Raw genomic sequence first — 1,070,324 nt, forward strand, 5'->3', positions numbered from 1 at the left:
AAATATATTGGGGGACCTGAGTGACTCAGTAGGTTAAGCATCCGACTTCGGCTCGGGTCATGGTCTCGTGGTTAGTGAATTTGAGCCCCGCATCAGGCTCTGTGCTGACAGGTCAGAGCCTGGAGCCTGCTTTGGTTCTGTGTCTCCCTCTCTGTCTCTGCCCCTCCCCTGCTTGTGCTCTGTCTCAGTCTCTCAAAAATAAATAAGCTTTAAAAAAAATTAAAAATAAATAATTAAATATATTAGAGGCATCTGGCTGGCTCAGTCAGTGGAGAATGTGACTCTTGATCTCTGGGTTGTGAGTTTGAGCCCCATGTTGGGTATAGAGATTACCTAAAAATAAAAAATTTTAGAAATGATAATCATTAAAGGTGGCAGGAACCTATGCGGAAAAACAAAGTAGGGAAGGGGGACAGGAAGTGCTATGGTGGATTGTAGTATTAAATAGGGTGATCAGGAAGTCTTCTCTGAGAAAATGATATTTGAGCAAAGATTTCAAGGAGCTATGGAAAAAGCCCTGTGGCTATATGGGAGAGGAGCATTTCAGGCAGAGGGCACAGCAAGTGCAAAGGTCCTGAGGTGAGAATATGTCTAGCTATCTGGAATATTCACGAAGCAGCAGGATGGCCAGTGAAGCTGGAGCCAGGTGTGTGAGGGGAGACGGCCAGATTGTGTAGGGCTTTATAGGCCATTGGGAAGACTCTGGTCTGTATTTAGGGTGTGACTGCCTTCTAGACTGTTCTTTCCATCAAGGATGGTTTGGCAGACTACCACAGTGGGATAGAGCTTAGATGCTCAGAGAAATGTCTGGGGATAAAGTGTCCCTGCTCTGACGTGGGACAAAAGTGAAGAGAAAGACTCTTTTGAAGGGCAAAAGGGTAGAGAACAAATCCCAGCCAGAACACAGCTGTGGGGAAAGCCTGTGAAGAACAGACATGCAAGAAGACATCTCTCACCCCAACTCAGAGCCCTACCCTCTCAACTGCAGAGAAGACTAGCTCATAGTAGGTAGGGGTAAAGGGAAGGTGGGGCTTCTGGGCACAGGTGGGAAATAGCTGTAGGGGTGCATTTAGGGGCCTGCTGCAAGGAATCCACGAGAACTTGGACATAGGGGAAGTAGATAGCTCTCTGACAGGCTGCAAGATCTAGAACTGAACTGAGATGTGCAGAATCCCCTTAAGATAGTGGCTCTCAGTGAGTGGCCCTTCCATCAACATTAACATAGAAGCAAGTTAGAAATGCCCCTTGTTGGGCCTCAGCGCAGACCTACTGAATCAGAAACAGTGGGGAGTGGTCCTAACACACTAGTTTTGTTTTGTTTTTTTTTAAATATTTTTTTAACGTTTATTTATTTTTGAGACAGAGAGAGACAGAGCATGAATGGGGGAGGGGCAGAGAGAGGGAGACACAGAATCCGAAACAGGCTCCAGGCTCTGAGCCATCAGCCCAGAGCCCGACGCGGGGCTCGAACTCACGGACCGCGAGATCGCAACCTGAGCCGAAGTCGGACGCTCAACCGACTGAGCCACCCAGGCGCCCCCACACTAGTTTTTTAACAAGTGCCTCAGGTGATGCGGATACACCCTCAAGAGAGCCACTGCCCCAAAGCAACAGAGGTGCCCAGGCCTGCAAGGCTTGCTGAACCCAGGCTGGAGGTGTCAACTTAGCTTAAGCTTGGTTTAGAGGTCAGCCTTGGAGGAAGAAAAAAAGGAGGAGTCACTGAGGCCAGAGTGTCCAGCCAAGGAGTCAGGGAGATGATGCTGAGCTGGCTCAGGAAATGACCCATTAGATGGGGCATCTGGGTGGCTCAGTTAAGCCCCGACTTAGGCTCAGGTCATGATCTCACAGTTCGTGGGTTCGAGTCCTGTGTTGGGCTCTGTGCTGACAGCTCAGAGCCTGGAGCCTGCTTTGGATTCTGTGTCTCCCTCTCTCTCTGTCCCTTTCCCGCTCGCGCTCTCTCTCTCTCTCTCTCTCTCTCTCTCTCAAAAATAAATAAACATAAAAAAATAAAAAAAAAAAAAAAAGAAACGACCCACTAGAACCCCATGAGAACCCCATGAGATTAGAATCCCATATGAAACTAGCACTGTGTTGCTAAGGGCCCTTGTTATGATTCCGTGCTCTCCTGGGTAACAGCTGCTTAGAATTAGGCTCCATGGAGTGTGCTTACAGGAAAAAAAATATACTGGCCAGAAAACTTGTCTGTGTGTGTGTGTGTGCTGGAAGTCTTCTGTTTGCCCCTCCGCTCTCCCTCTCCCACACTGCTCTCTGCCCCAGGAAACTGACCTGTACAGACCACACCAAGGGCACCTGTGGCTTCTAGCCAGTTTTGGCTGATGGAGAGCCTGGCACATTACATGTATTGCCTTGTCAATAACCACATCACAGTTTAAAGTTCTTTGTAAGTTTATTTATTTAATTTAATTTATTTTTTAATGTTAATTTATTTTTGAGACAGTGCGAGAGATGGAGTGCAAGCAGTGGAGGGGTAGAGAGAGGGAGACACAGAATCCGAAGCAGGCTCCAAGCTCCTAGCTGTCAGCACAGAGCCCAATGCAGAGCTCCAACTCACAAACCGCAAGATCATGACCTGAGACAAAGTCGGACACTTAACTGACTGAGCCACTTAGGCGCCCCTATTTATTTACTTTTTAAAAGTTTATTTAAGTAATCTCTACACCCATTTGCGGCTCAAACTCATGACCCCAACTTCAGAACTCCCATATTCTACCGACTGAAACCGGTTAGGCACCTCCACAGTTTAAAGTTCTTATTTAAGGGGTGCCTGGGTGGCTCAGCTGGTTAAGCGTCCCAACTCTTGATTTTGGCTCAGGTCATGATCTCACGGTTTGTGAGTTCAAGCCCCACGATGTGCTCTGTGCTGACAGCTCAGAGCCTGGAGAGCCTGCTTCGGATTCTGTGTCTCCTTTCTCTGCCTCTCCCCCGCTCATGCTCTCTCTCTCTCTCTCAAAAATAAACATTAAAAACATATTTTTAAATAAATAAAAAACAAATGTCTTGTCTTTTAGGGGTGCATGGCTGGCTCAGTCACTTGAGCTTCCAACTCTTGATTTTGGCCCAGGTCCTGACCCCAGAGTTGTGAGATCTAACCCTGCATGGGGCTCTGCACTGAGTGTGGACTTTGCTTAAGATTCTCTCTCCCCCTGTCCGTCACTTCCATTCACTCGCTCTCTCTCTAAAAATAATAAGGGGCGCCTGGGTGGCTCGGTTGGTTAAGCATCCAACTTTGGCTCAGGTCATGATCTCACAGCTCATGAGTTCAAGCCCTGCGTCTGGCTCTATGCTGACAGCCCAGAGCCCAGAGCCTGAAGCCTGCTTGGAATTCTGTGTCTCCCTTTCTCTCTGCCCCTCCCCTGCTCACACTCTGTCTCTCTCTCTCAAAAAATAAATAAACATTTGGGGCGCCTGGGTGGCTCAGTCGGTTAAGCGGCCGACTTCGGCTCAGGTCATGATCTCGTGGTCCGTGAGTTCGAGCCCCGCGTTGGTCTCTGTGCTGACAGCTCAGAGCCTGGAGCCTGTTTCAGATTCTGTGTCTCCCTCTCTCTGACCCTCCCCTGTTCATGCTCTGTCTCTTCCTGTCTCAAAAATAAATAAAACGTTAAAAAAAATTTTTAAAAATAAATAAACATTTAAAAAAATTAAAAAAGACAAGCACTTTTGTTAAAAATAAACAAACATAAAAATTAAAAAATTACAAATGTCTTTTATTTAATGTGGCAGTAAAGAACTACATGATTTATCCTATTGCAACTTTTTATTTTTTTATTAAAACTTAAAAAAAAATCTTTATTTATTTTGAGAAAGAGAGAGACAGAGCGTGAGCAAGGGAGGGGCAGAGAGAGAGGGAGACACAAAATCTGAAGTAGGATCCAGGCTCTGAGCTGTCAACACAGAGCCAGACATGGGACTCCAACTCACGGACTGCGAGATCAATGGCCTGAGCCAAAGTCGGACGCTTAAGTGACAGAGCCACCCAGGCACCCCAATTGCAACTTTTAAAAAAGTGTTTATTTTGAGAGAGAAAGAGAGTGGGGAGGAGCAGAGAGAGAGGGAGAGAGAGAATTGCCTGCAGGCTCCGCACTGTCAGCGCAGAGCCCAACTCGGTGCTTGAACTCAGGAACTTTGAGATTATGACCTTACCCGGAATCAAGAGTCAGACACTTAACCCACTGAGCCACCCAGATGTCTCACAACTTTTATTTTTGAAGATTTTATTTATTTATTTATTTATTTATTTATTTTTAGTAATCTCTAACCCAAGGTGGAGCTTGAATTCACAATCCGGAGATCAAGAGTCACATGCTCATCCACCTGATCCAGCCAGGCGCCCCTCTATTGCAACTTTTAATTAATATTTTTGTAACTATAATGGGTTTACTTTGTTATACATTTTTTATTTTATGCTTTACCAGAATGCCAAAGACATCTGCGGTACAAAATGAGTTAGAATCTCTGCCGTAATCTTTTTCTTCCCTCATTCCTTTGAACCTGGGGTGGTAATATCCCTTGTGATTCCCCTCTACCCCACTCACAGCTTTGTAAATAAATGAGCTCCTCGGGGTGCCTGGGTGGCTCAGTCGGTTAAGCGTCCGACTTCAGCTCAGGTCACGATCTCACTGTCCGTGAGTTTGAGCCCCGCGTCGGGCTCTGTGCTGACAACTCAGAGCCTGGAGCCTGTTTCAGATTCTGTGTCTCCCTCTCTCTCTGACCCTCCCCCGTTCATGCTCTGTCTCTCCCTGTCTCAAAAATAAATAAAACGTTAAAAAAATTAAAAAAAAAAAAATGAGCTCCTCAACCTAATTTGAGGGTGCTGTTTCCTGTTTTCCCCCAGACTCTGACTGATGCCATGTGCATACGTCTGCATGGAGGGAGTGTGAGGGCCTGGGGAGAAATGGATTTCTGCAGCTCTGTTTCTCACTGTCAATGGGTAAAAGGGTTTCCTGGCGTGTGCACCAGACCCAGGGGCTTAACAAGATGCTCTCCTTGAAGCCAGGTGAAAACCTCAGCCTTACTGAAAGCCTTTTCTTTTCTAAAAAGCCTTCTTGTAGGGCTTTGAGGGGAGCACAGCAGCAGTTTACTCCTAAATTTCACCTCTTGTCTCCTGGAAACCATACAGAACGATAAGGAGATTGGTGTCTCACACACTCACACACACACACACACACACACACACACTACATTTTCACTGAAACTAGGACACCTGACACACCTACAGACTCCAAATTATGAGTACGTGTGTCCAAATTCCACACTGAAAAGGCAGAGGCAGTCCCCAACAACGTGTCAGGGAAGATTAGGGAGAGAAGGAGGGTCCAAGTGACAGCTCTGAAAAAAACAAATACTCCTTCCTGGGAGGAAGGGCATCACCCGGAGAAGGAAAACCTGAGCGCAGGGCTGACTAAATGGACTCAAGTATTGGTAAAAGGTGGAGAGAGAATGTTTTAAAGGAGGGAGAATGTCAGCTCCTGCGCTGACAGTGCGGAGCCCACGTGGGATTTTCTCTCTGCCTCTCTGCCCCTCCCCTGCTCTCTCGCTCGCAAGTGTGTTCTTTCTCTGTCTCTCAGTATAAATAAATAAACATTTTAAAAATACATAAAAATAACTAAGTGCCTGAAGGGACCCAGAGGTGGCAGATATCAGAAAGTGCCAGCAAAATGCTTTTATTTTTTAAAATTTATTTAAAGTTTATTTATTTATTTATTTAGGGAGAGAGAGAGAGAGAGAGAGAGAGAGGGAGAACAAGAGAGAGAAAGTGGGGAAGGGACAGAGAGATGGGGAGAGGGAGAATCCCAAGCAGGCTCGGAACCATCAGAGCAGAGCCTGACAAGGGGCTTGAACTCCCAAACCACGAGTTCATGACCTAAGCCGAAGTCGGACACCCAACCAACTGTGCCCCCAAATTCTCCTTAATGTTAAGTGCATCACCCAAACATTATGCACACTTGGGAGATGACGGCCTGTGAGGCCTCCTGGGAAATAAAGAAGCGTCAGGTTGGGGGTAAACACTTGCTTAACTAGGAGACGCTCTCAGATGCAGAGAAGGTAGTGGCCGTATAGGAGTGCCAAATTAAAAAAAATTTTTTTTCAGTTTATTTATTTATTTTGAGAGAGACAGAGACAGCGTGAGTAGGGGAGGGGAAGAGAGAGAGAGAGAGAGAGAGAGAGAGAGAGAGAATCCCAAGCAGGCTCCACACTGGCAGCGCAGAGCCTGAGGCAGGGTTCAACCTCAGGAAACCCTGAGATCACAACCTGAGCCGAAACTGAAACCGAGACTCAGTAGCTTGACTGACCGAGCCACTGAGGCACCCTAGGGGTGCCAAATTTTAAGGAAATAATCTACTGTTATGGCAATAGTGGAGGAGCCCTTGAACTTGTAAATCTGGAAATCCATCTTGGACCCTCTCCTCACCCCCCTCACAAGGCCCTCCTGCCAACAGTTTAGAAAACTCGATCTCATTTAAATATGAGTGATGAAAAGAAAGGAACATTTGAAGAAAAAAAAAAAAAGCACCTGGCTGGCTCAGTTGGTAGAGCATGACTCTTGAACTCAGGGTCCTGAGTTCAAGTCCCACATTGGACATACAGTTTCTTTAGAAAAAGAAAAAGGAAAAAAAAAAAAAAAGAAAAAGAAATGAACAAAGACTGTATTCCATTAGCTATGAGAAAAAAGGTAAAAAAAGAGCAACACAATTTACTGACAGATGACAACACACCAGAAATACATGGCCAAAACCTTGTGGAAATTGTAACCCAAAATTCCATCATGAATTGAAACACAACAAAACTTGGTGTAGCCTTTTAGCAGTGAAGGAAGGACACACATCAGAAATACAAGTACTCAGAGAACAGATGATAGATAACAAGAGGGTATGAATGCGAACAGGAAGAAAGACACAGAAGAAAAATACAAAACTATTTCAAAAGTGAACACTAGGGTGCCTTAGTGGCTCAGTGGGTTGAGCATCGGACTTCAGCTCAGGTCAAGATCTCACAGTCAGTGAGTTCGAGCCTGTTGTTGGGCTCTGTGCTGACAGCTCAGAGCCTGGAGCCTGCTTCAGATTCTGTGTCTCCCCCCCTCTCTACCCCTCCCCCACTGGTGCTCTCTCTCACTCTGTCTCTCAAAAATAAATGTTAAAAAAAATAAAAACAAAAGTGAACACTAAATTTCATGGGAGAATAAAGACATACATTCATAACTGTTTTTTTTTTAATTTTTTTAATGTTTACTTATTTTTGAGACAGAGAGACAGAGCATGAACAGGGGAGGGTCAGAGAGAGAGGGAGACACAGAATCCAAAGCAGGCTCCAGACTCTGAGCTGTCAGCACAGAGCCCGACACAGGACTCGAACCCACGGGCTGTGAGATCATGACCTGAGTCAAAGTCAGATGCTTAACCAACTGAGCACCCAGGTGCCCATAATTTTAAAAATCATAAATGACTTGTGAAATGGGTTTTTTCCTGCTTATAGAATTTGAGTAGTTATCATGAACAAAAGCTGTCAACCGCTTTTATTGTATTGACTGCGATGGTCAGATGGATTTTCCTCCTTAATCTCTTAATGCAATGAATTGCATGAACAGAATAAGAAATTGCATGAATAGTGAATTACTTTCCTAGGATAAACACTGGTTAGGTTGTTTTGTATTATTTATTCAATTTTGGTTTAGGTTTTTAAATATTTTTATTAAGTTCTTTTTTTTCTTGCATCTATGTTCATGAGTGAAATTGTTTTATAATTTTACTTTCTCAGTTTGCCCTTGCCTGGCTTTTGTATGAAGATTAGATTAATCTCGTGAATTAAGTTGAGAAACTTTTCCTGTTTCCTGACAGCTAGAATAATTTTTAAATTTTTTTTTTAATGTTTATTTATTTTTGAGACAGAGAGAGACAGAGCATGAATGGGGGAGGGTCAGAGAGAGAGGGAGACACAGAATCTGAAACAGGCTCCAGGCTCTGAGCTGTCAGCACAGAGCCCGACGCGGGGCTCGAACTCACAGACCGTGAGATCATGACCTGAGCTGAAGTCGGTCGCTTAACCGACTGAGCCACCCAGGCGCCCCTAGAATAATTTTTTTTTCAACGTTTTTTTTTTTTTTTATTATTTATTTTTGGGACAGAGAGAGACAGAGCATGAACGGGGGAGGGGCAGAGAGAGAGGGAGACACAGAATCGGAAACAGGCTCCAGGCTCCGAGCCATCAGCCCAGAGCCTGACGCGGGGCTCGAACTCACAGACCGCGAGATCGTGACCTGGCTGAAGTCGGACGCTTAACCAACTGCGCCACCCAGGCGCCCCTAGAATAATTTTTATATGACTGGAATGATCTCTGGTTTGGAAGTTTCATAACTATCTGGGTTTGGTGGTTTTTTTTGATGGCTAAATTTTTTTTCTAAGTTTATTTAAGTAATCTCTACATTCAACGTGGGGCTCGAACTCATGACCCCAAGATTAAGAATCACATGCTCTTCTGACTGAGCCAGCCAGGCACCCCATTGGTGGCTAAATTTTTTTTTTATAAAGTTTTTAATTATTATTTATTTATTTTGAAAGAGAGAGAGAGAGAGTGCAAATGTGGAAAGGGCAGAGAGAGAGGGAAAGAGAATCCCAAGCAGGCTTGGTCTTGTCATCTTGGGGCCTGATGCAGGGCTTGGGCTCAAACCCACAAACTGTGATATCATGACCTGACCCGAAATCAAGAGTCACCTTAAGTGACTGAGCCACGCAGGCACCGCTGGTCAGAGATTTTTTAATATTAGTAGCCTTTGTAAATATATATATTTTTCTGCTCTATTTTTTCTTTTCTTTTCTTTTTTTTAAATGTTCGTTTTATGTTTGAGAGGGGTGGCAGAGGGGCAGAGAGAGAGGGAAACCAAGAATTCGGAGCAGGCTCTGTGCTGTTAGGACAGAGCCCGACCAGGGCTCGAACCCATGAACCATGAGATCATGACCCGAGCAGGAGTTGGACGCTCAATCCACTGAGCAACCCAGGCACCCCTCTATTTTCTTCTATATTTCATTAATTTTTTTTTAATTTTTTTAACGTTTATTTATTTTTGAGACAGAGAGAGACAGAGCATGAACGGGGGAGGGGCAGAGAGAGAGGGAGACACAGAATCGGAAGCAGGCTCCAGGCTCTGAGCCATCAGCCCAGAGCCCGACGCGGGGTTCGAACTCACGGACCGCGGGATCATGACCTGAGCCGAAGTCAGACGCTTAACCGACTGAGCCACCCAGGCTCCCCTATATTTCATTAATTTTTAAAAATTTTTATTTGAAGGCAAACCATAAGAGACTCTTAAATACTGAGAATAAACTGAGGGTTGATGGGGGGTAGTGGAGGAGGGGAAAGTGGGTGATAGGCATTGAGGAAGGCACCTGTAGGGATGAACACTGGGTGTTGTATGGAGACCAATTTGACAATAAATTTCATATTAAAATTTTTTTTATTTGAGAGAGACTGTGAGTGGGGGCCGGGGTAGAGGGAGAGAGAGAATCCTAAGCAACTGTGGGCTCAATTTCTATCTCACGAGTGTGAGATCACTACCTGAGTCAAAATCAGTTGCTTAAGCAACTGAGCCACCCAGGCTCCCCTATTTCATTAATTTCTAAAAGTATCTTTATTATTTTCTTCCTTAGTTTTTTAGGATTGTTCTGTGCTCTTTTTCTAATTTCTTGAAATACCTGTCCAATTCAATGACTTTCGAATTTTCCTTCCTAATATACACATTTATTTTTTTCACGAATTGTTCTAGCTACATTCCATAGTTTAGATAGGCAGTGTTTTCACTGTCATTCAGTTCAAAATATTTTATTTTAATTTTTTAAAAGTTTATTTATTTTGAGAGAGAGAGAGACAGAGAGAGGGAGAAAACAAGTGGGGGAGGGGCAGAGAAAGGGAGAGACAGAATCCCAAGGAAGCTCCATGCTATCAACATAAAGCAGGATGTGGGGCTCAAAACCAGGAACCTTGAGATCATGTCAAGATCAAGAATCAGACACTTAACTGACTCAGCCACCCAGGTGCCCCCAGTTCAAATATTTTAAATTCTATTATAATATCTTGTTTAACATTTTCATTACAGGTAGATTTCTAAAGTTTAAAAGTACATTAAAAAACATTAAAAAAAATTTCCAAGCATATAATAAATATTCTTTGTTATTGTTCTTAAATTGTCATGACTTTTGGGCAGCAATTGTGGTTTATATGATTTTGATTCTTTTTTTTCTAAGTGTCTATGTTGTACCTGAAAAAAAAATACATATTTTCTAGTTTTTCTAGGATCCTACATATTTCTTCTAGATCAAGCTTGTTAACTATCCAGTTTCACTCTTCTGTGTTGTTAGTAATTATGTGCCTGTTTGATTTGTCAGTTTCTGATGGATGTGAGTTAAAGTTTTCCTTTAATATTGTAGGTTAATTTTTTTTTTTTTTAAAGAACCTTGTACTGAGAATCTGAGGGCATCTGGGAGTGGTCCCAGCCAGTCTGGTGGAGTCAGGGAAGGCTTTTTGGTAGAGGTAGCAATGGGTCCCCAGAGGAAAAAAGGTGAGTGCGTTGCCAGCCTTGGCTCATTCCCCCACCCAGAGAGAAATGGGGGGGAAGAGAGTGAGATGGGTGGGGGAAAGAGATGTGCTGGAAGATGGGGAAACAGAAAGAACATAGAGAGAAATGGGGGAAGAGAGAGACAGGACTGGAGAGATAGGTACCTGGCACATGGTAGGCACTCACCAAATATTTGCTGAATGAATGAATTAGTGAATAAGCAAATGTATGTGTGTAGGGGCGAGGGGGGCTGGGTAAAGATGTGTAGAGAGATATAGGGTGTGGATAGAGAGATAGGGAAGAAACAAGTTATACGAATAAAGATAGTGAGAAGAAGGAGTTGTGGACACAGATGTGGGAGATACAAGAGAAGGGGAGAGGTGAAGAAAGACATAGGGAAGATGAAGACAGAATGGCTGGCATGTGGACGGAACTCAGTAAAAGCGCTGTTGAATGGATGGTTGAGCCTCCACGCTTGGAGAGGGAGGTATGGAATGGATATTGAGAAGAAACCACACTGTCCATTAGAGAAGCAATTGTACTAGTTTCGTACTGAGGTAACGAGGGCCTTGACTAGCAGTGAGAATTAAGAGGTGGGAAAATACCCAAGATATTTCAGAGGCAGAATGGACAGGATTTGGAGATGGATAGGATCGGGGAACTGAGGGAGAAAGTAGAAAAATACAAATCCCAGGGTTTTTTTTTTTTTATGTTTAATTACTAATTTTTGAGAGACAGCACAAGCCAGGGAGGGGCAGAGAGAGAGAGAGAGAGAGAGACAGAATCCCAAGCAGGCTCCAGACTCTGAGCTGTCAGCATGCAGCCCGACGTGGGGCTTGAACCCACAAACTGTGAGATCATGACCTGGGCTGAAGTCGGACGTTCAACTGACTGAGCCACCCAGGCGCCCATATAAATCCCACGTTTTTACCTTAAGTGATGGGGTGGACTGTTTCCATTTACCGAGATGGGGAATATAGGAAGCTGACCCAGTTTGGGTGGACACGGATGATTTTGAAATGCCTGTGAAACACTCTGGAGGAGATATCTAGAGGGCAGGTAGATATTCTGGACTCAGGTGTCAAGAAAGAGGCCTAAGGGGCACCTGGGTGGCTCAGTCGGTTAGGCGTCCAATTTTGGCTCAGGTCATAATCTCACGGTTTGTGAGTTCGAGCCCCGCATCGGGCTCTGTGCTGACAGCTGAGAGCCTGGAACCTGCCTTGGATTCTGTGTCTCCATCTCTCTCTGCCCCTCCCCACTTGTGCTCTGTCTCTCTCTATCAAAAATAAATTTTAAAAAATGTAAAAAAAAAAAAAAAAAAAAAGAGGCCTGAGGTGAAGATGTAGACAGAGATGGAGATACAGACTGGAGACTTGACAGGGAATAAGAAGTAGTAAAAACTGGCTACGTACAATAAGATTGCCTAGGTGAGCCCCATGGTAGATGCTCAAAATTTGTTGAATGAAAGTGAAAGAGAAAAAACTCAGAAGTCTCCAACAGCTGAATTGTGTGTGAAAGCACATGCATAGGTTACAGGAGTCTGGAGGGACTCAGGCCTGATCGATTTATGTCCCTGGGAAAGGGGAGGTAAGATTCCAACCATGGTAACATGATTTACGGTGTAGGCCATGTAGAATCAAGGTGGTGGTTGGAGTAGACAAGGTAGAGCAACTGTGAAATTAGTGTATTGAAAGATCATTTGCAAGACATATGAGAATGTTCATACAACCCAGTTGTACATCATTAGATGAGTGGATAAATAAACTGTGGTACATCTGTATTATGGAATACCACTTGGCAATAAAAAGGAACAGGCTACTGGGGCACCGGGGTGACTCAGTCAGCTAAGCATCAGACTCTCTCTGTCTCTCTCTTTTTAACGTTTATTTATTTTCGAGAGACAGAGAGTCAGTGGGTGAGGGGCAGAGAGAGAGGGAGACACATAACCCGAAGCAGGCTCCAGGCTCTGAGCTGTCAGCACAGACCCTGATGTGGGACTCTAACCCAAGGACCGCGAAATCATGACCTGAGCTGAAGTCAGATGCTTAACTGACAGAGCCACCCACATGCCCCAACATCAGACTCTTCATTTCAGCTCAGGTTTTGATCTCATGGTTTATGAGTTTGAGCCCCACATGGGGCTATTCACTGACAGCATGGAGCCTGCTTGGGATTCTCTGTCTCCTTTTCTCTCTGCCCCTCTCCTGCTCTCTTTCAAAAATGCATAAATAAGCATTAAAAAAAAACAACAACCAAGCTACTGATACATGCAACAATAAATGAATCTCACAGACATTATACAGAATGAAAGAAGCCATATGCAGGAGTGTGTACTATATGATTACACTTACATGAAGTTCAAGAACAGAGGCATAATATAGGGATATAAATCTACAGGGGTATAAATCAGTGGTTGGTTCTGGGAGGGGAGAGGGATTGACGGAAAAGAGACATGGGGGAATTTTCTGGGGTGATGGAAATGATCTGTATCTCATTTGCAATGTTGTTTACGTGGATGTGTAGATTTGCCAGAGGATATCAAACTGTACATCTAAGATCTGTGCATTTTACTGCAAAGAATTACACCTCAATGTTTAGAAATACCATTTACATGGACATTGAGTCTCCCAGAGAGATAGCAGAGGCTGGAACAGAGAGGAAGCTAGAGAGTTAGGTGCCTGCTCTTGGTGAATGTGAAGGAGATTAGACAATGAGGGCAAGGAGACTGAAGGTGGTGAGGTCCGATGCAGGAACCTCAAGAGTAGCTGTGGTTAGAGGTTGAAAGTAGAACCTGGGGGCCACGAATTAGTTGAAAATGTTTAAAAAGACTTGGCCAGAGGAGAAGTCCACCACATCTCACCACTACCAACACAGGAAGGAACCCCAGGTGAGGTGGGGTGGCTGTGCTAGGATTCCAGAGTTCCTTCTGTGTCTTCACTTCTTTTCCTGCTCTGAGCTCTGAGTTATTTGTTAATTGGTCCTGGCCACCCTCAAGGCAGCCTAGAGTGAGGTGTTAAAGAAGCTGGATCAGAGGGGTGCCTGGCTGGCTCAGTCAGTAAAGCATGGACTCTTGATCTTGGGGTTGTGAATTCAAGCCCCATGTTGTGTAGAGACTACTTAAAATTAAAATCTTTAAAAAAAAAAGTTGGTTTCAAATAAATAAATAAATAAATAAATTAGATCACAGATGTATATACATCCACTTCACAACTTCTTTATTCATTGGCTTTCCTCTTGAGTCCCTGGTAAAAAGTATCTTTGAAAAATTCCATCCTTGTGCTGATTAGTGCATCAGTTCCTGTCCTGCAGGTTAAAGTTCCTTAGAGAGTCTCAGAGTTATTGAAAAGGGTCCTTGAATCTACACTTCTACCAGGATTTATTGTAGATGGACTTAAAAAAAAATCCAAGTACAATCTTTGGAATCCACAACATTTTTGGATATTGGAAATCTTAGGTACAGAAAAGGGGTAGAGAGAGCAAGATACCCTTGAGTTCAGGCAGAGCTTAACCATGGTCATCCTAGCCCCAGACTGGGGAGGGGCTAGGGACTAACATACACTGAGCATCCAGGACAGTGAAGTCTGGAAATTGACAGATGCTATTCACATTCACAGATGTGTAAGCAGGGGAACCAGGGCTCCAACTTAGGCTGACTTGACTTCAAAGCCGCATTGTCCTGAGACATGGAGCAGTGCCATGTGATTGAGCGTGTACTGTAGCAAGTATGGAATTTTATCTTCAGGCCAGTGGCGCTTCCCAGCCCTACAGCCCCAGTCCACTGGTGGTGATCTCTGCTCCCTCCTTAAGTTGCTTATCATAGTTGAGTAGAAGAAACCATTTCTTCCACATTGACTCTTTGGGGTGGAGATGGTCTGTTGATAGGATGAGGCAAGGTAAGGGACTGGACGGAAGCTGGAATTCAGGCCCTTTTGAGAAAAACCACTTCTAGGTGTCTCAGGACTCCCCAGGCTCCATGACCACCAGGGGGCAGCCCTTGCCTAGCCATGACACCTCAATTCCACACCCTCAGGTTAGAGGCCCTGAAGAGGAAGCCAGTCTCCTGATGGAGAAAGATGGAGTCAGTCCTTCCCAGATGATGTGGCCTATGTTCTTGTGCAGGTGGTTCAGAGAGGTTAAATAATTTGTTCAAGATCATATAACTAGTTTGTTGGGGATTTTGCATTTGAACCCAGCCTGACTCCAAGCCAGCATTCTTAACCATGCGATTACTGTTTCCCCAAGACAAAACTCCAGATCACTGCAGGGAAGACTGGGAATTGCAATCCACGAATGTATTGTGAAACAGAGCTAGAAACAGGGACACAAAAGGAAGAAGATGTATTAATATAAAAGGAGCCAGAACTGTGGGGTGAGGGTTGTTAACCCTAACCCTAACCCTAACCCTTTGTGCCCATGTCTCATGTGGAGCATTGTATACGTAACCCTCCTTTTCTAGCTGCTGTGCTATCTCATTTGGTGTGCATTTACAAGAATGTGTGGTATATTCTTGTACCAATCCCTATATAACCCTAGAGTTATGAACTCAATGTCTTTCCTTCGTGTCTGTGAGAATATTTTTCATGTAATGAGTACTTGGTAGTTTCTCAAGAAATGCTAGCTAAGTAGTGAATAAAATAATAAATGAGTCGGTTTACTGGTGGGTGATAAGTGCTTGCAGAACACAATAGGGTAAAGCAGCCCTCAGTGAGAGGTATATTCCTTTAATGGAGACCTGAATATGAAAGAGTACAAATCTCTCCATCCCTTGCACTTGGCCAAACCACCCAAGTCCACACAATCTAATTAAAACAGGTTGATTGCTATGCAAATGAACCTTCCAAACAAAGACCCTAGCAACCACCTGCTGCCACCACCAATCAGCTTGCTTCTCTTAATCCCCTCCATTATAGAATTTCTAGAGCAGCCTTGGAGGAGGGCCAGCCTAAAGGGAACAGATGGGATGGGCCTGGGCACTGCTGAGCCAAGATGAGGGAAGTAGGTTAGCTCTGAGCCCAGGAGGGTTTCTGGAGCCTTATTCTGAGTAAAGCGTTGGTCTTCTTGAACCTCAGAAGATAGGGGAACCACATCCTGGTCTCACCCACCCACCCTCGTGTTAGCAGCCATCTAAGCCCCACCCTAGCCCTCAAACACTTGGGTCACTTGACCATGTTTTGCCCCTACCTCCTAGTGACCCAGATACTGCCATTAGCAGCATCCTCTCTCCTCAGGGAGGCAAGAATTTGATGCCTGAGGTCCTACGCAGTTGAGGTCCTTGAAAAGTGATGTGAGAGTCCTGTGTGTCATAGGAAGCTCCCCACCTCCATCTGGCAACCCTGGCCACGAGTAGCAGGTTGTTCTTTCTCCACCCAGAGCTTACCGCTCAGGTCCCCCTCGCCAATTGAAACAAACACCCTCTGACATGCCCCGGATGCTGTTGCTCATCGTTATCATGGTCCATCCAGGTGAGAGGGCTTTCTCCCAGAACCCTGAGGGGGTGTGTGGCTGGGAGGAGGGTGGATGGGGGGAGGCTGACCTGGAGGCCTGAGGGGAGTGGCCAGGAAGGGAAACTGGGAGCAGGTGGGGCCCTCCGTAAAGCTGATGCAACGTGGACACCCCCCAGTTCACAATTCCCTCCATGTCTCCGTGTTGTCCGCTGGGAGCGTCACTCCCCACCTTCCATCCCAGAGGCCCTTTCTTCTCAGCTGCCACCCTAGTAAGATAAAGTTGAAAGAACCAGTATAAAGGGCTTAAAGAAGGAAGAGGTGAATTTTTTTTCTGAAGGGGCCAATTTTAATTTGATGAGTTTAATAAGCCTATTAAACAAGTCTTATTATCTAGGGTCTAGATGTAATTAGGAGTTTGGGAGACCTAATTAACTCTAAGGGAAGTTTCTTAATGAAACTGATTTTAATTAACTGAGAGACTTTAACTATGAGCCATATCCATTAACTACATGCAGTGTGGACTCCAGACCCAAAGTTTTAGCATCAGCTGGGAACCTGGGGCAAATTCTCAGGCCCTACTCTAAAACCACTGAGTAAATGTCTCTGGGGGTAGGGCCCAGGAATCTATTTGAACAAACACTCTGGGTGATTCCCATGTGCTTTCAAATTTGAGAACTTCTGAAATAGAAGAATGGCAGGTGAATTTCATCAACTAGAGAATCCAATCGGAGATTTTACTAATTGGTTTAATTCATCAATTTGGATGAGTTAGATAGGGATTTTCATCAATTATAGTCACGTCGTCACCAGAAGACTTAATTAGTTAATGCTCTTTAACAAAAAACAAAGTAGCAAGGGTGGTGTACTATATATAGTATGTCACTGGTGTGAAAATAATACCTGGAATAATATAGTTAATTATTAGTTAACTAGGGAGCCACGTTCATCAATGAACTTCAATTTAATGTGACAGGTTAAATTTCAGCAAGAACCTACTAGTGAATGTAGCAGGGGAGTGATGGGAGGGGTCAAGGATGACAGTTGGTATCAGAAAGAATTTGAAAAACTAATTTTTATTATTTATTTATTTTAAATATTTTGTTAAAGGTTTATTTATTTTGAGAGAGAGAGAGAGAGAGAGCATGAGCAGGGGAGGGGCAGAGAGAGAGATAGAGTGAGAATCCCAAGCAGGCTCTGCACTGTCAGTGCAGAGCCCCACATGGGGCTTGAACTCACGAACTGTGAGATCATGACCTGAGCTGAAACCAAGAGTCAGGTGCTTAACTGACTGAGCCACCCAGGTGCGCCAATATTTATTTATTTTAGAGAGAGAACATGATTGATCGGGGAAGAGGGACAGAGGGAGAGAGAGAGGTGGGGGGAGAGAGAATCTTAAGCAGGCTCCACACTCAGCACAGAGCACGACATGGGGGCTCCATCCCATGACCCTGGGTCTGTGTCAAAATCAAAAGTTAGATGTTCAAGTGACTGAGCCCCCCAGGTGCCCCCGAAAAACTATTTAAATAAGCAATGTTACGAAATTAGCCTGGTGGAGAGAAAAGGGTTTCATGAGGTACCAAAGTGCTTGGCCCTCTGGGTCCTCCGTGAGTTGGGGACACAGCTGGGATATTCTACGGCAAGCTCTTGGTCCTTTCTCTTTACTGTAAGTGGGGAAGCATTTCTCTGGGTCTTCTCTCTGCCTGCCAGGATCCTGTGTTCTCTGGGTGTTCCAGCCCCTTGAGATTCGTACCCAGGAGGGCTCTGCTGCCCTCTTGCCCTGCTCCTTCAATGCCAGCAGAGGGAGACTGGCCATTGGCTCTGTCACGTGGTACCGGGACAAGGTGGCCCCAGGGAAGGAAGTGAGGAATGAGACACCAGAGTTCAGGGGCCGCCTGGCCCCTCTTGCCTCTTCCCGTTTCCTCTGTGACCACCAGGCTGAGCTGCACATCTGGGATACCCAAGACTGTGACACTGGAGTCTACGTGTGCAGGGTGGAGGTGCTGGGTCTTGGTGCTGGAACAGGGAATGGGACTCTGCTGGTGATAGAAAAAGGTGAGGTGGGAGGCCCCTCTCCCCGGAAGTTGGGAATCTTTCCCTGAGGGCTCCTGCTCTCTGTCCCTCCCTGAGCCTGTGCATGCTTCTTCCTGAGGCCCCCCCTTACCAAGCCCTTCCTTCTACCGCCTACATTCAGGACCTCCTTGGCTGGGGGCCAGCACAGTCCTCCTCCTTCGGGCGGCATTCTATGCCTTCAGCTTTATCTCTGTGGCCATGGGCAGCACCATCTATTACCAAGGAAAATGTAAGGAATGGGGCCAGGGCAATAGTGGAAGAGAGCTGGAGGAGGGGGAGACAGAGACCAGGAAGAGGAGGGCTGTGGCGATGGGCAACCCCTGTTGTCTCTCCTGCAGGCCACTGTCACCTGGGAACATGCTGCCACTCCTCAGATGGCCTCTGATGAGTGATTCGAGACCTCAGCCATCCCAACCCTCTTCAAGAGACCCCAATAAATCCTTCTCTGCCCCACCACTAACTCCTTATGGGTCTCATGTTTTTCCTTTTCCATTCTCCAGGTACCCAAAAATGTCCCTCTCTGGGGTCCCCTGACTCTTCCTAACTCTCCCTTCTGCCAAGCCTGGCCTGGAAAGGTCCAAGGAGCGACCTTCCCAGTAATTGTGTCTGGAGCCTCTCCCATCACCATCCAGGACTCAACACCTCCACCTCTCTGGGGTGCAGGGGGCTAGGTCTGATTCTCCTGAGAAATGGGGCATATGGAATCGGATTAGCCCCACCTGTTAACTCCCCATTCCAGCCAGGCTCACACATGTACTCTTTCTGGCCTTCAGGGAAGCTTGGGTTCCTAAACACCTGAGAAATCACTACTCGACCCCAGAGTGGGTGGGAAGATAACCTTGCTTAAGTTTTGATGGCGGTCATGCTGAAATGGGACTGAGTTGAGTTGAACTGAGAACCCCAAGGCACAGAAGGTGGTGAGACCACGGTCTTTACTGGGTGGGCCACAGTCCTGGGTTGGGGGAAGGCGTTTGGGGGAGCTCAGGTGGATTAGTTCTTGGCAATGCAGGCATAGTCACTGCTGGGGTCCTCCTTGGAGCCTTCCCTTTGGCTGAGGCCAGGCCCCTCACGGCAAGGCACGGACAGCAGAGATGCGTAGTGGAGCTCTTGCTCTGAGAGCTGGGCCTGGGGCGGGGGTAGAAGGTGCTGCTGGGAGGTCACCGGAGGAGCCCCCTCCCCTGGGTCCTTCCTTGTGCTGCTGCCCACCCTGCTGTACCTCATTGCCTCCTCAGTGCCCCCTGCCCTCTGTCTCTGCCAGCCTAAACTCCTGCTCATTTCTCTCATTGCCTTCCTCCCTGCGTCTCTGTTGTCATTATTCTCTCTCTTTTTCCCTCCCCCTGCATCTCTCTCTTTCTCCATCTGATTTTCTCTCTCACTCTGTCTCTCTCACTGCTTCCACACTCTTTCTCCTTTCTTATTACCTTTTCCTTTCTCTATACCCTTTCTCTCTGCTTTTCTTCTCATCCTTATTTCTCTTTTTCTCCCCCTTTTTTTCTCTGCGTCTCTGGCTCTCTTGTGCCCCTGTGTTCCCTCTCTTCTCTTGCTCTCCCTTCTCAGCCCTCAGCCTGCTCGTCCCCATCACCCACTCCCCCGGCCCCGCCCCGGACTCACCCAGCTCCTCTCCAGCCTCCTCACTGGAAGAAAAGAAGAAACTCAGCAGGGCCCCCCCCTCCCCCATCACTCTCCCAACCCCAGCGGTGTTGCCTCACTTGCTGACATCTCTGTGGTTCCCATGGCCCAAACCAAACGCCCGCCTGCCTCTCTCTTTGGACACCGCCCTCCCCTCTCTCCCACCCTCCTCTCCCAGGGTGTGTGGGAATTGACGGGGCCTTCTGGGAAAGCAGCGGGAGAGGGGGTGCGTGGGGGCAACACGGGGCATTGTGGTGGGCGAATGAGGGAGGTGAGGCTGGGGCTCACCTTTCCGATGGAGCCGACACAGACAGGCAGACAGAACGACCACAGCCAGGAGCAGGAGCCCCCCCAGCCCCAGGCTGCTGCCAAATAGGTAAAGGCATATACCTGCGGCGAGAAGGGGTAGGTATCAGGGACCCATTTCTCCCTTCAGCTTCCCCCATCCTCCTGGTTGGCAGAGGGTATCTCAGCTTCCCTATCCAACAGCGTTAGAGGCAGAAAAGCAGACTCAGATTCTTCATCCCGGATCTGGTTTATCTCACCTCCTACCAGAGGTGCCCACCTCTCACCTGTTACCTCACCCACACCCATGACCACCGGCCCCTCAGAGGCTTCCCACTGCCATCTGTGCCGTCTCTGGGCCTCCCCATGAGGTCCCCTGCCCACCTGGACCGAGTGTCCTCTGACCACCTACTCATGAACGCACACACTGCTGTTTACCCACAACCCTCCCCTGTGCAGAGGGCTACCTTACCCTCTTTCCATTCCTTATAAGCTGCCATTAGGTAGAGCACTGAAGACTGGCCTGGAAGTCAGGAAACCTGGTCCCTGCTGTGCTAGGCTAAATGGCCCAGGGAGAGTCACGTGCCTCAAGTTCCTCATCTGTGAAGTGCGGGGCCCTCTGTTACAATTGTTCCAGGGCTGAGGAGCCCCACTTATGTGCCAACCCTGAACCGGGCACTTTCCATTTGTCACTGCGAATCCCCACAACGTAGGGTACTACGGTGCCTGTTTCCCTGGTGGGGAACCTCAGGCTTGAGTTCAGACTCTTACTTACAAGGAGGTCCAGCCCAGAAGTGGCAGAGCTGGGGTTCAAAGCCAGCTGTGTCAGCCCCAGCATATACCCCTATTCCTCTGCCCTCGGCTGACCGGGTAGTTCATAGGGGCCTCTCCAGCACGGGATGGTTTTAGGTTCTGGTGAGTGGCTGTTGGAGGAGGAGGAAACACGGTTTTGAGTGTGCGTTGTGGACCCGTGAAAAACAGGGAGGGTGGTGTCCAGGACTACCTGGCAGTTGGGGCCGCTCCCCCAGCCCCAGAGCCACTCAGGAGAGCAGGGCCCAATTCGGGTGGAGAGCCACTTCCCATGGGCAGATACTGCTAGGGCTGAAGTAGGGCATGGAGGAGTGTCTGGGCCCCATAACTTCCCCTCAGGCACTTCCTGCCCCGTAACCACTGGTTCCTGTTTGAGGACAAAGAGGGGGTAGCTGACTTCACACCAGAGCCAGCTGCACTGACCAGGGTCTAGAAACTGGGACCCTCCTGGGTTCAAGAAGAATGCTGGGGGTGTGCATGTGGTTGGATTGGGGAGCAGAAACACAGGTGGAGAGGAGAGAGCCTGAGGTAGCCACGAAGAGAAGTGGGGGCAGAAGTGGATTGTATTAAATTCTTTAGGGAGCAGAGGCAGAGGCTGGACAGCAGATGACTCCAGGGCCCCGGGAACCTCAAAGCCATACTCTCTTCCCTCAGCTTCACCTCACTGTGGGGTGTGACTGCCTCCCCTCCCCCTCCCCCCTCCCCCCCCCCTGCTCCCCAGGGTTCCTGCTCTCTCCCGGCTTGTCCAGAGTCTGCGGCCTGCTGGTAGACAGACCAGTAGACAGACGAGAGACTAGATGTACATGAGTACTGCTGATAGTCTAGGACAGAAAACTGATGGTGAGTCGGTGTTGGGAAAGGAAGTGTGGACAATCTAGGTGGACTTCTTGTAGGAGGCAACATTCTGCAGTTGAGCACAAAAATAAGGGCAGTGATCCAAAAACTTCTGGACAGAGACCTGGATGAAGGCCTCTTAGTGGTACTGAGATGGAGAGGGAGATGGGTGCTGGAGGACTGCACACCCAGTTCTTGAGGAGGGTGAAGACTGGGGACCTCATGTGGAGGCAAGAGGAAAAGGAGGATATCTGATGCTTGGGTCCACATGCATTTGCATTTCCTTCTTCAAATTCAGAAACTTCCTGGCATTTCTTCCCCTTCCCCCTCCCCCCCACAAGGTTCCCCATGCTGGATGGTGGGCAGTATTTAGGGTTGTTTTTGAAAAAATTTTAACACATTTTATTATTATTAAAATGCTCAAACAGAACAAAATTGAGACAATTTTATAGTGAACATATCCCTACCACGTAGACTCTAAAACTGACATTTTCTATAGTGCTTTATTACATACCTATCTATCTCATTTTTTGATACCTTTCAAAGTTGCAAACATCAGTACATTTTACCTCTAAACCTTTTTAAAAGTTAACTAATTTTTAAACGTTTATTTATTTTTGAAAGAGAGTGAGCGCGCGTTGTGCAAGCAGGGGAGGGGCAGAGAGAAGGTGACAGAGGATCTGAAGCAGGCTCCCTGCGTTGACAGCAGAGAGCCTGATGCAGGGCTGAACTCATGAACCGTGAGACCATGACCTGAGCCAAAGTCAGACGCTCAATCAACTGAGCCACCCAGGCACCCCTGCCTCTAAACCTTTTTACCATGCTTATCGTTGACTTGAGTCAAGCTTTTGTTTCCCCGTTTCTTTTTTGGGGGGCTGAGGAAGGCAAGATTTACATACACTAAAATGCACAAATCTGAAGTCAGCACTCAGCTTTTAAACTGTCTTGTGGTCAGGGCTCTGGAGGCAGACAGCCTGGGTTCAAATCCTGACTCTGCCACTACCGTGTGGCCTTCTAGAAGTTCCTTAACCTCTCTGTGCCTCAGTTTCTTAAGGTTTGTGTCAGGATTAAAAGAATTTCTATGTATAAAGTGTGTAGGTCAGTGGCAACCATATGCTAACTGCTACTTGTATAATAGCATTATTATTATTATTATTATTATTATTACTTAATGACAGAGATGGGGCGATGATCTAGGACCACTTCCAACTTCCTTGGACCTGGTCCTTCCTCCCTGTAACTCCCACTGTACTGTCTACCATACCATTTGTTGGATCCTTGCTGCTTTGTTTTGCTCACTCATTCATTCATTTGTCCTTTCTTCATTTATTCATAAACATTTAGTCTCACCTACTGAATGGATGGGGCTCATGCTAGACAGCAAGGCTCTTTGAGGTGGGGCTATGCCTCACCGCTCTCCTGTCTACACTCTGTGTAGCAAGGGAGGTGATGCTCATTTCCATCCCTCCTCAGCGAGATGATAGTCAGTGGTGAGGCTGAGGCCCCTTTCAGCTGCTATTTCTGTGGACGGGCTGAACTCTGCTGCTCACCAGGCTCTTGGGGTTAGGGGTGAGCAAGGGAATGGAAGGAGGAGGTTGGTCCAGTGTGGGCATAAGTTCTTCTCAGGAACACAGCCATCCATCCCTCAAGTTCTCAAGGACATGGACACAGTCCTTCCTCCAGCACCCACCGCCGGGGTGTAGAAGAATGCAGACTGTCCTGGAAATCTGGACTTCTGTGTTCTCATTGCAGCTTTGTTGCCTGACTTTCTGTAAGCTGCCTTCCCTCCCTGGGCCTCAGTTTCCCTCCCTACTGAACCAGATGATCTCTAAGGCCCCCCTCCAGCTCTAACCTGCAAGCCTGTCTCTTCACCCCAACTCCTTCCCCAGTTCAGAGAACCCGGGCATCCAGCTGCCCCACCCCAGCTCTGGGTAAACAGGAAGCTGGGTGAGGGGAGCAGGGGTGTGCGGAAAGTCCCAGCCAGGTGTGTGGGTCTATGGGGAGGGGGTGGCCCCACCCCTGAGGTATGAAAGCCCCCCTGCCCTGGCCCTGGCTCAGTCTCCATGGGGGCACTGGGGCTAGAGGGCCGGGGTAGGAGGCCCCAGGGGAAGGGCTGCCTCCTGCTGGCTGTGGCAGGAGCCACCTCCCTGGTGACCCTGCTGCTGGCTGTGCCTATCACTGTCCTGGCTGTGCTGGCCTTGGTGCCCCAAGAGCAGGGAGGACAGGTGAGTAGCTGCAACCAGCCCTAGGAGGGCTGTATGTGGCTGAGGCTCACTTACCTCTGGCTATGCCTGGGGGGCCTCTTGCCCCATCCTGCTCAGTTGGCCTGGCTGTCCTCGGTGGGGATGCCTTGTCTGTCTCTTTGCTGGCCCTTTTTCCAAGATCCTGTGATGCTGTTGTGTTCTGATATCTCCAAGCTCCTTCCTTGCTGTCTGGCTGGCTGTTCTCCTCTTCCCAAGACATACTCAGGCCTCTGTCTCTGCCCAAGTACATATGTTCTGCTTGTTGTCCCTTCCAGGGAGATAGATGTATGTTGGGGATGGGACTGGTAGGAAAAACCCTAAGGCCTGGAGCTTGGGTTTATGTTGGGAGGGGTGGGGTTGGCATCAGCTAAAACTGAACTCTGGGCACTGTGACCCCACCCACCCAGGTAACAGGGACGGCTGACCCGGAGGCACAGGCCCAGGCCCAGCAGCGATTGGGTAAGAGCAGACCATCACCCCCTCCCCTGCTCCAGCCCTTCAGGGATGCCCAGCTCCCATTCATCTGCATCCCCAGAAGAGCTTTTCCTCCCGGAATCCAGGTGCCCCATCCTTGGGCCCTGGTGCTCGGTCCTCTCAGGGGGACCATGCATGGATGGCCACCCTGGCCCCCAATCGTGGACTCTTCGCCCCTTCCAGGGACACAGGTGCTGCCAGAGGAAGAGGCAGGAACAGATTTCAGCTCCAGGCTCCCAGCTGCCCACCTCATAGGTAAGGATCTCATAGATAGTCATAGGTAAGGTTCTCATAGATAGTCAAAGGTGCAGTTCTGCCCGCCCGAATCCCTTTGCTCCGTTATTGCGGGGCTGTGTTTCCGACCTGCTTCACCACCGCTTGTCCCTAAAGGGCCCACCTTCTCCCTATTCGCTTCTTGCTTCCCTCCTGGAGCAGGCAAAACCCGGCCTGGATCTCCCCACCACAGCGCCCCGTACCCCACAATCTGGTGCTATTAATCCCCTTAGTCATAATCATTGCAGGGGTGGCGCCACGGTCTTCGCCCCCCACCATCCCCCACTCCCGGCTCGGGCGGGGGGTGGGGAGGTTGAAAGTCCCTGCAGGGGGTTAAAAGTCCCCATTCTCCTTCATGCTCACCCTCCCAGAAGTCCCGGGCCTAGATCATTCCTCCGGGATGGGGTTCCCGAGAGCCGACAGGCCCGTTTCTCCGCAGGTGCTTGGACGAAGGGGCAGGGGCTAGGCTGGGAGGCCAAGAAAGAAGAGGCGTTTTTGAGGAGCGGGACGCAGTTCTCCGGCGCCGAGGGACTGGCGCTCCCACAGGACGGCCTCTATTACCTCTACTGTCACGTCGGCTACCGGGGTCGGGCGCCCCCTGCCGGCGGGGGCCCCCTCGACCACTCGGTCACGCTGCGCAGCCGGCTGTACCGGACCGGGGGCGCGTATGGACCGGGGACTCCCGAGCTGCTGCTGGAGGGCGCAGAGACCGTGACCCCGGTCTTGGACCCGTCCCGGACGCACGAGTACGGGCCTCTCTGGTACACGAGTGTGGGCTTCGGGGGCCTGGTACAGCTCCGGAGGGGCGAGAGAGTGTACGTCAATATCAGTCACCCCGATATGGTGGACTACAGGAGAGGGAAGACCTTCTTTGGGGCTGTGATGGTGGGGTGAGGGCCGCCTGCGGCCCCGGGGAAAGCGACTGCATGGCTGGAATGTGTGACCCAGCCCAGATATTGGGGACCCGGCCTCCAGGGACCCCGTGGCAGTGGGAAAAATGTAGGAGACTGTTTGAAAACTGATTTCGAGCCTGAAGAAAATAAAGAATGTAAACCTTTAGTGTTGCCAAATACAGATGCTGAGATGCTAGTATGTCTTAATTCAGGGTTGGTAAGAAGTGTTGGTAAAATATTCTTTTTCTGGTTGCTTGAAACAATCAAATCAATTCCTGTGGCCTCTACTCTCTGAGAAGGCCATCTGTGGCGTTCCCACCCACCTCCTTCCTCCGAATGCACTTGTCCCAACCTTAGCCCATTTGGAAGGTGGAAGAAGGGGATCTCAAACTGCAAAGCATCTCCAACCATCCTTATTCTCAGAGCCACATAGTCCTCAGCAGACTCCACACTGCATTTTCTCTTGGGTCCCTTCTATCAGTGACAGGGGTCATTACAGGGGAAGGCAAGCATTGCTCTGGAAGACGGAGCACAGAGTGAGGAATGATCCCTGAGGGCCTAGCACTTCTCCCCTGCTGCCTGCCTGGTTGCCTGAAGGCCCCTTTAGCCACTACCTTCAAGGAAAAACACAGCTCTGGGGGGTGAAGGGAGGAGACTGAAAGAGAGAGCTGGGGCGGGGAGGGTACCTGAGGACACCAGGGAGAACTCGAGGAGGAAACTCTGTTGGCCACCTGGCCCTGTCCAGGGTGAGATGGAAAGTCCTCACCCCTTGTTCGTACTTCAGCTGTGCTTTCCATGCACGGGCAAGTATTGGGGCCCCGGGGTGAGTAACAACAGCCCCATCACCCCATGACACACTTTCAGCTCCAGGCTGGAGGAGGCAGAGAGGGACGCAAGGCCCTAACTAGGTCACCCCAGTGGGTTATCCCACTGCGGCAGACCACACGGTTTCCCCCTGCCTGGCAGCCCTGGCAGGAAGGAAGGGCCAACTTCTGAACCCAGTGGGGACTCCCACTCCCTGGGTCTTCATTTCTGACTCCATATTTGTCTTTGACTCTGTGTCCAGAAGAGTCTTCCTGGGGACAGAGAGTGCTTTTTTTCTCTTTTCAGCTCACTCACCTCATGTCCCTCCCCTCATCATTCACCAAGAAAATCTGTGAGAGTTTGCACGTGAGTCCTTCACCTGCACCTTATTCCTCTTTTTAAATTTTCCTTCGTCTCTTCTTTTTTTTTTTAATTTTTTTAAATGTTTTTATTTATTTTTGAGACAGAGAGAGACCGAGCATGAGCAGGGGAGGGGCAGAGAGAGGGGGAGACACAGAATCTGAAGCGGGCTCCAGGCTCTGAGCTGTCAGCACAGAGCCCAACAACAGGCTCGAACTCACGAAGTGTGAGATCATGACCTGAGCTGAAGTCGGATTCTCAACCGACTGAGCCACCCAGGCGCCCCTCCTTCGTCTCTTCAAGTCCACCCACTGAGAGACAGAAGCAGAGAGAACAGCTGGGGGCTGGATGAAGGAAGAAAGTCAGAATTCACTGAGCACTTACTATGCCACGTGCTACGCTAGGTGCTCTCACGTATCTTAGGTCCTCTATTCTCTCGTGGCCCCACATGCAGAATCTTCATTGGGTAGATGAGGCTTAGCAACTGGGTCAGGTTGCACAGTTAGGGCTGCTGGGGGAGCCCAGGATCAGGCAGATTTGGAGCCCTGATGCCTGAAGGTCTGAAAGTCCTTTGGCTGTGATTCAGGCACCTGAGAATGTAGCCCTTCCCAGGCTCTCTTGCTGGCTGCAACAGCCGGAAATCTCACCTGAACACTTAAGGAGTAGGACTTCCCCGGTGGAATTGCCAGAGTTGGAAATTCCCATGCCCTGAGGGAGAGGTAATTAGGTTCAGGCTCCAGTTTCCTGGAGGAGGGGCATTTGTGGCTTGGCTTTGTTCTATGTAGGGTCTCCTGAGTCCCAGTAGTCTAAGGAGTGGGGACTGGGTTCAGGGATCTTTTTTTTTTTTTTTAACTTTTATTCGCATTTATTTTATGGGTTCAGGGATCTTAAGCCATGTAGAGAGAGAGAGAGAGGGGACTTCAGGGAGTGGCTCCCCACCCCCAAGGAGAAGCAGCCGCAGAATTAATGCCAACAAAGAGACCATGTGTCTTTTCTAGGTACATTTTATTTCTCGCCACTGAACAGTAGGGCGGTTACAGACATAACTCCCCTGGGGAGCAGAGGTTCAGCGATGTAGCGACAGTCAGTCACCAAATCAGCATTAATTAGACAACTCGATCAGATAAATATTTTTAAAAATATATAAGCAAAAGGAGGCACAGAGGCCAGGAGGCCAGGAGGGAAGAGCCTAGAGTTCAGCTCCGTTTTCACAGAAAACATGTCCGAGTCAAGGCGGCCCCTTCATTTGGTCTCCTAGGACACCCCAACCTCCCAAATAAATATATTCATCAGTAAATAAATAAATAATAAATAAATAATAAATAATCACTAGTGCAAACATAAATAGAGGGAGCTGGCCCCGTGAGGGAGGGGCTGGGCTTTCCATCTCAGGGAAGAGTCTGGAAACATCTGAAGAAAGGGGGGCCTGAGGTCCACTCATGTCAAGTTATAGGTGAGATCTTCTTAAGGGATGTGCTGAAGTGTCTGGCCAGAAAGGTTCCCTGACCCCCGAATTCCAGGTGTCCCAGGTTGCGTTGAGGGATCCAAACCTGAGATCTCCAGTGAATGCTGGAAGCCCCAGTTTGAATTCTTGCTGGTGGCCAATGCTCCAAAGTCCAGGTCCCTGGATCTTAGGTTTCTAAGTGTTGTTATTTAAAGTTCTAAGCTTGGGGCCCAGCCCTGAGCCCCTAATTCTCTTTCTAAGCCAGAAGGGGATGAGGGGGTCAGAAGGAGCAGATAACAAAGGAGTTGAGGTGGGCAAGGATGGATGTCCGGCCCCCTCACAGGGCAATGATTCCAAAGTAGACTTGCCCAGACTCGGCAAAGTCAAGATAGTCAGGCAGATTGATCTCAGCGCTGAGTCGATCACCCTTCTCCAGTTGGAAGACCCCTCCCAGGTAGATGGGCTCATACCAGGGCTTGGCCTCAGCCCCCTCTGGGGTCTCCCTCTGGCAAGGGCTCTTGATGGCAGAGAGGAGGTTGACCTTGGTCTGGTAGGAAACGGCAAAGCGGCTGATGGTGTGGGTGAGGAGCACATGTGTGGAAGGACATCCTTGGCCCGTGAAGAGGACCTGGGAGTAGATGAGGTACAGCCCGTCTGAGGGCACCTTCAGCTGGTTGTCTGTCAGCTCCACGCCATTGGCCAGGAGGGCATTGGCACGCCGGCTCAGCCACTGGAGTTGCCCTTCAGCTTCGGGGTTTGCTGGAGGGAAGGAGAGAAGGAGGGAGGGGTAAGTCAGTGTGACCCTGTCAGTTCCACTCTCCACATCCTGGCCCTCAGGTTCTGCCCACCCCCCCCCCACATCCGGTTCCTGTCCCCTCTGTCTGTCCTCCCACGTCTCATGTGGCCATGAGGTTCTGAGTGTCCCCCTCAAGGCCTGTGCTCTTCCTTCACTCTCTCCTTGAGCTCAGTGAATCCTTCTCATATCATCTCCAAGGCCTGTCTACCTTCAGCCTGGGCTCAGCCCCCAAATCCTAGCCCTCTATATCCCACCCGCTTTGCCATCCTCCAGCTACAGCCTCAGAAGTCTTACCTACTACATGGGCTACTGGCTTGTCACTCGGAGTTCGAGAAGATGATCCTGAGGAGGAAAGAGGAAAGAAAAAGGTGAGACCCTTACGCTTCCTGGAAAATATCCCACTTTGACTTCCATTCCTCCTCCCCTCAAACCAAAACTCTGAATTTCCCCCACTGCTGCTATCCCAGGACTAACCCCCTCCCTCACCCAAGCCCAGAACCAGGAGAGAAGCTTTGGAGACACTTACTGAGTGTCTGGGGCAGAGGGTTGATTAGTTGCAGGCCATGTGGGAGCTGTTGGGGAGAAGGAGGAGGTTTAGCATTAGAACAAGTTACCCCTAAACGAGAAACAGCTAGGTTGTTTATGCAGCTCATACTCTGGTTCTCTCTCTCCGTTCATCAATTGATTCATCCATTCATTCATTCAACAGCACTTTCACTGTCTTCCACGTGACAGACACCCTACCTTCATCTTTCCTTATCTCTTTCTTCACCTCTTTCCTTGTCTCTCTCATATCGCCCACATCATTGTGTCTCGCATCTTTATTCCCATCTCTCAACCTACACCCCACATCTCTCCACACATCTCTCTCTCTCTCTCTCTGTCTCTCTGTCTCTCTCTGTCTGTCTATGTGTGTGCTCATTCATTCATTCAAGAAGTGCTTAGAGAGCACCTTTGGTGTGCTCCGTCCCTTCTCTCTTCATCGCTCTCCACATCTCTTTCTGCCTCCCCGTCTTTCTCCACGTTTTTTCTCTCACCCATCCCCATCAGCACACCTCCTTCCCCCACCCCATTTCTTGCCCTCCTGCTCTCCCATTTCTCTCTGGGTAGGAGAATGAGCCAAGTCTGGTGTGGCACTCACCTCTTCCCTCTGGGGGCCGATCACTCCAAAGTGCAGCAGGCAGAAGAGTGTGGTGGCTCCTGCGACGAGGAGGAAGGAGAAGAGGCTGAGGCACAAGCACCTTCTGGAGCCCTGGGGGCCCCCTGCCTTCTTGGGGAGTGCCTCCTCGGCCAGCTCCACGTCCCGGATCATGCTTTCAGTGCTCATGGCGTTCTTCCCAGGGGGCTCAAGTCCAGCTGGGTGATGGTAGAGCCCTAAGGCAGCGTGTGTGAGAGGGAGAGAATCGCCTGGCTGCTTGTCTGGGGGTGTGTCGTCTGAGATGTTATTTCCGGGGGGGTCTGGAGTTGCTTCTGTCTCTCTCCTGGCTGGTCCCCTGGTGTCTTCGCTGAGGAAGCTTCTGCTGACTGGGTGTGCAGACAGCTGCATTTATATACCCACAGGGCAAGAGGAGGGCGGGGAAAGCTCTCATTCAACCAGCGGAAAACTTCCTTGGTGGAGAAACCCATGAGCTCATCTGGAGGAAGCGGTAGTGGGCCCTACACCTTCTGTCTCGGTTTCTTCTCCATCGCGGGGGTGGGGGTTTGGAAAGTTGGGGACACCCAGGCATCAAGGATACTTCCTATCCGCCCCACTCGGATTCTGAGGGAGGCTTGGTGCGTACGTAGGACCCTGGAGGCTGGACCCCAGTTTCCCACTGCCCCCAATTACCTCCATTTTTTTTTTTTCTTGAGGATCATGTCCATGGCCTGTTTCCCTCTGATTTCCAGACAGGACTTAGGTTGGTGTAGAGCTAGAAAGGGGAAGGACTTCAGAAAGCAGAGTCCTTGGTGGGGAGAAACCTGGCGGGGGGGGGTGTTTTAGGGGGGAAAGTTGTGTTGGGTCCTGAGACATGTGTTTGGGTCCCTGGGGGAAAAAGAAGCTTGAGAGAAGGGAGCTTGAGAGAAGGCTGGGGATGTGAATAGGGGTCTCTGAAAGGGCTGGGGAGGGGGCGGTAAATAGCAGGGACATGCCTGGGACAGCCCCAGTGGGAGTGAAAGCAACCCTGGGAATTCACGAACCCCAGGAGGGCAGGCCTTCTCCTTTCATTCTGACCAGGAACTCAGCAGTGATAGTTTCATTCTTGGCTTCCAAGGGAATCTGGAGCCCTGACTTTTTCAAAAAAAATTTTAATGTTTATTTTTGAGACAGAGACAGAGAGACAGAGTATGAGTGGGGAGAGAGCAGAGAGAGAGAGACAGACAGAATCTGAAGCAGGCTCCAAGCTCTGAGCTGTTAGCACAGAACCTTATGAGGGGCTCGAACTCACGAACTGTGAGATCACGACGAGAGCTGAAGTTGGACGCTTAACTGACTGAGCCACCCAGGCGTCCCTGAAGCCCTGACTTTTGCATGAAGTCCCCATCCCTCAGAGCCCCTGTGTGGGGCCATGTATCCCAAAGAACTCCAACTCCCTCCAGATTTCTGGAGGTAGCCCTAGCCCTCAGAACCCCTCTGTATCACCTTGTCTCCTAAAGTGTCCCCTGGGTGCCCCCCCCCAGCCTTGGGGGCTCTCCCACTCCTCAGGGCCCTTGTAAAGCCATGTCTTCCAGAGGCTCCCCATGTCCACCCCCATGGTCCTGAACACCTTTGGTGTGATCACTTCTCCCTAGAGGCCTCCTGTAACCCCCTTTCCTCAGAGCCTCGACATGTGGCCGCATGTGCCAGTGGCCCTCCTGACCTCCACTCCTCCAGACCTTGGACCCCCATGTTTCCCTTTTCTTCCCAGCTTATCCTTTGGTTTCCCTGCAGTATCTCTGGTTGCCTCACCTCTATGACTCTACCACATTCCCCCAGAGCTCTTTAGGCCCCTTTATCTCCTTGTATGCCCACAGTTCCTGTCTCTTCGGGGGCCTCTGTCCTCCTTCCGTCCCTTAGAGACCTGGGAAATTCTCCCCTCCCAGACAGACAGACATAGACAGCATTTCAGAGAAAAGAGGTTTATTGGGCTTCATTGAAGGTGCAGATGTCTTCTCATGGGGTGTCTAGTCAAGCAGTGGCTGGATCTTAAGAGTCTCTTGCTTCCTTCTAGAGCTCCCCGGTGTCTCAGATTCACTTGTTTTCTCTCTCACTGGGTTATCCTTATGCTGATGTTCTCTGGCTCTTCATCTCTTGGGTGTATCTCTCTCCCTCTCTCTTCTGATGGCCCTCTATTATTCCCTTCCCTCCATTCTCCATAAATAAATAATTTAATTTTTTCCCTTTATAAATAATCCCCCCTCCCCTGCCTCCTGTCATCCACTCAAGCTCCTCCATGTGTCTGCCCCCTCCACGTGCAGGGCCAGGCTTTCCTTAGATGGGCAGGACAGATGAAGAGCTCTGGGTGGGAACTTCTAGGCAGACTTGAAATCCTCAGCCTCGCATTGGTGTAGTTCAGGCAGGTGTGGTCCCCCGGGCTGCCTAGAATTCCTTCTTTGGAAGCTCCAGGTAACGTGAGCAGGGAGACTTGAGACACGTGGAATGGTCAAAAGAGGTGTGGTGACACCCTTGAAGTGGTCAGCACGGAGGCAAAATGGGAGAAGGTCTTGAAACCAATTAGTTTTCTTTCTGGAGATTTCTACAGAGCAAACGCTCCAAAGAAGACACTACTGGGGCTGAGGAGTAGGTGGGAGATGCCATCTGTGTGAGTGGATAGCTGATCTCCCTGGGTGAGCAGGAACACAGCTCCCTGGTACACAGAGCGCACCCAAGGTCCCTGTGGCCCTGGGCACACGGACTTCTGAGCACTGAGGAGAGGCACGTGGAAGGGGTACTGGGAGGAGAAGAGCTGGACCTCATGGGCCAGGTAGAGAGGGGTTGGGGTGGCCTTGGGGAAGCAGCCTTCCCCAGAGAAGACCACCTGAGAGTAGACAAAGTAGAGGCCACTGGTGGGGACCAGGAGGGAATTGTTGCTCAAGGAGAAGCCATGGCGGAGGAAGGCACGATCTGTGTTTGCTCTCCAGCGCAGTGAGTTCTGGGTGCTGGGGTCTCCTAGGAAGAGCCATAGGGGATGGGAGAGGTCAAGAAGCTGGGGGTCAGCAGTCTTAATCCCTGAGGAAGTAGGTGCTGGACTGGGTTCCTGGGGGGATGGTTGGGAGGACAGATGGGAGAGGGATGCCCCTGTTTTGGGAGGTGGAGAAAGTTGGGGGAGGGGTGCGGTAGGTGCTTGGTTCCTTGAGGGGGTGTAGGAGGAGAGCTGGGGACTATGTGTCTGGAGGGCCAGATGGTGTTTACCAATAAGATGAGCAGCAGGTTTGAGGGTGCCTTGTGCGAAGTGCTTCTGAGGGTGCTGATAGGTAGTCCGGGCAGCTGAGGGTGAGATGCCAACACCAGGAAGCCCCTAGGGGAGAAGACGGACGAGGATGGCTCTAGGGCCCAAAGATTGGCTGGGCCACCCCTGCTGCCCCCCGTTCTCCTGCTGCCTCACCTGGGCCTCAGGCGGCAGGGCCAGCAGCAGCCCCAGAAGGAGGAGGAGGAGGGGGGCGCTGCACACCCGCAGGAGGTAGAGCCTTCCAGGTGGTGTCATGGGGAGAACCTGCGGGGGGAGAGAGACAGTGAGTGGGGCGGGGCAAGGTGCAGATGACGGCCTCCTGCCTGCCCGCGGAGAGACAGCCATCCGAGAGACAGGGCAAAACGGATAAGAGAAGGGGACAAGATGCAGTCAGGGAAACCCCAAGGTGAGCAGGGGGAGACAGAAAGAGAAACAGAGACACGGGAAGGGAACAGAGAGGACTCGTGGCAGAAACAGAGAAGGTGTGATAGAGACAGGGAGAAAATGACTGATGAAGAGTCGGAGGGAGGAGAAACCAAAACCAAACCCACCAAGGCCCAGCCTCAGGCAGGAGGTACAGGAGGGGGGCCGGGGCGCAGGCGGAGGGGCAGAGTGCCCAGGGGAGTCCACCCCCCGGCAGCCCAAGGAGACGGGGCGGGAGAGTCTCACCTGCTCTGTGGGGCCCCTGGGCCCGGACGCCTGGGTCCCTTTATAGAGGAAGCTGCAGTGGCAGCGTGGCAGGCGGCGGGCGGGTTCTAGGCCCCGGCTGGGCCCGGGGAAGCCCCCAGGGCTTAGAAGATGCTGCTGTTTCAGTCGAAGGCAGGAAAGGCTGAGGCCTAGGAGTGAACCGCAGGCTGGGGGCTCAGACGACTGAGTTCTGGGAAAGGGAGTGGGGTCAGGGGAACCGTGGGCTGGGAGGGGCAGGGAGCAGGGTCAGGCTTAGGAGTTCCAGGGAAGGGACGGACAGTCAATTCGGAGAGGAGGGGGGAGCAGCTGGGGCGTGGGCTGGAGGCCCGGTTCCCTGAAGAGCGATTATATATAACACCTCTGCACCCTTGGTTGATTACAGGCTACTCTCTGTGCCCATTTCCTCCTCTGATGCCCCCATCCTTGTCCCAAACAGCTCAACTCACACTTGTCCCAGTATGTGGACTTTCCTGGTCATCTGGCAGGTTTTATATCAAGAAGTTCCATGATCTACCCCCTTGCCTGGGACATTCTGGTTTATGCCTGCTGTCCTGGTGAAAATGTTCATGGATCTCCCTTTCGCTCTCAGAAGTGTCCTCGTTTGGAAGATAAATGTTATGGTTCCCCTTCTCAGAGATGTCGTCACGTACTCACATACGATGAGGTCTCCTCTCACTGTGGAGGGATGTCTTCTACCTTATCTCCACCTTAGGCAGCCCCCCCCACCCCAGATCAGATTTGTATAACCCCAAACAAACACACACTCTGGGATCAGGGAATGTAGCAACTTCTGAAGTTCTCTACAGGGAAGACTTTGGAGGGTGGTGAGGGGCTGGAGGGTGGTGAGCTAGGGTAAGGTGGGGACAACCACAGGACTTGTCTCGAAGCTGCATTTGCAGAACCAGTATTCTGTTTTAAAATGGTTAAAGATTTCCCCTTTTTAACTTGGGTGCAGTAAGGTGCACACCTCTTAAATTTACAGCCTGTTGAACATTTCCATCTGCTGATAGCCATGTAGCCACCGTATTTTTCAGATCCCCAGAAGGTTCTCTCATGCCCCCTCCCAGGTGATACCCTCCAAAGATAACCAACCACTTTCTGGTCACCAGTGATTAGTTGTTCCTGCTTTTGTATCGTATAAATGAAGTCACACAGAATGTACTGGTTTGGGTTTAGCTTCTTTCACTCAACATGATGTTTGTGAGATTCATCCATGTGGTTGCATGTATCAGTAGTGGCTGGTTTGTTTGTTTCTCATTATGATGTCATGGTCTATTGTGTGAATATACTCTAATTTATTTACTCATTCTTCTGTGGACGGACATTTGGTTTGTTTCTAGTTGTTGGCTACTATGAAAGATATTGATATGAACATTCTTTTGTTTTTATTATTTTTTTTATTTTTGTGAGAAAGAGAAAGTTCGAGCAGTGGAGGGGCAGAGAAAGAGAGGGGGAGAGAGGGAATCCCAAGCAGAGTCCTCACTGTTAGCGCAGAGCCTGACGCGAGGCTTGAACCCACGAACCGTGAGATCATGACCTGAGCTGAAGTCAGACGCTGAACCGACGGAGTCACCCAGGCACCCCTATATGAGCACTTTTATACATGAGCCAGTTTTCACTTAATCTGTAAGTATGAAAAGCAAGATTTCTAAAGATGATTTTATCCATGTTTCATAAGATTGAGAAAATAACAATCTATGTCAAATATCATTATTATTTTTATTATTTAAAAAAGTTAAAAAATTTTAATGTTTGTTTATTTTTGAGAGAGAGACAGAGCATGAGCAGGGGAGGGGCAGAGAGAGAGGGAGACATGGAACCTGAAGCATGTTCCAGGCTCTGAGCTGTCAGCAGAGAGCCTGATGTGGGCTCGAACCCACAAACTGCAAGATCATGACCTGAACTGAAGTTGGACCCTTAACTGACTAAGCCACCCAGGTGCCCCCCTTATTATATTTTTTTAAGTTCATTTATTCTGAGAGAGAGACGAGGGAGGGGAAGAGAGAGAGGGAGAGAGAGAATCCCAAGCAGGCTCTGCACCATCCGCGCAGAGCCTGATGCAGGGCTTGAACCCACAAACTGAGATCATGATCTGAGCTGAAACTGAGAGTCGGATGCTTAACTGACTGAGTGACCCAGGCACCCCAACTATCATTATTATTTTTGTTCATGTTGTTATGCTTTCATTTTGAGGGTTTTGAATGGCTAAAGCCCTCCCTCTGTGGCATTGGGCATATTGCTGTTCTCCTCTGGCACAAAGTTTCTGAGTGGTCTGGGGTCCTGTGACAGGCACGTAAGTAACATTCAGGGTGTGTATGATTCATTTCTCCTGTTTTCCTCCCCTTTGCTTTTCATGCCTTCCAAACTCATCTATTATTTCTTTTCACTCTCCTTTCGCCTCTTTGCCTTTCTCTGGATTTCACAAACATTTCCTGAGTACCTTGCACAAGGCAATGAGGATGCAGACGCAAAAGACAGTCCCCTGGCCTCCGGGAAATCAAAGACCCGTGCAGAAGACAGGAAGGTTACCAGATCATTACAATAAAGTGTGTCGGTGGGCAGCCCACAGAAAAGCCATCAAACTTGGCCTGGGGGAGGGGTGTCAGGCATTAAGTGTTGAGGGAAAGAAGATGACAAGGAGTATTCCAGATGGAGGGAATGGTATGTGCAAGGACTGGAGGTAAAAAAGTATGAAGTATGCCAAGAGGTACAATTGGGTACAAATAGAAGGAGCAGAGATGAGGCTTGGGAGGTAAGCCGAGAATACATTCTGAAGGGTTTAAAACCAAGAAAAGAAGTTTTGTTTCTTTCTAATTATAGTGGGGAGCCACCAACAATTTTTATTTTTTATTTTTTAAGTGTTTTATTTTGTATTTATTTTTTTGCATTTATTTTGTATTTTTGTATTTGTTTTTGTATTTATTTTGTATTTATTTTTTTAATGCTTTATTTTTTGGGCACCTGGGTGGCTCAGTCAGTTAAGCGTCTGACTTCGGCTCAGGTCATGATCTCATGGCTTGTGGGCTCGAACCCCGTGTTGGACCCTGTGCTAACAGCTGGGAGCCTGGAGCCTGCTTCCCATTCTGTGTCTCCCCCTTTCTGCCCCTCCCCTGCTCGCACTCTGTCTCTTTCTCTCTCAAAAATAAACAAAAAATAGGGGCGCCTCGGTGGCTCAGTCGGTTGAGCATCCAACTTCAGCTCAGGTCATGATCTCGTGGTCTGTGGGTTCGAGCCCCGCGTCTGGCTCTGTGCTGACAGCTTGGAGCCTGTTTTGGATTCTGTGTCTCCTTCTCTCTCTGACCTTTCCCCATTCATGCTCTGTCTCTCTCTGTCTCAAGAATAAATAAATGTTAAAAAATTTTTTACAAAAAATAATAAATATTTATTTTATTTTTGAGAGAGAGAGAGAATGAGAGCAAGAGGGGAAGGGGCAGAGAGAGAGGGAGACAGAGGATCCAAAATGGAGCCACTGACATTTTTAAGTGAGACAGGGACTCACACAGATTGGTACCTCAGAAAAATGAGTCTGGAAGCTGCATGAAGAATGGACTAGGGTATGGGAGTTAGGGGGCTGCAGGCAAAACCAGAAGTGGAGGCTTGTTAGGAGAGTTGTGCAATAACCTAGGAAGGAGATACAAGAGGCAGCAGCAAGAGGATGGAAAGGAGAGTTTTTTTTTTTTAATGTTTATTTTAGAGAGAGAGAGAGAGACAGACAGACAGAGAGGGTGTGAGAGGGGAAGGGGAAGAGAGAGAGGGAGACATAGAATCTGAAGCAGGCTCCAGGCCCTGAGCTGTCAGCACAGAGCCCGACGTGGGGCTCGAACTCATGAATGGTGAGATCATGACCTGAGTCGAAGTTGGGTGCTCAACTGACTGAGCCACGCAGGCGCCCCAGGAGGAGAGTTTTTGAGGCAAAATCTGCAGGTCTTGGTGGCTGACCAGATGTGATGGAGGAAGAGAAGCCACAGATGCTCCTTTTAAATATCTTGTCAATATGTTGGCTGCTTCTTATTCTTTTAACCTATTCTCTCTTATGTCCCTGTTGGTTTCCCTCTTGGTCCCTGCTCTTTTCCTTTTCTCTGTGTCCCTTTTCCTCTGGGTTCCTTTTTCTTCTTGTTGTTTCCTTCTGCCTCTCCGATGGTAGGAGACAATGGACTAAGAGACCTCATTTATATTAAAATATAAAACAGTGTTGCAATTAATGATGAGAAACTGAGAAAGGGAGAACAGGTCAGAGAGGAAGACTGGGGCATTGAGGGATAAAAAGGGGAAGGTGAGAAGGAGTGATGGGGAGACATGAGAGACAGAGAGGAAGGAAGGGCAAGAACTGGGCTGAGGCTCAGTGTCACGGGCATTTGTGATGTGCTGAAGGGCGCTCCTTGAGATGGGCCAATCTTGGTTTCAATCTCAGTTTCGGAGGTTGTGTGAAATTCGGTTTCTTTCTTGGGGAGGCCAGCAGTTGGTTTGGGGCTTTCCCTGGGTGGGAGGGGTGATGACTAGAGTCTTGTGCCCCAAACTCAGGGAAATACAGTCTCTACAGTGGGCTCTGTGGAGAAACTAGTGAAATCTCTGAGGCCTCCAAATGAAGCTGAAATGACGTTAGCTTCAAACTTAGACTTACCTAACCACCTAAGTTGAGATTTAATAAGTTTGACCATAACTCAAATTTAACCTCAACCCAAATTGCAACCCAAACTCAACCCTAACCTCAAATCTAAACACATCCCAATAAATGAACCTGAAAGTAAACTTAGCCTCTAAACTAACGTAACCTTGTTTCCTATAGCTAAATCTTGAAATCTACTCATCTCCATACCTGACCCTATAGTTAAACCTGACTCTAAAGGTAAGTCCAGTCGAAGCCACAGACCTGAAGTTGAGCTTTCTCCTGTTTCACTCCATTATTTATCCATCCCTCCATTTAAGAAATTTTCATTGGGGCCCCTGGGTGGCTCAGTTGGTTAAGCATCTGACTCTTGATTTTGGCTCAGGTCATGATCTCATGGTTTGTGAGTTCAAGCCCTGAGTTGGGCTCTGTGCTGACAGCATGGAGGCTGCTTGGGATTCTCTCTCTTCCTCTCTCTCTCTGCCCCTCCCCCACTTGGTCTCCCTTTATCAAAATAAATAAACTTTTAAAAAGTTTTCATTACGTGCTGGGCACTGTTCTAGGTAGTAGGAATATGACACCTTAGCAAGGTCAGACACCTTAGCAAGGCAGACACCTTAGCAAGGCAGACACCTTAGCAAGGCAGAAAGGAAATAATACTGAAGAAGTCAGTAAGTAGTGCTATGAGGAAATAATACAGGGCATGTGATGAATGGCAGAGGACTACTTGAGACACAGTGGTCAGGAAAGTCCTAAGTAAGTGGCATTTAAGCTGAGACCCAAATTACAAGTAAAAGTGACCAGGTGAAGGTTTAGGGGAGAAGCATTCCAGGCAAAGGGAATAGCCTATTGCAAAGGCTGGAAGGTAGAAATGAGCTGGGGGTGTTGAGGAACAGAAAGGAAGCCGGTGTGGCTGGAGCAGAGAGAGAGTGGGAAGCAGTGGGGGATGAGGTCAGAGAGAGGAGGCAGGAGCCAGATCACACAGGGCCATGCAAAGGGAAATAAAGCATCTGGCTTTTATTCAACCATGGGAAGCCTTTGGACGGTGTCAGTGTGTATGTGTGTGTGTGTATAAGCAGGGGAAGGGGGGAATAGGGGATGTGGAGGAGGAGGAGGAGGGAGGCAGAGGTGATTGGATTTATATTTTTATTTTTAATTTTTTAAGTTTTATTACAAAAATTTTTTTGAGAGAGAGCCAGCTTGCACATGCAGTCACCTGAGCAGGGGAGGGGCAGAGAGAGAGAGAGTGAAGAGGGAGAGAGAATCTCAAGCAGTTTCCTCACGAGGCATGGTGCCCCTACGTGGGGCTTGTTGAGGGGCTTGATCTCATCACTGTGAGATCATGATCTGAGCTGAAATCAAGAGTCTAACACTTAGCTGACTGAGCCACCCAGGCAGCCCTGGATTTATGTTTTTAAAAGATCCTGTGTCTAGACTGGATTGTAGGAGTAAAGAGTGAAAGCGTGGACACCAGTTAGGAGGCAATCACAGCAATAGCAGGAGAGAAGATGGTGGCAGCCATGAAAATGGAGAGAAGTAGATACATTTGGGATATGTTTCAGGGGTAGAATTGCCAGGACTGGATGATAAATTGGATGGCAGGGGAGTGGGGGTGGAAGATGGAGAGACAGAAGTGGATTCTGATGGGATGGGAGAACCAAAAGTTCAATTCTGAATAGGTTAAGTCTAAATCTTTGGGGCAGACATCCACGTGGAGATGTCACTTGGCAGTGACATAGGAGTCTGGATTTCAGAGGCAAGGTCAGAACTAGAGAGACAATGCTGGGAGTCATCAGCATGAAGATGGCATTTAATGCCATGGAACTGGAAGGGATACCTTGTCTTGTGCATCCTCTTAACACCCCCTTCAAGGTATTTATGTTTTTCCCCTCATAATAAATGTTATGTACCTTCCATTTTAAATTCCAGAAGCAGGGACCTACCTCCTGTTTCCAGAAGCAAACCCCTCCAGACTTTGTCGTCTTCTCCTGAACTCTCACTGGGATCTAACCTCCCTGGATTAGATTCCTTACACCACAAGGACACTTCTACCAATCAATTTCACAGTATTCTGTGGAATTCCTTAAATATTCGAATTCTCTGTTTCATTTTTGAAAGAGTCTTCCTCTGGCAGTATTTACCCTAATGATGCTCCTTCTCTTTTGTGGTGAAGTCTGCTCTTTCTTCTACCCAATCACTAGGAGGCAGGGAGCAGAGGAGAGACCATGATTCTGCACCACTGATAACCTCCTTTTCTTCTCTTGAAGCCCATGCCTTTCACATTTGCCATGCTCTTTCTATCTGCACAGCACAGTCTTCTCCACCAACATCTTTATCACACTCTTAACATCTTTATATCTAGCTTAGTTTTTCTTCGTATCTCATCCCCACCAACATCTTTAGAGAGTTCAAAACCACACAGATGAGTCTCATGCTCTGTCCTCTCAGTGCTTCAACTCTCAATTACAACAGCTCTCCAGCCTCTTTCCCTACTTTAGGCATCCATGAGCAAGGTTGTCTCTCAAACCTCAGCCTCACTTGGAAGGGCTACATCTTTGAGATCTTGAACTCTGAATTCTCCCTCTCATCACGACCACTCCGCTTTCACAACCCCAACTCTTCCCTCCCATCAAATTAGTTCTCCATTCTCACTAAGACTTCCAACCCCTCTTCTTTCCTTGTTTTCCTTGTCCATTTGGTTTAACTTGCACTGCATGGTCAAAAATTTCAACTACTTTCACCAGCACTTAAAAATCACTTGGTGTTCTACCAAGATGACCTTGAAAAACTTGACTTGGGCAAACTCAATTGTTTCATTCTTGGGGGCTTCTCCTGGGCTGCCAAACACCGCAGGAGGGAGTCATGTCACCAAAAGGGGCAATCCTGGCCATCTAATCTCAGAAAGCCCTCAGTGTTTCTTAATCCTTTCTTGATTCCCTGTTATACCCCTGCAGGTGTTGTTCTAAAAATCCGTGCCTCTTGACCTCTTTACTTTCAGTTGGTGATACTATCATCTATTTTATTGTGCTCAAGGCCCACCAAGCTGGATCTCTTCACGTCCTTCTTTTCCTTCACTTTATTTACATTTCATCTTTCTTTTCTTCTGACTCAGAGAAGGACTCCCCTGTCCAAGGCTGATCCTTTGCACTGTGTATTCCACTTCCTCTGTCTTTACTATATTCTTTCCCCGCTTACATCTTTAGTATCTTTCTCTCTTCATGCACCTTGCTTGCATTTTACAAACATGTTTTTGTAATATTGTAATTTCTTGTAAATAAAAAAATCCTTCCCTGGACTCTGTTTTTCCCTCAAATGTCCATCCCATCTCTCACTTTCTTTTTCTGTGTGATGTCTCCAGAGACTAGGCCCTTTGCCCACTTTTCTTGGGAACTGGTAAAATTTTCCTTATCTGTAAAATTCGTGGGTTGAAGCAGAGATGATTCTTAGTTATCTTCCACATTCACCATTCTATGACTTTGTACCTACCACCTCCCTTTCCTCACCTCCCACTCATTCCTCAACCTATGTAAAGTGATTTCTGCCTCTTTGGTAAGTGGAAACTGTTTTCTCAAAATTTGTAATTGTCTAGTTCCTGAACCCAAAGTATCTTTTCAACCTTCCCCTACTAGACCTCTTTGAAGGATTAGATGTGGGTGCCCTGTCTCTGCTTGGCACGCCCCTCCCTTGCCCTACTCCTCTTTCCCCACCTCCCCCCTTTATTGATTCTTCTGGCGTCTACCATCTTCAGGGGCTCTTCTGGTTACCCTCTCTTGGGGATCCTGTCCACTCAGGGGCTCAATCTCCGCTAGGAAGGGAATGATGCTCAAATCTACCCCTCCAGCTCAAACTTTTCTCTTGAGCTCCGGACCTGCTTGCTGGAAGTCTCCAACCTGAGTGTTACGTTAGCATCTCAAATTCAGCAGGCCACCTTTGAGCACTTTATTACTCTAAGCATTACTTAGGGTAATTACCTGTAGTTGTTACTTACATATTGTTTATTTCATTAGAGTGTAAGTTCAGTGAAGGCAGTGAGTTTATTTCATTTAAACCCTTTGGGGGCGCCTGGGTGGCTCAGTCGGTTGAGTGTCCGATTTTGGCTCAGGTCATGATCTCACGGCTCATGAGTTCAAGCCCCACATCGGGCTCTGTGCTGACAGCTCACAGCCTGGAGCCTGCTTCAGATTCTGTGCCTCCCTGTCTCTCTGCCCCTCCCCCACTCACATTTTGTCTGTCTCTCTCAAAAATAAATAAACATAAAAAAAATTTTTTTTTAAATAAAAAACACCCTTTGTTTTGCAGAGTACCCTGATCCTATCCGGCACTTAATAAAATTTTATTGATTAGGGGCATCGGGCTACTCAGTTAAGTGTACAACTCTTGATTTCAGCTCAGGTCATGATCTCACAGTCGTAAGCTCGAACCCCGCGTTGGGCTCTGTGCTAGGTGTGGAGTCGGCTTGGGATTCTCTCTCAAAAAAGAAGTTATTGATTCAATGTCTGAAACTGAATTCCTTATCTTTTCCCTCAGCCAGGTGTCTCCTTCTAGGCGGAAGGCATCATCTTTCTAATCCCCTAGGCTCAAAACTCAGAGTCACCTAAGATTCCTCTTCCCTCAGTCCCACCATCCCAGGAGTTGTCTTGTGCTAATGACTTACCCTTTCAAGTTTCTAAGATCTGTTCCCTCCTTTAATGCCATTGTTACTGGAGCCTAAGTGAAAGTACACAAGTTTCAGAGTAAGATGAGCTTCGTGCTAATTGCACTACTTTTTGGAAGTTCAGTACGTTTATGAGCACTTGGTTTCTTCTTTATAATAGAGATCCACCACCCACCTTCTGAACCGTTTTGGCAGAATTACTCATGTTAGGAACATGGCAGGTGTTCACCGAATGATAGTTGTTTTCTTCTTTACTCTTTGTCTGTAACCCCTGCAGCACTCTCGTGCTCTCTCTCTTCTGCGCAGCTGTCACTATGGCACACAGGATGAAGGCCCAAATCCTTCACCTTGGCCTTCTGCGGTCTTTTCTTCAACATGTGCACACTCACACCTGTGCTTCGTCTACCTCACGACATTCATCTTTTTCCTCAATACGCCGTTTTTTTTGACTCCTTGCCTAAGCTGAAGCCATTTCACTTATCTACAGAGACTTCTCCACCCAGAGAAATTGTACCTATTCACCAGCACCAGCTCAAATGCCCTCTTCCTGCTCAGAGTCCGCCGCCGCCGTGCTTTAGGATGGAATGCACCTTCCCCTTTCTGTATCCACCATGTCTTACGCTAGAAGATTTACTCAGCACCCTGCCCTGAGTCACAGTTAGGTGTGGGCCTGCCTCCCCTGTGGGACTTATATTGAAGTAGGTTGGATTTCTTTCGGCTACTTGATGCTCAGTTGAACTACACTGAATAGAGTCCCTCCCAAACCCTTTTCCTAACTTAACCCAAACCTGCCGCAACCCCAATTCCCCAACCGACACTTTTTTATCTTGCTAGTCTTGTTCTCTAATCCCGTTTTTCTAACTGAACCTCAATGCATCATCCTTCACTGAGAACTGATTCCTCCTTCCAGCTCTCGAGAGCAGATACACTCACACCTCCCCAGTGTTTCACGGGAGGCACTGAGTCATCCCTTGGGGACCCCTGGGCCTCCCTCCCTGCCCCCATCACAGTGGACAGGATGCCTGCTGCCTGGCCCCAGGGGGTCAGAGGAAGCCAAGGCCTCTAGGGCTCAGTATTTTTATCAACCTAGGAAGCAAGAGACACAGAAGCGGAAACCCTGTGGTCAGAGAAAGTGAACAGCCCTCATCTCAGGGGAACCCCCAACAGGGCCGGGGGCCAGACACCAGGGAGGGACGTTGAAAAGAAGGAGGTTTGGGGGGCCAGGTATCAGGGCTTATCTTGCTTTGGTTTTATGTAACTCTGGCAGAGGGGAAATGACTTGAAAACCAGAGAAAAATCTCCTGGAAGAGGAAATTTGGACACCAGAAGTTTCTATTGCTTACCTGTCAAGCCCCAGCTTCGGGATCCTAACCCCAACACCCCCCGACAACAAACATGGGCTCTTTGCATGCCACTTCCGAAACCTCCAGCCTGTGAGAGGAACCGGACGCCTGGGTTGCTCACAGCTCGCCGGCTCTTCTCTGAATCACAGCAGCTTCCTCTCACAGGATCTTTCTCACCAGCCCTTCCTCCTCCTGCCCCATGAACAGTTGCCTGGTCCCTGCGAGGCCTTGGGTCTCCTAGCTGTCTTCTCCCAGGGTCTTGCGCCCACCCCTTGTGCCCCTGCTTCCATGGGCTTCCCCTCCACCTCCACGCCTGGGACTCCCCCGAGTACATGGGGCCTCCAGATCTGAAAAATAGGTTTCTGACCCGTAAGATTCTCTGCGGTAGACCTGTGCAGACTGTACACGCCAGCGCATGCCTGTACCGTCTCTTCCTTTCACGGAGTTCCCTGTTGTGTCTTGGGGAATGGAACTGGCGTTTGGTACTGTCAACAGCTTCCTCTCCCTCCAACCCCCAGGACCTTTTTCTCAACTTCAGGAAAAGATACCTATCCGGAAAGCCAAGCCTGGACCGCCCAGAGATGAAGCCCAGGTCTGGGGTGGGGGCAGAAGCTGGGTAGAGAGGAGGATTGGGGCCCTGGAGGTAGAGAGATGGACTGAGGAGCTAGAGGGGAGATAGCCTTGGGTGTGGATCCCTGGTTGCCCAAGAGCAGACAACCCAGGTTACATAATTTGGCTCTTTCCACCTCCCTCCCCGGCTCCTAATTTTAGCAACCGAAATTCCACTCCCCCACAGGGCTCTTCCTCTGTCCGTTCTGCTTCTATCCCGTCCTCCCGCAATCTCCTCATGGCCCCCAGCTCCAGCTGCCCCCAACTCAGAACGTTCAGTGACTCAGCAAAGGGAAAGCCCTGTGCCGGGGGAAGGGGGTGTTAAGTGGGGAGGAGGATGTGGTTCTGCCCCGGGGAACTGGGGAGAGGAGGGAAACTGGTTTTGTTCCCTTTTTTGCCTCTGTTCACATCTATTTCTCCAGTCACTGCCTGCAGAGTAGAGGAGCCCAGCGCAGGGAGGGGAGTGAGACTGGGGGGCAACATGGGTCTTCTCCGGGCTGCCTAGGTATGGGGGTGGGCAAGCAGGGCCTTCCTGCCTCCAGCTGAGAGCGCGGCTCAGTGTGTGCGTGCGTGTTGCAGGTGTGTAGGAGCTGCGGGTTTTGGCAGGCGGGGTGGGAAAGGAGATGTCACGTATGATGAAAACCACAGCAATGGAAAAAGGCAGAGGAGACACTGGGAGTGAGATGTGGAACCAGGTCTTATTAGGAAATGGAGGAGTCAAGGAGCAGTGGCGGTGGCCCATATCCTCCCCACCCCCACTCGTTACAAGTTTCACTCCCACCCCATATCCTTCGCGGCGCGGGGCAGCATCAGCCTCTTCCTCGTCACCCCCGCCCTGACCTGCCCCTTACTACTGCCCTGCCTCTAAGGCTGCACTCCCTGCAGTTTCTCACTCTTTCCCTGGGGTCACTTGAGGGCCTCCGCGTGGCGATTCAGGGCTTGAGAAAGGGCCGTCACAGCTCCCATCACGCGGCCCAGCTCCCAGGTCTCAATCTGGCTTCGGAATCGCTGCAGGAAGCGGTCAGGGTGCCAGCGGACCTGCTGGACCCTCAAGTACCTCCTCAGAGCCCCCTGCTCCTCCAAGGGGGGGCCCCTGGCCACCAGGGCTGCAGCCATGGCCTCTGGGTCCCCTCCCCCAGGGCAGGGCCAGGGCACATCGCCAAAGCGCCAAAGGCTGCCCCTCCCTGCTCCTCTTGGGTGCTCTGCCCTGGGCCCAGCCCTGGCTGGCTCTGGCCCTCGGTCCCCACGAGCCTCCTGTGCCCTCTTGGCTCGGCGGCTCTCACGCAGTTCTTCCTCCTTGGCCCGGGCTCGCTCTCGGAAGAGCCGCTGCTCCTCCTCCTGCTGTCGCCAGTTGTGACTGGAGCCCTCAGCCCGTGGGGGTCGGCGGGCTCCCTCTGCCTCGTGCTGCTGCTGCTTCTGGGCATGTTCCCGGGCCAGGCGATCTGACCAGGCTGAGAAGGACTCGGGTTCCTGGGTCTCATGGGAAGCATCATCTGTTTGGGAGGGCAGGATGGGGGTGGTCGGGGAGATGCTGTGAAAAGGTGACAGGCAAGAGCGGCAGGGAGGTTCAGAGAAAGGGGGCACAGGAAGCCAGTGGGAGCACCCATGTGGTGGGTACAGGAAAAGCAGTCAAGGGGAAGAAGGGCAGCTATGGATGGGAATGGATTCCTTACCTTCAAACCTCCCGATGACCTCCTGCCACTCATCCTCCAGTTCTCCCTGCAGCTTCTGCCTCCATTCCCGCTCCTTAGAGGCCTCGTCTTCTTCCTCTTCTTCAGCAGAATCCCAGGGAGGCCCCCAGCCCAGAATTTGCCCAGGGGTCTCCCCATCCTTATTCTTTATTCCCATAGCAGAGGGGCAGCGACTCAGCAGTGGCAGGAAGAAGTCCGTGTAGGCTGTTGGTGGGAGAGCAGTGAGCAGAAATTAGCTGGGACTCCCACTCCTTGGCAGGCTGCCATCTTGAATCTTGCTGGTCACTCCCTCCCTTGGTCTTAGAGCAATGGAAAGGGTTGCCCACATGGAAGTCTCCTGGGCATTAGGAAATCACGGTCACCGACAAATATTTACTGATAGTTTACCACATGCGTGATAAGTGTGGTAGTTTACAATATTATGACCTATGTTCCCACAAACTGTTTCAGTGTCCTGGGAGTTCTGCTATGTTAAATGACATTTTCTAGTCTGCGTCCAGCCACCTTGGGCAATGTCAAAAACCTCTAACTATGTACTTCGTTTTTAGTTTGAAAATACTGTCACTTTATAACCCTTACTGTGTTTCTCATCCAAAACTAATTCAGACTGGTAAAATACCTGAATGTTTTACTCTGTACCATTATAGATATACAAATAAATAATAGGTGCCTTTGTACATGGCTTTTTTTTTTTTTTAAAGTATTTACCCATTTTGACAAAGACAGAGACAGCGTGATTGGGGGAGGGGTAGAGAGAGAGGGAGAGAGAGAGAATTCCAAGCAGGCGCCACACTGTTAGTGCAGAGCCTGATGTGGGACTCCATCTCATGAAACCATGAGATCATGCCCTGAGCCCAAACCGAGAGAAGGATGTCTAACTGACCTGAGCCATTCAGGAGGCCCTTACAATGCTTTTCAATGAACTGAGTAAAATAAGTGTTTTCAGGGGAATTTCTCTCAGCCAACCTCATATGGGGCATACTGGAAGGGGGGTTGGGAAGTAAAGGGAAATGTTCCCAGGAACAGAGCAAAGTTGTTCCAAATGACTGCTGACCTAGGGCAGGGGAAAAGGGCTGAGATAGAGGGTCCCACCCAAGGGCTGGCTGACAGGAGGCTGGGGGTAAACAGCAGAGGGACTGACATTCCTGAACCCCCCTCTTCCTGAGCCCTCACTGCATCCACTCTAGCATCAGCAGAAGGCCATGCTGCTCACTTCACTACCAACCCAGCCCTCTACCCCTGGTCAAGCCCACCTACCATGGCCACCAAGCACCTCTTCACTCCGGGGACAGAGGAAGGTGAGTGAAGTACCCTCCCTTCCTATGGACCTACTTTCTCTCCCTAGGGCAGGAGGAAATGGGTCGGCAGTCCTTAAATCCTTATTTTGTGGTGCTGGGAAGTACTGGCCACCTGACAAAAGGATGGGACAAGGGAAGGATTGTCCTGTCACTGCCAGGAAGGCAGGAAAACAGAATGGGCCAACCTGGGCTGGCCAAGGCCCATCACCCCCCACCCATCACCTCTTGGTGCAACTCTGAGCGCCGCCCAGCCCAAACCATATCAGGATGAGGGAAGGGGGTACTTATTACTGATGTGACTGGTCACAAGCCCTCCCAACTTGTCCCATCCAGCAAATACCTGGTCCTGTCTTTCAACTGTTTATTCCCCATTAGGGTTCACAGCAGCGGGAGGGTGGGTGGGTGCTCAGACTCCCATAGGAGGTTTTAAAATTCATAGATTTTAAGGAGTAAGGCCTCCAACTAAAAAACAGGGCAAGTAAAATATAGTACAGCATATTAAATAGCCACTAAAAATGATGCCTGTGTGAGGAAAAAACTGGCTATAAAACCATACATGGGATCCAGTCACAACCATATGAAAAAAAGAGGCCAAATCTTATGGTTAAAAAAAATAACTAGAAGGAAATGTGTAAAAATTCTGGTTTCTGTGTGGTAGGACTATGGGTGGCTGTCTTCCAATCTTATTTGGTAAATATTTTTATGTAAACAGGATACAACTTATGTGAAAAAATTTTTCTCTTTTTAAAGAATGAAGAATAAATTTAATCACTGTTAACAGTTTGCTGTGGTCCCTTCCAGTCCTGTCTTGGTGTGTATAAATGCATATATGGGTGTCTTTTTTTCAGAGGTATGTGACCATGCTATTTCTATTGTTTGGCAACTTGCTTTTTTCACTTAACGTCTCATTTGTATTTTTCCACAAGAGTATACACAGCCCACCTCATTCTTTTTTATGACTGTGTAGTGTTCCGCTATGCATATGAAACAAACATCTCCCACCCCCAGTCAACAGACTTTGTTTCCAAAAATGTTCAGCCTCCTACATATATCTCTGTGGACAAGGAGTGGGGTAGATTCTCGGAAGTGGAATTTCTGAGTCAAAGAACATGTGCGATTTTACTGAATTGCTCTCAAATTTGTGCCAACATACGCCCTGATACAGAATATGAGTGCCTGTGTTGTCCTTTACTAAAGTTGAGTATCACAAACCCACCCTTTTAATTTTGCTCATCTGATAGAGGAAAAGATTTCATTGTTTTTTTTCCTTTTTTAATGTGTTTTGGCCCAATCTTTCTTCCTTTCTCTTTCTTTCTTTCCTTGTGTCCTTCTTTTTTAAAATATTTTGTTTTTCAGTAATCTCTACACCCAACATTGGCTTGAACTCATGACCCTGAGATCAGGAGTCACAATCTCTACCAAGTGAGCCCGTCAGATGCCCCTGGCTCTTTATCTCTTTTGTGAATGACTTGTTCATGTTCTTCATCTACTTTTCCCTGGAAATTATACATGTAGACATGAGAGCTCTTTATACTTTGTAGTATACTTTGTATACTTTTATACCTTGTGCCAAGTATTTGTAAATATTTTCTCCCATCCTTAGAAAGGTTTTATGTAGTTAAATATGTATCAATATTTTCTTTCATTGCTTTTGGCTTTACGTCATCCTTAGATAGGCTTCCCCCACTCTAAGATTATAAAAATATTCTCTAGTGTTTTTTTTCTACTAATTTTTATTTTTAGAAATCTAAACAAATTAAAAAAGTATAGTACAATAAGCGCCCCCACTCCTCCCACAAGGTATGTTACTGTTCTGTCATTTTTGCAACATTATTTTGTATTAAAGAAATAAAGTATCATAGGTAAAGTTAAAGCTTTCTCTAATATTGCCTTCTGAATATTATTCCCCATCTGCCCCTCACCGCCAAAGGAAATGTCTCCTGTGAATTTGCTACACACCCTTCCTGTCATGTTAAGATATTTAAGCTGCTGTAATTTATTTATTTTAATTTTAGAGAGAGAAAGAGAGCGTGTGGACATGCGGGGAAAGGGGCAGGGAGAGGACAGAATTTTAAGCAGGCTTCATGCTGGTCGTGGAGCCTGACATGGGTTTCAATCCCACAACCCTGGGATCATGACCTGAGCCGAAATCAAGAGGTGGATGCTCAACTGCTTGAGCCACTCGGTGCCCCCGTTATTGATTGATTGATTGATTGATTATTTTTGAGAGAGCAAGCACGAGAGAGTGTGAGCGTGTGCACGCACAAGTCGGGGAGGGGCAGAGAGAGAAGGGGCAGAATCTGAAGCATGTTCTGTGCTGCCAGTGCAAACCCTGATGTGCTTGAACCCACCAACCATGAGATCATGACATGACTTGAAGTCGGATGCTCAACTGACTGAGCCACTGAGGCGGCCCTCCGGTAATATACTTTTGAGTCAGGGGTGAGGTAGGAGTCCTTTCCTTAGATGAACCAAATACTCCAAAATTGTTTCTTAAATAGCTCACCACCCACCAGTGATTTGAAATGCCACTTTCATCATCAATTTAGCAGTACAAATCAACTTCCCAGGGTTCTTTAATATGTTGTCCTTTAATATTGAGAAAAATCTAGATGAAAAAAAATTTTGAAGTAAAAACACGCTCTGTGTCTTAGTGGTGGAAGCACTGTTCTTCCCCTCCCCATAACGAGGCATGATTTCTATTTTATTTATTTATTTTTTTTCAACATTTTTTTAAAATTTATTTTTGGGACAGAGAGAGACAGAGCATGAACGGGGGAGGGGCAGAGAGAGAGGGAGACACAGAATCGGAAACAGGCTCCAGGCTCCGAGCCATCAGCCCAGAGCCTGACGCGGGGCTCGAACTCACGGACCGCGAGATCGTGACCTGGCTGAAGTCGGACGCTTAACCGACTGCGCCACCCAGGCGCCCCATGATTTCTATTTTAACATCACGTTCACACTCACTGGTCCAACACACTTTTTAAAAAAAACAGTATTTGGGGAGCCTAGGTGGCTCAGTCGGTTAAGCATCCAACTTCGGCTCAGGTCATGATTTCACTGTTTGTGAGTTCGAGCCCTGCATCGGGCTCTGTGCTGACAGCTCAGAGCCGGCAGCCTGCTTCAGATTCTGTGTCTCCCTCTCTCTCTGACCCTCCCCAGCTCATGCTCTGTCTCTCTCTCTCTAAGATAAATAAAAACATTAAAAAAAAAACACCAATATTGTAAGTTTATACTGAGTGATGGTTGATAGAGGCACAGAGGAAAAAAAGGTAAAAGTGGGTAGGGTGGGGACACCCGGGTAGCTCAGTTAGTTAAGTGGCCAACTCTTGATTTTGGCTGAGGTCATGACCTCACCATCTGTGAGCTTGACCCCACATAGGGCTCTGTGCTGACAGTGTGGAGCCTGCTTGCTGTTCTCTCTTCCCCTCTAGTTCTCTTTGTCTCCCCCACTTATTCTCTCTTTGTCCCAAAATAAACCAACAATTACAAAAACAAAAAGTGGGCAGGGTGTTTAGAGAGGGCTCCAAAAAGGAGGTGGGGCTTATGTTGGGCTGGAAAGGGAGGATAACTTAGCAAAGTGGAAATCAGGTGGATGGGAAGGCAGTCTTGTGAAAACATGCCTGGGGTCACTGAAGACAGAGCTGGGTAGCTGGAGTTGCAGGTTTGCGGTTGTGCCATGGTAGGTAAGGCTGAAAGGCAAATGGAACATAAACCAGATGGCTCAGCTATCTGCAAAACGGGCCACCGCTTACACCTACTGTGTAGGTCAAAGTGAGTAATGGGTGGGCGATGTCAGGTACTATGCTGGCACAGAACAGAAGTACAGTAAATGTTACATAAAAAAACACACACACACAAAGAAACCAGGCTGGCTTTGGACTTGATTGTTTTCGCAAAGGCCGTTTCTTAGTGTCCACTAATTCTTGTTGTACGCAGAGAATGGTTATTGTCTGACTAAGGTGTGTTTATATGGGGGTCTTAGGCAGCTAAGACCACTTCCCCATGAGGTGATGGGTCCCAAAAAGAAGTTACCAAAAGCCATTCACTGGCTTCTCATCGGTTGTGACCGCGCAGCCAGACAATCCAGCATGAACTGCCTCATCTCTCGCCTAATGTGGCAATGGGAGAAAACCTCCCCTCCTCAGGGGATCCTGGGTCATTTCATCTGGTCAAAGGAAATATTTGCATTTTAAGACAGAATGGTCTCTAGAGCAGCTCAAAGCTGAATGAGACGGGCCATTTTACCAAAGAGCCAGAAGGCCACCTGGTGGCTGGACCGTCAGGGGAACAGGAGGAAGTAAGGCCAGAGAGGACACCTGGGCTTGGGAATGACCTGAGAGCAGGTCCCCCTTAGGAAAGACAACAACCTGTCAGTTATGAGACTTCGATAAGTTCCTGAACTTTCTGGGCCCTGCTTTCCTCATCTGTAATGAGATAATAGCGTCAATCTCATATGCTTCTTAGATGTCAATACGACGAAGGAAAATCCTGCCACGCTATGAGGTAGTTTTATTACTCAAAAAGCCATAATTGGAAAATATGAGAATAAAAATAACAATACTTCTCATCTAGTGAGCGCCAAATCTGCCAAGTACTTGCCTCATTTACTTGTCACACCTTTCATTTTAGAGAAGCAAGTTAAAATATAAATAATAATAATAATAATGATAAAAAAGGCAAATTAGGGTCACGGAAGTTAAGTTGCATGTTCCTGTTACACAGCCGGTAAGGGGTAGAGGCTGAACTTGGAGGAGGTCTGGGATCTGCCACACGGTCCTCTGCTCTCTTGCCATGTATAACGTGAGCTGTCAAATTAGATGCCTGCATTTTGCACACCTGCTCTTTTTGTGTTTCACAAAAAATCTGAATATGCCAGCCTATCTCATTATGTTAAGGGGAATTAAAGGGTTTTTTTTAAATTTACCATATGGGGAGAAGTTTTTGGGGTGAGAGGTTTCTGTTGGGGAGCTGGAGGATGGTAACAGCAATCAAACTGAGTTAAGGTTGTTCATTCCAACCCAGATTTTCCTCCAACGTTCTCACTAGAAGGAAAATGTCTAGAGGGTTTTATTTTCCTAAGGGCTATTATCTCTACTGAGCTGCCTCCGCTGTCAATAGGTCCCCACCTGAAACCCTCAGTGTCAAAGGTTTCTCAGAACTCAGATGTTTTTGGGACTTGGTAGGGCTGACCTGAAAGTACATACATCGTATCTTAGGTAGCCGAGGAGGGCCTGGGTAGCTCCGGTAACCAAACACGTGAAATGTTTCTGCAGTGAAACGCCATCAGTAGGATAAAAATGAATGATAGATAGTCTCCCTTTAGTTCAGGTTAGGTTTTCTCTCCAAACGATTCTGGTGGCTGACTGATGAAAAATGTTTGGCTCTTAGTGTTTTGAGTTGCAGAACTGAGGCTAAGGGAGTATGGATCTGCTGATAATGGAAACGACGTCCAGCACCTACTGCATGTTAATCACAGGCCGGGTGCTCTAATTGCATATGGTGTCAGTTCATTCTCAAAACATACGTGACAGCATGGGTGCTTTGAACATGGGCACTATCATTGTATAATTCTGTAATGTATCACCCAGGATAACACAGTCGTTACAGAGTACAGACGGTCTAGCTAGGCTGCCTGGGTTATAATCCCTGCTCTACCACTTTGTCACTGGGGGACTTTGGCAAGTTATTTTACTTCTCTGTGCTGTTTTCTCATCTGAGAAATAGGGGATAATATTAATTCTTATAGTTTCATAGGGTTGTTGGGAGGGCTAGATGAGTGGTTTTGTGAGAAGTACTGGAATATAGCAAGAGTTATTTAACTCTTTGCACGCGGGCAAACTAAGCCTCAGGGAAGTTTAGGAAGTTGCCCAAGAACACTCAGCTGTTAAATGTGGAGCTGGGATTTGAACCTAGGCAATCTAACTGCAGAACCTACCCTCTATCCTACTTTTTGTACCCTCTATCCTACTTTTTGTACTGTGTCTTGACAACCAGTCAAGACACACAGTAGCTACTAATGTAGAAAGATGTGAAAATTGAAGTTGTTGTTTCGAGAATGCTGGGATCTTCAGAGAATGAATGGTAGCTCAGCAACCTAAAGGCACAAATGACTGCCACATGCCAACGTGGACAGCTACTTTCCTCTGCATCGCTAGCTTATTTTTCATTTGTTGGCCTTCATCTCCTTCCCGTTTAGTTAGCCGCTCATGACCTTGTTCCCCACCAGGCAAACTCACCATCAGGGCCCTGGCGGGCAGCAGCGTGCAGCGCCGTGTCCCCGTGGCGGTCCTGGTGGGCAGGGTCAGCCCCAAGCCGAAGAAGCAGGCACAGGGCAGGGGCATCGTGCCGGGCACAGGCCCGGTGCAGTGGTGGGGGTTGCCCAGCATCTACATCAAGGCCCGGGTGTCTCTGGAGGAGGGCTTGGGCCCGGACCAGCCGTCCTGCAGACAAGTAACGACGGAAGCGACGCTCTCGGCGTTGGCGGCGGGAAGTGGAGGCCATGGAAGTCTTGGGCTGAGGAAGAAGGAGAAAAAGGCAGCAGTCAGGGCCCCAGCCTTGCCTGGTCCCTCCCCCACCATCCCTGACATTCCATCTTGTTCCTCCCTTCGGTTCCCCTTCTTTTTACATCTTAAGGAATAGATGAGGCCTATCCTAACGCTCATCCCTTAACCAGATGATAGGTTTGAAAACAATTTTGAAGTGGGCTTGGGTCACAGACATTTTTAATGTAAAATTTGAGAAAAGGATAAATAATTGCTTTTGAGGCTCACTAGCCCAGGTAAGTTTTAATACGGGGCTTTGAAAAAGACAAATAAATAATGATGGGGGACATTTTAATCAACAGAAATCTGAATTTAAAAGTCACAGATAATTTCAAATAATGATCTAGAAATTGAATATAATCTACCCGGCAGACAGATGTGGAGGCTTCTCCCTCTGGGACCTGGGGGGAGGGGTTACTCATCAGACCTGCCCCCCGCCCCCCTAAGTACCCCCAGAGCTGTAGGCCCGAGGCCTGTGTTTAAGACGCTCGGAAGAAGGGAGGCGGGAAGGGCGGAGACACTGTAGGCTGGCGGAAATGGCGAACGCCGAGACGCAGGTAAAGGGCGGAAACGCACTTGGAAGGCACGTTACCGGATGTCGTCTCTCTCCGAGGGGAAGGGGGGGGTGTTCCCTTAGTCTGGCCTCGGGGGGAAACTAGGGGAACTTAAGGTAAAGGGTCCGTCTGAAACCGTAAGACTGGACGGTAGACGCGAAAAAGGAGCCGAGCAAGGGAGGGTAAAAACGGTGATTTAGAGATTTAGCTTCCCCTCCCCCAACAGGGAAGAGAGATGAGATGGTTCAGAGATAGATAAGAGAGAAAAAACAGGGGAGATGAAGAGGATTAAAAATCATGGTGAAAATGGAAAACCAAAACTAAAACCACGGTGAGGCCAAGAACTGGGACAAATCAAAAAAGACATGTGTGAAAGACATTGAAAAAAAAAAAAAGTGGGGCGCCTGGGTGGCTTGGTTGCTTGAGCGTCCGACTTCGGCTCAGGTCATGATCCCACAGATCGTGAGTTTGAGCCCCACGTCGGGCTCTGTGCCAACAGCTCAGAGCCTGGAGCCTGCTTCGGATTCTGGGTCTCTGGCTCTCTCTACCCCTCCTCCACTCATGCTCTGTCTCTGTCTCAAAAATAAATAAACATTAAAACAAAATTAAAAAGAGTAGGACAAGGCAAATGAAAATTTAGACTTGGGAAAGATACAGAAAAAGAGATAGGGGAGGTAGAAAAAAAAAAGAGAGGCAGAGAAGTAGGAAGAATTCAGAAACCCAGCATACTCTTTTCCCAATTAACGGCACATGTTGACTTCCTTTCCCTCTCACCCCATTTTCAAGCCCTCTATGCCTCCTTTTCATTCCTCTCTGCCCCTGTCCCGGTTGCTAGACATCGACCCGGAAAACCCTACACCTGCGGTGATGATAGCGAGCAGCTCTGGGCCTGGTCTCTGCTGCTCCCAGGTGGTCCTTCTGGGTACTGCCCGTGGGAGAGGTGGGAGAAGAGACCAGCCATCAGTTGGAGGATCAGTTTGGGGGAGACACCTGGTGCAGCAGGCTTAGCGGAAAAGGGGAGCACTAAGACCCAGGGACAGCGGAGAATTGCAGCGAGAAGCTGGTGGAAGAGGAGTAGGTGGTGTGTATGTGTGTTGGGGGTTGGGGGAGCCTTCTGGTACCTTGGTAGCATCCGAAACAGCATCAGCCATAACGACAGAAATGGCCAGTCAGTCTCAGGGTATCCAGCAGCTCCTGCAAGCTGAGAAGCGGGCGGCTGAGAAGGTGGCAGATGCCAGAAAGAGTGAGTTCCCTTTTCTCTCCCTTAGGAGTCTGGAAAGAAAATTGGGGTGCAGGGGGACAGCAAACATTTGAGTCCCTGGGAAAATCCAAGGCCGGGGTGGGGCGGGGGAGAAAGCTGGGGCTGGGCTGGCTGATTAGGAGGCTGATTAGGAGGGTGATTAGGGGGGTGGGTGTTAGAATCTAGCACCTGGTCGGCTGAGAGATGGCAGCAAAACTTTCTGGAAAGGAATGACCCCTACTATCACATTTTGTGAGGGGGTCTACTCCCACCCCCTATCCCTTCTTCTGCTTCCAGGGAAGGCCCGGCGTCTGAAGCAGGCAAAGGAGGAGGCCCAGATGGAGGTGGAGCATTACCGTCGAGAGCGAGAGCAGGAATTCCAGAGCAAGCAGCAGGCGGTGCGTTGTGGGAGAGTTGAAATGGGATCCTGGGGTGCAAGTTGGTGGGTGCATCTGATGAGGTGTGCATGGGGTGACCCTAGAAGAAAACAAGATGGTAAAGGGCTGAAAGGGACCCTTGGCAGGGACCACGTTATTGTTCAAGATATGTGAGATGTATGAGAATCTGAGAGTTTTTAAAGACTTGGATGGCTTGTGGGGCGGGGGGGGGGGGGACTTGCCACCATCTGTGTGGAGTATGATGTCATTTGGGGTGGAAGGCAAAGTTTTATGGTCATGTATGGTGAGGTAGTGGGGGTTTTCCAGTTGTTTTAGGATGAAGTTGCATGTCAAATCTCAAAGGAAAGGGAATTGTGTTGCTTTCTTTGGTGTCTGGATATTTCCATGGGATGGGGGTGGTTTTGGCAAGGGCTTTTCTTCCTAGCCTTGCTCCAGGACTTTTTCCTCCACATACCTGTACCCTTCTTTCTGTGTTTCTGCTTTTGCCTTTCTGTCTTCTGCCCCTCTCCCGATCCCCCAGGCCATGGGCTCCCAGGGGAACCTCTCAGCTGAGGTGGAGCAGGCTACGAGACGCCAGGTACAGGGCATGCAGAGCTCCCAGCAGAGAAACCGTGAACGCGTCCTGGCCCAACTTCTTGGCATGGTCTGTGACGTCAGGCCCCAGGTCCACCCCAACTACCGGATTGCTGTCTAGAATTCACCATAGGACCTGACTGTTCCCTTCCAGTTCCCTTCCTCAAAGAAACCCCCCAAACAAAATTACCACCTGCCATCTTCACTGCTTCTTTCCCATTTTCTCTCCTTTCCATTCCCTAGAAATTCTAGGGGCAAGATCCAATAACTCTGTGAAAAGTACCCTGTTCAGATCTGAGTCTCCTTACTGTTCTTTAACCTTCACTGGGACCTTGTAAACTCCCAAGTCACTCTCACCGAAACCCTCTGTGAAATTTGTAGCATGGATAAGTAGGGATGTGGAAAAAAACACTTTGACTTCAGAGCCTGGAAGCCTTGGGTTCCTTTCCCAACCCTGCCACTTTCTGGCTGTGCACCCAGGACAGCTACTTAATCTGTAGTCCAGTGTCCTCCTTTGCAAGACTGGCATGATGCTGATGGTGATAATAACAATAATACATACCTTACGGGACTGCTGCAATGATTGGGAATCACTCTGTAAAGAGCCTAGCATGGTTTTTGGCATGTAGTTGCTGTGATTCCATAAATGTCCGCCCTATGATATTATTACCACCCGTTGCCCACCGTCAAAACCAAAACACAACTGTTTCCTCACATTTGTCAATGGCTGTCTAATTCACTCACTCATTCTGTGAACCTAGTAATTTTTCTGAAGAATTGGCTCTTCCCACCTCTCTTTTCCCAGAGACTTTATGGTCCCTGAAAAGGAAATGAAGACCTCGTTCAGCCTCTCTACTGTGGTTCCAGGAAGATGTTGCATTTCGTAGTCTCTCTTTTTGTCTCTAAATTGGTCTTTTTATTGGATTTTTCCCTTTCCTTTTCCGATTTCCCCAAAGACCCATCAGATGTTCACTGCTTCCTGAGATGTAAAGTGATGCTGTGTTCCTTTGTATGCATGGCCTCCCTTTCTACATCCTTAACATCCTTTCCTTTGTAACAATAAAAAAGTGTCAATAATAATAATAAAAATAAAACCTATGGGCAAATCAATTGGTGTGTGGAAGCAGCTTCCTTTTTTTTATTTTTTTTTTATTTTTTAATATATGAAATTTACTGTCAAAAATATGGACCGCTTCACGAATTTGCGTGTCATCCTTGCGCAGGGGCCATGCTAATCTTCTCTGTATCGTTCCAATTTTAGTATATGTGCTGCCGAAGCGAGCACAAGCAGCTTCCTTTTTGCTTCATCATTTCTCACTTTCATTCACTCTCTTGTTCCTTATTTACATATTCCCCAAATACCCCAAAGCGCTGTCCTTTGAAGCTTGTTGGAAAAAATAAAAGCAACTAGTATGTTATTGTTTCTCTTAAATGAGGAACATATGTGGTTCCTCATTGGGAACCCGAGAACTACAATGGCAACTATAGAGAAAAGCTGGGGTGTATTAACAAGCACTCTTTGCTCCTTATTTTGCTTTATTTTTCTTCATGGCACTTATTACTACTTGACATTTGTTTATATGTTGTCTTCCCTGGAATGTGAACTCTGATGACAGGGCTGTTCACCGAGTCCCCGGATCCTAGGTTAGCGGTTGGCACAGGGTAGGCTGCTGATAAATACTGTTGAATCAATTGATACTTAAAGTCGGAAACATCATCCTTGGATCACTGTTCCTTCTCTTGGCCGCAGAACAATGCCTACTTCACCAAAGACTTGAACCAATGAAGTAATCCATAGGGTAATTATTAACCGGACTCTTCAAGCAGGGAGGCAGGATACAATAGAGACTAAACGATGTTTAAACAGCTAGCTTTATTTTCGATCTGTTGCTTTGCTTGTTGTAGAATGGCAGTAATGGTACCTATTCCTTACTGTTAAGTGGCTAACTGGTAACAGGTAAAGAGCCGAATGTTTGCTGTCATTTTTGTTGACATCACATCTGACTTTGGTAGCATATCAAAGACTGGGTTATCAAATGCTTCATTAAGGAAAAAATTCAAGCTCAACAATGGGGCTGCTGGAGGCGGGGCTAAAGACATTCTGGTCGAATTAACAATATTTATATAATGTTGCGTAACCCTCAAGCCCCACCACTTCTTTAAAACCTGAGGCAGAATCCACTCAGTGGATTTAGAACACCTTCCAGACTCGAATTTCCTGTCCCATAGCCTCAGGGCCCTTGGGGCACCAACTACATCGGCCAACATTTTGGGCAAGGGGAAAGGGTAGGACCCCTACGCGCGGCTCAGACTCATTCCTCCCCTCAACTGAGGTCCCACGTTCTCTAGCTCCAACGCTGACGCACCCGGGTCACCTTGACTACCAGGCCAAGGACCCCGTGGGAACTCTCAGTCCCCGCCACCCTTTTTCCACCGAGCGGTGAGCCTACGGAGGGGTGCCCGGAGAGAAGACCTGCCCGACAAGAACCTAAAGGAAGAGGTAAAGTATATGGAGTAGAATAGGGCACGAGAAAATATATAACAGTAGGAGAGGATGCCAGTTTCCTTTATGCCCTTTGTTACTTGCAGTAGCGGAGGAGTTAGAAGTGGCTTTAAAAATTTTTTTCACACAGGCATTTCCTAAAGGCAACCCCGGAGCGCGCAGAACTATGGGATCGTGAAAGGGTCGTCTTCCGGTCCCTTGCGCCTGCGCGCTGGCAGCCGAGAAGGCGGGAGGCCCTGGTAAGAGGGAAGCCGAGAACCGGAAGTGAAGGCAGATTCCCTCCTTCGTCGCTGTTGCCGCCGCCATATGCGCTCGCCTTGCTCAGGTAAGCTTTGGCCTTCTTTATCATCCGCTTCCATCTGCGTTTCTCTGCGGCCATTCTGCCTCGTGGACTCCTGATACCCCTTCCACAGACTATGGTCTGGTCCCTGGGGCCTAGATGGGTCGTTATTTCCATTGCTTGCATCCCTTTTGAGAGCTCTTAAGAGTTCCGGGGGGGGGGGGGCAGGGAAGGTAGGGGGCCCAATCCAAGATGGTGGCCCTAGCGCCATTGTGTCCCTTTTGCTCCCTGCTCCTTCGTTGGGCTCCTCGTTTATCGGATGCCCCAGCGATGGTGAGAGGCGGCGGTAGGTGCTCTTTGTTTCTGGGCATTTGCGGAGGGTGGGGCTCTTTTCACCTTCTTCTCATCTCTGGGTCCTCTTAATGGCCCAAGGTGGGAATAGGAGGAGGAGCCGCCTTACGGGCCTGGTTGGACTTTTCTTACCTCGATTTACCAGCCTTTACTTGGAACATTTTCCAAATGTTTATGCGTGATGTCATTGTGTGTTTATAGGAAAGGAGTCTCAGCTGAAGAGTAACGAAGGGTGATGAGATCCCTTACTAGAGTTTGTAGTACAGCTGGAGTGAGAGTTTATCTCGAGTACCTTTTTTCCTATTAATTGTAGCGGAGGGAAGATAGTATTCATCTCCGACCTAGTCATTTCTCTTACTGTACTCTTCTATCCCCCCCCCCCCCATTAATTACACAGGTTTTTCTTAAGTACCAGAAGGAGGTTACTGAGGAGTGGGACGCGCGGATGGCAGCCAAATGATGTTTATATTTTGGGAAGTGAGCACTTTGCGCAATGATGACCTTAATCTATCACCCTTAACTGATGGCTGCCTTGTTAGGGGTCAACACTTTGAGATGTAGGGAAAGCAAAAAGTCTTCCTTTGATGGTTTTTCAGGACTTGTCTTTATCTTGTTGTCTCCATTCTCCGCTCTCTTGATTCATTTTGTTTTTCATTATCTATTTCCTTCACTGTTGTTACTTAACAGATTAGGAGTTCATATGCTGGTTCTCCCCATCCTTTCTGGTTTATGCTACTCTGATCCTAATCTCTTTGGGAACTTGTGTCTTAACCGCCTCACCTGGGACCACTATATTATGTTTGCTTTTATGTTTTGTGTTCTTGTTATTTTTCTTTCCAGATAAAGGTGTCAGTACAGGGAAAGTGGGAAAAGTGTGGGGATGGAAAAGAGGTGGTGAAGGCTCTGCTCACGACTAATAAGTCTTTTGTTTTTCTTGTTTGTTTTTTTCCTAGCTCTTCTATCAGAAACTAGGTTTTTTGTTTGTTTGTTTTTTTAAACTGTTGCTCAAGCCCCCACTCTCCTCCCTTGTTTTCACTTACTCTGCGTGAACCCTTCCGGAGACTCCTCCCCTTCTCCCCCTGCCGGCCCAGGAATGGCAGAGAACGATGTGGACAATGAGCTCTTGGACTATGAAGAAGATGAGGTGGAGACAGCAGCAGGGGGAGACGGGGCTGAGGCCCCTGCCAAGAAGGATGTCAAGGGCTCCTATGTCTCCATCCACAGCTCTGGCTTTCGTGACTTCCTACTGAAGCCAGAGTTGCTCCGGGCCATTGTTGACTGTGGCTTTGAGCATCCGTCAGAAGGTAAATTTTCTACTGGGCCTAGAGTATTCATTAGGTTCTTTAAGGGAACAAGAAACAGGTGTGTAAAACAGCTCCTCAGATAATACATATTTATTTAGGGTATATCAGGAGATAAAGTATCGAGAACTATTTTAGCGGGAGAGATTTGTATAGATCGGTTTTTCATTCATGGTAACATGAAAAAGCTAGTGACCTAAAAGCAACTGCTGTTAGTTGTTGTGACTGGCTTTTCTCTTTGCCTACTTTTTTCTTTTAAGTTTATTTATTTTGAGAGAGAATGAGCGGGGGAGGGACAAAGAGCGAGGGGGAGAGAATTTCTCCAAGTTGTCAGTGCAGAGCCCAATGTGGGGCTTGATCCCATGAGATCCCATGAACCGTGAGATCACAACCTGAGCCAAAACCGAGTCAGATGCTTAACGACCCACACAGGTGTCTGTTTGTCTACTTGTTTTTAATTTTGTTACCTAGTCTTCTAATTTTGAATTTCCAGAGAGGAGCTGGTTGGACCTTTAGTCTCTATTGGGCCAGGCCAACTATGGTCTCTGGAAACCTTTGTGGCTGATCTAAAATGAGTTGCTTTTGGGTCAGCTACCACACCCTTCATTTGTGTCCAGGGTTACATGGCCTAAAGATGGCAAGCTAAGTAGGAGAAACGGCCTGGGGCAGGCACTCAGATGTCATGGATTGTTACAGATTAAAGGAAATAGGGACAGAGCCAGGAGCACCAAAGGTGAAGTCTTGGTGGGTGGAAGAGGCCAGGCACTGGAGTTGGAGGAGGGCAAAGCCAAGAGGAACTAGGAATGTCTGCTTTTGGGATGAATTTGATGGAGGGAACAGAGGTAGAAAGGGCCTGGAAGTTGATGAGAACCATTTAAGAATTGAGTGGTGAGAAATGGGTTTGGAATGGTGAAAAAGGTTGTGGAGTTACTGAAGACTGAAGTGTAATTTATCTCTCCCCCCATCCCTCCTTCTAGTCCAGCATGAGTGCATCCCTCAGGCCATTTTGGGAATGGATGTTCTATGCCAGGCCAAGTCAGGCATGGGAAAGACAGCAGTGTTTGTGCTGGCCACACTGCAACAGCTGGAGCCGGTTACTGGACAGGTACGTTTGGGGAAAGTGCTGTGGAAGACATTTTGGTTAGGAATTTTTGAGAAGGGTGTTTTGCCTCAGCTACAAGCTGCATTCAGAGCCACGGGTGTTTGTTGCAAAGATGATCTCGGTTACCTTTTTCTGATGGCCACGTGGGATATTGCATAGAAATTATGTGGTTAATGACTTAGATCTCAGAATTGAGGTCATTTATAATCTGTCAGATGTATTTTTGTGACCATCACTGCCCCGAGGAGATAGTAAAGGGATATACTGTTTGTCTCTGTCTGCTCTCCCCACCCCAAGGTGTCTGTGCTGGTGATGTGTCATACTCGGGAGTTGGCTTTTCAGATCAGCAAGGAGTATGAGCGCTTCTCTAAATACATGCCCAATGTCAAGGTAAGCCAGGGTAAAGACACTTGGGAGGATGAGGATGTGGGGAGTTGTAGGCATTGAAGAGTTGTAGGCATTGAAGACTTGTAGGTCAGCCGTCTTCACGTCCATAGATGTTAAATTATCTTTATATGAATGTCATTTGCACGTTCTAGGTGGTAAGTTTCTGTAAACTTTGGTATGCAAGGGATTTACAGTTTATGGTTCATTTGAGTACACGTTATAATTTCTGAGATGTTTGCTTTACTCTAATTTTGGAGAATCTTTAGTTTGCTTTAGTTTTTAACAGATTGTGTGAATATAGCTGTGCAGCAGGAGACTGCATGGTTAGGCTATGAAGGGTGCTCACCATGAGACCACGCTTTTGTTTACTATTTCTTTACACTGACTTTGAATGATTTCACTGTGCTTTGGTTGAGTTTGAGAATTTTGGGGTGTGTGGCAAGAGAAGCTGGAAGCTCCAAAACATTTCTAGTGTGGTGTGTGAATTTTGAGGATTCCTGAAAGTGGCAGAAAATTGAAAGATGTTTGGTGGCCACAACAGAGTAGGCTTGGGTTGTTTTCTGTATATAACCTTGGTTTTTATAGTGTGGTTTCCAAACCCAAAGTTTCAGCATCATTTGGAAGCTTGATGGAAATGCAGATTATATGGGTACCGCCCCAGACCTCCTGAGTATGAATATGTATTCAAATAAGATCTCCAGGTAATTGGAGTTTGAGAAGCACTGATGTGTATAACTTTCTACTCCTCTGGCTAGGATGTGGTAAAGAATAGTACTTCTGTTTGGATTGTTGTGATTTTCTCCTGTTACTCATTATTTTATGTTTTAAAGTAACTAGGAATGTTGAGTCCTAGTGCTAAACTAAAAATAATTTCTTAAAAACCAAAGTAATAATGATCAGTATCTCGTGGTAACATGTTTTGAGTAAACTAAAAGGTTTCATAACAAAAAGATTTGTATTCTTCTGTCTCTAATTGCACTTTACGGAAGGTAATCACTAGTTAACCTTTATTTTTTTTAAATTTTTTAATTTTTTTGCTTTTTTCTCTAATGGTTCTGCGACACCAGGTATTGGCACTGTTCTCTCAGTTTATCAAACTTCAGGTGTTTATGATTTCTTTTCATGAGAGATGTTTGTTCGTGTTGTTTTGTTATTTGAAAATTTTAATCCTTTAAAAATAATCTAAATGTTATATATGCGTGTCAAGTAATATCTCTCTTCTTAAATTGTCAGCGTCATTGACATTCACTTTCTGTCCTTTAACTGGAGTGGTCTTGCTGCTGGTTGATTCTAAAAAGTTGAAAACCAGAAAACGGTTTCCATTGTTATGACTGGAAACATTCATTGTTGGGCTTATTAGTGAGCTAGAATTGTACTTCCTCCTCTATAGGTCCAGCTCATCAGCTCATGTGGCTCAAAAGAGAACCTTTTTTTTTTTTTTTTTTAAAGTTTATTTCAGTAATCTCTAACCCAACGTGGGGCCGAAACTCATGACTCCAAAATTGAGTTACGTGTTCTTCTGACTCAGCCAACCAGGCGCCCCAAAAGAGAATATTCTTGGTGTTAAGATCAACTGCAAATTGGCATGACATAATTCTTACTTTTGTTTAAAATTGTGCTAAAGTGATTCGTTCAAAAGGTTGGGTTAGTTCTATAGAATATCCTGTCTCTGGATTTGTCTGGTTACTCCCTTACGTGGTTCTTTAACTTGTTTTTTCCCCTTAGTATTTCCTTTAACTGAAATACGAATTTGAAAGCTCAACTGACTGAAGTTAAACATTTTTGGCAAGAATTCTTCATAGCTGATATTTTGTGTACCTCCTGTTTTGTTGCAAACTTGGTTGTTCCGTAATGAGTGATTTTAGTTTCATTGTGACAGTCTGATCCTGTACTTGATCTTCTCTCCTTGAAACTAGAAAGCAGTTTCTGGTGTCATGTGATCCTATAGTAAAGACTAGATCCTCAGCAGATCTTTTCTTAATGTTTATAACATGGAGTAATGTGGTCAGCTTGAAACCGTAATTTCATAGGGTTTGTGCAGGGGCATTTAAAAATCTGAGTTCGGTTAGGAAAACTTGATGTTCATGAGCTTTTTGTGGTGCTTTGCACTCTGGTGATTTCTTGCTGTCCTTTCTTAAAATGAAGTGTGGCCATAGCATCATGGGAAGGAAGATTATTAGATTAAGTCAGAAGAAAGTGTTAGTCCTGACTTCCTTGATTAGCCACATAACTCTGGGCAAGTTACTTATGTTTCTTAGCTTCAGCGTTTGGGGAATGTAATAAGAATTTTAGGTCAGGTGGTCTTTGATGTTCGTTTCACCTTTGAAATACTCAAAGTTCACTTAGATTAAACTGAAAGGATGGGAAGTGCGGGGAGATTGGACTGTTTCCTTCCTTGTGAGACACTGTTTTTTTCTGGGTTAATACAGGTCGCGGTGTTTTTTGGTGGTCTGTCTATCAAGAAGGATGAAGAGGTGCTGAAGAAGAACTGCCCGCATATCGTCGTGGGGACCCCTGGCCGCATCCTAGCCCTGGCTCGAAATAAGAGCCTCAATCTCAAACACATTAAACACTTTATCTTGGATGAATGTGATAAGATGCTTGAACAGCTCGGTGAGTGGCAGTGCTGGCAAGGGGGCTGGTGATCAGGGAGTTGCCCTTTAGAGCCAAATGATGTTTTTTTGATTCAGGAGCACTTTAGTGCTGGGATGACTCTTCATCTATCACCCATGACTGATGGCTCTGGCTCCCCTGTCGGTTTTTGTGAGGCCTTTTAAGGAACTTGGGTGAGCAAGGAGAAGTGTATTTTGTCCTGTGATAGAGGTTTTGTTTCTTTGAGAGGAGTGACTTTGCTGATCTTAGACATTGCTCACACCACTATTCTCTCCTTTACAGATTCTTATACTGGGTGTCAGGGGTTGGGTAATAAACTGAAGGAGGAAAGCCATTTACTCTCTGGCATCCTCTGCACAGCATCTGTCAGTTTATAGCTGAGTAAATCTTTAGACCTAAGTTCTAGGATTAATGTGGAGAGTTTATGGGGTTTTTCTGTATTTCAGTGTGTCACGTGCGGTTAAGAAAGGAAAATTGTGAGAACTCACATTTAATAAATGAGAGCGTTGGGATGGACGTGGCCCCAGGGACAAGTCATTCCAAATGATTGACTCCTAAAAAAATTTTTTTTTTAATGTTTAATTTTGAGAGAGAGACAGAGCAGGAGTTGTGGAGGGGCAAAGAGAGAGAGACAGTAGCTGAAGCAGGCTCCAGGCTCTGAGCTGTCAGCACAGAGCCCGATGTGGGGCTCGAACCCGCAAACTGAGATCATGACCTGAGCCACCCAGGTGCCCCTGATCTTTGACTATTTTAACGTGAGCTCTAAGATGGGCTCCAGGTAGAGATGTCTTGTTTGCCTGGCTGGATAGGAAAGCGTGATCCAGAGGAGCCACAAAATGGACTCTGACAACTGGAATGTAATTTGGTGCACAATATTTGTAGACAGCAGGGGTGTGGGAAGAAAGTATGGACAAGGGCCTTGTAAAGAATTTCTCAAGGGTCTTATGCTTGTAAGTTTATGCTTATGCTTATACTCGAGAGCCTCTGCAGTGGGCCTTATCTCTATATCATAATTGTGAGCTTTGGGGTTTTTTCGTCTCATTTCTTGTCTGGTTAAAACAGCTGGAATCCGATCCCAAGTCTTTATTTCAGATTCCACTGTGTGCTGTTTCTATTGTGTTATTACAATGGATGTGATTTTACGGTGGTTGGAATAAATGAAGACCTGAGATAAATCTTACTGTGAAATGACTGTTCCTTACCCATTTCCAGCAGCCATCACCTCATTGGGCTGTCTCTGGTCTTTGTCTATGATGTATGCTTCTTGTCTTACAGTCGTCTTCCTTTTTCTTGTAGACATGCGTCGGGATGTCCAGGAAATTTTTCGCATGACCCCCCATGAGAAGCAGGTCATGATGTTCAGTGCTACCTTGAGCAAAGAGATCCGTCCAGTCTGCCGCAAGTTCATGCAAGACGTAAATACCCTTCTACCTTCTCTCCCTCCACTCCCCGCCCACTGCCTCCTCCCCTTCCGCGCCCTCTTCCTCCAGACTCCCTTGTCCTTCAAGTGCCAAGAAGGGGGCACGTGCCCATCTGGGAGTGATGACTCCTTGAAGAGACACATAGAGGCAGAGACAGCTAGTGTTAGGGTCTGCGCGGGCGCCAGGGAAACTCCGGAAGACTTGGTCGGGTTAACTTGAGAGCGGGTAGTGTTCGACCTTTTTTTTTCATCACAGCATTTTTGAACCTCTTCTTCCTTTTTGGGGGAGGGCAGGATTTTCTGCCCTACCACCCACCCATCGTCTCCTATACACCCCTTTACAGCCACGCACCCTCAAGGTGGCATCGAGCACACAGTTGGAGCCTTCTGCTCCTCAAAACTCACAACCTCCCGGTGGCAGGAGAGCAAGAGAGGGACAGACAGATGGCAGGGCATGTCCAAAAGAAGAGCAAACAGCACAAATGAATCCGCTCCCTCCCCGCCTCCAGGGGTGGGGGCCTCTGGCACCTCAGTCCCCGATCCCTTACTCCTTACCATCCATACCTCCTCGCACCCATCCGGAAGCTCGGTTGATGTGAGCCGGCAGCGGAGAAGCACCGTGGAGCGGCGGGGGAAATGCAGACGGCACCAGCGGTGGATGGCGGCAGCGGAGGCCGCGGGGAAACCTGACCAGGAAGCCGAGGACCAAACCAGCCTCTTTTTCCGTTCCCGGTTTTTTTCCTGAATCCAAGGCGTGCCGTGCTCCCCGTTTCCCCCCATATGTGTTGGGGGGAGGGGTGTCCTGAAAGGGGGGGTAGATTTTTTTTTTTCTTTTTTAAGACATTTTTTTTTTAATACTCAAAGGCAAAGGAGAGGGATGTGGGAAAGGTAAAGTGAGGAGCTCCACTTGGAAGTAACCAGGTGGGTGTTAGGGTTTGGGGCTAGACGGGGCCTGTCGTATAAGTAGTGCAGTGTGTTCTTTTCCCATCCTGTACTGCTCCGCCCCATGGGATGTTTGCTATTTTTAGCTATACGTGGGGCTAGAATTAGATTTGAAGGAGGTCATGGAACTTCTTTTTGGAAAGCCTGCCTTTGCTATCCTGCTAGCTTTCTGGGATTGGGCTTTTGGTTTTCTCCCATGGCACACATCCTTTCCTAAAATCTTGGACCCTGGGTGTTCATGTTAATTATGTCCCCAGGTTAGTGAAGAGTGCTAGGAAAGTTGGGCTCTAGAGTGGAGTCTTGTGTCAATTTGTGTTTTTATTTTTTTATGCTACCTTCCTCCCCTTCAAGGGTTTTGTGCGTGCGTGTGTGTGTGTGTGTGTGTGTGTGTGTATTTTTTTTTAAGATGAGTGAGTATCTACTGCTCTGAATTTGTTTCTTAGCACCATCTGTTGGTACCTTCCATGTAACACTATAGTTGGTTTGGCTCTTAGTTCAGAGACCAATGTTCTGTTCCCTTTGTTCCTTTGTGGTCTGAGGGCAAGTTGTTACTCGCCTTGAGTAACTTTTGCTTCTCTTTTTATGGCATTTTGACTGTGTCCATTGTAGTATTCTGATCTTAACAGATATCCACCCTCCTAATGTGGATATGATTCTCTTAGTTGGGAGGATACTCGGAGCAATTTCTGTCCTCTCCCTTGTATTATAACCAGCTTTGGTGGAGTTATTCTGACCTTGAGTCACTGTGTCCCACCAATTCCCGGGTGTTTGGATCATATTGGCCCTTGGGGGATCATCTATTGTTTTCTTTCCTGTACCACCTGCCTTTGAGGTAATGGCATCTTGCCATTGGGTGGTCTCACTGCTCCTTTACCTCCCTGCAAATTTCCCTTCCCATGACAGTTTGTAGCTGGGCAGTCTTAAGACTTGATAGGAAGGAAATTAGATCTAATGTGGAAGAGACCACATTAAAATGGGGGTATTTTTGGGGATGTGGTGGGGTTTTCAATCTTCTCTCTTCTCCCCATCCCCCCCATGGGGTGTATTGGAGATCAAGTTCCTCCACCCCCCCAGGTTTAACCCCCCCACTCTGCCCTCCTCCCGTTCCCCACCCCTTCCTCCCCCCTCCCCCCCAGCCAATGGAGATCTTCGTGGATGATGAGACGAAGCTGACGCTGCATGGGTTGCAGCAGTACTACGTGAAACTGAAGGACAACGAGAAGAACCGGAAGCTCTTTGACCTTCTCGATGTCCTTGAGTTCAATCAGGTCAGTTGTTTAAGGTCCAGTAGAGGGATGAGCACGTCTCCAACTGTAGCAGAAACCTGGTTAAGTACCCTTTAATTGAGGATATGATCCATGCGATGTGAGAGAGAATGGTGGAGAAATTGTCTTTAAATGAAATTCTCTTAAGTGAGAATTCAGATGTCTTTTGGGGCTGAGCATGAACAGGGTGTGAGCAGCTGCTTTCCTGTTCCATGGCTGTCACAGCCGGGTATTCAGTAAATAAAAATCTCAATGAAGAAAATCCTTGAGGGGATTTAATCTTGTAAAAGTTCCAAAATATCTTAGGTTTGTTGGGTTCTTAAATTTGTTTCTTGTGTTATTTACCGAGAAGAAGCGTTTCATCACTTTACCTGTTGTGTAGTTTATCTGCACCAAAAACTTTCTAAAATTAAGGTAGAATTCTTATGTTGGATGTTCTTGATGAGCAGGAAATATTGGTCCTGGTCTTTCCAGACTTTAGTTTTAATTTTTACCACTTTCTCATGAGGTTGCCTCATTCTTGTCTCTCAACACACCTGGTAGTTTTGGTTATTTTCTGTACCTTCTCTGCAGCATGTCTGCTTAGGAGAAGTCAAGAGCTGAGTGAGAAAGGCTAAGTTGTATTTAGATCAGAAGAGGAATATGTGGGAGGGACTAGGAGGAATTCCTTTAGAAAAGCATAGTTACTGAAAACATTCCTTGCACGTACGTAATCTCTCTAACATTCCACATGGGCCCACATCCCCCTACTCTCCACACATAGGTGGTGATCTTTGTGAAGTCTGTGCAGCGTTGCATTGCCCTGGCCCAGCTTCTAGTGGAGCAGAACTTCCCAGCCATTGCCATCCACCGAGGGATGCCCCAGGAGGAGAGGTGAGTCAGAGATGGAAAGATGATTTGTGTCCTTGGGAAGGAAAAGAGACCATTGAGAGAAAGGACTCAACATTTTTCTAATTTCCTTTCTCACAAAGGCTTTCTCGGTATCAGCAGTTTAAAGATTTTCAACGACGAATTCTTGTGGCCACCAACCTATTTGGCCGAGGCATGGACATTGAACGGGTGAACATTGCCTTCAACTATGACATGCCTGAGGATTCTGACACCTACCTGCATCGGGTAAGCTGCACGCCCACACGGACAGCCCAGTGTCCCCTCCCACCTCCCGATTTCCTATGTCTTTATACCATATGTCCTCATCCCTCCTTTTGGGTGTCTTCCTACTTTTGGGTCTTCCCAGTGCCACCCTCTGTCTCCTTCCAGGTGGCCCGAGCAGGCCGGTTTGGCACCAAGGGCTTGGCCATCACGTTTGTGTCAGATGAAAACGATGCCAAGATCCTCAATGACGTGCAGGATCGCTTTGAAGTCAATATTAGTGAGCTGCCTGATGAGATAGACATTTCCTCCTACAGTGAGTATTGATCTCATGAGACTGGCTCTTCAGTCTCCTTGCTCTTAGTGTGTTTGTCTTAAATCCCATGTACGCACATAAGGTCTCTGGTGCATAACAGGCACTCGACAAGTTCATGTCCCCTGATCTTGATGCCCTTGTTGGGATGTGTAGTTGTCCTCTGTGTGGGGTCTTTTTCTCATGACAGATTATTTCTGTCCCCACTCCCAGTGTGTCCTCTGTACCCACAAACTACACAGGCATCTGCATGTAATGGGGGGTGTTTCTGCCAGCCTCGCCATTTCCATGTCTTATTCTAATTGTGCCATGTTTTCTCTTCAGTTGAACAGACGCGGTAGAGGACTCACCCATAGTTTTGGAATGTGACCGTCTGTCCCTCTTCAGGAGATGACAGCAGGCATATGGGGGTGAAGGAGACACTACTGCCACCTGCCCTGGCAACCCCCACCCCCCACCCCATGACTTCCCCCTTTTGCATCACCACCACTCCTAAACTCCTATTTCCTGAATTGTCTGAATTTTTTTTAACAAAACTAAAAAACACATGTGTCTGTGGTGTCTATAAATGCTCCATCCCTTTATTGGATTTAGGGTGAAGTGAGGCCATGATTCAGTGTATATTCCTATAAGGACTGGGTGCCCTACTGTGGGGCCCAGGTCAGTGGGGAGGGATCAAAGGTAGGGGGATGTGACTAAGAAGACTGCAGAGGCCATGGCTCCCTGCTGCTTTCCAACTTCTGCCCTTTTTGGAGGTGTTTTCCATTTTTCTTAGTGGCCTGGGAGGGGCTGGGATGTTTCTGACCCGAAGGCCCAGTGTGGGTGGTATGTAGTGTTTCCAGTGTTGGAAGGTAAAGTGGGAACTGGTGGAAAGCTTAGGCGTCTCCTAGGCTCTCTCGATGTCTCCTCATCTGTTCCTTCAGCTTCTGGATCTTGAGCACCAGGGCCTGTGCTTCCCAAGCCCCTTCTTGCCCTTCCAGAAGGGCCTGGTACAGCTCCAGCTGCTGCTCCAGCAACTCTTCAGCTTGGGCCAGCTCAGCTGTGGGGCTGGGCCGGGGACCCTGAGTGAGGGGGGCAGAGGGTAGGGAGCATCAGCCAGGGTAGGGGGCTGAGGCTTGCTGGAAGTCAGGCCTTCTGCCTCTAACGTTACTTTCGATCCCATTATATTAAGGTGATCTGTACTGTGAAGCCAGGGTAGATTTTGGTCTTGGGGATAAGCCTCTGGGGGGCAGTTTGCTCAGGGGCCATAACTGAACTTGTGTAAGGAAGCATACCGGGTCATGAGAGGTGAGGACTGGCAGTCCCTTCTCCACCTCCTCCCCTCCCGCCCCCAACTAAGAAATGATTAACTGTTAGGTGAGGGGAAATTCCTGTTCAAGGACTTCATGGACTCTGCAAGGAGAGAGCTCTATGGGGAGAGGGAGCCCTGAGGTCTAGAGTGGGGTGGGGGTGGGGAAGGTGCTGGGGATCTGGGGATGGGAAGTAGGACACAAACTTGGGGGGGGTGGCATCTACTTGCAGGACTGTGACAAAAAGGGATTCCTTCATGCCAGCCTCCCCCCTGGTCTCCCCACTCTTGGTGCTACTTACCCTTGGCGGTGACCTCATCTTCTCACTGCATGTGGAGCTGGTCTGCTCTTTTGTGCTTGCCTTAGGGCTCTGGGAGCAGCACCTCCAGGAACCCTGGGGCCCCAGGGGCCAGGAAGGCAGGAGGAGACGACGGCAGCAACATGAGAGCCAGGGCAGAGGGAGGACCATAGCTGATGTAGCAGGGAGCTGTGTGAGCCGCCCAACAGCCACCAGGAACTGGCTCTTTCCCTCCAGGCCTTGGCCTCGCTTCAGTGACTGGCCCTGCCCAGGGCCCTGCCCCTATCTTCACCTCCCTCCCAATCTGGCCCTAGACAGTCTTCCTGAGGTGAAAACATTCCTGCTAGTTTAGGCAGAACTTGCTTTAAAACACCGGTGCCCAGCCTACTAGGACTTAAGTCTGTTTTTCCTAGCACTATATCTTTTCTCATTTCAATTCTGCAAGGTGCAAGGTACATTGCTAGTGTCAGGAAACTGGCTCAGAGGGTTCCCTTCAGGATTCATTCAGTGAGTACCTACTGGGGCCGTCTCTGCCACATGTGCTCAAGGTCCACAGCTGGTTGGTAGAGAAACCTGGAGAATTCATGCCCAGTTCTCTCTGACTTGAAAGGTTATAGCCTGGCTTAAGTATTGGTTACTAAGGTCTTTCCTTTTTCTCTTCTTGCTGCCCAGAATGGCATTTTTTCTTGTCTGTTGTGCACTACATGTTGTAGGGGTTTGCATTCTCTGGTAGTTCTGGGCACTGTTGTGTCACTGTAACCTCGGCTCCTGACAAGAGCCTGACACTGGTAGCGGGTCTCAAGCTTTGTTGAACTCATGAACCCTTCCTTCAAATCTGCATGAGAACAAAAGCTCTGTTCACACACCACGTGTGATGTGAGCATTTATACATGTTGACTTTCTTGCAGTATGTTCTGAAATGTCTTGTGGCTGGATACCTCATAAGGGAGTGGATGGTCCCAATTTTGATCATCTGGGAAAAAGGTAGACTCTCAGGCAGAAAAGAATAGAAGACAAGATGGCTGGAGGATGGACAGCTGCTAACCAGCTCACTATCTTTGTGACATCATGCTGAATTTGGAGGGAAGATGACCTTTGCCATAGCATGGGGATCCAGGAACAGGGAGGTTGACTTTCCTGGAGGTCAGTGGCTCTCAAACTTGGGGGAGGGGGGTGGCTGAAGCAACTTTAGATGAGGCCAAAGACCCCACATTCCCCATTAGCTGACATGTTCCCACTTTTAAGTGGAAGAACCAAGAACTTTGGTAGGATTTGAGGGGGGAAAGAAGCTTCCTCATATTTCTTAGTGATAAGGTTATGCATGATTCATATTTGACTTGCAGTGTATGCGTGGTTTAAAATCTTATTTTTTTAGGGGCGCCTGGGTGGCGCAGTCGGTTAAGCGTCCGACTTCAGCCAGGTCACGATCTTGCGGTCCGTGAGTCCGTGAGTTCGAGCCCCGCGTCAGGCTCTGGGCTGATGGCTCGGAGCCTGGAGCCTGTTTCCGATTCTGTGTCTCCCTCTCTCTCTGCCCCTCCCCCGCTCATGCTGTGTCTCTCTCTGTCCCAAAAAAAAAAAAAAAAAAAAAAAAAAAAAAAATCTTATTTTTGTGAGAGAGAGAGACAGGGGCAGAGGGAGACCGAGACAGAATGTGAATCAGGCTCCAGGCTCTGAGCTGTCAGCACAGAGCCTGATGTGGGGCTCAAACTCACAAACCATGTGATCGTGACTGGAGCCGAAGTCGGACACTTAACCAACTGGGCCACCCAGGAGCCCCTTAAAGTCTTAATTATTAGAACACAAGAGGCCCTACCTACTGTTATGGTTGTGGGAAACTATCCAGTATAAGGTTAAACAAACTATAAGCAAATAACATTGAAGCTAAACTAACCACATTTATAAATTAAAAGCAAGATTAGTAGCCATTAAGAAAATACAACAAATAAATTCTGTAAGACAATCTAAATGATGCACTAATAGCAAAATATCCTTTCTGAAAACTAGGCATCTGAGGTTCTATTTTAGGTTATGAACTCTAAAATGGACTAACCTCCAATACTTTGCAGTGGGTGGTCCTAAACCCTGAGTTAAAATAGAGTCTATGCAGGGCGCCTGGGTGGCTCAGTCGGTTGGGTGACCAGCTTCGGCTCAGGTCATGATCTTGCAGACTGTGCGTTCGAGCCCCGCGTCGGGCTCTCTGCTGACAGCTCAGAGCCTGGAGCCTGTTTCACATTCTGTGTCTCCCTCTTTCTGACCCTCCCTCGTTCATGCTCTGTCTCTCTCTGTCTAAAAATAAACGTTAAAAAAAAATTAAAAAAAAAATAGAGTCTATGGATTTGGGTTTTGTTCATCGGTGAGAATTGGTATAAAAGAAAGTCTGCTACTTGAGTCAGCTCAAATCTATTGAATGAGTTTTGGATCTCATAATCATGGAAATAAAGGAATGAAGAGAAATATATGTAAGCTAGATTACCTAAATTTATGTTATGGTGTAGATTTATTTTTGTTATTCTTGGGTGTCTCATAGTGTCTTAATAGAGTCTTCCCCCTCCCTCCACCCCCCCCACCCCTTTATGGGAAAAGGCTTTATGGCTAATAGACACTTAATCAAATGAGAGTTGGGCCTGGCTTTTGTAGGAGGAGCCTGTCTTCAGCCAGGCACAAGCAGAGGATTATGGGAAGCATCATCCACAAGGTCAAAGGGCTGCAGAGCTCCCGGAGGCCAGTGTGCTGATATTGCATGCTTACCCAGCGGATTGGCAGGACTGAGGTGACTGACATGAATTACTGTGTCCTTCGGATGAAACTCTTGTGGAGGTGGGTACTTAGAAATATTGAAGTCCGCTGAACGTGCTCGGCAATTTTGTTCCTGTCATAGGTGATCTTCAAGGTTATTAGAAACACTTGGTTAAAGTTATTTTTGCCACACTTCTCTACTATAAAGTAGTAACTTTGCATTTAGTAGTAATTTTTTTTTCTTTCCATATTCTATTCTTTGGAAGTGAGTCACGAAGTCCAGCCCACATTCAAGGGGAGGGCAATCAAGCTCCACCTCCTGGGAAGGGAATTCTCATATGTTACTTGGAATTATTCTGTAAGGAAGATTTGTCTTTTCTCTCCCCATTTTTATTTTTTTTTAATTAAAAAAATTTTTTTAATGTTTATTTTTGAGAGTGAGAGAGCATGAGTGGGGGAGGGACAGAGAGAGAGGAAGACACAGAATCCGAAGCAGGCTCCAGGCTCCAAGCTGTCAGCACAGAGCCTGACATGGGGCTCGACCTCACGAGTGGTGAGATCATGACCTGAGCCGAAGTCGGATGCTTAACTGACTGAAACACCCAGGCACCACTTTCTCCCCGTATTTAAATGTATCAATCATTTATATATATCTCTATGGGCTCAATATTTTAAAAAATATTTTGGGTTCCAATCCAATACTATGGCTATTTTGCTGCTCCTATTGTTCCAGCCCTGTTCACAGGGAGTTCTTTCACGTTGCCCCCTGTGTCCCTTTGACATGTCCTTTTTTGGGGGAGGTGCACTTCCTCCCTGGCATCACAAGACATCCTAGGCTCATCCTGTAGTGTTTCTGTCTTGGCCATAGAGTCAGCTTTTTTTTTTTCTCGGGAACCCTGGTTCCTTTTATCGGAGAATGATATTTAGAGACCAAGATCTGGGTACTGGGTGCTCATGTCAGTTTTCTCAAGAGGACAAAGAAGTTCCAAGAACTCCTGAAGCTCACACAAGCAAGGAAGTAGCTCCCATTTCAGTACCACATTGGAGTTTGTTCAGTGCAGCCTGTAGTCCCTAGTGTATGATGGCCAGTTCTCCATACATGTCTTTTTTTTTTTTTAATAAATTAAAAATTTTTTTTTCATGTTTATTTATTTTTGAGAGAGAGAGAGAGAGAGAGAGAGAGAGAGCAGAGGAAGGGCAGAGGGTGAGGGAGACACAAAATCTGAAGCAGGCTCCAGGCTCTGAACTGTCAGCACCGAGCCCGATGTGGGGCTTGAACTCACGAACCACAAGATCATGACCTGAGCTGAAGTCAGACGCCTAACTGACCGAGCCACCCAGGCGCCCATCACCTTGTATTGATTGCCAACTTTGTGTTATTTTTTCCTCTAAGTCTCTAATCACTAACATACTTTGAAGGTTTCTTTTTCAAAGATGGCCATCTATAATATTTTACCATCTGTCTAGAAGTGGGGCCTGATTTCCCTCTTCTTGAATCAATGACTTTTGTTTCTGAGAGAGAGAGAGAGAGAGAGAGAGAACATGAGCAGGGAAGGGGCAGGGAGACAGGGAGAGAGAGATTCTTAAGCAGGGTCCATGCTTAGCACAGAGCCCAATGCAGGGCTCAATCTTGTGACCCTGGGATCATGACCTGAGCCGAAATTAAGAGTCGGGTGCTTGCACTCTCAACAATAGCCAAATTATGGAAAGAGCCTAAATGTCCATCAACTGATGAATGGATAAAGAAATTGTGGTTTATATACACAATGGAGTACTACATGGCAATGAGAAAGAACGAAATATGGCCCTTTGTAGCAACGTGGATGGAACTGGAGAGTGTGATGCTAAGTGAAATAAGCCATACAGAGAAAGACAGATACCATATGTTTTCACTCGTATGTGGATCCTGAGAAACTTAACAGAAACCCATGGGGGAAGGGGAGAAAAAAAAAAAAAAAAGAGGTTAGAGTGGGAGAGAGCCAAAGCATAAGAGACTCTTAAAAACTGAGAACAAACTGAGGGTTGATGGGTATTGAGGAGGGCACCTTTTGGGATGAGCACTGGGTGTTGTATGGAAACCAATTTGACAACAAATTTTATATATTGAAAAAAATAAAAAAGAGTTGGCTGCTTAACTGACTGAACCACCCAGGTGCCCCATCAATGACTTTTTTTTATTATTATTTTTATTTTTTTAACGTTTACTTATTTTTGAGACAGAGGGAGACAGAGCATGAATGGGGGAGGGTCAGAGAGAGGGAGACACAGAATCTGAAACAGGCTCCAGGCTCTGAGCTGTCAGCACAGAGCCCGACGCGGGGCTCGAACTCACGGACCGTAAGATCATGACCTGAGCCGAAGTCGGCTGCTTAACTGACGGAGCCACCCAGGCGCCCCAATGACTGGTTTTGATGACTAGAACATGAGACGGTAATACGGCTTGACTTCTGAGTTTCTGACATAAAATGGCTTGTGATTTCTGACGTGGCTGCTTGAAACACTCCCTCCTGGAACCCAGGTGCTGAGCTGGGAGCAGCCAAGCCATGTGGAGAAGCAGGTGGAGGAGAGCCTAGATCACCCTGCCAGTAGCCCCAGAAAGCTGCCAGCTGATGACAGTACTGCCTGCAGCCTCATAAGAGAATGCTCTTGAATGTTCTGGATCGGCTGGGCCTCCAGATGACTACAGCCCCAGACCATGTCACAGGGAGCCGAAGAGCTGCCTGCTGAGCCCAGTCAATGCAGAGAATGAGAGCTACTGAAAAGGGATTATTTGGGACTGCTACCTAGCAATACGTAACAGGAACACATAGTATATATAATACCATAGTAATACTCTTATTATGTTTTTATTCATCGTCTGTTTTTCCTGTCAGACCGTGTCAGGAGAGCAGGTGTTTTGTCTGTTTTGATTAAATGACTACCAGGCCTAGAATCATGCCTGGCACAGAGGCACTCACGAATATTTGCGAAGAAATGAATAAATCCTGTGACCAGATTCCTTAAAGTGTGTCTGGGACTGAAAGAGAGAGCTGAGTGGGGGCTGGTTTTGGAGCTTGTCTTGGTCTGCTTGAGCGTTTGTTACAAAATACCACACATTGGGTGCCTTAAACAACACTCTGAAGTCTCTTTTATAAGGACCCTAATCCCATTCGTGGGGGCTCTACTCTCATGATTTAATCACCTCCCAAAGGCCCCACCTTCCAATATTATCACACTGGGGAGTAGATTTCAACATATGAGTTGGGGGGTGGGGCACATTCAGTCTATAGCACCGCCAAGGTTTTGGGTCATTGGTCAGGGTAGAAATGAGATTTAGGACTGGGGAAGCAGCATGAGCTTCTCAGTTCAGGGTCTGCGGGGTAGCAGAGAGCAGGGCCTGAGGGGTCCAGTCTGAGGGTCTGGGGACTTGGGTCACCAGGGAGGAAAAGTGCAGGACCCCAGACTCCTCGGCGGTGAGTTATGGAAGGTGTAGGGACCGTTACTGGGAAATGGGTGGTCAGTACCCTGGGTCCTATTGCTCATGTACTTGTAGCCCATATTGGTGTCCAGCCCACACTGCATGTTCAACACATGGTCCTCAGGGGCCTCTCAGCTTGGTGTGCAGGCCCCTGCTCGTCATAGAGGAGGAAGGGACAACTGAAGGCCATGACAACTGGCTGCTCTGGTCTGGGCTCAGCCACGGTCATGAAATATTAACACAGGGAGTGGGAGTTTGGGATCAGGGTTGGTCCCTACAGGGCTGGCACATCTGCCCTTCACTCTCTATGGTCCAGTACCCAGAGAGCCCTCTGTAAACACAAACAGGTGTTCCTTAGGCCAGCCCTTCCCGTGCCACTTGTTCCCTTGACTCCTTCTTCCCTCCTTGTAACATCTTCCCCTCTGATGTCCTTATTTACACCCTAGCCTCATTTCCCCAGGAGCATCCTCCCTTTTCTAGACCCAGTGCACTGCAGACTTCTGCCTCATCTTTCATGATGCGTTCTGAGACTTACTGAACTGAGTCCAGCCCCAGAGGCAGCGGCAGAAGTGACAGGGCCTTAGGAATCTTAAGTCCTATCTTTGGAGCAGGGCACCCAGTTTCTTTGTGGGGTCCATCCCAGACCTGGGAACCAGCTGCTATCGCCTGGAGACCTTCTGCCGTGCCGTGCAGAACCAATGGGCACTCAGTGGAAACATCTAGGTTATTTTGGGTTTTGGGAAACATTTTGCACCCAAGCCTGACACGGACAGGGGCAACTCTTGTGTTCAAAGCCCTATCTTGGTTTGGAGAGCAGAGGGCGACCCTGGGAGGTCCTGGCTGAGCAAGAGAAAGGGAGCTGGGTCCTCATCCCTGTGACCACACGGGGGCGCTGCTGCTGCACTGAGCAGCCTGGGAGGGTCTGGGCTGTAAGTTGGTCAGAAAAGGCTGACCTGAAGGCTGGGCATCTTCAACAGGGGCGTGAATCAGCTTCTGAGCAGCACGGGACGCCCCAGGTGTCAAGGTCAGGAATGGAGCAGGGATTGAAGGAGAGGAGAGCTCAAGGAGCCTTGTGCCATCTCTGAGGTTTGCGCCGTCTCTGAGGTTTCCACCTCTCCGCTACGACTCACCTCTGCAGCTCCTTGATGACAACACCCAGGAAAACCGAAAAGAAACATTTCCTTTTCCTACTTCTTTTCAGTACTCTTTCTTGATGCCCACAATAACATCTGTGTAACTTTTTCTCAGGAAGGATACACGAGAAGTTGGTCGACATGTGCATCCTTGGCGGGGGACCGGGGCCCCTGGGTTCTTGGAAGGGAGGAAAGTTTCCTACTGCAAGCCCTTTGGAATGAATTTGAATGATCTCTTCAAAACATTTTACATTAAAAATCCCTTTCATCTGCATGATCCTTGCCAGTGAATGTAGTTTGCTCGGCTGTGTCTGTGTGATGGGCCCAGATCCAGGCCCTCCACTGCCTGGTTCCTCCGCACGCCCAGGGTGTTCACACCTCAGAGCCTTCACTGCTCTTCCTGGCCTGAAAACATATCTCTCAGACAGCACTTCCTTCCCTGACATTCTTTTCCAATGTCCTCTTTGAGAGGCCCTCCCTGTACTAGCCTCCCCATGTTGTCCCTCCCGCCTCCCTCTGACCCCTGCCCTCTTTGCCTTTGTTCACACCCTGTTCACTGATACACATTTTAAAGTATATTTCATTGTTTATTGTCTGCTCCTCCTTGAGAATATAAGCTTTACCAGAGGACAAGAGTAGAGATTTTGATTGTTCACAGCTGTATCTCCATTGTGTTGCAAGTGCCTGATTGTTGAATTTAAAACGTTTATTGAGTGAATGAATTAGTGAATGCACGTTCAGACTGACTCACAGACATGCACACTGCTACATACCAATACACAGACACCGTCACTCACACTGACACCTGCACACAGAACACGTATCGTCACTGTAGCCGGTCTTAAGGGCTTACTTCAAGTTTAACACACACCTTACTTGCTGACCTATGGCCCTTGATCTGTAACAGAACTAATTTAACTGATTTTCTTGGAGCTTTGCAGACAGTTGGCCTTGAGGAATGAAGGACCAGAGCTTTCCCAGGCTGCAGAGGCCAGCAAGTCTGTTAGAAGCTGCCTCAGCTTTCTGATTAGTCTAGCAATTCTTTTAGCAAAATGTTTGTTCTTTTTTTTTTTTTTTTTTTTAGGTTACACAAATGATTTCATGACCTCCCTTTGTTATCTGTAGACCTGGCCCTCTCTTGCAGAAAGAACAGAGTCCTCCTGCATATCATGCAACAAGAACCAGACTCTCACACAACCCCCTTGCACGGAGACTATTTGGAACTGGCCCCATCCAGTCTGCACGTGGTTAAGAAATGTTGCAGGCCACTGCATTCCCTTTGCTGATTAAGTACCCTGAACCCCTTTCAAAACCCCCGGGCCAGGCAGAAACCTTAGAGTTGGCTTTTGGTCAAGAGTCTTCCTTCTCCCTGGGTTACTGGCCTCCTGGATAAAGCTCAAATTCCTTTCCAATCAGAACTCATCTCTTAAGTAAGGATCTTTCAGGCTACCAGCAGCTGAACTTGGATTTGGTAACACACACACACACACACACACACACACACACACACACCTCGATGCCTAATTTTCATTCCACATTATGTTGTGAACATGTCCCAGGTCTTTATGAATGATTTGAACAACTTTCTCCAGATTATTGTGAAAGTTTCCAAATGTACCTAAAGTTTGAAAGAATAGTCCCTAGCACCCTAGACTTAGTCAATTTAATATTTGCCTCATATGTGTAATAAATTGTATTTATTTTTTTAGGTTTTAAAATTTATTTTCTTTTTTGGCAATAAATTCTATTTCTGTAATTCTGCATAAATATTTGAAAATTACCTACCAATCTCAAGACTCTTATCCCTAAGTACTTCAGCATTCATCTCTTAAAAAATTAATTTTTTCACTCAATATTGTTATACAATTCTCTTAGTTATTGTCCAAAAGTCTTCTATTTGGAGGACAGGGGAGCTCAGGGGTGCTTGGGCCATCTCTGAGGTTTCCGTTTCCTCCAGGCAACCCCTCTTTCCAGTTCTTTAATGGTAACAGCAGGAAAATGAAAAGTAGAAACATTTTCTTCTATTCCCTAATTCTCAGTTTTTGGAAACTTAGTTTTTAATTTTTTTAAAAATAGGCTTTTTTAAATGTTTATTTGTTTTTGAGACAGAGCATGAACGGGGGAGGGTCAGAGAGAGAGGGAGACACAGACTCTGAAGCAGGCTCCAGGCTCTGAGCTGTCAGCACAGAGCCTGACGCGGGGCTCGAACTTACAGACCGTGAGATCATGACCTGAGCTGAAGTCAGACGCTTAATCGACTGAGCCACCCAGGCATCCCTAAAAATAGTTTTAATGTTTATTTACTTTTGAAAGAGAGAGAGTGAGCAGGGAAGGGGTAGAGAGAGGGAGACAGAGGGTCAGAAGCAGGCTCTGCACTGTCAGTGCAGTCTGATGTGGGGCTTGAACTCAGGAACTGTGAGACCATGATCTGAGCTGAAATCAAGAGTCGGACAGTTAACCCACTGAGCCACCCAGGCGCCCCACGAAGGCTTGTGGAAGGTGAGATTTGAAAGGGGATTTGAGGTCTGTTTGTAGGGAGATGGGAATATGAAGCTAAAGAATTTGGGCTTTAATTGGGAGCCATGAGAGTTGTGTTGTTTTTGTTTTTTTGCAAGTGCTTCTTAAAATTAATGTTTTTTGTTTTTTTGGTTTTTTTTTTACTTTGAGATAACTGAAGATTCATGTGCAATTATGAGACATAATATAGGTCCTGAGCAATTTTTACTCAGTTTTCCTCAATGGTAATACCTCGCAAAACTCTAGTCAATATTAAAACCAGGATATTAACATTGATACAATCCACTGTTCTTATTCAGATTTCCCCAGTTTTACTTGCATTCATCTGTGTATGTACAGCAAAACCTTGGTTTGTGAGCATAATTCGTTCCAGAAACATGCTTATAATCCAAAGCACTTGTATATCAAAGCAAATTTCCCCGCAAGAGATAATGGAAACTCAGATGATTCATTCCACATCCCAAAAATATTCATATAAAAATGATTAAAATACTGTAATATAATATAAAATAATAAAGAAAATACAAAATATAAAGAAAAATAAACATATTAACCTGCACTTACCTTTGAAAACCTTCGTGGCTGGTGTGAGGGAGACAAGAGAGAGGAAGGTGATTGTATCAGATGACTTTCACTCTCACTAAAGGAATTACTGCTATCTATTGGCTCAAAGGAATCTTTTTCTGCATGGGGGTCATTGTATACACTCGCATGGATGTTGACTACAGTACAATATTAATAAACCCTTGTCATATACCGTATATAATGTAACTGGCAGTGAGGCAGCAGGGGAAAGGGTCTATATCTGCAGGCAGCCTGACCTAGAATGAAGCAAAGCATTCCAAAGTTTACTCTTGTCTGGAAAAGCAAAGGACTGTCTATAGGTGCTTTGAAGTGACAAAAAATACACTAGTGCCAGTTGTGGGCACCGTCCAACGTTCTGAAAAATCACTGATTTCTGCCAAACACCGTGGCCTGAGACCGAGCATCTGCCATGGGAGATGATCACCCACAATCCAATGAAGAGAGAGACAGAGAACCATTGGCTCAGTTGTGACCATGTGATGTTCAGTGTCACATACTGCTCGTATTGCAAGACATTGCTCATTAATCGAGTTAAAATTTATTAGAAAGTTTGCTTGTCTTGCGGAACACTCACAGAATGAGTTACTCGCAATCCAAGGTTTTAACTATATTTCTTTTTCTTTTCTTTTCCTTTTTTTTTTTTTTTGTCTGAGAAGGAGCTCGCTTTTTGGGGAGTAGAGCACTGCATGTGGCCAACACACCACACATCACGTTCCTACACATCGCGCTTAAAAAGGTATATGGGAGGTTTTGCTAAGAAAGATCAACTAGAACATGGGTTCCTCTGGGCAACTTCCCCATCCCTCCGAGGAGTCGGCACATTCCCAACCATTTCCTGGAAGGCAAATGTGGTCGCTACACGTAGAGCCCCCGCAGGGGGGTGCCTTCTTGTTTTTTATAAAGAACATTTTCTTTAGATTTTTTGAAGTCTTCATTTGTTACTTTCATCCTACAGACCAGCTTCTGTATGGATTGCCTTGATGTTGGCCCCAGAGAGGTCATCTTTAGCCATGATCAAGTTGTCCAGGGTTACATCATTGGTCAGGGTCATCCTGCTTGTATGGATCTGAAAGATGGGCTTCTTAGTCTTTTCACCTGGCAGGGGAATTCAATTTTCCTGTCAATGTAGCCTGGTCTGATAAGTGCTGGGTCCAAAGTTTCTATTCAGTTTGTGGCCATGATAACTTTCACATCACCCCTTGAAACAAATCCATCCAACTGGTTCAACAGTTCCAACATTATTCATTGAATTTCTCTCTCACCACCGGAATTTGAGTCTACTTTTTGTTCCAATGGCATCAATTTCATTAATAAATACGACAGATGGTGCATGTTCTTCTGCAACTTGAAACGATTCCTGAAGGAGTTTGGGCCCATCACCTAGGTACTTCTGAATAAGTTCAGAGCCAACCACTCTTTAAAAAAATTTTTTTTAAGGTTTATTTATTTTTGAGACAGAGAGAGACAGAGCATGAACAGGGGAGGGGCAGAGAGAGAGGGAGACACAGAATCGGAAGCAGGCTCCAGGTTCTGAGCCATCAGCTCAGAGCCCGACGCGGGGTTCGAACTCATGGACCGCGAGATTGTGACCTGAACTGAAGTCGGACGCCCAACAGACTGAGCCACCCAGGCGCCCCCAAACCACTCTTTTAAAAAAAAAATTATTACAAACAAATTTTTTTAATGTTTATTTATTTTTGAGAGAGAAACAGAGTGCGAGTGGGGGAGGGGCAGAAAGAGGGGGAGACACAGAATCCAAAGCAGGCTCCAGGCTGTGAGCACAGAGCCCAGTGTGGGGCTCTAACTCATGAACCGTGAGATCATGACCTGAGCCAAAGTCAGATCATGACCTGAGCCAAAGTCAGACACTTAAACTGACTGAAACACCCAGGCACCCCTAGAGCCAACCACTTAAGAATGTGGCTGAGGTTAGGTTTGCTAATGCTTTGGCTAATAAGGTTTTACCTGTGTCAGGTGGAACGTACAGAATGACACCCTTGGGGGCTTTATATCCATCTCTTCATAATATTCAGGATGAGTGAGAGGAAGCTTCACAGATTCTTTAATTTCCTGGATTTGGTTGTCCAACCCCCCAACATCAGCATAGGTTTCCTGGGGGTGACTTTCCTACCTTCATCACTGTGACCAAGGGATCTGTGTCATCTGTGAGCACCCATATGACGGCATCACCTTGTGGTTGAGCAGGACCAAGCAGCCTGCTCCCAGCAGATCCTTGTCTACAAAGGAGAGAGTGCTGACGTAGTGTTCTGAGCCCACAGATGTAGACACGATGGCATGATTGTCATCAGTGATCTCTTCCAAGCTTCCTACTGACACTGGGGTCCCCCTCAGATCATCCACCTTTGATCTTTCCTCCTCTTGCTTTTCTTCTTAAAGGCTTTATTTGTTCCTGATTTCTAATGAATTCTTCCTCCATGAGAAGATAGTCTTTAATTCTAACTTCAGTAATTTTAGCCAGCACTGAGTGTGACATGTCACCAGTGGCAGCTTGCTGGCAGCATCTGGTCCCTTTGTATACTTCTTCTTTTTCCCCACTCTAGTTGGTACAGAAGGTTCGTATTTCTTTTTCTTCTCCTTGTCATCCTTCTTGCCACCTCCAGGACCATGACCACCACTCTGACTTAGACAATGTTGCTTTGGCCACACGGACTGCCGCTGCCAGGATTGCTTAATCCTATGGAATTTTATCATATATGTGTGTTTGTTTATCTATAACCACAGTCAAAATATATTCCAAAGATTCTTTTTATTTTTTATTGATTAAAAAATTTTTTTAACATTTTATTATTGAGAGACAGAGAGACACAGAGTGTGAGCAGGGGAGGGGCAGAGAGAGGGGAAGACACAGAATCTGAAGCAGGCTCCAGGCTCTGAGCTGTCAGCACAGATCCCGACATGGGGCTCACTCACAAACTGTGAGATCACAACCTGAGCTGAAGACGGTTGTCTAACTAACTGAGCCACCCAGGTGCCCCTCTATTTTTCTAATAATTTTATAATTTTACATGTTATATATAAGTTCTATTATACATTTTAAATTCATATTATAAGGTGAGAGATTTAGGTTTAAGTTTTTTGTTTGCTTATGTGTTTTTGTCTATGGACGTCCAATTGCTCTGGCATCATTTATTGAAAAGGATAGTTCCTTTTGCATTGAATTGCTTTTGTGCCTTTTTCAAAAGTCAGCTGAGCATATTTGTGTGTGGGGGGGCGCTATTCCTGGGTTTTCTCTTCTGTTCCATTGATCTGTATGTCTATTTATCTGCCAGTTAATTAAAATCTGTTTTAATTACTACAGCTATATTTTAAGACTTAACATCAAATAGAGTGACTTTTCTCACTTTATCCCTCTTTTTCAAGAGTGCGTTAGCTATTTAGGTACTATGCCTTTCTGTATAAATTTTAGAATAAGCTGGTCTAACTTTGCTGGGGCAAAAATTACATTAAACCTATGGATCAATTTGGAGGGAATCGACATCTCTACTAAGTTGACTCTTCTAATACATGAACATATTATGTCTCTATTTAATTTGATTTCTTTTAATTGCATTTTGTAATTTTCAGCATTCAGATCCTTTATGTGTTTTGTTAAATGTATATACAGTATTTCATTTTCTTTATAATAACTATAAATAATGTTGTGCTTTTAATTTTGGTTTCCATATAACCTGTATTACTATATAAAAACATCCTTTTACTTTCAATCTACCTGTGTCATTAAATGTAAACTGAATTTCTTCTCACTTCAACCACCAAAAAAAAAAAAAAAATGCTGGGACACACAGATGCGCTGAGAAAGTACAACTTAGAAGCTTTTTGAGTCTTGATTGCAATGCTGTTTAGATACTTCTGTAGGAAGGGGCAAGATCACTTTATAGATTAGATTCGTGGGCACCTGGGGGGCTCCGACGGTTAAGTGTTGGATTCTTGGGTTCAACTCAGGTCATAATCTCAGGGTTTGTGGGTTCGAGCCCTGAATGGGGCTCTGCCCTGGCAGCACAGAGCCTTCTTGGGATTCTCTCTCTTCTCTCTGTCCCTTCCCTGCTTTCTCTCTTTCTCTCAAAATAAATAAACATTAAAAAGAAAAGAAAAGAAACTGATCTCTATGAGAATCTCTAGCTGGAGCTTTGAACCACAACTTCAGGTCTAAAGAGAAAATCCATATGCCTCCACCTCCATTCCCAGGCAAGCTCACTCTCTGGCATCCAGTTTACTGGGGGCGAGTTTTCTTTTAGGAGTCCGGAGGAGAGGTAAGGACTAGGAGCTCAGCACAAGTCGAGGGATTTCAGAAGGGAAAGGGACAAAACGGGGCCAATCCCAACCTGGTGTCTTTCCCTGGTTTCCTCAGAAAGACCCTGGGCCAGGCCTCAGGGTGACAAAGAGCGCTCTGTGTAGGTGAGAGGAATCCGGGCAAAGTCGCGGGTCCCTGGGAAAGACTGGCTTTGAAAGTCCCGGGCTTGAGATAGGTCTGGGGCGGGAAAGCCCAGTTCCCCGCTACTCCGCGCTCATTTCACTTCTCTCAACCTGTGTCAGGTCTTCTTGCCTGGATACTCATGACGCGGCCCCAGTTCGCACTCCCATTGCTTGTCCGGTGTCTAGAGAAGCCAATCAGCGTCACCGCGGTCCCTGGCCTGTCCTGGCCACGGACCCGCTGTGACTTCTATTCTCCAGACCCTGAGGATGCGGGTCGTGATGCCCCGAACCCTCCTCTTGCTGCTGTCGGGGGCCCTGGCCGTGACCCAGACCTGCGCGGGTGAGTGCGGGGTCGGGAAGAAAGGGCATCTGTGGGGCAGGAGCGAGGGGACCGTCCGGCGGGAACGCGGGGCCCTAGGGAAAGTGCCTGTCGCCCCCGCCCCAGAATCCTACCCACCCTGGCAGTCCTCCCCGTCCCTCCCCGACTCCTCCCTGCTCTCCCCCACTCGGACCCCCCACCCCCTGCCCTCCTGGCCGCTTCCACCTGGGATCCGGGCCTCGCGCCGGGAGCAGGGTCGGGCGGGGTCTCAAACCCTCCGCGCCCGTAGGCTCCCATTCCTTGATGTATTTCGGCACCGCGGTGTCCCGGCCCAGCCTCGGGGAGCCCCGGTACTTGGAAGTCGGCTACGTGGACGACACACAGTTCGCGCGGTTCGACAGCGACGCCTCGAGTCCGAGGATGGAGCCACGCGTGCAGTGGTTGAAGCAGGAGGCGCCGGAGTATTGGGAGCAGGAGACGCGGGGCGCCAAGGACACCGCACAGACTTTCCGACAGAGCCTGAACACGCTGCGCGGCTACTACAACCAGAGCGAAGCGGGTGAGCGACGCGGACCCGGGTCAGGGTCACGACCCCATCCCCGGGGTTGCCCGAGTCTTTCGGTCCGAGCACCACCCTGAGGCTGCGGGACCCGCCCGTCTCCAAACCCGGGAAAAGCGCGCGGGCACTTTTACCCGCCATTCAGTTTTGGCTTTAAGCCCTGGGGTTCGGGGTGTGGGAGGGGGCGGGGCTCCAGGGCGGAGCTGACCTCGGGGGCGGGGCCAGGGTCTCACACCATCCAGTGGCTGTCTTCCTGCGAAGTGGGGCCCGATTGGCGCCTCCTCCGAGGATACTGGCAGTTCGCCTATGACGGCGAGGATTACATCGTCCTGAACGAGGACCTGCGCTCTTGGACCGCGGCGGACACGGCGGCGCAGATCACCCGCCGCAAGTGGGAGGCTGCCGGAGCAGCCGAGCATCAAAGGAACGACCTGCAGGTCACGTGCGTAGAGTGGCTCCGGAAGTACTTGGAGAGGGGGAACAAGACACTGCTGCGCACAGGTACCAGGGGCCGCGGGGCTTCCCACGATTTCCCCTCCAGCTGAGGCCTCCTAAGAGGATAGGAAGAACTGGGATCCACAGCAGTATATGGCCCTCCCCTGTGTCGGGAGACTGACTGCTCGGGTTTTCAGATCCGGTCCCAGAGAGACCCCCAAAGGGTCTGTCTTTCTCCTAGAGACTGTTGAAGGATAGAGTCTCTCCAGGGATGGAGGAGGAGACCATTTCTGAAATAATTGATCAGCGTTTCCCTTTGGCTCACTGTGGCTTTGGGAACCTTGGGGGATTTTCTCAGGCTTTGTTCTCTGCCCCACACTCATGTGTTTGGGGTATCTGACTTCACCTATTCTGAGTCATTTGGCCTCCAGCCAGGTCCGGACCAGAAATCCCTTTCTTTTCTGCTCTCAGAAACCTGCCTTCTACAGTGGGCCGTCTCACCCTAATTCTAGAACTTTCCAAACAAGAAGAGATTATGTGTCTAGGCTGGTGTCTGGGTTTTTGCTCCCTTCCCCAATTCCAGCTCTCTTGTCCATTCTCAAGATGGCCACATGAGAATTGCCTCAGTGGCCCGAGACAGTTGTAAAATTCCTTAATTTTCTGACCCTTCTCTTCAGACCCCCCGAAGACACACATCACCCACTACCCCACTTCTGACCATGATGTCACCCTGAAGTGCTGGGCCCTGGGTTTCTATCCTGCGGAGATCACCCTGACCTGGCAGCGTGATGGGGAGGACCTGATCCAGGACACGGAGTTTGTGGACACTAGGCCTGGGGGAGATGGGACCTTCCAGAAGTGGGTGGCTGTGGTGGTGCCTTCTGGAGAGGAGCAGAGATACACGTGCCATGTGCAGCATGGGGGGTTGCCCAAGCCCCTCATGCTGAAATGGGGTAAGGACAGGGGGAGACCTGGGTATGGAGCCAAACTTGGAGAACTCAGGAGCCCTTCTGGACAAATTCAGCAGGGTTGAGGCTGAGACCTCGGAGTCAAGGCCCTCACTTTATCCTCTCTTCCCAGAGTCCCCTCCTCAGCGCAGCATTCCCATGGTGGGCATTGTTGCTGGTCTGGTTTCCTTTGTGGTCATCAGTGCTGTGGTGGTTGGAGCTGTCATATGGAGGAGGTAGAGCCAAGGTACGGAAGGGGAGTGCTCTGAGTTTTCTTGTCTTTCTGTAGTGTTTCAAGTCCAGGTAGAAGTTTGTCCTGCCTTGTTTATGGGAAGTGCCATCCATGCACATGTGCTTGTCCACTGTGCAGCTCATTGCTACATTCACTCTGGAGTAAAGCTCTGTGAGAATGAAGGGCAAACTTATCACCTTGATGAATGTGGTGATAGGATCTGATTTCCAGCAGTCACAGATCAGAGAATAAGGTCCTTGCTGAGGACAGACTCCAGGAGAATTGTTGGTCTAGCCCTGACATCTCTTTTCTTCATGTCCCCCTGATCCTGCCATAGGTTTGTAGTTACAGTTCTGGAAACTTCCCTGTGGTCCAGGTTAGCAGTTTCATCTAGGATCTCGGGCTCTGCCTCCTCCGTGGCATCTCATGTGATATTTTCTTTCCATAGGTGGAAGAGAAAGGAGTTATGCTCAGTCTGCATGTAAGTATGGAGGGGGTGATCCCTGAGACCCTGGGATAGTGTAGACAGGACCCCGTGGGGAGCTCACCCACCCCAAAGCTACTCCTTTAGTCTCATCTCCTGGGGGCTCTGACCAGTTCTGTTTGTTCTAACGCAGGTAGTGACAGTGCCCAGGGCGCTCTCCACTGCTAAAGGTGAGACCCTGAAAGGCCTGAAGTAGGGAGGGGAGAGGGGAAAGGGGCTATGTATGGGAAATGGGGATTCTTTGAGTAGGATATCTTGAGCATGTGGTAGGCTATTGAGAACGTCAACACTTATATGACTAACCTGAATTTGTTCATGATTATTTTCTTCCCCAGTGTGAGCCAGCTGCCTCGTGGGGGACTGAGTGATGCAAGATTTGTTCACTTTCCCACTTTGTGACCAATGCCCCTGATATCTCTTTCTACAAAGGGCTTCGGCATGTGTCCTCGTTCCTATTACCATAATGTGAGGAGGTGGGGAGACTGCTCCCCGCCTCCATGACCCCACCCCACACTGACCTGGGTTCTCTTTCCTCGTCTGCTTTCATGATCCAGTAGAGGGAGAGTGGGCCACCTCCATCCCTGTCTTTATGTTTCACTGAGCTACAACTTCTTACTTCCTTGTTGAACGTAGGGCTCTGGATGTGAATTTGTTTTTCCAGTTCTGGTCATGAGGAGTTGATCAGTTAGTTAAAGAAGAAGATTCCTAAAGTTTGAGAGGAGAAAGAAATGGAAACCCTGAGAACCTCCCAGAAGCTGCAGGTTTGGTGTGCCGAGTCTGCTCTGGGTGGGGACAGGAATAAGCTGTGAGGGGCCTAGCGTCGTGGAGCCTCATGCCCAGTTGGTACAACATGGATGTGACATGGTCACTGCTCAGCTGGGGAACCTCTTTGCGCTTTTGTCTTTGTCCCTCCAGTAGCACCTGCCTTTATAGGACTGTGATCACTCAGGATATCACCTGGATATCTGGATATTGCCCAGACCTTGTCCTGCCTCCAGGACTATGGGCAACAAGACATTGTATTGCTGGGTCAGCTGAGGCTCAGGCCTGGGTCAGGCCTCAGTCCCGTCTCTGGGTGTTTATTCGTTGTTTCTTTGTTTCTGTAGAGGATTAGGCCCGTTCTCTTTTTTGTGTGGGAGTTCTGGTCTAATTCACCTGTGGGTGTCTCCTCGGTGACAGCAGAAGGAGATATTTGGCCTGTCAGCATCTGCACAAGGCCCTGGGTGGCCCTGTTCATAGGAATCTGTAGTATCCAGAGGTTATTTTCAGGCTCATTCAGGTCTTGGCCTCCTTCTCGGGCTTGATTGTTCTTCCCATCTTTTCTGAAGTCTTCTGAGAGGAGCAGATTCTAGCAGACAGGAAGCATGCCATAATTTCTTATTTTAAATTAGTTCTTGTTCTGTTTCCATCCTCTGCTTGCCCACCCTCTGCCCTGGTGATCCTGGTGCTGGCTCCAGCTCCAAGTCATGGAGTTATGAAGCAGAGTCTCCTTAGATTTATATTTGATTGGGAAATAGCACCTGTGAATCGAGGATGGTTTTTGAAAATGGGCATCTCCTTGGTGTGCAGGGGAGTTGGTGTGAGAGTGGGGACGGGAGGGGGAGGGCAGTGCTGTGAGAGGAGCACAGGGGCACTAATGGCAGTGTGAAGGGTGATTGTGCTGTCGCTGCCACAGAGCTGCTGTGGTCTGAGGCTACATTAGTAAAGATACTGCCTCCAGATTAGGGAGGTGCTCTGCACCGATCGCTCCTTCACTGTGTGTGTTGTGTGCAAGATATAGGACACACTGTTTTCTGCATCTGGGAAACACGATAGAAGTTTCTGTGTTTAGGACAAGGCGCTGCTGCTGGTCTTTACATCACACTTTCAGTCGCAAGAATGGAGATGAGGATTCCCACACGGCTGTGCGTCAGCCTCACTTGCAGGGCTCGTTAAATAAGCGATTCCTTGATCTTGCGCCGAGGACTCTGAGTCTGTGGGTCCGGGGAGAGGCCTGTGCATTTTGTGAGAGGCCTGGCGCTCAGCCAGATCTGGAGCCAGTGAGGTCAGCGATCAGAGCAGCCAGCCTGGGGAGGGGCATTAAAGCCACATTTAAATGTGTGTGTGTGTGTGTTTTTTTTTTTTTTTAAATCTTTGGAGAGGAAAGGGAAGACATAACGTTGTCAATATGAGATGTGGTGTTGTGAGATGTGTGTTATCGTATCCTGAGGTATGGTCGGGTGGGAGGACTAGGGAGTGGTTCGCGGTTCAGCGTGACGAACACCTCGGAATGCTTGCTCTCGGCAACTACTTCCCTGATTGACTTTTCAGAGCAAACAATGGGATCTAAGCTTGTTCGAACTTAGCCAAAAGGTACTGTGCGCACACACACACACACACACACACACACACACACACACACACACACACACACATTTTATATGCATATAAAGTATTCTTTTGGGGAAGATCATAGAACAGGCTACACAGCCAGGAACAGAATCCACAAGTGCACGTTAGGGTGGGTCTCACACAGGAACTGTGGCCTCTGCTGCTGGGCACAGATGTCACTGCTCACACTGCTGCCTCCATTGAAGCAGGACACTGGCCCCTGTGGCTAGGACTGACATCGCTGCTGCTTGTGGGACCGGGTGACACACTGCCACTCGCGCTGCCTGTGCAAGTACATTGTGCACAGCTGCACCTTCTCTTTGTCACCAGGTCCAGCACGTGGTCACCTGCCTGGCAGAGCCTCACGCCGTGTCTAACTGGAAGGATGTTGGGACAGCAGGTCCTTTCTCTTCCATGGAGAGAGGCGGCGTCTTCCAAAGACTCTAAATGTGGAATTCTCATGTAGGGGGGCAGTGCCGGTGCTGGGGGTGAGGGCTGGAGAAAGGTCGGCTGATTGCCATTCTCAGAGCACAGACCTGAGGCTGCAGCTTGATCTGGTGCCCTGCAGGCACTCAGGTTCAGTTGGAGGAGCAAGTTTCTAGTAAATGACATCGCTCTTCTCGTTCCCTGGATGCTATGTGATTAGATGCAGCTTTGTCCACTCCGGTTTACGTTCATAAATAAGTGCAGTGGCGTTGTGGGCTGGTGAAGTGATTGCTCAAAACGTGTTTGCCCAGCCTCTGTCTCTTGCAAGGAGGAGAACACCTGGGTCTGTAAGACGTCAGGGGGTCTCTGCGTGCACTGACTGTCATGTTAATGTTTGTATTTCCCCGTGCATGGAAATACTCTGGGGAGAGAATCTCTAACATTTGTCAGCTTTATGTGATCCTCACAAAGGACTAAAAACCAACCAGCCAGAAAACCCAAACCACCAGCCTGGTTTTCTAGTGTAGCCATAGTGTCCCTCAGAGACTTAAGTGTTAGTTAATAGCAATTCAACTGAGAAAATTTATTTTATTTTATTTTTGAGAGAGAGAGAGAGGGTGCAAGTGAGAGAGGGGCAGAGAGAAACAGAAGGAAAGAGAGAGAAGTGGAGCTTGAGCTCTGCTCACCCGGAGTGGGACCTCACCTCACCCGATGTGGGGCTCGAACTCATGAACCATGAGATCATGACCTGAGCTGAAGTCAGATGCTAAATGTCTGAGCCACCCAGGCGCCCTCAACCGAGAACATTAAAAGGTCGAATTGACTTTATTCAACTGTTCATGAATTGAGCAGTCTCCCAGCTAGAAAATAGAAAGGAGACATGGGGCTCCTGGGTGGCTCAGTCAGTTAAGTGTCTGGCTTCAGCTCAGGTCATAACTTCGTGGTTCAGTTTGTGAGTTTGAGCCCCACGTTGGGCTCTGTGCTGACAGCTCAGAACCTGGAGCCTGCTTTGGATTTTGTGTCTCCCTCTCTCTCTGCCCCTCCCCTGCTCGTGCTCTGTCTTTCAAAAATAAATATTAAAAAAAAAAAAAAAAAAGAGACTCTTCCAGCTGCAGAAAGGATTTTAAAGGCAGAGTGGAAGGGGAAAAAGGAAATTATTCATTAAAAAATGCATTGCTTTAAGCAAGGTGGCCCTTCTAAGGGGAAAGGAAGTGGTCTTTCAGTGGCTTACCTACTTGTGCTGAGCAGGAAATTCCAGGTTGGCTGATTACAGGTCACATTTCTGGGAGAAGCTGAAGATGCATTTAGGTTAAGGATTAAGATCTTGGTGGTATTTGGCTTAGGTGACTTCATTTTGGGTCTGCTGTCTTCCTTTTTTAACAGGACCATGAACAGCTGGTAGCAGACGGAAGGACATGATATAAATGCTTACACTTATCTTATCCTTTGCTCCTGGATGAGAGGAAGCACAGACTTGCTCTCCCTCTAAATTTCTCTTTGTGGAGCCGTAAGGGTTTTTTCCTCCATTCAACCAATGCTCTGATTCCCTGTCACCAATTCAATTCATTTCATCAGTCTTTTTTTTTTTTTTTTAATATTTATTTTTGAGACAGAAACAGAGCAGGAGAGGGGGAGGGGCAGAGAAAGAGAAAGACAGAATCCCAGGGAGACACAGAATCCGAAGCAGGGTCCAGGCTTTGAGCGGTCAGCATAGAGCCCCATGTGGGGCTCGAACTCATGGATGTGAGATCATGACCTGAGCCAAAGTTGGGCGCTTAACCAACTGAGCCACCCAGGTACTCCCAATGCAATTCATTTTAATTCTGACACTGTTGACCTGGAGTTAGCATGAGACCCACAGGTGTGAGGATGCTTCCTACAAGATTGCCCTCACTTCACAGGCACGTCTCAACTGTTACGTTCCCACGTCGCCTGCACTTTTGTTCCACTTGGCTACAAAGTTGAGGGTACTCTCAAAGTTCAATAATTTGCTAGAACAACTCCTAGAACTCAGGAAAATTCCATTATTATTGTGGTTTACTATAAGGACACACATGAGCAACCAGATGAAGAGGCACATGAGTGTGGGAGCGTGAAGGTCGGAGTTGCAGGAGCCTCTGTCACCGTGGGGTTGGAATGTGCCACCCTCTGAGCATGTCAGTGTGTTCATTTCAGAAGCTGTGAACTCTGTCGTTTAGAAGCTTTTTTTTTTTTTTTTTTAACGTTTATTTATTTTTGAGACAGAGACAGAGCGTGAACGGGGGAGGGGCAGAGAGAGAGGGAGACACAGAATCGGAAGCAGGCTCCAGGCTCTGAGCCATCAGCCCAGAGCCCGACGTGGGGCTCTAACTCGCGGACCGCGAGATCGTGACCTGAGCTGAAGTCAGACGCTTAACCGACTGAGCCACCCAGGCGCCCCTGTCGTTTAGAAGCTTTTATGGAAGCTTCATGATACAGGTGTGCTTGATTCCATCACTGGCGACTCAGTGATTCGCCACTGATTAAAGTCAGTGATTAAAGTCAGCCTCCAGAGGGGCGCCTGGGTGGCTCAGTCGGTTAAGCGTCCGACTTCGGCTCAGGTCATGATCTCACGGTCTGTGGGTTCGAGCCCCGCATCGGGCTCTGTGCTGACCGCTCAGAGCCTGGAGCCCATTTCAGATTCTGTGTCTCCCTCTCTCTCTGCCCCTCCCCTGTTCATGCTCTGTCTCTCTCTGTCTCAAAAATAAATAAACGTTAAAAAAAAAAAAAATTAAAAAAAAAAAAAAAAAAGTCAGCCTCCAGAGCCTCTCCCCAGAGGTCAGGGAAGGAGGCTGAGGTTGCCAACTCTCTAATCATCGCTTGGTCTTTCTGGTCACCAGCCCCCAACCTGAAGCTATCTAGGCCCCTCGGCCAAGTCCTCTCATTAGCATACCAGAAACACTCATATCACTCAGGAGATCCCAAGGGTTTGGGGAAGTCTGTGCCAGGAACCAGAGACAAAGACCAAATAAGTCTACCACAGGCCACTCCTTGGTCTTTGACCACAGGTCCCTTGTAGCGACAGGACCATAGCTGAAAAGATACTGGCACACTACCAAAGTCCCATTCAGTCAGTGACAATTAGCCCATCATCCTGCTGTATGACAGTGTCTCCCAGGATCGCTCAGGTCTCCTGGTTCCATTTAGTCTCGTCAGGTTCCAGAAGCAGGAATGGTGTCACAGCGTGTGGCTCCCTCTCTCAGGCATCTGGTATAATCGAGCTAAGAGGCAGTGTCCTCTCTTGCTCACACCTCTTGGGAGGTGTTAATGTAATGCTGGGTTTCCCTCATTACGTAACTCATTTATCCATTCCTTTACCCTCAGCTGTTGTTTCTATTTCTCTCCATTTATACCCAACTTTCTGCGTTTGGAAGGGACGTTATGTGTAGCTGCTGTGCTGGTCTAGACTGCGGGCAGCAATACAGTCTGGCAAGTCCCTCCTCCCCTGTCTTCTCTCGTCCATAGAGGGGAGGGTCACACCCGGACAGAACTTGTGGGCTAACTGACCAGTAGGCAATCTAGCGGCACTCACCGTCAGCCCCAGCTTTGCCAGATGGGGTGAAGGCACAGCCCTCCCATTCAGTCCCTTAGGAAATCTCACATCAAGGTCGAACAACGGAGGTACGGTCGCCTGCTTAGGAGTCCTTCCTGTTTCTGGCACTCGTACTTGCATTCCTGTCCTGAGACACTGTAGCGGGTAGGAAGAGGGAATGTTGAGGTGAACTATAGTCATACCAATGTCCTCTCACTTGGGAAGGATTATAGAGTCACGCTTACATGCCCCGCCCTCCTGCCCAGATCCATCAAGGAAACAAAACAGACACCTTTTCCCCCTAACGGGGACACTCCTGATTCCCACGCATGCTGGGTTGGAGCACACTCTGTGAAGGTGTGTGAGGCAGCACTTCATGTCTCTGTGGCCCTATTTTCACAGTATTTCCATTGTCCATTCCAACTCTCTGTTAAGCTGTTTCTCTGTCGGTATATCTGTATGCCCATTGTTGGACATCATGGCTTATAATGTATTTTTTTAGCGTGAGGAAATGTGACCGAGCATTCCAAACTAGTACAGTATCTTTTGTTTGTTTTGTCACATGTGCACCGAAAGGCAGGTATAAAAATGTTCTCAGCGGCACTGTTTATGATTGCCCCAAATGGGAAACAACGTCAATGTGCCTAAAAAGAACATATGTACATGAACTGTAGCACAGCCTTACAATGGACTGCCACACAGCCCTGAAAAAGAATGGGCTCTCGCTACACCCTACGGCATGGGTGAACCTCACAGACGTGACACTGAGTGTAGGAAGCCAGACACGTGAGAGACACAGACTTTTTGTATGTGAAGTTGAAGATGAGGACTCATTTGTAGTGCCAGAAGTCAGAAGAGTTGTTACCTCTTGTGGTGGCGTATTGACTGGGAATCTCTCCGAAACCCAAAATGCTCTGCATCTTGCTCTGGGTGGTAGTACATGGGAAGTGCATACGTGTAAAATTTCATCGAGCTGTCCACACAGGATCGATGTTCTCTGCATTTTATTAAAAATTTTTTTTTTACATTTATTTATTTATTTTTGAGGGCGACTGAGACAGCACGAGTTGGTGGGGGGCAGAGAGAGACGGGGAGAGAGAGAGAAAAGTCCCAAGCAGGCTCCACGCCATCAGTGCAGAGCCCGACGTGGGGCTCGAAGTCAAGAAACTGTGACACCGTGACCTGAGCCGAAACCAAGAGTCGGATGCTTAACTAACTCAGCTACCCAGGTGCCCCTATTTTTTTAAAATTTTAATTGAATTACAGCTATGTTCTTTTTCTTTTCTTTTCTTTTCTTTTTTTAATAGCACTCTAGACATTTGCAACTACCACTGAGTAAGCAAAACCCAACCCAGAATCTCTGTTCCTGTCAAGACCCACTTGCAGCCCTCCCTTGGGGTTACTAGTATTGCTCTGACTTGCTAGCTATGTTCAAGGACTTCCTACCAGGGAATCTGCCTCCTAGCTGTCTGTAGTGTGTGGCTGGCAGTTGAGAACAGTTCCTTTTGGTATTTTGGGCCACAGAGGATGCAAGTAGACTATATGTAGTTTCAGCCTTCTCTGGATTACTGCAGCCCCCAATGTCCCTTTAGTTCACGTACCCAAGGGGCCACCTCAAGAGAGGACATCAAGATACCCACTCATCACTTCCAAACAGCTTCCAAACTTGAAGGTGGTTCTTGTGATGAGCACCAAATGTCCTACTTTATAATGCACCCCTCAAATTCCCATAGTGGTTTGCAGGGGGCTGTGCCCCGTGTGGTTATTCCTTTAACAGACTAAGTTTCCCTTCTGCCTGACCATATGGCCTGGCTGTTGGCCACTGCCCACGAGTTGCTAAATCCAAAACACAGGGGCTTTTATTGTTCAATTTTTATATCACTGCTAGCAAAGCCACATGCAAGTTAGCTCACGGAGCTGACCTGTTTTTAGCTCCCTTGGTCAGAGTGGCGGCCTCCAAACAAGATGTTGTCCATTCGCCTTGGAGCTGCTACCCATAAACCAAGGAGTTTTTCATAGGCTACTTGAGAGCTGTCTCTGGGACCCTGTCCAAGTGATGATAGAATCCAGCACCTCCTCACCAGGTCCCAAGTCAGTCCTACAGGAATAGAGGCTCCCTGCTTGTGCACATATCCTCCTTGCATTTTCCTGGCAGCAGGATCCTGTAGAAACTCTTTCCACTATTTGCTAAACTGTTACCACTATGTATATATGTATTTTTAAATTTACATCCAAGTTAGTTAGCATATAGTGCAATAATGATTTCAGGAGTAGATTCCAGTGATTCATCCCCTATTTATAACACCCAGTGCTCATCCCAACAAGTGTCTTCCTTATTGCCCCTTACTTATTTAGCCCATCCCCCACCCACAACTCCTGCAGCAACCTTCAGTTTGTTCTCTGCGTTTGAGTCTCTTATGTTTTGTCCCCCTCCCTGTTTTTATATTATTTTTGCCTCCCTTCCCTTAATGTTCATCTGTTTTGTATCTTAAAATTCTCATATCAGTGAAGTCATATGATATTTGTCTTTCTCTGACTAATTTCGCTTAGCATAATACCCTCCAGTTCCATCCATGTAGCTGCAAATGACAAGATTTCATTCTTTTTGATTGCCGAGTAATACTCCATTGTACATATATACCACATCCTCTTTATCCATTCATCCGTCAATGGACATATGGGCTCTTTCCATACTTTGGCTACTGTTGATACTGCTGCTATAAACATGAGGGTGCATGTGCCCTTTAGAAACAGCACACCTGTGTCCCTTGGATAAATGCCTAGTAGTACAATTGCTGGGTTGTAGGGTAGTTCTATTTTTAACTTTTTGAGGAATCTCCATACTGTTTTCCAGAGTGTCTGTACCAATTTGCATTCCCACCAGCAGTGCAAAAGAGTTCCTCTTTCTCCGCATCCTTGCCAACATCTGTTGTTGCCTGAGTTGTTAACTTTAGCCATTCTGACTGTTGTGAGGTGGTATCTCATTGTTGTCACTGCTTTTTTAATGGAATTCTTCTGGGCATTGTCCTCTCCATTAGAGTGTTTTTCCAACATTAACCAAGACTACATGGATATATCAGGCTCAAGATTATTATATGTCCTTCGGACATAGGGTAGTTTTAATTAATGTTCAGTAAGGGGGACCTGGGTGGCTCAGTCGGTTAAGTGTCCGACTTTGGCTCAGGTCATGATCTCACAGTTGGTGAGTTCCACCCCTGCATCGGGCTCTGTGCCGACGGCTCAGAGCCTGGAGCCTGCTTTAGATTCTGTGTCTCCCTCTCAGTCTCTCTGCCCTTCCCCTGCTCATGCCATGTCTCACTTTCTCTCTCTCAAAAATAAATAAACTTTAAAAAATTAAAAAAATTAATGTCCAGTAGCAAGCTAGTAACTTTGAATGGAAATACTCTAGTTCACTTTAGTAATCACTGAGAAGCACTCAGAGGCTTCTGCTGTAAGCTCCAGGACCTGCTGCGCATAGTGCTATTGGACAGAGTACGCCTTTGCACTGCACTCCAGCTTGTATTGTATGCTGTTTGAGCTTGGGCAGTCTTATTTTCACGTACCCTATCCGATTAGTATTGCTCATAGGGTGGATTGACATGCCTTCTGCTTTATAGTACTAGACAGAGAAGCGCTCCCCAGTCAGACATAATACCCATTCTCATGAAACATTCAGGCAAAGGAGACAGACTCTTCACTTAAAGATCATTTAAACATTCCAGTTCCCACCCAAAATTTCTACCTTCATCCTGTAATCTCTTATTTTTCTGTATTTTTCAATCTAATCATAGGCCACATTAGTGCATCTGGAACAGGTTATCGTGCCGCCTTTGCATGTGGCTCCTGTGTAATGGAGTCCTGGAGTCTTCTGCTCTCTATCCCCTGATCATTTTACCCACTCTTATGTACAAGGCTTTGGATCTCCAGCAAGGGGTCAGGTCAAACTACCTTACCTATCTTGTCAATCTTATCTCAGGTAATTTGCCTGACTGTTCCTGATCAGAGTTTTCATTGTGATCTATGCTTTCTTACTTTTTAAATTCTTCCAAACTGGGGTAAGTAGAGCCATCTTATTTGGGGCTTAAAAAAATATATATATTTTAATGTTTACTTACTTATTTTGAGAGAAAGAGAGAGAGTGCACAAGTAGGGGAGGAGCAGAGAGTGAGGAAGAGAGAATCCTAAGCAGGCTCCACGCTGTCAGTGCAGAGCCCGATATGGGGCTTGAACTCACGAACTGTGAGATCATGACCTGAATTGAAATCAAGAGCCAGATGCTCAACCAACTGAGCCACCCAGGCGCCCCTTGTTTGGGGGCTTTTTAACGTTGGGGGACAAGCATGGGGTCTCTTTGGTTTACCCAACCTTCCATAGTGCTGTTTTAAGACCTGTATTTTAACCTCATCAATGTTTTATTTATCCCATTGCTTAATAGACATCTGTATTAGGATTCTCCCAGTCAATGGATAAAGAAATTGTGGTTTATATACACAATGGAGTACTACGTGGCAATGAGAAAGAACGAAATATGGCCCTTTGTAGAAACGCGGATGGAACTGGAGAGTGTGATGCTAAGTGAAATAAGCCATACAGAGAAAGACAGATACCATATGTTTTCACTCTTATGTGGATCCTGAGAAACTTAACAGAAACCCATGGGGGAGGGGAAGAAAAAAAAAAGAGGTTAGAGTGGGAGAGAGCCAAAGCATAAGAGACTCTTAAAAACAAACTGAGGGTTGATGGGGGGTGGGAGGGAGGGAAGGGTGGGTGATGGGTATTGAAGAGGGCACATTTTGGGATGAGCACTGGGTGTTGTATGGAAACCAATTTGACAGTAAATCTCATATATTGGAAAAAAAATGAAAAAAAAAAAAAAGGATCCTCCCAGTCAAGTATCTTGGAACCATGTCACCCAATCAAGTTGACACATAAAATATACAAGTCCATACCTTGTCAACTTGCCACTGATAATGCATCTCCTTAAACCATACTTAATTTCCAAATAAAAGCAATACCAGGGTCATACGTTTATTTAAAATTATTCAACTATCTTGAATACAGCTGAAAACACACTAGTGTTACTGCCTTTCAGACCCAAAGACACACACTGACAGAACGTGAAGGGATGGAAAAACATTTACTATGCAAATGGAAATGAAAATTTAAAAAAGCAAGTGTAGCAATACATAGACAAAATACACTTTATTATTTTTTAATTTAATTTAATTTAAATTTGACTTTTTACTTAAATTTTAGTTAGTTAACATACAGTGCATACAGTCCTAAAACTATTGGTTTTAGGAATAGAATTCAGTGATTCCTCACTTACATATAACACCCAGTGCTCATCACTAGTGCCCTCTTTGATACCCATCCCTCATCTAGCCCATCTTCTCCCCACCTCCTTCCATCAGCCCTCAGTTTGTTCTCTATCATTAAGAGTCTCTTGTGTGGGAATGCAAGCTGGTGCAGCCACTCTGGAAAACAGTATGGAGGTTCCTTAAAAAACTAAAAATAGAGCTACCCTACACCCAGCAATTGCACTACTAGGCATTTAGCCACAGGATACAGGTGTGCTATTTCGAAGGGACACATGTCCCCCATGTTTATAGCAGCACTATCAACAACAGCCAAAGTATGGAAAGAGCCCAAATGTCCATCGATGGATGAATGGATAAAGAAGATGTGGTATATATATACAATGGAGTATTACTTGGCAATGAAGAATGAAATCTTGCCATTTGCAGCTATGTGGATGGAACTGGAGGGTATTATTAGTGAAATTAGTCAGAGGAAGACAAAAATCATATGACTTCACTCATATGAGGACTTTAAGAGGCAAAACAGATGAACATAAGGGAAGGGAAACAAAAATAATATAAAAACAAGGAGGGGGACAAAACAGAAGAGACTCATAAATATGGAGAACAAACTGAGGGTTGCTGGAGGGGTTGTGGGGGGGATGGGCTAAATGAGTAAGGGGTGTTAAGGAATCTACTCCTGAAATCATTGTTTCACTATATGCTAATTTGGATGTAAATTTTAAAAAATAAAAAAAAAAAAAAGAGTCTCTTGTGGAAAAATAAGATAAAAACATAGAGGGAGGCAAACCATAGGAGACTCTTGAATACAGAGAACAAACTGAAGGGCGATCAGAGTGGGGGAGGTTAAATGGGTGACAGGCATTAAGGGAGGGCACTCTTCAGGATGAGTACTGGCTGTCATATGTAAGAGATGAATCACTGGGTTCTACTCCTGAGGCCAAGACTACACTGTATGTTAACTAATTTGAGAATAAAATAAAAAGTAAAACAAAAAATAAATGGATAAAGAACAAGGAGTGAGTGAAGTGAAAAAAAAGAGTCTCTCATCTTTTGTTTTCCTCTTTCCTCTTTTTTCCCCTTCTCATATGTTCATCTATTTTCTTTTTTTTTAAGTTTATTTATTTTGAGAGAGGGAGGGGCAGAGGGAAAGGGAGAGAGATTATCCCAAACAGACTCTGTGCTGCCAGTGCATAGCCTGATGCAGGGCTCGACTTCACGAACTGTGAGATCATGACCTTAGCCAAAATCAAGAGTTAGACACTCAACTGACAGCCAGTCATCTGGTTTGTTTCTTAAATTCCACATATAAGTTAAATCATATAGTATTTGTCTTTCTCGACCTGACTTATTTCACTTAACATAATACACTCTAGGTCCATTCACGTCATTGTAAATGAAAAAGAAAAAGATTTCATTTTTTGATGGCTGAGTAATATTCCATTGTATATATATGCCACCTCTTCTTTATCCATTTACAGTTGGGCATTTAGGCTCTCTCCATAGTTTGGCTATTGTAGATAATGCTGCTATAAACATCGGGGTGCACGTACCCCTTCGAATCTGTATTTTTGCATCCTTTATGTAAATACCTAATAGTGCCGTTGCAAAATTATAGGGTAGTTCTATTTTTAACTTTTTGAGGAAACTCCATACTGTTTTCCAGAGTAGGTACACCGGTTTGCATTTCCACAAGCAGAGTAAGAGGGCTCCTCTTTCTCCTATCCATGCCAACACCTGTTGTTTCTTTGTTATTAGTTCTAGCCATTCTGACAGGTGTGATGTGGTATCTCATGGTGGTTTTGATTTGTATTTCCCTGATGATGAGTGATATTGAGCATCTTTTCATGTGTCTGATGGCCATCTGTATGTCTTCTTTGGACAAGTGTCTATTCATGTCCTCTGCCCATTTCGTAACTGGATTGTCTTTTGGGTGTTGAGTCTGGTAAGTTCCTTATAGATTTTTGATGCTAACCCTTTATCCAATAGATCATTTGCAAATATCTTATCCCATTATGTAGGCTGCCTTTAATTTTTGTTGATTGTTTCCTTCACTATGCAGAAGCTTTTGATCTTGATGAAGTCCTAATAGTTCATGTTTGCTTTTGTTTCCCTTGCCTCTGTGTCTAGTTAGAAGTTGCTCTGTCTGAGGCCAAAGAGGTTGCTGCCTGTGTTCTCCTCTAGGATTTTGATGGTTTCCTGTCTCACATTCAGGTCTTTCATCCATTTTTAGTTTATTTTTGTGTATAGCATAAGAAAGTGGTCCAGTTATGTTCTGCATGTTGCTGTCCAGTTTTCTCAACACCGTCTGTTGAAAAGACTGTCTTTTTTCCATTGAATATTCTTTCCTGTTTTGCTGAAGATTAGTTGACCATATATTTGTGGGTCCATTTCTGGGTTCTCTATTCTGTTCCATTGATCTATAAGTTTGTTTTTGTGAGAGTACCATACTATCTTGATGATTACAGCTTTGTAATATAACTTGAAGTCTGGAATCATGATACCTCCAGCTTTGCTTTTCTTTTTCAGAATTTCTTTGGCTATTCAGGGTCTTTTTTTGTTCTATACAATTTTAGGATTGTTTTTTCTATTTCTGTGAATAATGCTGGTGATGTTTTGATAGGGATCACATTTAATGTGTAGATTGCTTTGGGTAGTATAGACATTTTAACAATGTTTGTACTTCTAATCCATGAGCATGGACTGTTTTTCCATTTCTTTATGTCCTCTTCAATTTCTTTCATAAGTGTTCTATAATTTAAGAGTTCAGATATTTTCCCTTTTGGGTTAGGTATCTTATGGTTTTTGGTGCAATTATAAATGGGATCAATTTCTTGATTTATCTTTCTGATGCTTCATTACTTGTGTATAGAAATACAACAGTGGGGTGCTGGGTGGCTCAGCCAGTTAAGCGTCCAACTCTTGATTTAGGCTCAGGTCATGATCTCATGGTTGTGAGATCAAACCCTGCGTTGGGTTCTGTGCTGAGCATGTAGCCTTCTTGGGATTCTCTCTCCTCTCTCTCTCTCTCTCCCTCTGCTCCTCTCCCCTGCTAGCACTTTCTCTCCCTAAAAGAAAAAAAAACCCCCAAAAAACAAAAAAAGAAATGCATCATATTTCTATACATTGATTTTACATCTTTTGACTGCTGAATTCTAGCAATTTTTGGTGGAGTCTTTCAGGTTTTCTACATGGAGTATCATGTCATCTGTAAATAGTGAAAATTTGACTTCTTCCTTGCTGATTTGGATGCCTCTTTCTTTCTTTCTTTCTTTCTTTCTTTCTTTCTTTCTTTCTTTCTCTCTCTCTCTCCATCCTTCCTTCCTTCCTTCCTTCCTTCCTTCCTTCCTTCCTTCCTTCCTTCCTTCCTTCTTTCTTTTTTGTCTTATTGCTGAGGCTAAGACTTCCAGTACTATGTTAAATAGTAATGGTGAAAGTGGGCATCCCTGTCTTATTCCTGACTGTAGAGGAAAAGCCCTGTTTATCCCCATTGAGGATGATATTATCTGTGGGTCTTTTGTATATGAACTTTATGATGTTGAGGTATGTTCCATCTATACTTTCTTTGTTGAGGGTTTTTTTTTCTCAAGAATGGATGCTGTACAAGCGCCTGGGTGGCTCAGTCAGTTAAGCATCAACTTTGGCTCAGCTCACGATCTTGCAGTTTATGAGTTCAATCCCCGCATCAGGCTCTGTACTGACAGCGTGGAGCCTGGAGCCTGCTTCGGATTCTGTGTCTCCCTCTCTCTCTGCCCCTTCCCTGCTCACACTCTTTCTCTCTCTCTCTCTCAAAAATGAATAAACAGTAAAAAATATTTTAAAAAAGGGAATGGATACTGTATTTTGTCAAATGCTTTTTCTGAATCTATTGACAGCATCATATGGTTCTTATCCTTTCTTTTATTAATGTGGTGCATCACATTGATTGATTTGTGAATATTGAACCACCTCTGCACCCCAGGAGTAAATCCTACTTCATCATGGTGAGTAATTCTTTTAATGTTGGATTCAATTTGCTAGTATCTTGCTGAGAACTTTTGCATCCATGTTTATCATGGATATTGGTTTGAAATTCTCCTTTGTAGTGGGGTTTTTGTCGGTTTTGGAATCAATATAATGCTGTCCTTATAAAAGGTGTTTGGAAGTTTTCCTTCCATTTCTATTTTTTGGAACCATTTGAGAAGAATAGGTATTAACTCTTCTTTAAATGTCTGGTAGAATTCCCCCGGGAAGCCATGTGGTCTTGGACTTTTGTTTGTTGGGTAATTTGTGATTAATGATTCAATATCTTTGCTGGTTATGGGTTTGATAAAATTTTCTCTCTTCTTGTTTCAATTGTGGTAGTTTGTATGTTTCTAGGAATTTATCCATTTCTTCCAGATTGCCCAATTTGTTGGCACATAAATTTTCCTAGTATTCTCTTGTGATTGTATTTCTGTGGTGTTGGTTGTGACTCTCCTCTTTCATTCATGGTTTTGTTTATTTGGGTCCTTTCTCTCTCTCTCCCTCTCTCTCATAAGTCTGACTAGGGGTTTATCAATTTTATTAATTCTTTTAGCCCCTAGAGTGAAAGTTTCAGGACATGTGTTTATCTTACACCCAGTCACTCCTCAGGACACTCTTTAGAAGCTGGTCTGTGTTGCAATCTATTCACCTCCTGAACACTGCTGGTTCAGAGTTTCCTGGGTACCTGAAGGGTGTTACACTAGTATGGAACTCAGTATGGAAAACTTTAATCCTTAAATTTCTGTATGCTTTAACTTTCTTCTTTATAAGTCTTGGCTTTATAGTAATAAAATTGTTTTAATCAAAAAATAATTCTTCCAAAGAACCAGCTCTTAGTTTCATTGATCTGTTCTACTCTTTGTTTGCTTCTATATCACTTATTTTTCTCCTAATCTTTATTATTTCCTCTTTTTCTGCTGGCTCTACACTTTATTTGCTCTTCTTTTTCTAGCTCCTTTAGGTGTAAAGTTAGGTTGTGTTTTGCTTCTTGAGGTAGGCCTTATTGCAATATACTTCCCTCTTAAGACCACCTATGCTGCATCCCAAAGGTTTTGGACCGTAGTGTTTTCATTTTCACTTGCTTCCATGTATTTTTAAAATTTCTTCTTTAATTTCTTGGTTAACCCATTCATTCTTTAGTAGGATGTTCTTTAACCTCTATGTATTTGTGGTCTTTCTAAATTTTTTCTTGTGGTTGACTTCAAGTTTCATAGTGTTGTGGTCTGAAAATGTGCATGGTATGATCTTAATCTTTTGTACTTGTTGAGGGCTGATTTGTGACCCAGTATGTGATCTATTCTGGAGAATGTTCTTTGTGCACTCGAAAAGAATGTATATTCTGCTGCTTTAGGATGGAATGTTCTGAATATATCTGTTAGGTCCATCCAGTCCAGGGTGTCATTCAACGCCATTGTTTCCTTGTTGATCTTCTACTTGGGTGATCTGTCCATTGTTGTAAGTGGGATGTTAAAGTCCCTTACTATTATTGTGTTATTATCAATGAGATTTTCAATGGTTAGTATTAATTGATTTATATATTTGGGTGTTCCAAGTTAGGGGGCATAATATTTATAATTATTAGATCTTCTTGATGGATAGACCCTTTAATTATGATATAGTGCCCTTCTTCATCTCTTGTTACAATTTTTGTTTTAAAATCTAGTTTGATATAAGTACAGCTACTCTGGCTTTCTTTTGTCTGTTAACATGTCTGTTCTCCATCTCCTCACTTTCAATTTGTAGGTGTCTTTAGGTATAAAATGAGTCTCTTGTAGGTAGCATATAGATGGATCTTATATTTTTTATTTTTATTTTATTTTATTTTATTTTTTATCCATTATGATACCCTATGTCTTTTGATTGGTACATTTAGTCCATTTATTTAAAAAAAAATTTTTTTAACGTTTATTTTTGAGACAGAGAGAGACAGAGCACGAATGGAGGAGGGTCAGAGAGAGGGAGACACAGAATCTGAAACAGGCTCCAGGCTCTGAGCTGTCAGCACAGAGCCCAACGCAGGACTCGAACTCACGGACCATGAGACCATGACCCGAGCCGAAGTTGGCCGCCTAACCGACTGAGCCACCCAGGCGCCACACATTTAGTCCACTTATATTCAGAGTAATTATTGATAGATATGAACTTAGCCACTGCCATACGGTGTTTCTGGTGATGTTCTCTGTTCCTTTCTAGTCTTTGTTGCTTTTGGTCTTTCTTTCCCACTCAAAGCATCCCCTTTCCCCTTTAACATGTCTTGCAGAGCTGGTTTAGTGATCACGAACTCCTTTAGGTTTTGTTTGCCTGAGAATCTGTTTATCTCTCCTATTCTAAATGACAGCCTTGCTGGATAAAGTATTCTTGGCTGCATGTTTTCCCCATTCAGCACCTTGAATATATCATGGCACTCCCTTCTGGCCTGCCAAGTTTCTGTGAACAGACTTACTGCAAATCTGATTTGTCTTTTCTTGTAGGTTAAGGACTTTTTTTTTCCATTGCTGCTTTCAGGATTCTTTTCTTGTCTGTGTATTTTGTGAATTTGACTATGATATGTCTTGGTGTGGGCCAGCTTTTATTGATTTTGATGGGAGTTCTCTGTGCTTCTTGAATTTTGATGTCTGTTTTCTTCCCCAGATTAGGGAACTTTCAGCTATCATTGCTCAAATAAACCTTCTCCCCCCTTTCATTCTGTTCTTCTTCAGGGACTCCTATGATACCAATATTATTACATCTTAAGGAATCACTGAGTTCCCTAAGTCTACATTCATGATCTAATACTTGTCTTTACCTCTTCTTTTCAGCTTCATTATTTTCCATAATTTTTTCTTCTATATCACTGATTTTTTCCTCTGCTTTGTCCATCCTCGTTGTAATTGCGTCCAGTTTTGCATATCAGATATAGTACTTTTTATTTTGGCCTGAGTAGTTTTTAGTTATTTTATCTCTTTGGTAAGGGACTGTCTAGTGTTTTCTATGCTTTTTTCAAGGCCAGCTAGTATCTTTATGATTGTTGTTTTCAATTCTAGTTCAGGCATCTTATATCAGTTTTCATTAAACCCCTGGCCATTACTTCTCCCTGTTCTTTCTTTTGGGATGAATCCCTCCATCTTGTCATTTTTTCTAGGTCACTTCTTTTTTGTGTGAATGTTAAGAAAGTCTGTTATATTCCTGCTCCTGAGAATAGTGGCTATATTAAGAAGAGGTCTTATACCGTCTTGGGCCTGGTGCTTCAGGAAGTGTTTCAGATTGTGCACTCTGCTGTTGTGTTTTGGCTGTTCCTTCCCTCAAGTCAGTCCTTTGCAGAGTTTCTTCTTGCCTGTGTGTGGGGTGTTTGGACCTTGTCCACTGTGTGGCAAATTTTAACCAGGTATGTTTTAGTCTGCTTGTTAGAAGAAGCTAGATCCTGTTTCCCCTAGAGCTGAAGCTTTGAAGCACTCTATGATCATAGACTTGGTGCATGCCAGGGGTTTGTGCTGGCATTCTGGGGGAGGGGCCTGCTGCACTGATTCTCTGGTGGACATGCCCTTTGTGGAAATGCACCTGCACGACACAGGGGGATGGGGCTTTGTGTAAGCCTTCACTGGGGGGTACTGTGTTGCTCACTGAAGTCAGTCAGTGCTGATGGGTGGGGGGGATGGCATCGTTCTGTTCTCTCCTCCAGGGAGCAGGGAGTTCATGTCTGCCACCCTTCAGGAAGCCCCCCCAGAAAAGCACACAATGACCCCTCTTGTGTCCCTGGTTTCCATCAGATCTCTGACTTCACCCTGTCTGTGTCTAAGCTGTCTGTGTACCAGGCTGCACAGTACTCCCATGTTTCATCTCAGGCATGCAGCTGGGTTTCAAAACTCCATATTTTAAGGATCTGTACAGCTCAGACTCATACTGAACCTCTGAGGGAGGATCTTGCCACACTGTGATCTGTGCTGGTTTGTCCCAGAAAACAGTTGCATGAATGCACACAGGTTTGCCATTTATGGTAAAGTGCAGCAAAAAGCTGGTACCAAGGTTTGCTGCCTTCAACCGGTGTCTTTGTTCCTATGCTAGTGAACAGGGCAGCACTTTGGTGGTGCTAGTTCTTTTGTTCTTGGAGATGCCATGCCACTACTCCCAAATACACTCCTAGAAAGGCAACTGTTTCAACCTGAGTGATCCAAGGGATCCTCAGACTACACTGTCTGCTCCTGGGTCTCCACCCTCCTTCCCTTCCAGAGCACTACTGAGCCTGCCAGGCAAGATCCCAGTGATGGTGCAGATTTCTAAAACTTCAGAATTTGAGCTCCACTGCTTATAAAAACTTGCAATAGTGAGCCCCTCTCCTTTGGTTTTGGGGAAGTGTTTTTCTTGTGCAATCCCCTGCGTGTGCTTTCTCTCTCTCTCTCTGTCTGGCTCCTCTCTCCATGACCAGGGCTCTCTCCCCTCTACAGCACCTGAAATTCTCCCCCCACCCCATCAACTTTCCATAGCTCCTATCTTCCATGATGTGCTGTTTTTCTGCCTCTAGTTGTGTAGTCTTTAGATTGATTTCTTGGGTATTCAGAATGATTTGATCCTTATCTAGCTGTGTTCAAGGGATTAGGTAAGCTTAGGGTTGCCCCTGCTCCTCTCCCATCTTAACTCCTTCTCTTGCAAATTATATATCTGATAAGGGGTTAATACCCCAAAGATACAATTAATGCATACTGTTTAACATCAAACCTCTCAAACAATATGATTAAAAAATGGGCAGAAGATGGGGCACCTGAGTGGCTCAGTCAGTTAAGCATCCAACTTCAGTTCAGGTCATGATCTCATGGTTCAGGAGTTAGAGCCCCGCATTGAGTTCTGTGCTGACAGCTCAGAGCTTGGAGCCTGCTTCAGATTCTGTGTCTTCTTCTCTCTCTGCCCCTCCCCAACCTGCACTCTCTCTCTCTCTTTCTCTCTCTCTCTCTCAAAAGTAACTAAACATTAAGAAAATTTAAAAAAATGGGCAGAGGATTTGAATAGACATTTTCCCATTGAAGCAGGCAAATAGCCAACACACAAATGAAAAGATGTTCAAAATCACTACTCATCAGGGAAATGCAAATCAAAATCACAATGAGATACCACCTCACACCTGTCAGAATGGCCAACATTAACAACTCAGGCAACAACAGATGTTGGCAAAGATGCAGAGAAAGAGGATCTCTTTTGCACTGCTGGTGGGAATGCAAACTGGTGCAGCCACTCTGGAAAAGAGTATGGAGGTTCCTCAAAAAATCAAAAATAGTACTATCCTATGACTCAGAAATTGCACTACTAGGTATTTATCCAAGGGATACAGGTATGCTGTTTTGAAGGGGCACATGCTATAAACCAAAGTAGTCCTAAGAGGAAAGTATATTGCAACACAGGTCTTCCTCAAGAAGAAAGAAAAGCCTCAAATACACAACCTAACCTTATACCTAAAGGAGTTAGAAAAGGAACAGAAAGCAAGGCCTAAAGCCAGGAGAAGGGAAATAATAAAGACTAGAGCAGAAATAAACAATATAGAAACAAACAAAACAAAATAAAACAACAAAATAACAGAAACAGATCAATGAAACTAAGCTGGTTATTAAAAAAAATTAATAAAATTGATAACCCCCAGCTAGACTTATCAAAAAGAAGAGAAATGACCCAAATAAATAAAATTGTGAATGAAAGAGGAGAGATAACAACCAACACCACGGAAATGCAAACAATTATAAGAGAATATTATGAACAATTATATGCCAACAAACTGGGAAATATGAAAGAAATGGATAAATTCCTGGAAACATACAACCTGCAAAAACTGAAACAAGAAGTAGAAAATTTGAACAGATGCATAATTAGCAAATAAATTGAATCAGTAATCAAAAATTTCCCAACAAACAACAGTCCAGAGCCAGATAGCTTCCCAGAGGAATTTTACCAAACATTTAAAGAAGAGTTAATACCTATTCTTCTCAAACTGTTCCAAAAAATAGAAATGAAAGGAAAACTTCCAAACTCATTCTACAAGCTTAGCATTACCTTAATTCCAAAACCAGACAAAGACCCCACTAAAAAGGAGAATTATAGACCAATATCCCTGATGAAACTGGATGCAAAAATTTTCAACAAAATACTAGCAAATTGAATTCAACAGTACATTAAAAGAATTATTCACAATGACCCAGTGGAACTTATTCCTGGGCTGCAGGGCTGGTTCAATATTTGCAAATCCATCAAGGTGATATACTCATTAGTAAAAGCAAAGAACAATATGATCTCAATAGATGCAGAAAAAGCATTTGACAAAATACACCATCCTTTCTTGATAAAAACCCTCAAGAAAACAGGGATAGGAGGAACATACTTCAACATCATAAAGTCCATATATGAAAGACCCATTTGGAATTCTCTCTCTCTCTCTCTCTGCCTCTCCCCCACTCACTTTCTCTCTCAAAATAAATAAACTTAAACAACAACAACAAAAATATTCTCTCTCTCCCTCTGCCCCCTCCCCAACTCGTGCAAGCACTGTCTCTAAAATTAAAATAAATCTGGGGCGCCTGGGTGGCGCAGTCGGTTAAGCGTCCGACTTCAGCCAGGTCGCGATCTCGCGGTCTGTGAGTTCGAGCCCCGCGTCGGGCTCTGGGCTGATGGCTCAGAGCCTGGAGCCTGCTTCTGATTCTGTGTCTCCCTCTCTCTCTGACCCTCCCCCGTTCATGTTCTGTCTCTCTCTGTCCCAAAAATAAATAAAAAACGTTGAAAAAAAATAAAATTAAAATAAATCTTAAAAGTAAAATACAACTAAGGGGCACCTGGGTGGCTCAGTTGGTGAAGCATCTGACTTCAGCTCAGGTCATGATCTTGAGGTTCATGAGTTCTAGCCCTGAGTCAGGCTCTGTGCTGACACCTCAGAACCTGGAGCCTGCTTTGGATTCTGTGTTTCCCTCTCTCTCTGCCCCTCCGCTGCTTGCACCTCTGTCTCTGTCTCTGTCTCTGTCTCTCTGTCTCAAAAATAAATAAAACATTTTTTAAAATTTAATAAAAAATAAAAACACAATTGTGAATCCTCTCTTTTATTCCCCCTTTGCTTCTTTGTTTTGTTTTTTAAATTTCACATATGAGTGAAATCAATAAACAATGAGAAAAAGGGAGAGAGAGAGAAACAAAGAAATAGACTGTTAACAATACAGAACAGACTGATGGTTACCAGAGGGGAAGCCGGTGGGGGGATGGGTGAAATAGTTCGTGGGGATTAAGAATTACACTTGTGATGAGCACAGAGTGATGTATGGAACTGTTGAATCACTGTATTGTACACTTGAAACTAATATTACACAGTATATTAACTAAGTAGAATTTAAAACTTAAAAATTTGTTTTTAATGTTTATTTATTTTTGAGAGAGAGAGAGAGAGAGAGACAGAGTGTGAGATGGGGAGAGAAAGAGAAAGACACGGAATCCAAAGCAGGCTCCAGGCGCTGAGCTGTCAGCACTTAGCCAACGTGGGGCTTGAACTCACAAGCTACAAAATAATGACCTGAGCTGAAGTTGGATGCTTAACCGAGTGAGCTACACAGGCGCCCCTAAATTAAAACTTAAAAAAAAAAACCATAAAAGAGACACAAATTATATATATATATATATATATATATATATATATATATATATATATATATAAAGTGCAACAACTTAGGAGCTTTATGAGTCTGATTGCAATATTCTTAGACACATTTCTACACCAAGGGGCTAACTAAAATCACTACAACCAGAGCGAGGCCAGTGAATGAAGCTGAGTGGATCGCAGGTCACGAGTCTCCCTATCTCCCATGGGCAGGACAGCGTCTTCTCTAGACTCTGGTTTGGAGCTTCATCTAGAGGCCTCAGAATCCAACCCTGACCCTCCACCCAGGGAGACCCCGCAGGGATTCCTCCACTGTTGAATTGGAAACTGGTTGTGACCAATCACCCCCGCCCCCCCATCATTGAGGCAGGCAGGCACGGGGTGCTTCAAGGGAGTGGGACTAGTGCAGGGCTGACTTTGGGGGCATGGCCTGGGTCTCACCTTCCAGGTGACCTATGGTTGCCCGGTGGGTTCGTGGGTTCTTATGGACCCCTGCTCAGTAGACATTGACAGTTCGCCTACAACTGTGCCTGAATGAGGACCTGTGTTCCTGAACCGTGGCGGACACACACAGGTCACCTGCCACAAGTGGCAGGCGGCCAGTGTGGCGGAGCATCAGAGGAACTACCTGGAGGTCACGTGCATGCGTGGTATAGGTTCCGCAGGTACCTGGAGAAAGGGAAGGAGAGGTTGCAGCGCGCAGTTGGGAGGGTCACCTCAGCACTTCTGCGATCTCTCCAGAGACTAGGGCTGTGCTCCCTGGAAGAGGGGAGGAAAATGGAATAGATGCCCGAATACCATAGGTCAGGGGTCGAGGGATTAAGCCTTGGCTGTTCAGATCCTCTGCCAGAAGAGTGACTAACTAGCCTAGAGGTCCAGCTCTTCTCTCAGAAACAATGAAGGGATCCAGTCCCCCAGGGATGGAGGAAGAAACCATCCATCCCTGCAATAACCAACTAGCAATACCCTCTGATTCTCTGTTAGCAGCTTTAAGAATTGTGGGGGACTTTCTCTCTCAGGCCTTGTTCTCTTCCCCATGTACTATGTGTTTGAACTTTTCTGAGTCACTCTGCTTCCACCCAGATCAGAACCAGAAATCCCTTTCTTCCCTCAGAGAGCTGTAGCCTCCTCATCTGTCCTGTCTTGTCTTCATCCTAGAACTTTTCAAGGAATAAGAAATGATCTCAGGTCCCTGTGTCCAGGCTGGCATCTGGGTTTTGTGCTCCCTTCCCCCACTTCAGTTGCCACATCCATTCTCAGGATAGTCACATGAATGCTGCTGGTGTGACCTATGACCAAAGCAAAATTTTTTTAATTTTCTGAGCCTTTTTCTCAGATTCCCCAAAGACACACATGACCTACCACCCCACCTCTGACATGAGGTGACCCTGAGGTTCTGGGCCTTGGGCTACCCTGCAGAGATCACTCTGACCTGGCAGCATGACAGGGAGGACCACATCCGGACACAGCGCTTGTGGACACCAGACTTTTGGGGGATGGGACCTTCCAGAAGGGGGCAGCTATGGTGGTGCCTTCTGGAGAGGAGCAGAGATACATGTGCCACAGGCAGCATGGTGGAACTGCCTAAGCCCCTCATGCTGAGACAGGATAAGGGGGGAGACCTGGACATAGACCCTCTTCTCAGAGGAATCAGGAGCTCTTGTGGAGAACTCCAGCAGGGTGGGGGCTGATGCCTGGGGTCAGGGCCCTCACCTTCCTTCCCCTTCCCAAAGTCACTTCTCAGCTCTCCATCCCCATCATGGGCATCATTGCTGGTCTGGTTCTCCTTGGAGCTGTGGTCTGGCATTGAGATCTGGAGGAAGAAGAGCCCAGGTAGGGAAGAGGTGGGAGGATCTGAGTTTTTTGACTCCACTGAAGGGTTTCAAGTCCCGGTGGCAGATTGTCCTGCTTTGTTAATAGGAAGTACCATCCACATGCATGTGCTTGCTCACTCTGGAGCTGACTGCTAACACTCACACTTTTAGTAAATCACATGTGAATGTGAAGGGCAAATTTTCACCCTAATGAATCTGATGATGGGGACCTGATTCCCAACAGTCATAGGACAGAAGGGAATTCCCCTGCTGAGGACAGACTCCAGAAGTGCAGTTGGTCTGGTCCACACACATGGACTTTTCTTATGTTTTCTGATCCTGCCTTGGGTATGGTTAAGAGTTCTGGAAACTTTCCTGGGATCCAGGACTAGGGAGATTCCTTTAGGACATCATGGCTTTCTCCCTGGCCTCTGTCATGATGTCTTCTTCCCACAGGAGGAAAAGGACTGAGCTACTCTCATGCTGCATGTAAGTATGGAGGGGGTGATCCCTGAAACCCTGGGATAGTGTAGACAGGACCCCATGGGGAGCTCACCCCCCACCATAGCTCCTCCTTTAGTCTCATCTCCCGTGGCTCTGATCAAGTCCTGTTTGTTCTACCCCAGGTGGTGTCAGTGCCCAGGGCTCTGATGTGTCTCTCACAACTCCTAAAGGTAAGGCCCTGAGAGGCCTGAAGTGTGGGGTTAAACAGAGGGGACACGACTGGGTTATGGGGATTCTTTGAGTGGGACATTTTGAGCATATGGTGGGCTGCTCATAATGTCACCACTTAAAAGCGACTGACTTGAATTTGTTCATGATTATTTTCTTTCACAGTGTGAGCCAGCCACCTTGTGGGGGACTAAGTAATGCAAGGTTAGTTCTCAATCCCACTCCCCATTGTGACTTCAGGAATCTCTGACTACACTTTCTTTCTGCAAAGTGTGTCTGAATGTGACTTAGCATAATGAGAGGAGGTGGAGAGACTGGCCCAACACACTGCCCACCATTACACCTCCCCACATTGACCTTTGCCCTTTTCTAATCTACTTTCTTGTTCTAGCAGAGGCAGGACTAGATGTCTATCTCTGTCTTAACTTCATATTGCACTGAGTTGGAACATTTTTTATATTGAAAATAGGAATCTGAATATAAATTTGTTTTTTTTTTTCCACATTCTTATCATGGGGGGTTGCTTGATGGGTTATTTAAAAGAGATGATTCCTTAAATTTGAGAACAGAAATAAATGGAAGCACTGAGAACCTTCCAGAATACACATGTTTGCTGTGCTTCGTCTATTGCATGTGGTTACAGGAGAGGCTGTGAGGCACCAGCATGGATGGGACTGTGACCAGTTGGTGCTCAGTGCATTTTGGGCTTTGACATGGTCACTCCTAAGCAAAGTCATTTTCTCTGCTCCTTTGTCCTTGTCTCTTCAGTGGAACTTTGTCCCACCAGGATCTGTGATGACAGGGACTGGGACATCACCCAGGCCTGTACTGTGTCCAGGACAGAGATAGTTTATGTGGCCAGGTCAGCCTAAGGTCAGGCTTGGGTTAGGCCCTCAGCCCCCATCTTTGAATTTTTGATTTTTTTTCTTTGTTTCCTTGAAGGATTGTGCCCATTCTTGCTCTTATTTTGAGCAATGGGGAACACTTATAAACTGTGTGGTTATGAGAGATCCAAACACCAAGAGCTCCTGAGGCTTTGGGTTTGTCACATATGCCACTGTGGAGAAGGTGGATGCAGCCATGAATGCAAGACCACACAAGTTGGATGTAAGAGTTGTAGAACCAAAGAGGGCTGTCTCCAGAGAAGATTCTCAAAGACCTGGTGCTCACTTAACTGTGAAAAAGATTTTTGTCAGTGGCATTAAAGAAGATACTGAAGGACATCATGTAAGAGATTATTTTGAACAGTATGGGAAAATTGAAGTGATTGAAATCATGACTGACCGAGGCCGTGGCAAAAAGAGAGACTTTGCTTTTGTAACGTTTGATGACCATGACTCAGTAGACAAGATTGTCTACAACACCATACTGCGAATGGTCACAACTGTGAAGTAAGGAAAGCTCTATCTAAGCAAGAGATGGCTGGTGCTTCATCCAGCAAGGAGATCGAAGTGGTTCTGGAAACTTTGGTGGTGGTCATGGAGGTGGTTTTGGTGGGAATGACAACCTGATAGTCTGTTATAGGATCCAGCTCTTGTCTACACCAGTTTATACTTACAAATAAGTGGAGTGGTATTGTAGGCCGGTGAAGTGACTACTCAAAATGTCTTTTCCCTGTGTTTGTTCTTACTAGATTTTAAAGATCCAGTCTGTGCACTGACATTTTATATTAATTTTTTATACTTCCTCATACTTGGATATATTTCTAAGGAAAGGATCCCTAACATTTATCCAGTTTTTTGTTGTTGTTGTTTATTTATTTTTGAAAGAGAGAGAGAGAGAGAGAGCGTGCACAAGTGGGGGAGGGGCAGAGATAGAAGTGGGACAAGGTATCTGAAGTGGGCTCTGCACTGACAGCAGTGAGCCCGAGGAGGGGCTCAAACCCATAAGCCATGATACCATGACTTGAGCCAAAGTGGTACACTCAACCAACTGAGCCACCCAGGTGCCCCTAACATTTATCAGTTTTTACATAACACCTCCAAAAAGCTTTTTTTTTTTTTTTTAATCTAGTTTCTTAGTTTAAAGATAGTTCTACTCAAATGTGGTCTACAAATAGCTGATCAGCAAATTGTTTAGTAGACTCAAGGGAATAATATAAATCCTTATATTTTGCTTATAAGGAAACCTTTGTAGAGCTTTCCAGTTTACTCTCACTCTCCAGTTCTCATGGTGGGCTAGTAACAAAACATTGTAGACTGGTATAGACTAGCATTGGCTCACAGACTACAAGTAGCTTTAGTTTAGATGGACTTGCATCCTAGCACTTGTCCTGGTCAGGTAAATACTAGTTATTACCATTATTTAAAAACATTTTTTTAACGTTTATTTATTATTGAGAGACAGAGAGGCACAGAGCATGAGCAGGGAAGGGGCCGAGGGATGGAGAGATACAGAATCTGAAGCAGGCTCCACGCTCTGAGTCGTCAGCACAGAGCCCGACGTGGGGCTCAAATTCACAAACCGCGAGATCATGACCTGAGCCAAAGTCGGACGCTTAACTGACTGAGCCACCCAGGCGCCCCAAATACTAGTTATTATTAAGAAGTTAATGGGGTTCCATTTTCAGTAATGTGGTCTTTTTTAATTGCAGTATAGTTGACACACAGTGTAACATTAGTTTCATGTGTACAACATAGTGATTTGACAACTCTATACGTGATGCTATGCTCACCACAATGTATAGCTACCATCTGTTATCATACAATGCTATAACAATACCACTGACTATATTCTTTATGCTGTAGCTTTTACCCCTGTGACTTAAATAAAAGCCTGTACCTCACAGTTCCCCTTCACCCATTTTGCCCTTCCCCCACTTACCTCCCCCTGACAACCATCAATTTGTTCTCTATGAGTCTGTTTCTACTTTTGTTTGTTTTTTCATTTGTTCTGTTTTTTAGATTTCACAGGTAAGTGAAATCATATGGTATTTTTCTTTTTCTGCCTGACTTATTTCACTTAACATAAGTCCATCCATGTTGCCAAAATGGCAAGATTTCACATTTTTATGGCTAAGTAATATTCCACTGCATATATACTCCACATCTTCCTTATTCATTCATCCATTGATGGACACTTAGGCTGTTTCCATATCTTAGCTATTGTAAATAATGCTACAATAAATATAGGAGTGCATGTATCCCTTTGAATTAGCATTTTTGCTTTTTTGGGTAAATACCCAGTAGTGGAATTATTGGATCATATGATATTCCTATTTTTAATTTTTCCACAATGGTTGTACCAGCTTACATTCCTACCAACAGTGTACAAGGGTTCCTTTTTCCCCACATCCTCACCAACACTTGTTATTTCCTGTCTTTTTTATTTGAGCCATTCTGACAGGTATGATATCTCATTGTGTTTTTGTTTCTTTTCTTTTTTAATTTATTTTTTTAATTTACATGCAAGTGAGTTAGCATATAGTGCAACAATGTTTTCAGGAGTATATTCCTTAATGCCCCTTACCCATTTAGCCGCCCCCCCCCCCCACAATCCCTCCAGTAACCCTCTATTTGTTCTCCATATTTAAGAGTCTTTTATGTTTTGTCTCCCTCCTTGTTTTTATATTATTTTTGCTTCCCTTCCCTTATGTTCATCTATTCTGTGTCTTAAAATTCTCATATGAGTGAAGTCATATGATATTTGTCTTTCCCTGACTGACTAATTTTGCTTAGCATAATACCCTCTAGTTCCATCCACCCAGTTGCAAATGGCAATATTTCATTCTTTTTGATTGCCAAGTAATACTCCATTGTATATATATACACCACTCCATTGTGTGTATATATATGTGTGTGTGTGTGTGTGTGTGTGTGTGTATACATATATATATATGTATATATATATGTATATATATATATACATATATATATATACATATATATATATATATATATATATATATATATATATATATATATATATATCATGTCTTCTTTATCCCTTCATCCATTGATGGACATTTAGGCTCTTTCCATACTTTGGCTATTGTTGATAGTGCTGTTATAAACCCATTTTTTCCTTGTTGATCTTCTGTTTAGGTTATCTGTCCATTGCTACAAGTGGGGTGTGAAAGTCCCCTACTATTATTATATTACTATTAGTGGGCTTCTTTAAGATTTTTATTAATTGAGGGTGCCTGGGTGGCTCAGTCAGTTGAGTGTCTGACTCTTGATTTCGGCTCAGGTTGTGATCTCATGGTTTGTGAGATCAAACCCTGCATTGGGTTCCATGCTGATGGTGTGGAGCCTGCTTGGGATTCTATCTCTCTCCTCTCTCTCTGCTTCTTCCCCCTCGCTTGTGCTTTCTCTCTCTCTTTATCTTAAAATAAAATAAACATTTAAATTTGTTATTAATTGATTTATATATTTGGCTGTTTTCACATTAGGGGCATAAATATTTGCAATCGTTAGATCTCAAAAAAATTTTTTTAATGTTTATTTTCGAGAGAGAGAGAGAGAGACAGACAGAATGTGAGCAGGGAGGGGCAGAGAGAGAGGGAGACACAGAATTTGAAGCAGGCTCCAGGCTCTGGGCTCCGGGCTATAAGCACAGAGCTTGATGTGGAGCTTGCACCCACGAACTGTGATATCATGACCTCAGCCGAAGTCAGACACTCAACCGACTGAGCCTCCCAGGTACCTGGAAATTGTTAGATCTTCTTGTTGGATAGACCCTTAATTATGATATAATGCCCTTCTTCATCTCTTGTTACAGTCTTTGGTTTAAAATCTAGTTTGTCTGATATCAGTGTGGCTACTCTGGCTTTCTTTTGGAATCCATTAGTATGATAGATGGTTCATCATCTCCTCACGTTCAATCTGTAGGTATCTTTAGGTCTAAAATGACTCTCATGTAGGCAACATATAGATGGATCTTTTTAAAAATCCATTCTGATATCCTATGTCTTTTGATTGGAGCATTTAGTCCAGTTACATTCAGAGTAATCAGTGATAGATATGGATTTGGTGCCATTGTATTACCTGTAAAGTTGTTGTTCCTGTAGATTGTCTCTGTTCCTTTATAGTCTTTGTTGCTTTTGGTCTCTCTTTTCTTCTCAAAGAGTCCTCTTTAATATTTCTTGCAGAGCTGGTTTAGTGTTCATGAACTCCTTTAATTTTTGCTTGTCTTGTAAACTATTTATCTCTCCTTCTATTCTGAATGATAGCCTTGCTGGATAAAGTATTCTTGGCTGCATATTTTTCCCATTTAGCACGTTGAATATATCATTTCCCTTCTATCTGCCAAGTTAGTGGCCTGCTGCTAACCTTATGTGTCTACCCTTTTAGGTTAAGGACCTTTTGTCCCTACCTGCTTTCAGAATTCTCGTTTTCTTTGTATTGTGCAAGTTTTACTTCTATATGTCTCGGTGTTGACCTGTTTTTGTTGATTTTGAAGGGGTTCTCTGTGCCTCTTGTCCTTGAATGCCTGTTTCATTCCCCAGATTAGGGAAATTCTCAGCTATAATTTGTTCAAATAAACCTTCTGTCCTTTCCCCCCACTTTTCTTCTGGAACTCCTATGATATCGATATTATTGTGCTTTAAGGAGTCGGTGAGTTCCCTAAATATACATTTGAGATCTAACAGTTTCCTTCCCCTCTTCTTTTCAGTTTCATTATTTTCCATTTTTTTAAGAGAGGGAGAGAGAGCATGAGTGGGGGTGGGGCAGAGAGAGAGAGAGGGAGAGAGAGAATCATAAACAGGCTGCATGCACCAGTGCAGAGGCCCACACGGGACTCCATCTCACGACGCTGAGATCATGACCTGAGCTAAAATCAAGAGTCAGATGCTGAGATACCCAGGGGCCACCATAATTTTATCTTCTATGTCACCTATTCATTTTCTGTTTCTTCCATCCTTGTTGTGATTATATACAGTCAGTTTTGCATTTCAGTTATAGCATTTTTTCTTATTTTGGCTTGGCTAGTTGTTAGGTCTTTTGTCTCTGCAGCAAGGGCTTCTCTGGTGCCTTCTATGCTTCTTTCAAGCCCAGCTAGTATTCTTATGATTGTTGTTCTAAATTCTTGTTCAGATATATTGCTTGTATCTGTTTTGAGTAAATCCATAGTTGTGATTTCTTTTTGATGTTTCTTTTGGGGACAATTCCTCCATCTCATCATTTTGTATAGGTTTCTGTCTTTTGTGTGTTATGAAAGCTTGTTATGTTTCCTGCTCCTGAGAGTAATGCTATATTAAGAAGGGGTATTACACTGTCTAGGGGCTGGTGCTTCAGGAAGTGTTTCTGGTGTATGCTGGGTGCTCTTGTGTTTTGGCTGCTTTTTCCTCCAGGTTAGTTCTCTGTAGTGTTCTTCCTTGCTTGCAGTGGGGAGTTTTTGGACCTTTAACTAGGTGTGCTTTGATTTGTTAAAATAAACCTGATTAAAAAAAAAAAGAAAGAAACCTGAGCCACTGATGTTCTATTGTATTCCTCTGCCTATAATCTCTTGTCCCAGGCATCCATGGGTCTGCATTTCACTTATAGCTTTCACAGGTTTTAGCACTTATCATTACCTTCTGCAGATGTTCCCAGCATGAGATCTATATTATACTAGGTTTTCCTATGTGAGTTCTGAGTCAGATGAGACAAAGAACAATCCCTTCCCTGGGTAGCCAAGAGGTTAGAATGTTGAAAGTAGGTTCTACTTTGTTCCTTCCAGCCTGCAGAAAGAAAGTGGGAATTAAGCTCTTTGTCCCAAATGCCCCACGCCATCCTGGAGTGGGAGTCGGACAAAGATGAGTAAAATGTCACATTTCCTACCATTTTGAATGTTACTTTTCTTGACTGGATGTTTGCTTGGTGGCTATACCTCTTTGAGCAATTTCCAGAATTCCTATATAGTTATTTTTGTCAGTCTCTACTTATTGTTTCAAACATTTTTGTGGAGGAATAGGGCCTAGTCTACAATCTTACTGATGTCCTGAGCAAGATTCTTCCCTTTGTATTACAATATAATAATTCAGAGCTTGATATGTAGATGAACCTGAATACCAGAAATATCAATGTATCAGTCAAGTTACCTCGAAAAACTGAATAGTATCAGGGAAATACAAATCAAAACCATACTGAGATATCACCTCATGGCAGTCAGAGTGGCTAAAATGAACAAATCAGGAGACTATAGATGCTGGAGAGGATGTGGAGAAACGGGAACCCTCTTGTACTGTTGGTGGGAACGCAAACTGGTGCAGCCACTCTGAAAACAGTGTGGAGGTTCCTCAAAAAATTAAAAATAGATCTACCCTATGACCCAGCAATAGCACTGCTAGGAATTTACCCAAGGGATACAGGAGTGCTGATGCATAAGGGGCACTTGTACCCCAATGTTTATAGCAGCACTTTCAACAATAGCCAAATTATGGAAAGAGCCTAAATATCCATCAACTGATCAATGGATAAAGAAATTGTGGTTTATATACACAATGGAATACTACTTGGCAATGAGAAAGAATGAAATATGGCCTTTTGTAGCAATGTGGATGGAACTGGAGAGTATTATGCTGAGTGAAATAAGTCATACAGAGAAAGACAGATAACATATGTTTTCACTCTTATGTGGATCCTGAGAAACTTAACAGAAGACCATGGGAGAGGGGAAGGAAAAAAAAAGTTAGAAAGGGAAGGAAGCAAACCACAAGAGACTCTTAAAAACTGAGAATAAATTGAGGGTTGATGGGGGATGGGAGGGAGGGGAAAGTGGGTGATGGGCATTGAGAAGGGCACCTTTTGGGATGAGCACTGGGTGTTGTATGGAAACCAATTTGACAATAAATTTCATATTAAAAAAAGAAAAACTGAATAGTATATATATTTATCTTATAGAAATATATTTATATTATATATTTTATATATAGATATTGATAAACATAGATATAGATGATATAGATATAGATATAGATGATATAGATATAGATGTATCTCCCAAATCTTTATCCCTGAAAGGTCTGGGTCATTAATAGTCCTGCCTGAATAGTTTTCCATTGACTTTAATTAGAGGTCATGATAGTACTAAGTGATGCCCTAAGTTATCTTCTCTATTTTAGACATACTCTTTCTTAGCATCACTGTGTAGTAGCAGCTAAATTGCCCTTGATAATCATGATCAATCACTCCATTCAGTACAAAAATTACTGTCTTTGAGTGTTTAGAGGCATGATGAGCCAAAGTGGGTGGGTGGTAGTCTTAAATTCCATTTCAATGGAATCATTGCTGTGTCTTCTAGTGAAAGCATTCCTTTCTTTGGAACTGATACCTCTAAGCCACATAACATAAGGTCATGTGGATAGGGAGCAAAAATGTTGCTAGTGGATCCCTAAATAGTGAGTGGTGTCACTTCCATTTCCACATCCTTGATTTCTGAACCTGTAAATCCTGGCTATGAGAGAAATGGCAGCATATATTGGACTCTGTTTAGAGCCCCCTGGAAAACATTGCCCCAAATCTGCAAGGGATTGGCACCTAGATGGCACTTTGAGTCTTCAAAAGGTCATTCTCCATTCTATCAAGCCAGCTCCTTCAGAATAATGAAGAACATGGTAAAACCAATGAATTGAATGCCCATGAACACCTTGCCATACTTTATTTGCTGGAAATGAGTTGCTTGATCAGGAGCAATGCTGTGTGGAATACCATAATAGTAGGTATTGCATTCCGTAGTCCATAGATGTTGTTTGGCAGAATCATTGGCAAAGGCAAGTACATATCCAGAGAAAATGTCTATTCTAGTTAGAGCAAAACATTGCATGTTCCATAATGGAAGCAAGTCCAATGTAATTAACGTGCCACAGGTATCTGGATGATTACCCCAGAGAATATTGTCATATCAAGGACTCAATGGTGGTCTCTGCTGTTGGCAAATTGGGAACTCATCAGTGGCTGTAGCTAGGTTGAGATTAGTGGGGAGAAATCTATGTTGCCGAGCCTATATATAATCTCCACCCCTGTCATCATGGCCACTTTGTTCATGAGCCCATTAAGCAAAGAGGCTGACAGGTTTCCATAGGATGAGTCATCTTATCCACTTTGTTAAAATCATCCCTTTCTGAGGTCACCTTTTGATGGGCATTTGCATGGGACATAAATATCTTTACATTTTTGTCCCCAGAGAATTCTGTCCACACACCTATTCCCCAGTTCTTCTTGCCACCAACTTTTCAGTCATGTTCCTTTCAGTCATGTTCCTTTCAAGTCCATCCATCCAGTCCATCCAGTCAAAGCACTGGCCATAGCCTGTGAATTGGTATACAATCATACCTCTGGTAATCTCTCCTTCCAAACAAAATGTACAACCAGCTGCATTACTGGGAAGATTTTCCCTCACAACTGTCCTTAGGAGATGACCTTGAAGGGGGCTTTCATGCTGCTATTCACTTTTGTAGTGCCTGTGTACTATGCAGAGCTATCTATAAACCAAGCCTGACTTTTCTCTTCCTTAGGCAACCATGTGCAGGGAATTCATAAATCCAGGCTGGGAGAGATTAGGTAAAAATGTAGAAGGAATTGGGGCAGTGAACATTTGATCCATTTCCTCACATAATTTACACATGTCTTCAGAGCCTGGTTGAACCCAATACCATTATATTTGGTGATGGAGTGCTGCTATATACAACCAACTTTATGGTTTGGTGAGTTGTACAAACCCAGTTCATGATGGGCAATTCAGATGGGGGACAAGTTATTCTCAATTGATGGCAGAACTTTGCCCCTAAATCCTGTGTGCACACTGTGATTCACACATAGGGGTCTCTGCCAAAGGCTCCAAAGAGTAGTTATATCTGTCACAATTCAAGCATGCGTGGACCTGCAAGATCATATAGTCCAAGTGGCAAAGCAGCTTGTAACCAGCCTGTACCTGTAGTTCTCTTGTTCTTGGCCCTGCTCAAAACTAACGGTTTTTCAGATCACTCAGTAAATGAGCTAGAGTACCACACATAAGTGAAGAATATGCTGACCCCCAAATCCAAAGTGGACAACTAGGCATTATGCCTCTTTTGTGGCTGTAGGAGGGGTCAGATATAATTACTTACCTTTCACATTAGAAAAAATATGTTAACATGCCCCAGAACACTGGACCCACTACAAATTTCATTTAGGTGGAAGGCTCCTGAACTTATCAGATTTATTTCCCACCCTCTAACACACAAATGTCCTACCAACAAGTCTGTAACAGTTGCTACTTCTTGATCATTAGATCCAATAAGCAAAATGTCATGAATGCAATGTACCATTGAATGTCTTGTCATAGGGAAAAGTGATCAAGATTTCTGCAAACTAAATTATGACATAAGGCTGAAGATTTAATATACCCCTGAAGTATGACAGAGCAGGTATATTGCTGGTCTTGCTAGTTGAAATCAAACTGCTTCTTGTATTCTTTATCAACAAGTATGGAAGAAAAAAGCTTTTGCCAGATTGATAGCTGCACTCCAGGTAACAGGAAATATGTTAATTTTCTCAAGGAAACCACATCTGGCACAGCACCTCATTGGGGTCACCCTCCTGATTAAACTTATGATACTCCACTGCCGTTCATCAAGACTTATCTGTTTTTTGCATATACCAAATAGGCAAGTTGAAAGGGGCTGTTGTGAGAAACACTACCTCTGCATCCTTATGTCTTTGATGGTGACACTAATCTCTTTATTCCCTCCAGGAATGCACTATTGCTTTTGGTTAACTCTTTTCCTAGGTAAAGGCCTTTCTAGTGGCTTCCACTTAGCCTTTCCTACCACAATATCCCCCACTCCACAGGTCAAGGAACCAATGTGAGGGTTCTTCCACTTGCTGAGTAGGTCTATTCAGATTATGTATTTCGGAGTTGGAGGAAGTGACTAAGTTCAAGACTCGCAAGGCCTGCTGTGAGATTGACCTGAGCTAAAACTTCATTCAACACCTAACCTCCAGACTGTGACTGGTAGCCCACAGTGCAGTTTTGGGTCTCCTGGAATCAGTATCAGCTCAGAGCCAGTGTCTAGTCTTCCTTCAAATATCTGATTATTTCCTTTTCCCCACTGCATAGGCACCCTAGTAATATGCCATAGGTTCCTTTAGGGAAAGCTGGGACAAAGATTAACAGTATAATTTTTTTGCAATATACCAGCGTCATTCATAAAGTGGATCCAGTCCCCATTTTGTTCATAGGGTCTTGGGTCTATAAACTGGCTCAAGTCTGGGAATTGACTGAGGAGGCTGTTTGGGTGATTCCATTTAGAACTCTGCTCACTAGATCTAGAACACTTCTGCTTATACAGATCAAATAAGGATTGAGTAGATTGCCCATTTGTTTAAATTTTAGGGACATCATCCATGGTCAACTAGCCAGTGCCAGTCAGACTATTGTGATTAATGCTTTAAGTATGCTGTCCATTATGGCAACCCTGCATTTGGTGATTAAGTGCCTCCTCTTGGACCCTGCCACCCCAGGTTACAATGATCTACATTGCCTTTAGGAGTCCCAGTTCAGGGGCCCCTGGGTGGCTCAGTTGGTTAAGCATCTGACTTTGGCTCAGGTCATGATCTTGAGGTTTGTGAGTTCCAGCCCTACATTGGGCTCTGTGCTGACAGCTCGGAGCCTGGAGCCTGCTTCAGATTCTGGGTCTCTCTCTCTCTCTGCTCTTCCTCCACTTGAGTTCTGTCTTTGTCTCTTTTTCTGAAAAATAAATAAACATTAAAAAAAAAAAGAGTCACAGTTCAGGGTAGTACTTCTCATGGTAATTCCTGAGCTACAGAGAAGAGTGATCACAGAGTTCTTCAAGGAAGCTGGGGTTCCCCTCACAAATTGATTTCTCACATTCATGGTGAAAGATGTATCCTCTGGACCCTCTTAACATGAATAAGCATGTATTATAAGACAAATCTATTCTAACATTCTAATTTCCCTAAGCCTTTGGGTATCTTCCTCTACATTATATGAAGGCAATTCTGGCATTTCAAATTTCTTTAATGTAGGCCACATTTTGGTCCATGTTTCAGTCAACCAAAATACAACCTGTTAGATAGAACCCTGTCTATCTCCTTAAGCTACAATATTGAGTCCAGAATCTCTTCTAGTGGGCTCATGTCAATAAATATAGACTCACCCAACTTTACATTTCTTCTACCATAACTCCAGACCCCTAATGTTCATTCCCACACATATTGCCTGGATTTCTTTCTTCTTTCTTTCTTTCTTTTTTAAAATTTTAAAGGTTTATTTATTTTAGAGAGAGAGAGAGAGAAGCGGAGAGAGATAGAGACACAGAATCTGAAGCAGGCTTCAGGCTCTGAGCTGTTAGCACAGAGCTGGTCATGGGGCTTGAACTCACAGGTCATGAGATCATGACCTGAGCTGAAGTCAGATACTCAACTGACTGACTGAGCCACCCAGGCGCCCCACATGTTGCCTGAATTTCTGTCTGTATAAATTAGAAAAATCATGCAGTGCTTTTGGGGTGAAGCACACTCCTAATGGTTTACATTATCAATCTTACTTTTCAGGGCCTGCTGGGACTAGAGTGTAGTTATAGGTCTATAAGCAAATGAGGGAGGGGTGGGAATCAGTCCTGAGATGGGAATCAGCAGTGTCTTACAAGGTGACTACCTCAGGGGAGGCCATTACAGTGTCCACAGGCAAAGCAGGGTTAACTTCCTCAGATGGGGGTCAAAGGACTGATTCTACTGTTAAAGAAGACTGTGCAGAATTTGGGAGTTCAATGTCTTTAGTTATCAGGATCTGCCCATATGTTCCTATTCCAATTTTCAGGATCCCACTCCTTTCCAATAAATGCCCTCACTTTAACAGCAGACATAATATCAGGTTGGGAATTCAATTTGTAATTTATCCACTTGCGAGATGAGACTGCAGGTTTGGTGTTTGGAAAGTTAAGCTCTGGCAACAGAAGATGAATTTTTGTTTCAGAGCAGACAGAAATTTTCAGGCAATTTACGTGGCCCTTGAGCTGGGAAGTTGAATCCCTGAGCCCATCCTTTCCTTCCCTTAATTTGTCTAACACAATTAGCAGCAGTCAATCTTATTATGTTTGTTAGTTTGATGAAACTGTTCTAATATATCAAATACATGGTCACCTACGTACTTTGCCTTTTATAAGTATTTGATTAGAGTATCCAGTTGTGACATTCTGAGTATCTCTATTGCCATGGATTGTCAAGTGCCCTTTTTACTACTTAAAATAAAGTCATTAGTGCCTTTAAATCTGATCAGATTGAAGAACCAATTCCAGAAACCCCATAATCATTTCAGGCCTTAATAAATATTAAGGAATTAGCTTATACAATTGTAGAGAGTGGCAAGCACGAACCCTGTATATGTTATCAGAATGGAAATTCAGACAGGAGTTGGTGTGGTAGTCCTGAGGCAGAATTTCTTCTTCTCTGGAAACTTCAGTTTTTGCTCTTAGGGCCTTCAACTGAGTAGAATAGGCCCACTCACATTATCAAGGGTAACCTCAATTTACTTAAAGTCAAATGATTTCAGATGTTAACCATATGTGCAAACCCAATCCTAACATGTACAAAATGTCTTCACATTACCACTTAGATTAATGTTATTAAAAAACTGGGTGCTATAGCCTAGTCAAGATGACATAAGACTAATCAGCATACATAAGGTATCAAAAGGAAATAATTGTTCAGTGTGTGAGAAAATAATAAAAATTTAATTACTCCCTAAGCTCTAAGTAAGTTGTTTCATTGATTTGTGTTTAGCAAATGTGGGGATAAAAGAAATAGTAAACACAAATTTATGTCCCTTAAAATTTCAATAAATTACAAAAATCCCTTCATGGGTGGCACTGTGTATACCCATCACATCCATCTGGTTTCACATGTAGAGACATTAACATTGGTTAGTGGGTTCAGGTGGTGACCACCTTATATCCAACCACTATAAAGTCCCCTAATCACTCTTTCAACTAATAGTCAAATATCCACTGATGATCTTTACCTATACTCATTACTTCATTAGGGGCTATAAAAGGATGATTTTTCTCTCATTCATTCTGAATTTGTTAATTGGAATCCTGTTGGAAAGATGATGCTTCTCCATCATTAATTTGGGTCCACTGAAATAAATTTCTGACCAAAGGAAAAAAAAAAAAAAGGATAATGTCTTGAATTTCCTATTTATTTATTAAAGTGAGTTTGTAAACAAAAACAAAAAAGAAAAAATATATAAAACAAAACAAAAGAAGAAAAAGGAGTTTGTGCCAAAAGTGATAAAAGATTCATTTATATTTACTAATTCAAGTGTAAAACACACGGATCATCAGTAACAGCTTAATTTTCACAAAATTAACACACCTCTTTTACAACACATAGGTCAAGAAAGAGAACATGACCAGCACCACAGAAAGCCTTCTCACACACCCCTCAATCACTGAGCTCTTCTTCCTGCCCCCAAATAACCATTAATCTGAATTTTAGCAACAGATTACTTTTTTCTGTTTAAAACTTTATATAGATGGAATCATACATTGTGTGTTGTGTGCATGACAATATTATTTGTGAGATTCATCTGTGTAATTGTGGGTAGCTGTATTTTGTCCATTTTTGTTACTTGTGTAGCATCCTATTATGTGAACATGAGTCAGTTTATCCACTGTACTGCTAGTAAATTTTGGGATTGTTTCCATCTTTTGACTATCACAACCAAAACTGCTTTGAATAAATCAATGTTTCACATATTTTGTTGTTGTTGTTGTTGTTGTTGTTGTTGTTGTTGTTATATACCTAAAAGTGGAACCACAAGTATAGGGAAGGTGAATCTTTATCTTTGGAAGATAAGGACAAGCCAATTTTCAAATTGGTTGAACCTATTTATTCTTTTCAACAGCAGTGCTCAGCTGTTTCACATCTTTGTCAACAGTTGACATTGACAGATTTTCTCATTTAGAACATTATGGTTGGTGCATAGTGGCTTTTAATTTTGGGGAAATTTTTTTTGACTCAAAGGACACCGAGTCTATATGCTCAATGTGGAAATAAAAGAATGTCACTGGATCATTTCACAAGGTCATGTACTGCTTATAGATTTGCTCTTAAGGTCAGTCACTAGACTGGAACTTACAGGCAAACCACAGACTGAAGATTCTAACTAAAGAAGGGAGTAAAAATATTAAAAAAAAAAAAAAAAGAAGGGAGTAAAGACTATGCCTTACTTTGTCATGCACTATATTGCAGAGAGAGAGAGTTCTTTTGCTTCAGGTTAAGGAAAGTCAAGGTGAACTATCATGGCCCAGGGTAGTGATAAAGAGCTGATGGAAATGATTAAGGATGCTGCAATACGTAGAGTTACACACTGTCTAAATGCACCAGATAGTGTCAGTTCCCATGGTGAATTTCCTTCACTGAAAAAGCCTGGGGGAAGAGGCAGGCCTCAGAAAAAGGCTTAAGATGGTAATAATAAAACAACAGCCAAAATAATACTATCTAACAATTATATAGTGCTTTGCACATGTTAAGACATTTCACCCTTTTAATAAATGACTGGTGTCTTTTCCAGTTTTCAAGATGAGCACACAGGTACAGAGAGTTTAATTCACTTATCTAAGGCCACACAAAAAGTAAATGGTGGAGCCTGAATTAGAACCCAGGCAATCTGGCCTCAGGGCTCTGCTCCTGACTCTGTACTATCCATTGAATCAGGTTTGGGGGTTGGGGGATTCATGCAGAGAGATTCTGGGAAAGGAAGAAAAGGAAAAGGGGACAGGTAATCTTATTATCATCCAACAGACTTAAAAAAAAAAAAAGCATGTCTGGACTAATGGGATACATCCTACCCTGTTGCTGAAAATAAAATAATGAAAGCCTGAACATGTCTAGGTTTGGATCTCAAAATCTTCAGTGCACATTGAGCATAATGGCTCGGTAGGGAAGCCCAACTTAGCAGAGATCCAAATGGTGGGGACTACAAATCATTCTGGGAATTACCCTTAGTTTTTACACACCTGTGTCAGGTATTTATGATTGCTTTAGCAAAGCACAGATGACACAGAATTATGTCTAGTTTCCCCTTGGTTTTGAGGTTGTAGAGAAGCCAGTCAGGTTAGTTAATAATCTACATTTATATTATCCACACCAGTGGGTAGGGACCTTGTATTTGGCCCCAAGTCCAAGGCATTCAGAGGCCAGACCATGAGGTTCCAAACCCTCCTTCTGCTCCACTCTGGAGCCCATTTACTGATTATGGTAAATCTGGAGTCATTTTACTGATTAAGCTCACTATGGGCTGGTGAGCATGGAGTCTGGAGAAACTGATAACGAGGCAGGAGGAGCAAAGGAAGGCTATCTGAGTGGGTGGTTGGGCAAAGAGAATAGCCCATCTCTACTTCCTCCCAAAGCCCTGGACATCTCCTCTTCCCTACACCTTTCTATCCTTTCTGTCCTCGTCCCCTAACTCTCTTTCTTCCCTACTTGCCTTGTCCATCAACAAAAATAAATTGCCTTTCCTTGGAGAAGCATTCACTCTATGAAGTAGGGAGAGCAAGAAGGATTGCCTGGGGCTGGAGCAGCCGGATGACCTTGATGGTTCACCTAGAGTGTCCCAGGATCAAGTGTCCAAGGTAGAATGGGCCAATGACTGCTCCATGGGTAAAGAGAAGCCTCAGGGAAGACACTTACAGAGCCATGTTTGCATTTGAGCATCTCCAGTTTAAGGAGGCAGATGTGAAGCAGAACCCTGCCCTCAGGGTTGCCCTCTCCCTAGGACTTTTTCCAGGCTTTTACTTTCCACCCCCCACCCCACCTCCTTCAGTTTCTTCTGATTGTTCTCATGACTCATATGCACTTTTGTTGGGATTAGATCTTAGGATTCTGGAAAAGCCCATCAAAGTTAGTGGAGGTTTGTGTTTATAGAAGTGGGTGGGAATTTCAGAGTTAGTTCTCCACAGATATTGAGATGTCTGGAGAAGCTGGTGCAAGCAGTTCTTAACCATCCTTCTACTCATTTGGGGATCCCTGACCCTGACTGAAACCCAAGCCGTCTCCCTAACTCTGGTCCCTTCTGTCCACCCTGTCCCTCTCCTGGCCTCTCTGTCTTTCTGTCCCTCTCATCTGTCCCAGCTGCACAAAGCAATAACAGGCCCCCAGGGATGCCTCTCTGGACAAAGGTGGGGTGCAGAAGGGAGCCCAGGGAGCAGCAGAGCCAGAAGGGGGGAGGGTGGGTTCCCAGCCCACTCCCTGTTGGGCCCCAAGGTAACTGTTTCCACCCCTGGCACTCACTGCCTGGTGTATTTCCACACCATGTCTGTCCACCTGGCATAAGCAAGCCTGGCTTCCTGCCACTGCCTTCATGGACCACAAACAGTTCCAGCACTTGGACAGGCCACTGTGCTCACCACAGCATGAGCTGTGGGCAATGTGGCTGGAGGACAGGAGACCTAACTATTGAGATCAGAAGGATAAGGATACAGAAATACTTCTGTAGTGTTAGCGGTGCCAGCAGAGTTTGGACTGCCCAGCAAGGCTTGTGAATGATGTCAAGATTCTTGTAAGGACAAGGTGGGCTTTCCCAACTTTAGACCAAAGGGTTTTCACCATGTTGTGTCCCGGGAATGCACTGACCACCCTTCCCCCTCCCAGCCTGGGAAATGTGTGTAGCATTTTGCTTCAGGTGTCATATTCAATCTGGTTTGTCACTGATTCTTGGTCCCTGGTCTCAGTCATATAGATGTTGGTGACCCCAATGGGAGCTTCTCCAGGGGACACTTTTAGTCCCTTAGAATGGTGAGGATTTCATCTCTCTGAAGGAGGACTAACAGTATGGACGATGGCAGGCAGGTTGGCTACTGAGGCCAAGGACGATGGAGGAAAGATAATGGAAAGATCTTTTGCAAAGATCCTGAGGTGCTACTTGACTCGTGTGTGGGCTCACAACTCCACTTGGAGGTCACAAATGAGCTGCTGCTGCCCTAAGATTCTGAGGGGAACCCACCACCTCCATGGTCACCCATTGGGGAAGGAAAGAGTCCTCTGTTGGCCTCACTCAAGGGAGGGTGGGGACAGGACTGACCCCTGCATCCACCTCTTGTCCCGACAGATAACTGGGCTATGTGAGATTTCAGACATATTTTCTGTGGGTAGCTTGCCTAGAATGACCCCAATTCCATTCATGTCCTTTTTAATGAAAGATCCTGAGGTTTGAATAAGGTCAGAGAAAGGGCCAGTGAGAGAGAAGAAGGGAAAGTCAGTGACCGCAGAGGAACAGAAGGTCCCTTTGGGCCTCATAATTGAATATGGGACCAAGTATACATGGGAGACTCTTTGTCCTCCCCCTCTGTCCCCAGCGTTCCCCTCTTAGACCTGTGATCCTTACCCTGACCTTGTGAGCTGGTGCCCACTCTGATGTTGCCCCATCTGGATTAGCTTTCAACACTGTACTCTGACATTCAGCCTAGAGAGTAGTTTGTCTTCTGACTACTGGTTAGGGAGGTAATTTAGGAACTCATGATCCCACTGAGAACAACTGAGAAAGCCTGATGAAACATAGTTTATCTTATTAAAATTTTCAACATGTAGACACAGTGAAGAGGCCCAGCCAACATCTAGGAGAGGACTGGAGCCTGGAGAGGTGAGGTCAGGGAGCCCAGAGCTCCAGATTCACTTTTGTTCTGAGGACATCAGCCAAGACTGAGGAGATAAGCAAGAAATCCATCCGAGCTTTTGGCTGCTTTGAGGTGCTGAGCAGAGAAAGACGTGAAAGCCTGGTGCCCAACAGGAGTGAGACCCTAATAGACTAACCCCCACAGTAAGTGGTGATTCTAAAATGCTGCTTCCTGGGGCGCCTGGGCGGCTCAGTCAGTTGGGCGGCCGACTTCACCTCAGGTCATGATCTCACGGTTCACAAGTTCAAGCTCTGCATCGGGCTCCATGCTGACAGCTCAGAGCCTGGAACCTTCGTCAGATTCTATGTTTCTGTCTCTCTCTGCCCCTCACCTGCTCATGCTCTGTCTCTCTCTCTCTCAAAAATAAATTAAAAAAAAATTTAAATGATGCTTCCTCTAACCAGAAGAGACTCTTTAAAAAAAAATTTTTTTTTAATATGAAATTTATTGTCAGATTGGTTTCTGTACAACACCTAGTGCTCATCCCAACAGGTGCCCTCTTCAATGCCCATCACCCACTTTCCCCTCCCTCCCAGTCCCCATCAACCCTCAGTTTGTTCTCAGTTTTTAAGAGTCCAGAAGAGACTCTTTAAAAAAAATTTTTTTTAAGTTTATTTATTAATTTTGAGAGAGACAGAGACAGCGTGAGTGGGGCAGGGGGAGAGAGAGAGAGCACGAATCCCAGGCAGGCTTCGTGCTGCCAGTGCAGAGCTGACGAGGGGCTTGGACTCACGAAACTGTGAGAACATACCTGAGCCGAAACCAAGAGTTGGCCGCTTAATCAACTGAGCCACCCAAGTGCCCCAAGAGACTCTTAATGATGCAGAGAGCAAACTGAGGGTTGCTGGAGGAGAGGTTGGTGGGGGATGGGTTACATAGGTGATGGGTATTAAGGAGAGTACTTGGGATGAGCACTGGGTGTTATATACAAGTGATAAATCACTAAAATCCACAATAATATATGTTAACTAACTAGAATGCAAATAAAATTTTCAAACAAGCCATTTTTTTTTTCTCAGTTGAGTTGTTGTTAACTAACAGTTCAGACTTTGAGGAACACTACGGCCACACTAGAAGACCAAGGTGGTGTTTTGGTTTTTTGGTTGGCTTGTTGGTTATTTAGTCCTCTGCGAGGGTCACATAAAAACTGATAAATGTTACAGACTCTCTCCCCAGAGTACTTCCATGCAGAGGGAAATAAAAACGTTAACATGACACGTCAGTGCACGCAGAGGCCCCCTGAAGTCTTACAGACCTAGGTGTTCTGTTGTCAGAGACAACGGGTGACGACATCTTGAATAATCATTTTAACACCCCCAATACCTTTCCGTATATTTGTCAGCATAAACTGGAGTAGACAAAAGCTGGATCTAATAGTATCAGGGGAATGAGAGGAGAGATGCCATCTATTAGCTTGTTCTTTCGGCCGAACCTGAGTGCCTGCAGGGCACCGGATCAAGCTGCAACCTCAGGTCTGTGCTCTGAGAATGGCAATCAGCCATCCTTTCTCCAGCCCTCGCCCCCAGCACCCGAACTGCCCTCCTGTTATTCGACTCTCACATTGAGAGTCTTCTTAGGAGGTAGAAGCCACCTCTCTGCATAGACAAGGAAAATCTATTTTCCTACCATTTTTCCAGTTAGACAGCACGAGGCTCCACCAGGCAGCTGACCATGTGCTGGCCCTGACTCAGGAGGTGGTGTCAGCGAGGCTAACACTGTGCAGAAAGCATTTGCACAGGAGCCGTGTGGGCAGTTACTACCTCCTGTTGCCAGGAGCAGCAGCAACGTCAGTCCTAAACTCAGGGCCCAGTGTCCTGCATCGGGGGAGTCGGTGGTGTGACAGGTGATGTCTGTGCAGAGCAGTAGGGGCAGTGGGTTCCTGTGTGGGCTTCAACCTAGCGTGGGATTGTGTATTCCATTCCTGGCTCTGTAGCCCCAAGCCTGCACTGTGGCCTTCCCCAACATAATCTCATATTTAGAAAAAAGTTGGATTCCATTGTTTGCTCCAAAAAATTGATCAGGGGAGTAGTTGCAGAGAGCAAGCATTCAGAGGTGTTTGTCACACCGAACCGTGAACCACTCCCTAGTCCTCCCACTCAGTCTAGACCCCAGGATATAACAATGACATGTGTCTCACAACATCACGTCTCCTATTGACAAGGTATGTGCTCCCCTCTCTTTACAAGGGAAAAGAAAACGTATTTAAATGTGGTTTTAATGCCCCTCCCCAGGCTGGCTGCTCTGATCGCTGACCTCACTGGCTCCAGATCTGGCTGAGCGCCAGGCTTCTCACAAAATGCACAGGCCTCTCCCCAGACCCACAGACTCAGAGTCCTCGGCGCAAGATCAAGGAATCGCTTATTTAACGAGCCCTGCAAGTGAGGCTGACGCACAGCCGTGTGGGAATCCTCATCTCCATTCTTGCTACTGAAAGTGTGATGTAAAGACCAGCAGCAGCGCCTTGTCCTACACGCAGAATCTCATACTCTACTCCACATTTTGTGAACCTTAAGACAGTGTTTGGGGGAGTCCTGTGAACAGGGAAGTTTGGGACTCCCTGGTCTAGGTGCCTTTAAGGTGAAGCCAGGACTGTGCAGACTGCTCTGAGTGTGGGGTCTGATCAGATCTTTTAGAACTGGGGGTCCAGGGTTTGGTCCTTTTTCCTTTTTCTTCTATGGCCATCACCCCCTTGGTGACCTCATCTATCCTGAAGTTTCTAAACATCATCTACGTGGTGTCATCTCCAAAATCGGTTTCTCTAGCCCAGACATTTCTCCTAAATTCCATACTCATCCATGCTCATCTGACTGCCAAGTTGATTCTCTCACATTTCTAATAGACATCTCATCTTATCGTCTCTTCACTGACTGTCTGTGATGCCTCTCCCCAAATATGCTCCTTCCAGAATTTTCCCCATCTCTGCTGACAGCAACTCCATCTTTCCACTTGCATAGTCCAGAATTTTGGGGTCCTCCCTGGCTCCTCTTTCTCATACTCAAGATCTAATTCATTAGATTGTGCTGTAAGGTCCATTTACAGATTGCTTCCAGAATCCCATCACTTCACACTCTTTCCACTGCTTACACCCCAGTGGAAGGAGCAGACATCCCCAACCTGGAACACTGAGCTGGTTTCCTAGATTCAGGAACACTGAGCTGGATTCAGATCACTCACTGTAAGTGGTGACAATCTCACCCCACTGCATCCTCAAAACGTCCCACTCAAAGAATTCTCATAACCCAGTCGTGTTCCCTCTGCCCAACCCCTCCCCACTTGAGGTCCTCCAGGATCTTACTTTAGGAGCCATGAGAGACACATCAGAGCCCTGGGTACGGTCACTGCCCGGGTTAATACAAACAGGATGTGGTCAGGAGATGAGACTAAAGGAGGAGCTATGTAGTGGGTGAGCTCCCCATGGGATCCTGTCTACACTATCCCAGGATCTCAGGGATCACCCCCTCCATACTTACTTGCAGGCTGAATGTAGCTGCCTCCTTTTCCACCTGTGGGAAGAAAACACCGTGTTTGAGGCCATTTAGGAGGCAGGGCCATGAGGTCCTAGACCTAGTTCTGAACCCCAGGGAAGCTTCCAGAACTGTGGCTACAGATTGAGGGCAGGATCAGGAAACATGAAGAAAGTACCTGTGTGGGGAATGGACAAACCGCCCTCCTATAGTCTGTCCTCAGCAGGGGCCTTCTTCTCTGTCCTATGACTGCTGTGAATCAGGTCCCCATCACCAGATTCATCAAGGTGAAACATTTGTCCTTCATTTTCACGTGTTTTACTAAAAAGAAATTGTTAGCATTCCACTCCACACTGGACTAGCACATGTGTGTGGGTGGTACTTCCCATTAAGGGGGATAGGAAAACTCAGAGTATAGCCTCTCCCTACCTGAGTGCTTCTTTCTCCAGATCACAGCTCTAACCAGCACAGTAACCACAGGAGAACCAGACCAGCAACGATGTCCATGATGAGAGGAGGAGGCTCTGGGAAGGGAAGGGAGGCACCCTGTACCCCAGGCATAAGCCCCTACCTTGCTGAAGTTCTTCAGAAGGGATATCTCCCCGAGAAGAGGCTCTGTGCCCAGGTTTCCCTCCTTACCCCATCTCAGGTCGACGGGCTCCTGTAGCCCCTCGTGCCGCACATGGCATGTGTATCTCTGCTCCTCTCCAGGGGGCACCACCACAGCCACCAACTTCTGGAAGGTCCAGTCCCCTGCAGGCCTGTGTCCAGAAGCTCTGAGTCCTGGGTCAGGTCCTCCCCATCATGCTGCCAGGGTAGAAGCCCAGGGCCCAGCACCTCAGGATGACATCACTGTCAGAGATGGGGTAGTGGGTTACATGTGTCTTTGGAGGGTCTGAGGAGAAGGGTCAGAAAATTAAAAAAAATTCATGTCTGTCTTGGGCCACTGCAGCAGCACTCATGTGACCATCCCGAGAAAGGACAGTTCAACTGGGGTGGGAGAAGGGAGCAATAACCCAGACACCAGCCTAGGCATAGACATCTGGGATGATCTCTTCTTGTCTGGAAAGTTCTTTAATTAGGACAAGATAGCCTAAGGTAGGAAGCAGATCTCCGGGGGTGGGGTGCGGGTGGAGAAAAGGTATTTCTGGTCCTGACCTGAGGCCCAGTGACTCAGAAAAGCTGGAGTCAGAACTCAAACACATTGGTTTTGGGGTAGAGAAAAAAACTAAGAAAGTCCCCATGGTTCCTAAAGCCGCTGCCAGAGTCGCTGATCAGTGACTTCAGAGATGGTTTCCCCCTCCATCCCCGAGGGACTGCATTCCTTAATTGTCCAGGGAGAAGCGTGGGTACTCTGGACAGGTTGCTCTTTGGTACCCAGTCTGAACACCAGAGCTGTTTCCTTCCTCTCTCCACCCCTGGAGTGGGGGGCGGGGGGCATTCTGGCATCAGTCCCATTTATCTCTCCTAATAGAGAGACACTGGCCCCAGGCTGAGGGAAGACTGGGGAAGTTCCTTGCCCCCTCGTCCCTGCGAGCTGCGGCATCTGCTCTCTGTTCTGCAGGTGCCTACGGAGCCCCTCCACCCACTCTCCGTCCAGGTGGTTCCTCCAGCCCTTGGCCACGCCGGCCACTTCCCACTTGAGGCGGGTGATCTGCCGGGTGAGGAGCGCAGGTCCTCGTTCAGGGCCCCGTAATCCGCGCCGTTCTTGGAGAATTGACTGTACCCGCGGGGGACCCGCCTGTCCCGCCCCACTTCTCATCCAGAAAGCCCCAGTCCCGGTGAGACCCTGGCCCCGCCCCCGCGAGAAATCCCTGGGTTGTCCTTGATCTGAGCCTGTTCAGCTTAAATCCGAAACAAAACCCGAGCACGCCACCTGGGCTCTTTCCCGGTCTAGGGGCTTGTCGGTGGACCTCGGGGTGACCTTCGGACCTGGAAATAAGGGCGGACATTGGGATGGGGGTCGTGACCTGGACTCGGGCCCGCTCACCGGACTCGCTCCGGTTGTAGTAGCCGCGCGTGTTCTGCAGGCTTACTCGGAAAATCTGTGCGTTGTCCTTGTAAATCCGCGTCTGCTCGTCCCAATGCTCCGGCTCCTCCTGCTCCATCCACGGCGCCCGCGGCTCCATCCTCGGATTCGGGGCGTCGCTGTCGAACCGCACGAACTGCGTGTCGTCCACGTAGCCCACGGAGATGAAGCGGGGCTCCCCGCGGCCGGGCGGGGACATCGCGGTGTGGAAATACCTCAGGGAGTGGGAGCCTGCGGGCGCGGAGGGGCTGAGACCCTCCCCCCCCCCTCCGCCCCGCCCCGCCCCTCCTCCCCGCTCGGGGCCCGGGTCCCAGGGGGAGACTGCCGGGAGGGCAGGGGGAAGGGGATCTGAGTGGGGGAGAGCGGAGCCTAATCTGGGAGGGACGGGGGAGGACAGGTGGAGGGTGGGCAAGGGGCAGGTGCTGGTCTGGGGTCGGGGCGTCGGACAGTCGCCTTTCCCGGGGTCCTGCATCCCCGCGGGCGGTCCCCGCGCTCCTGCCCCGCAGAGGCCCTTTCCTCCTGACCCCGCAGTCACCCGCACAGGTCGCGGTAAGGAGTAGGCCTCCCGACAACAGGAGGAGGACGGGTTGTGGGGTCCATGCAGCAGACCCTCGGGGTCTTGGGAAAAGCTGAACGGAGCCTGTTCCCGAGAATTTTGTATGCGGTAACAGTGGTGACGCTAATTGTTTCTCTAAAACGGGAAACTCAATGGGAGTGCGAACTGGGCTTCCGTCATCAGTATCCAGGCCGGAGGACGTGACCCAGGCTGTGAGAAGGAGAAGTAAAACCAGGGGAGTTAAGGACTCCCTAACCTTGGCCTTCCCTGCGCCAGACACCGCCCTCGTGAGGGGCCCTCCCGGGAGTTCTGAGACTTTGCCCTGACCTCTCTCCGCATGCACGGTGGTCGGGTGACGTTGTCATCCTGTCTTCCTGAGTCCTGGCCCAGGGGCTGTCTGAGGAAAACAGGGAAAGACACACAGGCTGGGCTCAACTCCTTTTCCTGCACAGTCCTTTCCGGAATATTCGCTGAACTGGATTCTCTTACCTCCTATCCCTTACCTTTCTTCCTCTGGGTTATTCTAGAAAACTCACTCCCAGGGAATTCGATACAAGAGAATGAGCTCACCCTGGGGACAGAAAAGGAGGGACAGGGGTTTTCTCTTTAGACATGGAGAAGCTGTGCCTGATTCCAGTTTCCTTCTTGTTGATTAACGCTAGTGGTAGCACAATGTTGGTAACCCCTGAACATCAGGAATCTAAACTGTAAATGTGATTTTGGCCCCACCCTACAGAAAAGTGACCATCCAGCACAGCAGTCAGACTCACAAAGCTCTTAAGTTTTCCCAAACAATGTATCAGTGACTCCTGTGTTTTAACATTACCTTCATTCCATAGCCCCAAGATTATCTGTGTGAATGCTGGACATTTCCTCAGTCCATGGATGCACAACTGTTATGTATATTTCCGCTGGAAGAGTGGGCAAGCTGTAATCACCTCCCAGTTGCAAGTGTTCAGTGCAGCCAGATGCCCTTCACCAGTGTTCTCCCATTTCCTGTGTTTGAATTAATACTTAAATTATGTGCATATTGTTGGGGCACTTGGTATTGTTTTCTTTACCCTGAATATCATAAGGAGGCAATGGGTTTTCAGGGGCCCCCAAAGTATAGTAAATAGTAGATGCAAAGAATGTCTTGCTACATCCTGTAGATAGAGATTTATTAAAAATCTGTATAACAATGTATTTAAATCTGAGAATTCCACTGCTTAGAATTCCTTCCCTCTGCTTCTTTTCCTCACCCTGTGCCTGCAGCCCTTCTCTCTGTCTCTCTCATCCCTCAGGCCCTCTCCTCCCCTTAGTCTCCACCATCCTGTCCCTCCTGGATTGTCACCAGGTGACATTGTCACCTGTCCCTCCTGGTGCCACCTCATCACCTGCCACCGGGGCTCTTCTCCTTGCAGGAGTCAGCGACCCTGCTAATGTGAGTCAGGTTGTGTCATGTGTTCACTGAAAATGCTCCAGTGACCGCGTCCCACTCTTGGGAAGCCTCTAGAATGTAGGGACCATGAGCACAGGGGCTTTGGGCTATTTTGGTGAAAGCTGTCTCCGTGGCATAGAAAGCCATTCCTGGTGTATCGTAGGCTCTAAATTAATTGTTGTTGAATGAATGAATGAAATATGACTATTAGTATTTAATTGCATCACATAAAAATCATAAAATGAAAAATACATAAGCAAAAATAAGGAAAGTTAAAAATTTTTTTTAAGTTTTTATTTTTGAAGGAGAGAGAGAGACAGAGCATGAGTGGAGGGGAGGAGCAGGGAGAGAGGGAGACACAGAATTTGAAGCAGGCTCCAGGCTCTAAGCTGTCAGCACAGAGAGCCTGATGCGGGGCTCGAACCCACGAACCGTGAGATCATGACCTGAGCTGAAGTTGGACGCCTAACTGACTGAGCCACCCAGGCACCCCAAGGAAAGATTTTATTTCATCCATCTAGTGTGCATGAAGTTTCATAGCTTCATTCCGGGGGCAAGACCTCTATGTACACTTGAGGCTGTGCAGTGGTTTCCTATTGCCGCAGAACAAATTCCCACAACCATAGTGACTTACGAGAGCAGCCATCCATGTGTCCCAGTTCTGCAGGTCAGCAGTCCAGTGTGATGCTGAGGGTTCTCTCCGGTGTGTCACAGGCAGTGTTTGCACCTAGCGCTCAACATCCCCTCCAAGCTTGAACAGAGCTTTTGGCAGAATTTCATTTCCTGGAGCTGGAGGACTGTGGTCCTCCCCCTGCAAGGGTCCACTTCCTTGCACAATGTCAGTGGGATGCTGCTGTCAGCTCCTGTGGCCACCAGCACTGCTTGCTTGGTGGTCCCTTCCATGGTCAAGGCCTCCCTTAGGGGCCTGGGTGGCTCAGTCAGTTAAGCGACCGACTTCAGCTCAGGTTGTGTGATCTTGCTCAGGTTCATGAGTTCAAGCTCTGCATCAGACTCTGTGCTGACAGCTCAGAGCCTGGAGCCTGCTTTGGATGCTGTGTCTCTCTCTGTCTCTGCCCCTCCCTGCTCATGCTCTGTATTCTTTCTCCCAAAAATTAAAAAAAAAAAAAAAAAAAACCTTTTTAAAATAAAATAAAAATTAAAAAAGGCCTCCCTCACCCTGAGTCCTGCTCATTCAGCCAGGCCTTCACTCAGGAAGAACTCCATCCTATTAAGGGCTCACCTGATGAGGTCAGGATTACCCACAATAACCCTCCAGTTTTAATTCAGCTGATATGACCCTTAACTGCGCATGCAAAGTCCATTCACACTAGCACCTGGATTAATGTTTGATCCAACAACTGGGAGAATATGAACAACCTGAGGTTGGTTAGGGCAGCCATCTTGGAATCTGCCTGAGACAGCCTGGTTCTTCCTTTTTCTCTAATTGGATCACAGTCAGAGACCAAAGTCCAAATAAATAGATTGTTTGAATGTTAATAGTATGTATTGTGTCCCCTTAGATATAGATATTCTTCTTAAATCTTAAAACTAATGGATGATGTTTAACATCTCATAGTTAATTTAGAGCCAACAGAGAAAGAGAGAGAGAGAGAAACCCAGCTGGAAGCTGCCATGTGTTTTATGTCCTGGGACCCAGAGTCACACACCATTACATCAGCCTTTTCTGTCTGAAGTGAATCCTTCAAGGCAGCCCACACCCAAGAGAAGGACATTCAGATCCACCTCTGGAAGGGAGGCTCTCAAAGGATTTAGGTACACATTAAAACCAAGATTAAAATTAAATATTGTTTTTTGGATTTGGTAAGTCAAATGCTACTTTCACCCATTATTTTTATTGAATGCTTCAGAATTCTCTTTGGAAGGTAATAATGGAAGTTTATATAAATTGAACATCCATAATAAATTTAACATGTCTCAGTATGTTTTTCAGTGAGATTTGGTAGAAGAGATTTAGACATCTACAAATTCTAAAAAGCACTGTTACTATGTACCATTTTTTTTTAAAGCAGCTCTGTTGTCTTTCCATTCATTTCTTCTATTTCATCGGTGGTTATTCCTTTGTATGATTTCCAGCTTAATTTACATTGAGCAACAATGTACTTTTCGTTCTGTGAATGTACTGAATCTAGGTGAATGTGAGGTTAATGTGCCCCCTCAAATCCTTTACAAGACAGAATTGCCTTGCACACTGTATACAACATTGTATACCAGAAATCAATCGAGATGCCAGTGAGCAAAAGATCAAATGCCCTATGTGTAGCCAAATCTATTGTTATAATAACATTCTGTATCCTCTCTCTAACATGGTGCAGAATAATTGACCGTGGTTTTGTTCCAAATGCAAATAGTTCTTTGGAAGTATCTTTGAAATGAACTTTGGTATTTAATTTTTAATTTCCTTAGAAACATTAACCTGGAATGGTTAACAAACTCCAATTTGAAAAATGCCAGTTTAAGGAGTTCTGATACAGTAAACCCCTGGGCACCTGCACTGGGACAAGAAACAGAAGGAATGAAGCCCCGTGGACCACTGTCCAGTCCCATCCCCCCGTGTGTAACCTCTGTCCTGAGACTCCTGGTTACAATTCCTTTGAGTTGCCCTAAAGATATTACAATAAGTGTATATATTTCCAAACAAAATATTATTAGTTTTTGCCTGTTTCTAACCTTTCTGTAAGTGAACACATGCTGCACATATTTTTCTGTGACTCAGTGTCTTGTCTCGTTGACTTCTCTCTGATGTGTGAGGCGTAGTTCACTCATTTTTACTGCTGTAAAGTTTTACATTTTGTGACTCATTTCCTATTTATGTTTAGGTTGTCATTCCAGTTTTTTCCATAAACATTACTGAACGTGTCTTCTGGGACACACAGGCCAGGGATTCCCCAGAGTGTACGATCAGGGCTAGGATTGCTGGACTGTATGCAGGATGTGCTGTAACCAGACCAGCGCACGCGAACTTGATTTCCAAAGTGCTTGTGTCAGTGTAACCTTTCACCAGGCATGTGCATGTGTCTCTGTTGCTGTTCCTATTGCTCTGAAAATGAAAACTGAGAGGCAGCTCTTTCACCTGAAGGGCAGGCAATAAGTGTGAACATTACTGCTTGGTTGCAGGACCGCCCAGGTCTGACCCTATTAATAACTTGATTTCCTTTACTTGTATTCCATATACCTAGTTATTATACTTGCAGCCTCTAAGTCCAGATATGCTTCCTCTCTGCATCACCATATAGTATTATTTTATTCGTTTGGAATCTTTTATCTTATATGTTTAGAATCATCCATAATAGAGACAGAGGAAGGGAAAAGTGGGGGCAGATGGACACAAGGAAAGACAAAAGACAATAGAGACTAAAAGCAAGAACAAGAAGAGAGGAATTGTAAACAGTGAGTAAAGACAACATTTTCAAAGTGCAAGGAAATAAAAGAGATGTAGAATAAAATAAGTTTTAGAGAGCTTTACTAGAAATCTATTGCTGTGTACCAGATGACCCCCCAAATTACTGACTTAAAACAACAAACACCTCTAAGCTCATGAGATACTACAAAGACAAATGCAATGGAGCAGAGGCTGATGGGAGGAACTGGACAAAGAGGACGAATTTATAGATGGAATAAGCAGTAGGTGGTTGGTTTACAGATGGAAATGATTTTGTTAGTGCTCCCGTAAGCAGATGCTAAAACAAGACAGGGTTAAATTCACCGTAATATTATCAGAGGAAACACCTATCAGAGGATAGGAGAGGGAGACAGAAAATGCTGGAAGAGCCAGCAGACCGAGATGCCAGTCTGACCCCACATTATGGTCTGCAGGAGAAAGTTGTGTTGCACTATCACAGATCGCCAGGCAACCTAAGTGAAGGTGAGCAAGGCTGGAGAGGAGTCCTCAGCTACAGTCAGCCCTCAGAGAGCCCCATGCCGCCTGGAAACCAGCCTGCCTTCATGTCCCCGCTGTGATCTGTTACTGTGTAACCCAGCCCATGGGAAGCAGGGCCTCTGCAGAAATACTGCCATGGATTGCAGAACACAGGTGTGGGGGCCCTTGTGGGCTACCTGGGAGTGTGACCCAAATCTTCCTATCTGAGGGGTCTGGGCCCTTGGAAATCAAGCCATTTTCAGGCTGGGTTCCTGCACTTGTCCCTTCATAGTTACAATGGGGCGAGGGAGAACCAGGAGGCACCCACGTCTGTCACCCAGATTCCCCCTACATTGCTCTTATCCCAGTTGTGTAAGAGGAGTCCCACCCCCTCCTGAGGATCAGGGTGGATTACTTCTGCCTGGAGAAGAGCAGACTCCTGCCCTGGGCACAGGGAGTCCAAACATCCCTGGTGACAGCCGTAATGTGTATGAGGTTCAATCGATCCTTATTCCAGGACCTCCAACCTGCCGTTCCCAGAACTGCAGAGAAGAGGAGCATAACCTCCCCCAGTGGGTGATTGGAAGCAATGGTACATGGATCGATACCTGCTTCCACCCCTTGGTTCCTGGACTCACATACTCTTCCTATTGAGACCACAGCACCATATAGAGATGTCTGATTCCATAAATATGTTGCATCATGGAAAATGGCAGGGTTTTCCCCCTAAAACTGACATCTTGTGCCTTAGAAGGCCATCCAGCATTTTGTGTGGCCAACTAGATCTGGACCATCTGAAATGTGACATGACAGGTAGATCCCATAGTCATGGCATATCCTGTACCTGCTTCACTGTGAGGGATCTCCCAGCCACATACCGTGTTAAGAGCAATTCTGAGCCCATGGATCAGGCCTTTTGATAGCCCCTAGACAGCGTCACTGGCTCTGTGGGGAGGAAAGGAAAGCGCTCACATGGCATAGGTGTCTGTCCCTGTGAGGATGAATGTCTAGCCCTTCCAGGATGGAAGGGGCTTGATGCAGTCAACTTGTCACTTCATGGACAGTTGACCACCTGAAGAGATGGTGTTATAGCAGGGCCCAGTGTTGGTCTCTGTTTCTGACAGGGTGGACATTCAGAGGTAGTAGTAGACTAAATGGGAATCATTGCTGCTGGATTCCTATGTGGCTTTATCTCTGCCATGTGGTCACTCCATTCATACGCCCATTCCACCGGTCCTGGGCTGACCACTGATAAAGGCTTGCTAAGGTCAACTTGTCTGCTTAGTGTTTCAGTGTCTCTTCAGGGGTGGATGTTTTCTGATGAGTGCTAACATGTGATTCAGGCTTCAGTGCAGAGAAACCATTTCCATTTAGGATGGACTGCTGTGGACCTGGCTAATTTATGACTTAGTGTGTTATACAGAACCCAGCATATATGGTCATTTTTTAAAAGTTTATTTTGAGAGAGAGAGAGAGAGAGAGAGAGAGAGAGAGAGAGAGAGAGAATCCCAAGCAGGCTCCACACTCAGCATCACGAACTGTGAGATCATACCCTGAGCTGAAATCCAGAATTGGATGCTTAGCCGACTGAGCCACCAGGTGCCCTGCATATGATCATTTTCAATCATGTGCCTGCTTGGTGTCCCATGGACAAGCATTCTCTCTTCTCAGGTCCTGAAACACACCACTTGTTACCTCTAAAAGGGAATCTACTACTCTTTGTGGATGGCATGGGCTTTACTACAATACCTGAGGTGCCAGCATGTGATTCTCCTACTAGTGCTTTCCTTTAGCTCCACACTGCATCCTTTCCCAGCATTGACCCTTCTACCATCAAGAGGTCCAATAGATGGTATCTGAATGTAGGATGGCCTGGATATTTCTGTTCTGGTCCCACTCAAAGCTAGCATCCCTGTAGGTCATCCAGACGTGGGCCAAACGTAACCCCTAGGGGTGAAATGTGTGTTGCTGGAACCCCACGTGTCCCCTGGGCTATGTCCTTCCTTCTTTGCAGTGAGAGATGCAACTCGCAATAATCAGTGCCTTACCTTGGAGGGAATATCCCTGCATGCCCCTGACGTCTAGATCCATAAACCTTAATCAGGTGGCTATTCCCTGCACCTTTAAAAAAATTCATTTACTTCATTTTTAATGTTTAGAAAATGATGGTAGTTAGCATCAATGACCAAATTTACCATAATTTTAAAGCATAAAATGTAAAATTTACCATCTTAACCATTTTTAGGTGTACTGTTCAGCGTATTAAGTACATTTTTACTCCAAGGCAACTGTTAACACCATCTATCTTCAACTCTTTTCATATAGTCAAGACTGAAACTCTTTATCCATTTAACAAAACTCTGTCATTATCCCCTTCTCACATCCCCTGCAAACTATCATTCTATTTCCTGTCTGTATGGATTGGCCTATTCTAGGCCCCATATGTAAGTGGAATCATACAGTACCTGTGTTTTGGTGGCTGGTGTATTTCAGTTAGCACAATCCTCTCAAGGTTCATTTGTGTTGTAGCGTGTGTCAGGTTGTTCCTTCTTTTTAGGGTCGTATTGCATTCCATTGTATGTATATACCATATTTTGCTTATCCCTTCATCCCTTACTTAATTCTTTTGGCTAATGTAAATAATACTGCTTCTAAGTATGGGCTTATAAATATCTGTTGATATCTCGTCTTTCAATTTTTTGGGCTATATACCCACAAATGGAATGGCTGGATCATATGATAATTCTATGTTTAATTTTTTGAGGAAGCTTCATACCGTTTTCCATAGTGGCTGCTCATTTTACATTCCCAACAGTGTACAAGGGTTCTAATCACTTTTCCTGTTCACTGGCACTTGTTATTTTGTTATTTTTAAAATAGTAGCGATTCTAGTGCGCGTGAAGTGGTATCCATGGACCCTCATTTGTCCCCTTGTACGAGGGCTGGAAGAAACCACTTCTTCCCTTAAGAATTGGTATCTCACTGTGGTGTTGATTTGCATTTCCCTAATGATTATTGATGTTGCATATGTTCTCAGATGCATTGGCCATTGTATATCTTCTTTGGAGAAATATCTGTTCAAGTCCTTGGACCACTTTTTAATCCGGTTGTCTTTTTTCATCTCAGGAGTTGTCTAATGTGTTCTGAATATTAATCCCTTATCAGATTTGTGATTTGGAAATTTTTCTCCCATTTTTGGATTGCATTCTTACTCTGTTGATACTGTCCTTTGATGCACAAAAGTTTTAAATTTTGATGAGGACCAATTTGTCTATTTTTTCTTTTGTTGCCTGTGCATTTCATGTCACATTCAAGAAATCTTTGTCAAATCTAATGTTGTGAAGCTTTGACCCATGCTTTTCTTCTAAGATTTTTAGTTTTGGCCTTTATGATGAGGTCTTCAATCCATTTTGAGATTATTTTGAATGTGGTATTAGGTATGGGTCACCTTTTTTCTTTTGGATATGGATATCCAGTTTTCCCAATCATTTGTTGAAATGATTGTCCTTTTCCAACAAATGGTTTTGGCATCCTAGTCAATAACCACTTGACCATATATACAAGTTATTTTCTGGACTCTGTTATTCCATAAGTATGTATATCTATTTTTATGCCAGTACCACACTCTTTTGATTACTGTCACTTTATAGTAAGTTTCAAAATTATGAAATTCAAAACTAGGCCTTCAAATTTGTCCTTTTTCATGATTGTTTTGGCTTTTGGTGTCCCTTGACCCCAAATAAAATTCCATATGATTTTTCTATTTCTGCAAAATATATCATGAGATTCTGATAGGGATTGCATTGAATCTTTTGATTGTTGTGGGTAGTATTAGCAGCTTAATAATATTAAGTCTTTCAATCCAGAAAAGTCTTTCCATTTGTTAATGTCTTCACTGATTTCTTTCAGCAGGTTTCTTAGTTTTCCCTGTACAAGTTTTTGCCTCCTTGGTGAGGTCAGTTTTCCACATATTTTATTTTTATTCATGCTATTGTAAATAGAATTGTTTTCTTAATGTCCTTTTGAACTGTTCATTGTGAATGTATAAAAATACAAATGATTTTTTCATGTGATTTTGTATCCTGCAACTTTCCTGAATCCATTTATGAATTAAAAAATTTTTTTTGCAGGGGCGCCTGGGTGGCGCAGTCGGTTAAGCGTCCGACTTCAGCCAGGTCACGATCTCGCGGTCCGTGAGTTCGAGCCCCGCGTCGGGCTCTGGGCTGATGGCTCGGAGCCTGGAGCCTGTTTCGGATTCTGTGTCTCCCTCTCTCTCTGCCCCTCCCCCGTTCATGCTCTGTCTCTCTCTGTCCCAAAAATAAATAAAAAACGTTGAAAAAAAATTAAAAAAAAAATTTTTTTTTGCAGAATTAAAAAAAATTTCTACATAGAAGGTTGTATAATGAAACAGGGATAGATTTACCCCTTCCTTTCCAATCTGGATGCCTTTTATATCTTTTTCTTGCCTAATTGTTCTGGCTGTAACTTCCAATACCATATTGACTAGAAATGGTGAAAGCAGGCATCCTTGCCTTGTTCCTGATCTTAAGGGAAAATCTCTTAGGCTTTCAACACTGATATTAACTGGGGCATTTATAATTGGATTTTATTATGTTGGGGTAATTTCCTTTTATTCCTTGTTGTATAAGTCCTTTTATAATGAAAGTGTGTTGAATTTTTTCTTTTTCTGCATTAATTGAGATTATCATGTGTTTTTTTTTAACCTTAATTTTGTTAATGTGATGTATTACTTGATTTCCTATGTTGACACTTCCTTGAATTCCAGGAATAAAACTCACTTGGTCATGATGTATAATCCTTTTAATATGTTCTTAAATTCAATTTGCTAGTATTTTGTTGAGTTTTGCACCAATATTCATGGCGGATATTGATCTGTAGCTTTCTTCTCTTGTAGTATGTTTGTCCGGCTTTGGTATCAGGACCATACTAGCTTTATAGAATGACTTCAGAAGAGTTTCCCTTTTCTTCACATTTTTGGGAAGAGTTTGAAAAGGATTGGTGTTAGTTCTGTAAGTGTTTGGTAAAACTCACCAGTAAAGCCATGAGGTCCAAGGCTTTTCTTTGTCAGGTGTTTGATTACTAATTTAATATCCTTTCTGGTTATAGGTCTATTCAGATATTCTATTTTCTTATAATTGTGTCTTGGTAGGTTTTAGTTTCAGGGAATCTATCCATTTCATCTAGGTTTTCCAGTTTGTTGGCAAGCAATTGTTTACAGTGCTCTCTTATAATCCTTTTTATTTCTGTAGAATAGGTAATAATATCTACACTTTCCTTTCTGATTTTATTATTATTATTTTATTATTTTATTTTTTATTTATTTTTGAGAGACAGAGAGAGAGAGAGAGAGAGAGAGAGAGAGAGAGAGAGAGAAAGGCAGAGTGTGAGCGGGGAAGGGGCAGAGAGAGAGAGAGGGAGGCACAGAATCCAAAGCAGGCTCCAGGCTCTGAGCACAGAGTCTGATTAGGGCCTGAACTCAGGAACTGTGAGATCATGACCTGAGCCGAAGTTGGATGCTTAACCGATTGAGCCACCCAGGCCCCCCTCCTTTCTGATTTTAGTAGTGTGTTTTCTCTCTTTATGTCTTTAGTCAGTCTAGGTAAAGCTTTGTCAATGTTATTGATCTTTGCAAAGAATCAGTTTTTGGCTTCATTGATTTTCTTCATTGCTTTTCTATTCCCTGTTTTATTTATCTCTGATATAATATTGATTCTTAACTTTCTTCTGCTTGCCGTGAGTTTATTTGTTGTTTGTTTACTAGTTCTTAAGTTGTAGAGTTTGGTTGTTGATTTGAGATCTTTTTTGATATAAGCATTTGCAGCTATAAATTTCCCCATTAGCATTGTGTTCCCTGTATTCTATAAGTCTGGATATATTGAGTTTTGTTTTCAAGTGTCTCTAAATATTTTCTGATGATTTTTTTTGGTGGTATACTTGTTTTACTGTTAAATTGACACATCTGAACCAAAATATTCACAATACTTGATACACTTTAAAGAGAATCATGTACTATAGTCTTAGATGTAACCACAGAACAAGCAGAACAAAAGGCTTTAAAATATATCCATAGTGTGTATTATTTCAATATTCATTCATTTACAAGTTAGACTTTTTCTTTTTGTAATTCTTTAAAGTTATTTATTTATTTATTTATTTATTTATTTATAGCGTGTGTGGGTGAGTGGGGAGATGGGCAGAGGGAGAGAGAGAATCTTAAGCAAGCTCCATGCTCAGCATGGAGCCCAAAGCAGGGCTCGATCTCATGACCAGGAGTTCATGACCTGAGCTGAAATCAGAAGTCAGATGCTTAACCAACGGAGCCGCCCAGGTGCCCCCTCTTTTCCTTTTTCTTTCATTGTTTTATTTGTTTATTTATTTATTTACAAAAATTTAAAAATGTTTATTTATTTTTGAGAGACAGAGAGAGACATGGCATGAGTGGGGGAGGGGCAGAGAGAGAGGGAGACAGAATCAAAGCAGGCTCCAGGCTCGGAGTTGTCAGCACAGAGCCCGACATGGGGCTCGGACCCACAAGCTGGGAGATCATGAGCTGAGCCAAAGTCAGATGCTTAACCAACTGAGCCACCCAGGCGCCCCACTGTGAATTATTTTTAAACATCAAAATGAGTACTGTATGAAATTTTAATTCTATAAAATCAAATGCGGTAAAATTATTGCCGACTGCTTTTGCATATCAGAAACAAATTTATAGATATTTTTAAACATCTCAGGGCACATGGGTGGCTCAGTCGGTTAAGCATCTGACGCTTGGTTTCAGCTCGGGTCACGATCTCACGGTTCGTGAATTCGAGCCCCACATCAGGCTCTGTGCTGACAGTACAGAGCGTGCCTGGGATTCTGTATCTCCCTCTCTCTCTGCACCCCCCTGCCCTCTCTCTCTCTCTCTCAAATAAACTTAAAAAAATATTTTGAAAACAGCTCAATGTACTAAGTCTTATCCAGGTATACAACGTAATATTTGTTCAATAAAAAGCTGTATATCTAAAACAATTCAAGAACTCACAATAGAATAAACTGTTAAAAATGTGCAAGTTCACTAGAGATGACCTACACTCTGTTGTATACGGATAGAGGTTTAAATGGTTATCTTATTGTAAAATACATTGAGTTTTTTGTATTCCCTGGTTATTATACATTGTCTCCTTTAAGAGGAGGTATGGTACTGTTATCTCCAGTTTCTAGTTCTGGTAATGAAAACCTCCATGAAGTCTGTTAACAATTCATTACCGGTACATTTATGAAGGCAGCTCACATGATTTGCAAACAAAACCTTCAGGCCTCGTGTTATTTACCAAAGAATTCAGTGCAGCAAGAAGAGAAAGCCCAGTATGCAAATTTACAGACTAATCTACAAATTAACCAGTTTCTGTGATCCAAACTGTGTCAAACTTTCAAGGTATTGTCCATAAAGTTCCATATCATTGTGACCTGCCCCTTCTACCCACAGAGGCTGCATTGGTCTTTGACAAGACTCAAACAATGTGAGGCCATGTGAAAAGTCAAGATGACTTCATCTTCAGTCCCGTGAATTGTTAATACTGGAGAGGTTATCTTAGAGACTTTGTCAATGTTTGGGAATGCATCCAAACAGTAGGTCTTCATGGTATCAGGAAAAGTGACTGGCATTGCCGAGGTCAAAGGGGAATGAAGAATTATGCAAGCACTCTTACACCAAGCAGCAAGATCCACAGATGGTACTGTCCCTCTCTAATTTGGCCATTATAGAATCACATTTTCAGGGCGTTATCCATATCTTGTCCTAAGAGCAAGCCAAGCAGCTCCTATATCTGCATAGAGGTTCTTGTCTGATGGTTTCCCAGAACTTGGGCCATACCCAGAATAATCCTATGAGGGCATATGACAATTACTCTGTGATCCTAGTCCTATGTAGAGTTGCTCATCTGACCAAGATCAACAGCACTTCCATGTGAGAAGAATAAAGTGTACTTGACATTGGGTGAACAACGTGCAAACATGCAGACAATCCTGTTGCCTTTACTGGTTCTAGTCATGAAACACTAATAACATCTCTTTGTTTAGAAGAGTGCTGCCGGTCTGCTGGTTGTGATCGGTGTAAAGTCCAGAGGCTTCCACGTTCATCATACATCAGCATATAAGTTGAATCAGGTGGCAAAAATGCTAGTTTTGAAGCCATTTTCCCAGGAAAGGCGGACAGCAGAAGAGGCCGCATAGTTCACTAAAGGAGAGGTTATTCTTCTATACCTGAGGTGTGGGGAGAAAAGGGCCAGGAGGGAGTCCCTGCCCATGCACTGTTCTCCACAAGATGAGACCCATGCTGCAGCCACTGTCGCCACCTCCCCTTCTGGCACAGCAGACACCTCTCCAGATGCAGCCAGGTCTTCTTCACCCTTACTTTCCTTTCTATGCTCCTCTTTAGCCTCCTCTGCGGGGCCGGCTCTCCTGATGGGAGGAAGGTGGACATGGAACTGAGGGGTGGGGGGGTGAGCAGAACTCTCGCTAAGGAAGGAGTTGGTCACTGACTTAAATGTTTTTTAAATAGTTCACTTGGGATTCCTTTGGGCCCATTGGTTAAGAGAGTGTTTAACTTTCTCCAATTTGTATATTTTCCGGTATTCCTTTTGTTTTTGATTTCTAACTGCATCCCATTGTGGTTGGAAAAGATATTTTGTGTCATATCTCCTTTCAATACTGTTGAGTCTTAATTTGTAGTCTAACATATAGTGTATCCTGGACAATGTCCCATGTGCGCTGGAGAAGAACGTGTATTCTGTTATTCGTGGGTAGAGTGCTGTGTATGTGTGTGTCAGATCTAGCTGTTTTCTTATGTTGCTCCAGACCTGTGTTTCCTCACTTTTCTTCTGTGGGTGCTCTATCCAGCTTTGAGAATGGGACAGTGAATTCTCCAGCTACTATTGTGGGTCCCTACTTCTCCTTTTCCTTCTATTAAACTTTGATTCATAGATTTTGTTGATCGGGCATTAATGCTAAAAGTTTATCATTGTCAGATATTCTTGCTCTATTGAAACTTTGCTGTTTTGTCTCTTCTAAATTTCTTTTATTTAAAACCTATTTGGTCTGATATCAGTAGAAAATACTCCAGTTCTCTCTTGATTACTGTGTGCAGGGGATACCTTTTTCTTCTTTTCACTGTCAAACTATTTGTGTTTTTCGACAAAGTGAGTCTCTTTTAGACAACATAGAGTCAGATCATCTTTCTGTCACCATTCTGCCAGCCTCTAGTTTTGACTGGAGTATTTAATTCATTTACATTCAAAGTAATTGCTGATAAGGAGGGACATGTCTCTGTTATTTGGCTATTTTCTACATGCCTTATAAATACATTGTTTCTCATTTCTGGATTTGTTGTTTTAGTTTTAGTTTAGTTTTTTTAGTGAAATGGTTTAATTCTCTCTCATTTCCTTTTGCATATATTACTCTATAGACATTTTCTTTATGTTTGCCATGGGGATCACATCACACATCCTAAAAGTATAGCCCTCTAATGTGTATTTCTACAAGCTTATCTTCAATAACAGACCAAAAGTCTCATTTTATGCAGCTCCATCTGATCCCCTTGCAGTAATTGATGTCAGAAAATTACATCTTTATACATCATCCCAAAACATAGACTAATAACTGTTTTCGTGTTATTTGTTAAATCAAGTCAAAAACAAAAAGTGGAGTTACAATTCAAAGTTACAATAATAGCGGCCTTTAAAAAAAATCAGTCTTTTAAATCATGTAGAAAACAAAAAACTGGACTTATAAAAAGTCACACTAAAACTATGTTTATAATTGCCCATTTATTTACCTTCACTGAGATCTGTATTTCTTCACATAGCTTCAGTGACTGTCCAGTGTCCTTTCATCCCGAAGGATTCCCTTTAGCAGACCTTGCAGGGCAACTATGGGGAAATGAACTCTCTACCTTTGTTTACCAGAGAATGTCTTCATTTCTCCCTCACTTTGAAGACCCATTTTGCAGATATAGGATTCTTGATTGAATATTTTTCTTTCAGCACACAGCATATCAGCCCATTGCCTTCTGGTCTCTAGGGTTTCTGATGACAAATCTGTCAACTTTTTAAGGAACCATTGTACTTGATGAGTCACTTTTCTCTTAGTGCTTTCAAGACTCTTTGCCTTTGGTTTTCGTTTCATTATAATGTGTCTTGGTGTGGATGTCTTTGCGTTCATCCTAAATGGAATTTACTATTCTTCTTGGATGTTTATATTCATGTCTTTCATCAATTTGGATCAAGTTTTCAACCATTATTTCTTCAAATAATCTCTCTTACTTTATTCTCTATCTTCTCTCTGGGACTCCCAAAATGCATATGTTGGTCCCTTTTCTGGTGTCTCCGTGCTCCCTTAGACTGTTCACTTCTCTTCAATGTTTTTCATTTGGCTCCTCAGACTAGATCATTTCAACTGTTCTCTCATCAAGCTCAGTGATTCTTTGTTCTGCTTACTGTAGTCTGCTCTTGAATACCTCTAGCAAATTTTTCATTACAGTTGTTGTACATATCAGCACCAAACTTTCCTTTCAGTTTCTCTTCATGTTGTGTATCTCTTTGTTGATATTTTACTTTATTCATAGCTCAATGTTTTGACTTTTTGGGTCTTCCTTTAATTCTTTGAACATCTTACAGACTGTTGATTTAAAGTACTTGTCTAGGAGTGGCTGGGTGGCTCATTTGGTTAAGCATCTGACTTCAGCTCGGATCAGGATCTCATGGTTCATGGGTTCAAGCCTTGCATCGAGCTCCATGCTGTCAGCTCAGAGCCTGGAGTTTGCTTCAGATTCTGTATCTCTCTCTCTCTCTCTCTCTCTCTCTCTCTCTGCCTCTCCCGTGCTCACACTCTGTTTCTCTCCCCCCCTCTCAAAAATAAATAAACATTAAAGAAATTTTAAAAATTAAATAAAATACTTGTCTAGTAAGTCCACATTCTGATCTTTCATGGGGATATTTTCTGGGTTTTTTGTTTGTGGGTTTGTTTGAATGAATCTTATTTTCCTGTTTCTTTGTATAATTTTTGTTTTGTTGTTGAAAACTGGTCACCTCAATCTTATAACGTGGTAACTCTGAAAATCAGATTCTTCCCATTTTGATTTGTTTTGATTTTTGATTGTTGTAGTCTGTGTGCCAGAAATCAGCCTGAGGTGTAAATTTCAGCTCTTCTCATGTCATTTTTCAGCCTACACTTTTCCCTGAGCATGTGTGTGGTAATTTTCTACATCCCTGCCCACCTCCTCCACCAGTGATGTTCAGAGAGGATCTGAGAGCACAGTGGCAATGCCCCTGGGTGGCCAAGGGCTGACAACAAAAGCCCTTATACCTGCTTAGCCAGGACATCACCCAGGGACTCCCTGGGCTACTGGACCAGGACAGGGCTCTACATAGGGTTTGGCTTGTAAATTGTTTCCCCAAATATACTCTGACTTTGATGCTTCCTCCTCACTGAGTAACCAGGGACTTTGGCCTTACAGAAGAAAAGGTCTCTAGGCCATAAAAGTTGGTTCCCAGATCTGTAGCCAGACCCACAAACATGCTGGATGTTCCAATGCATAATCTGGCACTTTCCATGGAGAGGACATTGGACTAGGAGTCCCTGTCACTTGTTCTTGCTGCAGCATTTGATGCTGGAGGCTGGTATACTGGTTCTTTCTTTCAGTCATGTAAATGCCATAATCTTCACTCCTGACCACTTCAGGTCCCTCTGTCTGCTATCCATAACACTTGAGTCAGGAGCTCTGGTACCCAAGTTCAAATCTCATTTATACCCCGATGGCTAACCAAGGGATTTGAGAGTGGCTATCCAGGAGCTCCCAAGGGCCTCAATCTCTGTAGCTGAGCCAATGACCTACAACAGGAAAAGCCCCTTCCTGAGTCCCAGACATCTCAAAGGCATCTGGTGGTTAAGCACTGCTTGTCTACAGTGCCCAATGTGATTGAAATGTGTGTGCAGGAGGCACTGTGCATAGTCCTGGTTGCTTGCTCAGGCAACCAAGGCCAGCAGGCAGGCACTAAACTCACGTAGGAACATGTGCAGATGCATCCACATGTGTACAGGACCCACCACACCAAACACCCATAAACTTTCCTCTTTCCAGCCTTCAAGTAAACATTAAGGAATTCTGGTCACAACGTTCATTCCCTCTTTCCTTCCCTTCCTTCCTTCCTTCCTTTCTTCCTTCTTTCCTTCCTTCCTATTTCCAAGTATATTAAGTGAATATCTCTGTGCCAATCTGTGTGTTAGGCTTGGTAATCATTTAATGAAACAGACACAACATATATTCTCTTAATTCTTACAATCTGATAGAAAAGAGACAATAAATAAAACATAATAATAGTAGTACCTTATATGGTACAGCTTGATTCGGGGCTGGACTCACGAACCATGAGATCATGACCTGAACTGAGGTTGGATGCTTAACCCACTGAGCCACCCAGTACCCTCACTTGTTTTCCTCTCTCATCCCTTTTCCCAGCCCTTGCTGGTCTCTACCCATGATCCTTCAGCATCCCTCTGCTTCCACCACTCACCAGACAGGAGCAGGAAAGGGCCCCATGATCAAGGACAACACCCTGGAGCAGAAACTCAATGTCTTCCTTCCTCTCAAGCCTCGACCCATCCCCCAGCAGAGTACAGGCCCTCCCTGAAAGACATGTCCCTGTTGCGTGTTGGTCCCGGCTGAGTAGTGGCACAAACACAGCTCCTTCTATCCCTAGCTGTCTGGCTCCCCACCTGCATAAACACCCACGCACAGGTGTTTGCTTGCTGGCCCCTCTGCCACAGGCACTGACTCCACCTGCAGCTCAGCTTCCCCCCTCCTGTAGCACTGAGCCAGCAGCTCCTAACTGGAAGGCACATCAGAAAGCCCAGGTGACCAGCAGGTCCCATCTAGAAGAAGTGGGCTGCGGCGGGGTCTGCACTTGACCTGACTCAGGAGCACTCCACCTTCATAGAGGCCTGACCTTGCCCTCCAACCTCACCCCTGGCCCAGGCTTGCAGACTGCACTTGGCCTTCCCTCCTCCTTCCTGGCCCACATGCACCTGGAATCACAGCTTCTTCCCAGTGCTGCTTGATCCAGGCTGCCAGGGCCTTCCTGCCCCGATCCTAGCAGGGACTGGACAAGGCAATGCAGGCAATGCTGTAGCAACGTTCTTCTAAATGAGGTCTAGGTGGTAATTGAGACTTCCTAGGTGAGGCTGTCTGTCTACCCTCTGCATCCTGAGACTGCCACCACACCATCTCCCCCACTGCCCACATGGAACCCTCCCAGACAGGGGCCCCCTTGGAATTTCTGTTCCACTTTACATGCCTGGGAATCACTGTTCAAGGAAATTCTTCCTGTCAAAGTTAATTAGTGGAAATCACTTGTTTTGACACCAACATTTAAAGCAGGCATTTGAGAAATTAGCGCGTGACTTTCATGCTCTTTCTCCAGCAAGTGCACCAATGACGTATGAGGCAACCATTTTGATCCCAAGGAACTAGAACTGATGTTCCCTTGGGGAGGACCACCCCAAGAGACTGCAGGAACAACCACAGACCTGCATGGCCCTTACTCTGGTTGTGACATGGTCACAGTCCCTCAATGTGGGGCAGGATGACTAACCATCCCAGGCTGCCCCAGACTGGGCAATGTATAAACACATTAGGACCAATGTATAAACACATTAGGTTCACAAGTGAGAAGGCAGTCACCCTCCATGATGGTCACAAATAAATGGTGAAATCAACAGAAAGTCCCCAGGCCCTGCACTCTCCACCCTTTCTTGTTTCATGTGTCACCTTGTTCTTTGACCAAACACAAAACCTGTTTTCCTATTTCCCTCCCCTCAAGCAGCTTGATTATGGGGAAATCACGTTGACCACCCCTTCCTTCAAATCTACAGGGCAGAGACCACCACAAGGAAACGCTGGCTCAGAGGTCAAGGTGCGGCCACAGGGCACAGTCCACATGCTCTGCTCTAAATGGCCTTTTGGGCTGTGCCCTGAGAGGCTGGACGGGGAAAATCCTGGAGGCAGGATCAAAACAGAGGGCACAGCTGCCCCGAGAATGACTTGCACCCCTCTCCCCAAATGGTCAAGGGAGCCTGTATCTCCTTTTGCATATGTTCCACAGAGAAACTCCAACAAGAATGGGGGCAGGTGGAGGGAACCAGAAAAGAGTACAGGTGGGAGTGACCCAGAGGAACAATTCAGGACCCAGGTCCTGGAGGAACAGTTTCAGGGGCTGCAGAGTGGACAGAGGTGACCATCTGTGCTTAGGACTCATCTATCTGCTATAAGTGGATCCTCCCAGTGGGACATCATAGGCAGGGCTCTGGCACCACATACTGACCCCTAGGTGTGGTCTTGTGGGTCCTTTTCTTGGATTCCTCATGATGGCTGGAGAGATTGGGGAAAGAGTGCACATAGGAAGGAAATAGGGTCATCACCTCTTGTCTGGATTCCTTCCCAGTGTTGAATCCCTCCCTGCTAGCTCTCTGACCCTTTCTTGCTTGTGCCCCTCTGATCCCATGATCTCCTGGGCCCTCTGCAGTCAGGACATAATTGCCACGCATCACCCCAGGGTGAGCCCTGCTGAGTCTGAGAGTAGAGAGAGGTAGGGTCAAGTGCTGAGTAGGGAGTGAAGCCCTCTCTGCCCAATCCTCAGCCAGAGCCAGGAGTGGCCATGCTCCACACTCAAGGCCCCGGTGACCCTGGCTGTTAGCAGCGCTAAGGGTGTGGATGCAGATGTGGCTCACAGGCCACCTCAGCACTCACACTTCCCACTCCTGTTACAGGAGCTTGTCATCCCCTCCAATCTGTGCAGATACAGATGAGGGATCCCATATCCCAGGAAAGCCCCTCCCATCCCACCATCTGCCCAGATTCTCACCTGGGCTTCTCTCAGCTGCTGGTGATTTCTTCTTATATGAAAGGACACACACAATAATGGCAATAACAAAAACAACAGAAGCAACCATAGCACCCCAATGGTTGGTCATCCATTCTGGTGTACCAGGGCATTTCTTGGAAAAAGGCTTCATATTAACCTGGGATCCCTAGTTTCCTCTCCCTACCCTGGCTCCTGACCTAATCAGGGCCAGAGCCTCCTCCATGATCACTGCAGTCTCACCTGAGGGTACACAGTGTGCAGTGTGGTTCCAGGGGCTTCCATGTAGCAAGAGAACCTCTGCTCCTTTCCCTGGGAAATCCTTATGACCACACACATCCAGTAGGTCCCCTTCCCATCAGGAAGGACTCCCTAAACTGCTGGGCATCCTGGCTCACAGGATCCTCATCCTGAAGCCAATGAGGAAGATATTCCTGGGAGGGAAACTGAAAGCCCAGCACGTCACGGTGACCATGCCCTCCAAGGCCTGGCTGCAGGTGACCTTTACTGTTGGGGACACTGGAGAAGAAAGCACAGAGCCAGCCATGCACATGGCAGAGCACTGCTGCTCTCTAAGTGAGACAGAGAGGACAGGTTTGCTTCTCTCATCTTTCCAGCTCTGGCTGAAGCCGTCATTGACCCCAGACCTTCTCCAAGTCTTTTCTGCACCCTACAACCCAATTCCTTTCAGCTGGCAGGAGGATGCACCTGGGATCCAGGCCTTGCTCTCACGGATTCTCATTTTGGGGCTGAGGAGGGGATATGGGGGGGTGGGCTCCTGGGCTGAGGGGACTATAAGGGAACTCTCTGTGACAGGATGGATGGGGCTTCCTCTCTTGCTTGACACCCACCTTCCTGGTTCAGTTTTCTGTCAGAGGGTCCATGGCTTTCCTGGACTACTGACACTGGGAGGGTGCGTTTCCATCCCCACCTGCTTGGTGTCTCTATCCAGAGGCTGTAACAGCACAGGTGGGTCATGGTACCAGGGGCCAACAGAACATACGTGCATCCCATAGGTCAAGGAGGGTTTCCTTGGACAGTGTTGTTGGGGGGAGGTCAATGGGTCTGGGGGAGGGGAAGGCCCTGCACCAGGGTTGAACCTGTTCTGCCCCAGAAGTCCATCCAGGATTCCAGATATTTCTGCAGGCTTCCACTAAGCTCTCCCTGCACATAGTCGTACCCCTGCCCCACACTGTCCTGTCTTCTCCCTCATGTGCTCTCCTGTTCCCGTGCAGAGGGGGCACGGGCCTCTCTGTCCCTGTCTGTGCCTCGTGTCCCATGGAGCTGTGGCTCTTACTCCCTCGTTGAAGGTAAAACATTAGATACAGGTATGTTTTCTTCTGTGCTTGCCTTGTGGGGTTGATGGATTAATTAAAAAAGAAGACTCCTTAAGTTTGAGAGAGTAAATCAATAGAAGCCCTGAGAACCATCCAGAGTCAGCATGTTTGCCTTACTTCCTCTGGGGCTTGGGGACAGGAGAGGCTGTGAGGAGCCAGCATGGTTGGGATTGTGCCCAGTAGGTGCTCAGTGCATCCTGAGCTTTAATATGGTCACTCCTCAGCTGCATCATCAGTGCTGCTCCCTTGTCCTTGTCTCTTCAGTGGAACCCTGTCCCATCAGGCTCTGAATCATAGGGACTCTGATCTCTCCTGTGTCCAGGACCTTGTGCAGCAAGGCCTTCCTGTGACCAGGAGAGCCTAGGTTCAAGCCTGGGTCAGGACTCAGCCCCCAAGTTTTGCTTGTTTCAGTTTGTTTATATGTTTCTATGGAGACTTAGTCTTGTCCTTATTCTTGTAGGATGATGGTCCCATTTTTCTCCTGTGTCCCTCAGTCTGGGGCAGCCTCAGGGGTCCCTGGGCCTTTCATTGTCGCCACAGGCTCAGTGAGCCCCAGCACACAGGAGTCTCTGTGGATCTGCAGGATGAATTTTCAGACTCATCCATCCCTTCTCCTCTTTCTAGCGCTGTTCTGGATCATTCTTTCCATCTTTTCCCCATCTTTTTAAAAAAGCAGATTCTGTATCTTGACACATCCCCAAAGGCAAGGGAATTAAAAGCAAAAATGAACTATTGGGACCTCATGAAGATAAAAAGCTTCTGCACTGCAAAGGAAACAATCAACCAAACTAAAAGGCAACCAATGGAATGGGAAAAGATATTTGCAAATGACATATCAGACAAAGGGCAAGTATCCAAAATCTATAAAGAGCTCATTAAACTCCACACCCAAAAAACAAATAATCTGTTGAAGAAATGGGCAGAAAACATGAATAGACACTTCTCTAAAGAAGACATCCAGATGGCCAACAGGCACATGAAAAGATGCTCAACGTCGCTCCTCATCAGGGAAATACAAATCAAAACCACACTCAGATACCACCTCATGCCAGTCAGAGTGGCGAAAATGAACAAATCAGACTACAGATGCTGGCGAGGATGTGGAGAAACGGGAACCCTCTTGCACTGTTGGTGGGAATGCAAATTGGTGCAGCCACTCTGGAAAACAGTGTGGAGGTTCCTCAAAAATTAAAAATAGACCTACCCTATGACCCAGCAATAGCACTGCTAGGAATTTACCCAAGGGATACAGGAGTGCTGATGCATAGGGGCACTTGTACCCCAATGTTTATAGCAGCACTTTCAACAATAGCCAAATTATGGAAAGAGCCTAAATGTCCATCAACAGATGAATGGATAAAGAAATTGTGGTTTATATACACAATGGAATACTACATGGCAATGAGAAAGAATGAAATATGGCCTTTTGTAGCAACGTGGATGGAACTGGAGGGTGTTATGCTAAGTGAAATAAGTCATACAGAGAAAGATACCATATGTTTTCACTCTTATGTGGATCCCGAGAAACTTAACAGAAGACCATGGGGGAGGGGAAGGAAAAAAAAAAGGTTAGAGAGGGAGGGAGCCAAAACATAAGAGACTCTTAAAAACTGAGAACAAACTGAGGGTTGATGGGGGGTGGGAGGGAGGGGAGGGTGGGTGAGGAGTTTCGAGGAGGGCACCTGTTGGGATGAGCACTGGGTGTTATATGGAAACCAATTTGATAATAAATTTCATATTTAAAAAAAGCAGATTCTGAAAAAAAGCAGATTCTGGAGTGAGAGACAGGATCTGATAGTTTCTCATACTTATTAAATTTCAGTTAGTTTGTGTCTTCTTTGCTCACCTGCTGACCCCCTGCCCTTAGCTCTAGAGCTCCTAGTCCTGGTTCCAACCCTTATTCCTAGAGGGAAAGCAGTGTCTAATCTGCATTCACATTTGTCTTCAATATATGACCCTTGGGTGTAGGTACACCTTTTGTGAAGGAGAACTGTCATTGTGTCCTGTGCTGTGCAGGAGGGACGGTGTGGGATGGAGGAGGTGAGGTGTAGGGGGGAGACCAGCACTGGTGAAAAAAGTGGTGGCTGCCATGAACAGGTGTGGCCTGCGACTGATCTGGAAGGGACAGGTGCACTATGCTGATCGTTTATCCAACTGATAATTGAGTGTCAGATACAGGAACACTATTGTAGCATCTAAGACACTTCAGTGATGTAAAAACAGGCAGAATTTTCCGGCCCCATGGGGATATGTTCTGGTAGTAAGGGACAGAATATGTGCTAGTAAATAAGGGAAGTGTGTGTGTGTTAGAAGTTGGGAAGGGCTTTGAAGGAAGCTGACCCAGAGTTACCTGTGTTGGGCCAGGGAAGGTGGCTACTTTACTATCAGAGGGAGCCTCACTGGGAAGCTGACCTCTGAGAGATGTGCAGGACACACGGAATTGTTGAAGAACATGTCTCAGGGAGTTCTTTCCAGGCAGGGGAACCTCCAGGCACACGCACTAGGGCAGGAGCGTGTCCTTGTTCAAGGAAGGGTGAGAGGCCACTGTGACTGGAGCAGAGAGCATGTGAAATGCAGTCAGATGTCTAGACCTTAGGATTAGAAGGGTTTTGAGTTTTCTCTGAGATGTGGAGCCACCAGATGGTTTAGATCAGATGTTCCACCTGGTACTACTTCTCTTTTGAAGCATCTGTTTGCTGCTGTGCAGAATCAAGAGGTGCAGGGCGAGAAACCAGTAGGGAAACTGAGGGAAACTAGTGCAGTGTCCAGGAGGGGGATGTCGGCTGGAGCTCTGGGGTGTGAGGAGGGAGAGTAATAGGAAGTGACTGTGTTCTGGATGTATTTAAAGATGGACTTTGCAGCATTTCCTAATGCATTAATTCTGAGGTGTGAGGAGGACGGCATCCAATATTTCAGACTGCAAGTAGAAATGTGGAGTGCCTTCTGTGAGAACCAGGAAGACTCTGGAAGTAGGACATTTGGGGAAGCAGCATCACAGGCACCCAATTTAGGAATGTGGAATCTGAGGTGCTTATTAGAAATGAAAGTGAAATTGGCAGCTGGATATAGAGTGCAGGGCGGGAGAAATATCTATGTTGAAGAAATAGATGTAGGAGGTGACACCATATAAATGATGTTTAGAGCCTTCAGCATAGATGAAGTCACCAAAGGGTTGATGGCCACAGAAGAGAAAGGAACAGGACCAAACCCTGGACTCCTCAGTGCTAAGCAAGCTGATCAGAGCACACGCACATACTGAACAGTTCTGCTTCTGCACCTAGAAGGCACACACTCCAGGAAGACCCAGACTTCAGTGTGCACTGGAATTTCCTGGACTTAGGAAGAGCTAGACGGTCTGGAGTAAAGCATGAGATTCTGGGTTTATAACAAGGTTGGTGCTGCTTCTGGTCTTCAGATCACACACTGAGCACCAAGCACGTAAAGCAGGATTCCCACGTGGCTGTGCCTCAGCCTCTCCTGTGGGGCTTATTAAGTAGTGTTTCCTGCCCTCCCCTCTCCCTGACACACACACACACACAACCCGCTCTTTTTTTTTTTAATGTTTATTTACTTGTGTGTGAGAGAGAGAGACAGACAGACAGGCAGACAGAAAGAGTGTGAGCAGGGGAGGGGCAGAGAGAGAGAGGGAGAAACAGAATCTGAAGCTGGCTCCAGGCTCTGAGCTGTCAGCATAGAGCCTGATGTGGGGCTTGAACTCATGAACGGTGAGATCATGACCTGAGCCGAAGTCAGACGCTTAACCAACTGAGCCACCCAGGTGCCCCAACACACATACATACACTCTTAAGATTATGGGCCAGGGGAGATGCCTGGGTATTTTGTAACAAAGCCACAAGCAATCCTGGGGTTCCACTAGGACCACTGAAGTCATTGATGAGAACCCTCATTGTGGGAAGGAGTCTTACATTCACATTTAAATGGTTTGTTTTTTTTTTAGGAAGAAAAATGCAAGATATCTTGGGATATCTGGGAGAAACACAGTTTCTCTCCCATGGGACACATCAGGTGGCAGATAGAGGAAGTGGTTATAGGCTCAACATAAAACTCTGAGATACTAAGAGATAGATCTTAAATGTTTGCAACACACACACACACACACACAGGTTACTGAGACATATGCAGGTGTAGCTGACTCTATGGTGGTAATCATTTGCAGTATACAAATGTATCCAATCAAAAGGTTGTGCCCTTAAACTTATAAGATGTTGTATATCAATTTTATCTCCATGAAAGTGGAAAAAAGTACTGAATCCTTGCTCTCTACAAGTATTCCTTCACAGATCCTCACTCTTTGTTTTAAACAACAGCGTCCAAGTTGTTTTAACTGAAACAATGTATATTTATAAGGAAATATATATATGTATATACATATAGTCAGGGAGAAATATAAATATAAAATTTAAATATGTAATATAAAATATAAATTATACGTAATACATACTAAAATGTCTTTTAAGATAAATATATGAAGTATAAAACAAATTATATTTGTATATTATGAGTATACATATTTATAGGGAAATATGTATTATGTATATATTTAGTTAGAGTATTATGCATCATTTATTTCAGGGAAGGCCACAGAACACCCTGAGGCCAAGGGCCAGGAGGAGAATCCATAGTCCCACCCTAGGTCAAGGCCCAAATAGGAACCACTGTCCGTGGTGCTGGTAACAGATGCCATTGTCCACACCACTAGACCATGAGGTGAGGACTGCTGTCGCTGCTGCTCCTGGCAGGAGCACATCGCCTGTCCCAAATGCAACAGCACTGTCCCAGCTTCCCTGTCTCCACATCCTGAGTCAGAGTCTGCTATGTGGTTACTTAAGTGGTGGAACCTTAGGCCGTATCCAGCTGCAACAACGTTGGCATCATGATTTTGATCTGGATTCCTGGGGAGTGAACACTAGCACCCTTGTACATGTTCATTTATACCAGTCTGCATTCCTGGCCATAGCCCTGTGAGAGGCCATGCATTCAGGTGTTTCTGAAAGTCACCCCTGTTGTAGGCAGACTCTAAGATGACTCCAAAGTGCCCATTCTCTTGTAGTCATGCCCTTGAGTGACAGCCACTGTGGGAACAGAAGCTGGTTATAGTGACTTGCTGGTAACAAATAGAATAAGGTGAAGTCATACAAAGTATATCTGGGATCACCAGGCACAAGACATGAGGGACCTGGAGTCAAGTGTGTCCAGGTGGGCCGTCAAGCCAGGCTGGGGAAGTAGGGGTTTCTGATGGAACCCAATGACAAATGACCCTGCATTCCTTTCCCTCCTGAAGGGTTCTTCTATAGACCTCAACCTCTACAGCCACTGCCATCAGATGGCATGAGGAGGAGGAAAAAGGTCACCAGCAGTGATGGTCATTGTGGCTGGAAGGACAGGTGAACTCTGTAAACAGGACAGGAAGACCAGGGAAGAAACAAAGCCTCCCAAAGGTGTTACCTGGGGAGCCAAACACGCCCCCAGGGCAGCCCCATGGCCACAAAATAAGGAGGAGAATAGTCTCTAGTTTCCCTGTGATGCCCCAGTCATCTGTGTGGCCCAGATCTCCCTTCCTCCAACCCAGGACACTGTCCCAAGGAGTCCACACTGGTGCACCCTGTTTATATATCTCTGCTCATCTCCAGAACAGACCACCATGGCCACCCACTCTTGGAAGTCCTCCTCCCTCTGTATGTATTAGTTCAGTCGTGTGCAGCAGAAATCCAGCTCCCAGTAGGATGAACGGGACGCAGCTTCTATGTGTCTCCCATGAGTGAGTCAAGCCATCCAGGGCTGTGAGGGTATCTCTGCCCCACAAGGCTATCCAGGCATGCAGCTTCCTGTGACTTGGCAAGTTGCCCTTATTAGCATGAGCCAGAGTACCTAAGACCATGTCCATGGTCCATGTGCAGTGTAGAGAAAGCAGGAAAAGAGGAAGTTTCCTTCCTTTAAGGGCAACACCTACTACTTCATTCTGCTTCACCACGATGGCCGGAATGTAGTCACACAGACAAACACAGCCTCAAGGGAAGCTGGTGAATCGATCTGTTTTTAATATGAGTGACCCTGTACTCCCATGAAACTCTATCACTATGGAATAAGGATGATTTTTGCTCTACTTAAATTTTTAAAAATGGATAGGATGGAGGAGGAAATTTACTGTTCACTCTGTACTCCTTTATGTTATATAAAGTTTTTAAATCTTGTGCATGTCTCAGTCAGGTGACATGAATTTTGAATTACCAAGAAAGCCTACCTCATTTAGCAGACAGATATTAGGCAGTAATAGATGGTCAGCTCTCCGCTAGGCTAAGTTACAGAAATAAAAAGGAATTCACAGTGGGGTGAATAACCTGGTAAATGCAACTATTATAATGAGTTCTGGGACATAACCTCCAGACAGAAGCTTTTTGGTGCCTAATGTGGGCCTTGTGTTGTGCCACATGCTAGGGACAAAAAGAAGATGCAGGTACATACCTTGTGACATAAATGTCTCCTTCTGATGAGCTTCTGTGCCAATCCCTGACTTTCCAGGAACCCTACCTCTGTGTCTTGTCCCAGTGTGGGAATGAGCTGAGACTTGGAAAGAGAATCTGCCCATTTTGTCCAAAAATTAGTGAAAAGGTTTAGGTAGAGAATACTAACTTTCTTGTGTAACTGACTCATCAATACAAAAAAAAAAAATTACTAAGAAAGAAAATGGATGAAGGGAAAGAAACCAATAAAGTGGAATCACAAGAAGTGACTTTGTGGGATCCTGTATGTGGCAAACTGGAAGAAATAGTGGGAGACCAGGATTTGCCTGGGAGCATGACACAGGAAAGCAAAAAGAAAAAGTTCAGTTTAGTGATGGTGCTTTCCTAGAGGTTTGGAAGGTCTGACAAGTCAAGGGGGATATGTTCAGAGAGGATGACCTCTTAGGCTCGACAAAGGTGAGACAGACCTTTCCAAATGATAATGTGAATCTTGTATCTAGCACTCTGCTTTGATAACACAGCTCAGCTGTACAGTTCTCTTCTCCAATGAGGCACTCAGAGTTATAATCATCTTGTTCAGTGATTGTGCACCTGTGTATGAATCCACCCAGTATAGAGAATGTGCTACCCTCCATTCCTGCCATCTGTCAACTGGAACACCCTCATACACACAGATTCTATAATAAAGCCCAATGGCTCCACCTTTTGGTCCACTGGCCTTGAGGAGTCTCCTCCCACTGAGTGTGGGTGGGACCTGGAAAATCCTCTAACCAATGAAATGTGGCAGTGGTGATGTTGGATCATATACCACCTTGCCAGTTTTCTACTATCTGCTCAAATTACAAGCTTTGCTGAGGCCAGCAGCTGCATTAGAAAGACCAGACACTGAGTTCAGCCTTCTGCCTACATCCAGCACCCCCAGCCCAACCAACAAGGGAACTCTCAGTCCTCCCCCAAAGGCAGGCTTTCCATTTCTTGAAGACAGACATCCTGTTTTCTCTTTACAACGTGAATGTCAAGTTCTTTGCTCTCCCTGCATCTGGGAGGCCCCATGAGTGAGGAAAGGCAGGATAGGAGGAAGTACCTTGAGGAGAGTGAGGCTAAACTTGGCCTCACCTCTCACCCTGGAGAGCAGGTATCACCAGGAGGTCACTTAGAAACAGAGAAGACAGGGACAGCAGGGATTAGAAGGACATGAATGGCCACCCCCGTGTCTCTCAGGCCTGCACAGGGCTGTGCTTTTGGGCTGTGAATAGAACAGTGATGAAGAAACTCTGCCCCACCCCCTATAGCTGGTCTTTCCCCCTCAGCATTGTGGACAGCCCACCTCACAGCCCAGATGCACACACCGTGGACTCTGTACAGCCCAGGTGTGACCCTCTCTCCCACCATCTGCAGCAAACGAACTCCATCAGCCAATGTAGAACCAACTCTTCTGTCACTTCAAACCCCATGGACTTACTTATAGGGACTGTGAGAAATGCATACCCTTCACAAGACTCAGTGCTGGAGGAGGAGAAGCTGTCAGAGCCACAAAATGAGGTGACTCTTAATGCAGCAGGTGAACAGTTCCAGGAATGAAAAACAAAACAAAACAAACAAAAAACGGTGGGCTCTTGGGCTCAGGAGTCTGTTTTGTTAGAATCATCGTTCAGTGAATTGAGTCACTTAACTTCTAAGTGATCTTGATTTCTTTGCCTGTAAATTGGAATTGATAGCTTTCCCTATCTCATGGGACTATTATGAGGTTGAAATGATTCAATTCATGCAAATCCCTTAAACCAGAACTCTGGGGAGGAAGAGAGTCCCACCAATGTAGCTCCTGTTTTCTTTCTCCTACATGACAAGTACCAGTTCTTCCTGTCACTCATCAGCCTGAGCCCCTCTCACTTCCTGCAGATGAAGAGCTGTTCTGTCATGTTATCCCATGGGGTGGTGGTGAGGCAACCATGAAATGGCCAGTGTGGAGGTACAGTTGAGGAATCCTCAGAGCAATGGGTGCTGTCTCTCTCTCTCTCTCCCATATATATGTTCAATTATACACATCTATACAAACTTCCATACACAAATACCCATACACATTTCCATGGGATTGTGAACCCACCCAGAGAGACAGACACACAATCACATAACGCACTCCCTTCACATTTGCCATTTCAACTGGGGTCTGGCTGACTCCCACTTCATCTTTTTAAAAGTTTTAGTGTCTTGAGGGAGAAAAACCAGAGAATATTTGTCTCACTAGAAAGAATCCCACTCCCTAGGGACTCTGGTACTTTCTGGATCTCAGCATGCCTGCTCCTGGAGCTCTCCTAAGTGAGTGGGAGATGTGACCTTAGATTGAGATCCTGGAATCCAGCGGCAGCCATGTGCACTGCCCACCTGGTACTGGGACTCTGGGGGTCCAGCAGGTCTTCAGCCTCTCACCTTCTTCTGACTGCTCTCCCACCCTGGTTGTCCCCCACCCCCCACCCCAGGCTTTGCTACACAGAAGGATGTTGCCACATTACCTTCAGAATGAACAGAACACTGAGGTTAGGAAGTTCTAGATCAGAAGGAAGAAACCTGGACCTCTTCCCCACCCGAGTTTTTGTTGTTCTAGAGCACACCTCCAGCAACTCTACTTCCGACCATCTAAACTGCTGCTCAAACAACCCCAGTGATGAGAGCTCCAAGGAGAACCTGGTCAGCAGATGCCCTCTCGATGAGCATAGTGGCTGGGAAAATGGATCTGAGGAGTAAAGGAAACGTGAGGGGTGTCTCTGTGCCTGGACTCTGCTGCAAGTCTCTAGAAGGGCTCCTGTTTCCCTGATATGTGGTTCCACTTCTCATCCCTCCCTAATCCTGTCTCATGGTGATGGGCTTACGCAGTCCTTCAAGTTACACATGGCATGTGAATCTGTGCTCCTCTCAAGAAGACAGCACAGTGGCCAAGCACTTCTGGATGGTTCCATCCTCTTCTGCCTGGTCTCCACAAGCTTCTTGTCCTGGGTCTGGTGCTCCTTGGCACACTGGTGATATGTACGGGGTAGAAGCCCAGGGCACACCATACATCAGGGTGACCTGACAGTCAGAGAGGGGGTGGTGGGTCATATGTGTTCTGGTAGGGTCTGTGGTAGACAAAACAGGGAGGGCTAAGGCAAGGTCTTCTAAAGCATCTACTACAAACCATGATGCCTACTGGCCTCCCATCTGTGCCAGGATAGTGGGCAATGATGAGACGACCACAGATGGCAGAGGTCCATGTCCAAACTCAGGTGGTTGTCATTGTCCTATCCATCCTGCCACCGCCCACCGTCCTGTGTCCTCCTGGAGCCCCCAGTCACAGTGAACTGCAGGGTTGGGGGCCTGCCCAACTCCTCTCCAGGACTAGGCAGTGTCAGTCAGGGCAGAGCATGCCAGCCGAGGCCCTCCAGCTTTTGTCCCTGCACCGCCCCACCGGGCTGCTCTGCAGGGAACATTCACCCTGTAGACTATGATCTTGTGATATAAAAGAAAGATATACGTTGGTCCTCGGACAGTTCCTGCACACAGCTCGTAAAATGTTTGTCATTTCCTACATGATGAGAATCATAGGAGCATCTCTTTTTAGATTCGTTCTCACTTTCTGAGAAAGCTTTACAAAAGATCCTGGTCCATTACTTACACACAGTACCAAACTTCACTGCACAATGTCTCTCTCCTCCTATGCTGTGAGCCCTTAGAAGGTAGGACTCTCGGTGCCTGTAACAAAACCATCTGGCAAACTGTTGAATTCATGATCCTGTACGGATCTATGGTAAAATCTGAGCAGCCTCCCTCTTCAGCTTTAGTTGTGCTTCTCACTGGTTTATGCCTTGACTCAACATGCAAGGCCCTTCACTAACTGTTTCATATGTTAAGTTCTCATGACACTAACTGGAAATTATTAAACTATAACCTATGCCCTGAAATCACTCTGTCCACTTTCACCCCACACCTTGCCCACCCTAACCTCTCCTTGTTGGAACCCCACCCCTCTCCCATCAACTCAAATCATACACACACATCAGACTCTACACAAAGTTCCACATCATTCATGGCACTTTCCCTTCTCAATAAGGTGTCTGGCCTATCGACTCTGTGACCATTTCTCTACTTTTCATTTGACATCTAAGGAGGTACCTGTCTTCAGGATCTCTCAGTGTGCCTCACAAGCTCAATAACGCGATCACAGAAGTATGGCTGCTTCCCCATCTTAATTGTAAGCTCTATGAGGTCAAACAGTAGGTCATCCTTTCTGGTGCCCAACCTACAGTGACCTAAAGAAGTGTTCCTGACCAACTGAGTTGGCTTAGTCAGTTAGCTAATCAATCAATGATACAAAGACCCTGCCCCTCTGACCAGACTGTAGCCGCCTTCACTCTCCAGTGACAGCTTGTGCACACCTGCCTGCCCCAGCTGCCACTAGGGGAATTCCTGAGGAGAGGGTCTCAGATCCCTGGGGGTTGGGCTGATGTCGTCTGCACGGCGCCTTCTGCTTTCTTCCTGGCACCAACCTGCCTGTTTTCTTGGGACTTTTTGTTCAGACTGTGCTCCGTGGTTTGGTTGTAGTATCGCTGCACATTTCTCAGATTTACGTGGTTACTCTTCCTCTGGCTTGTGAAGAACTTGGTCTTGTCGTCTAAATGCCTTGGCTCCTCCATCAACCCCTGGACTCAAGACTTTGTCTTCATCTTCTCACTGTCATGGCAGATGAAGGGTTGGTCACCCATGGAGCCCAAGGCACTAAATGCAGGGACTCCTGGAGGTGACTGAGACACAGCTGAGGAGAAGTACTGAACACAGTGCATTCCTGAAGCAGGAACCAGTGCGTTCAGAGGAAGCTCCAGTACTTACTGAGGACCTAGTTATCCATGTGTGGGGAAGGGTTGTGAGCGTGTGTGCGTGTGTGTTGTGTAATAGGAGAGTAGGGCACACAACATAAAAGAATAGGAAGACAATTACACAACACTCTTCCAGACCCCCTCTCCTCACACAAGTGATTGTGATATTCAAATCCCACACCCATCGTGCACTGGTATAATTTAGAGAACTAAAAAGAAACCTTCCTCCATATCTGAAAAGTGCCCTGAAGAGGCTAATCTTGAGCAGGGCTTGAAGACGTGGAGGCATCAGGAGGAGTGGGGGACATTTAGAAATGTTCTTATGGCTCAGAGTGAGTGTGAGGAGCCTGGAATGGGACCCTTGCCAGGTCCCCTGTGTGATCTTGTAGCATCTCAACCCCTGCTGGTCCCACCGCTCTCCTGACCAAGGTCCGCTTCCTTCACATCACCCTCCCTGTCACTGTGGAAAAGGCACTGGCCCCAGAGTCAGGGGCTTCCGGACCCACCACACCCTCTGTTTCCTGGGGAAGCCACTCCCCTCTGTGGCCTCAGCTCCTTTATCTCTAGAACAAAGCCATGAGGCTACAAGGCCCGGGGCCTTCCAGCTCTGCTATGTGACAGTTGTAAGGCCCTGGAAGTCACCCAGGATCCAGGTGATGAGTGTGTAGGAGGAGGTGCAGGTGGAGGAGGGACGCCCCGAGAGAAGGCACAGCCTTCAGCTCTTCTTGTCCCAGAGTCCCTGCTCCTGTTCTGTCCCCAGTCTAGTCTATCCCACCCCAGGACTTTTGATCCCTCCTTCTTCCTTCATGCAGCACATTCTCCCCACCTCCCTGCCACAACCTTTGGTCTGGCCTCCCTCTGGTGTCTGTGGACACGTTACTTCCTCAGGGACAGTTTGCCCCCCTACCCCCGCTGCACCCCAGGGAAGGTGAGTAGCTCCTGCTCACGTGCAGCCATGACCAGTGAGCATCACATGATTGCATATTTACCACCTGCCACTGTACTTTCCATTGCAACTGTGAGTTTTCTTTTTTGTAGGTCCCTATCCTTCGTGCCCCTCACAGTACTGTGTTAGTCAGGGTGCTCAGAGAAACAGACACAATAACATACGTGCATCGAGAGAGAGGTGGGTGTATTTTAAGGAACAAGCTCATGGGACTGGGGTGGGGCTGGAGGTCCAAAATGTGCAGGGCAGGCGGGGGGGCTGGGTGTGCTAGAAGAGGTGACACGACAGACGTGATCCGAAGGCAGTTTGGACAAGGACCTGGGTTGTATTTTTTCCCTGTGAGATTAGGAGAGTCTTCAACTTATCATTACCCTCATGTTGCACAACTTTTCCTTTGTTTTCCGTGTCAGTCTGCCACAATTGTTGTGGAAACAATAGATACAGATTCAAGAATGTAAATACAATACTAAGAATAAACAGAATGAAGTGACAAAGCTTCAGTGCCTTTTAACATTGCTTGAAATATACTAATCATGAATCTTCTGGGTCTGAGAGGGAACAGGGAGCCATAGCACTAGAAATGCATCACAACCTGTCGTGTCACAGAGCATCTAATACTGTACAAACCTTATAACACTTGGGAATGGCTTCCAGACTGTGTACGATTTAGTTCAAAGAAAACACTGTTTGACATTTCTAAAATTAAAAAAAGATTTCCGCTATTTTTGTCAAAACTCACTGATGTCTTACTCTTGCTAACCATGTAAATATTATGTGCAAATCATGCTCCAAACCTGTGTGAATGTGACTGTGCTAAGCGCTTGCTGTCAGTGCTCAGAATGCAATGAACAATTAGCAATAATCAGGAAGAAAAGTGTGAAGAACCTTATAAATGAACTTCACACAGTAAAGTCTTTGAAATAGAAAAACTTTGCATAATAGTCTTTACAGGTTGATATGAGCAACCAACATGGAAAAACTGCCATCAGAAGTCTCACTATCTACTGTGCAGTGAAGCAGAGCATTTTACATGGTGAACGAAGGCTGTGACCAGATTGTGAACAGACATGTGACTGCGGTCTTTTGGCATGTGACTGCGGTCCCTGTCACTGTGCTGCTGGCTGCAAACTGTGTGTCTGCCAGAATAAGAAAGTATTTGGACAACTTATAAATCAAGCAAAAAATCATTATCAATGTCGTTTCAACTATGTCACGAGAATGTGTTTTCATCACTTCAATACTAAATTGAGGACGTGTAAGAAGGAGGGTTTTGTTGATCTGAGAATCCAGTGCATCAAAGGTAGTCATCAGTGCTCAAACAAGATGTGACACGGTTACACGTGTACCCATGGTGCCAGTGTGGCCACAAAGTTCAGGGTCTCACACAAAGTTTTAGAGAAATTTCTGGATATTCTAACTTGGTACTGCGTAAGTCATGTATTCAGTGATTTCAGGATGATACAGTGAAATGTGAATTCAAATAAATCACTTTAAATATTTACTTCAGGACACTTTTTATTCACACGTATTATACAGTAAATGAACATCTGAGTTAGTTCCCAGAGAGGAGTGTGTGGGGGTTGGGACAGTGGGTGAGGGGGGGGGGGCGGGAACACAGGCTCCAGTTAGGGAATGAAGAAGTGACTGAATAGAAGGCACAGCATGAGGAACAGTCACTGATACCGTAACAGGATGTGTCGGGGCAGCTACACCTGTGGTGGAGAGAGCACAATGTGTGAACTTGTCATACGTTACCTTGTACACCTGGAACCAATGTGACATTCTGTGTCAACTCTACTCAAATTTTAAAACTATTTAAAATTATTCTATTTCAATTTTGGTAGCTTTTTGACTTTTTAAAAAAGTGTTTATTTATTTTGAGAGAGAATCTTAAGCAGGCTCCATGCTCAGCACAGAGCCAGAATTGGGGCTCGATCCCACGACCCTGAGATCATGACTCGACCGAAATCAAGAGTCCGATGCTTAAATGACTGAGTCACCCAGGTGACCCTCTTTTGGCATTATTTTAACGTTTACTTATTTTTAAGACAGAGAGAGAGACAGAGTGCTAGCAGCGGAGGGGCAGTGAGAGAGAGAGAGACATTGAGTCCAAAGCAAGCTCTAGATTTTGAGCTGTCAGCACAGAGCCCACAGGGGGCTCGAACTCAGGAACCGCGAGATCATGACTTGAGCTAAAGTCGGACACTTAACCAACTGAGCCACCCATGCATCCCAACATTTTAAATGAAGTGAATGTGCATATCAAATTGTACTCTTGGGTATGAGAATTGATAAATAAAATGTATAATGATGGTATCTATCTTCCACAAAGTCAGCTATAAAAACAACAGGTAAATAAATAAACACTAAGAAGATTAAATAATATCTGAATATTTGGGTGGAAACCAGGACACTGGGCAGGTCTGGGCTCCTGCAGTGCTAAGATGACAACAGCAGCTGGAAATAGTATCAAACCTGTTAGGGTCACTTTATAAGCATCCATGCAATTGGAGTAGGTAAAGTTTTGGAAGATAAACTTTTTTTCAGAGAGTTGGCGTTAATAACTTGTCTATGAACAGTGAGGTCACTACGTCTTTAGCCTTACCAGAGAGATTTGTTACTTATTACAGAAGCTGGATTAATCTGAGAAAGGAAGAAGTAATTAACTTACAAAATTAATAAAAGAATCAAAGGGGAAAAACTACATAATATTATGTTTCAAAAAAAGTAATAGGACATACCATTTTAAAGAAAAACCTGGGTGGCTCAGTCGGTTAAGCGTCCGACTTCGGCTCAGGTCATGATCTTGCAGTTCGTGGGTTCGAGCCCCGCATCGGGGTCTGTGCTGACAGTCAGAGCCTGGAGCTTGCTTCAGATTCTGTGTCTACCTCTCTCTCTGACCTTCCCCCGTTCATGCTCTCTCTCTGTCTCAAAAATAAGTAAATATTAAAAAAAAAATTAAAAAAAGGAAAAATCCCATATCAAGAGAAAGACAATTATTTGATAATATATGTGATTTCACATTTCATTTGAAAGAAATAAACACATACAGAAGTTTTAAGTTTAATTTAATTAACCCTGATTATTTACCAAACTATATAGATTTTATTTATTAAATGAATAAAATTAATCTCAATAAAAAATGTCATTATAACAAATGATATTTGTGCCTCAGTTAACTACAGCGATATTAAATATGTAACAACTTCAGCCAATATTACAACAGAAAAAAATATTTAATGTAATAGTTAAAGTGAAAGAGAATCTAGTACTGTGAGCAATATAATGTTTATGTGCTGTTACATTAAAGACAATTGAATGGGAACACATTGAAAACTTTTTATGGGCTCGCTTGTCCAACCAGGGCTCACAATGGCATATCACTTTGCTAATGACAACTGTATAAAAAAATCAGTCCAAAATACTTTTATTTTTTTTAGTTATTTACCTATTTTGAGGGGGGGGGAGGGGAGGTAGGAGAGAGGGAGAGACAGAATCCCAAGCAGGCTCCCTGCTGATAGCAGAGAGCCCTATGCAGGGCTCGAACCCTTTAACCATGATGAGACCATGACCTGAGCTGAAGTCAGACACTTAACCGACTGAGCCACCCAGGTGCCACCCCAAAATACTTTTAAATCTCAACAACTAACTTTTTATAATAGTTTAAGAAATAAAATAGACTATAACTTACATCATTTGTGAGCAGTTTTCTAATACATGGTTTATTTAGAACATAGACACAGTATAACTTACATCTTTTTATTTATACATTGTATTATTGTACTGGTGCTCAAATGTTTTTCAATAATATCCTTGCCTAACATATAGTTTGCTGGCAGTATTGTTGACTCATTGAATATCTGACATAAGAAATAAATGGAGATGACAAGATGGACACGCGAGACAACTCAGAGTGAAGAGATCAGGGAGTTCAGAGTTTGTAATCCGGACTGTTAGCGGGGACGTTTAGAACCAGAAAGAATACACACACGCAGGAACATAATAGCAGCAGTCCCCTGACTTTCTCGTGCTCACCTGCCCTGTGTTTGAACCCCGTTGACCCATCCACATGGGCATCTCCATGCGATCACAAGACTCGGAACACAGCACAACGGTGCTTCTCTCTGAATTCACGAAGCCAGGTCCTTGTTGGTTTGCTTTGGTGGTCCCCGCTCACTGTGCTGTAGGGCTGCACACGCGTGGGCAGGATTCATGAAAATCTAAGTTCCCCCAGCAGCTCCCAATGGAGGGAAGGGTGGCTGGGGATTCCCGAGTAACTGACTAACAAGGGCTGACTCAGGGTTACCAGGACTAGCCAGAACCAGTTAGGAAAGGAATCACTTCCTGACTGTCTGTGGGGGGAAAAGAAACTTTCACCTTCGGGTGGCATAGTCTGGACGGGCTCCCACATAGGAAGGGAGAGTGAGGTCAGAGCACTCCCCCAAAGAGGGGCAGACAGGGGTGCCATCCAATCCCACAGTCCAGCTGTCCTGCAGTCCTTGCAGGAGCCCCCTGACCCCCAGAATGTGCTCCTCTCCCTGCTGGCCCCACCCTGCTTGAAAGAGGTGAGGAGGATGGTGGGGACAGGAGGAGAGGGCGCCCTGGCTGACCTGCCCCCAGGGCTCAGCATGCACACAGGCAACACCAATCACTCCTTGAACCTCTAACCCTCTAGGGAGCGAGGGGTGGGGCATGTCTGCTGCAGTTCCCTGAGGACAGTTTAAAGTCTGAGCTGGAAGAGGACTGTTTGCTTGTGCTTTCGGGTCCCCATCCCTCCCGGGCTGAGCACGGGACTTACACACGAATTTACACATGTTACGGAGTTTAAACCATTTGTGACTCTGCGAAGTCAGTGCCATATTACTGTCACAGCGTCACTATCCAATGTGAGGATAGGGGGTAGAAGTGCCAGATGACAGAGCTGCTGGAGCCCAAGCCTGTGACAACAGCCTCAGGGCTCTGTCTCCTGTGGCAACTTCATGAGGGAGGGGCTCAGAGGGCCTGCGCTTGTCACGTCATGATGCCACAGTTCCCTGTATAACGTCAACACCACAGAGTGGGACCCTTTCAATGTTGGAGGATTATAACCTAATCCTACTACAGAAGCGCATTCCTGTGTTATGTCTGATTTGAAAACAAAAGTAAAACAAATCTTATGATGATGCCCAATTCTGTCTCCCTGAAGATTCTACAGAAATGAATGATTTCTGGGGCACCTGAGTGGCTCTGTTGATTAAGGAGCTGACTCTTGATCTGAGCTCAGGTCTTGATTTCAGGGTTTGGAGATTAAGGTCCACTCTGGGCATCGAGCCTACTTAACAAAAAAATGAATGATTTCTGGGGTGCCTGGATGGCTCAGTTTTTAGAGCATATGACTCTTGGTCATGAGTTCAAGCTCCACGTTGGGGGTAGAGTTTACTTAATAAAATAAAATAATTTAGAAATGATCGATTTCTGAGGCACCTGGGTGGCTCAGTCAGTTAAGCCTCTGCCTCTGGACTTCAGCTCAGGTCATGATGTCAGGGTTCCTGATCACGAGTCCCACGTTGGACTCTGTTCTGAAGGCAAGTAGCCTGTTTGGGATTCTTTCTCTTTCTGTCTCTCTCACCCCGCCCCCATCCTCTCTCTCTCTCAATAAATAAACATTTTTAAAACTACTAAAAAAAAAGAGAAATGACAGATTTTTGAACCCTGTAAGTCAAAGAGAATAAATGTAAGTCTTCACATGACACCCTTCAAATACTTTAACTCATGTCACAGACAAGGTATATCGCATCAATATAAACAAAAATAAACAAAAGTGGGCTGTTTTCAGTAGGAGGGTGGATGCAATTATTCCAGCCCAACATTACTGGAAGCGTGAGGTTCTCCCTAAGTCTTTTTGATGAGGCTGATTAATTGATTAACTCTGATGATACATATTTGGGGCCTGATCTCTGCTGGGCACTGAGGATAGAGCAGTGAGCAGGTAAAACAGGCTTGTGTGTTTATATATTAAATATTCGGCCTGAAGAGACAGTCATTTGGATTATGGAGCAGGGGCACCATCCTGGGAGCAGCTCAGGACATCCTCCCTGAGCAGGTGACATTAACCTGAGCCCCCAGGACGAACAGGAGCTGACACGGGAGGAATGGGTCACTAGGAGAGCAGCTGGGGAGAAGTCCTGGCTGGTGGCCGGTGTGGCAGGCTCTCGGGTCTGACCAAGTGCAGGGAAGCCGCCGGCGGCTGCAGCCTGGAGCTGAGGAGTACGAGCCTGGACCCGGCCCACCTGGATCCCTGGATGTCCTCCACCGGCTACTTAGCTTGGGACCCAAAAAAGTTCCTCACCCAGGGACGCATCAGCCTCCTCCCTGTACCACAGCTAATGCTCTAGAGATGAGGTGACACCTGTGAAGGGCTCGGAACAGTGCCTGGCACACAGCTGATGCTCGAGCACTGTTTGCTCTCATGGCTGGAGGGAAACAAGGTGGAGAGAGGGGAGGCTGAGGAGAGAGGCCGGGCCCTGGAGCCCTCCCTGCCTGGTGTGGGAAACACAGTGAGGGTGACAGTCCATGTGGAGGAAGGCTACTCAGGTGCAGTGTAGGGAAGTGATGGAGAGGAGGAGAGGATATGTGGGGACCTGTCAGAAGGCCACTGTGGGGGCCACACTAGTGGCACATGTCAGCCCTGTGTCTCCTGAACCACCCCTGTGCCATCTCTACTCCTTTTCACACTCCTCACCTCATCATCCTCCCATCACAGGTCGGCCTCGGGTGAGAAGAATTATTGATCACACCTTGGGCAGCAGTCATGGTGACCGGGCCAACTATATGGAACCTTTTGGAAGAGGTGACCTGTAGTATCTACCTGGTGAACTGGAAGGACCCTGGGAGCATCTTTTGTGGACATAGCTTCTCCAGGCCCACATCACCACATGCTGTGTCACTCTCGGAGCCACCAAGGAGCCATGGGCTGTCCATCCTGAACAAAGCCATTTCAGGAGGGAACATCAGGCCCGACTGGACACTTGCCAGTGTGGTGTCAGCTTCCTAACCCTGGAGCCCAGGAGTGGGAATCCAGCACAGGAAGTTTTCTCACCAAACCCACCCACACCCCTCTGCCCAATGCACAGCAAAGCCAATGACTGAGACCCCAGGGTGCAGCAAGGAAAGGGTTTATTTGAGAAGCAGCCTAATGAAAGGTAGGAGGCCAAGGCTAAATATCCTCCCTGAAGGGGAAGGAACAAGTTTTTTTTTTTTTTATGTAATCATAAGGAATGAGATTATGTACATATTGATGGAAAGGGCGGGACATGTAACTGTTGATGAAGAAAGATGGAGCGTGCGCATCAAAAAACCATATGTGTCACATACAGCCTGTGTTCCCGTTGGGGTGGAACCAGCTTCAGCAGGAGGATAAATGTAGCCCCTGATCTCCCGAGGTTGTCTTGGGACAAGGAGTGAGGCACTGGGCACGCTCTGAGAGCCGGTATAAAGGGGATGGGGTCTCTGGCTCATTATCTTGATAAAGAATGCAGGACCTCACTTGTTCACAGGCTGGAGCCACAGCACCTGACCTTGAACCCAGGCTCCTGCAGGGACAGGAATCTGAAAAGAAACCATAGCTGAGTGAGGAGAAACAGTCCTCTGAAAAATGAACTCTAAATGTTCTGCTAGCTTCAACCGCATGAATGCTGTGGGGTGTGGATTCAGTTTGCTTCTGTGAGCAGCATAAGCAAGGGGCCTTCTGCTCTTGCCAGAAGGATCCTCAATTCCTGCATGTGGTTTGCAATATCTCACAGAGCAGAATTCCCCTCGGTGCTGAGGAGGGAGGAGGTGCCCGGCCTCAGGAGGCAGAGAAACCCTGTGCTGTCTTGTGTAACTTGGGATGATCTTTGGATGCTTGCACAATTATTGACTTTAGAACTGATAAGGACATTTTCAGCTTTCGCTGTTTGTGGGACCTGCTCGTGGGCTCCCAGGGAAGCTAGACTTTAACACTTGCCAGGATCAGAATGACTTCCCCAAACTGGAAAGCATGGGCTCTACTTCTGCCCTGGGCACACATTGTGCCTCTGCTTCATTAGCAAGAAACTAAAAGACACATATCAAACTAAAAGAAGAGTACAATTCTTCCTAAGTTCTGCCCCCATATTTTGGAAGCCTGCAAACTTGCATGTACAGAAAGCACAATTGAAGTATGTAATTTTCTGGAATGTCTTTCATTGTGATGGTTTCTGACTCTTTTCATAAAAGCACAAATACTCTGCACAAATATTCCTTCCTTCGAAGCACTATCTTCTTTGTGAGGATTGTGTATCCTGGGCAGCTGTCCTCACTATGGCTTGAATAAAACGCCCTTCCACTTTTTTAGAAATTCTGAAAGTTTTTTTCATCTCGCATGGACAGAACATTACAGAAAAGTAAATTGTTCAATTCTAAACATAATAGTAATGCACCAGGGCTTCCCTTTCAAGCCAAGGGCTGTCCTGTGCCTTGCTGCCACTATGGAGTGAGGGTGTGACTGATCCGGGTTTCCTTGTGAAGAAGCCATGTGGCTCTCACACTCAGCTATGCCCGACAACTTCCATGCTCTTGGGCCAGAAAGGATCACTGGACCTCCGGCTACCTTATTCTGCTCTCTCTAGTTGTTGGTGAGGAGAGAGGCCATTTACCGAGGCCCCTCACAGATGACTACAGTGCTGGTCTCTCTGGCTGGAGGAGCCTCTCACTCTCAGAGAGATGTCTGGGGTTTGGAACCACGGTCCTTTCCTTTCCTCCAGGAGGAAGTGGGTGCACATTGCAGCTGTGTCCCCAGCCCTTGAAAACAGACTTCCTGAAATCACAAGGAAGACGGACGTGCTGCAGAGTCTGGAGCATCAGAGTTCAGAAGGGAATCTGATGTAGACACTTGTTGTCCCGTCTACCTCGTAAGAGTGCAGAAGTTATAATGTAGTGTGAGATTATGGGTCTTTGCCCTACAGGGGAAGGAAGAGAGCAAGTTCTATACTGGGAATCCAACTCACAGACATGTCATATACGGTCATTAAAATGTGGGAAAATTATAGAGAAACTAAAGGAGCACTGTTTTCTACTCACATCACTTATGATCAATTCTTTTAGTCATGATAAAACCGAACCTAAAGAATTTCTATCATCTCTTCATGTTGCACAAGTTGGACACAAAATCAGGATCAAACCCATGTCCCTTCATGTGAAATGTCTTGCTCGTTGCTGCAGTTCACTTGACAGCTTCTCAAAGTGACCCAACAAACAACACACATCCCTCAAATTCAAGGACCTCTGAGGAAGACATGCCCTGAATGAGTTCACCCCATGGCGGGACTGGCTGAAGGTCACATTTTGTGTCCTTCTTCCTCTTTTAAATGAACTTGACTCCACGGTGAACAAATTGTCTTCCATTTCTTCTTCCAGAGCCCGTGTCAGCTGATTTGGAGCAGCACGGCGATCTGGGACCCATCACAGCACTGGGAGGAAGCATATAGGACAAGCCAAGGTGAAGACCATTGTGGCACCGAAGAGAGGGAGTTTACACTGCGTATCATGAATGAGGAGGTGCTTATCCTTCCCACTCTGTGTAAGAGAGACGGCCAGCTCCTCAGCACCTTCTCCTCCTCCCCACTTTGTGGAAGGTCCTTGGCGCTTGCCCTGCCACAGTCCGGGGAGACAGGAGCTTTCCCGAGGTCCTAAGGACTCCTGAGAATCATGCTCAGGGTCCAGGGAGAGGGACTCATGGTTTTTGCACCAAAAGGCATCTTGGTTACTTCTCTGGAGTTTGATTAACTAGAGTTTGGAAAACTTTGTGAGAGATTAGAGATTTGGAAGATGTCGTCTCATTGAAACTCAGTTAGCACCTAACACCTTCTCCGTTATTTTCCAGCCAGAACATGAGGGACTCCAACCTGACAGACTGACAAAGAAACACATGGGCACAATCAGATCCAGGGACATTTCAAAGTCTAATAATGCGACCAAAGTCAAAGATGAACTGAAAGGAGAATATTTATTTATTTATTTATTCATTTATTTATTTATATGAGAGAGACAGAGTGAGAAGGAGGGACAGAGGAAAAGAGAGAAACTCAAGCAGGCTCCAAGCTCAGCGCAGAACCTGACTTGGGGCTCAATCCCACCAACCTGGGATCGACCTGAGCTGAAATTAAGAGACTCAGCCAAATGAGCCATTCAGGGGCCCACAAATGGAGACTACATAGAGGCTTGTGGGAGGTTGCAAAGGTACTGAACTAAAGTAGTCCCCTTCTTTGCAGGAAGTATGTTCCAAGACCCCAGGGGCTGCCTATGATGGCGCATAGTACCGGACCCTACGTGTCCTATGAGGTTTCCTGTACGTTCCCACCCATGATCAAGCTTCATTTATGAATTAGGCACAGTAATAAATTAACAATAACTACAAAAAAAGAGAACAAGCCTAAGAGTATACTGTAGTCAAACTTTTGCATAACTGCCCCCAACTAATCTGATGTACGGTGCTCATTCTGCTTCTTGTGGTGATGTGAGATGATAAGAGGCCTGCATGAGGACATAAGGGTGGTGAGTGAGGTTAGGCTTACTACTGACCTTCAACCCTATATCACAAGGAGGATCACGTGCTTCCAGGGTGCACTTGACCTGAGCAATAGACAGCACAGACAGCCACACCAGGGACAAGGAAGGACAGCTATAGTGACACTTCTATGTGGCCATGTGAGAGTGATGAGAATGTACCAAGAGACTCAGGGATCCAGGTCTTCCATGTATGATTGTGCATCCTCCTAATGATGATGCATCCAAGGACGATTCTAGCATACAGAACTCATGATGAGGCAGCAGATACTCAGGCAAAATCTTTCACATGTTCAGATCACACAGCATATAGGCTGTTTAGTCAGAATCCATCCGGGCTCTGGCTGCCCTTTGCTTTTGAGGTCTGCTCTCCCAGCCCACCCTGCTGCTTGTACAGCCCTCCAGCCTGGTGTCCAGGTGACGCATGGGCCCACAGATGCAGAGCAGGCACCACAGCACCAGGCTTGGGAGAGGGGACGTCCTGGGAGGGGGCGGGCCCAGACTGTGCCCTCCCTCCCTGAGGGCCCACGTCCACTGGCATTGTCCTGTGCCAGAAGTCATACAGATGAGGCACAGGACAGGGATTGAGAGCCATCTCCACATGACTCTTCAGCAGGGACCAGGCAGGAGCACAATAACGACACCCCAGGGAGCCCAGGGTGTATCTTTTCGAGAGGTCACCATGTTACTGTTCAGGACTCCTTCACAGGGAAAATAGTCCCATTTTTTACCTTCAGTGGACCAAGGATCAGCAGACCCTGTATCCCTGAACTGGACATGCTTCCCCACGGCCTCTCATGACACCTTCACAGAAGTGTGTTCATTACCAGAACCACGTTGCACCCATACTGGGCATCCACAAGGAGACAAGTGTGATAGACTCCCTGCCATCACATCAGGTGACTCTCAAGGAGAGCATGACATCTGCATTGTCCACGTATCAGACGTCTCTGCCGCACTGGCTGCTGGGAAAAGACTTGGTGGGTGTGTTCCAGGTGCCTCACATCATTGTCCCATCCATAGCCCACAGCCCACAGCTCACAGTCCACAGCCCAGGAGTGCCCAGGTTTCCTACCATCTACAGCGCAGTCCTGAAGCTTCAAGTGCACAAGAACCTAGGTGCTTGTTGACAAGGCCCCTTCCTGGGTGCATCTACCGACAGAGAAGCAGACCCACCACCTATGGGACAGAGCTTGTGAATGTGCTCTTGAGTGATGCCCCAGGTGCTTGGAGACCACACCCTACGGAACAGGGTCCTGGAATTGTGCTTCTGACGTTCCAGCACGTAGCAAATTCTGTGAGGATCTTGTTAAAAATGCAGATCCTGATCCTGTAAGTGGGTGCTTGAGCTTGGCCCTCAAGAAATTGTGCCATGTCCACTTCCCAGGGAGGATTCCATACACTTTTCATACCTTGGTTACGTGAGAAGACCCCTAGTGAGATGAGAAATCCTCTGTTGTTCTTTGGGGGGATAACACTTGTTACTCAGAAGGATCTGATGACGCCAATGCACTTACAGCTCTGAGGGCTGGTGCCCTTCTCCGGAGAGAAGCCTCCAGCTCAAATGCCCAGAGCACAGGGAGGAATACGGACGTCTCCCTGATGAAGGCTACAAGCAGCCGTCAGATGGCGAGAGTCATGGTCATTGCAGCTTCTGAGGACGATGGAGGACAAGGCGGAGCTTGTTTCAGATTTAACTCAACCCCTTCCAAGGCCTCCATTCAAACTTTGCTGCCTTTCTGGTGACTCATTGCAGATAATGTAAGAAACTTCTCATGTACAGAGCGTATTTTTGCTAATACTATAGAAGCAGTGGATGAGAGGTGGCACGGCGGCATCCTTCTATGTCACTATGGGTTATATGTAGTCAGCTTGTGCCCAGATCCCAGGCGTCCCCGTACTTCAGCTGGATATGCCTGAACACGGAACCTCAGGTGCCTGAATCCACCTTGTTCTCACAAGATCAGATCATAGGCTGGGACCTTTGCACCCCAAATCCTCTCTCAGGTGAGACTTTGGGAATGGCAAGAGGAGGAAGTGGAGTTACTTCAAATACTTGAAGTCCATGAAAAGTAAATGCAGGCAGGCAGAAACATGAGAACTTTAATCTTGAAAAACCATCAGTACAATGGACGAGAGCCACAAGTTCAGAGCTTTCTCCCCACTGGCTGCTCCCCTCCCCACCGTAACTGCAGCCCAGTGGCTCACGGGGCAGATGACAGCAGTCACAGTGCCAAGGAGCTGGACATTTAAAGGGGAAATTTGAAAGTGAGGGAGCAGCAGAGGGTCGAGATCTGAAATCTGAACAGAATCTTGGTCTAAATACCTAGATGAGCACTGCACTCTTCATGGCTTGGGGACACTCAGGGGACAGTGCTGATAATGCAGGAGGAACCAGAGGGAGGTCTCATTTTATTTTTTATTTTATTTTTTATAACAAGATATAGAAGTTTATCTAATAATTGCCATTATTTTTTTTAATATGAAATTTATTGTCAAATTGGTTTCCATACAACACCCAGTGCTCATCCCAACAGGTGCCCTCCTCAATGCCCATCACCCACTTTCCACCCCCCCTCCCTCCATCAACCCTCAGTTTGTTCTCAGTATTTAAGAGTCTCTTATAAAGCATCCAACTCTTGATCTTGGGACCATGAGTTCAAGCCCCACATAGGGCACAGAGTTGACTTAAAAGATAAGACCATAATGGTTGAAGGATGGACAGACTTTGTGGCTGGAGGACATTTAGAAGTTTGGGGGAAATACCAGGAACAAGACGACCACAGAGGAGGTGAGGACCAAACTCTGAGGAGAACCTGCACAAACCTTGACTGACCCCCAAACCACACACTGGAGGGAGGCTCGCTCAAGACCCGGGATAAAATGCAAGCCCTGGAGGTGGGAAAAACTGGGTACAGATAACACCAGTCAACAATGTTCATGTCATATTGGGGTCCATGCTAGTGAAACACTTTTAGGAAAAACACAATTGTCAAAAAAAAAATAAATAAAAAAGAGAGAGACAATAGTTTTCAGATTTGCTAAACTAAAATGCACAATCCACTTTTAAAGGACATATTTTAAAGGACATGCAGAGAAACAGAAATGTGTGACTATGCATAAGTCAACACAACAGTGTTCCCTGTATGACGATTCCCAGATATTGCAATCACACCAAACTGGCCACGAGCATCAAAGAATGAGCAAACATATGTTGAAAGAATTTAAGAAAATCGAGTAATCAAAGGGTGAACAGAAAGGAAATCTGAATGAAGAAGTAGACTGTACAAAGAAGACCAAATTGACATTCTAGAACTGAACGGGGAAAAAAATGTAATGACAGTTCAATGGGTAAACTTCACGGAAGGCCTGGGAAGGCAGAGTAAAGAATCAATGAGGTTTAATATAAATCAATAGAAATTACCCAATCCAAAACATCAAAAAAAAAAAAGATTGAAAAGAAACTTATAAAACTTCAGAAATCCACAAAGAATAAAAAAAAGCAAACAGATGATCAGACTCCAAAAATGGGAAGGAGGAAAAGGGCAGAAAAATATTTGAAGAAATCTTGTTTGAAAAGTCCTCTAATTTAGTGCAAAAAGCTTGAGCATATAGATCTGAGAAGCTCATCACTCACCAGTGAGGAGAAGCAAAAGAAAACTGCACTGAGGCTCTTCATGTCCACAGGAGAGAATCAAAAAGAAGACAGGGGCGCCTGGGTGGCTCAGTCTGTTAAGTGTCTTGACTCTTGATTTCGGCTCAGGTCATGATCTCTGGGTAATGTGATGGAGCCTGGGTTGGATCTCCCTGCTGAGCATGAAGCCTACTTGGGATTCTCTCTCCCTCTCTCTTTGCCCCTTCCCTGCTCATGCACTCTCTCTCTCTGTCTTAAGATAAATATACATTTAAAAACAAAGCAAAAAAAAAAAGAAAGAAAAAAAAAGAAAAACCAAAGGCAAATCTTCAAAGTTGACAATACCTTCCACACAGGACGTGTGGTATTAAAATGTTCACAGATTCACTGATACTCCCCCCATGAAGAGGTAGAACTAATTCTCCTCCTCCTGTGTGCAAACTGGAATCAGTGTCTCACTTCTCATGGACAGAATAAGGGGGACGTGATAGTGTGTGACCTCAGAGATCAGGTCTCAAAGGGACTGTGGTTTTCTTCTCCCCCTTCTTCTCTTTCTTTCCCTCTCTCAGATCCTGGATTTGGAAGAAGCCAGGTGCCCTGCCAGAAAGATCCTCACTTGTGGACGGGCCCACGAGTGAGGAGCTGAGGCTTCCCCCTGAGAGCCCGCGGACACTGAAACTCCCTGCCAGTAGCCACATGTGGGAGCGTGACCTTGACCCTCCAGCCCATGTCACGCCTTCGCATCACTGCGATTCTAGTTGCATCTTGGCTGCAACCTAATGAGACAGCTTAGCTGGAGCTGTCCTCATCCCCTGTCTTTACACTTTAATTATTATTATGTTTATATTATTTTATTATTATTATTATTATTGCTATAATAATGCCATATGAAGCTGCAGGATCATGTTATAATCTGTGGCATCGCAATGGATAATGACACAGACCTTGGAAACTGGACTTGGGTGCTGGCATCACAGACACTTTACACGAGGCAGGTGCTGAGGAGCGGGACAGGGTGGAGTCGGAAGGACTGTGAGGTGAGAGTTTAGGAGGAAGAGATGAGCAGAAATGCTGGAAATGTTCAAGGAAAGGAGCAGAGACGTAGAAAAGGAACAGAGTCCTCTGGAGCCCTACAATTCTTCTGGGGAGAAGTAGGCTGAAGATGTTACGCCCTGTAGACACAGCCACATGTCCCACTGCGTGCTGTGTACAAAGTGCACTTTCAGGGTACTTGGGTGGCTAGGTTGGTTAAGCATCTGACTTCAGCTCAGGTCATGACCTCATGGTTTGTGAGTTTGAGCCTCAGTTCAGTCTCTGTGCTGACAGCATGGAGCCTGCTTCGGATTCTCTGTCTCCCTCCTCTCCACCCCCCGCTCTCTCCCTCTCAAAAAGAAAGATAGAAACATTAAAAAAAATACGTGCACTTTCAGTATGAGAAGACAGGCGGAATGTAAGTTGATGGAACAGCTGTGCCAGGCAAACTGTGACATGAGGAGGCTGATATGTTAACGTCAGGAGCAAAAGAGATTTGAAAAGAGAACACATTGCTGGAGATAAGGAGAGCCTCCTCGTGAGAAATGTAATAGAATGAGAAATGTCACAAGTGCAGACAGAAAGGAGACCAGTGGCCGCCCAGGGCTGGGGGCTGGGACGAGGACCAGATGCAAAGGGGCATCAGGAAACTCAGGATAAGGGACCTGTTCTCTAACATCCTCGTCTTACTAGTTCCATGGGTCTAAACCATTGGTGACATTCCTCTAACTGTGCTTTCACACCTGGGGCATTTTATCTCATCTGGAAAACTCCAAAAATAAAACAATAGGGAGGAAATGGCACAGGAAAGATAAATTTAAACTAGTAAATATAAGTGAGGAAGTAAGTTTTAGGTAAATGTATTCTAGATAAATAGAAGCTAGGAGAATTCATTGCAAGCTCCCCGCCATGAACTCATTTTGAAGGAAGTCCTGCAGGCCACAAAGAAATGACACCAGATGTTAACTCATAAACAGAGTGGAGTAATTAACACCAGGAATGGTGTTATTCTGTATATGTACATTTTCTTCCTAACTTCTCTAATAGACATATATGACTGTTGCAAACACTAAGAGGTACATGATATTATCTGACTGACAATGTATGTTGGTGACACATGTAACAATACTAGCACTGAGAAGGCTAAGTGAAACTCTATCCCTGTATGTACTGGATGGAGTTCAATGTTGCCTTAAGTAGATTGTGAAAAGTGAAAGATGCAGGTTTCAATTCCTACAACTTCAATAAAAATTAACGGAAATAAGTGTGGCTGAAGAGCCACCAGAGGAATCGAAGCATAAACAAAAACTGATTCCTTGAAACAAAGGAAGGTAGAAAAGAGGCACAAGAATGGAAAAGACATGAGACACTTCAGAAACAAAGAGCAAAATGACAGACCCAAATCCTACCATGTCAGGAATCATATTCAATATAAACCAAGTAAAATTCCAATCAAAAGGTTGATGTTATCCGAGTGCATAATTATCAAGAGGACTATACACTGTGTAGAATAGAAACACTTGAGCTACAAACCCAAAGATAAGTTAAAACTTAAAGGGTTAAGGAATGAATATCCCATGGGAGTAAAAAGTATAAGAAGTCTGGACTGTTGCATTAACCTGAAGCAAAATAGGCTGTCACATAGGGAGCGTCGCTAGAGACAAAGAAGGACTTTCTGTAAGGACAAAAGGTCAGCATTGCAGCAAACCAAAGCAATGAATGGAGAAGACCCTCAGTACAGAGCTCTAAAACAGGTGACACATAAAGTGGAAGTCAGGTAAAGAGATGGAGAAATTAGCTATTATATTTGAAGATCAATACTCTTCTCTCATTAATAGAACAGGTAGGGATTACATGACTTCAACCATTTCATGGGCCAAAATAGACCACAGACTGGCCCTAAATAAATGTGAAACCAGGGAAATTATAGAGTACACTCTGTAACCACAGTGACACTAAATTGGTAACATGAGTATCTCTGGAAAATCCCCAAATATTTGGAAATTAGAACACGCCTCAAACCCCTGGGTCGTCATGGCTTAGAGAGGCAATCACAGGGAGGTCAGAATTGTCTGTACCTGAGTGACAACATACAGAAATGACAATGTGAGGTCTGTAGATGCAACAGAAACAGAGGTTGTGATTTCACAGTTTGCAGGGACAGGAAGCCAGGCCTGAGGGACCCAGACAGCAGTCTGGGTTTCGAGGGTGCACCAAGACCCTGTTTCGAGGGTGCACCAAGGGGAGGAAGAGGCAGCACGCCAGGGTCCTGCGCTTTCCAGGTGGGGGAGGGGGCCACCTTCCAGGCTCCAAATGTGGGGGTGTGACCCCCTGGCACAGGGGCTTCCCCCTTGTCAATCTTGGGCATGGTGTTGAGATGCCTGAGTCCTGCAGGCCTGGGGAGCAGGGAGGGGACACATTTGGGTCCTGGGGGAAACGGTAGGCAGAAGCCTGAGCCTGACTCATGGCTCATGTCCTTGTAGCCCCTGTAGTGTCCAGCCTCCACCCCACGTCCTGTCTCTGAGCTCCAGGAACGCAGCCTCCATGGCCCCAGCTGCTGGGAACCTCCCTGTTGGAGGCCCTGGGGCTGCTCCTCCTGGAGGAGTGTTTCCCGTGTTCACAAAGAGAGAATGTCTCCAGGTGATACAGGGGTGGATGGCAGGTGGCTGTGAAATCTTAGCACAGGGAGTGAGATCCGGAAACTCCAGAGTTAGAACCAGTTCCCTTCAGGGTGCACACACCTTGCTGTCCCTCCTCTCAGTTCCTTGCCTCCTTCTGCCTCCCCAGCAAAAGGGGGTCTTGCTCTGGAAGAAAGGGAGCCCCTTAACCACCTCCCCTCTCTCTTCTTTCTCCTTCATTCCGGGATTTTGGAACTATTCGTATTGTAAGTATGGAAAAAGGCCTAAACCTAAGTACAGTTTCCTGACCAATTACAGAACTGACTCCTGTGAATAACCATCAGGTCCAAACAGGGACATCCACCAGGGCCCCACCCAGATACCCCTGTGCCCCTTCCAGAACCACTCGTCTCCCCACGAGGGTCCCCTAAGATGACCCTTCCCCTACTTCTGGCCCCTGGTTCCTCCTCCTGTTCTCTTGTTGGCCTTCATCCCCTAATGTCCCAATTTCCTACCTCTGCTCACTTCTCCAGGAGCCTCCTCAGATTCCAGGTCATTACCCACCTCCTCCTCCTCCCCTTCTTCGACCACATCTTAGGAGTGGACAATCCAGACTTGGTTCCCTGGAGGAGGATCCTGTAGCCCTGGAAGCAGAAGCAGGAACACCTGACAGGGACTCCAGGGTCAAGGTCCCAGTGGGAACCTGGGGAGAAGCCCAAAGGGCACTCGGGTTTTCTGTCGTCATCCTTGTGGCCACACGGGGGCGCTGTCGCCCTCCGGTTCTGCAAGGCCAGGGGAGAGGACTGGGCTGACCTCAGTCAGGCTGAGCAAGCAGGGAAAGGGGGAATGAAGGTGCCTTCTTGGCAGCCCTGGGGGCAGGTGCAGGGGTGGGGCAGGGAGCAGAGGAGAGGAGATCCTTGAGCCCTGTCCTGTGTCTGTAGTTTCCCTCTGTCCTCCCCACAACCCCTCTCTCCAGGCCCTTGAACAACCCCAGGAAAACTGAAAAGTAGACAGTTTTTCCTCCTGGACCTAGTACTTGTTTGAGGGCTACTGTAAAAAAGAAACGGTTTTATTTTAGAATAGTTTGAGATTTACAGAGAATTACACAGCGCTGAGTCCCTGTACGCCCCACACTTGGTTGCCTTGTTGTTAACACCACCCTCACTCAGCCTCATGCATTTACCACAGATGATGACGCAATAGTCATCATTCCTACTACTGAACCCCACACGGGATTTGTTTCATTGGTTTTGTTTTCTCTTCCAGGATCCCATCCAGGATAGTCCACTCATATCCTTCAGGCCTCTCAGGCTGTGACCATTTCTCAGACTTTCCCCCCCCCTTTTTTTTTTTTTTTTTTTTCTTTTTTTGATGTTTGAGGAGGACTTTCAGGTACATTGTAGACTAACCCTCATTGTGAATTAGGCTGCCACAGGCTATGGGTTTGGGAAGACCACAACTGGACGGGCCATTCTCAACACAACATATCAAGAGCATACAGTGATCACTTGGTCATCACTGATGAAGTGACCCTTCACCCCCCGGCTAAGGTCGTCTTGCCCAGATTCTCCCCGTGAAGTTCTTCTTTATGCTTTGTCCCTTTCCACGAAGTAGTGTTAGAAGGAAGTCAGGACGTGCAGCCCAGAGATATGGGCTGTCCCACTATGAGAATGTGCATGCAGGTTGTTGTGCAGACAGGAGTTCTCTAATGAGTTGGGTAAACACCTCAGAGAGGGATCAGCAGCTCCCATGCTTAGTCTGTGTTTGGCTTTATAAGAAGCTGCTGACTGACGCCCACAGTGACTGTGTTACTTTGTATTCCTGCCATTAGTGACTGAGGCTTTCTGTTGCTCCAAGTCCTGGTCAGCAGTTGATATTATCAGTGTTTGGATTCCCGCCATTGATAGGAGTGCGATGGCAGATCACTGTTGTTCCCTTTGCATTTCCCTAATGACACCTTCTGTGAGCACCTGCTCATGTGCTTATTTGCCAGGAGTATATCTACGTGGTGAGCTGTCTGATCAGGCATTTGCTCATTTTTTAAAATGAGTTTGGCTTATTGTTGCTTTTTAAGGGTTTTATGGGTGTTCTAAAACAAGTCCTTTATCAGACATGTGATTTGCAAATATCTTCTCCCAGTCTCTGCCCTGAACTTCTTTATGAACTAACAGTAGACGTATATGCACGGATGTATTGTTTTTGGGGGGGTGGTAGGAGAAATGATTCATTGTGATGTATTTTGGGGAGAGAACTTGGGTGACTGGGGGATGAGGGATTACCAGATGACATCTTTCGTTTTGGATATCTGTGGTTATCTGCTGGATTCCCTCGTATGTGCTGGAGTGATGTTTTCAAAACATAAACTACTTTATTTTATTTTATTTTTTTTTAAATTTTTTTAATGTTTATTTATTTTTGACACAGAGAGAGAGAGACAGAGCCTGAGCAGGGGAGGGGCAGAGTGAGAGAGGGACACAGAATCCGAAGCAGGCTCCAGGCTCTGAGCTGCCAGCACAGAGCCTGACGCGGGGCTCGAACTCACAAACTGTGAGATCATGACCTGAGCCGAAGTCGGCCGCTTAACCGACTGAGCCACCCAGGCGCCCCGTCAAAACATAAACTACTTTAAATTCCCTAACACATGACAGATCATCCTCAGACCATTAATCAAGACTCGGGTTCTGATCTTCTACTTTAGGACCAATCATCTTTTCCCTGAACTATTTTGCCTTTGACTTTTCATTTCTGAAGCAGGTGGGCTTCATTGTATGAACAAGTACTCCCATGAGAATAGCTTAATATGCCATGTAACATACAAAACCCATCATCTAGAAAGTATTTAAACTGACAAGATAGTAATAAATGAATAAAGGAGCACACCCCAGAAGCACGAGAAAGATCGTGCTTGCCCCCGCCCTCCCACCCCCAGAGAACAGGGTCCTGAGAAATGGAGCAAAGTCTCTGTGAGTCCCCTGCCCAGGACACAGACAGGCAGGCCCAGTCCCCCCCCCCCCCCCCCCCGCCCCCAGCTCAGTGGCCTGAGCTGCTGACTTTCCTACCATCTCCTTCCTTTCTAAAGTGTAAAGAAACATGTATAAACTGGTTATGATGTGTACGTATGATGTACAATATATATGAGGTGATGTATATTCCCTGTAGAAAAATTAAAAATGAGAAAAGCGAATGAGGACAAAGTAGAAAGGATGGTAATTCTCACACCTGAGCTACTTTGTTGCATTTTCTCCTAGTCTATGATAGGTGCTCCTGCTGCTGGAGCTCTCTCTGTCTCTAAGGTGATGAGGACAGAGCTCAGGGGTCCCAGCCCTGCTCTCTCCAGATGCCATTTCCCCAGTCAGCTCACTGTCCCCCTCCTGAGAGGGCTGCTTCTCACTTCCTCCCCCCTCCTCAGTCTCCTGCACCCCTCCCTGCTCCCCTCTCTGAGGTGATGAGCTCCTTTGTTTCTCACTCTCATGAGAAGTGCACCTCCTCCCTACCCTCTCGCCCATCTGCACCTGTGTCCTCACCTTCTACTGAGGGTGGAGGCGCCCCTCCTGTCTCGGGCTGCCCCTCCATTTGGGCACCTGCATCATCCATTTCCCCCTCTCTGCTGCCTCAGCTGTTCCCCATACAAACATGCTGTCCTACTCCTATGCAACAACATGAAACACAACTAAATACATGCAAACAAAATCCTCCCCTAAAAATCCAACATGTTGACATGACTCCGCCAACTCCTGCCCCATGTCTATTGCCTCCGTGCAGAACTTTCCTCACTCTGTTTCTCACCCACCATGTTGTCTTTAGCAAATGATAGAGGCACAGAGTTTTAAAAATTCTAATACTCCTGCAGTACTTGAGGTCAAGTCAGGTGTCCCCAATCTTCCCTGCGCACCCCACATCCTGAATCTCAGAGATTCATAATCTTACCATCTTCACCACTGCTAATGGCTCTGTTGTTTGGCACAGTGGGGGATTTTCTGCGCCCAGTCCTCATTTACAACCAGGACCCTTACAAAAGCATCTATGGAAATTAACTGCTGCCCCCCACCCTTTCCATACCTGGAAGGGCACATAGTATAAAAAAGCTCCAGCAACATTTTCTACTTTATCTTTCACGGTCAATAGTACCTGGTACATACGGCCTGTGTCCGTTTGCCATGCATACTATTAAAAGGAATGATTCTGAGGCCCTTATAATCTGTGTTAACTGCGCATTATACAGTTGTCTTAACAATTCTATACCCTTTACTTCCTCATCCAAAGGCTTATATTTACTGAGAGCACGCCCTGGCCTGTGGCTGCTGATTTGCATGTCTCCACCATGGCAACATTGTTCAGAAATGTATCTGATGGACCCTGCTCTATGAGTTCTTCACGGAAACCAAGGGTTTGCTGGAATGCTTGTTGCAGCTCTCATAGGCATTATTGCTGTGACTGTGGCCGCAGCTACTGCGGCTGTCTCGTTGCCCCAATCTGTGCAGACAGTACAATTTGTGCAACAATGGGATGAGAAATCGCTCCAACATTGGAAGACACAAAGGGATCTTGACAGTCGACTGTGCAATGAGATTGCAGGCCTACAACAGGGTGTGTGATGCTGCTGGGAGATCAATTACTGAGCTACAAAGACAAATATTACAATGTGATTGGAACACTACATCAATATGTGTAGCCACATTACTGTTTAATAACACTAAATTTCCATGGAATGATGTTAGAGACACTTGCTCCGACAATCTAATGTGTCTATGGACATTCAACATCTGCAAGCACAGATATATGAGATTTTCAAAACCAATCTGGACATGTTATCCTGTTCTAAGGTCTTAGAAAGTATAACAGAGGGATGAGGAAAACTAAGCCCTGTAGAGCACGTTAAGATTTTTAGCTTCTCTACTGCTATTCTGTTTGCATTAACATGCGATGTATTTATCTTTGCATGTACAGTCTGTGCCAGAGACGACGAGCCTGTCAACATATCGACCGACGACAGTTCGGGTTATGCAATGTCCGCCTACAGTCCATCGTATACAAAGAGAAAGGGAAAGATGCTGGAGAACAGCAGGCCGGATGCACTGTAAGAATGTCCTGAACGAAAGGGACAGAGCAGTAAGAAACTGAAAGAACTTTCATTCCCAGGACAGAAAGCCACTGGGAGTTATGGTTCTCTCCAGAAGGACATCATCCGGGCGCCACCCTGGGAATAAGAATGTTTTATCTGGTGCCAGATGTACTCATGACCCAGTATGGAAAACACTGCAGGTACATGACCTGTCAAGATGCCAAATACTATGTTGTATGTGCTTGCTGTTGTCAACAATTTGCAAAAATAAAAGTGGCTTGAGCCAGGGGACCGAGGCTTTGGCTCCTGGAGAGTCTTAGCCCCCTGCTTTGCAATCCTCTCATCACCACACCTCTAGGACCAGTCTCTCTACATATTCCACACTCTCATTTTCTTTGTGTTTATTTATTACCAATATAGGTACCATTTGTGTGTTTTCTGTGTGACATTTTGTGTCTTCCTTTCCAAAGGGTTCTCTAATATTTCTAATAATCTTTTTTTTTTCTTAGTATTTGAATGCAGCTTACACACACTGTTCCATTCCTTTCAGGTTTACAACATAGTGACTCGTCATATAATCCAATAATTGCACTCTTGGGTATTTATCCCCCAAAGTGAAAACACCAATTCTTTTATTTTTAAGGTTTATTTATTTTTATTGAGAGATGGAGAGAGAGTACACAAGCAGGGGAAGGCAGAGAGAGAGGGAAAGGGAGGGAGAGAGAGAGAATCCCTAGCAGACTCAGTGCCGTCAGCCCAGCGCCTGATGTGGGGTCAACTCACAAACTGGGAGTGCACATGTCCACACTATGGAGCATTGTATAGACATTGAGATGCTATTTCCACATCAGAAATGATTTTCGTTTCACTGAGTTTTGAAACATTTAGAAGTAGGAGTCCAAGGAAGTGTTTCTACTTTTCGGTTTTCCCTGTATCATCATCATGGGGCTGGAGGACAAGGTGCACAGGGACACAGACACCTCAGCAATGGCACGGGCTCCTGAGCTCTCCTCTCCTGCAATCCCTCCTCACCCCTGAGCCTGACCCCTGTGGACTCCAGGGCTGCTCAGAAACTTCTTCCTCTCCCCACTGACACCCAGGCTTCTGCTCAGACATCTCTACCTGGGTTACAGTCCAGACCCCACTAAAGCTTCTCAGTCAGTATCCACCCAAGAGCAGAGCAGTGGGGGATGTCCCCTTACCTTTCACCCCACGTGCGGCCACAGGACTAAGGAGAGAAGACCCAGCTGCCTTTCTCCTCCTCAGCCAGGCCCTCCCTAGGGTCTCCTTCAGGTCCAGCACCTGGACAGGGGCCCAGACACCAGGGGGCGCCCTCATCCCAAATGATGTTCAGTGAGTGACATTGTTTTCAAAAGCAACAGGGATACAACCTGTGTTCCTGCCACAGACAAATGGCTAAGGAAGATGTGTGGTATATACACACACATATATACACACACACTAGAATATTATGCGGCCACAAAAAGGATGAGATCTTGCCACTTGTGACAACATGGATGGACAAACAGGGCAGTGTGTCTGCTACGTGAAAGAAATCAGACTGAGAAAGACAAATACCACATGATCTCACTCCTATGTGGAACTTACAAAACAAGACAAATGAATAAATAGACAAGCAAACAGCAGAATCAGACCTATAAATACAGAGAACTCGCGGATGACTTCCAGAGGGAAGGAGGTTGGGAGGATGGGCACAGTGGGTGAGGGGAGTGGGAGACACAGGCTCCAGGTATGGAAGGAACAGGTCATAGGAACAAAAGGCACAGCACAGGGAATATCATCAGTGATACTGCAACATCACTGTCTGGTGACAGGTGGCAGCTACACTCTGGTGAGCACAGCATGGTGTAGACAGAGGGTGAAGGGCCCCTGGGTGGCAGTGGGTCTCCGCTCATGGTCCCAGGGTCATGGGATCCAGCCCCACAGGAATCAGCCTGCTTGAGATTCTCTTATTCCCACCCCCCTCCCTCTTTGCCTCTCTTCCCTGCTCTGGCTGTCTCTCTCTCAAAAACAGAGAATGTATTCAGAATTTGAGTCACTGTGTTGTGCACCTGCAACTAATGTAATCGTGTCTTTCAACTATATTCACAGTTAAAATATTTTTAAAAAGAAATTAATTAGGAAGTATAAACTGTAGGGGTGCCTGGGTAGGTAAGTTGGTTGGGCATCTGACTCTTGATTTCAGCTCAAGTCATGTATGATCTCCTGGTTCCTGGGTGTGAGACCTGCATCCGGCTCTGTGAATGGGTGCGTCCTCTCCCATGACTGCAACTGCAGAGAAAACATGCACAGTTACAATAAGGCATGGGAAGGCTAAGTGAGACTGGCAGAAACACAGACCCCTATACATGCAGGTGTTGGTGTGGGGTGTGGGGTCAGAGGAGACACTGGGATGCAAAAACAACTAACTGGATGAGAGAGGAAAGGGACTGGACATAGAAATGAACAAAACATCCCAACATGGCATCAAGGTCGGGGGACATAAACTTGTCAGGCACCCATTAGGCATCAGGCACCATTCTCTGCACGACATGGTTCAAGACAAAGTCTCTAAGGAACAAGGGGACTGTGAAGGGTTGGAGGAACCAATTTCATACTCAATCAATACTCACTGGAGGAGGAAATGTCCATCTCATCAGGCAGTTCAGTACCATCGACCTCAGTTTGACCCTGCACGTCACTGAGGGTCTTGGCATTGTTTTCACTTGACATAAATGTGATGGACAATCCCCTCGGGCAACTGGCCTGCACAGGCCTCCTGGAAGGGGACAGAGGGTAGCACTGGAAGACCCCAAAGTAGGAAGACACCCAAAAGGAGGGACGAGGGTGTAATGTATGAATACATAGGAAATCAGGGGCTGGGAGAGGACACTGGGAGGTCCGTGTGGATGGGTGTGCAGCTTACCCGATGCAGGTAGGTGTGGGAATCATCAGGCAGGTGGTAGTTGATGGCAGAGTTCACCTGCTTAATGTCCATGCCTTGGCTACATAGGTTGCTGGCCACAAGAATTCGTTATTGAAGACCTTTAAACTACTGATACCAAGAAAGCCTTTGTCAGAAAGACAATCATAAAAATGTTCACAGTCCTTTATCTCAGGGGTCTCATTTCCTCCCAAGGACACAAGACATCTTTCCATCTCTCCCTCACCTCTCCTCTCGGGGCATCCTACAGTGGATGGCAATGGCTGGCAAGTTCTGCTCCACCAAGAGCTGGGCCAGGGCAATGCAACGCTGCACAGACGTCACAAAGATCTTGCCTGTGTGTGGAGAGTGGGGGGATGTGGGCCCATGGGTGTGTGTATGGGGGGAGAATGACAATGTGCCAGAGTGGGAGATTTCTGGAAGTACACCCTCCACATGAAACCACTAAGTCCCTCTTATTCCCCACTACATGATCCCTTTATTCCTCTAAGGATAATTACTTTTCCTTTCTCTCCTTTGCTTTGGATTTTCCTCAGCAAATCGGTCTCTGAGGAGATACAGAGAACAGTAACCAAATCTGGCAGACATGTTAGGAGACAGGAATGAGATACTCCATGACAAAGGGATAAGTATTGGAACTAGGGTCTGGAACGACCATGAACAATATTCCTGCTTATGAAATATTAAACCTAAGACCTACCCTAATTGTGGGAGTAGTTTTAGTGTGAAAAAGTTGCACAATCCATAATCTGAAAAAAAGCTTCTCCTCAGGGTGTGATACAAGAAGAAATAAACATATTTAAGAACCCTAACAGGGCCAATGTATGTGGGAATATTTAAGGATTTAAAAGTCCTCCAGTGGGCGCCTGGGTGGCTCAGTCGGTTAAGCCTCCGACTTCAGCTCAGGTCACGATCTCATGGTCCGTGAGTTCGAGCCCCGCGTCGGGCTCTGGGCTGATGGCTCAGAGCCTGGAGCCTGCTTCCGATTCTGTGTCTCCCTCTCTCTCTGACCCTCCCCCGTTCATGCTCTGTCTCTCTCTGTCTCAAAAATAAATAAACGTTAAAAAAAAAAAATTAAAAAAAAAAATAAAAAAATAAAAGTCCTCCAGATTTTTTTGAAAGTTTATTTACTTATTTTAAGACAGAGAGAGACAGACTGAGTATGAGCAGGGGAGGGGCAGAGACAGAGACAGAGAGGTCAAGAGAGAGAATCCCAAGCAGGGTCCCCACTGTTAGCACAGAGCCTGACACAGGGCTCCATCTCACAAACCATGAGATCAGGAGTCTGACCCTTAACCGACTGAGCCGCCCAGGCTCCCCAAAACACCAAGTCTTTAATTATTATTGATGGGTTGTACGTATTTTAAAATATGCAATTGAAGACAGAAGAAACAGCAGCCCTCACGTTGGGAACTGGTCTGACACTGACAGCTGGGCCTCAGTGTGGACAGAAGCTGACTGATGCCACCACTGGGCCATATTATTCCTGTGGGACAGGAGCCAGTCATCTCACCGAACATCGACAGCACACAAGGACACTCTGAAACCATGACAAAACTTTGTCCAATTACAGACAAAAACAAGGCACCGTATGATCCACCAAATACCAAACATCTCCCCGTGCTGGTTACTGAACAATCGCTGCTTTTACCATTACTTTGTTTATCTCAAGTTTTTATTTAAATTCCAGTTAGTTAACATACAGTTTAATATTAGTTCAAGAAGAATTGAGTGATTCATCACTTACAAACAACACCAAGTGCTCATCACAACAAGTGTCCTCCTTAGAACCCATCACCCATGAAGCCCATCCCATAAACCTGTGACCCACCCAGAAGCTTGACAGTTTCTCAGTACTAACCACCTTTTCTGTTGGGATTTGTGGTAATATTAAAACAAATGGCTTTCTTTAAAAAATTTTTTTAACGTTTATTTATTTTTGAGAGAAAGAGAGACAGTGCAAGCAGGGGTAGGACAGAGAGACAGGGAGACACAGAATCCTAGTCAGGCTCCAGATTCTGAGCTGTTAGCACGGAGCCCCACGCGGGGCTTGAACTCATGGACCGTGAGATCATGACCTGAGCCCAAGCCGGATGCTTAACCAACTGAGCCACCCAGGTGCCCCAAAACAAATGACTTTTTGATAATTCGATTCCACTCTAATCAATGCTGGAACACCTACATTACTTAGTGAAACAACACACAACACGTTACTTAAAAACATTCATGCATTAGTACAGATCCATTCCATGTGCAGATGGGCCTATGGATTTAATGTAACAGTAAAACACAGTTAATGATACTGTTTCAAGCCCAGTTTGCAAAGAACCTCAGAGAAATTACACATTGTGTAGTTTTAATATAGTATCAAAGATGAATATCCATAATTATCTGAAACGGTTATAATACATACTATTCTCCTACATTTGGTCAAGGACATACATTTTTTCATATACTTCAGCCAAAACAACACAATAGATGCAGAGGCAAATCTGAACATCCAGTGGTCTTCCAACGAGACAGACAAGAAAGAGACTTGCAAAAATGTACAATGGAACAAAACCACTATTCTCACTGCCCCTTTTATTTGGGAACATTGGTACTTTCCATACAAACAATATTTATGTTTTCATATGATTGAAAATGAATTAATAAGTATTTGAACCTGTTTTATTCCTACTGCGGTAAATAAAGATCGATATAATCCACAGACACACAATTATCCCTGGGATCCTCACTAATTTGTAAGACTGTAGAGATATCCTGAGAACAAAATGCTGGAGAATCAGTGACTCACACAGCTCCCGGTCCACGGCTCAGGGACACAGTGGGACTAAGAGCGCTCTGTGCAGTAGGTGAGGCGTCCAGGCCAAGTCCCAGGTCCCCAGGCCCGCCTCTCAGGGACTCTGGCCCCAGGGCTGCGTCGGGGGCAGGCAAGCCCAGTGTTGGGGAGTCCCCATCTGCCCTGGTTTCACTTCTCCCTGTCACAACCTGTGTCAGGTCATTCTGTCTGGATACTGATGACGCGGCCTCGGTTCACACTCCTATTGGTGTCCGGTTTCCGGAGAAGCCAATGAGCGGCACCGCGGTTCCGGGGTATCAAGTTTCCGCACCCGCCTCCTGAGACTCACATTTGTTCCCAGACCCCGAGGATGCGGTTCGTGATGTCCGAAACTGTGCTCCTGCTGCTGTTGGGGGCCCTGGCCGTGACCCAGACCTGGGCGGGTGAGTGCGGGGTCGGGAGGAAAGGGACTCTGCGGGGCAGGAGGGAGAGGACCGCCCGGCGGGGACGCGGAACCTCCGGGGGAGGCGACTGTCCTCCGCCCCGACCCCAGACCCCCACCCGCCTCCGAGCCCGCCCTGGCCTGCCGTCCCCCGACCCTCCCGGACTCAGCCCTGCTCTCCCCAACTCGGGTCCCCCTCCCCCTGCCCTCCCGTCCCCCTCCTCCTGGGACCCGGGCCCCGCGCGGGGAGGAGGGTCGGGCGGGGTCTCAGCCCCTCCGCGCCCGCAGGCTCCCACTCCCTGAGGTATTTCGACACCGCGGTGTCCCGGCCCGGCCTCGGGGAGCCCCGCTTCATCGCCGTGGGCTACGTGGACGACACGCAGTTTGTGCGGTTCGACAGCGACGCCCCGAATCCGAGGATGGAGCCGCGGGCGCCGTGGATGGAGCAGGTGGGGCCGGAGTATTGGGACCGGGAGACGCGGAACGCGAAGAACGACGCACAGATTTCCCGAGGGAACCTGCAGACCGCCCTCCGCTACTACAACCAGAGCGAGTCCGGTGAGCGACGCGGGCCCGGGTCCGGGTCACGACGGGCCGAGGTCGCCCCGATTCTCCGGGTCAGAGTGCAAACCCGAGGCCTCGTGACCCCCGTCCCAAGACCCTGGAAGAGCACGAGGGAGGTTTTAGGCGGGTTTACTTTCGGTTTCACCTTAATCACTGCTGCTCTGGGGGCGGGGACAGGGTCGCACAACATCCAGAGAATGTATGGCTGTGACGTCGGACCGGACGGCCGCCTCCTCCGCGGGTACAGTCAGGAGTCCTATGATGGCAAGGATTACATCGCCCTGAACGAGGACCTGCGCTCCTGGACCGCGGCGGACACAGCGGCGCAGATCACCCGCCGCAAGTGGGAGGAGGCTGGTGTGGCGGAAGACTTCAGGAACTACCTGGGGGGAACGTGCGTGGAGTGGCTCGCCAAATACCTGGACATGGGGAAGGAGACGCTGCTGCGCGCAGGTACCGGGACCACCGGGCCTCCTCGATCTCCCCTCCACTGGGGCTGGCTGCCCACGAGAAAGGGAAAATGGCCTCAGTGTCAGAACACGCCCCTCCCCGAGTGGGAAGAGGGAGATCCGCCTCGAAGTTCATATTCCTACTAGAGACTGACTCACCTTGAGGGTGCTTTTCTCTAAAAGAGAGACAGGAATCCAGTCTGTCCCTGGGATGCAGGTTGAGATCATCCCAGAAATAACCCATCAGCAGTTCCCTCGGACCCTGGCAGCCATCCTGTGAACCCTGACTTTCCCTCTCAAGGCCTTGTCTACATCTGAGAACATGTTTGGAGATCTGACTCCGGGTTTTCTGAGTCACTCATCCTCCACCACAGTCAGGACCACAGTGTGTTCCCCCTTTAGACCAGCAGCTCCCTACCCGGGCTTCTCTCCCTGATTCCAGAACTTAACAAGAATCAGGAGATCCCAAAGGCTAGACTGCTGTCTGGGTTTTGTGCTTCTTCCATCCAGACCAGTTGTCCTGTTCACCTCAGGATGGTCACGTGGATGCAGTTTCAGTGGCCCATAAAGCTAAACCACAGTGTGGATTCTCTGTTTCTTCTTCCTTAGAGTCTCCCAACACACGGGTGACCCGCCACCCCATCTCTGACCGTGAGGTGACCCTGAGGTGCTGGGCCCTGGGCTTCTACCCTGCGGAGATCACCCTGACCTGGCAGCGTGATGGGCAGGACCACACCCAGGACGCAGAACTTGTGGAGACCAGGCCTGCGGGAGATGGAACCTTCCAGAAGTGGGCAGCTGTGGTGGTGCCTTCTGGAGAGGAGCAGAGATACACGTGCCATGTGCAGCATGAGGGGCTGCCCCAGCCCATCACCCTGAGATGGGGTAAGGAGGGTTTGGGGTAGAGCCCCATGTCAGGGAAAGCAGGGCCCTTCTGGAAATTTCAGAGTCAGAACTGAAGCCAGAGGTCTGGGCCCCTCACCTTCCTTCCCTTTCCAGAGCCATCCTCTCTGCCCTCCATCCCCATCCTGGGCATCATTGCTGGTGTGGTTGTCCTTGTGGTCACTTTGGTGGTTGGAGCTGTGATCTGGAGGAAGAAGTTCTCAGGTAGGAACAGAGTGGGGGGATCTGAGTTCTCTTGTCCCGCTGGGGGTTTCCTAGGTAGCACATTGTCCTGCCTGGTTCCTGGGAATTTCCATCCACACACATGGACCTGCCCACTCTGGAGCCGTTACTAACATTCACTCTGTAGCAAAGCACATGTGAAAATGAAGAACAGATTTTCACTTGGTAATTCTGGTGACGGGGACCTGATTCCCAGCAGTGACAGGACAGAGAGGAAGGTCCCTGCTGAGGCCAGACCTCAAGCAAGTCAGGTGGTCCTGTGACCCCACACCTCTTTCTTCACGTGTCCCAATCCTGTCCTGGGTGTTCAGTCAGAACTCTGGAAATGTCATTGTGGACCAGGACTAGGAGGTTACTCTAGGATCACCTGGCCCACCTGTCCCAGGTCTCTAACATGCTATTTTCTTCCACAGGAGGAAAGGGACCAAGCTATTCTCACGCTGCACGTAAGTGTGGAGGGGGTGATCCCTGAAACCTGGGATAGTGTAGACAGGATCCCATGGGTCACCCCCCTTCCCCCTTGGCTGCTCCTTTAGTCTCAACTCCTATGGCTCTGATCATGTCCTGTTTGTTCTACCCCAGGCGACGACAGTACCCAGGGCTCTGATTCATCTCTAATGGCTCCTAAAGGTAAGACTCTGGAGGGTGAAGTGGGGAGGAGTGGGGGCACTAGGGACACTTTGAGCATGCGTGGGGCTGTTGAGTGTGTGGCACTTATGTGACTGACCTAAATGTGTTCATGATGATTTTTTTTCACAGTGTGAGACCCGCTGCCTGTGGAGAAGTGGGATCCGTTCACACTCCCACTTGGTGACATCAAGATCCCCTGACTTTCTGAGGATGGTGTCAGAATGTGTCTGTGTTCCTATTAGCATATTGTGAGGACGCAGGAGACTGGCCCCCATGCCCACCATGACCCCTCCCGTACTGATTCGTGTTCCGTCTCCATCCCTGTCTTTAGTTCATGTTGGGCTGAGTACTGACGCCTTACTTCCCTACTGAAAATGAGAATCCAGATAGGAATTTGTGTTTTGTAATTCTGGGTATGTGGGCATGATGAGGTAATAAAAGAGAGGATTTGTATGGTTGGAACAGAAAACAAATGAAAGCCCTGAGAACCTCCCAGAACCCGCTGTTTCCTGTGCCGTGTCTGTTGCAGGTGGGGACAGGAGAGGGCTGGAGGAGCCGAGCATGGACGGGGCCTGGGTCCAGTCGGTGCTCAGTGCGTCCTTGGTGTGTCGTGCTCCCTCCTCAGCTGGGTCATTGTCTCTGCTCCTTGTCCTTGTCCCTTCTGTGGAACCTTATCTCACCAGGACCTGAGATCATAGGGGCTTGGACATCACCTGTCACCAGGACCTTGTGCAACAAGAGCTTCCTGTGACTGGGTCAGCCCAGGCTCCATCCTGGGTCATGACCTCAGCCCCATCTTTTGGGTGTATTTTCTTCTTTGTTTCTGTGGAGCCTCAGGCCTGTTCTTGCTCTTGTGTCCGAGTTCCTGTCTCCTTCTCCCCAGATGACCCCGGTGGTTACAGCACCAGGAGTCCTTTGGACTGTCGTTCCCACCGGCCTAGATGGGCCCTGCACACAGGAGTCTCTGTGGTTTGGAGACATGAATTTTCAGATTCATCCATCTCCTCCCTCTAGAGTTGTCTTCTGGATATTCTTTACATCCTGAGGTAGACAGAGAGGAATCTGGGAGTTTCTCATCCTTGTTCAACTTCAGTTAGTTTCTACCTTCCCTGCCTCTCTTCCCCCTCTTCTTGCCCTTAGTTCTGGTAATGCTGGTTCTGGCTCCCATCCACGTTCGTGGATTTATAAATCAGGGTCTAATGTAGATTTCTATTTGGTTGGAGAAAGAGTCCCATAGAGCCTGAGTACAGTGATTCTGAAGACAGGACTATAACTGTGTGCTGTGCTGTGCAGGGAAAACACTGTGGGAGGGGGGAGCTGAGCAGAGAGGGTGGAGGGGGGAGCAGCCCTGGGGGAAAGTAGAGGCGGCACTGATGGTGAGGTGGGGGCACTTTGTGCGGGAGCTGCCACGGACCCGCTGTGCCTGAGGCTCATCCAGAAGACAGAGGTCCTCTCCGCTGACCACTTGTTCCACTGACAATGTCGTGTGCCACGTGCAGGACCCGCTATTTTTCTTATCTGGGACACCTCAGTAAGTAAGAAGAGGCAAATGTGCTGGTCTTGTGGAGAATATGTCCTAGGGGTGAGGGACAGACTCTACTTGGCCTTGGAGCAATGTGGGGACTGAGGGCATTGACCCCATTGAGCAGTCAGAAATCCAAGTATAACTTTTGACTCCCCCGAAACTTAAATACTGCCACTAATAATGTACTGTTCATAAGAAGCCTTACTGAAAACAGGAACAGTCGTTCAACACATGTTTTGTACATTACATAGATATGTACATGTATTCTTACAATAAATTAAGCTGGGGAAAATAGTAAGAAACCCTAAGAGAAACTGCATTGACAGCACTTATTGTAGAAAAGACCACATATCGGTGGATGTGCACAGTTCAAACCAGTGTTAATTCAGAGTCAACCGTATACTGTATAAATGTGGTAAATAAGGGAAGTGTTTAAATGGAAATTGGTAGGTGCTTTGAGGAAGGTGACCCAGAGAATTACCTGTGTGGGGACACTCAAGGTGGCTACTTTACTACGGTGGTAAGTGTGAGCCTCCCTGGGAAGCTGACCTCAGGAGAGATGTGCAGGACACAAGGAATTGTTGAAGAGCATGTCTCAGGGAGTTCTTTCCACGCAGGGGAACCTCCAGGCACATGCACTAGGGCAGGAGCATGTCCTTGTTCGAGGAAGGGTGAGAGGCCACTGTGGCTGGCGCAGAGAGCATGTCTCAGGTGCTCAAATGCGCTCAGATGTCTAGGTTAGGATTTGAAGGCTTTTGAGTTTTCTCTGAGTGACATGTGGAGTCCCCGGATGGTTTAGATCAGATGGTTCACGTCGTACTACTTGTCTTAGCAGCATCTGTTTGCTGCTGTGCAGAATCGAGAGGTGAAGGGCGGGACACCAGTAGGGAAAGTGTAGGAAGCCAGTGCCGTTTCAGGAGGGGGGATGTTGGATTTATTTTGGGGTTTGAAGAGAGACAATAAGAGGGAGTGACTGTACTCTGGTTAGTGTCTGTGTGTGTGTGTGTGTGTGTGTGAGTGTATGTTCTGGGTACATTTAAAGATGAACTTAGCAGCATGTCCTAATGTATTATTTCTGTGTTGTGAGAAGGAGGAATCAAGGACAGCATCCAATACTTCAGACTGCAAGAAGAAAGGGGGGTTGTCTTCCAATGAAACGGAAGATTTTGGAAGTAGGACATTTGGGGAAGCAGCATCACAGGCACCCCATTAGGAGTGTGGAAACTGAGATTATTAGAAATACAAGTGAGGTTGGCTGTTGGATACAGATCACAGGGTAGGAGAAATATCTAGGTTGGAAAAATAGATATGGATGTTGACATCATATAAATGATGTTTAGAGCCTTTAGCATAGATGAGGTCACCAAGGGGATGATGGCCATAGAAGAGAAAGGAACAGGACCAAACCATGGACTCACCAGCACTAAGCAAGCTGATCAGAGCACACCCAGAGCACACTGCACAGTTCTGGTTGTGCACCTAGAAGGCACACACTCCAGGGAGACCCAGCCTTCAGTGTGCACAGGAATTTCCTGAACTTAGGAAGAGGTAGACATTCTGCAATAGAGTATGAGATTCTGGGTTTATAACAAGTTTGGTGCTGCTTCTGGTCTTCAGATCACACACTGAGCACCAAGCACATAAAGCAGGATTCCCACATGGCTGTGCCTCACCCTCTTCTGTGGGGCTTATTAAGTAGTGATTCCTGGGTCCACGCCCAACACTCTAACATGGTGGGTGGGGAGAGGACTGAGCATTTTGTAACAAACCCACAAGCAACCCCGGGGTTCCACCAGATAGAGATGCAGTGAAGTCATTGATGAGAGCCCTCATTGTGGGAAGGGGTCTTACATCCACATTTAAATGTTGTTTTTTCTAGGAAGAAAAATGCAAGACTTGCTGGGAGATACATATTTTCTCTCCCAGGGTGCAGAGCCGGGAGGCAGATTGAGGAAGTGGTTATCAGCTCAACATAAAATCTCTGAGATAACAAGAGTGTAGATTTTAAATGTTTGCACCACACAAAAGGAAATGGTAACTATGTGACAAGGTGCAGGTCTAGGCTAATGCTCTGGTTGTAAGCATTTTGCAGCATAGAAATGTATCAAGTCAAGAAACTGTAGCCTTAAACTGACATAATGGTGTTTGTCAGTTATATCTCAGTAAAACTGGTGAAAAGTAATGTGAAATCATGCTCTCTAACGCTATTCCCTACATCGACTTCTGCCTCTTTATGATACATGTGCACAGTTACAGACTGGGATGAGAGAAAGAGAATGTGGGGCCTTGTTCTATTTCAAGGAATGTCACAAAGCAGGCGTGAGGCTACACAGATGGGAACAGAATCCACAATGGACCCGAGGGGGAGGCTCACATATAGCCAGGGCCCTGCTCCTGGGTATAGATGTCACCCTCACGACAGAGTCCCCTGACATAGGACACTGGATCCGGAGGCTAGGACTGCTGTTGCTGCTGCCCCTTGCAACTGCATGACACCACTGTCATTCAAACACCTGTGCCAAATGCCATGTAGTGCAGTCCCAGCCTATCTGTCCCATGTCCTGAGAGAGATTCTGGCAGGTGGTCACGTGACTGTGAAGTTTCATGCCACGTCCAATGCAAGAGTGTTTGGCAAAGTGGGTTCTCCTCTCCATGGTCTCTGCCCTCCGTCAACATTTTTAAATGTGGAAATTTTTCATATGGGAAGAGGATACTAGTTCTGGGCATGGAAACCGGGGGCCAGGAATGGAAAAAGAATGACAAATTGCAACATTTGGAGCAGTGATTTGAGACTACAACTTGATATGATACATTGTAGGCACTCAGGTCAGACTGGAGGAAGGAGTGACTAAATATGGTGTCTTTCAACTTTTTCCCTTGATAGTTGTTATGGGGTCCAGCTTTTGTCTACTCCAGTTGTACTGACAAGTAAGTGGAGTAGCACTTTCGGATGATGAAGTGATTGTTCAAAATGTCTTCTCCAGCCTTTGTCTCTTTCTAGGATTAAGTAACCCAGATCTGTAACACTTCAGATGATCCTTATACATACACTGACACTTCATATTTCTTTGTCCGTGCAGAGTATCCAAAATTTACCAGGTTTTATGTGACCCTCACAAAAGTCTGCAAAATCATTCCAGGTTAGACATTGTGCTCCTCCACGTCTGGTCCACGAACAGCTAGTAACCAAACTGTTTTTAGCAGATCCAATGACTTGATATACAGGCTTATTATTGTGTTGATTACCAGTCTGAGACAGGATAAGGTTTCACTTTCTTTTCTGTCTCTATCTGTTTGTGGGCTGATGCACATTCACAGACCAGCGCTGGCTCACACAAGACACAGATCACCATTGGCTTAGGTAGACTTGTATTCTACCACCTCGTCTGGTGCTGGATAAATCTCAGAAATGAAACAATTGTGAATGGGGATCCTCTTCCAGTAACACAGTAGACTAAGTTTTAAGGCTGCCTCTTCCTATAAAAGCAACTAATCATGATTTATACATATATGTATAAAATAATATGTATAAAATATATATTGTATATATTTCACCCACAAGAAAAATCAGGAGAATAATAATCATTTAGGCCAAAATATAACAATGGGCAAAAAGCTAGGGATGATCGTTGCTCTGATACTCAAGGTGTATTTCAAATCTAGAAAATCTTAGCTTGACTTCTCAGGCTCAGGAACTTACTAGACAGGAAATAATGCCCAGAGCTTATTCTATTTCATGAGAAACATCTCTCCCTGAAAATATGGGAGTTAAGATTCATAGATTCATATCCTCAGGAAAGGGTGACATGAATCACATCAACTCTATCTTCAAGAACAAGAAGAAATTATTCTAAGGAGGTTTGCTTGGAGCTAACGCAAAGTGAGCAAAACAGCTACTTCAAAGAATTTGCAACGACAGACTAACCCTTCTGTGATTTGTAATCCAAATTTGCTTTGCTATTTTGGGTCAAAGTACCTTCAAGTCACTAGTTTAGTTTATTATTGTCCTGGATTGATATTGACTCAAATTTATAAGAAAGAAACAAATTTCTCTAGAGAAATCTACATTTACGCTATGTGTCAAAAAATTTGCAGAAAGAATTGCACAAAGAAAAAGAGAAACTCGCAGCATGAAATGTAAAGTCCAAACGGGAGAAAGACTGTGGTTGAGTAGCTTTAGAAAGAATAGGTAGTGAAAAGAAGGTCATAAAACTTCAATATTGCACTCATAGGACATAAAATATAACATGACCAGGATATGATATAAATATATAAATATATGTTATTTGAATAAATATTAGTATATGACATAAAGAAAAAATGCTAGTAAAGACAAACAGAAACATTTTATAATGATAAAATATCAAACTATCAGAAGGATGAAACAATTCTGCATATATAGTCACCTAATAACTCAGTGCCAAATACCTGAAAACAAAGCAGACAGAAATTGAGAAACAGACAATACAACAGTAATAGTCAGAAACTGCAATATATCACTTTCCACAATGGATAGAACATCTATGCAGAGATCAATAAACATAAAGAAGATTTGAGCCGTACCGCAAACCAATAGTACAAATCTGACATTTATTGAACATTCCAGTCATCCACAGAATACACATTCTTTCAAATGCACTTGGAGATTTCTTGAAGATAAATCATATATATTCCATTATACGTGTGTGTGTGTCTGCATGTTAATGTGTGTGTGTGTGTGTGTGTGTGTGTGCGCGCGCACGTGCATGTATACCACCTCTTTTTTATCCATTCATCACTAGATGGACATTTGGGCTCTCTTCATCGTTTAGCTCTTGTTGATAATGCTGCTATAAACGTTGGGGTGCATGTACCCCTACAAATATGTATTTTTGTACCCTTTGCGTAAATACCTGGTATTGCCATTGCTGGATCATAGGGTATTTCTATTATTAGTTTTCTGAGGAACCTCCACACTGTTCTCCAGAGTGGCTACACCAGTTTACATTCCCACCAACACTGCAAGAGGGTTCCCGTTTCTCCACATACTTGACAACATCTGTTATGTCCTGTGCTGTTCATTTTAGACATCCTGGCAGCAAAATGTGAGCATATTTTCTTCCATTTTTTTTAAACATTTGTGTTTATTTATTTATTTATTTATTTATTTATTTTTAATATAATTTGTTGTCAAGTTGGCTAACATACAGTGTATACCGTGTGCTCTTGGTTTTGGGGGTAGATTCCCACGGTTCATCACTTACATACATCACCCACTGCTCATCCCAACAAGTGCCCTCCTCAAAGCCCATCACCATTTCCCCCTCTCCCCTACCCCCTATAAACCCGCAGTTTGTTCTCTGTATTTAAGAGTCACTTATGGTTTGCCTCCCTCCATCTCTGTGACTATATTTTCCCCTTCCCTTCCCCCATGGTCTTCTGTTAAGTTTCTGAAGTTCCACATATCAGTGAAAACATATATCTGTCTCTCTCTGACTGACTTATTTCACTTAGCATAATATCTTCCAGTTCCATCCACGTTGCTGCAGATGGCAGGATTTCATTCTTTCTCATGACGTTAGCATATTTTCACATGTCTGTTAGCCATCTGGATGTCTTCTTTAGAAAAGTGTTTTCTAAAGTCATGTCTTCTGCCCATTTATTAACTGGGTTATTTGCTTTCTGGGTGTGGAGTTTGCTAAGTTCTTTATAGATTTGGGAAACTAATCCTTTATCAGATATGTCATTCGCAAATATCTTCTCCCATTCTGTAGATTGTCTTTTACTTTGGTTGGTTGTTTCCTTCCCTGTGCAGAAGGTTTTTATCTTGATAAACTCCCAGTGGTTCATGTTTGCTTTTGTTTCCCTTGCCTCCAGCAATTTGTACAGTAAGAAGCTGTTATGGATTTTGATGGGTTCCTATCTCAAATTTAGGTCTTTCATCCATTTTGAATTTCCTGTTGTGTATGGTGTAAGAAAGTTGTCCCATTACTTTCTTCTTCCTGTTGCTGTTCAGTGTTCCCAACACCATTTGTTACAGAGACTATTTTCTTTCCATTGGATATTCATTGCTGCTTTGTCAAAAATTAGTTGACCATATAGTTGTGGGTCCATTTCTGAATTTTCTATTCTGTTCCATTGATATGTGTCTGCTTTTGTGCCAGTGCCATACTGTCTTGATGACTACAGCTTTGTAATACAGCTTGAAATCTGGAATTGTGATGCCTTCAGTTTTTTTGTTTTTCAGAGTTTCTTTGGCTATTTGGGGTCTTCTGTGGCCCCATACAAATTTTGGGATTGTTTGTTTTAGCTCTGTGAAAAATGCTGGTGGTATTTTGATAGGGACTGTATTAAATTATAGATTGCTTTGGGTAGTATTGACATTTGAACAATATTTGTTCTTCCAATCCATGAGCATGGAATGCTTTCCCATTTCTTTGTATCCTCAATTTCTTTGTAGGTGTTCTATACTTATCAATGAGAGTGCAGAACTTTTTCCTCTTTAGTTAGGTTTATTCCTAGGTATCTTATTGGTTTTGGTGCAATTCCAAACAGGGTTGATTCCTCGTTTCTTTTTTTGTTTCCTGCCTCGTTATTGGTGTATACAAATGCAACAGATTTCTCTACATTGATTTAACAATCTGTAACTTTTCTGAATTCATGTGTTAGTTCTAGCAATTTTTGGGTGGAATCTTTCAGGTTTTCTACACAGAGTATTATGATTTCTGTGAAGAGTGAAAGTTTGAGTACTTCCTTGCCAGTTTGAATGCCTTTTCTTTCATTTTGTTATCTGATTGCTGAAGCTAAGACTTCCAGTAGTATGTTAAATAGTAATGGTGAGACTGGACATTCTTGTCTTGTTCCTGACCATAGGGGAAAGTTTCTCAGTTTTTCTCCATTGAGGATGATTTTATCTATGGGTTTTTCATAAATGCCCTTTATGATGTTGAGGCATAGTCCATCTATCCCTATTTGTAGAAGGTATTTATCAAGCTTGGATGCTGTATTTTGTCAAATGCTTTTTCTGCATGTACTGACAGGGTCATATGGTCCTTGTTTTTCTTTTATTAATGTGGGGTATCATGTTGATTGATTTGCAACATTGAACCAAACCCACAGCCCAGGAATAATCCCACTTGATGATGGTAATACTTCTTTTAATGTATTGTTGAATTCGTTTTCCTAGTATTTTGTTGAGCATTTTTGCATCCTTGTTCATCAGGGGTTTTCACCTGTAATTCTCCTTTTTGATGGGGTCTTTCTCTGGTTTTGGAATCAAGGTAATGCTGGCTTTGTAGAATCAGTTTGGACATTTTCCTTCCATTCCTATTTATTGGAACAGTTTGAGAAGAATAGGAACACTTTGAGAAGAATTCTTTAAATATCTGGCAGAATTCCCCTGGGAAGCCATCAGGCCCAGGACATTTGTTTGTTGGGAGTTTTTTGAATACATTTCAATCTCTTTGCTTGTTATATATCTGTTCAAATTTTCTATTTCTTCCTGTTTCAGTTTTTTTAGTTTGTAAGTTTCTAGGAATTTTCCATTTCTCCCAGATTCCCCAGTTTTCTGGAATATAATTTTCATAGTATTCTTTCATAATTGTTTGTATTTCTGTGGTGTTGGTTGTGATCTCTCCTCTTTCATTTATAATTTTATCTTTTGGGGGTCCTTTCTCTTTTCTTTTTGACATGTGAGGCCAGAGGGTTATCAGTTTTATTCTTTCAAAAAACCAGACTTAGATTTGTTGATCTGTTCTACTAGGGTTTTGTTTGTTTGTTTGTTTCTATATGGTTTCTTTTTGCTCTAATCTTTATTATTTCCCTTCTCTGCTGGCTTTAGGCTGTATTTGCTGTTCCTTTTCTAGCTCCTTTAGGTGTAAGATTATGTTGTGTATTTGAGACCTTTCTTGCTTCTTGAGATAGGCCTCTATCGCAATATACTTTCCTATTAGGACTGCCTTTGCTTCATCCCACAGGTTTTGAACCGTCGTGTTTTCATTTTCATTTGCATCTGGGTAATTTATAATTTCCCGGTTAACCCTCTCATTCTTTTGTAGGATGTTCTTTAACCTCTGTGTATTTGATGGCTTTCCAAATTTTTTCTTGTGGTTAACTTCAAATCTCATGGTGTTGTGGTCTAAAAATGTGCATGGTATGACCTCAATCTGTTTGTTCTTGTTGAGGGTTGATTTGTGACCCCATGTGTGATCTCTTCTGGAGAATGTCCCATGTGCTCTCAAAAAGAATGTGTATTCTGCTGCTTAGGATGGAATGTTCTGAATATAATTTTAGGTCCATCCAGTCCAGTGTGTCATTTAAAGCTATTGTTTCCTTGTTGGTTTTCTGCTTAGATGGTCAGTCCAATGATGTAAATGGGGTGTTAAAGTCCTCTACTATGATTGTATTATTATCAATGACTTCCTTTATGTTTGTGATTAGTTGATTTATATATTTGTGTTCTGCCAATTTGGGGGCATAAATGTTTACAATTGTTTTATATTCCTTCTGGATTGACCCCTTAATGAGGATATAATGTCCTTCTTCATCTCTTGGTATAGTCTTTGGTTTAAAATATAGTTCATCTGATATAAGTATGGCTATTCTGGCTTTCTTTTGACGTCCATTAGCATGGTAGTCGGTCCTCCAACCCGTCACTTTCAATCTGCAGGTGTCATTAGGTCTAAAATGAACCCTTTGTAGGAAGCATATAGATGGATCTTGTTGTTTTGTCCATTCTGATACCATAAATCTTTTGATTAGAGCATTTAGTACATTTACAGTCAGAATAATTATTGAAATATATGGCTTTAGTGCCCTATGTTACCTGTAGAGTTGGTGTTCTGGTGATGTTCTCCGGTCCTTTCTAGTTTTTTGTGCTTTCGTTCTTTTTTTTTCCACTCAAAGACTCCCCCTTACAATTTCTTTCAAGGGGAGCCATGGTGGCTAAGTCGGGTAAGCATGTGATTTCGGCTCAGGTCATGATCTTACAGTTTTTGAGTTTGAGTCCTGCATAGGGTGAGCTGGGGCCTTGGTTCAGCTGAGCCTGGCCTCTCTCTCTCTCTCTCTGTCTCTGTCTTTCTGTGCCTCATGGGATTCTCTCTCTCTCTCTCTCTCTTGCTCCCTTGCACCCTCTCTCTCTCAAAAAAATATTTTTTCCTTCAGGACTGGTCTTAAACTCCTTTAGTTTTTGTTTGTCTTGGAAACTATTTATCTCTCCTTCTGTTCTGAATGACAACCTTGCCGGGTAAAGAATTCTTGGCTGCATATTTTTCCCATTCATCACATTGTATGTGTCCTGCCACTCCTTTGTGGCCTGCCAAGTTTCTGTGGACAGGGCTGCTGAGAACCTGTTCTGTCTTCCCTTGTATGATAAGGACTTTTTTTCCCCTTGCTGCTTTCAGGATTCTTTCCTAGTCTGTGTGTTTTGTGAATTTCACTATGATATGCCTTGGTGATGATCAGCTTTTGTTGAATTTAATGGGAGTTTTCTGTGCTTTTGGATTTTGATGTCTGTGTCCTTACACAGATTAGGGAAACTTTCAACTATAATTTGTTTGAATAAACCTTGATATTGATTCATTCCTCTAATTCATCCATCCTCATTTTTATGAACTCTAATTGGGTTTGCATTTCAGTTACAGCATTTTTTTTAACTATTTTTTAAATTTACATCCAAATTAGTAAGCATATACTGCAACAAAGATTTCAGGAGTCGATTCCCTAATGCCCCCTACCCATTTAGCCCATCCCCCTCCCTCAACCCCTCCAGTAACCCTCAGTTTGTTCTCCATATTTATGATTCTTTTCTGTTTTGTCCCTCTCACTGTTTTTATATTATTTTTGCTTCCCTTCCCTTATGTTCATCTGTTTTGTCTCTTAAGGTCCTCATATGAGTGAAGTCATATGATTTTTGTCTTTCTCGGACTGACTAATTTCACTCAGCATAATACCCTCCAGTTCCATCCACATAGTTGCAAATGGCAAGATTTCATTCTTTTTGATTGCCGAGTCATACTCCATTGTATATACTTACCACTTCTTCTTTATCCATTCATCCATCAATGAACATTTGGGCTCTTTCCATACTTTGGCTATTGTTAGTGCTGCTATAAACATGGGGATGCATGTGTCCCTTCGAATCAGCATACCTGTATCCATTGGATAAATACCTAAGAGTGCAATTGCTGATTCATAGTAGTTCTATTTTTAATTTTTTGAGGAACCTCCATACTGTTTTCCAGAGTGGCTGCACCAGCTTGCATTCTCACCAGCAATGCAAAAGAGATCCTTCTTTCCCTGCATCCTTGCCAACATCTGTTGTTGCCTGAGTTGTTAATGTGAGCCATTCTGACAGGCGTCAGGTGGTATCTCATGGTGGTTTTGATTTGCATTTCCCTGATGATGAGTGATGTTGAGCATTTTTTCATGTGTCAGTTGGCCATCTGGATGCCTTCTTTGGAGAAGTGTCTATTCATGTCTTTTGCCCATTTCTTCACTGGATTATTTGATTTTGGGTGTTAAGTTTGGCAAGTTCTTTATAGATTTTGGATACTAACCCTTTATCTGATATGTCGTTTGCAAATATCTTCTCCCATTCTGTCAGTTGCCTTTGAGTTTTGCTGATTGTTTCCTTCTCTGTACAGAAGATTTTTATGTTGATGAGGTCCCAGTAGTTCATTTTTGCTTTTGTTTGCCTTGCCTCTGGAGACGTGTTGAGTAAGATGTTGCTGTGGCCAAGATCAAAGAGGTTTTTTCCTGCTTTCTCCTTGAGGATTTTGATGGGTTCCTGTCTTACATTGGGGTCTTTCATCCATTTTGAGTTTATTTTTGTGTATGGTGTAAGAAAGTGGTCCAGGGTCGTTCTTCTGCATGTCGCTGTCCAGTTTCCTCAGCACCACTTGCTGAAGAGACTGTCTTTATTCCATTGGATGTTCTTTCCTGCTTTGTCAAAGATTAGTTGGTCATACGTTTGTGGGTCTATTTCTGGATTCTCTATTCTGTTCCATCGATCTGAGTGTCTATTTTTGTGCCATCGGTTACAACATTTTTAATTTTGACCTGACTAGATTTTAGTTCTTTTATTACTGCAGAAAAGATTCTGTAGTGTCTTCTATGTATATTTCAAGACCAGCTAGTATTCTTATAATTTTTGTTTTATATTCTAGTACAAACATCTTACTTATATCTGTATTGATTAAATCACTGACTGAGAGATCTATTTCTTGCTCTTTCTTTTGGTGTGAATTCCTCTCTCTTGTCATTTTTCCCAGAACAGAAAAGAAAGAAAAAAACAAAGCAAAACAGAGACTATCAAAAAAGTGAGATCCTGGGTGTGTTTTTGTCTGTTTGTTAAAATAATCTATATCCAAAAAACAAAAATTATAATCATAATAAAAATAAAATAAAATGAAAATACACAAATACACAAAATAAAATATATATAAATTAAGAAAATGAAAATAAAACATAAAAAAGGAATTTTTAAAACTAAGAAAATAAATGAAAAAATAATTTAAAAAACAAAGAATAAAAGTAAAAGAGGAGCTCGATCCTATTTTCCCCAGAGCTGAAGCTTTGCTGTGTTTTATGATCAGTAGAGGTGGTGGGAGCAAGTGCTGGCCATCTGGAGGAGGGGCCTGTTGTGCTGATTCTCAGGTAGAAATGTGACTTCATAGCACAGTGGTCAGGGCTTGGGGTAAGCAGTTCTCGCGTCCGGTAGATGGCGCTGTTTTGCTTCCCGTAGCCTTTCAGGGCTGATGGGCTGATGAATGCGGAAGCTCCCACTCTCCAGCCTTGGAGCTGAAAGATTGCGCCCCCAATTTTTCAGAAATCCCTCACAGAAAAGCAAGCAATTACTTCGCTTATGTCCCGTTTCCCTTCTCTTGCATGTGGCTATCCAGTTTTCCCAATATCATTTGTTAAAACGACTGTCCTTTCCCATGAATTGTTTTGGCACCCTTGTCTGTAATCACTTGGCCATATACCCAAAGGTTATTTTCTGGACCCTGTTTTTCCATAAGTCTGTATATCTGTTTTTATGCCAGTACCATAACGCTTTGATTTCTGTAGCTTTAGAGTAAAGCTTTATAGCTCTAGGTCTGACCTTTTTTACCACAAGCATGTGATTGAGTTTCAAAACTCCAAGTTTTAGGGACTCCCCTGGCCCGGACCAGCGCTGTTCCCTAGGAGAGGATCTCGCGTCACTTTTGCTGTTTGCGGGCGATGCCAGGAAAGCGGTGGCACAACCATGCAGTTGTTCCGAGTTTCTGGCAAAACAGAGCAGAATGCGGCACCACAGCTCTCTCCCCTGAGCTCAAGGCCCTGCTCCTACACTTGGGAGCAATGGAGCACGTGGGTGCCCCTGTCCTTCTTGTGACCCGGGGATCCTCAGAGCAGACTGTCACTCCTGCGACTCCTCCCATTTTGCCACCTGAGCACCTGTAAGCCAGGCACACCCCCACAGCAGCGGGCTAAAGTTCAGATTGTGCGCTGCTTATAATTCTTGTGGTATCTCTGTAAGCAGGCTCCCTGCCTGCTGCCCTAACTGCAGCTTTGGCTCCCCCAAATCAAATCTCCTGCCTCTTACCTTCCAGAAGGTGGTCACTTTTCTACTTGTAAACTTAGAGTTTTTGTTCTCTCCAAACTCCAATTGATTTCTCTGGTGTTCAAAGTGATTTGATAACTATCTGGCCGAGTTCCAGGGATGAGACAAACTTAGGGTCCCCCTCCTCCTCTGCCACCTGAACTCCTCCCCAAGAACCCACTCTTACAAGGCCTGTGTCCGGCCTCACACCCCTCAGGACTCAGCTAAACAGCAGTTTGAAAAGTGCCCAGGACCTACGTGAAGGGCACCCACTTACTAATCTTGTTTTTGTTTTCTCCTGTTTTTGTTTTACTTCCAGTGTAGTTAATGAGCAGTGTTATATGAGTGTTGGATGCACAATATAGGGAGTCCACAATTCTATACATTGCTCTGTGCCTGTCGGGATAAGTGTATTCTTAATCCACTTTACCCCTTTCACCCCCTCCCCCCACCCACCTGCCCTCTGGTAACCATCCATACGTCTCTATAGTTCTGAGTTTGGTTTTCGGTTTATCTGTTTTTCGCTCTGTTCATTTGTTTTATTTCTTATGTTCCAATATGACTGAAATCATACTGTATTTGTCTTTCTCTGACTGACTTATTTCGCTTAGCATTATACTCTCGTGATGCATTCATTTTGCTGCAAATGGCAAGATTTCATTCTTTTTTGTGGCTGAGTAACAGTCCGTTGCATAAATATAACCGCATCTTGGGGGCACCTGAGTGTCTCATTTGGTTCAGCCTATGACTCTTGATTTTGGTTCAGGTCATGGGATCGAGCCCCGTATGAGGCTCAGTGCTGACAGTGGGAAGCCAGCCTGCAGTTTTCTGCCTCCTTCTCTCTCTGACCTCCCTCGCTTGTGCACTCTATCAAAATAAATAAATAAACTTTAAAACATAATATACCACAGGCTCTTAATCCATCTCTGGAAGGACGCATGGACTACCTTCATAATTTGGCTACTGTGAAGAATGATGCAATAAACATCAGGGTGTATATCTTTTTAAATTAGTGTTTTCATATTCTTTGGAAAAATACCCAGTAGTGGAATTACTGGATCATCTGGTAATTGTGTTTTTAATTTTCTGAGGAACCTCCGACTGTTTTCCACTGTGGCTGCACCCATTTGCATTCCCACTAACAGTGCACAGGCCTCCTTTTCCTCCACATCCACACCAAGACCTGTTGTTTCTTGTGTTTTGATTTTAGCCATTCGGACAAGTATGAAGTGATATCTCAGTGTGGTTTTGATTTGTATTTCTCTGATGATGAGTGATGCGGAGTTCTCAGTTTGTCCCCTATTCAGGATGATATTAGCTGTGGGTTTTCATATATGACCTTTATTACGTTGAGGTGTGTTCCCTCTAAACCTACTTTATTGAGGGGTTTTACCGCAAATTTATATTGTACTTTGTCAAGTGCTTTTTTCTGCATCCATTGAAATGATCATATGGTTATTATCCTTTCTCTTATTGATGTTATGCATCATGTTGATTGATTTGCAAACACTGAACCACCCTTGCAACCCAGGAATAAATCCCACTTGATTGTGGTGAATCATTGTTTTCATAACACTGTTGAATTTGGTTTCTACAGGAGTGAGGGGAGGTCTGTGCTGCTCTGGGCAACAGTGGTCTGGAGCTCCTGAGGTTGGGGCCATGACACCCACCTGCTCAGAGTCTGTCCCTGCACCAGTTGGCTGCACTGCCCTGCAGCCTAACCCTGCTTGGGATCCCGAACCGCAGGCTTTCCAGCTTCTCCGGGTTTCCCTGTGCCACGAGCCCTAGCCTGCTGAGGTCTTCTGGTGGTCTTGGTGTGTGTTCCCTCAGCCCTGGACTTAGGGGACTTCCGTGGTCACCTGCGAGGCTCACGTCCTGCTCCTGACTGGTAGTCTATTCTAGGCGTGGGGGTAGCGGCCTAGGGCTTCCTTTGGACTGTACTTTTCTCCGAGGATTCTCGACTGCTCTGCTGAGCCCGGTGCCCATCACCCACCTGGAGGTGGGCACGATTGCAGACATGGGACAGCTTGTCCCACTACTCTGAGCCTCGCTGTGACTTTTGCCTTTCTGCTGGGGAGCGCCACTGCTGCCTGGGGTTCACTGTGGTAGTTGGAGGGGCAGAGGCCTCAGTGAATGTTGTGGGGGCCCCATCATCCGTCAGACCGCCCAGGGTAGGAAGGGGTCTGTTGCCCTCAAAGCTCAAGCCGCTTCTCCAATCTCTTCACCTCTCATTGGGTCTCCCATGTCCCTCACCCCCTCCCTGACATTCTCCTTGTTTTCTTTCTCTGAACTGCTTCTGGGTCCCTCACCTTACCCTTCCTCACCCCTGCCAATTTCACTCCTCCCCATGGACCATTGCCTGCAAAGAAACTTCTGGCCTATTCCTTCTCCCTAACTTTCCTCCACTCTAATTTTCTGAGGGGGTATTTTGCCCAGAGCGTCTCCCTCCAACTGCCCTCCTGCCATCACTAAGGGGAGCACTGCGGCATGGGGTGCAGCTTCTTGGCCAGACTTGTCCCCTGTTTTGGTTCCCCTCCTCCTCCCTCCCCTCCACTGCAGGCCCCTGCACTTGGCCGTTCTCCATCCTGGGCCAGCACCCACACCCCCCTGTCCCCTCTCCTTCATCCCACCCTCACACTCTTGAGGCTTCCACTCTCCCTGTGGATTGGACTCTGTCTCCCTGGTCTCTCTGCACCCCTCCCCCATGGCCCCATGCCTGCTCACACCCCTTGCCCACATGCTGGGCCCTCACCCATCTCTCCTCTCTTAGGAGCTCCTCCCATGGGGCCCTGCCATACACACCCCTCCTCCTGGCTCTTGGCCCAAGTCCCCTCCTCTCCTGTCAGCCTCTGATTCAAGTTTGTTCTGAGACATTCAGTCCCCCTTCCCAGACCCTCAGCACTAGTCTCCCCTGCTGCCTCCTGCCTTCCCCTCTCCCCCACTGACCAGAAAACTTCTTGAGGTCCAGCTACCCAGATTCTTGGCCCTCACCCACTCCATTGGTTCCTTGACCCCAGTGGACCCCACTCCTGACATCTGGTCTCCAAACTTGTTGTTTCTGCCAGGTGGTCAGCACCAGCCTTTCCACACAGCCAGCCTTCTCCCAGCCTGCCAGTCCTGGGCTGGAAGTCCTTCCTTGGAGGGACGACCCGCCCTCCTCCCAGAACCACGCCCACCATGCCGGTCCTTCCCCAAGGTGTGCACCGAGGTGTGTGGGGTCTATTTTCTCTTCCACTGACCCTCCTTTCTAATATAGACTACGTTGGGCTCGCTGCCCTCTCTCTCAGAGACCCTCTGATTGTCTCTCCCGAGGGACACTGGCAGGTCCATCCCGGTCCCCACCTGGGGGCCTCACCCTGCCATGCTTCCACTCTGGGCTTAGGCCTACATCTTCCCCCCTTTTCCCCCAGGGCACTGGGCCACCCTAAACTCCCTTGTGGTCACAATCCACCCCACAAGCCCTCTGTGTCACTGCCCCCACCCTGCCTCTGGCTCCCAACTCATTCTTGAAGTGTCTTTACCACAGGAAGCAGCTCCTAACCCACCTGTGCACCATGCAGCTCTGGATCCCTCAGTCTTGCTCCTCCCCCCCCCCCCCTGCCCTTCCGTCCCTGCTGACAAGACCTCTCCTTCAGCATGGTCTTCCTGCCCCTCCCTTGCTCCCTGCAGGCCAATGTCTGCCCTTGACCTCCTACCCACACCACCTACAGGAGCCCATGCCTCCCTCTTCTGCCTCCTGTCCTCCATCTCCACCCCCCACAGACATTCCTTCTTCCCTCTCCTTCACGCCCCTTGCCTATCTTCCTGTACTGGAAAGCCTCCTTTCTGTCCCTTGTATGTGTGCATTTTCTGCATCCTCAAGACTTCAAGCAGCTCAGGACAGCAGAGCTTTTCTGAGAAATATTTGACGACCAGTTACTTCCAGGAGGCAGTTTCATTTGCAGTCTCCTCCTTGCCAGGATCCCTCAGTCTTCATTATAACCTCACGGTGCTGTCCCAGGATGGATCTGTGTATCAGAGATTTTTCACTGAGGGACGCGTGGATGGTCAGGCCTTCCTGCAGATGACAGTGAGATAGACATGGCAGAGGCACAGGGACTGTGGGCAGAAGTCCTGGTACCTAAGACATGGGATACAGAGACCAAGGACTTGACAAGACAAGAGCAGGAAGGGCCTCAGAATGACTCTGGCAGACCCCCTGGCCCTGTGGGTGCAGAAAGTAGGAGATAGTGGAGTGGGGGCAAGAGTGATGAGAGGCCTTTCCCAGGGAAGTTCACGACCAAGAGCAGAGACCTGTTCTCCTTCCAGTGGATTTACCTGGGAGTGGAGGTGAGGACTGAGCGTCTGTGGACTTCAGCCCAGAGGCGGCCATTACTCAGCACAGGGAAGTCGTGGAGGAGAGGAGGGAGGGGCCCTTCTGGCTGGAGTCTGTCACTGGTGTGGGGAAGGCAGAGGAACACAGGATGGGATTTGTCACTGCTGGCTGGGGGCACACTCGTATTCACTCCAGGATATCTGGGGCTGGGAGATCCGAGAGGACAACAGCACCAGGGGCTTCAGTCATTTCCACTATGATGGGAGCTCTTTCCTCCCCTATGACCCGAAGACCCATGGATGGCCAGTTCCCTGGTCCTCAGCGCAGACCTTGGCTAAGGAAATCACGATGCAGATGGCTTTCAAACCAGGCTTCCTCAGCCTATGTGCAGGGAGAGCTTTGTGGAAGCCTGCAGAAATATCTAAAATCCTGGATGGACTTCTGGGCAGAACAGGTTCAACCCTGGTGCGGGGCCTTCCCCTCCCCCAGGCCCATTGACCTCCCCCCAACAACCCTGTCCAAGGCAATCTTCCCTGTCCTATGGGATGCACATATGTTCTGTTGGCCCCTGGTACCATGACCCACTTGTGCTGTTACAGCCTCTGGATAGAGACACCAAGCAGGTGGGGATGGAAATGCACCCCCCTAGTGTCAATAGTCCAGGAAGGCCATGGACCCTCTGACAGAAAACTGAACGAGGAAGGTGGGTGTCAGGCAGCAGAGGAAGCCCCCAGCCTCCCCATCACAGAGAATTCCCTTATTGTCCCCTCAGCCCAGGAGTCCTCAGGGACAGTTTGTCCCCTCCCCTCACCCCAGCTGTACCCCAGGGAAGGTGAGTAGCTCCTGTTCACGTGCAGCCATGGCCAGTGAGCATCACATGATTGCATGTTCACCACCTGCCACTGTACTTTCCATGACAATGGCGAGTTTTCTTTTTTGTAGGTCCCTATCCTTAGTGCCTGTCACAGTACTGTGTTAGTCAGGGTGCTCAGAGAAACAGACACAATAAGATACGTGCATCAAGGAAGAGGTGGGTGTATTTTAAGGAACCGGCTCATGGGACTGGGGCGAGGCTGGAGGTCCAAAATGTGCAGGGCAGGCGGGCCGGCCGGGTGTGTGAGCAGAGCTAATGTGGCAGACGTGATCCGAAGGCAGTTTGGACAACGATCTGTGTTGTATTTCTTCCTTGTGAGATTAGGAGAGTTTTCAATTTATCATTACCCTCATGCTGCACAACTTTTCCTTTGTTTTCAACGTCAGTCTGCCACAACTGTTGTGGAAATAATAGATACAGATTCAAGAACATAAATACAATACTAAGAATAAACAGAATGAAGTGACAAAGCTTCAGTGCCTTTTAACATTGTTTGAAATATACTAATCGTGAATCTTCTGGGTCTGAGAGGGAACAGGGAGCCATAGCACTAACAATGCATCACAACCTGTCGTGTCACAGAGCATCTAATACTGTACAAACCTTATAACGCTTGGGAATGGCTTCCAGACTGTGTACGATTTAGTTCAAAGAAAACACTGTTTGACATTTCTAAAATTAAAAAAAGATCTCTGCTATTTTTGTCAAAACTCACTGATGTCTTACTCTTGCTAACCATGTAAATATTATGTGCAAATCATGCTCCAAAGCTGTGTGAATGTGATCGTGCTAAGCGCTTGCTGTCAGTGCTCAGAATGCAATGAACAATTAGCAATAATCAGGAAGAAAAGTGTGAAGAACCTTATAAATGAACTTCACACAGTAAAGTCTTTGAAATAGAAAACCTTTGCATAATAGTCTTTACAGGTTTGGTAAGAGCAACCAACATGGGGAAAATGCCATCAGAAGTCACACTATCTACTGTGCAGTGAAGCAGAGCATTTTACATGGTGAACGAAGGCTGTGACCGGACTGTGAGCAGCACATGTCCCTGTGGTCCCTGTCCCTGTGCTGCTGGCTGCAAACCTTGTGTCTGCCAGAATAAGAAAGTATTTGGACAACTTATAAATCAAGCAAAAAATCATTATCAGTGTCGTTTCAACTATGTCATGAGGATGTGTTTTCATCACTTCAATACTAAATTGAGGACGTGTAAGAAGGAGGGTTTTGTTGATCTGAGAATCCAGTGCATCAAAGGTAGTCATCAGTGCTCAAACAAGATGTGACACGGTTACACGTGTACCCATGGTGCCAGTGTGGCCACAAAGTTCAGGGTCTCACACAAAGTTTTAGAGAAATTTCTGGATATTCTAACTTGGTACTGCGTAAGTCATGTATTCAGTGATTTCAGGATGATACAGTGAAATGTGAATTCAAATAAATCACTTTAAATATTTACTTCAGGACACTTTGTATTCACATGTAATATACACAGTAAATGAACATCTGAGTTAGTTCCCAGAGAGGAGGGTGTGGGGGTTGGGACAGAGGGTGGGGGGGGGGCGGGAACACAGTCTCCAGTTAGGGAATAAAGAAGTGACTGAATAGAAGGCACAGCATGAGGAACAGTCACTGATACCGTAACAGGATGTGTCGGGGCAGCTACACCTGTGGTGGAGAGAGCACAATGTGTGAACTTGTCATACGTTACCTTGTACACCTGGAACCAATGTGACATTCTGTGTCAACTCTACTCAAATTTTAAAAACGATTTAAAATGACTCTATTACAATTTTGGTAGCTTTTTGACTTTTTAAAAAGTGTTTATTTTGAGAGAGAATCTTAAGCAGGCTCCATGCTCAGCACAGAGCCAGAATTGGGGCTCGATCCCACGACCCTGAGATCACGACACGACCGAAATCAAGAGTCCGATGCTTAAATGACTGAGTCACCCAGGTGACCCTCTTTTGGCATTATTTTAACGTTTACTTATTTTAAGACAGAGAGAGAGACAGAGTGCTAGCAGGCGAGGGGCAGAGAGAGAAGGAGACAGAGTCCAAAGCAAGCTCTAGATTCTGAGCTGTGAGCACAGAGCCCACAGGGGGCTCGAACTCAGGAACCGCGAGATCATGACTTGAGCTGAAGTCAGACACTTAACCAACTGAGCCACCAACATTTTAAATGAAGTGAATGTGCATAACAAATTCTAATCTTGGGTATGAGAATTGATAAATAAAATGTATAATGATGGTATCTATCTTCCACAAAGTCAGCTATAAAAACAATAGGTAAATAAATAAACACTAAGAAGATTAAATACTATCTGAATATTTGGGTGGAAACCAGGACACTGGGCAGGTCTGGGCTCCTGCAGTGCTAAGATGACAACAGCAGGTGGAAATAGTATCAAACCTGTTAGGGTCACTTTATAAGCATCCATGCAATTGGAGTAGGTAAAGGTTTGGAAGATAAACTTTTTTTCAGAGAGTTGGCGTTAATAACTTGTCTGTGAACAGTGAGGTCACTACTGTCTTTAGCCTTACCAGAGAGATTTGTTACTTATTACAGAAGCTGGATTAATCTGAGAAAGGAAGAAGTAATTAACTTACAAAATTAGTAACGGAATCAAAGGGGAAAACTAGATAATATTATGTTTCGAAAAAAGTAATAGGACATACCATTTGAAAGAAAAATCCCATATTAAGAGAAAGACAATTATTTAATAATATGTGATTTTACTTGTCATTTGAAAGAAATAAACACGTTCAGAAGTTTTAAGTTTAATTTAATGAACCCTGATATTTACCAAACTATATAGATTTTATTTATTAAATAAATAAAATTAATCTCACTTAATCAAATATGTCATTATAACAAATGACAGTTGTGCCTCAGTTAACTACAGAGATATTAAATATGTAAGAACTTCAGACAGTATTACAATGGAAAAAATATTTAATGTAATAGTTAAAGTGAGAGAGAATCTAGTACCGTGAGCAGCATAATGTTTATGTGCTGTTACATTAAAGACAATTCAATGGGAACACATTGAAAACTTTTTATGGGCTCACTTGTCCAACCAGGGCTCACAATGGCATATCACTTTGCTAATGACAACAGTATAAAAAAAATCTGTCCAAAATACTTTTATTTTTTTTAGTTATTTACTTATTTTGAGAGACAGAGAGAGGGAGGGAGGTAGGAGAGAAGGAGAGACAGAATCCCAAGCAGGCTCCCTGCTGACAGCAGAGAGCCCTATGAAGGGCTCGAACCCTCTAACCATGATGAGACCATGACCTGAGCTGAAGTCAGACACTTAACCGACTGAGCCACCCAGGTGCCACCCCAAAATACTTTCAAATCTCAACAACTTTTTATAATAGTTTAAGAAGTAAAATAGATTATAACTTACATCATTTGTGAGCAGTTTTCTAATACATGGTTTATTTAGAACATAGACACAGTATAACTTACATCTTTTTATTTATACATTGTATTATTGTACTGGTGCTCAAATGTTTTTCAATAATATCCTTGTCTAACATATAGTTTGCTGGCAGCATTGTTGACTCATTGAATATCTGACATAAGAAATAAATGGAGATGACAAGGTGGACACGCGAGACAACTCCGAGTGAAGAGATCAGGGAGTTCAGAGTTTGTAATCCGGAATGTTAGCGGGGACGTTTAGAACCAGAAAGAATACACACACGCAGGAACATAATAGCAGCAGTCCCCTGACTTTCTCGTGCTCACCTGCCCTGTGTTTGAACCCCGTTGACCCGTCCACATGGGCATCTCCATGCGATCACAAGACTCGGAACACAGCACAACGATACTTCTCTCTGAATTCACGAAGCCAGGTCCTTGTTGGTTTGCTTTGGTGGCCCCCGCTCACTGTGCTGTAGGGCTGCACACGTGTGGGCAGGATTCATGAAAATCTAAGTTCCCCCAGCAGCTCCCAATGGAGGGAAGGGTGGGTGGGGATTCCCGAGTAACTAACAAGGGCTGACTCAGGGTTACTAGGACTAGCCAGAACCAGTTAGGAAAGGAATCACTTCCTGTCTGTGGGGGGAAAAGAAACTTTCATCTTTGGGTGGCATAGTCTGGACGGGCTCCCACATAGGAAGGGAGAGTGAGGGCAGAGCACTCCCCCAAAGAGGGGCAGACAGGGGCGCCATCCATTCCCACAGCCCAGCAGGCCTGCAGTCCTTGCAGGAGCCCCCTGGCCCCCAGAATGTGCTCCTCGCCCTGTGGCCCCACCCTGCTTGAAAGAGGTGAGGAGGATGGTGGGGACAGGAGGAGAGGGTGCCCTGGCTGACCTGCCCCCAGGGCTCAGCAGGAACACAGGCAACACCAATCACTCCTTGAACCTCTAACCCTCTAGGGAGCGAGGGGTGGGGCATGTCTGCTGCAGTTCCCTGAGGACAGTTTAAAGTCAGAGCTGGAAGAGGACTGTTTGCTTGTGCTTTCGGGTCCCCATCTCTCCCGGGCTGCGCACTCTGTGGCAGCAGGTGGAGGATCCCAGACAAATGCCAGGATTTTCCTCCACCCTCCTCCCTCCCATCTTCACCGTGTGCTGTGTTTGGGATAATTCCCTGGTATGATGTTTGCAGGGGAAAGTGCAGATGGCAGTGGCTTGGATCTCGACCACGAATCTGCATGCAGCCCCTGAGGAGACAGAGGAGCATGGAGGGGACTGAACAGGTCATGTTGCTCAGTGCACTTGAGAAGGGAGAAAACCATGTGCATTTGTGGCCTCTCATCCCCATACACCTCCTCTTTGCTTTGCCCTCCAACCCTCCAGAGCAAAGCACTTTTAATGTTCTGTCCCATGGAGCTGGGGCAGGGCAGGGGTCAGGGGACAGTGGGCCTTCCTGCACAGTTCCCTCTGTGGTTCCCAGTTAGAGCCACAGCCATCCTTCCATCCTGGCTCACAGCTGAATGCAGCAGACACAGGGCTGCTGTCCCATGAGGTAGAGGGACTGCAGCTGAGGGGCTGGCTTTTCTCCCATTTTAAAATTCTTTCCTGTTGTTGCTGCAGGATGTTGTACATACAGAAACAGGAAATGGGAGAAGGAAACAGTTGACTTGGGATTTCAGAAGGCAAAGAGAAATGAACACAAAATAAGAAACGAACAAACAGGAATTTACACATGTTACAGTGTTTAAAACATTTAAAACTCTGCAAAGTCAGTGCCATATTACTGTCACAGTGTCACTATGCAATGTGAGGACAGTGGGTAGAAGTGCCAGATGACAGAGCTGGTGGAACCCAAGCCTGTGACAGGCACCTCAGGGCTCCATCTCCCGGGGCAACTTCAGTGAGGGAGCGGCTCAGAGAGCCTGCCCTTGACCCCTCATGATGCCACAGGTCCCTTTACAACGAAAGCACCACAGAGTGGGACCCTTTCAGTGACGGAGGAGCACAACCTAATCCTACTACAGAAGCGCATTCCTGTGTTATGTCTGATTTGAAAACAAAAATAAAACAAACCTTATGATGATGCCCAATTCTGTCTCCCTGAAGCTTCTATAGAAGTGGATGATTTCTGAGGCACCTGAATGTCTCAGTCCATAGAGCACATGACTCTTGATCTTGGGGCTGTGAATTCAAGCCCCACGCTGGATGTAGAGTTTACAGAAAAAAATACAATAATTTAGAAATGACCAATTTCTGGGGTGACTGGGTGTCTCATTCAGTTTAGCATCCAACTCTGGTTTCAGCTCAAGTCACGATCTCACAGTTTGAGAGATCGAGTCCCATATCAGGCTCCGAGCCAACAGGAAGGAGTCAGCTTAGGATTCTCTCTCTCTCTCTCTCTCTCTCTCTGTCTCTTACTCTCTCTCTCTCTCAAAATAAATAAATAATCATTAGAAAGAACTGTTTAAGAAAAGAAATGACCACTTTCTGACCCCTATAAGTCAAAGAGAATAACTGTAAGACTTCACATGACACCCTTCAAATACTTTAACTCATGTCACAGACAAGGTATATCGCATCAATATAAACAAAAATAAACAAAAGTGGGCTGTTTTCAGTAGGAGGGTGGATGCAATTATTCCAGCCCAACATTACTGGAAGCGTGAGGTTCTCCCTAGGTCTTTTTGATGAGGCTGATTAATTGATTAACTCTGATGATACATATTTGGGGCCTGATCTCTGCTGGGCATTGGGGAAACAGCAGTGAGCAAGTAAAACAGGCTTGTGTGTTTATATACTAAATATTTGGCCTGAAGAGACAGTCATTTGGATTATGGAGCAGGGGCACCATCCTGGAAGCAGCTCAGGATATCCTCCCTGAGCAGGTGACATTAACTTGAGCCCCCAGGACGAACAGGAGCTGACACTGGATGAATGGTTCACTAGGGGAGCAGCTGGGGAGAAGTCCTGGCTTGGTGGCTGGTGTGGCAGGCACTCAGGTCTGACCAAGTACAGGGAAGCTGCTGGCGGCTGCAGCCTGGAGCTGAGGAGTGCGAGCCTGGACCCGGCCCACCTGGATCCCTGGATGTCCTCCACCGGCCACTTAGCTTGGGACCCGAACAAGTTCCTCATCCAGGGGCACATCAACCTCTTCCCCTGTACCATGGCTGATGCTCTAGGGATGAGGTTACACCTGTGAAGTGCTCGGAACAGTGTCTGGCATTGGCTGATGCTCGAGTACTGTTTGCTTTCATGGCCGGAGGGAAACAAGGTGGAGGGAGGGGAGGCTGAGGACAGAGGCCGGGCCCTGGAGCCCTCCCTGCCTGGCGTGGGAAACACAGTGAGGGTGAAAGTCCATGTGGAGGAAGGCTACTCGGGTGCAGTGTAGGGAAGAGATGGAGAGGAGGAGAGGATATGCGGGGACCTGACAGGAGGCCACTGCGGGGGCCACACTAGTGGCACATGTCAGCCCTGTGACTCCTAAACCACCCCTGTGCCATCTCTACTCCTTTTCACACTCCTCACCTCATCATCCTCCCATCACAGGTCAGCCTTAGGTGAGAAGAATTATTGAGCACAACTTGGCAGCAGTCATGGTGACCGGGCCAACTATATGGAACCTTTTGGAAGAGGTGACCTGCAGTATCTACCTGGTGAACTGGAAGGACCCTGGGAGCATCTTTTGTGGACACAGCTTCTCCAGGACCACATCACCACGTGCTGTGTCATTCTCGGAGCCACCAAGGAGCCGTGGGCTGTCCATCCTGAACAAAGCCATTCCAGGAGGAGACATCAGGCCCGACTGGACACTTGCCAGTGTGGTGTCAGCCTCCTAACCCTGGAGCCCAGGAGTGGGAATCCAGCACAGGAAGTTTTCTCACCAAACCCACCCACACCCCTCTGCCCAATGCACAGCAAAGCCAATGACTGAGACCCCAGGGTCAGCAAGGAAAGGGTTTATTTGAGCGGTAGCCTAATGAGAGGTAGGAGGCCAAGGCTAAATATCCTCCCTGAAGGGGAAGGAACAAGTTTTTTTTTTTTTCTGTAATCATAAGGGATGAGATTATGTACATATTGATGGAAAGGGCGGGACACGTAACTATTGATGAGGAAAGATGGAGCGTGCGCATCAAACAACCATACGTGTCACATACAGCCTGTGTTCCCGTTGGGGTGGAACCAGCTTCAGCAGGAGGATAAATGTAGCCCCTGATCTTCTGAGGTTGTCTTGGGACAAGGAGGGGGGCACTGGGCATGCTCCGCGAGCTGGTATAAAGGGGACGGGGTTTCTGGCTCATTATCCTGATAAAGAATGCAGGACCTCACTTGTTCACAGGCTGGAGCCACAGCACCTGACCTTGAACCCAGGCTCCTGCAGGGACAGGAATCTGAAAAGAAACGATAGCTGAGTGGGGAGAAACAGTCCTCTGAAAAATAAGCTCTAAATGTTCTGCTAGCTTCAACCGCATGAATGCTGTGGGGTGTGGATTCAGTTTGCTTCTGTGACCAGCACAACCAAGGGTCCTTCTGCTCTTTCTAGAAGGATCCGCAATTCCTGCGTGTGGTTTGCAGTATCTCACAGAGCAGAATGCCCCTCGGTGCTGCGGAGGGAGGAGGTGCCCAGCCTCAGGAGGTAGGGAAACCCTTTACTGTCTTGTGTAACTTGGGACAGATCTTTGGACGAATGCACAATTATTGACTTTAGAACTGATAAAGGACATTTTCAGCTTTTGCTGTTTGTGGGCCCTGCTCGTGGGCTCCCAGGGAAGCTAGACTTGCCAGGATCAGAATGACTTCCCAACTGGAAAGCATGGGCTCTACTTCTGCCCTGAGCACACATTGTGCCTCTGCTTCAAGAGCAAGGAACCTAAAAGACACATATCAAACTAAAATAAGAGTAAAATTCTTCCTAAGTTCTGCCCCCATATCTTGGAAGCCTGCAAACTTGCACGTACAGAAAGCACAGTTGAAGTTTGTAATTTTCTGGAATGTCTTTCATTGTGATGGTGTCTGACTCTTTTCATAAAAACGCAAATACTCTGCACAAATATTCCTTCCTTTGAAGCACTATCTTCTTTGTGATGATTGTGTATCCCGGGCAGCTGTCCTCACTATGGCTTGAATAAAACGCCCTTCCACTTTTTTAGAAATTCTGAAAGTTTTTTTCATCTCGCATGGACAGAACATTACAGAAAAGTAAACTGTTCAATTCTAAACATAATAGTAATGCACCAGGGCTTCCCTTTCAAACCAAGGGCTGTCCTGTGCCCTTGCTGCCACCATGGCGTGAGGGTGTGACTGATCCAGGTTTCCCTGTGAAGAAGCCATGTGGCTCTCACACTCAGCTTTGCCCGTCAACTTCCACGCTCTTGGGCCAGAAAGGATCACTGGACCTCCGGCTGCCTTATTCTGCTCTCTCTAGTTGGTTGGTGAGGAGAGAGGCCATTTATCGAGGCCCCTCACAGATGACTACAGTGCTGGTCTCTCTGGCTGGAGGAGCCTCTCACTCTCAGAGAGATGTCTGGGGTTTGGAACCACGGTCCTTTCCTTTCCTCCAGGAGGAAGTGGGTGCACATTCCAGCTGTGTCCCCAGCCCTTGAAAACTGACTTCCTGAAATCACAAGGAAGACGGACGTGCTGCAGAGTCTGGCGCATTTCAGAGTTCAGAGGGGAATTTGCTGTAGACGCTTGTTGCCCTGTCTACCTTGTAAGAGTGCAGAGGTTATAATGTAGTGTGAGATTGTGGGTCATTGTCATACAGGGGAAGGAAGAGAGCAAGTTCTGTACTGGGAATCCAACTCACAGACATGTCATTTATGGTTATGACTGTATGAAAATTATAGAGAAACTAAAGGGGCACTGTTTTCTACTCACATCACTTATGATCAATTCTTTTAGTCATGATAAAACCGAACCTAAAGAATTTCTATCATCTCTTCATGTTGCACAAATTGGACAGAAGATCAGGGTCAAACCCAATGTCCCTTCATTTGAACGGTCTTGCTCTTTGCTGCAGTTCACTTGACAGCTTTTCAAAGTGACCCCACAAACAACACACATCCACCAAGTTCATGAACCTCTGAGGAAGACATGCCCTGAATGAGTTCATCTCATGTTGGGACCAGCTCAAGGCAAGATTTGTTCCTTGTTCCTCTTTTAAATGAACTTGACTCCACGGTGAACAAATTGTCTTTCATTTCTTCTTCCAGAGCCAGTGTCAGCTGACTTGGAGCAGCACGGGGATCTGGGACCCATCACAGCATCGGGAGGAAGCATATAGGACAAGCCAAGGTGAAGCCCATTGTGGCACCGAAGAGAGGGATACACTGCGTATCATGAATGGGAGGTGCTTTTCCTTCCCACTCTGTGTAAGAGAGACGGCCAGCTCTTCAGCACCTTTTCCTCCTCCCCACTTTGTGGAAGGTCCTTGGCGCTTGCCCTGTGCACAGGCCTGAGAGACAGGAGATTTCCTGAAGTCCTAAGGATTCCTGAGAATCATGCTCAGGGTCCAGATAGAGGGACTCATGGTTCTTGCACCAAAAGCACCTTTGTTCCTTCTCTGGAGTTTGATTAACCAGTTTTTGGGAAACCATGTGAGAGATTAGAGATTTGGAAGATGTCATCTCATTGAAACTCAGTTAGCACATAGCACCTTCTCCATTATTTTCCAGCCAGAACATGAGGGACTCCAACCTGACAGACTAACAAAGAAACACATGGGCACAAGCAGATCCAGGGACATTTCAAAGTCTAATAATGCGACCAAAGTGAACTGAAAGGAGAATATTTATTTATTTATTTATTTACGTATTTATGTATTTATATGAGAGAGACAGAGTGAGAAAGAGGGACAGAGGAAAAGAGAGAAACTCAAGCAGGCTCCAAGCTCAGTGCAGAACCTGACTTGGGGCTCAATCCCACCAACCTGGGATCGTGACCTGAGCTGAAATTAAGAGACTCAGCCGAATTAGCCACTCAGGGGCCCCAAGAATGGAGAATACATAGACGCTTAGGGAGATCACAAAGGTACTGAACTAAAGTAGTCCCCTTATTTGCAGGAAATATGTTCCTAGACCCCAGGGGCTGCCTGTGATGGCGGATAGTACTGGACCCTACGTGTCCTATGAGGTTTCCTGTACGTTCCCACCCATGATCAAGCTTCATTTATGAATTAGGCACAGTAATAAATTAAGAACAATAACTACAAAAGAAGATAAGAATCCTAAGAGTATACTGTAGTCAAACTTATGCATAACTGCCCCCAACGAATCTGATGTACTGCGCCCATCCTGCTTGTTGTGATGATGTGAGATGTTAAGAGACCTACGTGAGGAGATAAGGGAGGTGAGTGAGGTCAGCATTGGGATGCAGCGTGAGGCTACTATTGACCTTCAACCTTATGTCAGAAGGAGAATCACGTGCTTCCAGGGCGCACTGGACCTGAGCAATAGATAGCACAGACAGCCACACCAGGGACAAGGAAGGACAGCTATAGTGACCATTTTATGTGGCCACGTGAGAGTGATGAGAATGTACCAGGAGACTTGGGACCCAGGTCACTCCGTGCATGATTGTACATCCTCTTAATGATGATGCATCCAAGGAAGATTCTAGCACACAGAACTCATGATGAAGAAGCAGATACTCAGGCAAAATCATTCACATGTTCAGATCACACAGCCTGTAGGCTGTTTATCCAGAACCCAGCTGGGCTCCAGCTGTCCTTTGCTTATGGAGTCTGCTCTCCCAGCCCACCTTGCTGCCTGTCCAGCACTCTAGCCTGGTACCAAGTGACACATGGGTCCCCCAGATGCAGGGCAGTCACCACAGCAACAAGCCTGGGGAGAGCGGACATCCAGGAAGGGGGCGGACCCAGACTGTGCCCTCCGTCCCTGAGGGCCAACGTCCACTGGCATTGTCCTGTGCCAGAAGTCATACAGATGAGGCACAGGACAGGGATTGAGAGCCATCTCCACCTGACTCTTCAGCAGGGACCAGGCAGGTGCACAATAACGACACCCCAGGGAAACCACGGTGTATCCTTTCAAGAGGTCACCATGTTACTGTTCAGGACTCCTTCACAGGGAAAATAGTCCCATTCTTTATCTTCAGTGGACCAAGGATCAGCTGACCCTGTATCCCTGAACTGGACATGCTTCCCCACGGCCTCTCATGACACCTTCACAGAAGTGTGTTCATTACCAGAGCCACGTTGCACCCATACTGGGCATCCACGAGGAGACAAATGTGACAGACTCCCTGCCATCACATCAGGTGACTCTCAAGGAGAGCATGACATCTGCGTTGTCCATGTATCAGACGTCTCTGCCGCACTGGCTGCTGGGAGAAGACTCGGCGGGTGTGTTCCAGGTGCCTCACATCATTGTCCCATCCACAGCCCACAGCCCAGCCCTGCCCAGACTTCCCACCATCTACAGCGCAGTCCTGAAGCTTTGAGTGCATGAGAACCTAGGTGCTTGTTGACAAGGCACCTTCCTGGGTGCATCTATCCACAGAGAACCAGCTGCACCACCTCTGGGACAGAGCTTGTGAATGTGCTCTTGAGCGGTGCCCCAGCGGTGCTTGGAGACCACACCTTGAGGAACATGGTCCTGGAACCATGCTGCTGACGTCCCAGCATGTAAGCAAATTCTGTGAGGATCTTGTTAAAAATGCAGATCCTGATCCTGTAAATTTGGTGCTGTTCCTGAAATCCATTCTCCTGGGCATGTAATGTGGAACGTAAAGATTCAATGTTAGTCTAGATTCCTTCACCTTCTTTATAAGGGGTTTCACCCCCTTCAAACTCAGTGTTCAAAAGTCACATGGCCTGACAATCAACAGTTCCATTCAGAAAAGCTGATGAATCTATGAGCTTCAGTCAGGGTCATCTGTGTGACCTTTGGGCAATCCTGTCACCGTAACTGCACCGAGTCTCCATTGCTGTGTGGTGGTAGCAGCTTCCCATCATTGGCGGATGGCCGCAGTACTTTTTTGCATTTGCCACATGGGAACACCGAGCTGTCCCATCAGTGAAACATGCTTCAGTAGCAGGTGGCAGATCTGTGGACAAGTCCCTTAGAGCCCGGAGGTTCAGGTAGAACAGCTGAGGAGCTGTCTTCTCCCGACCCATGATTTGGCAGTTGGCTGAGGCCTCCGGGTGCGAGCTTGGCACTCAAGAAATTGTGCCATGTCCACTTCCCAGGGAGGATTCCGTACACTTTTCATACCTTGGTGATGTGAGAAGACCCCTTGTGAGGTGAGAAATCCTCCGTTGTTCTTTGGGGGGAAAACAATTGTTACTCAGGAGGATCTGATGATGCCGATGCACTTACATCTCTGAGGGCTGGTGTTCCTCAGAACTGGAGAGAAGCCTCCAGTGCAAATGCCCAGAGCACAGGGAGGAATACGGGAATCTCCCTGATGAAGGCTACAAGCAGCCATCAGATGGGGAGAGTCATGGTCATTGCAGCTTCTGGGGACGATGGAGGACAAGGCAGAGCTTGTTTCAGATTTAACTCAACCACTTCCAAGGCCTCCATTCAAACTTTGCAGCCTTTTGGTGACTCAGTGCAGATATTGTAAGAAAACTCTCATATACAGAGCGTATTTTTGCTAATACTATAGAAGCAGTGGATGAGAGGCGTTGTGGCAGTGTCCTTCTCTGTCACTATTGGTTATATGCAGTCAGCTTGTGCCCAGATCACAGTGCTCCCCGTATTTCAGCTGGAGAAGCCTGAACACAGAACTGCAGGTGCCTGAATCCACCTTGTTCTCACAAGATCAGATCATGGGCTGGGACCTTTTCACCCCAAATCCTCTCTCAGGCGAGACTTCTCTGGTAATGACAGGAGGAGGGGGTGGAGTCAGTTTCTCCCCAGAAGACAATTACCAAAACTGAAGAAAAACATTAAAATAAATACTTGAAGTCCATGAAAAGTAAATGCAGGCAGGAAGAAACAAGAGAACTTTAATCTTGAATAACCACCACTACAATGGATGAGAACCACAATTTCAGAGCTTTCTCCCCTCTGGGTGCTCCCCTCCCCACCGTAACTGCAGCCCAGTGGCTCACAGGGCAGATGACAGCAGTCACAGTGCCAAGAAGCTGAACATTTAAAGGGGAAATTTGAAAGTGAGGGAGCAACAGAGAGTTGAGATCTGAAATCTGAATAGAAACTCGGTCAAAATCCCTAGATGAGCACCACACTCTGCATGGCTGGGGGACACTCAGGAGACACTGCTGATAATGCAGGAGGCACCAGAGGGAGGTCTCATTTTATTTTTCATTTTATTTTTTATAACAAGATATAGAAGTTTATCTAATAATTCCCATCATTTTCTTTTTTTTAATACGAAATTTATTGTCAAATTGGTTTCCATACAACACCCAGTGCTCATCCGAACAGGTGCCCTCCTCAATGCCCTTCACCCACTTTCCACTCCCACTGTCCCCCCTGCCCCCCTGCCCCCCATCAACCCTCAGTTTGTTCTCAGTATTTAAGAGTCTCTTATAAAGCGTCCAACTCTTGATCTTGGGACCATGAGTTCAAGCCCCACATAGGGCACAGAGTTTACTTGAAAGATAAGACTACAATGGGTGAAGGATGGTCAGACTTTGTGGCTGGGAGGACATTTAGAAGTTTGGGGGAAATACTAGGAACAAGACAACCACAGAGGAGGTAAGAACCAAACTCTGAGGAGAACCTGCACAAACCCTTGACTGACCCCCAAACCACACAGCTGGAGGGAGGCTCACTCAAGACCCGGGATAAAATGCAGACCCTGGAGGTGGGAGAAACTGGGTATAGATAACACCGGTCAACAATGTTCACGTCATAGTGGAGTCCATGCTAGTGAAACACTTTTAGGAAAAACACAATCGTCAAAAAAAAAAAAAAAAAAGACAATAGATTTCAGATTTGCTAAAACTAAAATGCACAATCCACTTTTGAAGGACATATTTTATGGGGCACATGGGTGGCTCAGTCGGTTAGCGTCCGACTTCGGCTCAGGTCATGATCTCATAGTCCGTGAGTAGAGCCCCGCGTCGGGCTCTGTGCTGACAGCTCAGAGCCTGTTTCAGATTCTGTGTCTCCCTCTCTCTGACCCTCCCCCGTTCATACTCTGTCTCTCTCTGTCTCAAAAATAAATAAACATTTAAAAAAATTAAAAATAAATAAATAAAGGACATGCAGAGAAACAGAAATGTGTGACTATGCAAAAATCAACACAAGCATGTTCCCTGTGTGACGATTCCCAGATGTTGCAATCCACACCAAACCTGGTCACGAGCATCAAAAAATGAATAAATATATGTTGAAAGAATTTAAGAAAATCGAGTTATCAAAGGGTGAACAGAAAGGATATCTGAATGAAGAAGTAGAATGTACAGAGAAGACCAAAATGACATTCTAGAACTGAAAGGGGAAAAAATGCAGTGACAGTTCAATGGGTAAACTTCACAGAAGGCCTGGGAAGGCAGAGTAAAGAATCAATGAGGTTGAATATAAATCAATAGAAATTATCCAATCCAAACATCAGAGAAAAAAGGTTGAAGAGAAACTTACACAACCTCAGAAATCCACAGACAATAAAAAAAGGCAAACAGATGATCAGACTCCAAAAACGGGAAGGAGGAAAAGGGCAGAAAAATATTTGAAGAAATCCCGTTTGAAAACTCCTCTAATTTAGTGCAAAAAGCTTGAGCATATAGATCTGAGAAGCTCGTCACTCACCAGAGAAGAGAAGCAAAAGAAAACCACACTGAGGCTCTTCCATTTCCACATGAGAGAATCAAAAAGAAGACAGGGGCGCCTGGGTGGCTTAGTCAGTTAGGCGTCTTGGCTCTTGATTTCGGCTCAGGTCATGATCTCTGGCTCGTGTGATGGAGCCCCGGTTGGATCTCCCTGCTGAGCATGAAGCCTATTTGGGATTCTCTCTCCCTGTCTTTTTGCCCCTCCCCTGCTCATGCACTCTCTCTCTCTCTCTCTCTCTCTCTCTTAAGATAAATATATATTTAAAAACAAAACAAAAAAAACCCCCAAAAAACCAAAGACAAATCTTCACAGTTGACAACACCTTCCACACAGGACGTGTGGTATTAAAATGTTCACAGATTCACTGATATTCCCCTCATGAAAAGGTGGAACTAATTCTCCTCCTCTTGTGTGCAGACTGGACTCAGTGACTCACTTCTCATGGACAGAATAAGGGGGACGTGATAGTGTGTGACTTCAGAGATCAGGTCTCAAAGGGACTGTGGTTTTCTTCTCCCCCTTCTTCTCTTTCTTTCCCTCTCTCAGATCCTGGATTTGGAAGAAGGCAGGTGCCCTGTCAGAAAGATCCTCACTTGCGGACGGGCCCACGAGTGAGGAGCTGAGGCTTCCCCCTGAGAGCCCACGGACACTGAAGCTCCCTGCCAGTAGCCACATGTGGGAGCGTGACCTTGACCCTCCAGGCCATGTCACGCCTTCGCATCACTGCGATTCTAGTTGCATCTTGGCTGCAACCTAATGAGACAGCTCAGCTGGAGCTGTCCTCATCCCCTGTCTTTACACTTTAACTATTATTATGTTTATATTATTTTATTATTATTGTTATTGCTGTAATGATGTCATACGAAGCTGCAGAATCATGTTATAATCTGTGGCATCGCAATGGATAATGACACAGCCCTTGGAAACTGGACTTGGGTGCTGGCATCATAGACACTTTACACGAGGCAGGTGCTGAGGAGGGGGGCAGGGTGGAGTCGGAAGGACTGTGATGTGAGAGTTTAGGAGGAAGAGATGAGCAGAAATGCTGGAAATGTTCAAGGAAAGGAGCAGAGACGTAGAAAAGGAACAGAGTCCTCTGGAGCCCTACAATTCTTCTGGGGAGAAGTAGGCTGAAGATGTTACGCCCTGTAGACACAGCCACATGTCCGACTGCGTGCTGTGTACAAACGTGCACTTTCAGGGCACCTGGGTGGCTAGGTTGGTTAAGCATCTGACTTCAGCTCAGGTCATGACCTCATGGTTTGTGAGTTTGAGCCTCAGTTCAGTCTCTGTGCTGACAGCATGGAGCCTGCTTCGGATTCTCTGTCTCCCTCCTCTCCACACCCCGCTCTCTCCCTCTCAAAAAGAAAGATAGAAACATTAAAAAAAATACGTGCACTTTCAGTATGAGAAGACAGGCGGAATGTAAGTTGATGGAACAGCTGTGCCAGGCAAACTGTGACACGAGGAGGCTGATATGTTAACATCAGGGGCAAAAGAGATTTGAAAAGGGAACACATTGCTGGAGATAAGGAGAGCCTCCTCGTGAGAAATGTAATAGAATGAGAAATGTCACAAGTGCAGACAGAAAGGAGACCAGTGGCCGCCCAGGGCTGGGGGCTGGGACGAGGACCAGATGCAAAGGGGCATCAGGAAACTCAGGATAAGGGACCTGTTCTCTATCGTCCTCGTCGTACTAGTTCCATGAGTCTAAACCATTGGTGACATTCCTCTAACTGTGCATTCACACCTGGGGCATTTTATCTCATCTGGAAACCTCCAAAAATAAAACAATAGGGAGGAAATGACACAGGAAAGATACATTTAAACTAGTAAGTATAAGTGAGGAAGTAAGTTTTAGGTCAATGTATTATAGATAAATAGAAGCTAGGAGAATTCATTGCAAGCTCCCCGCCATGATCTCATTTTGAAGGAAGTCCTGCAGGCCACAAAGAAATGACACCAGATGTTAACTCATAAACAGAGTGGAGTAATTAACACCAGAAATGGTGTTATTCCGTATATGTACATTTTCTTCCTAACTTCTTTTTTTTTTTTTTAATTTTTTTTTTTCAACGTTTTTTATTTATTTTTGGGACAGAGAGAGACAGAGCATGAACGGGGGAGGGGCAGAGAGAGAGGGAGACACAGAATCGGAAACAGGCTCCAGGCTCCGAGCCATCAGCCCAGAGCCTGACGCGGGGCTCGAACTCACAGACCGCGAGACCGTGACCTGGTGAAGTCGGAAGCTTAACCGACTGCGCCACCCAGGCGCCCCCTTCCTAACTTCTTTAAAAGACATACGACTGTTGCAAACACTAAGAGGTACATGATATTATCTGACTGACAATGTATGTTGGTGACACATGTAACAATACTAGCACTGAGAAGGCTAAGTGAAACTCTATCCCTGTATGTACTGGATGGAGTTCAATGTTGCCTTAAGTAGATTGTGAAAAGTGAAAGATGCAGGTTTCAATCCCTACAACTTCAATAAAAATTAACGGAAATAAGTGTGGCTGAAGAGCCACCAGAGGAATCGAAGCATAAACAAAAACTGATTGCTTGAAACAAAGGAAGGTAGAAAAGAGGCACAAGAATGGAAAAGACATGACACACTTCAGAAACAAAGAGCAAAATGATAGACCCAAGTCCTACCATGTCAGGAATCATATTCAATATAAACCAAGTAAAATTCCAATCAAAAGTTTGATGTTATCCGAGTGCATAATTATCAAGAGGACTATACACTGTGTAGAATAGAAACACTTGAGCTACAAACCCAAAGATAAGTTAAAACTTAAAGGGTTAAGGAATGAATATCCCATGGGAGTAAAAAGTATAAGAAGTCTGGACTGTTGCATTAACCTGAAGCAAAATAGGCTGTCACATAGGGAGCATCGCTAGAGACAAAGAAGGACTTTCTGTAAGGACAAAAGGTCAGCATTGCAGCAAACCAAAGCAATGAATGGAGAAGACCCTCAGTACAGAGCTCTAAAACAGGTGACACATAAAGTGGAAGTCAGGTAAAGAGATGGAGAAATTAGCTATTATATTTGAAGATCAATACTCTTCTCTCATTAATAGAACAGGTAGGGATTACATGACTTCAACCATTTCATGGGCCAAAATAGACCACAGACTGGCCCTAAATAAACGTGAAGGCATGGAAATTATAGAGTACACTCTGTAACCATAGTGACACTAAATTGGTAACATGAGTATCTCTGGAAAATCCCCAAATATTTGGAAGTTAGAACACGCCTCAAACCCCTGGGTCGTCATGGCTTAGAGAGACAATCACAGGGAGGTCAGAATTGTCTGTACCTGAGTGACAACGTACAGAAATGACAATGTGAGGTCTGTAGATGCAACAGAAACAGAGGTTGTGATTTCACAGTTTGCAGGGACAGGAAGCCAGGCCTGAGGGACCCAGACGGCAGTCTGAGTTTCGAGGGTGCACCAAGACCCTGTTTCGAGGGTGCACCAAGGGGAGGAAGAGGCAGCACGCCAGGGTCCTGTGCTCTCCAGGTGGGGGAGGGGGCCACCTTCCAGGCTCCAAATGTGGGGGTCTGACCCCCTGGCACAGGGGCTTCCCCCTTGTCAATCTTGGGCATGGTGTTGAGATGCCTGGGTCCTGCAGGCCTGGGGAGCAGGGAGGGGACACATTTGGGTCCTGGGGGAAATGGTAGGCAGAAGCCTGGGCCTGACTCATGGCTCATGTCCTGGTAGCCCCTGCAGTGTCCAGCCTCCACCCCATGTCCTGTCTCTGAGCTCCAGGAACGCAGCCTCCAGGGCCCCAGCTGTTGGGAACCTCCCTGTTGGAGGCTATGGGGCTGCTCCTCTTGGAGGAGTGTTTCCGGTGTTCACAAAGAGAGAATGTCTCCAGGTGACACAGGGGTGGACTGCAGGTGGCTGTGAAATCTTAGCCCAGGGAGTGGGATCCGGAAACTCCAGAATTAGAACCAGTTCCCTTCAGGGTGCACACACCTTGCTGTCCCTCCTCTCAGTTCCTTGCCTCCTTCTGCCTCCCCAGCAAAAGGGGGTCTTGCTCTGGAAGAAAGGGGGCCCCTTAACCACCTCCCCTCTCTCTTCTTTCTCCTTCATTCCGGGATTTTGGAACTATTTGTATTGTAAGTATGGAAAAAGGCCTAAACCTAAGTACAGTTTCCTGACCAATTACAGAACTGACTCCTGTGAATAACCATCAGGTCCAAACAGGGACATCCACCAGGGCCCCACCCAGATACCCCTGTGCCCCTTCCAGAACCACTCGTCTCCCCACGAGGGTCCCCTAAGATGACCCTTCCCCTACTTCTGGCCCCTGGTTCCTCCTCCTGTTCTCTTGTTGGCCTTCATCCCCTAATGTCCCAATTTCCTACCTCTGCTCACTTCTCCAGGAGCCTCCTCAGATTCCAGGTCATTACCCACCTCCTCCTCCTCCCCTTCTTCGACCACATCTTAGGAGTGGACAATCCAGACTTGGTTCCCTGGAGGAGGATCCTGTAGCCCTGGAAGCAGAAGCAGGAACACCTGACAGGGACTCCAGGGTCAAGGTCCCAGTGGGAACCTGGGGAGAAGCCCAAAGGGCACTCGGGTTTTCTGTCGTCATCCTTGTGGCCACACGGGGGCGCTGTCGCTCTCCGGTTCTGCAAGGCCAGGGGAGAGGACTGGGCTGACCTCAGTCAGGCTGAGCAAGCAGGGAAAGGGGGAATGAAGGTGCCTTCTTGGCAGCCCTGGGGGCAGGTGCAGGGGTGGGGCAGGGAGCAGAGGAGAGGAGATCCTTGAGCCCTGTCCTGTGTCTGTAGTTTCCCTCTGTCCTCCCCACAACCCCTCTCTCCAGGCCCTTGAACAACCCCAGGAAAACTGAAAAGTAGACAGTTTTTCCTCCTGGACCTAGTAATTGTTTGAGGGCTACTGTAAAAAAGAAACGGTTTTATTTTAGAATAGTTTGAGATTTACAGAGAATTACACAGCGCTGAGTCCCTGTACGCCCCACACTTGGTTGCCTTGTTGTTAACACCACCCTCACTCAGCCTCATGCATTTACCACAGATGATGACGCAATAGTCATCATTCCTACTACTGAACCCCACACGGGATTTGTTTCATTGGTTTTGTTTTCTCTTCCAGGATCCCATCCAAGATAGTCCACTCATATCCTTCAGGCCCCTCAGGCTGTGACCATTTCTCAGACTTTCCCTTTTTTTTTTTTTTTTTGATGTTTGAGGAGAACTTCCTGGTACATTTTAGACTATCCCTCATTGTGAATTAGGCTGCCACAGGCTGTGGGTTTGGGAAGACCACAACTGGACGGGCCATTCTCAACACAACATATCAAGAGCATACAGTGATCACTTGGTCATCACTGATGAAGTGACCCTTCACCCCCCGGCTAAGGCCGTCTTGCCCAGATTCTCCCCGTGAAGTTCTTCTTTATGCTTTGTCCCTTTCCACGAAGTAGTGTTAGAAGGAAGTCAGGACGTGCAGCCCAGAGATATGGGCTGTCCCACTATGAGAATGTGCATGCAGGTTGTTGTGCAGACAGGAGTTCTCTAATGAGTTGGGTAAACACCTCAGAGAGGGATCAGCAGCTCCCATGCTTAGTCTGTGTTTGGCTTTATAAGAAGCTGCTGACTGACGCCCACAGTGACTGTGTTACTTTGTATTCCTGCCATTAGTGACTGAGGCTTTCTGTTGCTCCAAGTCCTGGTCAGCAGTTGATATTATCAGTGTTTGGATTCCCGCCATTGATAGGAGTGCGATGGCAGATCACTGTTGTTCCCTTTGCATTTCCCTAATGACAGCACCTTCTGTGAGCACCTGCTCATGTGCTTATTTGCCAGGAGTATATCTACGTGGTGAGCTGTCTGATCAGGCATTTGCTCATTTTTTAAAATGAGTTTGGCTTATTGTTGCTTTTTAAGGGTTTTATGGGTGTTCTAAAACAAGTCCTTTATCAGACATGTGATTTGCAAATATCTTCTCCCAGTCTCTGCCCTGAACTTCTTTATGAACTAACAGTAGACGTATATGCACGGATGTATTTTTTTTGGGGGGGTGGTAGGAGAAATGACTCATTGTGATGTATTTTGGGGAGAGAACTTGGGTGACTGGGGGATGAGGGATTATCAGATGACATCTTTCGTTTTGGATATCTGTGGTTATCTGCTGGATTCCCTCGTATGTGCTGGAGTGATGTTTTCAAAACATAAACTAGTTTAAAATCCCTAACACATGACAGATCATCCTCAGACCATTAATTAAGACTCGGGTTCTGATCTTCTACTTTAGGACCAATCATCTTTTCCCTGAACTATTTTGCCTTTGAATTTTCATTTCTGAAGCAGGTGGGCTTGATTGTATGGACAAGTACTCCCATGAGAATAGCTTAATATGCCATGTAACATACAAAATCCATCATCTAGAAAGTATTTAAACTGACAAGATAGTAATAAATGAATAAAGGAGCACACCCCAGAAGCACGAGAAAGATCGTGCTTGCCCCCGCCCTCCCACCCCCAGAGAACAGGGTCCTGAGAAATGGAGCAAAGTCTCTGTGAGTCCCCTGCCCAGGACACAGACAGGCAGGCCCAGTCCCCCCCCGCCCCGCCCCCAGCTCAGTGGCCTGAGCTGCTGACTTTCCTACCATCTCCTTCCTTTCTAAAGTGTAAAGAAACATGTATAAACTGGTTATGATGTGTACGTATGATGTACAATATATATGAGGTGATGTATATTCCCTGTAGAAAAATTAAAAATGAGAAAAGCGAATGAGGACAAAGTAGAAAGGATGGTAATTCTCACACCTGAGCTACTTTGTTGCATTTTCTCCTAGTCTATGATAGATGCTCCTGCTGCTGGAGCTCTCTCTGTCTCTAAGGTGATGAGGACAGAGCTCAGGGGTCCCAGTCCTGCTCTCTCCAGATGCCATTTCCCCAGTCAGCTCACTGTCCCCCTCCTGAGAGGGCTGCTTCTCACTTCCTTCCCCTCCTCAGTCTCCTGCACCCCTCCCTGCTCCCCTCTCTGAGGTGATGAGCTCCTTTGTTTCTCACTCTCATGAGAAGTGCACCTCCTCCCTACCCTCTCGCCCATCTGCACCTGTGTCCTCACCTTCTACTGAGGGTGGAGGCGCCCCTCCTGTCTCGGGCTGCCCCTCCATTTGGGCACCTGCATCATCCATTTCCCCCTCTCTGCTGCCTCAGCTGTTCCCCATACAAACATGCTGTCCTGACTCCTATGCAAAAACATGAAACACAACTAAATACATGCAAACAAAATCCTCCCCTAAAAATCCAACATGTTGACATGACTCCGCCAACTCCTGCCCCATCTCTATTGCCTCCGTGCAGAACTTTCCTCACTCTGTTTCTCACCCACCATGTTGTCTTTAGCAAATGATAGAGGCACAGAGTTTTAAAAATTCTAATACTCCTGCCGTACTTGAGGTCAAGTCAGGTGTCCCCAATCTTCCCTGCGCACCCCACATCCTGAATCTCAGAGATTCATAATCTTACCGTCTTCACCACTGCTAATGGCTCTGTTGTTTGGCACAGTGGGGGATTTTCTGCGCCCAGTCCTCATTTACAACCAGGACCCTTACAAAAGCATCTATGGAAATTAACTGCTGCCCCCCACCCTTTCCATACCTGGAAGGGCACATAGTATAAAGACAGCTCCAGCAACATTTTCTACTTTATCTTTCACGGTCAATAGTACCTGGTACATACGGGCTTGTGTCCGTTTGCCATGCATACTATTAAAAGGAATGATTCTGAGGCCCTTATAATCTGTGTTAACTGCGCATTATACAGTTGTCTTAACAATTCTATACCCTTTACTCCCTCATCCAAAGGCTTATATTTACTGAGAGCACGCCCTGGCCTGTGGCTGCTGATTCGCATGTCTCCACCATGGCAACATTGTTCAGAAATGTATCTGATGGACCCTGCTCTATGAGTTCTTCACCGAAACCAAGGGTTTGCTGGAATGCTTGTTGCAGCTCTCATAGGCATTATTGCTGTGACTGTGGCCGCAGCTACTGCGGCTGTCTCGTTGCACCAATCTGTGCAGACAGTACAATTTGTGCAACAATGGCATGAGAAATCGCTCCAACATTGGAAGACACAAAGGGATCTTGACAGTCGACTGTGCAGTGAGATTGCAGGCCTACAACAGGCTGTGTGATGCTGCTGGGAGATCAATTACTGAGCTACAAAGACAAATATTACAATGTGATTGGAACACTACATCAATATGTGTAGCCACATTACTGTTTAATAACACTAAATTTCCATGGAATGATGTTAGAGACACTTGCTCCGACAATCTAATGTGTCTATGGACATTCAACATCTGCAAGCACAGATATATGAGATTTTCAAAACCAATCTGGACATGTTATCCTGTTCTAAGGTCTTAGAAAGTATAACAGAGGGATGAGGAAAACTAAGCCCTGTAGAGCACGTTAAGATTTTTAGCTTCTCTACTGCTATTCTGTTTGCATTAACATGCGATGTATTTATCTTTGCATGTACAGTCTGTGCCAGAGACGACGAGCCTGTCAACATATCGACCGACGACAGTTCGGGTTATGCCATGTCCGCCTACAGTCCATCGTATACAAAGAGAAAGGGAAAGATGCTGGAGAACAGCAGGCCGGATGCACTGTAAGAATGTCCTGAACGAAAGGGACAGAGCAGCAAGAAACTGAAAGAATTTTCATTCCCAGGACAGAAAGCCACTGGGAGTTATGGTTCTCTCCAGAAGGACATCATCCGGGCGCCACCCTGGGGATAAGAATGTTTTATCTGGTGCCAGATGTACTCATGACCCAGTATGGAAAACACTGCAGGTACATGACCTGTCAAGATGCCAAATACTATGTTGTATGTGCTTGCTGTTGTCAACAATTTGCAAAAATAAAAGTGGCTTGAGCCAGGGGACCGAGGCTTTGGCTCCTGGAGAGTCTTAGCCCCCTGCTTTGCAATCCTCTCATCACCACACCTCTAGGACCAGTCTCTCTACATATTCCACACTCTCATTTTCTTTGTGTTTATTTATTACCAATATAGGTAACATTTGTGTGTTTTCTGTGTGACATTTCGTGTCTTCCTTTCCAAAGCGTTCTCTAATATTTCTAATAATCTTTTTTTTTTCTTAGTATTTGAATGCAGCTTACACACACTATTCCATTCCTTTCAGGTTTACAACATAGTGACTCGTCATATAATCCAATAATTGCACCCTTGGGTATTTATCCCCCAAAGTGAAAACACCAATTCTTTTATTTTTAAGGTTTATTTATTTTTATTGAGAGATGGAGAGAGAGTACACAAGCAGGGGAAGGGCAGAGAGAGAGGGAAAGGGAGGGAGAGAGAGAGAATCCCTAGCAGACTCAGTGCCGTCAGCCCAGCGCCTGATGTGGGGTCAACTCACAAACTGTGAGTGCACATGTTCACACTATGGAGCATTGTATAGACATTGAGATGCTATTTCCACATCAGAAATGATTTTCGTTTCACTGAGTTTTGAAACATTTAGAAGTAGGAGTCCAAGGAAGTGTTTCTACTTTTCGGTTTTCCCTGTATCATCATCACGGGGCTGGAGGACAAGGTGCACAGGGACACAGACACCTCAGCAATGGCACGGGCTCCTGAGCTCTCCTCTCCTGCAATCCCTCCTCACCCCTGAGCCTGACCCCTGTGGACTCCAGGGCTGCTCAGAAACTTCTTCCTCTCCCCACTGACACCCAGGCTTCTGCTCAGACATCTCTACCTGGGTTACAGTCCAGACCCCACTAAAGCTTCTCAGTCAGTATCCACCCAAGAGCAGAGCAGTGGGGGATGTCCCCTTACCTTTCACCCCACGTGCGGCCACAGGACTAAGGAGAGAAGACCCAGCTGCCTTTCTCCTCCTCAGCCAGGCCCTCCCTAGGGTCTCCTTCAGGTCCAGCACCTGGACAGGGGCCCAGACACCAGGGGGCGCCCTCATCCCAAATGATGTTCAGTGAGTGACATTGTTTTCAAAAGCAACAGGGATACAACCTGTGTTCCTGCCACAGACAAATGGCTAAGGAAGATGTGTGGTATATACACACACATATATACACACACACTAGAATATTATGCGGCCACAAAAAGGATGAGATCTTGCCACTTGTGACAACATGGATGGACAAACAGGGCAGTGTGTCTGCTACGTGAAAGAAATCAGACTGAGAAAGACAAATACCACATGATCTCACTCCTATGTGGAACTTACAAAACAAGACAAATGAATAAATAGACAAGCAAACAGCAGAATCAGACCTATAAATACAGAGAACTCACGGATGACTTCCAGAGGGAAGGAGGTTGGGAGGATGGGCACAGTGGGTGAGGGGAGTGGGAGACACAGGCTCCAGGTATGGAAGGAACAGGTCATAGGAACAAAAGGCACAGCACAGGGAATATCATCAGTGATACTGCAACATCACTGTCTGGTGACAGGTGGCAGCTACACTCTGGTGAGCACAGCATGGTGTAGACAGAGGGTGAAGGGCCCCTGGGTGGCAGTGGGTTCTCCGCTCATGGTCCCAGGGTCATGGGATCCAGCCCCACAGGAATCAGCCTGCTTGAGATTCTCTTATTCCCCACCCCCCTCCCTCTTTGCCTCTCTTCCCTGCTCTGGCTGTCTCTCTCTCAAAAACAGAGAATGTATTCAGAATTTGAGTCACTGTGTTGTGCACCTGCAACTAATGTAATCGTGTCTTTCAACTATATTCACAGTTAAAATATTTTTAAAAAGAAATTCATTAGGAAGTATAAACTGTAGGGGTGGCTGGGTAGGTAAGTTGGTTGGGCATCTGACTCTTGATTTCAGCTCAAGTCATGTATGATCTCCTGGTTCCTGGGTGTGAGACCTGCATCAGGCTCTGTGAATGGGTGCGTCCTCTCCCATGACTGCAACTGCAGAGAAAACATGCACAGTTACAATAAGGCATGGGAAGGCTAAGTGAGACTGGCAGAAACACAGACCCCTATACATGCAGGTGTTGGTGTGGGGTGTGGGGTCAGAGGAGACACTGGGATGCAAAAACAACTAACTGGATGAGAGAGGAAAGGGACTGGACATAGAAATGAACAAAACATCCCAACATGGCATCAAGGTCGGGGGACATAAACTTGTCAGGCACCCATTAGGCATCAGGCACCATTCTCTGCACGACATGGTTCAAGACAAAGTCTCTAAGGAACAAGGGGACTGTGAAGGGTTGGAGGAACCAATTTCATACTCAATCAATACTCACTGGAGGAGGAAATGTCCATCTCATCAGGCAGTTCAGTACCATCGACCTCAGTTTGACCCTGCACGTCACTGAGGATCTTGGCATTGTTTTCACTTGACATAAATGTGATGGACAATCCCCTCGGGCAACTGGCCTGCACAGGCCTCCTGGAAGGGGACAGAGGGTAGCACTGGAAGACCCCAAAGTAGGAAGACACCCAAAAGGAGGGACGAGGGTGTAATGTACGAAGACATAGGAAATCAGGGGCTGGGAGTTGCACTGGGATGTCTGCGTGGTGTGCAGCTTACCTGATGCAGGTAGGTGTGGGAATCGCCAGGCCGGTGGTAGCTGATGGCAGAGTTCACCTGCTTACTGTCCATGCCTTGGCCACATAGGTTGCTGGCCACAAGAATTCGTTATTGAAGACCTTTAAACTACTGATACCAAGAAAGCCTTTGTCAGAAAGACAATCATAAAAATGTTCACAGTCCTTTATCTCAGGGGTCTCATTTCCTCCCAAGGACACAAGACATCTTTCCATCTCTCCCTCACCTCTCCTCTCGGGGCATCCTACAGTGGTGGCAATGGCTGGCAAGTTCTCCTCCACTAGGAGCTGGGCCAGGGCAATGCAACGCTGCACAGACTTCACAAAGATCTTGCCTGTGTGTGGAGAGTAGGGGGATGTGGGCCCATGGGTGTGTGTATGGGGGGAGAATGACAATGTGCCAGAGTGGGAGATTTCTGGAAGTACACCCTCCACATGAAACCACTAAGTCCCTCTTATTCCCCACTACATGATTCCTTTATTCCTCTAAGGATAATTACTCTTCCTTTCTCTCCTTTGCTTCAGATTTTCCTCAGCAAATCAGTCTCTGAGGAGATACAGAGAACAGTAACCAAATCTGGCAGACATGTTAGGAGACAGGAATGAGATACTCCATGACAAAGGGATAAGTATTGGAACTAGGGTCTGGAACGACCATGAACAATATTCCTGCTTATGAAATATTAAACCTAAGACCTACCCTAATTGTGGGAGTAGTTTTAGTGTGAAAAAGTTGCACAATCCATAATCTGAAATAAAGCTTCTCCTCAGGGTGTGATACAAGAAGAAATAAACATATTTAAGAACCCTAACAGGGCCAATGTATGTGGGAATATTTAAGGATTTAAAAGTCCTCCAGATTTTTTTGAAAGTTTATTTACTTATTTTAAGACAGAGAGAGACAGAGTGAGTATGAGCAGGGGAGGGGCAGAGACAGAGACAGAGAGGTCAAGAGAGAGAATCCCAAGCAGGGTCCCCACTGTTAGCACAGAGCCTGACACAGGGCTCCATCTCACAAACCATGAGATCAGGAGTCTGACCCTTAACCGACTGAGCCGCCCAGGCTCCCCAAAACACCAAGTCTTTAATTATTATTGATGGGTTGTACGTATTTTAAAATATGCAATTGAAGACAGAAGAAACAGCAGCCCCCACGTTGGGAACTGGTCTGACACTGACAGCTGGGCCTCAGTGTGGACAGAAGCAGACTGATGCCACCACTGGGCCATATTATTCCTGTGGGACAGGAGCCAGTCATCTCACGGAACATCGACAGCACACAAGGACACTCTGAAACCATGACAAAACTTTGTCCAATTACAGACAAAAACAAGGCACCGTATGATCCACCAAATACCAAACATCTCCCCGTGCTGGTTACGGAACAATCGCTGCTTTTACCATTACTTTGTTTATCTCAAGTTTTTATTTAAATTCCAGTTAGTTAACATACAGTTTAATATTAGTTCAAGAAGAATTGAGTGATTCATCACTTACAAACAACACCAAGTGCTCATCACAACAAGTGTCCTCCTTAGAACCCATCACCCATGAAGCCCATCCCATAAACCTGTGACCCACCCAGAAGCTTGACAGTTTCTCAGTACTAACCACATTTTCTGTTGGCTTTTGTGGTAATATTAAAACAAATGGCTTTCTTTAAAAAAATTTTTTTAACGTTTATTTATTTTTGAGAGAAAGAGAGACAGTGCAAGCAGGGGTAGGACAGAGAGACAGGGAGACACAGAATCCTAGTCAGGTTCCAGATTCTGAGCTGTTAGCACGGAGCCCCACGCGGGGCTTGAACTCATGGACCGTGAGATCATGACCTGAGCCCAAGCCGGATGCTTAACCAACTGAGCCACCCAGGTGCCCCAAAACAAATGACTTTTTGATAATTCGATTCCACTCTAATCAATGCTGGAACACCTACATTACTTAGTGAAACAACACACAACACGTTACTTAAAAACATTCATGCATTAGTACAGATCCATTCCATGTGCAGATGGGCCTATGGATTTAATGTAACAGTAAAACACAGTTAATGATACTGTTTCAAGCCCAGTTTGCAAAGAACCTCAGAGAAATTACACATTGTGTAGTTTTAATATAGTATCAAAGATGAATATCCATAATTATCTGAAACGGTTATAATACATACTATTCTCCTACATTTGGTCAAGGACATACATTTTTTCATATACTTCAGCCAAAACAACACAATAGATGCAGAGGCAAATCTGAACATCCAGTGGTCTTCCAACGAGACAGACAAGAAAGAGACTTGCAAAAATGTACATTGGAACAAAACCACTATTCTCACTGCCCCTTTTATTTGGGAACATTGGTACTTTCCATACAAACAATATTTATGTTTTCATATGATTGAAAATGAATTAATAAGTATTTGAACCTGTTTTATTCCTACTGCGGTAAATAAAGATCGATATAATCCACAGACACACAATTATCCCTGGGATCCTCACTAATTTGTAAGACTGTAGAGATATCCTGAGAACAAAATGCTGGAGAATCAGTGACTCACACAGCTCCTGGTCCACAGCTCAGGGACACAGTGGGACTAAGAGCGCTCTGTGCAGTAGGTGAGGCGTCCAGGCCAAGTCCCAGGTCCCCAGGCCCGCCTCTCAGGGACTCTGGCCCCAGGGCGGCGTCGGGAGCGGGGAAGCCCAGTGTTGGGGAGTCCCCATCTGCCCTGGTTTCACTTCTCCCTGTCACAACCTGTGTCAGGTCTTTCTGCCTGGATACTGATGACGCGGCCTCGGTTCACACTCCTATTAGTGTCCGGTTTCCGGAGAAGCCAATGAGCGGCACCGCGGTTCCGGGGTATCAAGTTTCCGCACCCGCCTCCTGAGACTCACATTTGTCCCCAGACCCCGAGGATGCGGTTCGTGATGTCCGAAACTGTGCTCCTGCTGCTGTTGGGGGCCCTGGCCGTGACCCAGACCTGGGCGGGTGAGTGCGGGGTCGGGAGGAAAGGGACTCTGCGGGGCAGGAGGGAGAGGACCGCCCGGCGGGGACGCGGAACCTCCGGGGAGGCGACTGTCCTCCGCCCCGACCCCAGACCCCCACCCGCCTCCGAGCCCGCCCTGCCCTCCCGTCCCCCTCCCCCTGGGACCCGGGCCCCGCGCGGGGAGGAGGGTCGGGCGGGGTCTCAGCCCCTCCGCGCCTGCAGGCTCCCACTCCCTGAGGTATTTCTTCACCGCGGTGTCCCGGCCCGGCCTCGGGGAGCCCCGCTTCATCGCCGTGGGCTACGTGGACGACACGCAGTTCGTGCGGTTCGACAGCGACGCCCCGAATCCGAGGATGGAGCCGCGGGCGCCGTGGATGGAGCAGGTGGGGTCCGAGTATTGGGACCAGGAGACGCGGAACGTGAAGAACAACGCACAGATTTCCCGAGTGAACCTGAACACGTTGCTCCGCTACTACAACCAGAGCAAGTCCGGTGAGCGACGCGGGCCCGGGTCCAGGTCACGACCCCCACCCCACGGACGGGCCGGGGTCGCCCGATTCTCAGGGTCAGAGCGCTGCCCCGAGGCCTCGAGACCCTCGTCCCACGACCCTGGAAGAGCCCTAGGGAGGTTTTAGGAGGGTTTACTTTCGGTTTCACCTTAATCACTGCTGCTCTGGGGGCGGGGATAGGGTCGCACAACATCCAGTGGACATATGGCTGTGACGTCGGACCGGACGGCCGCCTCCTCCGCGGGTACAGTCAGGAGTCCTATGACGGCAAGGATTACATCGCCCTGAACGAGGACCTGCGCTCCTGGACCGCAGCGGACACAGCGGCGCAGATCACCCGCCGCAAGAGGGAGGTTGCTGGTGGGGCGGAGCAGGAGAGGAACTACCTGGAGGACACGTGCGTGGAGTGGCTCGCCAAATACCTGGACATGGGGAAGGAGACGCTGCTGCGCGCAGGTACCGGGACCACCGGGCCTCCTCGATCTCCCCTCCACTGGGCATGGCTTCCCACGAGAAAGGGAAAATGGACTCAGTGTCAGAACAGCGCCCCTCCCCGAGTGGGAAGAAGGAGATCCGCCTCGGAGTTCATATTCCTGCTAGAGACTGACTCACCTTGAGGGTGCTTTTCTCTAAAAGAGAGACAGGAATCCAGTCTCTCCCTGGGATGCAGGTTGAGATCATCCCAGAAATAACCCATCAGCGGTTCCCTCTGACCCTGGCAGCCACCTTGTGAACCCTGACCTTCCCTCTCAAGGCCTTGTCTACATCTGAGAACATGTTTGGAGAGCTGACTCCGGGTTTTCTGAGTCACTCATCCTCCACCACAGTCAGGACCACAGTGTGTTCCCCCTTTAGACCAGCAGCTCCCTACCCGGGCTTCTCTCCCTGATTCCAGAACTTAACAAGAATCAGGAGATCCCAAAGGCTAGACTGCTGTCTGGGTTTTGTGCTTCTTCCATCCAGACCAGTTGTCCTGTCCACCTCAGGATGGTCACGTGGATGCAGTTTCAGTGGCCCATAAAGCTAAACCACAGTGTAGATTCTCTGTTTCTTCTTCCTCAGAGTCTCCCAACACACGGGTGACTCGCCACCCCATCTCTGACCGTGAGGTGACCCTGAGGTGCTGGGCCCTGGGCTTCTACCCTGCGGAGATCACCCTGACCTGGCAGCGTGATGGGCAGGACCACACCCAGGACGCAGAGCTTGTGGAGACCAGGCCTGCAGGAGATGGAACCTTCCAGAAGTGGGCAGCTGTGGTGGTGCCTTCTGGAGAGGAGCAGAGATACACGTGCCATGTACAGCATGAGGGGCTGCCCCAGCCCATCACCCTGAGATGGGGTAAGGAGGGTTTGGGGTAGAGCCCCGTGTCAGGGAAAGCAGGGCCCTTCTGGAAATTTCAGAGTCAGAACTGAAGCCGGGGGTCTGGGCCCCTCACCTTCCTTCCCTTTCCAGAGCCATCCTCTCTGCCCGCCATCACCATTCTGGGCATCATTGCTAGTGTGGTTGTCCTTGTGGTCACTTTGGTGGTTGGAGCTGTGATCTGGAGGAAGAAGTTCTCAGGTAGGAACAGAGTGGGGGGATCTGAGTTCTCTTGTCCCGCTGGGGGGTTTCCTAGGTAGCACATTGTCCTGCCTGGTTCCTGGGAGGTTCCATCCACACACATGGACCTGCCCACTCTGGAGCCGTTACTAACATTCACTCTGTAGCAAAGCACTTGTGAAAATGAAGAACAGATTTTCACTTGGTAATTCTGGTGACGGGGACCTGATTCCCAGCAGTGACAGGACAGAGAGGAAGGTCCCTGCTGAGGTCAGACCTCCAGCAAGTCAGGTGGTCCTGTGACCCCACACCTCTTTCTTCATGTGTCCCAATCCTGTCCTGGGTGTTCAGTCAGAACTCTGGAAATGTCATTGTGGACCAGGACTAGGAGGTTACTCTAGGATCACATGGCCCACCTGTCCCAGGTCTCTAACATGCTATTTTCTTCCACAGGAGGAAAGGGACCAAGCTATTCTCACGCTGCACGTAAGTATGGAGGGGGTGATCCCTGAAACCTGGGATAGTGTAGACAGGATCCCATGGGTCACCCCCCTTCCCCCTTGGCTGTTCCTTTAGTCTCAACTCCTATGGCTCTGATCGTGTCCTGTTTGTTCTACCCCAGGCGACGACAGTACCCAGGGCTCTGATTCATCTCTAATGGCTCCTAAAGGTAAGACTCTGGAGGGTGAAGTGGGGAGGAGTGGGGGCACTAGGGACACTTTGAGCATGCGTGGGGCTGTTGAGTGTGTGGCACTTATGTGACTGACCTAAATGTGTTCATGATGATTTTTTTTCACAGTGTGAGACCCGCTGCCTGTGGAGAAGTGGGATCTGTTCACACTCCCACTTGGTGACATCAAGATCCCCTGACTTTCTGAGGATGGTGTCAGAATGTGTCTGTGTTCCTATTAGCATATTGTGAGGACGCAGGAGACTGGCCCCATGCCCACCATGACCCCTCCCGTACTGATTCGTGTTCCGTCTCCATCCCTGTCTTTAGTTCATGTTGGGCTGAGTACTGGCGCCTTACTTCCCTACTGAAAATGAGAATCCAGATAGGAATTTGTGTTTTGTAATTCTGGGTATGTGGGCATGATGAGGTAATAAAAGAGAGGATTTGTATGGTTGGAACAGAAAACAAATGAAAGCCCTGAGAACCTCCCAGAACCCGCTGTTTCCTGTGCCGTGTCTGTTGCAGGTGGGGACAGGAGAGGGCTGGAGGAGCCGAGCGTGGACGGGGCCCGGGTCCAGTCGGTGCTCAGTGCGTCCTTGGTGTGTCGTGCTCCCTCCTCAGCTGGGTCATTGTCTCTGCTCCTTGTCCTTGTCCCTTCTGTGGAACCTTGTCTCACCAGGACCTGAGATCATAGGGGCTTGGACATCACCTGTCACCAGGACCTTGTGCAACAAGAGCTTCCTGTGACTGGGTCAGCCCAGGCTCCATCCTGGGTCATGACCTCAGCCCCATCTTTTGGGTGTATTTTCTTCTTTGTTTCTGTGGAGCCTCAGGCCTGTTCTTGCTCTTGTGTCCGAGTTCCTGTCTCCTTCTCCCCAGATGACCCCGGTGGTTACAGCACCAGGAGTCCTTTGGACTGTCGTTCCCACCGGCCTAGATGGGCCCTGCACACAGGAGTCTCTGTGGTTTGGAGACATGAATTTTCAGATTCATCCATCTCCTCCCTCTAGAGTTGTCTTCTGGATATTCTTTACATCCTGAGGTAGACAGAGAGGAATCTGGGAGTTTCTCATCCTTGTTCAACTTCAGTTAGTTTCTACCTTCCCTGCCTCTCTTCCCCCTCTTCTTGCCCTTAGTTCTGGTAATGCTGGTTCTGGCTCCCATCCACGTTCGTGGATTTATAAATCAGGGTCTAATGTAGATTTCTATTTGGTTGGAGAAAGAGTCCCATAGAGCCTGAGTACAGTGATTCTGAAGACAGGACTATAACTGTGTGCTGTGCTGTGCAGGGAAAACACTGTGGGAGGGGGGAGCTGAGCAGAGAGGGTGGAGGGGGGAGCAGCCCTGGGGGAAAGTAGAGGCGGCACTGATGGTGAGGTGGGGGCACTTTGTGCGGGAGCTGCCACGGACCCGCTGTGCCTGAGGCTCATCCAGAAGACAGAGGTCCTCTCCGCTGACCACTTGTTCCACTGACAATGTCGTGTGCCACGTGCAGGACCCGCTATTTTTCTTATCTGGGACACCTCAGTAAGTAAGAAGAGGCAAATGTGCTGATCTTGTGGAGAATATGTCCTAGGGGTGAGGGACAGACTCTACTTGGCCTTGGAGCAATGTGGGGACTGAGGGCATTGACCCCATTGAGCAGTCAGAAATCCAAGTATAACTTTTGACTCCCCCCGAAACTTAAATACTGCCACTAATAATGTACTGTTCATAAGAAGCCTTACTGAAAACAGGAACAGTCGTTCAACACATGTTTTGTACATTACATAGATAGGTACATGTATTTACAATAAATTAAGCTGGGGAAAATAGTAAGAAACCCTAAGAGAAACTGCATTGACAGCACTTATTGTAGAAAAGACCACATATCGATGGATGTGCACAGTTCAAACCAGTGTTAATTCAGAGTCAACCGTATACTGTATAAATGTGGTAAATAAGGGAAGTGTTTAAATGGAAATTGGTAGGTGCTTTGAGGAAGGTGGAGAATTACCTGTGTGGGGACACTCAAGGTGGCTACTTTACTACGGTGTGAGCCTCCCTGGGAAGCTGACCTCAGGAGAGGTGTGCAGGACACAAGGAATTGTTGAAGAGCATGTCTCAGGGAGTTCTTTCCACGCAGGGGAACCTCCAGGCACATGCACTAGGGCAGGAGCATGTCCTTGTTCGAGGAAGGGTGAGAGGCCACTGTGGCTGGCGCCGAGAGCATGTGAAATGCACTCAGATGTCTAGGTTAGGCTTTGAAGGCTTTTGAGTTTTCTCTGAGTGACATGTGGAGTCCCCGGATGGTTTAGATCAGATGGTTCACGTCGTACTACTTGTCTTAGCAGCATCTGTTTGCTGCTGTGCAGAATCGAGAGGTGAAGGGCGGGACACCAGTAGGGAAAGTGTAGGAAGCCAGTGCCGTTTCAGGAGGGGGGATGTTGGATTTATTTTGGGGTTTGAAGAGAGACAATAAGAGGGAGTGACTGTACTCTGGTTAGTGTCTGCGTGTGTGTGTGTGTGAGTGTATGTTCTGGGTACATTTAAAGATGAACTTAGCAGCATGTCCTAATGTATTATTTCTGTGTTGTGAGAAGGAGGAATCAAGGACAGCATCCAATACTTCAGACTGCAAGAAGAAAGGGGGGTTGTCTTCCAATGAAACAGGGAAGATTTTGGAAGTAGGACATTTGGGGAAGCAGCATCACAGGCACCCCATTAGGAGTGTGGAAACTGAGATTATTAGAAATACAAGTGCGGTTGGCTGTTGGATACAGATCACAGGGTAGGAGAAATATCTAGGTTGGAAAAATAGATATGGATGTTGACATCATATAAATGATGTTTAGAGCCTTTAGCATAGATGAGGTCACAAAGAGGATGATGGCCGTAGAAGAGAAAGGAACAGGACCAAACCATGGACTCACCAGCACTAAGCAAGCTGATCAGAGCACACCCAGAGCACACTGCACAGTTCTGGTTCTGCACCTAGAAGGCACACACTCCAGGGAGACCCAGCCTTCAGTGTGCACAGGAATTTCCTGAACTTAGGAAGAGGTAGACATTCTGCAATAGAGGATGAGATTCTGGGTTTATAACAAGTTTGGTGCTGCTTCTGGTCTTCAGATCACACACTGAGCACCAAGCACATAAAGCACGATTCCCACATGGCTGTGCCTCACCCTCTTCTGTGGGGCTTATATTAGTGATTCCTGGGTCCACGCCCAACACTCTAACATGGTAGGTGGGGAGAGGACTGAGCATTTTGTAACAAACCCACAAGCAACCCCGGGGTTCCACCAGATAGAGATGCAGTGAAGTCATTGATGAGAGCCCTCATTGTGGGAAGGGGTCTTACATCCACATTTAAATGTTGTTTTTTCTAGGAAGAAAAATGCAAGACCTGCTGGGAGATACATATTTTCTCTCCCAGGGTGCAGAGCCGGGTGGCAGATTGAGGAAGTGGTTATCAGCTCAACATAAAATCTCTGAGATAACAAGAGTGTAGATTTTAAATGTTTGCACCACACAAAAGGAAATGGTAACTATGTGACAAGGTGCAGGTCTAGGCTAATGCTCTGGTTGTAAGCATTTTGCAGCATAGAAATGTATCAAGTCAAGAAACTGTAGCCTTAAACTGACATAATGGTGTTTGTCAGTTATATCTCAGTAAAACTGGTGAAAAGTAATGTGAAATCATGCTCTCTAACGCTATTCCCTACATCGACTTTTGCCTCTTTATGATACATGTGCACAGTTACAGACTGGGATGAGAGAAAGAGAATGTGGGGCCTTGTTCTATTTCAAGGAATGTCACAAAGCAGGCGTGAGGCTACACAGATGGGAACAGAATCCACAATGGACCCGAGGGGGAGGCTCACATATAGCCAGGGCCCTGCTCCTGGGTATAGATGTCACCCTCACGACAGAGTCCCCTGACATAGGACACTGGATCCGGAGGCTAGGACTGCTGTTGCTGCTGCCCCTTGCAACTGCATGACACCACTGTCATTCAAACACCTGTGCCAAATGCCATGTAGTGCGGTCCCAGCCTATCTGTCCCATGTCCTGAGAGAGATTCTGGCACGTGGTCACGTGACTGTGAAGTTTCATGCCACGTCCCATGCAAAGTGGGTTCTCCTCTCCATGGTCTCTGCTCTCTGTCAACATTTTTAAATGTGGAAATTTTTCATATGGGAAGAGGATACTAGTTCTGGGCATGGAAACCGGGGGCCAGGAATGGAAAAAGAATGACAAATTGCAACATTTGGAGCAGTGATTTGAGACTACAACTTGATATGATACATTGTAGGCACTCAGGTCAGATTGGAGGAAGGAGTGACTAAATATGGTGTCTTTCAACTTTTTCCCTTGATAGTTGTTATGGGGTCCAGCTTTTGTCTACTCCAGTTGTACTGACAAGTAAGTGGAGTAGCACTTTCGGATGATGAAGTGATTGTTCAAAATGTCTTCTCCAGCCTTTGTCTCTTTCTAGGATTAAGTAACCCAGATCTGTAACACTTCAGATGATCCTTATACATACACTGACACTTCATATTTCTTTGTACATGCCCGTATGTCTGGGGACAGTATCCAGAACTTACCAGATTTTATGTGACCCTCACAAAAGTCTAAAAAATCTTTCCAGGTTAAACACTGTGCTCCTCCACGTCTGGTCCACGAACAGCTAGTAATCAAACTGTTTTTAGCAGATCCAATGACTTGATATACAGGCTTATTTTTGTGTTGATTACCAGTCTGAGACAGGATAAGGTTTCACTTTCTTTTCTGTCTCTATCTGTTTGTGGGCTGATGCACATTCACAGACCAGTGCTGGCTCACACAAGACACAGATCACCATTGGCTTAGGTAGACTTGTATTCTACCACCTCGTCTGGTGCTGGATAAATCTCAGAAATGAAACAATTGTGAATGGGGATCCTCTTCCAGTAACACAGTAGACTAAGTTTTAAGGCTGCCTCTTCCTATAAAAGCAACTAATCATGATTTATACATATATGTATAAAATAATATGTATAAAATATATATTATATATTGTATATATTTCACCCACAAGAAAAATCAGGAGAATAATAATCATTTAGGCCAAAATATAACAATGGGCAAAAAGCTAGGGATGATCGTTGCTCTGATACTCAAGGTGTATTTCAAATCTAGAAAATCTTAGCTTGACTTCTCAGGCTCAGGAACTTACTAGACAGGAAATAATGCCCAGAGCTTATTCTATTTCATGAGAAACATCTCTCCCTGAAAATATGGGAGTTAAGATTCATAGATTCATATCCTCAGGAAAGGGTGACATGAATCACATCAACTCTATCTTCAAGAACAAGAAGAAATTATTCTAAGGAGGTTTGCTTGGAGCTAACGCAAAGTGAGCAAAACAGCTACTTCAAAGAATTTGCAACGACAGACTAACCCTTCTGTGATTTGTAATCCAAATTTGCTTTGCTATTTTGGGTCAAAGTACCTGCAAGTCACTAGTTTAGTTTATTATTGTCCTGGATTGATATTGACTCAAATTTATAAGAAAGAAACAAATTTCTCTAGAGAAATCTACATTTACGCTATGTGTCAAAAAATTTGCAGAAAGAATTGCACAAAGAAAAAGAGAAACTCGCAGCATGAAATGTAAAGTCCAAACGGGAGAAAGACTGTGGTTGAGTAGCTTTAGAAAGAATAGGTAGTGAAAAGAAGGTCATAAAACTTCAATATTGCACTCATAGGACATAAAATATAACATGACCAGGATATGATATAAATATATAAATATATGTTATTTGAATAAATATTAGTATATGACATAAAGAAAAAATGCTAGTAAAGACAAACAGAAACATTTTATAATGATAAAATATCAAACTATCAGAAGGATGAAACAATTCTGCATATATAGTCACCTAATAACTCAGTGCCAAATACCTGAAAACAAAGCAGACAGAAATTGAGAAACAGACAATACAACAGTAATAGTCAGAAACTGCAATATATCACTTTCCACAATGGATAGAACATCTATGCAGAGATCAATAAACATAAAGAAGATTTGAGCCGTACCGCAAACCAATAGTACAAATCTGACATTTATTGAACATTCCAGTCATCCACAGAATACACATTCTTTCAAATGCACTTGGAGATTTCTTGAAGATAAATCATATATATTCCATTATACGTGTGTGTGTGTCTGCATGTTAATGTGTGTGTGTGTGTGTGTGTGCGCGCGCACGTGCATGTATACCACCTCTTTTTTATCCATTCATCACTAGATGGACATTTGGGCTCTCTTCATTGTTTAGCTCTTGTTGATAATGCTGCTATAAACGTTGGGGTGCATGTACCCCTACAAATATGTATTTTTGTACCCTTTGCGTAAATACCTGGTATTGCCATTGCTGGATCATAGGGTATTTCTATTATTAGTTTTCTGAGGAACCTCCACACTGTTCTCCAGAGTGGCTACACCAGTTTACATTCCCACCAACACTGCAAGAGGGTTCCCATTTCTCCACATACTTGACAACATCTGTTATGTCCTGTGCTGTTCATTTTAGACATCCTGGCAGCAAAATGTGAGCATATTTTCTTCCATTTTTTTTAAACATTTGTGTTTATTTATTTATTTATTTATTTTTAATATAATTTGTTGTCAAGTTGGCTAACATACAGTGTATACCGTGTGCTCTTGGTTTTGGGGGTAGATTCCCACGGTTCATCACTTACATACATCACCCACTGCTCATCCCAACAAGTCCCCTCCTCAAAGCCCATCACCATTTCCCCCTCTCCCCTACCCCCTATAAACCCGCAGTTTGTTCTCTGTATTTAAGAGTCACTTATGGTTTGCCTCCCTCCATCTCTGTGACTATATTTTCCCCTTCCCTTCCCCCATGGTCTTCTGTTAAGTTTCTGAAGTTCCACATATCAGTGAAAACATATATCTGTCTCTCTCTGACTGACTTATTTCACTTAGCATAATATCTTCCAGTTCCATCCACGTTGCTGCAGATGGCAGGATTTCATTCTTTCTCATGACGTTAGCATATTTTCACATGTCTGTTAGCCATCTGGATGTCTTCTTTAGAAAAGTGTTTTCTAAAGTCATGTCTTCTGCCCATTTATTAACTGGGTTATTTGCTTTCTGGGTGTGGAGTTTGCTAAGTTCTTTATAGATTTGGGAAACTAATCCTTTATCAGATATGTCCTTTGCAAATATCTTCTCCCATTCTGTAGATTGTCTTTTACTTTGGTTGGTTGTTTCCTTCCCTGTGCAGAAGGTTTTTATCTTGATAAACTCCCAGTGGTTCATGTTTGCTTTTGTTTCCCTTGCCTCCAGCAATTTGTACAGTAAGAAGCTGTTATGGATTTTGATGGGTTCCTATCTCAAATTTAGGTCTTTCATCCATTTTGAATTTCCTGTTGTGTATGGTGTAAGAAAGTCGTCCCATTACTTTCTTCTTCCTGTTGCTGTTCAGTGTTCCCAACACCATTTGTTACAGAGACTATTTTCTTTCCATTGGATATTCATTGCTGCTTTGTCAAAAATTAGTTGACCATATAGTTGTGGGTCCATTTCTGAATTTTCTATTCTGTTCCATTGATATGTGTCTGCTTTTGTGCCAGTACCATACTGTCTTGATGACTACAGCTTTGTAATACAGCTTGAAATCTGGAATTGTGATGCCTTCAGTTTTTTTGTTTTTCAGAGTTTCTTTGGCTATTTGGGGTCTTCTGTGGCCCCATACAAATTTTAGGATTGTTTGTTTTAGCTCTGTGAAAAATGCTGGTGGTATTTTGATAGGGACTGTATTAAATTATAGATTGCTTTGGGTAGTATTGACATCTGAACAATATTTGTTCTTCCAATCCATGAGCATGGAATGCTTTCCCATTTCTTTGTATCCTCAATTTCTTTGTAGGTGTTCTATACTTATCAATGAGAGTGCAGAACTTTTTCCTCTTTAGTTAGGTTTATTCCTAGGTATCTTATTGGTTTTGGTGCAATTCCAAACAAGGTTGATTCCTCGTTTCTTTTTTTGTTTCCTGCCTCGTTATTGGTGTATACAAATGCAACAGATTTCTCTACATTGATTTAACAATCTGTAACTTTTCTGAATTCATGTGTTAGTTCTAGCAATTTTTGGGTGGAATCTTTCAGGTTTTCTACACAGAGTATTATGATTTCTGTGAAGAGTGAAAGTTTGAGTACTTCCTTGCCAGTTTGAATGCCTTTTCTTTCATTTTGTTATCTGATTGCTGAAGCTAAGACTTCCAGTAGTATGTTAAATAGTAATGGTGAGACTGGACATTCTTGTCTTGTTCCTGACCATAGGGGAAAGTTTCTCAGTTTTTCTCCATTGAGGATGATTTTATCTATGGGTTTTTCATAAATGCCCTTTATGATGTTGAGGCATAGTCCATCTATCCCTATTTGTAGAAGGTATTTATCAAGCTTGGATGCTGTATTTTGTCAAATGCTTTTTCTGCATGTACTGACAGGGTCATATGGTCCTTGTTTTTCTTTTATTAATGTGGGGTATCATGTTGATTGATTTGCAACATTGAACCAAACCCACAGCCCAGGAATAATCCCACTTGATGATGGTAATACTTCTTTTAATGTATTGTTGAATTCGTTTTCCTAGTATTTTGTTGAGCATTTTTGCATCCTTGTTCATCAGGGGTTTTCACCTGTAATTCTCCTTTTTGATGGGGTCTTTCTCTGGTTTTGGAATCAAGGTAATGCTGGCTTTGTAGAATCAGTTTGGACATTTTCCTTCCATTCCTATTTATTGGAACAGTTTGAGAAGAATAGGAACACTTTGAGAAGAATTCTTTAAATATCTGGCAGAATTCCCCTGGGAAGCCATCAGGCCCAGGATATTTGTTTGTTGGGAGTTTTTTGAATACATTTCAATCTCTTTGCTTGTTATATATCTGTTCAAATTTTCTATTTCTTCCTGTTTCAGTTTTTTTAGTTTGTAAGTTTCTAGGAATTTTCCATTTCTCCCAGATTCCCCAGTTTTCTGGAATATAATTTTCATAGTATTCTTTCATAATTGTTTGTATTTCTGTGGTGTTGGTTGTGATCTCTCCTCTTTCATTTATAATTTTATCTTTTGGGGGTCCTTTCTCTTTTCTTTTTGACATGTGATGCCAGAGGGTTATCAGTTTTATTCTTTCAAAAAACCAGACTTAGATTTGTTGATCTGTTCTACTAGGGTTTTGTTTGTTTGTTTGTTTCTATATGGTTTCTTTTTGCTCTAATCTTTATTATTTCCCTTCTCTGCTGGCTTTAGGCTGTATTTGCTGTTCCTTTTCTAGCTCCTTTAGGTGTAAGATTATGTTGTGTATTTGAGACCTTTCTTGCTTCTTGAGATAGGCCTCTATCGCAATATACTTTCCTATTAGGACTGCCTTTGCTTCATCCCACAGGTTTTGAACCGTCGTGTTTTCATTTTCATTTGCATCTGGGTAATTTATAATTTCCCGGTTAACCCTCTCATTCTTTTGTAGGATGTTCTTTAACCTCTGTGTATTTGATGGCTTTCCAAATTTTTTCTTGTGGTTAACTTCAAATCTCATGGTGTTGTGGTCTAAAAATGTGCATGGTATGACCTCAATCTGTTTGTTCTTGTTGAGGGTTGATTTGTGACCCCATGTGTGATCTCTTCTGGAGAATGTCCCATGTGCTCTCAAAAAGAATGTGTATTCTGCTGCTTAGGATGGAATGTTCTGAATATAATTTTAGGTCCATCCAGTCCAGTGTGTCATTTAAAGGTATTGTTTCCTTGTTGGTTTTCTGCTTAGATGGTCAGTCCAATGATGTAAATGGGGTGTTAAAGTCCTCTACTATGATTGTATTATTATCAATGACTTCCTTTATGTTTGTGATTAGTTGATTTATATATTTGTGTTCTGCCAATTTGGGGGCATAAATGTTTACAATTGTTTTATATTCTTTCTGGATTGACCCCTTAATGATGATGTAATGTCCTTCTTCATCTCTTGGTACAGTCTTTGGTTTAAAATATAGTTCATCTGATATAAGTATGGCTATTCTGGCTTTCTTTTGACGTCCATTAGCATGGTAGTCGGTCCTCCAACCCGTCACTTTCAATCTGCAGGTGTCATTAGGTCTAAAATGAACCCTTTGTAGGAAGCATATAGATGGATCTTGTTGTTTTGTCCATTCTGATACCATAAATCTTTTGATTAGAGCATTTAGTACATTTACAGTCAGAATAATTATTGAAATATATGGCTTTAGTGCCCTATGTTACCTGTAGAGTTGGTGTTCTGGTGATGTTCTCTGGTCCTTTCTAGTTTTTTGTGCTTTTGTTCTTTTTTTTTTCCACTCAAAGACTCCCCCTTACAATTTCTTTCAAGGGGAGCCATGGTGGCTAAGTCGGGTAAGCATGTGATTTCGGCTCAGGTCATGATCTTACAGTTTTTGAGTTTGAGTCTAGCATAGGGTGAGCTGGGGCCTTGGTTCAGCTGAGCCTGGCCTCTCTCTCTCTCTCTCTGTCTCTGTCTCTCTGTGCCTCATGGGATTCTCTCTCTCTCTCTCTCTCTCTTGCTCCCTTGCACCCTCTCTCTCTCAAAAAAATATTTTTTCCTTCAGGACTGGTCTTAAACTCCTTTAGTTTTTGTTTGTCTTGGAAACTATTTATCTCTCCTTCTGTTCTGAATGACAACCTTGCCGGGTAAAGAATTCTTGGCTGCATATTTTTCCCATTCATCACATTGTATGTGTCCTGCCACTCCTTTGTGGCCTGCCAAGTTTCTGTGGACAGGGCTGCTGAGAACCTGTTCTGTCTTCCCTTGTATGATAAGGACTTTTTTTCCCCTTGCTGCTTTCAGGATTCTTTCCTAGTCTGTGTGTTTTGTGAATTTCACTATGATATGCCTTGGTGATGATCAGCTTTTGTTGAATTTAATGGGAGTTTTCTGTGCTTTTGGATTTTGATGTCTGTGTCCTTACACAGATTAGGGAAACTTTCAACTATAATTTGTTTGAATAAACCTTGATATTGATTCATTCCTCTAATTCATCCATCCTCATTTTTATGAACTCTAATTGGGTTTGCATTTCAGTTACAGCATTTTTTTTAACTATTTTTTAAATTTACATCCAAATTAGTAAGCATATACTGCAACAAAGATTTCAGGAGTCGATTCCCTAATGCCCCCTACCCATTTAGCCCATCCCCCTCCCTCAACCCCTCCAGTAACCCTCAGTTTGTTCTCCATATTTATGATTCTTTTCTGTTTTGTCCCTCTCACTGTTTTTATATTATTTTTGCTTCCCTTCCCTTATGTTCATCTGTTTTGTCTCTTAAGGTCCTCATATGAGTGAAGTCATATGATTTTTGTCTTTCTCGGACTGACTAATTTCACTCAGCATAATACCCTCCAGTTCCATCCACATAGTTGCAAATGGCAAGATTTCATTCTTTTTGATTGCCGAGTCATACTCCATTGTATATACTTACCACTTCTTCTTTATCCATTCATCCATCAATGAACATTTGGGCTCTTTCCATACTTTGGCTATTGTTAGTGCTGCTATAAACATGGGGATGCATGTGTCCCTTCGAATCAGCATACCTGTATCCATTGGATAAATACCTAAGAGTGCAATTGCTGATTCATAGTAGTTCTATTTTTAATTTTTTGAGGAACCTCCATACTGTTTTCCAGAGTGGCTGCACCAGCTTGCATTCTCACCAGCAATGCAAAAGAGATCCTTCTTTCCCTGCATCCTTGCCAACATCTGTTGTTGCCTGAGTTGTTAATGTGAGCCATTCTGACAGGCGTCAGGTGGTATCTCATGGTGGTTTTGATTTGCATTTCCCTGATGATGAGTGATGTTGAGCATTTTTTCATGTGTCAGTTGGCCATCTGGATGCCTTCTTTGGAGAAGTGTCTATTCATGTCTTTTGCCCATTTCTTCACTGGATTATTTGATTTTGGGTGTTAAGTTTGGCAAGTTCTTTATAGATTTTGGATACTAACCCTTTATCTGATATGTCGTTTGCAAATATCTTCTCCCATTCTGTCAGTTGCCTTTGAGTTTTGCTGATTGTTTCCTTCTCTGTACAGAAGATTTTTATGTTGATGAGGTCCCAGTAGTTCATTTTTGCTTTTGTTTGCCTTGCCTCTGGAGACGTGTTGAGTAAGATGTTGCTGTGGCCAAGATCAAAGAGGTTTTTTCCTGCTTTCTCCTTGAGGATTTTGATGGGTTCCTGTCTTACATTGGGGTCTTTCATCCATTTTGAGTTTATTTTTGTGTATGGTGTAAGAAAGTGGTCCAGGGTCGTTCTTCTGCATGTCGCTGTCCAGTTTCCTCAGCACCACTTGCTGAAGAGACTGTCTTTATTCCATTGGATGTTCTTTCCTGCTTTGTCAAAGATTAGTTGGTCATACGTTTGTGGGTCTATTTCTGGATTCTCTATTCTGTTCCATCGATCTGAGTGTCTATTTTTGTGCCATCGGTTACAACATTTTTAATTTTGACCTGACTAGATTTTAGTTCTTTTATTACTGCGGAAAAGATTCTGTAGTGTCTTCTATGTATATTTCAAGACCAGCTAGTATTCTTATAATTTTTGTTTTATATTCTAGTACAAACATCTTACGTATATCTGTATTGATTAAATCACTGACTGAGAGATCTATTTCTTGCTCTTTCTTTTGGTGTGAATTCCTCTCTCTTGTCATTTTTCCCAGAACAGAAAAGAAAGAAAAAAACAAAACAAAACAGAGACTATCAAAAAAGTGAGATCCTGGGTGTGTTTTTGTCTGTTTGTTAAAATAATCTATATCCAGAAAACAAAAATTATAATCATAATAAAAATAAAATAAAATGAAAATACACAAATACACAAAATAAAATATATATAAATTAAGAAAATGAAAATAAAACATAAAAAAGGAATTTTTAAAACTAAGAAAATAAATGAAAAAATAATTTAAAAAACAAAGAATAAAAGTAAAAGAGGAGCTCGATCCTATTTTCCCCAGAGCTGAAGCTTTGCTGTGTTTTATGATCAGTAGAGGTGGTGGGAGCAAGTGCTGTCCATCTGGAGGAGGGGCCTGTTGTGCTGATTCTCAGGTAGAAATGTGACTTCATAGGACAGTGGTCAGGGCTTGGGGTAAGCAGTTCTCGCGTCCGGTAGATGGCGCTGTTTTTCTTCCCGTAGCCTTTCAGGGCTGATGGGCTGATGAATTCGGAAGCTCCCACTCTCCAGCCTTGGAGCTGAAAGATTGCGCCCCCAATTTTTCAGAAATCCCTCACAGAAAAGCAAGCAATTACTTCGCTTATGTCCCGTTTCCCTTCTCTTGCATGTGGCTATCCAGTTTTCCCAATATCATTTGTTAAAACGACTGTCCTTTCCCATGAATTGTTTTGGCACCCTTGTCTGTAATCACTTGGCCATATACCCAAAGGTTATTTTCTGGACCCTGTTTTTCCATAAGTCTGTATATCTGTTTTTATGCCAGTACCATAACGCTTTGATTTCTGTAGCTTTATAGTAAAGCTTTATAGCTCTAGGTCTGACCTTTTTTACCACAATCATGTGATTGAGTTTCAAAACTCCAAGTTTTAGGGACTCCCCTGGCCCGGACCAGCGCTGTTCCCTAGGAGAGGATCTCGCGTCACTTTTGCTGTTTGCGGGCGATGCCAGGAAAGCGGTGGCACAACCATGCAGTTGTTCCGAGTTTCTGGCAAAACAGAGCAGAATGCGGCACCACAGCTCTCTCCCCTGAGCTCAAGGCCCTGCTCCTACACTTGGGAGCAATGGAGCACGTGGGTGCCCCTGTCCTTCTTGTGACCCGGGGATCCTCAGAGCAGACTGTCACTCCTGCGACTCCTCCCATTTTGCCACCTGAGCACCTGTAAGCCAGGCACACCCCCACAGCAGCGGGCTAAAGTTCAGGTTGTGCGCTGCTTATAATTCTTGTGGTATCTCTGTAAGCAGGCTCCCTGCCTGCTGCCCTAACTGCAGCTTTGGCTCCCCCAAATCAAATCTCCTGCCTCCTACCTTCCAGAAGGTGGTCACTTTTCCACTTGTAGACTTAGAGTTTTTGTTCTCTCCAAACTCCAATTGATTTCTCGAGTGTTCAAAGTGATTTGATAACTATCTGGCCGAGTTCCAGGGATGAGACAAACTTAGGGTCCCCCTCCTCCTCTGCCACCTGAACTCCTCCCCAAGAACCCACTCTTACAAGGCCTGTGTCCGGCCTCACACCCCTCAGGACTCAGCTAAACAGCAGTTTGAAAAGTGCCCAGGACCTACGTGAAGGGCACCCACTTACTAATCTTGTTTTTGTTTTCTCCTGTTTTTGTTTTACTTCCAGCGTGGTTTAATGAGCAGTGTTATATGAGTGTTGGATGCACAATATAGGGAGTCCACAATTCTATACATTGCTCTGTGCCTGTCGGGATAAGTGTATTCTTAATCCACTTTACCCCTTTCACCCCCTCCCCCCACCCACCTGCCCTCTGGTAACCATCCATACGTCTCTATAGTTCTGAGTTTGGTTTTCGGTTTATCTGTTTTTCGCTCTGTTCATTTGTTTTATTTCTTATGTTCCAATATGACTGAAATCATACTGTATTTGTCTTTCTCTGACTGACTTATTTCGCTTAGCATTATACTCTCGTGATGCATTCATTTTGCTGCAAATGGCAAGATTTCATTCTTTTTTGTGGCTGAGTAACAGTCCGTTGCATAAATATAACCGCATCTTGGGGGCACCTGAGTGTCTCATTTGGTTCAGCCTATGACTCTTGATTTTGGTTCAGGTCATGGGATCGAGCCCCGTATGAGGCTCAGTGCTGACAGTGGGGAGCCAGCCTGCAGTTTTCTGCCTCCTTCTCTCTCTGACCTCCTTCGCTTGTGCTCTCTATCAAAATAAATAAATAAACTTTAAAACATAATATACCACAGGCTCTTAATCCATCTCTGGAAGGACGCATGGACTACCTTCATAATTTGGCTACTGTGAAGAATGATGCAATAAACATCAGGGTGTATATCTTTTTAAATTAGTGTTTTCATATTCTTTGGAAAAATACCCAGTAGTGGAATTACTGGATCATCTGGTAATTGTGTTTTTAATTTTCTGAGGAACCTCCGACTGTTTTCCACTGTGGCTGCACCCATTTGCATTCCCACTAACAGTGCACAGGCCTCCTTTTCCTCCACATCCACACCAAGACCTGTTGTTTCTTGTGTTTTGATTTTAGCCATTCGGACAAGTATGAAGTGATATCTCAGTGTGGTTTTGATTTGTATTTCTCTGATGATGAGTGATGCGGAGTTCTCAGTTTGTCCCCTATTCAGGATGATGTTAGCTGTGGGTTGTCATATATGACCTTTATTACGTTGAGGTGTGTTCCCTCTAAACCTACTTTATTGAGGGGTTTTACCGCAAATTTATATTGTACTTTGTCAAGTTCTTTTTTCTGCATCCATTGAAATGATCATATGGTTATTATCCTTTCTCTTATTGATGTTATGCATCATGTTGATTGATTTGCAAACACTGAACCACCCTTGCAACCCAGGAATAAATCCCACTTGATTGTGGTGAATCATTATTTTCATAACACTGTTGAATTTGGTTTCTACAGGAGTGAGGGGAGGTCTGTGCTGCTCTGGGCAACAGTGGTCTGGAGCTCCTGAGGTTGGGGCCCTGACACCCACCTGCTCAGAGTCTGTCCCTGCACCAGTTGGCTGCACTGCCCTGCAGCCTAACCCTGCTTGGGATCCCGAACCGCAGGCTTTCCAGCTTCTCCGGGTTTCCCTGTGCCACCAGCCCTAGCCTGCTGAGGTCTTCTGGTGGTCTTGGTGTGTGTTCCCTCAGCCCTGGACTTAGGGGACTTCCGTGGTCACCTGCGAGGCTCACGTCCTGCTCCTGACTGGTAGTCTATTCTAGACGTGGGGGGGGGGGGGGGGTAGCGGCCTAGGGCTTCCTTTGGACTGTACTTTTCTCCCTGGATTCTCGACTGCTCCGCTGAGCCCGGTGCCCATCGCCCACCTGGAGGTGGGCACGATTGCAGACATGGAACAGCTTGTCCCACTACTCTGAGCCCCGCTGTGACTTTTGCCTTTCTACTGGGGAGTGCCACTGCTGCCTGGGGTTCACTGTGGTAGTTGGAGGGGCAGAGGCCTCAGTGAATGTTGTGGGGGCCCCATCATCCGTCAGACCGCCCAGGGTAGGAAGGGGTCTGTTGCCCTCAAAGCTCAAGCCACTTCTCCAATCTCTTCACCTCTCATTGGGTCTCCCATGTCCCTCACCCCCTCCCTGACATTCTCCTTGTTTTCTTTGTCTGAACTGCTTCTGGGTCCCTCACCTTACCCTTCCTCACCCCTGCCAATTTCACTCCTCCCCATGGACCATTGCCTGCAAAGAAACTTCTGACCTATTCCTTCTCCCTAACTTTCCTCCACTCTAATTTTCTGAGGGGGTATTTTGCCCAGAGCGTCTCCCTCCAACTGGCCTCCTGCCATCACTAAGGGGAGCACTGCGGCATGGGGTGCAGCTTCTTGGCCAGACTTGTCCCCTGTTTTGGTTCCCCTCCTCCTCCCTCCCCTCCATTGCAGGCCCCTGCACTTGGCCGTTCTCCATCCTGGGCCAGCACCCACACCCCCCTGTCCCCTCTCCTTCATCCCACCCTCACACTCTTGAGGTTTCCACTCTCCCTGTGGATTGGACTCTGTCTCCCTGGTCTCTCTGCACCCCTCCCCCATGGCCCCATGCCTGCTCACACCCCTTGCCCACATGCTGGGCCCTCACCCAGCTCTCCTCTCTTAGGAGCTCCTCCCATGGGGCCCTGCCATCCACACCCCTCCTCCTGGCTCTTGGCCCAAGTCCCCTCCTCTCCTGTCAGCCTCTGATTCAAGTTTGTTCTGAGACATTCAGTCCCCCTTCCCAGACCCTCAGCACTAGTCTCCCCTGCTGCCTCCTGCCTTCCCCTCTCCCCCACTGACCAGAAAACTTCTTGAGGTCCAGCTACCCAGATTCTTGGCCCTCACCCACTCCTTTGGTTCCTTGACCCCAGTGGACCCCACTCCTGACATCTGGTCTCCAAACTTGTTGTTTCTGCCAGGTGGTCAGCACCCGCCTTTCCACACAGCCAGCCTTCTCCCAGTTTGCCAATCCTGGGCTGGAAGTCCTTCCTTGGAGGGACGACCTGCCCTCCTCCCAGAACCACGCCCACCATGCCGGTCCTTCCCCAAGGTGTGCACCGAGGTGTGTGGGGTCTATTTTCTCTTCCACTGACCCTCCTTTCTAATATAGACTACGTTGGGCTCGCTGCCCTCTCTCTCAGAGACCCTCTGATTGTCTCACCCCAGGGACACTGGCAGGTCCATCCCGTTCCCCACCTGGGGGCCTCACCTTGCCACCCTTCCACTCTGGGCCTAGGCTTACAACTTCCTCCCCTTTCCCCCAGGGCACTGGGCCACCCTAAACTCCCTTGTGGTCACAATCCACCCCACAGGCCCTCTGTGTCACTGCCTCCACCCTGCCTCTGGCTCCCAACTCATTCTTGAAGTGTCTTTACCACAGGAAGCAGCTCCTAACCCACCTGTGCACCATGCAGCTCTGGATCCCTCAGTCTTGCCCCTCGCCCCTCCTCCCCCGCCCTTCCCTCCCTGCTGACAAGACCTCTCCTTCAGCATGGTCTTCCTGCCCCTCCCTTGCTCCCTGCAGGCCAATGTCTGCCCTTGACCTCCTACCCACACCACCTACAGGAGCCCATGTCTCCCTCTTCTGGCTCTTGTCCTCCACCCCCACCCCCGACAGACATTCCTTCTTCCCTCTCCTTCAGGCCCCTTGCCTATCTTCCTGTACTGGAAAGCCTCCTTTCTGTCCCTTGTACATGTGCATTTTCTGCATCCTCAAGACTTCAAGCAGCTCAGGACAGCAGAGCTTTTCTGAGAAATATTTGACGACCGGTTAGTTCCAGGAGGCAGTTTCATTTGTAGTCTCCTCCTTGCCAGGATCCCTCAGTCTTCATTATAACCTCACGGTGCTGTCCCAGGATGGATCTGTGTATCAGAGATTTTTCACTGAGGGACGCGTGGATGGTCAGGCCTTCCTGCAGATGACAGTGAGATAGACATGGCAGAGGCACAGGGACTGTGGGCAGAAGTCCTGGTACCGAAGACATGGGATACAGAGACCAAGGACTTGAGAGAGAGCAGGAAGGGCCTCAGAATGACTCTGGCAGACCCCCTGGCCCTGTGGGTGCAGAAAGTAGGAGATAGTGGAGTGGGGGCAAGAGTGATGAGAGGCCTTTCCCAGGGAAGTTCACGACCAAGAGCAGAGACCTGTTCTCCTTCCACTGGATTTACCTGGGAGTGGAGGTGAGGACTGAGAGTCTGTGGACTTCAGCCCAGAGGCGGCCATTACTCAGCACAGGGAAGATGTGGAGGAGAGGAGGGAGGGGCCCTTCTGGCTGGAGTCTGTCACTGGTGTGGGGAAGGCAGAGGAACACAGGATGGGATTTGTCACTGCTGGCTGGGGGCAGGCTCCTATTCACTCCAGGAGATCTGGGGCTGGGAGATCCGAGAGGGCAACAGCACCAGGGGTTTCGGTCATTTCCGCTATGATGGGAGCTCTTTCCTCCCCTATGACCCAAAGACCCGTGGATGGCCAGTTCCCTGGTCCTCGGTGCAGTCCTTGGCTAAGGAAATCACGATGCAGATGGCTTTCAAACCAGGCTTCCTCAGCCTATGTGCAGGGAGAGCTTTGTGGAAACCTGCAGAAATATCTGGAGTCCTGGATGGACTTCTGGGGCAGAACAGGTTCAACCCTGGCGCAGGGCCTTCCCTTCCCCCAGACCCATTGACCTCCCCCAAAAAACACTGTCCAAGGAAACCCTCCTGTCCTATGGGATGCCCGTATGTTCAGTTGGCCCCCCGGACTGTGGCCCACCTGTGCTGTTACAGCCTCTGGATAGAGACACCAAGCAAGCGGGGATGGAAATGCACCTCCCAGTGTCAGTCCAGGGAGGCCATGGACCCTCTGACAGCAAACTGAAGCAGGAAGGTGGGTGTCAGGCAGGAGAGGAAGCCCCCAGCCTCCCCATCACAGAGAAGTCCCTTATTGTCCCCTCAGCCCAGGAATCCTCAGGGATAGTTTGCCCCCTCCCCTCACCCCAGCTGCACCCCAGGGAAGGTGAGTAGCTCCTGCTCACGTGCAGCCGTGGCCAGTGAGCATCACGTGATTGCATGTTCACCACCTGCCACTGTACTTTCCATGACAATGGCGAGTTTTCTTTTTTGTAGGTCCCTGTCCTTAGTGCCTGTCACAGTACTGTGTTAGTCAGGGTGCTCAGAGAAACAGACACAATAAGATACGTGCATCGAGACAGAGGTGGGTGTATTTTAAGGAACCGGCTCATGGGACTGGGGCGAGGCTGGAGGTCCAAAATGTGCAGGGCAGGCGGGCCGGCTGGGTGTGTGAGCAGAGCTGATGTGGCAGACGTGATCCGAAGGCAGTTTGGACAACGATCTGTGTTGTATTTCTTCCTTGTGAGATTAGGAGAGTCTTCAATTTATCATTACCCTCATGCTGCACAACTTTTCCTTTGTTTTCAGTGTCAGTCTGCCACAACTGTTGTGGAAATAATAGATACAGATTGAAGAGCATAAATACAATACTAAGAATAAATAGAATGAAGTGACAAAGCTTCAGTGCCTTTTAACATTGTTTGAAATATACTAATCGTGAATCTTCTGGGTCTGAGAGGGAACAGGGAGCCATAGCACTAACAATGCATCACAACCTGTCGTGTCACAGAGCATCTGATACTGTACAAACCTTATAACGCTTGGGAATGGCTTCCAGACTGTGTACGATTTAGTTCAAAGAAAACACTGTTTGACATTTCTAAAATTAAAAAAAGATCGCTATTTTTGTCAAAACTCACTGATGTCTTACTCTTGCTAACCATGTAAATATTATGTGCAAATCATGCTCCAAAACTGTGTGAATGTGATCGTGCTAAGCGCTTGCTGTCAGTGCTCAGAATGCAATGAACAATTAGCAATAATCAGGAAGAAAAGTGTGAAGAACCTTATAAATGAACTTCACACAGTAAAGTCTTTGAAATAGAAAAACTCTGCATAATAGTCTTTACAGGTTTGGTAAGAGCAACCAACATGGGGAAAATGCCATCAGAAGTCACACTATCTACTGTGCAGTGAAGCAGAGCATTTTACATGGTGAACGAAGGCTGTGACCGGACTGTGAGCAGCACATGTGACTGCGGTCCCTGTCACTGTGCTGATGGCTGCAAACCGTGTGTCTGCCAGAATAAGAAAGTATTTGGACAACTTATAAATCAAGCAAAAAATCATTATCAGTGTCGTTTCAACTATGTCATGAGAATGTGTTTTCATCACTTCAATACTAAATTGAAGACGTGTAAGAAGGAGGGTTTTGTTGATCTGAGAATCCAGTGCATCAAAGGTAGTCATCAGTGCTCAAACAAGATGTGACACGGTTACACGTGTACCCATGGTGCCAGTGTGGCCACAAAGTTCAGGGTCTCACACAAAGTTTTAGAGAAATTTCTGGATATTCTAACTTGGTACTGCGTAAGTCATGTATTCAGTGATTTCAGGATGATGCAGTGAAATGTGAATTCAAATAAATCACTTTAAATATTTACTTCAGGACACTTTTTATTCACACGCATTATATACAGTAAATGAACATCTGAGTTAGTTCCCAGAGAGGAGGGTGTGGGGGTTGGGACAGTGGGTGAGGGGGGGGGGGGGGCGGGAACACAGGCTCCAGTTAGGGAATGAAGAAGTGACTGAATAGAAGGCACAGCATGAGGAACAGTCACTGATACCGTAACAGGATGTGTCGGGGCAGCTACACCTGTGGTGGAGAGAGCACAATGTGTGAACTTGTCATACGTTACCTTGTACACCTGGAACCAATGTGACATTCTGTGTCAACTCTACTCAAATTTTAAAAATGATTTAAAATGACTCTATTACAATTTTGGTAGCTTTTTGACTTTTTAAAAAGTGTTTATTTATTTTGAGAGAGAATCTTAAGCAGGCTCCATGCTCAGCACAGAGCCAGAATTGGGGCTCGATCCCACGACCCTGAGATCACGACACGACCGAAATCAAGAGTCTGATGCTTAAACGACTGAGTCACCCAGGTGCCCCCGTTTTGGCATTATTTTAACGTTTACTTATTTTAAGACAGAGAGAGAGACAGAGTGCTAGCAGGCGAGGGGCAGAGAGAGAGGGAAACACTGAGTCCAAAGCAAGCTCTAGATTCTGAGCTGTGAGCACAGAGCCCACAGGGGTCTCACACTCAGGAACCGCGAGATCATGACTTGAGGTGAAGTCACTTAACCAACTGAGCCACCAACATTTTAAATGAAGTGAATGTGTATAACAAATTGTAATCTTGAGTATGAGAATTGATAAATAAAATGTATAATGATGGTATCTATCTTCCACAAATCAGCTATAAAAACAACAGGTAAATAAATAAACACTAAGAAGACTAAATAATATCTGAATATTTGGGTGGAATCCAGGACACTGGGCAGGAATGGGCTCCTGCAGTGCTAAGATGGCAACAGCAGGTGGAAATAGTATCAAACCTGTTAGGGTCACTTTATAAGCATTCATGCAATTGGAGTAGGTAAAGGTTTGGAAGATAAACTTTTTTTCAGAGAGTTGGCGTTAATAACTTGTCTGTGAACAGTGAGGTCACTACTGTCTTTAGCCTTACCAGAGAGATTTGTTACTTATTACAGAAGCTGGATTAATCTGAGAAAGGAAGAAGTAATTAACTTACAAAATTAGTAACGGAATCAAAGGGGAAAACTAGATAATATTATGTTTCGAAAAAAGTAATAGGACATACCATTTGAAAGAAAAATCCCATATCAAGAGAAAGACAATTATTTAATAATATGTGATTTCACTTGTCATTTGAAAGAAATAAACACATACAGAAGTTTTAAGTTTAATTTAATGAACCCTGATTATTTATCAAACTATATAGATTTTATTTATTAAATGAATAAAATTAATCTCACTTAATCAAATATGTCATTATAACAAATGACAGTTGTGCCTCAGTTAACTACAGAGATATTAAATATGTAAGAACTTCAGACAGTATTACAATGGAAAAAATATTTAATGTGGTAGTTAAAGTGAGAGAGAATTTAGTACCGTGAGCAGCATAATGTTTATGTGCTGTTACATTAAAGACAATTCAATGGGAACACATTGAAAACTTTTTATGGGCTCGCTTGTCCAACCAGGGCTCACAATGGCATATCACTTTGCTAATGACAACAGTATAAAAAAAATCAGTCCAAAATACTTTTTTTTTTTAGTTATTTACTTATTTTGAGAGAGAGAGAGAGAGAGAGAGAGGGAGGGAGGTAGGAGAGAAGGAGAGACAGAATCCCAAGCAGGCTCCCTGCTGACAGCAGATAGCCCTATGAAGCGCTCGAACCCTCTAACCATGATGAGACCATGACCTGAGCTGAAGTCAGACACTTAACCGACTGAGCCACCCAGGTGCCACCCCAAAATACTTTCAAATCTCAACAGCTTTTTATAATAGTTTAAGAAATAAAATAGATTATAACTTACATCATTTGTGAGCAGTTTTCTAATACATGGTTCATTTAGAACATAGACACAGTATAACTTACATCTTTTTATTTATACATTGTATTATTGTACTGGTGCTCAAATGTTTTTCAATAATATCCTTGTCTAACATATAGTTTGCTGGCAGTATTGTTGACTCATTGAATATCTGACATAAGAAATAAATGGAGATGACAAGATGGACACGCGAGACAACTCAGAGTGAAGAGATCAGGGAGTTCAGAGTTTGTAATCCGGACTGTTAGCGGGGACGTTTAGAACCAGAAAGAATACACACACGCAGGAACATAATAGCAGCAGTCCCCTGACTTTCTCGTGCTCACCTGCCCTGTGTTTGAACCCCGTTGACCCATCCACATGGGCATCTCCATGCGATCACAAGACTCGGAACACAGCACAACGGTGCTTCTCTCTGAATTCACGAAGCCAGGTCCTTGTTGGTTTGCTTTGGTGGCCCCCGCTCACTGTGCTGTAGGGCTGCACACGTGTGGGCAGGATTCATGAAAATCTAAGTTCCCCCAGCAGCTCCCAATGGAGGGAAGGGTGGCTGGGGATTCCCGAGTAACTGACTAACAAGGGCTGACTCAGGGTTACCAGGACTAGCCAGAACCAGTTAGGAAAGGAATCACTTCCTGACTGTCTGTGGGGGGAAAAGAAACTTTCATCTTCGGGTGGCATAGTCTGGACGGGCTCCCACATAGGAAGGGAGAGTGAGGTCAGAGCACTCCCCCAAAGAGGGGCAGACAGGGGCGCCATCCAATCCCACAGTCCAGCTGTCCTGCAGTCCTTGCAGGAGCCCCCTGACCCCCAGAATGTGCTCCTCTCCCTGCTGGCCCCACCCTGCTTGAAAGAGGTGAGGAGGATGGTGGGGACAGGAGGAGAGGGCGCCCTGGCTGACCTGCCCCCAGGGCTCAGCATGCACACAGGCAACACCAATCACTCCCTCAACCTCTAACCCTCTAGGGAGCGAGGGGGTGGGGCATGTCTGCTGCAGTTCCCTGAGGACAGTTTAAAGTCTGAGCTGGAAGAGGACTGTTTGCTTGTGCTTTCGGGTCCCCATCTCTCCCGGGCTGAGCACGGGACTTACACACGAATTTACACATGTTACGGAGTTTAAACCATTTGTGACTCTGCGAAGTCAGTGCCATATTACTGTCACAGCGTCACTATCCAATGTGAGGATAGGGGGTAGAAGTGCCAGATGACAGAGCTGCTGGAGCCCAAGCCTGTGACAACAGCCCCAGGGCTCTGTCTCCTGTGGCAACTTCATGAGGGAGGGGCTCAGAGGGCCTGCGCTTGTCACGTCATGATGCCACAGTTCCCTGTATAACGTCAACACCACAGAGTGGGACCCTTTCAATGATGGAGGATTATAACCTAATCCTACTACAGAAGCGCATTCCTGTGTTATGTCTGATTTGAAAACAAAAGTAAAACAAATCTTATGATCATGCCCAATTCTGTCTCCCTGAAGATTCTACAGAAATGAATGATTTCTGGGGCACCTGAGTGGCTCTGTTGATTAAGGAGCTGACTCTTGATCTGAGCTCAGGTCTTGATTTCAGGGTTTGGAGATTAAGGTCCACTTTGGGCATCGAGCCTACTTAAAAAAAAATGAATGATTTCTGGGGTGCCTGGATGGCTCAGTTTTTAGAGCATATGACTCTTGGTCGTGAGTTCAAGCTCCACGTTGGATGTAGAGTTTACTTAATAAAATAAAATAATTTAGAAATGATCGATTTCTGAGGCACCTGGGTGGCTCAGTCAGTTAAGCCTCTGCCTCTGGATTTCAGCTCAGGTCATGATGTCAGGGTTCCTGATCACGAGTCCCACATTGGACTCTGTTCTGAAGGCAAGTAGCCTGTTTGGGATTCTTTCTCTTTCTGTCTCTCTCACCCCGCCCCCATCCTCTCTCTCTCTCAATAAATAAACATTTTTAAAACTACTAAAAAAAAAAGAGAAATGACAGATTTTTGAACCCTGTAAGTCAAAGAGAATAAATGTAAGTCTTCACATGACACCCTTCAAATACTTTAACTCATGTCACAGACAAGGTATATCGCATCAATATAAACAAAAATAAACAAAAGTGGGCTGTTTTCAGTAGGAGGGTGGATGCAATTATTCCAGCCCAACATTACTGGAAGCGTGAGGTTCTCCCTAAGTCTTTTTGATGAGGCTGATTAATTGATTAACTCTGATGATACATATTTGGGGCCTGATCTCTGCTGGGCACTGAGGATAGAGCAGTGAGCAGGTAAAACAGGCTTGTGTGTTTATATATTAAATATTCGGCCTGAAGAGACAGTCATTTGGATTATGGAGCAGGGGCACCATCCTGGGAGCAGCTCAGGACATCCTCCCTGAGCAGGTGACATTAACTTGAGCCCCCAGGACGAACAGGAGCTGACACGGGAGGAATGGCTCACTAGGGGAGCAGCTGGGGAGAAGTCCTGGCTGGTGGCCGGTGTGGCAGGCTCTCGGGTCTGACCAAGTGCAGGGAAGCCGGTGGCGGCTGCAGCCTGGAGCTGAAGAGTGCGAGCCTGGACCTGACCCACCTGGATCCCAGGATGTCCTCCACCGGCTACTTAGCTTGGGACCCAAAAAAGTTCCTCACCCAGGGACACATCAGCCTCCTCCCTGTACCACAGCTAATGCTCTAGAGATGAGGTGACACCTGTGAAGGGCTCAGAACAGTGCCTGGCACACAGCTGATGCTCGAGCACTGTTTGCTCTCATGGCTGGAGGGAAACAAGGTGGAGAGAGGGGAGGCTGAGGAGAGAGGCCGGGCCCTGGAGCTCTCCCTGCCTGGTGTGGGAAACACAGTGAGGGTGACAGTCCATGTGGAGGAAGGCTACTCGGGTGCAGTGTAGGGAAGAGATGGAGAGGAGGAGAGGATATGCGGGGACCTGTCAGAAGGCCACTGTGGGGGCCACACTAGTGGCACATGTCAGCCCTGTGTCTCCTAAACCACCCCTGTGCCATCTCTACTCCTTTTCACACTCCTCACCTCATCATCCTCCCATCACAGGTCAGCCTCGGGTGAGAAGAATTATTGATCACACCTTGGGCAGCAGTCACGGTGACCGGGCCAACTATATGGAACCTTCTGGAAGAGGTGACCTGTAGTGTCTACCTGGTGAACTGGAAGGACCCTGGGAGCATCTTTTGTGGACACAGCTTCTCCAGGCCCACATCACCACGTGCTGTGTCACTCTCGGAGCCACCAAGGAGCCATGGGCTGTCCATCCTGAACAAAGCCATTTCAGGAGGGGACATCAGGCCCGACTGGACACTTGCCAGTGTGGTGTCAGCCTCCTAACCCTGGAGCCCAGGAGTGGGAATCCAGCACAGGAAGTTTTCTCACCAAACGCACCCACACCCCTCTGCCCAATGCACAGCAAAGCCAATGACTGAGATCCCAGGCTGCAGCAAGGAAAGGGTTTATTTGAGAAGCAGCCTAGTGAAAGGTAGGAGGCCAAGGCTAAATATCCTCCCTGAAGGGGAAGGAACAAGTTTTTTTTTTTTTTATGTAATCATAAGGGATGAGATTATGTACATATTGATGGAAAGGGCGGGACATGTAACTGTTCACGAGGAAAGATGGAGCGTGCACATCAAAAAACCATATGTGTCACATACAGCCTGTGTTCCCGTTGGGGTGGAACCAGCTTCAGCAGGAGGATAAATGTAGCCCCTGATCTCCCGAGGTTGTCTTGGGACAAGGAGTGAGGCACGGGGCACGCTCTGAGAGCCGGTATAAAGGGGATGGGGTCTCTGGCTCATTATCTTGATAAAGAATGCAGGACCTCACTTGTTCACAGGCTGGAGCCACAGCACCTGACCTTGAACCCAGGCTCCTGCAGGGACAGGAATCTGAAAAGAAACCATAGCTGAGTGAGGAGAAACAGTCCTCTGAAAAATGAACTCTAAATGTTCTGCTAGCTTCAACCGCATGAATGCTGTGGGGTGTGGATTCAGTTTGCTTCTGTGAGCAGCATAAGCAAGGGGCCTTCTGCTCTTGCCAGAAGGATCCTCAATTCCTGCATGTGGTTTGCAATATCTCACAGAGCAGAATTCCCCTCGGTGCTGAGGAGGGAGGAGGTGCCCGGCCTCAGGAGGCAGAGAAACCCTGTGCTGTCTTGTGTAACTTCGGATGATCTTTGGATGCTTGCACAATTATTGACTTTAGAACTGATAAGGACATTTTCAGCTTTCGCTGTTTGTGGGACCTGCTCGTGGGCTCCCAGGGAAGCTAGACTTTAACACTTGCCAGCATCAGAATGACTTCCCCAAACTGGAAAGCATGGGCTCTACTTCTGCCCTGGGCACACATTGTGCCTCTGCTTCATTAGCAAGAACCTAAAAGACACATATCAAACTAAAAGAAGAGTACAATTCTTCCTAAGTTCTGCCCCCATATTTTGGAAGCCTGCAAACTTGCATGTACAGAAAGCACAATTGAAGTGTGTAATTTTCTGGAATGTCTTTCATTGTGATGGTTTCTGACTCTTTTCATAAAAGCACAAATAGTGTGCACAAATATTCCTTCCTTTGAAGCACTATCTTCTTTGTGAGGATTGTGTATCCTGGGCAGCTGTCCTCACTATGGCTTGAATAAAACGCCCTTCCACTTTTTTTGAAATTCTGAAAGTTTTTTTCATTTCGCATGGACAGAACATTACAGAAAAGTAAATTGTTCAATTCTAAACATAATAGTAATGCACCAGGGCTTCCCTTTCAAGCCAAGGGCTGTCCTGTGCCTTGCTGCCACTATGGAGTGAGGGTGTGACTGATCCGGGTTTCCTTGTGAAGAAGCCATGTGGCTCTCACACTCAGCTATGCCCGACAACTTCCATGCTCTCGGGCCAGAAAGGATCACTGGACCTCCGGCTACCTTATTCTGCTCTCTCTAGTTGTTGGTGAGGAGAGAGGCCATTTATCGAGGCCCCTCACAGATGACTACAGTGCTGGTCTCTCTGGCTGGAGGAGCCTCTCACTCTCAGAGAGATGTCTGGGGTTTGGAACCACGGTCCTTTCCTTTCCTCCAGGAGGAAGTGGGTGCACATTGCAGCTGTGTCCCCAGCCCTTGAAAACAGACTTCCTGAAATCACAAGGAAGACGGACGTGCTGCAGAGTCTGGAGCATTTCAGAGTTCAGAAGGGAATCTGATGTAGACACTTGTTGTCCTGTCTACCTTGTAAGAGTGCAGAAGTTATAATGTAGTGTGAGATTATGGGTCTTTGCCCTACAGGGGAAGGAAGAGAGCAAGTTCTATACTGGGAATCCAACTCACAGACATGTCATTTACGGTCATTAAAATGTGGGAAAATTATAGAGAAACTAAAGGAGCACTGTTTTCTACTCACATCACTTATGATCAATTCTTTTAGTCATGATACAACCGAACCTAAAGAATTTCTATCATCTCTTCATGTTGCACAACTTGGACACAAAATCAGGATCAAACCCATGTCCCTTCATGTGAAATGTCTTGCTCATTGCTGCAGTTCACTTGACAGCTTCTCAAAGTGACCCAACAAACAACACACATCCCTCAAATTCAAGGACCTCTGAGGAAGACATGCCCTGAATGAGTTCACCTCATGGCGGGACTGGCTGAAGGTCACATTTTGTGTCCTTCTTCCTCTTTTAAATGAACTTGACTCCACGGTGAACAAATTGTCTTCCATTTCTTCTTCCAGAGCCCGTGTCAGCTGATTTGGAGCAGCACGGCGATCTGGGACCCATCACAGCACTGGGAGGAAGCATATAGGACAAGCCAAGGTGAAGACCATTGTGGCACCGAAGAGAGGGAGTTTACACTGCGTATCATGAATGAGGAGGTGCTTATCCTTCCCACTCTGTGTAAGAGAGACGGCCAGCTCCTCAGCACCTTCTCCTCCTCCCCACTTTGTGGAAGGTCCTTGGCGCTTGCCCTGCCACAGTCCGGGGAGACAGGAGCTTTCCCGAGGTCCTAAGGACTCCTGAGAATCATGCTCAGGGTCCAGGGAGAGGGACTCATGGTTTTTGCACCAAAAGGCATCTTGGTTACTTCTCTGGAGTTTGATTAACTAGAGTTTGGAAAACTTTGTGAGAGATTAGAGATTTGGAAGATGTCGTCTCATTGAAACTCAGTTAGCACCTAACACCTTCTCCGTTATTTTCCAGCCAGAACATGAGGGACTCCAACCTGACAGACTGACAAAGAAACACATGGGCACAATCAGATCCAGGGACATTTCAAAGTCTAATAATGCGACCAAAGTCAAAGATGAACTGAAAGGAGAATATTTATTTATTTATTTATTTATTTATTTATTTATTTATATGAGAGAGACAGAGTGAGAAGGAGGGACAGAGGAAAAGAGAGAAACTCAAGCAGGCTCCAAGCTCAGCGCAGAACCTGACTTGGGGCTCAATCCCACCAACCTGGGATCGACCTGAGCTGAAATTAAGAGACTCAGCCAAATGAGCCACTCAGGGGCCCACAAATGGAGACTACATAGAGGCTTGTGGGAGGTTGCAAAGGTACTGAACTAAAGTAGTCCCCTTCTTTGCAGGAAGTATGTTCCAAGACCCCAGGGGCTGCCTGTGATGGCGGATAGTACCGGACCCTACGTGTCCTATGAGGTTTCCTGTACGTTCCCACCCATGATCAAGCTTCATTTATGAATTAGGCACAGTAATAAATTAACAATAACTACAAAAAAAGAGAACAAGCCTAAGAGTATACTGTAGTCAAACTTTTGCATAACTGCCCCCAACTAATCTGATGTACGGTGCTCATTCTGCTTCTTGTGGTGATGTGAGATGATAAGAGGCCTGCATGAGGACATAAGGGTGGTGAGTGAGGTTAGGCTTACTACTGACCTTCAACCCTATATCACAAGGAGGATCACGTGCTTCCAGGGTGCACTTGACCTGAGCAATAGACAGCACAGACAGCCACACCAGGGACAAGGAAGGACAGCTATAGTGACACTTCTATGTGGCCATGTGAGAGTGATGAGAATGTACCAAGAGACTCAGGGATCCAGGTCTTCCATGTATGATTGTGCATCCTCCTAATGATGATGCATCCAAGGACGATTCTAGCATACAGAACTCATGATGAGGCAGCAGATACTCAGGCAAAATCTTTCACATGTTCAGATCACACAGCATATAGGCTGTTTAGTCAGAATCCATCCGGGCTCTGGCTGCCCTTTGCTTTTGAGGTCTGCTCTCCCAGCCCACCCTGCTGCTTGTACAGCCCTCCAGCCTGGTGTCCAGGTGACGCATGGGCCCACAGATGCAGAGCAGGCACCACAGCACCAGGCTTGGGAGAGGGGACGTCCTGGGAGGGGGCGGGCCCAGACTGTGCCCTCCCTCCCTGAGGGCCCACGTCCACTGGCATTGTCCTGTGACAGAAGTCATACAGATGAGGCACAGGACAGGGATTGAGAGCCATCTCCACATGACTCTTCAGCAGGGACCAGGCAGGAGCACAATAACGACACCCCAGGGAGCCCAGGGTGTATCTTTTCAAGAGGTCACCATGTTACTGTTCAGGACTCCTTCACAGGGAAAATAGTCCCATTTTTTACCTTCAGTGGACCAAGGATCAGCAGACCCTGTATCCCTGAACTGGACATGCTTCCCCACGGCCTCTCATGACACCTTCACAGAAGTGTGTTCATTACCAGAACCACGTTGCACCCATACTGGGCATCCACGAGGAGACAAGTGTGATAGACTCCCTGCCATCACATCAGGTGACTCTCAAGGAGAGCATGACATCTGCGTTGTCCACGTATCAGACGTCTCTGCCGCACTGGCTGCTGGGAAAAGACTTGGTGGGTGTGTTCCAGGTGCCTCACATCATCGTCCCATCCATAGCCCACAGCCCACAGCCCACAGTCCACAGCCCAGGAGTGCCCAGGTTTCCTACCATCTACAGTGCAGTCCTGAAACTTCAAGTGCACAAGAACCTAGGTGCTTGTTGACAAGGCACCTTCCTGGGTGCATCTACCGACAGAGAAGCAGACCCACCACCTATGGGACAGAGCTTGTGAATGTGCTCTTGAGCGGTGCCCCAGGTGCTTGGAGACCACACCCTGCGGAACATGGTCCTGGAATTGTGCTTCTGACGTTCCAGCACGTAGCAAATTCTGTGAGGATCTTGTTAAAAATGCAGATCCTGATCCTGTAAGTGGGTGCTTGAGCTTGGCTCTCAAGAAATTGTGCCATGTCCACTTCCCAGGGAGGATTCCATACACTTTTCATACCTTGGTTACGTGAGAAGACCCCTAGTGAGATGAGAAATCCTCTGTTGTTCTTTGGGGGGATAACACTTGTTACTCAGAAGGATCTGATGACGCCAATGCACTTACAGCTCTGAGGGCTGGTGCCCTTCTCCGGAGAGAAGCCTCCAGCTCAAATGCCCAGAGCACAGGGAGGAATACGGGCGTCTCCCTGATGAAGGCTACAAGCAGCCGTCAGATGGCGAGAGTCATGGTCATTGCAGCTTCTGAGGACGATGGAGGACAAGGCGGAGCTTGTTTCAGATTTAACTCCACCCCTTCCAAGGCCTCCATTCAAACTTTGCTGCCTTTCTGGTGACTCATTGCAGATAATGTAAGAAACTTCTCATGTACAGAGCGTATTTTTGCTAATACTATAGAAGCAGTGGATGAGAGGTGGCACGGCGGCATCCTTCTATGTCACTATGGGTTATATGTAGTCAGCTTGTGCCCAGATCCCAGGCGTCCCCGTACTTCAGCTGGATATGCCTGAACACGGAACCTCAGGTGCCTGAATCCACCTTGTTCTCACAAGATCAGATCATAGGCTGGGACCTTTGCACCCCAAATCCTCTCTCAGGTGAGACTTTGGGAATGGCAAGAGGAGGAAGTGGAGTTACTTCAAATACTTGAAGTCCATGAAAAGTAAATGCAGGCAGGCAGAAACATGAGAACTTTAATCTTGAAAAACCATCAGTACAATGGACGAGAGCCACAAGTTCAGAGCTTTCTCCCCACTGGCTGCTCCCCTCCCCACCGTAACTGCAGCCCAGTGGCTCACGGGGCAGATGACAGCAGTCACAGTGCCAAGGAGCTGGACATTTAAAGGGGAAATTTGAAAGTGAGGGAGCAGCAGAGGGTCGAGATCTGAAATCTGAACAGAATCTTGGTCTAAATACCTAGATGAGCACTGCACTCTTCATGGCTTGGGGACACTCAGGGGACAGTGCTGATAATGCAGGAGGAACCAGAGGGAGGTCTCGTTTTATTTTTTATTTTATTTTTTATAACAAGATATAGAAGTTTATCTAATAATTGCCATTATTTTTTTTAATATGAAATTTATTGTCAAATTGGTTTCCATACAACACCCAGTGCTCATCCCAACAGGTGCCCTCCTCAATGCCCATCACCCACTTTCCACCCCCCCTCCCCCCATCAACCCTCAGTTTGTTCTCAGTATTTAAGAGTCTCTTATAAAGCATCCAACTCTTGATCTTGGGACCATGAGTTCAAGCCCCACATAGGGCACAGAGTTGACTTAAAAGATAAGACCATAATGGTTGAAGGATGGACAGACTTTGTGGCTGGAGGACATTTAGAAGTTTGGGGGAAATACCAGGAACAAGACGACCACAGAGGAGGTGAGGACCAAACTCTGAGGAGAACCTGCACAAACCTTGACTGACCCCCAAACCACACACTGGAGGGAGGCTCGCTCAAGACCCGGGATAAAATGCAAGCCCTGGAGGTGGGAAAAACTGGGTACAGATAACACCAGTCAACAATGTTCATGTCATATTGGGGTCCATGCTAGTGAAACACTTTTAGGAAAAACACAAGTGTCAAAAAAAAAAATAAAAAAGAGAGAGACAATAGTTTTCAGATTTGCTAAACTAAAATGCACAATCCACTTTTAAAGGACATATTTTAAAGGACATGCAGAGAAACAGAAATGTGTGACTATGCATAAGTCAACACAACAGTGTTCCCTGTATGACGATTCCCAGATATTGCAATCACACCAAACTGGCCACGAGCATCAAAGAATGAGCAAACATATGTTGAAAGAATTTAAGAAAATCGAGTAATCAAAGGGTGAACAGAAAGGAAATCTGAATGAAGAAGTAGACTGTACAAAGAAGACCAAATTGACATTCTAGAACTGAACGGGGAAAAAATGTAATGACAGTTCAATGGGTAAACTTCACGGAAGGCCTGGGAAGGCAGAGTAAAGAATCAATGAGGTTTAATATAAATCAATAGAAATTACCCAATCCAAAACATCAAAAAAAAAAAAAAAGATTGAAAAGAAACTTATAAAACCTCAGAAATCCACAAAGAATAAAAAAAAAGCAAACAGATGATCAGACTCCAAAAATGGGAAGGAGGAAAAGGGCAGAAAAATATTTGAAGAAATCTTGTTTGAAAAGTCCTCTAATTTAGTGCAAAAAGCTTGAGCATATAGATCTGAGAAGCTCATCACTCACCAGTGAAGAGAAGCAAAAGAAAACTGCACTGAGGCTCTTCATGTCCACAGGAGAGAAACAAAAAGAAGACAGGGGCGCCTGGGTGGCTCAGTCTGTTAAGTGTCTTGACTCTTGATTTCGGCTCAGGTCATGATCTCTGGGTCATGTGATGGAGCCTGGGTTGGATCTCCCTGCTGAGCATGAAGCCTACTTGGGATTCTCTCTCCCTCTCTCTTTGCCCCTTCCCTGCTCATGCACTCTCTCTCTCTGTCTTAAGATAAATATACATTTAAAAACAAAGCAAAAAGAAAGAAAAAAAAAAGAAAAACCAAAGGCAAATCTTCAAAGTTGACAATACCTTCCACACAGGACGTGTGGTATTAAAATGTTCACAGATTCACTGATACTCCCCCCATGAAGAGGTAGAACTAATTCTCCTCCTCTTGTGTGAAGACTGGACTCAGTGACTCACTTCTCATGGACAGAATAAGGGGGACGTGATAGTGTGTGACTTCAGAGATCAGGTCTCAAAGGGACTGTGGTTTTCTTCTCCCCCTTCTTCTCTTTCTTTCCCTCTCTCAGATCCTGGATTTGGAAGAAGGCAGGTGCCCTGCCAGAAAGATCCTCACTTGCAGACAGGCCCACGAGTGAGGAGCTGAGGCTTCCCCCTGAGAGCCCACGGACACTGAAGCTCCCTGCCAGTAGCCACATGTGGGAGCGTGACCTTGACCCTTCAGCCCATGTCACGCCTTCGCATCACTGCGATTCTAGTTGCATCTTGGCTGCAACCTAATGAGACAGCTTAGCTGGAGCTGTCCTCATCCCCTGTCTTTACACTTTAACTATTATTATGTTTATATTATTTTATTATTATTGTTATTGCTGTAATGATGTCATACGAAGCTGCAGAATCATGTTATAATCTGTGGCATCGCAATGGATAATGACACAGACCTTGGAAACTGGACATGGGTGCTGGCATCACAGACACTTTACACGAGGCAGGTGCTGAGGAGCGGGACAGGGTGGAGTCGGAAGTACTGTGAGGTGAGAGTTTAGGAGGAAGAGATGAGCAGAAATGCTGGAAATGTTCAAGGAAAGGAGCAGAGACGTAGGAAAGGAACAGAGTCCTCTGGAGCCCTACAATTCTTCTGGGGAGAAGTAGGCTGAAGATGTTACGCCCTGTAGACACAGCCACATGTCCCACTGCGTGCTGTGTACAAACGTGCACTTTCAGGGTACTTGGGTGGCTAGGTTGGTTAAGCATCTGACTTCAGCTCAGGTCATGACATCATGGTTTGTGAGTTTGAGCCTCAGTTCAGTCTCTGTGCTGACAGCATGGAGCCTGCTTCGGATTCTCTGTCTCCCTCCTCTCCACACCCCGCTCTCTCCCTCTCAAAAAGAAAGATAGAAACATTAAAAAAAATACGTGCACTTTCAGTATGAGAAGACAGGCGGAATGTAAGTTGATGGAACAGCTGTGCCAGGCAAACTGTGACACGAGGAGGCTGATATGTTAACATCAGGGGCAAAAGAGATTTGAAAAGAGAACACATTGCTGGAGATAAGGAGAGCCTCCTGGTGAGAAATGTAATAGAATGAGAAATGTCACAAGTGCAGACAGAAAGGAGACCAGTGGCCGCCCAGGGCTGGGGGCTGGGACGAGGACCAGATGTAAAGGGGCATCAGGAAACTCAGGATAAGGGACCTGTTCTCTAACATCCTCGTCTTACTAGTTCCATGGGTCTAAACCATTGGTGACATTCCTCTAACTGTGCTTTCACACCTGGGACATTTTATCTCATCTGGAAACCTCAAGAAATAAAACAATAGTAGGGAGGAAATGGCACAGGAAAGATAAATTTAAACTAGTAAACATAAGTGAGGAAGTAAGTTTTAGGTCAATGTGTTATAGATAAATAGAAGCTGGGAGAATTCATTGCAAGCTCCCCGCCATGAACTCATTTTGAAGGAAGTCCTGCAGGCCATAAAGAAATGACACCAGATGTTAACTCATAAACAGAGTGGAGTAATTAACACCAGGAATGGTGTTATTCCGTATATGTACATTTTCTTCCTAACTTCTTTAAAAGACATATGACTGTTGCAAACACTAAGAGGTACATGATATTATCTGACTGACAATGTATATTGGTGACACATGTAACAATACTAGCACTGAGAAGGCTAAGTGAAACTCTATCCCTGTATGTACTGGATGGAGTTCAATGTTGCCTTAAGTAGATTGTGAAAAGTGAAAGATGCAGGTTTCAATTCCTACAACTTCAATAAAAATTAACGGAAATAAGTGTGGCTGAAGAGCCACCAGAGGAATCGAAGCATAAACAAAAACTGATTGCTTGAAACAAAGGAAGGTAGAAAAGAGGCACAAGAATGGAAAAGACATGACACACTTCAGAAACAAAGAGCAAAATGACAGACCCAAATCCTACCATGTCAGGAATCATATTCAATATAAACCAAGTAAAATTCCAATCAAAAGGTTGATGTTATCCGAGTGCATAATTATCAAGAGGACTATACACTGTGTAGAATAGAAACACTTGAGCTACAAACCCAAAGATAAGTTAAAACTTAAAGGGTTAAGGAATGAATATCCCATGGGAGTAAAAAGTATAAGAAGTCTGGACTGTTGCATTAACCTGAAGCAAAATAGGCTGTCACATAGGGAGCGTCGCTAGAGACAAAGAAGGAGTTTCTGTAAGGACAAAAGGTCAGCATTGCAGCAAACCAAAGCAATGAATGGAGAAGACCCTCAGTACAGAGCTCTAAAACAGGTGACACATAAAGTGGAAGTCAGGTAAAGAAATGGAGAAATTGGCTATTATATTTGAAGATCAATACTCTTCTCTCATTAATAGAACAGGTAGGGATTACATGACTTCAACCATTTCATGGGCCAAAATAGACCACAGACTGGCCCTAAATAAATGTGAAGGCAGGGAAATTATAGGGTACACTCTGTAACCACAGTGACACTAAATTAGTAACATGAGTATCTCTGGAAAATCCCCAAATATTTGGAAGTGAGAACACGCCTCAAACCCCTGGGTCGTCATGGCTTAGAGAGGCAATCACAGGGAGGTCAGAATTGTCTGTACCTGAGTGACAACGTACAGAAATGACAATGTGAGGTCTGTAGATGCAACAGAAACAGAGGTTGTGATTTCACAGTTTGCAGGGACAGGAAGCCAAGCCTGAGGGACCCAGACAGCAGTCTGGGTTTCCAGGGTGCACCAAGACCCTGTTTCAAGGGTGCACCAAGGGGAGGAAGAGGCAGCACGCCAGGGTCCTGTGCTCTCCAGGTGGGGAAGGGGGCCACCCTCCAGGTTCCAAATGTGGGGGTGTGACCCCCTGGCACAGGGGCTTCCCCCTTGTCAATCTTGAGCATGGTGTGGAGATGCCTGAGTCCTGCAGGCCTGGGGAGCAGGGAGGGGACACATTTGGGTCCTGGGGGAAATGGTAGGCAGAAGCCTGGGCCTGACTCATGGCTTATGTCCTTGTAGTCCCTGCAGTGTCCAGCCTCCACCCCACGTCCTGTCTCTGAGCTCCAGGAACGCAGCCTCCATGGCCCCAGCTGCTGGGAACCTCCCTGTTGGAGGCCCTGGGGCTGCTCCTCCTGGAGGAGTGTTTCCCGTGTTCACAAAGAGAGAATGTCTCCAGGTGATACAGGGGTGGACGGCAGGTGGCTATGAAATCTTAGCACAGGGAGTGAGATCCGGAAACTCCAGAGTTAGAACCAGTTCCCTTCAGGGTGCACACACCTTGCTGTCCCTCCTCTCAGTTCCTTGCCTCCTTCTGCCTTCCCAGCAAAAGGGGGTCTTGCTCTGGAAGAAAGGGAGCCCCTTAACCACCTCCCCTCTCTCTTCTTTCTCCTTCATTCCGGGATTTTGGAACTACTCGTATTGTAAGTATGGAAAAGGCCTAAACCTAAGTACAGTTTCTTGACCAATTACAGAACTGACTCCTGTGAATAACCATCAGGTCCAAACAGGGATGTCCACCAGGGCTCCACCCAGATAAACCTGTGCCCCTTCCAGAACCCCTCCTCCCCCCACGAGGGTCCCCTACCTCTGGCCCCTGGTTCCTCCTCCTGTTCTCTTGTTGGCCTTCAACCCCTAATGTCCCAATTTCCTACCTCTGCTCACTTCTCCGGGAGCCTCCCCAGATTCCAGGTCATTACCCGCCTCCTCCTTCTCCCCTTCTTCGACCACATCTTAGGAGTGGACAATCCAGACTTGGTTCCCTGGAGGAGGATCCTGTAGCCCTGGAAGCAGAAGCAGGAACACCTGACAGGGACTCCAGAGTCAAGGTCCCATTAGACCCCTGGGGAGAAGCCCAAAGGGCACTCGGGTTTTCTGTCGTCATCCTTGTGGCCACACGGGGGCGCTGTCGCTCTCCGGTTCTGCAAGGCCAGGGGAGAGGACTGGGCTGACCTCAGTCAGGCTGAGCAAGCAGGGAAAGGGGGAATGAAGGTGCCTTCTTGGCAGCCCTGGGGGCAGGTGCAGGGGTGGGGCAGGGAGCAGAGGAGAGGAGATCCTTGAGCCCTGTCCTGTGTCTGTAGTTTCCCTCTGTCCTCCCCACAAACCTTCTCTCCAGGCCCTTGAACAACCCCAGGAAAACTGAAAAGTAGACAGTTTTTCCTCCTGGACCTAGTACTTGTTTGAGGGCTACTGTAAAAAAGAAACGGTTTTATTTTAGAATAGTTTGAGATTTACAGAGAATTACACAGCGCTGAGTCCCTGTACGCCCCACACTTGGTTGCCTTGTTGTTAACACCACCCTCACTCAGCCTCATGCATTTACCACAGATGATGACGCAATAGTCATCATTCCTACTACTGAACCCCACACGGGATTTGTTTCATTGGTTTTGTTTTCTCTTCCAGGATCCCATCCAGGATAGTCCACTCATATCCTTCAGGCCCCTCAGGCTGTGACCATTTCTCAGACTTTCCCTTTTTTTTTTTTTTGATGTTTGAGGAGAACTTCCTGGTACATTTTAGACTATCCCTCATTGTGAATTAGGCTGCCGGAGGCTATGGGTTTGGGAGGACCACAACTGGACGGGCCATGCTCAACACAACATATCAAGAGCATACAGTGATCACTTGGTCATCACTGATGAAGTGACCCTTCACCCCCCGGCTAAGGTCGTCTTGCCCAGATTCTCCCCGTGAAGTTCTTCTTTATGCTTTGTCCCTTTCCACGAAGTAGTGTTAGAAGGAAGTCAGGACGTGCAGCCCAGAGATATGGGCTGTCCCACTATGAGAATGTGCATGCAGGTTGTTGTGCAGACAGGAGTTCTCTAATGAGTTGGGTAAACACCTCAGAGAGGGATCAGCAGCTCCCATGCTTAGTCTGTGTTTGGCTTTATAAGAAGCTGCTGACTGACGCCCACAGTGACTGTGTTACTTTGTATTCCTGCCATTAGTGACTGAGGCTTTCTGTTGCTCCAAGTCCTGGTCAGCAGTTGATATTATCAGTGTTTGGATTCCCGCCATTGATAGGAGTGCGATGGCAGATCACTGTTGTTCCCTTTGCATTTCCCTAATGACACCTTCTGTGAGCACCTGCTCATGTGCTTATTTGCCAGGAGTATATCTACGTGGTGAGCTGTCTGATCAGGCATTTGCTCATTTTTTAAAATGAGTTTGGCTTATTGTTGCTTTTTAAGGGTTTTATGGGTGTTCTAAAACAAGTCCTTTATCACACATGTGATTTGCAAATATCTTCTCCCAGTCTCTGCCCTGAACTTCTTTATGAACTAACAGTAGATGTATATGCACGGATGTATTTTTTTGGGGGGGGTGGTAGGAGAAATGACTCATTGTGATGTATTTTGGGGAGAGAACTTGGGTGACTGGGGGATGAGGGATTACCAGATGACATCTTTCGTTTTGGATATCTGTGGTTAACTGCTGGATTCCCTCGTATGTGCTGGAGTGATGTTTTCAAAACATAAACTACTTTAAATTCCCTAACACATGACAGATCATCCTCAGACCATTAATCAAGACTCGGGTTCTGATCTTCTACTTTAGGACCAATCATCTTTTCCCTGAACTATTTTGCCTTTGAATTTTCATTTCTGAAGCAGGTGGGCTTGATTGTATGGACAAGTACTCCCATGAGAATAGCTTAATATGCCATGTAACATACAAAACCCATCATCTAGAAAGTATTTAAACTGACAAGATAGTAATAAATGAATAAAGGAGCACACCCCAGAAGCACGAGAAAGATCGTGCTTGCCCCCGCCCTCCCACCCCCAGAGAACAGGGTCCTGAGAAATGGAGCAAAGTCTCTGTGAGTCCCCTGCCCAGGACACAGACAGGCAGGCCCAGTCCCCCCCTCCCCCCCGCCCCCAGCTCAGTGGCCTGAGCTGCTGACTTTCCTACCATCTCCTTCCTTTCTAAAGTGTAAAGAAACATGTATAAACTGGTTATGATGTGTACGTATGATGTACAATATATATGAGGTGATGTATATTCCCTGTAGAAAAATTAAAAATGAGAAAAGCGAATGAGGACAAAGTAGAAAGGATGGTAATTCTCACACCTGAGCTACTTTGTTGCATTTTCTCCTAGTGTATGATAGATGCTCCTGCTGCTGGAGCTCTCTCTGTCTCTAAGGTGATGAGGACAGAGCTCAGGGGTCCCAGCCCTGCTCTCTCCACATGCCATTTCCCCAGTCAGTTCACTGTCCCCCTCCTGAGAGGGCTGCTTCTCACTTCCTCCCCCCTCCTCAGTCTCCTGCACCCCTCCCTGCTCCCCTCTCTGAGGTGATGAGCTCCTTTGTTTCTCACTCTTATGAGAAGTGTACCTCCTCCCTACCCTCTCGCCCATCTGCACCTGTGTCCTCACCTTCTACTGAGGGTGGAGGCGCCCCTCCTGTCTCAGGCTGCCCCTCCATTTGGGCACCTGCATCATCCATTTCCCCCTCTCTGCTGCCTCAGCTGTTCCCCATACAAACATGCTGTCCTACTCCTATGCAACAACATGAAACACAACTAAATACATGCAAACAAAATCCTCCCCTAAAAATCCAACATGTTGACATGACTCCGCCAACTCCTGCCCCATCTCTATTGCCTCCGTGCAGAACTTTCCTCACTCTGTTTCTCACCCACCATGTTGTCTTTAGCAAATGATAGAGGCACAGAGTTTTAAAAATTCTGATACTCCTGCAGTACTTGAGGTCAAGTCAGGTGTCCCCAATCTTCCCTGCGCACCCCACATCCTGAATCTCAGAGATTCATAATCTTACCATCTTCACCACTGCTAATGGCTCTGTTGTTTGGCACAGTGGGGGATTTTCTGCGCCCAGTCCTCATTTACAACCAGGACCCTTACAAAAGCATCTATGGAAATTAACTGCTGCCCCCCACCCTTTCCATACCTGGAAGGGCACATAGTATAAAAACAGCTCCAGCAACATTTCTACTTTATCTTTCAAGGTCAATAGTACCTGGTACATACGGGCTTGTGTCCGTTTGCCATGCGTACTATTAAAAGGAATGATTCTGAGGCCCTTATAATCTGTGTTAACTGCGCTTTATACAGTTGTCTTAACAATTCTATACCCTTTACTTCCTCATCCAAAGGCTTATATTTACTGAGAGCACGCCCTGGCCTGTGGCTGCTGATTCGCATGTCTCCACCATGGCAACATTGTTCAGAAATGTATCTGATGGACCCTGCTCTATGAGTTCTTCACGGAAACCAAGGGTTTGCTGGAATGCTTGTTGCAGCTCTCATAGGCATTATTGCTGTGACTGTGGCCGCAGCTACTGCGGCTGTCTCGTTGCACCAATCTGTGCAGACAGTACAATTTTTACAACAATGGCATGAGAAATCGCACCAACATTGGAAGACACAGCAGGATATTGACAGTAGACAGTCCAGTGAGATTGCAGGCCTACAACAGGCTGTGTGATGCTGCTGGGAGATCAATTACTGAGCTACAAAGACAAATATTACAATGTGATTGGAACACTACATCAATATGTGTAGCCACATTACTGTTTAATAACACTAAATTTCCATGGAATGATGTTAGAGACACTTGCTCCGACAATCTAATGTGTCTATGGACATTCAACATCTGCAAGCACAGATATATGAGATTTTCATAACCAATCTGGACATGTTATCCTGTTCTAAGGTCTTAGAAAGTATAACAGAGGGATGAGGAAAACTAAGCCCTGTAGAGCACGTTAAGATTTTTAGCTTCTTTACTGCTATTCTGTTTGCATTAACATGCGATGTATTTATCTTTGCATGTACAGTCTGTGCCAGAGACGACTGGCCTGTCAACATATCGACCGACGACAGTTCGGGTTATGCCATGTCCTCCTACAGTCCATCGTATACAAAGAGAAAGGGAAAGATGCTGGAGAACAGCAGGCCGGATGCACTGTAAGAATGTCCTGAACGAAAGGGACAGAGCAGCAAGAAACTGAAAGAATTTTCATTCCCAGGACAGAAAGCCACTGGGAGTTATGGTTCTCTCCAGAAGGACATCATCCGGGGGCCACTGTGGGGATAAGAATGTTTTATCTGGTGCCAGATGTACTCATGACCCAGTATGGAAAACACTGCAGGTACATGACCTGTCAAGATGCCAAATACTATGTTGTATGTGCTTGCTGTTGTCAACAATTTGCAAAAATAAAAGTGGCTTGAGCCAGGGGACCGAGGCTTTGGCTCCTGGAGAGTCTTAGCCCCCTGCTTTGCAATCCTCTCATCACCACACCTCTAGGACCAGTCTCTCTACATATTCCACACTCTCATTTTCTTTGTGTTTATTTATTACCAATATAGGTAACATTTGTGTGTTTTCTGTGTGACATTTCGTGTCTTCCTTTCCAAAGGGTTCTCTAATATTTCTAATAATCTTTTTTTTTTCTTAGTATTTGAATGCAGCTTACACATACTATTCCATTCCTTTCAGGTTTACAACATAGTGACTCGTCATATAATCCAATAATTGCACTCTTGGGTATTTATCCCCCAAAGTGAAAACACCAATTCTTTTATTATTAAGGTTTATTTATTTTTATTGAGAGATGGAGAGAGAGTACAGAAGCAGGGGAAGGGCAGAGAGAGAGGGAAAGGGAGGGAGAGAGAGAGAATCCCTAGCAGACTCAGTGCCGTCAGCCCAGCGCCTGATGTGGGGTCAACTCACAAACTGGGAGTGCACATGTCCACACTATGGAGCATTGTATAGACATTGAGATGCTATTTCCACATCAGAAATGATTTTCGTTTCACTGAGTTTTGAAACATTTAGAAGTAGGAGTCCAAGGAAGTGTTTCTACTTTTCGGTTTTCCCTGTATCATCATCACGGGGCTGGAGGACAAGGTGCACAGGGACACAGACACCTCAGCAATGGCACGGGCTCCTGAGCTCTCCTCTCCTGCAATCCCTCCTCACCCCTGAGCCTGACCCCTGTGGACTCCAGGGCTGCTCAGAAACTTCTTCCTCTCCCCACTGACACCCAGGCTTCTGCTCAGACATCTCTACCTGGGTTACAGTCCAGACCCCACTAAAGCTTCTCAGTCAGTATCCACCCAAGAGCAGAGCAGTGGGGGATGTCCCCTGACCTTTCACCCCACGTGCGGCCACAGGACTAAGGAGAGAAGACCCAGCTGCCTTTCTCCTCCTCAGCCAGGCCCTCCCTAGGGTCTCCTTCAGGTCCAGCACCTGGACAGGGGCCCGGACACCAGGGGGCGCCCTCATCCCAAATGATGTTCAGTGAGTGACATTGTTTTCAAAAGCAACAGGGATACAACCTGTGTTCCCCCCACAGACAAATGGCTAAGGAAGATGTGTGGTATATACACACACATATATACACACACACTAGAATATTATGCGGCCACAAAAAGGATGAGATCTTGCCACTTGTGACAACATGGATGGACAAACAGGGCAGTGTGTCTGCTACGTGAAAGAAATCAGACTGAGAAAGACAAATACCACATGATCTCACTCCTATGTGGAACTTACAAAACAAGACAAATGAATAAATAGACAAGCAAACAGCAGAATCAGACCTATAAATACAGAGAACTCGCGGATGACTTCCAGAGGGAAGGAGGTTGGGAGGATGGGCACAGTGGGTGAGGGGAGTGGGAGACACAGGCTCCAGGTATGGAAGGAACAGGTCATAGGAACAAAAGGCACAGCACAGGGAATATCATCAGTGATACTGCAACATCACTGTCTGGTGACAGGTGGCAGCTACACTCTGGTGAGCACAGCATGGTGTAGACAGAGGGTGAAGGGCCCCTGGGTGGCAGTGGGTTCTCCGCTCATGGTCCCAGGGTCATGGGATCCAGCCCCACAGGAATCAGCCTGCTTGAGATTCTCTTATTCCCGGCCCCCCCTCCCTCCCTCTTTGCCTCTCTTCCCTGCTCTGGCTGTCTCTCTCTCAAAAACAGAGAATGTATTCAGAATTTGAGTCACTGTGTTGTGCACCTGCAACTAATGTAATCGTGTCTTTCAACTATATTCACAGTTAAAATATTTTTAAAAAGAAATTAATTAGGAAGTATAAACTGTAGGGGTGGCTGGGTAGGTAAGTTGGTTGGGCATCTGACTCTTGATTTCAGCTCAAGTCATGTATGATCTCCTGGTTCCTGGGTGTGAGACCTGCATCCGGCTCTGTGAATGGGTGCGTCCTCTCCCATGACTGCAACTGCAGAGAAAACATGCACAGTTACAATAAGGCATGGGAAGGCTAAGTGAGACTGGCAGAAGCACAGACCCCTATACATGCAGGTGTTCGTGTGGGGTGTGGGGTCAGAGGAGACACTGGGGTGCAAAAACAATTAATTGGGTGTGAGAGGAAAGGGACCGGACATAGAAATGAACAAAACATCCCAACATGGCATCAAGGTCGGGGGACATAAACTTGTCAGGCACCCATTAGGCATCAGGCACCATTCTCTGCACGACATGGTTCAAGACAAAGTCTCTAAGGAACAAGGGGACTGTGAAGGGGTGGAGGAACCAATTTCATACTCAATCAATACTCACTGGAGGAGGAAATGTCCATCTCATCAGGCAGTTCAGTACCATCGACCTCAGTTTGACCCTGCACGTCACTGAGGGTCTTGGCATTGTTTTCACTTGACATAAATGTGATGGACAATCCCCTCGGGCAACTGGCCTGCACAGGCCTCCTGGAAGGGGACAGAGAGTAGCACTGGAAGACCCCAAAGTAGGAAGACACCCAAAAGGAGGGACGAGGGTGTAATGTATGAATACATAGGAAATCAGGGGCTGGGAGAGGACACTGGGAGGTCCGTGTGGGTGTGCAGCTTACAGGTAGGTGTGGGAATCATCAGGCAGGTGGTAGTTGATGGCAGAGTTCACCTGCTTAATGTCCATGCCTTGGCTACATAGGTTGCTGGCCACAAGAATTCGTTATTGAAGACCTTTAAACTACTGATACCAAGAAAGCCTTTGTCAGAAAGACAATCATAAAAATGTTCACAGTCCTTTATCTCAGGGGTCTCATTTCCTCCCAAGGACACAAGACATCTTTCCATCTCTCCCTCACCTCTCCTCTCGGGGCATCGTACAGTGGATGGCAATGGCTGGCAAGTTCTGCTCCACCAAGAGCTGGGCCAGGGCAATGCAACGCTGCACAGACGTCACAAAGATCTTGCCTGTGTGTGGAGAGTGGGGGGATGTGGGCCCATGGGTGTGTGTATGGGGGGAGAATGACAATGTGCCAGAGTGGGAGATTTCTGGAAGTACACCCTCCGCATGAAACCACTAAGTCCCTCTTATTCCCCACTACATGATTCCTTTATTCCTCTAAGGATAATTACTCTTCCTTTCTCTCCTTTGCTTCGGATATTCCTCAGCAAATCGGTCTCTGAGGAGATACAGAGAACAGTAACCAAATCTGGCAGACATGTTAGGAGACAGGAATGAGATACTCCATGACAAAGGGATAAGTATTGGAACTAGGGTCTGGAACGACCATGAACAATATTCCTGCTTATGAAATATTAAACCTGAGACCTACCCTAATTGTGGGAGTAGTTTTAGTGTGAAAAAGTTGCACAATCCATAATCTGAAAAAAAGCTTCTCCTCAGGGTGTGATACAAGAAGAAATAAACATATTTAAGAACCCTAACAGGGCCAATGTATGTGGGAATATTTAAGGATTTAAAAGTCCTCCAGATTTTTTTGAAAGTTTATTTACTCATTTTAAGACAGAGAAAGACAGAGTGAGTATGAGCAGGGGAGGTGCAGAGACAGAGACAGAGAGATCAAGAGAGAGAATCCCAAGCAGGGTCCCCACTGTTAGCACAGAGCCTGACACAGGGCTCCATCTCACAAACCATGAGATCAGGAGTCTGACCCTTAACCGACTGAGCCGCCCAGGCTCCCCAAAACACCAAGTCTTTAATTATTATTGATGGGTTGTACGTATTTTAAAATATGCAATTGAAGACAGAAGAAACAGCAGCCCCCACGTTGGGAACTGGTCTGACACTGACAGCTGGGCCTCAGTGTGGACAGAAGCTGACTGATGCCACCACTGGGCCATATTATTCCTGTGGGACAGGAGCCAGTCATCTCACCGAACATCGACAGCACACAAGGACACTCTGAAACCATGACAAAACTTTGTCCAATTACAGACAAAAACAAGGCACCGTATGATCCACCAAATACCCAACATCTCCCCGTGCTGGTTACTGAGCAATCGCTGCTTTTACCATTACTTTGTTTATCTCAAGTTTTTATTTAAATTCCAGTTAGTTAACATACAGTTTAATATTAGTTCAAGAAGAATTGAGTGATTCATCACTTACAAACAACACCAAGTGCTCATCACAACAAGTGTCCTCCTTAGAACCCATCACCCATGAAGCCCATCCCATAAACCTGTGACCCACCCAGAAGCTTGACAGTTTCTCAGTACTAACCACCTTTTCTGTTGGGATGTGTGGTCATATTAAAACAAATGGCTTTCTTTAAAAAAATTTTTTAACGTTTATTTATTTTTGAGAGAAAGAGAGACAGTGCAAGCAGGGGTAGGACAGAGAGACAAGGAGACAAGGAATCCTAGTCAGGCTCCAGATTCTGAGCTGTTAGCACGGAGCCCCACGCGGGGCTTGAACTCATGGACCGTGAGATCATGACCTGAGCCCAAGCCGGATGCTTAACCAACTGAGCCACCCAGGTGCCCCAAAACAAATGACTTTTTGATAATTCGATTCCACTCTAATCAATGCTGGAACACCTACATTACTTAGTGAAACAACACACAACACGTTACTTAAAAACATTCATGCATTAGTACAGATCCATTCCATGTGCAGATGGGCCTATGGATTTAATGTAACAGTAAAACACAGTTAATGATACTGTTTCAAGTCCAGTTTGCAAAGAACCTCAGAGAAATTACACATTGTGTAGTTTTAATATAGTATCAAAGATGAATATCCATAATTATCTGAAACGGTTATAATACATACTATTCTCCTACATTTGGTCAAGGACATACATTTTTTCATATACTTCAGCCAAAACAACACAATAGATGCAGAAGCAAATCTGAACATCCAGTGGTCTTCCAACCAGACAGACAAGAAAGAGACTTGCAAAAATGTACAATGGAACAAAACCACTATTCTCACTGCCCCTTTTATTTGGGAACATTGGTACTTTCCATACAAACAATATTTATGTTTTCATATGATTGAAAATGAATTAATAAATATTTGAACCTGCTTTATTCCTACTGCGGTAAATAAAGATCGATATAATCCACAGACACACAATTATCCCTGGGATCCTCACTAATTTGTAAGACTGTAGAGATATCCTGAGAACAAAATGGTGGAGAATCAGTGACTCACACAGCTCCCGGTCCACAGCTCAGGGACACAGTGGGACAAAGAGCGTTCTGTGCAGTAGGTGAGGCGTCCAGGCCAAGTCCCAGGTCCCCAGGCCCGCCTCTCAGGGACTCTGGCCCCAGGGCGGCGTCGGGGAAGGGCAAGCCCAGTGTTGGGGAGTCCCCATCTGCCCTGGTTTCACTTCTCCCTGTCACAACCTGTGTCAGGTCTTTCTGACTGGATACTGATGACGCGGCCTCGGTTCACACTCCTATTAGTGTCCGGTTTCCGGAGAAGCCAATGAGCGGCACCGCGGTTCCGGGGTATCAAGTTTCCGCACCCGCCTCCTGAGACTCACATTTGTCCCCAGACCCCGAGGATGCGGTTCGTGATGTCCGAAACTGTGCTCCTGCTGCTGTTGGGGGCCCTGGCCGTGACCCAGACCTGGGCGGGTGAGTGCGGGGTCGGGAGGAAAGGGACTCTGCGGGGCAGGAGGGAGAGGACCGCCCGGCGGGGACGCGGAACCTCCGGGGAGACGACTGTCCTCCGCCCCGACCCCAGACCCCCACCCGCCTCCGAGCCCGGCCTGCCCTGCCCTCCCCCGACCCTCCCGGACTCAGCCCTGCTCTCCCCAACTCGGGTCCCCCTCGCCCTGCCCTCCCGTCCCCCTCCCCCTGGGACCCGGGCCCCGCGCGGGGAGGAGGGTCGGGCGGGGTCTCAGCCCCTCCGCGCCCGCAGGCTCCCACTCCCTGAGGTATTTCGACACCGCGGTGTCCCGGCCCGGCCTCGGGGAGCCCCGCTTCATCGCCGTGGGCTACGTGGACGACACGCAGTTCGTGCGGTTCGACAGCGACGCCCCGAATCCGAGGATGGAGCCGCGGGTGCCGTGGATGGAGCAGGAGGGGCCGGAGTATTGGGACCGGGAGACGCGGAACGCGAAGGACAACGCACAGATTTCCCGAGTGCACCTGAACACGATGCTCCGCTACTACAACCAGAGCAAGTCCGGTGAGCGACGCGGGCCCGGGTCCGGGTCACGACGGGCCGGGGTCGCCCCGATTCTCCGGGTCAGAGTGCAAACCCGAGGCCTCGTGACCCCCGTCCCAAGACCCTGGAAGAGCCCGAGGGAGGTTTTAGGCGGGTTTACTTTCGGTTTCACCTTAATCACTGCTGCTCTGGGGGCGGGGATAGGGTCGCACAACATCCAGTGGACATATGGCTGTGACGTCGGACCGGACGGGCGCCTCCTCCGCGGGTACACGCAGTACTCCTATGACGGCAAGGATTACATCGCCCTGAACCAGGACCTGCGCTCCTGGACCGCGGCGGACACAGCGGCGCAGATCACCCGCCGCAAGTGGGAGGAGGCCGGTGAGGCGGAGCGCTTGAGGAACTACCTGGAGGGCACGTGCGTGGAGTGGCTCGCCAAATACCTGGACATGGGAAAGGAGACGCTGCTGCGCGCAGGTATCCGGACCACCGGGCCTCTTCGATCTCCCCTCCACTGGGCATGGCTTCCCGTCAGAACAGCGCCCCTCCCCGAGTGGGAAGAGGGAGATCCGCCTCGAAGTTCATATTCCTACTAGAGACTGACTCACCTTGAGGGTGCTTTTCTCTAAAAGAGAGACAGGAATCCAGTCTGTCCCTGGGATGCAGGTTGAGATCATCCCAGAAATAACCCATCAGCAGTTCCCTCTGACCCTGGCAGCCACCTTGTGAACCCTGACCTTCCCTCTCAAGGCCTTGTTTACATCTGAGAACATGTTTGGAGAGCTGACTCCGGGTTTTCTGAGTCACTCATCCTCCACCACAGTCAGGACCACAGTGTGTTCCCCCTTTAGACCAGCAGCTCCCTACCCGGGCTTCTCTCCCTGATTCCAGAACTTAACAAGAATCAGGAGATCCCAAAGGCTAGACTGCTGTCTGGGTTTTGTGCTTCTTCCATCCAGACCAGTTGTCCTGTCCACCTCAGGATGGTCACGTGGATGCAGTTTCAGTGGCCCATAAAGCTAAACCACAGTGTGGATTCTCTGTTTCTTCTTCCTCAGAGTCTCCCAACACACGGGTGACCCGCCACCCCATCTCTGACCGTGAGGTGACCCTGAGGTGCTGGGCCCTGGGCTTCTACCCTGCGGAGATCACCCTGACCTGGCAGCGTGATGGGCAGGACCACACCCAGGACGCAGAACTTGTGGAGACCAGGCCTGCGGGAGATGGAACCTTCCAGAAGTGGGCGGCTGTGGTGGTGCCTTCTGGAGAGGAGCAGAGATACACGTGCCATGTGCAGCATGAGGGGCTGCCCCAGCCCATCACCCTGAGATGGGGTAAGGAGGGTTTGGGGTAGAGCCCCATGTCAGGGAAAGCAGGGCCCTTCTGGAAACTTCAGAGTCAGAACTGAAGCCGGAGGTCTGGGCCCCTCACCTACCTTCCCTTTCCAGAGCCATCCTCTCTGCCCTCCATCATCATTCTGGGCATCATTGCTGGTGTGGTTGTCCTTGTGGTCACTTTGGTGGTTGGAGCTGTGATCTGGAGGAAGAAGTGCTCAGGTAGGAACAGAGTGGGGGGATCTGAGTTCTCTTGTCCCACTGGGGGGTTTCCTAGGTAGCACATTGTCCTGCCTGGTTCCTGGGAGGTTCCATCCACACACATGGACCTGCCCACTCTGGAGCCGTTACTAACATTCACTCTGTAGCAAAGCACTTGTGAAAATGAAGAACAGATTTTCACTTGGTAATTCTGGTGACGGGGACCTGATTCCCAGCAGTGACAGGACAGAGAGGAAGGTCCCTGCTGAGGCCAGACCTCCAGCAAGTCAGGGGGTCCTGTGACCCCACACCTCTTTCTTCATGTGTCCCAATCCTGTCCTGGGTGTTCAGTCAGAACTCTGAAAATGTCATTGTGGACCAGGACTAGGAGGTTACTCTAGGATCACATGGCCCACCTGTCCCAGGTCTCTAACATGCTATTTTCTTCCACAGGAGGAAAGGGACCAAGCTATTCTCACGCTGCACGTAAGTATGGAGGGGGGTGATCCCTGAAACCTGGGATAGTGTAGACAGGATCCCATGGGTCACCCCCCTTCCCCCTTGGCTGCTCCTTTAGTCTCAACTCCTATGGCTCTGATCATGTCCTGTTTGTTCTACCCCAGGCGACGACAGTACCCAGGGCTCTGATTCATCTCTAATGGCTCCTAAAGGTAAGACTCTGGAGGGTGAAGGGGGGAGGAGTGGGGCACTAGGGACACTTTGAGCATGCGTGGGGCTGTTGAGTGTGTGGCACTTATGTGACTGACCTAAATGTGTTCATGATGATTTTTTTTTCACAGTGTGAGACCGCTGCCTATGGAGAAGTGGGATCTGTTCACACTCCCACTTGGTGACATCAAGATCCCCTGACTTTCTGAGGATGGTGTCAGAATGTGTCTGTGTTCCTATTAGCATATTGTGAGGACGCAGGAGACTGGCCCCCATGCCCACCATGACCCCTCCCGTACTGATTCGTGTTCCGTCTCCATCCCTGTCTTTAGTTCATGTTGGGCTGAGTACTGACGCCTTACTTCCCTACTGAAAATGAGAATCCAGATAGGAATTTGTGTTTTGTAATTCTTGGTATGTGGGCATGATGAGGTAATAAAAGAGAGGATTTGTATGGTTGGAACAGAAAACAAATGAAAGCCCTGAGAACCTCCCAGAACCCGCCGTTTCCTGTGCCGTGTCTGTTGCAGGTGGGGACAGGAGAGGGCTGGAGGAGCCGAGCGTGGACGGGGCTCAGTGCGTCCTTGGTGTGTCGTGCTCCCTCCTCAGCTGGGTCATTGTCTCTGCTCCTTGTCCTTGTCCCTTCTGTGGAAGCTTGTCTCACCAGGACCTGAGATCATAGGGGCTTGGACATCACCTATCACCAGGACCTTGTGCAACAAGAGCTTCCTGTGACTGGGTCAGCCCAGGCTCCATCCTGGGTCATGACCTCAGCCCCATCTTTTGGGTGTATTTTCTTCTTTGTTTCTGTGGAGCATCAGGCCTGTTCTTGCTCTTGTGTCCAAGTTCCTGTCTCCTTCTCCCCAGATGACCCCGGTGGTTACAGCACCAGGAGTCCTTTGGACTGTCGTTCCCACCGACCTAGATGGGCCCTGCACACAGGAGTCTCTGTGGTTTGGAGACATGAATTTTCAGATTCATCCATCTCCTCCCTCTAGAGTTGTCTTCTGGATATTCTTTACATCCTGAGGTAGACAGAGAGGAATCTGGGAGTTTCTCATCCTTGTTCAACTTCAGTTAGTTTCTACCTTCCCTGCCTCTCTTCCCCCTCTTCTTGCCCTTAGTTCTGGTAATGCTGGTTCTGGCTCCCATCCACGTTCGTGGATTTATAAATGAGGGTCTAATGTAGATTTCTATTTGGTTGGAGAAAGAGTCCCATAGAGCCTGAGTACAGTGATTCTGAAGACAGGACTATAACTGTGTGCTGTGCTGTGCAGGGAAAACACTGTGGGAGGGGGGAGCTGAGCAGAGAGGGTGGAGGGGGGAGCAGCCCTGGGGGAAAGTAGAGGCGGCACTGATGGTGAGGTGGGGGCACTTTGTGCGGGAGCTGCCACGGACCAGCTGTGCCTGAGGCTCTTCCAGAAGACAGAGGTCCTCTCCGCTGACCACCTGTTCCACTGACAATGTTGTGTGCCACGTGCAGGACCCGCTATTTTTCTTATCTGGGACACCTCAGTAAGTAAGAAGAGGCAAATGTGCTGGTCTTGTGGAGAATATGTCCTAGGGGTGAGGGACAGACTCTACTTGGCCTTGGAGCAATGTGGGGACTGAGGGCATTGACCCCATTGAGCAGTCAGAAATCCAAGTATAACTTTTGACTCCCCCGAAACTTAAATACTGCCACTAATAATGTACTGTTCATAAGAAGCCTTACTGAAAACAGGAACAGTCGTTCAACACATGTTTTGTACATTACATAGATATGTACATGTATTCTTACAATAAATTAAGCTGGTTAAAATAGTAAGAAACCCTAAGAGAAACTGCATTGACAGCACTTATTGTAGAAAAGACCACATATCGGTGGATGTGCACAGTTCAAACCAGTGTTAATTCAGAGTCAACCGTATACTGTATAAATGTGGTAAATAAGGGAAGTGTTTAAATGGAAATTGGTAGGTGCTTTGAGGAAGGTGACCCAGAGAATTACCTGTGTGGGGACACTCAAGGTGGCTACTTTACTACGGTGGTAAGTGTGAGCCTCCCTGGGAAGCTGACCTCAGGAGAGATGTGCAGGACACAAGGAATTGTTGAAGAGCATGTCTCAGGGAGTTCTTTCCACGCAGGGGAACCTCCAGGCACATGCACTAGGGCAGGAGCATGTCCTTGTTGGAGGAAGGGTGAGAGGCCACTGTGGCTGGTGCAGAGAGCATGTCTCAGGTGCTCAAATGCGCTCAGATGTCTAGGTTAGGATTTGAAGGCTTTTGAGTTTTCTCTGAGTGACATGTGGAGTCCCCGGATGGTTTAGATCAGATGGTTCACGTCGTACTACTTGTCTTAGCAGCATCTGTTTGCTGCTGTGCAGAATCGAGAGGTGAAGGGCGGGACACCAGTAGGGAAAGTGTAGGAAGCCAGTGCTGTTTCAGGAGGGGGGATGTTGGATTTATTTTGGGGTTTGAAGAGAGACAATAAGAGGGAGTGACTGTACTCTGGTTAGTGTCTGCGTGTGTGTGTGTGTGTGAGTGTATGTTCTGGGTACATTGAAAGATGAACTTAGCATCATGTCCTAATGTATTATTTCTGTGTTGTGAGAATGAGGAATCAAGGACAGCATCCAATACTTCAGACTGCAAGAAGAAAGGGGGGTTGTCTTCCAATGAAACAGGGAAGATTTTGGAAGTAGGACATTTGGGGAAGCAGCATCACAGGCATCCCATTAGGAGTGTGGAAACTGAGATTATTAGAAATACAAGTGCGGTTGGCTGTTGGATACAGATCACAGGGTAGGAGAAATATCTAGGTTGGAAAAATAGATATGGATGTTGACATCATATAAATGATGTTTAGAGCCTTTAGCATAGATGAGGTCACCAAGGGGATGACGGCCATAGAAGAGAAAGGAACAGGACCAAACCATGGACTCACCAGCACTAAGCAAGCTGATCAGAGCACACCCAGAGCACACTGCACAGTTCTGGTTCTGCACCTAGAAGGCACACACTCCAGGGAGACCCAGCCTTCAGTGTGCACAGGAATTTCCTGAACTTAGGAAGAGGTAGACATTCTGCAATAGAGTATGAGATTCTGGGTTTATAACAAGTTTGGTGCTGCTTCTGGTCTTCAGATCACACACTGAGCACCAAGCACATAAAGCACGATTCCCACATGGCTGTGCCTCACCCTCTTCTGTGGGGCTTATTAAGTAGTGATTCCTGGGTCCACGCCCAACACTCTAACATGGTCGGTGGGGAGAGGACTGAGCATTTTGTAACAAACCCACAAGCAACCCCGGGGTTCCACCAGATAGAGATGCAGTGAAGTCATTGATGAGAGCCCTCATTGTGGGAAGGGGTCTTACATCCACATTTAAATGTTGTTTTTTCTAGGAAGAAAAATGCAAGACCTGCTGGGAGATACATATTTTCTCTCCCAGGGTGCAGAGCCGGGAGGCAGATTGAGGAAGTGGTTATCAGCTCAACATAAAATCTCTGAGATAACAAGAGTGTAGATTTTAAATGTTTGCACCAAAAAGGAAATGGTAACTATGTGACAAGGTGCAGGTCTAGGCTAATGCTCTGGTTGTAAGCATTTTGCAGCATAGAAATGTATCAAGTCAAGAAACTGTAGCCTTAAACTGACATAATGGTGTTTGTCAGTTATATCTCAGTACAACTGGTGAAAAGAAATCTGAAATCATGCTCTCTAACGCTATTCCCTACATCGACTTCTGCCTCTTTATGATACATGTGCACAGTTACAGACTGGGATGAGAGAAAGAGAATGTGGGGCCTTGTTCTATTTCAAGGAATGTCACAAAGCAGGCGTGAGGCTACACAGATGGGAACAGAATCCACAATGGACCCGAGGGGGAGGCTCACATATAGCCAGGGCCCTGCTCCTGGGTATAGATGTCACCCTCACGACAGAGTCCCCTGACATAGGACACTGGATCCGGAGGCTAGGACTGCTGTTGCTGCTGCCCCTTGCAACTGCATGACACCACTGTCATTCAAACACCTGTGCCAAATGCCATGTAGTGCGGTCCCAGCCTATCTGTCCCATGTCCTGAGAGAGATTCTGGCAGGTGGTCACGTGACTGTGAAGTTTCATGTCACGTCCCATGCAAAGTGGGTTCTCCTCTCCATGGTCTCTGCTCTCTGTCAACATTTTTAAATGTGGAAATTTTTCATATGGGAAGAGGATACTAGTTCTGGGCATGGAAACCGGGGGCCAGGAATGGAAAAAGAATGAGAAATTGCAACATTTGGAGCAGTGATTTGAGACTACAACTTGATATGATACATTGTAGGCACTCAGGTCAGATTGGAGGAAGGAGTGACTAAATATGGTGTCTTTCAACCTTTTCCCTTGATAGTTGTTATGGGGTCCAGCTTTTGTCTACTCCAGTTGTACTGACAAGTAAGTGGAGTAGCACTTTCGGATGATGAAGTGATTGTTCAAAATGTCTTCTCCTGCCTTTGTCTTTTCCTAGGATTAAGTAACCCAGATCTGTAACACTTCAGATGATCCTTATACATACACTGACACTTCATATTTCTTTGTCCGTGCAGAGTATCCAAAATTTACCAGGTTTTATGTGACCCTCACAAAAGTCTGCAAAATCATTCCAGGTTAGACATTGTGCTCCTCCACGTCTGGTCCACGAACAGCTAGTAACCAAACTGTTTTTAGCAGATCCAATGACTTGATATACAGGCTTATTATTGTGTTGATTACCAGTCTGAGACAGGATAAGGTTTCACTTTCTTTTCTGTCTCTATCTGTTTGTGGGCTGATGCACATTCACAGACCAGTGCTGGCTCACACAAGACACAGATCACCATTGGCTTAGGTAGACTTGTATTCTACCACCTCGTCTGGTGCTGGATAAATCTCAGAAATGAAACAATTGTGAATGGGGATCCTCTTCCAGTAACACAGTAGACTAAGTTTTAAGGCTGCCTCTTCCTATAAAAGCAACTAATCATGATTTATACATATATGTATAAAATATATATTGTATATATTTCACCCACAAGAAAAATCAGGAGAATAATAATCATTTAGGCCAAAATATAATAATGGGCAAAAATCTAGGGATGATTGTTGCTCTGATACTCAAGGTGTATTTCAAATCTAGAAAATCTTAGTTTGACTTCTCAGGCTCAGGAACTTACTAGACAGGAAATAATGCCCAAGCTTATTCTATTTCATGAGAAACATCTCTCCCTGAAAATATGGGAGTTAAGATTCATAGATTCATATCCTCAGGAAAGGGTGACATGAATCACATCAACTCTATCTTCAAGAACAAGAAGAAATTATTCTAAGGAGGTTTGCTTGGAGCTAACGCAAAGTGAGCAAAACAGCTACTTCAAAGAATTTGCAATGACAGACTAACCCTTCTGTGATTTGTAATCCAAATTTGCTTTGCTATTTTGGGTCAAAGTACCTTCAAGTCACTAGTTTAGTTTATTATTGTCCTGGATTGATATTGACTCAAATTTATAAGAAAGAAACAAATTTCTCTAGAGAAATCTACATTTAAGCTATGTGTCAAAAAATTTGCAGAAAGAATTGCACAAAGAAAAAGAGAAACTCGCAGCATGAAATGTAAAGTCCAAACGGGAGAAAGACTGTGATTGAGTAGCTTTAGAAAGAATAGGTAGTGAAAAGAAGGTCATAAAACTTCAATATTGCACTCATAGGACATAAAATATAACATGACCAGGATATGATATAAATATATAAATATATGTTATTTGAATAAATATTAGTATATGACATAAAGAAAAAATGCTAGTAAAGACAAACAGCAACATTTTATAATGATAAAATATCAAACTATCAGAAGGATGAAACAATTCTGCATATATAGTCACCTAATAACTCAGTGCCAAATACCTGAAAACAAAGCAGACAGAAATTGAGAAACAGACAATACAACAGTAAGAGTCAGAAACTGCAATATGTCACTTTCCACAATGGATAGAACATCTATGCAGAGATCAATAAACATAAAGAAGATTTGAGCCGTACTGCAAACCAATAGTACAAATCTGACATTTATTGAACATTCCAGTCATCCACAGAATACACATTCTTTCAAATGCACTTGGAGATTTCTTGAAGATAAATCATATATATTCCATTATACGTGTGTGTGTGTCTGCATGTTAATGTGTGTGTGTGTGCGCGCGCACGTGCATGTATACCACCTCTTTTTTATCCATTCATCACTAGATGGACATTTGGGCTCTCTTCATCGTTTAGCTCTTGTTGATAATGCTGCTATAAACGTTGGGGTGCATGTACCCCTACAAATATGTATTTTTGTACCCTTTGCGTAAATACCTGGTATTGCCATTGCTGGATCATAGGGTATTTCTATTATTAGTTTTCTGAGGAACCTCCACACTGTTCTCCAGAGTGGCTACACCAGTTTACATTCCCACCAACACTGCAAGAGGGTTCCCGTTTCTCCACATACTTGACAACATCTGTTATGTCCTGTGCTGTTCATTTTAGACATCCTGGCAGCAAAATGTGAGCATATTTTCTTCCATTTTTTTTAAACATTTGTGTTTATTTATTTATTTATTTATTTTTAATATAATTTGTTGTCAAGTTGGCTAACATACAGTGTATACCGTGTGCTCTTGGTTTTGGGGGTAGATTCCCACGGTTCATCACTTAGGTACATCACCCACTGCTCATCCCAACAAGTGCCCTCCTCAAAGCCCATCACCATTTTCCCCTCTCCCCTACCCCCTATAAACCCGCAGTTTGTTCTCTGTATTTAAGAGTCACTTATGGTTTGCCTCCCTCCATCTCTGTGACTATATTTTCCCCTTCCCTTCCCCCATGGTCTTCTGTTAAGTTTCTGAAGTTCCACATATCAGTGAAAACATATATCTGTCTCTCTCTGACTGACTTATTTCACTTAGCATAATATCTTCCAGTTCCATCCACGTTGCTGCAGATGGCAGGATTTCATTCTTTCTCATGACGTTAGCATATTTTCACATGTCTGTTAGCCATCTGGATGTCTTCTTTAGAAAAGTGTTTTCTAAAGTCATGTCTTCTGCCCATTTATTAACTGGGTTATTTGCTTTCTGGGTGTGGAGTTTGCTAAGTTCTTTATAGATTTGGGAAACTAATCCTTTATCAGATATGTCCTTTGCAAATATCTTCTCCCATTCTGTAGATTGTCTTTTACTTTGGTTGGTTGTTTCCTTCCCTGTGCAGAAGGTTTTTATCTTGATAAACTCCCAGTGGTTCATGTTTGCTTTTGTTTCCCTTGCCTCCAGCAATTTGTACAGTAAGAAGCTGTTATGGATTTTGATGGGTTCCTATCTCAAATTTAGGTCTTTCATCCATTTTGAATTTCCTGTTGTGTATGGTGTAAGAAAGTCGTCCCATTACTTTCTTCTTCCTGTTGCTGTTCAGTGTTCCCAACACCATTTGTTACAGAGACTATTTTCTTTCCATTGGATATTCATTGCTGCTTTGTCAAAAATTAGTTGACCATATAGTTGTGGGTCCATTTCTGAATTTTCTATTCTGTTCCATTGATATGTGTCTGCTTTTGTGCCAGTACCATACTGTCTTGATGACTACAGCTTTGTAATACAGCTTGAAATCTGGAATTGTGATGCCTTCAGTTTTTTTGTTTTTCAGAGTTTCTTTGGCTATTTGGGGTCTTCTGTGGCCCCATACAAATTTTAGGATTGTTTGTTTTAGCTCTGTGAAAAATGCTGGTGGTATTTTGATAGGGACTGTATTAAATTATAGATTGCTTTGGGTAGTATTGACATCTGAACAATATTTGTTCTTCCAATCCATGAGCATGGAATGCTTTCCCATTTCTTTGTATCCTCAATTTCTTTGTAGGTGTTCTATAGTTATCAATGAGAGTGCAGAACTTTTTCCTCTTTAGTTAGGTTTATTCCTAGGTATCTTATTGGTTTTGGTGCAATTCCAAACAGGGTTGATTCCTCATTTCTTTTTTTGTTTCCTGCCTCGTTATTGGTGTATACAAATGCAACAGATTTCTCTACATTGATTTAACAATCTGTAACTTTTCTGAATTCATGTGTTAGTTCTAGCAATTTTTTTTTTTTAATTTTTTTTCAACGTTTTTTATTTATTTTTGGGACAGAGAGAGACAGAGCATGAACGGGGGAGGGGCAGAGAGAGAGGGAGACACAGAATCGGAAACAGGCTCCAGGCTCCGAGCCATCAGCCCAGAGCCTGACGCGGGGCTCGAACTCACGGACCGCGAGATCGTGACCTGGCTGAAGTCGGACGCTTAACCGACTGCGCCACCCAGGCGCCCCAAGTTCTAGCAATTTTTGGGTGGAATCTTTCAGGTTTTCTACACAGAGTATTATGATTTCTGTGAAGAGTGAAAGTTTGAGTACGTCCTTGCCAGTTTGGATGCCTTTTCTTTCATTTTGTTATCTGATTGCTGAAGCTAAGACTTCCAGTAGTATGTTAAATAGTAATGGTGAGACTGGACATTCTTGTCTTGTTCCTGACCATAGGGGAAAGTTTCTCAGTTTTTCTCCATTGAGGATGATTTTATCTATGGGTTTTTCATAAATGCCCTTTATGATGTTGAGGCATAGTCCATCTATCCCTATTTGTAGAAGGTATTTATCAAGCATGGATGCTGTATTTTGTCAAATGCTTTTTCTGCATGTACTGACAGGGTCATATGGTCCTTGTTTTTCTTTTATTAATGTGGGGTATCATGTTGATTGATTTGCAACATTGAACCAAACCCACAGCCCAGGAATAATCCCACTTGATCATGGTAATACTTCTTTTAATGTATTGTTGAATTCGATTTGCTAGTATTTTGTTGAGCATTTTTGCATCCTTGTTCATCAAGGGTTTTCACCTGTAATTCTCCTTTTTGATGGGGTCTTTCTCTGGTTTTGGAATCAAGGTAATGCTGGCTTTGTAGAATCAGTTTGGACATTTTCCTTCCATTCCTGTTTATTGGAACAGTTTGAGAAGAATAGGAACACTTTGAGAAGAATTCTTTAAATATCTGGCAGAATTCCCCTGGGAAGCCAGCAGGCCCAGGACATTTGTTTGTTGGGAGTTTTTTGAATACAATTCAGTCTCTTTGCTTGTTATATATCTGTTCAAATTTTCTATTTCTTCCTGTTTCAGTTTTTTTAGTTTGTAAGTTTCTAGGAATTTTCCATTTCTCCCAGATTCCCCAGTTTTCTGGAATATAATTTTCATAGTATTCTTTCATAATTGTTTGTATTTCTGTGGTATTGGTTGTGATCTCTCCTCTGTCATTTATAATTTTATCTTTTGGGGGTCCTTTCTCTTTTCTTTTTGACATGTGAGGCCAGAGGGTTATCAGTTTTATTCTTTCAAAAAACCAGACTTAGTTTTGTTGATCTGTTCTACTAGGGTTTTGTTTGTTTGTTTGTTTCTATATGGTTTCTTTTTGCTCTAATCTTTATTATTTCCCTTCTCTGCTGGCTTTAGGCTGTATTTGCTGTTCCTTTTCTAGCTCCTTTAGGTGTAAGATTATGTTGTGTATTTGAGACCTTTCTTGCTTCTTGAGATAGGCCTCTATCGCAATATACTTTCCTATTAGGACTGCCTTTGCTTCATCCCACAGGTTTTGAACCGTCGTGTTTTCATTTTCATTTGCATCTGGGGAATTTTTAATTTCCCGGTTAACCCTCTCATTCTTTTGTAGGATGTTCTTTAACCTCCGTGTATTTGATGGCTTTCCAAATTTTTTCTTGTGGTTAACTTCAAATCTCATGGTGTTGTGGTCTAAAAATGTGCATGGTATGACCTCAATCTTTTTGTTCTTGTTGAGGGTTGATTTGTGACCCCATGTGTGATCCCTTCTGGAGAATGTCCCATGTGCTCTCAAAAAGAATGTGTATTCTGCTGCTTAGGATGGAATGTTCTGAATATATATTTTAGGTCCATCCAGTTCAGTGTGTCATTTAAAGCTATTGTTTCCTTGTTGGTTTTCTGCTTAGATGGTCAGTCCAATGATGTAAATGGGGTGTTAAAGTCCTCTACTATGATTGTATTATTATCAATGACTTCCTTTATATTTGTGATTAGTTGATTTATATATTTGTGTTCTGTCAATTTGGGTGCATAAATGTTTACAATTGTTTTATATTCTTTCTGGATTGACCCCTTAATGATGATGTAATGTCCTTCTTCATCTCTTGGTACAGTCTTTGGTTTAAAATATAGTTCATCTGATATAAGTATGGCTATTCTGGCTTTCTTTTGACGTCCATTAGTATGGTAGTTGGTCCTCCAACCCGTCACTTTCAATCTGCAGGTGTCATTAGGTCTAAAATGAACCCTTTGTAGGAAGCATATAGATGGATCTTGTTGTTTTGTCCATTCTGATACCATAAATCTTTTGATTAGAGCATTTAATACATTTACAGTCAGAATAATTATTGAAATATATGGCTTTAGTGCCCTATGTTACCTGTAGAGTTGGTGTTCTGGTGATGTTCTCTGGTCCTTTCTAGTTTTTTGTGCTTTTGTTCTTTTTTTTTTCCACTCAAAGACTCCCCCTTACAATTTCTTTCAAGGGGAGCCATGGTGGCTAAGTCGGGTAAGCATGTGATTTCGGCTCAGGTCATGATCTTACAGTTTTTGAGTTTGAGTCCTGCATAGGGTGAGCTGGGGCCTTGGTTCAGCTGAGCCTGGCCTCTCTCTCTCTCTGTCTGTCTCTCTGTGCCTCATGGGATTCTCTCTCTCTCTCTCTCTCTCTTGCTCCCTTGCACCCTCTCTCTCTCAAAAAAATATTTTTTCCTTCAGGACTGGTCTTAAACTCCTTTAGTTTTTGTTTGTCTTGGAAACTATTTATCTCTCCTTCTGTTCTGAATGACAACCTTGCCGGGTAAAGAATTCTTGGCTGCATATTTTTCCCATTCACCACATTGTATGTGTCCTGCCACTCCTTTGTGGCCTGCCAAGTTTCTGTGGACAGGGCTGCTGAGAACCTGTTCTGTCTTCCCTTGTATGATAAGGACTTTTTTTCCCCTTGCTGCTTTCAGGATTCTTTCCTAGTCTGTGTGTTTTGTGAATTTCACTATGATATGCCTTGGTGATGATCAGCTTTTGTTGAATTTAATGGGAGTTTTCTGTGCTTTTGGATTTTGATGTCTGTGTCCTTACACAGATTAGGGAAACTTTCAACTATAATTTGTTTGAATAAACCTTGATATTGATTCATTCCTCTAATTCATCCATCCTCATTTTTATGAACTCTAATTGGGTTTGCATTTCAGTTACAGCATTTTTTTTAACTATTTTTTAAATTTGCATCCAAATTAGTAAGCATATACTGCAACAAAGATTTCAGGAGTAGATTCCCTAATGCCCCCTACCCATTTAGCCCATCTCCCTCCCTCAACCCCTCCAGTAACCCTCAGTTTGTTCTCCATATTTATGATTCTTTTCTGTTTTGTCCCTCTCACTGTTTTTATATTATTTTTGCTTCCCTTCCCTTATGTTCATCTGTTTTGTCTCTTAAGGTCCTCATATGAGTGAAGTCATATGATTTTTGTCTTTCTCGGACTGACTAATTTCACTCAGCATAATACCCTCCAGTTCCATCCACATAGTTGCAAATGGCAAGATTTCATTCTTTTTGATTGCCGAGTCATACTCCATTGTATATACTTACCACTTCTTCTTTATCCATTCATCCATCAATGAACATTTGGGCTCTTTCCATACTTTGGCTATTGTTAGTGCTGCTATAAACATGGGGATGCATGTGTCCCTTCGAATCAGCATACCTGTATCCATTGGATAAATACCTAAGAGTGCAATTGCTGATTCATAGTAGTTCTATTTTTAATTTTTTGAGGAACCTCCATACTGTTTTCCAGAGTGGCTGCACCAGCTTGCATTCTCACCAGCAATGCAAAAGAGATCCTTCTTTCCCTGCATCCTTGCCAACATCTGTTGTTGCCTGAGTTGTTAATGTGAGCCATTCTGACAGGCGTCAGGTGGTATCTCATGGTGGTTTTGATTTGCATTTCCCTGATGATGAGTGATGTTGAGCATTTTTTCATGTGTCAGTTGGCCATCTGGATGCCTTCTTTGGAGAAGTGTCTATTCATGTCTTTTGCCCATTTCTTCACTGGATTATTTGATTTTGGGTGTTAAGTTTGGCAAGTTCTTTATAGATTTTGGATACTAACCCTTTATCTGATATGTCGTTTGCAAATATCTTCTCCCATTCTGTCAGTTGCCTTTGAGTTTTGCTGATTGTTTCCTTCTCTGTACAGAAGATTTTTATGTTGATGAGGTCCCAGTAGTTCATTTTTGCTTTTGTTTGCCTTGCCTCTGGAGACGTGTTGAGTAAGATGTTGCTGTGGCCAAGATCAAAGAGGTTTTTTCCTGCTTTCTCCTTGAGGATTTTGATGGGTTCCTGTCTTACATTGGGGTCTTTCATCCATTTAGAGTTTATTTTTGTGTATGGTGTAAGAAAGTGGTCCAGGGTCGTTCTTCTGCATGTCGCTGTCCAGTTTCCTCAGCACCACTTGCTGAAGAGACTGTCTTTATTCCATTGGATGTTCTTTCCTGCTTTGTCAAAGATTAGTTGGTCATACGATTGTGGGTCTATTTCTGGATTCTCTATTCTGTTCCATCGATCTGAGTGTCTATTTTTGTGCCATCGGTTACAACATTTTTAATTTTGACCTGACTAGATTTTAGTTCTTTTATTACTGCAGAAAAGATTCTGTAGTGTCTTCTATGTATATTTCAAGACCAGCTAGTATTCTTATAATTTTTGTTTTATATTCTAGTACAAACATCTTACTTATATCTGTATTGATTAAATCACTGACTGAGAGATCTATTTCTTGCTCTTTCTTTTGGTGTGAATTCCTCTCTCTTGTCAGTTTTCCCAGAACAGAAAAGAAAGAAAAAAACAAAGCAAAACAGAGACTATCAAAAAAGTGAGATCCTGGGTGTGTTTTTGTCTGTTTGTTGAAATAATCTATATCCAAAAAACAAAAATTATAATCATAATAAAAATAAAATAAAATGAAAATACACAAATACACAAAATAAAATATATATAAATTAAGAAAATGAAAATAAAACATAAAAAAGGAATTTTTAAAACTAAGAAAATAAATGAAAAAATAATGTAAAAAACAAAGAATAAAAGTAAAAGAGGAGCTCGATCCTATTTTCCCCAGAGCTGAAGCTTTGCTGTGTTTTATGATCAGTAGAGGTGGTGGGAGCAAGTGCTGGCCATCTGGAGGAGGGGCCTGTTGTGCTGATTCTCAGGTAGAAATGTGACTTCATAGCACAGTGGTCAGGGCTTGGGGTAAGCAGTTCTCGCGTCCGCTAGATGGCGCTGTTTTGCTTCCCGAAGCCTTTCAGGGCTGATGGGCTGATGAATGCGGAAGCTCCCACTCTCCAGCCTTGGAGCTGAAAGATTGAGCCCCCAATTTTTCAGAAATCCCTCACAGAAAAGCAAGCAATTACTTCGCTTATGTCCCGTTTCCCTTCTCTTGCATGTGGCTATCCAGTTTTCCCAATATCATTTGTTAAAACGACTGTCCTTTCCCATGAATTGTTTTGGCACCCTTGTCTGTAATCACTTGGCCATATACCCAAAGGTTATTTTCTGGACCCTGTTTTTCCATAAGTCTGTATACCTGTTTTTATGCCAGTACTATAATGCTTTGATTTCTGTAGCTTTATAGTAAGGCTTGATAGCTCTGGGTCTGACCTTTTTTACCACAAGCATGTGACTGAGTTTCAAAACTCCAAGTTTTAGGGACTCCCCTGGCCCAGACCAGCGCTGTTCCCTGGGAGAGGATCTCGCGTCACTTTTGCTGTTTGCGGGCGATGCCAGGAAAGCGGTGGCACAACCATGCAGTTGTTCCGAGTTTCTGGCAAAACAGAGCAGAATGCGGCACCACAGCTCTCTCCCCTGAGCTCAAGGCCCTGCTCCTACACTTGGGAGCAATGGAGCACGTGGGTGCCCCTGTCCTTCTTGTGACCCGGGGATCCTCAGAGCAGACTGTCACTCCTGCGACTCCTCCCATTTTGCCACCTGAGCACCTGTAAGCCAGGCACACCCCCACAGCAGCGGCTAAAGTTCAGGTTGTGCACTGCTTATAATTCTTGTGGTATCTCTGTAAGCAGGCTCCCTGCCTGCTGCCCTAACTGCAGCTTTGGCTCCCCCAAATCAAATCTCCTGCCTCTTACCTACCAGAAGGTGGTCACTTTTCCACTTGTAGACTTAGAGTTTTTGTTCTCTCCAAACTCCAATTGATTTCTCGAGTGTTCAAAGTGATTTGATAACTATCTGGCCGAGTTCCAGGGATGAGACAAACTTAGGGTCCCCCTCCTCCTCTGCCACCCGAACTCCTCCCCAAGAACCCACTCTTACAAGGCCTGTGTCCGGCCTCACACCCCTCAGGACTCAGCTAAACAGCAGTTTGAAAAGTGCCCAGGACCTACGTGAAGGGCACCCACTTACTAATCTTGTTTTTGTTTTCTCCTGTTTTTGTTTTACTTCCAGCGTAGTTAATGAGCAGTGTTATATGAGTTTTGGATGCACAATATAGGGAGTCCACAATTCTATACATTGCTCTGTGCCTGTCGGGATAAGTGTATTCTTAATCCACTTTACCCCTTTCACCCCCTCCCCCCACCCACCTGCCCTCTGGTAACCATCCATACGTCTCTACAGTTCTGAGTTTGGTTTTCAGTTTATCTCTTTTTCGCTTTGTTCATTTGTTTTATTTCTTATGTTCCAATATGACTGAAATCATACTGTATTTGTCTTTCTCTGACTGACTTATTTCGCTTAGCATTATACTCTCGTGATGCATTCATTTTGCTGCAAATGGCAAGATTTCATTCTTTTTTGTGGCTGAGTAACAGTCCGTTGCATAAATATAACCGCATCTTGGGGGCACCTGAGTGTCTCATTTGGTTCAGCCTATGACTCTTGATTTTGGTTCAGGTCATGGGATCGAGCCCCGTATGAGGCTCAGTGCTGACAGTGGGGAGCCAGCCTGCAGTTTTCTGCCTCCTTCTCTCTCTGACTTCCCTCGCTTGTGCTCTCTATCAAAATAAATAAATAAACTTTAAAACATAATATACCACAGGCTCTTAATCCATCTCTGGAAGGACGCATGGACTACCTTCATAATTTGGCTACTGTGAAGAATGATGCAATAAACATCAGGGTGTATATCTTTTTAAATTAGTGTTTTCATATTCTTTGGAAAAATACCCAGTAGTGGAATTACTGGATCATCTGGTAATTGTGTTTTTAATTTTCTGAGGAACCTCCGACTGTTTTCCACTGTGGCTGCACCCATTTGCATTCCCACTAACAGTGCACAGGCCTCCTTTTCCTCCACATCCACACCAAGACCTGTTGTTTCTTGTGTTTTGATTTTAGCCATTCGGACAAGTATGAAGTGATATCTCAGTGTGGTTTTGATTGGTATTTCTCTGATGATGAGTGATGCGGAGTTCTCAGTTTGTCCCCTATTCAGGATGATGTTAGCTGTGGGTTGTCATATATGACCTTTATTACGTTGAGGTGTGTTCCCTCTAAACCTACTTTATTGAGGGGTTTTACCGCAAATTTATATTGTACTTTGTCAAGTGCTTTTTTCTGCATCCATTGAAATGATCATATGGTTATTATCCTTTCTCTTATTGATGTTATGCATCATGTTGATTGATTTGCAAACACTGAACCACCCTTGCAACCCGGGAATAAATCCCACTTGATTGTGGTGAATCATTGTTTTCATAACACTGTTGAATTTGGTTTCTACAGGAGTGAGGGGAGGTCTGTGCTGCTCTGGGCAACAGTGGTCTGGAGCTCCTGAGGTTGGGGCCCTGACACCCACCTGCTCAGAGCCTGTCCCTGCACCATTTGGCTGCACTGCCCTGCAGCCTAACCCTGCTTGGGATCCCGAACTGCAGGCTTTCCAGCTTCTCCGGGTTTCCCTGTGCCACCAGCCCTAGCCTGCTGAGGTCTTCTGGTGGTCTTGGTGTGTGTTCCCTCAGCCCTGGACTTAGGGGACTTCCGTGGTCACCTGCGAGGCTCACGTCCTGCTCCTGACTGGTAGTCTATTCTAGGCGTGGGGGGTAGCGGCCTAGGGCTTCCTTTGGACTGTACTTTTCTCCGAGGATTCTCGACTGCTCTGCTGAGCCCGGTGCCCATCACCCACCTGGAGGTGGGCACGATTGCAGACATGGGACAGCTTGTCCCACTGCTCTGAGCCCTGCTGTGACTTTTGCCTTTCTGCTGGGGAGCGCCACTGCTGCCTGGGGTTCACTGTGGTAGTTGGAGGGGCAGAGGCCTCAGTGAATGTTGTGGGGGCCCCATCATCCGTCAGACCACCCAGGGTAGGAAGGGGTCTGTTGCCCTCAAAGCTCAAGCCACTTTTCCAATCTCTTCACCTCTCATTGGGTCTCCCATGTCCCTCACCCCCTCCCTGACATTCTCCTTGTTTTCTTTCTCTGAACTGCTTCTGGGTCCCTCACCTTACCCTTCCTCACCCCTGCCAATTTCACTCCTCCCCATGGACCATTGCCTGCAAAGAAACTTCTGGCCTATTCCTTCTCCCTAACTTTCCTCCACTCTAATTTTCTGAGGGGGTATTTTGCCCAGAGCGTCTCCCTCCAACTGCCCTCCTGCCATCACTAAGGGGAGCACTGCGGCATGGGGTGCAGCTTCTTGGCCAGACTTGTCCCCTGTTTTGGTTCCCCTCCTCCTCCCTCCCCTCCATTGTAGGCCCCTGCACTTGGCCGTTCTCCATCCTGGGCCAGCACCCACACCCCCCTGTCCCCTCTCCTTCATCCCACCCTCACACTCTTGAGGCTTCCACTCTCCCTGTGGATTGGACTCTGTCTCCCTGGTCTCTCTGCACCCCTCCCTCATGGCCCCATGCCTGCTCACACCCCTTGCCCACATGCTGGGCCCTCACCCAGCTCTCCTCTCTTAGGAGCCCCTCCCATGGGGCCCTGCCATCCACACCCCTCCTCCTGGCTCTTGGCCCAAGTCCCCTCCTCTCCTGTCAGCCTCTGATTCAAGTTTGTTCTGAGACATTCAGTCCCCCTTCCCAGACCCTCAGCACTAGTCTCCCCTGCTGCCTCCTGCCTTCCCCTCTCCCCCACTGACCAGAGAACTTCTTGAGGTCCAGCTACCCAGATTCTTGGCCCTCACCCACTCCTTGGTTCCTTGACCCCAGTGGACCCCACTCCTGACATCTGGTCTCCAAACTTGTTGTTTCTGCCAGGTGGTCAGCACCAGCCTTTCCACACAGCCAGCCTTCTCCCAGCCTGCCAGTCCTGGGCTGGAAGTCCTTCCTTGGAGGGACGACCTGCTCTCCTCCCAGAACCACGCCCACCATGCCGGTCCTTCCCCAAGGTGTGCACCGAGGTGTGTCGGGTCTATTTTCTCTTCCACTGACCCTCCTTTCTAATATAGACTACGTTGGGCTCGCTGCCCTCTCTCTCAGAGACCCTCTGATTGTCTCTCCCGAGGGACACTGGCAGGTCCATCCCGGTCCCCACCTGGGGGCCTCACCCTGCCATGCTTCCACTCTGGGCTTAGGCCTACATCTTCCCCCCTTTTCCCCCAGGGCACTGGGCCACCCTAAACTCCCTTGTGGTCACAATCCACCCCACAAGCCCTCTGTGTCACTGCCCCCACCCTGCCTCTGGCTCCCAACTCATTCTTGAAGTGTCTTTACCACAGGAAGCAGCTCCTAACCCACCTGTGCACCATGCAGCTCTGGATCCCTCAGTCTTGCTCCTCCCCCCCACCCCCCCCACCCCCCCCCCCCCCCCCCGGCCCTTCAGTCCCTGCTGACAAGACCTCTCCTTCAGCATGGTCTTCCTGCCCCTCCCTTGCTCCCTGCAGGCCAATGTCTGCCCTTGACCTCCTACCCACACCACCTACAGGAGCCCATGCCTCCCTCTTCTGGCTCCTGTCCTCCACCTCCACCCCCCACAGACATTCCTTCTTCCCTCTCCTTCACGCCCCTTGCCTATCTTCCTGTACTGGAAAGCCTCCTTTCTGTCCCTTGTACATGTGCATTTTCTGCATCCTCAAGACTTCAAGCAGCTCAGGACAGCAGAGCTTTTCTGAGAAATATTTGACGACCAGTTAGTTCCAGGAGGCAGTTTCATTTGTAGTCTCCTCCTTGCCAGGATCCCTCAGTCTTCATTATAACCTCACGGTGCTGTCCCAGGATGGATCTGTGTATCAGAGATTTTTCACTGAGGGACGCGTGGATGGTCAGGCCTTCCTGCAGATGACAGTGAGATAGACATGGCAGAGGCACAGGGACTGTGGGCAGAAGTCCTGGTACCGAAGACATGAGATACAGAGACCAAGGACTTGAGAGAGAGCAGGAAGGGCCTCAGAATGACTCTGGCAGACCCCCTGGCCCTGTGGGTGCAGAAAGTAGGAGATAGTGGAGTGGGGGCAAGAGTGATGAGAGGCCTTTCCCAGGGAAGTTCACGACCAAGAGCAGAGACCTGTTCTACTTCCACTGGATTTACCTGGGAGTGGAGGTGAGGACTGAGCGTCTGTGGACTTCAGCCCAGAGGCGGCCATTACTCAGCACAGGGAAGAGGTGGAGGAGAGGAGGGAGGGGCCCTTCTGGCTGGAGTCTGTCACTGGTGTGGGGAAGGCAGAGGAACACAGGATGGGATTTGTCACTGCTGGCTGGGGGCACACTCGTATTCACTCCAGGATATCTGGGGCTAGGAGATCCGAGAGGACAACAGCACCAGGGGCTTCAGTCATTTCCACTATGATGGGAGCTCTTTCCTCCCCTATGACCCGAAGACCCATGGATGGCCAGTTCCCTGGTCCTCAGCGCAGACCTTGGCTAAGGAAATCACGATGCAGATGGCTTTCAAACCAGGCTTCCTCAGCCTATGTGCAGGGAGAGCTTTGTGGAAGCCTGCAGAAATATCTAAAATCCTGGATGGACTTCTGGGCAGAACAGGTTCAACCCTGGTGCGGGGCCTTCCCCTCCCCCAGGCCCATTGACCTCCCCCCAACAACCCTGTCCAAGGCAATCTTCCCTGTCCTATGGGATGCACATATGTTCTGTTGGCCCCTGGTACCATGACCCACTTGTGCTGTTACAGCCTCTGGATAGAGTCACCAAGCAGGTGGGGATGGAAATGCACCCCCCTAGTGTCAATAGTCCAGGAAGGCCATGGACCCTCTGACAGAAAACTGAACGAGGAAGGTGGGTGTCAGGCAGCAGAGGAAGCCCCCAGCCTCCCCATCACAGAGAATTCCCTTATTGTCCCCTCAGCCCAGGAGTCCTCAGGGACAGTTTGTCCCCTCCCCTCACCCCAGCTGTACCCCAGGGAAGGTGAGTAGCTCCTGTTCACGTGCAGCCGTGGCCAGTGAGCATCACGTGATTGCATGTTCACCACCTGCCACTGTACTTTCCATGACAATGGCGAGTTTTCTTTTTTGTAGGTCCCTGTCCTTAGTGCCTGTCACAGTACTGTGTTAGTCAGGGTGCTCAGAGAAACAGACACAATAAGATACGTGCATCGAGACAGAGGTGGGTGTATTTTAAGGAACCGGCTCATGGGACTGGGGCGAGGCTGGAGGTCCAAAATGTGCAGGGCAGGCGGGCCGGCTGGGTGTGTGAGCAGAGCTGATGTGGCAGACGTGATCCGAAGGCAGTTTGGACAACGATCTGTGTTGTATTTCTTCCTTGTGAGATTAGGAGAGTCTTCAATTTATCATTACCCTCATGCTGCACAACTTTTCCTTTGTTTTCAGTGTCAGTCTGCCACAACTGTTGTGGAAATAATAGATACAGATTGAAGAGCATAAATACAATACTAAGAATAAATAGAATGAAGTGACAAAGCTTCAGTGCCTTTTAACATTGTTTGAAATATACTAATCGTGAATCTTCTGGGTCTGAGAGGGAACAGGGAGCCATAGCACTAGCAATGCATCACAACCTGTCGTGTCACAGAGCATCCAATACTGTACAAACCTTATAACGCTTGGGAATGGCTTCCAGACTGTGTACGATTTAGTTCAAAGAAAACACTGTTTGACATTTCTAAAATTAAAAAAAGATCGCTATTTTTGTCAAAACTCACTGATGTCTTACTCTTGCTAACCATGTAAATATTATGTGCAAATCATGCTCCAAAACTGTGTGAATGTGATCGTGCTAAGCGCTTGCTGTCAGTGCTCAGAATGCAATGAACAATTAGCAATAATCAGGAAGAAAAGTGTGAAGAACCTTATAAATGAACTTCACACAGTAAAGTCTTTGAAATAGAAAAACTCTGCATAATAGTCTTTACAGGTTTGGTAAGAGCAACCAACATGGGGAAAATGCCATCAGAAGTCACACTATCTACTGTGCAGTGAAGCAGAGCATTTTACATGGTGAACGAAGGCTGTGACCGGACTGTGAGCAGCACATGTGACTGCGGTCCCTGTCACTGTGCTGATGGCTGCAAACCGTGTGTCTGCCAGAATAAGAAAGTATTTGGACAACTTATAAATCAAGCAAAAAATCATTATCAGTGTCGTTTCAACTATGTCATGAGAATGTGTTTTCATCACTTCAATACTAAATTGAAGACGTGTAAGAAGGAGGGTTTTGTTGATCTGAGAATCCAGTGCATCAAAGGTAGTCATCAGTGCTCAAACAAGATGTGACACGGTTACACGTGTACCCATGGTGCCAGTGTGGCCACAAAGTTCAGGGTCTCACACAAAGTTTTAGAGAAATTTCTGGATATTCTAACTTGGTACTGCATAAGTCATGTATTCACTGATTTCAGGATGATACAGTGAAATGTGAATTCAAATAAATCACTTTAAATATTTACTTCAGGACACTTTGTATTCACACGTATTATATACAGTAAATGAACATCTGAGTTAGTTCCCAGAGAGGAGGGTGTGGGGGTTGGGACAGTGGGTGAGGGGGGGCGGGAACACAGGCTCCAGTTAGGGAATAAAGAAGTGACTGAATAGAAGGCACAGCATGAGGAACAGTCACTGATACTGTAACAGGATGTGTCGGGGCAGCTACACCTGTGGTGGAGAGAGCACAATGTGTGAACTTGTCATACGTTACCTTGTACACCTGGAACCAATGTGACATTCTGTGTCAACTCTACTCAAATTTTAAAAACTATTTAAAATGACTCTATTACAATTTTGGTAGCTTTTTGACTTTTTAAAAAGTGTTTATTTATTTTGAGAGAGAATCTTAAGCAGGCTCCATGCTCAGCACAGAGCCAGAATTGGGGCTCGATCCCACGACCCTGAGATCACGACACGACCGAAATCAAGAGTCCGATGCTTAAATGACTGAGTCACCCAGGTGACCCTCTTTTGGCATTATTTTAACGTTTACTTATTTTAAGACAGAGAGAGAGACAGAGTGCTAGCAGGCGAGGGGCAGAGAGAGAGGGAGACAGAGTCCAAAGCAAGCTCTAGATTCTGAGCTGTGAGCACAGAGCCCAAAGGGGGCTCGAACTCAGGAACAGCGAGATCATGACTTGAGCTGAAGTCAGACACTTAACCAACTGAGCCACCAACATTTTAAATGAAGTGAATGTGCATAACAAATTCTAATCTTGGGTATGAGAATTGATAAATAAAATGTATAATGATGGTATCTATCTTCCACAAAGTCAGCTATAAAAACAATAGGTAAATAAATAAACACTAAGAAGATTAAATACTATCTGAATATTTGGGTGGAAACCAGGACACTGGGCAGGTCTGGGCTCCTGCAGTGCTAAGATGGCAACAGCAGGTGGAAATAGTATCAAACCTGTTAGGGTCACTTTATAAGCATCCATGCAATTGGAGTAGGTAAAGGTTTGGAAGATAAACTTTTTTTCAGAGAGTTGGCGTTAATAACTTGTCTGTGAACAGTGAGGTCACTACTGTCTTTAGCCTTACCAGAGAGATTTGTTACTTATTACAGAAGCTGGATTAATCTGAGAAAGGAAGAAGTAATTAACTTACAAAATTAGTAACGGAATCAAAGGGGAAAACTAGATAATATTATGTTTCGAAAAAAGTAATAGGACATACGATTTGAAAGAAAAATCCCATATTAAGAGAAAGACAATTATTTAATAATATGTTATTTACTTGTCATTTGAAAGAAATAAACACATTCAGAAGTTTTAAGTTTAATTTAATGAACCCTGATTATTTACCAAACTATATAGATTTTATTTATTAAATGAATAAAATTAATCTCACTTAATCAAATATGTCATTATAACAAATGACAGTTGTGCCTCAGTTAACTACAGAGATATTAAATATGTAAGAACTTCAGACAGTATTACAATGGAAAAAATATTTAATGTAATAGTTAAAGTGAGAGAGAATCTAGTACCGTGAGCAGCATAATGTTTATGTGCTGTTACATTAAAGACAATTCAATGGGAACACATTGAAAACTTTTTATGGGCTCGCTTGTCCAACCAGGGCTCACAATGGCATATCACTTTGCTAATGACAACAGTATAAAAAAAATCTGTCCAAAATACTTTTATTTTTTTTAGTTATTTACTTATTTTAAGAGAGAGAGAGAGGGAGGGAGGTAGGAGAGAAGGAGAGACAGAATCCCAAGCAGGCTCCCTGCTGACAGCAGAGAGCCTTATGAAGGGCTCGAACCCTCTAACCATGATGAGACCATGACCTGAGCTGAAGTCAGACACTTAACCGACTGAGCCACCCAGGTGCCACCCCAAAATACTTTCAAATCTCAACAACTTTTTATAATAGTTTAAGAAATAAAATAGACTATAACTTACATCATTTGTGAGCAGTTTTCTAATACATGGTTTATTTAGAACATAGACACAGTATAACTTACATCTTTTTATTTATACATTGTATTATTGTACTGGTGCTCAAATGTTTTTCAATAATATCCTTGTCTAACATATAGTTTGCTGGCAGCATTGTTGACTCATTGAATATCTGACATAAGAAATAAATGGAGATGACAAGGTGGACACGCGAGACAACTCAGAGTGAAGAGATCAGGGAGTTCAGAGTTTGTAATCCGGACTGTTAGCGGGGACGTTTAGAACCAGAAAGAATACACACACGCAGGAACATAATAGCAGCAGTCCCCTGACTTTCTCGTGCTCACCTGCCCTGTGTTTGAACCCCGTTGACCCGTCCACATGGGCATCTCCATGCGATCACAAGACTCGAACACAGCACAACGATACTTCTCTCTGAATTCACGAAGCCAGGTCCTTGTTGGTTTGCTTTGGTGGCCCCCGCTCACTGTGCTGTAGGACTGCACACGTGTGGGCAGGATTCATGAAAATCTAAGTTCCCCCAGCAGCTCCCAATGGAGGGAAGGGTGGCTGGGGATTCCCGAGTAACTGACTAACCAGGGCTGACTCAGGGTTACCAGGTCTGAACCAGTTAGGAAAGGAATCACTTCCTGATTGTGGGGGGGGGAAGACATTTTCATCTTCAGGTGGCATAGTCTGGACGGGCTTCCACATAGGAAGGGAGAGTGATGGCAGAGCACTCCTCCCCCAAGGAGGGGCAGACAGGGGCGCCATCCATTCCCACAGCCCAGCAGGCCTGCAGTCCTTGCAGAAGCCCCTGGCCCCCAGAATGTGCTCCTCGCCCTGTGGCCCCACCCTGCTTGAAAGAAGTGAGGAGGATGGTGGGGACAGGAGGAGAGGGCGCCTGGCTGATGATGCCCAATTTGTCTCCTTGAAGTTTCTACAGAAGTGGATGATTTCTGAGGCACCTGAATGTCTCAGTCCATAGAGCACATGACTCTTGATCTTGGGGCTGTGAATTCAAGCCCCACGCTGGATGTAGAGTTTACAGAAAAAAATACAATAATTTAGAAATGACCAATTTCTGGGGTGACTGGGTGTCTCATTCAGTTTAGCATCCAACTCTGGATTTCAGCTCCTGTCACGATCTCACAGTTTGAGAGATCGAGTCCCGTATCAGGCTCTGAGCCAACAGGAAGGAGTCAGCTTAGGATTCTCTCTCTCTCTCTCTCTCTCTCTCTCTCTTACTCTCTCTCTCTCTCAAAATAAATAAATAATCATTAGAAAGAACTGTTTAAGAAAAGAAATGACCACTTTCTGACCCCTATAAGTCAAAGAGAATAACTGTAAGACTTCACATGACACCCTTCAAATACTTTAACTCATGTCACAGACAAGGTATATCGCATCAATATAAACAAAAATAAACAAAAGTGGGCTGTTTTCAGTAGGAGGGTGGATGCAATTATTCCAGCCCAACATTACTGGAAGCGTGAGGTTCTCCCTAGGTCTTTTTGATGAGGCTGATTAATTGATTAACTCTGATGATACATATTTGGGGCCTGATCTCTGCTGGGCACTGGGGAAACAGCAGTGAGCAAGTAAAACAGGCTTGTGTGTTTATATACTAAATATTTGGCCTGAAGAGACAGTCATTTGGATTATGGAGCAGGGGCACCATCCTGGAAGCAGCTCAGGATATCCTCCCTGAGCAGGTGACATTAACTTGAGCCCCCAGGACGAACAGGAGCTGACACTGGATGAATGGTTCACTAGGGGAGCAGCTGGGGAGAAGTCCTGGCTGGTGGCCGGTGTGGCAGGCACTCGGGTCTGACCAAGTACAGGGAAGCTGCTGGCGGCTGCAGCCTGGAGCTGAGGAGTGTGAGCCTGGACCCGGCCCACCTGGATCCCTGGATGTCCTCCACCGGCCACTTAGCTTGGGACCCGAACAAGTTCCTCATCCAGGGGCACATCAACCTCTTCCCCTGTACCATGGCTGATGCTCTAGGGATGAGGTTACACCTGTGAAGTGCTCGGAACAGTGTCTGGCATTGGCTGATGCTCGAGTACTGTTTGCTTTCATGGCCGGAGGGAAACAAGGTGGAGGGAGGGGAGGCTGAGGACAGAGGCCGGGCCCTGGAGCCCTCCCTGCCTGGCGTGGGAAACACAGTGAGGGTGAAAGTCCATGTGGAGGAAGGCTACTCGGGTGCAGTGTAGGGAAGAGATGGAGAGGAGGAGAGGATATGTGGGGACTTGACAGGAGGCCACTGCGGGGGCCACACTAGTGGCACATGTCAGCCCTGTGACTCCTAAACCACCCCTGTGCCATCTCTACTCCTTTTCACACTCCTCACCTCATCATCCTCCCATCACAGGTCAGCCTTAGGTGAGAAGAATTATTGAGCACAACTTGGCAGCAGTCATGGTGACCGGGCCAACTATATGGAACCTTTTGGAAGAGGTGACCTGCAGTGTCTACCTGGTGAACTGGAAGGACCCTGGGAGCATCTTTTGTGGACACAGCTTCTCCAGGACCACATCACCACGTGCTGTGTCACTCTCGGAGCCACCAAGGAGCCATGGGCTGTCCATCCTGAACAAAGCCATTCCAGGAGGAGACATCAGGCCCGACTGGACACTTGCCAGTGTGGTGTCAGCCTCCTCACCCTGGAGCCCAAGAGCGGGAAGTTTTCTCACCAAACCCACCCACACCCCTCTGCCCAATGCACAGCAAAGCCAATGACTGAGACCCCAGGGTCAGCAAGGAAAGGGTTTATTTGAGCGGTAGCCTAATGAGAGGTAGGAGGCCAAGGCTAAATATCCTCCCTGAAGGGGAAGGAACAAGTTTTTTTTTTTTTTTCTGTAATCATAAGGGATGAGATTATGTACATATTGATGGAAAGGGCGGGACACGTAACTATTGACAAGGAAAGATGGAGCGTGCACATCAAACAACCATACGTGTCACATACAGCCTGTGTTCACGCTGGGGTGGAACCAGCTTCAGCAGGAGGATAAATGTAGCCCCTGATCTCCTGAGGTTGTCTTGGGACAAGGAGGGGGGCACGGGGCACACTCTGAGAGCCAGTATAAAGGGGATGGGGTCTCTGGTTCATTATCTCGAAAAGAATGCAGGACCTCACTTTGTTCATAGACTGGAGCCACAGCACCTGACCTTGAACCCAGGCTCCTGCAGGGACAGGAATCTGAAAAGAAACCATAGCTGAGTGGGGAGAAACAGTCCTCTGAAAAATAAGCTCTAAATGTTCTGCTAGCTTCAACCGCATGAATGCTGTGGGGTGTGGATTCAGTTTGCTTCTGTGAGCAGCACAACCAAGGGTCCTTCTGCTCTTTCTAGAAGGATCCACCATTCTTGTGTGTGGTTTGCAGTATCTCACAGAGCAGAATGCCCCTCGGTGCTGCAGAGGGAGGAGGTGCCCAGCCTCAGGAGGTAGGGAAACCCTGTGCTCTCTTGTGCAACTTGGGACAGATCTTTGGACGCTTGCACAATCATTGACTTTAGAACCAATTAAGGACATTTTCTGCTTTCGGTGTTTTTGGGCCCTACTCATGGGCTCTCAGGGAAGCTAGACTTTTAACACTTGCCAGGATCAGAATGACTTCCCCAAACTGGAAAGCATGGGCTCTACTTCTGCCCTGAGCACACATTGTGCCTCTGCTTCATTAGCAAGAACCTAAAAGACACATATCAAACTAAAAGAAGAGTACAATTCTTCCTAAGTTCTGCCCCCATATTTTGGAAGCCTGCAAACTTGCATGTACAGAAAGCACAATTGAAGTGTGTAATTTTCTGGAATGTCTTTCATTGTGATGGTTTCTGACTCTTTTCATAAAAGCACAAATACTCTGCACAAATATTCCTTCCTTCGAAGCACTATCTTCTTTGTGAGGTTTGTGTATCCCGGGCAGCTGTCCTCACTATGGCTTGAATAAAACGCCCTTCCACTTTTTTAGAAATTCTGAAAGTTTTATTCATTTCGCATGGAGAGAACATTACAGAAAAGTAAATTGTTCAATTCTAAACATAATAGTAATGCACCAGGGCTTCCCTTTTAAACCAAGGGCTGTCCTGTGCCCTTGCTGCCACCATGGCGTGAGGGTGTGACTGATCCAGGTTTCCTTGTGAGGAAGCCCTGTGGGTCTCACACCCAGCTATGCCTGTCAACTTCCATGCTCTCGGGCCAGAAAGGATCACTGGACCTCTGGCTACCTTATTCTCCTCTCTCTAGTTGTTGGTGAGGAGAGAGGCCATTTATCCGAGGCCCCTCACAGATGACAACAGTGCTGGTCTCTCAGGCTGGAGGAGCCTCTCACTCTCAGAGAGATGTCTGGGGTCATGGAACCACGGTCCCTTCCTTCCCTCCAGGAGGAAGTGGGTGCAGCTTCCAGCCCCCAGAACTGTGTCCCCAGCCCTTGAAAACAGACTTCCTGAAATCACAAGGAAGATGGACGTGCTGCAGAGTCTGGAGCATTTCAGAGTTCAGAAGGGAATTTGCTGTAGACGTTTGTTGTACCGTCTACCTTGTAAGAGAGCAGAGGTTATAACGTAGTGTCAGATTGTAGGTCATTGCCATTCAGGGGAAGGAAGAGAGCAAGTTCTATACTGGGAATGCAACTCACAGACATGTCATTTATGGTTATTAAAATGTGGGAAAATTATAGAGAAACTAAAGGAGCACTGTTTTCTACTCACATCACTTATGATCAATTCTTTTTGTCATGATAAAAACTGAATCTAGACAATTTCTATCATCTCTTCATGTTGCACAACTTGGGCACAAAATCAGGATGAAACCCAATCAATATCCCTTCATTTGAAAGGTCTTTCTCTTTGCTGCAGTTCACCTGACAGCTTTTCAAGTGACCCAACAAACAACACACATCCGTCAAGTTCATGAACCTCTGAGGAAGACATGCCCTGAATGAGTTCACCTCATGGCGGGACCAACTCGAGGCCAGATTTTGTGTCCCTTCTTCCTCTTTTAAATGAACTTGACTCCACGGTGAACAAATTGTCTTTCATTTCTTCTTCCAGAGCCCGTGTCAGCTGATTTGGAGCAGCACCGGGGATCTGGGACCCATCACAGCACCAGGAGGAAGCATCCAGGACAAGCCAAGTGAAGCCCATTGTGGCACCAAAGAGAGGGAGTTTACACTGTGTAAATGAGGAGGTGCTTTTCCTTCCCACTCTGTGTAAGAGAGACGGCCAGCTCCTTAGCATCTTCTCCTCCTCCCCACTTTGTGGAAGGTCCTTGGTGCTTGAACTGTCCACAGGCCTGGGAGACAGAAGCTTTCCTTAGGTACTAAGGATTCCTGAGAATCATGCTCAAGGTGTAGGGAGAGGGACTCGTGGTTCTTGCACCAAAGGCATCTTGGTTACTTCTCTGGAGTTTGATTAACTGGTTTTTGGGAAACCTTGTGAGAGATTAGAGATTTGGAAGATGTCGTCTCATTGAAACTGATTTAGCACATAACACCTTCTCCATTATTTTCCAGCCAGAACTTGAGGGACTCCTACCTGACAGACTAACAAAGAAACACATGGGTACAATCAGATCATGGACATTTCAAAGTCTAGTAATGTGACCAAAGTCAAAGATGAACTGAAAAGAGATTATTTATTTATTTATTTATTTATTTATTTATATGAGAGAGACAGAGTGAGAAAGAGGGACAGAGGAAAAGAGAGAAACTCAAGCAGGCTCCATGCTCAGCACAGAACCTGACTTGGGGCTCAATCCCACCAACCTGGGATTGTGACCTGAGCTGAAATTAAGAGACTCAGCCGAATGAGCCACTCAGGGGCCATGAATGGAGAATATATAGAGGTTTTGGGGAGATCACAGCAGTATTGAACTAAAACAGTCTCCTTCTTCTGTAGGAAATACATTCCTAGACCCATGGGGCTGCCTGTGATGATGGATAGTACCGGACCCTAAGTGTACTATGAGGTTTCCTGTAGGTTCCCACCCATGATCAAGTTTCATTTATGAATTGGGCACAGTAATAAATTAATAACAATAACTACAAAAAAAGAACAATCGTAAGAGTATACTTTAGTGAAACTTATGCATAACTGCCCCCAATGAATCTGATGCACTGCACTCATCCTGCTTGTTGTGATGATGTGAGAGAAGAGGCCTGCATGAGGAGACGAGGGAGGTGAGTGAGGTCAGCATTGGGATGCAGTGTTAAGCTACTATTGACCTTCAACCTTATGTCAGAAGGAGGATCACGTGCTTCCAGGGTGCACTTGACCTGAGGAATAGATAGCACAGACAGCCACACCAGGGACAAGGAAGGACAGCTATCGTGACCCTTCTATGTGGCCAATGAGAGTGACGAGATTGTACCGGGAGACTCTGGAACCCAGGTCCATCCATGCACGATTGTACATCCTCCTCATGTTGATGTATCCAAGGAAGATTCTAGCACACAGAACTCATGACAAGGAAGCAGATACTCAGAGAAAATCATTCACATGTTCAGTTCACACAGCCTGTAGGCTGTTTAGCCAAAACCCATCCGGGCTCCAGCTGCCCTTTGTTTGTGGAGTCTGCTCTCCCAGCCCACCCTGCTGCTTGTACAGCCCTCCAGCCTCACGCCTAGGCAACACATGGGTCCCCCAGATGCAGAGGATGCACCACAGCACCAGGCCTGGAGAGAGGGGACGTCCAGTGAGAGGGAGGGCCCAGTCTGTGCCTTCCCTCCCTGAGGGCCCACATCCACTGGCATTGTCCTGTGACAGAGTCATACAGATGAGTCACAGGACAGGGATTGAGATTCATCTCCACATGACTCTTCAGCAGGGACCAGGCAGGAGCACAATAACGACACCCCAGGGAGCCCAGGGTGTATCTTTTCAAGAGGTCACCATGTTACTGTTCAGGACTCCTTCACAGGGAAAATAGTCCCATTTTTTACCTTCAGTGGACCAAGGATCAGCAGACCCTGTATCCCTGAACTGGACATGCTTCCCCACAGCCTCTCATGACATCTGCTCAGAAGTGTGTTCATTACCAGAGCCACGTTGCACCCATACTGGGCATCCACGAGGAGACAAGTGTGATAGACTCCCTGCCATCACATCAGGTGACTCTCAAGGAGAGCATGACATCTGCATTGTCCATGTATCAGACGTCTCTGCCGCACTGGCTGCTGGGAGAAGACTCGGCGGGTATGTTCCAGTGCCTCACATCATCGTCCCATCCACAGCCCACAGCCCAGCCCTGCTCAGACTTCCCACCATCTACAGCCCAGTCCTGAAGCTTCGAGTGCACGAGAACCTAGGTGCTTGTTGACAATGCACCTTCCTGGGTGCATCTACCCACAGGGAACCAGACGTACCACCTCTAGGACAGATCTTGTGAATGTGCTCTTGAGCGGTTCCCCAGGTGCTTGAGATCACACCTTGAGGAACATGGTCCTGGAATTGTGCTTCTGACATTCCAGCACGTAAGCAAATTCTGTGAGGATCTTGTTAAAAATGCAGATCCTGATCCTGTAAGTGGGTGCTTGAGCTTGGCCCTCAAGAAATTGTGCCATGTCCACTTCCCAGGGAGGATTCCGTACACTTTTCATACCTTGGTGATGTGAGAAGACCCCTTGTGAGGTGAGAAATCCTCCGTTGTTCTTTGGGGGGAAAACAATTGTTACTCAGGAGGATCTGATGATGCCGATGCACTTACATCTCTGAGGGCTGGTGTTCCTCAGAACTGGAGAGAAGCCTCCAGTGCAAATGCCCAGAGCACAGGGAGGAATACGGGAATCTCCCTGATGAAGGCTACAAGCAGCCATCAGATGGGGAGAGTCATGGTCATTGCAGCTTCTGGGGACGATGGAGGACAAGGCAGAGCTTGTTTCAGATTTAACTCAACCACTTCCAAGGCCTCCATTCAAACTTTGCAGCCTTTTGGTGACTCAGTGCAGATATTGTAAGAAAACTCTCATATACAGAGCGTATTTTTGCTAATACTATAGAAGCAGTGGATGAGAGGCGTTGTGGCAGTGTCCTTCTCTGTCACTATTGGTTATATGCAGTCAGCTTGTGCCCAGATCACAGTGCTCCCCGTATTTCAGCTGGAGAAGCCTGAACACAGAACTGCAGGTGCCTGAATCCACCTTGTTCTCACAAGATCAGATCATGGGCTGGGACCTTTTCACCCCAAATCCTCTCTCAGGCGAGACTTCTCTGGTAATGACAGGAGGAGGGGGTGGAGTCAGTTTCTCCCCAGAAGACAATTACCAAAACTGAAGAAAAACATTAAAATAAATACTTGAAGTCCATGAAAAGTAAATGCAGGCAGGAAGAAACAAGAGAACTTTAATCTTGAATAACCACCACTACAATGGATGAGAACCACAATTTCAGAGCTTTCTCCCCTCTGGGTGCTCCCCTCCCCACCGTAACTGCAGCCCAGTGGCTCACAGGGCAGATGACAGCAGTCACAGTGCCAAGAAGCTGAACATTTAAAGGGGAAATTTGAAAGTGAGGGAGCAACAGAGAGTTGAGATCTGAAATCTGAATAGAAACTCGGTCAAAATCCCTAGATGAGCACCACACTCTGCATGGCTGGGGGACACTCAGGAGACACTGCTGATAATGCAGGAGGCACCAGAGGGAGGTCTCATTTTATTTTTCATTTTATTTTTTATAACAAGATATAGAAGTTTATCTAATAATTCCCATCATTTTCTTTTTTTTAATACGAAATTTATTGTCAAATTGGTTTCCATACAACACCCAGTGCTCATCCGAACAGGTGCCCTCCTCAATGCCCTTCACCCACTTTCCACTCCCACTGTCCCCCCTGCCCCCCTGCCCCCCATCAACCCTCAGTTTGTTCTCAGTATTTAAGAGTCTCTTATAAAGCGTCCAACTCTTGATCTTGGGACCATGAGTTCAAGCCCCACATAGGGCACAGAGTTTACTTGAAAGATAAGACTACAATGGGTGAAGGATGGTCAGACTTTGTGGCTGGGAGGACATTTAGAAGTTTGGGGGAAATACTAGGAACAAGACAACCACAGAGGAGGTAAGAACCAAACTCTGAGGAGAACCTGCACAAACCCTTGACTGACCCCCAAACCACACAGCTGGAGGGAGGCTCACTCAAGACCCGGGATAAAATGCAGACCCTGGAGGTGGGAGAAACCGGGTATAGATAACACCAGTCAACAATGTTCACGTCATAGTGGAGTCCATGCTAGTGAAACACTTTTAGGAAAATCACAATCGTCAAAAAAAAAAAAGACACAATAGATTTCAGATTTGCTAAAACTAAAATGCACAATCCACTTTTAAAGGACATATTTTATGGGGCACATGGGTGGCTCAGTCGGTTAGCGTCCGACTTCGGCTCAGGTCATGATCTCACGGTCCGTGAATTCGAGCCCCGTGCCAGGCTCTGTGCTGACAGCTCAGAGCCTGTTTCAGATTCTGTGTCTCCCTCTCTCTGACCCTCCCCCGTTCATACTCTGTCTCTCTCTGTCTCAAAAATAAATAAACATTAAAAAAATTTAAAAAAAATAAATAAAGGACATATTTTAAAGGACATGCAGAGAAACAGAAATGTGTGACTATGCAAAAATCAACACAAGCATGTTCCCTGTGTGACGATTCCCAGATGTTGCAATCCGCACCAACTTGGCCACGAGCATCGAAAAATGAATAAATATATGTTGAAAGAATTTAAGAAAATCAAGTTATCAAAGGGTGAGCAGAAAGGATACCTGAATGAAGAAGTAGAATGTACAGAGAAGACCAAATTGACATTCTAGAACTGAAAGGGGAAAAATGCAATGACAGTTCAGTGGGTAAACTTCACAGAAGGCCTGGGAAGGCAGAGTAAAGAATCAATGAGGTTGAATATAAATCAATAGAAATTATCCAATCCAAAGCATCAGAGAAAAAAGATTGAAGAGAAACTTATACAACCTCAGAAATCCACAGACAATAAAAAAAGGCAAACAGATGATCAGACTCCAAAAACGGAAAGGAGGAAAAGGGCAGAAAAATATTTGAAGAAATCCCGTTTGAAAACTCCTCTAATTTAGTGCAAAAAGCTTGAGCATAGATCTGAGAAGCTCGTCACTCACCAGAGAAGAGAAGCAAAAGAAAACCACACTGAGGCTCTTCCATTTCCACACGAGAGAATCAAAAAGAAGACAGGGTCGCCTGGGTGGCTTAGTCAGTTAGGCGTCTTGGCTCTTGATTTCGGCTCAGGTCATGATCTCTGGCTCGTGTGATGGAGCCCCGGTTGGATCTCCCTGCTGAGCATGAAGCCTATTTGGGATTCTCTCTCCCTGTCTTTTTGCCCCTCCCCTGCTCATGCACTCTCTCTCTCTCTCTCTCTCTCTTAAGATAAATATATATTTAAAAACAAAACAAAAAAAACCCCCAAAAAACCAAAGACAAATCTTCACAGTTGACAACACCTTCCACACAGGACGTGTGGTATTAAAATGTTCACAGATTCACTGATATTCCCCTCATGAAAAGGTGGAACTAATTCTCCTCCTCTTGTGTGCAGACTGGACTCAGTGACTCACTTCTCATGGACAGAATAAGGGGGACGTGATAGTGTGTGACTTCAGAGATCAGGTCTCAAAGGGACTGTGGTTTTCTTCTCCCCCTTCTTCTCTTTCTTTCCCTCTCTCAGATCCTGGATTTGGAAGAAGGCAGGTGCCCTGCCAGAAAGATCCTCACTTGCAGACAGGCCCACGAGTGAGGAGCTGAGGCTTCCCCCTGAGAGCCCGCGGACACTGAAGCTCCCTGCCAGTAGCCACACGGGGGGGGCGTGACCTTGACCCTCCAGCCCATGTCACGCCTTCGCATCACTGCGATTCTAGTTGCATCTTGGCTGCAACCTAGTGAGACAGCTTAGCTGGAGCTGTCTTCATCCCCTGTCTTTACACTTTAATTATTATTATGTTTATATTATTTTATTATTATTATTATTATTGCTATAATAATGCCATATGAAGCTGCAGGATCATGTTATAATCTGTGGCATCGCAATGGATAATGACACAGACCTTGGAAACTGGACAGGAGTGCTGGCATCACAGACACTTTACACGAGGCAGGTGCTGAGGAGCAGGGCAGGGTGGAGGTGGAAGGACTGTGAGGTGAGAGTTTAGGAGGAAGAGATGAGCAGAAATGCTGGAAATGTTCAAGGAAAGGGGCAGAGACGTAGAAAAGGAACAGAGTCCTCTGGAGCCCTACAGTTCTACTGGGGAGAAGCCAGCTGAAGACGTGACGCCCCTGTAGACACAGCCACATGTTGCACTGCGTGCTGATAACAAGACGTGCACTTTCAGGGCACCTGGGTGGCTAGGTTGGTTAAGCATCCGACTTCAGCTCAGGTCATGACCTCATGGTTTGTGAGTTTGAGCCTCAGTTCAGTCTCTGTGCTGACAGCATGGCGCCTGCTTCGGATTCTCTGTCTCCCTCTCTCTCCACCCCCCACTCTCTCCCTCTCAAAAATAAAGATATAAACATTAAAAAAAAAACAATACGTGGACTTTCAGTATGAGGACACAGGCAGAACGTAAGTTGATGGAACAGCTGTGCCAGGCAAACTGTGACACGAGGAGGCTGATATGTTAACATCAGGGGCAAAAGAGATTTGAAAAGGGAACACATTGCTGGAGATAAGGAGAGCCTCCTCGTGAGAAATGTAATAGAATGAGAAATGTCACAAGTGCAGACAGAAAGGAGACCAGTGGCCGCCCAGGGCTGGGGGCTGGGACGAGGACCAGATGCAAAGGGGCATCAGGAAACTCAGGATAAGGGACCTGTTCTCTAACATCCTCGTCTTACTAGTTCCATGGGTCTAAACCATTGGTGACATTCCTCTAACTGTGCTTTCACACCTGGGACATTTTATCTCATCTGGAAACCTCAAGAAATAAAACAATAGTAGGGAGGAAATGGCACAGGAAAGATAAATTTAAACTAGTAAACATAAGTGAGGAAGTAAGTTTTAGGTCAATGTGTTATAGATAAATAGAAGCTGGGAGAATTCATTGCAAGCTCCCCGCCATGAACTCACTTTGAAGGAAGTCCTGCAGGCCCCAAAGAAATGACACCAGATGTTAACTCATAAACAGAGTGGAGTAATTAACACCAGAAATGGTGTTATTCCGTATATGTACATTTTCTTCCTAACTTCTTTAAAAGACATATGACTGTTGCAAACACTAAGAGGTACATGATATTATCTGACTGACAATGTATGTTGGTGACACATGTAACAATACTAGCACTGAGAAGGCTAAGTGAAACTCTATCCCTGTATGTACTGGATGGAGTTCAATGTTGCCTTAAGTAGATTGTGAAAAGTGAAAGATGCAGGTTTCAATCCCTATAACTTTAATAAAAATTGTTGGAAATAAGTATAGCTAAAGAGCCACCAGAAGAATCGAAGCATAAACAAAAACTGATTGCTTGAAACAAAGGAGGGTAGAAAAGAGGCACAAGAATGGAAAAGACATGACACACTTCAGAAACAAAGAGCAAAATGACAGACCCAAATCCTACCATGTCAGGAATCATATTCAATATAAACCAAGTAAAATTCCAATCAAAAGGTTGCCGTTATCCAACTGCATAAATATCAAGAGGACTATACACTGTGTAGAATAGAAACACTTGAACTACAAACCCAAAAATAAGTTAAAACTTAAAGGGTGAAGGAATGAATATCCCGTGGGAGTAAAAAGTATAAGAAGTCTGGACCGTTGCATTAACCTGAAGGAAAATAGGCTGTCACATAGGGAGGATCGCTAAACACAGAGAAGGCCATTCTATAAGGATAATAGGTCAGCATCACAGCAAGACAAAATAATGAATGGAGGAGACCCTCAGTACAGAGCTCTAAAACAGGTGACAGATAAAGTGGAAAAAAGGAAAAGAAATGGAGAAATTAGCTATTATATTTGAAGATCAATACTCTTCTCTCATTAATAGAACAGGTAAGGATTAGAGGACTTCAGCCATTCCATGAGCCAAAATAGACCACAGACTGACCCTAATAAATGTAAGGCAGGAAAATATAGAGTACACTCTGTAACCATGGTGACACTAAATTAGTAACATGAGGATCTCGGGACAATCCCCAAATATTCGGAAATTAGATTTGGAAATTATAACACACATCAAGCCCCTGGGTCATCATGGCTTAGAGAGGCAATCACAGGGAGGTCAGAATTGTCTGTACCTGAGTGACAATGTACAGAAATGACAATGTGAGGTCTGTAGATGCAACAGAAACAGAGGTTGTGATTTCACAGTTTGCAGGGACAGGAAGCCAGGCCTGCAGGACCCAGACAGCAGTCTGGGTTTTGAGGGTGCACCAAGACCCTGTTTTGAGGGTGCACCAAGGGGAGGAAGAGGCAACACACCAGGGTCCTTCTCTCTCCAGCCGGGGGTAGGGGCCACCTTCCAGGTTCCAAATGTGGGGGTCTGACTCCCTGGCACAGGGGCTTCCCCCCTGTCAATCTTGGGCATGGTGTTGAGATTCCTGGGTCCTGCAGGCCTGGGGAGCAGGGAGGGGACACATTTGGGTCCTGGGGGAAATGGTAGCCAGAATCCTGGGCCTGACTCATGGCTTATGTCCTTGTAGCCCCTGCAGTGTCCAGCCTCCACCCCACATCCTGTCTCTGAACTTCAGGAGCGCAGTCTCCATGGCCCCAGCTGCTGGGCACCTCCCTGTTGGAGGCCCGGGGGCAGCTCCTCCTGGAGGAGTGGTTCCTGTGTTCACAAAGAGAGAATGTCTCCAGGTGACACAGGGGTGGATGGCAGGTGGCTGTGAAATCTTAGCCCAGGGAGTGGGATCTGGAAACTCTAGTATTAGAACCAGGTCCGGAGGCCCGGGGGCAGCTCCTCCTGGAGGAGTGGTTCCTGTGTTCACAAAGAGAGAATGTCTCCAGGTGACACAGGGGTGGATGGCAGGTGGCTGTGAAATCTTAGCCCAGGGAGTGGGATCTGGAAACTCTAGTATTAGAACCAGGTCCCTTCAGGTTGCACAGTCCCTCCTCTCAGTTCTTGCCTCTCCCTGCCTCCCCAGCAAAAGGGGTTTTGCTCTGGAAGAAAGGGAGCCCCTTAGCTACGTCCCCTCTCTCTTTTTCCCCTTCATTCCGGGATGTTGTAAGTATGCAAAAATGCCTAAACCTGAGTACAGTTTCCTGACCAATTACAGAGCTGACTCCTGTGTAATGACCATCAGGTGCAAAACAGAGCCCTCTACATGGGCCCCACCCAGATGCCCTGTGCCTCTTCCAGACAGAACCCATCCTCCCCCTAAGGGGAGGGTCCCTAAGATGACCATTCCCCTGACCTCTGGTCCCTGGTTCCTCCTCCTGCACTCTTGTTGGCCTACATCCCCTAATGTCACAATTTCCTACCTCTGCTCACTTCTCCAAGAGCCTCCCCAGGTTCCAGGTCATTACCCAGGGGAACTCTGCCTTCTCATTCTCCCCTTCTTCGACCACATCTTAGGAGTGGACAATCCAGACTTGGTTCCCTGGAGGAGGATCCTGTACCCTGGAAGCAGCAGCAGAAACAAGTGACAGGGACTCCAGGGTCAAGGTTCCATTAGGCCCCTGGGGAGAAGCCCAAAGGGAACTCGGGTTTTCTGTTGTCATCCCTGTGGCCACACGGGGGCGGTGCCGCTCTCCGGTTCTGCACCGCCAGGTGAGAGGACTGGGCTGAGGTGAGTCAGGCTGAGCAGGGAGGGAGGGGGATGAAGGTGCCTTCTAAGCAGCCCTGGGGGCAGGTGCAGGGGTGGGGCAGGGAGCAGAGCAGAGGAGATCCTTGAGCCCTGTCCTGTGTCTGCAGTTTCCCTCTGTCGTCCCCTCAACCCCTCTCTCCAGGCCCTTGAACAACCCCAGGAAAACTGAAAAGTAGACACTTTTCCTCCTGGACCTATTACTTGTCTGAGGGATACTGTAAAAAACAAACTCTTTTATTTTAGAATAGTTTGAGATTTACAGAGAATTACAAAGTTAGCGCAGGGTCCCTGTACGCCCCACACTTGGTCGCCCTGTTGTTAACACCACCCTCAGCCTTATGCATTTACCACAGATGACGACGCGGTACTCATCATTCCCAGTACTGAACTCCACACGGGATTTGCTTTTATTGGTTTTGTTTTCTCTTCCAAGACCCATCCAATATTCCACACTGAGGTAAGTTCCAATCATGTCTCCTTCTGGCTCCTCAGGCTGTGACCATTTCTCAGACCTTTTTTTTTTTTTTTTTTTTTTTTTTTGATGTTTGAGAGGAACTTTCAGGTACATCGTACTCTATCCATCATGTGAATTAGGCTGGGCTTGGGAAGACTATGGTCTTGGGAAGACCACAACTGGACGGGCCATTCTCAACACAACATATCAAGAGCATACAGTGATCATTTGGTCATCAGTGATGAAGCTACCCTTTACCCCCTGGTTAAGGTCATCTTACCCAGATTCTCCCCATGATGTTCCGTTTTATGCTTTGTCCCTTTCCACGAAGTAGTGTTGGAAGGAAATCAGGATGTGCAGCCCAGAGATAGGGGGTGTCCTACTATGAGAATGTGCATGCAGGTTGTTGTGCAACATGAGTTCTCTAATGAGTTGGGTAAACACCTCAGAGAGCGATCGGCAGCTCCCATGCTTAGTCTGTGTTTGGCTTTACAAGAAACTGCTGACTGACGCCCACAGTGACTGTGCTACTTTGTATTCCTGCCATTAGTGACTGAGGCTTTCTGTTGCTCCAAGTCCTGGTCAGCACTTGGATTCCCACCTTTCTAACAGGAGTGTGATGGCAGATCACTGTTGTTTCCTTTGCATTTCCCTAATGACATTTGCTGTGAGCACCTTCTCATGTGCTTATTCGCCAGGAGTATATGTTCTTGGTGAGCTGTCTGCTCAGGCGTTTGCTCATTTTTTTAATGAGATGTTTGCTTATTGCTTTTTAAGGGTTTTATGGGTGTTCTAAAACAAGTCTTTATCAGACATGTGATTTGCAAATATCTTCTCCCAGTCTCTGCCCTGAACTTCTTTATGAACTAACAGTAGACATATATGCATGGATGTATTTTGGGGGGGGGGGGTAGGAGAAAGGAGAAATGGCTCATTGTGATGTATTTTGGGGAGAGAACTTGGGTGAGTGGGGGGGATGAGGGATTACCATGTAACATCTTTATTTTTGGATATTTGTGATTATCTGCTGGTTCCTTCGTATGTGCTGCAGTGATGTTTTCTAAAACTAAACTAGTTTAAAATCCCTAACACATGACAGATCATCCTCAGACCATTAATCAAGACTCGGGTTCTGATCTTTTACTTTAGGACCAATCATCTTTTCCCTGAACTATTTTGCCTTTGAATTTTCTTTTTTTTTTTTTTATAATTTTTTTTTCAACGTTTTTTAATTTTATTTTTGGGACAGAGAGAGACAGAGCATGAATGGGGGAGGGGCAGAGAGAGAGGGAGACACAGAATCGGAAACAGGCTCCAGGCTCCCAGCCATCAGCCCAGAGCCTGACACGGGGCTCGAACTCACAGACCGCGAGATGGTGACCTGGCTGAAGTCGGACGGACGCTTAACCAACTGCGCCACCCAGGTGCCCCGCCTTTGAATTTTCATTTCTGAAGTAGGTGAGCTTGATTGTATGGACAAGTACTCCCATGAGAATAGCTTAAGATGCCATGTAACATACAAAATCCATCCTCTAGAAAGTATTTAAACTGACAAGATAGTAATAAATGAATAAAAGAGCACACTTCAGAAGCACGAAAAAGATCGTGCTTGCCCCCGCCCTCCCACCCCCAGAGAACAAGGTCCTGAGAAATGGAGCAAAGTCTCTGTGAGTCCCCTGCCCAGGGCGCAGACAGGCAGGCCCAGTCCCCTCCTCCACCCCCAGCTCTGTGGCCTGAGCAGCTGACTTTCGTACCATCTCCTTCCTTTTTAAAGTGTAAAGAAACATGTATAATAAACTGGTTATAATGTGTATGTATGATGTACAATATATATGAGGTGATGTATATTCCCTGTAGAAAAATTATAAAAAGAGAAAAGCGAATGAGGACAAAATAGAAAGGATGGTAATTCTCACACCTGAGCTACTTTGTTGCATTTTCTCCTAGTCTATGATAGATGCTTCTGCTGCTGGAACTCTGTCTCTAAGGTGACGAGCACAGAGCTCAGGGGTCCCAGCCCTGATCTCTGCAGATGCCATTTCCACAGTCAGGTCACTGTCCCCTTCCTGAGAGGGCTGCTTCTCACTTCCTCCCCCCTCCTCAGTCTCCTGCACCCCTCGCTGCTCCCCTCCCTGAGGTGATGAGCTACTTTGTTTCTCAGCCTGAAAGAAAGACTCAAATGAGAACTGCACAGTCCTCCCTCCCCTCCCCCACATGTGCACCTGTGTCCTCACCTTCCAAGTGATGGTGGAGGCGCCCCTCCTGTCTCAGGCTGCCCCTCCATTTGGGCACCTGCATCATCCATTTCCCCCTCTCTGCTGACTCAGCACTTCCCCATACAACCATGCTGTCCTGACTCCAATGCAAAAACATGAAACACAACTAAAGAAATCCAAACAAAATCCTCCCATAAAAATCCAACCCTTGCTTCCATGACTCCACTAACTCCGGCCCCACCTCTATGGCCTCCGTGCAGAACTTCCCTGACTCTGTTTGTCACCCACCATGTCGTCTCTAGCAAATGGGTAGAGACACAGAGTTTTAAAAAGTCAAATACTTCTGCAGTACTTGAGGTCAAGTCAGGTGTCCCCAATCTTCCATGCCCCCCCATCCTGAATCTCCGAGATCACCTGCATTAGTTATGTTAGCTGATTCTCTGATTATTGCTTCTGTGCCTCTAAATAGCCTGCTTCTTGCACCCATTCTCTGGTTTCCAGGTTTATGCATCATCTTTACTGAATTTGCTCTTTCACACTCTCCCATGTGCCCCATATAATTATTGTATACCTTTGATTAGCTCACTGTGCACTGTTTGCATTTGTATGACCGTGAAATGCTACTCACAACTGAGCATTTAGTAGACTATGATTACTTTACCTTTCCTGATTCAACTTATTATTTTCCTGGAGTAAATACATATCCTTCATTTGCTTAGTGTCTGTTGTTCTCAATTAAATCCTTCCCAAGCTCCCCCTGGGTAAATCTTCATGAATATTCAAGCCCATCCACTATTCCACCTCATGTCTATGCAGACGCCTGTCCCACAGCCCTCAGTCCTGCCCATGTGGACGTGATGCCTGCACACCTGCGACAGGGCTGACAGCCAGACCCCCTCAGCTCAGCCTGGGTGCCCTCTGCCTCTCTCCTGGCCCCCTGTTGCCTGGATACCACGCACTCCCATCTTTTGCTTTTCTCCATCATTTTCCCCTTTGCCTAGTGGTATCCCATGGAGGGAACACGGAAAGTAGACACTGACACTCTAAACATCTGACGTGCCTTTGGGCTACCCTCACCCTGATTCCCACAGTGATGGGATAGAGACTCTGTCCTGGACACAGTTGTCCTCGGGATTTGGGGACTGTGGGTCATGTCTCCCAGCTGCCAGTTCTGTGTTGTTGTGTCTGGAGTTTCCGAGGTGTCTGCTCCTCTACCCTCCTCCTGACATTTCATTGTGACTTGTCTTCGTGTGGGTCTCTTGTCATCCACTCTAGTTAAGAACTTGGGTAGGACTTTCAACATATGCGTTGCTCCCTGTCATCTCTGAGAAATATTCTTAAATTTTTGGAAGCAAATTTTAAGAACCGAACAGGTCTTCTCTCCTCTTTCCTTTACCTCCCGACTGTACTATTTCAGGGAAGTACAACTGTAATCATCCACTTTATCAACTAAATTATTCATTTCTAGAGTCATTGTTTTAAATCCCAAGAACTCTTTCTTGCTGTAGGATTGTTCACCAGTGTGTGTGGTTCAGATTCTGTTCCGTATGCCATATGCCTCTTACACTCTGTAGAACGATTGATTCTAGTGACTGGGGACCTGTTAGGTCTCCTGTCATCTGTCCTCGGGACATCCTGATCTTTCTCCACACACACTCACCTCAGGAGTGACTTACATTTTCTTGTCATTTCTGCTAATGCCCACCTCCCACGGGACAGTGCCAGTGTTGTGTCACCAGGGGCTCATGCTTTTTCTTAGATTTATCTCTGGAGTCAGCTGACATTGAGCCTCTGGAAGCCTCGAGATGTACATGGGATGATGGATTTTAGTTTGATTTGAGCACGCAAGTCCCACTGTCTCTTAATGTCCTCTTAGGCTCTGAGCCTACCAGCCTCCCATCGCAGAACATTCTGGAACGTTGCAACAGTTCACTTGCATGGACTGCACACTCATACCCACCTCCCGATGGACAGAGAACTAAAGAAAGACAAGTCGACAAAGCCTCTGAGTGCAAACGTTCTGGATTGAACCCTAGTTCCACTACCTTCTTATCCTCCCTGAGTCTCCCTCTCCCTGTGTGTACAAAGGGATCCCGTAGGGGGTGCCTCATGGGTTTGCTTTGATGATTAACTTTGACCCTCTGTGTACATCACATGGGGATAATGCCTGAGAAGTATTCCACTACTTATGCTTATCATTATCATATTGATTCTAGCACTAGATATAGTTCCATTCTTTGTTTTTATAAACCACAATTCAAGAAACTTCCCTGAAAATATAGTGTTGAAGTTTTTTTTAAAAAATACTTTTTAACGTTTATTTACTTTTGACAGAGACAGAAAGAGAGTATGAGTTGGGGAGGAGTTGGGGGGGGCGGTGGTGGCACAGAATCTGAAGCAGGCTCTAGGCACAGAGCCCTGATGTGGGGCTCGAACTCACAAACCATGAGATCCTGACCTGAACTGAAGTCAGAGGCTTAACCTACTGAGCCACCCAGGAGCCCCTAGTGTTGAAGTTTTTTAACGTTTATTTATTTTTGAGAGACAGAGCATGAAAATGGGAGGGGCAGAAAGAGGGAGAGACACAGAATCCAAGGCAGGCTCCAGGCTCTGAGCTATCAGCTCAGAGCCTGAATGGGTCTCAAACTCACAAATCTTGAGATCATGACCTGAGCCGAAGTCTGGCACTTAACCAACTGAGTCACCCAGGCGCCCCCCTGAAAATATATGTTTGAGAACACAGGTGATTATCTCCTTAGGATAAACTCCTACCTGCGTGGCTTAGTCTGGTAAGCATGAGCCTCTTGATTTAGCTCAGCTCATGATCTCTGGGTTTCTGAGACCCAGCCTGGTGTCCGACTGCTTGGGATTTTTTCTCCTCTCTCTCTGCCTCCCTCCCCACTACTGCGTGCACTCTTTCTCATTTTTCTCAAAATAAAGAAATAAAAAACTTTTAAAAAGCTTAAACTCCTAAAAGAGAATGTCTATGTCACAGTATCAGCACACTTCAATTGTGGAGACATTTTGCAGAACCCTTGAAAATTTTTATACCAGTCATCACTCCCATTATCCTTTATGATGGTGTATTTTCCCAACCCTCTGTTGGACACTCTCCTCACCTACTTTTACCTTTGCCAAGTTGAAGATACTAAGTTTTGGTCCAATTTTTTATTCTGTTGGAAAACAAGAAGCGGGAGGCACCGTAAGAATGTCTGGAAGGAAAGGGACAGAACAGCAAAAAACTGAAAGCAGTTTCATTCCCAGGGCAAAAGGCCGCCTGGACTGCTGGTTGTCTCCAGAAAAACATAGTATGGACATCAGGCCTGGGATAAGAATGTTTTGTCTGGTGCCAGATGTACTCATGACCCAGTATAAAATACACTGCAGGTGCATGGCCGTCAAGGTGCCAAATACTATGTTGTATGTGCTTGCTGTTATCAGACAATTTGCAAAAATAAGAGGCTTGAGCCAGGAGACTGGTGCTTAGGTTCCTGGAGAGTCTGAAAGGGTTAAATTGTAGTATAGGGCTAACCTATAGCTTGAGAGATAACAGCTTTGTGTTGACACTTTAGCTTGAGAAATAACAGCTTTGTTTTGACTCTGAAGGTTAAGAGATAACAGCCTTGCTTTCCTCTTGTAAATTAGGCTTCATACTCTTGTAAATTACACTTCACCAATTAAGGGAACAAAAGTTCAAAGAAAAATGGCATCAGAGGCAGGGTCAAGGCGATGAACTGGTTGTGACTTAAGGGCAGAAAGTCTAGAATAATCACCGCATCCGGGAACTGTTTCCACATCATCTGGGAGCTATTTCTTTGTTCTGTTCCCAGGTGATGATAAGATGATGTGGTCGGCTATAAAAACTCCGTACCCCGGCTGTTCGAGGCCTCACTCTGAGCCAAAGTGGTGGTCCCCTCTGTTGGCCTTGCCTCTCATTGCAATAAACTTTGCTGTGATTTTCACTGGTGCCATAGCATTCTGTTTCAGGAGTCATGTGGATGCAACAAGTCAGCCTCCTGCTTTGCAATTCTCCCCTCACCGCACCTTCAGGCCCTGTCTCTCTACAGCTGGCGCCAGAACAGGGACCTGAAGGTGGACGTTTGCCACACTGCTGAAGAAGTGCCACAGGAACTGAAGGGAACTTTGGAGCCGGGAAGCTCAGCCTTCGGGATTTCTGCAGGGTAAGTATGGGGAATTCTACCTCATCTAGTTAGGACTCATATATTTAGCTCTTGAAGAGTTTTAAAGAGCTCAGGGGTAGAGGTGAACCCTTCTGCGTTTGAGGATTTGTTTTATTTGGTAAAGAAACATTGTTACTGGTTACGCCCTCTGGCAAAAATGCTTTGAATCAGAAACTATGGAATTGGTCTTAGGTGCTTTTCCACTCGCTCATCAAAAAGAAAAGTAATCCCTCTCTCCCTATGGTCTTTATGTATTTCCCTGGCTTTGGAGCCCTTGCAGTCAGAATCCGGAGAAGAAGGGGGCATTGGTTCTCGCAACCCCTCACTGGCTGAAAGTGATCATGAGCTTGTGGATAATGAGGACCGGGAGCCCAGCCCCTAGGCCCACCACCAGAGGGACAGAAACCTATGGGGGTCCCGGGTTAATGGCCCAGAGATAGTTGCAACTCAAGCCTCCGGACACCGGCCTCCCGCACTACCCCAGGGTCCTGAGCCGGTGGATCCTGTTGAGGAAACTAAATGTTCCGCTTATTCAAAAAACCCATTTCTTGATACTTCTGCTTGGAGCATCACAGTTCCTGTTTCCCCCATGATGCAGATGCTTCAACAAGCTAAGCCTGGGGGGGGGGGACAATGAATTAATGGCTAGTATGGCTGCAGTTTATACTCTCCTACCCAAATTCCTCCTCATCAGCAATATCCTCAGGAGGGCAACTACTTGATCATCATTACCTTTAAGTTTTAAGGTCATTAAGGATTTGAAACGGGCTTGCACACAATATGGTGTTAATTCTCCTTATAGGTTGGGATTGGTGTCTGGTTTAGCGAATTCAGAGCCACTCATTCCATGGGACTGGGGGGTCCTAGGTCGCACTGTTCTAAGTGCTTCTGAATTTTTGCAGTTTAGAACTTGGTGGGATGAAGAAGCACAGATACAGGCCTGGCGTGATGCCACCGCCAATGCTCCTGTGCCCATTACCGGAGAACAACTTACCAGACTGGACAATGGTTTGGCATACAGGTTCAGCTTCAGTATGATGATCAAGCCGTGATACAAGTTAGTTGTGCTGCCTTGGTGCCTGGGAGAAAATAGCTACCCCGGGACCGGCTACAACCTCTTTTGTTCAAGTTAAACAGAGTCCTAAGGAGCCCGATGTAGATTTCATGGATGGGCTAAAGGATGTTATTATAAAAACCGTTTCTCTGGCGGGCTTACTCCATCTCCTCTTACTGCTGCTGGCTTTTGATAATGCTTATAAGGAATGCCAACGAGCTTTATACCCAGTGAAGTCTCAATGAGGTGATTTAAGTGATTATTTAAAGGCCTGTGAAGATATTGGCTCAGAGGTCTATAAAATGGGGCTACTGGCAGGGGCTATTCAAGGCACTGGACCTTACAAACAGTCCAAGTGTCTTCGCTGTGGCAGATTGGGACATTGTAAAAGGGATTGTCCACAGCTGAGTCCTAGAGTCCTAACAATTGCTGTGATCCCCCTAGGCCACCAGAAGGAAATACTAAACCTCCTGGGTTATGGGACCCATGCAATAAAGGCTATCACTTTGCAAATCAATGTGGAACTAAATTCCATAAGAATGGAGCTCCCCTGTTGTCTCCCTGGGGAAAAGGCATAATCCACTCCCCGCCCCCAGGCCCTAATGTAAACAATATGGAGAATCAGATTCTAGACTCTTCATGCAAATCTGTCCATGACCCCCTCCAGTCCACAGGAGGGAGCTCTGCATTAGATATCCCAGCCCCAGATTCCCTGGTCCTGGAATCTGCCTTGGGAATTTATAAGGTTAAAACTGGGATTTATGGCCCTCTACTTTCAGGGTCCCTTGGCCGTCTTATTGGACGAAGTAGTCTTACATCCAAGGGAGTTCATGTCCACTTAGGAATTATAGATGTTGATTTTAAGGATGAAATTTTAGGAATGGTTAGTACTTCTGTTCCTTACTGTGTCATGGCAGGAGATCCCATTGCTCAACTAATTACATTGCTTTAAATTCCATGACGATAGAACGGCAGGGAGGGTTTGGACCTACTGGCAAACCGGTATCTTGGCAAATGTTTCTAAAGGACAGAAGGCCTGAGATGACCTTACAAATTAACGGAAAATTGTTTACTGGCCTGGTAGACTCAGGAGCTGACGTCACCATCATTGCTTCTAAGTTTTGGCCCAAGAATTGGCCACTTTGACCTGTATCCGCAGTCTTTACAGGTGTAGGAAAAGCTACTGATATCCCACAGAATGTTGAAATTTTTCTATGTAAAGGGCCTGAAGGCCAGGCTGCTACTATCCAGCCTTATGTTACTGACAGAGCTACTAATCTGTGGGGAAGAGACCTATGAAGTCAATGAGGAGCATATATTAATATTCCTTATGTTTCCCCTGCTGCAACCAATATGATGTCCAAAATGAACTATAATCCAGTAAAAGGGCTTGGACAACAAGAAAATGGGCATATGAAGCCAATTACTGCTGAAATGCAACCTCCTTATATGGAACTGGGATATCCTGTACAGAATTCAAATTTAGTGTAAGGGCCACTGTTCCTGAACAACGTTATGCCTTACCATCAAAATGGTTAACAACTGCCCTGGTGTGGGTGGAACAGTGGCCCCTTTCAAAAAAGAAATTAGAGGCTTTAGAGCAATTAGTGCAAGAACAATTGGATGCCGGTCATATAGAAATGTCCACCAGTCCATGGAATTCTCGGGTGCTTGTGATAAAAAAAAGATCTGGGGAATGGAGAATGTTAACGGACTTCAGGAAGGTAAATGAGGTTATACAACCTATGGGACCCTTGCAACCTGGGCTCCCATCTGCTACTATGATTCCTCAGAACTGGTCATTAATTATAGTAGATTTGAAAGATTGTTTTTTCACAATTCTACTACAGCCAGATGATAGAGAAAAATTTGCTTTTTCTGTACCTTCATACAGTCATATGGTTCCTGTGCAACGCTATAAATGGAAAGTGCTTCTGCAAGGTATGCTTAATAGCCCTTCTATGTGTCAGCATTTTGCTAATCCGCAGCTTTCACAATTAGGCATTCAGTTTCCACAGGTGTTGATTATCCATTACATGGATGATATTCTTTTTGCAGCAGAAATGCCTACACAGGTAGAAGATCTTTATCAAGCTGCTAGATTATTGTTACCCAAATACGGCCTAATAATAGCAGAGGATAAGGTGCAAACCCAAGATCCCTTCCTTTATCTTGGTGCAAAAATTCACAAAGCAACCATCTTTCCCCCAAAAGTATAAAGATGCTGAGATAATTTAAAAACTTTAAATGATTTCCAGAAGTTACTAGAAGATATAAATTGGTTGCAACCTGCTTTGGGAATTCCAACTTCTAGCTTATCTCATCTTTTTGGAACATTAGCCCTTGATCCCAACCTTAACAGCTATCGAGTCCTCACAAAAGAGGCAGAGGTTGACCTACAATGGATTAAAAATCATATTGAGAATTGTCAGCTCACTCGTATTCGACTTAATGTTCCTCTTCAATTATTGATTTTTCCTACTCCACATTCTCCACTGCGGTCTTATGGCAGGATGGGGGAATCACTGAATGGCTGTTTTTACCAAAAAAGGACACTAAACTTCTTACCATATATCTGAATAAAATTAGGAATATAATTTGGAGAGGCCAATCCCAACTACGTGTGCTTAATGGTGGTGATCCCTCCTCTATAATTAATTATTCCCTTATCATATCAACAAAGTGATATGGCTTACCAAACTAATATACAATGGCAAATAGCCTTGTCTGATTACGTAGGGAAATTAGACAGTCACTATCCAAGGGACCAAATTTTGTCATTTCTCAAGGCTACATCATGGATTTGGCCAGAGAATTCGAGACTGGCCTTTAGCAGATGCTGACACATATTTTACAGATGGAAATGGTCATGGTAGAACTTCTATACATGGTCCTATTTCTAAGGCCTGACAGACACCCTGTACATCTACCCAAAAGGCTGAATTAGCAGCCGTTATAGAATTGTCGCATCTTGTACCTGCCTCCCTCAATGTTGTGACAGATTCACAATATGTGTGGCCCACAGTCCTAAATATTGAAACCGCACATATTGTTCCACGAAATGAATTAGATCATCTGTTTTTGCATTTACAAGAATTAATACAGCAGAGGCAACACCCCTTATATATCACTCATATTCACAGTCATTCTAACCTTCCTGGCCTGTTAGCCTCAGGAAATTCCATTGCTGATGACTTATTCCAAGGCACCTTACAGATGACACAACAGGAGCATATGCTTCACCATAGTAATGCCTGAGGACTTGCCCATAGACACGCTGTAACTCATGCTCAGTCAAAAGACATTGTTAGTGCCCGTCCATCTTGCGAGCCTCTCACTGTGGCTCCATACACCTCTGGAGTGAATCCTCGTGGACTACAGGCAAATGAACTTTGTCAATCTGATGTTACCCATATTCCAGCTTTTAGTAAGCTCTCTTACGTGCGTGTTACTGTAGATACCTTCTCCAGATAGATCTAGGCTACGTAATGTACCAGAGAAAAGGCTGTGCACGTCATTGCTCATTTTCTGGAAACCTTTGCAGTTCTAGGTATCCCACAATGCATTAAAACTGATAATGGCCCTGCATATGCATCTCATAAGGTAGCCCGCTTCTTTGCAGCCCAACAAATTACTCCTCTTACTGGCATTCCCTATAACCCTCAAGGTCAAGGGATCATAGAATGTACTCACCAGGGACTTAAAATTATGTTAATTAAACAAAAAGGGGGAAAGGAGAAGGACTTAGACCTACACCATGGGAACAATCACACTGTGATTTATATACTTTAAACTTCTTGGACACACAAAGACCCCATACATGTCCTGTTGCTGAGGTACACTGGCACAAAAAAAGGACACCCCTGTTTATCAGCTGTTATATTGGAAAGATGAGAAGGGACACTGGGAAAAGGGAGAGGTTGTTGTGTGGAGCAAATGGTATGCTTGTGTCTCGACAGATCAAGGCTACCAGTGGTTATGCAGTCAGGGCTTGAAACCCAGGCATGAGCAGATCCAAGTGACCTCAGTTTACCATGACTCCACTAGTCAAAGACTTTCACAGAATGTTCATCCAGAGACTGATAATTGTGCCCAATGCACCACACCCTCTTTCGAGGCACACGAAGACCAGTAACCTCCTACTTGGGGACAAGTTAAGAGGTTGACACATGATGCTGAAAAAATATTGATGCAGACTTGCAGCTCACAAACTCCTGCTCACCTTTTCCTTGCGATGCTCGCGTTTATAACTACTACAGTAAGCAGTGATAACTATACTTCCTGGGCTTATATCCCTCATCCACCTCTCAGGATATGACTCAATTGGTATGACTCCCCCATGCCAGTGTATACAAATGACACCGAATGGACACCTGGGCCATTTGACAGCAGAAGACCACATAGGCCAAATGAAGAAGGTACTGTTATGGATGATTATACTATAGGGATTGAAGGTCCTCCTATATGTTTTGGATATGGGAAACATAGCCTCAAAAGTCAGCCTCAAGCATGGCTATCTATTACTAAAAATGGGACCCAGCACAAACATATTTTTGTACTATCAGCCCATTCTCTGATTGGCTCCAATCTTACAATTAATGGCACTCCCCCGGTGTTTCCGTCTCGTGCTACTTGTACATTGTCAGAATGGGATGGATGGGTGACTTGGGAAGCATGTAGAGGGGACATAGGGCGAGTTCCTTTAAATACTTCCTATGGAAGCATCATTGATTGGAGCCTTATGGGCTCAGCTCGCATTAAAAATTCATTACAAAATCTACAATGGTGTGTTCATAATCATACTATCCGCACCACTCCTAATGGCTCAATTGTTTGGCACAGTGGGGGATTTTCTGCCCCCAGTCCTCATTTACAACCAGGAGCCTTACAAAAGCATCTATGGAAATTAACTGCTGCCCCCCACCGTTTCCATACCTGGAAGGGCACATAGGATAACAACAGCTCCAGCAACATTTCTACTTTATCTTTCACGGTCAATAGTACCTGGTACATACGGGCTTGTGTCCGTTTGCCATGCATACTATTAAAGGGACAGAGAGTTTGGATTGATTCTGAGGCCCTTATAATCTGTGTTAACTGCGCATTATACATATATATGTCGTTTTAACAATCCTATACCCTTTACTCTGTCACCCAAAAGCTTATATTTACTTAGAGCACGCCCTGGCCTGTGGCTGCCGGTTCGCATGTCTCGACCATACATTCTTCAGAAATGTATCTGATGGACCATGCTCTACGGTGAGTTCTTCACCGATCCCCACGGTTTGCTGGAATGCTTGTTGCAGCTCTCATAGGCATTATTGCTGTGACTGTGGCCGCAGCTACTGCGGCTGTCTCGTTGCACCAATCTGTGCAGACAGTACAATTTGTGCAACAATGGCATGAGAAATCGCTCCAACATTGGAAGACACAACGGGATCTTGACAGTCGACTGTGCAGTGAGATTGCAGGCCTACAACAGGCTGTGTGATGCTGCTGGGAGATCAATTACTGAGCTACAAAGACAAATATCATTACAATGTGATTGGAACACTACATCAATATGTGTAACCCTGTTACCACTTTATAACACTAAATTTCCATGAAATGATGTTAGAGACACTTGCTCGGACAATCTAAAGTGTCTATGGACATTCAACATCTGCAAGCACAGATATATGAGACCTTCAAAACCAATCTGGACATGTTATACGGTTCTAAGGTCTTAGAATGTATATGAGAGGGATTAGGAAAATTAAACCCTGTAGAGCATGTTAAGATTTTAGCTTCTCTACTGCTATTCCGTTTATATTAATATGCGGTGTATTTGTCTTTGCATGTACAGTCTGGTACCAGAGACGAGGAGCCTGTCAACGTATCGACTGACAATTTGGGTTATGCAATGTGCTCCTACAGTCCACCGAATACAAACAGAAAGGGGGAGATGCTGGAGAACAACACCTTAAGAATGTCCTAAAGGAAAGGGACAGAGCAGCAAGAAACTGAAAGCAGTTTCCTTCCCAGGACAAAAGTCCGCTGGGACTGCTCCTTCTCTCCAGAAGGACATCATCCGGGCGCCACCCTGGGGATAAGAATGTTTTGTCTGGTGCCAGATGAACTCATGACCCAGTATGGAAAACACTGCAGGTACATGACCTGTCAAGATGCCAAATACTATGTTGTATGTGCTTGCTGTTGTCAACAATTTGCAAAAATCAAAGAGGCTTGAGCCAGGGGACCGAGGCTTTGGCTCCTGGAGAGTCTTAGCCCCCTGCTTTGCAATCCCCTCATCACCACACCTCTAGGACCTGTCTCTCTACATATTCCATACTCTCATTTTCTTTGTGTTTATTTATTACCAATATATGTGTGTGACATTTCGTGTCTTCTTTTCCAAAGTGTTCTCTAATATTTCTGATTATCTTTTTTTTCTTAGTATTTGAGTGTAGCTTACACACACTGTTCCATTCCTTTCAGGTTTACAACATAGTGACTCGTCATATAATCCAATAATTGCACTCTTGGGTATTTACCCCCCTAAAAGTGAAAACACCAATTCCTTTATTTTTTAAGGTTTATTTATTTTTATTGAGAGACGGAGAGAGAGTACGCAAGCAGGGGAGGGGCAGAGAGAGGAAAAGGGAGGGAGAGAGAGAGAATCCCTAGCAGACTCAGTACTGTCAGCCCAGCGCCTGATGTGGGGTCCACTCACAAACTGTGAGTGTACATGTCCACACTATGGAGCATTGTATAGACATTGAGTTGCTATTTCCACATCAGATATGATTTTCGTTTCACTGAGTTTTGAAACGTTTAGAAATAGAAGTCCCAGGAAGTGTTTCTACTTTTCGGTTTTCCCTGTATCACCATCACGGGACTGGAGGAGGTGCACAGGGACACAGAAACCTCAGCAATGGCACGGGCTCCTGAGCTCTCCTCTCCTGCAATCCCGCCTCACCCCTGAGCCTGACCCCTGTGGAGTCCAGGGCTGCTCAGAAACTTTTTCCTTTCACCACTGACGCCCAGGCTTCTGCTCAGACATATCTACCTGACTTACAGTCCAGACCCCGCTCAGGCTTCTCAGTCAGAATCCACCCAAGAGCAGAGCAGTGGGGGATGTCCCCTTACCTTCCACTCCAGGGGCGCCACAGGACTAAGGAGAGAAGACCCAGCTGCCTTTCTCCTCCTCAGCCAGGCCCTCCTTAGGGTCTCCTTCAGGTCCAGCAGCTGGACAAGGGCCCAGACACCAGGGAGCTCCCTCATCCCAGATGATGTTCAGTGGGTTAGGTTGTTTCAAAAGCCACAGGGATACAACCTGTGTCCCTCCCAATCCCCCCAACCCCCCAGACAAATGGGTAAGAAAGATGTGTGGTATATACACACACACTAGAATATTATGCAGCCACAAAAAGGATGAGATCTTGCCACTTGTGACAATATGGATGGACAAACAGGGCAGTGTGTCTGCTAAGTGAACGAAATCAGACTGGCAAGTACTCTCTCATATATGGAACTTACAAAACAAAGCAAATGAATAAACAGACAAGCAAACAGCAGAATCAGACCTATAAATACAGAGAACTCACGGATGACTGCCAGAGGGAAGGAGGTTGGGAGGATGGGCACAGTGGGTGAGGGGAGTGGGAGACACAGGCTCCAGGTATGGAAGGAACAGGTCTTAGGAATAAAAGGCACAGCACAGGGAATATCATCAGTGATACTGTAACATCACTTTCTGGTGACAGATGGCACGATTATTCATTCTTGACAGAAAGAGAGACAGAGTGCAAGCAGGGGTAGGGCAGAGAGACAGGGAAACACAGAATCTTAAGCAGGCTCCAGACTCTGAGCTGTTAGCACAGAGGCCCACACGAGGCTTGAACTCACGGACCATGAGATCTTGACCTGAGCCGAAGCCAGATGCTTAACCAACTGAGCCACCCAGGTGCCCCAAATCAAATGATTTTGATAATTCGATTCCACTCTAATCAATGCTGGAACACCTACATTACTTAGTGAAACAACACACAACACGTTACTTAAAAACAATCATGTATTAGTACAAGATCCGTTCCATGTGCAGATGGGCCTATGGATTTAATGTAACAGAGAAAGACACAGTCAATGATACTGTTTCAGGTTCCAGTTTGCAAAGACCTCAGAGAAAGTACACATTGTGTAGTTTTAATATAGTATCAAACATGAATTCCCATAATTATCTGAAAAGGTTATGACACATACTATTCTCCTATATTTGGTCAAGGACATAAATTTTTTCATATACTTCAGCCAAAACAGCACAAGAGATGCAGAAGCAAATCTGAACATCCAGTGGTCTTCTAAGGAGACCGACAAGAAAGAGACTTGCAAAAATGTGAAATGCAAGAAAACCACTATTCTCACTGCCCCCTTTTATTAGGGAACATTGTTACTTTCCATACAAACAATATTTCTGTTTTCGTATGATTGTAAATGAATTAATAAGTATTTGAACCTGTTTTATTCCTGCTGTGGTATATAAGGATCGATATAATCCACAGGCACACAATTATCCCTGGGAGCCTCACTAATTTGTAAGACTGTAGAGATACCCTGAGAACAAAATGCTGGAGAATCAGTGACTCACACAGCTCCCGGTCCACAGCTCAGGGACACAGTGGGACAAAGAGCGTTCTGTGCAGTAGGTGAGGCGTCCAGGCCAAGTCCCAGGTCCCCAGGCCCGCCTCTCAGGGACTCTGGCCCCAGGGCGGCGTCGGGAGCGGGGAAGCCCAGTGTTGGGGAGTCCCCAGCTGCCCTGGTTTCACTTCTCCCTGTCACAACCTGTGTCAGGTCCTTCTGCCTGGATACTGATGACGCGGCCTCGGTTCACACAACTATTAGTGTCAGTTTCCGGAGGAGCCAATCAGCGGCACCGCGGTTCCGGGGTAAAAAGTTTCAGCACCCGCTTCCTGAGGCTGACATTTCTCCCCAGACCCTGAGGATACGGGTCGTGATGCCCCCAACTCTGCTCCTGCTGCTGTCGGGGGCCCTGGCCGTGACCCAGACCTGGGCGGGTGAGTGCAGGTTCGGGAGAAAAGGGACTCTGAGGGGCAGGAGCGAGGAGACCTCCCGGCGGGGACGCGGAACCCCCGGGGAGGCGACTGTCCACCGCCCGGACCCAGACCTCCACCCGGGCCTCGCCCGGGCTCCCCTCCCCCACCCCACCCGCCTCCTGCCCCGACCCGGCCTGCCCTCCCCCGACCCTCCCGGACTCCGCCCTGCTCTCCCCAACTCGGGTCCCCCTCGCCCTGACTTCCCGTCCCCCTCCCCCTGGGACCCGGGCCCCCCGCGGGGGTCTCAGCCCTTCCGCGCCCGCAGGCTCCCACTCCCTGAGGTATTTCTACACCGCGGTGTCCCGGCCCGGCCTCGGGGAGCCCCGCTTCATCGCCGTGGGCTACGTGGACGACACGCAGTTCGTGCGGTTCGACACCGACGCCCCGAATCCGAGGATGGAGCCGCGGGCCCCGTGGTGGAGCAAGAGGGGCCGGAGTATTGGGACCAGGAGACGCGGAACGAGAAGAACAACGCACGGAATTCCCGAGTGAACCTGAACACGATGCTCCGCTACTACAACCAGAGCGAGTCCGGTGAGCGACACGGGCCGGATCCAGGTCACGAGCCCCATCCCCAAGGACGCGCCGGGTTCGCCCCGAGTCTCCGGGTCGGAGCGCTGCCCCGACGCCGCGTGATCCCCGTCCCACGACCCTGGAAGAGCCCGAGGGAGGTTTTAGGCGGGTTTACTTTCGGTTTCACCTTAATCACTGCTGCTCTGAGGGCGGGGGGGGGGATAGGGTCGCACAACATCCAGTGGATGTATGGCTGTGACTTGGGGCCTGACGGACGCCTCCTCCGCGGGTACACTCAGTGGGCCTACGATGGCGCGGATTACATCGCCTTGAACGAGGACCTGCGCTCCTGGACCGTGGCGGACACCGCGGCGCACATCACCCGGCGCAAGTGGGAGGTGGCCGGTGCAGCGAAGGACTGGAAGAACTACCTGGAGAGCACGTGCGTGGAGTGGCTCCTCAAGTACCTGGACAACGGGAAGGAGACGCTGCTGCGCGCAGGTACCGGGACCGCGGGGCCTCCTCGATCTCCCCTCCACTGGGCATGGCTTCCCACGAGGAAGGGAAAATGGGCTCAGTGTCACGATAGCGCCCCTCCCACGGGTGGGAAGAGGGAGATCCGCCTCGGAGTTCATATTCCTGCTAGAGACTGACTCACCTTGAGGGTGCTTTTCTCTAAAAGAGAGACAGGAATCCAGTCTGTCCCTGGGATGCAGGTTGAGATCATCCCAGAAATAACCCATCAGCAGTTCCCTCGGACCCTGGCAGCCACCTTGTGAACCCTGACCTTCCCTCTCAAGGCCTTGTCTACATCTGAGAACATGTTTGGAGAGCTGACTCCGGGTTTTCTGAGTCACTCATCCTCCACCACAGTCAGGACCACAGTGTGTTCCCCCTTTAGACCAGCAGCTCCCTACCCGGGCTTCTCTCCCTGATTCCAGAACTTAACAAGAATCAGGAGATCCCAAAGGCTAGACTGCTGTCTGGGTTTTGTGCTTCTTCCATCCAGACCAGTTGTCCTGTCCACCTCAGGATGGTCACGTGGATGCAGTTTCAGTGGCCCATAAAGCTAAACCACAGTGTGGATTCTCTGTTTCTTCTTCCTCAGAGTCTCCCAACACACGGGTGACCCGCCACCCCATCTCTGACCGTGAGGTGACCCTGAGGTGCTGGGCCCTGGGCTTCTACCCTGCGGAGATCACCCTGACCTGGCAGCGTGATGGGCAGGACCACACCCAGGACGCAGAGCTTGTGGAGACCAGGCCTGCGGGAGATGGGACCTTCCAGAAGTGGGCAGCTGTGGTGGTGCCTTCTGGAGAGGAGCAGAGATACATGTGCCATGTGCAGCACGAGGGGCTGCCCAAACCCATCACCCTGAGATGGGGTAAGGAGGGTTTGGGGTAGAGCCCCGTGTCAGGGAACGCAGGGCCCTTCTGGAGAATTTCACAGAGTCGTGACTGAAGCTGGATGTCTCTGCCCCTCACCTTCCTTCCTTTTCCAGAGCCATCCTCTCAGCCCTCCATCCCCATCCTGGGCATCATTGTTGCTGTTGTTGTCCTTGTGGTCACTGTGGTGGTTGGAGCTGTGATCTGGAGGAAGAAGTGCTCAGGTAGGAACACAGTGGGGGGATGTGAGTTCTCTTGTCCCACTGGGGGGTTTCCTAGGTAGCACATTGTCCTGCCTGGTTCCTGGGAAGTTCCATCCACACACATGGACCTGCCCACTCTGGAGCCGTTATTAACATTCACTCTGTAGCAGACAACTTGGAAAATGAAGGACAGATTTTCACTTGGTGATTCTGGTGATGGGGACATGATTCCCAGCAGTGACAGGACAGGAAGGTCCCTGCTGAGGCCAGATCTCCAGCAAGTCAGGTGGTCCTGTGACCCCACACCTCTTTCTTCATGTGTCCCTGTGTCCCAATCCTGTCCTATGTGTTCAGTCAGAACTCTGGAAACTTCATTTTGGAGTAGGACTAGGAGGTTGCTCATGGCCCAGCTGTCCCAGGTGTCTAACATGCTATTTTCTTCCACAGGAGGAAAAGGACCAAGCTACTCTCATGCTGCACGTAAGTGTGGAGGAGGTGATCCCTGAAACCTGGGATAGTGTAGACAGGACCCCATGGGGATTTCACCCCCGCCCATAGTTGCTCCTTTAGTCTCAGCTCCTGTGGCTCTGATCACATCCTGTTTGTTCTACCCCAGGCGATGACAGCACTCAGGGCTCTGATTCATCTCTAATGGCTCCTAAAGGTAAGACTATGCAGGGTGAAGTGGGGAGGAGTGGTGGCACTAGGGACACTTTGAGCAGGCGGGGGGGCTGTTGAGTGTGTGGCACTTATGTGACTGACCTAAATGTGTTCATGATGATTTTTTTTTCACAGTGTGAGACCTGCTGCCTGTGGTGCACTGAGCGATGCAGGATCTGTTCACACCCCCGCTCAGTGACATCGAGATCCCCTGAATTCCTGCAGATGGTGTCAGAATGTGTCTGCATTCCTATTAGCATATCGTGAGGACTCAGGAGACTGGCCCCCATGCCCACCATGACCCCTCCCACACTGATTCATGTTCTGTCTCCATTCCTGTCTTTACATCATGTTGGACTGAGTACTGACACCTTACTTCCCTACTGAAAATGAGAATCCTGATAGGAATTTATGTTTTGTAATTCTTGGTATGTGGGCATGATGAGGTAATAAAAGAGAAGATTTGTATGGTTGGAAGAGAAAATAAATGAAAGCACTGAGAACCTTCCAGAACCCGCTGTTCCCTGTACTGTGTCTGTTGCATGTGCGGACAGGAGAGGGCTGGAGGAGCCGAGCTTGGACAGGGCCTGTGTCCAGTCGGTGCTCAGTGCGTAATTAGTGTGACGTGCTCCCTCCTCAGCTGGGTCATGTCTCTGCTCCTTGTCCTCGTCCCTTCTGTGGAACCTTATCTCACCAGGACCTGAGATCATAGGGGCTTGGATGTCACCTGTCACCAGGAGCTTGTGCAGCAAGAGCTTCCTGTGTCTGGGTCAGCCTAGGCTCCTTCCTGGGTCGTGACCTCAGCCCCCTGTTTCGGGTGGTTTTTCCCCCTTGTTTCTGTGGAGCATCAGGCCTGTTCTGCTCTTGTGTCCGAGTTCCTGTCTCATTCTCCCCGGATGACCCCGGTGGCTGTAGAACCAAGAGTCCTTTGGACTGTTGTTCCCACAGGTGGGCCCTGCACACAGGAGTCCCTGGGGTTTGGAGAGATGGATTTTCAGATTCAACCATCTCCTCCCTCTAGAGTTGTCTTCTGGATTATTCTTTACATCCTGAGGTAGACAGAGAGGAATCTGAGAGTTTCTTATCCTTTTTCAACTTCCGTTAGTTTCTACCTTCCTTGCCTTTCTGCCTTCTCTTCCTGCCCTTAGTTCCAGTGATGCTGGTGCTGGTTCACATCCAAGTTCTTGGATGTATAAAGCAGGGTCTAATGTAGATTTCTATTTGGTTGGAGAAAGGGCCCCATAAAGCCTAAGTACAGTGATTCTGAAGATAGGACTGTAACTGTGTGGGAGGGGGGAGCTGAGCAGAAAGAGGGAGGGGCAGCCCTGGGGGAAAGTAGAGGTGGCACTGATGGTGAGGTGGGGGCACTTTGTGCGGGAGCTGCCACGAACCGGCTGTGCCTGAGGCTCATCCAGAAGACAGAGGTCCTCTCCGCTGACCAATCGTTCCACTGATAATGTCGTGTGCCACGTGCAGGACCCGCTGTTTTTTCATCTAGGACACCTCAGTAAGTAAGAAGAGGCAAACGTGCTGGTCTTGTGGAGAATATGTCCTAGGGGTGAGGGACAGACTCTACTTGACCTTGGAACAATGTGGGGACTGAGGGCAATGACCCCTTTGAGCAGTCAGAAATCCAAATATAACTTTTGACTCCCCTAAAACTTAAATACTACCACCATAACGTATTGTTGATAAGAAGCCTTACTGAAAACAGGAACAGTCATTTAACACATGGTTTGTACGTTACATGGATATGTAACATGTATTCTTATAATAAATTAAGCTGGAGAAAATAGTAAGAAACCATAAGAGAAACTGCATTGACAGCACTTATTGTAAATAAGTCCACATAACGGTGGATGTGCCCAGTTCAAACCAGTGTAATTCAGAGTCAAGTGTATATTGTATAAATGTGGTAAATAAGGAAAGTGTTTACACTTTACATCATGTTGGACTGAGTACTGACACCTTACTTCCCTACTGAAAATGAGAATCCTGATAGGAATTTATGTTTTGTAATTCTTGGTATGTGGGCATGATGAGGTAATAAAAGTAGGACTAGGAGGTTGCTCTAGGATCTCATGGCCCAGCTGTCCCAGGTGTCTAACATGCTATTTTCTTCCACAGGAGGAAAAGGACCAAGCTACTCAGTCGGTTAAGCCTCTGACTTCGGCTCAGGTCATGATCTCATGGTTCATGGGTTCGAGCCCCACATGGGGCTCTGTGCTGACAGCTCAGAGCCTGGAGGCTGTTTCAGATTCTGTGTCTCCCTCTCTCTCTGCCCCTCCCCCACTTGTGCTCTGTCTCCCTTGTCTCAAATATAAATAAACATCAAAAAAATAAAGAATACAAAAATAAATTGGAATTGGTAGGTGCTTTGAAGAAGGTGATCCAGAGAGTTACCTGTGCGGGGACAAGGAAGATGGCTACTTTTCTACGGTGGTAAGTGTGAGCCTCACTGGGAAGGTGACCTCTGAGAGATGTGCAGGACACAAGGAATTGTTGAAGAGCATGTCTCAGGGAGTTTTTTCAAGCAGGGGAACCTCCAGGCACACGCACTAGGGCAGGAGCGTGTCCTTGTTCAAGGAAGGATGAGAGGCCACTGTGGCTGGAGCAGAGAGCATGTAAATGTGGTCAGATATCTAGGCCTTAGGATTAGAATGCTTTTGGGTTTTCTCTGAGTAACATGTGGAGTCACCGGATGGTTTAGATCAGATGGTCCACGTAGTACTACTTGTCTTAGCAGCATCTGTTTGCTGCTGCGCAGAATCGAGAGGTGAAGGGCGGGAGACCAGTAGGGAAAGTGTAGGAAGCCAGTGCAGTTTCCACGAGGGGAGAATGTTGGATTTATTTTGGGTTTGAGGAGAGAAAATAACAGGAAGTGACTGTACTCTTGTTATTGTGTGTGTGTGTGTGTGTGTGTGTGTGTGTTCTGGATACATTTAAAGATAAACTTTGCAGCATGGTCTAATGTATTACTTCTGGGTTGTGACAACGGGGAATCAAGGACAGCATCCAATACTTCAGACTGCAAGAAGAAAGGAGCGGTGTCTTCCAATCAAACAGGGAAGATTTTGGAAGTAGGACATTTGGGGAAGCTGCATCACAGGCACCCAATTTAGGAATGTCGAATCTGAGATTATTAGAAATGCAAGCAAAGTTCCAGCTGGAGATAGAGTGCAGGGTGGGAGAAATATCTAGGTTGGAGAAATAGATATGGAGGTGACACCATATAAATGATGTTTAGAGACTTCAGCATAGATGAGGTCACCAAGGGGATGATGGCCATAAAAGAGAGAGGATCAGGACCAAATCCTGGACTTGTCAGCACTAAGCAAGCAGATCAGAGCAAACCTAGAGCACACTGCACAGTTCTGGTTCTGCACCTAGAAGACACACACTCCAGGGAGACCCAGCCTTCAGTGTGCACACAAATTTCCTGGACTTATGAAGAGCTAGACAGTCTGGAGTAGAGTGTGAGATTCTGGGTTTATAACAAGGTTGGTGCTGCTTCTGGTCTTCAGATCACACACTGAGCAGCAAGCACATAATGAAGTGTTCCCACGTGGCTGTGCCTCAGCCTCTCCTGTGGGGCTTATTAAGTAGTGATTCCTGGGCCCATGCCCAACACTCTAACATGGTATGTGGAGAGAGGCCTCAGTGTTTTGTAACGAACCCATGAGCAATCCTGGGGTTCCACCAGATAGAGTTGCAGTGAAGTCACTGATGAGAGCCCTCATTGTGGGAAGGGGTCTTACATCCACATTTACATGTTGTTTTTTCTAGGAAGAAAAATGCAAGACCTGCTGGGAGATACATATTTTCTCTCCCAGGGGGCAGAGCCAGGTGGCAGATTGAGGATGTGGTTATCAGCTCAACATAAAATCTCTGAGATAACAAGAGTGTAGATCTTAAATGTTTGCCCCACACAGAAGGAAATGGTAACTATGTGACAAGGTGCAGGTCTAGGCTAATGCTCTGGTTGTAAGCATTTTGCAGCATAGAAACGTATCAAATCAAGAGATCGTAGCCTTAAACTGACACAATGGTGTATGTCAGTTATATCTCAGTAAAACTGGAAAAAAACGTCTGAAATCATGCTCTCTGAAGCTATTCCCTCTATTGACTTCTGACTCTTTGGGATACATATGTACAGTTACAGAGACTTGGATGAGAGAGAATGTGGGGCCTTGTTCTATTTCAAGGAATGTCACACACCAGGCTTGAGGCTACACAGATGGGAACAGAATCCACAATGGACCCGAGGGGGAGGCTCACTTATAGCCAGGGCCCTGCTCCTGGGTATAGATGTCACCATCACAACAGAGTCCCCTGACATAGGACACTGGATCCGGAGGCTGAGACTGCTGTTGCTGCTGCCCCTTGCAACTGCATGACACCACTGTCACTCAAACACCTGTGCCAAATGCCATGTAGTGCTGTCCAAGCCTATCTGTCACATATCCTGAGGCAGAGTCTGGCAGGTGGTCACGTGCCTGTGAAGTTTCATGCCACGTCTAATGCAAGACTGTTTGGCAAAATGGGTTCTCCTTTCCATGGTCTCTGCCCTCAGTCAAGATTTTTTTTTTAAATTTTTTTTTTTTTAACATTTTATTTATTTTTGAGACAGGGAGAGACAGAGCATGAACCGGGGAGGGTCAGAGACAGAGGGAGACACAGAATCTGAAACAGGCTCCAGGCTCTGAGCTGTCAGCACAGAGCCCGACGCGGGGCTCGAACTCACGGACCGCGAGATGATGACCTGAGCCGAAGTCGGCCGCCCAACCGACTGAGCCACCCAGGCGCCCCTCAAGATTTTTAAATGTGGAAATCTTTTATGTGGGAAGAGGGTACTAGTTCTGGGCATGGAAACTGGAGGCCCAGAATGGGAAAAGAATGACAAATTACAACATTTGGAGCGGAGATTTCAGACTACAACTTGATATGATACACTGTAGGCACTCAGGTCAGATTGGAGGAAGGAGCGACTAAAAAATGGCATCTTTCAACTTTTTCCCTTGATCGTTATTATGGGATCCAGCTTTTCTCTACTCCAGTTCTCACAAGTAAGTGGAGTAGCACTGTCGGGTGATGAAGTGATTGTTCAAAATGTCTTCTCCAGCCTTTGTCTCTTCCTAGGATTAAGTAATCCAGATCTGTAACACTTCAGATGATCCTTATACATACACTGACACTTCATATTTCTTTGTACATGCCCATATTTCTGGGGACAGTATCCAAAATTTACCAGGTTTTATGTGACCCTCACAAAAGTCTAAAAAATCATTCTAGGTTAGACACTGTGCTCATCCACGTCTGGTCCACGAACAGCTAGTAATCAAACTGTTCTTAGCAGATCCAATGACGATATACAGGCTTATTTTTGTGTTGATTGCCAGTCTGAGACAGGATAAGGTTTCACTTTCATTTCTGTCTCTGTTTGTGGGCTGATGCACATTCACAGACCAGAGCTGGCTCACAGAAGACACAGATCACCACTGGTTTAGGTAGACTTGTATTCTACCACCTCGTCTGGTGCTGGATAAATCTCAGAAATGAAACAATTGTGAATGGGGATCCTCTTCCAGTAACACAGTAGACTAAGTTTTAAGGCTGACTCTTCCTATAAAAACAACTAATCATGATTATATATATATATGTGTGTGTGTGTGTGTGTGTGTATTATATATACATATGTATATATTATATATATATTTGGGTGATGTGTATGTATATGACCCCAAAAAACAATCAAAAGAATAATAATCATTTAGGCCAAAATATAATAATGGGCAAAAAGCCAGGGATGATGGCTGCTCTGATACTTAAGGTGTATTTCAAATCTAGAAAATCTTAGCTTGCTTCTCAGGCTCATGAACTGAATAGACAGGAAATAATGCCCAGAGCTCATTCTATTTCATGAGAAACATCCCTCCCTGAAAATATGGGAACAAAAGATTCGTAGATTCATGTCCTCAGGAAAGGGTGACACGAATCACATCAACTCTATCTTCAAGAGTAAGAAGAAATTATTCTAAGGAGGTTTGCTTGGAGCTAACACAAAGTGAGCAAACAGCTACTTCAAAGAATTTCCAATCACAGACTAACACTTCTGTGATTTGTAGTCCAAATTTGCGTTTATTTGGGGCCAAAATACCTTCTAGTCATTAGTTCAGTTTATTATTGTTCTGGATTGATATTGACTCAAATTTATAAGAAAGAAACAGATTTCTCTAGACAAATCTACATTTAACCTGTGTGTCAAAAAATGTACACAAAGAATTGCCCAAAGAAAAAGAGAAACTCGTAGCATGAAATGTAAAGTACAAACGGGAATAGACTGTGATTGAGTAACTTTAGAGAGAATAGGTAGTAAAAAGAAGGTCATAAAATTTCAATATTGCATTCATAGGACATAAAATATAACATGACCAGCATATGCGATAAATATATAAGTTATGTGAATAAATATTATGTATATGACATAAAGGAAAATTGCTAGTAAAGAGAGACAGCAACATTTTATAGTGATAAAAGAGTCAAACTATCAGAAGGATGAAACAATTCTGAATATATTGTCACCTCAGCACCAAATACATGAAAACAAAACAGACAGAAGTTGAGAAACAGATAATACAACTGTAATAGTCAGAAACTGCAATATATCACTTTCCATAATGGATAGAACATCTATGCAGAGATCAATAAACATAAAGAAGACTTGAGCCATACTGTAAACCAATAGTACAAATCTGACATTTATTGAACATTCCAGCCATCAACAGAATACACATTCTCTTCAAATGCATGTGGAGATTTCTTGAGGATAAATCATACATATTCCATTATATATGTGTGTGTGTGTGTGTGTGCGCGTGTGTGCACGTGCGTGTGCGTGTATACCACCTCTTTTTTTATCCATTCATCAGTAGATGGACATTTGGGCTCTCTCTATCATTTAGCTATTGTTGATAATGCTGCTATAAACATTGGGGTGTTTTATGTACAAATACGTATTTTGTACCCTTTGCGTAAATGCCTGGTACTGCAATTGCTGGATCATAGAATGTTTCTATTATTAGTTTTCTCAGGAATCTCCATACTGTTCTCCAGAGTGGCTACACCAGTTTACATTCCCACCAACACTGCAAGAGGGTTCCCCTTTCTCCACATGCTCGCAGAAATCTGTCTTGATGACTAGTGCTTTGTAATGTAGCTTTAAATCTGGAATCGTGATGCCTCCTATTTTTTGTTTTTCAGAGTTGCTTTGGCTATTCGGTCAGGTATTTTGTGGTTCCATACAAATTTTAGGGTTATTTGTCCTAGCTCTGTGAAAAATGCTGGTGGTATTTCGATAGGGATTGCATTAAATGTATAGATTGCTTTGGGGAGGATAGACATTTTAACAATGTTTGTTCTAATCCATGAGCATGGAGTGCTTTTCCATTTCTTTGTGTCTTCTTCAATTTCTTTCATAAGTGTTCTATAGTTATCAGAGCCCAGAACTTTTTCCTCTTTAGTTAGGTTTATCCCTAGGTATCTTACTGTTTTTGGTGCAACCCCAAATAGGATTGATTCTTTGTTTGTTTTTTTTCTACCTTGTTTTTCATGTTTACAAATGCAGCAGATTTCTGTACATTGATTAGACAATCTGCTATTTTGCTGAATTCATGTGTTAGTTCTAGCAATTTTTTGGTGGAATCTTTCGAGTTTTCTACACACAGTACTATGTCTTCTGAGAAGAGTGAAAGTTTGAGTACTTCCTTGCCAATTTGGATGCCTTTTGTTTCATTTTGTTGTCTCATTGCTGAAGCTAAGACTTCCAGTGTATGCTAATTTTCTGAGGAGTCTTTTGCCCAGACTCTCACTCCCACTGTCCTCCTGCCATCACCAAGGGGAGCGCAGTGGCATGGTGCTCAGAGCCTTGTCCAGACTTGTCCCCTGTCTTGGCGCCCCTCCTCCTCCCTCCCCTCCAGTGCAGGCACCTAACCTTGGCCCTCCTCCACCCTGCGCCAACACCCGCACTGCCCTGTCCCCTCTCCTTCATCCCACCCTCACTCCCTTGTGGCCTCCACTCTCCCTGTGCGCAGGAATCCCAGTCTCCCTGGTCCCTCTGCACCCCTCCCCTATGGCCCCATGCCTGTTCACACCCCTTGCCCACATGCTGGGCCCTCACTAAGCTCTCCTCTCTCAGGAGCTCCTCCCCTGGGGCCCTGCCATCAGCACCCACTCCTCCTGGCTCTTGGCTCAAGTCCCCTCCTCTCCTGTCAGCCTCTGATTCAAGTTTGTTCTGAAACATTCAGTCCCCCTTCCCAGACCCTCAGCACTAGTCTCCCCTGCTGGCTCTTGCCTTCCCCTCTCCCCCACCAACCAGAAAACTGCTCGAGGTCCCGCTGCCTTTATCCTTGGCCCTAACCCCATCCTTTAGTTCCATGACCTCAATGGGCCCCACTCCTGACATCTGGTCTCCAAACTGGCTGTCCAGCCACGTGGTCAGCACAAGGCTTTCCACACAGCCGGCCTTCTCCCAGCCTGCCCGTCCTGGTCTGGAAGTCTCCCTCTAACCCTCCTTGGAGATATGACCTGCCCTCCTCCCAGAACCACCACCACCACGCAGGTCCTTCCCCAAGGTGTGCACCAGGGAGTGTCGAATCTATTTTCTCTTCTACTGCCCGGCCTTTCTTTTCTTTCTTTTTTTTTTTTGGAAGCATTGCTGAGGCACTTTATTACCATTTTCTTTTTTTTTTAATTGAAATTTATTGTCAGATTGGTTTCCATACAACACCCAGTGCTCATCCCAAAAGGTGCCCTCCTCAATAGCCATCACCAACCCTCCCCTCCCTCCCATCCCCCATCAACCATCAGTTTGTTCTCAGTTTTTAAGAGTCTCTTATGCTTTGGCTGTCTCCCTCTCTAACCTCTTTTTTTTCCCCCTCCCCCATGGACTTCTGTTAAATTTTTCAGGATCCACATAAGAGTGAAAACATATGGTACCTGTCTTTCTCTGTATGACTTATTTCACTTAGCATAACACTCTCCAGTTCCATCCACGTTGCTACAAAAGGGCTTATTTAATTCTTTCTCATTGCCACATAGTATTCCATTGTGTATATAAACCACAACTTCTTTATCTATTCATCAGTTGATGGACATTTAGGCTCTTTCCATAATTTGGCTATTGTTGAAAGTGCTGCTATAAACATTAGGGTACAAGTGCCCCTATGCATCAGCACTCCTGTATCCCTTGGCTAAATTCCTAGCAGTGCTATTGCTGGGTCATAGGGTAGATCTATTTTTAATTTTTTGAGGAACCTCTACACTGTTTTCCAGAGAGGCTGCACCAGTTTGCTTTCCCACCAACAGTGCAAGAGGGTTCCCGTTTCTCCACGTCCTCGCCAACATCTATAGTCTCCTGATTTGTTCATTTTAGCCACTCTGACTGGCGTGAGGTGATATCTGCATGTGGTTTTGATTTGTATTTCCCTGATGAGGAGCGATGTTGAGCATCTTTTCATGTGCCTGTTGGCCATCTGGATGTCTTCTTTAGAGAAGTGTCTATTCGTGTTTTCTGCCCATTTCTTCAGTGGATTATTTGTTTTTTGGGTGTGGAGTTTGGTGAGCTCTTTATAGAGTTTGGATACTAGCCCTTTGTCTGATATGTCATTTGCAAATATCTTTTTCCATTCCGTTGGTTGCCTTTTAGTTTTGTTGGTTGTTTCCTTTGCAGTGCAGAAGATTTTTATCTTCATGAGGTCCCAATAGTTCATCTTTGCTTTTAATTCCCTTGCCTTTGGGGATGTGTCAAGTAAGAAACTGCTGTGGCTGAGGTCAGAGAGGTTTTGTCCTGCTTTCTCCTCTAGGGTTTTGATGGTTTCCTGTCTCACATTCAGGTCCTTTATCCATTTTGAGTTTATTTTTGTGAATGGTGTGACAAAGTGGTCTAGTTTTGACCTTCTGCATGTTGCTGTCCAGTTCTCCCAGCACCATTTGTTAAAGAGACTGTCTTTTTTCCATTGGATATTCTTTCCTGCTTTGTCAAAGATGAGTTGGCCATATTTTTGTGGGTTTAATTCGGGGGTTTCTATTCTATTCCATTGGTCTGTGTGTCTGTTTTGTGCCAATACCATGCTGTCTTGATGATTACAGCTTTGTAGTAGAAACTAAAGTCTGGGATTGTGATGCCTCCTGCTTTGGTCTTTTTCTTCAAAATTAGTTTGGCTATTCGGGGTCATTGTGGTTCCATACAAATTTTAGGATTGCTTGTTCTAGTTTCGAGAAGAATGCTGGTGCAATTTTGATTGGGATTGCATTGAATGTGTAGATAGCTTTGGGTAGTATTGACATTTTCACAATATTTATTCTTCCAATCCATGAGCATGGAATGTTTTTCCATTTCTTTATATCTTCTTCAATTTCCTTCATAAGCTTTCTATAGTTTTCAGCATACAGATCTTTTACATCTTTGGTTAGATTTATTCCTAGGTATTTTAGGCTTCTTGGTGCAATTCTGAATGGGATCAGTTTCTTTATTTGTCTTTCCGTTGTTTCATTGTTAGCATATAAGAATGCAACTGATTTCTGTACATTGATTTTCTATCCTGCAACTTTGCTAAATTCATGTATCAGTTCTAGCAGACTTTGGGTGGAGTCTATTGGGTTTTCCATGTATAATATCATTTCATCTGCAAAAAGTGAAAGGCTTGACTTCATCTTTGCCAATTTGGATGCCTTTGATTTCCTTTTGTTGTCTGATTGCTGATTCCAACACCATGTTAAACAACAGCAGTGAGAGTGGACATCCGTGTCGTGTTCCTGATCTCAGGGGGAAAGCTCTCAGTTTTTCCCCATTGAGGATGATATTAGCTGTGGGCTTTTCATGAATGGCTTTTATGATCTTTAAGTATGTTCCTTCTATCCCGACTTTCTCGAGGGTTTTTATTAAGAAAGGATGCTGAATTTTGTCAAATACCTTTTTCTGCATTGATTGACAGGATCATATGGTTCTTATCTTTTCCTTTATTAATGTGATGTATCACATGATTGATTGGCAAATGCTGAGCCAGCCCTGCAGCCCAGGAATGAATCCCACTTGATCATGGTGAATAATTCTTTTCATATGCTGTTGAATTCGATTTGCTAGTATCTTATTGAGAATTTTTGCATCCATATTCATCAGGGATATTGGCCTGTAGTTCTCTTTTTTTGCTGGGTCTCTGTCTGGTTTGGGAATCAAAGTAATGCTGGCTTCATGGAATGAGTCTGGAAGTTTTTCTTCCCTTTCTATTTTTTGGAACAGCTTGAGAAGGTTAGGTATTATCTCTGCTTTAAATGTTGGTAGAACTCCCCTGGGAAGCCATCTGGTCCTGGACTCTTATTTGTTGGGAGATTTTTGATAAGTGATTCAATTTCTTTGCTGGTTATGGGTCTGTTCAAGTTTTGTATTTCTTCCTGTTTGAGTTTTGGAAGTGTGTAGGTGATTAGGAATTTGTCCATTTCTTCCAGGTTGTCCAGTTTGTTGGCATATAATTTTTCATAGTCTTCCCTGGTAATTGCTTGTATTTCTGAGGGATTGGTTGTAATCATTCCATTTTCATTCATGATTTTATCTATTTGGGTCATCTCCCTTTTCTTTTTGAGAAGCCTGGGTAGAGGTTTGTCAATTTTGTTTATTTTTCGAAAAACCAACTCTTGGTTTCATTGATCTGCTCTACAGTTTTTTAGAGTCTATACTGTTTATTTCTGCTCTGATCTTTATTATTTCTCTTCTTCTGCTGGTTTGGGGTGTCTTTGCTGTTCTGCTTCTAGTTCCTTTAGGTGTGCTGTTAGATTTTGTATTTGGGATTTTTCTTGTTTCTTGAGATGGGCCTGGATTGCAATGTATTTTCCTCTCAGGACTGCCTTCCCTGCATCCCAAAGCATTTGGATTGTTGTATTTTCATTTTTGTTTGTTTCCATATATTTCTTAATTTCTTCTCTAATTGCCTGGTTGACCCATTTATTCTTTAGTAGGGTGTTCTTTAACCTCCATGCTATTGGAGGTTTTCCAGACTTCTTCCTGTGGTTGATTTCAAGCTTCATAGCACTGTGGTCTGAAAGTATGCATGGTAAAGTATGCATGGTAAGAGGACATGTGGAAACTAGATCAAAGCCTCCTGGAGGTCTGTGTGCAGCAGAGCCTCCCCTCTGTCCTGTGACTGCTGGGAATCAGGTCCCATCACCAGAAGCATCGAGGTGAATGTTTTGTCTCTTTTTCAGGTGTGATTTTTGAAAGAGCATTAGCAAATAGGGTCCAACTGGGTAAGCACATGTGTGTGGATGGTGCCTCTCAGGACTGAGGCAAGACACTGAAAATTACATATGGCTTGAACCCCTCCCCCCTCCCCCCACCACTCTCCCCGCAACCTGGTGCAAGAAAACTCTGACCTCACCCCTTTCCCTGCTGGAGCTCTTCCTCCTCCAGGTCCCAGGTCCAGTGACCACAGATCCAAGGACAGCCAGACCAGCAATGATTCCCATGATGGGCATGTTGGAGTGACGCGGGGGCTCCGGGAACGAAAGGGAAGGTGAGAGTTCTGACCCCTGGGCCTCAGCTGTGATGCCACTGAAGGTCTACAGAAGGTGTCGTGTATTCTGCTGTCTGTGGATAGAATCCACCCCTTCATCCCCCTTCTTACTCCATCTCAGGCTGACGGGATCCTTCAGCCTCCCATGCTACACAGGCACGTGTATCTCTGCTCCTTTCCCGGAAGGCACCACTACAGCCACCCATTTCTGGAAGGTCCCGGCTCGGCAGTCCTGGTGTCCACAAGCTCCGTGTCCTGGGTCAGGTCCTCCCCATCACGCTGCCAGGTCACAGTAATCTCTGTCCGGTAGAAGCCCACAGCCCTTCACTTCAGGGTCCCCTCATGGTCAGAGATGGGGTGGCAGGTCACATGTGTCTGTGGAGGATCTGAGGAGAAGGGTCAGAGACTTTAGGAACTTTGCATCGTCCCCCGGGGGCCACCGAAGCAGCACTCATGTGACCATGCTGAGAATGGAGAGGACAATGGGGTGGGCAGGGGAGTGCAAGACTCACATCCCAGCCTGAGCTCCAGGATCTGGGATAACTTCCCATCCCTTGGGAAGGTCTGGAGGCAGGGTAAGTAAGACAGCCTAGGGGAGGAGGCTCAGGGTCCCTGAGTGAGGGAACAGAGACTTCTAGTCCTGACCTGGTAGAGGAGGCCCAGTGGCTCAAAACAGCTGGAGTCAGCCCTCCAATGAAATTGGGCATGGGACAGAGAGCAAGGCCTGAGGGAGGACGTCACCCGGGGGTGCCCAAGGTGAATACCAGGGTCAAGGAAACCTGCTATTGAATTCTTTCAGAGATATGTCTCTCCATCTCCACAGAGACTGGATCCTCTCTGTCCTGAGAGAAGGATGGGTCCTGCGAGCCAGTCTCTCTCTGACACAGGATCCGAAAACCCAGGGGAACTCCTCACCCTCAGGACCCAAGGAGGGGGACAGGGAAGAATTCTGGTGTCAATCCTATTTTCCTCCCTTTCGGTGGGGCCAGTAGGAGGTACAGCACCTGCCCCAGGGGAGATCAGGAGGCCTGGCAGCCCCACATACCTGCTTCCTACAAGGTCTCTTTCCCTTTCTCTAGGTACAGGCGGAGCCCCTGCACGCACTCCCTCTGCAGGTAACACCCGGTAGTGCTCGGCTGCTCAGGCCGCCTCCCACTGGCGCCCAGGATCCGAGCCGCCTCCTCCGCTGCCCTCCAGGAGTGCAGGTCCTCCTTCAGGGAGCTGTAATCGGCGCCCTCCTAGCGAATTGCTCACACCTGCCGAGGTGGTTCGCATCGAACCCTAAGTTGCAGCCAGAAGTCCCTTGGAAGGTGAGACCCTGGCCCCGCCCACTCTCTCACCCAGCCTCGCGGGCATCCCCGCCGACTAGCTAGCTAGCCTCCCCCCTTCCCCCTCCCCCCCCCCCCCCCCCGCAGTCGTCCCCCACCCCCCAGCCCTGCAGCCAGGCTCTCCTGGCCTCACTCCTCAGGATACCTACCCGCAGTGATTGGTCAAAGACCCAGAAACTAGATAAAATCCGAGTGAATCCCCGCGGGCTCATCCTGGGTGGGGGCCGCGAAGGTCTCCTGGCCTCGGGGTGAATCTCGGACCCGGAGCTCAGAGAGACCTCAGCAGGTCCAAGGGGGATTCAGGGACTCGTCACCTGGACCCTGGCCCGGGTCATTCACAGGACTCGCTCTGGTCGTAGTGGCGGAGGGCGGTGTGCAGGTTAGGTCGCGAGGTCTGTGCGTGCACCTTGGCGATCTCCGTCTGCTCGTCCCAAACTGTGTCCCTCCTGCTCCACCCACGGCGCCCACAGCTCTACCCTCGGACTCGCGGCGTCGCTGTGGAATCGCAGGAAATGCGTGTGGTCCACTTGGCCCACCGAAACGTACAGAGCGACCAGTCCGGGACACCGCGGTGTGGAAACACCTCAGGGAGTGGGAACTGTGGGCACAAAGGGGCTGAGACCCCGCCCGACCCTCCTCCAGGCCCGGAGCCGGGTCCCAGATGGAGGCAGCCGGGAAGGCAGGGCGAGGGGCACTCCACGGGGGGTGGGGGGGGGGTGGGGGGGGGGCGGAGAGGCAGGGCGGAGTCGCAGAAGGACTCAAGGGGAGGATGGCCCAGGCCTGGCCAGGGGTGGGTGGGGGTGTGGAGTGGGGGCGGTGCCCCCCTTCCCCAGTGGTCCAGCGTCCCCGCCAGGCGGTCCCTTTGCTCCTACACATAACAGGCTCTTTCCTTCTGACCTCACACTCACTGGCCCAGGTCAGGGTCATGGCCAGGCCCCTGAAAGCACCAGGAGGCAGGTTCAAGGCCCCAGGATCCCCATCCCCTGGGAGAATCTAAGTCCCAGCCTGTCTGTGGCCAGGACAGGCCAGGGAACGCGGTGAAGTTGATATGATAGTCTTCTCTAGAAACCAGACAGGCAATGGGAGTGTGAACAGGGGCGCCTTCATGAATCCCAGACAGGGGGACCTGACACAGGCTGTGACAGGGAGAAGTGAAACCAGGGGAGATGGGGACTCCCAACACTAGGCTTCCCTGCCTCTGTGCCCTTGCACCTTCCACCCTGAGAGCCACACCCTCTTGGGGACAAGGGACTGGGCCCTGACCCCTCTCCTCTTGCAGGGAACTCTCTTTGTCACACTGTTTCTCTGAGTTCTGATCCAGGGACTTTCTGAAGATGCCAGGTAGAGACAGCACACTGGGCTCAGCCCTTTCTCCTCACTTTCCTTCCTGGAAACACCCCCTCCCCCACCCCCCTGAACTGGACTCCCTTCCTCTAACCCCTTATCTCTCTCCCTGGACTGACTGACTGACTGACTTACCTATTTATTTACTTATTTATTCATTGTTTTTATTTAAATTCCAGTCAGATAACATACAGTGTTATATTAGTTTCCGAGTACAACAAAGTGATTCAACAATTCCATACATCACCAGGTACTCTCATCAGGAAGGCAACACGCAAAAGAAAGAATAGGGACCACTTCTCACACCATACACAAAAATAAATGCAAAATGGATTAAAGGCCAAAATGGCCTGAACCCATAAAAATCCTGGAGGAGAACACACACGCTAATTTCTTTGACATGGGCAGTAACAACTTCTTTCTAGATGTGTTCCCTGAGGCAAGGGAAACCAAAGCACAAATAAACTACTGGGACTACATCCACATAAAAAGCTTCTGCACAGGGAAGGAAATAACCTCCTGCACTGTTTTAGAAGGAAACTTCGTCCCAGGGAATTTGATGTCAGAGACTGAGCTGGCTTCGGGATGGTTGGTAGAGAAACAATGGTTTCCTCTTGAAACCTGGGGCACCTGTGCCTGAGGCACCAGCTAGAGAATCTCACAGAGGCCTGTTTGCTTTTTGTTTATTAACCATCATCTTGGTCACCACTGAATGATCCAAATCTAATCTGTCAAAGTAGTGTTTTTATCCTTCCTAGATACATTTGTTTTCATAGCCTTGCAATAACTAAAGCTGTAATTTTCACTTTCCCAAACCATGGCGTAGAGCTTTTGTATTTTTTTAACGTTTTTTTTTTTTTAAATTTATTTTTGAGGCAGAGAGAGACAGAGCATGAACGGGGGAGGGGCAGAGAGAGAGGGAGACACAGAATCGGAAGCAGGCTCCAGGCTCTGAACCATCAGCCCAGAGCCCGACGCGGGGCTCGAACTCACGGACCGCGAGATCGTGACCTGAGTTGAAGTCGGACGCTCAACCGACTGAGCCACCCAGGTGCCCCAAGCTTTTGTATTTTAAAATGATCTTCATTCCATAGCTCTGTGAGTCCCAGACAATCCTCAACACAAAGCAGCACATAGAAGTACAGTTTGCTACTGTATATGATAGTGCCTGGGCCTTTGTTTATCAAGGGGACTAAGTGACAGCTGGAGAGGCTGATGCCACTGCGGGAAGATTTCTTTTATCACTTACATTTCCCGAGGGGAGGGGCAGGGCACACCACACAGGGCCAAGTGGGGGCAGAAGGAGAGGAAGAAAGCATGGTTCAGAGCCTTGATTGTGTTTTCCTTGAGAAAGGGAAGGAGGGGCTGGGGAGACGGTTTAGAACTGACCAGTCTGAATAACGTTATTGGTGGGCTCTGGGGGATGGGAGTTCTCTCTAGAAGGCTGGTAGCTGACCCTGGGTCTTTGGAGCAGAGGAATATTGCCTCCTGGAGTGTATGCGCCTGACAGAGAGATGGTTCAGAATGTGGCATCTGGATTGTTGAGTTTGCAAAGGAAAGGCATGCTCCGGGGCAAGCACTTAGCTGTCTCTAAGAATTGTCCAGCCAGGGGACAGAGAGTGTCTCCTCAGTGATGGGAGTCACAAATGTCAGAGCATCAAGAATACAGAAAATATCATTAATGCAGTATATTTCGACCATAGTATGCAACCATCAATTCCTTCAAAGTGGCATGTATTTAGTGCAGTGAAAACGCCCTTCACCAGTGTTCGTGCACTGCCTGTGGTTGTGAATGAAAACCTAAGGAATATTTTATTGGAGTGTTATTGGTACCATTTTCTCCACCCTGATTAATGTAAGGAGGTAATTGGTTTTCAGGCAGCCCCCAGAGTACAGTAAACAGTAGATGCAAAGAATTTCTTGCTAAGCCCTGTAGATAGAGGTTTATTAAAAATCTGTATAACAACATATTTAAATCTGAGAATTCCACTGGTTTAGAATTCTTTCCCTCTGCTTCTTTTCCTCACCCTGTGCCTGCAGCCCTTCTCTCCCTCTCTCTCATCCCTCAGGCCCTCTCCTCCCCTAAGTCTCCACCATCCTCTCCCTCCTGGATTGTGGCCCTGGTGCCCTGCATCACTTGCCACCTGGGGCTCTTCTCCTTGCGGGAGTCAGCGACCCTGCTAATGTGAGTCAGGTTGTGTCATGTGTTCACTGAAAATGCTCCAGTGACCGCGTCCCACTCTTGGGAAGCCTCTAGAATGTAGGACCCATGAGCACAGGGGCTTTGGGCTATTTTGGTGAAAGCTGTATCCCCGGCATAGAAAGCCATTCCTGGTGAATGGTAAACACTAAATTAATTGTTTTTAAATGAATGAATGAATGAAATATGCTATTAGAATTTAATTCCAGGGGTGCCTGGGTGGCATCAGTCCATTATGCGTCCGACTTCCACTCGGGTCATAATCTCACAGTTCATGAGTTCGAGCCCCATGTCAGGCTCTGTGCTGACGGTCAGAGCCTGGAGCCTGCTTCAGATTCTGTATCTACTACTCTCTCTCGCTGTCCATCCCCCACTCATGATCTGTCTGTCTCTCTCTCTCAAAAAATAAAAGACAAATTAAAAAAAAAAATTAAAGAATTTAATTCCATGATACAAAATCATAAAATGAAAAATACATAAGCAAAAATGAGGAAAGATTTTTTTCATGCCACTAGTATACATGAAGTTTCATAACTTCATTCCGGGGGCAAGACCGCTACGTACACTGAGGCTGTGCAGTGGTTTCCTATTGCCGCAGAACAAATTCCCACAACCATAGTGACTTACGAGAGCAGCCATCCATGTGTCCCAGTTCTGCAGGTCAGCAGTCCAGTGTGATGCTGAGGGTTCTCTCCGGTGTGTCACAGGCAGTGTTTGCACCTAGCGCTCAACATCCCCTCCAAGCTTGAACAGAGCTGTTGGCAGAATTCCATTTCCTGGAGCTGGAGGACTGTGGTCCTCCCCCTGCAAGGGTCCACTTCCTTGCACAATGTCAGTGGGATGCTGCTGTCAGCTCCTGTGGCCACCAGCACTGCTTGCCCGGTGGCCCCTTCCATGGTCAAGGCCTCTCTCACGGTGAGTCCTGTTCATTATGCCAGGCCTTCACTCAGGAAGAACCCGATCCTATTAAGGGCTCTCCTGATGAGGTCAGGATTACCCATGATAACCCTCCTGTTTTAATTCAGCTGATATGACCCTTAACTGCACATGCAAAGTCCCTTCACACCAGCACCAGGATTACTGTTTGATCCAACAACTGGGAGAGTATGAACAACCTGAGGTTGGTTAAGGCAACCATCTTGGAATCTGCCCGGGTTTGTAAGTCAAATGCTTCTTTCACCCATTATTTTTATTGAATGCTTCAAACTTGTCTTTGGAAAGTAATAATGAGAAATTTATTGAACATTCATATAAACTTAACATCTCTCACTATGGTCTTCAATGAGATTTGGTAAAAGAGATTTAGGCATCAACAAATTTTATTTTATTATTTTATTTTTTTAATTTTTTTAAACTTTTTTTTTTTAATTTATTTTTGAGACAGAGAGAGACAGCACATGAATGGGGGAGGGGCAGAGAGAGAGGGAGACACAGAATCGGAAGCAGGCTCCAGGCTCTGAACCATCAGCCCAGACCCCGATGCGGGGCTCGAACTCACGGACCACGAGATCGTGACCTGAGCTGAAGTCGGACGCTTACCAACTGAGCCCACCCAGGCTCCCCAGGCATCAACAAATTTTAAAAAACACAGTTACTCTGTCCTAAAATATTTTAGGCAATTCTGCTTGTTGTCATTCCATTCAAATCTGCAATTTCATCAGTGGTTATTCCTTTGTATGATTTCCAGCTTAATTTGCATTGAGCAACAATGTACTTTTTCATTCTGTGAATACATTGAACCAGTTGAATGTGAGGTTAATGTGCCCCATCAAATCCTTCACGAGATAGAATTGCCTGCACACCATATGCAACATTGTATGCCAGAAATTAATGAGGTGCCAGTGAGCAAAAGATCAAATGACCAAAAGATCAAATGTGTATGATATTCTGTATCCTCTCTGTAACACGGTTCAGAATAATTGGCTGTGGTTTTCTTCCAATGCAAATAGTTCTTACAGAGTATCCTTGGCATGAACTTTGGTATTTCATTTTAATGGGCCGGAAATCCTCCTGAGTGTATGATCAGGAGTAGGATTGCTAGACTGCAGGCGGGATGTGCTGTAACCAGACCAGCCGACGCCAGCTTGATTTCCAAAGTGTTTGTACCAGTGTAACCTTTCACCAGGCGTGTGCATGTGTTTCTGTTGCTGTTCCGATGGCTCTGAAAATGAAAACTGAGAGGCAGCTCTTTCACCTGAAGGGCAGGCAATAGTGTGAACATCACGGCCTGGTTGCAGGACTGCCCAGGTCTGACCCTATTAATAACTTGATTTCCTTTACTTGAATTCCATGTACCTTGTTACTATACCTGCAACCTCTAAGTCCAGATATGCTTCGTTTCCACATCACCATATAGTATCGTTTTATTCATTTGGAATTTTTTATCGTATATGTTTAGAATCATCCATAATAAAGACAGAGGAAGGGAAAGGGGGAGCAGACTGGTGCAAGGAGAGACAAAACACAATAGAAAACAAGAGCAAGAAAATAAAGGAGCAGAATTGAAGGCAGTGACTACAGACAACATTTTCAAAGTGCAAGGAGGGGTGCCTGGGTGGCTCAGTTGGTTAAAAGTCCGACTTTGGCTCATGTCAGGATCTCGTGGTTCATGGGTTCGAGCTCCGTGTCAGGCTCTGTGCTGACAGCTCAGAGCCTGTAGCCTGCTTCGGATTCTATGTCTCCCTCTCTCTACCCCTCCCCTGCACACCCTCTGTGTCTAACTCTCTTTCTCTCTCTCAAAAATAAAAATAAACATTGAAAAACTCAAGTGCAAGGAAATAAAAGAGATGTAGAATAAAATAAGTTTTAGAGAGCTTTACTAGCAATCTATTACTGTGTAACAGACGACGCTCACAGTTAGTGGCTTAAAACAACAAACTCTTCTTTGCTCACAAGATACTATAAGACAAATGCCCTGGAGCAGAGGTTGAAGGGAGAAGCTGGACAAAGAGGAGGAATTTACAGAAGGAATAAGTAGTTGGTGGTTGCTTTACAGATGGAAAGATTTTGTTAGTCCTCCGGGGAACAGGTTCCAAAACAAGACAGGGTTAAATTCACCATGATATTATCAGAGGAAACACCTGTCAGAGCATAGGAGAGGGAGACAAAAAATTCTGGAAGGGCCAGCAGACGGAGATGCCAGTCCAGCCCCACATGATGGTCCAGAGGAGACAGGTGTGTTGCACTATCACAGACCACCAGGCAACCTACGTGAAGGTGAGCAAGGCCGGAGAGGAGTCCTCAGCTACAGTCAGCCGTCAGAGAGCCCCATGCCGCCCAGAAACCAGCCCGCCTTCATGTCCCAGACCTGTTACTGTGTGACCCAGCCCATGGGAAGTAGGGCCTCTGCACAAATACTGCCATGGATTGCAGAGCCCAGGTGTGGGGGCCCTTGTGGCTTATCTGGGAGCGTGACCCCAACCTTCCTACCTGAGCGGTCTGGGCCGTTGGAAATGAAGACCTTGTCAGGCTGGGTTCCTGCACTTGTCCCTTCATAGTTACAATGGGACAAGGAAGAACCAGCAGGCATCCACGTCTCACCCGGGTTCCCCCTACATTTACTCTTATCCCAGTTGTGTAAGAGGACCCCGACCCCCTCCTGAGGATCAGGGTGGATTACTTCTGCCTGGAGAAGAGCGGACTCCTGCCCTGGGCACAGGGAGTCCAAACATCCCTGGTGACAGCCATAATGTGTATGAGGTTCAGTCCATCCTTATTCCAGGACCTCCAACCTGCCGTGTTGAGAAATGCAGACAAAAGAAGCAAAATTTCTCCAGTGGCTGATTGGAAGCAACGGTATGTGGATCAATACCTGTTTCCACCCCTTGGGTCCTGGACTCACATACTCTTCTTCATGAGACCACAGCACTATATAGAGATATCTCATTCAATAAATACATTGTCTTCTGGAAAATGGCACCCATCCCTTTGGAGTATTTTCTCAAAGCTGACAGCTTGTGCCCTGGAAGGGCCATTCTCTGTGGCTGACTAAATCTGGACCATCTGAAATGTAACATGACAGGTGGATCCCATAGTCACGGTACATCCTGCACCTCCTTCACTGTGAGGGGTCTCCCAGCTACATACCGTGTTGAGAGCAATTCTGAGCCTGTGGATCATGCATTTTGATAGCCCCTAGATAGTGGCACTGGCTGTGTGGGCAGGAAACAGGAGCGCACACATGGGAGAGGTATCTGTCCCATGAGGATGAGTCTCTGGCCCTTCCAAGATGGAAGGGGCTCAATGCAGTCAACTTGTCACTTCATGGACAGTTAATCACCTAAAGAGATGGTGTTATAGCAGGGCCCAGTGTTGGCCTCTGTTTCTGACAGGATGGACATTCAGAGGTAGCAGTAGACCAAATGGGAATCATGGCTGCTGGATCCATATGTGGCTTTGTCTCTGCCATGTGGTCACTCCATTCATGCGCCCATTCCACCAGTCCTGGGCTGACCAGTGATAAAGGCTTGATGAAGTCAACTTATCAGCTCAGTGTTTCATTTCCTGTTCGTGGGTGGGTGTTTGCTGGTGAATGATTCAGGCTTCAGTGCCGAGAGATCATTTCCATTTAGGATGGACTGATGCGGACCTGGCTAATTGATGACTTAGTGTGTTACACAGAACCTAGCACATAGGGTCATTTTTAAAAGTTTATTAATTTCTTTTGAGGGGGTGGAGAGAGAGAGAATGAGTGGGGGGAGGTGCCGAGAGAGGGAGAGAGAGAATCCTAAGCAGCCTCCATGCTCAGCACTGCACCCAATCCAGAACTCTATCTCATGAATTGTGAGATCATGCCCTGAGCCGGAATCTAGAGTTAGACACTTCACAGACTGAGCCACCAGGAGCCCTGCATATGGTCATTTTTAATCATGTGCCTTCTTGGTGTCCCATGGACAAGCATTCTGTCTTACCAGGTCCTGAAACACACCACATGGCACTTCTATTCTAAAAGGGAATCTACTACTCTTTGTGGATGGCATGACCTTACTACAATACCTGAGGTGCCAGCATGTGGTTCTCCTACTAGTGCTTTCCTTTAGCTCCACACTGCATCCTTTCCCAGCATTGACCCTTCTACCATCAAGAGGTCCAATAGATGGTATCTGAATGTAGGATGGCCTGGATATTTCTCTTCTGGTCCCACTCAAAGCTAGCATCCCTCTAGGTCATCCAGACGTGGGCCAAACGTAACCCCTAGGGATGAAATGTGTGTTGCTGGAACCCCACGTGTCCCCTGGGCCATGTCCTTCCTTCTTTGCAGTGAGAGATGCAACTCGCAATAATTGGTGTCTTACCTTGGAGGGAATATCCCTGCATGCCCCTGACGTCTAGATCCATAAACCTTAATCAGATGACCCCTCCCTGCTTCTCTAAAATGATTCATTTACTTCATTTTTAATGTTTAGAAAATGATGGTAGTTAGCATCAATGACCAAATTTACCATAATTTTAAAGCGTAAAATGTAAGATTTACCATCTTAACCATTTTTAGGTGTACTGTTCAGTGTATTAAGTACATTTATATTCCAAGACTACTGTTAACACCATCTGTCTTCAACTCTTTTCATATAATCAAGACTGAAACTCTTTATCCATTCAACAAAATTCCGTCATTATCCCCTTGTCACATCCTCTGCAAAATGCCATTCTAGTTCCTGTCTCTATGGATTGGGCTATTCTAGATCCCATATGTAAGTGCAATCATACAGTACTTGTGTTTTGGTGGCTAGTGTATTTCAATTAGCACAATCTTCTCAAGGTTCATCTGTGTTGTAGCGTGTGTCAGGTTGTTCCTGCTTTGTAAGTCTGTATTGTATTCCATTGTACGTATACACCTTATTTTGCTTATCCCTTCATCTATTGATGGACAATGGGTTGCTTAATTCTTTTGGCTCTTGTAAATAATGCTGCTTATAAGTATGGGCTTATAAACACCTGTTCATGTCTCTTCCTTCAATTCTTTTGGATATATACTCACAAATGGAGTGGGTGGATCATACGATAATTCTATGTTTAATTTTTTGAGGAAGCTTCATACCATTTTCCATAGTGGCTGCTCATTTTACATTCCCAACAGTGTACAAGGGTTCCAATTTCTTTTCCTGTTCACTGGCACTTGTTATTTTGTTATTTTTAAAAGAGTAGCCATTCTATTTGGTGTGAAGTGGTATCGATGGACCCTCATTTGTCCCCTTGTACGAAGGCTGGAAGAAACCACTTCTTCCCTAAGAACGGGTATCTCACTGTGGTTTTGATTTGCATTTACCCAAGGATTATTGATGTTGCATATCTTCTCACGTGCTTGTTGGCCATTATATATCTTCTTTGGAGAAATATCTGTTCAAGTCCCCAGCCCACTTTTTAATTGGGTTGTTGGTCTTTTTTCGTCTCAGGAGCTGTCTATGTGTTCTGAATATTAATCCCTTATCAGATTTGTGAGTTGGAACTATTTTCTCCCATTCTATGGGTTACATTCTTCCTCTCTTGATACTGTTCTTCAATGCACAGAAGTTTTAAATTTTCATGAGGACCCATTTGACTATTTTTTCTTTTGTTGCCTATGACTTTCATGTCACATTCAAGAAATCACTGTCAAATCTAATGTTGTGAAGCTTTGACCTAAGTTTTTCTTCTAAGATTTTTATAGTTTTTGCCCTTAGGATTAGGTTTTTCATCCATTTTTAGAGTAATTTGAGTGCGGTCTTAGGTATGGGTCGACTGTATTCTTTTGCATGTGGATATCCAGTTTTCCCAGTATCATTTGTTGAAACGACTGTCTTTTCACAATAAATGGTCTTGGCACCCTTGGCAATAATCACTTGACCATACATCCAAAGGTGATTTTCTGGACTCTGTTTCTGCTTAAGTCTGTATATCTATTTTTATGCCACTACCACAATGCTTTGATTTCTGTAGCTTTATGTAAGTTTCAAAATTAGGAAATTCAAAGTTAGGCCTTCAACTTTGTTCTTTTTCATGAATGTTTTGGCTTTTGGGGTCTCTTGACCCCAAATAAAATTTCATATGATTTTTAGAATGAATTTTTCTATTTCTGCAAAATATATCATGTGGATTCTGATAAGGATTGCATTGAATCTGTTGATTGCTTTGGGTAATATTAACAAATCAAAAATGTTAAGTCTTTCAACATAGAAAAGTCTTCCCTTTTCTTAATGTCTTCGTGAATTTCTTTCAGCAATTTTCTTAGTTTTCCCTGTACAAGTTTTTGCCTCCTTCGTGAGGTCAGCTCCCACAGTTTTATTCATGCTATTGTAAATAGAAGTTTTCTTAATGTCCTTTTGAACTGTTCATTGTGACTGAATAAAAATGCACATGATTTTTTCATGTGATTTTGTATCCTGCAACTTCGCTGAATTCATTTATTAATTTTACCATTTTCTTTTCTTTTCTTTTCTTTTCTTTTTTTTTGGTTGGATTTTTTCTGGAGTTTCTACAGAGAAGTTTATGTAATGAAACAGGAATCAATTCATTCCTTCCTTTCCAGTCTGGATACCTTTTACATCTTTTTATTGGCTAACTACTCTGGCTATAGCTTCCAATACTATGTTGAACAAAAATGATGAGAGCAGACATCCTTGCCTTATTCCTAATCTTAGAGGGAAAGTTTTTAGGCTTTCAACATTGATGTTCACTGTGGGGTATTCATCATTGGATTTTATTATTTTGGGATAATTTCCTTTTCTTCCTTGTTGAATAAATGCTTTTATAAGGAAAGGATGTTGAATTTTTTCTTTTTCTGCATTGAGCATTGAGATGACCATGTGGTTTTTTTCACCTTAATTTTTTTAATGTGATGTATCACCTTGATTGATTTCCTGTGTTGATACATCCTTGCATTCCACGAATAAATCCCACTTGGTCTTGGTGTATAAACATTTTAATATGCTTCTGAATTCAATTCGCTAGTATTTTGTTGAGTTTTGCACCAATATTCATCAGGGATATTGATCAGTAGCTTCCTTGTAGTATCTTTGTCTGGCTTTGGTATCAAGGCCATACTAGCTTTATAGAATGACTTCAGAAGAGTTTCCCTTTGCTTCAGATTTTTGGGAAGAGTTTGAAAAGTGTTGGTGTTAGTTCTGTAAATGTGTGGTAAATCTCACCAGTAAAGCCATGAGGTCCAAGGCTTTTCTTTGTCAGGTGTACCCTTTCTGGTTATAGGTCTATTCAGATATTCTATTTTCTTATAATTGTGTCTTGGTAGGTTTTAGTTTCAGGGAATCTATTCATTTCATCTAGGTTTTCCAATTTGTTTGCATACAGTTGTTTACAGTACTGTCTTATAATCCTTTTTATTTCTGTAGAATAGGTAATAGTATCTACACTTTCCTTTCTGATTTTAGTAGTGTGTTTTCTCTCTTTATGTCATTAGTCAATCTAGGTAAAGCTTTGTCAATGTTATTGATCTTTGCAAAGAACCAGTTTTTGGTTTCATTGATTTTCCAGATTACTTTTCTATTCCCTTTTCTACTCCTATTATTTATCTCTCTTCTATTCTATTCTATTCTCTCTATTGTCTCTGCTATTCCTATTCCAATTCCTGGAAGATTACTTTTCTACTCCTATTATTTATCTCTGATAGAATACTGATTCCTAACTTTCTTCGGCTAGCCTTGTGTTTACTTTGTTGTTCTTTTTACTAGTTCTTAAGTTGTAGAGTTTGGTTGTTGATTTGAGATCTTTTTTGATATAAACATTTTCAGCTATAAATTTTCCCATTAGCCTTGTTTTCCCTGTATTCTATAAGTTTGGATATATGGAGTTTTGTTTTCAGGTGTCTCTAAATATTTTCCAATGATTTTTTTTTTTGGTGGTATACTTGTTATTTTACTGTTAATTTGACACACCTGGACCAAAGTATTCACAATACTTGATATACTTTGAAGAGAATCATGCACTATAGTCTTAGATGTAACTGGAGAACAAGCAAGAAAAAAGGCTTTAAAATATATCCAGTGTGTATTATTTCAATATTCATTCATTTATAAATTAGACTACATACTGTTCTTTTTCTTTTCGTAATTCTTTAAAGCTATTTATTTGGTTATTTATTTAGTTATTTATTTATAGCGTGGGTGGGTGAGTGGGGAAGTGGGCAGAGAGAAACTTGAGCAGGCACCACCTTCAGCATGGAGCCCAAAAGCAGGGCTCAATCTCATGACCAGGAGTTCATGACCTGAGCTGCAATCAGAAATCAGATGCTCAACCAACTGAGCCACCCAGGCACCCCTCTTTTTCTTTTTCTTTCATTGTTTTATTCAGGCAGGATTCATTCAAGGAAAAACAATTTAATTTTGTTTGCATTGCATAATACAAATGTTATGAGTGAAATGTTCTCTTATCTCCTGCATCCAGGAGGGAACCCATGAAATTCTCAGTTAGTATTCTAAACCAATAGGTCTTACTAAAAATAGGTCAAAATTTCAACAGCCAAATAGCCAGCCTGTTTGTGGTCTTGAAGAACATCTAATGGACTCTCAGGTGTTCTTATAATGAGGAGTACTTCAATTCTATGCGATTTGTCAAAATTTGAAAGAACATTGCATACAGAATTATTCTTGGAGTTCTAAATGCCATTTAAATGACAACAATGGGAATTTTAAGTGGTTGTCTCACAGGGCCAAACCTGTAAATCCTAACTAGCTGAAATTCAGTACTATCATGACTTCTCATTTACAAGGTAACTAGTTGGTAAATTAATAGATGGCATAAAAATTAATACTTGACATTATTTTTAAAGGAGACAATGTATGATAACCAGGGAATCAGAAAACTCAATGTATTTTCCAATAAGATAATCATTTAAGCCTCTTCTGTATACAACAGGGTGTAAGCCTGTATCTATAATGAACTTGCACATTTACCACAGTTAATCTTATTATGAGTTCTTGAATTGTTTTAGATATACACCTTTTTATTGACTAAATATTATGTTTGTATACCTGGTGATGATGACTTAGGACATTGAGATGTTTTCAAAATATTTTTTAAGTTTATTTCTTTTGAGAGAGAGAGAAAGAGAGAGAGAGAGCAGGGGAGGGGCAGAGAGAGAGGGAAAGAGAGAATCACAAGCAGGCTCTGCACTGTCAGCACAGAGCCTGATGTGGAGCTAGGATTCACAAAACAAATCATGACCTGAGCTGAAATCAAGTCGGATGCTTCACTGATTGAGCCACCCAGTGCCCTGAGATGTTTTAAAAATATTTATAAATTTGTTTCTGCTATGCAAAAATAGCTGGTAATAATTTTACAGCTGGTAAAAATTTTACAGTTTTATAGAATTAAAATCTTACACAGTACTTATTTTAATGTTTAAAAAAATTCACAGAAAAAATACAAATTACGCAACCTGATTGCATGGTACTGTTATTTCCAGTTTCCAGTTCTGGTAATTAAAGCCTCCATTAAGTCTGTTTACAATTCATTACCGGTACATTTATGAAGGCAGCTCACATGAATTGCAAACAAAACCTTCAGGCTTCATGTTATTTACCAAAGAATTCAGCACAGCAAGAAAGGAAAACCAGTATACAAATTTACAGACTAATTTGCAAATTGACCGGTTCCTGTGATCCAAACTGTTTCAACCTTTCAAGGTGCTTGCTGTCCCTCATGTTCCATATCATTGTGACCGTCCCTTTTACCCACAGAGGATCCACGGGTCTTTGGGAAGACTCAAACAATGTGAGGCCATGTGAAAAGTCACTGACTTCACCTTCAGTCCCGTAAATTGTTAATACTGGAGAGGTTATCTTAGAGACTTTGTCAATGTTTGGGAATGCATCCAAACAGTAGGTCTTCATGGTATCAGGAAAAGCGACTGGCATTGCGGAGGTCAAAGGGGAATGAAGAATTATGCAAGCACTCTTGCACCAAGCAGCAAGATCCACAGATAGTACTGTCTCTCTCTAATTCGGCCATTATAGAATCACATTTTCAGGGCGTTATCCATATCTTGTCCTAAGAGCAAGCCAAGCAGCTTCTATATCTGCACAGAGGTTCTTCTCTGTTGGTTTCTCAGACCTTGCGCCATCCCAGAATAATCCTACGAGAACATATGACTATTACTCCGTGATCCCAGTCCTATGTAAAGCTGCTCATCTGACCAAGATCAACGGCACTTTCATGTGAGAAGAATAAAGTGTACTTGACATTGGGTGAACAAGCATAAACATGCAGGAATTCTGCTGCCTTTACTGGTTCTAGTCAGTAAACTCTAATAGCATCTCTTTGTCTAGAAGAGTGCTCCCAGTCTGCTGGTTGTGATTGATGTAAAGTCCAGAGGCTTCCACATTCATCATACATCAGCATGTAAGTTGGATCAGGTGGCAAAAATGCTAACTTTGAAGCCATTTTCCCAGGGAAGGCAGACAGCAAAAGAGGACACATAGTTCACTAAAGGGGAGATTACTCTTCTGCACCTGAGGTGTCAGGAAGAAAGAGCTGGAAGGGAGCCCCTGCCCACACACTGTCCTCCACAAGGTGTGAACCACCTGTACCTTCTGCCACCTCCCCTTCTGGCACTACAGAAGCCCCCCAAGACGCAACCAGGTCTTTCTTCACCCTTACTGTCCTTTCTCTGCTTCTCCTCAGTCTCTACCACAGGGCCAGTCTTCCTGGCGGGAGGAAGGAGGACAGGGAACCGAGGGGGCGAGCAGAACCCTCGCTAAGGAAGGAGTTGGTCACCGAATTAAATATTTTTTAAATAGTTCACTTGGGATTTCTTTGGGCCCATTGGTTAAGAGTGTGTTTAATTTCCTCCACTTTGTCAATTTTCCAGTTTTCCTTTTGGTTTTGATTTCTAACTGTATCCCATTGTGGTAGGAAAAGAGAGTTTGTCTGATATCTCCTTTTTAATACTGTGGAGTCTTAGTTTGTGGTCTAACATATGGTGTACCCTGGACAACGTCCCATGTGCGCTGGAGAAGAACGTGTATTCTGTTATTCGTGGGTGGAGTGCTGGGTACGAGTGTGTCAGATCTAGCTGGTTTATGTTGCTCCAGATCTGTGTTTCTTTACTTTTCTTCTGCGGGGTGCTCTATCCAGCTTTGAGAATGGGAGAGTGAATTCTCCAGCTACTATTGCTGATCCCTACTTCTCCCTTCTATCAAGTTTTGCTCACACAGTTTGTTGATCTGTTATTAAATTCTAGAACTTTATCATTGTTACATCTTCCTGCTATATTGAAACTTTTATTAATATCTACTATTCTTTTTTGTCTCTTCTAAATTTCTTTGATTTAAAGTCTATTTGGTCTGATATCAGAAGAAATACTCCAGTTCTCTCTTGGTTACTGTGGGCAGGGGATACCTTTTCCTTCTTTTCACTGTCAAACTATTTGTGTTTTTGGATAAAGTGAGTCTCTTTTAGACAACATAGAGTTAGATCATCTTTCTGTCACCATTCTGCCAAGCGTCTAGTTTTGATTGGAGCATTTAATTCATTTAGATTCAAAGTAATTGCTGATAAGGAGGGACATGTCTCTGATATTTGGCTATTTTCTACATGCCTTATAATTATGTTGTTCCTCGTTTCTGGATTTGTTGCTTTAGTATTTGTTTAGTTTCGTTTTTTGGTGAAATGGTTTAATTCCTTCTTATTTCCTTTTACATATATTACTCTATAGACATTTTCTTTGTGTTTACCATGGGGATCACATCACACATCCTAAAAGTATAGCCCTCTAATGTGTATTTCTACAAGCTTATCTTCAATAACAGACCAAAAGTCTCATTTTATGCAGCTCCATCTGATCCTCTTGCAGTAATTGATGTCAGAAAATTACATCTTTATACACTGTCCCAAAACAGACTAATAATTGTTTTCGTGTATTTGTTAAATCAAGTCAAAAACAAAAAGTGGAGTTACAATTCAAAAGTATGATAATAGTGGCTTTTTCTTTAATGTATCAGTCATTTAAATCATGTAGACAACAAACACTAGGGTTACAAACCAAAGTCACACTAATACTACGTTTATAATTGCCCATTTATTTACCTTCACTGAGATTTGTATTTCTTCACACAGCTTCAGTGACTGTCCAGTGTCCTTTCATCCTGAAGGATTCCCTTTGCAGACCTTGCAGGGCAACTATGGTGGAAATGAATTCTGTCAGCCTTTGTTGACCAGCGAATGTCATTTGCACTGTGATGGGAGCTCTTTCCTCCCCTATGACCCAAAGACCCATGGATGGCCAGTTCCCTGGTCCTCGCCACAGACCTTGGCGAAGGAAATCACGATGCAGATGGCTTTCAAACCAGGCTGCCTCAGCCTATGTGCAGGGAGAGCTTGGTGGAAGCCTGCAGAAATATCTGGAATCCTGGATGGACAACTGGGCAGAACAGGTTCAACCCTGGTGCGGGGCTTTCCCCTCCCCCAGACCCATTGACCTCCCCCCAACCACACTATCCCAGGAAACCCTCCCTGCCCTATGGGATGCATATATGTTCTGTTGGCCCCTGGTACTGTGACCCACCTGTGCTGTTACAGCCTCTGGATGGAGACACCAAGCAGGTGGGGATGGAAATGCACCTCCCAGTGTCAATAGTCCAGGAAGGCCATGGACCCTCTGACAGAAAACTGAACCATGAAGGTAGGTGTCAGGCAGGAGAGGAAGCCCCATCCACCCTGTCACAGAGAGTTCCCTTATAGTCCCCTCAGCCCAGGAGCCCACCCCCCATATCCCCTCTTCAGCCTCAAAATGAGGATCCGGGAGAGTGAGACCTGGATCCCAGGTGCATCCTCCTGCCAGCTCAGGAATTGGGTTGTAGGGTGCAGAAAAGACTTGGAGAAGGTCTGGGGTCAATGACGGCTTCAGCCAGAGCTGGAAAGATGAGAGAAGCAAACCTGTCCTCTTTGTCTCACTTAGAGGGCAGCAGTGCTCTGCCATGTGCATGGCTGGCTTGTGCTTTCTTCTCCAGTGTCCCCAGCAGTGAAGGTTACCTGCAGCCAGGCCCTGGAGGGCATGGTCACCGTGACATGCTGGGCTTTCAGTTTCCCTCCTGGGAATATCTTCCTGATCTGCTTCAGGATGAGGATCCTGTGAGCCAGGATGCCCAGCAGTTTAGGGAGTCCTTCCTGTTGGGAAGGGGACCTACTGGATGTGTGTGGTCATAAGGATTTCCCAGGGAGAGGAGCAGAGGTTCTCTTGCTACATGGAAGCCCCTGGAACCACATTGCACACCATGTAACCTCAGGTGAGACTGCAGTAATCGTGGAGGAGGCTCTGGCCCTGATCAGGTCAAGAGCCAGGGTGGGGAGAGGAAATTAGGGATCCCAGGTTAATATAAGGCCTTTTTCCAAGAAATGCCCTGGTGCACCAAAATGGGTGACCAACCATTGGGGTGCTATGGTTGCTTCTATTGCTTTTGTTATTGCCATTATTGTGTGTGTCCTTTCATATAAGAAGAAATCACCAGCAGCTGAGAGAAGCCCAGGTGAGAGTCTGGGCAGATGGTGGGATGGGAGGGGCTTTCCTGGGATGTGGGATCCTTCATCTGCATCCGCACAGATCGGAGGGGACGACAAGCTCCTGTAACAGGAGTGGAAAGTGTGAGTGCTGAGGTGGCCTGTGAACCACATCTGCATCCACACCCTTAGCCCTGCTCACAGCCACGGTCACCGGGGCCTTGAGTGTGGAGCATGGCCACTTCTGGCTCTGGCTGAGGATTGGGCAGCGAGGGCTGTGCTCCTTGCTCAGCACTTGACTCTACCTCTCTCTACTCTCAGACTCAGCAGGGTTCACCCCGGGGTGATGCGTGGCAATTATGTCCTGACTGCAGAGGGCCCAGGAGATCATGGGATCAGAGGGGCACAAGCAAGAAAGGGTCAGAGAGCTAGCGGGGAGGGATTCAACACTGGGGAGGAATCCAGACAAGAGTTGATGACCCTATTTCCTTCCTATGTGCACTCTTTCCCCAATCTCTCCAGCCATCATGAGGAATCCAAGAAAAAGACCCACAAGACCACACCTAGGGGTCAGTCTGTGGTGCCAGAGCCCTGCCTATGATGTTCCACTGGGAGGATCCACTTATAGCAGATTGATGCGTCCTAAGCACAGATGGTCACCTCTGTCCACTCTGCAGCCCCTGAAACTGTTCCTCCAGGACCTGTGTCCTGAATTGTTCCTCTGAGTCACTCCCACCTGTACTCTTTCCTGGCTCCCTCTACCTGCCCCTATGCTTCCTAGAGTTTCTTTGTGGATCATATGCAAAAGGAGATGTGGATCCCTCTTGACCTTTTGGGCAGAGGGGACAGGTCATTCTCAGGGCAGCTGTGCCCACTGGTTCGATCCTACCTCCCAGATTTGCCTTGCCCAGTCTCTCAGGGCACAGCCCAAAAGACCATTTAGAGCAGAGCATGTGGACTGTGCCCTGTGGCCTCACTTTGCCTCTTTGATCCAGCTCCCTTCCTCAGGGTGGCCACTGCCCTGTAGATTTAGAGGAAGGGATGGTCAACGTGATTTCCCTGTAATCAGGCTGCTTGAGGGGAGGGAAATAAGGAAACAGGTTTTGCGTTTGGGCAAAGAACAAGTGGACCCATGAAGCAAGGAAAGGTTGGGGAAGGCAGGGCCTGGGGATTTTCTGTTGATTCTACCACCTCTGTGTGACCATCACGGAGGCCGGCTGCTTTCTCCCTCTTGAACCTAATCTGTTTATATGTTGGTCCTTGGTCTGGGGCAGCCTGGGATATTCACCCTGCCCCACATTGAGGCGCTCTGACCATGTCACAACCAGAGTAAGGGCCATGCAGGTCTGCGGTTGTTCCCGCTGTCTCCTGGGGTGGTCCTCCCAGAGGGAACATCAGTTCTAGTTCCTTGGGATCAAAATGGTTGCCTCATATGTCACTGGTGCATTTGCTGGAGAAAGAGCATGAAAGTCATGCGTTAATTTCTCAAATGCCTACTTTAAATGTTGGTGTCCAAACAAGTGATTTCCACTAATTTACCTTAATAAGAAGAATTCCCTTGAGCAGTGAGCTTCCTAGGCATATAAAGTGGAACAAAAATTCAAAGGGAGGCCCTGTCTGGGAGGGTTCCATGTGGGCGGTGGGGGGAGGTGGTGCAGTGGCATCTCAGGGTGCAGAGAGTGGACAGACAGCCTCACCTAGGAAGTCTTAATAACTCCTACACCTCAAGAGAACCTTGCTACAGCATTGCCTGCCTTGCCTGGTCCAGTCCCTGCTAAGATCAGGGCAGGAAGGCCCTGGCAGCCTCAGACAAGCAGCACTTGGGGACAAGCTCTGATTCCAGGTGCGTGTGGGCCAGGAAGGAGGAGGGAAGGCCAAGTGCAGTCTGCAAGCCTGGACCAGGGGTGAGGTTGGAGGGCAAGGTCAGGCCTCTATGAAGGTGGAGTGCTCCTGAGTCAGGTCAAGTGCAGACCCCGCCGCAGCCCACTTCTTCTAGATGGGACCTGCTGGTCACCTGGGCTTTCTGATGTGCCTTCCAGTTAGGAGCTGCTGGCTCAGTGCTACAGGAGGGGGGAAGCTGAGCTGCAGGTGGAGTCAGTGCCTGTGGCATAGGGGTCAGAAAGCAGACACTTGTGCGCAGGTGCTTATGCGGGTGGGGAGCCGGACAGCTAGGGAGAAGGAGCTGTGTTTGTGACCATTGCCTGATCTGGAACAACAAGCAACAGGGACATGTCTTTCAGAGAGGGTCTGTACTCTGCTGGGGGATGGGTCGAGGCTTGAGAAGAAGGAAGACATTGAATTTCTGCTCCAGGGTGTTGTCCTTGATCCTGAGGCCCTTTCCTGCTCCTGTCTGGTGGTTGGTGGAAGCAGAGGGATGCTGAGGGATCATGGGGGGAGACTAGCAAGGGCTGGAAAAAGGGTGAGAGAGGAAAAAAAGTGAGGGTACTGGGCCACTTGGGTGGCTCAGTGGGTTAAGTATCCCACCTCGGTTCAGGTCATGATCTCATGGTTCGTGGGTCAAGCCCCGAGTCAAGCTGTCTGCTGTCACCCCAGAGCTCACTTCAGATCCTCTGTCTCCCTCTGTCTCTTAAATAAATTAATAAAGAGAATTAAAGAAAAAGGAAAAAATATTGTATAAAAAAAATGAGGGTTTTATCCTCCTTCACAGAAAGGCCAAGCCGAGATTGCAGCATCTGAAGAGAAGTCCTGAGTCTCACAAAGCAACATTCTGCACCAGTTGGGCTTCTTTCTACTGGCTTCTCTTTTCCCCCAGAGCTTGTGACCTTCAAGACCTGGATCAACACTAGATGGCAGCACAGGGCATTTAACAGCCTCACTGTACTCTCCACTGAGAGCCAGCACCACCTGCAGCTCTGTGAGGAGGCCTTTTGGTATTTTCTGGACCATTCAGATCTCCAGATGAAGGCAGCCCCAGCTCATGTCACATGAAGCAAAAGAGCTGCCCACCGAGCTGATCCGACCTACAGAATGAGAGAGAATTAAAAGGTGGTTGTTGGGTTTTTTTTTAATTTGAGAGAGGGAGAGAGAGAGAGAGAGAGAGAGCACGCAGAGGGGAGAGAGGTAGAGGAAGAGAGGGAGAGAATCTTAAGCAGGCTCCATGCTCAGCAGGGAGTCTGATGGGGGGCTCCATCCCACAACCCTGGGTCATGACCTGAGCTGAAATCAAGAGCCTGACGCTCAACCACCTGAGCCACTCAGGTGCCCCTAAGAAGTGGTTGTTTTATTTGTAGGTTTTTGGTTACCTAGCAACAGGTCACAGGAATATGTACCATACAATGTACTGCTTGCTATTAGTATGTTTTATTTATTGTCTGTCTTTCCTATCAGGTAGTCAGCATTAGGAGAATGTATGTTCTGTCTGTTTCATTAAATGAGTACAGGGCCTAACACAGAGATTGGCACAGAGGCATTCACTTAATATACTTGGAAATAGGAGGGAAGGAAGGAAGGAAGGAAGGAAGGAAGGAAGGAAGGCTGCGACCAGAATTCCTTAACATTTACTTTGAGGCTGGAAAGAGGAAAGTTCATGGGTGTTTGGTGTGGTGGGTCCTGTACACATGTGGCTGCATCTATGTGTTCCTATGTGTTCCTATGTGAGTTTAGTGCCTGCCTGTTGGTCTTGGTTGCCTGAGAAAGCAACCGGGGCTATGCACAGTGTCTCCTGCACTCACGTTTCAATCAATTGGGAACTGTAGACAGGCAGCGCTTAACCACCAGACGCCTTTAAGATGTCTGGGACTCAGGAAGAGGCTTTTCCTGTTGTAGGTCATTAGCACAGCTACAGGGATTAAGGTCCTTGGGAGCTCCTGACTGACTGACCTCAAATTTCTTGGTTAGCCATCAGGGTAGAAATGAGATTTGAGCTTGGGTACCAGAGGTCCTGACTCAAGTGTTATGGGTAACAGACGGTGCAACCTGAAGTGGTCAGGAGAGAAGATCGTGGCATTTACAGCACTAAAGGAAAGAGCCAGTATCCCAGCCTCCAGCATCAGAGGCAGCAGCAAGACCAAGTGACAGGGACTCCTAGGTCCAAGGTCCTCTGTGGAAAGTGCCAGCATGTGTACTGGAGCATCCAGCATGTTTGTGGGTCTGGCTACAGATCTAGGAATCAACCTTAATGGCCTAGAGACCTTTTTCTTCTGTAAGGCCTGAGTCCCTGGCTATTCAATGGGGAGGAAACATCAGTGTCAGTGTTGATTTGGGGAAACACTTTATAAGCCAAACATGACCCAAAGGGGTCTGCCCCTGTATGTAGAGCCTTATCCTTATGCAGTAGCTGAGGGAGACCTTGGGGAGGTCCTGGCTAAGCAGGTAAAAGGGGAGCTTGGGGCTTCTGTCTTCAGCACTGTGGCCACACTGAGGCATTGTCACTCTGCTCTCAGTTTCTCACTGAACAACACTGGTGGAAGGGTGGGCAGAATGTAGAAAGTTACCATGCACACATGCTCAGGGGAAAGCATGGCTGAAAAATGACTTTGGAAGAGCTGAAATGTGAACCTCAGGCTGATTTCTGGCACACAGACTACAATGATCAAAAATCAAAACAAAAACAAACCGGCTAATGGGAAGAATCTGGTTTTCAGAGTTACCACATTATAAGATTGAGATGACCAGTTTTCAACAACAACAAAGCACAAAGTATACAACGAAACAGGAAAATATGATTCATTGAAACAAACAAAGAAAACCTAGAAAACATCCTTGTGAAAGATCAGAATGTGGACTTACTAGAAGTACTTTATTTATTTTTAAAAATTGTTTTTAAAGTTTATTTTTTTTTGAGAGAGAGAGAGAGAGACAAACAGAGAGAAACAGAGTGTGAGCAGGGAGAGGCAGAGAGAGAGGGAGATACAGATCCGAAGCAAACTCAGGGCTCTGAGCTGTCAGCACAGAGCCTGACATGGGGCTCGAACCCACATACCATGAGATCATGACCTGAGCTGAAGTCAGATGCTTAATCGACTGAGCCACCCAGGTGTCCATAGACAAGTACTTTAAACCAACTGTCTGTAAGATGCTCAAAGAATTAAAGGAAATCAAAAAATCAAGACATTGAGCTAAGCATAAAATAAAATATCAACAAAGGGATACAAAGCACGAAAAGAAACTGAAAGTCCAGTGCTGATATGTACAATAACTGTAATGAAAAATTTACGAGAGGTTTCAAGAGCAGATTACAGTAATCAGAACAAAGAATCACTGAGCATGAACATAGGACAATTGAAATGATCACATCTGAGGAATCAAATGAAAAACACTAAAGACAAGTGAACAGAGCCTAGGGGAGCACTGAGACACCAGAAAGGGGACCCACATATGCATTGTGGGAATCCCAGACAGAAGACAGAGAATAAAGTAAGAGAGATTATTTGAAGAAATAATGGCTGAAAACTTGATCCAAATTGATGAAAGATGTAAATATAAACATCCAGGAAAAACAGCAAATTCCATTTAAGATGAACGCAAAGACATCCACACCAAGACACATTATAATGAAACTGTTGAAAACCAAAGGCAAAGAAAGAGTCTTGAAAGCACTAAGAGAAAAGGGACTCATTGCATACAAGCATTCCTTTAAAAAATGGCAGGTTTGTCATCAGAAACCCTAGAGACCAGAAGGCAATGGGCTGATACGCCATGTGCTGAAAGAAAAACATTCAATTAAGAATCTTATATCTGCAAAATGCATCTTCAAAGTGAGCGAGAAATGATGACATTCGCTGGTCAACAAAGGCTGACAGAATTCATTTCCACCATAGTTGCCCTGCAAGGTCTGCAAAGGGAATCCTTCAGGATGAAAGGACACTGGACAGTCACTGAAGCTGTGTGAAGAAATACAAATCTCAGTGAAGGTAAATAAATGGGCAATTATAAACGTAGTATTAGTGTGACTTTGGTTTGTAACCCTAGTGTTTGTTGTCTACATGATTTAAATGACTGATACATTAAAGAAAAAGCCACTATTATCATACTTTTGAATTGTAACTCCACTTTTTGTTTTTGACTTGATTTAACAAATACACGAAAACAATTATTAGTCTGTTTTGGGACAGTGTATAAAGATGTAATTTTCTGACATCAATTACTGCAAGAGGATCAGATGGAGCTGCATAAAATGAGACTTTTGGTCTGTTATTGAAGATAAGCTTGTAGAAATACACATTAGAGGGCTATACTTTTAGGATGTGTGATGTGATCCCCATGGTAAACACAAAGAAAATGTCTATAGAGTAATATATGTAAAAGGAAATAAGAAGGAATTAAACCATTTCACCAAAAAACGAAACTAAACAAATACTAAAGCAACAAATCCAGAAACGAGGAACAACATAATTATAAGGCATGTAGAAAATAGCCAAATATCAGAGACATGTCCCTCCTTATCAGCAATTACTTTGAATCTAAATGAATTAAATGCTCCAATCAAAACTAGACGCTTGGCAGAATGGTGACAGAAAGATGATCTAACTCTATGTTGTCTAAAAGAGACTCACTTTATCCAAAAACACAAATAGTTTGACAGTGAAAAGAAGGAAAAGGTATCCCCTGCCCACAGTAACCAAGAGAGAACTGGAGTATTTCTTCTGATATCAGACCAAATAGACTTTAAATCAAAGAAATTTAGAAGAGACAAAAAAGAATAGTAGATATTAATAAAAGTTTCAATATAGCAGGAAGATGTAACAATGATAAAGTTCTAGAATTTAATAACAGATCAACAAACTGTGTGAGCAAAACTTGATAGAAGGGAGAAGTAGGGATCAGCAATAGTAGCTGGAGAATTCACTCTCCCATTCTCAAAGCTGGATAGAGCACCCCGCAGAAGAAAAGTAAAGAAACACAGATCTGGAGCAACATAAACCAGCTAGATCTGACACACTCGTACCCAGCACTCCACCCACGAATAACAGAATACACGTTCTTCTCCAGCGCACATGGGACGTTGTCCAGGGTACACCATATGTTAGACCACAAACTAAGACTCCACAGTATTAAAAAGGAGATATCAGACAAACTCTCTTTTCCTACCACAATGGGATACAGTTAGAAATCAAAACCAAAAGGAAAACTGGAAAATTGACAAAGTGGAGGAAATTAAACACACTCTTAACCAATGGGCCCAAAGAAATCCCAAGTGAACTATTTAAAAAATATTTAATTCGGTGACCAACTCCTTCCTTAGCGAGGGTTCTGCTCGCCCCCTCGGTTCCCTGTCCTCCTTCCTCCCGCCAGGAAGACTGGCCCTGTGGTAGAGACTGAGGAGAAGCAGAGAAAGGACAGTAAGGGTGAAGAAAGACCTGGTTGCGTCTTGGGGGGCTTCTGTAGTGCCAGAAGGGGAGGTGGCAGAAGGTACAGGTGGTTCACACCTTGTGGAGGACAGTGTGTGGGCAGGGGCTCCCTTCCAGCTCTTTCTTCCTGACACCTCAGGTGCAGAAGAGTAATCTCCCCTTTAGTGAACTATGTGTCCTCTTTTGCTGTCTGCCTTCCCTGGGAAAATGGCTTCAAAGTTAGCATTTTTGCCACCTGATCCAACTTACATGCTGATGTATGATGAATGTGGAAGCCTCTGGACTTTACATCAATCACAACCAGCAGACTGGGAGCACTCTTCTAGACAAAGAGATGCTATTAGAGTTTACTGACTAGAACCAGTAAAGGCAGCAGAATTCCTGCATGTTTATGCTTGTTCACCCAATGTCAAGTACACTTTATTCTTCTCACATGAAAGTGCCGTTGATCTTGGTCAGATGAGCAGCTTTACATAGGACTGGGATCACGGAGTAATAGTCATATGTTCTCGTAGGATTATTCTGGGATGGCGCAAGGTCTGAGAAACCAACAGAGAAGAACCTCTGTGCAGATATAGAAGCTGCTTGGCTTGCTCTTAGGACAAGATATGGATAACGCCCTGAAAATGTGATTCTATAATGGCCGAATTAGAGAGAGACAGTACTATCTGTGGATCTTGCTGCTTGGTGCAAGAGTGCTTGCATAATTCTTCATTCCCCTTTGACCTCCGCAATGCCAGTCGCTTTTCCTGATACCATGAAGACCTACTGTTTGGATGCATTCCCAAACATTGACAAAGTCTCTAAGATAACCTCTCCAGTATTAACAATTTACGGGACTGAAGGTGAAGTCAGTGACTTTTCACATGGCCTCACATTGTTTGAGTCTTCCCAAAGACCCGTGGATCCTCTGTGGGTAAAAGGGACGGTCACAATGATATGGAACATGAGGGACAGCAAGCACCTTGAAAGGTTGAAACAGTTTGGATCACAGGAACCGGTCAATTTGCAAATTAGTCTGTAAATTTGTATACTGGTTTTCCTTTCTTGCTGTGCTGAATTCTTTGGTAAATAACATGAAGCCTGAAGGTTTTGTTTGCAATTCATGTGAGCTGCCTTCATAAATGTACCGGTAATGAATTGTAAACAGACTTAATGGAGGCTTTAATTACCAGAACTGGAAACTGGAAATAACAGTACCATGCAATCAGGTTGCGTAATTTGTATTTTTTCTGTGAATTTTTTTAAACATTAAAATAAGTACTGTGTAAGATTTTAATTCTATAAAACTGTAAAATTTTTACCAGCTGTAAAATTATTACCAGCTATTTTTGCATAGCAGAAACAAATTTATAAATATTTTTAAAACATCTCAGGGCACTGGGTGGCTCAATCAGTGAAGCATCCGACTTGATTTCAGCTCAGGTCATGATTTGTTTTGTGAATCCTAGCTCCACATCAGGCTCTGTGCTGACAGTGCAGAGCCTGCTTGTGATTCTCTCTTTCCCTCTCTCTCTGCCCCTCCCCTGCTCTCTCTCTCTCTTTCTCTCTCTCTCAAAAGAAATAAACTTAAAAAATATTTTGAAAACATCTCAATGTCCTAAGTCATCATCACCAGGTATACAAACATAATATTTAGTCAATAAAAAGGTGTATATCTAAAACAATTCAAGAACTCATAATAAGATTAACTGTGGTAAATGTGCAAGTTCATTATAGATACAGGCTTACACCCTGTTGTATACAGAAGAGGCTTAAATGATTATCTTATTGGAAAATACATTGAGTTTTCTGATTCCCTGGTTATCATACATTGTCTCCTTTAAAAATAATGTCAAGTATTAATTTTTATGCCATCTATTAATTTACCAACTAGTTACCTTGTAAATGAGAAGTCATGATAGTACTGAATTTCAGCTAGTTAGGATTTACAGGTTTGGCCCTGTGAGACAACCACTTAAAATTCCCATTGTTGTCATTTAAATGGCATTTAGAACTCCAAGAATAATTCTGTATGCAATGTTCTTTCAAATTTTGACAAATCGCATAGAATTGAAGTACTCCTCATTATAAGAACACCTGAGAGTCCATTAGATGTTCTTCAAGACCACAAACAGGCTGGCTATTTGGCTGTTGAAATTTTGACCTATTTTTAGTAAGACCTATTGGTTTAGAATACTAACTGAGAATTTCATGGGTTCCCTCCTGGATGCAGGAGATAAGAGAACATTTCACTCATAACATTTGTATTATGCAATGCAAACAAAATTAAATTGTTTTTCCTTGAATGAATCCTGCCTGAATAAAACAATGAAAGAAAAAGAAAAAGAGGGGTGCCTGGGTGGCTCAGTTGGTTGAGCATCTGATTTCTGATTGCAGCTCAGGTCATGAACTCCTGGTCATGAGATTGAGCCCTGCTTTTGGGCTCCATGCTGAAGGTGGTGCCTGCTCAAGTTTCTCTCTGCCCACTTCCCCACTCACCCACCCACGCTATAAATAAATAACTAAATAAATAACCAAATAAATAGCTTTAAAGAATTACGAAAAGAAAAAGAACAGTATGTAGTCTAATTTATAAATGAATGAATATTGAAATAATACACACTGGATATATTTTAAAGCCTTTTTTCTTGCTTGTTCTCCAGTTACATCTAAGACTATAGTGCATGATTCTCTTCAAAGTATATCAAGTATTGTGAATACTTTGGTCCAGGTGTGTCAAATTAACAGTAAAATAACAAGTATACCACCAAAAAAAAAAATCATTGGAAAATATTTAGAGACACCTGAAAACAAAACTCCATATATCCAAACTTATAGAATACAGGGAAAACAAGGCTAATGGGAAAATTTATAGCTGAAAATGTTTATATCAAAAAAGATCTCAAATCAACAACCAAACTCTACAACTTAAGAACTAGTAAAAAGAACAACAAAGTAAACACAAGGCTAGCCGAAGAAAGTTAGGAATCAGTATTCTATCAGAGATAAATAATAGGAGTAGAAAAGTAATCTTCCAGGAATTGGAATAGGAATAGCAGAGACAATAGAGAGAATAGAATAGAATAGAAGAGAGATAAATAATAGGAGTAGAAAAGGGAATAGAAAAGTAATCTGGAAAATCAATGAAACCAAAAACTGGTTCTTTGCAAAGATCAATAACATTGACAAAGCTTTACCTAGATTGACTAATGACATAAAGAGAGAAAACACACTACTAAAATCAGAAAGGAAAGTGTAGATACTATTACCTATTCTACAGAAATAAAAAGGATTATAAGACAGTACTGTAAACAACTGTATGCAAACAAATTGGAAAACCTAGATGAAATGAATAGATTCCCTGAAACTAAAACCTACCAAGACACAATTATAAGAAAATAGAATATCTGAATAGACCTATAACCAGAAAGGGTACACCTGACAAAGAAAAGCCTTGGACCTCATGGCTTTACTGGTGAGATTTACCACACATTTACAGAACTAACACCAACACTTTTCAAACTCTTCCCAAAAATCTGAAGCAAAGGGAAACTCTTCTGAAGTCATTCTATAAAGCTAGTATGGCCTTGATACCAAAGCCAGACAAAGATACTACAAGGAAGCTACTGATCAATATCCCTGATGAATATTGGTGCAAAACTCAACAAAATACTAGCGAATTGAATTCAGAAGCATATTAAAATGTTTATACACCAAGACCAAGTGGGATTTATTCGTGGAATGCAAGGATGTATCAACACAGGAAATCAATCAAGGTGATACATCACATTAAAAAAATTAAGGTGAAAAAAACCACATGGTCATCTCAATGCTCAATGCAGAAAAAGAAAAAATTCAACATCCTTTCCTTATAAAAGCATTTATTCAACAAGGAAGAAAAGGAAATTATCCCAAAATAATAAAATCCAATGATGAATACCCCACAGTGAACATCAATGTTGAAAGCCTAAAAACTTTCCCTCTAAGATTAGGAATAAGGCAAGGATGTCTGCTCTCATCATTTTTGTTCAACATAGTATTGGAAGCTATAGCCAGAGTAGTTAGCCAATAAAAAGATGTAAAAGGTATCCAGACTGGAAAGGAAGGAATGAATTGATTCCTGTTTCATTACATAAACTTCTCTGTAGAAACTCCAGAAAAAATCCAACCAAAAAAAAAGAAAAGAAAAGAAAAGAAAAGAAAATGGTAAAATTAATAAATGAATTCAGCGAAGTTGCAGGATACAAAATCACATGAAAAAATCATGTGCATTTTTATTCAGTCACAATGAACAGTTCAAAAGGACATTAAGAAAACTTCTATTTACAATAGCATGAATAAAACTGTGGGAGCTGACCTCACGAAGGAGGCAAAAACTTGTACAGGGAAAACTAAGAAAATTGCTGAAAGAAATTCACGAAGACATTAAGAAAAGGGAAGACTTTTCTATGTTGAAAGACTTAACATTTTTGATTTGTTAATATTACCCAAAGCAATCAACAGATTCAATGCAATCCTTATCAGAATCCACATGATATATTTTGCAGAAATAGAAAAATTCATTCTAAAAATCATATGAAATTTTATTTGGGGTCAAGAGACCCCAAAAGCCAAAACATTCATGAAAAAGAACAAAGTTGAAGGCCTAACTTTGAATTTCCTAATTTTGAAACTTACATAAAGCTACAGAAATCAAAGCATTGTGGTAGTGGCATAAAAATAGATATACAGACTTAAGCAGAAACAGAGTCCAGAAAATCACCTTTGGATGTATGGTCAAGTGATTATTGCCAAGGGTGCCAAGACCATTTATTGTGAAAAGACAGTCGTTTCAACAAATGATACTGGGAAAACTGGATATCCACATGCAAAAGAATACAGTCGACCCATACCTAAGACCGCACTCAAATTACTCTAAAAATGGATGAAAAACCTAATCCTAAGGGCAAAAACTATAAAAATCTTAGAAGAAAAACTTAGGTCAAAGCTTCACAACATTAGATTTGACAGTGATTTCTTGAATGTGACATGAAAGTCATAGGCAACAAAAGAAAAAATAGTCAAATGGGTCCTCATGAAAATTTAAAACTTCTGTGCATTGAAGAACAGTATCAAGAGAGGAAGAATGTAACCCATAGAATGGGAGAAAATAGTTCCAACTCACAAATCTGATAAGGGATTAATATTCAGAACACATAGACAGCTCCTGAGACGAAAAAAGACCAACAACCCAATTAAAAAGTGGGCTGGGGACTTGAACAGATATTTCTCCAAAGAAGATATATAATGGCCAACAAGCACGTGAGAAGATATGCAACATCAATAATCCTTGGGTAAATGCAAATCAAAACCACAGTGAGATACCCGTTCTTAGGGAAGAAGTGGTTTCTTCCAGCCTTCGTACAAGGGGACAAATGAGGGTCCATCGATACCACTTCACACCAAATAGAATGGCTACTCTTTTAAAAATAACAAAATAACAAGTGCCAGTGAACAGGAAAAGAAATTGGAACCCTTGTACACTGTTGGGAATGTAAAATGAGCAGCCACTATGGAAAATGGTATGAAGCTTCCTCAAAAAATTAAACATAGAATTATCGTATGATCCACCCACTCCATTTGTGAGTATATATCCAAAAGAATTGAAGGAAGAGACATGAACAGGTGTTTATAAGCCCATACTTATAAGCAGCATTATTTACAAGAGCCAAAAGAATTAAGCAACCCATTGTCCATCAATAGATGAAGGGATAAGCAAAATAAGGTGTATACGTACAATGGAATACAATACAGACTTACAAAGCAGGAACAACCTGACACACGCTACAACACAGATGAACCTTGAGAAGATTGTGCTAATTGAAATACACTAGCCACCAAAACACAAGTACTGTATGATTGCACTTACATATGGGATCTAGAATAGCCCAATCCATAGAGACAGGAACTAGAATGGCATTTTGCAGAGGATGTGACAAGGGGATAATGACGGAATTTTGTTGAATGGATAAAGAGTTTCAGTCTTGATTATATGAAAAGAGTTGAAGACAGATGGTGTTAACAGTAGTCTTGGAATATAAATGTACTTAATACACTGAACAGTACACCTAAAAATGGTTAAGATGGTAAATCTTACATTTTACGCTTTAAAATTATGGTAAATTTGGTCATTGATGCTAACTACCATCATTTTCTAAACATTAAAAATGAAGTAAATGAATCATTTTAGAGAAGCAGGGAGGGGTCATCTGATTAAGGTTTATGGATCTAGACGTCAGGGGCATGCAGGGATATTCCCTCCAAGGTAAGACACCAATTATTGCGAGTTGCATCTCTCACTGCAAAGAAGGAAGGACATGGCCCAGGGGACACGTGGGGTTCCAGCAACACACATTTCATCCCTAGGGGTTACGTTTGGCCCACGTCTGGATGACCTAGAGGGATGCTAGCTTTGAGTGGGACCAGAAGAGAAATATCCAGGCCATCCTACATTCAGATACCATCTATTGGACCTCTTGATGGTAGAAGGGTCAATGCTGGGAAAGGATGCAGTGTGGAGCTAAAGGAAAGCACTAGTAGGAGAACCACATGCTGGCACCTCAGGTATTGTAGTAAGGTCATGCCATCCACAAAGAGTAGTAGATTCCCTTTTAGAATAGAAGTGCCATGTGGTGTGTTTCAGGACCTGGTAAGACAGAATGCTTGTCCATGGGACACCAAGAAGGCACATGATTAAAAATGACCATATGCAGGGCTCCTGGTGGCTCAGTCTGTGAAGTGTCTAACTCTAGATTCCGGCTCAGGGCATGATCTCACAATTCATGAGATAGAGTTCTGGATTGGGTGCAGTGCTGAGCATGGAGGCTGCTTAGGATTCTCTCTCTCCCTCTCTCGGCACCTCCCCCCACTCATTCTCTCTCTCTCCACCCCCTCAAAAGAAATTAATAAACTTTTAAAAATGACCCTATGTGCTAGGTTCTGTGTAACACACTAAGTCATCAATTAGCCAGGTCCGCATCAGTCCATCCTAAATGGAAATGATCTCTCGGCACTGAAGCCTGAATCATTCACCAGCAAACACCCACCCACGAACAGGAAATGAAACACTGAGCTGATAAGTTGACTTCATCAAGCCTTTATCACTGGTCAGCCCAGGACTGGTGGAATGGGCGCATGAATGGAGTGACCACATGGCAGAGACAAAGCCACATATGGATCCAGCAGCCATGATTCCCATTTGGTCTACTGCTACCTCTGAATGTCCATCCTGTCAGAAACAGAGGCCAACACTGGGCCCTGCTATAACACCATCTCTTTAGGTGATTAACTGTCCATGAAGTGACAAGTTGACTGCATTGAGCCCCTTCCATCTTGGAAGGGCCAGAGACTCATCCTCATGGGACAGATACCTCTCCCATGTGTGCGCTCCTGTTTCCTGCCCACACAGCCAGTGCCACTATCTAGGGGCTATCAAAATGCATGATCCACAGGCTCAGAATTGCTCTCAACACGGTATGTAGCTGGGAGACCCCTCACAGTGAAGGAGGTGCAGGATGTACCGTGACTATGGGATCCACCTGTCATGTTACATTTCAGATGGTCCAGATTTAGTCAGCCACAGAGAATGGCCCTTCCAGGGCACAAGCTGTCAGCTTTGAGAAAATACTCCAAAGGGATGGGTGCCATTTTCCAGAAGACAATGTATTTATTGAATGAGATATCTCTATATAGTGCTGTGGTCTCATGAAGAAGAGTATGTGAGTCCAGGACCCAAGGGGTGGAAACAGGTATTGATCCACATACCGTTGCTTCCAATCAGCCACTGGAGAAATTTTGCTTCTTTTGTCTGCATTTCTCAACACGGCAGGTTGGAGGTCCTGGAATAAGGATGGACTGAACCTCATACACATTATGGCTGTCACCAGGGATGTTTGGACTCCCTGTGCCCAGGGCAGGAGTCCGCTCTTCTCCAGGCAGAAGTAATCCACCCTGATCCTCAGGAGGGGGTCGGGGTCCTCTTACACAACTGGGATAAGAGTAAATGTAGGGGGAACCCGGGTGAGACGTGGATGCCTGCTGGTTCTTCCTTGTCCCATTGTAACTATGAAGGGACAAGTGCAGGAACCCAGCCTGACAAGGTCTTCATTTCCAACGGCCCAGACCGCTCAGGTAGGAAGGTTGGGGTCACGCTCCCAGATAAGCCACAAGGGCCCCCACACCTGGGCTCTGCAATCCATGGCAGTATTTGTGCAGAGGCCCTACTTCCCATGGGCTGGGTCACACAGTAACAGGTCTGGGACATGAAGGCGGGCTGGTTTCTGGGCGGCATGGGGCTCTCTGACGGCTGACTGTAGCTGAGGACTCCTCTCCGGCCTTGCTCACCTTCACGTAGGTTGCCTGGTGGTCTGTGATAGTGCAACACACCTGTCTCCTCTGGACCATCATGTGGGGCTGGACTGGCATCTCCGTCTGCTGGCCCTTCCAGAATTTTTTGTCTCCCTCTCCTATGCTCTGACAGGTGTTTCCTCTGATAATATCATGGTGAATTTAACCCTGTCTTGTTTTGGAACCTGTTCCCCGGAGGACTAACAAAATCTTTCCATCTGTAAAGCAACCACCAACTACTTATTCCTTCTGTAAATTCCTCCTCTTTGTCCAGCTTCTCCCTTCAACCTCTGCTCCAGGGCATTTGTCTTATAGTATCTTGTGAGCAAAGAAGAGTTTGTTGTTTTAAGCCACTAACTGTGAGCGTCGTCTGTTACACAGTAATAGATTGCTAGTAAAGCTCTCTAAAACTTATTTTATTCTACATCTCTTTTATTTCCTTGCACTTGAGTTTTTCAATGTTTATTTTTATTTTTGAGAGAGAGAAAGAGAGTTAGACACAGAGGGTGTGCAGGGGAGGGGTAGAGAGAGGGAGACATAGAATCCGAAGCAGGCTACAGGCTCTGAGCTGTCAGCACAGAGCCTGACACGGAGCTCGAACCCATGAACCACGAGATCCTGACATGAGCCAAAGTCGGACTTTTAACCAACTGAGCCACCCAGGCACCCCTCCTTGCACTTTGAAAATGTTGTCTGTAGTCACTGCCTTCAATTCTGCTCCTTTATTTTCTTGCTCTTGTTTTCTATTGTGTTTTGTCTCTCCTTGCACCAGTCTGCTCCCCCTTTCCCTTCCTCTGTCTTTATTATGGATGATTCTAAACATATACGATAAAAAATTCCAAATGAATAAAACGATACTATATGGTGATGTGGAAACGAAGCATATCTGGACTTAGAGGTTGCAGGTATAGTAACAAGGTACATGGAATTCAAGTAAAGGAAATCAAGTTATTAATAGGGTCAGACCTGGGCAGTCCTGCAACCAGGCCGTGATGTTCACACTATTGCCTGCCCTTCAGGTGAAAGAGCTGCCTCTCAGTTTTCATTTTCAGAGCAATCGGAACAGCAACAGAAACACATGCACACGCCTGGTGAAAGGTTACACTGGTACAAACACTTTGGAAATCAAGCTGGCGTCGGCTGGTCTGGTTACAGCACATCCCGCCTGCAGTCTAGCAATCCTACTCCTGATCATACACTCAGGAGGATTTCCGGCCCATTAAAATGAAATACCAAAGTTCATGCCAAGGATACTCTGTAAGAACTATTTGCATTGGAAGAAAACCACAGCCAATTATTCTGAACCGTGTTACAGAGAGGATACAGAATATCATACACATTTGATCTTTTGGTCATTTGATCTTTTGCTCACTGGCACCTCATTAATTTCTGGCATACAATGTTGCATATGGTGTGCAGGCAATTCTATCTCGTGAAGGATTTGATGGGGCACATTAACCTCACATTCAACTGGTTCAATGTATTCACAGAATGAAAAAGTACATTGTTGCTCAATGCAAATTAAGCTGGAAATCATACAAAGGAATAACCACTGATGAAATTGCAGATTTGAATGGAATGACAACAAGCAGAATTGCCTAAAATATTTTAGGACAGAGTAACTGTGTTTTTTAAAATTTGTTGATGCCTGGGGAGCCTGGGTGGGCTCAGTTGGTAAGCGTCCGACTTCAGCTCAGGTCACGATCTCGTGGTCCGTGAGTTCGAGCCCCGCATCGGGGTCTGGGCTGATGGTTCAGAGCCTGGAGCCTGCTTCCGATTCTGTGTCTCCCTCTCTCTCTGCCCCTCCCCCATTCATGTGCTGTCTCTCTCTGTCTCAAAAATAAATTAAAAAAAAAAAGTTTAAAAAAATTAAAAAAATAAAATAATAAAATAAAATTTGTTGATGCCTAAATCTCTTTTACCAAATCTCATTGAAGACCATAGTGAGAGATGTTAAGTTTATATGAATGTTCAATAAATTTCTCATTATTACTTTCCAAAGACAAGTTTGAAGCATTCAATAAAAATAATGGGTGAAAGAAGCATTTGACTTACAAACCCGGGCAGATTCCAAGATGGTTGCCTTAACCAACCTCAGGTTGTTCATACTCTCCCAGTTGTTGGATCAAACAGTAATCCTGGTGCTGGTGTGAAGGGACTTTGCATGTGCAGTTAAGGGTCATATCAGCTGAATTAAAACAGGAGGGTTATCATGGGTAATCCTGACCTCATCAGGAGAGCCCTTAATAGGATCGGGTTCTTCCTGAGTGAAGGCCTGGCATAATGAACAGGACTCACCGTGAGAGAGGCCTTGACCATGGAAGGGGCCACCGGGCAAGCAGTGCTGGTGGCCACAGGAGCTGACAGCAGCATCCCACTGACATTGTGCAAGGAAGTGGACCCTTGCAGGGGGAGGACCACAGTCCTCCAGCTCCAGGAAATGGAATTCTGCCAACAGCTCTGTTCAAGCTTGGAGGGGATGTTGAGCGCTAGGTGCAAACACTGCCTGTGACACACCGGAGAGAACCCTCAGCATCACACTGGACTGCTGACCTGCAGAACTGGGACACATGGATGGCTGCTCTCGTAAGTCACTATGGTTGTGGGAATTTGTTCTGCGGCAATAGGAAACCACTGCACAGCCTCAGTGTACGTAGCGGTCTTGCCCCCGGAATGAAGTTATGAAACTTCATGTATACTAGTGGCATGAAAAAAATCTTTCCTCATTTTTGCTTATGTATTTTTCATTTTATGATTTTGTATCATGGAATTAAATTCTTTAATTTTTTTTTTTAATTTGTCTTTTATTTTTTGAGAGAGAGAGACAGACAGATCATGAGTGGGGGATGGACAGCGAGAGAGAGTAGTAGATACAGAATCTGAAGCAGGCTCCAGGCTCTGACCGTCAGCACAGAGCCTGACATGGGGCTCGAACTCATGAACTGTGAGATTATGACCCGAGTGGAAGTCGGACGCATAATGGACTGATGCCACCCAGGCACCCCTGGAATTAAATTCTAATAGCATATTTCATTCATTCATTCATTTAAAAACAATTAATTTAGTGTTTACCATTCACCAGGAATGGCTTTCTATGCCGGGGATACAGCTTTCACCAAAATAGCCCAAAGCCCCTGTGCTCATGGGTCCTACATTCTAGAGGCTTCCCAAGAGTGGGACGCGGTCACTGGAGCATTTTCAGTGAACACATGACACAACCTGACTCACATTAGCAGGGTCGCTGACTCCCGCAAGGAGAAGAGCCCCAGGTGGCAAGTGATGCAGGGCACCAGGGCCACAATCCAGGAGGGAGAGGATGGTGGAGACTTAGGGGAGGAGAGGGCCTGAGGGATGAGAGAGAGGGAGAGAAGGGCTGCAGGCACAGGGTGAGGAAAAGAAGCAGAGGGAAAGAATTCTAAACCAGTGGAATTCTCAGATTTAAATATGTTGTTATACAGATTTTTAATAAACCTCTATCTACAGGGCTTAGCAAGAAATTCTTTGCATCTACTGTTTACTGTACTCTGGGGGCTGCCTGAAAACCAATTACCTCCTTACATTAATCAGGGTGGAGAAAATGGTACCAATAACACTCCAATAAAATATTCCTTAGGTTTTCATTCACAACCACAGGCAGTGCACGAACACTGGTGAAGGGCGTTTTCACTGCACTAAATACATGCCACTTTGAAGGAATTGATGGTTGCATACTATGGTCGAAATATACTGCATTAATGATATTTTCTGTATTCTTGATGCTCTGACATTTGTGACTCCCATCACTGAGGAGACACTCTCTGTCCCCTGGCTGGACAATTCTTAGAGACAGCTAAGTGCTTGCCCCGGAGCATGCCTTTCCTTTGCAAACTCAACAATCCAGATGCCACATTCTGAACCATCTCTCTGTCAGGCGCATACACTCCAGGAGGCAATATTCCTCTGCTCCAAAGACCCAGGGTCAGCTACCAGCCTTCTAGAGAGAACTCCCATCCCCCAGAGCCCACCAATAACGTTATTCAGACTGGTCAGTTCTAAACCGTCTCCCCAGCCCCTCCTTCCCTTTCTCAAGGAAAACACAATCAAGGCTCTGAACCATGCTTTCTTCCTCTCCTTCTGCCCCCACTTGGCCCTGTGTGGTGTGCCCTGCCCCTCCCCTCGGGAAATGTAAGTGATAAAAGAAATCTTCCCGCAGTGGCATCAGCCTCTCCAGCTGTCACTTAGTCCCCTTGATAAACAAAGGCCCAGGCACTATCATATACAGTAGCAAACTGTACTTCTATGTGCTGCTTTGTGTTGAGGATTGTCTGGGACTCACAGAGCTATGGAATGAAGATCATTTTAAAATACAAAAGCTTGGGGCACCTGGGTGGCTCAGTCGGTTGAGCGTCCGACTTCAACTCAGGTCACGATCTCGCGGTCCGTGAGTTCGAGCCCCGCGTCGGGCTCTGGGCTGATGGTTCAGAGCCTGGAGCCTGCTTCCGATTCTGTGTCTCCCTCTCTCTCTGCCCCTCCCCCGTTCATGCTCTGTCTCTCTCTGCCTCAAAAATAAATTTAAAAAAAAAAAAACGTTAAAAAAATACAAAAGCTCTACGCCATGGTTTGGGAAAGTGAAAATTACAGCTTTAGTTATTGCAAGGCTATGAAAACAAATGTATCTAGGAAGGATAAAAACACTACTTTGACAGATTAGATTTGGATCATTCAGTGGTGACCAAGATGATGGTTAATAAACAAAAAGCAAACAGGCCTCTGTGAGATTCTCTAGCTGGTGCCTCAGGCACAGGTGCCCCAGGTTTCAAGAGGAAACCATTGTTTCTCTACCAACCATCCCGAAGCCAGCTCAGTCTCTGACATCAAATTCCCTGGGACGAAGTTTCCTTCTAAAACAGTGCAGGAGGTTATTTCCTTCCCTGTGCAGAAGCTTTTTATGTGGATGTAGTCCCAGTAGTTTATTTGTGCTTTGGTTTCCCTTGCCTCAGGGAACACATCTAGAAAGAAGTTGTTACTGCCCATGTCAAAGAAATTAGCGTGTGTGTTCTCCTCCAGGATTTTTATGGGTTCAGGCCATTTTGGCCTTTAATCCATTTTGCATTTATTTTTGTGTATGGTGTGAGAAGTGGTCCCTATTCTTTCTTTTGCGTGTTGCCTTCCTGATGAGAGTACCTGGTGATGTATGGAATTGTTGAATCACTTTGTTGTACTCGGAAACTAATATAACACTGTATGTTATCTGACTGGAATTTAAATAAAAACAATGAATAAATAAGTAAATAAATAGGTAAGTCAGTCAGTCAGTCAGTCCAGGGAGAGAGATAAGGGGTTAGAGGAAGGGAGTCCAGTTCAGGGGGGTGGAGGAGGGGGTGTTTCCAGGAAGGAAAGTGAGGAGAAAGGGCTGAGCCCAGTGTGCTGTCTCTACCTGGCATCTTCAGAAAGTCCCTGGATCAGAACTCAGAGAAACAGTGTGACAAAGAGAGTTCCCTGCAAGAGGAGAGGGGTCAGGGCCCAGTCCCTTGTCCCCAAGAGGGTGTGGCTCTCAGGGTGGAAGGTGCAAGGGCACAGAGGCAGGGAAGCCTAGTGTTGGGAGTCCCCATCTCCCCTGGTTTCACTTCTCCCTGTCACAGCCTGTGTCAGGTCCCCCTGTCTGGGATTCATGAAGGCGCCCCTGTTCACACTCCCATTGCCTGTCTGGTTTCTAGAGAAGACTATCATATCAACTTCACCGCGTTCCCTGGCCTGTCCTGGCCACAGACAGGCTGGGACTTAGATTCTCCCAGGGGATGGGGATCCTGGGGCCTTGAACCTGCCTCCTGGTGCTTTCAGGGGCCTGGCCATGACCCTGACCTGGGCCAGTGAGTGTGAGGTCAGAAGGAAAGAGCCTGTTATGTGTAGGAGCAAAGGGACCGCCTGGCGGGGACGCTGGACCACTGGGGAAGGGGGGCACCGCCCCCACTCCACACCCCCACCCACCCCTGGCCAGGCCTGGGCCATCCTCCCCTTGAGTCCTTCTGCGACTCCGCCCTGCCTCTCCGCCCCCCCCACCCCCCCCCCCACCCCCCGTGGAGTGCCCCTCGCCCTGCCTTCCCGGCTGCCTCCATCTGGGACCCGGCTCCGGGCCTGGAGGAGGGTCGGGCGGGGTCTCAGCCCCTTTGTGCCCACAGTTCCCACTCCCTGAGGTGTTTCCACACCGCGGTGTCCCGGACTGGTCGCTCTGTACGTTTCGGTGGGCCAAGTGGACCACACGCATTTCCTGCGATTCCACAGCGACGCCGCGAGTCCGAGGGTAGAGCTGTGGGCGCCGTGGGTGGAGCAGGAGGGACACAGTTTGGGACGAGCAGACGGAGATCGCCAAGGTGCACGCACAGACCTCGCGACCTAACCTGCACACCGCCCTCCGCCACTACGACCAGAGCGAGTCCTGTGAATGACCCGGGCCAGGGTCCAGGTGACGAGTCCCTGAATCCCCCTTGGACCTGCTGAGGTCTCTCTGAGCTCCGGGTCCGAGATTCACCCCGAGGCCAGGAGACCTTCGCGGCCCCCACCCAGGATGAGCCCGCGGGGATTCACTCGGATTTTATCTAGTTTCTGGGTCTTTGACCAATCACTGCGGGTAGGTATCCTGAGGAGTGAGGCCAGGAGAGCCTGGCTGCAGGGCTGGGGGGTGGGGGACGACTGCGGGGGGGGGGGGGGGGAGGGGGAAGGGGGGAGGCTAGCTAGCTAGTCGGCGGGGATGCCCGCGAGGCTGGGTGAGAGAGTGGGCGGGGCCAGGGTCTCACCTTCCAAGGGACTTCTGGCTGCAACTTAGGGTTCGATGCGAACCACCTCGGCAGGTGTGAGCAATTCGCTAGGAGGGCGCCGATTACAGCTCCCTGAAGGAGGACCTGCACTCCTGGAGGGCAGCGGAGGAGGCGGCTCGGATCCTGGGCGCCAGTGGGAGGCGGCCTGAGCAGCCGAGCACTACCGGGTGTTACCTGCAGAGGGAGTGCGTGCAGGGGCTCCGCCTGTACCTAGAGAAAGGGAAAGAGACCTTGTAGGAAGCAGGTATGTGGGGCTGCCAGGCCTCCTGATCTCCCCTGGGGCAGGTGCTGTACCTCCTACTGGCCCCACCGAAAGGGAGGAAAATAGGATTGACACCAGAATTCTTCCCTGTCCCCCTCCTTGGGTCCTGAGGGTGAGGAGTTCCCCTGGGTTTTCGGATCCTGTGTCAGAGAGAGACTGGCTCGCAGGACCCATCCTTCTCTCAGGACAGAGAGGATCCAGTCTCTGTGGAGATGGAGAGACATATCTCTGAAAGAATTCAATAGCAGGTTTCCTTGACCCTGGTATTCACCTTGGGCACCCCCGGGTGACGTCCTCCCTCAGGCCTTGCTCTCTGTCCCATGCCCAATTTCATTGGAGGGCTGACTCCAGCTGTTTTGAGCCACTGGGCCTCCTCTACCAGGTCAGGACTAGAAGTCTCTGTTCCCTCACTCAGGGACCCTGAGCCTCCTCCCCTAGGCTGTCTTACTTACCCTGCCTCCAGACCTTCCCAAGGGATGGGAAGTTATCCCAGATCCTGGAGCTCAGGCTGGGATGTGAGTCTTGCACTCCCCTGCCCACCCCATTGTCCTCTCCATTCTCAGCATGGTCACATGAGTGCTGCTTCGGTGGCCCCCGGGGGACGATGCAAAGTTCCTAAAGTCTCTGACCCTTCTCCTCAGATCCTCCACAGACACATGTGACCTGCCACCCCATCTCTGACCATGAGGGGACCCTGAAGTGAAGGGCTGTGGGCTTCTACCGGACAGAGATTACTGTGACCTGGCAGCGTGATGGGGAGGACCTGACCCAGGACACGGAGCTTGTGGACACCAGGACTGCCGAGCCGGGACCTTCCAGAAATGGGTGGCTGTAGTGGTGCCTTCCGGGAAAGGAGCAGAGATACACGTGCCTGTGTAGCATGGGAGGCTGAAGGATCCCGTCAGCCTGAGATGGAGTAAGAAGGGGGATGAAGGGGTGGATTCTATCCACAGACAGCAGAATACACGACACCTTCTGTAGACCTTCAGTGGCATCACAGCTGAGGCCCAGGGGTCAGAACTCTCACCTTCCCTTTCGTTCCCGGAGCCCCCGCGTCACTCCAACATGCCCATCATGGGAATCATTGCTGGTCTGGCTGTCCTTGGATCTGTGGTCACTGGACCTGGGACCTGGAGGAGGAAGAGCTCCAGCAGGGAAAGGGGTGAGGTCAGAGTTTTCTTGCACCAGGTTGCGGGGAGAGTGGTGGGGGGAGGGGGGAGGGGTTCAAGCCATATGTAATTTTCAGTGTCTTGCCTCAGTCCTGAGAGGCACCATCCACACACATGTGCTTACCCAGTTGGACCCTATTTGCTAATGCTCTTTCAAAAATCACACCTGAAAAAGAGACAAAACATTCACCTCGATGCTTCTGGTGATGGGACCTGATTCCCAGCAGTCACAGGACAGAGGGGAGGCTCTGCTGCACACAGACCTCCAGGAGGCTTTGATCTAGTTTCCACATGTCCTCTTACCATGCATACTTTACCATGCATACTTTCAGACCACAGTGCTATGAAGCTTGAAATCAACCACAGGAAGAAGTCTGGAAAACCTCCAATAGCATGGAGGTTAAAGAACACCCTACTAAAGAATAAATGGGTCAACCAGGCAATTAGAGAAGAAATTAAGAAATATATGGAAACAAACAAAAATGAAAATACAACAATCCAAATGCTTTGGGATGCAGGGAAGGCAGTCCTGAGAGGAAAATACATTGCAATCCAGGCCCATCTCAAGAAACAAGAAAAATCCCAAATACAAAATCTAACAGCACACCTAAAGGAACTAGAAGCAGAACAGCAAAGACACCCCAAACCAGCAGAAGAAGAGAAATAATAAAGATCAGAGCAGAAATAAACAGTATAGACTCTAAAAAACTGTAGAGCAGATCAATGAAACCAAGAGTTGGTTTTTCGAAAAATAAACAAAATTGACAAACCTCTACCCAGGCTTCTCAAAAAGAAAAGGGAGATGACCCAAATAGATAAAATCATGAATGAAAATGGAATGATTACAACCAATCCCTCAGAAATACAAGCAATTACCAGGGAAGACTATGAAAAATTATATGCCAACAAACTGGACAACCTGGAAGAAATGGACAAATTCCTAATCACCTACACACTTCCAAAACTCAAACAGGAAGAAATACAAAACTTGAACAGACCCATAACCAGCAAAGAAATTGAATCAGTTATCAAAAATCTCCCAACAAATAAGAGTCCAGGACCAGATGGCTTCCCAGGGAAATTCTACCAACATTTAAAGCAGAGATAATACCTAACCTTCTCAAGCTGTTCCAAAAAATAGAAAGGGAAGAAAAACTTCCAGATTCATTCCATGAAGCCAGCATTACTTTGATTCCCAAACCAGACAGAGACCCAGCAAAAAAAGAGAACTACAGGCCAATATCCCTGATGAATATGGATGCAAAAATTCTCAATAAGATACTAGCAAATCGAATTCAACAGCATATGAAAAGAATTATTCACCATGATCAAGTGGGATTCATTCCTGGGCTGCAGGGCTGGCTCAGCATTTGCCAATCAATCATGTGATACATCACATTAATAAAAGAAAAGATAAGAACCATATAATCCTGTCAATCGATGCAGAAAAATGTATTTGACAAAATTCAGCATCCTTTCTTAATAAAAACCCTCGAGAAAGTCGGGATAGAAGGAACATACTTAAAGATCATAAAAGCCATTCATGAAAAGCCCACACAGCTAATATCATCCTCAATGGGGAAAAACTGAGAGCTTTCCCCCTGAGATCAGGAACACGACAGGGATGTCCACTCTCACCACTGTTGTTTAACATGGTGTTGGAATCAGCAATCAGACAACAAAAGGAAATCAAAGGCATCCAAATTGGCAAAGATGAAGTCAAGCTTTCACTTTTTGCAGATGAAATGATATTATACATGGAAAACCCAATAGACTCCACCCAAAGTCTGCTAGAACTGATACATGAATTTAGCAAAGTTGCAGGATAGAAAATCAATGTACAGAAATCAGTTGCATTCTTATACACTAACAATGAAACAACGGAAAGACAAATAAAGAAACTGATCCCATTCAGAATTGCACCAAGAAGCATAAAATACCTAGGAATAAATCTAACCAAAGATGTAAAAGATCTGTATGCTTGAAAACTATAGAAAGCTTATGAAGGAAATTGAAGAAGATATAAAGAAATGGAAAAACATTCCATGCTCATGGATTGGAAGAATAAATATTGTGAAAATGTCAATACTACCCAAAGCTATCTACACATTCAATGCAATCCCAATCAAAATTGCACCAGCATTCTTCTCGAAACTAGACCAAACAATCCTAAAATTTGTATTGAACCACAATGACCCCGAATAGCCAAACTAATTTTGAAGAAAAAGACCAAAGCAGGAGGCATCACAATCCCAGACTTTAGTCTCTACTACAAAGCTGTAATCATCAAGACAGTATGGTATTGGCACAAAACAGACACACAGACCAATGGAATAGAATAGAAACCCCCGAATTAAACCCACAAAAATATGGCCAACTCATCTTTGACAAAGCAGGAAAGAATATCCAATGGAAAAAAGACAGTCTCTTTAACAAATGGTGCTGGGAGAACTGGACAGCAACATGCAGAAGGTCGAAACTAGACCACTTTGTCACACCATTCACAAAAATAAACTCAAAATGGATAAAGGACCTGAATGTGAGACAGGAAACCATCAAAACCCTAGAGGAGAAAGCAGGACAAAACCTCTCTGACCTCAGCCACAGCAATTTCTTACTTGACACCTCCCCAAAGGCAAGGGAATTAAAAGCAAAGATGAACTATTGAGACCTCATGAAGATAAAAAGCTTCTGCACTGCAAAGGAAACAATCAATAAAACTAAAAGGCAACCAATGGAATGGGAAAAGATATTTGCAAATGACATATCGGACAAAGGGCTAGTATCCAAACTCTATAAAGAGCTCACCAAACTCCACACCCAAAAAACAAATAATCCAGTGAAGAAATGGGCAGAAAACACGAATAGACACTTCTCTAAAGAAGACATCCAGATGGCCAACAGGCACATGAAAAGATGCTCAACATCGCTCCTCATCAGGGAAATACAAATCAAAACCACATGCAGATATCACCTCACGCCAGTCAGAGTGGCTAAAATGAACGAATCAGGAGACTATAGATGTTGGCAAGGATGTGGAGAAACGGGAACCCTCTTGCACTGTTGGTGGGAAAGCAAACTGGTGCAGCCTCTCTGGAAAACAGTGTGGAGGTTCCTCAAAAAATTAAAAATAGATCTACCCTATGACCCAGCAATAGCACTGCTAGGAATTTAGCCAAGGAATACAGGAGTGCTGATACATAGGGGCACTTGTACCCTAATGTTTATAGCAGCACTTTCAACAATAGCCAAATTATGGAAAGAGCCTAAATGTCCATCAACTGATGAATGGATAAAGAAGTTGTGGTTTATATACACAATGGAATACTACGTGGCAATGAGAAAGAATTAAATAAGCCCTTTTGTAGCAATGTGGATGGAACTGGAGAGTGTTATGCTAAGTGAAATAAGTCATACAGAGAAAGACAGGTACCATATGTTTTCACTCTTATGTGGATCCTGAGAAACTTAACAGAAGTCCATGGGGGAGGGGAAAAAAAAAGAGGTTAGAGAGGGAGACAGCCAAAGCATGAGACTTAAAAACTGAGAACAAACTGATGGTTGATGGGGGGTGGGAGGGAGGGGAGGGTTGGTGATGGCTATTGAGGAGGGCACCTTTTGGGATGAGCACTGAGTGTTGTATGGAAACCAATCTGACAATAAATTTCAATTAAAAAAAAAAGAAAATGGTAATAAAGTGCCTCAGCAATGCTTCCAAAAAAAAAAAAAAAAGAAGAAGAAGAAGAAAGAAAAGAAAGGCGGGGCAGTAGAAGAGAAAATAGATTCGACACTCCCTGGTGCACACCTTGGGGAAGGACCTGCATGGTGGTGGTGGTTCTGGGAGGAGGGCAGGTCATATCTCCAAGGAGGGTTAGAGGGAGACTTCCAGACCAGGACGGGCAGGCTGGGAGAAGGCGGCTGTGTGGAAAGCCTTGTGCTGACCACGTGGCTGGACAGCCAGTTTGGAGACCAGATGTCAGGAGTGGGGCCCATTGAGGTCATGGAACCAAAGGATGGGGTTAGGGCCAAGGATAAAGGCAGCGGGACCTCGAGCAGTTTTCTGGTTGGTGGGGGAGAGGGGAAGGCAAGAGCCAGCAGGGGAGACTAGTGCTGAGGGTCTGGGAAGGGGGACTGAATGTTTCAGAACAAACTTGAATCAGAGGCTGACAGGAGAGGAGGGGACTTGAGCCAAGAGCCAGGAGGAGGGGGTGCTGATGGCAGGGCCCCAGGGGAGGAGCTCCTGAGAGAGGAGAGCTTAGTGAGGGCCCAGCATGTGGGCAAGGGGTGTGAACAGGCATGGGGCCATAGGGGAGGGATGCAGAGGGACCAGGGAGACTGGGATTCCTGCCCACAGGAAGAGTGGAGGCCACAAGGGAGTGAGGGTGGGATGAAGGAGAGGGGACAGGGCAGTGCGGGTGTTGGCGCAGGGTGGAGGAGGGCCAAGGTCAGGTGCCTGCACTGGAGGGGAGGGAGGAGGGGCACCAAGACAGGGGACAAGTCTAGACAAGGCTCTGAGCACCATGCCACTGCGCTCCCCTTGGTGATGGCAGGAGGACAGTGGGAGTGAGAGTCTGGGCAAAAGACTCCTCAGAAAATTAGCATACACTGGAAGTCTTAGCTTCAGCAATGAGACAACAAAATGAAACAAAAGGCATCCAAATTGGCAAGGAAGTACTCAAACTTTCACTCTTCTCAGAAGACATAGTACTGTGTGTAGAAAACTCGAAAGATTCCACCAAAAAATTGCTAGAACTAACACATGAATTCAGCAAAATAGCAGATTGTCTAATCAATGTACAGAAATCTGCTGCATTTGTAAACATGAAAAACAAGGTAGAAAAAAAACAAACAAAGAATCAATCCTATTTGGGGTTGCACCAAAAACAGTAAGATACCTAGGGATAAACCTAACTAAAGAGGAAAAAGTTCTGGGCTCTGATAACTATAGAACACTTATGAAAGAAATTGAAGAAGACACAAAGAAATGGAAAAGCACTCCATGCTCATGGATTAGAACAAACATTGTTAAAATGTCTATCCTCCCCAAAGCAATCTATACATTTAATGCAATCCCTATCGAAATACCACCAGCATTTTTCACAGAGCTAGGACAAATAACCCTAAAATTTGTATGGAACCACAAAATACCTGACCGAATAGCCAAAGCAACTCTGAAAAACAAAAAATAGGAGGCATCACGATTCCAGATTTAAAGCTACATTACAAAGCACTAGTCATCAAGACAGATTTCTGCGAGCATGTGGAGAAAGGGGAACCCTCTTGCAGTGTTGGTGGGAATGTAAACTGGTGTAGCCACTCTGAAGAACAGTATGGAGATTCCTGAGAAAACTAATAATAGAAACATTCTATGATCCAGCAATTGCAGTACCAGGCATTTACGCAAAGGGTACAAAATACGTATTTGTACATAAAACACCCCAATGTTTATAGCAGCATTATCAACAATAGCTAAATGATAGAGAGAGCCCAAATGTCCATCTACTGATGAATGGATAAAAAAAGAGGTGGTATACACGCACACGCACGTGCACACACGCGCACACACACACACACACACACATATATAATGGAATATGTATGATTTATCCTCAAGAAATCTCCACGTGCATTTGAAAAGAATGTGTATTCTGTTGATGGCTGGAATGTTCAATAAATGTCAGATTTGTACTATTGGTTTACAGTATGGCTCAAGTCTTCTTTATGTTTATTGATCTCTGCATTGATGTTCTATCCATTATGGAAAAGTAATATATTGCAGTTTCTGACTATTACAGTTGTATTATCTGTTTCTCAACTTCTGTCTGTTTTGTTTTCATGTATTTGGTGCTGAGGTGACAATATATTCAGAATTGTTTCATCCTTCTGATAGTTTGACTCTTTTATCACTATAAAATGTTGCTGTCTCTCTTTACTAGCAATTTTCCTTTATGTCATATACATAATATTTATTCACATAACTTATATATTTATAGCATATGCTGGTCATGTTATATTTTATGTCCTATGAATGCAATATTGAAATTTTATGACCTTCTTTTTACTACCTATTCTCTCTAAAGTTACTCAATCACAGTCTATTCCCGTTTGTACTTTACATTTCATGCGACAAGTTTCTCTTTTTCTTTGGGCAATTCTTTGTGTACATTTTTTGACACACAGGTTAAATGTAGATTTGTCTAGAGAAATCTGTTTCTTTCTTATAAATTTGAGTCAATATCAATCCAGAACAATAATAAACTAAACTAATGACTAGAATGTATTTTGGCCCCAAATAAACGCAAATTTGGACTACAAATCACAGAAGTGTTAGTCTGTGATTGGAAATTCTTTGAAGTAGCAGTTTGCTCACTTTGTGTTAGCTCCAAGCAAACCTCCTTAGAATAATATCTTCTTGTTCTTGAAGATAGAGTTGATGTGATTCGTGTCACCCTTTCCTGAGGACATGAATCTACGAATCTTTTGTTCCCATATTTTCAGGGAGGGATGTTTCTCATGAAATAGAATGAGCTCTGGGCATTATTTCCTGTCTATTCAGTTCATAAGCCTGAGAAGCAAGCTAAGATTTTCTAGATTTGAAATACACCTTAAGTATCAGAGCAGCCATCATCCCTGGCTTTTTGCCCATTATTATATTTTGGCCTAAATGATTATTATTCTTTTGATTGTTTTTTGGGGTGATATATATACACATCACCCAAATACATATATAATATATACATATGTATATATAATACACACACACACACATATATATATAATCATGATTAGTTGTTTTTATAGGAAGAGTCAGCCTTAAAACTTAGTCTACTGTGTTACTGGAAGAGGATCCCCATTCACAATTGTTTCATTTCTGAGATTTATCCAGCACCAGACGAGGTGGTAGAATACAAGTCTACCTAAACCAGTGGTGATCTGTGTCTTCTGTGAGCCAGCTCTGGTCTGTGAATGTGCATCAGCCCACAAACAGAGACAGAAATGAAAGTGAAACCTTATCCTGTCTCAGACTGGCAATCAACACAAAAATAAGCCTGTATATCGTCATTGGATCTGCTAAGAACAGTTTGATTACTAGCTGTTCGTGGACCAGACGTGGATGAGCACAGTGTCTAACCTAGAATGATTTTTTAGACTTTTGTGAGGGTCACATAAAACCTGGTAAATTTTGGATACTGTCCCCAGAAATACGGGCATGTATAAAGAAATATGAAGTGTCAGTGTATGTATAAGGATCATCTGAAGTGTTACAGATCTGGGTTACCTAATCCTAGAAAGAGACAAAGACTGGAGAAGACATTTTAAACAATCACTTCATCACCCGACAGTGCTACTCCACTTACTTGTGAGAACTGGAGTAGAGAAAAGCTGGATCCCATAATAACTATCATGGGAAAAAGTTGAAAGATTCCATTTTTTAAAAAATTTTTTTTTTAATGTTTATTTATTTTTGAGACAGAGAGAGACAGAGCATGAACAGGGGACGGGCAGAGAGAGAGACACACACAGAATCTGAAACAGGCTCGAGCTGTCAGCACAGAGCCCGACGCGGGGCTCGAACTCACGGACCGCGAGATCATGACCTGAGCTGAAGTCGGACGCTTAACCGACTGAGCCACCCAGGTGCCATGAAAGATGCCATTTTTTAGTCGCTCCTTCCTCCAATCTGACCTGAGTGCCTACAATGTATCATATCAAGTTGTAGTCTGAAATCTCCGCTACAAATGTTGTAATTTGTCATTCTTTTCCCATTCTGGGCCCCCAGTTTCCATGCCCAGAACTAGTACCCTCTTCCCACATGAAAGATTTCCACGTTTAAAAATCTGGAGGGGCGCCTGGGTGGCTCAGTCAGTTGGGCGGCCGACTTCGGCTCAGGTCATGATCTCGCCGTCCGTGAGTTCGAGCCCCGCGTCAGGCTCTGTGCTGACAGCTCAGAGCCTGGAGCCTGTTTCAGATTCTGTGTCTCCCTCTCTCTCTGACCCTCCCCGGTTCATGCTCTGTCTCTCCCTGTCTCAAAAATAAATAAAATGTTAAAAAAAAAAAATTAAAAAGAAAAATCTTGACTGAGGGCAGAGACCATGGAAAGGAGAACCCATTTTGCCAAATAGTCTTGCATTAGACGTGGCATGAAACTTCACAGTCACGTGACCACCTGCCAGACTCTGCCTCAGGATATGTGACAGATAGGCTTGGACAGCACTAGATGGCATTTGGCACAGGTGTTTGAGTGACAGTGGTGTCATGCAGTTGCAAGGGGCAGCAGCAACAGCAGTCTCAGCTTCCGGATCCAGTGTCCTATGTCAGGGGACTCTCTTGTGATGGTGACATCTATACCCAGGAGCAGGGCCCTGGCTATATGTGAGCCTCCCCCTCGGGTCCATTGTGGATTCTGTTCCCATCTGTGTAGCCTCAAGCCTGGTTTGTGACATTCCTTGAAATAGAACAAGGCCCCACATTCTCTCTCATCCAAGTCTCTGTAACTGTACATATGTATCCCAAAGAGTCAGAAGTCAATATAAGGAATAGCTTCAGAGAGCATGATTTCAGACGTTTTTTTCCAGTTTTACTGAGATATAACTGACATACACCATTGTGTCAGTTTAAGGCTACGATCTCTTGATTTGATATGTTTCTATGCTGCAAAATGCTTACAACCATAGCATTAGCCTAGACCTGCACCTTGTCACATAGTTACCATTTCCTTTTGTGTGGGGCAAACATTTAAGATCTACACTCTTGTTATCTCAGAGATTTTATGTTGAGCTGATAACCACTTCCTCAATCTGCTACCCGGCTCTGCCCCCTGGGAGAGAAAATGTGTATCTCCCAGCAGGTCTTGCATTTTTCTTCCTAGAAAAAACAACAACATGTAAATGTGGATGTAAGACCCCTTCCCACAATGAGGGCTCTCATCAGTGACTTCACTGCAACTCTATCTGGTGGAACCCCAGGATTGCTCGTGGGTTCGTTACAAAACACTCAGGCCTCTCTCCACATACCCTGTTAGAGTGTTGGGCCTGGACCCAGGAATGACTAGTTAATAAGCCCCACAGGAGAGGCTGAGGCACAGCCACGTGGGAATCCTTCATTATGTGCTTGGTGCTCAGTGTGTGATCTGAAGACCAGAAGGAGCACCAACCTTGTTATAAACCCAGAATCTCACACTCTACTCCAGACTGTCTAGCTCTTCGTAAGTCCAAGAAATTTCTGTGCACACTGAAGGCTGGGTCTCCCTGGAGTGTGTGTCTTCTAGGTGCAGAACCAGAACTGTGCAGTGTGCTCTAGGTTTGCTCTGATCTGCTTGCTTAGTGCTGACAAGTCCAGGATTTGGTCCTGATCCTCTCTCTTTTATGGCCATCATCCCCTTGGTGACCTCATCTATGCTGAAGTCTCTAAACATCATTTATATGGTGTCACCTCCATATCTATTTCTCCAACCTAGATATTTCTCCCACCCTGCACTCTATCTCCAGCTGGAACTTTGCTTGCATTTCTAATAATCTCAGATTCAACATTCCTAAATTGGGTGCCTCTGATGCAGCTTCCCCAAATGTCCTACTTCCAAAATCTTCCCTGTTTGATTGGAAGACACCCCTCCTTTCTTCTTGCAGTCTGAAGTATTGGATGCTGTCCTTGATTCCCCGTTGTCACAACCCAGAAGTAATACATTAGACCATGCTGCAAAGTTTATCTTTAAATGTATCCAGAACACACACACACACACACACACACACACACACACACAATAACAAGAGTACAGTCACTTCCTGTTATTTTCTCTCCTCAAACCCAAAATAAATCCAACATTCTCCCCTCGTGGAAACTGCACTGGCTTCCTACACTTTCCCTACTGGTCTCCCGCCCTTCACCTCTCGATTCTGCGCAGCAGCAAACAGATGCTGCTAAGACAAGTAGTACTACGTGGACCATCTGATCTAAACCATCCGGTGACTCCACATATTACTCAGAGAAAACCCAAAAGCATTCTAATCCTAAGGCCTAGATATCTGACCACATTTACATGCGCTCTGCTCCAGCCACAGTGGCCTCTCATCCTTCCTTGAACAAGGACACGCTCCTGCCCTAGTGCGTGTGCCTGGAGGTTCCCCTGCTTGAAAAAACTCCCTGAGACATGCTCTTCAACAATTCCTTGTGTCCTGCACATCTCTCAGAGGTCACCTTCCCAGTGAGGCTCACACTTACCACCGTAGAAAAGTAGCCATCTTCCTTGTCCCCGCACAGGTAACTCTCTGGATCACCTTCTTCAAAGCACCTACCAATTCCAATTTATTTTTGTATTCTTTATTTTTTTGATGTTTATTTATATTTGAGACAAGGGAGACAGAGCACAAGTGGGGGAGGGGCAGAGAGAGAGGGAGACACAGAATCTGAAACAGCCTCCAGGCTCTGAGCTGTCAGCACAGAGCCCCATGTGGGGCTCGAACCCATGAACCATGAGATCATGACCTGAGCCGAAGTCAGAGGCTTAACCGACTGAGTAGCTTGGTCCTTTTCCTCCTGTGGAAGAAAATAGCATGTTAGACACCTGGGACAGCTGGGCCATGAGATCCTAGAGCAACCTCCTAGTCCTACTTTTATTACCTCATCATGCCCACATACCAAGAATTACAAAACATAAATTCCTATCAGGATTCTCATTTTCAGTAGGGAAGTAAGGTGTCAGTACTCAGTCCAACATGATGTAAAGTGTAAACACTTTCCTTATTTACCACATTTGTACAATATACACTTGACTCTGAATTACACTGGTTTGAACTGGGCACATCCACCGTTATGTGGACTTATTTACAATAAGTGCTGTCAATGCAGTTTCTCTTATGGTTTCTTACTATTTTCTCCAGCTTAATTTATTATAAGAATACATGTTACATATCCATGTAACGTACAAACCATGTGTTAAATGACTGTTCCTGTTTTCAGTAAGGCTTCTTATCAACAATATGTTATGGTGGTAGTATTTAAGTTTTAGGGGAGTCAAAAGTTATATTTGGATTTCTGACTGCTCAAAGGGGTCATTGCCCTCAGTCCCCACATTGTTCCAAGGTCAAGTAGAGTCTGTCCCTCACCCCTAGGACATATTCTCCACAAGACCAGCACGTTTGCCTCTTCTTACTTACTGAGGTGTCCTAGATGAAAAAAATAGCAGGTCCTGTACGTGGCACACGACATTATCAGTGGAACGATTGGTCAGCGGAGAGGACCTCTGTCTTCTGGATGAGCCTCAGGCACAGCCGGTTCGTGGCAGCTCCCGCACAAAGTGCCCCCACCTCACCATCAGTGCCACCTCTACTTTCCCCCAGGGCTGCCCCTCCCTCTTTCTGCTCAGCTCCCCCCTCCCACACAGTTACAGTCCTATCTTCAGAATCACTGTACTTAGGCTTTATGGGGCCCTTTCTCCAACCAAATAGAAATCTACATTAGACCCTGCTTTATACATCCAAGAACTTGGATGTGAACCAGCACCAGCATCACTGGAACTAAGGGCAGGAAGAGAAGGCAGAAAGGCAAGGAAGGTAGAAACTAACGGAAGTTGAAAAAGGATAAGAAACTCTCAGATTCCTCTCTGTCTACCTCAGGATGTAAAGAATAATCCAGAAGACAACTCTAGAGGGAGGAGATGGTTGAATCTGAAAATCCATCTCTCCAAACCCCAGGGACTCCTGTGTGCAGGGCCCACCTGTGGGAACAACAGTCCAAAGGACTCTTGGTTCTACAGCCACCGGGGTCATCCGGGGAGAATGAGACAGGAACTCGGACACAAGAGCAGAACAGGCCTGATGCTCCACAGAAACAAGGGGGAAAAAACCACCCGAAACAGGGGGCTGAGGTCACGACCCAGGAAGGAGCCTAGGCTGACCCAGACACAGGAAGCTCTTGCTGCACAAGCTCCTGGTGACAGGTGACATCCAAGCCCCTATGATCTCAGGTCCTGGTGAGATAAGGTTCCACAGAAGGGACGAGGACAAGGAGCAGAGACATGACCCAGCTGAGGAGGGAGCACGTCACACTAATTACGCACTGAGCACCGACTGGACACAGGCCCTGTCCAAGCTCGGCTCCTCCAGCCCTCTCCTGTCCGCACATGCAACAGACACAGTACAGGGAACAGCGGGTTCTGGAAGGTTCTCAGTGCTTTCATTTATTTTCTCTTCCAACCATACAAATCCTCTCTTTTATTACCTCATCATGCCCACATACCAAGAATTACAAAACATAAATTCCTATCAGGATTCTCATTTTCAGTAGGGAAGTAAGGTGTCAGTACTCAGTCCAACATGATGTAAAGACAGGAATGGAGACAGAACATGAATCAGTGTGGGAGGGGTCATGGTGGGCATGGGGGCCAGTCTCCTGAGTCCTCACGATATGCTAATAGGAATGCAGACACATTCTGACACCATCTGCAGGAATTCAGGGGATCTCGATGTCACTGAGCGGGGGTGTGAACAGATCCTGCATCGCTCAGTGCACCACAGGCAGCAGGTCTCACACTGTGAAAAAAAATCATCATGAACACATTTAGGTCAGTCACATAAGTGCCACACACTCAACAGCCCCCCCACCTGCTCAAAGTGTCCCTAGTGCCACCACTCCTCCCCACTTCACCCTGCATAGTCTTACCTTTAGGAGCCATTAGAGATGAATCAGAGCCCTGAGTGCTGTCATCGCCTGGGGTAGAACAAACAGGATGTGATCAGAGCCACAGGAGTTGAGACTAAAGGAGCAGCTATGGGGGGGTGGGGGGAGTGAGCTCCCCATTGGGGTCCTGTCTACACTATCCCAGGTTTCAGGGATCACCTCCTCCGTATTTATGTGCAGCATGAAAGTAGCTTGGTCCTTTTCCTCCTGTGGAAGAAAATAGCATGTTAGACACCTGGGACAGCTGGGCCATGAGATCCTAGAGCAACCTCCTAGTCCTACTCCAAAATGAAGTTTCCAGAGTTCTGACTGAACACACAGGACAGAATTGGGACACAGGGACACATGAAGAAAGAGGTGTGGGGTCACAGGACCACCTGACTTGCTGGAGATCTGGCCTCAGCAGGGACCTTCCTCTGTCCTGTCACTGCTGGGAATCACGTCCCCATCACCAGAATCACCAAGTGAAAATCTGTCCTTCATTTTCCAAGTTGTCTGCTACAGAGTGAATGTTAGTAACGGCTCCAGAGTGGGCAGGTCCATGTGTGTGGATGGAACTTCCCAGGAACCAGGCAGGACAATGTGCTACCTAGGAAACCCCCCAGTGGGACAAGAGAACTCACATCCCCCCACTGTGTTCCTACCTGAGCACTTCTTCCTCCAGATCACAGCTCCAACCACCACAATGACCACAAGGACAACCACAGCAACAATGATGCCCAGGATGGGGATGGAGGGCTGAGAGGATGGCTCTGGAAAATGAAGGAAGGTGAGGGGCAGAGACATCCAGCTTCAGTCATGACTCTGTGAAATTCTCCAGAAGGGCCCTGCATTCCCTGACACGGGGCTCTACCCCAAACCCTCCTTACCCCATCTCAGGGTGATGGGTTTGGGCAGCCCCTCGTGCTGCACATGGCACGTGTATCTCTGCTCCTCTCCAGAAGGCACCACCACAGCCGCCCACTTCTGGAAGGTCCCATCTCCCGCAGGCCTGGTCTCCACAAGCTCTGCGTCCTGGGTGTGGTCCTGCCCATCACGCTGCCAGGTCAGGGTGATCTCCGCAGGGTAGAAGCCCAGGGCCCAGCACCTCAGGGTCACCTCACGGTCAGAGATGGGGTGGCGGGTCACGCGTGTGTTGGGAGATTCTGAGGAAGAAGAACAGAGAATCCACACTGTGGCTTACCTTTATGGGTCACTGAAACTGCATCCACGTGACCATCCTGAGGTGGACAGGACCACTGGTCTGGATGGAAGAAGCACAAAACCCAGACAGCAGTCTAGCCTTTGGGATCTCCTGATCCTTGTTAAGTTCTGGAATCAGGGAGAGAAGCCCAGGTAGGAAGCTGCTGGTCTAAGGGGGGAACACACTGTGGTCCTGAGTGTGGTGGAGGGTGAATGACTCAGAATACCCGGACTCAGATCTCCAAACATGTTCTCAGGGAGAAAAAGGCCTTGAGAGGGAAGGTCAGGGTTCATAAGGTGGCTGCCAGGGTCAGAGGGAACTGCTGATGGGTTATTTCTGGGATGTCTCAACCTGCATCCCAGGGAGAGACTGGATTCCTGTCTCTCTTTTAGAGAAAAGCACCCTCAAGGTGAGTCAGTCTCTAGTAGGAATATGAACTCCGAGGCGGATCTCCCTCTTCCCACCCGTGGGAGGAGCGCTATGGTGACACTGAGTCCATTTTCCCTTCCTCGTGGGAAGCCATGCCCAGTGGAGGGGAGATCGAGGAGGCCCCGCGGTCCCGTTACCTGCGCGCAGCAGCGTCTCCTTCCCCATGTCCAGGTATTTGGCGAGCCACTCCACGCACGTGCCCTCCAGGTAGTTCTTCCAGTCCATCGCTGCACCGGCCACCTCCCACTTGCGCCGGGTGATGTGCGCCGCGGTGTCCGCCACGGTCCAGGAGCGCAGGTCCTCGTTCAAGGCGATGTAATCCGCGCCATCGTAGGCCCACTGAGTGTACCCGCGGAGGAGGTGTCCGTCAGGCCCCAAGTCACAGCCATACATCCACTGGATGTTGTGCGACCCTATCCCCGCCCCGCCCCCAGAGCAGCAGTGATTAAGGTGAAACCGAAAGTAAACCCGCCTAAAACCTCCCTCGGGCTCTTCCAGGGTCGTGGGACGGGGATCACGCGGCGTCGGGGCAGCGCTCCGACCCGGAGACTCGGGGCAAACCCGGCGCGTCCTTGGGGATGGGGGTCGTGACCTGGACCCGGCCCGTGTCGCTCACCGGACTCGCTCTGGTTGTAGTAGCGGAGCATCGTGTTCAGGTTCACTCGGGAATTCCGTGCGTTGTTCTTCTCGTTCCGCGTCTCCTGGTCCCAATACTCTGGCCCCTCGTGCTCCACCCACGGGGCCCGCGGCTCCATCCTCGGATTCGGGGCGTCTGTGTCGAACCGCACGAACTGCGTGTCGTCCACGTGGCCCACGGCGATGAAGCGGGGCTCCCCGAGGCCGGGCCGGGACACCGCGGTGTAGAAATACCTCAGGGAGTGGGAGCCTCCGGGCGCGGAAGGGCTGAGACCCCCGCGGGGGGCCCGGGTCCCAGGGGGAGGGGGACGGGAAGTCAGGGCGAGGGGGACCCGAGTTGGGGAGAGCAGGGCGGAGTCCGGGAGGGTCGGGGGAGGGCAGGCCGGGTCGGGGCAGGAGGCGGGTGGGGTGGGGGAGGGGAGCCCGGGGCGAGGCCCGGGTGGAGGTCTGGGTCCGGGCGGTGGACAGTCGCCTCCCCGGGGGTTCCGCGTCCCCCCGGGCGGTCTCCTCGCTCTTGCCTCGCAGAGTCCCTTTCCTCCCGACCCCGCACTCACCCGCCCAGGTCTGGGTCACGGGCAGGGCCCCCGACAGCAGCAGGAGCAGAGTTGGGGGCATCACGACCCGCATCCTTAGGGTCTGGGGAGAAATGTCAGCCTCATGAAGCGGGTGCTGAAACTTTTTACCCCGGAACCGCGGTGCCGCTGATTGGCTCCTCCGGAAACTGGACACTAATAGGTGTGTGAACCGAGGCCGCGTCATCAGTATCCAGGCAGAAGGACCTGACACAGGTTGTGACAGGGAGAAGTGAAACCAGGGCAGCTGGGGACTCCCCAACACTGGGCTTCCCCGCTCCCGACGCCGCCGCCCTGGGGCCAGAGTCCCTGAGAGGCGGGCCTGGGGACCTGGGACTTGGCCTGGACGCCTCACCTACTGCACAGAACGCTCTTTGTCCCACTGTGTCCCTGAGCTGTGGACCGGGAGCTGTGTGAGTCACTGATTCTCCAGCATTTTGTTCTCAGGATATCTCTACAGTCTTACAAATTAGTGAGGATCCCAGGAATAATTGTGTGTCTGTGGATTATATCGATCCTTATTTACCACAGCAGGAATAAAACGGGTTCAAATATTTATTAATTCATTTACAATCATACGAAAACAGAAATATTGTTTGTATGGAAAGTAACAATGTTCCCTAATAAAAGGGGGCAGTGAGAATAGTGGTTTTCTTGCATTTCACATTTTTGCAAGTCTCTTTCTTGTCTGTCTCCTTAGAAGACCACTGGATGTTCAGATTTGCTTCTGCATCTCTTGTGCTGTTTTGGCTGAAGTATATGAAAAAATTTATGTCCTTGACCAAATATAGGAGAATAGTATGTGTCATAACCTTTTCAGATAATTATGGGAATTCATGTTTGATACTATATTAAAACTACACAATGTGTACTTTCTCTGAGGTCTTTGCAAACTGGAACCTGAAACAGTATCATTGACTGTGTCTTTCTCTGTTACATTAAATCCATAGGCCCATCTGCAGATGGAACGGACCTTGTACTAATGCATGATTGTTTTTAAGTAACGTGTTGTGTGTTGTTTCACTAAGTAATGTAGGTGTTCCAGCATTGATTAGAGTGGAATTGAATTATCAAAATCATTTGATTTGGGGCACCTGGGTGGCTCAGTTGGTTAAGCATCTGGCTTCGGCTCAGGTCAAGATCTCATGGTCCGTGAGTTCAAGCCTCGTGTGGGCCTCTGTGCTAACAGCTCAGAGTCTGGAGCCTGCTTAAGATTCTGTGTTTCCCTGTCTCTCTGCCCTACCCCTGCTTGCACTCTGTTTCTCTTTCTGTCAAGAATGAATAAACATGCCATCTGTCACCAGAAAGTGATGTTACAGTATCACTGATGATATTCCCTGTGCTGTGCCTTTTATTCCTAAGACCTGTTCCTTCCATACCTGGAGCCTGTGTCTCCCACTCCCCTCACCCACTGTGCCCATCCTCCCAACCTCCTTCCCTCTGGCAGTCATCCGTGAGTTCTCTGTATTTATAGGTCTGATTCGGCTGTTTGCTTGTCTGTTTATTCATTTGCTTTGTTTTGTAAGTTCCATATATGAGTGAGATCACGTGGTGCTTGTCTTTGCCAGCCTGATTTCATTCACTTAGCAGACACACTGTCCTGTTTGTCCATCCATATTGACACAAGTGGCAAGATCTCATCCTTTTTGTGGCTGCATAATATTCTAGTGTGTGTGTATATACCACACATCTTTCTTACCCATTTGTCTGGGGGGGGTGGGGGGATTGGGAGGGACACAGGTTGTATCCCTGTGGCTTTTGAAACAACCTAACCCACTGAACATCATCTGGGATGAGGGCGCCCCCTGGTGTCTGGTCCCTTGTCCAGCTGCTGGACCTGAAGGAGACCCTAAGGAGGGCCTGGCTGAGGAGGAGAAAGGCAGCTGGGTCTTCTCTCCTTAGTCCTGTGGCGCCCCTGGGGTGGAAGGTAAGGGGACATCCCCCACTGCTCTGCTCTTGGGTGGATTCTCACTGAGAAGCCTGAGTGGGGTCTGGACTGTAAGTCAGGTAGATATGTTTGAGCAGAAGCCTGGGCGTCAGTGGTGAAAGGAAAAAGTTTCTGAGCAGCCCTGTACTCCACAGGGGTCAGGCTCAGGGGTGAGGCGGGATTGCAGGAGAGGAAAGCTCAGGAGCCCGTGCCATTGCTGAGGTTTCTGTGTCCCTGTGCACCTCCTCCAGTCCCGTGATGGTGATACAGGGAAAACCGAAAAGTAGAAACACTTCCTGGGACTTCTATTTCTAAACGTTTCAAAACTCAGTGAAACGAAAATCATATCTGATGTGGAAATAGCAACTCAATGTCTATACAATGCTCCATAGTGTGGACATGTACACTCACAGTTTGTGAGTGGACCCCACGTCAGGCGCTGGGCTGACGGCACTGAGTCCGCTAGGGATTCTCTCTCTCCCTCCCTTTTCCTCTCTCTGCCCCTCCCCTGCTTGTGTACTCTCTCTCCGTCTCTCAATAAAAATAAATAAACCTTAAAAAATAAAGGAATTGGTGTTTTCACTTTTAGGGGGGTAAATACCCAAGAGTGCAATTATTGGATTATATGACGAGTCACTATGTTGTAAACCTGAAAGGAATGGAACAGTGTGTGTAAGCTACACTCAAATACTAAGAAAAAAAAGATAATCAGAAATATTAGAGAACACTTTGGAAAAGAAGACACGAAATGTCACACACATATATTGGTAATAAATAAACACAAAGAAAATGAGAGTATGGAATATGTAGAGAGACAGGTCCTAGAGGTGTGGTGATGAGGGGATTGCAAAGCAGGGGGCTAAGACTCTCCAGGAGCCAAAGCCTCGGTCCCCTGGCTCAAGCCTCTTTGATTTTTGCAAATTGTTGACAACAGCAAGCACATACAACATAATATTTGGCATCTTGACAGGTCATGTACCTGCAGTGTTTTCCATACTGGGTCATGAGTTCATCTGGCACCAGACAAAACATTCTTATCCGCAGGGTGGCGCCCGGATGATGTCCTTCTGGAGAGAAGGAGCAGTCCCAGCGGACTTTTGTCCTGGGAAGGAAACTGCTTTCAGTTTCTTGCTGCTCTGTCCCTTTCCTTCAGGACATTCTTAAGGTGCCTCCGGCCTGTTGTTCTCCAGCATCTCCCCCTTTCTGTTTGTATTCGGTGGACTGTAGAAGCACATTGCATAACCCAAATTGTCAGTCGATACGTTGACAGGCTCCTCGTCTCTGGCACCAGACTGTACATGCAAAGACAAATACACCGCATATTAATATAAACGGAATAGCAGTAGAGAAGCTAAAATCTTAACATGCTCTACAGGGTTTAATTTTCCTAATCCCTCTCATATACATTCTAAGACCTTAGAACCGTATAACATGTCCAGATTGGTTTTGAAGGTCTCATATATCTGTGCTTGCAGATGTTGAATGTCCATAGACACTTTAGATTGTCCAAGCAAGTGTCTCTAACATCATTTCATGGAAATTTAGTGTTATAAAGTGGTAACAGGGTTACACATATTGATGTAGTGTTCCAATCACATTGTAATGATATTTGTCTTTGTAGCTCAGTAATTGATCTCCCAGCAGCATCACACAGCCTGTTGTAGGCCTGCAATCTCACTGCACAGTCGACTGTCAAGATCCCGTTGTGTCTTCCAATGTTGGAGCGATTTCTCATGCCATTGTTGCACAAATTGTACTGTCTGCACAGATTGGTGCAACGAGACAGCCGCAGTAGCTGCGGCCACAGTCACAGCAATAATGCCTATGAGAGCTGCAACAAGCATTCCAGCAAACCGTGGGGATCGGTGAAGAACTCACCGTAGAGCATGGTCCATCAGATACATTTCTGAAGAATGTATGGTCGAGACATGCGAACCGGCAGCCACAGGCCAGGGCGTGCTCTAAGTAAATATAAGCTTTTGGGTGACAGAGTAAAGGGTATAGGATTGTTAAAACGACATATATATGTATAATGCGCAGTTAACACAGATTATAAGGGCCTCAGAATCAATCCAAACTCTCTGTCCCTTTAATAGTATGCATGGCAAACGGACACAAGCCCGTATGTACCAGGTACTATTGACCGTGAAAGATAAAGTAGAAATGTTGCTGGAGCTGTTGTTATCCTATGTGCCCTTCCAGGTATGGAAACGGTGGGGGGCAGCAGTTAATTTCCATAGATGCTTTTGTAAGGCTCCTGGTTGTAAATGAGGACTGGGGGCAGAAAATCCCCCACTGTGCCAAACAATTGAGCCATTAGGAGTGGTGCGGATAGTATGATTATGAACACACCATTGTAGATTTTGTAATGAATTTTTAATGCGAGCTGAGCCCATAAGGCTCCAATCAATGATGCTTCCATAGGAAGTATTTAAAGGAACTCGCCCTATGTCCCCTCTACATGCTTCCCAAGTCACCCATCCATCCCATTCTGACAATGTACAAGTAGCACGAGACGGAAACACCGGGGGAGTGCCATTAATTGTAAGATTGGAGCCAATCAGAGAATGGGCTGATAGTACAAAAATATGTTTGTGCTGGGTCCCATTTTTAGTAATAGATAGCCATGCTTGAGGCTGACTTTTGAGGCTATGTTTCCCATATCCAAAACATATAGGAGGACCTTCAATCCCTATAGTATAATCATCCATAACAGTACCTTCTTCATTTGGCCTATGTGGTCTTCTGCTGTCAAATGGCCCAGGTGTCCATTCGGTGTCATTTGTATACACTGGCATGGGGGAGTCATACCAATTGAGTCATATCCTGAGAGGTGGATGAGGGATATAAGCCCAGGAAGTATAGTTATCACTGCTTACTGTAGTAGTTATAAACGCGAGCATCGCAAGGAAAAGGTGAGCAGGAGTTTGTGAGCTGCAAGTCTGCATCAATATTTTTTCAGCATCATGTGTCAACCTCTTAACTTGTCCCCAAGTAGGAGGTTACTGGTCTTCGTGTGCCTCGAAAGAGGGTGTGGTGCATTGGGCACAATTATCAGTTTCTGGATGAACATTCTGTGAAAGTCTTTGACTAGTGGAGTCGTGGTAAACTGAGGTCACTTGGATCTGCTCATGCCTGGGTTTCAAGCCCTGACTGCATAACCACTGGTAGCCTTGATCTGTCGAGACACAAGCATACCATTTGCTCCACACAACAACCTCTCCCTTTTCCCAGTGTCCCTTCTCATCTTTCCAATATAACAGCTGATAAACAGGGGTGTCCTTTTTTTGTGCCAGTGTACCTCAGCAACAGGACATGTATGGGGTCTTTGTGTGTCCAAGAAGTTTAAAGTATATAAATCACAGTGTGATTGTTCCCATGGTGTAGGTCTAAGTCCTTCTCCTTTCCCCCTTTTTGTTTAATTAACATAATTTTAAGTCCCTGGTGAGTGCATTCTATGATCCCTTGACCTTGAGGGTTATAGGGAATGCCAGTAAGAGGAGTAATTTGTTGGGCTGCAAAGAAGCGGGCTACCTTATGAGATACATATGCAGGGCCATTATCAGTTTTAATGCATTGTGGGATACCTAGAATTGCAAAGGTTTCCAGAAAATGAGCAATGACGTGCACAGCCTTTTCTCTGGTACATTACGTAGCCTAGATCTATCTGGAGAAGGTATCTACAGTAACACGCACGTAAGAGAGCTTACCAAAAGCTGGAATATGGGTAACATCAGATTGACAAAGTTCATTTGCCTGTAGTCCACGAGGATTCACTCCAGAGGTGTATGGAGCCACAGTGAGAGGCTCGCAAGATGGACGGGCACTAACAATGTCTTTTGACTGAGCATGAGTTACAGCGTGTCTATGGGCAAGTCCTCGAGCATTACTATGGTGAAGCATATGCTCCTGTTGTGTCATCTTTAAGGTGCCTTGGAATAAGTCATCAGCAATGGAATTTCCTGAGGCTAACAGGCCAGGAAGGTTAGAATGACTGTGAATATGAGTGATATATAAAGGTGTGGCCTTTGCCGTATTAATTCTTGTAAATGCAAAAACAGATGATCTAATTCATTTCGTGGAACAATATGTGCGGTTTCAATATTTAGGACTGTGGGCCACACATATTGTGAATCTGTCACAACATTGAGGGAGGCAGGTACAAGATGCGACAATTCTATAACGGCTGCTAATTCAGCCTTTTGGGTAGATGTACAGGGTGTCTGTCAGGCCTTAGAAATAGGACCATGTATAGAAGTTCTACCATGACCATTTCCATCTGTAAAATATGTGTCAGCATCTGCTAAAGGCCAGTCTCGAATTCTCTGGCCAAATCCATGATGTAGCCTTGAGAAATGACAAAATTTGGTCCCTTGGATAGTGACTGTCTAATTTCCCTACGTAATCAGACAAGGCTATTTGCCATTGTATATTAGTTTGGTAAGCCATATCACTTTGTTGATATGATAAGGGAATAATTAATTATAGAGGAGGGATCACCACCATTAAGCACACGTAGTTGGGATTGGCCTCTCCAAATTATATTCCTAATTTTATTCAGATATATGGTAAGAAGTTTAGTGTCCTTTTTTGGTAAAAACAGCCATTCAGTGATTCCCCCATCCTGCCATAAGACTGCAGTGGAGAATGTGGAGTAGGAAAAATCAATAATTGAAGAGGAACATTAAGTCGAATACGAGTGAGCTGACAATTCTCAATATGATTTTTAATCCATTGTAGGTCAACCTCTGCCTCTTTTGTGAGGACTCTATAGCTGTTAAGGTTGGGATCAAGGGCTAATGTTCCAAAAAGATGAGATAAGCTAGAAGTTGGCATTCCCAAAGCAGGTCGCAACCAATTTATATCTTCTAGTAACTTCTGGAAATCATTTAAAGTTTTTAAATTATCTCAGCATCTTTATACTTTTGGGGGAAAGATGGTTGCTTTGTGAATTTTTGCACCAAGATAAAGGAAGGGATCTTGGGTTTGCACCTTATCCTCTGCTATTATTAGGCCGTATTTGGGTAACAATAATCTAGCAGCTTGATAAAGATCTTCTACCTGTGTAGGCATTTCTGCTGCAAAAAGAATATCATCCATGTAATGGATAATCAACACCTGTGGAAACTGAATGCCTAATTGTGAAAGCTGCGGATTAGCAAAATGCTGACACATAGAAGGGCCATTAAGCATACCTTGCAGAAGCACTTTCCATTTATAGCGTTGCACAGGAACCATATGACTGTATGAAGGTACAGAAAAAGCAAATTTTTCTCTATCATCTGGCTGTAGTAGAATTGTGAAAAAACAATCTCTCAATCTACTATAATTAATGACCAGTTCTGAGGAATCATAGTAGCAGATGGGAGCCCAGGTTGCAAGGGTCCCATAGGTTGTATAACCTCGTTTACCTTCCTTAAGTCCGTTAACATTCTCCATTCCCCAGATCTTTTTTTTATCACAAGCACCCGAGAATTCCATGGACTGGTGGACATTTCTATATGACCGGCATCCAATTGTTCTTGCACTAATTGCTCTAAAGCCTCTAATTTCTTTTTTGAAAGGGGCCACTGTTCCACCCACACCAGGGCAGTTGTTAACCATTTTGATGGTAAGGCATAACGTTGTTCAGGAACAGTGGCCCTTACACTAAATTTGAATTCTGTACAGGATATCCCAGTTCCATATAAGGAGGTTGCATTTCAGCAGTAATTGGCTTCATATGCCCATTTTCTTGTTGTCCAAGCCCTTTTACTGGATTATAGTTCATTTTGGACATCATATTGGTTGCAGCAGGGGAAACATAAGGAATATTAATATATGCTCCTCATTGACTTCATAGGTCTCTTCCCCACAGATTAGTAGCTCTGTCAGTAACATAAGGCTGGATAGTAGCAGCCTGGCCTTCAGGCCCTTTACATAGAAAAATTTCAACATTCTGTGGGATATCAGTAGCTTTTCCTACACCTGTAAAGACTGCGGATACAGGTCAAAGTGGCCAATTCTTGGGCCAAAACTTAGAAGCAATGATGGTGACGTCAGCTCCTGAGTCTACCAGGCCAGTAAACAATTTTCCGTTAATTTGTAAGGTCATCTCAGGCCTTCTGTCCTTTAGAAACATTTGCCAAGATACCGGTTTGCCAGTAGGTCCAAACCCTCCCTGCCGTTCTATCGTCATGGAATTTAAAGCAATGTAATTAGTTGAGCAATGGGATCTCCTGCCATGACACAGTAAGGAACAGAAGTACTAACCATTCCTAAAATTTCATCCTTAAAATCAACATCTATAATTCCTAAGTGGACATGAACTCCCTTGGATGTAAGACTACTTCGTCCAATAAGACGGCCAAGGGACCCTGAAAGAAGAGGGCCATAAATCCCAGTTTTAACCTTATAAATTCCCAAGGCAGATTCCAGGACCAGGGAATCTGGGGCTGGGATATCTAATGCAGAGCTCCCTCCTGTGGCCTGGAGGGGGTCATGGACAGATTTGCATGAAGAGTCTAGAATCTGATTCTCCATATTGTTTACATTAGGGCCTGGGGGCGGGGAGTGGATTATGCCTTTTCCCCAGGGAGACAACAGGGGAGCTCCATTCTTATGGAATTTAGTTCCACATTGATTTGCAAAGTGATAGCCTTTATTGCATGGGTCCCATAACCCAGGAGGTTTAGTATTTCCTTCTGGTGGCCTAGGGGGATCACAGCAATTGTTAGGACTCTAGGACTCAGCTGTGGACAATCCCTTTTACAATGTCCCAATCTGCCACAGCGAAGACACTTGGACTGTTTGTAAGGTCCAGTGCCTTGAATAGCCCCTGCCAGTAGCCCCATTTTATAGACCTCTGAGCCAATATCTTCACAGGCCTTTAAATAATCACTTAAATCACCTCATTGAGACTTCACTGGGTATAAAGCTCGTTGGCATTCCTTATTAGCATTATCAAAAGCCAGCAGCAGTAAGAGGAGATGGAGTAAGCCCGCCAGAGAAACGGTTTTTATAATAACATCCTTTAGCCCATCCATGAAATCTACATCGGGCTCCTTAGGACTCTGTTTAACTTGAACAAAAGAGGTTGTAGCCGGTCCCGGGGTAGCTATTTTCTCCCAGGCACCAAGGCAGCACAACTAACTTGTATCACGGCTTGATCATCATACTGAAGCTGAACCTGTATGCCAAACCATTGTCCAGTCTGGTAAGTTGTTCTCCGGTAATGGGCACAGGAGCATTGGCGGTGGCATCACGCCAGGCCTGTATCTGTGCTTCTTCATCCCACCAAGTTCTAAACTGCAAAAATTCAGAAGCACTTAGAACAGTGCGACCTAGGACCCCCCAGTCCCATGGAATGAGTGGCTCTGAATTCGCTAAACCAGACACCAATCCCAACCTATAAGGAGAATTAACACCATATTGTGTGCAAGCCCGTTTCAAATCCTTAATGACCTTAAAACTTAAAGGTAATGATGATCAAGTAGTTGCCCTCCTGAGGATATTGCTGATGAGGAGGAATTTGGGTAGGAGAGTATAAACTGCAGCCATACTAGCCATTAATTCATTGTCCCCCCCAGGCTTAGCTTGTTGAAGCATCTGCATCATGGGGGAAACAGGAACTGTGATGCTCCGAGCAGAAGTATCAAGAAATGGGTTTTTTGAATAAGCGGAACATTTAGTTTCCTCAACAGGATCCACCGGCTCAGGACCCTGGGGCAGTGCGGGAGGCCGGTGTCCGGAGGCTTGAGCTGCAACTATCTCTGGGCCATTAACCCGGGACCCCCATAGGTTTCTGTCCCTCTGGTGGTGGGCCTAGGGGCTGGGCTCCCGGTCCTCATTATCCACAAGCTCATGATCACTTTCAGCCAGTGAGGGGTTGCGAGAACCAATGCCCCCTTCTTCTCCGGATTCTGACTGCAAGGGCTCCAAAGCCAGGGAAATACATAAAGACCATAGGGAGAGAGGGATTACTTTTCTTTTTGATGAGCGAGTGGAAAAGCACCTAAGACCAATTCCATAGTTTCTGATTCAAAGCATTTTTGCCAGAGGGCGTAACCAGTAACAATGTTTCTTTACCAAATAAAACAAATCCTCAAACGCAGAAGGGTTCACCTCTACCCCTGAGCTCTTTAAAACTCTTCAAGAGCTAAATATATGAGTCCTAACTAGATGAGGTAGAATTCCCCATACTTACCCTGCAGAAATCCCGAAGGCTGAGCTTCCCGGCTCCAAAGTTCCCTTCAGTTCCTGTGGCACTTCTTCAGCAGTGTGGCAAACGTCCACCTTCAGGTCCCTGTTCTGGCGCCAGCTGTAGAGAGACAGGGCCTGAAGGTGCGGTGAGGGGAGAATTGCAAAGCAGGAGGCTGACTTGTTGCATCCACATGACTCCTGAAACAGAATGCTATGGCACCAGTGACAATCACAGCAAAGTTTATTGCAATGAGAGGCAAGGCCAACAGAGGGGACCACCACTTTGGCTCAGAGTGAGGCCTCGAACAGCGGGGGTACGGAGTTTTTATAGCCGACCACATCATCTTATTATCACCTGGGAACAGAACAAAGAAATAGCTCCCAGATGATGTGGAAACAGTTCCCGGATGCGGTGATTATTCTAGACTTTCTGCCCTTAAGTCACAACCAGTTCATCGCCTTGACCCTGCCTCTGATGCCATTTTTCTTTGAACTTTTGTTCCCTTAATTGGTGAAGTGTAATTTACAAGAGTATGAAGCCTAATTTACAAGAGGAAAGCAAGGCTGTTATCTCTTAACCTTCAGAGTCAAAACAAAGCTGTTATTTCTCAAGCTAAAGTGTCAACACAAAGCTGTTATCTCTCAAGCTATAGGTTAGCCCTATACTACAATTTAACCCTTTCAGACTCTCCAGGAACCTAAGCACCAGTCTCCTGGCTCAAGCCTCTTATTTTTGCAAATTGTCTGATAACAGCAAGCACATACAACATAGTATTTGGCACCTTGACAGGCCATGCACCTGCAGTGTATTTTATACTGGGTCATGAGTACATCTGGCACCAGACAAAACATTCTTATCCCAGGCCTGATGTCCATACTATGTTTTTCTGGAGACAACCAGCAGTCCAGGCGGCCTTTTGCCCTGGGAATGAAACTGCTTTCGGTTTTTTGCTGTTCTGTCCCTTTCCTTCCAGACATTCTTACGGTGCCTCCCGCTTCTTGTTTTCCAACAGAATAAAAAATTGGACCAAAACTTAGTATCTTCAACTTGGCAAAGGTAAAAGTAGGTGAGGAGAGTGTCCAACAGAGGGTTGGGAAAATACACCATCATAAAGGATAATGGGAGTGATGACTGGTATAAAAATTTTCAAGGGTTCTGCAAAATGTCTCCACAATTGAAGTGTGCTGATACTGTGACATAGACATTCTCTTTTAGGAGTTTAAGCTTTTAAAAAGTTTTTTATTTCTTTATTTTGAGAAAAATGAGAAAGAGTGCACGCAGTAGTGGGGAGGGAGGCAGAGAGAGAGGAGAAAAAATCCCAAGCAGTCGGACGCCAGGCTGGGTCTCAGGAACCCAGAGATCATGAGCTGAGCTAAATCAAGAGGCTCATGCTTACCAGACTAAGCCACGCAGGTAGGAGTTTATCCTAAGGAGATAATCACCTGTGTTCTCAAACGTATATTTTCAGGGGGGCGCCTGGGTGACTCAGTTGGTTAAGTGCCAGACTTCGGCTCAGGTCATGATCTCAAGATTTGTGAGTTTGAGCCCCATTCAGGCTCTGAGCTGATAGCTCAGAGCCTGGAGCCTGCCTTGGATTCTGTGTCTCTCCCTCTTTCTGCCCCTCCCATTTTCATGCTCTGTCTCTCAAAAATAAATAAACGTTAAAAAACTTCAACACTAGGGGCTCCTGGGTGGCTCAGTAGGTTAAGCCTCTGACTTCAGTTCAGGTCAGGATCTCATGGTTTGTGAGTTCGAGCCCCACATCAGGGCTCTGTGCCTAGAGCCTGCTTCAGATTTTGTGCCACCACCCCCCCCCCAACTCCTCCCCAACTCATACTCTCTTTCTGTCTCTGTCAAAAGTAAATAAACGTTAAAAAGTATTTTTTAAAAAAAACTTCAACACTATATTTTCAGGGAAGTTTCTTGAATTGTGGTTTGTAAAAACAAAGAATGGAACTATATCTAGTGCTAGAATCAATATGATAATGATAAGCATAAGTAGTGGAATACTTCTCAGGCATTATCCCCATGTGATGTACACAGAGGGTCAAAGTTAATCATCAAAGCAAACCCATGAGGCACCCCCTACGGGATCCCTTTGTACACACAGGGAGAGGGAGACTCAGGGAGGATAAGAAGGTAGTGGAACCAGGGTTCAATCCAGAACGTTTGCACTCAGAGGCTTTGTCGACTTGTCTTTCTTTAGTTCTCTGTCCATCGGGAGGTGGGTATGAGTGTGCAGTCCATGCAAGTGAACTGTTGCAACGTTCCAGAATGTTCTGCGATGGGAGGCTGGTAGGCTCAGAGCCTAAGAGGACATTAAGAGACAGTGGGACTTGCGTGCTCAAATCAAACTAAAGTCCATCATCCCATGTACATCTCGAGGCTTCCAGAGGCTCAATGTCAGCTGACTCCAGAGATAAATCTAAGAAAAAGCGTGAGCCCCTGGTGACACGACGCTGGCACTGTCCTGTGGGAGGTGGGCATTAGCAGAAATGACAAGAAAATGTAAGTCACTCCTGAGGTGAGTGTGTGTGGAGAAAGATCAGGATGTCCCGAGGACAGATGACAGGAGACCTAACAGGTCCCCAGTCACTAGAATCAATCGTTCTACAGAGTGTAAGAGGCATATGGCATACGGAACAGAATCTGAACCACACACACTGGTGAACAATCCTACAGCAAGAAAGAGTTCTTGGGATTTAAAACAATGACTCTAGAAATGAATAATTTAGTTGATAAAGTGGATGATTACAGTTGTACTTCCCTGAAATAGTACAGTCGGGAGGTAAAGGAAAGAGGAGAGAAGACCTGTTCGGTTCTTAAAATTTGCTTCCAAAAATTTAAGAATATTTCTCAGAGTTGACAGGGAGGAACGCATATGTTGAAAGTCCTACCCAAGTTCTTAACTAGAGTGGATGACAAGAGACCCACACGAAGACACGTCACAATGAAATGTCAGGAGGAGGGTAGAGGAGCAGACACCTCGGAAACTCCAGACACAACAACACAGAACTGGCAGCTGGGAGACATGACCCACGGTCCCCAAATCCCGAGGACAACTGTGTCCAGGACAGAGTCTCTATCCCATCACTGTGGGAATCAGGGTGAGGGTAGCCCAAAGGCACGTCAGATGTTTAGAGTGTCAGTGTCTACTTTCCGTGTTCCCTCCATGGGATACCACTAGGCAAAGGGGAAAATGATGGAGAAAAGCAAAAGATGGGAGTGCGTGGGATCCAGGCAACAGGGGGCCAGAAGGAGAGAGGCAGAGGGCACCCAGGCTGAGCTGAGGGGGTCTGGCTGTCAGCCCTGTCGCAGGTGTGCAGGCATCACGTCCACATGGGCAGGACTGAGGGCTGTGGGACAGGCGTCTGCATAGACATGAGGTGGAATAGTGGATGGGCTTGAATATTCATGAAGATTTACCCAGGGGGAGCTTGGGAAGGATTTAATTGAGAACAACAGACACTAAGCAAATGAAGGATATGTATTTACTCCAGGAAAATAATAAGTTGAATCAGGAAAGGTAAAGTAATCATAGTCTACTAAATGCTCAGTTGTGAGTAGCATTTCACGGTCATACAAATGCAAACAGTGCACAGTGAGCTAATCAAAGGTATACAATAATTATATGGGGCACATGGGAGAGTGTGAAAGAGCAAATTCAGTAAAGATGATGCATAAACCTGGAAACCAGAGAATGGGTGCAAGAAGCAGGCTATTTAGAGGCACAGAAGCAATAATCAGAGAATCAGCTAACATAACTAATGCAGGTGATCTCGGAGATTCAGGATGGGGGGGCATGGAAGATTGGGGACACCTGACTTGACCTCAAGTACTGCAGAAGTATTTGACTTTTTAAAACTCTGTGTCTCTACCCATTTGCTAGAGACGACATGGTGGGTGACAAACAGAGTCAGGGAAGTTCTGCACGGAGGCCATAGAGGTGGGGCCGGAGTTAGTGGAGTCATGGAAGCAAGGGTTGGATTTTTATGGGAGGATTTTGTTTGGATTTCTTTAGTTGTGTTTCATGTTTTTGCATTGGAGTCAGGACAGCATGGTTGTATGGGGAAGTGCTGAGTCAGCAGAGAGGGGGAAATGGATGATGCAGGTGCCCAAATGGAGGGGCAGCCTGAGACAGGAGGGGCGCCTCCACCATCACTTGGAAGGTGAGGACACAGGTGCACATGTGGGGGAGGGGAGGGAGGACTGTGCAGTTCTCATTTGAGTCTTTCTTTCAGGCTGAGAAACAAAGTAGCTCATCACCTCAGGGAGGGGAGCAGGGAGGGGTGCAGGAGACTGAGGAGGGGGGAGGAAGTGAGAAGCAGCCCTCTCAGGAAGGGGACAGTGAGCTGACTGTGGAAATGGCATCTGGAGAGAGCAGGGCTGGGACCCCTGAGCTCTGTCCTCATCACCTTAGAGACAGAGTTCCAGCAGCAGAAGCATCTATCATAGACTAGGAGAAAATGCAACAAAGTAGCTCAGGTGTGAGAATTACCATCCTTTCTATTTTGTCCTCATTCGCTTTTCTCTTTTTATAATTTTTCTACAGGGAATATACATCACCTCATATATATTGTACATCATACATACACATTATAACCAGTTTATTATACATGTTTCTTTACACTTTAAAAAGGAAGGAGATGGTACGAAAGTCAGCTGCTCAGGCCACAGAGCTGGGGTGAGGGGGGCGGGGGGCTGGGCCTGCCTGTCTGCGCCCTGGGCAGGGGACTCACAGAGACTTTGCTCCATTTCTCAGGACCCTGTTCTCTGGGGGTGGGAGGGCGGGGGCAAGCACGATCTTTTTCGTGCTTCTGAAGTGTGCTCTTTTATTCATTTATTACTATCTTGTCAGTTTAAATACTTTCTAGAGGATGGATTTTGTATGTTACATGGCATCTTAAGCTATTCTCATGGGAGTACTTGTCCATACAATCAAGCTCACCTACTTCAGAAATGAAAATTCAAAGGCGGGGCGCCTGGGTGGCGCAGTTGGTTAAGCGTCCGTCCGACTTCAGCCAGGCCACGATCTCGTGGTCCGTGAGTTCGAGCCCCGCGTCAGGCTCTGGGCTGATGGCTAGGAGCCTGGAGCCTGTTTCCGATTCTGTGTCTCCCTCTCTCTCTGCCCCTCCCCCGTTCATGCTCTGTCTCTCTCTGTCCCAAAAATAAAATTAAAAAACGTTGAAAAAAAAATTATAAAAAAAAAAAGAAAATTCAAAGGCAAAATAGTTCAGGGAAAAGATGATTGGTCCTAAAGTAAAAGATCAGAACCCGAGTCTTGATTAATGGTCTGAGGATGATCTGTCATGTGTTAGGGATTTTAAACTAGTTTAGTTTTAGAAAACATCACTGCAGCACATACGAGGGAACCAGCAGATAGTCACAAATATCTAAAAATAAAGATGTTACATGGTAATCCCTCATCCCCCCCACTCACCCAAGTTCTCTCCCCCAAATACATCACAATGAGCCATTTCTCCTTTCTCCTACCCCCCCTCCCCCAAAATACATCCATGCATATATGTCTACTGTTAGTTCATAAAGAAGTTCAGGGCAGAGACTGGGAGAAGATATTTGCAAATCACATGTCTGATAAAGACTTGTTTTAGAACACCCATAAAACCCTTAAAAAGCAATAAGCAAACATCTCATTAAAAAAATTAGCAAACGCCTGAGCAGACAGCTCACCAAGAACATATACTCCTGGCGAATAAGCACATGAGAAGGTGCTCACAGCAAGTGTCATTAGGGAAATGCAAAGGAAACAACAGTGATCTGCCATCACACTCCTGTTAGAATGGTGGGAATCCAAGTGCTGACCAGGACTTGGAGCAACAGAAAGCCTCAGTCACTAATGGCAGGAATACAAAGTAGCACAGTCACTGTGGGCGTCAGTCAGCAGTTTCTTGTAAAGCCAAACACAGACTAAGCATGGGAGCTGCCGATGGCTCTCTGAGGTGTTTACCCAACTCATTAGAGAACTCATGTTGCACAACAACCTGCATGCACATTCTCATAGTAGGACACCCCCTATCTCTGGGCTGCACATCCTGATTTCCTTCCAACACTACTTCGTGGAAAGGGACAAAGCATAAAACGGAACATCATGGGGAGAATCTGGGTAAGATGACCTTAACCAGGGGGTAAAGGGTAGCTTCATCACTGATGACCAAATGATCACTGTATGCTCTTGATATGTTGTGTTGAGAATGGCCCGTCCAGTTGTGGTCTTCCCAAGACCATAGTCTTCCCAAGCCCAGCCTAATTCACATGATGGATAGAGTACAATGTACCTGAAAGTTCCTCTCAAACATCAAAAAAAAAAAAAAAAAAAAAAAAGGTCTGAGAAATGGTCACAGCCTGAGGAGCCAGAAGGAGACATGATTGGAACTTACCTCAGTGTGGAATATTGGATGGGTCTTGGAAGAGAAAACAAAACCAATAAAAGCAAATCCCGTGTGGAGTTCAGTACTGGGAATGATGAGTACCGCGTCGTCATCTGTGGTAAATGCATAAGGCTGAGGGTGGTGTTAACAACAGGGCAACCAAGTGTGGGGCGTACAGGGACCCTGCGCTAACTTTGTAATTCTCTGTAAATCTCAAACTATTCTAAAATAAAAGAGTTTGTTTTTTACAGTATCCCTCAGACAAGTAATAGGTCCAGGAGGAAAAGTGTCTACTTTTCAGTTTTCCTGGGGTTGTTCAAGGGCCTGGAGAGAGGGGTTGAGGGGACGACAGAGGGAAACTGCAGACACAGGACAGGGCTCAAGGATCTCCTCTGCTCTGCTCCCTGCCCCACCCCTGCACCTGCCCCCAGGGCTGCTTAGAAGGCACCTTCATCCCCCTCCCTCCCTGCTCAGCCTGACTCACCTCAGCCCAGTCCTCTCACCTGGCGGTGCAGAACCGGAGAGCGGCACCGCCCCCGTGTGGCCACAGGGATGACAACAGAAAACCCGAGTTCCCTTTGGGCTTCTCCCCAGGGGCCTAATGGAACCTTGACCCTGGAGTCCCTGTCACTTGTTTCTGCTGCTTCTTCCAGGGTACAGGATCCTCCTCCAGGGAACCAAGTCTGGATTGTCCACTCCTAAGATGTGGTCGAAGAAGGGGAGAATGAGGAGGCAGAGTTCCCCTGGGTAATGACCTGGAACCTGGGGAGGCTCTTGGAGAAGTGAGCAGAGGTAGGAAATTGTGACATTAGGGGATGTAGGCCAACAAGAGTGCAGAAGGAGGAACCAGGGACCAGAGGTCAGGGGAATGGTCATCTTAGGGACCCTCCCCTTAGGGGGAGGATGGGTTCTGTCTGGAAGAGGCACAGGGCATCTGGGTGGGGCCCATGTAGAGGGCTCTGTTTTGCACCTGATGGTCATTACACAGGAGTCAGCTCTGTAATTGGTCAGGAAACTGTACTCAGGTTTAGGCATTTTTGCATACTTACAACATCCTGGAATGAAGGGGAAAAAGAGAGAGGGGACGTAGCTAAGGGGCTCCCTTTCTTCCAGAGCAAAACCCCTTTTGCTGGGGAGGCAGGGAGAGGCAAGAACTGAGAGGAGGGACAGCAAGGTCTGTGCACCCTGAAGGGACCTGGTTCTAATACTAGAGTTTCCAGATCCCACTCCCTGGGCTAAGATTTCACAGCCACCTGCCATCCACCCCTGTGTCACCTGGAGACATTCTCTCTTTGTGAACACAGGAACCACTCCTCCAGGAGGAGCTGCCCCCGGGCCTCCAACAGGGAGGTGCCCAGCAGCTGGGGCCATGTAGACTGCGCTCCTGGAGTTCAGAGACAGGATGTGGGGTGGAGGCTGGACACTGCAGGGACTACAAGGACATAAGCCATGAGTCAGGCCCAGGATTCTGACTACCATTTCCCCCAGGACCCAAATGTGTCCCCTCCCTCCTCCCCAGGCCTGCAGGACCCAGGAATCTCAACACCATGCCCAAGATTGACAGGGGGGAAGCCCCTGTGCCAGGGAGTCAGACCCCCACATTTGGAACCTGGAAGGTGGCCCCTACCCCCGGCTGGAGAGAGAAGGACCCTGGTGTGTTGCCTCTTCCTCCCCTTGGTGCACCCTCAAAACAGGGTCTTGGTGCACCCTCAAAACCCAGACTGCTGTCTGGGTCCTTCAGGCCTGGCTTCCTGTCCCTGCAAACTGAAATCACTACCTCTGTTTCTGTTGCATCTACAGACCTCACATTGTCATTTCTGTACATTGTCACTCAGGTACAGACAATTCTGACCTCCCTGTGATTGCCTCTCTAAGCCATGACGACCCAGGGGCTTGATGTGTGTTATAATTTCCAAATCTAATTTCCAAATATTTGGGGATTGTCCCGAGATCCTCATGTTACTAATTTAGTGTCACCATGGTTACAGAGTGTACTCTATATTTTCCTGCCTTACATTTATTAGGGTCAGTCTGTGGTCTATTTTGGCTCATGGAATGGCTGAAGTCCTCTAATCCTTACCTGTTCTATTAATGAGAGAAGAGTATTGATCTTCAAATATAATAGCTAATTTCTCCATTTCTTTTCCTTTTTTCCACTTTATGTGTCACCTGTTTTAGAGCTCTGTACTGAGGGTCTTCTCCATTCATTATTTTGTCTTGCTGTGATGCTGACCTATTATCCTTATAGAATGGCCTTCTCTGTGTTTAGCGATGCTCCCTATGTGACAGCCTATTTTCCTTCAGGTTAATGCAACGGTCCAGACTTCTTATACTTTTTACTCCCACGGGATATTCATTCCTTCACCCTTTAAGTTTTAACTTATTTTTGGGTTTGTAGTTCAAGTGTTTCTATTCTACACAGTGTATAGTCCTCTTGATATTTATGCAGTTGGATAACGGCAACCTTTTGATTGGAATTTTACTTGGTTTATATTGAATATGATTCCTGACATGGTAGGATTTGGGTCTGTCATTTTGCTCTTTGTTTCTGAAGTGTGTCATGTCTTTTCCATTCTTGTGCCTCTTTTCTACCTTCCTTTGTTTCAAGGAATCAGTTTTTGTTTATGCTTTGATTCTTCTGGTGGCTCTTTAGCTATACTTATTTCCATCAATTTTTATTGAAGTTGTAGGGATTGAAACCTGCATCTTTCACTTTTCACAATCTACTTAAGGCAACATTGAACTCCATCCAGTACATACAGGGATAGAGTTTCACTTAGCCTTCTCAGTGCTAGTATTGTTACATGTGTCACCAACATACATTGTCAGTCAGATAATATCATGTACCTCTTAGTGTTTGCAACAGTCGTATGTCTTTTAAAGAAGTTAGGAAGAAAATGTACATATACGGAATAACACCATTTCTGGTGTTAATTACTCCACTCTGTTTATGAGTTAACATCTGGTGTCATTTCTTTGTGGCCTGCAGGACTTCCTTCAAAATGAGATCATGGCGGGGAGCTTGCAATGAATTCTCCTAGCTTCTATTTATCTATAATACATTGACCTAAAACTTACTTCCTCACTTATATTTAATAGTTTAAATTTATCTTTCCTGTGCCATTTCCTCCCTACTATTGTTTTATTTCTTGAGGTTTTCAGGTGAGATAAAATGTCCCAGGTGTGAATGAACAGTTAGAGGAATGTCACCAATGGTTTAGACTCATGGAACTAGTACGACGAGGAAGATAGAGAACAGGTCCTTTTTCCTGAGTTTCCTGATGCCCCTTTGCATCTGGTCCTCTTTCCAGCCCCCACCCTGGGCGGCCACTGGTCTCCTTTCTGTCTGCACTTGTGACATTTCTCATTCTATTACTTTCTCGCGAGGGGTCTCCCTTATCTCCAGCAATGTGTTCTCTTTTCAAATCTCTTTTGCTCCTGACGTTAACATATCAGCCTCCTCGTGTCACAGTTTGCCTGGCACAGCTGTTCCATCAACTTACGTTCTGCCTGTGTCCTCATACTGAAAGTCCACGTATTGTTTTTTTTTTTAATGTTTCTATCTTTCTTTTTGAGAGGGAGAGAGTGGGGGGTGGAAAGAGAGGGAGACAGAGAATCTGAAGCAGGCGCCATGCTGTCAGCACAGAGACTGAACTGAGGCTCAAACTCACAAACCATGAGGTCATGACCTGAGCTGAAGTCAGATGCTTAACCAACCTAGCCACCCAGGTGCCCTGAAATTTCACGTCTTGTTATCAGCACGCAGTGCAACATGTGGCTGTGTCTACAGGGGCGTCACATCTTCAGCTTGCTTCTCCCCAGTAGGACTGTAGGGCTCCAGAGGACTTTGTTCCTTTTCTATGCCTCTGCCCCTTTCCTTGAAAATTTCCAGTATTCCTGCTGATCTTTTCCTCCTAAACTCTCACCTCACAGTCCTTCCGCCTCCACCCTGCCCTGCTCCTCAGCACCTGCCTTGTGTAAAGTGTCTGTGATGCCAGCACCCATGTCCAGTTTCCAAGGTCTGCATCATTATCCATTGCGATGCCACAGATTATAACATGATTCTGCAGCTTCGTATGACATCATTACAGCAATAACAATAATAATAAAATAATATAAACATAATAATAGTTAAAGTGTAAAGACAGGGGATGAGGACAGCTCCAGCTAAGCTGTCTCATTAGGTTGCAGCCAAGATGCAACTAGAATCGCAGCGATGCGAAGGCGTGACATGGGCTGGAGGGTCAAGGTCACGCTCCCACATGTGGCTGCTGGCAGGGAGCTTCAGTGTCCGTGGGCTCTCAGGGGGAAGCCTCAGCTCCTCACTCGTGGGCCCGTCCGCAAGTGAGGATCTTTCTGACAGGGCACCTGCCTTCTTCCAAATCCAGGATCTGAGAGAGGGAAAGAAAGAGAAGAAGGAGGAGAAGAAAACCACAGTCCCTTTGAGACCTGATCTCTGAGGTCACACACTATCACGTCCCCCTTATTCTGTCCATGAGAAGTGAGTCACTGAGTCCAGTCTTCACACAAGAGGAGGAGAATTAGTTCTACCTTCTCATGGGGGGAGTATCAGTGAACCTGTGAACATTTTAATACCACACGTCCTGTGTGGAAGGTGTTGTCAACTTTGAAGATTTGTCTTTGTTTTTTGTGGGGGTTTTTTTTGCTTTGTTTTTAAATATATATTCATCTTAAGAGAGAGAGAGAGAGTGCATGAGCAGGGGAGGGGCAAAAAGACAGGGAGAGAGAATCCCAAATAGGCTTCATGCTAAGCAGGGAGATCCAACCGGGGCTCCATCACACGAGCCAGAGATCATGACCTGAGCCGAAATCAAGAGCCAAGACGCCTAACTGACTAAGCCATCCAGGTGCCCCTGTCTTCTTTTTGATTCTCTCATGTGGAAATGGAAGAGCCTCAGTGTGGTTTTCTTTTGCTTCTCTTCTCTGGTGAGTGACGAGCTTCTCAGATCTATATGCTCAAGCTTTTTGCACTAAATTAGAGGAGTTTTCAAACGGGATTTCTTCAAATATTTTTCTGCCCTTTTCCTCCTTCCCGTTTCTGGAGTCTGATTATCTGTTTGCCTTTTTTTTATTGTCTGTGGATTTCTGAGGTTGTATAAGTTTCTCTTCAATCTTTTTTCTCTGATGTTTTGGATTGGATAATTTCTATTGATTTATATTCAACCTCATTGATTCTTTACTCTGCCTTCCCAGGCCTTCTGTGAAGTTTACCCACTGAACTGTCATTGCATTTTTTCCCCTTTCAGTTCTAGAATGTCAATTTGGTCTTCTCTGTACATTCTACTTCTTCATTCAGATATCCTTTCTGCTCACCCTTTGATAACTCGATTTTCTTAAATTCTTTCAACATATATTTATTCATTTTTTGATGCTCGTGGCCAAGTTTGGTGTGGATTGCAACATCTGGGAATCGTCACACAGGGAACATGCTTGTGTTGATTTTTGCATAGTCACACATTTCTGTTTCTCTGCATGTCCTTTAAAATATGTCCTTTATTTATTTTTTTAAATTTTTTTAATGTTTATTTATTTTTGAGACAGAGAGAGACAGAGTATGAACGGGGGAGGGTCAGAGAGAGGGAGACACAGAATCTGAAACAGGCTGTGACCTGTCAGCACAGAGCCTGACACGGGGCTCGAATTCACAGACCGTGAGATCATGACCTGAGCCGAAGTCGGACGCTAACCGACTGAGCCACCCATGTGCCCCATAAAATATGTCCTTTAAAAGTGGATTGTGCATTTTAGTTTTAGCAAATCTGAAATCTATTGTCTTTTTTTTTTTTTTTTTTGACGATTGTGATTTTCCTAAAAGTGTTTCACTAGCATGGACCCCACTATGACGTGAACATTGTTGACTGGTGTTATCTATACCCAGTTTTTCCCACCTGCAGGGTCTGCATTTTATCCCGGGTCTTGAGTGAGCCTCCCTCCAGCTGTGTGGTTTGGGGTCAGTCAAGGGTTTGTGCAGGTTCTCCTCAGAGTTTGGTTCTTACCTCTTCAGTGGTCGTCTTGTTCCTGGTATTTCCCCCAAACTTCTAAATGTCCTCCCAGCCACAAAGTCTGACCATCCTTCATCCATTATGGTCTTATCTTTTAAGTCAACTCTGTGCCCTATGTGGGGCTTGAACTCATGGTCCCAAGATCAAGAGTTGGATGCTTTATAAGAGATTCTTAAATACTGAGAACAAATGAGGGTTGATGGGGGGCAGGGGGGCAGAGGCAGGGGAAAGTGGGTGAAGGGCATTGAGGAGGGCACCTGTTGGGATGAGCACTGGGCATTGTATGGAAACCGATTTGAAAATAAATTTCATATTAAAAAAAAAGAAAATGATGGGAATTATTAGATAAACTTCTATATCTTGTTATAAAAAATAAAATGAAAAATAAAACGAGACCTCCCTCTGGTGCCTCCTGCATTATCAGCAGTGTCCCCTGAGTGTCCCCAAGCCATGCAGAGTGTGGTGCTCATCTAGGGATTTTGACCGAGATTCTATTCAGATTTCAGATCTCAACTCTCTGTTGCTCCCTCACTTTCAAATTTCCCCTTTAAATGTTCAGCTTCTTGGCACTGTGACTGCTGTCATCTGCCCTGTGAGCCACTGGGCTGCAGTTACAGTGGGGAGGGGAGCAGCCAGAGGGGAGAAAGCTCTGAACTTGTGGTTCTCGTCCATTGTAGTGGTGGTTATTCAAGATTAAAGTTCTCTTGTTTCTTCCTGCCTGCATTTACTTTTCATGGACTTCAAGTATTTATTTTAATGTTTTTCTTCAGTTTTGGTAATTGTCTTCTGGGGAGAAACTGACTCCACCCCCTCCTCCTGTCATTACCAGAGAAGTCTCGCCTGAAAGAGGATTTGGGGTGAAAAGGTCCCAGCCCGTGATCTGATCTTGTGAGAACAAGGTGGATTCAGGCACCTGCAGTTCTGTGTTCAGACTTCTCCAGCTGAAGTACGGGGACGCCTGGGATCTGGGCACAAGCTGACTGCATATAACCAATAGTGACAGAGAAGGACACTGCCACAACACCTCTCATCCACTGCTTCTATAGTATTAGCAAAAATATGCTCTGTATATGAGAGTTTTCTTACAATATCTGCACTGAGTCACCAAAAGGCTGCAAAGTTTGAATGGAGGCCTTGGAAGTGGTTGAGTTAAATCTGAAACAAGCTCTGCCTTGTCCTCCATCGTCCCCAGAAGCTGCAATGACCATGACTCTCCCCATCTGATGGCTGCTTGTAGCCTTCATCAGGGAGATTCCTGTATTCCTCCCTGAGCTCTGGGCGTTTGCACTGGAGGCTTCTCTCCAGTTCTGAGGAGCATCAGCCCTTGGATTGTAAGTGCATCGGTGTCATCAGATCCTCCTGAGCAACAATTGTTATCCCCCAAAGAAAAATGGAGAATTTCTCATCTCACAAGGGGTCTTCTCCCATCACCAGGGTATGAAAAGTGTATGGAATCCTCCCTGGGAAGTGGACATGGCACAATTTCTTGAGGGCCAAGCTCAAGCACCCACTTACAGGATCAGGATCTGCATTTTTAACAAGATCCTCACAGAATTTGCTTACGTGCTGGAATGTCAGAAGCACAATTCCAGGATCAAGGTGTGATCTCCAAGCACCTGGGGCACCTGGGGCACTGCTCAAAAGCACATTCACAAGATCTGTCCTAGAGGTGGTACGTCTGGTTCCCTGTGGGTAGATGCACCCAGGAAGGTGCCTTGTCAACAAGCACCTAGGTTCTCGTGCACTCGAAGCTTCAGGACTGGGCTGTAGGTGGTGGGAAGTCTGGGCAGGGCTGGGCTGTGGGCTGTGGATGGGATGATGATGTGAGGCACCTGGAACACACCCGCCGAGTCTTCTCCCAGCAGCCAGTGCGGCAGAGACGTCTGATACGTGGACAACACAGATGTCATGCTCTCCTTGAGAGTCACCTGATGTGATTTGTCTCCTCGTGGATGCCCAGTATGGGTGCAACGTGGCTCTGGTAATGAACACACTTCTGAGCAGATGTCATGAGATGCCGTGGGGAAGCATGTCCAGTGAGGGTACAGGGTCAGCTGATCCTTGGTCCACTGAAGATAAAGAATGGGACTATTTTCCCTGTGAAGGAGTCCTGAACAGTAACATGGTGACCTCTTGAAAAGATACACCCTGGGCTCCCTGGGGTGTCGTTATTGTGCTCCTGCCTGGTCCCTGCTGAAGAGTCATGTGGAGATGGCTCTCAATCCCTGTCCTGTGCCTCATCTGTATGACTCTGTCACAGGACAATGCCAGTGGATGTGGGCCCTCAAGGAGGGAGGGCACAGACTGGGCCCTCCCTCTCACTGGACGTCCCCTCTCCCCAGGCCTGGTGCTGTGGTGCATCCTCTGCATCTGGGGGACCCATGTGTTGCCTAGGCGTGAGACTGGAGGGCTGTACAAGCAGCAGGGTGGGCTGGGAGAGCAGACTCCACAAACAAAGGACAGCCGGAGCCTGGATGGGTTCTGGCTAAACAGCCTACAGGCTGTGTGAACTGAACATGTGAATGATTTTGTCTGAGTATCTGCTTCCTTGTCATGAGTTCTGTGTGCTAGAATCTTCCTTGGATACATCAACATGAGGAGGATGTACAATCGTGCATGGATGGACCTGGGTTCCAGAGTCTCCCGGTACAATCTCGTCACTCTCATTGGCCACATAGAAGGGTCACGATAGCTGTCCTTCCTTGTCCCTGGTGTGGCTGTCTGTGCTATCTATTCCTCAGGTCAAGTGCACCCTGGAAGCACGTGATCCTCCTTCTGACATAAGGTTGAAGGTCAATAGTAGCTTAACACTGCATCCCAATGCTGACTTCACTCACCTCCCTCGTCTCCTCATGCAGGCCTCTTCTCTCACATCATCACAACAAGCAGGATGAGTGCAGTGCATCAGATTCGTTGGGGGCAGTTATGCATAAGTTTCACTAGAGTATACTCTTATGATTGTTCTTTTTTTGTAGTTATTGTTATTAATTTATTACTGTGCCCAATTCATAAATGAAACTTGATCATGGGTGGGAACCTACAGGAAACCTCATAGTACACTTAGGGTCCGGTACTATCCATCATCACAGGCAGCCCCATGGGTCTAGGAATGTATTTCCTACAGAAGAAGGGGACTGTTTTAGTTCAATACTGCTGTGATCTCCCCAAAACCTCTATATATTCTCCATTCGTGGCCCCTGAGTGGCTCATTCGGCTGAGTCTCTTAATTTCAGCTCAGGTCACAATCCCAGGTTGGTGGGATTGAGCCCCAAGTCAGGTTCTGTGCTGAGCATGGAGGCTGCTTGAGTTTCTCTCTTTTCCTCTGTCCCTCTTTCTCACTCTGTCTCTCTCATATAAATAAATAAATAAATAAATAAATAATCTCTTTTCAGTTCATCTTTGACTTTGGTCACATTACTAGACTTTGAAATGTCCATGATCTGATTGTGCCCATGTGTTTCTTTGTTAGTCTGTCAGGTATGAGTCCCTCAAGTTCTGGCTGGAAAATAATGGAGGAGGTGTTATGTGCTAAATCAGTTTCAATGAGACAACATCTTCCAAATCTCTAATCTCTCACAAGGTTTCCCAAAAACCAGTTAATCAAACTCCAGAGAAGTAACCAAGATGCCTTTGGTGCAAGAACCACGAGTCCCTCTCCCTACACCCTGAGCATGATTCTCAGGAATCCTTAGTACCTAAGGAAAGCTTCTGTCTCCCAGGCCTGTGGACAGTTCAAGCACCAAGGACCTTCCACAAAGTGGGGAGGAGGAGAAGATGCTAAGGAGCTGGCCGTCTCTCTTACACAGAGTGGGAAGGAAAAGCACCTCCTCATTAACACAGTGTAAACTCCCTCTCTTCGGTGCCACAATGGGCTTCACTTGGCTTGTCCTGGATGCTTCCTCCTGGTGCTGTGATGGGTCCCAGATGCCCGGTGCTGCTCCAAATCAGCTGACACGGACTCTGGAAGAAGAAATGAAAGACAATTTGTTCACCGTGGAGTCAAGTTCATTTAAAAGAGGAAGAAGGGACACAAAGTCTGACCTTCAGCCAGTCCCGCCATGAGGTGAACTCATTCAGGGCATGTCTTCCTCAGAGGTTCATGAACTTGACGGATGTGTGTTGTTTGTTGGGTCACTTGAAAAGCTGTCAAGTGAACTGCAACAAAGAGAAAGACCTTTCAAATGAAGGGATATTGATTGGGTTTCATCCTGATTTTGTGTCCAAGTTGTGCAACATGAAGAGATGATAGAAATTGTCTAGATTCAGTTTTTATCATGACAAAAAGAATTGATCATAAGTGATGTGAGTAGAAAACAGTGCTCCTTTAGTTTCTCTATAATTTTCCCACATTTTAATACCCATAAATGACATGTCTGTGAGTTGCATTCCCAGTATAGAACTTGCTCTCTTCCTTCCCCTGAATGGCAATGACCTACAATCTGACACTACGTTATAACCTCTGCTCTCTTACAAGGTAGACGGTACAACAAACGTCTACAGCAAATTCCCTTCTGAACTCTGAAATGCTCCAGACTCGGCAGCACGTCCATCTTCCTTGTGATTTCAGGAAGTCTGTTTTCAAGGGCTGGGGACACAGTTCTGGGGGCTGGAAGCTGCACCCACTTCCTCCTGGAGGGAAGGAAGGGACCGTGGTTCCATGACCCCAGACATCTCTCTGAGAGTGAGAGGCTCCTCCAGCCTGAGAGACCAGCACTGTTGTCATCTGTGAGGGGCCTCGGATAAATGGCCTCTCTCCTCACTAACAACTAGAGAGAGCAGAATAAGGTAGCCGGAGGTCCAGTGATCCTTTCTGGCCCGAGAGCATGGAAGTTGACAGGCATAGCTGGGTGTGAGACCCACAGGGCTTCCTCACAAGGAAACCTGGATCAGTCACACCCTCACTCCATGGTGGCAGCAAGGGCACAGGACAGCCCTTGGTTTGAAAGGGAAACCCTGGTGCATTACTATTGTGTTTAGAATTGAACAATTTATTTTCTGTAATGTTCTGTCCATGCGAAATGAATAAAACTTTCAGAATTTCTAAAAAAGTGGAAGGGCGTTTTATTCAAGCCATAGTGAGGACAGCTGCCTGGGATACACAATCCTCACAAAGAAGATAGTGCTTCGAAGGAAGGAATATTTGTGCAGAGTATTTGTGCTTTTATGAAAAGAGTCAGACACCATCACAATGAAAGACATTCCAGAAAATTACACACTTCAATTGTGCTTTCTGTACATGCAAGTTTGCAGGCTTCCAAAATATGGGGGCAGAACTTAGGAAGAATTGTACTCTTCTTTTAGTTTGATATGTGTCTTTTAGGTTCTTGCTAATGAAGCAGAGGCACAATGTGTGCTCAGGGCAGAAGTAGAGCCCATGCTTTCCAGTTTGGGGAAGTCATTCTGATCCTGGCAAGTGTTAAAAGTCTAGCTTCCCTGAGAGCCCATGAGTAGGGCCCAAAAACACCGAAAGCAGAAAATGTCCTTAATTGGTTCTAAGTCAATGATTGTGCAAGCGTCCAAAGATCTGTCCTAAGTTGCACAAGAGAGCACAGGGTTTCCCTACCTCCTGAGGCCGGGCACCGCCTCCCTCCTCAGCACCGAGGGGCATTCAGCTCTGTGACATATTGCAAACCACACGCAGGAATGGCGGATCCTTCTGGCAAGAGCATAAGGCCCCTTGCTTGTGCTGCTCACAGAAGCAAACTGAATCCATGCCCCACAGCTTTCATGAGGTTGAAGCTAGCAGAACATTTAGAGCTTATTTTTCAGAGGACTGTTTCTCCCCACTCAGCTATGGTTTCTTTTCAGATTCCTGTCCCTGCAGGAGCCTGGGATCAAGGTCAGGTGCTGTGGCTCCAGTCTATGAACAAAGTGAGGTCCTGCATTCTTTTCAAGATAATGAGCCAGAGACCCCATCCCCTTTATACCGGCTCTCAGAGCATGCCCCGTGCCCCCCTCCTTGTCCCAAGACAACCTCGGGAGATCAGGGGCTACATTTATCCTCCTGCTGAAGCTGGTTCCACCCCAGCGTGAACACAGGCTGTATGTGACACGTATGGTTGTTTGATGCGCACGCTCCATCTTTCCTCATCAATAGTTACGTGTCCCGCCCTTTCCATCAATATGTACATAATCTCATCCCTTATGATTACAGAAAAAAAAAAAAAACTTGTTCCTTACCCTTCAGGGAGGATATTTAGCCTTGGCCTCCTACCTCTCATTAGGCTACCGCTCAAATAAACCCTTTCCTTGCTGACCCTGGGGTCTCAGTCATTGGCTTTGCTGTGCATTGGGCAGAGGGGTGTGGGTGGGTTTGGTGAGAAAACTTCCTGTGCTGGATTCCCGCTCCTGGGCTCCAGGGTTAGGAGGCTGACACCACACTGGCAAGTGTCCAGTCGGGCCTGATGTCCCCTCCTGAAATGGCTTTGTTCAGGATGGACAGCCCATGGCTCCTTGGTGGCTCCGAGAATGACACAGCATGTGGTGATGTGGGCCTGGAGAAGCTGTGTCCACAAAAGATGCTCCCAGGGTCCTTCCAGTTCACCAGGTAGACACTACAGGTCACCTCTTCCAAAAGGTTCCATATAGTTGGCCCGGTCACCATGACTGCTGCCCAAGGTGTGCTCAATAATTCTCACCTGAGGCTGACCTGTGATGGGAAGATGATGAAGTGAGGAGTGTGAAAAGGAGTAGAGATGGCACAGGGGTGGTTTAGGAGACACAGGGCTGACATGTGCCACTAGTGTGGCCCCCGCAGTGGCCTCCTGTCAAGTCCCCACATATCCTCTCCTCCTCTCCATCACTTCCCTACACTGCACCTGAGTAGCCTTCCTCCACATGGACTTTCACCCTCACTGTGTTTCCCACGCCAGGCAGGGAGGGCTCCAGGGCCCGGCCTCTGTCCTCAGCCTCCCCTCCCTCCACCTTGTTTCCCTCCGGCCATGAAAGCAAACAGTACTCGAGCATCAGCCAATGCCAGACACTGTTCCGAGCAGTTCACAGGTGTCACCTCATCCCTAGAGCATCAGCCGTGGTACAGGGGAAGAGGTTGATGTGTCCTTGGATGAGGAACTTGTTCGGGTCCCAAGCTAAGTGGCCGGTGGAAGACATCCAGGGATCCAGGTGGGCCGGGTCCAGGCTCGCACTCCTCAGCTCCAGGCTGCAGCCGCCAGCAGCTTCCCTGCACTTGGTCAGACCCGAGAGCCTGCCACACCGGCCACCAGCCAGGACTTCTCCCCAGCTGCTCTCCTAGTGAGCCATTCCTCCCGTGTCAGCTCCTGTTCATCCTGGGGGCTCAGGTTAATGTCACCTGCTCAGGGAGGATGCCCTGAGCTGCTCCCAGGATGGTGCCCCTGCTCCATAATCCAAATGACTGTCTCTTCAGGCCGAATATTTAATATATAAACACACAAGCCTGTTTTACCTGCTCACTGCTCTATCCTCAGTGCCCAGCAGAGATCAGGCCCCAAATATGTATCATCAGAGTTAATCAATTAATCAGCCTCATCAAAAAGACTTAGGGAGAACCTCATGCTTCTAGTAATGGTGGGCTGGAAAAATTGCATCCACCTTCCTACTGAAAGCAGCCCACTTTTGTTTATTTGTTTTTATATTGATGTGATATACCTTGTCTGTGACATGAGTTAAAGTATTTGAAGGGTGTCATGTGAAGGCTTACACTTATTATCTTTGACTTATAGGGGTCAGAAAGTGGTCATTTCTTTTCTTAAACAGTTCTTTCTAATGATTATTTATTTATTTTGAGAGAGAGAGAGTAAGAGAGAGAGAGAGAGAGAGAGAGAGAGAGAGAGAGAATCCTAAGCTGACTCCTTCCTGTTGGCTCAGAGCCTGATACGGGACTCGATCTCTCAAACTGTGAGATCGTGACAGGAGCTGAAATCCAGAGTTGGATGCTAAACTGAATGAGACACCCAGTCACCCCAGAAATTGGTCATTTCTAAATTATTGTATTTTTTTCTGTAAACTCTACATCCAGCGTGGGGCTTGAATTCACAGCCCCAAGATCAAGAGTCATGTGCTCTATGGACTGAGACATTCAGGTGCCTCAGAAATCATCCACTTCTATAGAAGCTTGAGGGAGACAGAATTGGGCATCATCACAAGGTTTGTTTTATTTTTGTTTTCAAATCAGACATAACACAGGAATGCGCTTCTGTAGTAGGATTAGGTGGTGCTCCTCTGTCACTGAAAGGGTCCCACTCTGTGGTGCTTTCGTTGTAAAGGGACCTGTGGCATCATGAGGGGTCAAGGGCAGGCCCTCTGAGCCGCTCCCTCACTGAAGTTGCCCTGGGAGATGGAGCCCTGAGGTGCCTGTCACAGGCTTGGGTTCCACCAGCTCTGTCATCTTGCACTTCTACCCACTGTCCTCACATTGCATAGTGACACTGTAACAGTAATATGGCACTGACTTTGCAGAGTTATAAATGGTTTTATCTCCGTAACACATGTAAATTCTTGTTTGTTGGTTTCTTATTTTGTGTTCATTTCTCTCTGCCTTCTGAGAACCCAAGTCAACTCTTTCCTTCTCCCATTTCCTGTTTCTGTATGTACAACATCCTGCAGCAACAACAGGAAAGAATTTTTAAAATGGGAAAAAAGCCAGCCCCTCAGCTGCAGTCCCTCTACCTCATGGGACAGCAGCCCTGTGTCTGCTGCATTCTGCTGTGAGCCAGGATGGAAGGATGGCTGTGGCTCTAACTGGGAACCACAGAGGGAACTGTGCAAGAAGCCCACTGTCTCCTGACCCCTGCCCTGCCCCAGCTCCATGGGACAGAACATTAAAAGTGCTCTGCTCTGGAGGGTTGGAGGGCAAAGCGAAGAGGAGGTGTATGGGGATGAGAGGCCACAAATGCACATGGTTTTCTCCCTTCTCAAGTGCACTGAGCAACATGACCTGTTCAGTCCCCTCCATGCTCCTCTGTCTCCTCAGGGGCTGCATGCAGATTCGTGGTCGAGATCCAAGCCACTGCCATCTGCACTTTCCCCTGCAAACATCATACCAGGGAATTATCCCAAACACAGCACACGGTGAAGATGGGAGGGAGGAGGGTGGAGGAAAATCCTGGCATTTGTCTGGGATCCTCCACCTGCTGCCACAGAGTGCGCAGCCCGGGAGAGATGGGGACCCGAAAGCACAAGCAAACAGTCCTCTTCCAGCTCAGACTTTAAACTGTCCTCAGGGAACTGCAGGAGACATGCCCCACCCCCTCGCTCCCTAGAGGGTTAGAGGTTCAGGGAGTGATTGGTGTTGCCTGTGTGCATGCTGAGCCCTGGGGGCAGGTCATCCAGGCGCCCTCTCCTCCTGTCCCCACCATCCTCCTCACCTCTTTCAAGCAGGGTGGGGCCACAGGGCGAGGAGCACATTCTGGGGGCCAGGGGGCTCCTGCAAGGACTGCAGGACAGCTGGGCTGTGGGATTGGATGGCGCCCTTGTCTGCCCCTCTTTGGGGGAGTGCTCTGCCCTCACTCTCCCTTCCTATGTGGGAGCCCGTCCAGACTATGCCACCCGAAGATGAAAGTTTCTTTTCCCCCCACAGACAGTCAGGAAGTGATTCCTTTCCTAACTGGTTCTGGCTAGTCCTGGTAACCCTGAGTCAGCCCTTGTTAGTCAGTTACTCGGGAATCCCCAGCCACCCTTCCCTCCATTGGGAGCTGCTGGGGGAACTTAGATTTTCATGAATCCTGCCCACACGTGTGCAGCCCTACAGCACAGTGAGCGGGGGCCACCAAAGCAAACCAACAAGGACCTGGCTTCGTGAATTCAGAGAGAAGTATCGTTGTGCTGTGTTCCGAGTCTTGTGATCGCATGGAGATGCCCATGTGGACGGGTCAACGGGGTTCAAACACAGGGCAGGTGAGCACGAGAAAGTCAGGGGACTGCTGCTATTATGTTCCTGCGTGTGTGTATTCTTTCTGGTTCTAAACGTCCCCGCTAACATTCCGGATTACAAACTCTGAACTCCCTGATCTCTTCACTCTGAGTTGTCTCGCGTGTCCACCTTGTCATCTCCATTTATTTCTTATGTCAGATATTCAATGAGTCAACAATGCTGCCAGCAAACTATATGTTAGGCAAGGATATTATTGAAAAACATTTGAGCACCAGTACAATAATACAATGTATAAATAAAAAGATGTAAGTTATACTGTGTCTATGTTCTAAATAAACCATGTATTAGAAAACTGCTCACAAATGATGTAAGTTATAATCTATTTTATTTCTTAAACTATTATAAAAAGTTGTTGAGATTTGAAAGTATTTTGGGGTGGCACCTGGGTGGCTCAGTCGGTTAAGTGTCTGACTTCAGCTCAGGTCATGGTCTCATCATGGTTAGAGGGTTCGAGCCCTTCATAAGGCTCTCTGCTGTCAGCAGGGAGCCTGCTTGGGATTCTGTCTCTCCTTCTCTCCTACCTCCCTCCCTCTCTCTCTCTCTCAAAATAAGTAAATAACTAAAAAAAATAAAAGTATTTTGGACAGATTTTTTTTATACTGTTGTCATTAGCAAAGTGATATGCCATTGTGAGCCCTGGTTGGACAAGTGAGCCCATAAAAAGTTTTCAATGTGTTCCCATTGAATTGTCTTTAATGTAACAGCACATAAACATTATGCTGCTCACGGTACTAGATTCTCTCTCACTTTAACTATTACATTAAATATTTTTTCCATTGTAATACTGTCTGAAGTTCTTACATATTTAATATCTCTGTAGTTAACTGAGGCACAACTGTCATTTGTTATAATGACATATTTGATTAAGTGAGATTAATTTTATTCATTTAATAAATAAAATCTATATAGTTTGGTAAATAATCAGGGTTCATTAAATTAAACTTAAAACTTCTGAATGTGTTTATTTCTTTCAAATGACAAGTAAAATCACATATTATTAAATAATTGTCTTTCTCTTAATATGGGATTTTTCTTTCAAATGGTATGTCCTATTACTTTTTTCGAAACATAATATTATCTAGTTTTCCCCTTTGATTCCGTTACTAATTTTGTAAGTTAATTACTTCTTCCTTTCTCAGATTAATCCAGCTTCTGTAATAAGTAACAAATCTCTCTGGTAAGGCTAAAGACAGTAGTGACCTCACTGTTCACAGACAAGTTATTAACGCCAACTCTCTGAAAAAAAGTTTATCTTCCAAACCTTTACCTACTCCAATTGCATGGATGCTTATAAAGTGACCCTAACAGGTTTGATACTATTTCCACCTGCTGTTGCCATCTTAGCACTGCAGGAGCCCAGACCTGCCCAGTGTCCTGGTTTCCACCCAAATATTCAGATAGTATTTAATCTTCTTAGTGTTTATTTATTTACCTATTGTTTTCATAGCTGACTTTGTGGAAGATAGATACCATCATTATACATTTTATTTATCAATTCTCATACCCAAGATTAGAATTTGTTATGCACATTCACTTCATTTAAAATGTTGGTGGCTCAGTTGGTTAAGTGTCTGACTTCAGCTCAAGTCATGATCTCGCTGTTCCTGAGTTCGAGCCCCCTTTGGGCTCTGTGCTCACAGCTCAGAATCTAGAGCTTGCTTTGGACTCTGTCTCCCTCTCTCTCTGCCCCTCGCCTGCTAGCACTCTGTCTCTCTCTCTGTCTTAAAATAAGTAAACGTTAAAATAATGCCCAAAGAGGGTCACCTGGGTGACTCAGTCATTTAAGCATCGGACTCTTGATTTCGGTCGTGTCGTGATCTCAGGGTCGTGGGATCGAGCCCCAATTCTGGCTCTGTGCTGAGCATGGAGCCTGCTTAAGATTCTCTCTCAAAATAAATAAACACTTTTTAAAAAGTCAAAAAGCTACCAAAATTGAAATAGAGTCATTTTAAATAGTTTTTAAAATTTGAGTAGAGTTGACACAGAATGTCACATTGGTTCCAGGTGTACAAGGTAACGTATGACAAGTTCACACATTGTGCTCTCTCCACCACAGGTGTAGCTGCCCCGACACATCCTGTTACGGTATCAGTGACTGTTCCTCATGCTGTGCCTTCTATTCAGTCACTTCTTCATTCCCTAACTGGAGCCTGTGTTCCCGCCCCCCCCCCCCACCCGCTGTCCCAACCCCCACACCCTCCTCTCTGGGAACTAACTCAGATGTTCATTTACTGTATATAATACGTGTGAATACAAAGTGTCCTGAAGTAAATATTTAAAGTGATTTATTTGAATTCACATTTCACTGTATCATCCTGAAATCAGTGAATACATGACTTATGCAGTACCAAGTTAGAATATCCAGAAATTTCTCTAAAACTTTGTGTGAGACCCTGAACTTTGTGGCTACACTGGCACCATGGGTACACGTGTAACCGTGTCACATCTTGTTTGAGCACTGATGACTACCTTTGATGCACTGGATTCTCAGATCAACAAAACCCTCCTTCCTACACGTCCTCAATTTAGTATTGAAGTGATGAAAACACATTCTCATGACGTAGTTGAAACGACACTGATAATGATTTTTTGCTTGATTTATGAGTTGTCCAAATACTTGTCTTATTCTGGCAGACACACGGTTTGCAGCCAGCAGCACAGGGACAGGGACCACAGGGACATGTGCTGCTCACAGTCCGGTCACAGCCTTCGTTCACCATGTAAAATGCTCTGCTTCACTGCACAGTAGATAGTGTGACTTCTGATGGCACTTTTCCCATGTTGGTTGCTCTTACCAAACCTGTAAAGACTATTATGCAAAGTTTTTCTATTTCAAAGACTTTACTGTGTGAAGTTCATCTATAAGGTTCTTCACACTTTTCTTCCTGATTATTGCTAATTGTTCATTGCATTCTGAGCACTGACAGCAAGCGCTTAGCACAATCACATTCACACAGCTTTGGAGCATGATTTGCACATAATATTTACATGGTTAGCAAGAGTAAGACATCAGTGAGTTTTGACAAAAATAGCAGAGATCTTTTTTTAATTTTAGAAATGTCAAACAGTGTTTTCTTTGAACTAAATCGTACACAGTCTGGAAGCCATTCCCAAGCGTTATAAGGTTTGTACAGTATCAGATGCTCTGTGACACGACAGGTTGTGATGCATTGTTAGTGCTATGGCTCCCTGTTCCCTCTCAGACCCAGAAGATTCACGATTAGTATATTTCAAACAATGTTAAAAGGCACTGAAGCTTTGTCACTTCATTCTGTTTATTCTTAGTATTGTATTTATGTTCTTGAATCTGTATCTATTATTTCCACAACAGTTGTGGCAGACTGACGTTGAAAACAAAGGAAAAGTTGTGCAGCATGAGGGTAATGATAAATTGAAAACTCTCCTAATCTCACAAGGAAGAAATACAACACAGATCGTTGTCCAAACTGCCTTCGGATCACGTCTGCCACATTAGTTCTGCTCACACACCCGGCCGGCCCGCCTGCCCTGCACATTTTGGACCTCCAGCCTCGCCCCAGTCCCATGAGCCGGTTCCTTAAAATACACCCACCTCTTCCTTGATGCACGTATCTTATTGTGTCTGTTTCTCTGAGCACCCTGACTAACACAGTACTGTGACAGGCACTAAGGATAGGGACCTACAAAAAAGAAAACTCGCCATTGTCATGGAAAGTACAGTGGCAGGTGGTGAACATGCAATCATGTGATGCTCACTGGCCATGGCTGCACGTGAACAGGAGCTACTCACCTTCCCTGGGGTACAGCTGGGGTGAGGGGAGGGGACAAACTGTCCCTGAGGACTCCTGGGCTGAGGGGACAATAAGGGAATTCTCTGTGATGGGGAGGCTGGTGGCTTCCTCTGCTGCCTGACACCCACCTTCCTCGTTCAGTTTTCTGTCAGAGGGTCCATGGCCTTCCTGGACTATTGACACTAGGGGGGTGCATTTCCATCCCCACCTGCTTGGTGTCTCTATCCAGAGGCTGTAACAGCACAAGTGGGTCATGGTACCAGGGGCCAACAGAACATATGTGCATCCCATAGGACAGGGAAGATTGCCTTGGACAGGGTTGTTGGGGGGAGGTCAATGGGCCTGGGGGAGGGGAAGGCCCCGCACCAGGGTTGAACCTGTTCTGCCCAGAAGTCCATCCAGGATTTTAGATATTTCTGCAGGCTTCCACAAAGCTCTCCCTGCACATAGGCTGAGGAAGCCTGGTTTGAAAGCCATCTGCATCGTGATTTCCTTAGCCAAGGTCTGCGCTGAGGACCAGGGAACTGGCCATCCATGGGTCTTCGGGTCATAGGGGAGGAAAGAGCTCCCATCATAGTGGAAATGACTGAAGCCCCTGGTCCTGTTGTCCTCTCGGATCTCCCAGCCCCAGATATCCTGGAGTGAATACGAGTGTGCCCCCAGCCAGCAGTGACAAATCCCATCCTGTGTTCCTCTGCCTTCCCCACACCAGTGACAGACTCCAGCCAGAAGGGCCCCTCCCTCCTCTCCTCCACGTCTTCCCTGTGCTGAGTAATGGCCGCCTCTGGGCTGAAGTCCACAGACGCTCAGTCCTCACCTCCACTCCCAGGTAAATCCACTGGAAGGAGAACAGGTCTCTGCTCTTGGTCGTGAACTTCCCTGGGAAAGGCCTCTCATCACTCTTGCCCCCACTCCACTATCTCCTACTTTCTGCACCCACAGGGCCAGGGGGTCTGCCAGAGTCATTCTGAGGCCCGTCCTGCTCTCTCTCAAGTCCTTGGTCTCTGTATCCCATGTCTTAGGTACCAGGACTTCTGCCCACAGTCCCTGTGCCTCTGCCATGTCTATCTCACTGTCATCTGCAGGAAGGCCTGACCATCCACGCGTCCCTCAGTGAAAAATCTCTGATACACAGATCCATCCTGGGACAGCACCGTGAGGTTACAATGAAGACTGAGGGATCCTGGCAAGGAGGAGACTGCAAATGAAACTGCCTCCTGGAAGTAACTGCTCATCAAATATTTCTCAGAAAAGCTCTGCTGTCCTGAGCTGCTTGAAGTCTTGAGGATGCAGAAAATGCACATGTACAAGGGACAGAAAGGAGGCTTTCCAGTACAGGAAGATAGGCAAGGGGCCTGAAGGAGAGGGAAGAAGGAATGGCAGTGGGGGTGGAGTGGAGGACAGGAGCCAGAAGAGGGAGGCATGGGCTCCTGTAGGTGGTGTGGGTAGGAGGTCAAGGGCAGACATTGGCCTGCAGGGAGCAAGGGAGGGGCAGGAAGACCATGCTGAAGGAGAGGTCTTGTCAGCAGGGAGGGAAGGGCGGGGGAGGGGGGGGAGGGGCAAGACTGAGGGATCCAGAGCTGCATGGTGCACAGGTGGGTTAGGAGCTGCTTCCTGTGGTAAAGACACTTCAAGAATGAGTTGGGAGCCAGAGGCAGGGTGGGGGCAGTGACACAGAGGGCTTGTGGGGTGGATTGTGACCACAAGGGAGTTTAGGGTGGCCCAGTGCCCTGGGGGAAAAGGGGGGAAGATGTAGGCCTAAGCCCAGAGTGGAAGCATGGCAGGGTGAGGCCCCCAGGTGGGGACCGGGATGACCTGCCAGTGTCCCTCGGGAGAGACAATCAGAGGGTCTCTGAGAGAGAGGGCAGCGAGCCCAACGTAGTCTATATTAGAAAGGAGGGTCAGTGGAAGAGAAAATAGACCCCACACACCTCGGTGCACACCTTGGGGAAGGACCGGCATGGTGGGCGTGGTTCTGGGAGGAGGGCGGGTCGTCCCTCCAAGGAAGGACTTCCAGTCCAGGATTGGCAAGCTGGGAGAAGGCTGGCTGTGTGGAAAGGCTGGTGCTGACCACCTGGCAGAAACAACAAGTTTGGAGACCAGATGTCAGGAGTGGGGTCCACTGGGGTCAAGGAACCAAAGGAGTGGGTGAGGGCCAAGAATCTGGGTAGCTGGACCTCAAGAAGTTCTCTGGTCAGTGGGGGAGAGGGGAAGGCAGGAGGCAGCAGGGGAGACTAGTGCTGAGGGTCTGGGAAGGGGGACTGAATGTCTCAGAACAAACTTGAATCAGAGGCTGACAGGAGAGGAGGGGACTTGGGCCAAGAGCCAGGAGGAGGGGTGTGGATGGCAGGGCCCCATGGGAGGAGCTCCTAAGAGAGGAGAGCTGGGTGAGGGCCCAGCATGTGGGCAAGGGGTGTGAGCAGGCATGGGGCCATGGGGGAGGGGTGCAGAGAGACCAGGGAGACAGAGTCCAATCCACAGGGAGAGTGGAAGCCTCAAGAGTGTGAGGGTGGGATGAAGGAGAGGGGACAGGGGGGTGTGGGTGCTGGCCCAGGATGGAGAATGGCCAAGAGCAGCTGCCTGCAATGGAGGGGAGGGAGGAGGAGGGGAACCAAAACAGGGGACAAGTCTGGCCAAGAAGCTGCACCCCATGCCGCAGTGCTCCCCTTAGTGATGGCAGGAGGGCAGTTGGAGGGAGACGCTCTGGGCAAAATACCCCCTCAGAAAATTAGAGTGGAGGAAAGTTAGGGAGAAGGAATAGGCCAGAAGTTTCTTTGCAGGCAATGGTCCATGGGGAGGAGTGAAATTGGCAGGGGTGAGGAAGGGTAAGGTGAGGGACCCAGAAGCAGTTCAGAGAAAGAAAACAAGGAGAATGTCAGGGAGGGGGTGAGGGACATGGGAGACCCAATGAGAGGTGAAGAGATTGGAGAAGCGGCTTGAGCTTTGAGGGCAACAGACCCCTTCCTACCCTGGGCGGTCTGACGGATGATGGGGCCCCCACAACATTCACTGAGGCCTCTGCCCCTCCAACGACCACAGTGAACCCCAGGCAGCAGTGGCGCTCCCCAGCAGAAAGGCAAAAGTCACAGCGGGGCTCAGAGTAGTGGGACAAGCTGTTCCATGTCTGCAATCGTGCCCACCTCCAGGTGGGCGATGGGCACCGGGCTCAGCGGAGCAGTCGAGAATCCAGGGAGAAAAGTACAGTCCAAAGGAAGCCCTAGGCCGCTACCCCCCACGCCTAGAATAGACTACCAGTCAGGAGCAGGACGTGAGCCTCGCAGGTGACCACGGAAGTCCCCTAAGTCCAGGGCTGAGGGAACACACACCAAGACCACCAGAAGACCTCAGCAGGCTAGGGCTGGTGGCACAGGGAAACCCAGAGAAGCTGGAAAGCCTGCGGTTCGGGATCCCAAGCACGGTTAGGCTGCAGGGCAGTGCAGCCAACTGGTGCAGGGACAGACTCTGAGCAGGTGGGTGTCATGGCCCCAACCTCAGGAGCTCCAGACCACTGCTGCCCAGAGCAGCACAGACCTCCCCTCACTCCTGTAGAAACCAAATTCAACAGTGTTATGAAAACAATGATTCACCACAATCAAGTGGGATTTATTCCTGGGTTGCAAGGGTGGTTCAGTGTTTGCAAATCAATCAACATGATGCATAACATCAATAAGAGAAAGGATAATAACCATATGATCATTTCAATGGATGCAGAAAAAAGCACTTGACAAAGTACAATATAAATTTGCGGTAAAACCCCTCAATAAAGTAGGTTTAGAGGGAACACACCTCAACGTAATAAAGGTCATATATGAAAACCCACAGCTAACATCATCCTGAATAGGGGACAAACTGAGAACTCCGCATGACTCACATCAGAGAAATACAAATCAAAACCACACTGAGATATCACTTCATACTTGTCCGAATGGCTAAAATCAAAACACAAGAAACGACAGGTCTTGGTGTGGATTTGGAGGAAATGGAGGCCTGTGCACTGTTAGTGGGAATGCAAATGGGTGCAGCCACAGTGGAAAACAGTCGGAGGTTCCTCAGAAAATTAAAAATACAATTACCAGATGATCCAGTAATTCCACTACTGGGTATTTTTCCAAAGAATATGAAAACACTAATTTAAAAAGATATACACCCTGATGTTTATTGCATCATTCTTCACAGTAGCCAAATTATGAAGGTAGTCCATGCGTCCTTCCAGAGATGGATTAAGAGCCTGTGGTATATTATGTTTTAAAGTTTATTTATTTATTTTGATAGAGAGCACAAGCGAAGGAGGTCAGAGAGAGAAGGAGGCAGAAAACTGCAGGCTGGCTCCCCACTGTCAGCACTAAGCCTCATACGGGGCTCGATCCCATGACCTGAACCAAAATCAAGAGTCATAGGCTGAACCAAATGAGACACTCAGGTGCCCGCAAGATGCGGTTATATTTATGCAACGGACAGTTACTCAGCCACAAAAAAGAATGAAATCTTGCCATTTGCAGCAAAATGAATGGATCACGAGAGTATAATGCTAAGCGAAATAAGTCAGTCAGAGAAAGACAAATACAGTATGATTTCAGTCATATTGGAACATAAGAAATAAAACAAATGAACAAAGCGAAAAAGAGATAAACCAAAAACCAAACTCAGAACTATAGAGACGTATGGATGGTTACCAGAGGGCAGGTGGGTGGGGGGAGGGGGTGAAAGGGGTAAAGTGGATTAAGAATACACTTATCCCGACAGGCACAGAGCAATGTATAGAATTGTGGACTCCCTATATTGTGCATCCAAAACTCATATAACACTGCTCATTAACTACACTGGAAGTAAAACAAAAACAGGAGAAAACAATAACAAGGTTAGTAAGTGGGTGCCCTTCACGTAGGTCCTGGGCACTTTTCAAACTACTGTTTAGCTGAGTCCTGAGGGGTGTGAGGCCGGACACAGGCCTTGTAAGAGTGGGTTCTTGGGGAGGAGTTCAGGTGGCAGAGGAGGAGGGGGACCCTAAGTTTGTCTCATCCCTGGAACTCGGCCAGATAGTTACCAAATCACTTTGAACACCAGAGAAATCAACTGGAGTTTGGAGAGAACAAAAACTCTAAGTCTACAAGTGGAAAAGTGACCACCTTCTGGAAGGTAGGAGGCAGGAGATTTGATTTGGGGGAGCCAAAGCTGCAGTTAGGGCAGCAGGCGGGGAGCCTGCTTACAGAGATACCACAAGAATTATAAGCAGCGCACAATCTGAACTTTAGCCCGCTGCTGTGGGGGTGTGCCTGGCTTACAGGTGCTCAGGTGGCAAAATGGGAGGAGTCGCAGGAGTGACAGTCTGCTCTGAGGATCCCTGGGTCACAAGAAGGACAGGGGCACCCACGTGCTCCATTGCTCCCAAGTGTAGGAGCAGGGCCTTGAGCTCAGGGGAGAGAGCTGTGGTGCCGCATTCTGCTCTGTTTTGCCAGAAACTCGGAACAACTGCATGGTTGTGCCACCGCTTTCCTGGCATCGCCCGCAAACAGCAAAAGTGACGCGAGATCCTCTCCTAGGGAACAGCGCTGGTCTGGGCCAGGGGAGGCCCTAAAACTTGGAGTTTTGAAACTCAATCACATGCTTGTGGTAAAAAAGGTCAGACCTAGAGCTATAAAGCTTTACTATAAAGCTACAGAAATCAAAGCGTTATGGTAGTGGCATAAAAACAGATATACAGACTTATGGAAAAACAGGGTCCAGAAAATAACCTTTGGGTATATGGCCAAGTGATTACAGACAAGGGTGCCAAAACAATTCATGGGAAAGGACAGTCGTTTTAACAAATGATATTGGGAAAACTGGATAGCCACATGCAAGAGAAGGGAAACGGGACATAAGCGAAGTAATTGCTTGCTTTTCTGTGAGGGATTTCTGAAAAATTGGGGGCTCAATCTTTCAGCTCCAAGGCTGGAGAGTGGGAGCTTCCGCATTCATCAGCCCATCAGCCCTGAAAGGCTTCGGGAAGCAAAACAGCGCCATCTAGCGGACGCGAGAACTGCTTACCCCAAGCCCTGACCACTGTGCTATGAAGTCACATTTCTACCTGAGAATCAGCACAACAGGCCCCTCCTCCAGATGGCCAGCACTTGCTCCCACCACCTCTACTGATCATAAAACACAGCAAAGCTTCAGCTCTGGGGAAAATAGGATCGAGCTCCTCTTTTACTTTTATTCTTTGTTTTTTAAATTATTTTTTCATTTATTTTCTTAGTTTTAAAAATTCCTTTTTTATGTTTTATTTTCATTTTCTTAATTTATATATATTTTATTTTGTGTATTTGTGTATTTTCATTTTATTTTATTTTTATTATGATTATAATTTTTGTTTTTTGGATATAGATTATTTTAACAAACAGACAAAAACACACCCAGGATCTCACTTTTTTGATAGACTCTGTTTTGCTTTGTTTTTTTCTTTCTTTTCTGTTCTGGGAAAAATGACAAGAGAGAGGAATTCACACCAAAAGAAAGAGCAAGAAATAGATCTCTCAGTCAGTGATTTAATCAATACAGATATAAGTAAGATGTTTGTACTAGAATATAAAACAAAAATTATAAGAATACTAGCTGGTCTTGAAATATACATAGAAGACACTACAGAATCTTTTCTGCAGTAATAAAAGAACTAAAATCTAGTCAGGTCAAAATTAAAAATGTTGTAACCGATGGCACAAAAATAGACACTCAGATCGATGGAACAGAATAGAGAATCCAGAAATAGACCCACAAACGTATGACCAACTAATCTTTGACAAAGCAGGAAAGAACATCCAATGGAATAAAGACAGTCTCTTCAGCAAGTGGTGCTGAGGAAACTGGACAGCGACATGCAGAAGAACGACCCTGGACCACTTTCTTACACCATACACAAAAATAAACTCAAAATGGATGAAAGACCCCAATGTAAGACAGGAACCCATCAAAATCCTCAAGGAGAAAGCAGGAAAAAACCTCTTTGATCTTGGCCACAGCAACATCTTACTCAACACGTCTCCAGAGGCAAGGCAAACAAAAGCAAAAATGAACTACTGGGACCTCATCAACATAAAAATCTTCTGTACAGAGAAGGAAACAATCAGCAAAACTCAAAGGCAACTGACAGAATGGGAGAAGATATTTGCAAACGACATATCAGATAAAGGGTTAGTATCCAAAATCTATAAAGAACTTGCCAAACTTAACACCCCAAATCAAATAATCCAGTGAAGAAATGGGCAAAAGACATGAATAGACACTTCTCCAAAGAAGGCATCCAGATGGCCAACTGACACATGAAAAAATGCTCAACATCACTCATCATCAGGGAAATGCAAATCAAAACCACCATGAGATACCACCTGACGCCTGTCAGAATGGCTCACATTAACAACTCAGGCAACAACAGATGTTGGCAAGGATGCAGGGAAAGAAGGATCTCTTTTGCATTGCTGGTGAGAATGCAAGCTGGTGCAGCCACTCTGGAAAACAGTATGGAGGTTCCTCAAAAAATTAAAAATAGAACTACTATGAATCAGCAATTGCACTCTTAGGTATTTATCCAATGGATACAGGTATGCTGATTCGAAGGGACACATGCATCCCCATGTTTATAGCAGCACTAACAATAGCCGAAGTATGGAAAGAGCCCAAATGTTCATTGATGGATGAATGGATAAAGAAGAAGTGGTAAGTATATACAATGGAGTATGACTCGGCAATCAAAAAGAATGAAATCTTGCCATTTGCAACTATGTGGATGGAACTGGAGGGTATTATGCTGAGTGAAATTAGTCAGTCCGAGAAAGACAAAAATCATATGACTTCACTCATATGAGGACCTTAAGAGACAAAACAGATGAACATAAGGGAAGGGAAGCAAAAATAATATAAAAACAGTGAGAGGGACAAAACAGAAAAGAATCATAAATATGGAGAACAAACTGAGGGTTACTGGAGGGGTTGAGGGAGGGGGATGGGCTAAATGGGTAGGGGGCATTAGGGAATCGACTCCTGAAATCTTTGTTGCAGTATATGCTTACTAATTTGGATGTAAATTTAAAAAATAGTTAAAAAAAATGCTGTAACTGAAATGCAAACCCAATTAGAGTTCATAAAAATGAGGATGGATGAATTAGAGGAATGAATCAATATCAAGGTTTATTCAAACAAATTATAGTTGAAAGTTTCCCTAATCTGTGTAAGGACACAGACATCAAAATCCAAAAGCACAGAAAACTCCCATTAAATTCAACAAAAGCTGATCATCACCAAGGCATATCATAGTGAAATTCACAAAACACACAGACTAGGAAAGAATCCTGAAAGCAGCAAGGGGAAAAAAAGTCCTTATCATACAAGGGAAGACAGAACAGGTTCTCAGCAGCCCTGTCCACAGAAACTTGGCAGGCCACAAAGGAGTGGCAGGACACATACAATGTGATGAATGGGAAAAATATGCAGCCAAGAATTCTTTACCCGGCAAGGTTGTCATTCAGAACAGAAGGAGAGATAAATAGTTTCCAAGACAAACAAAAACTAAAGGAGTTTAAGACCAGTCCTGAAGGAAAAAATATTTTTTTGAGAGAGAGAGGGTGCAAGGGAGCAAGAGAGAGAGAGAGAGAGAGAGAGAATCCCATGAGGCACAGAGAGACAGACAGAGAGAGAGAGAGAGAGAGAGAGAGAGAGGCCAGGCTCAGCTGAACCAAGGCCCCAGCTCACCCTATGCAGGACTCAAACTCAAAAACTGTAAGATCATGACCTGAGGCGAAATCACATGCTTACCCGACTTAGCCACCATGGCTCCCCTTGAAAGAAATTGTAAGGGGGAGTCTTTGAGTGGAAAAAAAAAAGAACAAAAGCACAAAAAACTAGAAAGGACCAGAGAACATCACCAGAACACCAACTCTACAGGTAACATAGGGCACTAAAGCCATATATTTCAATAATTATTCTGACTGTAAATGTACTAAATGCTCTAATCAAAAGATTTATGGTATCAGAATGGACAAAACAACAAGATCCATCTATATGCTTCCTACAAAGGGTTCATTTTAGACCTAATGACACCTGCAGATTGAAAGTGACTGGTTGGAGGACCAACTACCATACTAATGGACGTCAAAAGAAAGCCAGAATAGCCATACTTATATCAGATGAACTATATTTTAAACCAAAGACTGTACCAAGAGATGAAGAAGGACATTACATCATCATTAAGGGGTCAATCCAGAAAGAATATAAAACAATTGTAAACATTTATGCCCCCAAATTGACAGAACACAAATATATAAATCAACTAATCACAAATATAAAGGAAGTCATTGATAATAATACAATCATAGTAGAGGACTTTAACACCCCATTTACATCATTGGACTGACCATCTAAGCAGAAAACCAACAAGGAAACAATAGCTTTAAATGACACACTGGACTGGATGGACCTAAAATATATATTCAGAACATTCCATCCTAAGCAGCAGAATACACATTCTTTTTGAGAGCACATGAGACATTCTCCAGAAGAGATCACACATGGGGTCACAAATCAGCCCTCAACAAGAACAAACAGATTGAGGTCATACCATGCACATTTTTAGACCACAACACCATGAGATTTGAAGTTAACCACAAGAAAAAATTTGGAAAGCCATCAAATACACAGAGGTTAAAGAACATCCTACAAAAGAATGAGAGGGTTAACCGGGAAATTATAAATTACCCAGATGCAAATGAAAATGAAAACACGACGGTTCAAAACCTGTGGGATGAAGCAAAGGCAGTCCTAATAGGAAAGTATATTGCGATAGAGGCCTATCTCAAGAAGCAAGAAAGGTCTCAAATACACAACATAATCTTACACCTAAAGGAGCTAGAAAAGGAACAGCAAATACAGCCTAAAGCCAGCAGAGAAGGGAAATAATAAAGATTAGAGCAAAAAGAAACCATATAGAAACAAACAAACAAACAAAACCCTAGTAGAACAGATCAACAAAACTAAGTCTGGTTTTTTGAAAGAATAAAACTGATAACCCTCTGGCATCACATGTCAAAAAGAGAAGAGAAAGGACCCCCAAAAGATAAAATTATAAATGAAAGAGGAGAGATCACAACCAACACCACAGAAATACAAACAATTATGAAAGAATACTATGAAAATTATATTCCAGAAAACTGGGGAATCTGGGAGAAATGGAAAATTACTAGAAACTTACAAACTAAAAAAACTGAAACAGGAAGAAATAGAAAATTTGAACAGATATATAACAAGCAAAGAGATTGAAATGTATTCAAAAAACTCCCAAAAAACAAATGTCCTGGGCCTGATGGCTTCCCAGGGGAATTCTGCCAGATATTTAAAGAATTCTTCTCAAAGTGTTCCTATTCTTCTCAAACTGTTCCAATAAATAGGAATGGAAGGAAAATGTCCAAACTGATTCTACAAAGCCAGCATTACCTTGATTCCAAAACCAGAGAAAGACCCCATCAAAAAGGAGAATTACAGGTGAAAACCCCTGATGAACAAGGATGCAAAAATGCTCAACAAAATACTAGCAAATCGAATTCAACAATACATTAAAAGAAGTATTACCATGATCAAGTGGGATTATTCCTGGGCTGTGGGTTTGGTTCAATGTTGCAAATCAATCAACATGATACCCCACATTAATAAAAGAAAAACAAGGACCATATGACCCTGTCAATACATGCAGAAAAAGCATTTGACAAAATACAGCATCCAAGCTTGATAAATACCTTCTACAAATAGGGATAGATGGAATATGCCTCAACATCATAAAGGGCATTTATGAAAAACCCATAGATAAAATCATCCTCAATGGAGAAAAACTGAGAAACTTTCCCCTATGGTCAGGAACAAGACAAGAATGTCCAGTCTCACCATTACTATTTAACATACTACTGGAAGTCTTAGCTTCAGCAATCAGATAACAAAATGAAAGAAAAGGCATTCAAACTGGCAAGGAAGTACTCAAACTTTCACTCTTCACAGAAATCATAATACTCTGTGTAGAAAACCTGAAAGATTCCACCCAAAAATTGCTAGAACTAACACATGAATTCAGAAAAGTTACAGATTGTTAAATCAATGTAGAGAAATCTGTTGCATTTGTATACACCAATAACGAGGCAGGAAACAAAAAAAGAAACGAGGAATCAACCCTGTTTGGAATTGCACCAAAACCAATAAGATACCTAGGAATAAACCTAACTAAAGAGGAAAAAGTTCTGCACTCTCATTGATAAGTATAGAACACCTACAAAGAAATTGAGGATACAAAGAAATGGGAAAGCATTCCATGCTCATGGATTGGAAGAACAAATATTGTTCAAATGTCAATACTACCCAAAGCAATCTATAATTTAATACAGTCCCTATCAAAATACCACCAGCATTTTTCACAGAGCTAAAACAAACAATCCTAAAATTTGTATGGGGCCACAGAAGACCCCAAATAGCCAAAGAAACTCTGAAAAACAAAAAAACTGAAGGCATCACAATTCCAGATTTCAAGCTGTATTACAAAGCTGTAGTCATCAAGACAGTATGGCACTGGCACAAAAGCAGACACATATCAATGGAACAGAATAGAAAATTCAGAAATGGACCCACAACTATATGGTCAACTAATTTTTGACAAAGCAGCAATGAATATCCAATGGAAAGAAAATAGTCTCTGTAACAAATGGTGTTGGGAACACTGAACAGCAACAGGAAGAAGAAAGTAATGGGACAACTTTCTTACACCATACACAACAGGAAATTCAAAATGGATGAAAGACCTAAATTTGAGATAGGAACCCATCAAAATCCATAACAGCTTCTTACTGTACAAATTGCTGGAGGCAAGGGAAACAAAAGCAAACATGAACCACTGGGAGTTTATCAAGATAAAAACCTTCTGCACAGGGAAGGAAACAACCAACCAAAGTAAAAGACAATCTACAGAATGGGAGAAGATATTTGCGAATGACATATCTGATAAAGGATTAGTTTCCCAAATCTATAAAGAACTTAGCAAACTCCACACCCAGAAAGCAAATAACCCAGTTAATAAATGGGCAGAAGACATGACTTTAGAAAACACTTTTCTAAAGAAGACATCCAGATGGCTAACAGACATGTGAAAATATGCTAACGTCATGAGAAAGAATGAAATCCTGCCATCTGCAGCAACGTGGATGGAACTGGAAGATATTATGCTAAGTGAAATAAGTCAGTCAGAGAGAGACAGATATATGTTTTCACTGATATGTGGAACTTCAGAAACTTAACAGAAGACCATGGGGGAAGGGAAGGGGAAAATATAGTCACAGAGATGGAGGGAGGCAAACCATAAGTGACTCTTAAATACAGAGAACAAACTGCGGGTTTATAGGGGGTAGGGGAGAGGGGAAAATGGTGATGGGCTTTGAGGAGGGCACTTGTTGGGATGAGCAGTGGGTGATGTACCTAAGTGATGAACCGTGGGAATCTACCCCCAAAACCAAGAGCACACGGTATACACTGTATGTTAGCCACCTTGACAACAAATTATATTAAAAATAAATAAATAAATAAACACAAATGTTTAAAAAAAATGGAAGAAAATATGCTCACATTTTGCTGCCAGGATGTCTAAAATGAACAGCACAGGACATAACAGATGTTGTCAAGTATGTGGAGAAACGGGAACCCTCTTGCAGTGTTGGTGGGAATGTAAACTGGTGTAGCCACTCTGGAGAACAGTGTGGAGGTTCCTCAGAAAACTAATAATAGAAATACCCTATGATCCAGCAATGGCAATACCAGGTATTTACGCAAAGGGTACAAAAATACATATTTGTAGGGGTACATGCACCCCAACGTTTATAGCAGCATTATCAACAAGAGCTAAATGATGAAGAGAGCCCAAATGTCCATCTAGTGATGAATGGATAAACAAGAGGTGGTATACATGCATGTGCGCGCGCACACGCACACACACACACATTAACATGCAGACACACACACACGTATAATGGAATATATATGATTTATCTTCAAGAAATCTCCAAGTGCATTTGAAAGAATGTGTATTCTGTGGATGACTGGAATGTTCAATAAATGTCAGATTTGTACTATTGGTTTGCAGTACGGCTCAAATCTTCTTTATGTTTATTGATCTCTGCATAGATGTTCTATCCATTGTGGAAAGTGATATATTGCAGTTTCTGACTCTTACTGTTGTATTGTCTGTTTCTCAATTTCTGTCTGCTTTGTTTTCAGGTATTTGGCACTGAGTTATTAGGTGACTGTATATGCAGAATTGTTTCATCCTTCTGATAGTTTGATATTTTATCATTATAAAATGTTGCTGTTTGTCTTTACTAGCATTTTTTTCTTTATGTCATATACTAATATTTATTCAAATAACATATATTTATATATTTATATCATATCCTGGTCATGTTATATTTTATGTCCTATGAGTGCGATATTGAAGTTTTATGACCTTCTTTTCACTACCTATTCTTTCTAAAGCTACTCAATCACAGTCTTTCTCCCGTTTGGACTTTACATTTCATGCTGCGAGTTTCTCTTTTTCTTTGTGCAATTCTTTCTGCAAATTTTTTGACACATAGCTTAAATGTAGATTTCTCTAGAGAAATTTGTTTCTTTCTTATAAATTTGAGTCAATATCAATCCAGGACAATAATAAACTAAACTAGTGACTTGAAGGTACTTTGACCCAAAATAGCAAAGCAAATTTGGATTACAAATCACAGAAGGGTTAGTCTGTCGTTGCAAATTCTTTGAAGTAGCTGTTTTGCTCACTTTGCGTTAGCTCCAAGCAAACCTCCTTAGAATAATTTCTTCTTGTTCTTGAAGATAGAGTTGATGTGATTCATGTCACCCTTTCCTGAGGATATGAATCTATGAATCTTAACTCCCATATTTTCAGGGAGAGATGTTTCTCATGAAATAGAATAAGCTCTGGGCATTATTTCCTGTCTAGTAAGTTCCTGAGCCTGAGAAGTCAAGCTAAGATTTTCTAGATTTGAAATACACCTTGAGTATCAGAGCAACGATCATCCCTAGCTTTTTGCCCATTGTTATATTTTGGCCTAAATGATTATTATTCTCCTGATTTTTCTTGTGGGTGAAATATATACAATATATATTTTATACATATTATTTTATACATATATGTATAAATCATGATTAGTTGCTTTTATAGGAAGAGGCAGCCTTAAAACTTAGTCTACTGTGTTACTGGAAGAGGATCCCCATTCACAATTGTTTCATTTCTGAGATTTATCCAGCACCAGACGAGGTGGTAGAATACAAGTCTACCTAAGCCAATGGTGATCTGTGTCTTGTGTGAGCCAGCACTGGTCTGTGAATGTGCATCAGCCCACAAACAGATAGAGACAGAAATGAAAGTGAAACCTTATCCTGTCTCAGACTGGTAATCAACACAAAAATAAGCCTGTATATCAAGTCATTGGATCTGCTAAAAACAGTTTGATTACTAGCTGTTCGTGGACCAGACGTGGAGGAGCACAGTGTTTAACCTGGAAAGATTTTTTAGACTTTTGTGAGGGTCACATAAAATCTGGTAAGTTCTGGATACTGTCCCCAGACATACGGGCATGTACAAAGAAATATGAAGTGTCAGTGTATGTATAAGGATCATCTGAAGTGTTACAGATCTGGGTTACTTAATCCTAGAAAGAGACAAAGGCTGGAGAAGACATTTTGAACAATCACTTCATCATCCGAAAGTGCTACTCCACTTACTTGTCAGTACAACTGGAGTAGACAAAAGCTGGACCCCATAACAACTATCAAGGGAAAAAGTTGAAAGACACCATATTTAGTCACTCCTTCCTCCAATCTGACCTGAGTGCCTACAATGTATCATATCAAGTTGTAGTCTCAAATCACTGCTCCAAATGTTGCAATTTCTCATTCTTTTTCCATTCCTGGCCCCCGGTTTCCATGCCCAGAACTAGTATCCTCTTCCCACATGAAAAATTTCCACATTTAAAAATGTTGACGGAGGGCAGAGACCATGGAGAGGAGAACCCACTTTGCCAAACACTCTTGCATTGGACGTGGCATGAAACTTCACAGTCACGTGACCACCTGCCAGAATCTCTCTCAGGACATGGGACCGATAGGCTGGGACCGCACTACATGGCATTTGGCACAGGTGTTTGAATGACAGTGGTGTCATGCAGTTGCAAGGGGCAGCAGCAACAGCAGTCCTAGCCTCCGGATCCAGTGTCCTATGTCAGGGGACTCTGTCGTGAGGGTGACATCTATACCCAGGAGCAGGGCCCTGGCTATATGTGAGCCTCCCCCTAGGGTCCATTGTGGATTCTGTTCCCATCTGTGTAGCCTCACGCCTGCTTTGTGACATTCCTTGAAATAGAACAAGGCCCCACATTCTCTTTCTCTCATCCCAGTCTGTAACTGTGCACATGTATCATAAAGAGGCAGAAGTCGATGTAGGGAATAGCGTTAGAGAGCATGATTTCACATTACTTTTCACCAGTTTTACTGAGATATAACTGACAAACACCATTATGTCAGTTTAAGGCTACAGTTTCTTGACTTGATACATTTCTATGCTGCAAAATGCTTACAACCAGAGCATTGGCCTAGACCTGCACCTTGTCACATAGTTACCATTTCCTTTTGTGTGGTGCAAACATTTAAAATCTACACTCTTGTTATCTCAGAGATTTTATGTTGAGCTGATAACCACTTCCTCAATCTGCCTCCTGGCTCTGCACCCTGGGAGAGAAAATATGTATCTCCCAGCAGGTCTTGCATTTTTCTTGCTAGAAAAAACAACATTTAAATGTGGATGTAAGACCCCTTCCCACAATGAGGGCTCTCATCAATGACTTCACTGCATCTCTATCTGGTGGAACCCCGGGGTTGCTTGTGGGTTTGTTACAAAATGCTCAGTCCTCTCCCCACCTACCATGTTAGAGTGTTGGGCGTGGACCCAGGAATCACTACTTAATAAGCCCCACAGAAGAGGGTGAGGCACAGCCATGTGGGAATCCTGCTTTATGTGCTTGGTGCTCAGTGTGTGATCTGAAGACCAGAAGCAGCACCAAACTTGTTATAAACCCAGAATCTCATACTCTATTGCAGAATGTCTACCTCTTCCTAAGTTCAGGAAATTCCTGTGCACACTGAAGGCTGGGTCTCCCTGGAGTGTGTGCCTACTAGGCGCAGAACCAGAACTGTGCAGTGTGCTCTGGGTGTGCTCTGATCAGCTTGCTTAGTGCTGGTGAGTCCATGGTTTGGTCCTGTTCCTTTCTCTTCTATGGCCATCATCCCCTTGGTGACCTCATCTATGCTAAAGGCTCTAAACATCATTTATATGATGTCAACATCCATATCTATTTTTCAACCTAGATATTTCTCCTACCCTGTGATCTGTATCCAACAGCCAACCTCACTTGTATTTCTAATCATCTCAGTTTCCACACTCCTAATGGGGTGCCTGTGATGCTGCTTCCCCAAATGTCCTACTTCCAAAATCTTCCCTGTTTCATTGGAAGACAACCCCCCTTTCTTCTTGCAGTCTGAAGTATTGGGTGCTGTCCTTGATTCCTCATTCTCACAACACAGAAATAATACATTAGGACATGCTGCTAAGTTCATCTTTAAATGTACCCAGAACATACACTCACACACACACACACGCAGACACTAACCAGAGTACAGTCACTCCCTCTTATTGTCTCTCTTCAAACCCCAAAATAAATCCAACATCCCCCCTCCTGAAACGGCACTGGCTTCCTACACTTTCCCTACTGGTGTCCCGCCCTTCACCTCTCGATTCTGCACAGCAGCAAACAGATGCTGCTAAGACAAGTAGTACGACGTGAACCATCTGATCTAAACCATCCGGGGACTCCACATGTCACTCAGAGAAAACTCAAAAGCCTTCAAATCCTAACCTAGACATCTGAGCACATTTCACATGCTCTCGGCGCCAGCCACAGTGGCCTCTCACCCTTCCTCGAACAAGGACATGCTCCTGCCCTAGTGCATGTGCCTGGAGGTCCCCCTGCGTGGAAAGAACTCCCTGAGACATGCTCTTCAACAATTCCTTGTGTCCTGCACATCTCTCCTGAGGTCAGCTTCCCAGGGAGGCTCACACTTACCACCGTAGTAAAGTAGCCACCTTGAGTGTCCCCACACAGGTAATTCTCTGGGTCACCTTCCTCAAAGCACCTACCAATTTCCATTTAAACACTTCCCTTATTTACCACATTTATACAGTATACGGTTGACTCTGAATTAACACTGGTTTGAACTGTGCACATCCACCGATATGTGGTCTTTTCTACAATAAGTGCTGTCAATGCAGTTTCTCTTAGGGTTTCTTACTATTTTCCCCAGCTTAATTTATTGTAAGAATACATGTACATATCCATGTAACGTACAAAACATGTGTTGAACGACTGTTCCTGTTTTCAGTAAGGCTTCTTATGAACAGTACATTATTAGTGGCAGTATTTAAGTTTCGGGGGGAGTCAAAAGTTATACTTGGATTTCTGACTGCTCAATGGGGTCAATGCCCTCAGTCCCCACATTGCTCCAAGGCCAAGTAGAGTCTGTCCCTCGCCCCTAGGACATATTCTCCACAAGACCAGCACATTTGCCTCTTCTTACTTACTGAGGTGTCCCAGATAAGAAAAATAGCGGGTCCTGCACGTGGCACACGACATTGTCAGTGGAACAGGTGGTCAGCGGAGAGGACCTCTGTCTTCTGGCTGAGCCTCAGGCACAGCGGGTCCGTGGCAGCTCCCGCACAAAGTGCCCCCACCTCACCATCAGTGCCGCCTCTACTTTCCCCCAGGGCTGCTCCCCCCTCCACCCTCTCTGCTCAGCTCCCCCCTCCCACAGTGTTTTCCCTGCACAGCACAGCACACAGTTATAGTCCTGTCTTCAGAATCACTGTACTCAGGCTCTATGGGACTCTTTCTCCAACCAAATAGAAATCTGCATTAGACCCTGATTTATAAATCCATGAACGTGGATGGGAGCCAGAACCAGCATTACCAGAACTAAGGGCAAGAAGAGGGGGAAGAGAGGCAGGGAAGGTAGAAACTAACTGAAGTTGAACAAGGATGAGAAACTCCCAGATTCCTCTCTGTCTACCTCAGGATGTAAAGAATATCCAGAAGACAACTCTAGAGGGAGGAGATGGATGAATCTGAAAATTCATGTCTCCAAACCACAGAGACTCCTGTGTGCAGGGCCCATCTAGGCCGGTGGGAACGACAGTCCAAAGGACTCCTGGTGCTGTAACCACCAGGGTCATCTGGGGAGAAGGAGACAGGAACTCCGACACAAGCAAGAACAGGCCTGATGCTCCACAGAAACAAAGAAGAAAATACACCCAAAAGATGGGGCTGAGGTCATGACCCAGGATGGAGCCTGGGCTGACCCAGTCACAGGAAGCTCTTGTTGCACAAGGTCCTGGTGACAGGTGATGTCCAAGCCCCTATGATCTCAGGTCCTGGTGAGACAAGGTTCCACAGAAGGGACAAGGACAAGGAGCAGAGACAATGACCCAGCTGAGGAGGGAGCACGACACACCAAGGACGCACTGAGCACCGACTGGACCCAGGCCCCGTCCACGCTCGGCTCCTCCAGCCCTCTCCTGTCCCCACCTGCAACAGACACGGCACAGGAAACGGCGGGTTCTGGGAGGTTCTCAGGGCTTTCATTTGTTTTCTGTTCCAACCATACAAATCCTCTCTTTTATTACCTCATCATGCCCACATACCCAGAATTACAAAACACAAATTCCTATCTGGATTCTCATTTTCAGTAGGGAAGTAAGGCGTCAGTACTCAGCCCAACATGAACTAAAGACAGGGATGGAGACGGAACACGAATCAGTACGGGAGGGGTCATGGTGGGCATGGGGGCCAGTCTCCTGCGTCCTCACAATATGCTAATAGGAACACAGACACATTCTGACACCATCCTCAGAAAGTCAGGGGATCTTGATGTCACCAAGTGGGAGTGTGAACGGATCCCACTTCTCCACAGGCAGCGGGTCTCACACTGTGAAAAAAAATCATCATGAACACATTTAGGTCAGTCACATAAGTGCCACACACTCAACAGCCCCACGCATGCTCAAAGTGTCCCTAGTGCCCCCACTCCTCCCCACTTCACCCTCCAGAGTCTTACCTTTAGGAGCCATTAGAGATGAATCAGAGCCCTGGGTACTGTCGTCGCCTGGGGTAGAACAAACAGGACATGATCAGAGCCATAGGAGTTGAGACTAAAGGAGCAGCCAAGGGGGAAGGGGGATGACCCATGGGATCCTGTCTACACTATCCCAGGTTTCAGGGATCACCCCCTCCACACTTACGTGCAGCGTGAGAATAGCTTGGTCCCTTTCCTCCTGTGGAAGAAAATAGCATGTTAGAGACCTGGGACAGGTGGGCCATGTGATCCTAGAGTAACCTCCTAGTCCTGGTCCACAATGACATTTCCAGAGTTCTGACTGAACACCCAGGACAGGATTGGGACACATGAAGAAAGAGGTGTGGGGTCACAGGACCACCTGACTTGCTGGAGGTCTGGCCTCAGCAGGGACCTTCCTCTCTGTCCTGTCAGTGCTGGGAATCAGGTCCCCGTGACCAGAATTACCAAGTGAAAATCTGTTCTTCATTTTCACATGTGCTTTGCTACAGAGTGAATGTTAGTAACGGCTCCAGAGTGGGCAGGTCCATGTGTGTGGATGGAAATTCCCAGGAACCAGGCAGGACAATGTGCTACCTAGGAAACCCCCAGCGGGACAAGAGAACTCAGATCCCCCCACTCCGTTCCTACCTGAGAACTTCTTCCTCCAGATCACAGCTCCAACCACCACAGTGACCACAAGGACAACCACACCAGCAATGATGCCCAGGATGGTGATGGAGGGCAGAGAGGATGGCTCTGGAAAGGGAAGGAAGGTGAGGGGCCCAGACCCCCGGCTTCAGTTCTGACTCTGAAATTTCCAGAAGGGCCCTGCTTTCCCTGACATGGGGCTCTACCCCAAAGCCTCCTTACCCCATCTCAGGGTGATGGGCTCGGGCAGCCCCTCATGCTGCACATGGCACGTGTATCTCTGCTCCTCTCCAGAAGGCACCACCACAGCTGCCCACTTCTGGAAGGTTCCATCTCCCGCAGGCCTGGTCTCCACAAGCTCTGCGTCCTGGGTGTGGTCCTGCCCATCACGCTGCCAGGTCAGGGTGATCTCCGCAGGGTAGAAGCCCAGGGCCCAGCACCTCAGGGTCACCTCACGGTCAGAGATGGGGTGGCGGGTCACCCGTGTGTTGGGAGACTCTGAGGAAGAAGAAACAGAGAATCCACACTGTGGTTTAGCTTTATGGGCCACTGAAACTGCATCCACGTGACCATCCTGAGGTGGACAGGACAACTGGTCTGGATGGAAGAAGCACAAAACCCAGACAGCAGTCTAGCCTTTGGGATCTCCTGATTCTTGTTAAGTTCTGGAATCAGGGAGAGAAGCCCGGGTAGGGAGCTGCTGGTCTAAAGGGGGAACACACTGTGGTCCTGACTGTGGTGGAGGATGAGTGACTCAGAAAACCCGGAGTCAGATCTCCAAACATGTTCTCAGATGTAGACAAGGCCTTGAGAGGGAAGGTCAGGGTTCACAAGGTGGATGCCAGGGTCCGAGGGAACTGCTGATGGGTTATTTCTGGGATGATCTCAACCTGCATCCCAGGGACAGACTGGATTCCTGTCTCTCTTTTAGAGAAAAGCACCCTCAAGGTGAGTCAGTCTCTAGTAGGCATATGAACTCCGAAGCGGATCTCCTTCTTCCCACTCGGGGAGGGGCGCTGTTCTGACACTGAGTCCATTTTCCCTTTCTCGTGGGAAGCCATGCCCAGTGGAGGGGAGATCGAGGAGGCCCGGTGGTCCCGGTACCTGCGCGCAGCAGCGTCTCCTTCCCCATGTCCAGGTATTTGGCGAGCCACTCCACGCACGTGCCCTCCAGGTAGTTCCTGAAGTCTTCCGCCACACCAGCCTCCTCCCACTTGCGGCGGGTGATCTGCGCCGCTGTGTCCGCCGCGGTCCAGGAGCGCAGGTCCTCGTTCAGGGCGATGTAATCCTTGCCGTCATAGGACACCTGCCTGTACCCGCGGAGGAGGCGCCCGTCCGGTCCGACGTCACAGCCATATGTCCACTGGATGTTGTGCGACCCTATCCCCGCCCCCAGAGCAGCAGCGATTAAGGTGAAACCGAAAGTAAACCCGCCTAAAACCTCCCTCGGGCTCTTCCAGGGTCTTGGGACGGGGGTCACGAGGCCTCGGGTTTGCACTCTGACCCGGAGAATCGGGGCGACCTCGGCCCGTCGTGACCTGGACCCGGGCCCGCGTCGCTCACCGGACTCGCTCTGGTTGTAGTAGCGGAGGGCGGTCTGCAGGTTCCCTCGGAAAATCTGTGCGTCGTTCTTCAGGATCCGCGTCTCCCGGTCCCAATACTCCGGCCCCTCTTGCTCCACCCACGGGGCCCGCGGCTCCATCCTCGGATTCGGGGCGTCGCTGTCGAACCGCACGAACTGCGTGTCGTCCACGTAGCCCACGGCGATGAAGCGGGGCTCCCCGAGGCCGGGCCGGGACACCGCGGTGTAGAAATACCTCAGGGAGTGGGAGCCTGCGGGCGCGGAGGGGCTGAGACCCCGCCCGACCCTCCTCCCCGCGCGGGGCCCGGGTCCCAGGGGGAGGGGGACGGGAGGGCAGGGGGAGGGGGACCCGAGTTGGGGAGAGCAGGGCTGAGTCCGGGAGGGTCGGGGGAGGAAAGGCCGGGGCAGGGGGCGACAGGGGGTCTGGGGTCGGGGCGGAGGACAGTCGCCTCCCCGGAGGTTCCGCGTCCCCGCCGGGCGGTCCTCTCCCTCCTGCCCCGCAGAGTCCCTTTCCTCCCGACCCCGCACTCACCCGCCCAGGTCTGGGTCACGGCCAGGGCCCCCAACAGCAGCAGGAGCACAGTTTCGGACATCACGAACCGCATCCTCGGGGTCTGGGGACAAATGTGTCTCAGGAGGCGGGTGCGGAAACTTGATACCCCGGAACCGCGGTGCCGCTCATTGGCTTCTCCGGAAACCGGACACTAATAGGAGTGTGAACCGAGGCCGCGTCATCAGTATCCAGACAGAATGACCTGACACAGGTTGTGACAGGGAGAAGTGAAACCAGGGCAGATGGGGACTCCCCAACACTGGGCTTGCCTGCCCCCGACGCCGCCCTGGGGCCAGAGTCCCTGAGAGGCGGGCCTGGGGACCTGGGACTTGGCCTGGACGCCTCACCTACTGCACAGAACGCTCTTTGTCCCACTGTGTCCCTGAGCTGTGGACCAGGAGCTGTGTGAGTCACTGATTCTCCAGCATTTTGTTCTCAGGATATCTCTACAGTCTTACAAATTAGTGAGGATCCCAGGGATAATTGTGTGTCTGTGGATTATATCGATCTTTATTTACCGCAGTAGGAATAAAACAGGTTCAAATACTTATTAATTCATTTTCAATCATATGAAAACATAAATATTGTTTGTATGGAAAGTACCAATGTTCCCAAATAAAAGGGGCAGTGAGAATAGTGGTTTTGTTCCATTGTACATTTTTGCAAGTCTCTTTCTTGTCTGTCTCGTTGGAAGACCACTGGCTGTTCAGATTTGCCTCTGCATCTATTGTGTTGTTTTGGCTGAAGTATATGAAAAAATGTATGTCCTTGACCAAATGTAGGAGAATAGTATGTATTATAACCGTTTCAGATAATTATGGATATTCATCTTTGATACTATATTAAAACTACACAATGTGTAATTTCTCTGAGGTTCTTTGCAAACTGGGCTTGAAACAGTATCATTAACTGTGTTTTACTGTTACATTAAATCCATAGGCCCATCTGCACATGGAATGGATCTGTACTAATGCATGAATGTTTTTAAGTAACGTGTTGTGTGTTGTTTCACTAAGTAATGTAGGTGTTCCAGCATTGATTAGAGTGGAATCGAATTATCAAAAAGTCATTTGTTTTGGGGCACCTGGGTGGCTCACTTGGTTAAGCATCCGGCTTGGGCTCAGGTCATGATCTCAGGGTCCATGAGTTCAAGCCCCGCGTGGGGCTCCGTGCTAACAGCTCAGAATCTGGAGCCTGACTAGGATTCTGTGTCTCCCTGTCTCTCTGTCCTACCCCTGCTTGCACTGTCTCTCTTTCTCTCAAAAATAAATAAACGTTAAAAAAATTTTTTAAAGAAAGCCATTTGTTTTAATATTACCACACATCCCAACAGAAAAGGTGGTTAGTACTGAGAAACTGTCAAGCTTCTGGGTGGGTCACAGGTTTATGGGATGGGCTTCATGGGTGATGGGTTCTAAGGAGGACACTTGTTGTGATGAGCACTTGGTGTTGTTTGTAAGTGATGAATCACTCAATTCTTCTTGAACTAATATTAAACTGTATGTTAACTAACTGGAATTTAAATAAAAACTTGAGATAAACAAAGTAATGGTAAAAGCAGCGATTGTTCAGTAACCAGCACGGGGAGATGTTTGGTATTTGGTGGATCATACGGTGCCTTGTTTTTGTCTGTAATTGGACAAAGTGTCATGGTTTCAGAGTGTCCTTGTGTGCTGTCGATGTTCCGTGAGATGACTGGCTCCTGTCCCACAGGAATAATATGGCCCAGTGGTGGCATCAGTCAGCTTCTGTCCACACTGAGGCCCAGCTGTCAGTGTCAGACCAGTTCCCAACGTGGGGGCTGCTGTTTCTTCTGTCGTCAATTGCATATTTTAAAATACGTACAACCCATCAATAATAATTAAAGACTTAGTGTTTTGGGGAGCCTGGGCGGCTCAGTCGGTTAAGGGTCAGACTCCTGATCTCATGGTTTGTGAGATGGAGCCCTGTGTCAGGCTCTGTGCTAACAGTGGGGACCCTGCTTGGGATTCTCTCTCTTGACCTCTCTGTCTCTGTCTCTGCCCCTCCCCTGCTCATACTCACTCTGTCTCTCTCTGTCTTAAAATAAGTAAATAAACTTTCAAGAAAATCTGGAGGACTTTTAAATCCTTAAATATTCCCACATACATTGGCCCTGTTAGGGTTCTTAAATATGTTTATTTCTTCTTGTATCACACCCTGAGGAGAAGCTTTTTTTCAGATTATGGATTGTGCAACTTTTTCACACTAAAACTACTCCCACAATTAGGGTAGGTCTTAGGTTTAATATTTCATAAGCAGGAATATTGTTCATGGTCGTTCCAGACCCTAGTTCCAATACTTATCCCTTTGTCATGGAGTATCTCATTCCTGTCTCCTAACATGTCTGCCAGATTTGGTTACTGTTCTCTGTATCTCCTCAGAGACTGATTTGCTGAGGAAAATCTGAAGCAAAGGAGAGAAAGGAAGAGTAATTATCCTTAGAGGAATAAAGGAATCATGTAGTGGGGAATAAGAGGGACTTAGTGGTTTCATGTGGAGGGTGTACTTCCAGAAATCTCCCACTCTGGCACATTGTCATTCTCCCCCCATACACACACCCATGGGCCCACATCCCCCTACTCTCCACACACAGGCAAGATCTTTGTGAAGTCTGTGCAGCGTTGCATTGCCCTGGCCCAGCTCCTAGTGGAGGAGAACTTGCCAGCCATTGCCACCACTGTAGGCGGCCCCGAGAGGAGAGGTGAGTGAGAGATGGAAAGATGTCTTGTGTCCTTGGGAGGAAATGAGACCCCTGAGATAAAGGACTGTGAACATTTTTATGATTGTCTTTCTGACAAAGGCTTTCTTGGTATCAGTAGTTTAAAGGTCTTCAATAACGAATTCTTGTGGCCAGCAACATATGTGGCCAAGGCATGGACATTAAGCAGGTGAACTCTGCCATCAGCTACCACCGGCCTGGCGATTCCCACACCTACCTGCATCAGGTAAGCTGCACACCACACAGACATCCCAGTGCAACTCCCAGCCCCTGATTTCCTATGTCTTCGTACATTACACCCTCGTCCCTCCTTTTGGGTGTCTTCCTACTTTGGGGTCTTCCAGTGCTACCCTCTGTCCCCTTCCAGGAGGCCTGTGCAGGCCAGTTGCCCGAGGGGATTGTCCATCACATTTATGTCAAGTGAAAACAATGCCAAGACCCTCAGTGACGTGCAGGGTCAAACTGAGGTCGATGGTACTGAACTGCCTGATGAGATGGACATTTCCTCCTCCAGTGAGTATTGATTGAGTATGAAATTGGTTCCTCCACCCCTTCACAGTCCCCTTGTTCCTTAGAGACTTTGTCTTGAACCATGTCGTGCAGAGAATGGTGCCTGATGCCTAATGGGTGCCTGACAAGTTTATGTCCCCCAACCTTGATGCCATGTTGGGATGTTTTGTTCATTTCTATGTCCAGTCCCTTTCCTCTCTCATCCAGTTAGTTGTTTTTGCATCCCAGTGTCTCCTCTGACCCCACACCCCACACCAACACCTGCATGTATAGGGGTCTGTGTTTCTGCCAGTCTCACTTAGCCTTCCCATGCCTTATTGTAACTGTGCATGTTTTCTCTGCAGTTGCAGTCATGGGAGAGGACGCACCCATTCACAGAGCCGGATGCAGGTCTCACACCCAGGAACCAGGAGATCATACATGACTTGAGCTGAAATCAAGAGTCAGATGCCCAACCAACTTACCTACCCAGGCACCCCTACAGTTTATACTTCCTAATTAATTTCTTTTTAAAAATATTTTAACTGTGAATATAGTTGAAAGACACGATTACATTAGTTGCAGGTGCACAACACAGTGACTCAAATTCTGAATACATTCTCTGTTTTTGAGAGAGAGACAGCCAGAGCAGGGAAGAGAGGCAAAGAGGGAGGGGGGTGGGGAATAAGAGAATCTCAAGCAGGCTGATTCCTGTGGGGCTGGATCCCATGACCCTGGGACCATGAGCGGAGAACCCACTGCCACCCAGGGACTTCACCCTCTGTCTACACCATGCTGTGCTCACCAGAGTGTAGCTGCCACCTGTCACCAGACAGTGATGTTGCAGTATCACTGATGATATTCCCTGTGCTGTGCCTTTTGTTCCTATGACCTGTTCCTTCCATACCTGGAGCCTGTGTCTCCCACTCCCCTCACCCACTGTGCCCATCCTCCCAACCTCCTTCCCTCTGGAAGTCATCCGCGAGTTCTCTGTATTTATAGGTCTGATTCTGCTGTTTGCTTGTCTATTTATTCATTTGTCTTGTTTTGTAAGTTCCACATAGGAGTGAGATCATGTGGTATTTGTCTTTCTCAGTCTGATTTCTTTCACGTAGCAGACACACTGCCCTGTTTGTCCATCCATGTTGTCACAAGTGGCAAGATCTCATCCTTTTTGTGGCCGCATAATATTCTAGTGTGTGTGTATATATGTGTGTGTGTATACCACACATCTTCCTTAGCCATTTGTCTGTGGGGGGAACACAGGTTGTATCCCTGTTGCTTTTGAAAACAATGTCACTCACTGAACATCATTTGGGATGAGGGCGCCCCCTGGTGTCCGGGCCCCTGTCCAGCTGCTGGACCTGAAGGAGACCCTAGGGAGGGCCTGGCTGAGGAGGAGAAAGGCAGCTGGGTCTTCTCTCCTTAGTCCTGTGGCCGTACGTGGGGTGAAAGGTAAGGGGACATCCCCCACTGCTCTGCTCTTGGGTGGATACTGACTGAGAAGCTTTAGTGGGGTCTGGACTGTAACCCAGGTAGAGATGTCTGAGCAGAAGCCTGGGTGTCAGTGGGGAGAGAAAGAAGTTTCTGAGCAGCCCTGGAGTCCACAGGGGTCAGGCTCAGGGGTGAGGAGGGATTGCAGGAGAGGAGAGCTCAGGAGCCCGTGCCATTGCTGAGGTGTCTGTGTCCCTGTGCACCTTGTCCTCCAGCCCCGTGATGATGATACAGGGAAAACAGAAAAGTAGAAACATTTCCTTGGACTCCTACTTCTAAATGTTTCAAAACTCAGTGAAACGAAAATCATTTCTGATGTGGAAATAGCATCTCAATGTCTATACAATGCTCCTTAGTGTGGACATGTGCACTCACAGTTTGTGAGTTGACCCCACCTCAGGCGCTGGGCTGACGGCACTGAGTCTGCTAGGGATTCTCTCTCTCTCCCTCCCTTTCCCTCTCTCTCTGCCCTTCCCCTGCTTGTGTACTCTCTCTCCATCTCTCAATAAAAATAAATAAACCTTAAAAATAAAAGAATTGGTGTTTTCACTTTGGGGGATAAATACCCAAGAGTGCAATTATTGGATTATATGACGAGTCACTATGTTGTAAACCTGAAAGGAATGGAACAGTGTGTGTAAGCTGCATTCAAATACTAAGAAAAAAAAAAAGATTATTAGAAATATTAGAGAACCCTTTGGAAAGGAAGACACGAAATGTCACACAGAAAACACACAAATGGTACCTATATTGGTAATAAATAAACACAAAGAAAATGAGAGTGTGGAATATGTAGAGAGACTGGTCCTAGAGGTGTGGTGATGAGAGGATTGCAAAGCAGGGGGCTAAGACTCTCCAGGAGCCAAAGCCTCGGGCCCCTGGCTCAAGCCACTTTTATTTTTGCAAATTGTTGACAACAGCAAGCACATACAACATAGTATTTGGCATCTTGACGGGTCATGTACCTGCAGTGTTTTCCATACTGGGTCATGAGTACATCTGGCACCAGATAAAACATTCTTATTCCCAGGGTGGCGCCCGGATGATGTCCTTCTGGAGAGAACCATAACTCCCAGTGGCTTTCTGTCCTGGGAATGAAAGTTCTTTCAGTTTCTTGCTGCTCTGTCCCTTTCGTTCAGGACATTCTTACAGTGCATCCGGCCTGCTGTTCTCCAGCATCTTTCCCTTTCTCTTTGTATACGATGGACTGTAGGAGGACATTGCATAACCCGAACTGTCGTCGGTCGATATGTTGACAGGCTCGTCGTCTCTGGCACAGACTGTAGATGCAAAGATAAATACATCGCATGTTAATGCAAACAGAATAGCAGTAGAGAAGCTAAAAATCTTAACGTGCTCTACAGGGCTTAGTTTTCCTCATCCCTCTGTTATACTTTCTAAGACCTTAGAACAGGATAACATGTCCAGATTGGTTTTGAAAATCTCATATATCTGTGCTTGCAGATGTTGAATGTCCATAGACACATTAGATTGTCGGAGCAAGTGTCTCTAACATCATTCCATGGAAATTTAGTGTTATTAAACAGTAATGTGGCTACACATATTGATGTAGTGTTCCAATCACATTGTAATATTTGTCTTTGTAGCTCAGTAATTGATCTCCCAGCAGCATCACACAGCCTGTTGTAGGCCTGCAATCTCACTGCACAGTCGACTGTCAAGATCCCGTTGTGTCTTCCAATGTTGGAGTGATTTCTCATGCCATTGTTGCACAAATTGTACTGTCTGCACAGATTGGTGCAACGAGACAGCCGCAGTAGCTGCGGCCACAGTCACAGCAATAATGCCTATGAGAGCTGCAACAACCATTCCAGCAAACCCTTGGTTTCCGTGAAGAACTCATAGAGCAGGGTCCATCAGATACATTTCTGAACAATGTTGCCATGGTGGAGACATGCAAATCAGCAGCCACAGGCCAGGGCGTGCTCTCAGTAAATATAAGCCTTTGGATGAGGAAGTAAAGGGTATAGAATTGTTAAGACAACTGTATAATGCGCAGTTAACACAGATTATAAGGGCCTCAGAATCATTCCTTTTAATAGTATGCATGGCAAACGGACACAAGCCCGTATGTACCAGGTACTATTGACCGTGAAAGATAAAGTAGAAAATGTTGCTGGAGCTTTTTTATACTATGTGCCCTTCCAGTAATGGAAAGGGTGGGGGACAGCAGTTAATTTCCATAGATGCTTTTGTAAGGGTCCTGGTTGTAAATGAGGACTGGGCGCAGAAAATCCCCCACTGTGCCAAACAACAGAGCCATTAGCAGTGGTGAAGATGGTAAGATTATGAATCTCTGAGATTCAGGATGTGGGGTGCGCAAGGAACATTGGGGACACCTGACTTGACCTCAAGTACTGCAGGAGTATCAGAATTTTTAAAACTCTGTGCCTCTATCATTTGCTAAAGACAACATGGTGGGTGAGAAACAGAGTGAGGAAAGTTCTGCACGGAGGCAATAGAGATGGGGCAGGAGTTGGCGGAGTCATGTCAACATGTTGGATTTTTAGGGGAGGATTTTGTTTGCATGTATTTAGTTGTGTTTCATGTTTTTGCATAGGAGTCAGGACAGCGTGTTTGTATGGGGAACAGCTGAGGCAGCAGAGAGGGGGAAATGGATGATGCAGGTGCCCAAATGGAGGGGCAGCCCGAGACAGGAGGGGCGCCTCCACCCTCAGTAGAAGGTGAGGACACAGGTGCAGATGGGCGAGAGGGTAGGGAGGAGGTGCACTTCTCATGAGAGTGAGAAACAAAGGAGCTCATCACCTCAGAGAGGGGAGCAGGGAGGGGTGCAGGAGACTGAGGAGGGGGGAGGAAGTGAGAAGCAGCCCTCTCAGGAGGGGGACAGTGAACTGACTGGGGAAATGGCATCTGGAGAGAGCAGGGCTGGGACCCCTGAGCTCTGTCCTCATCACCTTAGAGACAGAGAGAGCTCCAGCAGCAGGAGCATCTATCATAGACTAGGAGAAAATGCAACAGAGTAGCTCAGGTGTGAGAATTACCATCCTTTCTACTTTGTCCTCATTCGCTTTTCTCATTTTTAATTTTTCTACAGGGAATATACATCACCTCATATATATTGTACATCATACGTACACATCATAACCAGTTTATACATGTTTCTTTACACTTTAGAAAGGAAGGAGATGGTAGGAAAGTCAGCAGCTCAGGCCACTGAGCTGGGGGCGGGGGGGGGGGGGGCGGGGACTGGGCCTGCCTGTCTGTGTCCTGGGCAGGGGACTCACAGAGACTTTGCTCCATTTCTCAGGACCCTGTTCTCTGGGGGTGGGAGGGCGGGGGCAAGCACGATCTTTCTCGTGCTTCTGGGGTGTGCTCCTTTATTCATTTATTACTATCTTGTCAGTTTAAATACTTTCTAGATGATGGGTTTTGTATGTTACATGGCATATTAAGCTATTCTCATGGGAGTACTTGTTCATACAATGAAGCCCACCTGCTTCAGAAATGAAAATTCAAAGGCAAAATAGTTCAGGGAAAAGATGATTGGTCCTAAAGTAGAAGATCAGAACCCGAGTCTTAATTAATGGTCTGAGGATGATCTGTCATGTGTTAGGGATTTTAAAGTAGTTTATGTTTTGAAAACATCACTCCAGCACATACGAGGGAATCCAGCAGATAACCACAGATATCCAAAACGAAAGATGTCATCTGGTAATCCCTCATCCCCCAGTCACCCAAGTTCTCTCCCCAAAATACATCACAATGAGTCATTTCTCCTACCCGCCCCCCCCAAAAAAAAATACATCCGTGCATATACGTCTACTGTTAGTTCATAAAGAAGTTCAGGGCAGAGACTGGGAGAAGATATTTGCAAATCACATGTGTGATAAAGGACTTGTTTTAGAACACCCATAAAACCCTTAAAAAGCAACAATAAGCCAAACTCATTTTAAAAAATGAGCAAATGCCTGATCAGACAGCTCACCACGTAGATATACTCCTGGCAAATAAGCACATGAGCAGGTGCTCACAGAAGGTGTCATTAGGGAAATGCAAAGGGAACAACAGTGATCTGCCATCGCACTCCTATCAATGGCGGGAATCCAAACACTGATAATATCAACTGCTGACCAGGACTTGGAGCAACAGAAAGCCTCAGTCACTAATGGCAGGAATACAAAGTAACACAGTCACTGTGGGCGTCAGTCAGCAGCTTCTTATAAAGCCAAACACAGACTAAGCATGGGAGCTGCTGATCCCTCTCTGAGGTGTTTACCCAACTCATTAGAGAACTCCTGTCTGCACAACAACCTGCATGCACATTCTCATAGTGGGACAGCCCATATCTCTGGGCTGCACGTCCTGACTTCCTTCTAACACTACTTCGTGGAAAGGGACAAAGCATAAAGAAGAACTTCACGGGGAGAATCTGGGCAAGACGACCTTAGCCGGGGGGTGAAGGGTCACTTCATCAGTGATGACCAAGTGATCACTGTATGCTCTTGATATGTTGTGTTGAGCATGGCCCGTCCAGTTGTGGTCCTCCCAAACCCATAGCCTGTGGCAGCCTAATTCACAATGAGGGTTAGTCTACAATGTACCTGAAAGTCCTCCTCAAACATCAAAAAAAAAAAAAAAAAAAAAAAAGGGGGAAAGTCTGAGAAATGGTCACAGCCTGAGGGGCCTGAAGGATATGAGTGGACTATCCTGGATGGGATCCTGGAAGAGAAAACAAAACCAATGAAACAAATCCCGTGTGGGGTTCAGTAGTAGGAATGATGACTATTGCGTCATCATCTGTGGTAAATGCATGAGGCTGAGTGAGGGTGGTGTTAACAACAAGGCAACCAAGTGTGGGGCGTACAGGGACTCAGCGCTGTGTAATTCTCTGTAAATCTCAAACTATTCTAAAATAAAACCGTTTCTTTTTTACAGTAGCCCTCAAACAATTACTAGGTCCAGGAGGAAAAACTGTCTACTTTTCAGTTTTCCTGGGGTTGTTCAAGGGCCTGGAGAGAGGGGTTGTGGGGAGGACAGAGGGAAACTACAGACACAGGACAGGGCTCAAGGATCTCCTCTCCTCTGCTCCCTGCCCCACCCCTGCATCTGCCCCCAGGGCTGCCAAGAAGGCACCTTCATTCCCCCTTTCCCTGCTTGCTCAGCCTGACTGAGGTCAGCCCAGTCCTCTCCCCTGGCCATGCAGGACCGGAGAGCGACAGCGCCCCCGTGTGGCCACAAGGATGACGACAGAAAACCCGAGTGCCCTTTGGGCTTCTCCCCAGGTTCCCACTGGGACCTTGACCCTGGAGTCCCTGTCAGGTGTTCCTGCTTCTGCTTCCAGGGCTACAGGATCCTCCTCCAGGGAACCAAGTCTGGATTGTCCACTCCTAAGATGTGGTCGAAGAAGGGGAGGAGGAGGAGGTGGGTAATGACCTGGAATCTGAGGAGGCTCCCGGAGAAGTGAGCAGAGGTAGGAAATTGGGACATTAGGGGATGAAGGCCAACAAGAGAACAGGAGGAGGAACCAGGGGCCAGAAGTAGGGGAAGGGTCATCTTAGGGGACCCTCGTGGGGAGACGAGTGGTTCTGGAAGGGGCACAGGGGTATCTGGGTGGGGCCCTGGTGGATGTCCCTGTTTGGACCTGATGGTTATTCACAGGAGTCAGTTCTGTAATTGGTCAGGAAACTGTACTTAGGTTTAGGCCTTTTTCCATACTTACAATACGAATAGTTCCAAAATCCCGGAATGAAGGAGAAAGAAGAGAGAGGGGAGGTGGTTAAGGGGCTCCCTTTCTTCCAGAGCAAGACCCCCTTTTGCTGGGGAGGCAGAAGGAGGCAAGGAGCTGAGAGGAGGGACAGCAAGGTGTGTGCACCCTGAAGGGTACTGGTTGTAATTCTGGAGTTTCCGGATCCCACTCCCTGGGCTAAGATTTCACAGCCACCTGCAGTCCACCCCTGTGTCACCTGGAGACATTCTCTCTTTGTGAACACGGGAAACACTCCTCCAAGAGGAGCAGCCCCATAGCCTCCAACAGGGAGGTTCCCAACAGCTGGGGCCCTGGAGGCTGCGTTCCTGGAGCTCAGAGACAGGACATGGGGTGGAGGCTGGACACTGCAGGGGCTACCAGGACATGAGCCATGAGTCAGGCCCAGGCTTCTGCCTACCATTTCCCCCAGGACCCAAATGTGTCCCCTCCCTGCTCCCCAGGCCTGCAGGACCCAGGCATCTCAACACCATGCCCAAGATTGACAAGGGGGAAGCCCCTGTGCCAGGGGGTCAGACCCCCACATTTGGAGCCTGGAAGGTGGCCCCCTCCCCCACCTGGAAAGCGCAGGACCCTGGCGTGCTGCCTCTTCCTCCCCTTGGTGCACCCTCAAAACAGGGTCTTGGTGCACCCTCGAAACCCAGACTGCTGTCTGGGTCCCTCAGGCCTGGCTTCCTGTCCCTGCAAACTGTGAAATCACAACCTCTGTTTCTGTTGCATCTACAGACCTCACATTGTCATTTCTGTACATTGTCACTCAGGTACAGACAATTCTGACCTCCCTGTGATTGTCTCTCTAAGCCATGACGACCCAGGGGTTTGAGGCGTGTTCTAACTTCCAAATATTTGGGGATTTTCCAGAGATACTCATGTTACTAATTTAGTGTCACTGTGGTTACAGAGTGTACTCTATAATTTCCATGCCTTCACGTTTATTTAGGGCCAGTCTGTGGTCTATTTTGGCCCATGAAATGGTTGAAGTCATGTAATCCCTACCTGTTCTATTAATGAGAGAAGAGTATTGATCTTCAAATATAATAGCTAATTTCTCCATCTCTTTACCTGACTTCCACTTTATGTGTCACCTGTTTTAGAGCTCTGTACTGAGGGTCTTCTCCATTCATTGCTTTGGTTTGCTGCAATGCTGACCTTTTGTCCTTACAGAAAGTCCTTCTTTGTCTCTAGCGATGCTCCCTATGTGACAGCCTATTTTGCTTCAGGTTAATGCAACAGTCCAGACTTCTTATACTTTTTACTCCCATGGGATATTCATTCCTTAACCCTTTAAGTTTTAACTTATCTTTGGGTTTGTAGCTCAAGTGTTTCTATTCTACACAGTGTATAGTCCTCTTGATAATTATGCACTCGGATAACATCAACCTTTTGATTGGAATTTTACTTGGTTTATATTGAATATGATTCCTGACATGGTAGGACTTGGGTCTATCATTTTGCTCTTTGTTTCTGAAGTGTGTCATGTCTTTTCCATTCTTGTGCCTCTTTTCTACCTTCCTTTGTTTCAAGCAATTAGTTTTTGTTTATGCTTCGATTCCTCTGGTGGCTCTTCAGCCACACTTATTTCCGTTAATTTTTATTGAAGTTGTAGGGATTGAAACCTGCATCTTTCACTTTTCACAATCTACTTAAGGCAACATTGAACTCCATCCAGTACATACAGGGATAGAGTTTCACTTAGCCTTCTCAGTGCTAGTATTGTTACATGTGTCACCAACATACATTGTCAGTCAGATAATATCATGTACCTCTTAGTGTTTGCAACAGTCGTATGTCTTTTAAAGAAGTTAGGAAGAAAATGTACATATACGGAATAACACCATTTCTGGTGTTAATTACTCCACTCTGTTTATGAGTTAACATCTGGTGTCATTTCTTTGTGGCCTGCAGGACTTCCTTCAAAATGAGTTCATGGCGGGGAGCTTGCAATGAATTCTCCTAGCTTCTATTTATCTAGAATACATTGACCTAAAACTTACTTCCTCACTTATACTTACTAGTTTAAATGTATCTTTCCTGTGTCATTTCCTCCCTATTGTTTTATTTTTGGAGGTTTCCAGATGAGATAAAATGCCCCAGGTGTGAATGCACAGTTAGAGGAATGTCACCAATGGTTTAGACCCATGGAACTAGTAAGATGAGGGCAATAGAGACAGGTCCCTTATCCTGAGTTTCCTGATGCCCCTTTGCATCTGGTCCTCGTCCCAGCCCCCAGCCCTGGGCGGCCACTGGTCTCCTTTCTGTCTGCACTTGTGACATTTCTCATTCTATTACATTTCTCACCAGGAGGCTCTCCTTATCTCCAGCAATGTGTTCTCTTTTCAAATCTCTTTTGCCCCTGGTGTTAACATATCAGCCTCCTCGTGTCACAGTTTGCCTGGCACAGCTGTTCCATCAACTTACATTCCGCCTGTGTTCTCAAACTGAAAGTGCACGTATTTTTTTTAATGTTTCTATCTTTCTTTTTGAGAGGGAGAGAGCGGGGTGTGGAGAGGAGGGAGACAGAGAATCCGAAGCAGGCTCCATGCTGTCAGCACAGAGACTGAACTGAGGCTCAAACTCACAAACCATGAGGTCATGACCTGAGCTGAAGTCAGATGCTTAACCAACCTAGCCACCCAGGTGCCCTGAAAGTGCACGTTTGTACACAGCACGCAGTGGGACATGTGGCTGTGTCTACAGGGCGTAACATCTTCAGCCTACTTCTCCCCAGAAGAATTGTAGGGCTCCAGAGGACTCTGTTCCTTTTCTACGTCTCTGCTCCTTTCCTTGAACGTTTCCAGCATTTCTGCTCATCTCTTCCTCCTAAACTCTCACATCACAGTCCTTCCGACTCCACCCTGCCCCCCTCCTCAGCACCTGCTTCGTGTAAAGTGTCTATGATGCCAGCACCCCTGTCCAGTTTCCAAGGTCTGTGTCATTATCCATTGCGATGCCACAGATTATAACATGATTCTGCAGCTTCATATGACATCATTACAGCAATAACAATAATAATAAAATAATATAAACATAATAATAGTTAAAGTGTAAAGACAGGGGATGAGGACAGCTCCAGCTAAGCTGTCTCATTAGGTTGCAGCCAAGATGCAACTAGAATCGCAGTGATGCGAAGGCGTGACATGGCCTGGAGGGTCAAGGTCACGCCCCCCGTGTGGCTGCTGGCAGGGAGCTTCAGTGTCTGCGGGCTCTCAGGGGGAAGCCTCAGCTCCTCACTCGTGGGCCCGTCCGCAAGTGAGGATCTTTCTGACAGGGCACCTGCCTTCTTCCAAATCCAGGATCTGAGAGAGGGAAAGAAAGAGAAGAAGGGGGAGAAGAAAACCACAGTCCCTTTGAGACCTGATCTCTGAAGTCACACACTATCACGTCCCCCTTATTCTGTCCATGAGAAGTGAGTCACTGAGTCCAGTCTGCACACAAGAGGAGGAGAATTAGTTCCACCTTTTCATGAGGGGAATATCAGTGAATCTGTGAACATTTTAATACCACACGTCCTGTGTGGAAGGTGTTGTCAACTGTGAAGATTTGTCTTTGGTTTTTTTGGGGGTTTTTTTGTTTTGTTTTTAAATATATATTTATCTTAAGAGAGAGAGAGAGAGAGAGAGAGAGAGAGTGCATGAGCAGGGGAGGGGCAAAAAGACAGGGAGAGAGAATCCCAAATAGGCTTCATGTTCAGCAGGGAGATCCAACCGGGGCTCCATCACACGACCCAGAGATCATGACCTGAGCCGAAATCAAGAGCCAAGACGCCTAACTGACTAAGCCACCCAGGCGCCCCTGTCTTCTTTTTGATTCTCTCATGTGGAAATGGAAGAGCCTCAGTGTGGTTTTCTTTTGCTTCTCTTCTCTGGTGAGTGATGAGCTTCTCAGATCTATATGCTCAAGCTTTTTGCACTAAATTAGAGGAGTTTTCAAATGGGATTTCTTCAAATATTTTTCTGCCCTTTTCCTCCTTCCCGTTTTTGGAGTCTGATCATCTGTTTGCCTTTTTTTATTGTCTGTGGATTTCTGAGGTTGTGTAAGTTTCTCTTCAATCTTTTTTCTCTGATGTTTGGATTGGATAATTTCTATTGATTTATATTCAACCTCATTGATTCTTTACTCTGCCTTCCCAGGCCTTCTGTGAAGTTTACCCATTGAACTGTCACTGCATTTTTTCCCCTTTCAGTTCTAGAATGTCATTTTGGTCTTCTCTGTACATTCTACTTCTTCATTCAGGTATCCTTTCTGTTCACCCTTTGATAACTCGATTTTCTTAAATTCTTTCAACATATATTTATTCATTTTTTGATGCTCGTGGCCAAGTTTGGTGTGGATTGCAACATCTGGGAATCGTCACACAGGGAACATGCTTGTGTTGATTTTTGCATAGTCACACATTTCTGTTTCTCTGCATGTCCTTTATTTATTTATTTTTAATTTTTTTAAATGTTTATTTATTTTTGAGACAGAGAGAGACAGAGTATGAACGGGGGAGGGTCAGAGAGAGTGAGACACAGAATCTGAAACAGGCTGTGACCTGTCAGCACAGAGCCCGACGCGGGGCTCTACTCACGGACTATGAGATCATGACCTGAGCCGAAGTCGGACGCTAACCGACTGAGCCACCCATGTGCCCCATAAAATATGTCCTTCAAAAGTGGATTGTGCATTTTAGTTTTAGCAAATCTGAAATCTATTGTCTTTTTTTTTTTTTTTTTTTGACGATTGTGTTTTTCCTAAAAGTGTTTCACTAGCATGGACTCCACTATGACGTGAACATTGTTGACTGGTGTTATCTATACCCAGTTTCTCCCACCTCCAGGGTCTGCATTTTATCCCGGGTCTTGAGTGAGCCTCCCTCCAGCTGTGTGGTTTGGGCGTCAGTCAAGGGTTTGTGTAGGTTCTCCTCAGAGTTTGGTTCTCACCTCCTCTGTGGTTGTCTTGTTCCTAGTATTTCCCCCAAACTTCTAAATGTCCTCCCAGCCACAAAGTCTGACCATCCTTCACCCATTGTAGTCTTATCTTTCAAGTAAACTCTGTGCCCTATGTGGGGCTTGAACTCATGGTCCCAAGATCAAGAGTTGGACGCTTTATAAGAGACTCTTAAATACTGAGAACAAACTGAGGGTTGATGGGGGGCAGGGGGGCAGGGGGGGCAGTGGGAGGGGAAAGTGGGTGAAGGGCATTGAGGAGGGCACCTGTTCGGATGAGCACTGGGTGTTGTATGGAAACCAATTTGACAATAAATTTCGTATTAAAAAAAAGAAAATGATGGGAATTATTAGATAAACTTCTATATCTTGTTATAAAAAATAAAATTAAAAATAAAATGAGACCTCCCTCTGGTGCCTCCTGCATTATCAGCAGTGTCTCCTGAGTGTCCCCAAGCCATGCAGAGTGTGGTGCTCATCTAGGGATTTTGACCGAGTTTCTATTCAGATTTCAGATCTCAACTCTGTTGCTCCCTCACTTTCAAATTTCCCCTTTAAATGTTCAGCTTCTTGGCACTGTGACTGCTGTCATCTGCCCTGTGAGCCACTGGGCTGCAGTTACAGTGGGGAGGGGAGCAGCCAGAGGGGAGAAAGCTCTGAACTTGTGGTTCTCGTCCATTGTAGTGGTGGTTATTCAAGATTAAAGTTCTCTTGTTTCTTCCTGCCTGCAGTTACTTTTCATGGATTTCAAGTATTTATTTTAACGTTTTTCTTCAGTTTTGATAATTGTCTTCTGGGGAGGAACTAACTCCACCCCATCCTCCTGCCATTACTAAAGTCTCACCTGAGAGAGGATTTGGGGTGAAAAGGTCCTAGCCCGTGATCTGATCTTGTGAGAACAAGGTGGATTCAGGCACCTGTGGTTCCGTGTTCAGGCTTCTCCAACTGAAATACAGGGAGGCCCGGGATCTGGGCACAAGCTGACTACATATAACCCATACTGACATAGAAGGACGCCGCCATGCCACCTCTCATCCACTGCCTCTATAGTATTAGCCAAAAATCTCTCTGTACATGAACATTTTCTTACATTATCTGCACTGAGTCACCAAAAGGCGGCAAAGTTTCAATGGAGGCCTTGGGGGGTTAAATCTGAAACAAGCTCCGCCTTGTCCTCCATCGTCCTCAAAAGCTGCAATGACCGTGACTCTCCCCATCTGACTGTTGCTTGTAGCCTTCATCAGGGAGACGCCCGTATTCCTCCCTGTGCTCTGGGCATTTGAGCTGGAGGCTTCTCTCCAGTTCTGAGGAACACCAGCCCTCAGAGATGTAAGTGCATCGGCATCATCAGATCCTCCTGAGTAACAATTGTTTTCCCCCCAAAGAACAACGGAGGATTTCTCACCTCACAAGGGGTCTTCTCACATCACCAAGGTATGAAAAGTGTACGGAATCCTCCCTGGGAAGTGGACATGGCACAATTTCTTGAGTGCCAAGCTCGTACCCGGAGGCCTCAGCCAACTGCCAAATCATGGGTCGGGAGAAGACAGCTCCTCAGCTGTTCTACCTGAACCTCCGGGCTCTAAGGGACTTGTCCACAGATCTGCCACCTGCTACTGAAGCATGTTTCACTGATGGGACAGCTCGGTGTTCCCATGTGGCAAATGCAAAAAAGTACTGCGGCCATCCGCCAATGATGGGAAGCTGCTACCACCACACAGCAATGGAGACTCGGTGCAGTTACGGTGACAGGATTGCCCAAAGGTCACACAGATGACCTTGACTGAAGCTCATAGATTCATCAGCTTTTCTGAATGGAACTGTTGATTGTCAGGCCATGTGACTTTTGAACACTGAGTTTGAAGGGGGTGAAACCCCTTATAAAGAAGGTGAAGGAATCTAGACTAACATTGAATCTTTACGTTCCACATTACATGCCCAGGAGAATGGATTTCAGGAACAGCACCAGATTTACAGGATCAGGATCTGCATTTTTAACAAGATCCTCACAGAATTTGCTTACATGCTAGGACGTCAGCAGCATGGTTCCAGGACCATGTTCCTCAAGGTGTGGTCTCCAAGCACCGCTGGGGCACCGCTCAAGAGCACATTCACAAGCTCTGTCCCAGAGGTGGTGCAGCTGGTTCTCTGTGGATAGATGCACCCAGGAAGGTGCCTTGTCAACAAGCACCTAGGTTCTCATGCACTCAAAGCTTCAGGACTGCGCTGTAGAGGGTGGGAAGTCTGGGCAGGGCTGGGCTGTGGGCTGTGGATGGGACGATGATGTGAGGCACCTGGAACACACCCGCCGAGTCTTCTCCCAGCAGCCAGTGCGGCAGAGACGTCTGATCCATGGACAACGCAGATGTCATGCTCTCCTTGAGAGTCACCTGATGTGATGGCAGGGAGTCTGTCACATTTGTCTCCTCGTGGATGCCCAGTATGGGTGCAACGTGGCTCTGGTAATGAACACACTTCTGAGCAGGTGTCATGAGAGGCCGTGGGGAAGCATGTCCAGTTCAGGGATACAGGGTCAGCTGATCCTTGGTCCACTGAAGATAAAGAATGGGACTATTTTCCCTGTGAAGGAGTCCTGAACAGTAACATGGTGACCTCTTGAAAAGATACACCCTGGTTTCCCTGGGGTGTCGTTATTGTGCACCTGCCTGGTCCCTGCTGAAGAATCAGGTGGAGATGGCTCTCAATCCCTGTCCTGTGCCTCATCTGTATGACTTCTGGCACAGGACAATGCCAGTGGACGTTGGCCCTCAGGGAGGGAGGGCACAGTCTGGGTCCGCCCCCTTCCTGGATGTCCGCTCTCCCCAGGCTTGTTGCTGTGGTGACTGCCCTGCATCTGGGCGACCCATGTGTCACTTGGTACCAGGCTAGAGTGCTGGACAGGCAGCAAGGTGGGCTGGGAGAGCAGACTCCATAAGCAAAGGACAGCTGGAGCCCAGCTGGGTTCTGGATAAACAGCCTACAGGCTGTGTGATCTGAACATGTGAATGATTTTGCCTGAGTATCTGCTTCTTCATCATGAGTTCTGTGTGCTAGAATCTTCCTTGGATGCATCATCATTAAGAGGATGTACAATCATGCACGGAGTGACCTGGGTCCCAAGTCTCCTGGTACATTCTCATCACTCTCACGTGGCCACATAAAATGGTCACTATAGCTGTCCTTCCTTGTCCCTGGTGTGGCTGTCTGTGCTATCTATTGCTCAGGTCCAGTGCGCCCTGGAAGCACATGATCCTCCTTCTGACATAAGGTTGAAGGTCAATAGTAGCCTCACGCTGCATCCCAATGCTGACCTCACTCACCTCCCTTATCTCCTCACGTAGGTCTCTTAACATCTCACATCATCACAACAAGCAGGATGGGCGCAGTACATCAGATTCGTTGGGGGCAGTTATGCATAAGTTTGACTACAGTATACTCTTAGGATTCTTATCTTCTTTTGTAGTTATTGTTCTTAATTTATTACTGTGCCTAATTCATAAATGAAGCTTGATCATGGGTGGGAACGTACAGGAAACCTCATAGGACACGTTGGGTCCGGTACTATCCGCCATCACAGGCAGCCCCTGGGGTCTAGGAACATATTTCCTGCAAATAAGGGGACTACTTTAGTTCAGTACCTTTGTGATCTCCCTAAGCGTCTATGTATTCTCCATTCTTGGGGCCCCTGAGTGGCTCATTTGGCTGAGTCTCTTAATTTCAGCTCAGGTCACGATCCCAGGTTGGTGGGATTGAGCCCCAAGTCAGGTTCTGCACTGAGCTTGGAGCCTGCTTGAGTTTCTCTCTTTTCCTCTGTCCCTCTTTCTCACTCTGTCTCTCTCATATAAATACATAAATACGTAAATAAATAAATAAATAAATATTCTCCTTTCAGTTCACTTTGGTCGCATTATTAGACTTTGAAATGTCCCTGGATCTGCTTGTGCCCATGTGTTTCTTTGTTAGTCTGTCAGGTTGGAGTCCCTTATGTTCTGGCTGGAAAATAATGGAGAAGGTGCTATGTGCTGAGTTTCAATGAGATGACATCTTCCAAATCTCTAATCTCTCACATGGTTTCCCAAAAACTGGTTAATCAAACTCCAGAGAAGGAACAAAGGTGCTTTTGGTGCAAGAACCATGAGTCCCTCTATCTGGACCCTGAGCATGATTCTCAGGAATCCTTAGGACTTCAGGAAATCTCCTGTCTCTCAGGCCTGTGCACAGGGCAAGCGCCAAGGACCTTCCACAAAGTGGGGAGGAGGAAAAGGTGCTGAAGAGCTGGCCATCTCTCTTACACAGAGTGGGAAGGAAAAGCACCTCCCATTCATGATACGCAGTGTATCCCTCTCTTCGGTGCCACAACGGGCTTCACCTTGGCTTGTCCTATATGCTTCCTCCCGATGCTGTGATGGGTCCCAGATCCCCGGTGCTGCTCCAAATCAGCTGACACGGGCTCTGGAAGAAGAAATGAAAGACAATTTGTTCACCGTGGAGTCAAGTTCATTTAAAAGAGGAACAAGGAACAAATCTTGCCTTGAGCTGGTCCCAACATGAGATGAACTCATTCAGGGCATGTCTTCCTCAGAGGTTCATGAACTTGGTGGATGTGTGTTGTTTGTGGAGTCACTTTGAAAAGCTGTCAAGTGAACTGCAGCAAAGAGCAAGACCGTTCAAATGAAGGGACATTGGGTTTGACCCTGATCTTCTGTCCAATTTGTGCAACATGAAGAGATGATAGAAATTCTTTAGGTTCGGTTTTATCATGACTAAAAGAATTGATCATAAGTGATGTGAGTAGAAAACAGTGCCCCTTTAGTTTCTCTATAATTTTCATACAGTCATGACCATAAATGACATGTCTGTGAGTTGGATTCCCAGTACAGAACTTGCTCTCTTCCTTCCCCTGTATGACAATGACCCACAATCTCACACTACATTATAACCTCTGCACTCTTACAAGGTAGACAGGGCAACAAGCGTCTACAGCAAATTCCCTTCTGAACTCTGAAATGCTCCAGACTCTGCAGCAGGTCCGTCTTCCTTGTGATTTCAGGAAGTCTGTTTTCAAGGATTGGGGACACAGCTGGAATGTGCACCCACTTCCTCCTGGAGGAAAGGAAAGGACCGTGGTTCCATGACCCCAGACATCTCTCTGAGAGTGAGAGGCTCCTCCAGCCTGAGAGACCAGCACTGTAGTCATCTGTGAGGGGCCTCGATAAATGGCCTCTCTCCTCACCAACCAACTAGAGAGAGCAGAATAAGGCAGCCGGAGGTCCAGTGATCCTTTCTGGCCCAAGAGCGTGGAAGTTGACGGGCAAGGCTGAGTGTGAGAGCCACATGGCTTCTTCACAGGGAAACCTGGATCAGTCACACCCTCATGCCATGGTGGCAGCAAGGGCACAGGACAGCCCTTGGTTTGAAAGGGAAGCCCTGGTGCATTACTATTATGTTTAGAATTGAACAGTTTACTTTTCTGTAATGTTCTGTCCATGCGAAATGAAAAAAACTTTCAGAATTTCTAAAAAAGTGGAAGGGCGTTTTATTCAAGCCATAGTGAGGACAGCTGCCCGGGATACACAATCATCACAAAGAAGATAGTGCTTCAAAGGAAGGAATATTTGTGCAGAGTATTTGCGTTTTTAGGAAAAGAGTCAGACACCATCACAATGAAAGACATTCCAGAAAATTACAAACTTCAACTGTGTTTTCTGTACGTGCAAGTTTGCAGGCTTCCAAGATATGGGGGCAGAACTTAGGAAGAATTTTACTCTTATTTTAGTTTGATATGTGTCTTTTAGGTTCCTTGCTCTTGAAGCAGAGGCACAATGTGTGCTCAGGGCAGAAGTAGAGCCCATGCTTTCCAGTTGGGAAGTCATTCTGATCCTGGCAAGTCTAGCTTCCCTGGGAGCCCACGAGCAGGGCCCACAAACAGCGAAAGCTGAAAATGTCCTTTATCAGTTCTAAAGTCAATAATTGTGCAATCGTCCAAAGATCTGTCCCAAGTTACACAAGACAGCACAGGGTTTCCCTACCTCCTGAGGCTGGGCACCTCCTCCCTCCGCAGCACCGAGGGGCATTCTGCTCTGTGAGATACTGCAAACCACACGCAGGAATTGCAGATCCTTCTAGAAAGAGCGGAAGGACCCTTGGTTGTGCTGGTCACAGAAGCAAACTGAATCCACACCCCACAGCATTCATGCGGTTGAAGCTAGCAGAACATTTAGAGCTTATTTTTCAGAGGACTGTTTCTCCCCACTCAGCTATCGTTTCTTTTCAGATTCCTGTCCCTGCAGGAGCCTGGGTTCAAGGTCAGGTGCTGTGGCTCCAGCCTGTGAACAAGTGAGGTCCTGCATTCTTTATCAGGATAATGAGCCAGAAACCCCATCCCCTTTATACCGGCTCGCGGAGCATGCCCAGTGCCCCCCTCCTTGTCCCAAGACAACCTCAGAAGATCAGGGGCTACATTTATCCTCCTGCTGAAGCTGGTTCCACCCCAACGGGAACACAGGCTGTATGTGACACGTATGGTTGTTTGATGCGCACGCTCCATCTTTCCTCATCAATAGTTACGTGTCCCGCCCTTTCCATCAATATGTACATAATCTCATCCCTTATGATTACATAAAAAAAAAAAAAAAAACTTGTTCCTTCCCCTTCAGGGAGGATATTTAGCCTTGGCCTCCTACCTCTCATTAGGCTACCGCTCAAATAAACCCTTTCCTTGCTGACCCTGGGGTCTCAGTCATTGGCTTTGCTGTGCATTGGGCAGAGGGGTGTGGGTGAGTTTGGTGAGAAAACTTCCTGTGCTGGATTCCCACTCCTGGGCTCCAGGGTTAGGAGGCTGACACCACACTGGCAAGTGTCCAGTCGGGCCTGATGTCTCCTCCTGGAATGGCTTTGTTCAGGATGGACAGCCCACGGCTCCTTGGTGGCTCCGAGAATGACACAGCACGTGGTGATGTGGTCCTGGAGAAGCTGTGTCCACAAAAGATGCTCCCAGGGTCCTTCCAGTTCACCAGGTAGACTCTACAGGTCACCTCTTCCAAAAGGTTCCATATAGTTGGCCCGGTCACCATGACTGCTGCCAAGTTGTGCTCAATAATACTTCTCACCTAAGGCTGACCTGTGATGGGAGGATGATGAGGTGAGGAGTGTGAAAAGGAGTAGAGATGGCACAGGGGTGGTTTAGGAGACACAGGGCTGACATGTGCCACTAGTGTGGCCCCGCAGTGGCCTCCTGTCAGGTCCCCGCATATCCTCTCCTCCTCTCCATCTCTTCCCTACACTGCACCCGAGTAGGCTTCCTCCACATGGACTTTCACCCTCACTGTGTTTCCCACGCCAGGCAGGGAGGGCTCCAGGGCCCGGCCTCTGTCCTCAGCCTCCCCTCCCTCCACCTTGTTTCCCTCCGGCCATGAAAGCAAACAGTACTCGAGCATCAGCCAATGCCAGACACTGTTCCGAGCACTTCACAGGTGTCACCTCATCCCTAGAGCATCAGCCATGGTACAGGGGAAGAGGTTGATGTGTCCCTGGGTGAGGAAATTGTTCAGGTCCCAAGCTAAGTGGCCGGTGGAGGACATCCAGGGATCCAGGTGGGCCGGGTCCAGGCTCGCACTCCTCAGCTCCAGGCTGCAGCCGCCAGCAGCTTCCCTGCACTTGGTCAGACCCAAGTGCCTGCCACACCGGCCACCAGCCAGGACTTCTCCCCAGCTGCTCCCCTAGTGAACCATTCATCCAGTGTCAGCTCCTGTTCATCCTGGGGGCTCAAGTTAATGTCACCTGCTCAGGGAGGATATCCTGAGCTGCTTCCAGGATGGTGCCCCTGCTCCATAATCCAAATGACTGTCTCTTCAGGCCAAATATTTAGTATATAAACACACAAGCCTGTTTTACTTGCTCACTGCTGTTTCCCCAGTGCCCAGCAGAGATCAGGCCCCAAATATGTATCATCAGAGTTAATCAATTAATCAGCCTCATCAAAAAGACCTAGGGAGAACCTCACGCTTCCAGTAATGTTGGGCTGGAATAATTGCATCCACCCTCCTACTGAAAACAGCCCACTTTTGTTTATTTTTGTTTATATTGATGCGATATACCTTGTCTGTGACATGAGTTAAAGTATTTGAAGGGTGTCATGTGAAGTCTTACAGTTATTCTCTTTGACTTATAGGGGTCAGAAAGTGGTCATTTCTTTTCTTAAACAGTTCTTTCTAATGATTATTTATTTATTTTGAGAGAGAGAGAGAGTAAGAGAGAGAGAGAGAGAGAGAATCCTAAGCTGACTCCTTCCTGTTGGCTCAGAGCCTGATATGGGACTCGTTCTCTCAAACTGTGAGATCGTGACTTGAGCTGAAACCAGAGTTGGATGCTAAACTGAATGAGACACCCAGTCACCCCAGAAATTGGTCATTTCTAAATTATTGTATTTTTTTCTGTAAACTCTACATCCAGCGTGGGGCTTGAATTCACAGCCCCAAGATCAAGAGTCATGTGCTCTATGGACTGAGACATTCAGGTGCCTCAGAAATCACCCACTTCTATAGAAGCTTCAGGGAGACAGAATTGGGCATCATCACAAGGTTTGTTTTATTTTTGTTTTCAAATCAGACATAACACAGGAATGCGCTTCTGTAGTAGGATTAGGTTGTGCTCCTCCGTCACTGAAAGGGTCCCACTCTGTGGTGCTTTCGTTGTAAAGGGACCTGTGGCATCATGAGGGGTCAAGGGCAGGCTCTCTGAGCCGCTCCCTCACTGAAGTTGCCCCGGGAGATGGAGCCCTGAGGTGCCTGTCACAGGCTTGGGTTCCACCAGCTCTGTCATCTGGCACTTCTACCCACTGTCCTCACATTGCATAGTGACACTGTGACAGTAATATGGCACTGACTTTGCAGAGTTTAAATGTTTTAAACACTGTAACATGTGTAAATTCCTGTTTGTTCGTTTCTTATTTTGTGATCATTTCTCTTTGCCTTCTGAGATCCCAAGTCAACTCTTTCCTTCTCCCATTTCCTGTTTCTGTATGTACAACATCCTGCAGCAACAACAGGAAAGAATTTTAAAATGGGAGAAAAGCCAGCCCCTCAGCTGCAGTCCCTCTACCTCATGGGACAGCAGCCCTGTGTCTGCTGCATTCAGCTGTGAGCCAGGATGGAAGGATGGCTGTGGCTCTAACTGGGAACCACAGAGGGAACTGTGCAGGAAGGCCCACTGTCCCCTGACCCCTGCCCTGCCCCAGCTCCATGGGACAGAACATTAAAAGTGCTTTGCTCTGGAGGGTTGGAGGGCAAAGCAAAGAGGAGGTGTATGGGGATGAGAGGCCACAAATGCACATGGTTTTCTCCCTTCTCAAGTGCACTGAGCAACATGACCTGTTCAGTCCCCTCCATGCTCCTCTGTCTCCTCAGGGGCTGCATGCAGATTCGTGGTCGAGATCCAAGCCACTGCCATCTGCACTTTCCCCTGCAAACATCATACCAGGGAATTATCCCAAACACAGCACACGGTGAAGATGGGAGGGAGGAGGGTGGAGGAAAACCCTGGCATTTGTCTGGGATCCTCCACCTGCTGCCACAGAGTGCGCAGCCCGGGAGAGATGGGGACCCGAAAGCACAAGCAAACAGTCCTCTTCCAGCTCTGACTTTAAACTGTCCTCAGGGAACTGCAGCAGACATGCCCCACCCCTCGCTCCCTAGATGGTTAGAGGTTCAAGGAGTGATTGGTGTTGCCTGTGTTCCTGCTGAGCCCTGGGGGCAGGTCAGCCAGGGCACCCTCTCCTCCTGTCCCCACCATCCTCCTCACCTCTTTCAAGCAGGGTGGGGCCACAGGGCGAGGAGCACATTCTGGGGGCCAGGGGGCTCCTGCAAGGACTGCAGGCCTGCTGGGCTGTGGGAATGGATGGCGCCCCTGTCTGCCCCTCTTTGGGGGAGTGCTCTGCCCTCACTCTCCCTTCCTATGTGGGAGCCCGTCCAGACTATGCCACCTGAAGATGAAAGTTTCTTTTCCCCCCACAGACAGGAAGTGATTCCTTTCCTAACTGGTTCTGGCTAGTCCTAGTAACCCTGAGTCAGCCCTTGTTAGTTACTCGGGAATCCCCAGCCACCCTTCCCTCCATTGGGAGCTGCTGGGGGAACTTAGATTTTCATGAATCCTGCCCACACGTGTGCAGCCCTACAGCACAGTGAGCGGGGGCCACCAAAGCAAACCAACAAGGACCTGGCTTCGTGAATTCAGAGAGAAGTATCGTTGTGCTGTGTTCCGAGTCTTGTGATCGCATGGAGATGCCCATGTGGACGGGTCAACGGGGTTCAAACACAGGGCAGGTGAGCACGAGAAAGTCAGGGGACTGCTACTATTATGTTCCTGCGTGTGTGTATTCTTTCTGGTTCTAAACGTCCCCGCTAACATTCCGGATTACAAACTCTGAACTCCCTGATCTCTTCACTCGGAGTTGTCTCGCGTGTCCACCTTGTCATCTCCATTTATTTCTTATGTCAGATATTCAATGAGTCAACAATGCTGCCAGCAAACTATATGTTAGACAAGGATATTATTGAAAAACATTTGAGCACCAGTACAATAATACAATGTATAAATAAAAAGATGTAAGTTATACTGTGTCTATGTTCTAAATAAACCATGTATTAGAAAACTGCTCACAAATGATGTAAGTTATAATCTATTTTACCTCTTAAACTATTATAAAAAGTTGTTGAGATTTGAAAGTATTTTGGGGTGGCACCTGGGTGGCTCAGTCGGTTAAGTGTCTGACTTCAGCTCAGGTCATGGTCTCATCACGGTTAGAGGGTTCGAGCCCTTCATAGGGCTCTCTGCTGTCAGCAGGGAGCCTGCTTGGGATTCTGTCTCTCCTTCTCTCCTACCTCCCTCCCTCTCTCTCTCTCTCAAAATAAGTAAATAACTAAAAAAAATAAAAGTATTTTGGACAGATTTTTTTTATACTGTTGTCATTAGCAAAGTGATATGCCATTGTGAGCCCTGGTTGGACAAGTGAGCCCATAAAAAGTTTTCAATGTGTTCCCATTGAATTGTCTTTAATGTAACAGCACATAAACATTATGCTGCTCACGGTACTAGATTCTCTCTCACTTTAACTATTACATTAAATATTTTTTCCATTGTAATACTGTCTGAAGTTCTTACATATTTAATATCTCTGTAGTTAACTGAGGCACAACTGTCATTTGTTATAATGACATATTTGATTAAGTGAGATTAATTTTATTCATTTAATAAATAAAATCTATATAGTTTGGTAAATAATCAGGGTTCATTAAATTAAACTTAAAACTTCTGAATGTGTTTATTTCTTTCAAATGACAAGTAAAATCACATATTATTAAATAATTGTCTTTCTCTTAATATGGGATTTTTCTTTCAAATGGTATGTCCTATTACTTTTTTCGAAACATAATATTATCTAGTTTTCCCCTTTGATTCCGTTACTAATTTTGTAAGTTAATTACTTCTTCCTTTCTCAGATTAATCCAGCTTCTGTAATAAGTAACAAATCTCTCTGGTAAGGCTAAAGACAGTAGTGACCTCACTGTTCACAGACAAGTTATTAACGCCAACTCTCTGAAAAAAAGTTTATCTTCCAAACCTTTACCTACTCCAATTGCATGGATGCTTATAAAGTGACCCTAACAGGTTTGATACTATTTCCACCTGCTGTTGCCATCTTAGCACTGCAGGAGCCCAGACCTGCCCAGTGTCCTGGTTTCCACCCAAATATTCAGATAGTATTTAATCTTCTTAGTGTTTATTTATTTACCTATTGTTTTCATAGCTGACTTTGTGGAAGATAGATACCATCATTATACATTTTATTTATCAATTCTCATACCCAAGATTAGAATTTGTTATGCACATTCACTTCATTTAAAATGTTGGTGGCTCAGTTGGTTAAGTGTCTGACTTCAGCTCAAGTCATGATCTCGCTGTTCCTGAGTTCGAGCCCCCTTTGGGCTCTGTGCTCACAGCTCAGAATCTAGAGCTTGCTTTGGACTCTGTCTCCCTCTCTCTCTGCCCCTCGCCTGCTAGCACTCTGTCTCTCTCTCTGTCTTAAAATAAGTAAACGTTAAAATAATGCCAAAACAGGGGCCCCTGGGCGACTCAGTCGTTTAAGCATCGGACTCTTGATTTCGGTCGTGTCGTGATCTCAGGGTCGTGGGATCGAGCCCCAATTCTGGCTCTGTGCTGAGCATGGAGCCTGCTTAAGATTCTCTCTCAAAATAAATAAACACTTTTTAAAAAGTCAAAAAGCTACCAAAATTGTAATAGAGTCATTTTAAATAGTTTTTAAAATTTGAGTAGAGTTGATACAGAATGTCACATTGATTCCAGGTGTACAAGGTAACGTATGACAAGTTCACACATTGTGCTCTCTCCACCACAGGTGTAGCTGCCCCGACACATCCTGTTACGGTATCAGTGACTGTTCCTCATGCTGTGCCTTCTATTCAGTCACTTCTTTATTCCCTAACTGGAGCCTGTGTTCCCGCCCCCCCCCCCCCACCCGCTGTCCCAACCCCCACACCCTCCTCTCTGGGAACTAACTCAGATGTTCATTTACTGTATATAATACGTGTGAATACAAAGTGTCCTGAAGTAAATATTTAAAGTGATTTATTTGAGTTCACATTTCACTGTATCATCCTGAAATCACTGAATACATGACTTACGCAGTACCAAGTTAGAATATCCAGAAATTTCTCTAAAACTTTGTGTGAGACCCTGAACTTTGTGGCCACACTGGCACCATGGGTACACGTGTAACCGTGTCACATCTTGTTTGAGCACTGATGACTACCTTTGATGCACTGGATTCTCAGATCAACAAAACCCTCCTTCTTACATGTCCTCAATTTAGTATTGAAGTGATGAAAACACATTCTCATGACATAGTTGAAACGACATTGATAATGATTTTTTGCTTGATTTATGAGTTGTCCAAATACTTTCTTATTCTGGCAGAAACACGGTTTGCAGCCAGCAGCACAGGGACAGGGACCACAGGGACATGTGCTGCTCACAGTCCGGTCACAGCCTTCGTTCACCATGTAAAATGCTCTGCTTCACTGCACAGTAGATAGTGTGACTTCTGATGGCACTTTTCCCATGTTGGTTGCTCTTACCAAACCTGTAAAGACTATTATGCAAAGTTTTTCTATTTCAAAGACTTTACTGTGTGAAGTTCATCTATAAGGTTCTTCACACTTTTCTTCCTGATTATTGCTAATTGTTCATTGCATTCTGAGCACTGACAGCAAGCGCTTAGCACGATCACATTCACACAGCTTTGGAGCATGATTTGCACATAATATTTACATGGTTAGCAAGAGTAAGACATCAGTGAGTTTTGACAAAAATAGCAGAGATCTTTTTTTAATTTTAGAAATGTCAAACAGTGTTTTCTTTGAACTAAATCGTACACAGTCTGGAAGCCATTCCCAACCGTTATAAGGTTTGTACAGTATTAGATGCTCTGTGACACGACAGGTTGTGATGCATTGTTAGTGCTATGGCTCCCTGTTCCCTCTCAGACCCAGAAGATTCACGATTAGTATATTTCAAACAATGTTAAAAGGCACTGAAGCTTTGTCACTTCATTCTGTTCATTCTTAGTATTGTATTTATGTTCTTGAATCTGTATCTATTATTTCCACAACAGTTGTGGCAGACTGACGTTGAAAACAAAGGAAAAGTTGTGCAGCATGAGGGTAATGATAAATTGAAAACTCTCCTAATCTCACAAGGAAGAAATACAACACAGATCGTTGTCCAAACTGCCTTCGGATCACGTCTGCCACATTAGCTCTGCTCACACACCCGGCCGGCCCGCCTGCCCTGCACATTTTGGACCTCCAGCCTCGCCCCAGTCCCATGAGCTGCTTCCTTAAAATACACCCACCTCTTCCTTGATGCACGTATCTTATTGTGTCTGTTTCTCTGAGCATCCTGACTAACACAGTACTGTGACAGGCACTAAGGATAGGGACCTACAAAAAAGAAAACTCGCCATTGTCATGGAAAGTACAGTGGCAGGTGGTGAACATGCAATCATGTGATGCTCACTGGCCATGGCTGCACGTGAACAGGAGCTACTCACCTTCCCTGGGGTACAGCTGGGGTGAGGGGAGGGGACAAACTGTCCCTGAGGACTCCTGGGCTGAGGGGACAATAAGGGAATTCTCTGTGATGGGGAGGCTGGTGGCTTCCTCTGCTGCCTGACACCCACCTTCCTCGTTCAGTTTTCTGTCAGAGGGTCCATGGCCTTCCTGGACTATTGACACTAGGGGGGTGCATTTCCATCCCCACCTGCTTGGTGACTCTATCCAGAGGCTGTAACAGCACAAGTGGGTCATGGTACCAGGGGCCAACAGAACATATGTGCATCCCATAGGACAGGGAAGATTGCCTTGGACAGGGTTGTTGGGGGGAGGTCAATGGGCCTGGGGGAGGGGAAGGCCCCGCACCAGGGTTGAACCTGTTCTGCCCAGAAGTCCATCCAGGATTTTAGATATTTCTGCAGGCTTCCACAAAGCTCTCCCTGCACATAGGCTGAGGAAGCCTGGTTTGAAAGCCATCTGCATCGTGATTTCCTTAGCCAAGGTCTGCGCTGAGGACCAGGGAACTGGCCATCCACGGGTCTTTGGGTCACAGCGGGGGAAAGAGCTCCCATCATAGCGGAAATGACCGAAACCCCTGGTGCTGTTGTCCTCTCGGATCTCCCAGCCCCAGATCTCCTGGAGTGAATAGGAGCCTGCCCCCAGCCAGCAGTGACAAATCCCATCCTGTGTTCCTCTGCCTTCCCCACACCAGTGACAGACTCCAGCCAGAAGGGCCCCTCCCTCCTCTCCTCCACGTCTTCCCTGTGCTGAGTAATGGCCGCCTCTGGGCTGAAGTCCACAGACGCTCAGTCCTCACCTCCATTCCCAGGTAAATCCACTGGAAGGAGAACAGGTCTCTGCTCTTGGTCATGAACTTCCCTGGGAAAGGCCTCTCATCACTCTTGCCCCCACTCCACTATCTCCTACTTTCTGCACCCACAGGGCCAGGGGGTCTGCCAGAGTCATTCTGAGGCCCGTCCTGCTCTCTCTCAAGTCCTTGGTCTCTGTATCCCATGTCTGCGGTACCAGGACTTCTGCCCACAGTCCCTGTGCCTCTGCCATGTCTATCTCACTGTCATCTGCAGGAAGGCCTGACCATCCACGCGTCCCTCAGTGAAAAATCTCTGATACACAGATCCATCCTGGGACAGCACCGTGAGGTTACAATGAAGACTGAGGGATCCTGGCAAGGAGGAGACTGCAAATGAAACTGCCTCCTGGAAGTAACTGCTCGTCAAATATTTCTCAGAAAAGCTCTGCTGTCCTGAGCTGCTTGAAGTCTTGAGGATGCAGAAAACGCACATGTACAAGGGACAGAAAGGAGGCTTTCCAGTACAGGAAGATAGGCAAGGGGCTTGAAGGAGAGGGAAGAAGGAATGTCTGTGGGGGGGTGGGGGTGGAGGACAGGAGCCAGGAGAGGGAGCCAGAGGCAGGGTGGGGACAGTGACACAGAGGGCTTGTGGGGTGGATTGTGACCACAAGGGAGTTTAGGGTGGCCCAGTGCCCTGGGGGTGAGGGGGGAAGGTGTGGGCCTAGGCCCAGAGTGGAAGCGTGGCAGGGTGAGGCCCCCAGGTGGGGAATGGGATGGACCTGCCAGTGTCCCTGGGGAGAGGCAGTCAGAGGGTCTCTGAGAGAGAGGGCAGCGAGCCCAACGTAGTCTATATTAGAAAGGAGGGTCAGTGAAAGAGAAAATAGACCCGACACACCTCGGTGCACACCTTGGGGAAGGACCGGCATGGTGGGCGTGGTTCTGGGAGGAGGGCGGGTCGTCCCTCCAAGGAAGGACTTTCAGCCCAGGACTGGCAGGCTGGGAGAAGGCTGGCTGTGTGGAAAGGCTGGTGCTGACCACCTAGCAGAAACAAGTTTGGAGACCAGATGTCAGGAGTGGGGTCCACTGGGGTCAAGGAACCAAAGGAGTGGGTGAGGGCCAAGGATCTGGGTAGCTGGACCTCAAGAAGTTTTCTGATCAGTGGGGGAGAGGGGAAGGCAGGAGGCAGCAGGGGAGACTAGTGCTGAGGGTCTGGGAAGGGGGACTGAATGTCTCAGAACAAACTTGAATCAGAGGCTGACAGGAGAGGAGGGGATTTGGGCCAAGAGCCAGGAGGAGGGGTGTGGATGGCAGGGTCCCATGGGAGGGGCTCCTGAGAGAGGAGAGCTTGGTGAGGGCCCAGTATGCGGGCAAGGGGTGTGAGCAGGCATGGGGCCATGGGGGAGGGGTGCAGAGGGACCAGGGAGACACAGAGTCCAGTCCACAGGGAGAGTGGAAGCCTCGAGAGTATGAGGGTGGGATGAAGGAGAGGGGACAGGGAGGTGTGGGTGCTGGCCCAGGATGGAGAACGTCCAAGAGCAGGTGCCTGCAATGGAGGGGAGGGAGGAGGAGGGGCACCAAAACAAAGGACAAGTCTGGCCAAGAAGCTGCACCCCATGCCGCAGTGCTCCCCTTAGTGATGGCAGGAGGGCAGTTGGAGGGAGACGCTCTGGGCAAAATACCCCCTCAGAAAATTAGAGTGGAGGAAAGTTAGGGAGAGGGAAGTAGGCCAGAAGTTTCCTTGCAGGCAATGGCCCATGGGAGGAGTGAAATTGGCGGGGGTGAGGAGGGGTGAGGTGAGGGACCCAGAAGCGATTCAGAGAAAGAAACTAAGGAGAATGTCAGGGAAAGGGTGAGGGACATGGGGGACCCCGATGATAGGTGAAGAGATTAGAGAAGCGGGCTTGAGCTTTGAGGGCAACAGGCCCCCTCCTTTCCTGGGCGGTCTGACGGATGATGGGGCCCCCACAACATTCACTGAGGCCTCTGCCCCTCCAACTACCACAGTGAACCCCAGGCAGCAGTGGCGCTCCCCAGCAGAAAGGCAAAAGTCACAGCGGGGCTCAGAGCAGTGGGACAAGCTATCCCATGTCTGCAACTGTGCCCACCTCCAGGTGGGTGATGGGCACCGGGCTCAGCAGAGCAGTCGAGAATCCAGGGAAAAAAGTACAGTCCACAGGAAGCCCTAGGCCGCTACCCCCTAGAATAGTCTACCAATCAAGAGCAGGACATGCGCCTCGCGGGTGACCACGGAAGTCCCCTAAGTCCAGGGATGAGGGAACACACACCAAGACCACCAGAAGACCTCAGCAGGCTGGGGCTAGTGGCACAGGGAAACCCGGAGAAGCTGGAAAGCCTGCAGTTCGGGATCCCAAGCAGGGTTAGGCTGCAGGGCAGTGCAGCCAACTGGTGCAGGGACAGGCTCTTAGCAGGTGGGTGTTAGGGCCCCAACCTCAGGAGCTCCAGACCACTGCTGCCCAGAGCATCACAGTCCTCCCCTCAGTCCTGTAGAAACCAAATTCAACAGTGTTATCAAAAAAATGATTCACCACAATCAAGTGGGATTTATTCTTGGGCTGCAAGAATATTCTTGGGTTGCAATATTGCAAGAATATTCTTGGGTTGCAAGGGTGGTTCAGTGTTTGCGAAATCAATCCACATGATACATAACATCAATAAGAGAAAGGATAATAACCATATGATCATTTCAATGGATGCAGAAAAAAGCATTTGGCAAAGTACAATTTAAATTTGCGGTAAAACCCCTCAATAAAGTAGGTATAGAGGGAACATAGCTCAATGTAATAAAGGTCATATATGAAAACCCACAGCTAACATCATCCTGAATAGGGGACAAACTGAGAACTCCACATCACTCATCATCAGAGAAATACAAATCAAAACCACACTGAGATATCACTTCATACTTGTCCGAATGGCTAAAATCAAAACACAAGAAACAGGTCTTGGTGTGGATGTGGTGGAAAAGGAGGCCTGTGCACTGTTAGTGGGAATGCAAATGGATGCAGCCACAGTGGAAAACAGTCAGAGGTTCCTCAGAAAATTAAAAATACAATTACCAGATGATCCAGTAATTCCACTACTGGGTATTTTTCCAAAGAATATGAAAACACTAATTTAAAAGGATATACACCCCAATGTTTATTGCATCATTCTTTACAATAGCCAAATTATGAAGGTAGTCCATGCGTCCTTCCAGAGATGGATTAAGAGCCTGTGGTATATTATGTTTTAAAGTTTATTTATTTATTTTGATAGAGAGCACAAGCGAGGGAGGTCAGAGAGAGAAGGAGGCAGAAAACTGCAGGCTGGCTCCCCACTGTCAGCACTGAGCCTCATACGGGGCTCGATCCCATGACCTGAACCAAAATCAAGAGTCATAGGCTGAACCAAATGAGACACTCAGGTGCCCCCAAGATGCGGTTATATTTATGCAACGGACTGTTACTCAGCCACAAAAAAGAATGAAATCTTGCCATTTGCAGCAAAATGAATGGATCACGAGAGTATAATGCTAAGCGAAATAAGTCAGTCAGAGAAAGACAAATACAATATGATTTCAGTCATATGTGGAACATAAGAAATAAAACAAAGGAACCAAGTGAAAAAGAGATAAACCGAAAACCAGACTCAGAACTATAGAGAACATATGGATGGTTACCAGAGGGCAGGTGGGGGTGGGGGGTGGGTGAAACAGGTGAAGGGGATTAAGAATACACTTATCCCGACAGGCACAGAGCAATGTATAGAATTGTGGACTCCCTATATTGTACATCCAACACTCATATAACACTGCTCATTAAACCATGCTGGAGAAAACAAAAACAAGATTAGTAAGTGGGTGCCCTTCACATAGGTCCTGGGCACTTTTCAAACTGCTGTTTAGCTGAGTCCTGAGGGGTGTGAGGCCAGACACAGGCCTTGTAAGAGTGGGTTCTTGGGGAGGAGTTCAGGTGGCAGAGGAGGAGGGGGACCCTAAGTTTGTCTCATCCCTGGAACTCGGCCAGATAGTTACCAAATCACTTTGAACACCAGAGAAATCAACTGGAGTTTGGAGAGAACAAAAACTCTAAGTCTACAAGTGGAAAAGTGACCACCTTCTGGAAGGTAGGAGGCAGGAGATTTGATTTGGGGGAGCCAAAGCTGCAGTTAGGGCAGCAGGCAGGGAGCCTGCTTACAGAGATACCACAAGAATTATAAGCAGCGCACAATCTGAACTTTAGCCCGCTGCTGTGGGGGTGTGCCTGGCTTACAGGTGCTCAAGTGGCAAAGTGGGAGGAGTCCCAGGAGTGACAGTCTGCTCTGAGGATCCCCGGGTCACAAGAAGGACAGGGGCACCCACGTGCTCCATTGCTCCCAAGTGTAGAAGCAGGGCCTTGAGCTCAGGGGAGAGAGCTGTGGTGCCGCATTCTGCTCTGTTTTGCCAGAAACTCGGAACAACTGCATGGTTGTGCCACCACTTTCCTGGCATCACCCGCAAACAGCAAAAGTGACGTGAGATCCTCTCCTAGGGAACAGCGCTGGTCCGGGCCAGGGGAGTCCCTAAAACTTGGAGTTTTGAAACTCAGTCACATGCTTGTGGTAAAAAAGGTCAGACCCAGAGCTATCAAGCCTTACTATAAAGCTACAGAAATCAAAGCATTATAGTACTGGCATAAAAACAGGTATACAGACTTATGAAAAAACAGGGTCCAGAAAATTTCTTTGGATATATGGCCAAGTGATTATTGACAACGGTGCCAAAACAATTCATTGGGAAAGGACAGTTGTTTTAACAAATGATATTGGAAAAACTGGATAGCCACATGCAAAAGAAGGGAAACGGTACATAAGCGAGGTAATTGCTTGCTTTTCTGTGAGGGATTTCTGAAAAATTAGGGGCGCAATCTTTCAGCTCCATCCCTGGAGAGTGGGAGCTTCCACATTCATCAGCCCATCAGCCCTGAAAGGCTTCGGGAAGCAAAACAGCGCCATCTAGCGGACGCGAAAACTGCTTACCCCAAGCCCTGACCACCGTGCTATGAAGTCACATTTCCATCTCAGAATCAGCACAACAGGCCCCTCCTCCAGATGGCCAGCACTTGATCCCACCACCTCTACTGATCATAAAACACACCGAAGCTTCAGCTCTAGGGAAAATAAGATCGAGTTTCTCTTTTACTTTTATTCTTTATTTTTAAATTATTTTTTCATTTATTTTATTTTTAAAAATTCCTTTTTTATGTTTTATTATCATTTTCTTAATTTATATATATTTTATTTTGTGTATTTGTGTATTTTCATTTTATTTTATTTTTATTATGATTATAATTTTTGTTGTTTGGATATAGATTCCTTTAACAAACAGACAAAACACACCCAGGATCTCTCTTTTTGATAGTTTCTGTCTTGCTTTGTTTTTTTTTCTTTCTTTTCTGTTCTGGGAAAAATGACAAGAGAGAGGAATTCACACCAAAAGAAAGAGCGAGAAATATATCTCTCAGTCAGTGATTTAACCAATACAGATATAAGTAAGATGTCTGTACTAGAATTTAAAACAATTATAAGAATAATAGCTGAGCTTGAAATATACATAGAAGACACTACAGAATCTTTTCTGCAGTAATAAAAGACCTAAATCTAGTCAGCTCAAAATTAAAAATGCGGTAGCTGATGGCACAAAAATAGACACTCAGATCAATGGAACAAAATAGAGAATCCAGAAATAGACCCACAAACGTATGACCAACTAATCTTTGACAAAGCAGGAAAGAATGGAATAAAGACAGTCTCTTCAGCAAGTGTTCTGGGGAAACCGGACAGAGACATGCAGAAGAATGAACATGGACCACTTTCTTACACCATACACAAAAATAAACTCAAAATGGATGAAAGACCTCAATGTAAGACAGGAAGCCATCAAAATCCTCAAGGAGAAAGCAGGCAAAAACCTCTTTGATCTTGGCTGCAGCAACTTCTTACTCAACACGTCTCCAGAGGCAAGGGAAACAAAAGGAAAAATGAACTAATGGGACCTTATAAAAATAAAAAGCTTCCACACAGAGAAGAAAACAATCAGCAAAATTCAAAGGCAACTGACAGAATGGGAGAAGATATTTGCAAACGACATATCAGATAAAGGGTTAGTATCCAAAATCTATAAAGAACTTACCAAACTCAACACCCAAAATCAAATAATCCAGTGAAGAAATGGGCAAAAGACATGAATAGACACTTCTCCAAAGAAGACATCCAGACGGCCAACCAACACATGGAAAAATGCTCAACATCACTCATCATCAGAGAAATACAACTCAAAACCACCATGAGATACCACCTGACACCTGTCAGAATGGCTCACATTAACAACTCAGGCAACAACAGATGTTGGCAAGGATGCAGGGAAAGAAGGGTCTCTTTTGCATTGCTGGTGAGAATGCAAGCTGGTGCGGCCACTCTGGAAAACAGCATGGAGGTTCCTCAAAAAATTAAAAATAGAACTACCCTACAACCGAGCAATTGTACTACAAGGTATTTATCCAAGGGATACAGGTATGCTGATTCGAAGGGACACATGCATCCCCATATTTATAGCAGAACTATCAACAGTAGCCGAAGTATGGGAAGAGCCCAAATGTCCCATCGATGGAAGAATGGATAAAGAAGAAGTGGTACGTATATACAATAGAGTATGACTCGGCAATCAAAAAGATGAAATCTTGCCATTTGCAACTACGTGGATGGAACTGGAGGGTATTATGCTGAGTGAAATTAGTCAGAGAAAGACAAAAATCATATGACTTCACTCATATGAGGACTTTAAGAGACAAAACAGATGAACATAAGGGAAGGGAAGCAAAAATAATATAAAAACAGGGAGAGGGACAAAACAGAAGAGACTCATAAATATGGAGAACAAACTGAGGGTTACTGGAGGGGTTGTGGGAGGGGGATGGACTAAATGGGTAAGAGGCATTAGGGAATCTACTCATGGAATCATTGTTGCACTATATACTTACTAATTTGGATGTAATATTAAAAAATAAAATTTAAAAAAATGCTGTAACTGAAATGCAAACCCAAATAGAGTTCATAAAAACGAGGATGGATGAATTAGAGGAAAGAAACAATGATATAGAAGATAAAATGATGGAAAATAATGAACTGAAAAGAAGGAAAGAAAGGTACTTTATCATGAAGGTAGCCTTAGGAAACTCAGGACTTCCTAAAATGGAATAAAATTTGCATCATAGGAGTCCCAGAAGATGACGAGAAAGAAAAAGGGGCAGAAGGTTTATTCAAACAAATTATAGCTGAAAGTTTCCCTAATCTGTGTGAGGACACAGACATCAAAATCCAAAAGCACAGAAAACTCCCATTAAATTCAACAAAAGCTGATCATCACCAAGGCATATCATAGTGAAATTCACAAAACACACAGACTAGGAAAGAATCCTGAAAGCAGCAAGGGGAAAAAAATGTCCCTAACATACAAGGGAAGACAGAAGAGGTTCTCAGCAGCCCTGTCCACAGAAACTTGGCAGGCCACAAAGGAGTGGTAGGACATATTCAATGTGATGAATGGAAAAATACGCAGCCAAGAATTCTTTATCTGGCAAGGTTGTCATTCAGAACAGAAGGAGAGATAGTTTCCAAGACAAACAAAAACTAAAGGAGTTTAAGACCAGTCCTGAAGGAAAAAATATTTTTTTGAGAGAGAGAAGGTGCAAGTGAGCAAGGGAGAGAGACAGAGAATCCCATGAGGCACAGAGAGAGAGAGAGAGAGAGAGAGAGAGAGAAGCCAGGCTCAGCTGAACTGAGGCCCCAGCTCACCCTATGCAGGACTCAAACTCACAAACTGAGATCATGACCTGAGCTGAAATCACATGCTTAACCGACTTAGCCACCATGGCTCCCCTTGAAAGAAATTGTAAGGAGGACTCTGAGTGGAGAAAAAAGACCAAAAGCACAAAAACAAAAACAAAAACAAAAACAAAAACCTAAAAAGGACCAGAGAACATCACCAGAACACCAAATCTACAGGTAACACGGGGCACTAAAGCCATATATTTCTTTTTTTTAAATTTTTTTTAACGTTTATTCATTTTCTGAGAGACAGAGACAGAGCATGAGCAGGAAAGGGGTAGAGAGAGAGACACACAGAATCCGAAGCAGACTCCAGTCTCTGAGCTGTCAGCACAGAGCCCAATGTGGGGCTCAAACTCACGAACTGCGAGATCATGACCTGAGCCGAAGTCAGACGCTCAATCGACTGAGCCACCCAGGTGCCCTTAAAGCCATATCTTTCAATAATTATTCTGACTGTAAATGTATTAAATGTTCTAATCAAAAGATTATGGTATCAGAATGGACAAAACAACAAGATCCATCTATATGCTTCCTACAAAGGGTTCATTTTAGACCTAATGACACCTGCAGATTGAAAGTGACGGGTTGGAGGACCAACTACCATGCTAATGGACGTCAAAAGAAAGCCAGAATAGCCATACTTATATCAGATGTACTGTATTTTAAACCAAAGACTGTACCAAGAGATGAAGAAGGACATTATATCATCATTAAGGGGTCAATCCAGAAAGAATATAAAACAATTGTAAACATTTATGCCCCCAAATTGGCAGAACACAAATATATAAATCAACTAATCACAAACATAAAGGAAGTCATTGATAATAATAAAATCATAGTAGAGGACTTTAACACCCCATTTACATCATTGGACTGACCATCTAAGCAGAAAACTAACAAGGAAACAATAGCTTTACATGACACACTGAACTGGATGGACCTAAAATATATATTCAGAACATTTCTTCCTAAAGCAGCAGAATACACATTCTTTTTGAGTGTACATGGGACATTCTCCAGAATAGATCACACACAAGGTCACAAATCAGCCCTCAACAAGAACAAAAAGATTGAGGTCATACCATGCACATTTTTAGACCACAACACTATGAAATTTGAAGTTAACCACAAGAAAAAATTTGGAAAGCCATCAAATACACGGAGGTTAAAGAACATCCTACAAAATAATGACAGGTTAACCAGGAAATTAAAAAGTACCTGGATGCAAATGAAAATGAAAACACAACGGTTCAAAACCTGTGGGATGAAGCAAAGGCAGTCCTAATAAGAAAGTATATTGCAATAGAGGCCTATCTCAAGAAGCAAGAAAGGTCTCACATACACAACATAATCTTACACCTAAAGGAGCTAGAAAAGGAACAGCAAGTACAGCCTAAAGCCAGCAGAGAAGGGAAATAATAAAGATTAGAGCAGAAAGAAACCATATAGAAACAAACAAACAAACAAAACCCTAGCAGAACAGATCAACAAAACTAAGTCTGGTTTTTTGAAAGAATAAAACTGATAACCCTCTGGCCTCACATATCAAAAAGAAAAGAGAAAGGACCCCCGAAAGATAAAATTATAAATGAAAGAGGAGAGATCACAACCAACACCACAGAAATACAAACAATTATAAAAGAATACTATGAAAATTATATTCCAGAAAACTGGGGAATCTGGAAGAAATGGAAAATTACTAGAAACTTACAAACAAAAAAACTGAAACAGGAAGAAATAGAAAATTTGAACAGATATATAACAAGCAAAGAAATTGAATTGTATTCAAAAATCTCCCAACAAACAAATGTCCTGGGCCAGATGGCTTCCCAGGGGAATTCTGCCAGACATTTAAAGGATTCTTCTCAAAGTGTTCCTATTCTTCTCAAACTGTTCCAATAAATAAGAATGGAAGGAAAACGTCCAAACTGATTCTACAAAGCCAGCATTGCCTTGATTCCAAAACCAGAGAAAGACCCCATCAAAAAGGAGAATTACAGGTGAAAACCCTTGATGAACAAGGATGCAAAAATGCTCAACAAAATAATAGCAAATCGAATTCAACAGTACATTAATTAAAAGTATTACCATGATCAAGTGGGATTTATTCCTGGGCTGTGGGTTTGGTTCAATGTTTGCAAATCAATCAACATGATACTCCACATTAATAAAAGAAAGACAAGGACCATATGATCCTGTCAATACATGCAGAAAAAGCATTTGGCAAAATACAGCATCCATGCTTGATAAATACCTTCTACAAATAGGGATAGATGGAATATGCCTCAACATCATAAAGGCTATTTATGAAAAACCCATAGCTAAAATCATCCTCAATGGAGAAAAACTGAGAAACTTTCCCCTATGGTCAGGAACAAGACAAGAATGTCCAGTCTCACCATTACTATTTAACATACTACTGGAAGTCTTAGCTTCAGCAATCAGATAACAAAATGAAAGAAAATGGATCCAGATTGGCAAGGAAGTATTCAAGCTTTCACTCTTCACAGAAATCATAATACTCTGTGTAGAAAACCTGAAAGATTCCACCCCAAAATTGCTAGAACTAACACATGAATTCAGAAAAGTTGCAGATTGTTAAATCAACGTAGAAAAATCTGTTGCATTTGTATACACGAATAATGAGGCAGGGGAAAAAAAAAAAGAAACAAGGAATCAACCCTGTTTGCAATTGCACCAAAACCAATAAGATACCTAGGAATAAACTAACTAAAGAGGAAAAAGTTCTGCACTCTCATTGATAACTATAGAACACTTATAAAGAAATTGAGGATACAAAGAAATGGGAAAGCATTCCATGCTCATGGATTGGAAGAACAAATATTGTTCAAATGTCTATCCTCCCCAAAGCAATCTATAATTTAATACAATCCCTATCAAAATACGACCAGCATTTTTCACAGAGGTAAAACAAACAATCCTAAAATTTGTATGGAACCACAGAAGACACCAAATAGCCAAAGAAACTCTGAAAAACAAAAAACGGGAGGCATCACAATTCCAGATTTCAAGCTGTATTACAAAGCTGTAGTCATCAACACAGTATGGTACTGGCACAAAAGCAGACACATAGATCAATGGAACAGAATAGAAAATTCAGAAATGGACCCACAACTATATGGTCAACTAATTTTTGACAAATCAGGAATGAATATCCAATGGAAAAAAAGATAGTCTCTGTAACAAATGGTGTTGGGAACACTGAACAGCAACAGGAAGAAGAAAGTAATGGGACAACTTTCTTACACCATACACAAAAAGAAATTCAAAATGGATGAAAGACCTAAATTTGAGATAGGAACCTATCAAAATCCATAACAACCTCTTACTGTACACACTGCTGGAGGCAAGGGAAACAAAAGCAAACATGAACTACTGGGAGTTCATCAAGATAAAAACCTTCTGCACAGGGAAGGAAACAACCAACCAAAGTAGAAGACAGTCTACAGAATGGGAGAAGATATTTGCAAATGACATATCTAATAAAGGATTAGTTTCCCAAATCTATAAAGAACTTAGCAAACTCCACACCCAAAAAGCAAATAACCCAGTTAATAAATGGGCAGAAGACATGACTTTAGAAAACACTTTTCTAAAGAAGACATCCAGATGGCTAACACACATGTGAAAATATGCTAACATCATGAGAAAGAATGAAATCTTGCCATCTGCAGCAACGTGGATGGAACTGGAAGGTATTATATGCTAAGTGAAATAAGTCAGTCAGAGAGAGACAGATATATGTTTTCACTGATATGTGGAACTTCAGAAACTTAACAGAAGACCATGGGGGAAGGGAAGGGGAAAATATAGTCACAGAGATGGAGGGAGGCAAACCATAAGTGACTCTTAAATACAGAGAACAAACTGCGGATTTATAGGGGGCAGGGGAGAGGGGAAAATGGTGATGGGCTTTGAGGAGGGCACTTGTTGGGATGAGCAGTGGGTGATGTATGTAAGTGATGAACCGTGGGAATCTACCCCCAAAACCAAGAGCACACGGTATACACTGTATGTTAGCCAACCTGACAATAAATTATATTAAAAATAAATAAATAAATAAACACAAATGTTAAAAAAAATGGAAGAAAATATGCTCACATTTTGCTGCCAGTATGTCTAAAATGAACAGCACAGGAAATAACAGATGTTGTCAAGTATGTGGAGAAACGGGAACCCTCTTGCAGTGTTGGTGGGAATGTAAACTGGTGTAGCCACTCTGGAGAACAGTATGGAATTTCCTCAGAAAACTAGTAATAGAAATATCCTATGGTCCAGCAATTACACTATCATGTATTTACCCAAAGGGTACAGAAAGACATATTCATAGGTATACATTCACCACAATGTTTATAGCAGCATTATCAATAACAGCTAAACTATGGAGAGAGCCCAAATGTCCATCGACCGATGAATGGATAAAGAAGAGGTGATATATATATATATATGTGTGTGTGTGTGTATATATATACATACACACACACACACACACACATATATATATATATATATATATATATGAATATTACTCAGCTATCAAAAAGAATGAGATCTTCCCATTTACAACAACATGGATGGAACTAGAATTTTTATGCTAAGCAAAATAAATCAATCAGAGAAAGACAAATATCATATGATTTCAATCATATGTGGAATTTTTTAATGTTTATTTACTTTTGAGTGTGAGACAGACAGAGTGCCAGTGGGGGAGTGGGAGAGAGAGAGGGAGAAACAGAATCTGAAGCAGGCTCCAGGCTCTGAGCTGTCAGCACAAAGCTGGATGCGGGACTCAAACTCACAAACAGTGAGATCATGACCTGAGCACAAGTCAGACGCCCAACTGACTGAATCATCCAGGCGACGCTCATATGTGGAATTTAAGAAACAAAACAGATGAACATATGGGAAGCAGAAAAAACAAAGAGGAGAGAGGGAAGCAAACCACAAGAGACTCTTAATGATAGAGAATAGACTGAGGGTTGATGGAGGGAGGTGGGTGGAGATTGGCTAAATGGGTGATGGGCATTAAGGAGGGCACTTGTTATGATGAGCACTGGGTGTTTTATGTAAGTGATGAATCACTGAATTCTACTCCTGATACCAATATCGTACTGTATGTTAACTAACTAAAATTTAAGTAAAAAGTTAAAAAAAAAGAGTGGGTTCTTCATTAGCTACAGTTCTGTGGTTTTCCTGAATATACTCACATTGGCTTTCAAAGTCAGGCCTTTTAGGGGCTCATCTCTCCTGTGCAGACCCCGGGGTTTAGTGCTTGGTGTGGGGCACAGACACTTGCTTTTCAGCGAAATTTTGTATTTTTGAAGTCCCAGTATATTTTGAATTCTCATATCTGGGAGGGGGCAGGTTTGCTTTTGGTTTTGTCTTTGTTTTTGTTTTTGGCAAGAGTGTCTCTGCCTCTCTTACCTGTTTTCATGCTGTCCTTTTATTGTTTGTTGTGCAGGCTGAAGTCTTTTTCAGAGAACATTATCCTGTATATAGTTGTGAATTTGTTGTGTCCATGAAAGGAGAAAAGTTCAGGATGTCGGTAAGCTGGTACCTTGAACCAGACTCCCAAAACCATCTTGATTACCTTTGCTTTGCAGGATGTTTTTGAAATTGGGAATTGGGGGTCCTACTACTTTGGCCTCCTTTTTTAAGATTGGTTAATCTAAGTCCCTTGACTTTTCCTATGAGTTTAGAATCAGTTTGTCAGTTCTTACAAAGGAGCTATTTAAGTATCTGATAGGGATTGTGTTGAACCTATAGATGAATTTGAGGAACGTTGCCACCTTGACAATATTAAGTCTTCTGACTGTGAACATGTTTCCATTTACTTAGATGTTTTTAAATTTTATTCAATAATGCCTTGTAGCTTTCAGAGTATAAGTTTTGCACTTCTTTTGTTCAATGTATTCCTAGTATTTAACTCATTTTGGTGCTATTATAAATGGAGTTGTTTTCTTAATTTCATTGTTGGATTGTTTATTGAAAGTATATGGACATATAACTGATTTTTCAGGTATTGACCTCATATCCTACAATGTTGCTGAACTTGTCTGTTTGTTCTAATAGTTGATGCCCTAGGATTTTCTATGTACAAGATTATGTCATCTGTGTACGAACAGAAATAATTTTACTTCTTTTTTCCCCAATCAGGATGCACTTTATCTTATTTTCTTGCTATAGAATCTCCAGCACAATGTTTAATGGAAGTGGTGAAAGTGGACATCCTTTTCGTGTTGCTGATCGAAAGAGAAAAACAACCAGTATTTCACCATTAAGTACGTAACATGTTAGCTTAAGGGTTTTCATAAATGCTTTTAATCAGATTGAGAAAATTCCCTTCTGTTACCAGTTTGGTGGGTTTTTATCATGAAAGGGTGTCAGATTTTGTCAAATGCTTCTTGCCCATCTGTTGAGATAGCAGGTGGCTTTTGTATTTTATTATAGAAATATGGTATATTGCATTGTTGATATGGATGTTAAACCAATATTGCATTCCTGGAATAAATTTCACTTGGTCATGGAGTATAGCTTTTTTTATATGTTGCTGGATTTGATTTGCTACGTTTTGTTGAATTTTTCCATGTCTATATTCATAAGAGATATTAGCCTGAATTTTCTTTTCTTGTGATATCTTTGTCTGGTTTTGGTCTCTGAATAATACTAGCCTCATAGAGGGAGTTGGGTTCCCTCCTCTCCTTTTTGGAAGGTTTTGTAAAGAGCTGTTATTATTTCTTTAAACATTTGGTATAATTCACAGGTGAAGCATTTGGAACTGGGGTAGCATTTTTTGTGGGGTAGCTTTTGACAATAGACTCAATCTTCTACCTCATTATAGGTATATTCAGATAGTCCATTTCTTCTGAGTCAGCGTTTGTACTTTGTGTCTATCAATTTGCCTATTTTATCTAAGTAAGCTAATTTTTGGCATAATTGTTCATCATAATCTCATATAATTAATTCTCTTTATTTCAGTATGGTCAGTCATAAAATTCCCTCTTTCATTGCTGACTCTAATAATTTGAGTTCTCTCTTTCTCTCTGTCTCTCTCTCTCCCTTGTTAGTGAGTCTAGTTGAAAATTTGTCTGTTTTGTTGATCTTTCAAAGGATCACATTTAATTTAGTTAGTTTTATATATTGTTATTTTATTCTCTTTTCTGTTTTTCATTCATCTCCACTCTAATCTTTCCTTTTTCCTTCCTTTTGCTTGCTTTTGGTTTAGTTTGCTCCTCTTTTCTCTTTGACTTAATGTGGAAATTTAGGTAATTGATTTGATATGTTTCTTTTTAAAAATGTTTATTTATTTATTTTGAGAGGGGAGTAGAAAGAGAGGGAGAGAGAGAATCCCAAGCAGGCATCATGCTCAGTATGGAGCCCAGCCCAGGGCTCGATCCCATGACCGTGAGATCATGACCTGAATCACAATCAAGAGTGGGACACTCAACCAACTGAGCCACCCAGACACCCCACTCTGTCTTCACTTTTATTAATCTTAAACTATTCTGTGATTCCCACTGTGATATCTCATTTACCCTTTGATTATGTAGAAGTGTGTTGTTTAATTCTACATATTGTGAGTTTCCCAAATTTCTTCCAGTTATTGACTGATTTCTAGTATCATGCCACTGTGATAAGAGAACATATTATGCACTATTTACATCCTTTTAAATTCGTTGAGTTTTGTTTTATGGCCTAGCATATGGTTTATCCTCAAGAAACCTCCACATGCATTTGAAAAGAATGTATATTCTGTTGATGGTTGGAATGTTCAATAAATGTCAAATTTCTGCTATTGGTTTATAGTGTGATTCAAGCCTTCTTTATGTTTATTTGTCTCTGCATAGATGTTCTTTCCATTATGGAAAGTGATATATTTCAGTTTTTGACTATTACTGTTGTATTGCCTATTTCTCAGTTTCTGTCTGTTTTGTTTTCATGTATTTGGTGCTGAGGTATTAGGTGAATATATATTCAGAATTGTTTCCTCCTTCTGATAATTTGACCCTTTTATCATTATAAAATGCTGCTGTTTATCTTTACTATAATTTTTTAAATGTTTATTTGTGTGTGTGTGTGTGTGTGTGTGTGTGTGTCTGTGTGTGTGTGACAGAGAGAGAGAGAGAGAGAGAGAGAGAGAGCCTGGGGGAAGGCAGAGAGAGAGGGGGACAGAGGATCCAAAATGGGCTCCCTTGCTGATGGCAGAGAGCCCAGTGCAGGGCTCAAACCCAAGAACCATGAGATCATGACCTGAGCTGAAGCCGGATGCTTAATCAAATGAGCCACCCAGGCACCCCTTTACTAGCATTATTTATTTATTTGTTTGTTTATTTATTTATTTTATTTATTTATTTAAAAGTTTATTTATTTATTTTGAGAGAGACAGAGACACTGTGAGTGGGGGTGGGGTAGACAGACAGGGAGAAAGAGAAAATCCCAAGCAGGCTCCACACTGCCAGTTGCAGAACCATTTCTTTAATTTTATACTATTTGTAATTGAATCTCAAGTGTGTCTACTCTAGACAACATAGTTGGATCTTGTTTATTTTCAGTCCAACCATCTACACTTTGATTGATTTATTTAAGACATTTACATGAAATGCTAATATTGACATAGATGGATTTATGATGTCATTTTACTTTTTGTTTTCCGTGTTTCCACTCATTCCTCTTTTACTGATAATCATTTATTAAGTGAATATTTCATGTTGTAATATGTTAATTGTATAATAATATAATCTATTTTGTAGTTATTTTCTTAAGGGTGCTTTTCTTTTCCCATTTTTTCTACATTTTCAGTTTTGTGATTTTTTTCTTTATGTCATATATATAATATTTAGTCACATAACATATATTTATATATTTATATCATATCCTGGTCATGTTATATTTTATGTCCTATGAGTGCAATATTGAAGTTTTATGACCTCCTTTTTACCACCTATATTCTCTAAAGTTACTCAATCATAGTCTTTTTCCCATTTATACTTTACATTTCATGCTACGAGTTGCTCTTTTTCTTTGTGCAATTCTTTGTGTACATTTTTTGACACATTGGATAAATGTAGATTTCTCTAGAGAAATTTGTTTCTCTCTTATAAATTTGAGTCAATATCAATCCAGGACAATTATAAACTAAAGTAATGACTTGAAGGTATTTTGGTCCAAAATAGCAAACGAAATTTGGACTACAAATCACAGAAGTGTTAGTCTGTCATTGCAAATTCTTTGAAATAGCTGTTTGCTTACTTTGTGCTAGTTAAAAAAAAAATCTCCTTACAATAATATCTTCTTGTATTTCAAGATAGAGCCAATCTGATCTGTGTCCCCCTTTTTTGAGGATATGAATCTATGTATCTTAGGTTCCCATATTTTCAGGGAGGGGATGTTTCTCATGCTCCTCACATTAATAAACTCTGAGCATTATTTCCTGTCTATTCAGTTCATGAGCCTGAGAAGCAAGCTAAGATTTTCTAGATTTGAAATACACCTTAAGTATCAGAGCAACCATCATCCCTGGCTTTTTGCCCATTATTATATTTTGGCCTAAATGATTATTCTCTTGATTTTTGGCCTAAATGATGATTCTCTTGATGTGATATATACACACATCACCCAAATATATGTATAAAATATATACATATATATATAATACACACACATATATACATATATATGTGTGTACATATATATATATATAATAATTATTGTTTTTATAGGAAGAGGCAGTCTTAAAACTTAGTCTACTGTGTTATTGGAAGAGGATCCCCATTCACAATTGTTTCATTTCTGAGATTTATCCAGCACCAGACGAGGTGGTAGAATACAAGTCTACCTAAGCCAATGGTGATCTGTGTCTTGTGTGAGCCAGCACTGGTCTGTGAATGTGCATCAGCCCACAAACAGATAGAGACAGAAAAGAAAGTGAAACCTTATCCTGTCTCAGACTGGTAATCAACACAATAATAAGCCTGTATATCAAGTCATTGGATCTGCTAAAAACAGTTTGATTACTAGCTGTTCGTGGACCAGACGTGGAGGAGCACAGTGTTTAACCTGGAAAGATTTTTTAGACTTTTGTGAGGGTCACATAAAATCTGGTAAGTTCTGGATACTGTCCCCAGACATACGGGCATGTACAAAGAAATATGAAGTGTCAGTGTATGTATAAGGATCATCTGAAGTGTTACAGATCTGGGTTACTTAATCCTAGAAAGAGACAAAGGCTGGAGAAGACATTTTGAACAATCACTTCATCACCCAACAGTGCTACTCCACTTACTTGTGAGTACAACGGGAGTAGACAAAAGCTGGATCCCATAACAACTATCAAGGGGAAAAGTTGAAAGATGCCATTTTTTAGTCGCTCCTTCCTCCAATCTGACCTGAGTGCCTACAATGTATCATATCAAGTTGTAGTCTCAAATCACTGCTCCAAATATTGCAATTTGTCATTCTTTTCCGATTCCAGGCCCCCAGTTTCCATGCCCTGAACTAGTACCCTCTTCCCACATAAAAGATTTCCACGTTTAAAAATCGTGATGGAAGGCAGAGACCATGGAGAGGAGAACCCATTTTGCCAGTCTTGCATTGGACATGTCATGAAACTTCACAGTCACGTGACCACCTGCCAGACTCTGCCTCAGGACATGGGACAGATAGGCTGGGACCACACTACATGGCATTTGGCACAGGTGTTTGAGTGACAGTGGTGTCATGCAGTTGCAAGGGGCAGCAGCAACAGCAGTCTCAGCCTCCGGATCCAGTGTCCTATGTCAGGGGACTCTGTCGTGAGGGTGACATCTATACCCAGGAGCAGGGCCCTGGCTATATGTGAGCCTCCCCCTAGGGTCCATTGTGGATTCTGTTCCCGTCTGTGTAGCCTCAAGCCTGGTTTGTGACTTTCCTTGAAATAGAACAAGGCCCCACATTCTCTCTCATCCCAGTCTCTGTAACTGTGCACATGTATCACAAAGAGGCAGAAGTCGATGTAGGCAATAGCTTCAGAGAGCATGATTTCAGACTTTTTTTCCAGTTTTACTGAGATATAACTGACATACACCATTGTGTCAGTTTAAGGCTACAGTCTCTTGATTTGATACATTTCTATGCTGCAAAATGCTTACAACCAGAGCATTAGCCTAGACCTGCACCTTGTCACATAGTTACCATTTCCTTTTGTGTGGTGCAAACATTTAAAATCTACACTCTTGTTATCTCAGAGATTTTATGTTGAGCTGATAACCACTTCCTCAATCTGCCACCTGGCTCTGCCCCATGGGAGAGAAAATATGTATCTCCCAACAGGTCTTATTTTTCTTCCTAGAAAAAACAACAATTTTTAAATGTGGATGTAAGACCCCTTCCCACAATGAGGGCTCTCATCAATGACCTCACTGCATCTCTACCTGGTGGAACCCCAGGATTGCTTGTGGGTTTGTTACAAAATGCTCAGGCCTCTCCCCATCTACGATGTTAGAGCGTTGGGCGTGGACCCAGGAATCTTAATAAGCCCCACAGGAGAGGCAGAGGCACAGCCATGTGGGAATCGTGCTTTATGTGCTTGGTGCTCAGTGTGTGATCTGAAGACCAGAAGCAGCACCAACCTTGTTATAAACCCAGAATCTCACACTCTACTCCAGACTGTCTAGCTCTTCCTCAGTCCAGGAAATTCCTGTGCACACTGAAGGCTGGGTCTCCCTGGAGTGTGTGCCTTCTAGGTGCAGAACCAGAACTGTGCAGTGTGCTCTAGGTTTGCTCTGATCTGCTTGCTTAGTGCTGACAAGTCCAGGGTTTGGTCCTGTTCCTCTCTCTTCTATGGCCATCATCCCCTTGGTGACCTCATCTATGCTAAAGGCTCTAAACATCATTTATATGGTGTCACCTCCATATCTATTCCTCCAACCTAGATATTTCTCCCACCCTGCACTCTATATCCAGCTGCCAACTTCGCTTGTATTTCTAATAATCTCAGATTCCACACTCCTAAATTGTGTGCCTGTGACGCAGCTTCCCTAAATGTCCTGCTTCCAGAGTCCTCCCTGTTTCCATGGAAGGCACTCCTCATTTCTACCTGCAGTCTGAAGCATTGGATGCCGTCCCTGATTCCTCCTTCTCACAACCCAGAATTAATACATTAGGAAATGCTGTAAAGTCCATCTTTAAATGTATCCAGGACACACACACACACACACACACACACACACACACACACACTAACTGGAGCACAGTCACTTCCTATTATTTTCTCTCTTCAACCCCCACATAAATCCGACATCCCCCTCCTGGAACACTGTACTAGATTCCCACAGCTTCCCTTCTGGTCACTTGCCCTTCACCTCTCGATTCTGCACAGCAACAAATGCTTCCAAAGAGTAGTCCCAGGTGGACCATCTGATCTAAACCATCTGGTGGCTCCGCATCTCAGAGAAAACTGAAAACCCTTCTAATCCTAAGGTCTAGACATCTGACCGCATTTCACATGCTCTCTGCTCCAGCCACAGTGGTCTCTCACCCTTCCTTGAACACAGGACATACTCCTGCCCTAGTGAATGTGCCTGGAGGTTCTCCTGCCTGGAAAGAACTCCCTGAGACATGCTCTTCAACAACTCCTTGTGTCCCACACATCTCTCAGAGGTGAGCTTCCCAGTGAGGCTCACACTTACCACCCTAGTAAAGTAGCCACCTTCCCTGTCCCCACACAGGTAACTCTCTGGGTCAACTTCCTCAAAGCACCTACCAATTTCCAATTTAAACACTTCCCTTATTTACCACATTTATACAATATACAGTTGACTCTGAATTACACTAGTTGGAACTGTGCACATCCACTGATATGTGGACTTTTTTTTTACAATAAGTACTGCCAGTGAAGTTTCTCTTATGTTTTCTATTTTCTCCAGCTTAATTTATTGTAAGAATACATGTACATATACATGTAATGTACAAAATATGTGTTAAATGACTGTTCATGTTTTCAGTAAGACTTCTTAGCAACAGTAGGTTATTAGTAGTAGTAGTTAAGTTTCAGGAGAGTCGAAAGTTACACTTGGAATTCTGACTGCACAATGGGGTCATTGCCTTCAGTCCCCACATTGTTCCAGGGTCAAGTGGAGTCTGTCCCTCACCCCTAGGACATATTCTCCACAAGACCAGCATGTTTGCCTCTTCTTAGTCACTGAGGTGTCCTAGATGAAAAAAATAGCAGGTCCTGTACGTGGCACACGACATTATCAGTGGAACGATTGGTCAGCAGAGAGGACCTCTGTCTTCTGGATGAGTCTCAGGCACAGCCCGTCCGTGGCAGCTCCCGCACAAAGTGCCCCCACCTCACCATCAGTGCCACCTCTACTTTTCCCCCAGGGCTGCTCCTCCTTCCCTTTTTCTGCTGAGCTCCCCCCTCCCACAGCGTTTCCCCTGCACAGCACAGCACAGCACAGCACAGAATTACAGTTCTGTCTTCAGAAACACTGTACTTAGGCTCTAGTGGGCCCTTTCTCCACAACCAAATAGAAGTTTACATTAGACCCTGCTTTATAAATCCATGAACTTGGATGGGAGCCACACCAGCATCACTAAACTAAGGGCAGGGAAAGGGCATAGAGAGGGAGGGAAGGTAGAAACTAACTGAAGTTGAAAAAGGATGAGAAACTCTCAGATTCCTCTCTACCTCCAGAATCTAAAGAATAATCCAGAAGACAGCTCTAGAGGGAGGAGAAGGGAAGGATGACTGAAAATTCATCTCTCCAAACCCCAGAGACTCCTGTGTGCAGAGCACACCTAGGTCTGTGGGAATGTCAGTCGAAAAGACTCTTGGTGATGTAACTGCCAGGGTCACCTGGGAAGAATGAGACAGGAACTCGGACACAAGAGCAAGAACAGGCCTGATGCTCCACAGAAACAGGGTAAAAAAAACCACCCAAAAGATGGGGCTGAGGGCTCAACCCAGGTTGGAGCCTGGGCTGACCCAGTCACAGGAATCATTTGCTGCCCAAGGTCCTGGTGACAGGTGACATCCAAGCCCCTATGATCACAGGTCCTGGTGAGACAAGTATCCACAGAAGGGACAAGGACAAGGAGCAGAGACATGACCCAGCTGAGGAGTGAGCACGTCACACCAATGGTGCTTGAGCACCAACTGGACACAGGCCCTGTCCCCGCTCGGCTCCTCACAGTTCTCTCCTGTCCCCACCTGCACCAGACTCAGTACAGCAAAAACACAGGTTCTGAAGGTTCTCAGTGCTTTCATTTCTTTTCTACTTCAACTTTACAAATCCTCTCTTTTATTATCTCATCATCCCCACATGCCAAGAATTACAAAACACAGTTCATATCTGGATTCTCATTTTCAGTGGGGAAGTAAGGCAACAATACTCTGACCAACATGAAATGAAGACGGGGATGGAGACGGTTCAGCCCTACCTCTGCTGGAATAAGAAAGCAGATCAGAAAGGGAACAGGAATCAGTATGGGGAGGGGTCATGGTGGGCGGGGGGGGGGGGCAGTCTCCTGTGTCCTCACAATATGCTAATGGGAACGCAGACACATTCTGACACCATCTGCAGGAAGTCAGGGGATCTCGATGTCACTAAGTGGGGGTGTGAACAGATCCTGCATCGCTCAGTGCACCACAGGCAGTGGGTCTCACACTGTGGAAAAAATTAATCATTAACAGATTTAAGTCAGTCACATAAGAGCCAATTTCTCAACAGCCCCCCGCATGTCAAAGTATCCTTAGTGCCCCCACCCCTCCTCGCTTCAGGCCGTCCAGAGTCTTACCTTTAGGAGCCATTAGAAACGAATCAGAGCCCTAGGCGCTGTTATCACCTGGGGTAGAACAAACAGGACGTGATCAGAACCACAGGAGATGAGACTAAAGGAGGAGCTTATAGTGGCGGGGGGCGGAGGGGGGGGGCAGGGATCTCCCTATGAGGTCCTGTCTACACTATCCCAGGGTTTCAGGGATCATCCTCTCCATACTTACGTGCAGCGTGAGAGTAGCTCGGTCCTTTTCCTCCTGTGGGAAGAAAATATCATGTTAGAGACTTGGGACAGCTGGGCCATGAGATCCTAGAGCAACCTCCTAGTCCTGGTCCAAAATGAAGCTTCCAGAGTTCTGACTAAACACCCAGGGCAGGATTGGGACACATGAAGAAAGAGTTGTGGGGTCACAGGACCACCTGACTTGCTGGAGGTCTGTCCTGAACATGGACCTTCCTCTCTGTCCTGTCACTGCTAGGAATCAGGTCCCCATCAGCAGAACTACCAAGTGAAAATCTGTCCTTCATTTTCCAAGTGCTTTGCTACAGAGTGAATGTTAGTAATGGCTCCAGAGTGGGCAGTAACATGTGTGCGGATGGTATTTCCCAGGAACCAGGCAGGACAATGTGCTACCTACGAAACTCCCCAAGGGGACTAGAGACTCAGATCCCCCCACTCTGTTCCTACCTGAGAACTTCTTCCTCCAGATCACAGCTCCAACCACCACAATGACCACAAGGACAACCACAGCAGCAATGATGCCCGGGATGGGGATGGAAGGCTGAGAGGATGGTTCTGGAAGGGGAAGGAAGGTGAGAGGCCCAGATATCTGGCTTTAGTCTTGACTTTGTGAAATTCTCCATAAGGGCCCTGCGTTCCCGTCAGGGAACCCTCCTTACCCCATCTCAAGGTGATGGGCTCGGGCAGCCCCTCGTGCTGCACATGGCACGTGTATCTCTGCTCCTCTCCAGAAGACACCACCACAGCCGCCCACTTCTGGAAGGTCCCATCTCCTGAAGGTCTGGTGTCCACAAGCTCTGCGTCCTGGGTGTGGTCCTGCCCATCACGCTGCCAGGTCAGGGTGATCTCCGCAGGGAGAAGCCCAGGGCCCAGCACCTCAGGGTCACCTCACGGTCAGAGATGGGGTGGCGGGTCACATGTGTGTCGGGAGATTCTGAGGAAGAAGAAACAGAGAATCCACACTGTGGTTTAGCTTTATGGGCCACTGAAACTGCATCCACATGACCATCCTGAGGTAGACAGGACCATTGTTTGGATGGAAGAAACACAAAACCCAGAGAGAAGTCTAGCCTTTGGGATCTCCTGATCCTTGTTAAGTTCTGGAATCAGGGAGAGAGCCCGGGTGGGAGGCTGCAGATCTAAAGTGGGGAACACACTGTGGTCCTGACTGTGGTGGAGGGTGAATGACTCAGAATACCCAGACTCAGATCTCCAAACATGTTCTCAGGGAGAACAAGGCCTTGAGAGGGAAGGTCAGGGTTCACAAGGTGGCTGCCAGGGTCAGAGGGAACTGCTGATGGGTTATTTCAGGGATGGGCTCAACCTGAGTCCCTGCTGGGGACAGTGGATTCCTATCTGTCCTTGAGAGAAAAGCGCCCTCTAGGTGAGTCACTCTAGCAGGAATATGAACACCGAGGCGGATGTCCCTCTTCCCACCCGTGGGAGGGGCGCTGTTCTGACACTGAGTCCATTTTTCCTTCCTCGTGGGAAGCCAGCCCCAGTGGAGGGGCCATCGGGGAGGCCCAGCGGTCCCGGTACCTGCGCGCAGCGACGTCTCCTTCCCCATCTCCAGGTATTTGGGGAGCCCCTCCACGCATGTGCCCTCCAGGTAGTTCCTCCAGCGCTCCGCCTCACCGGCCACCTCCCACTTGCGGCGTGTGATCCGCGCCGCGGTGTCCGCCGCGGTCCAGGAGCGCAAGTCCTCGTTCAGGGCGATGTAATCCTCGCCGTCGTAGGCGTCCTGACTGTACCTGCGGAGGAGGCGGCCGTCAGGCCCGATGTCACAGCCATACATTCTCTGGAGGCTGTGCGACTCTGGCCCCGCCCCGCCCCCAGAACAGCAGTGATTAAGGTGAAACCGAAAGTAAACCCGCCTAAAAGCTCTTGCGGGCTCTTCTCGGTGTCGGGGGACAGGGGTCCTGTGACCTCGCCGCTGTGCTCAGACCCAGAGACTCGGGGCGACCCCAGCCCGTCCGTAGGGATGGGGGTCGTGCCCTGGACTCGGGTCCGCTCACCCGACACGGTCTGATTGTAGTAGCCGCGCAGGTTGTTCAGGCTCAGTCGGAAAGTCTGGGCGTGGTCCTTGGACCATCCGCGTCTGCTCGTCCCAATACTCCGGCCCCTCCTGCTCCATCCACGGCGCCCGCGGCTCTTCCCTGGGATTTGGGGCGTCGCTGTCGAACCGCACGAACTGCGTGTCGTCCACGTAGCCCACGGAGATGAAGCGGGGCTCCCCGCGGCCGGGCCGGGACACCAAGGTGTAGAAATACCTCAGGGAGTGGGAGCCTGCGGGCGCGGAGGCGCTGAGACCCCGCCGGACCCTCCTCCCCGCGCGGGGCCCGGGTGCCAGGGGGAGGCGGCCAGGAGGGCAGGGGGAGGGGGACCCGAGTTGGGGAGAGCAGGGCGGAGTCCGGGAGGGGTCGGGGAGGGCAGGCTAGGGCGGGCTTGGAGGCGGGTGGGGGTCTGGGGTGGGGGCGGAGGACAGGCACCTTCCCTGTGGGTCCCGCGTCCCCGCTGGGCGGTCTCCTCGCTCCTGCCCCGCAGAGGCCCTTTACTCCTGACCCCGCACTCACCCGCCCAGGTCTGGGTCACGGCCAGGGCCTCCGACAGCAGCAGGAGGAGGGTTCGGGGCATGACGAACCCCATCCTCGGCATCCGGAGAGAATGTGAGTCGCAGCTGGTACCAGGGGCGGGTGCTGAGACTTTATGACTCGGAACCGCGGTGCCGCTGATTGGCTTCTCCGGAAACTGGACACTAATAGTGTGAACCGGGGCTGCGTCATTAGTATCCAGGCAGAAGGAGCTGACACAGGTCGTGACCTGGAGAAGTGAAACCAGGGCAGTTGGGGGCTCCCCACCACTGGGCTTCCCCGTCCCCGACACTAACCGGGGGCAGAGACCCTGAGAGGCAGGCCGGGACCTGGGACTTGGCCTGGACGCCTCACCTACTGCACAGAACTCTCTTTGTCACACTGTCTCCCCGAGTCTTGGTCCAGGAGCTGTTATTCTCCAACATTTTGTTCTCAGGATATCTATAGAGTCTTACAAATTAGTGAGAATCCCAGGGATAATTGTGTGTCTGTGGGTTATATCTATCCATATTTACCATAGTAGGAACAAAACAGAATTAAATATTTATTAATTCATTTACCATCATATGAAAACAGCAATATGTTTTTTTATGAAAAATAATTTTTCCAAATAAACAAGGCAGTGAAAAGAGTGGATTTTGCTTTATTTTACATTCTTGCAAGTCACTTTCTTGTCTGTCTCATTAGAAGACCACTAGATGTTCAGATTTGCTTCTGCATCTATTGTGTTGTTTTGGCTGAAGTATATGAAGAAAATTTACGTCCTTGACCAAATATAGGAGAATAGTATGTTTCATATCGTTTTCAGATAATTATGGGTATTCGTCTTTGATCTATATTAAAACTACACAAGTTGTACTTTCTCTGAGGTTATTTGAAACTGGAACCTGAACCGGTATCATTGTCTCCTTCTGTGTTACATTCAATCCATAGGCCCATCTACACATGGAATGGATCTTGTGCTAATGCACAATTGTTTTTAAGTAATGTGTTGTGTGTTGTTTCACTTAGTAATATAGGTGTTCTGGCGTTGATTAGAGTGGAATCGAATTATCACAAAGTCATTTGTTTTGGGGTGCCTGCCTGGCTCAGTTCGTTAAGCATCCAGCTTCGGCTCATGTCATGATCCTGTGGTTCATGAGTTCTAGCCCCTCATCAGCTGTGCTAACAGCTCGGAGCCTGGAGCCTGCTGAGGATTCTGTCTCCCTTTCTCTCTGCCACACCCCCGCTTGCACTCTGTCTTTCTCTTCCTCTAGAAAATGAATAAACATTAAAAAAAAATTTAAAGAAAGTCGTTTGTTTTAATATTACCACAAATCCCAACTGAAAAGGTGGTCAGTACCGAGAAGCTGTCAAGATTTTGGGTGGATCACAGGTTAAATGGGATGGGCTACATTGGGTGATGGGTACTAAGCAGGGACTTGTTGTGATGAGCGCTGAGTGTTGTATGTAAGTGATGAATCACTCTTGAAACTAATAATACACAGTATGTTAACTAACTGGAATTTAAATAAAAACTTGAGGGGGAAAAAAGGGTAAAAAAGCAGCGATAGCTCACATTAACCAGCATAGGGAGATGTTTAATATTTTGTGGGTTGTACAGTGCCTTGTTTTTGTCTGTAATTAGACAAAGTAATGTCATGGTTTCACAGTGTCCTTGTATGTTGATGTTCTGTGAGATGACTGGCTCATGTTCCACAGGATTATAATATGGCCCAGTGGTGTCATTGTCAGACCAGTTCCCGATGTGGGGGCTGCTGTTTCTTCTGTCTTCAATTCTGTGTTTTAAAATAGATACAACCAATTAATAATAATTAAAGAATTTGTGTTTTGGGAGCCTGGGTGGCTCAGTCCGTTAACGGTTGGACTCCTGATCTCATGGTTTGTGAGATGGAGCCCTGTGTCAGGCTCTGTGCTGACAGTGTAGAGCCTGCTTGGGATTCTCTCTCTTGATCTCTCTGTCTCTGTCTCTACCCCTCCCCTGCTCATACTCATTGTCTCTGTGTCTCACTATAAGTAAAAATAACTTTTTAAAAATCTGGAAGGACTTTTAAATTCTTAAATATCCTTACACATTGGCCCCATTAGTGTTCTTATGTGTTTATTTCTTCTTGTATCACTCCCTGAGGAGAAGCATTCTCTCAGCTTACCGACTGTGTAACTTATTCACACTAAAACTACTCCCAGATTTAGGGTAGGTTTTAGCTTTAATGTTTCATAGCAGGAATTCCAGACCCTAGTTCAAGTATTTAGCCCTTTTTCATGGAGTACCTCATTCCTGTCTCCTAACATGTCTGCCAAATTTGGTTACTGTTCTCTATCTTCAGAGGCCAATCTTCTCAGGAAAATCAGCACCAGAGGAGAAAAAGGAAGAGTAAGTTATACTGAGAGCAAAAAAAGAATCATGTAGTGAGGAATAAGAGGGACTTAGTGGGATTCATGCAGAGGGTGTACTTCCTGAAATCTCCCACTCTGGCACATTGTCTCTCTCCCCTCCACACACAGACCTTTGGGCCCACATCCCCCTACTCTCCACACACAGGTGAGATCTTTGTGAAATCTGTGCAGTGTCGCATGGCCCTGGCCCAGCTCCTGGTGGAGCAGAACTTGCCAGCCATTGCCATCCTCTGAGAGATGTCCCAGGAGGAGAGGTGAGTCAGAGATGCAAAGATGTTTTGTGTCCTTGGGAGAAAATGAGACCACAGGGAGAATGGAATATGAACATTTTTCTAATTGCCTTTCTGAAAAAGGCTTTCTTGCTGTCAGTAGTTTAAAGATCTTTGATAACAAAATCTTGTGGCTGCCAACCTATGTGGCCGAGGCATGGACAGTAGCAGATGAACACTGCCATCAACAACCACCTGCCTGAGGATTCCCACCCCTACCTGCATCGGGTAAACTGCACACTCACACGGGCATCCCAGTGTCCCCTCCCACCCCTTGATTTCCTATGTCTTCATACCGTACATCTTTGTCCCTCCTTTGGGTCTTCCTATTTTGGGGTCTTCCCAGTGCTACCCTCTGTCCCCTTCCAGGAGGCCTGTGCAGACCAGTTGCCCGAGGGGATTGTCCATCACGTTTGTGTAAAGTGAAAACAATGCCAAGATCCTCAGTGATGTACAGGGTCACACTGAGGTCAGTAGTAGTGAGCTGCCTGATGAGATGGATATTTCCTCCTCCAGTGAGTATTGATCTCATGAAATTGGTTCCTCCAACTCTTCAGAGTCTCCTTGTTCCTTAGAGACTTTGTCTTGAACCATATAGTGCAGGCAATGGTGCCTGATGCCTAATGGGTGCCTGACAAGTTTATGCCCCCAGATCTTGATACCTTGTTGGGATGTTGTGTTTATTTCCATGTGGGATCTCTTTCCACTCTCATCCAATTAATTGTCTTTCTTGAACCCCAGCCTCTTCTCTGACCCCACACTCCACACAAAAACCTGCACGTTTAGGGGTCTGTGTTTCTGCCAGTCTCACTTAGCCTTTCCATGCCTTATTGTAACTGTATGTTTTATCTGCAGTTGCACACATGAGAGAGGATGCACCCATTCTCAGAGTCTGATGCACATCTCCCATCCATGAACCAGGAAATCATAGATGACCTAAGCTGAAATCAAAAGTTGGATGCCCAACTGACTGACTCACCCAGGTACCCTTACAGTGTATTCTTCCTAATTAATTTCTTTTAAAAAATATTTTAAATTTGAGTATAGCTGACACACAAGATTACTTGTTTTTTAAGTTTATTTATTTTTGAAATAGATAGAGCATGAGCAGGGCAGGGCAGAAAGAGAGAGGGAGACACAGAATCTGAAGCAGGCTCCAGGCTCTAAGCTGTCTGCACAGAGCCCAACACAAGGCTTGAACTCACAAACCATGAGATCAGGACCTGACCCAAAGTCGGATACTTAACCGACTGAGCCACCCAGGTACCACAAGATTACTTTTATTTCGTGTGTACAACATAATGACTCAACTTCTGTATACGTATTTTTCTTTGAGAAAGAGACAGCAAGAGCTGAGAAGAGAGGCAAAGACAGAAAGAGAGAGAGAGAGAGAGAGAGAATCTGGAGCAGGCTCAATCCCTCAGTCCCTGCAGGGATGGATCCCATGACCATGGGATCATGACCTGAGAACCTACTAATCCACCCAGGGGGCTTCACCTTGTATCTACACCATCCTGTGCTCACCACAGTGTAGCTTCCATGTGTCACCACACAATGATGTTACAGTCTCACTGACAATATTCCCTGTCCTGTGCCTTTTATTCCTATGACCTGTTCGTTCCATAACTGGACCTTGTGTCTCCCACTCCCCTTACCCTGGTGCCCATCCTCCCAACCCCCTTCCCTCTGGCAATCATAAGTTTGTTCTCTGTATTTATGTGTCTTATTCTGCTGTTTGTTTCTTTCTTCATTTGTTGTTGTTGTTGTTGTTGTTTTAGACTCCACATATGGGTGAACTCATATGGTACTTGTCTTTCTCAGTCTGATTTATTTCCCTTAGCAGACATTCTACCCTATTTGTCCATCCATGTTGTCACAAGTGGCAGCACATATTTATATGTATGTGTATATACCACACATCTTCCTTAGCCATTTGTCTCTGGGAGCATACAAGTTGGTTAGTGTGGCTTTTGGAAAAATGTCACTCACTGAACATCATCTGGGATGAGGGCGCCGCCTGGTGTCCAGGTCCCTGTCCAGGTGCTGGAGCTGAAGGAGACCCTAGGGATGGCCTGGCTGAGCAGGAGAAAGACAGCTGGGTCTTCTCTCCTTAGTCCTGTGGCCGCACATGGGGTGGAAGGTAAGGGGACACCCCCACTGCTCTGCTCTCAGGTGCATTCTGACTGAGAAGCCTGAGTGGGGTCTGGGCTGTAAGCCAAGTGGAGGTGTCTGAGCAGAAGCCTGGGCATCAGTGGGGACAGGATGAGGTTTCTGAGCAGCCCTGGACTCCACAGCGGTCAGGCTCAGGGGTGAGGCAGGATTGCAGGAGAGGAGAGCTCAGGAGCTCGTGCATTGCTGAGGTGTCTGTGTCCCTGTGCGCCTCGTCCTCCAGCCCCATGATGGTGATACAGGGAAAACTGAAAAGTAGAAAAACTTCCTTGGGCTCCTATTTCTATATGTTTCAAAATTCAGTAAAACAAAAATCATTTCTGATTTGGAAATAGCTTCTCAATGTCTACATACGCTCCGTAGCATGCACATGCACACTCATATTTTGTGAGTTGAAGCCCCACATCAGGCTCTGGGCTGACAACAGTGAGTCTGCTTGGGATTCTGTCTCTCTCCCTCCCTTTCCCTGTCTCTCCCCGCCGCCCCCGCCCCTGCTTGTGTACTCTCTCTGTCTCTCAATATAAATAAATAAACTAAAAAAAAAAAAAAGAATTGGTGTTTTCATTTTTTTGGGTAAATACCCAAGAGTGCAATTATTGGATTATATGACGAATCACTATGTTATAAACCTGAAAGGAATGGAATAGTGTGTGTAAACTGCAATCAAATAATAAGAAAATAAAAAAGAAAAAGACAATTGGAAATATTAGAGAACAGCATGCAAAGGAAGACAAAAATGTCACACACATATATTGGCAATAAATACACATAAACAAAATGAGACGTGGAATAAAAAATGTGAATAAACATTCTGAAAAATATCTCCACAATTTAAATGTACCTGTACTGTGACATAGACATTCTCTTTTAGGAATTTATCCTTTTCTAAAAAATATATTTATTTATTTATTTTGATAAAAAGTGAGAAAGAGTGCATGCAGGAGTGGGGAGAGGAGCAGAGAGAGAGGAGTGAGAGAATCCCAAGCAGTCTGATGCCAAGCTGGATCTCAGGAACCCGGAGATCATGACCTGAACTGAAATCAATGGTCTGATGCTTAACCGACTGATCCACCCAGGTGCATTTCTTTTAGGAGTTTATCCTAAGGAGATAATCACGTATGTTCTCAAAAATATATTTGCAAGGGTGCGCCTGGGTGGCTCAGTTGGTTAAGTATCCAACTTCGGCTTAGGTCATGATCTCAAGGTTCTTGATTTCATGCCCTGCGTCAGGCTCTGTGCTGTTAGCTTGGAGACTGGAGCCTGCTTAGGATTCTGTGTCTCTTTCTCTCTCTGCTCCTCCCCCACTCACTATCTCTCAAAAATAAATAAACATTAAAAACTTCAAAACTATATTTTCAGGGGATGCTTCTTGAATTGTGGCTTATAAAAACAAAGAATGGAACTATATCTAAGTGCTATAATCAATATGATAACGATAAGTATAAGTAGTGGAATACGTCTCAGGCATTATCCTCATGTGATGTACACAGAGGGTCAAAGTTAATCATCAAAGCAAACCCATGAGGCACCCCCTACGGGATCCCTTTGTACACACAGGGAGAGGGAGACTCAGGGAGGATAAGAAGGTAGTGGAACCAGGGTTCAATCCAGAACGTTTGCACTCAGAGGCTTTGTCGACTTGTCTTTCTTTAGTTCTCTGTCCATCGGGAGGTGGGTATGAGCGTGCACTCCATGCAAGTGAACTGTTGCAATGTTCCAGAGTGTTCTGCAATGGGATGCTGCTAGGTTCAGAGACTAAGAGGACATTAAGAGGCAGTGTGACTTACCTGCACAAATCAAACTAAAGCCCATCATCCCATGTACATCTCAAGGCCTCCAGTGACTCAGGGTCAGCTGACTCCAGATGTAAAATGAAGAACAAGCGTGAGCCCCTGGTGACACGACGCTGGCACTGTCCTGTGGGAGGTGGGCATTAGCAGAAATGACAAGAAAATGTAAGTCACTCCTGAGGTGAGTGTGTGTGGAGAAAGATCAGGATGTCCCGAGGACAGATGACAGGAGACCTAACAGGTCCCCAGTCATTAGAATCAATCGTTCTACAGAGTGTAAGAGGCATATGGCATATGGAACAGAATCTGAACCACACACACCGGTGAACAATCCTAGAACAGGAAAGAGCTCTTGGGAGTTAAAATGATGACTCTAGAAATGAATAATTTAGTCGATAAAGTGGATGATTAAAGTTGTACTTCCTCGAAGTAGTGCAGTCGGGAGGTGGAGGCAGCAGGAGAGAAGACCTGTTTGGTTCTTAAAATTTGTTTCTAAAAATTTCAAGAATATTTCTCAGAGTTGACAGGGAGGAACGCATATGTTGAAAGTCCTACCCAAGTTCTTAACTAGAGTGGATGACAAGAGACCCACACGAAGACACGTCACAATGAAATGTCAGGAGGAGGGTAGAGGAGCAGACACCTCGGAAACTCCAGACACAACAACACAGAACTGGCAGCTGGGAGACATGACCCACGGTCCCCAAATCCCGAGGACAACTGTGTCCAGGACAGAGTCTCTATCCCATCACCGTGGGAATCAGGGTGAGGGTAGCCCAAAGGCACGTCAGGTGTTTAGAGTGTCAGTGTCTACTTTCCACGTTCCCTCCATGGGATACCACTAGGCAAAGGGGAAAATGATGGAGAAAACCAAAAGGGAGCACATGGGATCCAGGCAACAGGGGGCCAGAAGGAGAGAGGCAGAGGGCACCCAGGCTGAGCTGAGGGGATCCGGCTGTCGGCCCTGCCCCAGGTGTGCAGGCATCCCGTCCACATGGGGCAGGACTGAGGGCTGCAGGATGGGCATCTGCACAGACATGAGGTGGAATAGTGGATGGGCTCGAATAGATTCATGAAGATTTACCCGGGGGAGCTTGGGAAGGATTTAAATGAGAACAACAGACACTAAGCAAATGAAGGATAAGATATGTATTTACTCCGGGAAAATAATAAGATGAGTCAGGAAAGGTAAAGTAATCATAGTCTACTAAATGCTCAGTTGTGAGTAGCATTTCACGGTCATACAAATGCAAACAGTGCACACTGGGCTAATCAAAGTTATAAAATAATTATACGGGGCATATGGGAGAGTATGAAAGAGCAAATTCAGTAAAGATGATGCATAAACCTGAAAACCAGAGAATAGGTGCAAGAAGCAGGTTATTTAGAGGCACAGAAGCAATAATCAGAGAATCAGCTGACACAACTAATGCAGGTGATCTCGGAGATTCAGGATAGGGGGGGCATGGAAGATTGGGGACACCTGACTTGACCTCAAGTACTGCAGAAGTATTAGACTTTTTAAAACTCTGTGTCTATCCATTTGCTAAAGACAACATGGTGGGTGACAAACAGAGTCAGGGAAGTTCTGCACGGAGGCCATAGAGGTGGGGCCGGAGTTAGTGGAGTCATGGAAGCAAGGGTTGGATTTTTATAGGATGATTTTGTTTTGATTTATTTAATGTTGCTTCATACAAATAAGACAGCATGTTCGTATGAGGAATGACTGAGCCTGTAGAGAGGGGGAAATGGATGATGCAGGTGCCCAAATGGAGGGGCAGCCTGAGACAGGAGGGGCACTTCCACCATCACTTAGAAGGTGAGGACACAGGTGCACATGTGGGGGAGGGGAGGGAGGACTGTGCTGTTCTCACCTGAGTCCTTCTTTCTGAGTAAGAAACAAAGGAATTCATCATCTCAGGAAGGGGGGCAGGGAGGGGTGCAGGAGACTGAAGAGGGGGGAGGAAGTGCAAAGCAGCCCTCTCAGGAGGGGGACAGTGAGCTGACTGGGGAAATGGCATCTGGAGACAGCAGGGCTGGGGCCCCTGAGCTCTGTGCTCATTGCCTTAGAGAGAGAGAATTCCAGCACTAGGAGCATCTATAATAGACTAGAAGAAAACGCAACAAAGTAGCTCAGGTGTGAGAATTACCATCCTTTTTAATTCTCATCATTTGCTTTTCTCATTTTATAATTTTTCTACAGGGAATATACATCACATCATATATATTGTACATCATACATACACATCCTAATCAGTTTATACATGTTTCTTTACATTTTAAAAAAGAAGGAGATGGTAGGAAAGTCAGCAGCTCAGGCCACAGAGCTGGGAGGGCTGGGCCTGCTTGTGTGTGCCCTGGGCAGGGGACTCACAGAGACTTTGCTCCATTTCTCAGGACCCCCTTCTCTGGGGGTGGGGGGATGGGGGCAAGCAGTATCTTTGTCTTCCTTTTGGGGTGTGCCTCTTTATTCATTTATTACTATCTTGTCAGGTTTTTTAAAAATGTTTATTCGTTTTTGAGATACAGAGACAGAGCGTGAGTCGGGGAGGAGCAGAGAGACCGAACTTGAAGCAGGCTCCAGGCTCCAAAATGTCAGCAGAGGGCCCAATGCGGGGCTCGAACTCAGAAACCGTGACATCAAAACCTGGGCTGAAGTCAGACGCTCAACCGACTGAGCCACCTAGGACCCTCATCTTGTCAGTGTTAATGCTTTCTAGATGATGGTTTTTGTATGTTACATGGCATTTTAAGCTATTCTCATGGGAGCATTTGTCCACACAATCTAGCCCACCTGCTTCAGAAATGGAATTTCAAAGGCGAAATAGTTCAGTGAAAAGATGATTGGTCCTAAAGTAGAAGATCAGAACGCAAGTCTTATTTAATGATCTGAGGATGATCTGTCAAGTGTTAGGGATTTTAAACTAGTTTAGTTTTTGAAAACATCACTCCAGCACGTACGAGAGAATCCAGTAGATAATCACAAACATCCAAAAATAAAGAAGTCACATGGTAACCCCTCTTCCCCCATCACCCAAGTTCTGTACCCAAAATCCATCACAGTGAGCCATTTCTCCTTTCTCCTACCCAAAATATACATCCGTGCATATGTGTCTACTGTTACATCAGTAAGAAGCTCAGGCCAGAGACTGGGAGATGATATCTGCAAATCACATATCTGATAAAGGCGTTGCTTTAGAATAAAACTCATAAACCCATAAAACTCTTTTCTTTAATGTTTTACTTATTTTTGAGAAAGCGAGAGACAGAGTACTAGCAGGAGACAGCAGAGAGAGAGAGGGAGACACAGAACCCGAAGCAGGCTCCAGGCTCTGAGCTGTCAGCTCAGAGACTGATGGGGGGCTCGAACTCATGAACTGCAAGATCATGACCTGAGTCATAGTTGGATGCTTAACGAACTTAGCCTCCCAGATAACCCAGAATACCCATATAGCTCTCAAAAAGCAATAATAAGTAAACAAGTCATTAAAAAAATGAGCAAAAGCTAGGGCGCCTGGGTGGCTCAGTCGGTTGAGTCTCCAACTTTGATGCAGGTCACGATCTCATAGCTTTTGGGTTCAAGCCCCATGTGGGGCTCTGTGCTGACAGCTCAGAGCCTGGAGCCAGCTTCAGATTCTGTGTCTCCCTCTCTCTCTGCTCCTCCCCCACTCATGCTCTGTCTCTCTCTCTTTCTCAAAAATAAATAAATAAATAAAATTTTTAATGAGCAAACATCTGAGCAGACAGATCACCAAGAACATATATTCCTGGCGAATAAGCACATGAGAAGGTGCTCAACAGCAGGTGTCATTGGGGAAATGCAAAGGGAACAACAGTGATCTGCCATCGCACTCCTATCACAATGGCGGGAATCCAAACACTGATAATATCGAGTGCTGACTAGGAGCAACAGAAAGCCTCAGTCACTAATGGCAGGAATACAAAGTAGCACAGTCACTGTGGGTGTCAGTCAGCAGCTTCTTATAAAGCCAAACACAGACTAAGCATGGGAACTGCTGATCCCTCTCTGAGGTGTTTACCCAACTCATTAGGGAACTCATGTCTGCACAACAACCTGCACGCACATTCTCATAGTGGCACAGCCTGTATCTCTGGGCTGCACATCCTGACTTCCTTCCAACACTACTTCATGCAAAGGGACAAAGCATAAAGAGGAACTTCACGGGGAGAATCTGGGCAAGACGACCTTAGCCAGGGGGTGAAGGTTAACTTCATCAGTGATAACCAAGTGATCACTGTATGCTCTTGATATGTTGTATTGAGAATGGCCCATCCAGTTGTGGTCTCCCCAGGCCCATAGCCTCAGGCAGCCTAATTCACAATGAAGGATAGTCTACAATGTACCTGAAAGTTCTCTTCAAACATATCAGGGTCATCAAAATATGAGAGTCTGAGAAATGGTCACAGCCAGAGGAGCCCAAAGGAGACGTGATTGGGACTTAACTCAATGTAGTATCTTGGATGGGATCCTGTAAGAGAAAACAAAACCAATAAAACAAATCCCGTGTGGAGTTCAGTAGTAGGAATCATGAGTATTGCGTCATCATCTGTGGTAAATGCATCAGGTTGAGGGTGGTGTTCACAGGGCAACCGAGTGTGGGGCGAACAGGGACTCTGCGCTAACTTTGTAATTCTCTGTAAATCTCAAACTATTCTAAAATGAAGCAGTTTCTTTTTTACAGTAGCCCTCAGACAAGTACTAGGTCCAGGAGGAAAAACTGTCTACTTTTCAGGTTTCCTGGGGTTGTTCAAGGGATTGGAGAGAGGGGTTGTGGGGAGGACAGAGGGAAACTACAGACACAGGACAGGGCTCCAGAATCTCCTCTCCTCTACTCTCTGCCCCACCCCTGCACCTGCCCCCAGGGCTGCTAAGAAGGCACCTTCATCCCTCCCACCCCCTTCCCTCCCTGCTCAGCCTGGCTCAGCTCAACCCAGTCCTCTTCCCTGGCGGTGCAGAACCGGAGAGCGTCAGCACCCCCGTGTGGCCACAGGGATGATGACAGAAAACCCGAGTGCCCTTTGGGCTTCTCCCCAGGGGTCTAATGGGACCTTGACCCTGGAGTCCCTGTCAGGTGTTCCTGCTCCTGCTTCCAGAGCTATAGGATCCTCCTCCAGGGAACCAAGTCTGGATTGTCCATTCCTAAGATGTGGTCCAAGAAGGGGAGGAGGAGGAGGCAGAGCTCCCCTGGGTAATGACCTGGAACCTGGGGAAGCTCCAGGAGAGGTGAGCAGAGGTAGGAAACTGTGACATTAGGGGATGAAGGCCAACAAGAGTGCAGGAGGAGGAACCAGGGACCAGAGGTCAGGGGAAGGGTCATTTTAGGACCCTTGTGAGGGAGGAGGGGTTCTGTCTGGAAGAGGCACAGGGGCATCTGGGTGGGGCCATGGTGGACATCTCTGTTTTGCACCTGATGGTCATTACACAGGATTTAGCCCTGTAATTGGTCAAGAAACTGTACTTAGGTTTAGGCCTTTTTCCATACTTACAATAGGAATAGTTCAAACATTCCAGAATGAAGGGGAAAGAAGAGAGGGGAGGTGGTTAAGGGGCTCCCTTTCTTTTTTTTTTTTTTTTTTTTTAATTTTTTTTTTCAACGTTTTTTATTTATTTTTGGGACAGAGAGAGACAGACAGAGCATGAACGGGGGAGGGGCAGAGAGAGGGAGACACAGAATCGGAAACAGGCTCCAGGCTCCGAGCCATCAGCCCAGAGTCCGACGCGGGGCTCGAACTCACGGACCGCGAGATCGTGACCTGGCTGAAGTCGGACGCTTAACCGACTGCGCCACCCAGGCGCCCCAAGGGGCTCCCTTTCTTCCAGAGCACGACCCTCTTTTGCTGGGGAGGCAGGGAGAGGCAAGGAACTGAGAGGAGGGGCAGCAAGGTGTGTGCACCCGAAGGGACCTGGTTCTAATTCTGGAGTTTCCGGATCCCACTCCCTGGGCTAAGATTTCACAGCCACCTGCCATCCACCCCTGTGTCACCTGGAGACATTCTCTCCTTGTGAACACGGGAAACACTCCTCCAAGAGGAACAGCCCCAGGGCCTCCAACAGGGAGGTGCCCAGCAGCTGGGGCCACGGAGGCTGCATTCCTGGAGCTCAGAGACAGGACGTGGGGTGGAGGCTGGACGCCGCAGGGGCTACAAGGACATGAGCCATGAGTCAGGCCCAGGCTTCTGCCTACCATTTCCCCCAGGACCCAAATGTGTCCCCTTCCCACTCCCCAGGCCTGCAGGACCCATGCATCTCAACACCATGCCCAAGATAGACATGGGGAGGAAGCTCCTGCGTGTGTGTGGGCAGGGGGAGTCAGACCCCCCACAGTTGGAACCTGGAGGGTGGCCCCTACCCCACCTGGAGAGAGCAGGACCCTGGCGCCCTGCCTCTTCTACCCCTTGGTGCACCCTCGAAACAGGGACCTGCTGTCTGGGTCTCTCAGGCCTGGCTTCCTGTCCCTGCAAACTGTGAAATCACAACCTCTGTTTCTGTTGCATCTACAGACCTCATATTGTCATTTCTGTACACTGTCACTCGGGTATAGACAATTCTGACCTCCCTGTGATTGCTTCTCTAAGCCACGACAATTCAGGGGTTTGACGTGTGTTCTAATTTCCAATTATTTGTGGACTTTCCAGAGATCCTCATGTTACAGATTTCTAATTTAATGTCACTGCGGTTACAGAGTGTACTATATAATTTCCCTGCCTTCACATTTATTTAGGGCCAGACTGTGATCTATTTTGGCTCATGGAATGGCCAAGTCCTTACCTGTTCTATTAACGAGAGAAGAGTATCAATCTCTAAATACAATAGTTAATTTGTCTATTTATTTACCCTTCTTCCACTTTATGTGTCACCTGTTTTAGAGCTCTGTACTGAGGGTCTTCTCCATTCATTACTTTGTCTTGCTGTGATGCTGACCTATTATTCTTATAGAACGTCCTTCTCTGTCTCTAGCGATGCTCCCTATGTGACAACATATTTTGCTTCAGATTAATGCAACAGTTCAGACTTCTTATGCTTTTTATTCCCATAAGATATTCATTCCTTCACCATTTAAGTTTTAACTTATTTTTGGTTTTGTAGTTCAAGTGTTTCTATTCTACATAGTGTATAGTCCATCTTGATATTTATGCAGTCCAATAATGTCAACTTCTTGAGTAGAATTTTAGTTGGTTTATATTTAATATGATTCCTGACATGGTAGGATTTGGGTCTATCATTTTGCTCTTTGTGTCTGAAGTGTCTCATGTCTTTTCCATTCTTGTACCTCCTTTCTACCTTCCTTTGTTTCAAGCAAATAGTTTTTGTTTATGATTTGATTATTCTAATGGCTCTCTAGTTGTATTTATTTCTGTTAATTTTTATTGAAGTTGTAGGAATTGAAACCTGCATTTTTAACTTTTCACAATCTACTTAAGGTAACATTGAACTCCATCCAGTAAATACAGGAATGGAGTTTCATTTAGGCCCCTCTGTGCTAGTATTGTTACATGTGTCACCAACATACATTGTAAGCCAGATAATATCATGTACCACTTAGTGTTTGGCACAGTCATACATCTTTTAAAGAAGTTAAGAAGATGGGAATGCAAGCTGCTGCAGCCACGCTGGAAAACAGTATGGAGGTTCCTCAAAAAACTAAAAATAGAACTATCCTATGACCCAGGAATTGCACTACTAGGCATTTATCCACAGGATACAGGTGTGCTGTTTTGAAGGGAGACATGCACCCCCATGTTTATAGCAGCACTATCAACAATAGCCAAAGTATGGAAAGAGCCCAAATGTCTAGCCATGGATAAATGGATAAAGAAGATGTGATATATACATACAATGGAGTATTACTCAGCAATCAAAAACAATGAAATCTTGCCATTTGCAACTACATGGATGGAACTGGAGGGTATTATGCTAAGTGAAATTAGTCAGTCAGAGAAAGACAAAAATCATGACTTCACTCATATGAGGACTTTGAGAGACAACACAGATGAACATAGGGAAGGGAAACAAAAATAATATAAAAACAGGGAGGGGGACAAAACAGAAGAGACTCATAAATATGGAGAACAAACTGAGGGTTACTGGAGGGGTTGTGGGTGGGGGTGGGCTAAATGAGTAAGGGGCACTAAGGAATCTACTCTTGAAATCATTGTTGCACTATATGCTAACTAATTTGGATGTAAGTTTTAAAAACTTAAAATTAAAATTAAAAAAAATAACAGTAAACCAAATACGGTAAGCGTTAGGTTTCACTAAACACTTTTTTTTTAAGTTAGAATTATTTTCTGAAGACATTCAGTGTCATGAAAGACAGGTGAGGAAAAATACTGTGCTAAATTTCTCTCTGAGTAAATTTCTGTCTGCCGCTGTTACGTTATCCATTATCTTAAAAATCAGGTTCTCTGTGATTTAATTATTACAAACTCTTTTCTGTTGTTATGAAGTAATATTCATACATTATTAAAGAAAAACTTCCGAGCTCAAAAAAAAGAAAAAAAGAAGTTAAGAAGAAAATGTATGTGTATAGACTATCACCATTTTTGTTGTTAATCACTCCATTCTGTTTATGAGTTAACATCTAGTGTCATCTCTTTCTGGCCTGCAGGACTTAAAAGTAGTTCATGGCAGAGAGCTCGCAACGAATTCTCCTAGCTTATATTTATATATAATACATTTATCTAAAATTTTTCCCATCATTTATATTTACCTAGTTTATATTTATCTCTTCTGTGCCACTTCCTCCCTACTTTTGTTTTATTTCTTAAGGTTTTTCAGATGAGATAAAATTCCCCAGGTGTGAATGCACAGTTAGAGGAATGTCACCAATGGTTTAGACCCATGGAACTAGTAAGACGATAGAGAACAGGTCCCTTATCCTGAGTTTCCTGATGCCCCTTTGCATCTGGTCCTCACCCCAGCCCCCAGCCCTGGGCGGCCACTGGTCTCCTTTCTGTCTGCACTTGTGACATTTCTCATTCTATTACATTTCTCACGAGGAGGCTCTCCTTATTTCCAGCAATGTGCTCTCTTTTCAAATCTCTTTTGCTCCTGATGTTAACATATCAGCCTCTTCATGTCACAGTTTGCCCGGCACAGCTGTTTCATCAACTTACATTCCGCCTGTGTCTTCATAGTGAAAGTGGACGTCTCAGTTCTTGTTTAGTGTTTATTTATTTATTTATTTTTGTAGGGCAGAGAGAGAGGGAGTCAGAGAATCCAAAACAGGCTCCTTGCTGTCAGCACAGAGACTGACGCAAGGCTCGAACTCACAAACCATGAGATCATGACCTGAGCTGAAGCGGATGCTTAAACAATTGAGCCACCCAGGTTCCCCAAAAGTGCATGTCTTGTGCACAGCATGCAGTTGGCTTATGTCTTAGCGTCTCTGCACACTGTGACCCATCTTTCTGGGGTGTGAGACTGTGTCTGCAGTGGGGTCACCTCTTCAGCCTGCTTCTCCCCAATAGAATTGTAGGGCTCCCGAGGCTTCTTTTCCTTTTCTATGTCTCTGCCCCTTTCCTTGAAAATTTCCAGCATTCCTGCTAATCTTTTCCTCCTAAACTCTCACCTCACAGTCCTTCCGACTCCACCCTTGTCCCGCTCCTCAGCACCTGCCTCGTGTAAAGTATCTGTGAGGCCAACACCCATGTCCAGGTACCAACATCTGTATCGTTATCCATTGCAGTGTCACAAATTATAACACAATTCTGCAGCTTCACATGACATTATTACGGCAATAAATTCTTGAGGATCATAAGTGTAAGGACAGGGGAGCGGGGCAGCTTCAGCTAAGTTTTCTCATTAGGTTGCAGCCAAGATGAAACTAGAATCACAATGATGCGAAGGCTTGACATGGGCTGGAGGATCAAGTTCACGCACCCACCTGTGGCTACTGGCAGGGAGCTTCAGTGTCCGCAGACTCATAGGGGGAAGCCTCAGTTCCTCACATGTGGGCCTGTCTGCAAGTGAGGATCTTTCTGACAGGACACCTGGCTTCTTCCAGAACCCATGATCTGAGAGAGGGAAAGAAAGGGAAGAGAGAAAAAAAAACACATTCCTTTGGGACCTAAACTCTGAAGTCACACCCCATTACATCTCCCTTATTTTCTCCGTTGGAAGTGAGTCACTGAGTCCAGTCCATGCACAAGAGGAAAAGAATTAGTTCCACCTCTTCATGAGGAGAGTATCAGTGAATCTGTGAAAATTTTGAAAACACGACATCCTGTGTGGAAGGTGTCACATGGACATGAATGAGCTTTGGTGTGGTTTTCTTTTGCTTCTGTTCTCATGAGTGATGACCTTCTCAGATCTATAGGCTCACGGTTTTTGCACTAAAGTAGAAGAATTTCCAAACATAATTTCTTCAAATCTTTTTTGTTTTTGTTTTTGTCTCCTTCTAATTTTTGAACTGTGATTGTCTATTTGTCTTTTTAATTCTCCTTTGGATTTCTGAGGTTTTATTAGTTTCTCTTCAATCTTTTTTCTCAGTGTTTTTTGAGTTGGGTAATTTGTATAGATTTATATTCAACCTCATTGATTCTTTATTCTCCCTTCCCAGGGTTTCAGTGGAGTTTGCTTGTTGAATTTTATTATTTTTTTTTCTTTTTTAGTTCTAGAATTTCTATTTGGTCTTCTTTGTACATTCCACTTCTTCATTCAGATTTCATTTCTGTTCAGTCTTTAAGAACTTGATTTTCTTAAATTATTTCAACACATATTTATTCATTCTTTAAAACTATTTCCTGAAGTTCATGGCAGCATTTGGTGTTGATTCCAACATCTGGGTACACGGGGGATATGTCTGTGTTGACTTTCGCACAGTCACACATCTCTGTTTCTTTGCATGTTTGGTAATATGTCCTTTAAATGTAAATGAATTATGCATTTTAAGTTTTAGCAAATCTGGAATCTATTTTATTTATTTAAGTTGAAGACTGTTTTTATCCTGGAAGTGTTTCACTTGCATGGACCCCACTATGACCTTAACCCCCACATTGTTGACAGCTATTGTCTATGCCCTGTTTTTCCCATATCCAGAGGCTGCATTTTATCCTGGGTCTTGAGTGAGCCCCCCTCCATCTGTGTGACCTGGTGGTCAGTCAAGGGTTCGTGCAGGTTCTTCTCAGATTTTGGCCCTCACCTTCTCTGTGGTTGTTTTGTTCCTGATATTTTCCCCTAACTTCCAAATGCCCTCCCAGCCACAAAGTCTGACCATCCTTCATCCATTATGATTTTATTTTTTAAGTAAACTCTATGCCCTATGTGGGGCTTAAACTCATGATCCCAAGATCAAGACTAAGCCACACTGGCACCCACAGTATGATTTTTCTTGCTGTTGCCTGAGCCTTGTGCTGATTGGAGAATTCATAAGTCAACAGCGCAGACTCACAGATTAGATCAGGACAGTTGTGTCTTTAAAGCTAGACCTCTTCTGGTTCTTTCTGTGTTATCAAGTGTCTCCTGGCATCCCTCAGCCATGCAGAGTGTGGTGCTCATCCAGGGAATTTGAGTGACATTCTATTCAGATCTCAACCCTCTGCTGCTCCCTCACTTTCAAATTTCCCCCTTTAAATATCCAGCTCCTTGGCACTGTGACTGCTGTCATCTGCTCTGGGAGCCACTGGGCTGCAGTTATGCTGGGGGAGGGGAGCACCCAGAGGGGAGAAGGCTCTGTACTTGCGGTTCTTGCCCATCGTAGTGGTGGTTATTCAAGATTAAAGTTCTCATGTTTCTGCCTGCATTTACTTTTCAGTGACTTCAAATGTTTATTTTTAATGTTTTTCTCCAGTTTTCATAATTGCCTTCTGGGGAAGAACTTACTCCACCCCTTCCTCCTGCCATTACCGGCAGTCTCACCTGAGAGAGGATTTGGGGTGAAAGGTCCCAGCCCATGATCTGATTTTGTGTGAACGATGTGGATTCAGGCACCTGCGGTTTCATGTTCAGGCTTCTCCCACTGAAATAAAGGGAGTCCTGGGATCTGGGCACCAGCTGACTGGATATAACCCACAGTGATGTAGAATGCTCCTAAGCCGCCTCCCATCCAACTGCTTCTGTAGTATTAGAAACAACATCTTCTTTTTTTTTTTAAGATTTTACTTTTTAAAAAGTAATTTCTACAACCAACATGTGGCCCAAACCCACCACCCCTGCAAGAGTTGCATGCTCTACTGACTGAGCCAGCCAGGCCCCCAGTCTTTTTTTGTAATTTTCCGTACAATATGCCCCCCAGAGTGGGCCTTGAACTCCCGACCTTAAAATCTAGAGTCACATGCTCTACTCCCTGAGCTAGACAGGCACACCTATAAACACATTCTTTCGTGAAAATTTTCTTTTTCTTTCTTTTCTTTCTTTTCTCTTTTTTCTTTCTTTCTTTCTTTCTTTTTCTTTCTTTCTTTTTCTTTTAGTATTCAGGTATTTATTCTTTTTCATTCTTTCAGTCCCTTTAATTTACAAACTATTTTTAAAATTTATTTATTTTTTTAATTTTAATCTGAGTTAGTTAGCATATAGTGCAACAATGATATCAGGAGTAGATTCCTTAATGCTCCTTACCCATTTAGCCAATTACCCCTCCCACAGCCGTTCCAGCAACCCTCTGTTCCCTATAATTAGGGGTCTCTTATGTTTTTGTACCCTTCCATGTTTTTATATATTTTTTTGCTTCCCTTCCCTTATGTTCACCTGTTTTGTATCTTAAATTCCTCACATCAGTGAAGTCATATGATATTTGTCTTTCTCTGACTGACTAATTTCCCTTAGCTAATATCCTCCAGTTCCATCCATGTAGTTGCAAATGGCAAGATTTCATTCTTTTCAATTGCTGAGTAATACTCCATTGAATTTATATACCACATCTTCTTTATCCATTCATCCATTGATGGACACTTGGGCTCTTTCCATACTTTGGCTATTGTCAATAGGGTGCATGTGCCCCTTCGAAACAGCACACCTGCATCCCTTGGATAAATACCTAGTAGTGCAATTGCTGAGTCATAGGGTAGTTTTATTTTTAATCTTTAGAGGAACCTCCACACTGTTTTCCAGAGTGGCAGCACTCGTTTGCATTCCCCAAAACAGTGCAGAAGACATCCTCTTTCTCTGCATCCTCACCAACCTCTGTCGTTGCCTAGTTGTTAATGTTAGCCATTCTGACTGGTGTGAGGTGATATCTCACTGTGGGTTTGATTTGTATTTCCTTGATGATGAGTGATGCTGAAGATTTTTTCATGTGTCTACTAGCCATATGGATGTCTTCTTTGAAGAAGTGTTTATTCGTGTCTTTTGTCCATTTCTTCACTGGATTATTTTTTTGGAGGGGATGTTGAGTTTGATAAGTTCTTTATAGATTTTGGATACTAACCTTTATCTGATATGTCGTTTGCAAATGTCTTCTCCCATTCCATCGGATGCCTTTTAGTTTTGCTGATTCTTTTCTTTGCTGTGCAGAAGTTTTTATTTTGACGAGGTCTCAATAGTTCATTTTTGCTTTTGTTTCCCTTGCCTCTGAAGATGTGTTGAGTAAGAAGTTGCTGTGGCCGAAGTCAAAGAAGTTTTTGCCCGGTTTCTCCTCTAAGATTTTGAAGGCTTCCTTTCTTACGTTTAGGTCTTTAGTCCATTTTGAGTTTGTTTTTGTGTATGGTCCAGGTTCATTTTTCTGCATGTTGCCCTCCAGTTTTCCCAGCACCATTTGCTGAAGAGACTGTCTTTATTCCATTGAATATTCTTTCCTGCTTTGTCAAAGATTAGTTGGCCATACATTTGTGGGTCCATTTCTGGGTTTTCTGTTCTGTTCCATTGATCTCTGTGTCTATTTTTGTGCCAGTACCGTACTGCCTTGATGATTACAGCTTTGTAATACATCTTGAAGTCCTGAATAGTGATGCCTCCAGCTTTGGTTTTCTTGTTCAGGATTGCTTTGACTATTGGGGCTCTTTTCTGGTTCCATACAAATTTTAGGATTGTTTATTCTAGCTCTGTGAAGAATGCTGGTGTTATTTTGATAGGGATTGCATTGAATACGTAGATTGCTTTGGGTAGTATCAACATTTTAACTATATTTGTTCTTCCAATCCATGAGCATGGAATGTTTTTCCATTTGTGTGAGTGTGTGTGTGTCTTCAATTTCAGTCATAAACTTTCTATAGTTTTCAGCCTATAGATATTTCACCTCTTTGGTTAGGTTTATTCCTAGGTATTTTATGTTTTTGTGCAATTGTAAATGGGATTTATTCCTTGGTTTCTCTTTCTGCTGCTTCATTATTGGTGTATACAAATGCAACCAATTTCTGTACATTGATTTTATATCCTGCAACTTTGCCGAATTCGTGGACCAGTTCAGACAGTTTTTTGGTGGAGTCTTTTGGGTTTTCCACATAAAGTATCATGTCATCTGTGCAGAGTGAAAGTTTGACTTCCTCCTTGTCGATTTGGATGCCTTTTATTTCTTTATTTTGTCTGATTGCTGAGGCTAGGACTTTCAACACCGTGTTGAATAATAGTGGTAAGAGTGGACATCCTTGTGGTGTTCCTGACTTTAGGGGGAAAGCTCTCAGTTTTTCCCCATTGTGGATGATATTAGAGGTGGGTCTTTCATATGTGGCTTTTATGATCCCGAGATATGATCTTTCTATCCCTACTTTCTTGAGGGTTTTTATCAAGAAAGGATGCTGTATTTTGTCAAATACTTTCTCTGCATCTATTGAGAGAATCGTGTGGCTCTTGGCCTTTCTTTTATTGATGTGATGTATTACATTGATTGATTGGCAGATGATGAACCAGCCCTGCATCCCAGGAATGAATCCCACTTGACTGTGGTGACTAATTCATTTAATGTGTTGTTGGATCTTGTTGGCTAGTATCTTGTTGATAATTTTTGCATCCATGTTCATCAGGGAATTTGGTCTGTAGTTCTCCTTTTCAGTGAGGTCTTTGATTTTGGAATTGAGGTAATGCTGGCCTCATAGAATGAGTTTTGAAGTTTTCTTCCCATTTATATTTTTTGGAACAACTTCAAAAGACTAGGTGTTAACTCTTCTTTAAATGTTTGGTAGAATTCCCCTGGAAAGCCATCCAGCCTTGGACTCTGTTTTTTGAGGGAGATTTTTTATTACTAATTCAATTTCTTTACTGGTTGTGGGTCTGTTCAAATTTTCTATTTCTTCTTGTTTCAGTTTTGGTAGTTTTTCTTTCTGGAAATTTGTCCATTTCTTCCAGATTGCCCAATTTATTGGCATATAATTGTTCATAATATTCTCTTACTATTGTTTGTATTTCTGCAAAGTTGGCTGTGATCTCTTCTCTTTAATTCTTGATTTTATTTATTTGGGTCCTTTCCTTTTTCTTTTTGATCAGTCTGGCTAAGGGTTTATCAATCTTGTTAATTCTTTCAAGGAACCAGCTCCTGGTTTCATTGATCTTTTTTTATATATATATATATATATATATATATATATATATATATATATATCATTGATTTCTGCTCTAATCTTTATTAATTCCTGTCTTCTGCTGGTTTAGGGCTTTGTTTGCTGTTCTTTTTCCCACTCTTTAAGGTGTAAAGTTAGGTTGTGTATATGAGACCTTTCTTCCTTCTTTAGGAAGGCCTGGATTGCTATATACTTCCCTCTGATGATTGCCTTTACTGCTTCCCAGAGGTTTTGGGCTGTCGTGTTTTAATTTTCATTGGCTCCCATGTACTTTTCAATTTCCTCTTTAATTATTGGTTAACCCATTCATCCTTTAGTAAGATGTTCTTTAATTTCCATGTATCCACGTGTTGCCTGTAGAGTTGGAGTTTCTGGTAATGTTCTCTGGTATTTCTAGTCGTTTGGTCTTTTTGTCTTGTTTTGTCTTTTCTCCACTTAGAGAGTCCCCCATAAAATTTCTTTCAGCGTTAGTTTAGTGGTCATGAACTCCTTTAGTTTTTGTTTATCTGGGAAACTCTTTATGGTCCTTCCATTTTGAACGACAGCCTTGCTGAAAAAGAATTCTTGGCTGCATATTTTCCTATTCAGAACTTTGAATATATCTTGCCACTCCTTTCTGATCTGCCAAGTTTCTGTGGATAGGTCTGCTGTGAACATGTTCTCTCTTCCCTTATAGGTTAAGGGGGAAACCTTTTATAATTCTTTCCTTGTCTGTGTATTTTGTGAATTTGACTATGATATGCCTTGGTGATGGTTGGTTTTTGTTGAATATATTGGGAGTTCTCTGTTTTTCTTGGATTTTGATGTCTGTCTCCTTCTCTAGATTAGGTAAGTTTTCCACTATGATTTGCTCACATAAATCTTCTGCCCCTTTTTCTCTCTTTTCATCTTCTGGGACTCCTATGATTCAGACATTATTCTTTTTAATGTATCTCTGAGTTCTCTAAGTCTTGTATTTCCCTCCTTTTTTCTGCTTCATTATTCTCCACAATTTTGTCTTATATATCACTAATTTGCTACTCTGTTTTGTCTATCCTTGCTGTCATGGCAACTATTCAAGACTGCATCTCGGTTATAGGATTTTTAATTTCATCGTGACTAGGTTATACTTCTTTTACCTCCCCAGAAAAGGATTGTATGGTTTTTTTAGTCCCAACTAGTATTCTTATTATGGTGATTCTAAGTTCTAGTTCAGACATCTTGTTTATATCTGTGTTGATTAAGCTCCTGGCTTTCATATCTTCCTGATCTTTCTTTTGGGGTGAAATTCCTTAGTTTTGTAATTTTAAGGAAGAAAAAAATAATAAAATTTAAAAATTAAAAACAGAACAAAAATCATAAAAGCTAGATCCTGCGTGTGTTTTGGTCTCCTTGTTGAGAGAATCTTGATAGAAGACAGAAAAAGGGGAAAGAAAAGAAATGAAAAGAAAGAAAAGGTTAAGAAAAAATTTAAAAATTAGAAAATGTATACATCAAAATAGAATAAAATGAAATAAAGGAAGTGAAATTGAATTAAGAATTTACAAAAAAAATTTAAAAACATAGTAAAAAATAATTTAAAAAATTTTTTAAATAAATTAACCAGCAAACAGAATGAAACCCAAATGAAGTTACATCCTGTTTCCCTTAGAACTCAAACTATGAAGCACTCTATAGTCCATACACTAAGCAGGTAGAGGGACTTGTGGTGGTCCTCTAGGGGATATGCTTGGAGGGTACAGTTGGGTGGGGCTCCAGTGCAATGGCTCCGATGTCCACTAGGTGGTGCTGATAAACTTACTGGGATAGTAGGTGTGGCGTGCATGGATGTGCACCTGCATTTGTGTGTGGGGTGGGGGAGAGGTGAAAATGGATTCACCCACTTTCCTACTCTCTGGCACAGGAACTTTGCACTCTCATTGACCCACAATCAAGCACCCTTCCTTTGTCTCAGGCCTCTGTCCACTGCCCGCCTCAATCCTGTCCGTGTCCAGACATTCACCTACCAGGTGGCACCTTCCCCCAGAGTTTTATCTCAGATGGGGCTGTTTCCAAAACCCTCACCTCAGAGACCCTTTTGGCTTGGACTCCTGAGGATTCTCTGGGGGAGTGTCTCACTGAGCAGTGGCCCGGTGCTGGCTTGCCCAAGAAAATGTTCACGCATTTGCACAGCAGCAGAAGTTCAGAGATTATGGCAATTCACAATACACAGCCACCACCAGGTTTCACCATATTCTGGAGTCTTTGTCCCAATATCAGCAAACGTGGCTGCTCTCTGGGGTCTGCTGGAACCTTTGTCTATGGGGAGGCCATATGGCCTCTACCAAATGCTCTCCAGGCAGAGAACTGCCTCTCCCCATGTGGGCACAAGAACCCCTCAAACCTCTCTGCCTGCTCCTGGAGGTTCACCCTACTTCCTCACCAGAGCACCACCAGGCACTGAGCTCAGGGATTTCAGACTCTGTGCTCTACTGTTTATAGAATCCTAATGGTACTGAAACCCTCTCTTCTCTCCCCATCAGTGATTTCGAGGAACAGATTTCTTGTTCAGTCCCCTGAGAGTGTTTTCACTCTTTCTCTTTCTCTCCAGCTGCTTTCAGGGGAGTACTTTTCCTGCAGATGCACTGCACTCTCTTCCCCACCCCCCTTTCTCTGTCCTTTTTCCACAAAAACAGCTTATCATTATCCTCAGTTTATCTATCATCCATGGCTTTTCTCTCCCCCAGTTCACCTCTCTCCACCAAGTACCTGCTGAGTTCTGTGGCTCAAGTCATGCAGATTGTTGTGTTAATCATCAGATCCATTTCCTAGGTGTACAAAATGGTGTGGTGTTGATCTAGCTGCATTTCAGGGATGAGACAAGCTGAGAGATTCCATGCTGTTCTGCCATCTTAAACCTTCCCCATAGTGCAAAATTCTGATGGAAATTTTTCAATGTTTGCTGCTGTTATCAACCCTGTATTTTTTTTTAATTAAAAAAAATTTTTTAATGTTTATTTATTTTTGAGACAGAGAGAGACAGAGCATGAATGGGGGAGGGTCAGAGACAGAGGGAGACACAGAATCCGAAGCAGGATCCAGGCTCTGAGCTGTCAGCACAGAGCCCGACACAGGGCTTGAACTCACAGACTGTGAGATCATGACCTGAGCCAAAGTCGGACGCTTAACTGACTGAGCTACCCAGGTGCCCCAACCCTGTAAGTATTATTAATAGAAAGTTTTAGTATTTCAAAGACTTTACTGTGTGAAGTTCATTTACAAAAAGTTCTTCTTGATTATTGCTAATTGTTCATTGCATTCTGAGCACTGACAGCATGCTTTCAGCACGTTCACATTCACACAGCCTTGGAGCATGATTTGCACATAATATTTACATGGCTAGCAAGAGTAAGACACCAGTGAGTTTTGGCAGAGTAGCAGGGTTTTTTTCTTTAATTTTAGAAATGTCAAATAGTATTGAACTAAATCATACACAGTCTGGAAGCCACTCCCACTCATTATAACATCTGTACAATAGTAGATGCTCTGTTACACATCAGGCTGTGATTCATCACTAGTGTTGTGGCTCCCTGTTTCCTCTCAGACCCAGAAGATTCATGATTAGTATATTTCAAAGCAATATTAAAAAGTATTTAAGCTTTGTCACTTCATTCTTACTGCTTATTTCTTTGTATTCTATTTCAGTTCTTGAATTTACATCTATTATTTCCGCAAGAATTGTTGCATACTGACCATAAAAACAAAGGAAAAGTCAAACATACATGGTTTCAGAAGTTATGAGGATAGTTACATGAGGATAATGATAAATTGAAGACTCTCCTAATCTCAGAGAGAAGAAATACAACGCAGATCGTTGTCCAAACTGCCTTTGGATCACGAATGCAGCATTAGCTCTGCTCGCACACCCAGCCTGCCCGCCTGCCCTGCACATTTTGGACTTCCAACTCCCGCCCCCGTCCCATAAGCCAGTTCCTTGAAATTCTCCCACCTCTCACTCTATGCACGTATCTTCTTGTATCTGTTTCCCTGAGCACCCTGACTAACACAGTACTGTGACAGGCACAAAGGATAGGGATCTACAAAAAAGAAAACTCACCGTTTACATGGAATGCACAGAGGCAGGTGGTGAACGTGCAATCACGTGATGCTCATTGGCCATGGCTGCACATGAGCAGAAGCTACCCATCTTACCCAGGTTGCAGCAGGGGGTTGGAGGAGGGAGGCAAACTGTCCCCAAGGAAGTAACATTTCAGCGGAGACCAGAAGGATGTAAGACCAAAGGTTGTGGCAGAGAGATGGGGAGAGTGTGCCACATGAGGGAAGAAGGATGAATCAAAGGTCCTGGGATAGAATGGAGTTTGAGGGACAGAACAGGAGGAGCAGGGAGGCTAGGACAAGAACAGCTGCAGGCTGTGCCTTCTCTTGGAGCATCCCTCCTTACTCCTGCACCTCCTCCTTCACACTCATCACCTGGATCCCTTGGTGACTTCTGGGGCTCTACAACTGTCACATAGCAGGACTGGAAGGCCCTGGGCCTTGTAGCTTCATGGCTTTGTTCTAGAGATAAAGAAGCCTAGGCCACAGAAGGGAGTGACTTTCACAGGAAACAGAGGGTGTGGTGGGGCTGGAACCCCTGACTCTGAGGCCAGTGCCTTTTCCACAGTGACAAGGAGGGTGATGTGAAAGAAGGGGACCTTGGTCAGAAGAGAGGTGGGACTAGCAGGGGTTGGGATGCTACGACATCACAGCAGTGGACTTGGAGAGGGTCCCATTCCAGGGTACTAACACCTCAGCCAGAGCCATGAGAATATTTCTAAATATTTCTAAATATTTCTAAATATTTAAATATTCTAAATATTTCTAAATCCCACTCCTCCTGATGCCTCCACTTCTTCAAACCCTGTTCAAGATCAGCTTTTTCACGAAACTTTTATTTTTTGAGAAAGATAGAGAGCATGAAAGCATGTGAGAGCAGGGGAGGGGCAAAGGGAGAGGGGAAAGAGAGAATCTTAAGCACATTCCATACCCAGCACGGAGCCCCATTTCACAACTGTGAGACTAATCAAGAGTTGGATGCTTAAGCAACTGAGCCACCCAGGTGCCCTGATGGCACTTTTATTTTCGGGGATTAGAGTAACATTTCTTTTTTGTTTTGCTGAATCCCATCAGTGTACAATGGGTGTGGGATTTGAATATCACTTTGGTGGTGGGGGGTGGGGTGGAGGTTGTTGTGTCATTGTCTTTCCACTATTTTATTCTGTATGCCCTGTCTCTCCTATCATACAACACGAGCATGCACACACATACACACACAGACATTCACACTTATTCCCCACACATGGATAATTAGTACCTCACTCATAAATACTGGAGCTTCCTCTGAAGGCACTGGTTCCTACCTCAGGAATGTGCTGTCTACAGCATTTTTCCTTGGCTGTGTCTGAACCAGCTCCAGAAGTCCTCGCATTTACTGTCTTGGGATTCATTAACTACCAACCTTTCATCTGCCATGAAAATGAGGAGATGAAGAGAAAGTCTTGAGTCCAGTGGCTGATGGAAGAGCCAAGATTTTTGACAACAAGACCAAGATTTTCACAAGCCAAATGAAGAGTAACCACTTAATTCTGAGAAACATGAAGCAATACTACAACCACACCACGGAGCACTGTCTCACAAAGAACACCATGAAAGAAAGCCTAAGTCTGGTAGACAGCCAAACCTTCAAGAGTTGTGGCATCTTAGTCTTTGGAGTAGATGCTTTTCAAGAAGTCCTTGCCTTAGCCCTCCCCATTTTGAAACTTTCCACAGAGCCTCTCAGAACACATGACCCACCAGCCTCTGACTGTAAGGTCAACCTGAGGTGCTGTGTGGCTTGGGATTTTGACCTGCAGATATCACTTTGACCTGGTAGTGTGTTCTCCAAGGCTAGAGGGGAGGCAGTCTAGCTTTAACCAAAGAAGTGAAATACCTGTGCTCTGAAACTATAAAACACTGAGCAAAGAAATTGAAAATGACATCATGAAATGGAAAGACAATCAATGCTCATGAATTGGAAGCACAGATATCAAAATGTCTATACTACCAAAAGCAATTTACACATTTAGTGTGATCCCTACCAAAATACCAACAGCATTTTTCACAGAACTAGCAACACTCAATCCTATAATTGTATGGAACCACAAAAGACCCTGAAGAGCCCAAGAAATCTTGAAAAAGAAAAGCAAAGCTGGAGGCATCAGAATTCCAGACCCCAATTTTACAAAGCTGTAGTAATCAATACAGTATGGTACTGGCATAAAAATAGACACACATTTCAATAGAACAGAGTAAAAAATCCAGAAATAAACCCACAATTATATGGTAAGTTAATCTTTGACAAATCAGGAAAGAGCATTCAATAGGAAAAAGACTTCTTCAACAAATGGTATTGGGAAAACTGGACAACGACATGCAGACAAATGAAACTGCACCATTTTCATATACCACACACAAAAATGAATTCAAAATGGATTAATTACCTAAGTGTGAGACCTGAAACCATAAAAATCCTAGAAGTGAGTACAGACAGTAAATTCGCTGACATTGGACACAGCAACATTTTTCTAGGTATTCTCTTAAGGCAAGGGAAAGAAAAGCAAAAATAAACTATTGGGACTACATCACAATATAAGCTTCTGTACCGCAAAGGAAACAACCAACAAAACTAAAAAACAACGTATAGAATGAGAAAATATATTTGCAAATGACATATTTGAAAAAGGGTTATTATCCACAATACAGAAAGAATTTACATGATTCAAAACATAAGACAAAAATGCCATTTAAAAAATGGGCAGAAGACATGAACAGATAGCTTTCCAAAGAAGACATCCAGGTGGCCAAAAGACACATGAAAAGATGCTCAACGTCACTCAAAATCAGGGAAATGCTCGTGAAAACCTAGTGCTCATCCCAACAGGTGCCCTCCTCAATACCCCTCACCCACCTTCCCCTACCTCCAACCCCCCCATCAACCCTCAGTTTGTTCTGTTTTTAAGAGGCTCTTATGGTTTGCCTCCCTCCTTCTCTTTTTTTTTTTTCCTTCCCCTCCCCCATGGTCTTCTGTTAAGTTTCTCAGGATCCAAACAGGAGTGAAAACATATGGTATCTGTCTTTCTCTGTATGGCTTATTTCACTTAGCATAACACTCTCCAGTTCCATCCATGTTGCTACAAAAGGCCATATTTCATTCTTTCTCATTGCCACGTAGTATTCCATTGTGTATATAAACCACAATTTCTTTATCCATTCATCAGTTGATGGACATTTAGGCTCTTTCCATAATTTGGCTATTGTTGAAAGCGCTGCTATAAACATTAGGGTACAAGTGCCCCTATGCATCAGCACTCCTGTATCCCTTGGGTAAATTCCTAGCAGTACTATTCCTGGGTCATAGAGTAGATTTTTTGAGGAACCTCCACACTGTTTTCCAGAGCGGCTGCACCAGTTTGCATTCCCACCAATAGTGCAAGAGGGTTCCCATTTCTCTACATCCGCTCCAGCATCTATAGTCTCCTGACTTGTTCATTTTAGGCACTCTGACAGGTGTGCGGTGGTATCTGAGTGTGGTTTTGATTTGTATTTCCATGATGAGAAGCGACGTTGAGCATCTTTTCATGTGCCTGTTGGCCATCTGGATGTCTTCTTTAGAGCAGTGTCTATTCATGTTTTCTACCCATTTCTTCACTGGATTATTTGTTTTTTGGGTGTGGAGTTTGGTGAATTATTTATAGATTTTGGATACTAGCCCTTTGTCTGATATGTCATTTGCAAATATCTTTTCCTATTCCGTTGGTTGCCTTTTAGTTTTGTTGGTTGTTTCCTTTGCAGTGCAGAAGCTTTTTATCTTCATGAGGTCCCAATAGTTCATTTTTGCTTTTAATTCCCTTGCCTTTAGGGAATGTGTCAAGTAAGAAATTGCTGCGGCTGAGGTCAGAGAGGTCTTTTCCTGCTTTCTCCTCTAGGGTTTTGATGGTTTCCTGTCTCACATTCAGGTCCTTTATCCATTTTGAATTTATTTTTGTGAATGGTGTGAGAAAGTGGTCTAGTTTCAATCTTCTGCATGTTGCTGTCCAGTTCTCCAGGAACCTTTTGTTAAAGAGACTGTCTCTTTTCCATTGGATATTCTTTCCTGCTTTGTCAAAGATTAGTTGGCCATATTTTTGTGGGTCCAATTCTGGAGTGTCTGTTCTATTCCATTGGTCTATGTGTCTGCTTTTGTGCCAATACCATGCTGTCTTGATGATTACAGCTTTGTAGTAGAGGCTAAAGTCTGGGATTGTGATGCCTCCTGCTTTGGTCTTCTTCTTCAATATTACTTTGGCTATTCGGGTTCTTTTGTGGTTCTATACAAATTTTAGGATTGCTTGTTCTAGCTTCGAGAAGAATGCTGGTGCAATTTTGATTGGGATTGCATTGAATGTGTAGATAGCTTTGGGTAGTATTGACATTTTGACAATATTTATTCTTCCAATCCATGAACACGGAATGTTTTTCCATTTCTTTATACCTTCTTCAATTTCCTTCATAAGCTTTCTATAGTTTTCAGCATACAGATCTTTTACATCTTTGGTTAGATTTATTCCTAGGTATTTTATGCTTCTTGGTGCAGTTGTGACTGGGATCAGTTTCTTTATTTGTCTTTCTGTTGCTTCATTATTAGTGTATAAGAATGCAACTGATTTCTGTACATTGATTTTGTATCTTGAGACTTTGCTGAATTTATGTATCAGTTCTAGGAGACTTTGGGTGGAGTCTATTGTATAGTATCATGTCATCTGCAGAAAGTGAAAGGTTGACTTCATCTTTGGCAATTTTGGTTCCTTTGATTTCCTTTTGTTGCCTGATGGCTGATGCTAGGACTTCCAACACTATGTTAAACAACAGCGGTGAGAGTGGACATCCCTGTCGTGTTCCTGATCTCAGGGGGAAAGCTCTCAGTGTTTCCCCGTTGAGGATGATATTAGCTGTGGGCTTTTCACAAATGACTTTTATAATGTTTACATATTTTCTTTCTATCCCGACTTTCTCGAGGGTTTTTATTAAGAAATGATGATGAATTTTGTCAAATGCTTTTTCTGCATCGATTGACAGGATCATATGGTTCTTATCTTTTCTTTTATTAATGTGATGTATCACGTTGATTGATTTGCAAATGTTGAACCATCCCTGCAGCCCAGGAATGAATCCCACTTGATCATGGTGAATAATTCTTTTTATATGCTGTTGAGTTCGATTTGCTAGTATCTTATTGAGAATTTATACATCCATATTCATCAGGGATATTGGCCTATAGTTCTCTTTTTTTTGCTGGGTCTCTGTCTGGTTTGGGAATCAAAGTAATGCTGGCTTCATAGAATGAGTCTGGAAGTTTTCCTTCCCTTTCTATTTTTTCGAACAGTTTGAGAAGGATAGGTATCATCTCTGCTTTAAATGTTGGTAGAATTCTCCAGGGAAGCCATCTGGTCCTGAACTCTTATTTGTTGGGAGATTTTTGATAACTGATTCAGTTTCTTCTCTGGTTATGGGTCTGTCCAAGTTTTCTATTTCTTCCTGTTTGAGTTTTGGAAGTGCTTAGGAATTTGTCCATTTCTTCCAGGTTGTCCAGTTTGTTGGCATATAATTTTTCATAGTATTCCCTGGTAATTGCATGTATTTCTGAGGGATTGGTTGTAATAATTTCCTTTTCATTCATGATTTTATCTATTTGGGTCATCTCCCTTTTCTTTTTGAGAAGCCTGGCTAGAGGTTTATCAATTTTGTTTATTTTTTTCAAAAAAACAACTTTTGGATTCATTGATCTGCTCTACAGTTTTTTTAGATTCTATATTTATTTCTGCTCTGAGCTTTATTATTTCTCTTCTTCTGCTGGGTTTGGGGTGTCTTTATTGTTCTGCTTCTAGTTCCTTTAGGTGTGCTGTTAGATTTTGTATTTGGGATTTTTCTTGTTTCTTGAGATACGCCTGGATTGCAAGGTATTTTTCTCTCAGGACTGCCTTTGCTGCATCCCAAAGCGTTTGGATTGTTGTATTTTCATTTTCGTTTGTTTCCATATATTTTTAAATTTCTTCTCTAATTGCCTGGTTGACCCATGCATTCTTTAGTAGGGTGTTCTTTAACCTCCATGCTTTTGGAGATTTTCCAGACTTTTTCCTGTGGTTGATTTCAAGCTTCATAAGATTGTGGTCTGAAAGTGTACATGGTATGATCTCAATTCTTGTATACTTATGAAGAGCTGTTTTGTGACCCAGTATGTGATTTATCTTGGAGAATGTTCCATGTGCACTCAAGAAGAAAGTATATTCTGTTGCTTTGGGATGCAGAGTTCTAAACACATCTGTCAAGTCCATCTGATCCAATGTATCATTCAGGGCCCTTGTTTCTTTATTGACCGTGTGTCTAGATGATCTATCCAACCTAGATATTTCTCCTACCCTGCACTCTATATCCAGCTGCAAGCTCACTTGCATTTCTAATATGCATCTCAAACTTGACATTCCTAAAGTGGATGCCTATGATGTTGCTTCCCCCAAAGTCCTACTTCCATAACATTCTCATTTCCATGGAAGGCATTCCACATTTCTACTTGCAATCTGAAATATTGGATGCCCTCTGTATTCCTCCTTCTTACAACTCAGAATTAATCCAATAGGAAATGCCACAAAGTTCATTAAATACACCCAGAACCAAATCATGTCTTATTACTTTCCTTCCATACCCTAGACATACAGCTGACACCCCCCTCCTGGAACACTGCACTAGTTTCCTACACTTTTTCCTACTGGTCCCTTGCCCTTCACTTCTCGATTCTGCACAGCAGCAAACAGATTCTTCTAAAGAAAACTACATTCTTGTAACTCCACACTCAAAAGAAGAAAAGTCAAAACCCTTATAATATCCTGCGGGCTAGACATCTGACCTCATTTCACATGCTCTCTGCTCCAGTCACAGCGGCCTCTCACCCTTCCCTAAACACAGGACACGCTCCTGCTCTAGTACATGTGCACTGAAGGTTCCCCTGCTTGGAATGAACTCCCTGAGACATGCTCTTCAACAATTCCTTCATGGGGCCCCTGTGTGCCTCAGTCGGTTAAGTGTCTGACTCTGGGTTTTGGCTCAGGTCATGATCTCGCGGTTTGTGAGATGGAGACCCACACTGCACACAAAGCCTGCTTGGGATTCTTTCTCTCTCCCTCTTTCTCTGACCCTCCGCGGTTCTGTCTCTCTTTCTCTCTCTCAAAATAAACAAACTAAAAAACAAAACACAAAAACAAAAACAAAAAAAAGCTCCACCAATTCCTTCATGTCCTTCACATCTCCCAGAGCTCACCTTCTCACTGATCCCTTTAGTAAAGTAGCCACCTTCCCCGTCACAGCACAGGAGGCTCTCTGGGTCGCCTTCCTCAAAGCACCTACCAACCTCCAATTTAAACACTTCTCTTATTTACTATGTTTATATAATATACAGCTAACCTCTGAATTACACTGGTTTGAACTATGCATATCCACCTATATGCAAAATTTTTTACCATAAGATTGTCAATGCGATTTCTCTTACATATGATTTAATATTTTCTCCAGCTTTATTTATTGCAACAATACACTATATATGTAACATACAATATATGTGCTAAGCGACTGCTCAAGTTTTCAGCAAGGCTTCTATCCAACAGTAGATTATTATTAGTAGTACTTAAGTTCTAAGGGAGTCAAAACTTATACTTGCATTTCTGACTGCACAATGGGGTCATTGACTTCAATCCCCACATTGTTTCAGGGTCAAGTGCAATCTACCCCATCACTACTAGGACATATTCTCTACAACACCAGCATGTTTGCCTCTTCTTAGAGTCACTGAGGTGTCCTAGATGAAAAAAATAGTGGGTCCTGCACGTGGCACACGACACTATCAGTAGAACAATTGCTCAGCGGAGAGGACCTCTGTCTTCTGGATGAGCCTCAGGCACAGCCCATCCGTGGCAGCTCCCACACAAAGTGCCCCCACCTCACCATCAGTGCCGCCTTTACTTTCCCCCAGGGCTGCTCCTCCCTCCCTCTGTCTGCTCAGCTCCCCCCCCCCCCCCCCCCGCCCCCACAGCATTTCCCCTGCACAGCACAGCACACAGTTACAGTCCTGTCTTCAGAATCAGGCTCCATGGGCCTTAGGCTCCATGGGGCCCTTTCTCCAACCACACAGAAATCTACATTAGACCCTGCTTTATAAATCCATGAATGTGGATGGGAAGCAGCACCAACATCACTAGAACTAAGGGCAGGAAGAGGGGGCAGAGAGGCAAAGAAGGTAGAAACTAACTGAAGTTGAAAAAGGATGAGAAACTCCCAGATTCCTCTCTGTCTACCTCAGGATGTAAAGAATAATCCAGAAGACAACTAAGAGGGAGGAGATGGATGAATCTGAAAATTCATGTCTCCAAACCACAGAGACTCCTGTGTGCAGGGCCCACCTAGGCCTGTGGAAACAACACCCCAAAGGACTCCTGCTGCTGTAACTGCCAGTTCATCCAGGAAGAATGAGACAGGAACTCAGACACAGGAGCAAAAACAGGCCTGATGCTCCACAGAAAAAAATAAAAAACACCCAAAAGATGGGGCTGAGGGCTCAACCCAGGATGGAGCCTGGGATGACCCAGTCACAGGAAGCACTTGCTGCACAAGGTCCTTGTGACAGGTAATGTCTGAGTCCGTGTGATCACAGGTCGTAGTGACACAAGGTTCCACAGAAGGGACAAGGACAAGGAGCAGAGACATGACCCAGCTGAGGAGTGAGCACGTGATGCCAATGGTGCACTGAGCACGGACTGGACACAGGCCCCATCCACACTCAGCTCCTCCAGCCCTCTCCTGTCCCCACTTGCAACAGACACAGAACAGCAAACACACAGATTCTGGAGGGTTCTCTGTGCTTTCATTTCTTTTCTGCCTCAACTTTACAGATCTTTTCTTTATTACCTCATCATCCCCACATGCCAAGAATTACAGAACACAATTCATATCTGGATTCTCATTTTCAATAGGGAAGTAAGGCAACAATACTCTGACCAACATGAAATAAAGACAGGGATGGAAACAGTCCAGCCCTACCTCTGCTGGAACAAGAAAGCAGATCAGAAAAGAAACAGGAATCAGTATGGGGAGGGGTCATGGTGGGCAGGGTGGGCCAGTCTCCCAACATTTTCACAATATGCTAATGGGAACATTAGCATAATGGGCACATTCTGACACCACTTGCAGAAAGAGAAGTCAGGGGCTCTTGATGTTACCAAGTGGGAGTGTGGGCAAATCTTGCATTGGTCAGACCCCCACAAGGGAGCAGGTTTCACACTGAGAAAAAATTAATCATGAACACATTTAGATCAGTCACATAAGTGCCACATTCTCAACAGCCCCTCACATGTTCAAAGTGTCCCTAGTGCCCCCACTCCTCCCCTCTTCAGGCCCTCCAGAGTCTTACCTTTAGGAGCCATTAGAGACGAATCAGAGCCCTGGGTACTGCCATTGCCTGGGGATAGAACACACAGGATGTGATCAGAACCACAGGAGTTGATACTAAAGGAGCAGCTATAGGGGGTGGGGGCAGTGAGCTCCCCATGGGGTCCTGTCTACACTATCCCCGGGTGCCAGGGATCACCCCCTCTATACTTACATGCAGCGGGAGAGTAGCTTGGTCCTTTTCCTCCTGTGGGAAGAAAATATCATGTTACAAACCTGGGACAGATGGGCCATGAGATCCTAGAGCAACTTCCTAGTCCTGGTCCAAAATGAAGTTTCCAGAATTTTGACTGAAGACCCAGGACAGGATCAGGAAACATGAAGAAAGGCAGGATCTGACCCACCTGACTTTCTGGAGGTCTGTCCTTAGCAGGGACCTTCCTCTGTGTCCTGTCACTGCTGGGAATCAGGTCCCCATCACCAGAATTACCAAGTGAAAATCTGTCCTTGATTTTCACAAGTGCTTTGTTACAGAGTGAATGTTACTAATGGCTCCAGAGTGGGCAGGTACATGTGTGTGGATGGTACTTCCCAGGAAGTGCTACCTAGGAAACCCCCCAGCAGGACAAGTGAACTCAGATCCCCCCACTCTATTCCTACCTGAGAACTTCTTCCTCCAGATCACAGCTCCAACCACCACAGTGACCACAAGGACAGCCACACCAGCAATGATGCCCAGGATGGGGATGGAGGGCTGAGAGGATGGCTCTGGAAAGGGAAGGAAGGTGAGGGGCCCAGACCTCTGGCTTCAGTCTTGACTTTGTGAAATTCTCCAGAAGGGCCCTGCTTTCTCTGACACGGGGCTCTACCACAAACCCTTCTTACCCCATCTCAGGGTGATGGGCTCAGGCAGCCCCTCGTGCTGCACCATGGCACGTGTATCTCTGCTCCTCTCCAGAAGACACCACCACAGCTGCCCACTTCTGGAAGGTCCCATCTCCCGCAGGCCTGGTCTCCACAAGCTCTGTGTCCTGGGTGTGGTCCTGCCCATCACGCTGCCAGGTCAGGGTGATCTCCGCAGGGTAGAAGCCCAGGGCCCAGCACCTCAGGGTCACCTCACGGTCAGAGATGGGGTGGCGGGTCACGCGTGTGTTGGGAGATTCTGAGGAAGAAGAAACAGAGAATCCACACTGTGGTTTAGCTTTATGGGCCACTGAAACTGCATCCACGTGACCATCCTGAGGTGGACAGGACAACTGGTCTGGATGGAAGAAGCACAAAACCCAGACAGCAGTCTAGCCTTTGGGATCTCCTGATTCTTGTTAAGTTCTGGAATCAGGGAGAGAAGCCCGGGTAGGAAGCTGCTGGTCCAAAGGGGGAACACACGGTGGTCCTGACTGTGGTGGAGGGTGAATGACTCAGAAAACCCAGACTCTGATCTCCAAACATGTTCTCAGATGGAGAACAAGGCCTTGAAAGGGAAGGTCAGGGTTCACAAGGTGGCTGCCAGGGCCAAAGGGAACTGCTGATGGGTTATTTCAGGGATGATCTCAACAGCCATCCCAGGGAGAGACTGGATTCCTGTCTGTCCTTTATAGAGAAAAGCACCCTCAAGGTGAGTCTGTCTCTAGTAGGAATATGAACTTCGAGGCGGATCTCCCTCTTCCCACCCGGGGAGGGGCGCTGTTCTGACACTGAGTCCATTTTCCCTTTCTCGTGGGAAGCTATGCCCAGTGGAGGGGAGATCGGGGAGGCCCCGCCGCCCAAGTACCTGTGCGCTGCAGTGTCTCCTTCCCGTTTTCCAGGTGCCTGCGGAGCCACTCCAAGCACGTGACCTCCAGGTAGTTCCTGAAGTCCTCAGTCACACCAGCCGCCTCCCACTTGCGGCGTGTGATCTGCGCTGTGGTGTCCGCCGCGGTCCAGGAGCGCAGGTCCTCGTTCAGGGAGATGTAATCCGCGCCGTCGTAGGACTCCTGACTGTACCCGCGGAGGAGACGGCCGTCTGGCCCCTGGCCCCACGTCACAGCCGTACATTCTCTGGATGTTGTGTGATCCTGGACCCACCCCCGCGGTCAGCACCGCCTCCGCGGTCAGCTTCGCCCCACTGTCAGCCCCGCCCCCACTGTCAGCCCCGCCCCCACTGCCAGCCCCGCCCCCGCGGTCAGCTGCGGAGACAGAGACCACGTGGATAGACACGCCATTAAGTACAAACTGTAACAGAAACTGCTCAAAAGTGCCTGCGGGTTTTTCCTGGGTCGGGAAACGCAGTGGAATGGCGGTGGGGGGAGGGAGCGGGGGAGGGGAAATTCTGCGGCCTCGAGGTTGCCCTCACACCCGGAGACTCGGGGCGACCCTGGCGCGTCCTTTCGGATGGGGGTCCTGACCTGGACTCAGGCCCGCGTCGCTCACCGGAATCGCTCTGGTTGTAGTAGCGGAGCATCGTGTTCAGGTTCACTCGGGAAACTTGTGCGGTGTCCAAGTAAATCCGGGTGTTCGGTCCCAATACTCCGGCCCCTCCTGCTCCACCCATGGCGCCCGGGCTCAGCCCTTGGATTCGGGGCGTCGCTGTCGAACCGCTCGAACTGCGTGTCGTCCACGTAGCCCACGGCGATGAAGCGGGGCTCCCCGAGGCCGGGCCGGGACACAATGGTGTCGAAATACCTCAGGGAGTGGGAGCCTGCGGGCGCGGAGGGGCTGAGACCCCGCCCGACCCTCCTCCCCGCGCGGGGCCCGGGTCCCAGGGGGAGGGGGACGGGAGGGCAGGGCGAGGGGGACCCGAGTTGGGGAGAGCAGGGCGGAGTCTGGGAGGGACGCGGGAGGAAAGGCCGGGGCAGGGGGCGGGTGGGGGTCTGGGGCGGGGCAGCGGACAGGCAGTTTTCCCGACGGTCCCGCGTCCCCGAAAGGCGGTCCCCTGGCTCCTACCCCGCAGAGTCCCTTTCCTCCCGACCCTGCACTGACCCGCCCAGGTCTCAGTCACGGCCAAGGCCCCCGACAGCAGCAGGAGGAGTGTTTGGGGTTCTATGAACCCCATCCTCAGCGACTGGAAGAATGAGTCCCAGTTTGGTAGAGGAGCGGGTGAGGAGACTTTATAACTCAGAATCGCTTTGTGGCTGATTGGCTTATCTAGAAATGGCATCCAATGGGAGTGAGAACTGGATCTATGTCATGAGGATCGAGACCGGAGGACATGACACAGACTGTGACTGGGAGAAGTAAAACTGTGGAAGATGGGGACTCCCCGTACACACGACCTCTTTTCCCCAGCACTGCCTTAGTGTCTGGAAACCTGAGAGGCAGGCCCAGCGACGGGGGACTTTGCCTAGACCCCTCTCCTACTGCGGTGCTCTTTGTGACACTGTCTCCCTTAGTCCTGCCCCAGGAGCTGTGTGTTTCTCATTGTGTTCGCAGAATATCTATCCAGTCTTACAAAGGATCCGAAGGATAATTTTGTCTGTGGGTTATACCTATCAATGTTTCCCATAGTTGGTAGAAAACAGGTTTAAATATTTATTAATTCATTTAGAAAAATATTAATTACTCATAGCATGAAAACAGAAATAGATTTTTTAAATTTTATTTACTTATTTCTTAATTTAAATTTTAGTTAGATAACATACAGTGCATAATTGGTTTCAGGACTAGAATTCAGCGATTCTTTACATACATATAACATCCAGTACTCATCACAAGTGCCTCTCAATACTAATCACCAATTAGAACACTTTCCACCCACCTCCCTCCATCAACCCTGTTTGTTCTCTATGTTGTGGTTTGTTTCCCTCTCTACTCTCCCCACTCCTTCCCCTTTGTTCATCTGTTTTGTTTTTTAAATTCCACATATGAGTGAAATCATGTAGTGTTTGTCTTTCTCTGATTTATTTCACTTAGCATAATGCATTCTACTTTCATCCACATCATTGCAAATAGCAAGATTTCATTCCTTTTGATGGCTGAGTAATATCCCGTTGTGCGTATATACCACATTTTCTTTATCCATTCATCAGTTGATGGACATTTGGACTCTCTCCATAGTTTGGCTATTGTTGATGACGCAGCTATAAACAGTGGCGTGCATATACCCCTTTGAATCTGTATTTTAGTGTCTTTTTTGGTAAATAACTAATAGTGCAATTGCTGGGTCATAGGGTAGTTCTATTTTTAGTTTTTTGAGGAAAGTCCATGCTGTTTTCCTGAAGGGTTGCACCAGTTTGCATTCCCACCAATAGTGAAAGAAGGTTTCCCCTTTCTCCACATCCTTGCCACACCTGTTGTCTTTGTGTTGTTAATTTTAGCCATTCTGACAGGTGTGAGATTGAGATTGCTATCTCATCGTGGTTTTGATTTGTATTTCCCTGATGATGAGTGATGTGGAGCATCTCTTCATGTGTCTGTTACCCATCTGGAAATCTTTGGAAAAGTGTCTCTTCATGTCTTCTGCCAATTTCTTAAATGGATTGTTTGTTTTTTGGGTGTTGAGTTTGATAAATTCTTAGAGATTTGGATACTAACCCTTTATCAGATATGTCATTTGCAAATATCTTCTCCCATTTCATCGATTGCCTTTTAGTTTTATTGGTTGTTTCCTTCACTATGCAGAAGCTTTTTATTTTGATGAAGTTCCAACAGTTCATTTTTGCATTTGTTTTCCTTGCCTTCGGCAACATGTTCAGCAAGTTAGTGCAGCTGAGCTGGCTGTGTTCTCCTCTAGGATTTTGATGTTTTCCTTTCTCACATTTAGATCTTTCATCCATTTTGAATTTATTTTTGTGTATGATGTATGAAATTGGCCCAGTTTTCCCAACACCATTTGCTTAAGAGACTGTCTTTTTTCCGTTGGATATTCTTTCCTGCTTTGTCAAAGTTTAGTTGATTATATAGTTGCAGATCCATATCTGGGTTCTCCATTCTGTTCCATTGATCTATGTATCTGTTTTTGTGCCAGTACCATACTGTCTTGATGACCAGAGCTTGGTAATATAGCTTGAAATGAGAATTTTGATGCCTCCACTTTTTTCTTTTTCAGGATTTTTTTTTCTTTTTTTTTTTTTTTTTTGGCTATTCGTTCGTGGCCTTTTGTGGTTCCATACAAATTTTAGGATTGTTCTAGCTCTCTGAAAAATGCTAGTGGTATTTTGATAGGGATTGCATTAAATGTATAGATTGCTTTGGGTAGTATAGACATTTTAACAATGTTTGTTCTTCCAACCCATGAGCATGGAATGCTTTTCAATTTCTTTGTGTTCTTTTCAATTTATTTCATACGTGTTACATAATTTTCAGAATACAGATATTTTACCACTTTGGTTAGGTTTATGTTTAGGTATCTTATTATTTTTGGTACAATTGCAAATGGGATCGATTCCCTGATTTCTTTTTCTACTCCTTCTTTATTGGTGTATAGAAATGCAACAGATTTCTGCAAACTGATTTTATGTACTGCGACTTTGCTGAATTCATGTATTATTAGTTGTAGCAATTTTTTTGGTGGAGTCCTTCGGGTTTTCTACATAGAGTATCATGTCATCTGCAAACAGTGAAAGTTTGACTTCTTCCTTGCCAATTTGGATGCCTTTTATTTCTTTTTGTTGTCTGCCAATGCTAGCACTTCCAGTACTATGTAAATAGTAATGGTGAGAGTGAATATTCATGTCCCCTGACCATAGGGGAAAGGCTATCAGTTTTTCCCCATACAGATCTTTGTATATGGCCTTTATGATGTTGTGAAGTATGTTCTGTCTATCCCTACCTAGTTGAGGGTTTTGTCAAGAATGATTCTGTATTTTGCCAAATGTGTGGGGTTTTGTTTTTTTGCTTTTTTGTTTTTTTGTTTTTTTGTTTTTGTTTTTTACATCTATTGACAGGGTCATATGGTTCTTATCCTTTCTTTTATCATGTTGGTTGATTTGCAAATAGTAAACCAGCCCTGCAGCCCAAGAATAAATCTCACTGGATACTGGTGAATAATTTTTTTAATGTACTGTTGAATTCAATTTGCTAGTGTCTTGTTGAGAATTTTTGCATCCAGGTTCATCAGGGGTATTGGCCTTTAATTCTCCTTTTCAGTGGGGTCTTTGTCTGGCTTTGGAATCAGGTAATGCTGGCTTTGTAGATGAGTTTGAAATATTTCCTTCCATTTCTATTTTTTGGAACAGTTTGAGGAGAATAGGTATTAACCCTTCTTTAAATGTTTAGTAGAATTTCCCTGGGAAGCCATCTCGTCCAAGACTCTTGTTTGTTGGGAGATTTTTGATTACTGATTCAAATCTTTGCTGGTTGTGGGTCTGTTCAAACTTTCTATTTCTTCCTGTTTCAGTTTTGGTAGTGCATGAGTTTCTAGGAATTTGTCCATTTCTTCCCAATTGCCAGTTTGTTGGCATATCATTTTTCATGGTATTCTCTTATAATTGTTTGTATTTCTGTGGTGTATCTCTCTTCTTTCATTCATGATTTTTATCTATTTGAATCCTCTTTCTTTTCTTTTTGATAAGTCTGGCCATGGAGTTATTAATTTTGTTTATTCTTTCACAGAACCAGTACTTAGTTTCATTGATCTGTTCTACTGTTTTTGTTGTTGTTATTATTGTTGTTGTTTCTATATATTTTGTTCTGCTCTAATCTTTATTATTTACCTTCTTTTGCTGGCTTTAGTCTTTATTTGCTGTTCCTTTCCATAGCTTCTTTAGGGGTAAGTTAGGTTGTGTGTTTGGGACCTTTCTTACTTCTTGAGATAGGCCTAAATTGCAATATACTTCTCCCTTAGGATCACCTTTGCTGCGTCCCAAAGTTTTTGGACTGTCCTGTTTTCCTTTTCATTGACTTCCATGTATTTTTTAATTTTTTCTTTAATCTCCTGGTTAACCCATTTGTTCTTTAGTAGCATGTTCTTTAACTTCCATGTACTTGAAGGCTTTCCAAATTTTTCTTGTGGTGACTTCGAGTTTCATAGTGTTGTGAACTGAAAATACGCATGGTATGATCTTGATCTTTTTGTTCTTGTTTAGGGATGATTTGTGACCCAGTATGTGATCTCTTCTGGAGAATGTTTCATGTGTACTCGAGAAGAATGTGTGTTCTGCTGCTTTAGGATGAAATGCTCTGAATATATCTGTTCAGTCTATCTGAACATGTGTGTCATTCAAAGCCAAGGTTTCTTTGTTGATTTTCTGTTTGGATGATCTGTCCATTGTTGTAAGTGGGGTGTTAAAGTCCCCTACTCTTATTGTATTATTATCAATGAGTTTCTTTATGTTTGTTACTAATTAATTTATATATGTGGATGTTTCAAGTTGGGGGCATAAATATTTACAATTGTTAGTTCTTCTTGATGGATAGACCCCTTAATTATGAAATAATGCCCCTTTTCATCTCTTGTTATAGTCTTTGTTTTAAAATCTAGTTTGTCTGATGTAAGTATGGCTACTCCAGCTTTTTTTGACATCCATTAGCATGACAGATGGTTCTCCATACCCTCACTTTCCATCTGCAGGTGCCTTTAAGTCTAAAATGACTCTCTTATAGGCAGCATATAGATGGATCTTGTTTTTTTCTTTTAATCCATTCTGATACCCTATGTCTTTTGATTGGAGCATTTAGTCCATTTACATTCAGAGTGATGACTGAAAGATATGAATTTAGTGCCATTGTGTTACTTATAGGGTTGCTATTTCTGGTGATTTTCTCTGGTCCTTTCTAGTCTTTGTTGCTTTTGGTCTGGTTTTGTTTGTTTGTTTTTTGTTTTTATCTACTTAAAATTTCTTGCAGGGCTGGTTTAGTGGTCATGAACTCCTTTAGACTTTGTTTGTCTAGGAAACTCTTTATCCCTCCTTCTAAACTGAAATACAGCCTTGCTGAATAAGGAATTCTTAGCTGCATATTTTCCCCTTTGAGTTGAATATATCCTGCTACTCCTTTCTAGCCTGCCAAGTTTCCATGGACAGATCTCCTGCAAATCTGATCTGTCTTCCCTTGTATGTTAAGGACCTTTTTTCCCCCCTTCCTGCTTTCATGAAGTTTTCCTTTTAGGTGTATTTAGTGAATTTGAATATCATATGCCTTGGCAATGCCTGACTTTTGTCTAAGTTAATGGGAGTTCTCTGCACTTCTTGAATTTTGATATGTGCCCTTCCCCGAATTAGGCAAGTTTTCAACTATAATTCACTCAAATAAACCTTCTGCCCCTTTTTCTCTCTCTTCATCTTCTGGGACTCCTATGATTCAAATGTTTTTACGGTTTAATAAGTCACTGAGTACCCTAAGTGTGCCTTCGTGATCCATGGTTTTTGTTTCCCTCTTCTTTTCAGCTTCATTATTTTCCAGAATTTTATCTTCTATATCACTAATTGGCTCTTCTGCCTTGCCTATTCTTGCTGACATGGGATCTTTCAGGTTTGCATCTTGGGTATAGCATTTTTAACTTTGACCTGACTAAATTTTAGTTCTTTTATATCTGCAGGAAGGGATTCTTTGATATCAGAGAATGTTGGTTTTTTTTTTTTTTTTTTAAAGCACAGCTAGTATCCTTATAATTATTGTTTTAACTTCTGGTTCAGACATCTTACTTATATCTGTATTGATTTAATTGCTGGCCACGAGTTCTGCTTCCCGTTCTTTCTTTTGGGGTGGATTTCTCCATCTTGTCATTTTGTCTGGAAAAGAAAAGCAGAAAGAAAAACAAATAACAGAAAACAAACAAACAAAACAAAAATAAAAAGCAAAAAACAACAAAAAATCTAGGTCCTTGGGTGTATTTTGGTCTGCTTGTTAAAAGAATCTAGAGCTAAAATATAAAACAAAATAAAACAAAAATAAGGAAACAGAAAACTAAAAGTAAATAAAATAAATATATAAAAATACATATAAATAATAAAAAAATAAAAAAGGAATTGAAAAAATAAGAAAATAAATGAAAAGAATAAAGAATAAAGAATAAAAGTAAACCGGAAGCCAGATCGTATTTCCCCGAGGGTTGAAGCTTTGTAGCACTGTGATCAGTAGACTTATTGTGAGTGAGTGGTTTGTGCTGGTCTTCTGAAGGAGGGGCCTGCTGCTGTGGACTCAGGCTGACTTGTTTCGGAGGAAGTGTGCTTCCAGGGTGCAATCGGGCTGGTCTTGGTGTAAGTGGCTTCAGCCCCCACTAGGTGGTGCTGTTTTGCTCCCTGAAGCCTTTCAGCGCTGCTGGGCGGGGATGAATAGGGCGTCGCCCCACTCTCCAGCCCTGGAGCTAAAAAGATCGTGTCACCCACTCCTCGGGGAACCCTCAAAGAAGAGTAATCAATCACCCCTCTTGCCCCTGATTTCCATCAGAACCTTACTTTCACCCTGCCGGTGTCCGAGCTTTTCTGTCTCAGGCAGGACTGAGTTTCAAAACCCCAAATTTTGGGGACTTCCACAGCACACTGGCACTGTTCCTTTGGGTGATGGTCTCACTGCGCTTTTGTCAGCCTGTAGGAGGAAAGCAGAAAGTGGTGCAGCTGTTCAGAATTTCTGGCAAAAGGGAGCAGAAAGCTGGAACCCCTTCCTGCTGCCTTCAGCCGGAGTCCCTGCTCTTACACCTGGGAGCAGTGCAGCACTTGGGCACCCCGGTCTTTCTTGTTACCAGGAGATTCTCATACCGCGCTGCCACTCCTGGGACTCCTCCCAGTTCCCACCTGACCACCTATAAGCCAAGCACACCCCCACAGAAGCGGACTAAAATTCCGATTTTGTGCTGCTTATAATACTTGAAGTATCTCCGTAAGCAGGCTCACTCCCTGCTGCCCTACCCTCAACTTTGTCTCCCCCAAATCAAATCTCCTGCCTCCTACCTTCCAGAAGGTGGTCGCTTTTCTATTCGTAGACTTAAAGTTTTTGTTTTCTCAGAACTCCAATTGAGTTCTCGGGTGTTCAGAATGATTTGATTTGATAAGTACCTGGCTGTGTTCTAAGGAGGAGACAAGCTTAGGGTCCCCCTACTCCTCTGCCACCTGAACTCCCCCCCTCCCAAATAACTATTTCCCCAAATAAACAAGGCAGTGAGAAGAGTGGAGTTTGTTACATTTTACATATTTGGAAGTCACTTTCTTGTCTGTCTCATTAGAGACCAGTAGATGTTCAGATTTGCTTCTACATCTGTTGTGTTGTTTTGGTTGAAATATATGAAAAAATTACATCCTTGACCAAACATAGGAGAATAGTATGTGTCATAACCTTTTCAGATAATTATGGATATTCATCTTTGATACTATATTACAACTACACAAGTTGTACTTTCTCTAAGGTTATTTGCAAACTGGATCCTGAAACAGCATCATTGATTGACTGGTACTTCTCTGTTATATTAAATCCATAGGCCCATCTGCACACGGAATGGATCTTGTACTAATGCATGATTGTTTTTAAGTAATGTGTTGTGTGTTGTTTCACTAAGTAATATAGGTGTTCCATCACTGATTAGAGTGGAATCGAATTATCAAAAAGTTACATCTATTACAGATCCCAACAAAATGCTTGTCAGTATGAGAAGCTATCAGGATTATTGGTGGACCACAAGTTTTCCAAAATGCTGATTTTCTCTCAAGAGCTTACATTTTATCAAGGCAACAAGTACTGCCTTGTCTTATGTGAGTTGATTTTCGTGAAGGGATAGGTTCATGTCCTTTTTCAAGAAAACTTCTGCCAAATATCTAGTCTAAATAATCCAAGGTTCTGTGTCATTCATTCCTTCAAGTAAAAAGAGCATTTTGAAAAAAAAAAAAAAAAAACGAACTATTTTCCTTGAGGCTTAAGGTTGTAACAGAAGTGCTATATTTCCCATGTCATCATAGAAGACATGTTCAAAATGTTGGTTTGAGAATAATTTAGTAAAGATAATAATTAAAAAATTATTTTTAATGTTTATTCATTTTTGAGAGACAGAGAGAGACAGAGTGTGAGCAGGGGAGGGGCAAAGAGAGAGGGAGACACAGAATCCGAAGCAGTTTCCAGGCTCTAAGCTGTCAGCACAGAGCCCGTTTCGGGGCCCAAACCCACAAACCATGAGATCATGGCCTGAACAGATTGAGACATCCAGGTGCCCCACTTTCTGTGAGGTTCATAACAATTTCCCCAGCAATGTAATCCCCAGTGACTTCAAATTTGCCAGTGTGACCCTGCTTCATCATCACAGTTAGAAACAGGACGATGACTTTGGAGCATAGCCTAATAAGACCTGGTGTTTGCCTCTCTTTCCGGCATTGTTTATGGTCTGGGGAGCGTCTGCCAGGACATGCGCGCCATTATGGTGGCACAGAAAGAGGAGAGAGGTGTTTGGTTTGGTTTGGCTTGGTTTTTTGTTTTGTTTTGTTTTGTTTTGTTTTTTGGAAGTAGTGGTGAAGAATAACAACTATGGCAGTTTGGACCCATAACCTCCATTCTTGCTGTTTTACCTCAGTACAAATATCAGCATAGTGAAAAAGCAAATACTGTCTAAGTGCTATTATGAAAATAGTTTAAACCTCTGTGACAGAGCCCCAGTGACGTACGGTGTTCCACAGACCTCACTTTGAGAATTGTTGCTCTGAATAAGCCTGGGAGGGTCTCCCAGATGATCCCTGCCCTGGACTCCTCTTAGCAGAATCCCTTTCCCTGAGCTGGACTTGGCTCTGATAACTTAGCTCTGAGTTTAGCCCCTGAGGGCACCCGGGACAGAACTCACCTCCTGGCAGTTTGCTGCCAGAGTGTCCTCGTCTGGGAAGGGAGGTGGAGGGGCCGGTATTTCCCTTTGTAATTGGGAACAGTTTGTGCCTGAAGGCACCAGACCCATGCATGACCGACTTTGATTTTGTGAGATACCACCTTACTATGTATTCGCATCCCAGAGATCTCATGTAGTCTGTAAGAGAAATAATATTGGTCTTCACATTTTACATGTACCTAATGCATCTGACTTGAGGCCCATAAAGCATGCAATGCAGTACCGTCCAATACAACATTCTGTAATGAAGGAATTGTTCTATATCTGCCCTGTCCAGCATGGTGGCCACAAGCTGCATGTGGCTCTTGAGATACAGGTGGCACTTGAAATGGGGCTAATGTGCTGAGGAGTTGCATTTTTAATTATTTCAAAGGAATTTGAATTTAAGTAGCCATATGTGGTTAGTAGCTACTAGTTTTAAAAATTTATTTATTTTGAAGGGGAGAGGGACAGAGAGAGAAGGAGAGAGAGAATCCCAAGCATGCTCTGTGCTGTCAGTGCAGAGTCCCATGTAGGGCTCGATCCAAGAACTGTGGGATAAAGACCTGTGCTGAAATCAAGAGTCAGGCATTTAACCAACTGAGCCACCCCTGTGTCCTGAGTAGTCTCTATTTGGATAGTACATACCTAGAATATTCTTAGTTTTCAGAATCCTCCTCAAAAAAGATACTATGTGATTCACAGGTATACGTGTATTAAATTTATCTTCGTATAGAAGTCATAGATTTATCTATGTGTGTTTGAGACATACCCTTACAAGACAGCATGAGAGTTTAATTAATAATGCATTATAACTGCTAAAGTGTATAGAGATTAACAAAACATGATATATCAAATCAAGGTGATAACTGTTCAAAAATGCCCATCACTGGAGGTAATTTTAGTTTCTATTACCTTTGGTGCCTTGGTGTTTTTTGTGTTAACCCGGTAAACATAAGCAGGCACATAAGTCCTCACAGAGCCCAAGAGAGAGGATTCATTGAACACAACATATATGAGCTACCTTGTAGGCCCTGCACATACTTGTAAAAATCCTAAAGCAGAAGATGTACATCTTGGATTCCACCACCTTAGAATCTTTTACCTGTTGCTCCTTTGCCCAAATTCAGACATTTCTCTGTGTTTTCCTTCACCCTTGAAACCCTCTGCTCTTCATTTCTACCAAGGTGAAAATATACATGAAACATTTATAATTGTGGGATGAAGAATTCTCTAAGTGTGGCCCAATGATTTGAAAATTGTGATATGAAAATGATAAAGCCAAACAAAATTTCTGCATGTTAAGCACTCACAAAGATTCAAACACATGTCGTGATCAAATTAAAAGACACAGAAACAATTTTGACAGACAAAAGGGTAACATGCTTCAATGTTCTCCAGCCAAAGACCACCAGGAGCAGCTGTGGGCATTCAAGTTGGATCTATTACTTGTTGCACTGAGAAAGAATGCACTCCTTTGGGGCCATGAGACATCTTAATATGGTGTTGGAGCCTATAAGAATATGAACTTTGGATGGGTGTTTTGGGGAGGGTTTGTGGAAGCTGGGGCATGCTCCTGACTGCATGTTGTGAGGACGTGTGGGCAATTCTATGCTTGACCATCTGAGTGAATTTCATTTCTAAGCATTACAGACCAGAGTGACGATAAAGCAGAAGGGTAAAGAAGCAGTGATTGCTCACATTAACCAGCACAGGGAGATGTTGGGTATTTTGTGGGTTGTACAGTGCCTGTTTTTGTCTGTAATTAGACAAAGCAATGTCATGGTTTCAGAGTGTCCTTGTCTGATGTTGATGTTCTTGAGATGACTGGCTCGTGTCCCACAGGAGAGTAATATGGCCCAGTGGTGGCATCGGTCAGCTTCTGACCACACTGCAGCCCAGCTGCAGTGTCAGACCAGTTCCCAATGTGGGGGCTGCTGTTTTTTCTCTGTTATATTCCATATTTTAAAATAGCTACAACTCATTCAAAAAATAGTTAAGGAATTGGAATTTCCATTATCTTTGAGTAAATACCCAAGAGTGGAATTATTGGATTACATGATGAATCACTATGTTGTAAACCTGAAAGGAATGGAGCAGTGTGTCAAATGCACTCAAATAATAAAAAAAGATAAAGAAAAAAATTAAATGTTAGAAAACAATTTGGAAAGGAAGGAATTAATATGTCAAGCAAATATATTGGTGATAAAAATGAGGATGTGGAATAAGAAATGGGAATAAAACTTGGAATCTTCAACTTGGCAAAGATGAAAGTAGGTGATGAGAGTGTACAACACAGGGTTGGGAAAATACAACGGCATAAAGGGTGATGGGAGTGAACACTGGTATAACATTTTTAAAGGGTTGTTCTGAAAAATGTCTCCACAATTTAAATGTGCTTATATTGTGACACAGACATTTTCTTTTAGGAGTTTACCCTAAGGATATAATCATACATGTTCTCAAAAGTATATTTTCAAGGATGTTCTTAAATTTTGGCTTATAAAAACGAAGAACAACTTATCTTAAGTGCTATAACCAAAATTATGATGGTAAGTATAGATGTGGAACACTTAATATATCTCAGGCATTATCACCATGTGACTTACACAGAGGGTCAAAGATAATCATCAAAGCAAACCCATGAAGAGCCCCATAGGGAATCCCTTTGTACAAAACAGAAAGAGAGACTCAGAGGGGATAAGGAGACAGTGGAGCCAAGGTTCAACCCAGAAAGTTTGCTCTTAGAAGCCTTGTTGACTTGTCTTTCCTTGGTTCCCTGTCCATCATGAGGTAAGTATGATGTATAATCCATGCAAGTGAACTATTGCAATGTTCTAGAATGTTCTGCGATGGGAGGCTGGTAGGCTCAGAGCCTAGGAGGACATTAAGAAGCAATGTGACTTACCTGCTCAAATCAAACTAAAGCCCATCATCCCGTGTACATCTCGAGGCCTCCAGTGGCTCAGGATCAGCTGACTCCAGATGTAAGACGAAGATCAAGCATGAGCCCCTGGTGACACAACACTGGCACTGTCCTGTGGGAGGTGGGCATTAGCAGAAATGACAGAGACAAACATAAGTCACTGCTGAGATAAGTGCTGCATGGAGAAACATCAGGATATCCCGAGAACAGATGACAGGAGACCTAACAGCTCCCCTACCGCTAGAATCAATCATATCTACAGAGTGTAAGAGGCGTATGGAACAGAATGTGAACCACACACAGTGGTGAACCATCATAGAAAAAGAAGGGAGCTCTTGGGAGTTAAAACTATAACCATAGAAATGAATAATTTAGTTGATAAAGTGGATAATTACAGTTGTACTTTCCCGAAGTAGTACAGTCAGGAGGTGATGGCAACAGGAGACAAGAACTGTTTGGTTCTCAATCAAGTGATTCCAACAAGTTAATAACAATAGTTTAAAAAATAATGGAGAGTATGAAATGATGAAAAAAAATTCAAGAAGATTTTTCTGAGTGGGCACCTGGGTTGCTCAGTTGGTTAAGCCTCTGACTTCAGCTCATTTCATGATCCTACAGTTAATGAGTCTGAGTCCCACATCAGGTGAACTCGTGCCCTGCTTCTGGTGAGCCCAGCTTCTCCCTCCCTCTGTCTCCCTTTCTCTCTCTCTCTCTCTCTCTCTCTCTTTCTGCCCCTCATGGGATTCTCTCTTTTTCTCCCTCTCTCTCTCCACCCTTGCTCACTTGTGCCCTCTCTCTAATTAAAAAACAAAAAAAATATTTCTTGGAGTTTACAGGGAAAAATACATATGTTATTAAAAGACCTGACCAAGTTCTTGATTGGAGTAGATGACAAGAGGCCCACACCAGGAGACTTCACAAGGAGATGTCTGAAAGAAGGTGGAGGAACAGACACCTTGAAAACTCTAAGACACAGCAACACAGTCCTGGTGGCTGGAAGACATGACACATGGTTTTCAAATCCCAAGGACAACTGTGTCCAGTACAGAGTCTCCATCCCATCACCATAAGAATCAGGGTGAGGGTAGCCTAAAGGCACATCAGATGTTTAGAGTGCCAGTGTCTACTTTCCACATTCCCTTCCACGGATACCACTAGGCAAAGGGGGGGAAATGATGGAGAAAAGCAAAAGATGGGAGCACGTGGGTCCAGGCAACAGGGAGCCAGAAGGACAGAGGCAGAGGGCACCCAGGCTGAACTGAAGGGGATCTGGGTGTTGGCCCTGCCCCAGGTATGCAGGCATCCTGTCCACATGGGGCAGGACTGAAGGCTGTGGGACAGGAGTCTGCATAGACATGAGGTGGAATAGTGGATGGGTTCGAATATTCATGAAGATTTACCCAGGGGGAGCTTGGAAAGGATTTAAATGAGAACAACACAAACTAAGCAAATGATGGATAAGATATTTACTTAGTCCTGGAAAATAAAAAGTTGATTCAGAAAAGGTAAAGCAATCATAATCTACTAAATCCTCATTTGTGACAAGCATTTCATGGTCATAATAAAGCAAACACTGCACATTGAGCTAATCAAATTATCAGATAATTATAAGGAGGAGATGGGAGAGTGTGAAAGAGGAGCCAATTTGGTAAAGATAATGCATAAAACAGAACCAGAGAAGGTATATGATAAGCAAGCTATTTAGAAAGAGGTTCATCACCTCAAGGTGCAGAGGAGGGAGGGGTGCAGGAGACTGAGGAGGGAGGAGGAAGTGAGAAGCAGCCCTCTCAGGAGGGGGGACAGTGAGCTGACTGGGGAAATGGCATCTGGAGAGAGCAGGGCTGGGGCTGCTGAGCTCTGTGCTCACCTCAGAGAAGAGAGTTCCAGCAGCGGGAGCACCTATAATAGACTAGAAAGAGATGCAACAAAATAGCTCAGGTGTGAGAATTACCATCCTTTTTACTTTGTCATCATTTGCTTTTCTCATTTTACAATTTTTCTCTAGTGAGTGTACATTATATCATATATATTGTACATTATATATATACATCTTAATTGGATATAAACATTTTATTTAAGTTTTAAAAGGGAAGACAGACGTTAGAAAAGTCAGCAGCTCAGGCCACAGAGCTGGAAGGTTGGACCTGCCTGTCTGAGCTGTGGGCAGTGGACTCACAGAGTCTTTGCTCCATTCATGTTCTCTTCAGATGCCAAACAAGGTCTTTCTCTCCATTTCGGGGTAGGCTCATTGTTCCATTTATTACTATCTTGTCAGTTTTAATCCTTTCAAGACAACTATTTTTCTACATTACACGGCATTTTAAGCTATTTTAGTGGGAGAATTTGTCCATACAATCTAGCTCTCCAGCTTCAGAAATGGAAATTCAAAAACAAAAGAGTTCAATGAAAAAGATGATTGATCCTAAAGTAAACCAGAGTTTACTTTATGGTTTGAGTTTAATTCATGGTCTGAAGCTGATCTGTCAAGTGTTAAGAATATTAAAGTAGTTTATTTTTCTGAAAACATTATTCATGCACATACAAGAAAATTCAATAGATATTCAAAAATATGAGAAAATAAAGAAGTTACATGGTAACCCCTCAGCTCCCAGTCACCCAAGTTCTCTACCCCATATGAGCAACATGGACCCAGTGATGATGGGTCAAAGTCGCAATTTAGGGTGCATGGGGCGGTGCACAGAGCAATAGGACTGCCTATATGATGGTGGGTCAATGCTCCCATTCAGGTCTCAGGGGGAGGGATGTAAAACAGCAGCTGCATGGCCCTAGTTAATTTGTAGGTCAAACCTCCAATTCTAGAGCAAGAGTGGAGCACAGTGCAGCTGCATCTCTAGCCCTTGTAGATAGTGAGTGTCCTTATCCCAGAAATTGGATCACAGCAGGGACTTGGGCCCCTGGGGGCAGGTCTCACCACAGTGAGAGCTCCAGTGTTGGAAAGGAAATGAAGTGGCAGGGACTCCGGGCAGCTCTATCAGCTGGGTTTAGCAATTGGTCAAGATGTGGGGGTCCTTGGTAACAAAGGATGCAGATGTACAGGTGAGCAGCATGGCTGGAGTTCTCCGGTTCTCTTCTCCCTGGAGGTAAAATCCCTCCAAGGGCATCTTGCTTGGGCGGAGCTGCTCCAGACTGAAGGATAGAGTGACACAGGTATAGTGCTTCCTGTGCTTTTTTATGCAGCCACCATTGGGTTTTGTGCTCTATAGGGTTCTGCTGTTTCCTTGCAATAGTCCAGGGCTTTCCCAGAGCCATTGTCATCAACTTCTGTGGTTTATTCATTGTTTATATTGATGTTTTTACAGAAGCAAGGGTTGTACCCTATTTGTTTGTTTGTCTGTTTGTTTATATTTTTGCCTTTTGATTTTTTGTTTTTGCTCTTTTTCGGGAGAGACAGCCAGTGGGACCTTCTAGTCTCCATCTCCTGGAGCTTGAACGTCTGTAAGACCGTTGACTTAAAAATCTTTGTCTAGTAGGTTTGTCATCTGTTCTTTCTCAGAGACAGTTCTACTGATTGACTTTTTTCCTTTCAATAGGTCACACTTTCCTGTTTCTTTGTATGCCTTGTGATTTTGGTTTTTTGAAAATTGCACATGTGATCTTATGTGATAACTCTGGAAACCATATTCTCCCTTTCCCCAGAGGTTGCAGAGCTTTTTTGTTGCTATTTTGTACTTATGGTATTTGGTTTTTCTGTTGTGTAGAGTGTCTCTGTGCCAGGAATTAACCTAAGGTGCAAACTTAAGAATATCTCAGGTCGTTTTTGAGCCTGCACTTCCCATGGGCATGTGTAACTTTCTAAATGTTCCTGTATTTGCAGTTGCTTTTCGATGTCTAGTCCTTATATGCTTCCCAAAATGGAAAAAAAAAAAAAAAAGGGAAAATGAAGTGGGTGAAAGCCTTTAAATACCCTTGATTTTGTTTCAACCACAGGAGAAAGGGCTTGTCATATTCGTGATGGGAATTGCAAACATGGCTGCCTACATCTTTGCTGCATCCCCTTGACCAAAAGCAGCAAGCGGCAATCAGAACACTTATTCCTGATGTTTGGAGGGCACTGTCCTAATTGCTCACCTTAACTTCCACAAGCAGTGTTCAGACTGCTGTAGGAATCACTCTGGGTGTCTGCAACAGGACTGGGGGTCAGGGGATGGTAGCCTCATCTATGGTGTCAAGCTGAAAATAACTGAAATTAATTGCAATTTACCATCTAAGCCTTGCCCCCTGCAATTTGCAAGCTTTCAATAGACTCCAGTTTTGAACCACAGTTCTATCAGACAGATTCCAGCAGTGCACCAGTTGTCCAGGTAGAAAAGTGGATTACTGATGCCTCCTGGTCCACCATCTGCCCTGACATCACTTCCCTAAAGTAAGTTAGTGTAACTTAGAGATTCTACTGGATTTAGCATGCTATTGATTATGGTTTTTATTAAAACTTTACTGAGACCTTATTCATATACTAATCACTGATTTATATGTACAATTAAATCGGTTTTAGTATATTCACAGAGTTGTGCAACTATCACAACAACCAATTTTAGAACATTTTCATCACCCCTAAAAGAAACCTTATTAGAAGTCACCCCCTGTTTCTCCCGTCTCTTTTCCCCCTGCCCTCTGCAACCATGAATCTACTTTCTGTCTCTGTAGATTTGCCTATTATGGACATTTATTAATATTGGAATCGTACAGCACATGGTCCTTTGAAACTGAGTTCTTCCACATAGCATGTTGTCAGGCGCATTCATGCTGTTATTATGGTAATAATTTGCACTTCCCTCAGTGAAGAAGATAAAGCACATTTCCATATCCATGTTTATTAGATTTCTTCTTTTTAACTTTCCCATTCCTCCACTTTCCCATGCTCACTTGCTCTGTGCCCTGGGAAACCATCCTCTATCAACCACTTATGGAGTGGACTCCTGTATCTCCAGATGCCCCCCTTGCCTTCTGGTTTCCACTGAAGTTTGGCAAGTGGGAGGCATTAGGCCATTTATTCATTAAGTAGTCTGTCTTATTCTCACTGGTCTGAGCAGTGTTCTCAGATTCTGCGTACTAATGCTTCGTTGGTAATATGAGTAGCCAGTAATTTCTCCTAACGTGTCTTGTCTTTTCACTTTTTTTAATGACATCTTTTCATGAACAGCAATTATTAGTTTTAAGCTAATAACATATAGGAATTTTTTCCCTATTGCAAATGTCTTCTATGTTCTGTATCACAAATTCTTAAATCATAGTCATAAAGTTATTTTGCTGTAATCTTTTCTGAAACATTATAGATTTTAACTGATTTCTTTCTGCATGTGTATGGTGCAAAGAAAAGGGTGAAATATATATATTTTTTCCTTCGAATAGGCAGTAGTGGATTCACTTTTCATTGAAAAATCCATCCTTTCTCCTCTCCCCTAAAGTCCTCCTTTATCAACAATCAGGTATCCACATAGGTGGGATTATTTCTAAGCCTCTTATTTTGTACCCTTGTCTCTTTCTTCATCATGTTGACAATTTTGTGCTGATTATCCCAGCTTTATAGTTCATGTTTCATTGGACAAAGTAAGGCCATAAATTTTGTGTTCTGACATTGAGAGTGTCTGCAACTTTTTAAGTTTGAGAAGCACTTTTCCAAGTTCCACAAAAAAACGTGACCTCAGGATCATGCATGTTGAGTGGCTAAGCATTCTTGCTGCTCTGGGCATGCCCCTGAGTGATGAGGAGTGCAACGAGTATTGATTTGGGGGTTAAAACAATTATTAAAAAATAGGCAGATATGCAAATATAGAATCTGTGAATGATGAGAATTGACCATAAGTGTGTTTCGTGGCTAAACTGGTGATGTCTCTCATGGATACCAAGGAGCTACACATGAGGGAAGTGCCATCCAATGTGGGATGTCCCAGGAGGAAAGGTGAGTCAGAGAGAAAAATATGTTTTCTGTCCTTGGAGGAAATAAGACCATTGAGAGAAGGGAAGGTGAACATTTTTCTAATTTCCTTTCTGACAAAGGCTTTCTTGGTATCAGTAGTTTTTTTCTTTTTATGTTTATTTATTTTTGAGAGAGACAGAGAGAGACAGAGAGACAGAGCATGCATGGAGGAGGGGCAGAGAGAGAGACACACGCAGAATCCAAAGCAGGCTCCAGGCTCCGAGCTTTCAGCACAGAGCCTGATGCAGGACTTAAACTCACAAACCAAGAGATCAAGACTTGAGCTGAAGTCAGATGCTTAACTGATTGAGCCACCCGGGTGCCCCATTGGTATCAGTACTTTAAAGATCTTCAACGATGGGGATGTCTGGGTGGCTCAGTGTTAACACACTGACTTCAGCTGAGGTCATGATCTTGTGGTCCGTGGGTTTGAGCCCTGTGTCAGGCTCTGTGCTGACAGCTCAGAGCCTGGAGCCTGCTTGGGATTCTGTCTCCTTCTCTCTCTCTCTGTCCATCCTCTACTCACACTCTGTCTCTGTCTCTGTGTCTGTCTCTCTCTCAAAAATAAACATTTAAAAAAAGATCTTCAATGATGAACTCTTGTGACTACCAACTTATGTGGCTGAGGCATGGACATTGAGCAGATGAACACTGTCTTCAACTACCATGTGCCTGAGTATTCCCACACTGACCTACATCAGGTAAGCTGTGTACCCACGTGGGCATCCCAGTGTCCACTCCTACCTCATGATTTCCTTGCCTTCATACTTTACTTCTTCATCTCTCCTTTTGGGTGTCTTCCTACTTTAGAATCTTCCAGTGGTACCCTCTGTCCTTCCAGGAGGCCCAAGCAGAGCAGTTTGGCCCCAAAGGCTTGGCCATCATGTTTGCATCAGATGAAAAAGATGCCAAGATTCTCAATGATGTGAAAGGTCACACTGAGGTCACGTTGTGTTTCTGCCAATCTCACTTAGACTTTTCATGCCTTATTGTAACTGTGCATCTTTTCTCTGAAGTTGCAGCCATGGGAGATGATGCACCCATCATATTGGAATATGACAGTCTGTCCCTCTTAAGGGGAGGAGAGCAGGCATGGGGGAGAAGGAGGCATTAGTGCCACCTGCCCCTGACACCCCCCAACTCCATTCATGGTTTCCCCCCTTTGTGTCACCACCACTCCTAAACCCCTGCATTGGTAGTATCTGTAAGTGATTGAGTTTAGGGTGAGATTATTTTAGGGCACGATTCAGGGTTGATTTCTGTAAGGGTTTGGGGCTCATGAACTGGGCTATGGAGCCCAGGTCCAAGGGCAGTAAAAGTGGTTTTCTTTCCTTGTAGTATCTTTGTCTGCTTTGGGAATCTTGGTAATGCTGGCAACATAGACGGGTCAGGAAGTGTTCCCTCCTTTTTAATTTTGGAAGACTTTGAGGAGAATGGTGTTTATTCTTCTTGGAATGTTTGGTAGAATTCACCAGTGAAGCCATATGATCCAGGATGTGTCTTTGTGATTTGATACTGATTCAACCTTCTTACTAGTCAGGTTGACTGTTTCTTCATGATTAAGTTTTCATAGGTTGTCTGTTCCTATGAATTTGCCCATTTCACATAGGTTTTCCAGTTTTTTCATGTGCACTTGTTATTTCATTGTGGCTTTCCCCCCTCATTAATTGTTGGCTTTTAATTGTTAAATTATTTTACTTCACAAAATGTGTAGTTTTTAAAGTCATGTAATTAAGAGGAGTTTCCAAAAGAATGTAAAAATTCCCCAAATGCCCTTGACCCATAAATAAAAATTGGTATGTTTTATAGTTTATTCTTTCTAATTAATTTCTTTAAAATTTTTTATTATATGAATAGTGTTTACATACAGGTTGCATTAGTTTCAGGTGTACAACACAGTGACTCACCTTCTGTCTACACCATGCTGTGCTCACCACAGTGTAGCTGCCATTTGTCACCAGACAGTGATGTTACAGTATCACTGATGATATTCCCTGTGCTGTGCCTTTTATTCCTATGACCTTTTCCTTCCATAACTGGAGCCTGTCTCCCACTGCCCTCACCCATTGTGCCCATCCTCCCAACCCCTTTCCCTCTGGCAATCACTAGTTCATTCTCTGTATTTATAGATCTATTTCTGTTGCTTGTTTCTTTATTCTTTTGTTTTGTTTTGTTTTTTAGTTTCCACATGTGAGTGAAATCATATGGTATTTGTCTTTCTCAGTCTGACTTATTTCATTTAGCATACACACTGCCCTGTTTGTCCATCCATGTTGTCACAAGTGGCAAGATCGCATCCTTTTTCATGACTGCATAAAATTCTATCCTGTGTGTATATATGTGTGTGTTTATACCACACATCTTCCTTATCCATTTGTCTATGGGGGAACCTGGTTTCATCAGTGTGGCTTTTGAAAAAACAAAAACAAAAAAACTTCATACTCTGAACATCAACTGGGATGAGGGGGCCCCTGGTGTCCATGTCCCTGTCCAGGTGCTGGTTGTTGAATGAGACCCTAGGGAGGGCCTGGCTGAGGAGGAGAAAGGCAGCTGGGTCTTCTCTTCTTAGTCCTGTGGCCACATGTGGGGTGGAAGGTAAGGGGACATCCCCCACTGTTTTGCTCTCAGGTGGATTCTGACTGAGAAGCCTGAGTGGGGTCCGGACTGTAAATCAGGTAGAGATGTCTGAGCAGAAGCCTGGATGTCAGTGAGGAGAGGAAGTTTCTGAGAAGCCCTGGACTCCACAGCGGTCAGGCTCAGGGGTGAGGCAGGATTGCCAGAGAGGAGAGCTCAGGAGCCAATGCCATTGCTGAGGTTTCTTGATATGCCCCGATTCGAGAGACCCCCCTGAAAACAAACCACCAGAGTCCAGAGTCAAAGCCAAGCGGCAAGGGTCGTTTATTGCAGGTTCGAACCTGGTCCAACACGCACTCGTTGCCGGTGACACTAAGAGGCCCCGAGCAAGGATCTTACAGCTTCTTTTATAGACAGGCACAAACAAGTTAGGGATTTTTTTAGAGGTTACAGAGCTGTTGTTGGTTGACATTTAAATTTGAACGCTCAGCAGAACTTGATTGGTTCCCGCCTTTATTTCAAACCACTCAGCAGAACTTGATTGGTTCCAGCCTTTATTTCAGACTACAACTGGGCACGCCCTGGTTGGTTTCGGGAATGGCGGTGGGGGTGGGGGGGAGGGGGAGGTCTTTTCTTTGCAGTTGTGAGTACACCTGGTAATTTTTCTCTTAGTCTCTCATACTGTATCCCTGTGCACCTCATTCCCCAGCCCCTTGATGGTAACACAGGGAAAACCACAAATAGAAACACTTTTTGACTCCTTATTTCTAAAATTCATAACTCAGTTAAACAAAAATCATCTCTCGTTTGGAAACAGCATCTCATTATCTACGTATTACTCTATGGCGTAGACTGCACTTTGGGGATTTTGGGATTAAAATCACAGCCCCCTAGGCCTCCTGTCCCCTGGTGGTGGTCCCCTCCTCCAGGACAGGACAGGTCCCCCTCCTGTCCCCTGTGCTGGGGTCACACCTGATATCCCAGGAGTCTCTCCCAATGCAGGTGTCAGGCAGACCTGTCATTTGGTGTGAGTGCATCCTGCCCCACAAGAGTCAAGAGTGAACCCGCAGACTTCACTTAACACCCAGCCTACCCCAGGGACTGCACCCCCATAATCCAGGGGTTGAGAAAATGTCCACACAGTAGAATTAAGGTCCAGCCCCCCCTAAACCTCCTTGTCCCATTGTCAGAGCCCAAGTGAGAGCCACAAACCCCTATGCTTACCCCCAGTCATCTTTCACACACTCCCCACCACCATCTGCTTCAAGTCTACCAGGACTAATGTCATTACGTTATGCCCAGAATTCATGATCCCCAAAGACCACCAGGGAGCCGAGTCCGATGCAAAAGCAAGAGCCTTTATTCGAGCTAGCTCGAGCTCAATCCCCTACCTGCACTGACGCAGCGGTGAGATACCGGAGACAGAGGAGTTTCAAAAGGACAAAGGTTTTATTGGGGCCTAGGGGCAGTTGGTGAGGTAATGGCTATGGCCTCAGCAGATTGGCTGGGGAAGGGTCCTGGGGAAGGGTCGGAGTCCTGTTAGGCAGGTGGGGGGGGGGGGGGGGTTACTCAAGGGGAGGAGGTGTGGTCAAGGTGAAGGACACAGAACAAGATGGAGTCGGCCGGTGTAGGCCCGCCCTTTCAATTACATTCTTTTCCTCACTTGTGTCAGTCACCCCTGCTCCCCAGACATTCTACACTCTTGTTCTACAAGGCTCTGCACACCCCTATTGTGCCTGCTCTCACGCCCACTTCCTAGCTGCTGAACCTTCCACTTCACCCCATGGAGTGCTCAGCCCATGATTAGCAAGTGTCCAGAGTCCTCTCAGGACATTCCCTCACTTCATAGCTCTGACAGAAACCAGGTCTCCCTGAGGACACAGCTGCCCATGCAGTCCTCTTCCAAGGGGTGATTATTCTCACATAGACCTTGTGCCCCTGGACCAAAAGATGGGTGGGATCTCATTACACTCAACCCTTCTTCCCATTCTTATTTCTGCTAATGACCTTGTTTCCTACTTCCCTAAGCAAACTGAGTATATTAGAGGTGAGTATTTACAGATTTATACACTGAGGAGGGAGCATAAAGCAGGTTGACAGGCCACAAACAACCCCCCCCCCCCACTCCTAGATGGGATATGTGTGATATTCCTTGGGCACTCCTGACTGCCCAAGAACAAAGAAAAGGGGAAAAAATAAATGGTTAACTGGTAGAGATCATAGTCCTGTAGGACCTAAGTTTCCATCACCCCTCCATAGTGATGTGAGAAACAAAGGCAGAAGGAAATGGCAGATAGAACTAAATTTCCTTCTAACATGGAGCCCATTGACAAATACTTGAGGCTGGCAGAGTAAAACCTTTCTCCTGGAATTCCCTACTGTCTTAATGCTAATGCTTTCCTAGAGGGAGAACAACCTTCCCTTGAAAACAGCTAGGCCTCCCTCCACTATCCTGTGAGTCTTCTTTAGCATATGAAAATCTCACTGGAAACTTCCCCTAGGCTTTACTTCCCCCCAGTTCCATAGTATAAAACCAATGTTTCCTCATCGTCCTGGGGCAGCTCTTTCTGCCCATGGGTCCTGTCCCTGTGCTTTAACAAAATCACCTTTTTCCACCAAAGACATCTTCAAGAATTCTTTCTTGGCTGTTGGCTCTGGAACCCAGGAACCCCACTGTCACCCAAAAAAATCTCATCACACACCACCTACTCATGCCGGCATCTGCACCCACATGACGGACAGTCCAGTTCTGTAGCACAGGTTGCCCACCCATGGTTGTGCCAGTCAGAGCCAGTCCCCTGCTGGAGCCCTCCACCTCTCCCCTTTTTGTCTACTTACAGGTATTGCTCCAGTGTTCTTCTCCTTTTATCGTTTTTATCATCAATCTTTGTTCTCATCCAGACTATTGTGGTGGCTGTGAGAACATACATCCCTGACCCTCAGCTTGAGGGGCAGTAACTGATCCAGGGCCCCGACTCTGTGCGCTCGGATCTGATGCCATGTTTGCTCTGAGATGACACTTCCTGCGGAATTCCCCCAGCCAAGGCTTGTGAACAGCAAGGAAACGAAGGCAGGACTCTTCCTTTCTGGAAGCTGACCTAGGCTCCAGGGCCCCCTGACACCCTGATGAACTTGCCTTACTCTGCACTGGGTCTAGGACACTTTCATCCAACCTTCCTTCTCTCTCTCCTTCCCTCGAATCACACTTGCATCAGGATTTGGTGTTTTCCCAGCCTTTTTGGCTCCTTCCCTATTTTTCCTCACAAAGGTTTCTCCTAACAAATTACTCACAACATAATGCTGTATGGTTGTCTGTTCCTTGCAGAACCCTAAACACAGGTGGTGTCAGGAATGGACTGAGATGCAGGCAAAATGATGGGGGTTTGGGACTAGCTCATCCACTTGGCCTCACAGACCAAGAGGACACCATCCAGGCTGGTAGGTGGGATACAAATGGCAGCTGAACTACTACTGTTATGCCCAGAATTCGTGATCCCCAAATACCGCCAGGGAGCCAAGTCCGATGTAAAAGCAAAAGAGCCTTTATTCGAGCTAGCTCGAGCTCAATCCCCTACCTGCACTGACGCAGCGGTGAGATACGGGGGGGGGGGGGGGGGGGGGGGGGGCGAGTTTCAAAAGGACAAAGGTTTTATTGGGGCCTAGGGGCAGTTGGTGAAGTAATGGCTATGGCCTCAGCAGATTGGCTGGGGAAGGGTCCGAGTCCTGTTAGGCAGGTGAGGGGGTGGTTACTCAAGGGGAGGAGGTGTGGTCAAGGTGAAGGACACAGAACAAGATGGAGTCGGCCGGCGTAGGCCCGCCCTTTCACTACAGATTTTACTGGCAGTGACCTGAGAAAATGTCCTAGTTGGTGAAAGGAACAGCTTTGAATCCAAATGACAGCCCTGCCTTAGTTTAAAGCTATGTTCTCTTTTCTGCTTATTATGGATCTTTGATAAGAAATACAATTGCTGAGAAGTCTGTTTTGCTTGCTGTTTGCTATGAGCATTGTGAGACCTTTCCTGATTGTAACCCGCTGTGTAGTAGAATGGGCTGTAAAACTTCCTAAATGTAGTCTGATATGTAATGGAATGAGTGATTGTACATAAACTAACCGGCATTTCTCGCTTCTGTAAACCTGCTTGCTTAGCACATTCCTCACCTACCCCCTTCCCCCTTTCTTCCTCCTGCCACAAGTAACGGACAAAGCCTTCCCGCCAAAGGACAGACAAAGGACGCCCAATCAGAGAACAACAAATGTCCTTACTTTAAAATCAACTAATCAGGCCCCTCATAATTTGAAACCTCCCCTGTGCTATTTGTCTCTGCCTATAAAAACGCTATACCAACCCTGATCGTGGCCTCTTGCGTCACCGGCGACGAGTGCGCAGAGGACCAGGTTCAAACCTACAATAAACGACCCTTGCCGCTTGGCTTTGACTTACGACTCTAGTGGTCTTTTGTGGGAAGTTTTGGAACTTCAGGCATTACAGTTGGGGGAAAGCTATGGCAAGTGTTATGATAGAACCTTTGAAAGAATCTAAGGATGGTTATCAAGCAGTTCATGGCTAAGCGTGAGAGCCTCTACAGTATTTTTTGGAGGCATTCATGTCCTGTAGAGGAAGGGCAGAGTTGAATGGCAGCTGAAGACATAATTGTGAGAGTCACAAAAGTACAGAGAGGTGTGGACTCAGCCATGGCAGACCTGTGATATGAAAGTCCTGGCACTGGTGGGGGAATCCTAAGATCCTGCAAACCAGATCTAGGCTATCCCAGTGGACGCCCTTCATGACCCTCTGGAGAAGCAGAGGAGGCTCACCCTTATCTAGTAATGGTTAACACTTCCTGTACTTGAAGATGACACAGAAGTCTCACTTCTAGGATGCAAGTGGTATCTACTCAGGAACTTTGCAAGAACTAACCAGCTTGTGTGTGTAGCAGCAGGAGAAACATCCTGGGATTGGATTTTGAAGGTGCTTCATCAAGGGGCCAGAATGTCAGGCCGAGTAAGGAAAAATGCATTGAGTGGAGGCACTTTCTTAGGACATGGGTTTGTCAGGACCCCAGGTCATGGACAATCTCAGTATTGAGGTAGCTCTATGTAGACTGGAAAAAGTGATATACAACCTCAACAAGGTAGACATTGAGACAGGAGATAGACTGACCTTGGGCAGATAGAGAGAAGCAGCCCCTTGTTAACAACAGAGCAGAAAGTACCAGACCTTCTTGATGAGGTTTTTGGGGTGACAGTGGGGTTTGTGGGGTCCGGAGCTGACGGCCAACAAAGAATTCTTGAAGACGTCTTTGGTACAAAAAGATGATTTTATTAAAGCATGGGGACAGGACCAGTGGGCAGAAAGAGCTGCCCCAGGACGATGAGGAGAGACTGGTTTTATTCTATGGAACTGGGAGGAGGTAAAGTCTAGGGGAAGTTTCCAGTGAGATTTTCATATGCTAAAGAAGACTCACAGGATAGTGGAGGGAGGCTTAGTTGTTGTCAAGGGAAGGTTGTTCTCCCTCCAGCAAAGCATTAGCATTAAGACAGTAGGGAGTTCCAGGAGAAAGGTTTTACTCTGCCAGCCTCAAGTATTTGTCAATGGGCTCCAAATTTAGTTCTCTCCCTGGTTTTCTCAGACAGACCCTGGGTCAGGACTCAGGAAGACGGAATGACAAAGTCACCTGACCACCGTGCAAGAGGAGAAGGGTCAGGACAAAGTCTCAGGTCACTGAGAGACTGGCTGTCAGAGTCCCCTTGCAAGGGTGGTGTCTGGGGTGGGGAAGCCTAGTGTAGGGGACTTCCCATAGCCCAGTGTTTTCACTTCTCCCTCTCATGGTCTGTGTCAGGTCCTCCTGCCTGGATACTCATGACTCAGTCCCAGTTCTCACTCCCCTTGGGTATTGGGCTTCCAGAGAAGTCAATTGTCAGCACCACAGTTATGGGTTACAAAGTCCTTACCAAACCCTTGGGGACTCAGCTACTCCTCAGACCCATGGGTCTGCCTTTGGGGCTCCCAAACCTCCTGCTGCTGTTGCCGCTGATGGTGTAGGCCATCGCGGTGACCGAGACTTGGGCGGGTGAGTGCTGGGTCCAGAGGAAAGGGACTCTGAGGGGCAGGAGTGAGGGGACCACCCAGCGGGACCCCCAGTGAAGGCACCTCTCTGCTGCCCAGGTCCCTGCGCCTGGAGGAGATTCAGGTGGGGTCTCAGCCACTCCTTGGCCTCAGGCTCCCACTCCCTGAGGTATTTCTGCCCCACTGTGTCCTGGCCAGGCAGCTGGGAGCCCTGCTCCATCACCCCTCACACAAACCGTGCACTTGCCCCATGTGCCCTGCCTTCTCCTCCATCATCTGCTCCTCTGTTCCCTCAGGGGACCCAGCCCTCTCCTTTCTTGTCTGTATCTCATCCCTGTTGGTGCCTCTTATCCCAAGGCACTGCAGCTCTTACTCCCTCCTTGAATGTAAAATTATGATACCCGTTTGTTTCCTTCCCTTCTTACCTTGTGGGGTTGGTGGGTTAATTAAACAAGATTCCTAAAGTTTGAGAGGAAATCAGTTAAAGCATCGAGAACTTCCAGGGTCTGCATGTTTGCTGTGCTTTCTCTGGGGATGGGAACAGGAGAGGCTGTGAGGAGCCAGCGTGAACAGGACTGTGAGCGTGTGTGCGTGTGTGTTGTGTAATAGGAGAGTAGGGCACACAACATAAAAGAATAGGAAGACAATTACACAACACTCTTCCAGACCCCCTCTCCTCACACAAGTGATTGTGATATTCAAATCCCACACCCATCGTGCACTGGTATAATTTAGAGAACTAAAAAGAAACCTTCCTCCATATCTGAAAAGTGCCAAGAAGAAGCTGATCTTGAGCAGGGCTTGAAGAACTGGAGGCATCAGGAGGAGTGGGGGACATTTAGAAATGTTCTTATGGCTCAGAGTGAGTGTGAGGAGCCTGGAATGGGACCCTTGCCAGGTCCCCTGTGTGATCTTGTAGCATCTCAACCCCTGCTGGTCCCACCGCTCTCCTGACCAAGGTCCACTTCCTTCACATCACCCTCCCTGTCACTGTGGAAAAGGCACTGGCCCCAGAGTCAGGGGCTTCCGGCCCCACCACACCCTCTGTTTCCTGGGGAAGCCACTCCCCTCTGTGGCCTCAACTTCTTTATCTCTAGAACAAAGCCATGAGGCTACAAGGCCCGGGGCCTCCCAGCTCTGCTATGTGACAGTTGTAAGGCCCTGGAAGTCACCCAGGATCCAGGTGATGAGTGTGTAGGAGGAGGTGCAGGTGGAGGAGGGACGCCCCGAGAGAAGGCACAGCCTTCAGCTCTTCTTGCCCCAGAGTCCCTGCTCCTGTTCTGTCCTCAAGCTCATCCATCCCACCCCAGAAACTTTGATTCCTCCTTCCTTCATGTGGCACACTCTCCCCACCTCCCTGCCACAACCTTTGGTCTGGCCTCCCTCTGGTCTCTGCTGACATGTTACTTCCTCAGGGACAGTTTACCCCCCTACCCCCGTTGCACCCCAGGGAAGGTGAGTAGCTCCTGCTCAAGTGCAGTCGTGGCCAGTGAGCATCACATGATTGCATGTTTACCACCTGCCACTGTACTTTCCATGACAACGGTGAGTTTTCTTTTTTGTAGGTCCCTATCCTTCGTGCCCCTAACAGTACTGTGTTAGTCAGGGTGCTCAGAGAAACAGACACAATAAGATATGTGCATCAAGAGAGAGGTGGGTGTATTTTAAGGAACGAGATCATGGGACTGGGGTGGGGCTAGAGGTCCAAAATATGCAGGGCAGGTGGGCCAGCTGGGTGTGCGAGCACAGCTGACACAGCAGACATGATCCGAGGTCCTTGGACAAGGACCTGGGTTGTATTTCTTCCCTCTGAGATTAGAAGAGTCTTCAATTTATCATCACCCTCATGTTGCACAACTTTTCCTTTGTTTTCAGTGTCAGTCTGCCACAATTGTTGTGGAAATAATAGATACAGATTCAAGAACGTAAAAAAAAAAATACTAAGAGTAAACAGTAAGAATGAAGTGACAAAGTTTCAACACCTTTTAACTTTGCTTTGAAATATACTAGTCATGAATCTTCCGGGTCTGAGAGGGAACAGGGAGCCATAACACTAGCAATGAATCACAACCTGCCCTGTCACAGAGCATCTAATACTGTACAAACCTTATAATGAGTGGGAATGGCTTCCATATTGTGTAAGATCTAGTTCAAAGGAAACACTATATTGCATAACAAAAACTTTAAAAAAATCCCTGCTTTTTTTTTCAAAACTCACTGGTGTCTTACTCTTGCTAACCATGTAAATATTGCATGCAAATAATGCTCCAAAGCTGTGTGATTGTGAACGTGCTAAGTGCTTGCTGCCAGTGCTCAGAATGCAATGAACAATTAGCAATAATCAGGAAGAAAAGTGTGAAGAACATTATAGATGAACTTCACATAGTAAAGTCTTTGAAATAGAAAAACTTTGCATAATAGTCTTTACAGGTTGATATGAGCAACCAACATGGAAAAACTGCCATCAGAAGTCACACTATCTACTGTGCAGTGAAGCAGAGCATTTTACATGGTGAACGAAGGCTGTGACCAGATTGTGAGCAGACATGTGACTGCGGTCCCTGTCACTGTGCTGCTGGCTGCAAACCGTGTGTCTGCCAGAATAAGACAAGAATTTGGACAACTTATAAATCAAGCAAAAAATCATTATCAGTGTTGTTTCAACTATGTCACCTGAATGTGTTTTAATCACTTCAATACTAAATTGAAGACTTGTAAGAAGGAGGGTTTTTGTTGATCTGAGAATCCAGTGCATCAAAGGTAGTCATCAGTGCTCAAACAAGATGTGACACAGTTACACGTGTACCCATGGTGCCAGTGTGGCCACAAAGTTCAGGGTCTCACACAAAGTTTTAGAGAAATTTCTGGATATTCTAACTTGGTACTGCATAAGTCATGTATTCACTGATTTCAGGATGATACAGTGAAATGTGAATTCAAATAAATCACTTTAAATATTTACTTCAGGACACTTTGTATTCACACGTATTATCATACAGTAAATGAACATCTGAGTTGGTTGCCAGAGGGGAGGGTGTGGGGGTTGGGACAGCGGGGGAGGGGGGGGGCGGGAACACAGGCTCCAGTTAGGGAATGAAGAAGTGACGGGAATAGAAGGCACAGCATGAGGAACAGTCACTGAGACTGTAACAGGATGTGTTGGGGCAGCTACACCTGTGGTGGAGAGAGCACAATGTGTGAACTTGTCATACCTTACCTTGTACGCCTGGAACCAATGTAACATTATGTGTCAACTCTACTCAAATTGAAAAAAAACTATTTTTAATTACTCTATTACAATTGTGGTAGCTTCTTTGACATTTCAGTTTTTCAATGTTTATTTATTTTGAGACAGAGAGCAGGGGAGCGGGCCAGAGGGAGGGAGAGAGAATCTTTAAGCAGGTCCATGCTTGGCACAGAGCCATACTCCGGGCTCGATCCCACAACCCTGAGATCATGAGCCAAAATCAAGCCTGATGCTTAACTGACTGAGCCACTCAGGCGCCCATTTTTTGACATTGTAAATTAAGTGAATGTACATAGCAAATTCTAATCTTGGGTATGGGAATTGATAAATAAAATGTATAATGATGGCATTTATCTTCCACAAAGTCGGCTGTAAAAAAAATTTAAAAATAGATAAAAAATTAAATAAATAAACATCTAAGAAGATTAAATAATATCTGAATATTTGGGTGGAAACCATGACACTGGGAGGATCTGGGCTCTTGCAGTGCTAATATGTCAATAGCAGCTGGAAATGATATGAAACCTGCTAGAGTCACTTTATAAGAATTTGTGCAATTGGAGGATGTACATGTTTGGAAAATAAAACTCTTTTTCAGAGAGTTGATGTTAATAAATTGTCCGTGAACAGTGAGGTCACTACTGTCTTTAGCCTTACCAGAGAAATATGTTACTTATTACAGCTGGATTAATTTGAGAAAAGAAGAAGTAATTAACTTATAAAAGTAATAAATCAAAGGGGGTAAAGTAGGCAATATTATTTTTCAAAAACTAATAGGACATACCATTTTAAGGAAAAATCCCATATCAAGACAAAAAACAATTATATTATTTAATAATTTATGTGATTGCACTTGAAATTTGAAAGAAATAAACACATAAAGAAACTTTAACTTTTAATTTAGTTAACCCTGATTGTTTACCAGACAATATATATTTTATTAATTAAAGCAATAAAACTAATCTCACTGATCAAGTATGTCATTACAACAAATGATTTCTGTGCCTGAGTTAACTACAGAAATATTAAATATACAGTAAAACTTTGGATCGTGAGTAACTTGTTCTGTGAGTGTTCTGCAAAATGAGCGAACATTTCTTTTTTTTCAACTTTTTTTATTTATTTTTTTTGGGGGGACAGAGAGACACAGAGCATGAACGGGGGAGGGGCAGAGAGAGAGAGGGAGACACAGAATCGGAAACAGGCTCCAGGCTCCGAGCCATCAGCCCAGAGCCTGACGCGGGGCTCGAACTCACGGACCGCGAGATCGTGACCTGGCCAAAGTCGGACGCTTAACCGACTGCGCCACCCAGGCGCCCCATGAGCAAACATTTCTAATAAATTTTAATTTGATAAAGGAGTCATGTGTTGCAATTCTAATAGTACGTGACGCCGAATGTCACATGATCACAACTGAGCCAATGGTTCTTGAAATTCTCTTTGCTATACCAGTGCTTTGAATTACAAGCATGTTTCCTGACGGAATTATGTTCACAAACCAAGATTTTATGGTCTAATGATTTCAGACAGTATTACAATGGAAAAGAATCTTTAATGTAATAGTTAGAGTGAGAGAGGATGATCAATATAATTGACATTTTATGTGTTGTTACATAAAAGGCAAATGAATGGGCAACACATTGAAAATTGTTTATGGGGCTCCCATGTCAAACCAGGGCTCACATTGGCATATCACTTCGCTAATGACATCTGTATTCAAAAATCACTCCAAAATACATTTTTAACTTTTAAAAAAGTTTCTTTATTTATTTTGAGAGAGAGAGACAGACAGAGAGAGCAGGGAGGGGCAAAGACAGAGGGAGAGACAGAAACCCAAGCAGGCTCCCTTCTTTCAGCAGTGCTTGAACCCACAAAAAGTGACTGAACTACCAAGGCACCCCCTCCGAAATGTTTTTAAATCTCAACATATATGTAATCCTTTTTATAATGGTTTTAGAAATAAAATATACTACCCCTTATATCATTTGTAAAGAGTTTTCTAATACATAACTTATTTAGAAAATAGAAAGGCTATAACTTCAGCTTTTTTATACATTACATTATTGTTCTGATTGTCAAAATTTTTTCATACTATCCTTGTCTCACATATAGTTTCCTTGCAGTATTGTAGACTGACTGACTGAATATCTGACATAAGAAATAAATGGAGACAAGGTGGACACGTGGGACAACTCAAAGTGAAGAGATCAGGGAATTCAGAGGTTGTAATCCGGACTGTTAGTGGGGATGTTTAGAACCAGAAAGAATACACACACGCAGGAACATAATAGCAGCAGTCCCCTGACTTTCGGGCTCACCTTCCCTGTGTTTGAACCCTGCTGACCCATCCACATGGGCATCTCCATGTGATCACAAGACTTGGAACACAGCACAATGGTACTTCTCTCTGAATTCACGAAGCCAGGTCCTTGTTGGTTTGCTTTGGTGGTCCCCGCTCACTGTGCTGTAGGACTGCACACATGTGGGCAGGATTCATGAAAATCTAAGTTCCCCCAACAGCTCCCAATGGAGGGAAGGGTGGCTGGGGATTCCCAAGTAACTGACTAACAAGGACTGACTCAGGGTTACCAGGTCTGAACCAGTTAGGAAAGGAATCACTTCCTGATTGTGGGGGGAATAAGATATTTTCATCTTCAGGTGGAATAGTCTGGATGGACTCCCACATAGGAAGGGAGAGTGAGGGCAGAGCACTCCCCCAAAGAGGGGCAGACAGGGGCGCCACCCATTCCCACAGCCCAGCCGGCCTGCAGTTCTTGCAGGAGCCCCTTGGTCCCCAGAATGTGCTCCTCACCCTGCTGGCCCCACCCTGCTTGAAAGAGGTGAGGAGGATGGTGGGGACAGGAGGAGAGGGTGCCCTGGCTGACCTGCCCCCAGGGCTCAGCATGCACACAGGCAACACCAATCACTCCCTGAACCTCTAACCCTCTAGGGAGGGAGGGGGTGGGGTATGTCTGCTGCAGTTCCCTGAGGACAGTTTAAAGTCAGAGCTGGAAGAGGATTGTTTGCTTGTGCTTTCGGGTCCCCATCTCTCCTGAGCTGAGCACTCTGGCAGCAGGTGGAGGATCCCAAATGCCAGGATTTTCCTGCACCCTCCTCCCTCCCACCCTCATCATGTACTGTGTTCAGGAGAATTCCCTGGTATGATGTTTGCAGGGGAAAGTGCAGATGGCACTGGCTTGGAACTTGACCACAAATCTGCACGCAGCCCCTGAGGAGACAGGAGAAACACAGAGGGGACGGAACAGGTCATGTTACAGCTCAGTGCACTTGAGAAAGGAGAAAATCACGTGCATTCATCGCCTTTCTCCCCCATACACCTCCTCTTCCATTTTCCCTCCAACCCTCCAGAGCAGCAGCACCTTTAATGTTCTGTCCCAGGGAGCTGGGGGCAGGGCGGGGGTCAGGGGACAGTGGGCCTTCCTGCACAGTTCCCTCTGTGGTTCCCAGTTACAGCTACAGTCATCCTTCCATCCTGGCTCACAACGGAATGCAACAGACACAGGGCTGCTGTCCCTTAAGGTAGAGGGATTGCAGCTGAGGGGCTGGGCTTTTTCTCATTTAAAAAATTCTTTCCTGTTGTTGCTGCAGGATGTTGTGCAATCAGAAACGGAAATGGGAGAAGGAAAGAGTTGACTTGGGTTCTCAGAAGGAAAAGAGAAATGAAACAAAGTAAGAAACAAACAGGAATTTACCCGTGTTACAGAGTTTAAACCATTTATAACTCTGTGAAGTCAGTGCGATAATACTGTCGCAGCGTCACTATCCAATGTGAGAACAGTGGACAGAATTGCCAGATGACAGAGCTGGTGGAGCCCAAGCCTGTGACATGCACCCCAGGGTTCCGTCTCCTGTGGCAACTTCAGTGAGGAAGGGGCTCAGAGGGTCTCCACTTGTCCCCTCATGATGTCATCGTTCCACATACAACGCCAATACCACAGAGTGGAACCCTTTCAGTGATGAAGGATCACAACCTACTAAGGAAGGGCATGCCTGTGTTAAGTCTGATTTGTAAGCAAACAAAAACAAACATATCTTATGATGCCCAATTCTGTCTCCGTGAAGCTTCTACAGAAATGAATGACTTCTGGGACTCCTGGGAGGCTCAGTCCATAAAGCCCATGACTCTTGATCTCAGGGTCATGAGTTCAAACCCCATGTTGGGTGTAGAGTTTACATAAAAAAAATAAAATGATTTAGAAATGACTGATTTCTGGGGTGCCTGGGTGGCTCATTCAATTAATTGTCTGACTCTGGATATCAGTTCAGGTCATTATCTCATGGTTCGAGAGATCGAGCCTTGTGTTGGGCTCTGTGCTGACAGCAAGAAACCTGCTTGGGATTCTCTCTCACTTTCTCCCTCAACATAAAAAATTAAACATTAGAAAGAACTCTTAAGAAAAGAAATTACCAATTTTTGACCCCTATAGTCAAAGAGACTAATATAAGTCTTCACATAATACCCTTCTAATATTTGAACTCATGTCACAGACAAGGTATATTGCATCAAGATAAAAACAAACTAAAACAGGCTGTTTTCAGTAGGAAGCTTAATGCAATTACTCCAGACCACCATTACCGGAAGTGTGAAGTTCTCCTTAAGTTCTTTATGATGAAGCTAATTAATTGATTAACTCTGATGATATATATTTGGTGTCTGATCTCTGCTGGGCACTGGGGATACAGCAGTGAGCAAGTAAAACAGGCTTGTGTGTTTATATATTAAATATTCAGCATGAAGAGACAGGCATTTGGATTATGGAGCAGGGACACCATCCTGGGAGCAGCTCAGGACATCCTCCCTGAGCAGGTGACATCAGCCTGAGCCCCCAGGATGAATAGGAGCTGACACTGGATGAATGGTTTACTAGGGGAACAGCTGGGGAGAAGTCCTGGCTGGTGGCCGGTGTGGCAGGCTCTCAGGTCTGACCAAGTACAGGGAAGCTGCTGGCATCTGCAGCCTGGAGCTGAAGAGTGTGAGCCTGGACCCGGCCCACCTGGATCCCAGGATGTCCTCTACTGACCACTTAGCTTGGGACCCGAACAAGTTCCTCACCCAGGGGCACATCAACTTCCTCCCTGTACTATGGCTGATGCTCTAGGGATGAGGTGACACCTGTGAAGTGCTTGGAAGAGTGTCTGGCATTGGCTGATGCTCGAGTACTGTTTGCTTTCATGGCTGGAGGGAAACAAGGTGGAGGGAGGGGAGGCTGAGGATAGAGGCCAGGCCCTGGAGCCCTCCCTCCCTGGCATGGGAAACACAGTGAGGGTGAAAGTCCATGTGGAGGAAGGCTACTCGGGTGCAGTGTAGGGAAGAGATGGAGAGGAGGAGAGGATATGCGGGGACCTGTCAGGATATGTGGGAGCCACACTAGTGGCACATGTCAGCCCTGTCCCTCCTAAACCATCCCTGTGCCATCTCTACTCCTTTTCACACTCCTCACCTCATCATCCTCCCATCACAGGTCAGCCTCAGGTGAGAATTATTGAGCACACCTTGGGCAGCAGTGATGGTGACCAGTCCAGCTACATGGAACCTTCTGGAAGAGGTGACCTGTAGTGTCTACCTGGTGAACTGGAAGGACCCTAGGAGCATCTTCTGTGGCCACAGTTTCTCCAGGCCCACATCACCATGTGCTGTGTCACTCTCAGAGCCACCAAGGAGCCATGAGCTGTCCATCCTGAACAAAGCCATTTCAGAAGGGACATCAGGCCCAGCTGGACACTTGCCAGTATGGTGTCAGCCTTCTAACACTAAAGCTCAGGAGTGGGAATCCAGCACAGCAAGTTTTGTCCCCTACCCAGCATCTTCCTGAAAGCCAATCATTGAGACATCAGGATACAGCAAGGAAAGGGTTTATTTGAGAAGCAGTCAAAAGGAGATGGGAGGGCAAGCCTCAAATGTGTGTCCCTGAAAGGAGAGAACAAATTTTTTATAATCACGGGAGTTGAGATTATATACATATTGATAAAAAAGATGGGAAATTTACAACTATTTGTGAGGAAAGATGGAGCATGAGGAAGACGGAGCAGGTGAAGATCACTTGTGAATGCGTACTACTTCTCTTCTAGAATTCTCTGGCACCAAAAAGCATTACAATTTGTCTTCTTGTCGAATATGAAATCTTCAGTGTTGCTTGAAGATTTCACACACCCGCCCAAATCCCTTGAGGTTTCTGAGTGTGAAGAAGCCTCATTGGACACAAAGTTGTAAAGCAAACCAGGTCTACATGAACAGGGCTGTTACTGGAGGTGGGCTGTACTATTTGCACAAAGGAAAACCCCACGCTATTGCCTGAGAAGCACAATCTTCATGTGTTCGCTACCTATATTTCGGCTGAAAGACGCAGAGAGGAACTCAGGCTGTCAAAATGAGGGTTCAGTGTCTCAGTGAACAAACAAAACTTGCAAGGATGCTACTGAACGTCAAGTGTGACTAGAACCAAGGTTGAAATACAGTTGAAACCTCCCCATCTCTTATTTCCTCTTTTCTCTGTATTGGATCATTTTTCAGAGCAATCACATGTACAAGCTGTATTTGTAATGCTTTCTGGATCCACACGTCTCATCTTGCCAACAAAGAAAGATGGAGATCCTGTCTGGTCTGCAAGAGAAAAATTCTAGGATGGAATTTTGAATCAATGGCCTGAGTACTGGCTTTTATTAGAATGGGTTATACTATTTGGACAAATAAAAGGACTATGTTCTTTCTAAAAACTTTTAACTTTCATATATTCATCAACTATTTTTTGGCTGAAAATAGCAAAATGTAACTCAAGATTGTGAAGTGGGGGTTGGTTGTCTTAGTGAAAACTATAGGAATGCAGGGGAGCAGTGAGCCCACCCCACAGCCTGACTGGACTCCCCCCTCTCTACTGGAAGGGGTGAAACAGCCTGTCCAGAAAAGGCTGTCCTGGACCCACACTGCCACCATGGAGTGAGGGTGTGACTGATCCAGGTTTCCCTGTGAAGAAGCCATGTGGCTCTCACACTAACCTGTGCCTGTCAACTTCCATGTTCTCAGGCCACAAAGGATCACTGTATCTCTGGCTACCTTATTCTGCTCTCTCTAGTTGTTAGTGAGGAGAGAGGCCATTTATCCGAGGCCCCTCACAGATGACAATAGTGCTGGTCTCTCAGGCTGGAGGAACCTCTCACTCTCAGAGAGATATCTGGGGTCATGGGACCATAGTCCTTTCCTTCCCTCCAGGAGGAAATGGGTGCAGCTTCCATCCCCCATAGTTGGGTCCCCAGCCCTTGAAAACGGACTTCCTGAAATCACAAGGAAGATGGACATGCTGTAGAGTCTGGAACATTTCAGAGTTCAGAAGGGAATTTGATGTAGACTCTTGTTGTCCCTTCTACCTTGTAAGAGTGCAGAGTTTATAATGAAGACGAGTTTATTGGTCATCACCATACAGGAAAAAGAAAAGAGCATATTCTACACTGGAAATCGAACTCATGGATATGTTATTTATGGTCATTAAAATGTGGGAAAATAAGGGGCGCCTGTGTGGCTTAGTCAGTTGAGTGTCTGACTTTGGCTCAGGTCATGATCTTGCGGTTCATGGGGTTCGAGCCCCACATCGGGCTCTGTGCTGACAGCTCAAGGCCTGGAGCTTGCTTCGGATTCTGTGTCCCCCTCTCTCTCTGCCCCACCCCTGCTTGTGCTCTGTCTCTCTCTGTCTTTCAAACATGAATAAACATTAAAAAAATTCTAATGTGGAAAAATTATAGAGAAACTAAAAGAGCACCTTTTCTACTCACATCAGTTATGATTCCTTCTTTTACTCATGATAAAACTGAGCCTAGAGAATTTTTATAACCTCTTCATGTTGCATAACTTGGACACAGAATCAGGATCAAACCCAATGTCCCTTTATTTGAAAGGCCTTGTTCTTTGGTACAGCTCACTCCACAGCTTTTAAAAGTGACCCAACAAACAACACACATCCGTCAAGTTCCTGAGCTTCTGAGGAAGATGTGCCCTGAATGAGTTCACCTCATGGCAGGACCAGCTCAAAACAAGATTTTGTGTCCCTTCTTCCTCTTTTGAATGAACTTGACTCCATGGTGAACAACTCGTCTTTCATTTCTTCTTCCAGAGCCTTTGTCAGCTGACTTGGAGCAGCCCTTGGGATCTGGGATCCATCACAGCACTGGGAAGATGCATCCAGGACAGGCCAAGGTGAAGCCCATGGTGGCACCAAAGAGAGGGAGTTTACACCTCTTATTATGAATGAGGAAGGTGCCTTTCTTTCCCACTCTGTGTAAGAGAGATGGCCAGCTCTTCAGCACCTTCCTCTCCTCCCCACTTTGTGGTTTTCCAACCATAATATGAGGACTCCAACCTGACAGACTAACAAAGAAACACCTGGGAACAAATAGATCCAGGGACATTTCTAAGTCTAATAATGTGACCAAGGTCAAAGATGAACCGAAAGGAGAATATTTATTTATTTATTTATTTATTTATTTATTTGAGAGGGAAAGAGAGAGGGAGAGGCAGAGGGAAAAAGAAAGAATCTCAAGCAGGCTCCACACTCAGCATAGAGCCCAACACAGGGCTCAATCCCACCAATCTGGGATCCTGACCTGAGCCGAAATCAAGAGGCTCAACCAAATGAGCCACTCAGGTGTCCCAAGAAAGGAGAATATGTAGAGGTTTGGGGGAGATCACAGCAGTATTGAACTACAGTAGTCCCCCTTCTTTGCAAGAAATACATTCCTAGACCCCCAGGGCCTGCCTGACATGGCGGATAGTACCTGACCCTAAATGTACTATGAGGTTTCCTATATGTTCACACCCACAATCAAGTTTAACTCACTAACTAGGCACAGTAATAAATTACAATCACTAATAATAAAGAAAACACATATAACAATGTCTTGTAATCAAAGTTATGCACTGCCTCTCTCTCTCAACTACTCTGAGTATACTGCACTCATACTTCTTGTGATGACATGAGATGATTGAAGGCCTACATGAAGAGATAAGGAAGGTGAGTGATGTCGACATTGGGATGTAGCGTTAGGCTACTATTGACCTTCAACCTTACGTCAGAAGCAGGATCATATGCTTCCAGGGCACATGTGACCCTGACAGCCACACCAGGGACAAGGAAGGACAGCTATAGTACTCTTCCATGTGGCCAGGTGAGAGTGATGACATTATTCTGGGAGTCTCTGGGACCTGGGTCCTTCCAGGAATGATTGCACATCCCCCTAACGATGATGCACTCAAGGCAGATTCTGGAACACACAACTACTGATTAGGAAGCAGATATTCATGCATAATAATTCACATGTTCAGATTACACAGCCTGTAGGCTGTTTAGCCAGAACCCATCCCGGCTACAGCTGCCCTTTGCTTATGGGGTCTGCTTTCCCAGCCCATCCTGCTGCCTGTCCAGCCCTTCCAGTTGGGGGCCCAGGGGACACATGGGTCTCCCAGAATCAGAGCAGGCACCGCAGCACCAGGCCTGGGGAGAGTGGACTTCCAGGAAGGGGATGGGCCCATGCTGTGCTTTCCCTCCCTGAGGGCCCATGTCCACTGGCATTGTAGTGTGACAGAAGTTATACAGATGAGGCACAGGATGAGGGCTGAGAGTCATCTCCACATGACTCTTCAGAAGGGACCAAGCAGGGGCACCATAGCCACAGGGAGTCCAGGGTGTAATTCCTGGTGACCAGAATTGCATGCTGTGCTCAGGGCTGATGGTAAATAAGAGAGCACAGCGGGAATGGACACAGGACTGAGGGAGAAGTGGGGAGGGGGTTTCACCACAGAATGGCTATAAGACAGTGCAGCCCACACCAAGCTAACCAGAGGGAAAAAGAGTCAAAGTGGCTGCTTCCCTGACTCCATGGCCTGATGCTAAGCAGTGTCCCACACAGGGGCCAAGCCTGATCCCAAACACAGCTGCTCCATGGCCGCTCTTGGGGGAGACTGTGGGCACAAGTCTTTTTTATTGCAGCCACAAGACTAGACATTGTTAATGGTGACTCCCCCCACTGAGGGATGGTGGCCCAGGACACCTGATGCCTTTCTGCTCTGTCAGCCTGAGAAATTCACACTAAATCAGGCAGGTAAAGCTACAGAAAGTCAAGACCACCAGACAATGTAGGATTAAGAGCAAGTAAAGATCTTACAAACCATTCTTACTGTAAGTATGAGGGTAACAATTTTAAAGGCCATTCAGATTAAGTGGCAAATTGTGGATGCAAACCCAGGCCTGCTGACTCCTGGTCCAGCTCACTTTCCATTGTGCCACAAGGAAGGACTGGGGCTGAAGGTCCAGGAGAAGAGCTGGAGACTCATTAAAAGGTTCAAAGATAGGAATACCTACAAAAGTCCCCTTCCCTCTTGTAGGTAATTCAGGAAACTGAGAAAGTCAGGTCACCTTGCACTGGTCATAGTATAGCTGCTCTTCCATCTGAGGTGGCCAAGCAACAGGACACAAACCACTTCACCTTTCCGAGACTCAGCTTCTCTCCCATGAAGGAGAAGTGACACTTTCTGTCTTTGCCTCCCACAATTGTCCTGAGCCTGAAATGTGGTCTTTGTGAATGGTCAGATGTTGAAAAAACAAGCCACTCTTACAGTACTCATTAGAAACAATGACCTCCCCCACCTTGTGGACAAGGACACTGAGGAACACATTGCTGAAGTGCTCTGCTCCAAGTCCAGCCAAGGGTAGGGTCTGGGCCTCTGATTTCCATCCAGTGGAACTCTGACCTTCTGTCTCTTCCTCTAGCAGTAGAAGTGGTTCTGGACCACGAACACTGCTCACCACAATCTCCTTGTCTCTGAGAAGGAACATGGGGCTCTGAAAGGCCCTCTGCTGGGGCCATCTGCTCATCCCCAGAGTCAACACCAGTCCCTGTGTGTTGGTTCAGGAGGGCTACTTCCTTGGGATCCCCCAATGGATGGTGGCACAGTCATCTGGGGGCCTTGAATTCTAAGGTGGCTTGAGAGTTGGTGAGAAGACGAGGGAGGATTTCTCCACCAGAAGGAGGGTACTGGGCTGTGGGGATCACCAGGTGATGGTTCTGGGCACTCACCATTCCAGAAACCAAGCTAACCCTGGATGAAAATCCCTGGATGGAAGAAGTGTCCTGGAATAACTAGAAAGAGCAGGTGACATCCTTAAAAGATAACCAGGTCACTATTTTTTTTTTTTAGTTTTATGTATTTATTTATTTTGGGAGAGAGAGGGAGAGCATATTCCCACACATGAGAGAAAGGGAGGGGCAGAGAGAGAGGGAGAGAGAGAATCCCAGAAATCTGGTGCAGAGCCCAAGGTGGGGCTAGAACCCATGAACTGTGGGTCATGGATTATGACCTGAGCCAAAATAAAGAGTCGGAAATTCAATGGACTAAGCCACCCAGTCTCCCCAAGAGGTCACCATTTTTACTTGTCAGGATTCTTGACAAGGAAAATACTCCCATTCTTTATTTTCAGTGGACCAAGGATCAGCTGACCCTGTATCCCTGAACTAGACATGCTTCCCCATGGCCTCTCATGACACCTGCACAGAAGTGTGTTCATTACCAGAGCCACGTTGCACCCATACTGGGCATCCATGGGAGACGAATGTGACAGACTCCCTGCCATCACATCAGGTGACTCTCAAGGGCAGCATGACATCTGTGTTCTCCACGTATCAGACGTCTCTGCCGCACTGGCTGCTGGGAGAAGAGTTGGCAGGTGTGTTCCAGGTGCAAGCACATCATTGTCCCATCCACAGCCCACAGCCCAGCCCTGCCCAGACTTCCCACCATCTACAGCGCAGTCCTGAAGCTTCGAGTGCACGAGAACCTAGGTGCTTGTTGACAATGCACCTTCCTGGGTGCATCTACCCACAGAGATCCAGATGCACCACCTCTGGAGCAGAGCTTGAGAATTTGCTCTTTGAGTGGTGCCCCAGGTGCTTGGAGATCACACCTTGAGGAACATGGTCCTGGAGCCGTGCTTCTGACGTTCCAGCACATAAGCAAATTCTGTGAAGATCTTGTTAAAAATGCAGATCCTGATCCTGTAAATCTGGTGCTGTTCCTGAAATCCACTGTCCTGGGCATGAAATGTGGAACATAAAGATTCAGTGTTAGTTTAGATTCCTTCCCCTTCTTTGTAAGGAGTTTCACCATGTGATGTGCCCTTCAAAATCCAGTGTTCAAAAACCAAATGGCCATTTCTATTCATGAAAGCCCATGAATCTATGTGCTTCAGTCAGTGTTTCAGTTAATGTCACCTGTGTGACCTTTGGGCAATCATGTCACCTTAACTGCACCGAGTCTCCATTGCTGGGTGCTGGTAGCAGCTTCCCATCATTGGTGGGTGGCCACAGTGCTTTTTTGCATTTGCCACACGGGAATGCCGAGCTGTCCCATCAGTGAAGCATGCTTCACTAGCAGGTGGCAGATCTGCAGTCAAGTCCCTCAGAACCCAGAGGTTTGGGTAGAGCCGCTAATGAGCACATCTTCTGCCAAACAATGATTGGTGTAGTTTGCTGAGGCTTCCGAGTACAAGCTTGGCCCTCAAAAAATTGTGCCATGTCCACTTCCCAAGGAGGATTTGGTACACTTTTATACCTTTCTGATGTGAGAAGAACCCATGTGAGATGAGAAATCCTCCGTTGTTCTTTGGGGAGATAACAATTGTTACTCAGGAGGATCTGATGATGCCAATGCACTTACATCTCCGAGGGCTGGTGTTCCTCAGAACTGGAGAGAAGCCTCCAGCGCAAATGCCCAGAGCACAGGGAAGAATACGGGCATCTCCCTGATGAAGGCTACAAACAGCCATTAGATGGGAAGAGTCATGGTCATTGCAGCTTCTGAGGACAATGGAGGACAAGGCGGAGCTTGTTTCAGATTTAACTCAACCACTTCCAAGCCCTCCATTCAAACTTTGCTGCCTTTTGGTGACTCAGTGCAGATAATGTAAGAAAATTCTCATGTACAGAGCGTTTTTTTGCAAATACTATAGAAGCAGTGGAAGAGAGGTGGCCCAGGGGCATCCTTCTATGTCACTGTGGGTTATATGCAGTCAGCTTGTGCCCAGATCCCGGGCCTCCCCATATTTCAGCTGGAGAAGCCTGAATACAGAACCACAGGTGCCTGAATTCACCTTGTTCTCACAAGATCAGATGATCGGCTGGGACCTTTTTACCCCAAATCCTCTCTCAGGCGAGACTTCTCTGGTAATGACAGGAGGAGGGGGTGGAGTTAGTTCCTCCCCAGAAGACAATTATCAAAACTGAAGAAAAACATTAAAAATAAACATTTGAAGTCACTGATAATTAAATGAAGGCAGGCAGAAACATGAGAACTTTAATCTTAAATAACCATCACTATGATAGGCAAGAAATGCAAGCTCAGAGACTTCTCCCCTCTGGGTGCTCCCCTCCCCCAGCATGACTGTAACCCAGTGGCTCATGGCACAGATGACAGCAGTCACAGTGCCAAGGAACTGGACACTTAAAGGGGAAATTTGAAAGTGAGGGAGCAGTAAAGGGTTGAGATCTGAAATCTGAATCGAATCTCGGTCAAAATCCCCAGATGAGCACCACACTCTGCACGGCTGGGGGACATTCAGGAGACACTGCTGATAATGCAGAAGGACCAGAAGGAGGTCTAGCTTTAAAGACACAACTGTCCTGATCCAATCTGTGCATCTGCGCCATTGGCTTATGAATTCTCCAATCAGCACAAGGCTCAGGTAGCAGCAAGAAAAATCATACTGGGGACACCTGGCTGGCTCAGTCAGTAGACCTTGCAACGCTTGATCTTGATCAACACTGCAAGGTTCAGGTCATAGTGGAGTCCATGCAATTGAAACCCTTGCAGGAAAAAAAATCTTCAAAATCATAATAGAATAGATTGCCCATTTGCTAAAACTTAAAACTCATAGTCCACTTTTAAAGGACATATTCCCAGACATGCAAAGAAATGGAAATGTGTGACTATGAGAAAGTCAACATAAATATATTCCCCGTGTGCCCAGATACTAGAATCAGCACCGAAGGCTCCCATGCAGCTTCAGGAAATGTGTTCAAAGAATGGAATAAATGTGTTAAAGGAATTTAATAAAATATTGTTCTTACAGAGTGAACAGAAAGGACATTTGAACAATGAAATACAAATGTACACAGAAGACCAAATAGAAATTCAACAAGTGAAAAGAAAAAAAATGTAATGAAAGTTCAACGGGTAAACTCCACAGAAGACCTGGGAAGGCAGAATAAAGCATCAATGAGGTCAAATATACATCAATAGAAATTACCTAATCCAAAAACACAGAGAAAAGACTGGAGAGAAACAAAACCTCAGAAATCCACAGGAGAATATAAAAAAGACAAATAGATGATCACAGTTCAAAAATGAGGAGAAAAAAGAGCAGAAAAAGATTTGGAGAAATCATGTTTGACAATTCCTCTGATTTAGTGCAAAATCCTTGAGAATATAGATCCAAGAAGCTTGTAACCCACCAGACAAGAGAAGCCAAAGAAAACCACACCAAGGCTCATCCATGTCCACATGAGAAGAGACAAAAAGAAGACAAATCTTCAAAGCAACAGAGGTTAGCAACACCTTCCACACAGGACGTGGTGGTTTTAAAATGTTCATAGATTCACTGATACTCCCCCCATGAAGAGGTAGAACTAATTCTCCTCCTCTTGTGTGCAAACTGGACTCAGTGACTCACTTCTCATGGACAGAATAAGGGGGACGTGATGGTGTGTGACTTCAGAGATTGGGTCTCAAAGTTACCATGGTTTTCTCTCTCTTCTCTTTCTTTCTCTCTCTTGGATTCTGATTTTGGAAGAAGCCAGGTTCCCTGTGAGAAAGATCCTCATTTGCAGAGAGACTCATGAGTGAGGAGCTGAGGCTTCCCCCTAAAAGCCCGCGGACACTGAAGCTACCTGCCAGTAGCCACACGTCGATCCTCCAGCCCACGTCTCGCCTTCGCATCACTGTGACTCTGGTCCCATCTCACTTTGAGGTGAGATTTTAGGAGAAAGAGATCAGCAGGAATGCTGGAAATTTTTAAGAAAAGAGGCAGAGACATAGAAATGGAAAAGAGGCCTCTAGAATCCTACAATTCTACTGGGGAGAAGCAGGCAGACGACGTGACACCACTGCAGATACAGCCACATGTCTGGGAAAGATAGGTCACCAGTGTGCAGAGAGGCTAATACACAAGCTGACTGGGTGCTGTGTACAAGACATGCATGCTCACTGTGAAGACACAGGTGGAATATAAGCTGCTGGAACAGCTGTGCCATGCAAACTGTGACATGAAGAGGCTAGTATATTAATATCAGGAATAAAAGAGATCTGAAAAGAGAAGGCATGGCAGGAGATAAAGAGAGCCTCCCTGGTGATAAACCTAATAGAATGAGAAATGTCACAATGACAGACAGAAAGGAGACCAGTGGTTGCCCAAGGTAGGGTCCAGGGGGAGACAACCAGATGCCAAGGGGCAACAGAAAACTTTAGGATAAGGGACCTGTTTACTATCCTCCTCATCTTACCAGTTCCATGAGTCTAAACCATTGTTGACATCCCTCTAACTGTGCGTTCACATCTAGAGAATTTTATCTCATATGAAAACCTTAAGAAACAAAACCAAAAGTAGGGACAAAATGGCAAAGTGAAGATAAATATGAAATAGGTTAAGTATAAATGAGGAGTAAATTTTACAGAAATATAAGCTAGGAGAATTCATTGAGAGCTCCCCACCACGAACTACTTTTAAAGGAAGTCCTGCAGGCCAAAAAGAAATGACACTAGATGTTAACTCATAAACAGAATGGAGTAATTAACAGCAGAAATGGTGTTATTCTGTATATGTACATTTTCTTTTTAACTTATTTAAAAGACATATGACTGTTCCAAACCCTAAGTAGTACATAATATTATCTTGCTTACAATGTATGCTGGTGACACATGTAACAATACTAGCACAAAGGGGGCCAAATGAAACTCTATTCCTGTATTTACTGGATGGACTTCAATGTTACCTTAAGTAGATTGTGAAAAGTTAAAGATGCAGATTTCAATTCCTACAACTTCAATTAAAATTAATGGAAATAAGTATAGCTAAAGAGCCACTAGAAGAATCAAATCATAAACAAAAACTATTTGCTTGAAACAAAGGAAGGTAGAAAAGAAGGTACAAGAATGGAAAAGACATGAGATACTTCAGAAACAAAGAGCAAAATGATAGACCCAAATCCCACCATGTCAGGAATCATATTAAATATAAACCAACTAAAATTCTACTCAAAAAGTTGACATTATCAGACTGCATAAATATCAAGATGGACTATACACTATGTAGAATACAAACACTTGAACTACAAAACCAAAAATAAGTTAAAACTTAAAGGGCAAAGGAATGAATATCCCATGGGAATAAAAAGCATAAGAAGTCTGGACTGTTGCATTAATCTGAAGCAAAATAGGCTGTCACACAGGGAGGGAGCATTGCTAGACACAGATAAGGATGTTCTATAAGAATAAGAGGTCAGCATCACAGCAAGACAAAGTAATGAATGGAGAAGACCCTCAGTACAGAGCTCTTAAACAGGTGACATAAAGTGGAAGAAATGTAAAGAAATGGAGAAATTAACTATTATATTTAGAGATCAATACTCTTCTCTCGTTAATAGAACAGGTAAGGATTAGAGGACTTCAACCATTCCATGAGCCAAAATAGATCACAGACTGACCTTAAATAAATGTGAAGGCAGGGAAATTATAGAGTACACTCTGTAACTGCAGAGACATTAAATTAGAAATCTGTAACATGAGGATCTCTGGGAAATCCACAAATAATTGGAAATTAGAACACACGTCAACCTCCCTGGGTTGTCATGGCTTAGAGAAGCAATCACAGGGATGTTAGAATTCTCTGTACCTGAGTGACAATGTACAGAAATGACAATGTGAGGTCTATAGATGCAACGGAAACAGAGGTTGTGACTTCAGAGATTGCAGGGAGAGAAACCAGGCCTGAGGGACCCAGACAGCAGGTCCCTGTTTTGAGGGTGCACCAAGGGGTAGAAGAGGCAGCACACCAGGGTCCTGGGGGGTAGGGGGCCACCCTCCAGGTTCCAACTGTGGGGTCAGACCCCCCTGCCCCCCCCCCACACACACACAGGAGCTTCCTCCCCATGTCTATCTTGGGCATGGTGTTGAGACGCCTGGGTCCTGCAGGCCTGAGGAGCGGGGATGGGACACATTTGGGTCCTGGGGGAAAATGTTAGGGAGAAGCCTGGGCCTAACTCTTGGCTCATCTCCTTGTAGCCTCTGCAGCGTCCAGCCTCCATCACACGTCCTGTCTCCAAGCTCCAGCTGCTGCACACCTCCCTGTCAGAGGCCCTGGGGCTTGTCCTCCTGGAGCAGTGGTTCCCCATCTTCACAAATAGAAAATGTCTCCAGGTGACAGGGGCTGTGACACAGGTGTGAATGGCAGGTGGCTGTGAAATCTTAGCCCAGGGAGTGGGATCTGGAAACTCCAGAATTAGAACCTGGTCCCTTCAGGGTACACAGACCTTGCTGCCCCTCCTCTCAGTTCCTTGACTCTCCTTGCCTCCCCAGAAAAAGGGGGTCTTGCTCTGGAAGAAAGGGAGCCCCTTAACCACCTTCCCTCTCTCTTCTTTCCCCTTCATTCCGGGATGTTTGAACTATTCATACTGTAAGTATGGAAAAATGCCTAAACTTAAGTACAGTTTCCTGACCAATTACAGAGCTAACTCCTGTGTAATGACCATCAGGTGCAAAACAGAGACATCCACCAGGGCCCCACCCGGACGCCCCCGTGCCTCTTCAAGACAGAACTCCTCCTCCCCCAAGGGTCCTCTACGATGATCCTTCCCCTGACCTCTGGTCCTGGTTCCTCCTCCTGCACTCTTGTTGGCCTCCATCCCCTAATGTCACTATTTCCTACCTCTGGTCACTTCTCCAGGAGCCTCCCCAGATTCAGGTCATTACTCAGCAGAGCTCCGCCTCCTCCTTCTCCCCTTCTTCGACCACATCTTAGGAATGGACAATCCTTACTTGGTTCCCTGGAGGAGGATCCTGTAGCCCTGGAAGCAGCAGCGGAAACAAGTGACAGGGACTCCAGGGTCAAGGTCCCATTAGGCCCCTGGGGAGAAGCCCAAAGGGCACTCAGGTTTTCTGTCATCATTCCTGTGGCCACATGGGGCCACTGCCACTCTCCGGTTCTGCACCGCCAGGAGAGAGGACTGGGCTGACCTGAGGCTGAGCAGGGAGGGAAAGGGGGGATGAAGGTGCCTTATTAGCAGCCCTGGTGGCAGGTGCAGGGGTGGGGCAGGGAGCAGAGGAGAGGAGATCCTTGAGCCCTGTCCTGTGTCTGTAGTTTCCCTCTGTCCTCCCCACAACCCCTCTCTCCAGGCCCTTGAACAACCCCAGGAAAACTGAAAAGTAGACAGTTTTTCCTCCTGGACCTAGTACTTGTCTGAGGGCTACTGTAAAAAAGAAACTGTTTTATTTTAGAATAGTTTGAGATTTACAGAGAATTACAAAGTTAGTGCAGAGTCCCTGTTCGCCCCACACTCGGTTGCTCTGTGAACACCACCCTCAACCTCATGCATTTACCACAGATGATGATGCAATACTCATCATTCCTACTACTGAACTCCACACAGGATTTGTTTTATTGGTTTGTTTTCTCTTCCAAGATCCCACCCAAGATTCCATACTGAGTTAAGTCCCAGTCATGTCTCCTTCAGGCTCCTCTGGATGTCAGCATTTCTCAGACTTTCCTTTTTTTTTTTTTTTTTTTTTTTTGATGTTTGAGGAGAACTTCCTGGTACATTATAGACTATCTCTCATTGTGAATTAGGCTGCCTGAGGCTATGGGGTTGGGAAGACCACAACTGGACAGGTCATTCTCAACCCAACATATCAAGAGCATACAGTGATCACTTGGTCATCACTGATGAAGTTACCCTTCGCCCACTGGCTAAGGTCGTCTTACCCAGATTCTCCCTGTGAAGTTCCTTTTTATGCTTTGTCCCTTTCCATAAAGTAGTCTTTGGAAGGAAGTCAGGATGTACAGCCCACAGTTAAGGGCTGTCCCACTATGCAAATGTGCATGAAAGTTGTGCAGACATGACTTTTCTAATGAGTTGGGTAACCACCTGAGAGAGGGATCAGTACCTTGCATGCTTAGTCTATGTATGGTTTTATAAGAAACTGCTGACTCCCACAGTGACTGTGCTATTTTGTATTCCTGCCATTACTGTGTTATACCCAGAATTCGTGATCCCCAAAGACCACCAGGGAGCCGAGTCCGATGCAAAAGCAAAGAGCCTTTATTTGAGCTAGCTCGAGCTCAATCCCCTACCTGCACCAACACAGAGGTGAGATATCAGAGAGAGAGAGTGAGTTTCAAAAGCACAAATGTTTTATAAGGATCTAGGGGCAGTTGGTGGGGTAATGGTCGTGGCCTTAGCCGATTGGCTGGGGAAGGGTCAGAGTCCTGTTGTGCAGGTTCCTGGGTGTGGTTTGAACGGGAAGTTACTCAAGGGGCGGAGGCGTGGTCTGAGGTTTGAGCGGGAATTTCTTTCTGCGGTTTTCCAGAAAGGGGGCCATGTCCGGGACATAGTCACTCAAGATGGAGGACACAGAACAAGATGGAGACACAGAACAAGATGGACGACACAGAACAAAATGGAGTCAGCCGGCCTAGGTCTGCTCTTTCAACTGATTGAGGCCTTCTGTCCTCCAAGTCCTGGTCAGCACTCAATATTATCAGTGTTTGGATTCCCACCATTCTGAGGGGAGTGTGAGGGCAGATTACTGTTGTTCCCTTTGCATTTCCCTAATGACACCTGCTATGAGCACCTTCCCAAGTGCTTATTCACCATGAGTATATCTTCTTGGTGAGCTGTCTGCTCAGGCTTTTGCTCATTTTTTTAATGACTTTTTTCTTATTGTTGCTTTTTAAGAGTTTTATGGGTATTCTAAAACAAGTCCTTTATCAGATATGTGATTTGCAAATATCTTCTCCCAGTCTCTGGCCTGAGCTTTTTCACTGATCTAACAGTGGACACGTATACACAGATGTGTTTTGGGGGGCAGGAGAAAGGAGAAATGGCTCACTGTGATGGATTTTGGGTAGAGAACTTGGGTGATGGCGGAAGAGGGGTTACCATGTGACTTCTTTATTTTTGGATGTTTGTGATTGTGATTATCTACTGGATTCTCTCGTATGTGCTGGAGTGATGTTTTCAAAAAATAAACTAGTTTAAATCCTTAACACTTGGCAGATTATCCTCAGACCATTAATTAAGACTCAGGTTCTGATCTTCTACTTTAGGACCAATCATCTTTTCACTGAAGTATTTCGCCTTTGAATTTCCATTTCTGAAGCAGGTGGGCTTGATTGTATGGACAGGTCCTCCTATGAGAATAGCTTAAAATGCCATGTAACATATAAAAACCATCATCTAGTAAGCATTAAAACTGACAAGATAGTAATAAAAGAATAAAGGAGAACACCCCTAAAGGAAGAAAAAGACCCTGCTTGCCCCCACCCTACCTCCCATAACCCCCTATACAACAGGGTTCTGAGAAATGGAGCAAAGTCTCTGTGAGTCCCCTACCCAGGGCACGGACAGGCAGGCTCGGCCTTTCCAGCTCTGTGGCCTGAGGTGCTGACTTTCCTACCATCTCCTTCCTCTTTAAAGTGTAAAGAAACATGTATAAACTGATTATGATGTGTATGTATGGTGTACAATATATATGATGTAATGTATATTCCCTGTAGAAAAATTATAAAATGAGAAAGGCTAATGATGACAAAGTAAAAAGGATGGTAATTCTCACACCTGAGCTATTTTGTTGTGTTGTCTCCTAGTCTATTATAGATGCTCCTGGTGCTGGAACTCTCTCTCTCTAAGGTGATGAGCACAGAGCTCAGGGGCCCTAGCCCTGCTCTCTCCAGATGCCATTTCCCCAGTCAGCTCACTGTCCCCTTCCTGAAAGGGCTGCTTTGCACTTCCTCCCCCCTCTTCAGTCTCCTGCACCCCTCCCTGCCCCCCTTCCTGAGACGATGAGCTCCTTTGTTTCTCACTCTGAAAGAAGGACTCAAATGAGAACTGCACAGTCCTCCCTCCCCTCCCCCACATCGGCACCTGTGTCCTCACCTACTAAGTGATGGTGGAGGTGCCCCTCCTGTTTCAGGCTGCGCCTCCATTTGGGCACCTGCATCATCCATTTCCCCCTCTCTGCTGGCTCAGCCGTTCCCCATACAAACATGCTGTCCTGACTCCTATGCAAAAACATGAAACACAACTAAAGAAATCAAAACAAAATCCTCCCATAAAAATCCAACACTTGTTTCCATGACTCTCACAACTCCTGCCCCACCTCTATGGCCTCCGTGCAGAACTTCCCTGACTCCATTTGTCACCCACCATGTTGTCTTTAGCAAATGGATAGACACAGAGTTTTAAAAAGTCTAATACTTCTGCAGTGCTTGAGGTCAAGTCAGATCCCCAATCTTCTATGTCCCCCTTTCCTGAATCTCAGAGATCACCTGCATTAGTTATGTTAGCTGATTCTCTGATTATTGCTTCTGTGCCTCTAAATAGCCTGCTTCTTGCACCCATTCTCTGGTTTTCAGGTTTATGCATCATCTTTACTGAATTTGCTCTTTCACACTCTCCCATATGCCCCGTATAATTATTTTATAACTTTGATTAGCTCACTGTGCACTGTTTGCATTTGTATGACCGTGAAATGCTACTCACAACTGAGCATTTAGTAGACTATGATTACTTTACCTTTCCTGATTCAACTTATTATTTTCCCAAAATAAATACATATCTTATCCTTCATTTGCTTAGTGTCTGTTGTTCTCATTTAAATCCTTCCCAAGCTCCTCCCGGGTAAATCTTCATGAATCTATTCAAACCCATCCACTGTTCCACCTCATGTCTGTGCAGACGCCTGTCCAACAACCCTCAGTCCTTTCCCATGTGGACGGGATGCCTGCACACCTGGGGCAGGGCCAACAGCCGGACCCCCTCAGCTCAGCCTGGGTGCCCTCTGACTCTTTCCTTCTGGCCCCCTGTTGCCTGGAACCCACGTGCTCCCTTCTTTTGGTTTTCTCTGTCATTTTCCCCTTTGCCTAGTGGTATCCCATGGAGGGAATGTGGAAAGTAGACACTGACACTCTAAACATCTGATGTGCTTTTGGGCTACCCTCACCCTGATTCCCATGGTGATGGGATAGAGACTCTGTCCTGGACACAGTTGTCCTCGGGATTTGGGGACCGTGGGTCATGTCTCCCAGCTGCCAGTTCTGTGTTGTTGTGTCTGGAGTTTCCAAGGTGTCTGCTCCTCTACCCTCCTCCTGACATTTCATTGTGATTTGTCTTTGTGTGGGTCTCTTGTCATCCACTCTAGTTAAGAACTTGGGTAGGACTTTCAACATATGCGTTGCTCCCTGTCAACTCTGAGAAATATTCTTAAATTTTTGGAAACAAATTTTAAGAACCAAACAGGTCTTCTCTCCTCTTGCCTTTACCTTCTGACTGTACTACTTCAGGGAAGTACAACTGTAATCATCCACTTTACCGACTAAATTATTCATTTCTAGAGTCATCGTTTTAACTCCCAAGAGCTCTTTATTGTTCTAGGGTTGTTCACCAGTGTGTGTGGTTCAGATTCTGTTCCGTATGCCATATGCCTTTTACATTCTGTAGACACGATTGATTATAGTAGTAAGGGACCTGTTAGGTCTCTAGATCTCCTGTGATCTCTCCTCAAGATATCCTGAACTTTCTCCATGCAGCATTCATCTCAGGAGTGACTTACGTTTGTCTCTGTCATTTCTGCTAATGCCCACCTCCCACAGGACAGTGCCAGTGTTGTGTCACTAGGGGCTCACGCTTGTTCTTCATCTTACATCTGGAGTCAGGTGACATTGAGCCACTGGAAGCCTCGAGATGTATGATGTACACAGGATGATGGGCTTTAGTTTGATTTGAGCAGGTAAATCACACTGCCTTGTAACGTCCTCCTAGACTCTAAGCCTACCAGCCTCCCATCGCAGAACATTCTGGAACATTGCAACCATCCATTTGCATGGAGTAAACAGTCATACCCACCTCCTAATGGACAGGGAACCAAGGAAAGACAGTCAACAAGGCCTCTGCAAACTTTGTGGGTTGAATTCTGGTTCCAGTACCTCCTTATCCTCTCTGAGTCTCCCTTTCCCTCTCTGTGCAAAGGCATCCCCTCTGGGATGCCCCATGGGTTTGCTTTGATGATTATCTTTTATCTTCTGTGTACATCACATGGTGATATTCTACTATTTATACTTCCCATTATCATATTGACTATAAGACTTAGATAAGTTCCTTTCTCTGTTTTTATAAACCACAATTCAAGAAACATCCCTGAAATATATTTTGAAAAATTTTTTAATGTTTATTTATTTTTTAGAGGGAGGGAGAGAGTGAGAGAGACAAAGAGATAGAAAACAAGCAGGAGCAGGGTAGAGAGAGACAGAGAGAGGGAGACACAGAATCCAATGTATGCTCCAGGCTCTGACTCTCAGCACAGAGCCCATGCGGGGCTCGAACTCACCAACTGTGAGATCATGACCTGAGCTAGGACTGGACACTTAACCAACTGAGCCATCCAGGTGCTCCCAGGAAAATATACTTTTGACAACATATATGATTATCTCCTTATGATAAACTCCTAAAGGAGGGGCACCTGGGTAGCTCACTCTGTTAAACATCAGACTCTTGATTTCAGCTCAGGTCGTGATCTCTGGATTCCTGAGGTCCAGCCTGGTGTGGGGCTGCTTGGGATTCTCTTTCTCCTCTTTCTCTGCCCCTCTCCCTACTTCTGCATCCACTCTCTCTCACCTTTTCTCAGAATAAATAAACATTTTTTTAAAAAAGGATAAAGCCCTCAAAGAGAATGTCCATGTCATAGTATAAGCATATTTAAATTGTGGAGACACATTTCAGAAGAACTCTTTAGAAAATTTAAACTAGTATTCACTCCCATTGCTCTTTATGATGGTATATTTTCCCCACCCTCTGCTGGACACTCTCATAACTAACCTACTTTCATCTTTGCCAAGTTGAAGATACCAAGGTTTATTCCCATTTTTTATTCCACATTCTCATTTTTGTTTGTATTTACTTATTATCAATATAGTGTGTGACATTTTGTGTCTTCCTTTCCAAATTGTTCTCTAATATTTATAATTATCTTTTTCTTTTTTCTTTTCTTATTATTTGAGTGCAGCTTACACACACTCTTCCATTCCTTTCAGGTTTACAACATAGTGACTTGTCATATAATCCAGTAATTGCACTCTTGAGTATGTACTCAAAGAAAATGAAAACACCAATTCTTTTTTTTTTTTTTTAGTTTATTTATTTGAAAGACAGAGAGTACACAAGCAAAGGAAGGTCTGAGACATTTTCCCTGTTATTTCCATCAGGGGGCTGGAGGAGGAGGTGCACAGGGACACAGAAACCTCAGCAATGGCACCGGCTCCTGAGCTCTCTTCTCCTGCAATCCTGCCTCACCCCTGAGCCTGACCCCTGTGGAGTCCAGGGCTGCTCAGAAGCTTCTTCCTCTTCCCACTGACGCCCAGGCTTCTGCTCAGACATCTCTACCTGACTTACAGTCCAGACCCCACTCAGGCTTCTCAGTCAGAATCCACCTGAGAGCAGAGCAGTGGGGTGAGGGAGGGGGTGTCCCCTTACCTTCCACCCCACGTGAGGCCACAGGACTAAGGAGAGAAGACCCAGCTGCCTTTCTCCTCTTCAGCCAAGCCCTCCCTAGGGTCTCCTTCAGCTCCAGCACCTGGACAGGGACCCAGACACCAGGGGGCGCCCTCATCCCAGATGATGTTAAGAGTGTGAGGTTTTTTTTTTTTTCAGAAGCCATACTGATAGAACCTGTGTCCACCCATAGACAAATGGATAAGGAAGATGTGTGGTATGTACACATACATATAAATATGTACTGCCACTTGTGACAACATGGATGGACAAACAGGGCAGTATGTCTGCTAAGTGAAATGAATCAGACTGAGATAGACAAGTACCATATGATTTCACTCATATGTGTAATCTAAAAAAAAACAAAACAAATGAGTAAAGAAACAAACAGCAGAATCAGACCTATAAATACAGAGAACAAACTGATGACTGCCAGAGGGAAGGGGTTGGGAGGATGGGCACAGTGGGTGAGGGGAGTGGGAGACACAGGCTCCAGTTATGGAAGGGAACAGATCATAGGAATAAAAGGCACAGCACAGGGAATATCGTCAGTGAGACTATAACATCATTGTGTGGTGACAGATGGCAGCTACACTCTGGTGAGCACAGCATGGTGTAGACAGAAAGTGAAGGGCCCCTGGGTGGCTCTGTAGTTTCTCCAGTCATGATCCCAGGTCATGGAATCAAGCCCCACGGGACTGAACCGGCTTGAGATTCTCTCTCTCTCTCTCTCTCTCTCTCTCTGTCTCTCTCTCTCTCCCTCTACCTCTCTTCCCTGCTCTGGCTGCCTCTCTCTCAAAAAAAGAAAATGTATACAGAAGCTGAGTCACTGGGTTGTACACCCAAAACTAATGTAATCTTGTGTGTCAACTATATTCAAATTTAAAATATCTTTAAAAAGAAATTAATTAGGAAGAATAAACTCTAGGAGTGCCTGGGTGGGTCAGTCGGGTGGGCATCCGACTCTTGATTTCAGCTCAGGTCATGCATGATCTCATGGTTCGTGGGTGTGAGACCTCCATCAGGCTCTTCGAATGGGTGCATCCTCTCCCATGGCTGCAACTGCAGAGAACAGATGCACAGTTACAATAAGGCATGGAAAGGCTAAGTTAGACCGGCAGAAACACAGACCCCTATACATGCAGATGTTCATGTGGGGTGTGGGGTCAGGGGAAAGACTGAGGTGCAAAAAAGAAAATTGGACGAGAGAGGAAAGAGATCCCACATAGAAATAAACAAAACATCCCAACATGGCATCAAGATCAGGGCATAAACTTGTCAGGCACCCATTAGGCATCAGGCACCACTGCCTGCACTTTGTTTCAAGACAAAGTCACTGAGGAATGAGGAGACTCTGAAGACTTGGAGGAACCAGTTTCATGAGATCAATACTCACGGGAGGAGGAAATGTCCATCTCATCAGGCAGCTCACTACGACTGACCTCAATGTGACCCTGTACCTCACTGAGGATCTTGGCATTGTTTTCACTTGACACGAATGTGATGGCCAAGCCCTTGGGCGAACTGGCCTGCTCAGGCCTCCTGGAAGGAGACAGAGGGTAGCACTGGAAGACCCCAAAGTAGGAAGACACCCAAAAGGAGGGACGAGGATGTAATGTACGAAGACATAGGAAATCAGGGGGTGGGAGGGGACACTGGGATGCCTGTGTGGGTGTGCAGCTTACCTGATCCAGGTAGGTGTGGGATTCCTCAGGCAGGTGGCAGTTGATGGCAGTGTTTACCTGCTCAATGTCCATACCTCGACCAAATAGGTTGGTGGCCACAAGAATTCATCATGAAAGGTCTTTAAACTATGGACACCAAGAAATCTTTGTCAGAATGAAAATTAGAAAAATGTTCACAGTCCTTTCTCTCGGGGGTCTCATGTCATCCCAAGGACACAAAACATCTTTCCATCTCTGACTCACCTCTCTTCCCAGGATGTCCCACAGTGGGTGGCAATGGCTGGGAAGTTCTGCTCCACCAGGAGCTGGGCCAGGGCCATGTAACACTGCACAGACTTCACAAAAATCTCTGCCTGTGTGTGGAGAGTAGGGGGATGTGGGCCCACGGGTGTGTGTGTGTAGAAGAGAGAGACAATGTGCCAGAGTGGGAGATCAGGAAATACGCCCTCTACACAAATCCCACTAATTCCCTCTTATTCCTCACTACATGATTCCTTCTTTTTTGCTCTCAGTATAACTTACCTTTCTTTTCTCTCCTCTGGTTCTGATTTTCCTGAGTAGATGGGCCTCTGAGGAGATACAGAGAACAGTAACCAAATTTGGCAGACATGTTAGGAGACATGAATGAGGTACTCCATGACAAAAGGATAAATATTGGAAGTAGGGTCTGGAATGACCATGACCAATATTCCTCCTTATAAAACATTAAACCTAAGACCTACCCTAAATCTAGGTTTAGTGTGAATAAGTTACACAATCGATAAGCTGAGAGAATGCTTCTCCTCAGGGAGTGATACAAGAAGAAATAAACACTTAAGAACCCTAACAGGGCCAATGTATATTGGGATATTTAAGAATTTAAAAGTCCTTCCAGATGGTTTTAAAAGTTTATTTATTTATTGGGGCACCTGGGTGGCTCAGTCAGTTAAGCGTCCGACTTCAGCTCAGGTCATGATCTCGCAGTCCGTGAGTTCGAGCCCCACATCGGGCTCTGTGCTGACAGCTCAGAGCCTGGAGCCTGTTTCGGATTCTGTGTCTCCCTCTCTCTCTGACCCTCCTCCGTTCATGCTCTGTCTCTCTCTGTCTCAAAAATAAATAAACCTTAAAAAATATATATTAAAATTTTTTTTAAGTTTATTTATTTATAATGAGACAGAGAAGGATAGAGTGAGTATGAGCAGGGGAGAGGCAGAGACAGAGAGAATCCCAAGCAGACTCCACCCTGTCAATGCAGAGCCTGACACAGGGCTCCATCTCATAAACCATGAGATCAAGAGTCAGACACTTAACCAACTGAGCCACCCAGGCTCCCAAAAACACCAATTATTTTTAAAATATAGCTATTTTAAAATATGGAATTGAAGACAGAAGAAACAGCAGCCCGCACATCAGGAACTGATCTGACAATGACAGCTGGGCCTCAGTGTGGTTAGAAGCTGGCTGATGCCACCACTGGGCCATATTATTCTCCTGTGGGACATGAGCCACTAATGCAACAATCATGCATTAGTACAGCATCCATTCCATATGTAGATGGGCCTATGGATTGAATGTAACACAGGAGACAGTCAATGATGCTGTTTCAAGATCCAGTTTGCAAATAACCTCAGAGGAGGTACAACTTGTGTAGTTTTAATATAATATCAAAGATGAACATCCATAATTATCTGAAAAGGTTATGATACATACTATTCTCCTATGGTCAAGGATGTAAATTTTTTTCATATACTTCAACCAAAACAACACAACAGATGCAGAAGCAAATCTTAACATCTAGTGGTCTACTAACAAGACAGACAAGAAAGAGACTTGCAAAGTGGAAAATGAAACAAAACCAGTGTTCTCACTGCCCCTTTTATTTGGGAAAATTGTTATTTTTAATAAAAACCATATTTCAGTTTTCATATGATTGCAAATGAATTTAAAAATATTTAAACCTGTTTTATTCCTACTATGGTAAATATTGATAGGTATAGCCCACAGACACAAACTTATCCCTGAGATCCTCGCTAATTTGTAAGACTGTGTAGATATCCTGAGAACAAACTATTGGAGAATCAATGACTCACACAGCTCCTGGGCCACGACTCAGGGAGACAGCGTGACAAGGAGCCCTCTGTGCAGTAGGTGAGGGCTAGGGGCAAAGCCCCAGGTCCCTGGGCCTGCCTCTCAGGGTCTCAGGCCCCAAGGCGGTGTCGCGTTCTGGGAAGCCCAGTGTTGGGGAGTTCCCATCTGCCCTGGTTTCACCTCCCTGCCACAACGTGTGTCAGGTCTTTTTGCCTGGATACTGATGATGCGGCCTCGGTTTGTACTCCCATTGGCGATGGGTTTACCAAGAAGCCAATCCAGTGCACCGCGGTTCCGGGGTGTAGTCTCTGCGCTCGCCTCCGGTTCCAGCTGCGACTCACATTCTCCCCAGACCCCGAGGATGCGGGTTGTTATGCCCCGAACGCTCCTCCTGCTGCTGTCGGGGGCCCTGGCCGTGACCCAGACCTGGGCAGGTGAGTACGGGTTCGGGAGGAAAGGGACTCTGAGGGGCAGGAGCGAAGAAACCGCCCGGCGGGGAAGCGGAACCCCCGGGGAAGCCGACTGTCCACCGCCCGGACCCAGACCTCCACCCGGGCCTCCCCCCGGGCTCCCCTCCCCCGTCCCTCCCGGACTCCGTCCTGCTCTCCCCTACTCTGGTCCTCCTCCCCCTGCCCTCCCGGCCGACTCCCCCTGGGACCCGGGCCCCTCGCGGGGAGGAGGGTCGGGCGGGGTCTCAGCCCCTCCGCGCCCGCAGGCTCCCACTCCTTGAGGTATTTCCACACCGCGATGTCCCGGCCCGGCCTCGGGGAACCCCGCTTCATCGCCGTGGGCTACGTGGACGACACGCAGTTCGTGCGGTTCGACACCGACGCCCCAAATCCGAGGATGGAGCCGCGGGCGCCATGGATGGAGCAGGTGGGGCCAGAGTATTGGGACCGGGAGACGCGGATCGCCAAGGTGCACGCAGAGATTGCCCGACCGAACCTGCAGACCGCCCTCCGCTACTACAACCAGAGCGAGTCCGGTGAGCGACGCGGGCCCGGGTCCAGGGCACGACCCCATCCCCACGGACGGGCCGGGGTCGCCCCGAGTCTCGGTGTCTGAGCGCAGCCTCGAAGCCGCGAGACTCCCAAGTCCCCCGACCGGGGAAGAGCCCGCGGGAGCTTTTAGGGGGTTTAGCTTTCGCTTTCACCTTAATCACTGCTGCTCTGGGGGCGGGGCGGGGACAGGGTCACACAGCATCCAGAGAATGCATGGCTGTGACATCGGGCCTGATGGACGCCTCCTCCGCGGGTACAGTCAGTTGGCCTACGACGGCGCGGATTACATCGCCCTGAACGAGGACCTGCGCTCCTGGACCGCGGCGGACACCGCGGCGCAGATCACACGCCGCAAGTGGGAGGTGGCCGGTGAGGCGGCGCGCTATAGGAAGTACCTGGAGGACACGTGCTTGGCGGGGCTCCGCAGGTACCTGGAGATGGGGAAGGAGACGCTGCTGCGTGCAGGTACAGGGGCCGCGGGGCCTCCCCGATCTCCCCTTCACCGGGGCTGGCTTCCCACAAGGAAGGGAAAATTTTGGACTCCGTTTCAGAACAGCTCTCCTCCCCGGGTGGGAAGAGGGACATCTGCCTCCTTGTTCATATTCCTGCTAGAGAGTGACTCACCTAGAGGGAGCTTTTCTCTCAAGGACAGACAGGAATCCACTCTCCCCAGCAGGGACTCAGGTTGAGCCCATCCCTGAAATAACCCATCAGCAGTTCCCTTTGACCCTGGCAGCCACCTTATGAACCATGACCTTCCCTCTCAAGGCCTTGTTCTCCATCTGAGAACATGTTTGGAGATCTGAGTCTGCGTTTGCTGAGTCATTCACCCTCCACCACAGTCAGGACCAAAGTGTGTTCCTCCCTTAGACCTGCAGCTTCCTACCCGGGCTTCTCTCCCAGATTCCAGAACATAACAAGGATCAGGAGATCCCAAAGGCTAGACTGCTGTCTGGGTTTTGTGCTTCTTCCATCCAGACCAGTGGTCCTATCCACCTCAGGATGGTCACGTGGATGCAGTTTCAGTGGCCCATAAAGCTAAACCACAGTGTGGATTCTCTGATTCTTCTTCCTCAGAATCTCCCAAAACACACGTGACCCGCCACCGGATCTCTGACCATGAGGTGACCCTGAGGTGCTGGGCCCTGGGCTTCTACCCTGCGGAGATCACCCTGACCTGGCAGCGTGATGGGGAGGACCACACCCAGGACACAGAGCTTGTGGAGACCAGGCCTGCAGGAGATGGAACCTTCCAGAAGTGGGCGGCTGTGGTGGTGCCTTCTGGAGAGGAGCAGAGATACACGTGCCATGTGCAGCACGAGGGGCTGCCCGAGCCCATCACCTTGAGATGGGGTAAGGAGGGTTTGGGGTAGAGCCCCGTGGCAGAGAAAGCAGGGCCCTTCTGGAGAACTTCACAAAGTCAAGACTGAAGCCAGAGGTCTGAGCCCCTCACCTTCCTTCCTTTTCCAGAGCCATCCTCTCAGCCCTCCATCCCCATCCTGGGCATCATGGCTGGTGTGGCTATCCTTGTGGTCACTGTGGTGGTTGGAGCTGTGATCTGGAGGAAGAAGTTCTCAGGTAGGAACAGAGTGGGGAGATCTGAGTTCTCTTGTCCCGCTGGGGGGTTTCCTAGGTAGCACATTGTCCTGCCTGGTTCCTGGGAGGTTCCATCCACACACATGGACCTGCCCACTCTGGAGCCGTTACTAACAATCACTCTGTAGCAAAGCACTTGTGAAAATGAAGAACAGATTTTCACTTGGTAATTCTGGTGACGGGGACCTGATTCCCAGCAGTGACAGGACAGAGAGGAAGGTCCCTGCTCAGGACAGACCTCCAGAAAGTCAGGCGGTCCTGTGCTCCCCCACACCTCTTTTTTCATGTTTCCTGAGCCTGTCCTGGGTCTTCAGTCAGAATTCTGGAAACTTCATTGTGGACCAGGACTAAGAGGTTGCTCTAGGATCCCATGGCCCAGCTGTCCTAGGTTTGTAACATGATATTTTCTTCCCACAGCAGAAAAAGGACCGAGCTACTCTCATGCTGCACGTAAGTATGGAGGGGGTGATCCTTGAAACCCTGGGATAGTGTAGACAGGACCCCAATGGGGAGCTCACTCCCCCCACCCCCCCATAGCTGCTCCTTTAGTCTCAACTCCTGTGGCTCTGATCACATCCTGTTTGTTCTACCCCAGGCAATGACAGTACCCAGGGCTCTGATTCGTCTCTAATGGCTCCTAAAGGTAAGACTCCGGAGGGCCTGAAGTGGGGAGGGGTGGGGGAACTAGGGACATGTTGACATGTGGGGGGCTGTTGAGAATGTGGCACTTATGTGACTGATCTAAATCTGTTCATGATTAATTTTTTCACAGTGTGAGACCTGCTGCCCCTCAGGGACTGAGCAATACAGGATCTGTTCACACTTGGTGCCATCGAGATCCCCTGACTTTTTGCGGATGGTGTCAGAATGTGTCTGCGTTCCTATTAGCATATTGTGAGGACACAGGAGACTGGCCCCCCCTGCCCACCATGACCCCTCCCCGTACTGATTCGTGTTCCCTTTCTGACCTGCTTTCCTGTTCCAGCCGAGGAGGGGTGGACCATCTCCATCCCCGTCTTTTTTTCATGTTGGACTGAGTACTTTCCTATTGAAAATGAGAATCCAGATATGAATTTGTGTTTTGTAATTCTTGGTATGTGGGCATGATGAGGTAATAAAAGAGAGGATTTGTATGGTTGGAACAGAAAATAAATGAAAGCACTGAGAACCTTCCAGAACCCGCATGTTTCCTGTGCCGTGTCTGTTGCAGGTGCGGACAGGAGAGGGCTGGAGGAGCCGAGCGGGGACGGGGCCTGGGTCCAGTCGGTGCTCAGTGCGTAATTAGTGTGACGTGCTCACTCCTCAGCTGGGTCATGTCTCTGCTCCTTGTCCTTGTCCCTTCTGTGGAACCTTGTCTCACCAGGACCATGACTACAGGGACATGGACATCATCTGTCACCAGGACCTTGTGAAGCAAGAGCTTCCTGTGACTGGGTCAGCCCAGGCTCCATCCTGGGTCATGACCTCAGCCCCATCTTTTGGGTGTATTTTCTTCTTTGTTTCTGTGGAGCATCAGGCCTGTTCTTGCTCTTGTGTCTGAGTTCCTGTCTCATTCTTCCCGGGTGATCCCAGTGGTTACAGCACCAGGAGTCCTTTGGGCTGTCGTTCCCACAGGCCTAGGTGGCCCCTGTACACAGGAGTCTCTGTGGTTTGCAGAGATGAATTATCAGATTCATCCATCTCCTCCCTCTAGAGCTGTCTTCTGGATTATTCTTTACATCCTGAGGTAGACAGAGAGGAATCTGAGAGTTTCTCATCCTCTTTCATCTTCAGTTAGTTTCTACCTTCTCTGCCTCTCTGCCCCCTCTCCCTGCCCTTAGTTCTAGTGATGCTGGTGCTGGCTCCCATCCAAATTCATGGAGTTTTAAAGCACAGTCTCACATAGATTTCTATTTGGTTGGAGAAAAGGCCCCATAGAGCCTAAGTACAATGATTCTGAAGACAGGACTGTAACTCTGTGCTGTGCTGTGCTGTGCTGTGCTGTGCAGGGGAAACGCTGTGGGAGGGGGGAGCTGAGCAGAAAAAGGGAGGGAGGAGCAGCCCTGGGGGAAAAGTAGAGGCGGCACTGATGGTGAGGTGGGGGCACTTTTTGTGGGAGCTGCCACGGACTGGCTGTGCTGAGGCTCATCCAGAAGACAGAGATCCTCTCCGCTGACCAATCGTTCCACTGATAATGTCATGTGCCACATGCAGGACCCGCTATTTTTTCATCTAAGACACCTCAGTAACTAAGAAGAGGCAAACGTGCTGGTCTTGTGGAGAATATGTCCTAGGGGTGAGGGGCAGACTCTACTTGACCCTGAAACAATGTGTGGATTGAGGACAATGACCCCATTGTGCAGTCAGAAATCCAAGTATAACTTTTGACTCCCCTGAAACCTAAGTACTACTATTGATAGGAAGTCTTCTTGAAAACACGAACAGTTGTGTAACGTATAGTTTGCGTGTTACATGCAGTATGTACTGTATTCTTACAATAAATTAAGCTGGAGAAAATAGTAAGAAAACATAAGAAAAAGTGCAGCAAGTCCACGTAAGTGTAAAAGTAAGTGTTAAAAAGTCCACATATCGGAGGACATGAGCAGTTCAAGCTGGTGTAATTCAGAGCCAACTGTATACTGTATTAATGTGGTAAAAAAGGGAAGGGTTTACATTGGAGGTTAGCAAAAAGGTGAAAAATCTATAGATTAAAAACTATAGAAAGCTTACAAAGAAATTGAAGAAGACACAAAAATGTAAAAATATTCCATGCTCCTGGATTCAAAGAACAAATATTGTTAAAATGTTGATACTACCCAAAGCAATCTACATATTCAATGCAATCCCTATCAAAATAACACCAGCATTCTTCACAGAGCTAAAACCTACAATCGTAACATTTATATGGAATCAGAAAAGACCCCAAATAGCCAAAGTAATCTTGAAAAAGAAAACCAAAACTGGAGGTATCACAATCCCGGACTTCAAGATGTATTTCAAAACTGTAATCATCAAGACAGTATGGTAATGGCACAAAAACAGACACTCAGATCAATGGAACAGAATAGAGAACCCAGAAATGGACCCAAAAACATCAGTCAACTAATCTTTGACAAAGCAGGAAAGAATATCCAATGGAATAAAGACAGTCTCTTCAGCAAATGGTGCTGAGAAAACGGGGCAGCGACATGCAGAAAAATGAACTAGGACCATTTTCTTACACCATACACAAAGATAATCTCAAAATGGATGAAAGACCTAAATGTAAGACAGGAAACCATCAAAATCCTAGAGGAAAAAACAAGCAAAAACCCCTTTGACCTCAGCCACAGAAACTTCTTATGTCTCTGGAAGAAAGGGAAACAAAAGCAAAAATGAACTATTGGGACCTCATCAAAATAAAAAGCTTCTGCACAGTGAAGGAAACAATCAGAAAAACTAAAAGGCAACCAACAGAATGGGAGAAGATATTTGCAAATGACATATCAGATAAAGTGTTAGTATCCAAAATCTATAAAGAACTTATCAAACTCAACACCCAAAAGCAAATAATCCAGTGAAGAAATGAGCAAAAGACATGAATAAACACTTCTCCAAAGAAGACATCCAGATGGCCAACCGACACATGAAAAAATGCTCAACATCACTCATCATCAGGGAAATACAAATCAAAACCACAATGAAATACCACCTCACACCTGTCAGAAACATTAACAACTCAGGCAACAGATGTTGGCAAGGATGCAGAGAAAGAGGATCTCTTTTGCACTGCTGGTGGGAATGCAAACTGGTGCAGCCGCTCTGGAAAACAGTATGGAGGTTCCTCAAAAACTAAAAATGGAACTACCCTATGACCCAGCAATTGCACTACTAGGTATTTTTATCCAAGGGATACAGGTGTGCTGTTTCAAAGGGGCACATGCACCCCAATGTTTATAGCAGCACCATCAACAATAGCCAAGGTATGGAAAGAGCCCAAATGTCCATCGATGGATGAACGGATAAAGAAGATGTGGTATATATATGTGTGTGTGTGTGTGTGTATATATATATATATATATATATATATATATATATACACACACAATGGAGTATTACTCAGCAACCAAAAAGAATGAAATCTTGCCATCTGCAACTATGTGGAGGGAACTGGAGGGTATTATGCTAAGCGAAATTAGTCAGAGAAAGACAAATATCATGATTTAACTGATATGAGGAATTTAAGGTAGAAAACAGGTGAACATAAAGGAAAGGAAGCAAAAAATAATATAAAAACAGGGAGGGGGACAAAACATAAGAGTCTCTTAAATGTAGAGAACAGAGGGTTGCTAGATGGTTTGTGAAGGGGGGATGGGCTAAATGGGTAAAGGACATTAAGGAATCTACTTCTGAAATCACTGTTGTACTATATGCTACCTAACCTGGATGTAAATAAAAATTAATTAATTAATTAAAAATAAACTATACACACACACACACACATACACACACACACAAATTGGAGGCTGGTTGGTGCTTTGAGGAAGGTGACCCAGAGAGTTACCTGTGCTGGGATGGGGAAGGTGGCCAATTTACTATCAGAGTAAATCCTCACTGGGTAAAGCCTATCAGAGGGAGCCTCACTGGGAAGGTGACCTCAGGAGAGATGTGCAGGACACAAGGAATTGTTGAAGAGCATGTCTCAGGGAGTTCTTTCCACGCAGGGGAACCTCCAGGCACATGCACTAGGGCAGGAGTGTGTCCCATGTTCAAGGAAGAGTGAGAGGCCTCTGTGGCTGGAGCAGAGAGCATGTGAAATGTGGTCAGATGTTTATGCCTGAGGATTAGAAGGGTTTGGTTTTCTGAGTGAGATGTGAGTCACCAGATGGTTTAGAACAGATGATCCACTGGGTACTACTTCTCTTTAGCAGCATCTGTTTGCTGCTGTGCAGAATTGAGAGGTGAAGGGCAAGTGACCAGTAGGGCAACTGTGGGAAGCTAGTGCAGTGTTCCAGGAGGGGGATGACAGTTTTACATCTGAGGTATGAGGAGGGAAAATAATAGCTAGTGACTGCATTCTACTTAGTGTGTGTGTGTGTGTGTGTGTGTGTGTGTGTGTGTGTATTCTGGATACACTTAAAGATGGACTTTGCAGCATTTCCTAATGTATTAATTCTAGGTTGGGAGAAGGAGGAATCAAGGATGCCATCCAATACTTCAGACTGCAGGTAGAAATGAGGAGTGCCTTATATGGAAACAGGGAGGACTCTGGAAGTAGGACATTTAGGGAAGCTGCATCATAGGCACCCAGTTTAGGAATGTCAAATCTGAGATTATTAGAAATGCACTTGAAGTTAGAAGCTGGATACAGAGTACAGGGTGGGAGAAATATCTAGGTTGGAGAGATACATGGAGGAGGTGACACCACATAAATGATGTTTAAAGCCTTCAGCATAGATGAGAGCACCAAGGGGGCGATGACCATAGAAGAGAAAGGAACAGGACCAAATCCTGGACTCCTCAGTGCTAAGCAAGCTGATCAGAGCACACCCAGAGCATACTGCACAGTTATGGTTCTGCGTCATGTAGATCAGGAGGCCCAGACTTTAGTGTGCATAGGAATTTCCTGGTCTTAGAAACATCTAGACAGTCTGGACTAAAGCACGAGATTCTGGGTTTATAACAAGGTTGTTGCTGCTATTGCTGGTCTTCAGATCATACATTGAGCAGCAAGCACATAAAGCAGGATTCTCACATGCCTGTGCATCAGCCTTCCCTGTGGGGCTTATTAAGTAAGTGATTCCTGAGCCCAAGCCCAACACTCTAAGATGGCAGGTCTGGGGAGAGGCCTGAGTATTTTGTAACAAACCCACAAGTAATCCTGGGCTTCCAACAGATAGGTAAACAGTAAAGTCATTGATGAGAGCCTTCATTGTGGGAAGGGGTCTTACATCCACATTTAAATGTTGTTGTTTTTTCTAGGAAGAAAAACACAAGATCTGCTGGGAGATACATATTTTCTCTCCCAAGGGGCACAGCCAGGTGGCAGATTGAGGAAGTGGTTCAACATAAAACCTCTGAGATACTGAGTGTATATCTTAAATGTACCACACAAAAGGAAATGTAACACCATGCAGCTCTTAGTTAATATTATGGTTGTAATCATCTTGCAGTATAGAAATGTATCAATCAAGGGTTTTACCCTTGAGCTTACACAATGGTGTATGTCAATTATACCTCAGTGAAGCTGGAAAAACATGTCTGAAATCATGCTCTCTGAAGCTATTCCCTACATAGATTTCTGACTTTTCATTATATATATATATGTATAGTTACAGAGACTTAGGGATGGGAGAGAGAGAATATGGGGCCTTTTTCTATTTCAAGGAAAGTCACAAAACAGGCAGGAACAGAATCCACAATGGACCCTAGGTGGAGACCCACATACAACGAGGGCCCTGCCACTGGGTATAGATACAACTGTTCACACAACGGAGTCCCCTGACGTAGGACACTGGACCCTGAGGCTACGACTGCAATTGCTGCTGCCCCGTGCAACTGCATGACACCACTATCACTCAAACACCTGTGTCAAATGCATGGAGTGCTGTCTCAGCTTATCTGTCATGTCCTGAGTCAGAGTCTGAATGTCCAATGCAAGACTGTTTGGTAAAGTGGGTTCTCTTCACTGTGGATGGAGCTGGTCTCTCCCCTCCATCGAGACTTTTAAATTGTGGAAATCTTCTATGTGGGAAGACAGGTACAAGTTCTGAGCATGGAAATTGGGGGTCAGGAATGGGAAAGAATGACAAATTTCAACATTTGGAGCAGTGATCTGAGACTAGAACTTGATCTGGTACATTGTAGGTATCGGGTTGGATTGGACGATTGAAATATTTCAATGTTTTCCCTTGATAGTTGTTATGGGGTCCAGCTTTTGTCTACTTCTGTTCTGCTCGCAAATAAGCAGAGTACCATTGTTGGGTGATGAAGTGATTATTCAAAATGTCTTCTCCAGCCTTTGTCTCTTCCTAGGATTAAGTAACCCAAATCTGTAACACTTCAGATGATCCTTACGTATACACTGATACTTTATATTTCATTGTACATGTCCATATTTCTGGGAAGAGCATTCAATATGTTACCAGGTTTTATGTGACACCCCCCACAAAAGTCTAAAATCTCATTCCAGCTTAGACACTGTGCTCCTCTACCTCTGGTCCACGAACAGCTAATCAAACTGTTTTTAGCAGATCCAATGACTTGATATACAGGCTCATTTTTGTCTTGGTGATTACCAGTCTGAGTCAGGATAAGGTTTCACTTTCAATTTCTGTCTCTATCTGTTTGTGGGCTGATGCACATTCACAGACGAGCGCTGGCTCACAGAAGACACAGATCACCATTGGTTTAGGTGAACCTGTATTCTACCACCTACTCTGGTGCTGGATAAATAGCAGAAATGAAACAATTGTGAATGGGGATCCTTTTCCATTAACACAGTAGACTAAGTTTTAAGGCTGCCTCTTCCTGTAAAAACAACTAAAAATGTAAAATGCATATATAAAGCACCCAAAAGAAGAATCAACAGAATAATCATTTAGGCCAAAATATAAATATTGGCAATAAGCCAGGGATGATAGTTGTTCCGAACCTTAGGGTATATTTCAAATCTAGAAAATCTTAGCTTACCTTCTCAAGTTCACGAACTTAATAGACAGGAAATAATGCCTGGAGCTTATTCATGTGAGGAGCATTAGAAACATCCCCTCCCTGAAAATATGGGAACCTAAGATTCATAGATTCACATCCTCAGAAAAAGGATCAAATCAAATCGGCTTTATCTTCAAGTACAAGAGTATTCTAAGGAGATTTGTTCTGATCTAACACAAAGTGAGCAAAGAGCTATTTCAAAGAATTTGCAATTATAGACTAATCTTTCTATGATTTGTAAGCCAAATTTGCTTTCTTACCTTGGGCCAAAATACCTTCTAGTCATCAGTTTAGTTAATAATTGTCCTGGATTGATAATGACTCAAAATTTAGTAAAAGAAACAAATTTTTCTAGAGGAATCTACATTTAACTTATGTGTCAAAAAATTTACACAAAGAATTGCACAAAGAAAAAGAGCAACTATGGGGCACCTGGGTGGCTCAGTCGGTTAAGCATCCGACTTCAGCTCAGGTCACGATCTCACGGTCCGTGAGTTCGAGCCCCGCGTTGGGCTCTGGGCTGATGGCTCAGAGCCTGGATCCTGCTTCTGGTTCTGTGTCTCCCTCTCTCTCTGCCCCTCCCCCGTTCATGCTCTGTCTCTCTCTGTCTCAAAAATAAATAAACGTTAAAAAAAATTTAAAAAAAGAAAAAGAGCAACTGATAGCACAAAATGTAAAGTACAAATGGAAAAAAGACAGAGTTAACTTTAGAAAGAATAGGTAGTAAAGAGAAACTCATAAAACTTCAATATTGCAATCATAAGACATAAAATATAACATGACCAATATATGATATAAAATATATGTAATTTGAATAAATATTATATGTATGTGTGACATAAAAAAAATCACAAAATTGAAAATGTAGAGGGGTGCCTGGGTGGCTCAGTCAGTGAAGCATCCAACTTCTGCTCAATCACGAGCCTGGGGCCCACCACAAGTTTTGTGTCTCCCTCTCTCTCTGCACCTTCCCTGCTCATTCTCTCTCTCTCTCTCTCTCTCTCTCTCTCAAAAATAAACGTTAAGAGGTTTTTGGGAAGACGGAGGGGTAGGAGGACGCTGGGCTCACCGTGTCCTGCAGATCACTCAGATTCCACCTACACCTGTCTAAATAAGCCAGAAAACCGCTAGAAGACTAGCAGAACGGAGTTTCTGGAGCCAAGCACAGGCGAGAGGCCCACGGAAAAGGGTAAGAAGGGCGGCGAGGCGGTGCGCGCTCCACGGACTGGCGGGAGGGAGCCGGGGTGAAGGGGCGGCCTGCCGCCAAGCAGAGTCTGGCTTGCAAAAGCGGAGGGGCCGGACGGAGTGTGTTCTGACAGCAAGCGGGACTTAACATCTGGAAGGTTATAAGCTAACAGCTCTGCTCGGAGAGCGTGAGGGCTGGAGGACAACGGAAGGGAGAGTTGTTGAGCCCCCAACAACAGAGCGCAGCTTGGCGGGGGAACAAAGGCGCTCACCAGCGCCATCTCCCTCACCCATCTCCGAGCTGAAATCCCAAAGGGACCAGTTCCTGCCAGGGAACTTGCTTGTACCGCGTAAACACACAACGTTGTGCTTCTGCAGATCCATCCCTCTGGTGGCTGGTCTGACTCCCTCCCGGTGCCACAGGGCCCCTCCTGAAGTGGATCTCTGAAGGATAATTGAGCTGAGCCTGCCCCTCCCGTCCCTGTGCACCTTGCCGATCCTCCCCAGATAAAATGCCAGATCCCCAGCACCGCAAGCCTGGCAGTGTGCCAGTACCCAGACAGGTGCCACACCACCCCACAGTGAACCCCGTCCCTAGGAGAGGGGAAGAGAAGGTACACACCAGTCTGACTGTGGCCCCAGGGGTGGGCTGGGGTCAGACATCAGGTCTGACTGCGCCTGGCCCACCAACTCAAGTTATTCAAGACAGCACACATCAACTGATGAATGAATAGAGAAATTGTGGTTTATATACACAATGGAGTACTACGTGGCAATGAGAAAGAATGAAATATGGCCCTTTGTAGCAACGTGGATGGAACTGGAGAGTGTTATGCTAAGTGAAATAAGCCATACAGAGAAAGACAGATACCATATGGTGTCACTCTTATATGGATCCTGAGAAACTTAACAGAAACCCATGGGGAAGGGGAAGGAAAAAAAAAAAAGAGGTTAGAGTGGAAGAGAGCCAAAGCATAAGAGACTCTTAAAAACTGAGAACAAACTGAGGGTTGATGGGGGGTGGGAGGGAGGGGAGGGTGGGTGATGGGTATTGAGGAGGGCACCTTTTGGGATGAGCACTAGGTGTTGTATGGAAACCAATTTGACAATAAATTCCATATATTGAAAAAAAAAAAAAAAAAAGACAGCACAGGGGAAGTGCCCTGCAGTTCCGCACGCCTCCAGGGACTATCCAAAATGATGAAACTGAAGAATTCCCCTCAAAAGAATCTCCAGGAAATAACAACAGCTAACGAACTGATCAAAAAGGATTTAAACAATATGACAGAAAGTGAATTTAGAATAATAGTCATAAAATTAATTCCTGGGCTTGAAAACAGTATAGAGGACAGCAGAGAATCTATTGCTACAGAGATCAAGGGACTAAGGAACAGTCAGAAGGAGCTAAAAAATGCTATGAATGAGCTGCAAAATAAAATGGAGACGACCACAGCTCAGATTGAAGAGGCAGAGGAGAGAATAGGTGAACTAAAAGATAAAATTATGGAAAAAGAGGAAGCTGAGAAAAAGAGAGATAAAAAAAAATCCAGGAGTATGAGGGGAAAATTAGAGAACTAAGTGATGCACTAAAGAGAAATAACCTACGCATAATTGGTATGCCAGAGGAGGAAGAGAGAGGGAAAGGTGCTGAAGGTGTACTTGAAGAAATCATAGCTGAGAACTTCCCTGATCTGGGGAAGGAAAAAGGCATTGAAATCCAAGAGACACAGAGAACTCCCTTCAGACGTAACTTGAATCGATCTTCTGCATGACATATCATAGTGAAACTGGCAAAATACAAGGATAAAGAGAAAATTCTGAAAGCAGCTAGGGATAAACACACTCTAACTTATAAAGGGAGACCCATAAGACTCATGATGGATCTCTCTACTGAAACTTGGCAGGCCAGAAAGGAATGGCAGGATATCTTCAATGTGATGAACAGAAAAAATATGCAGCCAAGAATCCTTTATCCAGCAAGTCTGTCCTTTAGAATAGAAGAAGAGATAAAGGTCTTCCCAAACAAACAAAAACTGAAGGAATTCGTCACCACTAAGCCAGCCCTACAAGAGATCTTAAGGGGGACCCTGTGAGACAAAGTACCAGAGACATCGCTACAAGCATGAAACCTGCGGACATCACAATGACTCTAAACCCATATCTTTCTATAATAACACTGAACGTAAATGGACTAAATGTGCCAACCAAAAGACACACGGTATCAGAATGGATAAAAAAACAAGACCCATCTATTTGCTGTCTACAAGAGACTCATTTTAGACCTGAGGACACCTTCAGATTGAAAGTGAGGGGATGGAGAACTATTTATCATGCTACTGGAAGTCAAAAGAAAGCTGGAGTAGCCATACTTCTATCAGACAAACTAGACATTAAGTTAAAGGCTGTAACAAGAGATGAAGAAGGGCAATATATAATAATGACAGGGTCTATCCATCAGGAAGAGCTAACAATTATATATGTCTATGCACTGAATACGAGAGCCCCCAAATATATACAACAATTACTCACAAACATAAGCAACCTTATTGACAAGAATGTGGTAATTGCAGGGGACTTTAACACTCCACTTACAGAAACGGATAGATCATCTAGACACACGGTCAATAAAGAAACAAGGGCCCTGAATGATACATTGGATCAGATGGACTTGACAGATATATTTAGAACTCTGCATCCCAAAGCAACAGAATATACTTTCTTCTCGAGTGCACATGGAACATTTTCCAAGATAGATCACATACTGGGTCACAAAACAGCCCTTCAGAAGTATACAAGACTTGAGATCATACCATGCATACTTTCAGACCACAATGCTATGAAGCTTGAAATCAACCACAGGAAAAAGTCTGGAAAACCTCCAAAAGTGTGGAGGTTAAAGAACACCCTACTAAAGAATGAGTGGGTCAACCAGGCAATTAGAGAAGAAATTTAAAAATATATGGAAACAAACGAAAATGAAAATACAACAATCCAAACGCTTTGGGATGCAGCAAAGGCAGTCCTGAGAGGAAAATACCTTGCAATCCAGGCCTATCTCAAGAAACAAGAAAAATCCCAAATACAAATCTAACAGCACACCTAAAGGAAATAGAAGCAGAACAGCAAAGACAGCCTAAACCCAGCAGAAGAAGAGAAATAATAAAGATCAGAGCAGAAATAAACAATATAGAATCTAAAAAAATGGTAGAGCAGATCAACGAAACCAAGAGTTGGTTTTTTGAAAAAATAAACAAAATTGATAAACCTCTAGCCAGGCTTCTCAAAAAGAAAAGGGAGATGACCCAAATAGATAAAATCATGAATGAAAAGGAAATTATTACAACCAATCCCTCAGAGATACAAGCAATTATCAGGGAATACTATGAAAAATTATATGCCAACAAACTGGACAACCTGGAAGAAATGGACAAATTCCTAAACACCCACACGCTTCCAACACTCAATCAGGAGGAAATAGAAAGTTTGAACAGACCCATAACCAGCAAAGAAATTGAATCAGTTATCAAAAATATCCCAACAAATAAGAGTCCAGGACCAGATGGCTTCCCAGGGGAGTTCTACCAGACGTTTCAGGCAGAGATAATACCTATCCTTCTCAAGCTATTCCAAAAAATAGAAAGGGAAGGAAAACTTCCAGACTCTTTCTATGAAGCCAGTATGACTTTGATTCCTAAACCAGACAGAGACCCAGTAAAAAAAGAGAACCACAGGCCAATATCCCTGATGAATATGGATGCAAAAATTCTCAATAAGATACTAGCAAATCGAATTCAACAGCATATAAAAAGAATTATTCACCATGGTCAAGTGGGATTCATTCCTGGGATGCAGGGCTGGTTCAACATTCGCAAATCAATCAACGTGATACATCACATTAATAAAAGAAAATATAAGAACCATACGATCCTGTCAATCGATGCAGAAAAGGCATTTGACAAAATTCAGCAACGTTTCTTAATAAAAACCCTCCAGAAAGTCGGGATAGAAGGAACATACTTAAAGATCATAAAAGCCATTTATGAAAAGCCCACAGCTAACATCATCCTCAATGGGGAAACACTGAGAGCTTTCCCCCTGAGATCAGGAACACGACAGGGATGTCCACTCTCACCGCTGCTGTTTAACATAGTGTTGGAAGTGCTAGCATCAGCAATCAGACAACAAAAGGAAATCAAAGGCATCAAAATTGGGAAAGATGAAGTCAAGCTTTCACTTTTTGCAGATGACATGATATTATACATGGAAAATCCGATAAACTCCACCAAAAGTCTGCTAGAACTGATACATGAATTCAGCAAAGTTGCAGGATACAAAATCAATGTACAGAAATCAATTGCATTCTTATACACTAATAATGAAGGAACAGAAAGACAAAGAAAGAAACTGATCCCATTCAGAATTGCACCAAGAAGCATAAAATACCTAGGGATAAATCTAACCAAAGATGTAAAAGATCTGTATGCTGAAAACTATAGAAAGCTTATGAAGGAAATTAAAGAAGATATAAAGAAATGGAAAAACACTCCATGCTCATGGATTGGAAGCATAAATATTGTCAAAATGTCAATACTACCCAAAGCTATCTACACATTCAATGCAATCCCAATCAAAATTGCACCAGCATTCTTCTCGAAACCAGAACAAGCAATCCTAAAATTCACATGGAACCACAAAAGGCCCCGAATAGCCAAAGTAATTTCAAAGAAGACCAAAGCAGGAGGCATCACAATCCCAGACTTTAGCCTCTACTACAAAGCTGTCATCATCAAGACAGCATGGTATTGGCACAAAAATAGACACATAGACCAATGGAATAGAATAGAAACCCCAGAATTAGACCCACAAACGTATGGCCAACTCATCTTTGACAAAGCAGGAAAGAACATCCAATGGAAAAACGACAGTCTCTTTAACAAATGGTGCTGGGAGAACTGGACAGCAACATGCAGAAGGTTGAAACTAGACCACTTTCTCACACCATTCACAAAAATAAACTCAAAATGGATAAAGGACCTGAATGTGAGACAGGAAACCATCAAAACCCTAGAGGAGAAAGCAGGAAAAGACCTCTCTGACCTCAGCCGCAGCAATTTCTTACTTGACACATCCCCAAAGACAAGGGAATTAAAAGCAAAAATGAACTACTGGGTCTTCATGAAGATAAAAAGCTTCTGCACAGCAAAGGAAACAATCAACAAAACTAAAAGGCAACCAACAGAATGGGAAAAGATATTTGCAAATGACATATCGGACAAAGGGCTAGTATCCAAAATCTATAAAGAGCGCACCAAACTCCACACCCGAAAAACAAATAATCCGGTGAAGAAATGGGCAGAAAACACGAATAGACACTTCTTTAAAGAAGACATCCGGATGGCCAACAGGCACATGAAAAGATGTTCAACGTCGCTCCTCATCAGGGAAATACAAATTAAAACCACACGCAGATATCACCTCACACCAGTCAGAGTGGCCAAAATGAACAAATCAGGAGACTATAGATGCTGGAGAGGATGTGGAGAAACGGGAACCCTCTTGCACTGTTGGTGGGAATGCAAATTGGTGCAGCCACTCTGGAAAACAGTGTAGAGGTTCCTCAAAAAATTAAAAATAGACCTACCCTATGACCCAGCAATGGCACTGGTAGGAATTTACCCAAGGGATACAGGAGTACTGATGCATAGGGGCACTTGTACCCCAATGTTTATAGCAGCACTCTCAACAATAGCCAAATTATGGAAAGAGCCTAAATGTCCATCAACTGATGAATGGATAAAAAAAATTGTGGTTTATATACACTATGGAATACTACGTGGCAATGAGAAAGAATGAAATATGGCCTTTTGTAGCAACGTGGATGGAACTGGAGAGTGTTATGCTAAGTGAAATAAGCCATACAGAGAAAGACAGATACCATATGGTGTCACTCTTATATGGATCCTGAGAAACTTAACAGAAACCCATGGGGAAGGGGAAGGAAAAAAAAAAAAGAGGTTAGAGTGGAAGAGAGCCAAAGCATAAGAGACTCTTAAAAACTGAGAACAAACTGAGGGTTGATGGGGGGTGGGAGGGAGGGGAGGGTGGGTGATGGGTATTGAGGAGGGCACCTTTTGGGATGAGCACTGGGTGTTGTATGGAAACCAATTTGACAGTAAACGTCATATGTTGAAAAAATAAATAAATAAATAAATTTGATAGAGAAGGAAAAAAATGTCTATTCTGGTCTGCTGAATAGTAAAAGTAAATTTTGTTTCTTGCTTTTTCTCCTTGATTTCTATGTGTTACTTATATATTTTGGATATTAACCTCTTATCAGCTAATGGGTGGCAATTGTTTTCTGCCATTTTGTAAGTTGCCTCAACATTTTATTGGTGATTTTATTTGCTGTGTAGAAGATTTTCAGTTAATGTAGCCCCACTTGTTTACTTTAGCTTTTGTGCCCTGTGTTTTTGGTATCATATCCTCACAATCATTGATAATACCAATGACATGGACTTTTTTCCCTATTTTTTCCCTAGGAGTTTTACAGTTTCACTTCCTATATGTAAGTCTTTAATCCATTCAGGTTAATTTTTGTCAGTGATGTATGATATAAATGCAGTGTCATTCATCTGCATGCAGATATCCAGTTTTCCATCACCTTTTACTGAAGAGCCTATTCATTCCCCATTGCGTGTTGTTGGTACCCTTGACAAAGATGAGTTTACCATATATGTGGGGTTTCTGGGCTCTGTGTTGTGTTCCATTGTTCTATATGCCTGCTTTTATGCCAATACCACACTGTTTTGATTGCTGCAGCTTTGTAATGTAGTTTGAAATCAGGAAATGTGATGCCTCTAGATCTGTTGTTCTTTCTCAACATTATTTAGGCTATTCAGGGTCTTTTGTGCTTCCATATGATATTTGGAATAGTGTTTTCTATTGCTTTGAAAGCTGCCATTGCGGTTTTGTTTGGGATTGCATCGAATCTGCAGATCACTTTGACACTATGGATAATTTAACAGTATTAATTCTTCCAATCCATTAACATTGGGTATGTTTTCATTTATTTGTCTCTTCTTAAATGTTTTTCATCAGAGTCTTCTAGTTTTTTGTGTGCATGTCTTTCAATGGTTAATATATTCCTAAGTATTTTATTGTTTTTTGATGCTACTCTAAATGGTTTGCTTTTTGAATTTCTCTTTTACATATTTTGTTGTTAGAATATAGACATAACTTATTCTTATATATTGATTTCAAATCCTGCAACTTCACTGAATTTGTTATTAGTGCTAACATTTGTTGTTGCTGGTGTTGTTGGGAGACTTTAGGATCTTCTATATATAAGATTATATCATAGTCAACACATGGAAACAATCTAAAATGGAATATTAGTCAACCATGTAAAAGAAGGAAATCTTGCCATTTGCAACATGGAGGGACTCTGAGGACATCATGCTAAGTAAAATAAGTCAGACAGCAAAAGATGAATAGCCACATCATCTCACTTACATATGGAACCTAAAAACAGCAACAACAACCAACAAACAACACCCTTCAAAAAAGAAACAAAATATTGTGCTCATGATTACAGTGAACAGATCTGTCGTCGCCAGAGGTGGGAGTGAAAGGATGAGTGAAACAGGTGAAAGGGGTCGAAAGGTACAAATTTCCAGTTATAAAAGAAACTGTGGGGATGTCATGTACAGCATGGTGACTATAGTTAACAATACTGTATTGTATATTTGAATATTGCTAAGAGAGTAAATCTTGAAAGAAAAAAATATATATCATCTGCAAACAGTGACAATTTCCCTTCTTCCTTTCCAGTTTGGATGCCTTTTATTTCTTTTCCTCGCCTATGTGCTCTGGCTAGGACTTCTGGTACGATGTTGAATAGAAGTGGTGAGAATGAGCATCCTTGTCTTGTTCCTGATCTTGGAGCAAAGGCCTTTGCTTTTCACTGAGATGATGTTAGTTGTGGGCTTGGCATTATGACCTTTATTATGTTGAGGTATATTCCTTTTATATCCTAGTCATTGAGAGTTTTCATCACCCCAGGCATAAACCCCACTTGATCTTGGTATATATTCCTTTTAAAAAGCTTTTGAATTTGTATTGCTGGCATTTTGTTGAGAATTTTGGCATCTTTATTCATCTGTGGTATTGGCTGTAATTTTCTTTTCTTGTAGTCTATTTGTCTGGCTTTGCTACGGGGATCATGTTGGCTTTATTGAGTGAATTTGGAAGTATTTCTTCCTCTTTAATATTTTAGAAGATTTTGAGAAAAATGGTATTAATTCTCCTTTATGTTTAATAGAATTCACCAGTGAAGTCACCTGGGGGCTTTCCTGTGTTGGGAAATTTTTTATTCTTGGTTCAATCTCCTACTAGTAATTGGTCTATTCAGATTCTCTATTTTTTTTTTCATGATTCAGTCTTTCTGACTTTTATGTTTTAGTATGTCTAGGTGATCCAAAATATTTGTTGCCATATATTGTCTTGGTATAGTCTTATGATCATGTGTACTTTTGTGGAATCAGTTCTGTATTTTTGTTTATAATTTTACTCACTTGAATCACCTCCATTTTTTTCTTAGTGCATCTAATGGTTTGTCAATTTTATTTATCTTCTCAAAAAACCAACTCTTCATTTCACTGACCTTTTCTAATGTGATTTTAGTTAATATTTCATTTATTTCCATTCAGATATTTATTATTTTCATCCTTCTACTAACTTTGGGCTTAGTTTGTTCTTCCTTTCTTTGTTCCTTGAGGTGTATTGTTAGATTGTTTATTTGTGATATTTCTTAACATAGGCATTTATTGCTATAAACTTTCTTCTTAACTGCTGATTTTGCTACATCTCTTGGAATTTGATATGCTCTGTTTCCATTTTTGTTTATCTCATACTTTTTAATTTCCTTTTTGATTTAGGCTTTGACCCATGGTTATTCAGGTATGTGTTGTTTAATATTTGTTACTTTTCCAGTTCTGCTATTGTTACTGATTTCTAGTATCACACCATTGTGGTTGGAAAAGATACTAATAGGATTTCAATGTTCTTAAATATGTCAAGACTCCTTTCATGATCTACAATATGAGCTATCCAGAATAGTGTTCTGTGTGCCCTTGGGGAGAATGTGTATTCTGCTTCTGTTCAATATAATATTCTGTATGTGTCTGTTAGAGCTCTAGTTCAAGTATAATATTTTCTTATGATTTTATGTCTGGATGATCGTCCATTGTTGAAAGCGAGATATTGAAGCCCCACTATTTTTGCATTGCTGTCTATTTTTGCAGTCTGTTCATGATTGCTTAATATATGTAGGTTATCTGACTTGGGATACATACATATTTACAACTATTATCTCCTCATGGTGAATTGACCCTTTTTGTGATTATATAAGAACGCTTCTTTGTTTACACCTTTTGTGTGATCTTAGTTATTCCTGAACTCTTTTGCTCTCCACTTGCATGGAATACTTTATCTGTCCCTTCACTCTGAGTCTATGAGTGTCCTTAAAACTGAAGTAAGTCCCTTGTAGGCAACAGGCTTTTGTTAATCTACTCAGTCACTCTATATCTTTTCATGGGAGGATTGAGCCTTTTCACACTTAGTGTTGATAGGTAAGAACCTACTATTAATTTTTTTCTGTAGTTCCTTTGTTGCTTTCTTCCTCCCTTCTGCCTTCCATTGTGAATCGCTGATGTTTTGTAGTATGATGCTTTGGTTATTTTCCCTTTATCTCTTGTGTATCTACTATAGGTTTCTGTTCTGTGGTTACCATGACGCTTTCATACTCCATCCTTCAGTCCTCATATTCTGTCTTAAGCTGATATCAACTTAACTTCAGTTGCATAAAAAACCTCTACACATTTATTCTTTCGTCCACATTTTATGTTGTTGATGGAATAATTTACATGGTTTGCTATGGTGTACTCATTAACCAAGTATTATACCCATAGTTATTTTTAACAGTTTTGTCTTTTAACCTTTGTAGTAGAATTAAAATGATTTACCCTTCACCATACAGTACTAGAGTATTGTGACTTTGAGTATTTATTTACCTTTACCATTGAATTCATACTTTCATATGTTATCATGTCATTAGTGTCTTTTCCTTTGTGTTTGAAGAAATCCATTTAGCATTTCTTGTAAGACAGGTCTAGTGGAGATGAACATCCTTGGATTTTGTTTGGGAAATTTCACCGCTCCTTCATTTCTGAAGTACAGTTTTCCTGGGTAAAATATTCTTGTTTAGCAGTTTTTATTTGAGCACTTTCAATATATCAAACCCACTCTCATGGCCTGTAAGGTTTCTGTGTTAATATCTTCAATCTTGTGAGCTTCCTTAAAATAAGCATTTTGAATTCTTTTTAAGGTAACTCACAGATCTCCATACCTTTGGGATCAGATGCTGGAAAATGACTGTGTTCCTTTGGTGTGTCCTACTTCCCTGGTTTTTAGTGTTTTGGGGATTTCTGTTCATGCGTATGTATTGAAGGAGTAGTGATGTCTTCCAGCCTTTTCAGACTGGCATCAATGGGAAAGACTTTCATGAGAAGGTGGTGTAAGAATACTGTCTGAGTGGATGCAGCCTTTCGGTTCTGGGAAAGGGGCAATGGTTTAGTCTGTGTGCCGCTCCATCAGCTGAGATCAACATCTACAAAGACCAAGTGGGGTCCTTTGTTGGTATGGCTGTCACCTGTCTGTGATGGCAGTGGAAACTGGGACCATTGGGGTCCTCAGTAGAAGGCTGCTAGAGTCTTCCCCTCTTATTGCCTGTGGGGAGAAGTTGTAGTCAAGGGGATTCCTTCCAGTACCAGGTCTGGTGTGCTGACACTCAGAGTGCAGTGGAGCTGGGGTCTCAGTCTTGGAGGTGTACAGAACCAAGAGAGAACTGGGAGCCTGGGACCCAGGAGCTATTTCTGTGGCAATGGCTCCAGGGTCTGAAGTCTGGGCATGAGAAGATCACCCACATAACCAGATACTCTGTGGCTTACAGTAGTGACTCAAGCTCTAGGGAAGGAGCAGGACACAGCAGTGGCAAAGGCCCAGAGCTAACAGGGTATGGGAATGCCTGAGACTCAAGGGACATGGCCCAGAAGAGCATACCTCAGTGATGGGGGGGGTGGGTCAAAACCTCACCTTAGGTCCTGTAGGTGGGACACAAAGCATTAACACTATGGTCCCAGTGATGGTGGGTCAAAGCTGTGACTCAAGACCCAGTAGGCAGGACACAGAGCAGTAGCAACATAATGATGGTGGGTCAAATCCCCAATTTAGGTGCATGGAGTGGTGCACAGAGCACCTATATAGGTCAATCCTCCCATTCAGGACTCAGGGGGAGGGGTGTAGAATAGCAGCTGCATGGCCCTGGTTAATTTGTAGGTCAAATCTCCAACTCTAGAGCAAGGAGTGGAGCACAGTGCAGCTGCATCTCTAGCCCTTGTAGATAGTGAGGTTCTGTGGTATCCTAATCCCAGAAATTGGAGCAGAGCAGGGACTTGGGCTCCTGGGGACAGGTCTCACCACAGCGAGAGCTCCAGTGCTGGGAAGGAGATGAAGTGGCAGGGACTCCGGGCAGCTCTATCAGCTGGGTTTAGCAATTGGTCAAAATGTGGGGGTCCTTGGTAGTAAAGGGTGCAGATGTACAGGTGAGCAGGCTGGCTGGAGTCCTCATGTTCTCTTCTCCCTGCAGGTGAAATCTTCCAGGGAGCATTTTTCTTAGTACTGAGCTGCTCCAGACTGAAGTATGGGGTGACACAGGAAAAATGTTCCCCGTGCATTTCTATGCATCAGTCCTTGATTTTTGTGCTCCACAGGGTTCTTCTATTTCCTTGCGATAGTCCAGAGCTTTCCCAAAGCCATTGTCATCAACTTGTGGTTATTTATTTATTTTTGCATTGATGCTTTTATAGAAACAAGGATGGGGATGCCCATGTGGCTCAGTTGGTTAAGCACCTGACTCAGCCCAGGTCATGATCTCCGCAATTCGTGAGTTTGGGCGCCAAGTCAGGCTCTGTGCTGACAGATTCTGTGCTTCAGAATCTGTGTCTCCCTCTGTTTCTGTTCCTCCCTCACTCATGGTCTATCTCTCTCTCTCTCAAAAATAAAATTAAAAAAATTATAGAAGCAAGGGTATACCCTACTTATTTGTTTGTTTACTGTCATATTTTTACATTAATTTTTTGTTTTTGTTGTTTTTCTGGAGAGTCAAGCATTGGGAGCTCCAAGTCTCCATCTCTCAACTTCAGCTTAAACATCTGTATGACCATTGCCTTAACGTCTTTGTCTAGTAGGTTTGCCATCTGTTCTTTCGCAAAGATTGATTTTTTTTTTCTTTCAATGGGTCATACTTTCCTGGTTCTTTGTATGCCTTGTTATTTTGGTTTTTCTGAAAACTGGACATTTGATCTTATGTGATAACTATGGAAATCAGACTCTCCCTTTCCCCAGAGTATGCAGAGTTTTTTGGTTGGTGTTTTTTGCTTTTGTGTTTTGGTCATTCTGTTGTGTAGAGTGTCTCTGTGCCAGGAATTAACATAAGGTGTAAACTTAAGAAAGTCCCAGATCAGGGAGGGGCCAAGAAAGCAGGGCAGCATGGAAGTTCTTGTCTTCTTTCATCCCTAAAATGCAGCTAAATAAGCATCAAATCAATTTGTACAACTAGAAAATTGATCTGAGGATTAACACAACAATCTGCATAACTTGAAACACAGAACTCTGTAGGTACATGGCACAGAGAGATGAACTGGGGGAAAGAGAAGCCACAGAGTATAGGGAATGGTATTTGTGGAGAGAGGACAGGGAAAGGGGGGAGAGTACAGCTAAGGCACTCCTCCCAAAAGTAGCTGGAGATAAAGAGAAAGAGTGGAAGCACCCACAATTGCCTGAACAAGAAATGGAGAAAGGAGAAAGGAGAGGGTTTCAATATCATTAGGACTCTATAAATAGGACAGAACAGCATCGGAAATTCCATAGTCCAATACCTGAAAGTTCTCTGGTGGGCAGGATGAATCCTCAGGAGGTGGCAGTGAGATCCAAGGGGTACAAGGGCCACACAGGGAGAAGCGGTTCCCTAATACCCTGCTAGGAGGGCATTTGGTAGAGACTGTAGAACCTACAGACAAAGATCCCAGCAGAGCCCAGAGAACACAATTGCTGGTAACGGAACAAAAACTCCAAGGGGCGGTGAAACCTGACATGGGTTGTGTGTTGTGATCTACCATAATCCCTGAAATGCTGCTGCTGTGACATCACATGAAATTATTCTGGAGCAAGCCATCATCTAGTCACAACCTCTGAGCCCCTATAGCAGCATGATCACAAGAACATTCCTAAGGGGCAAACCGACATCTGGCCATTGCTCCACAAGACCCTCCCCCAGTGGGTCAGAGCAGTTCCAAGCTGCAGGGCCCTCAGAAGTGAGGGGTTTGGAAACACAGCCTCATCTGAAATAAAATTAGGGAAGGAGGTGCCACCTGGCATCCTGATGGTTTGGACACAGACAGTGTAGAAACAGGGAGTGGAAAGAAGCCAGAGACAATGGAAGGATGCTTGATTCCCAGTGTGGTAGAGCACAGAGTTCTGATGCTAGAGACTGGGAAGCTGGGAAACTAAGGCAAAAGAGCATGATATAAGAATTAGAGTACTCAGTGACTCATTAAAAAGGAATAATATCCCAATCATAGGAGGCCCAGAAGATGAAAAAAAAGAAAGAAGGGTAGAAGGTTTATGGGAGCAAATCATAGTGGAAAACTTTTCTAACCTGGGGAAAGACACAGACATCAAAATCCAAAAAGTACAGAGGGTTCCCATTAGATTTAACAAAAAACTGACTATCAACTAGGCATATCATAGTGAAATTCACAAAATACACAGACAAGGAAAGAATTATGAAAGCAGCAAGGGAGAAAAGTCCAGTTCAGGTTCACAGCAGACCTATCCACAGAAACTTGGAAGGCAAGAAAGGAATGGCAGGATATACTCAATGTGCTGAATGGGGAAAATATGCAGCCAAGAATTCTTTATCCAGCAAGGCTGTCATTCAACATAAAAGGAAAAATAAACAGTTTCCCAGACAAACAAAACTAAATGAGTTTGTGACCACTAAACCAGCCCTGCGAGAAATTCTAGGGGGACTCTCTGCGAGGAGAAAAGACAAAACAAACAAACAAAAAGACCAAAAACAACAAAGACTAGAAAGGATCAGAGAACATGACTACTCTAAATGTCAATGGACTAAACACTCCAATCAAAAGACATAAGGGAACAGAATGGATAAGAAACAAGATCCATCTATATACTGCCTACAAGAGACCCATTTTAGACCTAAAGACACCTTCCAATTGAAAGTAGAGATAGAGAACTATCTATCATGCTGATGGTCGCCAAAAGAAAGCCAGAATAGCCATACTTATATCAGACAATCTAGATTTTAAAATAAAGACTGTAATAAGAGATGAAGAAGGGCATCATATCATAATTAAGGGGTCTATCCACCAAGAATATCTAATGGTTGTAAACATTTATACCACAACATGAAGCATCCAAATATATAAATCAATTAATCACAAACATACAGAAACTCACTGATAATAATACCATCATATTAGGGGACTTTGACACCCCACTTACAACAACTGATAGATCATCAAGGTAGAAAATCAACAAGGTAACAATGGCTTTGAATGACACGCTGGACCAGATGGACTTAATGGATATATTCAGAACATTTCATCTTAAAGCAGCAGAATACACATTCTTCTCAAGTGCACATGGAACATTCTCCAGAATAGATCACATACTGGGTCACAAATCAGCCCTGAACAAGTTCAAAAGGATCGAGAAATTATCTTGCATATTTTCAGACCACAATGCTATGAAACTCAAAATCAAGCACAAGATAAAATTTGGAAAGACAATGAACACTTGGGGATTAAAGAACATCCTTCTAAGGAATGAATGGGTTAACCAAGAAATTAAAGAGGAAATTAAAAAGTACATGGAGGGAATGAAAATGATAACACCACAGCCCAAAACCTCTGGGATGCAGCAAAGGTGGTCATAAGAGGGAAGTATATAGCAATACAGGCCTTCCTTAAGGAAGAAAGGTCTCAGATATACAACCTAACCTTACACATTAAAGAGCTGGAAAAAGAACAGTAAATAAACCAAAAACCAGCAGAAGAAGGGAAATAATAAAGATTAGAGCACAAATCAATGCTATCAAAATAATAATAAAAAAAAAACAGTAGAACAGACCAGGAGATGGTTTGTTGAAAGAATTAACAAAATTGATAAATTCCTAGCCAGAATGAACAAAAAGAAAAAGGAAAGGACCCAAATAAATAAAATCAAGAATGAAAGAGAAGAGATCACAACCAACGTTGCAGAAATGCAAACAATAATAAGAGAATATTATGAGCAATTATATGCCAATAAGTTGGGCAATCTGGAAGAAATGGACAAATTCCTAGAAACATATAATCTACCAAAACTTAAACAGGAAGAAATAGAAAATTTGAACAGACCCATAAACAGTAAAGAAAATGAATTTGTAATCAAAACTTCCTAAAAATGAGAGTCCAGTGCTGGATGGCTTTCCAGGGGAAATTCTACAAAACATTTAAGGAAGAGTTAGTTCCTATTCTTTTGAATCTATTCCAAAAAAAAAATAGAAATGAAAGGAAAACTTCCAAATACATTTATAAGGCCAGCATTACCTTGACCCCAAAACCATTCAAAGACCCCACTAAAAAGGAGAACTATAGACCAATTTCCCTAATGAACATAGATGCAAAAATTCTCAAAAATAAACTAGCCAATCAGATCCAACAATGCATTAAAAGAATTATTCACCATGATCAAGTGGGATTTCTACCTGGGATGCAGGGCTGGTTCAATATCCACAAATCAATCAATGTGATACATCACATTAACAAAGAAAGGACAAGAACCACATGATCCTCTTAATAGACACAGAGGAAGCATTTGACAAAATACAGCATTCTTTCATGATAAAACACCCCTTGAAAGTAGGAACAGAAGGATCATACCCAAAGATCATAAAAGCCATATATGAAAGACCCACCTCTAATATCATCTTCAATGGGGAAAAACTGACAGCTTTCCCCCTGAGGTCAGGAACACAACACGGATGTCTACTCTCAGCACTATTATTCAACATAGTATTGGAAGTCCTAGCTTCATCAATCAGACAACACAAGGAAATAAAAGGCATCCAAACTGGCAAGGAGAAAGTCAAACTTTCACTCTTTGCAGATGACATGATACTCTATATGGAAAACCCAAAAAATTCCACCAAACAAATTGCTAGAATGGATTCATGAATTCAGCAAAGTCACAGGATATAAAATCAATGCACAGAAATTGGTTGCATTTCTATACACCAATACAGAAACAGAAGAAAGGGAAATCAAGTAATTGATCTCATTTATAATTGCACCCAAACCCATAAAATACCTAGGAATAAGCCTAACCAAAGAGTTGAAAAACCTACACACTGAAAACTATAAAAAGTTTATGAAAGAAATGGAAGAAGGCACCAAAAAGTGTAAAAATATCCCACGCTCCTGTATTGGAAGAACAAATATTGTCAAAATGTCAATATTACCCAACGCAATCTACATATTCAATGCATTCCCTATCAAAATAACACCAGGATTCTTCACAGAGCTAGAGCCAACAATTCCAAAATTTGTATGGAACCACAAAAGACCCCAAAAAGCCAAAGTAATATTGAAAAAGAAACCCAAACAGGAGGCATCATAATCCCAGATTTTAGCCTCTACTACAAAGCTGTAATCATCAAGACAGTATGGTACTGGCACAAAAACAGACACATAGACCAATGGAATAGAATAGAGAACTCAGAATTGGGCCCACGAATACACGGCCAACTAATCTTTGACAAAGCAGGAAAGAATATCCAATGGAATAAAGACAGTCTCTTCGGCAAATGGGAAAACTGGACAACGACATGCAGAATAATGAATCTGGACCACTTTCTTACACCATACACAAAAAATGAACTCAAAATGGATGAAAGACCTAAATGTAAGAAAGGAAGCCACCAAAATCCTAGAGGAGAAAGCAGGCAAATTCTCACTCCACACTTCTTTGACCTCACCCACAGCAACTTCTCACACAACACGTCTCCAGAGGCAAGGGAAACAAAAGCAAAAATGAACTATTCGGACCTCATTAAGATAAAAAGCTTCTGCATGGTGAAGGAAACAATCAGCAAAGCTAAAAAGCAACTGAAAGAATGGGAGAAGATATTCGCAAATGACATATCAGATAAAGGGCCAGAATCCAAAATTGATAAAAAACTTATCAAACTCAACACCCAAAAAACAAATAATCTAGTGAAGAAATGGGCACAAGACATGAATAGACACTTTTCCAAAGAAGACATCCAGATAGCTAACAGCATATGAAAAATTGCTCAACATCACTCATCATCAGAGAAATAAAAATCAATATCACAATGAGATATCACCTCACACCAGCCAGAATGCCTAAAACTAACAACTCAGGCAATGACAGATGCTGGCAAGGATGTGGAGAAAGAGGAACGCTTTTGTATTGCTGGTGGGAATGCAAAGTGGTGCAACCACTCTGGAAAACAATATGGAGGTTCCTTAAAAAAATAAAAACAGAAGTACCCTACAACCCAGCAACCACACTACTAGTTATTTATCCAAAGGATACAGGTGTGCTGCTTCAAAGGGACACATGCACCCCAATGTCTATAGCAGTGCTATCCACAATAGCCAAAGTATGTAAAAAGCCCAAATGTCTATCAGCAGATAAATGTATAAAGAAGATGTGGTATATATATGTATATACAATGGAGTACTACTCAGCAATCAAAAGGAATGAAATCTTGCCATTTCCAACAATGTGGATGGAACTAGAGTGTAGTATGCTAAGCGAGATTAGTTGGTCAGAAAAAGACAAATACATAACCTCACTCAGATGTGGGATTTGAGATACAAAACAGATGAACATAAGGGAAGGAAAGCAAAAATAATATAAAAACAGGGAGGGAGACAAAACAAAAGAGATTCTTAAATATAGAACGCAAACTTAGGGTTGCTGGAGTGGTTGTGGTTGGAGGGATGGGCTAAATGGGAAAGGGGAATTAAAGAGGACACGTGTTGGGATGAGCACTGGGTGTTATATGTAGGGGATGAATCACTGGATTCTACTCCTGAAATCATTATTGCACTATATGCTAACTAACTTGGATGTAAATTTTAAAAACATACATTAATTAATTAATTTACTAATTAATTAATTAAAAGAAATCAGAGAAGCTGGGGGAAAAAAAGAATGTCTCAGATCATTTATGAGACTGTACCATTCCTTGGGCATGTGTAACTTGAATGTCCCTGTACTTGCAGTTGCCTTTCGATGTTCTTAGTCCTTATATGCTTCCCCCCACCAAATGGAAAAAAGGGAAAATGAAGGGGGGGATAGCCCCCAGGTCATTAAATACCCTTGAAGTTGCTTCAACCAGAGGAGAAAGGGTTTGTCATATTGGTGGTGGGAGTTGCAAACATGTCTGCTTACATCTTTGCTGCATCCCCTTGACCAAAAGCAGCAAGCAGCAATAAGAACACTTATTCCTAATGTTTGGAGGATACTGTCCTAATTGCTCACCTTAACTTCCACAAGCTGTGTTCAAACTGCTGTAGGAATCACTCTGGGTGCCTGCAACATGCCTAGGGTCAGGGGATGGTAGCCTCATCTATGGTGCCAGGCTGAAAATGACTGAAATCAACTGCAATTTACCATCCAAGCCTTCCACCTCCCCCCCACCCCCCCCCCCCCGCAAGTTGCAAACCTTCAATAAACTCCAGATTTCCAGAATAGTTCTATCAGACAGATTCCACCAGTGCACCTGTCATCCAGGTGGAGATGTGGATTACTGGGGCCTCCTGCTCCACCATCTGCCCTGACACCACTTCTTCACAGTCAGTCTGTGTGACTTAGAGATTCTAGTGTATTTACCATATATCTTATTATCGGGTTTTTTTATTACAGCTTTACTAAGATCTTATTCATATGCCAATCACTGATTTAAGTGTACAATTGAGTCGTTTTTAGTATATTCACAGAGTTGTGCAACTATCACAACAACCAATTTTAGAACATTTTCATCACCCCTAGAATAAACCTAGTACTCATTAGCTGTCACTCCCCATTTCTCCCATCTCCTTTCCCCCTGCCCCAGGCAACCATGAATCTACTTTCTATCTCTGTATAATTGCTTATTATGGACATTTGTTAATATTGGATTCATACAACACATGGTCTTTTGTGACTGAGTTCTTCCACACAGCATGTTTTCAGGTGCATTCATGTTGTTATTATGGTGATAATTTGCATTTCCCACAGTGAAGAAGATAAAGCACATTTCCATATCCATGTTTATTAGATTTCTTCTTTGTTAACGTTCACATTCATCCACTTTCCCATGCTCACAGTGTTACTGACCACTTATAGAATGGACTCCTGTATCTCCAAATGTTCCCTTGCCTTCTGGCTTCCATTTGAGTTTGGCAAATGGGAAGCATTAGGTCATTTATTCACTAAGTAGTCTATGTTATGTTCACTGATCTGAGCAGTGTTTACGTATTCTGTGTACTAATCCTTGGTGATAACATGTGTGACCAATAATTTCTCCTAATATGTGGTTTGTCTTATCACTTTTTTAAATGATGAACAGTGTAATTATTTTTAAGCTAATAACATATAGGAATTTTTCTCTATTGCAAATGTCTTCTGTGTTCTGTTTAACAAATTCTTTCATAAGTCATAGTCATAAAGATATTTTTCTGTAATATTTTCTGAAATATATAGGTAGATTTTAATTGATTTGTTTTTGCACATGTATGTTGTGAAGAAATGTTCTAATTCATTTTTTTTCCTTCATGAATAGCCAATATTCAATTCACTTTTAATTGAATTGTTTTATATACTCATCTCTTTCTTCATGGTGTGGCAATTTTGTGCTGATTATCCCAGCTCTACAATTTGTGTTTCATTAGATAAAGTAAGGCCATAAATTTTATGTTCTGACATTGATAGTGTCTTTGCAACTTTTTAAGTTTGAGGGCACTTTTCCAAGTTTCACAAAAAAAGTGTGACCTCAGCTGGGAACGTGCATGTCAGGTGACTAGATATTTTGCTGCTCTGGGTGTGTCCCTGAATGATGGTGAAAATGCCATGAGTATTGATTTGGGGGTTAAAAAAATTTTTAGCAACTAGGCAGATTTGCAAATATAGAATCTGTGAATGATGAGGATTGACCATAAATGAGCTTTCTGGCCAAATTAGCAATGTCTCTGATAGATACCAAGAGGCTGAGCATGAGAGAGGTGGGGGTTGCTATGACGTTCCATGGCTGGCATGGTCAGATATTCAATAAATTAAAATCCCAATAAGTAAAGAAAACCTCAAAATCTAAAAACCTCAGGCACCTGGGTGACTCAGTCGGTTAAGCGTACAACTTCAGCTTGGGTCATGATCTCACGTTTCTTGGGTTTGGGTCCCTATGCTGACAGCTCAGAGCCTGGAGCTTGCTTTGGAGTCTCTGTCTCCCTCTCTCTCTGTCCCTTCCCTACTCAAGCTCTGTCTCTCAAAAGTAAATAAACATTGAAAAAAAAATCTTTTAACTCAAAGGGTTTAAATTCTTTTATTTTCATTTCATTTCATTTCATTTCATTTTTATTTATTTTTGAGAGAGAGAGAGGGAGATTGGGTGCAAGTAACTGAAGGGTAGAGAGAGCGAGAGAGAGATTCCCAGGAGGGGGAGAGGGAGATAGACAGAGAGGGAGAGAGAGAGAGAGAAGTGGGGCTCACCCAAAGTAGGCTCGAGCTCACCCAATGTGGGATTCAAACTCACGAACCATGAGATCATGATCTAAGCCAAAGTCAGATGCTTAACAACTGAACCACCCAGGTGCCCTCAAGGGGTTTAAATTCTTAAAAATCCCAATCTACATTGGCTCTGTTAGAGTTCTTAAATGTGTTTATTTTTTTCTTCTATCACTCCCTGAGGAGAAGAATTCTCTCAATTTACTGACTGTGTAACATAGTCATACTAAAACTACTCCCAGGATTAGGGTACCTCTTAGGTTTAATGATTCATAACAGGAATATTGGTCGTGGTCGTTCTAGGCCCTACTTCCAATATTTAGCCCTTTTTCATGGAGTACTTCATTCCTGTCTCCTATCATATCTGCCAGATTTGTTACTGTTCTTTGTATCTTCTCAGAGGCCAATTTTCTCAGGAAAATCAGAACCAGAGGAGAGAGAGAAAGAGTAAGTTATACTGAGACCAAAAAGGTTACCATGTAGTGGACAGTAAGAGGGACTTAGCGGGCTTCATGTAGAGGATATACTTCCTGAAATCTCCCACTCTGGCACATTGTTTCTCTCCCCTCCACACACACCCATGCACCCGCATCCCCCTATTCTCCACACACAGGCAGAGATTTTTGTGAGGTCTGTGCAATGTTGCATTGCCCTGGCCCAGCTCCTGGTGGAGCAGAACTTGCCAGCCATTGCCATCCACCATAGGATGCCTGGGGAAAGAGGTGAATCAGAGATGGAAAGATGTCTTGTGTCTTTGGTAGCAAATGACTGTGAGAAAGGACTGTGAACATTTTTCTAATTTCCTTTTTGACAACAGCTTTCTTGGTATCAGTAGTTTAAAGATCTTCAGTGATGAATTCTTGTGGCCACCAACCTATTTGGTGGAGGCAAGGACATTAAGCAAGTGAACACTGCCATCAACTACCACCTGCCTGAAGATTCCCACACCTATCTGCATCAGGTAAGCTGCACACCAACACAGGCACCCCAGTGTCCCCTCCCACCCCCTGATTTTCTATGCCTTCATACCTTACATCCTCATCCTTCCTTTTGTCTGTCTTCCTACTTTGAGGTCTTCTAATGTCACCCTCTGTCTTCTTCCAGGAAGCCTGAGCAGACCACTTTGGCCACAAGAGTTTGGCCATCACATTTGTGTCAGATGAAAATGATGCCAAGATCCTCAGTGATGTGCAGGATCACTTTGAGGTCAGTAGTAGTGAGCTGCCTGATGAGATGGACATTTACTCCTCCAGTGAGTATTGATCTCAAGAAACTGGCTCCTCCAAGTCTTCAGAGTCTCCTTGTTCCTTAGTGACGTTATCTTGAACTATATAGTTCAGGCAGTGAGTGCCTGATGCCTAATGGGTGCCTGACAAGTTTATTCCTCCCATCTTGATACCATGTTGGGATATTTTGTTTATTTCTATGCGGGGTGCCTATCCTCTCTCAATCCATTATTTCTCTTTTGCACCCCAGTCTCTCCTCTGACCCCACCAAACACCTGCATGTATAGGGGTCTGTGTTTCTGCCAGTCTCACATAGCCTTTCCATGCCTTATTGTAAGTGTACATGTTTGCTCTGCAGTTGCAGCCATGGTTGAGGACTCACCCATCGTGTTGGAAGGTGACAGTCTGTCCTTCTTCAGGAGATGACAACAGGCATGGGGGTGAAGGAGACACCACTGCCACCTACCCCTGACAACCCCCAACCTCCACCCTATGGCTTCCCTATTTTGTGTCACCACCTCTTCTAAACCCCCAACTCCTGATTTGTCAGAATTTTTTCAAACAATATTAAAATGAACCACACACACATCGGTGGTATCTGCAAGTGACTGAGTTTAGGGTGAGATTATTTTAGGGCACAATTCAGGGTTGGTTTCTGTAAGGGCTTGGAGCTCATGGACTGTGATATGGAAATGGGTCTGAGGGCAGAGAAAGTGGTTTTCTTTTCTTGTAGTGTTTTGTCTGCTTTGGGGATCTTGGTAATGCTGGCAATGTAGATGAGTCAGGAAGTGTTCTCTCCTTTTCAATTCTGGAAGACTTTGAGGATACTGGTGTTTATTCTTCCTGGAATGTTTGGTATAATTCTCCAGTGAAGCCATCTGATCTGGGATGTTTCTGTTTTTTGATTACTGATTCAATCCTCTTACTGGTTATGGGTCTTGTTAGGTTTCTTCATTATTAAGTCTTTATAGGTTGTCTGTTCCTACAAATTTGTCCATTTCACCTTGGTTTTCTAATTTTTTCATGTACACTTGTTATTTCAGTGTGGCTTTTCCCCTGCATTAATTGTTGGCTTTTGATTGTTAAACTATTTTACTTCACAAAATGTGTAGTTTTTTTAAGCTATGCAATTAAGTTTTTCAAAGAATGTAAAAATTGACAGAATATCCATGACCTACTAATAAAATTGGTGTTTTTACAGTTTATTTTTTCTAATTAATTTCTTTTAAAAATGTTTCAAATTTGAATATAGTTGACACAAGATTACATTAGTTTCAGGCATACAACACAGTGACTAACCTTCTGTCTACACCATGCTGTGCTCACCACCGTGTAGCTGACATCTGTCACCACACAATGATGTTACAGTCTCACTGGCGATATTCCCCATGCTGTGCCTTTTATTCCTATGACCTGTTCCTTCCATAATTGGTCATAATTCCTATGACCTGTGTCTCCCACTCCCTTCACCTATTTTTCCCAACCTCCCACTCCCTTCCCTCTGACAATCATCAGTTCATTCTCTGTATTTATATGTCTGATTCCGCTGTTTGTTTCTTTATTCATTTTTGGTTTTTTTAGATTCCACATATGAGTGAAATCATATGGTATTTGTCTTTCTCAGTCTGACTTACTTCACTTAGCATACATACTACCCTATTTGTCCATCCATGTTGTCACAAGTGTCAAGATCTCATCGTTTTGTGGCTGCATAATATTCTATCGTGTGTATATGTATATGTGTGAATATGCCACGCATCTTCCTTATCCATTTGTTTATGGGTGGACACAGGTTGTATCAGTGTGGCTTTTGAAAAAAAAAAAACTTCACATTCTGAACATTATCTGGGACAAGGGCGCCCCCTGGTGTCCAGGCCCCTGTCCAGGTGCTGGGAGTTGAAGGAGACCCTAGGGAGGGCTTGGCTGAAGAGGAGAAAGGCAGCTAGGTCTTCTCTCCTTAGTCCTGTGGCCTCATGTAGGGTGGATGGTAAGGGGACATCCCCCACTGCTCTGCTCTCAGGTGGATTCTGACTGAGAAGCCTGAATGGGGTCTGGACTGTAAGTCAGGTAGAGATGTCTGAGCAGAAGCCTGGGCATCAGTGGGGAGAGGAAGAAGTTTCTGAGCAGCCCTGGACTCCACAGGGGTCAGGCTCAGGGGTGAGACAGGATTGCAGGGGAGGCACTCTCAGGAGCCAGTTCCATTGCTTAAGTTTCTGTATCCTTGTGCACCTCCTCCCTCCAGCTTCTTGATGGTAAAACAGAGAAAACCAAAAACTAGAACCATTTCCTTGGACTCCTAGTTCTAAATGTTTCAAAATTCAGTTAAACAAAAATCCCCTCTTATTTGGAAATAGCATCTCAATGTCTCTATAATACTCTACAGTGTAGATGTGCACACTGGGGTTGTAGGACTAAGATGACAGCTTCCCTAAAACCCCTTCCAGAAAGTATAAAAGGGGTTCCTGAGGTGGAGGAACAACCTGGTGCCCAGAACTCCCTCTCCCATGGCATGTGAGGCCCAAGTGACACCTGGTGTGAGTGCATTCCTGCCCTACATGGGTCAAGAGTGAACCCACACACTTCATTTAACACCCAGTCTAAATGGGATTGCTCCCATATATCCGGGGGTTGATAAAAGGTCCACACAGTAGAACTGAAACCCAGTCACTCCAAACCTCCTTGTCCCATTGATGGAACCCAAGTGAGAGCCCCAAACCCTTGTGCCTCCCCTAGTCATCTCTCACAATCACCACCACCATCTGCCTGGAATCCACCAGGACTAATGTCATTAAGTCCTTTTCCTCACTTGTATCGATCACACATGCTCCCCCAGACATTCTATACTCTCTCTCGACAAGGCTTTGCACACCCTTATTGTGCCTCCTCCCACGCCCCCTCCCCAGCTGCTGAACCTTCCACTGCGCCCCCTGGAATTCTCAGCCCATGATCAGCAAGTGTCCAGAGTCCTTTCTGGATGTTCCCTCAAGTCACAGCTCTGACAGAAACCGGGTCTCCCTGAGGACACAGCTGCCTGTGCAGTCCTCTTCCAAGGGGTGATTCCTTCCCATGGTTCTTGCACCTCTGGGCCAGGAGGAAGGTGGGCCTTCATTGTACCCAACCCCCATTCTCATTCTTATTTCTCTTAATGACCCTGTTTCCTAATTCCCTGAGCAAACTGAATACATCAGAGGACAGTATTTGCTGATTTCTACACCACCTACTCATGTGTCGGCATCTGCACCCACATGATGGACTGTCCAGTCCTGTAGCACAGGTTGCCCATCCATGGTTGTGCCAGTCAGAGCCAGTCCCCTGCTGTGGCCCTCAACCTTGCCCCTTCTTGTCTACTTACAGGTATTGCTCCAGTGTTCTTCTCCTTTTATCATTTTTATCATCAATCTTTGTTCCCAACCAGACTATTGTGGTGGCCATGAGAACACACATCCCTGATCCTCAGCTTGAGGGGCAGTAACTGATCCAGGGTCCTGGCTCTGTGCACTCAGATCTGATGCCATGTTTGCTCTGAGATGATACTTCCTGTGGAATTCCCCCAGCCAAGGCTTGTGAACAGCAAGGAAATGAAGACAGGACTCTTCCTCTTCTGGAAGCTGACCTAGGCTCCAGGGTTCCCTGACACTCTGATGAACTCGCTTTACTCTGCACTGGGTCTAGGACTCTTCCAGCCAACCTTTCTTCTCTTTCTCCTTCCCTTGAATTCAGACTTGCATCAGGATTTGGTGTACTCCCAGCCTTTCTGGCTACTTCTCCATTTTCCTTACAAGGGTTTCTCTTAACAAATTACTCACATTGTAATACCGTATTGGTGCCTGCTCCTCACAGGACACTACACAAGTCGTGTCAGGAATGGCCTGACAATGCAGGCAAAAGGATGGGGATTTGGGACTAGCTCACCCACTGTCTGACAAGCCAAGAAGACACTGTCCAGGCTGGTAGGTGGGACACAAATGGCAACTAAACTACTACAGATTTTACTGGCTCTGACCTGAGAAAATGTCCTTGTTGGGGGAAGGCGATGGCAGGTGTGATGATAGAACCTTTGAAAAACAATGGGGAGAGTGGTGCCTATAGAAACAGTGGAGTTGGCAGGTTATTGCTAAGCTGTATTGATGCCTCACAGAAAGGTAATGACAATCTGAAGACAGTTAACAGGCAGTTAGTGGCTAACATGAGACCCTCTGCCGTATCTTATGGAGGCATTCATGTCCTGTAGAGGAAGGGCAGATAAAGTTGAATGGCATCTGAAGACATAATTGTGAGAGTCACAGAACTCCAGAGACATGTAGACCCTCAGCCACAGCAGACCTGTGATGTAAAATTCAAGGTCCTGGTGAATAAAACCTAAGATTCTGAAACCCAGATGTTATCCCAGTGGATGCCCTTCAGGACCCTCTCGAGAAGCAGAGGAGGCTTGTCCTTATCTAGTAATGGTTATCACTTCCTGTGATGGAACATAATGCAGGAGTCTCACCCCTAGGATCCAAGTGATATCCACTCAGGAGCTTTGCAAGAACTAACCAGCATGTAGATGTAGGAGCATGAGCAGCACCTCTGCCTTGGATTTTGAGGATGCTTCATCAAGGGGTCAGACTGTCAGGCTGGGTAAGGAAAAATGCATTCACTGAGGGCACTTTCTCAGGACATGAGTTCATCTAGGTACCCAGGGCTTGGGGTAATCTTACTGTTGAGGTTGCTCTGCATAGACTGGGAAAATTGATGTCTAATTCAAAACAAGGTAGACATGACTTTGTTGCCCCAGTAGAAACACAGTAAAGGATCAGATAAAGAAGCTGAAGGAAATGGACATATGGAATGGAGGTGTTTTGTGAGGCCAGAAGACCCACCAGAGGATTATCTTCCACAAGAGGATCCAAAAGACTCACCTTTCAAAAAGCCATCACCAATGTGCTGGCAAGAGGAAACAGTGCATCACAAATACATTTGAGGTAATTTTCCTCTACAGGGCAGGTGTCATGGCAGGAAAAGCCTTAGAATTGGCTCATTAATACCACTGGGGATGATATGGCCCTAAAGAGATAGATATCAAGTAGTGGGAGTGCCATGACAGGCATAATGGATGAAGGACCTCCAATAAGTAGCCCCTGGTTATTCAGTTTTCCCTCAGCTATTCAGTCAAACACTAATGTAGATGCTGCTTGGCAGGGACTTTGAAGACATAAGTAAGGTCTCAAACCAGTTGACCTTAAAATAGGGAGATTACCCTAGGTTGCACTGAGCTAATCAGGTGAGTTTTTTAAAGTTCTTGGTTCTTCCTGAGCAAAAGGATTCAAAGTGTCAGAGGGATTCGATGTGAAGGGGTTCTCTATTGTTGCTGAAAGTGGAGGGGCACAGTGGCCAACATTTTTTGTAGGCACTAGGGACCATTCCAGCTGGCAAGGAAATGGGAACTTCAGCCTTATAACTGTGGGAAACAGAATTCTGCCACCAGGTCTGTATGAACTTGAAGGAGAAATTCACCTACAGATAAGAACACAGCTTTGTGAAACCCTGAAGAGAGAACCCATCTACGTCATGCCTGGATTTCTGACTACAAAACCGTAGGGAAATTAATGGGTGCTGGGGCACCTGGGTGACTCAGTCAATTAAGCATCTGACTCTTGATTTCAGCTCAGGTCACAATCTCAACAGCTTGTGAGTTCGAGCCCCTCTTCAGGCTCCACGCTGATAGTGCAGAGCCTGCTTGGGATTCTCTCTCCCTCTCTTTCTGCCCCTCCCACCCTCTCAAAATAAATAAATAAACTTTTAAAAAATTAATAAGTGTCCCTTAGAGCCACTAACTTGTGGTAATTAGCTCTGTAGTAATAGAAAATGAATACACAGGCTCACTATGCAGCAAATCAGCACATGGCACTTTTTCCACTGAAATGAATGTGAACTACCATGCACACTAGTTGCATGAAACCAAACCCTTCCTGACTTTTTGGTGTATTCCATTTAGTGATTTTTATGTGATACAATTAAGTTCTAATACAGTCATATTTCATTCATGCATTCAACAACAATTAATTTAGAGCCTACTATGTTCCAGGAATGGCTTTATATGCTGGGGATACAGCTTGCACCAAAATAACCTGAAGCCCCTGTGCTCATGTGCCCTACATTCTAGAGGCTTCCCAAGAGTGAGACAGGGCCATCAGAGAATTTTCAGTGAACACATGATGTGACCTGACTCACATTAGCAGGATCAATGACCCCTGAGGGGAGAAGAGTTGCAGGTGGCAGGTGATGCAGGACACCAGGGCCACAATCCAGGAGGGAGAGGGTGGTGGAGACTAAGGGGAGGAGAGGGCCTGAGGGGTGGGAGAGATAGAGAGAAGGGCTATAGACACAGGGTGAGGAAAAAAACAGAGGTAAAGAATTCTGAAGCTGTGGAATTCTCAGATTTAAATATGTTGCTTTACAGATTTTTAGTGTCTCTATCTACAGGGCGTAGCAAGATATTCTTTGCATCTAGTATTTACTATACTCTGGGGCTGCCTGAAAACCCATTGCTTCCTTATGATAATTAGGGTAAGGAAAACAATGCCAACTGCCCCAATAGTATGCACATAACTTAGGTATTAATTCACACACAGGAAATACGTGAACACTGGAGAAGGGCATTTGACTGCACTGAACACTTACAACTTGGGAGGTGATTAAAGCCTGTCCACTCTTCCAGCGGAAATATACAGAACAATTGTGCATCCATGGACTGAAGAAATGTCCAGGACTCACACACATAATCTTGGGGCTATGGAATGAAGGTCATGTTAAAACACAGGAGTCACTGATATATTGTTTGGGAAAACTGAAGAGCTTTGTGAGCCTGACTGCTGTACTGGATGGTCACTTTTCTGTAGGGTGGGGCCAAAATCACTTTTACAGATAGATTCCTGATGTTCAGGGGTTACCAACATTGTGCTACCGCTATAGTTCATCAACATAAAGGAAACAGGCCTCAATAGGAATCTATAGCTGGTGCATCAGACCCAACTTGTCCAGGTGTAAAGAGAAAACCCCTGTTTCTCCCTCTCTGTTACCAGGGCTAGTTCACTTTCTGTGTTCCCTGAAGATGAGTTCCCTGAAGATGAGTTTTCTTCTAGAAGAGTCCCGAGAAAGAGAGGTGAGGGGTGGGAGGTAAGAGAGTCCAGTTCAGAGAATGTTCCGTAAAGGACTGTAAAGGAAAAGGGGCTGAGCCCAGCCTGTGGGTCTCTCTCTGGTTTCCTCAGGCAGCCCCTGGGCCAGGACTCAGGAAGACAGGATGGCAAAGTCACCTGACCACAGTGCACAAGGAGAGGGGTCAAGGCAAAGTCTCAGAACCCCCGGGAGGGCCTGGCTCTCTGAGTCCCCTCACGAGAGCTGTATCTGGCACAGAGAAGCCCAATGTAGGGGAGTCCTCATCTCCCCTGGTCTTACTTGCTCTCACAGCCTGGGTCAGGCCTTCCTGCCTGGATACTGATGACGCGGCAACAATCCACACTCCCATTGGTTTTTCGGTAGTTAGGAAGGAAGAAACCTGGACCTCTTCCCCACCTGAGTTCTTGTTGTTCTAGAGCACACCTCCAGCAACTCTACTTCAAGCAATCTAAACTGCTGCTCAAACAACCCCAGTGATGAGAGCTCCAAGGAGAACCTGGCCAGCAGATGCCCTCTTGATGAGCATGGTGGCTGAGAAAATGGATCTGAGGAGGAAAGGAAAAGTGAGGGCTGTGTCTGTGCCAGATTCTGCTGCAAGTGTCTAGAAGGGTTCCTGTTTCTGATATTTAGCTCCACTACTCATCCCCTTCATTACTCATTCTCATGGTGATGGGCTCACGCAGCCCCTCATGCTGCACACGGCATGTGTATCTGTCCTCTTCTCAAGAAGGCAGCACAATGGCCAAGCACTTCTAGATGGTTCCATCCCCTTCTGCTTGGTCTCCATAAGCTCTCTGTCCTGGATCTGGTGCTCCCCAGCACACTGCCAGGTCAGGGTGATATGTACATGGCAGAAGCCCAGGGCACACCACACCTCAGGGTGACCTTACAGTCAGAGAGGGGGTGGTGGGTCACGTGTGTTCTGGTAGGGTCTGTGGAAGACAAAACAGGGAGGGCTAAGGCAAGGCCTTCTTAAAGCATTCACAGACCATGATGCCATAATGCCTGATGGTTTGGCTGCTACCAGGGTGAGGTAGGGAGTGTCCCTTATCAGGAGGTAGCGGGAAATGCACTATCCAGGCCAGGTCCCAAGACAAGGGGGTGGGAACCCAATCTGACACTTTCCTCCAAGGTAAGAGCCTTTTCAAAGACTCTCCACCCTCTAATCAAGCATATAACTCAATTTTTCTGGATAAATATTTATAGGTACTCACAGTTACTGTATCTATAGTGGGAAAGGGACACAAAAGTGAGAAACTTCCATGAGCCTCGGAACCACTCCTGTGCTCTCCTAAGAGTGCTCTACCCAGCATGGGCCTAAGAAGAGTGTGTAAGGACCTGGGGAAGATGGTGGTGTAAGAGGACGCTGGGCTCACCGTGTCCTGCTGATCACTTAGATTCCACCTACACCTGCCTAAATAACCCAGAAAACTGCCAGAAGACTAGCAGAACAGAGTCTCCAGAGCCAAGAGCAGATGAGAGCCCACGGAAGAGGGTAGGAAGGGCAGTGGGGCGATGCGCGCTACATGGACTGGCGGGAAGGAGCCGGGGCACAGGGGCAGCCCGCCGGCAAAGCAGAGCCACCGAGTCTGGCTGGCAAAAGCGGAGGGGCCGGAGGGAGTGTGTTCCGACAGCAAGCGGGACTTAACACCTGAAAGGTTATAAATTAACAGTTCTGCTCTGAGAGAGGGAGGGCTGGAGGACAACGGGAGGGAGAGTTGCTGAGCCCCGGATGACAGAGCGCAGCTTGGCGGGGAACAAAGGTGCTCGCCAGCGCCATCTCCCTCGCCCATCCCCCAGCCAAAATCCCAAAGGGAACCGGTTCCTGCCAGGGAACTTGCTGGCACTGCACAAATACCCAACGCTGTGCTTCTGCAGATCCATTCCTCCGGTGGGTCTGACTTCCTCCCGGTGCCACAGGGCCCCTCCCAAAGCAGAAAAAAAAGTGAGCTGAGCCTCCCCCTCCTGCCCCTGTGCACCTGGCCGATCCACCCCAGTTAATACACCAGATCCCCAGCACCACAAGCCTGGTAGTGTGCAAGTAGCCCAGACGGGCCATGCCACCCCACAGTGAATCCCGCCTCTAGGAGAGGGAAAGAGAAGGCACACACCAGTCTGACTGTGGCCCCAGCAGTGGCCTGGGGGCAGACATCAGGTCTGATTAAGGCCCCACCCACCAACGCAAGTTATTCAAGACAGCACAGGGGAAGTGCCCCGCAGTTCCGCACCCCTTCAGGGACTATCCAAAATGATGAAACGGAAGAATTCCCCTCAAAAAAACGTCTAGGAAATAACAACAGCTAATGAACTGATCAAAAAGGATTTAAACAATAAAACTGAAAGTGAATTTAGAATAATAGTCATAAAATTAATCGCTGGGCTTGAAAACAGTATAAAGGACAGCAAAGAATCTATTGCTACAGAGATCAAGGGACTAAGGAACAGCCAGGAGGAGCTAAAAAATGCTATTAATGAGCTGCAAAATAAAATGGAGACAACCACGGCTCGGATTGAAGAGGCAGAGGAGAGAATAGGTGAACTAAAAGATAAAATTATGGAAAAAGAGGAAGCTGAGAAAAAGAGAGATAAAAAAAAATCCAGGAGTATGAGGGGGAAATTAGAGAACTAAGTGATGCACTAAAGAGAAATAACCTACGCATAATTGGTATGCCAGAGGAGGAAGAGAGAGGGAAAGGTGCTGAAGGTGTACTTGAAGAAATCATAGCTGAGAACTTCCCTGATCTGGGGGAGGAAAAAGGCATTGAAATCCAAGAGACACAGAGAACTCCCTTCAGACGTAACTTGAATCGATCTTCTGCATGACATATCATAGTGAAACTGGCAAAATACAAGGATAAAGAGAAAACTCTAAAAGCAGCTAGGGGTAAACACACTCTAACTTATAAAGGGAGACCCATAAGACTCATGATAGATCTCTCTACTGAAACTTGGCAGGCCAGAAAGGAATGGCAGGAGATCTTCAATGTGATGAACAGAAAAATTATGCAGCCAAAATCCTTTATCCAGCAAGTCTGTCCTTTAGAATAGAAGAAGAGATAAAGGTCTTCCCAAACAAACAAAAACTGAAGGAATTCGTCACCACTAAACCAGCCCTACAAGAGATCCTAAGGGGGATCCTGTGAGACAAAGTACCAGAGACATCGCTACAAGCATGAAACCTGCGGACATCACAATGACTCTAAACCCATATCTTTCTATAATAACACTGAATGTAAATGGACTAAATGCGCCAACCAAAAGACATAGGGTATCAGAACGGATAAAAAAACAAGACCCATTGAGGCGCCTGGGTGTCTTGGTCGGCTAAGCGTCCGACTTCGGCTCAGGTCATGATCTCACGGTCCGTGAGTTCGAGCCCCACGTCGGGCTCTGTGCTGACAGTTCGGAGCCTGGAGCCTGTTTAGGATTCTGTGTCTCCCTCTCTCTCTTCTCCTCCCTTGTTCATGCTCTGTCTCTCTCTGTCTCAAAAATAAATAAACATTTAAAAAAAATTAAAAAAAAAAAACCAAGACCCATCTATTTGCTGTCTACAAGAGACTCATATTAGACCTGAGGACATCTTCAGATTGAGAGTGAGGGGATGGAGAACTATTTATCATGCCACTGGAAGTCAAAAGAAAGCTGGAGTAGCCATACTTCTATCAGACAAACTAGACATTAAATTAAAGGCTGTAACAAGAGATGAAGAAGGGTATTATATAATAATTACAGGGTCTATCCATCAGGAAGAGCTAACAATTATATATGTCTATGCACTGAATACAAGAGCCCCCAAATATATACAACAATTACCCACAAACATAAGCAACCTTATTGATAAGAATGTGGTAATTGCAGGGGACTTTAACACTCCACTTACAGAAATGGATAGATCATCTAGACACATGGTCAATAAAGAAACAAGGGCCCTGAATGATACATTGGATCAGATGGACTTGACAGATGTATTTAGAACTCTGCATCCCAAAGCAACAGAATATACTTTCTTCTCGAGTGCACATGGAACATTCTCCAAGATAGATCACATAATGGGTCACAAGACAGCCCTTCATAAGTATACAAGACTTGAAATCATACCATGCATACTTTCAGACCACAATGCTATGAAGCTTGAAATCAACCACAGGAAAAAGTCTGGAAAACCTCCAAAAGTGTGGAGGTTAAAGAACACCCTACTAAAGAATGAGTGGGTCAACCAGGCAATTAGAGAAGAAATTTAAAAATATATGGAAACAAACAAAAATGAAAATACAACAATCCAAACGCTTTGGGATGCAGCAAAGGCAGTCCTGAGAGGAAAATACCTTGCAATCCAGGCCTATCTCAAGAAACAAGAAAAATCCCAAATACAAATCTAACAGCACACCTAAAGGAAATAGAAGCAGAACAGCAAAGACAGCCTAAACCCAACAGAAGAAGAGAAATAATAAAGATCAGAGCAGAAATAAACAATATAGAATCTAAAAAAACGGTAGAGCAGATCAACGAAACCAAGAGTTGGTTTTTTGAAAAAATAAACAAAATTGATAAACCTCTAGCCAGGCTTCTCAAAAAGAAAAGGGAGATGACCCAAATAGATAAAATCATGAATGAAAATGGATGATTACAACCAATCCCTCAGAGATACAAGCAATTATCAGGGAATACTATGAAAAATTATATGCCAACAAACTGGACAACCTGGAAGAAATGGGCAAATTCCTAAACACCCACACGCTTCCAAAACTCAATCAGGAGGAAATAGAAAGCTTGAACAGACCCCTAACCAGTGAAGAAATTGAATCAGTTATCAAAAATATCCCAACAAATAAGAGTCCAAGACCAGATGGCTTCCAAAGGGAGTTCTACCAGACATTTAAAGCAGAGATAATACCTATCCTTCTCAAGCTATTCCAAAAAAATAGAACGGAAGGAAAACTTCCAGACTCATTCTATAAAGCCAGTATGACTTTGATTCCTAAACCAGACAGAGACCCAGTAAAAAAAGAGAACCACAGGCCAATATCCCTGATGAATATGGATGCAAAAATTCTCAATAAGATACTAGCAAATCTAATTCAACAGCATATAAAAAGAATTATTCACCATGGTCAAGTGGGATTCATTCCTGGGATGCAGGGCTGGTTCAACATTCACAAATCAATCAACGTGATACATCACATTAATAAAAGAAAAGATAAGAACCATACGATCCTGTCAATTGATGCAGAAAAGGCATTTGACAAAATTCAGCAACGTTTCTTAATAAAAACCCTCCAGAAAGTCAGGATAGAAGGAACATACTTAAAGATCATAAAAGCCATTTATGAAAAGCCCACAGCTAACATCATCCTCAATGGGGAAACACTGAGAGCTTTCCCCCTGAGATCAGGAACACGACAGGGATGTCCACTCTCACCGCTGCTGTTTAACATAGTGTTGGAAGTGCTAGCATCAGCAATCAGACAACAAAAGGAAATCAAAGGCATCAAAATTGGGAAAGATGAAGTCAAGCTTTCACTTTTTGCAGATGACATGATATTATACATGGAAAATCCGATAAACTCCACCAAAAGTCTGCTAGAACTGATACATGAATTCAGCAAAGTTGCAGGATACAAAATCAATGTACAGAAATCAATTGCATTCTTATACACTAATAATGAAGGAACAGAAAGACAAAGAAAGAAACTGATCCCATTCAGAATTGCACCAAGAAGCATAAAATACCTAGGGATAAATCTAACCAAAGATGTAAAAGATCTGTATGCTGAAAACTATAGAAAGCTTATGAAGGAAATTAAAGAAGATATAAAGAAATGGAAAAACACTCCATGCTCATGGATTGGAAGCATAAATATTGTCAAAATGTCAATACTACCCAAAGCTATCTACACATTCAATGCAATCCCAATCAAAATTGCACCAGCATTCTTCTCGAAACCAGAACAAGCAATCCTAAAATTCACATGGAACCACAAAAGGCCCCGAATAGCCAAAGTAATTTCAAAGAAGACCAAAGCAGGAGGCATCACAATCCCAGACTTTAGCCTCTACTACAAAGCTGTCATCATCAAGACAGCATGGTATTGGCACAAAAACAGACACATAGACCAATGGAATAGAATAGAAACCCCAGAACTAGACCCACAAACGTATGGCCAACTCATCTTTGACAAAGCAGGAAAGAACATCCAATGGGAAAAAGACAGTCTCTTTAACAAATGGTGCTGGGAGAACTGGACAGCAACATGCAGAAGGTTGAAACTAGACCACTTTCTCACACCATTCACAAAAATAAACTCAAAATGGATAAAGGACCTGAATGTGAGACAGGAAACCATCAAAACCCTAGAGGAGAAAGCAGGAAAAGACCTCTCTGACCTCAGCCACAGCAATTTCTTACTTGACACATCCCCAAAGACAAGGGAATTAAAAGCAAAAATGAACTACTGGGTCTTCATGAAGATAAAAAAGCTTCTGCACAGCAAGGGAAACAATCAACAAAACTAAAAGGCAACCAACAGAATGGGAAAAGATATTTGCAAATGACATATCGGACAAAGGGCTAGTATCCAAAATCTATAAAGAGCTCACCAAACTCCACACCTGAAAAACAAATAACCCGGTGAGGAAATGGGCAGAAAACATGAATAGACACTTCTCTAAAGAAGACATCCGGATGGCCAACAGGCACATGAAAAGATGCTCAACATCGCTCCTCATCAGGAAAATACAAATCAAAACCACACGCAGATATCACCTCACGCCAGTCAGAGTGGCCAAAATGAACAAATCAGGAGACTATAGATGCTGGAGAGGATGTGGAGAAACGGGAACCCTCTTGCACTGTTGGTGGGAATGCAAATTGGTGCAGCCACTCTGGAAAACAGTGTGGAGGTTCCTCAAAAAATTAAAAATAGACCTACCCTATGACCCAGCAATGGCACTGGTAGGAATTTACCCAAGGGATACAGGAGTACTGATGCATAGGGGCACTTGTACCCCAATGTTTATAGCAGTACTCTCAACAATAGCCAAATTATGGAAAGAGCCTAAATGTCTATCAACTGATGAATGGATAAAAAAATTGTGGTTTATATATCCAATGGAATACTACTTGGCAATGAGAAAGAATGAAATCATGCCATTTGCAACAACATGAATGGAACTAGAAGGTATTGTGCTAAGTGAAATAAGTCAGTCAGAGAAAGACAGATATATGTTTTCACCCACATATGGATCTTGAGAAACTTAACAGAAGACCATGGGGGAAGGGAAGGAGGAAAAATAGTTACAAACAGAAAGGGAGGGAGGAAAACCATAAGAGACTCTTAAATACAGAAGACAAACTGGGGTTTGATGGGGGGGTGGAGAAGAGGGGGAAATTGGTGATGGGCATTGAGGAGAGAACTTGTTGGGATGAGCACTGGGTGTTGTATGTAGCGATGAACCATGGGAATATATCCCAAAAACCAAGAGCACACTTTACACACTGTATGTTAGCCAATTTGACAATAAATAAATAAATAAATACATACATACATAAATAAATAAATAAATACAAAAAAAAAAAAGAAAGTCTAGAACTGAAAGGGGGGAAAATGTAATGAAAGTTCAATCGCTAAACTCCACTGAAGGTCTGGGAAGGAAGAATGAAGAATCAATGAAGTTGAATATAAATCAGTAGAAATTACCCAATCCCAAAAAAAAAAAAAAACAGAGTGAAATGATTGAAGAGAAACTAACAAAACCTCAGAAATCCACAGGAGAATAAAAAAGGCAAATAGGCAATCAAAATCCAAAACTGAGAAGGAGAAAAAGGAGCAGAAAAATATTTGAAGAAATCTTGTTTGAAAATTCTTCTGATTTAGTGCAAAAACCTTGAGCATATAGATCTGAAAAGCTCACCACTCACCAGACAAGAGAAGCAAGAAAAAAACCACACCAAGGCTCATCCATGTCCGCGTGAGGAGAATCAAAGAGAAGACAGATCTTCAAAGCAACAGAGTTAATGACACCTTCCACACAGGGCATGAAAGTTTTAAAATGTTCACAAATTCACTGTCACTACCCCCATGAAGAGGTAGAACTAATTCTCCTCCTCTTGTATGTGGACTGGACTCAGTGACTCACTTCTAATGGGCAAAATAAGGGAGATGTACTGGTGTGTGACTTCAGAGTTTAGGTCTCAAAGGGACCATAGTTTTTTTTCTCTCTCTTCTCTCTTTCTTTCCCTCTCTCAAATGATGGATTTTGGAAGAAGCCAAGTGCCCTGTCAGAAAGATCCTCACTTGTGAACAGGCCCATGCAGTGAGGAGCTGAGGCTTCCTCCTGGCAGACTGTGGACACTGAAGCTCTCTGCCAGTAGCCACACGTGAGAGCATGAACTCAGACCCTCCATGTCACGCCTTTGCATCACTGTGATTCTAGTCCCATCTCCATTGCAACCTAATGAAAAGCTGTCCTTACACTTCCCCCCTGTCCTTACACTTCTGATTCACGGGAATTTATTGCCATAATAATGTCATTTGAAGCTGCAGAATTGCGTTATAATTTGTGACACTTCAATGCATAATGATACACACATTGGTACCTGGACATGGGTGCTGGCATCACAGACACTTTACAGGAGGCAGGTGCTGGAGAGCGGGCAGGGGTGGGGTCAGAAGGAATGTGAGGTGAGAGTTTAGAAGTAAGAGATCAGCAGGAACGCTGGAAATTTTCAAGGAAAGAGGCAGAGACATAGAAAAGGAAAAAAGTCCTCTAGAGATGGAGACTGAAGACATGAAGCCACTGCAGACACAGTTACATGTCCCAAAAAGATGGGTCACCAGTGTGTAGAGCAGCTAAGACACAAGCTGACTGTATGCTGTGTACAAGATGTGCACTTTCACTATGAAGACACAAATGGAACTTAAGCAGATGGAACATCTGTGCCAGGCAAACTGTGACATGAGGAAGCTGGTATATTAATATCAGTAATAAAAGAGATCTGAAAAGAGAACACATTGCAGGAGATAAAGAGAGGCCCCTGGAGATAAATCTAATAGAATGAGAAATGTCACGAGTGCAGACAGGAAGGAGACCAGTGGTCACCCAGGGCTGGGGGCAGAGGGCGAGGACCAGATGCAAAGGGGCATTAGGAAACTCAGGATAAGGGACTTGTTCTCTATACTCTTCGTGTTACTAGTTCCATGAGTCTAAACCATTGGTGACATTCCTCTAACTGTGCATTCACACCTGGGAAATTTTATCTCAAATGAAAGCCTTATGAAATGAGACAAAATAAGGGAGGAAATGGCAAAATAAAGATGAATATGAACTAGGTAAACATAAATGAAGAGATAAACTTTAGATAAATGTAATATAGATAAATATAATTGAGGAGAATTCATTGCCAGCTCTCCTGCCCTGAACTAATTATAAAGGAAGTCCTGCAGACCAAAAAGAAATGACACTGATGGTAACTCATATTCAGAATGGAGTAATTAACAACAGAAATGGGACTTTCTATGCATGTACATTTTCTTCTTAGCTTCCTTAAAAGACAAGTGACTGTCCCAAACATTAAGTAGTACAATATTGTCTGATTTATAATTCATGTTGGTGATACATGTAGCAATACTAGTAGAGGGGTAAATGCAGCTCTAAAGCTGCAAGTATCCTGTATTTACCAGATGGAGGTCAATGTTGCCTTAAGTAGATTGTGAAAAATTAATGACACAGATTTCAATCCTACAACTTCAATATAACTTAATGGAAAATATTATAGCTTAAAAGTCACTAGAAAACTAAAATCATAAACGAAAGATATTTGCTTGAAACAAAGGAAGGTAAGAAAGGAGGCACAAGAATGGAACAGACATGAGACAATTCAGAAACAAATAGCAAAAGGACAGGCCCAAATTCTATCATGTCAGGAATCATATTAAATATAAACCAACTAAAATTCCAATCAAAAGGTTGAGACTATCAGACTGCATAAATGTCAACATAGACTATATGCTATGTAGAACAGAAACACTTGCACTACAAAACCAGAAACAGGTTAAAAGTTCAAAGGTTAAGGAGTATCCCATGGGAATAAAAAGCATAAGAAATATGGAATGTTGCATTAATCTGAAGTAAAATAGGCTGCTACACAAGTAGCATCACTAGACACAGAATGATGTTCTATAAGGATAATAGGTCAGCATCGCAGCAAGACAAAGTAATGAATGGAGAAGACCCTCAGTACAGAGCTCTAAAACAGGTGACACATAAAGTGGAAGAATGGTAAAGAAATAGACAAACTAACTATTATATTTAGAGATCAATTCTCCTCTCTCATTAATAAAACAAGTAAGGATTCAAGGACTTCAACCATACTGTGAGCCAGAATAGACCACCGACTGGCCCTAAAATAAGTCTCAATAATGTAAAGGCAGTGATATTATAGAGTACACTCTGTGACCACAGTGACATTAAATTAGAAATCTGTAACATGGGCATCTTTGGAAAATCCCCAAATATTTGTAAATTAGAACATATATCAAACCCCTGGGTCATCATGGCTTAGAGAAACAATCACAGGGATGTCAGGTTTCTCTGCACCTGAATGACAATGTACAGAAACGACAATGTGAGGTCTGTAGATGCAACAAAAGCAGAGGCTGAGATTTCACAATTTTCAGGGACAGGAAGCCCAGGCCTGAGGGACCCAGACAGCAGGTCGCTCTTTCAAAGATGTACCAAGGGGTAGAAAAGGAAGCACTCCAGGGTCTTGGGCTCTCCAGGTGAGGGAGGGGGCCTCCCTCCAGGCTCCAGCTGTGGGGTTCTGATCCCTGCATACAAGCTTCCCCTGTCAATCTTGGACATGGTGTAGAGATGCCTGAGTCCTCAGGCCTGGGGAGAGGGGAAGAGATACATTTGGATGATGGGGAAAATGTTAGGCAGAAGCCTGGATCTGACTCATGACTCATCTCCTTGTAGCCCCTGCAGCGTCCAGCCTCCATCCCATGTCCTCTCTCCAAGCCCCACATGCGGGGCACCTCCCTGCCCGAGACCCTGGGGCTGCTCCTCCTAGGGCCCATCTTCACAAATACAGAATGTCTCCAGGTGACAGGGGCTGTGACACAGGTGGGACAGCAGGCAGCTTGAAATCTTAACCCAGAGGGGCGCCTGGGTGGCGCAGTCGGTTGAGCGTCCGACTTCAGCCAGGTCACGATCTCGCAGTCCGTGAGTTCGAGCCCCGCGTCGGGCTCTGGGCTGATGGCTCGGAGCCTGGAGCCTGTTTCCCATTCTGTGTCTCCCTCTCTCTCTGCCCCTCCCCCGTTCATGCTCTGTCTCTCTCTGTCCCAAAAATAAATAAAAAACGTTGAAAAAAAAATTAAAAAAAAAAAAAAAGAAAGAAATCTTAACCCAGAGAGTGGGAAATGGAAACTCCGGAATTAGAAACCAGGTCCCTTCAGGGTGCAGAGACCTTGCTCATCCCTCCTCTCAGTTCCTTGACTCTCCCTGCCTCACCAGCATAAGGGGGTCTTGCTCTGGAAGAGAGGAAGCCCCTTAACGACCTCCCCTCTCTCTTACTTTCCCTTCATCCAGGATATTTGAAACATCTGTACCTTAGGTATGGAAAAATACCTAGACTTAAGCACAGTTTCCTGACCAATTACAGAGCTAACCCCTGTGTAATGACCATCAGATGCAAAACAAAGATGTCTACCAGGGCCTGAGCCAGATGACCCCGTGCCTCTTCCAGACAGAACCCCTCCTCCCCCCACAAGGGTCCCCTAAGATGACCCTTCCCCTGACCTCTGGTCCCTGGTTCCTCCTCCTTCATCCTTGTTGGCCTCTATCCCCTAATGTCGCTATTTCCTACCTCTGCTCACTTCTCCAGGAACCTCCCCAGGTTCTAGGTCATTACCCAGGGGAGTTCCACCCCCTCCTCTTCCCCTTCTTCTACCACATCTTAGGAATGGAGAATCCAGACTTGTTTCCCTGGAGGACCTTGGTTCCCTGGAGCAGCAGCCAGAACAACTGACAGGAACTCTGGGGTCAAGGTCCCATTGAGAGGGCATCCAGGATGTTTGTGCTGCACTGCAGGCATAGAAGCAGCATTTATGACCCAAAGCTCTGTTCCTCCTTGAGGCCAAAGTCCATGGTCTTTCAATGGAGAAAGCACCTGTGCCAGCGTGTATTTTGGGAGTCAATTCAGACTGGGGACCTGACACTAGAGGGGCTTTCCCTTGTATGCACAGCCCTGTGCAGCTGCTGGAAGCCAAGGAGAAGTCAGTCCCTGGGGAGAACCTCAAAGGGCTCTCAGGTCTTCTCGCATCAGTCCTGTGGCCACACGGGGGCGCTGCCGCTGGCCGGTTCTGCACCGCCAGGGGAGAGGACTGGGCTGAGCTGAGTCACGCCCAGATGGCTGACCTGCAAGCTGAGCATGGAGGGAGAGGTGAGGGGATGAAGGTGCCTTCTGAGCAGCCCTGGGGGCAGGGGTGGGGCAGGGATCAGAGGAGAGGAGTGCTCTAGAGCCCTGTCCTGTTGGTGCAGTTTCCATCTGTCCTCCCTACAACCCCTCTCTCCAGCCTCTTGGTGATATTGCCGGGAAAACTTTAAAGTAGATCATTGTTCCTCCTTGACCTATTCCCTCTCTGAGGGCTATTTCAAAAAAGGAGCTCCTTTATTTTATAAAAGTTGGAGATTTACCAACCCTAACCCTCATACATTTACACAGATAATGACGCAATATTCATACGTTACCACTGAATTCTACCTGAGATTTGGTTTCACTGGTTTTGTTTTCTCTTCCAAGATCCCATCCAAGATTCCACACTGAGTTAAGCCCCAATCATGTCTCCTTCAGGCTCCTCTGGCTGTGACTCTTTCTCAGATTTTCCTTATTTTGATGATGTTGATATGTTTGAGGAGAACTTTCAGGTATATTGTAGACTATCTCTCATTGTGAATTAGGCTGCCCAAGACTAATGGGGTTTGGGAAGATCACAACTGGACGGGCCGTTCTCAACACAACATATCAAGAGCATACAGTGATCACTTGGTCATCACTGATGAAGTTACCCTTCACCAGCTGGCTAAGGTCATCTTTCCCAGATTCCTCCTGTGAAATTCCTTTTTATGCTTTGTCCCTTTCCATAAAGTAGTCTTTGGAAGGAAGTCACGATGTGCAGTCCACAGTTAAGGGCTGTCCCACTACGCAAATGTACATGCAGGTTGTTGTGCAGACATGAGTTTTCTAATGAGTTGGGTAAACACCTCAGAGAGGGATCAGCAGCTCCCATGCTTAGTCTGTGTTTGGCTTTACAAGAAACTGCTGACTGACACCCACAGTGACTGTGCTATTTTGTATTCCTGCCATTAGTGACTGAGGCTTTCTGTTGCTCCAAGTCCTAGTCAGCACTTGATATTATCAGTGTTTGGATTCCCACCATTCTAACAGGAGTGCGATGGCAGATCACTGTTGTTCCCTTTGCATTTCCCTAATGACACCTGCTGTGAGCACCTTCTCATGTGCTTATTCGCCAGGAGTATATGTTCTTGGTGAGCTGTCTGCTCAGGCTTTTGCTCATTTTTTTTAATGACTTGTTTTCTTATTGTCACTTTTTAACAGTTTTATGGTTATTCTAAAGCAAGTCCTTTATCAAATATGTGATTTGCAAATATCTTCTACCAGTCTCTGGCCTGAGCTTCTTTCCTGATGTAACAGTGGACACATATGCACAGATGCTTTTTGGGGAGGGTAGGAGAAAGGAGAAATGGCTTGCTGTGATTATTTTGGGTAGAGAACTTGGGTGACTGGGGGATGAGGGGTTATCATGTGACTTCTTTATTTTTGTATATTTTTGAGTATCTATTGAATTCTCTTGTGTGTGCATGAATAAAGTTTTCAAAAAATAAACTACTTTAAAATCCCAAATACTTGACAGATCAGCCTCAGACCATAATTTAAGACTCAGGCTCTCATCTGCTGCTTTAGAACCAATCATCTTTTCAGTGAACTATTTTGCCTTTGAATTTCCGTCTCTGAAGCAGGTGGGCTAGACTATGTGGACAAATGTTCCCACTAAAATAGCTTCAAATAACATGTAACATAGAAAAATCATAATCTACAAAAAGCATTAAAACTAACAAAATAGTAGTAAATAAATAAATATCCACACCTCAAAAGGAAGAGAAAGATCTGCTTAGCCCCCACTGAAGAACAGAGTCCTGAGAAACGGAGCAAAAGCTGTGTTCTCACACAGTCACACTGCCCAGACCGTAGACAGACAGATCCACTCTTCCAGCTCTGTGGTCTAAGCTACTGACTTTCCTACCATCTGCATTCCTTTTTAAATTGTAAATAATAAAATGTTTATAATCTGATTATGATGTGTTTGTGTGATGTATAATATATATAATGTTATGTATATTCCCTGTAGAAAAATTATAAAATGAGAAAAGCAAATGATGACAAAGTAAAAAGGATGGTAATTCTCACACCTGAGCTATTTTGTTGCATTTTCTTCTAGTCTATTATAGATGCTCCTGATGCTGGAACTCTCTCACTCTAAGGTAATGAGCACAGAGCTCAGGGGCCCCAGCCTTTCTCTCTCTAAATGCCATTTCCCCAGTCAGCTCACTGTCCCCCTCCTGAGAGGGCTGCTTCTTACTTCCTCCCCCCTTCTCAGTCTCCTGCACCCCCTCCCTGATCCCTCCCTGAGATGATGAGCTCCTTTGTTTCTCATTCAGAAAAGAAGGAGACAACTGCACTCTCCCCTCTCCTCCTCCCCCACATCTGAACCTGTGTCCTCACCTTCTAAGCAGTGATAGTGGAGGCACCCCTCTGTCTCAGGCTACCCTAACCCCTCAATTTGGGCACCAGCATCATCCATTTCCCATAGGAACATGCTGTCTTGTTTGTATGAAACAAAACTAAATAAATCAAAACAAAATCATCTCATAAAAATCCAACACTTACTCCCATGACTCCTCTAACTCCTGCCCCATCTCTAAGGCCTCCCTTCCTGACTCCATTTCTTACTCACCATGTTGTCTTTGTAACAAATGGATAGAGGCACCGAGTTTCAAAAAGCCAAATACTGGGGTGCCTGGGTGGCTCAGTCGGTTAAGCGTCTGACTTCAGCTCAGGTCACGATCTCGCGGTCTGTGAGTTCGAGCCCCGCGTCAGGCTCTGGGCTGACAGCTCAGAGCCTGGAGCCTGCTTCCCATTCTGTGTCTCCCTCTCTCTCTGCCCCTCCCCCGTTCATGCTCTGTCTCTCTCTGTCTCAAAAATAAATAAATGTTAAAAAAAAAAGCCAAATACTTCTGCAGTACTTGATATCAAGACAGATGTCCCCAATCTTCCATGTCCCCCATGTCCCCCATGTCCGGAATCTCAGAGACCACCTGCATTAGTTCTTTCACTGATTCTCTGGTTATTGCTTCTGTGTCTCTAAATATCCTGCTTCTCAGACTCATTCTCTGCTTTTCGGGTTTATGCATCCTCTTTACTGAATTCACTCTTCTTTCACACACTCCCATTTGCCCCATATAATTATTTTATAATTTGGTTAGTTCAGTGTGTGCATTATTATGACCATGAAATGCTCATCACAAATAAGCATTCAGTAGACTATGATTGTTTTATCTTTCCTGAATCAACTTTTTAATTTCCCTGGAGTAAATAAACGTCTTATCCCTTCATTTGCTTAGTTTCTGTTGTTCTCATTAATTCCTTCCCAAGCTCCCCCCAGGTAAATCTTCATGAATATATTCAAGCCTATCCACTATTCCATTATCTTCATGTCTGTGCAGACACCTGGCCCACAGCCCTCAGTCCTGCCCCATGTGGACATGATGTCTGCACACCTGGGGCAGGACTGATACCTGGATCCCCTTCAGCTCATCTTGGGTGCTCTCTGCCTGTCTCCTTCTGGCTCCCTGTTGCCTGGATCCCACATGCTTCCCTCTTTTGGTTTCCTCTATCATTTCCCCCACTGCCTAGTGGTATCCTGTGGAAAGGAACGTGGAAAGTAGACATTGACATCTAAACATCTGATGTGCCTTTAGGCTACCCTTGCCCTGGGATTGAGACTCTGTGCCAGACACAGCTGTCCTCAGGATATGGGGACCATGTGTCATGTCTTCCAACTGCCAGGCCTGTGTTGTGTCTTGGAGTTTTCAAGGTCTCTGCTCCTCTACCCTCTTTTTGACATTTTATTGTGCTGTCTCTTGGTGTGGGTCTCCTTTCATCTACTCTAGTTAAGAATTTGGGTGGGGTGCCGGTGTGGCTCTGTTGGTTAAGTGTCAGACTTTGGCTCAGGTCACAGTCTCACGGTTCATGGGTGGCTCTGTGTTGACAGCTCAGAGACTGGAGCCTGCTTCAGATTCTGTCTCCTTCTCTCTCTGCCCCTCCCTCATTTCTCTCTCTCTCTCTCTCTCCCTCTCTCTCTCTCAAAAATAGATAAACATTAAAAGAATTTTTTTTAAAGAATTTGGGTAGATCTTGGGGTACCTGGCTGGGTCAATTGGTTAAGTGTCCAACTTTGGCTCAGGTCATGATCTCATAGTTTGTGAGTTCGAGCCCCACGTCAGGCTCTGTACTGACAGCACCGACATGGAGTCTGCTTCAGGTTCTGAGTCTCTCTCTCTCTCTCTCTCTCTCTCTCTCTCTCTCTCTCTCTCGTCTCTCTCTCTGCCCTCTCTCTCTCAAAAATAAAAAAACATTTAAAGAATTTGGGTAGATCTAGGGGTGTGTGGGTGCCTCACTGGGTTAAGCATCTGACTCTTGATTTCAGCTCAGGTCATGACCTCACGGTTTGTGGGTTTGAACCCTGCATCAGGCTCTGCTCTGTGCAGAGCCTGGCTGGGATTCTCTGTCTCCCTCTCTATATGCCCCTCCCTTGCTCACACTCTTTGTCTCTCTCAAAAATAAATAATACATAAACTTAAAAAAAAATAATTTGGATAGGTCTAAAACTGAAACAGGAAAAAATAGAAAAATTGAACAGTCCCATAACCAGTAAAGAAATTGTATCAGTAATCCAAAATTGCCCAAGAAACAAGAACCCAGGGCCAGATGTCTTCCCAGGGGAATTCTATCAAACATTTAAAGAAGAATTAATACCTATTCTTTTGAAACTGTTCCAAAAATAGAAATGGAAGGAAAACTTCCAAACTCATTCTACAAGGCCAGCATTATCTTGATTCCAAAACCAGACAAAGAGTCCACTGAAAAAGAGAATTACAGACCAATATCCCTGATGAACAATGATGCAAAAATTCTCAACAAGATACTAGCAAACTGAATCCAACAATACATTAAAAGAATTATTCACCATGATCAAGTGTGATTTATTCTTGGGCTGCAGGGGTGGTTCAATATTTGCAAATCAATCAACGTGATACATCACATTAATAAAAGAAAGGATACGAACCATGGGATTCCCTCAATAGATGCAAAAAACCCATTTGACAAATTACAGCATCCTTTCTTCATAAAAACCCTCAAGAAAGTAGGGATAGAAGGAACATATGTCAACATCATAAAGGCTATATGAAAGACCCACAGCTAATATGATCCTCAAGGAGGAGGAAACTGGGAGATTTTTCCCTAAGGTCTGGAACACTACAGGGATGTTCACACTTGCCACTGCCATTCAACATAGTATTGGAAGTCTTAGCCTCAGCAATCACACAACAAAAAGGAATAAAAAGGCATCCACATCAGCAAGGAAGAAGTCAAACTTTTACTCTTTGCAGATGACATGATACTCTATGTAGAAAACCCAAAAGATTCCACCAAAAAACTGCTAGAACTGATACATGAATTCAGCAAAGTCACAGGATATAAAATAAATGTACAGAAACCTGTTGCATTTTCATACACCAATAATGAAGCAACAGAGAGAGAAATCAAGGAACTGATACCATTTACAATTGCACCCAAAACCATAAGCTACCTAGGAGTAAACCTAACCAAATAGGTAAAAGATCTGTACTCTGAAAACTATAGAACACTTACGAAAGAAATTAAAGAAGATGCAAAGAAAAGGAAAAACAGGGGCACCTGTGTGGCTCAGTCGGTTAAGCATCTACTATTGAGTTCGGCTCAGGTCATGATCTCACCATCATGAGATCAAGTCCCACATTGGACTCCATGTTGAGTGTTGAACCTGCTTGGGATTCTCCGTCTCCCTCTCTCTCTGCCCTGCCCCCCCGACTCGCTCTCTCCCTCTCTCTCTCTTTCTCTCTCTCTCAAAATAAATAAACATTAAAAAAAGAAATGAAAAATATTCCATGACCATGGATTGGAAGAACAAATATTGTTAAAATGTCTATACTACCCAAAGCAATCTACACATCCAATGCAATCCCTATCAAAATAACACCAGCATTCTTCATAGAGCTAGAAAAAACAATTCTAAAATTTGTATGAAACCAGAAAAGACACTATATAGCCAAAGTAATGTTGAAAAAGAAAACCAAACCAGGAGGAATCATAATTCTGGACTTCAAGCTGTATTACAAACCTGTAGTCATCAAGACAGTATGGTACTGGCACAAAAACAGACACACAGATCAATGGAATAGGATAGAGAACCCAGAAATGGACCCACAACTATATGGTCAACTAATCTTTGACATAGCAGGAAAGACAGTCTCTTCAACAATTGGTGTTGGGAAAACTGGACAGACAAATGCAGAAGAATGAAACTGGACCACTTTCTTACACCATACACAAAAATAAATTAAAAATGGATAAAATGACTAAATATAAAACAGGAAACCAGAAAAATTCTAGAGGAGAACACAGAGAGCAACCTCTTTGACCTTGGCCACAGCAACTTCTTAGTAGATGTGTCTCTGGAGGCAAGGAAAACAAAAGCAAAAATGAACTCCTGGGACTTCATCAAGATAAAAAGCCTCTGCTCAGCAAAGGAAACAATCAACAAAACTAAAAGGCAATCAACAGAATGGGAGAAGATATTTGCGAATGACATATCAGACAAAGAGGTAGTATCCAAAATCCACAAAATCTTTCAAACTCAACACCCAAAACATACATAATCCAGTTAAGAAATGGGCAGAAGACATGAACAGACATCTCTCCAAAGAAGACATACAAATGGCCAACTGACACATGAAAAAATGCTCAACATTACTCATCATCAGGGAAATACAAATTAAATCACAATGAGATATCACCTCACACCTGTCAGAATGGCTAAAATTTAAAACTCAGGAAACAATAAATGTTGGCGAAGATGTGGAGAAAGGGAAACCTTCTTACACTGTTGGGGTGGGGAATGCAGGCCACTCTGGAAAACAGTATGGAGATTCCTCAAAACTTAAAAATAGAACTACCCCACGATCCAGCAACTGTACTATTAGGCATTTATCCAAAGGATACAAAAATACTGATTGAAAGGGCATATGCACCTTTATATGTTTATAGCAGCACTCTCCACAATAGCCAAATTATGGAAAGAGCCCAAATGTCCATTGACTGATGAATGGATAAAGATGTGGTATATATACAATGGAACATCAGCCATCAAAACGAATGAAATGTTGCCATTTGCAACAATGTGGATGGAACTAAAGCGTATTATGCTAAGTAAAATAAGTTGGTCAGAGAAAGAAACTACCTTATGATTTCACTCATATGTGGATTTTAAGAGATGAAGCAGATGAACATATGGGAAGGATGGAAAAATAAAATAAGATACAGAGAGGGAGGCAAACCATAAGATACTCATAACTATAGAAAACAAACTGATGGTTGCTGAAGGGGAGGTGGTTGGGAGAATGGGCTAAATGGGTGATGGGAAATAAGGAGGGCATTTGTTGGGATGAGCACTGAGTGTTATATGCAAGAGATGAATCACTAAATTCTACTCCTGAAACCAAAACTACACTATATGTTAACTAACTTGAATTTAAGTAAAATCTTGGAAGGAAAAAAAATAATAATAATTTGGTTTGGTCTTTCAACATGTGTGTTTTTCCCTGTCAACACTGAGTAATACTCTTTTTTTTTTTTATTAAAAAAATTTTTTTTAATGTTTATTTATTTTTGAGACGGAGAGAGACAGAGCATGAGCGGGGGAGGGGCAGAGAGAGAGGGAGACACAGAATCGGAAGCAGGATCCAGGCTCTGAGATGTCAGCATAGAGCCCGACGTGGGGCTCGAACTCACGGACCGTGAGATCATGACCTGAGCCAAAGTCAGACACTTAACCGACTGAGCCACCCAGGCGCCCTGAGTAATACTCTTAAAATTGTTTTTTATCATTTCCTACTCTCCATTCTTTTTTTTAGTGTGTTTTTTTTTTTTATTTTTGAAAGACAGAGACAGAGCATGAGTGGGGGAGAGGCAGAGAGAGAGGGAGACACAGAATCTAAAGCAGGCTCCAGGCTCTGAGCTGTCAGCACAGAGCCCGATGCGGGGCTCAAACTCATGAACCTCAAGATCACGACCTGAGCTGAAGTCGGTCATTCAACCAACTGAGCTACCCAGGCACCCCGTCTCTCCATTCTTTTTAAAACTACTGTTATTAACTTATTGGAGTCACTTGATTGAGAGCCAAACAGGTCTTCTCTCCTGCTGACATCACCTTCCCAACTGTACTACTACGGGAAAGTACAACTGTAATCATCCACTTTATTGACTAAATTATTCATTTCAATGGTCATTTTTTAAGTTTATTTATTTATTTTGAGAGAGAGAGAGCGCGCGCGAATGGGGGAGGGGCAGAGAGAGAGGGAGAGAGAGAGAGAGAATCCCAAGCCAACTCTGCACTGTCAGCTCAGAGCCTGATGCGGGTCTCACACCCATGAACCACAAGATTATGACCTGAACCAAAATCAAGAGTCAGACACTCAATCAACTAAGCCACCCAGGGGAACCCCTCTATGGTCACATTTTTAATTTCCAAGGGCTCTTTCCTATTCTATGGTTATATACCACTGTGTATAATCGTGTTTTTGTTTCATATCCATATGTCTTTTACACACTGTAGATATGATTGATACTAGCAGTAGGGGACCTGTTAGGTCTCCTGGTCATCCGCTTTCATGATATCATGACCTTTCTCCACACACCACTTATTTCAGGAGTGACTTACATTTATCTCTGTCATTTCTGCTAAATGCTCATCTCCCACATAACAGTGCTGGTGTTGCATGACCAGGGTCTCACCCTTGCTCTTTGTTGTAGCTCTGGAGTCCAGCTGATCCTGAGCTACTGGAGGCCTCAAGATGTATACTGGATGATGGGCTTTAGTTTGATTTGAGCAGGTAAGTCACACTGCCACTTAATGTCCTCCTAGATTCTGAGCTAAACAGCCTCCCATCACAGAAAATTCTGGAACACTGTAACAGTTCACTTGCATGGAGTGCACAGTCATACCCACCTCCTTATGGACAGGGATCCAAGGACAGACAAATCAATAGGCCTCTAAAAGCAAATCTTAACCCTGGTTCCACCACCTCCTTATTCCAAGTCTCCCTTTCCGTGTCTGTACAAAGGGATCCCCTATGAGGTGCCTCTTGGGTTTACTTTGAAGATTAACTTTGACCCTCTGTGTACATCACATGGTGATAATGCCTGAGACATATTCCACTATTTATACATACCATCATCATATTGATTATAGCACTTAAAGTTCTGCTTTTTCTTTATAAACCACAATTCAAGAAACATCCTTGAAAATATACTTTTGAAAAAAGTATGATTATCTCAAGATAAACTCCTAAAATAAAATGTCTGTGTTACAATATAAGCAGATTTAAATTGTGGAGACATTTTCAGAAGAACCTTTGAAAATTTTATACCAGTGGGGCACCTGGGTGGCTCAGTCGGTTAAGCGTCTGACTTCAGCTCAGGTCATGATCTCATGGCTCATGAGCTCAAGCCCTGCATCAGGCTCTGTTCTGACAGCTCAGAACCTGGAGTTTCCTTCAGATTCTGTATTTCTCTCTCCCTCTGCCCATCCCCTGCTTGCACACACTGTCTCTCACACACACACTCAAAAATAAACACTAAAAAAAATTTTTTTTCTAACTTTATACCAGTTTTTACTACCATCACCCTTTATGACAGTGTATTTTCCCGACCATCTGTTGGACACTCTCATCACCTGGCTTCATCTTTGCCAAGTTGATAGATTCTAAGTTGTATTCCCATTTCTTATCCACATTCTCATTTTTCTTTATGCATACTTATCACCAATATATTTTTTTGATGTTTCATTTCTTCCCTTCTGAATTGTTTTCTAATATTCTTAATTCTCTTTTTTCTTTTCTGTTTATTTTTTTATTTGATTACAGTTGACACACACTTTCAGGTTTACAACATAGGGATTTGCCGCATCACCCAATAATTCCACTCCTGGGTATTTACCGAAAGAAATGGAAACACCAATTCTTTAATAATTTTTCAAATGGGTTGTAGTTATTTTAAAATATGGAATGGAAGAGAGAATAAACAGCAGCCCCCACATCTGGAACAGGTCTGACACTGACAGCTGGGCCACAGTGTGGTAAGAAGCTGACCGATGACACCACTGGGCCATATTATTCCTGTGGGACATGAGCCAGTCATCTCAAGAACATCAACATCAGACAAGGACACTCTGAAACCATGACATTGCTTTGTCTAATTACAGATAAAACAGGCATTGTACAACCCACAAAATACCCAACATCTCCTCGTGCTGGTTAATGTGAGCAATCACTGCTTCTTTACCCTTCTGCTTTATCATCACTCTGGTCTGTCCTGCTTAGAAATGAAATTCACTCAGATGGTCAAGCATAGAATTGCCCACACATGCTCACAACATGCAGCCAGGAGTGCGCCCCAGCTTCCACAAACCCTTCCCCAAACACCCATCCAAAGCTCATATTCTTATAGGTTCCAACACCTTCATATTAAGATGCCTCATGGCCCCAAAGGAGTGCGTTCTTTCTCAGTGCAACAAGTAATAGATCCAACTTGAATGCCCACAGCTGCTCCTGGTGGTCTTTGGCTGGAGAACATTGAAGCATGTTACCCTTTTGTCTGTCAAAATTGTTTCTGTGTCTTTTAATTTGATCACGACATGTGTTTGAATCTTTGTGAGTGCTTGACATGCAGAAATTTTGTTTGGCTTTATCATTTTCATATCATGATTTTCAAATCATTGGGCCACACTTACAGAATTCTTCATCCCACAATTATAAATGTTTCATGTATATTTTCACCTTGGTAGAAATGAAGAGCAGAGGGTTTCAAGGGTAAAGGAAAACACAGAGAAATGTCTGAATTTGGGCAAAAGAGCAACAGGTAAAAGATTCTAAGGTGGTGGAATCTAAGAGGTACATCTTCTGCTTTAGGATTTTTACAAGTATGTGCAGGGCCTACAAGGTAGCTCATATATGTTGTGTTCAATAAATCCTCTCTCTTGGGCTCAGTGAAGACCTACGTGCCTGCTTATGTTTACCAGGTTAACACAAACACCAAGTCACCCAAGGTAATAGAAACTAAAATTACCTCCAGTGATGGGCATTTTTGAACAGTGAATTTGACTTGATACATCACGTTTTGGTTAATCTCTATACACTTTAGCAGTTATAACACATTATTAATTAAACTCTCAAGGGTATGTCTCAAACACACATAGACAAATCCATGACTTCCATACGAAGATAAATTTAGTATACATAAACCTATGAGTCACATAGTATCTATTTTGAGGAGGATTCTGAAAACCAAGAACGTTCTAGATATGTACTGCCCAAATGGAAACTACTAGGGATACCTGAGTGGCTCAGTTGGCTAAGCGACTGATTCTTGATTTCAGCGCAGGTCTTTATCCCACAGTTCTTGGATCGAGCCCTACGTGGGACTCTGCACTGACAGCACAGAGCATGCTTGGGATTCTCTCTCTCCTTCTCTCTCTGTCCCTCTCCCCTTCAAAATAAATAAATTTTTAAAACTAGTAGCTACTAACCACATATGGCTACTTAAATTCAAATTCCTTTGAAATAATTAAAAATGCAACTGTTCAGCACACTAGCCCCATTTCAAGTGCCACCTGTATCTCAAGAGCCACATGCAGCTTGTGGCCACCATGCTGGACAGGGCAGATATAGAACAATTCCTTCATTACAGAATGTTGTATTGGACGGTACTGCATTGCATGCTTTATGGGCCTCAAGTCAGATGCATTAGGTACATGTAAAATGTGAAGACCAATATTATTTCTCTTACAGACTACATGAGATCTCTGGGATGCGAATACATAGTAAGGTGGTATCTCACAAAATCAAAGTCGGTCATGCATGGGTCTGGTGCCTTCAGGCACAAACTGTTCCCAATTACAAAAGGAAATACCGGCCCCTCCACCTCCCTTCCCAGACTGAGGACACTCTGGCAGCAAACTTCCAGGAGGTGAGTTCTGTCCCAGGTGCCCTCAGGGGCTAAACTCTGAGCTAAGTTATCAGAGCCAAGTCCAGCTCAGGGAAAGGGATTCTGCTAAGAAGAGGCCAGGGCGGGGATCAGCTGGGCGACCCTCCCAGGTTTATTCAGAGCAGCAGTTCTCAAAGTGTGGTCTGTGGAACACCAGAAGTCACTGAGGCCCTTTCACAGAATCCATGGGGTTTAAACTATTTTCATGATAGTACATAGACAGTATTTGCCTTTTTACTATGTTGACATTCACGGTGAGGTAAAACATAGCCAGAATGGAGGTTATGGGTCCAAACTACAATAGTTGTTATTCTTCACCACTACTTACTTCCATTAAATATATATATTAGTATCACTTTAAAATGCCCTGAAGTATTGGGGCGCCTAGGTGGCTTGGTCGGTTAAGCGTCCGACTTCGGCTCAGGTCATGATCTCACGGTCCGTGAGTTCAAGCCCCGCGTCGGGCTCTGTGCTGACAGCTCAGAGCCTGGAGCCTGTTTCAGATTCTGTGTCTCCCTCTCTCTCTGCCCCTCCCCTGTTCATGCTCTGTCTCTCTCTGTCTCAAAAATAAATAAACGTTAAAAAAAAATTTTAAAAATGCCGTGAACTATTAAAAATTATTATCTTTACCAAAATATTCTTAAATCCACATGTTCTTTATTTTTTTATTTTTTTAGAGAGAGAATGAGAGTGTAAGCAGGGGAGAGGGGCAGAAGGTTAGGGAGAGAGAATCTTAAGCAGGCTCTACACTCAGTGCGGAGCTCAACATGGGATTCGATCCCAGGACCCTGGGACCATGACATAAGCTGATATCCAGAGTCAGAGTCAGATGCTCAACCAACCGAACCACCCAGGCGCCCCTTAAATCCACATTTTAAATATGTGTTATATGATGACTTGGGATGTATAGCACTTCTGCTACATCCCTAAGCCCCAGGGAAAATAATCTCCATGAACTTAATTGGAATGCTTTTTATGTGTTTGTTTTTCTTTTGCAGAATGCCATTTTTATTTGAAAGAATGAATGACACAGAAATTTGGATTATTTAGCCTAGGATATTTGGCAGATAGTTTCTTAAAAATGAACATGAACCTATCCCTTCATGAAAATCAGCTCACATGAGACAGCTGGCAGTACTTGTTACCTTGATAAAACGTAAGCTCTCAAGAGAAAATCAACATTTTGGAAAACTTGTGATCCACCAATAAGCCTGACAGCTTCTCATACTGAGAAACTTTTCTGTTGGGATTTGTGGTAATATTAAAACAAATGTGACGTTCTGATAATTCCATTCCAATCTAACAAACGCTATCTATATCACATAGTGAAATGACACTTTAAAACAATCAGGCATTGGGGCGCCTGGGTGGTTAAGCGTCCGACTTCAGCTCAGGTCATGATCTCGCGGTCCCTGAGTTCGAGCCCTGCGTCGGGCTCTGGGCTGATGGCTCAGAGCCTGGAGCCTGCTTCCGATTCTGTGTCTCCCTCTCTCTCTGCCCCTCCCCCGTTCATGCTCTGTCTCTCTCTGTCTCAAAAATAAATAAACGTTAAAAAAAAAAAAAAACAATCAGGCATTAGTACAAGATCCATTCAATGTGCAGATGGGCCTATGGGTTTAATGTAACACAGAAGGAGACAGTCAATGATGCTGTTTCAGGTTCTACTTTGCAAATTACCTTAGAGAAAGTACAATTTGTGTTGTTTTAATATAGTATCAAAGAAGAATATTCATAATTATTTGAAAAGGTTATGAAACATACTATTATTACATTGTTGCAGGGTTGTAAATTACTTCATATATTTCAACCAAAACAACACAATAAATGCAGAAGCAAATTTGAACATCCAGTGGTCTTCTAATTAGACAGACAAGAAAGAGATTTGCAAAAATGGAAAATATAACAAAATCCAGTCTTCTCACTACCCTGTTTATTTGGGGAAATGGTTCTTTTTCATAAAAACAGTATTTCTGTTTTCATGCCATGGGTTATTAATATGACCATAAATGAATTAATAAATTTTTAAACCTGTTTTATTCCTATTATGGTAAATATTGATAGATATAATCCACAGACACAAAATTATCCTTGGGATCCTCAGTAATTTGTAAGACTGTTTGGGATCCTCAGTAATTTGTAAGACTGTGTAGATAACCTGAGAACAAAATGTTGGGAGAATCACTGACTCACACAGCTCCTGGGCCACGACTCAGGGAGAGATTGTGACAAAGAGCGCTCTGTGAGGTGAGAGGGTCTGGGCAGTCCCTGGTCCCTGGGGCTGGCTCTCAAGGACTCAGGTTCCAGGGTTGTGTTGAGGGGTCCCAATCTCCACTTCTCTTTCTTTTTTTTTTTTTATTTTTTTAACGTTTATTTATTTTTGAGACAGAGAGAGACAGAGCATGAACAGGGGAGGGGCAGAGAGAGAGAGGGAGACACAGAATCCGAAACAGGCTCCAGGCTCTGAGCTGTCAGCACAGAGCCCGAGGTGGGGCTCAAACTCACAGACCGACTCACGACCTGAGCCAAAGTCAGACGCTCAACCGACCAAGCCACCCAGGCGCCCCTCCACTTCTCTTTCTACAATCATTGTCAGGTATTTCCGCCTGGATACTGATGACGCAACTCAGTTCACACTCCTATTAGTGTCGGGTTTCCGGGGAAGCCAATCAGCGGCACCTCAAGTTCCCCTGTTACCAAGTCTCCGCACCCGACCCCGCTACCAACTGCTAATCATTCTCTCCAGACCCTGAAGAAGCGGGTCATTATGCCCCGAACCCTCCTCCTGCTGCTGTCGGAGGCCCTGGCCATGACCCAGACCTGGGCGGGTGAGTGCGGGGTCTGATGGAAAGGGACTCAGGGGCAAGGGGACCGCCTGGCGAGGACGTAGGACCCCGGGGGGAGGTGCCTGTCCTCCGCTCCCACCCCAGACCCCCACCCGTCCCCGCCCTGGCCTGTCCTCCCCATCCCTCTCCCACTCTGCCCTGCTCTCCCCGACTCGGGTCCCCCTCGTCCTGCCCTCCCGGCCACCTCCACCAAGGACCCGGCCCCGCGCCGGGAGGAGGGTCGGGCGGGGTCTCAGCCCCTCCACGCCCTCAGGCTCCCACTCCCTCAGGTATTTCTCCACCGTCGTGTCCCGACCCGGCCGCGGGGAGCCCCGCTACTTGGAAGTCGGCTACGTAGACGACAAGCAGTTCGTGCGGTTCGACAGCGATGCCCCAAGTCCGAGGGTAGAGCCGCGGGCGCAGTGGTTGGAGCAGGAGGGGCCAGTGTACTGGGACCGGGAGACGCGGAGGGTCAAGGAGACAGCACAGATTTTCCGAGTGAGCCTGCAGACTGCCCTCGGCTACTACAACCAGAGCGAGTCCGGTGAGCTGGCCCGGATCATGACCCCCATCCCCACTGATGGGCCGGGGTCGCCCCAAGTCTGGGTCCGAGCGCTACCCGAAGTCTGCGGGAAACCGCGGCCCGCCCCCGGCATGGCAGTCCCTCAACCCGGGAAGAGCCCGCGGGAGCTTTTAAGCGGTTTCACTTTCGGTTTGGACACAGTCGCTTGCCTGTTGGGACTGGGAAGGTCTGGGGGCTGACCGCGGGGTCAGGGCTCCGTTGGCGGGTCTGACTGCGGGGGCGGGGTGGGAACCAGGGTCTCACACCTTACAGGATATGTATGGCTGTGACGTGGGGCCAGATGGGTGCTTCCTCCGCGGGTACAGTCAGTTGGCCTACGACGGCGAGGATTACATTGCCCTGAACGAGGACCTGCGCTCCTGGACCGCGGCGGACACCGCGGCGCAGATCATCCGCCGCAAGTGGGAGGTGGTCGGTGTGGCGGAAGACCGGGAACTACGCGGAGGGCATGTGCTTGGATTGGCTCCGCAGGTACCTGGAGATGGGGAAGGAGACGCTGCTTCGCGCAGGTACAGGTCCGCGGGGCCTCCCCAATCTCCCTTACACTGGGGCTGGCTTCCCACGAGAAAGGAAAAATGGACTCAGTGTCAGAACAGCGCCCCTCCCCGGGTGGGAAGAGGGAGATCCGCCTCGGTGTTCATACTTCTACTAGAGAGTAACTCCCCTAGAGGGCGCTTTTCTCTAAAGGGCAGTGAGGAATCCAGTCTCCCCCTGGGATCCAGGTTGAGACCATCCCTGAAATAACCCATCAGCAGTTCCCTCTGACCCTGGCAGCCACCTTATGAACCCTGACCTTCCCTCTCAAGGCCTTTTTCTCCCTGAGAACATCTTTGGAGATCTGACTCCGGGTTTTCTGAGTCATTCACCCTCCACCACACTCAGGACCACAGTGTGTTCCCCCCTTGGACCTGCAGCCTCCTACCTGGGTTCTCTCCCTGATTCCAGAACTTAACAAGAATCAGGAGATCCCAAAGGCTAGACTGCTGTCTGGGTTTTGTGCTTCTTCCATCCAGACCAGTTGTCCTGTCCACCTCAGGATGGTCACGTGGATGCAGTTTCAGTGGCCCATAAAGCTAAACCACAGTGTGGATTCTCTGTTTCTTCTTCCTCAGAATCTCCCAAAACACGGGTGACCCGCCACCCCATCTCTGACCGTGAGGTGGCCCTGAGGTGCTGGGCTCTGGGCTTCTACCCTGCGGAGATCACCCTGACCTGGCAGCGTGATGGGCAGGACCACACCCAGGACACAGAGCTTGTGGACACCAGGCCTGCGGGAGATGGAACCTTCCAGAAGTGGGCGGCTGTGGTGGTGCCTTCTGGAGAGGAGCAGAGATACACGTGCCATGTGCAGCACGAGGGGCTGCCCGAGCCCATCACCTTGAGATGGGGTAAGGAGGGTTGGGGGTAGAGCCCCGTGTCAGGGAAAGCAGGGCCCTTCTGGAAATTTCAGAGTCAGGACTGAAGCCAGAGGTCTGAGCCCCTCACCTTCCTTCCCTTTCCAGAGCCATCCTCTCTGCCCTCCATCCCCATCCTGGGCATCATTGCTGGTGTGGCTGTCCTTGTGGTCACTGTGGTGGTTGGAGCTGTGATCTGGAGGAAGAAGTTCTCAGGAACAGAGTGGGGGGATCTGGGTCTCTAGTCCCCTTGGGGAGTTTCGTAGGTAGCACATTGTCCTGCCTTGTTCCTGGGAAGTACCATCCACACACATGTAGCTGCCCACTCTGGAGCCATTACTAACATTCACTCTGTAGCAAAGCACTTGGAAAATGAAGGACAGATTTTCACTTGGTAGTTCTGCTGATGGGGACCTGATTCCTAGCAGTGACAGGACAGAGAGGAAGGTCCCTGTTCAGGACAGACCTCCAGCAAGTCAGGTGGTCCTGTGACCCCACAACTCTTTCTTCATGTGTCCCAATCCTGCCCTGGGTGTTTAGTCAGAACTCTGGAAGCTTCATTTTGGACCAGGACTAGGAGGTTGCTCTAGGATCTCATGGCCCAGCTGTCCCAAGTCTCTAACATGATATTTTCTTCCCACAGGAGGAAAAGGACCGAGCTACTCTCACGCTGCACGTAAGTATGGAGGGGGTGATTCCTGAAACCCTGGGATAGTGTAGACAGGACTCTGTGGGAAGCTCACCACTTCCTCCATAGCTCCTCATTTAGTCTCATCTCCTAGGGCTCTGATCACGTCCTGTTTATTCCACCCCAGGCAATGACAGTGCCCAGGGTTCTGATGTGTCTCCCGCAGCTCCTAAAAGTAAGACTCCAGAAGGCCTGAACAGGGGAGGAGTGGGGGCACTAGGAGCACTTTGAGCATATGGGAGGCTGTTGAGAATGTGGCATTTATGTGACCTAAATGTGTTCATGATTATTTATTGTCACAGTGGGAGGCCAGCTGACTGTGGAGGACTGAGCAATGCAGGATCTCTTCACACTCTCACTTGGTTACAAGAGCTCTGGACTTCTCTTTCTGCAAATGGTGTCAGAATGTGTCTGCGTTCCTATTAGCATATTGTGAGGACGCAGGAGACTGGCCCCCCCGCCCACCATGACCTGTACTGATTCGTGTTCCCTTTCTGACCTGCTTTCCTGTTTCACTAGAGGCAGGGCTGGACCATCTCCATCCTTGTCTTTTTTTCATGTTGGGCTGAGTACTGACGCCTTACTTTCCTATTGAAAATGAGAATCCAGATATGAATTGGTATTTTGTAATTCTGGGTATGTGGGATTGATGAATTAATAAAAGAAAAGATTTGTAAAGTTGCAACAAAATAAATGAAAGCCCTGAGAACCTCCCAGAACCCGCTGTTTCCTGTGCCGTGTCTGTTGCAGGTGGGGACAGGAGAGGGCTGGAGGAGCCGAGTGTGGACGGGGCCTGTGTCCAGTCGGTGTGCTCAGTGCATCCTTGGTGTGTCGAGCTCCCTCCTCAGCTGGGTCATGTCTCTGCTCCTTGTCCTTGTCCCTTCTGTGGAACCTTGTCTCACCAGGACCGTTACCACAGGGATGTGGACGTCACCTGTCACCAGGATCTTGTGGAGCAAGAGCTTCCTGTGACTGGGTCAGCAGGCTCCATCCTGGGTTGTGACCTCAGGCCCATCTTTTGGGTGTTTTTTTTTCCCTTGTTTCTATGGAGCATCAGGCCTGTTCTTGCTCGTGTGTCCGAGTTCCTGTCTCCTTCTCCCCAGATGACCCCAGTGGTTACAGCACCAGGAGTCCTTTGGGCTGTCGTTCTGCAGGCCTAGGTGGGCCCTGCACACAGGAGTCTCTGTGGTTTGGAGACATGAATTTTCAGATTCATCCATCTCCTCCCTCTAGAGTTGTCTTCCGGATTATTCTTTACATCCTGAGGTAGACAGAGGGGAATCTGGGAGTTTCTCATCCTTGTTCAACTTCAGTTAGTTTCTACCTTCCCTGCCTCTCTGCCCCCTCTTCCTGTCCTTAGTTCTAATGATACTGGTGCTGGTTCCCATCTACATTCATGGATTTATAAAGCAGGGTCTAATGTAGATTTCTATTTAGTTGGAGAAAGGGCCCCATGGAGCCTAAGTACAGTGACTCTGAAGACAGGACTATAACTGTGTGCTGTGCTGTGCAGGGGAAACTCTGTGGGACGGGGGAGCTGAGCAGAAAGAGGGAGGGGGGAGCAGCCCTGGGGGAAAGTAGAGGCGGCACTGATGGTGAGGTGGGGGCACTTTGTGCGGGAGCTGCCACGGACCGGCTGTGCCTGAGGCTCATCCAGAAGACGGAGGTCCTCTCCGCTGACCAGTCGTTCCACTGATAATGTCGTGTACCACGTGAAGGACCCACTATTTTTTCATCTAGGACACCTCAGTGACTAAGAAGAGGCAAATGTGCTGGTCTTGTGGAGAATATGTTCTAGTGGGGCAGACTCCACTTGACCCTGGAACAATGTGGGGATTGAGGGCAATAACCTCACTGTGCAGTCTCAAGTCCAAGTATAACTTTTGACTCCCCTAGAACTTAAGTACTAATAGCCTACTGTTGACTAGAAGCCTTTTGATAACATAAACAATTCTTTAACACATATTTTGTAGGTTACATGTATTATATACTATACTCATAAATTAAGCTAGAAAATACTAAGAAACCATAAGGAAAACACTCATTTGACGATACTGTAAAAAACAATTCCACATATTGGTGGATGTACACAGTCAAAACCAGTGTAATTCAGATTCAACCATATATTGTATAAATGTGGTAAATAAGGGACATGTTTAAATTGGTAGGTGCTTTGAGGAAGGTGACCCAGAGAGTTTCCTGTGTGGGGACAGGGAAGGTGGCTACTTTACTATCAGAGGGAGCCTCACTGGGAAGCTGACCTCTGAGAGATGTGCGGGACACAAGGAATTGTTGAAGAGCATGTCTCAGGGAGTTCTTTCCAGGCAGGGGAACCTCCAGGCACACGCACTAGGGCAGGAGCGTGTCCTTGTTCAAGGAAGGGTGAGAGGCCACTGTGGCTGGAGCAGAGAGCATGTGAAACGCAGTCAGATGTGTAGACCTTAGGATATTAGAAGGGGGTTGAGATTTCTCTGTGTGAAACGTGGAGTTAAAAGAATGGACAGATAAATGTGATTCACATCTCTTTAGAAGCATCTGTGTGCTCTTGCACAGAATTGAGAGGTGACGATCCAGTGACCAGTGGGGAAAAGTGTAGGAAACTAGTGCAGTGTCCAGGAGGGGGATGTCAGCTGTACATCTGGGGTGTGAGGAGGGAAAAATCATAGGAAGTGATGAGGTTCTGGATATATTTAAGGTTGGACTTTGTAGCATTTCCTAATGCATTAATTTTCATTGTGGGAAAGTATCTTATACACATATTTGAATTGGTTTTTTTTGTAAGAAGAAAAATGGAAGACATGCTGGGACATACACATTTTCTCTTCATAGGGCACAGCCAGGTGGCAGATGGGGGAAGTGGTTATCAGCTCAACATAAAATCTCTGAGATAACAAGAGTGTAGATCTTAAATGTTTGCCCCACACAAAAGGGAATGGTAACTGTGTGATATGATGCAGGTCAATACTGTGATGGTAATCATTTTGCAGTATAGACATGTGTCAAAACAAAAGCTTGTACCTTAAACTTACACAATGGTATATGTCAATTATATCTCCATAAATCTGGGAAAAAATTTCTGTGAAGTCTTGCTCCTCTATAACTACTCCCTACATTGATTTCTGACTCTTTATTATACATATGTACAGTTACAGAGACTTACAGATGAGAGAGAGAGAACACGGGGCCATGTTTTATTTCAAGGAAAGTCACAGAACAGGCTTGAGTCTACACACACAGGAACAGAATCCACAGTGGACCCAAGGTGAGGCCCCTATACAATGAGTGTCCTGCTGCTGGGTATAGATGCCACTTTTCACATCACTGAGTCCCCTGACATGAGACACTGGACCCTGAGGCTAGGACTGCTCAAGTTGGCCTGGATGAAGGAGTGACTTGGATGAAGGAGTGACTAATAAATGGCATCTTTCAGCTTTTTCCCTTGATAGTTGTTATGGGATCCAGCTTTTGTCTACTCCAGTTCTATTCACAAATAAGCAGAGTAGCATTGTCAGGTGATAAAGTGATTGTTCAAAATGTCTTCTCCAGCCTTTGTCTCTTCCTAGGATTTTAAAAAAATAATCAAAATCTGTAACACTTGAGATGATCTGTGTATATATATTGACTTTTTAAAAATATTTTTAGTGTTTATTTCTGAGACAGAGAGAGACAGAGCACGAGTGGGGGAGGGGCAGAGAGAGAAGGAGACACAGAATCCCAAGCAGGCTCCAGGCTCTGAGCTGTCAGCACAGAGCCTGATGCAGGGCTCAAACCCACGAACCGTGAGATCATGACCTGAGCTGAAGTCAGTCGCTCAATTGACTGAGCCACCCAGGCGCCCCTATATTGACATTTTATATATCTTTGTACATGGCCATATTTCTGGAGGGAGTATCCACAATTTTATCAGTTTTTATGTGACCTCCACAAAAGTCTAAAAACTTATTCCACTTTAGACACCGTGCTTCTCCACCTCTGGCCCACGAACAGCCAATAATCAAACCATCTTTAGCAGATCCAATGACTTGGTATACAACTTGTTTTTGTCTTGTTGATTACCAGTATGAGACAGGATAAGGCCTCACTTTCAATTTCTGTCTGTATCTGTTTGTGGGCTGATGCACATTCACAGACCAGTGCTGGCTCACAGAAGACACAGATCACCATCGGGTTACGTGGAATTATACACTAGCACCTACTCTGGTGCCAGATAAATAGCAGAAGTGAAGAAATAGTTCATTGGGACGCCATTTCCAATAACAAGGAAGACTAAGTTTTAAGGCCACCTCTTCCCCTAAAAACAACTAAAAATGATAGAAAAAGTATAAGTATCTTAAGAGTATAGTAGAATAATCAAGAGAATAATCATTTAAGCCAAACTATAAATGTGGGCGATAGACCAAAGAGAAAATTGATCTGATCCTTAGGGCATTTTTCAAATCTAGAAAATCTTAGCTTGGCTTCTCGGGTCCATAACCTTCATAGACAGGAAATGATGCCCAGAGCTTATTCATGTGAGGAGCATGAAAGACATCCTCTCCCTGAACATCTGGGAAATAGGTTCATAGCCTCAGAATAGGGTGAAACATCAAAATCTGCTCTATCTTACAGGGCTCCTGGATGCCTGGGTGGCTCAGTCCTTGAGAGTCCAACGACAACTTCAGCTCAGGTCATAATCTCCTGGTTTGTGAATTTAAGCCCCTTGTGGAACTCACTGCTATCAGTGCAGAGCCTGCCTTTGTCCGCCTCTATCTCTGTCCCTCCGCGGCTTGCACTGTCTCTCAAACATAAATAAATATTAAAAAATACATTAGGTCTAAAAAAGTTATCTGAATAAACCATATTCACTTTTTTAAAAATATGTTCAAGTACCAGAGTATTCTAAGGAAATTTGCCTTTGAGCCAGCAAAAAGTGAGCAGACAATTTCAAAAATTTTGCAGTCACAGACTAAACTTTCCGTGATCGATAGTCCAAATTTGCTTTACCATTGGCCATTGCACCAAAATAAGTTCGTGTCATTAGTTTAGTTTATAACTGTCCTGGATTGGTGATGACCCCAAAAATTATAAAAAATAAGTTTTGGGGCAGCAGGTGACTCTTGATCATGAGTTTCAGTCCCACATTTGGCATGTGGCTTACTTTAAAAATAAAATAAAATATTAAATTTAATTGCATTCTTAAAAAAGAAATCTTTTTAACATCTTTTTTTTTTTTTTAAGTTTATTTTTGAGAGAGAGAGCCTGAGCAGGGGTAAGGCAGAGAGACAGGTATGTACAGGATACCAAGCAGAGCCCAACATCGGGCTGTGTCACAAACCATGAGATCATGACCTGAGCTGAAATCAAAAGTCAGACGATTAACCAACTGAGCCACCCAGATGTCCCTGAAAAAAATAAATTTTTTAAAATTTTATTTATTTAAAATTTATTAAAAAAAAATTTTTTTTTTTTTTTTTTTTTGAAAAAAGAAAGAGGTGCCTGGGTGACTCAGTCAGTTGAGCATCCAACTTTGGCTCAGGTCATGATCTCAGTGTGGGTTCGAGTCCCCCCACCCCACCCCCACCCCTGCGGTGGCTTCAGAGAAGCCAGTCAGCTGGAGCCCACTTTGATCCTCTGTTCCTCCCTTCTCTGCCTCTCCCTGCTCTAGCTCTCTCTCTCAAAAATAAATAAAAATTTTTAAAGAGTCAAATCACCATAAAGATGAAACAATAAACAATAAAGATAAAGATAAACAGTTCTAATCATATATCCACCTAATGACTCAGCACCGAATACATGAAACCAAAACTGACAGAAACTGAGAGAGAAATGACAATACAACGATGTAGTAAACTTAAATATATCACTTTTGATAATGGAAAGAACAACTATGCAGAGATAAATAAAGATAAAGAAGACTTCCCCATACTATAAACCAACAGTAGAAATTTGATATTTATAGAACACTCCAGCCATCAACAGAATATACATTCTTTTCAAAGGCACATGGAGCTTTCTTGAAGATAAACCAACCTCAGTGAATTTAAAAGGGTAAAAATAGTAACAAAATATGTTCTCTTACCACAGGGGCATGATACTAAAAACCAATCAATAACTGAAATAAGTTTGGGAAACTCACAACTATGCAGAATTAAACTCATACTTCTACATAATCAAAGGTTCAAAAAGATATCAAAATGATCTCACACGTTCATGAGATGGAGCCATGCTTCCAGCCCCACCCTGACAGGGTGGAGCTTACTTAGGATTCTCTCTAACCTGCTTGGGATTCTCTCTCTGCCCCTCCCCAGCTCGCCTGTGCGCGCGCTCTCTCTCTCTCAAAATAAATAAAACATTTAAAAAAAAAAAGGAAGAAAAAAATAAAAACAAAAACAAAAACGGATGTCCCGGACTGGAACCACCAAAGTGATTTATTTTCTAATCTCACTGGGACCTTGAGCCATATGGACACTAGAGGGCGTACTGAGATTGCTAAAGCTACAAGGGTGGTATCTAACCACCAAAAAGTCTTGTAGATTGGGCTTTCCTGCTTAAACCAACATTTGGTCCATTTTCTAGACCAAACAGATTGCATTTGTTGAGTAATCATGCCCTTAATTTACCTTTTAATGAATGAAAGACAAATATGTATAAGATAAGGTATTCAAAAAGAAAATAAAGTGGGCACCTGAGTGACTCAGTCTGTTAATCATTGACTCTTGATTTCAGCTCAGGGTTGGTGAGTGGGAGCCTTGCATCAGGCTCTGTGCTGACGGCATGGAGCCTGCTTAGGATTCTCTCTCTCCCCTCCCCCCACCTCCCACCCCACTCCGCCCTGCCCTCTGCCCCTACCCTGCTTGCACACTCTCTCAAAATCAATAAATAAGCTTAAAAATATTATTTAAAAAATAAAAAGAAGGGGCGCCTGGGTGGCTCATTCGGTTGGGCATCCGACTTCCTCTCAGGTCATGATCTCACAGCTTGTGAGTTCGAGCCCCGCGCCGGGCTCTGGTGCTGACAGTTTGGAGCCTAGAGCCTGCTTCAGATTCTGTGTCTCTTCTCTCTCTGACCCTAACCCACTCGCATTCTGTCTCTGTCTCTCTCAAAAATAAACAAACATAAATATATATATATATATATATACACACACACACACACACACACACACACACACACACAAATAAATAAAAAGAGAATGGGGTGCCTGGGTGGCTCAGTTAAGTGCCCGACTTCAGCTCAGGTCATGATTTCAGTGGGTTCCAGCCCGGCATGGGGCTCTGTGCTGACAGCTCAGAGCCTGGAGCCTGTTTCAGATTCTGTGTCTCCCTCTCTCTCTGCCCCTCCCCTGTTCATGCTCTGTCTCTCTCTGTCTCAAAAATAAATAAACGTTTAAAAAAAAAATTAAATAAATAAATAAATAAATAAATAAATAAAATAAAATAAAATGGTAGTAAATAGGGGCGCCTGGGTGGCTCAGTGGGTTGGGCGGCCGACTTCGGCTCAGGTCAAGATCTCGCGGTCCGTCGGGCTCTGTGCTGACAGCTCGGAGCCTGGAGCCTGTTTCGGATTCTGTGTCTCCCTCTCTCTGACCCTCCCCTGTTCATGCTCTGTCTCTCTCTGTCTCAAAAATAAATAAATGTTAAAAAAAAATTTTTTTTAAATGGTAGTAAATATCTTCCTTCAAGGATGTATACAATTTTCAGGCAATTTTTTTTTCAATATATGAAGTTTATTGTCAAATTGGTTTCCATACAACACCCAGTGCTCATCCCAAAAGGTGCCCTCCTCAATACCCATCACCCACCCTCCCCTCCCTCCCACTCCCCATCAACCCTCAGTTTGTTCTCAGTTTTAAGAGTCTCTTATGCTTTGGCTCTCTTCCACTCTAACCTCTTTTTTTTTTCCTTCCCCTCCCCCATGGGTTTCTGTTAAGTTTCTCAGGATCCACATAAGAGTGAAACCATATGGTATCTGTCTTTCTCTGTATGGCTTGTTTCACTTAGCATCACACTCTCCAGTTCCATCCATGTTGCTACAAAAGGCCATATTTCATTCTTTCTCATTGCCACGTAGAACTCCATTGTGTATATAAACCACAATTTTTTTATCCATTCATCAGTTGATGGACATTTAGGCTCTTTCCATAATTTAGCTATTGTTGAAAGTGCTGCTATAAACATTGGGGTACAAGTGCCCCTATGCATCAGTACTCCTGTATCCCTTGGGTAAATTCCTAGCAGTGCTATTGCTGGGTCATAGGGTAGGTCAGACAATTTTTTTTTATCTTAATGAAGGTAAAGGAATTATTCCTCTCATTTTTTTTAAAGTTTTTTATTTTCAGGGTTTTTTTTAATGTTTATTTTTTATTTATTGAGAGAGAGCACTTGAGCAGGGAAGGGAAAGAGAGAGAAGGGGACAGAGGATCTGAAGTGGACTTCGTGCTGACAGCAGAGAGACTGATGCGGGGCTTGAACTCAAAAACCATGAGATCATGACCTGAGCTTATGAAGTCAGATGCTTAACTGACTGAACCACCCAGGCTCCCCTATTTTAAGTTTTTCGGTTTCATTTGTTTTGTCTCTTTTGGAAATATTGTTTTTGTTTTTTTGGTTTTCATTTTATGTTTTGATTTGATTCAAACTTCAGAATCTTGTAAAAGATATGAAGTCTCTCTCTCAGCCTTGTCCCATTCCTGACAGGCAACCAGTGATATTAGTTCTTTGCATATTCTTCCAGAGACATTTTATGCCTATGCAAACAAACATTAATTAATTAATTAACATATACATTATTTTCCTTTTCATACAGATTTTGACATATGCTTTTCCACACCTTGCTTTTTTACCCTTAACCATATACCAAGGAGACCATCCCATAAGGATGTATTGAGAACTTCCTGGGGCGCCTGGGTGGCTCAGTTGGTTGTGTCTGACTTCAGCTCAGGTCATGATCTCACAGCTCCTGAGTTCAAGCCCCATGTCAAGCTATGAGCCTGGAGCCTGCTTCATTTTCTGTGTCTCAGTCTCTCTCTCTCTCTCTCTGCCCCTCCTCTGCTTGTGCTCTCTCTGTCAAAAATAAATAAACATTAAAAATTTAAAAAAAACTTTCTGTCTTTTTATTTATTTTTTTTATTATTTTTTTAAACATTTATTTATTTTTGAGACAGAGAGAGACAGAGCATGAATGGGGGAGGGTCAGAGAGAGAGGGAGACACAGAATCCGAAACAGGCTCCAGGCTCCGAGCAGTCAGCACAGAGCCAGAAGCGGGGCTCGAACTCACATACCGCGAGATCGTGACCTCAGCCGAAGTCGGTCGCCTAACTGACTGAGCCACCCAGGCGCCCATGTCTTTTTATTTTTTAATGGTAATCCATTGTATAGATACACAGTGCTTCTTTTTTAAATGTATGTTTATTTTGAGAGAAAGAGAGAGCTAGAAGGGCACTTGAGGTAGGAGAGGGGGAGGGACTGAGGTGGAAAGAGAGAGAGAGAGAGAGAGAGAGAGAGAGAGAGAGAGAGAGACTCTTAAGCAGGCTCCACACTGAGCCCCAGGCAAAGCTTGATCCCATGACCCTGAGATAGTAACCTGGGCAGAAATCAAGAGTCAGACAGTTAACCGATCCAGGTGCCCCTGGATACACAATGCTTCTTAACCAGTTCCTTACTGGTAGATATTTAGATTGTTTATAAGGTTTTATTTATATATATAATGTGTGTTTAATTTTGAAATTTTGAGAGAGAGAGAGAGAGCAGGAAAGGGACAGAGAGAGAAGGAGACACAGAACCAAAAGCAGGCTCCAGGCTCTGAGTTGTCAGCACAGAGCCCAACATGGGGCTTGAACCCATGAACCACAAACTGTGAAACCATGACCTGAGCCAAAGCCTGATGCTCAACTGAATGAGCCACCCAGGAGGCCCAGATTTTATATTTTTTAAGTTTATTTCTTTATTTATTTTTAAGAGAGAGAGAGAGTGTGTGTGTGTGTGTGTGTGTGTGTGAATGGGAGAGGAACAGAGAGAGAGGGATTGAGAGAATCGCAAGAAGGCTCTGCACTGTCAGCACAGAGCCCAACTCTGGGCTCAATCCCATGAACTGTGAGATCATGACGTAGGCTGAAACCAAGTTGGACACTTAACCAACTGAGCCACCCAGGTGCCCCTAGTTTTTTTTTTTTGTTTTGTTTTTAAAACCTATGCTGCAATATATAATTTTGAATACAGTCATCTTGCAGGTATGCGAGTTTATTTTTGGACACATTCCTAGAAGTGGGACTGCTGGGTGTATACATTTTTTAATTTGGACTGAAATTACCATATTGCCATTCATAAAAATGTGACCAGTTTGCAATTCTGTCTTCAATATATTTGAGTACCTGTTTTGGTATGCTATTTTTTTTAACTATGAAAATATATAGACATATTTTGGAGCCATTTCTATATAGATGATATTTGAAATCCTGGAACTGGATGAAACTGGAGTGATTAAGAAGACAGTAAAAGCAGACAGAGCAAGCAGCCCAGATACAGTTCTTAAACACTCCAGTATTTAAAGCAAAGGGAGTCTGCAAAGGAGACTGAGAAGGAGCAATCAGAAAGAAAACTAGAACTGTATAATGTCCCAGAAGCTTAAGGAGAGGCAGGGGGAGTAAAAAATAATACAATCATTTCAGATAACAGTTTGGCATCATGTGGTAGAGATGTGCAGTAATTCCACTCTTACACACATATCCTAGGGGAATTCACACAAAGGACCACAGAGAGATGCCCCAGAGCATTCATGATAGAAAGAAACTAAAGGTCAATGAAGAGAAGGGATAGATTATAGCATATTCACACCATGGATCCCACCTAGCAATGAAAATAAATGAACGCTTTTGTATAAACATGGATTTATAACAAATATAATGTTAACTGAGAAGGCAAGCTACAGAATGATACATTCAGAGAGAAAAAATTTATACAAAGTCTCAAAGCATACCAAATAAGGGATTCTTTTAAAAAGTCCTGATAAAAGGGTGTCTGGCTAGCTCAGTGGGTAGAGCATGCAACTCTTGATCTCAGAGTTTTAAGTTTGATCCCCACACTGGGCATAGTTTACTTTAAAAAAATGAAATAAAATAAAATTATTAGTAAAAACACCAAGTTCAATGCACACACCCCACAGTTAGTCCTTGCCTCGGCAGTGTTAACAGAACCCCATGCATATCAGAACCATACAAAATGAGGACTGTCTGCATATATTTCTATTATTTACTATGTATATTGCATATAACAAATAATAAAAAATGTTAAAAATTGACAAACAATTTTATAGAGTGGTGACTCTATTCTTTTCTTATAATAATAAAATAATAAAATTTGTGAAGTAATTCCAAAAGAATTGAGCAAAATAAATAAAAGGAAAGAGTTGTCAAGTGTGGTGAAAGCCCCTGAGAGTACAGATGATGACATACATAGTCATCTCCATTCAAACTGGGTATGTATGTTCGTGACCTTGACTGCAGCAGATTTCCTGGAGAAATGTGAGCAAAAGCCAGAATGAAGTGTATAGAACCAAGAAGGAAGGATGAGGAAGTGTGGATTACAGGGGCAAACAGGGCCTTAGGTGTCAACCTCTGGGCGTGCAGAAAGGTGTGGAGGACGGGGAGGCAGGGTTGGATTCTGAACGTGCTTCTTTGGGTCCAAAGCTTAGAAGAAAAGAAATGAACATTTATTTCCTTCTTTCCATAGTCTTCAGAGAGATCTTCAGAAATCATTTATACATGCTGAAAGTTTGCAAACTGTTTCTCCAACAGTTCCTGGGTCCCTCAAAGAAATTAAGTACTTTGGTGGACTTCTGAATACAAAGACAAGGATGTGAAGTTCCTGGGGCTAGACTTCACCATCTGGGCCGTGATTCTCAACAATGTATGAAAAATTAGTAGATTTTGCTTTCCAAAGATTTTTTTTTTAGTTCTTTGTTAGAATGTTTGCAATGAATGTGTGTGTGACAAAGGATTTGGATGTGGATAAGGAACTCCAATAATTTGACAGTGGGGGGAGAAAAAAGCAACAACATCAAACATGAATAAGACTTAAATAGGCATTTTATTTATTTTTTTAAGTTTATTCACTTTTGAGAGACAGAGACAGAGCATGAGCAGGGCAGAGAGAGAGAGAGAGAGAGAGAGAGAGAGAGAGAGAGAGAGACGGAATCCAAAGCAGGCTCCAGACTCTGAGCTGTCGGCACAGAGCCCGATGCAGGGCTCCAACTCACAAACCATGAGATCATGACCTGAGCTGAAGTCGTATGCTTAACCAACTGAACCGCCCAGGCGCCCCTAAATAGGCATTTTACAAAGGAAGATACATCAATGGTCAATGGTCAATACATATATGAAAAAAGGTTTCAACATCAATAGTCCATCAGGGGAAAATGCAAAGTAAAACCACAATGAGAAACCAGTATGCACCCATTAGAATGGCTAAAAATAAAAATATTAATAAACTATGTGTGGCTCAGTGAGCATCGACTCTTGATTTTGGCTCAGATCAGGATCCCAGGGTGATGGAACCAAGCTCCTAGACAGACTCCTTGCTGAGCATGGAATCTGCTTAAGGCTCGCTCTCTCTCTCCGCCCCCCTCTCCCCCCTCTACCTCTTCCCCACTCTCTCTCCCTCTCTCTAAAATGTAAATAAATAATGGGGCACCTGGGTGGCTCAGTCAGTTGAGCGTCTGACTTTGGCTCACCTCATGATCTTGAGGTCTGTGAGTTTGAGCCCCGCGTCGGGCTCTGTGCTGACAGCTCAGAGCCTGGAGCCTGCTTAGGATTCTGTGTCTCCCTCTCTCTCAGCCCCTCCCCGTTCATGCTCTGTTTCTGTCTCAAAAATAAATAAACATTAAAAAAATTTTTTTTAAAAATGAAGAACTACTGATAACACGCAACAGCATGGACAGATCACACAGATACTATGCCAAATGCCAATAAGCCAGACACATAGAAGGCTATGCTCTATGAATGTATTTGTATTATGTTTTTAAACAGGCAAAACTACTGTATGGGAATAGTGGTCAGATCAGTGGATGCTTGGTGGGGGAAGGGAGGCTGACTGAAAGGGGACTGTTATTGAAAAGGTGATTAACCTATATATGTAAAGAGATGTCTGTAAGTTTATGACTATCATGGGTAGTATTATCCTATCTTTGTAAGAGCACAAAGTAAAAGCCTCAAGTATGTGGATATCTGTTTGTATGGCCAGGAGAGAAACTTGTGGACAGGTATATATATAGCTGTTAATGTGGTTACTTCCTGGTAGTGGAAACAGTGCATTTGTTAACTTTTCTTTCATAAAGTTTTGGATTGTTCACGTATAACGGCAAGCATGCACTACTTTTGTAATTTAAACTTTATATTCTATATATCAAAAGCTTCTTGGTCGTGGTTGTGCAACAACGTGAATATATGTAATGCCACCTTAAGTGTACTTCATGTATACTTAAGGATAGTTAAAATGGAAGGACTCCTGGCTGACTCAGAGCAGTAACTCTTGATCTTGGGATCATGAGTTCAAGCCTCACCTTGGGTGTAAAGATTAAATAAATACATAAACTTTTTAAAAAGTGCTTGGGGTTCCTGAGTGGCTCAGTCCGCTGAGCCTCCTACTCTTGATTTCAGCTCAGGTCATGATCTCAGGATTGGTGAGTTCAGGCTTTGTGTCAGGCTCCTCCGCGTTGACAGTGTGGAGCCTGCTCAGGATTCTCTTTCCCTCTCTCTCTCCATTTCAAAAATAATAAATAAACTTTTTTTTACAAAAATGCTTAAAACGGTGATTTTTATGTTATTTGTATTTTACCACAATTTAAAAACAAAACAAAAACCTTAAGCTGCATCTGCAAATGATCCTGTGACTAAGAATGGAAGTTGGGACTGGTCGAGACTGGGAAATCAGAAATGAAAGTGAATTTTTAAAAACATGATATTTAATTGGTGAAGAGGAGGGGCGCCTGGGTGGCTCAGTCAGTTGAGCGTCTGACTTTGGCTCACCTCATGATCTTGAGGTCTGTGAGTTCGAGCCCCGCGTCAGGCTCTGTGCTGACAGCTCAGAGCCTGGAGCCTGTTTTGGATTCTGTGTCTCCCTCTCTCTCTGCCCCTCCCCTGTTCACGCTCTGTCTCTCTCTGTCTCAAAAATAAATAAACATTAAAAAAAAAAAAACGGAAATCTTATAAAAAAAAATAATAATTGGTGAAGAGGAGTCTGAACATTAAAAAAAAAAAAAAAAAAAAAAAAAAACAACTCATAATCCCACAGTGACAGGGGAGACTAAACCCAGAATTCCAAAATCGAGGTGGACCTGAGGCGGGATTTTGTGCTTCGCAGGTGGAGATCCCGCCTCTAACTAGATTTAGTCCAATGGGATACAAGGAAAGGGGAAAGTCCCGCCTCTCAAGCAGCTACAGCCCAATGGGAGCCTTCTGGATCCGTTGGGATCCTGGGGCAGGTAAAGTGCGCTGGCCCTGAGCCCTGGCTGCGCGGGCCGCGGTCGCCAGAGACTTGGGGAGATGCGCGCCCCTGGGCCCGGTGGCGCGCCGCCCTTCGGCCTGCTACTGTGTTTGCTCGGGGTGGCTCGTTCCGGAAGCCAGGCCAGTGAGAGCGGAGGCTGAGGGTGTGCGGCCCTTGCTCGGCTTTCCAAGCCTAATGACCGCCCGTCGCTCTAACGCCCAGCCCAGCAGCCAGAGACTGCGAAACTGAGAAACAGGCCCAGTGTTTCACTCCCACAGCCGGGGGCCTGACAGTGCCTCACTGGGGCGCTGAGTTGTGAGGAGGAGTTGTGGGGGGCTCAGTTCACCCCATCCACACCCTTCCCCAAACTGTGACCTTTATGGAGCCCTTTGTGACCACCTTCTGGAGCCCAGCCAGAGAAGGCTGGGGAGATGGAGGTTGCCAAGTCTGAGAGAGGATAGGGGGTAGGATTTCCTCTGAAATCAGTTGCTTCTCATAAATAGATTACCCCGAATCCTCTCTCTCACATCTGAACCTTAAATTTAACCCCTACACTTAGTCCTACAGCATGAAGAGAAAAAATGGATTTTATATCAAACTGATTTTTGCACCCCCCACTTACTGATTACTTCCTGCTTGGGAAGAGAGTTGCAAAGGGAAATAAGGTCTGGTCTTAAAATGTGTCAGTCTGCTGAAAACTACTGAGCAGATTAGTGCAAGGAAATATTAGACATAAATGCTATTACAGCAGAATGTGTAGGGTCTTGAGGCTTCCCAAAAGAGGAGTGAATTCTACCTGTGGAGGTGCAGAAAGGCTTGAGAGGAGGTGGCTGACATTGACTGTGGATATAAGACAAACTAGAGAGGGGAAAGAGCACTCCAGGCAACTCCACAGCCAGAGTGGGGTTCTAGGAACCGCAGGTAGATCTGAAAACCAGATGGGGGGGTGGGGTGGGGATGGGAATAGAGGGTGTGGGGGGAGGGTACAGGCTCAATCAGAGCACATGGATTGTTAAAGCACTCACCCTTGCTATTGCTGTCTGGGTACTTAATAAACTTGAATCTCAGCCATATCCCTTTAGGTCTTACTTTCCTGGGTTACAGATGAGAGACGCAAGCTTAGAAGTTATGTTATTTCGTAAATTCACACTGTTGGTATGTTTGTGAGGAATGTCAGTCCAGGTCTTTCTGATTACAGATCCTAGGCAATTCCCACTTCCCCACAGGAGCCAGGGCAAGAAATTGACTGTGTTTTTGAAGAGGGGAGGTTGGAGGCCTCTCCCCAGAGGGTGGAAGCTGAAGGATCTCAGGGAAGGCAGTAAAATGATTAGATTTATATTGAAAAAGCAGCTGCTAGAGGAGAAATGGTAGCAACTGCAAGAGAAGTCCAGAGGTGAATGAGTTTCTCCAGGCAATACTCAAAAAATGCCCAGAGGGTAGGGCTTGAGGAAGTGATTCAGAAAACCTGATGTCACTGCTCAGGCACTGTAGCCAGTCATGGAGACTTGAGGAGAGGAGTCAACTCCCAAGCAGGAAAGTGACCAGAGAAAGAGAAATCCAGCCAGGGTCACAGGCTGATGAGAGAGCATCTGAGATAAGGGCTGCAAAGAGTTGGTGGATTTAGCAATTAGGAAGTGGCTGGTGACATCAGCTGTACCATGCTGAGGTGGAGGCAAAAGCAAGATATAATGAGATATGTATTTACTAAGTGGAGAAAAGTTTAGAGTAGAATCATATTTTTGTTTGCTTGTTTGTTTAAAAATATAGTAGGTTACTATATTCATGAACAGTAACCTGGAAGAACATTCACCAAGGTGACAACAGTGGTTATCTTGGGAGGAAGGGTGTTGGAGGGCCTATTACTTTCTTCATGATATAGTTGATGTTACTTTTTGATCGGGAAGAAATAACCCATTAAGACATTTTGTGTATTAAAAGTGAGTGGGGCCTAAAGAAGTAGAGAAGGACAATTCATTCTGGAAGCTTGTTGGAAAAAGAAAGTGAGTCAAAAGGCAGATGTTTCTGAAAAAGGAGGCAATGATAACAGCAGCTACATTTGATTAAGAATGTTTTAAGGAGGGGCACCTGGGTGGCTCAGCTGGTTGAGCCTCTGACTCTTAATTTAGGCTCAGGTCATGATCTCATGATTTGTGAGTTCAGCCCCACATCAGGCTCACTGCTATCAGTCAGCCTGTCAGCGCAGAGCCTGCTTCAGATCCTCTGTTCCCCTCTTTCTGTCCCTCCCCTACTTGTGCTCTCCCCCCCACCAAAAAAAAAAAAAAATTAGAAAAAAAAATGTTTTAAGGGACACCTGGGTAGCTCAGTGGGTTGGGCATCCGACTCTTGATCTCAGGGTTGCTAGAGAGTTTGGGCTCATATTGGGCCCCACACTGTGCTCTAAGCTGTATGTATTTTTTTTTAAATGTATTAAAATACCCTGCTAGGTGCTTTTTTGGGGGTAGAAGAATTATCTGGAATCCTCTAAGGCATTCTTTCCTCATTTTTATTTTATTTTATTTTTTTTAAATGTTTTATTTATTTTTGAGGCAGAGAGAGACAGAGCGTGAGCAGGGGAGGGGCAGAGAGAGAGAGCGAGACACAGAATCCAAAGCAGGCTCCGGGCTCTGAGCTGTCAGCACAGAGCCCGACGCGGGGCTTGAACTCACAAACCATGAGATCATGACCTGAGCCGAAGTCGGATGCTTAACCAACTGAGCCACCCAGGCGCCCTCTTTCCTCATTTTTATACATGAAGAAAGTAAGGCTTGGTGAGTTAAAACCTTGTCCAAGACAGTACATCTCATAAGAATTATCAATGAGGTGCTTGTTAAAAATAGATTCTTGGACTTCCTCCAAACCTCCTGAGACAGACTCTGGAGAGGAAAAGCCTGGAAAACAGAGAGCCCAGGTGATTCTTAGGTTCTAGCAACCAAGGGCTGTAGCAGCATAGGAGATGGTTTGAGGCCAGGGTAAGGGTTTAATGTGGCTGGTGGGTGGAGCAGAAGGGAGAAATGAATCTTCCCTTGACAATAGTCCCAGGAAGACTCTGGGACATGGAACAGCAGCAGGAGTACAGAGATGCTCAAATATTCCTCTTCCAAGTTGGTCAAATGAAGGCAGGGAGTAGTGGGAGATGAAGGTAGAGAAGTCAGTCTTTGAGGGGCCCTGTTTTAGCCTGCTAAGGAACTTGGAAGTCATCCTGAGGACAAAAAGGAATCCTTGAAGGAGCAGAAGAGTGGTATGCAGTAAGATATGTGTTTCCAGATAGATCACTGATTGTATCAGGAGGGCAGATTTTAAATGGTTAAGACTGGAGAGAGAGAGAGAGAGAGAGAGAGAGAGAGAGAGAGAGAAGCCTAGAGAAGGGAGACCAACTGGAAAGACTCTGGCTATAACCCAAACAAGCCATACTATGGGTTGGTCAGTTTGATGGGAATAGAGAAGAATGTCCAGATTCAAGAAATAGGAAGTGAGGGGCGCCTGGGTGGCTCAGTCGGTTGAGCATCCGACTTCGGCTCAGGTCACGATCTCACGGTCCGTGAGTTCAAGCCCTCGTCAGGCTCTGGACTGATGGCTCAGAGCCTGGAGCCTGCTTCCGATTCTGTGTCTCCCTCTCTCTCTGCCCCTCCCCCATTCATGCTCTGTCTCTCTCTGTCTCAAAAATAAATAAATGTTAAAAAAAAAATTAAAAAAAAAAAGAAATAGGAAGTGAAAAATGGGCAAGGTTTGGTAATTGTTTGAAAGTAGGAGGTGTTGAGGGAGGCAGCAATCTAGGATAAGTACCCACGTAAAATACACTTGCTGATTGTTTGGGAATACCCAGTTCTGCTATAGAAGACAAGAAAACAAATAGGATGAATAGAACTTATAAGAAGTGTTGCATGTGGGTAAGTAAGTTAGTAATCTGTGAGACAGTAAAATACACTTGCTGATTGTTTGGGAATACCCAGTTCTGCTATAGAAGACAAGAAAACAAATAGGATGAATAGAACTTATAAGAAGTGTTGCATGTGGGTAAGTTAGTAATCTGTGAGACATGTTAGATGTTGACAAGTAAGTAGAATATATTTCTCTGAATTGAGATAGAAAGGGAGGGAAGACCCAAACAGGCAATCATGGTATTCATGATACTCTAAATATATGATGAATCTGAAGCACTTGATATTCAGGAGGACTCAGTTTGACAGGACAGATGCACATCAAATAACCTAGAATTCAGGCTGTACGATCCTTCCACCCAACTTGTACCCAATCCTAAATGTATTAACCTACCCCATCACTTTCCCCTTACTCCTTGCTGTGTGTTTTACATTTATCCAATAAACCATGTGAGTCAAGCATTTCAGTTTGGTCTGTGAGCCTTTTTATTCTGTGACCTGTGGGATAGCCTCTTAGTACTGCACCAGCCAGCTACCATGGCATCAAAGTAATTTCCCACACTACAACCCAGCTCTGACTTGAGTAAGTGGGTAGATTAGATGGTGATGCCACCTGCCAGGAATATAGGATGAGAGTCAGGCTGTTTTATGCTGGAGGCTAAGAATATGCTCAGTTTGAATGTGTTGAGTTTGAGGCAATGTAGGACATTAAGCCAAGATGGCCAACAGGTGGTTGGATATAATGATGTGGAGTACAAGGATTTAGATATTCGTAGTCATTACTATTTAAAGCAATGAGCTTGGATGAGATCCTGTGGAGAAACAGTTTTCCTTCCCACTCTTCACTCCCCATTCCCTTTACCCCCTCTTTCGGTGCCCTAAAAATAGTCATATAGCCTCACAGGAACCTTGTGGGGCCATCTCATGCTGATGTCTGTTGAGAGATAAACCCTTTCCACCATTTCTTTTCCCTCAGTGATGTATTGTGTGCAATAGAACTTCATTGCTCTTTCCCAGCTCAGCACTGGGTAGTTCACATAGGAACTCTCAAGTTACTTGGATGACCAGTCTTTCTTACGGTGCTGCAAGGAGGGCAGGTGGGCAGAACCCCAGGCATCTGGGTCCCAGGCCAGGGTCCAGGGGCTTGGGAGAAGCTGATTCTCACCAGAGCTCATCATTCTAAGCACCTTGTCAGCACCTTGTCATCACTCTAAGGAGCATGATGAAGCAGAACAACTAGAGCCAAGGTGATTGATTGGGGCAGGGGTGAGGTGGTGGAGAGGTGTGAGGAGGGTGGTGTGGTGGTGGTGTGGCTATGATGGAAGACTCAATACAGTTCTAAAGATATGGAGCTATGCGTTCATTATTGTTCAACTTTATTTATTTATTTATTTATTTATTTATTTATTTATTTAAAGTTTATGTATTTATTTTGAGAGAAAGAGTGAGCATGAACAGGGGAGGGGCAGAGAGAGGGAGAGAGAGAGCAGGAGAGAGAGAGAATCCAAAGCAGGCTCTGTACTGTCAGCGCATAGCCCAATGCAGGGCTCAAACTCACAAACCATGAGACCATGACCTGAGCCAAGACCAAGAGTTGGATGCTTAACTGACTGAGCTATCCGGGTGCCCCCTATTTTTTTTAATTTTTAATTTTTTAAATTTTTATTTATTTTGAGAGACAGAACATGAGCAGGAGAAAGGCAGAGAGAATGAGGGAGAGACAGAATTCCAAGTTGACTCTGCACTGCCAGCACAGAGCCTGACATGCGGCTTGAACCATCAGCCATGAGATCATGACCTGAGCCGAGATCAAGAGTCTGACACCCAACCCACTGAGCCACCCAAGCACCCCTGTTCAACTATTTGTTAAGTCTGGGCACTGAATAAATATGCTGAACATCCTAGATACAGCACCTTTTCTGAGATTCCAATATTATCTCCTCCTTCTTCTGAGGGATTTTATCCCTGACTCCAAACCCGATAATGTACCCAGTGGTGCCAGAAAGACTGGATATTAGGCACTGAGTATTGGCAAAAGTAGGACATGAGTATAACATCCCTGCCCTTGCTCCAAATCCAGAATCTGGGAAATAACTGGCCTTTTTCTGACATAGTCACCTCCCTACCCTCACCAGCAGTTCATAGGAACCCTGGAGACTGGTCAGAGTCTGAAGTGAGGTATACTTCTAACTTATGTATTTTTTTTCTTTTCTTTTCCTTTTCTTTCTTTTTTTATCTAGTGAATATCTGAGGGTCTACAAGTGCTGTTCATTTTGCATTACCAATAATAAACATTACAGTAGCACCTACTAGTACTTGAATTCTTACTGATGGGTTTTACATGAACACTGGCATGAGTTCTCTCATTGGATCCTTACTTGTTAAGGTAAAGACTATTATTATCTCTAATTCCCAGATGAGGAAAGTGCTGCTTAGAGTGGCTCATTTATACTTGCCGTGGGCATCATAAGGAGCAGTAGCATTTAGATCTGAGATTTAAGCAAGATGCTGTGTTGGGCCCAGTGCAAAGTTTTCTGCCTTCAGGGAGCCTCAGTGTGGTGAGGTGTATAATGAATGAGGACTCCGTGTAGTCAGTACCATTACTGTGGCATGAGCAATGCATGCTGGGAACACAGGAGGAAGCCACTTGCTGCAAAAGACAGAGGGTGGAATGCAGCATGACTTTGCTGGGATTCATGAGAGAGAAGATATGTCTCTGAGAGTGAGTGAAGGTTAATCAGCTGGAGAAGGGAATTTCAGGCATTTGGGGAAGTGGTGGGATTGGAGGTGGAGAAAGCCACTGTTTGGCTCTCCTGTAACTTTGGAGTTCGGAGCTTTGGTATTTGAGTCACACATCCTGCAGACAATGGTAGTCTGTGAGTTAGGGAACCAGAGCATCTGGGAACACTGGCCAGGACTTCCTTCTCAGCACACTGGAGTCTTTCCACTCCAGCAAAAGCAAGTCTAGAAAAAGCAGAATTGCAGATGGGGAGAAAGGAAAAGAGCAATCCTTCCTTTTTTTTTTTTTTTTCCAATGCTTATTTATTTTGAGAGACAGAGAGACACAGAAAGACAGAGGGAATTCCAAGCAGGCTTTGTGCTATTGGTCTGATGTGGGGCTTGAACTCATGAATTGTGTGATTGTGACCTGAGCCAAAATCAAGAGTCGAACGCTCAACCAGGCACCCGAAGAGAAATCCTTCCTGACCCAGAGCTGCATCTACTCACTCCAGAAATACCTGGCAGCTGGGGTGAGGCCCTGGCCTAGGATAGGAGGGATAGGTGTGCACTGATCAGTGTGTTAGGGGATGGGGGGTGCTGAGGGCACTGTGGGGAAGGGTGGGAAAGCAGGCCTTTCAGATAACCATTACTTCCATCACATTACCTGTGTGTCTTTTGAGCATAGTTCTATTGCTGATCATTTTGCTTGCCTTCTCTCATATGTACTTGGTGAACCCTTTCTCCACTTGGCCTTCAAGTTCTGAAGGACAGGGCATGACCTGGCATCGAGGATGTGTAGTACTTTGGCAAGACCAGAGGTGGCAAGTTCCCCGGTCCAGGTCTTTTGGTCTCCTTTGCCACTGCTGCTCCCTGTCCCACTAGTGTGTGTGACTATCTGTAAAGCCCCTGGAAAGGAGCTCATTGCACATGTGGGGCCCTTGGCTCCTGTCCTCTAGCAGTACTCCAACTAACCTAGCCAAGGGACAGGCTGCCTCTGAACCCTGAATCTCTGGGACCTCAAGCCACCTGTTCCCAGGGGATGGGACTGCTTGGAGCCAGAAGTCCACTGAGATGCCCTTTGACATGAGCAGAGGCTCTCCTGTCTTGGGGATCACCAAGCCAATGCTAGGTCTCTGCAGGAGACCCAGAGAGCAGGCCCAGGGAAAGGTGGAGGAGGGTTCAGCTGGTCTGTCAGTGGCCCACATGCCCTCACCTTTCAGAGCCTCCTTGTTCTAAGCTCCCGTCCCCAACACACACACAGTCTGGATCTTCTGTGGGCTCCTGCCTTCTACGATGATCATTGTGGGGGCTGCAGTGCACCTTTCTCTGGAAGAAGTGGAAGAAGGGTAGCAGGTATGCTCAGAGTATTAGAGCTGGGAGTGACCATAAGGATGTTTTGACATCCCTCTCACTGGGAGGCTGAGGCAGGGATTTAAAGAGAGCAACTGAAGGTATATGAAAAGAGAAAGAGAAGGGAGTAGGTTAGGATTTTTGTTTCCTCTCTAACTTTGGGCTTGGGTGTCTCCTTCCTAGTATACACACAAGCGTGCGCGCGCGCGCGCACACACACACACACACACACACACACACACACACGCAGCTCTGTTTTCCATGAGAAGTTTTGCCTCCTGAAGCATGTTTCTTGTAACCTCCCAAGCACTGAAAACCAAGTCCAAATTGGCCTGTCAAAATCCTCCTACATAACTCGATCAGACTTGATGGGAATACCTGCCAGATCTCCCAGGAAGGCTGCTTGGAGGTGGGAGATGGGGTGCAGAAAGGCCAGTTGCCAGCTGGCAACTCACTGAGTTCCTCCTCTCCTACTCCTCCAACCCCAATTTCTCTTCACAAGTGCACAGAGACAAATCTATATTCCCATGGCAAAGAAGTGATAAAGATGGATAGGAGGGTGTATGGGAGTGGGGCAGCAATTTTATGTTCTGGCTGGAAGGAAACGTAGAGTTCATTTAGTCCAATTCCTCTTTATTAGGTGAGGAAACTGAGGCATGGATGGAGGAGGTGCCATTGGCTGGGGAGTCAGAGCCAGGGCCAAGAACCCTGCTCTACAGACATGTAGTTTACTCCTGACTACTTCTCCCAGGCTCCCACCCCTCCCACTTTTCCCACAGACTACAACCAGCAAACAGGCTCCTCTATTTGAGGTAAGTGTCGGACTGGGGAAAAGAAGACATCAGTTTGCACACCTGGGGAGAGATTGGAGGATCACTGTGAGAAGGGCAGGTGGTGGTTTACAGCCAGGAGTGGAATATGTATACATTGAGATTAGGGAGATAATCTCTCAGAGTGGGCAAAGCCTGAACCCTCCTCTCCCCAGGCCTCCTTGCTTTCTTCTGCCTACAGATTGACAGAACCCTGATATCAAAATAAGTGGTTTGCCATGCTGGTGTAGAGCAAGTTTCCATTGGTCTCCATCTGAGCCTTTCCGCTGTTTTTTCCCCAAACAGCACCCCCATGCCCCAGCAAGGGGATGGTTAGGCTGACACCTCTTTGCAGCTACACAGCCAGCCACGCCTGAGGAGTGCTGGACCTCAACTGCCCTTCCTGAGTCTCCAGTGGTGCCCTGAAACCAGATACTTGTATTTTTCTCTGTGCAGGGCCTTGACATTGCACTATAATAAAGGTGTATGTGGAGAGTTTGTGAGCCTAGTCCTGAACTGATTTTTGGAACTTTAAGTTTTTTAGTGACTCTCTAAGATCCAGGAAAGTCAAGCCTGGTCTGATGACTCAACCTCGCTTCCTGTCTCCTCCAGGTCAACAACCCTGGGCTGCCCTGCAGATGCTGGCTGGCAGAAGGGCAGCCCCCTACCCTTCAGGATGAACAGGAGGGTGGAGAAGGGGAGGGCAACATGTCTCAGCCTGGGTCAGCCCTGAGAACCCCAGGAGGGGCTGGCTAGGACTCCAGACAAACTTAACTTGCCATTAAGGTTCTGACTCAGACTCCAGGCAAGCACAGGGCTGACCTGCAGCAGAGGTACCACCACAGGCCAACAGGGATCCCAGCACCCGCTCCTCTTCTGGTTCTCTCTCTGGAATGAGTCTCTTGCCCAGGCCAGAGACACCACCTAGAGCAGCTACAATTTGTAATCTAAAAAACAAGAGGGTGGTGTTGAGTGGGAAAATTGGGAAGGTGTTTGAGGAGTCACTGGGAAGACGGGCAGCAGGGACTCTCTGAACTCGCAAGGGGAGGGAGGTTTCTAGAGAGTGGTGAGCTGAGAAACACTGGTGTTGGGGATTTCAGCCAAGTCTCAGGACTGCCCCTCCCCCTCCTCCAGGAGGCTGTCTTCTTGGCAGACAGCAGATAGATGCATGACAAAGGTGCTGTGATGGCTCTGTCCTGGGGGTGGGGGAGATGGCTGGGGAGGGGCCCCCTTCTGTTCTAAAGCACGTCTCTCCACCCCCATCAGGCCTCTTAATCTATCTGCCTTTTGGGCAGTTAGTGGCTTAGAGGTGAATACAGTTCCGGCTCCACTGCCCTGCTGCCCTGTAGACCTGCTAACAGACCTATGGGAAGTGTTGAAATGCATGCACACAGTTAGTTGTACAAAATGTACATATAGATGGGCACATGAACAGGGTTGTGTTATATAGACTCAGTGGGGAAAAAAAGAAAACAGGCACAAAAAACTCACTGATACCAAGGTAAAGACAGCTGGCTACAGGTAGAAGGGCCCCCACTAGGACACCCAGCCCCTCAGAAGGCAGACATTGAGCCACTGACCCCAGCAAACAACCACAGACAGGGGCGAGCTGAAGAGATGCCTTAAAGTTGGCAGGGGTCAGTGTCAGTGTCCCTAGGCTCAGGATTCCGACCTTACAAGCTGCGGATAACTGATCCAGTCCCCCAATTTACCCGAGTGCCTCCACTTAGGGCAAGTTTGAGGATCCTTGAGGTTTATTCTTTTGCAAACAGAATCAAGCACCAGGCCAGCAGTGTGAGCCCTGAGGACAGTCAGGGAAGTCCAGAAAAATAGACCCTGGGGGGAGAGCTTAGGGCTGGCTTCCTGTACCCCCTCCCCAAATCGCTTTCCACCTCTTCGGCATCTTTCCACCAGCCCCACTAAACAAAGCGGATCCCTTGGCCTGGGGGTCTGGGGGAGGGGTGGATGACAAGGCTGGACGCCTGAGTCCTCCAGAGGAAGGGGAGCAGGATACCTAGGTCCCAGCGGGGGGTCCTGTCTGAGGCTCAGGCTTTGAGGGGATTGCAGGGGGATGGTGTTGCTGGAGTTCTTTTTAGCTGCTCTGAGGGGGATTCTGTGTGGGGGATTGGGGCTGGGGGTTGGGGAGCAGGAAGCTGTCCCCAGGGGAGCCATCCAGGCCCATTCAAGGGTTGAGCACTTGTTTAGGGCTAGAGCTGCCCCCTCTGGGGACTGGGATTGTCCAGCCAAGGCCATTGTCCTGCCCCCTTCCCCCAGTCCCTTCCAAGCTTCTTTGAACCTGAAGTCGGATATTTTTTTCTCCCCAGCTCTCTCCTTTGGCTTTCCCCACCCAAGGCCTGGGGCTGGAGGCCTGGGCTGGGGAGGGGGAGGAGGAAGAACAGCCAACAATGGGGCCAGATATTCGGGTCTCTGATGGGGGGGGGGGTGCCAAGGAGGCTGATGAGGGGCCCCACAGTGGGGGGCCTCTGGGGTGTATGTGTCTGATCCCTCCGTCTGGACAAAGGTTAGAGAACGTGGGCCCAGTCAGTCCAGAGTCTGGCCCTTAGAAAGGGAAGTAGGGGGTCAATCCCTGGGTCTAGTAGGTAAGGGGGCTCTGGAAGGGAGGCCTTGTCTGTCAGTCTGCCGTTGGAGACGGGGTGAAATTCAGCAGGCTTGGCAGATAGGTACAGGGCATTTGTGGCTTTGGAGTGACTGAACCTGGCCAGTAATCCGGATGGGGATGTCAATTCCCCCTGGGGGAATTGGGCAAGAGGGAGGACCGCAGGGGGTGGATATTAAGGAATGGAGGGGTAGTTATGGCAGTCCTAGGCACATACACACTCAAAAATGTTTGAGGAGCTGAGAGGATGGCTGTGCACCAGGGAGGAGAGGGCGTCAGTGTCTCTGAAGAGGGGTCAAGCACCTGGGCTCCTGAAGAACCGAGAGGAAGTGTCCAAGTCACCCAGACAGTTCTGAGGTGTGCAGAGCCCCAGAGGGGGCAGGCAGCCTGTTGCGGGTTGGAAGTGAAGGTCCGAATGAGGGGCCTGCATCAAGGGTCTGGGGCCTTGAGAGGCGCCTAGCTGGAGCTCCCTAGCTTTCCTACCCCCGCCACAGACCACCGCCACCATCAGGCAAACACCCTTCGCCTCAGTTTCTCCCACCCCCACCGCCCTCACCTCCACCCATCCAGGGGGCGGGGCCAGAGGTCAAGGCTAGTGGGTGGGATTGGGGAGGGAGAGAGGTGTTGAGCAGTGCCTCGGAGAGCCCTCATTTTTCCAGGCCCCCGGCTTGGGGCGCCTCCGTTCCCCATGGCGGGACACCTGGCTTCCGACTTGGCCTTCTCGCCCCCGCCAGGCGGTGGAGGCGATGCGCCGGGAGGGCCGGAGCCCGGCTGGGTTGACCCTCGGACCTGGCTGAGCTTCCAAGGCCCTCCCGGCGGGTCAGGAATCGGGCCGGGGGTTGGGCCGGGCGCTGAGGTGTGGGGGATTCCCCCGTGCCCCCCGCCGTATGAGTTCTGCGGGGGGATGACGTACTGTGGGCCTCAGGTTGGAGTGGGGCTGGTGCCCCAAGGCGGCCTGGAGACCTCTCAGCCAGAGGGCGAAAGGGGAGCCGGGGTGGAGAGCAACTCCGAGGGGGCCTCCCCTGAGCCCTGCGCTGCCCCACCTGGGGCTGTGAAGCCGGACAAGGAGAAGCTGGAGCAAAACACCGAGGAGGCGAGTGAGCTGAAACAGGGCCAGAGGGGGTGGCTGGGCTGGCAGGGGGCGGCCAGGGAGGGGGTGGTGGCTGCCTAGGCCTGGAACCCAAGAGGGCAGCAGGCAGAGGCGATGCCCCAGGCAAAGAGGGCTGTGTGGCCTGAGAGCAAGGGCACGGTGGGAACCAGAAGCCAGAATTCAGAGAGAAGGGGCAGGTGAGGGCAGGGCAGCCCCAGGGAGTCGGAAGCTGCCCCAGGCTGGCCTTGCTTCCCGCCCGGCCCTTGTCAAGTAGCACCTTTCCACATCCTAGGCCTGGCCTGACCAGGGTCCGATCACTCATTTATTACCAGCCCAGCACTAGGCCCAGCTTGGGGTTTGAGTCCCTTCTCCCACCCTTAGCCCTTCTTGAAAATTTGATCCTTACGAGACTCAGGATCTTGGCCTTAGGGTTAAGTGTGGCCTGAGGGCAAAAACAGTGCTTATCCCAGGGTTATTGTTCCTGAAAGTCTAGGGTGTGACTGATTTCTGATAGAAGCTCCTGTTTGTGCTGTGTGTGTGGACGTGTGGGGTTGGGTTTACCTCCCGTCAAGTTTAGGGCTTGTCTTCCCTTGACCTCTGCCTCGGGGCCAGTGAGTCACCATTATGCAAAGTGCACACCCTGGCACCCCCTTGGTGGAAGAAGTCCTCCAGGCCATCGCCCAAATTTAGGGTCTGCTGAGGGATTGAAAGACTTCTGGGTCCAGCCCTGCTAAGGACTAGTAAGGATGTATCTTCCAGTCCTCCCAAGAGACAAGTGTAAGCAATTAGAGATCAAGTACTAAGCCTTTAGACCTCACCAAAGGAGGTGTGAGCGGGTCAGCCGACCGAGTGGCCCTCGACTTTGTAGGAGGTGACTGCTGAGCCTTGAATAATAATGGCTGCCAATTGTGGTCCATTTCCTAAGTGCCTGGCTGTGTGCTCAGTTTCTACATCATTATCTCATTAAACCACCACAAAATCTCCCAGGGAGGTATTATTAGCCTATTTCACGGGTCTTAACTACTAAATGATGAAGCTAAGGTCTGAATTGGGGTTACTTTATTTCAATCCTCAAAGTAGGATTTGGAAAAGCTATTATGGGAAGCTGAGAACATTTATAGGTCTGAAGCAGGGACTGAGCAGAAGTTGGGAATGGAAGTTAGCCTATTTGAATATGTGATTGATCAGCCTTGGAATGCTTCCCTCAAAGTTTCTAGGACTGCACAAAGGTTTAGCCCTCTTGGCCACTTGCCTTCATTGGAGTGCCCCAGGGCTCAGTCCATCACCCTCTGCTCTATCTACCTTTCCTTCCTCTCATCCACTCTCAAGCTCAAATGCCTGTGGAGAGGACTACCACATTTTGTGTCTCCTGCTGGGATGGCTCCATGAAATGCTTCACCCCATCCATCACCCAGTAGCTCAAGGCCCCAACCGGTCATTCTCATTCCTTTCACATTCTACATCCCATCTTTTCAAAGCACAGCTATCTTCACCTTGGAAATACACCCTGAAGCAATCACTACCCCCTGGTCCCAGCCACCACCATCTGTGTGGGGGTTACTGCGGTTGTTACAAGTCATACCCTCATTTCCTCCTTAGTATGTTGTCAACATGTCAACTGAAGTGAGCATTTTATCTTTTTTATTTCCTTTAAGTTTTATTTATATATTTTGAGAGAGAGACTATGAGCACAGGGGTGGGGCAGGGGTGGTGGTTCAGAGAGAATCCCAAGCAGGCTCCGTGCTGTCAGCAAAGATCTCACGAATCCTGGGATCACAAACTGAGTCAAAACCAAGAGTCAGATGCTTAACTGACTGAGCCACCCGGGTGCCTCTGGAGTAAAAATTTTTTTTTGTTGTTTATTTTTTTAAATATTTCTTTGAGAGAAAGAGAGAGTGTGCGTGCATGACCAGGGGAGGAGCAGGGAGAAAGGAAGAGAGAATCCCAAGCAGGCTCCACACTGTCCATGCAGAGCCCGATGAGGTGCTCAGTCCACCAACCGTGAGATCATGACCTGAGCCAAACTAAAGAATCTGACGCTAAACAGATTGAGCCACCCAGGCACTCCTGAAGTGAACATTTTATTTTTTTTTTTATTTTTTTTAATGTTTATTTATTTTTGAGACAGAGAGAGACAGAGCATGAATGGGGGAGGGTCAGAGAGAGAGGGAGACACAGAATCTGAAGCAGGCTCCAGGCTCTGAGCTGAGTACAGAGCCCGACGCGGGGCTCGAACTCACGGACCATGAGATCATGACCTGAGCCGAAGTCGGACGCTCAACCAACTGAGCCACCCAGGCGCCCCTGAAGTGAACATTTTAAAATCAGATATTTTACTCTACAAATCCATTCAGCAGCTCTCCGTTTCACTCGCTGACTGCAGCATCCACAAGATCTGCCCTGCTCATCCCTTTGACTTTGTGAGCTCCTCCCCTCTTCTCTTTCTTGCATCTTTCACCCTGCTCCAGCCACACAGGCCTTGCCACTGCAGGGCCTTTCCACTGGGATCTTTCCCTTTGCTCAAGCATCATTTTCTCTTATTTAAAACTGTCACCATCCTCATAGTCTCCCACCCTGCTGTACTCTAATCCTTCACCCTGCTGCATTTTTTCCATGGTGCTTCTACCATAGTAACATGCTGAATACTTATTTGTGTCTCCATGTTACAATGGAAGCCCCCTGAGGCTTTTTGTCTAGTTTGGGTAGCCTTTGGTTAATAGAAAGTGTGCAGTAAATCTATTGAATTAATCAATGAGAATCCCTGTATGTCACAAAAAGATACAGTAAAAATAAGGGATAATCAGATTTTTTAAAATGAGCACCAAGTCTACCCGTCACTTAATTCATACCTTTTTTGACACCTTTTCTGTAGTGTGTGTGTGTAGGTGCATGCCATGTCATACCCTGGGAGGAGGCTGGGGGAGAGCATATTGAGAATTAGAGACATGTGCCCTTTACTTTTCCAGTCTCAACTGCCTCAAACTGGCATAATAATTGGGTCAAAAAGCTTTTGTGGGAATGAAATGAGCTAAGAGGCAGCAGCTCCCTTCATATAACCTGACAGGTATTCATTCTCATGGAGGCCAGGGCCTGCCTTTCCATCTATGCAGGAATGGTGCTCTGCATCTACCCGATGTGTTACCTTCTGGGGTGAATGATGTTCGTAGATAGGCTATTTCTAGATATTTGGTGGGCAGTCTGGATGCAGATACTCCCACAGACCATTCCTTGGGGCTATAGCCAGGTTCTTGGGGCCCAGGTGGGAAGGGGGATCGACAACTGGTGTGTTTATGTTCTTACATGTCCTCTTCCTTTATGAATGCAGTCCCAGGACATCAAAGCTCTGCAGAAAGACCTGGAACAATTTGCCAAACTCCTGAAGCAGAAGAGGATCACCCTGGGATATACTCAGGCCGATGTGGGGCTCACCCTGGGGGTTCTCTTTGGTGGGTCTCCCTCAGCCTGTCCTGACACAGAACACAGGGACCACATCTCCCCTGGAAGAACATGCCTGAACTTGGGGCTTTTCTTCCTACCAGGGAAGCAAAGGAAGGGTATTTCAGGAGCGGACTCTATCCCCACACATGAAGAGGGTAGAGAGGAAGGGGGAAAAAGTACCTGGACCTTGATTTTCCTCTGGGAAGAAGTGTGACCCTGGTGTGGGATCTCGGGAAGGCAGGAAAAGGTGGGGAGGCCCTGGGTCTTGGGGTCACACAGGTACTGCCTTCTGCCTCACCTTGCTTCTCTTTCCACTGGCTTCCCCAGGGAAGGTGTTCAGCCAAACAACCATCTGCCGTTTTGAGGCTTTGCAGCTCAGTTTCAAGAACATGTGTAAGCTGCGACCCCTGCTGCAGAAGTGGGTGGAGGAAGCTGACAACAACGAAAATCTGCAGGAGGTGAGGGGGGCAGGGATGCTCAGGGGTCTGCTGAGCCTTATCCTGGTTTTCAGTGCTTCCACCCATGGCTTCCAGCTCTCCTTCCTGGGGCAATGGTCCTCAGTGGGATGGAGTGGAATTCCTCAGTTCTGGAAGGAGGTCCAGAGTCATCCGTCTAAACCCACCCTTCCAGGATTCTCTCCATACCATCTGCTACAGGTGACCTGTCCAGGCACTGCCCCCTTAGCAATTTGCTCTTGAGTCACTGACTTCCTGGTGCTCTGCAGGCTCAAAGTCTGCCATTCCATCTTCCTCCCTTGTCACTCTCTCTCCACCTCACCAGATATGCAAAGCAGAGACACTTGTGCAGGCCCGAAAGAGAAAGCGAACAAGTATCGAGAACCGAGTGAGAGGCAACCTGGAGAACATGTTCCTGCAGTGCCCGAAACCCACCCTGCAGCAGATCAGCCACATTGCCCAGCAGCTCGGGCTGGAGAAGGATGTGAGTGCCCAGTCCTTATGTGGTCCATCTCCTCCCCAGTCACCATCTCCCTTTCCCTGGCTCTGGCTCTTGTCTTCAAACCACTCTAGATCTGTTGGCTTTGGGCCAAATGACTAAGCAAAGCTAGCCCCACCTCCTGGAGTTCATGATTGATTGTCACTCTACCTTGTATCTTTCATCCCAGGTGGTCCGAGTGTGGTTCTGCAATCGTCGCCAGAAGGGCAAACGATCAAGCAGTGACTATTCGCAACGAGAGGATTTTGAGGCTGCTGGGTCCCCTTTCTCAGGGGCACCAGTATCCTTTCCTCTGGCACCAGGGCCCCATTTTGGTACCCCAGGCTATGGAAGCCCTCACTTCACTACACTGTACTCCTCAGTCCCTTTCCCTGAGGGTGAAGCCTTTCCCTCTGTGTCTGTTACCACTCTGGGCTCTCCCATGCATTCAAACTGAGGTGCCAACCCTTCCCAGGAATGGGGGCCAGAGGAAGGGGGAGAGCTAGGGAAAGAGAACCTGGGGTTTGTACCAGGGCTTTGGGATTAAGTTCTTCATTTCACTAAGAAAGGATTTGGGAACACAAAGGGTGTGGGGGCAGGGAGTTTGGGGGGGTACTGGTTAGAGGGAAGGTGAAGTTCAAGGATGCTCTTGTTTTTAATCCCCACATCACTCATCACTTTCTTAAATAAAGAAGCCTGGGACACAGTAGGTGGATACTTTTGTCTTTGGTTTGTCCTCCTTTGATTAGAAGAGGAGCTGGGGATACCCAATAGTTAGGTATTAGCTCTCCGACCCCAATGACCCTGAAACCAAGGTTCCATTTAAACTGCTCAGTCACACAGTATCTGTGGGAAAGCCAGTACTGGAATCCATTTATTTGTAGAAAGTCCCTATAGGTATGAACTAGTTCTTGAGAGCCTGTGACTTGGAGTCCTGGGGAAATTTGAGTGGAATACCTTATTTTTATAGCCCATTCCCTATTAGGAGCTGACTTTTTTTTTTTTTTTTTTTTGCTTTCCCCACTTTCTACTCTGGAAGTATCCTTAGTGGCGTTACACCAAGGAATTATCTTTAAATACTTTCTTTCTGTATATTGTCCCAAGTAAAAACTCCATCATGTGCTTTGTTGATACCAAAGTCCATTTGGTTTCCACTTAAGATTTTGGCCTACTTTGTCCATGAGTGACTCCCCAAATCCCATGTTTTTGTCCTGGCTCTGCCATTACTTAATTGGGGTAATTGGGGCCCTTGCTTGGAGCTGTTTCCTTCATGTTAAAACAAAAACAAAAAAAAAAACCCTTGGGTTGGTAAATCTAAGGGATAGAAAGGAATGGACATAAAAGATTGCAATAGGTCAAGATGGGACTTTTCCTAATAAGAGCTACAGAAACCCCATTTTGACAGTATCTTGGCTTGGTGTAAGGCTCATGAAAGGGAATCTGTTTATTATACTATACGTGGGTTAAGCTGATCTACACTGGATCAGGTCAGCATCCACTCAAGCTGGTGTACCAGGTTTTCTCTTTTCCATGGTCATACTTGTGAAACTTGTAAAGGTTCTGCCATCATGAACTTGACCAAACCATCCACCTATTTTAATGGCAGTGGATCTGTTTTCCTTTAATCTAAAAACCTTAATTACTTTTTCTCTAGTCTCCCACCTCCAGCCCATTCCATATCAAGTGAGCAGGTTCATATTTCTCTGCTTTATCTACTCATCTCTCTTCTAAGAGTCTGAATTAGTTTTTCAGACCATATCATTCTCAAGAACTGGAAAGCAAGGAGTATCAGACCTGCAAAAAGAATAGGTATCTAAGAGTGAATGAAGCTAATTCTTTATTTGGAAATAGAAGCAAAGCTCTGAAAAGCCAGGTAATGATCATGGTCAGTGGCAATGGTTTACCCACAATGTGAAAGTTTTGGGGCTGTGCCCTAGGTTTTCCCAGAATGCCTTATAATGCCATCCCAAAACATTAAGCATTCACTCATTCCAAGTCTGAGGCTTTTATCTTCTCAGGCATGGCATCTGCAACTGATGGGTACTCTGACCACAGACATTCTAGTGCCTATGACAACAAGAACCTATAGCTTGTAATGGAATTTCCAGCTTGCTGGCAACTTCTCAGAGGCAACAAAGATCTTTGGCAGGAAACCATCTCTTCTGTCCCCTTGGCCATGAGGGCCAGCTTCAGGCCTTGGCTCCATATCCATAGCAATGGGCACTTCCCCTATAGTTATTCCCTCCTGGGGAGGCAAGGAAAGAAGGGGACATTTTTTAAGACCCATTGGTGCCCCACTGTGTCCACCCAAGGCCTGGAGGTACCAGCTCTCTGTCGTCTTGGTGCCTTGTTGGTGGGCCTTATGTCTGGATGCCTACACGACACTCTGGGCACCGGAAGTCAGCCTCCCTAGCAGCCTGGATGCTGCAGCCAACACAGGCCACATGGAACCAGACATCACAACCATCACACTGAACCCAGGCAACTGTTTCTTCTTCAGGCAGGCAGCAACAAGGGGCTGCACAGGGCTCTCCGCCCCCAACTGCTGGGGGAGCCCTGGGCGTGTTCACTGGGTGCTTCCGAGGACGTCCACGTCGATTTCTGAACAAAGTGACACAAAAGCCAGGGTCACTGGAAACCTGTAGAAGCCTAGAACTTGCCCCTGGATGATCACAATGAATTTACACTAACAGTGAACTTGAATAGTAGAGCTGACTCAGGTCCTGCTGTTCAACATCTGTCTCATCTCTGTTCACCTCCCATCCCCATCCCCAATCCTATGCCCAGAGCAGAGGGCCACCTCCCAGCCTGGGGGTCTAAAAAGGAACCAAAGGGAGTTTACAAATTGAGAAAGATCTCTCCACTTACCCACCAGGTGTCCGTGGGGGTGTCTCGACACAGAGCTTCTTCCTGGGCTCTATAAAGACCGATGGAGAGCCCTCGGGCATCTCTCCCTCATCATCCAACTCTGCCAACACTCGATGAGCCGATTTCCTCCGATTTCTTGGGGGTGGGGCAGAAGGGGTGGCCCCCACCTCTCTAGGGGGAGTGGGAACAGGCACGCTCTGTTGCCCACTCCCAGTCCGGGAGAAGGTGAGGGGCTGGGGCCTGAGCTTGCTAAGACTGCCAATGGAATTGAGGATCAGTGTGGCTTTCGGGGCAGGGGAAAGGGTGCTGAGAGGGCGCTGTGGGGCCCCCTGTGGGGGCAGCATAGGCCGGAAACAAGCTCTGGTTCCCTCTTCGCCACTGGACCGCGGGATGGTAATGGCTGCAAAATCTTGAGGTTTGACTCGGACTTGCTGAAACATGAAGTAGAACTCCGAAGGGCTGGTTCCTGGGGACCCTTCAGGGCCAAAGGTCACAAGGTCCCCATCACTCAACTCCAGTCTGTGACCCCTTGGGAGTCGGATATTATTGACCAAAGTCCCTGTTGATGGAGGGCACCAGACAGATACAGAGAATGACAAAAACAGAAATGACCAGAGTCAGGACTGGAGAAATCTGGCCTCCTTTGGTTTTTTGGGGAACATGAGGGAGAACATGACATCTGTCATCAAATTCTCACATTTGAAGTCCCTCAGCAGGTGACATCAGATATTAAGCTCCTTGTGAGAGGAGGACAAGTTTATTTTACTTATGCCCTCTCGCAGGGCACATGGAGGAAATGGACTCCTTCCTTCACTCTGCTGAGGTCCCACTGGAGTCCCATTCTCAGACATACTGTCACCCCAGCTCCAACACAAAAATAGTTATTGGCATACCTCAGACTATCTGGGTTGAGATCTTGGCTCCACCCTTCCCAGCTATGTTACCTGGACAAGTTAACCTCTTTACGCCTCATTTTCCTTGTCTGTAAAATGGGGATGATATTAGTGCTCACCTATATTTAACGCACCTGAATAGTGCCTGGCTCATACAGTAAGCACTAAGTAAATGTTGGCTACTACAGTTATCTAATCTCCGTAACACTCCTACAACAGACCTTACTTACAAAGCCTTACATTTTACCTAGGAGGAAACTGAGACCCAGAGAGGTAAAGTGACAGGCCTGAGTTTTCACCAGGGGACAGTGGCAAAACCCAGGCCTCTTGAGGCTGACTGCATGCAATTGCCTGCAAGTCAGGGAGTAAGACATATGCTCTGCTCACTAAAACATAATTCAACATGTCATAACTGCCTTAAGACAAGAACAAGGTGTCTCAGCCAATTTAGAAACTGAGTCAAGTCTGAGCTTGGCCCCCAATGGTCCCAGAACATTTCCACTGTGGTACTTCCCTAATGATGGCCCAGGCCCTGGATCTACCCAGCCCCTGTTTGGATGGTTCCAGCTAGTCAGGGACCATTGAGGGCCAACACTGCAGAGAGATTCTGACATTGCACACCTTTAGTGGGAAGACACAGGTCTGGACTACAACTGTCCATCCAACCTGATAGGGAGTTTGGGAGGCAGGCAGGATCACTGTGGAGCCCCTTAATCATTCCAGCCCAGAACTGCAACTGCCCAGGAGCAAGACTGCCCGCTCACTGCTCACCTTGGCTGCTGTGGTCTTCCAGGCTGACCTTCCAATCATCACCCCGGCGCTCTGCGTGCAGCTCCGCATGGACTCCAGAGATGAGGCCAGGCTCCTGCTGGGGCTGCAGGGCCACATCACACAGATCGGCCCTACAACCCAAGCGATAGGTGCAGCCAGCCCCGCTAGGGGGGTGGAAGGTGTAGAGATCACCACCCCTGCCGCCCCCTATGCGCAGCAGCTGGAAGCAGGGCAGCATGGGCGGTGCCCCCCCCTGCACCACCTCTTCCACTTCAGGAGTCCATCACCTTTCCCACTCCTGAGCCATGCACGGTGGCCTAAGTTCTGGGCTGATGGCTTACTTTCTGTCTGATGCAAATTTGAGCTGTGCTTTGTGCAACTCTGAGCACAGGCCTGAGTTTTCAGGGGTCTGTGGCAAAACTCAGAAGAGAACCCAGACCGGCATAGTGCAAATTCAGAGTGCAAAGAGCCTAGGCATGCGATGCAAACAAAATTGTCTGGCAAGCAGTTTTGCAACTGAAAATTTCAGGGAAGGTCCCAGTGCAACGCAAAAACGAACACGTCCTATGGCACTTTAGTTGAACCGGATCTTCAGGCCACAGAATATTCGGGGAGACTCAATCTGTGCAAGGCAACAATACATTAGGCAACTTCCAGAAAAATGCAAACTGTAGATGTGTGTATAGGGATTCCTGCTTCTGTACAATACTAACTTGTCACCTCAGTGTTCTTTGGAGAAAAGAAGCTTTTTCCTGTCAGACTTATCCAAAGAGAGTAACCCTTCTGCTCGCCCGCACCTCGCTCTTCAGGCCAATGCCTCGCTCTACCTGGTTATCTTGAACCCCAGTGGGAAGTGAATCCACTGTCGTCCCCCAAAAGGCAGTGAAAAGGGTCCCTACGTTCTCTAACAAAGCAGACCTAAACCCTGGCGGCTTCCCAGCTTCTCCGGCTGGGATAAAAACAAGGGAAAGAGCTTCCCGAGATCATGCAAGGCAAATCCAGCCTTTTCCCTCCCCTGCCCAGCCCAGTTTCCGATCTACCGCGGTGCAGTCTCCAAGTAGTCTCCTCTCCAGGCAGTGCCAGACTGTGCGGCGACCCCGGACCCCTCCGGCTGGGGCCCGGAGCTGGCGCTACTGCCGCTGTTTGACAGCGAGGAAGCCGGGGTCGAGAGGGGCGCGGTCTTCGCGCGCGGGCAGCACCCGCCTAGCCTTCGGAATTCCCGGGCCTGAACTCCGCGCCGAGCGAACCCGCCCCCCATGCCACTCCTGATTGGCCAGCTCATTTGTCCTCTTCCCCTCCATTGGGCGGCGTGCTGGGAGTGTCCCTGATCTCCCGCCTTCCGCTTTTTCTGATTAGTTCACAAATTTTCCCGGGTTCCCGGAGTTGGGAGGAGCCGCCAGGGCGCGGAGACATCCCCCAACGCTTTAATTGTGTCCGGCTTTAGACAGTACTGCGCCTGCGCGCATCTCTTTCTCTCCTCCTTCCTGGGTGAAACCGGATTTTAGAGCCGCCCGCCAAACATCCCGCTTTGCGCAGGCGCAGTCAGAGGCGGAGGCCGCGCCCAGGAGCGAGGTGTAGGGGGTGTGGCTAAAGGGCAGAGGAGGCTCTCGCGCTGGGTAAGGGACGTTCAGGAAGTGTCAGTTGGGGGCGGGAGGGGGTCGAGAGGGGGTATGGGGGTGGGTTCAGGGGTCTACAGGGGAAGAGGGGTACAGGGACCAGGTAAAGGAACAGATGAGGTGGCCCGAATGGCCTTAGAGTTCAGGGTCCAGGAGGGTAGACTCGGATATCTGTAGGAGAGGCGGGGGGGGGGGGGGGGGGGGGGAGAGGGGGAGGGGATGGGGTGGAGCGAGAACTGAGAACCTGCTAGAGTGCAGGGAAGCAAGTGGGAGATGAGGGGGGAGTAAGGGATCGGAATAATGCCTTCAAGAAAAAATCCGATTAGGCTGTAGCGAGGGTGATAGGAATCCCAGATTGGGAGAAAATAGGTGAATTCTGGTGGGAGGGTGGGGAGACCTTGAAGAGACCTCTCTTGTGCTCTAGGACTCTGGAAAGAGGAGGGTAGGTGGCAGGAATGGCTGCAAAGGGCATAGTAGAGAGAAACTAAGGAAAGTTGATAGAAGGATTTGGGTGAGATGTCAGGAAGCTGGTTTTTCTGCCAAGGGATCTAGGCTGGCTGGATTCCCAGGGGACCTGGAGAGTGTCCTGCCCTACACGTGGTCACATTCATCTGGGGCCAGGCCTTGGGCCAGTGCTTTAATAGGGAAGGACCGGGCGTCATGGCTTGGTGGTGTCTGGATGGGCTTCCTGAAGGCCTTGCTGAGCCATGGAGAGAACTCTGGAGATTGGGCTCACAGCTCCTGCACTGCATACCTCCTTCCTCACCTCCGACCAGGAACAGCAGAGACTGTAGGAACTTAAGGAGGAGGGTAAAGGCTCTGCCCAGAATTCTAAGAGTATGAGTAAAGCCTAAGAGCTCTTTCTCAACCTGTCTCAGTTAATTCCCTCTACCTGATGGTTATTGCCATAGTTCTATCAGGAGCCAGGTTGGGTCAAGCAAGTGATCTTCGGGTATTTCCTACTTGGGAAGTTACTAAAGGATTATGATTTTGTTATTGTAGGGCTTTCTCTTTGGAAGGTGGCCTGAAAATTGATCTGGGGTGTCCTTGTTTCTCCTGTTGTCCAGGAAAACATAGATGACTGGACACAGAATCTAGAGACTTCAAGTAATGTGGAGATGTTTCGACCTTCAGGTCAGTGGGACCAGGCAAGGGGACTGATGATTGTCTCTCCCTCGGAAACTGACCATTTTTGTCATTGTGTGTGATTCCTCAGGTTCCACTGGGCTGATTCCCCCATCCCACTTCCAAGCTCGTCCCCTTCCAACTCTATCAAGAATGGCTCCCACCTGGGTCTCAGACATTCCCCTGGTCCAACCCCCAGCCCATCAAGATGTCTCAGAGAGGCGGCCAGACCAGAGACCTCAAATGATAATGTGGGAACAGGATGTTTCTGGCAATGTGCAGGAGCCAGGGCGGAGAGGCAGGTAGGGATTCATTGTTGCTCTTTCCCTGGGTTTTCTTGCCAGTGAGCTGCCTTTTTTTTTTTTTTTTTTTTTTTTTTTTTTTTAATGTTTATTTTTGAGAGAGAGAGAGAGAGAGAAGCGGGGGAGGGGCAGAGAGAGAGGGAGACAGAATCCGAAGCAGGCTCCAGGCTCTGAGAGGTCAGCACAGAGCCCGACGTGGGGCTCCAGCTCATGAACCTCGAGATCATGACCTGAGCCAAAGTTGGATGTTCAACCGCCTAAGCTACCCAGGCGCCCCTCTGCTGACCCTTCTTCACTGAAATAGATTCCTTACCCTGTTGCAGCCCTTAGTTCCATAATTTGTGCATTTTTGTATAAGCAGTTACTGGAGCTTATAATGCATAAATAACAAGGCAATGTGCTGGATGGGGATAGCAAAAATGAATGAGATACTGATATCAATGAACTAAAAATCCTAAGGGAAGAGGTAGATTGACCAACAACCGACGGTATGTAATGAGCATAATATGAGGCAAGACAAAGAAGTGCAAAGTAGGAGTATAGATAGACTGTTCTATGGTAGTATGCATTTATTCTGATGGAGTGCTTGCCATTAGAGCCGGACATGCTATTTGTCAATGTTATGTCTGTAAAAATTCTGATTCTTGTTCTTGATGTTTCATGTGTGTCTTTTCCCAAATGTACTGGAATGTCATTCTACCATTTTGCTCTGGAGTGGGATTGCAGGTGGGTCCACCTTGGACCCTGTTCAAGAGGAAGGAGCATGATGACAAAAGAGGAACACTGGAGTGGGGGTCAGGAGACAGAGACTGCTGCTAGTTTGGCTACCAACTAGGGTCCTTTGGCCAGTCACTTAATGTCTCTAGGCTATAGATCCCTGCCAGTTTGTTTGTTTATTTGTTTTTAATGTTTATTGATTTTTGAGAGAGAGAGAGGAATGTGTGTGCAAGCTAGAGAGGGGCAGAGAGAGAGGGAGACAGAAAGTCCAAAGCAGACTCTGCGTTGTCAGTGCAAAGCCCAACATGGGGCTCAAATCCACAAACCATGAGATCATGACCCGAGCTGCAGTCGGACACTCAACCGACTGAACCACCCAGGTGCCCTGATCCCCGTCATTTTGAAAGAAAAATCCTGTGGTTCTGGGCCTCAGTGAAGGAGTTGCATCAAGAGCCATGTTAACATAAGCTGGTTTAAACTTTACAAGATACCAGTAGACTATGTAATTTATCAATGTGCTATCAACTCCTCATATGGTATATCTAACGCTCAATAAATGCTTTTAACTAATGCCTGGTCTCACTCTATTGATACTGGAAGCCATGACCTCTCTTCCTCTGAAACTTCCTCAAACTTTTCCTTGCTCTTAAATCAGAATTCAAAAATCTCTGGGTGTCTTCCAGCCTCTCCATTTCAAAATGTGTGTCCTGATGATGTGTGCATTTGATGTTTAATGCATCTGCCTGTACATAGCTCTCTCAACAGAGGTCATATTCCATGATCTCAGCTAGCCTTTAGGTCCTGTGAGCCCTGATAGTGGACCTAATCTGCTTAGTAGGAGCATGATAAATGACAACAGTGATGGAAGTGCAGATATCTCCATGGCCCAACTTCATCCCCCTCATCTCCACACACAGGGCAGAGGGACCCTCTTCTGTCTCCATTTGTCCCCTTGGCCACCCTCCCAGCACCAGAGACAGGTCTCACTTGTGCTAACCTGTCTTTGAAGGTCTGTGGAGCTAGAGGGGTCACAGGCCTTGAGCCAGCAGGCTGAGCTGATCTGTCGGCAGCTGCGAGAGCTGCGGCGACTTGAGGAGGAGGTCCTAGTCCTGCGGGAGACTTCGTTGCAGCAGAAGATGAGGCTGGAGGCCCAGGCCATGGAGCTGGAGGCTCTGGCTCGGGCGGAGAAGGCTGGCCGAGCTGAGGCTGAGGGCCTGCGTGCTGCCTTGGCTGGGGCTGAGGTTGTCCGGAAGAACCTGGAAGAGGGGAGCCAGCGGGACCTGGAGGAGGTTAAGAGGCTGCACCAAGAGCAGGTGAATGTGGGGATGAGAAGGGTTCAGTTTCACAATGGTGAATGGGGCAAAAGCTTCCCAGCAAACAGCAGTTTTCGCAGATCAGGCCCTGTGAGCAGTGGAGTGATGAGATGTTCGGTGAGGGCGAGAGAGCAGATGATCTGGAAAGAGGGATTTGGCTGTTTTGGTCTTTATCCAGATTTCACTTTTCCCCCAAGACTCAGGTGACCTCCACCACCTGAAGCCCTCCTTCCCCTTCCACTAGGAGGTAGTTTGTCTTTCTACTTCACTCCAGGTAACCACTTCATGTGGGAGCATTGTGGGGGTGGTGAGGAGGGTGGGAGAGGGGTCTTAAGGTGGACTGGGGAGGGGAGATGATTCAGTCAGCAAGCCTTGCTCAGTGTTTACTCTTTGCCATCTCTGAGATAGGAGCCGGGACTCTGGGGAGGGCAAATTAGCCTGAGTCCTTGTGGGTGAGGCTGACAGCCTAGTGGGGGACATGCACATTCAATGCCTAATTCAATCCTAATTCATTCTTTGCAACTGGGAGAAATGCCATGCAGGAGAAGGACAAGGGAGCCCTAATATGGTCTGGGGGGTTAGGGAAGACCACCCTAACCAGTAGACATGCTAAGAAATGAAACCATGGGTGAATCTCATTTTTTTTTAAATATAATTTATTGTCATCCATTTTTTTTTTAAGATTTTATTTTTTTAAATAATCTCTACACCCATCATGGGGCTTGAATTTATAACCCCAAGACTAAGAGTCACATGCTCTACCTACTAAGCCAGCCAGGCACCCCTGGGTGAATTCCTTCATAACCTCAGATTGGGGAAGCCTTTCTACCTATGAATCCAAATCCAGAGCCATTAAAAGACTGATACATTGGCTTTGTAATATTAAATTTAGAAATTACAAAATTAAAGAGTATATACAGTTCATATCACAGGAAAAGGCTAATGTCCCTCATATGCCTAGAAATTGACAAGGGAAGGGTAGCAATCTAGCCAGAAAATGGACAAAGGAGATAGTTCAAAGAAAAATATAAATGGCCTTTAGATTTATGAAGAATGCTTCATGATAAATTGTCATTTGTGCTAAATAGGAGTTGGCTGGTTAGCTGGCACATGGGGAGGTGATGGGAGCTGGGCAACATTGGTAGCATGGGGGATATGAGGAGGCCAGAGGGGCTTGAGTGCTGGAGATAAGAGAGGCCCTGGATGGTGTGTGGACAGTGAGGCCTCGGGGCCTGTTCAGAACTTTGTACTTTACCTTGAGAGCAATGCGCAACTGTTGAAAAGTTTTCAATAGGGAAATGACATGATCAGATTTGTATTTTATGTCTAAAAAGACCAGTTTTATGGGGCACCTGGCTGGCTCATTTGGTAGAGCATGCGACTCTTGATCTTGGGGTTGTGACTTTAAACCCTAGGTCCAGTGTAGAGCGTACTTAAAAATAAATAAAATAAGAAGACCAGCTTTGTGATTTACGTCCAAAATGATCACTTCATGGTATGGACATAGGGCTGGAGGGGGCAGAGTCCTTTCCAACAGGGTGTGGCAGAGAGCTGTGTGGAAGCAAGATCATTCCAGATGATGAATAGGTGGTAGGATGGAGCGGGTGGTAGGGGGCCTAGGGAGGCCTTCTGAGCAGGTGACATCGCCTGAGGTCTGAAGAGTTGGGGGAAGCCAAGCCTCAGGCAGACTCCGCTGTGGGAAAGAGCTGGTTTGTTAGTGCAGAAGGGAGGGCATTGTGGCTGGAGCAGAGTGGGCAGTGGAGAGCGGTAGAAGCTGAGCTCAGAGACGTGGGCAGAGGCCACGGTAGGTCAGGCTTCACAGGCTGAGGGCAGAAGATGGGTTTTGTTGTCTGTGCCATGATAAGCCGCTGAAGGCTTTTTTGTTCTTTATGTTTATTTTTGAGAGAGACAGACAGACAGAGCGCGAGTAGGGGAGGGGCAGAGAAAAGGAGACAAAATCTGAAGCAGGCTCCAGGCTCTCAGCACCAAGCTGGACATAGGGCTCGAACCCAGGAACCATGAGATAATGACTTGAACTTAAGTCAGCTGCTTAACCGACTGAGCTACCCAGGCATTCCAAGCCACCAAAAGCTTTCAAAGACTGGTCAGGAGTGTGTTGCTGTTGTACAAGCCAGAGATGAGGGTGGCTTGCTAAGGTTAGTGGCAGTGGAGACAGAAGTGAAGGGGGGAGACTGGCAGGAACTGCTGATGGATTGGAAGGTAGATGGAGGACAATGAGGACTGTCTCCATTTTGCCATATGCAGTTGGGTGATTTGCTGGGTTGTGGTCTAAGGTCACAGAAGGTAGGGGTGAAGAGACAGGGCCTGAGCAGGAGTGGATTTACCAAGTCCAGATGTAGTGAGCTGGCTCCTGCTGTGCCCTCTCTTCTCTCCACAGCTCTCCTCTTTGACGCAGGCTCATCAGGAGGCTCTTTCTAGTTTGACCAACAAAGCTGAGGGCTTGGAGAAATCTCTGAATAGTCTGGAAACCAGGAGGGCAGGGGAAGCCAAGGAGCTGGCTGTGGCCCAGAAGGAGGCTGAGCTGCTGCAGAAGCAGCTGAGGTAAAGGGGGGGGTGGACTTAAGGGGGACCTGGTGGTTGGTGGGTGTGGTGGGTCTCCAGGGTGCCTCACCGATTGCTGCCTTATTCTGACCCCAACCCTAGCAAGACCCAAGAAGATTTGGAAGCACAGGTGACCTTGGTTGAGAATTTAAGGAGATATGTGGGGGAGCAAGTCCCTCCTGAGGTTCAAAGCCAGACCTGGGAATCAGAGCGACAGGAGCTTCTAGAAACTGTGCAAGTGAGTGAGTACAGGGTGCCTCTGTGTGGGGGCTGGACGTGGGGTGGGAGGGCTCAGGGATCAGATCCTGGGACAGGAGTGGCCCCCTGAAGAAGAGCACAGTGCCCAGGAGCGAAGGCAGTGCTGTCGAGGGGCAGCGTGCTGCCTGCTGCATGAGGGCCTGTGTGGAGGTTCTACAGAGGCGGTGGCTCTTGCCCTCCCTCTCCCATACGCAGCACTTGCAGGAGGACCGGGATGGCCTGCACACCACAGTGGAGCTGCTGCAGGTGCGTGTGCAAAGCCTCATGCACATCCTTGCCATGCAGGAGGAGGAGCTGGCCAGGAAGGTAGGCCCCTGGTGGCTCTCTGTGTGTGGGAGGCGTTCGCATGCTGCCAGAACCTCCTGGGATCTTCTTTTCTGTGAACACTTCTTGCTGTGACTCTTGTTGCTTGGTCGGGCCAGACAAAACAAAACGACACCCCACCCCCTTCCTCTGCCCCCCCCCCAGGAACCCACACTTCCACCCTTCCTCCACCCTGCAGGTTCAACCTTCAGATTCCCTGGAGCCTGAATTCACTAGGAAGTGCCAGTCCCTGCTGAAGCGCTGGCGCGACAAAGTGTTTGCCCTCATGGTACAGCTGAAGGCCCAGGAGCTGGAGCACAGAGGATGCATGGAGCAGCTGAAGGGACAGGTTGCTTGACTCCCGCTCTCTTTCTCTCCATATTCCCCCTCCCCCCCCTCCCCCCCCCAACCCCTGGCTCCTTACATGAGGGATGCTACTTGTCCAGCAAAGATTTATTGAGTGGCTACCATGTGCTGGGAACATAGCCCTGAACAGAGACAAGTACTACTGTCAGGGAGCTTGCATTCTGGAGCAGGGACCCACAACAGGCAAGCACACAATTAGATGATGTCAAAGAATTATGTGTGCTTTAAAGAAAAATGTAAAAGATAAGTGACGGAAAGAGACCATGGCGTCAGCCGGCTTTAGGTAGGATGGTCAGGAATGGCTTTTCGGAGGAGGTGACGATGCCCAAGGATGGCGGCATGGGCAGTGGCAGTGAGTCTTTGTGGGTATGTCACAGGTGGTTCCTCAAGGGGTGGGGGGAGGGGGGGACACATGGAACATGCTTCTGAAAGGAAACCTGGACTCAGACTCCATTCTCAGGAACCCAGGCTCATCTCCCTGCATGATGTTCTCCCAGAGACTTTGGCACCAGCCCCTTCATTCCCAGTGCCCCCCTCCAGCTTTCCGCTCCAGCTGTGCCCTGTCCCGCATCCTCTCCTCCCACAGGTGGCAGAGCTCCAGGAAAGAGTTGTGGCCCAGAGCCAGGAGCAGGCCATCCTGCAGCGCTCCCTGCAGGACAAGGCCGCAGAGGTGGAGGTGGAGCGGATGGGCGCCAAGGTCTGTGTCTGAGACAGGCGGAGGCTGAGGGAGGTCAGGGATGTCCCCGGAGTTGGGAGGGGACCCCTCTTTTCACTGTATCCTTCCCAGGCCCTGCAGATAGAGCTGAACCGAGCTCAGGAGGCCCAGCGCCGGAGGCAGCAGCACACGGCCACAGCTGAGGAGCAGCTGAAGCTTGTGGCCAATTCTGTCAGCAGGTATCTGGGGTGGAGGGTGGGTGGAGTAGCATTTCTGCTTCCCCAGCTTCCTGGGCACCTTGGAGGTTAAGAGTTTCAGGCAAGAGGGGCTGGAGAGCTGGCCATTGGAGGATGCAGGGCTAAAGGTGTGTAGCCCTGGAAAAGTCCCTGTGCTGGTTTTCCCCTGGGGCAGCCTGCTCCACATTCATCAAAGGTCACTTGTTATGACTCCTGTGCACGTTTGGCTGGAGGCGAGGCCATGCTTCCTCCTGTAGTTCAGTTCCCCTGGGAGGATCTCCACCTTCAGAGTTGTTTGAGGATGGGGAGTGTGGATACTCCATCTTTCTTTCTTTAAAATTTTATGCCCTGTTTAGTTCGAACCACGTTTTAGTCTATTTTATTTTTTTAATTTTTAACATTTGTTTATTTTTGAGAGAGAGACAGAGAGAGAAGCAGAGAGAGAGAGGGAGGGAGACACAGAATTCGAAGCAGACTCCAGGCTCTCAGTTGCGGATGCGGGGCTCGAACCCACAAACTGTGGGATCATGACCTGAGTGGAAGTCAGGCACTTAACTGACTGAGCCACCCAGGTGCCCCTCTATTTATTTTAAAGCTGCACACCTACTGGCTTATTTGATATTCCATCTGAAATGTATGCCGGTTTCCTTTTCAATCAATTGCAAGTCTGTGTCTCTCATACCAACTTCCTAGGATTTTGCTTCTTGACTCTTGTTTTATAACCTTTAGAAAGACCTCTAAAGGAGAAACATACTTTCTTTGTGTGGGTAACAGCCCCTCCTCAGCTTTGGACTTTGGGATACTGAGGTGGCTCTCACAGTGCTCCTGGCACAGTGCCTAGCTTGTCATCTACACTCTGTAAATGTTTACCATTACCATGAGGCTGTTCTGAATGGATCACGTAAGAATATTGGTGTAGCAAATACCTTCTATTGGATTTGTACCTGGGGGGCTAATTTCACTTAAAAATTATGAAAAACTTCCACTTTGCATGGGATTGGAGAGACTAGTTATAACGAACCACCCCAGATTCAACTCCCTGCATGGGCCTCCTGTCCCCAGGAGAGCGGGAAGGTATGCTGTACACAGGGTTTTACTTTGGCATCAGGACATCACTGAAATGGTTGTTGCTAATGATTGGTTGCCAAAAAGTCCACGAGGCTTAAAACAACCTCGCTCAGATTATTGCCAGGTTTGTTAGATAGTCTCTAGATGGCCTGGAGACCTTGTCAGAAAATGGCTTTAAGGGGCACGTGGATAGCTCAGTTGGTTAAGCCTCCGACTCTTGGTTTCTGCTCAGGTCATGATCTCACGGTTGAGTTCGAGCCTCGCATCAAGCTCTCCACTGACAGTGCGGAGCCTCCTTGGGATTCTCTTTCCCTCTCTCTCTCTGCCCCCCCCCCCCAATAAAGTAAATAAAAACTTGAAAAAAATGGCTTTAATAAGAGCCACAGGAGGTGTTGGAAGCATCTGCTCACACCATTTTTTAGATAACTGATCTCTGCTGTGCTGCTAGGAATATAACTGTCAGCCTTTGTCATTCATTTATTTTCCAATTGGTACACTTGGACTCTCCTGGAGTATTCCACCCCTGCCCTGAGATGCAGGTCCTCCTCCCAGCGGGGGCTGTGTAGGCTTCTCAGCTTTCGTGCACCACGCTGGTCCTGCTTTGGGCACAGCCAGCTGATAAAGCATGGGTATCTGGCCTTCACTGGTATCAAGGAATTGTTGGAGAGAATAGCTTTGATCTCTAATGCATACCAGTGATCAAAAACTAGGTTATGAGAAATAAACCTTGCAGGTTGCTTGAAAAGATACACAGTCAGGTAATGCTTTCTTGGGGTGAGGGCCCCTTAGAAAACTGATGGAAGTTATGTACTCTGTTTCTTAGGACAAGTGCACCTAAATGCTGTATACCCAGATGTAGCATACAATACCAGATTACCAAAGCCAGGGGACATGTTAGGTGCCTGCAGGCAAAAAAGTCCAAATCAGCTAGAGATGAGGCAGCTTTATGGCACTCGTTGTAGCCTGTGTGAATCATTTGTACTGAACTCTACTGTGTATATGGGCTCTGGGTCCAGATGAGGTATGTGACCCCATGAAGCTCATTCTTGCTCATTACTGCAAGGCTCTTGTTAAAGACACTGATTGCGAGGAGCCAAATGAGAGGCTTACTGTAGGTTTGGGGACCAAGCATAGCTGTGCTGTCCTTATGAGAAAGGGGATCATTTTTTTTAATGTTTATTTATTTATTTTGAGAGAGAGAGTGTTGAGCAGTGGAGAGGGGCAGAGAGAGGGAGAGAGAGGATCCCAAGCAGGGCTCTGCATTGTCAGCGCAGAGCCCGATGAGAGGCTCGAACTCACGAACCACAAAATCATGACCTGAGCCGAGATCAAGAGTCAGACACTTAACCAACTGAGCCACCCAGGCGCGCACTCCTCAACTGGATCATTTTTATCTAACATACACCAAAGGACTTAGGCTCTCGGGTTTTCTTCCTTATTTGGCTGAGGAGCTCAGACGTGACTGGCGGGACAAAGAGTTGGTGCTCCAGCCCTGGCTTCAGCTTCTCTTTTCCCTGCTATGTTCTGCCCTTCCCTGCTCCCCGCATGTTAAGCAGTAGAGGATAGAAGTTGTCCCTACAGGTCACATCAAGTCCTTTTGGGAATGAGGTGGGGTTGAAGTGTTGCTAACCTCATGTCTTCCTCAGCTTCCAGACCTGGCTCCAGAGCACCGTGGCTGACATGGAACGGGCCACCACACGGCTTCCCAGCCTCAGCAGCCGAGTCAGCTATGCCGTCCGCAGAGTCCACACCGTTCAGGGTAGGTAGGGCAACTGCCAGACCCACTGTAGCCTTCTTCCCCCATCTTTCTCATCCCACACCCGTCCCCCTGCCTACATGCCACCAGTCCCTGAATCTCTTCCCCTTACTCCCCTCTTCCCTTTTTTCCTCCTCGAACTCCTCTCTGTTGTTCTCTGCCTTTTCTCCTCCAGGCCTGATGGCTCGAAAACTGGCCCTTGTTCAGCTGCGCCAGGAGAGGTGAAGTTTAGGGCACTTTGAGGTGGATGGGAGGGAGTTAAGGTGTTGTTTGCTGGGACCCCAAACAGTGAGGACTGAGGAGGGATGGGGGCTTAGGGATCAGGCTGGGTGATTTCCCCTCTTTCTCTTCCCTGCCCCAGCTGCCCCCAACCCCCACCGGCCACAGATGTGAGCCTTGAGTTGGAGCAGCTGCGGGAAGAACGGAACCGCCTGGACACAGAACTGCAGCTGAGTGCCCATATCATCCAGCGGGAGGTGGGCCAGGCCCGGGAGCAAGGTACTCTTGGTCCTGGAGTCCCTGGGCTGAAGCACAGGCCTGAATTGGGTGCCTTGTGGGTGGAGAGGAGGGAAGAGCTGGGGCCTGGCAAGGGGAGGCCTGTGAGTGCCGCCTCTTCCCAGGGGAGGCGGAGCGGCAGCAGCTGAGCAAGGTCGCCCAGCAGCTGGAGCAGGAGCTGCAGCGGACCCAGGAGTCCCTGGCTAGTGTGGGGCTGCAGCTGGAAGCGGCTCGCCAGGGCCAGCAGGAGAGCACACAGGAGGCTGCCAGTCTCCGACAGGAACTGACCCAGCAGCAGGAGATCTATGGGCAAGGTGTGCCGGAGGGGAAATGGGTTTACCCTGGAGGACTGGGGGGAGCGGAGAACCAAGGCTCCCCCTGTCACACCCGATTTGCACCTCCCCACCCCCCCAGCTCTGCAAGAGAAGGTGGCTGAAGTGGAAACTAGGCTTCGGGAACAGCTCTTAGAAACAGAGAGGAGATTGAATGAGGCTCGGAGGGAGCATGGCAAGGCAGGTGAGATTTGCTGGGATGCACATGGGCTTCTGGGGAGATTCAGGAAGTGTTGGACATAGGTTTTTTAAAAGCTGTTTTGGCAGTATGCAAATAATGAAGTTATCAAGAAATGGCACAAATTCTCAGGTGGTGAACACACTCAGGTAGCCAGTGCCCGTATCAAGCACTGGCATGTGACCAGCCCCGAGCCTCCTAAGCCCCTCCCAGCCACTCCCCTTCACAAAGGCAACACCCATCCCAACCTCATACCAACAGTTACCCCCAATTTTTTTTTCCCATAACACAATATGCATTTATTCTCTCACAGCCCTGGAAGTGAGAAGCTAGAATTCTGAACTCAAGATGCACACAGGGTTGGTTCCTACTAGAGGCTCTGAGGGACAATCTGTTTTATGATCCTCTCCTGCCTTGTGGCAGTTGCTGGCAGTCTTTGGTGTGTAGGCACATCATTCCATTCTCTGTCTCCATCTTTACATGGTGTTCTTTCCTGTGTGTGTCTACCCCCAACATTTTTTTTTTTCAAGTGTTTTATTTATTTTTTTTTTTGCAAATTTGTTTTTGTTTTTTTATGTTTATTTATTTTTGAGAGAGACATAGCTCGAGTGGAGGAGGGATGGGGGTGGGGTGTGGAGAGAAAGAGAGAGAATCCCCAGCAAGCTCCAAGCTGGCAGTGCAGAGCCTGAGACAGGGCTCAAACTCAATGAAACTGTGAGATCATGACCTGAGCCAAAACTAAGAGTTGGACGCTTAACTGACTGAGCCACCCAGGAGCCCCTCAAAGATTTTGTTTTTAAGTAGTCCGCACCTAACATGGGGCTTGAACTCAAAAACCCAAGATCAAGAGTCATGCTCTACCTACTAAGCCAGCCAGGAGCCTCCCCCCAACTTTTTATTAGGAAAAAGTTCAAATACCTACACAAGTTATGAGTCACATAATGCCCACTTGTATACCTCTAACTAGATGTTAACAGTTAATTATTATCTTTTTCAATTAAAAAAAATGTTTATTTTGAGAGATAGCAGGGGAGGAACTGAGAGAGAGGGAGAGAGAGAATCCCAAGAAGGCTCCATGCTCATCAAGGAGCCGAACGTGGGGCTTCATCTCACTGCTGTAAGATCACAACTTGAGCCAATATCAAGAGTTGGATGCTTAGCTAACTGAGCCACCTAGGTGCCCCAAGATTTTATTTTTTAGGTAACCTCTACACCCAATGTGGGGCTTGAACCGATCATCAAGAGTCACACGTTCTGCCACCTGAGCCAGCCAGGTGCCCAGCAGTTCCTAATCGTTTGCTACATTTTCTCTATCCATATATACACATACACTGATACATGCATTTTTTGGGGAATCATTTAAAATAAGTCACAAACATTATGACCATTCAGCTGCATCTCCTACAAGGAGGAAAATTTCCTACATAACCTCAATATGATTGTCACATTAAGAACATTAATTGCACAAAATCTAATATCCAGTTCATATTCAGATTTCCCCTAAGTTCAGGGATGGGGAAGGTACTTTGGGTTCACAGGACCATAGGGTCGTGGAGCATTAGCCACCAGACAGAAGAGACAGTCCTAGAGCATAAATGGCTTCCCTGAGCCATAGAGCTGGGGGCCCGGTGTTCCTGCCCATCATTCCAGTACTATTCTCATGGTGCCTCTTTGCCTCTGGGCTGCCCCACACCTGTGCCCTCTGTGCCCTGGCTTCCACATAGTGGTCTCCCTGCGCCAGATGCAGCGCAAAGCCACCCGGGAAAAGGAACGGAACCAGGAGCTCAGGCGCCTGCAAGATGAGGCCCGGAAGGAGGAGGGGCTGCGGCTGACCCAACGCCTGCAGGAGCTAGAAAGGGACAAGAACCTTATGCTGGTAGGGGATGGCAGAGACCAGGGCCCTTCTTGAGCTGGTGGGGGAGCAGAGGTGTAGAAGAAGGAGGCTCGGCTCTGCCTGGGCTTGGTGGCGTTTAACCCTCTCCTTCCCAGGCCACCTTGCAGCAGGAGGGTCTCCTCTCCCGTTACAAGCAGCAGCGACTGTTGGCAGTTCTTCCTTCCCTGCTGGATAAGGGGAAATCTGTGGAGTCCGGCCCCAGGGCCCCAGGGTCTTCAGCACCTGTGCCTCCAGCAGTAGCACCCACCAGCAGAGAGTCCATAAAAGGTAATGGTCCATGTAGGAAGGGACACATGAGGGGGACTTTAGCAGTCTTTCCTCCAGACACTCTTAACGCATGAGCATTGTTCTCCATGACCCTTGGAGGCCCAACAACCTCTCTTATCCATGCCTATCTTGGGCCAGAGAACCCTCTCCCTCATAACTCTCCCATCCGATGCCCTGTTCTCTGCGCGGTAGTTGCAACAGCCTTCTCTCGGTGGGCTCCTATCCCTTGGGGTCTTCTTTCCCAGGATCGCTCTCTGTCCTGCTCGATGATCTGCAGGGCCTGAGTGAGGCCATCTCCAAAGAGGAAGCTGTTTCTCAAGGAGACAACCAGAACTATCCTCCTCCAGTCTGCCTCTGAGCAGCGGGCACTCTGAGCAGCAGGGGGCTCAAGGTGGGCGGGGAGGATCTTGGAGAAGTGGGGTGGGGTAGGGAGGTCAGCCAGCTGCCCTCGTGGACACGAGCTACCAAGATGTCTGTGAATTCTTCTGTAGCACAATAAAGATGAATACAGTAGGAGCCATGTTGTCTCTGGGAATGGAAGGGAATTCTCCCAGCAGCCATTGCTTTCCGGAAAATGTGAGGAGTCCCTCACAGCTATTTCTCTAGGTGGTGCCTTTTTCAAAACCCCTTTTCCTGGGCTGCTTGGGAAGTTTTTTGAGAAGCTCCAGGTTTTCTTTATTCTCAACTTTTTTTTTTTTAATTTTTTAATGTTTATTTATTTTTGAGAGAGGGAGACAGAGTGCAAGCGGGGGAGGGGCAGAGAGAGAGAGGGAGACACAGAATCGGAAGCAGGCTCCAGGCTCAGAGCTGTCAGCACAGACCCCTATGTGGGGCTCGAACTCACGGACCGTGAAATCATGACCTGAGCCTAAGTCAGATGCTTAACCGACTGAGCCACCCAGGCGCCCCTCAACTTTTGTTTTAAAACTCTTTACCTCTTGGGGTGCCTGGGTGGCTCAGTCGGTTTAGCGTCTGACACTTGGTTTCGGCTCAGGTCATGATCTCACAGTTTCTGAGTTCCAGCCCCACTTCACCCTCTCTACTGTCAGCACAGAGCCTGCTTCAGATCCTCTGTCCCTCTCTCTCTCTGCCCCTCCCCCACTTGCACTCTCTCTAGAAAAAGAAAAAAACCCAACTCTTTACCTCTGGAAGATAATCACTGTCAGGAATGAGGAATATAAGACATCACTCATTTGACAGGAATCTCAGAGCTAAGGCGGTGTCGTTGTTCAGAGGCTGCAGTGATGGCTTGATGGGTGGGTCCCTGCTCCCACAGCACTGACATCAGGGTAGGGGGGACAGATGATGGACAAGTACCTAAGTGGGCAAAGCAGCATTGCCATGAAGAGAAGACACATACAGTGATGTGATAGAACCTGACTGGGGAGAGACAGCTAGATGAGGGGACAAGAAAGGCCTTGAGGAGATGTGTGGAGACCTGCTTTGCTGCGGAAAGCAAGCAGAGGAGCCACACCGGCAGGACTCCAGAAGAGTCCTGCGGAGGACAGACAAGCACAGAGGCCGAGTGGGAAGGGAGGACCTGGTAGAGGGGATTTTATCTAAGTCAGTAGGAAGCCCTTGGGGTAATTTAAAGCTGGGAAGCAGCCACACAATTAGGCTGATTTTTTTGTTGTTGTTGATGTTTAATTTTGAGAAAGAACATGAACGGGGTGGAGGGGCAGAGAGAGAGGAGGACAGAGGATCCGAAGCAGGCTCCTTGCTGACAGCAGCAAGCCTGATGTGGGACTTGAACTCACGAACCAGGAGATCATGACCTGAGCCAAAGTCGGACATTCAACCCAGGAGCCCCTAGGGTGACATTTTTTTTTTAATTGTTTTTTCTTAATGTTTTTATTTTTGAGACAGAGAGAGACAGAGCATGAGCAGGGGAGGGGCAGAGACAGAGGGAGACACAGAATCCGAAGCAGGCTCCAGGCTCTGAGCCATCAGCACAGAGCCTGATGCGGGGCTTGAACTCACAGACTGTGAGATCATGACCTGAGCCGAAGTCGGACGCTCAACCGACTGAGCCACCCAGGCGCCCCTAGGGTGACATTTTTAAGAGTTAGTTTGGCTGGCTGTGGAGGACGGGGTTTGGGTGCGGGGAGGGATGAAGAGTGGGGGCTAGGAGGGTACTGGGGGCTGGGGAGAGATGGGCTCCAGAATGGGGAGGTGGGTTGGGCTTGGCTTGGGGAGTGTTGGGGGGGAAGGAGCAGAATGAAGGGTTCAAAGTGACACCGCTGTCCCTCACTAGGAGGCAGCAGATGAGGTGGGGAATAGCCTGGGCAGGAAGGGTGTTCTGTTTGGAAGGCTTTCTGAGAAGCTCACTAGACCTTCAGACCAGAGGAGGCTTTCCTGAGGAAGAGGTTCTAAGGGGGTCTCTGAGAGACTTCGACAAGACTTGGACCAAGGCTTAAAGGTCCCAGGCAGTGGGGGGCCACAGAGAGCTGGCACCAAGGACCAGGGAAGCAGTCACAGGGGCCGGTGAGCAGGGTTCCAGAGAGAGGAGGAAGAGGCTGAGATGACTGGGGAAGCAGAGGCAGGTCCCTCCTAAGGCTCTGGGCTGTGACTGATGGAGCCTGCTCTGGGGTGGGGAGAAGGAGTCAGAATGTCCTCATACTTCTCACCTGCCATCACCCCAGTTGGCTTCTGGATGAAATTCTTCAGATGTCACTGCTTGGGAGGGCCCCTGGGTGTCTGATGAAGGCACATGCTGGAAAGCAGTCTAGAGGGGAGTGGAAGTTCCAAGGGTAAAACTGAGTCCCAAGGGGGAGGCTCGGGGTGCTGGCTGAGACCATCCCCGCTGCATCCTGTGTGTTTAAACAGGAGCAACTCTCCCTGCTCCTCCCTGAGCGTCCTGCCTCCCAGCCCCTGTAATTATACTGCTTCCCCACGCAAGGCTTGCTCCCATTTCTTGGCTTCCAATGGCTCCAAGGGATGAAAGGTAGAAGTCCTTGTGATTACGGAGTTGAGAGCTGGGTATTGATTGCTTCAGGGTGTGTAGGGAGGAGGATGTGAAAACAAAGGTGGGGTGACCAAGGTCTAGATCATTGATAGAGCTGGGGTGGCTGGGTCCCAAAATGAGGGGGGGGACTAAAATGAGGGACGCCACCGTCAGAGGTTACACATCAGCCATGGCCTTCCAAACGGGTTTGACCAGTTAGGTTCTGATGGGATTCCTTGTGTCACTGGGCTGGCCCCTCCCCAGAGATTGGACACCTCCTCTCCCGCCTCCCCTATAAAGTCTCTTGGGGTTCCCAGGCACCTAGACTCAGCCCACCCCCAACTTTGGGGGCCAGGAGATAGACATGATGTTCAACTGGAAGCTACTGGGAATCCTGGTCCTTTACCTGTATGCCGTAGGTAAGCCAGGAGTGCAACCTGGGTTGTTGGAAGATGGTCAAGTGAGGTGAGGGTGAATTAGATGCATAGGGATGGAGGAGATTCTGGGTATTCACGTGAGGAGAAGAGTTAAGAGGTTGAAGGTGATGTAACTCAGTGTTTTTACTGGTTCAGGTGTAGGTCCATGTGGCAATTTCAATCAGAATCCAGTTGTATAGGCAAGTATTCTTCACAGCTGAGGACTGTGTGAAAGAGGGTGGGTGTCACTGCAGAGGCTGGGATCTGGGTGCCACATGGGCCCAAGGTGTAAATGGCTTTGGAGGTACAGACCAGCACAGAGACCGTGCTATTGGGGGTCCCAGCCAGGGTGGATGGAGCTTATATCAGGTCCTGTCAATTTAAAGTTGGTCAAGTTAGAGGTGCTTGAGTGGCTTAGTCAGCTGGGTGTCCGACTCTTGATTTCAGCTCAGGTCATGATCTTATGGTTCATGAGATTGAGCCCTGCACTGGGCTCAGCACTGAGTGTAGAGCTTACTTAAGATTTTCTCTCTCTCAAAAAAGAAAGAAAGTTGGTCAAGTTAATGATACCAGATAGGGTTCTTATGTCATTTTAAGATCAAAGATACACTTTGTAAATGTGTAAAGTTTCTTTGAGAGTTACTTTTTAAAATTTATTTTCTTTTTCTTTTTTAATTTTTTTAAAAATGCTCTTTTTTGAGAGAGAGAGAGAGCACAAGCCGGGCAGAGAGGAGCTGAAGCGGGCTCCGTGCTGACAGCAGAGAGCCCGATTTGGGCCTTGAACTTGCAAGTCATGAGATCATGACCTGAGCCAAAGTTGGATGCTCAACTGACTGAACCACCCAGGTGCCCTCCCCCCTTTTTAAAGTTTATTTATTTTGAGAGAGAGAGAGAGAGAGCAGGGAGGGGCAGAGAGAGGGAGAGAAAGAGAGAATCCCAAGCAGGCTCTGCACTGTCAGTGGAGAGCCTGATGCAGGGCTCAAAGGCACCAACCCTGAGATTATGACTGGAACCAAAATCAAGAGTCAGATGTTCAACCGACTGAGCCACCTAGGCACCCCGAGTGAGTTAACTTTTGAGATGTGTTTGTGGTGTCAGCTCAGGGTGTGGTCATCTCAGAGATGCTATGCCTTCTGAGTCTCTAGCTGGGGGAGGAGGGATCTGGCCCTCATCACCTTTTACCTTTCTCCTTCCACCTCCACAGGCATCTCAGGCAACGGAGACCACCCCTCTCACCCACCCACAGAGGCTGGAGAAGAGGATGGGTCCCCAACATTGCCTCAGGGCCCCCCAATCCCTGGTGACCCTTGGCCAGGGGCACCCCCTCTCTTTGAGGACCCTCCACCTCCTGGCCCCAGTCGTCCCTGGAGAGACCTGCCTGAATCTGGAGTCTGGCCTCCTGAGCCCCCAAGAACCGATCCCCCTCAACCTCCCCGGCCTGATGATCCCTGGCCAGCAGGACCCCAGCCTCCAGAAAACCCCTGGCCACCTGCTCCTGAAGTGGACCATGGATCTCAAGAGGAGCCAGATCTTGACCCACCCCGGGAAGAATACAGATAGAGGGATTCCCCAGAGGCATCTCAGTGCCCTCCAAGCCCACCTGAACCCTTCTGATTCCCCTTCAGTTCTCCCCAATTTATCCTCCATTTCTTTCCTCATTCTTTCAATTAATTCTGAATTCTCAGTATTTCCTGTCCACTTTTGAGTTCCGCCCACATTTCCCCACCAGTTTTCTCTGACAACTGAAGCATACACCCCTACCTCATGTCCAGTCCTCCCCCAGTACTTGCTTCCCAACTTCCTCTTTCCCACACTGTGTTTTCTGCTGCCGCCTGGTGGCCTACAGCTGCAAACTATCAGGAGACCAAAACGGCGCTTCCATGAAATGGAAAAATAAAAAAAACCCATGTTTTCTTAATTTTGAATCTAGGCTGCTTCTTTGCCAATGATTAGGTCTTTGAATATTGAAATGCCTTCCTCAGAGCACAAACCTACAGAGATCTGGAAGTAATATGAGTTCCTGGCTTGCCCATAATTATGCATAAGGATGTGGAACTCAGCAGAAGGAAGTTGGAAATGTAACTATCAGAATTACAAGGGCATTCAGACCCACATTTCTCCCATTCTGGAACCCCTATTTTGGAGAATGAGAAACCAAGTTACGTCTCGTTTTAATAGCTCATGGCTTGCACACCCCTGGCTGAACATGAAAACTTTCCCAGGGGCATGTGGGCAGGACTAAGTTCTAAGGGGATCAATTTCCAGAAGTATATGTACCCCTTCCAAAAATGAATCTGCCTGATGACTGTACCATGTTTTCATTTTCCACTGGTGTCCAATAACAAACCACCCTTCTCCCTCTGGACAGAGAAAAGCCAAGCTCTCTTGCTCACCTTGAACTGGAGGAGAGTGCTCTTCCTGGAGCTAGCAAACAAAAATCAGTGGGGAATAGAAACCAGCCCTTTCCATCTCATTAAGAGATGCATCTTTTTTTTTTTTTAATTTTTTTTAACATTTATTCATTTTTGAGACAGAGAGAGACAGAGCATGAACGGGGGAAGGTCAGAGAGAGAGGGAGACACAGAATCTGAAACAGGCTCCAGGCTCTGAGCTGTCAGCACAGAGCCCGACGCAGGGCTCAAACTCACAGACCGCGAGATCATGACCTGAGCTGAAGTCGGACGTCCAACCGACTGAGCCACCCAGGCACCCCAAGAGATGCATCTTAAATAAAAGCTTATTCTGTTTAATCATCGTCAATATTTGTAGTTTTGACCAACTGTGTCTTGTAATAATTGTAGTTATAAATCCACTGCAGCATAACTGTTCGTAACACAGTCTTGTGGTCACAGAAAATAAATTTCAATTTATATACATATTTTTGTTACAGAGATATATGAAAAGACTTCCCCCCAAATACAATAAAATACAAAAAAAGCAATACAATGAAAATATATTTCATTAGGATAAAACTAGGAAGAGTGGAATGGAAAAAACTAAACAAAAATAAGTTAAATTTGCTGACTGGTTAAAAGGCTTGCTCACTTATTAAAAGGGTGTTGTAGATATGAAAATGTTACAGCATTTCATCTGAATACAGTTTTTTTTTTTTTTAATGTTTTTATTTATTTTTGAGACAGAAACAGAGCATGAGCTGGGGAGGGGCAGAGAGAGAGGGAGACACAGAATCTGAAGCAGGCTCCAGGCTCTGAGCTGTCAGCCCAGAGCCTGACTCCCGGCTCAAACTCACAGACTGTGAGATCATGACCTGAGCTGAAGTCGGACGCTTAACCCACTGAGCCACCCAGGCGCCCCCATCTGAATATAGTTTGAAAGAGTGATGTGATTTTTAACAGGTAAGTATATACAATTCCCTGGAAAGTATACCCTTTACAATATTCAAATTTAAGATTAAAAATGTTAACTGTTCACTTAAAAACGTGTAAAGCATACATAATTTTTAAAAACTTCGTTAAGGGAGTGTTTACGCTGGAAAGTTAAAAAGGCAGGAGCCAAGGGATCTCAATGGCCTAATGCCAATCAGGTGGCTTACCAGGGTTGGGCGCTGAAGAGGGGCTAAAAGAAATTGTGCATGACCTTAAAATTCACACTTGAGATCAAATTTGTTTACACGGCAACCCCCCCGCCCCCCATCAAAACCGGTATGTGACCAGTTTGGGAAAAAAACCAAAAAACCAAAAAACCCACCTAATTTTAGTTTAGAAAGAATCCTAGAACACGTAATAATTGTAGGGGTGAGCCTAGAATTTAATAGTTTCCAGTGTGGACTAGGTTCACGAGATTCAGTCATTATCTTATACCTTAATATGTCCATCAATGCCAGGTGCCATGGGGGAATATAGAAAATAAAAACAAACAGTTCCCACTCTCCGGAAGCTTAAAATTAAGCCGGGGAAGAAAGGATTTGTATGAAAAGTTAAATAACAATGTCACAGACAGGATGCGAGTAACTAAATAATTATATGAGTAAGCACCAAATAGCCTCGCCAATAAACGCCGTGAGTCCAGAAGGGAGTCACGGGGAGCTGGAATAGTCAGAGGAGGCTTCCTGGAAGAAGGCACGCGCGCGGGGGAAGGGCAGGTCGCCGGGCTGCGGGCCGCGCTGGGGAGAATGTGGGTAGGGGCGGCTCCAGCGAAGGCGCAGGCGCAAACTTACCCGACGCCCAAGCCCTGCAGGACCCGCCCCTGCTCACCGGTGCTCTGGCAGTCCCCGCCTCCTGCCTTTTTGGTGCGGCTCCCAGTGTCTGGAAAGGGTTTCCTGTCTCCAGCCGGTGGTATTTCTCTTCAATGACGCCGCGCCCCACTCACCTGCGCCCCACTCACCTGCGCCCCCTCCCCTGCGCTACCGCGGTCTGCGGCGCAACAGTGCGTGGAACAAAACTCAGAGGACAAGGATTTATTTCCGCCTGCCCTCCGCTCCTAGGCCTCGAGCCTCTTGGGGGCAGAGACGGCCCTGCACATTTCTGTGGGATCGCTTTACCATTTTGGTGCCTGTGCCTCCCAGTGTGCTGTCACTTTCAGCAGCCTCGCCTAGGGCTCCCACCGCTGGGACACTGGCGTGCTGGAAGAACCTGTGTTTCTCCCTCGCATCCTCGCTGCCCCCACCTCTCTCCCAACCTTTGAAGGATGACCGATAAATGTGGGGGTATCGACACGCTAGCCCTTTGAGCCCGGTTGCCTTTCATGACACATTGCCTGGGCTCCTTCGCACTAACTCACTCCTCCTCGTTCCTCCTCCACCCTCACCTTAAAAAAAAAAAAAAAAGTCCTCTTGAATCTTTGTCTCAGGATCTACTTCTGGGCATCCCAGCGTGGGTCGCAAAGTATGGTTTGCTGCAAACCACTGCGACTACTTATGACTTCATGTGCTGTATGAGCACTGTTGCCAAATGCTCTGCAGATTAAGCTCTCACCTAATTTGCACAGTAACCGCATCCTTACCACCATTTTGGATCCAGAGAGGTACTGTGACTCATACAGGAAAAGACAAATGGCAAAACTGGGATTTGAACTCAGGTCTATCTACTAAGCCAATGTCTCCGATTTTTTTTTTTTTTTAGGTTGTTATCATTTATTTTTTTTATTTTGAGAGTGCGAGAGAGCGAGGAAGGGGCAGAGAGAAAGGGAGAGAGAGAATCCCAAGCAGGCTCCACACTGTCAGCGCAGAGTCCAATGTGGGGGGAAGGCTCAAACCCATAAACTGAGATCATGACCCGAGCCAAGATCAAGAGTCTGGTGCCCAACCGACTGAGCCACCCAGGTGCCCCTCCAATGTCTCTGATTTTAACCACTATATTTCCCCATCCCTTTATTTATTATCTGTGCAGCCCTGACACTGAATATAGTGCCTAGGTCTTCATGGACTCTTAATAGGTTATATTAGGGTTCCCCAGAGAAACAGAACCAATAGAGTATATATGGAGGTTTATTATAGGAATTGGCTCAAGATTGTGGAGGCTGAGAATTCCCACAGTCTGCCATCTACAAGTGGGAGAACCAGGAAAGCCAGTGGAGTAATTCCAAAGGCCTGAGAATCAGGAGTGCTGATGATGTCCAAGGACAGGAGAAGGTGGAGATGCCAGCTCAAACAAGGAGCAAATTCACCCCTCTTCCTGTTTCTTACGTTCAGGCCTCACAGAATGTATGATGCCCACCCACACTGGCGGCAGCAAGCTTCTTCCCTTAGTTCAACATTCCCATGCTAATCTCTTCCAAGAAACACCCTCACAGATGCACCCAGGAACAATGTTTTACCAGCTATCTTGGCATCCCTTAGCCCAGTCAAGCTGACACATAAAATTAACCATTGCATACATGTTTCATGAATGGCCGAACTCATTAATAAATGGCAAGTTTGGGCAACAGGGAGTAGACTGAAATGGTTAGAGTGAAGGGCTTAGCACCTGGAAAAGAGGGGGATATTGCTGGACAGGTAGGTGGGGGGGAAATAGGGAAGCCAGGCTTGGGAGTTTATATCTGAAAGTGTTTCTCCTCTGGGGCACCTGGGTGGTTCAGTTGGTTAAGCGTCCGACTCTTTATTTTGATTCAGGTCATGATGTCACAGTTCATGGGTTCCAGCCCCACGCAGGGCTCTGTACTGACAGTGTGAAGCCTGCTTAGGATTGATTCTCTCTCTCCCTCTCTCTCTCTGCACACACACACACACACTCTCTCTCTCTCTCTCTCTCTCTCTCAAAATAAATAAATAAATAAGTAAATAAATAAATAAATAAATAAATAAATAAATAATGAATCATGTTTAAAGTGTTTTTCCTCCGATAGAATTGTGTCCAGTGGTGGGGAGGCTCACATGCATGCCTGGGTGTGCTGTGGCAGGGTTATATGGAATGGAAGGGAAGCAGTCTAGAACTCTCAAACTGACCAGTAGCAACCCCCCAAGCCAGATGAAGTTCGTTGGGAAAAGAAAGAGAAAATAATTAAAAAAAATTTTTTTAAACTTAATTTATTTATTTTGAGAGAGAGAGAGCACACAAGCAGGGAAGGAACAGAGAGAGAGAGGGAGAGAGAGAATCCCAAGTAGGCTCTGCACTGTCAGTGCGGAGCTCGAACTCATGAACTGTAAGAACCTGAGCCAAAATCCAGAGTTAGTTGCTCAACCAAATGAGCCATCCAGGAGCCCCAGGAAAATAATTCTTAAAGGAGAGAGAAAGTGAGGGAAAAGTCCTTGGTGTAGCCCAGGCAGGTGTCTAGGACTCTACATCATGCTGTCTTATTTAATTTCCACATTATTATGGTTTTCATGTCTTCCTCCCCTTGTAAAGTATGAGTTTCTTGAGGGCAGAGACCATGCCTTGTCTGTGTTTGTATGCCTTCTTTCCTAGTACATGACCCAGAAGGTATTCAATAAGGCAAATTATTAGCCCTGCTTCACAGATGAGGAAACTACTCTGAGAGAGGTAACTCATCTAAGACATCACCCAAGTGCCAAAGTCAAGATGATGCAGGACTGCTTGCTCCAAACTAGTTCTTCCCCGTTTGACACAATAGGTGGGTGAGTGGGAGGGAAAAGGGGGAGGCATGAGGTAATTGGAGATTTTAATACCTATTAATAGGCAGCAGGTATTGACACCCAAACTTGGTGTGTTTATCAGTTGGAAAGGAGACTGAGTGGGACTGGAGGGTATGGAGCATTAACACAGGGGAACCCATTGTGCCAGCTTATCCATTCACTGCTTCTTCCCATCTACTTTGGCTGACCTCAGCTAGGAGTGAATGCAGTGGGGACAGTATTGCATCTTATGTCAACAAGGAGTCATAGAATCAAATAATACAATAGGATCATGGATTTAGAGAACAATAGCTCAGTACCTTGGACTGGTAGGCAGTCCATAAATGCTTGGTCAATGAAAGGAAAGAATCTAGAACTTGTATCATGGTATACTCTAATTATAGAAGCTGAGTTAACTTGGGAAGGCATCAGGCACAGCCCTCAGCCTTTGGGCAGGCCAGTGATGTCTTTGGACTAGACAGAAGAGATGGTTGTCTGCTCTTCTTTGAAGATCTCTGGGCAGGGAAACTCCAAACCACTCATTTGTTCATCCATTTGCCCAAATGACAATCGTTTATTGAGCATCCACTGCGTGGGGTGCTAGGCCACGGCAACAATCCCAGGAAGCAGTTTCAGTCCTCCCTGCCCTTAAGGAGCTCTGTCCGGGGAAGAAACAAACGTGTCAATCATAGCAATAAAATGTGATAAAAGTTAAACCACAGAGGGGCATTCCCCTGAAGAGGGGAATTCCTAACTCCTCTGCTAATTTCTTGTTTCAAATACATTTGAAAACTTGCTTTGGTATAAATTTAAGCTCTCTTACTGTATATTTTCTCCCTCTAATCTTCAATTAAGTGCCACCCTGGGTGCCCAGCGCTAGCTCAAAAAACTCGTTGAATTTAACCAAATCCACCTTCCAAGCTATTCACCTCCCCCCCCGCCCGATATCCTCAAATATCCTTAGCCTTCCTTTTGGCAGCTTAATCTCAACTCCTGTGATGGGGAAGACAGGATAGCATAGTGGTGACAGCATCAGACTGTGATCCAGATATTTGTCCCTACTCTGTTATCTATTCTCTGTATGACCTTGGGATGTGACTTTAGGCAATTTCTTAATTTCTAAATTTCCACCCAGTGCAGACAGCCTCATTCCTGTGTGTGGGTATTCTATGCTCCTCCACCAGAGGGCGGCCTAGAGGCTCCTCCAAAGTGTTTCCCTCCAGAGTCGTCCTTGCTCTTTGCCTCTAACATCATCCACTCTTCAGGCCTCAGTCAGGCCCCACTAGTGCCCTCTTGGTCACCAAGGTGACCCCTCTAAGGTGATTCAGGCACTTGAGATGAGACGAGGCAGCTCTGGGGCCCTCAGGAAAATTCAGGCATAGGCTGCTTGGGCAAGTGGCCAAGCATATTCATTATTATTTATTCTCTCTCTCATTATGTGCTGAGTTCCTTCCATAAGCCAGGCAGTGCTCTAGGGCTGTGAATACAGTGGTGAGTCAAATAGAGGAGGGCCCTGTCCTCATGGGGCTTACCTTCTAGTGGGGGGAGTGAGCAATACCCAAGATGTATACAGGACATGTCTAATAAGGTATCACGTGTGATAAGTGCTCTAAAGAAAATTAAGGCAGAGGAAGGAAATGGAGAGTGGTGGTCCATATGAGGACTTAGGATATGATTTTAAATAGAAAAGTCAGAAAGGGCCTCTGAGGAAACAGCAGGTGACAAGAAGTGAATAAAATGAGGGAGTGAGTCAGGCCATGGGAATACCCAGGAAGAAGAGGAAAAACCAGCTTAGTGCTGTGTGCCAAATATAGCATCAGGACTGCAGGTAAAGTCCCCAGCTACTGGGGGTAGGCATCGCCTTAACTCCCTGAACTTGTGTCTGTGGCCCCAAAGGACAAATGATCATTTCTGTCTCCTAGAGTCACTGAGAGAATCAAGGTCAATCCAGCACGTGTAGATGTCTGTGGTGATCTGTTACACACTGCTGAAGAGTCAGTGTTGTTCCCTGGTTCTAGCCTGGGGTCCAGGAGAATGCAGCTGGACTAGGGATGCCAGCCTCTGCCATAGATTCTGTCTTTTCTGGTCACCTCTGTGTGTACATGATGCATCAGGTGCCAGGGACACACTGGGGACAGGAGAAGCTTCCTGCCTGAGAGGAGCTCCCAGCCAGAGGGATTTAGGCCAGAGAAGATGGGCCCACCTGATACACCCTCAGCAGCTCTGAGAGCCACACCTGGCCTGGAAGTCCCTCCTGGCACGAGTCCTTCCAGCTGCTCCCGAAAGCTTCTTCAGATTGCACCCTGGCCCTCCTCTCACCCGCCCTCCCTGGCTCTGTCCTCTGGACTGGGGAGGGAGCCGGGTCTCTAATTCTGGGTGACCAATAACAATAAAAAGCGTTAATAGCCACAGTGGAAAGAATGACTGTTTTAAAGGTGAGCATAATGAGCAAACAATGAGAACTGGTGTCCTTAGCAGTCACTCCACAGAACAGAGAAGAGGACAAATATTATTGTTACTCTGAGAGCTAATCACAGCCTCTGTAGTCACCTCCTCACAAGACAAGAGGGGTGGTGGCTAAATCAGATGTGACCTAAACCTAGCGATGAGGTGTTGGGCCTGGGGAGCATGACCTGCACTCAGCTGACTTCCTATGGCTTGCAGGCAGTGGGGAAGGGCAAGAAGGGGGAGCAGAGAGCATGGTGGGCAGAGCTCCCATCTGCTGAATGCTTCCTCTTCAGGACTCACTGCCTGAGGATGTCCCTGGCTCTGGTTCCAGTCCTCATTCCCATGTCCCAGCTGTGGTGCCTGGGTCCCTTGGAAGGTACCAGCAGGGCTGCTAAGATGGTGAGGACAGATGGGAAGAGCACAAGTGGAGGCTCACCAGGCCAAATTCCAGGAGGTCTGTCCTAGAGAAGAGATGGGTGGACTGGGAGCTGACGGAGAAGGAGGGAAGGCAGAGCTGGGTATAGACCACACCACTGGATATGTTTTGAGGGAACAGAATATATCTTGATGGGGTATAGACTGCTCCTCAGAGCAGTGATCTTAGCTAAGGGCTGGGTGGGATTCCCAACAAGAATCACCTAAGGGATTTTTAAAGTACACAGCCCTGTCTTCCTCCACTCCTGGCTTCAGATTAATGCCTTGTGCAGGGGGAAATCCCAAGACTTCCTCAGTGCGGCCACGTGAGCTCTGCTGTTTGTTAATGGAAGTGTGCTGCATCCCTCAGAGAAAAGAGATCATCCAGTGGAGAGAAGAGTGGCTCAGGGGACACAGTCACCCATGAGGAATGAGGGTGGGACAGACAGGCCCACAAGAGAGCACAGGTAAGTAGTTCTGTGTCAGAGCTAAGTCCATGTGTCTTCTGCTCCCTGCCTGGCTAGACCGAGTGCTCCTGGAGGCAAGGCCTTAGCCACTGTTGTTATCACCTGGCACCTATACTGGGCTTTGCACGATGCGGTTGGGAGGGGTAGAGGGCACTGAAGCCAGATTGGAAGATGTATTTCAGAGTAAGGTAGAAAGGGAAGAATCACCACGTGCTTACCACAGGTAAGTGCTTGGAATTCAGCGAGCAGACATATGCTCTGCCCATTTGTCCTGGAGTCCACAGTCCAGGGCCAATGGTTTCTGTTGCATTTTGAGGCTGTGTGGGGCTGCATAGGTAATGTGCCACAGACTCTATCTGAGGGCAAAGGAGTCAGACCACATGGAATGTGGATTCTGTGCTTGACCATCTACCGCAGGTAAGAAACTACAGAGGCAGGCAGAGAACAGAGACTACAACTGAATGAAGTTTAGGCAGTCATGGGCACACTGGGGCTGAAGAGGGCACAGACCAGGTCGGAACTCCCAAGTACAAATTCATCCTTTCCTTCCTGGACCCGTGACCTACGTCACGAGAGAGACCAGGGGGAGAGTATGAATGTCCCAGGGCACCCATCCCCACAACCCACTACAGGGAAACGACTCAGGGAGACCCTACTGGGAGTGGGCAGGGAGCGTCAGCTTGCCATCTGTTGGGGGGGGGCATGACTGCTGGAGAGAGGAGCCCACCACAGGCAGAGCAAGGGCAACAGAGGAAGAGAGAGGAGGAGAAGAAAGTGCCTATGGCTGGAGCAGAGCACAGAGGCTCAGAGAGGGAAGGAGCCCTCAGGGCCTGGGGTGCAGAGTGGCCTCTTCCCCTTTCCCCCCAACAAAACAAGCTCATCTTTTGGGCTTCTTCCCTTCCTGTGTTTTCACTCCCTTGTTCTTTCTTTCAAGCAGTAGCCCTAGGTCTGCCAGACACCCCTGCATGGAACGCTCGTTCTAGAACTTCAGTCCCATCTTTGAGGGCCATGGTAAAAAGAGGAGAAAAGATTGAGTGGAAGGGACAGCATGTGCTATTGACTTTCTCACTTAGGACCTCTTAACTTTTGAGACTTTGATATCACACAAGGAATTTTGCATACACCCATACAGGGCTTAAGGAACCTCTGAAGTCCGTCCGTGGACCACTGCCATTAATTTATGGCCTGGTGTCAGTTGAGTGATGGTACCTACATGGGCTCTGGAGTCCAATAGGCGGGTTTGCATCCTTTCCAAACTCTTTTGCTAGTTACCAGCTGGTTTGAACAACTAATTAATTAATTAATTTTTATTTTTTAAGTTTGTTTATTTTGAGAGAGACAGAGAGACAGAGAGAGGGCATGAGCAGGGGAGGGGCAAAGAGAAAGGGAGAGAGAGAATCCCAAGCAGGCTCCGTGCTGTCAGCACAGAGCCCAATGAGGGGCTTGAATTCACCAACCATGAGATTGTGACCTGAGATGAAATCAAGAGTTGGACACTTAACTGACTGAGCCACTCAGGTGCCCCTTGAGCAACTAGTTTAAATTCAGTTTCCCCATCTGTGAAATGGGGGAGAAAGAACTCTTACCCTGCAGGGCTAGTGTAAGGATTAAGCACCAGCACACTCGTGGGGGGCCTGGGACAGAGGAAATGGTTCTTCTCTACTCCCCAAGCCTCCTTTCTGACTATGCTGTCCCCCCACTCAGAACCTTCAGTTCCCTGCATCCTCCTGCACATACCGCATTCCTACCTTAGCCTGATGTTATAGATTGTCTCTGATGATGGTCCAAACAGCCTTTCTGTTTTCTCCATCTCTCTCTTCCTCTGTTTATACTTCCCAAGCTACTTATTTGTTCTAAATATACTCTCAGCATCACCAGGGCCCTGAGTCTGAGCTGTCTGCTCCCTTCCCTGCTTATCTTCCCCAAAGCCCAGGGAATATCCTGCTGCCTCCTCAAAGCCAAGTGCCTGTCCCTTTTCTCCATGTCAGCATTCTTTTTAGGCTGTCTGTCCCCAGCTGGACTTCAGCAACTCAAGGACAAGGGCAATTCATCTTCCTCCTTGTTGCAACTTCCAAAGCACAGTGTAGGATGAGCATGCTGAACCAGTGCCCAGTGCAGAATGCAGCAGCAAAGAGTAGCCCAGGGCAGCCTAGAGTGGACACAACTTGCCTTCTTCATAAATGTGGGGCAAGAACTCCCAATCTCTTGTGCTTGGAAGGCACATACTTTAAGTTTCATTTTCTCTGGTGTGTGTGGGGTTGCCCTGGACCACCAGTGCTGTCTCACCCAGTCCACCTGTTGGGCAGGACACTTGCTGCTGGGGAACACAGCAGACCCACCTGCACCTCCATGGGCATTGTCTAATTGGTGAGTGTCCCTCAAGGTGGCCCTGGGCTGGGCAGGCACTCAGCCAGTGTCCCTTCCCTGCCCTCCTCAAGCCCATTAGCTTCAGATTTTCACTGTCTGAGCTGAGAGAAGGGTTAATAATGAGTCCCAGGGACATAGCATAGTAAAACAGCAGAGCAGATAGGATTCCAGTAAGAAAAGAGAGAGTGGAGAGGAGCTGGGAGGGCCCACAAGTGGGCAGATGTGGTGATGGGATTGGGTGGAAAGGGGTGGATACAGCAGACAGGGGGACAGTGGGAGGAGGGCTCTGAGGCTGAATACCAGGCTGTGTGGGTGGCTGGAGATCCAGACAGAGGCTGAGAGAGAGAGAGAGAGACAGACAGACAGACAGACAGACAGACTGTGCCTCCTCCAGCCCTGCTCCTGGCCGAGGCTGACAGCATCCAGGAGGAATGAGAGGAAGAAAACAGGACAGACGTTGCCACCTCTGTTTGTTCTGAAAAAGAATATCCCACAGGCCTTGTGGTTCCTCCCCTCCTCCTCACCCACAAGGCTCCACACACCTCTTCTTTCGGGCACTCCCTCCCTGCTCCCGGCACCCCTCCCTCTTTCCCCTCCTCCTCAGGGAGATGGGCTCCAGTGGGGTCAGGAGTCCAGGGAGGGAACAGATGTGGCTGGGACAGACACACGCAGGTCACTGCTCTGTAGGGGCAGAGGGGCAAGGAGGCTGTAGGTCTCCTAAGGTCAGCCAGACTGGAGACTTCAAAGGGAGAGCCTGGGACTGTGCATCCTACTTGCTGTGTCCCAGTGTGGGACACAGACAGGACATTGCCGGGCTTCACGTGATAAGCCTGCACCAGGAGGGCTGCGCCCTTAGTCCTCTTTAATCTGTCTGATAATTTCCCATTTGATCCTCACAAACCCCCTGCAAGGTAGGATGACTTAAAATATCCCCATTTGACAGAGGAGGATGTTGAAGTTCAGAAAGGTTTGGACAGTTGCCTAAAGCCAGAAGTTAGCTGGGACTTGAACTCAGGTCATCCAGAGTCTAAAGCCAGTGTTTTTGTTTTTCTCCCATTGCGTCAGCCCTCTTCAGGGGACACTGTACCATTATCTCCTCTTGCTGTGGTAGCTCCAGGCCCCTCTTCCTTCCCACTCCTATCTTGAATGCTGGCAAGGTCAAGGACTAGACTAGATGGTAGCCACTAGCTGCACATGGCCATTTGCATTTAAATTAAAATTAAGTAAAATTAAAAATTCAGTTCCTTAGGTTGGTTATACTAGCCCCATTTTAATTTTTTTTAACATTTTATTCATTTTTGAGAGACAGAGAGAGACAGAGTGTGAGTCAGGGAGAGGCAGACACAGAATCTGAAGCAGGGTCCAGGCTCTGAACTATCAGCACAGAGCCCAACGTGGGGCTTGAACTCACAAACCATGAGATCATGACCTGAACTGAAGTTGGACGCTCAACCCACTGAGCCGCCCAGGCTCCCTATACTAGCCCCATTTTAAATGCTTCATAGCCACATGTAGCTAATGGCTACCGTACTTGACAGGTACAGAACATTCCCATCACCAAAGAAAGTCCTATGGATAGCACTGGGCTGGAATTAAAGGCAGGGCAGGAAAGAGGGAATGGGAGAGGGCAGCCAAGGGCTTGGACATAGACTGCTTTTGTGAGGAGACTGGGGAAGTATGGAGATGAGAGTCTGGGTGAGGGGAGCAGGGTGGGGGAGGAGGAGAGGCAGCTTGACCTGACTCCCAGGCCTCTCCCTCCGATACTGATACTCTGGGCAATACTAGTGAGCAATTAATTGGCTGGGGTGGGGCCAGGACCAAAGCAGGAGGGAGGGGAATGTGATGGAGGATGACCTGCCCCTCTTCTTGCTGAACTCAAGGCTCTGATCTGCCAGTCCTGCCTTTCATCCTTCAGGGATCCTGACATCTGCCTAGCCCTCCCTTATCCACCTCAGACAGGAGCTGGCTGTTTTCTGTTCACGTATCCAGGCCAGGGAGCCAGCTGATGGTCTGCAGGGCCACCACCTTCCCAATTAGTCTCATTAGCCTGTGGCTCACCCACTGAAGTCAGGGTCACCAGCTGTGGGGGAGAGGCCATGAGTGGCCTGTGAGTAACTTCAGACCTAGCTATGACAGTGGTTCCCAGCCCAGGCCTCTCCTCAGGCTGAGGCCCTTGCAACCAGCACCCTTTGTACTATCCCAGGAGCACCCCCAGAAGGGAGAGATCAGAGAGCTGGTGCTTGGAGTGCAGACTCCTAGTTAAGAGGGAAAAGGCTCAATTCATTGATGGAACACATAATAGGTGTGGCAAGCATGGAACTTGGACAATGACAACAAGGTGGGAAGGAAGGGGGTACTGGGGATGCAGTGTGGAAAGTGGAGGCTGAGTGATGGATCCCAAGGAAAGGGACAAATTCAGGGGCTGTGGATGGGAAACCAGGTGGGGTTAACCATGTGGTGGGGTGTGGGACCAGAGCAGGCACTCTGTTGTGGACAGGAAAGTAGAAAGGTCCATGTCTGTGCATGGAAGGACTGGGACAGGCCAACACCAGGGCAGGCAGGAGAGTGAAGGAGCCAGGTGACTGGGTCCTGTGGTGAGAGTGGCCACCTGAGTGGGTAGAGCCCCCAGTTCCAGGTTAGGCAATGAGGAACATGGGTAGGCTGGTCAGGTGGCAGGAATTGTTAAGGGCTCCGTGGCCACAGGTACCCCACACTGAAGCCACCTCTGCCGCTGAGTAGGCAGATGCCCCAACTGATTACTTCAGCTCCTCCCAACCACACCAAGTTGCCCCGGGCACCTGCCCCTCCACTTCCCCACCCCTACCCACAGTGACTCCTGCCCAGAGAATGTCCAGCCCTGGCATAAAGGCCCTGGGCTGTCCACGAGTTGCTGTCAGAAGGCTGCACAGTCCAAGATGGGCTCCTCGCGGGCACCCCGGATGGGGCGTGTGGGAGGGCAAGGAATGATGGCATTGCTGCTGGCTGGTCTCCTCCTGCCAGGTAGGAGGCTGGGGACCCTGGGAGTGAAGGAAAGCAGGGAGAGGTAGCAGAGGAAGGATGCAGACACCAGGTCAGAGGAGACTGGAGGGATCCAGTGGTGGGAGGTGGGAGGAAGCACCATCCAGGGAGAAACCGGGAGAAGACCTGGCAAGGGGGAAGGGCAGGGACTCTGGAATCTGATGCTTCAGTCTGAGGACTGCTCCTCACTGCCTTGTCACTCCAGGTAAGTTACGTAAATCTTCTGAGCCACAGTTTCTGAGACTCTAGAACAGGGTTAATGATAACACTTAGCTCTAGTTTCTCTGAGTCTCAAATTAAATAATGTATATATGTAAGTGCTTTGGAAATTCTAGAGGGTTTGGTTGTATAAATGTTGGTCATTGTTGTTATTACTATTATCAATTATTAGAACACTGGAAGATGAAGACTGTATATTTAATAGTAATAATTGTTACCATTTATAGAATGCTTTTCATGTGCCAGACACTATTCCAACACTTTACATTAGCACTTTTATAAAAAAGCTTATTTATTTATTTTGAGAGAGACAGAGAGAGACAGAAAGTGAACAGGGGAGGGGCAGAGAGAGAGAGGGAGTGAGAGAATCCCAAGCAGGCTCTTTGCTGACAGCATGGGGCTTGGACTCACTAACCATGAGATCGTGGCCTGAGCCAATATCAAGAGTTGGACACTTAACAGAATGAGCCACCCAGGCACCCCTACATTAGCACTTTTGATCAGAAGAACTGTATGAGAGATTTGTTATTCCCATTGTACCCCTGAAGACACTGAGGCTAGGCCAATTTAGTAGACTGGCTCAAGATCACAAATTAGAAAGCAGTAAAGCCAGGCTCCATCCAAACCAGGGTTTTGCTGTTGACCACCAGGTATTTGCAGTGATGCTGCCCATGGCCCCGTGGGTGGAAAGCAGACCATGTGGCTTGGCGGAGCAGAGAAGGAGAGCAGGAATTCTCCATGATTAGTGAGGCTGAATGAGGGAGGCTGCAGGCAGAGTTGGGATTTGGTGTGGAGGGGGACACAGAGAACTTCTCTTTGAGGAGAGAATGGGGACATCACAGACTGAGGAGAAACTGGTTATTGGTGGACAGATTTGACCTCTCCAAATGTATAAACTAAAGCTCAGAGAGGTTTAGTCACTCGCTAGTATGAAACTCTGCTCACACTGCTTGGGACCTTTAGGAGCTGAGTGGAGAAAGACTGGGGGTAAGGTGAGCCTGGGGTTAGAAGCAAAGGGTTGGTTAAAAAAAGAAGTGGTTTCACATCTGTCAGGGATGTAACGACAGGAGACTGGGGGGCAGGCAGGCATGGTGTGATAGCTGGGTGGGGAGAGAAGGAAGCTGATAATGGTCATGAGCCTGGGAGGAGGGTTCCATCTTCGTGTCCCTGGGCTGTGCCAGGACAGCAAGGGTGGCTCAGGGTGCGGTGTCCTGTCATGCTGTACCAGCAGGTTCTGAAGCAACAGTGGGTGCCCCCACATTCTGGCCCCCACCCAGATTTCCTGGCGTGGGCAATGCTGAGATGGGAACAGAACTCCAACCCTTTACCCAAGCCTGGACCCTCCCAAGGAGGCTGGTGACTGAATCTTAGTCCCCAAGTACCCTAGCCCTTACCTTAGTCCCTCTACCACTGGCTTCCTCTTTTCTCAGTCTCATTTGTTACTTTTCCTTTCCTTCCCAGTCCGTTGTTGTTTGTCTTGTCTTCTCTTTCCATTTGGTCCCTCAATCTTACCTGGGATTCTTTCCCTCAGGACTTATGCCCCATCTTGAGGAGTCTCTGTCACTCCCATGCTTTGTCTCTCTGGGGTCCTTCCTTTTGGACCCATTAGCTCCTATTTCTTCTCTGTTTCTCTTATCTTTCTTTAATACCTCCTGCTTTGGAGTCTCATTTTCTTTTTCTCTGGTAGGTGTTTGGCTTCTGTCTCTGCCCCCTCCCAGAACACTGAAACTGCCCTACCTTTACAGACAACAGCCAGTTCTCCCTTCCTTTTCCATCCCAAGCTCTCCCTGGGCTCTTCTCAGAGAAGCCAGAGAAGATGACAGATGGGCTTGAAAGAAGTCAGAAGCAGATGACTCAGATGGGCTTGAAAGCTGAGGGGGCAAGCCAAGCCACTCTGGCCCTTACTAACCACTACTTCCTCCTCAGGGACCTTGGCTAAGAGCATCGGGACCTTCTCAGACCCCTGCAAGGACGTGCGTATCACCTCCCCCAATGACCCCTGTCTCATTGGGAAGAGTGGTTCCAGTAGCTTCAGTGGCCACAGTGGCTCCAGCAGCTCCAGCAGTTCCATTTCCGGTTCCAGTGGCTCCAGTGGCAGCTCTGGTGGTGGCCCCAGTGGTTCTGGTGTCTCCAGTGGTGGCTCCAGCGGATCCAGTGTCGCCCAGGGTGGTTCTTCAGGATCTTCATTATTTAAGCCAGGAACAGGGTATTCCCAGATCAGCTACTCCTCAGGATCCAGCTCCTCCCAGTCGGGAAGCAGCTCCTCCCAATCAGGAAGCAGCAGCAGCTCCTCCCAGTCGGGAAGCGGCAGTTCCCAGCCAGGGTCTGGCTCCGCTCTACCAATCAGTGGTGATTCTTCCCGCTTACTAATAAGCTCTTCCCAGTCTGGAGAAGGCTCAAGCTCATCTGTTTCCCAAACTTCCTGGATATCCAGCAGCGGTGGCCAAAGAGTCAACTCTAACTTACGCCCTTGTAATTCAGATGTCTCCGACTCTCCCTGCAGTGGGGGGCCCATCGTCTCACACTCAGGCTCCTACATCTCCAGCTCCCACTCCGTGTCAGGGGGTCAAAGGCCAGTGGTGGTGGTGGTGGAGCAGCATGGCTCTGGTGGCCCTGGATTGGCTCAAGGTTCTCCCTGTAGCAGTGGTGGCCTTCCAGGCAAGCCCTGCCCCCCTATCACCTCTGTAGACAAATCCTATGGCAGCTATGAGGTGGTGGGTGGCTCCTCTGACAGTTATCTGGTCCCAGGCATGACGTACAGTGGGGGCAAAATCTACCCTGTGGGCTACTTCACCAAAGATAATCCTGTCAAAGGCTCTCCAGGGGTCCCCTCCTTTGCAGCTGGGCCCCCCATCTCTGAGGGCAAATACTTCTCCAGCAATCCCATCATCCCCAGCCACAGCTCTTCTAGTTCCAACATCTACCCATCAGGAGCTTCCTCGGCTATTGTGTTCCAGCCAGTGGGCTCTGGTGGGGTTCAGCCTTGTGGTGTTGGCTCTAAGGGGCCCTGCTCCCTCTCCAGTTCTGGAGTCCACAGCAGTTCTAGCGTTTCCAGCAGTTCATCCTTCCATCCCTGTGGCGGTGTTTCACAGGGGCCCTGCTCCCCACCAGGCACTGGCTCCTTTAGTGGCAGCTCCAGCTCCCAATCCAGTGGCAAAATCATCCTTCAGCCCTGTGGGAGCAAGTCCAGCTCTTCTGGTCACCCTTGCATTTCTGTCTCCTCCTCAACATTGAGTGGGGGGCCCGATGGTTCTCCCCAACCTGATCCTTCAGCTGGTGCCAAGCCCTGTGGCTCCGGCAGCTCTGGAAAGATCCCCTGCCGATCCATCCGGGACATCCTGGCCCAAGTGAAGCCTCTGGGACCCCAGATAGCTGACCCTGAAGTTTTCTTACCCCAAGGAGAGGTACTTGACAGTCCATAAGTCGTCCTTTGCATATGTGCATGTGTGGGCATACACGTATATACACACACACCATCTCTCAGTTGGGAGAAGTCCAGGGGCCCAGGCATTGGGTTAGCTCAGTTTCCCTCCTCCTTCCCAAGAGAGCTGTTCTATTTCCTCCATTGCTCCAATATGATAGACGCCCCTTATCACCTCTTTTTTCTTCATCTTCCCAAATTGTAGACTCCAAATCCATTTCCTCATTCTCTCCTACTGTTTAGATTCCCCTTGTACTATAGTGCCCTCCCTGCCAGATAACCACTCCCTAAAATTTCCTCTGTCATTTCTTTCAGATAATACAATCCATTAGTTAACCTTACCATTCAGATTTTTGCCTGGGAAACCCCTGAAATGTCTCAGAGTAACTCTGGTTCCTGAATAAGTCATGCCCACTCTCCTTATTTGCCAAATAAAGCATAGTAAGTACAAACTGTTACCTGAAAGCAATGACCACTTTTCACTGACCTCCCTTTGCCATCTGGTCAACCAACATGCCATGTCATGGGGTTCTCACACTCCCAATTCCACTGTCACCCTCCACTATAGAGCTCATCACACCTGCGAGTTCCCAATGCTCCTTGACTCTCTAGATCTCCGTCTTAGACCCCCTTCCTGCCTGCAATTTCCCTCAATGCTCAGATGCTTCCCTGTGTGAGGGAGACACCAGGGCATGCTCAGAGACTGAAGTAGGCTTCCTGCTCTCTCTGGACCCTGGACAGATGGCTCAATAAACTGTGTGAACTAGATGCAGACTTTTGCCTTCTTGGAGTCCTTTAGGCCCTCATAGGGCCTGAGGAATGCACTCCTATGCTTCTAGAGATCCCCGTGTCCCCCATTTTCACTCATAAGTTGGACCAGTATTTCTCTTATACTTTATAGCTCCTCCCACAAAGGAGGAAAACAATAAATATTTGTTGAACTGAAAGCAGAGGGTGGTCTCCAAAATCCTTCCTCCCTTTTCTTTCCTCTCTCACTGCTCCAGGAAATCCATTCTCTTTCCACTCTCCATTCACCCTGGGGTCTTCCCCTCTCCCTATATGGGGCCCTAATTATTCTCCATCCCCCCTCCATGTAGACTCCTTCTTTCCACCATTATTTTGCCTCATTTACTAGATGCCATCCTCTCTGGGAGTCTGAGCATTGGTTTCCGGGTTTCTGGGGGCACTTGGGACCTTGGGAAGGCTGGAATACAACAACAAGACCAGATTCCTGGTGACTGAGTGTGAGCCCAGGTGGGCGTTATTCTGGGAGCTGGAGGTGGAGAGAGTAAAAGACAGAGAGGAGGGGAGCATGACAGGGAGCACAGCCAAGCATGATGACTCACTAGCTTACATAAAAATGCCCCAACCCATGGTAGAACAGAGTCAAGTGTCCTCTCCACCTCCATACTCTTGCTGCCTCTGCTGCAGTTCTAGAGTAAGATCTATGGGAGGTGAGAAGACAGAGAACTATAGTGGAAAATGGGAGTGGCCTCTTTGGGAGAAGAGAGAGAAAGCAGAGGGTGGTGAGGGCCAGACAACTGTGTTTTAGAGACTGGGGCAGCAGGTGAGGGTTTGGGGGGGTGGGGAGAGGGAGGAGGCTGAGGCCAAGGAAGTTCTTATAGCCCAAGGAGGGGAGAGTAGGCTATGCTTGTCTCTTTAGGAAGGGCCTCACCACAAAGCACAAGCCACCTCTTGGAACCTCTACTTGACTACAAAGGAATTTTTCCCAACCCTAGGATCTAATTCATTCCCTCCTATTGGATAGTGTTAGCTGGTCCCAAATTTAGGACTATTATTGGAATTCCAAGTCCCAATCACCAGAAATGTGTTGCGTTGATTAGAAATGACCTGGGGCAGCTGAGCCACCTGCAGGGTTGGCTGAAGACAGAGAAGGGCTGCAGAATTGTCCTGTTTCTTTCATCACTGGTGAGTCACACTTGGCCTGGCATCTAGCCCTGGACTGCAGCCAATGAAAGGCATCAAGGCCCTTAGAGGCTCCATGCACCACAATTGAAGGATGGGTACAGACTCTGATGTGAGGATTCCTCTAGTCTCTGGTGTGGTCAAGGTCAAGGGCTTTTGGAAATCTGCTGGATGTCACTCAAAAAGGACACTGCCCCCCACCGACCAGTTCTGAGGAGGAGCTCCCATTCATCAGGGGCTGGGGATGAGGATGGAAAAGGAAAATCTAACAGCTTATTTTAGACTTCATGTAACCAGGGAAGTCTAGTCTAGGTGCTCCTGGAAGCAACAGAGAAAATGAAGGCATTTAAACACTTTTTATTGTAAAATTTTCAACATATTTAAGAGTAGACAAAAGAATTAATGAAACCCTATGCTTGCACCACCCAGCTTCAGTTATCAATTCATGGCCATTTGACAACATTTAAACATCCTCCTGTACTGTTAGTTGGGAATATCTACTCCCTTTCAGTATTTCTTATATTCTGTGGACCCATTTGACCATCTGTGGTAGGCAGAATGGTGTCCTTCCCAGCACCACCAAAGGATACCCACATCATCTCTAGAACCTGTGAGTATATATATTAGGTTACATAGTGAAGGGAAATTAAGGTTGCAGACATAATTAAGGTTTTTAGCTGACCTTAGAGAGATTATCCTGGATTATTTGGGTGGGTCAATGTGTAATCATAAGCGTCCTTAAATGTGGAAGGGGGAAGAAGAAAAGGTCAGAGTGATGCAATGTAAGAAGATCCTGTTGTTTTTGGCTTTGAACATGGAGGAAGGGACCATAATCCAAGGAATGCAGGTGGCCTCTAGAAGCTGGAAAATGCAAAGAAATGGATTCTCCCCTAGAGCCTCTAGAAAGGAACACAGCCCTGGTGACTCCTTGATTTTAACCCAGTGTGAACTATGTTAGCCTTCTGATTTTCAAAATTGTAAGATAATAAATTTGTATTGTTGTAAAGCCGTTAAGTTTGTGGTTGTTACAGCAGTGGTAGGAAATTAATATACCATCATCTCTTTTTAAAAATTTATTTATTTTATTTTATTATTTTTTTAATGTTTATTTATTTTTTAAATTAATTTATTTTTTGTGTTTATTTATTTTTTGAGAGATAGAGCCCAAGCAAGCAGGGGAGGGGCAGAGAGAGAGGGAGACACAGAGTCTGAAGCAAACTCCAGGCTCTGAGCTGTCAGCATGGAGCTCGATGTGGGGCTCAAACCCATGATCTGTGAGATCATGACCTGAGCCAAAGTTGGACACTTAACCAACTGAGACACCCAGGTGCCCCTATTCATTTTATTTTTGAGACAGATCACAAGCAGCAGAGGGGCAGAGAGAGAGAGGGACAGAGGATCTGAAGTGGGCTGGGTGCTGACAGCAGAGAGCCCAATGTGGGGCTCAAACTCACGAATGGTGAGATCGTGACCTGAGTCAAAGTTGGACCCTCAAAAGCTTAACCGACTGAGCCATTCAGGTGCTCCCAATACACCATCATCTCTTAAGGATGGAAACCGGATCATTTCCTTAGATACAAGGTGTCATTTAGGAGTAGCCTCTCTGATGGGGGGCATTTCTGCACTGCACAACTCCTGTTGGTTGGGGTCAAGGTAAAGGAGCTATAGGGATGCATGAGAAAGGGGTGCTGGAAGAGAATGATCTGGATCCCAAAGAGAAAGTGAAGAGAATCAAGTGTTTCTATTACTGAGAAGGCAATGAAGATACTGCGACCCCAATGGCAAAGATCCTCCTATGCTTGGTGTAGGGAGCCAGGGCAGGGTAGGACTGGCAATCAGTGATAAGCTGTGAACCAGGACACTTGGGTCAGGAAGGGGTGGGGAACTTGAGGAAAGGATCTGGGAGTGGAAACACCCAGCTTCCCTGGGACATTCAAGTGGCACCTGTTGCCACAGACTGCATTAGGAATGAGAGTGGAATGTAAAGACTTATTATTTGCACAACCACTGGCTCAGCTTGTTTCTGCCCCACTGAGAGCATAAAGGGCTGGTTGTCTTGGTGCAGAGGGAAATGTTAGAGCTGAACAAGATGCAGGGCTGCATGGTGGGGAGCAGGGCTCTTCTGGGCCTCTTTCTTCTGATCTGTCTTCATTTCCCAGGTATGGAGGCTGTGCCCAACCCTTGCACCAGAGAAGACTGGGGACCCCAGCAGAGCTGGAATTGAGGGAAGGGGTAAAGGCAGGAGGGTCCCTTGGGTCCCTGGGGAAAATGAAGGGGCTTGGAGCAAAGAGAACCAGGGAATTATGGAAGGCATTGGAACCAAACATCCAGTTCCTTGGCTGTCTCCTCTTCCCTTTTCCTCAGGCTTCTTTGCCTGAAGCATTGGTGCAGTGGAGAAGAAAGTTCTCCAAGACTTGGGAACCAGCTTACCTCTGCTTGAGCAACCTTCCTTGACCAGCCACTCCAACTCTGAACTTCCTCAGCCAAAGCCAGACCCTGGGCTAAATGATTTAACAAGTGTTCCTCTGAAGCCCAATGATTCTCCATCAGATGGCTCCCAACCTGCAAGAGGTTCTGGGGTTCAGAGGTGGCCCCCAACTGAGGAGCTGCCCTCCATGGATCCCTGGCCCTTTGAGGATCGTTGGCAGATGAGGGCTGCTGCCACTGAGGATCACGTGGGGGAAGTGCTGCCTGAAAAACTGTCTTTCCTTCCTGGTGCTGTTGCCCTCCCTCTGGGCAGAAGTCTTTTGCCTGCAGGGTCCTCTGCACGCTCCACAGGCCCAGTACCTGAGGCTCTACTCCTCCACCAGGACTCTGAGTCTAGATGGCCACTCCATTCTAATGTGCTGGGAGCCCAGAGAGAAATCCTTGCCCAACGCCCACCTTCTCTTATTAACAGGATTCAACAGCCACTGCTGCCTGGGCATCCCTGGGGAACCCTAAATCCAGGTGTGTCCTGGGGAGGTGGAGGTCCTGGAACTGGATGGGGAACAAGGCCCATGCCACACCCTGTAGGAATCTGGGGTATCAATAGGCAATACCCAAGTACTAGCTGGGGGAATCTTAACCGGTATCCAGGTACTAGCTGGGGAAATCTTAACTGGTATCCAGGAGGCAGCTGGGGGAATATTCATCTACGCCCAGTTATTAATAATCAGTTTCCTCCCAGAGTTCTCCATCCTACTGGCTTTTCTTGGAACATCCCAGCTGGCTTCCCCAGTCCTCAAAACCCTGGGTCACAGTGGGGTTAAGAGAAAATCCTAAATTGGAAATCAGAGAATGGAGTCCTGCTCCCTCCCCTTGCAGTATGAGCTAAATCAAGATTCAACCAGTGTGTTTTCTAGCACCATCTCAACTTTTCACTGCCTCCCCTGTTCCCCAAATGCTGATCTCCAATAAAACACAAGCAATTACTAAATTTGCTCATTCACTGTGTCTTTGTTTCTGGGTGCAAACTAAAGTGAGTTTTGTCCATTCCCATTTTCTAGCCATGCCCATGTCTCTCTAGGATCTGCAGACACTCTCTTGCTGTCCCCTATTCTTTGCAAAAGATCAAAGCCTGGATGTTTGAGGGTGGAGCTTCATGGTCTCACCCTGGTGAGGTGAGAGAGCTGGTTCCAGAATTGTCCTGAAATCTGAAGAGGGGAGAAGGGGCAGCAGGACTAATTGAGATGGCACCTGTGACAGGAGGGAAGGGTGAGGTCCAAGAAGTTAGTACTACAGCCAAGTGGGAAATGAATACCCTTTGATTCAGAGAATAAGAGTCAGAGAAATTCATTTTTTGTCTCTGCTTACCTATTCTTCCCCAGAAACACAAGCTTCTTGGAAACAGAGGATGCATTGATCTCTTCCCTTACATGCATCACTTGGCACATTGTGCCCTAGAGAACCAAGACTTTGAACATTTGCTGAATGAATAGTACACCTCAATAAAGGAAGAAAGTAAAGGGAGAAGGGAAAGGGAAAGAAAAACCTTGGAGTCAACAATCCTACCTGCAGCTGTGTTTGCAGCTTTTATTACCAGTTGATGACACAGTCTCTTCTGGTCACACAGTTTTCTCTCTGCCTGCCCATTGGTTTCCCTGGAGCTCAGCACCCTGTACAGGAGTTGGAGTGAGGCAGGGAGGGGCAAGAAGTGCAGATGGAGGTTAGCAGGAGCTGGCTAGGAGTGATGGGGTTTCCAGAAGGGCACACTCCTGGTGGCCATGCCATGTCTTTCCCTGTGCCATGCATGTACTTCACCAGAGTGATCCAGGCATATGTACCCTCAGATAGTGTGGGGATCACCCCAGGTCCCAGGAATTGGTTAGGCTGTGGGTAGGAAGTAGGAGAAGAACAAACACCAGAATTGGAGAGATGGGGAGCTGTGTGCCTGTGAGATGGGTGTTCTTAGAGAGAGTTTTCGGATCCCGGTGTCTGCCACAATACTCCATCTTGTTCCAAGAACTCCTTCTCAGGGCACCTTCCATTACCAACCATACTCCCTTTTGTATCACTTTAACCTCGCTCCCCCAATTCTTTCCCACCTTGGACTCTTGGTTTCTCCCTGTTCTGGGGCAGGTGGTTCTGTTTTCAGCATCTCTCTCTCTCCCACAAGGCCAAGCTCATTCTCTCAGGCTTGGGGTCTCAGTTCTCTCTGTCCTTCTTTCTGGTTAATGATCTGCACTTTTAAATTCCAAGTCAGAGGGGTGGCTGGCTGTCTCAATTGATGGAGGATGCAACTCTTGATTTTGGGGTTGTGAGTTCAAGTTCCACATTGGATGTAGAGATTACTTTAAAAAACCAAATTTCAGGGGTGCCTGGGTGGCTCAGTCGGTTAAGCGGCCGACTTCGGCTCAGGTCATGATCTCCCGGTCTGTGAGTTCGAGCCCCGCATCGGGCTCTGTGCTGACAGCTCAGAGCCTGGAGCCTGTTTCAATTCTGTGTCTCCCTCTCTCTGACCCTCCCCCGCTCATGCTCTGTCTCTCTCTGTGTCAAAAATAAATAAACGTTAAAAAGATTTTTAAAAAACCAAATTCCAAGTCAGCACCCCCCTCTTCTGTTCCCCATACTTCCTAGAGTGTAGGCACCATGTGTCTATTTTGTTCACTTCTACACCCGTAGCACCACAGAGTCTGGACCAAGGGCTGATCAGTGTACCCCTCCCCACCCCAACTGCCCATTTTGTCTCTTCTTATACCTTATCCTGAGCTACAGAGCTGCACACCAAGTCTAATCTGTCCTCCTGTCTGGCCTTCCCAGAGCCTCACTGACATTTCCTTACAAACCCCACATAGCACTTCTCAGCTCATAAAATGCTCTGTACACTCCATCATTTAGCCCTCATTACTCTCTGTGAGGAAGGTATTACAAGATGAAGAAACTGAGGCCCAGAGAGCTTAAGCAATTTATACACGTTTACATAGCTAACAAGTGACGTAGTCAGTGACTCAAACCAAATTTTTAACATGATCTGTCCAGGGAGTGTACAATATGCAATTAACAAAAACCCGCGTAACTTTTATTGAGTACTTACTATGTGTCAGACCCTGGATAGGGTGCTCTCACACACACCCTTCCAGCTAATCCACACAGTTCCATCAAGTAAACACTGCTGGGCTCACTGTACAAGTGGAGATACCAAGGCTCAGAGAGGGAAGAGAACCAAGGCTTGCACAGAGGCAACACTGAGCCAAGGGAGTGGTACTTGCTGCTGTTGGAGGGTCCTGGGTAGCTGTGGCCAGCCCTGCCAGAGTGGTCTTTGCCTTAAGGTCAGTTGTTGCTTAAAAAACAAAAACTAAAAACTGAACAGGGATAGGTCAGTAATTGCTGACATGATAAAGGTCCCAAGGTTTTCAGTGGGAGTTGCTGCTAGTGCACTGATTTTTCCGTGTTTATTAGTAGTTCATTGTTGGAAGTGGCAGCTGGAGCAGCAGGAGTCATTTCTCTTCTAGGAGGGAAGGTGCTGAGGTATGAAGAGCACTCATCTAGAAGTCAGAAGACCGAGGTTTCCTTCTGTGTGTTCACCCAGCCTTCTCTGCCATGTCAATGTGAGGTAGTCACTTACCTCTGTGGACCTTAGTTCTCTCATCTGTAAAGGGCAATGAAAGAAGATATCCTGTCTGTCCCACAGAGTTGTCATGGAGTTTAATTAAGATCATGACAAAGTGCATTGGAGACTGAAAACTCCAAGCACAGCAAGGGATTGATTATGACACAGTACTTGGTCCCACTGAGGCAGTCCCAGTGGGACCATGCAGAAGGATAGTTCTGACCCCACTGTAGGAGGCTTGTCTGGTGAAGTGGCCATAGCTGACTTTACAGTTGATTGTTGAGGCTGGTGTGATGGTTCCCAATGGGAGTTACACTTAAGAGAATTTTCCAAGATCCAGGAAGGAGAGTTGGCTTCTCATTTAAGCACCTCATTCCCCAGAGAAACTGTGTTCAGTCAGATGTTCTTTTTTTTTTTTTTAAGATTTTATTTTTAAATTACCTCTACACCTCAACATTGGGCTCAACCTCACAACTTCTAGATCAAGAGTCTCATGCCCTACTGACTGAGCCAGCCAAGAGCCCCCAGATGTTCCTTGCTTACACACATACTCTTGGCTAATAGTAATAGCTCCTTTATCATATATTTATCACAGACAAAATGTGTTACAGGGTTATTTCCATTCCAACAATTCTAGGATGTAGATAAATAAGTAAATAAAAAAATAAAATTTTATTATTTCTATCTTATAGGTGAAGAACCTGAGGCTCACAGGTCACACGGCCAGTAAGAGGTGGATCTTGGTTATGGTGCCATTTAGAAACTGCAAACATGGGTGGGCAGACTGCACAGACCAGGTCAAAGCAAAGCTCTCCAGCCCACACAGCTTCATGGCCACCTTCAGTTCTTTCTCCAACAAATCCACTCTCACCCATCTTTTCATGTCACCTTGAAGGCCAGCAATAAGGGTTGGGTTTTCTTTCTCTAAGACCAAATGCTTACCTCTTGTGTTCCTCTTATTGGAAAGACATCCCTTATTGTCTTCTTCCTATCTCTTCCTAGGTCAGCATTTTCTTTTTGCTGTCAGAAAACTGGTGAACATACCCTGGAGACACCTTTACTAACCCATACTGCTGCGTGTGAGAGTAAGCGCACAAGCCCTCAGGAATATTGATCACACATCAGGGTTTCCACATAAAGAGCAGCCTGGTCATGGATGCCTCTACGGTCCAGGGAAGTAGGAGCAGAGTACGCACTTCAGGTCTCAGAGAAGTGGTTGTGACCAGCGTAGGAATGGCCACTTTCATGCTTTCAGTAGCAATGGCTCTTCTACAGGTTGTTTAGGCCCTGTGTAGACAGAGATCAAGGGGGTGGATACGGTTTAACCCAATCTGGTAGTTAAGCTGGTGCTATAGGTGTTATTTGTTCTAAAGGAGCAGACTAGACTGGTATGAAAAGATTTCTGATCCCAGAAGGTGCCCACCTTGGCAAGCCCTACTGTGGAAATGTGGGAGAAACAAATTGTGAAATAGTTTTAAGGCCATTTAGTCCTTCTTGGCCTCAGCATGGTGGTCATAACCGATGGAGTGGAAGCTGTCCCTCCATCTCCTTTTCTGTGCTCAAACTGCCCCTGGCTACCAAGGGCCACCCATCAGTATTCCTCTCTGGCTGGGTCTGACTGTCCATCCCATGTGAGGCACTTTCCCTGTTGCCTTAACCCATCAAAACCCACTGCTCCTATACCCGTTGCTTTGGGGGCTTTCTGTTCACTGTGACACTGTAATATGCTGAATTCAGAAGAATTAACCATGTTAGTGATCAACAGGGGCAAAGGTGATGAATCTAGAAAAACAGTCTATGTTAGTGGACCCTTAGCTGTGTGTCTCCCAGGCTGCAAACTCAGGACCCCTCTCCTCCTGCCATTGTCTAAAGGACTTCAAGGCACTTTAATGTAAAATTTGTTACCCTTATGAATTTATTAAACAATTAACGGCATTAAATAACATTGCTCAGTTTATGTACTACTTACACAACTCCTACATAAAAACTTACTCATTTAATAAACCAAATTTATGCAAACATTAAATACTGGTTCACATTTACACTAACTCATGCATTTAATGAAAATTTCAAGTCTGATATGTAAGATGCTCTTAAATGTCTTAAACCCCCAATGAAACAAACAAATGCAAAAGTTATAAAGTTGATAACACTGATAACTTCACTTCCACTAAAAATCAGAAAGCTAGGGGTGCCTGAGTGGCTCAATTGGTTGAACATCTGACTCAGGTCATGATCTCATGGTCTATGGCATCAAGCCCCACATTGGGATCTGCACTGAAAGTGAGGGACCTGCTTGGGATCCTCTCTCTCCCTCTCTCTGCCCCTCCTCCACTTGTACTCTGTCTCTCTCTGTGTCTCAAAAATAAATAAACATTAAAATTTTTTAAAAATCAGAAAGCTAGCTCTATGGACTTAAACTCATTTCTTCATTCTTCTTCTTCTTTTTAAAGTGTATTTATTTAGAGACAGAGAGCACAAGCAAGGGAGGGGCAGAGAGAGAGAATCCCAAGCAGACTCCATGCTATCATTGCAGAGCCCAATGTGGGACTTGATCCCAGGAACCATGAGATCATGACCTGAGCCAAAATCAAGAGTCAGATGCTTAACCGACTGAGCCACCCAGTGTGCCTTCATTATTCTTCTTCTCTTTCCTCTTCCATTCTTGGACTACCTTTCTAGGATGTCAGTATTTTTTATTTTTATGCCATCCTGAGGTTCCAATAATCTTGGGATCTGCATTTTGACCACCTGAGTTTTGGCCAGAATTGAGGCTGGTTGGTTACATGGCTTGCAATTCAAATCTGGGCTGCTAGTAACCAGTATGAACTGCTATTCTTTCTGCTCACTCTCCTTCCCCTTTTGAAGAACTCTATGACTACACTGCAAAGCCTTTGCAGCGTCTCACATTCCCCTCAGCTGTGTATGAAGCTTCCAAGTTTTTCATATTCCTGTCAGCACTTGTTATTACATTTTGTTATAGCTGGGCTTATGGATGTGAAATTGTGTCTCACTGGAGAACAAACCTTTTAAAGTGAATCGATTTCAGAAATTTGCAACCCATTTTCTTGCCTTAATGTAACATAGTTAAATCCCTCTTGGGGCATATAGGTGGCTTAGTCAGTTGAGTGTCGGACTCTTGGTTTTGGCTCAGGTCGTGATCTCACAGTTCATGGGATCAAGACCCAAGTGGGGCTCTTCACTGACAGTGGGGAGCCTGCTTGGAATTCTCTCTCTGCCTCTCTGTCTGCCCTTCCCTGCACATGCATGCTCTCTCTCCCTCTCAAAATAAATAGGTAAACATTAAAAAAAATCCCTTTTGACCAGTTTTCTCTCATTATGATATACTCACTAGATCTATTAGCATTATTAAATCTTTTGTATTTCTTACTTATACTTTATTGTAATTAGTAAGGCAATCTAGAATCTTCTAGGAGGTGAGGAGTTGGGTTGACTTTATTAGCTCTCTTTTAGCTCTCTTTTTTAGTGATGTTTTGGTTAATTTATTGTCTTGGTATCTACTGTTGAAACCACCATCTCTTTCATTGTTGCCTCTGACCTCACCCTTTGTCAGACATTCTCATTTCTGTTAAAGTTCCTATTTACTGTGGGGCTTCTTGGCTTCCTCAGAATTCTTTTCTACTTACATAGATGAAAGTGCATCTCTCTCTGCTTCATAAACAGAACAGAGACATAACTGATAGAAGAAACAAAATGAACAATTCCCTTTTTATTAATATCAATTTTTAAGAACACAATTCTACTCTATTACAAGCTTTCTTTTGTGCACTTTATATTAACTTTTATCTTTTGAATACTGTAATGATCTCATGGCCTTCTACAGCATCAATTTACTTCAATAACCCCTAATTATCATGTTTCCCCTCATTCTCTTCTCATGTTTAACTGTCTTCAGGCGAACAATGGGAGCTCCTTTAAGTTGTCTCCTTTGTCTTTTTATTTTATTTATTGATTTAACCTTTAAAGAATTTCAAGTATAATTAACGTTGTGTTATATTAGTTTCAGGTGTACAATATACTGATTCAACACCTGGTGTTCATCACAAGTGCACTCCTTAATCCCTATCACCTGTTTTGCCCAACCACACCAACCCCACCCCACCCCTGTAGCCATTAGATTGTTCTCTACAGCTAAGAGTCTGCAGGCACCCTAGTGGCTCAGTCAGTTAAGCATCCAACTCTTAATTTAGACTCCAGTCATGAATCACGGTATGTGGATTTGAGCCCTGCATCAGGTTCTGCACTGACAGTGCAGATCCTGCCTAAGATTCTCTCTCTGCCCCTCCCCGACTCATGCATGCATATTCTCTCCCTCAAGATAAAGAAAGAAATGTAAGGGGGGAAAAAGCCTGTCTCTTGGTTTGTCTCTTTTTTCCCCTTTTTTCATTTGTTTCTTAGACTCCACACAAATGAAACTATATGGTATTTGCCTCTCTTTGACTTATTTTACTTAGCATTATACCTTTTAGATCCATCCACCTTATTGTAAATGGCAAGACCTTATTATTTTTTTTATAGCTGAGTAACATTCCATTTCCTGTGTGTGTGTGTGTGTGTGTGTGTGTGTGTGTGTGTGTACCACATCTTCTTTATCCATTCATCTACTGCTGGACACTTAAGTTGCTTCCATATCTTGGCTGTTGTAAATAATTCTGTAGTAAACATAGGGGCACACATATCTTTTTGAGTTAGAGGTTTTGTTCCCTTTGAGTTATTGCCTATGTTTTCTTCTAAGGATTTTACTGTTCTATTTTGAATTTATTTTTGTGTATGGTACAAAAAAGTGGTCTAGTTTCTTTCTTTTGCATATGGCTGTCCAGTTTTCCTAACACTGTTTATTGAAGAGTTCCATCCCTTCACTTTCCTTTGTCCTTTTTAGCACGTTCTTTGCTATGCTTGAGGCATTCTTGATTCCTGGTAACAACAGAACTTTCAAGTACTGTCCTGATTCTTCTCTTCCCTGAGACATGGACCAGGTATCAACCAAGCCTTGCATTCAAAGGGGTCCTAGTTTCTTTCAGGAAAGAACAGTCTTTGAAATCAAAGGCAAGGTGTTGGATGTCCATATGAGAGTTGATTAAAAATGCTACCTTCTTGGGGTGCCTGGGTGGCTAAGCGGGTTGAGCGTCTGACTCTTGATTTCTCTTCAGATCATGATCCCAGGGTCGTGGGATAAAGCCCCTGGTTGGGCTCTGTGGTAGGCATGGAGCCTGCGTAAGATTCTTTCCTTCTCTCTCTGCCCCTTCCCTGCATGCACTCTCTCTCTGACTCTTCTCCCCGCCCCCAAAATACTAAGGTATGGGGCACCTCGATGGTTCAGTCAGTTAAGCATCTGACTCTTGATTTCAGCTCAGGTCATGATTTCATGGTTTGTGAGATCAAGACCCACATCAGGCTCCTCACTGACAGCATGGAGCCTGCTTGGGATTCTCTCCCTCTCTCTTCCCTTCCCCACCCCAAAATAAATAAAAAAACTTTAAAAAATGCTATGTCCTCTGTTGGCCACTTTTTAAAAATTTTTTTTTAACATTTATTTATTTTTGAGACAGAGAGACAGAGCATGAACAGGGGAGGGTCAGAGAGAGGGAGACACAGAATCTGAAACAGGCTCCAGGCTCTGAGCTGTCAGCACAGAGCCCGATGCGGGGCTCGAACTCACAGCCCTCACGGACCGCGAGATCATGACCTTAGCTGAAGTCGGCCGCTTAACCAACTGAGCCACCCAGGCGCCCCTGTTGGCCACTTTTAAGATACACAGTTTACATTGAGTTTGCTAACTTAACATGATATGTCAATTGTTTCCTACTTTTATCTGATCTGTGTGTCATTAAACCATGAAGATTTTGACATCACCAAGAGACTAAAGGAGGAGAACACACTCTGGACGAGGCACCAGGCACTTCACTTCACGTGAAGTGAAGGCACATGTGGAGGCTAATGTAGGTGTGGAGAAGGTTGGAGGATGTGAATTAGGCACACTCAAGTAAACTAAGGTTAGTATTGGGAGCCAGTTCACTGCAGAGATTTTGAAGTGATCATATTGGGACAGGGTGAAGTGCTCAGTGATATTTCCACTTGGTAGGGCCTGTTTGAGCTGTACTCATTTGGTATGAGACCATATTAAACCCTGTTATGGGTTGAAATATGTCCCAGATATGTGGAAGTCCTAATTGCCAGTACCTAAGGATATTATCTTATTTGGAAAGAGGGTCTTTATAGAAGTAATCAAGGTAAAATGAGGTAATTAGGATGGGTCTTAATCCAATAGGACTGGTGCCTTTATAAAAAGGGGAAAGGGCACGTGGCTGGTTCAGTCAGTAGAGCACGTGACTCTGGGTTTGGGGTTGTGAGTTGGACCCCTACATTGGGTGTGGAGATTACTTAAATCTTTTTGGGGTGTGCCTGGGTGGCTCAGTCGGTTAAGCATCTGACTTCAGCTCAGGTCATGATCTCACAGTTGGTGAGTTTGAGCCCTGTGTTAGGCTCTGTGCTGAGAGCTCAGAGCCTGGAGCCTGCTTCAGATTCTGTGTTTCCTTCTCTCTCTGCCCCTCCCCAACTTGCACTCTCAAAAATAAATAAAAATAATAAAATGTCATCTATAAAATTTTTTTTAAGGTGGGGAAGGGGCGACTGGGTAGCTCAGTTGGTTAAGCGTCCGATTCTTTGTTTCAACTCAGGTCATGATCTCATAGTCATGATCTCATAGTCATGAAATTGAGCCCCATGTTGGGCTCTGCTCTGAGCGTTGAACCTGCTTAAGACTCTCTCTCTCTCTCTCTCTCTCTCTCTCTCTCTCTCTCTCCCTCTGCCCCTCCCCTACTCTCTCTTTCTCAAAAAAATGAAAAATAAAAATAGATGTGGGGGGGGGAATTTGGACACAGACACACACAGATGGAAGACAATGTGAAGACACAAGGATAATGTCATCTAGAAACCAATGAACGCCTAAGGCCACCAGAAGCCAGGAGACAGGCACGAAACACATTCTGCTTCACAGCCCTCAGAAGGAACCAAACCTTGCTGATACTTTGAGTTCAGCCTTCTAACTCCAGAATGCAGAGACAACAAATTTCTGTTGTTTCAGCCACCCAGTTTGTAGTACTTTGTTATGGCAGCCTGAGAAAATTAATTACAAACCCTTTAACATACACCTCTCTGACCTTCTCTCCAGGATCATCACCGAAGTTGTCATGAGTCACCTGCAACTAAGTGTAACTGGCTTTAAGATACTTTTTTGAGAGCAGGAGAGAGTTACATTATTCACTCATTTCACTGTTTGTTTTTTACTTTCAAAAAATATTTATTTATTTTGAAGGAGAGAGAGAGAGAGCAAACAGGGGAGGGGCAGAGAGAGAGAGAGGGAGACACAGAATCCAAAGCAGGCTCCAGGTTCTGAGCTGTCAGCACAGAGCCTGACATGGGGCTTGAACTCACAAGCTGTGAGATCATGACCTGAGCTGAAGTTGGACACTTAACTGACTGAGCCACCCAGGAGCCCCTCATTTCACTGTTAATATTGGGCACTTACTATGTGCAGGTACTGTGACTGCAGTAGGGAACACGATTCACATGGTCCTTACCTCCTGGAAGTTACAGGCGAATGGAGGAGAAGAAAATGATCTCATAGGTAAAGAATACTGAATCTAAAATATTCTTCAGAATATTTTATTTAGAACAGATGCGCCAGTGTGTGTGTGTGTGTGTGTGTGTGTGTGTGTGTGTAAAAGGGTTTGGGTAATGGCAGCTGTGGTGAGACACCTTCCCAGTAGAAGGAACATCGAAATGAAACCCTGTGGGTGGACCCTGGAGCATCTGCACAACTTAAGGAAGCCTGAGGGCCACAGAGGGAGGCTAAGGGGAGGGGAGGGGCAGAAGCAGATCCTGTGGGGAGCCTTGTAGCACCTCTTAAAGATTTTGGGTTTTATCTGTATCTGAATTCACAGTTTGAAGTGGGGGGGGGGAGAATAATGGGATCATATTTGCCTTTTAAAATGATTTCTCTGGATGGAGAAGGAATTGAAGGAGAATGGCAGTAGATGAGCTAATAAGGGATAGATTTTGACCATCTGGGGACTTTCAATAATATGAAAAATGAGTGCAGGAAAGGGCTGTTTAGAGCACTGACGGCAAGATAAGATGCTCTGTATTTGCCAGGGGCTGATGCCAGCAGGGCAAGTCACCCTGACAGGAAATGACTCCTCCAATGGCTGAATGGTGCTGTGCATGCTTCGCGTACAAGGAGGTGCTTCTGTTTAATTATTAAGTTTGTTTCCTGTTTCTGCCCTTCTTTCTCACATGGCCTCTTGGCCTCCTGCCTGGGTGGTTACAGCAACTCCTAATTGGCCTTAAAGCCATAAGCTTCACCTTCTCCAGCCCATCCTAAATTCAGCTCAAGCTGCGGGGGGCGGGGCGGGGGGAGTCATAGTTACTGTTTAACAGACTTTCACATTTACAAGATGAAAAGAGTTATGGGGATGGATGGTGGTGAGGGCTGCCCAACAGTGTGAATGGATTTACTATTACTGAACTGTACGCTTAATAATGGTCAAGAGGGTAAATTTTGTGTTGTGTGTATTTTAATACACATACACAAATTTGGTTTCTGTCAGACCACTCCCCTCCTCAATTATCAGCTGTTGTAGAGCCTGGAACTTGCACTGAAGGTCATTCCTGTGTGGCCAACTGCCCCTCTGGATTTTGGCTTCCTCTTCTCCTCAACCTCATCCGTGGGTCCTACTCTGTGCTGTCTGAGACATCACCAGTGGAACTCAGAGAGGGTCTGCAGAAGCAATGAGTTCATATACTCATGCACCAAACCCCTGCCCAGCCCATCTACGGGTGCCCAGCCCTCAAGCCCTTGGCCACTCTAAGGCCTTGCTCCCGCTTCACATCCACCTCTTCCTTCTCTGCCTGCTAAATGGTCCGTTCAAACACAGGAGAGTCCAGTTCCAAAAGATTTTAACAAAACCTGGGGAATCCTGGGAGGTTACAGTGGGGGAATAGGAGGGGAAAGACTCAATGTACTGATTATATCTTTGATGTTAAATGAAAATATAACTTTAAATAGCTTTGTTAAAAATTTAAGGGTAACCACACATTCCACTAGAACTTAAAGGTCCATGTTTAAACCAATGGATGATCTGAAATGACAGCACAGAAAGCAATCCTTTCAGTGAAAATCAGGAAAGAAAAAAAAACAGAAAAAGAAATAATATAGATACACAGCTTGGTCTCCTTTTTTGGTCTCTGAGCTAAGGTTGTAGATATGACCCAATCAAATAATTGCATGTTTAGTGCTGAGCATTGAGTCCAGTACAATAAGAACTCAACAAATTGCTGTTACATTATTACAATTCACTCTAATTCCAAACAACCTCCCAAGATAGGCATTATCAATATTAGAAATGAGGAAAATATGGCCCAGAGAGGTTTAGTAGTTTGCCTAAAGTCACACAGCTAGTAAAGGGCTTCCTAGGAAGTTAGCTGGAAGTTCATCACCCCATGAGGGAAAGTTGTGGCAAATGTGCACACCATGAATGAGAGGAACCATCTAGGTTGGGTGATGCTAAGGAAATTTGGGAATAATCAAGTCCAAAGGGTAACCCGGGAAAGTATGCCTGGATGGATACCATGACTCAGGAAGAGAAAACGGAATCCATGGTTCTGGGCCCCATCTGAAGAAAGAATGTAGCTGCAGAGGAGGGTGGCCTCTATGGGATCTAGGAAAGGAAAGTTCTGAATATGTGGACCTCTTCCCAGCATGTTTGTACTCTTCATTTTATCTGATTTTTCTAACTTTTCATTTTCCCTAGTAATTCTTTTGTAAGATTTTTATTTTTTTTTAATTTTTTAAAATGCAAAGGCAAGTGTCTTTTTTTTTAATGTTTATTTAGAGAGAGAGAGAACAAGAAGGGAAGGAGCAGAGAGAGAGAGAGAGAGAGAGAGAGAGAGAATCCCAAGCAGGCTCCATGCCCAACATGGAGCAGAACGTGGGGCTCAGTGTCACCACCATGAGATTCACAACATGAGCCAATACCAACAGTCAGATGCTTAACTGATTGAGCCCCCCCCGATACCCCATAACACATGGGGCTCAGACTTACAATCCCAAGATCAAAAGTCACATGCTCTTACTGACTGAGCCAGCCAAGCACCCCCTTAGTTGTATTTTTAAATTTTTATTTATTTTTAATAATATATATATATATATATATATACTTTTTTAAGAAATAGAATTTAGTAATTCATCACTTACATATAACACCCAGTGCTCATCCCAACCAGTGTCCCCCTTAATGTCCCTCACCCTCTTAGCCCTTCTTTCCCCCAACCTAACACCCTGGCAGCCACCCTCAGTTTGTTCTCTGTATTTAAGGGTCTCTTATGACCCCTTTCTATTTTTATATTATTTTTGCTTCCCTTCCCTTATGTTAATCTGTTTTGTATCTTAAATTCCACACAGGAGTGAAATCATATGATATTTGTCTTTCTCCAACTGACTTACTTCACTTAGCTGTCATTTTTGTTTAATCTATTTTATTTTTATTATTATTTTTTATTTTGTTATATATTTTATTTACTTTTATTTTTTTAATATAGTTTATTGTCAAATCGGTTTCCTTTTTTTAAATTTTATTTTTTAAAATTTACTTCCAAATTAGTTAGTGTATAGTGCAACAATGATTTCAATGATTCCTTAATACCCCTCACCCATTTAGCCCATCCCCCCTCCTTACCCCCTCCAGTGATCCTCTGTTTGTTCTCCATATTTATGAGGTCTTATGCTTTTCTCCCTCCCTGTTTTTATATTATTTTTGTTTCCCTTCCCTTATGTTCATCTGTTTTGTCTTTTAAAGTCCTCATATGAGTGAAGTCATATGATATTTGTCTTTCTCTGACTGACTAATTTCACTGAGCATAATACCCTCCAGTTCCATCCATATAGTTGTAAATGGCAAGATTTCATTCTTTTTGATTGCCGAGTAATACTCCATTGTGTGTGTGTGTGTGTGTGTGTGTGTGTGTGTATACCACTTCCTTTTTATTTTATTTTATTTTTTATTTTTTAAAAATTTACATCCAAATTAGTTAGCATATAGTGCAACAATGATTTTAGGAGTAGATTCCTTAGTGCCCTTACCCATTTAACTCATCCCCCCTCCCACAACCCCTCCAGTAACCCTCAGTTTGTTCTCCATATTTATGATTCTCTTCTGTTTTGTCCCCCTCCCTGTTTTTATATTATTTTTGTTTCCCTTCCCTTATGTTCATCTGTTTTGTCTCTTAAAGTCTTCATTTGAGTGAAGTCATACAATTTTTGTCTTTCTCTGCCTGATTAATTTCACTTACCATACTACCCTCCAGTTCCATCCACATAGTTACAAATGGCAAGATTTCATTCTTTTTGATTGCCAAGTAATACTCCATTGTATATATATATACCATATTTTCTTTATCCATTCATCCATTGATGGACATTTGGGCTCTTTCCATACTTTGGCTATTGTTGATAGCACTACTATAAACATTGGGGTGCATGTGTCCCTTCGAAACAGCACACCTTGGATAAATACCTAGTAGTACAATTACTGGGGTGTAGGGTAGTTCTATTTTTAATATTTTGAGGAACCTCCATACTGTTTTCCAGAGTGGCCGCACCAGCTTGCATTCCCACCAACAATGCAAAATCCTCTTTCTCCTCATCCTTGCCAACATCTGTTGTTGCCTGAGTTGTTAATGTTAGCCATTCTGACAGGTGTAAGGTGGTATCTCATGGTGGTTTTGATTTGTATTTCCTTGATGATGAGTGATGTTGAGCATGTTTTCACGTGTCAGTTGGCCATCTGGATGTCTTCTTTGGAGAAGTGTCTATTCATGTCTTTTGCCCATTTCTTCCCTGGATTATTTGTTTTTTGGGTGTTGAGTTGGATAAGTTCTTTATAGATTTTGGATACCAACCCTTTATCTGATATGTCGTTTGCAAATATCTTCCCCCATTCTGTCAGTTGCCTTTTAGTTTTGCTGATTGTTTCCTTTGTTGTGCAGAAGCTTTTTATTTTGATGAGGTCCCAGTAGTTCATTTTTGCTTTTGTTTCCCTTGCCTCTGGAAAAGTGTTGAGTAAGAAGTTGCTGCGGCCAAGATCAAAGAGGATTTGCCTGCTTTCTCCTTGAGGATTTTCATGGCTTCCTGTCTTATATTGAGGTCTTTCGTCCATTTGAGTTTCTTTTTGTGTAGAGTGTAAGAAAGTGGTCCATGTTCATTCTTCTGCATGTCGCTGTCCAGTTTTCCCAGCACAACTTGCTGAAGAGACTGTCTTTATTCCATTGGATATTCTTGCCTGCTTTGTCAAAGATTAGTTGGCCATATGTTCGTGGGTCCATTTCTAGGTTTTCTCTTCTGTTCCATTGATCTGAGTGTCAGTTTTTGTGCCAGTACCATGCTGTTTTGATAATTACAGCTTTGTAATATAGCTTGAACCCCAGGATTGTGATGCCTCCAGCTTTGGTTTTCTTTTTCAAAATTGCTTTGGCTATTCAGGGTCTTTTCTGGTTCCATACAAATTTTAAGATTGTTTGTTCTAGCTCTGCGAAAAATGCTGGTGTTATTTTGATAGGCTTTGTATTGAATATGTAGATTGCTTTGGGTAGTATCAACATTTTAACAGTATTTGTTCTTCCTATCAAGGAGCATGGAATCTTTTTCCATTTCTTTGTGTCTTCTTCAATTTCTTTCATAAGCTTTCTATAGTTTTCAATGTATAGATTTTTTTTTACCTCTTTGGTTAGATTTATTGCTAGGTATTTTATGGTTTGTGCAACTGTAAATGGGATTGATTCCTTGATTTCTCTTTCTGTCACTTCGTTGTTGGTGTATTGGAATGCAACTGATTTCTGTGCGTTGATTTTATATCCTGCAGCTTTGCTGAATTCATGAATCAGTTCTAGCAGTTTTTGGTGGAATCTTTTGGGTTTTCCATATACGGTATCATGTCATCTGAGAAGAGTCAAAGTTTGACTTCCTCCCAGCCAATTTGGATGCCTTTTATTTCTTTGTGTTGTCTGATTGTAGAGGCTAAGACTTCCAATACTACGTTGAATAACAGTGGTGAGAGTGGACATCCCTGTCTTGTTCATGACCTTAAGGGGAAAGCTCTCAGTTTTCCCCCATTGAGGATGATATTAGCATTGGATCATTGATATATGGCTTTTATGATCTCGAGGTATGCTCCTTCTATTCCTACTTTCTTGAGGGTTTTTATCAAGAAAGGATGCTGTATTTTGTCAAATGCTTTCTCTGTATCTATTGAGAAGATCATATGGTTCTTGTCCTTTCTTTTATTGATGTGATGAATCACGTTAATTGTTTTGTGGATATTGAACCAGCCTTGCATCCCAGGTATAAATCCCTCTTGGTTGTGGTGAATAATTTTTTTAGTGTATTGTTGGAGCTGGCTGGCTAATGTCTTGTTGAGGATTTTTGTATCCATGTTCATCAGGGAAATTGGTCTATAGTTCTCCTTTTTAGTGGGGTCTCTGTCTGGTTTTGGAATCAAGGTAATGTTGGCTTCATAGAGTGAGTTTGGAAGTTTTCCTTCCATTTCTATTTTTTGGATCAGCTTCAAGAGAATAGGTGTTAACTCTTCCTTAAATGTTTGGTAGAATTCCCCTGGCAAGGCATCTGGCCCTTGACTCTTGTTTTTTGGCAGATTTTTGGTTACTAACTCTATTTCCTTACTGGCTATGGGCCTGTTAAATTTTTCTATTTCTTCCTGTTTCAGTTTTGGTAGTGTATATGTGTCTAGGAATTTGTCCATTTCTTCCATATTGCCCATTGTATTGGCATATAATTGCTCATGATATTCTCTTAATATTGTTTTTATTTCTGCTGTGTTGGTTGTGATCTCTCCTGTTTCATTCTTGATTTTATTTATTTGGTTCCTTTCCTTTTTCTTTTTGATCAGACTGGCTAGTGGTTTATCAATTTTGCTAATTCTTTCAAAAAACCAGCTTCTGTTTTCATTGATCTGTTCTACTGTTTGTTTGTTTGTTTTTGGTTTTTAGTTTTTGGTTTTTGGTTTCTATAGCATTAATTTCTGCTCTAATCTTTATTATTTCCTGTCTTCTGCTGGTTTGGGGCATTATTTGCTGTTCTTTTTCCAGCTCCATAAGGTGTAAGGTTAGGTTGTGTATCTGGGATCTTTCTTCCTCTTATGACCGCCTTCACTGTGTCCCATCATAATTGTGTTTTTATTATAAGCTATTTTATTTTTTGTTTGTTTGTTTTGGGTTTTTTTCAATATATTAAATTTATTGTCAAATTGGTTTCCACAAAACACCCAGTGCTCATCCCAAAAGGTGCCCTCCTCAATACCCATCACCTACCCTCCCCTCCCTCCCAGCCCCCATCAACCCTCAGTTTGTTCTCCGTTTTTAAGAGTCTCTTATGCTTTGGCTCTCTCCCACTCTAACCTCTTTTTTTTCCTTCCCCTTACCCATGGGTTTCTGTTAAGTTTCTCAAGATCCACATAGGAGTGAAAACATATGGTATCTGTCTTTCTCTGTATGGCTTATTTCACTTAGCATAACAGTCTTCAGTTCCATCCACATTGCTACAAAGGGCCATATTTCATTCTTTCTCATTGCCACGTAGTATTCCATTGTGTATATAAACCACAATTTCTTTATCCATTCATCAGTTGATGGACATTAAAGCTCTTTCCATAATTTGGCTATTGTTGAGAGTGCTGCTATAAACATTGGGGTACAAGTGCCCCTATGCATCAGTACTCCTGTATCCTTTGGGTAAATTCCTACCAGTGCTATTGCTGGGTCATAGGGTAGGTCTATTTTTAATTTTTTGAGGAACCTCCACACTGATTTCCAGAGTGGCTGCACCAATTTGCATTCCCACCAACAGTGCAAGAGGGTTCCCGTTTCTCCACATCCTCTCCAGCATCAATAGTCTCCTGATTTGTTTATTTTGGCCACTCTGACTGGCGTGAGGTGATATCTGAGTGTGGTTTTGATTTGTATTTCCCTGATGAGGAACGACGTTGAGCATCTTTTCATGTGCCTGTTGGCCCTCTGGATGTCTTCTTTAGAAAAGTGTGTATTCATGTTTTCTGCCCATTTCTTCACTGGGTTATTTGTTTTTCAGGTGTGGAGTTTGGTGAGCTCTTTATAGATTTTGGATACTAGCCTTTTGTCCGATATGTCATTTGCAAATATCTTTTCCCATTCTGTTGGTTGCCTTTTAATTTTGTTGGTTGTTTCCTTTGCTGTGCAGAAGCTTTTTATCTTCATAAGGTCCCAGTAGTTCATTTTTGCTTTTAATTCCCTTGCCAAAATTGTAGTTCTTTATAGACATATGCTGTGCCTCAGTGCTCAGCAAGAGTTGCAAGCCAACTTCCCCTGAGACATTCAGAACAGGCAATTTCCACGAGGTGCTCATCTCTTAGAGGGATACTACCCAGCCATTGCCACTAGAGGGCTCATCAAGATATTTCATTCTGCAGAGCAAATGAAACCATCAAGTAAATGAAAAGGCAACCTACTGAATGGGAGCAAATATTGACAAACCATATATCTGGTAAGGGGTTAATATACAAAATGTATAAATAACTCATACAACTCAATATCAAAAACTAAACAATCCAATTAAAAAATGGGCAGAGGATTTGAATAGACATTTTTCCAGAGAAGACATACAGATGGCCAATTTGTACATGAAAAGGTGTTCATCAGGGAAATGCAAATCAAAACCACAACAAGACATCACTTCACATCTGTGAATAACTAAAAAGGCAATAAATAACAAGTGTTGCCAAGGATGTGGAGAAAAAGGGACCCTTGTTTCATTGTCGGTGGGAAGATAAATTGGTGCATCCAGTAGGGAGGTTTCTCGAAAAATTAAAAATAGAGCTATTATATGATCCAGCAATTCCACTTCTGGGTACTTATCCAAAAGAAATGAAAACACTAAATTGAAAAGATATTGAACACTTATATTTATTGCATCATTATTTACAATAGCCAAGATATGGAAACAACCTAAGTGTCCATCAAAAGATGAATGGATAAAGAAGCTATGCTATATAAGACAATGGAATATTATTCATCCGTAAAAAGAAGGAAATCCTGCCATTGTGACAATAATGGATGGACCTTGAGGGCTAAGTCAAGTAAGCCAGATAGAGAAAGACAAATACTATATGATCTCACTTATATGTGAAATCTAAAAAAAACAATAAAACAAAAAACAAAACAAAACAAAAAAATTAAACTCATAGACACAGGGAATAGATTGGTGGTTGCTAGAGGCAGGGGGTGGGTGGTGGGTGAAATGGATGAAGATGGCCAAAAGGTACCAACTTTCAGTGATAAAATGAGTAAGTCCTGGGGATGTAATGTACAGCATGATGACTATAGTTAATAATACTGTATTACATATTTGAAAGTTGCTAAGAGAGTAGATCTTAAAAGTTCTCAACACACAAAAAAATTTGTAGCTGTGTGTGGTGATGGAGGTTAACCAGACTTATTGTGGTGATCATTTCACAATATATACAAATATAGAATTCTTATGTTGTATACTTGAAACTAATATAATGCTATATGTCAATTATATCTTAATTTTAAAAAAACCATCAGGAAGATACAGGTAGTCTAGGAGTCTTTCTTCTGTCCTGGCCATTTGTTGCCATGGATACCATTTCTGCAGTTGCTTCGACCTTTAGACTGTCATTGCATTCCTCCCTATTATCTCTTCTCCCATGCTGAATATATAGTCTAATTAAATCTTCATCCATGTCAGTTTAACAATTTAACAATATCCAAAGTTTTCTGACAGCCATTTTTCACTAACTGTGATATTTATGGTATTTATTTGACTTTATTAGTGAGTTCTGTTTTTTTTTTAAAGCAATCTTGGGGTGCCTGCATGGCTCAGTTGGTGAAGCGTCTGACTTCAGCTCAGGTCATGATCTCACAGTCTGTGAGTTCAAGCCCTGCGTCGGTCTCTGTGCCAACAGCTCAGAGCCTGGTGCTTGCTTCAGATTCTGTGTCTCCCTCTCTCTCTGACCCTCCCCTGCTCATGCTCTGTCTCTCTCTGTCTCAAAAATAAATAAAAATATTTTTAAAAAGTTTTTAAAGCAATCTCTATGCCCAACGTGGGACTCAAACCCAGAGCCCCAAGATCAAGAGTTGCATGCTCTACCAACTGAACCACCTAGGCCTCCCCATGAGTTCTGCTTTTCAAAATAGTTGCAGCTAGGGGCGCCTAGATGACTCAGTTGGATGAGCATCTGACTCTTGATTTTGGCTTAGGCCGTGATCCCAGGGTCTCTCTCCCTTTGCTGCTTAAGATTCTCTCTCTTTGCCCCTCTCCCTCACTCATGCTCTATCTCTCTCTCTCTAAAATAAAAAATAAAAAAATAAAATAAAATAGTTGCAGCCTCTGATCCAGTATCTAACACTGCATTCCACTTACAAATCAGATATCAACTACAAGCAGCTAGACACAGCAGTGAATACTAATCAAAATGAGAAAGGATGGGTCTGCTGTGGTCTCAGCATGAATGCCTCTGCTCAGGGGTGTATCTGTAGTTCACCTTGTTTGATGCACCATATGATTACATTGCTGATGATAAATGTCACTCCTTAAAGTCTTGAATTTTTTAAAGGTTCCCAAAGAGGGTGTGGAACACTGAGGTATTTCACAACTTTTGCATTTACATGACAGAAATGTTCATTAGCTTCCACCAGACACCTTGATGGTAGATCTTTCTATGGTTTTCCACTATGTCCTCAGAGCCACACACAGTAACTTGCATATGTATACTTAGTAAAGACCTGATGGATGGTTAAATAAATCATCACATTCCACAATGTGTAGAGTATACAAACTAAAAAACACTCCTGTGTAGAAAAATTCACAAATACCTTAAAGCGCCTTGATTCAGGGCTGCTGCCTCAAAAACTTTAAGTGGACTATGTAATTCACATATGTTAGTCTGCCATCTATGTTCTCAAAAGAATTCCTAGCACATACTAGACACTCATTAAAGGAGTTTTAACTTCTTTGTTTCCAAACAAGATGAAAACCAAAGGGATAGCATCAAAATAAATTATGCATTCATTTATTCCAAAAATATTTAATCAAATCTAAGATGATACTGAGTTCAATATGTACCATATTATGTCCCACTAAGAAAGAAAAAGTGCTGCCAACTATGACATGCCATCAGTGGTAAGACACATTTCCATGTTAGACTCCATATTAAACTATATGCAATGGGGAAGAATGTGCATTTTAGGATTAAGGATCCTAAGCATCTTAGGATCTCAAGGAACTGAGATTCTAGTGGAAGAAGACAGAGAACAAATAAATCAAAACATAAAGATAAGCTCAGCTTGTTATCACTCCATAAGGGAAGTAAATATGGTGACATATAGAGACTACAGAGAAAAGTTGTAAATAAATCACAGAAATGGGCATGGCTAGATTTGAGAAATAATTATGTGTTTACTAAGGTATCACACAACACTTCTGTAGGGAGAATGCTGAATCAATATTGCTGGATAACTTCACAAACATTCTTGTTTGTAAAGACAGGTTACTGGACCAGAATGTACATTCACAGACATTTTTGTGAGGGGTGGCATGCCCAAACAGGCATAAATCCTGTTCAGGCACAATTCTGTAAGGTATGTGCTTGCCTGGTCTTCTTAATCTGGGTAGTATAGTAATAGCATGTGCCACTTGGGGTCATCTGGATTTGGCACCACTCCTAAACAATACCTAAAGAATTCCTCTCAATACTGGACTTTATAAAGAAAATAGGAGGATTAGTTGAGGGGGGCTGGACTCACATGATAGGATGAGCTGTATACATTCACTAAAGAGAGGGCATGATTAGATACATGCAACAAATCATAAGTGAGTATACAATGCGTATAATATGGATTAGCATTTAGCACTAGAAGGACCTAACACAGTTTTTCCTTAAATGGTGTCTATGGTAGTCCATATGTTCTCCATGATAATTTAAAAGCATGTCATATCAGTTAGGATCCCATTGGGCTGGAATTACAGAATGTCACCTAACTGAGCTGCAGCACATTACTCGTCTCATATACAAAAGGTCTGGGAGCAGCAGTCAGGCCACAGAAGCACCATCAGAACCCAAGTGATTTCTTTCCTCTACTCCACTCTCAGCATGGTGCCCTTCACCTTCCTGCTTGTCTCCACTTGGTCTCAGCATGTTTGCTGCATCTCCAGTTCTCATACTTACACTCCAGGCAGGAATAACAGTGAAGGCTGAAGGGTGAAGTGCTTTCTCCTGGTCTCTCTCTGCCTTTTCATTTCAGAAGGAACACTGTCCCCAGAGGCTCTGCCTGCATCTCATTGGTCAGAACTGTATCTCATCACCATTATGGCTGCAAGGGAGATTGAGAAATGGGGTATTTTCAGCTGGGTACATTGCCGCCCCACACCAACTTGGGTTCCCTAAGTATGAAAGAAAGGGAGAATGGAATTTGGATAGCAAATAAGTGTTTATGCCAATGTGTTTTATTTTTTAAATTATATTTTTAAGTAGGCTCCACAACCAATGTGGAGCTTGAACTCATGACCCTGAGATCAAGAGTCACATGCTCTATTGACTGAGCCAGCCAAGTGCCCTACATGTGTTTTCTTTAGATGGTAATCTTTAAAATCCCCATAATGTAAACATTTTCTGGATCCTATTATGACCAATATAAAACCAACATAAAGTTAATAGAAATTGTTAGATATTACAATTTTCACAGGCTAACAAGAATAGAACAAGGACTGTCTTAACATTTAAATGATGCCTTTGCCTTAAGTGAATGCCAGACAATCTGATAACTCATTGAGAGACTGAAGGTTTTGAGATAGTTTGCCCAGGAAAACCCATGGAAGAACAGAGACATCACATGGCAAAGGAGATTTGCTTTGCTTTCTAAATCTTGGAAACATACTTAAAATGGAGTCTAATATTTTAATTTATTATTCTGTGTTTCTGATTATATACCATACTGCCATCATTCCATTATCTTTTAAAAAATGTTTATTTATTTTGAGAAAGAGAGAGAGAGTGAGAGAGAGGATGTGCAAGCAGGGGAGGGCAGAGACAGAGAGAGAGAGAGAGAAAGAGAGAATCCAAGTAGACTTCAGTACACTGTCAGTGCAGAGCCTAAAGCAGGGCTTGATCTCATGAATTGTGAGATCTGAGTGAAAACCAAGAGTTGGATGCTTAACCGACTGAGCCACCAAGGAACTCCATACCACAATTCCATTATTAAACGGTGGTGGTGATGCTGAAAATAGTGGCTGGGTGGACAACCAACAATCAGCTATCTTCAAATATTTTTCTCTTGGCTTTTTATCCTAAACTCCTCATGGAGCTGTTATGTTTGATACTTTGGCCTTGTTTGTGGTCTTAGCCATCTTACATATCATTTGTAGGCTTTTCCATGAATTTCTCTCTGTGTGACCCATAAAGGAACAGCTATTCTCCTGTGAGAGGTCAGATCAGGACTTTGTCGCTCATTTCACACCATGACTGAAATGAAACTCAGTTATTTGCTATGGTGGCCCATCCCTACAGTAGGTGCTCACTTGATACTTGCTGAGTGACCAGTTAGCTACATCCTGTAAACATAATCCTTTGGCCTGGGTGTGCACAGGACTTGAGTGTAGTGCTCTTGAGAGACCAGAAAGCTGTATCCTTCAGGTACACAGATTCAAATTGGACAGACAGAAAGGCATAGAGTGGCCTCTGCCTGGTACTTCACCATTTTGTTAAATTTAGATATGAGACCTGGACAGAAATAGATGAACATTTGCTTTATTCCTTTGATCAGAATTAATGAATATCTCTTCTAGCTGAGTTTTGTCTGTCTCCTTCAAATAGCTTTCATGACTAAACCTGGTAGACAGGGAAAGGCAATTTTCCTGAGGAAGCAACTATGGCCAGTCAGAATTAGGGGATACTCAGAGCAGACAGGCATCCTTCTGGGTGCCCCTGATGTGCTTATTCCCGGGGCCAGCTGCCTTCCTCATCTGGTGGTCCCAGGGCTTTGGAATGGGGTAGAAAAGTAGAAGTCTGAGGATCCACTTCATGGTCCTGCAGAGACTGACCAGGGTCTAAATTGATTTGCTCTAGAACCCATTATAGTTATTGCTGTTATCTTTTTCATGGTGCACTAAAATCCATGGCATGGGGAAAATAAATAACTCTGGTGGATGGATTTAATGACTCCAGGAATCAATTTTTATAGAGGAGAAGGAAGTGGTTTGGTTTTAAGACAGTTTCTTTCTTAACTGATGTGTGAATTATCAAGATCAATCCATCTCCTCTTCTCAGCTCTATGACTCCTTCCTGTATCACCATTTTCTTTAGATCTTGACACTTACCCCTAGAGATATATAATTTCCAAAAATATTGAAGTCATGTAGGGAAAATAAAACTGTTTTGATAAATAGAATTAGGGGGAGAGATGAAAATATAGATAATTCTTATCTTTTAAACATTAAAAATATTTTTTTAACATTTATTCATTTTTTGAGAGACAGAGGATGAGTGGGGGAGGGGAAGAGAGCTGTCAGCACAGGGCCCAACCCAGGGCTAGAACTCATGGACTGTGAGATCATGACCTGAGCTGAAGTCCGATGCTTCACCGACTGAGCCACCCAGCCGCCCCATAAACATTTTTGGTTAAATGTTTAAAAGTTAAAATTTTAGGGGCCTGGGTGGCTCAGTCAGTTAAATGTCAGACTTCGGCTCAGGTCATGATCTCACGGTCTGCGAGTTCGAGCCCCACGTCGGGCTCTGTGCTGATAGCTCAGAGCCTGGAGCCTGCTTTGGAGTCTGTCTCTCTCTCTCTCTGCCCCTCCCCTGCTCATGCTCTGTCTCTGTCTCAAAAATAAATAAAAATATTTTTAAATTTGTTAAAGTTAAAATTTTAGCAAGTTTGGGAACACAGAATTTCCTCTTACTCTCTGTACTCTGAGGCTTTTTAGCCATCTCATTTTTAGTCTCTACAAGAGGTTAAGAAGGTGCCATTGTTAGTGATTACTCTGTATCAGCACTTAGAGGTCTGGTTTGGAGGCAGAAGAGTATCCACCAACCTGGAGCAAGAGTGTCTGGCTTTTCATCCTGATCCACGTAATTAAAAATCCACTTGTTTGTGTAACAGTGAAGTCAAGGAGGTCCTCCCTCTACTGGTGAATACTGAATGTGACTCATGTGTGTGTCAAGTACATATGGAGGCTATTATTCCCTTTTCCTCTTGTCAACCATCCATCAGAATGTTCAAATTTCATAGTGTTTTTGATGGAATTAAACATGAACACCTCAACTGAATAATGCATTATTTTTTACTTAAATCACACTTCCAAACTGATTCCAAGCTGTGGGTTTGCCTCTTGGGGTCAATGCACAGTGGCATCAATGAATTAATGGGGCTTTAATGACCTGCATGAGCTGGCATGTAAGCCACCACTTGTTAAAGATTTCAACAGGAACTTAATCCTTAGGTCAGTATGGCCAAAAAGGACCAGCCTTTTCCCATTCAGCAGAAGTCAAACATTGAAGGCTTAGGTTTTAACCAAAAGTCAGTAAGAGCAAACCACAAGGCTGGTGTGGAGTCTTCTTATCTTCCCTGTAGAAGCAATGGCAGAGGCATAAAAATACATAGAGACCCCATTTTGAGAGCTCTTACCAATTGTCTCTCTGATATTTTGTAGCCCATGTTCATAAAACCTACCCAAACCTGGTTTTAAAAAATCTTTTGCAGAATTTCAGAGTGGGTAGCAATCAACACAAAATAATATCATTTTTGAGATGAGTGGGCCATTCAGAATGTCTCTATTTCCTTCTCTCCTCTTACCACCAATTTCTTGTCTTTTTATGAAAATTTCCAAATTTTTACATCTATCTTTACTTAATGGTTTATACCTTGCTCTAGCTCTCACCATACCTTACTATATTTGTATTTTTATATTCTTCCTTCTGTCTGCTTTATTTTCCTCCATACTCTTTTCTCCTTCTCTCTTTCTCTCCTTCTCCCTCTGTCTCTAACAACTTCCTCTCTCCCTTAGTTCTGTCCTTTTTATGTTACCTGCTCCTCTCCTTTCTCTCCATCTCTGTCTCTCTTTGTGTCTTTCCAAAGCTCTATGGTAGGTTTCCTCACCTCTGACAATTTATCATGCCTCAACTCATGCCCACATCCTCCTCCTCCTCAATACTCTCGTTCCCATGTCTTTCACATTCCTGGGCGGATAGTCACCACAAAGAAGTTGAGTCCAACAAAGAATGCAACTGCCACTGTGGTGGCAGCCAGGGAAATGAGGATGATTCTGATAGGTGTCAGCAATCCAGTGGGGTTCACTGAGGTTCCTGAATCTGTTCCCTCAGGATGAGTGTCTGGATGTTTAGTGGTGTAGAGCTTGCTGCTCCCAGGCCTGAAGAAATGTAGTCCTCAGGTATATCCAGGTGTTTAGTGGTGTAGTCTTCGGTGATGCCGGGCCCTCAATGACATGATCCTCACTGGTCGCCAGGTCATCAGTGATATACTCCTCTGTGGTCCCTGGGTCTGCAGTGAAGTACTCCTTGGTGGACCCCAGGTCTGTAGTGAAATACCACTTGGTGACCCTCAGGTCTTCAGTGAAATAGTCATCTGTGGTCCCCAGATCTACAGTGCTATAGTCCTTGGTGGTCTTCGGTCTGCAGTCAGTGGTCCCTGGACCTGTAGTGGTGTAGTTCTCTGTGGTCTCTGGATCTACAGTGCTATAGTTCTCAGTGGTCCCTGGATCTATAGAGGTATAGTCCTCAGTGGTCCCTAGGTCTAATGGTAGAGTCCTCGGTGGTCTCTGAATCTACACTGGTCGAGTCCTGGGTGGCCCTCAGATCTACAGTGGTGTAGCCCTTGGTGGTCTTCGGATCTACAATGGTATAGTCCTCAGTGGTCCCCAGGTCTAATGGTAGAGTCCTAGGTGTTCCCTGGGTCTACAGTGGTAGGGTCCTTGGTGATCCCCAGATCTATAGTGGTAGAGTCCTGGGTGGCCCCTGCATCTACAGAGGTGTAGTCCTCAGGGGTCACCACGTGTTCAGTAGTGTAGTCCTCAATGGTCCTCAGGTCATCACTGGTATATTTTTCTTTTGTTTGTGAGTCATCAGGGCTACCCACTGGGTCCTTAGTAGAAACATTTTGGCTTGTTCCTACTAAAAAATAATCTCTTTTAAGTGGATCTTTGATGGCCTGTCATCATCTGCTCAGCTTAATGTTTTTAATAGTTATCCTCCCATTTATATAACTGGTCTCCCCATATAATGTGGTTGGACTTATTCGTGTTAAGGATCATTTGGTATTTTGGATTTAATTCTGATAAAACATATTCCACAAGGCTTCCTCTTGTTTTATAATATGGAGTATCCAGAGCTAAGTCATAACCATACAAGGTCTGCTCACCAGCCTTTGATTTTACTTTTTGCAGTTCTAGTCCCTTTCTGTGGAATAGTAAACCCGATTCTTCCTTAAGGTCACTCTTCCCTTGCACTCCTGCCCCCGGGGATAGTAGTTCAGCAAATTAGGTATTCTTACTCTGTGTTTGTATGTGTTGCCTCTCATTCAGTTCTGTCTGGGGCTCTGGTAAACAAATGAGGCGGGACCTGTGATTCATACTAGAGATTAAATTCAGGTCATGGCTTGGTGTGTGATTTCTAAATCAGTTCCTGGTTCTGTTCTGATGCTGAGGTGGAAAGACTGGAGGCAGGTAAGATTCAAGGTTGCTTGGGTTGCATGAATCATGAGGGATGTGTGAGCTGATTGAGGTTGACAGCTGCACTGAGCTGGGTATAAGTAGAAGGAAGACATGAAGCATCTGCACCTCCCACTGCCCCCACCTGCAGGGAATCAGAACTGGGAGTATTTATTCTTATGAATAAATGCAGCCTACATGGCATTACTTTTGGAGTTTTGGGTCTTTCTGTCCAAAAGAATTCCTCCCTATCTGCTGCTGATTCCCCAAATTCCTCTAATAAGGCTCAAATCCTTTATTTCTTAGGAGAATTGAAATAGAGAAACTTAAATAAAGTGTAAGTAATCAAAAGTAGACCATTTCCTTGAAAGAGGATGTGAGAAAGAGAATTAACAGGTCCCTGGGAGCCCTGCTTTCCTGTGACAGGAGGTTGGGGGCAGATAGCAGGGTCCAGAACTTCCCAAGGTTCATTTACTTATTCCATAGCTTTGCTCACAACTGGCCCTGCCTGAGTCCCAGGATCTTTTTTCTCCACGGATCCCAACCCCTCTTTCTGCAGGCCCTGAGGAGCCTTTGCATCTTCTTCAAAGTTAATTCACTCACCCATTTCTGAACCCCCAAGTAGAAGCAGGAGTAGCAGGAGAAGGGATGTGGCAGAGCAGTTTCTTCTTTTCATCTCAAGAGAAACCACAAGGGCTGGAAACACTTTTTCCTCCCTCCTTCCTTCTACTCTCTCTCTCTCTTTCCTTCTCCTTAAGCCCACAATGGCTGTGGAATTTAAATGTGCTGCTGCCAAGGGAATCCAGTACTCCTTTGTCTTCTTGCAGGGAGGAGCAGCCTGCTCCGTTACTCTCTGTCAGTCAGGCTCTGTTATAGTGAAGTGGCAGGGAAGAAGAGAGATGTCGCTGGTGCAAAAGGGGCTCTTGGCTCTGGCCCAGAGCCTAGAGTTCAACAGTAATGATATCAAGCTTATCAGCATGGGTGGCATCACTTTCTGATGTAGAGCCCTGGATGAAAGCTGTTCTCCACACAATGTCTCAGCCCTCAGAGAGGGGCGAGGATTTCCCTTCCACAGGTGGGAGTGGTAAGGTCGAGGTGGACAAGGAAGGTATAAGCCAGGCCTCTCTTGGGGAGATAATGCATGGTACAAGAACTAGATGTCAGAGGGTGTAGGGCACCTTGGTCCTACAAAGGACCAAGGAAAGGAGTGACATTGATGAGGGGGACATAAACACCTGATCTCACTGTCTTAAAACCACTCTCTTCTCTCAGTCATCACACAGATCCTTTTCATTGCCTTGTCTGCAGCCCACAGATGCTGGGCTCCTGGTTCCTACTGCTTCAGTGCCCTCATGCTATCAAGATTGCCTCAATTACTAGATGAAATTAGCTCACCTCCAAAGGTTCCTTCAGGCCTGGAATGAGAATGCTCATATTTCTTCCTTCTCTGACCTGCATCCAGGATTCCACATGGCACTCACTCATCAGCTTTCCTTAGTCTCCTTCCTACAATCTGTGATAGTTTCTCTCTTTCTTTGTTTTTCATGCAGAGCAATGGTCGCACATTTTATAGAATGCCCCACGATTTTGGTTTGTCTGATTTTTTTTAATGTTTATTCATTTTTTAGGAAAAGAGAGCACAAGTGGGGGAGGGGCAGAGTGAGAGGGGTACAGAAGATCATAAGTGGGCTCTGTGCTGAGAGCAGACAACCCAATGCAGGGCTCAAACCCAGAACCATGAGATCATGACCTGAACTAAAGTTGGATGCTTGACTGACTAACCTAGATGCCTCAGTTTGTCTGATTTCTTATCATTTATTTGATATCCTATGATTAAATTGGTGTTATGAATTATTGGGAGGTATACCACAAAGGTGCTGTGCCCTTCTCGGTGCCTTGTATCAGGGAGATCATGATATCAATGTGACTTATTACTGGTGATGTTAACATTGAACACTCTGTTAAGGTGGTGCCTGACAGGATCCCCACTGTAAATTTACTATTTTTCCCTTTGTAATCACTAAATATTTTGGGGGAGATGTTTTGAGACTATGCAAATATTCTTTTTTTTTTTTTTAAGTAGGCTCTACGCCCAACGTGGGGCTCAAACTCATGACCCTGAGCTCAAGAGTTGCATATTCTACTGACTGAGCTAACCAGCGCCCTCTTTTAAAGTATTTTCTTACATTCTGTCATCACAAAATGCTCCATGCTTATTTTGTATATTCTCTGCCCAGGCCCTGGAATCAACCATTTCTCCATGCAACTCTGGTTCTGTTTATTAGGGAAAAATATTTAGAAACCAAGATCTGGGCACTAGGTGTGTTCATTGTTAATTAGGAATTGCTGCTTCTTGTCTGTCACAGTAGAGCCAGGAAATAAATAAATAAATAAATAAACAAATAAATAAATAAATGCTAACTCATACGTAAACACATACCTGTATTTATTTCTGTATTATCTATCTGCAAATATATTAAACACAAACATGAGTCCAGTTTGATACCTTTAGCTCCAGGGCGCCTGGGTGGCTCAGTCAGTTAAGATACCTCTAGGTCCAGTCTAGTAACACAGAGTTCATTCTACCCTCTCCCCTTCCCTTATTTGTAATTTCTTTCTCTGACATTGCTTGCAATATTTACAATATTTATTTTTTTTAATATTTTATTTTTAGGGGTGTCTGGGTGGCTCAGTCAGATGAGCATCTGACTTTGGCTCAGGTCATGATCTCATGGTTTGTGGGTTCAAGCCCTGTGTCGGGCTTTGTCTCCCTGTCTCTCTGCCCCTCCCCCTGTCTCTGTTTTTCTAACTCTCTCAAGAATAAATAATAAACGTTAAAATTTTTTTAAATATTTTATTTTTAAATAATGTATACACCCGACATGGTGCTCAAACTCACAACCTCAAACTCACAACTCACAATGCTTTACTGACTGAGCCAGCCAGGTGTCCCTACAATATTTCCAGTACTTATTTATTCATGCCTATTAAACAGTAGTTTTGGAATTGCTAATCCACACCCATGTGAGAAGACAAATTTGTCAGCTGGAGTACTGTATTTGTGCACAATTCTTTGTGTCTTTAGTCTAACAGTCAAAACACTGTTTTTCAAAGTTACTGAGGTCAGCTCCTTCCCTATCTCATTCGATATGGTTATGTGATTCGCTTGTCAGAGTCTGCATTCCACCTCTCCCCCTACACCCTGCTTGATTTGCTAAATTTCCACACAGTAAAATTTACTCTTTGTAGGGTACAATTGTATGGATTTTGATAAATTATAGAGTCATGTCTTCACCACTCTGAAATATTTCCTCACCCCCCCCCCAAACCCTTCCTATGCTGTTCCTTAATAGTCAACCCTACCTCAATTACCCTGACTCCCAGATTTTGGCAAAACAGACCTGGTTTCTGTCCCCATAATTTTTCTATTTCCAGAAAGTTGTATGAATGAAATTATATAGCCTGTAGCCTTATTGGTTTTACCATCATCTATATATTATACATGGAAATAATGTTCGCAATTATTCATTAGTCAAGAGTAAACTATTTTGTTTTTTTTTAATGTTTATTCATTTTTGAGAGACAGAGAGAGACAGAGGATGAGCAGGGAAGGGGCAGAGAGAGGGACACAGAATCTGAAGCAGGTTCCAGACTCTGAGCTGTCAGCACAGAGCCTGACTCCGGGCTTGAACTCCTAAACCGTGAGATCATGACCTGAGCTGAAGTCAGACGCTCAACTGACTGAGCCACCCAGGTGCCCCAAGAATAAACTATTTTCTTGCATATGTTCTTGAATATAGTGTTTTATATGAAGATTTTTATAAATAAATATATCTTCTTGAGTATATAGTAAAACCTTGGATTGCAAGTAATTTGTTCTGTGAGTGTTCCACAAGATTAGCAAATATTTCTAATAAATTTTAACTTGATAAACAAGTGACATCTTGCAATATGAGTAGTATGTAACACCGAATGTTACATGAAAACAACTGAGTCAATGATTCTTGAGATTTGCTTTGATATACGAGATACAGATGCTTTGGATTACAAGCATGTTTCCAGAACAAATTATGCTCACAAACCAAGGTTTCATTGTATTCTTGTCTATAAAACATGTCATAAGCAGCAAGATATTCTTCAGTCTCCCCTCTGCCTGTCCCCCAGTCCAGGCTCTAGCTACAGCAGGTGGGAGACATGTTGATTTTTTTTCAAAGACAATTAAAAAATTCAAAGAATTAATCATTTGATAAATTAATTCTAAGAAAATTGCCTACAGCTGTTAGAAGAGGACCTCCCTGAAACAGGACTTCTAAAAAAAAGTCACTATGGGCTCTGGAGAAGGGGATTTTTAAAAAACTGCTAGGCAGAAACGTCTTGAAATCCACTTTTATTCTTGATTCCTATTTCCAATTGTGCTCTTGGATTTGTTTGTTTCTTTGCTGGGACATTACAAGAGCTTTTGAATTTCAGTCCCTACTGGATTCCAGCCTCTATTTTCTACTCACTCAGGCAGAATGTTCTTGTTTGGAAAAAATATTTAATTCCACAACACCTTAAAACAATCTGTTGGCTTCCTGGTGTTACAGAAGGAAATCTCACTACCTTGGTGTGGCATCCAAAACCACATAGTTAATTCTCTGGCCTCATTTCCCTGTGCTGTCCTACCTACAGTTCTTTTGACCATTCACTAGCAGTGCCACACCTCGTCTTGCACAAGGTGATTGTTTGCTTGATATTTCTCCTTTTCCTCCTTATAAATGCCTGCCAGCTCTTTATGATCTGAATCAAAGTCATTTATGTGAGTCAGCCCCTCTTCCCTTGGTCAAGTTCCATGTTTTTTCTTGGAGTACCTTAATTAATAGTACTTGATGCATTGGCCTAAACTTATGTCTACAAGTGTGTCCCCTTTATCAAATTGTGACCTACACATTCATCCTTGTCTCCCCAACTTCTCTAGACCTGGCACTCAGCACATGCTGAGTAAATATGGTGAATTAATGAATGAATGAAGAAATGAATGAGAAATGTGATAATTACTTTAAGACAAAGGACTGGGGACTATTAAAACTGAAGAGATAACTAGTTAGAACCTTTGGGTATAAAACCACTATATAGTAAAATTATATGGTATAATTTATTTTAAGAATTGTGTAGCATTAAACTGTTATGTGGTAAAAAACACAACCCTAACTACCATATAGTTTTGTTTAGGTAAAATTTACAGACAGTTAAATGCACATATCTTAAGTACTCAGATGAGTTTTAATAGATATATTTACATGTGTAACCAAAAGACCAACCAAGATATAAAACATTTCTATCACCCAGAAATTTTCCCTTTATAAAAATTCTCACCTCCATGGGAAATCAGTGATCTAATCTCTGTCACTATAGGTTAGTTCTGTTTATTCTTGAAATTGAAAGAAATGTAATCAAACAATAGGCATTCTTTTGCATTTGGCTTCTATATAGCATTTTAAAACTATTTTGTTAACAGTGTTATAAAATGTACATAAACAGCTTTGGTCCTGTTAAAAAGGCTCTGGCAAAGATCCAGACTTTGAGAATGATAGAGGCTGAAGAGACTTAGGGTTAAGACACAAGGTTAAGTTAAAGTGAGTGATTCATTTGCTGCCAGGAGGGTTAGTGGAATGTGTGTGAGGAGCAAGTTGCACCAGAAGCCTTAACAAGACGGTGGCCTTCAGCAAGAGCATGGTGTTAATACATAAGCTTTGTGTCTCTGCTTTGAGGCCTGGTTTTGCAGGGGATGCTGAGTTTCCAGCTCCTGGCAGGGCAGGCTGGGCCCATCCTTGCAGAAACTGGGAGCATGGTCTCCTTGTCTGGTAGCCCTCTTGAGGCTGGCAGACCACAGGAGAGAAAGGTGGCAACTCAAACCTGTCTTTTCAGTAAAGAGTCCAAGCCCATAGCATATATGAACAGTCAATGTGGCCATTCCTGGGATTAGCCCCATTAACTGTTAAGTCTTTACCTCACAGCAACCCCAACCCTTCACACTCTAAGCTCACACAGAGACCATCTCTTCATTGTGCAACACAAATCTGTGAAGTCCAACACTTGCCTTCCCTCATTTTTCCTGATTCAATTCTTCCATCAACCTAGAGGACTTAAGGGAATGGGGACAAGACAGAGAAGAAAATGGGGCAGCTATAAGGTCTCTGGATTTCACTCTAGGGACTTAAGAGCTGAGAGGATACAGGAAAGAGTGGTCTTTGGGATACAGGGAACCTCTACTCACAGCAATATATAAACACTGACACATACTGTTTGGCTATCACATGTATTTGACACATTAATTTAATAATTCAGTTACAGCTACAGCCTCCTTTTCATGGTTTGGAAAAAAACAGTGAGAGGGAGGAGTGTTAGAGCTGGGAGGAGCAGCCCTGGGGGCATATAGGACATAAGTCAGACCCTCCAGTCATCCAGGTCAGCTTTCTCTCTCCCCCTGAGGTGATGCTTCTGCCTTCAGGGCTATTCAGGGCCACTTGTGTCTCTCAGTCAGCTACATGGCTGCAGGGGGAGACTGGTCTCCACTGGACTCAATCACAGACCCATGATGGACTCCATAAAAGCTATAAGATGTGGACCAAGGTTGGAAACATAGGAGTAGTAGATATCTGTGTTGAAAAGTTTTCTTAGGCATAGAAAGTTTCTCCAGAAAACAAAAGGATGAATCATTTCTGAGTTATGCCCCCTCTTCCAGTGTTCTCCAGTCCCAAGCATCCTCCTCCCTGCCAGCACTACTCCCCATTGCTCTTTTTGACTCCATCTTTCTCTCATCTCCTCTGAATATGTCTTAGCTTTTCTAACCATCTGTCTTGCTGGTTCTAACCTGCTGTTTCTAAGTCTTGCTTTCTATCTACTGATTTCCCACTCCCTAATATCCCTACAGTGACCCTGCTCTCTTTACTATATTTCCTTCCTCACTTTCCTGCTCTCTTTTTCTCAGGAAAAGAGGTTCCTGTACTTCAGGCACTCACAAAGCAGAAGAGGAGCCCAGTGAAGAGGATCACAGCCATTCCAATGGAGGCCAGGTGATTAGGGAAATTTCCCATGGCCTGAAGTATCTGTTAGTATTTTCCTCATTCTCTGGAGTGGCAGTGCTTGTGCTGGTGACATTAGAGGCCATAGGTATTATTTTAGTTCCACTGGATAGTGTGGTTGTTCCAAGGTGGGTGGTTGTGATGATCCTACTGGGTGGTGTGGTTGTTCCAGGGTGGGTGGTTGTGATGGTCCTGCTGGAGGCTGTGGCTGTTCCGGAGTAGGTGGTTGTGATGGTTCTGCTGGATGATGTGGTTGTTCTGGGGTAGGTGGTTGTGATGGTCCCACTGGGTGGTGTGGCTGTTCCAGGGTGAGGGGTTGTGATGGTCCCTCTGGGTGGTGCAGTTGTTCCGGGGTGGGTGGTTGTGATGGTCCCTCTGGGTGATGCAGTTGTTCCGGGGTGGGTGGTTGTGATGGTCCTGCTGGATGGTGTGGTTGTTCCAGGGTGGTTGGTTGTGACGGTCCCTCTGGGTGGTGCAGTTGTTCCGGGGTGGGTGGTTGTGATGGTCCCACTGGATGGTGTGGTTGTTCCAGGGTGAGTGGTTGTGATGGTCCCTCTGGGTGGTGCAGTTGTTCCGGGGTGGGTGGTTGTGATGGTCCTGCTGGATGGTGTGGTTTTTCCAGGGTGGTTGGTTGTGACGGTCCCACTCAATGGTGTGGTTGATACATGGTGGGTGGTTGTGATGGTCCCGCTGGGTGGTGTGATTGCTACAGGGTGGGTGGTTGTGACAGTCCCGCTGGGTGGTGCAGTTGTTCCAGGGTGGGTGGTTGTGATGGTCCTGCTGGGTGGTGCGGTTGTTCCAGGGTGGTTGGTTGTGACGGTCCCACTCGATAGTGTGGTTGATACATGGTGGGTGGTTGTGATGGTCCCGCTGGGTGGTGCAGTTGTTTCAGGGTAGGTGGTTGTGATGGTCCCACTGGGTGGTGCAGTTGTTCCAGGGTGAGTGGTTGTGATGGTCACGCTCGATGGTGTGGTTGATACAGGGTGAGTGGTTGTGATGGTCCCACTCGATGGTGTGGTTGATACAGGGTGGGTGGTTGTGATGGTCCCGCTCGATGGTGTGGTTGTTCCAGGGTGAGTGGTTGTGATGGTCCCTCTGGGTGGTGCAGTTGTTCCGGGGTGGGTGGTTGTGATGGTCCTGCTGGATGGTGTGGTTGATACAGGGTAGGTCGTTGTAGCATTAACATTGGAAGTTACAGCTTATTAAGAAAGGATGGCATGTTAGTTCCTTTGGAAACCTTGGTTCTTCAACTACTACTACTAATGATAATTATAATAACTATCATTATTGAGTGGTCACTATGTTTCAGGCATTGTTTTAGGTGCCATATATGAATTAGTATTTCAAATCCTCACAATACGACCATGATATAGAGACTGTTATTACTCACATTTTATGGTTAGGGAAATTGAGGTTTAGAGAAGTTAAGCAATTGGTCCCAGGTTATGTAGCTAGCAGATCATGGAACAGGGATTTATTTGTGCATAAATGCCCAATGTGCATGCCCAATGTGGGACTTGAACTCACAATCCTGAGATCAAGAGTTGCATGCTCCACTGACTGAGCCAGCCAGCCACCCTAGACAGGGATTTAAACCATAGCAGTCTGACACAGAGCCAGTTCTTAGCCCATATACTATTCCACATCCTAGGTATTGAGGAGTCACATGACCTGAGGTCACAAGAAGATGGTATTATTTCTCCTCTGACTATTCATGATACTCTCCAGATACAGAATGTAAAAGAGAAAGTTAGTAGGACTGTGTATACATATTAAGTCTCCAAATAGAATTATACCCTTTTTCTGTGGGAAAGGTAATCAACGGGAATCAGTTTGGGAAAGGACAGTGATGGACATTTTACTACTATCAGGTAATTTTTATGCACACAAAATTTTGGGACCACCAGTTAAGGGATCCAAATGGCCTTGGTACTTAGTCTATCAAAGAACTAGCCACATGTAGCTCAAATAGATAATCTGTGATTCAAGGAAGGGGCTAAACCTTCTTGGTTAGTGAGTTAGAGTTAATGTGAAGCCATACTTTTTCCCTGTATCTCATGACTACCTTCTACCCCCTGATTTTCCATCCCAATAACAACTTGACCTCCCATATGTCTATATATCCATGGTTCATTTATGGCCCTGTTCTTCCACTGGGATTTAGATTTTCTTCCCTTCACCCTACCCGTGTGTGTGTGTGTGTGTGTGTGTGTGTGTTGTCTGGACTAATGTAAGGATTGCAAATTTAGATTTGGGGGAAGAATCCAAAAGTCTGTGTTAATGCCTCTAAGTGGGTTAGGGTTAGAGTATGGAGAAACTAAGTGAGAAATTGAGATGAATAGCTGGTTTCTGAGAGGGAGTAGATTTATTTTGTGTCATTCAGGGGCACAAAACAAATGAATCAAAGATAGGATGGAGGAAACTCTAGAAAAAATTAAAGCTATGCAAGTGTGGAACAGCATTGCTCCTGACATATTCAACTAGAGGCTTGGTGACTAGGGTCAGAGATACTGGAGATGGATCCCTGCCTACTGTAGGTGGTCAGAGAGTAACTTTAAGATCTCTGCCAACTCTAATATGTCTCCATTTGATATTGATTTAGGAAAGAGGAAATAGGCCAGATTTCTGGGCAGAAGAGCTGCTACTGGAAACAGAATGGAGAATAAATGCTGGGGTGAATTGGAGAGAATAGAGCAAGATAATGGCCTTAACCCTTTTTTGGAAAGTGGGAACTAACAAGACAGAGTGTGCATCCCAGGGGTTGTCACAAATTTCCTCAAACTGTATTTAAACTCCAAGAACATCCTTTTTTAAACAAAATAACTCACCATTTCCTAAAAGTAGAAGAAGGTGAAACAATGGCCAACATGCAAAGGAAAATGTTTTTCTCTTAATCTTGAGATAATCTGCCTGTGAAGCCTAGAAGGGGGACTCCTGAGTCCCAGATATGACTAAAGCTTAGAAGGGAAAGAAAAAAACACAACAGAGGGTATTGAGAGAGAATAGGTAGAGATCTGAGGCTGGAGTGCTGGCAGTTTGAGTCTTCAAAGAATGTGTCCTTAACCTAAAGCAAACCACAAGGAAAGAGCACTTAGGGCTGCAGAGTGGGGATGCTGGTGCCTGGTGCGCCTTGGGTTTCCTCCATAGAATGTCACCTCTTTCTTTATGTTTCAAAGAGAGTCTTTATAGTATCATCTGGGCTGGGCAGGAGCAGGATATGTGGCTTGTTGTTTTTCTAGATGTAAGCAGGTGACAGTATACTCAAACTCAGAAAGGAAGGGTACAGAGGTCAGGAGGTACATGAGAATGGAGAATGACATGATCCCATTAGGCAGGGCCTGGGGAGGAACAGGAAGTAGGACAGTTCAAGAGGATCAAGTTGTCAAAGTGGAGGGGACGCACCCTCTGAGGCAGAGATGGGGCTGAAAACCTATTCTGACTCAGCACCTTGTTTCCTGGATGTGAAGTCCTGAGTGGCTGGGTGTTAGAAGTAGGCCCTCATGAACAGAATTTAGTAGGAAGGGCATATCAAGTGAGATTCAATGTGAATTGGAACTGGGGACTGGACCTCTGGGAGCTGCTGAGCATACATAGGCATGTAAGACACATCTTGAATGAGGCAGGAGACTCAAGGACAGTCTTTAGAATATCTGGGGCATGGGAGGTGGGGGTGGAAGGAGTGGGGCTGTGGACTATTGTGGAGATGAGACCTGTGGTATCCTGGTGTCAGTGCATACCTGTTTTCAAGGTCCCTAAATTGTTGCATTTTCAGGATTTTTTGCAACACAGCCACTTAAACATTTAGCTTACTGTGAACTAAATTATATTTAAAACAATGGTAAAAATACTCAAAACTCATTAATTCCTAATTATTTTGCTACATTTTACTATTATCTATGCTCATGAAGTTATGTACATCTATTGTATCTCGTGGAAATAGTGTATAATGGTGTGTGTACATCTCTTCTCAATCTCCTTTTCATTGATGTCACATTGGTAACCTGAAATGAGCTATGGTGGGAGCATTTGCACCACAGAAAACTGGTCGTTAAACATTTACCAGTACACACACTGGATGAGACCTACAGAGAGTAACAACTGGAGAAGAATGTTTCTGCTTTCAAACCCCCTTCATAGGGATATTCCTCTCTCTTTTTTAAAAAATATTTTTTGACGGAACTGGAGAGTGTTATGCTAAGTGAAATAAGCCATACAGAGAAAGACAGATACCATATGTTTTCACTCTCATGTGGATCCTGAGAAACTTAACAGGAACCCATGGGGAGGGGAAGGAAAAAAAGGGAGAGAGAGAGAGGTTAGAGTGGGAGAGAGCCAAAGCATAAGAGACTCTTAAAAAATGAGGACAAACTGAGAGCTGATGGGGGGTGGGAGGGAGGGGAGGGTGGGTGATAGGTATTGAAGAGGGCGTCTTTTGGGATGAGCACTGGGTGTTGTATGGAAACCAATTTGACAATAAATTTCATATATTAAATATATATATATATATATATATATATATATATACATATATTCTTTGATTTTCAGATTAGTCCCAGAATCAGCACTAAGTCAAGCTAACCTATGCATGTTCAGTATTAAAGTAGGAGAGTAGCTGTACGCTTTTGAGATATATTTTCATCAAAGATTGAGAAAAAATGAGTTTCTATTTGATCTTCATTTTACAAAAAAATTAATTTAACTGTGCATCCCCATTCAGCCATGCTCCTTTTATTAAAATAGACTTCTTTCTTCTTTCTTTCTTTCTTTCTTTCTTTCTTTCTTTCTTCTTTCTTTCTTTCCTGTTCCCTGCTAGAATGTAAGCTTCACAAAGACAGGCATATTTGTTGGATCACAGTGGAGATGCTGGTGGTGAAGATTAAGGAATGCATGTAGAGCACACAATTGACCAGGGGCATTGCTTAACTAAAAGGAAGTTTGAGTTCATCTATAGCCAGTATGAGTATCTGGGAGATTTGAACTTTTGCACTGACTCTTCTCAGATGTAAATTTTTGAAAACACTTGAAAAGGCTAATTATAAGAAAAAATAGGGTTGTTTACTTCAATTTTGTTGCAATATAATTTCAAGATTACAAAAACTCATACTGTAAGAGGACTGAGAGAAGACCTTGTAAACAATCTATACAAAACTAGTTCTATCCACTGTGTGTCAATTATGTGCAAATAAAAAATAAAAATAAAAATAAAAGAAATAAAAAGACATAAAAAATAAAAATAAAAATAAAAAATATATTTTGATTAGTTGGCCACACATTTCTGGGTTCTCCATTCTGTTCCATTGATCTGAGTGTCTGTTCTTGTGCCAGTACCATACTGTCTTGATGACTACAACCTTGTAGTATAGCTTGAAGTCTGGGATTGTGATGCCTCCTGCTTTGGTTTTATTTTTCAAAATTGCTTTGGCTATTCAGGGTCTTTTCTGGTTCCATACAAATTTTAGGATTATTTGTTCTAGCTCTGTGAAGAATGCTGGTGTTATTTTTATAGGGATTGCTTTGAATATGTAGATTGCTTTGGGTAGTATCGACATTTTAACAACATTTGTTCTTCCTACCCAAGAGCATGGAATCTTTCCCCATTTTTTTGTGTCTTCTTCAATTTCTTTCATAGGCTTTCTATAGTTCTCAGTGTATAGAATTTTCACCTCTTTAGTTAGATTTATTCCTAGGTATTTTATGGGTTTTGGTGCAACTGTACATGGGATCGATTCCTTGATTTCTCTTTCCGTTGCTTCATTGTTGGTGTATTGGAATGTATTGATTTCTGTGCATTGGTGTATGACCAACTAATCTTTGACAAAGCAGGAAAGAATATCCAACGGAATAAAGACACTTTCTTCAGCAAGTGGTGTTGGGAACACTGGACAGTGACATGCAGAACAATGAACCTGGACCACTTTCTTACACCATACCCAAAAATAAACTCAAAATGGATGAAAGACTTAAACATAAACAGGAAGCCATCAAAATCCTCGAAGAGAAAGCAGGCAAAAACCCCTTTGACCTCGGCTGCATCAACTTCTAACTCAACATGTCTCCAGAGGCAAGGGAAACAAAAGCAAAAATGAACTATTGGGACCTCATCAAAACAAAAATCTTCTGTACAGTGAAGGAAACAATCAGCAAAACTAAAAGGCAACTGACAGAATGGGGGAAGATATTTGCAAATGACATATCAGATAAAGGGTTGGTATCCAAAATCTATAAAGAACTTATCAACTCAACACCTAAAAAACAAATAATCCAGTGAAGAAATGGGCAAAAGACATGAATAGACACTTCTCCAAAGAAGACATCCAGATGGCCAATTGACACACAAAAAAATGCTCAAATCACTCATCATCAGGGAAATATAAATCAAAACCACCATGAGATACCACCTTACACCTGTCAGAATGGCTAACATTAATAACTCAGGCAACAGCATATGTTGGCGAGGATGCAAAGAGGATCTCTTTTGCATTGTTGGTGGGAATGAAGCTGGTGCAGCCACTCTGGAAAACAGTATAGAGGTTCCTCAAAAAACTAAAAATAGAACTACCCTACAACCCAGCAATTGCACTACCAGGCATTTATCCAAGGGATACAGGTGTGCTGTTTCGGAGGGACACATGCACCCCCATGTTTATAGCAGCACTATCAATAATAGCCAAAGTATGGAAAGAGCCCAAATGTCCATCGATGCATGAATGGGTAAAGAAAATGTGGTATATATATACAATGGAGTATTACTCAGAAATCAAAAAGAATGAAATCTTGCCATTTGCAACAACATGGATGGAACTGGAATGTATTATGCTCAGTGAAATTAGTCAGAGAAAGGCAAATACCATATGACTTCACTCATATGAGGACTTTAAGAGACAAAACAGATGAATATAAGGGAAAGGAAGCAAAAATAATATAAAAACAGGGAGGGGGACAAAACAGAAGAGACTCATAAATATGGAGAACAAACTGAGGGTTGCTGGAGGGGTTATGGGAGGGGGGATGGGCTAAATGGGTAAGAGGCATTAAGGAATCTACTCCTGAAATCATTGTTGCAGTATGTGCTAACTAATTTGGATGTAAATTTTAAAAAATAAAAAATAAAAGTTAAAAATTAAATTAAAAAAATATATATATTCATTGAGAGACAGAGAGAGAGTGGGGGAGGGGCTGAGAGAGAGAGGGAGAATCTAGTGCCCAATGCAGGGCATGAACTCACTATCTGTGAGTTTGTGGCCTGCACAAAATGAAGAGTCAGATGCTTAACCGACTGAGCCACCCAGGCACCCCTCTCTTATTTTTGAAGAATTCATAGGAATTTTCACATTCTGGGGAACTTCAGCTGCTTTTCTCATCAGTTATATAAGCTAGATAAGCTGAATCATCAAGAAAAACACTGACAGTCTGCTGGGGAACTGAGGCTTGAAGTACATTTTGTTTAGACACTTAGATGGAGCCAACAGAAATGATGCATAGACAGCTGAACAAAGAAAACAAAACAAAGATAGTAATGAGCTAACGGGATTCACAGTTCCTTCGTCTACAGTTCATGGCAAGAAAATTAGGAATAGGCCCTGTGAAAGTTTTAATTTTATGCTATATGTAGTCAAAACAAGCTGTTTCCACTCCCTCCAAAAATCTAGCAAGGTTTCCTGGCAGAGGAGCCATTTCAGATCATTTAGACATTTGGGTGGAAGACTATTCATGACACATGAAGCCTGGTGGAAATGACCTAACAGGATGTAGTTGGGGATTCATCCCACAAATACTTAGTTGTTGCCTGCTATGTGCTGGACATTGTACTCCAAAAAAAACAAAACATAAACTTATGTTTTGGGGGAGTTTTTATCTTAAGATATGAAAGAACTGTGAATGACTTGAGTTCTAGAAGCTATAAGAGAATGAGCTGCAGTAGAAAATGAGGTGTTGAAAGGGGAGAGGTCAGGACTCTGGATTCTAGGATGCCCTGGGCTTGGCAGTTGATCTGACTATTGTCTGTAGTGGGAAGTTCCATGAGGGGGATGGATGAGTGGTGTGGTCAGTCACAAGTTGGTACTAGGATCTCAGTACTCTGCTCTAAGGGTAAAAATCCCTATAATACTTCTAAATAGAAAAATATCCCCTCCCTACCACAGAACCAGTTGGAGTTGGAGTTAGAGAACTTGTCTTACAGTGTAATTTTATTCACTTAACTTTTTTTCTGAGTTGCAGTTTTCTCCTCTGCTTAGTGGGGATTGTAATCTGGACTTCATAGGATTGTTGTGAGGGCCAGATGATGGTACATGTAAAAGCTCTTAGCACACTGAGTGGCACAGGCAGTCACTCAGAAACAAAGGACAAGGCCAAACCAATAAAATTTAAAAGATAAGCATTTAATCTGGATACCACATATGTTAATGAATTTTTATTCCTTAGAGTATCTAGTAATTCTCTTCTTAGTCATACAACATCTGAAGAAGACACAAAAGAAGAGAAGAAGACTCTTCTCAAACACAAAGTCAAGCTATGGAGGGTACTGGAATGCTGTGTTGAGTGCAGTCACAGTACCCATCCCCACTCCTATCAAGGGCCAGCAAACTCCTTGATCTTGAGATTCTGATTTATGGGAGAGTCCAGGAAATACAGTTACTTGAGGTCATTTCTAAGCCTGAAAAACTGTGGCTGTCTTTTATTTATTTATTTATTTATTTTCCCTTTTTTTTTTAAATATATGACATTTATTGTCAAATTGGTTTCCATACAACACCCAGTGCTCATCCCAAAAGGTGCCCTCCTCAATACCCATCACCCACCCTCCCCTCCCTCCCATCCCCCATCAACCCTCAGTTTGTTCTCAGTTTTTAAGAGTCTCTTATGTTTTGGCTCCCTCCCTCTCTAACCTTTTTTTTTCCCTTCCCCTCCCCCATGGTCTTCTGTTAAGTTTGTCAGGATCCACATAAGAGTGAAACCATATGGTATCTGTCTTTCTCTGTATGGCTTATTTCACTTAGCATCACACTCTCCAGTTCCATCCACGTTGCTACAAAGGGCCATATTTCCTTCTTTCTCATTGCCATGTAGTACTCCATTGTGTATATAAACCACAATTTCTTTATCCATTCATCGGTTGATGGACATTTAGGCTCTTTCCATAATTTGGCTATTGTTGAGAGTGCTGCTATAAACATTGGGGTACAAGTGCCCCTATGTATCAGTACTCCTGTATCCCTTGGGTAAATTCCTAGCAGTTGAGCACCTTTTCAAATGTTCATTAAGTATTTGATATACTCTTTTGTTAAATATTTATCTAATCTTCTTCCAACTTTTAATTGCATTGTTTTTTTTTTCTTATTGACTTGTAGTACTTTTTATATTATGGATATGAGTCTTTTGTCAGATATATGTATTATAATATATGATCCCATCTTTGGCTTTCCTTTTTATTCTCTTACTGGTATATACTTTAAAAATTTTTTTTAAATTTAATTAATTTATTTATTTTGGAAGGGGAGAGAGAGCACAAAGAGGGGAGGTGGCAGAGGGAGAGGGGGAGACACAGAATCCAAAGTAGGCTCCAGGCTCTGAGCCTTCAGCACAGAGTAGGTGCACAGTTCCCCAACATGGGAATCAAACTCACCAACTGTGATATCATGACCTGAGCTGAAATCAGATGCTTAACCAAGTGAACCACCCAGGTACCTCAGGTATATTCTGATACTGGACTTTAGTGAAGTCCAAACCATCAAAATTCCTTTACAGTTAGTGCTTTTTTGTGTCTTATTTAAATACCTTTGCCTACCTCAAAATATCCTCAAGAACTTTTTAAGGATTAATGTAGTTTCCTCTCAGGACTGCCTTCGCTGCATCCCAAAGCGTTTGGATTGTTGTATTTTCATTTTCGTTTGTTTCCATATATTTTTTAATTTCTTCCCTAATTGCCTGGTTGACCCACTCATTCTTTAGTAGGGTGTTCTTTAACCTCCATGCTTTTGGAGGTTTTCCAGACTTTTTCCCTTGGTTGATTTCAAGCTTCATAGCATTGTGGTCTGAAAGCATGCATGGTATGATCTCAATTCTTGTATACTTATGAAGGGCTGTTTGTGACCCAGTATGTGATCTATCTTGGAGAATGTTTCATGTGCACTCGTGAAGAAACTATATTCTGTTGCTTTGGGATGCAGAGTTCTAAATTTATCTGTCAAGTCCATCTGATCCAGTGTAGCATTCAGGGCCCTTGTTTCTTTATTGACCGTGTGTCTAGATGATCTATCCATTTTTGTAGGTGGAGTGTTAAAGTCCCCTGCAATGACCACATTCTTATCAATAAGGTTGCTTATGTTTGTGAGTAATTGTTTTATATATTTGGGGGCTCCTGTATTTGGCGCATAGACATTTATAATTGTTAGCTCTTCCTGTTGGATAGACCCTGTAATTATTATATAATGCCCTTCTTCATCTCTTGTTACAGCCTTTAATTTAATGTCTAGTTTGTCTGATAGAAGTATGGCTACTCCAGCTTTCTTTTGACTTCCAGTAGCATGATAAATAGTTCTCCATCCCCTCACTTTCAATCTGAAGGTGTCCTCAGGTCTAAAATGAGTCTCTTGTAGATAGCAAATAGATGGGTCTTGTTTTTTTTTTATCCATTCTGATACCCTATGTCTTTTGGTTGGCGCATTTAGTCCATTTACATTCAGTGTTATTAAAGATATGGGTTTAGAGTCATTGTGATGTCCGTAGGTTTCATGCTTGTAGCAATGTCTCTGGTACTTTGTCTCACAGGATCCCCCTTAGGATCTCTTGTAGGGCTGGTTTAGTGGTGACGAATTCCTTCAGTTTTTGTTTGTTTGGGAAGACCTTTATTCTCCTTCTATTTTAAATGACAGACTTGCTAGATAAAGGATTCTCAGCTGCATATTTTTTCTGTTTATCACATTGAAGATCTCCTGCCATTCCTTTCTGGCCTGCCAAGTTTCAGTAGAGAGATTGGTCACGAGTCTTACAGGTCTCCCTTTATATGTTAGAGCACGTTTATCCCTAGCTGCTTTCAGAATTTCCTCTTTATCCTTGTATTTTGCCAGTTTCACTATGATATGTCATGCAGAAGATCAAGTTACGTCTTGAAGGGAGTTCTCTGTGCCTCTTGGATTTCAATGCCTTTTTCCTTCCCCAGATCCAGGAAGTTCTCAGCTATTATTTCTTCAAGTATACCTTCAGCACCTTTCCCTCTCTCTTCCTCCTCTGGCATACCAATTATGCATAGATTATTTCTCTTTAGTGCATCACTTAGTTCTCTAATTTTCCCCTCATACTCCTGGATTTTTTTCTCTCTTTTTTTCAGCTTCCCCTTTTTCCATAATTTTATCTTCTAGTTCACCTATTCTCTCCTCTGCCTCTTCAATCCGAGCCGTGGTTGTCTCCATTTTATTTTGCAGTTCATTTATAGCATTTTTTAGCTCCTCCTGGCTGTTCCTTAGTCCCTTGATCTCTGTAGCAATAGATTCTCTGCTGTCCTCTATACTGTTTTCAAGCCCAGAGATTAATTTTATGACTATTATTCTAAATTCACTTTCTGTTATATTGTTTAAATCCTTTTTGATCAGTTCATTAGCTGTTGTTATTTTCTGGAGATTCTTTTGAGGGGAATTCTTCCGTTTCATCATTTTGGATAGTCCCTGGAGTGGTGCAGAACTGCAGGGCACTTCCTCTGTGCTGTCTTGAATAACTTGCGTTGGTGGGCAGGGCAGCAGTCAGACCTAATGTCTGCCCCCAGCCCACTGCTGGGGCCACAGTCAGACTGGTGTGTACCTTCTCTTCCCCTCTCCTAGGGGCGGGATTCACTGTGGGATGGCGTGGCTCATCTGGGCTACTTGCACACTGCCAGGCTTGTGGTGCTGAGGATCTGGTGTATTAGCTGGGGTGGATTGGCGAGGTGCACACAGGCGGGAGGGGTAGGCTCAGCTCGCTTATCCTTCAGTGATCCACTTCAGGAGGGGCCCTGCGGCCCCAGGAGAGAGTCAGACCCGCCGCTGGAGGGATGGATCCGCAGAAGCACAGCGTTGGGTGATTGAGCAGTGCAAGCAAGTTCCCTGGTAGGAACTGGCTCCCTTTGGGATTTCGGCTGGGGGATGGGCGAGGGAGATGGCGCTGGCAAGCGCCTTTGTTTCCTGCCAAGCTGAGCTCTGTCATCCGGGGCTCAACAACTCTCCCTCCCATTGTCCTTCAGCCTTCCCGCTCTCTGAGCAGAGCTGTTAACTTATAACCTCCCAGATGTTAAGTCCTGCTTGCTGTCAGAACACACTCCATCCGGCCTCTCCACTTTTGCAAGCCAGATTTGGGGCCTTTGCTTGGCCAGCGGGCTGCCCCTCCACCCCAGGTCCCTCCCGCCAGTCCGTGTATCTTGCACCACCTCTCCTCCCTTCCTACCCTCTTCCGTGGGCCTCTCGTCTGCACTTGGCTCCAGAGGATCCGTTCTGCTAGTCTTCCGGTGGTTTTCTGGGTTATTTAGGCAGGTGTAGGTGGAATCTGAGTGATCAGCAGGACGTGGTGAGCCCAGCATCCTCCTACACCGCCATCTTCCCTCATCCTCATACTTTTTAAGGATTAAATGATGATGTATTTAAATGCTCCTGGGATAGCTCCTGGAACATAGCAGTCACAAAAAAAAAAAAAAAAAAAAATCAGTGAATACTAAAAGAACAAACAGGAAAACAAGGAAACCAAATAAGCCTGTAGTCCTGATAATATACTTACTTTGTGCTTTTGCTTCTTAGAACTGTGTGGTAACATTTATAGCACCCTGAGGAAACATAGGGATGAGAAACACTGACCATGACTTGGTGGTGGGAGATAGGAGAGAAAAAGTGCTGCGGATGATCACTATGACTCCCTACAATACAGTCTGAGACTCAGGTAGAACTCAAGAAAGCTTTGACTTGAAGTCATCTCCAAGCCTGGTAAAGCTGTGCATCTACTCTAAACCTAGTCTTTGCTTGATTTTTCCCAATGTTGGTCAAGGTCTCTGAGATCTTTTTGCTCATTCTTTTTTGACCTTGACCTTGTTCCTTGCTCCTTGAGAACCTTTTTATACTCCATTTTAACTTTTTTTTTTAAAGTAGACTCTGTGCCCAATGTGGGACTTGAATTCATGCTCTGCTGACTGAGCCATCCAAGTGCCCCTATAACTTCATTTTAATCATTTCATGATCATTTTTCCCCCATGACACCCTCTCAACCTTTCGTTTTCTATATTTTCCTATATTATCCAGTTTATGGCCATGACCATCTTGCCCTGCTATGGCTTCCATGATATCTTCCTTTGTGGCCCACTTCATGGCTTCCTCAGTGGCCTCCTCTGTGGTAATGGCTATTGTAATGGCTTCTTCTATGTCCATAACTTCTGTCATGATTCATGCCATAACCACTCTGACAGCTATGGCTCAATTTATGGTTGATACCATGGCCCACTCTGTGTCCAAAGCCATGTGCTCCTCCATGGACCAATTCATTTTCCAGGCTGTGGAACATGCCAGAGCCCAGTTCTGAATAATCCAGGTCCAGACCAAGGTCAAGGCTGTAGTCATGAGGGTAGTAAGTACCACTATTTATCAGGGGGAAGTAAAAGTCCGTCTAAAAAAGAAAAAAATAATAATATTATAAAATTAATTTATCTTTTCTCTTATCACCAACCTTATCTCTTCTCCTTTATCTCCCTTATCATCTCTTTCACTGTCAGATTTTTACTTTTCAGAGCCACCTATTTTCTCCTCTTGTTACCATCCTTATTGTGTCTTTGTCTCTCCCATATTTCTATCTGAGTAAACAACTTTCCTTGTCACTTTATTAATACATCCTTTCCAGCATGGTAAGCTTATGCGCTATTGGACTATCAAGAAAAAAGTGAATGCACATCTATATGTGAAATTGTGGAGACTCACTTAAGAGAGACTTTCAATTTGTTAGTCAGCTAAGGAAGCTGAAGACAGGTGCATGGAATTGAGAGACCTTAGAATATATTCATGTAGAGCTTTGAGATTGTATGTGCTGGAGCAAATAACTAAGATCATGGAGCTCCAGGCTCCTAGTCTATCAGGTGGCTATAATATCCCCTTAGGACTGTAGAGCAAATGAAATGAAATGATGCATTTTAAGCACTCAGACCTGAGCCTAACGCTTAGTAAAAACTCAATAAATTTAGTTCTCATTATATGTTAACTTTTCACATAAAATAATAATTTAGGAAGTCATTCCTGGATGATGGGACTTTATTTTTTAGCCTACGTATGGAGGCAGACTGAAAATTCTGAACTAAAGAATGCTAGTAAATTGACTAGATTATGCCAGCTTTTGGCTGCAGAATGTGTTGCATTTATTTTTACTGGTGATTGTTTAACAACTGGCTCTCCAGAGGTTAAAAGACATTATGTAGAATTTTCTGGTTTCTAGGCTATAAATACTTCCACCACAGCATATTTTAAACTACCAAAGTGACATTCCTGAACCCAGAGTTGGGAAGAGATGCACAGTCTCTTGTGAGGCAGTGTGACATACTTCTGCACACCACCTATTGTTCTCTGAATCATTCCTCAAATATGAGCTTAGTAACAGAAACTACAGAAAACAGGAAAAGCATAAATAAATTTCAAAATCAGAATAGTACAAATATGTATTTACAGAAAGATAAAGACCAGAAAGCAGAGATGCTGTGGGAAGTCAGAGATTGACTAGCCCAGATAGAACTAGGAACTGCAGAGTGCTTGTTAGTATATAACATTGGAAAACTGCACTATGGTCGGCTGAACATCCCCATGTTTCCTGTTTTCTTTATGTTTATTTCTTTCCTGTTCTCTCTCAGATTTAGTGAAATGTTTTGACATTGCCAGCCTAAAAGCTGAGCTGAGAAAAGCCAAGGTAGACTATCTCTGCCTGGATAACCAGTACTAACATTTGCAGTGGAAATTTGTAAACAAGGTGAGGGCCTAACCATCCCTTACTCCCTGGAGATTCTTCTTCCAGTGCTAAAACAGCTTTACTTCCAGATTTTGTTTCAGTAAGAGACATGATTTCTGAAAAAATGCCTTCTGTTTTTCCCCCTTTCACAAAATATCCTTTCACATTAGTCCTAATTTTATATTTTTCTCTTCTTTTTCTTCCTTAAATTTATCATTTTCCCTCATTTAATCATTCTCTGTAGTCTTTATAGTGTACTAGGTGATTCTTTTCCTCGTAGCATACCAATTTATTCTTCTCTCTCATTCTGGATATCTTAATGGCACTATCTACATGAATTCTTCTCCCATTCATACTCTGCCTTCTTAGCAGGCTCCTCTATTAACTCAACCTTGATACTCACCAGCCCAAAACTCAGTCCCACTAACAGTCCAATAGCCGCTATGACTCCAGACAGAGAGATGAGGATGATGCCCCAGGGGTGCAAATATCCACTTGTTTACTCTCATTTGTTGGCATTTGACTCTTGGTAACTGTGTTTGTGCCTGTGGTGACTGGGCCTATTTAGGGGGAGGTAATTCTTCTTCCAAGAGTGGAGATTGACTCCTGGGTGAATCTCATCCTGGTGTTCCTGGTACCTGGAACAGAGGTGGTAGATGGTGCTCCAATAGTGGATGTGCCCAGGTCAGAGCATTTGGGGCTCTCTCAGGGACGATATTCCTGGTGGCAGGGGATGTAGAGTCCATTGCAAGGGCCATGGTGACGGGGTGGGGGGGGGGGGTAGTTGGCCTGATTCCAGAGTCCTGGTGCCTAGGAAACAGGTAATCAAAAGGGAGGCGGGTGTACTTAGAGAAGAAAGGTTGATCTAGCGCACTAATGGGAGTGGTGGTTTGAGAAGAGCTGTTGTGGTGGGAGGAGAGATGTTAGAAAGTGATTCACCTGAGGCCATGGTCCCCAGAGTAGAGGTGAGTGTCTTAGAGAAGAGGACGTAGACTATGTCCACTGGTGATAGTGAAGGCTAAGACTGAGGAAATGTGACTGTGATGATGTAGGAGAAGATTTATTCAATTTTAGAAGTGATCACCCAAATAGAGAAGGGATAAAAGGGGCAGAGTCTGATATTCTTGTGATGTACTCAACTGGGCATAAGGACATTGCTGGAGGACGGGATGATGGACTCAGATTTACTCAGGGGTGAGACAGTGGCCATGGCTGGGAGCACAGGTTACATAATCTAACACAATCGTGGTGGTCAACAAAGGTGAGGTGAGTATGCTCAGAACTCATGTGGAAGAACCTGACCCACAGGGAGGAGTCTGGCCCTAGGGACAGGAGAGGCTGGCTCAGAATAAGGCTGGGGGAACTAATACATACAGCAGGTGGCATTGGCAGCAAGGGTTGTGCTTAGACTGGAAGTGGTTACAAGAGCAGTGTCAGTCACTGGAATAGCAGTGAGTGGCTCAGAACAAAATGGGTTGAATCACATTCTCCATGAGTGCTGATGGCAAGTGCAGAGGTGATTTTATTCAGAGCAAGTGGAAGAATATGAAAAAAAATCACTTTGGTCTTAAACTTGGAGCAAGGGTTGGAAAACTTCTTCTTGTAAAGTGTCATCAGGTGGCATATGTTTAAGCTATTTGAGTCACAAAGTCTCTCTCACAAGTATGCAAAGTAGCTGGAAAGCAGCTATAGACGTAAAGGAGTACGTGCACCTGTGCTCCAATAATACCTCATTTGAGAAAGCAGGTAACAGGCCAGATTTGGTCCATGAAGTGTAGTTAGCAGCCCCTGGGCCAGCGCTCAATACATTGAAGATGAGGTGGCAATGTCACAGGCGGTGGGTGGGACAGAGCTGATTGGGCTTGGCACAGAAGTGATAGCATCTAACAAATTGAGATGTTTGTCGCAGTTGAGGTGAGTTCCCTCTAGGCAGAAGTGATGGAATATAATTAATGTGTGTGTGTTGGGGTGGGGGGACGGTTATTTGCAAAGAATCTGATTGGGATGGAAATGAGGGACACTGAGCAAAAGAAGGTGAGACCAGAACAGAAATAAGTAAGATTCAAAAAGAGGGAACAGAATTATATCTAAGAGGAGTGGTGGCTTGACTAGAGTCTAGAGCAGAAATGACAGAAACAGGCAAAAAGGTGATGGTTGTCACTGGAGGTAAATGTGTGTGCTTAGAGAAGACATGGTGGTCAGTACCTGATAAAGCTGTGTTGGTGATGGTCTGAGTAGAAAAGTCAGTGACCTTGGTGGGCACCAAGGTGATAGAAGAGACCATGAAAGGTCCAGAGACACTGGTAGAGACTGTGGGGACCTCAGAGGCAGAGGTAAAGGCCAAGGTAGGTGATAAGGCCAAAGTAAAAGGTGTGGTGACCTCTGAGGCTGTGGTATGTCCAAAAGGTGAGGTGGAGGCTTCGGTGTTGCCAGAATCTGTTGAAGAATATATGATGGACCCGGATTCTGAGAAAGAAACTGTGGTGCCCATAGAAGCTGTCATTGAGGGGTGCCTGCGTAGCTCAGTTGGTTAGGTGCAGGCTCTTGATTTCTGCTCAGGTCGTGATCTCACAGTTTGTGAGTGTGAGCCCCACATCAGGCTCCATGCTGACAGCACATAGCCTGCTTGGGATTCTCTCCCTCTCTGCCTGTCCCACCCCTACTTAAACACTTTATCTCTCTTTCCTTTTCACTCTCAAAATAAATAAATATATTTTTTAAAAATAAAGGGGTGAGTTAAAGAAAAAAAAAGAAGCTGTAGGTGAGACAGTTAGGGTCTCTCCAGACATTGGAATAGCTGTGGAGGGCACAGATTCTTCTGGTGTCAGAGACTTTAGTGGATACTGTCATTGCCTCAGAGGCCCAAGGTAGACACCACACTGCTGTCAGAGAGATCAGTGGTGGCCTTAGTGGTATCAGCAGTCGTGGTAGATGCCATGGTGGTCTCAGAAGTGGTGGTGGAGGCCATGGTAGTCCCAAAAGCTGTGTTCTTAGAGCCTGTGGTGGGCAGAGATGTAATTGTGGAGGCTGTGGTGGTCTCAGAGACCTTGGTAGAGACTCCAGAGGCCTCAAAGTCTGGGATAGAGGGTATCATTGACACAGATGCTGCAGTGGTGGACCTGAGGGCCTCAGAAGTTATCTGAGAGACTAGGGTAGTTGAAGAACTGATGGTGACTTCAGAGGCTATGCTGAAGGCTGTGGTTGGCACAGACATTGTAGCGGAAGGTGTGATGATCTCAGTAGCTATAGTAGAAGCTATGGTGGTGTCCATGCTTATGGAGATTTCAGAGGCAAAGGAGGAGGCCACTGTGGGCATGGTGATCTCAGAGCCTGTGGTGGACACAGACTCTGCAGTGGTGTTTGAGCTGTGGTGAAATCTATGGTGGCTCTAGGGCCTGTGATGATTTCAGAGGTTGTAGTGAAGACTGTGGTGGGCACAGATGTCGTCATGGAGGGAGCAGTGCTCCCAGAGGCTGTGAAGGACAGAGATGCTGTGGCGTCAGCAGTTATTGGGGTGACTGCAAAAGGCACAGACTTCAAAATTGTCACAAGGGCTTTGGTGGAAACTGTACTGATATCAGAGGCTGTGTTGGCAGGTATTGTAGTCTCAGAGGTGGTGGTAGAGGCCATGATGGTCTCAGAGGCTGTTGTAATCTTTGAGCCTGAGTTGTAGACCATGGTAGGCACAGAGGTTATTATGGAGGACACGGTAGTCTCAGAGGCTGGGGTGCAGGCCATCATTGGCACAGACAGTGTAGTGAAGGACTTCATGGTTTCAGAAACTGTACGGGAGGCTGAGGTAGTCTCAGAGCCTGTGGTGGTTTCAGAGGCTGTGGTAGAGGTCATGGTGGATACAGATGCTGTGGTGGAGGGTGTGGTGGCCTCAGAGGCTGTGGTGATGGTTGTGTGGTCTCAGAAGCTGTGGTGGAGACCTCGATGGCCTGAGACGTTGAGTTGCTCTGAGGACCTGTGGGAGGAGCCCATTGTGGACACACACACTGTGGTGTCTCCTGAGGCCGTGGTTGTCTTGGTAGTGTGCCTGGCAGCTGTGATCAAGGGTATGGAGGGCTCAGAGGCTATGGTGGACCCAGGAGTTGTAGTCCTCCCTAAAATACATTAATTTTTATTCAGGAATAACCCTAATTTTTGCATTTTTTATATTTAATTAAGAGTATTGTGCGAATTTGTCATTCTTGTTTCCTTTAAGTCTGCAGAACTACTGGTATCTAGACTGCAGTTAATCTCCCCCCACCCCCAATGTGGATGCTGTGGGCACGCCTGCTGAGTCACTTGTGCTTCTGTGTTGAATGAATCTTTTGATCAATCACCTCTACACTCTTCTTTCCTCAAGAATTTTGCTAATCAGCGTCCTCAGTCTTTTGGTTTCTGTGGGGTTTTTGTTGCTGTTTGCCTAGGTGAATCTTAAAATCTAACACATGTTAAGGAGGCAACACAAACAGAAACTGCATATCATTTCTCTAACATGAAGGATTGTTGGAGCTCAGATGAAGGAGAAAATGTGTTGTTTGAAAACATAGAGGTCATCTGGACAGATATCCCCAGAAGCATTCCCTCAGCTGGGTGAAAGTAAAGGGGAGGTCACACCAAAACGGTAGGACACTTGAGCTGAGACCCTCACGTGCAAATCCCCCCTTGATTCTTTGGGACCTTCAGCATAGTGTCCCTGCCTGAGCAGAACCCACAGATTATTATGCATGAAATGAAGGCAGTCAGGTTGTAGCTTTTAGATGAGGCTAAATGCTGAGTGGCCACTTCTGGATATTTATGCAAAGAAAATGAAAACACTAGTTTGAAAAATACATGCACCACTATGTTCATTGCAGCATTATTTAAAAGAGCCAAGATATGAAAGCAAATCAATAGTTTATTTTTGCTTTTGTTTCTCTTGCCTGAGGAGACATATCCATAAATATGTTGCTAAGGGCAATATCCAAGAGCTTACTTTTTATGTTTTCTTAGAGGAGTTTTATGGTTTCAGGTCTCAAATTTAGATCTTTAGTCTATTTTTGAGTTTATTTTTGTGTATGGTGTAAGAAAGTGGTCCATTTTCATTCTGTTGCATGTTACTATCCAGTTTTCCCCACACCATTTATTGAAAAAACTGTCTTTTTCCATTGTATATCCTTGCCTCCTGTGTTATACAATGCAAACACACACACATACACACAGTATATGGATATATATGTAGGGAATATTACTTAGTTATAATAAGCAATGAGATCTTGGCATTTGTGACAACATGGATGGACCTAGAAGGCATTATGTTAAGTAAAATAAGCCAGAGAAAGACAAATGCCATACTTATAAATGGAATATTTAAAAAGCAACAACAATGGACAATCAAAAAACATTTTTTAAAGCGTATCTACTTTTGAGAGAAAGAGAGAGAGAGACTGTGTGTGTGAGCAACAGAGAGAGAGAGAGAAACCCAAGCAGGCTGTACTGGCAGTAGACAGCCCAACGTGAACTCACAAACCATGAGCTAAAACCAAGAGTCAGATGCTCAACCAACTGAGCCACTCAGGAGCCCCCAAACAAAAACATTCTTAAATACAGAGAACAAACTGATGGTGCTAGAGAGGAGGTGGGTGGGGATATGGGTAAAATAGATAAAGGAGATTCAGAGATACAAACTTCCAGTAATAAAATAAATAAGTGATGGAGATGAAAGGTACAGCATAGTAAATATGTCAATAATATTATAAGATGTTGTATGCTGACAGATGGGGACTACATTTAGCAATGTGAATACTTCACAGTAGGGTCTGGATGGAGGATATAAAGGTCTAAGCATAGGTTAAAATTCAACAACTTGAATACTTATGATGTGTCCACTTTATGTTAGCCTTATATATGTTAGCCTCAATTTAAAAATTAAAAAAAAAGAAAAACTTAAAGGACTCTTGTAGGTAAATTTCCAGCCCATATTAATTACATTGCCCCCTCTGTTTTTCTAGTTTCAAGTGGAGTCTCCCCTCCACTTTTTTTCCACATGTCCTCTGAGGGGAATTTATATTTCCTAATGGTAGTGTGGAGAAAAGACTTGGGTCCTTCAAGCAGGTCTCTCTTCAGCTTGCTCTTATCTGATCTGGCCAGTTGGAACCTGTGCTGGCATCCAACAACCCTAAGACACTGTGCTACTGTTGTCTTCATTTCATAAATGAGGAAACTAAGTCACAGAGATAGCAAGTAACTTGGCCAAATTCACAAAGCTAATAAGTGCCATAAGCAGGAAGTAAACTAAGAAGCCAGCTTCAGACTATGTGCTTTTAGCCATTAGTGTTTCATGCACAAACAGGGCTTTAAGTCTGGTTGGTTCTATACCTATCTTCTTGCAGTCAGGTTGCCTATTCACAACCTCACCCTATATAGAAATTCTGGAGCTGTCACTCTTGGAAAGCTAAAATATATGACCACAGAAGCTGGAGAGACCCAGCCATGTGGTGTATTAAAAAATAGATGAAATAGTCATGAGAAGGCACAGGTCAGAAGAGTTAATGTGTTAAAGGTAAGTTGCCTGAGTTAATGCATTAGGACCAGCTACCTGGTCAGAGGTCATTTTTTTGAGTGCCTGTTTGGAGATGACAGTTCTGATGACTATGAAGGAAAGAAAATGCAGAGGCTGAAGGCTTAGAACTTCTGTTTATTTTGCAGAGTAAGAGATTAGTTTATCACAGCTTAAGGAATTTCTGGAACCAAGTACTTATGTCAAGTGAGCGATTTGTAAAGACCTAGTGCAGATGTGAAATTCTTCCTTCTCTCTCTTGTGCTGAGCATTTTATTTAGGAAATTCTTGAGTTCCAGCTTCTCACTGCCTGTCTTCCAACCTCAACATGTCCTTCTCCAAACTGAATGGACAAGAGTCTCCTTTCTTTTTCTGAATCCTCAATTCCAGCAGAATTCTTGTCAGTATAAGGAGTCACAAAACTGTCTTTCCATATGACATATGGTTTATCAGAAAATAGCATAAAAAGAAACACAGTCTTCTATGAAATACAGACCTAGATTATTTAAGTCTGTGACCCATCGTTCTACAAGCTGGCCCCCTGATGGAAGCTGTCATCCTTGGATTTGAGAGTGAAGCTCTCTCATGAGTTTGTTAAGACTTCATCAAATACCTTGAGCCACTGTATGGAAATGTCTTTGTGTGCTTGAGCAATGGTCTTCAACTTTTCCACTCATATATTCTCAATAAGCATTTTGAAAAACTGTATATTCCCTCATCTGTTTCTGTTTAATCTAGTGTTTAAATAATAAGTTTAGTAATTGCAAATAATGTAATTTCTACCATATTGTAAATATAAACATTGAAACAATAAAAGTTTCACTACTTTTTAAAATGTTTCAGACTCTGAATACTGTAGCATCTCAATAGTCACCAATATCCTTTTTAATAGCATATAAGCAAGTTTATCTTCAACAATAAAAATCTCACATAATTCCTTCTGTGCCATGAATATTTTCCTTGTTCCACCTTATTCCACTCTAATATGTTTTGCTTGAAAGAGTTTTATTGGCTGTGATATCATGCTTCCATGCACCAAAAGATATGTTTTGGGGTGCCTGGGTGGCTCAGTCGGTTGAGCCTCCGACTTCAGCTCAGGTCATGATCTCGCGGTCCGTGAGTTCGAGCCCCCCCGTTGGGCTCTGTGCTGACAGCTCAGAGCCTGGAGCCTGTTTCAGATTCTGTGTCTCCCTCTCTCTCTGACACTCCCCCATTCATGGTCTGTCTCTCTGTGTCTCAAAAATAAATAAACGTTAAAAAAATTTTTTTTTAAAGATATGCTTTGTGTGTTTTTTTCACCATGTTGTCCTTTTTGTTTTCCATCCTCAGTTTATGCTCTGTCATCCATTTAAAAAGGAAACAGGGATGAGTTAAGATGATGGAGAAGTAGGGGGACTCCCTGCTTTCCTTGTCCCTCAAACACAGATGTATTGAGGTCAGATCACTTGGAACACCCAGGAAATCTATCTGAGGACTGGCAGAAGGATCTCCACCATTGGAGGGAGACAGCTTGGCAGGCGTGAGATGCGTGGATGTGAATTGGGGGAGAGAAAAGTGGTGGAGCTGCAGAGGAGAGGCAACCCTTTCTGTGGAGAGAAAAGGAAGAGAATGAGGGGTTGAGAAAGTGCGGCATTGGGTCACACAAGACAAAAACCTCTCTGGACCACAGACCAGGGAGTAAGGGATACTGAGTATCATCGCAGGTTTTTTGCAAACTGTGTGGAACTCAAACTCTTAGGTTGGAAGTGCACAGCTTTGTCTGGAGTGGAGCCGTGGAGTGGGCTCCTGGAGAGAAGGAGGGCTCTGGCCCCACAGTGCATAGCATGGCGTAGAGATCTCCAGGACGCACTGGGAAAGAACATTCCCCTTCCTGTAGAACATTTGGAAGAGGTTATATTGCCTTTCATAGGACAAAAAACCCAGCAGGTGCCAGCAAATGGCCTTGTATCAGCAGGGGACTGAGGCATGCACAGAGGGTAGATAACCTGGTCGCTGCTTTTCACAGTGCTACACCATAAATTCCATACACCATGCAGATGTGGGACTATTTTGCTGGGACAAAAGACATCAGACAGAGCATGGAGAGACTCTACACTGGGGGGGGGGGTGGAGGGATGGGGGGTCTACCCCATGCTGGGTCCTTTAAGATTTGGAGTGTTGAATCCTAGCTATGCGTCAAAGATAAAACGCAGGAGAGCTTTGGCGCAGGGTTCACTGATGACCTCGCTATTCTGTGAGTGCTCCCTAAGCAGCAGGAAGTGTGAGATCTCCTGTCCAGGGATGAGAGAGTGGAGTGGCACCATTTTTCCTCTTGTCACCAACATGGTGGGATTTCAAAGAGCAACAAAGTGGTCCCCAGTTGAGGCTGCACTCTGCTTACACCAAATCCAGCCTTGCTGTGCCTGGCATCTGAGGGCAAGACTGACTCTGAGACAGTGCAGGGAGCCTGTCCTCCAGAACACCACAGCCAGCACCCCAAAATACACCAAGTGTACTGAACATCAAGTGCTTCAAAATGGCACCTGAAGTTTTGGTGGAAATAGGACCAGGCTTACTTTTTTTTTCTTTTTTCTTCTGGGTTTTTTTTTTTTTTTTTCCTTTAGAATCAGGCTTATAGTTTTTTGTTTATTTGTTAGCTTCATTTCCTTTTCTCCTTTTTGGATCAGGCTTCTTTTATTCTTTTCTTTTTCTTTCTTTTTCTTTTTGTTTGGAATCAGGTTTATAGTTTTTTGTTTGGTTGGTTTTTTGTTACTTTTCCTTTTCTCTTTTTTTTTGGATCAGGATTTTTTTCCTTCTCTTTTTTTCTTTTTTTCTAGGCTTATTTAACAAACAAATCAAGCGGGTACAGGTCCAAACACTCCCCACTGCAAGCAAAGAGGAGCTCTTCAGAGGACTGACCAGTGGGAAAAAGCAGCCAAAATGCAACAGCAGAGTGCACACAGCATACACCAGAAACACTTCCTGAATGCCAGGTCCTGGGCAATGTATGACTGCACTCTAAGGTGCAGGAAACATAACAAGCTTTCAAAACATGCAAGAGACAGAAACTTAGCCAAAATGACAAGACAGAGTAATTCTGCCCAAAAGTAAGCTCAAGAAGAAATCATAGCCAGGGACTTGCTCAAAACAGATATAAGCAATATATCTGAACAAGAATTTAGAGCAACTGTCATAAGACAAACTAGCTGGGTTTGAAAAAAGCATAGCGGACACCAGAGAAACCATTGCTGCAGAGATAAAAGATCTAAAAATCTAGTCAGGCTGAAATAAAAAATGCTTTAACTGAGATGCAAAAGGTACTGAATATAATCACAATGAAGATTGAAGAAGCAGCGGAGAGAATAGGTGATAGAGAAAACAAAATTATGGACTATAATGAAGCTGAAAAGAGAGGGAAAGAAAACTATTAAATCATGAAGGTAGACTTAGGGAACTCAGCTATTCCATAAAGTGAAATAATATGCTTATTATATGAGCCTCAGAAAGAGAAGAGTGGGGGAAAGAGGGGCGGAAGGTTATTTGAACAAATTATAGTTGAGAACTTCCCTAATCTGGGGAAGGAAACAGGCATTCAAGTCCAAGAGGTACCAAGAACTCCCCTCAAAATAAAAAATAAAATAAAATAAAACAGGTCAACACAACAGCATATCATAATGAAACTTGCAAAATACAAAGATAAAGAGAGAATTCTGAAAGCAGCTAGGGACAAAAGGTCCTTGACCTACAAGAGTAGACAAATAAGGTTAGCAGCAGACTGAAATTTGGCAGGCCAGAAGGGAGTGGCAGGAAATATTCAATGTGCTAAATGGGAAAAATATGCAGCCAAGAATATTTTATCCACAAGGCTATCATTCAGAATAGAGGAGATAAAGTTTCCAAGACAAGTGAAAACTAAAGGGGTTTGTGAACACTAAACCAGCTCTGTAAAAAATACTAAAGGAGACACTTTGAGTGGGAAAGAAGGACCAAAAGCAAAAAGACTAGAAAGGAACAGAGACAATCTACAGGAATAGCAATTTTACAGTTAATACAATGGTACTAAATTCATATCTATCAATAATTATTCTGAATGTAAATGGACTAAATGCCCCAATCAAAAGGCATAGGGTATCAGAATGGATAAAAACACAAGATGCACTGATAGGCTGCTTACAGGAGACTCATTTTAGACCCAAAGTCACCTCCAGATTGAAAGTGTAGGGGTGGCAATTATTTATCATGCTAATGGACATCAAAAGAAAGCTGGAGTAGCCACACTTATATCAGACAAGTTATATGTTAAACCAAAGACTGTAATAGGAGATGAAGAAGGGCACTATATCATAATAAAGGGGTTTATATAACAAGAAGATCTAACAATTGTAAATATTTATGCTCCTAACTTGAAAGAAGCCAAATATATAAATCAATTAATAACAAACTTAAAGAAATTCATTGATAATAATACAATAATGTAGAGGACTTTAACACAACTCTCACAATAATGGACAGATCATCTAAGCAGATCAACAAGGAAACAATGGCTTTGAATGATGTACTGGACCAGATGGACTTAACAAACAAATTCAGAGCATTTTATCTTAAAGCAGCAGAATCCACATTCTTTTCAAGTGCACATGGAACATTCTCCAGAATAGATCATATACTGGGTCACAAATCAACCCTCAATAATTACAAAAAGATTGAGACCATACCATGCATATTTCCAGACCACAATGCTATGAAACTTGAAGTCAACCACAACAAAAAAATTGGAAAGACCACAAATACATGGGGGGTAAAGAACATCCCCTACTAAAGAATGAATGGATTAACTAGGAAATTAAAGGAGAATTTAAAAAATTTTTTACATTTACTTATTTTTGATAGAGAGAGAAAGAGCACAAGTGGGGGAGGGGGGGCAGAGAGAGAAGCAGACACAGAATCCGAAGCAGGCTCCAGGCTCTGAGCTGCATCAGCATAGAGCCTGATGCGAGGCTCAAACTCACAGACCACGAGATCATGACCTGAGCTGAAGTCAGACGCTTAACCGACTGAGCCACCCATGAGCCCAAAGGAGAATTTTAAAAATACATGGAAGCAAATGAAAATGAAAACACGACAATCCAAAACCTTTGGGATTCAGAAAAGACTGTCCTAGGAGTGAACTTTAGCAATACAGGTCTTCCTCAAGAAGCAAGAAAAGTCTCAAATATGCAACCTAACCTTACACCTAAAGAAGCTGGATAAAGAACAGCAAAAAAATATTAAATCCAGCAGGAGGCAAATAAAAACTAAATCTAACAGGAGAAGGGAAATAATAAAGATTAGAGCAGAAATAAATGACATAGAAAAAAAACAGTAGAACAGATCAATGAAAGTAGGAGATGGTTCTTTGAAAGAATTAACAAAATTGATAATCCCCTAGCCAGACTTATCAAAATGAATATAGAGGGGTATCTGGGTGGCTCAGTTGGTTGAGCATCTGATTCTTGATTTCAGCTCTGGTCGTGATCTCACAGTTTGAGGGATTCAAGCTCTGTGTCAGGCTCTGGGCTGACAACATGGAGCCTGCTTGAGCTTCTCTCTCTCCTTCTCTCTCTGCACCTCCCATGAATGAAAGAGGAGAGATCACAACCAACACCACAGAAATGCAGACAATTACAAGATAATATTATGAGCAATTATATGCCAAATTAGGCAATCTGAAAGAAATGAATCAACTCCTAGAAACATATAAACTACCCAAACTGAAACAGGAAGAAATAGAAAATCTGGCAGACCCATAATCAGCAAAGAAATTGAATCAGTAATCAAAAATATCCCAACAAACAAGAGTCCAGATGGCTTCCCAGGGGAATTCTACCAAACATTTTAAAAAGAAGCAATACCTATTCTTCTGAAATCATTGCAAAGAATAGAAATGGAAGGAAAACTTCCCAACTCATTCTATGATGTCAGCATTACTTTGATTCTAAAACCAAAGACCCCACTAAAAAGGAGAACTGCAGACCAATTTCCCTGATGAACATGAATGCAAAAATTCTCAACAAGATACTAGCTCTAATAGAATCCAACAGTACATTAAAAGGGTTATTCACTACAATCAAGTGGGATTTACTCCTGGGCTGCTGGGGTGGTTCAATATCCACAAATCAATCACTGTGATACACCACATTAATAAAAGAAAGAATAAGAAACATATGATCCTCTCAATAGATGCAAAAAAAGCATTTGAAAAATACAGCATTCTTTCTTGATAAAAACCCTCAATAAAGTAGGAATAGAAGGAACATACATCAATATCATAAAGGCCATATATGAAAGACCCACAGTTAATATAATCCTCAATGGGGAAAAACTGAGAGCTTTTCACCTAAGGTCAGGAACACAACAGGGATGTCCACTCCCACCGCTGTTGTTCAACATAGTACTGGAAGTCCTAACCTCAGAATTCAGACAACAAAAAGAAATAAAAGACATCCAAATTGGCAAGGAAGAAGTCAAACTTTCACTCTTCACACACAACATGATACTCCACACGGAAAACCTGCAACACTTCACACAAAAAAATGCTAGAACTGATACATGAACTCATAAAAGCTGCAGGGTATAAAATCAATGCACAGAAGTCTGTTGTATTTCTAAACACCAACAATGAAGTAACAGAAAGATAAATCAAGAAATCAATCCCTTTACAATTACATGAAAAACCATAAGATACCTAGGAATAAACTTAACCAAAGAAGTAAAAGATCTGTATGGTGAAAACTATAGAGCACTTATAAATGAAATTGAAGAAGACACAAAAAAATGCTAAAGCATTCCATGTTCATGGATTGCGAGAACAAATATTGTAAAAATGTCTATACTACCCAAAGCAATCTACATATCCAATGCAATCCCTATCAAAATAACACCAGTACTTTCCACAGAGCTAGAACAAAACATTCTAAAATTTGTATGGAGGGAACTGGAAGGTATTATGCTGAGTGAAATAAGTCAGTCAGAGAAGGACAGATAGCATATATTTTCACTCATATGTGGATCTTGAGAAACTTAACAGAAGACCATGGGAGAAGGGAAGGGGAAAAAATAGTTACAAACAGAGAGGGAGGGAGGCAAACCATAAAAGACTTTTAAATACAGAGAACAAACTGAGGGTGGATGGATGGTGGGGGAGAGGGGAAAATGGGTGATGGGCATTGAGGAGGGCACTTGTTGGGATGAGCACTGGGTTTTGTATGTAAGCGATGAACCACAGGAATCTACCCCCAAAATGAGGAGCACACTTTACACACTGTATGTCAGCCAATTTGACAATAAATTATATTAAAAAATTGTTTTGTATGGAACCAGAAAAGACCTAAAATAGCCAATGTAATGTTAAAAAAGAAAATCAAAGCTGGAGGCATCACAATTCTGGACTTCAAGCTGTATTACAAAGCTGTAATCATCAAGATAGTACAGCACTGGCACAAAAACAGGCACACAGATCAACAGAACAGAATAGAGAACCCAGAAATGGACCAACAATTATATGGTCAGCTAATCTTCAACAAACAAGAAAGAATATCCAATGGAAAAAAGACAGTCTCTTCAGTAAATGGTGTTGGGAAAACCGGACAGTGACATGCAGAAGAATGAACGTGGACCACTTTCTTACACCATACACAAAAATAAGTTCACAATGGATAAAAGGCCTAAGTGTGAGACAGGAAACCATCAAAATCTTAGAGGAGAACACAGGCAACAACCTCTTTGACCTTGGCCGCAGCAACTTCTTAGTAGATATGTGCCAGAGACAAGGGAAACAAAAGCAAAAATAAACTCTTGGGACTTCATCAAGATAAAAAAAACTTCTGCACAGCAAAGAAAACAATCAACAAAACTAAAAGGCAACCAACCAAATGGGAGATATTTTCTTTTTCTTTTTTTTGCGGGGGGAGGGGATGGAGAGAAGATATTTTCAAATGACATGTCAGATAAAGGGCTAGTATCCAAAATCTATAAAGAACTTACCAAACTCAACACACAAAAATAAAAAATCCAGTGAAGAAATGGGCAGAAGACATGAATAGACACTTTTCCAAAGAAGATATCCAGATGGCTAATACACACATGAAAAGATACACAATATCGCTCATCATCAAATTAAAATACAAATACAAAATACAAATCAAAACCATGATGAGATACCACCTCACACCTGTCAGAATGGCTAAAATGAACAACTCAGGAAACAACAGATGTTGGTGAGGATGCAGAGGAAGGAAGGAGAACCTCTTGCACTGTTGGTGGGAATGCAAACTGGTGCAGCCAGTTTACTCTGGAAAACAGTATGGTGGTTCTTCAAAAAGTTAAAAATAGGACTGCCATATGACCCAGCAATTACACTGCTAGGTATTTATCCAAAGGATAAAAAAATAGTGATTCAAGGGGGCACATGCACCCCAACGTTTATAGCAGCACTATCCACAGTAACCAAAATATGGGAAGAAAATAGGGAAAGAGCCTATGTGCATTGACTGACATAATGGATAAAGAAGATGTGAGATATATATGTGATGGAATATTACTCAGCCATCAAAAAGAATGACATCTTGCCATTTGCAATGACATGGATGGAACTAGAGTGTACTATGCTAAGTGAAATATGTCTGTTAGAGAAAGACAAATACCATATGATTTCACTCATGTGGAATTTAAGAAGCAAAACAGATGAACATAGGGGAAGGGGATAAAAAGTAAAATAAGATAAAAACAGAGAGGGAAGCAAACCATAAGACACTAATAACTATAGGGAACAAACTGAGGGTTGCTGCAGGGGAGGTGGATGGGGTGATAGGGTAAATGTGTGATGGGCATTAAGGAGGGCACTTGTTGTAATGAACACTGGGTATTATATGCAAGTGATTAATCACTAAATTCTACCCATGAAGCTAATGCTGTAGTATATGTTAAGTAACTTGAATTTTTTTAATATGAAATTTATTGTCAAATTGGTTTCCATACAACACCCAGTGCTCAACAGGTGCCCTCCTCAATGCCCATCACCCACTTTCCCCTCCCTCCCACCCCCCATCAACCCTCAGTTTATTTTCAGTTTTTAAGAGTCTCTTATGGTTTGCCTCCTTCCCTCTCTGTAACTTTTTCCCCCCTCCCCTCCACCATGGTCTTCTGTTAAGTTTCTCAGGATCCACATAAGAGTGAAAATATATGGTATCTGTCTTTCTCTGTATGACTTATTTCACTTAGCATAACACTCTCCAGTTCCATCCACGTTGCTACAAAAGGCCATATTTCATTCTTTCTCATTGCCAAGGTAACTTGAATTTAAATAAAATCATGAAAGACAAAAAAAGATTTTAAAGTTCCCTTTCTGTAAAGAAAACAAGACTTAAAAAATAAATATATTGGCTAAGATCATGTAGTCAATCAGCAACTAAATCTGTTCATATCCAAGACTTAATTCTTGTAACCATCCTACTTATACAGCAGCCCACATAACCAATGAACTTGAACTTTTGACGTACAAGGAAATTATTGAGGAAAATATTTTTTTATTTAAAAAATAATTTTGGGGGTGCTTGGGTGGTTCAGTTGGTTAAGCATCTGACTTTGGCTCAGGTCATGATCTTATAGCTCATGAGTTGAAACCCCGCATCAGGCTCTGTGCTGACAGCTCAGAGCCTGGAGCCTGCTTTGGATTCTGTGTCTTCCTCTCTCTCTCTCTCTCTCTCTCTCTCTCTGCCCCTCCCCCACTCGTGCTCTGTCTCTCTCTCTCTCAAAAATAAATAAACATTTTAAAAAATCTGGATGAGGGGCGCCTGAATGGCTCAGCTGGTTAAGCATCCGACTTCGGCTCAGGTCATGCTCTTGCCATTCATGAGTTTGAGTCCCACATTGGGCTCTGTGCTGACCATTCGGAGCCTGGAACCTGCTTTGGATTCTGTGTCTCCCTCTCTCTCTACCCCTCTCTGCTCACAATCTGTCTCTCTCTGGATTGGCTTTTGGGTTGACTTTGAAATCTGTGTATGAATTGTTGAAGTAAAACATGTACCTCTAGCTATTACTTCATTACAATTTTAAATAAGAAATCAAGTGAAAGGAAAACAAAGACAGTAAAAAAACGAAGCGTTATTTAATTTGTCAATGTACAAATATTTTCACTAACATGCTTGAAACGTAGTTATACAATATCGAATCTTCTATCAGAATAAAATAAGGATTTGACTGACAAACCAAAAATAAAAATAAATAAAAAGGAAACACACTAAAAGATACCATTACTAATAAATGTAGACATCTGAACTTGTGAATTTAAACTACTAAACTTGAATTTACCTGTAACTATTTGGTAATATATGTTTTATTGAACAAATTACAATTTGCAACCTCAGTGGAAAAAGCAGTGATACTAAATTTATAAGATTTGTTTTACGATTAGGAAATGCTATGCCTTCAGGAGAACCTACGTGGTTCTTGATTTTTGGCTCAGGTCATTTTCTCACAGTTTGTGGGATTGAGCTCCTCACCAGGCTCCCCACTGACAGTGCAGAGCCTGCTTGGGATTCTCTCTCCCCCTGTCTCTCTGCTCCTCCCCTGGTCACTCTCTTTCAAAAGAAAAAAGAAAAAGAAAAAGAAAATGCTATGCAAAATGCTATGCCTCGATAATTTTCAAACTATCATTGTATTATTTCAAAATAACAACATACAAATATGCATAGCATTTTTTATATTGTTTTAATTCTAATCCCTGTATAGTTAACATACATTGTTACATTACTTTCAGCTGTACAATATAGTGATCCAACACTTCCATACATCACAGGCTGCTTATCACGACAAGCACACTGCTTAATCCCCATCACCTATTTCACCCATCCCACCACCTATCTCTCCTCTATTTGTTCTCTGTAGTTAAGAGTTTGTCTCTTGGTTTATCTCTCTCTCTTTTTTTCCCTTTACTTGTTTGTTTTCTTTTTTAAATTCCACATATGAGTGAAATCATACTGCATTCGTCTCTCTCTGTCTGACATTTCACTTACCATTATGTTCTCTAGTTCATGCATGTCATTGTAAATGGCAAGATTTCTTTCTTTTTGATGGCTGAGTAATATTCCATTGTATAAATATATCACCTCTTCTTTATCCGTTCATCTCTTGATGGACACTTGGACCACGTCCATAATTTGGCTATTGTAAATAATGCTGCAATAGAGATAGGGGTGCATTTATCCCTTTGAATTTGTGTTTTTGTTTTTTTTTTTTTTTTTGATAAATACCCAGTAGTGAAATTACTGGATCCTAGCTCTATTTTTAACTTTTGAGGAAACACCACACTGTTTTCCAGCATGGCTTCACCAGTCTGCATTCCCACAAACAGTGCATAAGTTTTCTTTTTTCTTCACCTCTTCACCACACCTGTTGGTTTTTTGTGTGTATTTTTTATTTTAGCCATTCTCCTAAGTTCATGAAGTGATATCTCATTGTAGTTTGGATTTGCATTTCCTTGATGATGAGTGATGTTGAGCATGTTTTCATGCATCTGTTGGCCATATATATATCTTCTTTGGAGAAATGTTGATTCATGTCTTCCGCCCATTTTTAAATTGGATTATTTGTTTTTTGGGTGGTGAGTTGTATGAGTTCTTTATATATTTTGGATATGTTATTTGCAAATATCTTCTCTCATTCACTAGTTGCCTTTTACTTTTGTTAATTGTTTAATTTGCTGTGCAGAAGCTTTTTATTTTGATGGAGTCCCAAGAGTTCATTTTGCTTTTGTTTCCCTTGCCTCAGTAGACATATCTAGAAAAATGTTGCTATGGCTGATATCAAAGAAATTACTGCCTGTGTTCTCTTCTAGAAATTTTATGGTTTTAGGCCTCACATTGAGGTCTTTAATTCATTTTTAATTTATTTTTGTGTGTGGTGTAATAAAGTGGTCCAGTTTCATTCTTTTGCATGTAGCTGTCCAGTTTTCCTAACACCAATTTGTTGAAGAGACTCTTTTTCCCATTGGATATCCATTCCTCTTTTTCGAAGATAATTGACCATATAATTGTAGGTTTATTTCTGGATTTTCTATTCTGTTCCATTGATCTATGTGTCTATTTTTGTGCTAGTACCATACTGATTTGATTACTACAGGTTTGTAGTATAACTTGAAGTCTGGAATTGTGATACCTCCAGCTTTGTTTTTCTTTTTCAAGATTGCTTTGGCTAGTTGAGGCCTTTTGTGGTCCCATACAAATTTTAAGATTGTTCTAGTTCTGTGAAAAATCCTACTGGTTTTTTTGTGTGTTTTGTGTGTTTTTTCTTTGTTTTTTTTTTTAATTTTAATGTTTATTTTTGAGAGAGAGAGAGAGGCAGACTACAAGTGGGAGAGGGGCAGAGCGAGAGGGAGACACAGGATCTGAAGCAGGCTCCAGGCTCTGAGCTGTCAGCACAGAGCCTGACACAGGCTCTCATGAACCTGTGACTCATGAACCATGAGACACTCAACCCATTGAGCTGCCCAGGTGCCCCTGTTTGTTTTTAGAGAGAGAGAAAGAATGGGGGAGAGGGCCAGAGAGAGAGAGAGAGAGAGAGAGAGAATTTTAAGCATGTTCCATGCTCAGTGCAGAGCCTAATGTGGGGTTCTATTCCATAATTCTGCGATCATGACCTGAGCCTAAATCAAGAATCAGACACTCGATCAACTGAGCCACCCAGGTGCCCTGCTACTGGTATTTTGATAGGGACTGCATTAAATATGTAAATTGCTTTGGGGGGCATAGACATTTTAACAATGTTTGTTATTCCAATCTATAAGCATAGAATGTCTTTCCATTTCTTTTTGTTATCTTCCATTTCATCAGTTCTTTAGTATTCAGAGTACAGGTCTTTGGTTAAGTTCATTCCTAGATACTTTATTATTTTTGGTGCAATTGTAAATGGGATTGTTTTCTTAATTTCTCTTTCTGCTGCTTCATTGTTAATGTATAGAAATGCAATAGGTTTCTGCATGCTGATTTTTTATACTGTGACTTTACTAAATTCACTTGTCAGTTCTAGTAGTTTCTTGGTGGAGTCTTTGGGGTTTTCTATATATAGTATCATGTTATCTGTCATAGTGAAAGTTTTACTTCTTCTTTACCAATTGGGATGCCTTTCATTTCTTTTTGTTGTCCAATTGCTGTGGCTAGGACTTCCAGCACTATGTTTTTATTTTTTTAATTAAAAACAATTTTTTTAACATTTATTTATTTTTGAGACAGAGAGAGACAGAGCATGAGCAGGGGAGGGTCAGAGAGAGAGGGAGACACAGAATCCGAAACAGGCTCCAGGCTCTGAGCTGTCAGGCCAGAGCCTGATGCGGGGCTCGAACTCAGGGACTGCGAGATCATGACCTGAGCTGAAGTCGGATGCCCAACCGACTGAGCCACCCAGGCGCCCCACACTATGTTGAATAAAAGTGGTGACAATGGACATCCTTGTCTTGTTCCTGATCCTAGGGGAAAGGCTTTCAGTTTTTCAACACTGTGTATGATGTTTGCTGTGGGTTTTTCTTATATTTCATTATTACGTTGAGGTATGTTCCCTCCAAACCTACTTTGTTGAGGGGTTTTATCATGAATGGATGGATGTTGTATTTTATCAAATGTTTTTTCTGCATCTATTGAAGTGATCATATAGTTTTTTATCCTTTCTCTTATTGATGTGATGTATCATGTTGATTGATTTGCAAATATTGAATCACACTTGCATTCTGGAACAAAATCCCACTTGATTATGGTGAATGATTTTTTAAATGTATTGTTGGATTTAGTTTGCTAGTATTTTGTTCTATGTATCTATGTTCATCAGGGATATTGGCCTGTAGTCCTCTCTTTTTGTGGTGTCTTTGTGTGGTTTTGGTATCAGGGTAACGATGGCTTCATAGAATGAATTTGGAAGTTTTCTTTCCTTTTCTATTTTTTTGGAAATAGTTTGAGATGAATAGGAATTAACTCTATTTATTTATTTATTTACTTACTTATTTAAAGAATTAATGTTTATTTTTGAGGGAAAGAGAGAGAGACCGAGACAGAGGGGACAGAGGAGCTGAAGCAGGCTCTGGGCTGACAGCAGAAAGACCCATGCAGGGCTTGAATTCACAAACCATGAGCTTACGTCAGACTCACCAACTAAGCCACCCAGGTGCCCCAGAATTAACTCTTTTTTAAATATTGGTAGAATCTGCCTGTGAAACCTTCTGCTCCTGGACTTTTATTTATTGGGAGTTTTTTGATTACTAATTCAACTATTGCTGGTAAATGGTCTGTTTAAATTTTCTATTTCTTCTTGCTTCAGTTTTGTAGTGCTACCAATACACTCATGAAGTGCGTGCAACCTCATGGAATGGGTACTGTTATCACCCTCATTTTTACATATGAGGAAACTGAGACCCAAAAGAGTTAAGGAACTTGTGTAAGGTCACTCTGAGCTCAAACCAGAAACCAAAAATACTAGTTCCACAATCCGTTTTCTTAGATGACATGCTGTAAGGCCTCTCTATGTTCCTTTCATCCTCAGATGTAACATGAATCATTTGGAAGTAAATGTGGAGCTTGTAACATCCTTTTCTTTGAAATAATATAAAATATACAACTGTGACCTAAGCAAGAAACTGGTGAATGGGGCACTTTTTCTCCTGAAAGAAAATGGTGTACAAACCTGGGAAGTATGCTTCACATATAAGTTGCTGTTTCCAAGCAAATTTTTGTCAATCTGGAATATTCTAAAATAAGCAGATGCACAGATAAGGTGGGTTGACTTTCCATAGGGTTTTCCCTAGGTTAAAGAAGGCACTTCCACCTTTATTATTTCATACTGATGCTGTCTTTGCTCTACTTTCAGGAGATGCTCCATCAAGAAGGATGCATTCTTTGACAGGGGATGGAAGAGAAAAGACTATTAAAACAGAAATTCTTATTACTCCTGCTACCTCACTCTACAATGTATCTATATGAATATAGATATATTGTATATTTAGTATATGTAACATCTTAATATATACTAAAATTGCCAGTTTGTTATACTCCATTTAGCCCATAAAAGGATTTTATATGAAGCAAGGGGCCCTACTCTGTGTATATGATCCTAAATTAGAAAAAATTTTGAGATATCCCTTTATTTGTGCCCTAGAACTTTCTATACCCCAGAAAAATACACCATAATAATATGGGGGCTAGGAAAAAGAGGTGGTTAGTCATTAAGGGGGAGTTAGAAAAGTCTAACTAGCCTGATGCTCTGACCACAAAGGTCTTCTCCGACAAATCAATTTAGGCAAAAGATGATATGATAAATGATCCCTGTACAATATCCCATGCCTGCATAATATTCTTTAGAAAGTCTTTATGTACTTCCAGGGGTATGGAAGTACTCCATTTAAAGATCATTGTACTTGGGGCACATGGGTGGCTCAGTCGGTTAACCATCTGACTCTTGATTTTGACTCATGTCATGATCTTAGCGTTCGTAAAATTGAGCCCTGCCTCAGGCTCCACGCTGTCAGTGCAGAGCCTGCTTGGGATTCTCTCTCTCCCTCTTTCTGTGCCCTCCCCACACACACACCACTACTTCAAAATAAATAAATAAACTTTAAAATTTTTAAAAAATAAAGATCTTTGTGCCAGACCAACAGCACAAAAGCATGAGATCTAGAAGGGGCAGCACTAATTCTGTCCACTTCCTAGACTCTCCTTGGGTCAAACATGCTTGGTGAGCTGTGGCTTTGTCAAGTTAAAACATGTGTAGTCCATGTAAGTGTATTCCATGATGAAAGCTGCATGATGATGCTTCCAAACTCTACATACACACCCTATCCAGTTGCTGAGAGTAGTAAGATATTCACAGCATAACCGTGTGAATTAATCACAAGCTAAATTGCTTACCATGTTTTTTTGCCTTTCCATCTTTCTCCATGTTGAAGTGTCCATCACTGAGTCATTTGTTGTTTATCTTTGGAAATCAAAATTTTTATTTCAACTATATACCTGGTAATATTTTAATAGCTTTATTGAGATAGAACATACATACCATATAGTTCACTTGTTTAAAATAGGTAAGTCAATGATTTTTATTATATTTACAGAGCTGTAATTGGTGAGCCCTTACATCTGCAGATTCAAATCTTTCTTCTCTTTCTTCTCTGTTCATTTCCTTCTCAACCATTTCTTTGTTTCTTTTTCCTTTGTTTTGAACCTTATTACTTGCATGTTAGTCTTCCTAAATCTATTCTCTAAGTGTCTTCTATTGTCTGGATGGTTTTCATTTCTTTATTGTTGTGTATAATTGAGTTATTTTTCCCACTTGTTCTTCCAGGTTACTAATTTTATTCCCAACAGTGGCCAGTCTCTTTCCATTTGTCCATTACAATTTTAAACTTGAAAATCCATATTTAGAACTTTTAATTATATAAATGGATTCCCTTGCCTGGTCTCATTTCTTTTTTCTTTCTTTATTTATTTTTCTTTTATTTCTCTCTCTCTCTCTCTCTCTTTCTCTCTCTCTCTCTTTCTTTGTTTTTGTTTTTGTTTTTGTTTTTGTTTTGCTTCAGGAGTAGAATTTAGTGATTCGTCACTTACACATAACACCCAGTGCTCATCCCAACAAGTTCCCTCTTTAATGCCCATCACCCATTTAGCCAATCCCCCACCATTACCTCCCTCCATCAACCCTCACTTTAATCTCTACATCCAAGAGTCTCTTATGGTTTGTCTTCTCTATTTTTATCTTATTTTATTTTTCCTTCCTTTCCCCTATGTTCATCTGGTTTTTTTTAATTCCACACATGAGTGAAATCATATGATATTTGTCTTTCCCTGATTGCCTTATTTCACTTAGTGTTATCATTTATTTTCTATTCACAGTATGCTTTCCACAGTTCACACCAGTGGGAGGCACCTTTTCAGGGTCCTCAACCCTCAACTTCTCCTTCTGGTGCTGGATCCCTTTACATGAGATGATGATGATGATGATGATGACGATGACAACAACGATGATGATGGGCCTGCATAGGGCTTAGTGTGGCCTCATTGATTAGGATGATCTGGTTTGCTGACACTAAAGAAACCCAGTAAGTATTAGAAGGCAGAGCGGTTTCCATTACTACAAGTTGGGGTGAATCTCCCAACAAACTGCTCATTCTCTCTGAGGGCTCTGTCCCAGGTGGGAGTTCTCTCAATGCCTTGTGGATTTGGAGAAATTCAACCTTCCAAAGTAGCTCCCCTCTGTCCTCCAAGACCTGTAGAAACAGGTAGGCTTCTTCCTTGCACCCATGAAAGAGATATGTGCCGCCCTTCTGGAAGAGGACTCATGAGAATATCAGGCTTTACCCCAGATTACTCTGCCATGAGCCTCTAGAAAGGTTAGACCTTAGCCAGAAAGGATAAATTTAGAAAGTCTTTCACTTTTCTGCTTCTGAAAAGAGCACTGTGAAAGGGAAAAGTGTCAACTCGCACCTTCATTCTGAAAAGTAACCCTGGTCTAGGGCAAATTTAAATGCCGTGGAAACTACGACTTTGAGTGAACATGTCCTGCCCCACAGCACATGTAATTGCATCTCTCCACCTCATCATGCTTTGGGTTCTCTATGTGCTATGACATAATCTCTGTGTACCAGAGACCTAATACAGTGAGTCCTTAGAATCCTGGCACTTGCCCTCCCTTCTCATCTCTCCCAATTCAATTCTTCTGTCAATCTGGGTGAGGCTCAGAAACACAGGGGTCCTGCTTGGGGCAATAAAGATTAGAGAAAGGGGACAGGTAGGAATGAGGTCTCTGGATCTTGCTGTGGAGATTTTGAATGCCAGGTGGGTTCTGGCATGGGAGCTTTCTCACAGAACTGGGAAATTCAATTCAGCACTGTAGACATCCACTCATGTGCACACAGATTGTCTCTGTCATATATTTTTGATGTGTTTATTTCTTAGCTAAATGACAACAGAATCTCCTCCTTCCACAGCCTGTTAAAATCAAGAGAGAGGGACTGTCTTCCTCAAGGTTGTCAGAGACCCAAACAAAGCTGGGAGGGGACTCCTGGGGACAAATGAAAGGACACTGAAGTCTCTGGTCTCCCAGGTCAACTTTCTCCTTGAAAAAAGTGGCACTATGGCTTCAGGGGTCACTCAGGGCCCATTGTATCTCCTTCTCATCTCCATGGATATTGAGGATACTGGTCTCCTCCAGAACCAGTTAGGCCTCCAACTAGAGCTGTAGTGGACTCCGTGATACCCTTCAGGGTCCATGCCAAGGTTGGGGCCATGGGGGCGGTAGACAGCTGTGTCAAAGACGTTTCTCAGAGACAGGGAATATCTCTAGAAAAAGAAGGATGAATCATTTCAGAATTGTATCCCCCTGTTCCAAGCTTTAACCATGGACTCCTTCTGTAATCGTCTTCCCCTACGTATCATCTCTCTCACCTAGTATTCCTTCCTCTAGACTTTATTCCTTCTTTCAGCCTTCTTTTTCCACAAGTCAATATTTTCCCATTGCACTTTGATTGGCTCTTCCAGTTCTAACTTCCTACTTTTTTTTTAAATTTTTTAAATGTTTATTTTTTTTAGAAAGAGAAAGAGAGAGACAGAGTGTGAGTGGGGGGCGAGGCAGAGAGAGAGAGACAGAGAGGGAGACACAGGATCTGAAGCAGGCCCTAGGCTCTGAGCTGTCAGCACAGACCCTGATGCAGAGCTCGAACTCAAGAACCATGAGATCATGACCTGAGCTGAGTCAGTTGCTTAACCGACTGAGCCACCCAGGCACCCCTAACTTCCTACTTTTCTTTAGTAACACTCTCCTGATATTTCTTTCCTTCTTACCCACCCCCCCAACTTGGTGACCCTACTCTTCATATCCCACTCCCTTATGTTCCTACTACTCCTTCCCCCAGGCACTTTCCTACATATTAGGCACTCACCACACAGAGGAAGAGCCCAGCAAAGAATCCCACAGCCACTACAGCAGAGACCAGAGTAATGAGGAAGATTTCCCATGGTTTCAGAGACCCACTGGGTGTCACTTCATTCACTGGAGTAGTAGCACTCGTGCCATTGGAAGTTGTGTGTGTTCCAGTTGGAGAATGTGTGCCAGAGCTTCCTGTGGTTGCACTGGATACAATGTTGGCAGCTGTGCTGGTTCCACTGGAAGTCACACTAGATCCAGTGTTGGAGGCTACACTGGTCCTGCTGGAGATCTCACCGGATCCAGAGCTGGCAGCTGTGCTTATCCCACTGGAGGTTGTACTGGATCCAGTATTGGCAGGCATGCTGGTGCCACCAGAAGTTGTGCTGGATCCAGTGTTAGAGGCTATATTGGTCCCACCTGAGGCTTCACTGGATCCAGTGTTAACAGGTGTACTACTCCTTCTGGAGGTTGTGCTAGATTCAGTATTGGAGGTTATGCCAGACCCACTGGAAGTCACACTGGGTCTAGTTTGGGAGGTTGTACTATTTCTGCCAGACGTTGTGCTGGATCCAGTGTTGACAGGTATGCTGGTCCTTACAGAGGGTGTGCTAGTTTCGATATTGGAGGTTGTGCTGGAACTACTGTAGGTCACACTGGACTCAGTGTTGGAGGCTGTACTGGTCCCACCAGATGTTGTGATGGATCCAGTGTTGACAGGTGAGCTGGTCCCTCCAGAGGTTGTGTTAGATTCAGTATTGGAGGTTGTGCTGGAACCACTGGAGGTCACACTGGATTCAGTGTTGGAAGCTGTACTGGTCCCATCAGATGTTGTGCTGGATCCAGTATTGACAACTATGCTGGTCCCTCCAGGGGTTGTGCTGGATCTAGTACTGGAGGCTATACTGGTTCCACTAGAAGTCACACTAGATCCAGTGTTGAAGACTATACTGGTCCCACCAGATGTTGTGCTCGATCCAGTATTAGCGACTGTGCTGTTCCCTCCAGAGGTTGTGCTGGATACAGTACTAGAGGCTATACTTGTTCCACTAGAAATCACACTAGATCCAGTGTTGGAGATTGTACTGGTTCCACCAGAGGCTGTGCTGGATTTAGTGCTGGAGATTATACTGGTCCCACCAGAAGTTGTGCTTGTTGTGCTAAACGCACTGGGTGTTACACCTGCTGATAATAATAAATGATGACAAACATATACATTGAGCATAAATACTTTCTGCTCAATGCTTGGTTAAATTCATTACATGGATAATTCTCTTTGATGCTCACTAACAGCCCTATGAACTAGATACTATTGTTATCAACAGCTAAGATGAAGAAATTGAGGCTTAGAAATGTTGACATTTGCTCATGTTTATACAGAGTAGTAGAGCAGGAATTTGTACCCAGGCTATTGGATCTGCACTTTCAGCCACAATGCTAAATTGCCCTCCCCACCCATCCCCAACACCAAGATTACATAACCTAGTTTCACTGGCAATAAGCTTATTCCATATGCTGCTATATAAGATCCAATACAGATAAGAAGTATTATAAAGGAATTGCAAAAACCAGGTGAAACTAGTATATATTAATTCATTTAAAATAGTATTGCTCCTTTCCTAGAAAATATTTTTTAGTGTTATTCAGAAAATATCTACATCAAAATTGTCTGACTAGCTTGTTAATAATAAAGATTCCTAAGCATACCACTCCAGATTAAATGAATCAGCGTTTGAGATGGGACCTTTCAATGAGGGGCTGGGTGATTCCATATGCATTAAATTTCCAGGGATTCCTGATCTCTATACCAGAGGCTGGAGAAGAATATGTTATATGTAGTTTAAACATATAAGATCTCCCAGGATTAATGGCTATAATGTATAGCACATCTTTTCAACCTTGGGTAAACAGACTAAGGTTGTGTCTATTTCTTTCCACTCACAACACTGAACGACAAAGATACACAACCTCCTCCAGATAACCAAAACTAATCTGTGACTCATTTACCACTAACTGGAACATGGGTACCTATCACCTCATTCCACACATGTGTATTTTTTCCTAAGGTTTATTTGAACAAACATAGGATTAGACTTTTACGGGGAGAAGCCCTTCCCCCATATCAGCAATATGGTACAAATTGGGGTTAAGATCAGAATCTTGAGTAAAACTTAAAAGAAACTGAGATGACCAAGACTAGGAATGACACAACAGTTAACTCTTCCTGTTCTTAGTATTTAACTCCCCAGCCAACCCACAGATTATTACCATTTTATAAATGCAGAAGTGGAGGCACAGAGAAGTTAAATGACTCACCCAAAGTACACAGGTAACATTGGAGCCATGATCTACACACAGGTAATCTGAGACCAGAGTCTACAGTTTTAATCCCTGGGTTCTAACTGCCTCCTGGGTGATACCTAATTATATTGAAGTGATTGGGGTAAAACAATTGATCCTCATTCTATGGAAGAGAACTAGAGCTAGTGCTAGCAGTGGTCAGCATCTCCCAAAACACCTAAAAGATTCTCAGATCACCCACTTTTAAAAGAAATCACTTACCAGTTTCTAAAAGTAGGAGATGCAATAGTAGCCAACACTTAAGGATAATGTGTCCTTTGTACATCTTGATCTGTCTTGTTGTGGTTGGAAAGTAAGATACCCAAATCCCAGTTGTGGCCAAGATCTAGAAGGCAAAGAACAGGATTCTTGAGAAAGGAGAGTTCAAGGTGAAGAGATAAAAGCTAGAGTTTCCAGAAACTTGGGTCTCCTAAGTACTTGTTCTTTGGAAGAACTTTGAGCCTAGTGGCCAGAAGACTGGATGCTTGGGTTCCTTAAGCTTCTTCCATGCAATGTTCTTGCCTCTTTATTGTGGATGAGTTTCAAGAACCTTTATAGTTTCATATGTGTTGGGGAGGAGTAGGGAAGATGACTTATTCCTCTGCCAACTGTGAGAAATTAAACAATACTGAGCCTGGGAAGGAATAGACGAGGGGTCAAGAGGAAGGTGAGAAAGGAGAATGACATGATCACACTAGGCAGGGCACTGGACTGGCTGGGTCATAGCAGGAAGTAGACTAATATAAAGAGATTAAGTTTGTCAGAGTGGAAGGGACCTACCCTTTAAGGCAGAGATGGGGCCAGAAACCTGTTCTACTGCAAGACTTTGTTTCCTGGCCAAGTTCTGTGTGTCTGCTTTGGCAAGGAAATAGCCCTAATGAAGTGAGCTAAGGGGGTGGTACCCCACATCTCTGAATCAAATGGAAATATGAGACTCAAATATGAGACCTAGCAGGAACTAGGTATCTGGGCTTCTGGGTTATAGACAGAAGACAGATGGAGCATTACTGGGTATGCAGTAAGCACTCAACTGTGCACACTGAATGAACAGGGAAAGAGAGATCCAGGGGCTGATGAAGCCATCTTTGGGGTCTCTGGAGCATTAAGGCTGAGGGCATGAGGAGTGTAAAATGTGCAGAACAAGCCCCTCATCAGGCTCATAGCAGGTGAAGGGGTGGTATAATTTCCCTTTTTGATCCTCCACCATAGGAGTTCCCCTCTTGTTTGTTTTCAGAGGAATCTGTAGGATTTTCTCTGCCCTGGAATCCTTCAGATGTTCCTTCTCCTTAGCCTAATGAAGTATCTCTCAGTAGGATATAGCACAAACACCAATTAGGAGACTTCAAGTCTGTTGAGGGAATGAGATATATAGTCCAAATTCTCTAGAAACTTCATGTTGGTCTGAACACAGATGTAACAACAAAGGACACACAGTCCCCTAAATGAATATGACTGAACAGACCCAAATAAGCAGAGAGTTTTGGGGGTTCATGGGAAAGGCATCTTGTGGCCAAGGTGAAGGAGATGGATTGATGGGAGTTTCAGCGCACAGTCTGTGTGACCAAGTCAGCTGTCTTCATTCCCATTTTATTTTATTTTTATTTTTATTTTTAAAAATAAAGAGAATGAGCAGGGGAGGGGCAAATAAAGAGGGAGATGCAGAACCCGAAGCAGGCTTCAGGCTCTGAGCTGTCATCACAGAGTACGTTGTGGGGTTCAAACCCACGAACCATGAGATCATGACCTAAGCCAAATTTGGACGCTTAACTGACTGAGCCACCCAGGCACCCCTCTTCATTCCCATTAATGAGAAACTTTGTGGAAGAAGCAACATCTCAGATAGTTTATTTGTAGGTGAACAAATATCCCTGACACATAAAACCTGTTTGAAAGAAGCAGGAGGTGGCTGGAGATGTGAAGGAGTGAGTCAAGAGGGGACAAAGTGGGCTGCAAAAGGCTGATGCAGATCAACCTAGCAGCTGGGATGGGCAGTTCCTGAGGCTGAAGTGTGAGGAATTGCTAAATATCAGGGAAGGCTCTAGACACCTAGCAATCCCATAATCCCATTCTATGGCTGAGAGGCCAATAGCACTCTAAGAATTCCTTTTCTTTCCCCTCTAGACTTATTTGGAGGCAAAGGTCCTGAATTCAAGTCCAGATTCCACACTTTAGACATAATCCTAAAATTTTTTTTGCATGCATATTTATCAGAATATATATATACTTAGTGTCTTTAGTCTCTTTCAAAACAATAGAAGAATCTTGGAATTCTATTACCCAGTTCCCAACTCATATCCTAATGTTACCAAGTCTTTTAGTTCTGTCTTAATTTTTAACTTCATCAGAGATTATTGTTGTTTACACACCTCCAGGCAAACATAGTCATACATCTGAAGTAAGCTGAAAGAGAGACTGGAGAATATAGTGACTAGCAGAGTGGGCTTGTGATCAACTGAAACTTGAGAATATTATCATTAAAGATGGAGAATGAATATTAGTGGACAACCATAAAGCCATGACACACATTTAAACCTACCTACTTTATTTTTATTTATTTATTTTATATAGTTTCTGTATTCCTGGAGCTTTCATTCTGTTTTGTTTGTTTTGTTTTTTTTTAAATATAATTTATTGTCAAATTGGCTTGCATTCAACACCCAGTGCTCATCCCAACAAGTGCCCTCCTCAATGCCCATCACCCACTTTCCCTTCTCCCCACTCCCCCATCAACCCTCAGTTTGTTCTCTGTATTTAAGAGTCTCTTATGGTTTGCCTCTCTCCCTGTTTGTAACTATTTTCTCCCCCTTTCTTCCCCCATGGTCTTCTGTTAAGTTTCTCAAGATCCACATATGAGTGAAAACATATAATATCTGTCTTTCTCTGACTGACTTATTGTACTTAGCCTAATACCCTCCAGTTTCATCCATGTTGCTGCAAATGGCATGATTTCATTCTTTTTCATTGCCAGATAATATTTCATTTATATATAAACCACATCTTCTTTATTCATCCATCAGTTGATGGACATTTAGGCTCTTTCCACAACTTGGCTTTTGTTGAAAGTGCTGCTATAAACATTGGGGTACACGTGCCCCTGTGCATCAGCATTCCTGTATCCCTTGGGTAAATTCCTAGCAGTGCTATTGCTGGGTCATAGGGCAGCTCTATTTTTAATTTTTTGAGGAACTTCCACACCATTTTCCAGAGTGACTGCACCAGTTTGCATTCCCACCAACAGTGCAAGAGGGTTCCCATTTGTCCACATCCTTGCCAGCATCTATAGTTTCCTGATTTGTTCATTTTAGCCATTCTGACCAGTGTGAATAAACCTACTAGCTTTATATTCTGTATTTATGAATTCTAATACCTTTAGTTTTTGTGGATCTGATCTTGCTGTCTATTTTATGTTTTGCTTCTTGCTGGCTTTCACTGATGGTTTCTGACTGAGATGGTTGTACTTGAGATTTATGACTGAATTTGTTTTTCTTGCAAAGGTATCTGTAGAAGTACTTTGAAGCCTAAGATGAGGGCTTGACCTTCCATAGAGAATTTGCATGTTTTGGCCAAACATATGGATGCATTACCATTTGAGGATTCTCATAAATTAAATTATAGGCTTCAAGTCTTTTGAATAACCCATGATTTGGAACTACAAGCCATGTAAAGTATGTGGTTACAAGTTATTTCTCCAGAGATACTTCCCCCATGCCAAGTTTAGAGATAGGCAATTTTGCTTGCATTTCCTGAGAGGAAGAGTGGGTTTATTTTTAGCTTACACTCCCTGAAGGTTGCAGGCTTATGTGAGGGTCTACTGTGAGAGTCCTCACCTGGGCTAGTCAGTCGGACTGAGGCTGTGCTACCAGAAACTTAACTTCACTGGGTTTGGCTAACGTTGGCTTCAGTTCTCCTCTTGCCTTCTTGGGTTCCTACCTTAGCTTACCTACCTAGCATTCCTTACCTAGCATTCCTTACCTAGCATTTCTTACTTTCCCGCCAACTCACTGATTCATTTAAGATGATTTTTAGTCCGCCATTTTAAGTTCTTCAAGGTATTTTAAGTCAACACACTTAGTCCATTACAGAAACAGAAATTTAAGTTCTCACTGGATTTTTTTTGAGAAATAAATGATAGTGTATTTAAAGGCACTAGGATGGTGTTTGGCACATAGTAAGCATGAAATTATAAAGGACAGAGGGAAAACAAAAAGGAAAACATAAAAACATATATATGTAGTAGCCAGCGTATTTTAGGATTTTAATTTGTAGCACACCCCAGTGATTTTCTCCTTACTTGTCACATGGCATTTGGAAGAGACAAAGAAGTAGAGAAGAAGAATCTTCCCAAAGATGAAGGAGACCTGGAAAATAATAGGTGGCTCTGAGATGGTTTCCTTTCACCTAGTTTTCATGATGTTGAAGCTACAAACCTAGACAGATATTAACTACACTTATTGTGGTGATCATTTCTCAATGTATACAAATATCGGATCATTATTTTGTACACCTGAAACCACTATCATGTTATATGTCAATTATACCTCAACTAAGAAAGAAAGAAAAAGAAAGAGAGAGGGAAGAAAGAAAGAAAGAAAGAAAGAAAGAAAGAAAGAGGGAGGGAGGAAAGAAGGAAGGAAGGGAGGGAGGGAGGGAGGGAGAAAGAAAGAAAGAGAGAGAGTTGGGGTGCCTACGTCCCTCAGTTAAGTGTCTGACTTGATTTCGGCTCAGGTCATGATCTCAAAGTGGATAGATCAAGCCTGGAGTTAGGCTTTGCACTGGGCCTGGAGCCTGCTTAAGAGTCTCTCTCCCTCTCCCTCTCTCTCTACCCCTCTTCTGACTCGCACTCGCTCTCTCTGCCTCTAAAATAAAATTAAAAAGGAAGGAAGGAAGGAAGGACATCAGTTCAGTGAAGATCAGGCTGCTAGCAGGCTCTTGCAGAATGCCTCTTGTGCCATGAGGGAGGGGGAAAAAAGGTTAGAGAGGGAGGGAGCCAAAACATAAGAGACTCTTAAAAACCGAGAACAAACTGAAGGTTGATGGGGGGTGGGAGGGAGGGGAGGGTGGGTGATGGGCATTGAGGAAGGCACCTGTTGGGATGAGCACTGGGTGTTATATGGAAAACAATTTGACAATAAATTTCATATTTAAAAAAAAAGAATGCCTCTTGTGTACCTTTCACCAGTCAACTCCATGGTCGGGATTCAACCCTGATATAGAGAGTGACTTCCCACTGCTTTTGGAATCTACCTCTGCAACCAGCCACAAAAACCATTTCCACAGCTGGAGTCAATGACATAAGATCAACTGACATAGTTTTGCCAAGATATCCTCGATATGATCTCATTTTTCAATGAAGGAGAGGTCTCTGGTGTGAAAACCTTGCTTTCAGCATCTAGTATGATAGGTGTTTTTCTTTTTCTTTTTTTTTTTTTTTTTTGGTGGAAGTCTTAGAAATTAACTCAACAGTAGGTTTTAACCTGTGTTGTTTCTGTCCTCTTAGGCTGCTGGTTTAAGCATACAATGAAAGGACTGCCATTTTCCTCTAAGATATATTGCTATTAGTGTTTTTTAAATTTTTGCTTTTATTACAAAATGATTCAATAGATTTATCTTCCTCCGACTTAGAAAAAACAAAAACAAAAACAAATGAAGAATGCCATGCGATTACAAATCCTCCGGGGAGATTTTTCACCCCTGCCCCTCTACTCAATGTTCAATTTCAAGATAGACATTCTTCTCAGTCCCCAGTGTGCACCATGGGCAAGGTCCTTTTATTCTAATTTAACCATATTCTAGGCTTTAACCATTAATATCTCAGCTTTATTTAGGGTCTCCTATTAGACTCCACTCCTTGTTCAGGCCTTGGACTTTGTCTCCTGTACCCTACCTGCTAAGAAGCTGTGAGAAGATAAGTTTATGTTAACCAGATTTGGCAGATGCCCTCAATGCAAAGACTGGTTCAGAGCTCTCTTTGAGCCTCTGTCAGTCTCTGCTTTCTCTCCATTGTTGATCTAAATACTACTACTATCTACCTAATTGATACAGCTACAAATATTTTTTTCTATATTAACTGGCAATTTTTGTTGCTTTTGTTAAGAGGAGTGGTTAACATACTTTATTCACTATATTCCCAGAAAAGTGGAAGTTTTCAAAAGATTGTTTTGAGATTACAAATTTCACAATCATATATGATAATGCATTTAAAGTCAGTTAGTACAATGCTTAGCACGTAGTAAGCACTCAGTAACAAAGGAGAAAGGGGGAAAGAATGTCCAAACAGCAAACAACTGATCTGGCTACCACAAATATTATGAGGTATTTTTTTTATGTTTGTTTTTGAGAGAGCATGAGTGGGGAGGAGCAGAGAGAGAGGTAGGGGAGAAAGAGACTCCCAAGCAGGCTTCATGCTGTCATCATGGTGCCCGAAATGGGACTCAATCCCAGGAACTGTGAGATCATGACCTGAGCTGAAATAGACGCTTTCATTTAGCATAATACCCTCCAGTTCCATCCATGTAGTTATGCTAAGTGAAATTAGTCAGAGAGAGACAAAAATAATATGACTTCACTCATATGAGGACTTTAAGACACAAAACAGATGAACCTAAGGGAAGGGAAACAAAAATATAAAAACAGGGAGGGGGACAAAACAGAAGAGACTCATAAATATGGAGAACAAACTGGAGGGGTTGTGGGAGGGGGGTTGGGTTAAATGGGTAAGGGGTACTAAGGAATCTATTCCTGAAATCATTGTTGCACTATATGCTAATTTGGATGTAAATTTTAAAAAATAAAAAATAAAATTAAAAAAAAAAAGAGAGACGTTTAACCAATTGAGCCACGCAGGTGCCTCGAGGTTTTTGGGTTTTTTTTAAGCCGTAATAATACTATTCTTTCTCTTACTGGTTGCATTGCATCCCAAGGAAACTAAAAAGTAGAAATCCAAAGCTGAAAGCACATAGATTATTATCACTTGCTCATCAGGAAATCAAAGAGAAACTGTTCTGAGATTGTGACCTCCTAAGAGTTTCTGAACTATGGTTAAGCCCAGGGAATATTTTCACTTGAGCTCACATGTAAACTTGAGAAAGCTGCAGGTCTCCTCTAGAATCTTTCTCTATTTTTCTGGATGGCCTGTTGGTTAAGCTCTTTGTGATCTTTTCTCTGGTTATTTTTCTTGACCTTGATCATGACCATCTCAAAGGCCAATTTCCTGAAGACTTTTTGGAAATACGTCCTGACCCATTTTATCGTCACTGCCTTCTTTTCCATGATTGCCTTTTCTCCCAATATTTTCTTTCCTAGAATATCCTCCATTGTTCAGTCTTTGTCCATACTCCCCTTGTCATCCATGGCTTCCTTGTCTTCCTCCTCTGTGATCCATTTCATGGCTCTTGTTATGGCCTCCTCCATGTCCATGACTTCTGCCGTGATTCATGACATAACCGCTGTCATAGGTGTGGCTCAATTCGTGGTCCACATCATGGCCCCCTCCATGTCCAAATCCATGTGCTCCTCCATGAACCAGTTTATTTTCCCAATTATGGAACATCCCAGAGCTCAGTCCTGAGTTCAGGTCTGGACCAAAGCCAATTCTGTAATTATGGAAGTATTAAATGCCTCTTTTTATCAGAGGAAAAGAAAAGTCCTTCTAAAAGAGAAAAAACATATATTACTAGAGTTCAATCTTTTCCTTTCATATCACTAAACCTTCTTAGATTGTAAAAAATCACAAATTTTAACTTTCTGTTTTCTCTCTTATGCTTTTTTTGTAGGTGTGATATTGCTGGTTCTCTTCTTATTGTTTATTTATTCACTCTTATGAGAAAACAGCCTTCCAATTATTGCACTTACATAGTCTGTATGTAAATGTTATCTTGCTCTGTACTTTGGTAAGGTTATATGCCACTAAATTCTCAAGACAAGGGTAAATCCACATCCTGTACCTAGGCAGTAGAGTCTCCCAGAAATAGGGAGTCTTTTGTTGTGCTAATCAACAAAGAAATTTGCATGTCTATGAGGACAGGAAAAGAAGAAAGGAAAGTTCATAAAATAAGGATTAGAATAGTATTTACTTTGGGTTGGGCAGGTACTGGGTTGACTGGCAGGACACACACAGGAAACTATTCAAATGATAGAAATGTTCTATATTTTGAACTTTATAAGGGTGTGTGCACATTTTTAAATTAATCAGATTGTACACTTGAAATGTGTGGACTTCTTGTAAATAATACTTCAGTTTTAAAAAAAGATAAGGGAAGGAGGAGCCAAGATGGCAGAACAGCATGGAAGTTTTTTGTGTGTCTTGCGTCCTTGAAATACAGCCAGAAAACACTAAACCATCCTGCACATCTAGAAAACTGATCTGAGAATTAACACAACAATCTGCACAACCTGAACCACAGAATTCAGCAGGTACAAGGCATGGAGAGATGAACATGGGGAGAGAGATATCACGGAGGGCAGGGAGCCACTTTTGCATGCAGAGAGAGGACGGAAAGGGGGGAGAATATGGGAAAAGCACCCCTCCCCAAAAGCAGCTGGAGAGAAAGTGGAAACAGCCACAAGGAATGAACTGAAAAGGGCCAAGAAGAAAGGAGAGGGTTTAAATTCCATTAAGACTATAAAAGGGAGAGTGCAGAGTCTGAAACTCCACAGCTTGATACCTGCTGGTGCTCTGGTGGGAAGGGCAAATCCCCAGGAGCAGAGTGGGGTCCAGGAGGTTCTTTGGCCACACGGGGAGAAGCGGTTCCACTGTTGGAAGGACATTTGGTAGAAGCTGTGAGGCCACCTGGTCCCAGCAGACCCCAGAGAACAACCACATTCGTTGGTGCTGGAACAAGGTCGTTAAGGGTGAAACCTAGTGCCAGATGTGTGTTGTGATTTTCCATAATCCCTTAAATGCTGCTGCTACACTATCTCGCAAACTTTTTCTGGAGCGGGTTGGCACCTGGCTGCAGTCTCTGGACATCGGCAGCAGCACAGTCCTGTGAACATTCCTGGGTGCAGCCAGCACCCAGCCATTGCTCAGGGATACCCTCCACAGAGGGGCAGAATGGCTCAAAGCTGCAGTCCCTCAGAAGTAAGGGGTCAGGAAAAACAGCCACATCTGAGACAAAACTCAGGAGGGAGGTGCTGCCTGGGGCTTGGTCATGGACTGTGTAAAAGCGGGGAGTGGACAGAAGCTGAAGACAAAGGACGGGTGCACAATTGCTGATCAGGGAGAACAGAGTTCCAATACTAGAGACTGAGCAGCTGGGTGACGCCATTTTCACCGCTCCTGCACATGCGCATACACACCTACAAGCACCACAACAATCCACCCTAGTAAGCTAAGCAGCGCCATCTAGTGAGGAACGGAGCCATTACATTAAGCCCCGCCCAAGTGGGCCAACCTCCCTCTTCAAGAACAGAAGTCTCACCGCCTGCTTAGTTTATGGACTATAAAGCACCTCATAGTTTGAATTCTGGGGGAAAACAAAGCAATTTGTATTTCAGTTGTAAGTCTGTTAGCTGGTCCATCTATTCAATTTTCTTTCATTTTTCTTCTTTTTTCTCTTTTTCATTTATTTTTCTTGAATACAGAAGGAGGAAAAAATTCATTTTTATTAAATGTATTTTTCTGTAATGTTTTTTACTATATTTGTTGCTTTTGTGTAAATTTTTTCAAATACTATTTTACTTCCATCATTTTATTTTAGTCTACTTCAGTGTATTCATTTTTTCAAATTTTCAAATAATTTCCCTCCCCTGCCCCCCTTTTTTCTCTAATCTATCAAGCCCCTTTCACACCCAGACCAAAACACACCTAGGATCTAGCATCATTTATTCAATTTTGTGAGTGTATGTTTGTTTTTAATTTTTTAATTTTAATATTTTTAAATTTTAATATTTTTTTAATTTTAATTTTTTCTACCTCATTAATTCCTTTTCTCCCTTCAAAATGACAAAACGAAGGAATTCACCCCAAAAGAAAGAGCAGGAAGAAACGACAGTGAAGGACATAACCAACACAGATACAAGCAAGATGTCTGAACGAGAATTTAGAATCACGATATTAAGAATACTAGCTGGAGTCGGAAATAGATTAGAATCCCTTTCTGCGGAGATAACAGAAGTAAAAGCTAGTCAGGATGAAATAAAAAATGCTATAACTGAGCTGCAATATCAAATGGAGTCCACAGCGGCAAGGATGGATGAGGCAGAACAGAGAATCAGCAATATACAGGACAAATTTATGGAGAATAATGAAGCAGAAAAAAAGAGGGAGATTAAGGCAAAAGAGCACAATTTAAGAATTAGAGAAATCAGTGACTCATTAAAAAGGAACAACATCAGAATCATAGGTGTCCCAGAAGAGGAAGAGAGAGAAATAGGAGTACAAGGGTTATGTCAGCAAATCATAGCAGAAAACTTTTCTAACCTGGGGAAAAACACAGACATCAAAATACAAGAAGCACAGAGGACTCCCATTAGATTCAACAAAAACCGACCATCAACAAAGCATATCATAGTCAAATTCACAAAATACTCAGACAAGAAGAGAATCATGAAAGCAGCAAGGGGAAAAAAGTCCTTAACGTACAAGGGAAGACAGGTCAGGTTTGCAGCAGACCTATCCACAGAAACTTGGCAGGCCAGAAAGGAGTGGCAGGGTATATTCAATGTGCTGAATCAGAAAAATATGCAGCCAAGAATTCTCTACCCAGACAAGCTGTTATTCAAAATAGAAGGAGAGATAAAAAGTTTCCCAGAAAAACAAAAATTAAAGGATTTTGTGACCACTAATCCAACCCTGCAAGAAATTTTAAGGAGGACTCTCTGAGGGGAGAAAAGATGAATAAATAAATAAATAAATACCCAAAGCAACAAAGATTAGAAAGGACCAGAGAACACCACCAGAAACTCCAACTCTACAAGCAACATAATGGCAATAAATTCATATCTTTCAGTACTCACTCTAAACGTCAATGGACTCAATGCTCCAATCAAAAGACATAGAGTAAAAAACTAGATAAGAAAACAAGATCCATCTATATTCTGTTTACAAGAGACCCACTTTAAACCTAAGGACACCTTCAGATTGAAAGTAAGGGGATGGAGAACCATATGTCATGTTAATGGTCAACAAAAGAAAGCCAGAGTAGCCATACTTATATCAGACAATCTAGACTTTAAAATAAAGACTGTATCAAGAGATGAAGAAGGGCATTATATCATAATTAAGGGGTCTATCCACCAAGAAGACCTAACACTTGTAAATATTTATGTGCCAAATGTGGAGACACCGAAATATATAAATTAATCACAAACATAAAGAAAGCCATTGATAGTGACACTATAATAGTAGGAGACTTCAACACCCCACTCACAGCAATGGAAAGATCATCTAATCAAAAAATCAACAAGGAAACAATGGCATTGAAGGACACACTGGACCAGGTGGACTTAACAGATATGTTCAGAACATTTCATCCTAAAGCAGCAGAATACTCATTCTTCTCCAGTGCACATGGAACGTTCTCCAGAATAGACCACATACTGGGACACAAATAAGCCCTCAGCAAGTACAAAAAAATCAAGATCATACCATGCACATTTTCAAACCACAACGCTATGAAACTTGAAATCAACCACAAGAAAAAATTTGGAAAGGTAACAAATACTTGGAGACTGAAGAACATTCTTTAGCAAAAGAATGAACGGGCTAACCAAGAAGTTAAAGAGAAAATTTAAAAGTTCGTGGAAGCCAATGAAAATGGTAACACCACAGCCCAGAACCTCTGGGATGCAGGAAAGGCAGCCATAAAAGGAAAGTATATAGCAATCCAGGCCTTCCTAAAGAAGGAAGAAAGATATCAGATACACAACCTAACCTTATGCCTTAAGGAGCTGGAAAAAGAACAGCAAAAAAAAAAACCCAAAACCAGCAGAAGACAGGAAATAATAAAGATTAGGGCAGAAATTAATGCTATCAAAACCAAAAAACCAAAAACCAAAAAACAGTAGAACAGATCAATGAAACCAGAAGCTGGTTATTTGAAATAATTAACAAAATTGATAAACCTCTAGCCAATTTGATCAAAAAGAAAAGGAAGGACCCAAATAAATTAAATCAAGAATGAAAGAGGAGAGATCACAACAAACATTGCAGAAATAAAAACTATAATAAGAGAAGATTATGATCAATTGTATGCCAATAAAATGGGCAATCTGAAAAAGAAATGGACAAATTCCTAGAAACATATACACTACAAAAACTGAAACAGGAAGAAATGGAAAATTTGAAGAGACCCATAACCAGTAAAGAAATCTAATTAGCAATCAAAAATCTCCCAAAAAACAAGAGTCCAGGGCAGATGGCTTTCCTGGGGAATTCTACCAAACATTTAAGGAAGAGTTAACACCTATTCTCTTGAAGCTGTTCCAAAAAATAGAAATGGAAGGAAAACTGGAAACAAACTCTTTTTATGAAGCCAGCATTACCTTGATTCCAAAACCAGAGACCCCACTAAAAAGGAGAACTATAGACCAATTTCCCTGAAAACATGGATACAAAAATCCTCAACAAGATATTAGCCAACCGGATCCAACAATACCTTTAAAAAGTTATTCACCATGACCAAGTGAGATTTAGACCTGGGATGCAGGGCTGGTTTAATATCTGAAAAACAATTAACGTGATTCATTACATCAATAAAAGAAAGGACAAGAACCATATGATCCTCTCAATACATGCAGAGAAAGCATTTGACAAAATACAGCATCCTTTCTTGATAAAAACCCTCAAGAAAGTAGGGATAGAAGGAGCATACCTCGAGATCATAAAAGCCATATATGAATGACCCAACGCTAATATCACCCTCAATGGGGAAAAACTGAGAGCTTTCCCCTTAAGGTCAGGAACAAGACAGGGATGTGCACTCTCACCACTGTTATTCAACATGGTATTAAAAGTCTTAGCCTCCGCAATCAGACAACACAAAGAAATAAATGGCATCCAAATCGTCGAGGAAGAAGTCAAACTTTCACTCTTTGCAGATGACGTGATACTCTATATGGAAAACCCAAAAGATTCCACCACAAAACTGCTAGAATTGATTCATGAATTCAGCAAAGTTTCAGGATATAAAATCAATGCACAGAAATCGGTTGCATTCCTATACACCAACATTGACGCAACAGAAAGAGAAATCAAGGAATCGATCCCATTTACAGTTACACCACAAACCATAAAATACCTAGGAATAAATCTAACCAAAGAGGTTAAAAAAAATCTATACACTGAAAACTATAGAAAGCTTATGAAAGAAATTGAAGAAGACACAAAAAAATGGAACAATATTCCATGCACCTGGATAGGAAGAACAAATATTGTTGAAATGTTGATACTACCCAAAGCAATCTACATATTCAATGCAATTCCTATCAAAATAAAACCAGCATTCTTCACAGAGCTAGAACAAATAATCCTAAAATTTGTATGGAACCAGAAAAGACCCCGAATAGCCAAAGCAATCTTGAAAAAGAAAACCAAAGCAGGAGGCATCACAATCCCAGACTTCAAGCTTTACTACAAAGCTGTAATCATCAAGACAGTATGGTATTGGCACAAGAACAGACACTCAGATCAATGGAACAGAATAGAGAACCCAGAAATGGACCCACAAATGTATGGCCAACTAATCTTTGACAAAACAGTGAAGAATATCTAATGGAATAAAGACAGTCTCTTCAGCAAGTGGTGCTGGGAAAACTGGACAGCGACATTCAGAAGAATGAACCTCAACCTCTTTCTTACACCATACAGAAAAATAAATTCAAAATGGATGAAAGACCTAAACATAGACAGGAAGCCATCAAAAACCTCGAAGAGAAAGTAGGCAAAACCTCTTTGACCTCGGCTGCAGCAACTTCTTACTCAACACATCTCCAGAGGCAAGGGAAACAAAAGCAAAAATGAACTACTTGGACCTTATCAAAATAAAAAGCTTCTGTACAGTGAAGGAAACAATCAACAAAACTGAAAGGCAACCGACAGAATGGGAGAAGATATTTGCAAACGGCATATCAGATAAAGGGTTAGTATCCAAAATCTATAAAGAACTTATCAAACTCAACACCCAAAAAACAAATAATTCAGCGAAGAAATGGGCAAAAGACATAAATAGTCACTTCTCCAAAGAAGACATCCACATGGCCAACCGACACATGAAAAAAATGCTCAGCATAACTCGTCACCAGGGAAATACGAATCAAACCCACAATGAGATACCACCTTACACCTGTCAGAATGGCTAACATTAACAACTCAGGCAACAACAGATGTTGGCAAGGATGAGGAGAAAGAGGATCTCTTTTGCATTGCTGATGGGAATGCAAGCTGCTGTAGCCACTCTGGAAAACAGTATGGAGGCTCCTCAAAAAATTAAAAATAGAACCACCCTAAGTAGTGCAATTGCACTACTAGGTAATTACCGAGGGATACAGGTATGCTGTTTCAAAAGGACACATGCACCCCCATGTTTATAGCAGTACTATCAAAAATAGTCAAAGTATGGAAAAAGCCCAAATGTCCATCGATGGATGAATGAATAAAGAAGTCGTGGTATATATATACAATGGAGTATTACTCAGCAATCAAAAAGAATGAAAGCTTGCCATTTGCAGCTACATGAATGGAGCTACATGAATGCAGCTACATGAATTTCACTATGCTAAGCGAAATTAGTCAGAGAAAGATAAATATCATATGATTTCACTCATATGAGGACTTTAAGATACAAAACAGATGAACATAAGGGAAGGGAAGCAAAAATAATATAAAAACAGGGAGGGGGACAAAATATAAGAGAGTCTTAAATATGGAGAACAAACAGAGGGATACTGGAGGGGTTGTGGGAGCGGGGATGGGCTAAATGGGTAAAGGGCATTGAGGAATCTACTCCTGAAATCATTGTTACACTATATGCTAACTAATTTGGATGTAAATTTTAAAAATAAAATTAAAAAAATAAAAATAATACAATAAAATAACAAAATAAAATAAATTTAAAAAGATAAGGGAAGGCCCATGAAGAGCCAAAAGTTGAAGAACTGGCTTTAAACTGTAGCTAAGAGCATGGGTTCTTCAGTCAAGCCGACTTGGATTGGAGCCTTGCCCTGTGACCTTCAGGAAGTTACCTTAGTCTCTGACTCTAGTGTCCTAGTCTGTGAAATGGAATAATAAGAGTATGTTCCCCCAAAGTGGTTATACAGAGTAAAAGAAGGACACGGCTATTTTGCACTCTCAGCTCTGGACCTTGCACCTAGTAAATAGTTAATAAGGTGCTAGTTATTATTGTTACATCTTTATCTTTTTTTGAGAGAGAGAGAGAGGGAGAGAGAGGAGCTGAGGGGGAGAGAGAGAGAGAGAAAGAGAGAGAAGAAGGAGAGAGAATGAATCTTAACCAGGCTCCATGCTGAGTGAGCCTCAATGCGAGGCTCTATTCCATGACCCTAAGATCATGACCTGAGCCAAAATCAAGAGTCAGACACTCAACGATTAAGCCACCCAGGTGCTCCTATTACATCTTTATTTTAAACATTTGAAGAATTGCTCATGGCTGGAAAGTTGTATTTTGTTGTCACCATGGTGAACAATCAAGATTCTGAGGTAAGAAACTCAAGTAAACCGATTGGAAATTATGCCAGCCATTTGTGGCTAGTGTGTAAATTTCTCATTTATTTATGTGGGTCACCCTAGAAATGCTGAAGACTACTTCCAGGAATACATGAAACCAAAAGAGGAAATTATAAATATATTTTTAAAGATAAAACAAGAAAAATACATTAAAATAGAAGATTAAGACCAGGATAGAGAATAGAATGCAGGGATGCAGTCTGCTGCTAGTATGTGGGCATCACACCACAGAGAACTGCAGGGGGCTCTGGGCCTCAAAACATGTCACTTCTCAGAGCATCAGAAGCCTCCCCTACAAGACAGTGGGTGTTTCTGTGGTTTCTGTCCTTGAGAAGGGTATTTCCTTCTTATCTGCCCTTTTAGTATTTAGTGAAGTATTTTGAAATGTCCAGCCTGTTTGAGCTGTGCTAAGAGGTACCTAGAAAAGTGAATTTCCTTTCACTTGGGTAAAATCACAAAAGGAGGGGGAAAGAACACATCTTCACCCCCTCACCTTCAGAAGCAACATCTGCCATGGAAATGAAAAACCTGTTGGGAGTTCAAATGTTCATCACTTTCTAAAGATCCTTTTTCCAATGCTATTGTTTTCAGCAACTTTATAAAATATAAGCTTGCCCTTGTATTCTTGACTGTCTTCCATTCACAGCACATAGACTCATACACTTACCTCTCCCATAGACTCCACTTCACCTTTCTTCTTCCTTTTACTGCTTCTCACTACATCTGTAATTCACATTTTCTGTCTTTCCCTCTCTCGTGGTCTTTATATCATGCTATTTGGGAAAATAAAAAACACACCGAGAAAGTAACAGTCTGTCCTGCCATTCCTCAGGCTGGAATGACAACATGGATAAAGCCAGCTGCAAGGTTCACAGGAAAGAATATTTTCCCCAAAGACACATTGCAGCTGTAAGCCTTCATAACAGCCCCCATCTTTCAGTGACTTACTTTCAGTGATTTTGTCAATGAAAAATTTGGTTCTCTAAACACATAGACTATCACAAATTTCCTGTTTGAAATTATATCAGTAAGAAGCAAATCCTATTCTTGTCTGGAGAATCTAAGTTACTTTAACACAGAGAAATAGTTTCGATTTCCAACCAAGGGGCAGATAAGAGTTTCTGAATACATTTGACCCTTGAACAGCATGGGTTTGAACAGTGCTGGTCCACTTATATGCAGAAAAATATAGTAAAATACTGTAAATCTATTTTCTCATCCTTAGAATTTTCTTAACATTTTCTTTTCTGTAGCTTATTTTATTTTTAGAATACAGTATATAATACATATAACATACAAAATATGTGTTAATTGATTATTTATGTTATGGGTATGACTTCCAGTCAACAGTAGGCTGTTAGTAGTTAAGTTTTGGGGGAGACTAAAGTTATACAGATTATTTACTGTGAGGGGTCAACTATACAGCATTTCCCATCTATTGTAACTTTGTCATCCCCAAGGAAACTGAGTCCAGTTCACAGTCTGAAGCAATTGTTGACCCTGTACTCATCCTGCATAGTTGTGAGCTTAAGAACACTCTGCTTCATTTACCTTTGACCCAAACTCCACACTCCCCCAATACTATAATGACTCTTTTCCTTAGTTTGGTACAAAGCTCCTTAGTCTCTCTGGTGTACAGTTTCTCTTATTGCAATGACCTGACAAAGCTGACTTTGTGAGACTACAGGTGTGCTCCTGCTGCTCTTGTGTTGACTGGGCTAAAGTGTATGTAATCTCCACAAACTGCTCTCCTGTTCTGAACATCCTTGCAGTTCTATTCTCATTATCCTATTCCCACTCATGATCCATCATGTAGGTGGTTCCTGCATCTCTACTCACAGTAACTCACCATACAGAAACTCAGTCCCACTAACAGTTCAATAGTCACTATGACTCTAGACAGATAAGGATGATGCCCCAGGGGTGCAAATATCCACTTGTTTACTCTCACTTGTTGGCATTTGACTCTTGGTAACTGTGTTTGTGCCTGTGGTGACTGGGCCTATTTGGGGGGAGGTAATGCTTCTTCCAAGAGTGGAGATTGACTCCTGGGTGAATCTCATCCTGGTGTTCCTGGTACCTGGAACAGAGGTGGTAGATGGTGCTCCAACAGTGGATGTGCCCAGGTCAGAGCATTTGGGGCTATCTCAGGGACGATATTCCTGGTGGCAGGGGATGTAGAGTCCATTGCAAGGGCCATGGTGACGGGGTGGGGGGGGGGTAGTTGGCCTGATTCCAGAGTCCTGGTGCCTAGGAAACAGGTAATCAAAAGGGAGGCGGGTGTACTTAGAGAAGAAAGGTTGATCTAGCGCACTAATGGGAGTGGTGGTTTGAGAAGAGCTGTTGTGGTGGGAGGAGAGATGTTAGAAAGTGATTCACCTGAGGCCATGGTCCCCAGAGTAGAGGTGAGTGTCTTAGAGAAGAGGACGTAGACTATGTCCACTGGTGATAGTGAAGGCTAAGACTGAGGAAATGTGACTGTGATTGATGTAGGAGAAGATTTATTCAATTTTAGAAGTGATCACCCAAATAGAGAAGGGATAAAAGGGGCAGAGTCTGATATTCTTGTGATGTACTCAACTGGGCATAAGGACATTGCTGGAGGACGGGATGATGGACTCAGATTTACTCAGGGGTGAGACAGTGGCCATGGCTGGGAGCACAGGTTACATAATCTAACACAATCGTGGTGGTCAACAAAGGTGAGGTGAGTATGCTCAGAACTCATGTGGAAGAACCTGACCCACAGGGAGGAGTCTGGCCCTAGGGACAGGAGAGGCTGGCTCAGAATAAGGCTGGGGGAACTAATACATACAGCAGGTGGCATTGGCAGCAAGGGTTGTGCTTAGACTGGAAGTGGTTACAAGAGCAGTGTCAGTCACTGGAATAGCAGTGAGTGGCTCAGAACAAAATGGGTTGAATCACATTCTCCATGAGTGCTGATGGCAAGTGCAGAGGTGATTTTATTCAGAGCAAGTGGAAGAATATGAAAAAAAATCACTTTGGTCTTAAACTTGGAGCAAGGGTTGGAAAACTTCTTCTTGTAAAGTGTCATCAGGTGGCATATGTTTAAGCTATTTGAGTCACAAAGTCTCTCTCACAAGTATGCAAAGTAGCTGGAAAGCAGCTGTAGACGTAAAGGAGTACGTGCACCTGTGCTCCAATAATACCTCATTTGAGAAAGCAGGTAACAGGCCAGATTTGGTCCATGAAGTGTAGTTAGCAGCCCCTGGGCCAGCGCTCAATACATTGAAGATGAGGTGGCAATGTCACAGGCGGTGGGTGGGACAGAGCTGATTGGGCTTGGCACAGAAGTGATAGCATCTAACAAATTGAGATGTTTGTCGCAGTTGAGGTGAGTTCCCTCTAGGCAGAAGTGATGGAATATAATTAATGTGTGTGTGTTGGGGTGGGGGGACGGTTATTTGCAAAGAATCTGATTGGGATGGAAATGAGGGACACTGAGCAAAAGAAGGTGAGACCAGAACAGAAATAAGTAAGATTCAAAAAGAGGGAACAGAATTATATCTAAGAGGAGTGGTGGCTTGACTAGAGTCTAGAGCAGAAATGACAGAAACAGGCAAAAAGGTGATGGTTGTCACTGGAGGTAAATGTGTGTGCTTAGAGAAGACATGGTGGTCAGTACCTGATAAAGCTGTGTTGGTGATGGTCTGAGTAGAAAAGTCAGTGACCTTGGTGGGCACCAAGGTGATAGAAGAGACCATGAAAGGTCCAGAGACACTGGTAGAGACTGTGGGGACCTCAGAGGCAGAGGTAAAGGCCAAGGTAGGTGATAAGGCCAAAGTAAAAGGTGTGGTGACCTCTGAGGCTGTGGTATGTCCAAAAGGTGAGGTGGAGGCTTCGGTGTTGCCAGAATCTGTTGAAGAATATATGATGGACCCGGATTCTGAGAAAGAAACTGTGGTGCCCATAGAAGCTGTCATTGAGGGGTGCCTGCGTAGCTCAGTTGGTTAGGTGCAGGCTCTTGATTTCTGCTCAGGTCGTGATCTCACAGTTTGTGAGTGTGAGCCCCACATCAGGCTCCATGCTGACAGCACATAGCCTGCTTGGGATTCTCTCCCTCTCTGCCTGTCCCACCCCTACTTAAACACTTTATCTCTCTTTCCTTTTCACTCTCAAAATAAATAAATATATTTTTTTAAAATAAAGGGGTGAGTTAAAGAAAAAAAAAGAAGCTGTAGGTGAGACAGTTAGGGTCTCTCCAGACATTGGAATAGCTGTGGAGGGCACAGATTCTTCTGGTGTCAGAGACTTTAGTGGATACTGTCATTGCCTCAGAGGCCCAAGGTAGACACCACACTGCTGTCAGAGAGATCAGTGGTGGCCTTAGTGGTATCAGCAGTCGTGGTAGATGCCATGGTGGTCTCAGAAGTGGTGGTGGAGGCCATGGTAGTCCCAAAAGCTGTGTTCTTAGAGCCTGTGGTGGGCAGAGATGTAATTGTGGAGGCTGTGGTGGTCTCAGAGACCTTGGTAGAGACTCCAGAGGCCTCAAAGTCTGGGATAGAGGGTATCATTGACACAGATGCTGCAGTGGTGGACCTGAGGGCCTCAGAAGTTATCTGAGAGACTAGGGTAGTTGAAGAACTGATGGTGACTTCAGAGGCTATGCTGAAGGCTGTGGTTGGCACAGACATTGTAGCGGAAGGTGTGATAATCTCAGTAGCTATAGTAGAAGCTATGGTGGTGTCCATGCTTATGGAGATTTCAGAGGCAAAGGAGGAGGCCACTGTGGGCATGGTGATCTCAGAGCCTGTGGTGGACACAGACTCTGCAGTGGTGTTTGAGCTGTGGTGAAATCTATGGTGGCTCTAGGGCCTGTGATGATTTCAGAGGTTGTAGTGAAGACTGTGGTGGGCACAGATGTCGTCATGGAGGGAGCAGTGCTCCCAGAGGCTGTGAAGGACAGAGATGCTGTGGCGTCAGCAGTTATTGGGGTGACTGCAAAAGGCACAGACTTCAAAATTGTCACAAGGGCTTTGGTGGAAACTGTACTGATATCAGAGGCTGTGTTGGCAGGTATTGTAGTCTCAGAGGTGGTGGTAGAGGCCATGATGGTCTCAGAGGCTGTTGTAATCTTTGAGCCTGAGTTGTAGACCATGGTAGGCACAGAGGTTATTATGGAGGACACGGTAGTCTCAGAGGCTGGGGTGCAGGCCATCATTGGCACAGAGAGTGTAGTGAAGGACTTCATGGTTTCAGAAACTGTACGGAAGACTGAGGTAGTCTCAGAGCCTGTGGTGGTTTCAGAGGCTGTGGTAGAGGTCATGGTGGATACAGATGCTGTGGTGGAGGGTGTGGTGGCCTCAGAGGCTGTGGTGATGGTTGTGTGGTCTCAGAAGCTGTGGTGGAGACCTCGATGGCCTGAGACGTTGAGTTGCTCTGAGGACCTGTGGGAGGAGCCCATTGTGGACACACACACTGTGGTGTCTCCTGAGGCCGTGGTTGTCTTGGTAGTGTGCCTGGCAGCTGTGATCAAGGGTATGGAGGGCTCAGAGGCTATGGTGGACCCAGGAGTTGTAGTCCTCCCTAAAATACATTAATTTTTATTCAGGAATAACCCTAATTTTTGCATTTTTTATATTTAATTAAGAGTATTGTGCGAATTTGTCATTCTTGTTTCCTTTAAGTCTGCAGAACTACTGGTATCTAGACTGCAGTTAATCTCCCCCCACCCCCAATGTGGATGCTGTGGGCACGCCTGCTGAGTCACTTGTGCTTCTGTGTTGAATGAATCTTTTGATCGATCACCTCTACACTCTTCTTTCCTCAAGAATTTTGCTAATCAGGGTCCTCAGTCTTTTGGTTTCTGTGGGGTTTTTGTTGCTGTTTGCCTAGGTGAATCTTAAAATCTAACACATGTTAAGGAGGCAACACAAACAGAAACTGCATATCATTTCTCTAACATGAAGGATTGTTGGAGCTCAGATGAAGGAGAAAATGTGTTGTTTGAAAACATAGAGGTCATCTGGACAGATATCCCCAGAAGCATTCCCTCAGCTGGGTGAAAGTAAAGGGGAGGTCACACCAAAACGGTAGGACACTTGAGCTGAGACCCTCACGTGCAAATCCCCCCTTGATTCTTTGGGACCTTCAGCATACTGTCCCTGCCTGAGCAGAGGCCACAGATTGTTATGCATGAAATGAAGGCAGTCAGGTTGTAGCTTTTAGATGAGGCCAAATGCTTCATCACCACTTAGACAGTGAAGGTCAGAACTGATGTGTTAGGCAGTTTGTATCAGTTCTCTCAGTAAAAAGACACAAGGAAATGGTAGGGGAAAATCCTTGGAATGATTTCTTTCTTTTATTTAGTTAATTTTTAGTATAAAGTGCTAGACCAAGTAGTAGCAGTGGGAATGGGTTAAAGAAGAATCTGGGAGATTGATCTAAATTTCTCTCTGATAGGTGCTCTCTGTCCCAGTACTTCATTTTCATCATTCAAAATATTCCTCAAGAAACGTCTGTAAAGGGGCGCCTGGGTGGCTCAGTTGTTTGAGCATCCGGCTTCGGCTCAGGTCATGATCTCGCGGTTTGTGAGTTCGAGCCCGCGTCAGGCTCTTTGCTTACAGCTCAGAGCCTGGAGCCTGTTTCGGATTCTGTGTCTCCCTCTCTCTCTGCTTCTCCCCCACTCATGTTCTGTCTCTGTCTCTCTCTCAAAAATAAATAAACATTACAAAAATAATTTTAAAAAAGAAACTTCTATAAAGCATATAGGATTCCAGGCATGGGACACAGTGTTAAAAAATAGGTATGAAGCTTATATTCAAGTAAGGGAGAAAGACAATCAATAAATACACAGATAATATATGAAACAAAATAATCTATGAATCTCTGTCTAGGACTCTTTCAGGGCCCAAAAGGAAGACGCTGTCTTGCCCTTCAGACAGACTGTGGAAATAGTAGCTCAAAAGAAAAATGAAGGGCTGGAGCATCTTATCAAAGCAGTATCAAATACTTGAAAACTGCCCTTTTTTTAATGGCAACCAGATACTGATGGTAACACTTCTGAATCTGGAGACATAAAGCTTCTGAGCAAGCAGGCATGATGTTGAAGGAGATGCAGGAACTACCAACTGATGGAGAAAGCCAGCACAATATTTCTAGAAAATAGCACTCCCAACAGAGCAACCTTGAAGGAACTGAAACACAGCAGGCACTGGAACTAGCTGGAAAGCTCATAGAGAATGTCAATCTGGAAAACTCTGGACAATTTTATCAACAGCCCACATGTTTGAAAATGAGAAACACTTCAACAGGAAGTTGAATGCTTAGGGAAAGCCTTGAGACTGCTGGCACAAGAATTGATCGGGCAGCACTCTATTCAGAAAGAAAAAATATTAATAAGGACAATAAGAATTATTCAATGGGGTATAAGAAAACAATTGCTCAAGTCTTAGTTTACCTATTCAGAAATGACTACATGGCTACAGAAAGCTATGTCAAGGAGAGTCTAGCACATATGGTCCATGGAGGTAACAGCTGTGCTACCCTAGAACAGCTTCTGGAAGGGTATGAACAGCAAGACCAAGCTGCAGCATCAGAGGTCTGCCCCTCACCATTCACCATGTTTCAAGTACTTGGACAGAGACGACACTAAGCCAGGCCTGAGTGTGATGGTTCCAGGAGGCAGAATCAGAAATCAGAAACAAGTCACCATGAATGGTACACAACCATATGAATGTACTTAATGCCACTGAACTGTTCACTTAAAATTGGTTAAAATGGTAAACTTTCTGTTATGTATGTTCTACCACAATAAAAATTTTGAGGACAAAAGGAGGAAGAGGAGGAGGAGAATGAGAAGAATTAGACTGAAGAGGAAGAGGAGGAGGAGGAGGAAAAGGAAGAAGAAGAGGAAGAAGGAGAAGGAGAAGTAAGAAGAAGAAGGAGAAGGAAGAAGAAGAAGAAGAAGAAGAAGAAGAAGAAGAAGAAGAAGAAGAAGAAATCAGCGACACCACGGACCAACCCTGATGGTGTCCCTACCACAGAACTGATGAAGCGGAAAGTGCATATGCAGAAAACTCTGCTAGCATTCTGCTTTGCAAAAAAAGAAAAGGAAAACTTCTGGTATACCATTTCATGGACTTGGAGCTTGTTGAAGAGCATTCCATACCTCACTGCAACTAAGAAAGATTGCCATTTTTAGTTACCAATTCCCCAAATCACCTGTTTGTGCCCACTACCTGTGAAACATTTTTTTTCTTTCCATAAGTGCTTTCTTAAGACACAAGCAAGAGTTAACAGCCAATGTGCTGTCATGTTTTAACACAGTTGATTTTAAAATTTGTGAGCCAGATGTTAGATAAATTATGTTCTGAGAAGGTAGGATAATAGGTGTGGATATTCTCTCTTGGGCCTGTGTAATTTACTATGAGAGAATTTCTTTTTTCACTTTATTTAATAATTGCTGCTAAAAATGAAGTTAACTGATAAGAAAATTAATTAGAATTTTAAAAACATGTTTTGTTTTGAAAAGGATATTTATTCCCCATGATATTGGATATATATAAATTATTAAATCTTTTTGGGGGAAAAATTGGGATAAGAAGTTTTTGAGTCTTACAATATTATTTAGCCTAATTAAAAATGCATTCAAGATCTTTGTTAAAAATCCAGGAATAGCAATATAATATGAATGTGTTGTTTATTTTTCTAAATTTTTTTAATGTTTATTTATTTTTGAGAGAGAGACAGAGTGCAAGCAGGGAAGGAGCAGAGAGAGGGGAGACACAGAATCTGAAGCAGGTTCCAGGCCCTGAGCTGTCAGCACAGAGCCCGATGAACGGCTCGAACTCATGAACCATGAGATCGTGACCTGAACTGAAGTTGGACACTTAACTGACTAAGCCACGCTGGTGCCCTTAAATATGTTGTGTAAATCTGTAGGCGCACAAAAAAAAAGAGAAGAACCATATGATCCTGTCAATCGATGCAGAAAAGGCCTTTGACAAAATCCAGCACCCTTTCTTAATAAAAACCCTTGAGAAAGTCGGGATAGAAGGAACATACTTAAAGATCATAAAAGCCATTTATGAAAAACCCACAGCTAACATCATCCTCAATGGGGAAAAACTGAGAGCTTTTTCCCTGAGATCAGGAACACGACAGGGATGCCCACTCTCACCGCTGTTGTTTAACATAGTGCTGGAAGTTCTAGCATCAGCAATCAGACAACAAAAGGAAATCAAAGGCATCAAAATTGGCAAAGATGAAGTCAAGCTTTCGCTTTTTGCAGATGACATGATATTATACATGGATCCGATAGACTCCACCAAAAGTCTGCTAGAACTGATACATGAATTCAGCAAAGTTGCAGGATACAAAATCAATGTACAGAAATCAGTTGCATTCTTATACACTAACAATGAAGCAACAGAAAGACAAATAAAGAAACTGATCCCATTCACAATTGCACCAAGAAGCATAAAATACCTAGGAATAAATCTAACCAAAGATGTAAAAGATCTGTATGCTGAAAACTATAGAAAGCTTATGAAGGTAATTGAAGAAGATATAAAGAAATGGAAAGACATTCCCTGCTCATGGATTGGAAGAATAAATATTGTCAAAATGTCAATACTACCCAAAGCTATCTACACATTGAATGCAATCCCAATCAAAATTGCACCAGCATTCTTCTTGAAACTAGAACAAGCCATCCTAAAATTCATATGGAACCACAAAAGGCCCCGAATAGCCAAAGTAATTTTGAAGAAGAAGACCAAAGCAGGAGGCATCACAATCCCAGACTTTAGCCTCTACTACAAAGCTGTCATCATCAAGACAGCATGGTATTGGCATAAAAACAGACACATAGACCAATGGAATAGAATAGAAACCCCAGAACTAGACCCACAAACGTATGGCCAACTCATCTTTGACAAAGCAGAAAAGAACATCCAATGGAAAAAAGACAATCTCTTTAATAAATGGTGCTGGGAGAACTGGACAGCAACATGCAGAAGGTTGAAACTAGACCACTTTCTCACACCATTCACAAAAATAAACTCAAAATGGATAAAGGACCTGAATGTGAGACAGGAAACCATCAAAACCTTAGAGGAGAAAGCAGGAAAAGACCTCTCTGACCTCAGCCGTAGCAATCTCTTACTCGACACATCCCCAAAGGCAAGGGAATTAAAAGCAAAAGTGAATTACTGGGACCTTATGAAGATAAAAAACTTCTGCACTGCAAAGGAAACAACCAACAAAACTAAAAGGCAACCAACGGAATGGGAAAAGATATTTGCAAATGACATATCGGACAAGGGGCTAGTATCCAAAATCTATAAAGAGCTCACCAAACCCCACACCCGAAAAACAAATAACCCAGTGAAGAAATGGGCAGAAAACATGAATAGACACTTCTCTAAAGAAGACATCCGGATGGCCAACAGGCACATGAAAAGATGTTCAACGTCGCTCCTTATCAGGGAAATACAAATCAAAACCACACTCAGATATCACCTCATGCCAGTCAGAGTGGCCAAAATGAACAAATCAGGAGACTATAGATGCTGGAGAGGATGTGGAGAAACGGGAACCCTCTTGCACTGTTGGTGGGAATGCAAATTGGTGCAGCCGCTCTGGAAAACAGTGTGGAGGTTCCTCAGAAAATTAAAAATAGACCTACCCTATGACCCAGCAATAGCACTGCTAGGAATTTACCCAAGGGATACAGGAGTGCTGATGCATAAGGGGCACTTGTACCCCAATGTTTATAGCAGCACTCTCAACCATAGCCAAATTATGGAAAGAGCCTAAATGTCCATCAACTGATGAATGGATAAAGAAATTGTGGTTTATATACACAATGGAATACTACGTGGCAATGAGAAAGAATGAAATCTGGCCTTTTGTAGCAACGTGGATGGAACTGGAGAGTGTGATGCTAAGTGAAATAAGCCATACAGAGAAAGACAGATACCATATGGTTTCACTCTTATGTGGATCCTGAGAAACTTAACAGAAACCCATGGGGGAGGGGAAGGAAAAAAAAAAGAGGTTAGAGTGGGAGAGAGCCAAAGCATAAGAGACTGTTAAAAACAGAACAAACTGAGGCTTGATGGGGGGTGGGAGGGAGGGGAGGGTGGGTGATGGGTATTGAGGAGGGCACCTTTTGGGATGAGCACTGGGTGTTGTATGGAAACCAATTTGACAATAAATTTCATATATTAAAAAAAATAAATAAAACTGTAGGTGCAAATACCAAGAGAAAAAGCTAAAAGTTGGAAGTTGCTGCCTCTGAACAGCAGGCATCAGGTGTGAAAAGGAGGGGTGCATCAGAGATGGCTATTTTCTGTAATGAGCCTGTAGGACTACTGGACTTCAAAAACTACATGAATTACTCTGATAAAATCTGCAAAGGAAATATATATACAGTGAGTAGGAGATGAGAAAATGAATATTTTATATTTTTTTATAGGGAAATTTTTTTATAGGGAATTATTTCAAGAAACTTGGCAATGACAGAGGGTAGGGCTGGGAAAGATATGGGCTTATTAAGGATGGATACTGGAAGAACAGAGTTTTCAAAGTGTGGTCCCTAGACCACAGGCTTCAAGGTTGGTTAAGAGCTTGTTAAAATGCAGATCCCATCCCCTATCCCAGATTTACCGATTCAGGAACCCTAAGGGACAGGGACCAAAACCTGCATTTTAGAAATGATCTCATATATATAGAATGAAATATTATTCAGCCATAAAAAAGAAGGAAATCCTGCCATTTGTGACAACATGGATGGACCTTGAAGACATTATGCTAAGTGAAGTAAATCAAACAAAGACAAATGCTGTATGATCTCATATGTGGAAGCTAAAAAAAATAAGTTTATGGCTACAGAGAACAGATTGGTGGTCACCAGAGGCAGGGGTTAGGAGTGAGCAAAATGCGTGAAAGGTATCAGAAGGTACAAACTTCCAATTATAAGGTAAATAAGTCCTGGGGCGCCTGGGTGGCTCAGCTGGTTGAGTGTCTGACTTCAGCCCAAGTTATGATCTCACGGTTCCTGAGTTCTAGCTCCACATTGGGCTTTGCACTGGCAGTGCAGAGCCTGCTTTTGATTCTCTGTCTCCATCTCTCTCTGCCCCTCGCCCCCCAAAAATAAAGAAATGTTAAAAAAAAATTTTTTAATATAAGTCCTGGGGGTGTAATGTACTGCATGGTGACTATAGTTAATAATACTGTATCACATATTTCAAAGTTGCGAAGAGCATAGATATTAAAAGTTCTCAACACACACGTACACACAAATTGTAACTATATGTGGTGATGGATGTTAACTAGACTTATCGTGGTGATCATGTCACAATATATACAAATATCCAATCATCCTGTTTCACACCTGAAACTAATATAATATTGTATATTAACTATACCTCAATTATAAATAAATGGTTTTTAATAAATAAATAAGTAAACAAGTAGAATCTCTTCCAGATGATTCTTGTGTACACTTTTCTAGAGCTTGTTTGGATGCTGATGGACGGACCCCGGAGAAAGAGAAGTAGACAGTGTGGGAGGGGGAGGAGAAGCCTACTGAGAGGCAGGAAGTGTGGGATGGGAACAAGAACCCAGGTTGGAGAGACAGTCCTCCAATGTAAAGGGGGAGCAGGGAGGAAGAGAATGAATGCCAATGGGGGAAACTATGAAGACCTGACAGTGGGAAGATGAGGTGGTGCCTGCCGGTATTTTTGCATACTTAAAAGAGTTATATTTGTGTGTCATTCCTTGTGTGATATCTGCCTTTCCTGGTGGATTGTGAGATCTTTACCTAAAGGAAGGACCTGCTGCTTGCTTTATTCACTGATGTTATCTTCAGATCTAGCACGGAGGAAATGCTCCAAAAATGTTTGCTGGACGAATACATGAGCCTCATGTTTGATATGACGTGACATCCAAGTGAAGATGTTATGGGAAAAATAAGCCTGGAAGTACAGGACTGGATTTCAGAGCAAAGAGAGGCTAATGATGAGTCTGGAAGTCCTCTGCAGTAATAATGGTTCAAATCAAAGGGGTTCACAGAGAGGCAAGAAGGAGAAAGAGAATAGAATGTGCAAGACAGCAGTCTCCAGGAGACAGTCATTGGGAGGGAGCAGAGGGAGGATGCAAGAAATAAATATCAAAAGAAAAAGAAAAACACCACCCAAAGTCCTTTTGCTAATCCAACCCAGGCCTACTTCTGTCAACTCCACACTTACCCTGCTACTCCCTTTTTAGGCATTCCATCCTACAGTGGAAATGAAGAGTTATCTGGCATTGTTTTTAATACTTAAAAAGAGAAACTTGAAAGTCTGGAGGAGTCTAAGAGAGAAGTCAGGTGAAATGGCTAGAAACATAGGAGTCCAGACTTTACTTCTCCTCTGGCTAATTTCATCCACAGTTCCCACTGCCCTGGGGTTTCTGTGGTCCCTCTGCATGTGTCTCTATCCAGGGAGAGCTGACCAAGGATTCACATTTAGGCAGCATTTCTGGTAGGGATATTTTCATTTCCCTTGGCTTTATTCAGACTTGGAGGCTAACTCTAATAAGGAATTAAGAATGATATAGAGGGGCGCCTGGGTGGCTCAGTCGGTTAGGCGTCCGACTTCAACTCAGGTCATGATCTCGCGGTCCGTGAGTTCGAGCCCCGCGTCTGGCTCTGGGCTGTTGGCTCAGAGCCTGGAGCCTGCTTCTGATTCTGTGTCTCCCTCTCTCTCTGCCCCTCCCCCGTTCATGCTCTGTCTCTCTCTGTCTCAAAAATAAATAAACGTTAAAAAAAATTAAAAAAAAAGAATGATATAGAAATTAGGATTTTCATGTTAGATACAAAATATTTATCAAGCAGCTATTACACTCCAGGATTCTAGGGGAAAAATCAAAATAAAGTTGCTATTTGTGTTCCTGCTTATAGCTAAAGGTTGGAGGGAGAGGAGAAAGGTGGATTTGCTGCAAGGTGAAGGTGAGGGCCACAATTGTAGTCAATGGGGGCTAGGGTCAGTACTGACTTTCACAGAAATAGGAGAAAAGAAGTTTATCATCTTTGCTTCCAGAAAAAGAATGAGAATATGCAAGCAGAGTGCCTCAGACAGAGACCTTTGTCTCCTGACTTTCTGTGGCTTCCATATCCTCTGTGATTGATGGATAATTCATGTACCAGGTCCCAGGATTCCAAAGAGAAGCTGCATTAGGATGCAGGAGGCAGGCGGTAATTTTCCTCTCTTCATCTTGAAATAATCCACATTGGAAGTTGTTATCTAGCATGGTGGGTTCTACAGCAGAAATGGACTACATAGGATGAGTTGATGCCTGGAGTCTCACTAGGACACGAAGTTTCAGGAAGAATTAAAAGCTTGCCAGGGCCAGGGTTGTGGGAGGAGGAAGATCAACTGGGATGAGTTCTGTGGTAGTAGGGAGCCAGGGACTGGAACAGCTGGATTCTTGGATTCTAACACTTGCTCCATAATATGGCCAGCTTACTTTCTTGTCTCACTTGGCCATTGCTATGGGCTTTGTAGTTGCTGCTAAGCAGGGGAAGCCATAACTTTTGGCCCTCCCTCTACAGAGAGGGGTGCTTCTGGCAATTTAGGGGGGTAGGAACAGGGAGAGAGAGAGAACAAGGAGATCAAATGTGTCAGAAGAAAAGGAGACCCACCCTTGGGGCCAGAGATCAGCAAAAACCTGTTTTCTCTGGGGATGTCTCATTTCTGGAGAAGTCTTTGTAGCAGGCAGAAGGGAGAAAAATGAGGGTGACTGGGTCCCAAATCATTCGATATTCTTACTGTGCCAGCATTCACTGTCCAGGAGCAGGTGGACAGAGAGTGCTAGCACAGTCAGCTGTGAGGGGGTCTGGGTGCTGGGAGGGAGGGCAAAGTGCTTCTGCCCTGTGGGGCCAGAAGAACAAAACTCTGGAAGTCCAAGGGGCTGAAAGGGGAACCTGGACTCCAGAAGAAGGAGCTGGACCTTTTCTTGCACAAACCTCAATTATACTTTGTTCCTTAGGTGGTCCCTATAAACATCCCACCCATCTAGATCATGCTGCCAAGTTACAGGGATCCTGGCTCCACTAAGGGACAAAGTAAAGTTGTGTTGGGAGAAAAACTCTGCTCCCAGGAGCTGTGTGGGTTTGAACAAGGTTCTTCTCTGAGCCTCGGTTTTGTCTTCTGTCAAACAAGCCTAGTAAGAAAGAACTCGCAGTTAACAGAAGATTGAAGCACGTGATGTGGTGAAAGAAAGCACAGCGAAAACTTTAGTTTTATTACGGATGGTGCGCAGATGGAAGGAAGCCGAGGCCTGTCAATCTGGCTCTCAGGGCAGGAAGCCAGGGCTAGGAACTGCACCCCAACTCCGAGGGTGGCTGGCGGTGCGGGGCGTGATCCAAGGGCGTGCTCACAGTGGCCAAGTAGAGGGGGCGCCTGGGTGTTGCTGGCCTTGAACCACCAATCCACTCAGTTACCCAGCGAGATCCAGGAGCCTCCAGCCAAGTGGAACCTAGAGCGAAGGAAGGAGGCTGCTCTGGTCCCCTGTCGCTCACCCCCGATCCTGGACCGCCCTGCCCGGGCTCACCCCTCTGCCCTTGCACCTGTTGCCCACTTCAGCCCTAGAGGTCTTGGGCACTGATCTATCCTGGGGATGTGGGGATTGGGCGCGAGTTAAGCTTGTGAGGAGGGAACCATTCCCTCCTTGCCACTCATTATGTAATTTTCTCTAATGAGACCCCAACCCGAGAGCTTGTCAGAGGATTTCCCCCGTAAATTTCCAAGTAAGCATTGTAGCGGGAGAGAGAAATGGGAAGGGAGACAATCAGCAGCTGTGGTGGGGCCCACAGTCCCTGCAGCACTTGTGAGATGGAGAACCTCCTACACACCCCCAAATACACACCCTTTGACCCCAGAGCTCCTTTGGGTCCTTTTGCAGGGAGGCCTCCGTAGGATTCAATGTTTGGGACTCTAGGTGCAAAGGTGCTCTTGCTTGGTTTTGTTTTAGTTTTTAAATTGGGGTCCATGCTGGAGAAATTCAATGGTTATAGGCTAGGTGTAGGGGGTATCTACTTTCCTCCCAGAAAGAGTGACACTCCTGTCCTGGCAGCTGCCACATGCAGTCACCATCTGTCCGGATGACTACAAGCCTGGTATCCTTTTCTTTTTTTTCCCAGGCACTCCAGCCCTTTCCAGAAACCAGGTGTTCTGAAGAGAGGGCTCTCTCCAGGGACCCAAGTCTGGGGTTCCTGTGGCACCTTTCTGGGATCCAACCTACAATCCTGCCTTTAGCAGAGTAGAGCTCTGGTGGGAGATTCAGAGAGTTCCTGAGCCTGCAGTGTGCCCTGGCAGATAACTCAGTGGCATGAGTGTCAAGATTAAGACCACTGTCTGTGGTAGACTTCCAGATTCCTGAAAATGGGAATACCAAAAGTAGCAGAGAGGGTTGCTATTTGATTCTCAATGAAGTTAAACTTGGAAGGCCTGTGCCTTTCTGGTCAGGGAAATTGCTGATCCTCCTTTGGTAAGAGTGAGCCAAGGCCATGTGGGTGATGGGCAGTTGGTCTGCTGGGAGTGATGTTTGGGCATGGAATGGCTTTGGAGCAGGGCTAGTATCCTAACATAAATTTGGGATGTAGTAGTTGCCCATAAATATTGGGTTTAATTCATTAGAGTCATGCTTTATTCTGTGTAGTACTGCCTTGTGAGAACTCTTACTGAATTATGTATTTAATTTCCCTATATTTGTGTCTCAGGTGGTAACTATATCTTATATTTCTTTAAAATGCTCAATTTTGTAATAGGTACATGGAAATACTGGCTTATTAATGAACACATTTTCTCCTGCTTTTGCACCATGCAAATGGGCCCAGCAGGAACTCAGGCTGGCTCCTATCTAAATCCAGGAGTGACTCATTTTAGGAGCAGTAGAAATTCAGCCTAATTTTCCATGACACTCTAAAGAATTCCTGTTCTCTAGCCACTGCTGCTCAAGGTCATATGTAAGGTCACAGCCAGAGTCAGGAACACTAGTCAAGACTTCTCCCAACTGACAGTTCAATAATTATGGTGTACTTACTTTACAAATATTTTCTACTTTATTATAAAAAGACCAATAGATAGGAAGCTGTCTATTATCTGTTCATTCTTTCCACTATGCCAAATCAGTAATAGGTGAAAGGGCTTTAATAAGTTGGAGAGAAAATCCAGATGATATGCCTATAAGGGGGAATATCAAAATCTGGGGTGAAAGTGTGAGTAGAGAGAGTATGGGGGCAGTGGAGAAGACAAGTGACTCTTCCAGGAAAAAGCCTGGACTGGCTTTTGGTAGAACCGACAGGAAAATAAATAATGAGTGGGGAACACCATCAGGGACAGTCTGGAATGGGGATAAATGGATAAGACTGCAGACCACACAAAAATCCCTCCCTCTGTGCCACCCACAACCCAGAAAGCCAGACCAGCAGGATGTCTACTGTAGACATTTAGAAAAAACTAAAGGACTCAGAAGGAAGAGGGAAGAACCATCTGGATGAGAGACATTTATGATCTTTTCTGGAATTTTCCTTGCTCCTTGGTATAGAGAGGGTGAAGGAAATAAGTTCTCTTTTCTTCTCAGATTCTACTTTTTTCATTTTAAAAAGGAGGTAGGCAAGTGTCCTGGGAAGTCAAAGACGAGCCTGCTTATACACAAAATCTAAGTAATAGTACATGGAAATATTATAGATTGGTCCTGACACCCAGGAACTCTGTCCTCAATCTCCAACTCACAGTCAGATATGGGGCATTGCCTTCTAAGGCCCCCAAACTTCCTTTAGTCATGCTGCTCCTCCCAAGACTCAGTGTCCTATGTTGGTGTCTACCCCATGTGTCCATCAAACATGTTTTCATTCCAAGACCACCATCTTCTGCAGAGAACACTTGCATTATTCATTCTTTCTTCTTTATCTCCCTTCTTGCTTATCCTTCTTGCTTATCACCTCATCCCTTGACCAGTTTCAATAAGAACACAGCTGATGAAGAGTTAATGCTGTTAACTGCCAGTACTCTGCCCTTCCTGGAGTCCAGGAAATAGGAATGGTGAGTCTAATTCCTCATCTTAGGAAGGGCATGGAAGAGCTGGGACCTTTCTGAAGGATCACCGTGGGGAAGGGATCTGGCCCTTGCCAAGAGTCTGCTGCTCCATCAGGTAGACTGGGTAGGAATTAGGGCCCCCATCATCCTCTGGGTCATTGTCCCCTGTGTTCTGGACCAGTGCACGGCGTGTTTTCATCGTACAGGCAATCTGTGATTAGGAGAAAGGAGGAATGAGTTTCATCTGCCATGCCACTTGCTTTCCTCAATACCCATAACCCTTCAATTCTATTCTCCCTGATCCTAGCCATTTAGCTTCCTTCTTTCCCAAGATTCCATCCAAACCTTGATCCTTATTCCAGCCCCAGATCCCATGCACTAAGTCCCAGACTTCATCTCCAATTCCCTCCTCTGTCCAATTTTCCCTCTCCTGATATTCCCTGTTCTCATATCCCAGATTCTATCTCCAGCCCCCAGTTTTTCCCTATTCTATTTCCTTTTTTCTCAGCCACAGACTTTTCTTCAATGCCACTGTTCATGCCTCATGCATCTATTGTCCTTCCCCAAAGTTTTCACCACCACTACCCCTTTATTACCAACCTCCCACCATGCCTCTTTTCCTGGGCTAATTACTGCCTCTTGTTCAGATCCATAATCTCTCGTCAACTCCCTGTCTCATGGGTTCACTCCCCTGTAGCATCCCTGCCCCTTACCAAGAAGATAAGGCCAAGGAACACCAGGAAGAGAATCACAGCCACCAGGACCACAATAACTATGGCCCATGCAGGGAATGAATCATTCTCCCTCATTCCTCCTGCACGAAGACCTCCCTGTGAGCCATCTTTGTTCTGATATGGATGGTTTTGGTTGCCTGGGGCTTCTGACATGATGGAACTCAGCTCTATGTGAGATGTGGTGAGTGTAAAAGAACCAATGGGTACCCCATGGGTAACATCAGTTTTATTTGAACCAGGAGAGGTATTAGTGACAGATTTGTCTCCTGTGACATTGAATGGAGGTCTTATAGTCTCTGTGGAAGCTGTGTTTTTTCCTACACTTTCTTTAGGTTTTCTTGGGGGTTTTGTGGTCTCAGTGGCCAATGTGGCCTTTACTCCATGTTTTATAGATTTGGCTTGAGTTCTTGTTGTCTTCTTATTGGCTGGAGTGGCATTTTCTCCATGTTCTTTGGGCCCCTCTGGGGCTCTTGTGGTATTGCTGTTGGCCGAGATGATCTTCTCCCCATGGTCTGTGGGAATTCCTGGGGCTCCTGTGGTCTTCCCATTGACCGTTGTGTTCTTCTCCCCATGGTTCTTGGGCTCTTCTAGGGCTCTAGTGGTCTTTCCCTCATGGTCCTTGGGGACTTCTGGGGCTCTCATGGTCATCCTATTGGCCAGTGTTGTTTTCTCCCCATTGTCCTTGGGCCCTTCTGGGGCTCTTGTGGTCTCCCTGTTGGTTGGGGTGGTTTTCTCCCCATGGTCTGTAGGAACTTCTGGGGCTCTCGTGGTCATCCCATTGGCCAGTGTAGTCTTCTCCCCATGGTTCCTGGGCCCTTCTGGGGCTCTTGTGGTCTTCCCGTTGGCTGGGGTGGTCTTCTCCCTCTGGTCCTTGGGCCCTTTTAGGGCTCTGGTGGTCTTCTCCCCATGGTCCTTGGGGCCTTCTGGGGCTCTCGTGGTCATCCCATTGACTGTTGTGTTCTTCTCCCCATGGTCCTTGGACCCCTGTAGGGCTCTGTTGGTCTTACCCCCATCATCCTTGGACCCTTCTGGGACTCTTGTGGTCTTACCATTGGCCAGGGTGGTCTTCTCCCTATGGTCGTTGGGCCCCCCTAGGGCTCTAGTGGTCTTCCTGTTGACTGTGGTGGTCTTCTCCCCATGATGCTTGGGAACTTCCAGGGCTCTTGTGGTCTCCCTGTTGGCTGGGGTGGTCTTCCCATGGTCCTTGGGCCCTTCTGGGGCACTCATGGTCTTCCCATTGGCTAGGGTTCTTGTGGTTTTCTTCCCATATTCCTTGGGGCCTTCTGGGGCTCTCGTGATCATACCATTGGCAGATGTAGTCTTTTCCTCATGGTTCTTGGACCTTTCTGGGGTACTTGTGATCTTCCTGACTGTGGTGGTCTTCTCCCTGTGGTCCTTGGGCCCTTCTGGAGTTCTTGTGGTCTTTTCCTCATGTTCCTTGGGCCCTTCTGGGACACTTGTGGTCACCCCATTGGCTGATGTAGTCTTCTCATCATGTCCCTTGGGGTCTTCTGGGGCACTTGTGATCTTCCTGTTGACCGTAGTGGTCTTCTTCTCATGATCCTTAGGCCCTTCCGGGGATCTTGTGATCTCCTTGTTGGCTGGGGTGGTCTTCTCATGGTCCTTGAACCCTGATGGGGTTCTCATGGTCTTCCCATTGGCTGGGGTGGTCTTCTCCCCATAGTCCTTGGGCCCTTCTAGGGTTCTTGTGATCATCCCGTTGGCTGATGTAGTCTTCTCCCCATGACTCTTGGGGCTTTCTGGGGCACTTGTGGTCTTCTCATTGACTGTAGTGGTCTTCTTCTCATGATCCTTAGGCCCTTCCATGGATCTTGTGACCTCCCTGTTGGCTGGGGTGGTCTTCTCATGGTCCTTGGGCCCTGCTGGGGCTCTCATGGTCTTCCCATTGGCTGGGGTGGTCTTCTCCCCATAGTCCTTGGGCCCTTCTAGGGTTCTTGTGATCATCCCATTGGCTGATGTAGTCTTCTCCCCATGACCCTTGAGGCTTTCTGGGGCATTTGTGGTCTTCCCGTTGACTGTAGTGGTCTTCTTCTCATGATCCTTAGGCCCTTCCACGGATCTTGTGACCTCCCTGTTGGCTGGGGTGGTCTTCTCATGGTCCTTGGGCCCTGCTGGGGCTCTCATGGTCTTCCCATTGGCAGGGGTTGTCTTCTCCCCATAGTCCTTGGGTCCTTCTAGGGTTCTTGTGATCATCCCGTTGGCTGATGTAGTCTTCTCCCCATGACTCTTGGGGCTTTCTGGGGCACTTGTGGTCTTCTCATTGACTGTAGTGGTCTTCTTCTCATGATCCTTAGGCCCTTCCACGGATCTTGTGACCTCCCTGTTGGCTGGGGTGGTCTTCTCGTGGTCCTTGGGCCCTGCTGGGGCTCTCATGGTCTTCCCATTGGCGGGGGTGGTCTTCTCACTATAGTCAGTGGGCCCTTCTGGGGCTCTTGTGGTCCTCCTGCTGTCCGGAGTGGTGTTCTGTCCATGTTTCTTGGACTTTTGGTGGCTTATTGTGGCTTTCTTATTGGTTGATGTAGTCTCTTCTCCATATTTTGTAGATTCTGTTGGGACTCCCGGAGTCTTTTCATAAGGCAATGTGGCTACTTTTCCATGTTCTAGTGAGTTTTCTAGTGATTTTGTGATATTTATATGAGCTGATATGGTGCTGTGTCTATGTTCTCTAAGTGTTGCTGGTATTTGTGTGGTCTTTTCAATGGCTAATGTGGTCCTGCTTATACGTCCTGTAGTCTTCATCATCGTTGTGCCTGAGGCAACTGTAGTTCTGAGATTAGCAGCTATTGTATGATCTCCAGCTCTTTCTGACCTTCGTGGGGTTCTTGTAACCTCATCTGATGGGGCTGTTGTGCTTTTGCCTGAGGAATACATAGGTATTTTTTTGCTCTCCGAATTTCCTGAGTTGTGGACAGGATTTATGGTCTTCTGTGAAGTAGCGCTTTTACTCTCTGAAGTAATGTTTCTCAAAGATGTTACACTTTTATCTGTTCCTGTAACTGATTTGAACTTAAGGCAAGTTGTTTTGATCTTGGGTGCTGAGGTTGGATATTTTACACCAGACGATCCCTTATGTGTGTTAGTAGAGTCAGCAGGATCAATAGACCGTCCATTCCGAACATTTGGGTCTCTTCCTTGATTGCTCGGGGTTTTTTCAGAAGTAGAGTTTTGGGAATTACCATGATGACTTGTAGAGTTTTGGGAATTACCTATGTGTTTGTAAATCGGCTTGAGATGGTGTGTAGCGTTGCAATTGCGTTTTAGCTTATGGGTTTCTGTAGATTTAGTGAGGTCTAGAGGGCTATGGCTTGACTGAAGAGCAGTATGATCAGGGGGTGCACTATAAACAAAGCCTGAAGTAGGAGAGAACAAATTATCAGATGCTGGGGAATCACCAGTTTTCTGAAGTTCTTGAAATGTGATAGCACCTGTGAAGGAAAAGAGGCAAATAAGAAACTTCCATTATTTTCTTCCTTGTTTCTCTGCCCACCTCTCCCTCTAAGGGTCCCTTTATTACCCTAGATATATCTCCCCAGCCAGTATCCTCAAAATACTATGACTTAAAATCCCCATTCTCTCCTCTAGTCTCTGGACCTTTGTTCAGGTTGTGCCTTTAGCAAGAATGCCACTTCACCTCTTCTCCACTTCCACTCCTCAGTTCTGAAATTCAGACCTTTCTGGCCTTATGGCATCTTTCCAGATCCTTCCAAGCATATAAGATCTAGTTTCGTCTCAATGCTCAAAAAATTCTTTATTAATACCCTTTCCTGCTACCTTCAACCCAACCTTACAGTTATTTGTGTGCCTATCAACCTCTACTTCCTGCCCTACCTATCAAATCACAAGATTTTGAGATCAGATATTGAGGATATTTTGTTCCACAAATGCTCCTTCAGAGTTTATATACTTATGAAATGGAGTTCCCTTTCCATGACAGGGCTGAGAGGAAAGGGAACAAATATCAGAATCTCCATCTTTCCATAACATTCCAGCTCCATCTCAAATGTAATTGTGTAAGAGACTGAAGTAAGACTTCTGGCAGAACTTGCCATAGGATTAATAAGTAGACACAGGTGATGAATGGGAGGAGGATAAAAAGAGGAATGGAAGATGGATAGAGGAAGGATATGGAAGACTTCATTTTGGTGTTAAAGTTTGGTTTGGATGTAGAGAAGTAGATAAGATGACTCAACCCTATGGTCGCCCACTGGACACCCCTCTCTTCACACGCCTAAAGCTATCTGGGATAGATGAAGTTTGCCCGCTTGAAAGAAAAAGATGTCTGCTTGGGGGTCCTGAGATGAGTGAATGAGGCAGCTGAATTGTAGAAGGGACTGACTGTGTTTAAGGACAGGGTGTGAGAGAAAACACCTCTATCAATGAACAGATAAGGGCCTTAATTACGTGGAAAAAAAAACAACCAATGGGGACAGAGGAGATGTCTCTGATACCTAGTTAGGAGATCGCCAAAGAGTGAGGGAGATAGTGTTGTTACGTAACTGAGATTTCCAGTCTGTTAGCTCAAGGTGGCAACCAGAACCTGGACCCATTCCCAATCACAAAGAAACAAAATCCACCCGCCTCCTTGCTGCCAAGAAGAGTAGAGGCCCGGGGAACTCTTTGAAAAAATATGGGTGGGACAAGAAGGGGATGAGGGTCCCAAGTCTCTTATGGGAATCGAGGTTAGGGAAAGAAAGGATGGCTGAATTTTCAGGCCCTCACTTCGCTGTTAGTTCCATTCCTTGGTTCCCTCAGCAGCAATACCAATGATAGCTACTATTCATTGCGCACCTTTTCTGAGCCAAAAGCTCAGGTGGTTGCCTTACAGACATTCTCTTTCTGGATTCTCTTCTAGGGTCACTGATCTCCCAGCTCCCCCAAAAGTAGACACAGATGATGAATGGGAGGAGGATAAGAAGAGGAATGGAAGATGGATAGAGGAAGGAGATGGGAGACTTTCATTTTGGTGTTAAAGTTTGGTCTGGATGCAGAGAAGTAGATGAGATGACTCAACCCTATGGTTCCCCACTGGCCTCCCCTCTTCACACACCTAAAGCTATCTGGATAGATGAAGGTTGCCCTCTTGAAAGAAAAATGTGTCTCTTTAGAAGCGTTACAAGCTATTAACCTCCCTATTTTACAGCCAAAAAACTTGAGTTTCAAGTTTCACCCAAGAGGAATGGTGACTTGCACACAATCCCACAGCAACAGCAATGGCCAACCTTTCTTGCACACTTACTACGAGATAGGCAGGTCTTATGAATGTATTAACTCATTTACTTTTCACAACAGCCCTTTGAAATTAAGAACTATTTGTTATTCTCCCCCTTTTTATAGATGAGGAAACAAGGTTCAGAGAGAATAAGTAATCTCCCCAAGGATACTCTCCAAGTCAAAAGTTGAGCTAGAGTTTGAATACATATTCTGGGTTCCCAGACCCAGGCTCCTACTGGTTAAGACTACACTACACAAACTATAGTTCAGCCCAGCTGTTGGGAAAGGAAGAACACTGGCACTTGTGGAATGCCTAAAGGATGCTGTCTATACATTTGTTTATTTAATCTTCACCACAAACCTGTGAGACAAGCATATGATCTTACTATTTTATAGGTGAGAAAAGGAAGTTCAAAGTGATGAAATAATTGGCAAAGTCAGGCTTCTCACTAAACCCCAGATGCTGTTAAATGTGATAGGGGATGAGTAAATATCCAGAAAGTGAATAAATGAGCAGTAGCAGTAGTATTAGTAGCAGTGCTATTTTGCAGTGCAAATTCCACTGGCTTTAAAGAATCAGAGGACAAGATTAGAGTTCAGGCTCTGTCCCTCACCAGCTTTGCATGCTTGCTTGGGTCACTTAAATATTCAGAATATCCATGTCCTCAACTGTAAATAACAATGATGTCAACTGCACCAGCTTAAGCATAGAAGATTATTTAAAGCATTTGTTGAATCTGAATTATAGTCTTTCAAACAGTCTCATACTTTGCCTTGTTCTCCTGGTAGTAAGGGGAGCCTGAGCCTGTGGCCTTCTACAGCCCCAGGTATCTCTCCTTTCCCATCTGCTTCACATACCTCTGAGGCCTGCCTTGACCACCTCATCCAAAGGGCAGCCCCATATTCCTGGGCCATTTCCCCTGGCTGTGTTTTATCAACATGACACTCATCATTTTCTATTTATAATAAATACTTCCCACAATGGCAGGGATTTTTAATTGTCTCATTCATCACTATGTCTCCAGCTTAGAACAATGTCTGGCCCACAGGAAGCACTTCATACATATTTGTTGAATGGGTGATTAACAATATCTTAAGACTGATGAAAACTCTTCAGAAGCAGTGCCAACAACCTCTCATTATGCACACTAAGTAAAAAAGCATATATAACTGTGACCTCCAAAAGTTGGAAAACCAAAGGGTAATTTCTGCCACATGAAGTAATTGAGCCCTTGAGATGTTAAAAGAAGACCTACAGCCCACCAGTTCTGGGATACTGGTTGTCATTTAACCCCAGGGCCTATATACTCAATAAAGAGATTCAGATAACTAGATCTTAGAATTCCAGATCTACATCACACAATTGTGGAACCATTGGTTATTAAGTCTAGAGTTGAAGCTCAAAGGATTCCTTGGTTCTGAGCTCAGCCATGGAGCAAATCAGTGACTAACTGCACTGCCCACCCCCACCCCCCCGCCCCAAGATGAGATGACCATCTCTTCTCCCCAGTAGAAATTTTAGTTCCCTAGGAAGTTTTTACTGTGAGATATTCATTTTGCCAACTACAATAATGGCCCCAAAATAACTTTTTTGGTCACTGATACATAGGCAGAGAGGAAACTCTGGCTTTAGCACAAGACACTGAAGATGGATGCTCAGCCTGGATTAAAGAATGAAAAAATCCCACATCAAAACTACGTCTAATTCCAAAGGTCTGTTCAACATGTTTCATTCTCACTTATCATGCTAAGTGATTCATGATGCAGGGTCTCCATCAGAGCAGCTTCACCCAGAAGAGTGTATCTGGTGTTTCTTGGTGTCCTGCCACTAGAAAATGGCTTACTCCATTTTCAATAATATGGGTAAATGCTTTAAATGTCTATAGAACACAAGCTCAGTACATGGCCTAAAACTCAGAGTAAAACAGACTAAAGAGAAATATACTCAAATGGTTGCCTGCGTGGGTAACTGGGGAGTATCATATTTTCTTTTTCTTTCTCATTTTTTTCAGTTTTCCAGTTTCTATAATGAGCATATTTCTGTCAGATAAGTTACATCAAATAACATTTATTAGAGGAAAAACAAGACATCCTTTTTAGACTTGCTCCAAGACCCCATTTGTGCTCCCCTCAGAGATGATTTCATCTACTTTCTGCACCTCTGGTTCTACAACTGCATGCCACAGACTCTGGGGTTCTAAGACCCAGTTATCTGAATCTGGGTATTGACTAATCCTGTGCATAAATGATGGGGAGGGGTTGGAACTGTGTACTAAAGGTATTCATCCACCTCAGTCATCACTCTTTCCCTCTCTACCTTGGCCTCACTGCCTGCTGGACATAGTCATGTGCCCCATCAGCCCCACATTCCAGTTCCACCCTCACCCCACCCCAACCTTATCCCAGTCTCACACCCTCCCTACCTATCACCCACTTGCTCTTCTCTACAGGATCTGAGTGTCCACTGCCCTGGCCCTCCCCCCAGCCCTCTCCTCCGTTTCACCCAGGCAAACTCTAGCAGCCATCTCCCCAGACAAAACCCACAGAGCCCAGAGTGTCCTATTCTGGAATTCAGATCTCAAGTCTGCCCTGCATCTGCCTGTGCCCTAGAGCAAATCTTCCTCAAAAGTTAATGTGTATGGAGTTGTCTCATGCTTCATTCCCTTCTGCTTTGTACCTACAGATCCTTCTTCCTGGGCAGCAGCACAACAGAAGGTGGCAGAGAGCAGCAGGTGGGATAGCAGCATGACAGGAAGGAGGAGAGAAGAGACCCAGGATTGGGAGGCTGAGGACGGCTCTGGTGCCTCTGTCCGCAGACCGTCAAGATAGGGAGAGAGGTACAAGTCAGAGCACAAACAGAATGCACTGCTGAGGCCTAGCAGAGGCAGCTCGAAGATTCCTCAGCCCCTGCCCCTGCCAGCCACCATCCACTTGTTCCCCTCGCTCCCATCCCCGCTGGCCCCAACATGACCTGAGCTCAAGGAAGGAGAAATTTCCTCCAATATCACCCTCTGTCAAATACTATTAGAAGAAGAAGCTGCTGCCTGCTCTACCCTAAATACTGTCTGCAGCATCCAGATTCACAACTTTCTGGGTCCTGGTTTGCAATCATTAACATCGTTGCCATGGATGACCCTATCCAGCTCATTGCATCTCTCTGAATTTATTTGTGTGTGTCTACCTTGTGAAGACCCTCCTTTGAATCACCCAGGTCCCCTCCAAACTTCTCCTGTGTTTCACCTCTCCACTCCCTGGGGTCAGTCACAGAACTATTTCTTAACTAAGTGAACTAATTTGGTGATTTCACTTTAACTTGTAGGTTCTGTTGTGCTCATTAAACTTTTCCACATACTTTTTCTCACTGAAGCTCTGGAATGTTTCCCAACTGTAGAATGGGGACAAAATCATGCACACCTTATCGAGTTGCTATGAGGATCAAATAGGTAAATGTGAACAAAGTGCCTAGAACAATGCCTAGCACATAGTAAATGCCTGGTAAGCGTCATCTACTGGTATTGGCCAGATGGCATTCTTCTAAGCTTATAAATGTAGGAAAGCCCTGACTAACTAAATGGGCCAGAGTCCAGAATAGAACCAAGATTGGCGTAGAACAGGGCTCTTGGGAGAGAAATGCACCTCGGGCCCATGAGGGCAGCAGGCAATGTGGAATGGCAGAATCCCTGCTTGCCACCCTCTAACTTCATGACTTTGGACAAGTCCCTTCACTTCCTCTGCATCATGCTCTCCTCTCTATAAAGTGCAATATGAACCATCTCAGGGGATTTGAGGAGATGAAATGAGATTAAGTACTGTGAGCACATGTGAGTTCCTTGAACATAACAGATGCTCAGAGAATGTCAGGCCCCACTGCTGTCTACCCAAGACTGCTGGCCTGTACAGTGTCTTTATGTAAACTGGAAACAGCCCCTCTGTGCGTGGGTGCAGCTTTGCAGGCTATGTCTTGAGAAGCAGAGCACAGGCTGGATTTCATCTCCTACCTGCTCCTTAGACAGTAACCTTAAGCAGTGAACACCCTAGGCAACTGTATGCAACAACCCTATACCCACATCCCTTCCCACCACACATTCACCTGCTATTCATTTCTATGATTGGTCATTCAACCCTACAAATGCTAAGAAACAATTCCTCTTTGTCTTCTGTCTCCTTGTGTTATGGTAACCCCTTTGCCTCTGAAGGCATCTTACCTGCCTCCTGAGAAGCTAAAAGGAAGATGAGGCAGCAGTGGAGGCCAAAGGTGGAGCAGATGCAGTGGGCTGGCTGGGCCATGTTGGAGTTGGACAGCTGCTTGGGACCATGGGCTGGGGTCCTCTCAGCTTAAATGGGTCCATGTTTGACGTCATGGGGGCTGGGGCCCCCCAGGTCTCAACCTTAAGCAAATGGAACCGCCCCACCCCACAAGGGTGCCCTGATAACAGGAGACCGCAACTGCTGTGTCACAGAGCCAAGCACCTGGGTGCCTGCTGAATGGGTGGGATCTGGGAAAAGGAACACAGAGTAGGCAGACTCCTGACCCAGGCCCAGCAGAGGGAGAGGGGACTGGGTGGGGGCAGCCTCCAGGGCTCTGAGGAGATAGGGAGCATATTGCTGGGTTCTAAAAGGACTGGGCTCTGATGGGTGAGGCAGATGGGGGGGTGATTGGGTGCTCAGGTTCTGGGAGGAGATTCACATTCTGGTTCTCCAGCTTCACATTTGCCCTTCCGCTTCTCTCGTGTCAGCCCTGTTTTCCACACCCCTTATTCACACATGGTCACTCTTTTTTGCCATGGGTGGAGTCATCCATGAGTATCAGGTGAAAGAGCAAAGAAGCAGAAAGACCTCACATGGTCCACTACTGCAGAGACAGGTGCTTCCAGATGTCCAGAGATGACACAAGATGTGGATACAGTGGGGACAGTGACAGAGACAAGCTACAAGACTGATACAGAAGCCCAACATCACACACCTCACCAGGGATGCAGATGGGAACGGAGGCTGAGTTCTTTGGTAGAGATGCTTGGTGTACAGGGGCTCTGCCTTCAGACAACCCCTTCCCTCCTCTCCCACATCAGCCCAGCAGCCATCACTTTGCCTCCAAGCCCCTATCATCCCTATATAGAAATGCAGACATCTCACTTCTAGAATCTCCTGGAGTCTTCCTCTTTCCCTCCTCTTGATTCCTTGCCTAGAGCAAGCGTTAGTTCAGAAGACTGTCAAAATTCATTCACTGGACTTCCAAGTGACAGTACCTGGGTCTGGAGTTGTGGGGGACAGACTACTGGGGCCAAGGAGAGAGAAAGTCATGGGTCCAGGTGTCCAAGTCACCACCTCTTTATGGCTCACTTGATTTGTTCACAGTGTGTCTCCTCTCATGGAAAGTAAGCACCCTGCAGGCAAGGTCTTTGTCTTGACCACTGCTGCTTTCCCCGTCACCTGAGATAGTGCCTGGCACACAGTAGACAATCAGTAAGCACTTACTACTCGGCTATATAGAGTGGGTGTCTGGACCATCTGCTGCCTTTCTGGGGGAAGTGGAGCAGGCAGAAGGAGTGGAGAGGGTCAAGATCTAAAGGTCAAGAAGCCAGGGGCTCAGGGCAGTGGGGCTCATGGGAGGACCAGAGAGACACTTTGGGAGAACATATGAATTGTTCTCATTACTTGGTGTGACTTGTCCCTAAGCCCTAGGCAGGGCTGGAATGAGTGAGAAGAGAACAGGCCAACTTCTCATTAATGTAATTAATGGGAAATTAATGAGGCTCCATGGAGTCAGGCCAAAGACTGATTACTCAGAACTGGGTGGCCTGCCTCCCTGGCAACGCACCCTGAAAGATGGAGGAACTAAGGAAGCAGCAGGCCTTCCCCTGTAGCTCCATCTGGACCCAGAGTGACTAACAACTCCCTTTTCCATTAGTCCCCAGTCCCACCCTTTCCCCCAGGAACCTAGGCCTCTAGGAGAGTGGTTCTCAACAGAGAGGGACAGTTTTGCTCTGCCAGCAAACATTTGGGAAAGTCTGAAGATATTCTTTTTTTGTTTGTTTTTTAATTTTATTTTAGAGAGAGAGAGTGGGAGTAAGTGAGAGGAACAGAGTGAAAGAGAGAGAGAGAGAGAGAGAGAGAGAGAGAGAGAGAGAGAATATCTCAAGAAGGCTCCATGCTAAGTGTGGAGCCTGACATGGGGCTTGATCCCACAACCCTGGGATCATGACCTGAGCCAAAATCAAGAGTCGGACGCTCAGCCAACTGAGCCACCCAGGTGTCCCTAGAGATATTCTTGTCACAACTTGGAGGGGGTGTCACTAGCCTCTAGTGGATAGAGGCCAGAGGTACTATTCAACATAATACATAATGCGCAGGACAGCCCCCAACCCGCAACAAAGAACTCTCCAGCCCAACATGTCAATGGTGCTGAGATTCACAATCTCCGCTTTAGTTGCATAAATAAACATCCGCCCTTCTCTTTTAGCCACAACTTCCTCCAGAGGACCCATGCATCTGGGTTAGAGAAACTAGGGGGTAAGTAGAGGCTCAGGTTGATCTCTTAGTGTGAGTAGAGGTTGTTGTGTCTGAGTTAGAGGCTGAGGGGTTAGTCACAAAATAATCCTACTAATTTCTAACGTTTGAGCATTTCTATGTACCAAAGAATATGCTAAACACCTTACCTTCTTATAACCTATGAGATTAGCAATGTTAGCTTCATTTTACCGATGAGAATAAACAGTCTCAGATTAGGGAAGTGACTTGCCCAAGGTCACACACCTGGTAAGCAGGAGACCAGACTTGGTCGGTAACTGCATAATGGCAAAGCACATGTGCTTTGACAAATACACAATGACTAGGAGACAAGTGGAGGGGGTGGTGTTTTATTTAGCAAGAATTGTGTCTTTCATCCACTCAGAGTGGTCTAAGGAGGCATCACAGAGCAGGACTCCTCGCCTGTCTCAAAGTGAGAGGACTGGAGGTGTTGGGAGGGCCAGGAGCCAGCCCAAAGGGGCTCCATATGGAAGGAGCTGTGAAGGGAGAGCTTCCCCATCCTGCACATGGGATGTCCAAAGTGTCCCTAGCTAATGAGGCTCTCTAAGGAAGAGGGTGGGAATGGGAAGAAAGGGTGAAGGACAAAGGTTCCAACTGCCCAGACCTAGACTTCATGAAGGCTAGAAGACCCCTGGAGACCAGCTAGCCCTGGTCCTTCCTTCTGCAGATGAGAAAACTGCTTCAGAGAAGTTAGGTCCAAATGGCAGGCTGGTGGCAGGACCCAGACCAGAACCTCAGCCTCCTACTTGGTGACTGATCCCCTTATACTGTTGGTGAAGGAGACCTGGATGGGCTGGTGGCCCCAGGAATCCACCCGCAGGAAATGGTCCCAGCTAACTGAATGGGAAGGTTGAGTCTGAGAATGAGTCTGTTTTGGAGAGGAAGAAGGAAGGTTGAAGGGAGAGGGATACTCTACCATCCCGGCCCCACCCCTTCATTTGACAGGGTAGTGGTTGGTGTCCCTATGGTGGCAGTCATAAGGGGTCACAGAGCCACTACCACACTCCACACTCATCTCCTTCCAGAAGTGGCAGGCCTGAGAGACCATGGAGAGGGTGGATCAACTGAGGGCCCCAGGAATGTGCTTCCCAGCCCTCAGCTCTCCCCATGGGCTGCTCCCTCTCCTTGACAACTCAGGTTCTCAGCATCCCTCTTCAAGTGAAATGATAGTAATGATGAATAAGGGGAATATTGAGCATTAATGCCAAGCAGCTAAGGGCTTTACATGTATAGCTCATTTCATTCTCCAACAGCCTTTTGACCTATCATTCTCATTTTATCCAGCACTCATCTATAAAATGAGGGGTAATAATATTATCTATATCACAGGTACATAGGTATGTATGTACAGCCTCTGGCACATAATAAGTGCTATTTAAGTATTAGTTATTATTAATGAGAAATCTGGACACAGAGAGGTTAAGTAATTTGCACAAGATCACACAGCTATATTAGTGGAGCTAGGATTCAATACCCAGGCTACTGTGACTCCACACAGTCTTCACTGCCTGGATAGAGCTGAATTTAGTGTCTCCCTGAGCTGGTCAGCCTCCAGCACTCCCCATTCTCTCTTTTGGTGGCCCCAACTCCCCATCCCTGCTTGGTCACTGACAGGTACTGACATCCACATCACTGACATCCACATCTTTCCATCTTTCTGAACCTTCCTCCATATCTCCAACTCTGTTGTCATATATATCTCACTCTGCAATGTCTCTACTATGAGGATGCCCAGGTGGGCCTCTCTCCTTCTGAACCCCAGTCTTTCCCACTGGGAAAGTGGCCTGAGCCTGCTCCCCTGTCTTTCCTCCCTTAATTCCCTGCCTTTAGCTACTGGGGAGTGGGGTTGGTGGGGGATGCTGCCCATGCCATCCCTGCTGGGAATGGAAGGGAGAGGAGAAGGAAAAAGAGGGAGGAAGGGGAACAGGATCCTTGGAGGGGATGTTTCTTACACCAGAAAGATCAAAGCCATGAGAAAGGAAGTTGAAAACTTTTCAAGGAAGCAATCAGGTAACAGACATCTGGCTACTGGTGTGACCAGAAGCTCAAGGGAGCACTGAAACCCCGTTAAGAACTGGAAACATCGTCAGACATACTCAAAACACAGTTGAAATCAGGCACTAATGAATGCCTGTACTCCCCTCCAGGAGCCAGAGCTGGCTGCAGAAGAGTAAGAGAGAATGGGCCCAACCATCATCTTTACTGGTAAATGGCCCAATGCAAATAAGAGCACCTTACTGGTCAGGATTCTGGGCTCGGGGCATGTGGTGGCCACTCCAGCCATTATGGGGGTGGAGCCTCCTGAGACAGCCGTGCTAGCTATGTGGAAGGCCAGACCCAATGGGAGCCGTTCCAGGGGCTGTCGTGAGGGAGATCTGAGGCAGATCCTAGAAGGGAAGAGAGAAAAAATGGCCAGAAGAGATCAGAAGTGAGAGCAGAAGCAGAAATTACATTCAGTGTTCCCTCAATCAAAATCCTAGCGACTTATAGGGGCACCTGGGTGGCTCAGTTTGTTCAGCGTCAAAAATCTGCTCAGGTCATGATCTCGTTGTTCCTGAGTTTGAGTCCTGCATTTCGCTCTGTCCTGACAGCTCAGAGCCTAGAGCCTGCTTCAGATTCTGTTTCTCCCTCTCTCTCTCTGCCCTTCCTCTGCTCACGCTCTGTCTCTCTCTCTCTCAAAAATAAACATTGAAAAAAAAATTTAAAAAAAATCCTAGCGAGTTGTTGGTATAAATCGATGAGCTAATTCTATGAAAATGAAGACTGAGAATGGCTGAGAAATCTCAAAACAAAACAAAAGTAGAAGACTTAAACTACCAGATCTTGAAACTTGCTACAAAGCTGAGGTCATTAAGTACTGTGGCACTGACCTAAAAATAGACACAGAAGAACAGAATAGGGGCACCTGGGTGGCTCAGTTAAGTGGAGTTAAGTGTCCAACTCTTGGTTTCAGCTCAGGTCATGATCTCACAGTTTGTGGGTTTGAGCCCCACATCAGGCTCTGCGCTGACAGCAAAGAGCCTTCTTGGGATTCTCTCTCTCTCTCTCTCTCTCTCTCTCTCTCTCTCTCTCTGCCTCTCCCCCACTCATGTGCACATGTAAACTCCCACACTCTTCCTCTCTCTCAAAAGAAAAAAATTAACTTAAAAAAAAAAAAAGAGGAACAGAATAGAGTCCAGAAATAGACCCACATGTATATGCTCACCGGCCTTTTGATAAAGATACTCACACAACTCAATGGTGGGCAAAGAGGGAAGGTCTTTGAAATAAATGGCTCTGAGGCAACTGGTTATCCATACAGGGAGAAAATGAACCGACCTCTACCTTACTCCATACACAGAAATTAATCGAAGACAAATCATAGGCTTAAATTTCAAAGCCCAAATAAGAAAGCTTCCAGAAGCATGCATAAGAGAATATGTTTATGACTTTAAAGTAGGCAAAAAAAAAAGTCTTAGGTAGGATACAAAAGACACTAACTACAAGAGAAAAAGTTTATGAATTGAAAAGCAGGGGTGGGGTTGGAGGGGGTGCTTTGTATAGCCACCAAGCCCAGGGCACTGCTTCAATGAGATTTTGGGGAACTGTTGACTTACACGTGGCTGAGCATAGGAAGCCCCCACCCAGAGCCACAGGCCAAGCTAAAAAGCCCTCTAGAGATAGATTGAGAAATAGAAATATCACCTAGCAACACCGAGAATGTTACTGTAGTACTCCAAGAAATGGTTGTAGCTGAAATCTGAGAACTACTTGGAAAACTCCCAGAAGGTGAAGAAACTGTTGAGAAACTTGCAAAGAACGTGCAGAGATCGGCAGAGTTCTACCCAGAGACAGTGAGGAGACTGGTAGACATGGTGGGGAGACTGACAGAGATCTTCTCAGAGATGGTAGGGAGATTGGCAGAGATGGTAGGGATACCAGCAGAGACAGTGGGGAGACCAACAGAGAGATATCCTCAGAAATAGGAGACTGGCAGAGACGGTGGGGAGACTGACAGAGGTATCTCCAGAACCTGAGGGACTCTCAGAGGTTGTCAGTATGCCTCCAGATGCTGTTTCCCGATGAGGTCAGCTGTGCTATTGTTGGAAGAAGAAAAATGAAATGATGGGGTTAGAAGAGTTGGCCAACTCCAAAGCCCACCTCTTTACTCCAACAACCCTTTTCAGAGGTTGGTGTTCCTGCAGGCCCAGGAATAGCACCCAGGTGCGTCCATCGTGCCTGATGGTGTGTGCCTTTCCAGATCTATTTCCCCTGCTCTTTAAAGGCTCTGAGGCTTGCATCACCTGAGGTGCTCAGTGAGTTGAGCATCCGACTCTTGATTTTGGCTCAGGTCATGGTTCCAGGATCGTGGGATCAACCTCTCCACTTAAATGTGGAGCCTGCTTCAGATTCTCTCTCTCTCTCTCTCTCTCTCTCTCTATCTCTCTCTCTCTCTCTCTCTCTGTCTCTATCTCTCTCTGTCTCTCTCTCCCACTGTCCCTCTCCCCTCCTCTCAAATTAAAAAATACAATTAAAATTAAAAAAAATAAATAAAGGCTCTGAGGCTGTTATAAGTCTCAGGAGAGCCAGGTATGTTAGTATTTCCACCAACCCAGGATCTCCATCTCCAGGGAGAGGTCACCAAGCTGTCCCCAAGGGATTGACCTCTCCCAACCTGATCCCAGGAAACATCGGGGAGTGGGGGAGAGCGAGTGAGAGGCTGAGGATTCCCCTACCTGGCTCTCAGGCTCTTCCCAGACTTGGGACCAATCTTTCAGGCCCAAGTCCATCTCTAGCTCAGACCTTTCTCAAAGGGAGGAGGCCCAGGTGTCCAATCCCAAGGTCTTCTTCCTCCTAGAAGCACAACCATTGGGGGTGAGGCTAGATACACAGGTCCCTGGGGAAAGAGAATTTGGGAGCTGGATGAAGGTGTAGAATGGCAAGGCCTGGGGCTTGCATCTGACCCTTGGGAGACCTCAGGGCAGGGTAAACACCTGAGCCATCTCTCACCTAGCTGACTGGAGCCCACAAAGTTTTCCATTCTTTTGGCAGAGAAGGGCCAAGGGAGAAAAGGAGCACCAAGGAAGACATGAATCATGTTCAAGAACAGTGCAATGCAGAGGTTCAGAACCTAGCTCTGAAGCCAGACTGTTCTGAATCCACTACTCCCAACCTGTGCAATCTCAAGCAAGTCATGTGACCTAAGTCTTAGTTTCTTCATCCCTAAAATGGGGTGATCTACTACCTACTTCAATGGGTCATTACAAGCATTAAAGGAAATAGTGGTTCTAATGTTCCTAGCATGACTATGTAGGAAGAGTTGGGGGCACCAGCTAGGAAAGACATAAGGGTGCCTCTGCTCTCCTCTTAAGAAGACTCAGATGCCCAAAGCATCTCTCTATGCTCCTGCTTTCTACCCTTTCTCATACCTCCTGTGCCTGCTCATCTTTCTTCCACTTATTCTTCCCATTCTTATCTTTCTGCTCTCCCACAGAAGCCTGGGAGCCCTTGGATGTCCAAACCTGAATGTCTTTTGCTTTTGCTTTTGGCTTCTCTCCCTGACTCGGCCCATTGCTCTCACTGCTTCCATCCCTCTGTGCTTGGGCCCACTGGTTTCTAAGGGAGAAGGGAAATAATACATACGAAAGCAAATAGGAAGACAAAGGGCATGTGCTTTTGTGTGTTCCAGGGGGCTTATGTGACTAGTGTGTCAATCTGTTGAGCTTGTCCCTGTGTCTGGGATGGTTTCTAATCTCTCTGCTATTGGCTTGCTGTGTGGCCTTAATGGTCATATGCCCTCTCTGGGCGTTGGTCTGCTAATTTGTAATGAAAGGTGGTAAACTAGATGGGCTCCAAACATTCTCTATACATCTGTCCTTGTTTTTGCCTTTTGGAGTGCCTGTGTGTAAGGATGAGTGCATAAGGCAGGGGGTGGGAGAGAATTTGATGAAACTCATGTCTCCACCTGAGTATATAGGATGTTTTAGAACAACTAATACAAAACATTCAAGGATGAAAGTCCCCCCTTTACCCAGATTTCTCACAGAAAGCCAGTGTGCCTGGGGGAGTAGGATACCTGGGTTTGGGAAGAAACTTGGTGTAATCTACCCCTCCCTTTTGGGCCCACATTCCTGAGCCCTTTGGTGGCATGAATGATGGAAATTAATTGCAGTTAATAATTAATCCCTAAAGAACAAGTAGAGGCCCAGGCTTAGGTGGGGCCCAGACACCTGCAGGAGGGACACCTCCTTAACTTCCCTCTCTGTAGAACTGGGCACCATCCCCATCAAAGCCTCCAGACATAGGGAAGGGGTGGGGCACAGGATTGAGGAAAGGGGACCACCTTCTATTTTCCCCAACAGCCCAGTGAATGGCCCTCTTCTGGGTCCTCAAAGCCATACTGGGAGAACTAGAAAATCCAGTTACCCAGCTTCCCTCTCCCATTTCCCCCCCAAACACTTATGCTAAGGATTGAGTGGAGTATAGAAAGGCAGGCCTGGTAAGGAGAAGCCAGCTGAGGCTTCAGACATCTCTTCTGTCCATCAGAGAAGCAAGAAGTGAGGTGGCCACAATGGGGGCCAGGCTGCCCTTCTTCCTCTTCCTGACACTCCTGAGCAGCTCACAGGGAACAGGTGAGGGCTGGAGGGCTTGATGCCTGGGTGCTCATAGCAGGAAGAGGCCAAAGAGGGGAGTAAGAGAGGCATCCAGTCCTGAGCTTCCAGAGGTCTGGGGCTGAACCCCTGCATCGAGTGGGTCCTGAAGGGCATTGTCAGGGAAGAGCAACTTGGGGTGGGGGAGGCAGGGGTGCCCACATCTCTGAAGGAATATAGCCCTAATAATTGGGACACTAAGCTGTATTTTTTGATCCCTAGGGCCAAGAATGATTTTGCAGCTGAAGCTGAAGGACTCCCTTCTAGCAAATTTCTCCTATGATTCCAGCTTCCTGGAATTGCTCGAAAAGGTAGTTCTTTGGGAGGGGAAAGGTGAGGCTGTGTGAACTTTGAGTGTGTTTCTGAGTCAGTGTGGGCCTCTCTGCTGGGGTCTGGCCATCTCCAAGGGGTGAGTGAGAGCCATCTTACACCCTTCCCTCTAACCCTTTCTCTTCCCCAGCTCTGCTTCCTCCTCCACCTCCCACCTGGGACCAATGTCACCCTCCATCAAGCAGGATCCCCACACCGTGCCATCTGCAAAGTCTGAGAACAGTCAAAACCTTGTGTCCTCCCTTGGCCCAGGCATTTGACCACCAAGGTACAGGAAAGATGCCCTAAACCCTGCCGAGTGGCAGTAAATATGATGAATTCAATGACTTGCCTTTGTGGGTTTGTGAACAGAGGGCTGGCAGGAAAATGGAATTGGACACCAAACTCTCTGACTCTCCCCCTTATTAAGCAGAGGGGTTCCGGGATGGACACCCTCTCTCTCAACACCAGTGTGAAAGGCCTAGAAAGAATCTGGGAAGTTAACTGTTTGAGGACCCACGCACCACACTTATATATGCATGTGCGTGAACACACACTTCAAGCTGAGATCTTCAGAATACCTAGGAATAAAGGCAAGAAATGTACTGAATTCCTACTTTGTTCCAGACTTGATGCTTTCCCATTTCAATGCTTGCAGTGATCTTGAATGTAGAATAAGTGTCACTGTCCAATTTTACAGATGAACACTGAGGCTTACAGAGGGTATCACTCACTTTAGGTCCATTAGCAGTGGACACCAGACAAATGCCTTGACTTAAGCAAGATTTTCATTTCTTCCTTCTTTGCTTGGGAGGCAGCTCCAGCGATAGATGAGAGGTTCCACCTGTGAGAGGATATCCGGCCAGCCAGGTGTGAGTGGTGGGGAGGGTGGGTGCTAGCAGAGCTTGTGCTGGCTGTGAGGACATACAGTTCCACAGGCCCACGCTTGAGTCCTGGGTAAATTTCTTATCTCTCAGAGCCTCCATTTCTTCACCTGCAAAGTGGGAATGATAGTACCTGATGCTTGGACTGTTGTGAGCATTACATGGAGAAGCTACGTAGGGTACATGGGCAGGTAAGTGAGCATGAGTAGTAGGGATTGTTAAAATTCAACCATGGTCCTGACATAGAAGTCCTAGTCCCCTCAAGGGTCCAAGGTCTTCCTTCTGATTTTCTTGAGGCAGGCACTCCTCTGTCTCCTCACCCAAGATGATCTTGACTTCTTACCAGCTTTCTCAAAATGCAATCATGCAGCTCAAACTTGACCATTTGGGGGTATTGATGTGACTGTTTCCTGTTCTCCACAGTCCTCTCCCCTACCTACCATACTCCCCACCTACCCAGTATCACCACCATGGGAAATTAGAGGCTGACTTCCTTGGAGGGAGGAGAAGGCAACGGCTCCAAATAGAGCATCCCTGAAGATGAGGGGGGAATTGCAAGTGGGAAATGAAACGAAAAACTTCCAAAACAAAATTCCTCTATTTTCCTTTACAACTATCCTGGGATCAGCAACCTGGAAGAGAGGTAGCTGGGAGCTAAAAAGGGCCCCAGTGTTCCATGACTTGTTCTTTGCCTGCACTAGGTGCAGGTGACACTCATGGGTCAGGTGTGTAGGCCCTACCCAAGTTGGGGAACTGGATGTCTGGATTTCCAAGGAGCAAACAGCTAACTGCCTCTCAACCTGATTCCTACATCTCAGGGCCTGGGATCACCAGGCTGTGATTTCCAGATTCTTTCCTCAAAAAAACTCTCTTCCAAGACTCGACAGAGCAGTACAGGGAAAAGAATGCTTTGGGATTGAACACACCTAATTGCCGTTCTTCTCTTTTTGGGTAATCACATAAATTCTAGCTGAGCACATGGCTCACTTACATTTAGCTTAGCACACAGCTCATCATATTTCCCAGCCTGTCAGCTAGGAATGGCAACAGCTGCAAGGAGAAAGGCAGTATACAACTTCCTGATGACATCTCTGAAAGGAGAGGCACTTTTATTTGAGGGAAGAAAACAAAGTCCTTCCAGTAGCCTACAGGTCGTAGACCAGTGCTTTCCAATAAACTTTCCATGATGGAAATGTTTTAGAACCTACACTGACCAATATGGTAGCCACTAGCCACATGTGGCTATCAAACACTTGAAATGTAGCTAGTGTGACTATGGAACGGAATGTTTAGTTGTACTTAATTTTGAATTCGTTAAATGGCAACCATTTTGGACAGCACAGCCCTAGATGATCTGCCTTGAGCTTTCCTGACTCCCTACCCCACAATGGACTTTATCTCCTACTCTTCCCCCCAACACTGGCCTCCTTGCTGCTCTTTGAGCACTCAGGATATGCTCCCATCTTAGTTTTGCTCTGGCTCTTCCCTCTATCTGGAACACTCTTCTCCCAGGCATCCACTTGGATAATTCCTGCACCTCCTACAAGTCCTTGCTTAAATCTCACTTTCATAGTGAGTTCTACCCTGACCCCCTATTTAATACTACAATCTGTCCCTTTCCACATTGCCTTATTCTACCCTTTTTTCCCCATAGTGTTTATGACTCTCAGACATAGTGTATAGTTTACTTTATTTACATGTGTTCTTTTTGACTCTCCTTGCTAGAATTAAAGTAAACAAAGACCTTTGTTTCAGTCATTGATGAATCCAAGGGTCCAGAATAGTTCCCAGCATATAGAAATATTTGAACTGGGGGAAGACAGAAAGGAAGCTGCCCAACCCCTCCTCTCCCTCCTCTCTCTGGGTAGGATGGGGGTGGGGGTAGGGTGGAGCAGATCTTAGACCTAGAGTTGGAAACAGTGTATCAGAATGGCAGGAAATAAGATTAAATGGGGTGTGGGCCTCCTTTATTACAGAACTCTGAACTGCCTCTGCTCAGCAAAAGAAATGTCCACCTTGCCTAACCCACCATTATATTTGATGCTTGGTTAGAGCAGCCAAAATGAACCTGCACCTATGTACTGGGTTGAATCCCAGTTGATACTTTGGACAAGTTACTTTTATTCTCCGAGCACATTTCTTCATTTCCAAAATGGAGCCAACACCCACCTCCTAAGGTTCTCAGGAGGATTAAATGCACCACGGAAGCTACAGACCATGATAGGCCTACCATAAGTAATAGCCTCAGAGCTGCTAGACAGAATATAACTTGGGCATGTAAGAGGCAGGTCCCTGAATTCCACGGAGATGACACAAGGTGTTTAGGGTGGATCAGTGGGTGTCTGCATCTGTGGGGATGTACATCTGTCGGAGGTTGGTCAAGATGTCCCTGGCAGTCTGGTATCAGGTACACAGAACAGGGGCAGCATTCAAGCCCCAGCGTGCCTTGCAGCCCCTCGGGCCCAGAGGAAATACCTGCTCCTCTTAGCACACCCCACCCCAGGATAAAGCCAAGGAGCGGGGTACCTTCCATTTGGTGAGGAGAAATGGCCTGCAGGAGCCAGGACACTGTCAGTAATTCCAAGAAGTAGGTGGAACCCAAGTCACAGTACCCAGGCCTTACCAGGAAGCTCCTCTTTCTTCCAATAAGGCAGACACCGCCAGCATGGACACTCCCACTGCAGCCCAGAGCCCCAGGCTTAGCCCCAGAGTAAGAGGCAGCCCCCCTCTTTTCCTAGACCAAAGCCTCAGGGAACAATTGAAAGGCAAGAAAGTCACCACTAGGAGAAAGAGGAATAAAAAGACCAAGTTTATCTCATTCCTAAACTTCCAGGTAGGACTGCATAAGAGGGAGGCTGGGCAGGAATGTGAGCATCTTGAGGACACCCAGTGACACTGACCAAACCAATCGGTTTCCTTATTTACGAAATATGGGAAGTGAGCCACAAGGTCTCAGAATCTCCATCATGCTTGACAGCTGCTAGATTCTGTCTGTCCTCAAAGGCAGATCAGGAAGAGAAGAAAACCACCATATAGTGAGCTGGAGCTCAGAGCTCTCTGGGGTTAGGACATGCATCCATCAGCTGCCGGAGGTGAGAGGCCGCCTTGTCCAGCTTCGACAATTCCAACTCGAGGGAAGAAAGCTAGCCGAGAAGAGAAGCAGGTGAGGATCCAGATATAAGGCCCATCCCCTCCAGCCCACATTCCCACAGAGAATCAGGCTTCCTCCAGCCTCACCCTCTGCTGCCTTTTAGTCTCCGTCTCCCGCTCTGATGGGGTCCAGGCCATGAGGCCATCAAGCTGCTTTTGCAACTTGTGTCTTCGGGCAGCTAGCAGAGATAGATGGGTCTGGGGGTCCACAAGCCCCTGTGGAAGAACAGAGAAGGCTCAGCCTTCTTTGTACCATCTGCGGCCTGTCCAGTACCTGTCTCCACCCCATTCTCAGGAGCCCTTCTCACTTTTACAGAACCCACCATTTGCCCTCCTCCCAACATCCTTTCAATCCCTCCCTTCCCCCTCCAATCTCCTCTAGGCACCTGCAGCTCCATGTACACCTGAATGGTATCATTGAGTGGAGCCTGGGCCCAGCCAGAGGGAGCCAGTACACCTGGGGGTAAGAAGCCCACAGCCCCACAGTGGCCCAGGGTGCCTAGAGGTTCCAGAAAGGCCTCGAAGAGGCCTTGCTCTTCAGGCTCTGAGCTCTGCAACAGCACTGAGGAGGAAAGGGAAACCGTCAGTGTCAAAGCATGAGATCCTGCTTCCTTTCCCATCCTGCACCTCCTAACTCTGGGCTCTGCCCTCCAGGCTCTCCCCACTCCTCCACCAACCCCTTCTTTCTGCAGGGACTCAGGAGCCCAGGACCCATCTCACCTCGGGGCCGGGCCTTTGTGAGCTGGTACATGGCTCGGAGAGCCCTCAGTGCCTGCACGGCCTCTTGGACCCGGGAGAAGCGCTGTTCCAGCTCAGGCTGGTGCCAGTGTTCCTGGAGATGAAGACCCAGAGCTGATAAGCAGGCCCCTGGGAGACTTGATATCAGCTCTCCTGGCTCTACTCTCCACCTGACCACCCTGATCTGCTAAGGGCAACATACTCTCTCCTCTCCACCACACACAAAATTCACCACCTCAAGGAACAGAACCCAGCAAAACCTGGGGTACCATCTAAGGACGTCTTAGTTGATGTTTGTGTTGATGTCTGTTAATTGTTCTGGTCAAATATACCAAACAACCAAAAGTAAGTTGGAATTTAAACCGTATCATTCAAAACTCACAAAACCAAATAAGCATAAAGAAATTTAAATAATTAAACTTTAAAATTATTTTTTGGGTGAGTCTGTAGTATTTTTCCTTCTGAAATTATTAAAGCTTAAAACTGCAGCAATTTGGGGACCATCTATTAATTCTCATCTAGTTCTCATCACAACCATGCTATTAACTATTACTACCCCTGGTTTAAAGATGGAGAACTGAGGCATGGTCAGTCTAGGGACAAAGTCCTGCTCTTGTCTATGGGGCTAATACTGCCCCCAACACAGACCTGTGAGAACAACCCATCCTCCTAAAGACTCTACACTAAAGTACAAATCACGATTGTTGAGGACCCTACAGCAGCAAACCCTTTGAGAAGACTGCTCCCCAGCCCTTCACCAGTGGTCCCATACCCAGACATCAGGGATGCGTACTCACCAAGCTGCAGGCAGTGGGGTAGGGGGCAACAGAGATGCTAGGGGCAGAGGAACCTCCAGGCCTGGGGGGCAGCCTCTGCCAGAGCTCTTCAGCCAGGAAGGGCATCAGTGGGGCGAGGAGGCGGAGACCGATGTCAGCACAGGAGAACAGGACCTGAGGGGGGCCTTGGGGACGGGGCGAGTGCAACAGCACCGGCTTCACAGCCTCCTGGGGAGGGAGCCAGAGGGTCAGGGAACAGGCCCAGGCCATTATCTGTGTCCTTTCTCTACACACTCACTGCCCTGACAGTGAAGAATGCTGTGGGTGAACATGGGCAGGAGCACAGGGCATCTTGGACCCCGTCGGCTGTCCCAGAACACACTCTGGAGCAACTGAGATGTAGAAATCTAGGGCAGGGATTCTCAGGAGTGTGGGGAGGTATATAAAATTGTCAGTGTGGTTTGCACAGTTTCAGAAGAAAAGCACTGAGTTCTCGGCCTATCAAAAAGAGGCAGAGCCCTTTGCCAGGGAATTGGATCTCAAGGTGAAGAGGAAGCAGGTAACAGGAGTGGAATGCCACGCCATGACCCCAGTCTACTCACCAAGTAGACATCACAGAGGTTATGGAGCCAGAAGTGGTGCAGGGCATGGGTGACAAGTGAGAGCTCTTGGGCAAGGAAGCCTCGCCCACACTCCCGGGCAGTATGGGCAAGACGGCTCAGGATCCACGCATCCATGGGCGATGAAGGGGAAAGCTGCGGGCAGCAAAGGGCTTCAGGATGGGACGACTCAACTCCCCTGTGTCCTTTCGCTCCAAATGCCATCTTCAGCCCCCAAAGACCTGATGATTCTGCCTCCCAAGCCTCTCTCTTACCTCTTCTGCAGGCTGGGGCACAAATTTCTCCCCTAAGGCATTGAGGATAAAGCGCAGGGAATTCCAGATTTTGTTGCAGAAATGCCGGGAACTCAGGACTTCGGAGACAGACAGGTGCAAGTCGCCCCCTAGAGGAATAGGAAGAGGGGGAGTGTACATGTGGGTGGCAGCAGCACAGGGAATCCTTGACCCTGCCCCACCCTCTACAAGGGTGCCTACAGCCCCGACCCCTCCCTTGCCCAGGCTTACCTAAGGCCCCATGGGAGCACAAGGTGAATCTTAGGGCATCTGTCCCACACTCAGGGATCCCATGAGGGAAGTCCTTTCTCTACAACCAGAGGGAGAAGAGGAGTGGCAGATGCCTACGCAGCTGCAGGACCAGAAACCTGGGCTGTAAAGAAAACCAGAGGCCTCGAGCTAGAGGCTGAGATGAAGTGGACGTTGGTGACTCACCTGTGCTGCAGCCGCGATCGCCAGCTCTGTAGAGTCCAAGTTCCCATCCCTCAGCTTTTCCTGCAGCACCTGAGATGGGTAATTCACTGGCCTTGGTCAAAGACTCTGCTGCTACAAGGGCCCCACCCACTCTCCCTCCCAGCCGGGTCCTCTCCACAGGCTCCGTTCTTCTCTCCCACAAACCCATCTCTTGCCAAATTTCATCCTGACCTGCAGCTCCACCCCACTGATGATGTCTCGTGGGTCCAACACATTCCCTAGGGACTTGCTCATTTTCCGGCCCTGCCTGTCCCGAACCATGGAATGAAGAAGCACCTGGGAACATGGAGGGAGTCAGCAGAGGGGCTAGGGGAGCCTTTCCTCGGAAGTGCCCAGGGAATCTCTGGCCTCCATGCAACAGGGGTTAGGGTAGGAAGAGAATCAGGAAAAAGGAATTGGGACCACAGAAAATACTTCATTAGGGACTAGAACAGAGAACAAGATTTAGCAAAGCCTGGGGAGTCCATGAGAGGGGCTCAGCACTGAAGTGCTGTTACCTTGCTGAAGGGGAGCTGCCCTGTGAGCTGGGTCCCCAACATGACCATGCGGCCCACCCAGAAGAACAGAAGGTCACTACCAGTTTCCAAAAGTGACAGGGGGTAGAAACGAGTGAGGTCTGGGGTCTAGGAGGAAAAAGATAAGCAGTGAGAGGCCCAAGCTCTGTTCTTGCAGCTCTCCTTGAGGCTCTCTGGAAGGCCAAGTGTCTACTTCATCATCCCCACCTTTACTCTCCTCCCCTCACCTCGCCTCACCTCTTGGGGCCAGCCCAGGGCAGCAAAGGGGAAAAGAGCTGAAGAGAACCATGTGTCCAGGACATCAGGGTCTGGGAAACAGAACAGGGAATGGGGGACAACTGGAACCTCCAGCCCACAACTGTGTACCTTTCCAGCCCAACCCCACCCACAGAGACCATGGCACTCTGCCCCATTCCCAACTTTCCTAACCCCACCTCCTCCACCTCAGTATCTGCCCCCTCAAAGGCCCAGACGCTCTCCCCTGCCCTCCACAACACAGACACTCACCCCTCTGCAGGGTCAGCTCTGCCGCTGGTCTCCCTGTCAGCTCTGAAGCTATTTTTCTGGCCTCGGCCTCTGTCCTCCCAACCACCCAACAGTCCTCCCTGTCACCCTACAGAAAAAGTAAGGGGTGGGGGAGAACAAGGAAGTTCTGCCAGTGTGAAACATCACCGACTTTCGTGTCCTCCCATGTGGTCTAGGGATGGCCGACCCCCTCCAGCAGTGAGATGAAGAAGTGCCCGCTCAGGCGCTCAGATCCTGCAGTGGGTTACATGACTAAGACCATGAAGCTCTAGAAAGGCAGGGGGTTGGGACAGGTGCTCAAAGTCTCTGATGCTTGCGCTATGGCTATTTCTCTTTCCGCTGTGCCCAGCCCTCCCCGTCCCCTTCCTCCTACCAACCTTCGTTTGCTCTTCTACAACCAGGTAGGCGGGAATCTGATGGCCCCACCACAGCTGCCGGGAGATACACCAGTCTCTGCCAAGAGGACGTCAGTGATTTCTCAGCATAACCAGGGCATCCCCCCACCCCACCTCCATAGAGCCCCTTACCCTTACCCAATGTGGGAAAACCAGTGCTGCCAGTTTTTCTGGTGGAAGGAGGGACTGAGCTCCAGAGCTCCTGACTCCACAGCCTGGAGAAAAAGGCCCTTAGATAGTGCTTCCGTTCCTACACCAGCACCCCTCCTGAGATGAGACAAGTATCCTCTGAGGTGGTGCTATTACTCATAAAAGACCTCCAGAGGCTCCTGAGAAGATTTGGGGTTTGACTGGAATGTGCGCCAGCCCTTTCTGGGCCTCCCTACCTCCATCCCCACAGCTCTCCTCTCAAATGCCAGGGCCAGAGGTCTGTGGGGCAGGAGGGCCCCAGCTTCTGTTTTTTCATTCCAATTTTCAGGGAATTCCCATTCCTTCCTTACCCTGCAGACTTACCTGGGCAGCTCGATCCCCCATCTCCCGGCAGCGGACAAACCACTGGCTCTTCAGTAGGTATTCTACCACGTCCCCAGAACGGCTGAGAAAGAGGCAGGGTGAGTCTGCTGCTCCTCAGGCCCTGTGCCTTTCCCCACTGGGACATAGTACCCTACTACATGCCAGACCCTCAGACCTGAGAATACAGCAGCAAATAAAACTGACACAGGGGAGGAGCACCTGGGTGGCTCAGTCAATTGAGCATCTGACTTGGGCTCAGGTCATGATCTCATGGTCAGTGAGTTAGAGCCCCGTGTCAGGCTCTGCGCTAACAGCTCAGAGCCTGTTTCAGATTCTGTGTCTCTCTGTCTCCCCCTGTCCCTCCCCCACTCATTCTCTCTCTCTCTCTCTCTCTCTCTCTCTCTCTCTCTCTCAAAAATAAATAAACATAAAAAAATTAAAAAAAAAAAACTGATACAGGGGCACCTGGGTGGCTCAGTCGGTTAAGCATCCAACTTCGGCTCAGGTCATGATATCATCATGTTAAGTTCGAGCCTCACATCAGGCTCTGTGCTGACAGCTTAGAGCCTGGAGCCTGCTTCAGATTCTGTGTCTCCCTCTCTCTCTGCCCCTCCTCACTCACACTTTCTCTCTCTCTCTCTCTCTCTCTCTCTCTCAAAAAAATAAATAAACCAAAAACATGTAAAAAAAAAAAAAAAAAAAAAAACTGACACAGAGCTTCTGTTCCCTTGCAAGCGGTATGGAGTCCATCCTATTGCACTATTAGCTTCATCCACTCCCTTCCCAGAAAAGTCCTAAGTAAAAGGGTTAAAATGGGGTTACCTGCAAATAGGAAGCACCATAGGGTGGTTCTGAAGGCCCCGGAACACGCCCCGCTCCCTCAGTGCAGACATAATCTTTTCCCGGGCCACAAATCGATGAAGACCCTGGGGAAAAATGGCAACAGTAAAGGTTAAAGGCCACTAAGTGTGTGTGAGAGGAAGGATTGAGGAAAGTGTGAGAGGGAGGACTGAGGAAAGGCAGAGGGTGCTCCAAAGGATGGGGTAACACTGAGGCCAGTACCACCTGTAGCCAATCCCCACAGAGGGAAGTCATGGTTCCATCCTCTGCAATGACACTCAGAGGGCTCAAGCCATGTCGGGCTCCCAGCTCAGCATCAGCAAGACTATGTGCTGGAGTCACCTTCACCGCCCCTGGGGGTACAGAACCACCATGAACACTGACCCCTGACCTTTTCCAGAGATTTCGTTGTCGCCCACACCCCCATCTCTCTTTTCTCTTCTCTGTCCATGCCTCCTTTTCGTCCCACTCCCCACTGAGACTACCTCAGAAAAGGCTTTCCCTCCCTTCCTTTCTTCCTCTTCCTGATGCTTCCCCACTCCTCCAGAATCCCCAGCCTGCTCTCCCTCCCATGGCCTCCACCCACCTGTGCCCATGTGTGGCTGAACAGCAGAGTCTGTGACGAGGGGGAGAAGCTGCCCAGTCAAGGGGTGACGAAGCTGTCGCCCATGCAGATGCTGAAAGGAAGAGAGCGAGATCAAGGCCAGGCACATGTGTGAGGTGCAAAGGTCTGGGCTGAATGTAAAAAACTCTGGGAATAAGAGGGTGAAAACCAGAAGGTAAAGAGCTAAAGCAGTGGTCACTAAACTTTTTCTCATGGGGCCAGAGTTTATTGTAGGCTTTGCAGGCCACAAGGCAAATTTGGTCTCTGCAATTTACTCTGCTTTGCCAATGCAGCGCAGTTAGGTAATAATACTCAGTTGCAGATAATACATAAAACATGCAAGTGAGGATATACAAAAACAGGCAGTAGGATGGGTTTGGCCCACAGGCAATAATTTGTCAACTGCTAAGCTAGAGACTAAGTAGGACATCAAGAAAAGAAAGGCACAGAGTCAGAGACACTGGAGAGTGGAAACGAGACAAGTCTTAGGAAAAGGAAATCAAAGGAAAGGAGTTAACATCAAACAGGAAGGAAAGAGAAAGCTATGTGTAGGAAAGTCAGCTGGCAGAAAGCACAATGTGTATTACTGTGTATCGGGAGTCATCAGGATGAACAGCCACAGCCACATCTCCAGGCAATGTCTCTGGCCTTGTGGTTCCTACTATGATCTCTGTGTCTGAAGACAAAATTCAAGCACTTAATGCTGGTCATTGCCCTGGCCCCTCACTCCTGTAACTAAAGCTAGGAGAACCAGAAAAGGGAGGGGACAGGAAGCACTCATGATTGAACAGACCCCCAGGTTTAACTACAGGAAATTAGGAGCCTGGGGTTTCCATGTAAGCTTATGACCAGAAGCCCAGGAGGATATCTGGTGCTAAGGAATTTCTCCATAACTTGCATGGAACAAACAGGTAGAGCATTAAGAAAAGCAACTAGAATCCTTACTTGGTGCTAGAGAATACTGGGGGTTCTCAGTGCCCTAATCACTCGTTGAGAAACTTCCTCTGTCTATTCCAGCTAATCTTTCTTCTCTTTCTCTGAGAAAGAGAAGGGGTAACAGCCTCCTGTAGAATTAGGTCAAGCTTCCAAAGGGCAGTGCCCATGTGCACTTTTCTTACATGGCCCAGAAGACCCAGAATAAATGCCTACAAGAACACCAACACTACCAAGGTTCCCTATGCACCTCCCCCCAGGCCATGTAGGAAACAGGCTGGTGGGCTCCCTCCCACCAACCCCACATGTGCTCAAGAAAGCAGTTATGATAAGCAGACAACCTCTCTGAGGACTACCCTTACCAGGTTCTCCATCCACAGGGAAGGCCACAGAAACAAGGAGGCCAAAAGACACAGGGATGGGGCAGCCAGGCAGACGAAGTTCCGTGCGGCCAGGCAGGGGCCGGCTCTCCACCTGGAAGAGTCACAGCAGCAGGGCTGGAAAGCAGCCTCTCCTCCACTCACCAGCCTGCCCTGCGGCCCAACTAAAGACATTCAGAGGATTCAGGAGCCACCTCCTCCTCCCCTAATTCAGTCATAGTTCAAAAATATTCACCGAGCACTTACACCACACTGGGTATTGTGCTGAACCCCCTCCATGAATTCTCATTTAATTCTCACAACACCCCCTTGACACAGGCATTTCCATCATCCCTAGGAGCTCTCACAGACCTGCTTCTCCTCCTCTGCCTCACCTCGATATCCGAGATGGCTGATCTTAAAGCACAGGACCAGTTGACAAGCTGCTGGTTCCGATACAACAACCCTGCCTCATAGAGTCGCACAAAAGCTTCAGTCACGGCCACTGAGGAGCCCTAGGGGATGATCTCAGTGTCCGTATCTAACAGCCCATTCTCAGCCCATCACCCCACTCAGAGACCCAGGCATTCCCACCCTACTACCCCCAACACACACAACATCCCACCTGCCTGCACATATCTCTAGACACCTCCTCAACACCCACAGGAATCAAGGCATGGAGCACTCACAGCATCCATAGTGAAACACTCTCGGTCCCAGTCCAAGGAGGCCCCCAGAGCTTGGAGCTGCTCACAGATCTCTCCACCTTTCCTGTGCCCAGAGAGATTTTTGTCAGCAAACTTGTCCTGAGCACCAACTATGTACAGGCCCAGTGACACTCCCAGCAATGTATGGCATTGATTTAGTCTCTAGAAGCTAATGGAGACACGCACACAAGCTCAGTATGGGTCTTCTATGGCATTAAAAGAAGTATAAAGTTCCGGGGTGCCTGACTGGCTCAGCTGGTAAAGCATGTGACCCTTGATCTCAAGGTCATGAGTTCAAGACCCATGTTGGGTACAGAATAGGAAGGAAAGAAGGGAGGGAGGGAGGGAAATAAAGTTCTGCAGTAACAGAGGAGGGGGCAGCCAATTTGGGAAAAACCCAAAGAAGCTTTACAGAGAAAATGGTTTGTGATAACAGACACCTATAAGAATGAGGGTAATTTCAAGTAGATGGAAGGTAGGGATAGGTAAGTAAAAGAGACGAGGAAATCTAGGCTAGAAAAAATGGGGTAAGTGCAGAAACAATATACATATATACCCACACACACAAATTCATGCATTTTCAAGTATGTAATACACACACACTCACAACACTTAGAGACCCCACTGAATGCTAAAGGAATCCAGGGCTTCCCTCTCTGAGGGAATTTAGGGCTGGATGCAAAGAGCCCATCAGGTTAGGAAGAGTGACTGAGAAGCAAGGACCCAAACCCTCCATGTGCGGGGAGGTGGGGGGGGCAAACTCCACCCACCGTACTCACTCCTCCTTCCACTTCCACACCTCCCTAAGGAAGTCTTCCCGGCTCAGCTCATGTCTCCTCACTCCTTGCTCCTTCCAAAGTTGCTTCTCCACCACAGCCTACGGTAAGAAAAGGAGGCAAATGAACAGAGAATCAGGTCATTTTAAAAGGAGAACAACTCTCCTTCACCCAAGAAAAGGGAAAAGTGGCAAAATTCATACTTGTGTAGCAATTCCCGCATGATCTGAGCCTGGGACCCACAGCACCTGATCCCCACACATCCGGTGCCTGCAAAACAAATACCCTCACGGGAACCCCCGAGCCTCCATATTTACTCTCACTCCCTGCACACTAGCACACTTCCTCCTTCCCCTCCAAGACCATAAGCAGCCCCATTCCCCTCTCACCAGCGCACCAGGGCATCCTGTATGGCCACTGTCAGTGCATGTCCAATATGTAGGGAGCCAGTGACATTGGGAGGTGGGATACACATGGAAAACGTCTCTCCTGTGGCCTGGGGCAGCTTGGTCTAGAAAACAGAAAAGTCAAAGGGCAAAAGACGACTGGATGTTACCTGGGGGAACAGCACCCTCTGGTGCCTCTGAGGCAGGAAGAACTGCAGGAAAAATAGTCCAGCAAATTACAGGAAAGGGGAAAACCTGCCAAGAAAACGCTTTGGACACCAGGAGCAGAAGACAAGTTCTCTGTTTTATTAAGCAGGTTCTGCAATATGGCTAGCTGTAAGCTCCAGACTAACACTCAGCTGTGCCCAAGTTCAATGGCCATTCTGTGCTGGGGACCATTTAGTACCCCTCTCTTCCAGGTACTAACCTGATATTCTGGTTTGAAGAAGCCCTCTCGCACCCACCAAGAGTACCAGGCAGCCTCAACATATCGAGGGCTGTATGCAGGAGGCAGGACCCGGGAGACATCTGCAGCAGCAGAGGAGAGCTCCACTAACTCCTGAACTTTGTTCCCAGGCTGCATTTCAGCAGACCAAATGGGCAACAAAAATGTGGGAGAAAAGACCTTCAAGTTCCCTAGTTACCTTTCTTTTCACCGCGTTCTGTGGGAATTTCATACACCACCACCTCCTTAGGAGTCCAGGACTTACTGGATTCTGCAGGTGACTGGAGAGAATGACCAAAAGTGGGGATGCAGGGATACAATTTCCAGTATACCCCAGGCATCTGGAATCCAACCAGTCTCTCCTCCAGCCCCCTCCGAAGTTTTCTCAAAAAACCAAGAACAAGCTATCTGACCCCTAACCTTGCTCTTCCGGGCTACCCCAGCCTCCAGCGCCACCTGCTTTTCTCGCTGGCGCTTCTTCTTGGCTTCATGGTTTCTCCGGGAGAGGGAGGATCCATGGGGCTTTGACTGGGTAGAGAGGGGATACGACCTGGGGAAGACCTGTGACGGCCTCAGCCCCCAGAGTGGTGATCGAAAAGAACCCAGAGGCATATGAGGCATCAGGAGCGCTTGGAAAGGGCCAAGATCTGTTCCAGACAGACAGAACACATTAGGAGGATACGTGGGTGGGTGGGCGTGGGGTGTCACACCGTCTTCCTTATTCCCTGCCTTTTACTAGCACTAGCCTGCTTTCTATCTCCTACCCCCCCCCCCCCACACGACGCTTCCCCCGTTAGGACTAGAGTGCATGGTGTCGGAGTTTGTTGCCCTCAACCTGTGTATACGCGACGGTGAATAACCGCACGGGGCGGGGAAAGGACTCAAGGATTCTGGGAGATTGTCCACATCAGGGTGCCCGAGAGCCTGCAGAGAGTCTCATCATTGCCATCTCGGCCTGCCCAAACACCGCCCCCACTGCCCCCGGCCCTGCTCTGCCCGGCTTTCCTGCCCGTCGCAGCGCGTGGATCTCTACAGCGCTGAGCCACCCACCCCGACCAAACCGCTCTAGCGCGCGCTCACCCGGCGAGCCGCCGCTATCCCAGGGTGCCCCGCAGCCGCCGCAGCATGGAAGGATGAGGGAAACCAGCGAATCCGACCCCGGAATGCGACCCGCGAGCCGCGCGGTGCAGGGAGGCGGGGCCACGCCCGGCGCATGCGCTGTAGCCTATTCGGGCCCATTCGCTTTCCGGCGGTCAGGTGGGCTGCCAGCGCTGTAAGGTGCAGGTCCTCCGAGGAAAAACGAAAAGCCACGCGGGGAGGCGCCCAGGGGGCACCGTGGCTCACTTCCACAACTTTATTAAACAATAAGAGTCCGGCGTGTAAATAAAAAAACACCTGAGTTCTAAGGCTGCGTCCGCCTCCACGTAGCCGCCCCACCCCGCCCGGGTCTGAGCCCGCACTCTCAGGAGCTGTGCTTCTGCCGCTTCCAGAAGCGCTTGACGTCGCTGTGCCCGGCCGGGGTCACCACCATCAGCCTCTTGGCCGAGTTCTCGAACACCAGAACGCCCAGCTCCCGAGCGTGGGCCAGCAGCAGCTCAAAGTCCACTTGCGACAAGAACTGATTATACAGTACACCTGGAGTCCGCAGGAAAGGGGCGGTGGGAGAAAGAAAAGGCAAGAACTGAGACCCCTGCGTGGCAGCCTCGGGTCATTGGCCTGGGCTTGCCACCCACCACAATCTGAAAACTAATTCTCTATGCTTGTCTGTTTCAGGGCTCATCCTAACACTAGCGTGATCCAGCCATATTCAGTAAGGCAATGTAACACAGTAAAGAAACCCAACTAATGCTCACCAAATCAGAGAAATTAATGTGAATTATCCCTCCCAGTTCCCTCTTCTACTGAATCCAAATTGCACAGATTTGAGACAATTTACTTACTACTACAGGCTCATCCCCAAAATAAAAGTGTTTTGCCAGCTTTTCTCTACCAGCCCATGCAGTAAAACAAAAAAATAAAATGCATGAATAGCTTTTTCAGTTCATCAAGACTAAATTGTCTTTCCTCTGGCCAATGACCAAGAACCAAACACCAGAAGCCACTCACCCTCAGTGAACCGGAGTCTGTCCCTTTCTAGCTCCCACAGCCGAATCTGGTCCGTGATGGTGGGCGGCAGCACAGGTGTCTGTAGAAGCAAGAAATGGCTATAAGATTCAGGAATACTGCCCCAGGCAACCCCAGCTGTCTACTCCCCGGACTTGGATACCCCTTTCTCTTTTCCATCACTTCATCACCAGGTGCCAGGGGCTGTCAGCCTCCAGCAGCTTGATACCTGTTTGAGCATCACTGGGTGGGCCCTTGTCCTTAGGAAATGGATGATCTAAGAAAACAGACAAGAATGGGATCAGGAGCTCAAGTAAGAGGGCAGGAAAGCTACCTAAGCTGTCATCTGATGTCAGTAAAATATCACCTTACTATTTAAAATTTTTTTTTTTAACATTTATTTATTTTTGAGACAGAGAGAGATAGAGCATGAACAGGGGAGGGGCAGAGAGAGAGGGAGACACAGAATCCGAAACAGGCTCCAGGCTCTGAGCTGTCAGCACAGAGCCCGACGCGGGGCTCGAACTCACGGACTGCGAGATCATGACCTGAGCTGAAGTCAGCCGCTTAACCGACTGAGCCACCCAGGCGCCCCACTATTTAAAAATCCATAGCCATGCCTGTCTTTAACCCATCCCTGTTCAGATGTTGTCCCAAGTTGCTGTTCCTATTGGTTATGTCTGCTAAATGTGCTCTAGCACATTTGCCCTTTCCATAGTCTTGTTTTGTTTTTTTCTTTAAAATAGCAGCAACTATTAACTTTTGAGCACTTACTGCATGGCAGGCTCTGAGCTAAATGCTTTACTGCTATTCTCTCATTGAATCCTCCCAAAAACCCCGTGAGGTGAGAACTGTCATTATTTCCATTTTCCAGATGAGGAAACTGAGGCTCAGAGAAGTGAAGCAACCAAGCTGTTTATGCAGATAGGAAGTGGTTAGTAGTGAAGACACAAATCTATACCTCCTCCCCCATGTTTTTGCCCATGGAGGGTCTGCCTTTTCCCACAGTTAAAGCCTTGACTTCTCTTCGTGTGCATGGTCTATACTCAAACACAAAGAACTCACCACCATCTACTGTAACAGAGCCAATGTTAGCCTCCGTAAGATGAGTACCTTGTACCCCATAGCCAAAGTGCAGTCTATCTTCCCACCCCCACCTTCCCCAAGTGGGGGTACCTGCTGGGCTGTGATGCCACTGGCGATGGCCTGCTGCACGCTCTCCCGGGTCACCTGTGCCACGACCATGTTGGGGAAGCGATAAAGCATCTCTGAGAAGAGAGCAATCAGGGCGATCTGCAGCTCCGACTCTGACCCAGGGATAGGAAGAGAAGATAAGGAGACTATCCCCATACCCAGACTCCCTCATTACCTTCAAGTGTGAGGAGGAATGTCAGAGAACTCTAAACTGCCAGGTAAATATAAACGTAAATTGGCACTCTCTCCCCACTCCCATCCCCAACCTGCTGTCCTTGGGGCCCTCTATCTGGCCTCACCTGTGTAAGCATACAGTCGGTAATTAGTTTCCACAACAATGAAGCCTGGCTGATGGGCAGTACCCCCAGCTCCAGAAACACCTGACGAGAGATTAATGGCCAGTCGTGTGGGGTAGTACCGCCGAGATTTCCTCTGGAAAAGACAGAAGGGAAAGGCAGGGGGCCCTCGCTCAGGTGTCACTAACCAACATCTTCCTATCTGAGACAGACCCCTTCCAGGGCACAAAGCCTCAACTCACAACTTGTCTCCTCCAAGGGACCCAAGTATTCAGTCCTGGCAACTACTTCCTGCTACTGTCCCCTGAGACCCACTCTTTTTTTTGTTTGTTTTTTGTTTTGTTGTTGTTTTGGTATAGTTGACATACAATGTAACATTAGTTTCAGGTACATAACATAGTGATTCAACAACTCTACACTTACCCTATACTCACTACAAGTGTAGCTAATACCTGAGACCCCACTCCTTTTTAAAGGCCAGGGCAACATACCATCCTGCCTCTTCCCTAGAAGCCGTGTATCTGGGTGTTCATACCTTCCTCTGGAAAACAAGCCCAAACTCACGCAGATGTTGCAGGAAATTCAACAAAGAATCACTCATACCTTCCACAGAGTAATCCTGGGAAAGAGAGGTGCTCGGTTGGAATCCAAAATACATCCTATTCTCCCCCTCTCAACCCTATACACTCATTCCCTCTTTTCCCATCTGTGCTTTGTTCATTCTTATCTTTCACACTTTTGTCCATAACCTGACTTCCCCTTCTCATCTCTCCATCCATCAGCTTGCCCACACAAGCCCCCAGCTCCATCCCCCTGTTTACCTTGCCCAAAGTAGAGAAGCTGAGCTGGAAGAGGAAGGAGAGAATCTCCACCAGGTCCATGCCCCGACTCTAGGGAGGAATGGACAGAAACAAAGTAGGAGGGATGGAAGGGAGAGAATGAGGGAAGAGAACATCAGGAAATAGTCTGCAGGGGTAGTCTCTTCATGGGTCTTGAGAAGAGCAGAGCATGCCTGGCCTCCTCACCTGGGCTGTCTGCAAATACTGCAACATAAAGTACCAGAGCTGGGCAGGGGTGTCCAGCAACAGGAATTGGAAGCCGGCCGACGTAATGCAGGGTGGCTCTCCAGGTTCAGTGCTAGAGACATAGACAAAGACAAGGGTAGAGGGATGCAGAGAAAAGCCACCATCCCCACTTGTCCTCCCATGTTTTTTCTTGATTTCTCTCTGGCTATTCTCCACTCAGCTCTCCTTTTTCAGTTAACCACCTGTAATCCTAACCCACCCTGGACACTCAGTTTAGCAGGGATCTGATGTACCACTGGTTTCCTTACCTCTTCATGAGCCCAGCCTGGCTAAGAAGCTGAGCCAAGTCCTGGCTGACGGCTGCACTGGGGGAGCCCACCATGAAGTGTAGGACCACCTGAGAAACAGAAGTGAACAGAGAGAACAATGCTCTATGGGCCAGTGGAAGTATGAGCACAAGCCGAGACAGAGTCCCAAGTCCTCACCTCCCATCGCTCCTCGGCGTACTTGTCAAGTGAGGGAACATCCCGGGCGTGCTTGTCTGGACCCAGTTGACTTGTGTCATCAGACCAGGCCTTACCCCTATGCCAGGATGGGCAAAGAGTAAAGAACCCTGCCAGTGTTTCCTGCCTGTTCCCCTGCCCTATTCCCCCCCTCATCTCCATGGGCTATGAGTAGAAGACATTTCTTTCCTATAGCATGCAGCTACATCTAGTCCAACTTATTCCTAAACGAGCTCCCAAAGGTGGAGCCCACTAAGTCCCAGAGAGGGCCCTCAGGGGCACCCCCTCCAGCAGTTTAATTAGCAGTTTAATTACTAGTTCCCCTCTCCTAGCTTAGGAAGATGGAAGTGACATACCCACCCAGAAGGGCAATGCGGAGGTTCTGGCGGAAGATGGGGTTAAGGATGAGGCCCTGGAGACCACCAGGGAGCAGCTGGGTGTGCCAGATACGGAGGCCACTCAGCAGCCCTGTACTTTCCTCTTGAGCTCTGAAACAGAAGCAAAGAGGTGAGGGGGTGTCTAGAGAACAAAAAGAAGGAGGCCCACAAAGGCTCCTATTTCTGCCTTTTCTGAACTGGTAATCCCTTGGAACACTATTTCAGAGTGAAATCAGTGTCTTCTTAAGGCAAATTTCTTACTGCAATACCTACCAGAACCTTGTTGTAGACATCACATCTTTCCAAGGGGGAAAATACAGTATGCAGAGTTTCCCAAACTTATTTAAATACAAGCTTTGGGATATATCCATTAATATTTCCTGGAAGTGTCCCAAGGAACACTTGGAATATCTAGCTGTTGAGAAATGTGTATCTGGCTGAGCATGCAGCAGAGACTCACTTGCTGAATTCCTTCTTCACCCACAGGGCTACAGCAGCTTGTGGCAAAGGCTGCTCCAGGAAGAGCATCCGCATCACCCAGTTCTTAGCCAAAGAGGGGAGCTCCCTGGAAGGGGGTAGAGATAAAATGTTATTATCAAAAACTGCCTCATCTGCATCTCTGCCCTCAACAGCCTCTTAAACATCTCATCCCACTCCCCACACCTTTACCAGTCTTGCTGCCCCCATTAACTCCATCTGTTTTGGCCTGACACACTTTAATCTCCAAGCCCCCCAGAGCTAAGCTTCAACCCATAACTTATTCCAGTGTGCTGGCCCCATTACATTTCCTCAACGTGGTCCCTGCCATGAAGGGGATCCTTACCTAAACACAGCCAGACAGGTGGCAGGGTGCCCATACAATCGGTCCAATATGCCAGGGCTCAAGCCCCCTAGGAATTCCTGCAGGTTCCTGCATTGTAGGTGGACTCGGTTCAGTCCGCCCCTTGAGGGGGTGCTCTCCATCACCTGAGAGATGCAAAGTCAGAAATGCACCCCCCCAGTCCATGTCAGTGTCATCCCTCACCTCACCTCCCAATTCCAGATCCACTGGCCCCCACAATAACCCATTCTTTCTGTGATTTCCTTTTCTATGTCATTCATCTCTCCTTTCTCCCAAACCTAACCAACCTCCTCTCCTCTCCTGCCTCCTCACCCCACTTCTGGCCTTAACTCCAGTTTTCTCTCAATTTCCAAACAAATGAACTGTTAATTGTCCCATATTGGCAAAATCATTTTTTTTTATTTCAATATCTTGTCTCATCTTTACCTAAGCAGTGACAAGGAAACTTGTTTGAGCCCAATCCTCTCTCCCTTCCACCTCTTCTGGTCAGATCAGCTTATGAGCTCCAAATCTGTCAATCCTTCCCATCTTATTTCTCGGCCCCACAGGTCCTGCCGGGCACAGCAATGAACTACCTTTCTCCTCCTTGTCTCCCAAATCTACGCCCACCTTTCCTCTTTCCCCTCCAAGACTATACCCCATTCACCCGATCCATACGTCCGATCTCCTAACTTCTCTCCTACTTTCCTCCTACTCCTCGCCTCTCACTCAACTCTCTTATACCTCCCCACCCCCCCCCTCGGCCCCCCTACCACTCTGTGTCGATTCCCCCGCCCTCGTGCACCCTGAGTCTCAAGTCGTCGCTTAACCGGAGCTAATGTCTGGCGTTGGCTCCCTGGAATAGGAGAATGTACGATGGAAAACGAGAGAAAAAGATGGGGAGAGGGACAAAGAACTAGACAGGAGTCCAGAGTGTAGGACTCAGAAGAGAAGGAAAGGAGGGGAAGGAGTGGAAAAGTAGGAAAGATAAGAACAGGCACTGCACTCACTCGCCCGCCGCGGGGCTTTCTGGGAATTGGAGTCTTTTCTGGACTCAACCCAGGGTGAGCGGAAGCGCGTCTGACTACAACTCCCAAAAGGCACCGCGGGGAAGCCAAGAGGAGGGAGGCTGGCCTTTAATTGAGAGAGTCCGAGACACCCGAGGCAGCGCCACTTAGTTCCGCGTCGCTTTCCGCTCACGCAGCTAACGGCGAGTCTAACCGACCTAGGCGGGAGGCGGGACCCAGGGAGGAGAAGGGCCGCTAGGGCTTGCTGTCAGAGGCAAGCGTCTCCTAAAGTGAGACGCTTAGTTCAGAGACACACGAAACTGAGCTCCTTGAGCTCTTTGCTTCTCGTAAAATTGAAATACAGCACTCTCTAGAGCGTTTTCGCAAGTTAGGAGTACCACTCAATGCGTCTTACTCGGCTTGTAAGTACTCAATAAATCTTAATTGCCACGTCCACCATGCTCCCACCAACCCGTTTCGTTAAAAGATCTTAATACAGTTGTTTTAGGAAACCAATTGTTGGGTCTGATTTGATTTATGAAGCTGCTGCAGGAAAAGGGAAGGGAACGTCTTAAGCCAAAGCCAGAGCTACAAGTACCCCCAAGTTCCAATAAAGCAAGTTTTATTATTTCCACATTACAGACTAGAAGACCGAAACTCAATGGGATTAAGAAATTTGCCCACAGGGGCGCCTGGGTGGCTGGGTCGGTAGAGCGTCCAACAGCGGCTCAGGTCACGATCTCCGGGTTTGTGAGTCCCAGTCCTGGGCCTCGCCCTCTGTCAGGGCGGAGCCTGCTGCGGGTCTTCTGCAGCTGCACGCCCTCCCCCGCCCCGCCCTTGCTCCCGTCCCCCTCCCCCTCACGCTCTCTCTCAAAAATAAATAAACATTAAAAAAAGACGAAATTTGCCAATCATTCATCTAGAAAATCCTGAAGCTAGGATTTGAAGTGCCTGTGAGGGACCGTGAACCAAAATGGCAAGAACTGTGTAAGACTTGGTTATGCTTTGTAGCTCACCCGGTGCTTGTTTTGTTGTTCCATCCTTTAGCAATTGGTGTACAAAGTCCACAAAGAATGACACAAAGCTGACAAAGCTTTTTTAAGGCTAACGTTAAGTACAGTAAGAGACAAATTAGTCTGGGAAGAAATATTTGACAAAATAGACAATACAAAGAACTTTTACAAAGCAAGAAGAAAAAGAACAGAATAGAAATATTGTAGAAAGATGTAACAGGCAATAAACAGAAGAAATACAAATTGTTTATAATCAAATGAAAAAGCTTTCTTCACCAGTAATTAAGGTAAAGTAAATTAAAGAAACAATACAATATCTGATTAGCAAATATATATATATACATGTGTATATAATGCATATGTATATACATATAAAATACATATGTATATATACATATATAAAATATATATTAATGTATATATAATGTATATGTATGTGTGTGTGTATATATATATATATATATATATATATATATATATATATATATATAAAAACCTCAATGTTGTCACCACAGAAAAACATACAGTAGTCTATACTTTTGTTGAAAGTTGACATAGTCACACCTTTTGGGGGGCAATTTGGCAGTATGTACCAATTATTTTAATGTGGCTGCCATTTGACCTACCAATTCCACCTTTAGAAATGTATCATGGAAATTCTCCCACATGGATACAGAGATTTACATGCAAAGATGTTTATTGAAGTTGTTATTGTATTATGAAAACAATGGAAACAGCCTGAATGTCCATTATGGGGGGTTAGTTAGATAAAATGTGGGTCATTCCAACAATGTAAAATACTGGGCAACACTTAGGATACTGTATGCAGAGTGACTGCTATGTACAACCTATCATGAGGAGAAGAAAAGCAGATTACAAAATGCCATGTATAGTTCAATGCCATCTTTGTAAGAAGCTTCTGTGTTTATGTAAAACTGCAATAGGTCATATGCTTCATTTTGACAAGAGCAAGCAAGGGGAAGCTAGGAAGATCGGGTCACAGTTTCCTGCAGTGTAGCAAAAACTCTTTAAGGCCACCCTGTCCAGAACAGGAGCTACTAGCCACCTGTGGCTATTTAAATTTAAATTAACTAAAATAAAATTTTAATTTTTTTTAATGTTTATTTATTTTAAGAGAGAGAAAGAGGACAGGAGCAGGGGAGGGGCGGAGAGAGAGGGAAACACAGAATCCAAACCAGGCTCCAGGCTCTGTGCTGTCAGCACAGAGCTGGATTTGGGGCTTGAATTCACAAATCACGAGGTCATGACATAAGCCAAAGTTGGACACTTAACCAACTGAGCCACCCAGGTGCCCCATAACTAAAAATTTTATATTAAGTTCCTCAGTCACATTCGCTCCATTTCAAGCACTCAATAAATAGCCACATGTAGCTATTCGCTACCTATTGGATGATGCATCTAGAGACCATGTATGTCTATGATCACAGATTCTCTTGGTGAGCCCTGCTTGAAGGGATGCAGTGAATAGGGGCTAGTTGTCTGATGTCAAGAAATGAGCACAGGCTGAGTTTCTGGAGCTGGCCTTTAGGAAAATAATCAGCCTGGGCTCCTAGGAACTTTCCTTTTTAGGATTATCCTAAAAAGGTTGGTGGAGAGTTCACAACCTCCTGCCCTCAGGCAGCATCCTGGAGAGAGAACACAGAGCCAGGGGCCCACTGGCTGCTTCTTACCAGTTTTGTAGCTTCCTGGCTGTGCTGCCTTTGGCAAGTTGCTTAGAACAGAGACGTTTTCTTTTCTGTGAAATGGCAATAATTTTAACTATTTCATATGTTGTATTAAAAAAGATATAATATGTAATAAGGATGGTCCTGACACATAGTAGGTGCTCAGAAAATATTATGGTTATTATTTTCTTTTAAAAAAAATCACACCTGTAGTAAGTACGACAAAGAAGTCGTGTGTTCTGAGAGCATCAAGAGGATTTGATCTGGTTGGTCGTCAGGGAAGAGTGCCGAAGGACAAGCAGGACTTAACAAGGCAAAGACAGCAGGGAACTATGTTCCAGGCAGGGGAACAAGATTCTACAAAGGCCATGGCAGGAGGGACTATGGCCACTTACAAGAACTGAAAGTAGGCCAGTGATACATAAAAGACAGGGTGGGGAAGGATGCTGAAGGAAGGAGAGGGCAAACTTGTTCAGAAGATTTTATTTACTCTAGGGTCAACAGGAGCCATTAAAGGATTTGAAATAAAGTAGTGGGGGTCAGATTTATGTCTGACTGCAGGGCTGAAAACAAATCAGAGAACAAGAACAAACCCTGGGAGACCACTGCAGTGGTCCCAACAAGATGGAGGTAGTGTGTGCCAGGATGGAGATGGAGATAGAAATGATAAATTTGAGGGAAATCTGGAAAGATCAACAGAGCTTCATGATAGACTGCACTTGGGAGGTGAGGGTAGAGGAAAAGGGTGTCAAGGATGCTCCCCAGGTTTTTGGCTTGTGCAGCTGAGTGGATGATGCTGCCATTCACTGAGTCAGGAAACCATGAAGGAGCAGCTTTGAACACACCAAGACAAGTTCAAATGAACACTAGGTGGTTGCATAGGCCTAGAGCTATGGAGTTCTCGGCTCATTGCTATGGCTTCCATTGTTCACCATGCTGGGTTGTGGCCTCTAAACTCCTGACCCATCAATGCATGTCTTAAAACATGGGTCACAGTGTTCGGACCTTCATAGGTTTCAGCAGAATCTGTGACCTGGATCCCAAGGGGCTATTAATTCAACATAAGATTTAACTATCTTTATTGGTATCTTCATTACCCATTTGGCTCATTTTGTGAATATCATCAACCAAGACTCCAGGATCTTTATTTCACAGGAACTTCCATCAAGATAGGTCTGCCTTGTCCAATACTTGCAAGTGATTTTTTTTTCCCCAACCAATTTAAACTCTGTTAAATACTCTCTCGGTGGTTGTGGCTCATCCTTCCAAACCTCTGAGATAATTTAGGCTCTTGATTCTAGCTCCCATCCAAAGAGCTCACACCTATTAGGTCATCTGTACATTTGATCAGCCTAATCCAAGGATTCTCCCCCTGGGACTTCCAGACCCTGGAAGGGAGTCCTAGAATTGGCCCCCCCCCCCCAAATTACACCTCTGTTTTTATTAATCTCTAACTGAAATTTGGCACTCCCTCCAAGAATGAATATGAGCAAAACCCTCAGTAGTATTAGTAGGACCTGGGTCTTGTCACTAAGACACCACATCTATTTTCATATCCCACTACCTTTATAGAAATCTCCCAGTGTCAAGTATTTCTTATGCTTATTACTATTTGGAGACATTAAGAGTTACTACACCTGCTGCTAGATCTTGTTATTAAATATATTTAAAATTTTTTTTAATGTTTATTTATTTTTGAGAGAGACAGAGACAGAATGCGAGTGGGTTAGGGGCAGAGAGAGGGAAACACAGAACCGGAAGCAGGCTTCAGGCTCTGAGCTGTCAGCACAGAGCCCGACATGGGGCTCAAACTCATGAGCCATGAGATCATGACCTGAGCCGAAGTCGGATGCTCAACCAACTGAGCCACCCAGGCGCCCCTATTAAATATATTTAAAAGAAATATGTAGGTTACTGTGTTTTTTTAAACAGTTAAATGTTTTTTAAACATTTTAGTAAACTCAATTGATCTCTGTGATATATATGTGATATATACACATTTATGTGTGTGTAGTTTTTTTTAATGTTTATTTATTATTGACAGAGAGACAGAGCATGAGTGGGGGAGGGGCAGAGAGAGAGATTGAGACACAGAATCTGAAACAGGCTCCAGGCTTCGAGCTGTCAGCACAGAGCCCGACGCAGGGCTCGAACTCACGGACAGAAAGATCATGACCTGAGCTGAAGTCGGACGCTCAACCGACTGAGCCACCCAGGCGCCCTATAATGTTTAAGTTTATTTATTTATTTTGAGAGAGACAGAGACAGCATGAATAGGGGAGGGGCAGAGAGAGAGAGACAGAGAATCCCAAGCAGGCTCTGCACTGTCAGCACAGAGCCTGACATGGAGCTTGAACTCAGGAAACCGTGAGGTCATGACCTGAGCCAAAACCAAGACTTGGACACTTAACAGAGACTGAGCCACCCAGGGGTCCCTGTGTAATGGGTTTTAAAATAATTCTCAGGAGGAATCAGTAGACCTCTTGACACTGCCAAAGGGTTCCATGGGTTAAGGTTAAGACCCCTGGCCTAATTCACCCCCCTCCAAGCCTCCTGCAGAGCTCCCAATGGAGCTGACAAGGTTCATACATTCACGTAGGACCTGAGGTCCCAGAGGCAAGAACCTGGCTTATAGAGAGACAACAGAACACTGTGTTGGGCAAAATACACAGTAGGAAATGGAATGGGGAGAAGGAGAAAAAGGGAGAAGAAAGGAAATGCGTTGGGAGTGGATACAGGAAGCAGATTTTACCAAAACCCCAAGAAACCCACTCACAGCTGTGGAAAACTCAACCTTTATTATTACCTGCCTAGTGCAGGATATTAAAATTGCATTGAGCTAGATCCATATATTAGTGTAAAAATCTGTGTCTCTCCCCCCAAAAATGTACAAACCCCAAGTGATTATAGAAAAACCAATATGGCAGCTACAACAGAGATGTCCAACCCCAAGGCCACAGGCCCTTGCTCCCTCTTTTCCCCTAATCCCAGTACTTAATCCACAGAAACATACAGACTGAGAGAAGTTCTAGCTACAACACAGCAGGTGGGAAGTAGGGATGGCTGGAGGGAGGGGGGGGGGGGAGGGGACAGGAATCACCCCCAGGTCCAGTGTTTCAGAGGATAGAGGAGGGAGAAGCCAAAGCCAAGGACCATTCCAGGAGTAAGAACAAGGCAACACGGGAACATCCTCCCTTTCTTGTCCTCCTTATCCCCAGGTTATTAGCCAGTGGGGTCCAGTGTGTGACGGAAAGAGAGGCTGGGGAGGCCACAGCCTTCTCTCCAGGAACCAGTGTTGTCCAGTGGGGCCCAGGTGCTCCAATAGGCCTTATCCAGTGTCTGCCCTACATTTGCCCCCATCTTACCCCCCAGGGATGACTAGAAGAGGTCAGAGAGGATCCCATCCACAGGGCCAGCTGGGTGGGTGGCCGAGGCTTCCAGGAGGGGAGCAGGAAGGGGAAATGAGAGTGTGTCCGAGGAAGGGAAGGCATCAGCTCCCTGGCAGGCCCAGCCCACCTATGGTCACACTGCCTCTCTCTCAGAGGTGAAGGGTGGTCGGGAATGGGAATGGAGTGGGGGTGATGTTAAATCCTCTTGTTTATTGCCTCTGGCTTCACCTGAATCCTCCCTGAGGAAGGGGCAGCTGGGTGTGTGATTCACACTGTGTTGAGAGCATCTTCTGCCAGAAACCTATGTAGCTGGGAAAAGGGTGGTCGCTGCTCAGGCTCCCGGCTCCAGCACCGAAGCATCAGCTCATACAGGCCTAGTGGGCAGGCAGGGGGCCGAGACAGGTATACCTGCATTGTGGTGGGGTGGATGAAAGGCAGGGAACAAATGTTCTTTAGTCCCCAAGATGACAGGCTCTGGCCCTCCCAGACCCACAACCCTCTCCTCTGTTCTGACCTGCCGGCCCTGGTCCCGGAAGAACTCCCCTGCGTTCTCGATGACTTGCTCATCAGTGAGCTGCCCAAAGGGCTGGGCCCGGCAGAGCATCAGCACCTCCCACAGGGTCACCCCAAAGGCCCACACATCACTTGCAGTCGTGAACTTCCCCTGGTATGTGGATAAAGCAACAAAGGCAGACAAGGGCATCAGGCCACACAAACCCTCCTCCTCTCCCCACAGGGAGCCCCGTGTCCACTTAGCACTTACCCCAGCAGGACTCCCTCTTGGCTGGCCCCCTCTCCCAACAAGTCTGCTCCTCCCTCCTTCTGGCTCTGCCTTCTTTCTCAGGGTCTAGTCCTCTCTTTCGCCTCTTTCCTTTTCTACCCACCCTCCCTCCCCACCCTGCCCCCCCCCCCCCCCATTTTCTGGTCCTGATTTTCTCCCAACTCACACCTTTCTATCTCTAGCCTCCTGTCTCTCCTTACTTCTCTTGCTCTCTGCCACCTAGACTCCAGCTCTTGTACCCACTTTTGGCTCCTGGACCCTTTCCCATCATACCACTCCTCCCCACTTTCTCTGGGCCCTAGAGCCAGAAAGAACCTTGCAGAGCACTGGCCCAAACCCTCACTTTATTGAGGAGGAATCTGCAGTCCAGGGAAGGCAAGTGACTGACCAAGACCACAGAGCAGCCTGTGCTCTCCTCCCCTGGCCTCCCCATGCCCTGTCTTCCCCCACCTCCCCTCCCCTGCACCCTGCATGCCTCTCTCAGGGCCTCTCACCATGAGGATGCATTCCCAAGCCATCCACCGGATAGGCAGCACTGCCCGGCCCTGTACTCGGTAATAGTCCCCAGCGTAGAGGTTCCGGCTCATGCCAAAGTCAGCGATTTTAATGGTGAAATTTTCCCCAACCAGGCAGTTCCTTGTGGCCAGGTCCCGATGCACAAAGTTGAGGGTGGCCAGATAGCGCATGCCCGAGGCAATCTGAGCTGCCACGTGTAGCAGCATGGGGTAGCTGAGGAAGGGAACCAATAATAGAAGGTCACTGGGGCAGCCCCAGACTGATCCCCATCTCACAGATTCCCAGGAGAGGAAGGGGAGCCCACTCCCTGGGACTGGGTTACATCTATTTCTGGTGCAGAGATGGAATGCCCATGTAGAGGCCAGGGGTAGGTGCCCACTCAACATTTGTTTGGTTCATATGACCCAGGGAACTACGCTTTATTGTCTGGACTCAGGCAAGGGTGAGAACGGCGGGGGATGCCTGACAGAGCCCAAGTCCCTCACCATCTACAAGATAGTAACTTTGGCCTTTTGCTCCTCAGTCCCCAGATGAACATGGCCACATGTTCCTCATCCCAGCTCCCACCCCCCTGAACATCTACCTGCCTCCCTATCCCATGCTCCCCTCTCTCCCTCTGGTTTGGAACAAGGGGAGAGGAGACCGCCTTGGGGAGCTCTCAGGGAAGGGCCAGCCTAAGTAAGTGGGTACCTGATGGTGGGCCCCTGGGCAGCCTCCCCATCCCCGGGGGGGCCCTCAGTCGCCTTGTCCTCTAGCTGGTGGGCACTGAGGAACTGGTTGAGGTCACCATTCTCCATGTAATCAGTAATCATGCAGAGAGGGTCGTCCTGCACACACACGCCCAGGAGCCGGATGATATTTGGGTCCTTTAGCCTCGACATGATCTTCACTTCCTTCAGGAAATCGTTCCTAGAGAAGCAGGTAGATGGCAGGGACACTGAGGGGCTGACCTGCACCATCTCTCCTGCTCATGTAGACCAGCACCCTAACCCCAGCAGACAAGCTAACTCACTAGTGGCACTGAGACCTGGGCTGAGATCAGCCTAAGATGGAAACTTCTTTCCCCAGACACTCCCCCTCTGTTGGTCTCTAGATCACTCCCCACTCTTCATGGCCTCCCTTCCTTATCTCCAGACACCATGCCTGCTCCTCACCTGGCATTCTTGGTGGCATCTGGCCGTAGGATCTTGACAGCTACCAGCAAAGGGTGGCCCTTGCACACATTAATGGGGAAATCAAGACTGACCAGATCTTGAGGATTCTCTACCTCACACAGATGTACCTGGGGAAAGCTCATTTGTTAGATAGTCACACAGTTCACTGAGGTCACAGGGTCAATTGGAATAACACAGTCACAGCTGACAGATTCCAACCAAGAGGGACATATGGGCATGGCATCAGAGTCCCAGATAGTCGAGACACTACTGAGAGTTGGGCAGGGATCTTCCTTACCTCCCCAAATTGGCCCTCACCAAGCTTCTCCTTGAAGCGGAGCCGAGACCGAGGGAAATCCACTCTGGGAGGCCCATCCCCAGCAGCCCCTGGGGGCAGTGCAGGCACAGCGTAGGTGTTGCCCCCAGTGACGCCCTGCAGGGTGACAATGTCAGCCTCGGCATAATGGGGCACGCTGTTCTGGGGAGGTGGGGGAAGAAGCGGGGCACCCGGCTTCTCAGGCTCCATATAGTCCCCACTGCAGGCTGGAAAGTTGAGGGGAAAGAAGACAGGACAAGGCATCAGGAGCAGCCCCTGAGAGCCATGGCTCTCCACCGCAGGCTCCCAGAGGGCCCCTGTCTCCCTGTTGGGTGAAAGACTCAGACTACTCTCCATCTTCTTGGTATTCTACCCACCAACCTCAAACCAGAGAAGACGCTGGCATGAGATGAGAGTTAGCTGTTCCAGAGTTTAAGGCAATAGAAATGGTTGAACAAAGAATGACATAAAGTCTATTCTCTAGGGATCCCAGCACAGCCCAAGAGACCATGAGGTAACTCTTGGCTGGAAGAGGAATTCCTCTACCCACCACTGGAAGAAGGATGGTGCCAGTCATCCAGTCACCCCCTACTTTCCAAACCCTTGTTCCACTCACTGTCAGCCCCTCCTGTTCACAGCTGTTCTACCCACCTCACACCCCCTTGCTTTCAGCCTTGGCTCCTCCCTGCTGTGGTTACCCAAACCCTCCCTAACCCAACACCCCAAGCTCAAAGACAAGCAGAGACAGGGGCACACAGAAAGGAGGAGAGGAGAACAGTTCCTCACAGCCAGCACAACAAGGAAACTACAGACAAAGAAGAGGAAGCAGAGCTGTCCTCTCTTAGCTCTGGGAGGGGGGAACAATGAGAAGGCAACATCAAGAAGAGGAGGAGCAGACAGGAAGGGCAGGGTGTGAGCCTTCACCTCTGGGACTGCAGAGAGAGAACACATGGGGGGAGAGGGCAAGCACCCAGGGTGAGAGGCCCTCCTCCTGGCAGCTCTAGAGAGGGGAAACAAAGAAGGAGTTACAAGAGAACCTGGGGTCAGCATAGCAACCTCCTCTCTGGGTCTGGAGAGCAAAAAAGATGGGGTGGAAGAGGAAAAGGAGGACAGAGCTGAGAACCGTTGAGCTTTCTGCTCCTCTGCTCAAGGGAAAGGCCTTAAGAAGGAGCAAGCACAGCACAGAGCTAAAGGCATAAGAGCTTCCTCCTTGGGAGCTCAGGAGAGCAGAAGAGGCCACAGCAGGGAGAGGAGGGAGTGCAAGATGTGAGGACTTTTCCCTGCCCCAGTAGAGGTATGGGGAGCCTGGAGAAGCCCAGGGGCAGAGGGGCTTACCCTGGGTGTTGGTGGGTTTGGCCCAGGCGGGTGTGGGGGGGCCGGGGCCTCGAGGGGGACGGGCGTAAGTGGCCAGAAGGAGGCGGTAGGCTGGATTGGAGAGCAGCAACGCTGTCGGGAAAAGGAAGGGGGGGAGACACGGGGAAGGGATGAGACTCAAGGCTAGACAGACAGGGAGACCTGGAATAGGGCAAGACCAGAGCTGATGGGGATGGATGTACTGAGAGACAGGGACAGGATAAAACAAGGGTCTGGAGGGTGCTGGATAGCTGGATGAATAATGAATGAAGGAATGGATAGATCAGTGGATAGATGCATGGATGACAAACAAATAGTTGAATGGACGGATGGATAGGCAGATAAACAAATGGATGGATGAATATATATGAGTAGATGAATGGGTGGGTGATAGATGAATGGATAGATGGATGGATGCATGGAGAGATGAACAAATAGATGGATGAATATGTATGAATAGATGAATAGGTGGATGATGGATGAATGGCTGGATGGTGGATGGATGGATAGATGGATGAATAGGTGAATGGATAGATGAACATGGATTGATAATGGATGAATAGATGGATAGACAGAGGATGGATGGGTGGTTGAATGGATGATGGATGGATGAATAGATGTGTGAATATTTATTGATAGATGGATGGATGATAGACAAATGGTCAAATGGTGGATAGACAAAAAGATGGACAGATAGATGGATGGATGTATGAATTCAGATAGAAGGATGGATAATGGATGGACAGACGGACGGAATGAATGCAGTGAATCTAGGAGAAAGGAGAGGGGCCAGGAAGACATAATGAGAGGGAACAATAGAGAAGAGAGATGTGTATGGGACACTGAGACAGGATAAGGCCACTAGGGATTATGGGTAATACATAGAAAATTCTTAAGGAAGATTATATGGTAGGGACATGGAGTGACACAGAGTGTGGTGACCAGGGGCACAGAAATAAGAAAATGAGTTGAATCTGGAGAAGACAGGAAAAGGGAATGGGAACAGAGAGGAAAAGGGATACCATAAGAAAACAGGCAGAGGATGGTGGTGGGACTAGAACAAAGCAGGTCTTACCAGAGCCATTGGGAACACTGGGAGCAGAGTGGGGCGGATTCCCACGAGGCCGGGGCTCCTGGTAAGGGGGTGGTTCAAGAGGGCCTGGGCGGTTGTTGATGAGGATGGTGTCCCCAGGGACAGACAGATGAACTGTCAGCTCCTCTTCTAATACCCGGCGCTCAGCCTTGTCATGGGAATGGGAAGGTTAACTGTGGCTACTGTTTAGTGCATGATTCCAGCTCATTAAATGCCATGCCCACCTTCTCCCCTTCAGTCCTCACGACAGTCCCACAGTTGTATCTACTATTAACTCTATTTCACAGGTAAAGAAACAGAGGTTCAAGAGCATACGAGTGAGTCCCCTGATGTACCATTCTGGGATTCCAACCCAAATCTGACCAGATAATTATGGAATCATTCAACCTTCATGCATATCACCACCACTGATTCTTGCCAAGAAGGCATGGGCTCAGAGTGTGCCAGGTTTCTTCCTCTAGCTCCTCCCTGCCTCTCTAGCTCCACTCTCCACCTTTCCCATCCAGCTTCTACCCCAGAAGGTGGACCAGTGTGGACTGTATCAACAGGCTTGGTTTGGGTTGGCCCAAGAGGAATTTGTTGGGCAGGCGGGAAGTGAGGTCAGGGTGATTATGCTCCCAGCCTCTCCCTGAGAGGTGTACTTAGGCTAGCTGTGTCCCTGAAGCAAAGTCCACTGCCCCTCTCAAGGAACCCTTTCCCCAGACTCACTCCTCCAGTTTCCAGCAACTGCCCTCCTCTCATCTTCCAGGCCTATGGGCGGTAACAGATCTGTGGAAATTGCACTACTCCTTCTAATTTTCATACATCTGCCCACTCCTCTATAACCTATCTCTTTACTAAGCCCACCTCTAATTATTCTAATTAGACAATGTTCTGTGGTCCCTGCAGGACCCAAACTAATCAGGATTCCCCACACACATTGGCCTCAGCCTGGCCTCACTCTCCACACCCACACCCTGTCTGTCCTCTCCAGGCTATACCCCCCAACACCTCCTACCCACACCCACCCACCCTGTAGCTTGGGCCCTGCCCTTGTTCTGCCCACCTTGCTGAGGAGTCTGCGCCAGTGCAGCCGCCACAGCATGAGGGCAATGATGAGCAGCAGCAGCAAGATGATGGCCACCAAACAGCCAATGAGGATGGCAGTCGGGCTCCCCTCAGCCTTGGCCACAGGTTGCTGGCCCCTGGGCTCCAGCTCTGGCAGAGACAGAGAATCAGAAGCACTGGAGAGTCAGAACCACTTCCTACCCAAGTTGGGGGCGGGGCATGGAGGGATAGTAGCCCAGAATACACTTGTCCAGGAGGAGGCCCCAGGGCTGCTCACCCAAGCTACTGAAGTTTGTGGGAGGTGGGCCAGGTGGCCACCAGGGAGCTGGTGGGAAGGTGCCCCCCAAAGTTGGAGAGGAGTCATTCACAACATCTGCAAAGAAGGAAGAGAAGAAAGGAAGGAGTCAGATAGGGAAGACGGACCAAAGAAAAGCTACTTGCATGAGACCTACGGAATTCTACTTCCAGGAGCAGGGCTGACACTGGGTATATGTACCAACCAGTCAGAATGGGAGGGGCCTGGCTGTTGTGGATGTCAACTTTTTAGGTGCTGGATTATGGGGAGAGGCAGGACTCCCAGAGAGAGGCCCAAGTGGGGAGCTGGGTATAAGGAAGCCTGGAGAAGAGGTTATTTCTTAACCAGCACAGAGTACTTCAGTATTTTTACAGCCAACACTGTCCTACTTGCTCAATATCAGTCATGAGTGAAGGGCTCATAAAGTAAAAGACAGAGATGGGGGGAAGGGGTAGGGAGGTGTTCAAATTATTTGGAGCATCCCTGCTTGCAAAGTCTCATGAGTGCTACATAAACATGGTGCCAGGAGTGGATACTTTGGTGCCAGGAGTGGGTACTGCGGGTTGGCGATCCCAGAGGTTGAGGATTGGGCATAGACCAGGGGCTTACCGGAGATGAAGGAGATTTCGCTGAAGAGTAACCAAGGCCCAGCAAAGAGGAAGCGGCACTGCAGAAAGCGGCCCACGCGGCCGCCCAGGGGCACTGACACAGCCCGGGCTCTGGGGTCCCCCAGGCTGCCCCCCAGGGCGTGGCGCACAGGCTCCCCCTCCCAGGCCATGGCAGGGCCCCGCTTGAAGCGACATTCCACCCCACCAGGCAGGCGGGCTCCCAGGGTGTGCATGTTGTTACAGTGGACCTGGGGGGAAGGGAGGAGGGACACAGGGTCAAAGCCAAGAGAGCCTGGGCAAGCACCCCAGGGGCAACCACCCTGGTCTCATAACCTTGCCTAAGAGCTGCACGCACTTACCTGCATGGCCTGGAAAGCCCTCAGTCGGTCAAACTCAAACTCCATCTCCACGTAGCCGCCTGGGAAGCTGTGGTTGCTCCATCCCACATAATCATAGCCTGGCCAGACCCGCAGCTCCTGGCTCTTCCTAAAGTCATCCAGCCCCACCACACCATCTGCCAGCTGACCCAGACCTCCATACAGCAACCTGGAGAGCAGGGGAGCCAAGGAAGAGGAGGGTGGGAGAGAAGAGAGTGCCACCCATTTAAGTGCTCTGCAACCCCAACCCCAGCCAGTCTGGACCAGCCCCTACCTCCTGCCCCAACTTCCTTCCTGTGGTTCTCTCTTTTCCAACCCCAGGATTGTCAAGGTACTTTGCAGCTACAAGCTGCAGGAAGGCACCATCTCTCGGAGGCACCATTCAACCTACGTTGTGTGAATTTACTGTGACAGTTTCCAACAGATGTGTATTAGCAAAGGGTTGCCTTTTTCTAATTCCCACAAAGAGTCACATGAGCTAGTAGTTGCCTTGCTACCCTCAATCCTGATCCTGTGTCCCCAAGGCCCCACCTAACCCTTTCCCCACTTCTTCCATCTCACTGCCCAGACTCCTTAACACATCCACTGCATCCTCCCTCCAGCGCATAGGCTCATGCCCCGCAGGGCCTGCCTCATTTACCCGCCAACAGCGTGTGTGGTATGTCCATCGTAGGTGGAGTCATTGAGGTGCACTGCCTCAGATAAGTACATCGTCTGCCCCACAGGGGCTGTGTAAGACAGGAGTCCATCTGGGGCAGGATAGGAGAAGAGGTGTTAGAGGCAGGAAGCCTCCCGCCACCTCCCCTGCGTCATTTCCCTTCTTGTGTCCTTCCACAGGCCCACCAGCATGGAGGAGGCAATGTTGGCCAGGCCCTTCCTCACTCAGAGTGACAGCTTCCCAACAAGAGAAAGAGGATCCTGGATGCCCTTCTCCCCAGGCCTCACTCCCCAGGCCCCAGGCCAGGAAACAAATTCTTGGGGGTCTGAATGACTCACCCTTCCAGAGGCAGCCATAGAGCTCCACCCGCAGACAGACACTCATGACCCGGTCAGCTCGGGGGTAGAAGCGAACCAGTCGGGCCACCATGGGGGGTCCAAGGTCCTTCAGTACCACTCCCCCAGGGTCCTCATTACCTAAAATCACCTGTTGCCCAGGAAACAGCGTGCATGAGTGGGAAAGGCTACAGGTTGGATCTAACTTCCCAGTCACCAGCTGTTCCCTGGCCCAGCACACAGTGGCCAGAGAGATTCATGAAGGGTGGTGTTAAGCATACAGGGATATGGGGTACAGCCAGGCATGTGTAAAACAAGGGGCCGCAGCAAAGATCTCTGACACATCTCTCAGCCTGACAGTCTGTCCTCTACCACCAGTGTCAGCCTCGACTCTTTGTCTGTCTCCATTTGTCTCTAAGCCACCCATCCCGCTGTGCACAGATTCTATCCAGTCCCTCACAGCTCTGCACCCCTGCTTTGGCTCCCCCCACCTTTACCCCATTCTCTCTGTTCACTCAGCAGGCACTGGTTGAGTGCCTACTCTGTGCCAGCTATGCAAGTTCTCAGTGGTAAACATCCGTCCCTCCCCTCTCCCCTTGCAGTACTGAGATTCCAGTAGGAAAAACAGCTGTGAAGAACAAGAGGCAGGGTGTGGAGCTGGAGTAGGGGGAGGTGGGCTCTCTGAGGAGGTGATATTTAGAGGAGAACTGAGTGGAAGGAGAACCTGAGGATCTGGGGGAGAAGCTTTCCAGGCACAGAGAACAGCATGCAAAAATGTCCTGAGGCTGTGGGACAAACCCTTGCTTGTTCCAGAAACAGCAAGAAAACCAGTGGGCCCAGGTGGAACAAGAATAGGAAAGAGAAGTAAGGGATACAGGCAAGAGCCAGGGCAAGCTAAGCTTCTGCACCCAGGACGGAGCTCAGCTTTTGTTCTGGCAGAGCAGAAAGCCAGTGGAGGGCTATAAGCCAAGTGCACCTCATCTGATTTGCATTTTCTCAGGTAGAGTGTCTGTAGCCACTAGGTGGAGATATGATCTCAGGTGGAAACAGAGAGGAGCCAGGAAAACAGTTCCGGAGACCAGTGTGTTCATCTAAGCTGGGGATGGTGTGAGCAGGGCCTAGGGTGGTAGAGGTAGAGGCGGTGACAAGTGGTTGGATTTAGGAAATATCATGGAGGTAGAACAGACTGGCCTTGCTGGTGCTTTGGAACTAGCAGGTGAGAGACCAGAGAAATGAGCGGTATCTTAGCTTATGGCCTGAGCAACTGGCCTGAGCTAGGAGAGGAGCAGTTGTGGAGTGGGAATGGGATTCGAGTTCAACTAGGGAAATTTATGGTAGGTTTGAGAACCCATTAGACATCCAGGTGGAAAGGCCTAGAAGGTAGTCAGGTTTGCAACACTAGATGCAGCTCAAGGGAAAGTCTTGGGCCAGAGAGGGTATAAATTGGGAGAGTCGTCAGTGGACAGGTGGCATTTAAAGTGGGGAAGAGAGGAGAACCAGCCTTTCCTGGGGGCTGCCCCTGCCAGCCTTACCTCCTGACCCCAGCGATCCCTCCAGTCCATCCAGCGGTGGCCATCTCGGGAGTAACGTAGCCGGTAGCTGGGGGAGAACTCTTTGCCCAGGCCTCCAGCATGCCGCCCCTGGGTGCCCACCAAAGCTACCAGGTGCAGCCTCCGCAGATCCACCTGTAGGTACTCCTCTTCCTTTGGAAAGACAGGCCCTGCAGGACACCATGCCCCATCCCCGTCGCTGCTCTCCAGCCTGGGACGGGGCAACAGATCACAAGGAACATCTGGTCTGTCTCTGTCTCTTGTATTTATAGCTCCCCCAGCATTGGGGGTGGGGAAGTTCATTGGCATTTGCCCTACCAGAAGCCTCTTGGCATGGGCAGAGGAGTTGGAAGGGCAAGTAGAGGCCCCAGAAAGTTCCTCCAGAGCAGTCCCAGGGGTGCCAGGTACCTGCTGTGGCGAGCAGCAGTAGAGTCTGACCAGGAGCTGGAGGCAGAGATGTCCCCATCTGGAATGGTCCTGTCTTGCATGCCCAGGGCATAGCGGCACTTGGCTGGGTGAACACAGGCACACGGAGGGTCAAGGTCCCTGAACTCTGTCTCCCAAAGCCCCATCCTCAGGGACCCAGGAGCCAATCTCCTTACCAGGATCAAAATGTCCTTTCATGTCAGCATCTCCAGTTGCCACTAAGAGCAGCGACAGCAACAGTAGGGATGAGAGGGCCCCTGGCCCCATAGCTCCTGACTCCTCAGGCCTAAGGGGGTGGAGGCAGCATCTCTGCAGGGGACAAAACAAGTGGTAAGTAGTAGGGTAAGTTAAAGGGCAATCAAGGAGACTGAGTCACAACAGACAGAGTCACAACAGCCAACAACAGACAGAATGGGCTGCTTTGGGAATAATAGGAGGAAAGTGACAAAGCAGTCATTGTTTAAGAGCATCAGCTATATTTTTAGAATGCTTCCCATGTGCCAAACACTGGCCTAAACTCTGGTCTCCTCTCCACCTAGGAGCTCAGAATTCTAAGAGAAGTGGGGGACCCCAATGCCTTCCAATCTCACTGTCTTCTGTAGCCGCACTAAGCCCAGTGTAATCCCTGGACCAGCATCTTAGGAGACAGGCAGAATCTCACCCCTACCCTAGATCTGCTGAATCAGAATATGCATTTTGGAGAAAGGGGAACCCTCTTACATTGTTGGTAGGAAGGCAAACTGGCAGAATTTAGGAAACAAAATAGATGAACATATGGGAAGTGGAAAAAAGAGGGAGGGAAGCAAACCAAAAGAGACTTTAACGGTAGAAAACAAACTGAGGGTTGATGGAGGGAGATGGGGGGTGGGGGAGGGATGGGCAGGATGGGTGATGGACATTAAGGGAGGGCACTTTAATGATGAGCACCGGGTGCTATATGTAAGTGATGAATCACTAAATTTTACTCGTGAAACCAAAATTACACTATGTGTTAACTATAACTAGAATTTAAATAAAAAATTGGAGGAAAGAAAAAGAATCTTCATTTTAATATAATCCCCAGGTGATCTGTGCCCATCAAAGTTTGAGAATCCCTGCTCTTCTTCACCAGGGCCCAGGTGGCAAGCGTGGCCTAAAACCATTCCAATTGGCATCTCCTTGTGAATCCAGGTATGTACCCTCCCCAGCCCCAGCTGCAGGAAAAACTGTTCTGACCTCTCCTCTTCCTGGAGGACTGCCCTGAGTTCTCCAGGTCCTGGAATCCCGAGACCCCTAGTGCCATATCTGCCATCAGTTCCAAAGCATCCCATTCCAGCTCTCCCTGCTCTGTCTTCCCTTCCTAAGACCCAGACATCCTGTCCCCCAAGGTCGCACTTTCTGAAGGTGGCTGCTTCTGAAGGAAAAGCCCAGAGCTAGGAAAGGCCTGCGTTGCCTTGGAGATGAGGGCGGGTCTAAAGACAGGGAAGCCAGGTCACCCCAGGAGGTAGGAAGAGTGGGGGGACACTCCCCCATCCCTTTGTCCTCCTCCAGCTGCTCCCATAATGCTCTTGGGCAGGAATGTAAGAGGCAGCTGAGACCCCACAGCTCTGAAGCAGCAGCTGAGGGGGCTGACTGAGTTGCGGGGGGCACCCAGGCATCAAAGAAGAGCTAGAGCCAGAGGAATCACACCTGGTCCCTTGGAGGTCCAGGAGCCACGTTCAGGGGAGCAGGCTACAAGGTCCCAGGCGGCTGGCCTGGAATTCCTGGGTGCCGCTCTCCACCCCCACCTCTCTCGGGAACAGCGGGGCCCTTGTTCCCGTGGGTAACCTTCATGCCTATCCCAGATGAGTCATCAGAGCCAGACGGAGCTAGAGGAGCCCCGGGCAAAGATACAAAGACAGGCAGAGGATAGGAGGCAGGGGGAGACGGGGCGAGAAACACAAAGCAAGAGGTAAATAGAGCGGGCTCAGAAGCACAGGGCACAGAGCCAAGCAGAGAAACACACAGATGTCTGAGGCAATCCAACCCCTCCAACACTCCAATCACCTCATTTCTCTCCACTGGGTTCAGACTCATGAAGAACAGGCCCAGAAGACTTACCCCTAACCTCACCCCACCCCACCCCATTTCAACCAATTACAAAGCAGAGACCTGGACATTGCTGCAGGTCCTTCCCTCTCTTCTCTCACCCCCACCCTCCACCACAGACAACACCCACACAGCTCTGTATACCCACCCCCTCCCAAACACACAGACCTCAGACATGCCAGCTTACAGAGCTTACTGACAGAGCCCCGTAAACACTGGGGTTAGATGTAGCATACACACCCACACCCACACCCACACCCACACCCCCCTCTGTAACAGACAACTCTTCACATACTTTCAGAGACACTCACATGTGACATCCACATAAATCTGTTACACACATGGACTCCCAGCGGGGGCAAATGCAGATGCTCACACACACATCAACTCCATCCACACGTTGGCCTTCTTTAAAGTCCAATCCCATCACTTAATTAATAGCCATCTTCAGGGCGCCTGGGTTGACTCAGTCAGTTACGCATCCAACTCTTGATTTTGACTCAGGTCATGATCTCACAGTTCATGAGTTCAAGTCCTGCATGGGGCTCTGTGCTGACAGCGCAGAGCCTGCCTGGGATTCTCTCTCCCTCTGCCCCTCTCCTGCTCTCTCTCGCTCTCAAAATAAATAAACTATCAAAAATGTTTGTAAAACAAACAAACAAACAAACAAAACATAGCCATCCTGAGACACCTGTGAGCATAATATGACAGACACCACACGAGCCTACCATCAGAGGACAGTGTGAGACACACACACTCAAGGTCTCAGGCACAGCATCCCAAGAGCACTGGGGCCCACCCCTTAATACACACCATGACCAAGCCAGAGGGAAGTCAAGGCGGTGGGGAACAGAAGGAAATGGGAATAAGGAGGCACTGCTCCATTTTCCCATACTCTCAGCTTTCACCTGGGTCCACTGTAGCACTCAACTCCGGATGCACTTAAGTGCCTGCGGCAAGAGGCAGTCTCAGCACCAGACACTGACTGGGGATAGCGGTGGTGGTGTTGGAAAGGAAGGTCCAGCCAGCAGGGGACCTGTGCGATGAAGGCTGGGTGAAGTCTGACCCGGAGGGGGTGCGAAGGGGTGCGGAAGGGAGTGGGGGATGGGACACTGAGGATGGTGCTCACCGGGCAGTGACACATTCTCACGACAGAACCAAATGACCATCCAGAGGCTGTCACTGGCAGGTTAGGGTGTCAGGGCCTCTCTCTGCTGGGCCGGGGGCAGGCTGCCCAACTGGGAGCTGAGTGGAGGCGTAGCAGTTAGCAGATGCTCACAGGGACTGGCCTGGTGGGAGGGCAGGCCCACTTCTCCAGAGGGCCGAGGAGATGATTCAGTGAGACCACACACGAGCACCTGTCTTCCTGTGGGTCAGTTCCTTCACACTGAGTAAAAGGGGTCCTTCCTCAAGGCTGGAACACACTTTCGCGGAGATCAGGGGGTTTCCCCCATATTCAGACAGTAAGCCAGAGCGCTGGGGGGGGGGGGGGGGGGAAGGGGGGGAGGGCAGCAGGGTCACGCCTGGCGGGGCTGGACAACCAAGAACAGCGCCGCCAGGCCCTCACCCGGCCGCCGCGCCTCCCCCGGAGCCCCAGGCCTCTGCCTCCGCCCCTCCGTCCCGCAGAGGTCCTCCGGCCGCGCCCCCTACCTCTCATCGCTCTTCCCGGAAGACCCCTGCGTGCGACCCCGGAGCGGGGCCTCCTCGGCTGCTGGGCGAGGGGCGGGGGAGGCGCAGGGAGCCAGGAGCCGGGAGCGGGGAGGCGCCGGCGAGGCTCGGGTGTCGGGAGGCGGCTCCCGCGCGCAGCTGTCGGGGGCCTGTTCCGGGGAGAGGAGCCAGGGCTGGGGCGGCTCGGGCCCAGGCGCCGCCTCCCCCTAGCCCGGCTCCCCCTCCCGCCCGCCCGGGTCGCCGCCCTTCCCCCTCCAAGGACCGCGTCGTACCCGCCGCTCCCACGCCCGGCACCGCCCTCCCGGCCGCGCGCTCCCCTAGGCTGCCACGCCCACCCCGCATTCCCCTTTGCGTCCCGGCCTCCCCCAGGTAACCACCCAGCTGTCCCCTCCACGCGGCGTGCCCAGCCCCCTCCGCCTACCCGCGCGGCCCAACCCCCGCGGTCCCCACTAAAGGGAACAGTCGAAGCTGAGGCCCTGCTTGGGGCCTCCCACAAATCCAGGCCCCAGGAGGGGATGGTCCCCTCCCTACTCCCCCTTTCTGGGCTCAGTTCCTGGAGAGGGAGGTGAAGGGGGCAGCCCCAGGGCACAGGGAAGGAGCAGGTTCCCACAGGCCGGGTGCCCAACCCAGCAGCAGGAGTTTGGATGGAGGAAGGGGGCAGACTCACCTGTCCAACCAGGCCCCCAAGACCCACATTTTTCACACCACCAACTTTTGCTTCTCTCTGGCACTCTCCTGCCTCCTGTCCTGTACACCCCAACCCAGATTTTCCCAGAGCCTGATGGCCCCCCACTTTCTCCTCGCCCCATTCTCTACTTCCACCCACCCACCCCCCCCACCCCCCCCCCACCCCCCCCCCCGCCTCAGTCCTCTCAAGGACCCTGGGGCCCAGACTCCCAGACACCGGTTCTTTTGGGCTTCCTGCTCAAGACCCGGGAATCCTCAGGGCAAGCCTTCCTCAGGCCCAGTCAGCTCTGGCCCTGGCGGGGTTGAGGCTCTGACCACTGGCAGGGATAGGCCTGTACAAGGCGAGGGGCTTGAGGCGGATAGAGGCAAAGAGAAAATCGGACACAGCCCAGAAGGACCAGGACCAGGACCAGGAGTCCCAGGGAAGATGAATGCAAGGAGGCGGGGTGAGGTGGGCAGGACAGAGGAGCTCTGGTGAGAGGCCTCAGGACACCGCTTCTCCACACCTGCCAGCCACCTATCAATGTCACCGGCTCAGAAAGATCTCTAAGTCCATTGCAGATCTCGGCCTCACTGCACCTCACAGCAGATATCAGCTCGCACCCTACGTGCAGTCCCAGACAACAGTCCCAAGAAAGAAACACGAAGTCCTAACCAGATAAGTACACAAAAGTACTACCAGGAAGAAGTTGGCCCTCGGGAGAGGCTAAGGCACATATGGGCAAGAGCTCCAAACCCCCAGAACACACTAATCCAAGGACGCCCGACTGCTAAGACACTAATAGACAGCCCCATGGTCACTCGGAGAATTGCCTCTTCCCACCGTCCCGTCCGACCAAATCCCCAGGGGTCCCCAAGAGCACGTACCCCTCTGGAGACAGCCGCCGGGGTGTCTGGGCCTCGGGGAGGCTGAGCTGGGGGTGGAGCCGGGCCGGGGGCGGGGCCTAGGTTTCCCCAGTAACCTCACCTGGGCCGACTCTCGGCTCCTCCTTCCAGGGACTGTGCTCGGAGGAAGCCCCGGGCTGGCAAGCGGGGCTGGGCCGCAGCCAGACGCCTCAGGGAAGGAGGAGCGGCAGCCCCTCACACCCCGCTGGGACATTCCACACCCCAGACCCACACTCCCGGCCAGGTGACGTGGCGGGGCCAGACCGAGGGGTCCCCTGGGGAGAATGACGAAACCATAGAATCCTGAAACTCTTGCCTCCTGGTCTCTCCCAAGAGAAATTCCTGGTCAGTGATGCCCACCTCGCCCCAGCCCAAAGCTGGAGGAGTGGGAGGGATGCAGGGCTGGGGCCCAGCGGAGTCAAGTGACAGCGGAAAGGGGGCTGGAGCCGGCTGGAATGCGGGGCTCTGAGCCGAGATTCCCAGGGGCCAGAGAGGGAAATCCCAGCCATCCAGGGGCCCCCAGAACAGTGCCAAAGACTGAGTCCACACAGCCTTGCATGGCCCTGGAGCCCATCCCACATCTGCTGCATCACTCCCAACTCCAGAGAACCCCATGTCTTCCTGAGCCCCCAAAGGAACCTCCACTCCTTCCACATCCATGCCCTCCTATCCAGGATTCCCTCCCCTTTAGGCCAAAGGCTTCCAGCTACCCAGGAAGGAGAGGAGGGAAACAGCTCAAAAAACGTGAGGAGAGGCACGTAGGAGAGAGAAGCAGCTTCAGGCCACCGCAGGGAAGCCCACCAGGACCGTGAGAGGGAGGATGGACCAGAAGGTCCCACACACACTAGCTGCATTCCCCTTCCCAGGAGATGCAGCTGCCTCTGGAGCAAGTAGGCCGGGTCAGCAGCTGGGAAGACTGAGAACTGACGGGCACAGGGGCGCAAGGCTGCAACCACGAGCCAGGCCTTGATATCCCCAAGTAGAAATGGGAAACTGAGGCCCAGAAGTGGAAGGAATGGAGAGAGATGACATAGTATGGGGAGAAAAACAAGGCAGTTCAGTTGTGGGTGGCCTGGGGGGTGGGGAAAGATGGGATGGTGGGGATGGAACTCCAAGGACCAGGGGAACCATGAATCAGAGAAGACATGGGGGCAGGGGGATGAGGGCACACACAGCACAAGGGGGTAAGTTTGCTGGAAAGAGCAACAAACTGGAGTGGAGACAGGGAGTCATTGGGGGCACTCAGAAAGGAGGGCAGGAAAGTGTGGAGCCCTAAGAGGTGGGCAGACCAGAAACAAGGGCAAAGGAGAAAAATAAAGGGGTTGGAGTGAAACCAAGAGATGGAGAAGAGGAGGGAGACTGAGGCCTAAGGTTTGAAATGAAGGGACAGAGGGAGATGACAAGTGTAAGCAGCTAGGAAAGGAAGGGGCAATGGAGAGACAGACCAGGGGAGACAGAGGCCTAATGTCTGAGTCAAACCTGTTTCTGGGTGACAGGACACAGAGACCCCAGACCTCCCCCTGGGGACATCCTAATCCCTCAGCCCATTTGAGGCACCACCACAGTCCCCAATGGCACTCCCCATCCTTCCCCTCCTCCTGCAGTGGCCAGGCTGCCTCCCTCCCACACCAACAGCCAAGAGCAGTCCCTCCCCGTGAGGGATGGGCGCAGCTCCAGTCCTCACTGCTGCCGTCCCAGTTTAGCTCTGGCTTCTGCCCTCTCACCTCCAGCTCAGGGTTCTCCTGGGCCCCAGTCCCCCCGTCTCAGGCCTTTGGGGTTCCAGGTCTGGGACTGCCAAGGACGCCTGGCTTTGTCCGCCCATCCGGGGGTTGGGAGCAGCTGCCCTAGCCAGCTGCGGCCGGCTTCGACGTGACCATGGCAACCCAGCCCCACTCCCCTCCCCCAAGCCACTGCCGCAGTCCCGCAGAGAGGGAGGGAGCTGCCAGACCAAAAGAAAGGAAGGGAGGGGGCAAAGGGCTTCAAAACTGAACCAAAGGGAGACCACAGACAAAGAGACCCCAGACAAAGGGAGATGAAGGAGGCAGCGTAAGGGGAAAGCAGCATTGGCTAGCTGTGGCTGAGGGCTTACTTAAGCAGGGGATGTCTGGTCCTGCCGGGGGGGGGGGGGGGGGGGGGGGGGGGGGGTTGCGCGGAGAATCCAGGCAAGGGAAGAGAGATTAGCTTGACTGGCTGCAGGCCTTTGGAGGCCGCCTTCTGGGTCCCTAAGAATTCACTTCTTTCTCTAAGGATTTTGCAAAAGACACCCTTAGTTTTCAAGAACAGCCCCAACTTCAAACATATGCTGACCTGCCACCTCTGAAATCAAATGTCCTTGTCAGACAGTGTGTACCAATTCTTAGTTTGGAAAATATGATCCTTAAAGCCAAAGGTGACTGATTAGGCTTGGAGGTGTGGCACAGGGAGAGAGATACTGACCACGCCTCTCACAGTACTGAGAGTAGGCAGAGTACCAAACGGGGAGGGAAGAAAGCAAGGGCTGGCCTCTCAGAGGTGAGGCTTGACATTGCCACTTACCATCTAGTTTCTTATACTGAGTCCTACTACATCCCAGTTCCCTCACCGGTAAGATGGACATGGTAATAATGCCTGCCCCTGGAGTCTGTAGGGATGATAATATGAGATGGCATCTGTAAAGCACAAACCCTTTTCATGGAAGCAACCAACCAAATTCCACTAATGTGATCTCCCTCTGTGGCTCCCTCATGTGTCACTTGGGTCTCTTGAGTTCCACCTCCCAATTGATTCCATAGTTTTTGTTTGTGCTCTGAAAGTAAGTGCTGTGAGAGATACATTGAGGAACCCAACCCGCTCCATGTCCTTTAGGCATTTACAGTCTAGAGGAGGAACGAGGCATATATATGCATATATATATATATATATATATATATATATATATATATATATATATATATATATATATATATATATATGAATGTGTATGTGTATGTATGTAATCATGGAAGATAGGATGACCCCTGCTATAATTGGAGCTGGAAGGAACTGGGGATAGCCAGGGGAGGAGCAGACCGGGTCCTCCTGAGTCAAGATCAAAGAAGACTTCATGGAAGAGTTGGAGCTTGAATTGGACCTTAAGTCAGAAAGAGATTTGCAGAGATGAGGCAGGGCCGCTCCCGGATGAAGAAGCTGAGGGAATAGCAAGGAGACATGCTTTATGGGGAGCTGCAGCTGTGACTGGAAGACAGGGTCTGTCCAGGTGAGTAAACCCAGAAAGGCAGAGTGAGGTGAGATAATCTCATTAGTAGTTTGGCTTATTCTGAAGGTGAGGAGGAAGAGTCTTGGGGTATTGAGCTGGGAAATGGCTTGATTAGATTTTAAAGGTGGTTTCTGGCAGCAGTGTGTTGGCAGCATCTGGCAGAGCAACAGCTGGGGGGGAGGGAGGAGTTGATTCCAACTTTATCCCAGCCACATCTAGCCAGTATTTCACCTCCCGCCCCCCAGCCTGGAATGCCAGGAGGAAATGCTGAGATCCTACAGAAGAGCAGTGTATGTGCTAGATATTTTTGTGGTATTTTCACATCATTTGGTTGTCTCCTTGGAGCCTTTGAGGTGCGAGACGCAGGGCTCCTCATGAAAGGGGAACCAGACCTGGAGAGGTTGTAACTTGCCTCAGATCTTGAGGAGTTACTGCTTCCCACCCAGGCCTCTCCTAGATTGCTTTACCTCTCTCTTTCTTCTTCAAAAGGGGGAGGTATCTAGGAGGGAGATCCATATCAGCCTCTGTGGGGCTAGACTAGACACTCACCTGAGCTACTTGAGTCTTGCTCCCCCTGGAAAACTCCACCTTTCATCTGACTCTTTGGTGAGGCTCATGGTCCCTGCAGTGAACAGGGTGACCACAGGGGGGCGCTCCCTTCACGGCTGACCAATATTATTGGCTGGACAAAGAAGTGAAAGCCTGGGGGTGGGGGAAAGAGTTTCCAGCCTGGGCCTGGAAAGGCAGATAGGCAAGGAGAAATGAGAAAGGCTGAGTGGAAGCTGACAGGGTTGCTGCAGGTCTCATTAGGGTGAAATTTCCCGACAGCCATGTATCAGAAATACTGCTATTTATAGACAGAATCTCAGAATCTTTACTTTCTCTTTTCTGTTGTCCTTTGCAGCCCTTGGCCTCTTTCTGAAAACACTGCTGATTACTGAACCTTGTTAAGGCCAGGCTCTGCCCTCATCACTTTCCTGAGTCACCTTATTTGGTCCTCAGCACAGCTCTGTGATGTAGTGTTTTGATATATGCCCACTTTTACAAGGGCAGAAACAGGAGAAGTCAACTTGCTCACAGACATACACAGCAACTGGCAGATCTGGAATTCAAACCCTAAGCCTTTTAACTCCAAAGCCAAAGCTAGACAGTAGGGTCTTAGCCATCATTATTTTCCCAAATCTAGGGTCTGTAAAAAGCCTTGTCCTTTCCTTTTAGTCCTCAAAAAGACTCTAACTTCCTTCACCTCCCAAGAATACATTGTCACCTCCCACAAAATCATTGTTTGTGTACAAAGAATGTACAGAGATCCAACAATGGCAAAAGATTTGCTCAAGGTCACACTGGAAGTCAAGGTCACTACTAGGATAGTATTTCTCAAACTGAGGTCCCTGGACTCCTGACAACCCATGATGCCCTGTGAAAATGATTAAATTCCATGTTTTTGTTTCATTGGTGATTTTTTAAAAGTGTTATAAGAATTTTCTGGATCATATGTAACAGATCTTACATACATACAGGGCTAGTATGTGAGTGTCTGTGTTTGTTTATGTTTGTGTTTAGCTTTTTATGGTCAAGTTAGTTCTTCTGTAACTGTCTGGGCTGCATTTGTACTAAGTGAAGTCCAGAAGACATGTACTGACAAAGATTTCTTAGCAATTTGAATAGACACAAGTATGGGGAGAACTGAGTCATCACTGGGCACACAGTGGAATATTGTGTCAATTTCAAAAGAACCTGAATTAGGCAGTATGTGTTTATGTTGCCAGAAGCAGCTTCATTTCAGAAAAACAGCTACTCATCACATCAAATTAGTTACTTCAAATTGCCTTTTTACTTTTATGTGGATTTATTTCTACTTTGTTTTGTTTCTACAGCTTTATAACTGCTCAAGTATTTTTTTTTAATTTTTTAATGTTTATTTATTTTTGAGAGATAGACAAAGCACAAGCAGGGGAGGGGCAGAAAGAAAGGGAGACACAGAATCTGAAACAGGTTGCAGGTTCTGGGCTGTCAGCACAGGGCCCAACACGAGGCTTGAACTCACAAACTGTGAGATCATGACCTGAGCTGAAGTCAGACGCTTAACAGACTGAGCCACCCAGTTGCCCCTAACTGCTCAAGTATTGAAGCATAAGGAATTCAGAGTTAGCTGGATTTGCATGCATGGTTTGTACACATTTAAATTATAAACATAATTTAAGTCAAGTCCATGAGGATTGTATTTCTTTCAAAAGGGTCCATACATTATTCAAGTTTTAAAGCAGGACTAAACTAAACCAGGCCTTCAGGAGCCTCCAGAGGAAACCTGTAGTGATAGAATTCCTGTTAAGGACCAGAAATCTCCTCACCCTCAAGGTCCAGTACAAGGAAGTTAGAACTTGGGGCCTCTGGGCTACTGAAATGGGGGTTGGTCACAGAGTGAGGAAGTCATAGAGCAGGCACCTGGGGGAAACTCCAAAAAGAATTTATGTGACAGAACCAGGAAATGAGGTGAGAATGTGTAGAATTTTTCCCAAATATGTGTAAACAGATTTTTTAAGGAAATGGCAGTGTCTATGAAAATATTAAATGTGCATAATTTTCCCTGGCAATTCTACCCCTAAGAATTTATCCTACATGGATATATTTGTACAGGTGTGCAAAGATGTGTACAGGGTTTCCATTACCTTGTTTGAAATGGAAGGAAGGATCCAAAATCTATAAAGAACTTATCAAACTCAACACCCAAAAAATAAATAATCCAGGGAAGAAATGGGCAAAAGACATGAATAGACACTTCTCCAAAGAAGACATCCAGATGGCCAACTGACACATGAAAAGATGCTCAACATTACTCATCATCAGGGAAATACCAATTAAAACCACAATGAGATACCACCTCTCACCTGTCAGAATGGCTAACATTAACAACTCAGGCAACAACAGATGTTGGTGAGGATGCGGAGAAAGAGGATCACTTTTGAACTGCTGGTGGGAATGCAAACTGGTGCAGCCACTCTGGAAAACAGTATAGAAGTTCCTCAAAAATTAAAAATAAAAGTATCCTACAACCCAACAATTGCACTATGAGGTATTTATCTAAGGGATACAGGTATGCTGTTTCAAAGGGGCACATGCACCCCAATGTTTATAGCAGCACTATCAACAATAACCAAAGTATGGAAAGAGCCCAAATATCCATCGATGGATGAATGGATAAAGAAGATGTGGTATATATATATACATATATATATATATATATATGTGTATATATATATATATACGTACATATATATACATATATATATGTACATATGTACATATATATGTATATATATGTACGTATATATATATGCAATGGAGTATTGCTTGGCAATCAAAAAGAATGAAATCTTGCCATTTGCAAGTACGTGGATGGAACTAGAGGGTATTATGCTAAACAAAATTAATCAGAGAAAGACAGATATCATATGACCTCACTCATATGAGGCTTTAAGATACAAAACAGATGAACATAGGGAAGGGAAGCAAAAATAATATAAAAAACAGGGATCGGGACAAAACATAAGAGACTCTTAAATATGGAGAACAAACAGAGGGTTACTGGAGGGGTTGGGGGAGAAGGGATGGGCTAAATGGGTAAGGGGCATTAAGACATCTACTCCTGAAATCAATGTTGCACTATATGCTAACTAACTTGGATGTAATTTTTTTTTAATTTTTTTTTTAATGTTTATTTATTTTCGAGACAGAGAGAGACAGAGCATGAACGGGGGAGGGTCAGAGAGAGGGAGATACAGAATCTGAAACAGGCTCCAGGCTCTGAGTTGCCAGCACAGAGCCCGATGCGGGGCTCGAACTCACGGACCGCGAGATCATGACCTGAGCTGAAGTCGGACGCTTAACCGACTGAGCCACCCAGGCGCCCCTAACTTGGATGTAAATTTAAAAAAATAAATTAAATTTTTAAAAAAGAAATGGAAGGAAGGAAAGAAAAGCAGAAGAAAGGAAAAGAAGACAGTGAAATGTTCATTAATCATGGTGAAGAGCCATGAAAATGGTGTTTTCATGAGGGTTGAGGGTTTCCCAATAACATGCCCTGAGACAAGGACTTACATAGAAGTAATTTCCTTGGGAGGGGAGCCCAGGAAGCACAAGTGAAGGGCTGGGAGGAGTGAGACAGGGAAGGAAAAAGAGCCAATGGTGTGTATGTTAATTTGTGGACTACTGTTGGGGAACACTGGGACTTAAAACTTTGGAGAGCCATCTAAGGAACTGTATAGAGTTCTCCTCAGATTTGTCCCCCTAAGAGATAAAGAAGTTATTTCCCACCATTTTAGTCAGCTTGAACCATCATAACAAAATACCACAGACTGGATGACTTAAACAACAAACAATTCTTTCTCACAGTTCTGGAGGCTGGGAAGTCCAAAATCAAGGTCTTGGCAGATTTGGTGTCTGGTGAGAGCCCTCTTGAAGGTTTGCACAGGGCTGCCTTCTTGCTTTGTCCTCACATTGCAGACACAGAGCACAGAGTTCTGGTCTCTTCCTCCTAAGGACACTAATCCTATCATGGGGGCTCACCCTCCTGACCTCATCTAAACCTAATTACCTCTCAAAGGCCCCACTTCCAAATACCATCCCATGGGGGATTAGGGCTTCAACATATGACTTTTTTGGTGAGGGGACAAATCATCCAGTTCATAGCACCCACCAACTCCTATCCCTCACTGGTGGGGGCTTGCCCTTGGAGGTATTAATTCCTTGGCACTTCTAGTCTTCCTTAAATGGCTAAGTGACCTCTCATAGCACTAGAGAAAACCACCAAACAGAGAAGCAAAGAGACTGGAGCATTTGAGTAGTGTATATATGCCCATAAATACATATATATGTGCCTATGTGTACACATGCATATGAGTGGGTAGACCTGTGTGAATGCTATAGAACAATATCTGGAGTAAATCAAAGAGGTCTACAAATGGTGGAGGAAAGGAAGTTTTATTTTGTACTGTGTGCTTCTCTGTATACTTTAGTTTTTATAATAAGCTTAACTAATTTTATATTTTTAAGAGTAATAACTTAAATGTAACAAGACAGAAAAATAAAATAATAATGGCCTAGCCCAGCCAAACACCAGGGGGAAAACAAATGCTACTCCACTCCAATCAGCAAAGGCTGAGTGAGGAGCCTCACTCTGATATTTGGCTCTCTGATACTTGGCTCTCTGATACCTTAAACGCCTCTCCCTTTTAGAGGTGACAGCAGAGAAGACTCAGTGAGGATCACAGACTTTCATCCCTGCCCAATAGTAAAGGGCCCCCACTACAGAGCTCATTTTTAAAAGCAGAAAATACCATAACCAAAATAAAAAGTTCATTGGGTAGGCTCAACAGCAGAACAGAAAGGACCTCTGTGATTATAACAAAATATCTAACTTTTGTGTCACTGGGGTCCCAGTAAGAGTGGAAAATCAGAGTGCAACTAAAAAAGAACTTGAACAAATAATGGCTGAAAATTTCCTATATTTGGCAAAATACATAAACTTACAGGTTTAAAAGGCTGAGCAAGCCACAAACAAAGTAAACTCAAATCTATGTCAAAACACATTACAGTGTAGCTCCTGAAAACCAAAGACAAAAAATTTTGAAAGCAGCAAGAAATGACACATCACCTATGGGGGAAAAATAATTCAAATGACAGAAACCATGGACACCAGAAGAAAGTGGCACAACATTTTTCAAGTGCTGAAGGAAAAGAACTGTCCGCCCACTATTCAACATCCATGAAAAATATCCATTGGGAATGAAGGGGAAACCAAGATATTCCTAGAAGAACTAAGAGAATTTGTCATCAGCATTCCTACCCTAAACTGAATTAAAATAGAAAGGATGTGATAAAAGAAGGAAACCTGGAACATCAGGAAGGAAGAAAGTACAATGGAACAAGCAAAAATATGGGAGTATTATACTTTCTTACCTCTTCATGCCAAGTTTAGCCACGTCCCTGCTCTACTCAATGAAATGTGAACAGAAGTGATATGTGTTACTTCCAGGAAGTAGCTTTGAAAGCCAGGGTATGGTTCTCTATGACTCCATCTGGGTCCTAGTGTGAGATGACAGAGGGAGAGCCACGGCCAAACCGTAATATACAGCGTGAGCAAAGGGTAAACCTTGAGTGTTGTGAGCCCTTAAGAGTGTGGAGTTTTTGTCACCATGACAAAACTAATACATAATCCCTTATACATCTGCATAGTTCTTTTGTGCTCTCAAAACCTTTTCCACATTATTTCCTTTGATCTTCACAAAACCCTATGATTTATGGGGGCAAGTTGATGATATTTCTATATCAGAGAAATACTGTCCCCATTATCAACAGTCCCCATTATCAACAGACATTAAATAAATTCCTATACCACTTGAAGCATTGTTCCATAGAGATGCCTGTGTAAGAAGCAGCTGGATAGCAAATTAGTCACTGCAATTTGGAACACTCACAGTTATAGCTTCCTATATGAGGTTCTCACCAGTGATTACTGTTTGTCTTCTTTGTCCACAGTATGTTAGTAGGCTTGGAATGTCTTTCCAGGCCTCTCCTTATACATAAGTTTAATCTGCTCTAGTGGGTGACTGCACATTTTTTTGAGGTGACATCACAGGTCTGCTAAATTAGAGATAGTATATGCCACATAGTATATATTTTAAGTCATACTTTATCAAACAAAACCTTCAAATGTGGTGAAAATCCATTGTTTTCATTCAGTACTATGTAATGCTGTGTAACAAACCACCCCAAAAGTTAATAGCTTCAAACAATAAACAATTCTCTCCTCTATACACACACACACACACACACACACACACACACACACACATGCACGTACACACTCACACAAGTAATAATTTGTTATTACTAACATTAAAAAAATAATTTACACATCAAAAACCTCCCTCCTTGCCTTGCCACCAAAACAGACCTCTTTGGGCATTCCTTCTCTCAGAAAACTGCCCATCACTGTCCAGCTGGACAAGCCCAATTTCTTGGGGTCCACCTTGGTGCCTCTTTCTCTCTTTTATTTATTTTTTTTAACGTTTATTTATTTTTGAGGCAGAGAGAGACAGAGCATGAACGGGGGAGGGTCAGAGAGAGGGAGACACAGAATCCGAAACAGGCTCCAGGCTCTGAGCTGTCAGCACAGAGCCCGACGCGGGGCTCGAACTCACGGACCGCGAGATCATGACCTGAGCCAAAGTCGGCCGCTTAACCGACTGAGCCACCCAGGCGCCCCTCTTTCTCTCTTTTATGCCTATATTCAATCCATGGACTTTACTCCCTAATATTTCTCAAATCTGAAAATGTCTTTCCATCTCCTCCATCAACTCTCCTAATTCACATGTCTTGCCTAGAATAATCCAGGACCCCTTGGCCTTCACCCTGGTCCACTCCAATCAATCTTTCACACTGCAGACAGTATAACCTTTTCAAAATGAACCTCTGATAATGTTATCCCCTCACTAAAACTCCATTTGTTTTAGTCAGGGGATTTCCTTTGCTCTCCTAGAAGGGAGATAAAATCCCCCACCATGATCTAGAGTCTCTGCCAGCTCCAGCAACTGAGTCTGCTGTCATGATCCCCCCCATTGTTCTTCCCTATTAACTCTCTCTTCCCCATCAACTCCAACCACTTCTGCTCACATACTATATCCCCAGCACCTAGCACATAAGAAGTGTGCAATAAATGTGTGTTGATTCAATAAATGAATGAATGGGCTTGTACATCATGCAAAGGTTGAGTTAGTCCTCTAAGACAGCAATACTGATGGATCTTAAAAACATAGTACTGAATGAAAAAATAAGTAGAATGAGACTTATAAAATATTATTTTGATACCATTTACTTAAGATAAGAGTATATGCACACAAAATAGCAATACAATTTATAAAACACTTTCAAGCAAAAGGAAAAACATGGAGCACATTAGAAGGACTGCCCAGGAAGAGATAAATAGAATTAGGAGTGGAATAAAATGGAATAAATAAACAACATAGAGGCTTTGCCCAGGCACATGAGAACCATGTGCCATAAGGTCCCATAGGGGAGGAATGAGAAAGAAGCACTGGTGTAGAATGACTAAGAGAAGAGGCCCAGGCTGAGCCCTGAGGAGCATCCATGTGAGGAAGAGGGGTAGAGTTGTCAGCATAGGAGCTGAGCTAGCAGAAAGGAGCCAGGGGAGCCAGATGTCTTGGAGGCCCATGGAAGGAGCATGTAAGGGGGTCATGGTCAACTGTAGCATTTGAGTTCTGCAAGAGATCACTCCTAATCTCTTGACTCAGCCTTTTAAGTATTAAGTTTTATATGTAGATCATCTTAATTTATTTTGAATAAGTAATACATTCCTATGGTTCAAACTTAAAAAGATCTGAAAGTGAATCTTCTCTCCCACCAGATTCTCAGGCCATCCGGTTCCTTTCCCCAGAAGCAATGCTGCCAATGGGCTATTTATCTTTCTGATATTCTTATATCCTTCTGTATATATACAAGCAAATTTATAATATACACATACAAACATACTTTTTTGTTTTTTAAACAAAAATAAGTGTGTTGTGTGTATGTGGATGTACTATTCAGTTTCCCACTTTTTGATATCAGTACATCAAGAGCTTACATATAGTTTTTACAATTGCTAAGCATTCCGTGGTATAGAAATACCATAATTTTTAAAAATGACCTCCTATTGATGGCCATTTGAGTTATTTCTATCCTTTTGCGTGAACAATGCTGCAGCAAACCATCTTGTACAGGAGCTATGTCACACATGATTGAGTATGTTTGTAGGGAAAATTCACAGAAGTGGCTTTGCTGAGTAAAAGGGAATTTGTGATTTTGATGGACTCAGCCAATTGCCTCCTACAGAAATTGAACAATTTTATACTCATACCACAAATGTAGGAGGGTTTTCTTCGTATAGATTTTGATAGAGATTTGCCCCCATAAATGAACTGACAAAATTCGGAAGTTGAAGAAACTGAGATATAGTTAGAGGCACTGTAATTAAAAAATAAAAAGACAATGAAGGAAAGAAAGAGAGAGAGAGAGAAAGAAAAAGAGAGAGAGAGAAAGAAACCACCTTTTCTTTTGTGTTCAGAAGAGCTTTTGAAACTTTACCACTTTCTCTTTAAAAAAGGTTTTGCTTGGGGCGCTTGGGTGGCTCAGTCAGTTAAGTGTCCAACTTCAGCTCAGGTCGTGCGGTTTATGAGTTTAAGCCCTGCGTCAGGCTCTGTTTTGACAAGTTGGAGCCTGGAGCCTGCTTTGGATTCTGTGTCTCCCTCTCTCTCTGACCCTCTCCCACTCATACTTTGTCTCTGTCTCTGAAAAATGAATAAGCCTGAAAAAAAAATTTTTTTTAAAGAGATTTTGCTTACTGCAGCCTACAGATTACTGTCTGAAGCCTGTCCTCTATGTCCCCTTGCATGGGCAAGTGGCGCTGCCATTCAAACACTAGTTCCATTATGAATGCTGAGAAGAAAAAAAAATCCTGGCTAAGTTAGAAAAGAATGGCATAAAGTAGGACACAGGCATAAATAAAATTTAAATAACTTTTCAAAAGGACTGGAGATATATCAACCGATTACAATATATGGATCTTATTTCTTGATTTTCCAAGAAACTGTATATGTGTGTGTAAAACAATCAGAAAATTAATTCTTTAACCCTGACTTGCTATTTAATGATATCATGAAGGAATCAATGTAGATATTTTGAGGTGTGATAATGATATTGTGGTTACATTTTTTAAAAAGAGAGCTGTTACTCTTGGAGATCAGAGTAAAATATTAATGAAAGAAATGGCACAATGTTTGAGGCTGCCTCAAAACAATGGGGCAGATGGGGCTGGCAGTGGATGAACCAAGACTGGTCATACATTTATATGCCACAGGCATATAAATGTATACAATGTATAAATGTATACAATGGAGTCTATTACAACATTCTCTCTCCTTTTATATGTTTGAAACTTTCTATATGAAAAGCATTTTTTAATTTAAAATTTTAAGTGTTTTACAAACTTATATTTGCTCCTCAAAATGAGTTTTGATGGGATGCTTGAATTATTCCATCAGATAGATTAATAAAAGAAGGTTTAGAAATTTTTTTTCATAAAATGATTTTGATAAGAGAAGATGGGGAAGTTCTTATGTGTTCCACATATAGAAGCACTGCTCCCATAGAGATTAGAGCAATGAGGAACAGTGGGAATACAGGAGTGGCTTCCTTGGGTCTGCCTGGGGTGTGGGGATGGGGGGGGGAGGGGGATACTGCAAAGACTTCACAGAGGAGGCTACACCCAAGCTGGACAGGAAGAATGATTGGAGTTTACAGGTCAAAAAGCAGGGAGGAAGCACCCTGAACACTCCCAATCTCTTCTGGTCTCAGAAGCTAAGCAGGGTTGAGATTGGTTAGTACTTGGATGGGAGAAAATAAGAAAGGAAATCTGACATTTTAATGGTGTAAAAAAATTATATATCTGGATTTTCTTGGACAGGAAGCTAATATTCCATGCTGGATTTCAACCCCGGATGACCACCAAACTGAGTTTAGTTTCTCTGGGCTACATGGAGACAGACGTGCAGTGGGGAGACCTGGGACAGGATGAGAAGCAGACAAAGGGTCTCAGTCTTACTGTCTGTTCACTGGATGTTTTCTATGAGATCCTTTCATTTCCATAGAAAGTGAGGTAAGAATACATCTCCTTCATGTGTTATTTGGTAGCTGGGGAGACTTTTCATTCTCATGTAAAACCCCGAGGAAGATTGGTACTCAAGGTTTTCAAGGCCCAAATCCAAACAGTATAGAGTCTCAGAGGTATGCACTAGGTGCTCTCTGCCATGTACCTCCTGCCCAGAACTTCGGTTTATCTCTCTGTGGGGTTTCCTAGGCCGAAAGAGAATGTGCCTCCAAGACCTCCCTCAGTTCCTCCCGTACTTCTTTCTTCAACCTTCCACTTCCCCCTCTGTGAGCCTTCCTTTCACCTTCTCTCAAAATTTCCTACCTCCTCATGTCTGCACTGGCCTGCCTCCCTCTTCTGCCAGGGTTAACAAATCCTTGGCCTCCTCTTACAGTGTTATTATCACAGCCACCAGGCCATTCTCTTTGCTATCCAGTTTTGCTTCAGGAAATAGAGAGTTTAGGAACCATGGTGTGGAATGGTAGGGAGAAAGCTCTTGGGAAAACACAGTTCATGTTTTTCTTTAACTGGCACTAAGTGTGAAAAAAAATCAGACAATTTTAGCACAGCAAGGATTAATCTCCTGCACGAGGCCCCATGGGATAAGGAGGGGTGGTGCCCCACATGGTAAGGCAGACTGTCAGCATCTATTTGCCTGAGGGTTGCCAAGCTTCATGCGCAAAACTCACCCAAGCAGAAGCAGCAATCATCCACAATGAACTGGACCCAATAACAAAGTCTTGCACGTAAAATTTTAAGTGACTGTTGTTGTGTGTTTTGTTTTGTTTTCATCTTGCAACAGGCTGTAAACTCCATGGGTACAGAGAACACATGTATCTTGTTTACCACATGGCTAGCATGGAAAAGGAATTCAGGAAATATTTGTTGAATTAAAGAGTAAGTGGATGTAATTTGTTACCACCTCTAGTCCTCCTTCCCAGGCAAAAGGAAGACTGAATGTCAGTATGAATCTGCAGTTCCGGAAGTTCTGTAAGACCCTGGAGCACATAGGCATTGCTTGGGCAGCCCTCTAATGAAGTGGAACATGAAAGAGAGGGAAAGACCTTTCCCCCCTGGGTACAGACATACCCCAGTATGGGATTTTGTACCTTGAGAACTTATTCATTGGGGGCAATGCTCGCAGGAGCAAAATGAAAGTATACCTGGATGACTGGATTTATGAGCATCTGTAGGACTTTCCTAAGAGCCCAGCAGTACTTGGACAGAGAAGGAGGCTTTTAGGGGTTTGGAAGACACTGAAATTTGGCTTACTACCTTATGGTAGCCCCATTTGCGCATCTGTGTAGACTAGAAAGAACCAGGGAAACTCAGCTTACATTTTTGGAACTCACTCTTAAAATACTACCTGTACCAACTCTGGGATCAGAGCCTCCGACCTGGTAGGGATGACAGCAGTGACAGCAGCACTGGTGGAGTCCTGCTGCATGTGGCCCTGGGTGAGGTGGCCTGGGAATTCAAACAGGAGAATATGGTGACACCTGGGTTGCTCACTCCTTTATTCAGACCCTGTTGCCAAATTATTCGTATGGCCACACCTACTTTCAGGGGATGCTAGGAAATGTAGTCTTTATTTCCTAGGCAGGTCCTGTGACCTTTCCACAAAAACTTGGGAGTTCAATTAACAAGAAAGAGGAGGAAAATGAATATTGGGGGACCATAGGAGTTTCTGACACAAAGCACAAAGTGGGAAATGAGAAATCTCTGCATACCTCAATTTCCAGTGAGGGCAGCTGGTCTGTAAATGCCACAAAGAAAGGGGAAAAGCCTAGAATTTAAATAAAGTTTGAAGTTTTTACCATTACATGAGACTAGACCATTTAATTACTGAACTACTTGGGGAATTAGAGTGACCAGATAACCTTTTATTATCTACACATGACCAGAAAGGTCACAGGACCTGCCTTAAATTTTATCTAGGGGCAGAATGAGACTGTATTCCACAAAGTGGGTTTACATAGATACAGAGAAATGAAAATAAAATTGCTTCCTGATCCCACCTTGTGTTAAGATAGAATAGGCTGTAGTAACAAAAAGACCTTAAAATTTCAGTACATAACATAATACAACATTATTTCTTATATGTAAACTCCTGAGGAGGTTTGGATTCCAAGGGCAGCTCTCCTCCTCATGGTGAATCAGGAACTTAAACCAACAGTGGCTCTGCCATTTTCAACTATGGCTTCAAAGGTCATCTTGGGTATCAAACTCTCAGCCAGAAGGGGGAAAGAGAAAGGAGGAGGAATGTGGGAGGTTTTTAATAGAACAAACCTGGAATTTGGTGCATATACATCTGCTCACCTTCCACTGGAGAGAATTTGGTCATGTGACCACACCCGTTTGAAAGGAGGCTGGGAAATGTAGTCTGTGTACAGAGAAGAGAAGGGCATTTTGGTATGTAGCTGGCAGTCTTCACCCCATACCTCATGATTGCTGCTTACCCAATATAATGGTTATAACAGTGAGTTACCAAAAATTCAGTCTTTGGACCAAAGATGAAAAGGATGGAAGTATTGTGCCAGGTCCAGAGAATAAGATGTTTAAAACGTTGGCTGGAACTTTCCTTTAAGACACCAGAGGAGTGGCAGAGTCATAAAGGAGAAAAGAGAAAGAATGAGGCTAGTATAAAGCTTATGGGTGCCACATCAGAAATATGCCTGGTGTCAGTACAGACTGGACTCTGGGGCAGGATGCTGGGGATGGCATGTTTACAAAGTTTAGAATTGTGGAGAGCTACAGGGCCATGCCATTAAATTTCAAAGCAGATGTTTGAACACAAAGGAGAATTTCCACGTGTAACTCTTAGAAACCTCTTCACAAAAAGTAGAAAAGAAAGGAACTCCCACATGAGAGAGGGCAATTCTCACTCACCCCATCAAGTCAGGAATGGTGGGCAGGAGTGGCCCATCTATCTCCCATGATTAGTAACACCAATACAAAAAGAGATAACAAAAAGAGGAAACCTAAAACATGTGCAAGAACCATTAGGAACTCAGGCCATGGGTGTAGTGCTCAGTAAGTCTTGAAAGCCCAGCACCACAGAGCATCATCCAGGCAGTGACTTTAAAGGTTGCCAAGACTAAGAGGGAATCTGTCCAGCCCCACAAGGGGAGCACTTCTAGACCACTGTCTAACTACTGTTGTAGTCAGGATGGCCTTTTCCTGGCAAAGTGCAACAGTGCTGCAAACAACTACTAGTGACTGAGAAGGTATGATCTCCTGAGAGGCGCCAGGAAATATCAAGCAGACGCTAACATGAGCCACCAGGATCTTTTTAGGATCAAGCATCATGGCCATCTCCAAATACTTGAGCCATGGGGAAGTATGGCCAACAATATGGTTTTATGAAATAGCCTCCCACGCCAAATGTCCTAGAACACTTCAGAATCTTCCACTGGTGACTCTAAGAGAGATACAGCCCTGCAGTAGGAATGTGAGTGGGTGCTTGTCCTGCCTCCAAACCAAATTGCCACCTTCATGAATGACATTTCTATGGCCTGTAGAGATATTGGCATGAGTCTGTTCAGAGCAGCCATCTCCCATCAATTTTTTCCCCATTCCTTGTTGCTCCTGACTGAGTTCTTTCCCCTATTCCAAACTTGCTTGGGAACTCAGGCTCCCTCGCTTGGTGCTCAGTTCTCTCCATGCTTTATCTGGGGCCTACTCTCCCAAATCTTCCAATCTTCAGTTATCTTGGGTAAGATGCTCTACTCTATCAGCCCCTGAGGACCCAGAGCTTCGTTCAAATCTAGACTGGTACCTCAACCATCTTCCAAAGAGGAGGGTTCAGGCACTAGTCTCCTGCATTTCTTAGGGCAGCCAAAAGACCTTCAGGCATGAGGAAAAAGCTCAAGGCAGGTAGGACAAGACTTACATGGACCCTGGAGCACCCCAATATTTTCCAGTAGGAGATACAAAGATCTTTAGATGGGACTCCAAAGCTTGAAGTGTCAAGACTCTAATGGTATAAGTAAAGCTACCCCCGGTAATGGATACATCTGGCCTTTTCTGTGGGGTGTGCTTCCTCTGAAGCACTCTGTTAGGTAAGCAGAGAGAAACTAGCAAGAGCAGGCTACTGTCTACCCAAATGCATTGGGTCACCACCTGAACCAATTTTTCATGTAAAAGTTTGACAATCGTGTTTTAAATTTTCATTGTCCAGATTAGAATCCTGAGTGACAGTCAAAATTCCAGATCCTAGTGTCTGCCATAACTTCTGCCTGATAGCTAAATTCCGCCAAATGCCCAACACAATTCTTAGAGATACAGTACCAAATAATACCCATGCTCAATTTTATTCCTTTTTAGCTTTTATATTCAGACAGAGGCCAGAAACAAACATCACGTTCTCAGCTTCACCTGAGCATGACAAGGTCCAGGTACACAAAAATTGTCCTGTTGTACAAAGAAGCTGGGAGTTTTATCAGGCTGCCTGAAGAAAACCCCAGGAAAACCTTGGAGGCAAGGACTGTATCTCCAGGGCAACCTTTTGAACCAACAGGCCTTAGGTCTCCACCCTTGACTCAACAAACTGGCTGGTTAGGACTCCACCCAAAGAATGGATTGTATACCTGGAGGGTGGTTTCCTTAACTTGTGGGCTCATAGTTGTCAGCTTGCAGACTCCTATCTCTTCTTGTTTCAAGTTCCACTTATGACCTGTGCCTGGAGCTATGAGCACACACCTCTGGAAGGGCGTCTGCATGCTTTCCAGCACACTGTCCTTCAGCTGTGCTTTTTGAAAAAACATATTTATGAAGGTATACTTGATATAAAATAAACTGGACAGATTTAAAGTCTGCACTTTGATAAGTTTTGTCAGATGTAAATCTCTGTGAAACCATCACCATAATCAATAAGTGAACATCCCAGAAGTTTTCATTCCCTTATGTAATTCCTTTCTTTCTGCTCCTCCCCACACCCATTCCCAAGCAACCACTGATCCTCTTACCAACACTATAGATTAATTTGCATTTTCTACACCTTCATATAAGTGACATCATGAAGGATGTACTCTTCTTTATCTGGCTCCTTCACTCTGGCTGTCCACTTTTAAGAGACACCATTCTGAAGAGAGACAGTTCAGCTTAGTGAATTCTGTCAAGAGCTCATGTGCAGAGACTAGCTGTCATTAATTCTGGTTAGGCTATATAATTTTTCTACAAGGATGCCAAATCTACTTTCTGTTCACTGGACCTCTCGTAACTGGCAACAAAAATAATTTGCACTCTTAAGTTATTGCCAAAACATATAACCTTGAACATTGTTCCCTCTCCCTAATTCTTACCAAAAACTCATGTAAGTAAAACAAAGTCCATGCGGGATTCATTAAAGGGTATGCAGTACCCAGTTTTGTGGATTATGTAGTTCCAGACATTCACAACACTGTGAATTTTGTTCACACTGTTTTAAACCTTTATGATGAATTGTGCTTTGTGATTATGCTCTCAGTTTGCAGGAACTCAATAAGAATCGGGTATAATGCTGAAGAATTTATAGATGAAATACTATGATATCTGGAATTTGTGTTGAAAGATCTCTAGGAGTGACTGGGGGGTTCAGTCGGTTGAGCATCTGACATCAGGTGAGGTCATGATGTCACGGTTCATGTGTTTGAGCCTCACATCAGGTTCACTGCTATCAGTGCAGAGCCAGCTTCAGATCCTCAGTTCCCCTCTCTCTCTGCCCCTCCCCCACTTGTTTTCTCTCTCTGTCTCTGTCTCTCTCTCTCTCTCTCTCTCAAAAATAAATAAGCATTAGGGGCGCCTGGGTGGCTCATTTGGTTAACCATCCGACTTCAGCTCAGGTCATGATCTCACGGTTCATGGCTTTGAGCCCCACATTGGATTCTGTGTTGAGAGCTCAGAGCCTGGAGCCTGCTTCAGTTTCTGTGTCTCCCCCTCTTTCTATCCCTCCCCGGCTCATGCTCTAGCTCTGTCTCTGTCTCTCTCTCAAAACTAAACGTTAAAAAAAAAAAAAAAAAAAAAAAAATTAAAAAAATCTCCAGGGGCGTCTGGGTGGCTCAGTCAGTTAAGCGTCCAACTTCAGCTCAGGTCATGATCTCACAGTTTGTGAGTTCAAGCCCCGCGTCAGGCTCTGTGCTGACAGCTTGGAGCCTGGAGCCTTTTTCAGATTCTGTGTGTGTGTGTCTCTCTCTCTGACCCTCCGCCGTTCATGCTCTGTCTCTCTCTGTCTCAAAAATAAATAAACGTTAAAAAAAAATTTTTTTTTTAAATCTCCAGAAAAAACTAAAAGTGGTAAGAATAGGTTATGAGAATGGCCAAATTTTGGCAGTTATTGAAGCTTTGTGATGGACATAGGAAGATTCATTATACTCCTCTTACTACTTTTGTGTGTGTTTGAAAATTATCATCACAGGCAGAGAGTTTTTTCAATAGCTGTAAAGGTCTTTGTTATAGGGATATTGTTTAAGATTTTGTTGATTTATCACTATAGTATATTTTTGATGAGAAACTAAGGATAGATTAAAACTTAAATAAAATATTTATCTTAATCCAATGTATAGTAGAGAGTAATTACTTAGTAAAATGATTCTATAAGAATTGATTTGTAGGTATTAGTAGCCTGACCTACTTGGAACTTGGAAGTTTCCTTTGATATTGGACAAAGAACAAAGGGAAAAAAATGTCTTTCTTCTGAGAGGTTGGTTTAGGAGCATATTGGATATAGGAAGAGTTTCTGAAAAAAGTTTTAAGACTTCCAGAGTCTCAATATGGAATGTAAAAATTTAGTATGAAACAGTAAAAAAATAATACACTGTGACCAATCAAGAATGCAAAGATAGCTTAATATTTTAAAGTATATTCAAATTTATCATGCTTATAGGCCAAAGGAAATAAACCATATGGTCATTTTTATTATCAACATTTGATAAAATTGAACAATCAATCCTGTATAGATACAAAAACAAACGAATCATCAGAACCTAGGCATAGAAAGATACTTATGCTAAAGAATGTCTATTGCAAATCAACCAGCAACATAACACTGAACTATTCCTATGCTATCAAGAATTAAACAAATTTCCCACTATAACCACTATTATTGTTATTTCTATTTTCTAGATAGTCATATCCAATATAATAAGATAATATAAAATTAAAGAGCCTAAATATACATTGGAAAAGAAGCAATTAAAGTAGTCTTATTGGAGACTTAATTATCTTCCTTAAAAATTGGGAGAGTAGGGGCGCCTGGGTGGCTCAGTCGGCTAAGCGTCCGACTTCGGCTCAAGTCATGATCTCGCGTTCCGTGAGTTCTAGCCCCGCGTCGGGCTCTGTGCTGACAGCTCAGAGCCTGGGGCCTGTTTCGGATTCTGTGTCTCCCTCTCTCTCTGACCCTCCCCTGTTCATGCTCTGTCTCTGTCTCAAAAGTAAATAAACATTAAAAAAAAAAAAATTAAAAGAAAATTGGGAGAGTAAACTGAAAAACCATTAAGTTCAGAAATGTGGGTAATTACAAAATAATATATAAAAGCAATAGATTTTCCATTTACCAACAACAGCCTGTTGGAAAATATAATTCAAAAAATTATCATTTACAATATCAATATATAAAATACTTGAAACATACTGAAAAGAAACGTTCACATCCACGGAAAGATTACAAATGTTTTTGAAGGTCCATAAACATTAATGCAAATACCACAAGTACTTAAATGTGAATCTTTAATATTGTACACAAGTTTCTCCCAAGTTATCTATGAATATAAGGTCATTATGATGAGGGACAGAAGCAGAGAGATGTTTGCCCTTTGCCCTGAAGGTTGACCTAATGCCTACACTGTTTCAATAAGGATCAAATACATGCTGGTTGCTACATTCTTTAAGGGTCTCATGACTGCTGTATATCTCACCAATAGTTAATATTGAACTGAATAATAAGCACCAGAAGAACCTTGCAAAAGTAGTTTTAGGAGTACAAATTCAAAGAAATTCAAAGAAACTTTTGTAACTGATACTCTCTTCCTACATGCCCCCTCCCCTTTGATTACTAAGTATATAACCACCAGCCTTACACAGCAAACAGTGCAGCTCTTACTGCCCACGGGTCCTGTCCCCATGTTACTTAAATAAAGTTACTAAGTTGCACCATAAACATCTCAAGAATTATTCCTTGACCATTGTACTCCATGACCCCAACATCAGTTTTGGTGGCCCATTATGGTGACAGTGACAAAGTGAATCCAAAAGTAGCTTGGTAAGCCTTCTTTGTTTCTTTTTCAGAGATTACCTGAATAATACAACCCTTCAGAAGATGCTTTGTCCAAATGCTCAGGAGAGAACCTCTTGCCTGTGGCTACACTGTGGGGAGAGACAAATTCCTGCCATCTGGCCAGACACTAGTATCTTGGCTGTAATAGCATTGGGCTCAGAAATCAGGATCTCCTTGTTTTACCTGTTCTTTTAATACTTGTATTCTTTGGACACAGGATGGCCATACATGCTATTAGGTAGCCGCTGATCCTAAGACTTGCCTGTAAGGTTTCCTCCAAAATAACCTGGCAGGATCCCTCGATGAGCATAAAATCCAAGTCCAACCTCATACATCCCGAAAGGGACTGGTTCGAGCTATTACCCAGTTGGGTCATTCACTCAACAGGGGACCGCTCCTTTGGGACCGCTCCATGGATAAAGCTCACAAGAAAGTTGCCCAGATTAGAACTAGGAGTTCCACACTTTTGTTTTCTCATGTCTCTCATTTGTCCTTCCCCATGGGCTGTTTGGCATTCCTGCTCTCAGACTGAAAGTACTTCTAGCTTAGATATATGATGTTTGATATGATATGAAATAGCTGTCTTTCTCAACAAAGGCCAGGACCTTTACCCCATCCATTAACACTATATCTAGAAGCTTACAAGGGGTATTATTATTCGTCGCCAAATATATTTACTCCCTCAAAATTGAAAGAGGCAGCCTCAATGTTTGTTGTATTTCAGTCCATCTACCAGCCCCTAATGTAGCCTAGGATGCAGGAGGGAAGTGAAGGGAGGTCGACATTTCCTCTCAGGTAGTACAGAGGTGTTAGAGTGGTCAAGAAGAGGGATGCCTCTTGCCACTCTGAACTCCAGGAACATTCGGCAATATTCCTGATGGGATACCATTCGGAAACCAAGGGAGATTTTAGTAATGGACTCTTAGTTAATGTACTCTCTTTGCTTTGTAAGGTTTAACTATGGGATCAACTTCCTCAATCCCAAAGGAAGGATTCTCTCTTTGGCTGTCTCCTAATACATTGGAGTCAATTTGGATTTAAAGAAAAAACTCCAGGGGTGCCTAGGTGGCTCAGTTGGTTAAGCCACCAACTTCAGCTCAGGTCATATGATCTTGCAGTTCGTGGGTTTGAGCCCAGCATCAGGCTCTGTGCTAACAGAATGGAGCCTGGAGCCTGCTTCGGATTCTGTGTCTCCCTCTCTCTCTCTCTCTCTGCCCCTCCCCTGCTCATGATCTGTGTCTCTCTCTTTCAAAAATAAATAAGCATTAAAAAATAAATAAAGACAAGAAAAGAAAAGAAAAAGTTCAAAACCCTACTTCCCACCCCAAATAATAAATATTCTGCCCCCTAGTTAACAAATGTCAATAAAAGGTAGAAACCCAACCCCCAGGATGTGCAGCTTGCTTCCCCCTCTCAGAACTCCTGAGTGTTTTTTACTTTAATAAACTTTCCTGTTTCTGTTAGTCATCTGCTGTGCTACATGTCTGTCCTTGAATTCCTTTCCATGACCAAGAACCTTCAGCAATTCCTTTGGGTCTGGCTGGGTTGAGGCTCCAGGGCCTGTGGTCTCCCCAGTTTACCTGGCAACATCTTTTTGGTGACCATGAAGGGACCTCTTCATCAGTAAGTCTCCAACTCTTGCCTTCCTTGTGCTGGAGAATTGCTTAGTCACTGTTCTCCTTTGTTCTACTGTCTCTTTCTTCTGATCTACTGGGGAAAAAGGCCTAAAAATGAAAGAAACAAAAACCATTGGTTCACCAGATTAAATGCAATGTCAGTGTAGGAGACACTTTTCTCCCATTGCCCAAGGAAACTCATGTTGATTGAAAAGAAAGATGGGCAGGGGTTCCCTCTTCAGGATGCATGCCAGGCCAAAGAGGTAAGCAGGTTGGGCGGGGATGCCCACCTGCACCAGGGATGATAGTTTGATGGATCCAAAGAGATGACCCAGGGGCCCAGCCTATCCAAGGCAATGTTCTTGGGGTTCAGCAAGGATGCCTCTAGCCCAGGAGACTCACTGTTTATCTTTCCTCTAAACCCTTAATCCTATCCAACACTCTCGTTGGATGTATCTTGAGAAACTGGAAACAGTTTGACTCCAACACCTCATATGCTTCCTTCCCAAATCTGCTTCTTTTGTAACTATGTTGGCCTCAATATAAACTAGAGGATGGAGAAGTATGACCAGAAAAATTGACCAAAATGCCGTATGGTTAGGTTGTTATGGCCCTGTACCCAAATCCTGATCTGTCCATACTTCTTTAGGGGGCCTGAGAACACCCCTCTCCTCCCCCTCTACTCCTCAAATCCACCATCAGTTCAGCTGTTTCTACAGAAGTAGAAGCTTCTGTTAATCCGCTATATCATCTGTGTTCTGTCATGTTCTCTATGTGCCCCCTTTTTGCCTCTCTTAAAAACAGGTTGCTGCCAAGATCATGTACATGCCTCCCTTTTTGTCCTGAGTAATTCATCTCCTCTTTGTTTGCTTCTTCTTCTGTGTGTATCAGATTTGAAATACATCTTGAGAGGACTAGATGAATGTTGTCTGACACTTGTTGTATGTGGGGGCTTCTCCCTTATTCACTTCCAGGTTAATGGCTATGATAATTGGAGCCAATTGTCTGTGGTTAGTCTACCTCAGGACAGGGACTTTAAGGAATATTTCCAAGCAGCTGCTGAAACTCCTTTTGTTTCCCTGTTTTCTCCATCTCAACATGGACTGCCTGTTTTCACTTTTTGTTGATGGAAAGAAAACGTGCATCTATCTGTTCATCTGTCCAAGTTGATGAGCTTTAGGACCTGGAGTCCTCTTTCTTCTGTCTGGCCTTTTATCCACCTCCAGCCCTGATGGTGGCACTTCTTCTGCCCCCAATTCCCCCTGCACCACCATGGTCATGGCTTGAATCAACTGGCTCTGATACCATCCTCCAGTGCCATTGGCTCTTGTTCCTCCTTCCCTCACAAGGAGCAAAGAGCACTCTAAGCTGTTAGGCCACCTCCTTATGAGGTTCAAGCTGAAGCACTTCCCAAATCAGCATGAAGGGGCCCAAGAATTCCCCTGGACTTAAACTGCCCACTTTAGATTTCCTCACAGGTGCCCCAAGTAAATGGCTTAAAATGATGGTTAATTTTGTCTGTCTCATAAGAGTTTTCATGGGTAATTGTTAAGAACAAGTAGGTATAAAACATTTTTTTTAATGTTTATTTATTTATTTTTTTTTAATTTTTTTTTTCAACGTTTTTTATTTTATTTTTGGGACAGAGAGAGACAGAGCATGAACTGGGGAGGGGCAGAGAGAGAGGGAGACACAGAATCAGAAACAGGCTCCAGGCTCTGAGCCATCAGCCCAGAGCCTGATGCGGGGCTCGAACTCACGGACCGCAAGATCGTGACCTGGCTGAAGTCGGACGCTTAACCGACTGCGCCACCCAGGCGCCCCAAATGTTTATTTATTTTTGACAGAGAGAGAGAGAGAGACAGAGAGAGACATAGCATGAGCGGGGGAGGGGCAGAGGGAGAGGGAGTCACAGAATCTGAAGTAGGCTCCAGGCTTTGAGCTGTCAGCACAGAGCCCGATGCAGGGCTTGAACTCATAGACTGTGAGATCATGACCTGAGCCAAAGTCCAACACTCAACCGACTGAGCCACCCATGCGCCGCTAGGTAAAATTTTTAAGTAGCTTTCAAAATCTTTGGTAACCTGAAACTTTATAAAGTTTTGCTAAGTTAAATGATAAGTTGGGTTGAACTCACTGGCTATCTAAATCTTTTCCAAAGAAGATAAAATACTAAAGCATGAGTTAATGAATAAGTTTGTGCTTTTGGCCTCCCATCATGGAGAAACTGAGTATACTTGAGTCTGTTGGTAAACACGTTTTATGCCTTACTGAAAGATTGTACTATGGGAAAACATATGTTTTTAGAAATTATGAAAAGCATTTATAAATTTGCCAATCTAAGGAATTGTTATGTGACAGATGGTTCACAATTGGTTACTACTTAATTTTCACTGGAGACTGAGGTTTCTAAGTTAAAATTCTGCTAAATGTAATTAGGACTGATGGAAATGATAAGGAAAGCAACTTTGTATGCACAGAAGTCAGAAATGTGTAAGGAAGGTATAAGAAATAAGAATACATTTTGTTGACAGAAAAAGAAAGTTTTAGAAGGTTTGTGAAGGAAAATTTTTGGAGAAGAATATTATAGTGGTCAGGACTAAGACCGAAATGGATGGATTTTAAAAGTACACTAGTGGGGCGCCTGGGTGGCTCATTCGGTTGAGCAACCGACTTTGGCTCAGGTCATGATCTCACGGTTTGTGAGTTCGAGCCCTGCATCAGGCTCTGTGCTGACAGCTCACAGCCTGGAGCCTGCTTTGGATTCTGTGTCTCCCTCTCTGCCCCTCCCCCACTCATGCTCTGTCTCTCTCTGTCTCAGAAGTAAATAAACATTAAAAAATAAATAAAAAATAAAAAAATAATAAAAGAACACTGGTAAAGATAAAAATCTGCCTTTCTCTCTGTTAAAAAGAGAAAGTTTTCTTTGTTGGTCTGCTCTTAGTAAGAAAGTGTAAACAAAGTTTTTTTCTTCTTGATCTGCCCAGAAAACTAAAGCTTCTATGTGTTGTCTTTATCAGGTCTTTGATAACTTAATAGAAATTAAACTTGTCAGTATTAAAGAAGCTGGGTTTTGCTAACAACTATGTAACTTCCTATACAATCCCTCACTGCCACCTTGGTTAAATGTAAATATTAAATTTATAATCATCTGTGATCCTATCTAGGAATGTACTTTGAAACTTCCCCCAGATTTTAATCATAAATGAAGTCTTTTTGACTAATTAGGCTTGTCTATTTGGTATGTTACATTACATGGGAAGCACTGTCAAGCAAACAATGATAAAATTTCTTATGTTGTTCAGGTAAGTGCTATAGTTCTAGAAATTACATGAAATTCCTGAAGTTTTAATATGTTCTGGTATAAGGGCTTCACTTGACCTTCTAATTATATTTCACCCTAGGTATTAGGTATTTCACCTGATAGCCCCTTGCTATGTATGTCTCACCTGATAGCCTCTTACTGAGGACCTGCACAGAAGCCCCCCTGAGTTGTCCCGAAGATATCTTTAGCTCATTATAAAACTAAGATCTTCTCCTATAGGTAGTTTGCCACCATTATTTGAACATACGATGCATGCACTAGCAGGTTGATGTGCTAGGCATGCACAATTTAACTGAAGTGCATAAATAATAGAATATGTATGAGTTCTTTAATGTTGTGGGAGACGTGCCTCCTAAAAATGGGCCACTTTGACATGAACATTGAGTTAAAAACAATAAAATCCAGCCAATTGAGGAGAAGCTCTTTACCTTCCCCTTAATGGCTTGCCTGATATTCATTAGCCTGATTTTTCATCAAAGAGAACTATTAACAGAGATTTCTCTTTACCTTAGAAACTCAACTACATAATAGGGCAACTTTGTTTTTCAAATATCTCATTTTCATCTTCCTGCTAATGGCCTTCCTCCCTTTTGTATCCTTAGACCCTACCAGCTCTCTAGTTCATAGAAGCTTCAAGTTGCCTCATTGTCTTTGGAATTTCCATGTCTGTGTGGAATCCCCACAGGTACACCTATTTAATTTCACTTTCTCCTGTTAATCAGTCTCATGTCAATTTGATTCTTAGTCAAGCTAGAAGGACCATGAAGAGCAGAAGAAATTCTTCCTCCCCAAAAACGTATCTGCAAGGTCCTTGCCCCTACCCCTTAATACACTGAATAGAAGCTTCCTGTACTAACCCCACAAGGACATAGTGTTTTGAGAGCTATCTTGCTGTCTCCTTACCTGTAACAAATAATAAAAAGCTCTTTGCTTTCAACACTTCCTTGGGTTGTGTTCAATTTGATGCACTTCAAGTACTGAACCCCTTGAGTTCAGTTATGGTCTTTATTAGTATCATTTATAATAAACTGTAATTCTAAGTATGGCATTTTCCTGAGTTCTCTGAGTCATTTTAGCAAATTATCAAACCCAAAAGGGGACCCTCCATATTTAAATCCAGTTGGTGAGAGAACAAGTGGGGACCCTCAAACATGTGGCTGACATCTGAAATAAGGGCAGTCATGTTAGGGACTGTACCCTTAATCTGGGAGTCTGATGCTAACTCCAGATGACTCGTGTCAGATTTGTGATGCAGCATTCCAGTTCTTTATCCACCTACATTCATGTATTTTCTGTCATGACCTTGCTGGGGTGTCTCCACCTGCATGATTTCACAAAGGTCAGAGGCCAAGGAAGAGCAAATTTACCCAGAGAAACAAATTCCAATACCTTTTGATATGCATTCCTAAATATTTACAGTTTCTTGCTCATCAGTTCTCTGTTATGCCTTTTGTTTCTCTGATTTTACTAGATTATCTAGATTCTGATAACACTAATAATGTATTTACATAAGTTTAACCTGTATGCCTTCAGGATACATTCTCCTACTTTCTCCATTTTTTTTCCAGAATTTCCTCAGCTGTGTGTGTGTGTGTGTGTGTGTGTGTGTTGCTTATGCAAAGCCCCAAATCACCAAGCCAAGACCTAACTTAATTACAGTTTCAGCCTCTCCCAGAAATAGAATCTTAAATCAGTCAATCAGGAATCACCTGATCAGCGCTAGTTGGGGATCTGACAGACTTCTGCCATCCCCTAAAGGAAAGTGACCTTGCCATAATCAATCTGCTTTCTGCCTCCTTGTTCCAGCTGACATCTGCCTAGAAATGTCTTCCATTTTATACAGCGCCTTGGAGCTCCTTTTCATCTGCTAGATGAAATACTGCCCAATTCATGAATCATTGAATAAAGTCAATAAAATCTCAAATTTTGAGAGTTGAATTTTGTTTTTTTAAGTGTATATTCATTAGCCTGACTTTTCATCAAAGAGGTTTGTCATCTTGATGTTTCCTTTACCATGAACAAAGGAATGGATGGATTACACAGAACAAATAAGTGAGTGATTATTATACGATATTGATCACTGCCACAAAGGCAAAATATATATTGCTTAAATTTTCTGGATTGGAGGGGGCATTTTACTTTCCTATTTTTATTTTGTGCCGTGAAAAGCTACTCCTACCCTAAGCTACATTGAACTGAGCTGAAAGACTTAATGCTACCCATCCCACAGGTGGTCTTTTCATTGCACTGAGGATTCTTGTATCACTGAGACTTCTTGTCTTTTCCACGCACTGTGGAATGGTCTCAGCAATGGTCACAGCCTGAGATATTTCCTTTCTCAGTGTGGCCTCTTTTCTTGCCTCACAGATTTCCATTAGCTGATTCTCATAGTGGCTTTAGTTGACTACTGGCTTCTGGGACCATCATATTAATGAAACTACCAGCCAGGGTGGTGCAATGGTGCATTTATCAACCACATTTCCCATTTTATTTTAGCTTCTTCAAGAGCACAGCAATCACTACCTCTAGCTCTTGGAGGAGGATTTTAACTACCTCATTTAATTTTATGGGAACTTTCATGAAAAGCAACCATATTTGATCTATGTCCTTTGAGCTGAATTGAAGGCCACCTGCTTGCATTACACGAAAAAGGAAACAATCTGTTTATAGCCTGGAAGCTCTTTGAAGAGATTCCTCTGATGGAAACTTGCTGAGTAATACCATTCCCCCAAGATGGCAGAGGACAAGGTGCTGACACCAGATGTCTTTGTCATTGGCATATGGTTTCATCAGCGGATCCATCCCTCCAGCATTTCTTCAGCCATCCTGTTCCCTCATGGGCTTACCAATTCATCACAGAAATGTTGAATATCAGACCAAAATGAAAATGTTGTAAGATAAATTTTCATAATAGTTGTTAATTCTGAGGCAGCAAAAACTACACCTAAGTAGGACTATAGGTCTCATATATCAGCAAGAGAGGCTGATCCAGGCATTCTCACTTGAGTCCTTCACTCTGATGGGGTTTTTATACCCTGGTTATTACTCCTTGTGATGGTTCATTTGATGTATCAACTTGAGTTGGCTAAAAGATGCCCAGATAACTGCTAAAACATTTGTGGGTGCATCTGTCTATGAGGATGTTTCTGAGAGAGATTAGCATTTGAATCAGTGGACTCAGTAGATTGCCCTCCCCATTGTGGGTGGGCATCATTCAATCTGTGAGGGCCTGATGGAACAAAAAGGAGAAAGAAGCTCTTTGCCTGAATTGGAACATGTGAGAAATAAGCCCACTGACCCAATCAAAGGAAGGATGTGGAGATTCAGAGCACAGTGAAGAGAGGCTTTAATCAACATTCTTGCAAGAGCGGGTGTCTGATGGACAGGCACACTCAGGGAAGTTACAGTACGCAATTTATCTCCTAGCATGCAAGTCCCTCCCCTGGTTCCTCATTGGCTGAGCACTACAGAAGTTACAACCTTACCCAGAAGTTGCCTATGCCCACGTAAGGCAAAAAGTAGTCTGATTGGAACAAATGGACGGACATTCCTTAAGGTGATGCAGAGACTTCAGTTCTTTGGTACATGCTTATTGCAAAGCCCGTGAAAAAACCTTGTGAAATGGAGAGGGGAAGAAAACCAGTAAATGAAGTGTCTAAGGGTTTGGGACTCCATTGGGGGTAGAGGAGTTGTACATATTTCCAATAGATTATAAACCTATTGTTAACTAGACAGCACAGCTTTTATTTGGTATTTCTGAAAATGAATCATTTCATTACTTCTCACAGAACATCTCTCTCTCCTGCCCTCAGAGGTCACATTCCTGGTTCTTGAGACTTCATACTCATACATTTTAACATACTAATACACCATCACCTCTTCTGATTCTCCAGCTGCAGACAGCAGAGCAGGTTGGAACTTCTATATCTCCATAATTGTGTGTATATATATATATATATATATATATATATATACCAGTACAGAACCAGTAAGGAAATAGATACTGCTTTTATTTTTTTATTATTTTTTAAAATGTGTATTTATTTATTTTTGAGAGAGAAGGAGAGCACAAGCAGGGGAGGGACAGAAAGAGAGGGAGACACAGAATCAAAAGCAGACTCCAGGCTCTGAGCTGTAAACCTAGAGCCCGATGTGGGGCTTGAACCCATGAACCGTGATATCATGACCTGAGCCAATTCGGTCACTTAACCAATGGAGCCACTCAGATGCCCCTAGATACTGTTTTTCAAAAACATTCAACTGAGCCTGCTTTGGATTCTGTGTCTCCCTCTCTCTCTGCCCCTCCCCTGCTCACACTTTCTCTCTCAAAAATAAATAAATATTTTTAATTAAAACAAATTCATTTGAGTAAATTTAAATCTAATTGGTTTTATCAAACGATTCAATCAAGCAGCATCCCATCTAACAAATAGAAGAGAGCTCTGAAGATTTTGTACAAAATGTAAGATTTTTACAGACAAAGAGAGGGACAGGAAGTTAAAAGAGTGGATTATTTCAGGCAATGTAACCTCCCCTTCAGGGAAGGCAAGAGATCTTACCATACAGATTACCTCATCAGTATGGATCAGGAAATAACAGACTGATTGGTTAAAAATTCCAGTCCTAGATAGTTGAAGCTGATGCTGGCAGGCCAGGTCCAAGGACCCGCAGGACTAGCCGAGAGGGTCCTTGGCTTCAAGAAGGATGGAAATTAGATGGGAGCCAGCAAGAGGTAAAAGCAGAGTTTATTGAAGATAAAATAGAAAGATATGGACCCAGGTCTGGGAGACTCAGACAGGAAAAGAGAATGAGTCTTATCTTTGCTTGGGGTCTGGAGTTCTTACTGGTGATTGTGATCTAGTGCACATGTTCTCTTAAACATCCAGGAACTGGTCAGAAAAAGGACAGGGTCCAGGTGTCTTTCATAAGTCACTCATTCCCTGAAGTCAGTGGTCTTGGCATCAAGGTGTTTGAAGTCAGTGGTCTTGGAAAACATTTATGACAACCCTCCTGGTCACTCCTTACATGCTATCTATTGTACTGGGAGATTCCAAAGATATCATTATCTATTTATGCCTTCCAAGGAGTACATGTACTATTTGCATTACAAGGCACATGTAGAGTGGGCTGGGGGTACAGATCCTAGCAAGAATGGAAGCCAGAAAAAAAAGGCAAAGGAAAACAAATGGCTTTTTTTATGGGATACCTTCAGTTTCCCTATCTCAGAGGTAATTAAGTAGTCTGACATGAAAGAAGAATCTGAGGATGCTCTTAGGGAAATGCCAGAAGGAGAATTAGACTAAGTGCATCCATGTTAGATTTATATAAATCTTTCATTGGTTGGCAAAAGTTCAAAGGTGGACATCACAGTGCATGCGTGAGACTAAGGAAACAGACTATCCCATACATTGCTGGCAGTAGTGCAAATGGCACAGTCCTGAGAAGTAGAACCTGTAGTATATGCCAAAATTATAAATGCATTTACCCTTTGATCCAGAAATCTCCCTTCTGGCAATCTACCCTATAAATTTGTCCACACAAGCACAAACTTGTTCAGCTTTAAGGTTAGTCATTGTGGCATTATTTGTAATAACAACTTATTATATTGTAATGTAGCCCAAGTGTCCAGCAATAGGGGACTGGTTGAACACATAACTCTGCTATATGTACCAATGGAATACTATACAGCTATCAAAAGGGACCAAGACATGAGGAAGACCTTTATGTGCTTTGAATTTTTTTTTTTTACATTTTATTTATTTTTGATAGACAGAGACAGAGCACAAGTCGGGGAGGGCAGAGAGAGACAGAGACACAGAATCCGAAGCAGACTCCAGGCTCTGAGCTGTCAGCACAGAGCCCGACATGGGGCTCGAACTCACAAACCATGAGATCATGACCTGAGCCAAAGTCGAATCCTCAACTGACTGAGCCACCCAGGCGCCCTCCTTTATGTGCTTTGATATGGAAGTATATCCAGAATATTTCATTAAAATTTTAAAAAGGAAGGAGAATATATAATATTGTTTTTTAAGATTATATATATACTATATATACACTTATATAATATATATATTTATAATATATATAATATGCTCTTTTGTGTAAGAAAGGAGGAAATAGGAGCACCTGGCTGGGTCAGTGAGTAGAGCATGGGACTCTTTATCTTGGGGTTGTGAGTTCAAAGCCCCATGTTGGGCACAGAGCTTACTTAAAAATAATAATAATAAATAAAAATAGAAAATAAAAATAGAAGGGACAAAATAAAAGTATATTTGTATAAAAAAAACTTTGGAAGAATAAATAAGACACTATTATAATAAAAATGGTTAATTACATGGGCAAAGCAAGGGAGAACAAAGGTAGGGATGGGGTGGGAATGATATTTCTCATGTACCTGTTGATATCACTTGCATTTTTAACTATATAATTTTGATATCTATTAAAAAGTCTTCCTAAAACTAATGCAATGTTATATGTCAGTTATAGCTCAATAAAATAAATAATATATTTTTAAATTTTTTTAATGTTTATTTATTTTTGAGACAGAGAGACAGAGCATGAATGGGGGGAGGGTCAGAGAGAGAGGGACACACAGAATCCGAAGCAGGCTCCAGGCTCTGAGCTGTCGGCACAGAGCCCGATGCAGGACTCAAACTCAGACCCTGAGATCATAACCTGAGCCGAAGTCGGAGGCTCAACTGACTGAGCCACCCAGGCGCCCCTAAAATAAATAATATTTTAAAACTAAATTTTAAACAATGTTGCTTTGGAAGATTGTTAAAAACCTAAACAAGAAGACTTCCAATTTGGGTAAGCTATAATAATTTGTGACAAACTAAAGTGGCCACAAAACTATAGGGGCACCTCGCTGATTCATTTGGTAGAGTATGTGACTCTTGGTCTCAGAGTCGTGAGTTCAAGCCCCATGTTTGATGTAGAGGTTACTTAAAAACAAACAAACAAACAAACAAAAAACAACTAGAAAAACAATGTTTATGATCACCAGAGATCTGAGGAAGCAACTCATACTATAGAACTAATTTTTGTCAAAGTTCTAAAGGGAGAACCTAAGAAAGTGAGCTTTTGATCTGAAACTGCTTTTTTCCCAGAGGCATTTGCTAACTCTGGGCTCAGGAAAAAGGTTAAGACTCTGAGCTTGGTTCAGGCAGAGTGCCATGGATGGAGTTAGGGTGACAAAACTGGAGAGTTAAGAGGTCTCAAAACCACAGTATCCCTTTAAGACATTTGCCAAATTTTGAATGCACATAGGGCTGCAAGCAGAAACCTCTGAAATGAATAATGTTTTCCACAGTCTTTCAGAGTTTTGAACACTAGAGATTAGAGTTAAGGACCCTCCAGGGGAAAGATTCCCAGTGAATACACTAGGCTCTTACAAAACCTTGTAGAATTATACCCTAGGAACAAAAACAAATAAAAGGTGGACTACAGTCTTAAAAACTAAATACATAAATAACTGCAATTCAGCTTTAGCACAGCTAGGTCACCAATTAGATCAATGTGGTCAGCTTCCATTCTGTCTGCCTAGCAGGAAAAAAAAGTGAACTCTGTAGTAAAAGACATCATCAACTGAATAAGTCACAGTTTTTATTTTTTATTTTTTAAATGTTTATCTATTTTTGAGAGAGAGAGAACGAGGGAGGGTCGGCGGGGGCGGGAGGGGTGGTTGGGGAGAGGATCTGAAGCAGGTTGTGTGCTGACAGCAGAGAACCTGATGCAGGGCTCAAACTCATAACTGTGAGATTGTGACTTAAGCCAAAGTTGGATACTTAACCAACTGAGCCACCCAGGTGCCCCTAAGCCACAGTTTTTATAAATAATATTTAATATCAAATTAAAATCCGCAGACATGGTGAGAGTCACTTCCATAAAAATGAAAACCAAGAGAAAAACAGGCAATAAAAATAGAAACACAAGTGATCCCAATATTGTGTAACACAAAAAGGGCTTTAAAAGGACTATAGTTAATAGGTTCACAGAGGGGCACCTGGGTGGCTCAGTCGGTTGAGCGTCCGACTTCAGCTCAGGCCATGATCTCGCGGTCCGTGAGTTCGAGCCCTGCGTCGGGCTCTGTGCTGACAGCTCAGAGCCTGGAGCCTGTTTCAGATTCTGTGTCTCCCTCTCTCTCTGCCCCTCCCCTGTTCGTGCTCTCTCTCTGTCTCAAAAATAAATAAACGTTAAAAAAAATTAAAAAAAAATAGGTTCACAGAAAGAGAGGAAAAGATGGAGAAGCTATATTAAAATGGAGACGTTCACCACAAAATTGAACTCTATAAAATAATCAAATGGAAATTCTGGAATACAAAATTACACCTAATATTAAGAACTCAATAGATGGGTTAACAATGGGTCAGAAATAGCAGAAAACATACTTGGTGCACTGGAAGACATACCAGTTTCTGAACAGAAACAGAGAAAAGAATGAAAAACCCAAGAAATATTTGTTAGGAGAAAAGAGTAAACTTTTTAAAAATCTCTAATGATTTATTAAAGATTAAAGAAATAACTGGGGCGTCTGGGTGGCTCAGTAGGTTAAATATCTGACTCTTGGTTTCAGCTCAGGTCATGATCTCACAGTTCATGAGTTTGATCCCTGCATCAGGCTCTGTGCTGACAGCATGGAGCCTGCTTGGGATTCTCTGTCTCCCTCTCTCTCTCTGCCTTTCCCCTGCTCACTCTCTCTTTTCCTCTCTCTCACTTAAAATAAATAAATAAACTTAAAAAAATAAAGAAATACTGAAAGCAGATATTCAATAAGCAAGAAATAAGGGACATGCATCAAAAATACTTGGGGTTTCTTTTTCTGAGGAAGCCTCTCTTCTGTTTCCATTCCCTTCTTTTTGTAAAAAATAAAAAAAATTAAATTAAATTAAATTACATTAAATTTCCAACCTTGGAGACATTTCAGGAGAATCCTACAAAGGAAAATGCCTAGAATTAAATGGACATAGGAGCCACAGTGCAAAAAAGAGAAGGTCATAAAATGTTCCAATGCCTTGAGAATCATGTTTATTGATTTTGGTTATAAAATTTATACCAAATGTCACATTCCTTCTTTTTTCTCAATCAAATGGAATCTACTCTGTGCCCCAACCTGCCAGGCTGGGAAGAAATTCAATCCTCGTCATTAGTGGGGCTCTGTCCTCCCTCTATAAGGTTACAAAATATCAGGGACTTATGCAGTATCAGAAAAATTGAAAGCAATGCCAGGTCCTTTTAGTGGTAGCTGCCTTAGCTCAAGCTGCTATAATAAAACACCATAGACTAGGTGGCTTAAACAGTAGACATTTCTCTCACATTCTGGATAGGAAGTCCAAGATCAAGTCCAAGATCAAGGTGCTGGCAGATTCAGTGTCTAGTGAGAGCTCTCTTCCTGTTTTGCATAGAGATGGCCATCTTCTCACTGTAACCTCACATGGCAGGGGTGGGGGGTTGACTCTAGTCTTTTCCTCTTCTTATAAGGGCACTAATTCTATCATGTGTGGGGAGGGGGCCCCATCTTCATGACCTCATCCAAACCAAATTATCTCCCAAAAGCCCCACTCCAAATACCATTGCACTGGGGATTAGGGCTTCAACATAGGAATCTTAGGGTGGCATAAACATGCAGTCCATTTCAGCAGCCATTGTTTTTGTTGCTCCCCCTGCTTTTAAGCCCTCCAGTCCTGGCTGACAGTCTACCTGGGAGACTCTGGCTTATGTGCTCCTACTAGGAGAAACTGTGCCCAGCCTCTCTAAGCATTCTGTAGCAATCCCTCGGCCTAGGAATGTCCCGGACAAAATTAGGTGCCTGGGTCTCCACCACTGATAGGGAGAAAGTCCCAAATTTCCAGATCCCAGAGAATCTCAGCCTCTGCTCAGCACACACCCACAGGCCACTTCTGTCTCTGTCAGCCTACGTGTTAGTACATAATCCAGATGCCAACAACCACCCATCTGCTCCATACCCAAAAAGAAGCTCAGAATTGAGAACAACAGCTTCATAATTTTCTCAGTGAGGAAAATGTACATAGAGCAACAAAAACAAAATAAAAAATAATTCCACAATAAACTATCCTGCCACAAGCCTGGCAGCTTAGATAAATTCTAATGGAATGAAGAGATAATAAATACTGTAGCCACAATTTGGCAAAGTGAGTTAAGTAAATGAGTTCTTACAGAGCCAAGGAATGAAGGCACAGGTATGAAGGCTGTGCTCCAGGTAAAGATTAAACTTTTCCAGTTACCTTTTGTTGAGAAATAACTATACCAAATCCAGTAGCTTAAAACAACAACCAGTGCCTCATAGCTCATGATTTTCTCTGTCAATTTGGCAATTCTACTCTTTTTTTTTAATGTAAGAGTTACAGTTCATTTATTTATTTAAGTAATCCCTACACCCAATGTGGGGCTTGAACTCATGACCCCAAGATTAAGAGTCGCATGCTCTACCAACTGAACCAGCCAGACACCCCTCTTCTACTCTTGATGTTGACTGAAATCACTTGGCACTATCAGATGGCAGATGGGGTTGGTCTAGAGTGTCCAAGACAGCATCCCTCACATTTCTGTCTCTGGTGGGGACAGCAGGACTCTGGTGGTAGTTGACAAGAGTGCTACACATGACGGCTCCAGGCTGCAGCCTTGGGGAATTTGAACATCTTGCATGGCAGGTCAGGGTTCCCAGAGTGTTCCAAGAGACAGGAAGTAGAAGTTGGCTAGGTCTGGAAACTAGCTCAGTATCACTTTACTGAATTTTGTTGATCAAAAAGCCATAGAATCCACCCAGATTCAAGGGAACCTCAACTCTTAATGGGACAAGCAGCAAAGGATTTGTAGACATCTGTAATCTCCTTCACTGGATAGAAGTGGACCCCTCCCTCTGGGTGATTCTAGGTGAGTTGTGTCCTGCTTTAGCAACAGCACCTATGAAACTTGATGGTTCTGGAGAAGATAGTGAGAAGACCTCCAACTTGATCAGTAGTGTCTGTGTGGCTGCTGTGAGCAGCACACAGGCCTTACTCATGGATTTACAAATGCTGATGCTCATGCTCAAGAGTCCAGCTAGTATTTTATGAAGGAGGCAGCAAATTAGGAGCTCTCAATAACACAACGCATCTAATTCATTTCAGTTTTTCCAGGAGCTTAAAAATGCATGAGATCAATTCAGGAAGCCATTAAAACGGTAAGCAAAAAAAAAAGTCCTTCATGATTTAAATTCTGCACCACCTCCCCTCCTCTTGATGAGACAAGAGCAAAGATCCTACGAGAAGGGCACAGAGGACAGTGAACACTGAGATTGACTAAAGACCATTCCCATGTTCCTCACTCCATTCTGTAGTTTCATTTCTCATACTTAAATCTTTCTAAAACTGTTTTACATAAATAGAGTATACATACAGAAAGGCACACAAATCGTAAGTGTGCAGACGATGAACTTTCACACACTGAGCACATCATGCAACCAGCGCCTAGATTAAGGAACAGAACATTCCCAGGATGCCAGGGGCCTCCTTCATGTCCTCTTTTAGTCACTACCCTCCCCACAGAGTAACCATTCTCCTGACTTCTGCAGTCTTGCCTGGACTTGAGCTTTATATAAATGGAACCTGACAATATGTGCCCTTGTATAGACTTCATGCCTGCAGGTTCACCTGTGTTGTCACAAGTTGCTGTGAGATGATGCATTCTCATCGCTGAGAAGCATCCCACTGCATGAAGCCATTACAATTTTTCTTCCTGTTCTTTTGTGGAAGCTTTTTGGGCAGTTTGTGGTGTAGGCTGCAGCATGGTCCCTCATAGGCATATCTCTGTTGGGAGCCGTTCTGATCGTCTTGCTTCTTCCTGAGGTGCAGGCCCCCGCCAAGACACAGGGCCCCACTAAGATGCAAGGCATCACCGAGGCACAGGCCCTGACCAAGACACAGGGTGCCACCAAGGCACAGGGCACCAGTCTGAGGCATTTGAGACCTGGCCCAGCCGGCAGCACCACACAGTGCTTCTTTCCCAAGGGCTCCAGCCTGCTAGGCAAATAAGCAAAGCCTTCCTCCTATCCCACAAACCATCCTGGCACTTCTACCACCTCCCCAGAGCTTAGCCCAAAGACTCTTTCCTCTGGACTCATAAATGTCCCCAGCCTCATCACCTTCCCTCTTCCCCTCCAGTCCAAGGGGGGAATGTTGCTCTCAGTCTCCCCTTCTCCTAAATCCTGGGCTTTTGCTGTGAACCTTTTCAATTCTCTCAAAGGTCTAGTATTTAAAACTCAGGAGCCATGGAAGAATCACCATGTCCTATCTGCCACCCTTTCTCCACTTAAAGCCCTCCTTGCTCCCATCTCTTACCTGCAACGTGGGCAGCTCTCTGTGGAACATGATACTTTTCCTGGGAGAGCTTGGCATTTTCTCAGCCTGCATCAGAGAATTACAAGCCCCATGACCCTGAATTCCCCCTGACTTACTTGACCACTTCTAACAGCACAACCCTACAGTGTTTTAACCCAGGCAGGGGAGCCTGTGGTGCTTTATAGGGAGCCAGACTGTCTGCTATCTGAGCAGTTAAAGCTGGAAAGGTTGCCCCCACCTTGCGCTGCTCAGCCTCTCTGCCAGCTGTCACCCGGCTTGCTGCCCCTAGTTGCTCTCCAGCACACACGAGGCAGGGTTAGCCACCTCCCTTCCTCAGATGTGACCACAGCATCCTCGCCCAGGCAGTGTCTTCCTTGAGCACTCCTTGAACCGCCCCACCCGTGGTCTCCAGAGCACAAGGCAAGAATGGAAAGGGAGAATTTGTTGGTAGCCAGGGCTATCTGTCCTAGTGGGGATGCCTGCCTGAGAGCAGTGGAGCCCATCGAGCACCCGACATACTGATCCACCTCCCATGCCTCTCTCCTCCAACTGTCTGGGACTCTGAAGCTTCAGAACATTCTCAGAACCTTGGTTACCAGGTGGGGTGGACAAAGCAGTATTTGGCGAGTGAAGATACATCACTCTCGTTTCTCTCTCACCCCACACTGCAACATATGCCTGTAATGTTACGTAACTACAGTCATAACTACTCTTATCTGAAGCACGATAGAACCTGAACCATGGCAGTAGATCAAGTTTAATATGTGAGTTAGGAAAATGGAGGCATGGTTCAATGTTGTATCATACAAAAACTACATCAGTGTGCACCCACACAAATACTCTGGAAGGCTGACGGAGACTCGCTGGGGCAAGATGTGGAAGGGGCTCCCCCTGGTGGGATTTCCAGCAACTCCCCATGGAACTGCAATCCTAACTCAGGACAAAGGCCCAAGCTAAGCAGTCTGCCATCTCAGGCAGGATTGGAAGACTTTCATTTGCTGCAGGGCCAAGTTATGACTCCTGACATTCTCTGTCCCGAAATGACACTCAGTTCCAGGAAGAACTGGCCTCTGGGACAAACTTGCACTGGTGCCCAGTCTGACCAAGCAGGTAGCCCAGTGTGTCTGGTGTGAGGGAAGCCAGCTCATGTCTGCTCCTCAGTTCCACTGGGCCTGAGCACAGACTGCTCAAGGGGAGCCAGGGCCTTTGGGTGGGGCAGAGGCTGCTCCCTACTGCCTCTCAATTCATAGCCAAGAGGGGACTCGAGCAGGAGCCCTGGTTCTATTTATATTGCAAAAGAGGCTGGTGTAGTTCTAAGTTTAGATCACCTTGCTGTGCCACTGAGAAAATGAGTGTAGCAGGAGAAGGAAAACAAACTGGAGCCATGCATGAGCCCTGCCTCTATCTGGAAGCAACTGGGAATCCCGGGCTCACTCAGACCAGAGTGGATTTGGAATATTGGGTGATTTCCTCACTGGGTCCCAAGGACATGGCTACATAATACCTCAGCTGCATCCTGCTATCATATATACCCATGACATATGAAACTTGTTTGTCCATCCAGGGACCATCTCCAGCTTCCAGTGTTTGCTCTCACATCCACCCTCGTGCTGGATCCAGCCTGGCTTGAGATCTGTACTGAAATGTTGGCATGGAAGCCCAAGCAGAAACCTTCCTCCTGGCCTAAAACTGCCATCCCAGGGCCCCTTGCATGCATCCTCAGGTTGGGTAGGAAAGAGCACCACTTTCCCCATCCTCATCTTGGGTAACTGCTGTAGTATAGAGCCTCCTACCTGATCTAGCCTTGAGGAAGTTATCAGAACTTTTGGAGGAACTGGTCAGAGCAGCCCCCTAGCATGGAGCATAAAGCTACAATTAATGCTTGCACAAAAGACACAGACACGTGAGGGAAACAGAACAGCAAAAGAGGCTGGTGCAGTTCTTTTTTTTTTTTTTTTTAATTTTTTTTTTAATGTTTATTTATTTTTGAGACAGAGAGAGACAGAGCATGAACAAGGGAGGGGCAGAGAGAGAGGGAGACACAGAATCTGAAATGGGCTCCAGGCTCTGAGCTGTCAGCACAGAGCCCCACGCGGGGCTCGAACTCACAGACCGTGAGATCATGACCTGAGCCGAAGTCAGACGCTTAACCGTCTGAGCCACCCAGGCGCCCCGAGGCTGGTGCAGTTCTAAGTTTAGATCACCTTGCTGTGCCACTGAGAAAATGGGTGCAGCAGAAGAAGGGAAACAAACTGGAGCACATGGTACCCCAGAGGCTACCATGCAAAGCAACGATGAATAAAATACTGGAGAAAATAAAACTCTATGTTCAACAAGGGAAGAATATCCCCATAGGTATTCTCAGAAATGGGATATAAATGCAAACAATGAATAGAGCTGAAGCTGTGATCTGTGGAGCTCTGCGTCTAGATACAGTTAAGGACAGCTAGGAATTCAAGGTCTGTCAAGTAATGAGAAAGAATTAAACTGCCCACTTGAGGTGGGGGACCAGAGTCATGTTCACTGATCAAAATTCCAGAAGCTGTGACTGGCCTCTCCCTACCCTCTTCAAGAAAATAGATGGACAGGGATGCTCCTGGACACCAAAACGGGTCTGCGTGTAGACCTGACCCAGCCTCCTCCTGCCCTGAGTCATCCTCAGGGTCATAGCAGGGCAGCAGCCCTGGCTGCCCAGGAGACCTCACTCTGGACAGACCCCAGGGAGGGTAAATGCTCAGTCACTGGAAGAAAAGAGTGAAGAACAGAGAAGGGAGGCAGAGAGAGAAAATAACAAAAAATGAACCTGGAGGCTGAATTCCAAACTACACGAAAACTCACACTGAGAAAGGCAGCCAACAGCATCAACAGTCTAGAGACAGATTCATATCAAATGAAGTGAAAAGAAAAGAGCAACCAGAAAGAGACTTCAGTATCCTCAAAGAGGTGACTGAACATATAATGCTCATTAAAAAACAAGCAATTATGAAATAAAACCCAGGAGAAAGGTGCCATTCTGAAACAAGGGAAGCAAAAATATCATTTGATAAACAGTTTGAGAGAAATAATTGATTATTTGGGAAAATACATATATGTATAAAACATCTAACATACTAAAAAAAAATCCAAATATTTTCTGATCTCTAAAAAGAAGAGGATGTCCTAAGCTGGCTGAAAAAAACAAAAAACAAACAAACAAACAAACAAACAAAAAACCCAGGCCAGCAAAAGAAAAGAATAGACTAATAGATTTAACTATAAATTTTTTAATATTTATAGTTAATAAGGGGAAACAGTCAGACAAATAAATTCGGGAAATATTGCCCATTTAGTAGTTTGCACAGGCTTTGAATCCAAACTTTCTTGGTATGACCTGGGATAAGATACTTGATTTGTTCATGTTTCTGTGTCCTCCATAAACTGAGACTAATCATTGCATCTGCTTGCTGGTGAGTCAAGATTAACTGATTTACTACCTGTGAAGCTCTTAGAACAGTAACTAGCACATGGAAAGCACTCAACAGCTATTTTTATGTTTTACTGTACTGTGTGAGAAATTCAGACACAAACAGTTCACAGCAGAGAAGCCATAACTAGTTAAAAATCACAGTCAAAAACTTCAACTTTGCCAATAATGAAAAAAATCAAAATAAAATTTAATTTTTACCTTTTTAGTTGGCAAACATTGTTAAAATGACAATAGAGTATTCCTTCTCTAACCATCCTAAAAAATCTCCTTGGATGAAAGCATTATGATTTTTTTAAATTTCTTAATGTTTATTTATTTTTGGAAAGGGAGAGCACACGGCGGAGGGGCAGAGAGAGAGGGAGACACAGAATCCGAAGCACAAAGCCCAACGCAGGGCTTGAACCCACGAACCCTGAGATCATGACCTGAGCTGAAGTCAGACGCTTAACTGACTGAGCCACCCAGGTGCCCCTGAAAGAATTATGATTAAAGAACTTAGGACTTTATGCAAAGTTTGGGGTAGGGGAGATCAAAATTTTTAGTAAACCTATGTTCTGAAAAGGCTTTATGCCACCGCTTACCCATTAGGATGACTACAGTAGACACAGAGAGCAACAAGTGTTGACAAGGGTGTGGAGAAATGAGAACACTTGAGCACTTTTGGTGTGAATGTAAAATGACAAAGCCACTATGGAAAACAGCATGGTGAGTCCTCAAGAAATTTAAAATAGAATTGCCATATGATCCAGCAGTCCTACAGTTCCCAAAAGAATTGAAAGCAGAGTCTCAAAGATATATTTATACACTCATGCTCATAGCTGCATTATTCACAATAACCAAAAGGTGGAAGCAACCCAATTATCCATCCATGGATGGATGAACAAAACATGGCAAAACATGGTATGTATGTATATATATATATATATATATATATATATATATATATATGGAATGGAATACTATTCAGCCTTAAAAAGAAAGGAAATTCTAATACATGCTACAACGTGCATGAACCTTGAGGACACTATGCCAAGTGAAATAAGCCAGCCACAAAGACAAATACTGTAAGAACCTACTTATATGAGGTAGTCAAATTCATAGAGACAGAAAGTATAATGGTGGTTGCCAAAGCCTGGGAGGAGGGTGCAATGGGAGTTGTTTAATGGACACAGAGTTTCCATCATGCAATATGAAAAGGGTCCCAGGGATTGGTTGTCCAACAATGTGAATGTACTAAACACTACTGCATTGTACATTTTAAAATGATTAGGACGGTGGGGCACCTGGGTGGTTCAGTTGGTTGAATGTCTGACTCTGGATTTTGGCTCAGGTCATGATCTTGTGGTTTGTGAGATCAAGACCTGAGTCAGGCTCTGCTCTGACAGCATGAAACCTGCTTGGGATTCTCTCTTTCCCTCTCTCTCTGCCCCTCCCCTGTTCATGCTCTCTTTCTCTCTCTCTTTCTCTCTCAGAATAAATAAATAACCATTTTAAAAAATTGATTAAGATGATAAATTTTATTATGACAAATTTTAAATGTTTAAGATTTTGTTTTTTTATGTTTAAAAATATTCGTTATTTTTAGTAAGATAAAATTATAGATTATCAATTTTACAAAACAGATTGGTAACTTCTTATTGAACAATGATTGTCCATTAACCTTCCCTTACTGCAGAGCAGCTTCCTAAGAATCCCTCTCCTATAGTTTCAATGAGATGTTTGCAAATTAGTTCTAGTTTATTCCCACTAATGGGCCTATGAAGAAGGATTTTGGTGTTTGTTTACATGTAGTTCTCCATCTAAACAGAGCCTTCCAACTATCAGTGGGACTATGTAATGTATTGCGATTATGTAATGTAATTATGAAACAGAGAAAAATAAAGTGTGGTTCAAGCAGAACCACCTATGGAAGATCATGGCAGGAAGAGAAGCTTGTGTGCCCTCCTGGAATGAGCCAGTGGTCCCAGCCCAGGGATTCTGATTGGTTAGGTCTGGGCCCAGGCACATGTGTTTGGATAGGCTCCCTCAGGCGGTTCTAAAAGTGGGGTCTTTGTTCTATGACAAGGCAAAATGACATCTCAGAAAAAAAACACAGGCCTTGAGGTCAGGCCACCGAAAGTGATGTCCTCTCCCATCATTCTTCCTCTCCCTCAGCTTTATATCCATCCTTCCTACCCGGAAATCTGTCTCCTATCTGTCCCTGACTGCCCTTTGGCTGTTGTCTTAATTCAGACTTTCATTGCCTGTCAGTGAGACAGTTTCCATAGCTTCCAAACTATTTTTCCTGACACCAGTCTTGATCTTCTCCAATACACTTCTGCACTGCCTTTTGGTATACATCTTTCTTTCCCTGTGGTTGGAATTTCTGGCTTATAACAAGGGTGTATTTGCTCTGCTTTATACACTAGTTGTTTTCTCAGATCATCAAGATCCTGGCAATGACTAGGAAGCAATTTACACTTTTGCAACATGGTTCCCATTATGCTGCTTTTTCCTTCTTGCTTCAGCAAACCCTCAGTATCTTCCCTTGTATAAGAAATGAACCAGGATGTTATCATGAATATTTTCCATTTTGATTTGTTCCTTACGATCAACAAAGTTTGAAAGAAATTTTGCTTCAATTTAGAGTTGTGTCTCCATCCATACTTCTGGGCATTGAGTGTTTCCTAGGACCTCAGGTGAAGAGCCTCTATTGGGATCTCATCTTGTCCTTGTAGGACTAAAGACCAAAATTAGAAAGTGCCTTGAAGCATAGAGCTCTGCTTTATTTACTATTGAACCCCAACTCCTACAGCATGCCTGGGATATTGAATGAATGAATGAACGAATGAATCCATCCATCCATCCATCCATCCACCCACCCACCTAAAATAAATGTTAGAAATAGTTCTTTAAAATTCCCCAGGGTCAAAAATGGATAGAAGCACAAAACAAGCATTGAATGTCTTTACTGTTCTCAGTTCCCTCTTGCCTTGTGCCTCCTACTCCCACATTCTCCACCACAAAGACCTATGGCACACTCTCAGGCACTCACTTCTTACCTTGGACTCCAGATCCTACAAGTGCCAAATCCAATCTGAATGTAATGGACATTGGATTAGGCTAATACTCAGGGCCAAGTCTACTCCTCTTCAGACACCCACAGGACAGTCAGCACTTCTCTTCACAAAATGGGATACATATTTTAGTTCAATAATGTTGATATTAGCAATAATTCCTCACTGACCTCTTCTACTCTAGTATTCAATGGCTCAATGGCAAGGAGACCATAGCAAAGAGAAGTACACATTAGATGCAGATAAAGACAAGCCCACTTCCAGTTTTTACTCCCAGGTGGCTTTCTACACACAAGGCAGGAAAGGAAAATACAGACTAAACAGGGTCAGGAGGCCCATATTTGTTATTTTAAGGTTAAGAAAGGAATTTGTCTGTACCTTGATGGCAAGAAAACCACATCAAAATATCAACTGTGTCACTTAGAACAGACACGTGAAATGTGCTTTCTTGTGGGCATTTTCAGCGTTGATTACAGGTTTCCCTCCCTTTCCAAAAATAGAGCATTCCTATGAAAACTTTTGGAAGCCAAAATGGCATAAAGCAAAGAAACAATTAGCATTAACTTATATGAAAAAAAAATTTAGCATCCCCAGAACCAAAAAATAACCTCCCTTAGGCTTTTCTGATACCTTAGGACACATCTTGCTAACGGAAACATGAAATAAATCAAGATAAAGCACAAGATGCTCACGGACACAGTTCAAAGCTCTGGCAGGTTGATACCGAGATGCTGAGCGTAGTTCCTTGCGAAGGCGCTTGGTGGCACCACTCTGCTGCTCGTGGTCCCTGCTGCTTCCAGAAGGGCTGCGATGGAAATCAGTGCTGAGTGCTACCTTCACTTTTTTTCCGTAAAAGCAAAAATCCTTTTCAGATTTCTTTCGGTGAGCGCAAGCAGGTACTAATGTAGTTTTGTTTTTTTTTTTTAAAGTGAAATGGCATAACGCAAACTTCCAAAAAGCAGGGTGTACCTGTGTCTAGTAACTGTTTTGTTAATGTTTTTTTAGAATGGCGGACATCCTTTTTTTTTTTTTTTTTTTTTTAAAGGCACACAGTTTCGCCATCTGGCGGCCAAATAAATTAGAAACACGCAATTACACTGACCTTGAATTCGGCCTTTGTAGTTGCAGAACGTGTGAATAGAGTTATTCCCTTTTCCTTTTAATCCTTACCCCCATTTTCCCATGAGAATATGTCGGTCATTGGGCGCCTGCGTGGCTCAGTCGGTTGAGCCTTCCACTCTCAATTACGGCTCAGGTCGTGATCCTAGAGCCCCGGGATTGGCCGAGTCCGGCTAGGAGCTGAGAGCCCGCTTAACATTCTCTCTCTCCCGCTGCCCCTCTTCCCTGCTCGCCGTGCTTGCTCTCTCTCTCTCCCTCTAAAATTAAAAAACAAAACATTTAAAAAAAAGAATATATCAGTCACTGCATAGGGAGTGGCAGGGCATTGAGCTTGATAGTATCTGGATCCCTACAGGGAAAGATAAGGAGGTTTGATCTTGGGGTGTGAAACTGGTTATGACAAAAGCAAAAAGGAAGAAGGAATGCGTCCCGCCCTCATGCCAATCATACAGTATTCCCAGATGAGGGATGGACAGCAGAATCTTTGAGTGCTTTCAGTTTCTCAACAAGAACCATGGCCTTTGAATGGAAAGGGTAAGGTGACTATTGGTAAGTAGGAGTCAACACCCCCCCCCCCCTAAAAAAAAGAAGGTAAGAGAAACTGTAGTTGCACCAAATGTGTTCAAATACCTGCTATGAATGGACTACAGGCCAGAGTAAAAAAAAAAAAAAAATTATGATACTAGGAGTATCAACAAGTCGCCATCAGTGATCTTTGAGGAATCATGGAAAGGAAGACAGGTGTTAGAAGGCTGGAGGTAGCTTTGACTTCCAAAGATGGACAAAAGGCAAATGTTGAAAATTACAAATCAGTGGCCTTAACAATTACCATAGGCAAAAATCCTCAAATGAGATACAAAAAGGTGTCTTGTGGGGCACCTGGGTGGCTCAGTCAGTTAAGCATCCGACTTTGGCTCCGGTCATGATCTCGCGGTTCCTGAGTTGGAACCCCGCCTCGGGCTCTGTGCTGACAGCTCAGAGCCTGGAGCCTGCTTCAGATTCTGTGTCTCCCTCTCTCTGCCCCTCCCATGCTCACGCTCTGTGTGTGTCTCTCTCTCTCAAAAATAAACATTTTTTTTTAAGTGGTGTCTTGTGAGACCTTAAAAGAAGTAAATGTGGCCACCATGGTCATGCCAGACTGTCCTCATTTATGTTGTCTTGTCAGGGAGACTGACAGAATGAGGCACTATAGCAGACCCAAGGGGGTGCATTTGATTAAGGCATTTCATGACATCTCAAATTACATCCTTCTGGAACAAATGGAGAAATATGGAATTGATAATTGTACAGTTAGGAGAAACTGGAACTGGTTAAATGACAGAATTCCAAGGTGTTGGAGGGTTCTCACGTCAATCCTGCCCTGATCAATATTTGTATCATGTCTTGTGTGTAATACAGAGGATGTGTTTAGCGGATATGAGGATGGCATGGAGTTTGAAGGCATAGAAAATCCTTTGGATTCTGGAATCAGTACACCAAATCCATCTAGTCAGACCAAACAGATTCTAACAGGAAGAAGTGGGTCTTCTATCTCAGATCTCTATCTCTATCTGGGTTTTGCCCAGAGTTTCTCCTCTGTTTACAGCTCTGCTAAAAGTTGCCCTGCTTCCCCCAAATCCTCACTGGAGGTGAAAGCATCTAATCCACCTTAACCTCGAGGATTCCTGCTTTCCTCTCTCCAGCAATTGGTCACTGAAGTCCCTGAGCAGAGTGTTCCTCACTTCCTCGACTACCCCCAAAAACAATCTAGATTCACCCAATCAATATACCATCAGCCTCAATCTCAGAGACTGAGCAACTGATCCCTCTTATTCCAAGCCAATCACTCTTTTTGGCCTTAAAGTCCCTCCTCCGCCTTCTCCCCAGGCCTCACCTCGTAACCATCCTGTCCCCTTCCAGTATCGTCAAGCACTCCCTCTCCACGGGCTCCTTCCTCTCCTTCCTGCTCTTAAAACAAACAAAAGAAAAAATTTTAGAAACCCTTCCTTACTCCTTCCCACTAAACTCTTCAAAGACTTGTTTCCACCACTGTGTCAGAGATTGGGTTCTCTGGAAGCAGACACCCGGATGGAATTTGAGATGTAAGATGTTGATTAGAAATCAACCTCTGTGATGGTAAGGGGAGGGCCTGCAGAGCTTCAGACAGCTATGGAGAGCCCCCACAGAGCAAACCAAATTGGGTGAAAACAGCCAGGCCTTTCCAACCCCACCCCTGCTCAGTCATCATGAGGGGCTTGCCCAGAAAAAGCAAGGACCCTGAAGGAGCTGACATTTGGTGACCGTCACCCTACTTCTGTGTCTCCACACTCTCCTTGCTTCTCTTTTCTGGCACCTTGGAAATTCACCTTTCATCTTCACTTTTATCCCATGTATCCCCTCCCTTTGCCCCACTCCAAATCCAATTGGTACTTTGTGATTCTTCCCTTCCCAGAAACTCTGTTTGCATTCATTGGTGCTATTTCTGTCTCTCTGTCTCTCTCCTCTCAGAAGTCTCAACCCTTGGTTTCCACAATAATTTCCTCTCCTACTTAGTTTTTTGTTTTTTGTTTTTTTCTTTTTTTAAGTAGGCTCAGGGCTTGAACTCACGACTCTTAGCTGAGATCAAGAGTCCAATGCTTGGGCACCTAGGTGGCTCAGTTGGTTAAATATCTGATGTCAGCTCAGGTCATGATCTCACGGTTCATGAGTTCGAGTCCGGCTTCAGGAGAGCTCAAGCCCCGCTTCAGGTGAACACAAGACCATTTGAAGTGAGTTCCTCTTCTCTCTCTCTCTCTCTCTCTCTCTCTCTCTCTACCTCTCACTCATTTGCACCCTCTTTCTCAAAGAAAAAAAAAAAGAGAGAAAGAGAGAGTCCAGTGCTTAACTGACTGAGCCTCCCAGGCTCCCCATCTCCTACTTAGTCTTAACCTCTATGGCTGGCCCTTCTTGGCCTTCTCCAGTGTCTTGTCCTCTACTCACCACCTAAGTGTTCAGATTCATCCTCCCCTTCCTTCATACCCTCCCAAGGTGATCTTTCCCAGAGTCAGGGTTTAATCTCCATTTACGTGCCAGTGACTCCAAAATCTACTCTCCAGCCCATTCCCTCCCTCTTCAGCTTCCAATTCTCACATTTAATTGGTCGCTAGACATGTCCACACTTACACTGTCAAGACAAGGAAGTTCTGCTTCTCCTTTCCTGCTATGTTCCTATCCTTAAGAAGACTTCTCCTAATGCAACAATTGGATCCTTTGAATCTGCTCCATCAAGTTCCTTTTCTAGGCAACTACCGTTGCTTCATCCTGTTTGGACATGTGTGTGAAAGCACTCTGAACAATATTAAGGACTCTATGTGGAAACCTGCATCACTGCTGTAGAAATAGCTGATGCTGGGTGCTGAATCCAAAAGAACATTCATCACTTCTTCCCTGATCACACCCACTACTTACCTAACCAGGTGTGAACCTCTGACTCACTGGATCCCCAGGAAAGAGTTATTCAGAATTTCCTTATTACAGGTGATAAGAGGTGATAGTGATTTCTTTTACAGCTTGTGTTTCTCCTGAATAAAAGGGTTCTCCAAGTGGGTGGTTTACAGCTATGCCTTCTTTCCCCCTGTCCTGTATATGTGTGGCAAAGGCCTGTAGAGGAGGCATTTCTCAAGGAAAATGAAATCTCCACTTTATTTAAATACATCGTGCTTTGTGTGTATCTATGTGTCTTCTCTTCTCAAATTGGAATTTCCAGTTGAACTCAATGAATACTCATGGGCCACATCCAATGTGCTAAGGGCAGGGCTGAGTACAAGACATTCCCTGCCTTAAGGAATTTAGAGAGTAATAAAAGGAATAAGTCTAATCAAGCATATGCCAGTGTGCTGGTGATCATAGAAGCCACAGAAACTACGTGCTGTGGGGTTACAGAGAAGGGAAATGTCTCCATCCAGGCTGGTTTCCCAAAAGCATCTGGGACACACCTTGAAGGCTAGATCAAATTTCAGGGAGTGAGCATGTAACAGAAATAAGCAAGAAAGAATGCTGACACACAAGGAATAGAGAAAAAAGAGTGACAAATGGCAAAAAGCTATCCGAAGAATATCTTCAGAGAACTACAAAATAAACAAAGAATAATAGTAAGAAATTTTTCTCATAGCTGAGGCCAAATACTGAGACTGTAGGAATATCCTGGGAGACAGAGTGGGAGAAAGATTATTAGGATAATATTAGGACAAGGAGGTAGGTAGGAGAGGCAAGATCGCTGCCCCATTAGCCCTTTATAGGCCCCAGCTAAGACCCAACTTCTTTGGATTTCCCTTTCTTACCATCAAGCATGATGGGTGTTAGTGGCTCCAAGACCCCACCTCTCTCCAGCTCTGCAAGGAGGACAGTGCTCACTAAGAAAGACACTGCTGCTGTGTTGACCCATCTCTTCTGGTTTGGTAACATGTCCCCAATGTTGCCAGAGGTGTTACCTCACATCTATACCAGTCCATCCTTCTGCCTCATGGGTGTAAGGTAGCTGTTCTGCCTGCAGGCATCATACCCACATTTCAGGCAGAAAGGAAGAGGAAAGAGCAAAAGGTATGTTGCAACTGAATCTATCTGAAAACAACAGAATTCCTGAAAGCCACACCAAACGGACTTCTGCTGATGACTCATTATCCAAATAGTCATGTGGCCACCCCTAGATGCAAGGGAGTCTGGGGAAGTAAGTGTTCTTAAGTAGCACACTGTCCCTCATACAAGATTCAGATACCATTGCTGAGGGAGAAGAGGATGATGGAGTTTGAGGCAGCAATCAGCTCTGTCAGTGTCAGAGATACATAGCCATCAAGATAAACAGTCAAATGATAAGACAGAGGAGGCTGCTGAGAAAGGACCTTCTGAGTAGATGACAGGGAGGGGACATCTGGGTAATTCTCCACTGGGGTGTAGGTGCCTGTGTGGGTTGTTCTCCCATTCCTGTGGGTGTGGGCATGAGGCTAACAGGGAGTGAGTGGCTTCTTTCACTTGCCCTAGGTTACTCAGCAGCAAAGCGGGAACGCACACCAATCCCCAACTTTGAGTCTGAGTTCTTTCCACCACCCTATACATTTGCAAACCATGTTCAAGGGACACTTGGAGATCCACAGAATGGCCTCCAGGGGCCCTGGCTAGTACGCAGATTGGTACACAGTGGCCAGGCCTTAACTCCTGGGCCTCTTCATCCAGAGAGGTTCCACCTCTGTGTTTTTCTTGTATAGTGAGCTTCTTTCTCTATGAGATTTAATTTGATAAAAGAGCTAAACTGTTAGGTTATTTTATTTTATTTTAAAAATGTTTGTTTATTTTGAGAGAGAGAGAGCAAGTGAGAGAGAGCAGGAGAGGGTCAGAGAGAGTGAGAGAATCCCAAGCAGGCTTTGCACCACCAGTGCAGAGCCTGACACGGGCCCAATCCCATGAACCACGAGATCACGACCCAAGCCAAAATCAAGAGTCAGACACTCAACCAGTTGAGCCACCCGGAAACCCCTAAACTGTTACTTTATTTTTTTTTTTCAACGTTTTTTTATTTATTTTTGGGACAGAGAGAGACAGAGCATGAACGGGGGAGGGGCAGAGAGAGAGGGAGACAGAGAATCGGAAAGAGGCTCCAGGCTCCGAGCTGTCACCCCAGAGCCTGACGCGGGGCTCGAACTCACGGACCGCGAGATCGTGACCTGGCTGAAGTCGGATGCTTAACCGACTGCGCCACCCAGGCGCCCCATAAACTGTTACTTTAAAAACCATTCTGGGGGCACCTGGGTGGCTCAGGTCATGATCTCACAGTTCAAGCCCCGCATGGAACTCTGTGCTGACAGCTCAGAGCCTGAAGCCTGCTTCAGGTTCTGTGTCTCCCTCTCTCTCTGCCCCTCTCCTGTTCATGCTCTCTCTCACTCCCTCTCTCCCTCTCAGAAATAAATAAACATGAAAAAATATTTTAATAAAATAAAAAATAAACCATTCTGCTGTATAACTAACTATTGTGTACATTCATTATTTGGTGAGCATTTTAAGATAGATCTAATTATTTCATACATCCAATAGGTCCTCTGAGTTTGAAAGTGTGACCAGTGCACAAGGGGCTCCAGAAGTAGCTCATACCTGTTTGGTGCCAGCATCAGAAGACAACATTGTCTAAAATGGAATTAAAATGAGGAGGGGATGGGGTTAGACACCTCCAGAGGCAATCTGGAGGGAGCCAGGATACACCCATGACAAGAGTCCCTCAGTGGAGTACAGTATGGGCTACATGTACTGTGAGCTTTGTAAAGGCCTCTTTTAGGCAGCAAGCTTGAGTAATGGAAAACTGAGTAAGGTAGCAGGGCCCACAGTGACCACCAGCCAGAGTGCAAACAGGCCCATTTAGGTGACCCACCTCAAAATAGCCATAAGTCCTAGTTGACCAATGGGCTACTTGCAACTGGGCACAGGTACCAAAAAAGGAAAATTCCACATGTTCCCATACCTTCTCATACCCTCCCTTAACTATAGCCCCTCCCCATCCCCCACTGCCTCTAGGCAGAGTCTCTTCTTTGATCTCCTGGCTGCTGCTCCCTTACAGTATATTCAATAAGCCTCTATCTCCTTTGTCCTGCCTTGGGTGAATTCTTTCACTGCCCACTCAACCAGCTTCCAACCCATCCAGTTGCCCCACAAGCTTGGCTTCATCCCTCTGGCAAGGCAGCATGCCTGGGGAGAGACAGTCTTACTTAGAAGGTGTTGGACTGTGTCTGTCTTCCACTTATTTTCATTCAATAGTCACACACAGACTAGATGAAGGAAAGAAGGAAGGGAGAGAGTGGGGATTTCAGTGAGGACTCACATGCAGATCTCTGGCTCTCAGACTTAGTAGGGGAGAAATCTACTGACCTCCATACAGGAGAGCTGGCTACAGCCTGCTTACAGAGAGACTTTGTGTGCATTTTTAAAAGACTCCTCCTGGGTTGAATTAAATAAGCACAGGCAACCCATAGGTATGTGAGCTTCACAACAAGTGGCACCTTTTGTGCAAATTAGGAAAAAAGGCACCTTCCTTTGGGCAGGCAGTCTGTGCCCTGCTGGTGCATGAGGCCAAGGGAGCTGAGGCTGAGGCTGGAATTTAGCCACACTTACCACCTTTGTGAGTTCATAGGCAGGGCCCAAGGTGCCCAATTCTCCCTGTGCCTCAGGTTATCTGTTGGGATGCACAGTCCTGCATTCTACCCATCAAAGCATTTTTTAGCTCCAGACAGCATCTGCCTTGAAAGGGAGGAGGAAGAGACAGGGAGAAGCTTCTGTTCTCTTCCCCTTTTTTATGATATGTGGACACAGATCTGTGCACATGTGAACTCATGCATACACACTTGCATGCCCATGCATACATGCAAGCACACACAAAATCAGAGGCCTGTTGGGTAGAGCTTAAGCCACTGAATGTTTCAAAAAGAATAGCAATACCTAAAATAGAATAATTGGTAGATTAAAGATGAGGCTTATCTTACTATTCATGGTTCTTAGTATTATATGCAATTACATTTTAGAAACCCAACAGGTAAATGGTAAGTATGGAATTAAGGAATCACAGTGTAGTGAATTCAAGGAAGCTGATGTTACTCACGAGAGTAAATTAAGTAGGAGGCATAGGGCATAGGGCCATGGTCAAGAGCTTTGTGTAGGATTTCTGGAGCTTCAAGCATTCAGAAAGTGCATCAGAGCCATCTTGCAGAGACCCAATATCCATTCTCCATTCCTCCTACTGACAAAACTTTGGTTTGTCTAACTTTGGTTAGAAATGTTCCTCTATTTTAAAAATAATTTTTCCCCTCAGCTTCCCATGCAAGTAGGAGTGGCTCTGTGACACAGTTCAGTGAGACTCCTAAGTTACTAAATGGGACTTGCAAGAAAATCCTTTTCTGGAACTGACTCTACAGGCTTGGGTCTTCTTTGGCCTTTATCCTCCCATTTACCCCTGCCTGAAGCATCAACATGATAGCCGGACCTCCAGCAGTCATCTGGACAGCATTTCTTCATTTACTCAACAAACACATGGTGTTTTCAGTGCTAGGGACTCCTCATGAAGAAAATAGACAAAAATCCCTTCCCTCAGTGAACTTAGTCTAGTGAGAAGAGACAGATCATCAACTAATTGCTATATAATATGTCAGAATATGGTAAGGGTTAAGAAGGAAAATAAACAAAGAGATGATGCAAGACACAACCAGCCCTAGAGAAGAGACGGCTCAGGGGCTGAGGGAGCCAGCTTCTTGCTACACTATTAGGAGCTCTGTTCTCACCTTGAGATTGATTTTAAATGCAGAAAAATTAAGCCCCTAAATTGTTATGTCACTGTTTTTCAGGTTTCTGTTACTACCAGCTGAATGCCATCCCCAAGCTGATAATGATCCTAAAAGAAGGTTGTCTTGGGCATGCACAGTAAACATTTCCTCAGCTCTCATCCATATGAATAGGTTGTTAGCCAGATGACACAAATAGCAAGACAAGTAATAGATTCTCAATAAAGTAACTACTCCAATCCATGAACATATACAAAGCACCACTGCAAAAATATGATGATTTTTCACAGAACTTTTCTGTAGATTGAAGATTGAAAGTTTCAGTAGTCGTCCTGAAGTTACTTAACCTTACAGTGCTGCATTAAAAACTAATCTTCGCACGAACAAAATGTGGGCGGGGTACTACGGAAGAAGAGGAGGTGAGGGTAGAGAAATGGGGAAGGGAGATAGGGGTCTTTGTCTATAGCAGAGGTTGCAGACTTTGCCGCCTGCAGAGGCAAAGCAGGAAATGCAAATGATAAAGCACTCGGGGCTGAGAAAAAAACAAGGCTTTTGCTGTCTCTTTGTTCTCCCACTTTTGAGTAAAGATGTGGGTTGGAACAGAAATTCTTATGCTAATGGAAAAAAAGCTGCTCAAACTAAATGATAATTGCTAACTGACATTTTCCCTCAGTGTGAGGGAAACCAGGGGACACCAAGTAGACTCTGGTTACCTGAGAGGGGCCGCCACCATCCTGCTTTCTCAACTGTTACCGTTATGGGCCTCATGATGCCAGATAGTTTCAATTTTTTTAGAAATTGAAATCTGGATTTTTTTTAGGTGAAATATCCCATTTTTAAATGTTGGGAATGAATTCAATATTTTTGGTAAGCATTCTGTTACATATTATATGTCTCTGCAGTTATCAGGCAGCAGGCCATGAGTTTGCACCCTCCAGGTACGCTGAATGGATGGGATAAAAAGCTGTTGCAGTGAAAAGTGGGAGAAAGCCAAGAAGTTAGGTAAGGCAAGGAGATGGGAAAAAAGGAGGAAATGGAAGAAAAGACTGAAGGTGGTGGAATGGAAAGATTAAAATATAAGTCAAAAGAAAAAGATGTTGAAGAATGTGAGCAAGAAGAGATTGGGAGGGAGTGAAGAAGAGAGGAAGAAGGTAAAAAAAAAAAGTGGGAGAAGAACTAGTGAAAGGGGAGGATATTTGAAGAGGTAGGAAGTAGCGGGGCCTCTATAGACAGAGGGTGGGGATTTGGAATCATTCCACAGAGACACAGGAATATGCAGGCACCACAGGGAGAACACCAGCTCCATATGGTGAAAGGGAAGCCCGGGTTCTCAGCCTTTGGCCATCACTTTCTTTTCTTCCTTCCATCTTTCTGGCTTTCTATCTTTTCTTTTCTTTCTTTCTTTCTTTCTTTCTTTTTTTTTTTTTTTTCCTTTGAGAGAGAGAGCACCCAAGCAGTGGGGAGAGTCAGAGGGAGAGGGAGAGAATCTTAAGCAAGCTCTATGATCAGCCTAGAGCTTGAAGTGAGGCTTGATTTCATGATCCTGAGATCATAACCTGAGCCTAAATCAAGAGTTGGACGCTCAACTGAGTGAGCCACCCAGTCTCCTCTCACTTTCTTTTGATAGTCAAATTGAAAGAGGACTGCAACTACCTCCATTCTGATCGTAGTCAGTATTTTCTGATTAAGTTCCTCTTTCCAGTTTCTCTCTTAACTCAGATAAAAGACCCTTTGGGCAAAGCATCCACTGGGGACAGAAACTACCCCCTCAAGCAATAAGGAGTGCTCTGACCCAGCAAGACCCCACATAACTGACTCCAAGACAATGAACAACCTGATTTTTGCTGCCCACCTGCACATACCCACCAACATTTGTCCCACATTTTCCTTTTATAAACCTAGAGGCAGGTGCCTGGGTGGTTCAGTCATTAAGCATCTGACTTTGGCTCAGGTCATGTTCTCACAGTTTGTCAGTTTGGGTCCCACATCAGATGAGTTTGAGTCCTGCTTTGGGTGAGCCCCACTTCTCTCTCTCTCTCTCTCTCTCTCTCTCTCTCTCTCTCTCTGCCCCTTGCTCACTTGTGCTCTCTCTGTCTCAAAATATAATATAATATAATATAAAATTAAATAAATAAATAAAATAATAAACCTAGAAGCTTTTCCAGCACTTTGGAGACAGTCTTTGTGACACTAGTCAGTCTGCCATCCTCCCAGTATAGGCCTCCCTGAAATGAATTTCTTTCTTGTTTCACCACCACTCATGTCTCTGACTTTCGATTTTGTCAGTGGAAAGTGATCAAACCTCGTCTGTTTGGGATCCCTGCAGCAGGTGCTCTTGTACTCCTGTGCCCCGGTTACAAAATAACTCAAACCCCTACTGTTCTACAGCTACAGGAAGTCTAGGACCCTGACGCAGGAAGTGCCACCATTTTCCTGGTCAATATTACCTCTTCCTTCTTCCTCTTACCACTTCTCTGTGAGCATCCAGGCTCTGTAGCCCTTCCCTTCCTTTACAAGCTAACAACGGGCTAGGGGTCAACTCAGCTTAGGAGAGACTTGAACCATGGATAGGCCAACGAGTAGGGGAATTACAACCCAGAACAGGGACACATTAGAATTCCATACCAAAGGTGACTGTTCCTAAAATGATTTCTGTCTCAGGGGACCCACTCTAGACATTTCTCACCTCTCTGCTCAAGGAATTGTGCTTAGCAATGGAACACCTCTTGGATCAGCCTCTCAGTTCAGACTCTGCCTTAATTTCATGTAATCAAAGAGTACATTATAGATTTTCTCTTACAAAGAGCAATAACTCCCCAGAATTAATGGGGCACCTGGGTGGCTCAGTCAGTTGAGTGTCCAACTCTTTTTTTTTAAATAATCTTTTTTCATTTATTTTGCAGATCTTTTCTTCTTGTTAAAGTTTATTTATTTATTTTTTTGAGAGAGAGAGAGAGAGAGAGAGCATGAACAGGGGAGGAGCAGATACAGAGGGAGAGAGAAAATCCCAAGCAGGCTCTGAGCTGACAGCACAGAGCCCAATGCAGGGCTCGAACCCATGAACTGTGAGATCATGACCTGAGCTGAAACCAAGAATTGGACACTTAACCAACCATGCCACCCAGGTGCCCCAAGCATCTGACTCTTGATTTTGGTTCAGGTCATGATCTCACAGTTTCATGAGTTTGAGCCCTATGTCAAACTTGGAGCTGACAGCTCAGAGCTGACCCTCTTTCTGCCCCTCCCCCCTCAAAATAAATAAATAAAACTTAAAAAAATTTTTTAAGAAAGAGCAATATGCCCACAAATTAATGATACCATCATACCCTAAAGCAAAAACAAAGGACAGAAGGAAGGAAGGAAGGAAGGAAGGAAGGAAGGAAGGAAAGAAAGAAGGAAAGAAAGAAGGAAAGAAAGAAGGAAAGAAGGAAAAGAAAAGAAAAGGAAATAAGAGTAGCCAACTTGTAGAAGTTGTGGTACTAGAGAGGAAAGAAGAGACAGGTGAGAGAGAAGCAGCAAAGGTAGAGGAAGTTTGGAGCTGATGTGGAGGTAATCTGTTCAGGCCCCGGAAGAGCTGTGAAATGAAGGAGTTACTGTCATTATGCTCAAGGACAGAGAGCAGTTTCCTCTTCTCTGCCAGGCCACCCCATCCCATGTTATATCCTGAATGGCACTCCAGCTCTCCTCAAGGCCTACACAGACCATTTCCTATTTTTCTTCCATCTTCCTTTCCTTTCCTTCCTTCCTCTCTCTTTCTCTCTTTCTTTCTCTCTTCCTTTCTTCCTTTCAAGTAGGCTTCACACCCAGCATGGAGCCCAATGCGAGGCCCTAACTCACAACCCTGAGATCAAGACCTGAGCTGAGATGAAGGGTCAGATGCTTAACCAACTGAGCCACCCAGGTACCCCTCTTTCTTTCTTTCTTTCTTTCTTTCTTTCTTTCTTTCTTTCTTTCTTTCTAATGGATCAGTTATTAAATTAGATTCTTTGTAAGAAATTTAGAACACCAATTTGTGAGGATACACTCCATTTATGACATAAAACACAGGGCAGAGGTAGACTTGAAGCTGAGGAAGAGCTTTGATTTGTGGCAGAATTTGCAAGTCCACAGCTTTCTGATCAACTTCGCACTGCTCTGTAATCTCATATTTCTCCTTCACCATGTCAGAGATCTCACCTTCCTGGTGTCTGGGTTTACACAGCTTCTTCTTGAAGCAAGCATCAGTGAGATGTTTTGGTGGAGGTGCAATGACAAATTTCTGGTGTGTTCTACACAGAGGAACTCGATTGAGGGCCAGAGGTCCAGTCACAAGTAGCAAGCACTGCTCAGCTGCTTCAGGAAAACAACCCTCTTGCCTCTGTTGCCCCCAGTGAGGATGATCAAAATGGTCCCAGGAGTGACACCAGCTCGCAGTTTTCTCACATGCTGACTTAAAAGTTTTTTGCCATGGCTCAACAGCTTTCAAGGCACATCTTCAGTAGGATAATATCTAGGTATTTTTCAAAGTTTAATCACTAGGGTACCACCATTGTCACCACCAACTGGTTTTGTGACAATAGCAAGAAACTTCTTTTTCTTTTCAACCCCGGATTTAGCTGCTGAATACTTCCTCTTCTACATGGCCCTTCTGGAATACATAGTCAATGGGGGAATATCTGCCAATTCCTCTGACTAGGACAGGATTTCAGCTCTGATGGGACTTCCCACTTCCCCTTCTTTGCCGTTTTAGCCTTGAGGTTACCCTTCTGAACCCTGCCACCAGCATCAGCCTTCTAGGTTTTAGGTTTCTTCTTAGTATCTCACTTCTCAGCTTTTTTCACCCACCATCTTGCAAGATGGGAAAAAGCCATTTCCTATTTTTCTTACTTACCTGTATAGCCTTAGAAAAATTTCCCCCCTGAAGGTAACTTGAGTGTTTCTCTGTTCTTTGCAACCTGAAAGAGCTCAATACCTTCTTCATCTTAGCTTGTTTGTAGAAGACAGTCAGGGTTTGTGTTTGTGTTTTGTTTTCCAATTGAAAGGACAGTTGAGGACGTTTGAATATGGAACAGAAATATTCAAAATCTGAAGGATGGAAGCAGAAGTGCATATCTGCTGCACAGAGGGGAGCTCTGTTCAGTCCTGGACCCATTAGATGATGTATTCAGAAAATAAAATGCCTCTGATAAGGGATAAGTGACAGAAAATTACTACAGTCTAGGTCATTTCCTCATGATCAAGTTGTTAAAAAATTGAAATATTTCTTGACCTGCAAGTGACAACTTTTCTGTGCTTCTGAACAAACATCAACATGGACCCCTTCCAGTCACCAGTCCAGCACCTTCCAGCCCCTCTGTCTTACCCCTAAATCTGCCTCTCTCCCCCTGTGCCTCCTCTACTCCTGCCCCTTCATCGCCAACACACATTTCTTTTTCCCGTTCTTTTTCATCTATTCAATTATCCAACAGATATGTAATGAGTATTTACAATGTGCCAGGCACTGTGCTGGCAATGGAATAAAAGATGGCCAGCATGGGGCCCTCCCAGGCCACAGAGACTTACAACCCAGCATGAGGGCTGCAAAGTCTAGAGTCAACCACACTGCCCACATCTGAGCTCAGTGGATCTGGGGAGTGAAATGGGATGAGGTTAGTCCTCAGATGGAAGAGGAAATATAACTATAGGGTATTATGAACCTTTTATTATAGAGGCCGCAGACTTAGGCATATTGAGCCTGGAATTTAATGTCATGCAGACTGACATCATCCTACTACTTACAAGTGTGACCTTAATTCTGAGCCTCTTTTCCCTTCTGGTAGTAACAACCTTAGCCAACTAACAGGTCAAGATTAGATGACTTACTCCCCATAAAGCATTTAGCAGAGTACCTGGCACTTGGTTGTAGAAAATGGCAGGTGGGAGCTGGCATTGATGATATGGAGCTGCCCTGACTATCACGTGAGTATAGAGGAAGAGAAGTTCCAATCTCTGTATTCCATTCTTCCCTTTTACTGTCCACTTCTCTTCCTTCTGTCACCAGTCTTCCTCAGTTAGAAAATTGATACTTTCAAACATAGAAAACAAGAGCAGGAGGTATATGGGAACAGGAAACAACTGAGCTCCTGAATGGTCCTGAATGAGTACCCCCACTTTGCCCCCAGGAAACCACTTTCTACCCAATCCTATCCTCACCCCCAAGCAGAGCTGGCCCTCCTCAGCCTCGGCAGGACCTGCTCCAGCTTGAATCACTCTCTGGACAGATCTTTAGCCCACTCTTCCTGAAACTCAAAAGGTCATAACTCCCTTGAGCTGCTGGAAAAACACTGTGCAGAAATCACAAAGAGTACAGGAAAGAAAAACAGGCAACAAAATGGATCAAGTGCAGGGAGTCGAACAGATGTTTATTTTGATCCATGTCCAGTTTTGGCAAACCTAGGAAAGAATACAATGTCCAGGAAAAGGCAGGCTGAAGGAAGGGAGGGAGGGGAAATAGTAATAAATAAATTTGAGACTCTATACAAAAAGAATAAAATTTGATCCATTTATCATAGCATACAAAAGGATAACTTCTACATAGGATATTTTTTAAAAATTGAAACTATAGAAGGGGCACCTGGGTAGCTGTTAGTTAAGCGTTAGACTCTTGGTTTTGACTCAGGTCATGATCTCACATTTTGTGAGTTAGAGCCCCACATTGGGCTCTGCACAGACAGTGCAGAGCCTACTGGGATTCTCTCTCTCCCTCTCTCTCTGCCTCTCTCTCTCTCTCAAATAAATAAATAAACTTTAAAACAATTTAAAAGCAAACACTTTCATAAGGAAAACATTACCATAAGCACGGTAAAATGATAAACATGTCACAAATGGCTAACATCCTTAATATATAAAGAACTTCTAAAATTAGAGGGAAAAGAACCAACAACTTTAAGGGGAGCAGAATAAGCCACTCTAAAATGTGCCACTTTGGCATGTGAATTATTTTGACCTGAAGGAAATCAACACCCAGCAGACTCAGGAAAAGCTTTTTATCTTCCCTCAATGCCTAAAAGAACTTATATAGGGACCTGAACCATAAAGAGAGCTATTACCAGAGATAACTTTTTTTTTCCAAGTAATGTCTATACCCAACATGGGGTTCAAACTCACAACCCCAAGATCAAGAGTCACATGCTCTACTGACTGAGCCAGCCAGGTGCACTGATAACTTTTTATCTGACTTACCTGCTTGACAGGGCAAACACATGACTACAAAATAATGCCTCTTTTCATCTTCCTGTGAATTGCCCCCATCCCCTTTGAAGCCCTAGGCCTCTATCCCATTCCTTAGCTCAGGCCAGCAGATAAACCTCAGTTGCCTGACTGTCTTGGAATGTCATATTTTTTATGAGGCTCTTGTAAGTATAAATTGTGTTTTTCTTCTGTTAATCTTTGTCAATTTAACTATTAGACCAGCCAAAGAACCTAGAAAGGAAGAAGGGAAATTTTTTCTGCCCCTACAAACTCAACTTAAAAATTGCAAGAACAGGGCACCTAGCTGGCTCAGTTGAAAGAACATGCAACTCTTTTTTTCTTTGTTTTTTTTTTTTAATGCTTATTTATTTTTGAGAAAGAGAGAGAGAGAGCATGAGTTGGGGAGAAGCAGAGAGGGAGACAGAATCTGAAGCAGGCTCCAGGCTCTGAGCTGTCAGCACAAAACCGAACACGGGGCTTGAACTCTCGGCCTGTCAGATCATGATCTGAGCCAAAGTCAGATGTTTAAACGACTGAGTCACCCAGGTGCCTGAAGCATGCAGTTCTTGATCTCTGGGTTGTGAGTTTGAGCCCCATGTTGGTATAGACATTACTTAAATCAGTTTTTAAAAAGTTTTTTAAAATTGGAAGAGACATGAACAAACAGTTCACAGAAATAAATGAAAAGGGCTCCATAACATATTTAAAAAATGTTCAACTTTTCTTCTAACAAGAAAAATACAAATCAAAACTGTACTAAAGTAGTGTTTTTTACTTATCAAATTGGCAAAAATCCAACCAATTTGTTGGCAAAGCTGTGGGGAAACAGTCATTTTAGTATACTGTTGATGGGAATGCAGAAAGAGGCAACCCCTATGAAGGGTAATTCGGTTGGCCATATCTAGTAAAATTACATATGCATTTCCTCTTTGATCCAGTAATACCATTTCTCAGAATCTATCTAAAAAAATCACTGGCAAAAATATGGAAAAGTGTTTACATAGGTTATTTATTGCAGCCCTGTTTGTAATATAGAAACAGTCCAAATGTACAACTATAAGAAACTGGTTGAACTAAATATGAAGTACTGTGCAGCATTAACAAAAGGGGGGGGTTAAAAAATGTCTCTATATACTGTCATGGAATGATCACCAGCATACATTGTCTAGAAAAAGCAAGGTAGAACTATATATAAATATCTCAATAAAATAACTTTTTAAATAAAAAGTGAGGAAAACTACATAAAATGTTACTATATATCTAAGAATAATATATATATATATATATATATATATATATATATATATATATACAATGGAAGAATAAGCTAAAAACTTTTTAAAATGTCTATGTATGGGAGAAGGAGGAAATCAAGTAGAGGAGATGGGGATAGAAATTAGGTTTTTCTGATATACTTTGTTTTGTAGATCTGACTCTGAAACTGTGTAAATATTTTAAATAATTACCAAAAAAATTAACTTTAAAAAGCTTTCCCCAGGGGTGCCTGGGTGGCTTAGTCGGTTAAGCATCAGAGTCTTGATTTTGGCTCAAGTCATGATCTAATGGTCATGAGACTCAGCCCTTAGTTGGGCTTCATGCTGGGCATAGAGCTTGCTGAAGATTCTCTCTCTCCCTCTCCCTCTGACTTCCTTGCTCGCACGCACGGTCTCTCTCTCTCTCTCTCTCTCTCTCAAAACAAACAAACAAAAAGCTTTCCTTAAAGAGCAAAAGAAAAATAAAACAAAACCTATCTGCACAGTTAGTGGTATAATCACAAAGAGAAGAACTATTTCGAACAACTTTAAACCATACTAACTTGACTGTATATGCCTTGTGAGATATATCCTAAGGACAAACAAAATTGAAAAATGGTTTTCATTTCTATATTAATTGATTAATGACTAATCAATTAAGGTGATAATATGGAGAGATAAAGCAAATGTTGGTATGTTTGGGAACTGAAATATTTGGTTGGGAGAAAGAGTAGATATTAGATGAAGTCATGTAAAATAATGGAAGTCTTATTTAAATCAAAAGTATTAGTATAAACAAAGAATGACTTTATGTTAGAATATATATGTTTGTACTTCCTGTCCACCAGAAGGCCCTAGAAAACAAGGATCAACCCAATAGCAATGAGTGTCCTTGGGATTCAGACTGTGGTCTCTAATTGCCATTTCCTATCAATGGAAACCTTAAAGAAATGCTTTGTTCTCAGGCTGGAGAAGGAAATGTATAAGATGTGCTTGGATGTTTCATTATAACAAAAACTCAAGAAGCTATCAAAGTATCTTAGGACTACATCAAAAGGAGGTGAGGAGACTCTTGCCAAAGATGGGACAATTCAAGCACTCATAAGAATAATAATCGCAACAGACTGCAATAAACTAAAATACATCAAATATATTTAAACCCATGACTTTATAAAGATTTTTTTTAATTGGTCACTTTTAATTGGAGAGTTGTAGGTAAACAACTCAATAATTTGAAAACTGGTCATAAAGAGAAGCCAACATTTATCTTGCCTTTCCTATAGGAACCATACCTGACCACGTGGTTGATGAGGAATTTCTCTTACAGAAGTAGTCCAGCTAGTAAATGAAGAACAGAATGATAGAATTCCAATATCACCATTTTGCAACCTCTTAGAAAATCACAGATTAGTCAATGATGATTAATGCCTGATAACATAAACAAGAGAGAGGTAAACAGACATTATTTACCTTCTGTTGGAAGTTCACAACATTCTCTGAGGAATCCTGCAAAATAAGCCAAACCCAGACTGACGTAAACTCTACAGGACAAAAACAAAACAAACAATAACAACAACACAGTGTCTTCAACAAATACCTTTCAAGGAGAAAAATAGAATGGATGAAAGAACTTACACATTAAAAGAAACATAAGGGGAACCTAGGTAGTTCGGTCGGTTGAGCATCTCTTTTTTTTCTTATGCTTATTTATTTTTGAGAGAGAGAGACAGAGACAGAGACAGAGTGTGAGCAGGGGAGGGTCAGAGAGAGAGGGAGACACAGAATCTGAAGCAGGATCCAGGCTCTGAGCTGTCAGCACAGAGCCCTACATGGGGCTTGAACCAACAAACTGGGGGATCATGACCTGAGCCAAAGTCTCACACTTAACCAACTGAGAAACCCAGGCGTCCCAAGCATCTAACTCTTAATTTTGGCTCAGGTCATGATCTCATGGTTCATTAGTTTGAGCCCTGCATCAGACTCTGTCAGTGCAGAGACTGCTTCAGATTCTCTGTCTCCCTCTCTCTCTGCCCCTCTCCCTCTCGTGATTTCTCTCTTTCTTTCAAAAATAAATAAATAAGGGTGCCTGGGTAGCTGTCAGTTAAGCATCCGACTTCAGCTCAGGTCATGATCTCATGGTTCCTGAGTTTGAGCCTGCATCAGGCTCTCTGCTCTTATCATAGAGCCTGCATCAGATCCTCTGTCCCCCTCCCACTCTGCCCCTCCCCAACTTGCACTCTCTCTGTCTCTGTCTCTCAAAAATAAATAAACATTAATAAACAAACAAACAACAAACAAACATTAGGGCGCCTGAGTGGCTCAGATGGTTAAGCATCTGACTTCAGCTCAGGTCATGATCTCATAGTTCGTGAGTTCAAGCCCCACATCGGGCTCTGTGCTGACAGCTCAGCCTGCTTCAGATTCTGTGTCTCCCTCTCTCTGACCCATCCCCAATCCCACTCTGTCTCTCTCTCACTCTCTCAAAAATAAATAAACATTAAAAAATTAAAATAAATAAACATTAAAAATAATAAATATTTAAAAAATAAAGATAAAAATATCAGCCTATTTGGAATTTATTTCAATTCTGATTCAAAAAAGATAAACTTGGGGCGCCCGGGTGGCTCAGTCAGTCAAGCGTCCAACTTCAGCTCAGGTCATGATCTCACGGTCTCTGTGAGTTTGAGCCCCGCATCGGGCTCTGTGCTGACAGCTCAGAGCCTGGTGCCCATGTCAGATTCTGTGTCTCCCTCTCTCTCTGCCCCTCCCCTGTTCATGCTCTGTCTCTCTCTGTCTCAAAAATAAATAAACGTTAAAAAAATTTAAAAAAAAAAAAGATAAACTCATAAAAAAATATGAGACATTTAGGGGAATCTGAAAAAAAAAAAAATCTGAGGCTCCTAAACTCCAGGCTGTTTTCCCACTGATCTGAGCCTAGGCATCACTGCTATTGTAGGTAAAGACCACTTCAGAGCCCAGAACCACAGAGTTGGAACAGCTCCCTCCAATTGGCTCTTTACTATCAGAGGAAGAGCCTAAATAACAAGGCCCTCGCAGCTCCCCACCCTCCCTTCCTCCCAGACCAACTGACTGTAGCGGAGAGAACAAGGAGTATAAAACATTCAACAATTCACCATGAGGTTCCAGGCAAGAGGTTCTCTTGAGGTGGTTCTCATTCAGGTTCTTGCCCATCTGGCATCATTCAGGGTGCCCCAAATGAACAAGTTCTAATTGTGTGAAGTGAGCTGACATCCCTGATCACAACTGGGCCCGTGATATGGAATGGAAGACAGATGGGATACAAATACCACTACCAGCACTCCATGGACTAGAATAACTGTAACCTACACAGTACAGGACTCCATCTTGAAAAAGGTAAAAAGTCCCTAGGACCTGAACTTTTTTAAGTTAAAAGACCTGAGAATTCACCATTATCCCTATCTATGACTACATCTGCACCTGAGGTCCCTCGCTGCTCTTAGCTCTTCAACTGTAGATATGAGATACGATTATTTCAGAAGATAGAAGAAGAACTTAAGATAAACAAAAGAACCTGAGGAAGGATAAGAAGTGAACAAGTTGGGAAGTGTTGCTGGCACATGAAGCCAAGGGGGCTGAAGATGCTAGGCAGATAATAGTAATAATAATTTCACATTTATTGAGTTCTTACTACCTGCCAGGTGCTGGGCTGTCCTTTTCATGCATCATCCCATTTAATACCCTCAACAACCTAATAGGTAACGCCCTCACCTCCTCTTAAAGGCAACCTCACTCCCTCTTCTCGGGAATGCATTCCTTACCCATTTCCTATTTTAAACACCTGGCAGTTATACATAATAACTGAAGTTTCATACAATATACAGGCCAACATATATACAATATATGGGCCAAAGACCTCTATAACACAGTCAACAAAACTTCTTCCACTTAATATCTAAGCAAGACCTACCTAAAGAAGTCTATCATCTTTGCAAAAGATGTCCAGAAGATACTACGCTTCTCTAGTCAGGGCTTTGCATGTGATGTGACCCATGACCAGCCATTGCTCCCCTCACAGTGTTTCATTTGGCCATCACCATTTTGGATTATTTTCCAGGAAGTAGAGCAAGCAAAGCATGAACCACATCTCTAAACAGAGATGGACTTTTACAATTTTACAACAAATGAGTAATGCTGAAAGTTGAGTGCATTTATTTGTAAGAAGTCACACTGTAATTGGTAATTATAGAGCAACTGACTTTTTTCCATCATTTCCTAACAAGGGTCAGGCCTTGAAGATTCACTAATGGCGAAATGATAATGACAGGATAGGGCAAGGAATTGACACACAAGGCAAAGAAGCAAACTAGATCTCATGTGAGATCCATCTGACCCCTGTAAAGGAGCAACATTTGGATTATATACCCATTACTCTGGCCCCCCAAAAACACCAAAACATAATTAACAATGGGACTTAACTCTTTAGCTGTAACTAATCATATCTAGAATTACTGCAGTGAAGCAATAATGGGGTGCATGTCTTTATTACTTGTTTGTGTCTTCTTGATATGGATAATCAGTACACATGACATCTGCAAATTTTATATTCAGGCTGTTTCTTTTTTTTTTTAATGCTTATTTATTTTTGAGACAGAGAGAGACAGAGCATGAATGGGGGAGGGTCAGAGACAGAGGGGACACAGAATCTGAAGCAGGCTCCAGGCTCTGAGCTGTCAGCACAGAGCCCGACGCGGGGCTCAAACTCACAGACCGTGAGATCATGACCTGAGCCGAAGTCAGAAGCTCAACCGACTGAGCCACCCAGGCGCCCCTATTCAGGCTGTTTCAATTGTCTGTGAAGACCTTCTGAGGCACAGCAAGAATGGCACTGCCCAGCTGGGTCTGGTTGGGCTAGGAGAGCTGACCACCCAGCTTCAGGAAGCAGCTCCGTATTTCTCAGTGGGTAGTCCAGTAGGCAAAGACCTACTGGAAAAAACTTTTTTGTTGTTGTTTATTTTCATTTTTGAGGGGGGGGGAAGGGCATAGAGAGGGAGACAGAGGATCTGAAGCCAGGTCCGCACTGACAGCAGAGAGCCCAACATGGGGCTCGAACTCACATACCATGAGATTATGACCTGAGCTGAAGTCGGACACTTGACCGACTGAGCCACCCAGGCACCCCTGGAAAAACTTTTTAAAAAACTTCATTTCTTTGTGAAAATTTCCCAGAAAGAAAGTCAGTCATTAACACTAATAGAAGGAATGTGAAGCATTCTGAAAAAATAATGGTTTTTAGGAATTGCAAATTGGGGTAAAGAGAGGCATTTTGATCTTGATGGCAGCTTAGCTTTATTAATCCTCAATAAATGCAGATATTTGAAAAAAGACTTGAGAAACAATTTTAGGAAATGTTTTCAGGCAGCTTAAAAGTTTTTCACAGAGCAAGATACAAAACTTAAGTGAAAGTAGGGAGAGCGGTTAACTCGTGGTAAGAGAATATAAACAGGAAACAGCAGCCTCTTAACATAAATGTAATTGAGAAAGGCCTGGAAAATCTGGATAAGTATGTATCATCTAATTTGGAGATATGCAAGATCTGGTGCTTCTTGTAAAGGTCAAAAGGGTCTGCTATCCTTTCTGCAAATGTGGCCAATGGGTGCACACACATCAATCTCCCCTTCATTTCGCCATCCCTCATCCCAAACTTGCTACAAACAGATTTTGGAGGTTAAAAAATTCTGAACTCGTTGGAATGAGATTGTTTTGGGGGGGTAGGAAGGTTGGTAAAAGCCACCAGCATGCCAAGAACAGAGGCCCCTTTCCAACAGGAAAGGCTTCTGATTCACCTTCCAAGGGTTCATCCTCTCTCTACATAGATATTATCTAGCACTGTAAACACACCCTCTCCTCCCTTTCTACGTGATTTATTATTCTACTCTTGTCTGTCATATCCAGGTTTATCGTGTTTATGTCTTTTCTTTTAACTACCAAAGTCCTTTTGGATATAAGTTTGGTGTACATGAAAAATAACAGTACCTACCAAGTATTATAGCTATTAATTATATTAACAGTTAAGGTATGTTATAGTTATTATACTGTATATAATACTACGTTATATATAATACTATACTATTTATGATAGATATAATAGTTATACTATAGTAATAGTTATAGTATTAATGTCACAGTATACATTGCCTTATATCTTTACAATGCTAGGAGATAGAATTTACAAAAACAAGGCACAGCAAATGTGGGCAACTTGCTCAAATTCTCATAGCTAGTAAGTGGTAGATTCAGGGTTCAAACTCAGGTGGCAAGGAATCTATGTCAGGGCTTGTTCTATTAGTAAGCTGCCTCTAATGGTGAATATCTCATTAATATCATGCTCTTACCTATCATTAATTCAAGAGGATCAGCAGTTTTATAAAAGCTGCTTACCAAGCTGAGCTAAAGGAGGGTTAATTACACAACACACACACGCACACACACACACACACACACCCTTTATTCAGCTAGACTCCTTGGTTCTCTCAACCAAACATGTCCATGGTTACTCCATGCCAGACACTGGCACTAGTATACAAGCTAAGCATGGTCCCTGTCCTCTTGGAGCCTCCTGCTAATTAGGTACCTCATAATACACCCTATACTTTTCCTTCATAGCACTCATCACCCTTTAATTATTTGTTCAATGTCTTTCATCGCAATGTCCTGTGATCTCCAAGGGGGCAAGATGGCTGTCCTATTCACTACTATATCTAGTGTCTTGTGTAGCACCTAGCATCTAGGAGAAACTTAATAAGTATTTGTTGAATGAATGGATGTGAACAAGCAGTGGGAGCAGACTCTCTCAAAGGTTAGAGAAGGTGTTGTACCAGTCAGTAGTTAGGTGATATATTATCTGTCTCTGTGTCACGGTCTTCTGTTAACCTCTGCCTAACAGAAACCAGCAGCCTCTGAGTTCAAGTCTCCTTCCCATTGCACACACCTTCTGCTGTCTGCCTTGCCCCTGAAGTCTACCCAGGCCCGCCTAGCCTGGGAGCTATACCAGTGGGTGGAAGCCTGCCCTGCCCAAAGCGCTAATTAACCCTAAAAATCACATCAGTGTCATAGCTTTGGCGCATCCAATCAGGTGTCCCTTTGATCATAGTCTCTAGCCCTAGGGTTGAGAGTCACAACACCTGGAACAAAGGACAATGCCCCATTCCACCCCTCACTGTATGAGGTTTCCTGGGGACTGTGGCTTTCCTGGTGTGCCCTGTAGGCCAAAGTCACATGCCTGTCAGTAAGCATGGTCTCTTAGAGATGCGCATTTCTGGCATCAGGCGGGCATAGGTGAGGTCGGTCCTCAGCCAAGGACCTGGAACTCAGAATGAGAGCCTTGGGCAGACATGGATATGAACTTGCAGCTGTCTATCCTTCTCCCTCCGACTCAGGGAGTCTTTTTGAGATGGAGGCAGCAAGCCAGGAGCAAAGGAGGAGCAATCCCTGTAATTGCCTGTGGGCTGAAGGTAAATCAGCTGTCTTGTGAATCAGATTAGTTACCTGCTACTCAGTTCTTTACTATCTTCTTAACTCTAGACCTTTAGGGAAGTATTATTTAATTGTTCTGAGTCCATGTGGGGCCAATGGCTTCAACAGTGGTTGCTTGCAAGCATAAAGGGACAGGGAAACTTCTGGGGACAAGGCAGGGCTGGGAAGTCCCTTCCCCTCCCCAAGGAGATGCTCCCTCCAACTGCATCCCCCAGATGTTCCTCTTTTATTACAAAAGGCGGCTGTTTCTTTGCAGCACGTAGACCAGTTGAGGAAAGTCCCTGACTCCAGTCCTCAAATGGAGGTGACTACAAAGCACCCAGAGTTGGCTCTGGAGATTGTTCTCCTGATGCTTAGAGTTATTTTGCTCTTCACAGACTCCTGTAGCCCTGGGTAATCTGGGAGGCTTGTCACCACCTGGCAGGTAAAAGGATCCCAGTTGCAGTCTCAGTCAGGAATGTGGTCTATAAACTGCCTCTCAGGGCAGACCTGGATGTCTGGGTCGATTAAGTGTCCATTCTTGATTTTGATTTCGGCTCAGGTCATGACCTCACAGTTCATGAGTTCAAGCCCCACATAGGACTCCGCGCTGAGACTATAGAGCCTGCTTGGAATTCTCTCTCTCTCCCTCTCTCTCTGCCCCTCTCCTGCTTGTGCACACACACACTCTCTCTCAAAATAGTAAACTTAATAAAATAAAATAAAATAAAATAAAATAAAATAAAATAAAATAGGGGAGACTGGGTGGCTCAGTTAGTTAAGCATCTGATTCTTGCTTTCGTAAGTTCGAGTTCCACGCTGGGAGTGCGGGGCCTGCTTAGGATTCTCTGTCTCTCTCACTTTCTGCCCCTCCCCCACTCACGCTTGTGTGTCTTTCTCAAAATAAATAAATAAACTTAAAAAATAAAGCAAAATAACAAAAAGCAAACTGCCTCCCACCCCAAGACCTCAAGGCTCAGAGTCATCTTTCCTTCCACAAATGAGATTTCCCCTCTTCTGTGCTGTGCAGAGCCCCCACCCCCCCCCCCACCCCCGTCGACCCAGGGCACTTTTCTAGTTCCCACAAGAATTGGATCTCTTTCATTGCTCTGAAAAAAAAGAACTTAATGACAGATCACAACCCTTCCCCCCAAAATCCCCATGATTAAAAACGCTGGCATTTTATTTACGTGTGAATAACCAATATTTTACAGTCTCTTTTCTCTCTCCCATGTGCACACACTTCCTCATTTTCCAACGGTTATGTCTATCCTTCCTCAGCCTGCACCTGAAGGTTTGTGACCACTGGGGGCATTCTCAGCTCTCACTCAAGGCCTCTGTTAGGGCATCTGTGACCTCAGAGGAGAGTTCAGTTACAGTGGTGTGCTGATAAACCAGCATGTGGGGTTAGAGGAGTAGGACCCTGATTACCAATTTCCATGATGTAAAAGCTCCCTCTCATCATGACCTCTTTCCAACTAAAAACCCATTTAACAACCAGCTTGTTAACAGATTGTTCTCACCATTTGGACTGAGCTGGCTGAAGCACACCAATGGTTCAAGGGGATTCCCCAGAGCATTCTTAGGTCCCCGAACTGTCTCAACAAAATAAGCAATAGATTCAGTGGAAGTGAAGGGAGGGAGGGGCCCTTATGTGCCATTTTTGCCTGCTGGCTTTCTTGGCTCAGAGTACTAGAAAATGTATGGACTTTAGGGAGTCAAAGCTCTGGGTTCAAATCCTTGTATGACTTTGGGCAAGTTTCGGTTTCCAACTCTACAAAAGACAATTGATAAAAACCTACCTATGGGATTACTTAAGAATGAAATGAGGGGTGCCTGGGTGGTTCAGTCAGTTAAGAGTCCAGCTCTTGATTTTGGCTCAGATCATGATCCCAGGGTCATGAGATTGAGTCTGGCATGGAGCCCACACTCAGCGTGGAGCCTGCCTGAGATTCTTTCTCTCTTCCTCCGCCCCTCCCCCCACTCGCACACTCTTGTTCTTTCTCTTTGTCTTTCTCCAAAATAAAATAATAATAATAATAACAGTTTTAAAAAAGAATGAAATGAAATGCCTAAACAAAATGCCTAGTATATAGCAAGCTCTCCATAAACATTATTTCTTTTGCCCCCAGCCTTATGTTAATTTTTTTGTAGTTCACATAATTATTTTCCAAAGGGCCCAACAGGGGGAGCCCAAACTCAACATTGTCAGGGTGGGGGCTGGTAATTCCGCCCAACTCTCTCACCAGTCTTGGCTTTAACTGGGGAAGCTTTAAGGAGCAAAAGTTTCTCTCTTCCAGGCTCTCCCTTGTCCTCATCCCTAAAGAGGTGAGTCCATCAGAATGTTTTAGAACTGAGGTTTATGCCATCTGGCTTCTTTCTCTGAGATGGCATGCTATACCCTGAATCAGAAAGCATGGTCTATGAAGGGAGCACCAAGGTGGGACTAGAGCAAGGGCAGAGGGCTTCACCCAAACTGTACTTCACTCAGTGCAGAGCACATAAAGCTTCCTGCACAGTCAAAATGTCTCCCACACCAAACCAGGTCCCATAATAAACTATTATACCTAACACTCATGGGGATTTATGGTAAAATTCTGCAGCAGGAGGCTGTGGTCAGACATCTAGAAGAGTTTTCCAACTACAAAACCTCCACAGAAGGAAGTAGAGTCTTTGTCTCTGTGGCTGGAGAGGGTGGAAAGAGGAGGGGAGTCAGAGGTGGAAGGGACATGAGGCTGTCCTCGTCCCTTTGAGGGTTTGAGAAGTGTGGCTGCCTGTTCATAAACAATGGAATTATTGGAAAGGTACAGAGAGGGACATCAAATGAAACTTTGAGGAAATCTGGTTTCTTGTGATAAAGAGCTTTTGGTAACCTGAGACAGTTTTGGAAACCTAGAGGCACAACAACTTGTAATTAGAAATGACTGGAAAACCTTGGGTTTGAACCACATATGGCCACTTTCCAGCTGACTGACCCATGTAAGTTATTTAACCTCTCTGAGTCTCAGTCACTCATATACTCATTCACTCTGCCTGTATTTATTGAGCATCTTGTATATGTCAGGCATGGGGCTAAATGAATCCTGAGGAGACAAAGATGAGCAAAATCAGACACTGTCCCTTTTTTCAGGGAGTCTACAATGTATTCATCTGTAAAAAGGCATACTAATGCTGCGACAACTGGATATCCACATGCAAAAGAATAAAATAGGATCCCCACCTCATGCCATATATGAAAATTACTTCAAAATGGATCAAAGACCTAAATGTAAGAGCCAAAATTATTAAACTCTTAGAAGAAAACATAGGCATAAATCTTTGTGACCATGAATTAGGTAATAGTTTTTTGGATATGACACCGAGTACACAAGTAACAAAAGAAAAAAATAGCTAAATTACACTTTATAAAAACTTAGACTTGTGTGCTTCAAAGGACACCATCAAGAAAATGAAAAGATGACACACAGAATGGTATAAAATACTTGTAAATCATATATCTGTTAAAGGACTTGTATTTAGAATACATAAAGAACTCCATGTGGGGCTCTGTGCTGATAGCTCAGAGTCTGGAGCCTGCTTCAGATTCTGTTCCTCCCTCTTTCTCTGTCCCTCCCCCACTCGTTTTCTCTCTCTCTGTCTCTCCCTCTCTCTCTCTCAAAAATAAATAAAAACATTTTTAAAAATTATTATAAAAAAAAGGGAGGGGTACCTGGGTGGCTCAGTCCGTTGAGCATCCAACTTTGGCTCAGGTCCTAATCTCACCGTTCATAAGCTCAAGCCCCACTTCAGGCTCTGTGCTGGCAGCTTGGAGTCTGGAGCCTGCTACGGATTCTGTGTCTCCCTCTTTCTCAGCCTCTCCCCTGCTTGTACTCTGTCTCTCTCTCTCTTGCTCTCAAAAATAAATAAAAACATTTTTAAAAATTTTAGAATACATAAAGAACTCTTAAAATTCAGTAATGAAAAATAACCAAATTTAAAAATGGGCAAACAGGGACGCCTGGGTGGTTCAGTCGGTTGAGCAACTGACTTGGGCTTAGATCATGATCTTGTGGTTTGTGAGTTTGAGCCCCACATCGGGCTCTGTGCTGACAGCTTGGAGCCTGGAGCCTGCTTCGAACTCTGTGTCTCCCTAGCTCTCTGTCCCACCCCCACTCACGCTCTGTGTCTCTTTCCTTCAAAAATAAATAAATGCTAAAAAAAAAATTTTTTTTTAATGGCCAAAGGATCTGAATAAACATTTCTCCAAAGAAATACAAATGATCAATAAGCACATAAAAAGATGCTCAACATCATTAGCCATCAGGTAAACGCAATGTAAACTACAATGAGATACCACTTCATACCCACTAAAATGGCTAGACTCAAAAAGACAGATTGGAGAAACTGGAACCCTCAAACACTGCTAGTGAGAATGTCAAATGGTGCAGTCAATTTAGAAAATAATCTGGCAGTTCCTCAAAAGGCTAAAGAGAAGTGCCATATGACGTAGAAATTCCACTTGTAGGTATATATCAATGGGAAATAAAAATATATATCCACACACATTCTCTCTTTTTTAATTTTCTTTATTTACTTTGAGAGAGAGAAAGAGTGGGGAAGGGGCAGAGAGAGGGGGAGAGAGAGAATCCCAAGCATGCTCCGCACCACCAGTGCAGAGCCTGATGCAAGGGCTCAAACTCACAAACCATGAGCCAAAGTCGGATGCCTAACAACTGAGCCATCCAAGGGCCCCTATCCACACATATTCTTGTACATGAATGTTCATGCCAGCATTTTTCATGATAACCAAAATACAGAAACCACACAAACGTTCATCAATAGATGAATGGTTATATAAAGTGTGTATATATCCCCACTGTGGAATAATATTTGGCAATAAAAAGAAACAAAGCACAAGCCAAAACAATTATTAGAAAGGAGAACAAAACTAGAGGTGATGCAATCCCATATTTCAAGATAGACTATAAAGCTGTAGTAGTCAAATAGTATGGTACTGGTACAAAAATAGACTCAGGTCAATGGAACAGAATAGAGAGCCCAGAAATAAACCATAAATGAATAAATATGGTCAATTAATCTACAATAAAAGAGGCAAGAATATACAATGGGGAAAAGACAGTCTTTTCAATAGATAATGCTGGGAAAACTGGACAGCTGCATGCAGAAGAATGAAACTGGACCACTTTCTTTTTTTTTAAGTTTATTTTTATTTATTTTGAGAAAGATACAGATAGTAAGTTGGGGGGGTGGTGGTGCAGAGAGAGAAGGAGACAGAATCCCAAGCGGGCTCCGCACTGTGAGGACAGAGCCCAATGCAGGGCTCGAACTCATGAACCATGAGATCATGACCTGAGCTGAGACCAAGAGTTGGACGCTCAACTGACTGAGCCACCCAGGAACCCTGAAACTGGACCACTTTCCTACCCCATACACAAAAATAAATTCAAAATGGATTAAAGACCTAAATGTGAAACATGAAACCATAAAACTCCTAAAAGAAAATATAGGCAGTAATTTCTTTGACATCAGCATTAGCAACTTTTCTCTAGCTATGTCTCCTCAGGCAAGGGAAACAAAAGCAAAAATAAACTATTGAGACTACACCAGAAAACAAAGCTTTTGTACAGCAAAGGAAACCATTAGCAAAACTAAAAGGCAACCTACTAAATGGGAGAAGGTATTTTCAAATGATATATCCAATAGGAGCTAATATTCATAATATAGAAAGAACTTATACAACTCAATACCAAAAACAGACAATTCAATGTAAAAATAGGCAGAGGAATTGAATAGACACTTTCCCAAGACATACAGATGACAAATAGACACATGAAATGATGCTCACTATCACTAATCATCAGGGAAATGCAAATGAAAACCACAATGAAGTATCACCTCACACCTATCAGAATGGCTAGAATCAAAAAGACAAGAAATAAGTGCTTGTGAGGATGTGGAGAAAAAGAAACCCTTGTGCACTGTTCATGGGAATATAAATTGGTACCGCCACTGTGGAAAAAAATATGGAGTTTCCTCAAAAAATTAAAAATAAAAATACTATATGATTCAGTCATTCCACTACTGACTATTTACCCAAAGAAAACAAAACACTAATTCAAAAAGATACATGCACACCTGTGTTTATTGCAGCATTGTTTACAATAGCCAATATATGGAAGTAACCCAAGTGTCCATTGGTAGGTGAATGGGTAAAGAAGAAGTGCTATACGTATACAGTGGAATATTAACCATAAAAAGGATGAGATCTTGCCATTTGTAACAATGTAAATAGAGAGAAAATATATTATGCTAAGTAAAATAAGTCAGATAAAGACAAATACCATATAATTTCACTTATATATAGAATCTAAAAACCAGATGAATAAACAAAACAAACAAGCAAACAAAAAGCAGAAACAGACCCATAAATACAGAGAACAAACTGATGGTTGGTAGAATAGAGGGAGGTTGGGAGCATGTGAAAAATGGATAAAGGAGGGTGGGAGATACAGATTTCCAGTAAGGAATGAATAAGTCACAAGGATAAAAGGTACAGCATGGGGAATATTGTCAATTAAATTATAACAGCATTCCATGGTGACAAATGGTAACTACACTTGTAGTGAGCATAGCATAACATGTAGACTTGTTGAATCATTATGCTGTACACCTGAAACTAATGTAACATTGTGTGTCAACTACATTTCAATAATAAATAAATAAATAAATAAATAAATAAATAAATAAATAAAACCAAAACTGTAAGGAGAACAAACCACAAAAAATATATCAGAAGGAGAGGAGGAGGGAAGGAAGGAAGGAAGGAAGGAAGGAAGGAAGGGAGAAAGGAAGGAAGGAAAAGAGAGAGAGAAGAGAGAAAAAGAACTGATACATGCTATAATGTGAATGAACCTTGAAAACGCTGCACTAAATGAAAGAAGCCAGACAAAGGCCACATATTGTATGATTTAATTTACATGAAATGTCCCAAATGGACGAGTCTATTGACATAAAAAGTAGATTCGTGGTTGCCCAGGGCTGAAGTCGGGGAGATCTGAGGGGAAATCGGGACAATTAATGGGTATGGGGCTTCTTTTAGGAGTGATGAAAATGTTCTAAAATTCACTGTGGTGCTGATTGCATAACTCTGAGAACACTAAAAACCATTCAGTGCGCACTTTAAAAGGGTGAAGTGTGTAGTATATGAATTCTATCTCAATACAATTGTTATTAAAAGTAAAGGCAAAATTCAAATAGATATGTGTATATCCACATTCATAGCAGCATTATTCACAATAGCCAAAAGGTGGATATAACCCAAGTGTCCATTGATGGATGAATGGATAAACAATATGCGGTGTATATTGGCAGTATTCCATTGTATAATGGAATACTATTCAGCCTGGAAAGGAAGAAAATTCTGACACATATTACAACATGGATGAACCACAAAGACATTATGCTAAGTAAAATGAGTCAGTCACAAAAGGACAAATACATGGCTCCACCTATATGGGGGATCTACTATAGTTAAATTCATAGACACAGAAAGTAGAATAGTGGGGGCACCTGGGTGGCTTAGTTGGTTAAGCATCTGACTCTTGATTTCAGCTCAGATCATGATCTTGCAGTTCATGAGTTCAAGCCCTGCATGGGGCTCAGTGCTGACAGTGCAGAACCTGCTTGGGATTCTCTCCCTCTCTCTCTTCCCCTCCCCTGCTTATGTTCTCTCTCTCTCTCTCTCAAAATAAATAAATAAACTTTAAAAAAGTATTTTTAGGGGCGCCTGGGTGGCTCAATCGGTTGGGCAGCCGACTACAGCTCAGGTCATGATCTCGCAGTCTGTGGGTTCGAGCCCCGCGTCAGGCTTTGTGCTGACAACTCAGAGCCTGGAGCCTGCTTCAGATTCTGTGTCTCCCTCTCTCTCTACCCCTCCCCCACTCATGCTCTATCTCTCTCTCTGTCAAAAATAAAAATAAATAAAAAAGTATTTTTAGGGGCACCTGGGTGGCTCAGTCGGCTAAGCTTCCGACTTCAGCTCAGGTCATGATCTCATGGTTTGTGGGTTCAAGCCCCACATCAGGCTCTGTGCTGCCCAGTTCAGAACCTGGACCCTGTTTCGGATTCTGTGTCTCCCCCTCTCTCTGTCCCTCCCATGTTCATGCTCTGTCTCTCTCTTTGTCTCAATAATAAGTAAACATTCAAAAAAAAATTTTTTAATAATAAAAAGTATTTTTTAAAAAGTAGAATAGTAGTCATCAGGGGCTATGGGAAGGGATGGGAAGATTCTGTGTAATGAGCACAGAGTTTCAGATGCAGAAGATGAAAAAGCTCTGGAGATGGATGGTGGTGATGGTTGCACAACACTGTGCATGTACTTAATGCTATGAACTATATCCTTAAAAATGGTTAAAATGGTAAATTTTTTCCCATGTCTATTATTTTTATTAGGGTAAGTGTGTATATGTTCTGTAACTTATTTCCTTGCAAGCCTGAATGGTGAGGTGTCCTTGTCTCTCTCTACGTCAACTCTTCTTGGGGCCTGGTCACAATGTGCCACAATGGGAGCAACTCACCTGCTTTTCAGGCAAGGGGCAAAGCTTCCGTCTTAGGACCACAGGGCAGGTGTCCTCCTGCAGCTGCTTAGCCTCTCGCTCCCAGCTTTCCCTCCCCAGTTTCTTCCACTGACCTCTCTTGGCAAAGAAATCACGATACATTGCTTTCTCAGAAGGATGCAAGGTCATCTCTGCACCACGAGGAACCTTGTAACACTCCTACCTCTCAGAGCAGATGCCCTGGGAGGGTCTCCTGGGAGGGAGACACATGGTGGTGGAAGCTGACTGTGCCAGATTCTGCCTCCACCTCCCTAGGTAGCTGGCAGCCTTTCCCAAATCCTTTTCATTCTTATATTCTTCAAACTGGGTTCTCCTCAAACTAGCAAAGAACCGGTATTTGTCCCTGTGACTTGCAGTGGCACAGAACCCGCTCAGAAGGCTGCAACACCGTCTGCCAATGAGTCGGGTGGGCCTGAAGGCCGTGAAGGCCACTCACCATCAGCAGCCACCAGGACTCCCTAATGTGGTCAATTTTATGTTATGTATATTTTAGTACAATTTAAAAACAATAATAATAATGAAGGCATAATAGTAGTTCTTACCTCATAGGGTTTTTGTGAGGATTAACTGACATCAACATTGGCTGAAGGAATGGCTAAACCATTTATGAACCAGGTTTGGAGAGTAGGGTTCGGGATGATAGTGGGACACTTTCATTTTCTACTTTAATTCATGTATCTATTGTTCAGATGTTTTAAATAACTTTTATGCTTTCATAATTAAAAAAAAAAAAGAGAAAAGAAAAAGAAATGAGAGCTGTTTATATTCCTGCATTACTGATTTGTTCAAGACTCATATCCACTGAAAAGTGCATGAGGATTGGGATCAACATTCTATTCTTGGCCTATGTTTGACCTTCTGTGTTTGTATCTCTATGTGTAATTTTTTCCAGATTTCCTTAGCTTTGCTTGCCTTTCTTCCCCTCCACCCTCAATTTACTTAAGTATCTTAGTCACGGTCTCTCTCTCTTTTTTTAAATGTTTATTTATTTTTTGAGAGAGAAAGAGAGAGCATGCAAGCAGAGGAGGACCAGGGAGAAAAGAAGAGAGAGAATCCCAAGCAGGCTCTGTGCTATTAGCACTGAACCCAGTGCAGGGCTTGATCCCAAGAACCGTGAAATCATCATCTGAGGCAAAATCAAGAGTCAGACGCTTAACTGACTGAGCCACCCAGGCGCCCCTCTTAGTCACAGTCTTAACCCTCTCATTCTGATCACTGAATCCTGCATTCATGCTGGAAGGAAAACTCCAGACCCCAGGCAGAGGGGCTCCATGTTTATCCCTAAACAGTGTCTTCTCAACTCCTCTTCCCCATTTTTACCTCCTCCCCTGTAGTGAAACCTTCCCTGAGATCTGATGGTCAGTCTTTCACTGCAAATTCAGAGGTCTACTGCTCCAGGAAGCCAGAGACAGCTTAGCCCTGGCCGGAAGTCTGTTTCCTGGGCAGGAGAACACTGGCAGGAATCCAGACAGCTGACGTCACCTGGTCTGGATGGCGGAAGCTATTGCCCAACCATAGGAAATCGATGCCAACAACACATTTCTCTGTGACTCCTTCCCTCAGTTCAGAAAAGCATTTTTCCTGGACAAAGGCAATAGGAGTGGAAAGTGCTCTGACCTGTGAACTATGCAACGTGCTGAGCGTGAGGCTGGCCTCAGCCTTGACTGACAAATGAACATGAGACCTGACACTGGACTCCAGCTTGGAAGACGCACGTCTGAGTCTAACTTTGACCTTTGACAAATCATTCGATTTCCTTGGTCAGTATTCTTAGCTATGAATAATACTACCTACCTCACAGAAGTTATTGTTGCAAGCTGGAGTTAGGTCATCTATGTGGAAGATTTCATAAACTTGAAGCAGGATGCCAAAGCCAAATTATGCCTCTGTGAGGGCCTTCCTGACAGCAGCCAACCCTGAGGACGCCCGAGGGAGAATGGTTAGAGGCAGATCGGAGCTGGGCAGCCTGCCCTGGAATGCTGGTGTGCTGCTTACTAGCTTTAGGGCAGGGATGCACAACTTAACCTCTCTGTGCCTAGTTTACTGGTGGTCAAAATGGGGATGATAAGACTATACCCTCACCACAGGGTTGTCAGGAGAGTGAAGTAGTTACTCCACATAGGGTCCATAAGGCACATAGAACACTGCCCGCTCGTGGCAGCATTCACTAAGCCTTGACTGGGGTGATTATTCCAGAGGCCATCTTGTGCACCTCTGGGCCATAGGCTGGGCATTCAGCCTAATCCCAAAAGATCTCACAAAAAGAGATTCTGTCCCCAATCCACTGTCCACACAGCGGGCAAAGCAATTTAGCTTCTCTGCTTAGCCATGCAAATCTTCCCTAACCAACCCAGTGAAAGATATCAAGCCCCTGAGATAGGCCCTAGTCCCTCTCCAGGCGCATCTCCTAATGCCCAATGCCTTTCATCAAGGTTCCAGCAACCCCAAACTACCTGGCCCCTGTTCTCACCTCCACCACCTGGCCCCTGTTACCCTTCTGCCACCCTGCCTTCACTAACTCCTAGTTATCCTGCAAGACTCTTAGTCTCATGTCTTCCAGAAAGTCCTTCCTCACTCTTCTGCACAGGGCTTGGTTCCCCTTCTCCTCCCTTAACTCCTTGCAGGCACTTCCATCATGTCACAGGCCAAATTTTATTCTAACTCTTCATGTGACTGCTTCACAACAGATTAGGGGATTCTTGAAAGCAGCTGTTAGCACTGGGTCATACTTACCTCCCTAAACTCAGCACAAGCACAGTGCCAGGCATACAGTAGGTGCTCAGTAAACATTAGGTGCCAAGACTGATGAATGGAAGACCAGGAACTAATCAAGATTGTTCAGCTACCATAACAGTTGACATTACTTGCCTAGGGCTGGGGTGAACATCCCAAACAGATACAGTTTCCATTTGCCTCAGCAGTTGTTTTTCTTAGCATCATCTCTGTCTGTGTCTCAGGCATCCTCTGTACCTCTCTTCTCCCTGTTTTTATACTTTGTCTCACTTTTTTCACTTTGTTTCTCTTCCTTGCTTTGTGTCATATTTCTGTACCCTTTGTTGCTTTGCATCCCTTCCTCTTCTTTCTTTTGTGGTTGAATGGATATCTGTTCTCTTATAGATCATCAAGGTTCTTGGCTGGTAAGAACATCCCTAGGTTCATGACCCTTCAGAAAGAAAGAAAAAGATTTTGAAAGGAAGAAAATTAAGCCTTATTATGTCCCCAGAAGTTGCACATTTTTTTCATATAATTCTGGTAATATCTATAATACAGTATGTCACCCAAAGAAGCTAGGTTATGCTTCTATAACAAGCATCCCTAAAATCTCGATGTCTTTATGCAACAAAAAGTTATTTATTGCTCCTGGGTTGGCTGAGGCTCTACTCTGAGTCTTCATGGTCCTAACTCTAGGACCTAGGTTGACAGGGTAGCCACTATCTAAAACATTGCCAGTTGCCATAAGTAGGAGGAGAGAATGTAGAAAAGCACACATTGGCTTTTAAAAGTTCCACACAGAAGAGGGGTGCCTCTTGGAAGAGTGTGTGACTCTTGATCTTAGGGTTGTGAGTTTGAGCCCCACATTGGGTGTAGAGATTGATGAAATAAATAAATAAATAAACTTTTCTAAATAAATAAATAAATAAATAAATAAATAAATAAATAAATATTTGGAGATGGGGAAAGTAGGGAGTGCCTGACTGGCTCAGTTGGTAGAGCTTGTGACTCTTGATCTTGGAGGTGTAAACTCAAGCCCGACATTGGATGCAGAGATTACTTAAAAATTAAATCTTTAAAATTATTCCCCATAGAAGAGACATATTGTAATTTGTCAATTTAAGTTACACAGCCATGCCTGGGTTAATTGGTAAGAGTTAAATGGGGTGGCAAAGTACAGTTTTCCTAGGAACCTGGAAGAAGAAGGAGATTCACATATTTGTGAACAAGCCTGATAAGCACAGTGGGTATTACTGTTCCCACTTTACAGATGAGGTGGCTGAGGCTCAAGAAGTTTATGTAGTTTGTTCAAGGATATGCAGGAAATGTCAGAGAGGGAGGCTGAACCCATGTCTTTTGATTCCTGAGATTCTTCTCTTTCCATGTCATTGGATTTTTAGGGTGCCTAGACCTCTTCTGGCATTTTCTACCAAGTTTTTGGACCCTGTTGTGAAGCATGGCTTAAGGCATGCCAGAAGCAAGATGCTAAGAAACCCAGCCTTGCTAACCAACCTCTGCATCACATCTGGTGAGGGCATCGGCATCTGTCTCCAAAGTGGGGTTTTTGGAGACTTTCATTTTCCAAGACAAAACCAAGTAGGTCACAAAACATGGAGCACAATTCTTTGAAACCTTCTAGATAAAATTAATATATGATGACAGAAGTCAGAATAGCAGTTATTTCAAAGGAGGGTATGAGAGGGAATGCTGTATATTGACTAGATAGGGGCTTAAGGGAACCTTCTGGGGTAATGGGGGTGATGCTATCTTGGAGGAGATTGTGGTTAAACTAGTGAATACAAATGTAAAAATTAATCAAGCTGTACACTTACTATTTGTACATGTTTCTAAATAGCAGTTACATCTCAATAAAAATAAGTGATAAAAATATTTTTTACCAAATTAAAAAAAATATGTTGTGCCAAAGATTCTACTAAGAGAATGAAAAGACAAGATATCATGTGAAAGAAAGTATTTCCAAATCACATATCCTACAAAGAACATGTATCCAGGGGTGCCTGGGTGGCTCAGTTGCTTAAGTGTCTGACTTCAGCTCGGGTCACGATCTCACAGTTTGTGAGTTCAAGCCCCGTGTCGGGCCCTGTGCTGATAGCTCAGAGCCTGGAGCCTGTTTCAGATTCTGTGTCTCCCTCTCTCTCTCCCCTCCCCCACTCATGCTCTCTCTCTCTCTCTCTCTCTCTCTCTCTCTCTCTCTCTCTCAAGTAAACATTAAAAAAAAAAAGAACGTGTATCCAGAATACATAAGGAATTCTCAAAACTCAACAGCAAGAAAGCAGACAACCGAATTTAAAGATAGGCAAAAGACGTGAATAGACACTTACACTAAGAGGGTAGCAAGAAGGCAAATAAACTCAACATTTGGCCATCAATTTTGCAGATTGAAACCATGATGCATTACCACTACAAATCTATTAGAATAGCTAAAGTAAAAGATATTGACAGCATCATCAAATGTTGACAAGAATGCAGAGCAACTCTATTTTGTTACTAGTGGAGCACAAAGTCTGCTCTCTAACACAGTTCAGCAATTTCTTATAAAGTCAATCACACTTACCATATAACTCAGCAATCCTGTAGGTATTTACCTGAGACAAATAAAGATATGTTCATACAAAAACCTGTACACTAAATGCTCACAGCAGCTTTATTTGTAATTACCCAAAACTATGTTAAAATGGGTAAATGCATAACTTGACATATCCATACCATGGAATACTATCTAGAAGCAAAAAGAAACAAATTATTGATACATGCAACAACTCGGATGCCTCTCAAAGGCATCATGCTAGATGAACAAATCTGATCTCAAAAGGTTTCATGCTGAGGCTCCTGGCTGGCTCAGTTGGTGGGGCATGTGATTCTTGATCTCGGGGTGGTGGGTTTCAGCCCCATGATGTGTGTAGAGATTACTTAAAAATAAAATCTTAAGGGGTGCCTGGGTGGCTCAGTTGGTTAAGTGACCTGATTTCGGCTCAGGTCATGTACTCACGGTTAGTGGTTAGGTTCATGGGTTTAAGCCTTGTGTCAGGTCTCATGCTGACAGTGCAGAACATGCTTGGGATTCTTTCTGGATTCTTTCCCTTTTTCTCTCCCTCTCCTTCTACCCACCCCCCAAATAAATAAACATTTTTAATAAATAAATAAATCTTTTAAAAAAGGTTCCATGGCTATATTATTCCATTTCTGTGACATTTTTGAAAAGACAAAACAACAGTAATGGAGAATAGCTCAAACCAGCAAGAGGTTTGCAGGGGATGGGAGGAAGGATGTGACTACAAAGGATAGCATAAGGGAGTTTGGGGCAGCAGAACTATTCTATATCTTGATTGTGGTGGTGATTACATGAATTTTTACACATATTAAGATTCATAGAGGGGCTCCTGGGTGGCTCAGTCGGTTGAGCATCTGACTTTGGCTCAGGTCATGATCTCACGGTTTGTGGGTTAGAGCCCCACATCAGGCTCTGTGCTGACAGCTCAGAACCTAGAGCCTGCTTTGGATTCTGTGTCTCCCTTTCTCTCTGCTCCTCTCTTGTTCACGCTCTGTCTCTCTCTCTCTCTCTCCTTCAAAAATAATAAACATTCAAAAAAAATTTTAAGATTCATAGAAATGTACACTAAAAAAAGTAAATTTTACTCTATGTGAATTTTAAAATAACTTTTTCAATTAAAAAAAATCTTTTAAATTAAAAAGAAAACTTCTAGGGGTGCCTGGTTGGCTCAGTCGGTGTGGCATGTGACTCTTGATCTCAGGGTCGTGAGTTCAAGCCCTATGTAAATAAGTAAATAAAAAGAAACCTTCTAGCCCCTCAAAAAACACAGAAGAGGCCCTGTGGAGAGGCACTAAAGAACTAAGTGCCCTGGAAAGGTACACAACCTTCCTCTACCCATACCTGACCTTGGGATTTTCCTGGGCCCTCTATGCTTCACACTCTCTCTCCTGGTTCTCCAGCTAGGCCAGTGTGGCCCAGTGTGACCCACACATCACCTCCTCTAGACTCTAAATCCAGGGACCAAGGACTCAGTCTGCTTTGTTCACCTTTTTTTTTTTTTTTTAAGTAGGCTCCACACCCAGTGTGGGGCTTGAACACATGAACCTGAGATCAAGAGTCTCTTGATCTACAGACTGAGCCAACCAGACCCCGCTGCTTTGTTTACTTCTATGTCCTTGTGTCTGGAACTCAGGTACAAGGTGAATGCTCATTGACAGAATGAAGGAATGTTCTAGCACTAGCCCTGATTCATCTTGCTACACTGCACAGCCTACTCTATATTTAGCCTCCTCTCCAGCTGCACTGGACACCCCACAGCTGAAAGGCATCACTTGTCCCCCTCTCATAGCCTAGCCCTGGGTCATAAGCTCTTCCTGAAAAGCAGATTCTCCATCTGTCCTAGAGTTTGAAATCTGAAGATATTAGCAATCTGATGAGTTTATTGTTGCTGTCATGTTAATTTTTGAAGTACATTTTTATTATAAAAATAACATCTGTTCAATGTTTTTTTTAAAAACGTAGTCAAAAAACAACAACAACAAATAGGCAGACTTAGTCTTACTTCCCAGAAGCCATAATTGTTACTAGTTCCTTCTCTATCTAGAAAGAGTTATGTGCATGTAAGCATGTATGTCCATATACATATAACAGGTATGAATGAACTGATCCACAGCTCTTGGGGCACAGGTAATATCTTATTTCTTTATGGACTCACTCATATCAAGTCTGACCTCAGCCCTGATCATCACTGACTAGAATTCTAGAGTCTAACACTATTCAGACTGTCCCCCTTGGGTCACACAGGGAAGCTTTAGGCTCACGCTGTCCTGAGGGAAGAGGAGAGTCTGCTGCTCTGACCATGGTGGTCAGCACTGCCTTGTATTCCTTGTTTCTTGCCTAGGCCTGTGGGGTGCATTAGAATCAAGCCGCTCAGGTGCACCTGGGTGGCTTAGTCAGTTAAGCATCTGATTCTTGGTTACCACTCAGGTCATGATCTCACAGTTTCATGAGTTTGAGCCCTGCATCAGGCTATGTGCTGACAGTGTGGAGCCTACTTGGGATTCTCTGTCTCCCTCTCTCTCTCTGTTCCTCCCCCACTTGTGCTGTCTCTGTCTCTCTCAAAATAAATAAATAAACTAAAAAAAAAAGAAGTCAAGCCACTCAGCTGACCTGGGCAGGTCCTAATCACCCATTCATGACACCAGCAAAGCCAGGAGTGGGGAAAAAAAAACACCAACTTTGGAAATAATTTTATATTTGAGAAGAAGGAGAAAGAGGAGAAATAGAAGCAGATGGAGAGAGAGGAGAGCATGAAAGCAGTCACACTACTGGGGAAAATCACAAATCTATAGTATACCCTTAAAGCTGTTTTTTGGTTTCATATACCTCTTTTATCGGGGAGGGGGCAGGGGGCACTGTAACATTTTTAGTGCTTCTCTACAGTCTTGATCTGGCCTTGCCTGGTGGCTGGGGACATTTGCCAAGGCTCTGAAAATGCCCTATCCAAAGTATCCTGGCCCAGTTCTCATGGACCCTAGCAACCAGTACCATCCAAGGGACTGCTTTGGAAGAGGCCTAGACCTTCACATTCCCTGGAGAAGTTGCATCCCCTATCTTTTCTCTGAGTTCCCAGAGTTCCAAGAATCAACCAAGGGGTATACTGTCTATCCCCCCATCTCAGACCAGACATCCAATACCTTCTAAAACTAAAGCCTACTTAGAGGTGGATTTCCTTCAGACTCTCGCTCAGCCTGATTCTTTCCTTTCCTTCTAAAATACACAAAAGACCTTACACCTAAAAGAGCTAGAAAAAGAACAAACAAAACCCAAACCAGCAAAAGGAAGGAAATAATAAAGATTAGAGCAGAAATATATGATAGAGATACTTAAAAAAGAAAACAACAATGGAACAGATCAATGCAACCAGGAACTGGTTCTTTGAAAAGATCAACAAAATTGATAAATCTCTAGTCATACTCATCCAAAAAAACAAAAGAAAGAGAGAAACAGAGAGAAACAGAGAGACAGAGAGAGAGAGAGGACACAAATACACAAAACCACTAATGAAATAGGAGAAATAACAACCAACATTACCAAAATACAAACAATTGTAACAAGAGTATTATGAAAACCTATGCCAACAAAGTTGACAAAGTTTTGCCAACAAAGTTGACAATGTAGAAGAAATGGATAAATTCCTAGAAGCAAATAATCTACCAAAACTAAAGCAGGAAGAAATAGAAAATTTGAACAGACCAATTACCAGCAATGACATTGAATCAATAATCAAAACACTCCCCCAAAACAGGGGCACCTGGGTGGCTCAGTCAGTTGAGTGTCAGACTTTGGCTCAGGTCATGATATTGTGGTTCTTGAGTTTAAGTCCTGCGTCGAACTCTGTGCTGACAGCTCAGAGCCTGGAGCCTACTTCAGATTCTGCGTCTTCCTCTCTCTCTCCCTGCCCCTCCTCTGCTCACATTGTGTCTCTCTCTCTCTCTCTCTCAAAAATAAACTTAAAAAAAGACAGCCCCCCCCCCAAAGAAAAAACAAAAGTCCAAGACCAGATGGCTTCACAGGTGAATTCCACCAAACATTTAAAGAAGAGTTAATACCTATTCTTCTCAAGCTATTCTAAAAAATATAAGAGGAAAGAAAACTTCCGAATTCATTCTGAGACCAGTATCACCCTGATACCAAAACCAGATAAAGACACCACAAAAAAAGAGAACTACAGACCAAATCTCTCATGAGTATAGATGCAAAAATCCTCAACAAAATATTAGCAAACTTAATCCAGCAATACATTTTAAAAACCACACACCACCATCAAGTTGGATTTAGTGCCAGAACACAAAGATGGTTCAATATTTGCAAAACATGATACATCATATCAATAAGAAAAAGTACAAAAAACATATGACAACTTCAGTAGTTGCAGAAAAAGCAATTGACAAAGTACCACAACCATTCATGATAAAAAAAAAAAAACCCCTCTGGAAAGTAAGTCTAGACAAAACCTATCTCAACGTAATAAAAGCCATATATGAAAAACCTACAACTAAAATCATACTCAATGGTGAAAAACTGAGAACTTCTCCCCAAAGATCAAAATATGTCCAATCTCACCACTGATAGTTAACATAGTACTGGAAGTCCTAGTCTCAGCAATTAGACAGTATAAAGAAATAAAAGGCATCCAAATAGTAAAGAAGTAAAACTATCTGCAGATGATAAGATACTATATATAGAAAATCCTAGACTCCACCCAAAAACTACTAGAACTGGTAAATGAATTCAGTAAAGTCACAGGATACAAAATCAATGTACAGAAATCTGTTGCATTCCTATACAATAATAGTGAAGCAGCAAAAAGTGAAATTAAGAAAACAATCCCTGGGCGCCAGGGTGGCTCAGTCAGTTAAGTGTCTGACTTCCGCTCAGGTCATGATCTCATGGTTCGTGGGTTCAAGCCCCATGTCCGACTCTGTGCTGACAGCTGGGAGCCTGGAGCCTCTTTCAGATTCTGTATCTCTCTTTGCCCTTCCCTTGTTCGTGCTCTCTCTCTCAAGAATAAATAAACATTAAAAAAAATTAAAGAAAACAATCCCATTTATAATTGCACCAAAAACAATAAAATATTTAGGAATAAAGTTGACCAAATAGGTGAAAGACCTGTACTCTGAAAATTATAAAAACACTGATGAAAGAAATTCAAGACAACACAAAGAAATGGAAAGATATTCCATGTTCATGGGTTGAAACAATAAATATTGTTAAGATTTCTATACTACCTACAGATTTAACGTAATCTTTATTAAAACACCAATAGGGGGCACCTGGGTGGCTCAATTGGTTAAGCGTCCCACTTCGGCTCAGGTCATGATCTCACGGTCCATGAGTTCAAGCCCCGCGTCGGGCTCTGTGCTGACAGCTCAGAGCCTGGATCCTGTTTCAGATTCTGTGTCTCCCTCTCTCTCTCTGCCCCTCCCCTGTTCATGCTCTGTCTCTCTCTGTCTCAAAAATAAATAAACATTAAAAAAAATTTTTTTTAATAAAATAAAATAAAACACCAATAGCATATTTCACAGAAATACAAGAAACAATCCTAAAATGTGTATGGAACCACAAAAGATTTTGAAGAGTCAAGGAAATCTTGAAAAAGCAAAACAAAACTGGAGGTATCACAATTCCAGATTTCAAGTTATATTACAAAGCAGTAGTAATTAAAACCGTATGGTACTGACATAAAAATAAATACATAGGGGCACATGGGTGGCTCAGTTGGTTAAGAATCTGACTCTTGATTTTGGCTCAGGTCACAATCTCCCGGTTCATGGGTTTGAGCCCTTCGTCGAACTCTGTGCTGGCAGTGCAGAGCTTGCTTGGGATTCTCTCTCCCTTTCTCTGCCCCTCCCCCACTCACACTTGCCCCCCCCAAAAATAAACAAATCAACCTAAAAAAAAAAAAAAAAGATTCTCTCTCTCTCCCTCTGCCCCTCTACCTCCCTGTGCTCTTTGTCTCTAAAACAAACAAACAAATCAATGGAATAGAATAGAAAACCCAGAAATAAATCCACAATTATATGGTCAATTAATCTTTAACAAAGGAGGTATGAACATACAATGAGGAAAAGTTTTTTCAACAATGGTGTTGGGAAAACTGGACAGCAAAATTCAAGAGAATGAAACTGGACCACTTTCATACACCATACACAAAACAAATTCAAAATGGATTAAAGACCTAAATGTGAGAAAAGAAACAATCAAAATCCTGGAAGAGAGCACAAGCAGTAATTACTCTGACATCAGCCATAGCAACATTTTTCTAGATATGTCTTCTGAAGCAAAAGAAATAAAAGCAAAAATAAACTATTGAGACTACATTAAAGAAGAAAGTTTCTGCACAGACAAGGGAACAACCAACAAAACTAAAAGGAAATATACTGAATGGGTAGAAGATATTTGCAAATGACATATCCAATAAAGGGTTGGTATCCAAAATCCGTAAAGAACTACTCAACACCAAACCATGAAAAGATGCTCAACATCATTAATTATCAGAGAAATGCAAATCCAAACTACAATGAGATAACACCTCACACCTGTCAGAGTGGCTAAAATAAAAAACACAAGAAACAACAAGTGTTGGGGAGGATGTGGAGAAAAAAGGACCCTCTTGCACTGTTGGTGGGAATGCAAACTGATGCAGCCACTGTGGAAAATAGTATGGAGTTTACTCAGCAAGTTAAAAATAGAACTACCCTAGGATCCAGTAATTACACTACTGGGTATTTATCCAAAAAATACAAAAACACAAATTCAAAGGTATACATTCACCCCTATGTTTACTGCAGCATTATTTACAATAGTCAAACTATGGAAGCAGCCCAGATGTCCATCAATAGATCAATGGATAAAGAAGAAATAGAATATATATATATATGTATATATGTATATATATACATATATATATATATATACACACAAATACACAATGGAATATTATTCAGCCATAAAAGAGAATGAAATCTCACTATTTGCAATGACATGGATAGAGTTAGAGAGTATAACACTAAGCAAAATAAGTCAGTCTGAAAAAGACAAGTACCATATGATCTCACTCATATGTGAAACGTAAGAAACAAAACAAACAAGCAGAAGAAAAAAAAAAAGAGAAAGAGAGAGGGACAAACCAAGAAACAGACTCTTAATTATAGAGAACAAACTGATTGTTACCAGAGGGGAGGTAGGTGGGAGGATGGGTGAATCAGGTGATGGGGATTAAAAAGTACACTTATCATGATGAAAAAAAAAATGCAAATAAAATAAAATAATAAAAATTTGAATAAATAAATAAACAAACAAACACACACACAAAAAAAGTCAACCTCCTCTAGGGGTCAGGAAACCTACAACTTCAAGGAAACAAAGTCCTGGCTATGCAGAGGAGGAAGAGAACACCTGCATTCCTTTCTAATTCTTAATAGATTCTTACAATAAATTCATAATAAATTGTCCTGTTACACACATACTCTTGAATTTGATCATTTCTTAGAATATGATCCGTTTTGGGAAAGTTACTGTGGGAGATCAGTTAAAAATCATTTATGAAATGTTTTTTGGATGAAGAAGCCCATAATGGGCATAGTGAGGAAGAATTAAAGAAAGGAACAGACAGGATCCTTCTGACAAATTTCAGTCCAATTTAGACAAGATACATATACTATCTGAGGAACTATTTGAAAACAACTCAAGCCAGTGGATATTTACAGAGCTTCCACTAATAAAAGCTAACAGTTTCTAATAGCCTACTAGGAGCAGGTGCTGCACTAACCTGGGGAACTGCAACCGAGTAGACAGAGGTGCATGCTGCCTAGGTTGCTCAGAAGAACAGACACGAAACATACAGGGATGAGGTAGTGACTCTTAGGAAAGGGGGAACACAGGCTGCCACAGGAATGGAGAGACAAAGGACTAAACACAGGATGGGGTTTCAGGGAAGGCCTCCCTTGGAAACTGATATTTAAACTGAGACTTGAAAGTAACCAAAATACAAAGACGTGGGAGCTGGCAGAGGAGGGAAGCTGAGTTTACTGCTTAGTAGGCAAGGGAGGGCCATGTCCCTCAAGAAATAATTCAGTGGTTTGCCCAAGCAGAAATAGAAAGGGTGAGATATAGGTCCAAAAGGAGGAAACCAGTAAAGAGGGACTGAGTTTCCATCTCCGGCTTACAATGGGAGCTGTACACTCTATTTTGTAATTGGGTGTCTTCAGGTCTCGGTTCTCAAAAAAATAAGCACTCTCAAAGAGATCCAAGACAGGTCCTATGATATCCTGGGGGACTCAGAGCCAAAGTGGGCAAACCATATCCATTTACTCCAAGGATAGATGGATATTTCCTTACAAAGACTAAATAGGAATAGGAGAGGCAGAGAAAGAGGGAAGATGATGGAGGGATCAGCGCTGCAGAAAACTGAACAAGTTAAAGGAACCAAGAGAGATTGAAGGTATAGAAGCATGAAAGCAGAGAGGGTAGTGGGTAAAGTAGGCCAGATTAAGAAAGACTTCGTAGACCGTGTGCTATGGACGGGTTTGTGTGCCCCCAAGATTCATCTGTTGAAGCCCTAAACTCCAATGTGACTGTATTTGGAGATAGGGTCTTTTGTAGGTAATTAAGGTTAAATGAGGTCCTAAGACTGGGGCCCTAATTTGATAGGATTTGTGTCCTTAAAAAAGGAGGAGACACAAGAGAGCTCTTCTCCTTTTGTAGTTCATAAGAGTGATGATTGGATATTCACACCATTATGTGACATGTGCCTCCCCGTTACGACCTCGGCACATTACCTGTCTGACATGGAAAAAAAGAAGAAGAAGAAGAAGAAGAAGAAGAAGAAGAAGAAGAAGAAGAAGAGGCCTCAGAATTAAACCTACTTTCTGGCACCCTGATCTCGGACTTACAGCCTCCAGAACAATGAGAAATAAATTTCTGTTGTTTAAGCCACCCACTCTGCAGTATTTTGTTATGGCAGCCAAAGCTAACATACCATATTAATTTGAACGAAAAATTCAATGAGGCTTTAAGCTGGGGATATACATGCTCACACTTAGGCCTGTGAAGGCTCACTTGGGCTGCAAAGTGGAGAAGGAATCTGATCAGGACAAGACTAGAAGCAGAGAGACAATGTAGGAGGTGAGTGTAGGCACCCAGGCTGGAGATGATGGAGGTTTGGAGCGTGATAGAGGGGACGGGAGGAAAAGCAGACAAACTGAAGAAACCTTTACAAGGTAAAATCAGCAGGACTTGGGGATTAACAGAATGGAAGGAGGAGCAGGGGGAGAGGGGGGGCCTCCTCTAAAGGCCCCTCCTCCAAAGGCCCCTAAGGTACAGTTAGAAAGGGTACTGCACTGGGAGTCTCAAGATTGAGGCTCTAATCCCAGATCTGCCACCAGTAAATTACCCAGGGGCTTTGGCCAAGTCACTTTATTGCCCTTCACTGCTTTAATTTCCTCACCTCACAGAAAGAGTTGGGGCCTATTGATCTCATGGTCCCATTCAATTCTATTATCCTATGATTCTATGAAGTAAATGCACTAATGAGGACAAATTAAAACAATAGTATCACCTCCCTCAAGGCTAGTTTAGGGGCCCTTTCTCTATGCTTTACTTAACACTATTGATTATATATACTTATAACTGATCATCAAGGACATATCAGAATCCTCCACTTACTTGTCTGTCTCCCTCAAAAGACTGAAGACTCCTTGGGGCAAGATCCAGGTTTCCTGTACCTGGAACCAGGTCTCATATGGTAATTGAGTCATCATATTTTTTAAACTGATTATTTTAAAGTGCTGAGAGGACACATGGTTACTCTAGGAAGGTGTCTTGGTACAATGTGTTGTGTGTTTTCTGTATACGAGGCACTGTGGCAGATGCTAGGGTCAACAGAATAAACAAGTAAGCCAGTCATGGACCTTATGTCAAGTCAAGTAGCTTAGACAGACATTAAACACATGAGGACAAAAATGATGGTTTATTTCTAGTTGTGGTAAATGATACAAGGAAAAGTACTGGGTGCTGTGAATGTGTAATAGACATAACTTGGAGGTAGAGGAACAGTTTCTCTGCAAGAATGACCTTTATGATTATACAGATGAGTTGATTTACTCATAGAATGCAGGTGGGAAGAGAAGAGGGGGTAGTAGGTAGAGGAGAAAGGAAGAGAGAGAGACTTTTAGGCAGAAGGAATAATAAGCATGCATGAAGGCCTGAGGCAGGAAGGAGTTTTGGTGAGGAGGAGACAAGAAGGAAGCCCACCAGAATGGTAATGTTAGTTACCACAGTTAGTTAAGCTGTGGAGTTATGGGTACTTTCAATTTTCTTTTGTATACATTTTTCATTTTACAGATTTTCTACAAAAAGTATGTATTATTTTAATCATCCAAGGGGGGAAAAGACAACACTGTTAGTTTAAAAAATAATAATAAATGATGAAGAGAGAATGGGTGTCATGGAGGAAGGGGCACATTCCAGAGGGATTGATGACATAAGCAGTGAGTAATTCCTATGTGGGAGAGAGCAGTAAGCACATTGGTGGGGCTGGAACAAGGCAGCAAGGATGACTCACAAATGATACACCAAGGTCATGAAGGTGAGGCCAAGGAGTTGGGGGTAAGATGAGAAGTCACAGTGAGATACTGCCAGGGGGCCTGAGCAGGGAGAATATACCTTTTTATAGAGGTGAGCAGGATAGAGAGAAACCAGGGGCAAAAAGACCCCCTGACAGGTCCCTGCAGGGCTGATGCAGGATAGTGGGGACCTGGTAAGGGCAATAGTCCTACAGCACAGAGCCAGCTTCAGTTACTTCCTCTGCTACTTCCCAGGCATTGAGGGGTTGGGCTGCCCCATGCTTTCTGCCCCTACAGCAGAAGTGGAAACTGTGGTTTCCAAAGGTCCTTCCTGATCTGCAATCTCTGAGAAAGAAACTGCTAGCCCGAGGACATTTCTAAAGAGATGAAGTCAAAGATAGGTTTGGGTGGAAGGGCAGGGCATAGGCAGGGTCTGGAAAATTGAGACCGGATGTAAGTTCTAAGATCTGCTCCCACCCACTCCTGATTGTGATAAGTATGCCTGCTACCCACACTGAATCCTTTGCCAGAGTCTCCCCCTGGGGCTGTGAAACATGTTTAGAACTGGGATGTGAGTTCAGGAGGGGGTGGAAATTGGCTCCCCTCCCCTCTGAGCTGGACCCATACCCATTGCCTCAGCCACTTCCCTTCTAGCCTTCCCTGCTTTTCCTATGCAGTTACCTCAGATCACCATCTAATTTCTCTACCTGAACACTCCTTGGCATCTCCCACTTACCTCACACTCCTAACATGGGTGCTGCCTTGCTCATTGCCAGCATAGAGATCAGAAGCAACTTCATCCTGGTCTTCCAGCCAGGAAGTTGAATGCAACATTAGGGTCTGTGTCCTAGCCTTTGACTGCTCTCCTGAGAAAAGAGATACAAAATTATATTAAATCATCATATTAAATCGGTGTATCAAATGCAGGACCAGTCAGTAAGTGGCTGAGGGATCTCTGTTCATAGCTCTGTAGTTGGCCCTGAGCTGCTGTGAGGATGGATGGGGCATCTGAAGAAACAGTCCCAGTCTCCACAAGTTTTATTTGCTCTTTGGAGGCATCCAGTTCTTAATAAAAGTAACATCAACCCAGAAGCTCTGGGTCCATGTCACAGTGGAGTCCTTGCTGAGTCATCTAGAGTACCTCACTTACCCCTCTAGGCCTCAGGTAGTTCATTCCATTACTGTTATTATTAATGGTTGTTGAATAAAGAGGACACTCATAAGAAGCTCTGAGAGAGTATAGCAGATGGCATTTTCTGAAGATGAGTGGCCCTCCACCTCCATGCTCTTCTTCAGTAGTTTTATAGATTCCAGGGTGGGGTCATGATCCCTCCCTTTGAATCTGGGTTGGGCTGTGACTGCACTGACCAATGGGGTACAGGGAGAACAATGTAGATCATAAAAAAGATGAGGTTATAAAAAGAATACAGTTCATGCCTGCTTCTTTCTTTCAGTAACCCAGCCACCATGCAGGAATAACCCAATCTAGACCACCAGGAGAGAAACTGAAGCCCCCAGCCAATAAGAAAGCATCCACTGTCAGATGTGTGAGTGAAGAAACCTGCAGATAATTCTGGTCCCCAGCTTTTGAGTCTTCCAGCTGCAGCCCCAGACATCATGGAGCAGAGACAAGCCATCCCCACTGTGTCCATCCAAATTCCTAATCCACAGAATCCATGAATATAACTAAGGGTGTCTCATGCTGCTAAGTCTTGGGGTAATCTGTTAGGCAACATTAGGTAACCAGAACATTGTGCTCGCTTCGGCAGTATATATATATATATATATATATATATATATATATATATATATATATACATACACTAGGTAACCAGAACATAGAGTAACCTTAGGACAAGCAAGAATGAGCAGCATATCAATTGAAGCAAGAAGTGCCCTAGAGGAGTTAAGAACCAGAATGGAATGCCATTAAATATGGAAAGCATTACTAGCTCTCACTATGTGGTTTCTAACCCAGTTCTGCTGTGACGTTGTTCCCTTAAAGGCCACCAACAACATCTGAACTAACAAACAAAACAAAACAAAACAAAATACCTCAACTTTTTCTCCATACTCATTCTTCTTCAATGTCTTCTTCCCTTGACTTCCAGTGATAAGTTAAACTACCACACTAATATGTCTTTCTACTGATCTCTGCTTTGTTTTATTCATTGATTCCTCTTCTCCCACCCACCTTCCCACTAGGGAATAACCAACTTTCTTTCCAAAGGCTTGCTCCCCTCTCTGTCTCCATGGCCCTCAAAGAGCTTATTTCTTCTTATCACACTATCATCTGTGTGTCAGAGTCCCTCACTCTAGTATCTTCATAGCTAGCCCTATTCTTCTACATGAACTCCTATCTGGTAGATCCCATGACCCACTAGTTATGTACTAATACCTTATTTCTTTGCCACCTCAAATCCAACACACCCAAAATGGACCCACTGTAATGGATTCTATCTGGGCCTCACTCAGATCTTTTAGCAGCTGGTCCACTCATCACCCACAAGCATGTTGTCTAATAACCACACAGCTGTCCCCTTTTTGAAGAATTGCCCTGGGTCAAATGGGAGCCAAGCCTTCCCCAGTTACACACACTTTGGGCAGGCCTGAGTCAATGACTGCCTGATGCAGGACTATAAGACACCAGCCCGCTTGCCTCCAGCTGTAGCCCACTCTTGTGACATCTGTACCAAGAGCTTTCCTATGGACTTCAGCTCAGCCCACTCACTTGCTCAGCTGCTTCCCCTTTGCCATCCCATTGTCCTTACTCTTCTTTTCTTCCTTCAATCAGCCCCTTGAATAAATGTCCCACCAGGCTCTGCTTCTTTTTTTGTTTATTTATTTTTGAGAGAGAGAAAGGGCACAAGCGGGGAAGGGTTTAAGGGGCAGAGAGAGAAACATGGAATGTGAAGCAGGCTCCAGGCTCTGAGCTGTAAGCACAGAGCCCAATGCGGGGTTCGAACCCACGAATTATGAGATCATGACTTGAGTTGAAGTCAGCTACTCAACCGACTGAGCCACCCAGGAGCTCCACAGGCTCTGCTTCTAAGTGGCCCAGTTGAAAACACCTACCAAGGCAGGTTTGTTCTGTTTACCCTGTAAATCCTGTGTCTTGACCCCAGCCTGAAACTCCCTATCAGGCCAGTCATCAAGCCAAACACATTGTCTAGCAAATGGCTCTCAGATGTATTCCTAC

The 1,070,324-nt window shown here is 45.3% G+C and overlaps 30 protein-coding genes, 12 long non-coding RNA genes, 3 other non-coding genes and 10 pseudogenes across 95 annotated transcripts; 27 read left to right on the forward strand and 28 right to left on the reverse strand.

The window, feature by feature from the left end:
* Nucleotides 1-15,474: 15,474 nt before the first annotated feature.
* NCR3 (natural cytotoxicity triggering receptor 3) lies at nucleotides 15,475-18,538 on the forward strand. Of its 2 annotated transcripts, XM_019438883.2 has the most exons (4): nucleotides 15,484-16,026; nucleotides 17,716-18,060; nucleotides 18,200-18,307; nucleotides 18,417-18,538. In XM_019438883.2, exons 1-4 carry the CDS (start codon nucleotides 15,984-15,986, stop codon nucleotides 18,461-18,463), a joined length of 543 nt encoding a protein of 180 aa, XP_019294428.1. In that variant the 5' UTR covers nucleotides 15,484-15,983; the 3' UTR covers nucleotides 18,464-18,538. The 2 variants fall into 2 exon arrangements, with proteins under 2 accessions (XP_019294429.1, XP_019294428.1); XM_019438884.1 differs by lacking the exon at nucleotides 18,200-18,307 and having other exon boundaries at nucleotides 15,475-16,026.
* Nucleotides 18,539-18,993: 455 nt separating this feature from the next.
* Nucleotides 18,994-20,576, reverse strand: LST1 (leukocyte specific transcript 1). 2 transcript variants are annotated; one of them, XM_019438886.2, is made up of 4 exons: nucleotides 20,465-20,576; nucleotides 19,996-20,097; nucleotides 19,690-19,712; nucleotides 18,994-19,203 (listed from the first exon to the last, which is right to left on the reverse strand). In XM_019438886.2, the coding sequence occupies exons 1-4, from the start codon at nucleotides 20,490-20,492 to the stop codon at nucleotides 19,069-19,071; spliced, it is 288 nt and encodes a 95-aa protein (XP_019294431.1). In that variant the 5' UTR covers nucleotides 20,493-20,576; the 3' UTR covers nucleotides 18,994-19,068. The 2 variants fall into 2 exon arrangements, with proteins under 2 accessions (XP_019294431.1, XP_053761228.1); XM_053905253.1 differs by having other exon boundaries at nucleotides 18,994-19,224.
* A 3,053-nt stretch (nucleotides 20,577-23,629) lies between these two features.
* LTB (lymphotoxin beta) lies at nucleotides 23,630-25,715 on the forward strand. 2 transcript variants are annotated; one of them, XM_019438888.2, is made up of 4 exons: nucleotides 23,631-23,861; nucleotides 24,287-24,338; nucleotides 24,537-24,608; nucleotides 25,066-25,715. In XM_019438888.2, the coding sequence occupies exons 1-4, from the start codon at nucleotides 23,700-23,702 to the stop codon at nucleotides 25,518-25,520; spliced, it is 741 nt and encodes a 246-aa protein (XP_019294433.1). In that variant the 5' UTR covers nucleotides 23,631-23,699; the 3' UTR covers nucleotides 25,521-25,715. The 2 variants fall into 2 exon arrangements, with proteins under 2 accessions (XP_019294434.1, XP_019294433.1); XM_019438889.2 differs by lacking the exon at nucleotides 24,287-24,338 and having other exon boundaries at nucleotides 23,630-23,861; nucleotides 25,066-25,178.
* Nucleotides 25,716-27,669: 1,954 nt separating this feature from the next.
* On the reverse strand, nucleotides 27,670-30,428 carry TNF (tumor necrosis factor). Its single transcript, XM_019438816.2, has 4 exons — nucleotides 30,065-30,428; nucleotides 29,450-29,495; nucleotides 29,218-29,265; nucleotides 27,670-28,886 (listed from the first exon to the last, which is right to left on the reverse strand). The coding sequence occupies exons 1-4, from the start codon at nucleotides 30,248-30,250 to the stop codon at nucleotides 28,465-28,467; spliced, it is 702 nt and encodes a 233-aa protein (XP_019294361.2). The 5' UTR covers nucleotides 30,251-30,428; the 3' UTR covers nucleotides 27,670-28,464.
* Nucleotides 28,882-50,084, forward strand: LOC109260536 (uncharacterized). The gene is made up of 3 exons (XR_002077066.2): nucleotides 28,882-29,291; nucleotides 48,107-48,217; nucleotides 48,968-50,084. It is a non-coding gene; the product is annotated as an uncharacterized LOC109260536 (long non-coding RNA).
* LTA (lymphotoxin alpha) lies at nucleotides 32,004-34,774 on the reverse strand. Of its 2 annotated transcripts, XM_019438818.2 has the most exons (4): nucleotides 33,999-34,774; nucleotides 33,486-33,593; nucleotides 33,293-33,398; nucleotides 32,004-33,049 (listed from the first exon to the last, which is right to left on the reverse strand). In XM_019438818.2, the coding sequence occupies exons 2-4, from the start codon at nucleotides 33,582-33,584 to the stop codon at nucleotides 32,637-32,639; spliced, it is 618 nt and encodes a 205-aa protein (XP_019294363.2). In that variant the 5' UTR covers nucleotides 33,585-33,593; nucleotides 33,999-34,774; the 3' UTR covers nucleotides 32,004-32,636. The 2 variants fall into 2 exon arrangements, with proteins under 2 accessions (XP_019294363.2, XP_019294362.2); XM_019438817.2 differs by lacking the exon at nucleotides 33,999-34,774 and having other exon boundaries at nucleotides 33,486-33,976.
* NFKBIL1 (NFKB inhibitor like 1) lies at nucleotides 45,908-55,306 on the reverse strand. Its single transcript, XM_019438815.1, has 4 exons — nucleotides 55,128-55,306; nucleotides 54,457-54,733; nucleotides 46,902-47,123; nucleotides 45,908-46,721 (listed from the first exon to the last, which is right to left on the reverse strand). Exons 1-4 carry the CDS (start codon nucleotides 55,182-55,184, stop codon nucleotides 46,135-46,137), a joined length of 1,143 nt encoding a protein of 380 aa, XP_019294360.1. The 5' UTR covers nucleotides 55,185-55,306; the 3' UTR covers nucleotides 45,908-46,134.
* An 846-nt stretch (nucleotides 55,307-56,152) lies between these two features.
* ATP6V1G2 (ATPase H+ transporting V1 subunit G2) lies at nucleotides 56,153-58,637 on the forward strand. Of its 2 annotated transcripts, none has more exons than XM_019438819.2 (3): nucleotides 56,153-56,559; nucleotides 56,854-56,954; nucleotides 57,475-58,637. In XM_019438819.2, the coding sequence occupies exons 1-3, from the start codon at nucleotides 56,478-56,480 to the stop codon at nucleotides 57,646-57,648; spliced, it is 357 nt and encodes a 118-aa protein (XP_019294364.1). In that variant the 5' UTR covers nucleotides 56,153-56,477; the 3' UTR covers nucleotides 57,649-58,637. The 2 variants fall into 2 exon arrangements, with proteins under 2 accessions (XP_019294364.1, XP_019294365.1); XM_019438820.1 differs by having other exon boundaries at nucleotides 56,155-56,390.
* A 68-nt stretch (nucleotides 58,638-58,705) lies between these two features.
* Nucleotides 58,706-58,812, reverse strand: LOC128777945 (U6 spliceosomal RNA). The gene has a single exon (XR_008423235.1). It is a non-coding gene; the product is annotated as a U6 spliceosomal RNA (small nuclear RNA).
* A 1,409-nt stretch (nucleotides 58,813-60,221) lies between these two features.
* Nucleotides 60,222-71,642, forward strand: DDX39B (DExD-box helicase 39B). Of its 2 annotated transcripts, none has more exons than XM_019438812.2 (11): nucleotides 60,222-60,355; nucleotides 61,615-61,965; nucleotides 62,940-63,067; nucleotides 63,362-63,454; nucleotides 65,881-66,064; nucleotides 67,361-67,479; nucleotides 69,563-69,694; nucleotides 70,455-70,564; nucleotides 70,663-70,807; nucleotides 70,952-71,099; nucleotides 71,421-71,642. In XM_019438812.2, exons 2-11 carry the CDS (start codon nucleotides 61,755-61,757, stop codon nucleotides 71,435-71,437), a joined length of 1,287 nt encoding a protein of 428 aa, XP_019294357.1. In that variant the 5' UTR covers nucleotides 60,222-60,355; nucleotides 61,615-61,754; the 3' UTR covers nucleotides 71,438-71,642. The 2 variants fall into 2 exon arrangements, with proteins under 2 accessions (XP_019294357.1, XP_019294359.1); XM_019438814.2 differs by lacking the exon at nucleotides 60,222-60,355 and adding an exon at nucleotides 60,532-60,656.
* On the forward strand, nucleotides 61,113-61,190 carry LOC128777898 (small nucleolar RNA SNORD83). Its single transcript, XR_008423202.1, has one exon. It is a non-coding gene; the product is annotated as a small nucleolar RNA SNORD83 (small nucleolar RNA).
* LOC128777899 (small nucleolar RNA SNORD83) lies at nucleotides 66,117-66,193 on the forward strand. Its single transcript, XR_008423203.1, has one exon. It is a non-coding gene; the product is annotated as a small nucleolar RNA SNORD83 (small nucleolar RNA).
* A 6-nt stretch (nucleotides 71,643-71,648) lies between the features above and the next one.
* Nucleotides 71,649-73,759, reverse strand: MCCD1 (mitochondrial coiled-coil domain 1). Its single transcript, XM_019438821.2, has 2 exons — nucleotides 72,687-73,759; nucleotides 71,649-72,157 (listed from the first exon to the last, which is right to left on the reverse strand). Exons 1-2 carry the CDS (start codon nucleotides 72,852-72,854, stop codon nucleotides 71,972-71,974), a joined length of 354 nt encoding a protein of 117 aa, XP_019294366.1. The 5' UTR covers nucleotides 72,855-73,759; the 3' UTR covers nucleotides 71,649-71,971.
* An 8,920-nt stretch (nucleotides 73,760-82,679) lies between these two features.
* Nucleotides 82,680-85,563, reverse strand: LOC109260549 (26S proteasome regulatory subunit 4-like; annotated as a pseudogene).
* Nucleotides 85,564-87,756: 2,193 nt separating this feature from the next.
* Nucleotides 87,757-119,415, forward strand: LOC109260547 (HLA class I histocompatibility antigen, A alpha chain-like). 12 transcript variants are annotated; one of them, XM_053905259.1, is made up of 10 exons: nucleotides 87,757-87,885; nucleotides 88,154-88,423; nucleotides 88,649-88,924; nucleotides 89,536-89,674; nucleotides 89,939-90,052; nucleotides 90,486-90,518; nucleotides 116,058-116,090; nucleotides 116,228-116,275; nucleotides 116,439-116,477; nucleotides 117,216-119,415. In XM_053905259.1, the coding sequence occupies exons 1-8, from the start codon at nucleotides 87,813-87,815 to the stop codon at nucleotides 116,250-116,252; spliced, it is 963 nt and encodes a 320-aa protein (XP_053761234.1). In that variant the 5' UTR covers nucleotides 87,757-87,812; the 3' UTR covers nucleotides 116,253-116,275; nucleotides 116,439-116,477; nucleotides 117,216-119,415. The 12 variants fall into 12 exon arrangements, with proteins under 12 accessions (XP_053761234.1, XP_053761237.1, XP_053761236.1 ...); XM_053905262.1 differs by lacking the exons at nucleotides 116,439-116,477; nucleotides 117,216-119,415 and adding an exon at nucleotides 90,655-90,691 and having other exon boundaries at nucleotides 116,228-116,248; XM_053905261.1 differs by lacking the exons at nucleotides 116,058-116,090; nucleotides 116,228-116,275; nucleotides 116,439-116,477; nucleotides 117,216-119,415 and adding exons at nucleotides 90,655-90,691; nucleotides 93,222-93,297.
* Nucleotides 119,416-134,740: 15,325 nt separating this feature from the next.
* On the reverse strand, nucleotides 134,741-140,563 carry LOC109260561 (BOLA class I histocompatibility antigen, alpha chain BL3-7-like; annotated as a pseudogene).
* An 80-nt stretch (nucleotides 140,564-140,643) lies between these two features.
* Nucleotides 140,644-143,636, reverse strand: LOC109260562 (uncharacterized). 2 transcript variants are annotated; one of them, XR_008423111.1, is made up of 5 exons: nucleotides 142,975-143,636; nucleotides 141,747-141,916; nucleotides 141,424-141,491; nucleotides 141,248-141,317; nucleotides 140,644-141,130 (listed from the first exon to the last, which is right to left on the reverse strand). It is a non-coding gene; the product is annotated as an uncharacterized LOC109260562 (long non-coding RNA). The 2 variants fall into 2 exon arrangements; XR_008423110.1 differs by lacking the exon at nucleotides 141,747-141,916 and having other exon boundaries at nucleotides 142,975-143,634.
* A 9,971-nt stretch (nucleotides 143,637-153,607) lies between these two features.
* Nucleotides 153,608-158,815, reverse strand: LOC109260499 (alpha/beta hydrolase domain-containing protein 17B-like; annotated as a pseudogene).
* Nucleotides 158,816-169,881: 11,066 nt separating this feature from the next.
* Nucleotides 169,882-227,320, forward strand: LOC109261323 (uncharacterized). The gene is made up of 2 exons (XR_008423117.1): nucleotides 169,882-171,700; nucleotides 226,790-227,320. It is a non-coding gene; the product is annotated as an uncharacterized LOC109261323 (long non-coding RNA).
* On the reverse strand, nucleotides 181,892-203,631 carry LOC109261588 (uncharacterized). Of its 2 annotated transcripts, XR_008423115.1 has the most exons (6): nucleotides 203,392-203,631; nucleotides 200,821-200,929; nucleotides 200,577-200,705; nucleotides 200,284-200,429; nucleotides 199,804-199,942; nucleotides 181,892-182,328 (listed from the first exon to the last, which is right to left on the reverse strand). It is a non-coding gene; the product is annotated as an uncharacterized LOC109261588 (long non-coding RNA). The 2 variants fall into 2 exon arrangements; XR_008423116.1 differs by having other exon boundaries at nucleotides 181,893-182,328; nucleotides 200,577-200,929.
* LOC109261493 (class I histocompatibility antigen, Gogo-B*0101 alpha chain-like) lies at nucleotides 203,689-207,084 on the forward strand. The gene is made up of 8 exons (XM_053905282.1): nucleotides 203,689-203,819; nucleotides 204,107-204,376; nucleotides 204,560-204,835; nucleotides 205,441-205,716; nucleotides 205,831-205,938; nucleotides 206,370-206,402; nucleotides 206,539-206,586; nucleotides 206,716-207,084. The coding sequence occupies exons 1-8, from the start codon at nucleotides 203,747-203,749 to the stop codon at nucleotides 206,718-206,720; spliced, it is 1,089 nt and encodes a 362-aa protein (XP_053761257.1). The 5' UTR covers nucleotides 203,689-203,746; the 3' UTR covers nucleotides 206,721-207,084.
* A 24,378-nt stretch (nucleotides 227,321-251,698) lies between the features above and the next one.
* On the reverse strand, nucleotides 251,699-255,305 carry LOC109261574 (uncharacterized). 2 transcript variants are annotated; one of them, XR_008423113.1, is made up of 4 exons: nucleotides 255,188-255,305; nucleotides 252,623-252,748; nucleotides 252,336-252,481; nucleotides 251,699-251,994 (listed from the first exon to the last, which is right to left on the reverse strand). It is a non-coding gene; the product is annotated as an uncharacterized LOC109261574 (long non-coding RNA). The 2 variants fall into 2 exon arrangements; XR_008423112.1 differs by having other exon boundaries at nucleotides 252,623-252,751.
* A 110-nt stretch (nucleotides 255,306-255,415) lies between these two features.
* On the forward strand, nucleotides 255,416-258,828 carry LOC109261485 (DLA class I histocompatibility antigen, A9/A9 alpha chain). The gene is made up of 8 exons (XM_053905283.1): nucleotides 255,416-255,615; nucleotides 255,836-256,105; nucleotides 256,303-256,578; nucleotides 257,185-257,460; nucleotides 257,575-257,682; nucleotides 258,115-258,147; nucleotides 258,284-258,331; nucleotides 258,461-258,828. The coding sequence occupies exons 1-8, from the start codon at nucleotides 255,543-255,545 to the stop codon at nucleotides 258,463-258,465; spliced, it is 1,089 nt and encodes a 362-aa protein (XP_053761258.1). The 5' UTR covers nucleotides 255,416-255,542; the 3' UTR covers nucleotides 258,466-258,828.
* A 25,624-nt stretch (nucleotides 258,829-284,452) lies between these two features.
* LOC128777760 (uncharacterized) lies at nucleotides 284,453-286,550 on the reverse strand. Its single transcript, XR_008423120.1, has 2 exons — nucleotides 286,127-286,550; nucleotides 284,453-284,901 (listed from the first exon to the last, which is right to left on the reverse strand). It is a non-coding gene; the product is annotated as an uncharacterized LOC128777760 (long non-coding RNA).
* Nucleotides 286,551-305,687: 19,137 nt separating this feature from the next.
* On the forward strand, nucleotides 305,688-651,569 carry LOC128777755 (class I histocompatibility antigen, Gogo-B*0103 alpha chain-like). Of its 3 annotated transcripts, none has more exons than XM_053905281.1 (8): nucleotides 305,688-305,841; nucleotides 306,128-306,397; nucleotides 306,581-306,856; nucleotides 307,438-307,713; nucleotides 307,828-307,935; nucleotides 308,368-308,400; nucleotides 365,923-365,970; nucleotides 651,164-651,569. In XM_053905281.1, the coding sequence occupies exons 1-8, from the start codon at nucleotides 305,769-305,771 to the stop codon at nucleotides 651,166-651,168; spliced, it is 1,089 nt and encodes a 362-aa protein (XP_053761256.1). In that variant the 5' UTR covers nucleotides 305,688-305,768; the 3' UTR covers nucleotides 651,169-651,569. The 3 variants fall into 3 exon arrangements, with proteins under 3 accessions (XP_053761256.1, XP_053761255.1, XP_053761254.1); XM_053905280.1 differs by lacking the exon at nucleotides 651,164-651,569 and adding an exon at nucleotides 366,102-366,479; XM_053905279.1 differs by lacking the exons at nucleotides 365,923-365,970; nucleotides 651,164-651,569 and adding exons at nucleotides 308,538-308,585; nucleotides 366,102-366,479 and having other exon boundaries at nucleotides 305,694-305,841.
* Nucleotides 351,513-495,541, reverse strand: LOC109261320 (DLA class I histocompatibility antigen, A9/A9 alpha chain-like). Of its 6 annotated transcripts, none has more exons than XM_053905274.1 (8): nucleotides 495,410-495,541; nucleotides 494,859-495,128; nucleotides 494,400-494,675; nucleotides 493,518-493,793; nucleotides 493,296-493,403; nucleotides 492,832-492,864; nucleotides 492,648-492,695; nucleotides 351,513-351,524 (listed from the first exon to the last, which is right to left on the reverse strand). In XM_053905274.1, the coding sequence occupies exons 1-8, from the start codon at nucleotides 495,480-495,482 to the stop codon at nucleotides 351,520-351,522; spliced, it is 1,089 nt and encodes a 362-aa protein (XP_053761249.1). In that variant the 5' UTR covers nucleotides 495,483-495,541; the 3' UTR covers nucleotides 351,513-351,519. The 6 variants fall into 6 exon arrangements, with proteins under 6 accessions (XP_053761249.1, XP_053761248.1, XP_053761246.1 ...); XM_053905273.1 differs by lacking the exons at nucleotides 351,513-351,524; nucleotides 492,648-492,695 and adding exons at nucleotides 433,880-434,257; nucleotides 434,388-434,435; XM_053905271.1 differs by lacking the exon at nucleotides 351,513-351,524 and adding an exon at nucleotides 433,880-434,257.
* On the forward strand, nucleotides 363,002-651,569 carry LOC109261985 (DLA class I histocompatibility antigen, A9/A9 alpha chain-like; annotated as a pseudogene).
* Nucleotides 378,095-380,402, forward strand: LOC128777758 (uncharacterized). Its single transcript, XR_008423118.1, has 3 exons — nucleotides 378,095-378,529; nucleotides 378,651-379,839; nucleotides 380,217-380,402. It is a non-coding gene; the product is annotated as an uncharacterized LOC128777758 (long non-coding RNA).
* Nucleotides 393,958-400,217, reverse strand: LOC109261352 (alpha/beta hydrolase domain-containing protein 17B-like; annotated as a pseudogene).
* LOC128777683 (alpha/beta hydrolase domain-containing protein 17B-like) lies at nucleotides 402,074-406,162 on the forward strand (annotated as a pseudogene).
* Nucleotides 419,717-422,023, reverse strand: LOC128777759 (uncharacterized). The gene is made up of 3 exons (XR_008423119.1): nucleotides 421,589-422,023; nucleotides 420,279-421,467; nucleotides 419,717-419,902 (listed from the first exon to the last, which is right to left on the reverse strand). It is a non-coding gene; the product is annotated as an uncharacterized LOC128777759 (long non-coding RNA).
* Nucleotides 431,772-546,500, forward strand: LOC128777761 (uncharacterized). The gene is made up of 2 exons (XR_008423121.1): nucleotides 431,772-431,847; nucleotides 546,215-546,500. It is a non-coding gene; the product is annotated as an uncharacterized LOC128777761 (long non-coding RNA).
* LOC128777757 (uncharacterized) lies at nucleotides 437,054-496,069 on the forward strand. The gene is made up of 2 exons (XR_008423114.1): nucleotides 437,054-437,135; nucleotides 495,337-496,069. It is a non-coding gene; the product is annotated as an uncharacterized LOC128777757 (long non-coding RNA).
* Nucleotides 492,150-551,373, reverse strand: LOC109249536 (DLA class I histocompatibility antigen, A9/A9 alpha chain-like; annotated as a pseudogene).
* LOC109249414 (uncharacterized) lies at nucleotides 618,940-621,675 on the reverse strand. The gene is made up of 2 exons (XR_002072554.2): nucleotides 621,548-621,675; nucleotides 618,940-619,156 (listed from the first exon to the last, which is right to left on the reverse strand). It is a non-coding gene; the product is annotated as an uncharacterized LOC109249414 (long non-coding RNA).
* Nucleotides 643,679-646,840, reverse strand: LOC109249535 (spliceosome RNA helicase DDX39B-like). 2 transcript variants are annotated; one of them, XR_008423109.1, is made up of 4 exons: nucleotides 646,250-646,840; nucleotides 645,971-646,080; nucleotides 645,728-645,853; nucleotides 643,679-645,104 (listed from the first exon to the last, which is right to left on the reverse strand). XR_008423109.1 is itself a non-coding variant. In XM_053905285.1 (2 exons), the coding sequence occupies exons 1-2, from the start codon at nucleotides 645,797-645,799 to the stop codon at nucleotides 645,064-645,066; spliced, it is 402 nt and encodes a 133-aa protein (XP_053761260.1). In that variant the 5' UTR covers nucleotides 645,800-645,962; the 3' UTR covers nucleotides 643,679-645,063. The 2 variants fall into 2 exon arrangements, 1 of the variants encoding a protein (XP_053761260.1); XM_053905285.1 differs by lacking the exons at nucleotides 645,971-646,080; nucleotides 646,250-646,840 and having other exon boundaries at nucleotides 645,439-645,962.
* Nucleotides 648,096-931,726, forward strand: LOC109249533 (class I histocompatibility antigen, Gogo-B*0101 alpha chain-like). 3 transcript variants are annotated; one of them, XM_053905276.1, is made up of 8 exons: nucleotides 648,096-648,228; nucleotides 648,510-648,779; nucleotides 648,985-649,260; nucleotides 649,873-650,148; nucleotides 650,266-650,373; nucleotides 718,429-718,461; nucleotides 718,601-718,648; nucleotides 718,776-719,192. In XM_053905276.1, exons 1-8 carry the CDS (start codon nucleotides 648,156-648,158, stop codon nucleotides 718,802-718,804), a joined length of 1,113 nt encoding a protein of 370 aa, XP_053761251.1. In that variant the 5' UTR covers nucleotides 648,096-648,155; the 3' UTR covers nucleotides 718,805-719,192. The 3 variants fall into 3 exon arrangements, with proteins under 3 accessions (XP_053761251.1, XP_053761252.1, XP_053761253.1); XM_053905277.1 differs by lacking the exons at nucleotides 718,601-718,648; nucleotides 718,776-719,192 and adding an exon at nucleotides 931,666-931,726 and having other exon boundaries at nucleotides 718,429-718,465; XM_053905278.1 differs by lacking the exon at nucleotides 718,601-718,648.
* On the forward strand, nucleotides 715,720-718,030 carry LOC109249534 (class I histocompatibility antigen, Gogo-C*0203 alpha chain-like). Its single transcript, XM_053904715.1, is given in 6 exon segments — nucleotides 715,720-715,811; nucleotides 716,083-716,352; nucleotides 716,627-716,825; nucleotides 716,827-716,900; nucleotides 717,504-717,779; nucleotides 717,894-718,030. Coding segments are annotated over 6 exon segments (1,017 nt in total). The 5' UTR covers nucleotides 715,720-715,750.
* On the forward strand, nucleotides 744,994-750,460 carry POU5F1 (POU class 5 homeobox 1). Its single transcript, XM_019419775.2, has 5 exons — nucleotides 744,994-745,398; nucleotides 748,721-748,841; nucleotides 749,161-749,291; nucleotides 749,614-749,772; nucleotides 749,957-750,460. The coding sequence occupies exons 1-5, from the start codon at nucleotides 744,994-744,996 to the stop codon at nucleotides 750,221-750,223; spliced, it is 1,083 nt and encodes a 360-aa protein (XP_019275320.1). The 3' UTR covers nucleotides 750,224-750,460.
* On the reverse strand, nucleotides 751,587-755,642 carry TCF19 (transcription factor 19). 2 transcript variants are annotated; one of them, XM_019420004.2, is made up of 4 exons: nucleotides 755,339-755,642; nucleotides 754,299-754,920; nucleotides 752,635-753,193; nucleotides 751,587-752,367 (listed from the first exon to the last, which is right to left on the reverse strand). In XM_019420004.2, the coding sequence occupies exons 2-4, from the start codon at nucleotides 754,534-754,536 to the stop codon at nucleotides 752,127-752,129; spliced, it is 1,038 nt and encodes a 345-aa protein (XP_019275549.1). In that variant the 5' UTR covers nucleotides 754,537-754,920; nucleotides 755,339-755,642; the 3' UTR covers nucleotides 751,587-752,126. The 2 variants fall into 2 exon arrangements, with proteins under 2 accessions (XP_019275549.1, XP_053761259.1); XM_053905284.1 differs by having other exon boundaries at nucleotides 754,299-755,642.
* Nucleotides 755,794-774,407, forward strand: CCHCR1 (coiled-coil alpha-helical rod protein 1). Of its 9 annotated transcripts, none has more exons than XM_019420001.2 (19): nucleotides 755,794-755,914; nucleotides 756,917-757,048; nucleotides 757,131-757,341; nucleotides 759,068-759,371; nucleotides 761,770-761,933; nucleotides 762,036-762,171; nucleotides 762,387-762,497; nucleotides 762,694-762,843; nucleotides 763,447-763,557; nucleotides 763,648-763,754; nucleotides 766,466-766,578; nucleotides 766,751-766,796; nucleotides 766,937-767,073; nucleotides 767,196-767,384; nucleotides 767,485-767,586; nucleotides 769,305-769,456; nucleotides 769,570-769,741; nucleotides 769,987-770,132; nucleotides 774,306-774,407. In XM_019420001.2, the coding sequence occupies exons 2-18, from the start codon at nucleotides 757,033-757,035 to the stop codon at nucleotides 770,097-770,099; spliced, it is 2,334 nt and encodes a 777-aa protein (XP_019275546.1). In that variant the 5' UTR covers nucleotides 755,794-755,914; nucleotides 756,917-757,032; the 3' UTR covers nucleotides 770,100-770,132; nucleotides 774,306-774,407. The 9 variants fall into 9 exon arrangements, 6 of the variants coding, with proteins under 6 accessions (XP_019275546.1, XP_019275547.1, XP_053761242.1 ...); XM_019420002.2 differs by having other exon boundaries at nucleotides 755,796-755,914; nucleotides 756,982-757,048; XM_053905267.1 differs by lacking the exon at nucleotides 755,794-755,914 and adding an exon at nucleotides 755,999-756,017 and having other exon boundaries at nucleotides 756,982-757,048.
* Nucleotides 772,973-775,019, forward strand: PSORS1C2 (psoriasis susceptibility 1 candidate 2). The gene is made up of 2 exons (XM_019420005.2): nucleotides 772,973-773,104; nucleotides 774,306-775,019. Exons 1-2 carry the CDS (start codon nucleotides 773,050-773,052, stop codon nucleotides 774,659-774,661), a joined length of 411 nt encoding a protein of 136 aa, XP_019275550.1. The 5' UTR covers nucleotides 772,973-773,049; the 3' UTR covers nucleotides 774,662-775,019.
* Nucleotides 788,711-793,432, forward strand: CDSN (corneodesmosin). Its single transcript, XM_019419997.2, has 2 exons — nucleotides 788,711-788,827; nucleotides 790,991-793,432. Exons 1-2 carry the CDS (start codon nucleotides 788,743-788,745, stop codon nucleotides 792,484-792,486), a joined length of 1,581 nt encoding a protein of 526 aa, XP_019275542.1. The 5' UTR covers nucleotides 788,711-788,742; the 3' UTR covers nucleotides 792,487-793,432.
* On the forward strand, nucleotides 796,483-797,829 carry CUNH6orf15 (chromosome unknown C6orf15 homolog). Its single transcript, XM_019419999.2, is given in 2 exon segments — nucleotides 796,483-796,570; nucleotides 796,776-797,829. Coding segments are annotated over 2 exon segments (975 nt in total). The 3' UTR covers nucleotides 797,663-797,829.
* On the reverse strand, nucleotides 823,896-825,923 carry LOC128777685 (protein PBMUCL2-like). The gene is given in 4 exon segments (XM_053904720.1): nucleotides 823,896-824,365; nucleotides 824,500-824,708; nucleotides 825,723-825,810; nucleotides 825,813-825,923. Coding segments are annotated over 4 exon segments (852 nt in total). The 3' UTR covers nucleotides 823,896-823,921.
* On the reverse strand, nucleotides 870,340-875,618 carry MUC21 (mucin 21, cell surface associated). 2 transcript variants are annotated; one of them, XM_053905268.1, is made up of 4 exons: nucleotides 875,459-875,618; nucleotides 875,243-875,366; nucleotides 872,697-873,865; nucleotides 870,340-872,097 (listed from the first exon to the last, which is right to left on the reverse strand). In XM_053905268.1, the coding sequence occupies exons 2-4, from the start codon at nucleotides 875,304-875,306 to the stop codon at nucleotides 871,909-871,911; spliced, it is 1,422 nt and encodes a 473-aa protein (XP_053761243.1). In that variant the 5' UTR covers nucleotides 875,307-875,366; nucleotides 875,459-875,618; the 3' UTR covers nucleotides 870,340-871,908. The 2 variants fall into 2 exon arrangements, with proteins under 2 accessions (XP_053761243.1, XP_053761244.1); XM_053905269.1 differs by having other exon boundaries at nucleotides 872,697-873,862; nucleotides 875,243-875,618.
* LOC109249403 (gamma-soluble NSF attachment protein-like) lies at nucleotides 895,817-898,405 on the forward strand (annotated as a pseudogene).
* Nucleotides 908,195-919,740, reverse strand: MUCL3 (mucin like 3). Its single transcript, XM_053904765.1, has 3 exons — nucleotides 918,918-919,740; nucleotides 909,460-912,926; nucleotides 908,195-908,957 (listed from the first exon to the last, which is right to left on the reverse strand). The coding sequence occupies exons 1-3, from the start codon at nucleotides 918,997-918,999 to the stop codon at nucleotides 908,811-908,813; spliced, it is 3,696 nt and encodes a 1,231-aa protein (XP_053760740.1). The 5' UTR covers nucleotides 919,000-919,740; the 3' UTR covers nucleotides 908,195-908,810.
* Nucleotides 924,417-929,611, reverse strand: LOC109249526 (uncharacterized). Its single transcript, XR_002072614.2, has 3 exons — nucleotides 928,913-929,611; nucleotides 925,956-926,073; nucleotides 924,417-925,316 (listed from the first exon to the last, which is right to left on the reverse strand). It is a non-coding gene; the product is annotated as an uncharacterized LOC109249526 (long non-coding RNA).
* On the forward strand, nucleotides 927,556-933,380 carry SFTA2 (surfactant associated 2). Of its 2 annotated transcripts, XM_019419992.2 has the most exons (4): nucleotides 927,556-927,851; nucleotides 928,092-928,180; nucleotides 929,156-929,253; nucleotides 932,905-933,380. In XM_019419992.2, the coding sequence occupies exons 1-4, from the start codon at nucleotides 927,791-927,793 to the stop codon at nucleotides 932,951-932,953; spliced, it is 297 nt and encodes a 98-aa protein (XP_019275537.1). In that variant the 5' UTR covers nucleotides 927,556-927,790; the 3' UTR covers nucleotides 932,954-933,380. The 2 variants fall into 2 exon arrangements, with proteins under 2 accessions (XP_019275537.1, XP_019275538.1); XM_019419993.2 differs by lacking the exons at nucleotides 929,156-929,253; nucleotides 932,905-933,380 and adding an exon at nucleotides 928,330-928,522 and having other exon boundaries at nucleotides 927,631-927,851.
* On the reverse strand, nucleotides 931,853-943,346 carry VARS2 (valyl-tRNA synthetase 2, mitochondrial). 4 transcript variants are annotated; one of them, XM_019419986.2, is made up of 30 exons: nucleotides 943,171-943,304; nucleotides 942,511-942,737; nucleotides 942,290-942,371; nucleotides 942,073-942,173; nucleotides 941,649-941,770; nucleotides 941,463-941,529; nucleotides 941,263-941,360; nucleotides 940,466-940,547; nucleotides 940,172-940,291; nucleotides 939,780-939,891; nucleotides 939,072-939,160; nucleotides 938,467-938,557; nucleotides 938,106-938,233; nucleotides 937,863-937,966; nucleotides 937,041-937,122; nucleotides 936,666-936,742; nucleotides 936,510-936,585; nucleotides 936,115-936,220; nucleotides 935,845-935,915; nucleotides 935,590-935,715; nucleotides 935,264-935,368; nucleotides 935,054-935,122; nucleotides 934,850-934,928; nucleotides 934,601-934,728; nucleotides 934,329-934,481; nucleotides 933,748-933,954; nucleotides 932,933-933,044; nucleotides 932,599-932,774; nucleotides 932,300-932,428; nucleotides 931,853-932,205 (listed from the first exon to the last, which is right to left on the reverse strand). In XM_019419986.2, the coding sequence occupies exons 2-30, from the start codon at nucleotides 942,709-942,711 to the stop codon at nucleotides 932,110-932,112; spliced, it is 3,189 nt and encodes a 1,062-aa protein (XP_019275531.2). In that variant the 5' UTR covers nucleotides 942,712-942,737; nucleotides 943,171-943,304; the 3' UTR covers nucleotides 931,853-932,109. The 4 variants fall into 4 exon arrangements, with proteins under 4 accessions (XP_019275531.2, XP_019275530.2, XP_053761240.1 ...); XM_019419985.2 differs by lacking the exons at nucleotides 942,073-942,173; nucleotides 942,290-942,371; nucleotides 942,511-942,737 and having other exon boundaries at nucleotides 943,171-943,346; XM_053905265.1 differs by lacking the exons at nucleotides 942,073-942,173; nucleotides 942,290-942,371; nucleotides 943,171-943,304 and having other exon boundaries at nucleotides 942,511-943,136.
* Nucleotides 943,347-943,430: 84 nt separating this feature from the next.
* Nucleotides 943,431-949,433, reverse strand: GTF2H4 (general transcription factor IIH subunit 4). Of its 3 annotated transcripts, none has more exons than XM_019419991.2 (14): nucleotides 949,182-949,433; nucleotides 948,412-948,554; nucleotides 948,049-948,153; nucleotides 947,568-947,699; nucleotides 947,194-947,290; nucleotides 947,017-947,105; nucleotides 946,709-946,820; nucleotides 946,505-946,573; nucleotides 946,219-946,302; nucleotides 945,687-945,819; nucleotides 945,370-945,461; nucleotides 944,423-944,470; nucleotides 944,197-944,275; nucleotides 943,431-943,725 (listed from the first exon to the last, which is right to left on the reverse strand). In XM_019419991.2, the coding sequence occupies exons 2-14, from the start codon at nucleotides 948,549-948,551 to the stop codon at nucleotides 943,553-943,555; spliced, it is 1,353 nt and encodes a 450-aa protein (XP_019275536.1). In that variant the 5' UTR covers nucleotides 948,552-948,554; nucleotides 949,182-949,433; the 3' UTR covers nucleotides 943,431-943,552. The 3 variants fall into 3 exon arrangements, with proteins under 3 accessions (XP_019275536.1, XP_019275534.1, XP_019275533.1); XM_019419989.2 differs by having other exon boundaries at nucleotides 945,370-945,500; nucleotides 949,214-949,432; XM_019419988.2 differs by having other exon boundaries at nucleotides 945,370-945,500; nucleotides 949,182-949,432.
* Nucleotides 949,434-954,892: 5,459 nt separating this feature from the next.
* On the reverse strand, nucleotides 954,893-973,165 carry DDR1 (discoidin domain receptor tyrosine kinase 1). 5 transcript variants are annotated; one of them, XM_053905288.1, is made up of 18 exons: nucleotides 973,043-973,165; nucleotides 966,188-966,320; nucleotides 965,994-966,096; nucleotides 965,568-965,796; nucleotides 964,039-964,186; nucleotides 963,683-963,791; nucleotides 963,025-963,211; nucleotides 962,667-962,913; nucleotides 962,040-962,135; nucleotides 961,761-961,912; nucleotides 960,698-960,863; nucleotides 959,605-959,715; nucleotides 958,252-958,496; nucleotides 957,954-958,081; nucleotides 957,490-957,708; nucleotides 956,778-957,012; nucleotides 956,017-956,166; nucleotides 954,893-955,910 (listed from the first exon to the last, which is right to left on the reverse strand). In XM_053905288.1, exons 2-18 carry the CDS (start codon nucleotides 966,276-966,278, stop codon nucleotides 955,770-955,772), a joined length of 2,757 nt encoding a protein of 918 aa, XP_053761263.1. In that variant the 5' UTR covers nucleotides 966,279-966,320; nucleotides 973,043-973,165; the 3' UTR covers nucleotides 954,893-955,769. The 5 variants fall into 5 exon arrangements, with proteins under 5 accessions (XP_053761263.1, XP_053761264.1, XP_053761262.1 ...); XM_053905289.1 differs by lacking the exon at nucleotides 973,043-973,165 and adding an exon at nucleotides 971,301-971,415; XM_053905287.1 differs by lacking the exon at nucleotides 973,043-973,165 and adding an exon at nucleotides 969,729-969,932.
* A 57,534-nt stretch (nucleotides 973,166-1,030,699) lies between these two features.
* LOC109249402 (60S ribosomal protein L6-like) lies at nucleotides 1,030,700-1,031,552 on the reverse strand (annotated as a pseudogene).
* A 33,702-nt stretch (nucleotides 1,031,553-1,065,254) lies between these two features.
* On the forward strand, nucleotides 1,065,255-1,065,350 carry LOC128777925 (small nucleolar RNA U13; annotated as a pseudogene).
* Nucleotides 1,065,351-1,070,324: the final 4,974 nt, after the last annotated feature.

This window comes from Panthera pardus, unplaced genomic scaffold, assembly GCF_024362965.1.
Source record: "Panthera pardus isolate Hobbes unplaced genomic scaffold, ASM2436296v1 HiC_scaffold_17, whole genome shotgun sequence".
Classification (NCBI taxonomy): Eukaryota; Metazoa; Chordata; class Mammalia; order Carnivora; family Felidae; genus Panthera; species Panthera pardus.

Bases quoted from the DNA above. Each gene is read 5' to 3' on its own strand.
- GTF2H4 (XM_019419989.2), bottom strand. From the start codon at position 948,551: ATGGAGAGCACCCCCTCAAGGGGCGGACTGAACCGAGTCCACCTACAA. The intron at 947,700-948,048 runs GTGAGTCTCTGC...CTTCTGTTTCAG, and splicing joins GTGAAGAAGGAATTCAGCAA to AGCTCAAGAGGAAAGTACAG. The intron at 947,291-947,567 runs GTATGTCACTTC...ATCCTGGCATAG, and splicing joins CGCATTGCCCTTCTGGGTGG to GGGTAAGGCCTGGTCTGATG.
- LOC109261485 (XM_053905283.1), top strand. From the start codon at position 255,543: ATGCGGTTCGTGATGTCCGAAACTGTGCTCCTGCTGCTGTTGGGGGCC. The intron at 256,106-256,302 runs GTGAGCGACGCG...GGGCGGGGATAG, and splicing joins CTACAACCAGAGCAAGTCCG to GGTCGCACAACATCCAGTGG. The intron at 256,579-257,184 runs GTACCGGGACCA...CTTCTTCCTCAG, and splicing joins GGAGACGCTGCTGCGCGCAG to AGTCTCCCAACACACGGGTG.
- MUCL3 (XM_053904765.1), bottom strand. From the start codon at position 918,999: ATGGCCCAGCCAGCCCACTGCATCTGCTCCACCTTTGGCCTCCACTGC. The intron at 912,927-918,917 runs GTAAGATGCCTT...TTTCCTTCACAG, and splicing joins TTTAGCTTCTCAGGAGGCAG to GTGCTATCACATTTCAAGAA. The intron at 908,958-909,459 runs GTAAGGGGCAGG...TCCTAATCACAG, and splicing joins TCCTTGGCCTTATCTTCTTG to ATTGCCTGTACGATGAAAAC.
- TNF (XM_019438816.2), bottom strand. From the start codon at position 30,250: ATGAGCACTGAAAGCATGATCCGGGACGTGGAGCTGGCCGAGGAGGCA. The intron at 29,496-30,064 runs GTGAGTGCCACA...TCTCCCCAACAG, and splicing joins TCGGCCCCCAGAGGGAAGAG to CTCCCACATGGCCTGCAACT. The intron at 28,887-29,217 runs GTAAGACTTCTG...CCTTCCCTCCAG, and splicing joins GCCAGTAGCCCATGTAGTAG to CAAACCCCGAAGCTGAAGGG.
- MCCD1 (XM_019438821.2), bottom strand. From the start codon at position 72,854: ATGGTCCTCCCTCTGCCCTGGCTCTCATGTTGCTGCCGTCGTCTCCTC. The intron at 72,158-72,686 runs GTAAGTAGCACC...CCCCTCACTCAG, and splicing joins AGATGAGGTCACCGCCAAGG to GGTCCCCGGCCCAGCCCCAC.
- LOC109249535 (XM_053905285.1), bottom strand. From the start codon at position 645,799: ATGGACATTGAGCAGGTAAACACTGCCATCAACTGCCACCTGCCTGAG. The intron at 645,105-645,438 runs GTGAGTATTGAT...TGTTCTCTGCAG, and splicing joins GATGGACATTTCCTCCTCCC to TTGCAGCCATGGGAGAGGAT.
- LOC109261320 (XM_053905274.1), bottom strand. From the start codon at position 495,482: ATGCGGTTCGTGATGTCCGAAACTGTGCTCCTGCTGCTGTTGGGGGCC. The intron at 495,129-495,409 runs GTGAGTGCGGGG...CCGCGCCCGCAG, and splicing joins CGTGACCCAGACCTGGGCGG to GCTCCCACTCCCTGAGGTAT. The intron at 493,794-494,399 runs GTACCGGGACCA...CTTCTTCCTCAG, and splicing joins GGAGACGCTGCTGCGCGCAG to AGTCTCCCAACACACGGGTG.
- VARS2 (XM_019419986.2), bottom strand. From the start codon at position 942,711: ATGCCTCATATGCCTCTGGGTTCTTTTCGATCACCACTCTGGGGGCTG. The intron at 938,234-938,466 runs GTGGGTGGAGGC...CTGTACCCCCAG, and splicing joins TCAGCCACACATGGGCACAG to GGGCGGTGAAGGTGACTCCA. The intron at 936,221-936,509 runs GTTGGTAGGAGG...CTTTTTCTGTAG, and splicing joins TTGTAGAAGAGCAAACGAAG to GGTGACAGGGAGGACTGTTG.
- DDR1 (XM_053905288.1), bottom strand. From the start codon at position 966,278: ATGGGGCCAGGGGCCCTCTCATCCCTACTGTTGCTGTCGCTGCTCTTA. The intron at 963,212-963,682 runs GTAAATGAGGCA...CCTGCTCTCCAG, and splicing joins ACCACACACGCTGTTGGCGG to GTTGCTGTATGGAGGTCTGG. The intron at 957,013-957,489 runs GTACCCACTTAC...TCCCTTCCTCAG, and splicing joins GCCCAGGGGCCCACCATCAG to CTACCCCATGCTGCTACACG.
- MUC21 (XM_053905268.1), bottom strand. From the start codon at position 875,306: ATGTACAAAGGACACATTATCCTTAAGTGTTGGCTACTATTGCATCTC. The intron at 873,866-875,242 runs GTAAGTGATTTC...TATTATTATCAG, and splicing joins TCTCCTACTTTTAGAAACTG to CAGGTGTAACACCCAGTGCG. The intron at 872,098-872,696 runs GTGAGTGCCTAA...TTCTTTTTCTAG, and splicing joins CTGGGCTCTTCCTCTGTGTG to AGATATTCCCTGTCTCTGAG.
- SFTA2 (XM_019419992.2), top strand. From the start codon at position 927,791: ATGGGGGCCAGGCTGCCCTTCTTCCTCTTCCTGACACTCCTGAGCAGC. The intron at 927,852-928,091 runs GTGAGGGCTGGA...TTTGATCCCTAG, and splicing joins GAGCAGCTCACAGGGAACAG to GGCCAAGAATGATTTTGCAG. The intron at 929,254-932,904 runs GTAAGTGAGCAT...TTCTTTCTGCAG, and splicing joins TACGTAGGGTACATGGGCAG to GGACTCAGGAGCCCAGGACC.
- PSORS1C2 (XM_019420005.2), top strand. From the start codon at position 773,050: ATGATGTTCAACTGGAAGCTACTGGGAATCCTGGTCCTTTACCTGTAT. The intron at 773,105-774,305 runs GTAAGCCAGGAG...CCACCTCCACAG, and splicing joins CCTTTACCTGTATGCCGTAG to GCATCTCAGGCAACGGAGAC.
- POU5F1 (XM_019419775.2), top strand. From the start codon at position 744,994: ATGGCGGGACACCTGGCTTCCGACTTGGCCTTCTCGCCCCCGCCAGGC. The intron at 745,399-748,720 runs GCGAGTGAGCTG...TTATGAATGCAG, and splicing joins TGGAGCAAAACACCGAGGAG to TCCCAGGACATCAAAGCTCT. The intron at 749,292-749,613 runs GTGAGGGGGGCA...CCACCTCACCAG, and splicing joins ACAACGAAAATCTGCAGGAG to ATATGCAAAGCAGAGACACT.
- LTB (XM_019438888.2), top strand. From the start codon at position 23,700: ATGGGGGCACTGGGGCTAGAGGGCCGGGGTAGGAGGCCCCAGGGGAAG. The intron at 23,862-24,286 runs GTGAGTAGCTGC...CCACCCACCCAG, and splicing joins CCCAAGAGCAGGGAGGACAG to GTAACAGGGACGGCTGACCC. The intron at 24,609-25,065 runs GTAAGGATCTCA...GTTTCTCCGCAG, and splicing joins CCCAGCTGCCCACCTCATAG to GTGCTTGGACGAAGGGGCAG.
- LOC109260547 (XM_053905254.1), top strand. From the start codon at position 87,813: ATGCGGGTCGTGATGCCCCGAACCCTCCTCTTGCTGCTGTCGGGGGCC. The intron at 87,886-88,153 runs GTGAGTGCGGGG...CCGCGCCCGTAG, and splicing joins CGTGACCCAGACCTGCGCGG to GCTCCCATTCCTTGATGTAT. The intron at 90,053-90,485 runs GTACGGAAGGGG...TTCTTTCCATAG, and splicing joins ATGGAGGAGGTAGAGCCAAG to GTGGAAGAGAAAGGAGTTAT.
- LTA (XM_019438817.2), bottom strand. From the start codon at position 33,674: ATGGCTGTCTCTCCGCGGGCAGGCAGGAGGCCGTCATCTGCACCTTGC. The intron at 33,399-33,485 runs GTGAGGCAGCAG...CTTCTCCCCTAG, and splicing joins CCCTGCCGCCTGAGGCCCAG to GGGCTTCCTGGTGTTGGCAT. The intron at 33,050-33,292 runs GTAAACACCATC...GGCTCTTCCTAG, and splicing joins ACCTGCTGCTCATCTTATTG to GAGACCCCAGCACCCAGAAC.
- LST1 (XM_053905253.1), bottom strand. From the start codon at position 20,492: ATGGCAGCTTATAAGGAATGGAAAGAGG. The intron at 19,713-19,995 runs GTGAGCCCCAGC...CTTTTCTTCCAG, and splicing joins GTGTCGGCTCCATCGGAAAG to TGAGGAGGCTGGAGAGGAGC. The intron at 19,225-19,689 runs GTGAGTCCGGGG...ACCTCCCAGCAG, and splicing joins GGAGGCTGGAGAGGAGCTGG to CACCTTCTACCCCCGCCCCA.
- LOC109261493 (XM_053905282.1), top strand. From the start codon at position 203,747: ATGCGGTTCGTGATGTCCGAAACTGTGCTCCTGCTGCTGTTGGGGGCC. The intron at 204,836-205,440 runs GTACCGGGACCA...CTTCTTCCTTAG, and splicing joins GGAGACGCTGCTGCGCGCAG to AGTCTCCCAACACACGGGTG. The intron at 205,717-205,830 runs GTAAGGAGGGTT...TTCCCTTTCCAG, and splicing joins GCCCATCACCCTGAGATGGG to AGCCATCCTCTCTGCCCTCC.
- ATP6V1G2 (XM_019438819.2), top strand. From the start codon at position 56,478: ATGGCCAGTCAGTCTCAGGGTATCCAGCAGCTCCTGCAAGCTGAGAAG. The intron at 56,560-56,853 runs GTGAGTTCCCTT...TTCTGCTTCCAG, and splicing joins GGTGGCAGATGCCAGAAAGA to GGAAGGCCCGGCGTCTGAAG. The intron at 56,955-57,474 runs GTGCGTTGTGGG...CCGATCCCCCAG, and splicing joins TCCAGAGCAAGCAGCAGGCG to GCCATGGGCTCCCAGGGGAA.
- NFKBIL1 (XM_019438815.1), bottom strand. From the start codon at position 55,184: ATGAGTAACCCCTCCCCCCAGGTCCCAGAGGGAGAAGCCTCCACATCT. The intron at 54,734-55,127 runs GTAGATTATATT...CTTCTTCCTCAG, and splicing joins CCTCCACATCTGTCTGCCGG to CCCAAGACTTCCATGGCCTC. The intron at 46,722-46,901 runs GTAAGGAATCCA...CCTCCCAAACAG, and splicing joins GGTCATCGGGAGGTTTGAAG to ATGATGCTTCCCATGAGACC.
- LOC109249533 (XM_053905276.1), top strand. From the start codon at position 648,156: ATGCGGGTTGTTATGCCCCGAACGCTCCTCCTGCTGCTGTCGGGGGCC. The intron at 648,780-648,984 runs GTGAGCGACGCG...GGGCGGGGACAG, and splicing joins CTACAACCAGAGCGAGTCCG to GGTCACACAGCATCCAGAGA. The intron at 650,374-718,428 runs GTAGGAACAGAG...TTCTTCCCACAG, and splicing joins CTGGAGGAAGAAGTTCTCAG to GAGGAAAAGGACCGAGCTAC.
- CDSN (XM_019419997.2), top strand. From the start codon at position 788,743: ATGGGCTCCTCGCGGGCACCCCGGATGGGGCGTGTGGGAGGGCAAGGA. The intron at 788,828-790,990 runs GTAGGAGGCTGG...CTTCCTCCTCAG, and splicing joins GGCTGGTCTCCTCCTGCCAG to GGACCTTGGCTAAGAGCATC.
- LOC128777755 (XM_053905281.1), top strand. From the start codon at position 305,769: ATGCGGTTCGTGATGTCCGAAACTGTGCTCCTGCTGCTGTTGGGGGCC. The intron at 305,842-306,127 runs GTGAGTGCGGGG...CCGCGCCCGCAG, and splicing joins CGTGACCCAGACCTGGGCGG to GCTCCCACTCCCTGAGGTAT. The intron at 307,936-308,367 runs GTAGGAACAGAG...TTTCTTCCACAG, and splicing joins CTGGAGGAAGAAGTGCTCAG to GAGGAAAGGGACCAAGCTAT.
- TCF19 (XM_019420004.2), bottom strand. From the start codon at position 754,536: ATGCTGCCCTGCTTCCAGCTGCTGCGCATAGGGGGCGGCAGGGGTGGT. The intron at 753,194-754,298 runs GTGAGCAGTGAG...CTCCATCAACAG, and splicing joins GGAAGACCACAGCAGCCAAG to GGACTTTGGTCAATAATATC. The intron at 752,368-752,634 runs GTAAGTGGAGAG...CACTTTGTTCAG, and splicing joins CCCCCACGGACACCTGGTGG to AAATCGACGTGGACGTCCTC.
- NCR3 (XM_019438883.2), top strand. From the start codon at position 15,984: ATGCCCCGGATGCTGTTGCTCATCGTTATCATGGTCCATCCAG. The intron at 16,027-17,715 runs GTGAGAGGGCTT...TCTGCCTGCCAG, and splicing joins CGTTATCATGGTCCATCCAG to GATCCTGTGTTCTCTGGGTG. The intron at 18,308-18,416 runs GTAAGGAATGGG...TCTCTCCTGCAG, and splicing joins CATCTATTACCAAGGAAAAT to GCCACTGTCACCTGGGAACA.
- DDX39B (XM_019438812.2), top strand. From the start codon at position 61,755: ATGGCAGAGAACGATGTGGACAATGAGCTCTTGGACTATGAAGAAGAT. The intron at 63,068-63,361 runs GTACGTTTGGGG...CCCCACCCCAAG, and splicing joins TGGAGCCGGTTACTGGACAG to GTGTCTGTGCTGGTGATGTG. The intron at 70,808-70,951 runs GTAAGCTGCACG...GTCTCCTTCCAG, and splicing joins CTGACACCTACCTGCATCGG to GTGGCCCGAGCAGGCCGGTT.
- CCHCR1 (XM_019420000.2), top strand. From the start codon at position 756,575: ATGGCTTGGTGGTGTCTGGATGGGCTTCCTGAAGGCCTTGCTGAGCCA. The intron at 762,172-762,386 runs GTGAGTGAGTAC...TCCCATACGCAG, and splicing joins AGCTTCTAGAAACTGTGCAA to CACTTGCAGGAGGACCGGGA. The intron at 766,579-766,750 runs GTAGGTAGGGCA...TTTCTCCTCCAG, and splicing joins CAGAGTCCACACCGTTCAGG to GCCTGATGGCTCGAAAACTG.